General features: G+C 36.5%; 7 protein-coding genes, 2 long non-coding RNA genes and 1 pseudogene across 16 annotated transcripts in view; 6 read left to right on the plus strand and 4 right to left on the minus strand.

Annotated features, from left to right (window-relative positions):
* Window positions 1-39,755, plus strand: part of LOC145689054 (uncharacterized) — a 287,546-nt gene extending 247,791 nt beyond the window's left edge. The window contains exons 6-8 of one of the 2 annotated variants that reach the window (XM_081763183.1): window positions 2,129-2,677; window positions 32,548-32,724; window positions 39,400-39,755. In XM_081763183.1, coding sequence (XP_081619309.1) covers window positions 2,129-2,677; window positions 32,548-32,724; window positions 39,400-39,542 — 869 coding nt within the window. In that variant the 3' untranslated portion in view covers window positions 39,543-39,755. The remainder of the gene's footprint in view (window positions 1-2,128; window positions 2,678-32,547; window positions 32,725-39,399) is intronic. The other variant, XM_081763184.1, reaches the window with a different exon arrangement.
* Window positions 39,756-132,323: 92,568 nt separating this feature from the next.
* On the plus strand, window positions 132,324-244,675 carry LOC145690851 (E3 ubiquitin-protein ligase Siah1-like). Of its 3 annotated transcripts, none has more exons than XM_081766215.1 (2): window positions 132,324-136,455; window positions 242,153-244,675. In XM_081766215.1, exons 1-2 carry the CDS (start codon window positions 136,432-136,434, stop codon window positions 242,660-242,662), a joined length of 534 nt encoding a protein of 177 aa, XP_081622341.1. In that variant the 5' UTR covers window positions 132,324-136,431; the 3' UTR covers window positions 242,663-244,675. The 3 variants fall into 3 exon arrangements, with proteins under 3 accessions (XP_081622341.1, XP_081622339.1, XP_081622340.1); XM_081766213.1 differs by lacking the exon at window positions 242,153-244,675 and adding an exon at window positions 146,992-149,839 and having other exon boundaries at window positions 134,555-136,455; XM_081766214.1 differs by lacking the exon at window positions 132,324-136,455 and adding an exon at window positions 220,380-220,499.
* Window positions 244,676-246,129: 1,454 nt separating this feature from the next.
* Window positions 246,130-365,429, minus strand: LOC145690854 (interleukin-1 receptor-associated kinase 4-like). Of its 2 annotated transcripts, none has more exons than XM_081766221.1 (10): window positions 365,310-365,429; window positions 347,801-347,975; window positions 338,462-338,631; window positions 331,156-331,681; window positions 304,028-304,142; window positions 299,239-299,397; window positions 278,675-278,830; window positions 276,817-276,879; window positions 264,443-264,635; window positions 246,130-256,966 (listed from the first exon to the last, which is right to left on the minus strand). In XM_081766221.1, the coding sequence occupies exons 2-10, from the start codon at window positions 347,953-347,955 to the stop codon at window positions 256,941-256,943; spliced, it is 1,563 nt and encodes a 520-aa protein (XP_081622347.1). In that variant the 5' UTR covers window positions 347,956-347,975; window positions 365,310-365,429; the 3' UTR covers window positions 246,130-256,940. The 2 variants fall into 2 exon arrangements, with proteins under 2 accessions (XP_081622347.1, XP_081622346.1); XM_081766220.1 differs by lacking the exon at window positions 365,310-365,429 and adding an exon at window positions 364,652-365,021.
* A 129-nt stretch (window positions 365,430-365,558) lies between these two features.
* On the plus strand, window positions 365,559-422,062 carry LOC145690856 (uncharacterized). The gene is made up of 3 exons (XR_014132292.1): window positions 365,559-365,927; window positions 403,862-403,950; window positions 419,707-422,062. It is a non-coding gene; the product is annotated as an uncharacterized LOC145690856 (long non-coding RNA).
* On the plus strand, window positions 403,957-422,062 carry LOC145690852 (brahma chromatin-remodeling complex ATPase subunit pseudogene; annotated as a pseudogene).
* Window positions 422,063-428,029: 5,967 nt separating this feature from the next.
* LKRSDH (lysine ketoglutarate reductase/saccharopine dehydrogenase) lies at window positions 428,030-622,704 on the minus strand. 4 transcript variants are annotated; one of them, XM_081766216.1, is made up of 19 exons: window positions 622,506-622,704; window positions 602,593-602,711; window positions 571,900-571,999; window positions 562,995-563,150; window positions 555,165-555,341; window positions 545,036-545,188; window positions 534,565-534,790; window positions 525,493-525,620; window positions 517,306-517,580; window positions 514,323-514,494; window positions 511,955-512,025; window positions 502,260-502,370; window positions 500,995-501,107; window positions 495,928-496,168; window positions 480,656-480,905; window positions 478,046-478,309; window positions 475,927-476,134; window positions 450,005-450,181; window positions 428,030-428,455 (listed from the first exon to the last, which is right to left on the minus strand). In XM_081766216.1, the coding sequence occupies exons 3-19, from the start codon at window positions 571,978-571,980 to the stop codon at window positions 428,337-428,339; spliced, it is 2,922 nt and encodes a 973-aa protein (XP_081622342.1). In that variant the 5' UTR covers window positions 571,981-571,999; window positions 602,593-602,711; window positions 622,506-622,704; the 3' UTR covers window positions 428,030-428,336. The 4 variants fall into 4 exon arrangements, with proteins under 4 accessions (XP_081622342.1, XP_081622343.1, XP_081622344.1 ...); XM_081766217.1 differs by having other exon boundaries at window positions 622,541-622,702; XM_081766218.1 differs by lacking the exon at window positions 622,506-622,704 and adding an exon at window positions 618,041-618,172.
* A 119,291-nt stretch (window positions 622,705-741,995) lies between these two features.
* On the plus strand, window positions 741,996-744,721 carry LOC145689690 (zinc finger MYM-type protein 1-like). The gene is made up of 2 exons (XM_081763887.1): window positions 741,996-742,133; window positions 743,747-744,721. The coding sequence occupies exons 1-2, from the start codon at window positions 741,996-741,998 to the stop codon at window positions 744,719-744,721; spliced, it is 1,113 nt and encodes a 370-aa protein (XP_081620013.1).
* Window positions 744,722-909,848: 165,127 nt separating this feature from the next.
* On the plus strand, window positions 909,849-911,921 carry LOC145689691 (uncharacterized). Its single transcript, XM_081763888.1, has one exon. It carries the CDS (start codon window positions 909,849-909,851, stop codon window positions 911,919-911,921), a length of 2,073 nt encoding a protein of 690 aa, XP_081620014.1.
* Window positions 911,922-1,078,104: 166,183 nt separating this feature from the next.
* Window positions 1,078,105-1,079,781, minus strand: LOC145689692 (uncharacterized). The gene has a single exon (XM_081763889.1). It carries the CDS (start codon window positions 1,079,779-1,079,781, stop codon window positions 1,078,105-1,078,107), a length of 1,677 nt encoding a protein of 558 aa, XP_081620015.1.
* A 29,138-nt stretch (window positions 1,079,782-1,108,919) lies between these two features.
* LOC145689055 (uncharacterized) lies at window positions 1,108,920-1,126,175 on the minus strand. The gene is made up of 3 exons (XR_014132074.1): window positions 1,126,020-1,126,175; window positions 1,124,568-1,124,675; window positions 1,108,920-1,109,048 (listed from the first exon to the last, which is right to left on the minus strand). It is a non-coding gene; the product is annotated as an uncharacterized LOC145689055 (long non-coding RNA).
* Window positions 1,126,176-1,153,433: the final 27,258 nt, after the last annotated feature.

Below are 1,153,433 nucleotides of genomic sequence, written 5' to 3' on the forward strand. Positions count from 1 at the left end.
AAGGATTTTGTGTTCACAATTATAGCTTCTTGAAATTGCAATGATGCGCACTACGTATACGCTCCCGCCGAAAGCTACAAAATATGTGAAACTCGTTCTTCATTTAAATTTCAGTCATTCCATTGGCTTCCTATGTCTATATCTTTCAAACAAAACTAATATCTTGCCACACTTACAATATATTCACTCGCCTCAGGTTACACGCTAAACATCAAAAGATAGAAATATGCTCTCCAGAAATATTTATATGTTATGTTTACCACTCACTAGTTTGATATTTAGTGCAAAACATGTAGAAGGTAAATATTTACCTTTTATAAACTGGATCACATTTAAAATTTTTCGCCTGACATTATGTGTCAAATACCAAAACGTGGAAATAAATCTTTGACGAACAGAATTAGATTTAAAATTCATTTGCGTTATTTTACGTGGTAAGAACATCAAGACATTCAATATACATTTTCCAGCGAATGGACTACATTTAGCGTTTACTTGTCTGAAGTTATTTGCTAAATAATATTTAGAAAAGTGTAAATACATCTTTTAGAAACAAGATTACATTTTGCATTTACTTCCATTGTCAAACAGTATCAAGAAGTTTAACATACATTTTCCAAAGATTGAATTACATTCACTATTTACTCGCCTGGTATCATGTGCCAAACAACATCAAAAGTGAAGGAACAAGATTACATTTGCATTCACTTGCATTGTTAAACAGTATCAAGAAGTTTAATATACATTTTCCAAAAGACAGGATTACATTCACTATTTACTCGCCTGGTATCATGTGCCAAACAACATCAAAAGTGAAGGAACAAGATTATATTTGCATTCATTTACATTGTTAAACAGTATCAAGAAGTTTAATATACATTTTCCAAAAGACTGGATTACATTTACTATTTACTAGCCTGGTATCATTTGCCAAACATCAAAAGTGAAGGAACAAGATTATATTTTGCATTCATTTACATTGTTAAACAGTATCAAGAAGTTTAATATACATTTTCCAAAGACTGGATTACATTTACTATTTACTAGCCTGGTATCATGTGGCAAACAACATCAAAAGTGAAGGAACAAGATTATATTTTGCATTCATTTACATTATTAAACAGTATCAAGAAGTTTAATATACATTTTCCAAAGACTGGATTACATTCACTATTTACCCGCCTGGTATCATGTGCCAAACAACATCAAAAGTGAAGGAACAAGATTATATTTGCATTCACTTACATTGTTAAACAGTATCAAGAAGTTGAATATACATTTTCCAAAAGACTGGATTACATTTACTATTTACTAGCCTAGTATCATGTGCCAAACAACATCAAAAGTGAAGGAACAAGATTATATTTTGCATTCATTTACATTATTAAACAGTATCAAGAAGTTGAATATACATTTTGCAAAGACTGGATCACATTTCATTATTTACTCGCCTGGTATCATGTGCCAAACAACGTCAAAAGTGAAGGAAGAAGATTATATTTTGCATTCACTTACATTGTTAAACAGTGTCAAGAAGTTGAATAATACACATTTTCCAAATGCTGGATTACATTTACTGTTTATTCGCCTGTTATAATGTGCCAAACAACATCAAAAATGAAACGTAACGTCCAGAAACAAGATTACATTTAATCACTCCCACTGTTATTTGCTAAACAGCATCAAGGAGTGGAAATACAACTATTAGAGACATTACGTTTAGCACTCATTTACTTCATGTTATACTTGTTAAGTTTTACAAACTATTGGAAAGACTACATTTGGCATACGCTCGCGTAATAAGTGTTAAATATCAAGCAAAAGCATGACACAGAAGCACGAATACATTTTGGATTAATTTGCCTATGTTAAGAATTATAAACATCAAAGGGTAAAAATGTATACACATTATGGAGATATGTCTACGTTCATCATTCACAACTTAGTGCCAAATATCATAAACATTAATTGGTACATATACATCTTCCAGTGACAGGTTAAATGCGATCTACGATACTATTTTATAAAAGTATAATACGTGGCATCTATGTGTGACACGCTGGCACGCAAGATATGATTACCATATTTCATAAATATGTCGCTTACTCTTTGTCACGTTTATGGGCAGGTGCAAAAGATACCAGCAACAATGCAAGGTGTTTTGGTGTACTGGCCGTTGCAGCAGGTGCTATAGGTGCTACAGGACTTGGCTTTGTCAGGGGATTTATAGATGAAGGTAGAAATAGAAAGCCTCGTTGGCAAACAAATCCGAACCTATATAACAACTTGGGAATAAAAGGAACTGTCGGACTGAATGGAAATGGACAATTTAATGGAAACGGAAATGGCAATCTGAACGGAAATGCGAACGCAGGTATTGGTGCCAATGTTGGTGGAAAACTCCAAATAGGCGGTTGGCCTCCTGTAAAACTTGGAGTGAATCTTGGAGCAAATGGAAATACCAAGGGTAATGTTGGAGGTTACGAAAATGCTAATACGGGAGTTAATGGGAATCCATCAGCTGTACTAATACCGGGCGTCAACGGTGGAGTACAGTGTTGCATTGTTTTTACTCCAGAGAGACTTTGTTGTAGAAACTTGGAAGCACTCGGGGCAAAAATCCAGAATGATGCAGTGGTGATTCCAAATACTGATGATTCTCAAGATGACATAATATGTAAGTAAAAGTGTAATATATTATGAGTTTTCATGCATTCATATTGTATAGCCTAATTTAGAAACAGCAGGCAGTTTTCATTATTCACATCTATTTAAAATGTACTTTTATATTTCTTCTTCCTTAAGTATGAGTAATTGCAGGTTCTACCCACCTACAACTCTCTTCGGATACAACCCTTAAGATCCTGACATACTAAAAAGTAATACAAAATTCACCATTTTTCTTTTGCTTGTTTTTCATAAGTGAAAGGAGATAATGAAATGCAACTTACAATAATCATAGATAATGTTATTGTACAACAACAAAAAAAAATGAAGCTGAAAAATTTTCAGTCTTGCCATTAATAGAAAATATAGTGTTACAAGAATAACATTTTCCCCGAAATGCAAATTAAGACAGCGACTAGAGGAACGAACTTAGGCACCAATACCTGCGACTGCATTTGATTACGCATCATGTCTTCGAATGCTGTAAACTACATTTTAAACAATAGTTGTACTTAGTTTGTAATAAACAAAATAGTTTTAACATACAGTTATTAATATTAAATAATAATCTTATTTAGAAAGTGGTTCATAGGATTTCAAAACAACATGGTATGTAATCAAATACAGTAGAATTCGTTCCTCTAGTGGCTGCCTTAACTTAGATTTTGGTGGAAATCTTGGTCTGACAACACTGTAATTTCTATGCATATCAACAATGAAAATACTTGAGGCTCATATTTTCTGTTGTAGAATAACATTATCTATGATTGTAGTAAGTTACATTTCATTATCTCCTTTCACTTATAAAAAACAAGCAAGAGAAAAATGGTAAATTTTGTATTATTTTTAGTACAGTATGTCAGGATTGATAAAAAGAATATGGAGATTGTTTCCTAATTACATGCCGATTTGTAAAACAATTTGTGTGAAAGTACGGTGCTTTGCAATATTTAATTCACAAAAAACGCGATTGTTCCGTAACTCTAAAAAATAAGTAAAATTCGTAATTGTTAGTAAGATTATTGTGCAATGATTTATTATGTTGATACCATGGAGTAACTTATTTCTGTCAGTGTCATAAAGCTATCTTTTATAAGTGTCTTATTTCTTTTTTTATTATTATTATTCATAGTTGTCCATGTTTTAGCTTCTATTACATTTTATTGAAAATTCCTCAAATCAATTCATATGAGTAAGTGAAACCTTTTAATAACAGACGCTGATAGGACATGAGTTTTGTCCGTAAATGAAAAATGTCCATTATAGGGAGATTCACACAGATTTAGAGTACTCACAGCTCGTGAAGTAATTGTAAGCAGTGTATAGTAATGGCAGAATAATATAGTTATAATGGGATCTGAAGACAGCTATGAGTCCACATACAAAAAAAAAGTGTGTTCTCTCCTGATGAACAATACAAGGTGTATGCATAAAGTAATGAGGCTGGCCGCCGCGGGGCGTTCCAGTCGCCAATAGCACGCTTCCCGGTGGTATTGTGGTGGGGGTCCAAGCTAAGCAACGAACTGAGTGGCAGTCGCATCCGAGCTCTGACGCAGCGAGTATTACGTGGGGCGCAAAACCTGTTTTTGAGTTTTCGTCATGGCAGATAATGTGAGAAGGGAAGCGTTCGCTGGAGCAGCGCTAAGCGATTAAATTTTGCTTTCATCTGGGCAAAACCGCTTCCAAGGCGCTTGCCTTTGTCAATGAGGCTTACGAAGACAATGCTTGTCAAGGGTCCAAGTTTTCCGGTGGTTCAGTGAATTCAAGAACGGACGGAAACCGTTGAAGACATGGAGCGAGTCCAGGAGGTTTGTCACTTTGGCTACGTTCTTGTCCAAACCACTCATTGAAGGGTGTCCAGAGCAAAATTTAATCGTGTAGCCCTGCTCCAACGAATGCGCCCCACGACAATCTGCCGTGATCAAAACTCAAAAACAGCTTTTGCGCCACACGTGATTCTCACTGCGTTAAAGCTCGAATGCGACTGCCACCCAGTGCGTTGTTCGGATCCTCAACCACAATCTCCCCTTCCAGAGAAGCGTGCTATTAGCGATTGAAACCCTGCACGACAGCCATTCTCACTACTTTCTGGATTCACCCTGTAAGGATGAGCTAGATGAAGTTACTGTAAGATTCACCTAAAAGAATTCCCTTTCGTGGTTCCTGGAAGATATTGTAAGTGATCCCAAAGTATGATTTAGAGCGTATACAATGTCTGGTACTTTATTATCTTCAATATACCCACGGAAACCAGAAATTGATTCTGTCCCATTTTAGCAAAATCTGAGTGTTAACTTTCTAATTTCATCTTCCCCAGGATTTTCGATCCTTGTGCCTGAAATCCAAAATATTAGCATTTAGAGACAAATCAGTATTACGTCATTCTCAAGCTTTTCAACAACTTTTTTTTTTCAGATTTCTAGGACAAAAGTGTGTGTTTTTTAATCACATCTTTTTTTTTTTCAAAAATCCAGAACAAATATCCTGGTATTGCCTACTTCTTTGTAAAACCGCAACAAAACACTAATTTTTACTGAGATACGAGAGAAAACTGGATTACGGGGTTATCCAATATATTTTCAAAATAATTATGAAATAAATTTTATCAGAAACGTAAGAGCGTATGTTCTATATTCTTAGATTTTGTTATGATGTTACTCTCTACCTGACAAATCGTGTCACTGCTCTCCTACTCAAATTATTGGCTCTTGAAAAGCAGACTTATTTTTACCCGTAATGTTTGTTATGAATGTAAAGAATAGATTTCACATTCAGTCAACTGAACATCGGAAAACTTATTTCTTTACAATAGATCACACATAGAGAGTGATAAGTTCATCCTGCCAGACTATTAACGTTAACGAAGTAAAAGTTAACTGGACGCATTTCTGGGACATAAAACTAAGTTATGATCGTATCAAGAGCCAAAGCGAGAAATGAAATTCTATTAGGTGATTGGTGCAAATGCAAAGGCCATGCTAGATACGTTGTTTCCAAAAGCAAATAAGTAAATAAAATAGAAACTACAGTTTCTGAATAATCAAAATACTCATCGTTTGCAACCACGCGCTTCTACCATCACTCAGTCAAAGACTGTGGCGGAAGAAGTCTGGGGTCTGCGTAAGCCATATGAAATCCTCAACCTACGTTGACCGGCGAATCGTCAAGAAAGATCCCTCAAGTAGTAATCGAAGGGATACGGTGGCTGATGAAGGGTTTTATGCTGCAATTCGGAGAAAGTCTACAACGTCCTTTACGGACAGCATTGTTGCGCAACATGAGAACACCTTGTGTGTTGACCATTCTTGGATGTTTGCACACACGTTTACGGTACAGTATGGAGTTCAACATTGTAACAATTTGCATTAATAGTTTCACTTCGTCCGAGAAAAACATGAAGGATCACTCCCACCATAGATCACCACACCAGCAACATAATGGGGAAGAGGTGGTTTGGGAAACTGTTCTGAATGTTGATTACGATCCAACCACTCTCCTGGCTATATAGATTACATTGGTCGGCAAAATGAAACTTTTTTTTCGCTCCCACGAACAAAAATAGGTGATTCCTATAGATTTCGAGCTCCTGAGTTCGAATCCGTAACCCGTTTTTCTCCAGGACGTACCAGTTTTCAGGGAGGAGGAGGGTGTTTCAATATCCGCCCAAAGATGCTATTCTCCACTCATAATAATTTGCACGTTATAATTTAAATATCAATATAAATTAAGCAGATAAAATTGCATAAAGAGTTGAAGTTTAACACTTACGTGTCACTTGGTTTTCCTACTCCTCTTGTAATTACTACAGGGTGTCTCGAGTGTCACATTCCAACAGAAGTCTGCCAACATATTCACACTCCATTTACCACTGTAGCGCCTCTCCATGGTAGCTATTTGCTGGTGAAACCTTTCCCCGTGTTCGTCAGAGACCTCCCCCAAGCTGTACATTTCAGGAGGAAGTCCAGGTGGCAATACAGGAAGTGTAACTTTAGGGACATATTACATCCCATGTTACGAAATGAAGTAATTAACCTGCCCACAATGTCTTTGTAATCAGGTAACTTATGATTCCCTAGTAAGTTACTGCACACTTCTCGAAAGACCTCCCAAGCCTCACTTTCCACTTCATTAAGCTTAGAAGAAAATGTAGTATCCTTAAAAACGTCTCTGATTTGAGGTCCCGTAAAAACAACTTCTTTCACCTTGGCCTCGCTGAGTCTTGGGAATAGTTTTCTGAGATGATTAAATGCTTCACCATCCCGATTCAGGACCTTGACGAAGACATTCATGAGCCCTAATTTGATATGTAGGGGTGGTAAGAATATTTTCTCCGGATCCACAAAACGTTCATTAGCCACGTTCATCTCCCCTGCGACCCGTTGCTTCCTTGGCGCCCATTTTGTGATGGTGTACTGATCTTTGGCTCGACTATTCCAATGACACAAAAGCAGCAGTGCTTTGTGTAACCTTCTTGTAAACCGGTGAGGATGGCAATAACCTTAAGGTCAGCGCATACAGACCACTGGAACTGTTCGTACTTTATTTTCTACAATAGGTTTCACATGTTCTCGTATGTTTCTTTCATATGTACAGCATGAGCAATAGGGATGGCTGGCTTTTCATTGCCATTGTGTAGTGACACTGCCTTGAGACTTATCCTCGAGGAATCTACAAGTAGCCTCCAATCTTCAGTGTTGTAGTTCAACTTCAATTGTCCCAAAAGCGATGGAATGTCACTGCAATACACCAAATCACCATCCTTTCTAAAATTATGAACCAGGCTCACCTCTCTTTTCCTATACATCGATATATTCACATCTTGGTTTAGTAGATTCCATTGTTGAAGTCGTGATGCAAGCAACAGGTCCTTAGACTTGGGAAGGTTTAAGTCTCTGATCAGATCATTCAGCTCATCCTTACTTATCACATGTAGTTCATTAGTGTCAGGCACTGGAGCGTAATTGGGATCTGACTATGTACTCGAAGATTGTGCAACTTCCTCACAAGCAGAAGGTTCTTCATAGGAGGAAACACTGCACAGGGTGTATGAGTCTGGTGGTACGGGTACAGGCAGACAAACATCATGTTTCACAGGTCTCCTCGCGGAATCCTAGTTAGGATACTGTATTTTATGCTTCATGTTTTTGAGAAACCTTTTATATTAGTCAGGCAGAAGTAACAGTCTGAAACATGATCACGGGGCTCACGCCAAACTATAGGTACGGCGAACGGCATAGATTTATGTGTACCTTTCAACCATCCTGTGAGAGCACGCCCACACGAGTTACAACTTTGTTTCGAAACCCAAACGCGATCCTGGCCGCCGATTTTACACCCGAAGTACAGATGGTAGGCTGTCTTCAGGAACGGCGACAATGTCCTACTTTGTCCCTTGAAAATCACTTCCCCACATTTGTACCAGAATGAATCTGTCGAATTGTTGCAAGTTCTCGGCATGTTCGTTTAATACAACCGTCAATATTTCACGCAGAAATATTTTTCACCTACGGTATACACAGACACAGCGTAACACCACCTTCTAACACGAAGATCAACTCAAAACTGAAATACTTGTTTCACGCGACAACGTGGTGTATGTCTTGGCGGCTTTTTTCAACAATCTGTCTGTCGTCTAGACAAAAGGGAGCCGACGAATGATCGCAAGTTGATTACGAAACCTTTCTCCGTCAATAACGCCTAGGTTTTAGTGTATGCAGTGTGAAACGGCAATAAATCTTTGCAACCCAAGGGGAGGGAGTACGTTTCCGGGGGATCGTGAGCTAGAGAAAAGAGTGTTCCTGGGATATAGCCTAATAACAGTTCTTGGATTAAGATAAAAATTCAGAATCATGCACTCCAAACATGGAAAACACATATTAAAAATTCGATTTTTCTGTCAATTATGGAAACAGCACCCTGCAAAAAAAAAAAAAAAAAAAAAAACTTACGTGCTGGAACTTTCTCGATGAGATATTCATAATCAGCTTCTCGAAATCTATCCGGTACACTCTTTCACCCTCGTGGGAGGATTTTCATGCCGACCAGTGTTATTATAGGAAATGTAAGGCTGATGAAGAGAACATTCCCGTTTATTTCCTACACTTGGAGAATTGTGCATAAGAAGCGACCCCTGTTGGTCACTGTCACTTTATGTAGAATCCATGAATCCAAGTTTTTCACCCTACTGGTTGCACGTAGCAGCCAAATAACAATAGTATGATGTATACCTATGTCCTTCAGGAGCTCACCCAAACATGATCTATGTCGGTAATCACAGGGTTCATATTGCAATATTGTGTCAGTGGAACGAAATTAGACAAGCGGTCGGCAAATGATTCGTTCATTTCCCATTCTTGGCTCAAATGCATTATTAATGCTTTTGCTGCTTGCTGTACAGAATATCCCAGCTTAGATTCGTAAAGAAAATTTGTATGTTCTTCATGGTTCACATTCATACCACTCTGTTCAACAATGTCCTGACTATCTGGGTAACCCAGCTTGTTTTCTAAACATGTAGTGAGTTTGCCATTTAGACTCATGGCCTAAGTCTATGCCTGTGTTGTGTTACTGAGGTGAGTTTCCCACCAGACGCCAAACTTGACATTTCATTCGTACCAATCTAATATATACTATAGCAGATAATTATTATGTAATAAATAACTTTCTTGTAAATGTTTGCCACATTGTATACTTAAAGAAGAAAGGATTTTCAGAAGAAAACATGTAAAGGCAAAACTATATCACTCTTATGAAGGTAAGTGAGCTTTAAGATGTACTATATTAAGTAATAAAAATATCTGAATACGAAATAAATAAATTATTAAAATTTAATAACTAAACAAAATAGTTTGACTGAATGTTCAACTGATTGCTATTGTGTCTATGTGTGTAAATTGCCAATATTTCTGTTCAAGTTACTATAAAATTAAACTGCTCTCTTACATTCATTTTTTTTCTATGAATTCCTGAGAGATTCGTCAACATTGTCTGTAAACCAAAGTTTTATTTTTGTTTAAATACTACTTAGTACTTCAGAAACATTTTTTTAAAGTTAGAAATAGAAAGTTGCAGAGCCATGTCTGCGAGTATTGCAGCATCAGTGCCTGCTATAATATAGAACTAGGTAGCCACAGGAAGACTGGCAACAAAATAATGAAATTAAGAAAATACTAGGAGGAATCAAAATATTCCCGGAATTCTGTTGTAGTTCTTTATTACTACAATAAAGTACACATTTACTTAATAGCCTTCAAAGCAGAGCCGTGCCATGGGGGGGTGAGCGGGGTGACAGCCCCAGGCGCCGAAGTAAGGGGGCGAAAAATTCGGGAGAAAAAAGGAAAAAATATACGAAAAATTGCTTGGAATATATGAATGGTGGTGCCGTCGCATACTCTTGCCCCGGGCGCTAATTTTCCACGGCACGGCCCTGCTTCAAAGTAAGGACCTTTGTAACACAAACAGTGGCTCCACCGCTCCTGCGACTGCTGGAAACACCGACGAAAGGTCTCTTTTGGTATCTTCCGAAGTTCAGCCTTCGCGTTGGTTTTGATCACTTCTACTTTGGCGGAAACACGAAAGCCCCATTTTTGACTTTAGAATGAGCCAAACTTCCGGTGGTGCTAAACTGTTTTTAAAGGTCCAAAGTCTCTGAAGGAGATTTTCCCCCAAATTTTCACTTGAACTTGACGTTTGTGCGTTGCTCGATCTGTGACATTATGCCAAGTGACCCACCAGACAATTCCTCTTTTCAGCTTCGCTAGTCGTACATTGCCTGTTATGACCTGTTCACACTTTTAATTTCGTAATTAGCCAACCTAAGGAGCGGACTGTACACGATTCATTGAGATTGCGTCACAAATACCAAAACTACAACATTCCTGGAACTTCTTGATTGCCCCTCGTATAACTAGTATAAGGATTACAAAACTGCTTTAATACCCCTACATAAGGCTGGTGTTCTATATAAAAGTGGCTTATTATTAGGATTAGGGATTAGGAGTTAGATTTCTGGGCTTTCGGCATCTAAGGCCATGGAGCCCGTCACGTTTTGAGGGATGACGTCCCTCGGCGAGCACACAATCCGGGGAAAGGGAAGGAAGAAAGGATTGGGAAAGGAAGGAAGCGGCCTGGGATCTATAAGTTAGGTACCACCCAGGCATTTGCCTGGTGTGAATGAGGAAAACCTCATTCAGGGTGGGTGGCCTGAAAAAGCGTTTTACACTTTTTCGACCGAGTGGCCCCACCGGGAATCGAACCAGGGACCGCTGGCACCGGAGGCGAAGGCTTATTATTTTTCGACCTCAGCGTGAGTGCTTCAAAATTTTACTCAAAAATATTTTGCATTATTTTAAATTATTTAATATAAAGATTAGCTCATGAAATAAAAAAGCTGTAAATAAGGTTTATCTGGGTTAATTCAATAAGCTTTCTCTTTCAGGTTTTCTTGCAATTGACTGAAAATAATAAGAAGAAACTTAGTTAGTTGTATCCAGGGGCTCGATTTTTAATCTTCTCAACAATTAACAAGAAACTATCATGCACGCTACAATATTGGTATATTGAAGAAATGCAGTTAACGTTTGGAAAGTGGGATTAAGAAGAATGTTCATTCATCATCAAGGGGAAAAAATGTAAACCTTGCGACAGTGTAACTATTAGGAGATAGTTATTATTTCTAGCATTAACTTATACCAAGTCAAGTTTATTTATTATAATTTTTATACATATTTCTGTTAGCTTCTTTTTCTAATATTCATCTGCTACCACACAAAAAGCTAAATATGTGATGTTCTAAGTAGAGCCAAATTTAGAACAATGAAATTGGTGTCTTGTAACTGAACCCCAAGTTACCTAAAATGTTATATTCATTTCTATTTCCTTTTTCTTTCTTTTCTTTCCTCGAGAATAAAATACTAACAAAATACACAGCAAAAATGAGGTGTTAAAGTAAAGCAAAATGACTTAGCATGTTATTTGTGTGTTAATTTAACAGCAAGGACATAGCCTTATGAGCATATCAGAAATAACTAGTAACTAGCATTCAGAGTTTCCATTGGATTTTATTGCTTCCTATGAGCAAAGCTTTACCCAGTATGTTTGACATTTATGCCAAGTAACGAATAACGTACTGTGCTTTGATAAACTGTCACGAAAATAGTTTTGTAAACCTTTGAATTGTTTGACAAGAGTGACATGAGTAGCAGTGCTGACATCTGCTGTTCCTACCTCATGTGTTGAAACAAGAACAACAGATGGCAGAACTGTCACTCATGTGTTGAAACAAGAACAACAGATGGCAGAACTGTTACTCATGTAACTGTTGTCAAACAATTCAAAGGCTTACAAAAGTATTTTCGTGACCGATTATAGAAAGCATGTTATTTGTTAGTTGGCATAAACGCCAAATATATTGCGTAAAGCTTTTTTCATAGCAAACAATAAGATCCATTGGAAATTCTCAGTGCTAGTTACTAGTTATTTTGACATACTCAGAAGGCGATGTCCTTGGTGCTAAATTAACATAGAAGTAACACGCTAATGTGGTAGTTATTTTGTGTTATTTTAACACCTCATTTTTTACTGGTAGGATATAGACAACAAGTTGATACCTGGTAACTTCCTTTCAGATTAAAAACTTAACTTTTTGAGCTGTTCCAACAAATTTCATTGTACAATTATTTATGTAATTTTTAATATATAGATATATATTACATGCACCTTATAGAAATATTCAATTAAAAAAATAGTTCCTAAATTATATGCACTAAGTACTAATAGTTATAGAACAATGACATATTAACAGAAACGTGTCGTCACGGAACTGTATGTCAGTTTGGAGACTATGTTCGCTGATAAAACCCAACAATACCCTCATCTATTATGTGGTTCTCTAGAAGTAAATTCCGCAAAAGCAAATTTAGGCATTCTCAAGAATGCGATTACTCAAGCCGAATTAATATAGCAACATGTATTAAGTGTTGCTATATTGCCTATATGTTATATTTCTTCTATCCAAAAACTGTAATATAAGTTTAAAAGGCTTATTCACTGCGAAATTAAAATACCGCTAATTTTACAGTAATTTATCATATCTTCAAATAGATAAAAGATGTGGAACAAGAGCGCGCTAGACAATATTATTTTGCTGCATGAGGTACCATTATCACGCGTCACCTAGTCGCTTTCCGTTTACAGCCATTTAAAAAAACTCGAAAATAAATGCCGAATTTCTAAATGGCTGGAAATCGAAAGCAGATAAGTGAGTCGTGATAACGGTATCTCATATAAAATAATATTTTCTAGCGAGCTCATGTTCCATTTTTCGATTATCTTTTATCAATTTAAAGATATCACAATTACTGTAAAATTAGCGGTATTTTAATTTCGCCGTGATGGGGCCTCTTAAGTGATTGGAGAGTAATTTCTTCAGCGACTCACGCTTACTTCTGGGTCAATCCATACGAAGTGGTCCAGAGGAGGTTGCTCGACCATCTCCGAAAATTCTAAAAATTTGAGTGTGATGAACCTCGTGTATGAGAAGGTCAATAACATAATTCACGTTGTCGTATGTACGAATGCTTCTGAATGGCGGCCATCTTTGTTGTCAGTGGAGTGCCAATTTTTGCATTTGCAAGCGTTTACTAAAACTTCAGTTGTTCAGGATGTAAGAATCAGACGAATGCCAAACAAAAACGAATGTTTAGAGGAGACACTGAGGTACACGGAGAATATAAACTTTTGCGTCTAAATAAATATGCAGGGTTGCAAACCAATACATTAAATCGCCTGAAAAACTAGAGAAAATTACACTTTTAAACTTGCTGCATTTTGGAGTGGCATAAAGTTTGGGGTTCATAAGTGTTGTGCTGAATACTATTGCATGTAAAGATTGTGTAGAAATATTCACAGCTATGATATTACTGCCACCGTAGATTTATGGGGGATCCGAAAGTTGAGGTTTGTGATTTTGATGCCATGTTTAAGGCGTAATATCTCAGGAGGGCAAAGTGCTAAAAATTGCTGTTTATCCCACAAAGTAATTCTGTATGTGAATAAACAATAGATATCTTAGAAATTTTTTATGGGTTAGTCCCGAAAGTCCACAATCATGTCAACTTTCATCATCCTAATCCTGCCGGAAGTGCCTAAACATTTTGGGGTGTAGAAGACGTCCCATATAAATAATATTGGAAAGACCTTTCAATTCCTTATAAAACCTCTGTACGGTTGAAAATCTTTATTTTTGGTCATTTACTTAAGTAACGCTAACGGAAACATACAAGCATACTGAATTTAAAGTTTTTATTTCAATTTCAAGTGCCTAAAATATAAGATTATAAGTCCGAAAAAGGGCCCATTTAAATAGCATGGAGAATTTCTTCATCCTTCCTTTAGATCCCCTAAAAATTAAAAATATTAACTTTTAACAATTTTCCTGTGGGTTAGTACTTGAAAGCTACAAACATACTAAATTTCAACTTTCCACGTCAACCGGAAGTGCCCTTTTATTTTATGTCAGTTCATGTAGTTTTATATTTAGTTAGGATAGATGTAACGCAACTTTGTGAACATATTGACTTCCGCAACTTGGATTGGATTTCAATATTACTCTCCTGATATAATAAGTGCCTTAATACCGCGGTCCAGTTCGACGATGGATGTTGTAGGTGCAAGGGGGAGCTAATCTCCTTACCATATAGACGTGGCAATGATCATGGAGCTAGAAAGATGGAACAAACGCCACTCGCAAGCTTTTGCACAACTGAATACAAGCAAAAGCGGGCCTATTTGCTGCGCCATGCGTAGTTTTTGAGATTTAGCATGAAACATATTCAAACATTTAAATTTTTCCGGGCTACGACCATCGTCACGCACGTGCTTTTTTCACGTTTTTACCATTCCTCAATTTTTTCTGCATGTAGTATCAGTCATGATTTTTTGGCAATAGTTTATTCACATACGGAATTACTTTGTGGCATAAGCAGCAATTTTTAGCACTTTGCCCTCTTGAGATATTACGCCTCAAACATGGCATCAAAATCACAAACTTCAACTTTCGGACCCCCATAAATCAACGGTGTCAGTAGTATCATAGCTGTGAATATTTCTACACAATCTTTACATGAAATAGTATTCAGCACAAAACTTATGAACCCCCACTTTATGCCATTCCAAAATACAGTCCGTTTAAAAGTGTAATTTTCTCTAGTTTTTCTGGTGATTTAATGTATTGGTTTGCAACCCTGCATATTTATTTAGACGCAAAAGTTTATATTCTCCGTATACGTCAGTCTTTCCTCTAAACACTGGTTTTTGTTTCGTGTTCGTCTGATACGTACGTCCTGAGCAACTGTAGTTTTCGTAAACGTTTGCAAATGCAAAAATTGGCACTCCACTGACAACAAAGATGGCCGCCATTCAGAAGCACTTGTACTTGTACATACGACAACGTGAATGATGTTATTAACATTCTCGTGCACACGGTTCGTCACACTCAAATTTATAGAATTTTCGGAGATGGTCGAGCAACCATTTTCACAATTTTTGGGCCACTTCAGATGGATTGACCCTTCTTGGATTATTAGGTTAAACTTCTTGTTTTCTTTCTAGTATTGTGTGCTCAAGACTAGAAACTATTGAGCACAATATTAAACATTTCTTTATTATAAAATATTAAAACACTTATCTATGCAACATTTGTTTAATCGTGAGAGCGCCAGTTTTGTCTAAGATTCTCAACCACTCTTTGCTATCTTACGAGACTACTCTATAGTAGGCACCTTCAATATCAGCGATACAGCCCAGAATAAATTTTAACTTTCTCTAGTACTAGCCTTCATTTTGGTCTTACGATCATTATCCTTCTTTTGTTTTTTTTTATTTTCATCTTTTCCGAATGTTCTTTCACAGTTTACAACCACTTCTATCTGGGTCTTCCTTTTTTATAGAATATACCCTTTCTCTTAACATTACTTTCGTTATACCTTCATTTTTCATTCTTTTTCTATGAAAGATGTCCCAAAAATAGGTGCCATTTTGAAATTGAAAATAAAAAATGAATCTTTAAACCAGTATATTCATGGAGATAAAGTATGCAACTAATTGTAAACATGTTAATCACTCAGAAGACGACTTTCCTGTTTCGAAGATCATATCGAAAGAATGAAAAATGCAAACTATATCCCTTTATCACTTTGTAAGGACATTTATCGTAGAAAATGTGGGATTTTTCAAGGGCTTAATATAAGAAATTTTGCTTGTTGCTCACTTACGAAGCAATTGAGATGAAGATGGCTCTTGTCTGACATCCACACATGAGTTATTCTGCACGAACTGCCTTTACAAGGCAATAAAATGACTTGTGGTGTGCAAAATGCTACACATCTTTCGAGGTCATCTTCAAAACAGAAAGGCCATCTTCTGAGTGATTAACAAGTTTACAATTAATTGCATACTCTGTCCGATTTATTTTCATGAATACACTTGTTTCAAGATTCATCTTCTTTTATTTTCAATTTCAATATGACCGACATTTTTTTGAAACATCCTTCATAATCCAGCCACTGTAGTCGTTGTGCTTTTATACAGTGTGTTTGAAAAAGAACTTCCTAGTTTTAATGTGTCCTAGAATCTGTACAAAGTGACATACACTATTCTAGTTTGTGGCGTTTGATTCATCAAACCTCCAAGCTTGGCTCCCTTGCAGTTGGCAGGCCTGCTTGACCTTGAGACAGCAGCAGTGCTGTTTTTTCTCTGTTTCCTCAGTTCAGCCCAGGCAGGCGTGCAGTGCAGAGCAACTCAGCAAGAATGTGTACTCCGCAACAGAAAGAACAGTGTGTTATTTGGCTTGTGAAAACTGAGTCAGTTATAACAGTGCAACGTACGTAATTTTAGACGTCAGTATGGTGGTGAACCACCTACAGCAAAAACTATCCGTCATTGGCTAAAGTCTTTCAAGGAAACCGGTAGTCTATGTCTCGACGTGTGCAGGGCCACAAATGGATCCCACGTTGAAGTCTACCAACATTAAACAAAACTTGAAGGAATTCTCTTTCATGATATGTACTCATTGATGTAAGTTTTCATTCATTTCCCAATTAAACTTATACTTAAAACTAGGGAGTTCTTTTTCAAATATATCATATTATTTCTCCCTCCAATTAATGGTATATCGCTTCTCCATGTTCCATCTTTTACTACTCACTCCTGTATTTTCCTCAAAAACTTTCATTCGAATATCCTACATGTATTTTATTCACAATGTGTTAATGTCTAGATTCCTCCAATATAGATAATAAGTATTTCCTTTTTTTAAAAAAAATCATTAGCAATGTTAGATCCGAGAAATTTGTTAAGTAAATTACACAGATAAGAGAAAGTAATTCCAAATATTAATGCACAGTGTCATTATACAGGGTGGACATAAAGTCTCTCCCTGATAACAAACATTAACAACAATAAAACAAAGAATAATAAAAGCATACTGGCTCAAAACATCGCTTGTATGATACTTCAAGGTTTTGCCGCAGCCTGTGTTGCCATCTATTAAAGCTGACCGTAGCACGACAGTCATTTGTTTAAAACTGGCTTCACCACAGCAGAAAGCGAAGTATGTTTTGTGGTATTATGAAACAAAATCTCCCATCACAGTTCAACGAACATTCAGGAGAAAGTATGGGCTGCAGCCACCAGATGTTAAGAGCATAAAGGAATTGTATATACAGTGAAACCTGTCAACTTGGCCACCTCTCTAAGTTGGCTAGCTGCTTATCTTGGCCTAGTTCGTCTTGAACCTGCATTTTCCTATAAGACATTCGTTACTTACTACTCTATAAGTTGGCCACCTGTCTATCTTGGAATTTGGCCACACTGAAGCAATGTTTACCCTATGATGATAATGATAAATTTACCTGCGTATCTTGGCTTCGCAAAATATAGTTCTGTTATTTTTCTTAACTCTTTCGTATTCCCATATGAGAGGCAGATGTTCTGTATTTGTGACTGGAGAAAACATGCAAGGATTCCTGCAATTTGCTCTTGGAGATCCATGGCCAGAAGACTACCCTGGTAAAAGGGTGGTGAAGGAAGATGTGAATAAGAAAAAGCACGTACAGGAATTCAGGAAATGGTTGTACGTATTTGTTTACCCTGTCTATTTTGGTAAAATCGTTAGCTATATCAGCTCCTCTCATCACTGGGGGAGCTTTAGTAATTCCGGAAAATTCTCAAGGTTAAAACTAACCATCTCAATTGTCAACTATTGGCACCTGTCCGCTTGTCAAAAGATAGGGGAGTTTTTTGAGATATGAATTACCTCAAGCTTTTCTCAAAACATCTTTTGCTCCGAGGGAAACACTTCTAACTCATTAACAAGAGGTAGTTAACCTACAATATTAGAATGAGCATATCTGACAAAAAGAATAAAACAAATACAGAAGGTCGATCCGCGTATATGTGTCCAATTTTACACCCATACCCCTAACCACAGAAGCGACCGAACCAAGTGGTTAAACGCGTGTGCTATACCTGGAGGTCCATTCTATCGTCGCCAAGCGAAACTGTATATCGTGTGCATCATGGCTCCAAAGGTGAACCGTTTTTGGAAGGGCTATGTAATTGGACTTTTCCAGGCCAAATATTCGGTTTCTAAAATTCAAAAGCAGTGCAAAGAAAATGGTTGTGCATTGGGTTCGACGACTATCAAGAACATAATCAAGCAGTATAAAAAAGAAGACATACCAGGTAAGCATTCACCCACTAAGGGGTCGAGGAAGCGAGCGTGTACCACAGTGACTCCACAAGTAGCTCAGAAGTTGCGGCGAATGGCCTTACAAGAAAATATCCCTCCGCAACGTGTGATGGCAGCTCGACTCCACATACCACAGTCAACTGTTAACCGCGCCCTGAGTGGGAAATTAAACCTCCGGAGGGTCTTTAAAAGTCATGGACATTACCTAAGTGCGGCCCATCGCCGTGAGAGAAAGACCAACAGCAGGCGCCTCTATGAACGCCATCTATCTGGGGAAAAGTGGAAGTTTGTGGCCACACTAGATGAAGCATGGGTGTATCTATCAGATTGTGGCAAAATTCGCTCGATAACTTATACTTTGCGAGATGCAAAAAGCCGTCCTGCGTTCATCCGTCATTGCAAAGCAACTTTCTCGAAAGGATTTATGGTTGTCGCCGATTACTCTTATCAGGGCAAGTTAACAATTCGTCAGGTCCCTAAAAACTGTAAAATCAATTCTGCATTCTTTCAGCAACATATACTGACCCCAATTTATACAGAAGATCTGCCTCGTTTGTATGGGCATGCCATAAAGCAAGTGTCTGTGCATATCGATAAGGCTTCCTCATATACATCTCGTTCTTCCCAGAACTTTCTGAAGCAGATGGAGACAGACACCGGTATTCGTGCTATTCCATTTCATGATATACCAGTGAAATCACCAGATGCCAGTCCCATGGATTTTTGCGGGTTTGGTCTACTGAAAAGAGCACTTTCTTCTCGTCGTGTTACTACTCTCGGGGACCTGTGGAAAGCCTTCAAGGAGGAATGGGAGAAGATTCCACTTCCTGTACTTCGTCGTAGTCTTCTACAGTGGAAGTTACGGTGCAGGACTATTGCCAGAACACATGGCCATTACATTGAGGCCAACCGATGGTGGCCCCATGGATTTTCATAAGGTTAGTGCTACTTCAAAATTGGACACATATACGCGGATCGACCTTCTGTACCACCATTCGGTAACAACTGAAAAGAAGTCATATAAATTGCATATGAATTTCTCAATTTATAATTTAGCTTTTCTTGTTTTCAATCTGAATAACTCAGTGTGCTACAATATCAATTTCAATAAACTATGTACATACGCTTCTATTTCATGGTTGTTTGTGTTATTGTATTTTCAATCCGAATAATCCAATGTATCAGGTTAGTTTTCAGGAAGAGAAAGGTATGCAGATATATTAAACATACTATTGTAATATTTTCTAGTACTGTATATTTTTATGATTACTCTATATACATTATTTAAAAGTAGCTGTCGTGCCACTGCTTATTAAAATTTTACAATCAAGTAATACTAGAAATCCTATTCTAAAAATACACAAATCACACTTATTTTCTGTAAGTTGGCCACCTGTCTAAGTTGGCCACTTTTCGATGGAACCGATGGTGGCCAACATAGACAGGCTTCATTGTACAAGTTTTTTTTTTTTTTCAACAGGAAGTGTTGTAGATAAAAGCAGTTGACTGAATATATTAGTGAGGAATGTGTGGAAGCTATTCGTGTTGCTTCAACCCTTGCGTTGCTCACCATGTAAACTGCGCATTCCAAAAGCAACTGTGTTAAAAATTTTACACAAACGCTGGAAGTTATACGCATATAAGATGCAGATTATTTATGCATTAACACAAGAAGACCGAAAACGATGCGCAAGTTTTGCATGTGATATCCCATGATCAACTAATTGAGCACGTATAGAAATTCTCTAAATCAAGTTTTTTTTTTTTTTTAAGTTTTCCTATTATTTGCCAGAAACCGCATGTTCTATCATTCTTAGTTTTCTTGCTATTAATGTTTGTTATCAGGTAGAGACTTTATGTACACCCTGTATATTAGAAATAAAGATGTGTTCACAAATGCACATTTACAATATCAAAACGACATGAAATGTAAGGTTAAACTTACATAGTAACATCTATAAAAAGTTTTTCACAGACTTGAATCTACACTCCCATTATCATATTTACAATCATCTTTGCACAGGCATTGATTTAAAGTTAGCATGTATAACAAGGATATTACACATGTATGTTGCAGAAAGAATTTACACTCATATTACAATATTTACAACCGTCTTTTCACAGGTAATCATATAAAGTTACATCTATAGGGTTTGTCACGAAAGAAGTAGGACTGATTTTTTAAATGTATTCACAATTTTGACAGATTGACTTAATACTTTTCACAATATGCCCCTTCTCCAACACAGCGTTCCCAGAGACTCTGCCAATCACTGAAGACTCCCTAGAACGCAGAAACTGGAATGTTCTTCAGCTCTCTCGTTACAACGTCTTGAATGGCCTGGAACACATCCTGATGTCATCTTTCATGACCCTTTTCAGTCGGGGGAAGAGGAAGAAGCTTGTAGGAGTGACATCTGGGCTGTAGGGTGGCTGGAAAAGCTGTATGATGCCATATTTGGTAAGGAAGTTCATGACCGCAAAGGCGGTGTGGCTCAGTGCATTGTCGTGATGAAACTTCCAAGATCCAGCGATTGCTGAAGGGACGCGGGTGACTCGTTTTCTGAGTCTTTCAAGTACTTCCATGTAAAATGCAGCAGATTTACCGTTGAAAGACGTCCGGGTTGTTGCTCATCTCCAACTTGCCTTCTTCCCTCCCGAAACAATGTGTGCCACTCAAAAACACTTGATCGACCCATAGCACCACTCCCATAAGCCGTCTTGGTCATGTCATGGGTCTCAGTCGCAGTTTTACCCAGTGGCAACAAACGATTCATTTCGGAGATGAGAAGACATCCTGAAAGGGGCACACCACAAACTCCACCTACACTCCGTGAAGGCTTGGAGTCGACTGGCGACTGGTGTGCTGGTAGCTAAGACCCACCATCGCCCAACCAGCGCAGTAACATCCCCCTCCTTTACCGCGTTTTGTGGGGAAAAGATAAGTCCTACTACTTCCTGAACAAACCCTATATATTGGGATCATTTAAGCTAAAGATTTAGAGCTAGACCAAACAGCTAAATCTTCAAAGTAACATTTAAATTTCAGTGATAGTTTCAACCACCTTTCTACAGGTATAAAAGACATACGTAGAAACAAACGCTGCATTTCACAAAGACGTTTTCTTTTCAAATTTAACTTCAAAGGATCTGGCGATATAACTTCCAAGTTCAAGAGCTCTCTCATGGGAAGTGGGGAAACAAAATTACAGGCTCATTTTGGTCTAAACAGAAATAATACGGATAACAGCAGCACTTCTACAACTTCCTCTGGACATTCAAAGAACGGCTCATTACCAAAATGTTGCAAAAAGTCACCAAAATCGTGTTGCTGCAAGAAGTTCAAGAAGTCCGGTGTAGTGTTAAGTGATGTTCTCTCCTCTTCAGCTGGTAATGATACAGTGGATAATATAATCTGTAAGTAACAATATATGCCTTTTCAAAGAAATGGAATCACGTTCTTAGCAGCGGCACTTCTCACTAGTAACTAAAAAGTAAGACGCACAGCTTTATTCACAAAACATTTAGCACAGGAACACTAAAATTCTATAGTGCAAATTGATTATACCATCTATTATAAATCAGGAGAGAACAGAGGATTTTAAATAAGGAGAGAATAAAGGATTATAAATCAGGAGAGAATAGAGATTAGAAATCAGGAGAGAATAGACGATTATAAATCAGGGGAGAATGGAAGGTTATAAATCAGGGGAGAAAGAGGATTACAAATCAGGAGAGAATAGAGGATTACAAATCAGGAGAGAATAGACGATTATAAATCAGGAGAGAATAAAGGATTGTAAATCAGGAGAGAATAGTTGATTATCAATCAGGAGAGAATAAAGGATTATAAATTAGGAGAGAATAGAGGATTATAAATCAAGAGGGAATAGAGTATTACAAACCAGGATAGAATAGACTATTATAAATCGGGGAGAATAGAGGATTGTAAATCAGGAGAGAATAGATTATTATAAATCAGGAGAGAATAGAGGATGGTAAATTAGGAGATAACAGAGGATTGTGAATCAGGAGAGAATAGAGGATTGTAAATCAGGAGAGAATAAGGAATTACAAATCAGGTGAGAATAGAGGATTGTAAATCAGGAAAGAATAGAGGATTATAAATCAAGAAAGAATAGATGATTATAAATTAGGAGAAAATAAAGGATTACGAATCAGGAGAGAATAGAGGATTGTAAATCAGAGGACAATAGAGAATAATAAATCAGGAGAGAATAGATTACTATAAATCAGAAGAGAATAAATGATTTTAAATCAGGGGAGAATAGAAGATTATAAATCAGGGAAGAATAGGCCATTATACATCAAGAGAGAATAAAGGATTATTAATGAGGAGAGAATAGAGGATTATAAATCATGAGAGAATTAACTGTTTCTGCACATCGGTGCTTTTAGTCAGGATCTTAACAATTACATTTTAATTTTTGGTGAATTTGACCTAATTCCGTAAGAACATCGCGGAGATCTTTTCCAGTCTTTTGTTTCCTATCACTTTAGTTCTTTTTCTTCGCTTGGAAATGATCAGACATGTAGAAACTTCTCATACTTTCTTTTTTCATTATATTGTTTTTTACTTAATTATATAAGTGTCAAGGGTACGCATCAGGGGGGGCAAGGTGGCGCGCTCGCCCCCTCCTAGAGGAAATTGTACTTGGGAATATCGAAAACCCAATAGAATTTTTACATTAGGTACAGCAAAATTTGAAACTATATTTAAAACGTCGCTTATAATTGCCCCCCTTGGAAACCAAAACTTGGGCGCCCTTGCTAAGTGTTATCTATTTTTATTTATACATACATTCAAAATTATCAAGAGATGTACGTGGAGTAAACAAGTAACAAATTAACATAGATAGTAATCACTGTGCAAGGTTATTCTTTATATTTCTTTTATTTATAAAGGTTTAGATTACAGCCAATGAGATAGTATGGGGAAAGTGTAAGTACTTTTCTATTATTATCACTATTCCTTGTTAGCAGTGTTTAAACATTTATTCATCGGTAATTGCATTTCGTGTTTCATAATTCTCTGCTGGTGACCAATAAGAAGATAATGTCGCCTATGTTGTCAATATGTCGCTTTCCAATAGCTATCTCAACTTTTGTCAATACAAACCGACGCGATATTTACAAGTATAATTTACTGGACTGGTTTATTCACCATCAGAAGCCATTTTGATTTCCATTTATGTTTGAGATGTTACTAAGAATGGTTAGTTAAAACGAATTTAAAATTTGTCATTGATATTAGTTGTATAAGAATTTGGTTACTGAAACGAAAAGTTGAAAAACTAGGAGGGAAATGTGGTCTAAAAGAAAGTGGGAGGCTTAAAAAAAAAAAAGATTTGAGGCAAACTTAGATTCCTTTTAGCTAATCTAAATTCGACTTTCGATTGACATAGAAAGGAATCCATTGGTGAGCTGTTTCTGAGATATTGAACCTTGCTGGTTCCTTAAGCAATGGAATTGGTGCGTTAATTGGCTAATTTTGAAATGAAGTGACGAAATATGCTACAGAATTTTCCTTATCTGTACGCTTCTATACACAACATGTCATTTTATACTCAATTATGTATCAATAGTATTAAACAATAAACAATATATCATGAACAAAAAAAGGACTGACAAAAAATTTATATATAGCAACAATAAACTTGGTTGTACCACAACGCAGATCGCAAAATTCTATAGGACACAAAAGGCTGTAGAGTTCAGTAGGAACCCTGCACCTTTAGATTAGTGAAATTTAAAGTTTCGATGCATGGAATAATCTTCCTTTACGTGTGGGTATTCAAACATTAAGCATAGGAAGCAAAGAGTGACAATTTAAATTGCCATTTACCATGTTATGAGCAAACCAAATAGCAGCTTTTTGCGATGAATATAGTGTGATGTTCATTCAATGTTTTCCGTGATATTTTCATTACTCGACCTACGTGGCTTAGAAGCTCTGTGATTGTCAGCGGTTAAAAAGAAGCTGGAACTGTATATATGTTCCAAAGATGAGCAGGTCAAGCCATAGATAAAACAGACAAGCAGTGTTCCACTACAAGAGAAATCAAGGACTTAAAAGAAGTACCTACTGTTAATAAATTTTGCATTTCTGTGCTTTTATAAATATATTGACAAGACAGATATCTTTATTTCAATTTTAGCTTCGTAATCTTTACCTAAAACGAAAGACTAAGTTTTTGTACTATAACCTATGTTTAATATATTAATTGCTGATCCACTTATTTATTTAAGCTTTTAGTACAACACACATCATATATCTAAGTATGAGATACATGATACATAAAAAAAAAGACAGCAGTAAACACAGAGAAACATTTATTTAACATTACGTATAGCTGCCTACATGATGATATGTTCTTTTAACCTGGGTTGTTACTCCTTTAAAATTGAATTTGGAATGTAGCATTTTCTATAATGGAGCATTTGGAGTAGACCCAGATTGGTAACATTAGGTCAAGATACATCCTATATTACATATAATGTTGATATTGACTGGAGCTACCTATAATGTGCTATGAGGTACTTGGAATCTCCTATCACTGTTTTGAATCGGCAAAACATAACCGTGTATGTAAGAGAGAAACACAATTTAAAGTAGTATTTAATATGTACACTCATGTCCAAAATTATTGTCGCATGTCTATAAATATGTTGTTGTAGGAATATAATTTGATAACGAATTCGCCCGGTATTTCTTATAATGTTAGCACGTGTATAATCGACAAAGACATGTATGTGGAAAATTTCATGTCAAAAGAGCAGTAAATAAGAACAATAAAGCGAAAATAAAACTTTCTTCTCCATTTAGCAACATTTTGTTTTACTCATTCTAATTTTCGTATTTATAATTCTTTTCCTACAAAATTTACCACAAATGTACATTTCCCGAGTATACACATAGTAGCAGTATTAAAAGTACCCTGCAAAGTTATTATCAAATTATATTCTTATAAGAAGACAGTTATAGATATGCGACAATCATTTTGGACATGAATATACATATTTTGTCTCATTCTTAATATGTTTGAATGAGTTTTCTTGTAACGAATGTCTATTATGTAAGTCACAAGTGTATGACAATTCTTAGGCTACAAGAGGGTTAGTTGATTGGATCATACCTGAGATACTAGATTATATCGATCAAACTCAGAAAGCCCTGCCTTTGTTGTACACAAGGTTGTAAAGGACAGTCAGTCTGTTAGAATAACTTTTGCAAATACTTGATTCTGTACCGTATACCAGCACAATGGCTCCTCACCAAGTATTCCAATGACTCCAATTCTGACTGACTGTGACGAAATAATCTGAAGCATTTACACAACAAAAGGTGCTTATAATGCAGCTCGTGGCTTCCAAAATTTCTGCCGAAATCACTACATGTGCGTATGAGATTTCTCTGAAGAAATCTTAGTTAACGAATACTTCTTAAAGATTGAGCTTCATGTCAACACTCCGAATTTTGCATAACTTACAACACGCTGTCCAATGCGATGTGCTTTTGTTAACAACATAACATTCAATTACAAACTGCTTACATTAACAGAAAACATTTCAGACAACTTACAGTATTAGCAAATTTCACAGACTGCTTTTATGAAACTGAAATGCAAAAACCAACTTTGATAGTCTTCCAAAACTGAGGATTAACACACACAATATTTCCAATAATGAGATTAAATATACTTGACAGTCAACAGAACTATAATACAAGCTAAAATTACTAGAGTAGTTCATATCTTGAAAAGAACAAACGCATTTTGTAAGAAGTCCAATTGTAAATCACGGTAATTCCCATTTTATATTTTATTGTTGTCATAAGTTATGAGAGCAAATAAATAAATAAAAACGCTTTGGATTATTTCCTTCTATTTTATAAAAACGAAATTAAAACTTTAATTTATGTACCGTTATTAAGGCACGTACTATATTCTCCACCAGTTGTTCCAAGACAAGTATCATTGGTAAACTTACAAAGTATTCAAACAAAGAACATAATGAATGACAATATGATCCTATAATATTAAATCACACGATTCTATTTTTAAAAAAATGAAGATAAAACATACAGTTTTAAAAATCTATATGAAACTGCTTTCAGTGTTTATTTTTAAATATGTTGTACTTCATTACATGAGTTATATTCTTACACTGTGTAATTTTAGTGGTTTACATTGTCATTGTAAAGCGTGGATCTCGAAACAAAATAAATTTATTATTATCTCATGGTGATTTCGTTTTATTTATTTTTTTTACAATATTAGCCTAATAATCATTATTTATTAATTCCATTTGAGTCGTAAAGGTAATTATCTGTTACTTGTACTATTACGTAGGAATGGTTATGCTATTATAGTCTATTAGAAAAGGAATTTTATAATCACATGTTACCTTGAAATCAGTAGGTCAGAGCAATCCATGGCTTCTGTGACGTCATGGTCGTACGAGAAAAATCGACCAGCTGTTTGCAAATGAGGAAGAAAGTGAAAACCGGAGAGAGTGAGATCTGGTGAATATGATGGGTGAGAAGCATGTTGAAGCCCGCAATCTTGAATTGTTTTAGCGGCAACCATTCAATTATGAGTGGAAGCGTTGTAGTGGTGAAAAATTACAATTCTGAATTACGCTCCTGGCTGTACTTGTTCTCAGCAATCAGAAGACACGGAAATCAAGGAGCAGATTTTTTTTTCAGAAGCCATCCTTTTTCATAATATAATCTGCTATCTCTTGTGAAATACTTAATCTGTTTATTAATTGACATGCTGACAGTTACGATATTTCATTATCACATGTTGGACGAATTCAAAGTTTTCCTTTGTAGTGGCTTGATTTTGGCTCACTTTTAACATTCCCTATGCTACGCTTGCATTCTCGTATCCAGAATTTGACTGTTGCATGTGAAAAGGCATTGTTATTTAAAATATTGAGCATATATTGAGTTTTATATACTAACATTCCTTTCACAGGTAAAGAGCTTCGATCATAGCTATTTCTCCGTATTCAACGTATCACTTTACTTCAAAAAGGACTACCGAAAATTAAACAAAAAGAACTTAGAAACATGAGCATGATTAATGATAATCAGAAAAGATGGCTCATTATGAGAAACCATAATTTAACTTGCCTATTTTCTGGGTTCGCTTCTTTTATATAAGAAAAGTAAACAACGTCAAAACTGTTTTTTTATGATCTTTTCAAAAAAATTGAATTTAATTTGGCGGCAATGTTATTTCTAAGTATGGCATGTGCAGTGCACCAGGAAATCAAGTCTTTCTACTAAGTATTATTATTATTTTCATTTTACATATATTTCATGTTTTTAAGATTTCTTCCTGAACATCAAAGATTAATGTCCATGTATCTTAAATAAATTCTATAATATAAGAACATAGTTACATTTTTGGTATACTTAAGTGTTCATTTGTAATGTTCTTTTTCCTCAGAACTTTGATAATTGAATTTGATTCTCTTGTACTCTGAACACTTTGTATGTTGGTAGTCGCATGATTCCTAAAGACACCATGTTTTCATCACAGGAGTCAAAGAAAATAGCAGAGATATAACATTGCACAGAGCGAAGGGGTGCTGTTAAATTCCCTCCACATTCCACTAAACTTGCTTCGGCTTTTATCTGTAAGAAACCCTAAATGCCATAGAAAGCCGGTCATACTGCTTGCGCTATGTAAAGAAATTCAATAATATCGGATTAAGGACAATTGTTCATGTAGTACTTTGCTGATGTTAAAAGTGTGTTAATGTGGGTGGTAATGGAAAAGCTTTCAATATTTAACGTAATTGCTGAAGTCAAACATACATTTATCTACCTATCTATCTATATATGTATACACAGGATGATTCAAAGAAATGGGAAATTTTGAAAGTTGTGTTGGCAACAATGGGCGTTTGGTGACACTGAATAACGTACGCCAGCCTGTCAACGACCCCGTGCCATTTAGTTATTATTAATACTCAAAGTGGTGCGCAACGTGCTTCCGCGATCAAAGCGTTTTACAAGAACAGGAACTCCACTGTCATTTTAATTTAGGATGCTGATCGCGTTCCATCAGCACATGCAATTAAACCATGGATACGCAATTTCGAGCAAACTCGTTCGGCAATGTAAAAGAAACTTTCAGGCCGTGTGCGAACCGTTCATATACAAGACAATATCCAAACTGTTCTAGATGTTCTCATAAGAAGATCACATCGGTCAATCCGTCCGTCATTTATCATCTTTACAGCTGCATAGTTCAAGTGTTCGAAGACCAAAATCCGAGAAGCAATTGCCGAAATTTCAGTTGAAATGTTACGTCAAACTATGAACAATGTAACGAAGAGACTGCAGGAATGTTTGCGTAGAGCAATATGTTATCTTTAAAAAGTACATTGTACTGTATGTATTCTAAAATGACATTACTTTTCTATTAAACTAAATAAATATTTTTTTTTAAAATTTGTTATCGTGAAATTATTTCATTTTCAAAATTTCCCGTTTTTTAAATCACCCTGTACATCTACCTACTTGACTATCCACATATCTATATTATGTTTACTCACTTGTTTGATCCTAATCTGATTATCCTTTAATCCAGGCCCATATCTACGGAGAGGGGCACGGGGGCCGCTCCCCCCAAAAAAGTTCTACTGGCCCCCTAACATTCTCACGGTAGGCTTACAAATGAACTATAATATAGTTGGATCGGCCCAACCTAACTTCTACCGGGCCCACCTACATTTTTGGGCTGGCTACGGGCCTGTTTCTTCTTAGTAACGATAGCCGCGTTCATGTAATCGACATAATTGAGAATTTTTGTTGTTGTTGTTGTTTTTATTCAATGAAACTTAAATTTATTGAATATGGCTTTAGTTTTCATCTTCTTTTTGCAGTGATAAAGAAGCACTAAAGCATACTTTGTAAAAAGCCGAAAGCTTCTTACGTATATATATTTTAAAAATGTTAATTATGTTTTCTTAAACTACTGTACAAGATTCATAGAAGAAACTGTTTCATTCGTAATGTTGATGCTACTCATTTCATTACTCAATTCCTTTGACCTACAAAGAAGAAAGTAAATTTTCGAAATGTTTGATAAGTATGGTGTTTAATTGTTAAAAGTACAGCTATGGATTATTACTAAATCTTATAAATTGATTAATAATATTTCTGTTTATATTTGCAGCTATTGTTTCTGCTCTCCGTCTACCAAAATGGACCATTGGCATTTATTACACTTTGATAATTTGAAATATGTTTTAAGGAGTTACATTTTTTTCTAATTACTTATATATTAACGTCAATGTATATTTTTTTCAGGTTGGAATAACAAGTATTTATGTCCTTTCGACACAAAGATGCATCAAGGCAGAAAACTGGGAATTATGTATTTAGTCTGTATTAGCGATAGTAATCTTATGTAATTTGCAACTTGATTAACCAGGAATTTAGTACAAAACTTATCTAAACTTCACAGAATGTACTAGGGAAGAAATTTCTTTGCTGCTAACAACTCGTGTTTCGTCAGTGATACAAAACTCCATTGTGGTCAAGTGAGCATTTTAAACAACTCGCCTTTCATGTCGCAATTGCGCATGTGAAAATTTTAGATACCTAAACTTTCATGTAGTTAAGCAGCGTGGATAATGTAAGATTCCAGCTTCGTCCATGTGAACATTTAAAGCAATTTAGTTTCCAATATGGTAAAGCAGGGTGGTGTGAGTCTTCAGTTTTGTTTATATGAGAATTTTAAACAGCTATGCTTCGTGTCCTTCATGTAGTAAAGTAGAATGGATGACATAAGATACTCTAGCTTTGGACATGTGATCATTTTAACAGCTCACTTTTCGTGTGGCAAAACAGGTGGTGTAAGATTCTAACTTTCCACGCGAGCATTCTTAAGAGTTCGCTTCTTGAGTGATAAAGCAGGCTGATATAAGTCTATCTTCGTCAATGATATACATTTTAAACATTACACTTTCTAAGTGGTAAAACAGAGTGGTACGAGAAATCCAATTTTGTCCATGTGTGTCTTTTTAATAGCTCACTTTTCACGTGGTCAAACAGGGTAAAATAGGACTCCAATTTCATCCAGGTTAGCATATTTAACACTTCGCCTTTCATATAATAAAGTATGCTCATTTAAGACTCCATCTTTGTCCATTTGAGTATTTGTAACAGCTCCCTTTTCATATAGTAAAGTAAAGCTATATGACTCCAATTTTGTCCACGTGTTCATTATTTTATTATTGTAACAACTATGCTCCCATTCCATGACAATATTGGCTTTGTAACCGGCTGTTACCCTTTGTAGCTATGGACATCATGGAATTGCCAATACAAAAGAAATTTTTCCCTTACTAGATCGGTGAAGTTCACGATATAAATAGCAGTGTAATGGAGAGGCTATAAATGAAACCTTAAAATAAATATTTTTTCGAAGAGTTTAGATTGACAGAATTGAACAAATACAAAATAATTTCTTTTGTATGAATTATTTTCTAAAGCATACTTTGTATTTAAAATTTAGAGTAACATTGGGTTTAATGAGAAAGATGTTAACGTAATATTCATTTTACTTGCAAACAAGGAATTTGTGTTTATGGACAATGAGCATTTAGTCGAAGAATAATTCTCAGTGCTCAAGCCAAAGTATTTGGAACACTTGAGTAGAGCCACCAATACAAAATAAAGAGAATTGCAACGGTCTATGTCCAAAGTAGGATTGAGATTTTTGTTCGAAGCAATGGAAGGAAGGGACATTACACAATAGCAGAGCGGTTAGCTCACAGTACGCATGGAGTGTAATTATTTATTTTGATGGTAACAATAAAGCCTACATTATTTTCTTCAAAAGATTTCAAAAAAAAGATTTTTCAGATGGTGATATTAGTGGATAAACTATGTTATCATTTGATATTAGTTGATCACTTATGCTTTTATTGTAACATTTTGTAGGAAATGTTGCTTAATTTCTATGAATAAAACATAGTCGACCCTTTTTGCTGAGTCTTGTTCCCTAGGATAGGCAGCACTTCAGTAAGAAGTTCGGCACAAAATCTACTTAAAGTTAGGTGAGTTTGAGATGAGGAAAACTTAGAGCACCTTCTCTGGGTTGATTCTATGACTACAGTGGTTACCATATACCTTATGACCTCACCGATGCCCATCCAAAGAATGGATGATAAGAATAGAGACTCTGATGGCCGAAGTTAATCACTAGTTGGAAAAATAATGAATTTAGTAGTATACCTTCGTTTCGTGCGGTGCAATGAGTCATCCAAGCATCATTAGGTACCGCATATTAAGATTTGACCACAACAATGCAGAGTCCAATCTAGTCTAGGAACTTCAACGAAACCAGAAAAATGCTAGAATCCCTGCCCTGTTTACTTCATGTTACAACGGAAGTACCACATTCCTTACCGGAACCAAGGTCACAAGCAATTCTCCCATTTTGGAGTGGAATAAACCTCTCCTGCTCGGCAGATACAAAGACAAATAACTCTTGATTTTCATAACTCACGACGTCTGGGAAGATATTCATCTGAATGTCTGACTGAACAAATTCAGACAGAGAAGCAACCAGTCATTACGACTGGACTACCTTAAAGATTTACATAGTTTCTTCTCACGAGTTACTTCCCTAATTCTTGAAAACCACAGGTTTATAAACAAAAGCTTCAGTTTTTCGCTTTATCAATAATCATGTGCGTTTCAAAACACTTTCTTCCGGACTTCGGAAATATAATGAATAAAATACATGTTACTTAATGAATCCTAAGAGTCTAACTTGAAGTTAATACATTAAGTTTTCATATATCTATAATTCATTTTTGAAAGTAGAATTGAATTTAAAATGGAATAGTTAGCTTTCTTTAATATTCAAAAGTGGAAAACACTTGTGTATGTACATGTTTATACTAAAAAAATAGTTTAGTGAAATATCTGTTCTTGAGATACTTTGTTAACGTGTCCAACTAAAGCAGTATTCACTAACTTTCTAAATTCTGAATGAGTAAGTTATAAAGATCTTATTTGATTGATTTTGTTGTTATTTACATCCAATAACGTTATTTCTTCTTCGTAATCTGTACTGTAGGTGGTGAAGATAACCTGCATAGCGTGGGATGTCTACTGTTTAATGTGCTGGAACCTCTCATGACCGGAGACAACTGTTGTCCATTGTTCGACCCAAGAAAACCCTGCTGCTGGAGTAAGACGTTCGGAACAGTCGATCTTCTTCCTCTCGTGACCATTAACCCCACGGAAGTTGTGTGTAAGTAGTATAATACTTATGACACACCAAATACCACTATCACCGCAAGTAGCACAACGAACACTACAAATCGAGGTGCAGTTTAAGAATAATCGGTTAAATTAAAAAATAATATTTCTTGTTCTAAATTATTCTCTAAGGCGCTCTGGACTATTATTACTCTGACGTATGTCCAAATAATTGCTGTTCTAGTTCCTGCTATCCTATTATTTCAATTATTTCATCACAAGACTCGAAAACTTAAATTATTTTAATATGGAATCTGCAACCTGATTGATGTCATTAAAGATTTGTCAATATAGCATAAGTCACAATGGTTGATGTTACCTTCTGGTCACGTGTTCTCGTTTAGCTCTTTCTCGCGTTAGCCTGCCTCAGAGAATACTCCTTTAAACGTCTGCTCTTACGTACAAGGTAATCACACTTTTAACGTGGCTAAGAAAAAACGTGCTTTCTATCTCCTTGCAAATTCCGGGAGAAGAGAGGAGGTGGACGGGATGGTGCAGCCCTTTGGCTTTCTGCTGGTTTTGTATGCTCTAGACGATGAAGATGAGCGTAGGAGGAAAGACGTGCTAGTCACAGGATATAGAATTACTTATATCATATCAAGGGCGACATAGCTTTGCACTATGTTTTGCACGAAAGATTGTTTTCCTTACGATGATCATATATGAATTATTATGAAGAAATATTTAAAATAGTTTCTCAATGTACTCAGGATTTTGGAATTTAATAGCACGTGGTGTATGATAACTTTTTCGTTGTCAGATACCCAAGCAAAAATTAAAAATCCTAGGGGGAGTCAATAAGCGTTGGGAGGAACAAACCTCTCGCCCCCTTCATGATCGTTATCCTTGCTCCTCAGGTATACATGGGTTTAATATCGAAATCTGTCTTTGAATGGAACTGTAATGATGTTGTCAATAATGTTCTACGCGTTGAAGCAATGTATACGATAGGGAGATTTCTTGTGTTTTCAATCATATATTTAACTCTTAATAATACGTTATATTTGCTATTGAATGTACACTCATGTCCAAAATTATTGTCGCATATCTATAAACATGTTGTTGTAGAAATATAATTTGATAACGAATTCGCCCGGTATTTCTTATAATGTTAGTATGTGTATAATCGAAAAGACATGTATGTGGAAAATTTCATGTCAAAAGAGTAGTAAATAAGAACAATAAAACGAAAATAAAACTTTCTTGTCAATTTAGGAGCATTTTCTTTTATTCATTCTAATTTTCGTATTTATAATTCTTTTCCTATGAAATTTACCACAAATATACATTTCCTGATTATACACATAGTAACAGTATTAAAAATACCCTGCACAATCATTATCAAATTATATTCTTATAAGAAGATAGTTATAGATGTGCGACAATCATTTTGGACAGGAGTGTACTTGACAGTATATTACACTCATAATATAATTCGAAATCATCAACGGTAACTTCTCTTCCATGTTTCCTCTAACCCTTTCCGGATTCCGGCTTTTTGGGCTATTTTTTAGACTTTCAGTCAAGCAGCTACTGCATCGTCACTATTTATCCTAGGATCAGAATAGAGCTGGCTTCCAAATGGTACCACTTCCATGCTCATACCATATACCAGGAGTGGGAAAAATGATGTCAAAGGGAAAATTTTGGAGGGAAATTTTTTTCTCGCACTTTGCCCCCCCCCCCTCTGGAGCGGCCCTGTGTGAAGGTAGAGATCTCAAAAACATCTGATAATTAGTACTTGGTATACTGAATGTGTGTGCCAAATTTCAAGTTTCTATCTTGAATAGTAAGGGCGGGAGAAATTTTATCAAGAATTCCCACAATGCCCCAAATTACCACAAAACACTAAGATCTCAGGGCAACATTTCCTGAGACATCCCGAATTACCCTAGGGTCATGTTTCGCCCATCATTCTCTTCAGAATAGAACTGCCTTTCAGGCGGTACCATTCGCATGTCTCCATCATGTATCTAAGGCGGGAAATTCCCAAAAAAGGGATTTTTTGGTTTAAATATCCTTTTTTCAACTTTTAGCCCCACTGGACCCCCTGTTTTAACTCATAAATCTGAAGAAAAATCTGTTAAATACTACTCGGTGGACTGAATGTTTGTGCACAATTTCAGTCTTCTAGGTGCGAAAATAAGCCCGCCATAAAATATATATACCGACATTGCCCCATATTCCTCTATACAGAAGTACATTTTGATAAAAATTCCATGACACATCCCTAATTACCCTAGGGTCATATTTCGCACATCATTCTCTTCAGAATAAAACTGGCTTTCAGACGGTATGACTCACGTGTCTCCATCATGTATATAAGGCGGGAAAATCTCGAAGAAAGGGATTTTGGGGGTAAAAAATCCCTTTTTTCAACCTTTTGACCCTCTGGTTCCCCCTGTTTTAACTCACAAATCTGAAGAAAAAAATCTGGTAAATACTACTTGGTAAACTTAATGTTTGTGCAAAATTTCAATCTTCTACGTGCAAAAATAAGGGCGCCAAAAATATTGAACATAAATGAAAAATATATATTTTCGATTTATGACGTCATCATCTCCTATGTCTGGACACAGGAAGGTGTGAAACCATACGTAATGTTTTCTACAATGTCTTTTGACTTGAAAAAAAACCGGACGAAAGAGCTCAAATAGGAGAGTTATAACGCAATGTACCATGAACCACCCGAACGGTACAAAATTGTACCATAGAATCCCCAAAGGGCTAAGTTTTATTCCTCTGAGTAATAAATGGTTTAATCCTCTACAGAAGACTAAGGGTATCCATATCTTAGGAATAGAGACATCGACGCGAATTTCGATTAAACTTTTAGGACGTACTTGACGTGGTATGTGTGTAAACACCCAAACAAAAGTACGGTACTCAGATCTCAGAAGGCAAGAGAACTTCTGGGTCTCGGGTTCCCTTGGACACCAAGATTGGCGCCCGTAGGGAGGAAAGACGTCAATTGCGCCATAGAAATTTAAGTAGTAGGTCGAGAAACCGTAAAGTCTTACCACTGTGTTTTACAGTATCTACCTCTCATACTATAGATGGCTCTGCTATGCAAATATTGTCTTTGGTGTTGTTTTGAGAAGGGAAAAGAGGGAAAGAATAGTAACTCTACGTTAGATGGCTCTTAACAGTGCTGAGCACGAACACCATCTTTATTTCCAGTTCGTATTGTGTTTATTTTTCGTATAAAATCTATAAGAAAACAAAATATATGCATAAAAAATACAGTATAAAAATTTAAAAACGCGGCATTTTCTTTAATTACCAATCACTAGGATTATGGTATTGACTATTCTGATTTGTTTCTCATTTTTTGTTCCGAAGCTATATGCTTTTGTTGACGGGCCTGGTGGTATAGTACAACTCCCATTCGCCTTGATCAGTCGGATTCTTCAGAAAGAATATACCTATGAGATCGCTAGGGAAATATCTTCACTTCTCCTCATGAACACTCTGGTCTGGTGCTGTGGCGATCTATGTTGTTTTCATTTTTTATTTATATATTTTTGAAAATATAGACACATTTTATGGGTAAAAAATCTTGAGTCTGAATTCACTCTCTTGGAAAAAGCCTAAATCTGACTTAAGTAAGATAGAAACTCAATGTATTGAAGTGAATATAGAAAACGCACATATCGCGACTCCTGTATACAGATAATTTGTAATTAAGGACTATCATCCCTATGCCGTAAACGTAGCCAACAACTATTGGGCCACTTGCCAGTAAATGTTGATCGTCGATATACCGACGCCTCGAAGGATTGCCGCTAGCGTACCACTCGCGGTAGGGTTTCGTCGAGTCGAAACAGATATCTAGAGTCGGGGTGCTGCAGTTACCACCGCGTAGCAGCGAGAATTACATTTTGGTCTACGCTCCTTCGATCGCGGACAATTGCGAAGGGACCAACACGAACTATCGCCAGTCATGTGCATGCGGTTATTATTATATTTTTTTTCTGACGAATTGTTCCTAAAGTGAGCTCCGAGGGTTAAGAGTGACTCCTGTCTCTACATCACGAAGTGAAAAATATTGAGATGAGTCCGTATAATTGTATGAATTTAGATGGCAACTGTTGCCAGTCATTAGAAACTTAATATGGGAGAACTATGAAATAAAGTAAGTAGACAAGCGTCATTTTGTTATAAAATTAAATGGCGATCACATTTTATTTGATTCCAAACGGTTCTCGTCGAATATGCACGGTTAAAGGAGCGCTCTGATTGGCCAAATTAAAAAGACCTAAACGATTTAGCCCTCTACATGCGTGGTTCTCTTCATCGCCTCCTTGGTGAAGGCGGAACAACGCGCATCTAGTAATCATAAGGATGGTTCGCGCCAACACCGGGCTCTTTTTCCAGTGCTTTTTAGACTCGCCTTAATGTAAATAAATCACAACTATAGGCAATTTAACATATTTTGGAGGAGTAATGTTTGGTTCATTGGCGTATCATTGTCTCTTTGACACTGGTGGTATAATTTTCGAAACGGAAGTAAGGCTACCATTGTTCGTTGCTCCGGGGCCGCCAATTTTTGTCGAGATGTCGCTAGTTGTCCATTGGTGATCCACCGACGCTTACGACATTGGGTAATAGTAGTTAGGTTGACTCCAAGTAATCAATTAATGTTTCTTGTTATTTCATTGCAATATATGTGCACAAATGTACTATTGCTTAGATTAACTCTGATTATTAAATATTAAAATTGTATACAATAACATTTAATTTCCACCAGGTAACGGACATTTAAATAAATTTAAAACGAACAAATCAGTAAAAATATAACGAATTAAACTTCTAATTCATTTCGATGAAAACAGAAAATATTTTCTTTATAAATGAATTGGTTGAGGAAAATGACGTAGGTATTTGACACCGTTAAGAAATATTTTGTGAAAAATAAGTTGATACGAGGTGTGATCAAAAAATGCGGTGAATAATTTTAGTAGAATCAAAGTAATAAACTTACATGGAATTTTATTTAATCTCCTTCAAAGTACTGTCTTTGGGTAACAATGCACTTTATCACATCATTGAATCGGTGACTGGAAGCATTTCTGGAATGTTTCTTTTTTGAGTGCGATCAACTGCTCTGTCAAGGTTCTCTCAATGTCAGGTGTCAAAACGTTTCTTTTTTGAGGGCGTTCAACTGCTCTGTCAAGGTTCTCTCAATGTCAGGTGTCAAAACGTTTCTTTTTTGAGGGCGTTCAACTGCTCTGTCAAGGTTCTTTTAATGTCAGGTGTCAAAACGTTTCTTTTCTGAGGGCGTTCAACTGCCCTGTCAAGGTTCTCTCAATGTCAGGTATCAAAACGTTTCTTTTTTGAGGGCGTTCAACTGCTCTGTCAAGGTTCTCTCAATGTCAGGTGTCAAAACGTTTGTTTTTTGAGGGCGTTCAACTGCTCTGTCAAGGATCTCTCAATGTCAGGTGTCAAAACGTTTCTTTTTTGAGGGCGTTCAACTGCTCTGTCAACGTTCTTTCAATGTGAGGTGTCAAAACGTTTCTTTTTTGAGGGCGTTCAACTGCTCTGTCAAGGTTCTTTCAATGTGAGGTGTCAAAACGTTTCTTTTTGAGGGCGTTCAACTGCTCTGTCAAGGTTCTTTCAATGTGAGGTGTCAAAACGTTTCTTTTTTGAGGGCGTTCAACTGCTCTGTCAAGGTTCTCTCAATGTCAAGTGTCAAAACGTTTCTTTTTTGAGGGCGTTCAACTGCTCTGTCAAGGTTCTCTCAATGTCAGGTGTCAAAACGTTTCTTTTTGAGGGCGTTCAACTGCTCTGTCAAGGTTTTCTCAATGTCATGTGTCAAAATGTTTTTCTTTAAGTGCAGTTGTAAGTTTTGGCAAGAACCATAAGTCTCATGATGCTATATCCGGACAGTACGGCGGATCCGAGGAGACAAGAATATTTTCTTCGGCCAAAAACTGCTGTTCTTCATCAAAAGTTGGGGAACGCATTTCGCACTCAGTCTTCCCATTTGCAAATCGGCGGTAAAAGTGCTTTGCACAAATCAGTACGAGATACTAAGTTCTTCGGTAAGCTCTCGAATAGCTATTCGCTTGTTTGAACGAAAATTTTTTGCCACTTTTTTTTAAAAAAATAAGGTTAATGAACGTCCCGAACGTTCCTCGTCTTCTATCGACTCATTTCCGCTTTTAAATCGCTCATAACACTTGTAAACAGTCTTTAGAGTCAAAGCATTATCGCCATACAACAATTTAAGCATTTCATGGCTTTGTTTGGCACTTTTTCGCAACTAGAAACAGAACTTAATGTTCACGCGTTGTTCGAAATCCATGATGCGCGACAGATACGGTAAACACAATCTCATTCTAGCGGCTCTGAATGCTGAGTGATAACTCAGAACATGTTTCAACTTGACGATGCCTGCCTATTTGACAAATTACATCAAATGATTGTAGCTACAGAAGTTGCTGCTAAAGAAAATCATTCACCGTATTTTGTGATCACACCTTGGAATTTTTTTTCGAGAGATTGTCTGAGTAAAGTAATCATTTCTAAATTTTAAACTTTTTTCGTTAACTTATATGCCTTGCGTATGATTTCTTTTTAAATAGAAACTTTAGGAATTTTTATTTATATAAAATAAAATGATCCACATGTTGTAATATTATATTTTTGTTTTGTATCTTCGCAGGTTCTAGGTACGACCAAAGAACACAGTGCCTCTTCCACAAACTAATGAAACCTAGGAGAGGAGGTTCATCGCCATGTTGCGTAGTGTTTGACACCACGAATCCCTGTTGCTGGAGGGGAGTCAATGAACTATATGAACTATAACTATCGTTGTATAAAATTATTATCAAAAAAACATTTTATAATATTTATTAGTTCTTGTTTTCTCAATGTTGTGTTTATTTGTACCTGTTCCCTGTAACGATAAGTGTCTTTTATACTTAAAGTTGCCATACGTTCGGGGAAACTGGACTTATCTCAGATTCACGGAAGAAAAGTAGTTCCGATCGGTGCAGTATAATTACGGGTCACGACAAATTATGAAGGCATTATGGATTACTTAACTGCTGTGGCAAATTTAAGATTTTGTTTCGGGAGGAGGCTATGCAAAACACACGTGGAAGAAAGAAGGCAATCGCCCACCTGAGTCTGAGAATTAAATATATTTTAATTTACGCACAAATTAAACTTTTAATGGCAAGAATTTCAGACTGGTGAACTTTATGTGATATAATGTACATAAAAATTGAGCAATGAATCTAACCTTTTATTCCATTTATAGAAGAAAACGAAAGCATCCGCTTGACCTACCTAATTTCCCGGGCTACTTAATCCACCTCTTCCCTAGTAGCAGACACAACTTGCAAACCGCTTGCTGTAAGCTTGAATTCCAAGTCGGCCAAGCTTGCATCCAGCTTGATTGGAAAACGTGCAGGCATACCGCAAGCTGGACTCCAGTAACGAAGTTACATGGGGCAACCTTGCATTCAGTGTTCTATCCAAACTGACGCAAGCGCTTTACAAGTCAAGTCAATACCCAATGAACAGCAAGTGATGCTATGGCGTTCTGCCAAGGGTCTAAAACATCACTTGCAAGTACAACAAAAGACATTGTATGAAAGTGCGTTTCAAGTGCAAACGTAGAAAGCCAAAAGCCAAGCACGCGCCAATTGGCCGAAAGTTTTTTAGCTACTAAGTTTTTTTTTTAGTTCAAACATTTACTTTCCTTATAACTAAACGATATAAATATTCCTTTATTGGAATAACTAACGTCCCATTAGGCTTACTGCTAACTATCAACATTCTGTCGGGCAACTATCTTGTTGCTCTAGCTAAATGCATTGAGTCTTATGGGAGTCTGCTCACCGAGGCGATGGAGACAGAAAAGTTGCCCAGGTGCCTGGTACGGTGTTTTCGGTAGTTATTTCCAGTCATTTTATATTTTCGTTGTTATTATCTCGTTCGTATTACAGTTATTTACAATAGTGTTATTTTTTTTGTCATTCATTGACGCTACCTTCAAAAGTTTGATAGCATTGGCGTAACTAGGATAATTTGCTGGGGAACCATAATCCCTTAACTGCAAGAATCTTTTAGAAAACCTTCTTATAATAAAGCTATATATGCCGTTTGGGCCCCTTCCCCGTTCTCATTGTTAATCTCTTCAAATTATTTAGTTCCATATTTCAGATGAGTGTCCCGCTGTCGAAGAAATGATTCGCAGGCTACTCATGTCCTGCTATAGACCTTCAAAACATCCGATAATCTTTGCATGGTTATTTCGAGTGTGAATTGGCAAAAAATTCTCTCTCATGACAATGGTAAGGTGCCCACGCTGGGATACATGTCTAACAGACCTTTAGTACTAATTTGACGACGCTCAATTCACCCATTTTGAGATTATTTTTTTCGAGACTCATGGATGGACATGTTAAGATAAAATAGTTCTATTGGATTGAACGTCCTGAAATTAGTACAAAATGCGCACTTAGAAATCTATCCAAGCGAGTCTTACTTTAATTATTTCAATTTATTTATTTAACAATTGGAATGAGCGGAAAGTTTTAAATGTTCTAAACCAGTGATTATGTAAACTGTCCCAGTTCCCCCTCTAAGTTCCCGGTTATGTAAGTTGTGATATCAAAGGCCCGGCAACTTTTCTGTTGCCGTCGACAGTGAGCGAGACTGTGGCAACAAAAACGTTTTGTCTCCGTGAAGTTGCTGACTGTACAAGAGAGTGACGAAATAGTTGCGCAACTGTTTTATCGCCAGTGAGCGGTAGGCCTTATGTTGATATCCGTGCAAGTTGATGTGGATCACCAGTTTCGTTTATCAACTCCTCTTAGTCCTGGTGTTGCTGACGATGGCCGACTTGATTCACAACTAACAACGGTCGAAAATATGATAGGAGAAACGAAAGAAAGTAACAACTAAGAAAAAGAAACAGAAGAGTAGAATGGACGAAAGAAAAAGCAGAACGCAGTTATTTCATGGAATGAAATTTGACAAATACAGTATTATTTCTGAACAAAAAGCATAAGATAATGGAAAGTCAATGGAATTCATAGAAATGGTAAGTTATTGTTGTACGTGGAATGAGAAAAACAAACAAATTAAATTTCATGGGGGAGGGGGGAATTAGCGCGATAACCCCTAAATATGCCACTGTTTAACGGTGTTGAGTCTACCTGCACCACTTTTTTCTTGTTTTTGTTTTTGTTTTCAACTCCATTGTTTTAAACGGAAGACTATATTTCTGTTTGATTTGGAAAAATTGGAATTTCCTTCGTGGAGTCTAAACCGAATTTCATATTCCTCTGCAACCTTCAAAACCAAATGGCTTAACCGCTAACTTACAATGAATGATTTTATATTTTTCCATGAAAAATCGTTGTGAAATAGTTGCGTCAATTCAGAAAAATTGCCTGAAATGTTCCTTATATTATAGAAAGAAGAAAAGAAAAGAAAGAAAATTAAATATCACATGATTATGCCCTTTAGGCTAAGAAATACAATGATTAAGGCAAATGAATGATGATGGAAGAATTGATGGAATGAGAAAATAGGAGCAAACAGAAGTGCCATGAGAAAAAGCACAGACAGGATGTTGTCCACCACAAAGTTACTTCCAGGGATCGAACGGGGACACCACGAATCACTGAGCCACCGTACCCCCGAAAAGAAAAGAAGGAATGAAGAAGAAAGTACTCGCTTTTCTTATTCCTTTACACTTCTGTTATTGCATGGTTCATTTTTCATGCCCATTTGTTGGACCATAAGGTGTAACGATATGACTTCAGACATAAGTCCAAGCAACCTGTATTAAAAGTTTCATATTATCATGAGGCAAAGGTGGAATAAAACGAGAAGTGCGGAGCTTCTAACCCACTTCGTTCGCTGACGCTCCCTCAGCCATGTTTCCTCACGTAAAACGTAACGTAAGTAAATCACACTTTTATGAATAAAGTTGTGTGTGGAAAGTGAACTAACTACCACATGACACTACGTTTCGACCGAATGGTGTAACTTCAATGTAAATTAAAGTATAGCCCAAGGAAAGGCAAGGAAGAGTATGGCTACCTTTTCCCCTCTCGAACTTCCCACTACCTCCTAGAACCCCTTGCTTCACTAGGGCCTCACTTCTTACTCTTTTGTTGGTTTATAACGTCATTGTTTATAAGGGCTATCGGAAATCTCTAGGTAAATATTGAGAAAAGCAGAATTTCTGCATTATGTTACGTACAAGGGCAAATCAGTGTTATTTTAATCTTATTTTAATGATACAAGTGTTATCAAAAATTTTAAAGATATATATATATATATATATATATATATATATATATATATATATATATATATATATATATATATATATATATATATATATATAACTTTCCTTGGGTTGGAATTCAACCCACGCCAAAAGCGATTTTTATTACTGGCCCGTTCAGCTACGAGAACCGAGAGTAGATACGTATGTTACCTGGCGAGAAACGGTCATCGATGTCGTTAGTGTAGGAGAGAGTAAAAAATCAGTCAAAATAGGGTACACTGTGACCATAGGCTAGCAGGCGTTGCAGGAGTTTTCTAGATCTGACTCCTAATGAAATATAATCCTCATTAAGTTCTTATGATACTAGTAGCAGGACAGTGAGATGTATATAGCCTACAATTACCATTAACTCTTAAATTTTACTTTCTGTTACACTAAAATTTTCCAACTATAACATATCAGATAGGTTACATGGAGCTGAAGAAGGTAACATGCTTAAGGACAAATTCTCTTGTGAAGTTTTTGAGAAAATAGTAGGAAACGAATTTTTTTGATGCTAAAATGTATCTTGTTCGTTGCTATTTGGCATTTTTTTTATTTAGCTGAAAAAAAAATGCCATTTATCTATGTGTGTAATTATACGCAGCAAAATGCACTATTAAAAACCTGTTTTTAGAGGAATTAAACGGGTCTCGCAAAAATTTCCGTTAAAGATAGGTTTCCAGTCAGTAAAGGTAGACCTATGCAAAAAAAAAAAAAAAAAAAAAGTGCATGCATTTAATATACATACTGAGACAAAATAACATGTTCTACGTTCCTTAGTCAATTTACAGTATTAATTTCTACTACGCATCAATACAAAACAGAATAAACAGAAAAAAATACTACACACGTTAACTTATTTTTCTAATAGTCAAGGAGAGTGTTACATTGCTGCTCGTCTGCTCAACTTTCCACAGAGACTTTAGCCTGAGAAACCACACAATATATGTTCTATCAGTGTCATTTCGACTTAAGCTAAATATTACAGTTCCTCTAAACTTTTGACAGAATTTTGATACCCCTTTAGTCTACATTCTTCTTCCAACTCAGGCGTGGGAGACCCGGGTTCGATTCCCGGCGGAGCTCATGTGGTTCGGATTCCACTTTAATCAGTAGGTCCACGTCTCATATAGCCTCGTTGCTGAACGGGACGTTAAACTCAAACTCAACTCAACTCACCAATTCTTCCAACTCAATGCCTTATTTCTCTTCTTCCTCCACCTGCTCTTCTCCTTTCAGACTTTCCATATAATTCTCAATTAAATCATGTATATCCGTGGTGTGTGCTTCGGATTGCACATCACTGTCTGTTTTACTAAAAATATACGTAACCACTCATAGGATGTCTAAAAACTTTCTAAACACTGCACTCCGAAACTTGAATTTTTCTGTTAAGAGGTTTATTTTCACCCGTTGTCCGCGTAATACAGTTTCTATTTAATTAAGGGAATTTAACACGATTTTCGCCAGTAAATTCATGGGACTGTGAAATATGTCCGTTTAACACAAGTTTCCATTTAATAAAGGGTCCGTTGAAGACGCGTTTTTACTGTAGATTTGTCTTTTTGCAACGCTGATACATATACACTATTAAAATAAGTATTCATACATTTTCATTTTCGTTAAGTAAGTGGTATTGAAATAGATTTGAAGAAGATATCTCTGAAATTGTATCATTAACATTTCCACTTCATTTCAAAGAAAACAAAAATAATGAAACAATGGGCTAAAAATAAAAGGAAGACCAGGAAGATGAAGCAAGAATTCAACAGCGTTAATGAAACGTAATGAGTTACTATTGAGTCGAAACACTTTGTTTGAGTGAGTATCTCTAAAGTCATCGAAAGTTTAGGATGAGATAGAATGTACGAAGGTATTTCCAAAAGTGTTCAGCCTGACTGAAAATTTTGAAATCTCAGTTTAACGTCCCACGATTATGCCCTTTAAGCTAAAAAAAAGACGATGATTAAAGCAAGTGAATGATGATGGATGAATTGGTGGAATGAGAAAGTGGGAAGAAATGGGGAAAGCCACAGACATGATCGTGTCCAAAATAAACTTACTTAGCCGAAGATCGAACCAGGGACCCGATGCAGCAGAGGTGAGCGCTTTACGATTTTCCCGTAACAGAGGGATTTTCGGGAAAATCCCTCAAAAATTTCCCTTTTCGTTTATTTTACACCCCAAGATCTTGTCCCCTTCCATATACTAACATAGAAATTATACCTAAGTATACTTTGATTCATATTTAACAAACCCTCCAAGTTTCGTAATAATCGCTTTATTCTTTCTAGAGAAATAAATATGTTTGTATGTATACTGTGTGTACTGTTTATTGCACCTTATAGTACTGCTTTCAGATCTCTTAAGTTGAGGTAAAACGTTTTGCTTTATTACCACAAACACATATATAAAATATAATACAATATAATTTACAAGTGTGACAATTTACAATAAACAATAATACAAATGTACCAAAAGGTCATGAAAAAACAATCAAAACTATCACAATATATGAAACTTCCATTGGGTTACAAAAACGTACACTACTTCCTTCTTTTGTAAGAAATGTTGCATTCTCTAACAAGACCCCAACAATAGTCCCCCATCATTGAAGGATTCCATCGTCCCTGGTACCTTTTCTCCATTGCTATTATATCTTGGTGGAATCTTTCCCCCTGTTCGTCGCTAGGAGCACCTAGGTTAGCAGGAAAGAAGCTGAGGTGGGAGTGCAAAAAATGGATTTTTAAAGACATCCTACAACCCAACTCTTTGTATTTCTCTATCATGTCCTGTACGACTTCTGTGTAGCTCTCAGCTTTGTTATTGCCCAGAAAGTTGCGCACAACACACTTAAATGCTGTCCAGGCAGCTAGCTCAGCACTGTTTAACTTGCTGTCAAAGCTATCATCAAGCATTAATTTCCTAATTTGGGGACCAATAAACACTCCCGCTGAAATCTTAGCATCATTCAGGTTAGGGAACTTATCTCGCAAATACTTGAAACCTTCACCAGATGTGTCCATGGCTTTGACAAAGTTTTTCATAAGTCCTAACTTGATATGAAGTGGCGGTAGTAATATCTTATTAGGATCTACCAAAGGAGCGTATTTGACGTTGCATTCTCCAGGTACGTAATTCACTCTAGGTTCCCATTCCTTCACTTCATAATGTTTGTCATCAGCTCGGCTATCCCATAAACATAAAAAACATTGGTACTTCGTGTAACCGCACTGCAGTCCTAATAAAATACCAACTACCTTGAGATCACAACATATTTGCCAACAATGGTCCTTGTAATTTATAAGATTTAGCAAAGTTGACATAGTGTCATAGGATTCCTTAATCTTCACTGAGTGCGCAAGTGGTATAGAAGGTTTTTTATTTCCATTATGTAAAAGGACAGCTTTAAGGCTGACCTTTGACGCGTCGATAAATAACCTCCATTCTTCTGGAACGTAAGGAATTCCTAGCTCCGCGATCAACCCATTTATATCCGTACATACGCACACATTATCTTGCATTGAGAAATAGCTTGAAAATTGAACATGCCTTTTCCTGTACACTATTGTAAATATTCATTTTTATGTCTGTGTTTGTAGTAATAAAGCAAATCGTTTTTACCCCAACTCAGGAGATCTGAAAGCATTACTATCAGGTGCAATAGACAGTGCACACAGTATACATACAAATATATTTATTTCTCTAGAAAGAACAAAGCGATTTTTACGAAACTTTTAGGGTTTATTAAATATAAATCAAGGTATACTTAGGTATAATTTCTATGTTGCTATATGTAAGGGGATAGGAGCTAGGGGAATAAAATATCTGAAAAGGGAAATTTTTGAGGGAATTTCCCGAAAATCCCTCTGTTACGGGAAAACTGTACGTGATGGAGAGAAACTGAGTACATATTCAAATTCAGCGCAAAAAGTTCCTTTAAGATCAGGTGATTTTTCTCATGTAACAAACAAAAAGTTTAAATTTGTTAACTAGTGTAATAAGGCGTCCATGGCATATAGTGCCATCTATGAAACAAATATTGTATCAGTTTAAAATTATCTAGCTCCGTCAATTGGTGTTGCTAGTGTGAGGGAAATTTTCCTAATCTAGGGAAATTTGATAGGTAAATTTAACGAAAAGGGAAAAAAGGAAATTTTGTGGTAAAACATAAAAATCCAGGGAAATTCTCGCACTGACTGATTGACCAATATAAATGCTTAAATTTTAATTCGTTTTTCAGAAATAAACCAAACAATAGCCAAAGATTGTGTGTGTGTGTGTGTCTGTTCAAAGTATCATAATTTGCACACATTGTTCGTTGGGTGTATTTGTATGATTTTTTTTTTTTTTTGTCAAAAAAAGTGAAGTGAAATGTACAAAATAGAAGCAAAAAGCAAATAAATCAAACAAATGTGGTTGTCATTTTCTTTCATATAGCTAAAGCAATCTTATCACATAACTTCCGTCATAGGAAATGGATTCTCAAGAGAAAAAGGAAAAATTGATAAGAAAAGGGAAAAAATTGTGCTAGTGGAGGGAAATTTTCTTAAAACCTACGGACACTACCTGCGAAACCTACGAACACTACCGTCAATTCGTTAGAGGCAGTCAGTCATTTGAATCAGTCGTTATGCGTTGGGTTCGTATACTGCATGACAATGCTCCATCCCACATGGCTGGTGTTGCCGAGACTGCAGCAAGCCACATTTTCACAGAAGTCATGGCAATAACAACTGTGCTAGATGGAGCATTGTCCTGGAATATGCAAGCACAGTACACAGCCACTGATTCAAATGTCTGTCTACAACGAACTGACGGAGCTACATAATTGCGATTGATACATTATTTCTTCCATAGATGGCCCCAGTGGCGGATCTAGATCAGGACCGGGCTGCTTAGCCCCCGTCCAGTTTTTGAGCGACAAAAATAATTTAAGCTATTATATATATATTTTTGAAAGTTTATAGTGAACTTACAATATATTTATCATAGTCTGGATTCTTGCAGCCACCCCTCCAGTCTTTATCTTCTAGATCCGCCGCTAGATGATGCTATGGGTCATTAATGGCTTTATCAATGGCGGATATTTCAGGTCTAGCCGGGAACTGTTTGAAGTACCTTCGTTCTGTTAAGTGACAGCATGAAAATAGTATTTGTGATCTCAGAATTTGGAGCTTTAAAAATAACTCCAAGTAGCAGTATTACAACCCACCGCCCCCTAGAAGAGGACACTTCCTTATTTTATATATAAATAAAACTCATCCCGGAGTTTTGGAGCTCTTAAAAGTAACTGTAAGTAGCAGTATTACAACTCCCCCTCCCGGAAACCCATACCTCCTCCGTCTTATACATTTTTCTCTTGATTATTGATATAAATGCGAGGCAAAAGTCATAGCAACTCTGTGCTTTTACGAAAATGGGAACGGAGCAGGAAATTATGAAATATACTAATGAAAGATTCGTACGTATGTAAATAGGGAGTTGCATGGACATACATATGTATACCATATCCCCAGCCAAGGCGCTGATTTTTCTGTAACTTTGGGGGGGGGGAGTGAATTCAAATTTGTTTGGTTGCAGACAAGGGTTTAAGAGGGCATATATGAGGATTTTAAGACAAATAGAATTCAAATTATGCTAAAATCGTATATTCATTTTAAAAAGTCATATAACAATACATTAAAAATAAAAAATATATATATATGTCTATTCACAAAAATACATGGGGAACCTACATAAGCATTGGGGGCCCACCGTCCATGATCGGCGCCCTTGTCCCCAGCAAGATATACCCAGAAAAAAGTACAAAAATTTGTTCGTTTCATACGTGTTTTACTTCCAATTACATTAAAAAACATAAATGCAATTACAATTATCCGTAAAACTCAGAAGTCATCAAGGGTCCTTCGAAATAGTCTCGTAAAAAATCCACTAGATGGCAGGATAATGACGCCACGGTAACAACTTGTGTGCAAAATCTTCTCGCGCGATAAGGATGGGAAATATCGAGCAGTGTTGAACAAATTTCAATTGAATTAACAATTAATCTGTAAATTTAATTGCAGTTGGCCGTTAATAAAGCAGAATCAATTGCAATTAATCAATCGATTGAAAGTAATTGAAGTGGAAAGTAATTGCAATTGAATTCAGTCATTGAATTGCAATTGAAATTAATTGGCAATTAATTCAATTGCAATTGATTTCCACAGCAAGTACTTTCAATTAATTGATCAATTGCAATTTATTTTCACTGATTAATTTTCAACACTGTAGATGTAATGAAACCTTTAGCCAAGACCAACTGACCCACCATCCATCGTGACCCACGACCCACCGTGACCTACTCTGACCCACCACCCACCATGAACCACTCTCCCAATGTGACCCACAGACCCAACAAAACCAATTGACATAAACTCTGACCCATGATTCACGGCCTCTTCTCTATTGACTAAAGACTTTAAACTTGTAATAAAACAAGCGTATGAAATTATCACTCATCGGAGTTAGAATTTCTACGATCAAACGCTCAAGCACCGCTCTATTACGATAACGGTAGATCTGACCTTTCTAATATAAATAAAATAAAGAGTTTGTATGTCTGTTTGTCTGTATGCGGCCTGTGAATCAGACGAATGGACAGAAAGTTTCCAAAATTTGGTCACGGGTAGCTTGGTCTAGACCCCAGATCAAGTCGATTTTTTTTTTTAAATTTCGAACTAAGGGGTCTCAGGGGGACGTTTACTGGGACCGGCTTGTGGACCAGACAAGTTGACTGAGAGTTATCAAATTTTGGTCACAAATACCTTGGTGTAAGCCAAAGACCAAGACGAAGCGTTTTTGACAAAATTCGAATCAGGGGGGTTACCGGGACATGTAAAAGTAGTAGTAAATGACCGATATTAGTGTCAATTTCATAGTTCTCGCGGTCGCTGAGATCAATGGTGAAACTCCGATCGCATTAACTTTCAAATTCACCCTATTGGGCTGCGAGCCGGGAGTCATCGGGGGGAGGGATACCGAAACATAAAAGTAATCCAAAATAACCGATAGGCCTATTAGTGTCAAATCCATTGTTTTCGCGGTCGTTGAGATAGCTTTCTTCCATTAACGATGACGTTCAAATTCATCCACCATTGTATGCGGGAATTAGGTCACCACCAGAGGGGGGAATACCGAGACATGTAAAAATAATCGAAAATGACCGAATTTATGTCAAATCCATAGTTTTCGGGGGCGCTGAGCTCAATGGTGAAACTCAAGACCGCGTTTACTTTCACATTTAGCCCCATCAACTAAGGAACAGGGGCATTATGAAGGGGATCACGAGACATGTAAAATAATCCACAATGGCCGATATTAGTGTCAAATCCATACTTTTCGCGGTCGCTGATATCAATGGTGATATTTTCATTAGCGATTATTTTCAAATTCAGCCACCATTGTATGCGGGCCGGGAGTCACCGGGGGTGGCGAATTGCGAGTCATGTAAAAATAATAGAAAATGAAAGATATTAATGTCAAATCCATAGTTTTCGCTGTAACTGAAATGTATGGTGATACTCCCACAGGCGTTGACTTCCAAATACAGCCCCCATCGGCTGAGGGCCAGAGACGTTATTTTCTCAAAATTGGGACCAGAGGATCATATTGGCGTTTACCGGGATATGTAAAAGTAGTAGAAAATGACAGATGTTAATGTCACATTCATAGATTTCGCGGTATCGGCTGGGGGCCAGAGGCGATTTTTTCACAATTCGAACCAAAGGGGTCACAGGGAACGTTTACTGGGACATGTAAAAGTAGTAGAAAATGACCAATATTTGTGTTGAATCCATATTTATCGGTATTGCTTAGATGTATAGTGACACTTCCCGATAGTATTTACGTTCAAATTCAGCCCCCATCGGCCTTTCCAATGAAAACACATGTACGTTATTGGATATATATTCACACAAAATATATCCAATTTTAGAAATGTTTCTTAATTGTTCTTCCGTTGTTCAGTTTGTTTACACTGATATTTTATCTGATCTGTGCGAAGAATGAGCATAACAGCTAGTACGAAATGGTAATGTGTTTGTCATGGACCAAATTACAATAAATTCAATTATATAGATAATTATTATAATTATCATTGATATTTCCTTGTTGAACTAGAGATACTTTTCAATGAAAAAAAAGAATAAAATTTGGAATCTCAAATCAAGGTAAAGTAGACCAACGTAAAGGAAAAAAGTATAAAATTTTCCATATAATAAAGCGTACCATACAAATTTAACATTTCCATGTAATTAAGCTTACAGTACAAATTTTATATCTCTTTTTCTTTTTTGTTTCTCACTTTGTTTCTCAACTAATATCGATAGTTTTCGATTACTTTTTTACAAATCAACCCACTAACAATTTGCCATACGTAGAAAGTTCCCCCCCATAAAAGAGATATTTTTAAAAAAATGCTAGGACACTTTCTGTTTATTTTTAGCTCCATAAATTGATATCGAGTTTTGTGTCGAGCCGAGTTTGACAAATATCTCCCACGTTCAGCTCGTTTTAACTCGTTTTAAAATCATGATCTGGTTGTACTGGAAAGCGAAAGCCCTGAGAAATGTAGGCAGTAATGTGGAATACTTTCAGTGGTGCTCACGGCAGGGTTGCATTTTGTCTCGTATTATAGTGCATCTCGAGGGGTACTTTTAGTATATCTTGTCTCGTCTCGATAGCGAAACGATAGTAGATTTTTATAACAAGACAGTATCAAATCCTGTGAGCACCGGCGTCATTAACTTGTTCCGCCGTCAACGAATTTCGAGATCTTTTCTTTTGCATCGTTTTGTGCCATTTTGCACTCCTATTTCCAATCTTTGTGCTTCACCGCAAGTGGGGTCAAAATGGGCCTACAAATATGGAGGAACAAATTAATACTGTTTCGCCACCAACGAATTTCGAGGTCGCTTCTTTCGCATCGTTTAGTGCCAGTTTCTTGCCGTCTTGAACGCGTATTTTCGTGTTTTGTGAGTTGCTGGAAGAGCGTCAAAATGGGCCTCGAAGGTGGGCCGGAAATGACCCACTGCTCCACCACTACCTAATTTCGAAGTCCTTCCTTTCGCATCGACTACTGCCTGTTTTCTGCTGTTTCGTGCCTCTATTTCGACGTTTTTTGCGTTACCGGAAGTGAGTCAAAATAGGCCTCCAAGGTGTGACGAAAATGACCCACTGTTCCGCCACTATCGAATGTCGAGGTCGTTTCTTTCGAATCGTTTAATGCCTAATTTTTAAGTTTTCTGTGCCTATTTCCTCGTCTTGTGCGTCACCGGAAGTGAGTTAACCGGGCCTTTAAAGTGGGAGTTAAATGACTCACTGTTCCGCCACTATCGGATTTCGAGGTCGTTTCTTTCGCATCGTTTAGCTCCTGTTTTGTATTTTTTGTGTGTTACCAGAAGTGGGTAAAAATTGACCTACGAATATAACGAAACAAGTTAATGCTGTTCAGCCACCAACGAATTTCGAGGTTGTTTCCTTCACATCGTTTTGTGCTGTTTTGTGCGCCTATTCCACGTTTTTTGTGTCATCAGAAGTGAATGAAAATGGGCAACCATGGTGGGAAAATAATGATTCACTGTTTCGCCACCAACGAATTTCGAGGTGCATTCTTTCGCAGCGTATTGTGTGTGTTTATGCTGTTTTGTAAGTTTATTTCCATGTTTTGTGAATCAATGGTAGTGGGTCAAAATGGGCATTAAATGTAGGAAGAAAAATTACCCACTGTTCCACCAGTATCGAATTTTGAGGTCGCTTCTTTCGCATTGTTTAGTGCCTGTTTTTTTACCGTTTCTGCGCATATTTCTACATTTAGTGCGCCACCGAAAGTGGGTTAAAGAGGACCTACAGAATATAGTAGAAAATATAGTAGTTGAATATAGTAGAAAAAGACATATTCAACCCACTTTCAAGGCTCATTTTGACCCACTTCCACTGACACACAAAGCGACACAAATCACGCACAAAAAAATGTGAAGGAAATGACCTCGACATTCGATGGTGACGGATATTCCGCTATACTTGTAGGCCATTTTGACCCATTTTCTTTGTCACACTAAAGTGGAAATAGGCGTACAAAACGGTTCGAAACAGACACTGTACGATGCGAAAGAAACGATCTCCAAATTCGATAGTGGCGGAACAGTAGGCCTAAGTCATTTAACTCTTACTTTGAAAACCTGTTTAACTCACTTCCTGTGACGCACAAGACGAGGAAGTAGGTGCAGAAAACTTTTTTAAAAAAATAGGCACTAAAAGATACGAAATAAACGACGTAGAAATTCGATAGTGGCGGAACAGTGGGTCATTTACGTCACACCTTGGAGGCCCATTTTGACACACTTCTGGTGACGCACAAAACATGAAAATACGCGCTCAAAACGGCAAGAAACTGGCACTAAAAGGTGCGAAAGAAGCGACCTCGAAATTCGTCGGTGGCAGAACAGTGATAGCTTGTTCCGCCATATTTGTAGGCCCATTTTGACCCACTTCCGGTGAAGCACAAAAAGTGGGAATAGGCGCACAAAGGGACACAAAACACGCACAAAAGATGTAAAACAAAGCACCTTGAAAATCGTTGGTGGCGGAACAAGTTAATGACGCCATGAGCACCAATACTGTAGTTCTTACCATCAATTCTGAGAACTGTACGATCCAATTTTTTAGCCAAAGCAGAAGCCCAACCGGGATAGTGATGTCAACTGCCTCGGCTCGGTTCAACTGAGTGAACAGCTTGAGCTGGCTTGGATGGAATGACCCATCGACTGGGCTCAATTGAGCTGATAGCTTATGCCAGCTCGGTAGGGTCGAATCATCGACTCGGCTCGATTGGAGCCAATGGTTCGAGCCAGCTCCATTGAAACGAGTCGATAAACTGGATTTGGGTTAGCTCAACTGAACCGATGGCAACTGGCTCGGTTGGGTAAGCTGTTGGCTCGGCTCACTTCTCGGTTAGGCTCGATAGTGAATGAGCTGTGAGCGAGCCGCTTGAGTCGTTGACAGCCCTAAACCAGGGTCGAGCAGTTTTAAACAAGTTTGGCTGGAGTCCTATCACTTTTAACAATTTTTTGGCTCGAGCCCGAATACTTGCTCCTCCTGAACTGAAACCTAAAACCTCGTGACCGATGTAATTGCGTTTTGAAGTTTTCTTGATGACCGAGATGGACAGTCAACTAATTTTTAGTATTCAGATACAAACCGCCTATATTTCATGTTTATACATGGTGTTATATTAATAATTAGTTATAGTAGTAGTAGTAGTATCACTGATAATTATGTTGTCTATATAGGATACTTGAAGAGAGTAGTACTTGGAACTACACAAAGGATTTAGCTCGAATTGGCTCGATTCGACTCGAAACTCGATCCGAATTTGAGTCGAGTTGGAAGAAATTTTTCGAGCCGAGTTCTCGAGTCGAGCTCAAAGATGTCTGCTTCGAGTAGATTCGACTTTTAAAGAAAATTCGCTCAAACTCGCTCGTGCCCATCCCTATATGGGAAGTAGTTGACCGGAATAGACCCTTTCCGATATTGACCGCTTTCGTTCATCAAGACGAGTTGATATATATACATTCTGTATTTGTGCAAACGCTTGAAACACCCCACCCCTGAAACCTGTATTAGGAAGCATGTGCCGGAACTGTCTGACTGGAATTGACCAATTTCAGTACTGACCGTTTTCTTTCGTCAAGGCAAAATGATTGATATATACATGTATTTGCATGTGTGCTATCGTTTGAAATACCTCACCCCCGGAAAATGTATTAGGTACTATGTACCGGAAGTAGTTGGCCGGAAGTGAGTTATGCAAGTACTGATCGTTTGTGTTCGTCAACACGAGTTGATTGATATATAAGTTCCATGTGTGCAAAAGCTAGAAATACCAAAATCCTGGAAACTGCATTAGGTGCCATTTACCGGAAGTGGCCGACCAGAAGTAGACCAATTTCAATACCAATCGCTCTCTTTCGTCAAGGTAAATTGATTAATAATTAAGTTGCACGTGTGCATTCGTTAAAAATACCTCACCTCCAGAAAATGTGTTAGGTAGTGTGTAGCGGAAGTAGTTACCTGGAAGTGAGCAGCTCACGTACCGACCGCTTTTCTTCGTCAGCTCGGGTTAATTGACATAAACATATACGTTGCGCGTGTGCGAAAGCTAGAAACACCCCAACCCCTGCAAACTGCATTAGGTACCGTGTACAGGAAGTGGTTGACCGCAAGTCATCAATTCCGGTGCAGATCGCTTTCTTTCGTCAAGCCAAGTTGATTGATATATATATGTTTCATGTTTGTAATGATTGGAAATACTCCACCCCCGGAAACTCTATTATTCCAATTACCCCCTAATTTTGAGACTTTTCTAATGATAGGATCTGTTTTTCTAAACGCTGATTTTGTCGGCAGTCTCTCTTTCTCTCGGCCGTTGTTTTAGCAGTCAATGTTTCTTCCGTAAATTGTATGCATTACGGGCATATAGAGTTCTTTCGAGGGGGATAGAACCATGAACATAATATATTTAAAAACTAGTGAGTTTCACGGCTTTCTTCCCAGGGGGAGGAGAGAGCGGATGGTAGTTATCCAGCATTTCCTATAAGTACCTTATTTGAAATCTATAAAACAGTAACAAGTGGACAACACAATATACACACATCTTCTTATCTTCAGGTTTAATTGCTGATTTCAATTGAAATTAACAATTACAATTGAACCTCTGATTGGAAAACGGGAATAAGTACAATTGTTTGCGATTTTAACCTGAGATAGCAGATGCGTTCCTTTAAGATAGTTACATCATTGAGTAGAAAATAGGAATGTTTGGGCAACTCTATATAACCAATGTAGAAGACAAAATCTCTCGCTGATTAGAAAAAGGGAATAACTATTCTTATTTCCTTCTTATTTCCTTCTTCCAGTCACTATAGGATACCACCACAACTGTGAGACTGTGTGTAAGTAGGCAACTACTAGAGCCCTCTGCTGACGTTTCGATACTTCGCCTTGTCTTCGCATTGCACAATCTATAGAGAAATTTTTTGCCCCAACCAGTTACAGATTATGTGTTTTCAGTGATATAAGACGTCGTCATAAAATGCCAAACTTGCAATCATACAATGACATGAATGCTTTTCAGCCTGTCCATGTCATAACGGTTCAGCACTAAACAGCAATATTTGCCTGTCAGAGGTCACAGTTTTTACCATGTGACCGAAATATTGCTATAATCAAACGAGAACTCAAACGACACAATCGCATTTATTTACCAGCATAGTATAACCACATGATTGCGAATGCAAGAAATAGTGATACTCCATTTCAGGTTTACGAAGTTATCAATGAAGAAATCTTAGATTTTAAACTTTGGTGATAACCGTTTTACAAGAAATCTTCAGGTAGCATTGTGAACAAAACAGTGAAATTCCAAGTAAGTAAATATAGAAACTGTTTATAAAGCAGAATCTCTAGGTTATGTGCAAGCTCATACGTTTATCAATGGACTAAGAACTGGTATTTTTCGATTACTCAAAAATAATGTCACAAACGTTCCACAGCGAATGTCAAAGGCATACGGTTCGCAAGTCTCGATCAATCGTAAACGATCAACGATTCTTCACAAATCATCAAATGCATCCCTGACCAATACAAACAATTTTATAGGATGATTTGTTCATGGAAAACCTCTGACCAAGAAACTGCAGAAGACGAAGATGCGCACGGATAGGACCCTATGTAAAGACATTCTATTGTGACTACGTATTTTGTTCAGCTGTCTATTGTATTACTTTTCTTGCTGTGCGAATAACATGTGCTGTACAAAAATAATAATAATAATAATAATAATAATAACGAACGGTGACAATAAAAGTGTTAGAAGCCTAACATGCGTGATAGTTCGGATACATATATCCAAGATTAACATACAACATTGTATTTAGCATGTACATTTTCATAGCTTTCTATCATAAACTGCACATTACATACTCTACACACAATTACAATTGCGTCCAATTCTAATTGATTGGAAAAAGGGAATATTTTTTCCGTTTTTAAACTTATCTAACCAGTTGCAGTGCTGCAATACAAGATTCTTCTTCTTGTCTTAGTATTTGTTAGTTCTTTTGCTACAAGTAATCAATTATACACTTTTTGCAACAAATACAAACAACGTTTCGGGAAGGTTTTCTGGCGTTTTTGAAAACTTAGGTCTGATGCACTTATTCCCTTTTTCCAATCAGTGATTCAATTAACAGTTACAAGTTTCAATTGTCATTGCAATTAACAATTAAATATTTCAATTGCACCCTTTGCGATTGACAATTAACAATTAAATGTTTCAATTGCCTGGTGACCAATTAACAATTAACGAAAATGTAATTGCAAATTTTATGATTGAATTCAATTGCAATTGAAATTAATTGTCAATTACAAATTGAAATCAATTGCAATTCAAATCAATTGCAATTAATTTTCAGAACAATTACTTTCAATTGATTGATCAATTGCAATTGATTTCAATTGATTTTGCCCAACACTGGTATCGAGTATCCAATATATTCACCAAATTCATCACGTTGTGATTTCGATCTCATAATAAAACAAAGAACCATTTCGGGGGGAGGGGAAATACTTTTGCAAGAAAAGTCTCCTAGTAACTTATTTGGGGATGAATAAAGTAACACTACTGATAGAAATTTGCAAAATAAACAAAAATTAATATATAGTTTACATGTATTAACATGTATGTATGTATTCATATGTAATTAACATGCAATTAATGGATCAACTAGTACTTAGATGCAGGGTGCAAAATCATAAAAGTCGAAGTGAGGGGGAGACAATGTGAAAAAAATCTTCACACTGGACTGTTTCGACATAGAGATCACATATTTGAACACCCATAAATGATTGAACTATGTAAGATTAGGAATACCGTCAATCATTGGTTCACCCATTAATTACATGTGAAATATGTTTTTGTTTATTTATAAATTACTGTAATTAATTTCAAACTCTTGATAAAAATGTCCCGTTGTTCACCCCACCAGTATCACTTCAGTAAAGGGGATTTTTTTTAAAAAATATTAAATTTGAGAAGTACCCTCCCACCTAGGAGCACACCCACTGGCAATACACCAAGTTTGAACCTCCTTCCCCCCAAGAAAACGTCCCAATTTAACATACATTTGTACACTTTTCTCAATGAAACTATACTTGTTTAACAGGGAAATGATTGATGAAACATGATAATTTGATCTTAAATTTCATGTGACACAAATACGTGATTGTAGATATAAGATTTCTGTGAGGTTATTTCTTGGCAAGATGCGAAATCATAATAGGCGAAGTGTGCATGGTAAAGGGGTAGGGGAAGATAGGAGTACTAAAATATTCACAGTAGCATGGTTAGACATTGCAGCCTTATTCAAAGTGTTTTTACTTGTGATTAGCGTCATACTAAGGGTGTGACTACTGCATGACTCAATCGTTAGTAAAGCCCTTAGTATGACTTTAATCACAAGTAAGAACGATAGTGAATAAGTCCACTAGAGAATTCTAACTAACTACCTCTTTGGCATATGGAACCTCAAGGTTCAATGCCGTGTTCACAAAAGCTCTCCACTGACTTCTATCCTTAACCAACAGGATCCAGTTTCCGCTTTGTATTCCTGTTTCTGCGAGATCCATCTTAATATTATCCTCCTATATGCGACTAGGTCTTCCTAATAGTCTTTTTTCGATTGGTCTTCCAGTCAAGACTTTGAAAGCCTTCCTACTTTCCTCCATCCTAGCTACATGACCTGCCCACCTAAGCCTTCTAGATTTGATGACCTAACAATGTTTGGTAGAGCTTATAAATTGTGTAGTTCCTCGTTATGAAGTTTCCGCAATACCTCATTCACGTTCCTCTTGGGTTCGAATATTCGTCTCAGAATCTTGTTCTCAAATACTTTCAGTCTATGTTCTTCCCTGAGAGTAAGCGACCATGTTTCGCAACCATACAGAACAACAGGCATGATTATTGTTTTGTATATTTTAAGCTTCAAATTCCTCGACAGAATTCGCGACGACAAGAGATTTTGAACCGAATAGTAACACGAATTCCCTGCTTTTAGTCGACATTTAATTTTTTCGTGAATATGTTTTTCGTCTGTTAATATTGATCCTAGATATTTGAAAGTATCCACTTTATCAAAAGTATTATTTAATATTTTAACGCATCCATAATTTGGTGTATTCCGGCCCCGACTCACTTCCATGTATTTATTTTTCTCTGCATTTACGTCTACTCCCATGTCCCTGCAAGCGTTTAATTTTCACATTCACTTAAGACTTCACAGCTTTAAACTATGTGGGGTTTATGCAAAGTCGTTGTGACGCGTGATTAGACCTATACTAAAGACTTCGATTAACATATGTTTCATGCAGTAGTCAGGCCTTTAGTATGACGCTAATCATATGTCAAAACGACTCTGCATAAGGCGATCTGGGTCTTATACGGAGTCATTTTGACGTATGACTAGAGCCATACTAAACACTTGACTACTGCAAGAAACATATGATAGTCAAACTCTTTGGTATGGCACTAAACGCGCGTTAAAATGACTGCATAAGGCCGTATAAAATTAGAGATAACAATAAGCAGGATGAGAAATCCTGAAGGGTGGGAGCAAGCGCACACCCAGAAGTTTTTGTTGGCAGAGGTCTAAGCTTCTCAATATAACTATACTTGTTTAACAGAGAAATGATAAATGAAGTATGAGGACTTGATCTTACACTTCATTTTTAATCTTGCTCTTATACAGAGGATGTAGTTCTTTGTTTTCTTTTCTGAAACTGTACGTGGAAGTATTTTACAATTACTTTTCTTCTTTTCGGAAGCTGAATAATATACATTCAATACATATAGCCGTAGCGGCTTGTAGTATTGGACGTCTCTTCTCCTCTTCCCCCCCCCCAAAGCTAGGAGAATTCGAGAGTTCGACTAACATATGTTTCATGCAGTAATCAGGCCTTTAGTATGGCGCTAATCAGTCTTCAAAACGACTCTGCATAACGCCCACATAGCTTAAAACAGTGTTGGGCAAAATCAATTGAAATCAATTGCAATTGATCAATCAATTGAAAGTAATTGCACTGAAAATTAATTGCAATTGATTTCAATTTGTAATTGACAATTAATTTCAATTGCAATTGAATTCAATCATAAAATTTGCAATTACATTTTCGTCAATTGTTAATTGTTAATTGGTCACCAGGCAATTGAAACTTAATTGTTAATTGTCAATCGCAAAGGGTGCAATTGAAATATTTAATTGTTAATTGCAATTGAAATATTTAATTGTTATTTGCAATTGACAATTGAAACTTGTAATTGTTAATTTTAATTGTTAATTGCAATTAAAATCAGCAATTAAAACTGAAGATAAGAATATGTTCGTATATTGTGTTGTTCACTTGTAACTGTTTTACATATTTCAAATAAGGTACTTATAAGAAATGTTGGATAACTACCATCCTTTCGCCCCCCTAGGAAGAAAGGCGTGGAACTAAGTATTTTTTTAAAATATATTATGTTTATGGTTCTATCCCCCTCGAAAGAACTCTATATGCCCGTTATGCATACAATAGGAATGGGCACAAGGAAGTTCGAACGAGTTTTCTTTAAAACTCGACTCGACTCGAAGCAGACATCTTTGAGCTCGACTCGAGTACTCGGCGCGAAAAATTTCCCTCAACTCGACTCGAATTCGTTTCGAGTTTCGAGTTGAGTCAAGCCTATTCGAGCTAAATAATTTGTGTAGTTCCAAGTACTACTCTCTTCAAGTATCCTACATAGACAATATAATTATCAATAATACTACTACTATTACTATAACTATTATAACACCGTGCATAAACATGGAATATAGACGGTTTGTATCTGAATATTAAAAGTTAGTTAACTGTCGATCCCGGTCGTCAAGAAATCTTCAGGAGGCAGGGACATCGGTCACGAGGATCTAGGTTTGAGTTTGTGAGGAACAAGTATTCGGGCTCGAGCCAAAAATTGTTAAAAGTGATAGGACTCCAGCCAAACATGTTCAAAACTGCTCGACCCTGGTTTAAGGTTGTCAACGACTCAAGCGGCTCGCTCACAACACATTCACTATCGAGCCGAACCGAGAAGTGAGCGGAGCCAACAGCTCACCGAACCACACCAGCTTGAGCCGAACCGAACCGAGCTTATTGCTTACCTCAACCGAGCCATCGGCTCAGTTGAGCTGACTTGAACCCAGGCGATGAACTGGTTTCAACGGAGCTGGTTCGAGCCATTGGCTCCAATCTAGCCGAGTCGATGACTCGTCCCTACCGAGCCGGCTCAAGCCATAGACTCAATTGAGCCCAGTCGATGGGTCATCCCACCCAAACCAGCTCAAGCTGTTCGGTCAGTTGAACCGAGCCGAGCCGGTTGACCACTATTTCGGTTGGGCTTCTGCTTTGTCTAAAAAATTGGACCGTGCAGTTCTCAAGCTTGATGGTAAGAAATACAGTATATGCTTATGTTGGTGCTCACGGCGTCATTAACTTTGTTTTGCATCTTTTGTGCGTGATTTGTGTCGCTTTGTGGGCCTATTTCCACATTTTGTACGTTACCAGAAGAGGGTCAAAATTGGCCCAAAAATATAGCGGAACAAGTTATTGCTGTTCCGCCACCAACAAATTTCGAGGTCGTTTCCTTCAATGGTTTTGTGCCGTTTTGTGCTTCATGGGAAGTGGGTTAAAATTAGTCTCCAAGGTGGACAAAAATGACCCACTGTTCCGCCACCAACGAATTTCGAGGTCGCTTCTTTCGCATCGTTTAGTGCCAGTTTCTTGACGTTTTGAGCGCGTATTTTCACGTTTTGTGTGTCACCGGAACTGGGTCAAAATTGGCTTCCAGGATGGGACGGGGAAATGACGAAGAGTTCGACCACTATCGAATTTCGAGGTCGTTAATTTCACGCCGCGTACCTTTTTATGCGCCTATTTTGACGTTTAGTGCGTCACTGGAAGAGTTTCAAAATGGGCCTCGAAGGTAGAACGAAAATGACTCACTCCTCCGATACTACCGAATTTCGAGGTCCTTCCTTTTGCTTCGACTAGTGAATGTTTCGTGACGTTTCGATCCCCTATTTCCACGTTTCCACGTTTTGTGCGTCACCAGAAGTGTGTCAGAATGGACCTGCAAAGTGTGACGAAAATGATCCTCTGTTCCGCCACTATCGAATTTCTAGTTCGTTGTTTCGCATCGTTTAGTGCCTATCTTTTTAAAAAGTTTTCTGTTCCTCCTTCCTCGTCTTCTGCGTCACAGGAAGTGAGTTAAACGGGCCTTCAAAGTGGGAGTTAAAAGACTCACTGCTCAGCCACTACCGAGTTTCGAGGTCGTTCCTTTCGCATTGACTAGTGCCTGCTTTGTGCCGTTTCGTGCCCCTATTTCCAAGTTTGTGCGGCACCAGATGTGTGTCAAACTGTCCTCCAAGGTGTGAAGAAAATGACCTACTGTTCCGCCACTATCGAATTTCTAGGTCGTTTCTTTCGCATCGTTTATTGCCTATTTTTTAAAAAAGTTTTCTGCACCTACTTTCTCCTCTTGTGCGTCACAGGAAGTTTGTTAAACGGGCCTTTAAAGTGGGAGATAAATGGCTCACTGTTCCGCCACTACCGAATTTCGAGGTCGTTTCTTTCGCATCGTTTAGTGGCTATTTTGTACGTTTTGTGCGTCACTAGAAGTGGATCAAAATTTACCTACGAATATAACGAAACAAGTTAATGTTGTTTTGTTTCGTCACCAACGAATTTAGAGGACGTTTCCTTTGCACCGTGTAGTATGTATTATGTACCGTTCTGTTCGCCTACTTTCACGTTTTGAGCATCACCAGAAATGCGTCAAAATGGTCCATCAAGGTGTGAGGAAAAAGAGCTATTGTTCCGCCACTATCGAATTTGGAGGTCGTTTCTTTCGCATCGTATAGTGTCTGTTTTGTACCGTTTTGTGCGACTATTTCCACTTTAGTGCGACGACGAAGATGGGTCAAAATGGCCTACAAGTATAGCGGAATAAGGTAATGTTCCGTCAACATCGAATGTCGAGGTCGTTTCCTTTACATTTTTTGTGCGTGATTTGTGTGTCAGTGGGTGTGGGTCAAAATGGGCCTTGAAATTGGGATGAATGTATCTTTTTCTGACATATTTGTAGGTCCTCTTTGACCCACTTTCGGTGGTGCACAAAACGTGAAAATAGCGCAGAAACGTTACAAAACATGCACTAAACATTGCGAAAGAAGCGACCTCAAAATTCGATACTGGTAAGACAGTGGGTCACTTTTCTTCCCACATTGAATGCTCATTTCCACCCGTGGAAATAGGCTTACAAAACGGTAGAAAACACACAGAAGACAATGTAAAGGAAATGACCTCGAAATCGTTCTTGACGGAACAGCATTAAATTGTTCCGCTATATTTGTAGGATAACATTGATCCATTTCCGGTAACGCACAAAACGTGCAAAATAGGCGAACAAAACGACACAAAAATGGCTCTAAACGTTGCGAAAGAAGACCTCGAAATTCCATAGTGGCGCAACAGTGCGTCATTTTCGTCCCACCCTCGAGGCCTGTTTTGACCCTCTTCCAGTGACGCACAAACGTGAAAACACGCACTCAAAACAGTAAGAAACTTTCACGAAACGATGCGAAAGAAGCCACCTCGAAATTCGTTGGCGGAACAGTAGGTCATTTTCGTCCCAACTTGGAGACCCATTTTAACCCACTTCCCATGACGCACAAAACGTGGAAGTAGGTGAACAAAACGGCACAAAACGATGTGAAGGAAATGATCTCGAAATTCGTTGGTGGTGGAACAGCATTAACTTGTTTCGTCATATATGTAGGCCCATTTTCACCCACTTGCGGTGACGCACAAAAGGAGGGAATGATCGCACAAAATAGCACAAAACGATGCAAAAAAAAAAAAAAACATCTGGAAATTCGTTGGTGGCGGAACAAGTTAATCACACCGGTGCTCGCGGCATTTGACACTGTCTCGTTATAAAAATCTATAGTCGTTTCGCTATCGAGACGAGACGAGGTGCACTAAAGTACCCCTCGAGATGCGCAAAAGTACGAGACAAAATCCACGCCTGTCGTGAGCACCACTAAAAGTATTCCACATTGCTCCTTACATTTGTCATGGCTTTCGCTTCCCAGTATAATCAGATCATGATTTCAAAACTAATTAAAACGAGCTGAACGAGGGAGATATTTGACAAACTCGGCTCGACACGAAACTCAACATTAATTTATGGAGGTAAAAATAAACAGAACGTGTCCTTGCATTTTCTTAAAATCTCTTTTATAGAAGGGGTAGTTTTTACGTATGAAAACTTTGTAGTGGGTTGATTTGTAAAAAATAATCGAAAACGATCGATATTGGTTAACAAAAAATACAGAGCTTCGCATCATATATCCATTGCTTTCTATTACAATAATAGCTGAGGCTTGTGTTTAGCGTTCAGAGCTCAAAGAAATACCGTTGGGAGAAAAAGAGACATAAAATTTGTGCTGCATGCTTAATTACATGGAAATTTTAAGTTTGTACGGTACGCTTAATTATATGGAAAATTTTATACTTTTTTCTTTTACATTGGTCTACTTTACTTTGATTTGAGACTTTCAAATTTTATTCTTTTTTCCACTGAACAGTATCTGTAGTTCAACAAGGAAATAATTATCAATGATAATTATAATAATTATCTATATAAATTGAATTCATTGTCATTTGGTCCATGACAAACACTTTACCATTTCGTACTAGCTGTTATGCCCGTTCCTCGCACGGATAAGACAAAATATCAATGAAACTGAGCAACGGAAGAACAATTAAGAAACATTTCTAAAATTGGATATATTTTGTGTGAATATATATCCAATAACGTACATGTGTTTTCAATATGAAGGCCGATGGGGGCTGAATTTGAACGTAAAAACTGTCGGCAATGTCACTGTATATCTGAGCAACCCCGATAAATATGGATTCGACACAAATATTGGCCATTTTCTACTACTTTTACATGTCCCGGTAAACGCCCCCTGATACCCCCTTGGTACGAATTGTGAAAATATCGCCTCTGGCCCCCAGCCGATACCGCGAAAACTATGAATGTGACACTAACATTTGTCATTTTCTACTACTTTTACATATGCCGGTAAAACGTCTATGATCCTCTGATTCCAATTTTGATAAAACAACGTCTCTAGCTTGCAGCCGATGGGGGCTGTATTTGGAAGTCAATGCCTGTAGGAGTATCACCATTCATCTCAGTGACAACTAAAACTATGGATTTGACACTAATATCGGTCATTTCCATTATTTTTAGATGTCTCGCAATACTCCAGCCCAGGTGACTCCTGGCCCGCATACAATGGTGGCTGAATTTGAAAATAATAGCTAATGAAAGTATCATCATTGATCTCAGCGACCGCGATAACTATGGATTTGACACTAATATCGGTAATTGTGGATTATTTTTACATGTCTCGTGATCCTCCCCGTTCCTTAGCTGATGGGGTTTAAATGTGAAAGTAAACGTGGTCTTCAGTTTCACCATTGAGCTCAGTGATCCCGAAAACTATGAATTTGACATTAATATCGGTCATTTTCGATTATTTTTACATGTCTCGGAATTCCCCCTCTGGTGACCCAAGGCCTGCACACAATGGTGGATGAAATGAAATGAAATGTTTAAGTTTAACGTCCCACAGTTATGCCGGTTAGGCTAAAGGAGACGGTGATAATGAGAAATGAATGAAATGGTGGAATGAAGAAAGTGGGAGGAAACGGGAGAATCCCGAGAAAACCCACGAGCACGGTGTTTGTCCACCACAAAGTCCACACGGCGCGAGCTGGGATCGAACCAGGAACCCCAAGCACCGGAGGTGAACGCTCTACCACTGAGCCACCGCACCTCACAATGGCGGATGAATTTGAAAGTCATCACTGATAATAGTGTCACCCTTTATCTCAGCGACCGCGTAAACTGTAGATTTGACACTAACATCGGTCATTTTGGATTACTTTTACGTTTCGGTATCGCTCTCACCCCGTTGAGACCCGGCCCGCAGCCCAATAGGGTGAATTTGGAAGTTAATGTGATCGGAGTTTCACCATTGATCTCAACGACCGCGAAAACTATGAAATTGACACTAATATCGGTCATTTTCTACTACTTTTACATGTCCCAGTAAACGCCCCCTGAGACCCCCCTGGTTTGAATTTTGTGAAAAACGTTTCGTCTTGGTCTGGACCTGGACCAAGGTATCCGTTACCAAAATTTTATAACTCTCGGTCAACTTGTCTGGTCCGCAGGCCGGTCCCGGTAAACGTCCCCTTGAGACACCCTAGTTCGAAATTTGAAAAAAAAAAAAACTTCCTGTCTTGATCTGGGGCCTATACCAAGCTACCCGTTACCAAATTTTGAAGACTTTCGGTCCACAGGCCGCACACAGATAGACAGACAGGCACACAAATAAACTCTTTATTTTATTTATATTAGAAAGGTCAGATCCACCGTTATCGTAATAGAGCGGTGCTTGAGCGATTGATCATAGAAATTCAGACACCGATGAGTGATAATTTCATAAGATTGTTTTATTACCAATTTAAACTCTTTAGTCAGTAGATAAGAGGGCGTGAATCATGGAACAGTGTTGATGACAATGGGTTTTGGTGGGTCTGTGGGTAACGGTCGATGAGAGTGGTTCGTGGTGGGTCAGAGTTGGTCACGGTGGGTCGTGGGTCACGATGGGTGGTGGATCAGTCAATTGGTCGTGGCTAAAGCTTTCATTGTCCCACGCCCTCTCTGAACTACAGTGTTGGAAATTAATTCCGTGAAAATCAATTGCAATTGATCAATCAATTGAAAGTAATTGCTGTGGAAATCAATTGCAATTGAATTAATTGCCAACTAATTTCAATTACAATTCAATGACTGAATTCAATTGCAATTACTTTCCACTGCAATTACTTTCAATTGATTGATTAATTGCAATTGATTCTCCATTCTTAATGGCCAACTGCAAGTAACAATGAACTATTACTTACTTCAATTGTTAATTGCAATGAACAATTAAATTTACATATAAATTGTTAATTGTTAATTCAATTGAAATTTGCCCAACACTGGTTTAAAGTTATGAAGTCTCAGAGTGCCTTATTCACTATCGTTCTTACTTGTGATTAAAGTCATACTAAGAGCTTGACTAACGATTCAGTCACGCAGTAGTCACACCCTTAGTATGACTCTAATCACAATTAAGAACGGCTATGAATAAGGCTCTAATGTCTAACCATTCTACTGCGAATATTTTTATATTCTTGTCTTCCCTTTACCATTCATACTTCGGCTATTATGATTTCGAATCCTGCCAAGAAATAACCTCACACCTCACAGAAATCTTAAATCTACAATCACTTATTTGTGTGACACTAGAACACATTTCTCACTCCTCTTTCCATTAAATTCAACCCAGGACGGACTTCTGGGGGAGACGGTGGGTTGTAATACTGCTACTTAGAGCTACTTTTAAGAGCTCCAAACTCTGGGATGGGTTTTAATTATATGAAAAAAATAAGAAAGTTTCCTCTTCGGAGGGGTGATTGCCCCCTCCCGGAATCCGCCCCTTATTCAACCCAATAAACAGTCTTAAAAACAACTACGGTTTTTTTTGTCTTTTGTTTATGGAACTTATTCCGAACCAGCTTTTCCAAAAGTTGCAATGAGTAACACAACGCAAAACATTACCTCAGGCGGGCGCGGTGGCTCAGTGGTAGAGCGTTCACCTCCGGTGCTTGGGGTTTCTGGTTCGATCCCAGCTCGCGCCATGTTGACTTTGTGGTGGACAAACACCGTGTGCGTGGGTTTTCTCGGGGTTCTCCCGATTCCTCCCACTTTCTTCATTCCACCATTTCATTCATATCTCACCATCACCGTCTCCTTTAGTCTAACCGGCATAACCGTGGGACGTAAAACTTAAAGATTTATAACATTACCTCAGTATAATAACTACTACGCATATTACCGCAAATTAAAACGAGGATTTTGCGTAGTATTGATGCATATCGTTACTGAACGTGGCCCTATATAAAATAAGATAGTGATACAACAATTTTTCATAGTGGTATATAACTGGTGTGAAAGCAGGAATTATCATGTTTGATCCTGATAGGACCAACAGTGAACAACGTAATTATTTGTGGCGGACTCGTTTGGGTGGATGACAAATATTAAACAAGTTTTATTGTTGTGGAATTATTAGGAATAAAATGGTAAGTTGGGATAATTCTTCGATATAATGGTAATTATTCCGTTAACTCCCGCCAATTATTCAACGTCAAAATAATGACTTTATAAATACTTTGGAATAATTTAGGTTGACCCTTAACCAGGCGCGCTCTTTTATTCACCGTTAGTATGCGCGTGGGGCTAAATTTTACCCCTAATGTTATTTTACTTTTGGGATTGAAATATTGTTCAGATTTATTGGCAAAAAAAAATATGGTATTACATAGACTGTTACCGGTACAAGCCACTTAAAATAGATTCCGATATAAAATACGAGATAGCAATGGAATAAAAGAAAATAAAAACCAAATTGCTTGGTATTTTTTCTGCTTCTTTGTTCTCACCTGGGGGGAAGGTAAAATTTACCCCCATGCGACCAGTTACGGGTTGAGGTATTGGTTTGGCGTGGCGAGGCTTATCGGAACATAACAGGTATAGTTTACGATGAGCAGAGTTAATGTGCATTCTAAGTGATGTCATGTTAAGGTAAACAAAAGCGTATGTTCAGTTTGGAGATACTAGAATTTGAAAACTTTAATTCAAGGGTGCTACAGTTTAAAAAATTTCATACGATACCGACGTACCGTGCAGAATAACGCATTTATTCCGAAGTTGGTCATCCGCCTGATTTTCGAGAAAAAGCATAATAACAGCTATTGTCCGTTCACTCTAAGATGGAAAATTGTTTACAAACAACAATTGTAGTGCGAGCGTCAAAACCTTGCTTCTCACCCCTGCATGGTTAATTCATGGTTGCCAGGCAAGCCAAACAGAATGTATCTACTCCTGCACAGTCATAGAACAATTATTATTACTACATAAATTGCTGCTTTTCAGATGACTGAGATATTAACGTTAGTTATTGTGCAATACAATCTTACATATAATGCACATTCAATTTTGTACAAGTGTTCTTGTTCGAAAGTGTGCGAAAACCTTGTACGCCTGGCAATATTAAAAGGTTGCAGTTTGTATTGTAGACAATAAACAGAGAGAACAAAGACCGTTAGGTTCGCTGCACAGCGTTGTTTTCATGATAAGGCGACAGAAACATATTGTACTGATTGCAAACAGGGGCTGGGAATTTCGATGCGAGTATAGGTGGAAATATTCTCGTCACATTATTGCCTGTTGGTGAAGGTTTGTAATGTTGCAAACTGCCAAGTTTAGAATTTCATACTAATTGAACGAGCTTTGAGAAGGATTAGTATGATGCAATAATTATAAATACTAACAAAGGAAATAAAGCATGCTGCTCTAAGAAGAATATAATACACATTGAATTACGTGTTCAAAGTACAGTATAAAGCGAATTTTAACGTAAACATTTTAAAACTACGCATTTGCCCTGTTTAGGTGCCCTTACCAGACACTGTCCAACACAATAAAAGCATTAAAATAGGTAGATCGAGCGTGGGCATGAACCCAGCTATGGCTGGTATTCCTTATTAAGGTTTTCCTCAGTCCTACGAGGTGAATGCCTAGACGGTAGCTTCTGTAAGGCAGGGCCGGATCCAGGATGGACTTCTGGGGGGGGGGGGTTCAATACTGCTACTTAGAGCTACTTTTCAGAGAGCCAAACTCTGGGATGGATTTTATTTAAATATATAAAATAAGAAAGTTTCCTCTCCGGGAAAAGGGGGCAATTGCTCCGACCTCCCACTGGATCCGCCACTGCTGTAAGGCCAGAATTGGGCCAAACACTGAGGCCCTAGAATTGGCGCGAAATATATTCCGCCAGAATATTATGTTGCCAACACTTCCGCAAATATTATGGTGGTGGGTTCCGATATCCCTTTTTCGTTTATATGTGCTAAAATTCATTATGAAGTAAATGTAGAAGTGTTTCTTTCATTCTCTTTCTTCCTTCTCATCTTTTTCATCCTCGGTCTCTTTTCCCTACCTTCTTAAAATCTGAATACAATCCTCCTGTAAGATTGTTCCTCTCCACGGCCCAAGGTTTAAAGAGACCAACCTGATATAGTTAACTATTAACAAAACTGTACCAATAAATTCACATTAGAGACAGCGCCGTAACTTAGATTTTTTCTGGGGGGCAAGCATTAATACGTGTATTTGGACCTCCTAGAAAAAGTTACGTGTATTTGGACCTCACGGCAAGGTCTGGAGGGCCGTTACTGACGCCCCTGGGCCCCTTCCATGCATGACAAATTAATTAAGGAGACAATATTGACAAATCTCAAAACCATACGAATAAATGTTATTTCTAGGGCCCCTAATAGTAGACTTTTTTTTTTTACTAAAGTCGGCCCACGACTCACTTTTGTTTTATTTACCTTTTGTGCGCTGCTTTATGTAATGTAGTGAAACCGTTTGATGCTTCATTTATAATTTCATGTTCGTATCGTATATGGATTAAGAAAATTTTCTCAAAATGGACCCTTTCAAACGGCGGGGAACAACCTTGGGGGGCAGTTGCCCCTTCCCCTGCCCCACACAAGTTACGACCCTGATTAGAGAAGAAGTAAACTGTTTCGAAATTTACGCAACTTGCAAATTTTTGATTTTTTTAGTGATATTTTTAGTGATTTTTTTTTTAGTTTGTTGGATTTGATTTCAGTTGATTTTCAGTATAGCGTCCCTTTGAGCAGCAAGGCTATATGAGACTTGGACTTACAGCTTAACGTGGCATCTGAACCGAATGAGTTCCAGCTCGAAATCGAACCTGGATCAACCACACCAAAGGCGCGTACACTAACAACTTAGCCTCGAGGTAGCTCTAAAAATCCCTGGGAAAGTTCATTATTATTATTATTATTAAGTATTCTGCCTTTCGGCAGGTCCTGGGACTAATGAGGAATTTGCTTTCAATTTTAGATTCGGGCCTGGAAATTCAATTCTTCCACTAGTGGAATTCTTCCACTTTTTTCGATCTCCAGATTCTATTAACTCCCAATATTTTCTCCTATCTTTCAAATCATCAATCAGCTGTGTTCTTTTTCTTCCTATTCCTCACTTCCCTTCCATCTTTCCAGTTCTATGATTGTATTCTTCACAAGATATGTCCAATCCAATTGGTCTTTCTACGAAGGATGCTGGCTAGAAGTGTCTTCTTCTCTCCTATCCATTTTAAAACATCTTCGTTTGTTGCTCTCTCTGTCCATTTTATTTTCTCCATCTTCCTCAAACACCACATTTCGAAGCTCTCTAAATGTTTCTTCTCTAACTTTCGTAATGTCAAAGTCTCTGAACCATGCACTCCAATGCTCCATATATAGCACTTGACCAACTTCTTCATAAGTCCAATATTGAGCCTGCTAGTTAAAGAGTGATCTTTTCTTGCTTAATGCTTCTTCAGCTATTTCAATTTTCGACCTGATCTCTGGTGCAGTAAACATCTCTCATCAAAATACTTCTCAGATACTTGAAATTATTGACCTCTTCAGGTTCTCTTTGTTCTATCCTGATCCGCAAGGGTGTGTTTCCACGGGATATTCTCATGAGTTTTGACTTTTCGATGCTAATTTCCATTCCATACAGTTTTCCAGTGTCAACTATTTTGTCTATCATCTCCTGTAGTCCTCCTTCGGTTTTAGCTATTATAACCGTATCATCTGCATACCTGATCTTGTTAATGATCTGCCCTCCAATCTTGAAATCTCCAATTCCCATTAATGCTTCCGTCATTAAACATTCACTGTAAATGTTGAATAATTGGGGCGACAAACTACATCCTTGTCTGACTCCTCTTCCAGTCTCCACAATATTGGTCTCTCTTTCATTCAAGCGCAACTTCACTCGTTGTCCTATGTACAGGTTTTGAATGAGGCGTCTATCTCTCCAGCTGACTCCGATTTCTTTAAGTATTTTCAGAAGTTTTGTCCAATTGACTTGGTCGAAAGCTTTTCGCCAGTCGATGAAGCAAAAACTCAACTCTTTCTTTACATCAAGAATTCTTTCTGATATAATTCTTATGAATCGAATAGCATCTCTGGGGCCTTTTCTTTTCCGGAATCCAAATTGATCTTATTCTAACCTCTCATCTATCTTACTTTCCAGCCGCCTGTTCAGAATGCGTGCAATGATCTTCCCAGTGTGGGAAATCAGGCTAATGGTTCTATGATCGCTGCACTTCTTTGCTTGCTTTTTCCTGGGTAATGCAATCATTGTAACATCTAGGAAATCCTTTGGCCATTCTCCACTCAGGTAGATCTTGTTAATAAGTGAAGTCAATACTTTCATTGCGTTGTCTCCTAATCCCTTGAGCAAATCTACTGGTAAGTCGTCGTCTCCAATGGCATTTCTTCTTTGCATGTCTTTGGTTGCTTGTACTACTTCAATTTTCAATATACTGGGTCCTTTTTCATTATCATCCACCTCTTCCTCTTCTTCGATTGCAATATATTTGGGATGGTTCTGATCATACAGATCTTTTATGTATTCCTCCCAAATTCTAAGGATTGTTTGATGGTCAGTGGTTACATTACCTTGTTGATCTTTGATTTCAAACGTTCGTATATTTTTGTTAGATTTCCCTCCTAATTGTGCTTTCTGGTACATCAGATCATATCTGCCGCGCCGTTCAAGTTCCATTATTTCTTCACATATTTACTCCATGTACTTTTCTTTGGCTTTGTCCGTTTGTCTTCTGAATGCTGTTAATGTAGAATATGTTACATATACATTTATGTGTGTCATATGTGTTTCCTTAAGATCACTGGCGCAAATCACGGGCGTATGACAGTGACATGTCCCTCCAATCTTGGAACTGGGAATTCCCCCAAATAATCCGATTTGAAGTGCGTTTTTTGGGGGTGAAATGTGATGATTTGTTCCCGATTGCCAAAAAGGAAAGTGAGATGAAACTGATGCCCTCCCCCCAGAATAAGCCTTGAATCTATCCGCCTCCCAATGTTGAAGACAACAATGCTCCCTAATCCCCCTTGTTTATCAACTTCATAAATATTTTGAACATAGCTTTAAAAAAAGATATTATGGGAACGGTCTTATCCCCTCCCCCCAATGTTGAACACAGATTTGCGCCGCTGCTTAGTATTATAAGATAATGACCGATTTTATGATTTGACATCTGTGGCCTACACTGACTAGTCTACCGACAGAGCTCCTCGCATATCCGTACCCTTTTCGTACCCATTCCATTCTCAGTTAGAATGTTAAGGGGGAGAGAGATTCGGATTTTACTAAAAGCACTGATCCCGTCGCAGTAAAAAAAAAAAAAAAAAAAAAAAAAAAAAAAAAAAACATTAAACTTGAGTCATTGTTTCTAATTCATCTCCTTGAATACCAGCTTTTGTTTGATTTCAACCAGAAGCGTACCTAGAAAAAAATTAAATGAAATCTTTGAGTTTAACGTCTCACGATTATGCCCTTTAGGTTAAGGGAGACAATGGCTGAAACAAGTGAATGATGATGAAAAATTGATGGAATGAGGAAATTTTAGGAAACAGGAGTACTCCGAGAATACCCACGGACACAATGTTGTTTACCACAAGCTTACCTAGTCTGAGACCGAATCAGGGGCCCCACGCACCAGATGTAAACGCTCTAACACTGAGCCACCGTGTCCTTTAGCTTACCTAGGATTTTTAATGAGAGTAGTACGAAAGGGGAACACTAAAATGTTGAGATCGCCATTCAACCTTAAGTCCATTTGTGATAACATAAAAAAATAATTTGACACTAACCCACTATATAACTGTACATGTCAAACGGCTTCGTTTAGTTGGTACATCATTAATTTAGCGTTGAGGTCTGGAGTTCGAAACCCAGTCGTCATTCTGGACTTTTCTATCATAATCAATGAGATAGTGCATTAACAATTGTAAACAATTGTTGTGCATACCTGGGAGGGTAAGTGAATGAAGTGTGTAAAGTGAGAGTGACAAATTTTAGTTATGTACAGTCAAGTATTATTATGAAATGAAATCACCAATTAGGTTAAAAGAGACGGTGATTATGAGAAATGAATGAAATGGTGGAATGAAGAAAGTGGGAGGAAACGGGAGAATCCCGAGAAAACACACAAGCACGGTGTTTGTCCACCGCAAAGTCCACATGGCGCGAGCTGGGATCGAACCAGGGACCCCAAGCACCGGAGGTGAACGCTGTAGCACTGAGCCGCCGCGCCTCCTCAAATATTATTATTATTATTATTATTATTATTATTATTATTATTATTATTATTATTATTATTATTATTATTATTATTATTATTATTATTATTATTATGTATTCTTCCTTGAAATGTAAAATCTGAAGCAATCGTTAGATAGGTTATATGAAACATACTTGCTGAGATGGCCGTTCTTTGCCCGGAGTGAATCGGTTTATGCAGAGTTTTTCCTTTAGGAAACGCATTTGAATGAAAGTGTAAACCCCTTTTCATTCTTTCTTCCTTTATGGGATTTAAAGCTGATGTTGGTTTTAAGATGCATCAGGAATGACACTATTAATCTCACTGGCCCCTAAAACTATGGATTGTACACTAATATTGGTCGTGGCTTGTACAGTTGCTCACAGGTAGAGCATTTAGTTCTCGTGCGTGAAGTTCCTAGTTCGATCCCCGATCAAGTAAGTTTGTGGGTGGACGACATCGTGTCCGTGTGTTTTGTCGGGGTTTTCCCTTTCCTTCCACATTCTCATTCCCCCGATTCTTCCATAATCATTCACTTGCCTTAATTATCGTCTCCCTTAGTTTAAAGGGCATAAACATGAGACGTTAAACTAAAAGATTCCTTTTTCTCATGAAGAACTATGCAGACAACATTCACTATAGATGACAATAAGAGAATACAAAATACTAACCCATTTTTGTGCTCATCTGCCTTCGCTCATTCACAATCAAACTGTACCGGGGCTGTTACGAAAGCCATTATGTATATTGTGCAAGTTTGTCTTAGTGAAATATAAAGGTAGAGTCTACTAGTTCAATAAAAATTTTTAATACACTAAGAAAGTATTTTATACTTTTCCTCCCCCCCCCAAAAAAAATAATATATACTAGTCATTACATAATAAACCCATGTTGTGAATTTGCAAGGTCGTCGGATGTTACACCAAAATGTGCAAAGCCAAGGAAAGAAATAACGTTAATCAGAAAGAGTAAGTTATCGAAACAAAGTAAAGAAATTACGTTGGTCAGTAACAGTAAGTTATCGAAACAAAGGAAATAACGTTAGTCATAAACAGTAAGTTGTCGAAACAAAGGAAAGAAATAACGTTAGTCAGAAACAGTAAGTTATCGAAACAAAGGAAAGAAATAACGTTAGTCAGAAACAGTAAGTTATCGAAACAAAGGAAAGAAATAACGTTAGTCAGAAACAGTAAGTTATCGAAACAAAGGAAAGAAATTACGTTAGTCAGAAACAGTAAGTTATCGAAACAAAGAAAAGAAATAAAGTCAAAAACAGTAAGTTATCGAAACAAAGGAAAGAAATAACGTTAGTCAGAAACAGTAAGTTATCGAAACAATACGTAATAACTACACCAACCCGCATTATGCTTTATTTTTTGCTTAATTATGCTTTATATTTTTTCCAAATTATGCTTTATTGTTAATTTCAATCATTGTTTAACATAAATAGTGTATAATGTATAATATTTACTATACATTAAATATTTTATATATCTTGGTATATTGAAAAATATTTTATGCAACCAGTTTCTTTCATATTTAATGGACTTTCTACTTAATGCACTTGTAAAGAAATATCCTTTACTCGAGTCAGTTTTTTTTTTTTTTTTTTTTTTTTTTTATCACTTGTGTGCGCCCTAGAGGTGCATATATGCAGAAAGGGAAAGTAAAAGATGGCACCAAAAGTGCTCAAGTTCAAGAGATACACATGCGGAGTTCTTGTGTACTTTTTGTGCATTTCGAATCATCATACATAACTGCGCAGTTACACTTAATACACAACTGCGCAGTTACACTTAGAATAAAAATATTATTTATTCATTGTTGGCGGAAAGTTTTCTTCTTCTTTTCCTTTTGGTCTTTTCTCCACTTCAAAGGATTATACCGAAAAGTTTACATAAATAAAAATAAGCTCTTCGTTGTTGGATTGTTATATTTTCAAAGGTTTTGCACTGTAAATATTGGTTTTAAAAAATATTAATGCGGTATTTTAAACTTGCAGTTAAACAGAATTTTCCAAGAATTGTTCTATATATTTTAAATTATGCTTTATTTTCCAAAATTATGCTTTATTATGCTTTTAAAATTAGTTTCTTCTGGACCGTTAGACAACCACAACCATGTTGAAGGTACGAACCATATGTGTAAATTGCTGTTATGCTTTTAATGCTTTTTATGCTTTTGGGTTGCCCTAGTAATAACAGTTGCATAAAATGTAATGCATTAAAAAAAAGTGATTAGGTTACTGTAAGTTTGCTCGAAATTTACTATTTAAAGAAATGTATTCATGTTGTCCTTTTCAAAAGTAACGAAAGATTTTGCTTAAAATTGAGAAGCAAACGTTATTACGCATTAAGGGTCTTCACTACAGCGAAATTAAACTACCGCTAATTTTAGAGTTTTTCTGTAATATCTTCAAAACAAATAAAAATATTCCTAAAGCAGAAACGTAGTGAATTAGACAACACGATTTTGCATGTGATACCGTTATCACAACTCATCTATCTGCTTTCGATTTGCAACTGTAGATAGATTTAGCATTTTTTGCGGGTTCTGTAAATATCGGCATACCAAAAGCAGATAGGTAAATTGTGGTAAAGGTATCACATGCAAAATCGTATTGTCTAGTTCACTACGTTTCTGTTGTTGGAATATTTTTTTAATTTTTTTTATTTGTTTTGAAGATATTACAGAAAAACTCTAAAATTAGCGGTAGTTTAATTTCGCCGTGATGAAGACTTAACAAGAAGACTTTCTAGAAGTATCAACGGTCTCATACCAGTTTGTTTGAGATGACATTCATTTCCAGAGCTTAGGTTGGAAAATCATGAGTCACGCTCTTTCTACATATTGCAGAGTACAAAACATCCGGTCGACAGTGTTGCCAATTTCGGAGAAAAGTCGCGAAATCTAACGAATCCCACATCCAGGGTAGCGACAAAAAGATCGATTTGATGATTTCTAAATGACGATTTAGCGGCTTAATTACAAATCTAGCGACTTTTTGCTGCAAACAACCTGTCCATCTGTAGTCAAGCATTATTAGTTCAAAGCAGTTTTTGTCTCCTTTTTTCTTTTTCTCTGTTTTATTCAGCACAAGTTCGGGAGTACAGCGTAACCACCCCTTCACAGCGGCGCAAATCTATATTCAACATGGGGCGACAGGACAAGTAAGGCTTTTTTTTTTTTTTTTTTTTTTTTGTGGTTAAGCGAGGCTCAAAATATTTGTGAAGTTGAGAAACAATCCTGTGGAGGATTAGGGAGCAGAGTTGTCGTCAACATTGGGAGGCGGGCAGATTTGAGACTTGTATGGGAGGGGACATCAATTTCATCTCACTTTCCTCTGTGGCAATGGGACACAAATCATCACTTTTTTTCTTCAAAAAACACATTTTAAATCGGATTATTTGGGAGGACAGTTCCAAGATTGGAGGGAACATATCTCCCTCATTCTCCCAGGGGTGCCCTCCAGAATCCTCCTGTATTGTTATCTGTTACCCTTACACTCTAACGGAGAACATTTCCAATCTTCATGTCCTTTAGGCTATGGCTATACGCGGATGTGTTTCCGATACGTTACCCCTTGCAGCGAACGCAATCTGGATGGCTTCTCGGTAATTTTACTTTCGCCAGAGTTATAAATCATACTGTGAGTCTGTCGGCGTTTCCAGGTTTTTTTTTTTTTTTTTTAATTTCCTGCGCCGGAAGGGTAGAATCAGAATGATCTGCTTCAGTAGGTTTCTTGTGAGAAAACATATGAAGGTCTTTCTAAAATCCTCTTTTCTGGCAAGGGGCCGCGGTGGCTCAGTGGTAGAGCGTTCACCTCTGGTGCTTGGGGTCTCGGGTTCGATCCCAGCCCCGGCCAAGTGAACTTTGTGGTGGACAAACACCGTGTGCGTGGGTTTTCTCGGGGTTCTTCCGTTTCCTCCCACTTTCTTCATTCCACCATTTCATTCATTTCTCATAATCACCGTCTCATTTAGCCTAACCGGCATAACCGTGGGACGTAAAACTCAAAGATTTCATTTCATTTTCATTTCTTTTCTGGCAACACGAATTTCCAAACAGCAGGCGGTCTATTGTTGCGAAACGCAAGAAATACGCTCGAGCCGACGTATTCTGCCCGTTTTTATTGCTTTCGCGTTTGTAGCACGTTGTGAATAGCCATCAACATTTAAATATATGTTCAGCGTATACCAGGCGTATGCATGAGCCATAAAAACGCGTTATGAACGCATTCAGAAGCCGTAGCCTTAGTTTGCAGAGCTTCCATTGAGAGACATAAGTAATACAACATCAGCGATAGCAACGAGATTAGCTATACAGGGTGTTTATAAAGTCTGGGCACATGGGAAAAAGCACATTTCAATCAATTTAATGTTAATTAATACAACATGATTTCCGTGCTGTTCACTGCATAATTTGATGTGTTTTTCAAGATTAAGATGAACTCGATGAAATAGCTCTGAATTGCTGTCGATTTCAACACACTGACTGGTAATACGTTCTGTCAGGTGGTTTAAATTCCTAACCTTCTTCGAGTAAACTTTCTCTTTCAGCATGCCCCAGAAAAGAAACCTAGGGGAGAAAGGTCTGGCGAACGAGGGGACCACTCCATATGACCTCTTCTCCCAATCCAGTGAAGAAAATTGTCATTCAACCAATCTCTAACAGCTGCAGCAAAATGGGCAGGGGTCCCATCCTGCTGAAACCAGTCTGGAATTCCCTCACCCAACGCTCGATTTGAGGCATCAATTTGTCTCTCAGCCAGGGGTAAAAGTGGATCTGAAAAGGTAGGGGGACGGTAGGTATTCGCATGACTTCACACCGTCCCCCTGCATATCCTTTGCCCGTTGTAATTTATTAGTAACTAGGGTGACGCCATACGTATTTTTTGGAGGTGGAGGACACGTCCCTCCGCGTTCCCCCGCACTTTTACCCCTGCTCTCAGCATGTTCAGGTAAGTCTCACTCGTTACATGTTCATCAAAGAAGAAAGGTTCTAGCACATGAGCTTTCTACAAACCACACCACACCATCACTTTTTGGCAGACTGCTGTTTGGAGGGATTCATCCAATGTAGATTGTCTTGAGATCAGTATCGAAGATTTTGTCTGTTCACTTCATCATTGACAAACACAGCTTCATCACTGAACAACACACAGTCTTTAGTAAAATTGATATTTTCATCCAATTTATCTCCAAATCATTCATACATCTCCATGCGTTTATCGGGGTCATCTTCATTTAAGTGATACAATATCTGTAACTTGTACGGATGAAACTTCTTTTCTGCCAGGTTTTTGTGGATGGTTGACCTTGGAACACTCAACTCCGTGTATTTCCGACGAAGCAATTTCTTTCAGCTAGTATAAACCTTAGCCAAGACAGCCTTTTTCGTTTCGTCTGAAGTCTTTGGTCGTCCGGAACGGGATTTGTCCAACACACTGTCTGTTTCTATAAACTTGGCGATTAATTTCCCGACAGCAGTAAAACAAATAGGTTGACGATGAGGGTGTCGAAGGTTAAATTCTTCCGTAATTTTGCGATACGACCATCTTTCTCGTCCACTTAAGAATACCAACTCGACTCGTTCTTCTTTAGACAGCCATTATTAAATCTGGAAAAACAAGAACAAATTATTAGAATTCCCTATGTACCAAGACTTTATGGATACACTGTAGATACGTGAATACAAACACAGCGGTTGTTTGGGTAAGGGTTCGGCTCTTGGGTCTAGCCTAGAAGGGGTTGAGTAACTGCAACGAAACTTGCAGGATTGATAGATTTTCACCCAAAGATAAAAATGCGAAAAAAAATATAACATTTCCCATTTGGACGTATAGGAAGGAGACTGGGACATGGCCCCTCAAAACTGTCCAAATGAAATAAAACTTATAATTTTTAATCTCTATATCGTCCTAAGGGAAAAAATCTTTTTTTTTTCTATTCCTATTTGAGTGGGGGAATATATCCTCTGCACCCTGCAAATAGGAACAGAAAAAAATTAAAAAGTTATTTCTGTTCTCAGGACGTTGCACAGGTTAAAATTTGTAAGTTTTATCTCATTTCGACAATTTTGAGGGGTCATGTCGTCTGTCTCCTCTTTGCATTTGCAAATGCAAAATTTTATTTTTGTTACGTTTTTATCGTAGGCTGAAGGGGCTAGGAATCCTCCAAGCTTCGTTCTGATCACTCAGTTCCTTCTATGCTAGGCTAGACACAAGAGTTGAAACCCTACCGGTGTTTGTTATATTTGTCTTTTCAGATTTTTTAAAAAATTATTTTGCACTTTTTCTTTCAAAAAATTAGAACGTAAGTACTGTAGTGTTAATTATTTCGGAATTACAAGTATTATGGCTCCAAAATTTGAACGGAAGTACCGAAAACAATGGGTGATGATCTTTGAATTCAAGGATTTGTTGCATTCTGTTGATAAAGACGTGAGTAGAACATATTGTGCAATTTTAAAACAATGGTTGTAGAGAATGGATTTTATGAATACTTTTTTTAGCGACTTTTCATCCAAAATGGGAGTTATTTCCTCTCTCATTTAGCGACTTTTTTGCGTCAACCTTTGGGCAACACTGCTGGTCGACCTGGCACTGTAAACAACACGTTATTTCCATATTAAACCTACTTATTTAAAGTTCATGTGCATATTAGCATGTTACAACCAGGATCTACCCACGTAGGAGTCCACTAGGTCCGGACCCCCTTTCCCAAAGTTTCGTAGCTCGACAGAGTCCACCAGGTCCGGACCTCCTTTCCCAAAGCTTCGTAACTCGATAGGGGTCCACCAGGTCCGGACCTCCTTTCCCAAAGCTTCGTAACTCGACAGTGGTCCACCAGGTCCGGACCTCCTTTCCCAAAGCTTCGTAGCTTAACAGGGGTCCACCAGGTCCGGACCCCCTTTCCCAAAGCTTCGTAACTCGACAGGGGTCCACCAGGTCCGGACCTCCTTTCCCAAACCTTCGTAACTTGACAGGGGTCCACCAGGTCCGGACTTCCTTTCCCAAAGCTTCGTAACTCAACAGGGGTCCACCAGGTCCGGGCCTCCTTTCCCAAAACTTCGTAACTCAACAAGGGTCCACCAGGTCCAGACCCCCTTTCCCAAAGCTTCGTAACTCGACAGGGGTCCACCAGGTCTGAACCCCCTTCCCAAAGCTTCGTAACTCAACAAGGGTCCACCAGGTCCAGACCCCCTTTCCCAAAGCTTCGTAACTCGACAGGGGTCTACCAGGTCCGGACCCCCTTTCCTAAAGCTTCGTAACTCAACAGGGGTCCACCAGGTCCGGACCTCCTTTCCCAAAGCTTCGTAACTCTACAGGGGTCCACCAGGTCCGGACCTCCTTTCCCAAAGCTTCGTAACTCGACAGGGGTCCTCCAGGTCCGGACCTCCTTTCCCAAAGCTTCGTAACTCAACAGGGGTCCACCAGGTCCGGAACTCCTTTCCCAAAGCTTCGTAACTCAACAGGGGTCCACCAGGCCCGGACCTCCTTTCCCAAAGCTTCGTAACTCGACAAGGGTCCACCAGGCACAGACCCCCTTTCCCAAAGCTTCGTAACTCAACAAGGGTCCACCATGTCCAGACCCCCTTTCCCAAAGCTTCGTAACTCGACAGGGGTCTACCAGGTCCGGACCCCCTTTCCCAAAGCTTCGTAACTCAACAGGGGTCCTCCAGGTCCGGACCTCCTTTCCCAAAGCTTCGTAACTCTACAGAGGTCCACCAGGTCCGGACCTCCTTTCTCAAAGCTTCGTAACTCGACAGGGGTCCACCAGGTCCGGAACTCCTTTCCCAAAGCTTCGTAACTCAACAGGGGTCCACCAGGCCCGGACCTCCTTTCCCAAAGCTTCGTAACTCGACAAGGGTCCACCAGGCACAGACCCCCTTTCCCAAAGCTTCGTAACTCAACAAGGGTCCACCAGGTCCAGACCCCCTTTCCCAAAGCTTCGTAACTCGACAGGGGTCTACCAGGTCCGGACCCCCTTTCCCAAAGCTTCGTAACTCAACAAGGGTCCACCAGGTCCAGACCCCCTTTCCCAAAGCTTCGTAACTCGACAGGGGTCCACCAGGTCCGGACTAGTGATGGGTAAATTCCCGGGAAGATATTTTTCGGGAATATTCCCTGGGAATATTCCCGGGAAGATTCCCAAAATGGGAATTTATGTACAATCAGAAAGAAAATTGCATTTTATTACGATATTATGATTTCAAAGTTGAATTATTTTTATATCACAGCATATTATTACTGTTGTCCACAGAGGATTCTTTAAAATCTACATATTCTGAACGGTACTATGTTACTTTATTAACACTTTATTATATATAGAGAGTACGCATAAATGTATATTTATTTACAATATGTTCTCTCAATTAAATATGTGTGAAAAAATATATAGTAAATTATATAGCTACAGTTTAAATTTATATGTAAGTGGATTTTCTCAACTTGACTCTATTACTGATATTATAAACACATTAAATTTATAAATGTTATAAACCAATTAGATTGGGTAAATGCTAGAAGATACATGTCTCACCAATTTATCAACATTTGCGCATACATATTTATGTTCACAAAATTTGCAAGATACTTACTTACGTATCTTTATATTTTAGCACGTAACATTGCCATACATGACCTTTCATTCTACGTATTTCTCGAAATTCCATACGTTAATTCGCATGTAAAAGAAGTCCGAGTACCTCTTCAGAAATTCGAGTCAGAGAGAGGAGACACACCGACGTCTATTACTAATGATGGTTCAGGGTTTATTAATAGTACTTCATCTCTATTTCTACATAATTCTAAATTACTTTACAAAATGGTTCCTTTTCACTATTTTTAAATTAGTACTTATCTAATTTTGGCTGTTCTTTAGCATTGGGGGCAAGCTTTTGCACCTACTGTTTTTGCGATATTCTATTCCGATGCCGTTCTTTTATGGTTTCATACGTTAAATTACGTTACCAACATTAAATTCAGACAGCATTGCGGAGCGAGCGTTAGCGAATGGAGATGGGTTAGAGCCCCTCATGGTACGTTGTTTTCTATCTTCGTTACCAACAATTTATTTTCTTTTCTCACATAAATCACTTCCACTTACCTTTCCGTTTTGTATAAATCCCCTACCGCCTTAAAAAATATGTTCGATACTTTCTTGACAACTTGAAGATCACTATCAGCTGATTTCTTCCGTAAATCATCCTACTTTTTGCTAGTTTTGGCCTCCAATGCTAAACAATTACCCTACTTTTAAGTGCAAATGGAAATGGAACTTAAAAAATCATATTATTTTTATATAAAGTACCGTCAAATAATTTTAAATTTTTTAAGCTAAAAATTCTTTAAAACCTAGAAGTAAATCATAATATATTAAAATAAAGTAATTAGTCATATGGTACATATAATTTGGAAGATAAAGTAAAGAAATGGAAATAAATTCCTTCCCGGGAATTTATAGGCGAGGGAAAAAACCCGGGAATATTCCCATTTTTAAATTCCTTCCCACCGGGAATATTCCCACTGCCCATCACTAGTCCGGACCCCCTTTCCCAAAGCTTCGTAACTCAACAAGAGTCCACCAGGTCCAGACCCCCTTTCCCAAAGCTTCGTAACTCGACAGGGGTCCACCAGGTCCGGACCCCCTTTCCCAAAGCTTCGTAACTCGACAGGGGTCCACCAGGTCCAGATCCCCTTTCCCAAAGCTTCGTAACTCAACAAGGGTCCACCAGGTCCAGACCCCCTTTCCCAAAGCTTCGTAACTCAACAAGGGTCCACCAGGTCCAGACCACTTTTCCCAAAGCTTCGTAACTCGACAAGGGTTCACCTAGTGATGGGCAGTGGGAATATTCCCGGTGGGAAGAAATTTAAAAAAGGGGAATATTCCCGGTTTTTTTCCCTGGCCTATAAATTCGCGGGAAGGAATTTATTTCCATTTCTTTACTTTATCTTCCAAATTATAAGAACTATATGACTAATTACTTTATTTTAATATATTATGACTTACTTTTAGGTTTTATAGAATTTGGAGATTAAAAAATTTAAGATTCTTTGACAGTACTTTATATAACTAATAATATGATTTTTTAAGTTCCATTTCCATTTGCACTTAAAAGTAAAGTAATTGTTTAGTATTGGGAGGCCAAAACTAGCAAAAAGTAGGATGATTTACGGGACAAATGATTTGATAGTGGTGTTCAAGTAGTCAAGAAAGTATCGAACACATATTTTTAGGGTAGTAGGGGATTTGTACAAACCGTAAAGGTAAGTGGAAGTGATTTATGTAAGAAAAGAAAGTGAATTGTTGATAACGAAGATAAAACAACGTGCCCTGCGGGGCTCTAACCCACCTTCACTAGCTGACGCTCGCTGGGCAATGCTGCCTAAATTTAATGTTGGTAAAGTAATTTCACGTAAAAAGCAATACAATAAGCGCATAGGAATAGAATATCGCAAAAAAAAGGTGCAAAATGTGACCCGCCAAAGATAAACAATTGCCAAAATTAGCCAAGTACTAATTTACAAATGATGGAAAGAAACCATTTTGTAAAGTAATGTAGAATTATGTAGAAATAGAAATGAAATACTATTACGTTAGTAAAAGACGTCAGTCTGTCTCCTCTCTCTGTCTCAAATTTCTGAAGAGGTACCCGAACTTCTTTTACATGTGAATTAACGCATGGAATTTCAAAAAATGGGCAGGAAGATAATCATGTGTGGCAATGTTACATGCAAAATTATAAAGACAGGAAAGTGTATTGCAAATATTGTGAACATACATATTTATGCGCAAATGTTGACAAAATGGTAGGACATTTGTGTTCTGCTAGTTACCCAAACTAATTTGTTTATAACATTTAAAAATTTAATATGTAATAGTAGTAGATGTTTGGAAAATCCACTAGCATGTAAATTTAAACTGTTTAGCGGTTTAAAAGTATGTGGACTTACCATTTTTGAAACATATTTACTTTCATAGAACATATTGTAAATAAATATCAATTTTGCATACTCTCTAAATATAATAAGTTATTAATAAAATAACATAATAACGTTCAGAATATACAATCCAAAGACTCCCCTGGAGACAACAGTAATAATATACTGTGATATAAAAATGAATTTAACTTTGAAAACACAATAATGTATAGTAATATAATGCAATTTTCTTTGTGATTGTACATAAATTCCCGGAAATTCCCATTTTGGGGAATCTTCCCGAAAAATATCTTCCCTGGAAATTACCCATCACTAGTCCACCAGGTCCGGACCTCCTTTCCCAAACTTCGTAACTCAACAGGGGTCCACCAGGTCCGGACCTTCTTTCCCAAAACTTCGTAACTCAACAGGGGTCCTCCAGGTCCGGACCTTCTTTCCCAATGCTTCGTAACTCAACAAAGGTCCACCAGGTCCAGACCCCCTTCCCAAAGCTTCGTAACTCGACAGGGGTCCACCAGGTCCGGATCTTCTTTCCCAAAACTTTGTAACTCAACAGGGGTCCACCAGGTCCGGAACTTCTTTCCCAAAACTTCGTAATTCAACAGGGGTCCACCAGGTCCGGACCTTCTTTCCCAAAACTTCGTAACTCAACAGGGGTCCACCAGGTCCAGATCCCCTTTCCCAAAACTTCGTAACTCTACAGGGGTCCACCAGACCCGGACCTTCTTTCCCAAAACTTCGTAACTCAACAGCGGTCCACCAGGTCCAGACCCCCTTTCCCAATGCTTCGTAACTCAACAAAGGTCCACCAGGTCCAGACCCCCTTTCCCAAAGCTTCGTAACTCGACAGGGGTCCACCAGGTCCGGACCTTCTTTCCCAAAACTTCGTAACTCAACAGGGGTCCACCAGGTCCGGACCTTCTTTCCCAAAACTTCGTAACTCAACAGGGGTCCACCAGGTCCGGATCTTCTTTCCCAAAACTTCGTAACTCAACAGGGGTCCACCAGGTCCAGATCCCCTTTCCCAAAACTTCGTAACTCTACAGGGGTCCACCAGATCCGGACCTTCTTTCCCAAAACTTCGTAACTCAACAGCGGTCCACCAGGTCCAGACCCCCTTTCCCAAAACTTCGTAACTCTATAGGGGTCCACCAGGTCCGGACCTTCTTTCCCAAAACTTCGTAACTCTACAGGGGTCCACCAGGTCCGGACCTTCTTTCCCAAAACTTCGTAACTCAACAGGGGTCCACCAGGTCCGGACCTTCTTTCCCAAAACTTCGTAACTCAACAGGGGTCCTCCAGGTCCGGACAATCTTTCCCAAAACTTCGTAACTCAACAGGGGTCCACCAGGTCCGGACCTTCTTTCTCAAAACTTCGTAACTCAACAGGGGTCCACCAGGTCCAGACACCCTTTCCCAAAACTTCGTAACTCTACAGGGGTCCACCAGGTCCGGACCTTCTTTCCCAAAACTTCGTAGCTCAACAGGGGTCCTCCAGGTCTGGACCATCTTTACCACAACTTCGTAACTCAACAGGGGTCCACCAGGTCAGGACCTTCTTTCCCAAAACTTCGTAACTCTACAGGGGTCCACCAGGTCCGTACCTTCTTTCCCAAAACTTCGTAACTCTACAGGGGTCCACCAGGTCCGGACCTTCTTTCCCAAAACTTCGTAACTCAACAGGGGTCCACCAGGTCCGGACCTCCTTTCCCAAAACTTCGTTACTCGACACGGGTCCACCAGGTCCGGACCTCCTTTCCCAAAGCTTCGTAACTCAACAGGGGTCCACCAGGCCCGGACCTCCTTTCCCAAAGCTTCGTAACTCAACAAGGGTCCACCAGGTCCAGACCCCCTTTCCCAAAACTTCGTAACTCTACAGGGGTCCACAAGGTCCGGACCTTCTTTCCCAAAACTTCGTAACTCTACAGGGGTCCACCAGGTCCGGACACCCTTTCCCAAAACTTCGTAACTCAACAGGGGTCCACCAGGTCCGAACCTTCTTTCCCAAAACTTCGTAACTCAGCAGGGGTCCACCAGGTCCGGACCTTCTTTCCCAAAACTTCGTACCTCTACAGGGGTCCACCAGGTCCGGACCTCCTTTCCCAAAACTTCGTAACTCTACAGGGGTCCACCAGGTCCGGACCTTCTTTCCCAAAACTTCGTAACTGAACAGGGGTCCTCCAGGTCCGGACCTTCTTTCCCAAAACTTCGTAACTCAACAGGGGTCCACCAGGTGCAGACCCCCTTTCCCAAAACTTCGTAACTCAACAGGGGTCCACCAGGTCCAGACCCCCTTTCCCAAAACTTCGTAACTCAACAGGTGTCCACCAGGTATGGACCTTCTTTCCCAAAACTTCGTAACTCAACAGGGGTCCTCCAGGTTCGGACCTTCTTTCCCAAAACTTCGTAACTCAACAGGGGTCCACCAGGTCCGGACCTCCTTTCCCAAAACTTCTTAACTCGACACGGGTCCACCAGGTCCGGACCTCCTTTTCCAAAGCTTCGTAACTCGACAGGGGTCCACCAGGTCCGGACCTCCTTTCCCAAAGCTTCGTAACTCGACGTACCTTTTTAAATAAAACTATACTTGATTAGCAGAGAAATGGGTTGAAGTAAACTGAAAATTTATCCTTATTCATCATCCATACTGTTTCTTTTCTGATAAAAATAATTTAGTTTTATTGTTTTTCGTGAGAAAATAGGTGGCAGTACGTACAAACTACTTATAACTTGTTTCGGCTGTAGCATGCGATCTGCGATCTGCAGTACATAAACGTATTTCTTGCGTTATGGGGCCCTTCCAAATAAAAATTTTTTGGTGCGCGTCTGGTTACGACGAATCTCTTTTATTTGAGTTTTCGAGAGAAACAACTTCCATCACAATTTCTATCATTAAACTTATGTTTTCCCTCTTTTTCAGCTACTAGAACTTTTATATTATTGAAAAATTTTTAATTGGCATATCAGATTGATTACATTGTTTACACAAATCACATAGTTATTCTATCAGGCCTTGTTTCCATTTTGTAATAACACACTGTAACACACTGAGCAAGGCTATGTGATAAAATGTAAAAAAAAAAAAAAAAGTATCACGTAATAGTTTCAACACAATAACTGTGTCTTCATCAGACTTCCACTCCTTCTGGTTGCTTGGGAGTTGGTTATCACTTGTATATACTTTCCAGAGATCAACTTTTAATTAGGCTCCGCCCTTCATTAAAAAGTAACACTTGTGTGGCTTTCACTTTCACTTTTTAGCTGCACACGTGTCCAATTAAAAGTTTACTTTTTTCACTGGATGCATTTTGTCCTCTAATTATCCTTATTTTTCTTGTTATTTTTTCTCTTTCTTTCTTCTTCCCTTTCATTTCTTCCTTTCATATATGGACGACTTTAGGAATATGGAAGGGGACGAAAAGGCAGCTGGAGAAATTCATAAGGGATGTGGAAGATGAAAAGAAAGGGATTAGACTAGAAAATAAAATAGAAGTAGACAAGGAGATAAACTATTTAGATATGAAAATAAAGATGTCGGAAGGAGGAAAGTTTATTACATCCTGGTGCAAAAAAGGGTGTGCAGCGGGAGTGTATTGCCACAAACGAAGTGATGTTGATGAGGGTACAAAGAAGAATTTCATAAAAAGCATGGAAGAAAGAATAGGAGACCTAAACACAAATGAAGAACAGAGGAAAACAGATTTAAAAAAGTTCTGGACACAACTAAGGAGAAATGGATACAACGAAGAGGATAGGGTCACAAGAAACATAGCAAGAGAGAGAAAGAAAGAGGAAGAAAACAAGAACAAAAAATGGTTTGGAATAGAAAGCGTAGGCAAAGAAACAGAGAAGATAAAGAGAATGCTTCTGAAAGCAGGAATTAGGACATACAGGAAAGGAGGAAGCAGAATAATTGAACTAGTCAGAAGAACCAAGAGAAAAGCAATAGCGGACAAAGATCCAAGGGGAGTAAATAGAGTAGGGTGTGCGGAGTGTAACAAAATTTACATAGGAGAAACAAAAAAAGAAAATGCAAGAAAGGATTAAACAGCACCAGGATGATGTAAGATTGAAAAGGGACAACAATGCGATATACAAGCATCAGAAAGAGACAAACCACAGGATAGGGTGGGAAGGAGCAGAGGTCATAGAAGTAGAGAATAAAACTTTGGTGAGAAAATGGAAGGAAGCCAGGGAGATTATGAAGGCAGGAGACAAGGTGATGAATTGGAATGCAGGATTCTCGACAAATAAAGAGTGGGAGAAGATTCTGCTTAAAGAAGAAATGAAAAGGAAGAAGAAAGAAAGAGAAAAAATAACAAGGAAAATAAGGATAATTAGAGGACAAAATGCATCCAGCGAAAAAAGTAAACTTTTAATTGGACACGTGTGCAGCTAAAAAGTGAAAGTGAAAGCCACACAAGTGTTACTTTTTAATGAAGAGGCGGAGCCTAATTAAAAGTTGATCTCCGGAAATTATATACAGTAAAACCTGTCTTCAACGGACCCTTTATTAAACGGAAAACTGTCTTAAACGGAAATATTTCACGGTCCCATGAATTTTGGAGAACAAACCGTGTAAAAGTCCCTTCATTAAGCGGAAACTGTGTTACGCGGACAACGGAAAGAAAAACAAACATTTAACGGCAAATTTTGAGTTCCGGACTACGGCGTTTAGAATATGTTAAGACATTCTGTGAGACATATACATTACACTGTCTGCGATAAAATGCTCGTTCTTTTGTTAAATATTTCTGGGCAGTGTTGACCTTCCCCAACCACTACTCATATTCACCGCCACAAATTGTCCTTAATCCCCGCAACTTAATCAAGAATCATACGGAATGTCGGAAAGAAGAAAACGAGATAGAGGAAGAAGAGGAATACGATACCGAGTTCAAAGAAGAGTGTAGAATAAATACATATCAAGATTTTCTCAGAAGTTTAAAGGAACTGCAAAAATTTGCCTTACGAAAAAATGATTTTGATTCACTTAGTATAATTTCTCAGGCTAAATTGTATGCGGAAAATCAAGCAGCCAAGCAGCAATGTGCACAGAAAACCCTGCTTGGCTATATTAGAACAATAAAGAAAACGTGTGCATAGTATGTTTTGTATTCATTTTAATGTTTTGTGTGTATTTATTCGTACAAGAAAGAAGTACTGTAGTCGAACAATGTACGTACAGCAATATATTTTCTCAGTATGCCCCTTTATAAGCATGTATTAAAAAAAGACAGACAGACAGACAGAAAGAAAGAAAGAAAGAAAGAAAGAAAGAAAGAAAGAAAGAAAGAAAGAAAGAAAGGAAAGGTCTACCTCCACTAAGCGGAAACCTGACTTTAACGGAAATTTTTGCAAGTCCCGCTCGATTCCGCTAAAGACAGGTTTCACTGTATAAGTGATGACCAACTCCCAAGCAGCCAGAAGGAGTGGAAGTCTGATGAAGACACAGTTATTGTGTTGAAACTGTTACGTGATACTGTTTTTTTTTAACATATTATCACATAGCCTTGCTCAGTGTGTTAATGTGTATTAAAATCACATAGCCTATGCGTAAACGTAGACTGTCAAATTTTATGCGTAGATGCACATCTCTAGTCTAGCAGGAATATACATCGTTAGGTTCATTTTCTGCATTAAAAGATCCAATATATATTTCAATCAAAATTTTCTTGTACGCTTTATATCTGGAGAATTACATATAGTGTAGCCAAACCCAAACTATCACTTAACTCAGTATGATGTGTTTATTCCGTAAATAAATAAATAAAAACGATTTAGGGTCCGTTCAAAAATTTTGTGGCCCCTGTAAAAATGAATAAGGTACCTCATTGAAAGGTATCACTTCTATACCACTTCTCTCCATCTCCCTGTAGAATGCGAGGGACGATCGTGAACTATGTGATGAGGCCGTGTTTATGCGAATGTGCGCGTCGTGTCATTTCTGTACTTTGCTAGAATCTCATGCTCGTAGATCGGCCGCATGATCTGTTCCTAATAACACTGCGAATTTATTTTGCAGTTCTTCGCCACCCTACGAATCTTCAGTTCACCTCGTTAGCAGTAGCCAGTAACGATCATGAGCCTTTTTGGGAAGGATTCTTTACAGACGCGGGCCCACATTCTGAAGTTCCTGGCGCCTTTCTCTAGGTACATGATGGCTCTCGGTTTGCTGCAATCGGAAAAGTAAATCCATACTTCATCGAGCGTTACGACGTACATCCACTTTTGTTTCGCCAGATGCCGTTCGTACAGCTTCCGGGCGTTACACTTTCGTTCCTTTTGGTGGGCATCCGTGAGAAGACGGCGGCGAGCTTTCATGATTTTTTTCCTGCTTGAGTTGATGGTGTAACGTCCGGCTCACAGTCCCCAAAGACAGGTCAACAGGATTAGCCATACACCTTTGTGTTTGTGGATTTTCTTGCATTGCCATTTTGCGAAGTTTCCTCTGCATAGTGGAGGTGGCCTTGATGCATTACCGCTTTCTAGGCAACTTCGTTGGTGATCCAAATGGTGGAGCTTCGTTGCCCTCTTATTTTTAATAACATTTTTATTCCACTTAAACTGATGCTGCAACCATTCTTCTTGCACTATTTTCTAATCACAGAAACACTAAAGTGGGCGTCATAAAGAGCCGCAGCATAGCCTTCCCAAAACCGGCTTAGTTTGAACGGCATTTTGGTCACACACTTGGAAACAAATTTAACACAACGCTCACAACAATGGTCCTATTTTGTGCGTTATTGTCGTTTGCGCGGAAAAACAACTCCGTTCCCAGGAAGCCACTGCACAACACTGCAGGACGCCACGAGCCAGGTCGAGTGAGTCCATTCTGCCCAGGAGGGGGAAGGAACGAAATCGGCCAAACGTAGGCTGAACAACCTCTGTATATATATTTTTTTTCGTTTTACAGATTTATTGCATATTTTACACTCAGGGTAAAGACAAAAACTTTTTCCCTTTGTGTTCAGGTTTACCCGGGGTTCAGCATTGTCCCGGTTGACAGTATCTTCTTTTTCCATTTTCTTGTCCGGGCTTTTAATATATCCGGTATATATGTATACAGTGGCTCAAATAAATAATGGTCGGAAAGGAGGTATGAGACAAAAATAGGAATAGAAGAACAACCATGTTATGTGTGATCATAAAACTTACGAAAAATATTCATGTACATGTGTATATGACGTATGCACCCAGAAAGCTGGGGTATGCCCCGTTGTTTTCCAACATAACAGCAATATTGGAGGTAGGTCGGCATTGAACGTCAAATAGGTATTGGCCGAGCAAACAGCTTGGTTATGAACACGCGCCCTCTAAGGTGGTTTCACCCTCGAAGACCCGTGTGTCTTTAAACACAAGATGCTCGAGTTGTAGCAAAGTGGACAACAGTAATGTCGTGCCTTTCGTGAAGCAGCGATGGGAAGAAAAGCAAAAGAAACAATGAATGAAGAAAAGAAGATTGTAGTGGAGCTGTTTCGGAAGGAAAAATCGTTTCCGGAAATCAGGACAACTGTTCGGAGACCAAGAACAGCGGTTCAAAATATTGCTTACCGGTATAAGAAAACAAAAAGAGTAGACAATGCACCGAAAAGCGACTGCCAGTCAAAGCTTTCAGTGACAGCAAAACGAAACATTGTGCCTCAAGTGGCCAAAAACCGAGATTAAGTAAGCCGAAGTGGAACGTCATGTGGGAGTGACTGTGTGTGCTAAAACCATCAGAAATGTGCTTTGTGATAGGGGATACAGCGGGAGAACTGCCCGTCGAAAGCCCTATATAAGTAAGGCAAACAAGAAAAAGAGATTGACGTACGCGAAAGAACACAAAAAAGACAGTTATGAGTTCTGGAAAACAGTCCTTTTTACCGATGAGAGTGAATTTAATATCTTCGAGTCAGACGGACGTGTGATAATGTGGAGGAAGAAGAATGCAGAAATAGATGCGAAAATCTCTCAGCCGCTTTGAAACATGGAGGGGGTTCTGTTGTGGTATAGAGTTGTATGAGCGCAAAAGATATGGGTGATTTAAACTTTATTGAAGAGACAATGGACCACAAGGCTTATATCAACATTCTGAAGACACATCTTCCTCCAAAACAGTGGCGGATCGGGGGGGGGGCGATTGGGGCAATTGCCCCCACCCAGAAGACGAAACTGTCTTATTTTATACATACATACATATATATATATATATATATATATATATATATATATATATATATATATATATATATATATATATATATATATATATGAGAGTTCCCAGAGTTTGGAACTCTTAAAGGTAGCTCTAAGTAGCAGTATTCCAACCCACCGCTCTCCCCCAGAAGTCCGTCCTGGATCCGTCCCTGCCTCTAAGTGTAGTAAACGATGAGACTCCCTAATATGTCTTCAAACAGGATAATGACCCTAAGCATACAGCTCAAAATACTCGGCTCTGGGTGGTATATAACACATCTCGTTGGATGGAAACACCACCATAATCACCCAATATCAACCCAATCGAGGATTTATGGCAATGCTTGGAACAAAACACTCGCGAACATGACATCTCTAATAAACAGCACTGTACAAGGTAATATATTGACTCTCGGGGGAAGAGAAGAAGAAGTAAAACTTCACCAATCCACGTGCACTCCTTCTGCGTTGGGCTACGAATTTTTCAGCAGTTCCTAGTCAATATGGTAGACGTCACGTCAGTACTTTGAAACAAAATAAGTAAAGAAGCACTAGTATAAACCAATTACTAAATAAAGATCAGCACTCTGAAAATACATTTTATTGGGAATCAATTTCATTCCATAATTTTATTATTATCATTTGCAGGAAGGGAAAACACACCTCTTTTTATCTCCTTCAAAAAATTAAGCCCTGGTAGTTGCAAACTAAGCTGTTATAAGCACATCCTCTGAAGATTGGAAGCCGAGAATAATGTTTCAGAAAAAAGAAGTTTTAAATAAAACAAAATATGAAACTGAAAACTTCAAACCTGGACAAATACAAACAAGTTACGTAACTGCTTTTACCTTTCTTTTGTTTCCAATCGAAGTTGATCCAATGAGAAGAAAACAAGTCGACCAAATCTACTATTGTTCGCTAGGCACAATTATTAAAAATCATAAGAAAGAAGTATAACTAAAATTTACCTCAAAAGGGGCTACATTAGAAAACAGAAATATGCGTGCATACCCAGACGCTCAAAGAAGAAAGCTTGAGGATTAATCTGCCACATAGTAAATTCATGGAAAGTAGACTACAATTTGTCAATGAGATTGGTTATGATACTGATATATAATACTACATAAAGAATGTTTAAAGATTGTACGAGTCTGGGGGGCAGTCTAGGTGGCAGTCAGGGGGGCAGAAGTAGCTACTAGGGGGGCGCTCGCCCCCCTTGCCCCCTTCTGGCGTCATCACTGTATTGTTATGTTTACTTTTTGAACTTAAGCACTTTCTGTACTTTTTTGTGGCATCTTTTACTTTCCCTTTCTGTATATATGTACCTGTAAGGCGCACACAAATGATAGAAAAAATTTATTCGAGCAAAGCACATCTCTTTACAATGAATTAAGTAGAAAGTTCATTAAATATGAGAGAAACTAGTTGCAAAAAATATCAATAAATAGATCAAGATATTTAGAATATTTGATGTATAATAAATATACATTATACACGATTAATGTAAAATAATCATTGAAATTAACAATAAAGCATAATTTAAAAAAAAAAAGATAATTAAAGAAGAAATAAAGCATAATGTGGGTTGCTCTAACAATTAAGTTGTATGAAGACGAAAGAAAACGAAAGCTGATTCCTTAACGAATTTCGTTGATCTTCTTTGTGTCTACAAAAACGCATTCCTAGAAACCTACAAGCTAGTGCTACATGTGAAAGGTCATTCTCTTCTTTGAAAAGATTAAAGACTTGTATACGCAAGTCAATGACTCATGATAGGTTGAAAAACTTAGTGTTACTTTATATTGAGAAGAAAATTGCTAAATCGTTAGATCTTTAACAAGTTGTGGATATGTTTGCTGCTGCCCACACGAATAGAAAGATCCTCTTCAAGTAGAGGCATGAACCTATAAGTTATTTTCTTTACCTGTAAAAGTGTATTTGCTTTCACTTAAGTCAACCAGCTACACATATTTTAAACGCCATGATTAAATAACTATTTACTTATATTAGAAATCAATTGCATTAATGAATCCTAGCTGTTTGAGGTACTAAATTCTTATATTTTCACTGTTTTCCAAAAAGTAAAATCATGAACAATAAAGATGGAAACATTCACCTTGAATACACACACACACACACACACATGTATATATATATATATATATTGGAGATGTCCCCCTCAAAATCCTCTTGGGCCCTTCATTGGCCCCCCCTGAAAAAATCTAGCTACGCTAATGGACACCATGCACCAGAGATGAATTCTCTACCACTGAGCCACCGCGGCCCTGCTTGGGTTTGGTCGTCCATATCCAATCTCTCTTTTGGCGTTGCTTAAACAACTTCTAGTTTTGTTCTAAATCCAGACTCCATATTGGCGTAGATATTAATATTACAGTCGATTGGTAAAATCAATCTTCCACATTTAAAAATTAAAGTACACACAAGTAGAAAAATAAGCATTTATCATAAAAGCACTAGCTGCAAGTGTTCAAAATAGATTTATGGCTTCTATAAAATCAATTGAAAATTGCTATTTTTAATTAGGCAGATAGTGAAAAACAGCAGCTTTCGACTCCAGCCGAGTTTAAACTCAACCTAAACTCAGTTGACCAAAGTGAACTGACCCGACCCGACAACCCGACCCGATAACCCGAGTGACCCGACCTGACCCGATTGACCCGACCCGATTAGCCTGACCCGACAACCCGACCCGTTTCAGAGCACTATACCAACATTTTTTGTGCCACTGTATATACAGTGGCTCAAAAAATATTGGTATAGCTCGAAAAATGTCTTCTGATTAGGCGCCTCCTAATACAAATGCAATTCGATACATAACCCTACATGTTGTAGCTTTACATTAGCTAGGCGCCAGACTCATATTTTGAGTTGGCGACTGAGAGTTTTCGAACCTCAAATATGTATATGAATGAAGATCACAATATACCTAATAATTCTATAACGAGCATTACACTTCAAACTCATTATTGTAGTTCAAGATTTTTTTTCTAGTGAACAACACAAAGATCGGTGCTGCAGGAATTATCCATAGTTGCTATTGTATTAAAAAAAAAAAAAGTAGTTTGGGCGAAATGTTTTATCGAGTTCTACTCTGTTTTCTAAATTTTGTTAGTAGCAACACTGCATAATTTGTACCGTTTATCAAAGATTGTCACGGTCTCGATGGTTCAGGTGAGCAGATCATGTAGTGAGAATGGAAGAAAGTGGGGACGCTTTCAAATTTTAACGAAATCCAATCGGAAAACGACCATTAGGAAGACCTAAGAGCTAGAGGCCTGCAGGGGCTCGGGACGGACCCGCGGGCTTAAGCCCAATCCAGTCGCCGGCAGGACTCAGGCCTACAAAGCATATATCACTTCGGGCTCGGGCCGTAAATTTTTATATATACAACCATATTTCTCGGGCCTAACTTTTTAAACATACTGTAAAATGATATTTATTGGACTACAACTATTGGAGAACAACTGGGAAATTAAATTTCTAATTGCTGTAAGTGTCTGTAATTCAGGCTTATTTCGGACTTATTTGATTATCACACGAGCTCGGGTCGGGCCTCAAATTATGAATTCACGGGCCGGGCCAGGCCCGACCTAAAAAATCCGGCCCGTGCAGACCTCTACTAGACGCAGATTTGAGAACGATCTCGCAGAAATAGGAGTACAAAGTAGAAACTGGATCCAATTGGCTAAGGATAGAAGTCGGTGGAGAGCATTGTGAACGCGGCGTTGAACGCGATTTTTCAGATCTCTGCGTTAACAGAGGGGGTCCAGAGGGGCAAAAAGAAAAAAAAATGATATTTTTAAACAAAAGTCCCTTTTTTCGCGATTTTCTCGCCTCAGATACATGATGGAGACATGTGAATGGTACCTTTTCAAAGATTGTTCTGTTCCGAAGAGAACGAGATACGAACCTTGATCCTAGGATAAATAGGGATGTCTCAGGAAATTTCCTGTTTTGTACGGGAATCTAGGGTATGTGGGGATTCTTAGCACATTGGTAAATATTTTTTACTTTACTTTTCAAGATAGAAGCCTGAAATTTTGTACACCCCTTAGTATTTTTCAATATACCCCTTAGTATTTTTCAGTAGAATTTCAGATTTGTGCGTTAACACAGGGAGACCCAGAGGGGCACAATATTACAAAAAAGGGATTTTTTCACCAAAAATCAATATTTTCCTTCAAACTTTCCTACCTCAGGAACATGATAGGGCAAAGTGAAAGGCTGTTGTATTCTGAAGAGAATGAGATACGAACAATGGTCCTAGAATAAATAGACATGATGCTGTAGCTGCTTGACTGAAAGTCTGTAATTTACCTAAAAACGAAAGCCATAATATAAAAGGGCTAAGGAAACCTGCGAACACTGCTGCTTGAGTGCTCAACTCGGATGCAACTTATCCTTGGTTCGTTCTCAGTCCGTGTGAGTTTATGTGTTTTGTCGGGTTCTCCAGTTTCGTTCCACATTTCCATTCTACCTCTCTTGCATAATAATTTCCTTCCCTTAATGACTTGTCTCCTTTTTCCTAAAGGATGCTAACATGAAATGTTAAATTAACGATATTCTACTTGAGCACTTTGTGTAATTCGATGACTAGTTCTACTGCCGTAATTCTGCGAATTAATGTTATAGATATTACTAGGATAATACCCGTTGTTCGCACGGGGAGAATACCTTTTATTTTGGACATAAAGGGCACCAAAACTGTCACCAATCAACTTAGGAATCCCAAAAACTATAAATTCGACACTAATATCGGTCATTTCTAATTATTTTTATATGCCCTCATCTCCCCTTAGGAGTGCTAATGCAGTCTGAATTTTGATTTAAGCGGCATCGGAAGTGTCACTATTTATCTGAACGACTCCGAAAATTATAAGTTCGGCACTAATATCAGTCGTTTTTAATCATTACACACACACACACACATATATATATATATATATATATATATATATACAGTATATATATATATATATATATATATATATATATATATATATATATATATATATATATATATATATATATATATATTCCTACAAGTTGTGGGGCTGAATTTGGGTTCAAACGGCATCAGAAGTGTCACTGTTCGTCTCAGCGATCCCTAAGAATTATGGATTCAACACTAATATCCGTCATTTTCGATCATTTTTGTATATCTCCCCCTTCCTAAAGTAGCAGGGCTCAATTTGGATTTAAACAACATCGGAAGAATCACTGTTCATCTCAGCGACCCCGAGAACTATGGGTGGGACACTAATATAGGTTATTTTCGATCATTGTTAAATATATCCTCCTCCCCTAAGTTGTACAGTCCTGAATCTCATCTATGTTGAAATTTATTCGAGATCGGTCTGGTAGTTGAAGAATTAACACAAATTAATTCTGGTGGTTCACAAACATAGTCACTTTCATTTTTATATACAGGGTGTTTCTAAACAACACCGACAACGTTTCGGAGGTGATTCCTGACACCAAGATAAGACAAAATGTACAGACCAATCTGGCTACACAAGTGCTTGCTTTCGGAGTTACAGGCCGTCGAAAACATGAAAAACTGAATTTTAAAAGTGCATAGCTCCAAAACTATGGGTCCCACCGTAGTCGGGTCAAGACTTCACTTAGGAACTAGTATGTACTCTATTCAAATATACATAGTTCAGAATCCTTCAGTACTTCCGCAACAATTTTTATAGAGGTAATTGGTGAGTACTTCAGATTATATGCCCGTAGCCAATCTCCATCTATAAAAATTGTTGCGTAAGTACCGTAGCATTCTGAAACATGGATTTGTGGATAGGGCACATATTTGTTCCTAAGTGAAGTCTTTAGCCGACTACAGTAGGTCCCATAGTTTTGGAGCTATGGACATTTAAAATGTATTTTTTTTCATGTTTTCGGCAGCCTATAACTCGGAAAAAAAGCATTTATGCACCCAGGTTGGCCTATACTTTTTGTCCGATCTTGGTGTCAAGAATCGCTTCCCAAACATTGTCGATGTTGCAGGGGTGCCCACAAAAGGCAGCTATGACGCAAACTGTATCATTGAAATATTTGGGGAATATGTTTGAGAGGGTGTAAAAATTAATCGATATTTTTTTTTTCATGGAGGAACACCTACGGATAGACAATTGAGGGGGGGCGCGTCATAGACAAGGGGGATGGGCACCACTGGATGTTTTGAAACAACCCCTGTATATATAGAAATTATTTCAGGCCCAGTTTAAATTTATTTGTTTGTAAAATTGTTTGATTTCTTGCTATTGCTTCCAAGGTAATAATTATGTTCATATCTTGTGTTTTAGGAACATAAAATTGAGCCACAACTACTTAATCGTCTGTGGAGCATATTAGAGTGCCCTGTCTGCTACGAGGTGCCATTGCCCCCCATTTTGCAATGCATCAAAGGACATAATGTCTGCAAAAACTGTAAACCCAGGGTTACTTCCTGCCCGTTATGTAAAGCAAGAATTTCAGACACAAGAAACTTTTCTTTGGAAGAGATCGTGGAGTGTATAGAGCTTCCCTGCAAACACAAATCACAAGGCTGTGATTTTGCAGGTTCTTATACTGATAGACCAAACCATGAGAGATTCTGCGTTTATAAGCCTTTCACTTGTCCTGTAAAGAAGTGTACTTCAGTCATATCTTCAAATACAGTGTTCTACCATTTCACTGACAAACATGAGAGCTATATCTATGATGGATCAAACCTAGTAGAAAACAATCTGTTTAGCTTTACTTTTGAATTGAATACTGACGATGGGAATTCTGTAAGGTTACTTAAGATACCTGACTGGGGACCTCTTATATTACAAACAGAGAAACAGAGAAATGGGACCATTATCTCAATGCTCCGTGGAGGAATGCCAATAGAAGAACTTAAACACTTTCACTACACCATAACAGCATATGGTCACGAAGGTAGAAGCAATTGTTATGCAGGACCCGTTCATTCAATTCACACATCACAGGCAGAAATCAGGAATGCTAATGATTGTTTGTCAGTTAGCTACAAGTTTATTAGGAAGTTTAATCGCACGCTGTTTGTTCCTGATGATTATCTGCCATCAATAGACCCACTAAAAATGTATCTGCAAATCAGAAAGATGTAATAATTGGTTAGAAGGCAGTTTGGAAGAATATTTTGTTTCACCTAAGATGATGAATGCTTTACTTCTTTCTAACTCATTGTTCAAAATGTTTTACGTGGTTATTTGCTATTCTTTTCCATGTAACCATAACGGCCTTTGACTGAAGCTCTTTATACTAACTTCATTTTGAGGAGAGAAGTAACTACTTCATACCTATTTTTTTATATATACCTATTGATTTAAGAGGCCTAATCTCTGCGAAGCTAATTTTACAGTAATTATGTGATATCTTCAAATACATAAAAGATAATCGAAATGTAGAACAAGAGCGCCCTAGACAATATTATTTTGTATGAGATACCGTTATCATGAGTCACCTAATAGCTTCCCGTTTGCAGCCATTTAGAAACGCTAAAAATAAATGCCGATTTTCTAAATGACTGGAAATCGCAAGTAGATAGGTGAGTTGTGATAACGGTACCTCATGTAAAATAATATTATCACGCGAGCTCTTGTTCCACTTTTCGATTATCTTTTATCTATTTGAAGATATTACATAATTAGTGTAAAATTAGCGGTATTTTAATTTCGCCGTGATGGGGCCTCTTAAGTGGGGAATTTCCTTTGCTTATTATTAGAAATGAACTGGAATTTAGTGATTTGTTACCCAAATCTAGTTAATCGTTCGTTTCTTTTGCAAAATGAATTTGCATTATACACAGTTATTACAAAATAACTGACCCGATATCGTAAATTCAGCAGGGGTGCCCACAAGGGGGGGCTATGACGCAAACTGCGTCATTGAAATATTGGGGGGGGGTTAAAAATCTATATAAATATGTTTGATGGGGGGTAAAATTAATCGAAAAGAAGATTTTTTCATGGAAGAACACCTACGGATAGACAATTGGGGGGGGGTGCGTCATGGACATAAGGGGGGGTGGGCACCACTGAATTCAGTATTGCTTTACTATTGGAAATCTTGTAACAAAACATTGCAGGAGTACTGAAAAATTCAGATTTTTTTTTTTTAAGTGATATATTACAAGTGCTCTCTGTATGTGCATCCCTAGCAATTCTGCAAATATGAAGTCGATAATCAACTTCTTCCCAACACTCGGTGCAGCATGTCCCTATTGATCCGTTGGAAAGTATTGTTCATGTGAGCTCTCAGTTCTCTTAGGTGTGTTAGTAAAAGAGGTGTAAACACTGTATCTTTCACAGAACCCCACACAAAAAAATAAAATCGCATAGGGTTAAGTCCGGAGAGCGTGGAGGCCTTTACAGGAATCGCTTATCATCATCCCCACTACGACCGATCACTGTAGGTCGACCACTTGAGAGGCACTGTGAAGCTGTAAACTGTGCATACTGCCGCCGAATGGACTTGGCAGTTGGTGGATCTTTGTTGAACTTGGTTCGGAAGTGTCGTTGCACTATTAGGACAGACTGGTGTGAAGGAAAGTCGAGCACAAAATAAGCATTCTCTGCGCCTGTCGCCATCATGAATCAATACTCACTGCTGTGCTCTCGTGGCAACCACTTCAAAACGCGAAAATAAATGCTGATTTTGTAAATGTTTGGAAATCAAAAGCAGATAAGAGAGTCGTAAAATAATGTTGTATAGCAAGCTCTTGTTCCACTTTTCGATTGTGTTGTATCTATTTGAAAATATCATATAATTACTCTAAAATTAGCGATATTTTAATTTCGCCATGATGGGATCTTAAATTGTATTTTTTAATTATTATTATTACTGTGTGTTACATATTTGAAGAGAGTACTAGGTGAAAGTTGGATGATTTGTAAAAGAAAAAAAAATGTTATAATTGTAAGGTTTTTGTCATTTATTTTAAACTTAAAAGAATACAAATTTTGCTGATATGTTCTTTTGGATTTTGTGTACTTTATATTTGTGGAAATGGAGATTTTCTTGATGAGCTACGTTTCTGTAGTTGTAAAGTCGTGCTTCAAGAGTTTAGCGTATTTTTTAAGCGTTTAATTCACAGTTGCATCGCTTTCTATAATATTTAAATCAGTAGATATCTTTTTCTGTATGCACGCAATTTATTCTACAGTCCACACTTACCAGATAGTTCTTAAAGCCTTTTTTTATTTTTCATTATTTTGTACACAAAAATACTTTTAAAAACAAAAATAATAAAATGTTAAAAGCACAATTGCACCAGTTTTTTTATTTCTCATTTGTTTTAGTGTGGTGACTTTTAAAAAAACAAAATTAGGTATAAAAAAAATTCTCGTTTGTCTTTTCATTATAGGGTCCACTTATGTGTGTAGACCCTGTGTTGAATAGTGTTTTTGCATACTTCTATTTCTCCTTGACAACGTCGCTGAACGTCGATTACATGGTGAGTGCGCACGTACGGGTCGCTAAGGGAGTAGGATTAGTTCTCCCTGCGGACGCTCTAGTGTGGTGTTGCGGCAATCAAACACTTTTTTTAAAGGTGCATTGTTTGACCTAAAGATCACTTGTGAGTAAATATTTTTCTAATTCTTCGGGGCGGGCTGGATTTCCCTCGTAAGGAGTAAAAAAAAAAAGCAAAAGTAATAATATGTTTGATCCTAAAGAGATAATGGAAAAGAGAAATAAATATAGTGCATCCAATGGTTCGCTTCGTTGTAATGAAAGATAAAATATCCTTATGCCTCCTGTGAAGCCAAGGCATTCTGAGAAATGCGTATATCTCAGCCAAGTTGCACCAGCCCAAATACCATTTTAGACTTTTAATACTCTTTTGCAAACCTTCGTAGCCAAGTCTGTACTCTTGCACAAGTTTGCATTTACATAACAGTAGACTTAACCAAGGCACTGCAAACTTGCTAGTTCCTCTATTGCAAGCTTGATTCAGACTTGTCGTATAATACATAACACAGGGTGTGTCAAAAATCCTCTGACGTATTGTAACTCCGTTATCAGCAGAGTTATAACAAAATGTAAGAGGGAAACCGCCTCCAAATATGATGTTTTCAATCTAAAGTGATGGATTTTTTTTTAATCGGACGAACCGTTTGGACTGTACAGTGTACACTCTTTATGCGCCCAGTGTTAAATGAAAATACAACGTTGCAATTTACCTGGGCCCACAACATAAAGTGAATGGGACCGGATTTGAAATTAGGATTTGCCATGGACACGTTAGCGTAAAAGTGAGTAACTTCATTCACTTATGTTGTGGGTCAAAGTAAATAGCAACGTTTCTTTTGCACTTAACGTTGGGCGTATAAAGAGTGTACAGCCCAAACGGTTTGTCCGATTTTTTTTTTTTTTTTTAAATACTTCCCTTTAGACTGAAAACATATTTAGAGACAGTTTCCGCTCTTACATGTTGATGTAACTCCGATAACAAGTTACCCTGTCAGGGGACTTTTGAGACATCCTGTATAAGGCTAGCCTTAAAATTCCTTTATATTGATGCACCTGTAAAGTATGAGTTAAAATTTACACGTGCCAAAGCCGTACACAGAGAATTTCTAAGGTTAAGTCTATTAAGGACAATTAACGCAAACTTAGACTTCCTGTAGACGTTCTTGCTTACTGCGAGAGGTTAATAAGAAGATTATCGTAAGAAATAACTGGGATACATTTGAACGTGCAGTACTTCTTTCAGTTTAAGAAATAAAATTTGCCCTGTTCTAAATCAATTGAATGAATATGCTGTTGCAGAAACAAGCACCAATGACGTCACTGTGTACAATAATTAAAGAAGTTTCTTAACCTATATAGTCATCACCTCAACTTCATGTAAATTTTAACCCCTCATTTTCTCCTTCCTCCATTTCTCACTTAGCTATTCTTCAGTTTACTTTACCCCTCACGCAAACCTCAACCTTTCACAGCATTTGTCTTCATTCTTCAGGCAGGATTTCATCATCCCTCTTCCTTATTTTACGTCACTCTTTCCTCATGCGCACTTCGGTCTCTGGTTTCACTTCATCACACAGGAAACTTCCATATTTCTTACTTTATAATCACCCAGATTTCCACCTATAAACTTCTCATTCATTCTCAGTTCACCTCATCTTAATTTCACCCGAAGTCCCGGGCCTTCACTTCATCTCAAACTTGCGTAACGTTTTCTCTCTAACTCTTGCATCTTTTCTTCATATGCTACCTCTGTGCTGTAAGGAACGCAAAACTTCAAAACTCTTACGTTACTTCACCTCATCCCTCAAGTACATTTATATTTTCTTATTCTCACATAGTACAGTCAAATTAGACACAAAAAAAGCTAAACCCGAAAAAAATCATAAGCTGAAACTAAAACTAAACATACTAAAAGTCCTGAAACATCCAGTGACGGGTTTGGCCGCCATATTGGAAAAAGGCCGCCAAAGTGTGGTTTTTCAAGATAACTGGTTCTCACTTCAATAGTGGAATAACCAGTAGTGCTATTCTAATCTTTTAACACCCGGTTCTCTCTCTCCCTCTCTCTCTCTCTCTCTCTCTCTCTCTCTCTCTCTCTCTCTCTCTCTCTCTCTCTATGTGTATATATATATAGGGTGTCCAACCAGGAAAGTGTCATATTTTGAGGAATGATAATATTGGTGATGACAAGCAATCGATCGAGATATCAGTTAAAAGACCGCTTTATTTTCTACATATTCCTTCGAAGCTACGTAGCTTGAAAACTAATGACGACATTGCAGTCATTCAAGAACGTGTTACAGATAGATAGCACTGGTATAATAGTCATTTAGGCATTAGGGGCCGTTCACATATTACGTAACGCTGTTTTTGATCAATTTTCTCCCTCTTCCTTGTCACACTTAATAATGCAAGGCTGAACCCCTCCCCCTTTGTTACGTAACGTTTTTTGTTGCTGTTTTTTCACCAATTTTTATTATTCTCGGGGTTACCACAATAAAAAAATAATTTTAATGCCAAAACTTATCATTACAAAATGCTTGTATTTTGAATATATTTAGAGTGTTCTCTCTTTTTTTTTTTTTTTTTTTTTGCCAACAAATCAAAGTACTAGAGAATGGTAGTACCGTAATAATACTTTAACTCCATAAAGTTGTTTAATTAGCCAGTCTTAATTCTTCGAAATTCCATACTGTCGTTTTCACAAGGAGATCGCACCCAACCTCCTAGGTCACCGATGACTGGAAAGGAGGACATGCTGCAGGAAGACGCAGGTGAAAGAAGATCTAGAGAATTAACACTGAACACTATTTTTTTCTGGAATCCAGGATTCCCTGTATTTCTGGAATCTGTATTTGAAGATTCCCAGTGTCAACGATACAAGAAGTTCTCTTCCCTGTAGATCACACATTCGACATGGCTGCACACGTGAAGGAGCAAAGACATCTCGTTTGTGAACAAGCTTTCGGTCATCTTCTTTGGATTTCAGTTTAACCCTTTTCAAATTCTTCTTGTCCTAAATCAGTGCCAGAATACGAATAAACTCGATTTCTCTTGGACAATTCAAATCAAAAAATTAAAAAAAATCAGTATGAGATGAATATCCGACGAATTCGGTTTCTAATCTCTTATTTTGCTTGGATCGTTCTGTCGCGGAAAAAATATTTCAAGAAACAGAGTTTCTTCTGTTTCACATGCGACATCCCTTAGAAGAATAGGGTGGGTAATGTTTCAAATCAAAAGTTTTAAATCTATTCTTAGCAATAGCGATACGAGTGGGAACGCGAGGCCATTTTCAAGCGGTAGTTACGATCGCTAACAACTAACTCCAGAAAAGCGTGTACCGTAAATGCATTCCGGGTATAGCCACCAAACACAGCTTTAGTGTATTTTAATACACGCAGGGTTCGTCACCAGCCATGCTGGTGTCTAGTAGCATCTTCAAACCCCTTCTGCATGATTCAATTTATTCAGGTTGTATATTCTCAAATATCCAAATGAATATATATAAAAATAAAAAGAACTGAATAAAATTATTTGTTTAAAAGACTGCATATAAACCTGAGAATAAATATAAAAGTTACACAAAAAGAAACACGTAACGTAACAAAGAAATTAACTTCGTCCTCCCTCGTGTCATACTTCGTAACGCAAGGCCGAACTTCTTTGCCGCGTTACGTAATAAGTGGACGACCTCTTAGATGCGTATCACATTCATTACACTCACAAATCCTAGTATCCCGGACATTCATATTCAAATTTCTATCTACCCATTCAAATTTCTGTCTGCCCATTGAATTGAAACAATTGAAAGTTGTTTGTTTTCATAATAATAGAAGCTTCGAAGCTTTACTCACGTGTGGAAAGTAATGGAGGGATTTACTTTTAAAAATCCCAAAAATTTCCGTTCTTCCAATTAGTTTTCTTATACGTGTATATTAGCCCAGAAAAAATTCATAACAAGCTGATATTTTACACATACCTTTGAGGTGTATATAACAACATACTAAAAGTACTGAAATATCCGGTGACGGGTTTGGCCGCCATATTGGAAAATGGTTGCCAAATAGTGGTTTTTAAAGGTAATAATTGGTTCTCACTTTGATAGCTATAACTCACGTTCTATTTGCACAATTGATGTTACTTTTACTTCATTCGAATAACGAAGGACTATCCTTTCAGATCACGTATTACACTTACCAGTTTACACCACATGCGGGAAATAACGGGTTTCTTTTTAAAAAATCACCAAAATTTCCCTTCTTAAAATTAGTTTTCTTATACATTTCCCCAGAAAAAAAAGTAAGCTGAAATTTTGCACATATCTTTGGGAAGGTATATGTAACAACATACTAAAAGTCTTGAAATATCCGGTGACGAGTTTGGCCGCCACATTGGAAAATGGCCGCTAAATAGTGGTTTTTAAAGGTAATAATGGTTCTCACTTTAAAAGCTACAATTCACGTTGTATTTGCACTATTGATGTTACTTTTAGTTCATTCGAATAACAAAGGACTACGCTTACAAACACCATTCTACTACACACATGAAGGCAGTAACGGAGGTATTTTTTAAAAATTCCCAAACTTTCCCTTCTTGAGATTACTTTTTCTTAATTAGTTGACAATCTCGTCCTCTGGGAGTAGCACTTAAACTCACATTAAATACACCATAATACACACAATATAACATCCAAGTTTCATTGGAATCATAGTGATAGAATCGGAATAACAAATAAAGCTACGTTAAGTACTAATCCTTGACTACGCATAGAACGAATAAGACGTTCTATCAAGCTGCATTCCCCAACTGTTACGTTTATTTCTTCAACACTAGTTGTCACATCTCCAGAGAACTTCTTTGGGAATCTCAAGAACAAATCTAGATTTATTGAAACATTTTCTAAGCACCTCATGGCTACTGGCACCAGTATTCTTCAAGCCTCTGGAGATGCAGATACCTAGATTGTGCGTACAGCAATAGAACTCTCTCTCAAACAACCACATTTAGTATCAATTATTAGGGAAGATATTGATTTGATCTGCTTGTATTTTTGGCCTCATTAGCAAGTGAGGAAATATAAAAACAACCAAGAAAATTATATCGCTTTTTGTGTAGGTCTGTGTTGAATTATCCCTCAGACCGTGAGTTGAACGCAAATGATGATAAGGTGAAGGTCAGTTTGTTGGTGTGGGTATATCTAACATACTACCTGGTAGTGGCAGTTCAGTTACACCTGGAATTTGTGTAAAGACAGAGTGAACATCGGACCTCCACAGAGCGTCATAAGAACGTGTATGTTGTACGAGTTTAAACTGAGGTCAAACGCCACTGCATCGGGGCGAAATATATGCCAGGCCGTTGGTAAGGGTGTCGTGACTATGAAGACAGTGCAGTGGTGTTTAACAAGTTTAAGGACGCTGATGGAATGCTCGAAGACGCATCACGTGTCGGAAGACCAACATATGTACAAAATGAAGATCTTGAGGCAACAATTGAGGGGAACAGTGGCCAAACATGTAGGGAACTGGGACTACAATTCAGTATGAGTGGAGAAACTATTCGGCAGCTCCGCCATCAACTTGGGGTGTAGTACAAGTTGAGTCGATGGGTCCCCCATGATCGCCATGATTTGACTCCGGGACAGAATGCAACGCGAGCAGACAGAATGCAACGGTATTTTAATCATTGAAAAACCAGAGACGGTATGCCTTCATCACTGAAAAACCAGAGGTGGTATGGCATACCACCGCATACCGTCTCACTTCGACCACTGTCTGGAACCCCAGTTTTTTAAATGACAAAAATAATTTAAGCTATTATTTTTATATTTTGAAAACTTATAGTAAACTCATGACTATCATAATCTGGTTTCTGGCTGCCTTTCCGGGTTCTTCTAGATCCTCCACTGATCAGTGTTCGTAGCTTGAAGGAAATTTCCCTAATCTAGAGAAATTTCATAGGTAAGTTTAGCGGAAAGGGAAAAAGGGAAATTTTTTCGATAAAACAAAAATCCAGGGAAATTTTCTCGCAGACTGATTGACCAATTTGAATTCTTAATTTTTTCTTTGTTTTACAGAAATAAGCCAACACAATAGCAATAGTAGGCCCTATGTGTGTGAATGCGCATTCAATATACGAAGGTAGTATACAGTAGTTTGCACTCATTGTTGACAGGGTGTATTTGTGTGTATTTTTGTTTTTGTACAAAAAGTTAAATATATTGTGTGTATTTTTGTTTTTGTACAAAAAGTTAAATATAAAGTAAAAAATGGTAAAAGCAAAAAAGGAAATAAAATAAATAATGCTGTTTAAAATGAAACAATCAAAGTTGTCATTGTCGACGCTGGGATACCTCTATTCCTCCCGGCCAAACTTCTCTTTCTCTCTGTAAGTACACAAAAATAATATAACTTTGAATATGAACATTTTTTAGCTTTATTTTTCGTCAGACAACATTTACGAGTTCAGTGTGTGGCAGTGGCGGATCCAGGGGGAAGCGATCGGGGCGATCCCCCCCCAGAACAGGAAACTTTCTTATTTTATATATATAAATAAAACCCATCCCAAAGTTTGGAGCCATTAAAAGTAGAAGTATGACAACCCACCGCTCCCCCAGAAGTCGGTCTTGGATCCGCCCCTGGTATGTGGCAGAAGAGTTCGGTAATGTTAGTGAATGATTAGAGGAAGTTCGGGTATTATGGAATACCATTTTTGTTTCGCTTGTAACTCAGTTAATAACTGCACATTGAAACAAAAAGGAAAACAAGTATACGCCTTACATCAAGGTGACCAGACGTCCCGTTTTAGCCGGGACAGTCCCTTTTTCCCAAACCGTTGTCCTGTTTTTATCTGATTCTCGAACGGGAAGCCTAAATGTCCCGTTTTTAAGTAAAAATGACCTAGGTGTCCCGTAATTATTATTCAAAATATAAATCGTCAATGCAAATTCTACTCTCTTCCGTACCAACACTCGTTGCCAAGGTTCAACCGTGTCTAGAACTTCTGAATTTTCAAATGGGAATTGAGTGTTCGTGGTTCAAGTGGGAATTGAGTGGGAACTCTGAGTGTTCAACTAGTTAAAAGAATTGTTGGGTAGAACTTGCAATCGGGAACCATTATTTGTTGTGTGGTACACGTAAACTTAGAAACGGCGTGTTATCACTCTTACTTGTGTTTTGTAAATTGAGAACACTGCTCAGTCCCAAAATGCAATCTGGAAGTCAGATTCCCCCCCCCCCCCCGTAGCCGATTCGTATGAGTCCCGTTTTCGCAAGTGAAAATTCTGATCACCTTGCCTTACATATTTGGCTTTATTTATTCGTATCTTGATAAAGAAGTTTCGTTACAGAGGTGAGCAAACTTTATGATTTACAAAGAAACCACTTTGGAAGGTAATATGAAATAGTCGGGTAATATGGAATACAAATGCTATATAGAAAAGAAATGAGTTTTCTGTTCCTTCTGTTTCTTGCGGGCATAGGCGCCGACTTTGGGGGGGCAGGGCACTTTTGGCCCCCCCAATATTTAAAGGTGGGGTCCTCGCCCCCCCCCAATATAATCCAGTTGAGGAAGAATTACCAAAGAGGAGCAAGAATTTCTGTCGTATTTTACGTCGTGCCTTTAATTCAATATTAGGAACAGCCTTCTTATTCGATAAAAAGCACCGTTTTCAAATAGGCGTTTAACCTTTTTAGGATTTCCACTTTTTGAAGTAAATTTTAGACTTTCACTCAAACAGCTACTGCTTCCTTACTGTTTATCGTAGGATCGTGGTTCATACCTCGTTTTTCTCAGGATAGATCATACTTTCCAACGGTACCACTCTCTTCTCCGTATTATACACCAGAAATAAGAAAATTGAAAGAAAAACATTATTTTTTCGAAAAAATTCGAAATTTTTGTGCCCCTCTGGCCCGGGCCTGGGTTCACGTAGGGATCTGAATCTTAAAAAAAAAAAACTCTTCTTATATACATAATACGTGCGCAAAATTTCGTTCTTGTATCTTGAAAACTGAGGTCGGGAGAAATTTTTGAAAGTCTGAAGGTGATCCATCTTTTCATATATGTATATAAATAGAGGAAGTTCGGGTATTATGGAATAGTCGGATAATATGGAATACCTCATTAGCTCGCCTGTGATGTATTGCTTCCAAGCGGAGAGGAAAGAAACTACTACCTCACATCCCCATGATGCTCTACAGTCAGTCTCCATGTGATTGTGACAATCGTTGTGTTGGTAGACGTGAAAATCTGATTTCTTATTCGTGAAAACTTTTACAGGTAAGTGTTTTACAACCTGTATTTTCCTATTGAAATGTAATAGAACAACAATTCTTTATTTACTATGACGTTGGATATACAGAGTGCTAGTTTGATAAGCGTCATTATCCTATACGCCTTCGAATGCGTTTAACAGCTCTTTCGTTTCCAAGCTGGCGTGGAGGGCAATATGGAATACCCGCAAGAAAAGCATGGTATTCCGTATTCCGTATGGTATTCCGATTACAAAAATATCTATCGGTATTGGGCAATTAAACATACATTTATGATGACAACATTTTATTTTTTATTACAGCAAATTGTCTGATGATACAAGGGGTGAGCTTGGGTCCAGCGTTCATCATGTTTAATGTGAGCACACAATGACTGTGCCGATCCTGAAGCAGACTATTATATTTGTGACTTTTGCAAGTAATCACATTCAGTTATGGCTTGGCATTCAGAATTTTCATATATTATCACTATATTCATTGTATGTTCAACAGAAAACTTTTTTCTTTTCTATATAGCATTTGTATTCCATATTACCCGACTAATTCATATTATCCTCTAAAGTGGTTTCTTTACAAATTATACATGTTACCTACCTCTATAACGAAACTTCTTTATCAAGATATATATAAATAAAGCCAAATATGTAAGGCGTATACTTGTTTTCCTTTTTGTTTCAATGTGCAATTATTAACTGAGTTACAAGCGAAACAAAAATGGTATTCCGTAATACCCGAACTTCCTCTATATATACCTAGGTATAAAATATTTTAAAAGAATGTACTGCGTCATTCCTCTTTAGCCTAGAGTCATGGTTCAAACGCCATTTTCTTCAGTATAATAAGCCCTTTTCCAACGGTATCATTCACATGTCCGTATCATACACCTAAACCAGATAATTAGGGGAAAACTCGGAAGCATTTTTGCAAATCCAACCAAAACATTTTGCCCCTCTGGCCTAGGCCTGGGTTGACGTAGGGATCTGAATTTTTTCTAATAATACATTTTATGTATATAATACGTGTGCAAAATTCCAAACTTGTATCTTAAATACAAAGGGCAGAAAAATTGTTGAAAGTCTGAATTTAGGCTCTCTCTTTATACACACACATACGTATATATTTATTATAAAAATTTACTGCGTCATTACTATTTAGGCTAGAGTCATGGCTTAAACGTTATTTTCTTTAGTATAACAAACCCTTTCAGACGGTGCCACACACATGTACGTATCGTATTCCTGAATCGGAAAAATCGGGAAAACTAATTTTTTTTTCTGAAAAAATCAGCCCCTCGGAACATTTGCGGCCCTCGTGCCCGGACTCGGCTTCACGTAGAGATCTCAGAAAAATTTGAGAAATATCCAAAGGTACATACAATTCCCATCTGATATCCTGAAAACTACAGGCGTGAAAAAATTTTGAAATTTGCGTTAAGAAAAAGTAAAAAGTCACGCCCTTCCACACGCACTTGGCGCAGCCAAGTTGACCATCTGGTTCCAAAACGCATCTGGGGTGTTCTTTGATCCATCCTTGACTTGACTAATAAAAAACGACTTAAGTACCTGTTATAGAACCTAAATAAGAGGTAAAAGACCATAGTACGCCATGGTAACAAAAGTTACCAAAAATCCTAAAACAGTTAATAGAGCACTGAAGCTTCAACCAACACTATGGTAACACTAATATGAGAAGTGAAGACCAATGTTGTGCAGTGAAGTTCCCAGAGTTTGAACTTGAGTTTCTTTTAATGCCTTTAGACAAATTTGACTTCGGTCATGAATTTAGCAGCGGAGGAGATGCAGCAGACCGAGATCTGGAGGGAAGGGGGCCTTTATCCAGCAGTTGATAGAAAACGGCTGAATATGATTATATATTTATTCATTGTTTTGGCCCCCCCAATATTTTCTTCAAGTCGGCGCCTATGCTTGCGGGTATTCCATATTGCCCTCCACGCCAGCTTGGAAACGAAAGAGCTGTTAAACGCATTCGAAGGCGTATAGGATAATGGCGATTATCAAACTAGCACTCTGTATATTCAACGTCACAGTAAACAAAGAATTGTTGTTCTATTACATTTCAATAGGAAAATACAGGTTGTAAAATACTTACCTGTAAAAGTTTTCACGAATAAGAAATCAGATTTTCACGTCTACCAACACAACGAATGTCGCAATCACAAGGAGACTGACTGTAGAGTATCATGGGAACGTGAGGTAATAGTTTCTTTCCTCTCCGCTTGGAAGCAACACATCACAGGCGAGATAATGAGGTATTCCATATTAGCCGACTATTCCATAATACCCGAACTTCCTCTACGTAGATGATCCACGCCCTAAATGTGAAATGTTGATAAGGTAAGTTAGGTATAAATACATGCCTATATTAGACACACGAGTAGCTTAATTGGAGAAGGGGAAAGCGATATTTGAAGTCAAAAGTTGCGCGCTCCCACTCAGTGGCGTAACTAAAGGCTTAGGGGCCTCCCCGCAAACAGCGTGGAGTGGGGCCCCTTCTCTACATCCCACTTCATGATTTGGGGCCCCTGATGGGTTGAGGCTCCCCGCAATGCGGGGTCTGCGGAGCCCTTATTTACGCCCTTGCGCCCACTTGTATTTAGTGGAACCGGAACTTTGATATCTTTGTGAATTTTATGTTTTGTTATTTGTATTAAGCTTATCTGGCAGTAAACCGATTTTTCTTCAATGAGGCAAGTGCTAGTTCCAGGGCATCTTAGAAGAAGCAGAAGCGAGAAAAAGTCCCGCAAAACCTCAAAAGATAAAAAAAAAGCTTAGAGGAGAACTGTCCAAAGACGAAAAACGATTTTTATAAAGAACGATTCAAAGCAGAGTGGTTGGATAACGAAAGGTTCAATGGCAGCCTAAGCGATTGAAGGAGAATAGTGAAAAGTGTATATGTTCGGCATGTAGCGTGAAATCATGTTGTGGAAAAAGCGAAATAGAAAAACACTCTTAATGCAAGAAGCATCTACAAAATCATAAAGCAGTGAAAAACGTATCCTCTATGAGTTCTTCCTTTGTTGAAAATAGAAAAAAAGTTCATAAAGATAAGGTAAAAGAAGCAGAAATTTTCTTAGCGTCGTTCGGGAGACCATAATAATTCTTGTGCAGAAGACTGGTGTGAATTTCAGTGATTTTTAATACTTTTCGACGTGTAAACTTCGCATCTCAAAAACACAGGAGAAATATAGATGTGTATAGTTAATGTTTCAAATGAGATATAATCAAAATAGGAGACATCGTTATTTGTTTCTTTGCTTACTAAATAACATTTCATTTGAATTTTTGATTAACCTTTCACATATTTACAACGGATATTGGAAGCAAATTATCTAAGTATTTTCGTTTTGTTTTTAAATTTATTACAATTTGTGTGGAAACATTACTATTTTTTATATTTTTTGACTATTGTAGTTGACACTATTTTTAATATAGCCTAGCTAAATTAATTTTATAGCGTAATTTTTGTCATAGAAATTGGACATTCAACAAACTAGGGGAAATTTGGAAAGGGAAAATTTTGTGTCCGTCGAGGGAAATTTTCTTAAGGAAACCTATGAACACTGCCACTGATCTGGAGGAAAAGGAGCAAGATGCATACACAAGCGCGCTAGTGCGTGCACAAACAGAAATCAACTTGTCATAATATTTAATGAGAGTAGGGATAGACCGTATAGACTAAATGTTGAAGTGGAAAATGAAGTAGGCGAGGATGATAAAGGGATTTAGTATTCTTCGGGATGAGTTTAAAAAGGCTATATCCGAGATTAGGAATGGAAAGGCAACAGAAATAGATAACATACCAATCGAATTCATTAAAAATATAGGAGAAAAGGGAAAGAAAGAATTGTGGCGACTATGCAATGAAATATATGAAACAGGAGAATGGCCAAGAGACTTTCTGAAAACAATCATGATACCGATGGCTAAGAAATCGAACCCAAAGAGATGTGAAGATTATAGAACTATTAGTCTCATATCTCATGCAGCTAAAATTCTGCTCCGAATACTGAACAGAAGGTTATATGGAAGAACAAATAAAGATGTTGAGGAAGAGCAGTTCGGGTTCAGAAGAGGCAAGGGCACAAGAGATGCTATTGGATTATTAAGGGTGATCGGTGAAAGATTTATAGAAAAAGGGAAAGAGGTGTATGTTATATTTATTGATCTAGAAAAGGCTTTTGACCGCGTGAATTGGGAATTGTTGTTGGGAGTTCTAACGAAGATAGGGTTGGAATGGAAAGATAGAAGACTCATAAGAAACTTATACATGAACCAACAAGTAAGTGTTAGGATAGGGGAAGAACTGACGGAAGAGAGTGCAATTGGAAGGGGAGTTCGACAAGGATGCTGCCTCTCGCTAACACTATTTAATGTCTATCTAGAAGAGATAGTGAAAAAGAGCCTACATGATGATGGTGGCATTTCGGTAGGAGGTAGAATGATTAGATGCATAAGATTTGCAGACGATATGGCGCTTGTTGCAGAATCTGAAAAGAAAATCAATAAAATGTTAGAAAAAATTAGAAAGGGCTTTAAAGAATATGGGATGAAAATAAATGTTAGAAACACAAAAGCCATGGTGATTGGAACGAAGGGGTCTGTGTCAAATATAAAAGTAGGAGGGGAGAAAATAGAACAAGTGAATAGTTTTTGATACCTGAGTAGTATTTTTAGTAATGACATGAAATGCGAACGTGAAATAAAAGCAAGGATAGGAATGGCGAAAGAAGCCTTTAAAAGAAAGAAAAGTCTGTTTTGTGGGAAGTTGAACAAAGAGTTGAGAAAAAGACTCATAAAATGCTTCGTGTGGAGTGTTGTACTGTATTGAACATGGACATTATGTAAAGGTGATGAAAATCGACTGGAAGCCTTCGAAATGTGGGTGTGGAGAAGAATGGAAAGAATTAGTTGGGTCGAGCGGAAAACGAATGAGAGAGTGTTAGAAATGGTGGGTGAGAAAAGAACACTTTTAGATATTATTAGGAAGAGGAAGAGAAACTGGTTGGGACATTGCCTAATAAGAGATTGTATCATGAGGGACGTCCTAGAGGGTATGGTGGAGGGAAAGAGAGGGAGGGGGCGAAGGAGACTACAATTAATGGATGATATTAAAACAGAAAGATCATACGCGAAGACGAAGAAGTTAGCGGAGGTCCGTGGAGCATGGAAGCTTCTCAGCTGCGGCAAGTGACCTGCCAATAAAGGCAGAATACGTATGATGATGATTCCAAATGTAATTGAAGAAACTCGGCGGTAGGCCAGGACTGCGTGTGTCTGGAAGGAACACGTTTCGTCTATGAACTAAATCTGTAAATTGAAACGATGACGCTTTTACATACATAGCGTACTTTTCTTTTTTCCTCAAATACGGGTATTTCCCGTTTCTCCCAAGGCCATCTGAAGAAAACGACCTGTGTGTAACAGCTGAACACCGACACTGGCAGAAGCGTGGCTGTAGCTAACGAAACGAAGCAAGATATGACGTAAGCACTGCGATTATGAAATAAGTTCTCACGTTGTTCTTTCGTGATTTTGTTCGATTAGTGCAACATATCCAAAGCAAGGACAACTAAAATGGTAAGTTTTAAAGCATATCACACTTATTAGGACGTAGGTCTATATATACATGTATAATGAATTATGTTTCTCTAATCGACTTATTTAGTTACTCTCTGAATAAAAGCTATCTATTATTATTATTATTATTATTATTATTATTATTATTATTATTATTATTATTATTATTATTATTATTATTATTATTATTAGAGATAGGAATTTTAGGTGCTACAGAACCTCTTTCAGAACAACCGTGTCTGTCCGTCCGCCCATCTGCCTGTCAGCAAGTATCAAAGCAAAAACAGGAAGAGACAACAGGAAGCGTTTTTTCTAATCGATTCAGCATCTCAAGAGTATTTTTCATCTCGCTCTGTTGACCCTCCATCCAAATTGGAAATCGGGGCCGCGGTGGCTCAGTGGTAGAGCGTTCACCTCTGGTGCATAGGGTCCCGGGTTCAAACCCTGCTCCCGCCAAGTGAACTTTGTGGTGGATTAAACACCGTGTGCGTGGGTTTCCTCTGAGTTCTCCCGTTTCCTCCCACTTTCCTCATTCCACCATTTCATTCATTTCTCATAATCACCGTCTCCTTTAGCCTAACCGACAGAACCGTGGGACGTAAAACTCAAAGATTTCATTTCATTTTTCAAACTGGAAATCATAGAAATAAACCATTTTTGGTTTTTAACGATTATCGCCTTTGAACAAAAACAGTACCGGTAACAGATTAGCAACATGCTTCTTCTTCTTCTTTGTTTCAATCGGTGCAGTATCTCAAGAGAAATATAATCATCATCCGCAACACTATCGAAACCGGTAGCGTACGCGCCTTTGGCGCGGGAGACCCGGGTTTGATTCCCGGCGGGAGCTCATGTGGTTCGGATTCCACGTTAATAAGTAGGTCCACGTCTCATATAGCCTCGCTGCTGAACGGGACGTTAAACTCAAAATCAAATCAACTATCGAAACCGGAAGTAATTCAAATTTACCAATACTTTTGGTTGCAATATTGATTTTCAAGAACGGCATGTACGAAATGTTTTACGGTTGTGCAATCTTTTTTTTTTTTTTTTTTTTTAGTACGAAAGATTTTTTTAAGTGTTAAAGTAGTTTTTCAGTAAAAATAAACGTGTGCTCTTGACACTATTAATGCATCTCTTAAAAAATCATTTAAAAGAACTGAAAGATAGAGCTTGTTTCCAGTTGCAACCAGCGTTGCCAGTGCCACTGGATTCTGTAACATTGAGCTAATGGTAGGGAGCTTCCATTTCTCAACATTATGCTTCCTTCGCTCGCAGTCACTGAATGACGTCACTGCTTGTGAAAAGACAGGCAATCAAAAGCAGGTACCGAGGCTTCTTGTTCTTTTCTGTCCTTTCCCCCCCTTTTATTGCCCAAGTTATGAATGGTGCTTGCCAGGACATAGAAATACATGGAACACGCAGAAACACACATATAGCCATTCGTGGTTCGAAATTTCAGTGTCCATTCGGCGACTATCCGGTTCATATAGTTCGTAGAAGCATTTCCAACGTCTCAAGTTATTCCACTTTGAGAAATGGTTGTTAATAGTAAGCAAGCACTTCTTATTTTGCTGCTCAAAAAGAAGAAACGTAGAGGGAAGAAAAGAATGTTACTGCATCCTATGCTATCAACGAGATTGCAAACTGGCCTGTATCATATTTTGTATCGTGGTCTCTGTGCAGACAAAATGAAGTTCTTCGGTTCCGAAGATGCTGACATGAAGGGGGATATTTTAGGTTCCCCAGATGACAGTTGGCCTGAATCAACTTGAATGAGGTTCGTGAGAATTCACAGGACGGCTCTCGTTCTGCCAAGAGATTTGCTCTAGAGGAGGATTTGTATGAGAGCAATCCTGTCATTAGAACTATATATACATATGTATATTATTTCCATACATTTTTTTTTTTTGGAGGTATTACAGCTCCAAAGTCTTGCTGGACATAAACTTTGTAATTAATTTCTCAATTTATATTCTTTTGTTAGACGCAGGTAATACTCTTCCACTTACCAATATTTTTGTTTATATATTTTTATTACTTAGAGTTCAACTTCATTTCAACCCTACGCTACTAGGCTACATTTGTCCCAATCCCATCATTTGTCAACAACATATTTCCGTCCTTCACTTCTTTGCTTGAGGATTTAATAATAATAATAATAATAATAATAATAATAATAATAATAATAATACATAATTCTGGTAAAGACAATAAAGAGGAGCGTGCCAATATATATATATATATATATATATATATATATATATATATATATATATATATCAAATTAGTCTGGAAACAAAAATGGTACATGTGTACCAGGTTTGGTTTTAGTACAGAGATTAGAGTAGAGATGGAATATTATTCTTGGGACAGAATTGATTACAGAAAACCGCTTCTCCCTACTTATTACCGTTTTATCTTATAGTAATCAACGTTTAAACCGGAAGTAATTGATTTATGCCATTTCTGGTTTGAATAGAAGGTTAAGAGAGGAGATAGTAAACATTTTTGGAATGCTAAATTGATTACAAAAACACTTTTCGATATCTATTACGGTTTTTATTATATGGCGATCAACACTGAAACCGGAAATGGTTGATTTCTGCCACTACCGATTTGAATAAAGTGTTAAGAGAGAAGATGCGAACTATTCTTAGAAGGGTATCGATACGAAGGAAATCAAACTTGCTCTCTTATCGATTTTTCTCTATATAGATTAATATTAAAACCGGAAGTCATACTGGATTTCTACCACTTCCGGTTTGTAAGCTGCCAGCCCCACCAACTGTTTTGCATATCAAAATGTAAATCTAGTAATCTACATATATAATTTAATTTAATTTGAAAGCCAGATTAAGTAGTAATTTTAATCATATTAGGATTAATTCAGATATAAATAGGTATAAATGGAAGTATTTATATACAAAATGATATTCATATTATAGTTTAAACGTACTACTAAAAAAAAAAGAAATATCTGTCTAAAAAGCACTCAGCTTCACAAAATTTCAACTTTAGCATCACACAACAGGAAAATTCGAGAAGCTAAGAGTTCAATAACCTTTGAGCTAACATAGTTGCTAACCTAAAGTAAGGGGCATGTCCAAAAAGAAGCAGGTTTATAAAGTATATTCTATAAGGAACAGAAATCAGAGAAATAAAATGAAGTTAGAAGCATTGACTAGCAACTATTGTTACTTCCAAACTCAACTCTATTGTTTGCGGGTACACACTTTAATGCTAAATTTTTGTGACAATAAGTGTGAAAAATCCAATTTGACCTGCATTTTCACACCTCTGAGGAAAACCGTTAGGCTGGTAAGCGAGCCTGACCGAAAAAAAAAAGAAAGAAAACATAGTATTTATGTCAGGAGTACCAGATTTAAGGAGTATATTATTAATAAGTAATATTTAATATTAAAATGTTCTTGGAAATTCCGATACCAGTTAAGAAAAATGTTTTACGCGACCCTGTATCGTATTTTGTTTCCCGCATGCTTCCAATTCACTCGCAAAGATTTTTCTCAGCCACTCTTGGAGGGTGTCGAGTGGTATGTCTGGAGGGGGGAGCTAGCAGACAACTCACCACCAAGACGTTTTTTTTCTTTATCTAACCTCGAAAAAGATGACAACTCCAAGGACCTACAAAAATAAGTAAATTACTCATATACTTTATTATATGTTTGATTATTATTTGTTATATGTAAACATTTCATAGTCAATAAAAAAATGTAAAAGGAAAAACAGAAGCAGACGAGTCCACCATTTCCCGCCTGCAAGAAGGTAATTTTAGAACCTGCCGCTAGAGTGCACTAAACACCAGAGAGACACCAAACGTCTGCTGGGAGATTCCTAACGGGTCTCCACGACTAGTAAACAAGACATAAAATTGTGATTTAATAAAATTGTAATAATTGTTTGGTATAAAAGACATACTGGGAGTGTGTGGATAAACTCTAAGTGTACGTATAGATACAGAAAATGAAGTGACAGTATGTAAATTTTAAATTATTTACAAATTTGTCAAAATGTCGTCGGCTCAACGCGGGTGGCACCTCACAAAGGGGAAAAGGTCAACAACCCTAAAAACAATGAAGGTAGAGAGAGTCTCTACGACTCTTGAGAGACAACCAGCGGAAGTAAATACTGAAGCTCAAGGGGTAAACAGTTAGTTCTTAGTTAACACCGGTCCGTTCGCCTCAAGTACATAATGATTCTCGTGGGAAGCTGTGTTTAGTTCTGATTATAAAGTGCGGTCCAGATAGTGTATAGTTAACGCTATGATTGACACGCCGAAAACTCTCAACAAAGTGTTTCACTATTAAAAACAATAATTATATTAATAATAACGATCAGTTACTATTGATTATCGTTACTTTTCAGAAAATTAATTTTGTTTGATAACCGATAGTGAAATTCAGCCAATAAATTAACATGAAACTTGAATCAGGTGAAGTGTAATGAACAGTGTAACTACTAGCCTGTTGTTTCATCTTGTGTTCGTTCGGCGTTATTAATTCTTGATAGACAAGACGACAAAATCTCAGGGCGAGAAGGACTTCGCTAGAAATGCCCTAACAGATAAAAAAAAAAAAAAAAAAAACTACATCATCATGCTAACGTAGTAAATGGAAGGTGGTAACATCAAATATCTTGAGGATAGAAAATCACATCGTCCAGAAGATTAATACAAGAAAAAACATCGAAAGCAGTAGCGTCTAACTGGAGTGACGAAGACTTATTCCAGAAGAGAAGAGGACCACATACAGTGAAAGTGTAGTGACAATGACAGTGAAAATATAAATTCTTTTTTTTTTTAAAAAAAAAAAAAGGCTTAACATAAAGTGCACACATGATCGATCGATCCCCGTTTATTTGCTTCCAAAGATAAGTTTTTGTGTATAAAAGATGTATAGTGTTTGTTCGTGTCCGTGATTTAGTGTTCAAATAAATAGATATTCGTAAATCTATCTTGGAGTGGTGATCTTTTAGATGTCCATGTTCCTGGAGGCAGAGGTGAGTACCATTGTGTATTTGCTTATATCTCTTTCAGATGTGCCGCTTGGCCGGGTTCAGGAGAGGCTGTGAACACTCTTTCCCAGTCTTCATTTAAATTTTTATCTGATGATAGATCCTCTGGTAAGGGGATGGCAGAGAAAATTCAGTTCTAAAGGCCATAACCAGGGGAAGTCGTCAAAGGGGCAAGACGACTATAAAATATGAACTCACGTGGGAGGAGGATATTGATTTCTGTAAAAGAAGATTAAAAATAATTATCTAAATATTTTGTTTTGGTTCAACTGTGTCAAATTTCTTGTGAAATCCAATTCTAGTTTTAATTTCTTTTTGTTTTAGTTTTTTTTTTTTTTTTTTTTTGGTTGAGCAGATTATTTTATATCTGCTAAGGGAATTACATGTGTCAATATTTCCTCCACCCATCTCTCATGTGCTGGAAATTTGAGAATATATTATTTGTGATGACTTCAGGTGACCATGCAAACACATTCATCCAGCTTTGAGCATGAGAGAACCCTTTACATAGGGACTATCCAGAGTGATGCCCTTAACAATTTGACGCCCAGCTAAAGTGCTATTCCCATGCTAGCTTTAGGCTGCTGGGAAATTTATCATCAGATAAAAAGTTATCTTGTAAAATTTCGCGGATATATGAAATATTTTGTGTTCCCCAAAATTTCCAAGAACATTTTAGTATCCTTTTGAAAAGTTCAAAATGGTGTGTGTTAAAACGAAATGTTATGGTTATAGATGTGTCTAATTTGTGTCTTAAATAGAGTTCAAGGGGGGCATTAAATTTAAGAATTTCCAAATTTAGAGAATTTATAATATTTAGAGATAATTTCAATTTTAGAGATATTAGCAAATTTATGGTTATCACACGTAGTCAATTACGGAAAATGGATCAGAATCTGCTACAATTTCAACACGCGCAACCGCGGAGTCCAGAGTTACAAGGAAGTTTAGGAGATAGCGAGGATAACCAAGAAAATAATGTTAGTAAGGGAGGTAATAATCAAGAGATTGAGAGTAACCCGGATAATCCCACTTCAAAAACGGGAGATGAACAAATTGGAGGATATAGTCAGGTGTTAGCATTTTTGAAAGAAATGCAGAACTCTCAAAAGGAATTTGAATCTCGTATGGTAAACGCGCACTTAGAATTACAAAAATCCCAGACAGAAATGCAGAATTTCTTGTGTAAAGAATTTGAGTCGCGGATGCTAAAATCTCAAGAATTATTGTCTAGTAAAATTGATAAAACAAATTTAGAAATTCAAAACACGCGTAAAGATTTAGAGAATGCGCAGAGAGCTCTTGAAAATAGACTAGGTGAGGCATTAGAAAATTCAAAACAAGAATTCCAAGAAAATTTAGAAACCACCGTCAGACAATTGAACCAATCGTTAGGAGATATGAACCGGAAGTTAGAGGCGACCGAAGATTCAATCGAACAGACTAGAACGGATCTTAGTGTCAAATTAGTAAGTTTAGAAGAGAAACAAGAAAATATACAGGGTCAGGTAGACCAAACAAGGGTAGAAGTAGCAGAAAGAATACAGGAAGTAGTTGTAGAACAGGCTGGATTAAGAGAGGAAGTTAGGAGAGAAATTCATGAATTAGATGATTCCATGAAGCGTTTAAAGGAAACATTAAGAAAAGAAACAGAAGAAATGATAAATACAAAAATCGGCGTAGTAAACAATCAAGATAGTAGACAGACCGGAGAATTACAATTACCAGTAATTCAAGAAATTCCTTCGTGTACACCCACTGCTCCTCATGACGCTTTTCCTCCGCCTGTGAGTCCGCCACCCGCTTCACAGATCACACGGACTGATAGCCAAATGGCTCAGTTAACCTCTGCTATGAATTCTTTCATTCACCGTGATCTGAATTTACCAGTTTACAATGGAATGGAAGATGAGACACAAACTTTCAACTTTTTGACTGACCTAGATAATTATTTTGAACTGACAGGTGTAAGTAACGAATCACGCTTATCTTTCATTCCCAGAACATTGAAGGGGTCCGCTAGTCATTGGTATAAGGTAATGAAACCAAAAATTTCTTCCTACTCGGAGTTTGTTGAGGCATTTAGGTCCAATTACTTGAGCCGAGAGCGACTGGCAACCCTGCGTGCTAATATCCTTACCAGTCGGTATGATGTAAAATTACACAAGAGCATGTGTGAATATTTACTAGAAATTTTACACCAAAACTCGATTCTTTCACCCCCATTAGACGAAGAAACTTTGCTTAAAGTGATCCCACGCCAGCTTCCGTTATGGGCCTATCGAATAATTATTGCCTCTAAACCGCAGTCGATAGCTAATCTATTGGAGATTGTAAAAGAAATTCAGGCCACGAACCGAGCACCAGAAAATTTCCCGCAAAGAAGAAGCATCAATGTGATGGAAGTCTCACGTGAGCAAAGACAATCAACTGCAGTGAGACGGGGAGGAAGAACGGGAAATAACACACAAGACTCATATTCTCGGAACAATAGAAGGAATGCGAGACGCAACTCAAATACAAATATGGGAAGTGGCCCTGGGAACCGTTCACGAAACAGGAACGGCGATTCACCCCAAAACAATAATGAAAACAACACCTACAGGCGGCAGGGTACAAGGTCACAGCGAGGTGCTTATATGGGTCAAGGGGGGAATCGTTTTAGAAGTAATAACAACCGCCACGATTACAACGACAGTGAACAGCTTCAAGTTCTAGAGTTGAATGACCCCTCACCCGCGGAGAGAAATAGTCACACTCAGGCAAACAATACAAATGCTAGAGAACGTACCTCACATGTGCCATGAGGATTTGTTGCACACACTGAGGGAAGTTCTGATACAAACATCTTAAGTACCGCATCTTGTATTACACCAACAAATTCTACCCAGTGTGTGCTAATTTGTAATAATAGTAGTAATAGTAATTTTGCAGAAGAAGAAGAGAAAGAAACCCAGGTCAAATTAGTAGAATATCGTGAAAAAGGGGAAATACAAAATTGTAATATTTGTGAAAACATTGTCAAAACAAAACATTTCAACACCCTTCCAGATACAAATACACTCACATTAATGTTAAAGAATGGAAAAAGGGTCCCTCTAGACAAGCTAAAATTTCAACAAGCTAATGCAATTTTTGATCAATTATTAGAAACGAAAGATGATCCTGTAGTGAAAAATAATATTATCACCTTACCAGAAATTCAAGTAAGTATTTTTGCACGTCCTGTAAATGCGTTACTCGATTCTGGCAGTTCCATTTCTGCTTTGAGCTTAGAATTGTGGGAAACGGTGAAATCGTCTCACCCCACACCAGCTTTTTTAAGAGTAAGTAATATGAAGGTTACCTCTGCATTTGGAAAACGGGTTGCAGAAGTCCAGGGGCAGACGATGTTACAAATTGTCATTAGTGGGAAAACCTTTAATACAGTGGGTATTATAGTACGCGGGCTGAATCGTGATTTAATTTTAGGTTCTCAGTTCTTTTCTGAAACTGGCGCAATTTTAGATTATTCAAAGAGCCTGCTAACTCTTCAGAAGCCACACGAAGTACAAATTAATTTCCGAGATATCGAGATTAATGAGACAGACTTAGTGTTGAGAAGCTTAGAAGAAATGCTTCACTGCGGGGATTTAAATGAAAGTTACGGTGAAAGTATGGGTGGACCGGAAGTGCCCATCACTTTTCGTCAGGTAGAATTGTGTGAATTTAGGGAAAAAAGTCCCATGCATAGGGTGGATAAGAGGAAGTACCCCACCCCTACCGAATTAGAGAGTGTAGTTCTATCCCCTGCAGACTGGCTTCAAGTAGAAACTAAAGCCACAGCCAGTGAGATAAAGGAACATGTTAAGCAGTATGAAGAGTTGGACATTAGGCAGAAGAATGAGTTAGTAGACTTATTAATGAAACATCGAGATATGTTTGACGAAAGGCCCGGTACTATTAAGAATTATGAACATACAATAGAAGTCACCGACTCCAGCCCTATTAGATCGAAAACGTATGCTTTTCCCACCAAATATCAAAATCATATTAGGAATGAGCTCAATCGAGGGAACGTGTTTACCGTCAAGACCAAGAAGAGAAGCAAGTATAGTCAACCTTTGTTAAGTGTATCAAAATCTTTCGGCACAAAAACTAGTTTATCGTTTTCTATATGCACACTGGAGAGAATAATGGGCGAAGAAGTAAAATCATGGTAACAAATACTCAGATGTCTTGTATCCTACTTTTCAATTCTGAAGAAATATCATCTTCGAGAATCAGACGAAGGAGAGAAGGGAGTAGAAGAGCAGGAAACTACTCAGGAGAAAGTGTAAATATAGCAAGTTAATTATGCAAAATGTAATATTATCGCATATAGATCCTCACATGTATAAAACTCTTATTTTATTCTTTTTGTAATTTCAACTTGGTAGTATTTCTATTGCATGAGTAAATTTAGAGTAAAGTTTGCAAAGAAGTTATATGAGCATATTAAATTAGGACAAATATATGTATAGTTAAAAAAAAAAAAAGTAAACACTATGTTATTAAGAGTTGTTGAATGTGTCAATACTTGAATAAGTTACAGTGTAACATTTGTGTTCCTAGGATAGAGCAAGTGAGTTTTTGTTAATGAATGACTTAAAAAAAAAAAACTAGCACTTCGCCTTTCTAGTTAAGTGTAGTAATATCTATAGGATGGTAATGAGCTATATAAAGACATTTCCTTGCAATTTTTCTACATTTGCATGTTGTTTTTTTTAGGTGATATTAAAGTGCATGTAAGAGCATTTAAAAAAAAGAAAAAAAAGAAATCGTAGATATAGGTATATACATATATGTATATTATAATATCAAAAGAGAAAATAAATTCACTAGGTACGGAATTATAGAATATTATCTACATAAGATCCTAAAATTCCGTAAAGGGGGGATTGTAAGCTGCCAGCCCCACCAACTGTTTTGCATATCAAAATGTAAATCTAGTAATCTACATATATAATTTAATTTAATTTGAAAGCCAGATTAAGTAGTAATTTTAATCATATTAGGATTAATTCAGATATAAATAGGTATAAATGGAAGTATTTATATACAAAATGATATTCATATTATAGTTTAAACGTACTACTAAAAAAAAAAGAAATATCTGTCTAAAAAGCACTCAGCTTCACAAAATTTCAACTTTAGCATCACACAACAGGAAAATTCGAGAAGCTAAGAGTTCAATAACCTTTGAGCTAACATAGTTGCTAACCTAAAGTAAGGGGCATGTCCAAAAAGAAGCAGGTTTATAAAGTATATTCTATAAGGAACAGAAATCAGAGAAATAAAATGAAGTTAGAAGCATTGACTAGCAACTATTGTTACTTCCAAACTCAACTCTATTGTTTGCGGGTACACACTTTAATGCTAAATTTTTGTGACAATAAGTGTGAAAAATCCAATTTGACCTGCATTTTCACACCTCTGAGGAAAACCGTTAGGCTGGTAAGCGAGCCTGACCGAAAAAAAAAAGAAAGAAAACATAGTATTTATGTCAGGAGTACCAGATTTAAGGAGTATATTATTAATAAGTAATATTTAATATTAAAATGTTCTTGGAAATTCCGATACCAGTTAAGAAAAATGTTTTACGCGACCCTGTATCGTATTTTGTTTCCCGCATGCTTCCAATTCACTCGCAAAGATTTTTCTCAGCCACTCTTGGAGGGTGTCGAGTGGTATGTCTGGAGGGGGGAGCTAGCAGACAACTCACCACCAAGACGTTTTTTTTCTTTATCTAACCTCGAAAAAGATGACAACTCCAAGGACCTACAAAAATAAGTAAATTACTCATATACTTTATTATATGTTTGATTATTATTTGTTATATGTAAACATTTCATAGTCAATAAAAAAATGTAAAAGGAAAAACAGAAGCAGACGAGTCCACCATTTCCCGCCTGCAAGAAGGTAATTTTAGAACCTGCCGCTAGAGTGCACTAAACACCAGAGAGACACCAAACGTCTGCTGGGAGATTCCTAACGGGTCTCCACGACTAGTAAACAAGACATAAAATTGTGATTTAATAAAATTGTAATAATTGTTTGGTATAAAAGACATACTGGGAGTGTGTGGATAAACTCTAAGTGTACGTATAGATACAGAAAATGAAGTGACAGTATGTAAATTTTAAATTATTTACAAATTTGTCAAAATGTCGTCGGCTCAACGCGGGTGGCACCTCACAAAGGGGAAAAGGTCAACAACCCTAAAAACAATGAAGGTAGAGAGAGTCTCTACGACTCTTGAGAGACAACCAGCGGAAGTAAATACTGAAGCTCAAGGGGTAAACAGTTAGTTCTTAGTTAACCACCGGTCCGTTCGCCTCAAGTACATAATGATTCTCGTGGGAAGCTGTGTTTAGTTCTGATTATAAAGTGCGGTCCAGATAGTGTATAGTTAACGCTATGATTGACACGCCGAAAACTCTCAACAAAGTGTTTCACTATTAAAAACAATAATTATATTAATAATAACGATCAGTTACTATTGATTATCGTTACTTTTCAGAAAATTAATTTTGTTTGATAACCGATAGTGAAATTCAGCCAATAAATTAACATGAAACTTGAATCAGGTGAAGTGTAATGAACAGTGTAACTACTAGCCTGTTGTTTCATCTTGTGTTCGTTCGGCGTTATTAATTCTTGATAGACAAGACGACAAAATCTCAGGGCGAGAAGGACTTCGCTAGAAATGCCCTAACAGATAAAAAAAAAAAAAAAAAAACTACATCATCATGCTAACGTAGTAAATGGAAGGTGGTAACATCAAATATCTTGAGGATAGAAAATCACATCGTCCAGAAGATTAATACAAGAAAAAACATCGAAAGCAGTAGCGTCTAACTGGAGTGACGAAGACTTATTCCAGAAGAGAAGAGGACCACATACAGTGAAAGTGTAGTGACAATGACAGTGAAAATATAAATTCTTTTTTTTTTTTTAAAAAAAAAAGGCTTAACATAAAGTGCACACATGATCGATCGATCCCCGTTTATTTGCTTCCAAAGATAAGTTTTTGTGTATAAAAGATGTATAGTGTTTGTTCGTGTCCGTGATTTAGTGTTCAAATAAATAGATATTCGTAAATCTATCTTGGAGTGGTGATCTTTTAGATGTCCATGTTCCTGGAGGCAGAGGTGAGTACCATTGTGTATTTGCTTATATCTCTTTCAGATGTGCCGCTTGGCCGGGTTCAGGAGAGGCTGTGAACACTCTTTCCCAGTCTTCATTTAAATTTTTATCTGATGATAGATCCTCTGGTAAGGGGATGGCAGAGAAAATTCAGTTCTAAAGGCCATAACCAGGGGAAGTCGTCAAAGGGGCAAGACGACTATAAAATATGAACTCACGTGGGAGGAGGATATTGATTTCTGTAAAAGAAGATTAAAAATAATTATCTAAATATTTTGTTTTGGTTCAACTGTGTCAAATTTCTTGTGAAATCCAATTCTAGTTTTAATTTCTTTTTGTTTTAGTTTTTTTTTTTTTTTTTTTTTTTGGTTGAGCAGATTATTTTATATCTGCTAAGGGAATTACATGTGTCAATATTTCCTCCACCCATCTCTCATGTGCTGGAAATTTGAGAATATATTATTTGTGATGACTTCAGGTGACCATGCAAACACATTCATCCAGCTTTGAGCATGAGAGAACCCTTTACATAGGGACTATCCAGAGTGATGCCCTTAACAATTTGACGCCCAGCTAAAGTGCTATTCCCATGCTAGCTTTAGGCTGCTGGGAAATTTATCATCAGATAAAAAGTTATCTTGTAAAATTTCGCGGATATATGAAATATTTTGTGTTCCCCAAAATTTCCAAGAACATTTTAGTATCCTTTTGAAAAGTTCAAAATGGTGTGTGTTAAAACGAAATGTTATGGTTATAGATGTGTCTAATTTGTGTCTTAAATAGAGTTCAAGGGGGGCATTAAATTTAAGAATTTCCAAATTTAGAGAATTTATAATATTTAGAGATAATTTCAATTTTAGAGATATTAGCAAATTTATGGTTATCACACGTAGTCAATTACGGAAAATGGATCAGAATCTGCTACAATTTCAACACGCGCAACCGCGGAGTCCAGAGTTACAAGGAAGTTTAGGAGATAGCGAGGATAACCAAGAAAATAATGTTAGTAAGGGAGGTAATAATCAAGAGATTGAGAGTAACCCGGATAATCCCACTTCAAAAACGGGAGATGAACAAATTGGAGGATATAGTCAGGTGTTAGCATTTTTGAAAGAAATGCAGAACTCTCAAAAGGAATTTGAATCTCGTATGGTAAACGCGCACTTAGAATTACAAAAATCCCAGACAGAAATGCAGAATTTCTTGTGTAAAGAATTTGAGTCGCGGATGCTAAAATCTCAAGAATTATTGTCTAGTAAAATTGATAAAACAAATTTAGAAATTCAAAACACGCGTAAAGATTTAGAGAATGCGCAGAGAGCTCTTGAAAATAGACTAGGTGAGGCATTAGAAAATTCAAAACAAGAATTCCAAGAAAATTTAGAAACCACCGTCAGACAATTGAACCAATCGTTAGGAGATATGAACCGGAAGTTAGAGGCGACCGAAGATTCAATCGAACAGACTAGAACGGATCTTAGTGTCAAATTAGTAAGTTTAGAAGAGAAACAAGAAAATATACAGGGTCAGGTAGACCAAACAAGGGTAGAAGTAGCAGAAAGAATACAGGAAGTAGTTGTAGAACAGGCTGGATTAAGAGAGGAAGTTAGGAGAGAAATTCATGAATTAGATGATTCCATGAAGCGTTTAAAGGAAACATTAAGAAAAGAAACAGAAGAAATGATAAATACAAAAATCGGCGTAGTAAACAATCAAGATAGTAGACAGACCGGAGAATTACAATTACCAGTAATTCAAGAAATTCCTTCGTGTACACCCACTGCTCCTCATGACGCTTTTCCTCCGCCTGTGAGTCCGCCACCCGCTTCACAGATCACACGGACTGATAGCCAAATGGCTCAGTTAACCTCTGCTATGAATTCTTTCATTCACCGTGATCTGAATTTACCAGTTTACAATGGAATGGAAGATGAGACACAAACTTTCAACTTTTTGACTGACCTAGATAATTATTTTGAACTGACAGGTGTAAGTAACGAATCACGCTTATCTTTCATTCCCAGAACATTGAAGGGGTCCGCTAGTCATTGGTATAAGGTAATGAAACCAAAAATTTCTTCCTACTCGGAGTTTGTTGAGGCATTTAGGTCCAATTACTTGAGCCGAGAGCGACTGGCAACCCTGCGTGCTAATATCCTTACCAGTCGGTATGATGTAAAATTACACAAGAGCATGTGTGAATATTTACTAGAAATTTTACACCAAAACTCGATTCTTTCACCCCCATTAGACGAAGAAACTTTGCTTAAAGTGATCCCACGCCAGCTTCCGTTATGGGCCTATCGAATAATTATTGCCTCTAAACCGCAGTCGATAGCTAATCTATTGGAGATTGTAAAAGAAATTCAGGCCACGAACCGAGCACCAGAAAATTTCCCGCAAAGAAGAAGCATCAATGTGATGGAAGTCTCACGTGAGCAAAGACAATCAACTGCAGTGAGACGGGGAGGAAGAACGGGAAATAACACACAAGACTCATATTCTCGGAACAATAGAAGGAATGCGAGACGCAACTCAAATACAAATATGGGAAGTGGCCCTGGGAACCGTTCACGAAACAGGAACGGCGATTCACCCCAAAACAATAATGAAAACAACACCTACAGGCGGCAGGGTACAAGGTCACAGCGAGGTGCTTATATGGGTCAAGGGGGGAATCGTTTTAGAAGTAATAACAACCGCCACGATTACAACGACAGTGAACAGCTTCAAGTTCTAGAGTTGAATGACCCCTCACCCGCGGAGAGAAATAGTCACACTCAGGCAAACAATACAAATGCTAGAGAACGTACCTCACATGTGCCATGAGGATTTGTTGCACACACTGAGGGAAGTTCTGATACAAACATCTTAAGTACCGCATCTTGTATTACACCAACAAATTCTACCCAGTGTGTGCTAATTTGTAATAATAGTAGTAATAGTAATTTTGCAGAAGAAGAAGAGAAAGAAACCCAGGTCAAATTAGTAGAATATCGTGAAAAAGGGGAAATACAAAATTGTAATATTTGTGAAAACATTGTCAAAACAAAACATTTCAACACCCTTCCAGATACAAATACACTCACATTAATGTTAAAGAATGGAAAAAGGGTCCCTCTAGACAAGCTAAAATTTCAACAAGCTAATGCAATTTTTGATCAATTATTAGAAACGAAAGATGATCCTGTAGTGAAAAATAATATTATCACCTTACCAGAAATTCAAGTAAGTATTTTTGCACGTCCTGTAAATGCGTTACTCGATTCTGGCAGTTCCATTTCTGCTTTGAGCTTAGAATTGTGGGAAACGGTGAAATCGTCTCACCCCACACCAGCTTTTTTAAGAGTAAGTAATATGAAGGTTACCTCTGCATTTGGAAAACGGGTTGCAGAAGTCCAGGGGCAGACGATGTTACAAATTGTCATTAGTGGGAAAACCTTTAATACAGTGGGTATTATAGTACGCGGGCTGAATCGTGATTTAATTTTAGGTTCTCAGTTCTTTTCTGAAACTGGCGCAATTTTAGATTATTCAAAGAGCCTGCTAACTCTTCAGAAGCCACACGAAGTACAAATTAATTTCCGAGATATCGAGATTAATGAGACAGACTTAGTGTTGAGAAGCTTAGAAGAAATGCTTCACTGCGGGGATTTAAATGAAAGTTACGGTGAAAGTATGGGTGGACCGGAAGTGCCCATCACTTTTCGTCAGGTAGAATTGTGTGAATTTAGGGAAAAAAGTCCCATGCATAGGGTGGATAAGAGGAAGTACCCCACCCCTACCGAATTAGAGAGTGTAGTTCTATCCCCTGCAGACTGGCTTCAAGTAGAAACTAAAGCCACAGCCAGTGAGATAAAGGAACATGTTAAGCAGTATGAAGAGTTGGACATTAGGCAGAAGAATGAGTTAGTAGACTTATTAATGAAACATCGAGATATGTTTGACGAAAGGCCCGGTACTATTAAGAATTATGAACATACAATAGAAGTCACCGACTCCAGCCCTATTAGATCGAAAACGTATGCTTTTCCCACCAAATATCAAAATCATATTAGGAATGAGCTCAATCGAGGGAACGTGTTTACCGTCAAGACCAAGAAGAGAAGCAAGTATAGTCAACCTTTGTTAAGTGTATCAAAATCTTTCGGCACAAAAACTAGTTTATCGTTTTCTATATGCACACTGGAGAGAATAATGGGCGAAGAAGTAAAATCATGGTAACAAATACTCAGATGTCTTGTATCCTACTTTTCAATTCTGAAGAAATATCATCTTCGAGAATCAGACGAAGGAGAGAAGGGAGTAGAAGAGCAGGAAACTACTCAGGAGAAAGTGTAAATATAGCAAGTTAATTATGCAAAATGTAATATTATCGCATATAGATCCTCACATGTATAAAACTCTTATTTTATTCTTTTTGTAATTTCAACTTGGTAGTATTTCTATTGCATGAGTAAATTTAGAGTAAAGTTTGCAAAGAAGTTATATGAGCATATTAAATTAGGACAAATATATGTATAGTTAAAAAAAAAAAAAAGTAAACACTATGTTATTAAGAGTTGTTGAATGTGTCAATACTTGAATAAGTTACAGTGTAACATTTGTGTTCCTAGGATAGAGCAAGTGAGTTTTTGTTAATGAATGACTTAAAAAAAAAAAACTAGCACTTCGCCTTTCTAGTTAAGTGTAGTAATATCTATAGGATGGTAATGAGCTATATAAAGACATTTCCTTGCAATTTTTCTACATTTGCATGTTGTTTTTTTTAGGTGATATTAAAGTGCATGTAAGAGCATTTAAAAAAAAGAAAAAAAAGAAATCGTAGATATAGGTATATACATATATGTATATTATAATATCAAAAGAGAAAATAAATTCACTAGGTACGGAATTATAGAATATTATCTACATAAGATCCTAAAATTCCGTAAAGGGGGGATTGTAAGCTGCCAGCCCCACCAACTGTTTTGCATATCAAAATGTAAATCTAGTAATCTACATATATAATTTAATTTAATTTGAAAGCCAGATTAAGTAGTAATTTTAATCATATTAGGATTAATTCAGATATAAATAGGTATAAATGGAAGTATTTATATACAAAATGATATTCATATTATAGTTTAAACGTACTACTAAAAAAAAAAGAAATATCTGTCTAAAAAGCACTCAGCTTCACAAAATTTCAACTTTAGCATCACACAACAGGAAAATTCGAGAAGCTAAGAGTTCAATAACCTTTGAGCTAACATAGTTGCTAACCTAAAGTAAGGGGCATGTCCAAAAAGAAGCAGGTTTATAAAGTATATTCTATAAGGAACAGAAATCAGAGAAATAAAATGAAGTTAGAAGCATTGACTAGCAACTATTGTTACTTCCAAACTCAACTCTATTGTTTGCGGGTACACACTTTAATGCTAAATTTTTGTGACAATAAGTGTGAAAAATCCAATTTGACCTGCATTTTCACACCTCTGAGGAAAACCGTTAGGCTGGTAAGCGAGCCTGACCGAAAAAAAAAAGAAAGAAAACATAGTATTTATGTCAGGAGTACCAGATTTAAGGAGTATATTATTAATAAGTAATATTTAATATTAAAATGTTCTTGGAAATTCCGATACCAGTTAAGAAAAATGTTTTACGCGACCCTGTATCGTATTTTGTTTCCCGCATGCTTCCAATTCACTCGCAAAGATTTTTCTCAGCCACTCTTGGAGGGTGTCGAGTGGTATGTCTGGAGGGGGGAGCTAGCAGACAACTCACCACCAAGACGTTTTTTTTCTTTATCTAACCTCGAAAAAGATGACAACTCCAAGGACCTACAAAAATAAGTAAATTACTCATATACTTTATTATATGTTTGATTATTATTTGTTATATGTAAACATTTCATAGTCAATAAAAAAATGTAAAAGGAAAAACAGAAGCAGACGAGTCCACCATTTCCCGCCTGCAAGAAGGTAATTTTAGAACCTGCCGCTAGAGTGCACTAAACACCAGAGAGACACCAAACGTCTGCTGGGAGATTCCTAACGGGTCTCCACGACTAGTAAACAAGACATAAAATTGTGATTTAATAAAATTGTAATAATTGTTTGGTATAAAAGACATACTGGGAGTGTGTGGATAAACTCTAAGTGTACGTATAGATACAGAAAATGAAGTGACAGTATGTAAATTTTAAATTATTTACAAATTTGTCAAAATGTCGTCGGCTCAACGCGGGTGGCACCTCACAAAGGGGAAAAGGTCAACAACCCTAAAAACAATGAAGGTAGAGAGAGTCTCTACGACTCTTGAGAGACAACCAGCGGAAGTAAATACTGAAGCTCAAGGGGTAAACAGTTAGTTCTTAGTTAACCACCGGTCCGTTCGCCTCAAGTACATAATGATTCTCGTGGGAAGCTGTGTTTAGTTCTGATTATAAAGTGCGGTCCAGATAGTGTATAGTTAACGCTATGATTGACACGCCGAAAACTCTCAACAAAGTGTTTCACTATTAAAAACAATAATTATATTAATAATAACGATCAGTTACTATTGATTATCGTTACTTTTCAGAAAATTAATTTTGTTTGATAACCGATAGTGAAATTCAGCCAATAAATTAACATGAAACTTGAATCAGGTGAAGTGTAATGAACAGTGTAACTACTAGCCTGTTGTTTCATCTTGTGTTCGTTCGGCGTTATTAATTCTTGATAGACAAGACGACAAAATCTCAGGGCGAGAAGGACTTCGCTAGAAATGCCCTAACAGATAAAAAAAAAAAAAAAAAAAAAAAAAAAACTACATCATCATGCTAACGTAGTAAATGGAAGGTGGTAACATCAAATATCTTGAGGATAGAAAATCACATCGTCCAGAAGATTAATACAAGAAAAAACATCGAAAGCAGTAGCGTCTAACTGGAGTGACGAAGACTTATTCCAGAAGAGAAGAGGACCACATACAGTGAAAGTGTAGTGACAATGACAGTGAAAATATAAATTCTTTTTTTTTTTTTAAAAAAAAAAAGGCTTAACATAAAGTGCACACATGATCGATCGATCCCCGTTTATTTGCTTCCAAAGATAAGTTTTTGTGTATAAAAGATGTATAGTGTTTGTTCGTGTCCGTGATTTAGTGTTCAAATAAATAGATATTCGTAAATCTATCTTGGAGTGGTGATCTTTTAGATGTCCATGTTCCTGGAGGCAGAGGTGAGTACCATTGTGTATTTGCTTATATCTCTTTCAGATGTGCCGCTTGGCCGGGTTCAGGAGAGGCTGTGAACACTCTTTCCCAGTCTTCATTTAAATTTTTATCTGATGATAGATCCTCTGGTAAGGGGATGGCAGAGAAAATTCAGTTCTAAAGGCCATAACCAGGGGAAGTCGTCAAAGGGGCAAGACGACTATAAAATATGAACTCACGTGGGAGGAGGATATTGATTTCTGTAAAAGAAGATTAAAAATAATTATCTAAATATTTTGTTTTGGTTCAACTGTGTCAAATTTCTTGTGAAATCCAATTCTAGTTTTAATTTCTTTTTGTTTTAGTTTTTTTTTTTTTTTTTTTTTTTTGGTTGAGCAGATTATTTTATATCTGCTAAGGGAATTACATGTGTCAATATTTCCTCCACCCATCTCTCATGTGCTGGAAATTTGAGAATATATTATTTGTGATGACTTCAGGTGACCATGCAAACACATTCATCCAGCTTTGAGCATGAGAGAACCCTTTACATAGGGACTATCCAGAGTGATGCCCTTAACAGGTTTTAATACAGTATTAAGGATAAACATTTCAGTTATTCTTGGAACGCTTAATCGATTTGAGAAAACCCCTTCTCGCTATCTATTACGGCTTTCGCTTTATAATTGCAACGTTAAAACTGGAAATGGTTGATTTTTACTACGTCCGATTGATTAAGCGTCTTCATTAACGAACTCGGACGAAATACCATAATCGCTCCACATATCTATTGCAAAAACAGAATATAATAATTTGGCAGTTGTCCAAGAATTATTGTGGGAGTAACGGACGTACGTACTAAGAATACAATAAGCCCTGTTAAATAATAATAATAATAATAATAATAATAATAATAATAATAATAATAATAATAATAATAATAATAATAATAATAACAGAAGTCAAATTAAACAGTCTCCAAATAATAATTGATTATCAAGTCTATTCGCTTTAATCATTGGTTGTCGAAACTAAATAGAATTTTAACGTTGTATTTGCAGTAGACAGTAGCAAAGAGGCGGATAATTATGGTATACTGCACTTCCCTCGTAACCCTCCTGTGCATGTGCTCCTCAACACCTTGTCACAATATAAATCTAGATAAATTTCAACAATCCGATTATTTTATTCCTTTTAATGAAATTCTTAGTGTTGGAATATTGAAACTACTACGGACGAAAATCAAAACGAATTTCTTTCATTATTGCGCCAACGCATATTGTAGAACTCAAACTCATCATTCTCTGTAGGCCTAGCTATTTGTATTTCAAACAACAAGAAAATATCGTGAATTTGTAGTAATTAGTCTTTCTTCACAGCATTTGTAAAATGAAAATTCATTAAAATTATACTAAAACGAAATAAGGGCAGACCCCTATGCATAAAATAAGTTTTTCATTATTATTTTTATTATTTTCTATTGTGTTTAAAATTTCCCCTATCGGGGAGGGATAGAAAACCCGCGACTAGAGCAGGTAGGGAAAGATCAAGTGTGCATGTTTCGTCTGATCAGCACTTTTTTTAGGCATAGACATACATTGGCATCAAGATATACTGGCAACGTTGTGCGGAGACGGTCACTGCAGTGTCCCCGTACGAAGGCTAAAATTTAAAGCAATGCTTTTCCTCGAGTGACGGACACTGAGACTTGCTGGAGACAGTTGCGCGAGAAGGGTCGGTGACGGCAACTGTTACCTCGTACGAACGCAACAATTTAAAGCAATGCTTCACAAGCAGTTGTGTCACCGAGTTGGTCACTCAATGACTGCATACAAAGGCTCAGTTAGGGTGTAGAGATCAAATTTGTAGCGGCATTACTGTCAACTTTCCGTATTGTCCGCTAGCAGTTGTTCCATACACGTCAGCGCAACCGATAAAAAGTTAGCTTCTGCATTAGTTACGAATTCCTCCACTTGGCAGCGCTTAAATCAACTGGTAGAGTGAATGAGTCATTGAAACAAATAAAGAGCATTCCTCAGATACAATTGAGAAAGGCTCAATTGAAATTCTCGAAACAAATTAAATACTTAGGATTAATATTAGATTCAAAGCTAAAGTGGAGAGCTCATTTATCTTACTTATCCAATGAAGCAGACAAATATAATAACATCTTAAAAGGTGTTAGTGCTAAAAAATGGGGAATTCATCCACATGTCATTAATTTAATAAATCAACAAACACTTATGGCGAAAATCTTATATGGTGCGATGTTCTTTAATACGAATGATACAAATTTTTATAGCAAACTACAATCAATCCAATATAATGCAGCTAAAATCATCCTATCACAACCTGGATTTTGTCCAAAAAATGCAATCTTAGAAGCTACAAAAAATTTCCCATTGAATATAACTATAGCTAAACTAACATCAAATTTTGTATTATCCAGAATAGCAAAAGCATCATCAGACATTATTAATAAATTAATAAATTTGAATTTTATGAATCAAAATAAAAAACTACCATATTATAAATATTTACCTTGGATATATATAATATTCAATGAACTTAAGGAACTACAAACAAGAATTACAAAAGCACCTTCAATACCGGCTTTTATATTTCAATATGAAGTAAATTTAATAAAAATTCCAACAATCATTCCTAATTACATTCAATATCACAAATCAGAAATTATACCAAATTTATATAGAAATATTTGGCAATCACACATTGATATGTTACCTCAAGAATGTCATTTAATATTCACAGATGCCTCAAAACAACAGAACAAAAATGTAGGTGCGGCTATACTAATTCCAAATATGAATGTCATACAAAAATATAAATTACCTACTGCAATGTCTATCTTTGAAGGTGAAGCATTTGCACTATTATACATAATAAGGCAAGCACTATTATACATAAAAAAATTTGACATTAAATGTGCATGTATCTGTTCGGATGCGTTAAGTGTTATAAAAGCAGTGAATAATCCGAAGTGGCACATTCAAACCTCATGGAACATAATGTTGATTAAAAAGCTATATCTCATGCTAAAAAATAATAATGTTAAAATAACATTAATATACACAAAGGCACACGTAAATATAAAATGGAATGAAGAAGTTGATAAACTATCCAAGAATGCAGTTGACACAGGAATGAAAACGAACATTAAAATTCCTCACTACAATTTTAATTATCTGATAAGAAATAAAATGGAAGAAAATATCATTTCATGGAAAAGGAAAATAAGAGAAGGACCTGGCATCCATTATTGGAACCTAACAGATATAACACAGGAGTATTCATGGGATTCTCTCAAAACTTGGTCTAGATCAAAAATAATTATATATTATCGTATAATATTGAATACTGCTTTAACGCCCTATAAGTTGAACATAATTCAAAAAAGAGAAACAAACAAGTGCTGGTGTGGAAAAGAAATAGGAAATATAAATCACCTAATATTCCAATGTGAACTGTTACAAAAAAAAAAAAATATTTTCAATACACATATTCTTAATTACTTCCATACATTTCCAGTATCTACAAACATGATTATATACACAAAAAATTGGGAATTAATTAAAAAATTACTACAATTCATCCAAGACAATAATTTAAATTTATATATATATATAAAAAAGTATATTTTCAAGAACTTTAGATAATAAACCACCTTAAAAATAGAAAAAAAAAGAATAGCTGGGAAATTACTATTTACACTAAAACAAATTTATTGTAACAATTTAATGCTAATAACAACTTTATTTAATACCATTTTTCAAATCTACAGAAATTAACTCATTGAATCCTGGCAATTCTAAAGGACAAAGATTCATGTGAAATACAAATTCGAATGTTATCATTTTACAGTAATATTTATTACATAAACAGGAAGAAGGCAACTGGACCTGAACGGTCGTGCCCATGAAGAAGGTGTCCAATTGGAGGCCGAAATGAAATGAAATGAAATGAAGCTTGCAAGAAAAGACTGATTCACAGAACAAACTCGCAAAGAACAAATACGCTACGCATCTGGTTGTAATAATTAGTAGACCCTAGTGTTTCTTGCAGGCGTTTCTGGTCCTAAATATTCATTATGATTAAAACAGCAATTATCAACATAGAAAATAATTCCGTATTTTAGTTTTATGCTCATGTCAGTGTACTTTTTAAGATTGCTTACTGCTTCAAAACTGTTCAGTATCGGCTCTCTCTCACCCAAGATGTTTTCCTTTCTTTTGGTATTGTCTTGTCATACTACACCAGTGCCGGAAGGGCCCCGCTTTCTTGGGGGTCCCCAAGAAATTAAAGCAAATACTGGCTGTAATGTAATTTCTAAATAATAAGTAAAAGCAAATAAAATACAACAACGGTATTCTGTATTGTCATGTATTAGGCTCTTACGAAGCAAGTAATGGGGCCCTGTTTTTCGACCCGCTTGCAATGGGACTTTTGTTGCCCAGCCCTGCTTATAATGGGGCCTTCGTTTACGAGCCCTGGTTGTAATGGGGTCTCGTGTTTCCTAGCTCCGCTTGTAATAGGCACCATGTTTCAAAGCTCCGCTTGTAACGGGGGACCCCGTTTCTCAGCCATTACACTTAGCTACTTTAATAATACTTCACAGTATAACTGATGCGGTATCTTGTACTTGTATGCGAATAGAACTCTAGTGTTACCCTTTCGCTATTCTTTGGGATTCGACAAGAAATTGAGTCTGGTAACAGTGAATGCATAAGAAGAAAACATGCACGACGAGCTGGCGAAATAATAGTAAAATATAAAGGAATTACAGCCAGTGGTCGGCAGTGGTATGCCATACCGCCTCTGGTTTTTCAGTGATGAAAGTATACCACCTCTGGTTTTTCAGTGATCAAGACATACTGTCACTGGAGAGTAGATGCTAAATACCTTTAACGAATAGCTTTGCACGTAAGATTTTATTTTTTATATAGAAATAATTTCTAAGTTAACAACCCAGATATTTTTGTTCTCATTTTCCTACCTTTGATTTTTAAAATGAGATGTCTTCAAAAAAAATAATCTAGTTTATATATGTGTGTCGTCTTGCCTGCATATAAATGTGTTTTGAACATGGGCAGATCCACAGGTTGTCTGCTGTGGGGGTCGGATTTTCCGGGGTGTGGATTACCCTTCAGTCGAGTGGTGGGTTCGGGAGTTTTCCCTCAGTAAATTGTTAATATAAAACTCGGTTTTTGAGCATTTGCATGTATAATTCTCTATAATACAACTAGGGATGGTATCGAGACGACATGAGACGAGACTTTGTACAGTCTCGGTCTCGTCTCGGTTGATAAAGAGCGGTCTGGGTCTCGTCTCGAGTCAAAAATCACCGTCTCGGTCTCGTCTTGGTTTACAGATGCTTGTCTCAAGCTCGGTCTCGGTCTCGAGAACCAAGTCTCGGTCTCGTCTCGGTTTCGTCTCGAAAGTCTCGAAATAAATTATGTAAAATTAAAATTGTGAAAGTATTACACGTACAGTCTAGGGGCGGATCCAGGACGAACGGACATTCTGTTATTTTAAAAGCAGAATATAACGTTCATTACCTTAACAAATAGGGTAAATTATTACTACAATATATTTTGTTTCAAATTGATTAAGTACTTTATTACTGTTTCACATCTCCGTGTTTAATTGACACTTTATAACACGAATTTCCTGAACCTTGTGGTGGAAGCTACGACACTCATCTTCGTTATGTGTGGTCTTGGGTTGGTCACCAGACAAGTTACATTCAAAGTCCTGTGTTTCGCATAGTTTGCGTCTCATTTTAAGTGCATTCTGTTTCTTATACAAGTTCATAAGGTCGTAATGCATTACATAAGCATATATCCAGTGTAGCAACATACAGTAGATTAAACTTATTTCTGAGCTCTCAACGGTGCATACGATCTTTATTCGAGAAAACTAATCCTGTGTTCATTACGTTGAAATTTTATATTGATTAAAAATTAGTTGCGAAACATGGGCATATATATTATCAGAGGCGGCGATTGGACGTTAAAAGTGGGGGGGGACAAGATATGATCTGAATATGTGTATATCAATGTTAGTGTTCCTGGTTGTTTCTAACACTTTGTTTAACGAAAGGTTGTATAACTAATAGGATACTATTTTTTCAGTTAAAATACCGTATATCGTGTTTCATATTTAATTAAGTAAATTGACGAAAGCAACGCACATAGGTACTAACCCTTGATTCCTTACTCATGAACATTTTAAAATTATGTCTGGAAAATTGTGTGATCAGATTATTTAATAACATATTTGTAAAACAAATAAACAGAAAGGATATTATTAATCATAGTAATGAATAATGAGGATTGTTTTGTAGAAGTTATATTGAAACTGAGGATTAATGAACAACTTACATTTTCAATTCCACACTTGCCATTAAATGTATGTTATTACTCTTAGAAAATGGAAGACAGTAAATACTACAAGCATATGCTACAACACAATTGTAATATTAATTCGTTTGGATTGCAATTAAAACGCAATTACTGTAGTTTCTTAACTCCACGGGAAGACAAATAACCAATACACACTTACGCAACGACAAATATTATATGGTACCATTTTTTCTATGAATCAGTATTACATGCAAAAACTTTACATTTCTAAATGAAACTATTTACATTAATCATTTTAAATTAAGGTAAATTATTGAATTTCAGTCAATCAGCTACAGTATCATCCCTATTTATCCTAGGATATGGTTAGTACCTTATTCTCTTCAGAATAGAACAACCTTTCAAACGGTTCTATTTACGTTTTCCTATCATGCTCCTAAGCCGGGAAATTTTGAGGGAAATCTGGATTTTTTCTTATTTTTTTCAAACTTTGATCCCCTCTGGACCCCCTTTGCTAACGCAGATCTCAAAATCAACTGAAAAATACGAAGAGGTGTACTAAATTTGTATAAAAAATTTCAAGCTTCCATCTTGAAAACTAAGTGCGGAAAAATGTTTACCAATGAACACTGCCACTATGCCCCAGATATACCCGGCTGTCATATAAAATTATCCTGAGACATCCCTATTTATCCTATGATCATTGTTCGTACATCATTCCCTTCAGAGTAGAACATACTTAACGGTACCACTCACATGTCTCCATCATGAACCTGAGGTGGGAAAATAATGAAAAAATGGATTATTTTTGCCCCTCTGGACCCCCCCCCCCTGTTTCACAGAGATCTGAAACAAATCTGAAAAATTCTAAGGGGTGTACTAAATGTGTGTGCAAAATTTCAATCTTCTAGGTGCAAAAGTAAGCCCTGCAAAAAGTAAAAAAGTCATAACAAAATTTTTTTTAGTTATGACGTCATCACACTGTACGTCTCGACGCAGAAAGGCGTGAAAGCATATGTAACGTGTTCTACAATGCCTCCAGGCTTGAGAAAGAAACAGAAGTAAAAAGCTTTTTTGGTACTTTTTTAAATCGAATAATGAAGATTCTAGCCTAACCGAAAAATAGATATAATTTAAAAGAGTTAAGTGGTCACTTCAAAAAAGTGTGGGGAATCACCCCCTCTTGCCCCCCTAATCGCCGCCCATGAATATTATATAAGTATATAGGTAATTCAAGCTATCTGTATCTATTTTCTCTCTCGCCAAAACAAGTGATTCTAAACTTTCTAGTTTTCTATTGTATTAACTTTCTAGTTTTCGTAGTGTTGCTGCAACATGAAGGACTGAACAGTCAAAAAAAAAAAAAAAAAAGCTACGTTATTTACACTATATTTAGAATAATATTTAGTAATTTATTTAAGTTGGCAACACTGCTTAAAATAATATAACTGTGATTTGTGATTTTAAAAAAAACACCAAAAACAATTGTTATAATGTTACAGAATCAAAAGAAAGCAACAATCATTATAAAAATTTAACACAAATACATCATTTTAAGCAGTATAACAATCACTACCCATGTAATTGGTATCTCTGAAACGGTTTGAAATAAGAATCGTTGTAAATGGCATTATGACAATTTAAATCTTATGGTAGCATCTACAAGATAAGACGTGATATGTCAGCACGTTTTCGAAATAAAGTTTTTAGAAAAATTGAGATTTTCCATTTTTTTGTAACTTTGTTCCTTCATTCATTACAAATACATTATACCCATTGGTGCTACTCAGCCGGTTCCCACCGGTTCGCTAGAACCAGTTGTTAAAATATTTCGAGTTCGCAGAACCGTTTGTTATGCCCACAACCAGACATAAACTCACGCACACACACACGCATGCATGACGTAGCCAAGACAGAGAGAGAAGCTAACCAAATTTGTTGAAAACACCTCCGTACTTTTCCAGCTCGCTTGCATTGTTATGGAAACAAGCAACTTTGAATTGTTTCAATTCAATGTGCAGAATGAAATTTGAATATGAATTCCAGAATTATGTCCGGGATACTGGGATCTGTGAGTATAATAAATGTGATACATATCTAATGCCTATTACGTGTGCTGCCTGTTTTTCAATGACTCCGATGTGTATCATTATAGTCCCCTTCACCCGAATTGGCGTGTGACATCATCCAATAAGCTCGCAGTGCTCTGTTACCAAACCTTCAAGAAGGAATCTAATCATTCATAATTGATTTTGTTCGTATTTGTAGACAATTATGAATGATTAGATTCGTCTCTTGAAGGTTTGGTAACAGCGCACTGCGAGCTTATTCGCTGATGCCACACGCCAATTCGGGTGGCGAGGATTATAGTTCTAGAGATATGTGCCTTCGAAGCAATGTGTACGAAATCAAGTGGTCTTTTCATCGATATCTCGATCGTTTCCTGGTCATGACCCATACTATCATTCCTCAAAATAGGGCACTTCCTTTCTGAGACATCCTACACACCCACACATTATATATATTAGGGTGTCCCTTATTTTGGGCAATTTCGTATTGCGAAACGCACCCCCCTCCCCCAAATATATTCTATCTGACCGTAAACACGCATTGGTGAATTATTAGCTCCCTACGAGAACGTTAATCGGTGCCAACTTGACGACAAAGTCATGAAATTTACGTTTCTACATTATAATATAATTTAGAATTTCCAACCGTGATAACGGAGGAGCTAAAAGAAACAGAGAAATGAAACGTTACACGAAGCAACTAGAGAAAGAACAAAATCTGATCGTGTATTGATGAACATCACCGGATGAACAGTGTTGCCAATCCAAGAGAACTTTATGTTTTCGTAAATCGAATGACCTAAATTGGATATCATCATTGGAAGCAACAATAAAAAAAAAAAAAAAAAGAGACGGTAAACGTGGGGACTCCAACCGGAAGTAGGCTCAAATCTTGCAAATGGTGCGAAATATTGAAAAAATAAACGAAAAAATCTCCCCCTTCACGGTATCTTTTGCCGACTTTTATCAATACGTCTTTCGCTTGTGTCTATAAAGGGACATGTACAGATGTGAGGAATAACAAGGAGATTCATCCTCATATGTGAATGATGCGCTGTGTAGAGAGCGTAGGTTCAGCTAGTATAGTGTAAGAGAACTCCAAAGATAGCTGCACAATTCAAATGCATTGATTTTGGAGAAGGCTTATTAAAATACACAGACTTTGAACAATAATTTTAAAAACTGAACTTAATGAAAAAGATCTATTTAAATAATTTATTTAAATTACACACACTTTAAAATATTTGTCTTTGTTAAACTAAAATCACAAATAACCGTAAATCTAAAGTTTGAAATTATAAGTTAGAAGTTGGAGCTAAGGGTTTATATTGGTTTTATAGCATTTTAATAGGTAGATTGTCACAAGTGTCTGGCCTACACATTAGCATCATTTTGTCAGCGTACAGTGACTGCAAGGATTGCCAGGGGCCCGCAAAGTCATTTTTTAAAATATTTTTATGTTTTTTTTTTGTTTCTTCTTCTTTTATGAACATTGGCGGGAATTGCATGAATGTTATCTTGTTGGAATATTTGGTATCTAATCTTCCCAAGGTGTATGAATCATGACTACAGTAGAGCGTCGATTATCCGAACGTCGGTCAACCGAACGACCGCTTAACCGAACTGTGTACTCGCTCGCACCTGTTACTCTCCCACCCTACCGTCCATCATCCCCCTCACTCCCAGACCAAGTTTCCCACAGTAGTCGCCGCACTGAGCCACCGCTGGCGGAACATTGCTTCTAATGGGGCCTTCATAAGGCGCTGCTGACCGGCCAAGCCGCCAGTCGCTGTGTTTCAACAATCAGCACACTTCTTTTTATGAATAAATTTACTGTACAGTACTTCTTTTTGGCAAATAAACATGTACAGTTCGATTATCCGAACAAACCAGTTTACCGAACACCCATGTCCCCCAATTACTTCGGATAATCGACGCTCTACTGTATGTGATAATTATAGGGAGCCCCCAACGTGAGAGGGTATGATTTTGTTAAAATCCCTGGCAGGCGTCTAAACGTTAAATTTATTTATTTATTTATTAATAGAATTGTTTGATCTCTTGCTATTGCGTCCAATTTAATAATAATAATGTGTTTTCTGTATTTTAGGAACATAAAATTGAGCCACAGCTACTGCACCGTTTGTGGACCATATTAGAGTGTCCCGTGTGTTACGAAGTACCATTACCTCCTATTTTCCAGTGCACCAAAGGACATAATATCTGCCAAAACTGTAAGCCTAAGGTTACTTCTTGCCCGTTATGTAAAGCACATTTTTCAGACACAAGAAACTTTTCTTTGGAAGAGATCGTGGAGTGTATAGAACTTCCCTGCAAACACAAATCACAAGGCTGTGATTTTACTGGTTCTCATACTGATAAGATGAACCATGAAAAATTCTGCATTTATAAGCCCTTTACTTGTCCTATAAAAAAGTGTACTTCAGTCGTATCTTCAAATACAGTGTTTCTCCATTTCACTGCCGAACATCAGAGCTGTATCTGTGATGGAGCGAAGCTGGTAGATAATAAACTGTTTCGTCTTCCTTTTAAATTTAATTGTAACGATGAACGTTCCGTGAGGCTAGTTAACGTATCTGACTGGGGACCTCTTATATTAGAAACGGAGATACAGAAAAGTGGACAGTTAATCTCAATGCTCCGAGGAGGAATGCCGATTCAAAAACTTAAGCATTTCCACTATACTCTAACAATGTATGGTTTCGAAGGCAGAAGTATTTGTTACTCAGGACCCGTTCATTCAATCCACACATCACAACAAGAAATCACAGAAGCTAATGATTGTTTGTCAGTTGGTGCTAGTTTTATTAAACATTTTAACCGTAATTTGAATCCAGAGGTTGATGAAAAGTTACAAATATATCCGCTAGATATGTATCTGCAAATTAGAAATATGTAAAATCATCAATTGGCCAGAAAGAAACTGGCGAGTGTTTCTTATTTTCCTAAGATAAAAGTTCAACTTTTGCTAACTTCCCCATGCCGTAAATGTCGGTGGACTACCCATGTGAACTAGCCACCTCTCGCCAAAATTTGGAGGCCCCACAGCGTCATACCGCGGTGGCCCCACTTCCGTTTTCAAAATATACCAGCAGCGACAGAGTCGCGACAAAACGCTAACAAACCACAAAATTACTCCCCCAAAATATTTTAAATCGTCTATATGCGTGATTTGTTTGTCTAAAAAGCACAAGAAGAAAAGTACCACGTGGTGGGCTCGAACCTCAACTTTATGATTACTAGGCGCGTGTTCTTACGATTTCCCCGCGGAGGCGATGAAGAAGACCTCGCTTGTGGAGGGATACATCTTTGAGGTCTTTTTAATTTGGCCAATCAGAGTGCTCCTTTAACCATATATATTCGATAATTACCATTTGGGAGCAGATAAAATGCGTTCGCTATGTAATTTTATAACAAAATCACGCGCGTCTATTTACGTTATTTCATAGTTTTACCATATTCACTTTCTAGTGATCGGTGACAGTTGCCATCTAAACTCATACAATTGTACGCACTCATCTCAAGATTTTTCATTTCGTGATGTAGAGGCAGGGGTTACTCTTGACCCCTGGAGCTCACTTTAGGACCAATTCGTCAGAAAAAATAATATGTATAATAATAACCGCATGCACATGACTGGTGATAGTTCGTGTTGGCGTTCTCCGCGACGAATCGAAGGAGCGCGGACCAAAAGGAGGGCTTCGCTGATACGCGGTGATAACCTCGACACCCCGACTTTAGATATCTGTTTCGACTCGACGAAATCCTGCCGCAAGTGGCCAGCGGCAAGTGGGCCACTAGGTATTGACGACGCTTACTGCATAGGATTGTGACATTCTTTCAAATACTTTAAACAACTATTTGCATGTGCATAACCACCATGAACTCTGACTACAACCCTGTAAAGTAACATTATTTTAAGAATACTGTTTGAACTTGATGACTGGTGATAGTTCGTGTTGGCAACTTCGCGATTCTCCGCGACGAATCGAAGGAGCGCGGACCAAAAGGAGGGCTTCGCTGATGCGCGGTGATAACCTCGACACCCCGACTTTAGATATCTGTTTCGACTCGACGAAATCCTGCCGCAAGTGGCCAGCGGCAAGTGGGCCACTAGGTATTGACGACGCTTACTGCATAGGATTGTGACATTCTTTCAAATACTTTAAACAACTATTTGCATGTGCATAACCATCATGAAGTCTGACTACAACCCCGTAAAGTAACATTATTTTAAGAATCTGTTTGAACTTGATGAAGCAGAATTACATACCATAGCTTTCTAAAGATTGCTCATTGCGGTGCATCGTCTTGGTCTACTTTGCATCACAGATCACTACAAAAGAATCAGAAGAAGAGGTAGATGATAGAAACGGTGGTTGCTGCAGTTCTCCGCCGCCATACATTTTAACAGACGTTCATGCTACCAACTATTCTCTCATAAATTTCGAGTGTGTTTTTTACATTCTGCGGAGCTAGTATATGAGCTTGGGCTTAATAGTATCGTAAACATAATTTAAATTCTTCCAGAGAATTTTAGTTGCATCAATACAAACCTTAACGCTTTATATTATTGCCTATCTGTCTCAGGTTATATGCCACATTCGTACAAATTATGTTTGTTGGAAATCATAACTGAATGTTCTTGTGTGCTGATTTTGCCTCTCTTTCGCTTGAAGATAATTTTTACAGGTCAAAATTTGACACAGTACGGCGTGCAGCCATTTTTGTCGTTTTGTTCCACTCCATCCATGTTGGACCATTCTTCGATTTAAAAGGTTTTCATCCTGTGGGTTCTCGCAGAGATTCAGAACATAAATGCATATTACGTGACTTTTTGTGATTAGCATCCTTGCATCAGACAGAAATCTTTTCGGGCCTCAGTACTGTAAACTTGTTAATATTCAGTGTCCAGATTAAAAAAAAAAAAAAGACAACAATCCTTCCAAATGTGGGTGTGGGGAAGAATATTTCAGTTTAACGTCCCACCATTATACCCTTCAGGCTAAAGGAGACGATGATAAAAGCAAATGAATGATGATGGAAGAATTGGTGGAATGAGAAAGTGGGACGAAACGAGAATACTCCAAGAAAACCCACGGACACTATGTTATCCACTACAGATTTACTTGGCCGGGAATCGAATCAGGGACTTCACAAACCAGAGTAAAGCGCCCTACCACTGAGCTACCATCCCCCTCCCTCTGTGGAGGAGAATAGAGAGAAATGGCCGGCTCGAATAGAAAATGAATAAGAAGCTGTTGAGAGAAGATATAAAGTGATTGGGACACTGGCTGAGAAGGGACTGTATCATGAAAGACGTGTTAAAGGATATTGTGGCAGCAAAAAGAGGGAGGGAGTGAAAAAGGCTACAGTTCGTGAGAGTATAGAAACCTTACACGAAGACGAACATGTTTAGCTGAAATCTATGATGTATGGAAACTTCTCAGTTGTGGCAAATGGCTTCCCAATAATGGCAGAATACATATAATGAGGATGATGACTCATTTCACATTTTACCGATTACAATAAGAACGAAAAATTGTAAACGCATGTTCTTTAACAGATATCAAACTTTGCTGACATGATTGTATACGACACAAACAATTTGCATGTAATGAAGGAAGTGAGTTAACATTCCTGAGACATTTTAATTAATTATTCATGGACATTCAGCCGTAATCGAAGTACAAACTTGAATCACATTGGATGAATAAATCTTTTATATTTTTGAATTATTCTTGAAGATCATCCTGTGTTTATCAATATCTGATTCTCTAACTGAAGTGTTGAAGTACATTATAAGAGGATATAGTATTTTCTGTTAATATTGAGCTATTATGTGGAAGAGAAGATACTGTAATTTTTAAAATATTAATAATGTAGAAGAAGAAAGTAAATATTAATAAGTTCTAATGAATACTTGACTTTATAAGTGAATCAATACTTTTCAAAAGTCATGAGTCAGAAAAGTAAACTTATGAGAACATTAAAAAGTAGTAACTAGAGTTTTCTTGTCATTGTAAGAAATGAACAACTTGTGAGCAATTTGTGTTACAAAGTAAATAAATAAAAAGTTGGACTAAAGCAAAATCGTCATTTTCTCACTCATAACCTTTCCAAAACTACTGGTTCAAATATTAAGAACATTGGTTCGTCTTACCAGAAAAAAACAAGTTAAAAAACGTTTTGTAATCAAGGATGGATATTATATGATAATTGTTTTCTTTACAGTGCGTAGTATATGGTCTCCACCGAAATCGGTATTCACTTGCATAATTTATTGTTTCAAAAACTTCGGAGTATGTTATCCCTTTTAAGAACAGCTTGCAATAAATTGTAGAAATTTATATTCTCATCAAATTACAGAAAGTCTTTGGTGCGAGCGGGTCCCGTGTTCGATTTCCGGTGAAGACACTCGATCGAGAAAGTGTAAAAACTTTTTGAGGCCAGACATCTTGAATGAGGTGTTTCCTCATTCACATCAGGCAAATGCCGGGAGTTAAACGTCCCAGGTCGCTTCCTTCCTTCCCCAATCCTTTCTTCTTTTCCTTTACTCAGATAGTGTAACTGCCAAGGGATGTCATCTCTTAGGCTATAAGAGATGGGCTAAATGGCCATAGAGCCTGGAAGCCCGGAAATCTAATTCCTAATCCTAATCAAATTACAGAAATAGATACTTGTATATACTCATTAAAGTTGTCTTGATCTTCAAGTTTTCGAGATATTATGAAATTATACCCAGTTTTATTGATGACTGTACCCGTGTTTATTTGAACTGAGACCATATTGTACGGTTACAAGTAGAGTAAGTATTGTTTTTCATCAACTATTGTAATTCACACTTCCTTACTAAGAAAAAATAAAACAACTGTTTTTTTTACCAACTTTTATTGATATCAATTGCTTCTTGAAATTGTTAAATTATTTTATTAATTATTGTGTTGTTATAAAAGTATATATGTAATTTTAAAGATTTAGAAAATACGACAGGGAACAATAGCATCATTTGAATTTGCTTCTGCGGGGTGGCGGAAGAGAGGCAGACTTTCCGATGTAAGTAGAAATTTCACCTTTTTCATTAGTATTGTTACGATACTATACGTCGGAGGTCCCTGGTTCGATTCCATCGACGGACTTTTGGATTTACGACATCTACTTCGCTGGATTATTTTTTTTTTTCCTCGAAAAGTTCAATTATGTAGTCTCAAGCTTCTTAGAAGCATTTTTGTATACCTTTGTGTTTTATTAAAGATAAGTGCAATAGCAGATTCCTTTAACCTCATATAAAGTCAATATCCTTGTTTGTTTTCTTATCTTTGTGCAATTTATCTACTTTCTACTTGTGTCTGGCTACGTTTCCATTTCTTAGCAGTGTCACTAGTCTGCGTTTGAGTACATTGCACACATTCTACTTATTTGTAAATATTTCAAGTGCCCAGTTAGCTCTTCTCTAGCTGACTCAATGGATTGCCTCAACTAAAAGTTATTGTCTGGTAACTACGTCGACGATTATTGTTATACCCTGGCCGGTGAACGATGATTTCTGACAGCTTTGCACAAGGCCACGGCGAGCAAGCAGAAGACATCAGGTCAACCAACCTTAGGCTCAGAACCTGTCGCGTCTCCATGGCAACCACCGCACATTGCCAAACTTTCACTCACCCCCTCTCACCCTCAACAAGGAAGCAGACGATTCTCCCCTTGCGTGAAAAGCACACGGCAACACCGCACTCCTCAGTCGTCCTCGTGAACTGAGCTGTCAGAAATCATCGTTCGCCGGCCAGAGTATAAGTGTGTATTTTGTGTTTTCTACTTTTTGCTGAGGCTTAGCTTCGCACTTGGAATACCTCAGAAAGTACAACTCAGGACTTGGAGGTGAATTCCCCAGCGTGTGAGGTCTTCGACTCTCAAACGTTTTGATTTATGTGACGTTATGAACACGGTGTGATGAGGAGGTGAGTTATGGAGTGACCATATTTGGTATTGAGGAAATCAGGAGTTGTGGTTTGAGGCCTCAGTTCAGGAAACAAAACTGGATGGTGAGTGTTTCCCGAGGTGCTTCGTTTGGAGTTGTGAGAAGAGCAACCAACTAGAGAGAGAGGCGAGAATGGAGTATCAACTATTTATGAAAATACGTCGAAACATCAAGTGACTACGCCAGACGTATCGTTAATAATCTAATTTTACCTTTCCTTATCTGCTGCACTTTTAAAAATGCAAATTTGTGTACGAGTTATGATTTCTAAATACCTATGAGCTACATTTCCCACATGCTTTAGTTGTAGAGTTATCTTTCAGATGAAATTTACTTTCATATTCCAGCGTAAGTTGCTGGTGGTGGAGAAGGAACCCCAAAATCTAGTCATCTACCGGTCTCATAATGACCAAAGGGATAGATAAAATTAAGCTAAACATAACTGCTATTTAGGCATGTTTCAGTGTGTTATCGTATTATGAAATCTAATGAATTCTATGGTCAGTGGAAACCGAAGGTTAAATGCTGCGTTCACTAAAGCTCTCCATTAACTTCTGTTCTTAGCCAAATGAATCCAGTTTCTACTTTGTATTCCTATTTCTGCTATATCCATCTTAATATTGTCCTTTCAACTGCTCCTAGGTTTTCCTAATGGTCGTTTTCCGATTGAATTTCCAGTTAAAACTTTGAGAACGTCCCTGCTTTCTTGCATTCTGAATACACGACCTGTTCACCTGAGCCTCCTAGACTTGATGACCCTAATAAAGTTTGGAAAACCGTATAAATTACATAGTTCTTAGTTATGAAGTTTCCGTCATTCAACATTGCTCTTCGGTCCCAATATTAGCCTCAGGATCTTGTTCTCAAATATTTTTAGTCTATATTCTTCCCTCAGAGTAAGCGACCATGTTTCTCAAACATACAGTACAACAGGCATGATTATGGTTTTAAGGTAATTTGGGGCACTCCCGACTAGTGTTGTAAAATTTCCGGAAATTTTGAACCTGCTGGTAAAAAAAACCGTTTTTTCCGGTTTCTTTCCGGAAAAATTGGGAAAATAACAAAAATCTTTGTATTAGGTTAGTTTTGCTAGTAATGGAACCGTTGTTTTCTTTCGAATGCGTGAAAAATGTAAGTTGAAAAATTTCAATATTGTGAATATTTAAAATAGAAGCATTCGAAAATAAAACTGTAGTAATTATTCAGAAAAATTAATAGTCTGCACTCATTTCCTTTATGTGCCTTTTAGTCGTTTACTTCTGGTTGTGCATTAATTACAGAACTTTTACAATTTCATACACATCTACCATCATGAAGCGTTTCTGTTGCAACAAATAGGACTCTTGAATGAAACTGAGTTCTTAATGTGCCCTTTGATCTGGTGAAATTTTGTTAATTTTAACCAAATTACTTCTTAAAAGAGACAGCAGTAGACAAATTTCACTAATACTCATGCACTAAAACATATAATTACTATTATTTAATATTCAAATACAAACTTTAACATAAACTTTATGTACAAAATTTTGTTTGTAAACAAATACCTGTTTTCTAGTGCGACAAATTGTCTATATACTGTGTATAAAAATGAAGGACACTATATTTGTAACTTAAAAAATCTTGAACCACCAGACTGATCTCGAAAAAAATTGTCGACACAGATGAGGTTCGGGCCTGGTATATATTTTACCATTTCACTTTGAAGGTGCAACTTGGAGGAAGGAAGTGTGGAGTAGATCTTTGTGTCCAACTCATAGTTTCCGGCGTTGCTGAGATGAACTGTGATATTTCTGATGAAGCTTAAATTCAAATTCAGCACTGCAAAATGAAGGAAAGGGAGGGGAGATATATATATAAAATGATCGAAAATGACCAATATTAGTGTTAAATCCAAAGTTTTCGGGGTTGCTGAGATGAACAGTAACACTTCCGATGCTGTTTAAATAAAAATTCAGGCCCGCAACTTAGGAGAGGGGGAAGAGGAGATATATAAAAATGATTGAAAGTAGCCGATATCAGTGTCGAATCCATAGTTTTCGGGGTCGCTGAGGTGAACAGTGACACTTTCGATGCCGTTGAGATCCAAATTTATCCCCGCGAATTGGGGGATGGGGAGGTATATAAAATGATGCAAAATGATCGATATTACTGTGAATCCATAGCCTTCAGGGCCGTCGAGATGAACAGTGATATTTCCGATCCAGTTTAAATCCAAATTGAAAGCCGAAACTTTAAGGAGGGGGAAGGGGGTGATATATAAAAAAAATGCTCGAAAATGACTGATATTAGTGTCGAATCCATGGTTTTCGGGGTCGCTGACATAAACAGTTACACTTCTAATGTCACTTAAATCCAAATTTAGGCCCGCAACTTGGGTAGGAAGAGATATATAAAAATGACTGAAAATGGCCGATATTAGTGTCAAATCCATAGCTTCCTGGGTCGCTGAGGTAAGCAGTGACATTTAGGATGCCGTTTAAACCCAAATTCATCCCCGCAATTTGGGGATGGGGAGATATATAAATATGAGCGAAAATGACTGATATTAGTGTCGAATCCATGGTTTTTGGGGTCTTAAGATGAACATTAACAGTTCCGATGCTGTTTAAATCCAAATTCAGCGCCACTACTTGTGGGAGGGAGAAGGGGTGGGTATATAAAAATAATCGAAAATGGCCGATATTAATATCGAATCCATAATTTTCGGAGTGGCTGAGATGAACAGTAACATTTGCGATTAAGTTTAAATCCAAATTCAGTCTTCATTAATACTCGTACCGGGGGAGGGTGACATGGTAGAAGTAATTGAAAATGACCGATTCTAATGTTGACTTGGTAGATTTTGGGGTCCATAAGTTGATTGGTGACAGTTTTGGTGCCCTTTATGTTCAAAATGAAACTTATTCTCCCCGTGCGAAGAACGGGTATTCTGCTAGTCTTTAATAATAACGAACAAAAGTTTCACATGTTAAGTTCTTTAATATATTTGTCGCTGCTCAAATTTACGCACTTGTGCGTTGTATGTGTGTATATGTAAATAAGATAATCTCTCTTTTTGAGTTGTTCGAAAAATATATACAAATAAAGAGGGATTTTTTTAAATCGCAAATCAAAAAACTAAAAAGTAAAATTAAAGGCCATTGATTTAAGTATTTTTCCTGCTAGCGATATATATATATATAGTGCAGACACTTTACAGCAAATAAGATTAGCATCAGGCGAAGAAATAGTTTTTAAATTATATTTTCCGGGTTTTGCCTATATTTCCGAACAAAAGATGTTTTTCTAATGGATTCAAAATTTCCAAAAATTTTACTTAGCACAAGGAAGATACATATCTCCATAAAATATATATTTGATTTTAACATACTGGTATTAACTATAATGATTCTGTCCCTGTTATTGTAACACTTCCCTGCCATAAAACGGTGACTTTATAAGATTACTTAAGATAATTTACATGCGTCTATATTAATTAATCTAACTAGGATTATTTTGGTATATTTTGAGCCATAACTCTATTCTATCACGGTGCTAACTTTAAAGGAGTGGTGCAAATACATTTGTTGCCACAAATTTCTCTATTATAATACAAGAAACATAACTACTCAATGATCTTAACTGTAAACTAGTAAATATAAAATAGTTCTCATTTTAAAAGCATAATGTAGTAAAATATTCGAAAATTTCAATTTTTCCCAAATTTTCAGTTTTTTTCCAAGCTCAGGAAAAAAACAGTAAAAAACTGGTTTTTTACTCAAAATTTCCGGTTTTTCCAGGCCTTTACAACACTACTCCCGACACCCTAAGCATATATATGTTCACAGAGTTCTTCAATTTATACGTACGAAAATGATCTCACGTACAATGGTACTTCAGACAATCGCCTCCATAACTACACCCTTTGCGTGGTTCGGAAGAAATTGTGGTGTCCTTAATTGTCAAAAAAAAAAAAAAAAAAAAAAAAAAACTACTTGTACGTGATATCGGGATCCCCGACTATGTTGGGGAATCCCGACACTTGGTAGGGGCACTTCCGATACTTCTCGTAAATTATATTTAAAATGTATAAAACAAAATAGCACATCTCTATACGTAAGTATCATGTAAGATTTTTAGCAAAAAGATTTTGCCTGTGGTACATGCATACATACTTGAAGTTTTGCGGCTGACAGTTTTTCTTTTGTTTCTGTGACGTAAGCGGCCTTACCCTCGAACTTGATCTCGACGTGGCTTGGATGAATATGGCGAGTCAAGTTGAGAAGGCGTTCTGTGTTCTGGAATATGCCAAGACAAATTCAGTTACTGTAGTGCAGCGTCATTTTAGGACAAAGTATGGGAAACAACCATCCACACGGCAGTCCATTTATGACTGGGTGCATAAATTTGAAGAACCAGATTGTCTGTGTAAGAAGAGATCCACGAAAAGACCTCCAGTGTCAAAGGAAACAGTTGAGCCCGTTCGTGCGAGCTACGCTCGCAGTCCGAGGGAATCAACGACACGTGCAGGAAAGGAACTTGATATCCCTCAAAAGACTGTCTGGAAGATTCTACACAAACGCCTCAAGTTCTATCCATATCGATTGCAATTACTGAAACGCCTCAGTGAAAGTGACAAACAGCAACGTTTAGAGTTTTGTGTGTCCATACAAAATCTTTGTGAAGAAAAAGATGACTTCCTTCAGCTGTTTACATTTGGAGACGAATCAACGTTTCACATTAGTAGTGTCGTAAACAAACATAACGTGCGTATATGGGGAAGTGAAAACCCTCACGAGATTGTGCAGCAGATTAGGGTCTCTCCAAAGGTTAACGTGTTTTGTGCTGTATCGCCCAAAAAGGTGTATGGATCGTTCTTTTTCCAAGAAGAAACCGTAACTGGAAGAACGTATCTGGACATGTTCCAACTTTGGTTGATGCCACAATTTGAAGAAGATAATGACAATTTCATATTTGTGCAGGATGGAACCCCACCACACTGGCATTCCGATGTAAGGAGTTACCTGGGCGAAATTCTTCCTAGGTGGTGGATTGACCGTTCAGCAGATGAGAACATGGCTATGACTCAATGGCCACATCGAAGTCCAGACCTCACACCGTATGATTACTTTCTGTGTGGTTTCACAAAAGATAAGGTGTATGTTCTCCCGCTAGCTCAGAGTCTGACGCAACTGAAAGAACAAATCAGAGATGCTGTTTCATTGGTGGACAGACTTTGATGCGTGTTTGGGAAGAATTGGATTACAGACTATATGTTTCGCGTGTAACCAAAGGATCACACATAGAACATCTGTAGTTGTACCACAGATGTACTTCCAGGTATATATTAAAAATGCTGAAATTTTGTACCAAATTGTGTGAAATATTTAAGGGGAAATTCTTCTAGATACTCTGCAATACCACTAGATAAACAAGCATTGTTGCTAAATGAACATAAAATTGTATTTTATCACATTGCACTATGTAAGATATTACATATTTCTAATTTGGATATTAAATAAAACCACAATACCATATACATTATTCAGTATAACAAAGGACAATACAATATCACTAACATCAACATTTTGGAGATATCTAATAACTCAAATGGCATGGAGTGGCCCCGCGTGGCGTAGTCGCTAACGCTCTCGCCTCCGGTGTGAGCAGTCCGGGGTTCTATTCCCGATGAGGGCACTCGGTCGAAAAAGTGTAAAACGCTTTTTCAGGCCAGCCACCCTGAATGACGGTTTCCTGGGTTTTCCTCATTCACACCAGGCAAATGCCGGGGTGGTACCTAACTTATAGGTCCCAGGCCGCTTCCTTCCTTCCCCAATCCTTTCTTCCTTCCCTTTCCCCGGGTTGTGTGCTCGCGTCAAAAACGTGAAGGGCTAAATGGCCATAGATGCCGAAAGCCCAGAAATCCAAATCCCATCCCATCCCATCAAATGGCATGGACAGTGCAATGCACATTAATTGTATCTTAGCGTCAAATACTATGACTATGGTATAGTGTATTTCCAATGAATTAAGGAACAAAGTTACAAGGAAGTAAAAATTTAACTTTTATAAAAACTATACTTCGAAAACGTGCTGACATATCACGTCTCATCATGTAGATGCTTTGAAAACACTTAAATGATCATAATGCCATTTACAACAATTGTTATTTCAAATCGTTTCACAGATACCAAATACATGGGTAGTAATTGTTATACTGCTTAAAATAACGTATTTGTGTTAAATTCTTATAATGATTGTTGCTTTCCTTTGCTTCTATAACAGTGGTGTCCAATTATAATTAGCCTGCGGGCCATAACTGTCTTTACTAGTAAAGTGGAGGGCCGCAGCTAATAATAATAATAATAATAATAATAATAATAATAATAATAATAATAATAATAATAATAATAATAATAATAATAATAATAATAATAATAATTATTATTATTATTATTATTATTATTATTATTATTATTATTATTATTATTATTATTATTATACTACAAAAGAAAAATATAGAAAATGTATTTGAAATATTACATACGTATTCGATGTGACAAATGAAGGTCACTAGCAGCGTTTACAAGGGCTGGGACGCGCTCCACGGCACCTTGTGAACCGATTCTTCACAGTTTCCTTGGTGAAAAATACACTTTCACACAAATAAGTACTACCAAACTAGGGATGCGCTCGAGTCGAGACATGTCTCGAATCTCGACTCGACTCGACTCGAATTCGAGTCGAGATTCGAGTCGAGACACACTTTGTAAAATTCGAGACGAGTCGAGACAAACGTATTTCTCGACTCGAATTTTCGAGTCGAGACACGAGTCGAGTCGAGACGGCTCTTAAAAATCTCGACTCGACTCGAATGTCTCGAAAATTTTTCTATAATTTTTAATATTATTTTGAAGAAAGTATTCACTCAGAAACAGCCTTGAAACCAATTCCAGCTTGTATTCCTTCAGAAAGGTACAGAACGCATAAAATTAATAATTAATCTTTAAAGATCAAGATTTAATTTTCAGCTCAATTCAGTTAATTAGAACTAATAGTTAATGTTGTTGTATTTGGTTGTACTGCAAATATAATGATAATAATAATAATTGATTATCTAGTTTGTATAAAACTATTATCCGTAGTTTAAATCTAGTTTGAATAAAACTATTGCGATAAAGTGAACTTCATAAATTCTCTGAATGAGCAGTTGATAGTCTATAGTAATTTAGCATAGTTATAATTATTGTTTTTGTTCCCATGAACGCAATAGGGTTACGTAACTTCTGGATTATTCGCTTGCCCAACTATTTTGAGGCTTTAATATGTTGCAGCATATCAAGAGCTACGGATAATATATAATGAAACATTTGTTGTACATCACATATTGTGATACGAGACTATTTTACATAGTATATCTTATCTAATATAAATAAAATAAAGAGTTTGTTTGTGAGTTTGTCTGTCTGTTTGTGTGCGACCTGGGGACCAGACGAGTGGACCGAGAGTTCCCAAAATTTGGTCACGGGTACCTTGGTCCAGGCCCCAGATCAAGACGAAGCGTTTATTTTTAAATTTCGAACCAGGGGGGTCTCGGAGGGGACGTTTACTGGGACCGACCTGAGGACCAGACAAGTTGACCGAGAGTTGCCAAATTTTGGTCACGGATACCTTGGTCCAGGTCCCAGTCTAAGGCAAAGCGTTTTTGTCAAAATTGTAACCAGGGGGGTCTCAGGGGCGCGTTTACCGAGACATGTAGTAAAAGTAATCCAAATTGATCGACATTAGTGTCAAATCCATAGTTTTCACGGTCGCTGAGATCAATGGTGACACTTCCATCAGCGATGACTTGCAAATTCAGCTACCACTGTACGCGGGCCGGGTGTCAGCGGGTGAGGAATACCGAGACATGTATAAATTGCCCATATTGATTGATACTAGTGTCAAATGCATAGTTTTCGCGGTCGCTGAAATGAATGGTGATACTTCCACAGGTGTTGACTTCCAAATACAGCCCCCATGCTAAGAATGGGTATATTAAGCTAGTATTACAGTAAATGGACTGCTTGGATGCCAAGAACTAGTACAGATAAGTACCTTTCACTTCTGTGAATAGGTATTTTTTTAAAGGATTTTTGTAAACACTAAATTATAAAACAATGAACTACATACAGTATTTATGGTTTTGGTTCCCAACATAAAAGAAATATGAATTGTTCATGAGATATTGAACTTTAACTTTCACTCCTGGAAAATTTCAATTTTGGAGTTAGGCCACTTGGCATCGAAGCAGTTCACTGTAAGATAAATACATTCCGCACATTAGTAACATAGGTGTTCAGGAGCCTTCGATTTCCATCCTCTCAAATGAAAGCTGAACGATTGCTTGGTACATGCTGACTATATAGGAGAAATAGTGTATTAAGTTTTCGAGCTTTGGTGCGTATCCGTATTTACACTCTGATATAACTTTAAGTTCACACTCAAATCGAGCTAATTGTTTAATACATTTCGAAAGCTTTTGTTTATATGCAGCTCATTAAGGAAAATCTATTTCATAATCGTAACATTTATGTACTAAGAAACTATGAACGTAAAGTGTACTCGACCTAGCCTCGTGGCTGCTGTGACTCAGTGGCACAGCTTTTACCCTTGGTGTGTGAGGACTCTGATTCTGTGTGTGTGTGTGTGAACTCCGTGGCTAGTGTACGCGTCTTTGTCGTGGAAGACTCGGGTTCAATTCCCGGCGCGAGCTCATGTAGTTCGGATTCCACGTTAATCAGTAGGTCTACACTTCATATATCCTCGCTGCTGAAAGAGACGGTAAAGTCAAAATCAACTCAACAATATATATGTGTGTGTGCTTATGTGAATTTCCTCGTGGCTGTATGGTTAACACATACACCTTGATCGCGGGAGACTCTGGTTCGATTTACGGTGGAAGCTCATGAAGTTGTTACCGGTATTCCACTTTAAACTGTAGATCCATGCCTCATATAACCATACATATAATATATATGCCTTTGATACACTTATTTTCCGACTTGGAAGCCATCGAAAATTTCCGAACACAGAGTCCCGTAGACCGAAAATGAGAAACATGGCTACAGAGTAAAACTGCCATAAAAATTTAAGCTTTTTAGGCTAACTTAATCCTTATATATAATGCAACTAGCTTGGCCAAGCTATAATGAAGGAAATGCTATCATTTGCAACACTCTGAGAATAGAAAATGTTCGCCAGGTATTACTATCCTCCCCTCTCCTGCAGAATGAAAACCCTGACTAAAACTCAATATTATATATATATATATATATATATATATATATATATATATATACAGTGGCGGATCTAAGGGGGCTATAGGGGCTATAGCCCCCCCTTGACGCTCGGGTATACACTGGATAAAATGGACTTCAGTCCTGCTTTACACTGGATAAAACGGAAAAATATGGTTTAGCCCCTCCCTTGATCATATCCTGGATCCGCCCCTGTATATATATAACTATTTTGTGTAATGTAACAAACAGTGGCGGATAGTATTCATGTTTTCTTGCAGAGGTCCTTACGAGGGTTCGCTTCCATCTTCCTCTCCCCAAGAACTAATAAATTAAAATATTGCGATTACTTGTTAATCTTGTAAAATTGCGATTACTTGTCAATCTTGTACAAAGGACGCAATTAAAGTCCCAGTGTAACACCCCTTCACATTTAGATTTTTGCCCTGGAAGAAAACCAGTTATTATTGTTTCTTGATTTCTCAGTCTCACCTACATAAACATACGAATAGAATTAAAGGATAGGACATGTTTAGAGTGCTTGCACGTGACATCTAACTATATTTCTCATCAAATGTGTCACAGATGAAAATGTCCGTCTGTACTGCCTCTATTTTCTGGTACACATGTTTCATTTATGTTATGTTGCTAAAATTCGTTAGGAAACAAGTACAGACTGCGCCTGTGTGCCTGACAAAACGTAAATGTACTGGATAATTATTTCTTCACTTTCTTAGAAAAAAAGTAACACATCTCATGTCGGCTAACAAAAGGAGGTAGCGGACCAAAGATAGCCGTTGTTTACCTAAGGTCGTTACACAGCAGGGGTTTCACTCAGTCAGAGAGAGAAAAAAAATAATTTAAAGTTTCTACATTTGTTTTGAACTGCAATATACTTCTTCCTTTTATTTTAAGAACCATTTCCTTGTCATTTGTCTGCATCAGAAAAAAATGCAAAAAAATCACTAGAATGTGCCTATTTACCCAAAGTACGTACTAGATCACTAGTTCAATAGTAAAATCACTAAATCTAGTATTATACGAAATCATAAATGTGGCATCCCTGGGTTGGAGCGAAAGTAATGGTTGAAGTAAAAACTAGTCCGTATTTCTACTGCGTTCTGTTGTTGAATTCACAGAAATGTTCAAAAATAAATTCAAGAAGTAAAACACGATCCTACAAAAGACTGTTTACTTGCTCACTGGTTTTAGTATTGTGAACTGAAACTCAAGTCGCAGTCATGTTGAATACTTCTGTCCCTTTCTACTAGTTTCTACTTTACAACTTGAGGTAGGATGAGGGTCGAGTCAGAAGCGGTATGTATTGTTTATACTACTTACAATGTTACCCCCCCCCCATAAAATATAAATTCACCCTTTCTCCCTTCCCTTTTTCGAATACAATGAACCGACTCTTTTGCTGAAGAAAGATGCTAAGAGAAAATTGAAACATCTGTGTCTAAACTTTCTTTGAAGCGCATTCTTTTGTATTTGTAGGGTTTTGCGAGTGTTTTCACGTCAATATGAAGAGATAGTTAGCCAAATCTTTTACCATGGACTCCTGCTGCGAACTGACCGTGAGTAAACATAAACACCCGATCTCGCTGTGCTCAATTTCTCTCGCACACGTGAAATGGGTGTTGTTGTTTCCAAAACAAATAGGAAGTTATCTTGTGCTTTTGCATTTCTGCACGCACACAGGTACCATTGCTATATTTTAATGATCAGAAGAAATATCAAAACCATCCAATATATATGATACGAAACAGCTAACAGAGGGAGGCAAAGATTATAGTATACCAAGTTTTCCGCGTGGTACCATTATGGAGAATAAATATTTGATAAAGTCACGTAGATGCGCTTAAACCTATTCCATCTGTCCTTATAATTTTTCTGGTCTCATCAATTTCTCAGGAAAATACGTACAACATATGTCCAAATTCCATATATACTATTTCTAAACTAATGAGTAAACTCATTAAGAACACCAACTGATATCAATAAACAGGAAAGAAAACAATACTTTATACTTCTATCATTTGGTACACATCTCTATGAAGCACAGCTTGTTTCTTTTCGAAATAGCTCCTTCGTGTCACAGCTGTGGTTAGTTTTGTTTTGTGTTAGGATGAAAGAGAGAAATGCAACATTTGCTTCGCGGTGAAGTTATATATATATTAATAAGATGAGCGGTGATAAGCGAGGTTTAACAAAGAGTGCCTTTCGGATGCACAATTTAACGGGTAGTTGCAGTCCGTGTTGAGAATTGAACCAAAGCTATGTAAGACATGTCAATATTGAGCTCTTTTGTGGTAAAAGTGAACTTCAGAAACACACAAAAGACTTGAAACATCAGGATATATCGCATTTCAAGGGTACACATTTTATCATCTCTTTCAATCTTCAATAAGAAAGCAAAAGTCTTCCTTGTGCTCATCCAACCGAGGAATGTCGTTGGAAGCAATCAGATAAGAAATTTTGCAGATGTCCACTCAGCCGTGGACCCAATACTTCTTGTTATCTTTCGATCGGCGTTTTTCTTCTAAGATCACTGTAAACATTCTCCAAGGAAGTGATTCCTTGTCACGCATTAAAAATAACAGGAAATCACTAACTAGTTCATTTTTAAAATACTGATTCTATTTCACAGGTAGTGAGGTACATAAAGACACAATTATATAGGTATATGAATCTCCAAACTTCACTGCTATTCCAGTTAAAGTTGTCTAGTATATGTTTCAAATAAATATTCTTGCTTTGAATTTCTTATTGCTGATCATTGGGAATAGTTTATAAAAGTGTAGACATATATGGACGTTCAAGTTAGGGCTTTACGTTGATTGACATAGAACAAAAAACGATAATGCATAGCTAGAAACTGTATTTTTAGAATTGAATCAAATTCTCAATAAAATATATCATCTCTACTCTTAACATTCTTCTAAAACCGAACATTTTTGAAATTTACTAGTACCTCTGGTTTCATTATTGATTTCCATTAAGCAAAAACGGCGAGAGATACCGAGAAATGTTTTCCTGGAACCGATTAAACGTCCAACAATACATGCTATCTACTCCGTTAACCTTCTATTGAAACCGGGAGTGTTAAAATCAACAATTTCAAATTTTAACGTTGATAGCCGTACCATAAAAACGGTAATATATAGGGACGAACGGTTTTTGGAAATCGGTTCAGCGTTTCAAGGAATCATATCATTTGCGCTCGTAGCACTCTACAAAACCGGAAGAGTTTAATTTTTCTTACTTCTTCCGGTTTAAAATTTGATTACCGTAGATCAGAAACTGTAAAATATAGCGAGTAATGACTCTCTAATACAGGGCCGCCATTTGGGAGGGCAGGGAAGCAATTGTTCCTACTTAAGTTTGAGAAATACATTTTTTAAAATGTAGCCTATACTAATATATAACAAAAAACGCCAAGCTCTTGTCGGAGCATAATCTTGCCTCTCTGACAGAATCTGAAATGCTGCCACTGTTCTCATATGGATTCAATGTCCCAAGAAAGGAAAGTATTTATTTCTCTATCCTCAAAGTTTTACATTAGTTATACTTATCTATATGACAAGCTGTTGTGGGCCCTGTAATAAGACAAAAATATTTACTTTCACAAATTAATGCACGTTAATCACATCTCAGGTGCGTTTTAATCTAAATATATAATATGTATTGCACTTTCTAGAAATCAGTTCTCCTTAGTTTATTGCCAATTAGACTAGTGCATAAATTTTGAGTTCCTTTTTCAAATCGAAGTATTGCTTTTTTTTTCAATGCCAACTTCCGTCTGCTCTTGTATTGTAGTTCCGAAAACTTGGGTCCTCTTTGATACTTCGTATTGCAATTCACATGCTTATGTCCAATCAAGTGCGAAAAGTCTTTGTTTTACGCTTCGCAAAATTTATTCGTACGTGATAGACAACATTCATTCTATGCTGGCAGATATAATGCCATTACCGTTCGGTTCCTCAATTAGTTACTGAGTTCGACAAAAGACCTCCTCACATAAGTCAAAATAATCTATCAACTCTGTCTGCTGTTCCTCATTCTTCAGTATGCTCTGCAATACGTTCTACATTACATATATATCTCAGACCACTTTCAACTTGGTTCACTGCTAGAAATGCTAAGCACAAATCATTCCACTACGTGTACGCACTGATTTATCTTCCTTGTATACAGCTCGTGAATCTAATGCTTGAATCTTCCTCCACACAGACTGCGACAAAAGGTAGAAACAGCCTTTCACATTTACACTCGGTTCGAAACTTTCTTTTAAAGCATTTATTATCGCCATTTCGAAGCCCATCCAATAGTCAAAGAGTCAAGTATTATACTTAGAGAAACATATTTTTGATACTATGTATCTCTTATCTCTCTGAATAGTATAAATTTTAGCAATATTGGGTAGGGATGGCCAAAAATTTTCGGATCCGGATATCCCGGACCCAATGAGATCCGGATCCGAATCTTGTCAGATCCGGACCTAGAACCGGACCTCGGATCCAAATCTCAGACCCGGATCTCGGATCTGGATCCGAATTTCGAATCTCAGATCTTGATTCGTATCCAAACCTACATCTGAAATTGTAATGATAAAATTGAATATCTAAAATTCGTTAAAACTTTTTTTCGGATTCACTAATATAGTAGGTTGCTGTGCTTTTAAATGTTTCCATAACACGTCTGTGCTACCTTTGTTCTTTATTTTATTTTAACCTTCCAATGTTCTTTACATGTTGCACTTTCTGACGAAGTCTAGTAAAATGTTTCCAAGTTTGATTTCTTCCCATTTCAGAGTATAGTGAACTGTCTGAAAACTGATGTAAATGGTAACAAATTCTTCTGTTTAGCTCCTCTTCAAAACTTAATGTTAGCTTCAGATTGAAAATGTTTATTTTATTCTTAGAAAATAAACTTTACTGTTTTCTCATATACGAATGAAATATCTTTTAGATAAGGCCCTTCTAATCGCAGGAATACTAGACAAAACAAACTCTTTATTAATTGTAGTTTCTGACTCACTAGAGTCCAACAAATGTAATAATGAATATCTTTCACTTCGAAGGTACAACAAACAATAAGACTGGTTGGCGTGGAACAACAGTAAATTTTTAAACATACACACGAGAATTTCAGGAAAGCGATATGGTTATGTAGTATTATTAGCATTAAAAAAAGTGTTCGTTGTGTGACTTTATCACGTACTTTATGGCTTGCCCTTCTGAGGTTGGGAGTTTGTTGAAGGAGTAAATATAAAAGAGATTTCTGTTATTTTTCTTCACCCTCAGGTTTCTTTTATCATACATGGCATGACGTAACCAAAACATATTCATGCATCGTATCATTGAAGCGTTTTGTGTTTTGTATATTAAAGTGTTCAAAAATATTTAACATATTTGCATTTGTTCATGTGATCTCAGGTTCAATTCTCGGTGGGAACACACATGAGACAATTGGAAGCTAAAACAATATAAAAATAGTATTTAAAAGTCAGGAAATTGATATTAAAACTTGAGCTATCTGTTGGGACTGTAAGGCCGTAGTTAAATTAACCCACACATTTCGTAAAGATATATTATGTCGTTATTGTTTATTTACTATAAGCTACCAGATACATCCTCAGAGGCCACTTTACACTGTAGTAATCAACAGATGAAAACAACATTGGAAAAGGAATGAAAGGAAGGTTTCCAGAGCCTTAGATCAAGGTACTAACCTAGCATTTGCCCGGTATTTTGAAACGGAAAATTTTCCGATTCATAAAAACATACTCCACTTATTCCTACATCGTTGTTTAGCCGTGATGTGAGGTGGAAAATTTTCTTCTATATTTTTCCGGAAAATTTTCCGTTCTTAACAAATATCAGTGATCAAGTAACAATTCCTCAGTATTCATAAAATTGATTGAATTTATGTATAGAAATGTTAAAAATGGAAAGATCGTTTAAAGAATCTGAAAATTTTCATGGCTCACACACTTTTCAGTACTATGTAGGAACAAGTGAAACAATGTTTTATAAATCGAAATATTTTGTGTCTTGTATGAAAAAATTGAAGAAATTTTTAGTCGGAAAATTTTCATCATTTTGAAGCAAAAAGTAAAACAACTTTTTGTGAATCGGAAAGTTTTATTGCTCTGTAGAAGCAAATTTAAGGAATTTTCATGAATCGGAAAATTTTTATCACGATGTAGAAACAAGTGAAAACACTTTTCATAATCCGAACAGTTTTGGATATTATATATAGTGATGTTAGGTGGAAAATTTTCCACTATATTTAACTACACATTGAGACATACAATTCCTGTAGAGGAAACTTAGACAGCAACAAATTATAATTTTCCAATTAGATTTCGGGAACCAGAAAATTTTCTAATATTTCAAGTTGGGAAGTAAAAATTTACATAGTGTTTCTCTCTCTCTCTCTCTCTCTCTCTCTCTCTCTTATATCTACTTATTTCTAAATGTTGCAGAGTGTAAATCTATAAAAGTAGTAAAGCTATGAGAAAACCGTCTTATGCGTATTAAACTGATGAAATCTAATATTGTAAGATCAAAGGTGGATTCTGAGGGAAGAACGCATTGAAGTTTTTGAAACATTCTTGAAATGAAGAATCGTTAGATTTTCATTTCATGAAACTTTTTAAGACAATATTTATTACCAATAAATTCTACGGCTAAACAACGATGTAGGAATAAGTGGAGGATGTTTTTATGAATCGGAAAATATTCATGACTTTTAATAAATTGAAATTTTAATAGAATGAGATATTTGCACTCTACGAACTCATGTTCTCTGCTCTTTGCATACACACACACACACAGAGAGAGAGAGAGAGAGAGAGAGAGAGAGAGAGAGAGAGAGAGAGAGAGAGAGGAGAGGAGAGGAGAGGAGAGGAGAGGAGGAGTTGAATTGCGTTGGTTTTGAAAAAATGAAATGAAATCTTTAAGTTTTACGTCCCACGTTTATGCTAAAAGAGGGTGATGATGAGAGAGGAGTGAAATGAAGAAAGTGGGAGGAAACGGAAGAACCCCGAGAAAACCCACGAGCACGGAGTTTGTCCACCACAAAGTCCACACGGCGCGAGCTGGGATCGAACCAGGGACCCCAGGCACCGGAGGTGAACGCTCTACCACTGAGCCACCGCGCCCCCAGAATTGGTTTTGAGTTTAACGTCCCTTTCACCAGCGAGACTAGATAAGACGGGACCAAGGGACCAACTGATTAACGTGAAATCCGAACTACATGAGCTCCCGCTGGGAATCGAAGCCAGGTCTCCCATGCCAAAGGCGCGTATGCTAACCGCTTTGCAACGAAGGAGGTCGCAGATGAAGAGAGAGAGATAAAGACTGTGTAAAAGTTTACTTCTCAACTTGAAATATTAGAAAATTTTCCGGTTCGCGAAAGCTAATGGGAAAATTATAATTTGTTGCTGACTAACTTTCCTCTACAGAAATTCAGTTTTGTAACTGAATGTGCAGTTATAGTGGAAAATTTTCCAACTAACATCACTATATATAAAATCCAAAACTCTCTGGCTTATGAAAAGTTTTTTCCACTTGTTTCTACATCGTGATGAAAATTTTCCGATTCATGAAAATTTCTTACATTTGTTTGTACAGAGCAATAAAACTTTCCGATTCACAAAAAGTTGTTTTACTTTTTGCTTCAAAATGATGAAAATTTTCCGACTCATAAAAAGTTCTTCAAGTTTTCCATATAAGACAGAAAATATTTCGATTCATGAAAAATTGTTTAACTTGTTCCTACATACTACTGAAAATTGTGTGAGCCATGCAAATTTTCAGATTCTTTAAACGATCTTTCGCTTTTTTACATTTCTGTACATGAATTCAACCAATTTTATGATTGCTGAGGAATTGTTACTTGATTACTGATATTTTTTTTTAGAACGGAAAATTTTCCGGAAAAATATAGCTGAAAATTTTCCACCCCACATCACTACATATATTGTTACAGATGGCTGTGGGTGCTGTTGTTCACTCTGAGAAATGAATCTTCTTAATAAATCTCTGTTAGAAATTCCATCAGACTAAATATGCTTTGCTGAGTGAGCGTCATTGAAATGGACATACACCATTTCGCCGTCTAAAATGAAATAAAAATCATAGTGTAAACTGGTAGTTAAGTCAGCAGGCGACAAGAAAATTGGTCAAACGAGAAGACACCATTAGAGACACATGATCCTAGGTTTTAACCCCTATGGTCTCACTGGCCTCACTAACTGCCTCCAATAAATAATTAGATATTTTAGTACAACATGTGGCTATCTTTGATCTCTTGCGTACTATTACATCCAAAAGTTTCTTTCCTTTTACTTTTTTAATTCAAAGCTTTAAACATACTAAATTTTAGTGTTTAATTCGTGAGAGGAAGGTTGGGATACATTCGCTTGTTTTATAGCCTACTTCTTGTACTTGAACCACATTCAAATATTGTAATTTTTGTCATCTAGCATCTCCTTTTCTAAATTTCATAAATCGTAAAGTATTCTAGTAATCTGTTCCATTGGCGTCTCTGGCATGTAAAATTTGGGGGGGACATCAAAGGAAATGATCTAACTGCTAGTATCTCAGTGGAATTTTAGATTGTGTCACTTCAAAATATTGGGGGAACGCGTCCCCCCGTCCCCCCGCCAGAGACGCCCATGATCTGTTCTATGTTTCCATTTGAACAATCTATTTATATTCTTATTCTCTAACTCAGTTTTTTTTTAATATAGGTATTGCATTTATTTGAATCTGGTCTCTAAACTTACATTTAGATAATGAAAATTCAAAGTATATACGCATATTCAAACAGATGTAAATGCTCCCCTAAGCCATCTCTTGGGAGCGAGAAACAGTAGTAATAAAAATCTACCATATACTCATATAACATGATTTTTGATTTACTAATTGATTGTAGAGTTAATGGGCACATAATTATTGATGCGTTTGTTCCCCGTTACGAGGAATTTGATTTTGTATGATTATTTATGTTCGCACCAATTCCACCGGATATAATTATAGAACCGTGTTAACCGGGGAAATACAAACTTGAGTAGTGGTTCAGATCCACTTATGTCTCGTCTCGCATATCAAAAAAAGGAATATGTATGTATCATATATATTAGACAATTTGAATCGAAATAGCAACTTGAGCTTTTGTTGCTTACGAGTTTAAAACTCATATAAACGAATTTTATATAAATCTCAATGCACAGATTTTTTTGTTTTAAATATCTAATTTATAATTCAATTTTGGAGATTTATATATAATTGTGTCTTCATATACCTCCCTACCTGTGAAATGAAATCAGTATTTTAAACATGAACTAGTTAGTGATTTCCTGTTATTTTTAATGCGTGACAATGAATCACTTCCTTGAAGAAAAAGCTGATCGAAAGATAACGAGAGGTGTTGAGTCCACGGCTGAGTGCACACCTGCAAAATTTCTTATCTGATTACTTCCAAAGACATTTCTCGGTTGGATGAGCAAGGGAAGACTTTTTGCTCTTTTATTGAAGATTGAAAGAGATGATAAAATGTGTACCCTTGAAATACGTTATATCCGAAACATCAAACTAATGTAAAGCAATTGAAAAATAGCCTACCTATCGCTGCATCTTTTCTGTGGCTAGGAACATGCAGTGTGTAGCAACAAGAATCGTGTTAAGGACTTTTTTTTCGAACGTAACATTCCCTTCCACACCATAAAAGACAATATAATGTTTGTTAAAAGAAAGTGCACATAATATTTTTAAAGTTTGTTTGTGATCCTATCATGCATAATTATAAATAATGCCTTTCATACTACGAGACTGAGTTCAACTATACGTCATGGCCCCTCTAAAGCGGGGCCGCGGTGGCTCAGTGGTAGATCGTTCACCTCTGGTGCTTGGGGACCCTGGTTCGATCCCAGCTCGCACCAAGTGAACTTTGTAGTGGACAAACACCGTGTGCATGGGTTTCCTCGGGGTTCTTCCGTTCCTCCCACTTTCTTCATTCCACGATTTCACTAATTTCTCATCATCACCCCTCTCCTTTAGCCTAACCGGCATAACCGTGGGACGTAAAACTCAAAGATTTCACTTCATTTTTTCCCTCGAAAGCGATATCTTTCAAAATCATTTATTGTTAGATATTGTAAATTTACGGTATCTATTTTAGTGGACGGGAAATTTTGCATCTAATCGGATAATTTCATGGCTTCTAACAGGAATTCGCAGTTACGAAATTTGCATCACTGTCTTTTGAAAGGATGCCTAGAAAAAAATACTACTAGAAAATAACTGAAAACACAAAATGGATTTGATAGCCAAATTCACGTCATCTTGGTTCGTCATCATTTTTCTTTAAATATTTGTATTTAGTATTAGATTAGAGTTTAGTGTCCCTTTCAGCATCAAGGCTATATGAGACGTGAACTTACAAATTAACGTGGGTTCAGAACCATAGGAGTTCCCATCGGAAATCGAACCTAGGTCTCCCGCACCAAAGACGCGTACGCTAATCATATGGACAAGGGTGTTCGATATTTAGTAAAGTGTACATAAAGTTGTGAAATTGCGCTTGTATAATGGAATCCAATTCCTTCTATTGACATAAACCTTCACAATACTTAGCTGGACAAAGTATCTTTAAAAAGAAAATGTCACTCTTTATGTTTCAGTTCCTGGTTCGACTGAAGGATGGAACAAATTGCAATGAGCGTTTTTGGATCCTACGTTGTGTAGTTGATTCATCATAAACTTGGTATTTGATACGGATATGAACTATTACACTTATTTGGTGTTTATTTCTAAATAAGTCCTAATACAATTTCATAAAGTTGTAATTCTTCTTTAGTTTGTATCACTTTACACAATGACAAATCCAAAAGGTGTGTTGTATCGGTGCAGTACCAGTTTTTCACGTTTTTCAAAATGTTCCAAAACCCAAAGAATAATCTTTAATTTCTGATATTTTAGTCGTCACAAATTACAATTTTATAATGTAGTCAATGTAACGTCTCGTTCAGCAGCGAGGCTATGTGAGACGTGGACCTACTGATTAACGTGGAATCCGAACCACATGAACTCCCACCGGGAATCAAGCCCAGGTTTCCCACGCCAAAGGCAAGTATACTAACCGTTAGCCACGAAGGAGCTCCACCATAATTTTAGTGGGCGATAAGAAATATTTCGCCAGTGCTTTTACAATAAATAAAATTTTATAAGTATTAAAGAATAGTGGTAAGAGATTTTATAATAGCTCTTTTATTTATGAGATATGAGTATTAAAAAAAAAACAACTAAAGAATAGGTTGGCGGAACCACAAAAGACTCGTAAAATAAACTTTCTTATAAATACATACGCACCTTACTCACCTTTTATAATTGTTATGCTTACGTTCTCCATAAAAACAGAAATTCTCTTTTAATGATACTTTACACAAGATCATGAAGTGGGTTCAAATTTAATTAAAGGCAAAATACAATACAATAATCCACAAATATTGCCTCAAGTGAGTTTAAAGATTTCTAAACACTAGTGCGAAATCGGGCTCTGCCGTTGCGATCGATTTACAGGTCTTGAGACGAAAGTAAGAAGGGACTTACGCACACAGTAAGTAAAAACAATTAATATGCCTGTAACTTTTCCCCAAATGGGTGTATCTTAAAACTAACCTCACCATTATTTTTCTAATTAAATTCTAGCCCGAAATTATGTATCATATTACCCTATTCCCATTTTGAAAACTTGACCTTAATTCAAAATGGCGGATTTCAAGATGGCTGCCATCAAGGTCATATCTACCATACGACTTCCCCCAGGACTTATATGTATCCACATGGTTTTTCTTCACTTTTCTTCATTAACGCTCCGTTTACAAAGGGTAGTAAGGGACTTCTGTAGTAATCTCTAATAACCACATCACAACTCTTAAAAGTTATTTAAAAAAATAGAAAACATGCACCATGGCAAAAATTTGTCATCACAAGTAATGATGCATACATGCCTTCTATCAGCAAAAAAAGTTTCATTGAAATTGGAGCCGTACATTTGAGTGATGTCCCTTGTGGGATGTGATTGAACGTGACGTCAGAACACATCGCCCCCCTTCCCGGAATTTACGGGAATTAGGTGACCTGAGTGAGCACATGTGGTGCCAGCTCTCTCCAGCGACCTATCAAGGATCATTGCGTGTATGCCAAGACGTGTCGCCGTTTTTATCCATGCCAAAAGTCGACATACTGACAATTAGGTAGGTAGTCATGATGGTCTGGCTGATGTGTGCGTATATTTTAACTCGTACATTTTGTCTCGACTCGAATTTCGAGACGTCTCGACTCGAATTCGAGTCGAGTCGAGACAGAGACTGTCGAGTCGAGACACGAGTCGAGACAGAAACATATTTTCGAGTCGAGACACGAGTCGAGACAACATTTTCTCGAGACGAGTCGAGACAGGCTTAAATCTCGACTCGACTCGACTCGAATGCATCCCTATACCAAACATTAACACTCTTTTTCGACTAAACTCTCAAAGCTTAAGAAAATGTGCTGCCCTGAATGCCCGCGCCTTTTTGTTGTACAAAGCGCTAAATTGATGCTTTATTTCGAAAGAAGAGTGGAAATATTAAAAGAATGAATAAATATAAATGAAAATACGAGTGAAAATACTTAGTATGAGTAATAAAAATCGTAAGTCCTGAAAGCTTTGTGGGCCGCAGAAAATGGTTTGGCGGGCCGTATGCGGCCCGCGGGCCGCCATTTGGACAGCACTGTTCTATAACATTACAACAATAGTTTATGGTTTAGTTACAACAAGTCGCAGTTACATTATTTTAAGCAGTGTTGCTCACTTAAATAAGTTGCTAAATATTATTCTAAATATACTGCAAATAACGTAACTAAACTGCAAAATATTTTAAAATTACTCGTAATTTGTTTTATGGGGCAAGAGTGTTTTTAAAAGATAACGTTTTTCATAATCTTTGGGGTACCTATAATGTTAATGTCGTTCCAGCAATTCATATAAATGCAAATGATGCCTGAAATTAAATGTAACTGATAAGTTTTCAGTTAACACTAGTTGTTCTCCCTAAGCCTTAGGCATTGTGTACACTTTGGATTAAAAGCATGCTTAATTAAAACTTTTAATTACATCCTAATTACATTTCACTTGTTTTAGTTTGACCACCGACCACCTCTAAGTCGATCCATACCATATAGCCATATGCAAGTATTCAAGGATTTACAGTTAATAATACACATTGTATTTATTTTTGGTTTGTTTTGTTTTAGTTTAATGTCCCACGCTTATGCTAGGGCGGCTAAAGGAGGCATGGAGCTAGTGATTACAGTGAAATCCGAACCAATTTGGTCGTTCTACTTTACCCCCACCAGGAATCGCACTCGGGATCACGACAACCGAAGTCAATCGTGCTAGCCGCTAGACCAAATGGGGGTCCTCACATTGTGTTGATTTAAATCATTGAGTGTTGTCAGACCTGATGATCAAAAAGTAGCGTGTCTGTGCTCCAAAAGTAGCGGATTTAAAGTATTTGTAGCCCAAATATATAGAAATGAATTATTTGTCAACTAATGACTGGTACTAATGAAATAATTTTTAACATGGGCTGGAAAATGTGCTGGACACATTACAAGAAAAAATTATGATTGATGGACAAAATGAATTTTAGACTGGATTTCACGAGACAAAAACAGCCTAGGAAACATCCGCATACAAGAAGGTATGACGAAATCAAGAACAACTGGGAAGTAATTGGAAAAGAGTTCCCAAGGTAGATAGTTGCGGAGAAGACTTGGAAAGACCATCCAGCAGTGGATTGATAATGGTTGATTATGATGATGATGATTTTATTATACCTGGATAAATTTTATTTTATTTTTGTGATTATGATTTTATTATACCAAAACTAAACCAAGCCATAGTTTCGTAATTTTACAGAAGTGAAAAAACTATTCCTTAAGTAAGATCTTTAAACTAACTAACTAAACTAACTATGGCCTATGGAACCCGGAGGTTCAATGCCGCGTTCTCAAAAGCTCTCCACTGACTTCTATCCTTAGCTAACTGCATCCAGTTTCTTCTTTGTATTCCAATCTCTGCGAGATCCATCTTAATATTGTCCTCCCATCTGCGCCTAGGTCTTCCTAATGGTCGTTTTCCGATTGGTCTTCCTGTCAAGACTTTGAAAGCGTTTCTACTTTCTTCCATTCTAGCTACATGACCCGCCCACCTAAGCCTCCTAGACTTCACGACCCTAACAATGTTGGGTAAACCATATAAATTATGTAGTTCCTCGTTATGAAGTTTCCGCCATTCCCCATTCCCGTTCCTCTTGGGTCCGAATATTCGTCTCAGGATCTTGTTCTCAAATACTTTCAGTCTATGTTCTTCCCTCAGAGTAAGTGACCATGTTTCGCAGCCATACAGAACAACAGGCATGATTACCGTTTTGTATATTTTAAGCTTCAAATTTCTCGACAGAATTCGCGACGACAAGAGATTTTGAACCGAATAGTAACACGAATTCCCTGCTTTTAATCGACATTTAATTTCTCCGTGAATATGATTTTCCTCTGTTAATATTGATCCTAGGTATTTGAAACTATCCACTTTATCAAAAGTATTATTTAATATTTTAACGCATCCATAGTTTGCTGTATTCCGGTCCCGACGCACTTCCATGTATTTAGTTTTATCTGCATTTACTTCTAAACCCATGTCCCTGCAAGCGTTCAATAAGATCTCTGCATTTCTTTCTATTGTTCTCCTATCATCACCTATTAAATTTACGACATCAGCATATGCCATAACCTGGTGAATACCGTTCAATTCTAGGCCCTGGTTGCTATCTTTGATTTTCCTTATAGCGTATTCCAGAACGAAGTTAAATAATAATGGCGACAACGCATCTCCTTGTTTCAGGCCATTTTCGACGTGAAAGCTCGTGGACAAAAATTTTCCTACCCGGACTTTTCTTTGAGATTCATTTAAACATATCTTAATTAATCTAATTAGCTTTCTCGGTATTCCAAGTTCTGTAAGGACGTTGTATAATGTTTCTCTCCTAACCGAGTCGTACGCCTTTCTAAAATCAATAAATAGTTGATGTACCGGGGTATTGTATTCCCATTTTTTTTCGAGTATTTGGCGAATGGTAAATATTTGGTCGATAGTTGATCGATTCCGTCTAAATCCGCATTGATAATCTCCAATAATTTCATCTGCGTATGGGGTCAGTCTTGCTAATAGAATATTTGAAAGAATTTTATAGGATGTTGACAGAAGAGAGATGCCTCGATAATTATTACAGTCAGTTTTGTCGCCTTTCTTGTGAATTGGGATTCTTTCCACTCTTGTGGCAATTCTTCCTTGTTCCAGATAAGGAGAATGAGTTTGTGTATCTTGTTCCACAATTTTTCGCCTCCAGCTAAAATTAACTCAGCCGAAATTTCATCTACACCTGGAGATTTGTGTTTCTTTAATTTCTTTATAGCAGTTTCTACTTCTATTCGGTTGGGTTCTGGAATATACGGTTCTGCGGTGTGTATCTCCTTTTCTCCACGCACACTAGTTTTCGGTTGCGTGTTAAGCAAATCGTCAAAGAAATCTTTCCATCTATTTAAGATGCTATCCGTGTCAGTGAGAACTGTACCGTCAGATTTCTTTAATATATAAGCACGAGGTTGATAGCCTTTCTTAAATTCGTTGATTCCCTTATACATGTCCCGGATGTTTTTATTTTTACTATTATCTTCAAGTTCCTTAATTTTAGCTTTCAGACAATCGCGTTTCTTTGTTCTAAAAGTTTTGGAAGTTTCCCGCCTGATACCTGCGAAATTTTGTGTAGTTGTTTCATTCGGATTTTGTAGCCAGCGTAATTTTGCCTGTTTTCTCTTCTCTGCTAGTTTTATGCATTCCTGGTCGAACCAGGCCCGCAACTAGGGTTTCTGTCACCCGGGGCAAACACACAATTCGCCCCCCCCCCCCAAGGTTTAGTCAAAAAGTATCACTTATGGATTGCAACTGTAAATAACATTCTTAATGAAACCAGTTACATCGATTTTTAAGTACTTTAACCCTCCAATACGCGCGCGGGCTACCATCGTAGCCCAGCGTTTTTATTTTCCTTGCCGCAAAGTAATTCGAGATGATAACTCAAAGGGTGTCTGTGTACCTTTCTATCAACTATCATTCTGCGTGTTTAGGGTGTGGTCAAACGTAAAATCGAAAGGATCTCATTGTTATTCTGCTTGAAAGTTTCATGGGCTACATCTGTAGCCCGCGCGACTATTGATGTCACGGGTGTTCCAAAGCGTCAAAGTTTTTTATTATAGTTTGAGTGTTGATCAGATGGTCAATGAGTTTGCAAAATGCCAATTCTGATGAGAAATGTTTTTAAAACCAATATTTACGATCCAAAATCATTGAGAACATAACAATGCAACAATGAAAAGCTTATTTTTATTTCTGTAAATTTTTCGGTGTAATCCTTTGATGTGGAGAAAAGAAGAAAACTTTCCATCAACAATGAAGCACACAAGAACTCCACACTATATTGTTATGTGTACCTCTCGAACTTTAGCACTTTCTGTACCTTTTGGGCACCTTTCTGTATACTTTCTCTTTCTGTATATATGCACCTCTAAGGTGCACACAAGTGATAGAAAAAACTGATTCGAGCAAAGCATCTCTCTTTACAGTGCATTAACTAGAAAGTTCATTAAATATGAAAGAAATTGCTTCATAAAATATTAATAAATAGATCAAGATATTTAGATTATTTAATGTATAGTAAATATTATACATTATACACGATTAATGTAAAAAAATGATTGAAAATAACAATAAAGCATAAGTTGGACTGATAGATAACAATTCAAAATGCCTCGAAAAGCTCTCAAGCAAAACTAATAGATAAAGCTTCATACAGCCTTCACTCGCAAAATCTCTTGGTAGGCGTACAAGAAACAATTAAATACACCGAGGCGTGTAAATTATCTTTTCCGCCACAAAACTGCCCTCTAGTTTAAAAACATTACAGCAATTGCGTAACATTACAGGGGGCGCGTCTGAGCTAAACTCTTCAACCACCAGCAAGCAACAAAAATCGGGAACTGTTCGCCCCCGCCCCTATTGATAACAGCGTTTTAAACTTCAGAGCTGTTCTCAATGGAATTATACAAACAAACAGCTCCTTGTGTTAGGAAAAGGAAAGGGGGCGGATTCTCTGTGGTCGCCCAAGGGAACAAATGCATGCAATATTAGGTTTTTAATGTATGACATTACATTTATTTAGATGAGACTCTCTCTCTCTCTCTCTCTCTCTCTCTCTCTCTCTATATATATATATATATATATATATATATATATATATATATATATATATATATATATATATATATATATATATATATATATATATATCAACGAAAAGAGGTCCCATGGAAAAGGCCAAGTAAACTTTTGATTTCTTTTAACCTCTAGAATAAGTTCCTCAAGGGAAAGGGTGCGATTTTTAAAACAATTGATATATCTTCTTTCCGGCGCCCCCTCCAACCACGCGCCCGGGGCACGTGCCCCCTCTGCCCCCCCCAGTTGCGGCCCTGGGTCGAACCATGGTTTGTTCCCACGTATTTCCGCGTGTCCCAATTTTTCTTTTGCAGAAATTTTGATGTTATCTCTAATTTTAATCCAGGTATCCTCAACACTAGTGCACTCCGAATCTTCTAAAGCCGAGAATCTATTCGAAACTTCAATCTGGTATTTCTCTCTTACCTGGCTCTCTTCTAATTTCTTTAAATTGAATCTCTCCGTTTTCGGACAATGAATATTACCTTTATTCAACGATAACCTCTCTCGTATTATCGCTGCTACCAGGTAGTGGTCGGTGTCCCAATCAGCCCCTCTAAACGACCGGACATCAATTATGCTAGATTGCCTTCTTCTATCTACTAAAACGTGATCAATTTGATTATGTGTTTTCCCGTCTGGTGATGTCCAAGTGTATTTATGAATGTCGCGATGTGGGAATTTTGTACTCTTCACGATTAGGTTCTTGGATGTTGCTAAATTTACGAGTCTAACACCATTGTCATTACTTTCCTTATGCAGACTTTCGTTCCCTATAATCGGTTTGAAAATATCCTCTCGTCCTACCTTCGCATTGAAATCCCCTAATAGAATTTTCATATGGTATCGCGGGAGTTGGTCAAATATCCGTTCCACTTCTTCGTAAAATCTGTCTTTTATATCGTCATCCTTATCTTCAGTTGGGGCATGTACATTTAAAACAATATCACACCACCGTCCCTTAAGAGTAATAAAAGAAAGTCTGTCAGTGACAAATTCAACCCGTTTAATTGCTGGTAATATACGTTTATGAACGAAAAACCCTGTTCCTAACTGGTGATTTTTGTTTCCTTCCCAGTAAAAGAACGTAAAATTTCCGGAATTCTCAGATCCATTTCCTTCCCTAACTTCCTGAACTCCTACTACGTCCATCCTGTATTTCTCTAACTCACTCGTTACGGATTTTAACGCGCCTGCCCTATAAAGACTCCTAATATTCCATGTCCCAAATCTCATGTCCATTTTGTTTTGCTGAGGTCGTGCCAAGTTATCAGTCCTTGTCCGAGGCTTTTGTGAATATTTCTGAACAAGTGCTTTTTTTTTTTACAGGATGAGGTTGTTAGCCCTACCCAAACCCCCAAGCTGGAGGACCACTGCTAGTCGGCTGTCCGCGACTGCTTATTCAGTATATTCGCAGCTAACCTCTATATCTAGAGGCCTTCTCCTCGATCCGCAACCTGAGGACGCGCCATGCCGTGGTGACAGGATCTTTAGTAGGATGTTAGGGTGACAGGATGTAGCGAATAAAGATCCTAACAGTACTAAGTAAGATCTTTAGTACTGTTATTCAAACTATACTAGGCTAAGTAGTTACAAAGTAGCAGGATGTTGTTATACTTACATTATTACACTACAAGGAAGAACATAGTCTATTAAAGCATTCTTAACTCAATTTCGACCAAAAAGTGACAGCATAATCTACCTCTAAAGTTTAGATATACGTATAACTTTTACTAGGTAAGGTAGGGTAACATTGGATCCAAAATTTAACGAGTCGTACAGCGATTTTTTTTTTTTTTTTTGACTATTCAGTCCTTCATGTTGCAGCAAAACTACGAAAACTAGAAAGTTAATACAATAGAAACTTAGAAAGTTTAGAATCACTTGTTTTGGGGACAGAGGAAATAGATACAGATAGTTCGAATTATCTATATCCTTACATAATATGTACGCTTATGTTTCGCAAGTAATTTTCAATCAATATAAAATTTCAATGTAATGAACGCACGATTAGTTTTCTCGAATGAAGATCGCATGCACCGGTGAGCAGGCCGGTAGCCAGCCCAAAAATTTAGGGGGGGGGCTGAAGTTAGGGGGGCCGATCCACCCATACTATAGTTTATCATCGTATTATAGTTCATTTGCAAGCCTACTGTGAAAATGTTAGGGGGCCAGCGAAAACTTAGGGGGTCCCGGCCCCCCTAGACCGCCCTGGATACGAGCCTGCCGGTGAGAACACAGGAATAAGCTTAATCTATGTTACGGCACTGGATCTATGCTTATGTAATGCATTACCACTTAATGAACTTGTATAAGATATAGAATGTACTTAAAATGAGACACGAACTATGCGAAACATAGGACTTTGAATTTAATTTGTTTGGTGATCCAACTCCGAGACCACACATAGCAAAGATGAGTGTCGTAGCTCCCACCACAAGGTTCAGAAAGTTGGTATTATAAAGTGTCAATTAAACACGGAGATGTGAAACAGTAATAAAGCAAGTAATCATCATCATCATCATCATAGGTATTCTGCCTTTATTGGCAGGTCACTTGCTGCAGCTGAGAAGCTTCCATGCTCCACGGTCCTCCGCTAACCTTTTCGTCTTCGCGTATGATCTTTCTGTTTTAATATCATCCATTAATTGTAGTCTCTTTCGCCCCCTCCCTCTCTTTCCCGCCACCATACCCATTTAAGATAATGAACGTTATATTATGTTTTTAAAATGAAAATCAAAGGAGAATGAATTGGATAATAAATGAGAAATTGTAAAATTTCAATTTCGGTACGATTAAACACATTCGTGTTGCTGTGTATGTTACGATATCTATTAGGAGGTATTGAACAATTCTGATTCAAAGGAAGCAAATAAACTACTTTACAGTACTGGAGTTAATTTAATAGAGTTTAATTGTAGAGGCAGTTCTGAGGTTATAAGAGACAGTCAATTGCTGAAAGTGAAATATGGGTTACTATTAGGGTTTTATCCCAGGTATGATATACCCACTGATCAGTGGCGTATTTACGATTTTGTTTCGGGGGGGGGGGGGCTTCACTAACTTTCGGGGGGGGCTTTCCCTGAAAATGTGAAAATTCTGCAATATATTTAATATACTTTACTATAGTAAGTAAGATTTCGGGGGGGGCTTAAGCCCGGAAGCCCCCTTCCCCCTAAATACGCCACTGCCACTGATGATTGAACCTGGAACACACGCATGGAAGGCATTAGCAGTAGCAAATTACCTACGAAGAAGTACACCATACCATAATTCTAAATCAAGAATGAAGTCAAAAAATAAGAAGCGGAAACAACAGACTGTACGATAATAATACTTTCACAATTTTAATTTCACACTATTTATTTCGAGACGAAACCGAGACGAGACCGAGATAGAGACAAGCTTTTGTTGACCGAGACGGCGATTTTTGATTCGAGACGAGATCGAAACCACTATTTATCAACCGAGACTGTACAAAGTCTCGTCTCGTCTCGATACCATCCCTATTTGATCGATTTCTTCTGAATCTGCACTGATAATCTTCAATAATTTTATATGCGTATGGAATCAATCTTGCTAATAGAATATTTGAAAGGATTTAATAGGATGTTGACAGAAGAGAAAGGCAATTATTACAATTAGTTTTGTCGCCTCTCTTGTGATTGGAAACAATAACTGATTCTTTCCAGTGTTGTGGCAATTCCTCCTTGTTCGAGATAAAGATACTGGGCCTTATACAGAGTCGTTCTGAGGCGTGACTAGTGCCATACTAAAGAGTCCGACTCCAATATTTTTTCTCCAGTAGTCAGGCCTGTAGTATGACGCTAATCATACGTCAAAACGACTCTGCATAAGGCCTAATAAGTTTTGTGTGTCTCGGTCCACAATTATTCCCCTTCAGATAAAGTTAACTCAGCCGGAATTTCGTCCGAATCCGGAAATTTATGTTTCTTCAACTTTCTTTAGAGCGATTTCTACTTCTGTTCGGCTAGGTTCTGAAATATATTTACGCGAGCTATACAAATTCCAAACTGAAAAACGCTTAGTATCTAGAACAGAGTTGTCCTAATGGCGGCCCGCCAAACCATTTTCTGCAGCCCACAAAGCTCTCACAACATAGATTGTTATTACTGATAATATTTTCATTTATGTTCATTCTTTTAATGTTTCCACTCTTCTTTCGAAATAAGGCATCCATTTAGCGCTTCTGTACAACAAAAAGCCCCGAACATCCAAGGCAACACTGGAGTCGGTAATGTAGCTATAGGCAAGGCATCGTTACTGAAAGAACGATTACTTCAATTAACCAAACCAAACCAACCATACCAATTCACCATGAAAATTGTGAAGAACCGCTTCAGAAGCTGCCTTGGAGATCCTTCTCTTTTACATCTTCTGCGGCTCGCAACAACAGGATTGGATGTAGATATCCCAGCCCTTGTAAACTCTCCTAGTCACCCTCATTTATCACATTGAATGTAATATTTCAAATACATTTTTATATTTTTCTTTTGTAGTATAATAATAATAATAATAATAATAATAATAATAATAATAATAATAATAATAATAATAATAATAATAATAATAATAATAATAATAATAATAATAATAATAATAATAATATTATTATTATTATTATTATTATTATTATTATTATTATTATTATTATTATTATTATTATTATTATTATTATTATTATTATTATTATTATTACCTGCGGCCCTTCACCTTGTTAGCAAAGACGGTTATGGCCCTTAGGCTCATTATAATTAGACACCACTGATCTAGAATCTTTTAAGCTTGGGGGCAGGGCGTAGCTGATCAGAAATTTGTAACTTCGTGGACTGTGACAACTTAAGGATGTATTTAATGATTTTCTTAGGATAAGTAACGAAATAATAGAAATCTACAGGGTGTCCGGAATAAGACTGATGGTTTTTAAAAGTGTATAGTTTTAATATGGTCAGAGATACAGAAGAAAAAAAAACATTAATATTGAAGGAAAACTTAAAAAGTTTTGTTCAGCAAATTTTCATACTTGAACAACTACCGGTGACGGCGCTAGTATCGCCGATAAACAGAAATGGCGTCACCAGTCAAAAAGGCGTAATGCGTGTGATGGTTTGCAGAGACAAAAAGTGTACTCCAGGACTTCTTCCTATGGGGGTATGTAAAAGACCTTAATTATGTATTCTGGTGAAAAGATGCGTAACCTTGATGAACGAAAGAACCGTATTAGGAATGCGATTGCTTGAGTAACACCGCAGATGTTACAGAATACGTGGAGAGAGATTGAGTTCAGGCTAGATATTGTAAGAGTTACAAATGAAGCTCACGTGGAGTTACACTGAGTTAGAATGACTTGTAAGACCAAATAAACTTTTTGAGTTCTCCTTTAAAATACATGTTGTTGTTTTTCTTTGTGTCTCTCTGACTGTATTAAAACTATACACTTTTAAAAACCGTCAGTCCCATTCCAGACACCTTGTTTTTCTTTAAATATATTCGACATCACACCACAAGCTATCAGGACTCGATATGATCTTAATTACAAAGTTCTAAATTGTAATGGCACTGAATCTTAATCATTATATCTATCAAAGATCATTTATAAATGCAATACTCATTGGCATATTAAGCTTAGATGAAACTTCTTACGTTGACTTTCCCTTATCAGATCTCAATCCAAACTCCCAAGCTAACTCCCCGTACCCAACCAGTACGATCCTCTTCCGGTATCCGTATCTTCCATTTCGTGGTTGTAACGTAGAGCTTAGCACAGGCCTTCTTTTAAAAATCTTTAATTTGTTATTTCCTTATAGTAAAACTTATGTTATCCGCCTATGTTATCTGTTTGTATTTCCTTAAACAAATATCTTGATTGCCTCTTATTTTACAATAGCCAAAATAAATTTCCAAAGTATTGAATTTTAAATATTTTACCTTACCCAGGCACGTAGCCAAGGGGTGGGTCCGGACCCCCTTCCCCTTCGGAACCAGAAATGTAAAAAATTAAGGAAGGATGAAACAATAAGAAACGAGAAAAAGAAGAATCAGCGTCAGTTTCCCCGTAGCGATATAAAGCTACAGCAAGCGTATGGTTACTCTTTGTTATGAGGAGCTTTGTGTAGAGGAAACTGTGTGTGTGCGGGGGGGATCAAGTTGGAAATGAATATTATTGTAACGGAGCATTCCAAATTCCATCTAGCTCCATGCTAATCCTATGGACAGATCGAGGAACCGGTTCGATCAGATAGACTCTAAGAACTTAAGAAACTCGGAATATTATATATTTTTCAATACTTTTTTTATATTCTTTTACTCGAGATTCTTTATTCTTTTACTGGAAAGATAGTTCGTTATTGAAATACTTACTAGCAAATCCTGATTTTATTGCCCTAACAAACCAATATACGTGTTGCCACTAAAATAGTTTAGATTGATCAAGCCCCTGGTGTGTAACCAGAGTATTTCATGTTATCCCCCCTCCCCAGCATTACGAAATCCTGGCTAAACGAACCAATATATACCAATTTACAGTAAAATAGTTCAGAATGATCGAGCCCTGGCGTGATAAACGCAATATTTCGTCACGGACCCCCCTATTACGAAATCCTGGCTACGTGCCTGCATTACCCCCGCCTCTAAAGTTTGAGCACGGTACTATGTGCCAAAAAGAAGAAAAGAAAAGTAATTACTGTCCACCTGTATATAAATGAAAAAAGAAATAACTAAATTTGTCCATTAATCATTGGGCACCCTGTATATGTATAGCTTTACATGTAAAAGTTCCACCGTCAGTATTCACCACCACCAATGATATAATGAACAGTGTTTCTTTCAGAAACAATGTTCCGGAGGGGCATACTTAGTGTGCAGTGGGCAGTACCTCCCAAAAAACAGGTCTGAAAGAAACACTGGATATGAATATATGCTGTTTGTATCACATTATGAGAAACGTTTTCTGCTGACAAAGAAGTAATATAATAATGCAGGTTAATGTCACTGCATCCGGTCTGTAAGAAAGAAAAAAAAAAGTCACGAAACACTTCGCATTATGAATGAAGCAAAACACTGCACTTCAGTCTATCTCACTGTCTTTTGTAGTGTGTTCCTTTCTTATTCAATTCCATTAAAACACTTAATACGTGAACTGGGAGGTATGTATTCTGTCTTTTTTATTTAGTGATCATTATCACTGAAGTCCTCACTTGGATAACTGGTGATAGTATTTAATACTCTGCTAATATAGATTCGTCAGGATCCTGTTGTTTGGTTCAGTCCACATAGATCCCTCCATTGTTGATATCTGGCGTTTGGCATAAGGTATCTTAGGAAACTGTTACTGTTGCTGTTGATGTCTTTTGTTGATGTTATTGTGTTGTTGTGTAGGCGTAATCATTTACCGCCGTATGTAGAGTCGATTTGACTAAACGCCTGATTACTGCAGGAAACATATGTTAGTCGAACTCTTTAGTATGGCACTAATCAGAGGTGGTGTTGGGTTTCGCGAGGCCCTAGGCGACGTGGAGTATACTTAGCGCCCGTAGATTTAGCGCCCACATATAATATTGTATACTTAGCGCCCAGAAAATATTTGATGCTTATCAGTGTGCTAGGGTTGACCAAAGAGAGAACTAGTTTATACGTATAAATGTAATTTCGTACTCATATCATCTATCCGCATCCCCTCTCTTTTGACGACTAAAGAGCAAGGATTTTTCGCTTAAAAGATCCTGCTATTCTTGCTGCACAATTGTCATGTCACTTTTAAACCCCTTAGGCAAGTTGAAAGAAATGTGTTCTTTTCTTCCTCTTCTGTTCACCACCGTCAGCTCTAACACACTGACTTTTCATGTACATCTGTAATTACGTACAATTTAATTACGACTTAATAGCATTACCATATCACCTATGAGATTTTCATATATGGATGTGAATTCATGTGCAAGTGTTATTTTAAAATTTATATAGTTTTAAATGATAATAATTACACGCACCTTAATGCAAATACTACTGCATGGAAAACAACAATTATTTATGTACATTGCATAGCTTCATTTCCTATCGTAAATACAGGGTGTCAAAAAATTCAACTGCCAAAATTTCCTGGGTAATTCTTTATATCAAATGAAAATAAAACGTTCTAATAAACATGTGTCATAAAACGACTCCTTTCAGTGTTATAAGCCGCCCTAAACGCAATCAATCACATTTTAAACCCTGGTTTGAAAATAATGGAACATATCGCAAGTAGTTAAAGAAATTCGGCAAGAACTAGTATTTCCTCTATCTAAATATCGATACAAGGATACCCTTTTAATCCTAGGACTACCAGGTGGGTCCATTGCACTCATACGCATACTTTCTTTAATACTTACTAAGGCTTAGTAAGTATTGAGATTCTATGACATTTCCTTGGTTGTGTTCTTGTATTCTGTTATTTAAGTATTTTTTTGATTTCCGTGAGTCAAGTGATAGTTTTTAAAATTTTGCCATTAAACTCGCCGTTTTTTGCCATTAAAATTGGTAAAAAAAAAAAAAAAAATTGCCAATGGATAAAATAAAACCATTGGGTACCGAGTGGGTCCATTAAACTCGAGCCTTAATGAAGAAATATGAGGATAGATTCAGTATAGATTGAGATTGTGGCCCGTGGCGGAGTTAACGTTCTGATAATCTTCTAACTGTCTCAATGAAGTCAGATATAACATATTGCAACTTTATGTATTATTATGTAGTGTGTTAATTGTCTAGTTGATTTAATTATTTGCAATTTTGCTTATTTTAGTAGCAGCTTTTCTTTATTTATTCACTTATATAAGTCCCTTGTCAGAAGCATAATAGTTGCTTTTGTCTATCAAACTGTATTAATTTTTCCATTGTATGCAGTTGCGTATCCAGGGGAAGTTTATGGGGATCTGGACTCCCAAGCCCCAAAATTTTTAAAAGTTGCTAGAAGTCCGCTTCCAGTCTCCACATTGACCAAAAAAAAAAAAAAGTTTTCCGGAGTAGGACACTGACCCCTCGAATAGAAACCCTGGCTTTGCTACTGATTGTGTGAAAATTTTTGCTTATTGTTAGTATGTTTTGGTCATTGAATGTGGTAGACTAAAGCGCGCCACAGACGCACGCACTTGCATTACCAACATTGTAATATGCCATTACAGTCTAATGAGATTATGTTTTTAATAGGAGGGTGCCCGAAATTTTTTGCACCGACTGTACTTGATGTTTAACAAAAAATTTCTGGCTGTTCATATAATTCGTAATTTTATTTGTTATTCTATTTCAAATTAACATGGAAAAACTGTAAAAAATTCATTGGGAATGATAGTTTTGGGAATCAATATCTTTATTTATATTTTAAATTAGTTATAAGTCTTGCATATGTATATGTAAATGGATTATTACAATTCTTACGGTGTCAGTGCTATCCGAAAATATAGATCCACTATTGGACGGAACTTTCCAGATCAAATAACCAATCTAAAATTCGACAGAATTTTCAGGACCACCCTTCACCTCTCTTTTAGATACCTAGGTCCTTCTAAAATCTAGTTTAATCCAGATTTTACCAAATTTTATTCGTTTCAAAGCCCCACCGCCAAAATGCTTAGTTTTGATTGGCTGATAAACCCACGCTATGATATTAGGGCGCAATTATTCCATTCCAAGCCGGAAAATCTTGCTGACAACAGCCAGATTTCGATCGTCGAGCTTAAAAGGTCGCAACGGAGTGAGAAAACTGCAAACAAGGTAATATTTGGGAGTTTTTTAACCTAAAATCGTTGGAAGTCTCTAGGAGCCAAAAAACTATTAAATTTCATAGTCAAAACTGGACTAAAAAAAGCTGAAATAGTAAGTGCAACAGTGACGCCATGTTTTCATCTGCGGATCGCTATGGACAGGATTCAACAGTAGTGTGATTTCCGTCTTTCTTTTCCCAAAACCGGTTCAGAAGATCAGTGTTTCCCATCATATTTCTACCTCCCAATTTTCCTACTAATTGAGGGTTACAAGACCTGTCCATTATAGATTTGTTTATGTAGTTAGTGAGTGATTTTTTTTTTTCATACATGGCGGTATTTAATTTCTTTGTAGTTAAGATAGGTAGAATAATGCACGTGTAAATTTACAGTAGGGGCTCCTATCTGACTCCCAAATTGGGAGTCCGGCTTCCAGCGGGATGAGTTGAACATGTAGTTTGTTCCGGGTTCCTGCCCCTTCAGGGCAGGGGTACTATTGCTAGCTAATACTCCGATATGTCCCCTCAGGGCATCGATTAAATAGGTCGAGTAAAGAATATGATTTGGTAAATATAAGGGCCAGTTGGCCCTGTTCATTTCTTTCCTTTCGTTACCTTTCATAGAGCCGATTTAACATGGTAAAATCTGAATGATTTCTGTGTATATTTATTAGTATAACATGTATTAATGTAGTGTGTAGTATGAATGTGGCATGATGTGTCTTGTAGTTCGAGTAGTATGTGTATATTTGTAATGTAGTATCAGTGATAGTGATAATTAAGTGATGAAAGAGTGTGTTGGACAGTGTAGTATTTACTATGCGATAAATTTTGATTACTCCGTCATTAAGTGAACGTAATATAGTATAATAATTCCGTGTACAAGGTCACATTCAGTTGTTCAAGGGTTCATTATATCGTCGCTAGCCCTAGTGTCAAAAGTCAGTACTAACCGCCATTCTTCTGTCGAGGTGCTTAGTGATTTAGTTTCCGTGAAATTGACCTTTCTTTTCGAAATAAAACCTAGAAGGTATAATTCACAGCCCATATGAATGTACAGTTAGGTCAAGTGACCCAAGATTAATATATTCTGAAAGTTTCAACATTCTGCATAGTCTAGAAATCTAAATATTTAAATAAATAAACAATACGTAAATTTGTAACAGAAGTCGGGCGATATGATGCTAGTTCTTCGCTTTGAAATTATATTAAATGTCCATTTTTCTTCGTGGCTGTAGAATTTCATTGTTGATGCAGAATTTTATAAACATTAGACATTATCGCAGATAATTCTATTTTCAGTGAACATACATAGGATTTTTTTTTCTTTCTTCTTAATAAAGCTACCAGGTATTACATAGTATTGTGTGTGTGTGAAGGAGTCTTGGGTTCGAGTGAGGTTGTCGTGCGGTGATCGGAGCGGGAAATGTTTGTAGTGATTATAGATTTTAAAGTATTATGATGAAATGTGTAAATAGGCTGGGCGTAGATAGAGGAAACAGGGTGTTTGTAGAATATAGCGTCGTGGCAAATGAATATTAATGTGAATATGAATATTAATAAGTATATGAATATTGTAGTAAATGAATATAGAATATAGGACACCCATATAGTTAAATATATAGTAGCCCAGTGAATACTTCGCCGCGTGTTGATATATAGATATTGAATAGATACGTGTAACTACAAACATCTCAGGTTCTGACCCCTGCACCATAATATCACGCGGACCGGAGGGCGATATATAGTCGGACTACGGTAATACTTTGTAGTTTATGTGTCATAATAGTAATCAACCATAGTAATACCATCTGATAGAATGGGTAGCATCATATAATCGCTGACTAGACATATTGAATAATAAATTATGAAAAGACAATAGTAGTTAGACAACAGGGCTGTAGTGAATCATATCTTCTGGTCGGTTTTAAAAATAGAATGTACCACTCCGTGAGATTTTTTTTTCTTCACGTTACCTACTCAGGCTAGCTTACAATGTTCATGGAGGCGACAGCTCTGACTGGGTACAGAATCAAAACAATTAGTTATTGAAATTTATTTTCGCGTACCCGGATGTCGACCCCTAGTCCCTTTAAGTATTTTCATTTCTTTTCTTAGTTTAATTAGACGAGGGAAATTAACGACATCCCAGACTGTGGCGTGTCTGCGCAGGGTAGCTATCGGTGAAGTTTGGCAATAGAAATCACCGATCCAAAATTCAGTTTATTTAATTTTTTTTTATTTCGGCAAATCATTAGTTAGGGATATCTTAGCTAATACTTCTATTCTAGTTTCATTACTGTCCTCGAACCTTCTTAGTTTTCTAAGGGGTCGAATATTTTTTTTTCTTCTTAGAGATTTCAAAATTGGGGACGCAGTTACCTGGTCCCTTTCCCCCCCTCCTTTTTTCCTGCTGGTCTGGGCCGGATACGGGGATCGGATTTCAATCTTACAAGCCAACTCTTGTGGGATTGGGATCTGATGGACACAGAACTTGCATCCTTGGCAGCAGGGCGCCCCTTGAGTCTACGTATTTGAGTAGACCACCCTTTTTGGCATGTTAAGAATATTTTGGCTATGGATTTTGTTGAGAACGAAATTCGACTTCTAACTTTGTAGCGTTCCTTATTTCTCACTTAAGTCTTTGGCGCCCCTATTCTTCGTCTTCCTTCTTCTCTATCTCTCTCTCTCTCTTCATTTCTTCAAGTTTTTTTTAATTTTTTTTTCAACCTTCCCCCCCCCAAGAGTTTGAACTTGTTGCTTACGATTTATTTAACGTACAACTCTGATCTGAAATTACCAGCTGAGACGTTGCAAGACACGATTCATGAATGGAGTAGATAATGATTGGGTCCTCCATCACATTTTGACCTATCGCTGAAATGAACAAAGACTTAGTATTTGACGACACTTCGATTACGTTCTTTCACCGTCGTTCCTCTTAAGTTTTTTTTTTAATCCGTTGGTCACTTTCCTTTCTGTTTTGGTTTTCAATTACTTTGTAGTTAACCTGGGCCCAGAAATTGTATTTTGATTTACCTAGTTATATCTAGAAATGCTCTGTGTTACGTGCCTGCCTCACAAAGTTTTTTTTTTCCTTCATGATTTACACACGAATTGATTATATAAAAGTTAAAAATTTATAGACGCGCGGTATCAGATAAAATTTAATTTGTTTCCAAATGTAATGTTGGAAGTCATTTGTTTTTTCTTGGACAATGTTGCAACCTTTTAAAAAAAATTATTGTTGGGGTGATTAATTTAAATGTGCGCATTTATTATAAATATATATATATAGAGAAATGAATACGTTGAAATGTATATGTAATTAGTATGTGAATATGATTTTAAAGTAAAAGTATGATATTAAATGTATTATGAATATATGTAAGAGCGCTCGTGTCTGTCCCCCTAGACGTGTATTGGTTGCTATAGTTTACCAGAAGTCTTCCGACGAATTTAAGAATGTAGATTTTGTTAAGAATACCGCCGTGCACTTAAGTAATTTTCCTTTTCTTCTGAATCAATGTAAGTGATAACCTCTGTAATTATATAATGGCATGCATTGAAAAAATATCGGCAGGTCTAAACGTAACCCACATCATAACAAATATTATCCCTGAGCAATTAACCTAAAACCATTGTGGAAAGTGCACCTTGAATCCTTCTCACCTACATGTGTATCCTATGACTTGACCAGTTTTTTTTTATCCTCAATTTGAACCATCATACTCCGTACACCTGTGGAAGATCATTTTTTTTAAAATCCGAACCATGTATAAACATATACGAAAGTGATCCTAATGAAAGGTCTCGTGAAGTGTCCCAGTGTTAGATAAATAACTTGAAATTATTCGATTAATAAATTTGGAAATAGACCGTCTAAGAGGAGAAACTTCCTCTAGTGAAAGTTATTTTCTCGAAATCCCTAGATGGGTATAGACGTAGCAGTGTGCGATTGCAGATATAAACTGTTACCAGTTACAAACCAAATATAGACGACGAATGGTTTTGTAAACCAATAGATATATATATATACATATAGAGATATATATAAATGACCACAAACTAAGTTAAATGGAGCGAAACGTTTTGGACACTACGACTAGTGCGTGAGTTGTGATTTGGACGCTCGAAATTATTAATATTTTAATATCTCGACGTGAGGTAGAGACTCATATAAGTTCTAATACACCAAAAAGTTTTTTTTTCTTTCCTCTTTGTCCAATTTTTTTTTAAGTGAAATAAGTTTTTTTTCTTTTGCGTATGTCGCAAATCATAATTTTGCTTTAGCATGTCTAAGATATGATACGTGTAATTATTTTTTTTTCTTTCTTTTTCATTTGTCAATATGATTGAATATATAAAAAATTACTAAAATATAACACTATGTACTCTGTTAATATATAACCAAGAACTTGTGCTTTTAATATTTTCTTCATAATTATTTGTTTTGTCCTTTTTTTTCACTATGAATGTAATAAACTATTTGTACCTTTGTAGTTAGTTGGTTTCCTTTAAACATATATACACTGTCCTGAGTGAGTGAGCGTGTGAATGCATGATAGATTTAATATAAGTAATTTTAGTGATATCATTTGTCATATTAACATCTGTAATATATGTGTCATGTTTTAATATATGTGTTAAGGTAAATAACCTAGGTCATGAAGGACCGTCACTAATGGTTTAAATCGGCTCGAGGAGTGAAGCAAAAATAGCAGGATAAGCCTAAATACGACATCTTTCTTCCAGGAAGTTGAGACTTTTATTGATGCGATACATAAATTTATATTGAGTTGATAAGTGTGATTTTTTTTTCTTTCCTCGGCTAATTCATATGTGTGGTCGATCCTAGAGGACAGAGTTCAGATGCTGGATAGTTATCAATCACCGGTTGGAATAACTTTACAAAGAATTAAATTTCACTTTTCTCATTTCCAGGTCTAGGTCTGGGCAACCCCATGATCGTGGTGCCTGGAGCTAGGTCTGGGTGGTATGAGGGAACATGTGTCTATTCCGAAGCATTCCAAAATTGATTAGTTGTTAATAACATTTAGAATGATTCATCTTTCAACGACTTTCCCGACCTTTTACTATATTTCCGGAATTATCCAGTAATCTGTTTCTCATTAAAATACCCTATTTCTTTTCTTTCTTCTTTACCTACCTCCTTCTTTTACCCTTCTACTTTCTTCTCTTTTTTTTCCCTATTTCTGAATGAAAGAAAACGGAGTCATGATTGAGAGTAGTCGCTATTGGCACGGTCAATAAGTTGTTTCGATAAGTTTTCTTCGGGAGTCCGATATGGAATAATTAACAATAACAAAAGGTTTATTGGAAGTTACTCTATTGGAAAATAATCTGGATTTCAATCAGTAAGTGATCTTTCGTAATCGCCCTCGTTAAAGAAAATTAATTTCAGCGACTCCTCTCCAACTCTACATTAGCTCTTTTATCTTCGTTAAATTTTTACGTCTTCTTTCAATTTTGGCTAACCGTGACAGGATCTGTTGCCCTAGAAACGACAGTAACTATGGCAACGGACTAACGTTTTCTTTCAATATTGGCGACCGTTGACATAGGACAGTTACCATGGAAACAATTGTTTTCCCTGGTAACGGATCTGAAATTATTTATTAAACACTGTTTAGGATCGAGCACATATTGAATTGGCCACAAAAGGTGTATAATTAAAAAGTTACAGTGAGATTAAATAATTATAGTCATTGGCTGTTCTGCTATCTTTGTCTCTCTCTGTAGAAAGGGGGAAATGAAGGAATTTGCTAAAGTGACTTCTAAAATTTGAAAATGCTGGAAGTTGACCCAACTAGGGAATTAGATAGGAGTCCCTTAATTTATGAATAGTACCTGATTAATAAATATTGTTAGTTTATAAGGATATAATTGCATGTGTTTATATTGTGTCTTTTTATATGGAAACTATGGCAACCAATAGGGAAGTAGTATCACACGAGAACGCGGAAGTCTCATGTACACAATGTACTTTAGAAAGTAGTGAGAAAAGAGCTCGCGTCTCTCGTAGGCTAGTGAGGTGTCACGAATGTGGGCTGAAATGGATTCATTTCAGTTGTATTAATTTAGAGGATACTGCTGAAAATGCAGAAAAGGTCCGGGCTGGTGAGATAGTCAAATACTGCAAAGAATGTGAGGGGAAGCTCCACCAGTCGCGTGAACCCATGAGTTTATCCTCTGAAAAAGAAAATGAGCATCCCGATTCGGACGGTGAGCGAGGGTATAGTACCCCGAAGAACCGAGGCCAAATATCTCCAGTGGAGATATCTGACCTCGATGATGATGAAAGAGATGGGGATCCAATTGGTGATAAACCCAAAGAAAAGCAAAGGAAGACTGGGTCATCTAATAATGACGCTCTCCTCCTTTCATTGCAACAAATGCTACAGGAAATGAGACGCGAAATGAATGAGAATAGCCGAGAGATGAGACGTGAAATGAATGAAAATAGCCGGGAGATAAGACGCGAAATAAATGAGAAATTTGACACCTCGGAACGAGAAACCGAATCTCGATTCGAGGTATTAACCCAGAAAATCGACAACATACGCTCGGACTTTGCTTCCTCAATAAACAAATTGAGAGAGCAAACGTCTACTGACATCGATTTGGTCAGATGCGAGGCTCAACAGTCCATAAAGCAACTTCAGCAGGAGACTGAAAGTAAATTAGATCATGTAAATTCTGAAATTGAAGAAATGGATACAAAATTACATAAAATCGACAATAAACTGGAAACACAGCAGGCCGAAATTGATAGTTTAAAGTCAACCTTGTCAGACTTATCATTGAAAACCGAACTGGAAGTAACTGACCAGAAAATTTCGAAAATTCAAAATGAGATAGCAAATATTCAAAAAGAAATGACAAAATCTAGTCGCGAAAAATCAGAGGTAACCTATCCTTTCCCCGGTAGCGATTCCTCAGAAATATTACCTGCTATAACAACTACCTGTAGCGCAGGAAAAGAAAATTTAATGTCGGTTGATGCACGGGATATTGCGACGCACTACCCCATGCATCGGTCAGAACCAAAGTCGTGGTTCAATTCTAATAGTGTGCCGAATCAGTCGAGTGTTGTGACGACTACGGTCACTAGCGTGAGTGCTCCCTCCTTACATGGAGGTATACAATCACATAGCGTGTTGCCGGGAAGAGGAGATGGGTGCCATTCTGAGTCGTTGTTCACGGGTGCGATTGGTCCGGGGATGGAGCCCAACATACTCAATACGACCAACAGAATCCCTTTCACTTACATGGGTAGTTATAACACCGCTACTACGTCGTCGGTGGTAAATCCGGTGACGACTCCGATTGTGCAGGATAATATGTTAATTCCCAGTAACTATTCCCCTGCTTATGTTAGTATGGGTTCCAAGGTTTCGCTGAGGGACATCGAACGTTTTCCCACTTTTGACGGGAATATTACCAATGGACAGCCTCGTGTTTTTCTGCGTAGATTGCAGCAGTGTTTAGAAATGTATCGGCTGACCGATAGAGAACGTTTACAAATAGTCGAAAAACTTTTAATTGCAGCATCAGGCGCGTGGTTTGCTTCTATTAAATATAGAATTCATACGTTTGATGATTTTCTGATCCTTTTTAAGGAAGAATACTGCAACGAACATATAGAGAGGCTTCAGAAACGCAACCTCCAATCTTTAAGATATGATCGAGCCAAGTATGGGTCCCTTTTGGACTATGCTTGGAAGATCATCGAACTGTACTATCAGATTGCAGAAAATCCATCGCAAGCCGAGCTAGTGGACATAATAGTGAACGCTCTTCCACCAGATGAGTCGCGGGCTATTGCTTCCCACTTGTGCCAAACGGTGCGAGAAGTTACGTCACGCCTAGCTGCTCTGTGTGGGAAAGAAGCTGGAGGCCCACCAAAGAGGTATTTCGCCCGACAGGCAAAAGTCGTGAAACCCGTGAAAAGCAAGGCAACGGCAAGTTGCCAAACGGACTTTCTGAGTTACACCCAAGCTGGATCTCGCTATCCGAGTGGGAGTGGCTCAGAAAGCAATCAATATAACGGTCGACGTCTGTTCCGTAACCGACCGATGTTTAACAATCGCCGGGGTTATCGCCCCTATGACCGCACAATGGGGGAATCGAACCCGAATAGGGACGATAATAGGAGGAACTTTAACGGGGCGTACCGGAGAAGAGAAAACGGTAATGGTCAAAACGGCAATGTTAACAATAACTGTGCAAGTAGATCTCAGAATTCTGCCCCTTCGCAAATACAAACTAATGGCGGAAATGGAATTCTAGCCACTCGAGGGATTGATAGTCGCGAGACCGTTGTCAAATCGACAAACTAATTCCGCAACTACCTGGTGAAATGGGGGAGGATAGTTGCGGGAAAATATACCCCATTATTTTGAAAAATCAGACTGACCACGAATGTAAATCTAATTTGTGGACACAAAATTTATCATTTCGGGACTCGTTACAATTTGTTATAAAATTTGTTATAGATGAGGAACCCTTTGCTTCAAATGAAGAACGCTATTTTTCTACCTCTCCCAGCCTACGAGGAAGTATCGGCGGCGTTGAACTTGTCGCTACAATAGATAGTGGCTCGGAGCTCTGCCTAATGGACTGGGAGGTGTGGAAAAAATTAAAGCAACGGTTTCCATCCGCTAAATTGAGACCATACACGGGCCTTACACTTGGCGCTTTCGCTGGAAAAGAAAGTTTTTCGGTTCAGGGCGTTCAAAATTTTAACCTAAACATACAAAATCATATATTCGAAATAGCCATCTTCGTCATAAAATATTTGCGAACGGACCTAATACTGGGATGTCCGTTTCTGGACAAATTCCATTGTATCATTGACCGGGAAAAGAAAGAGATTAGAATGAAAGATAGTTTAGGAAACACTGTTGTTGTTCCTACAGATCGACCTAACATCATGTTAGTGAAATTACCCGTAGAAGAGATTGCAATCGGTGAATCAGGATGGCCGGTGGTGGATCAACCCATGCTTGACCCCAGTTTAAATTGTCAAGCTGCCTGTGCAGTGACACCTCTCCACAAGGGAGGGGTTAACAGGGGAGATCAGCTGGATCCACTCCTGGGCACCGAATGCAATGTCTCGGAACAAGAGATTGATTCATATATTGCCACTCGGGATGACTTACCATCACCGATTAAATCAGGTCTTCGGAAATTATTAATAAAGTACCGTTCTCTTTTCTCTGAGTACCCACGCCGCGTTAACGCGCCTCCCTATAAAATACAGTTGAAGGATGAAGAACCAGTTGTTGGACCATGTTATTCCGTTCCCCAGGCTATACAACCTGAGTTTGAAGCAGAGTTGAATAAATGGTTACGGTTGGGGATAGCAATAGAACAAATGTCTCCATATCGAAATCCTATTCATGTCGTCCGGAAGGCCTCTGGCGGTGTACGTCCAGTTTTAGATCTGAGGGCTACTAACTCAAAAATTATATCTCCACAGGTGCAGGTAGAACCTATCAATGAGTTACTACACCGTGTTTCGCAGGCAATGTGGTTTTCGTCGTTTGACGCGTCAAGTGCATATTATGGGATCAGTTTACACCCAGACTCTTACCAATGCACCAGTTTTGTGTACAAGGGAAGACAATATTGCCTTACTGTTCTGCCACAGGGGCTGAAAAGTAGTCCTGCTGTATTTCAATCGGTAATGACAAAATTTTTTAATGACTCAACCCGTTCTTTTGTTATTTTGTACTTAGACGATGTACTAGTAAAATCAACTACTGAAGAAGAGCATTTGGCTCATTTAGAGAGAACTTTCGAAATCTTTAAACAAGCAAATTTTTCATTAAATTTCAAAAAGTGTAAGTTCTTTGCACGGGAAATCAAATTTTTAGGACATATAATTAGTGGCAGAACAATAAGGGTTGACCCTCGACTCAATGAGCCAATTCGTTGTTTTCCAGTACCGAAATCCAAGAAAGCATTACAGAAGTTTTTAGGGCTTATAGGATGGAGGCGAAAATTCATCCCAAACTTTTCTGGTCTCACTGCTAATCTGTATCAACTCCTGAAAAAGGATCAGAAATTCGTTCTGAATAACGAAGCCTTGGAAACGTTCAATAAACTGAGAACCCTTTTTAGTAATCCACCTGCATTAAGTCAGCCGGATTTCTCCTTGCCTTTTCACATCCATAGTGATGCGTGCATGGAAAATTTGGCTGGCCTACTTGCACAATATCCTTCAGATAAAGATAATCCTAATGTCATTGGATATGCCAGTCGACGGGTGAAACCCTATGAGTTGTCTCTTTCAATCTCTCAGCTGGAACTCCTGTCAGTCCTGTTCCTCTGTGAACATTTTGAGCAGTATATCATGGGTCGTACTACTTATGTCCATACAGATAACGCGGCAGTCACACATGCATTCACCCAGAAGAACCTTGAGCCACGAACCACCCGCATTCTATTGAAACTGCAGAAATTTGATTTAATTTTTCAACACTGTCCAGGCAGAGAAAATTTTGTAGCCGACACAATTAGTAGATACCCACCGGAGGTATTGCTTGAGCCCGAAACACATTATGTTCATTTTTTAACCAAAACGCAGGATGCCGATATTAATCTGGACTTTATTCGAGAAAATCAAATAACAGACGAATTATGTAAGAACCTGTTAAAGCAATATGAAAACAACCGTAATCTGGACAGAGTAACAATGTACTGTGGGTTAATTTATATTAAACCTTTGCGTATTCAAAAATGGCTCCTAGTGATACCGCAGAGTTGTATACCCCAAATTATCAGTGTTGTCCATTCTACCGGTCACTTTGGAGTTCAAAAGTGTTATCGCTTTTGTCGAGCTATATTTTATTGGAAGAATCAAAAAACCACGATTAAAAACTTCATACGAAATTGCATAGAATGTGCCGAAACAAAGTTTACAAACCGTGCTATAGCTAAGCAGGAATATCATATTCAAGCCACCGTACCCCATGAGACTCTGGGGGTGGACCTTATTGGAAAATTGCCACCCAGTCAGGGATATTATTATATTTTATCTCTAACAGATATTTATTCTCGTTTCGTTACTTTCCTTCCACTGAAAAAGGCTCATACTAAGGAAATAATCACAGTATTAGAGAGACGATACTTTCATCTATTGCCTTACCCACAGGAATTCTTATCTGATAAAGGACCACAGTTCCAATCTAAGTTATGGCAGGACTTTTGTAACAAATATAAAATTAAACATAAGAAAACTTCCAGTTATTCCCCGCAGGCTAACGGCGTTACAGAACGTAGCCATAAAGAACTCAATAGATTAGTTAGATTATGGTGTCATGAGGATCAAACCACTTGGCACAAGTACTTAGTTAAAATTCAGGACCTTCTGAACAATTCATATTGTTCCAGTATTGGCTGTACGCCTGCGGAACGCTTTCTTAGTTATTCTGCCGTTGATAGCTATAGGAAAGTGTTCCCATGGCCCAAAGAGTTAGATTCCATAGATAACCGTTTCCGATACGCTGAAGTAGAGGTAAAATTAAAAAGTCATGCTAAACAGTCGTCAAACGCTATAAATCTGCAAGAAGGGCAATTAGTGATGTTGAAACTGCATAACTTATCCTCACTTATAAAGCATGAGTCAGCAAAATGGATGAAAGTCTATACCGGCCCGTTTTTAGCAGTTAAATTATTGAAAAATTGCGCTGTATTACACAATCTAAAAGGTGAAAGTATCGGAACTCACAATTTCCAAAATCTTAAGCTTTTCAACTGTACTGAGGACAAAAAACGGGAACTTCTATCTCAATACCCAAAGTGAATGTTACACTGTCTCATTTGAGTGTATGAGTGTATGAGTGTATGAGTGAGTAGTTAGTTTATTGGTATTAATACATGTTAATTCTATTCAACAAAATTTTGTTATTCAAACAAATTTTTTTTAACGACGCCGGGGAACTGTAATATGCCATTACAGTCTAATGAGATTATGTTTTTAATAGGAGGGTGCCCGAAATTTTTTGCACCGACTGTACTTGATGTTTAACAAAAAATTTCTGGCTGTTCATATAATTCGTAATTTTATTTGTTATTCTATTTCAAATTAACATGGAAAAACTGTAAAAAATTCATTGGGAATGATAGTTTTGGGAATCAATATCTTTATTTATATTTTAAATTAGTTATAAGTCTTGCATATGTATATGTAAATGGATTATTACAATTCTTACGGTGTCAGTGCTATCCGAAAATATAGATCCACTATTGGACGGAACTTTCCAGATCAAATAACCAATCTAAAATTCGACAGAATTTTCAGGACCACCCTTCACCTCTCTTTTAGATACCTAGGTCCTTCTAAAATCTAGTTTAATCCAGATTTTACCAAATTTTATTCGTTTCAAAGCCCCACCGCCAAAATGCTTAGTTTTGATTGGCTGATAAACCCACGCTATGATATTAGGGCGCAATTATTCCATTCCAAGCCGGAAAATCTTGCTGACAACAGCCAGATTTCGATCGTCGAGCTTAAAAGGTCGCAACGGAGTGAGAAAACTGCAAACAAGGTAATATTTGGGAGTTTTTTAACCTAAAATCGTTGGAAGTCTCTAGGAGCCAAAAAACTATTAAATTTCATAGTCAAAACTGGACTAAAAAAAGCTGAAATAGTAAGTGCAACAGTGACGCCATGTTTTCATCTGCGGATCGCTATAGACAGGATTCAACAGTAGTGTGATTTCCGTCTTTCTTTTCCCAAAACCGGTTCAGAAGATCAGTGTTTCCCATCATATTTCTACCTCCCAATTTTCCTACTAATTGAGGGTTACAAGACCTGTCCATTATAGATTTGTTTATGTAGTTAGTGAGTGATTTTTTTTTTCATACATGGCGGTATTTAATTTCTTTGTAGTTAAGATAGGTAGAATAATGCACGTGTAAATTTACAGTAGGGGCTCCTATCTGACTCCCAAATTGGGAGTCCGGCTTCCAGCGGGATGAGTTGAACATGTAGTTTGTTCCGGGTTCCTGCCCCTTCAGGGCAGGGGTACTATTGCTAGCTAATACTCCGATATGTCCCCTCAGGGCATCGATTAAATAGGTCGAGTAAAGAATATGATTTGGTAAATATAAGGGCCAGTTGGCCCTGTTCATTTCTTTCCTTTCGTTACCTTTCATAGAGCCGATTTAACATGGTAAAATCTGAATGATTTCTGTGTATATTTATTAGTATAACATGTATTAATGTAGTGTGTAGTATGAATGTGGCATGATGTGTCTTGTAGTTCGAGTAGTATGTGTATATTTGTAATGTAGTATCAGTGATAGTGATAATTAAGTGATGAAAGAGTGTGTTGGACAGTGTAGTATTTACTATGCGATAAATTTTGATTACTCCGTCATTAAGTGAACGTAATATAGTATAATAATTCCGTGTACAAGGTCACATTCAGTTGTTCAAGGGTTCATTATATCGTCGCTAGCCCTAGTGTCAAAAGTCAGTACTAACCGCCATTCTTCTGTCGAGGTGCTTAGTGATTTAGTTTCCGTGAAATTGACCTTTCTTTTCGAAATAAAACCTAGAAGGTATAATTCACAGCCCATATGAATGTACAGTTAGGTCAAGTGACCCAAGATTAATATATTCTGAAAGTTTCAACATTCTGCATAGTCTAGAAATCTAAATATTTAAATAAATAAACAATACGTAAATTTGTAACAGAAGTCGGGCGATATGATGCTAGTTCTTCGCTTTGAAATTATATTAAATGTCCATTTTTCTTCGTGGCTGTAGAATTTCATTGTTGATGCAGAATTTTATAAACATTAGACATTATCGCAGATAATTCTATTTTCAGTGAACATACATAGGATTTTTTTTTCTTTCTTCTTAATAAAGCTACCAGGTATTACATAGTATTGTGTGTGTGTGAAGGAGTCTTGGGTTCGAGTGAGGTTGTCGTGCGGTGATCGGAGCGGGAAATGTTTGTAGTGATTATAGATTTTAAAGTATTATGATGAAATGTGTAAATAGGCTGGGCGTAGATAGAGGAAACAGGGTGTTTGTAGAATATATCGTCGTGGCAAATGAATATTAATGTGAATATGAATATTAATAAGTATATGAATATTGTAGTAAATGAATATAGAATATAGGACACCCATATAGTTAAATATATAGTAGCCCAGTGAATACTTCGCCGCGTGTTGATATATAGATATTGAATAGATACGTGTAACTACAAACATCTCAGGTTCTGACCCCTGCACCATAATATCACGCGGACCGGAGGGCGATATATAGTCGGACTACGGTAATACTTTGTAGTTTATGTGTCATAATAGTAATCAACCATAGTAATACCATCTGATAGAATGGGTAGCATCATATAATCGCTGACTAGACATATTGAATAATAAATTATGAAAAGACAATAGTAGTTAGACAACAGGGCTGTAGTGAATCATATCTTCTGGTCGGTTTTAAAAATAGAATGTACCACTCCGTGAGATTTTTTTTTCTTCACGTTACCTACTCAGGCTAGCTTACAATGTTCATGGAGGCGACAGCTCTGACTGGGTACAGAATCAAAACAATTAGTTATTGAAATTTATTTTCGCGTACCCGGATGTCGACCCCTAGTCCCTTTAAGTATTTTCATTTCTTTTCTTAGTTTAATTAGACGAGGGAAATTAACGACATCCCAGACTGTGGCGTGTCTGCGCAGGGTAGCTATCGGTGAAGTTTGGCAATAGAAATCACCGATCCAAAATTCAGTTTATTTAATTTTTTTTTATTTCGGCAAATCATTAGTTAGGGATATCTTAGCTAATACTTCTATTCTAGTTTCATTACTGTCCTCGAACCTTCTTAGTTTTCTAAGGGGTCGAATATTTTTTTTTCTTCTTAGAGATTTCAAAATTGGGGACGCAGTTACCTGGTCCCTTTCCCCCCCTCCTTTTTTCCTGCTGGTCTGGGCCGGATACGGGGATCGGATTTCAATCTTACAAGCCAACTCTTGTGGGATTGGGATCTGATGGACACAGAACTTGCATCCTTGGCAGCAGGGCGCCCCTTGAGTCTACGTATTTGAGTAGACCACCCTTTTTGGCATGTTAAGAATATTTTGGCTATGGATTTTGTTGAGAACGAAATTCGACTTCTAACTTTGTAGCGTTCCTTATTTCTCACTTAAGTCTTTGGCGCCCCTATTCTTCGTCTCCCTTCTTCTCTATCTCTCTCTCTCTCTTCATTTCTTCAAGTTTTTTTTAATTTTTTTTTCAACCTTCCCCCCCCCCAAGAGTTTGAACTTGTTGCTTACGATTTATTTAACGTACAACTCTGATCTGAAATTACCAGCTGAGACGTTGCAAGACACGATTCATGAATGGAGTAGATAATGATTGGGTCCTCCATCACATTTTGACCTATCGCTGAAATGAACAAAGACTTAGTATTTGACGACACTTCGATTACGTTCTTTCACCGTCGTTCCTCTTAAGTTTTTTTTTAATCCGTTGGTCACTTTCCTTTCTGTTTTGGTTTTCAATTACTTTGTAGTTAACCTGGGCCCAGAAATTGTATTTTGATTTACCTAGTTATATCTAGAAATGCTCTGTGTTACGTGCCTGCCTCACAAAGTTTTTTTTTTCCTTCATGATTTAAACACGAATTGATTATATAAAAGTTAAAAATTTATAGACGCGCGGTATCAGATAAAATTTAATTTGTTTCCAAATGTAATGTTGGAAGTCATTTGTTTTTTCTTGGACAATGTTGCAACCTTTTAAAAAAAAATTATTGTTGGGGTGATTAATTTAAATGTGTGCATTTATTATAAATATATATATATAGAGAAATGAATACGTTGAAATGTATTCCGACGAATTTAAGAATGTAGATTTTGTTAAGAATACCGCCGTGCACTTAAGTAATTTTCCTTTTCTTCTGAATCAATGTAAGTGATAACCTCTGTAATTATATAATGGCATGCATTGAAAAAATATCGGCAGGTCTAAACGTAACCCACATCATAACAAATATTATCCCTGAGCAATTAACCTAAAACCATTGTGGAAAGTGCACCTTGAATCCTTCTCACCTACATGTGTATCCTATGACTTGACCAGTTTTTTTTTTTATCCTCAATTTGAACCATCATACTCCGTACACCTGTGGAAGATCATTTTTTTTAAAATCCGAACCATGTATAAACATATACGAAAGTGATCCTAATGAAAGGTCTCGTGAAGTGTCCCAGTGTTAGATAAATAACTTGAAATTATTCGATTAATAAATTTGGAAATAGACCGTCTAAGAGGAGAAACTTCCTCTAGTGAAAGTTATTTTCTCGAAATCCCTAGATGGGTATAGACGTAGCAGTGTGCGATTGCAGATATAAACTGTTACCAGTTACAAACCAAATATAGACGACGAATGGTTTTGTAAACCAATAGATATATATATATACATATAGAGATATATATAAATGACCACAAACTAAGTTAAATGGAGCGAAACGTTTTGGACACTACGACTAGTGCGTGAGTTGTGATTTGGACGCTCGAAATTATTAATATTTTAATATCTCGACGTGAGGTAGAGACTCATATAAGTTCTAATACACCAAAAAGTTTTTTTTCTTTCCTCTTTGTCCAATTTTTTTTTTAAGTGAAATAAGTTTTTTTTTCTTTTGCGTATGTCGCAAATCATAATTTTGCTTTAGCATGCCTAAGATATGATACGTGTAATTATTTTTTTTTCTTTCTTTTTCATTTGTCAATATGATTGAATATATAAAAAATTACTAAAATATAACACTATGTACTCTATTAATATATAACCAAGAACTTGTGCTTTTAATATTTTCTTCATAATTATTTGTTTTGTCCTTTTTTTTCACTATGAATGTAATAAACTATTTGTACCTTTGTAGTTAGTTGGTTTCCTTTAAACATATATACACTGTCCTGAGTGAGTGAGCGTGTGAATGCATGATAGATTTAATATAAGTAATTTTAGTGATATCATTTGTCATATTAACATCTGTAATATATGTGTCATGTTTTAATATATGTGTTAAGGTAAATAACCTAGGTCATGAAGGACCGTCACTAATGGTTTAAATCGGCTCGAGGAGTGAAGCAAAAATAGCAGGATAAGCCTAAATACGACATCTTTCTTCCAGGAAGTTGAGACTTTTATTGATGCGATACATAAATTTATATTGAGTTGATAAGTGTGATTTTTTTTTCTTTCCTCGGCTAATTCATATGTGTGGTCGATCCTAGAGGACAGAGTTCAGATGCTGGATAGTTATCAATCACCGGTTGGAATAACTTTACAAAGAATTAAATTTCACTTTTCTCATTTCCAGGTCTAGGTCTGGGCAACCCCATGATCGTGGTGCCTGGAGCTAGGTCTGGGTGGTATGAGGGAACATGTGTCTATTCCGAAGCATTCCAAAATTGATTAGTTGTTAATAACATTTAGAATGATTCATCTTTCAACGACTTTCCCGACCTTTTACTATATTTCCGGAATTATCCAGTAATCTGTTTCTCATTAAAATACCCTATTTCTTTTCTTTCTTCTTTACCTACCTCCTTCTTTTACCCTTCTACTTTCTTCTCTTTTTTTTCCCTATTTCTGAATGAAAGAAAACGGAGTCATGATTGAGAGTAGTCGCTATTGGCACGGTCAATAAGTTGTTTCGATAAGTTTTCTTCGGGAGTCCGATATGGAATAATTAACAATAACAAAAGGTTTATTGGAAGTTACTCTATTGGAAAATAATCTGGATTTCAATCAGTAAGTGATCTTTCGTAATCGTCCTCGTTAAAGAAAATTAATTTCAGCGACTCCTCTCCAACTCTACATTAGCTCTTTTATCTTCGTTAAATTTTTACGTCTTCTTTCAATTTTGGCTAACCGTGACAGGATCTGTTGCCCTAGAAACGACAGTAACTATGGCAACGGACTAACGTTTTCTTTCAACATGTATGAAAGGTTTCTTTCATCAAGCATCTTGAAAGAATTTTTTGCCCACACACGTACCAACGTGCTGTCCAACATACTGAAAGTAGTTGGAGAAATGTGGAGGACGAGGAAACGCGTGCTTTTTCTTTCTGCAACTGCACGACCTTGGCATGCGACGGAGGAGAGACTCACGTGATTTCTTCCGCTGTCGTGATTGGCGGACCTAAATATAAAACAGCCACCTTGCATGAACGAGCCCCATACACGGTAAACATGCACGCAGAACGGCAAAAACATCAAACATGTTTTCAGAAGATTTTGAAAACTTTTAACATGAATGAACGAGGCCATACACGATTAACTTGCCTGTGGTTTTATCATTTTTCATACAAGTCGGGCTGTTTCTTCAGGCATGTGTTTACGTGTATGGGCTGCTTAACAGATCACTAACAATGCACGTCACTATTGATGGTAGAGGAGGAATATTTTTGGTAAATCAATAAACGATGAAGAAATTGATTCCCGACAGACGATAAGATATTAGCAGACTTATATACAAATGCAACTGAAGTTTCTTGTTCAGGTACCGATATTGAAATGAGACGTTGAGTTGTTTTCTTATCCAGAGGATGGGTTAGAAGTTTGAAGTGTAGCACCTATAGCTAATGCAAAAAGCAAAACTCCGGAGAAAAGCGATCCTACAAGGCTGCCTTATGTTTTGATGACAACATCGGCGCTATTATAAAATCTGATGACGAACTGTTCCTAATCCGTGAAGTTGCAGATTCTTCACACACTCGGCAATATAATTTTATTCTTACATATAATATGACTGTAGACGAACAACTTCTCATTTTTTGGGTGCGATGTCTCTTTTGACAATACATACCCAGTAAATTCAGCCATTTTACAATTGCAAAACACAATGCACAACTATCCTGAAGTGGTCACTTCTAGAGCGGAGGAAAAAATTCAAAGTTATCATATTACAACACAACAAAATCATACGTTCACACTAACAAACATATGGCTCGCTGTTACACCACAAAACAATGAACAAAATGGCATATGATAGTACAGGGTGTCCGAGAAGTCCTTCCCTGATTACAGAAATTGATAACTCAGGCTAGAAATAAGATAGAAATATGAAACTGGTGTTGAATTGTTTGCAAACTATAAAAGTTTTGGTCACATCAGTACACTTCCACATGAGCACCCTTGGTAGCACGTATACGATAGGCGATATTCAATTTCCATCCACACATTAGCCAACATCACTGGAGGGATCGATGCAACGACTGTGGTTATTCGTTGTTGCAGGGTTTCAAGATCTGGTACACGTGTTCGGTAGACCTCATCCTTGACAACAAACCTAACACAGACAAAAACTTTTATAGTTTGTAAACAATTCAACACCAGTTTCATATTTCTATCTTATTTCTAGCCTGAGTTATCCATTTCTGTAATCAGGGAAGGACTTCTCGGACATCCTGTATTTTACATAACTGATGTAAGTGGACTCAACACTTATGGTATTGTGTCATCAAAGCGTAATTTCAAACGAGAAACAAACATTAAAAAGTTTGAAATGCCGTAAATTCTTCATTTCGTCTGGTTAGCAGTTCGCCAACGTTGAGAAGAAATCACGGAGAATAGAAGCTTTCCAGCATACTGAAGAGGAACAGCCTAAGAAAGTCTCTCCAGCAAAGAGGGAGCACAAATCAAGAACTTTTTGCCGCAAATGCAAGCTACATGAATGTACTGACATGTAACATTTTCCAAGTGTAACACTCCGATTTTGATAAAATTTGGCAGGTAGATATTACACATGAAATAAACGAATACGTGTTTTTTTCTTTTCTGGGGAAAACTGTTTTAAGGGGTAAAAGCCCCCATCCAAAATTTGGAGAAATTTGAGGCCCGAAAGACAAGAAGAAGTTAGTCGAAGTGAATGAAATTGTTCACAGATATTATAAACGTTAAATGATGTAATATGTGTTTCGTACTTTCCCGGGAAAACTAGTTGGGTGGGGCACAGACCCCTTCAAACCTTTGATCTCGAAATATCAAAAGCGCTAATAACAGTACGTCAAAAATGCCTAGAGGACATGAAGAATTGCAATGAAACTGTGTTTACAAACAATACGCAAAAAATAAACGGATGCGTGCTTTCTGCGGGAAAATGGCTTTAGGGGGCAAAAGCCCCCACCGAACATTTTGAAAGTTGAGGCACGAAAGGCAAGAAGAAAAGGACCGAAGTTAATAAAATTGTCGATAGATATTATAAACATTAACAAGGGAATACGTATTTCGTATTTTCCTGGGAAAATGGTTGAGTGGGGCACAGATCCCTCCAAACCTTTGATCACAAAATATCAAAAGTGCTAATAACAGTACTTCAGAAATGCCTCAACGAGGGAGGTTTGTCACCATTTTGTTTTTCTGCTCAAAATCAAAAACACATATTTATTTATTTATTTATTTTTGCGTACTGTCCCCACACAAACTATCGTTGTAATTACGTCCAACCGTTTTTCTCAGGAAAATACGAAGCATGTATTCCTTCATTTTACGTTTATAGCATCTATGCACAATGTCATTCACTTCAGTTCACTTCTTCTTGCCTTTCGGGACTCAAATTTCAAAATTTTGCCCCCTAAAACTGTTTTTCCGCTGTAAAGAAAAAAACACGTATTCGTTCATTTCATGTGTTGTATCTACCTGCCAAATTTTATCAAAATCGGAGTGTTACACTTGGGAAGTGTTACATGTGAGAACAGCAGAATTGTATGAGAAGAGTCTTTGGGAAATTATACTGTAACTCGTTACAATCCAATAAAACAATTACCTGTGACTAATTAATTTTTAAATTTTGTTGCGCAGAAATAAGTTTCCTTCTTGCAAATTTCAATATTATATTTCTGAATAATGTTTTACTTTATAATAAAACGTTCCTTTTGCGAAAAAAGAAAAGGTTTGTATTTAGTTTTACATCCCATGGTTTTGCCGGGTAGGCTAAGGAAGACTTGAATTTACTGATTATAGTGGAACCCGAACCACTTTGGTCATTCAATGCTCTCTCACCAGGAATCGAACCTTGAACCTCATACGCCAAAGGCTTGCGTGCTTGCCACTAGACCAGCGGGGAGGGATAAAACAAACAAATATTGGAATATGTAAATTAAATTCACAACCAGACGTGGCTAGTGAGGGAAGTCGTAAGCCAAAGTATTCCAGACAAGTCACACGAACACGAAGTACGTACATACTGCAGCAGTTGGGATTGGCGAATTTTCACAGGGAGAATGAGAAAGTCCGATTTCTATGAAATGGTGGACGGATTTGTTTTCCTTCTCTCTGACAAGGGTCAGAAGAGATGGATTACTTACAGCAAATCGTACCAGAAGAAACTGGAGAATTCCTAATTTATTTTGATCAACATTACGTATCAGGTAGTCTCTGGAGTATGCGACTTTCATCTTATGGTGATCTTACGATTCGATCTCCTTGCTAGCCTCTTTTGTTTCCTCGCAACATACCCGTTCAAGCGTTCATATAGCAATATTACAGAAAGAGACAGGAACGAGTAAATTGACAGAAGCTTCGAATTTGAAATTCCAAAAGGTTGAACCTGTCCATCCTTTCTTGTGGGTGGACATTGCAAAAGGATGAGACCATAGCTTCAACTGCATCGAACAAGAGTAGTGAGATGAATTACCGAAGAAGAGGATAAAATGGAAGACGACTAAAAAGGCGCTTTTTTGGGGCGGGGGGGCCTTCAAAGGCGCTCGTTCAACTTAGTGATGGATTATTCTCAAGGAAACACCATACTCGTTCAATATCTGATTGGAATTGATTACTGCATAAGGCTGTAACTTTAGGGTATAATGTGTACAATAAGATTCGTAGAGCGATTAACTTATTGGTTCGTGAATTAACGTTCTTTTTATTATAGAACGTTACGTTGTTTTTCAGAGCTTGTAGTGTATGATATCAATTGCTTAACTATATAGATTTATATTACGCATAAAGTTGTGAAATATGTATCAGACTTAATGCGGCTAGCTTGTTAGATGTTTTTTTTTTCTAAAACTGTGTAATACCATATGATAATTTGACTTTTTTCTTTTTTAGTATCGAACCCGGTGTTGTTATATAGTCAGAGTTACCATATGTCAGGTTTTTACCCGGACAGTCCCGGTTTGGAAGCTCTTGAAATGAAATGAAATCTTTGGATTTTACATCTCACGATTAAGGAGATAGGAGTAGGATAGAGGAGACGGTGATTGTGAGAATGAATGAAATGGTGGAATGAAGAAAGTGAGAGGAAACGGGAGAACCCCGAGTTTATCCATGCACGCAGCGTTTGACTACCACAAAGCCCATTTGACGCAAGATGGGATCAAACCAGGGACCCCATGAACCAGATGTGAGTGTTTTTACCACTGAACCACCGTGGCCTCCATGAAGACTCTTATCCCGGTGTTTCACCAGTTTCCATTTTCTCCCGGTTTTCAGTCGTGAGAATATGTTCGCCTTTTTTGTATGCCTTATCCTCATTGCGGTATTCTAGATTACGTCTGTTTTACATAGTTTTCACATTAAAAGCTACATATGTAATTTTAGTTTATAGTACATTTAAACATTCGTAGAGCATTGCATACCACTGAGTGCAGTTACATATATGTATAACTACGTTTCTGCGTTTCACCCTCTCCCCCGGAGGTTATGATTCATTGAAGCGTCATAATCAGTGCTGTCGGCTGGTCTCTCTGTCTTTCTCTCGCGCTCTCTCTCTCCCCCTCTTCATAACAGTTGTGAATACGCGACAAAACGTACTAACGACAAAACGTACCACCGACAAAACGTACCACTTACCCTGAGGTCTGCTTGTGAAGGGTTTTCTAAAAACACTTTAAATAATGACAAGCGACAAAACGTACCACTTGCCTGGAGGGCTACTTGCGAAGAGTCTTCCAATCAGCCATCAAATAATATCAGGCGACAAAACGTACCACTTGATAGGACGGTATATAAGTATATATATATCGGCCAAAATAAGGTTAAAAGTTGAACAGTTTGGTGCTGAGAAAAGTACCGATGCAAGACTAAGACTAAGACTAAGACCATACCTGCAAGATTCTCGCCAGACCAAGACCAGCAAGAATATTGCATATGCAATATTTGAATATTTGCTGATTTCCATCACGCATTATGCAGGCTTTGGACCAGGAACGGATAGGCATTATTAGAGGAACGCGGGCGCTTTCTCCCACAAGGGCCACCAGAATTTCAATGTCACAAATCAATTGCACAGTTTTCTTTCTATAGTAAGTCAATAGTATTAACAATTGACAATTTAAATCTAATATTCTTTCATCAGTATATTATTCTGAATTGTTCAAAATAATATATGAAGTTCAAGGAGAACGTATACTATATTACAAAATTAGCAGATATTTTAGTGTACTAGTTTTTGATGCTACTGTATCTATCACTTTTGCATTTGAAATATTTTTTAGTAAATCTTTTCCAATAATCAACAAAATGTTTTCAAATGTTCCTGAGACATTGTACTCGTTAGCCTATTTTTAATGTATTTCAGTTTATTTCAATTTTGAAAAATGTCTTTCACATGTTACCTGAGTTACGGGAAAGTCAATAAAAATTTGTATGCTGGAAACCTGGATAACTGTTACTGCACAAATTACAATTCTACAAAATTAAAAAGCAGCACATTGGACAAATTTGAAGACGTTTTGCATTCGCTTTCCTTGTAAACAAATGTATTTTCTCCTAATTCTGAATCACTTGCACCATCAGCACATTTTTCCTCGGTTGTGCTCGTCATCAAGACTGACTTTCAAGGATATCCACATCCTTCAAAAGTCCAAGAGAATACATTTATAGTATAGTTGGAAACAACTTAACTGAAGTTTTTCAGAAAATATGTAAGTTTATCGAAAGGCACGTCTGGAAGTTCTGTTACTTAGTTGAAGTGGCTAGGGTCCAAATAATCCATAAAGTATATTGCTTCTTGAATCTTGAAGAAATACTCAAAACTACCATGTACAATATTGTGTTGAATGCTTCGATGCAGTACTTGGTCATTGGATAGAAGCAGCTTCATCTTCATATTCACTGGAAAAATCTTTGTCCATCTCTGAAGGCGAATTGTCGACAGGTCAATAGAAAAAAAATCACGTTCTAAGTCTTCAAATTTGTTATTGGCCCATTCTGCAAAGATTAATGCTGCATTCTTAACGGATTCAAAATCATATCTCTACTCTTTCAGTTGGAACAGAGTAGTCTGCACCATCCAATAGGACTACACTAGCAGCACCCTCTACTTAGAGATAGTTTGACAGAGAGGTCGTCACTTGAAATAGCTTAAGGAATATTTCTGCTGTCCGAATTGTTTTGAACTTGAGAAGATCTTTTATATATCCTTTCGCTTTACACCTAGCTTTTGGTTTGATATTTTCTGTAGAAGCAATTTTCTTAATTGTTATGGTCAACTCTATATACAAAGCACTTTTTGGGTTCGAAAAATGACCAAACTTTTTCTGAAAAACAGTGTGTTTTCTACCATCTTGTTTCCGCAATAACTGTAAAACGCCTTTGTTAACATTTGATCTTCCAAATGTACATTCGCTGATAAGACTCACGCATAAATATCGCACAGTCATTCAGCAGAACAATGACACAGAATCAATGTAATTTTTTGTCAGATCACATATGACATGATTGAGTATATGAGCGTAACACCACACGTGTAACTGAGTTTCTTAGTAGTTAAGCGGTTACCATATGCGCCTTTGCCGTGGGAAACCTGGGTTTGATTCCCGGCGGGAGCTCATGTGTTTCGGATTTTCCGTAAATCAGTATGTCCCGTCTCATATAGCCTCGCTGCTAGAAGGGCCGTTAAATTCAAAATCAACTGAATCACATCGTGTAACTGATCATAGGTGAATTGAAAAAAATCCGAATATTGTCCTTGCATGTTACTTGAGCCATCGGTTGAATTTCAAATACACTTCTTAATATCAAGTTTCAACTTCTGCAGAATTTCCAGCAGTAAACCGCAAAGACACTGGCCTGTGGTAGATATTCATTTTACAATGACAACATTCGATCCCAGTTCGCGCCGTGTGGACTTTGTGGTGGACAAACACCGTGCTCGTTTGTTTTCTCGGGGTCCTCCCGTTTCCTCCCACTTTCTTCATTCCACCATTTTACTCATCTCTCATCATCACCGTCTCCTTTGGCCTAACCGGCATAAGCGTGGGACGTAAAACTTAAAGATTTCATTTCATTTTTTTTTTTTTTTTTTTTTACAATGACAACAATACTTCGTAAAACAACAGAGCACTGGCCTGAAACTACTATATCTTGAGTAGTGTCTAATAGAACAGAAAATATTGAAGCTTGAGAGACTTCTTTCGAAATATCTTCTCTGATAAGTGTGCTGATAGCATTCAAAACATAATTCACCGTGTTTAGTAAAAGTTATGCGACCACTATCCTGCTTACTTCCTCGTATATGACTCTTCTCGGTGACCTTATCTAGATTACTTCTAAGCGGAAGATCAAATTTGCTTAAGAAAGGAATAATATCCAAAAAGTTTCCATGATCTATAGCTGTGTCTTTCAGTTTATAGGCTGTTGCATTTCCTCTGTAAATGAGCCCTCTTTTACCAATGAGTTTCTGCACTTTGACAACTCGATACATTACCTGTCTGTTCTTCTCAATCTTATACTGCCGTTGTTTTACCTGTTCATGAGGAAGTAGTTTCTTAACATGCAGTAGTACGTTTTGTCGCGGATTAAATATCCGAAATGTTTTAATTAGTCCATGACAGATTGTAATTTATATAAGTGGTACGTTTTGTCGTGGAATAAATATCAGAAATGCTTTAATTAATCCATGATAGGTTGACATTTATGACAGGTCGTCAAAAGTGGTACGTTTTGTCGCGAAAATTCAAGTGGTACGTTTTGTCGCTGGTACGTTTTGTCGGGACACCAACAGTTGTACCTAGTGGACACTAAGTACACGGAACATGGATTTAAGAAAATAACAGGAATTAACGACCTGTGGAAAGAGTGGTAAAATGAACTGGACATCCCTGATTGTGAGATAAAATCAATATAAAATTCCTTCTGAGCCAGAAATACTGGGCGCTAAATCTACGGGCGCTACATATGGAATCGGAACCGGAATCGGAATGAGTTTCCTATTTTTTTTTTTATTTTTTTTACTCTAAAGCAAATGAGTCCACGTGAGTGTTAAGTGAGCGCGGATTCGCACTCAATTTAACTCGCACTCGCTCGGGCTCACGCTCACTTCTATCAACTAAGCTTGCACTCACTCGGGCTCGAGATTACTTCTCTGAACTGGGCTCGCGCTCGTTTCTCTTAATTGGGCTCACGATCACTCGGGCTCGCGATCACTTCCGTCAACTGGGCTCGCGCTCACTTGAGCTCGCGATCACTTCTCCCAACTGGGCTCGCGCTCACTCGGGCTCGCGATCACTTCTCTGGACTGGACTCGCGCTCATTCGCACTTGTGCTCATTTCTCTTAACTGGGCTCACGATCACTTCTGTTAACTGGGCTCGCGCTCACTTCTCTCGATTGGGTTCGCGCTCACTGGGGCTCGCGCTTACTTATTTCATTGGGGCTCGGGCTCACTCGGGCTCGTGTTCAATTATTGCCGGGGCTCGCGAGTTTGGACATCTATGGTTTTGACAGCTCAACAACGATGGAAATATACAAGCCGGCTTCATCCAACAAATATGGATAGAATTTGAGAAAGCGCTTTACACAATCCAACTAATTTATCATCCAACTTTTTTATTCGAGTATCTTTTCTGAATCTGAATTACGGGTACACAATCAATTACGTGTTAAAGACAGGGACGTAGCCAAGGAAGGCCCAGGGGGTCTGTATCCCCCTCCGAAATTTATGGAAGTTGTTAAAGTAAGGCCTAAAGTAGCTTTTTCCTTCCAAATTTTTCCGAGGGAGAACCTCCTCGAAATGAACTCAACAATATGGAAAAATTGGACAAATTGAAGCATTTTTGGACACCACCTTTGAGCTACCAGTTTCCGACTGAAGATTCTAGGGGTTCCAAGCGTCATTTTCAAAGAAAATGGCTGAACGTATAAGTGGTGTAAGTGGCTTGCCTACTCGAAGTTAAAAAGTGGGTTGTATTGTAAAAGTTTCAACTCGCCTCGCTTATCGGCGTGGCCGTATCGCCTTCACTTGTGTGTTGATGTGAGCAATATTCGGCTGTCTAGAATGGAGCTCGAAAGGGAACATTTTCGGGCAATGATCCTTTAAGATTTCAAAAGTGGTTTGAGCAAGACACAAAGCCTTGACCGTTTGCAGGGAACATTTGGAGACCTTGCTCCTTCCCGTGCTACAATTTTTCGGTGGTTTGGTGAATTCAGAAGAGGCCGGACATCGCTTAAAGATGAAGAGAGAGCTGGACGTCCGGCAACAGTTGTGTCAGATGAAAATATTGCCGTTGTGGAACAAATGATTCGAGAAAACCCTCGAACAACTTTCAACGACATTGAATCTACAGTGAACATTGGATCGCCAGCAGTAACAAAAATTCTTCATGATCATCTTCGGCTCAGGAAGGTTTGCCTCACACTTTGACTGAACAGCAGAAGCACATGCGTGTGGAATGGTGTGAGGAAATGCTTGCAAAATTTGATGGAGGCAATTCTCGACGCGTCTCTGACATTGTTACTGGTGATGAGACTTGGATCTATCAATTTGACCCTGAAAATAAACGCCAGTGTACAGTTTGGATCTTTCCAGACGAAAACCCATTCACGAAAGTGAAGTGACCGCGAAGTGTGGGGAAGAAGATGATCGCAACTTTCTTCTCCAAATCTGGCCATGTTACAACTGTTCCACTTGAAGAACAAAGGACTGTTACTGCTCAGTGGTACACCACTAAAAACTCATAGAACACGGACTTGATTTAACCTATATGAGAGGTCAAGGCTATGATGGAGCATCTACCATGAGAGGCAAATTCAGAGGTGTCCAAGCTATTTTAAAGAAATCCTTTCCAAAAGCAATATACACCCATTGTGTGAGTCATTGCTTAAATTTGTGTATATCTGATACGTTTAAAGTTCAGGGTGTTCGAAATGCTATGGGCGTAATATCAGAGACGTGTTCATTTTTTCGAGGCAGTGCAAAGCGTACCTCCATTTTAAAACAAAATATTAAAGAATTGAAACCAGACTGTGATAATACAAGAATGAAAACACTTTCTGAAACGAGATGGTGTGATAGGCATGATGCTATATTACTTTTTAAGGAAATGCTTATACCAGTGGTGCCCACCCCCCCTCATGTCCATGACGCACCCCCCCTCAATTGTCTATCCGTAGGTGTTCTTCCATGAAAAAAAAATCTTTTCGATTAATTTTCACACCCTCTCAAACATATTTATATAGATATTTACCCCCCCCCCCAAATATTTCAATGACGCAGTTTGCGTCATAGCCCCCCCTTGTGGGCACCCCTGCTTATACCAATTGTTTCAGCTCTTGAGTGCGTTAACCAACTACCTGGTGAACATTCGAAGAAAGCATTATTAATTTTAAATAGCATTGGAACACCGTCCTTCATTCCAGCTCTGATTGTCACATCAAAATTGTTGGGACTGACCTACAATCTTTCAAAATACCTTCAAACGAAAGGCATCGATTTATGTAGTGCATTAGAAAAAGTAAAAATGACAAGAGAAGTTACACATGATTTGGCACAAAATGCTGATCCTGAGTTTCACAAACTGTTCAAAGATCCTCTGGAACTTGCAGCTCATATAAATGTTGAAATAACAATTCCAAGAACAGTTGGTCTCCAAAAGAATCGAGCCAATACACCTTTTAAAGACCCGGAAACATACTATAGAGTGACACTTTTTATACCATGCTTAGACGACATGATGAAAGGTTCTTAGCTCACCAGGATTCTGTGTCATCTCTTCTGTACCTCATACCAACTAACTGTGATGTGCCATTTGATAAAGTTCGACAAGCATTTGAATTCTATAGAGACGACTTGACTGACTCTTACGATGAAGTACTTTTGGAAGAGTGGGAGTTATGGAGACAAAAGTGGAAATCAGAAGAAAAACTTGGAAGTGTTCTCGCCGTATTAGATGAATGCGATGAAAATATTTTCCCAAATATAAGCATACTATTAAAAATACTTGCTGTACTTCCTGTTTCTACAGCTTCAGTTGAACGAAGCTTTTCGAAACTAAAATTAATTAAAACGTATTTGAGGAGCACAACAAGTGAAAATAGATTGAATGGAATTGCGTTACCCTCTATTCGTAGAGACTTGGCTTTAGAAATCACAAATGATCATGTCATCGACCATTTTGCTGGATCTGGGAACGCAAGACGTTTGCAACTCGCTTTATAAAACCTTTGTATAAATTACGAGTATTTTATATAAAATGTTATTGTTTTCTACAGTCCTCTTCCTACAAGAGCTTACATTATCTATTACGATACTTTGACCAATTGCCTTCGTTATATACACTACTATAGATATAGAAATAAATTATACTAATGGAAAGAGGATTTTGTTTAAATAATAATAATAAAAAAAAACTTTTGCTTTAGATTAAGCTCGGTATTGTAGTAAAATAATTAAACTTTTAAGTGCACAGTTGTTTTTGGTAGATAAATGTTAAATGGAATTATCACTTTACAAACTTACTTTTTTTGTGAGACATCGATGTTCTCGTTCTGTATGGATGTAGCAAATATGCCGAATATAATAAATATTTTATTGTTAAGGCTACTTGGATTCTTACCTAAAAAATGCACATCAACAGGTAAAAATATTTTCAGGGGGATTCATCCAAGCTGCGACTAAAGTAGGAAATGTAATATTATACTAATTGCTCCTAAAATTATGCTAATTTTGTTTAAAAAAAAAAAAAAAAGCCCGAAAATATTTCTGTGTATATCCCTGCGCACCAGGAATGTGTGTCATCTGTCCAGCGATTTATTCCAACCTACTGTGTCATGTTATTTGACAAAAGTTCATTTAGTTACTGTATGCACTATATTCTTCACACCTGATTTCATCCCCCTTCCTAAAATAAATCCTGCGTACGCTACTGACTTTGGGTATTCCCCGCTTTTCGCAGCTTGATAATCAATAGAGAAGAAAGACAAGGACATTCATCGTTGCCAGGCATGCGGTTTTGACCGTACATGTAAGGTAATTTCTTCTTTTCGTATGGTATGCGGTCTGACCGCTTGTCTGTACGCGTTATGAACGGTCTTACTGAAATTTTGTAGCAATACTTTATTGTTACTCAAGAAAGAAATCTTCTAAAATGACTGTGATTTCACAACTCGCTGCAGTGATGCTTTGGACGCTGTGTTCATCTTTCGTCGTTCAGTAAAATCAATTTAAGAAGAGATATAAACTTACTATCGACAGTAAATGCATGCGCTTTAGTCAGTCAAAGTGAAGTGTAATAATCCTCCTATGTTTCACAAAGTCACAAAGTAACTTGAATTGCATGACAAGTTTTCTTCCCCAATGAAGTTCGTAACTTCAGCTTTGATGTTTAACAAATCGACATTTTTGGGGGTGCGCCGGCTCACTAGTAAAATGCTTAACTCTAGAACATGGTATCCCTGGTTCGACCCCCGGCCAAGTAAGCTTGTGAAGGACAATGTCCTGTCTTTTCCTCCCACATTCTAATCCTACGAATTCTTGCCTAAATCACCGTCTCCCTTAGCCTAAAGGGTGTAAACGTGGGACGTTAAATTAAAAGATTTCATTTTGAAATCGGCGTTTTCTTTTACTGTCATTTTCATGCAGCAAAGTAACGTTATAGGCCTAATTTTTAACATGAATATCATAATGCTCTCTTACTTTTATTTTATCGTGCATCATTTTCAAAACAAAACAATAAATATATCTGAATAGGGGAAAAAATAAAGAAAAATTGTGTGTTTAAACAGAAAAGCGCTTTCATGTTACTGTACTGTCCTTCCCAGGAGGATAAAACGGTCCATTCTTATCTTGCGTATGATTTTCGCGTTAACGCTGGCAACGCTGACGGAGTCTGTGAAGTGTCAAAGGAAAGAGGATGAATGTGCTGTTTTTAGAAGTAGGAGTGAGTGTGAATAACTGTCGTGTTACTGCAATTTCCTTCAGCAAAATGGTAAGTTTTAATTCGTAACAATCATATTATTGTGTGGGTTAAAATGTTTAATGTAGAGTAGACGAAGTTCTTAAATTCTACATAGAATTGATATAGAAATTAGAACTTCAAGCAGAAACATGAAATGGGTAATTAATTGTTCATGGTAAATGTAGTGGTGTTATTTGGAATTTCCAGAATTGACCAGAAATCCTCGGTATCGACCAAAAGATGTACTTTTTTGTGCAGATTCGGAAAATAGCTAAACAAAAAATAAGAAACGTTTGTTTCAGAGTCTTTCTGTTTTTAAAATGCCTCCCGTGCTTTGAAAATGAATTTATAGTAATAGGCTAAAGATAGGCCTACCTACGAAGGACATCAGTCTAGGATAATGATCAATGGTGTACGCAAGGAGGGAATTTCCTGGTTTTAACCTACCCTTTACCTTGAGCAGGCACGTAGCCAGGATTTCGTGAAGGGGGGGGGTGACATGAAATATTGTGATCATCACAGCAGGGACTCGATCATTCTAAAGTATTTTACCGTAACATATATTGGTTCGTTTAGCGAGGATTTCGGGGTAAGGGGGGGGGGTTGCGTGACATGAAATTCTGAAGGCCCAGGAGCTCGATCAATCTAAACTACTTTACCATCAACATATATTGGTTTGTTAGGACAATAAAATGAGGAAATGCTGGTAAGTATATTAATAACAAACTATGAAGAAATCTCGAGTAAAATAATAAAAAGACGTATTGAAAAAGATTTTACAATATTTACGTCCTTCCTCCGTTCATTCAAATATAACTATTTTCTTTTCATTATGACCTCAACTACTATAAAAAGTACATTATGAAACGAACATACTCACTAATGTCTTGTAAAATATTTTACAATATATCCGTTCCTTTCTCTGTTGAATCAAATGTTAACAGAACTTTCTTTCCACATAAATTTTTGTTTTTATTATTCCGTCAACTACTGTCTGTTCCGAATGACAGGTTAAAGGAGCAGCAGAAAATTGTTTTTGAAATAACATGTTTGATACTGCAAGGATGCGATAACGAAAAATTATGATTAAAAATATCCACGCTGTTACACAACGGCACTATGTTTTCGGAAGCTTGAAATCTCCCTGACTAGTAGCAGAAGTTCTGAGGATTCCGTAACTTTTCTAGAAATTTCAAATTCCCTGACTCTTCCAGGATATCTCGCTTACCTCACCACCATGTATTGCAAGTAATACAAATCTCCTCATAAGAAAGAGTAACCAAAAGCTTCCTGTAGATTTTTATTTTTAACGCTGACCCTTCTTTTAATCATTTCATTTCGTTTCATTCTTCCTTAATTATTTTCATTTCTGATCTCGAAGGGTAGCCCGCCCCCCCTTGGCTACGTGCCTGTCTTGAGGAAGATATGTAAAAATAAACATTTACCACATTAATAATTATATGTATACAAACGCATGAAATGATTCGAGCTCCCTTATGCTTATATGGTTAGGATACATGCCTCCAGTGTAGGAGATCTGGATTTGATTCCCGGTCGTAGCTCAATAGTTCGGATTCAGTGACGACTCCAACTTTAATTTCTTACACGGGGTACAAGCGGAGGAACAGAGATACTCTGTAGGGCGAAGCTATTTTTGTATATCGAAAATAATAGTTCAAGTAGGCCTAATACTTCACCTACAAGTAATATATTACCCGTACTTTATATTACATCGAATATAACATGTGTGGCGGAGGATGCATTTTCGGGGGTGGCAGCTCTCCTTCTTCCTTCTACCGTCGTCACTGTTCGGATTCCACGTTAATCTGTAGGTTCACGTCTTATACAGCCTTGTTGTTCAAAGGATGCTTAATTCTAAATCATCCTGAAATGTTTCAAACTTGGTAGCTGGGACCCCTTCATGATGAAATTCTGTGTACGCTACTGATATTTCTTTGGAATGTAAACGGGACAATAGAATGATATAAATGGATCATTTGCAGGCGCACACCCAGAAATTTTTTAAGGACCCACCCACGGGGGTCCAGAAAGTCCGAACCCCTCCCCCCAAAAAAACTTACTATCTCGGCATTGCTTAGCAGAGAAATAATTGATATATATTCGAGATTCGACCTTATCATCTGTACTATTTCTTTTCTGATAAAAACTATGTAATTTTATCATTCATCGTAAGAATATAGGTGTCAATACTTAAAAATTACTTATCGTTTTAAACCTTGGACCCCTCCAAATAAAGATTTCTGGGTGCGCGCCTGGTCCAAAGTTTGAGGGAGGATCCAATATAAAGACATTACGTCTAACAAGGGAAGAGAGGAAGATTATATATCGAAGTGGAAGATGGTTTATACACCAATCGAAAGCACTAATGACACCTATTACGAAACTGTAATAAAAATTTTCCGAATGCATATACTGTGCGAGTTATATTAATATACAGGGTGTCTAGAAAATCCGTTGCCACCCCTAGAAATGACAAACGGTACGTCAGATGCCAAAACAGGGAAACACATGTTTGATCATTTTAAAAGTACAATGTATCAAAGCAAAAATTGTTGTCACAGGGCCACCCGCAGGGTCCCAGGCAGGATCCAACTCAAAATATGCAAATGGTGACGAGATCAAGTAGCAAAATGTCAGCAAAACCGTCATTGTAAAGTCTATGGTAAACCTGAAATGGCGCGACAGATGTCCAAACCGGAAAACACGTGAGTCGTCATTTCGCAAGTAGAATGATTGAAAGTAAAAATATTTGTCCCAGGGTCCTCCACATGGTCCCAGACGGGAACTCCCAACTGAAAACTTTCAAATTTCAAGGGAGGTCAAGGAGCATATTGTTTGAAAACTGTTGTTAAGTAAAAGTAGATGGAAGAAGTCTGGACGTTCTATGATGACTCTGTGCAAACATCTTGCGTTTTAGTTCTTTTTTCTGTAGTTGGGTGTTCGTTTGTTTTCACTTTAATTCGTGTACGCAATGTAAAGAAAGGAAATGCGCCTACTATGAGATTCTGCTCTTCGGGGTCCATTAATGTGTAAAGAAAGAAAGAAAAAGAAAAGAAACGACAAGAACAAAAAACGAAAAGGGACGGAGATTATTATATTGAAGTGGAAGATGGCTTATACACTAATCGAAAGCACAAACTATGCTCATTAAGAAACTGTAATATTATTATTGGCCCGAATGCATGTATGGTGCGAGTCATATACACATGTTTAATGGTAAGTTTTCCCATTTTCACCGAATATTGTATCAGATAGCATCGGAAATGGTTTGACTAAAGTCTGAAACTGATTTTCTAGACATTTGTGTTTGACAAAAGTGCTAAATCGTAGTTCATTTTACATGCACAGTGAATAACTACTTCCATACACATGTAGTTGTTTCATTTAACAACAGCTTTCAAACAGTTCTATTTGACCCCCCCCTTGAAATTTGAAAATTTTGGAGTAGGACCTCGTCTGCGATCCTGTGGAGGACCCTAGAAAAAATATTTTTACTTTCAATCATACTATTTTCGAAATGATGACTCACGTGTTTTCCTGTTTTGACATCTGTCGCACCATTTCAGATTTATGAGGTTGGCCATAGACTTTACAATGGCGGCTTTGCAATGGTAATTTTAGAGAATAGAGACTTGTTTCGTCTTCGTTCATTTCCCAACAGCTTTCCAATGATACGCTACTTGATCTCGTCACCATTTACAAATTTTCAGTTGGACCCTGCCTGGGACCCTGCGGGTGGCCCTGGGACGACAATTTTTGCTTTGATATGTTGTACTTTTAAAATGATCGAACATGTGTTTTCCTGTTTTGGCATCTGTCGTACCGTATGCGATTTCTAGGGGTTTGCAACGGATTTTCTAGACACCCTATATATTAATATAACTCCCACAGTATACGCATTCGGAAAAGTTTCATTACAGTTTCGTAATAGGTGTCATTAATGCTTTTGATTGGTGTATAAATCATCTTCCACTTCGATGTATAATCTCCCTCTCTTCCCTTGTAAGTAGTACTAAAGCATTGTCGTTCACACCCCATAAGTTATTGTCAAGTACAAGAAAAAAATGATAAGACTAGATTATTTTTTTAGAAAAGAAAGAGTAAAGAAGAATTGTAAGATCAATCATTTCCAGTGGCGGCTTTAGTGGGCAGGCCGGGTAGGCACAGGCCTATTAAAAAATTTTGGAAAATATATAAACGCTAAAACATACAATAAAGAGTAAATATATATTTCCCACTATTTATATTAATGTTAGATAATTATTTAACAAATAGCATGAACCACTCCTGTAAAAGTAATTTAACTAACTAACTCTATGGCCTATGGAACCCGGAGTTCAATGCCGCGTTCACAAAAGCTCTCCACTGACTTCTATCCTTAGCCAATTTGATCCAGTTTCTACTTTGTATTCCTATTTCTGCGTGATCCATTTTAATATTGTCCTCCCATCTGCGCCTAGGTCTTCCTAATGATTATTTTCCGATTGGTCTTCCAGTGGAGTTTGAAAGCGTTTCTACTTTCTCTACCCTGACTACATACCTGCCCACCTAAGCCTCCTAGACTTGATGACCCTAACAATGTTTGGTAAACCGTATAAATTATGTAGTTCCTCGTTATGAAGTTTCCGCCATTCCCCATTCCCGTTCCTCTTGGGTCCGAATATTCTTCTCAGGATCTGGTTCTGAAATACAAAAGTAATTTCCTACTGCCATTAATCAATCAGATGTGTATATGTATCCATAAGCGATGGAGCTGGCCTACCCAAAATTAAAATCCTAGAGCCGCCACTGATCATTTGTCTGTTAAACAAGTAATAAAGCATATAATTGTATGTGAAGTTACGAAGGTTTGGGGAGGTCCGGACCCATTGAACCTCCCACGTGTGTGCGCCTCTGGTCTTTGTTACGTGAAACTGACAACAAAATATTTTGTCATCAACATATTGAAATGAAACAAAAAGTATCTTTTTGTTTTACATCCCACTTAGCCTAATACTATTTCCACTGAAACTAAGGTAACCAAATGTATCAGTTGCTCCCAGGACAATTTAGTTGTGTTTGCAGCATTTTAAAGCAAAATCTGTAGGCTCCGTGTCCTGACTAAAGTTGGTAAGTGTCCCCGGTTCTTTTTTTTTTAATTCGGTAACCTTAGTTAAAATTGGCAGATAATTAATGAAAATGAGTCATTATGAACTCATTTGTGGAATTATAATGTGGGAGAAAATGAAACAAAAATACTCACGGACACAAACGCAGATAGTATGAATCGATCCAGGAACCCCTGGCACCAGAAGTGAGAGCTCTACCTTTTTTCTTAAATTTCCTCCAATTGGGATACTTGTCTCCATGGTCCTTTAAAAGTCACAAGGGCGTAGTGGTAGAGTGCTCACTTTTATCGCTAGGGACATCTGGTTAGAAACCCAGCTACACGAGTATGCGTCGACAAAATCGAACCGAGTAGTTTTCTCAAGGGTGTTCCCTTTCCTCCCACATTCGCATGCCAGCAATTCTTTCATAACCGTTCACTTTATCCTTATCATTTTATCGAAAAAGGATAATAGTAGGATGCAGGGGCGGATCCAGAGGGGGGCGATCGGGGCGATCGCCCCCTCCCCCCCAGAAGAGCAAACTTTCTTATTTTATATATATAAATAAAATCCATCCCAGAGTTTGGAACCCTTAAAAGTAGCATTATGACAATCCACCCCCGGCCCAGAAGTCGGTCCTGGATCCGCCCCTGGTAGGATGTAAAATGAGAGATTTCATTTCATAGTTTCCATGATCTTCTAATTAATTGTATTAAATACTCTATTTAATCCACTACAACAGATACTTCGCGGATGCTTGGAAACGACAAGGCTCTTCAGTGCGATTTAAGGATTGCCAGAAATGAAATGAAATCTTTAAGTTTTTGTGTCCCACGGTTATGCCAGTTAGGCTAAAGGAGACGGTGATGATGAGAAATGAATGAAATGGTGGAATGAAGAGAGTGGGAGGAAACGGGAGAACTCCGACAAAACCCACGAGCACGGTGTTTGTCCGCCACAAAGTCCACAAGCTGGGATCGAACTAGGAACCCTAAGCACCAGAGGTGAACGCTCTACCACTGAGCCACCGCGCCCCCCTAAGGATTGACAGAGTTTTAAGAGAAAAACATGAGATCTTAGGAATTTTTTAGTTAAAAAAAAGATATATGATTCAGATTTTACATCTAACAAACACATTATTTTCACACATAGTTACGTAGAATAATGTCAGATAAAAAAAAAAGAGAACAATTTCGTTAAAAGTAATTAAGGTTAGAATCAGGAATTAGATATCTGGTCTTTCATCATCTATGGCCATGTTAGCCCATCAAGTTCCTTATAATTGAAGGTGGAAACAAGTTGTTTTTTTTTTTTTTTTTGTTAATTTTTCAACAGACATAGTGAAGAAAAATCAAGCAATAAAGATAAAAGAGCTAGTTGCACTGGAATTACAAACTGATATATTGAGATTGAAGCTTAATATTGAATTCTATAAAAAGGATTACTATCTAGGATTACTATAAAAAGATTATTATTTAAAATTAAAAATAGACACAACGAGATTGTATCTGTAGTGTTTAGATCTTTCTGAGTGCGAGTACGTTTTCCCTCTCCTTCGTTGTTCATGATGAGGTAACATCAGTTTTTGAAGTGGGGAAAAAAGCAGAGGCGGTATGTTTTAGTATGATTTTGACTCGACATATCGGCTATCTAAATATTGAAATGCAGTGAGGATGTGTTGCCTAAAAGATTGAATTTCTATTTACATAATGACTGAAAGTCATTGGAGCGCTTCTCTGTAGTGACAGGGGCCCCGGAATATGGAGACTTTGATCCCCCTACAACAACTTTATGAAAAAAATATCCCCTTATGTTGTATTATAGAGAATTATACACGAAAATACTCAAAAACCGAATGGGGATATTAATAATTCCCTGCGGGAACACTCCAGTCCACATAATCAACTGTGGAGTATTCCAAACTCCCGGAAGATCCAACCCCCACAGCAGACAACCCCTAAATCCGCCCATGCTCAAAACACGGCATTTATATGCATTAAGGCAAGAAGACATACACTCATACATACTCGTAACAAAGAAACAGTTCAATATGGCACATGAAAATATAAACTAGGTGAACTTCTTTGAAGACGCCTCATTTTAAAAAGAAAAAAGTACGAAAAAGATAACAAAAATGTCGGTTGTTGTCAACTTAGAAATTATTTCTACATAAGAAATAAAATCTTTTTACGTGCTTGGTGGTTGATTTGGAGTTTAACGTCCCGTTCAGCAGCGAGGCTATATGAGACGTGGACCTACTGATTAACGTGGAATCCGAAACACATGAGCTCCCGCCGGGAATCGAACCCGGGTCTCCCACGCCAAAGGCGCGTACGCTAGCCGCTTAGCCACGAATGAGCTCATCTTTTTACGTGTAAAGCTATTCGTCAATTACTGTGTATAAATATTTATTTATTAAAGTTAATTAGCATCTACTTTCCAGTGACAGTATGTTATAACCCTAGGAAGTCCAAGATTTTTTTTGTCTCAAGTAGGTCCAAGGAGGGAAGGGGGCTTCTCGAACCCACAGTATAACATACTATAACTCACATAACGCTATCTAACAAGAAATGAATATAGAATAAGCATTCAGAACTTACTCGTGGCTGGTAAGCTGTTTCCCAACATAAGAACACAATCCTTTCTAAATACAAACGAAAAAATATCTAACTTCAGGAAATATACTTGTAGAAAATATGTCACATGGAAGTCCAAGGAGGGGGTTCGATGAGCCCACTACTTTGAAATAATTTTTAACTTACAAGTTACTAAATAAAAATGCACATTAATGATGTGGATTTATCAAAGAAGTAATTATAGACAATAAATAAAATTTTCAATATTTTAATCAACTTACGACGGTTTTTTTTCAAGAAATATAAACGAGTGGGTTCAAGAAGCCCTTCCCCCCTTGGACTTCCTAGGGTTAATCATGGAAAAACCAGAGACGTTATCCCTTCATCACTAAAAAAAAACAAAAGCAGTATGGCATACCACCGCATACCGTCTCACTTCGACCACTGGCGTAGAATACTTAAAATCATGGCTTTTAAGAGTTGCTCTTGCGGGAGAAAGGAGGCGGCAAATTGCCTAGGGCTGGCCCTCTCATGGATTCAAGAAATGTCTCGTTTCGAAGACGTAACCAGTATTGTCATGTTTCTTGTCTCGTCTTAATTTTAAAAAGATACTTCTCGTCTCGATTTTCGTCTCGTTTACGAGATGAAACCAGAAATTCCTCATGTCGTAAGCAAAACTGCAATGGATCAATATAATTTTACATGTGTCTGTTGACCATGTTGCTGGGATTCAAAACAACAAATTATGTCACTATATCGATCAACACGAAGATAGCTGTCACTAATGTGTTGCTTGCGTGTATTTGCTGCGACTTTGACAATAATACATTATACTTTTTCAATAGTTCACTGCATGTGCACATACAGCACATGGTAACGCGAATAAATACACACAAAATTTTATCCATGGTACTGAATTAATATATTTTGCTGATAGCCTACATCGAAAAAAAATTGTAGTTTAATTGCCAAATGTTAACGTAAAATCATTTATCCTTCATTTTGTAAGTATATATACATTTCCTTAGATTAAATTGCAAAATTTACTTTTTCTTTAACAAATTTACAGTAAATTTATTAAAAAATGATATATTTATTGAAAAAATGTAATTTTATACCATTTTATATTAGTAATTTAACTTTATATGTGTAAATTGATTTACATAGAGACTTGGTAAACAGATTGCCATTTTTTTTTTTTTTTTTTTTTGTAAATTTACCTATTAATTTTTTTACAGTGTAGTTGAGCAATCATCTCATAGAATTTTGTTGAGCCTTGGTGTTGTCTTCGCAGTTTCTTGATGATCAGTGTATAGACCATAATAATTACCTCTTCATTCTCATTCCCGAAGTTATAGTACAGTAAATACAGTTTTTTTCTTCTTTATCGGGACTAATTAGTGAAAAGCTTATTTTCTCTGAAGCATTAGACCAGAGTATAAGGGATATTTTCTGTAAATTCCTCCTCTTCCCCTCTTGCTTTTTCCTCTACCCCTTTTCCCTTTTAGATTCTTGTAGGGGTCGCAGTGGCTCGTGGTAGAGCGTTCACCTCTGGTACATGGGGTCCTTGGTTCGATCGCAGCTCGCACCATGTGAGCTTTGTGGTGGACAAATACCGTGTGCGTGGGTTTTCTCGCGGTTCTCTCGTTTCCTCCCACTTTCTTCATTCCACCATTTCATTCATTTCTAATCATCACCGTCTCCTTTAGCCTACCCGGCATAATCGTGGGACGTAAACCTTAAACATTTCGTTAAAAAAAAAATCTTGCATTTTTGCAGAAAAATGTTGACTTTCAGTTAAGTAGCTTCAGTACAATTCATTCGAGCATCAAGGATTCACTGTGCAACAGTGAACCTTTTACAGAAATGTAAATGGTCATCCTTTATTGATTTTTTGGGCGCTGAACACGAAACTGACAATAAAAATGTGCTCCTGGCTAAGATTTACTTGTAATTACACAGTTTACATGTTACATATAACGCTAATAATGAAATTGTAAAGGAAAAAGTCACAAAACATTGAAATTATTACGGAAGTAAAAATAGCTATTCTTTATAAGTTCTTGGACGCTGAACAATAGAATGACAATGATAATATGCTCCTAGCTCAGATTTAGTGGTAATTGCATAATTTATCTTTTGCATATAACACTATTATAATGAAATTGTAAAGGTAAAAGTCACGAAACTTTGAAATGATTACGTAAATTGAAATATCCGTCCCTTATAATTTTTTGGGCGCTGAACACGAAAAACACAATAAATACGTGTTCCGAATTCACATTTAGTATTAATTACACAATTTACATTTTGCATGTAACGCTATGATAATGAAACTGTAAAGGTAACAGTAACACACATTAACCCTTAGATGCATGGAAAATGATGGTATTTATTAAAATTGACTGTTTTTCAGAAATTTGAGAAATTTGAGAATACGAAACAAGAAAATATTGTAGGAATAAAAGTAATCAAATTTGGATTTCCTATGCCATATGACAAGGGAGATGTGAAGCAAGAAAAAACGGCTTGGGGTCCAAGAGACACCACTTATGCATTCAAGGGTTAACATAATTACGGAAATGAAAATAGCTGTCTCTTATAAATGTTTGGACACTGAATATGAATATAAAAAATATATATATAACGTCCTCCTGGCATACTATCGGTGTAATAGCACTCTTAACATTTTGCATATAGCGCTACAGGACAAAAACTGTATTGGCAAAAGTTACCTAAAGTATCTGTTTTAAACAAGCCGTCTCTTTGCTTGTTTGTTGTGAGAAACATCTGGAGCATCTCTTGAAATCATCCAGCAGAAATCCGCTAACATTGAAACTGACCACTTTCCTTTGTAATGTCCTGGTCTATCGTAGAAATGTCCTGGTGAAATCGCTCTCCTTGCTTGTCACTGAAAGATTCACAATTCACTGGAAAGACATCAAGGTGGGAATGGAGGAATTGCATTTTGAGTGATATAGTGCACCCAAGTTTCTCGTAGGCAAATAGCAATTCTTCTACTAATTCTTTGTAATTTTCGGCACGGTGGTTGCCCAAGAATCTGGTAAAAACATTGCGGAAACAATGCCACGCATGGAGCTCATCAGCATTGAGAATAGATTCAAACACCTCGTCTTGCAATAGCTTGCGTATTTGCGGACCAATAAAGACTCCCTGCTTAATCTTTTCTGTACTTAGACGCTGAAACTTTTGGCACAAGTATGCCAATGCACGTTCATTCCTGTTCATGGCCTTCACAAATGCAGTCCAAGTTTGATGTGCAATGGTGGTAGCACAATGCTTTGTGGGTTCACGAGAGGTACATTTAAAATGTTTTTTTTTTTTTTTTTTTTTTCGCCTGGCAACAAAACTGTTCGTCGCGGCCATTCCTTTTGAGTGTAACGGACATTCTTTGCACGACTATCCCAATCACATATGCAACAACTGTATTTTGTATAGAAACCCTGTAGGCCAAACAAAATTGCGATCACCTTAAAATCACTACAAACTTGGGTTCACGATATTTTATAAGATCCAAAACGCGTTCCAACATGGGATAACTTTCTTTACCTAGGGGTGCATAAGCAACAGGGATTGATGCTGATATCTCCTTACTGTTGTAAAGGAGCACAGCCTTAAGGCTTGTTTTGGAGGCGTCTATAAACAGTCTCCAATCTTTTACTTTGTACGGAATCCTCAGCTTCTGCATCAAACCTGGAACATCATTGCAAAATACTAACTCGTCGGTGCAGTAGAAATATTTTGGAGGATCTTTTTGACGATCGCGTAGAGTTGATACCCTAACTGTATTATCCAGAAGGCTTCACTGACTGCTGTAACCTAGATGCTAAGAACGCAGCTTTTTCTTTGGAAGTTCCAAATCTCTAATCAGGTCATGAAGCTCCGCTTGTGTGAGTCGGTGGCGGTTCAAGATAGTCGGTTTTCGTCTCAAATGAAGGATCAGTGTCACTGGTATGTGGAGCAGGTTCATCTTCAGTTTCATTCTCTGTATCACTTTCGATCAGAATGGTAGCCGGTGATCGGGAACAGGCAATCCTTCTCTATGGGCCACTGAACGAATGACAGATGGTATACTGGGTATTCGATCTTCGTCTTCTTCTTCGTATTTATACCTTTCTTCAAGCAGGGTAGCATGCAAAAGTAGCAGTTTGTACTATGGTTTGTTGGTTCACGCCAAATGGCGGGCACAGCAATGCGCATGGAAACGATCTTCCCATGCATCCACGCATTCAGAGTAGATGAACAACTCGTACAACAAACGTGGGGAGCCCATGATTATCCTGGTCTCCAACACGACACCCGAAGTATAGTAAATATGCTCTTCGCACTGCAGCAGTCAATGGCCGCTTTCTGGAACCACAAATCACGTCCGAACATATGTAGCACATACTGTCCACTGAATTTTTACAAACGCGAGGCATTGCTGCACTTTCCTTGAATCACTGACATTTCGCAATGAAAACAATATGTGAAACAACGATAATATCCTCACTCACAACTTTCAAACTGCTGGTTCACCAGTAACACAAACAGTCTAGCAAATTACTGCTTAAAGCACGCCACGAATACGATCAGAGACGTTAACTGGAGCTAGTTGCAACTTGCATTCATTGCCTCACGTGACTCATGAGACGCTCGCACTAGCTGTTGATAACGTACAACGTTGCCAAGTGGAATATGCAGCAAATACTTGTCAAAAACGACACTTGGACCGTGTAAAACAATAATTTCAAATCATGTCCTTATAATGTCTCATAGTATTATATGCAAAATATAAAAAGGTAAATTACTCAAAAACGAGCCAGGAGCGAATTTTAAGTGCGATTTTCGCGTTCTATAGCCAAAAATCAATAAAGAACGGCTACTTTCGTTTTTGTAAAAAGTAAAAAGTGAAAAAAATGTTGAACAGTGATCATACTATTCAGAATGAAACATGCTTTCAAATGGAAAATATGGGGTAAAATAGAAAACATCCCCTCCTAGAAATCCTTTTTTTTTTTTTTTTAAATTTAGTGCCCTTTGGAATGGTCCCGGCTACAGGTATCTGAATATAATCTATTTTCAAAAAAACTTACGGCTGTATGTAATGCATGTGCCAAGTTTTATTGCAATGTCTAAAATAGTTAAGGCGATAACATATTTCTCAATCTTCTTTGACAATACCAAATTTCATATATAAATAAGGGAAAGTGGTATTTTGGCCGCAATGACGGAAAGAAAAGTATTTGGGGATAAATAGGAAAATTTCCTTCTCAAATCCTTTCACTGTTAAAAGATGGTTTCTTAAATTCGAGAAAAGTTTCCTTGTGCCGATTCTTACATGTGTACATGTGCATTTTTAAAAATGAGATTTCGATTTTCTCAAATCATATTGAGAAATAATTACTCAAATGCGAGGAATTATGTCTAATTTCTGAGGTTGCAATTTCTTTCTCAAATTTGAGAAAAACTGAATTTTTTTCTTAAAATTGAGAAAGTAACATTTGAGGAAATGAGACATATAACCCCAATTTTGAGAGACAAAAAGTTGAGAAATATCTGTCTTAAAAGCGATAAACTGTCCACAGAAATGGGGTTCTCAAATACGAGGAGAAAGGAAAGGGTATAAACAAAATATAAAATTGCAAAAAAATTCAAACTATTACTACATACAGAATTTATATTAAATAAACATGTACAGTTATATTGTTTAAAATATAACACATTTAAGCCTTCATTTCAACGCAAGAAGATTCTGCGAAGGCCACTAAAACTTGTATTTTAAGTGCGTTACATATTCATAGGGCATCAGACAGTTGAACATTTCAATTTTTATCACTGTCCACTTTCTCAAGACTTTCTTTTTTTTTATCGACGTGGGTTAAATCAAGATTCTCCCGTTTCCTCCAACATTGTATCAACTTCTTGATAATTCAGATTTAAGAATTATCCATCTACTTCAGCCTAACGGCTACCATTTCTGTTGGAGTGTAACGTCCCACGATTATGCTACGAAGCTCAGGGAGACATTATGATGATAATGAGCGTAATGAAGAAAGTAAGAAAATCCCGAGAAAACACATACGGTGTAGTGGCGGCTTTAGCAGGTAGGCACGGGCCTACCCCAAAATTCTGAAAAATATATAAACGCTAAAAGATACAATAAAGAGTAAATACATTTTCCACTATTTATATTAATTATTTAACAAATAGCATCGTCATTAATAAATCAAATGTGTATACGTATCCATAAGCGGGGGGAGCGGGCCTACCCAAAATTAAAATCCCACAGCCGCCCCTGATACGGTTTACTCACAGTCCACTTGGCGGAGCTGGAATCAAACCAGGGACCTATGCATCGGAGGCGAGTTCATCACGGTCCAATATGCCTACTTATTTGCCATAAATACGTTGCCCACATGAGAAAACACTCTGTGCGTGGGATTTTCCAGGATTCTCCAGTTTCCGTCCAGAAGGGACGTACGCAGGAATTTATTTCTGAGGGAGTCAAGCTCAATACGAGGACAAATTGTATTAAAATTTGTAAAATTGCCCCTAAAATTAGATAAAATTTGCATAAAAATAGTGATTTCGGGGAGGATCCGGAGACCCAGGACTCACACTCTACCTTCCACCTTCTTCATTACGATAGGGGCATGAGACAGTTTCTGCACCTTATAAATATACTGAAACTCCACTGCTAAGAACACAATTCAGAGAAAACAAGAGCACAAACACGTATTCATGCGAAAACTGCCAAGAAACGTACATCCACATTTGTTTCTTTTACTTTTGTATTTATATATAAATGACGTGTTCACTTCATATGCATTGTAATACAGTGCTAAATGTATGAAGAAAGGACGAAATAAATACAATACAATACATTACACCATTATTATCCATCTCTATCACTGTCTCCCTTAGCTTTGAAGCACAATCTTGGGACGTTAAATTTAAAAAAAAAAAAAAATGAAATTAAATCTGAATTTACGTCCCACAGTTGTGTCTGGTAGGCTAAAGGAGACAATGATGATGAGAATGAATGAGATAGTGGAATGATAAAAGTGAGAAGAAACGAGAGAACCCCGAAAAAACCCACGCACACTGTGTTTACCTACCACAAAGCCTACTTGTCGCGAGTTGGGATCAAACGAAGAGCCTTACGCACCAAAGGTGAACGCTCTACAACTGAGCTACTTGCAACCCCTACGTTAAATTAAGAACAATTGCGTACAGTACTATATGCAGTGTGCGAATTGACGGGGATGCCAGAGATTTCCCCTCTGAGAAAAAGTTATTCCCGAAATTTTTTTTATCCCCAACAGGGATCACGTTTTAAATTCTCTCTTATATAGTATACGTGTGTGAAGACTGGGTGCGTATATGGGTGAAATTCATCCCTTCCCCTGGGAAAAAATATTCAATTCTCACACTGACTATATGCTACAAATAACCTGCAAACGTGAAATGAAATGAAATGAAATCTTTAAGTTTAACGTCCCACGGTTATGCTGGTTAGGCTAAAGGAGACGGTGATAATGAGAGATGAGTGAAATGGTGGAATGAAGAAAGTGGGAGGAAACGGAAGAACCCCGAGAAAACCCACGAGCACGGTGTTTGTCCACCACAAAGTATACACTGCGCGAGCTGGGATCGAACCAGGGACCCCAAGCACCGGAGGTGAACGCTCTACCACTGAGCCACGCCGCCCCCCTACCTGCAAACGTATGTCATAAAAACGATTACTGGTGAGGAAAGAAGGAGACACCAATCTATGCTAGGTGATCAGTACAAAGTACCTCTGCATTACAAATCCAAAATAATAAATCACACTATTCTAACGCTGTTTCTAACTACATAAATGGCTTATGTGTTCTTTCTTTCCGTACATAGGTTATTTTGCACCTTATAACAAATGGCAAAGGGTGTAAAACATTGGCGTGCCTCCCCATTCTATTGTAATATAGTAAACAACATGCCCTACGGGGCTCTAACCCGCCTTCGCTTTATTGCTCCACTCACTATGTGAGTTGAGTATTGAGCTTTGGTACATAAAGGAGCCATTCCAGAACTAGGCAAGTAAACTAACGAGCTGTGCTTTCTGCAGTTTCTAAGCATAATTTATACTTACGTTCGAAAGCTGATATGCTTGTAGCTCCATTCTTCTTACGCCGCTGCCACATAGTGTGTATCCATACGCCACCTCAACCGCATCACTCTAATGCGTACTCACATCCATTCGCACGCTGCTACAACTGAAATCATTTATCTCGTTTCCTGTACAGGGTTTTCATAAAGTATGGACGGATTTAATTCGCTTATAATTTACATAAAAAGGCTCATATTGAAATCAAATAAAGTGCAAACGGTAGCGGAAGGATTAAATTTTTACCTGTAATCTGCACCAGCTCAGTTCATTCACCGCCACATCTGAGGTTGCCTCATCTGAGAACATGATGGCTGAAAGGAGAACGTCGCCATGTTCCAACTGCTTGAGCATGGCGTCACAGAAGTTGAACCGGATGTCCAAATCATGCAGATCCTGGACTATCTTGATTTTGTAACCTTTGGTCTTGATCGTCTTCTTGGCTATCTTAAACACGGTTGTCTGTGGAATTCCGAGTTCCATGGACCGTCTAGGAATCGACTTCTGTGGGCTGTTGACAGCGGCGTGTCGTGACACTTTCACAATTGTTACCGGTTGATATTACAAGTATCTCTAGTTTTTCAATATCAGAGAATCTAGTACTTTTTTTCTTTTAGCGTATCAATCATTTCAGACTATAGGCATTGGCAACGATTTTTTAGTGGGGGGAGTCAAATCCCACTTCATTTACCTTGATCTTTTTGAAAAGTGTGGCTCTTCAGGTTCTTCCATTTTTTACTAAATATAATCGAACCCGTCTCTCAATGATCTTAGATATTCTTCAAAGTCATCTATTTTTTTTCTGCAAAAACTTACATTTTTCTACAAAAACTTACTTTCTGCAAAAACTTGCAAAAACTTAAACTTACTGAATTTCCTTCTGTAAGATATTGAACAAGATTTCTTATCTTGATCCTATAACATAAAATAGTTCAAGTAAAAAATTGAAGTCAAAACTTTAAAGGGTTTGGTAGAATTTTGCTGCATGAACTCTGATTTGAGAATCTCATTCGTCGATGTTTTCGTCATGGATTTAAAGAGTCCTAACAGTTCATCTTTAAAGTTATACAGCACATCATTTATCCTACTTCTATAGTTCCACCTTGTGTTTGAGGCTGTTGGTATATTTTTGTTGACTACACAAGCCGGTAGCCAGCCCAAAAATGTAGGGGGGCCCGATCCAACCTTTTCATAGTTCATCACCATATTATAGTTCATTTGCAAACCTACCGTGAAAATTTTAGGGGGGAGAGCAAAAATTTAGGGGGACCCGTCCCCCTAAACCTCCCTGGATACAGGCCTGTGACATAGTCCAAAGTATTTGTTCTTTTTGAAGACTTCGAGAATAAAGAAGCAAGTCATGACATAGTTTTAGAAGAAACTTACACCCTTTTGCACAGTCAACGGACTTTTCTAACACTAAATTAAGCCTATGGGCATGACAATGAAAAAAAATAGACTTCTGTATATCTTTGTTTAACAAGAGGCTGCTGCTTCCTACCTCACCAACCATAACCGAAGCCCCGTCGTATGTTTGAAAAACAGTATTTCGTATTGAAAACTAGTCAGACTGTCAAACATAATTTGGGACAGTCAACCTACGGTATGATGAAGACGATTGCACAGTTCTTTTTCAACACCTCAAACTGCATCAAAGTGCAAACTCAACCAGTAGGCTAGAGGCTAGAGCTGGAAATTTGCTAAATCGAAAGTATTCTATACTAAATTAAAAACAAAATATTTTCAACTTAATTAGCATAAATCCTAAATAATAATAAATATACGAATTAGAAGGAGGGCCGGGAAACATCTTTACTTTTCTCTAATTATCATTACTATGAAATTGTATACTGTTAAGACAATGAAATAACTTTACGAATACGGAAATTACAGCCAAGTTTCCATACTTGAATTAGGAAGCAAACGAAACAGTATAGTTGAATCACACTGCCAGCTCGATCCTCTAGAGCGAGAGGAGAGCGAGTAGAATAAACATGCTGATATTATTCTAGATTCTCCTTGTTTTGACAGGGAACGTTCCTATTTTTTCCTGTTCCACTCAACCGAACGGTAACATAAGGGCCATTCCGAACGTCCAAATACGAGCGCGCTGGAGGCTTCTGGCTGGCACGCTGGAAGGTGCTTCTGGAGTGAATGACCGCTATCGGGATTCGCGTTACATCTGAAATCTACGGTATCAACAACAGTATGTTCCTATTTGGTGCTGGCAGTGTAAATGCGACATAGGCCGTCCGAACTTTTTTTTAAAGAAAAGAAAGAAAAGGAAAATATCTTCCCATGTTGATGATGAAATTTAGAGACATATGAAAACAACGAAAAACTGTCGGTTATCATCGGTTTACCGTTACCGCCGGTAACAGCGGTAATATGCACTACACGCCCCTGGCTGTTGATGATGCTTTCCCTTACCCTGCTCACTGTTGCAGGCGATGTTGGCGGCCTCCCACTTCGAGGACGGTCCAGGACGCTTCCTGTCTCCAAGAACTTAGCATGCCACTTTCGGATTGCACTCTCAGTCGGTGCCGGCTTTTTGAACTCTTTGGTGAACTTTCGACACACCAGAATTGGTGATTTTAGCTCTGCGTACCACAGAACACATTGCGCTTTCTCTTTCACCGACGCCATCTTTGATACGGTAAAAGAAAATAGTCTTCTCAGAGGAGTTTTTCATTTATTTATTTCTTTAAAAGACACACACACCAATACAGGTTACAACTTACTTTTAACCAGGGTGGAAAAAAATCATGATTTTTTAAATAAAAATCATTTTTGTTGATTTTTTTTATTTAAATCGATTTTTTTGATTTAAATCAAATCTTTCTCCTCGTATAATGCAAGTCGCGAACTGGAGAAAATACATTAGGAATTAATACTAAATGATAATTATACCATTTAAGTGAAAGTGTTTTGGTTTAATTTTGAAATAATTCCCAATCGTTAACCTTTTTCAATCCCAAACAATGTTTCTTAAGCATTAAGGGAAAAACAAACAGCAACGTTTATCAACATGAAACTTTTCTTTTCACGAAAGTTACTGATATTTGGCAGGGGTATATTTTTAAAAAATCGGAAATAGCCAGCGACACGAAATACATGTAAAGTACATAAATTTCGCCTAAAATTAACTAATTAACTCTATGGCCTATGGAACCCGGAGGTTCAATGCCGTTCACGAAAACTCTCCACTGACTTCTATCCTTAGCCAACTGGATCCAGTTTCTACTTTGTATTCCTATTTCTGCGAGATCCATCTTAATATTGTCATCCCATCTGCCCCTAGATCTTCCTAATGGTCGTTTGCCGATTGGTCTTCCAGTTAAGAATTTGAAAATGTTCCTATTTTCTTCCATCCTTGCTACATGAACTGCCCACCTGAGTCTCCTAGACTTGATGACCCTAACAATGTTTGGTAAACCGTATAAATTATGTAGTTCCTCGTTATGAAGTTTCCGACATTCCCGTTCCTCTTGGGTCTTAATATTCGTCTCAGGATCTTGTTCTCAAATACTTTCAGTCTACGTTCTTCCGTCATAGTAAGCGACCATGTTTCGCAACCATACAGAACCAGGGTGTCTACCAGTCAGGGAAAGTCAGGGAATTTCAGTCTTTCAGGGAAAAATCTTTCCCAGGCTGTGAGGGATAAAGGAATGTCACTAAAATAGTCATAAATTACAGGTAAATGAATTGGTTCGTTTGTAGGTTTGTAGAATATTGTATAAGCATATAAACAATGATGAAAACTTACAGTTCACATTAAATATAAGTTGGGGGCGCGCTGGCTCACTGGTAGAGCGTTCTCCTCCGGTGCTTGGGGTCCCTGGTTCGATCCCAGCTCACGTCCTGTGTAGTTTGTGGTGGACAAACACCGTGCTCGTGGATTTTCTCGGGGTTCTCCCGTTTCCTCCCACTTTTTTCATTTCATTTATCTCTCATCATCACCGTCTCCTTTAGCCTAACCGGCATAATCATGGGTTAGATTATGCAATGGAAAGATTTCATTTTCATTATTTAACTATAAGTTACTTTTCGTGAGTTACACTAAGAAAAAAAGAATGACAGAGTCAGGGAAAATTATAATTTTGCCAGGGAAAGTCAGGGAATTTAATTATGCTTGCTTGGTAGACACCCTGAGAACAACAGTCGTATATATTTTAATCTTCAAATTCCTGGAAAGAATTCGTGACAAGAGATTTTGAACTGAATAATAACAAGAATTCCCTGCTTTTAGTCGACATTTTATTTCTTCGTAAATATCGTTTTCGTCTGTTAATGCTGATCCTAGATATTTGAAAGAATCCACTTTATCAAAAGTATTATTCGATATTTTAACGCATCCAAAACTTACCATATTACGATCCCGAGGAACTTCTATGTATTTAGTACATAAATTTCGCCTGAAGTTTTAATTTCTTTTTTTGTTTCGGAAAGGGGATCAGGCCCCTCTAAATACGCCCCTATTATTTAGAAACAAACAAATAGACGTGGACACAAAATAATTTTTGTCTTAAATATCCATGGTGATTTCTCCGTTCGAATAGTTAACGATTATGTTACGAAGAGAAGAAAGCAGGATTCTTCCGTTACCTGTTCAAAGTGGGATTTTCCCTAATCATCCTCTGCATGATACTCGTTTTCATACTGTGCTGTACATACATTTGAGTCTCATTGTACTATGATTATTATCTTCCATAATCGAAATAACAGAACAGAAATGGGATTTTACTTATTTTCACTTTCAATTAATTTATTTCGGAATTTGATTTAAATCAACGATTTTTATTTAAAAAATCAAGTGATTTAAACCTTGATTAAAATCGTGATTTAAATCAGACTGATTTAAATCAATCCACCCTGCTTTTAACAGTCAACATTGAAACAACAATGGATGGAATTTGGTAAGAAACTGACCCTTGCCCTCCCTCTCCCTCTCTCAACGTGTTCAGAGTTGCCGCTTATCTAACAGTGTTGCCAACTAAAAAAAATTAATCCTTCCGCTACCGTTTGCACTTTATTTGATTTCATTATGAGCATTTTTATGAAAATTATAAGCAAATTAAATCCGTCCAGTCTTTATGAAAACCCTGTATATTAATTACGCTCTAGCAATATTACTCCCCAGTAGAACATAGTCATATTATTTCGCCCCGTTACCGTTACTTTTTAGTCGTCTATGATATTGCAAATCACGCACTATTCCATTCTCATTTTAAGAAATGAGAAAATCTCATAAATGGGAACCTGAAAATTTGCTCTGAGCTCACACATGAAAACGCGTTTGAAAATAATGGGACATTTTTCTCAAATGTGAGTAAAGATTGCTTATTTTGTTTTGAACATGCATTTTTCTCATTTTTGAGCAAGGAAATTTTTTAAGAGTGTACTTTCTACGACGATGGGGCTGCGATGGCTCACAACAATTTTTATAGAAGGAGTTTCGCTACGGGCATATAGTTTCAAGTATTCACTAACTACCTCTATAAAAATTGTTGCGAAAGTACCGCAGGATTCTGAAACATGGATACTAGGGTAGCGCACATCTATTGACATTTTGATCCGATTACGGTAGGTGCTATAGTTTTGGAGCTATGGACCTTTAAAGTTCATTTTTCATGTTTTCGGCAGCCTATAACTCCGAAAGAAAGCATTTGTGCACCTGGGTTGGTGTATACTTTTTGTTTTCTCTTGGTGGCAGGAATCACCTCCCAAACGTTGTCGGTATAGTTTTGAAACATTCTGTATATTTTGTGTAAAATGTATTTAAAAATTTATTGTATTTCTTTCTGTAAACTTTGTAAGGAAAGTAATATTTTTCATATGTTTCTTTCCCAGAGCCGACGTTATCATAAGGATGATTATGACGACACTGAATCAGAAACTGAATCCGAATATACTGATTCAGAGGCAGAATCCGAATATGACTCAGAAGATTCGTATGAGGATAATGATGATGAGCCAGAGAAAGTGTATCATTACACCAATGCTAAAGGTAGGAAGGCAATCATGAAATCAGGAAAAATTAAGGCCTCGAATAAGAAACGTGGCGACGCAGCGTTTGGGAAAGGTGTCTACTTCACCCAAATTCCGCCAGATGTCAGCAAGAAGACGATCATCAGAAACAATTGGGATGACTCACGAAGTACAATGGAAAATGCACAGGACAAAGTTAGATACTTCTTTGAATTAAACAAAGATGATTTACCTGACATTGAGAAGTGTAGAACTAAGAGCAAAAGAAGAGATACGTGGGTTGTACCTCATGACGTCTTTCTGGATGAATTGGAGGAATACGCCGTTGGCGAAACAAACACCAATAGAGTTACTGAGTACTACAATGACTAAATTCACTGGTGTTCAATGCACAGTTTTTGTTGCTCTGTTTTGCTTTTTTGTGAAAAAAAAAAAAATTAAGAGTCGCACAATTATTTAGCACTGTAGCATATAACTGTAATACTGTATAAGGGAAGGCGAACATAGGTTGAAACTCGGATAATAATCTCAGATGGTAGACACATTTTCCCCTTTGTCTTTAAGAGTAGAGAAATGTAACTGCATGATAGGTAACAGTTTCTATTGAAGGCAAGTTTGACTATGGCTGCTCGAGTTTTGTTTGCTTATTTCAGTAATTACTTTATTCTTACCAGCAGACAGTATGCGTATAATAGCAAATAGAAACTTTGATTTCTGAATTTTACAACTATTTTTTTTTTTAAAGTGCAGTAGATAGTTCATATGAAACAACTCATATTTTCTTGCTTCACTGGGGTGAGAATCGATTTTGACAATTACAAATTAGATAGATAGTGTGAATACAGAATGCCAGTTCAGTATGAAAAATTGCGACGGGATCTGGGTTTCAACCTATAGTTCAAGATCAATAGGAGCAAGGATTCTATCGTTGCTATCACTTGTTATAGCAGCAATAGGTAAAATAAGATATATGCCCGTTCTTTATATTTTCTTCGTGTGTGTGTTTCTCTTAATCTATTTTTATCCTCCGACAACAAAGCTTTAGGATAGAGCCGAAAACTGCGAAATGCCAAGATTATTCAGCAATCAGAATTGGAAGTAGTATATCGAGGTGATCGTTAAAACTCCTGACCATGTTACCATACTGGCTGCGTTTGAAGTTTACAAAGAGAATGAAGTTCGACTTAATGTCAAAATTGAAGCGCTTGGTGGATAAAGGTGGTATGTAAAATTTACTTTCATAACTTTGTCCCTTAACATACCACCTTCATCGTTTCTAAATATCTGCACTAGGACGAGGACTCACCAAATAGTGTGTTAGGTAGCATGAGTAGCATATAACGCGTGCATGAATAGCCAGAATGCAACATTTCGAAAAAATGTAACATAACACCTTTATCCTCCAAGCGCTTCAATTATATTTTAAAATGCACTAATCTGTGAAACTCGCTCGAACACACTGTGGTATTTAAAAATAAAATACTGTTCAAAATTCATACAAGGTACATTTTTTTTTCTAAATATGTTAAACAGACGAATGTGACCGAGTCATGTTCATATGATTAACGTGATGAACAAAATTCGTAGAAAATAAACAAACAAAACAAGTGCGTATGGGTATTACCTTAAGATACTGTTTTTTTTTTTCCAATACAGTAACTGATACATTTTATCAAGTGCAACAGGCTATATATTAATCTAAATTATAGTCATATATTTTATACAAATAAATTTAGTAAAGTGTCTTTTCGAAAATACATAACTACTAGCCAATGTCTCGCAGATTGCCAATTATTAGAAAGTCAGTGCCTGTCACTGTTTTTATTCAATCGATTTTGTTAGCTTGTAATGAATATTTACACACATTATTAAAGTAAACATTACTAAAAGGTGTAACCTAATGCAACATTTATATTTCATACGTAGTCTGTAATAAAGATGACGAATGAAAATCTCACAAGACTTATGGTTTCCGCAATTTTTATTCAAGGACTTATCACTTGCAGCATAGTAAAATAATTTTTGCTGTTGTGTGTGTGTGTTTTTTTTCGCACAAAAATATTATGTTCACATTAAATATTACTGATTTTTTTCTGTTAAAAAATGTTATGTATTCCTAAAAGAATGTATTAATACGAAATAGAATATACGTTTATTTTATTGGCCCAGCTGGATCTTTTTCCGTTGCCAGTACTTTGTTCTTTGATAGTAAGTTTATATTGGCAAATTTACAGAAGTATTCATTCTGGATCTGGAAGTTGTGTTATGAATTGTTCACCTTACTATGTATTGTAGCAAGTTCAGGTTTTGTTTTTTTGTATGTGTTTTCTTCTGTGCACAAATAAGTCTCGAGAAAAACACAAATAAAATTTCTTGTCAGTCTAAGTGTATAATTATTTTCTCAGCTATATGATATCCATTAAAGTGACGCAAAAATACATATAGCAAAAGCATACTCCATCACTAAGTTGGCCCAATCAGCCTTGAGGAGCGTTTTCATCTGTTCTTTACTTCCGTTAGATGCAAGCGATTTTACTAACAGTAAATAAGCTATGAAACTGCGCATCGTAGGAAATACGCCACACCCGCGTCAGGGTACAAAAATTCTTAATTCAGAAGCATCTAGCGCTTCTCTTTTATTTGCTTTGATGCTCCACGAAGTAATCTGTTTAACAGTACAAGCAGTTAAATATTATTAAAGAGGAAAATATGTAGAAACGGAAAACCAATCAGGCTGTACGAGAAGCTCATTTTTATGTTCTGTGAAGAAAAGTTCACTATTACAAGGCTGAACTGATGGACTGTCTCCAAGAAAAGGAAACTCATCACATGTTCATCTTGACACAATGCAGTATCGTAAGGGGTGGGATGAGCTGTTTTGTTAGCAACTATGAATGTCATTGTTACTGGGATAATGAAATGCACCGAATGATTGAGTGTTCTTGTTATGTAAAGAGAGTTTCCACAGTAATCAACAAAAAGATGGTTGATATCGAAGTAAGGTTCGAAGTATTATTCGTGCAGATGAAAAATATGGAGGACACTGAACAAAATATCTTAATATATATCTTGGTATAAACAATTTTGCATTCTTGTCTCTATTTTCTTGTTGTCTGTCTACCACCAGCGCTCTGAGTTACAATATGGATACAAACTAATATACTACGAAACCGATTACTCAAGTACCTACTATTAGCTTTTACTAATATGACGAATAATTTGTTTCGTGATCCAATGAGAAATGTGGGCGCTGGAGAAGCAATAGCAAGCAATGAGGGTCAGGGTGCATAGACAGATGTTACGGGGGAAAATGTATACACTATAGATACGGATTTATTAGTTCACTGCATGCTTATCTTACCTATAATTGTACTGTAAGCAACAACACTTCTAAATGTTGTTTCTACGTTACTTGTTGACTTACATGTTTGATCTCTACAGAAAGAAGTTCCTTAAATATTAGGCTACTCATTCTTTATACATTAACATATCTCACCTCTAAATTTTCCGAAAAAAAGACATCCGTATTATTAACCTCTTCCACTATGATTTATTTTCTAAATTTCCTGCCTCTATCTACCATTTATTTTTCTTTGTAAATTTTTTCAATCAAATTATTTAACTTTCAAAACATCAACATAGTAACCCTACGTAATGCTGCAATAGTTTAAATTTTATGATGAGTATAGCTCGTCATTCTACGATTCGGCACCGGGAGGCCATCACGAGGTAGACTCATCATTTCAGTGCAAGGGGCTAATTTGCATCAAATAAACAAGCTCACCATCTATGAACGGGGATACTCTTGTATGATATGGAAAATAGACAAAAATACTAGAAACTAATATAAAAATATATTTATTTTTCTATAATAAGATATATAAATAAACATATGAAATACATATCTTGAAATCAATAACTCTTATGTATAATATAATATCTATATTATATATATTTGAATGTCTCAACAATATAGGCACCTTGTGATGAAATTTAATCGCAAATAATAAACTGTGCACATGTAAAATAATACTCAATGAACATTTGTTTCATATTTGATGAACGTTTCTTTACGTTATTAGCGTATCTTTAACTTTACAAAATATGCTATGTCATTCTTAGTTTCATACTTCCAAATGTTCACTGAAAGGAACCTCCAAATATCCCCTGCAGTAATCCTCATATACTTGGAAAAACATTTTCTCTTTAAGAAAGCAGACTCGATTCTGCAGTTTATTTTAACAACAAGCAATCAAGTTCATTCAATTGTATAGTTCATTTCAAAACATGACGTCCTCTGCACTAGGAGAATTCGTACAACTCATTATCTTAACATTGAATAAAGTACGAAAATTGGAAGTACGACCCTTAGTTACAGACCTACTAACATCTTATAGTCATATCCCCAATATGGGAATATAGTTTCCCTCAGAAGAAGGCATATAACGAGGACGGTATGTTTTGAAATAGACTATAAGTGACACCATGAACGTATGCGGTACGTACAATCGTCAAGTAGGTTACATGTGTCTTCACTATATACATAGATATTAAACCAGGGCTAGACAGGGTTAAACGTAAAAGCACAAATGTAGATGTCAGGAAAAATTTCCTGGCTTTTCATTCAACAAATAAATCCAACCCTGTACTATTCCGGAAGTTAAGCCGAATTGACATCTATGTGCAGTTGGTCAGTTTACGCAATCCGAAACGAGAGAGAAACTAATAACATTACCATCCCATTGTAATCCAATGACCACTTAAAATCAGCATGAAGTGTTGATCACCATAAGTTTTTTTTTTCTCTCTCTTTCCTAATTTGAGTGTATCTCAAGTTTTCTTTTGCTTTAGTCCACACGAAGTATGCCATTCAGGAAATGGAATGTTCAATAAATAATTTATTATAGTTGTTCTTAAAGTCATTACCATAGTATATCAGCGGTGTGGCGGTGAGTTATTCTTACACGTTGCTATTGCCTAATTAAACTCAACACGCGTCGAAAATCATCATCAGGTGTAACGATAAGATTAGGAATTTGGCGCACCTGCGTGGACGTATTTCGACACTGGTGTGTACAATTACCCCAGCAATGATGCAGCGTGTGTTTAGGTGCACCGCGGAGAGATGGGAACTCTGCTTCGATATGGAGGGGGTCATGTCGAACTGCTGTGTTTTCGTTCACTTCAGGTGTCTACATTTCATTTGAATTCAAGTCCTCCTTCCCGGAAATGGTTCGGGACTTTTCGGGTACCCTGTATATATGTATTAATACAGAATATATGCAGCCAATAAACATACAGACAATAGATACACAACTAATTTCAGTTCTGTACTACAGGCAAACTTTTATATCGTCAATCTTACATATTCATATAAAAATACCATATTTTACAACACATGTTCAACACATACATATATTGTTAAAGGTCTTTTAATACATAACGTCTACTCAAAATTATAACTACAAACAGACACATACAATCTAACAGCATGCAGAAAACAAATTAATAAACTTCAATACATAAAGCGCTATGTAACAAAATATTAATTCGAATTCCTTTAACATATATTGTATATTTACTCTTCATACACTCTCTTATCAATATACATATATTAAGCTATTTACAAGGAATATATGTTAATTTTCACAGTTATATATTATTTAATACCTATCTCTCGTTATTTAAAAGAATACTTATTGAATTCATATTTGTACAGCAATTTATGGACATAAGGCAGGCTACTGGACATAAGCTGGGTTAAAAAAAAATATTCTTTTCTGATTAGAAGCTAACGTTTCCTACACACTGCAGGAATACGTTGATTTCACCTCTAGCGCATGGACTTTGCCGTGAAGGATATGCGTGCTGTGAAAGTATGGGATCTACATCACTTCCGGTAGAACGAAATTGTAAATGCTACTCTGAGTTCTACACATTAAAGTGAATGAAAAAAAAAAAAAAAAAAAAAAAAAGAATTTGAGAAAATATTCTGACAAATTGGCACGAAACATATCCAGCACGTTTTCCTTGGCCCATTTTCACCAACTTCTCTGTTGTGTTAGTTCATTTCCAGAAAGGAGTGTAGGAGTGTTTCAGCTGTAAAAAAATAAATATGAAACCTTTTCAGTTTGACGTCCCACGGATATGTCGGCTAGGCTAAAGGAGACGGCGATGATAAGTGAATGAAATGGTCAACTGAATAAAGTGGAAGAATCCCGAGAAAATCCACGCACACAGTGTTTGTCTACCACAAAGTTCACTTGGCGCGAGTTGAGATCGAACCAAGGATCCCATGCACCAGAGTTGAACGCTCTACCACTGAGCCACCGCGCAGTTTCAACTGTGTTTTGCTCAGTTTTGAAACACTGCTAGTGTAGCAGCATGAAGTGTACTCCCTCAACATTTACTTTCCCATTCAACGTACAACTATTTGCTTTAAATAAATATACGTGTTAAACAATTCTTAAGGGGGAATGTTATGTTAAAATCAATATATACAAAATTAAAGGAAATCCGTAAGAATTGCAACTAATTCTTAACATTTTATAGTAAGAGATAGTTCGTTCATTTGTTGTACTGGAAGATGCACAAAGCTTATTTAATGGAACTCATTGACTACTTTCAAATCGTTATCCTGCTTAACAAATCACATACATGTATGGAAAATGGCTAAAATATCATCTGAACATATAACATGACGAAAAAAAAAAAAAAAAAAGAAGTTAAATTTAAGCATCAAAGGCGAAATTTTACTTTATTATACTGAAAGTTCAAAATTTTTTAAAATAAAATGTTTTAACAAATTTAAATGGGGAAAAGGGAAGAGACCTAAAAATAATTTCGGAATTTCGAACATTTCGTTATACTGGCGTTGACTAGAGCAACTTTCCTGCAACTATGTTAAAATATTGTTTCGAGAACTTGTACTTAAGCTACAGTACGGAAAGAAACACGTGACTGTACATATATGCAATGTCACAATCGAACTACGCCTAAAACATGGATATTGGTAATGCACGCTATAAGATACATATTAATAATTAAAATAAGCACTAAGTTGTATCCCAAATGAATGTTTTTTTCTTTTATTTATATAATTTCAAGACCCTCTCTGAAATCTTTCTAAATAACTTGTCTTGTTGCTGCTAATCGTTTTCTTGAATGTTCATCCACGACGGGGAGATTTTTGTAATGCCAAAACTACGAATCTGACGTAGTTTTGTAGTTTGTGGAACTTCACACATCTTCACTTTTCGGCTTCTTTCAAACTCTTTCCTTTAAATGTAAAAATTCGTGTGCATATCAGAAAAAATACAAACTGTTTTTTTAACATTTGCTAAATATTAATTATAAGATTAGCATATCGGGAAGAGTTCCTACAAATACAAAAATTGGTGTTTCGTCTGATTTGTAGTTTTGTTGTTAGAAGAATCTTCCCCGTCGTGGATGAACATTCAAGAAAGCGAATAGCATCAAGACAGAAGTTATTTAGGAAGACCCAGGAGAGGGTCGAAATTATATAAATAAGGGAAAAGAAACATTTTCGGGATACAAGGTTAGTGCTTATTTTAATTATGTATATAATATAATGCATAGTTGCTGGCACAAACGCTTGGAGACAGAACTACTTCTCCTAGAAAATGTGTCTGCCACAAGTGAGAGTTGCTCCTAAATTCCGAAGATGCGTTTACACTGAAACGATGCATTTACAGTTTGATAATTCAGACAGTCAGCCCAGTTACCATGCCAAATGTAGTGTCGTCATAACAATAGACCAGGTATGATTTAAATAGTCCATTGTCTATTACAATTTCTTATGCTCCCAATCAATAATTCAATATCTCATAATAATTAAAATAATTTTTAGAATTTCTAATAGTGTACTTCCGTTGTACTAAACTGTTTTAAAAAGGAACTCTAGTTTCCCATACATTGACATAGAGAAAAACTTAACTATTTAAATTATAGGGAAACGCTTATAGTCAATTTGGCACATATACACCTTACTTCTTCATTACAGCAGAAAATCTCTAGTATTAAGCCGTTTCATAAAAAAAAATATACATATATATAAAATAATGAGAGGAATAACCTACTATTAGTCAATTAGCAAAGAAGAAAAAGTACAAGCAAATGTTCAAACTGCGTAAAGATGGCTTGCGAGTGCTAACCTGAAAGCTATGTCATGTAGATCTTCTGTTATTCTGGGTTTAAAAAAAAAAAAGTTTCTGTAACTATCTATTTTTCAAACACGACTTTCCCATATTAACACAAGGAATACAATTAAAAGCTATTTCACTGCTTCACTACTTTATGTGCCGTTTAGGAAATGCAAACTTCGATTCAACGAAGAAGAATGAAATGTTACAGGCCGTCTTACTGGCATTAACTAAACGAAATTGTTTTTTAATACTAATAATGTGCACTGCACATAATACTGTCTTAAAACTAACATTTTATTAGCACCAACGAAGCAAAAGTCATTAAAAAAAAAAAAAAGATTTGTTCCCATATTGATGAATGCGTACGAAACACAGGATTCATTTGATTTTATAAAATATATAAAAATAGTACACAAAGTATTTACTCCTAACCACAAAAGCTCCCTCTTCTCAGTCTCCTCTTCCGTAGAAAGTAGACCAAGTTCAACGAATACTGAAATTACATGAGATCTTAGATCCAGCTACTCTATGATAAAAGGGAGCCTTCGTTCATATTTCTCCAAAACTACTATCACTAAATTTACTCAAATATATAGCCTTCATACAGTCAACAATTTATCATATAACTATCTTAAACCTTGCTTTATGTAAATAATATTGGTTACTAAACTACAGGTACAGTCTTTAAAAATTCCCGGCCATTTTTTGCTATTTAAAGAAAAATATATCTTTTTATGCATATTGGGTACGGAAAATTACTGCTGGCCTTGGACCTGACTTATAGGCAATAAAATTATGTTATTGTTGGCTATTGTCTTCCTATTGTTATTAAACGAATGCAGCATGAAATAGTTATTGCAAAGTCACGATATTTTCACTTCTTCTACAAACTTTGTACGACGGGTGTTCAACAATTATTGTCCCTGATATATGAGGAGGCAAGAAAAATCATTGTGCTTGTAATATGTTGTACTCTAAAATTTTACAAGTCTGTGTGTCAGAGTACAAGCCAATGCCACTGATATTGCTTCCGTTCTCTGTGTTTTGCAGGTAGCAATGCATCCGGAGTATGAAAATGGAGTAAACTCGAGTGCGTGGCATGATCAAATACTTTCCAAATGAAAGGCCTAGCACAACGGATGCACGCTGATATAGTTAGTGTGTTGGGTGACAATGCCCTCTCTTACCAAGTAATAAAAAAAACAGTCTCGTATAGTAGTAGTTTGAAAATGATACAGCTCTTACACATGCTGTGGAACACTGGCTTGCTGACCAACCGCAATTCTTTTTACAAGATGATTATTGGGGAAAACGGCGGTTCTGCGCCACTGCCCGATGGGGATATCCACAAAAAAAAGTACAAGCGACTCGTATATCAAGAACGGTGCCAAATATCGCAAAAAATGACCTCAAAAACGACGCCGAAAGGGCCAAAACTCACCATAAACATACATGAGAGCTGGGCTAAACTGACAGCCAGAAGAAAAAGCGAGTAGGGGCAGCCAAAATGATGGCTGATAGGTCAAATGAGAACTGAAGCATTTCTTATTGGGGACCCTCTGAATGAGGACTGGATTTAAATAAAAATCTAGAATAGGGATCTAACAGTGATAACCAGAATGGTGGTTAGATGGTTTAAATGAAGACAGGAACTAATATAACTGGAGATTGAGCTTTACTATTCTTTTTTATTTATGTTTCAACTGTGCGTTTGTTGATGCCACCTAAAGAAATGGTTTAGAATTTAGGATTTAGATTTCTGGGCTTTTGGCATCTAAGGCCATGTTAGCCCGTCACGTATGAGGGATGACGTCTCTCGGCGATCACACTATCCTAGGAGAGAGAAGGAGAAAAGGATTGGGGAAGGAAGGAGACGGCCTGGGATTTATATGTTAGGTACCACCTCGGCATTTGCCTGGTGAGGATGAGGAAAACCCAGGAAAACGTCATTTAGGATGACTGGCCTGAAAAAGCTTTTTACACTTTTTCGACCGAGTGCCTCTACCGGAAATCGAACCCGGGGCCGCAGGTGTGAGCGTTAGCGTATCAAGAAATGGTCTCTGCACCTATACTATATTAAAGGGTCTCTCTTCAACAATGCTACTTCGTCTCTTCTGAGCAGCCTTCTATTTCTTTCTTTGAACATTAGTTTATTAAATAATTGTTTTTGGAATAAACATATTTTATTTTACCTAACGTTTCGCAGTTTCGATTGCGCAAAAAACGTGAATCCTAATTTTAACCAAATATTGGTAATATTTAAATGAAAACCAAAGTCTATCAACGACAAAACCTTACAGACATATTAATGCAGAGCCAAAAGTAGGCGATACTCGCAATATTTTATTTATATATAATTTTATATGCAAGATCCGAATTTCTCAGCACAGCGGAGAAAAAGCATTGTATTCACTTTGAAACAACTTTCCACTCTACGCGTTGTTGGATGTAAATCCTGTCTCATAGAATGGAGGTAACTCAATCAGGTAATGAACACAATCTAGGAAGTAATGGGATCTGTCAGACCAAGAACGGTGCAGAACTTGCTCTAGATGAAACACAATGTTGAGCAGTATTTCTCTAAATATCTACTCATTGAAAGTTTGAACGTGCACTGTAAGAGATCAATACGTGTAGCAAGAAAACAATACACACATAAATAAATGAACATTATAGCCATGTTTAAACAAAAGAGTTTCTTGAGTCTATTGTTCACGAGCCACATTTCAATTCTTCTTCCCCATTCAAGATACTCGTATATGTGATCTTAATATTACGGTGACGAATTTAAGGTATGAGCCTGTTACATTTGGAGGTGAAATAACAAACGTGATATTGATGATCAAGGGCAATGAAGATGGGATATAAATAGCCGACTATTGGGAGCTATGACCGTGGAAGCTATTGAGAGTTACGAACTAGTATCGTTTTTATCCAAATGACGTACATTCAATAACCTGAAAGGAACTGAAGAAGGACGCTGGAGATGGCTTTATTCATCCGCACCATTCTGATCTCTATATCCAGTATGATTTTAAGACGAGATGTGGGTCTAACGTTCGATGAGAATGCCAACATTAAGCTCGGTGATAACTATCTCGTATGTGTTTTCGCAGGTGGAAATTCGAAAACATGGCACGGTTATTGAAGGTATTGACTACTCGGGAAGTATGCACACAATCGTAGTTACATCAAAGTTCTGCAAACATGAGCCAGAATTTTACAAGGCTGGAAGTCTAATCACTGCATGCAAGCTCCTTACGAAAGATGACACGGTGCTATTTCCATTACGTCTACTGCTTGGCTTCTTCAGTGACTGAGAGAGGGAGATCTGCAAGTGAAATTTAAATGAAGTGCGAACAATAATATGCTGTTCTACCGATGCAAATCCAAAAAGGCTGACGGAACGTTGGACATCACGTTAGCGCATGCAGAGAAACTTAATATTAAGAGCATGAAGTTCAAAATGCTGACTGTGCAGTACGAGGAGTGCCATGCCATAAAAATCAAGATAAATATCCTCAAGAATCCACACTCCTATTGAGTTTCATACGATCAATAGATACTAACGGCATATCACAGGAACCTACTTCGAGTTTGATGTTTCCACGCAGTCCAATAGTTTACAACATGACATGCCTGGCTTCCTTGTTGTTGCCTTCCAGACCGAGTGTGTGCATAGTTATCAGCAGTACGCTTCCAAGTTTGATTATTGTATTGTCAAGAACATTTACTACAACAACAGCCGAAACAAATCTTGTCTACAGAAAACCCTAAGATAGATTTCAGTCAGCATAGCTACCTGAAAGCATATGCGGCATACACTGCATTTAAGCGTGTAATACAAAATATGTTTTATTCAGCAGAAGAATTCTCTGCCAACCGCTCTGTGTATGTCAACACAAGCAAGCAAAAACAAGTGACGATTAATGATCGAATATCTATGTGGATTGTTGTTGTAGACTTCGCTGAAGCAGTTTTCGATGACATCTTATGCAGTGTTGTACTTACTGCTCCTACATTTTATAATAGGACATCACAAATGAACTTATAATACGAACATATATACACACGAACAAAAATGAACTAACAATTTTAACATCCCTTCCTCCAATAGACTAAGAAAAAAGAAAGCTCTGAGGTAGCCAAAAGAGGAGATATAATACGCACGTGGTATACAATTGTTCTCTCCCTGTGTTAATAGCACGGAAGCTCGGAAAGAGGTTGAGACTGAGACGGAGAGGCAGGAGTAACAGACCTTCCGAGAGTCAGATCGATCCTGACGCAATAGTAAACCTTTTTTGTGCGTGGATAGCTGAGAAGTTTAAAGAGTGGGGTAAGGGGAGTCAAAGTTATTGAGAGTAGGGATTGAGACTTGGTGCATGTATATTTATGCTAGGTTTTTACCCTTATTGGGTCGTTTTTATTCTCCCATAAGGTTTTGCGATATCTGGTTCTGGCACAGTTCTTGAGATATGAGGGGATCGGGATCGTACTTTTACAGGTTTGCGCGAGGGAGATCAAAATTGTAGCGAGAAGTTAGACTCTGTACATGTATATTTTATGGTGGGTTTTAACTCATTTGGAATCGCTTTTGAGGTTATTTTTGCGATATCCAGCACCGTTCTTGAGACATGGACGACTCGTATGTCTTGTGGATATTCTCACCGGACAGAGACGCAGCTACTAAGGTGGCCGACGTGCATATCTTTATGGAAAAATAAATTTCCTTTTATATCAGGGACAATAATTGTTTAACACAACCGATACAGCAAAAAAGCTCTACAAAGTATTCTCACGATACCAAGTAGAGGTAAAGAACATAAAATTCCCGAGGTAGAAATAAATTGATATTGATTTATGAAATTCATATACCGTATTTACTCGACTGTAAGCCGATCCTTCTTTATATTTTTTCTTGGTTCAAAAAAGTCTCCTCGGTTTAGAATCTATATCGTTAAAGTGACCAGTAAAGTAGACGACATCCTTTATCGGCGCAATATTATGCAGGATTATTATGAAATTGGAATATTTATGTTGAAATGTTCTTAAATTGGACTTTGAATTCAATCATTTTTATTTACTTCTGAAACACCATATAGCCATGTTATTTTGTAAAGTTATTCTTCCAACTTCGTAATCTTGTGGAATTAATCCACAAGTGTATTTCTTTTCCTCTACAACCGGTTTCTTAACCTTTTAAGTACAGTGACTGGTTCCTTTGACGTCAACTACGGATTTGTCTTTCAAGTGATTGAAAACGATACGTGAAGAGTCATCGTAAGAAGTGACGATGCGAAAGTGAATGAATGAGGTTGTTACATGCAGATGGGAAAGGATCGTTTCTAAAGTCCCCAAAACTGAGCTATAGTGTAAGATGAGAATATAAGTTCATCACCGCTGATTAAGTTACGTAATCTTCTATAGAAAAGATTCGAACAGGATAGCATCGAGGACCAAGCTTTTTGTCGCTCTGGCCAATTATATTGTTGCCATTTTCGTCATTACAATTGGAGAGCCACAGATGTCTGTCTGGCTAGAGACTTCTGCTTCGGTTACCATCTGCTACCAACATACAGAGGGTGATGAGTGGACGTCCGGGGGATCATCGCTTCAAGTCAAGGTGTTTGAATAACCTTTTCTTTAAGTTATATCCTTTTTATTTCTTCCCCTGAATTAACCCCTTGTCCATCACGCCAGTTTGTCTATTTTGTAACTGTTGAATTTCATTTTAATGCAACCTAGGTATTTCGATCCCAATTAACCACCATCCCCGAACTTGCCCTTTCAGAGAAATATGCGTTGAATTAGGTTACGACAACCGTACCTGCACAATATTAAAAAGTAAAAGTAAAAAAAAAAAAAAAAAAAAAAAAAAAATCGCCAGAAGCCACCATAAGCAAGTTTCCGCCATCGTGTAGACTCGGTATTGCTAAGTCAGTAGATTTTCTAATTGTAGAAGATTTGTAAAGATTCAAAAGAAATCGTCGGTCGTAAGTTGAAAAATGTTCGATCTCAAATGTGCTTAACGGCACTTTAAAGTCCTCTGTACGAAGACAGTGATGAAGACATCGGTGACGATGAAACTCAAGCAGAAAATGTATTTTTTACGCTTTGCATGCTTCATTAATACATATACATATATTCTATTTTCGTTTTTGATTTCCGCGGGGTCGGCTTATAGTCGAATAAATACGGTAATACGAAAGATCCTTGACATCTTAACAAGCTAGGAAGCTACTTAATTTAGTTCACACAGTCACTTTCCTTGCATGTAAGGACACAGGTTTCCTTAGCACATGAAGTGAACGTTACAAGCTGAAACTTTCACAGACGATTGATGCTCTTAATAAACCATTGATTATCAATATGAAAGGAGTTTCTTTCTTGCGACACTTTCTTCATTGATTCATCCTTCACTGATTGATTACTTCAAGTGCTACGTTGAGGCCAATACTCTTGCAAATACAGTAAAGAAGAACGGATTATCCATCTTCTGCGCAAACAGTCACTGAAAGAAGACAAAAGCAGTTTTTAAAAACTCATTTAGAACTATATTGGAAATCGTAGAACATGTTATATTATTCTAATGCAAAGTAAATAAATATCGTATTAGACTGCCTACACTTTTTTTTTCTTTGAGAATAAGTCAAAAAATACTCAGATACAGATTTTTTTATTATTTCAATTTTAGTACATTTTCTCAGCTATTTTGTGTTCTGTAGTATCTTGCTTCGTTTTTCGACCTACAAAAGTATTCTATTTACGTACAACTGAGTGACCCAGTTTGAATACAATCGCTTTACATGTCGTTTAAGTTGTATGCTTTTCTCTGGTTGCGCATGTGCTGTAGACATTGCCACATGCACGTGCGATTCTACATTCAGTTCAGCATTCGCGAACTCAACACAATATATTCTTTACTAAAATATCACTTCATATTTTCAAATAATAATATGGAGTGATTATTTTTTCTTCAAATACAGAAAACGGGATGCGTCTTATACGACAAAAATATGGTAAATGTTTTTACAGAATTTAAAGTCAGAATTACAATGCACACGTGTGCAATTAAAAATATACTATTAAAATCGTTATATCATTTTTGTGTACATGCCCTACCTCGCAAGAAAGTCCAATATGTAACGTTCATTTAAGTTAATTTCCATTGTAGACCCATCTTATTTCTTTAATTATGTCTGATTTCGTTTTCTTTCTTTTCTTTTTTTTTTCTTGTTCATTTCGTTATTGTAACCTCCTACCGAAATTCTTCTAGCTACCCGTTCTTTCCTTGGGCCATCTAGTATGTTCAACGATTCTCATAAATGTTCGACCACCTTTGACGTTTCTACATTTTGTATTACTTCAACACAATTTACAACGCAAAAACAATTTACAATGCATCAGAATAGATAACAGCAAAATAAAACACTTCTTTGCAACCATATACCATAAGAACAGATAAAATAAAAATTTGTATTAAATACTAAAAAAGCTTGAAGTATTGACAGTGAAGATTCAACCAAGTTTCAGAGCTTCGGAGCGTCGGACTGCTAAGTTTTTGTTTGCTCAGAGAATCTCCAAAGGGCATTATTCACACTGAGATGTTACAAATATTTAGGGAGCAGTGTCCTTCCTACAGCCCCATCAAAATGTATTAGCCTTAACCTGACCATTTCACTGCTGAAGGTGACCTGCAGTGGGAGCCATCCAACCTAAACCGATCTGGAAAAATATTATGCTATCCATGAACGGATCCTTGAGGACAGGCAAATATCAGAAAAAGAAAAAAAGTTACAGAACATCTCACAAAAGGATGTTGGGTTATTTTTCGCAAGTATATTAGGCATGTGCAAGCTTTTAGCGAAGTGAGTGCCGAAATAACTAAACAGTAGTGAAAACAAGCTTAGACTAAGAATCAGTTAACGGAGTGGCACCACTTCGAGTCTCCACAGCCAAAGAAGTTCTGCAAAAAGAAATCAGCGAAGGTCATTGATTCAATTTTCTGCGAAACTGTTGGTGAATTACTTACATCGGAACTCCCTGCTAGTATTATGCTAATCTATTGGACCAGCTGCACGAGGCAATTAAAATGAAACGACGGGAAAGTTGTTCAAAGAGGTTCTTTTGGTACAACAATTGACCAGCTTACAAGATCCAAGTTGTGGTTGCCAAATTGAACCCCCTGGGATTAGAATGGGTCCGTCAGCCTCCCCCTTCCCCTATTTACCTCACCGGGCTCTCTCTGATTACAATTTCTTCCTCAATTTAATTCTATACATCAAGGGACATCATTCTGAAGACATTTCCAACGTTCAAACCCTGCGGAGACATGGTTTTAGGCCCAATCAACTCTGAATAACTGTGTAATTTCATCCTTCTAGCTCTATTCTTTCTGGGCAAAATCATATTTTGTTCAATAATTATGAATATTCATATACATTAACTCTATATTAAAGCATTCTAGCACAGGGGCCGCGGTGGCTCAGTGGTAGAGCGTTCACCTCTTGTGCATCGGATTCTTGGTTCGACCCCAGCTCGCGCCCAGCTCGCTTTGTAGTGGACAAATACCGTGTGCGTAGGTTTTCTCGGGGTTCTCCTGTTTCCTCCTACTTTCTTCATTCATTTCTCATCATCACCGTCTCCTTTAACCTAGCCAGCATAATCATAGTACGTAAAACTTAAAGATTTCATTTTTTATTCTAGTGTGAAGAATCCCTTTTTAACACTATCTCCTTTCGCCCGCCCTCCCTCCTCAATAAACACACAGTTCGAATGTTATGATTTCGCACTCTGGCAATAAAGCGTAAAGGTAAGTTTATAGCAATTTCAACGCTATGAATGCCAGAAATAATTCTTTTTATATCATCCGGTCTCCTACATTGTATTTTCCTAGTTTACTGTTCCCTTTGTCTTGCTTGGACTTCATCCACCTCAGTTTTTCCTATCGTTTCTTATTCCTTATAAAATTTACTCCACAGAAAATATATGGGGTTAAAGTTAGGTGTGTTTTGTGATGTTCTGCAACTTCTGGACAACTCCCAAACACAGTCCATAATGAATCATGATTTGCGCTCGAACTCACAGTCATGATGGAATTTCATCTTTTCCATTTCAAAGTATTTCACAATGGTCAAAGAATTTGATATCCGCATTATCCTATCAATTTAAGCAAATCGCCATCTTCACATAATATAGCGAATGGAAACACTTCTCTTCTTCACACAGCATTATTTTGTAGGTAAGTAGATTTCTTTTTGTTAATTGGCAAGTGTACGCGTAATAAACCTTCCTATCATCACAAACGTTACAAATGAACTCATCAACAATTTTTTAAAACCATGATTTACCTTTTATCTTTCTTTTGATTGGTCACGTACAGTGTTCATCTATCTCTGCTGTTACAAAACTAGCTAGTTCCTTTCCAGGATTCTTCTTACAGTGTCACCAGACCACCCAAGTACTTTTCACAAGACAGTATAGGGAACACATTATTGGCTTTCCTGTTCCTAACGAAGTAACTCAATATAAGACAGGGTTCCTACTAGTCAGGGAAACTCAGGAAAAAAGACTGGGAATCAGCGAAAGTCAGGGAAATTAAACACACTGCTGGACAAGACTGCACTTATTTAATATAAAAACACATTTACACGTGACGTTTCGATCTTCTAGCCAAGATCCTCATCAGACGTACACTGAGTGATACTGTACGTCATTGCAGGGCTAGAAGAAGATACCGAGATTTTAAAAAAGATGTTAAGAAAGCAACGGGTCAAGGTGTATAGAAAAGGTAGCAAAACGTTGTTGGACATGGTCAAAAGCAAAGGGAGGAAGAAAGAAGAGAGATCAGAAAGGTGTCATTTATTGTATAAATTATAAGGATTGTGATATGAAATATATTGGGGAGACGGCGAAATTATTGAAAGAAAGAATTAAACAACATAAAAGTGATATGAAATATGGCAGAGAAACTAACGCAATCTTTAAACACGTAAAAAGAAAAAGGACATGATGTGAACTGGGAAGAAGTTATTGTGCTGGAATGGGGAAAAAAGGTTGTGGCCGAGAAAGTGGAAAGAGGCTTGGTGGATAGAAAAGGAAGGGGATGTAAACTTAATGAATTGGACCAAAGGTATCAGCATTAATAAAGAATGAGGAAATATTATTGATAAATACAGAAAAATGTATGTGAATTAATGTATTCAATGGTTGCTTGCTCCTTGTTGTTTCTTTCTGGTAAAATGTTATGTTGTCCCATTGGTCAGTTCAGATAGATTTCCACGCTTCTGATTGGCTGTTTGAACGGGCCAATGAGAGAGCAGATAGGGAGATGAATTGTGTATATATACTTGAGTAATTTTTTGTATCACTCAGTGTACGTCTGATGAGGATCTTGGCTAGAAGATCGAAACGTCACGTGTAAATGTGTTTTTATATTATATAAGTGCAGTCTTGTTCAGCAGTGTGTTTATTTTTCTGATTTTATTCGCAAGACGTTGACTATGATTGTGTGTCAGTTTGGAAAGTCAGGGAAATTTAAAAAAAATGTATTTTTTCTAACATTAATTGTACACCAATTTCAGCTTAGCCAACCATTAATGATCACAGTATGGGACGTTGCTCAGATTTTTATGAGTGGTAACTGGAATGTACGTATGAGGAATTGATTACTCTATAGAATAAATGTTCTCATAAATATTCACCGTTATTTATTATGTATTTATATATCAAAGTCATCCAAAACCTGTGTTGAAAGTCAGGGAATTTCCTGCTGAAAGTCAGGGAAATACATTTCTCCAGATCAGTAGGAACCCTGTAAAACTGTAATGGTCATCATAAACTGTATCTTTTCATTTATAACTGAATCCCAAACGGTCTTCCATCTTTGTAGAAAATTATATTCCAAAAATTTACGTCAAACTGTTGCCAACTTCAAGGGGATGAAATCTTTGTTACTTTAATTATGTATGATTCATCTGCATCTGTGAACCAGGAACTCAGTTTGAAATGATATGAAATGAAATCTTTGAGTTTTACGTCCCACAGTTATACCGGCTAGGCTAAAGGAGACGGTGATGACTAGAAATTAGTTCAAGGATGGAATGAAGAAAGTGGGAGGAAACGGAAGAACCCCGAGAAAATCAATGCACACGGTGTTTGTCCACCACAAAATCCACTTAGCACGAGCAGAGATCGAACCAGGGACCCAACACACCAAAAGTGAACGCTCTACCACTGAGTCATCGCGGCCCCAGGAACTCAGTTTGTCCACGTGTTCATACACTATGTACCAAAAATTAACTGGGTATATACCCGAAATAACTGTCTTGAGTTTCTTACGTTGTTAACCTCTGGTGGTGTCACCCCCTGATGCTATAACAGTAGTCACCTTCTAAGGCACTGTCGGTAGCTTGTTAGAGTATATTTCGACATATTTAATGCAATATCTCAGACAGATAAGCAATAGAAATAGTCGCATCTCCCCAATGTATTATCCACCGATCTAACTCGTTTCAAAGGTGCCACAGAGGTGAAGTCAGTGTCCTGTTCACAGTGGTAGCGATTGGACGTTAAAAGTGGAGGGGAGGGTGCAAGGCATGATCTGAATATTTGTATATCAATGTTACTTTTCCTGGTTATTTCTATCACTTTGTTCGACAAAAGGTTGTATAACTAATAGGATACTAATTTTTGAACTTACAATACCATATATCATATTTCATATTTTAGTAAGTAAATTGACAAAAGCAACGCAAGTAAGTGCTAGCCCTTTGTACTCTTAAACAACGAAGGTATAAGAAGACATTTGATTCCTTGCTCATGAACATCTTAAAATTCTGTCTGGAAAATTGTGTAACCAGATTGTTTAATAACATATTTATACAAGCAAATAAACAGAAAGGATAATATTAATCATAGTAATGAATACTGAGGTTTGTTTTGTAAAACTTACATTGAAACTGGAGATTAATGAACAACTTATATTTTTAATTCCACACATGCCATTAAATATATTTTACTCTTAGAAAATGAAAGACACTAAACACTACAAGCATATGCTACGACATTTAAAGAAATATGCAATTGCAATATTAACTGCTTTGAATTCCAATTAAAACGCAATTCCTGTAGGTTTCTTAACTTCATGCGAAGACAAATAACCAATACGTATTCATGCAACGGCAAATATTATATGGCACCATATTTTTTCTATGAACCAGTAAGACATACAAGAACTTTACATTTCCAAATGAAACTATATACATTAAGGGGCCAGTTAAAAAAAAAAGGGACCAACTGCCCCCCCCCCCCTAGTTGCCGCCCCTGACTGTTCATACCAATCCACGCAATTCACGTTGTTTCTATTCATCCCATTGCATACTAGCAACAGCAGCATAATACCTGGCGCTGTCATCCTAGAAGTAACAGAGGTCCTTTCACTAGAAACGCTACAATTGGGAGCATTTCATGTCTAGAATTTTACAGTATGACTTTAAACCCATGCTACCACGAAACACTATCAGTGAACGCATATCGTAATACGTACATGTGACTTTCGACTTGTAACTTCCAGAAGTAATTCCCACTGCTCCAGTGTCAAGATGCGATAGGCCATATACCACTTCACTGATTTGCATGATCTGAGTTATGTGACGCTGCTCTGCCTGGATTATTTTAGCTGCTGGGTTTCCGTTAGCAACGTTTCAATGGAGCTGCAGAAACTGTCTTATGACGGCCATTCGCTATCCTGTTTTTGATCATTTCAAGTTTCAGGGTTCTGCTGGCTTGAATTTTCGTTAGTCCCAATGTTCGGCATTCCAACACTATTCCTCTCCCTATTACAAGCACAAATGATACAGTAGATTTTTTTTTTTTAAAAATGAAATCTTTAAGTTTTACGTCCCAAGGTTATGCCGGCTAGGCTAAAGGAGAGTGTGATGATGAGAAATGAATGAAGTGGTGGAATGAAGAAAGTGAGAGGAAACGGGAGAACCCCGATAAAACCCACACACACTGTGTTTGTCCATTAGAATACAGTAGATTTGAGTCTATACAATTTAGCGCCTGTTGACTATTTGGACAACCCACTGAGATGAAATCCAACGATTACTCTTTATCAAAGGCCAACAACTCTACACCTATTAGCTGTTTTCTTCAAAAACGTATCAGGGATGGTTTCAGGTCATACGACGGCCGCACGAGTCACGAAGTGCCAAGTTAATTATTGCTAGGAATACTTTTGCGTGCACATTAGATCACTTGTGATAATTTTCAGCTCAAAACCATACTTAAGATTCAGTAATTTTAAAAAATGGGTAAATCCATACGAAAGTAACTGCATCACACTCACAGCTTGCTATTTTATTATTTTCACGTTTTCTTCCTTTTAGGCATCTTTTCATGTTCTGCTGATGGTCCATTGACCATGGAATATCTCAATTTAATTTGTCCTTATTTTACATATGTGATACTCAAGGTAGAAATATAAGTACATTTCGTAAACATCTTTAATAATATATACTAAATGCATTAATAAACAAAACTTACCTTTCGAATCACCGTGGTTTCTTTTCGAGAAGAAAGAAATGGTAAATGACGAGAGGATAAACAGTCTTGTCTTATGACAGTAGTATGCATAGTGGATATCCATACAGAAATGAATTTTAAATGCACAGCTGGTTAACTACTGGTAGAAACTAGTGAAGAAAGAGTGTGATTTTTCTATTAAGTTTTGAACGCTCTACCCTACAACTTAATTGTTTCATCATTCGAAAGTTGTTTATTGCGTCACCAAAGCAGTATAAATGATCACCTACAATTTTCCTGTAAGACTTTACTACATCAACACTAACACAGCGTATAATAATATTTCACGCACTCTTTTTCACTTATATCTTATGCACAGGCATATGAGCTTCCAAAAGTATTCTATGATATTCTGACTATAATTCCCTTCGAAAACTCGCATTCTATAATTGTCACTTACCGATCTCATTTTCTATTTTCTCCAACGTCAGAAGGACATCCACCATAGTTGGTCGTTTTCTTTTTTCCTCCAAACACTTCAAAGAAAGCTGGTACAAAAGTTCCGCCACAATGAAATCACCGCCCCAGTTACCAGCCTTCGTGTCCAACAATGGAGATATAGTGTCATCACAGATTTCCTGAATGTGAGTGACCTAAGTGAGAAATATATTATTATTATTATTATTTATTTATTTAATTATTAATCGATAACCAGAAAGCTGATGCGTTTTTTGAAGGTGGAAACGGAACTATTTTCCTGGAGATAGCAGTAGGGCTGTCTTTTGGTAAGCCTAAAGCGGTACACAATTATCCAGCATGTGTATATCCCCCGGTTCCTTATACTAGAGACGATCGCAACAATTTTGATATTTTGTAGCATTAACTATCACAATTTATGCATTTATTCTTTTTAAATATAGCACAAGATTTTTTTTCTTTTAAAGAAATATGGTATTTATAAATAGTATATTTTTGGTAGTAAGGTGTATCTAATACAAAAATGAGGATATACCTTCATTAGGTGCACATTCTAGCTAATATATTCATGGAAATATAGAAATTAATGCAAAAATTTAAACACTTCCTCTAACCTCATCCTTAGTTAAAGGATAACATGCAGCAAGACATGACCGATTCTTCTTTTAAATTTGTTCTCTTGTCAGTAACAATCATATTATACTTAGAAATGAATCTCTCGGCATCGAGATTCGAGACTGGTAACCATATTGAACGTAACGAGCTGTCAGCAAAAGACCTGTGGTTAACTTTTACACTGTTTAACAATTATATAATGTCAACTTCCTTAGCCTGCCTGTTCAAAACTTCGTGCACGTTTTCGGTAAAATGCAACGATTTTTTAAAGTTAAATAATATAGGGAATGCGCTTTTTAGTTATTATTTGTAATAATTAGCAAGAATTCAACTTTCTTCGTTTTCATTCACATTTAACGTCGAATTTCTCAAAACTTCGCGATATATAAACGTGATTTCTGGCTCTGAAACGAAAACTTTGTGGTTTCCTGAAACATAAACGCATTTATTTATTTATTTATTTATTTTTTCTTTTTAACATTTCAACATATCGCATCAGCGAAAAATTTTCGTCTCTACTTATACCCTACTTTACACATGGAACATTTATTAAAAATAACAGAAGGGGCTACGGTGGCTCAGTGATAGAGTACTAACCTCTGGTTCGTGGAGTCCCTGGTTCGATATCCGACCAAGTAAGTTTGTGCTGGGCAACATTGTGTCCATGTGTTTTCTCGGGGTACTCCCGTTTCCTCCAATATTCTCATTCCATTCACTAATCCTTCCATCATCATTCACTTGTCTTAATCATCCGTCTCCCTTAGCCTAATAGGCATAATCATGGGACGTTAAACTAAAATATTGTTTTTTAAAGAATAATAGAAAGAAATACACATATTCATGAATGAAACTTACAATGAAAATTAAAAGCAAAACCACATCAAACAGAAAATTCGTAGGACAAACTTGTTGGCGGTTAGTTGAACAGAAACCGTGGACCACTGAATCGGTCAAAAAATATCATTAGCTTTGATTTTACTGCTGACGAAAAATTTTAACGATAAAACAACACCGATATTTCGATAGTTAAAGGTACACGTCGTGGACTGAAATTTAAAAACCTCACTCTAAATTGCCCTGTAAATGCTAAAGGTAACATTTCCTTTTTCTTAGTTTCGTCCCAACCATTGATCCTACATACGTCATCATATTCTTCCATAAATAAACGTATATCATCACCACTTTTGACATCGAACCTCGGAATAGGCAACAAATCTCGAGCAATTTCAACCTTCACCGAATTGTTTGACGGAGTTTCTGTATTCGTTCCCTGATTCATTTTGCTGTTTAGCCTAGTATTATATTTATGTGGAAATCTTGTTTGCGTTTGCGCTGACTTTTTCTTTAATTTCACTACATGTAAATGTATGTCATCTAACAATTCTGTTAACTCATCAATGGGCATGAGCAAAATAAGGTAAGAAAAAGAACCTTTTAACTTAAATAACTAATATAACATTGTACTCTATGTAATATAACCTTAAATTCCTAAACCACCTTAAATACAACCTTAGCGTTTAAATACACTTTGAAATATGATTGCACACTCCCGCGCTTGGAGAAACATTACAATACCGAAATCAACTTGAACAGTGAATTTCAACATACAAAATAGCTTGTAGCACTATCCAAAAGACCGCGCACTCCACCATGCTAAAACCTTAAAAATAGGTTCGCAATCTACCTTAAACATGACCGGATTTTTGACGTAAAAGGCAGTTAGAAACTTCCGGAGACATGTCGAACGGAGACCTTTAGTTTGGGTTACGAGCCCCGAACAATTCTCATACATGAAAACTACTGAATGGCCTTAACATCCACCCAGTTCCTCCAAGAAGTAATTTAAATTAATGCGTCTTGGGGGCGTAGATACCGTAGCTCAGAATTAGTTAAAAACATGGGAGTAGAAATTCAAAGATAAAATTCGATAACACAGAAATAATTTAGAATAAGAATTTAATGAACTAATCTTGAATAATTGAATAATCACAGAGCATGCTATGGACTGGTATGACTTAAAGACTAGAGAAGACAATGCATAATCACTTACTTTTGGTAACGATGACGAGCAGAACCTCTGATGGACAGAATGACGGAGCAACAAACTAATTATGAATAATCTGACTTGCAGAGTTTCGACGTCAAAATAGAACTTCCTCTACCCGGAAGAGAATCCGGTAGTATTTATATGATTTTTCCGTCATGTCAACATTCTTGCACATTCTTTCTGAGTCTTCCTAGTTCTAGAAGTCATAGCCGGTCATTTGCATTGTAGAAGTCAAGGCACTCTAAATTTTCCATTGGATTATGAATCCTAAAGAATATTCAAACTGCCTCCACTTCATACAGTGCCTGTTTTATACAGATTTTAAAATTCAATTAAATATTTTGTTTCATTACACATTGTGGCACACAATAATTGGTTGAACATCCCCAGCGGTGTATTGATGCGGAAGGGATGTATTTTGAATAAAAAGAGGTACAGTCGGTAAAATACCTAATTCATTTTGTTTAATTTTAAAAGTTTCGTTATTTTTCTGGCATTTTGTGTATACAAGTATAACAAGTCAATTTTATTATTAAGGATTCAGACATACGCACCGAAGACTTTGCATACAACTGAAGAAGTAGAAGAAAATTATGAGAAAACAGAAGAAATTATAGACAAGAAGAAGACGGGTGCATACGTTTTTGTAATGGGAGATTTCAATGCAATTGTGGACGAAAAACAGGAAGGTAGTATTATAGGCAAGTATGGTTTAGGAAAGAAATGAAACGGGAGACGGACTGGTGAATTTCTGTAGACAGTATTCACTAGTAATTAAGAAACACTTGGTTCGATCAGCACAAGAGAAGAAGATATACGTGGAAATCCTCAATAGACGGCAAAAAATATCAGATAGACTATATTATGATTCAGAACAGGTATCGGAATAGCTTGAAGAACGCGAAGACCCTTCCCGGGGCGTGCATTTTCTCTGATCATGATCTTGTGCTGGCCGAAGTAAATATTCAAGTGAAAAATGTAGACAGAAGAAAAACATGCTACAAAGTGTTGAATACTGGAAAGTTGAAAAACAAGGAAGTGAGAAATCTTTTGGTTGAAAAATTTGAAGAAAAATATTCAAATGAGAAAAGGATAGGCGCAGGTAGTAGCGGACGGTGGGAACATATTCAACTTTCCATACAGAAGGCTGCAGAAGAAGCAGTAGGTTACCGCGAACAAAAACGGCCAAGAAACCATGGGTTATAGAACAGATGTCACAGAAAATGACGGAAAGAAAGACGTCGAAACAGGTTGGTACAGAAGAGGGCAGAAAGATGTACTGCAAATTAAACAATGAGTTACGAAGGGAAACTGACAGAGCAAGGATAGAGTTTTGCAAAAGAAAATGTGTGGACATTGAAGAATTAGAAAGAGTTGGAAAATATGAGGAAATGTACAAGGAGGTGAAATGGAACTAGCAAACCCGCACAGGACATTCTGGCAAAGAAGTTTAAATAACACGTTAATAATATCTTTAATTAAGAATTTCTCGATTATTACTCGAATTTAAGACGTCCTCGAATCTAAGACGCACCCCGACTTCACTGGGTTAAATTAACGAAAAATTTACTATTACTAAAGCACTCTTTGATATTGGTCATTTTCGGTGTCTTTTATATATCCCTCTCCCCTCCTTATGTTGCGGGACACGGCATCGGAAGTATCATTGTTCATATCAGCGACCCCAAAAACTATAGACTTGGCATTAATATCGGTCATTTTCGATCATTTTCAAATGTCTCTCCCCCCTCCCGTAAGTTACAAATGAAAGTGATATGACAAAAACCATCTCAGATTCGAACTTAATCAAGGTTGATGAAAATTTGATCGAGATCAGTCAGGTGGTTGAAAATTTTATCATCTCCTCCTCCCCCAACCCTACGCTGCATCGTCCAAGTTAAATGATAAAAATTATCCCACGACCGAATGTCATGTATATTGAACATTTGATTGATTGATTTATTTATTTTTTACATATATGTGTCCCCTTCCCCTCCCCTACATTGTGCCGTCACAGTAAAATAAAGAGAACATCCCAGGTCCGAACCTTATCTATGTTGAAAGTTTGATCGAAATCGGTCGTGTGGTTCAAGAGTTATTAAGTTTTATCCATTTTCATATATTTACCATCTCCCCCCCCCCTACGGTTTACCGTCAAAATGAAACAATAAGAAACTTCCCAGGTTCGAACTTCATCATGTTGAAAATTTCATTGAGATCAATCAGATGGTTTAAGATTTATTAACTCACGAACATGGTCACTTTTATTTTTATATTTATTGATTTTTGTATATCTCCCCCTCCAACCCAAACCCTACGTTGTTCCGTCAAAGTGAAATAGTACAACCCATCCCAGGCACGAACGTCATATATGCTGAAAATTTGATCGAGATTGGTCGTTTGGTTCAAAAGTTATTAACTTTTGTTTTTATGATTCCCATAGTTCTACCGTCAAAGTGAATAGCTAAAAACACTCCCAGGCCAGAACTCCATCTACGTCAAAAATTTGATCGAGATCGGTCGGGTGGTTCAAGAGATTAAGAGTCACAAACACGGTTACTTTCAATTTGGATCTGTAGTTTTTCGTTCAGACACCGCTATTAATATATAGATTCCAGAGGAAACAAGGAGCTATTACGATGACAGTAGAAAATAATAATGAGAAGGTAGTCAGCGAGAGAAGCGAGGTCATAGGAAGGTGGAAAGAGTATGTTGAAGACTTATATGAGAGTAGGGATAGACCGTGTAGCCTAAATGTTGAAGTACAAAATGAAGTAGGTTAGGATGATAAAGGGTTTACGATTCTTCGGGATGAGCTTGAAAAGGCTATATCTGAGGTTACGAATGGAAAGGTAACCGGGATAGATAATATACCAACAATCGAATTCATTAAAAATATGGGAGACAAGTGAAAGAAAGAATTGTTCGAACTCTGTATGAAATATATGAAACAGGAGAGTGGCCGAAAGATTTCCTGAAGACGATCGTGATACCGATGGCTAAGAAATCAAACCCAAAGAGATGTGAAGATTATAGAACTATTAGTGTCACATCTCATTATTATGTAGCTAAAATTCTGCTGCAAATATTGGATTGGAATGGAAAGATAGAAGACTCATAAGAAACTTATACATGAACCAACAAGTAAGTGTTAGGGTTTGGCGAGGAAATTTCAGAGGAAAGTGCAATTGGAAGGGGGTTCGAGAAGGATGCTTCTCTCGCCAACATTATTTAATATTTATTTAGAAGAGATAGTGAAAACAAGCCAACATGATGAAGACGGCATTTCGATAGGAGTAGAATGATTAGATGTATAAGATTTGCAAACGATATGGCGCTTGTTGCAGAATCTGAAAAGAAAATCAATAGCATGTTAGAAAACTTGAAGAAGGGCTTTGAAGAATATGGGATGAAAATAAATGTGAGAAAGACAAAAGCCATGGTGATTGGAACGAAGGGGTCTGTGTCAAATATAAAAGTGGAAGGGGAGAAACTAGAACAAGTGAAGAGTTTTTGATATCTGGGTAGTATTCTTAGTAATGACATGAAGTGTGAACATGAAATAAAAGCAAGAATAGGAATAGTGAAAGAAGCCTTTAAGAGAAAGGAAAATTTGCTTTCTGGGACCTTGAATAAAGAGCTGAGAAAAAGACTTATAAAATGCTTCGTATGGAGTGTTTTACTGTATGAGGCGGAAACATTGACATTACGTAAAAGTGATGAAAAACGACTGGAAGCCTTCGAAATGTGGGTGTGGAGAAGAATAGAAAGAATTAGTTGGGTCAAGCGGAAGACGAATGAGAGGGTGTTAGAAATGGTGAGGAAGAAAAGAACACTTGTAGGTATTATTGAGAAGAGAAAGAGAAACTGGTTGGGACACTGCCTGAGAAGAAACTGTATCATGAGAGATGTGCTAGAGGGTATGGTGGCAGGAAAGAGAGGGAGAGGGCGAAGAAGACTACAACTGATGGACGATATAAAAACAGAAAGATCACACGTGAAGACGAAGAGGTTAGCGGAAGACCGTGGGGCATGGAAGCTTATTAGCTGCGGCAAGTGACCTGCCAATAAGGGCTGAATACCTATGATTATTATTATTAAGTCACTACGTCAAATAGTTATATTGGCAGGGAGAGGGGGATGTACCTGAACCACATCATACATATTCACTACCTCACATTATTATTTTCTTTTCTGAGTGAGAAAGGATATAGAACACTGGAATGGATTGTTCGTACAGTAAAACTATTAACGTCGCTTGATTTCTGTGGAAGACAGATTTTCTTACAAGAGAGAATGCAAAACTTCTGGTCGCTAGGTTACTATTGACAATCAATTTGGCGATAAGTATTTGGGCTTTACTTGGTTCGCTCTCGAAAAAAATGGCTACCGAACTCTCTGATCTGACTATTGGATTCAGATCTGAAATTTCGTTCCCTTCCAATTTTATTACTCTTTCGGCGACCTTTAATCTTAAAACCTGGTTGCATTGAAGTAACATTTTTCTTATGGTGTTAAATGTTAAATTCACCTGTATTCTGTTTGGCATTTACGTGCGCTTCATTTCTTACAAACTTTTTTTTTTTTTTTCAGTTGTATATTTCGGGAGGTTAATAAACCTGTCCATTGAAAGTAACAATCTAAAATTATAGGAGGCTGCGATAATGACTACTGTTCTTAATTTTATCGTCGGAAATTGTCTTCGAACAGATCGGAGTCTAAATAATCTTCCATTCATTCGGTAGTTGAGTCCAGACAGATTGGATGCACTTTTATCTTCATTAAGTGTTCGATTTTTCCCTTCTACGACGTTTGCAGAAAATTTACAACAAATGACAATCGGATTCATGGAACAGTGTATAAAAAAATAGAAACATTACAATAGAAGACTTTCTTTCGTTATGGTGCTTGTTATTCTAATGTATAATGTGTTATTTCTAAATGCTTTCAGAGTTCTGCTACTTAGAAGAGTAGACTATTCTCTTGGATTGACGATGTTAACTGCATCTATCGTCATTAAGTGAAAGAGAGAAAATAATAAAAAATGTGTCACTGCGTTTCACATATAATCAACGTGTTTTAATTACAACATTTAAATCATATTGTGCAAATGCCACACTTACAAAGATATTACATACAGTGTATCTATATTTAATAAATATTCTTTTTATTATATACTAGCTGAATATACCCATTCTTCGCATGGGGGCTGTATTTGGAAGTCAACGCCTGTGGGAGTATCACCATTCATTTTTACGTAAACCATGGATTTGAAACTAATATCGGTCATTTGGGCTATTTTTTTTTACATGTCTTGGTATTCCCCCCTTTCCGCTGACCAACGACTCGCATACAATGGTAACTAACTTTGCAAGTCATCGCTAATGGAATTGTCACCACTGATCTCACAACTAAAGGGTCCAAATAGATGAATCGAGTTGAGGGATGAGACATAGTGCACCTGATAGAGGATGTGAAAATATGTGTATGTGCAAAGTTATAGAGGCTGAGCGCCATAAGAAACGGAGGGGGAGGGAGTCAAAGTTGGTGGGGAAAGGCTATGTTATGTTATTGAAATACATAAAATAAACTTGAATTGTAAAAATAGTGAAAGATAGGCAATGCAAACGGCGGTAGCTTCTTATATTGGCAAAAGAAGAATGGGCAGAGTAGATCACGAACCTCCGCCGCCATCGTGAAATCCGCCATTTTTAAATATGTGATATATTTTGAAATGGAAAGGTAGTCATGTGATATATCAATTAGGGCCAATATGTTCTCAAAATGTCAATTATGAACTTTATTGGTCATTATCTGCACTTATTTTGAAGATTTAAGATCATCTTTATAGTTATTTACGAAAATCTAGGACACTGATACTAGTATGTTGAAAGTCTGGATTTGTACGAAAACACATGTATGTTAAACATATGTACAAGCCAAGAAAATGAACAGTGAAATTTGATATTTAAGTTCTATATTATTACATTATTATTTATGACATTACTTTGAATTTGCTCATATAGTGCCGAAGATAACTGTTTCGGTCTAGAAGAACTGCTTTCGTTTGTTTTTTTGTTGTTTTTTTCTTCTTTCTTTCTTGCGCTTTTGGTCGAAAACAATGTGGAGTTTATATATATATATATATATAGCTACCTTTTGTTAATGACATACTTACTGATATAGACCATAACATAATAATAAAATCTGATAGATTAGAACGCAATTATTACGTACTGTGCGTAAACCAGTATATTTTTCACCACTTTTTATATTTTTCAATCAACTTTCTTTGTCCACCTTCGTAAGCAATAGCAACTTGGGATGAGCGTAGCATGTGGTATCTAATTGAAAAGTGAACTACTACAGTCGAATACAGGAATGAAATTGTAGCGGAAAAAAGATTATCGGCTTAGATGGCTTTCTTGAGTATCTATCGTGGCGCATTATGTTTGATCGGTTTGTATGAAATATGAATCCTTCGATTATTGTGACAATATTGGCACAAGACACAATTATTGTGTGATCCGACGACAGATCATTGCAAGTTCCGAACTCGCGAATCAACATTGTCACAATAATCGAAGGATTCATATTTCATACAAACCGATCAAACATAATGCGCCACGATAGATACTCAAGAAAGCCATCTAAGCCGATAATCTTTTTTCCGCTACAATTTCATTCCTGTATTCGACTGTAGTAGTTCACTTTTCAATTAGATACCACATGCTACGCTCATCCCAAGTTGCTATTGCTTACGAAGGTGGACAAAGAAAGTTGATTGAAAAATATAAAAAGTGGTGAAAAATATACTGGTTTACGCACAGTACGTAATAATTGCGTTCTAATCTATCAGATTTTATTATTATGTTATGGTCTATATCAGTAAGTATGTCATTAACAAAAGGTAGCTATATATATATATATATAAACTCCACATTGTTTTCGACCAAAAGCGCAAGAAAGAAAGAAGAAAAAAACAACAAAAAAACAAACGAAAGCAGTTCTTCTAGACCGAAACAGTTATCTTCGGCACTATATGAGCAAATTCAAAGTAATGTCATAAATAATAATGTAATAATATAGAACTTAAATATCAAATTTCACTGTTCATTTTCTTGGCTTGTACATATGTTTAACATACATGTGTTTTCGTACAAATCCAGACTTTCAACATACTAGTATCAGTGTCCTAGATTTTCGTAAATAACTATAAAGATGATCTTAAATCTTCAAAATAAGTGCAGATAATGACCAATAAAGTTCATAATTGACATTTTGAGAACATATTGGCCCTAATTGATATATCACATGACTACCTTTCCATTTCAAAAAATATCACATATTTAAAAATGGCGGATTTCACGATGGCGGCGGAGGTTCGTGATCTACTCTGCCCATTCTTCTTTTGCCAATATAAGAAGCTACCACCGTTTGCATTGCCTATCTTTCACTATTTTTACAATTCAACAGTTTATTTTATGTATTTCAATAACATAACATAGCCTTCCCCACCAACTTTGACTCCCTCCCCCCTCCGTTTCTTATGGCACTCAGCCTCTATAACTTTGCACATACACATATTTTCACATCCTCTATCAGGCGCACTGTCTCATCCCGCAACTCGATTAATCCATTTGGACCCTTTACTTGTCAGCGACCTGGTAAACTATGAATTCGACACTAATATCGGTCATTTTGTACTATTTTTACATGTCCCGGTAAACGCTCCTTGAGACCCCCTGGTTAGAATTTTGACAAAAACGCTTCGCCTTTCTCTGGGGCCTGAACCAAGGTATCCGGACCAAAATTTGGTAACTCTCAGTCAACTTGTCTGGTCCCAGGCCCGTCCCGGTAAACTCTTCCCCCTGAGACCCCCTGGTTCGAAATTAAAAACGCTTTCGTCTTGATTTGGGGCCTGGGCCAAGGTATCGGTGACCAAATTTTGGTAACTCTCGGTCCACTCGTCTGGTCCCTGGGCCGCACATAGACAGACAAACATACGAACATTCTTTATTTTATTTATTAGAAGATTAAATTACTTATGTAGATAATAATGAGTAACTGCCATACAAGTGGTTGAAGCACGACCTATAACAGTGTTTGTTTTAAAATACTTTTTATTTTTGGTAAATTGGCCACTTTTCAATTAAATCTATGATGACCAAAATAGACATGTTTTATTGTATTACAATGAACAGTTTTCACGCCGCACAGTGCTTCTAATATCCAAAATCTTTCTTTAGAATGTTGATGTCTAATTTCATTTTTCTTTTTGAAAATTACTGAAAACGAAAACAAAATGGCAGACAATGAAAATTAATTTGATTTCAATACAAACTGGTATTGGTGGATTTCCGGGATCGCTGTTTCCGAATTTCATATCATTTTGAAAATAAAATGCCAGATCCAATATGGAGGCCTTAAAATGAAGATAATTCATTTTTTTTTTTTTTTAATCGGTATTCACGGGTTTTCCAGGTCACTAACTTTGAATTTTAGATAAATTAATGGCAAAATAGTTTTTTTTTTTTTACTTCATCTTTGAATATTTTTATTGATTTCACAACAAACGAAAAGAAAGCTTGCAGTGCATGTGCAAAGTTAAATTTACGCACAGTCGTACAAAAACATGGATAAAACATAATGAAGCAAGTGAAATCAGCTACATTTTGTTTATATAAATGAAGAATGAAAGTCGGAAAAAGCTGAGAGTGAGACCTCGTGCGACTTCTCAGTCCTGCGTATTTTACTGTTTGCGATTTCAACTGAGAAGGATGAAAAACAATATTGTCAATGCACCAATAATTTAATAGCAATCAAATTTTGCTGCATTTTATTTAGTCCCCCCCCCCTTTCTTTCAGTTCTTGTCTGCATTAAAAAAAAAAAAATCCTACAAACAGAAGGGAGTGGAGCGAGATTAAAATCTGCTTTTAATTGTACTGTGACTGATATCTGACGTGACTAGTTTGATGCTCGGATTGAAACAGATTTCGATAGCCAGGCATGTGCATTGGGCTCTCAAAAACGGTTGTTTCTGACGATAAAGGTAAGCAACTTGACTGTTTGTCTTAAAATAGGGGGGCGCGGTGGCTCAGTGGTAGAGCGTTCACCTCCGGTGCTTGCGGTCCCTGGTTCGATTCCAGCTCGCGCCGTGTGGACTTTGTGATGGACAAACACCGTGCTCGTGGGTTTTCTCGGGGTTCTCCCGTTTCCTCCCACTTTCTTCATTCCACCATTTCATTCATTTCTCATAATCATCGTCTCCTTTAGCATAACCGGCATAACCGTGGGACGTAAAACTCAAAGATTTCATTTCATTTTTTAAGGTCTTAAAAAAGGTCTCCAAATCCAAACTTTAGTTTATGGGGGGAGGGAGGAGTTTTGGTCACGTTTCAGGATTACTGTGCGCCGACAGGGCACCGTGGTGCGTGGAAGATTTTCAATTTGAGCAGCAGATGATATATGTCAGTAATGATAGAACAATGATGAGTGATAATTACATTTAAATATTGAAGTACCTCACTTCACATGCTGCGGACACTAAAGGGTATATAGCAGAAGAAAAGAATTGTAAATCTGAGGCGGAGAAACACAGAAAAAACCTTTAAAATTCACTGTTTGCACAAAAATAATAATAAAAAAATAATTAAACATACAAATTTATTTTAAAGAGAAAATAAGCTCGTACCAAATCAAGACCCTCTCTGTTGTCGTCATAAGGAGGAAGACCAGTCAGCAATTCCAATAATACCTGAAAAATAAAAGGAAACCACACATAATGAATCTGTTGAAATACTTCAACATTTTGACTTAGTCACCATTTACGTTTCTTTCCTCAAAACAATTTAAAAGTTTAATCTGCAAAAGACGTAGCAGTGACACGTGCATACAGCGTAAAAATAAGTTTCGTTTGTATGACGTGATATTTTTTCAATACAGAAAGCGGAAGTGGTAGTGAATTTTGTTTCATACCTAATATTTAGCAAACTGCAAGGTAGCGAAAGATTTAGGCTTCTCGATCCAATTAGACATGCACTGTTATAATTAAAAATTGGACAATTATAAAAAGAAAATAATTGTATTTTAGGAATGGACAAGAACTAAATAATGAACTGAATACGCCTAAAGGTTTTCTTAAGACAAACAAAAATATATCTCCAAATATATCAGTGTTGTGCAGATAACTTTCACTAATATCAATTGTATATTTTTCTAAAAAATAATCTTCTAGGTTTTTTTTTTTCTTTTCCAGTGTGGGGCGTGTAAGGACCATGACAAAAGCATGTCCATATCATGACAAAAGCACATGTCAACACAACACGTGTTATTGATTGTAAACAGAGTAGCAGACGAGAATCCGACACGGAAGACACCGAGGAATCCCGAAAGAAGACGGACCTCACGAAAGGACCCGAAGAGGGCAGATAAAAGCCCAACCACCGAGGGACCTGGTATTAGTCGACCAACTAATCGCGTAACCATTACCTTCCTATGTCGCTGTGGACTAGGAGCACACCTCTTCCTTTACCCTATGTCGCACTGGACTAGGGATCCCATCTTCAACTGAAACCTTGCGAGGCTGCCTTGAGCTGAGATGGTTATCCTAACCTCACCTACCCAGCAAATCAATATTCCTTCACTTGGTCATTGAGGAGGAGACACTAAATCAGAAACATTTTGTATTTTATTTATTCTATTTTGTAATAATATTTGATAAAGGGAAAAAGTCGCCCGGACCATCATTTTACCTATAAAATCATTGCGATATAAAGAAGGTCTGGTAAACCTCTCAGACGGACACATGAATAGAGTAAACATGTAAAGAAGGTCTGGTAAACCTCTTTCAGACGGACACATGGATAAACATATAAAGGTCTGGTAAACCTCTCTCAGACGGACACATGGATAGATTAAACATATAAAGGTCTGGTAAACCTCTCTCAGACGGAAACATGGATAGAGTAAACATATAAACAAGGTCTGGTAAACCTCTCTCAGACGGACACATGGATAGAGAAACATATAAAGAAGGTCTGGTAAACCTCTCTCAGACGGACACATGGATAGAGTAAACATATAAAGAAGGTCTGGTAAACCTCTCAGACGGACACATGGATAGAGTAAACTTATAAAGGTCTGGTAAAACTTTTTCAGACGGACACATGGATAGAGTAAACATAAAGAAGGTCTGGTGAACTTCTCTTAGACGTACACATGGATAAACTTATAACGGTCTGGTAAACTCTCTCAGACGGACACGTGGATAGAATAAACATATAAAGAAGGTCTGGTAAACCTCTCAGACGAACACATGGATAAACATATAAAGGAAGTTTGGTAAACCAAATTCTTTAGTAACAAGAGGGCTGTTGGAAAAGTTTCTGAAAACTTGGAATAAAGGGATGTTTTTGAAATACAACGTGCGAGAATTCAGCAATTATGACTTCAATCTCATTTGTCAAACTGTTACAAAGTGAAGAAGCTACGGCCTTGACAGATATAACAATATATAAAAGCAATAAATGCAAAGAAAACCAAATACTTACAACACCAAAACTGAAGGTATCCATCTTTGGGGATACATCTCCACGCCAAGCCTCTGGTGGCATGTAGGCAGATGTCCCCACCACAGTAGATGTCAATATGCCACTTTGACTTCGCTGATTGCCTGTGCCCAGTCGCACTAATCCAAAATCTCCGAGCTGAAACAAAGAAAAAGTATATCGATTAAGGTAATTTATTCCTACATAGATCATCGTATTAGAAGTTCTAGCGCAACGATTTCTTCCTCTTAAAATCTGACAGCTTACAACAACAACAACAATAATAATAATAATAATAATAATAATAATAATAATAATAATAATAATAATAATAATAATAATAATAATAATAATAATAATAATTTACGTTATTAGCATATAACATCAGTGCATTAGTGATAAACAGTTCAAAGTATTGGCCAAATAGTGGGCTTGGAGGCATTACTTTCTGAATCACCCACGTACAAGTATACACTCATCAAGCTCTTCATTATCAAAAGAAGAGATATTAAATCTCTTGTAACAATGTACAAAGGCATAACAAACAAAAATCGCTTTTGGTTTGCTAGTAATCAGTTAGTCTTGAACAACACGAAAACACAATATATACTTTTCCACTCATCACATGCTAAAAATACTAAGAAATCCACAATAAATTTAAAGGACCTATCTATACAGCTAGTCAACGACATAAGATTTTAAAGCATTATAATAGATGAGCACTTCAGATGCAATAGCCATATAGAAGCAACTATACATAAACTGAATTTGAGGCTCTATGCTTTAAGAGTGCTAAAAGACACACTAACTTTAACACGTTGACCGCCTTTCTCATCTGTGCGCCACGGGCAACAATCCGCCACTAATACATTGTTTTCGCCTTTGTTTTAACCCCATAAATGTATAATTTTCTTTGTGGATGGTTCTGCATACACGCGGCGTGGATGTTAAATTTTGACTTCTACGCCATATGTATGTAATAGCATACACACCTACAGAGCGAATGTGAAAAAGTGCAATATATATTTCCGTACCTTAGGTCACTAAGGGCGGGTGTCCATTTTTGGCGTTTTTAAGATTTTTACGCATTGTTATTAAGTAAAGAATGACCTATCAGTGTATCTAGCTTTCGCGGCAGTAGTACTACTGGATTCAGAGTTATTGGGGATGTACAAAAGCGGATGTCCACTTGATGTTGGGGTTCTAAAGGCGTAAGTGGACTCTCACCTCGTTATTGAAATGCTATGAAGATTTATATGGACATCCGCCCTTCAAGTTTCAGCAAAATGCAAGTGGCGATCAATGTTTCGATTGTTGTTTCACTTGCCGACAACAAGTGACATGTACAATGTACTGTATGCGGCAACCTTTGTGAGCGTTTTTTTTTTTTTTCATTTTTTAGCCACATAAGAATATAGTTCTGCTGATTTTTTTTTTTTTTTTTTTTTTTTAAAGGAAATGTAACAAGCAAGAAGTGGAATTTTTCCTTGCTCTGCTATAAAGGAAAAGTAATGGATAGGTCTCGTAAAATTTTGGATCTTGTATAAACAAGGCCGAACACCGTGAATCTGACCATGTGCAACAGAAAGCAGAAGCTGAAACTCTCACCACAGATTCAGAATGTGAAACAGAAAAAAATGATTGAAGACTTTTTTAGGAAGTGACTCTTCAAGGGATCCAACTTACATATGTACCAAATACCTGCAGTTCCTCAGATTCAGGTTAGTTGTTACTTTTGCCTTTTTTCTTCATTGTTAATGTAATTTATTTCATTAACTAAACTGATTAACACTGTCCCTCAATGTATTCTTATAATAATTATTCCTTTAAGACTTTCTTTAAAATTTCAAGCATCTCGAATTTGTAATCTGGAAACCATTTTCACTGTTGTTTATACAACCACACGGAGATTATTATGAATACAGCTATTTCAAGTTAATTCCTTAATGGCCGCAAGTACGTAGAACTGTCATGTAAAGGAACTTTGATATACATTGTCTAGTTGACTACATAACTAATAGCCGAAAATAATTAGTTTTACCTTATTGAACATGTATTGAGTGAATTAAAAGTAACGATTAACATTTACAAAATTTAGTAAAACTAATTATGTATCGGACTCAGTACTTTAGTACTGAGTACTTTAGTAAATTTTTGTACCGGATTACTTTCAATTTACTATAACTAATTATGTATCGGATTACTTTACTCAACGTACTTTAATTATTTGCAATAAGATAAATTTTGATTGCAAATTATTAATTATTTATTAATTTAATTGGAACATAATAATGAATGTAAAACCTACCAATTGAAATTATTAAGTGTAAATTAAGAAACAATCAATGCAGTAAAATTTCATTTTTTTTTAAACAATAGATAGTGTCGAAGTATACTATTTTTTTTTTTTTTTTTTTTAAATTTATCTTATAAATTCAGATGACCATGTCCCTAATGTTAACATTCCAACTACTTCTAAGGAAAGTACAACCACGAAGCTGGTGAAGAATACATTGGAAGAGGAGGTAAGATCGAAAAATTTAGGTCCTGCCTGTAACTGCGGGAAGAGATGTAAGGAGGTAATAAACCACGAGTCTCGACTAACTATAGATCAGAAATTTTGGGATAAGACGTTTGATTGGAATCAGAAAGACAGCTTTATAGTGTCAACAGTGAAGGCGAAAAATATTGAACGATATTGACCGAGAAATAATCTGCAAGAAGGAAGAAGAAAACAAAATTACGTGTACACGTTGCCAGTGAGTGTCTGAAACGGTGTCAGTTTGTAAAACGATGTATTTAAACATACTGAGCATTACTGAAAAGAAAGTGAGAGTGATCATGGAAAAGAAAGCATTGTCCAGAAGTCCTATTATTCCAGCTGATAGAAGACAGAACCATTCTCCAACAAACAAGATAGCACCTCATATGAGGGAAAAAGTAATTGACCATATTAATTTATTTCCTTGCTATGAAAGTCATTACTCCCAAGCAAGATCAAATCGAAAATATCTAAGCCCTGATCTTAACGTTAATCACATGTATAGGTTGTTTGTTGATACATGTAAAAGTGAAGGAATTCCAGAGCAAAAAATAGCCAAATTGAGTTACTACCAGCATATATTTAATACAGAATTTAATTTGTTCTCCAAGAAACTGTATAAGGATACTTGTGATGATAGCGACAAATTCAAAAGAGATGTTAGTGATTCAAAAACTGATGATGAAAAGGTATCACTTAAGACTCAATGGGACGAACATTTAACTGAAGCAGAGAACAGGTATATATATATATATATATATATATATATATATATATATATATATATATATATATATATATATATATATATACACACACACACACACACACACACACACACACACACACACACACACACACACACACACACACACACACACACACACCCACCCCTGTTTGTCTACCCTACAAAAGGCGTATGCGAGCTGGGCCATAGGAAAACCGAGTATGCATTCATATCTAATTTAGTATTGATGCTACTTTCCTGATACGTTTCCAAAAGTTGCGTCGAAGACAGAGCTACATTCCCAGAGGCATTAGAATGCAATATCTCGACCTTGACTGGACGCGTAGAAGTGAGTACCCAAACCAACTGGGCATTTGCAAAACGAGTAATTTTAACAAACGAAGACACTAACAAACAAACAAGAATATTGTGTGTAAAATGTGTATAATGCGAGTTTAGTGAGTAAATGTGAGTAGTGCGATTAGAGCAACTGCTTTAAACACTAGTTAACTTTGTAGCAAATGAAACATATGGATTAATGCTGTTGACTTTCTTGGGTCCTCAAATTTCCTTTCCACCAATTATTTCATAATCATTCACTCTCATTAATCACACGTCTATTATAAGCTATAGAGTATAACCATGGGGTGTAAAACTAGAAATTTCATTTGATTTCGAATGGAATAGCGCATTGATTCAATCCCCGGAGAAGCTAGTTTGTGGTGGACAACATCGTTTCCATGGGTTCTCTCGGAGTACTCCCATTTCCTTCCACATTCTCATTCCACTAATTCCTCCATCGTCACTCACTTGCCTTAATCATCGACTCCCTTAACGTAACGACATAATCGTGGGACGTTAACTGTAAGATTTCATTTCATTTTGAAACGGAATGGCGAGACTAAAGTAGGGTTATATCTGTTTGTTTGTTCGATGAAGGTTAGTGTTTCTTTTCAGCACCAAGGCTGTATGAGACAGAGACTTATATGTTAAGGTGGAATCCGAACCACTATAATAGTTTAGATTTTATTAATACTTCCATCAGACCATGTGACCAAAGAGGCACGTGCTCGCTACAAGACCAGCGGGAGAACAATATTATATGACTACAAGAAACACGAAACAAGATACATTATTCATACCAGGTGGGATACCCGCGTTCGATTCCCGGTGGGAGTTCATGCGGTTAGTATCCCATGTTAGTCAGTAGGTCTCGTCTCATATAGCCTCGCTGCTGAAAGGGACGTTAACTCAATTATTCGTACCATCGAATTTAATATTTTTGTTATAACGTCGAAAATGAGGTATTAAATGGCAAGAATATTGGAAAACAAGATAGAAGATAAAACGAAAAAGGCAGTAAGTTTAAAATTGACAAGGAAGGGATTTTAAAAGGTTAAGACGTTATCAAGTTACTTGCATTAACACTTAGCAACAACACACAAATATACTATTAAACTATTGAATTAGTATACTATTAGTTCGTTACTATAACTATTATACTATTGAACGTCGTAATCTTGTATCACTTAAAATTTATGATTCTCTGAAATATTATATTACATTTGTCTAACCGAATCAACAATATCTATTTTATTATTTTAGGCGTAGTAACTATGAAACAAACCATAGCTTATGCTAATATGCAATGTTTTCAATTTTAATGCGAATGGTTAGCAATAACTGTGCCTTCACTTTTTTGATAACTTTTTTTTTATGTTTGTCTTCACATATTTACAATACTTTTACATAATTTTTTACTTCTCCATACAATTGCTCCCAAAGGATTCGACTAAAAATTTAATGAGAGAATAGCGAGACCATTGGAATCCAAAATTAGTCACCAACAAAACTTGATCCGTGGCTTCTGCATGTGCAGCATTGTTTTCTCGATTTTCTGTCTTACCGGCATGCTTCAAAGACTCACTGCCTTTACGAAGTATTGCGAAACTCAAATGCTACACAGTGCTTCATATAGGCATTATATAACTACCCATGAGAATTTGTAGTTGACTTTCTCAACTTCAGGTAACAAAACGTAAATGCAACATTCTATTCAATATTATTATTATTATTATTATTATTATTATTATTATTATTATTAATAATAATAATAATAATAATAATAATAATGTGTAACTCTGTTACTGCTCGACTACTGACATTTGCGCAAGCCACTTGATATGCATACACTTTCAGTTGAGTTGATTTTGAGTTTCACATCCCTTTCAGCAGCGAGGCTATATGAGACGGGACATACTGATTAAGGTGGAATCCAAAAAACGTGAGCTCCCGCCGGGAATCGAACACGGGTGTCCCACTCCAAAGGCGCGCACGATAACCGCTTAGCCACGAAGCTCATAGACATCTGCTTTAGGTGCAGTTTTCATTTCTCTATTGCAGAAAAAAAAAAAAAAAAAACAATTCGGTATATTATTGTCGCACTGTACTTGTATATACATAAATGCACTACCTCAGTCTCTTGAATCATTACAGGATCAAGTTAATGTAAATTTAGCAGACAAAATTATATTTTTCAATATAATCCTCCCGGTCCGACATTACATACTTCAATATCAGCACCACAACTAGAGAAAGAAGATCAGAAGTCTAACTTGAACGTCGTAGAATCTCCACACAAGCTGAAAACTACTGTTTAAAACGATTTTTCTTCCCTGGCTAATTAAACGGCAGAGCCCTATTTAATAGTTGCACAAACCAGTTTGCATAACCAAAATAGAAAGGGGAATTAAGGGAATAAGCGATTAAACAAAAAAACTATTAGAACGGGGTGAAGTATAGAGGAAAACGGGACACCACAAAACCTCCAACAAAATCCACAACAGAAGATTAAATACTGGACTTCGCAAAATGCAGAAAGCGTAGGTATTGTGCTTCTGCCTATTTTAAACGTCCAAAAAGCGAGTCGGGCCGTCCCTTGTTCAGGAGTCAAAGATCAAGCAATTCTAATAACAGAACAAAGCCCATAAATAATCACTAAATTTCACAGACGAACACTGCTAGTGAACACCGGATCTACCATTTCCATCTGGCCTTTCGAATATTTACTTCCTGATGTTCAATTAATACTACATAAAACGGAGGTTAAAGGGATATGAAATAAAATTAACTTGAAATATGTAGCAATGGTATCATTCAGCGTTGGGAAACGACGTTCTCTCATTCCTTTTGTATGAGAAGGAAATCATGTATTCCAATTATTTTTGGTTTAGACTCGCTTAAAAGCTTATATGTTACAATCGATTTAACAAAGAATCTTATCTCTCTATTTAAAAATCATAAGAAGTCAACATTACCAGAAAACAGGAAAACATTTTATCACAACACACGACTCATACTTAGACAAAGACAAAAAGCTTTGTTTTTTATATCGACAAACACATTAAGTTAGTTCCACTTTTTCAAACATTTACTGCGGTAATAGCAAAAGACAGATTGATGATTTTGCATCTTTCTTCGTATCGTTTCTCCATGGCTTACTTGACAAATACAAACTATTGAGCAAAGGTTAGACGTAAACAACTGACTAGTAATTTCAAATCTAAATAGTTATCCTGTAACTTTAAAGAAAAATACACCATTGATGGATCTTGTAGCATGCCAGGATTAATCTTTTGCAACAATGGAAGCGAGCTCTATAGAAGAAAATAAAAATTGTACAGGAAAAGAGGTTCAAAATTCTTTGAAGTATAGATAAAAACTTTTCAAAATTGATGTTTTTGATATTAATCCTAATTTAGACCAGTCGCAGAAACAGGCCATTCACGAGTTATTATAAAAATATAAAATGCTTTTATACACTCCGGACGGCATTGGACATTATAAGGGCTACAATCACAAAACAAGAATCCCTAAGTCGGCAGTGTTCCAGAACAGATCTCCCTGTTTCAATGAATGTTCGAGATCAGGCAGATCAACAAATTCAAGAACTCAATAATGCTAGAATTATACGACACACAGACGATAATAGCTTCGCTTCGCCACAGATTATTGCCAAGAAATCAAATAGGAACGCATTTAGAATTGTTTTGAATTTACAGCAGTGCAAAACATACATTAAGTACCTGTGGGTGCCATTCCAGTCAACTGAGTATGTGTTAAACACTTTGAAAGGCAAAAAATACATAATGACTTTAGATATCTCCTCGAGCTAGCACCAAATCTTGCTCCATCCGAGAAGCCGCTGATACATGACCTTCGAGGTCAATCACACAAGAAAATCTTACAAAATTCTCATATGCGTGATGGATCATAAAACTACCATGCAAGCTCTCTTAATTGGAACTAGGATGATTTTACATTGATAAACGAATAAGATCTTTTGTTGATGATATCTTGCTGGGAGTCATACTTTTCAACAATAGCTATAGAAATTTTATTTTTAAATTTAAGAAATTTTTGTGCTTCACCTAAGACAAATTAATTTAACTCAGAGCTTAATGTTCTCGCATATTTAATATCAGACAATTCTATTAAAATCTCAGCAATAATAGCCAAAAATACAGAATTCAAGATTCCACCAAAAGAAAATTTTGCAAAGTTTTACGGGCTTATGTTCCTTCTTACTGGCACATATCAAGGATTTTGCCATGGAAATAGAACCGTCTTAACAGATGTTTCTAGAGCAATATTTGTATTTTTCAAATAATCTTCTGGATTCTGTTTCTGTTGTGAGGGCTGTAAGGTTCCGTACGTCAGGTGTAAGCAAGTACTAGAAAGCGTGCTTCATTAACGAACACATGTTTTCTGTTCACAACATAATCACCAACAGACGGTGGAAGGAGGATACCAGAAAGACGCGAAGTTGGTTCCGAGGGAAATCGAATGCGGCCAACACTCTCCTCACGAACTTCCCCTTCAGAGGACAGCCATAAAAGAAGACCTCAAGTGGACAGAAGAATAAGTTCCAGTGCTGATCGCTAACCTTCCTAAACTATTTCTGAGATCCTTTTGTGTTACGGAGATTTCTTTAAATCCAACTTCTGTTGCCGTAATAGGCAAAAGAGTATTTCTATAACTACCTACTCCGGAGGCTGCAATAAGCAAAGAGATACAACTATACTATCTCCTGAAACTGCGATGAGTAAGAAAGATATCATTTAAATTACCACCCTAGGCCGCTGTGGGATAGAAGATTTTACCTTTTAATCTTAAGCTACTTATAACCATCGACTTCGGTAGAGGCAAAAGCATTGCAGCTAAGCCGCATAGTGTTGCTACTGTCGTTATCTGAGAATAAGCTAGCAACTATTTATTTCAAACTAATTTACGGCTTTAAACTTTTTTCAGAGGAATATTGAAACATGTGTCGCATGGATGTTGCTCTGAATAGATTCGAGTGCACCGAAATATATTCACTGAACCCTCAGATATTTACAAGCTCGACTATCACTCTGTAAACTTGATTCGTGTTGTAAAATTATACATTAGGACTAATTGTGATGACCCACAATGTTCAACTTCGGTAGGGGTTGAGGAAAAGGATGATATTTCTTGTTTGTCGTCTGCAGCGAATCCGTTCTCCACATATGACCGAGATATCAGAATCTTCTCGTCCATCAACTAGTAAAGAACTCTCCAGTAGTGAACAGTTATCATCATTGCCAGAAAATCGCTAGACGTTTAGCGTCATTCACCAAAAGAACTGTGTAGACTGCGATACCATATAAGAGGTAAATTGAAAGAAAAAGTGACTTCAGCAAACGAAGTAGCAAAGTCCGGACCTGACTCCGCTCGACTTTTTCTTTTTGGGATATGTCAAAGACCTGTTTTACCAAGACTGTCCTACTACATGGGAGGATATAATGGAGAGGATTCGTAAAGGCTGTCACGAACTAAGTGCAAACTAAGTGTTAAAAGAAGTCAACAATGTCCCGGTACACATTCGCATATGCATCGCACGTGCTGGACGATGCTTTGAACCTTTATTGTAAGTAATTTTGGTCCAAGTACGATATATTGGTAAGAATGTTCGGAATTTGCTGTTCACCTTATTTATTTATCCTCAGTTTGTTTATTTGTACTATTCCTGAAAAATGATTCGTGCAGTGAATTCCGAAAAGTGATTTCAATTAAAATGTAGTCTATACAAAAGTTAATGAGAACTTTAAGAAGATCGACAGAGTGGCAGAAGTTTCATAAGTCTGAAACTTTAGATTTCTTTTGATCTTTTATTGCTTTCACTTTACATCCAAATTTCTTTCATAAGTAGTTTTCTTATAATCAAAGAGTGTTTCTCTGTTTTAAATGGTTTCAACCCCGTAATTTAAACTACATACTGTCTTGTAATTTTGTTTTCGTTGATACTTGCACGAAATTTGTCGCAACGTTTGATACTAAATGCTGTAAAGAGTTTCCGCAGCAGAATATTTGACAGAAAATGAGTTATTTGGTGTTGTCTTGGAGTCATTGCCAAGTAAAACTGTTGTTCTGTAATTACAATTCAACAACAAATAATACAGATGCCAACAGAAATAAGACAGATTTCTTTGTCAACTTTACTTCCAAAGAAATCGAAAAAGAAAACTTCACATTTGAAATTTTGGAGATGACGGACCGTATAGGTAATCCGCTACGTCATTGAATATGAAATCACCATTTCATTCTTCCCATACAATTTACTCATTCCATTTTTCGTTTAAAGTGTCTATGTGCATCAAGAGCCGAGGGAAATGCCTCGGACGTATGATCAGATAGTAACAATTCCACAAAAAAGAACAGACAATGCTAAACTGTATAATTTATCGAAAAGCGTTAACTGTAAAAGTTGTTTCTTTTTCAATAGCATTTCCAAAGAAATCGAAATTGATACTTTACATTTGAAACTTTCTAGTTGATCCCCGTAGAGGTATTCCCCCTACGCCACTAGACATAGATGCAACATCATTTGATTCTTCACATACGATTTGGTCATTCAGTTTTTTTGAAGTGTCTACGTTCACTACGAACAGAGAAAAATGCCTTTGCCGGGTGGACTGATAGTAGCAATTCAACTTCAAATAACAGACGTAGATCCCAAACCGCAAAATTTAACGATAAGTGTTTTCCGTTAAAGTTGTTTCTATTTCAATAATACTTCCAAAGAAATCGAAATTGATACCATTTTCCATTTGAAATTTTGGAGTTGACCACTGTGGATGTATCCCCGCTACGCCAATTGATATAGAAGCATCACCATTGATTCTTCACGTACGATTTTGTCATTCGGTTTTTTGTTGTTGTTTGAAGTGTCTGTGTGCACTATGAACAAAGGAAAATGCCTGAGATGGCAATTGGTCTGAAGTGGTAATTCAACAACAAATCACTTAAGTAGATACCAAACCGTGGAATATGACGTAAAGTGTTTCCCGTAAAAGTTGTTTCTTTATCAGTAATACTTCCAAAGAAGTCGAAATTGATACCAGTTTCCATTAAAAATTTTGGAGTTGATCCCTTTGATGCATTCCCGCTACGCCATTGGATATGGGAGTATCACCATTTTATTCTTCAGATACGATTTAGTCATTCATTTTCTGTTTGAAGTCTCTGCGTACACTACGAACAGAAAAATGAGTTTACCGGGTGGTCTGATAGTAGCAATACAACAAATAACAGACGTAAATCCGAAACCGTAGAATTTAACGAAGAGTGTTTCCCGTAAAAGTTAATTCTTTTTCAATATTACTTCTAAAAAATCGAAATTGATACAATTTTCCATTAAAAAATTTTGAGTTGACCCCCGTTGGTGTATTCCCGCTACGCCACTGGATATGGAAGTATCATCATTTGATTCTTCATGTACCATTTGGTCATTCATTTTTTGTTTCCAGCGTCTACGTGCACTAGAAGCTGAGAAAAATGTCTAAGGCTGGTGGTCTGATACACCCTCTCTCCCTCCCTACATTGCACCGTCAAACTAAAATGATAAAAGTCATCCCAGGTCCAAACTTCATCCATGTTGAAAATTTGAATGAGGTCGGTTTGGTGGTTCCAAAGTTATGAAGTTTTACTAGTATATACCCGCTTCGCTGGGTGAAATGAAAATTTAAATGCACAATTCCATATCTCACGTGTTCTGTACCCGTGAAATATGCTGTTTTCGTTTTTAATGGCATCGAATTAAATGGCATCGGAAAGATTATTGATCACCTCGGCGACCCCGAATATCACGTATTCGACGCTAATATTAATCATTTTCGATCATTTTATCTCCCCGTCTCCCAAGCTACGGGGCTGAGTTTGGTTTCATACGGGATCGGAAGCGTCATTCTTCATCTCAGCGACCCTAAAAACTACGGATCAGACACCAGTATCGGATAATTTTGAACATTTTTATATATATATCTCCCCCCCTCTTCTTTCATGTTGTGCGGCACGGCATTGGATGTGTCACCGGTCATCTGAGTGACCCAGGAAACTATAGATTCGACACTATATGGGTTATTTTTTATTTCCCTCTCCCCCTCTCAGAAGACGCGCGGCTGAATTTGGAATTAACACCATAAGAAGTGTCATTGTTCATCTCGGCGATATCAGAAACTATAGATTCAACTCTAATTTCGAATCATTATATCCCCCTCCCCCATGTTGCGGCCCATGTCATCGGAAGTGTCACCGTCCATCTGAGCGACCCCAAAAATGTGGATTCAGCACTAATATCTGTCATTTTCGATCATTTTTAAACCTTTTACTCCCCCTCAACCAAGTTGAAGGTTTGAATCTGAATTTAAACGGGATCGAAAGAATCACTGTTCATCTAAGCCACCCAGAAAACTATAAATTCTACTGATAGTGGACATATTCGACCATTTTTAATATATCTATTTCTCCCTCTCCTTCAACTTGTGGAGCTGATTTTGGATTTAAACCGGATCGGAAATGTCTCTGTTCATCATAATGATCCCGAAAACTATGGATTAGACACTAATATTGGTCATTTTCAATCATTATTATATATAGCTCCTCCTCCCCTTATCCGTGCTGCGGCACACGGCATCAAAATTGTCACGGTTAATCTCAGCAAGTCCTAAAACTATGGATTCGACACTAATATTAGCCATTTCCGATCATTTTTAATGTTTATTCCCCTCCCCTACGTTGCAACTTCCCCCTCTCCAACTATCAGGGCTGAACTTGGATTGTTACAGCATCAGAAGTAACACTGTTTTTCTCATCGATCCCGCAAACTATGGATTCAACACTAATATTGGTCATTTTGATCATTTTTAAATTTCTCCTCCTTCCACTCCCCTACGTTGCATCGTCAAAGTGAGTAGCCTAAAGTAATCCCTGCCCGAAAACTCATGTATGTTGAAAATTTGATTGAGATCGGTCGGATGGTTCAAGAGTGATAAAGTCACAAAGGTAGTCGTTTTTATTTTTTTACATATGTCTCTCCCTCCCTCTCCCCTATGGTGGCTCGTCATAGTGAAACGATAAAAAACACCCAAGGTCCGACCCTCATACCTGTTGAAAATTTGATCGAGATTGGTTGGGTGGTTCAAAAGTTATTAGTTTTTATTCATATGTTCCCCTCTCTTCCCCCTTCCCTAGGATCTACCGTTAAAGTGAAATTACAGAAATGTTTCCAGATCCGAACCTTATGCATGTTGAAAATTTGATTGAGATTGGTCGGGTGGTTCAAGAGTGATGAAGTTACAAAGACAGTCATTTTTATTTTTTTTACATATATCTCCCCTCCCCCTCCCCTATGGTGGCTCGTCATAGTGAAACGATAAAAAACACCCAAGGTCCGACCCTCATACATGTTGAAAATTTGATCGAGATCGGTTGGGTGGTTCAAAAGTTATTAGTTTTATTAGTTTTTATTCATACGTTCCCCTCCCTTCCCCCTTCCCTAGGATCTACCGTTAAAGTGAAATTACAAAAATGTTTCCAGATACGAACCTCATGCATGTTGAAAATTTGATTGAGATCGATCGGGTGGTTCAAGAGTGATGAAGTCACAAAAACAGTCATTTTTATTTTTTTTTACATATATCTCCCCCTCTCCCTCCCCTATGCTGTCTCGTCATAGTGAAACGATAAAAAGCACCCAAGGCCCGACCCTCATACATGTTGAAAATTTGATCGAGATTGGTTGTGTGGTTCAAAAGTTTAGTTTTATTAGTTTTTGATCATGTGCCTCTCCCCACCCCCTTCCTTAGGATCTACCGTTAAAGTGAAATTACAAAAATATTTCCTGATTCGAATTTCATGTATGTTGAAACTTTGAATGAGATCGGTCGCATAGTTCAAGATTTATTAAGTTACAAAAATAGTCACTTTCAGTCTTATATAAATTGATTTTTTTATACCTCCCCTTCCTTCTCTCGCCATACGTTGCTCAGTCAATTTTAAATTATAGAAACAATCCCAGGCCTAACCCTCATCTATGTTGAAAATTTGATGAAGATCGGTTGAGTGGTTCGGGAGTTATTAAGTTTTATTTATTTTTTATAACCACTCCCCCTCACCCCTCACTTTTACCATCCAAGTGAATAGCCTAAAACCAGCCCGGCCTTGAACCTCATCCGTGTTACAAATTTGGTCGAGATCGTTCAGGCGGTTCAGCAGATTTAAAGTCACAAACACAGTGATTTTCAATTTTATATATATAGATATATTTTTATATACACACGTCTCCCTCCCCTCTCCCTCTCCTCAGCTCCAGTAAAAAAAGCATTTTAGGCATAGGGTTATTTTTACGTAATATTCATATCCCAGTCCTTACTCTGAATAATTCCTCTGCTATAGCTGCTATTTTTCTTTAACGTTTCAACAAATACTTGATTGGCAACAATGGTGAACGCAGCCGCTGGGAGTTTGAATTGCTCTAGTTCCTGCTTGGAATACACACGTAGATGGCACTGCGTCGGAATACACACCGATCGAGAAACGAAATTTTTCAGTCTGAACACACACTTTACACACACAAACCGGCTGTATCCGTATAAACGAGCGGAGTCAAAAGAACTCGCGGGGGGACCCCTATAAGGGTCCTGAACGCGCTAAAAGTAAAAAACATTTTGAGCAACCACTAAAAAATGCTCGCTTTGCAAAAGTTGCTCAGAGTGCTGCTCTGTAGACCGATCGACCTACAAAGATTGGCGGGTTCACCAACGCACACACACACACACACACACACACACACACACACACACACACACACACACACACACACACACACACACACACACACACACACACACACACACACACACAAAAAAAAAAAGGCAAAATAAGAAGCAGACTGCCTGAGTCACATGAGATTGTGGTTATGGTTGATCTACAAAAATGTTTAACTACCCCTAACCTGAGTAATGCACAATCATTTTATCTGTGAAAACTTTGGACATTAAATCTTACTATTGTAGATGTAATAACTCAGGAAAACCATTGCATGATTTGGGATGAGTCAACTGCAGGTCGTGGAGGGAACGAGATTGCATCGTGCATTGTAAAATGGGCCCAGTGTTTGCCAAATTGATTGAAATTCATTACTGTCTGGTCTGATAACTGCGCATCACAAAATAGAAACATGATGCTTATTTTATTATACTTTTGGTTGCTACATATTCACCCAACTTTGGAAACAATTAATCACAAATATTTGTTACGTGGGAACACTCACATGAAACCAGACTCTGTACATGCAGTCATTGAAAGAAAGAAGAAAACCTTACCCACTATGTCTGTCATAGTTACACATGACTGGGCCCAACTGATATCATGTGGGAAAAAGAAGCCATACAATGTTACAGAGATGAACCTTCAAGATTTTCAAGACTTTTACATTTTTAGCAAAATCAGGCTCGTCTCCCGTCATTTCTAGAAAGAAGAACAGTAATGGAGAACAAGTTCTGCTGTCAAAAATTGTACATTTACAAGTTTCAAATGACACTTTCGGTATCATGAAATACACAACAAGCTTCCAAAAAGATTCTAAAGAAGTTGACTTCAGAAGATACCCAAGAAGACCTTTGACTTTACCAGAAAATATACCCCCCCCCCATGCAGGGAAACCTTAACACCTATCAGTACCTCCAAACACAATGACCTTATGAAGATGCTCCAGTGGATCCCGCACAGCTTTCACAGTTTCTTCAAACTCCTTCCCCATTCAGGAGAAACTGCGGAATTCCCAGAAAGTGTCAGCGATGAAACAGCTAATGACGTGTCGTAATAGGTAACAATCTTAGATTTAATTCATAATTCATTACTTAACACTAACGTAGCAGTGTTCATGCAGAAACAAACTCTAAGAAAAGAGTAGAATGTTGTAATCCATTTTTGTATTGTTTTTCATGTTGTAATCCATTTTTGCATTGTTTTTCATGTTGTAATCCATTTTTGTATTGTTTTTCATGTTGTAATCCATTTTTGTATTGTTTTTCATGTTGTAATCCATTTTTGTATTGTGTTTCATGCTGTAATCCATTTTTGTATTGTGTTTCATGCTGTAATCCATTTTGTACTGTTTTTCATGTTGTAATCCACTTTTGTATTGTTTTTCATGTTGTAATCCACTTTTGTATTATTTTCAAAGTAGTTACAATGCATGATATTGGACACCCGCCGAATGAAATGAAAGAAAACTAAAGACTGATGTCCATTAATTGTAATAATAATACTAAAACTGGCATTGTTATTAATTCAGACCAACATAAAGGTGCTTTTAATATCACTTCAAATAAATAGGTATTCATAATATAATGCGTAAAACATTGCACCTTCAAGAGAAATGTAAAATTAATAAAAAGTTCACACCTTGATTTCGTTTATTGCTTCTCCTGAAAAACTTGATTTTGTGACAACCGCCCTTAGTGAAATAAGGTACGGATTTGTGTGTATGGAAAACCATACACAAGGCGCTACATGAAGGAGCCGTGTGTATGGAAATCAATACACGTGGCAGCTGACGTGTTAAAATACTTAATACAAATCTACTACGGATATGGCATTTTATTTTGGATTAACACAGCTGAAAGAAATTTTTTATTAACCAGGAAACAGGCTGCCTGCACCATTGCAAGTTTACATTATACAAGTTCCAAATCGTACTTTAAAAAGTTAATAATATTAACAGTTCCATATGTTTACATATAGGAAGCAGCTGTTTTCAGTCTAACGTAAAATGAAGATGAGGTGAAAATCATCATTACAACACTAGAGATCAAAACAAAAAGTCTTACTTTTACTAGATAATCACTGGTACAAAAGGACCCCAGACATATGGCAAATAAAATATTCATTATATAAAAACGGAGAAAATTTGGAATAAATTTAAACAAAGCTTAAAAACGTACATAATAGAGAAAAAACTTAATAGCGTAAAGGAATATTTAGAAATATCTTAGTAACAATGTAAAATATTTTCCCTATATTTTCAATCACTTCTGTAAATCATATAGGGCCTTATGCAGAGTCGTTCTTACGCGTCATTAGTGCCATAGTAAAGAGTTCGACTAACATGTTTCCTGAAGTAGTCAGGCCTTTAGTATGATGCTAATTATACGTCAAAACAACTCTGCATTAGGTATATTGTTTTATATACGAGAAATGTTTTATCGTACATAGAAATGAGAGTGGCTACCTTTGTGACTTAATAACTCTTGAACCACCAGAGGATCTCGATTAAATTTTCAACATAGACGAGGTTCGGGCCTGGGACGTTTTTTATCATTTCACTTTGACGGTGCAACGTAGGGAAGGGCCAGGGGGGAAGATATTTAAAAATGATCGATATTAGTGTCGAATTCATAATTTTGGGGGTCGCTGAGATGAACAGTGACACTTCCCATGCCATGTAAATCCAAATTCAGCTCCGCAACTTGCGGGAGAGGGATATATATACATATATAGAAATGGTCGAAAATGACTGATATTAGTGCAGAATCCATAATTTGGGGTCGCTAAGACGAGCAGTAACACTTTCGATGCCGTTAAATCCAAATTCAAACTTTATGTCCGAAATGAAAGGTATTCTCCTCGTGCGAAGGACGGGTATTCTGCTTATATATATATAAAATCTTACACAAATACTATGTACATGTGAAATGAACCCTCCGAAACATGATGTATTGGTTAGATGGAGTAAAAAAAATGAAATAAAATATGGCATTAGTAAGAGGACAGCACATAGTATGGTTAATAAAGTATAACTCAAAATGATTATTAACCCTTCATCTTTAATTTCTGCCTAACTAAAATAATGTCCGACGTCGATACACCTATCAGTCAATAGAGGAGATCGAAATGAACAAAATGGCATATTTGGGAGTAATTTTTCCATGCGTTGGTTTCCAGAAAACCGAAAAAAAAGGTTTCTTACGGCACTAAAAGGCTTGTTGGCCTTTCGTTGTCAACAATAACTGATGAATTTTATTCTGCTACAACAGACTACTTATTTATGTCTCGTATACGTAAAAACAAACAGTGTTAACTAGTAGATTGCATTTATTGTTTCTTTTTCTAACGGTCACTTAACTAAACCCCTTCTTCTTCCTTTCCTTTCGTCTTTTCTTTCTTTCTTTTCGTAGGTATTCCTTTTCTTTTCTTCTTTCAGGAGAAGGAAAATCTTTTTTAAGTTTTACGTTCCGCGGTTATGCCGCCTAGGCTAATGGAGACGGCGATGATGAGAAATGAATAAAATGGTGAAATGAAGGAAGTGGGAGGAAACGAGAGAACCCCGAGAAAACCCACGCACATGCTGTTTGTCCACCACAAAGCTTATTTGGTGCGAGCTGAGATCGAACCAAGGACCCCATGCACCAAAGGTGAACGCTCTACTAGTGAGCCACCGCGGCCCGTTCTTTCTGGAGAGGGATAAAGAAGAGATCGGTAGGAAGAAAGAAAAAAAAAAAACATGAAAGGAGTGCGGAACAAAGGAAACGGCCTGAGATGCCAGTTCTTCTTCCTCCCCCTTGCATTGTGGGGGAAAGGGGGCTGAAAAAAGAAGAAATGACGGTAGGAAAGAGAGAGAGGACGAAACAGACTTAAGGAGGTAGAAGAATTTTAAAGAGAGAAATAAAAGAGATGAAACGAAAAAAAGGGGTGTTTTCTTCACGGCACGGGTTCGTACTGCTAACCGCCCATTTTCCATTTGTGACTGAAAGATTAGCATAGTAGCAACTGATTTTTCCGTAGCGTTTTTCTATTGTCCACCAAATGTTACCTGCCATTATCAATATACCAATTACTACAGAATTTCTTTCTTGCTACAATATAGCATAATGTTCCTCAAAATTTGTATATTTGCGTCATCTATAAATAAATTTACGAGTTAGTGATATGTCGTGTTTCCACTGAAAAACACTTTTCGTAACGGCTAGAGAAAATAAACTGTCCGAAAATTGATATTTTTATGTAAAAAATACTGATGGTTGTCCTCAACTCAACCTATATCAAACAGTTGAAATACCACATTGTCCACTGAAAAATTCTTTATAATCTCTATAAAGATAAACTATACGAACATTTCAAATCTAAAAAAGTTTTTTTTTTTAAAGTCTGCGGCGTGAGGTCCTTGGTTTGATCCCAGCTCGCACCACGTCGGCTTTGAGGTGGACACACACTATGTACGTGTGTTTTCCCGTTTCCTTCAACTTTCTTCATTCCATCATTTCATTAATTTCTCATTATCTTCGTCTCCTTTATTCCACACGGCATAAAACTCAAAGGTTTCATTATTTTTTTTATTAGGTATTCTTAATTAGCACGCTCTGCTGTACAAAGGAACCATACAGTAGATTTTACGCCCCCCCCCCGTATACCACCATAAATTTAAAAAATTCAGACAGAAATGGAACAAATCAAATCGAGCTCACGCGAACTGAAGATAGCAATCGACCATCTAATGATGCTACAGTCCCCAACAGACACCAACAGTTTCAGATTTCGTCAAATTTCATATTGATATTCCACTGATTTCACTGAGTACTGCTCAATTTCCCCTTGCACGCGCGGCCACTGGACATCATTCGTGAAATGTAGGGTCTGTTGCGAGTAACTCTAGTGCTTCATCAAGCACCTTACAAGCAAGGAAATGAGGTCCGAGTTTACGAAAATTCAGTAGCCACCTTAATTTTTCTTTTAGTTTCTTTAACGTCTCGCAGTTATGCTGCGAAACTAAAGGATACAGCGATAATGATAATGAATGAAATGGTAGAATGGACAAAGTGGGAGGAAACTAAAAAAAAAAAAAAAAAAAAAACAACCGCGCACACGGTACTTATTTACCACAAAACCCACTTGGCGCAAGCTGGAATCGAACCAAAGATCCCACATACCAGAGCACTTGTAGCACTGAGCCAAAGGGCTTTTCTGTTCTATTGTTTTTTAGCTTCAATTTTTTTTAATTCTTAATTTTTAAATGTAAGTATTTTTTAAAACACTTCTTATGTATTATAATGATTTTAATTCTAATCCATTTTTAATTTTAATTCAACAATTTAACGTTAAATAAATATATTTTAACGAGTTCTATATTAATGAAGTAATTTACCATTGTATTCATATAACCTACTTCTACATTTCGTTTCCTTTTTAACTTGCCGGAAACATCGTCAGGTATGTAAAAATCTTTATCTCGAAATCTACGTAATTAGAATTCTTTTCAAATCTAGAAGCACTTTGCAGGACGTAAAATAGAAACAGTCAAAATGTTATTCTGAATATACCTAACTGTCCGATGACGTTTCCAGTACGGTAGAAAGCAAACGGAATATTGAAGTGGATTATAACATCGTTAACTGAAATTAATTTTCAAATTGTATATTACAACTAGTAATTATATCCGTTACTTGTTACTTGGTTATCTCTAGCACCTGTAATGTATATATCTTGTAAATTATGGAAAATAAAAGTGGTCAAATATGCAACATCCTTTTTGCCCTAAGTTCGTTATATCAGAATTTCTGAAACTACTTAAAACGTCGTTTATTCACTAAATGTTTGAATGATATACAAAATAATATATATTTAAACTGATGTATTTCCCGAAGATTTTCTGCGTTTACCTCTCTGTTTTTACAAAATTCCTTCTTTATAACTGAGAATACATACACTATTAATGCCGTCTCTGCGTATTACTTCTGAACTGTATAGAAAAACATATTTATACATGTCTGGCCATAAAACTTAACAAGTTAAATGTTCAAGTCTGGCCATAGAAAAAACTGCTATTACACGTTACAGACTGTCGTCCATATCAACATATACATATTTATAAATGTTATCGTTATAAATTCAGAAGCTTTCTGTATAAAATTATATATATTAAAAAAAAAAAATAGTTACCTTTGGTTGGTATAGCTGATCTAATAAAATATTGGCACTCTTAATGTCTCTATGGATGAGAGGGTTGTTCATATCTGCCGTATGAAGGTATACAACTCCCCGCGCTGTACCTGTCGCTATCCTCAAGCGTAATCCCCAGTTCAAAGGAGACGTTCCATCCTGTAGAAAGAGCACAGATTTTCATTGAAGAATGAACGGACAGAATATCTAATAAAAAGTAAAAATGTATGTAATATCTACAAATCGGTTTCTAATAGTAAATTTGAATTGGGCAGGTCATGTAGCTAGAATGGAAGAAAGTAGAAACGCTTTCAAAGTCTTGACTGGTAGACCCATAGGAAAACAACCATTAGGAAGACCTAGGCGCAGATGGGAGGACAATATTAAGATGGATCTCGCAGAGATAGGAATACAAAGTAGAAACTGGATGAAGTTAGCTAAGGACAGAAGTCAGTGGAGAGCTTTTGTGAACGCGGCGTTGAACCTCCGGGTTCCATAGGCCATAGAGTGAGTGAATAGTAAATTTGACTATATTATGCATGTCTCACTATCGAGAATAAAATGACACGGAAAATAAGTTTAAAAAGACATACTACTAGAATCTCTTGGGTATATATTAAATTTTAAAAAAAGAACCTATCTTGCATCTACATTTGTATTTTGCTTAGGCTATTGCATTTTGTTTAGAAATTTCTATGGTCAACATTTGAGGCCAATCTGGGGCTTTGGTCACGAACAATCACTTCAAAAGCTAGAAAACACTAAATGAACATTATTTTTGTTGTTTTGTTCTGTAGTTAAATAAAACAAAGTATCTGAAAAAAAAAACGCTATATATGTTTAACACTGTAAGATCGAAAGTAAATTCAACTGAGGTAATTAGAATCTGATGGTTTGCTGTAATTACGTAACAAAGCCACTTCAAAATACGACTTCTCACTGAAAAGAACTTCGTGACCTGAGTTCATTCAATTTTGTCTGTTTTTATTATATCACTAAATCTCGTTCTGATAAACTGAAATAATTTTCTTGTGCTTCCGTTAGTCATTGAGCGAACTGCAGACGTTCAATGTATGTGCCAAACACTGTTGACGGAAAGACTTTTTACAATCCCTTGAAGCACCAACTTAAGATATATATATAGAGCCGGCTCTACCATGTGTGCAAGACGTGTATTTGCAAGGAGTGGCAAGCTTTGAGGGGCGATAAAATCTGTCATAACTATATTATTTACAATAAATATTTTTTGTTGGAAACAGACTTGATAATAATTAAATTTACTAAGCTGACCTTCTATCTGAATACTACATTCATAAATCATGTTTAGGTCGCATTAGATTAGTCACATGGACAGTGCTAAAGCAAATGGTCAAATAAATCCCGTCATAATTTGCTTCATTGTTGTCAAATATAAGAACTCAATTTTCGAACACCTGTTCCATTTAGTTAGTTATCACAGTTTTGATATGAAATCTAGTCTTGTCTTTGTCACAAACAAGTTCCTTATCACTGAAGGTGGAAACATTTTTTTAATTTTTTAGCAGCTGTAGAAGGAAAATCAAGAAGAAAGATAAAAGAGCTACTTGCACTGGAATTGCGAACTGATATATCTCGATATTGAATTTTATAAAATGGATTACCATACCTCCTCTGCAGGTGTGTTTGCTTAATCTATCACTAACATAATAGAGTATTATCTAAAGAAAAAACACACACACAACAAGATTGTAGTGTTTTATACCCTTCTGAGTGCAAGTGCTCTCTCCCGCCCCTTCCTTGTTCATTACGGGGCAGCATAATCCTGGCTTTTAAGATTTATTCTTTCTGGAAAAGGGAGGCGGCAAATGATGACATTGCGCGGGGTGGCAAGTTGCATAAAGCCGGCCCTGCATATGTACAAAAAAGAATAATAAACTTATGTTTTCTCTTAAATTAATAATTTATTTAGTCATTGATTATACCGTTCCATCTGTGATCCAGATTCCGTGTATAAATTAAGTTGATAATTTTTGTCCCTAATAAACCGGGACAACCACATTCCTCTCTGTATTATTGAAGCACGGGTGTAGTATGTGTACTCGCTCGATGTTATGTCCGGAAATGACTGTTCGTGACTGAAGTCCCAAAATGGGCTGAAATATTGAAAATATCAATTCCTCAACAAAACACAATAGCTGCAAGTGTAAGGTGAGTGGATTTTTTAAGTTGGGCAAGGTTATGACATTAAAGTTATAATTTCCAGCACTTATTGAATCTATCTTTCCTGTTCCTTTAACCTCGATAAGACTGCTGTATAATTCAGTTGAAATTATTAGCAGTAACGGAATAGCTTTCCACAAAAATATCAATAGACCTTGTATTGTGAATTTTTGTAATTCAATCATATGGTTTCAGCGCACTCAGACGTTCGGTATGCGTAGTCCATGCTTCTAAACGCAGTACTAAAACCATTTTCCTACAGAGGATAGTGAGCCCGAGCTCAGTTGAGGGAAGTGAGCTAAAGCACAAGTCCATTTGAGGTTACAGACTTCAAGCTTGAGTGAACACGGGAACAAATGAAATTAATGAATACCAGAGTAAGCCTCCATTGAAATTAACGATCAGAGGTTCGAACTTAATTGAGCATGAGACCAACTTAGTGCAAGCCCCACGAAGAATTAGTAAACCAGAATTTAAATGAGCATGTACTCGCACAAAATTCTTGAACTACAATAGCATAACGTGTTTTCAGTTAAGTAAATCTTTCTGTTCATTCTTAGATGCATCAGACATATAAAACATATTTCATAAAATTGTATCAATTATAAAAATGAGTTTAATCAAAATGGAAAATGACGTGTGTTCGTGAGGAGGAATAAAAAATAAACCATCTTATTAATGGATTTCTAAAACGCCTTATGAATATTACGAGGAACCACTGGAAAAGCATACTCTTTCAAACAAAAGAAGAATGGTCCAAATTAAAATTTAGATTGAAGTTATGCGTGAATACACAGAAACTAATTACATTATTAAAACCGTCGTTAAAAGAGTAGTTTCATATGCCGGATAGGCGAAAGAAAAGGATGATTATGAAAAATTGCTGGAATACGAAAACAGGCACGGATACGATAGTGTCCACCACACACTCGCGCGGCCGAGAATTGAACCAAGGACCCATCGCATCATAATTCAGAAATTCAGTGCTATACTACTGACCCACCATGGCCCCTAAATACACATCAGAATTAAAGAGCACATGAAGGCGCTAAATAATCTCTAATATAAAAGCTTGTATCTGTATCTTCATGAAAACAGGCATCATGTAAATTCAAAAATAATGAAAAAGTTTGCTTGCCTCACAGAAAGGCAAGTTTTTGATTTTTAAAAAAAACAAAAGCTACACAAATATTGTATAGGGATATTAGGACTTCATGTAAAAAGTAGCAGATTGTCCGTTCTTTGCATGGGGGAGAATATGTTTCATTTTGGACATAAAGGGCACCAAAACTGTCACCAATCAACTTAGCGAGTCCAAAAACTAAGAGGAAAAAACAAACAAGACAAAAGAAAAATACTATATATATTCAATGGGACCTCATGTAGTTTGGATTCCATTTAAACTGTAGGATCATGTCTCATAACTCGCTGCTCAAAGACACCCTGAACTATAATTCAACTAATCGATCAATTTAATCAAAATTAAATAATTTTTACGAAAAACGTTATAACTGAAAATTTCTTTATCATCACATTATATACAGACGCACGCACTTTTACGCTTCTGAGTATCAAGAGGATTGTAATTAGGAAAGTTGTCCGGGTTTAGATTTTTCGATGTCAAATCTGTGACATGAAGCAAAGGGTTGGTTTCTTGAACTAAGACGAAAGCTACACATAACGCGGTGGACGCTGACACATGAGGCTTGTCATTAGGAAAGTAAAGATAGAAACACATTTGCACTTTAGGAGTGAATGTATGCCAAAGGTGGCAAACCTGGCCGTACTCTGATCCATAAAACGAGGATTGGAAGTGATTCGTCAGTGTTCTGTTGAGTCTTGCAATTCGTTGGAAATGGCAATGGCAATACCGAATCCGACCGGCTTCATTCAGTAGAGGACGCATTTGCAATGGTACATCCCTAAACATCCAATATACGGTCTCGACCTCCTACTCAGCGACTACCTGTTCCTGAACCCAAAGAAATATTTTGGTGGCAAGCATTTTGACGATGGTGATAAGGTCAGAGAATAAGTTACAACGTAAGTTGTATATGCAGGCGTCGGAGTTTCATGATTCTGCGATATAAAAACTTCTTCCGCGTTTGGATAAATGTTGGGACAACAATTATATGGAGAAATCTTTTGGTTTTACATCCCACGGTCATGCTGGCTAGGCTAAAGCAGGCTGTGATGATGACAAATGAATTAATGGTGGAATGAATCAAGTGGGAGAAAACGGGAGAACCTCGAGAAAACCCACGAACACTATGTTTGCCCACCACAAAGCTCCCTTGGCGCGAGCTGGGATCAAATCAGGGACCCCATGTATCAGAGGTGAACTCTCTACTACTTAGCCACTGTGCCCCCAAATTATTATATGCAGACACAGCCTCTGTACCAGTATAGCTTTCTTTGCACTCCAATACAATTTTTTGTACATCTTATTTCTTTGTTTGTATCTTTACTTTACTGACAAGCCTTGTATTAACAAAATATCATTCAATTGAAAGAATTCATAACCTTTGTGATCTGTAATAGCTTAGCATAAAAAGAGAGGAAGTAACCTATAAGAACGACCAATACTCACCTGACATCCTAACCGTTCTTGTAAGGAACCATTACTCATAAATTCGTACACTAGGCACTTAAGTGGTCCATCACAGGAATAACCCAAAAGTGGAAGCAAATTTGGGTGATGATACCTGCAAAAAGTAATAAATTATACAACAATTATTTATAACATACTGCTTTTTCTCGAATCTCCTTTAAATTCCATGTATGCTATGACACTAGAATGTAATACCATAATAGAAAAGTTATTCATGATTATAATTTAGAGACCGGATGTTAGGCAAAATGCCTATTCTGTAACGTTAAAGATATGATCAAAAATAACATTTTAAAGTTTATACAGGGGGTTATACCGTCGATTTAAGCCAATTTTATTTTGCCTATTTTGCCTATTTTGACCTTTACTGCCTAAATAATTGCTTTAGTGCCTAATGTTGCCTATTTTATGCATTTTCTTCAAAATAAGCCTTCATTGGGAAAATATATAATTTATATAACATAAATAATACATACATATATACGTATATTAGGTGTTTGTAAACACAAGCACGTGGTAGGTTACAATATATACATAGGGAGAACTTCAAAGATGTGCACATACTTCCGAGGTGATTAATGATATCAAAAGAAGACGAAAGGTTCTCTTGTAGTTTGTCGAATTCCGTGTCGTGTGCGAGTGATAATGATGCCAACTTGGAATGGAAAATCGAATATTGACAATTGGAGCGGAACAGATAGATGTGCACATATGTTGGGAGGTGATTCGTGACAAAGAAGACAAAAGTCCTCTTGAATGTCACGAATCACCTCCTAAAGTACGTGCACACTTTTATGCCTCGCTCCAATTGTCAGGATTCGATTTTCGATTCCAAGTTGGCCCCCCTGTCACTCGTATGGGACGCGAAACTCCGCAACATGCAAGAGGACTTTTTGTATTCTTTTAATGTCACGAATCACCTTCCGAAGTATGTGCACATCTTCCAGGTTCACCCAGTGTATATGGAATCCATAACAAGCTTCGTTTTTATATATACAATAAAAGAAGATATTGACAAAGAAGTATGTTTCTTTATTCTTTGAGCATTATTTATGACTTGAATCTATTTTTTAATGGTATTGAGTATTTATCTTCATTATTTCGAACTACATTTTAGTGCCTATTTTACTGCCTATCTTTTAAATTTTTAGTGCCTTTTTGCCTGCTTATTTTCTAGGTTTTTAGTGCCTAAACATCCGGTCTCTAATTATAATATTTATCCATATAAAATGGAATGCGGAATGAGTTATAAATTTATTACCAATTGTCACTAATTATTAAATATAACTGCAGGAAATCGTGAAGACTAAAAAAGTCAATCCGGGACTGACAGTTACATATATTCAGTTTCAAAGAAAGAACAATACGAAAGCTACACCTCACGATCTATTTCAATATCACGTTACATCACCACAATATTAAGCTAATGATTAATCATAGTGAACCATGCTGCTTACTGAAGTCTTTGTATTTATCTTAGATAATACAAATGGTGACCCTACTTAGATCACAGTTCCAAGGTACTCCAGCCTTATCTTTGACAGCTCTCTCAAGAATAGCTTAATCAGCTCTATCCCGCTTGTAAAGAGTGTTTAAGCAGAGATATCTCCACTATCTAGATTGTATTAATTCTAGTAATGAACTTAATTCAGAATGTCAGACTGTTTTTGTCAGATCACATAAAAATTATATGTAGTTCAGTGGGATAACGATGTCTCATCTAATGAAGAAGAACGAAAGAGTTTTGCGAAAGTACTGTACCGCTTTATGCCACTGCTGAAATTAGCACTAAAATTATAAATGAAGAATTTTTCGATTTATGTGATTCAGGGGCATCTGCTAGCTTGTTAAGTTTTAATATGTGGAAAAAGTTTTCGAGTATTATATCACATGTGCTATTGCAACCTGCACCTCAAATTGTTCTTGTAGGTTATTAGGTAGAAGAAACGAACGAGGTCAAATGCTTATCGATTTCTGTAGGCAACATGATATAGTGGTGTTGAACACCACCATGGTAGGCAATATGATATCTTGGCTTAAGAAAAGAAAAAAACAAGCTGTACACGTGGGAAAGTCCAGGAGATAAGAAATGCTATAGAATAGATTACATTCTTGTGAAGCAACGTTTCAGGAATAGTGTACGAGACATGAAGACATTGCCGGGAGCGGATATTGATTCAGATTACCATCTCCTAATGGCGGAAGTGCAAACCTGGTTAAAGTCGATATATATTTAAAAAAGACAAATCGAAAACGGAACTTAGCGCGATTAAGAAATATCAACAGCAACATGAAAGAGATTGGAGAAAAATTCTGTGCAATGGGCGATATGGTTGACAATATAGAGAATAGTTGGGGAAAAGTTAAACAGATTCTACTAGCCACACTCCACAACAACATTGGCAGGATGGAAAAAACACCGAGAAAACCATGGATAACTGAAACGATGCTTAAAAAGATGGAGGAACGCAGAAGGGCAGAAAACGGACATCAATGAATACAAAAGGCTGAATAATGAATTGAGAAGAGGGACGGACAAAGCCAAATAGAAGTGCATGGAATAGATATGTGAAGAAATAATGAAACTTCAACAGAGCGGCAGATATGATCTGATGTATCAGAAAGCACAACAATTAGGAGGAAAAGCTAACAAAAGTATACGAACGTTTGGAATCGAAGATCAACAAGTCATGTTGTCACTGACAATCAAGGAATCCTAAGAATTTGGGAGAAATACCAAAAGATCCGTATGATCAGAAAAATCGCCCCAAAGATATTGCGATCGAAGCAGAGGAAGAGCTGGATGATGAAGAAAAAGGACCCAGTATATTGAAAAGTAAAGTAGTACAAGTCATCAAAGACATGTTAAGGAGAAAGGCCACTGGAGACGATGACATGCTTGTAGATTTGCTCAAGGGATTAGGAGACAACGCAATGTAAGTACTGACTTCACTTATTAACAAGATCTACCTGAGAGGAGAATGGTCAAAGGATTTTCTTGATGTTACAATGATTGCATTGCCAAGAAAAAGAAAGCACAGAAATGCAGCGAGCACAGAACCACTAACCATTAGCCTTTTCACACTGGAAAAAATATTGCACGCATACTGAACAGGCGGCTGTAAAAGTAAGACAGAAGAGATGTTCGAAGAAGGTCAGTTTGGATTTCGGAAAGGAAAAGGCACCAGAGATGCTACTGGGTTGATGAGAATTATATTAGAACGAGTTCGTGATGTGAAGGAAGAGATGGGTTTGAGCTTCGTCGACTGGCAAAAAGGTTTCGACCGGAGGAAGATGGAGAAGATAAAATGGACAGAGAGCAACAAACGAAGATATTTTAAAACGGATAGGAGAGAACGCTTCTAGCTACCATCCTTCGTAGAAAGACCAACTGGAATGGACACATTTTGCGAGGAAACTGTCTACTGCATACTGCCATAGAAGGAAAGATAGAAGGAATGCGAGGAATAGGAAGAAGAAGAACACAACTGATCGATGATTTAAGAAACAGAAGAAAATATTGGGAGTTAAAAGAGGAAGCTGAAGATAGAAAAACTTGAAAGAAACACTTCCAGGACCTGCCGAAAGGCAGAATACTTAATAGTAAGTTACAGTGGAAGGAGAACAAAATCTGTTACGAATGAGGTTATCCTCTGTGTAGAAACTGGGTCTTTGAAGTATAGGGTTCATAGTTGTCAGTGACCTGAATTGTAACTCTTTGTTAGATAGGGAATTCCTGTCGCTAGCTGATGTAAAATTAGATTTGGGGAGAAATCCGTTACCGTTGGTTAAGGCGTTAATATTCATTAGGTACCCAGGAACGCAGATTTAACTGTGTCCCCTTTCAGAGTAATGGAAATGAAAATAAAGTAAATATATTAAAAAGGGAGTTGATGATATAGTTAGTTTGCATGTGAATAAGGTAATGATTGACAATACTGATTCGTCAAGTAGTAGTGAGCTAGAAGAAAGCGATGTACCTATGCCTGTAAAAAAAAAAAAAAAAAAAAAAAAAAAAAAAAAAAGTCTGAATAAAATTACAGAACAGCTGACACAAGAATGGATGGGTAGCTTAGTTGAAAGTGGTAAAACGTTCGAACATTTCGGAAAGATTATTCAGGATGAGGGAATAAATGTAGAACGAATAAAGTAGACTCGTTTGAACTAAGCTGCAGAAATAAATTTTTTGTATAATTTTTATCATGAAGAAACCCAGCAAATTGACGAGGAAATTTAAAAGTCTCATGGTAAGTTCACAGTTGGTCAAAATGTTTGTAATGTGGAAGAAGTCAATGAAAGTATAAGAAATCACTTTCCATTTGTAGATGAAATTAGAATGAAAGTTTATGAAATTGTTGATTTGGTTGACCTTCAAAAACAACAGTTGTACGATTTGTTATTGAAGCACAGATTACTGTTTAGTGACTTGCCTGGAAAATGTAACAAATTTCAGTACGCCATAGAAATTGACACGGATAAACCAACTATAAAACGCCAGTATTCGTTGCCGTTTAAATATAAAGTGAATTTAAGCTCTCATTTAAGCTTTTGCGATAGGCTACCGCAGCCGGCGTTTAGAGCTTATGTAATGCTCAGTAACAGGTGAGTCGACCACTGATTATGTAATTATATTGTTGTAGTATTATATTGTGTTATATATTTAATATTACATAAGTAAGTTTGTGAGTGTTATTGGTAGCACAATGAAATCAATGTATAAATTAGAGTGGCAATTCCCTCCAACTTTGTTTACAATCTACGAATACATTTCCGCTTATTTTTTACATTCTACCTTACTAACAGGCAGAGTTGGCTGGTTTAAACCAGCTGTGTTTTTTTTCTTTAAAAAAAAGTTTAAACAAAAAAAACAAAAAAAAAAACGAAAATGCTTTAAATCGTGTGAACTTCATGGTGACATTTGCACATATCAAACCATCTGTACTAGTTTTATCTCCTTTTCATCTTTTATCAAGGCGTCCCATGTTCAATTCTCGGTCGAAGCACAACCCTTCTTTCAAGTGTAAACCAAGTAGCGGTTCCGATGTCACTTTAAGCGAGTCGTCCTCTTGATAACCTCGGTATTACATTAAGGATGTTAAGCCTAAACACACGAAATGAAACCAAATTGTATGCCTGAATGAAAGAAGCCAGTATCAGTATCTTAAATATACTGATAGAAATTGGCAAAATTTATCGACTGCCTACGTAGATGCCGACATTAGCTTGTACCGGACTTTGTTTTAATTTTATTGAATGATATCTACATACTAAATTTGCAATTTAACACTTTAGTTTTAGCGTACTGATTATGACACGCTGACCTTAAAATTTTACATGCTAAGCAATAACGGCATTTTCCCGATGGCTAAGGCAGGAGTTTCCCCGATTTACACATAATTTTGTATAATAGTTTCAGTTGTGCAACTGTTTATCTTTTTGTCCTAAAATGACTTGACAATTATAAGAAATGACTCTTGACAATTACATTAACAAGTAAGCAAAAATCAGTAGAACGAATTTTTATCAGGAGTCCTTCGCGAGTGAGTCGGCAGACTCATCGCATTTCTAGCCAATTAGTCCCGGTTTCGAGTCCAAATGGAGGACAATTTCTCTCGGATATAAGCCGAGAAGCGGATTGGATTCCGCTTTAAGCTTATGTGACCCCTTCCAGCATAACTCCGTTGTTGCATAATAACACCAAAGCGAAACAATCTTATTTCTGTCCATATGTAATATAAATACACAAAGAAAATAATTTAAACGAAAAAACCTGGTTTAAATGAAAGAAACCGTTTTTTTTTTTTTTTTTTTTTTTTTTTTTTTTTTTTTTTTTTTTTAATAAACCATGGTTTTTGCCAACTCTGCTAACAGGTTTTATTAGCATTCAATACGGGGTAAGGTGAAATGGTGGTTGACTTCTAAACTTAAGAAGAAAGATAATATAATTAATATTTTATTTTACTAAAATGTTCGTTTAACAAATATGTTTTAGCAATTTTTACATTAAGACGCTTTTACGAAAATATGCTGCGTTTATTATAATCTACTTATACGTTTTGGAAGTATTTAAGATATTTCGGAAGTCGTTACTAAGCGCATTTTAGGGATGTACCGATACATTGGTATCTGTGATATCGGCCACTTTTGAGAGTATCGTTATCAGCAAATGGACATCGATATTTCCGATATATTTTCTAAACTGTTTTCAATTTGTTTAATAGTAACAGTGACAGATATTTCATCGGTTTCTTTTAGACTTAAAGTTCATCTAAATTATTATCAATTGTATAATCGATTTCTTTATGCATGTGTACGCCTTTGATTTGCAGTGCCTTCCATTTTAACTTAGGCAAATAATAATAATAATAATAATAATAATAATAATAATAATAATAATAACAACAACAAAAAAATAAAATAAAATTGTACCATCGCCATCTCAGATATTGTTGAAACTTTTTAAATAGTAACTAGACATGTTTTTAAGAGACCCATATTTTTTTGTTTTGTCGAAAAAAATTTTCCCGCCAAGTAATGGGCCATCAAAGACTGGGAGTACAATTTATGAATTGTAGAAGACATGGAAAATGGCCAACTTCGGAGCCCTACCATTCAGCTATGGAGACAAGTACAGTTATAATTCTTGTTGTGGTATGTACATAGGGATATAAATAAACTATACTTTACTATAGTTTGGTTTACGCATGCGTATCTTTTTGTACATAAATTAACAAATGAACGTCAGTTTATCTGAAAAGTCGAAGTTTACGAATTTTTTTTTAGCACTTCCGTTCCGAATTTTAAAATTCTGTTTTCACGGTTATTAAGACCTAGTTACGAGCTTTCCGAAAAAAAGAAATAAAAAAAATGTATCGCTTCTGTGTGCTACCGTTTCGTCGCAAAACATTTGAGAAATTGTCAAATTTTTAAAAATCGCCATTTTTGGGCGATATTTTCTCGAAAACATTCTGAAATTTTGCCAGATGGTTTAACTTTACATGAATAATAAACACACCAAATACCATTCTCGACCAATGCTTCATGAATTAACTACAGCCTTTTGAAGTTAGCGAAGTTCCGTTAACTTTGATGTCACAGTTAGCAGCACTGGAAACAATAAAAATGCAACAATTTGATGATGTTTATGGTTCACATTCATTAAATAACGAACTCAACTTTTTCCTGACTGTTTTTAATTATTTTGATCAAAAAGTCTCTCTGAAATAGTAAAATGAGCCTCCCCCTACTCCTCCATTTTCTTAAACCTAAGTAATCTGAGATGGAAATTACGATTACGAAACACACAAATTTTAAGTTCACTTTCTTAAATTGGTCTTCGGAAACAGAATTTCACTGATTTTTTTTTTTTCCACCTGAACCAATCATTTGCTTGCTTGGTGTCTTCGGTAATGGCACTTAACCGTCCAGATGCTCCAATAGGTGTTGGTGCACTCGTAGCACATTGTCGATAGTCACAAAACACTTACTTTCACTTCTCTTATGCTCTTCTGGAAACCTGCACCCTGCTGAAGGTCCCTGTGGAAGCATAAACAGCACTTAACTTCACGTAATTCATGATTTATTCATAATATTTCTGCTACTCACCACTGGTTATTATATATGCATGTAACAAAAGTTCCTTTTGGCAGATTTATTAAATCTACACTTTGAATTGCTTCGATTTTGGGGGAAGCATGAAGTTAGTTCCATAAAAACGCGTTACTGCCATAAAAACTTCGTCATTTTTCGAAAGCCAAAGGTGACTTTGTTGAATACCAGTTACCGGTCGAACACTTTCCCATTCTCGCATTTTTTTTTTTTTTTTTTCGGAAATTGTCGAATTCAGTTCCAGGCAATAAAACAAAAGAAATACCTGGAGTTTGTACTTGCACTATATTCACGAATTCTTCTGCAGTTCTAATACTGTGTTTCTGATTTTGCCTGTTATGTCGCGTTGCCACATTCTTTACAACTCTTCTCCCCCCCCCCCCCAAACCGTTGCATGGCTACTTTCTCTGAAAAACCACTGATTTATCGGACCTGTTTGCATCTCAAAGATCTAAAAACGATTTTTAAAGTGGGATGCAACACCATCAGAAATCACTGACACGGTTTGGGAAATCGTAGACACTTCTATTCGAACCTTTTTCTATAGCCTGTATTTTCGCTTTTCTTCGAGTATTTTTAGAATCCTGTCTATGGCTAGGAGTACATGAGCCGAGTCGCTTATTACAACAAAACTCAGTTTTTTCACAATAATATACCTCTGTCGTAAAGATGGAAAATTGCTCGTTTTTCCGGTGATAACTCTGAATTTCACTTTGCAGAATAACAGTCCAGTTTTCAGCGAAGTCCACATGAAGTAAAATGGAATTTTATCTTGAAATTTTATACGATGCTTCTCGGTAGCAATTAATTCTCTTTGGATTTTCTTGATGTAGTCATGAATTACAATTCTTCCATCAACGTACAATACGAAAACAGAAAGTGGCACAGTTTTTTTTTTTTTTTTTTTTTTTTTTTTTTTTTTTTTTTTTTTTTTTTTTAAAACAAGATCATTGTTTTCCCTTGTGGCACACGTAACACTTTCATTTTCATCAGAATCCACACTCATTCCTTCCACTCCGGGACATTCACCACATTCTTGAAGGAGACAGCTGTCATTTTCTACGGACCATACTACTAAATAAAATAGGTCACTCATGACACCTTTGATTTGTTGCAACGCAGTAGCAGCTAACTTAAAAGTTGCACAATACATAAACACACTTCCCTCGCAGGTTACGAACTGAGCCACTTTGGTCGAATACAATAAAATTTCGAGTGACCCATTCTCATGTTGGGATTGTTCTGTTTAAAAACTCCGTAAATTTCGTTGATGGAACGTTTCGATTTTTTAACCTTTTGTCCATTTTCGATCACTGTAATGGCATCGCACTTATTGGGACTTTGGAGCATTCCAAATCATCACTGAGGTAATAGTTCAGACTTTTTATAGATCATCAGAATTTATGGGATGGCTGTTTCAAGCAAACTTAAAACTTGTGTGTTTCGTAATTGTAATTTCCACCTCAGATTACTTCGGTTTAAGAAAACGGGGGAGAAGGGGGAGGTTCATTTTACTATTTCAGAGAGTCTTTTCGATCAAAATAATAAAAAGTAGTCAGGAAAAACTTTTATTCTTCATTTAATGAATGTGAACCACAAACATCATCAAATCGTTGCACTTTTATTGTTTCCAGTGTTCGCTAACTTCAAAAGGCTGTAATTAATTCATGAAGCATTGGTGGAGAATGATATTTGGTGTGTTTATTATTGATGTAAAATTGAACCATCTGACAAAATTTCAGAATTTTAAAATATGGTGTTTTCAAGAAAATGGCGGCTTTTGAAAATTTTTCGAATTTCTTGCGACGAAACGGTTGCACACAGAAGCGATACTTTTTTTTTTAAACCGGGTAACTACCGTGAAAATAGAATTTTAAAATTTAAACCGGAAATGTTCGGAAAAAAAATTCGTAAACTTCTACTTTTCAGATAAACTGACGTTCATTTGTTAATTTTATGTACAAAAAAATACGCATGCGCAAACCAAACTACAATAAAATATAGTTTATTTATATCCCTATGTACACTCATGTCCAAAATGATTGTCGCATATCTATAACTGTATTCTTGTAACAATATAATTTGATAATGATTTTGCAGGATACTTTTAATACTGACACTATGTGTATAATCGGGAAATGTATATGTGGTAAATTTCATAAGAAAATAATTATAAATACGAAAATTAGAATGAGTAAAATAAAGTATTGCTAAATGGACAAGAAAGTTTTATTTTCGTTTTATTGTTCTTATTTACTGCTCTTTTGACATGAAATTTGGCACATACATGTCTTTTCCGATTATACATATATTAACATTATAAGTAATACCGGACGAATTCGTTATCAAATTATATTCCTACAACAACACATTTATAGATATGCGACAATAATTTTGGACATGAGTGTACATACCACAACAAGAATTATAACTGTACCTGTCTCCATAGCTGAATGGTGGGGCTCCGAAGTTGACCATTTGCCATGTTTTCTACAATTTATAAATTGCACTCCCCGTCCTTGATGGTCCATTACTTGGCGGGAAATTAAATTAAAAAAAAAAAAATCTTTAAAAACATGTCTAGTTACTATACAAAAAGTTTCAACAATATCTGAGATGGTGATGGTACAAGCTCTGCCTGAATTGAAATGAAAGACACCTTGCACTACTCGTACTCAACTGATATTTTTAGTCCCTCGATACCAAAATACTGGTGACGCAAAGCTAAAGATCCTCAGTCAGGATCATGGGCGCCCGAAGAAAAATTTTCTGGGGGGGGGGGGGGAATTCCATAGTTGTTGTATTACGTCTGGTTTTTAATATACGTGGTTTGCTATATTACGTATACATTTTCGTGAGGCAAGGGGGTCCCACTCTGCCCTCTCCTTTCGGGCGCCCATGTCAGGAGGATAGCAGACCCGTAATTTGAATCGCAAACGAGACACAGGTTTCGATTCAGAAGAAAATACTATGGAAGAAACCCAGAAGACGCTCACTTTATCATTATTTTCTTCTACTTAGTGGTTAGAAACAATTACTTCTAAAGTTAATACATAGTTTGTTTTTGACTTCGCTTAAATAATACTGTATTTTTTTATGGTATACACAGCAACACCTACAGCATAATTTTATAAAAAATAAAAAGTTGTAAGGGTAGTATCCGTTTGCATTATATGTATGTAATAGAGACTAGTAAATACAATGTAATTATCTAAATACATCATCACTCTAAATATTAATCACTGATTCTTAGAATTAAGTTTACACTATTTAAGTATCTGCTGCTTTTTAGTTCATTATATGTTAGCTGGATTAAATTTAGAGGAAATATATTTTTTGTGTGTTGTCTTTGTATCAAATTTTGGCCTTATATCTAATATACCGTATTACAATGTTGATCATTTCATTATTCTGAAAATTCCTGATAATACATGTGTCCAGAAGTATTGGTATCGGCAGTATCAGCCTCCTCAGTATCGGTATCGGGTATCGGTGAAAAAGTGGTATCAGTACATCCCTAGCGCATTTATAAGTATGATTCGTATTTTACTTGTATTTTATCTTTCTTTATTTGCAACAATTTTCATGTCTGTATGTAGTGATACGTGCACATCATAATTATAATAATAATCGTAAATATTGGTCGTACGGTATATCATGGGAAGAGTGTAACTAAAAATCTATGCATACTTTACTGTTCATTTACTGGAATTTACTTCGTAACTATTGTAAAAAATTCAATAATAATAATAATAATAATAATAATAATAATAATAATAATAATAATAATAATAATAATAATAATAATAATAATAAAGTAAAAACAGTTATTGTATCACTTGAAATAAGTTCAATAACACAGAAAAAGATTGGACTTTATACAAAGTAAGCCCCTCGTTCGTTTCATAATACGCCCCTGTGTTTCCGTTATTTTCGTGTGTAAAAAAAAACCTTCTCCTGATGATGCAGTCACTAGCGAAAGTACTGAATGAACTTGGACTATGGAATTCTTCAATGGTGGTGTGTACCTGTGTGACGCTACGGGTAATGGTGTATAAACTTTTGAAGACAAGATCCCGTTACGTTTGAAATCTTTCATGGGACTAATGCAATAAATGGTAAATTTATTCTGTCACCCGTGCATGGTGATCATCCTTTGAAAACTGCGGTGCAGCGCACTTGAAAAATTATACAGGTTTCTTGAAAGTTTACTCAAAATAATTGGTGCGTCTTCAGTCCGCTGAGCGCCAATGTAAGTGGTCTGTCTTTTACCCAAATTTCCTTGGTTTATAAAAGTGGAAATTTGGTCAAATCAAGTCCATTTTATTTAAGTCTGTGAACAAGTTGCTTTATGACATTGTTCTGCCTTGTCTGTCTGCCATCTGGTGGCACGAAAACTAATCATTAAAAGAGAGGAAGAACTGAGAGAAAAGAGTGGTGCTGCTGAAAATACTCCGTTTGTGTTTGTGAAGCGATGTTAGTTTGAAAAACCACAAAGTCATTAAATCATTCCGCTAAAATGAGTCTCAAACCCAATTTATAAAGAACTTAAATTCGTTTTTTTTTTTTTAAAAAAAAAGTCGAGTGTACCATTCAAAAAATGCTGAAAATAGTCATAATCTAAAAAGTGATAAGTTATTATATTATTTGATGATGCAATTCGCAAAAAAAGGAAGTAGTGTCAAGATTATTACTTGAAGAACAATGAACTTCTTACCCGACAGACTACGTACAAAAGCTATCAGAAGCGTTTCGGAAGAACTAGGAACGTAACAACAGGCTTAAGTATTCGTACAGAAGTTGTTTCGCATCGTTTTATTGTACTCGACGGTTACGAAGTCAGCGGATCTGACAATAAGAGGCCAAATGAAGAACTTCTATAACAAGCGTAAGAAGTAATCTACTTTTGTAACATGTGAAATACTTTCCAGGTACGTTGTATCTTAATCAATTAATTAAAGGTAAAAGGTTAAATTACTTTCCATTTAGTACGATTTCTAGTAACAAATGTTTTTATTAAGATATATGCATGGTAGGTAGTAAGAGTTGTATTTGCAGCGGAAGAGTAGCGTAATATCCATCACCTATTTCTCGCCTAGCAACTATATTATCAACTTGCAATTACTTAGTCCAGTACTCTTGCAAAAACGAAATCTTTAAGTTTAACGTCCCACAGTTATGCCGGTTAGGCTAAAGCAGACGGTGATAATGAGAAATGAGTGAAATGGTGGAATGAAGAAAGTGGGAGGAAACGGGAGAACCTCGAGGAAACCCACGAGCACGGTGTTTGTCCACCACAAAGTCCCCACGGCGCGAGCTGGGATCGAACCAGGGACCCCAAGCACCGGAGGTGAACGCTTTACCACTGAGCCACCGCGCCCTCTCCCGTACTCTTGCGTTACGATTTGGGGTTTATTTCTCTCGTGAGCACCTGCTAGGTATAGACGGCTTTACCACCTCTTCTCGTTAGTTTGGTTCTAGACCAACTATATTAAAGGCGTGGTACGGAGCGGAGCTTGGCGGCTGTTCCTGGAGTCGTGACGATAGCTGGTGTTTTTACGAGGAGTGGATGCAATACCGTAACAGACGATATATTTGAACACAGGGTAAGAATAGGATAGAAAAGGATGTGCTAATCATTACCAGGATGTCTACTAAAATTCCAAAATGAAATTTCGTGACCCTTTCTTTACCAAATCATGAAATTTCCTAACATTTTCAAGAGCGAATTTGGGTGCGAATTAGGCCGAATTTTCATCCATGCGACAGAAACGTACTTTGCTTGCGATTTGGTACCGTCTAAACCCAACCATGTACATTTTTGGTGCTGAATTTTGACGTTTTATAGAACAAAATTTTCCAATCTGTACCTACATTTGTACAGTTAAAAAATATCGTGATCCCAGAGCTAAATTTCGTAACTTTCATGACCGTTTTCTGATTTCGTGACTTTCGTAACCGATAGACACCCTGATTACTTTTCTCATAATGATGGTCTAACCGTGAGCAACACACTATTCCCGATATTGTCCAATATTGTTTTAAATCAGATCTAAACTTCTATTTTTACAGCAGGATGCATTTAAGTACATTAAACATTACCGCTATGCCGATGACATTTTACTACTTGCACGTGACGTAATGAAAATAGGTACAAATGTTTGAACAATTCAACAATCAGCATCCTGGGCTGAAGTTTATCCTCGAACGTGAATCTGATAAGTGTCTTCCATTTTTAGATTTACTGATTACCCGATCACAGAACAAATTTATAACAAAAGCATATCGAAAATCTACTACAGGCACTACTTACATACATCAACAGTCAGCCCATCCACCATTCTACAAGGCCAATATTTGGAAAAATTTCTTTCGGAGGGAATTATTAATTTGTGATCGTCCAAATGATCTTAACGACGAAATACAGTTTTTATATCAAATAGGGCACAAAAAAAAGTAAATAAATAAAATAAAATAAAAATTAAAAGAAAAAAGTTGCGTATCTTACAAAAGTGGTTTAATAAAACACGCAGATCGATGCAAGTCCCTAAAACAGTTACTCCTAAAAAAGCAAAAACCTGGATAAGGATTCCTTACTTTCCACAATTATCAACAAAAATTCAACGTATTTTTGCAAAGCATAACATATCTGCTCAGTGGTGCTCACCCCCCCTCATGTCCATGACGCACCCCCCCTCAATTGTCTATCCGTAGGTGTTCTTCCATGAAAAAAAATCTTTTCGATTAATTTTTACACCCCCTCAAACATATTTATATAGATTTTTAACCCCCCCAAATATTTCAATGACGCAGTTTGCGTCATAGTCCCCCCTTGTGGGCACCCCTGTATCTGCTTGCAGTATTCCCGGAAAGTTTCCAGAAAACATCTTACTGGATTTAAAAGTTACTTTGTTGATTCACTAAAGAAGTTAGGTATTATTCATAAATATAAACTGGCCTTAAATCTGGATTTTGGCAACATTGATACGATCTGGTTATCTACCTTTGATGTATTTTTTGGATCTGGCAATAGTGACATAACATAGACATCGTGCTTCCTTCAACTCAGCTCATTCTTTCGCACTGTGCTCTGCTCGAGGTATTTTGGCATCCATCCTTTATGTTATATTTGTTGACGGTACGTGTTCCTTTTTTCTCTTATCCGTTTTTATCCTTGTTATCCTCCACAGAGGACGGTACCAGCTTGGTCTTCCGAAACGTATGGTGAGTGTTTAATTTTTCCACAACAGGATCTAGTCGTAAGCATTTTTTTTTAAATTTAAAGTAATAATCCCGTTTGTAAATAAATTAACAAATATAATCGAAACCAAAGGAAAGATTAAATAGAGGGTGTACGGCATGCACCGCCGTATACCCTCGACTAAAGTCCTTCAAACAAGACAATTCCACTTTGAAAACCAATATTACACTAGCCTGCCTTCGATCGAAGTTAGTATTCACACAGAAGCGTATTCTGTACACTTGTTGATAACTGCAAAATCCAATGAAACAAACTAAAATTTGTAGTCGATAAAGGAAGCCACAAAATTTTTTCCTTTCTCTTTATAATAATTACGTATTCCCACAAGCCTTTGGTTCGTATGCAAGTTAGCCACATCTTTTGGCGTCAGATAAGATGCAAAAGCAAATACAAAAATGAAATCTCTCAGTTTAACGTCTAACGATTATGCCCTTTAGGCTAAGCGAGACATGTGATTAAGACAAGTAAAAGATTATAAAAGACTCGGAAGGAAACGGGAGTACCACGAGAAAAGCGACAGACCCGATGTTGTCTACCAGAAACTTACTTGGCCGAGGTTCGAACAAGGGACCCCGCGCACCAGAAATAAGCGCCCAGGCAAAGCAGTCAGCCACAATTATCAGAAATTCGCATGACTAACACGCGTTTTGCTTTTGTAAAGCGTTAAGAATATCTAAATATTTGTATAACTCTTAAGTGTTTAAGCAGGGTGGAAAAAAAATGATTTTTTTAAAATCATTTTTGTTGATTTTTTTTTATTTAAATCGATTTTTTTGGATTTAAATCAAATCTTTCTCCTCGTAAATTACAAGTCGCGAACTGAAGAAAAAGCATTAGGACTTAGTATTAAATGCTAATTATGCCATTTAAGTGAAAGTATTAGGGTTAAATTTTGAATTAATCCCCAATTGTTAACCTATATCAATCCCAAAATAATGTTTCTTAATCCTTTTAAATTATGGCTTTTTTAAAGGTAAATTATAGACTTTCAGTCAAGCAGCTATAACATCATCCCTATTTATCCTACGATAATGGCTCATACCTCATTCTCTTCAGAATAGAACAGCCTTTGAAACGGTAACATTCACATTTCCCTATGATGTCCCTGAAGCGGGTAATTTTGAGAGAAAATGGGATTTTTCTTAATTTTTTTTTTTTTTTTCAAATTTTGATTCCCTCTGGACTCCCTTGTGTTAACGCACATCTCAAAATCAACTGGAAAATACTAAGGGATGTACTAAATGTGTGTATAAAATTTCAAGCTGTCTTAAATAGTAAGGGCGGGGAAAATATTGAACAATGAGCTAATAACATCCCCACAATGCTCCAGATAACCCGCATGTAATGTAAACATTTCCTCAGATATCCCTATTTATCTTAGGATCATGCTTCGTACATCATTCTCTTCAGAATAGAACAGCCTTTCAAACGGTACAATTCATATGTCTCCATCTGAATCTCGAAAAAAGCTATTTTGTTAAAAATATCCTTTCTTTTTTACATTTGCCCGTCTGTACCCACAGTTTTCACGCAGAGATCTGAAAACATCTGAAAAATACTAAGGGGTGCACTGAACGAGTGTGCAAAATTTCAGTCTTCTGAATGCAAAATGTAGGCCCGCCAAAAAAATAAGAATCATAGGCATAACAAAAAATATCTTTTTAAATTATTATATCATCACACACTATGTCTCGACGCAGAAAGGCGTGAAAGCATGTAACATGTTCTAGAATGCCTCCAGTCTTGAAAAAAAACGAAATAAAAAGGTTTATTGATACTTTTTTAATCGAATAATGAAGATTCGATTTTTAATAGAATAAAAAAGGTAATATAATTTAAAAGGTTAAGCATTAAGGAAAAAGTATAGCAACGTTTATCAAAATGACACTTTTTTTTCACAGAAGTTACTGATATTTGGTAGGGGCACATTTTTAAAAAAAATTGGAACTAGATTGAGGCACGAAATATATAAATTTCGTATAAAGTTATAAATTAAAAAAAAAAAATAAAATAAAATAAAATCGGAGAGGGGATAGGATCCCTCTAAATACGCCCTATTATATGGAAACAAACAAGCAGACGCGCACACGAAAGAATTTTCGTCTTAAATGTCGATGGTGGAATAGTTAACGATTTAAAGACCCAAACCCATTGTTACGAAGAGAAGAAAGCAGGATTGCTCCGTTACCCGTTCAAAACGAGATTTTTCCTAATCATCCTGTGCATTACACTTGTTTTCATACTATGCTGTACATTTGAGTCTCATTGTATTATGATTATTAACTTCCGTAACCGAAATAACAGAACAGAAATGGGATTTTACTTATTTTCACTTTGAATTATTTTGTTTCGGAATTTGATTTAAATCAACGATTTTTACTTAAAAAAAATCAACTGATTTAAATCTTGATTTAAATTAGACTAATTTAAATCAATCCACCCTGGTTTTAAGGTCTACATATTAGCGTTGTTGACAGATTGATGCATATTGCTTTTAAACTGAGGATGACAAAAAAAAAAAAAAAAAAAAAAAGTTTTTTTTTTTAAAGCAATCTCTAGTGTTAATAATGAATAAAATAAAATTGACCTTTCCAAAAAAGATTTTGGCATTTTGACGGAAGCGTGGTTTTGAAAAAAAAAAAATGTATTTTTACTACAATGCTCCTATACAACAGTATGGCAGCGTGCGTCTTATATGTCCACTGTCCCGAGTTCGAATTCCGATGGGAGTTAAGAATTTTTGGTGTTGATCCAGCATCGCGAGGTGATTGGGGACTTAGCTGTGTTACAGACAGTGAACCACAGTCTAAGAAACCAAAAATATAAGCGCTGAAATCAGATCTTGGCTATGAATAACAATTACGTAAAGTGGCCAGCTATGACTCTTCACAAGTTGCGCAGTTGTGCTGTTTTAACTTTCTCAATGTTATCGCAAGAATTAAAAGGTATTGCATAGTCGTAAACGACAATACGTTCCCATAATTTGATTTTCTATCGAGAATTTGAGTAAGCTTTCCAGTTCTAAATGAAATAAAATGATTTTTTTTTTAGTTTAACGTCTCACGGTTATGCCCTTTGGCTAAAGGAGACTGAGATGACTGAAATTAAGTTTACTTCATGTGCTTCCACCGGAAATTGGAACCCGGAAATCATGCACACCAAAAGCGCACGTGCTAGCCACTACACCAATGGGGAGAGCTGATTTCTGGTTCCGTACATGCTGTTACACTTTTTCAGTATGACAAGGAAACTTCATTGAAATCGGCTCGTTTATTCTAAAATTATTGATAAACTAAAATCTAGTAATGGGAAAGTACTTTTGTTTTTGTCGTTAAAAAAAAAAAAAAAAAAGCGCCATAATTCTAAGAAAAGCAATTGACAAGTTTTTAGCTTTACTACAAAATATTGCTACTACGTTTAAGAGTAATATATGTATTGAAGTGCCATCTTTCGAAAGCTGTGGTACCAAATATTGAGTTTGCTGCATCTGTGGATTTTGTTTCACAGATCCTGAATCACAGGAGGGGACACCGGACAAAAAACCAAGCAGCCATCAAATAAATACCTCGACAAGAAGGAAACTAACTCCCAAAGAAATACAACTTGATATGCAGCAGACGCTGGGGGCGATTGCACCTTCGTACGCCAGTGTAATAAATTGGGTTGCAGATCTAAAAAGACGTCGGACGTACAAAGCGTGCACGTTGTATATTGAACATGAAGTGAATCTCGTATTGGAACTTCAACACGGCTGATCCAAGAAAATACATCCATGTCATGATATTGCTGGGTCGATCTTTCGGTGTAATGCACAGATTATTGGCATTTTGCATGAGACAGTACAATACACTGCGACGGAAGTACTGGTGAGATAGGTTCCTAAATTTCTGAATACGTGTCTCAGAAGACGACTTACGTTCATGACCTTGAGACATAAGACACTTCAAAACAGTGAATATAACCCTCCTACCATCAACTCCAAAAGTTTTACGTGGAAGACTCCAAGGGTAAGGTGATGGCCAGTGTTTTCTGGGACTAACTACCAAAAGGTGGTGTGATGACCGGACATTATTATTCCGAAATATTGACAAGTAGTTCATTCATTTTACGACAAAAAATGTCTTAACCCGGAACAAATTGCAATAGAAATTTTGTTTTCATTTTCTGGAAGAGAATTGTGTCCTAAACAATATATCAAAAGTTTACCAAATCTACCGTGCCGTTTTCCACCATTTTGAGTCGCCATATTGGATTTTTTTTTGTCAGCACTTTCCAGAGAAGTACCGGTAATAACCTCTCAATGAATTTACCTATTGCCTTCGTTCTTGTGCCAAATTGAAGGTAATTAATGTTAAATGTAACAGAGTTCGCTGTGCTTGCTATGTGGTGTCGCCATCTTTAAATATGGCGGCTATTATCCAGAAAAAATATTTTGTTCGTTTTTCTATAATACTTTCATGCCAAATAACTATGAAACCGTAGAAGAAACGGATAAATATGTCGATACAAACGTTATAGAGTGGAATCTGTTCTTTCTAAAGATGCTAATATCATTGATGTATCTTGTAAACTAAGGAAGCTACTTAGTTTTAAGTATCGCAGGGTGTCATGTTTTGGGACATGCAATTCGGAAAACTAAGCGGAATGCCTGTAACTTTCAATAGGAGTAATTACTAATTAAAGTAGGTTAAGTTACATCATTTAGCCGAAAATACTTCAGTGCATCATAGAAACGCTAGTGGTCCGTGTTGCCGCTCGGCCATGAGCTTTGAAGGAGGGCAGGTAAGGGTGGCGCTTAAAGGGTGAAAATAAATACTTAAATAATCCTTTTAAATATCTAGAATATATAGCTTTCCCCTCTAAGAACAGAAAGGCTTCTTATAAGACTGATGATGTTTCACTGCCTTCAACAAAATGTCTAACAATCACTTCCACAGACAATACAAGCATAAACGAATAGGCTACATGTTATGGAGGAGGGGAGACGAAACATGAGTTGGAATGGAGAGTAGTTCTTTGACTGCATTCCTCAAGTATTAATAATAACATATGAATAAAACTGCTACAAATTTTGAAGAGGTGGCTGCCCCCTCCCTCTTCCCTCGTAGTTGCTTCTCAGATTACAAAAATTCTATCAGTTGTTTAGTCATTGTTGCCACGTTATGTCATTAAATACTTACACTAGACTGATAAAATTACTGAACCATGAACAAAATGAAATTAAATTTTATTATTTTTTTTTTCCTTTCTGAGAAATATTGTTTACCATGGTGTTTACAGCCAGTTTGAAGAGTCAATTGGATTTTACTTTTAAAGAAAACAGTAACTTCTCTCGTGTATGACTCTAAAACTATTTAAATTATAACCTGGCAACACTTCTGGCCTGGTAAACAAGGAGTTATACTGTGAACAAGATAAAGGAAACGCTGTTTTGTGTGATTATGTGTTTGTTTACCTTTATACAGTTGTGCTTGAAAAGGAATTTGATGATAATTATTTTATTTGGAAATTAAATTACATTATTTAGTGCATCGAGTGAACATTTATTTCTATATGTATGCCTTGAACAATGTATGACTGGTAAGATTTCGTACATTACTTTCATGGTAGTGGTACCAAATATATATATATTGTTTCTTGCATAGTGCGATGTGGATTGCAATATTGAATTTTGATTAATTTGGGGTATATTATACTTGTGTGCTATTTGTGAGAACAGTCCTATGATAAATACATTATTTGATATGTTATCAGATACTTACAGACATGGACGAGACAGAAACTGACGTGTGTATTCTTTGTAATAAACCATTGACTGTGGAAGCCACTGTAACCCTTCGAAAGAAAGGAAGTGATGGAATAAATAGTGCAAGCGAACAGCGTGGGAGTGCAATACGAGCAATCGAAGATCAAATCGTGCATGTAAAGTGTCGACGGAAATGGTGGAATACCAAGTACATTAAATTAAGAAGTATATCTCCTCAAACAGCATCACCTGTAAAATGTCGCTCTCAATCTGGGGGTTTCGAGTTCAACACACACTGCCTTTTCTGTGGACAAGAAGCCAAACTGAGTAATGGTGGTAAAAGAGGAAGAGATGTCTATCCAGTCCGAAGAGATACTTTTCGAGAAAGATCCTGCAGGTCTGCAACACCAGAAATGATAGATGGAGCCAAGAAGTGAAGTGCAGGTTGGCATGTGCTTCAAATTTACATGCAGCAGACAGTATTTATCATAATCAATGCAGCGTAAATTTCCGAACAGGAAGATGTACCCCTGAACCTTCCATGGATTTTAGTGTCCCATCTATGAAGCGATCAGTTCTTATTGGAAGACCTGAGAATGAAGAAAGGAAACGGAGCTTCTTGAATGTCATGAAGTATTTTGAGGAAAATGATGAGGAACAAATAACTATCAACGATCTAGTGGGGAAAATGAAGGAAGAACTGCTTACATGTGGATCATCTGAAGAACCTTATTCAGTGAAATACATAAAACAAAAGGTGGTGGAATATTATGGCAACCAGATAGTTATAGCAAATTTGGGTGGACGGGAAAATGTAATGCCTCTGTAATTCTTTATGAATATTACAATGCTGAAAAGGGGGCATGCGAAGAAGAAAAGAGAAGAATTATCACAACTGCTGCAAAACTGATTAAAAAAAATGATATAAAGTTAATTAACACATCTGAATTAAAGTACCCATCAATAGAAGACATGGTTTCAGTTGAAAAAGCATCTCAATTTCTTCCTGACAGTCTGAAGATTTTTCTTCAGTCAGTTATTGATACTAAGTATAAGAAGAAAATAGCATCTATAGGGAAAGCCATTATACAGTCAGCTCGTCCCTGAGTAATTATTGCTCCTCTGCAGTTAGGGTTGGCAGTTGAGCTACATCATCATTTCGGATCACGATTTTTAATTGATTCCTTGCACCTGCATGGGTTTTGTTCACCATATAATGAAGTTCTACGTTACGAAAGAATGCTTCAACAACATTTAACGCGACCACAGATATTGTGCATGGCAATTTTGTTAATTATATCGCAGACAATGTGGATCATAATATCAGGACCCTTGATGGTAACAATACATTTCATGGCATGGGAATGATTGGTGTAGTAACACCAGGCCAACAAAACAATCGAATAGTTAAAAAATGTGATGTATCAGCATCCTCAATCGTAAATGCAGGAAAAATCAAGATTATACCACATAGACTACGAAAGTATATGCAGTTACCTATCTTTAACGAATTTCAAACACAGAAGACATCTAATGTAACAGCCCAAATACTGCCTGATTTTCTGTGGAAAATTTCACCATTCTTAGGAACTGTTAGGCCTGGATGGTCAGGTTTCATGCAGATGGTACAAAAGGGCGATCATCCTGGAAAGTCGACGGCCATCTTCCTCCCATTGATAAATATGAATCCTACAGACCTGACATGCATTTATTCTACTTTGACATTCCTGTGTAACCAAGCAACTATAAACAATGTTACTCCTGTTATCACTTTCGATCAACCATTGTGGTGAAAGGAACATCAAATACAGGCGAGTGAACCACCAGACAGTGATTTGAAGAATGTGGTGTTGTTAATCGGTGGTCTATATACCGAAATAAGTTTCTTAGGATGCATTGGTTATCTAATGGATAGTTCTGGGCTTCAGGAAACCTTAGAAGTGATTTTTGCGAAGAACTCAGTTGTACAAATGCTCTGTGGTAAAGCGCTGGCTCGAGCAAGAAGAGGACATATTCTTGTATATGGAGCTTTGAATATTATCTTAATAGCCGAGGCCCTTTACCTGCCTATACCTTACCGAAGAAGTGAAGACAAGGAAATGCCTCTATCAACAAGCGATATTCATCAGCCTACTGGCCACCCTCTTGTTGATCCTTGTAACCTTGATCCATCAAACATTATACTATTGGATAACATGACAAAAGTGTACAGTGATTTACTTGCTGGCTTGAATGCAGAGTGCACTTCAAATTTAGAAGTACTTAATGCGATTAAGCAAGTGGAATGTACAAAAGACAATAAGGCAGAATCGAGCAGAACTTCACGCTTATGGATACAGTATATGAAAATGGTAGATATTCTTAAAATGTTTATCACTGCTGAGAGGACAGGAAACTGGGATCTTTATCTCCAGTCTTTGCGATTGATGTTGCCATATTTTGCAGCAGCAGGTCATAACCTCTATACTAAGACATAACAATCTATGTTCATCTACAAGAAATGGAAATCCTCAAGACTACGCATCCTTATGCTCATAGTAAATTCCAACAGGGATTTCATGTAGTTCGACGAAGTGACAAGTTTTAGGGAGGCTTGCTCACAGATCTCTTCATCGAACAGGTGCTCATGAGAAGCCTTAAAACAACAGGTGGCCTCACAAGAGGGTGAGGAATGACTGAAACTCAGCAACACATTTGGATACAATCTATGATTCCATGCACCGAGGTTCACAACGCTATGCAAGAATTCACTGGAGTGTTCTACCGAACAAGTGAGCAGCATAAGGAAACAACTGATGTCCGGAAAGAGCGAGATAAACAGAACACAGAAAAATTGCTTGCATTTCTTGTCGATAGAAATCCATTTCGATCGGATTCTTCGTTGCACAGTATCACAACAGGTATATGTGCATCGAACGTAGTGAATGTGGACAACGCAGAATTGGTGAATGTATAATTCAGTCCATGAAGGGGAAAACATTACAAGAATACACATTTAAGCGAAGTGCACAGGCCGTGACAATGGGAGTAAAGAAGAAGCTGAAAGGACATGAAGCTTCTCAAATAATTGATTCTGACTTGTTATTTCAAAGACTGACCATTCTGGTAAATTCTCAGAAGCTAGTAATAGATGATCTTTTTAAATATGAGTTGTGCAATTATCCAGCATCGCTAGTTGACTCATCTCTTCTTCCACGACAGGCAAACAAGTCAACCCTTGCTGAGGCCATTCGACATGCCATTAAATCAACATCAGCAGTTGAACCATCAAATCCACTATACATTCTTGACGGTGGTTCATTGTTACATAGACTTCCATGGAATATAGGGGAATCGTTCTCAGGTATTTGTAACAGCTACTCCAAGTATCTGCATGACCATTATGAAAAGTGTGTAATTGTATTTGACGGATATTGTGGAGGACCTTCCATCAAAGATGTAGCTCACAACCGCCGTTATAAATATGCCGGATGTCCTGCATGCTATACTACGTGAAAACACTGCACTTATCGTGAAAAAGAGCGACTTTCTAGCAAACAAAATAAACAAACAACGTTTCATTCGCATGCTAGGTGACCATTTAGAGGTATGTAGAAATCAATGTATATACGCAAAAGACGACGTTGATGTGTTAATTGTTCAGACAGCAGTGAAAGCCGCTCATGAGCAGGATGTAATTTTTGTAGCTGATGACACTGACATCCCTATTCTCCTGTGACATCATGTCACTACAGAATGCAGAAATGTATTTTTATTCTCTCTTTCAAAACGGGGTGCAAAGGAATCTCAGCTGTTACATATTCAGCATCTACAAGCCACCTTAGGTACTACAGTAGTCCAGAACCTCCTGTTTGTACATGCGCTTCTAGGATGTGACTCAACGTCACAGTTGTTTGGTGTGGGGAAAGGTAGAGGATTAAAGATGCTTATGCAAAAGACAGCCCTACCAACGTATGCGAATGTATTTAATAATCATTTATCAAGTCAAGATTATGTCATTACAGCAAGTGAAAAAGCTATTGTTGAAGTTTATGGAAGATCAACAAATGATGGTCTCGATGTACTCCGTGCTAAAAAGTTCAGCCATAAGGTTGCAAGGAACACTTGGTCTATTCAGTCAGAATCCTTACCACCCCCATCAGCGGCGGCAAAATATCACAGTCTTAGAGTGTTTCATCAGGTTCAGCTAAGGAAAGGAAACGAGAGTTTGGATCCAAATCAGTGGGGGTGGCATAGTGGAGAACCAGTTAATGCCCATTCTGACAGATTTGCCACCAGCACCTACAACTGTTCTTGAGATGATATGATGCAACTGCAAAACAGGTACATCAGCCCGTTGTTCTTGCCGGCATCATGGCCTTGATTGTTCAAGAGTTTGTGGACAATGTCGCGGCACAGCCTGTTTAAAATATCAATCATGATGATCAAGGAGCTTAAAGTGATGATGATGATGATTGCTGATAGTCAAAAAAAAAAAAAAAAAAAAAAAAAAAAAAAAAAAAAAAAAAAAAAAACAGACATACCGGTACATCGAATTAAAGAGGAAGACAAAAATCCATGATATTTTCTTTTCATTATGTTGCAGTTAGAGGTTTAATCATTTTCATTAAAGAAATTATAACAAATTATTTTATGAGATGTATATCTGGAAACTGATATTAAATCTAAATGTATAATATTCATATGAAAATGTGGTAATATAAACCAGAGCGCTAAAATATTGAGGCGCTCTGCCTAAACTTTCATTTGTCATAATGTAATGATAAAAATGAGTACACTATGCGGCACTTGAAATTGAACAATTTTATTCATGTTATTATTAATACTTGAAGAATGCAGTCAAAGAACTACTCACCATTCCAACTCCTGTTTCGTCTCCCCTCCTATTCGTTTATGCTTGTATTGTCTGTGGAAGTGGTTGTTAGACATTTTGTTGAAGGCAGTGAAACACCATCAGTCTTATAAGAAGCCTTTCTGTTCTTAGAGGAAAAAGCTATATATTTTAGATATTTAAAAAAGATTATTTAAGTATTTATTTTCACCCTTTAAGCGCCACCCCAAACCCCCTCCTTCAAAGCTCATGGCTGAGCGGCAACACGGACCACTAGCGTTTCTATGATGTACTGAAGTATTTTCGACCAAATGATGTAATTTAACCTACTTTAATTAGTAATTATTCCTATTGAAAGTTACAGGCATTCTGCTTAGTTTTCCGAATTGCATGTCCCAAAACAACACCCTGCAATACTTAAAACTAAGTAGCTTCCTTAGTTTACAAGATATATTAATAATATTAGCATCTTTAGAAAGAACAGATTCCACTCTATTATGTTTGTATCGACATATTTTTCCGTTAATTCTACGGTTTCATAGTTATTTGGCATGAAAGTATTATAGAAAAACGAACAAAATATTTTTTCTGGATAATAGCCGACATATTTAAAGATGGCGACACCACATAGCAAACACACCGAACTCTGTTACATTTAACGTTAATTACCTTCAAATTGGCACAAGAACGAAGGCAATAGGTAAATTCATTGAGAAGTTATTATCGATACTTCTCTGGAAAGTGCTGACAAAAAAATCCAATATGGTGACTCAAAATGGCGGAAAACGGCACGGTAGATTTTGGTAAACTTTTGATATATTGTTTAGGACACAATTCTCTTCCAGAAAATGTAAACAGAAATTCTATTGCAATTTGTTCTAGGTTCAGTTGTAAAATGACTGAACTAAAGTTTGAATGGAAAGAAAAAAGTGTGATCGCTGTGGGAAACTGTCCAAAATAGGCCACCATGTGCGATGGACCAATACAATCAGCTTATAGATCACTGGTGTTACAGCAAGCTGCGAAAAAAGGAAGTAATGAAATTTTGCCTCATTCCTCAAACTCCTCGGATTCTTTATTCCTTTAGTTAAAAAGCATAATAAAAAGTTAAAAGGACTTTTTAGCACTTATGGAGAATCTATTGTCATTTTTAGTGATTTCCTCAACACTACAAGTCCAAAATATTTTTTTCGAAGTTGTACAAAAACATGTGAGAAGCACCTTGAACTCACTTCACTACATCAAACCAAACCATTTGGCGTAACAACCCATTTTCTGAGCCTAAGCCTGCTCCAGCGCCATCTACTAGCAACCTGCTGAACTACGCTTAGTCTAGCGGCGAGCACGAGGTAAGCGCGTTGCGACGCCCTGTCTTAACAGGCGCATTAGGAGCTTTCTAAACCTAATGGCCGTCACGTCTTGTTTACACGTGACTCCCCAGTTTGGCTGACGACGCTGGGTGAACGCCGGAAATTGGGAAGCACCGGCCAGGAACTGAACCCGAGACACACGGAACATGAGTCCAATGCCCTAACCACTAGACTACAGTGTTCCCCTTGAACTCCCTTGGGAAATCTCGTTAGGCTACAAACTTGTCATTGACCCCTCTCACGTTATACTCCTTTTACCTTAATGGCAGATCCATAGAGAATGAGTCTTACCTGGAAAGCACCTCGACTTCATTCTTGAATTGTTTATCAGCATTTACGGCGTCTTTATTAAGTCTTTTAATGGCCATCCTTTGCTGCGAAGGAAACAAGGCGAGATATACTGTCCCAAAAGCCCCAGAGCCTAATTTTCGTCCATTTTCTATAAGAGGGAGATCAGAAAAATTGTCTGTGTACATTTCGAGCTCCATGTAAGAGAAATGAGGTAGTTCAGTGTTTAGCACCAATCCTCTCCTGAGGGAGTCATTTGTTTCGCGAGGCGTCTCTACGATTGGATCCTGTAGTTGAACGTTTTGGTTGACGGCTTCTGCCAGCTCTTCTTCACGCATTCGTCGTTCCAACTCCCTCCGGGCCTCTGCTTGATTATTGGCAGCCTCCTCTCGCATTCTCTGTGGTGCACTCAAATCCCCTTCCGTGGGTGTCTCCACGACGATCTTCGGTAGAACCAGCTTCTTTACCACGTTGGTGGAAACATCCACCGCTGCTGCAGGACCATCCAAGGGTCGCGGCGCAGGTGATCCTAAAACACAAAATTATAAGGAAGTCCAATACACAAAATTCAGTGCAAAATTTATTGGATGGGAGTTTAATGTTCTCTTCAACTCGAAGGCTATATGAAACGTAGACTTTACAGCTTAACATGGGATCCGAACCACATGAGCTTCCACCGGGAATTGAAACTAGGTCTCCCACGTGGAAGGCACATATGCCTGCTATATAGCTACGAGGGACCTATCTAAATGCGGTGTATATAAAAAAAAAGTTATATGAAAAAAAGAAAAATGAAATTTCTCAGTGTAATATCTCACGATTATGTCCTTTAAGCTGAGAGAGACGGGTAATTAAGGCAAGTGAATGATGATTAAAAAAAAAAAATGGTGAAATGAGATGTGGGAGGAAACAGGGAAACAGGTATACCCCCGATGATTGAACATGGGATCTACGCACTAGAAGTAAGCTCTGTATCAATGACCCACCGCACTCTATGAAATGTTGATCTTTGTTTCATTATTAGTGATACGGTACATTGTAGAAACGAGCGATAGTTGTTTTCCTGTTATTATTATTGCAAATTTTTATCGCCTTACCATTCAAAGTGCGTTCATTTAACAGAGTGCAATTCGGCATTTTTTTTTTTCAAGTTCCCATGCTGATTTTTACAACAGCATACCCTCTTCCCTCCATCCCTCTTTTGACCGCATTTCCCGGGTTGCAACGTTTTAACATCCACTTTGACTTTTCTTTCTTCCCAATACTTTGGCTAATATGAAACAGGTCTCAGACAATGTAAGAAAAAGGAATCTGATCTTGGGAACAGGGTGTCGAGTTTAACATATATATTTAAGAAAACTATATATATTAAAAAGCAAACTAGTAACTTACTTAAAGGGGGGCGTTTGGAACTGTGGCAATGAAGACTTCACGTGGAGTTGACAAGCGACTGACAATTATTTGAAATGAGGGTTCTGGTTGGCCATTTGATCATCGGGGGTGTTTGTCACAAGTTCCCTTGCTGTAAGATTCGACGACGACTTACTTATGGCACGGGGGCCGCGGTGGCTCAGTGGTAGAGCGTTCACCTCTGGTGCTTGGGGTCTCGGGATTGATCCCAGCCCCCGCCAAGTTAACTTTGTGGTGGACAAACACCGTGTGCGTGGGTTTTCTCGGGGTTCTCCCGTTTCCTCCCACTTTCTTCATTGCACCATTTCATTCATTACTCATCATCACCGTCTCCTTTAGCCTAACCGGCATAACCGTGGGATGTAAAACTCAAAGATTTCATTTTTTTTTTTAACTTATGGCACGAGCCACCATACGTACAGGGAGATATTTTTTATATATGAACCGCAATTCGGTTGAAGAAACGAACTATGTCAATTTAACTGTTTTATAAAAACGGAGAATTTTCACGAAAATTTCACTCATGTTTTTTAGTATAAAGGGAGGGGGTGAATAAATTCACTCTCTTTTTATTCACTGATTTCAACTCTAAACAGTAAGAATTGTGCAAAAGTCTCATGAAGCATATTCACTATATTCTACCAAAATCCAATATACCTAGTCTTACCATAAATACGGTTCCAAAGTTTTACATTGGTATGTAAAATATCCCTAACCATTGATACAAAATGCTTCGAAATATTTTAATATCCTAACAACATGAGTTACATGGATACACTGTGAACCAAAATCACAAATAATTATTCAAAATGGCCACAATTAGCATGCACACAATCCTTATGTTTTTGTGGTTATTTATCAATTGCATTACGCAACACATCGACTGGAAAATCTGCAGCTGCCTTCCGAAGAGATTGCTTTAAACTTTCAATAATAAGATGTCTCTTCTTTCAAGCCATCTCCTGAAGTTTGAACCTCAATTTGTAGCTCAAACGGTTTAGGTTCAGACTTGCAGAAGGCCAATCTTAAGTGGAAATTAAGTTCGGAATATTTGCTTTCAGCCACTGCTGGGTTGTCAGTGCTTTATATGCTGGAAGCTCCAGTTTTGTCCATGAAAGAGGATATTGAAGAGATTTTTGACTAGTCTCTCAAGCACTGTTTTCTGGTACACTTTGTCTGACATTTTGACCCTCTTTTACAGAAATGGAGCTGCGTTGTGCCCTTCCAAGTCACATCCCACCACACCATGATTGAGGCAGGATGCTAATTCTTCTGGATCCTTTGCATCAGTTTCTCTAAATGAAGTAGAATATATCCTGTTATTCTGGGCACTGAAAGTTTCCTTAACACTAAAAATCTTTCCATCAGTGAAAAGGATTCGATACTGTCCATTTGCTGCGCAACGTTTACGTAAGCCTTTGCTTTTAGGAGCTTCTGGCGCTTCCGTTTACTTGTACGATGTCCTTGTGTTGTTTGTAAGCATGGAGTTCCAAGTCACTGCTTAACGTGTAATTCTACTAGTGCCGCCCCAATAGAGGTATTCCCGAGACGTCAATGTTTACAAACATTGCTTCGTTTGTTTCTACATATATAATTTTGTACTTCATTTTAGTTTCAACAATTTACTATTCCTTTTGATTTGGAGCATGCAGAAACCATCGCAGTGACCTATTAAACCAGTTCGTATAGCTGTCAAACGGTAAGAAATTTGGCAAAATGGTTCCCTTCAAAGTTGTTCAAAATTTAGCGACTGTTCCAATGGAGAAACAAAATCGACCCCTGTTTTCACTTAAAATTTTGACGTTGCTTCCCCCCTTCTCTCCGTAGAGGTATTCCCGAAACGCCCCTGATTTCAGAAGCATCATCAAGTGATTCAGTACATGCACTTTGGTATTAACATTTTTTGTTGCAAAGATTTCTGTGTACTACGAGCCGCGTTAAGGCTCTGTCACGGATTTTGTGAATTCACTCTGTATATAAACAAGTTGAATTGATAATCTCCTTTTGGTCGGTTAAAAAGAAAAAAACCCTAGTCTGCAACTAATTATGAATCTGAAAATAAAAAAATCACTGACCACCAAACACGAAGAACATCACCTTAGTACTTTCCATATTTTTTTTTCAAACCGATAACTTTGTTTTCCAAGTTATTCTATTATACCCGTGCAGATCCATGCTGTTTGCGAAGAGAACAATGCCATCAGCAAGTATTATATAACCACGCTTTTCAAGCCTTCACGAAATAAAGGGGTTGGACCACTGATCTACACTTTCTTGCTCCCATTCTTCCAAATTAATCAGTAAATCATGTCATGTTGATAACCTATGGAGTTATTACAAAAATACTCATAAAATATTAAGAAAATTGTAATAGATATCTGGAGAAATCTTTCAAAAAGTTTTGAAAAACTTCATCTGAAGAAACTTCAATCTACTGCTAAATTGCTCTTTTGGAATTTTCCGAAAGAAATGGATTACTCTGTACTTAAAGAGTTAATAATGAACATACAAGGTAAATAAAACAGTTCTTGCCGTTCGAGAGCAGTGATAAACAAGGAGCAATACAGCTGACGATACATCATACCTTTAACCCTTTTAAATTTTTTGGCCTGTATAGAGGCCATGGCGTCGACCTTCGGAATTTGCTTTATAGATCTCTAGTAAAGCTTTTCACATCGGGTTTTTTGCGTTTATTCAAGTATGGAAGCACACACACACACACACACACAAAAAAAAGTTTTATGGGCATTTTGCAGTCACGTGTACGATGCCTGGGGGCAGTGACGTCACAAACTACGAAGGCGGCTTTTAAAAAAGAGTAAATTTTAGAGCTTTTTTTAAAAAAAAAAAAATTAGTGACGCATCCCTATTAATCTTAGAAACAGTTTGTACCTCGTTGGTTTCGTTATAAAGCAGAGTTACCAAATGTAGCACTCAAATTTCCCTATTATGTACCAGAAGCAGGAAAATCCCGCCCAAATCGAAAAAATGGGATTTTTTCAGGAGAAAATTTTCCTTTTTTCTAAATTTCTCCCCTCAGGGACATATAGACATATTAGAAGTGGTACCGTTGGAAACCTACTCTTATTTGGAACAAAGCGAGATACAAATTATGATACTAGAGTAAATAGAAATGTGCCAGGAAATTTTCCACTGTTTGAATTCTTGCTTTATTTACACATTTTTAGTCAATTAGTTTAGTAAAGTATCTACTGTATTATCACTATTTATCCTAAAATCATGAATCGTACCTCGTTTTCTTCGGCATGAATCGGCCTTTCTAACGGTATAACTTGCATATCCGTATCGTGCACCTGAAGGGAGAACTACCCGGGGCGCACAGATGGTCCCATTTTTTTTTTTTTTTTTTTTTTTTTTACAAAAATTTTCCTTTTGGGGGAATTTTCTCTCCTCAGGTGCATGATACGGATATGGAAGTTATACCGTTCCAAAGGCCAATTCATGCCAAAGAAAACAAGGCACGATTCGTTTTCCTACAACAATTAGGGATGTGTCAGGAAATTTTTATCTAGAATTCGGCGTTTTTTTCATGCTATAGGGGAGCATGCATGGTGTTGAGACATGGGTCAATATTTTTTTCTCGTCCTTAGTATTCAAGATATGAGATTGGTTTTTCGTACAGTTATTACAAACAGTATGTAGTATATTTCGAAATATTTTGGGCGCTGAGCGTTACCACTCGGGGCGCACAGAGGGTCCCAAAATTGAAAAAAAAAGATTTTTTACAAAAAATTCCCTTTTGGAGGAATTTTCTCCCTCAGGTGCACGATAGGGATATTCAAGTTATACCGTTCGAAAGGCCGATTCATGCCGAACAAGAAGAAGTACGATTCATGTTCCTACAATGATTAGTTCTTATGCTGAAGCGAATTGGATAGAAATTGACTGAAAATGTATTATCGAGGGAAAATTGGTAAATCGGCTATAGCGTCAAGACTATTTTTCCCCGTACATTCTTCGTTCCTCATTATTTTCACAATGAAGCAGTGTTTTTTTTTTTTTTTGGGGGGGGGGGGGGGTACCATTCGCATGTGCGTGTCGTATACCTGAGCGGAGAAATTCGCGATAAAAGAGGACTTTTTTTTTTTTTTTCAAAAAATCCTTTTTTCCCAATTTCAGCGGGAATTTCTCGCATTTGGTACGTAATAGGCAAATTTGATTGATGCAGTTGGAAACTGCTTCATTACAACAACAACAACAAAAGATACAAACCATGATCCTAACGTCAATAGTGTTGGTACTGTAGCTGCTTGACTGAAAGCCTAAAAATTACCTAAAAAAAACAACCCAAAATTTAAAAGGGTTACATGTAGAAGTAATTTCTGTCAGCGCCCAACACCTTTTGCCAATGTTCCTGCAGATGCACAATACCTGATGATAAAACTCAGCGGTCGTAGATTTAGAAATATCCGTGAATGCGATCTGCAGGTCTCCCTCATTTGCGAATTATCACTTACGAAAGTGGTTGTCGAGGGAATGAAACACGTGGTAATATGTTGGCGAAAAGCATAATGTTAATACAGTGAAAGGCACAGTGTCTCCCAGACAAATTGCTAAAGGATCTAGGCCTCTTTGGCACATGTGGCTTGGAACTGCCGTGCAGGAACAGTACACCCTTGCGAGTCATCAATGCTGACTCCTCCTGTCGCAATATACAGCACACCCTTTATAACTGCTGAGAGTAGAAGTCACCAGTGATGGTCTGACCAGATGGAAGGAGCTCGTAACGCACCACTTCACGACAATTTCTCTTACACAGATAACGCACCTTTCATGGGTGCAGAGATGGTCATGACGTGTGAGCAACCAATGTCTGATACGCTTGCGAATATCATAGAGGACCCATGAGCAAGCGATAAAATATGGATGTGTTCAGGTGCAGTAAGTAAGGGCAAACAGACTGTCACACGCTGTTTCTTGTTGACTGCAGACAATGAGTGGGGTAATCATTTGCTTAACTTGTACAGGGTGTCTACTAAAATTCCAAAATGAAATTTCGTGACTTTTTCGTGACCCTTTCTTTACCAAATCATAAAATTTCCTAACAGCTTCAAGAGCAAATTTGCGTGCGAATTAGGCCGAAATTTCATCCATGCGATAGAAACGTACTTTGCTTGCGATTTGGTAGCGTCTAAAGCCGGTCATAGACATTTTTGGTGGTGAATTTTGACGTTTCACAGAACGAAATTTTCCAATATGTATTTACATTTGTACAGTTAAAAAAAATCGTGACCCAAAAGCTAAATTTCGTGACTTTCATGACCGTTTTCTAATTTCGTGACTTTTTCGTGACATTCGTGACCGATAGACACCCTGTTGTATGACTTCCCTATCCCATACAGGTGCTATCTATTTCAGCAGAAACATGGAACCTTTCTGCAAGTTTATCACACGTTAGACCACTGTCCTCCTCGAAGGGCCTTGTCATCTACACACGTGGTTCATTTGAAAGGCTCACATCTCCCGAACGGAATTTCTGGTACCAATGCCTGGTGATGCGTTCGTTCACGACATTCTCTCCAAATGCATGGCATACGTTGCAACTTGATGCGGCAGATGAGAGGCCCACTTTAGTCATACAACACACACACGCGAACAAGCTGCTTCGATACCTACGAGCTTTGACTGTTGTGTGTACGCAATGTGCCTATATTACTGAAGGATGATGGGTCATTCTCCTATCGCTTAGCACGCACGTGCGTTATTTCGTTTCCTCTCTATGAGCTCATGATTAATGGGACATCAAAAACGGCAAGAACTTTTTTGGTTACCTTGTATTTTCCATCAGTTCAGTATTTTATAATGTAACTCAAAAAAATGTAACTGTGAATTTTCCCACCATTCTACTTGTTAAAAAGAAATGCAAAATATAATTTACCTCCGAGAATGCTGACAGCCACAAAGTCTGCTGCTCGGAACAGTTCCACCTCCACAAGAAGGTCCAGCAACGTCTTTAAAGTGGGCCGCCTCTTTCCACTTGTTCCCCATTCGTCCAGGAAGATCTGCGCACAAGGCTTGTGATATTGGTCCCGAGCAGATTCTATCAATCTACAACACAAGTAATCTATATGTATAATAAATTTATGGGTACTATGTATATGTATAATAAATTCACTATGGAAACTATACGAAAAACAAACGAAATTAAGTTTCTTTTTCTTTGTTTTTTCAACAAACCTTCTCACACACATATAACATAAACTGCTCGACGAGCAAACTTATCAATAAACTCAAAATGTACTCACTTTGCTCCTCCAAATTATTATTGATATTTCTAATAATTCATTCATTAAATGTCGAATTTTTCTGATATCTGTCAGCACTACCACTAATTACGTAATGAAATATATTAAGATGGAATAGTATGAAGAATTTGATATTTACACTTGCTGCTACACAGAATATATTTTCGTTCTTATTGTTGATGATTGATGACGAATATGAAAGTGTCAATAATTTTATTCCAATTTCTGTCAAAACTACTGCAGCATAATTCATTGAAAGAAAAAAAAAATTGTATTTGAACTTGAGATGGAAACAGTGAACATATCTTTTGATCGTAATAATGCTGCCATCTATGAAATTATGTCGCTTGAGATGACCTAGCATACCTTGCATTCTATTAAGGTAATGGCTGACTTCAACATCTAATTGTGTTTCGTTTAATTGTGTCGCGAAGACGATTCGCTAAATTGTGAAATTGAGTGGTTTGTATTAAAGTCTAGGGATCATATCAGATTGAGTAATTAATATACGCCTATTCTAAATTCTAACCTTTTACTGCTTTTGTCCACTCAACTTAACATTATAACGTGTATTGGGCACAATTGGGATATGAACCAGAACCCTTTTATATTTGATACTGTTAATATTGGTTATAATTAAATAATTAACCTAATTAGTCATAACTATGTACTTTAGAAATTGAACTCTAAATTTATACAAAATTATTTATTAAAAGTTAAATTTTCATATTAATCATTGGTCAGCTTCCGACATTCAAATCGTAATTCAACGGAACATTTTAATAAAGGAATTATTTCCACTTGTTATACATATTATATATATATACTATGTGATCAAAAGTATCCGGACACACCAAAAAACATACATTTTTCATATTAGGTGCATTGTGCTGCCAACTACTGCCACGTACTCATTATCAGCGACCTCAGTAGTCATTAGACATCATGAGAAAGCAGAATGAGGCGCTCCGCGGAACTCACGGACTTCGAACGTAGTCAGGTGATTGGGTGTCACTTATGTCAGAAGTCTGTACGCGAGATTTCCACACTCCTAAACATCCCTAGATCCACTGTGTCTGATTTGATAGTGAAGTGGAAACGTGAATGGACACGTACAGCACAAAAGCGTACAGGCCGACCTCGTCTGTTGACTGACAGAGACCGCCGACAGTTGAAGAGGGTCGTAAAGTGTAACAGACAGACATCTATCCAGACCATCACACAGGAATTCCAAACTGCATCAGAATCCACTCCAAGTACTGTACTATGACAGTTAGGCGTGAGGTGAGAAAACTTGGATTTCATGGTCGAGCGGCTGCTCATAAGCCACACATCACGCAGGTAAATGCCAAACGACGCCTTGCTTGGTGTAAGTAGCGTAAACATTGGACGATTGAACACTGGAAAAACGTTGTGTGGAGTGACGACCATAACATCCCTGTAATGGACTGGCCTGCACCGAGTCCTGACTTGAATCCTATAGAACACCTTTGGGATGTTTTGGAACGCCGACTTCGTGCCAGGCCTCACCGACCTACATCAATACCTCTCCTCAGTTCAGCACTCCGTGAAGAATGGGCTGCCATTCCCCAAGAAACCTTCCAGCACCTGATTGAAAGTAAGCCTGCGAGAGTGGAAGCTGTCATCAAGGCTAAGGGTGGGCCAACACCATATTGAGTTCAGGTAGTACCGATGGAGGGCGCCACGAACTTGCAAGTCATTTTCAGCCAGGTGCCCGGATACTTTTGATCAGTATATATATATATATATATATATATATATATATATATATATAGGGTGGTCCATAAGTCATAGTACAGTAGATTATTTTGGAAACAAACATAATTAAAGCAAATCTTGACTAGCGGAGAGCGGACTTGGGTAAAGGAGCTACCGATTGATGCCTGCGTGGTGAATGGCGGCCATCTTGGATCCAGATTAATTTTATCAAATAGGAAGGTAGGCATGTAAAACATCAATTAACACTGTTTTTGCCGGGAAATGGAGTCCTGCACGCAGAAATGCGTTATCACATCCCGTTCCAAAGTTATGACGCCCCAAAGTTGACGGTTTTCTGTTTCCTTGCAGGGAGAGCGACATGGCACTAACGCTGCAAGAAAGACGTGACGCTCCAAATTTGACAGGTTTTCTTTTCGTTGCAGAGCGGTTCGTTTCTTTCGGTAGAGCGAGATGGCACTGACGAAGCAGGAAAGAACTGAGATCATCCTAACGTCTGAGGAAAGAAGCAATCGTGTGATTGCCCAGGACTTCAACGCGCGCCACACCGAAAGACCTGCAATAAGCCACAACATCGTTAGCTACCTTATTAGGAAATTCAGTGTAACTGGTAATGTTGCCGACAGACCATGGTCAGGTCCCCCACGAACCGCGACGTATGAGGAGACATCCACAATGGTGCTTGCTGCGAGTGTGAAAAGTCCGAAGCGCAGCACAGGACAACTATCAGCGATAACAGGCGTACCACGTGCTTCCGTGATGAGGATTCTCCATACGAACAAGTGGCATCCCTTCAAGCTGCAGTTTGTCCACAATCTTTCAGAGGATGATCCAGACCGGCAAATGGAATTCGCCAACTGGGCTTTGTCACAATATGACCGAGATCCGTATTTCCCAGCCAGCGTTTTCTTCACAGAGGAGGCAAACTTTTATTTGGATAGGGAAGTGAATCGCCAGAACATGCGATATTGGTCGGATGCAAATACACATGCGATCAATTTCTGCAAGAGGGTTACCCTTGCTCAGATCATGATGTGGTGTGGTAGGGTTGGCTGGTTTAAACCAGCTTTTTTATTTTTTTGTTTAAGCAGAAAACGAAAAATGTTCGTAAAAGTTTAAGTGTTGGTAAAATCTTGATGAACACACATTTGTAGGTTATCACGTTTCACTCCCGTATTTTATTCGTATTTTACTATTTATAAAATACATCGAAATGTCGTACTTTTTGGGGGGGGAGGGTAATATAAACCCCACGAGAAGTATTTATTGAAATCAGAAGTATCTTTGGTATATATTTATGTATAAATGGTTCAGAGCCCAAGTGGACTCAAATAATTCGTATCTTTATTTACTTTTCTTAATGATATTCAAATTAAATCGTTGTATTTCTTTTACTTGGGTTAATAAAAGTCGTAGTAAACTAACTTGGACTAAATTAGTTCTTCTGTATTCTGCAGTACTTTGAAATTGTCCATATTTAATTCTGTATAATGGTTTCACTTGTGCAATTGTTTATCTTTTTGTCCTTCTGAAATGACTCTTGGCAATTATATTAATAAGTATGTAAAGATCAGTACAACGTACTTTTATTAGGAGTCCTTCGTGAGTGAGTCGGAGACGATCGCATTTGTGGCCAATCAGTCCCGGTTTCGAGTTTAAATAGAGGAGAATTTCTCTTGGATGTAAGCCGAGAAGCGGTTTGAATTCCTCTTTAAGTTTATGTGACCCCTTCCAGCATAACCCGGTTGTTGCATAATAACACCAAGGTGAAATAAACTTATTTCTATCCGTATGTGATACAAATACATAGAGCAAATTATTTAAACCAAAAAACCTGGTTTAAACAAACAAACAAAAAACGGGTTTAAACCAAAAAACTGGGTTTTTTGGTTTCTTCAATAAAAAACATTGTTTTTGACCACCTTGTGGCGTGGCATATGGAACACGTCGATCATAGGACCCTTATTCATTCCTGGTATCCTAAATGGTGTCGGACATCTGGACGTGTTTCCGTTGTTTCTCCACCCTGATGTCATGTTGCCGCGATATTTTCGGCAAGATGGTGCCCCAATACACTATGCGCTGCATGTGCGGGAATGTTTGAATCTGCATTTTCCTGGACGTTGGATCGGTCACCGAGGCCCTGTGGAGTGGCCAGCGCTGGACCTCACTCCCTTGGATTTTTTTTTATAGGGACACTTAAAACACCTGGTGTATCAGGAGAATATTCGGGATGTTGCACACCTACAGAGACGTATTCAGGACGCCTGTGTAGAATTACACACATCCCCTGTGTTGTTACGGATTCAGGACGACTGGATTAAGAGATTCCGGTTGTGTGTTGCAATGGACGAGCAACATGTGGATCACTTCCTGTAGGTGGGACTTTGAGGCGTCATAACTTTGGAACGGGACACGATGACGCATTTCCGCTTGCGGGACTGCATTCCCCTGAGGAAAAAAAAAGTTAATTGATGTGACACATGCCTACCTTTCCATTTAAAAAATAACTTGGATCCAAGATGGCCACCATTCACCACGCATACATCAATCGGTAGCTCCTTAACCCAAGTCCGTCCTCCGCTAGTCAGATTTGTTGAATCGTGTTTGTTTCCAAAATAATCCACTGTACTAAGACTTATGGACCACCCTGTATATAAATTTACTAATTTTTCCTTTACTTATAATGAATTATGTGTTCCTGATGAAATTGATTCCTTCAATTACAATTAACTACCCTTTCGCCTAAACCTGATTCCCGTAACCACTCAGAAATTCAATGTACTTGTAGTCATTTGCCATGATTGCTGCACTATCTATATTCGAATATAATTTTGAACCCTTGATTCGAATGAATGAAAAAAAAAAAATGGTATCATTACTTCGAATAGTAATTGCAAGAAGAATGCATAATCTACATAGTATCACACATTTTCTTTCCTTTTCCCCCCCTCTGTTCTATGCAATGCATTTTCGGACGGAAGCTGAAAGATAGAATACAGTGATGTGGTGGGATATTAACTTCTAAGTTTCGTACGGAACTCTCAGAAGAAACCTTGGAAGGATTAAGAAATATTACATACAAGACAACAAAATTTACAAGGAAAAACTAGAAGATAACAACAGCAGATACATACTTCTCTCTTAAGATTTCTCCCTCCAATTAGTCTGATCTTTTATCAATAATACCAGCAACGTGACAATAACTTTTGAAAACTAAACATACGTTTTTAGCACAGAGTTCATGCGGTTTTTTTTTTTTTTTTTTTTTTAATTTCAAGAATTCAGCATTTATGGCCTTTTAAGCCTGTCACGTATGAGGGATGACGTTCCTCACGATTACACTACCCGGGAAGAGGAGAAGAAGTGAAGCGGCCTGGGATCTTCGTGTTAGGTAACATCCCAGCATTTGCCTGCTGACATTGAGGAAAATCCATGAAAAACCCCATTTAGGATGCCTAGCCTGAAAAGGATTTTACACATTTCCGACCAAGCGTTTCCTTTCGGAAATCAAACTCGGGGTCCGCTAGCACCAAAGGAAAGATCATTAAAGCCTGACATACTAAAAATAATACAAAATTTACTTTTTTTTTTTTTTTTTTGCTTGTTTTTCGTAAGTGAAAGGAGATAATGAAATGCAACTTACCACAATCATAGATAATGTTATTATACAGCAGAAAATATGAACCTCTGAAGAATTTCCAGAATTTCCAGTGTTGCCAGAATAATATTTCCCCCTAAATCTAAGTTAAGGCAGCAACTAAAGGAACGAACTCAACTGCATTTGATTAAGTACGAGTATTATGTTGTCTTGGAATCCTGTGAACTACTTTTTAAATAACATTATTACTTAATTTTAATAACTGTATGTATGTGAAAAGTATTGTGTTTATTACAAACTAAATATAACTATTATTTAAAAAGTAGTTCAGAGGATACCAAAACATCATACGTAAACAAATACAGTTGAGTTCGTTTCTCTAGTCACTTTCTCTAGTCAACGTAGATTTTGGGGGAAATGTTATTTTGGAAAGCTTGAAAATTCTTGATAGGTTTATATTTTCTGCTGTAGAATAACATTATCTATGATTGTGGTAAGTTGCATTACATTATCTCGTTTTACTTACGAGAAACAAGCAAAAGAAAAATGGTAAATTTTGTATTATTTTTAGTACGTCAGGCTCTTAACGACTACAGTACGTGAGGTCCCTGTTTGTTGTATTATTTCGATCGTTCCGGAAATCTTTCTCACCAACAGTTTTTACTGAGTTGCTGGAAAAGTATTTGCATACAAATTATAATTATACTCCCAGAGTATACTGCAAAACACTTGATTAATTCACTTGTTGCTCCAATTTTGTTACTTTTCATATTAGTCCACCAGCTAGTTTAACAGAAAGTCTTCGTCCTAATTAACGGTTATTATATTGAAGTTCTCAGACGTATCTTTTAAATACTTAATGTTAAGTTTTCACAATAAATTCCTTTTACAACGGATGAAAACATCATGTCTATTAAACAATTTATTGTAAGTTGATTCCTGCTTTGTTGCAGATATTAAATTGCGAGGTTCAACTATGCACCTCCGTGCGAAGACATTGTGAGCAGATCCAAGTGAGCTAATATGAAAAATGTAGTAGCTCTTAAAATAGCGAGAATTATTGAAGTAATGAGGTGTTGCAGAACACTCTGGAGTGTATATTTGTATCTTTTATAGAAGTATACCTAAACGGATATGAAGTAAATACTTTTCCACCTACGCGCTAAAAACTGTAGGCGAATAAGTTCTCCACGAGGATCGAAACAATATAATACGACGGATGAAACCCTATGTTACGAACATAGGTTTACCTTTAGTATAGGTGTAAATATGTACGAGGTATAATTACATGGGCGCATGCGGGGATATTCAAAATTAGCAAAAAAATTGGCTACTTACCAATGAATCCTCCCTTGAAAAATTAAAGGTTTTGACGTTTCGGAACTCTCAGCTGGTTCCTTCCTCAGTGGCAAGGTAAAAAGGAGTAAAACGGAAAGGAGATAAAAGGAGTAAAACCAGGAATATATACCACTATATATAAGTAACGTACAAAAAAAGAGATCATGAGATGAAAAGAGCAGATTCAGTTCATTCTTTTTTCACTCTGCTTGCTCTTTTCATCTCATGATCTCTTCTTTTGTACGTTACTTATATATAGTGGTATATATTCCTGGTTTTACTCCTTTTATCTCCTTTCCGTTTTACTCCTTTTTACCTTGCCACTGAGGAAGGAACCAGCTGAGAGTTCCGAAACGTCAAAATCTTTAATTTTTCAAGGGAGGATTCATTGGTAAGTAGCCAATTTTTTGTTAATGTACGAGGTATGTTCAAAAAGTATCGAACCTTTGGTTGGCAAAAATACATTTATTGATTTGGAAATCCGAAACACTATTCTCCTTAAAAGTAATCTCGTTGCTAATGCACGCACTTCTCCCAGCGTTCCCATCATTGTTGGAAACACTTCTGGAACGCAGTTTTTGGAATAGCGAGCAACCGTCGCATTCCGCATGATTTCTCTTGACTCAAATCGAGCCTCTTTTAGTGGCATTTTCCCACTTGGGAAATAATCAAAAGTGACACGGAATCATATCGGGTGAGTAGGGAGCCTGACGACACACAAGAATATTGTGTTTAGAAATGAAAGCATCCATCAAATTTCACGGACGCTCTCCTCGCGCTCAAATCCTTGTTCAAAACTGAATGGTTTCCGCTTGGGTATCGCAAAGCTTTTGGCAAAACTTGATGCAAAAATGAAATGAAATGAAATTTTTGAGTTTTACGTCCCACGATTATGCCGGTTAGGCTAAAGGAGACGGTGATGATGAGAGATGAACGAAATGGTGGAATGAAGAAAGTGGGAGGAAACGGGAGAACTCCGAGAAAACCCACGCACACGGTGTTTGTCCACCGCAAAGTTCACTTGGCGGGGGCTGGGATCGAACCCGAGACCCCAAACACCAGAGGTGAACGCTCTACCACTGAGCCACCGCGGCCCCAAAACTTGATGCAATATAGTTACTCAAGTCCTTTGTCATTTTACAGAAACCTAAAATCCCAACAACCGCTTACTACACGTCTTCACTCGTTGGCCGACTGCCAGCGTCTGACGATTTCTCCGTGCAGGAAAAAAAAAATATACGATTGCGCATGAGTATCCCCTCTACATCTACACTGAAGAAAATCATTCGTTTACGCGGGAAAAAACAAGGTTCGATATTTTTTGAGCACACCTCGTAGGTTCACTTACTTCTAAATTTTTCCTAATAATAGTACCTCGCACACGTGAGATGACAAAACATTAACTATTCCGAACTTATCTGACATTCGTCATAAAATCAGTGATCTCAAATAATCTGTACAAACTCACACATGGATAACTCAGGTCCGAAACGCTACTCTCAGAATTGTATTTCCGAATTCCATTCAGACAAACATGTAACACACATCTCTTTCATATAGTACGACCTAGACTATCAATAGTTCAATGAAAATGAAAAATGAAATATTTTAGTTTTAGGTCCCACGTTTTTGTCGGTTAGGCTAAAGGAGACGATGATGATCAGAAAAGAATGGAATGAATGAAGTGGTAGGAAACGGGAGAACCCCGAGAAAACCCACGCACACAGTGTTTGTCCACTACAAGGTCCACTTAGCGCAAGCTGGGATCGAGCCACGGATCCCACGCTCTACCATTGAGCTACCGCGACCCTAATAGTTCAACGCTCTCTATTCTACAGGCTTCCTGAGTATACAACAAAATGTCACATATACCCGTAGATTTCATTATGAAGCTGCATATAACTCTACACTACGATGTCATTTTAATGGATAAATTCTACTCAGCTACTGTCAAACTTTCTTGTTATTATATAGATGTTGTTATTACTGCCTTATATTGTTAAATATTCCACTGCAAACTGGCGTTTAGCTGTATCTCGAATTATGTTCGTAAATAAAGTAAATAATACATGTACCCCGTAGCTTGAATCAAAACAGATAATTTCTCCGCCAAGTGAACCTTGTGCTGGATAAACATCATGTGCTGTTTGTGTGTGTGTTTCCTCTGGTTCCTTCCACTTACTTCATTCCACCGTTATCACTCATTTCATTACCGTCTCCCTTAGCCTCCTCTGCTACTGGAAGTGACATTAGCATGTAAGAAAACTACAATCAGTTGGAGAAAGCCGTGTCGTACCTCATATGCTCCACTTTGTACTTAGGCTCCAACGGACGTTCTGGATGAGGAACTCGAGCCATCAGCCGCTTCCATACTTCATCCAGTTCCAGAATTTGAACCAATTCGTACAGATACCTCGCTGGAAGATGCCTTATCTCCAATGACGGCTCCATTGATAACTACCAAATACTACCTAGAAACAACAAGTAAAAATTGATATTAACGTTTCTTATTTAATTGATGTTAGGGAGTCGAGAAAAAGGTAGCATACGAAATTCTGTTTATATTTAACTCTTAAACTGGCTTCCAAATATAACATTTCTCACTCAAGTCTTCATGGGCTACACCTAATGATTTTTAATAAGCCAATACTAATAACGTTAATAATATAGAATGGACCTAGCACTAGCATCGCAAGCTAAATGAAGCTTGTAACTTACAGGTCTCATAATAATTCTTTACAGATTAAAAAGAAAATGTCCACACCTTTTAGATTTCTAAACTATGCTATAGATCACTCTCGGAAGTTTTATAGAACAACTTCGTACATCCGTCCGTCTGTCAACAGGTATCAAAGCAAAACAGTAAGATATATCCAGAAGCAGTTTTCTGCAATAGATTTGGCGTTCCAGGAATAGGGTCCATCTCCTCAGTTAACCCTCTATTCAAACCGGAAGTGGTTCAAATTACCAATTGCCGGTTTCCATGTTTATTGCCGTAGAATCCAAACGGTAATAGATAGCGAGAAACGATTTTCTGCAAACAATTCAGCCTCTCAAGACAACATAACATCACTACCCATAACACTCTACCAAACTAGAAGAGCTTCAATTTCACTAGTACCTCCGGTTTCAATATTGATTTCCATAAAGCGAAATCGGTATGACATATGCCTATCGACATGCGATTCAGCGTCCCAAGAATAGGTTTCCTCCTCTATCTCAACTCTCTATTCAAATTGAAGTGCGTTCACCTCTGGTGCTTGTGGTCCCGGGTTCGATCCCAGCCCTCGCCAAGTGAACTTTGTGGTGGACACACACCGTGTGCGTGGGTTTTCTCGGGGCTCTCCCGTTTCCTCCCACTTTCTTCATTCCACCATTTCATTCATTCCTCATCACCACCGTCTCCCTTAGCCTAACCGGCATAACCGTGGGACGTAAAACTCAAAGGTTTTCAAATTGAAAGTGGCTGAAATAATCAATTTTGGTTTGAATCTTTATTACTATAGAGCAAAAACTGTTAAGGGATAGTGAGTAATAACTTTCTGATTTGGATTCAACGTCTTATTAATCTATTGCAACCAGTACTTATAAATATACTAATTCAAGTTTAAGCATTGAATTCGCATAGTTCGGAAATCTTCCACAGGTTTATACTGTGAAATGAAACCCAATTATTTTGAAATAATGATTTTTCGGTTATATATATATATATATATATATATATATATATATATATATATATATATATATATATATATATATATATATGAAGTATCGTGTCACAACTCAGGTCAAAAATATTGTAAATTTAATTTCCTGGAGTTCAGAGTTTTATTTTCAAAAACTAACCACAAATTTATAAAAGGTTTTCGTACTTGACATACAGTATTCCTCCCTTGGTGTAACTTATTATCATAACATGCATAAAGTTATTTCCATTCTGATTGTGTATAAATGGCCACTAATAAAATATACTAGTTTTAGAGGAACAAGCAAGAATTGTCATTCTTTAGCAAAAGAGTGAGTGAGTTAGAATTTACATAGTTTTGCTCTGTGTTGTAAGCAAATATAGCATATTAGTTATCTGAAAGTGATATTGAACAAGAAGTAGCAAACTATACAACAGAAAATTGTTACATGTACTAAAAACTTGCTCTGTTCTTGCGGTTATATGGGGGGTGAAATACGTTTCTCTGTAAACAAGATAACTTTTTATCTATAACAGCTAGGGGGCTCAAATTTGGTATATAGGTACCTTAGGTCAATACCGAGATCCAATGACCGAACCAGCCATCTAGGGCCACTCTCAAGGTTAAAAAGTCACATTGAAGACTTTAGGGCAAATCCCGTCAAGTTCACACGATAGCTTCACAAAGGTTTCTCGTCATCCGATTTTCTACAAACTTGGCACATATATACTACACCGAAAATAAATCGACACGTATTTTTTTTTTTTTTTTTGTTTCTTTCGGAAAATAGGTAAAGGGGGCAAAGGGCTCCTTTTCAAAAAAAGGTCCTCTTGATTAAAAGGTCCACTTTAAAGAAACGAAATCTGCCGATGCAAAACTGACTTCAAAATAGGAAATACGGGTTTTGTCGCTTTTGCGAGAAAAAGGTTGCTGGGGGGCAATAGTCTCGTTCGAAATGACAGATTACTCCGCACAATCCTTACGGAAATTGGATTTAAATGGAATTGCTTCAAACCGTGATAAGTTGTAGATATGATGTTCCTAATAAAAAGTCTCAACGGGCACAATCACAAATCACTGAGTTTTTTTTGAAGGCAACCGAAGATAGTGATATTCTGTATTTCGGTGAAAATGACTGAAACTGTGATATCTTGTAAAAGTGATCCTGAGAAAAAGTGTTAATGGGCATAACCACCAATCACTGATCGTTTGACCACTACGAGACCACTTTTCTGAAAGCATCCGAAGATAGTGATACTCTGGATGTCGATTAAAATGACTGAAACTGTGATATGTTGTAGATGTTGTGATCCTAAGAAAAAGTCTCAATAGGCATATCCACCAATCACTGTCCGTTTGGCCACTACAGTGTCACTTTTTTGGAAACAATAGCTAACGATATTCTGGATTTCGGTGGAATTGCTTGGAACCGTGATATGTTGTAAATATTGTGACCCTGAGGAAAAGTCTTAATGGGCACAACTACGACTCACTGACCGTTTGGCCACTACGAGGCTATTTTTTGAAATCAACCGAAGATAGTGATGTTTTGTATTTCGGTGAAACTGACTGAAACTGTAATATTTTAGATAATGTTATCCTGAGAAAAAGCCTCCATGGACACAACCACGAATCACTAATCCTTTGGTCACTACAGGACTACTTTCTTGAAAACAGCCGAATATAACAATGTTCTGGATTTCGGTAAGATTGAGTAAAACTGAGATATGTTGAAGCTCTTATCATGAGAAAAAGTCTTAATGGACACAACCATCGTACTATGATCGTTTGGCCATAGGACTGCCAACTCTGGAAAATAATAATAATAATAAAAGCTCCCCCTCAAAATTCCCTATGGTATAGGTCTGCATATCCTTAGTACAATCACTAATAAGGTTAATAGATATATTATGCTATAAATGAGAAACTGAAATCGCATTGATCATTTTATTGTATTTAACAGTAACTATCACTACTTTAAAGTCATTGAAACAAATGAACAAAAGTATGTTAATTTTTACATGACAATTTTGCATTTGGAAAATGAAATTTATTCTTTAAACTTATACTTCAATTACAGGAAATTGCTTTAAGAAATCCTTTTTCACTCTCAATAAATATATAAAATTCAAATTAAACAAATTTCAAAATTTCCCTGAGACAGTCCCTGTCTTCTTTAAAATTATCTAAACACATGAACAAAATACAGTATATTAATCAGGGTGGAAAAAAATCATGATTTTTTAAATAAAAATCATTTTTGTTGATTTTTTTGATTTAAATCGATTTTTTTGATTTAAATCAAATCTTTCTCCTCGTATAATACAAGTCGCGAACTGGAGAAAAACATTAGGAATTAATATTAAATGACAATTATGCCATTTAAGTGAAAGTATTTTGGTTTAATTTCGAATTAATCCTCAATCGTTAACCTATTTCAATCCGAAACAATATTTCTTAAGCATTAAGGAAAAAACGTACAGCAACGTTTATCAACATGACACTTTTCTTTTCACGAAAGTTCCTGATATTTGGCAGGAGTATATTTTTAAAAAATCGAAACTAGCCAGCGGCACGAAATACATGTAAAGTACATAAAATTCGCCCAAAACTAATTAACTATGGCCTATGGAACCCGGAGGTTCAATGCCGCGTCCACGGAAACTCTCCACTGACTTCTATCCTTAGCTAACTGCATCCAGTTTCTATTTTGTATTTCTATTTCTGCGAGATTCATCTTAATATTGTCATCCCATCTGCGCCTAGATCTTCCTAATGGTCGTTTTCCGATTGGTCTTCCAGTTAAGAATTTGAAAGTGTTCCTATTTTCTTCCATCCTGGATACATGACCTGCCCACCTGAGTCTCCTAGACTTGATGACCCTAGCAATGTTTGGTAAACCGTATAAATTATGTAGTTCCTCGTTACGAAGTTTCCCCCATTTCCGCTCCTCTTGGGTCTGAATATTCGTCTCAGGATCTTGTTCTCAAATACTTTCAGTCTACGTTCTTCCCTCATGGTAAGCGACCATGTTTCGCAACCATACAGAAGCAGGGTGTCTACCAGTCAGGGAAAGTCAGGGAATTTGCAGGGTCAGGGAAAATGGCAAGGAATTTCATTGTGTCAGGGAAAGTCAGGGAATTTGCAGGGTCAGGGAAAATGGCAAGGAATTTCATTGTGTCAGGGAAAAATTTTTCCCAGGCTGTGACGGGTGAAGGAATACCACTAAAATAGTCATAAATTACAGGTAAATGAATTGGTTCGTTTGTACGTTTGTAGAATATTGTATAAGCATATAAACAATGGTGAAAACTTACAGTTCACTTTAAATATAAGTTGCGGGCGCGGTGGCTCACTGGTAGAGCGTTCACCTCCGGTGCTTGGGTTCCCTGGTTCGATCCCAGCTCGCGCCGTGTGGACTTTGTGGTGGACAGACACCGTGGTCGTGGGTTTTCTCAGGGTTCTCCCGTTTCCTCCCACTTTCTTCATTTCACTTATCACTCATCATCACTGTCTCCTTTAGGCTAACCGGCATAACCGTGGGACGTAAAACTGAAAGATTTCATTTTCATGTTTAAAATATAAGTTACTTTTTATGAGTTACTAAGAAAAAAAGAATGACAGGGAAACTATAATTTCTTCAAGGAAAGTCAGGGAATTTGATTATGCTTGCTTGCTAGACACCCCGATAACAACAGGCATATATATTTTAATCTTCAAATTCCTGGACAGAATTCGTGACAAGAAATGAAATGAAATCTGTAAGTTTTACGTCCCATGGTTATGCCGGTTAGGCTAAAGGAGACGGTGATGATGAGAGATGAGTGAAATGGTGGAATGAAGAAAGTGGGAGGAAACGGGAGAACCCCGAGAAAACCCACGAGCACGGTGTTTGTCCACCACAAAGTCCACACGGCGCGAGCCGGGATCGAACCCGGGACCCCAAGCACCGGAGGTGAACGCTCTACCACTGAGCCACCGCGCCCCCATTCGTGACAAGAGATTTTGAACTGAATAATAACACGAATTCCCTGCTTTTAGTCGACATTTAACTTCTTCGTAAATATCGTTTTCTTCTGTTAATATTGATCCTAGATATTTGAAAGAATCCACTCTATCAAAAGTATTATTCGATATTTTAACGCATCCAAAATTTGCCCTATTATGATCCCGAGGAACTTCTATGCTATGTATTTAGTACATAAATTTCGCCTAAAGTTTTATTTTATTTTATTTTTTTTTTTTTTTGTTTCGGAAAGAGGATCTAAATACGCCCCTATTATCTGGAAACAAACAAATAGATGTGGACATAAAAGAATTTTTGTTTTAAATGTCGATGGTGATTTCTCCGTTGGAATAGTTAACGATTTAAAAACCCTATGTTACGAAGAGAAGAAAGCAGGATTCTCCCGTTACCCGTTCAAAACGGGATTTTTTCTAATCATTCTCTGCATGATACTCGTTTTCATACTGTGCTGTACATACATTTGAGTATCATTGTATTATGATTATTATCTTCCATAATCGAAATAATAGAACAGAAACGGGATTTTACTTATTTTCACTTTAAAATTAATTTATTTCGGAATTTGATTTAAATGAACGATTTTTATTTAAAAAATCAAGTGATTTAAATCTTGATTAAAATCGTGATATAAATCAGACTGATTTAAATCAATCCACCCTGATATTAATCATTTATAGATGGAGAAAGGTGACAGTTCTGAATTTATAGAATTAAAGTTACTTTTAAAATCTATACTTCGAACTAGATATAAATTTGAGGAAAAAAAAGAAAACAGTCATAAAGGGGTTGGTAAGAAGTTTGTACCAATCACCGACTTAAATCAAAATAAAAGCAGTATTTCCGGACAGGCCGGTCAAAAACCGGCCAGTTGGCAACCCTACAGTATCACAACATCTACAACATATCACAGTTTGTCATTTTAATCGAAATCCAGAATTAAACTATTTTCTGCTGCTTTCAAAAAATTGGTCTTGTAGTGGCCAAACAATCTGTGTTTGTTTGGTGGTTACGCCCATTAAGACTTTTTCTCAGGCCCACAATATCTATAACATATCAACGTTTCACTCATTTTTACCGAAATCTAGAGTGTCGTTATCTTCGGCTGTTTTCAAAAATTGTGCCCCTGTAGTGGCCAAACGGTCAGTGATTTGTGGTTGTGCCCTTTGAGACTTTTTCTTAGGAACATCATATCTACAACATATCACAGTTTGAAGCAATACCATTGAAATCCAATTTCCGTAAGGATTGTGCCGGGCCCTTTTTCATTTCGAATGGGGCATTGCTCCTGCAACCCTTTTCTCGCAAAAGCGAAAAAACCCGTATTTCCTATTTTGAAGTCATCTTTGCATCGGCAGAGTTACGTTTCTTTAAAGTGGCCCTTTTAAACACGAGAATCCTTTTTTGAAAAGGGACCCTTTGCCCCCTTAACCTATTTTCCGAAAGAAACAAAAAAATATGTGTCGATTTATTTTCGGTCTAGTATATACTGTATGTGCCAAGTTTGAAGAAACCATTGTCAAGGATGACAAGAAACCATTGTGAAGCTATCTCATTTACACTTTCACTTTTTGGACTTGACGGGTTTTTGCCCCAAAATCTTCAATTATTGAAAAAAATTCCTGAAATCTATAGAAAGAGACCTATACGTTACAGTGACCTTAAAAACGATGTGTGTAAGCAAATACGGACACTTGCCTGTACAAAATACAAACACTCATCAGTCACATTGAAGAGTAGGAAAATATTTTTTTTCTAAATCACTATTTGTGCTTGTTTAACTTAGTGCCAAATATTAATAATGGTTTACAACAACATAAAGGCAACGGATGATTTTCAAGTTAACAAATATTAATATATACATTCACTAAGGAATTTAAAAGCATCACGCTAACGGCTAACAGTTGTATCGTACTACTACAAATTCGTGTCGTTTGGAAACGATACTGATACATCTGGTTATCATTTAGTGAGAAAGGTATTTCGCGACCAGTAGCTAAAATAGTTGCGAAAAGGATACAACTATATTCCACAATCTATTGCGTTATATTGCCATCTATGTTTGTATAAGAGCTCACTTAGTTGAGGGACAGGTACTCCAGCTCTTGCTCTGTGATACAACTTGTGAATTAGCTGCTAGACTATTTACAATTTTTACGTGTTTCATTTCTAAAAATGCGATTTTTTAAAATTACATTCATACCTGCTGTATGATTTTAATGGGGTTTGAATCTATCGTAGTGACCTCGCCATCTTCGTTCCACGAGCGCCTAGTTTTAGTTTATGTTTAGTACAAAATATAGTTAAATATTACCTTTTCCGAAAAGAAAATTACATTTTGAGTGGTGGGCATTTTTTTAACCCTCCCTTGGTGCACGAAGGGTTAAAATTGATATTAAACTATGGTTATTTAACAATATATTTGATCGTTAAAACAAAAAAATGAAAGCTTTGAGTTTTACGTCCCACGGTTATGCCGGTAAAGGAGACGGTGATGATGAGTAATGAATGAAATGGTGGAATGAAGAAAGTGGGAGGAAACGGGAGAGAACCCCGAGAAAACCCACGCACACGGTGTTTGTCCACCACAAAGTTCACCTGACGGGGGCTGGGATCGAACCCGGGACCCTAAGCACCAGAAGTGAACGGTCTACCACTGAGTCAACGCGGCCCCAATCGTTAAAACAAGTTATAAATAATAACTATAAATAATAGCCTATTAGAATTATTTTCTTGGTCAATACACTGATTCAAAAAAAGCTACGACTTGCTAAAGTAACACTTACAGAATACTTTGATCATCTTTCAAATTTGGAGTTTGTAAAAACTGATATTTGTGTGAACAGTACAATGGAAAAAAGTGGAAAGCATAAGACACTCAATAAAATGAAATCCTAGCTCTCAAATAAAAGCACGTGAAATATTTCAAAATGGATGTGTACATTTGTGCCAGAAATGTTTAAATGAAGTTAAATGAAATCTTTTTAAGTTTTACGTCCCATGATTATGCCGGCTAGGCTAAAGGAGACGGGGATGACGAAATATGAATGAAATGAAGAAAGTGAGAGAACGAAAACCCCCGCACTTGGCGCTTGCCTACTACAAAGCTTACTTGGCGCGAGCTTGGGTAGAACTAAGGACATCATGCACCAGAGGTGAACGCTCTATCACTGAGCCACCACGGCCCTTAGATATGTCCAAGATAGCAAAGAGAGCCAAAATATGTGACAGTTGTAGATGGCGCAGGGTCATATTGATAAGGAAACTCTTTCCACTACAGACTTTGCCAGACCTTAATAATTCTCTTCACGATTCGGAAAAAACTCCTGTGAAAAGGAAAAAGTTACCACATAGGGGATATTCTCCAGAGAAAAGCAAGAGTTTAGTCAGCTTTGGAAAGTAACTTATTTGTCAATGCAGAATCAGGGTGGATTTTGTTGTTGTTGTTGTTGACAAATCTTTCTCTTCGTATAACAGAAGTCGCGAACTGAAGAAAAAGCATTAGGAATTAGTATTAAATGTTAATTATGTCATTTAAGTGAACGTATTGGGGTTCAATTTTGAATTAATCCTCTATCGTTAACCTATTTCAATCCCAAACAATGTTCTTAAGCATTAAGAAAAAAGTACAGCAACGTTTATCAATGTTAAACTTTTTTTTTCACAAAAGTTACTATTTGGCAGAAGTATATCTTTAAAAAAAAAAAAAAAAAAAAAAAAAAAAAAAAAAAAAAGGAACTAGCTTGTGGCACGAAATACGTATAAAATACACAAATTTCACCTGATGTTATAAAATCTAAAAGGTATCGAAGAGGGAATCCTACTCCTCTAAATACACCCCTATCATAAAGGTAACCAAGAAAGTTCTGTCGCTTTTTCACCCCACTTTCGAACATCGATATGTCACCTAAGACGTACCTAGAAGATCAAAAATAGTCCCCATCAGCATCGACGACCTCCTGCAAACGTTCTGGAAGGACATGGATTCCATCGCGGTAAAACTTCGTGGGCTGTGAAGCGAAGAAAGTATAAAGTGCATTTTGCACCTGTATTAAGGATTTGAACCGGCGTCCTCTAAATTGATTGTTCAAGGAAGGAAACAGGTGATATTCGCACGGTGCAATGTCCGGGGAGTACGGCGGATGCAATAGCGTTTTCCATTTAAGGTGCAGAATGGTGTCTCGTATCATCCTAGCCTCGTGGGGCTCAGCATTGTCATCTAACAGGAGGACTCCTTTGCAATTCAGAAGTGCTGGCTCCAGAGCTTTAAGTTTTTCTTGAACACAGTTCAACTGTTGACAGCACACAGTGGAATTGATGTTCTGACCAGCTGGTAGCAATTCCCGATGCCACGAGTAGTCCACCAAATACACAGAAGGTCCTTCTTCTGATGCAATGCTAGTTTCGGCTGTTTTGGGACCCGTTCACGGGATGATTTCTCCACTAACACTTAATTGTAGTCCCAGTTTCTCATATGTTTGGCCATCTCAATTGCTGCATGAAGATCTTCATTTTGTACATGTGTTTGTCTTCCGGCACGTGGTGCGTTTTCGAGTGTTTCGTCATTGTTCTTAAACTTGTTAAACCACCACTGCACTCTCTGCGAAGTCACGACACCCTCACGAAAGGCCTGGCATATCTTCCGCCCGCTACAGCGGCGTTTGACCTAATTTTGTACTTGTAAAGCATACACGCCCTTATGACGCTCTGTGGAGGTCCCATGTTCACTCTGTCCTTATGCACGTTCACGGTGTAAGTGAACTGTCACAATCAGGTAGTATGTTGAATATACCCATACCAACAAAACTGACCTTCGCCTTCTCTCCATTCGCATTCAACTTGCGGTGTGAGGGCCAATGGAACACAAACCTCCACAAAAAGCGACAGAACCTTTTTGTTTACCTTTATACCTGGAAACAAACAAACAGACGCGCATACAAAAGAATTTTCATCTTAAATGTGAAATGGTGATCTCTCCGTTAGAATTATTAACGATTTAAAAACCTGTGTTACGAAGAGAAGAAAGTATGATTTCCCTGTTACTCGTTCAAGACGGGATTTTCCCTAATCATCCTCTACATGACACTCGTTTTTGTACTGTGCTGTACATACAATTGAGTCTCATTGTATTATGATTACTATTATTTTCCATAATCGGCATAGTAGAAGAGAAACGGGATTTTACTTATTTTCACTTACAATGAATTTATTTCGGAATCTGATTTAAATCAATCCACCCTGCATAGAACCCTCTGAAAGTGACAATAAGACAATAGACTCTTGTGTTTTGCATAATCTCAAAGACTTTCTTCACAAATTCAAGTAGCAAGAAGACGACTATCATTATCTTAAAGTGCTTGCTTGAATCATGGTGTGTCAAAGATACTGCGTGAGTGCAATGCTTCACTATATGGTTTGTCAAGCACAAAAGTTACTAGAAACCAAACCAGACTAAAGGTATCTAGGCTAGTCCACAACAGAAACTGGGAAATCATTACTTACCACGAGAGTCATTTTATGCGACTGATGAGGTAGGCAGAGCAATTTCTGGAATCAGGGACCGTGTAGCTATGAAGGGTAGTAATGAACATACAACTGAAGTTTCCACGAGACTTGTTCTGTGCGATTTAATGGAAGCATAAAAACTGGGGTATTATTTAGTTTCTTCCCCAAATTACTTTATAGTGACTGGTTCACTTAGTAGTAACTGTAATATAGTCTTGCGTATAAATACAGTGTGGATGTATGGTATAAAAACTACAGTGTATAAAACACGAATCAAGTGCTACGTGGCGAATAAAAAGCACGAATGTTATCAAGTCAGAGCAGCAGGGGTCCGAGCGATAGCGAGGGGATGCACCCGTAGGCAGCAGACGCGTCAGCGACGATGGATATACAGATAAACGAGGTCGTTTACGATTGTTCACTATAAATCGCAGAACCGGCTCCGGAACCGTCGATGGATTTAGAGGAGATACTAAATGCCATCCAAAAACTATATAAAACAAAAACTATCCAAATAGTTTTACAGTTTTCCAAAATTAGGATTAAAAACTGTATCCTGACAGGTGAGAGTAGTACACACCCTATATGCTATGCCAGCGTTTCCCAACCTTTTTCAACTTGCGGCACACTACAGGTGTAATTTGAATTCTCGCGGCACACTCATATAGATATTATTATTATTATTATTATTATTATTATTATTTGTAAACATAAAACAGCTTGGTAATTCTTTCTGTGATTACTGATATCTTTTTCACAGACAAGAAAGTTCGATCACTGGTTTCAATCCGTGGTAAATCATTATGCTTATTTTTCATTCTAATTTAAAAATAGAAAACAATTACAATGAAACATAGGATTCAGGTTTATAAAAATACACTTTCTCTTTCGAAAATTGTATCCAATCTTTTACTAAGAAGGAAGATCACTAAATAACGAACGAACAAACCAATCTCTTGTACTTTTAAAACACAAATGAGGGTAATTTGTATGCAGGTTTGCTTTCTCGAAATAATATTATAAATAATAATATTAATAATATTTTAAAATTTCAAGTTACGAAATAGTCTGCATCAATAAAGAAGCAATAATGGTGATAACAATTATAACAAATACCTTTTTAACATTAAAAATGTACAGAATAGTAACACAGTGGGGAACTTAAAATTGTAGATTCATAGTAGACGCTCAAAGTAATGTGAAACACAAATATACATTTTTCCTCACAAATATAATGTGAGACACAATGTCTTGCAATTTGATTGCAATAGAATTAATAATTATGTTTCGATTTCCTCGCGCCACACCAGCGGCACACCGGTTGGGAAACGCTGTGCTATGCACTAGTCACCAAAATCGGGAACCTATGATTAAAAATGCAAGATTCGTTTCAATAACAAATTATAAACTAAGGACCAATAAAACACTATTTTGCAAAGGTTTCTTTACAATCCAGCATCGACAGACTGTCACGGGCGAGTAGGATCGACCTTTGTGGATGTATCGCGAATAGGACCACTTATTCTGATTTTGGATTGCTAACAGACAACTTATTTCTCTCTCTCTCTTTGTTTCGCTTGCTCCAAATTGTGGTTTCGTGGCTTCCAGCGCCCACAAAAGGTCATCATAAACCATACAAGCAGTCCTCGTCTCCACCGACCGCTGGAAAGATATCGTGGAAGTGGACTGCTTGCCTTAAAGATTAATGAATAAAACAAATTTAAACAAATAATCTATATACTGTTACAACATCCTGTAAAGCTACGAGCGATTACGGTTAAGAATTAAATGTGAGATTAAAATTGCGAGTACTATGTATTGTGATTAAGCAAACAATATACAATAAACAAACTACAAGCAAATATGTAATAACCTGAGCGCTCAAAAACAATTACTTTACTTTTAATTTTTATTTCCTTACACCCATTTACTTTAACCAGATGGCCTTTTTTATTTATAAGAATTATTCTTTCTCAATTTTACTTACAGTTTGTGCTAGCGGCAAGGAATGAGAGTAAGGGATAATTATATAGCACTCGCATTTCGCCAAACAACACTGCACTGTACAACGAAGGTGGGGATTAAGTTAGTCGCAGTTTCCTCTTCTGGGCTATCCTCTTCTCAGAAATCTGGTTCTCAAATCCAATCCAGTAGTTCATTTGTCATACGAAAGAAACCTTCAACAGCTAAGCTGCTGACAACAGGGCTATCGTTTAGGTTTGCCTTAAGACGTTGCTTATGCTGAAATTCAATAACAACTCAATCGTCTTAAGATTGACTCACTATCGTTTCTTTCTTCGTTCGGCCGTCACAACACGTTCAATCACAAACAAGTAAATTCAGCTGCAAGGCCCATTTCGTAATTGTAAAACCTTTTAGGAACGACACTCCAAAAACTAAACTTGTGTCGACGAGCTGGGTGCGAGCCCGTGTAAAAGCCTACTCTACGTGCAGGACGCACGACAGGTGCGAGGCGCACCCCTGCCTAACCGAGTCTTTTCAATAGACTGACTTGCTTTTTTCGTCAATCTCTTGTGTTGCTTCTCCAAAGGGAAAATCCCGGTTTGACTTGAGACGCAACCAACGGATTCAATGGCTAAAATTAACGATGAGTCTCCCTTGTTGGGATGTTCTGCGAAGCGATTCTCCTTTCTTTTTTACTATAAAAGGATTGCTCGGCAATTTGATCAAAGTCAGTTGCACACACACACATTTAAACATATATCTATATGCTTGCGAAGAAAGAGTTCTTGGAAAATTTATATACGAGGCCTGTTCTTTCATTTGGAAGTTTACACTGCATCGGCTGTCTGTCTTCTTTTAATTAACACAATTAATGAGCCCCAAAAAATCCGTAAGAGGAGAACGTATATTATGCACGAGGAATCAGGGCAATACCTGATAATGCGTTTGACGAAAACTTAACTTTCCGACGGGTGAGTTCTGTGGACAGATGTAACTTAAAAACACTACAGAAATCAGCACTTGAATTCATTGACTTTCTTTGCGATGAGCTGTCTATGTTGGTGTGTCATGACTTCATTCCGAAACTATAAAGTGTACTTATGAAGAGCACAAGAAGGAAGAATTACAGAATGCAATACAGTGTGCGCTTTACGACGTACTACTTCACAAGAAAGACTTGATGAAGCGAAGTCCTATGTGAAGGTAGTGTACAAAATGATCACAGAAGTGTCGCAAAGCAGTGCCACATGCAATACTTATATTTTTATGCCATAAGAGATGTTTTTCTTGCTATTCTATTTTATACAAGCATACTTATATTCATAAAATACGAATTTGTGTTACCAGAAATCGATCTCTTATTGACTCAGAAAATGTTCATTAAGGAAAGAGTTGCAATTACGGGTACAGATAGACTTAGAAGGGCTAAATACAAATACAGCGTACGGACCAACCTAAAAGCACAAAATAACTTGTGGTGCGTGGCCACTAAAAAAGCGAGAATGCTATCTAACCAAGTAGAGGAAAAGTTAACATTTAACTCACATAGTATTGCCGAGCGAACGTTCGGCAGTTTTTATAATGATGATTCATTTAGGCAAAAATCCTAAGAATGGTGGGAGGCCACCTAAGGATAAAAGACTAGTAAAAATAGCTAATTTTGTTGTTACAACGATTTTATTAGGAAAAGTTTGGTTAATATGAAATATTTTGTTTATTGCGAAAAGAGTGACTGCTATTGCTGAGAGTAAGGCATAAAATAGAAAGTAGAGGGATCATGCTATATCACTTAATAGTAGGGCTATAAGTAGTCAGCCAGTGTGATTAATAGATGAGAATGCTATGATCTTACGTAGTGATGTTTAATTTAAACCTCCGATTGAGCCTACTACTAAAGATAAGATTAAGGTTAGGTAAATTAGATTTGTAGGTTTTAAGCTGTAGGAAAGTAAGCCAAGAGGAGCTAGTTTTTGTCATGTTATTAAAATAATGCAGTCTATTCAAAGTATGGCTTCTATTACTTCAGGTATTCAGAAGTGGAGGGGAGCTGCACCTATTTTAAAAAGTAAGGAAATAGTGATTAAATAGTATGTAGTTTGCAGTCCTATGTAGAGTAAAATAATTGCTATTAGAAGTAAGGATCTTGCAATGGCCTGTACTAAAAAGTATTTTAAAGCAGATTCGGTGTGACGTTGATTGTTGGGCTTTGAAATCAGGGGGATGAATGATAGGAGGTTAATTTCAAGACCAATTCAAGTACCAAATCATGATGAGGAGGTTAGGGAAATAAGAGTTCCTAACACAAGCGTTGTAGAGAATAGAAGAGTCTTAGGATTAGTGAGCATTAGAAAAAGAATAATAATCTTCATATGCGGGGTATGAGCCCACTAGCTTATCTTTCTACTCCCAATATATTTTGCTTACTTAAGAACCCTATTGTGAAATCGGGTAACTGCTGTATCGCCGGACCAGTTTTAGGAAATTTACCGGGTCAATTGGAAAACTTATTTAAGTTTGTGAGGAAGAATGAGTGAAAGCTAGACAAGGGGAATAGTAAACGTTAAGAAAATGGTTGTACTTGCTGATTGTTTTTGATGTTCTAAGCGGCACTGTATGTGGAGGTGGATGGACTATTGCGCGGGGAGGTATACTTGTTTTATTATACGGATCCACAGACTGTAAAATGCACAGAAACAATTGGCCAAATGTTTAATTTGCCCATTTCATGTCGAGAACAGAATCCAACGAACCCCTGCGGGGATTCTAACCCGTTCCTACTACTACTACTACTTATACTATGGATCCGTATAGTACAATTACACGGGTTAAGTTTAGAGTTGCCCCTCAGTTTTTTTATAAAAAATAGGAAAATTTACAGAAGAAATGATGATTTGGAATTCTTATGCGATGTTTAAGTGTCAAAGATTGGCAGTAAAGTTAAGTTTAATACGAGAAAAGATATATAGAAGTGGGTACTATTTGTAAGACGCGGAAGGTTTCGATAACTGAACAGCATGGTATTCGTATACGATGGGGAATCGGTGCGTTGAATATATTTCTGCATGGAGTTTTACAGAATTATATAAGAATGAAAAAAATCTATTAAATTTTCATGAGAATCATGGATTACTGAATTTAAGTGATACTTGAAGCTTATATAAGAACCTGTTTCGGTCACTGTTCTAGACTAACTGAAGTCTTACCAGATAATCTAACCGAACCTAACTTAAACTAAAATAACCTAGCCTAACATTTTTTTAGCGATTTAACTGCATTTTTGTAGGTTGGAAACTGGAGGGGCAACTCTAAACTTAAGCCAACTACACGCCTAATACCGTAATCTAACGTAACTTAATGTAGTCCAACTAAATATAACCGAATGCAATACATTTTTATACTTTATTTCGATTTTCAAATTGGTCCGGCGATACAGCTGTAATGCCGTGAAATCAAGCAACATATTTCTTCCCGTAATTTTAGAAATTCACGACGCCAAAAAATGGAACAGCACTATTTCTACTGGCAATAGTTAAGCAGCCCAACTTCTGGTTTAGGGAAGGACGAGAAATGCTATACTTTTAGGAATTCAATCAACAATCCAGTGACGTGACACTTCTATCAGCATATAGATAGATTCCCGTTACCGTGTTGATAAAAATTATGTGCAGTTTTGCTATACGGATCCATAAATCGTAAAATATACAGAAAAAAATTGGGCGAGTCTTTAATTTGTCCATTTTATGTCGAGAACAGAACTCAACGAACCCATATGGGGCTTCTGACGTTCCTACTACTAATACTTACACTATGGATCCGTATAGTAAAGTTGCACGAAAAGTTATTAATATTCAAATGCCAATGAAAACTCCAGTTACAGAAGCTGAATAACACTTTCTCGTAAGTTTCCTAACGTAGGGCTCAACATATTGCCTTTCTTATTTATTGACATTTCAAATAAACTCACCTGTGCTATATATACAAATGACTATTATTTAAAGATCATAGTAACAGGTACACATCTCCAAACGAAACCCTTAAAATTCCAGGATACGATCACACATAATTTCCTTTCCGTCTCACATTTTCTGGTTTCGTAATCAGTGTCAGAATCTAGTGTTGCCAAGTTCCCTCTTCCTCCAAAAAGGATTTTGTAGCATTAATGCCAAGGTACTAAAAAGTTCTGGGCAGTTCAGCAAGTTCACTCGTAAATTTGTTGTAAAATTTTGAAAATATGTAACTCACTTAATATTTTGATCTCAAATAATGTTGTTTTACAAAACAAAACACAATTTAGTGTTATACCGTATCAACCTTCGCAAAATATGCGGAAAAAAGCCTACATTTCAACTTCAAGCAGTCTACAAAAAAAGTCGATTATAAAGCAAATTATAACTCCTATCTCGATTATCGCAAAGTTAAACGCTAATCTTGCGTTGCCTTGATGCAAATCGTTACAGAGTGAGATCTTTGTCAAAATAACTATTATCTACATAACTAAAAATGCAAAATTATTGAAAGATGTTCGAATATTTTTTTGTTTTATTTTTTTATTTCGACGAACATTATTTATTTAAAATTAAACTATAGAAGGAAATTATGTAAGCTTTAGGAACTGAAAATACCCTAAATGTACTTTAAAATTGTTTGTAAATATTATAAGTTATTTTCCTTGCTAATTGAAACATTTTTAGCCAAGTCCGTGGTGGCCGTGTTCGACCTCTTTCGCCGAGCAAATGCAAAATAATTTGATTACTGTAGAGTACTACTTCGATCGACTTAAAACATGAAATTGAAATTTTTTAAAAGACAAAGAAAACATTGTTTTGGATAATTTAGAAAATTTCTACTATAAATCCAGAAAACCACAATGTATTTTGTAATGCATTGATTAAACCTAAATTAGAATATATATTATTCGCTTTCAGACTGTATTTTGTTATCAGGTTTGATTGCTATGTTCGCCATCTATTAGAAGTTGTTAAAAACTGGACAGTGCTAGAAATCTCTTGATTTAGCTAGAATAAAAGCAAACAATCTGTGTAAACGCCCGCATGTGAAAACATTGTTAAATCAAATGTTTTGAAAAGTGCAGGGAGACAATATATCGGTAAATGATCCTAGTGAAGTGAACATTTATGGTTAATTATGTGTTTTGACTGATTTAACCTTGAACTCCAGTTAATGACCAGGATAATCCCCCGGCCATAGAGTAATTTTGACGTTTATTATTGATAAACATGGTAAGAAAACATCCAAAAAGTTATTTGTGTTAAACAAAATATGTTTATGTGTTAATGAATATTGGTTATTATGAAGAAATTTAGAGAAGGTTTTACTTTTGATCAGAAAAAAAGACTTGAAACTAGTGGAGCACATATCAGAGTAATTAATAAGAAGTGCCTGATTTCTGGTGCCCGGACACGAAATTATTTAGTGATCATTAATATAAAAGAAAATTTGTTATTTGGGGTGTGGAGAAGGTATTATTTAATAAGAAGCGAGTTAATATCAAGGTGAACAAGGTGTCGCTTTGTAACTTACGAACAACGCTTCCTAGATTTACACTTCAAAGTCATGTACTGGGTTAGTTGATATTGTATACGAATTATATTCATGTTAAGTGCCACAGAGCGGGCCCAGGAATATGGAACGTACCAAAATTAAATTACTACTATAACCTCACCTAAACTAAACTAGCCATACCTCTATATCAAAAACCTGGATTCAGATTTATTGTACGGATTCATAAATAAATTTATTGCATATATTCTTTCTTATGAGTAACTCGACATTTTGTATCTTAAACACTCATTTCTGGGGTGGTGGTTTTACCTTCCTCTCTACATATTCACTTTAGGGGGAGCTTCAGTGTACGTACACAATAAGAACTATTGTGCAAAAGAGACTAACCAACTTGTACTAAGTGGCCACCAAAAAGCATGCATGGTATCTAACCGTGTCAGGGAGGAGCCCAAGCGATAGCGAGGTTGTGCATCCGTAGAGAGGAGGCGCGTCGGTGAAGGTGGGTATGTCCAAACGAGGATAGCATATGTGGCGTAGAATTACTTATGGTACCTTACGTGTTGAATTGTATTTTACGAAGGGAGTTATAAGTGATATCCCGACAACCAGGGCTTCATGAATCCACTCGCCAGTGGAGAGTACTTTTTTTTTACATTTGGCAAGTGTAAACACTGTGACTGCAAAGCGCTAGTCTGGCTAGTCGATTTTTTGGCTGGCCAGTACTTGCAAGCTAGACTTTTCAAGCCCTGCTGGTAAGTTTTCAGTGCTTGCATATTTATGTTCCAAAGTAACATAATGCATTACTAATGTGAATTTTATAATTTATGTGGGTTGTTTAGTTCTCGGACACTTCCATAGTTCGTCATTAGTTAGCATGTTTCTTCACATATTTCACTTCACCTCACTTTTATACTGTGGTTACTGGCTACTTTATAGGCGAATCTGCGCATAACAGGTTCGAATTTCATTAATGCATTTTTACACATCTCACAGGTAAAAAACCAACATATTTAGATTATTTACATAGTAGTCTATTAAAATATTATTACGAATTTGTTTTGTAATTTTTAGAGATCTTTGGGTCTGTACACAGTAAATCTGCACCCTAATCTGAATAAAGTTCCTTTTTAAATATTTTTTTGCCTCTATTTCCAGTGTGACCCACGGGTACTCTTTTCGGGGCCAAGGCTCAAAATTATCGGCTAATCTTCCGCAGATAGCAGCCCCGGATTAGACCAAATGATCCTTTTTTGAAGTTGTATTGCTGTTTGTTTGTTGTTAATTTAATATACGCTTAGAATTACTCCTCTTTCCTTTTCGTCGTTCATTAAGTCTCAAATTAAGGGGCATTCCATATCAATTCAACACAGTGACTTAACCTCACTATCTCAGATTTTAATGAAATTTGGTACATAGATGCCCTATAGATAGATTAAGTAAAATTCCAAATTTCAACCGGTATTGAAGATAGGGTTATGTAAAGTTTGGAAAAAAATCCCCAAAATAGCACGTTCAATAAATTTTGAAATTCGTATTGCAGCTGTCCCAATTGAGCTAGAGAGGTGTTTGAGGTGTTATTTTACAGCATTTTTCGTGCCCTTCCTTGTGGTATATAACATGATGGTAATACAGAATTAGAAATATGTAATTTTTTCGAAAAATACATATTTTAAACTTTTGAAATTAATTCCGTGAATAACTAGTATTGTTGTAAAGCACCTGGCAAAATATGAATTTGCGATGGTAATGTGTTCATTGTTAAAAAAAATTCAAAACTAACACTTTTCAAGAATACTCTGTACGTGAGCTAATAGCACAAGAATGCTAAGTTTTACACTTCTATGAAAATAAAATAAGCCTGCCATACGTCCTGTAAAGTTAGTCGGGACTGGCAAATGTCCCGTATTTTAATCCCGCCCCATTTCTGCTCTCAATATCAGCTTATCAAAAGGTGATGAAGTGTTCTAATTCTGCATCAACGAGAATGCCTAAACCGAATGCCGGAAATTAACGGATAGAATTGTACTTTGGTTTAGGGCTCAGAAATGTGTAAATCCGACCCTGGCGATCGCACAATGCAAGGAAGAAAAGGTAATTTTGGCAAATACAGCCATGTAAATAAATATTGCTAAACTAGTGAAGAATATTGAAGGTGTATTATACCACTGATTTAAATAAAACGAGATTGTTTGCATGTTGTTTTCCCGTAAAGCATTTTTATAAGATGTCATCTTGAATTTTTAAATCGATTCTTTTCTGGTTACGTTCAGTGGTGCTATTCTAATCTTTTAACAACCAGTTCTCTCACTTTCTCTCTCTCTCTCTCTCTCTCTCTCTCTCTCTCTCTATATATATATATATATATATATATATATATATATATATATATATATATATATATAGGGTGATAGGATGTCCCAACAGGAAAGTGTCATATTTTGAGGAATGATAGTAGATTGGATTCACACGTAATAGGTATTTGGGGCAGTTCACATATTTACGTAACGCGAATTTTGATCAAATTTACCCCCTCCCACTCCCTTGTCACACTTTAGAGGGCGCGGTGGCTCAGTGGTAGAGCGTTCACCTCTGGTGCTTGGGGTCCCGGGTTCGATCCCAGCCCCCGCCAAGTGAACTTTGTGGTGGACAAACACCGTGCTCGTGGGTTTTCTCGGGGTTCTCCCGTTTCCTCCCACTTTATTCATTCCACCATTTCACTCATCTCTCATTATCACCGTCTCCTTTAGCCTAACCGGCATAACCGTGGGACGTAAAACTCAAAGATTTCATTTTCCCTTGTCACACTTCGTAATGCAAGGCTGAACCTCTCCCCCTTTGTTGCGTAACGCTTTTGGATTTTTGTTTTTTCGCCAATTTTACTTATTTTGGAGGTTATGGCAATAAAAAAATTTAATTAACCAACCCCAAAATTTAATTATAACAAAACCAATAATGTGTGATGTAATATAATATTACGTGCATCAGAAATGTGAGTCTGCTAATCAATTGACAAATCAAGCGCATGCATCATTTCAGTTTTGAGTGTTGTGTTTGATACTATTCTGATTTTCCACTGTACATCAAGACTTCACAGGTATGGTTCTTTACTCATAATTAGATTTGCTAGATGTTATAATTTGCGTTCCGTGCCATTTAACAAAACTTCATTTTCTGCCCCGTTGGCAACAATGCATTACATATGATGTTATTGAGCATGTCTGTGGGTACAATGTTTGCTTACTATACTGTTGTGTAGGGGGCGCGGTGGCTCAGTGGTAGAGCGTTCACCTCCGGTGCTTGGGGTCCCTGGTTCGATCCCAGCTCGCGCCGTGTGGACTTTGTGGTGGACAAACACCGTGCTTGTGGGTTTTCTCGGGGTTCTCCCGTTTCCTCCCACTTTCTTCATTCCACCATTTCACTCATCTCTCATAATCACCGTCTCCTTTAGCCTAACTAGCATTACCGTGGGACGTAAAACTCAAAAATTTGAAATTTCGTATACTGTTGTGTAGATGTCATTTTGATTACTTTAATCATTTTAAAGTTGTTTCTATGTCAGTATATCTTTTGCATTGCTATCTTCACTTGATTCTAGATCCTTCTTTCCTCTGTATCTCCTGTGTTTCTGGGTATCGGCCCGTAAAACTTTGGATTTCTCACTTTTCTCCACTCCCCTATCGATTGCGCATTGTTTGATTGGGCAATGCTACTATCAATATAAGATGTTCTTTTGTCAGTACAATTAATTACAAAAATGAAATGAAATAAAATCTTTGAGTTTTACGTACCACGGTTGTGCCGGTTAGACTAAAGGAGACAGTGATGATGAGAGATGAATGAAATGATGGAATGAAGAAAGTGGGAGGAAACGGGAGAACCCCAAGGAAACCCACGCACACGGTGTTTGCCTACCACAAAGTTCACTTGGCTGGAGCAGGGTTTGAACCCGAGACCCCAAGCACCACAATTACTTGCAAGGAACGAAGAGAGAACTATTGCTGAGAGAACTATTGCTTATCATGCTGTTCATAACCAGAGATACAGTTCATTGGATTATGTTGAAAAATTGGGGGGGGGGGGGAGTTCATCGAAAGTGTCCCGTATTCTCATGATAAAAAATGTCAGGGTTAAAATAAAAATGAACACTTAGTTAAAGATAGAATATAGTTGAGTCCATAGTAAAACTTTTCAATGAGTAGTAATATCACATGAAGTTTGAAAAAGCCACATTTGTTCGGCATATATCACTTTCAAGTAGAACATAACTTCTTCTAGTGGGAGTTACATGATTCACTTTTGTCAAAACGTCCAGTACATACATCCACACGATATAAGCATTTCTTGGATATGAGAATGATGGAGATGGCCCAAGTGAATAAAGAAGTTATTTTTACTTCATCAAGTTCATCATTTTTGTGTAAAACATGCCCGAGCCACAAATTTCCTTAGCGAGCGGTGACATAGCCAAATTGAAGTTTATTTGGAGATGTTGACACTTCCTTTTCTGTCTGCTTTACGCACTACTTGCAAAACAACATATCCACAGACTACTTCTAGCGTAAAATTCACCAGAATTGTCACCAGGGGCAATAGCTGCTCTACCATCGCGGAAAGCATGTACACAAATAACCACAACTAACAGTACCTGAAAATAATACTCTTCAAACGCAATAGGCAAGATCAGAAAAATGTGTAACCAAGTTGCCCTGAAAAGCTGAATTTGAACCCTCCTTCCCTGAAAAGCTGTGGATCCCCCGAAATAAATTCCTGCGTAAGTCCCTGATAACCGGTGTGCTTAAATGGCGTTTATACAAAAAATTAATGCTGGAATTTCAAAATTAAAATATTAGTATGAGATATTACTCAAGAAAATTAAAAAGTTCAATTGATAAGGTACAGATGTAGTCGATGAAGTTTGCCTACCTTTTAACAATAAGTTAAAAACATTGATAACTATGAAACAGAAACTCAGGTAAGCAAATATGTAAGATAGAATTTGTTTCCTTAGCAGGGGCGGCTTCGGGATTTTAATTTTGAGTAGGTCAATTTATTTTATTTTGTTTTTTAAAGGATAAAGATGTGTAGGATTCGTTCCTTGGCAGTAAATATATATTTATTGTTTTTTAGACGTTTATATTTTTCAAAATTTAGAGCCTGCCCGCTAAAGCTGTTTCAGTTCGTTTGGTTTGTTTAGGTTTACCGTTCTTACGTAACAGTTATGTTATGAGGGATTGGACATATTACTTTACTTAAAGTGGCATCTGAACCACTACTCGGATTCCAGCTGAGAGAGGTTTTTTTGGCTCATCGGGATCCCTTAATTACAAAGCGAAAATTAGATTCAACTAACACGTATGATTCGAGATATGTGAAAACGTCACTATGAAATTCATACGATTTGTAGCATCTTTTTTGTTTACACCATTTAATATATATATAAATTGGTTTAAGCCAGCCAACCCTGGTGTTGTACCAGTACTAGATGTATACTTTTTACACATCACGTTTATTTACAGCAAGCAATATTTTTGTAAATCTTGTATTAGTATTATTTTATTAACTTCTATAAAACTGATGTTCAAAGTATCAGCACTTTAACTTAGCTTTAAATTTTTAGAGCATAATTGCCAGCAGATTACAAGTCTGTATGACATGTTTTAGACCCATTACTCTAATCTTCACATTTATTCCCACAAGTAAAACAAAAATGTTGCATACTTGTATTTTTCAGCTACGTACAGGGTATTAATGAAAACTCTAATGTTAGTTTTGAATTTTGTAAACAATGGATCCATTATCATCCCGAATTCATATTTTATCAGGTGCTTTACAACAGTACTATCTATTCATGGAATTAATTTCAAAATTTTAAAATATGTACTTTTTGGAAAATTTTGTTTTTGATTTTGAAAAAAATAATTTCATATTTGCATATATGATGTTGTACATCTCAGGAAGGGGCATGAAAAATGCTGTAAAATGACACCTTAACCAGCTCCATTAGTAGAGCCTCAATTCTAAATTCAAAATACATTGAACATACTATTTTGGGCAAACTTTACATAGGCTTTTCTACAATATCGGTTGATATATGAAGATGATATTTGATATTTTTCTTAGTCTATGTGAATGGTACCCTTGTACAAAATTTCATGACAATCTGAGATGGTATGGTAAATTTTCTCTTCAAATTGTGTTGATTTGACCTGGAACAGCTCTTAAGAAGATCTAGCTAGTCTTACTCAGATGCCTTTAAAAACCCTGCTACTCTTTCATGTTCAATCCAAGAATTCGTAACGACTATGTTAATATCATGGAACAATGCCCTCTAAGTTTTTTAACGGACGGTGATTCTATAAAACGAAATGTACCGGTTGAGAAAACGAACTCCACCCACAGCAGAATTGTATTCTCGTGTTACCTGAGGCCTGTTTATTTGAATGCATTTTTTCTCTTTATTGCTCCATCATTTTACTGTCGGGTCTTTTCATCTCAAATCGGCAAAATCACGAAAAAGTTGTCAAGTGACCATTAGCAATATCGTTCAAAAAATATATATGAGAAAGGCCCATGTGTGCAATGAACATTTCCAAGATATTTCAGAAAAATGCCCAATGAGGCCAGTGATATCCACATTCCAAGATGGCGTCGTGCACCGAAAATGATACCAATGAAAATACAAGAAATCAGCCATAACTCAGGAACCGTTACTGATACAGCAATGATTCTTGCACTGTTGCAAAGGTAATTAAATTTACATCTACTTGTGATAATCATGTTGCCCTACAGCGAAAGGCGTTGTGGGAATTAAGAAAATGGCGGGAAAAAATTGCAATTTTCAAAAATCAATAACTCAAAAAACCCACCCTCAATTTTTTTGAAACTTCGCAAAAATATCCAGGAAAGGGTACACTTTGAAATAAACACGTAAAAAATGGTAGTATTTTTACTATAGGGCCATAATGGAATATGATAGCGCACGGTCTGCGGCAAAACGGTACGCATGCAAACTACAACGTAGCGAAGTGTGCACATATTTGGGAACGAAGTACTTGTGTCTAATCATTCTGTTTCCTAGCACTGAATCCAGCAAGGGCGGCAGGAGACACATTTTAAAGCAATAATAAGATTCTAAGAAAATTGAATTAGTGGTAGTTATTTACTTTTTCTTTTTGTTCCAGTGACGGTAACATCAACATCTAAATGCGGAAATACTATTGCCTGTGATTACTGATAGTAAGCTGTGCACTGTGTGTACTGTCCAGCATGTACAAAAGTGCAAGACTTTGCCACAAATCAAAAACATACAAGATGAAAAGATATTCAAGAAAGTAGGTGATATGTCTTCAACCCTGCAGAAAATATTTCCAGCTGTTAGAGTTAGTGTTTCTGATTCTGTATGTCTCAACTACTACAAGAGATGTACATCACTTGTTAATAAATATGATCCATATGATGATAGTGAGTATGAACCAGTGCAAAAAGATGTATCTAATCTGAACAGAAGTGTCAAGCTTAAATATGTCAAATACCGTTTCGCCTCTAAAACATCCATCAGCTATAAGACCAGATCGGCGACATTCATATACCAAGAGGAAAATGCAGCAAATTAATGATGCCACAAACCAGATTATTGAAGCAATTGCAGATGTATACGCTGTTCCGCTAAAGAAGGAAACGAAAGAAAACAAGAAATGTACATCATGTGTATCCTGGGAACAACATATCAGTACTGCATATGCAAAAACAGAACAGCAAAAAACAGGGGTCTTCAGTTGCAATTGCTGCATCGTTAGTCCTATATATATATATACCAAGCAGGAACTTGTCAATAATACCATCTGTCACAAAAAAAAAAAAAAAAAAAAAAAAAAAAAAAAAAAAAAATGGTAGACAAATCACGGATCCTGAAAAAAGGTAGTGGGTTGAACTTGACCCACATTGTGGTCACCCAGTTTCCGAAAGGGACGTCAATACTTGTCTGACATTATTTGGATGATGACAAAGGATGTACCTATCAGAGTCCAAATAAAGGTCATGTATTTGTTACGGAGAATAATGTGCGAATACAAAAAGTGAAGCGGTTCATGACATGTTCTGTGGAGCAAGCATATTCCATGATTGAACAGCATCCAGAGGTGAAAGTAGGTCTCACGAAATTTTATTCTCTTCGACCAAATTGGGTTAAGATTCAACCTAACTGGGAAAGTGTGTGGCTGCGTATACTGTTGTAATGTGGCTCTCCTATGCACCAGCCTGCAAAATTTGTTGAGGCGCCCCGTTCACGTGGATGAGTTGTACAAATTGTGTATATGTCAGGAACCTACACAGACATGTTGCTTTCCAGGTGCTGAGGGACTAACAGTTGAATCATTACACTTGGAAGATTGGAAAGAAGATGAAGTCAGTTTTAGTACTTGGCTCAGTGACAGTGCCCATTGACAATTATATACAGCAAATACAAAAGGTGTTTACCATAAGTATCTGCACAGAATACAGAGAAGCAATTGGAAAGGAGAAACAGATTGCATCAAAGTTACACATTGTTTTCCACTTCGGTTTTGCGGAAAATTGGTCCCATGTCCTTCCTAATGAAATACAATCATTTCATTGGCACAACGTCCAAATTTCAATATTTACCTGCGTTGTTTATACACAGAAAGGAGTCAAAAGTTATGCTGTGATCTCGGAAGATACTTCACATGATAGTGCTCATGCTTTACTTGCAATCCACAAGGTACGGGAGAATCTAAGTCAAGGTTGTATCAAATGGCAGACTGTCACTTATATTTCACATGGAGCGGCATCGCATTTTAAAAACAGGTATTAGCTATTTGATTTTCGAACAAATATGAATGAGGTGCAACGTAAATGGTTATTCAGTACAACAGGACATGAGAAAGGGCCATGTGACGGCATTGGTGGGCTAGCGAAACATTTTGCAACACACAACTTGCGAAGGACAGTTTATTTCACGATTCTACAACATTTATTGATGAAGTCGATAAATATATGCCTAATATTACTTTGCTACATGTGCCACTTGAGGAACTTGGACTCAGAGCTAGAAAACAGAATGAATGGACACATGCACCAGCGGCTAATGGAATTCAATTCCACCACGTTTGGATTACAAGCCCCAGCTGTGTAACTATGGCAAGACACGCGAATCACATAGGTCAAGTTGTTTTCTTCCCAGTGTGTTTCCAAGTAAAGTCTTTCCATGTCGGTGACTTCTTTCAGAATAAATTTAATGCTTGTGTTTACGATAACAATTGATGGATTGGGATGGTGACTGGTGTACATTTTGAGCATGATGATATTACTGTCAATTTCGTGCACCCACATAGTCCAGCAAGTGGATTCTGATGGCTACAACATGATGACAGATGCCGAGTGCCTATGAAGGATGTCCTTTTTAAAATGACTCATCTCCCTGTTCAGGCATCTTATTTAATTATTATTTATAATGATATAGGGATTTTTAACAATAGAGGTTGTGTTAAATTAATTAAATTTAAGAATATCACCTATCACAAACACAGGTCGGTTGCTTACCTTTTAGCCAATAAACTTACAGCAGGTTGAGGCAGCATTCTGCATTTGGAAAGGAGTTTAATTACGTTGGTGAGTACAGTACACACTTTTATCTTCCATTGGAGGTCTTCCCTCGTTCCCAAATATGTGCACACTTCGCTACGTTGTAGTTTGCGTGCGTACCGTTTTGCTGCAGACCGTGCGCTATCATACTCCATTATGGCCCCATAGGAAAAACTACTACCAAAATACTACCATTTTTTACGTTTTTATTTCAAAGTGTACCCTTTCCTGGATATTTTTGCGAAGTTTCAAAAAAATTGAGGGTGGGGTTTTTGAGTTATTGATTTTTGAAAGTTGCAATTTTTTCCCGCCATTTTTCTTAATTCCCACAACGCCTTTCGCTGTAGGGCAACATGATTATCACAAGTAGATGTAGATTTAATTACCTTTGCAACAGTGCAAGAATCATTGCTGTATCAGTAACGGTTCCTGAGTTATGGCTGATTTCTTGTATTTTCATTGGTGTCATTTTCGGTGCACGACGCCATCTTTGAATGTGGATATCACTGGCCCCATTGGGCATTTTTCTGAAATATCTTGGGAATGTTCATTGCACATATGGGGCTTTCACATATATTTTTTTGAACGATATTGCTAATGGTCACCTGACACCCCTTTGCCTGATTTGAGATGAAATGCACCTGTCATTTTCTCCAATCCCTACGTATAGCCAAAAGAGACAGATCTATTTTCAAACCGTTTTGTCTGAACTACATCGCCATCGGCACGGACTAATTCTTCACTGTATCCTCTGCCTTGTTTTTTGATTGTTTTGTCATCTGTGAGTGGTGAATTGTTGAATCTATTTAACGTTGCTGTACAAGCAGCAAACAGCGTCTGATTTTTCAAGATTTGTAGTAGCAGATATGATGTGAAATAATTGTCAAAAAGGAATCTGGATCCGAGTCCTAAACGTTCAGTAAGTTTTAGAACGACCGCAGCTCCAAATCCAAATTCTTCCAGATGAATCGGATTCAGTTTGTTTTCCCCTTGATATAGTATAAAATCATACTAGCCCTATATCAAGTCTACTTTTGCCGCAGAGAACGAAGTTTTTATGCCCTAGGGACATGGCTTTCCTTTTACATATTGCTTCATTGACAAGTTGCCAGGAAAGGATATGTCGTTTATTCATCTATTGAAACATCTTGTTCTAAATCTAATTCTTTACACCTACGAAGAATTGAGTCAAACAGAGGACGAACTTTGAAGAAAACGTCACTTGCACCATATCTCTCCAAAGTATTTGCGAAGTGCGGGTTGTTTCTGATTTGAAAGAAACGTTTCCGACTTATATGTGAATCTGTAAACTAACCCAATATTAACAACAGGATTCCAGTAAAGATAGACTCGAGGTAGTTTCAGGGAACCCATAGCTATCCGCAGTGCAATAACAGCTTCAATTTCTTGTAACGAAAAATTAATTTTATTGTTCTGCATGCCATACATACCTTCTCTAGTAAACTGGTAGGCCTGAAAAAAATTAATTGATGTAGGAAGAGTTGTGTATTCATTTGGTATGGGTTTGTCTCAGTCTGGTGGAAACCTAGTAGTAAACATTTCATTTTTCCACTGAGTGTTTTTCTTATCAGTTAAGAGGTCAAAGTAACTTCCTGCCTCTTCACTATCTGTTACACCATTGCTTGAAACATTTCTTCCGAGAGTAGAATTCAGAACAAGATCGTGTTCCATAACAGTATCTGGTATTACAGTAATGTCCATTGCTTCTACAGCAGGTGTTACAAGATCTTCTACTTCAAAGTCTAATACGGAATCAGGAAATATCTAGTAAAGGTTCTTCCACCACCTCGTCACCAAAACACACAACATTTTCAGCTTTGTTCTCATTTGTGTTTATGTTTGCTATATTATCCTAGTTGTCACTTAGGTTTTCAGTGTCTGATAGGTTTTCCAGTTTCAAGGAAAGAAACAATATCCATTACATGAAGAGTTTCACTATTCATTTTTACCTGCGTTGCAACTAGAGTCCAATAAAAAGTACACTTCACGGAGTACAACTTTTCCACGAGACTAGGGTAAAATGTACATGATTTTCTCAAATACGTTTTAACGCAAATGAAAACAATATGAGTGTTATTAAGCATATAGCATACAAAATTACTCTTCTGCAATACACAAACGAGCAATTGTTCATTTTGATCACCCCTGTTTACTCAATAGAAACACAGTTTTAAAACACACGAGGAAAGCACAATTTTCACCAAACACAGACGAGTCCCACATTAGTAGTTCAGTATTCGACCAACAGGTAGTAGCACTGTCTATGCACAATCTTCAATGAACACCGGACACTGCACTTCACTGAGCACAAATGCGTTTGAGTAACTGTCGGGCGGTTATCGTTGTTAAAACAAAGAATTGAAAAATATGTAGAATATACTGTACATTTTCCTGCAATGAGTGCAAAAGAAAACATAAATTTACCACGGAGGAGTTAAAGAAAGTAATTATAATCGCAGTAAGGTTATTATTTCAATGTAGGTTTTGAAATATATATTTTTGGGAGGTGAGCTTTTCTATGTAGGTTTTACCCCCCCCCCCCAAAAAAAAAAAAAACTGGCGAATTTGACCTGGGATAAAATGGAAAGATTTACCAATACCCTCTGACTCTGTAGTTTTGGAGCCCTTACCCTCAGTTTCGTTCAGCATGGCTTCATTATTTGCCTTAGAACAAAGCATATCTATTTAGGAAGTGACACAGAAAAGTCGCAATTCATTATGTTAGTCTTATAGGACATTGAGCATTTTAGTTTATCTTGCTGATAATAGTGGTTCCCTTTCTTTTCCATGCTTTATGGTTTTCTTCTATGATGGGTGTTATTTTTAGAACTTGTTACGATCTCACTAAACACTTATCGTTATTTTGTGTTACCACTCAGAAGTACAATTTTAGATTAGCTTAGAGTTTCGAAATCCCGGTTGTTTAAGCCTCTTAAAATCGCTGGCCATCACTTAGGAAGCTGTTTCTCATACAGTAATTACCTTGGAAGGAGGCGCGGTAGCTCAGTGGTAGAGCGTTCACCTCTGGTGCGTGGGGTTTCTGGTTCGATCCCAGCTTGCGCCAAGTGGACTTAGTGGGGGACGTACACCATGTGCTTCGGTTTTCTCGGGATTCTTCCGTTTCCACATACTTAATTTATTTCACCATTGCATTCATTTCTCATCATCACCGTCTTCATTAGCCTAGCCGGCATAGGCCTAATCGTGGGGTAAAAGTGAAGGATTTCATTTTACTAATTATCTTGGATTCATGGTTCCTACATCATTGTCTTCAAAATGTATCAGTGTTTCTGTTGATAGCATACACATACTTCCCAATTGCAAAATTCTGGAATTTTTAAGGAAATTCTTTTCCTGCATTCTATCTGGGCGTTGCTGACCGAGTTCAAGGGGACAAGTACGTCCACGAAATATACCTTAAAAAGTAACACCTATCCTTTCTTCGAGACGGTAATACTTACGAAGATTGTCATGTAGAACAATAGATATCTCATATCTCTCGACATATTATAGCCATTTTTCTTCGAGTGCTCCATTCAAATTAAGTAATTGTGTTCGGTAGCGTCCACCATTAACCATGTAATCCTGTTAGAGCAGCTTATCTAAGATTACACCGACATGATCCCATCAGATATTCACTAGGGTGGCAATCAAAATTCAATTTTGCATTTTTAATGGTCTCAGGGTCAAATTTTATTTCTTGTTATCTCAAATGTTTACTACAAAAATTTTGAAACAATTACCCAATATTTAGTGGTCGCTCAACGCATCCATAAATTCACTTAAAACGACTAAAATGTATAAATTCAAAAATATGTTTGGAAACATCCTTTAGTAATACGAGGGCTATCCAGAAAGTAGATTACGTTTTCGTCTGTGTCCGCTAGGGGCGGGGCTAGCGCGGCCATCTTGGGGTCAGAGCGTTGCGCAGCTCAGTCGGCATCTAGCCGTGCTAGTGAGAGGTTCGTGCTGTGCTCCGTTAAGATACTGTGACGGTTTGAAATGTCTGCGTTAATTGAAAATCCCGCGAGCTGCGAGGTGCGTGCAGTAATAAGGTTTCTGACAGCAAAAAACTGTAAACCGATAGAAATCTATCGGCAGCTGTGTGAAGTGTATGGAGACAACATTATCACTGAAGGTGGAGTGCGACAGTGGGTCATAAGATTTAAAAATGGCCGAACCAATGTTCACGACGAAGATCGAAGTGGGAGACCCAGCAAAGTGACTGCCGAACTTGTCGAAAAAGTCGATGTTAAAGTCCGTGAAAATCGAAAGTTCACAATAACGGAACTTTCTTTGAGTTTTCCACAAATTTCGCGAAGTTTGTTGCACGAAATCATCAGCAAAAAGCTTGGTTACCACAAGTTTTGTGCAAGATGGATTCCAAAAATCTTGACAGAGGACCACAAAAATCAGCGAATGGCTGCAGCGTTGCACTTTTTGGACGCCTACAATAAGGATGGTGACTCTTTACTCGATCGCATCGTTACTGGTGACGAAACATGGGTGAAACACGTGAACTGTGAAACGAAATTGCAACCAATGCAGTGGGGGCACACAGGTTCTCCCCAAAAACCCAAGAAATGCATGCAAACAATGTCGGCAAGGAAGATGATGGCGACTGTTTTTTGGGACAGAAAAGGTGTGATTTTGGTGGACTTCCTGGAAAGAGGCACTACAATAAACGCTCAAAGGTATTGCCAAACTCTGCAAAACCTCAGAAGAGCAATTCAAAACAAGCGCAGAGGAATGTTGAGCTCTAAGATCTTGTTGATTCACGACAACGCCCGGCCCCACACGGCAAATGTCACGCGTGAAGTTCTTGAATCTTTTCAGTGGGAGTTGTTTCCTCATCCGCCGTACAGTCCCGACCTGGCACCGAGCGACTTCCACCTATTCCCAGCAATGAAGAAGTGGCTGGCTATGCAGCGTTTTGATGACGACGAACAGCTGCAAGAAGAGGTAACGAAGTGGTTGAAGTCGCAGGCGGCCGAATTTTTCGACGAAGGAATTTCCAAGCTCGTACATCGCTACGATAAATGCCTTAATTTGAATGGTGACTATGTCGAAAAGTAGTATTTGTGTGTGGCTTTCATCTGTATATAATAAAATTTGTTTCCTATACTTTGTTGATTTTTTATTCCAAAACGTAATCTACTTTCTGGATAGCCCTCGTAGTTATGGTTTACGAATGTGTATTTTTTTCAGTATTTAAGTTTACTAAAGTATATTCAACACAATAAATAATAATAATAATAATAATAAAATAAAATAAAGAATTCTTTGACTGAGAATGAATTTACTTGGGATGAGAAGATATCTTTCTATACTGCTCTACAACTTGAAGAAATTGGGCCTGATCTTCCGGATTAGTTTTCCGTTGAAGTTTTGAATCAATGCAATTCTTCGTTCTGCCAGATCATTCACAACGTGCAGAGCTTCCACACGCTCTCGAGCCTGAACTAAAGTATCCTTCATTTCCCATGTTTCAGGATTTTCTAATAAAAAGTCCATGGAGATCTCCAGTGCTTCAAACAGCTTTCTGGTGTTCGTGGAAACGAAGTCACTAAGTGCTTTATCCTTTGTGGTCTCCTCATATCTTAAGTGCACAAGTTGTTCTTCACTTACATCCCTGAATAACACTGCAACCATGTCTTTCTTCACTTCTGTGGGGATTTCAGGATCAAAGAAACTGAGAGCAATAAGCGGTTCGCTCAAATACGACAGATGTGAGAAACTGTACATTGCTGTTTCTGCAATTTTTGCATTAACATTCTTATAGAAATGAATGCGTCATAAAAAATTCAGGTCATTCCTGGGAGCTGAAAGCGCAAGAGGAGAGAAATACCATGCCTTCAAATACACTGCGATGACAAATATGTTGAAGTCGCGAAGCCCGTTCAACTCTCGAGATGTAAGTTGAAACTTGTCACCGGAAAAGATATATCTTCAGGCAATAAATCAATTTCGCCATCCATTATACACAATGGTAGACTCCAGGAACGTAGAAAGTGATACCGCCTGGAAAAACTTCGCCAAAAAATATGAGAGCAAGTTGTAAAAGTTCTTTGTAATCATTCTGGGTTGATAGTGCGTCAGTTGCTGCTTGAAGAAAGATATCAGGTCATACTTTACTGAGGTCAAAATCTCTGCGACAACTTCGTCCTGGATTCCGGTATCGAACTTGAGCTTGTCAATTGAGTTCCATGCCTCAGAGAAACGTTGAAAGAGTTTTATATGTGGACCTATTGAAGCACCTAAAACCCTGTCTAACACTCCAGCCACAATTAGTTCCATTATGTGATGCCTGCAAGGGACTCTGATCAAATCCTTCTGCATTTTCTGTTCCAGCAGAATACAAACTTCATTTTGTGTCCCCGTGTTAATTGCTGTTGTCAAAGCACATGAAATGTACACATGTGAATAAGTTCCCCCTGCTCCGGCAATTTAAAAACATCTTCAGACTGCGATATGACTTCCACTTGGAATAGCAGCACTTCTAATAGTTTGGTGTAACCATTCCCAGAAACGATAACCGATATGCGATTGACTGATTCCTTAGAAGTGAGAGAAGGTAACAACTTTTCATCCCAATGCACTGTAAGTGGACCACCAGATGGAAAAGACGAACAAATTTCACAAGCGATTTCCTTGCGGTTCCTTCTGCGTGCTTTTCTAATAAATTCCTTATTAACAGAGATTTCTCGTGAGCTGTAGCCCAAAGCTACCGCTGCAGCAAATAGAACATGAGTGGCATTTCTGTCGCTGATTTTTGCACGATCCAGTGCTTTAGACAGCTCTGATGTAATGATGGGTGGTCGACACAACGTTGGCTTCTTTGTAACAGACAGCCTTCGCGAAGTACGACCTGTATAATCTGAGTCGTCACTATTTTCGGTAACCTTGTAGAAACTGTCAGTAGCATCGTCATCATTGTTGATTGAGCATTTGCTGAAAGCCTATCCATTTTCTTTCTCTTCTTGGTCTCTCTCTCTCTTGTTTTTTTTTCTCCAGAATGTATTCATGATTCCTAAAGTGTATTTCACATTGTATCGTGTTTTCAAATGTAAAATAATTGTAATAAATGTTAGGCTTGAGATGAAAATCTCAGGTAAAATGAGAAAGTCAAATGACATCACAAGTGACCAATGTAATATACTCGTTACGCACCCTATATATGAGACCTCTAAACCAGGGATGCAAATAACCACTCGCCCGCTCTCCCTGGGCGAGTGGTTCATCGGTGCGGGCGAGTATTTAATATCATTCCGAAGGTAAGTAAATGATTTCTATTGTGGGACGTGGGCTGGTGACATTTTATCTTGGGTTAGTAAATTTTGTTCCTTATTTGCATCCCTGCTCTAAACATATCATCACCAAACTTGACAATACGTCGTGAATACACGCGGAGGTCATATGCTGTAAGTGTGAAAACTGTACCTCAAAGTTGAGCTGATCCAGGTTAAGATGCTCTGAATTTCGCATGTAATGCTTAAATAACGTAAACGTAGCTATAAGTTTGAGCGCGTTGAGCGACCTTTAAATATTAAAATACTTTCATGAAATTTTGCACGGATGCGTAGGTAACCAAAAGGAATAAATTTAGGGGGGGGGGGAGACTCTGTTAAAATAAGTTTCGAAATTTTTCTATATAACTGGCTGCCACCCTAATATTCACCATGACCTTTTTCTTGAATATTCTTGGGTTGAGTTGAGTTTAACGTCCCTACTGATTAACGTGGAATCCGAACCACTTGAGCTTCCGCCGGGAATCGAACCCGGGTCTCCCGCGCTAAATCTTGAATATTCTGTTGTGGCGTTGATGGTGATAGTTCACCGGGAAGCGACAATAATTTCCTGCGCTTAGGATTGTCCTAATGAATCCACTTTTCACCTCCAGTCATAGGTCGATACAAAATGATTTCCGTTTTCGTCTCCGAATCAGCAATTCACAAGTGGTTACACTTTTCGTAACGTCTCTTTCTGTCAGTTTATTTGGTGCGTAGTTTCCCAATTTCTGGTTATGCTTCTAAACGTTTACTAAGAATTGGCATATCGACATTTATATTTCAGACAATCCTTCAAGCATCTAAGGTCAATCTTTTTCCAATAATGTCTCTACTTCCCCATCTTCAAATTTTTTGACGGACCAGGACGCTTTTTATCACTGACATCAAAATCTTTGTCTCGAATTGTCTAAACCAATCTCTGCAGGTTTTCAGGTAGAGGATGCTATCCATACCCTTCCACTAGCAAACGATGATTTCCAGCAATAAATTTGTTGAGATGAAAACAGGGAAGTAATGCTTCCCGCATTTATTTTTCAAAAGATGCCATTTTCAAAACGATAAATAATTATGTTGTTTTTCATTTCAATCTAAAGTTGCACACTGATGTTAAAGACTATCGATAGTTATTTTTTATACGTCTAGTGTCACTTTCTGCCAGGGTTGGCAAAAACCATGGTTTTTATTAAAAAAACCAAAAAACCCGTTTTTTTTGGTTTAAACCAGGTTTTTTTGGTTTAAACCAGGTTTTTATGGTTTAAATGATTTGCTCTATATATTCATATCATATATGGACAGAAATAAGTTTGTTTCGCCTTGATGTTATTATGCAACAACCGGGTTATGCTCGAAGGGGTCACATAAGCTTAAAGCGGAATAAAAACCGCTTCTCGAGTTACATCCGAGAGAAATTGTCCTCCATTTGAACTCAGAACCAGGACTAATTGGCCACAAATGCGATACGTCTGCCAACTCACTCACGAAGGAATCCTGATGATAAAAAAAAAAATAATAAAAAAAACGTTGTACTGATCTTTACATGCTTCTTAATATAACTGTCAAGAGTCATTTCAGAAGGACAAAAAGATAAACAGTTGCACAAGTGAAACCATTACACAGAATTACATATGAACCATTTCAAAGTACTACGGAGTACTGAAGAACTAATTTAGTTCAAGTTAGTTAACAATGACTTTTATTGGTCCAAATTAAAGAAATACACCGACTTAATCTGCATATCAATAAGAAAAGTGAATAAAGATACGAATTATTTGAGTCCACTTTGACTCAAACTCATTTATACATAAATAGTTACCAAAGATACTTATTTCACTAAATGCCTCTCGTGGGGTCTGTATGACCCCCCTCACACACACACACACAAAGTACGGCATTTTCGATGTATTTTATCAATAGTAAACATTGAAACGAAACAATATTTAGAATTTTTCTTCGATTGCAATTACATAACAATAATAACAACTACAAAAAATCACAAAATAAACATTTATAAACATTTATAAAAAAAAGTTGCTTTTGTAGTATAATCTTTTTGAGTAATGAATGGGGAATTTAGGTGTGAATATAATACGAATAATATACGGGAGTGAAACGTGATAACCCTCAAATATATGTTCATCAAGATTTTACAAACACTTACACTTTTACGAACATTTTTTTGTTCTTTGGTTTAAACCAGTTGTTTTTTTTGAAAAAACCAGCTGGTTTAAACCAGCCAACCCTGCTTTCTGCTATATTAAACTTGCACAACTACTGACCTGTATTAGCGACAGTAACGAGTACTAGTTCAAACATCTAATGAATCATGAGTCAGTACTATTTAAGAAGTTTTGAATCTGTTTCAGAAAGAGAAAGACTTATTTCTGTACTTCATGAACCTCCTATCCTTGTCAAGAATTTGTTGAATCACAGTGAGTTTAGTTCAAAGTCTGCTGGGGAAGTTAATTCAGACAAAATTTTCAATTTCATGTAAAGAACAATCATACAAACTGAAATTAGGAAAGATCTGCAAACGGTAAAATCTGAAGCGCAGTCTGCTTTCTTGCACGAAGTAATCATGTTTAAACAGTGAATATTCTTTTCCAACACCGAGTCTGTATAAGACGTGGACCTACAGTTTGAAGTGTAATTGGAACCACCGTAATACGTTCAAATTTCAGGGTTCTCTTACCGGGAATCAAACCCGGAACATAAGACATGCGTGCTAGCCTCGAGACGAGTCAAGAGAGCCAAAAGTACCATTATACCAATGATTAATCCTGTTTCGAAACCTAATTTACGTGATACATTGTTTTGTACAACCATTCCCTCATTGCGATTAATAAGTGATACAACAAAGTGAGCAAATGTTAGATTTTCTTTTAGAAGTGCCAAAGAAATGAAATGAAATGTTTGAGTTTTACGTCCCACGGTTATGCCGGTTAGGCTAAAGGAGACGGTGATGATGAGAGATGAGTGAAATGGTGGAATGAAGAAAGTGGGAGGAAACGGGAGAACCCCGAGAAAACCCACGAGCACGGTGTTTGTCCACCACAAAGTTCACTTGGCGGGGGCAGGGATCGAACCCGGGACCCCAAGCACCAGAGGTGAACGCTCTACCACTGAGCCACCGCGCCCCCCGGAAGTGCCAAAGAATGATAACGAAGCCTGAAATGAAGAGGTAACACATGACGCTTCGTATGTGCCTTTACAATAAAAGTAGCCAAAAGTTGATAATCTCTGAGGAAACATTTTTAATAAATATTATGCAAAGTACGGAACCACCTCACACTTATTTAAAATAAATAAATAAAAAACTATTGAGAGAAAGGAGAGTATGATAGCTCTACTTATAATGTGACTAAGAGCTTTTGAATACCAGTCAAACGAAACAGTTGTACGTAATCTATATGCTGGATCAGTGATTTTAAAGCTGTTAAGAATCACTTATGTTCAGAGAGATACTGTAAAGAGTTACTTCTTTACCTTTATTATGATTTGAATGATGCAAACTGCCTCGAATCTGCTAATCAAGGTTCTTAAACCACAGTAGATTTGTTTCTTCTGCATTTAGAAACTTAGTTCTTATAAAGCGAGGAAGGAAATGGAGGGGAGGCTGAGACTCCAAACAAACATTACTTCTTTCGTGTTTGAAGAAGCACTCGTTGTATATTGACGTTAACGTTCCTCTATAAGTGTTTTAAAGAGATTCTTTGTTGGCTGAGTTTTTGTAAATTATGTACAGATTCACTTTAGGTTTAGCAATCAGTCACTACAGATGTGTGTCTGAGTCGTAGTACTTCATATCGAATTCTAACACTGTTCGAACATGAAACAATTAGTCGTTGAATATTGTTTCATTTCCTCTTACACTTTTGATAAGGTACCCTACGATCTCTAACTTGTTTTGATATTAGCTTTGCTACGCCCCTGTAACGCACCCAGTTGCGGATTGATGGAATTTACGAACATCAATAATAAACATTCTCTTTGATCCGACATTTTGTTGTCAATTGACGGGTGGTTTGGCATGTTTCCAACAAATTTTCAGGTAGTTATAGTACCGAAAGGAAGAATTTCTACACCCGTTGAACTATACTTTTTTTCTTATTGATGTCAGAAATTACCTCTCAAGCATATTGGGTGTATCAAAAGCCGGGAGCCATAGACCAGTTCCGTTATGACTACGTATCAAAATTCCAAGACTATAGACCAATTCCGTTATGAGTATGTACCAGAAGTCGAGAGTCATAGGCCAATTCCGCTATGACTATATATATCAAAAGTCCAGGGACAAAGGCAAAAAACACTTTCAAGCAAGGTATATTAATTTATCATACCGAAACCGTGGTAACGTTCCCCGTACCCAAATAAATCCAAAAGAAATAAACACTACCTTGAAATCCAATCCACAAGAAATAGGCCAACTCCGCTGCTGTATAGTTTGTATGTTGAAGGTTCAAACGTTGCGTTTTCATTTCAAAAAGGACGCCTTACTAGTGAGGATCCCAAACAGTTGATGCGGTTACGGCTTTTGTCTCTTTCCATTTGGTCGTATCTTTACTCATAACAGAGATTGTTTGTAAACCCCTACTTCTGACACACCCTGTATATACAGTTTCTCACTATCTCGTATTTTTGCTCTCCTACCTATTTGGTAGTTGGGAGAAAGGAAATAACTGTTGTGTAAGACTTCCCATAGTTATTTCAGTTTGAAAGTCTAATACAATAACGTTCATAGTAGGTATTCCACTTTCACAAGCATTTTAAACTTTACAGTTGTTCTTATAAATTATAATCAAATGCCTTCACGTGTTTTCTTTTTAGAAAGTTTCATTCTGGAAATTTAAAAGTTAAAATGTATAATTAAATAAGTCACTCAGTTCTGTAATAATAATAATAATAATAATAATAGGTACTAATTTCAGTTGTGCGTCATATCGTTGTAAACATGTAAGCTAAAAAATAGCTGCTATTTTATTTGAATCTGGTGTGTTACCAATAATTTGATATTTGTAGAGGATGGACAAGGAATTGGTCCTTCCCTCCTTTTAGTCATCACTTTCCGTGCGTCTGTGTATTTAATTTTTTCCTACCAGTTTCGAAAATTGTTTCGTCCTCGATCCATTTTTAAGATCTTCTTAAGGTACGAATAAAACGGATATTTCTTTAGTTCTGTTAAGTTTCTCAGCAATATATCTATAACTAGCTGAAATACTCGTCTTTCGCACACGGAGAATAGGTTTGTGGAAAATATGTACATCCTCTTCTTCTATTTGAACGAAAGTGTAATGATAAAAATCCATAGGTGCCTTCCATCTCAATTCAGGCAGAGCATGTGCCACCACCACCATCTCAGATATTGTTCAAACTTTTTTTTTATAGCAACTAGATATGTTTTTAAGATTTTTTTATTTTATTTTATTTATTTATTTTTTTATTTTTATTTTTTTTTTTGGGCGAAAAAAATTTTCCCGCCAAGTAATGGGCCATCAAAGACGGGGAGTACAATTTATAAAGTGTAGAAGACATGGAAAATGGTCAACTTCGGAGCCCCACCATTCAGCTATGAAGATAGGTAGAGTTATAATTGTTGTTGTGGTATGTACATAAGAATATAAATAACCTATATTTTATTATAGTTTGGTTTGCGCATGCGCATCTTTTTGTACATAAATTAACAAATGAAGGTCAGTTTATCTGAAAAGTCGAAGTTTGCGAATTTTTTTCGAGCACTTCCAGTTCGAATTTTAAAATTCTGTTTTCACGGTTGGTAAGACCTAGTTACCCGCTTTCCGAAAAGAAAGAAAAAAATGTATCGCTTCTGTGTGCAACCGTTTTGTCGCAGAAAAATTCGAGAAATTGTAAAATTTTCAAAAATCGACATTTTCTAGAAAACACCATCTTTTAAAATTCTGAAATTTTGTCAGATGATTCAACTTTACATGAATAATAAACATACCAAGTACCATTCTCGACCAATGGCTCATGAATTAACTACAGCCTTTTGAAGTTAGCGAAGTTTCATTAACTTTGATGTCACAGTTAACAACACTGGACAATGATTTGATGATGTTTGCGGTTCACATTCATTAAATGAAGAATACAAGGTTTTCCTGACTGTTTTTTTTTTAAACTATTTTTTCAAAAAAGCTCTCTGGAATAGTAAAATGAGCCTCCCCCCTACTCCTCCTTTTTCTTAAATGGTGCCTTCCTTAAACGGTAATCTGAGATGGAAATTACGATTATGAGACATACGAATTTTAAGTTTACTTAAAATGGTCATCCAATAAATTCTGATGATCTATAAAAAGCCTGAACTATTACCTCAGTGATGATTTGGAATGCTCCAGACAAAGTCTCAATTTAGTGCGCTGTCATTACAGTGATCGAAAAAGGACAAAAACTTAAAAAAAAAAAAAAAAAAAAAAAAAATCGAAACATTTTCTTACGCGTTCCATGAAAGAAATTTACGAACTTTTGGGAAACAACAATCCCAGCATAAGAATGGGACACTCGGAATTTTATAGTAGTCGATTAAAGTGCGTCAGTCCGCAACCTGCGAGGGAAGTGTGCGTGTGCGTATTGTGCAAATTTTAAGTTAGCTGCTACTGCGTTGCAACAAATCAAAGGTGCAGCCTGTATTAAAGCTGTCATGAGTGATCTATTTCCTTCAGTAGTGTGATCCGTAGAAAATGACAGCTGTCTTCTTCAAGAATGTGGTGAATGTTCTGGAATGGAAGGAATAAGTTTGCAGTCTTTTTAATTATTGATCCTGTTGAAAAGTGTTACGTATGCCATATGGAAAAACAATAATTTCGTTAAAAAAAAAAAAAAAAAAAATGCCACTTTCTGTTTTCGTATCGTACATTGCTGGTTTAACTATAAGAAAAAATGAAATTAAATTTTTGAGTTTTACGTACCACGGTTATGCCGGTTAGGTTGAAGACGGTGATGATGAGAGATGAATGAAATGGTGGAATGAAGAAAGTTGGAGGAAATGGGAGAACCCCGAGAAAACTCACGCACACGGTGTTTGTCCAGCAAAAAGGTCACTTGGCGGGAGCAGAGTTTGAACCCGAGACCCCAAGCACCAGAGGTGAACGCTCTACCACTGAGCCACCGCGGCCCCATGTTTAACTGTATGAATTGTAATTCATGACTACATCAAGAAAATCCAAAGAGAATTAATTGCTACCGAAAAGCATCGCATAAAATTTCAAGATACAAATTCTATTTTACATCATGTGGATTTCGTTGAAAACTGGACTGTTATTCTGCAAAGTGAAATTCAGAGTTATCACCGGAATATGAAACAGCTGACAGTTTTGTTGTAATAAACGACGACAAAACACATGATTCGGCTCATGTACTCATAGCCGTAGACAAGATTCTAAAAATACTCGATGAAAAGCGAAAATATAGGTTATAGAAAAAAGGTTCGAATACGTGAAAATAAATGTCTACAATTTCCCAAACCGTGTCAGTGATTTCTGATGGTGCTACATCCCACTTTAAAAATCGCTTTCAGGTATTCGAGATGCAGACAGGTCCCATAAAGCAGTGGTTTTGCAGTGAAACCGGCCATGCTAGGGTCTCTGCAACGGTATGGGGGTGGGGGGTTGTAAAGAATGTGGCAACGCGGCATAACCTTAGGCAAAAACAGATACATAGTATTAAAACCGCAGAAGAATTTGAGAGTATAGTGCAAGTAGAAACTCCGGGTATTATTCTCGTTTTGTTCCCTGGAACTGAATTCGACAACTTCCGGAAGAAAGAAAGAAAGAAAGAAAAAGCAAGAATGGGAACGTATGCGACCGGTAACTGGTATTCAATGAAGTCACCTTTGGCTTTCGAGAAATGGCGAAGTTTTATGGCAGTAACAGGTCACCATAAACTAACTTCATGCCTCCATCAAAATTGAGCTTCTGCAATTCTGCAAAATGGAACTTTTGTTATACACATATGCGCAAGGCGCCGATTTCTCTGTTATTTTTTGGGGAGGGAGGGGGCATTCAGATGCAGAAGGTATATATATATATATATATATATATATATATATATATATGAGAATTTTAAGACAAATTGCATTCAAATTATTGCAAATATTGTATATTCATAAATACAATAGGGGCCCACATCAGCTTTGGGAGGCCCGGTTCCCCACTCCCCAGTATCGGTGCCTTGCATATACGTATGATAACCAGTGGTGCGTAGCAGAATTATGAATAAATCATGAATTACGTAAAGTTGAAGTGCTGTTTATGGTTCCACGTGGTTTTTCAGCAGGGTACAGGTTTCCAGAAAAGCATAAAAGAAGTGAAAATAAGTGCTTTTTGATTATCAACAATGTGCTACGCAGGGGCGGATCCAGGACGGACTTCTGGGAGGGGAAGGTGTAATACTGCTACTTAGATCTACTTTTAAGAGCTTCAAACTCTGGGATGGGTTTTATTTATATATAAAATAAGTTTCTTCGTCTGGGAGGGCAATCGCCTCCCTGGATCCAACTCTGGACGAGTTGTCAGTGTACGATCCGCGGCAAAAAACCTGCAAGATGAGCATATAAGTTTATTGTGAAATGACGAAGTCTTTTGCTCCAAAATAAGTGTGCACGGGAGGAGGCCGAGGTTTATCCTGGCGTGATTCGTTCCACTTAGACGTTATGTTCATTCCCTGTGCTGTTAGGCGTTTCACAATAAACATACATCCTCATGTTGCAGGTTTTTTTGCCGTGGATTGTACCAACACCTATTGGAGCATCTGCACGGTTACATGCTATTAGCGAAAAAGACACCAAGCAAGCAAGTGATTGGTCCATGTGAAAAAAAAAAAAAAATCAGTGAAATTTTGTTTCCGAAGACCATTTTAAGTAAGTGAACATAAAATTTATGTGTTTCGTAATCGTAATTTCCATTTCAGATTACTTCGTTTAAAAAAAAAAAAAAAAAAAAAAAAACGGAGAAGAAAGGGAGAGGCTCATTTTACTATTTCAGAGGGCCTTTTTCATCAAAATAATAAAAAACCAGTTAGGAAAACCTTGTATTCTTCATTTAATGAATGTGAACCACAAACATCATCAAATCATTGCATTTTTATTGTTTCCAGTGTTGCTGTGACATCAAAGTTAATGAAACTTCGCTAACTTCAAAAGGCTGTAGTTAATTCATGAAGCGTTGGTCGAGAATGGTACTTGGTGTGTTTATTATTCATGTAAAGTTGAATCATCTGACAAAATTTCAGAATTTTAAAAGATGGTGTTTTCGAGAAAATGGCGACCAAAAATGGCGATTTTTGAAAATATTACAATTTCTCGAATTTTTTGCGATAAAACGGTTGAACACAGAAGCGATACAATTTTGTTATTCGGAAAGCAAATAACTAGGTTTTACCAACCGTGAAAACAGAATTTTAAAATTCGAACCGGAAGTGCTCGAAAAATATTCGCAAACTTCGACTTTTCAGATAAACTGACCTTCATTTGTTAATTTATGTACAAAAAATGCATGCGCAAACCAAACTATAATAAAATATAGTTTATTTATATCCTTATGTACATACCACAACAAGAAATATAACTCTACCTGTCTCCATAGCTGAATGGTGGGGCTCCGAAGTTGACCATTTTCCATGTCTTCTACACTTTATAAATTGTACTCCCCGTCTTTGATGGCCCATTACTTGGCTGGAAATTATTTATTTATTTATTTATTTATTTTTGACAAAACAAAAAAATATGGGTCTCTTAAAAACATGTCTAGTTGCTATAAAAAAAAAAGTTTCAACAATATCTGAGATGGTGATGGTACAATTTTATTTATTTTTGCCTGAGTTGAAATGGAAGGCATCCATAAGAATCTCTACTTTTAACATAAATTTTGAAACACACAGCCCCGCCTTTAATCAGGATAGATAAAAAGTAGTTTGAAGTGGGTACTATGTTCCAGAAGTCATGTCCGATGGGTCAGCCGATTTCCTGACCACGAAGACTGTGTACTCGACACTAATTTCAATCAGTTTTAACGTTTTGTTTTTTCACGCTCCATGCCAATATTTGGACTTAGACGGCATCGGATTTGTTACTATTCATCATAGTAACCCGAAAAGATTCGACAATCTTGCCGACTATTTTTACATAGCACCCCATCCCAGAGGCGTGCCAACGGTTTTTGGATTGTAAGTCGTGTGTGTACCAAATTTACTTGAAATTGCTCCAGTTCCAGGCGTTCCAGAGTTATATTGGAACATACATATGTACATTTCTTCATATATTTCGCTTTTTCAACGGAAGTGCAGTTTGTATATAAAAAATACCGCCTTCTAGGTATAGTGACTTGTGCCATAAATACATCATCGTCCAAGGAATCTTGCGGAAAACACCCCCGATAACTAAATAGCCAACCAGAACCCTCATTTCAAACAATTAACAGTCGCTTGTCAACTGCACGTGAATTCTTAATTGCCATAGTTCCAAACACTGCTCTTCAGATTGTGCTTTAATCAATATATAGTTTTCTTAACCCTGCAATAGACGTGCGGATTTTTGTGACATGGATAGTCGCGCGGGCTACCACTGTAGCCCATTTGTTTTTATTTTATTATATTGGCAAGTTTGTTAATATTTTTATCTTTCTTGTAGAGAAATGTACTTATAAGTTGTTTTAAGGGTCTTATACCCAATTTGAGAAATATATTTATTTTGAAAGCTATGTATATACAAAGAAGATCGACGCCATTCATTTTTCAAAAGTAATACACGAATAGGACTGTAAAAATTATTTGTATTAAGCAATAAAGGCACCAATCTGGTGCATTTCGAACTTTTCTTCATCGTAAACATATATGTCGGATTTTTTTAAAAAATACGCATTATTTTACGACAAAGTTTACAAATAAACGTATTATCGACAAAACATATACCTTTTCAGCGAAATACTTTTTATGATTTCTTGCTATCAAAAGTTTGATTACGATTTTGCATAATGATACATATGTTATTTACTCTCATATATTTCTCTTTTTCTGTTTTCCTATTCAAGATCCCCGAAGCATGTTCTGCACACAAGTGATTGAATGGTCAATGCACACTTTTCTTTAAGCATTGATCACTCATCAAAAGCATCAAAATGCCAAGAAGGGCACGTATTTCAGTCTCGTCTGTAAGTTTTGCATCACGGTCACGTACAAATCTCTTTCTAACTCTGTCAATGTAAATATTGCTACAATCAACTATAAGTATGAAAACGTTTGCATCTAAAAACACTTCTAGACATTCAAGTTATGACAACGCAGACCTGGCCTCACCTTTAGGTCCAGGAAAACGAAGCAAAATATTATGAGCACAAGTACAAATATTAGGAGTAGGAGTTTTTATTTTTCATCTGAAATTGTCTTTTGCTACATAATAATTTACTTCAGAACTGTATTTATTATCACTATCATCAACAGGTAATAGTGATTCCTGCCACCCGGAATTCTCAGTAACATCTTCTGAATTTTTACTATTTCTGTGTCCGAAAAATGCAGTTCTTCCGTTCCAAAATATTCTTCACCTTCACTATCGCAATCCAGAAAACATTCCTCATCAGAACTGGCATTTTGCAAACTCATTGACCATCTGATCAACACTCAAACTATGATGAAAAAAACTTTCGACGTTTTGGAACACTTATGACAGCAATAGTCGCGCGGGCTACAGATCTAGCCCGCAGGATAACAATGAGCTCGTTTCGATTTTACGTTCGACCACACATTAAACACGCAGAATGATACTTGATAGAAAGGTACACAGACTCCCTTTGTGTTAACATCTCAAATTACCTTGCGGCAAGGAAAACAAAAACGCTGGGCTACAATAGTAGCCCGCGCGCGTATTGCAGGGTTAAATATGTATGTTATACTTAGTCCCTGATTCCAAAACAAGCTTCGTTGTTTTTGCATTGCGTGACATCTGTTTCAATTACCTGTAATATTAGGGAGAAAGAATAAATATAGTGAGTGTTAAGACGTTGCGATCGAAAGAGGTGTGGAGCGAAAAGGGATGCTGTTATAAATATCAGCACATGCGGGAACTTGAAAGACATTTTCCGAACTCCCTATTGAGTGAACGCAGTATATTGGATATCGTTCTGCAACCCACAATAGGTCCTGTGTTAATAATTAAGACTTTATAGGATCATTATGGTGATATATTATTTTTTATATACATATTACATATATGTATGATATTTTGCTTCGTAATGAAACAGATGGAGCAAGATCATATGGTGTTAACTAAAAACACCCCAATTTTTACATGCGACATATTGTGGGATACAGAACGATATATAGATTTCTGTTTTCTGTTGGTAGTTTGCGCGGATAATCATTTTTCGATCGCAACTCTTACGGGCTCAGGCTCACTAATCTCAGTAAGGCTCACACCTATTTACCTAATTGGGCTCGGGCTTTTATCAGGGTTGGTAAGAACTGTTTTCTTCCTTTCTTTTTGTTTAAACCAGGCATTTTGCTTTAAATAGGTTTATTTTATATTCATTTAAATTACATAAGGATTGAAATAAGTTTGTTGATGGTTTGAGGTATATGGAAAGATTACCATGAAATTGATATGAGTTGTGGCACTTTTTTTGCTTAAAAAAATGGTTTAAACCAGCCAACCCAGCTTTTTCTCCTCAATGGGGCTTGGACTCAGATAATCCTTGCTGTCGACTTCTATCGTTTATCTTTGCGCGAAATCGTTGAGCTCAAAGCTGATTGAACTCGAGAATTGGCCTCCGAACTTTGACATCTCTGTAGGGTCCGAACTTCGACATCTCTGTAGGGATAGATCGTTCTTGTGCATTCAAAATCGGAGTAGGGAGCATGGTGGTGGTAAAGTGCTCACCTCTGGTAAAATGGATTTCTGGATTAATCAGTCCAAATGTGTTTATGGTAGACCGTTTCCTTCCACATTCTCATTCTATCAATTATTTCATAACAATTCCTTATTTTACCTTAGCTATGAGACGTATAAATCAGAAATTTTATTTCATGTCATTTTGAGATCGTGGTAGCAGAACGTTAAAAATAAGGAAAAAGCTTATAGTCAGGGCTTGAAAATTCCACTCGTCTGCTCATCAGTGACGAGTACTTTTTTAAAATTTGGCGAGTAAAGTCCGATCAATCAGAAACGTGTTTTATTCCATACAAATAATAATAATAAAAAAATATTGCAATGCACCACCATCGCAAATGATCTTTTTCATTTGACTCTCAGCTTCTGTACACCGCGAATCAGTTTTTGCAATTTTGTTATTGTTTTTCGCAGGGTTGGCTGGTTTAAACCAGCTGTTTTTTTTTAAAAAAAAACAATTGGTTTAAACCAAAAAACGAAAAATGTTCGTAAAAGTATAAGTGTTTGTAAAATCTTGGTGAACACACATTTGTGGGTTATCACGTTTCACTCCCGTATATTATTCGTATTATATTCAGACCTAAATTCCCCATTCATTACTCAAAAAGATATAAGTTTATAAATGTCTGTTTTGTGATTTTTTTTGTAGTTGTTATTATTGTTATGTAATTGCAATCAAAGAAAAATTCTAAATATTGTTTCGTTTCAATGTTTACTCTTGATAAAATACATCGAAATGCCGTACTTTGTGTGTGTGTAGGGGGGAAGGGGTCGCACAGACCCCACGAGAGGCATTTAGTGAAATGAGAAGTATCTTTGGTATCTATTTTATGTATAAATGAGTCTGAGCCAAAGTGGACTCAAATAATTCGTATCTTTATTCACTTTTCTTACTGATATGCAAATTAAGTCGTTGTATTTCTTTAATTTGGACCAATAAAAGTCGTTGTTAACTAACTTGAACTAAATTAGTTCTTCTGTACTCCGTAGTACTTTGAAATTGTTCATATGTAATTCTGTATAATTGTTTCACTTGTGCAACTATTTATCTTTTTGTCCTTCTGAAATGACTCTTGACAGTTATATTAAGAAGCATGTAAAGATCAGTACAATGTATTTTTATCAGGATTCCTTCGTGACTGAGTCGGCAGACGTATCGCATTTGTTGCCAATTAGTCCCGGTTTCGAGTTTAAATGGAGGACAATTTTTCTCGATGTAAGCCGAGAAGCGGTTTGGATTCCTCTTTAAACTTATGTGACCCCTTCCAGCATAACCCGGTTGTTGCATAAGAACATCAAGGCAAAACAAACTTATTTCTGTATATATATATATAATATGAATATATAGAACAAATTATTTAAACCAAATAAACCTGGTTTAACCAAAAAAAAAGTTTTTTTTTTTTTGGTTTTTTCAATAAAAACCATGGTTTTTGCCAACCCTGGTTTTTCGTCAAAGATTGGCATTAGTGCTGCAGGCATATTTGCGGATCCGAAACGTCTCAGGCATCCTCTAATTTTATTGGCCAGAGTCATGACATACATATAACAGAAAACAAACGCCAGATGCTGTCGGCCCTCGTAGCTGATCGGTCTAGTAATGGAAATCACTTTTCTCGTGAGTTCAAATCCGGCCCAAGGAAAGCTTTTTCTTATTTTTTTTTTTTTTTTTAATTTTCATAACTTTTTTTTTTCATTAAACAGGGTGTCTACATTCTGGAAAATCAGGGAAAATTAGGGAAATGGCAGATTGGCCAGGGAGAGTCAGGGAAAAATCGATTTAGGTCCATTGTTTAATTATTGAGTTTATGAAATAGTGTTATTTTCTTTACTGTTACTGGATTACTGGATGCAAAATGTGGTGTTCCCAATGATGATATTGACGGAGACAGTGTTCTCTGAAATAGTTATTGAAACTAATTCCCGTCGAGAATCACATCTTACTGCCTCCTGGCATATTTGCTCAAAAGAGTAGATGCTGTTCTAGAAGAATTGCGTGTGCCAAGAGGATATCTGGACAAGTAACTGAAAACGCGAAGAAACAGTATCCCCAGCTCACAGTGAAATCTTAGACTGAAGAATTTAAGGAACACTTAAATGATTTCGTAGCCGAGGACGGAGATGATATTGGACTTAATGTTTTTACTTACTATTAGGAAATGAGAAGAACTTCGTTAGATTATGGTCTGTTATGAAGCTGTGTTTTATCTTATCTCACGGAAACGCATTTGTTGAAAGTAATTTTTCAATAAACAAAAATCTCATTGTTGAGAACTCACAAGAAGAATCTCTGGTGGCTCAACAAATCATATATATTATTCTGTGATGAGAATACGTGAATCGTCAGGATTAACAATTACAAGAGGTATGATAAATTCAGTGAGACAACATCAGGTTTATTTGGAAAAGAAAAGAGAAATGTATGCTGGACAGGAGAAGAGGAGAGAGAGACGGAATTGCGGAGACAACAAGAAGGATATTCAGATCAGTGAAAAGATGACTATGCTAGAGAGGATGAAAACAAGTTGTTAAATAGGTTTCATTCAACAATTGCACCTGCAAAGGTATATGTTACATAATATTTTACTTTGTGGCCAGTAAAATCACATATGAACTGTTTATTACTACAAGCAATATTGTAATGCTGTGTAATTGGTATTTTTTTTTCATATCTTAAGTACTCTGTATACTGCACACTTTCATTTGTAACTGCACATTTTGTGTAATATGTAATCAATGTCGCCCTAATTCATATATTTGTAAATTTACATTCTTTTGGATTAAAGAAAATTGAAAAAATGAAAGGGACGGAGGTGGAGAGAGAACAAGACCAGCTATGGGGAAAGTGAAGACGGGTTTCTTTCTTTTTTCTTATTTTTAAACTTCACTGGTTAGGGAAATCTGCAACTTCGGTCATGCAGAGTCAGGGATTTTTTTTCGCCAAATTGCGGGGACACCCTGCTAAAATAAGATTGAAAATGATAATCAAAAAAATGATTTACCGAGTGGGCTAGTAATGAAAATCGCTTTTGGCATTAGTTCAAACCCGGTCCAAGGAAAGTTTTTTTTTTTTTTTTTTTTAATTTTCATAACACTTTTTCATTGAAATAAGCGTGCAGTTTTACTAAATACGGATCCATAGCAGTAAAAGTAGTAGTAGGAACGGGTTAGAAGCCCCGCAGGGGTTGGTTGGGTTCTATTCTTGACATCAAATGGGCAAATTAAAGACTTGCCCAAATTTTTCTGTACATTTTATATGACCAACTTAAAACAGCTGGCTAGGATTGCGCGCGAATACTGAAACGTTTGGGATCAACAAAAACGAGTGCTGCAGCAGTTTGATTTGCATTGCAAACATAATTCCGTCTGTGTTTCGTATTTTGAAGAAAATCTTACTGGCAGATGAATACTCGCCTGTGTACGAAATGCCCTTTTAAAACTACGTACGCTGTTCCGTTTGAATGAAACGAAGTAAGTGGACATCGTGAAGCGTAAAAAAATGGACCTCCCCTTGAACTATTTGACCCAAAGTAGTCTATCGATCACTGTTATTTGAAAAGCAGTAGCCACCATATAGCTGGACATATCCACAAGAAATTCAAGAATAAATAGCAGATATATTTTTTTTATTATTTGTAAGAAGTATGCCAATAAACAAAATAAAAAAAATGTATTGATATGTTTACTGTGTCGCAAAGTGATTTTTGTGTATTTGTATAAACACTGTGACTGTAAAATGGTCTGGCTGGCTAAATACTTTGAAGCAAGATTTTTCAATCCCTGCTTATAGTTTACTATACAGAAGACGGCGCAATGTTGTAAATTAACATGAAAGTTCTGTAAGAGAGTTTATTAATGACAAGGATATAAAGCGATATTTAATTAGCGAAAATGCGGTAACATTGCTTTTGTACCATAATGATGGTATTTCAGAATTCCTCCTCTATAGCAGACTCGCGGATAACACTGTAAATAGCCAAGATTACATACCATATTTTAAAAAGGCGTTTACGACGGTCAGTATAGGCCTTCTATTGAATTCTCGCTTCGTGGGAACGTGTATGTAGTGTATGTAGTGCAATTCCAACGAGCATCCAAAACCATCATAAATACTTTTTTTTTCCTTTTTTTACAAGTCACCAACGTATGAAGAACTGCGAAACTTGGAAAACTGCTTCTACTTCCTAACTTTTGTCACTGCATTGATCCCTTCCTCCCCATACAGGGTGTATCAAAAATGACTTTACAATTTTGAAAACTTTTATTGATTTATTTATTTAGCTTACAGACTTGGTTTTAGCATCATTTTGTAGTTTTTTTTTTGTTTGTTTGTTTGTTAAATCTTATACCTAAGGAGGTTCAATGTTGCTTCCATTGATGATGCAGAACACATACCGTCTGAAGTCTCACTTGCTCTACAACGTCTTTAGACGTACGGGAACGACCTGAAGATTTGTTGTGTCGCACCGAACATCCAGTTTTAACACTTATGCCACTGATAAGAGTAGACCTACTGGGAGAATCTTTACCATACTTTGTACGAGAATTACCTTGCGCAGTTATTGCAGATTTGGATTCTTCAAACCAAAACACACAGCTAGCACGCTCGGAACCAGTAAAGGTAGCCATCTTTGCTCCAACTGATGCTAGCGGTTGCGGTAGCTTGTGTCTGAGCTAATACGTGAATCAAAACTTGGCGTATTTTGCTACAAAATGACAACAAAGCCATGTCTGTAAGATAAATAAATCAATCAATATGAATTTTCAAAGTTGTAAAGGTTTTGATACACCCTGTATTTGTCTAATTATATCTTTCAAATAACATTAATATTTTGCCTGACGTACACACTTTTGTTTATACTATTCACTATCTATGTCTTTTTTTTTTTTTTTTTTAAATATATATATATAAATAAATATAATTAGCCATCATCTACAGTACGTCTTGAGATCTCGATTCAGTTTCGTCAAATTTTATGTTTTATCCAGAAGTACCTCTAAAACGGGCGGCAAAGTTCTCGTACCAAAATAATAAGATACCTTCTGTTACCTCCAGCGTTTTAGTAACTCCTTTATAGTGAATCGGAATTATTAACAGCTTCCTACGTATTGACCACAGTAAATATTTTTTGCAGTTTGTAAATAAATCGTCATTTTACTCTTTAAGGTGATCCTGTTATTACAAGCAAATTTCGGTCAGAAACTAATGTCCGCATGATTACACTGCAGACAACTATTGTAAACTTTTCCCCCCAAGAAATTCATGAACCGTCATGATTGGGTATTTCTATCTACCTTTTCGTATTAAATAATAATGTTCTGTGTTACTTTTGCCTTTAATACAGGCAGTAAGTAAATTAAGTGACTTTTATAGAGACATGACTTGTACTTGGGAAGAAAATGATCACACTTAAGTTTTATGTCTCGCAATACACGTCCATGTAAGTACAACCTCCAACAATACCCTTATTTGTTTTCAGAGGAACTTTCGCTCTCGTTGCCCCAGTAATTCGAAGACTGAGTACCGCAGTTCGATATTAGCCTATATTTATATTTACAGTTTATGTACGAGAGGTAAGTCAAAAATTATCCGCAATGTAGCTATAACTTCCCTTACATTGTCCTCATTTGTTTTATTGTTATTCTTTCGTGATCATGCTATAAAAGTTTTATCTTAATGCATCCCTTTGTCTTCGTTTTATTTCAGATAGATCATGGTCGATCCATTAGAAATTTGTACCGAAGAGGAACTACGAGTAGTGATTCGATTTTTGTGGTCGGAAAGTGTATCAGGAACCATGACCAATTTCCAGACGATGTGATGATCAGTAGTCACTCGTTTGTCTAAGAGAACCATGTCACGTGCACGCTCAATGTTACCATGATTTGCGGCCGTAGATGGTCGTTCGGCTCCTTCCTCATGTGTAGCACTTGTCGAGCATTTTTGAATTCTTTAATCCATTCGTAGACACTCCGTTGCGGCAAAACACTGGTCCCGTATTGTGTCGAAAGTCTTGAGCGTTGTGCGGCCCCTGATACACCTTCCGACCACAAGAACCGAATTACTGGTCTCCTGTTTGATGCAAATTTCTAATGGAGCGGCCATGATCTACCTGCAACAAAAGGAAGACAAATAGAGGGATTAGTATCAAACTTTTATAGAATGACCACAACAGCATAACAATAAAATAAATGTGGACAATGTAAGAAAAGTTATAACTACATTGCGGATAATTTTTTATCTACCCTCGTATTTACCGTATACCACATGAATTGTGGGTAATCTAAATTTGGGTGAATTCTCTGTGACGGATAGTTGTCACTTACAGATAAATAATCATGTTCCATCGGTGTCCGTTACTCAGAGGTTTTACTGCACACGTGCGTATATTTGCTGCTGCTGCCTTAACAGTGTCTTTTATCTCGATTGTTTAAGCAGTGGTACTTCTTTTAAAGGTAACAGGTATTGTTAATTACAAATAATTTATTATTATTGTTGTGGGAAAATTTGAAAGATGAAATATCTAAAAATATAAGGTGTTTTTTTTTTTCATTGTACAAGGATAAGTCATAAGTCGTGCAATATTTTTGTACACAGCCTGTTTTTATTACAGTACAGTGAAAGCAGGTTGGCATTTAAAGTGTTGGTCTGTTTACAGCAACCTTTCTGCCAGTTCTCGATACCGCGTCTTGTCCATAGGGGCAAAGAAATCACTCAGTGATGTTTCCACCTCCTACTGGTTGGTGACACATTGTGATTTCAGAAAGTACCGAAACAGGTAGTAATCCAAAGGGACAAGATCAAGACTATGTGGTGGTTGTGGCATCATTCGATACCGTCAAGTTACTGGATTTTATAATGTGTTTTTCGAGGCGAATATGGTTTGTGTGCTCCTGTTGCAGTAGGATGCGCTTTCTGTTCACCAACGCGGGATATTATTGGGTAGGGTGGCATATATCCGATCCAACTGTTCGGAAATAAGGTCGGCATTGATGGTACGACCGTTAGGAAAAGTATCCCCTCGTAATTTCAGCACACACAGAGCATGACTTTATATTTGACACCGGCTTTGAGGTTGGCTCTTACACAACTACGTTTTTTTTTTTTTTTTTTTCCTCGGATTTCAGAAAGATATCATTGTTCGTCGCATGTGACAATCCGTTTTAGGAAATGTACATCACACGGATTTTGTAGCAAGTGTCGGCACACACCCATTCTTGTCTGGGCTTGAGCTGGGGTAACACATATGGCACAATGCGGTAGCCACTGATGATTTTTCCTAAGTTCGTGAAGTACCACAGTACAATAGACTAGGGCATGTCGAGTGTGTTTGACAATGGTCGTGTACTGGTGAATGGATTTTTCTCTATGGCATGTTGTATGACCTGAGAATCTTACCCTGGGGCGGCCAGACCTTGGCTGATCTTCCATATTTCTACAACCTGTACGAAAATTCTGAAACAAACGAGTTCCTGCCACAATGTTATGCCCGAGTTTGAACTTATATAGTAAAAATTCACGTGTCAGACGTTGAGCACTTGTCGTTATTGCTTCTAAATACTGACGGATTGCGATCTCTGTGTTAAATAGTCCACTTGCCACAATACGTCTTGGCTGAATTTGACCTTGCACTTACTGTTGATTACAGCGTATAGACGCACCTGCTATAGAAATATTGCAAGACCCATGACTTACTCTCGTAATATATCACCTCAGAAAATTTTCTGAATCTTTAGTGTACTTTGTAACCATGTTCATTGTTCTCATGTTGTCATGTTCTCGAGGTAATTGTAAATGCAGTTTTCTTATTATCAATTTCCATTCTTTTATCTTTTTCTTTCTTTTTTTCAGATTGAGAACGTTGATTGAAGCAGTCACAGCTTTTAGAAAACCCATAGCAAGTAGACGTCAAGGCTTACTTGCCACATCCTGTAGTCAGGGTAACGCCATAATCTGATATTTGGTTACGAATCTCTCTCACTTCAAATCTGTATCTTTTCTTCCTATAACTAAAGTTCAGTACTCGCAGCAACAGTATTATTATGTTGAAACTAGTCGCTTTTCAATTAACTTGTGATTATTTCAAAGTAATTTAAAGTAACAAGAAAATGGAATCTCGTAGTCCTACACCGGGAACACCACAGCTGCAGGTAGAATCGTCTCCGGTTCGACCCTCGCAGACTCCTTCGCCTATGGGCCCTCCGCAGTCATTTCCTTCCCCGATGTCCCAGTATCCTCCTTCTCCCTCTCGTATGACTCCACCGCGTCAAGCGGTGTCTCCGGTTATGAGTCATACGCATTCGTCGCCATATAGTCCACCAGGGAGCACAAATCCTCCTGGAAATACATCAACTAACACCCAGCCTTCAGGTCAGAGTGGCGGGATGGTACATTCTCAACCTCCAGGACCTCCTAACATGCACTTACAAGCTCCTAATCCTGGCATAGGACGAGGCATGCAGCAAGGGATGGAGCCTGGTACTCGTCCGCACGGAGGTTACCAAGGACAGCAGCATCCTTCTCCCGGAATAAATCCACAGGCAATGCTTCGTCAGAGTCAGCATATGAATGGATCACCAGGCGGGATGCAACCGAATATGAATATACCTATGACTCAACATATGCATATGGGAAGTCAGCAAGGTCCTCAGAGTGCACAACAAACCCTTCATGACAATCTGAATGATTTACAGAGAGTCATTAATAAAATGGAGGAAAGAGGAATGCAAGATGATCCTCGCTATTCACAATTATTAGCACTAAAGGCGCAACGTGGTATGATGGCTCATGCTACTCAGATGGAATCCATTCAATGCTCCCCACATCCTCTGCAAGGCATGCATGGGCAACAAGAACCACCTCAGAAGCATGTTTTTAGTTCCAGTCAGCTGCAGCAGCTCCGAGCGCAGATTATGACATATCGCTTATTGGCACGCAATCAACCAGTTCCAAGGCAGCTTGTCAATACTGTCCAAGGGAAGCAAGTTGATATGGGTCAGGATTTTACATTTCCCAGAATGTCTCCGCAAGAGGACGGAAACCTTCAACATCCAGGAAGACCCGGAGGTCAGCCACCACCACAGATGGGTCCTGGGGGTCCTGGAGGACAACAGCAGCCTCCACCATTAAGGCCTCAAATGGCTCCTCCAACAGCACCATCTCCTGTACAGCAAACACCATCACAGCAACCTGGATCCCAACAAAAGTCTCAGCATCAAACACAGAAGGTTCCAATGATGCAGATGCAGCAACCACCTCAGAGGATGCAGATGTCTCAGGCCCAACAGACAAGTCAACCACCAATTCAACAACAACAATCAAAAATGCCTCCACAGCAACAGCAATTGAATATTCCCAGCCATCAGCAGCATACACAACATTCCCCACTAAATCTTCAGCAGCCACCATCTTCCCAACAGCCGAGCATGATGCAGTCACAACAGTCTCAACAATCACAACAGCAGCAACCTTCGCCTCTGCAAAACCAACAACAGTCTCAAACTTCACCGCAGAACCCACCGTCGTCACCAAGTCAGCCACCACAGCCAGCTGGTCAAAGCTCTCAGCAGCCGCAACCTCCGCATAGTGTGTCACAGTCTCAGCCGACGCAGACACCACCCATGCCTTCGCAAACGTCTGGTCCTCCTCCTACATCACAGAACCAGCAGCAGCAAACTTCTCCTCAAGTCCAGCAGCAGACATCACAAACTTCTCCTCAGCCGCAGCTGCCAAGTATTCCTCCTCCAGTGCATCACCATCAGCAGCCCCCTCCTATGCACGTTCCCCATAGCGCACCACAGTGCATGCCTCAGGCTCAGTCACCAATCCCTCATCCACCATCAGCACCGAATCTCCAACAACCACTTAACCTTCAGCAACAGAGTCCACAGATTCCTCCGTCACCAGCCATACAGCATCCTCCCCCACAACCGGGGCCTCCCCCAATGCCGCAACAACCAGTTCCACCCCCACCACCGCAGAATTTACAACAACCACCCTTACATCATCAAGGTCCACCTCATCCCATGCAGCAGTCGCCACAAATGCACCATCCTCCGATGCAAGGGATGCCCTCTCAGCAGTGGAATGTTCCTGTATCTCAGCAGCAGAAGCATCCAGGACCAATGATGGGTCCTATGCAACCAGGACCCCCTCCACAACAACCACCACCACCTGCAGGACAAATGCCACCCCAAGGGCCAATGCCTGGTCCACCTTTTCCACCACAGACAATGGTACCAACCACATCTACAGGGCCAGCACCGAATGTACCGCCAGGTCCACGTGAAATACCTAAGCCACCAATAGGACCACAAGTTCCACAAGCTTTGCCACCAGCGCCTCAACAAGCACCACAGCAACAGCAATTACCAGCACAACAACAACAGCAGCAGCAGCAACAGACATGGCCAACATGGCAGCCAAAACAGAAGCGAACCACGACTGTTGCCAGACCTCCTGGTATAGACCCTCTTCTTGTCTTGCAAGAGAGAGAAAACATTCTGGCCGCACGAATCGCTTATAGGATCCAAGAACTAAGCAACCTACCAACCACTATGTCTGAAGATCTCCGTATCAAGGCTCAGATGGATCTTCGGGCGTTGCGATTACTCAATTTCCAACGACAACTTAGGTCAGAAGTAGTCGCATGCACTCGACGAGACACAACCTTGGAAACAGCGCGCAACGTGAAAGCATATCGCCGTGCCAAAAGACAGAGCTTGCGAGATGCGCGAGCCATTGAAAAGTTAGAAAAACAGCAGAACCTTGAAGCCGAACGTAAGAGAAAGCAAAAGCATCAAGAATTCTTAGAGAAAGTTCTGCAGCACGGGAAGAACTTGAAAGAGTTCCATCGCAACAACAATGCAAGAATTGCACACTTGAACAAGGCCGTGATGAATCACCACGCGAACGTTGAGAAGGAGCAGAAGAAGAAACAGGAGCAAATTGAACGGGAACGAATGCGACGGTTGATGGCTGAAGATGAGGAAGGGTACAGGAAGTTGATCGACCAGAAGAAAGACAAGAGACTGGCGTTTTTGCTTCAACAAACAGATGAATACATTGCAAGTTTGACAGAAATGGTGAAGCAGCATAAAGTAGAGCAGAAATTATCTGAGAAGAGACGACAGAAAAAGAAACGCAAAGGGGAACAAACAGAGGAAGCGGATCAAAGGGTTTCTGTGATGGAAACGGCAACAGGAAAAGTGTTAAGTGGCGAGGAGGCCCCGCTGCAGTCACAACTGCAAACGTGGCTGGAAGAGAACCCAGGCTGGGAGGTTGTTCCTCCGAAAGAAGAAGGGGAGAACGGTGAAAATTCCGAAGAAGAGGAGGAAGAGAAAGATGGTGACGCAACAATGGAGGAAGAAAAGCAACAAACAGAAGAGGAGTCAAAAGAGGACGTGGGGAAACTTCTTGAAGAAAATCCCAAAGCTATTGTTCAGAAGGCAAAAGTAGATGATGATGAGTATAAGAATCTAACTGGAGAACAAACATATTATAGTATAGCGCACACAATTCGTGAAGAGGTTACCGAACAGGCTTCCATAATGGTCAATGGAAAACTTAAAGAATATCAAATCAAAGGCCTGGAGTGGTTGGTGTCTTTGTATAATAATAATTTGAACGGTATTTTAGCTGATGAAATGGGTCTTGGTAAAACTATACAGACAATAGCGTTGATAACGTACCTTATGGAACATAAGAAGGTGAATGGTCCATATTTGATCATTGTTCCCCTTTCTACGTTGTCTAACTGGGTACTAGAATTTGAGAAGTGGGCTCCGACGGTTGTGGTGGTTGCTTATAAAGGTGCACCAATCAGTAGAAGACAAATACAAAGCCAGATGAAGACAACGAAATTTAACGTGCTTCTTACAACGTACGAGTATATCACAAAGGATAAAGCAGTCCTAGCCAAAATTCACTGGAAATACATGATAATTGATGAAGGCCACCGAATGAAGAATCATCACTGCAAATTGACAAGAGTATTGAATACTTTTTACAGCGCCCCTCACCGCCTTTTGCTAACAGGAACTCCTTTGCAGAATAAGCTGCCAGAGTTGTGGGCACTTCTTAACTTCTTACTTCCGTCTATCTTCCAGTCGTGTAACACTTTCGAGCAGTGGTTCAATGCTCCTTTCGCTACAGCTGGTGAGAAGGTGGAGTTGAACGAGGAGGAAACCATTTTAATCATTCGTCGTTTGCACAAAGTTCTACGACCATTCTTACTGCGACGTCTCAAGAAGGAAGTAGAATCCCAGCTGCCAGAGAAGGTAGAATACATTATTAAGTGTGATATGTCAGGATTACAGCGTGTACTATACAAACACATGCAAAGTAAAGGTGTGCTGTTGACTGACGGCTCTGAGAAGGGCAAGCAAGGAAAAGGTGGAACAAAAGCCCTTGCGAACACAATTATGCAGTTACGAAAACTGTGTAATCATCCTTTTATGTTCCAACACATTGAAGAGGCGTATTGCGAACACGTTGGCATTGAAGACGGCCATGTTGGATCTGATTTATTCAGAGCATCAGGAAAATTTGAGTTTTTGGACCGCATTCTACCGAAATTGAAAGCTACTAGTCACCGAGTTCTGCTCTTCTGTCAGATGACTCAGTTGATGACAATAATGGAAGATTATCTCAATTGGCGTGGCTTCACGTACTTGAGGCTTGATGGTAGCACAAAATCTGAGGAACGAGGCGAATTGTTGCGTAAATTCAACAATCCAGATTCAGAGTACTTCATTTTCTTGCTTAGTACTCGTGCGGGTGGATTAGGTCTTAACTTGCAAGCTGCTGACACAGTTGTGATCTTTGACTCTGACTGGAATCCACACCAGGACTTACAAGCACAGGATCGAGCGCATCGTATTGGCCAACAAAACGAAGTTCGAGTGCTGCGATTGATCACTGTGAATTCAGTGGAGGAGAGAATTCTGGCAGCTGCAAGATACAAGCTCAATATGGATGAGAAAGTGATTCAAGCGGGGATGTTCAACCAAAAGTCAACCGGTTCAGAACGCCGACAATTTCTGCAGAGCATTTTGTACCAGGATGAGAAAGATGAAGAAGAAGAGAATGAGGTTCCTGATGATGAAACTGTCAATCAGATGATTGCACGGAATAAGAATGAGTTCGAGCTCTTCCAGCAGATGGACACCGACCGTGAGACTGACGAGGAGAAACTAGGAGATGCTCGTAAGCCACGTCTCATGGAGGAGCAGGAGCTGCCGGATTGGCTGGTAAAAGATGACGAGGAAGTGGAGCGACTAACGTATGCCGAGGAGGAAGAAGTGTATTACGGGAGAGGATCGAGACAGCGGAAAGAGGTTGGTTACAATGACACTCTTACCGAGAAAGAGTGGCTAAAGCTGTTCGGTGCCATTGATGAAGGCGAAGAAGAATACGTAGTAGAACGAGAAGAGAAGAAGGTGAGGCGACGTCAGCCTCAGAAACGGCGGAAGCACGGTAAAGATGACGATGACGATGATGATGTGCCATTAATAAAGAAACCTCGAGGTCGTCCCCCAGCAGAGAAGCGACCGCCCACCAGTAATAGTTTGAAACAACAGATGAAAAAACTCATGAATATCGTCATTAAGTACACAGATAGCGATGGACGGGTTCTCAGTGAACCATTTATGAAGCTACCTTCTCGACGTATTTTGCCACATTATTACGAAGTAATCAAGAAGCCCCTTGATATTAAGAGAATTTTGGACAAAATAGACGAAAACAAATACAGCGATTTAGATGAGTTAGAGCAAGATTTCTTACAGCTGTGCAAAAATGCACAGATCTACAATAAAGAGGCTTCTTTGATTCACGAAGATTCAATAATCTTAGAATCCGTCTTTACAAACGCTCGAGCAAGGCTTGAGCACGAAGGAGAGTTAGCCAATGAAGATGATGATGATGAAAATAGTAAATCAGATGACATAAAACAGCCCTTCATGTGTACAACTTGTTGTAAAGTATTCCATGATAGCGCTTCATATCTGCGTCATCAGAAGGCTCACGGAGACGACAAAATCTCCCTGAAATGTGATTTGTGTAACAAGAGTTTCAGTTGCGCAATCGAAGCGAAAATTAGTCACAAAATCCGTACAGCGGACGAGTGTTATCGTTGTAATGAATGTATCAAAGTGCATGGCGTGTCGAAACAAGCTCCGGGTGGTGGAGACAAGCCGTACAAATGTTACTCGTGCAACAAAACATTCAGCTACATATCCTCTTACAAAAAGCATCAATCCACGGTTCATGCCTGTGATAAATAAGGAGCTAACACAAGGAACGATAAAAAGATCCTTATCGATCATAAATAACGTATGTAAGACTGTACTAGGAACATTCGTGGATGACTGTGTGCTTTTCCCCTCGCATAGCGGTATTACATTTACAGATTGTAAGCTGTCTGTAGTATTATGGTGTGAGTTTTGTCATCGAGTATACTTTTATTTTTTCATCGTCACAATTTTAAATGATGCTTCTAACCTGGACATCAAATTAATTTGCGAAAACTGCATTTGTAGCACGATAGTGCAATTGCCGAAGACGAGTAGCTTTGTTAATATGTAAGTACTGGTAATTTCATTTCACATGTGTACCGTAATACCGTAATTAAAGTTACTACAGGGAAATCTAGGATTGAGTAAACCTGACTTGGCAGTGGAGTCACGTTCTCCTTTGATATTTTGTAAGTTAAACTTAAATACATTTTTTTTTTTTTTTTTTTTTTTTTTTTAGGCAAATCGCGCAAGTATTAAAACGTCTGTTCAGTCTCGCAGAAGTGACTTGGTCTGACGAGATACGGGCTTTATTGCCAGTTGCTTATACTTCATCCCCCATCCCGTCTTACTTGGTTTTCAGCAGCCTTGTTAACGAATATGCCGTATTCGACCATAACTTAGGAATAAAGTACTTTGTACTTTTTTTTCCCCCAAAACTCTTTTGATAAATCTGTAATACTGTGGTCAAGGATTTTGTAGTAAGCCATTGCTTAATGAAACATATCGTTTCCTGGAACATTATGTATAAAGTTAACAAGAATCAGCAACTAATAAATCTGTTGTAAAATTGAATCCACATTCGCGCAAAAAGAAACAGAACATCGAGAACAAATCATATATTGTTATAGAAAATAGTATTCATTTTACTCTTGTAATTAGATTGTTACTCGTATTATCGTGCTACAAGTATCTGTTTTCTACAGTTTTAATTTATAAATTTTATTTGTTAAAAAAGAGTTTCTGCTAATGTAATGTATATATCGTAATAGATTACTGCTTTTGTTAAACGATTCATGGATATTGCTGATACCTACTTAATAATAACTGCAGGCAAATCCTGGGAATAAGTTTGTATTTTACGAGATCTTAACTGAAGTACCAATGAGAAATGTGTTGTAGAAAATAAGATTCTTTCTGTTACGTTATTTTTTAGGTGTCATGGCAGTTTTTGCCAGTAAATTTCTGTATTAAATTTACATTTACAGATGTCTTTCGTTCATTTTATTTTCATGTATTTTAGAAATATATATTATGTTGTCAAATTTATGTTCTCTTGCCCTGTAATTAAATATTTTTACTAAATTTTAAACATTTAAGAGTATTTGGGAGCAAAATTAGCTTGATTGGCCTTTTATTATTTTTTTTTAAAGCTGTAAAATAAAAGTGAAATTGAAAGTTGATGAACTTAGTGTTCTAAAACCAAATTAGAGTGGCAGAATTTGATTTAGACTTCTTGATTTAAAGAAACTCGTCATGAACATTTTGTTAATTTGTACACAGGATACATTTTAATCATAAATATTCATTACCTTTTACTGAAGAATGCTACAGAATGTATATTCAGTTCAGTAAAGTCTTACAAACTCTACCTAATATAGGAGTCGCGGTGGCTCAGTGGTAGAGCTTTCATCTCTGGTGCATGGGGTTCTTGATTCGATCCCAACTCGCGCCAAGTGAACTTTGTGGTGGACAAACACCGTGTGCGTGGGTTTCCTCGGGGATCTCCCACTTTATTAATTCCACCATTTCATTCATTTCTCGTCTTCTTTAGCCTAGTCGGCACAACCGTGGAACGTAAAACTCAAAGATTTCATTTGCCAACCTAATGCACACTGAGAGGGTGACGAGTTACCGAAAATATGTTTTTATCGAATAAGGGGGTGGATATTCACAACACACAATATTTTACAGCGTATTATTGTAATATGAAAAATTGGCTTACAATTCAGTGCAACCATAAACCTTCAGACAAGCCTGCTAGCAGCAATAAAATGGAATGTGGATTTACAGTAGCAATGTCACTTTCTTCAGCCACTTCGTTACAGAGACGGAGAGTGGAATAGATTTTTTTTTTTTTTTCCCCGGAAAAAAGCAAAACCTGTCAGCAAATTTGTTAGACATCCAAAAATTAGTGTCACAGGAAAAGAGACACAAATTGCAGGAATTGAATATCGTAACAAATCTTCGAGCAAAAGATGCGAGCATTTATACGTATAAATACAGGGTGTCTCAAAGTCCCCGGACGTAGGGTAACTGTTATTATCAAAGGTACAACAAAATGTAAGAGAAAAAAACGTCTCCAAATATGTTTTAAATCAAGTGAAGGATTTTTTTTTTTTTTTTTTTTTTTTAAATAATCGGACGAGCCGTTCGGGCTGTATGCTCTTTATGCGCCCATATTAAATGAAAATGCAACGTTGCTATTTACCGGGTGGATAAATTTTGTAAGAGTATGGCGAATGGGGACTCGGCATCGACATGTTAGTTTAAGACACCAACTTCATTCACTTATATTATATTGTGGGCCCAGGTAAATTGCAACGCTACATTTTCATTTAACATTGGGCGCATAAAGAGTGTACAGCCCAAACAGCTCGTCCGATTTAAGAAATTCCTTCACTTTAGATTGAAATCATCATATTTGGAGAAGGTTTCTCCTCGTACATTTTGTTGTAACTCTGATAATAACAGTTATCGTATGTCAGGGACTTATTGCACAGTTTAACACGGGAATGAAATTGAAAGCATACTCTCACTTTTAACAACAGAACCCGTCTTTTAATATATTTTTTTTTTCAAAGCCATAAACATGAAACAAAGTGTTCGAGTAAACAAGTGATAACATGCAGTCGTCGTAGGCAGGCAAGCGAAAGCTCAAGTAGCGGCATCTAGCGTGATTTTTTTTTATTAGAATAGCAGTGTTGTCATGTAGTACCCCTCTTTGATGGTCTATTACAGTGGTACCCAACCAGTATGTCGCGAAATTTTAGAATTTAAAAATTATGAAGCATTTACTAATTACTTAAAATCAAAGCCTCGAGCGGCAATAGTCATGCTCAATCTACATGAATTCACTGCTTACAGACACTTACCTGCTTACACTACTATAATCTATATTATTATTATTATTAATTAATTAAAAAATAAAAAAGTGTGTAGCAATGTCAATGGCGTTTACTTAAATGTGTTAAAAATCCAAGGAGAAAATAGGAGGCCTGGGAAGGACTCATCTAGGGGCCTTTAGTTTACGAAGTTCCCTGTAGGGAGAGTATCGAACGCGCTATAGTGGTTGCAATGCTACTTTAAACTGTACGTGCCATCTACATCCTCTCAGCTAACAGAAAACTAAATACAAATCAATGATTCAGCAGATAGTTTAAGTTGTGGGCTAGATACAAATTATATATTGCATAAAGAGTTTGCCATGTCAGAATGAAGGTAGCAGAGAACCTTAAAATTATAACCGCATACTTTATAGCAAGGAACACTTAAACGAGGTAAGCCATACTTCAGATATTTTAAATAATTGTCTTTTATTAATCAACATACACAATTAATGTTTTTTTATTCTTTAAATGACTACATACTCAAGCCGTTAAGTATAAAATATTGGTTATTTCACTTTGCTACTCAGTACTAAGCGGAAATCTGTCAACAGTAGAAGTGAAATTTGACGCCGTTAAGCACAGTTTTTACTGTTTAGTTTGCGTTTCTTATATGTGTACAGGGTATTTCAGAACAACAACGTTTGGGAGGTGATTCCTGACACCAAAGTAAAACAAATATATATATATATATATATATATATATATATATATATAGATCAACCTGGGTGCAGAAATTTGTCATTTCAGAATTACAGACTGCCGAAAACATGAAAAAATGAACTTTAAAGGTCCATAGCTCCAATACTATGGGACCTACCGTAGTCGAGTTAAGAACTAATATGTTCGTTATCCAAAAATACATGTTTCAGATTCCTGCGGTACTCACGCAACAATTTTTGATAGAGGGGGTTTGGCAACGGGCATATAATTTATAGTAGTACTCACTAACTTGAAGTACCGCAGGATTCTGAAACATGTATTTTTGGATAGTGCGCATATTAGTTCTTGATCCGACTACGGTAGGTCCCATAGTATTGGAGCTTTGAACCTTTAAAGGTTTTTTTTTTTTTGTGTGTGTGTGTGTGTGTGTGTGTGTGTGTGTGTGTGTGTGTGTGTTTTCGGCAGCCTGTAGCTCTGAAATGACGAATTTCTGCACCCAGGTTGGTCGATACTTTTTGTTTTATCTTGGTGTCAGGAATCACCTCCCGAACGTTGTCGATGTTGTTTTGAAACACTCTGTATATTTGGTTTATGCAACTGAAACTCATAATTGACAGTTCATAATGTCGCATAAGGTATCGGTGTATGATTCGTTACTGATACTATTGACTTGTTTGCATTAAAGTTGATGAGTTTTAGATAGTAAGGAGCTTGTTCATATGATAGTAAGCTTGTCTTCGGTAATTTGAGATCTGTAGTACTACAACACAGCAATCTGTGAGTTGTATAAATTATATGGTCTTGTAAGTAGAATAGTGTTGAAAATATTTTTTTTAATGCACAGTTAAAAAAGGAAAGCATGTCTATTATCTGGCTATTTTCTTTTAATATTTGAAATAAATTCTTTATTCTACATTGTGTTAATAAAATCGTAAGGATATTTAATAAGTGTATGTTTGTATGTATTTATAAAATGCTAAGATCTTCCGCTAACAGTTATTGGATATCGATTTTGTTTCTTATGAGGGACTGAATTGAGTCTCTCATTGTAAGTACCAATGTACCTGAAGAATATTTCGAGGTTAGGTATATTACGAAAAGAATGTTTGATTTTTTTTTCAAAAAAAGTAAGAATATATATATATTATCCTTGAACTAACTAACGTAGTTCCTTTCATTTTATTATTATATTTAAATAAGCTTATTACTACAGTAGTGCTTTGGTCTTAGAAGTTTATTCTTAGTAGTGAGGATGTTGTAATGCAAGTACTTTTGTAAGTGCCAAGAAAATTTTACGGTTTCATTTTATATTTTTGTTTGTCTTTTCGTCATATCTAGTCACTACATCTTTGTAGCTATGTGTGTGGAGATTATTTTGTATCGTTTCGTAACTCTTATTCTGTAATACTCGAAAGAAAAACTTAAGTCTTTGGTGCTTGAAGCAGAGTTTGAATTATTACTATAATCATGGTTATAAGTAAGCTAAGTTCAAATCCGTGTTACTTGTTTCTGGTGAAAAGTGAGCTACGGTAAGTTCAAAGCTGTATTTGTTGACTCTGGTTTTTGGAGGGGAAAGAAGATAGCTGAGCTCAAAGCCATTTTACTTTGCGGTCGTTCAACGTACGAGACCGTTCAACGAGAGAAGCGTCCGTGTCTTTTACATGCAAAATATCTGGATGAAACTCGATGATGAAATGTAGAGATGCAAGTAGAAACGAAACACGAAGTATACTGGAGAATTATACATTATACAACAAAAGTTTTTTTTTTTTTTTTTTTTTTTTAATATTCTGTAGAATAAAAATAATATTCAGCTCCTTAGCTTCTCCTGAGCTGTTAACCCTCTTTCACTTTGCCGGTCATTATAATGTCTTCGTAATGTTCAACACTGTGACTTTGGAACAATACACTCCGTAACTGGAATCCATAGAGACTGGCAATCTTCACTAAAATTCACGTTACTTGGATCTTCCATGAGCCGCCGTCTCCGTTGCTACCTGCCGGACTCGTAACCAAGAAGAAAAAGTCGAGTCGTGCTTGTGCTGCACTTTATACGCGGTGGGCAGCACGTGGGTAGTGGTGTTGCCAGATCTCTATAGATGTACCACATTAACTTGACACCCAGTCTTCCGTTTCGAGCGCTGCTATCGGCTGGAGGAATAACACTCCCTTTCGTCAAATGATCTCTCCATTAATAACAGCTGAATCCTTATTGGCTCAACGCGTGGGCGTGAGCTTTAGTTTGCATTTTTGCCACGGATCAAGACATTCTGGCAGCACTATAGTCGAGAACGTGTGGTACCAGCTCCTACCACAATTTGCTTCTGTTTTCGAACGTTATAACTTTTCTTATAGCAAAGGAACTTTAAAAGTTGATAGCTTCACTATCGGACCTATCGTGGTCGGGTCAAAACATCACTGAGGAACTGGTATGTTAACTATCCAAATATCCATGTTTAAGAATGCTCCTGTACTCTCAAACAGCCTCTCTAAAATGATTGTGCAGGTACCGGAGGTTCTGAAAGATGGATATTTGGATAGTTCACGTACTAGTTCCTCAGTGATGCCTTGACCCGACAACGATCAGTCGTATAATAGTGGAACTATGGACCTTTAAAGTTGATTTTTTTTTCATGTTTTCGGCGTCCTGTAACCACGAAACTATGCACTTTCGATCGCAGGTCAATATAAACTTTTATTTTTCTTATTTTGATTTGAGGAATCTATTCGTAAAATATTTTGACAAATTTTTATAGCACCCTGTATATCTTCACAAGTTTAAAAACTTCTATATTCAGGTAACAAATTATTCAAGCTTTTTCCTTTGTTAACCTAGTAAAGTACCTAAATTCCCAAACGCTCCTAGTAAAAGCTCGGATAAAGGTAGCATCTCCAGCTCCTAAAAATTAAGCAGACCTCCTCTTAAAACATTTGCAGAAATACAGATTTTAGTTTAATTTAAAACAACTTAGGTAATCAAAAGTTTTAGCTGTACATTGTGACGCAAGGAAGCAGAGTATTGTCCAGAAACTGCTAGTAATAAAAGTATGTTAAATCCAGAAAATGCAGAATTGTGGGTTTTGCCGTAATGCCGACGAATCATCTGTCGCGGCACTACGAATTGGAAAAAAATAATCTTAAAATATTCTTCTGTTTCAGATTAATAATCCGTCTCTCTAGGTACTATCGCACGTTAAAATCCTTTTTCTTATTAAGGTTTTATCAAATACTGTTCGAGGAGAGAAATTTTTGAAAAAATATTCATTTCTTAACATGACTCCATATGGTTGTCACAAACACCTACGATACTACATAAATAAAACGAAAGTGATTAATGGAAACGTTTACTCAGCTTCAGCGAATGAAAAATGAAAAAAAAAAAAGTAATTAATATTTTTTATACACATTTGAATTAGGATTTCGCAAGTGTATTCTTACTCTACTTCAAGCCCAGTTTGTGTACTAGTGCTTTCCCAAGCATTAACATTCCTAAGGTGTACAGGATGTCTTACAAATGCCTTGGTGATGAAAGGAAAACTAATTATTCATTTAACAATGTATTTAGTTCTTTGCCATCTAAATTATGAGATTTAGAAGCAAGTTGTGTGTGCTGCGGTCTAAATTTATACATTATCTGGATGTGTTAGAGTTACATAGTATGTTCTACAAGGGAAGATAGAACTACGTCGAGGATCATAATTTAACTAGGAGCAAGAAGAATTTGTGTTAAAAATTAATAATCCATAGAAAAGTTCGCATATTGTAATATACAAGGCAAAAAAAATAAGTTGCTCTGTTCCAAAACGTCTCTTCATATATTTTTTTAAAATATATATATAATATATTGTTAATACTTATTTCAACGAACTTATCTCATTTAAATGTTTTTTTTAATCTATCTATGCTTATTTCCAGGTGTACAAATTAATATGATTTAAAAAAAAATAAAAAAAATGTTCTGCAAAATGGACAGTAGATGTTTTTTCGGAATTGGGCAACTCAAATAACTAAGTACATACACATACCATTATTTGATATGAGTGTCTCATGTAGTTCCGGTATGCATCGATTCTACAGAGAAAGATCGCTTCTATTCTGTAACTTGCGCTTACGAACAATTTTGTACTTTTATATAAGTTTTATATATGACATGTATGGGTTGAAACACACAAAACAAACCGTCTGATTGTTAGAAAGCTATAGATTATTATAGAGATCGAAGAAAGCAATTTTCACTTTGAGACCTATTTAATCTTGGCCTTTCCAGCTGTTATTTAAAAAAAAAAAAACTATTTTTACAAAACTTGTTTCAATTTTCGGATGATAATATTTCATACCTCTTCCGTAGATTGTGATGCACAAACACCGTGCGCGTGGGTTCACCCATTTCTTCCCACGTTATTCATTTTACCGTTTCATTCATTTCGCATCATTACCATTTCCTTTAGCCTACTAGGCATAAACGTGGGATGTAAAACTCAAAGATTTCATTTTCGTCCTTAAGTTTTCCGTATTCAGTAGAAAAATAAATTGAGTGAACATACATGGCCCCTGAGCATAGTTTCTACTTAACGAAGAAGGCAGCAATTTTGCGAAAGGGCAGGTTAATTAAAAAAAAAAAAAAAAAAAAAAAAAAAAAAAAAAAAAAAAACTTCCAAAAGAGAAACTTTCTTGGCACTCATTATGTGATTATGGCCATGCATGAATGATAAAAGTGATAGGATATGATAAGCAAAAATATATCAACTTTTTTTTCGGTACTAATAGCTTTGGAGAATTTCCCTCTACGAGAGTCTCAAGTAAAACGTCTTTGTTCATCAATGACAAAACAAGAAGTGAATACACTTTCAATTTGTGTGTGACAAAGCCTTTAATGTGGCTTTCAGGAGTAATCTTTACTTTTGATTAAACCGTAATATAGTTCAGAATGACCTAAGATATGTGAAACGAGACAGGTATAGTATATTCTATTATTACATTTGTTAATCTGTAAAAGAATGTCATGTTTTAATCATAAAATATTTTAATAAGTCTTCTCGGGCTATCCGACATGCAGACATGGCATTCATCTCCAGGGATTGTAATGAAATAAAAGATTCCTATACAGTATAGACTTCTTCCTAGAAGATCATCTCGGAAATCCGAAAAATCGCAGCGACATCTACAGAGCTTGCTGAATGGTTGGAAGTGGGTAATAACGTTTGAACTAAGTAACACCCTGTATTGTGTATTAAATATATTTGTTTTATAATATTCATCGTTTCAATACGAAATTTTGTTTGAAAGAAACTTACCTGTACTTGTGATTTTTGCACCAATAACTGTTGAACAGAGCATCATAGTTGAGCACCTTAACTTCCACTTGAGCCATTTCGAAGATTATAAGCAATCTGCTATATGCATATATTTCTCCTATAAGGCATCCTGTATATCATAGTATGTAAGGCTAAGGTCTATATTTGTACGGCATTTTTATTTGTGTGTGTAACGTTGATCTGTATAACTTACACTGAAAGAATTTAACTACAAACCAGTGAGTGGCATTAATAATAACAAATAATAATCAACTAGATTGTACAGTTCTTGATAAGTACGAAAGTTAATAGATGTCTGTTCCTCTGTTTGTTAATAGATGGCGTTTACTTCCGCTAGTGAGCTTCATAGGTTTTAAAAGCAGGAAGCTGTCATTGCTGGAAATGTGAAGTGTATATGTGGCTTTTTACTATTATTATTCTTCTTCTTTAGTTCGTATTTTTTGTATTCGGCGGTGTGTTATGATTTTTAAGATGGTTATGACTCAAAATGGCTGTCTTACGATGTACACGTAGAGTATACAATACGCACAGTAGTTCACTTTTCTAGTGCAAACATTATTATTATTATTTTTATTATTATTATTATTATTTTGCTGATATTATTTCTTACTTGGGAGCTGCGATGGCTCAGTGGTAGAGCGTTGACCTCCGGTGCATGAAGTCCTTGGTTCGATTCAAGCTTGCGTCAAGTGAGCTTTGTGGTGGACGAACATCGTGTGCGTGAGTTTTCTCGTGATTCTCCCGTTTCCTCCCACTTTGTTCATTCCACCATTTCATTTTTTCTCATCATCACCGTCTCCTTTAGCCTAGCCAGCATAATCGTGGGACGTAAAACTTAAAAGATTTTCGGATTAAGAAGAGATTGTCCTAGCTTTGAGATGATATTTCTTCCATTTCGACTCTTCTCACAAAAATCTCCAGTTCTTGTCCTGAAGTAGATCCGCCCAAAACTTCAGAAAGCTTTGTCACAGAACTTGCATCCATTAACAGGCATAAAAGACAGGCACGTCTAGGTCATTACATTAGTGTTCACCTACATTCACATACTTCGTATTTAAGAATTAATTAAAATCTATCAGTCAGCGTACAACGAAGATGTCTCTTCCTTAGACAGGGAAGGAATAGTGCTATATAAAATACAACAAAATTACCGAAATTTTTTTGTTTAACAATATTATAATAAAGGTTTAATTAGCCCTCGTGTATTTTGATAGACTGGACCCCTCCGAAATGACATCCTAGGGTCACTGAACATTGTACTTTAGCTCAATTTAATTTCCAGATTACGTTCCACGGTCCAAAGCCATTTTCGTGTCGGGACCCTATTTATGAATAGGGTCTTGGAATATATTGCAAATTTTGAGTTGTTTTAAGTGAAAATCGTATTGTGATAATATGTGAAGCAGCAAACGAGCGACCAGAGATAATTTTTTTTTTTTTCGTGAGAAAACAATTTCATAAGATCATTTGAAAGTTTAAGTACTAATAAGGGGTGGAGGCAGGAAGGCTGTCTGGTGATGGACGAACACTACAAAGTAGTATAAGAACCATATTTCCATTTCTGTATATTTAAATAATTTTAAGCCAACGATTAGCATTATCTTGTACAGTCATGTACAAAATGATTGTCGCATATCTATAACTGTCTTGTTGTGGGAATATAATTTGATAATCGTTTTGCAGGGTACATTTAATACTGTTACTATGTGTATCATCGGGAAATGTATATATGTGGTAAATTTCATAGAAAAAGAATTATAAATACGAAAATTAGAATGACTAAAATAAAATTTGCTAAATGGAAAGGAAGGTTATTTTCGTTATATTGTTATTTACTGCTCTTTTGACATGAAATTTACCACATACATGTCTTTGCCGATTATACATATATTAGCATTATAAGAAATATCGGGCGAAATCGTTATCAAATTATATTCCTACAACAACATTTTTTTTATAGATATGCGACAAGCATTTTGGACATGACTATATTCACATGAGGGTAATCAGAGATGGTTTTATATCAAGGTAAGTACTATCTCATGATGGGGAATAGGGAATATATGTTCGTAAATCTCTGTTGTCGTTGATCAAGAATCACAGCCATATTGGTTTTCGTAGCCATCTTGAAATCCTATCATAACTCGTTTCGTGCGAACGTCAATTGTCAGTTTTAGAAGAAAATTAAATTTAAACCAAAAACTTAAAGATAAGGTCCACAAGTGATGAAATTCTTTTGTGCTAGACTGAAATGCTATGTTTGTATGGATGATGTTATTTGAAATAACTGTTAATGTTAATTTGTTGGAAAGCTTGGACGTATGATTGCTTTATAAATACTATGTATATGTTAATGGAAAAACTGTACAAGTAAAAATTAAAAAAAGTATGATATATAATATGAAAATTAAAATGTAACTTTCAATGTGTATTATTAAAAATAAATTGTTCTATTGTACATGTATGTATGTATGTTTGTGTACGCATGAAATACTCTGCTGTTTTTATCTTGAATTCTCTATATGATTGCAGCATTTGTTATTTATATATGAATATAGAAATGTACTATAAAGGAAAATAATACATTGATTGGCAAAAGGGAAACAAAAAAATGTAATGAGGAAACATGAATTAAAAGTTCTTAAGGAAAATAAATAGTGTGTATTATAATAAGGTTTAACAGTTTTATTTGTAAATTATTCCTGACATACAACAGATGTTGACAAAGAATAAGCATCTCGTCTACTGACTTTATTACGGGGGCCGTCCAGAAAGTAAAGAACGATTGCGCATCGTGAGCGGCGCCTACCCCCCTCCACCACTGCGATCATGACGTGCATGACGAAAATCCTACGGAAAACCTGAAGAAAAAATTCAGGAAAACTGACGTTTCACTTATTCCCGAAACTCAAAACCAAACACATGGTCATACTAATTTTCAACAATCTTTTACCCATGAAAGGGAACAAGGTGGACCATCCAAATTTATCATGATACATATTGAGGTCCTGTACTATAATACCGAATGCTTAAATTGGAGAATTTCCAAATTTTAGGGGGTGGGCCAAGGTACCTCTCCCAAAAATTTAAAGGGATGCATCAATGTACCTATCTTTTATGATAGAGAATGGACACCTATACATGACCATATAAGGTAATAGGACCTCATCAAAGGGGATAAATTGGGCCAAAAAACCAAACACGTGGTTGTACTAAAATTTGGCAATTTTGTATCCCTAAAAGGGAACAAGGTGGACCACCCAAATTTATAGTGATCTATATTAGGGTCCTATACTATAATACCAAATGTTTAGATTGGGCAATTTCCAAAATTTAAGGGGTGGGCCAAAGTACCCCTCCCAAATTTTTAAAAGGCTGCACCAATATACCCATGTCTTATGAAAGGGAATGGACCCCTGGATACGCCCATATAACTATATAAGATAATAACACCTCAACAAAGGGGATAAATTAGGTCAAAAAACCCCGAAATTTAACATTTTGGCAATTTTTTACCCATGAAAGGGAACGAGATAGACCCCCAATACTAATAGAGGTGCATACTATGGTCCTAGGCTACCATGCCCAATTTTTAGATTTGGCAATTTCCAAAATTTAAGGGGAGTGGTCCTAAGTACCCCTAGGTCATTGATCTGGGCGCCAGAATCCGGGGGCGGCAAAACTGTTCTCAAGTCATGCGCTACTAACAGTTTGCAAACGATAAGGCACTCAAGCAAGCAGTGACAGCCTGGCTCAAATCTTTGGCGGCAAATGAGTATAACATCGGCATTGAAAAATTGGTCCCACGTTATCACTAGTGTCTTGACAACTATGCCGATTACATAGAAAAGTAGGGTAAGGTTCTGTGGCTTTGTAAATCAAGTTTTGTGCTGATATCTTTTGTTTTTATTTAGCCATGCCAAAACGTTCTGAACTTATGGACGACTCTCGTATTATTATATCAAACAAACATCTTCCAGAACAAGACATGGGGGAAAAAACGATGAAGCCATCAATGAAATTCATAGAGTGAAAATGTACGACTACACCGTGTATCATCTCGGGTCTCCGGCTTACCTCGTCGTTGCGGTACCTACAATGGTACCCAAACTCTGTCGTAATAAGTAGCCACACATTTCTAGTCTTGAGGTAGATGCTCAGTTATTTAGTTCACATTAACTGTATCGTAGACCCTGTCATGTTTGGAGAAGCCATATAAGGACAAGTTGGAAGTAATAATTTGTTTTCTTCCTCCATTTCTCATATAATGGTTTGGTATTTAGGACTTCTACTCGTAATATGCAACTGCTAATGACAGAAACTTGTTTTATTATGTGCTTCCCATTGCGATGGGTTTTTAGAGCAACTGCCTCCCGGTCATGGAAGATATCTTGGTTCCCATTGTTATGGATTCTTACATGGAACAAAATGGAACTTAGGAAAATGATCAAAATATTTACTCCAAGAATGCCCTATTCCGAGATTGTGTGTTTGAATGGTACGCTTGATTTCGTGATGGACGTATAGACGTTTCTGATGATCCCAGAAGTAGACGTCGGTCAACCAATAGTTCAGAGATTATATGAAGCGTGGTCGCGACCTGCTGCAGTAAGACCGTCCGCATGATTGAGGATGGTGCTGCACATCAACTGCAAAACGATTTAACAGATCCTGAAAGAAGATCTGGGGAAAAGGAAGATTTGTGGTAGGTTTGTGCCGTATTTTTGACTAACAAGTAAAAGCAAAATATTCAGAGATTCGAGTGCTGCACGGAGTTGATTAGGTCCGTGGAGTCGCGCCGTTCATTGCTGGATCACATCTCGTAAGCCTCTGTTGCTGATTTACCTAACGTACAGTAAAACTTAATGGTCGGCCCCCCGTAGTTAGAATCCATAACAATGAGAACCAGGGTGGTGACCCGATAACAGATGCTCTAAAAAATTGACAATGGAAACGAGGGTATATTTAAAGAGGAATGTTCAGAAAGGCAGCAGAAGTCCTACATAAGAAGAATATTGTAGTGTCATGTGATACACTCATTTTCAGCCATCAGTCCTGGAACTTTGTCAAACCCTCTTTGATAATCAGTCTATGAATTTAGGCATCCATTATTTTTGAATGTTAACAAATATTTGTCATTACAAAGATTCTTAATATGAAAACTTCTAGTCGCACCTTTACATTCTACTTAGATGAAGGCACTTCTCTTATTAGGGATAAGCAAACGTGGTCCAAGGTGGTATGAAGAAAGACTGGTCAGGGCCCATACGAGAGATACAGCAGATAGTGAAGTCAACACTACAGTCCGGACGGCTTAAATACTCCAGAATATTACTCGACAGAGTCTAGATGAAATAGCTGAACGCATTTAGACGAGGGTACAAGATAAATCCTAATCTCACCGGAGATAGAAGCCGAACTTTCCGGTAGCAACTAGGTGCCTTATCGACTACGTTACCAATGCTGTACGACGTGCTACCCTATATATCCGAGATTTTTACCGGACAAACCAGTAGCACTACGGCATTCTGCAGCTAGTCTCGAGGTACCTATATTAGCTACTGAACCACAAAGTTGTGTCGTCTTTTTCGCATTCAGTTGAGTTACATTTGTGCGTGTCAGGACGTGTTTCAGTGCTTCTGCTATTTGTTAAATGGCTGACGTTAAGGTGCAATGGATTTGCAATCAAGTTCTGTGTCAAGTTGAAGAAAACTTCACCCGAAACCCACCGCAAGTTGAAAGGGTCATTTTTGGTGAGAGTGTGCTGAGTCAAGCGAAAACATTTGACTGGTTCAAGCATTTCAAAGAAGGCCACGAATCTGCGGAAGATGACAAACATTCTGGTCGACCGTCAACATGCACAAAACTGGAAATTGATCATGGAAGTTCGTGATGTGATTCGCGAAGACAGAAGGCACACAATTCACGATGTTTGTAACAGACTCAGACTGTCGTACGGTTCATATCAACGAATTCTATCCGATGAACTGAACATGAGACGAATTGTAGCGAAGTTTATCCCTCGCCTTCTCAACTTCATCCAAAAACATCTCAGGATTCAGACGTGCACCGGGCTGCAACAAAGAGTTCGAGCGCGTCCAAACTTCTTATCCAGAGTCATTACAGGTGATGAATCTTGGGTCTATGGTTATAACCCGGAAACGAAGCAGCAACTATCACAATGGAAAACGCCATCCTCTCCAAAGCCGAAACAAGCTCGACAAGTTCGGAACAACATCAAGTCGATGATGCTAATTTTTTTCGACATTCGAGGAACTGTGCCATCTGATCAGAATGTCAAACGAGAAGTGTTACTACGAGGCTTTCGAGACTGAAGGAAGATGTTCAGCGCAAACGGCCAGAGCTGTGGCAAAGGAAAAACTAGTTGCTGCACCATGACAACGCGCCTGCGCACACCTCGTTCGTTGTGAGGGAATTTCTGGCTATAATGGCAACCGTCCCACACCCTCCCTAATCCCCTGATCTAGCCCCGTGTGACTTCTACCTGTTTCCCAAGATGGAACTCGCGTTGGAAGGTCGACGTTTTGGCTCCATTGAAGACTTCCAAGTGGAATCGCAACGGGTCCTGAACCCTTCACCCTGCGGACTTCCAGGAGTGCTTTGAAAAATGGGAACAACGCTGGGATCGTTACATGCCGGAGGAGATTACTTTGAAGGTGACGGAGGACATTAGGACGTAAGTATAGTTTTCTGATTTTTACAACGACATTTTCGGATATTTTGGGTAGCATCTCGTATGACAGTGCGTAGTATAAGTAATGACATATAGTCCAACATTTTAATCCACTCTTAAATTTTAACACTCTAACCGAAACATGAGTTTCAGGAACGTTTGAGAAACACAAGACCTCAGATACATGGTATATGAAAGTATAAAATAAAAGAGCCAAATGAACTTAAACCTTCACGAGCAACCAGGGGTGCCCCATTATGTTTTAAAATTTACCATTGGGTCTCAGGGACCCATGTTTCGGTTAAAGTATTCTGTGTTAACTAAAATAAGGTCCAAAGTTAATAGACGTATCAGTCGATAGGTCACATCAAGCTGAATAAAATTACATGATTATTCTGATGCGTAGATTTTGAGAAAAACGAGAAATACGAATTTGTATGGCGCCAAAAAGTACATTGATCGTTATCTTTGGGTGGGAAGTGTTGTTTATTTATTTATGTTATTATCTCAGATCAGCAGTCTCTCGATTAGTTTGAAACAGCCTTCCATCCTTCCCTATATCCCTTCCTTTTCATTTATTTCTAGCTTTTCTTCAAATGTCTTCTTCGCTTGAGCTATTTTGGATCTTACATCTTATCGGCACCTATTATCACTTGTTATTTTACAACGTAACTAACAGAATTGCTCAACTTCATCTATCAGGTGCTCTCTTTTCTTATTTGTTTTCTAGCGCATCTCATAACTTTTGTTAATCTTCCCCTAGTAGCAAGAAAGCTTCCGGCCAGTTGACGCATGCTTAGCTTTTGACTTTCTACGCTTCAACTTGAAACGCGTACTTTCATACAATCAGCCTTTTGTTGTACTTGCAAACGATGCTTTAGACTATTCTCAGAGCGCCATATTACTGGCCGTTCATTAGCTATTGACTTGACTTGTAAAACGCTTGCGTCAAGCTTAAATGGAACATTAAATGCAAGGTTACTCCCATGTAACTTCGTTACTGGAATCCAGCTTGCGGCATGCTTCCACACTTTCCAATCAAGCGGGTTGTAAGCTTGGCGGACTTGAAATTAAAGCTTACATCAAGCGGTTTGCAAGTTGTTTCTGCTACTAGGGTCATGTTGAATTTACTGGTATGTATATATACGTAGGTATATAAAACCAGCTAATTAGCAGAGCTGTATCTCTTACTTATGCTCTTCTAGCGCTTATTCTCTGATATACTTTTGTAAATCCACACACACTTGCAGTTAAATAAAATTTAACAATTTCTATTCATTTTCATGTATATCGTTATGGTCTGGAACTCCCCTATTTCTCAGGAGGTCGCGATGGCTCAGTGGTAGAGCGTTCATCTCTGGTGCATGGGATCCTTGGTTCGATCCCAGCTCGCGCAAAGGGAGCTTTCTGGTGGACAAACTCCGTGTGCGCGGAATTTCTCGAGGTTCTCCCATTTCCTCCAATTTTGTTCATCCATCATTTCATTCATTTCCCATGATCATCTCTTTTTGCCTACCCGGCATAATCGCGGGACGTAAAACGTAAAGATTTCATTTTTTCTCCTATTTCTCAGATATAACAGAGAAACTGGGATACATTGTTAGATTCTGTTCTTACTAAATTTCTTCCCTGTACACTCTCACCCTATCAGCGTGCCATATGAATCTTTATTTAGTAAACTCCCTGAAGTTTCCGCCTAATCACACTTATCATGTGACTGGAAATCAATATATGGCACCGGACCTGTTAAGCGCCCTTGGTTGTAGTAAGTCTTTCCTCGTACTCTTCCCCCTTTTTACCTGATAAAATGTTAGCGAGCGGGTTTACAGTTTACTAGGTTAAATACATAACCTCATTTTACTTTATAAGGTTTAACTACCTAGGTATATCTATGGTTTTTAATGGCAACATTTCGACAAACAATTTGAAAGCAACTGCTTAATATATATATATATATATATATTTATTCATATAATCAAAACATCTTTTCATAAACTTTCTACACAAATAAAACCATCAAAAAATAAAAGTTCATTCAGTATTACTCTGGACAAATTTTCTGTATGTATAAATTATCTCAAAAAGTAATAAACACAGTTTTTTTACACCTAAAACTAAGTCAGGTACACGGAAAAAGTTGATAAAAACAAAGGTTGTCAGATGATAATAATAATAACAACATTAAAAAATTACTAGAAAAATACATCACTTTGCTCCATTAAGTTCCTTTTCCACCATCTCATTCCAACGTTATTAATTGAGAAATATCGATTTCTGAGTGGGCATTATTCCTTCCTGCTTCAAACGGGATAGCATCGGCCTGTAGATGTCTGGGCTAAACGGAAGTACCATACCTTTGTTTTGGATTTCTCCTGAAAGAAAGAACAAAGATATATAGAAACAAGTCTATATAAAAAAAATTAAGCAAAACAGAAAAAGATGGTTTCTGAGGTCCCCCTAGCTAAATCACTACATTAAAGCTTTTGGTATGTGGACCTTGGGTTCCATTCCTGGTGGGAGTACATTTTCGGATCCCTCGAAAATCATAGGTCGGTATTACATATATAAATCTTGTCCCTGTTTTGAATTTAAAACAAAATTCTTAGTGTCTAACGGGAAAATATGGCATATACCTCACTGACCAGAACAAAATAATACGAGGCGCTCACAAAGGTCTTGAACGAAAACAAACGAAAATTAAATGCAAACATTTATTGTACCGGGTACAGGATATGTTGAGCTGTTTTTCAACATATTCACCACCGGAATTCAGACATTTGTCATAACATGGGACCAATTTGTCTATACCTTTGTCATGGAACTCGGCCGCCTGAGATTAAAACCACTGTTTGACAACCTCCTCCGTTTCTCCTTCATTCTGAAAATGTTGACAGGAATCCATTGAGTTTTAAGAACACATTATAATCGCTCGGAGCGAGGTCCGGGCTATACGGTGGATGATCCAAAATGTCCCAGCCTAACTACTGCAGGACATTGTTGTCTGGCGAGCTGTGTGTGTGCGGGCATTATCGTGAAGCAGGACAACACCAGCACTAAGCATCCCACGCCATTTGTTCTGAATGGCCCGTCTTAATTTCCGCAGTGTTTTTAAAACTAGCACTGCTCGCACTTCACACGCGGCGGAAGCTAGAATAGGAACGTCCAGCTTCAACCAGTGCTACGACGCTACTGACAGCACTAGGGAAGTTCCGCTAGCGCATACGCCTTGCTAAGACCTTACTCTCTCACGCGCACGTAGTCACTTCGCGCAACATATGGTACGCGTAGGAAAGTTACTTTCTGGATGCGCTTCGTAAATCCTCATGAATTGTTTTCGAGATTTTTTCTCAACCTAAAAATCAACGCTGCACTATAGCCATGCCACGTATCAAGATAAAATTAATCCTGAAGTATGAACTAATAAAGCTCTTCATATGACACTAAAGAAGATGGCAACCATCAAATTCACAAATAGTTTCTCTTTGCATCTTTTAGTACGCCGATGGGCTACTGGTGAAGATCAAATACTTCCTATTTGTATTACTAAATTCGATAGAAATGCTTTTATTTTAATTTTAACGTGATTTTTGGAGATGAGTAAACTGCTGAGATTGTTAGTAAAGTACAGCTGTTGATACTTGCTAGGTAGGTCTATATTTTAGAAAAATTTGTAGGACGGAATGTTGTATTTATTCTGAGCTGAATTTCGACGTTTTCTTCGACTAGCTCTTTCAAAAATGTCCGTCACTTACTTCAGCAATAATATTTCATATAGTATCCTCCAAAGTTACTCTTAGTTGTTTCGAAGTGATTCATGACAACCTAATTTTTTAAAAAATGAAACCTCTTACAGAACTTTAAATAAAACGGACACTTAGCAATACACACACCAGGAAACCGGGAAGTAAATATATGCCGCGAGAAATTAACTTAATATTTAACAAAAGCACGTCAACATACTACCAAAATATGATACCAACTAGGAATACAAACCAAATGGTGCGATTTCTGTAAGTGAACAAAGGAGAGCATGATGCCTCCGTAGTAGAACGCTTACCTCTGGTGCTTGGGGTCCCTGTTTCGATCCCTGGACAAGTAAATTTCTGGTGGATAACATCGTGTTTGTGGGTTTTCTCAGGGTGATCCCGTTTTCTCTCGCATTATCATTCCACCAATTATTCCATCTTTATTAATTTACTTTAATCGTTCGTCTCTCTTAGCCTAAATCCAAAGATTTCCTTTCATTTTGTAAGTAACTCTCATAGAACCCCTCTGTATATTTCAGCAGTGGTCGAAAAGAGACGGTATGCGATGGTATGTCATACCGCCTCTGGTTTTTTAGTGATGAAGGCATACCGTCTCTTGTTTTTCAATGATTAAAACATACCGTCACTGGAGGGGGGCGCGGTGGCTCAGTGGTGGAGCGTTCACCCCGGGTTCGATCCCAGCCACCGCCAAGTGAACTTTGTGGTGGACAGACACCGTGCTCGTGGGTTTTTCTCGGGGTTCTCCCGTTTCCTCCCACTTTCTTAATTCCACCATTTCACTCATCTCTCATCATCACCGTCTCCTTTAGTCTAGCCGGCATACGCGTGGGACGTAAAACTCCCATTTCATTTCATTTCATACCGTCACTGGAAAGTAGATACTAAATATCTTTAATAAATCCATTTTTATACTCAGTAATTGGCGAACACCTTTGCATGTAGAAAGATTTTAATTTCTTATGTTGAATTTATTTCTAAGTTGACAACACCTACATTTTTGTTATCTTTTTCCTACCTTTTGTTTTTAAAATGTGTCTTCAAAGAAGTTCATCTAGGTTATATTTTGATATTCCATATTGAATTGTTTCTTTGTTATGTATGTATGTGTGTGTGTGTGTGCGTGTGTGTCGTCCTGCCTTAATGCATATAAATGTGTTTTGAGCTTGGACGGATTTAGGGGTTGTCTGCTGTGGGGGACAGACCTTCCAGGGGTTTGGCATACTCCTTAGTCGAATGGACGACCTGGAGGTTTTACGCAGGAAATTACTAATATTTTCATTTAGTTTTTGAGCATTTTCATGTATAATTCTTTATAATACAACATAAGGGGATATTTATATTTTTTCAGGAAGTTAATGGCGGGAAATCAAAATCTCTCCATATTCCCCCTCCCCGTTACTACAGGGAGAGTTATTATGTAAATATAAATGCAATCTCTTAGACAACGCACCCTCAGTGTATTTCAACATTTAGGTAGCCTTTATGTCGAGTCAAAATCGTAATAAAACATACCGCCTCTGCTTTTCTTTTTTCACTTCGAACACTCTATTTCAGGGTTAATGAGGTGTCGCCCAAAATCATGATTCACTCTTAAATTTTTAATATTTGCGTAGCTATAATATTGTGCAATGAGACACGGTGGTTCAATAGTAGAGCGTTCACCGCTTTGTGATGGACAAACACCGTGTGCATGGGTTTCCTCGTGGTTCTCCCGTTGCCTTCCACTTGATTCCACCATCGCATTCATTTGTTGCTCCATTACTCTTTCTCAGCCTAGCCGACATAAGCGTGCAACGTAAAACTGAAAGATTTCATTTTCATTTCATAGTATTGTGTAAAGATGAGACTGTATCAAGCGGATCAAAACGACTGCTTGAGGCAAATTGTCATGCGTAGTTTTCGAGAAAACGAATTTTTATGTTGTTAAAAGGTACGACGTTCGTTGGCAGTTGATAACTTACTCTGATCGATTATACAGTATTATTTATTTATCTATTTATTGATGTACTCCACGTGAAAAATATGCAATGTTAAGTATTAGTTTGTGTATTTTGTTGTTTGATTCCTCCCAACAGTGACGCAATACTATCTGCGAGTCGGTTGAGTCATATAAACGCCTAATACGAGGGTGATTCAGAAAGTAATGCCTCCAAGGTGATACCTTTATTTGTGTATGGCGGATAGCACCGATACAGGTATCAGTGGAAAGCTTGCAATGTCAGCTACAAATGGTGGCATCATTTTTCAACATAGTCCCCTTTACGGGCAACACACTTGCGCCAACGCGAAACAAAGTTTTTCATGCCGCCGGCGAAGAATTGTGGTGACTGCTGGCAAGACCATTGCCGAACTGTTGCTTTCCCCTCCGCGTCATAATTATAGCGTTAGCCCTTAAGGTGATTCTTAAGTTTGGGGAAGAGCCAAAAGTCGCAGGATGCAAGATCCGGACTATAGGTAGGATGATGAGGCAGACTGTCAACAATATTTTGCCAGCAGATAGGATAACTTTGAATTTTTTTTTGGGGGGGGAGGAGAGGACGTGTGGCGGTACTCTATCGACTGACGCCTCGTTTCCAAGTCGTAATGGTGTATCCACAACTTGTCGCCGAAGATTAATGTTCTTGGCGCACAACCTTCCGAAGCTAGAAATTCAATGACAGCCTGGTGTTTCAACTGGATGTCACTACTGGATGCCATACATTGCTCCATTACTCTGGATCGAGAAGAGATAGGAAGGTAAAATAAGGGATATTCTATATCTTAAACATCAGTGCATTAATGATAAAACAGTTCAGAATGTTTGCAGTACTATTGACGAGGTACTGGGCTTGGAGACATTACTTTCTGAATCACCCTTGTACTATTCAGCGAATCCTCCATCAATTGCACCTGTTGCCCCAGACTCCATCACAAATCCCGTTTATCGGTTTTTTACTGTACACTTCAATGTCTTTCAAATTTTCTGATTTGTTGGCTTTAATCTATTGGCGCATACAGAAATATTTGTTAGGAATGGTCCAAGCTTTGGGGTAGGAGGTCCAATACTGTAAGCCAATTCGTCTATGTAGTATTGAATGGGTATTATTCTGCACCCGGAAACACAAGTAATTCTAAAATACTTCCACCCATGGGCGGCGATTAGGGGAGCCAGAGGGGGCAGCTGTCCCCCTACTTTTTGAAGTAACCCATTAATGTATATCGTTTCATTTGGAAATGTGATTTTTGAATAAATTTTTGAACTTTTTGTATGTATTACTGGTTCATAAAAAAAATGATGCCATATAATATTTGCCGTTGCTTGAGTACGTACTGTTTGTCCTCCCGTGGAGTTAAGAAAGCTACAGATATTGCGTTTAATTTCCACGGCTCATGTACTTCGAATTCCACGTTAATCAGTAAGTCCCGTCTCATACAGCCTAGTTGCTGAAAGGGACGTTAAACTCCAAATCAACTCAGTACAACAATTAATTGCCACCGAAAATAACCCAAAAATTAACCTATTGGAGCACAATTCCAGCATACTTCCATTTTTTCTTACAAGAGCTGGATATGGTAATCAGACGCTTTGAAACTAATTCAGAGCACATTTCGAAAAAAAAAAAAAAAATCGTTCACAAATTATTCTTTAATTGCACAAAAACTGAAAGTTCCTAAAATGTGTTTTCTTCTTTCTAATAGTAAGGAAGTAATAAGAAACTTCTACCGTTCCCATCGTTTTGCAGTGTAATATACGAGTGAAGTGGTGTGTTTAGGAGTGTACGAGTGTGTGTACAATTAAATTTAGAGAATTCAACATAATTATAGCTTTTAGGATTATTCTGTATAACTGGAGTATGGAGTGATTCTAAATATTGTGTTCTGATGTGTTCCAAGAAACCGAAAACTACACCTAATGGACATGAACATGTCTCGGAAAGCTGCAAAAGCAAATATTTCTTTAAATGTCGTAGCATATGCTTATAGTATGTACCGTACGTCTTTTATTTTCTAAAAGTAATAACATACGTTGATAGCATGTGTGGAATTAAAAATTAAGTAGTTCATTAATCCCCAGTTGCCGTGGTCGTGTGTTTTCTCGGGGTTCTCCCGTTTCCTCCCACTTTCTTCATTCCACCATTTCATTCATTTCTCATCATCACCGTCTCCTTTAGCCTAACCGGCATAACCGTGGGACGTAAAACTTACAGATTTCATTTCATTTCATTTAATCCCCAGTTGCAATATAACTTTTGCAAAACAATCCTCATAGTTCATTACTATGATTAATATTATAGTGTCTATTTATTTGTTTTGCAATTTTTTTTTTTATTAAATAGTCTGATCACAAAATTTTCCGGACAGAATTTTAAGATGTTCCTGAGCAAGAAATCAAATCTCTTCTTATATCTTTGTTGTTTTAGAGTACAAAGAACTAATATCTACTTCCGTTGCTCTTGTCAATTTACTTAATAAAATATGAATTACTGTATTTTAACTGAAAACGATAGTATCCTATTAGTTATACAACCTTTCGTCAAACAACCCGGGAAACTAACATTGATGTACAAATATTCAGATCATGTCTTGCCCGCCACTGCTTCCATCTATATTTTCAGAGAAAAATTATAGAACTATACATTGTTCGGCGTAAGCTCTAAACTGCGACAAACAAAGCCACGTGAAACTAAATCTCCCTCATTTGCTGTTGGCCTACCGACGCTTGTATTCCTCCGCAAAATAGTCCATATGATTTGATTATTGCTTCTACTATGAAACTCCATATAAAACTGCTATATTATTATAAATGACAAAAATATATTATGGATTTTCTAATAATATTGCAATCGAGTGTGGTTAATGAAACAATAGAAATAAACACTAAGCATGCGCAGTAATTATGGCGCCAATTCAACTGTGGAGACGTGTTCTGCTTTCAAGCCTGTAAGATGCCTGGCATGAATCCCGGTTCCGCGAGTGTTGTGGTGAAACACCAAGGCAAACCTTTACTCACTAAGCAACAATTGTTTACCAGCGAAATTTAAATAATTATTTTTAGTCTTTCGATTTGTTTTCTTTCTTTTTTGCTGTTGCTGTAGGTATCTGGACAACACGAGACAGTATTGTCAAAATGCACGTGTATAATTTACTCCTCCCCGTGGGGAGTGGGAGTGATACATCACTAGCCAATCGTATTTGTGACAAGCGAAAGGATACAAATATTTTGTTTATCGGAGTTTAGAGCTTACGCTGAACAATGTTTAGATTATTTTTATAAGAGAAAGAGAACAGATGAAGTGGAAGATCAAATTTTCATACTACATCAATCATTTCCCTGTTAAACAAATATAGTTTTATTGAGAAAGTGTATACATGTGTGTTGAGTTAGGAAGTTTTGGTGTAGGGTCCGGACCACCCGTGGCAGAGCCCCTAAGCGCATACGTTTTCTGGAAATCTTAATGCGTTTAGCCAGGCCCATTTTTAATGAGTTATCTTACACTGCACAATTATATTTTATAATCATTTAGGACTAATATGGAAGTCCTGCATTGTCATGCCATCTAATGAACAAAATACATAGTGATGAAGTGTACAACATACATATTTACATTTGGTTTAGTGAAACGGAAAATTTCCGTCTGTCTTTTACCTTTTTGCAAACGTACGGAACTTTTCCGCAAGTCTGCACCAATTGGTTAAATGGAGTGTTATCTTTCATATTTTGTGTACGTTGAATAAGTTACTGAGTGTCAGCAGGAGCATACCGTCTGGAGTTTCCGGGGAAAATAGTACAATCCAGACAGATAGAGGAACAGGTGCTCTGTATGTTTTCCCTTAGCTGACACACCAGACGTCAACTATTCTCTCATTTCTTTTGAACACCTTATATGTATGTGACATAAGGGGTTTGTACACCAGGGCCATAAATTAAAGTAACAGGTTTACACAAAATTTGCACTGCGTTAACGCAAACTCATATTTAATGTGATCCGTCAGATCTTCGATGCAGCCCCATGGCACACTTCCCGTCAGTGCACTTGGTTGGCTTTTAAGGTATTTTCTGCTAGCACTCAAGTGAACGTTTTAATCCAAAACACGTCTTATTGTCTTTGTGGTGTAGGTGACGTTAGTTGTCAGCCAGCCTATCAAATGAGGCCATTGCTATTTGGCGGGTATTTGAAGTGCTTAATTGCCACACGCAAACAATAGTCCAGTCAATAAAGGTTATATATCGGGACTAATTAGTAACAAGCTGAATTTTTCAGTAAAGTTATAACAGTATGGATTGGCTTGGATTTTTAAACCAACCCTCGTATTATTCCAACATCAATTCTTGGAAATGAAATGCGACTAATCAACAGTTGGAGGAGAACAACGCTTAGGAATTTCTCACCCAAAGGGTACCTCACTTTTCCAGACAGTCTCGCTTCCTCCCGTCAGCCCATATTAAGAAGAAAAATTTTGCTACCCTCGAGAGAAACGCCCACGCACAAGTCCTCATGACGATGACAGAGTTTTACGTGACAATGTGAAGTCTATCAATAATCGTTGATTGTACAACTTATTCGAACCATCAGTGTTTTAATGTGATTTCTATTAACTTGTGAACCATTTGTTATATATTAGTAATAATATAATAACGCAAAAACTTAATGTTTTCTACGAACTATATTTTAGTTTAGTCAGTGTATTCTTGTGCTGTGAACTGGCAGCAGTGTGGCGCGCGAAGAAGAGATGAGAGCGTCGACTTCTGAAAAACGACATGGACGGATTGAACTAGCTCTCATGCGGAATTAATAAATTGAATTGAATACTTTTCTAATAGTGCTGCACCAAGTTTGTATATTTAATGGTGGTGATAGTGTGATATCAATAATGTCCTTTATCATATTATTGTAATGAACACCATCACAGTTAATATCAATGAAGAAACTCCCCTTTGATTCGTCGTGTATTCCAGAAATGAAACCATCGAGTTATCATCGTCAAGTGGCAATGTAACGAAATCTTCTTCATGAACGTGTATGGATGTTCGTCGTTACGTCTGCCGGAATCGTCGTACGCGGTCCGTGCCGTTCCGAAACCTTTGGGCCAAATTTTTTCTTTTTTTGAGTGAAATGTTATACTAATATAAAAATATTAGTATTGTTCTAAATTATATGTAGTGTAACCCACATAGTGCAAAATAATACAAAGTTATTTACAATTCTTGTTATCATTTCGAAAATGATGATAGTGCTAACCAAATGTGCTTAATAAGTCATATTTTCTTTTAGCGCTTCAATGTGTATGAGTTAAAGTGTATGCGGCATAAAGTGTTTATCAGAAGGTAAGGTACCCATCAACAGAGAAGTTCAAACATTACTTTCGTCTCTCACTATCCATCTGGCGTAGATCATGCATTGCTGTCCCACTTTGTATTCTCTTACAGGCAGCGAGCAGCATATCTTGGAGCTGACGCAACAGCGATGGTGGGTAAACGGCTTATGCCTCTGATGTTTAACGCTCGAATCCTAGGACCGTAGGAGAAAGAATATTTGTTTACTTACCAGTTCCTTATTGGATCTATCAGTCTTTGACAAATGAATGATGTTAAGGAAGACTTCAAGAGAGATCCAAGGTTCGAATCCCAATATTATTATATCTGGCTTTCGTTACGTAAACAAACTCCTTCATAAATGACGCACCGAACAAAGACAGATGTTTTAGTGGGAAGAAAGCAGATTTTTGAACTTCACTGTTTGTATTCAATGCCACTAATTTGCATGTTGTATTTTTAAGTATAATATTTTACAATGTCAACGCTCAATGAAATGGAAACACTGCTTGAAGCGGTGAAACAATTGTCCGCAGATTTGGCTGCAACTAACCAAATACTAAATGCAAATCAAAAAGAGTTGACTGAACTATTTGAAAGTTTAAGAGCAGATGTGGTTGAATTACGCGAAAAGGTTGAAAGTAATTCTCATGAGCTGTTAAATCAGCCAAACACTGCTGTACGAACGCAGGTAGGTCCTGGTTTATGCATACAAGAATGCGAAACAATTACTGAAAATGCAAATTGTGAATCTAGCAATTAATGTTTTGCGAAAGAAATATATCCTTGCATTTTTTCACATGTAGTGTTATTTACATTTTTATATTTTTGTGTTCGTTTTAGAATATATAACTCATAAATCCACGTACAAAATGTTAGCGCTGAATTTAATGAATGTAAGAGCACAGATAGAATTACAGTACAGTAATAAATGAATATAAATATAGTACTGTTCCATTTTGTTTAGAAGAGTTTCAAAATGTTTTAGGCCTCGATGCAGAAACTCATAATCTCAATAGAGTAGCGAAAATCGCTATTTGTGAACATGTATTTAATTTTAATTGTGAATATAGGAAAAACGTAGAAAAGGAGGTTAATCTCCGTGTACGTGGTATACGTAGAAGTAAGCAATACAAGAAATTGAAAGAGAAATGTGCTCGCGGCAAAAATGTATATTTTCAGTATGTAGCAAAAAAGTTGAAACTTCAATGTGATGACGTTAATGTCAAGAATAAAGTCATTGAAATAATAGTTGAACGGCTACAGAAAAAGTATCCTAATGATGTTAGTTCTTGTAGTGATCAGGATAATACGTTCAATGAAAAGGAGAAAGAATTATTTTCAAGCAATGTTGAAAATTCTCCTGAAAGTGTGGTTAGTAGTATCAAACCTATCCTCAAAAAACGTAGTAAGGATGTTAGTTTACATACTGTGTCAGGTAATGTGGGTCAAACCGATAAGGAAAATAGAATTCCGAAAAGGGTTAAATTCGCAGATGAATTTAACGTGTACCCGTTAGCACATGTTCGTCATAGTTGTCCTTCTGAGGTTAGAACTAAAAGTTGTAAGAGGAAATTGGAAAATGTTGCCGATGATATTGATTCATATCCAAACCCTGTCAAAAAAGGTAGGTTATCTAAAGTCCAAGAGTTACATTTTGTTCAAATTGATGAAAGTGAAAATAGGTGGAATGAATTGTTTCAGTTGTTGGATAATAATACTGTACAATTACAAAGCATTACAACCCAGCTGGAAAATGTATCTGTTCTACAGAGTAATAATGTCTTCGTTCAGGGAAATGAAATAAGTAATGAAAATGTCAGTGTAAATGTTGACACCGTGCAGGTTGACTTCATGGAGGCTACCTCCAATAGTAGTACGAGTGTGGTTAACATAACCACCACTAGGGAAATAAAAAGTGATACTGTTGTAGTATTTTCAGACGAGATTAATGTCTGCACTTGTCCCTTATGTGATAGGAAGTGGGTGGATCAGCTGTTTCCCCCCTCCAGCTCAAGGCTACTTGTTCGAAAAAAATGTTTGTCTACAAGTCCTGTAATTTTTGTGGTGTATACACGGCATGTTACGAATTACCCTAAAGTAAGCTGCATTAGGCAACCAATCCAGATTGGTGAGTTGCGTTATTTTTCCAGTGATAATATATCTTTAGTGTTGCTGAAAGGTACAGTATGCATATTCGTAATTGTAGGTTTTAACAGAAATGAAACCATTCCATGTTCGCTTGGCATACATCGTGCAACTTGTAAATCTATGAAATTTCGATTCAGAAAAGGTAAGGAAAAATGTATTGAACTAAATCAAAACGTTCAGATTGGTTATCCACCAACCAATATTTTGTATTCAACTCGAAATGCTACCGAGAAATTTAGAAACAGAAATTTTTGCTTGGAAAGTAAACAAGGTAAGCAACGATTTTTTCACCGTGCCAAAATGAAAAATAACCTGAAAACTTGCAAAGATGTGTGTAAAGTAAGTAAGGTATTACGCCTACGTAGAAAGTGTAAATTCTTTGCTGCCAATATTGGTAATGACACTCAAATAGTAAATGTCCCGAGGGTACAAACCATTCGTAAGGTAACTGCTAGTTCTCATAGTAAGGTAGTACATAAATCCACTGCTCATAGAACATTACATTCTTGTATTAACAAAAATCTGTGGATGCCGAGTATGGAAGTTAAACTTAAAATTTTTGAATGCATGAGAATTTTACTCTACGATGTTGTAATAAATCCAATACGAAAAGGAATTGGGTAAACGACATTAACACATAGCCGGATTGCCCATTTTCCATATTTTGACCTTGCAATGAAAAATAAATTTTGGTCATATCCATTGCAAAAGTTCTTTTATACAAAATTCTTTTGTTGTTTGTAATTATTTTTCATACCATAGATATTTTTCAACACTGTTAGTGCTTTACAAAATTTTGAATGTTTAAATAAAAACAATAATATTTTATTGTATGTATCACGTTAATGGCTATAGCCGACAGATTCAGGAAAAATTTTGAATATTAATTTTTTCACTTCATATATTGTTGCACCTCATTAGATACTAAAAATGTTGAAGGAGAGATACCATTTTTAAAATCTTGATATTTGAAATACATACGTAATACGAAATTACTTGTAATCGCATATTTTTTCGTTAATGCGTTCACGATGAAATTTCATTTTTCGAATCATAGAAAATATAGTGTTTCTTTTCGAAGTGCAAGAGTGAATTTGCGCAGTGAAAATTTTCAAATATAGTGAAAGGAAATAAAATTCAAATTGTGAAGGTGTGGGAAATCTTTACAGAATATTCCATCACAGTGTTGCAATTTTACAAAATTAAAAATTTGTCGAATCACAAATTTAAATATTCTGGTGAGAAACCATTCGGTAATAAACCTGAATAAGCACATTTTAAATTAATGCAGTAAAGATTTCAACTTTTAAACAACATCCATGCGTCAATTAATAGTAATGTATACTTATGATATGTTATCTCAATTTATTTGTTTTAACCAATCAGTATGCCTCTGGGATTACTAATCAGCTGAGGATACTTGAATTTTGGGTGTGGTAAGGTATGGTAGTTATCTGTACCCACCTTCAGGCGCGTTGTTAAGTTGAAAAGAATATACAATGAGACATCTTACTATAAATAAGTATCAAGTAAGTTGTGTACATGCCAATTGTTAGCAACCATTGTTGCATTTACTATGTATTAATCTTTTCGTTGAATACGAAGACATGTCAAGTCTTAACTTGAAGACATTGAAGCAAAGGTTCCTCCAAGATTATGGGTTATTCATATTATGTAATGCCCGGAGTAGGCAATTTTCGTATTAGTCCCCTCTGTATTATTTTTAAATTTTAACCAAACGTTCTATCCTTTCACTTTGCTTCGGGGATGGAAACATATTAATAAACAAATGGGTTAGGGTCTTGTTAATTTAATGCAGGCAGTATATTTTTATATACTTCGAGCGTGACGAGCTCGCATATGCCTAGTTTATTTCATTTCATAGTAAATGAAATATTTTTAGTGTTATATTTACTTATGTCTTTTTAATATGTAATCTTAATAAAGTATGAACCTATCGTGTGTATTATATCGCATGTTTTAGTTGTGTTGAATTATTTCGAATATTCTTGATAAATGCCTTGTGTTAGCATGTCAATGAAAGTACATTTTTGAATTTTATGAATAATGTTGATGTTTCCATTGTAATAAATTTTCTACACATATAGTAGGAAGGAATACCTCATTTTCGTGGAAAATAATATTATGATAAGTTGAATTATTTCGTGATATACGATATTTTTGAATGATACTATGTGTTTATCTGAAAATTAAGAAGTACTATTGCAGTAAATTTACCATTTCAAATTTATTGGTATACATTTAGTTTGTACTTTACTGTGTATTCTTAAATATGGCATTGAATACAATACTTTACCAAATGTAATGTTTTATTAAATATATTGTCGCATTGAGTATATTAATATGTTTGTGTAACTTGGTTTGAATTTTGAAAAACATTGTGAAGAACGATGTTGAATAGTATTTTCAACTACAAATAACTATCGATTTATATTTAAATATTGAAATTACCTTTGTGTTTACATTTCAAAAAAAAAATGATGATATAAACTAATAATGAAAATAAATAGGACTCAAAAGACATTTACGAAATGGCCCTCGCGTTATCGTAAATGGCCCTCGCGTTCGTTATTCTTCGAATTTCGCGATCATGTGCGTTCGAGTGAAGCTACAAACTGTTATTCTTCAGTGAAAACGAACTTTAAATGACATTAACCCTCTAAGGACTAATGGAGTGTTGTGATTGCTGTTGTGTTGCAGTATGGTTATGAAGACTTGGATTCCAGGGTTCTTGCCCACTTCGGCGATACCTTCAGTGGACATTCCGTCCGACGCCATCTATAACAGTATGGATTGGCTTGGATTTTTAAACCAACCCTCGTATTATTCCAACATCAATTCTTGGAAATGAAATGCGACTAATCAACAGTTGGAGGAGAACAACGCTTAGGAATTTCTCACCCAAAGGGTACCTCACTTTTCCAGACAGTCTCGCTTCCTCCCGTCAGCCCATATTAAGAAGAAAAATTTTGCTACCCTCGAGAGAAACGCCCACGCACAAGTCCTCATGACGATGACAGAGTTTTACGTGACAATGTGAAGTCTATCAATAATCGTTGATTGTACAACTTATTCGAACCATCAGTGTTTTAATGTGATTTCTATTAACTTGTGAACCATTTGTTATATATTAGTAATAATATAATAACGCAAAAACTTAATGTTTTCTACGAACTATATTTTAGTTTAGTCAGTGTATTCTTGTGCTGTGAACTGGCAGCAGTGTGGCGCGCGAAGAAGAGATGAGAGCGTCGACTTCTGAAAAACGACATGGACGGATTGAACTAGCTCTCATGCGGAATTAATAAATTGAATTGAATACTTTTCTAATAGTGCTGCACCAAGTTTGTATATTTAATGGTGGTGATAGTGTGATATCAATAATGTCCTTTATCATATTATTGTAATGAACACCATCACAGTTAATATCAATGAAGAAACTCCCCTTTGATTCGTCGTGTATTCCAGAAATGAAACCATCGAGTTATCATCGTCAAGTGGCAATGTAACGAAATCTTCTTCATGAACGTGTATGGATGTTCGTCGTTACGTCTGCCGGAATCGTCGTACGCGGTCCGTGCCGTTCCGAAACCTTTGGGCCAAATTTTTTCTTTTTTTGAGTGAAATGTTATACTAATATAAAAATATTAGTATTGTTCTAAATTATATGTAGTGTAACCCACATAGTGCAAAATAATACAAAGTTATTTACAATTCTTGTTATCATTTCGAAAATGATGATAGTGCTAACCAAATGTGCTTAATAAGTCATATTTTCTTTTAGCGCTTCAATGTGTATGAGTTAAAGTGTATGCGGCATAAAGTGTTTATCAGAAGGTAAGGTACCCATCAACAGAGAAGTTCAAACATTACTTTCGTCTCTCACTATCCATCTGGCGTAGATCATGCATTGCTGTCCCACTTTGTATTCTCTTACAGGCAGCGAGCAGCATATCTTGGAGCTGACGCAACAGCGATGGTGGGTAAACGGCTTATGCCTCTGATGTTTAACGCTCGAATCCTAGGACCGTAGGAGAAAGAATATTTGTTTACTTACCAGTTCCTTATTGGATCTATCAGTCTTTGACAAATGAATGATGTTAAGGAAGACTTCAAGAGAGATCCAAGGTTCGAATCCCAATATTATTATATCTGGCTTTCGTTACGTAAACAAACTCCTTCATAAAGTTAGACCACAATATAGGGGGTATTTTTGAAAAGTCCCCACTCCTCTCCCTCTTGCTTTCCCCTCTAGCCCCCTTAACCCTTTTAGACTTGCATTTTTTGAGGAAAATGTTGACTTTCAGTTAAATAACTACTACTTCAGTACTATTGGTCCGAGTGTCATGGCTTATACGTCATTCTCTTCAAAATAAAACGTGCTTTCAAATGATATCATGCAGATCTTTGCATGATCTACCGGAGAAGGGAAATTCGGGGTAAAATAGAGAACTTTCTCTCCAAAAAATCCCTTTTTTGACATTTGCTGCCCTTTGGAGCAACCGTGACCATGGGTACCTGAATATAATCTACCTTGCAAAATACGATGGTCTATAGGTAATGTATGTTCCAAGTTTTATTGCAATATCAATCCTACTTGATAATATCGAATTTCATATATAAATAAGAACGTATAGAACTAAGTTTCTAAACACAGTACTATACACCCTATTATCATGGTTAATACGTCATTCTTTTCAGAATGAAATAAGATTTTAAATGATATCATGCGCATGTGTTTATAATGTACAAAAGAAGAGGATTTTGGAATATATATGAAAATTTCCCTCCAAAAATCCCTTTTTTGAAATTTGGGCACCCCGTAATCGGTACCGGTTACAGATACCTAAATATAAGCTACCTTGAAAAATACTACTTTCTATATATAATGTATGTGCCAAGATCCGCTGCAATATCTAGAAGAATTACGAGAGGAAAAATATTTCTTAATCCTGTTTGACAAGACAAATGAGATACTTTCGCAATATCGAATAAAATAATAGCACTCTTACCCTTCTAGTATACGGTACAAGGTAAATATGATAAACGGAACGAAATATAACTTTTAGCTTTAAAATATATACATGCATATGCATTATTAATACACACATAAGTTAATATTTTATTTGTAATGCTTATTACAAATTTTGGTTACTATATTTTATTATTTTTCATTACTTGCATTATTGCTAATTAACAAGGCCTATTTTGGACGTCCCGCTCGGGAGAGTAATACTCCCGGAGGTACGTTTTTTCGCGCGCTACTCTAGCCAGCTGTTTTACGCGCTATTCTAGTCAGTTCTTTTAAGTTGGTCACAAAATCTATATCATTTAGTACAAGGGGAACAAAACGAGCCTTATACCATGGAGTACAAGGGCAACAAAACGAGCCCTGCGGGGCTTCTAACCCGTTCCTACTAGCCTACTACTACTTATCTGCACAAAAGTAAGTAAATCACATTTTTGAGTATTATTTTCGTATTATTTTAATTTAAAAAGTGTTATAAAAATGTTTAAAAAAAACTCCTCGGGCCGGGTTTGAACTCACGCCAAAAGAGATTTTCGTCAGTAGCATATAGTGCTAGTCCACATTAAAAAAAAAAAACTTCCTGACTTATTTCCTACTACAACCACTTTTCAGGAATACTAGACACGACAGGGACACGAACACAGAAACATCGAGGACAGTTAAAATTCCACGCTTGCTACTACAGAGGGACTCGAACCCCCAATGGGCTTCACCTAACGATCATCAGCCTAACGCCTCAGACCGCTCGGCTACACCCACCGGCTAACTCGGCCACGAGGACCGACAGCAACACTTGTCTGAATTCTGCTATTTGAATGCAACGTGGCAAGACATAGATAACGCCAACCAATCAGAACTGTGTTTTTCGTTGCTACTTCCGGGAGCATTACACTCCTGAGCTAGTCCTTATTTTGGTTCAGAGAATTATTCCCAACTTAGATAGCGCCATTCTATTATCCACTAGCTATGGACCCGCCATGTCCTGGACTGGCAACAATCGGTAGGTGCTTAACAATGCAAAATAATGTATTTTATATTGTAATAACATCACAGACCACCCATCCAAAACACAATCTATCCCTACATTTCTACATATAGTTGGCGCAAGGTTATTCACAGCTGTGAGAAACGAGACAAAGATCACCAGGTTCATGGGGCTTAGAGCTTGGTACTGACATCAAAGCATTCCTTTAACATGTTCCATCTTCACGATAAACGTCAAAACGACAGTAACATTTCTTCCGTTTGTTCTTACAATGTACACTGAGTGCTCACTGAACTGCGAACACTTCTCCACACAAGAAAATGTGGCCAGCAGCCGAGCAGATTATATGACTACCCTGACTGATAGTACTGCAGAGAAAGAACACACTCGAAGTTACATGTTGGCAGACAGCATACTGTTATAATGGAAGCTGGGAAGGATTTATCTGCATTTTAATAGGGCATGATTGTGGGTACCCGAGCAATAGGTGCCCAGAAGTTCAAAACATGGGGCGAGCGTCGCGTCAAATAGCTCGTGACAGTCAAACGAACCGTCAGTATCTGGGAATAAAGTGACCAATATAATGGTGGATACACAACACCCATATCTCACGCAAATATACGGCGCAGACTGACACTCATGAAGTTCCACAGCAGACTACACACTCGTCACCCACTTCTTACGACTCGTCACCGCAGACTTCGTTGCGCTCGGGCATAGGAGCACGCTAATTGAACCATGGATTATTGAAAAAGAATTGTGTTGGTCCGATAAATCACGGTTTGTGCTACTCCTCTCGGACGGGCGTGTCCATGTGTGGCGTCAACAGCACGAAGCTATGTATCCCTCGTGCATGGTGCGTACTGTACAGTCAGGTTGGGGTGGCTGTATGGTTTGGGGATGCTTCTGTTGCCATTGAAATTACTGAAATTACTACTGCCACTGAAATTACTACACTATTGTCAATGTAATATATTATACTGAGTTAAGTTTCATCAACCAAAATGATATGGAAATTCAAGTTTAAAATTAGGAACATTATTTTCTACTTTCTATTATTAATTACGGTAAGTGATATTGACAAAAAGAAACAGTAATATTGCCAGCTCAAAAATGTACAAAACGTTATAAAGAGTCATGTATTTTAAATTGAAGTTTAGTTTTTTAAATAAAACACATTTGGGTTTTTATCAAGGCATATTACATAACTTATTTTATACATTAAAAAAAAAAAATAACTGAAAAATCATGTAGTGATTAAACCTTCCAACGCTCGCCTTGCACTTGAAAACTGCTATTTTGCAGTTAAACTTAACGTAAATTTGTTTGTAGAACTAAAAATCTAAATTGATTATAAGCAAGTAAATAAAATGTTACTTTCTAGTTAAAGATAACAAATCAGAATACCAAAGACATACTACTATATGCCTACGTTTCAAATTATAAACCAGAAACCTTACAGGAAAAAAAAGAACCTACTGCATACTCATTAAGTACTTCTCACTTCCACTGCACAAAATCACTTATCACATACAAACTTCATAAATCTCCCACTGAAACTGACGCATGAAGGTAGACAGTGTCAAAGCTGGGGTACGGCGTGCACCTAGCCGGCCCGACACAGTGACTTTCCTGCACCTGCAGTTAGTTGGTAAGAATTCTCTGGACATCGTTTCTATTCTTATAAACATATTAATACGTATATCATTTTAAAGGTAATAAAACGAGCTAAAGTTTTATTTGAAACATTTTGTTGCAGTATTATCAGGCTTTTAGTAATAATACAAAAAGCTTGAACATTATATCGAAAAATCTACTTTTTCAGCAATTTATTTCAATAGTTCCATACTTACTTTAGCTAAAAACACATAAGGACATAATTTAAAGAATGTAATGTGAGGAAACTAACTTCAAAAAATCATATTAATACGAGCTGGTGTAATCGAGTTATTGACATTTCAATGTAGGTATGCAAATTTGCGTGTTTAGGACCGGTGGGGAAGCAAGAGGGAGGATTGGGGACTTTGCGGAAATACTCCCCTTATGATGCTGTAATAACTGGCAAAGTTTCAGCTTGTTACTAATTAGCTCCGACAACAAAAGCCTATTTTTTCCCGTTATATCCTATCCTATAATGGGGAAGCGTCCCAAGGAAAAAGAAACGTACTTTAGTAGTTAGGTGAAATGATATGGTCATCAATTTCGTGACCTCTTTATGAAATAAAATTACTTCGCGACTTCATTAGTTCCAGCGGAGAAAAGAAGCAGTTACACCGCGATGTGCGAAAAGTTTGTGGCGTTTTGCATCTTATAATACCCTTTAGCAGGGGCGGATCCAGGGAGGGCGAACGGGGCAATCGCCCCCCCCACACACACACAGAAGAAGAAACTTTCTTATTTATATACATAAATAAAACCCATCCCAAAGTTTGGAGCCCTTAAAAGTAGCAGTATCACAACCCACCGCCCCTCCCCCAGAAGTCGGTCCTGGATCCGCCCCTGCCCTTTAGCCGCATATTTATTATTATTCGAAAACTGAAGACAATTATTATTAATGTTCGAAAACTGAAGACGTAGGATAATTGAATGGTTCACCCCCATAAAGGACTAAGCCGTGAGAGAGTCCCGCTCAACATACTGTAGTGGGGAAAGTCGGATAGTATCGGACAGCGTATAGTATCGGACAGTGTATAGTTCACTATTTTCGGAACAGGATGGCGACACTCTTTAGCCACGTGTTAGTAGTTCTTTATGAGGGAAGCGTGGCGCCAACATTCTGAGATAGTACGTTGAAAGGTGTACATCTGGTGCGACGATTTGTAGTTTTTGTGCGGTTTGTGGTTGCACGTACTTAATTTTGTCGGCTAATTACAGAAACAAAGGTATGTGAAATATGAATTTAAGTAGTTGTACATGTTTGTTGTAGTTTTGTATCCTAATTGGCATTATATCATTGCCTACATTGCAAGACAAATTATTTCAGGACTTTTTATTATCATACATGTTGGTCGGGTGGTATCGGACAGGGTGTTGGCGGGCAATATCGGACAGCAATATTCGAGGTTTCAATGCGAAATCTTATAGTTCTAGCCGGGAAAAAATTTTATTCTTCTTTCATGAAGAGACACCACGATTTAAGTTTGAGGTGCGCGGAACCCACAAGTTTGCAGCGGACTATAGGATTCAACAAGGAGCACGTTGGTATACTTTTTTTTGACAAACTCTCTGAACTTATGAATAAATATTCTTTTAAACCATCGAGAATTTTTAATGCTGATGAAACTGGTGTGTCAGTAGTTCATGAAAATCAATTAAAAGTTGTGTCAATAAATGGGAAAAAGCAGGTACGGAAATAACATCTGGAGAAAGAGGCAAAAACGTAACAATTCTTCTGTGCATAAACGCGTCACGTGATCAATTTATCCCTCTATTATTTGTGTTCCCAAGAGTAAGAATGAACAAAGAACTTACGAAAGATGCTCCCGAAGGAAGCCGTATTTGATGCTCAACCAAGCAGTTGGATCAGCAAGGAAGTCTCTGAAATTCGACGGTGAAACAAAGACTGATTGCATAATTTGTGGGGAAAACTTTGATGAGAACTGGATACAGTGTAATTCGTGCAAAAGTTCGGCACATGAAAACTGTGCAAGTCTTAAGAGAGATGCATTTTATTATAAATATGATATTTGCAATACAACATAACAATCTGTAGATTGTAAGGTATGTAAGAAGACATGTAAGGAATCTAAGAAGGTAATAACAGATCTGTCCGATATAACCCGCCAGTTTTTTTATATCTTGAAAAATTAGACTTTCACATTTTTTTCAGTTTCTCTAAATTTTGTAGTAAAAGTAAAATATGGTTTATATAGTGTTATAAAGATATGTATGAGGATTGCACATATGAGGTTTTTATTTAATTTCTGATTATCATAAAGTTGTTACATCACATGTTCCTTAAGTGTCCGATACTACCCGACCTTCCCCTACTTAGGGAATGGCTGAACGAATACACTGAAGATAGTGAGAGAATGGAGAACGACGCTTGTGAATGCTCAAGAAAGATTACATGTAAAGTAAAATAGCGAACGGTTAAAACTGTGAAAATAACTGCATTAGTGGATTTCTAAGCAACTTTCTCCTGAGTTTAATGTGATACGCCCATATTCCAACCTTACAAATTTGTCTTCTGGATGGCGTAGCCAGATGTGCAATACTCAGACCGTGACGCAGACAAGGTTGGACGACGACAAGCCTGGACACTTAATTTTGGTCGCTTCCGACAAGGTTGGACGACGACAAGCTTGGACAACGACAAGCTTGGACACTTTTCAATTTATCCTCTTGCGCCAGACTCGAACGAATTCCTGAGGTGTCCAAGCTTGTCATGGTCGATCCCGACAAGCCTGGACACATCTCATTTTGGGTCGCTGACGACAAGGTTGGCCAACGACAAGCTTGGACACAAAAAGTGTCCAGACTTGTCGTCGTCCAACCTTGGCGCGGTCCCCTCAGACCCATATGTATTCCATAAGATGACCCCTTCAAATTTGGAATGATTGCACATTTTGAATAGTCTATTATTATTATTATTATTATTATTATTATTATTATTATTATTATTATTATTATTATTATTATGTTCCATTGTAGTACTTGAATGTAATGACTTACCGTCAAGAAGCATTTTCGTTGCAATAGCTACCGGATACCCAACTGTCTTGGCCATTGCTGAATATCCACAAGGCTCTCCATAGGCAACAAGGTTTATACTTCTGAATTCACGCTTATTATCAGGCCACAAGATACCTAACTCATGTCTCATGATCACCAAATCTCTCTCATGTCGCTCTGTAACAGAAAGAAAGAGGTTTTATGAGGAAAAGACATCAACATTTAATGATTAAGCCAAGCGTTTACAGTATTTATAAATAACCAGTCTTACTTTCATACCTATTTGAATCTTCAAACTTTTTTTTTAATCCGACATTAATAAAAAAAAAAAATTACATATCATCATGCTATATTTTGTCATGTGAGTTAGATAAATGCGAAATCTTCTTTAAATAGTGCTAAATTTCGCGTTGAATACGGTTTTATGGTCATGTTCCCATTTGAAACACTTCTATCTTTAACGTGCTTTTTTCACTGTGCATATGTACAGTATCTCTACCTTAGAGGTAAAAGGTCAGTTTAAAAAAAAAGATTTTAATGGTCTACGAATAATTGTATATGCTGTTTATGTGGTATGAAGCAAGGATGTTATAAAATAGAGGATCTGCCCATATGTATCTTCATCCTATTAAATCAATGAAGCCAAAAAAACAATCGAGCATCGGCAAGTCTGATTGGCTACTCTCGCTTTTGCCATCGTCTGATTGGCTACTTTCGTTTCCGCCATGATTGTTGGCTCAAAACATTGCGATCTTATTGGGCGGAGTGGGCAGAGTAGGGGTGGCGAAACTGTGACGTACGGATTCCAGATTTTGTTGTAAGGGCACATCCTCTATTTTATAAGATCCTTGGTGTGAAGCGTCAACAAGACAAAACAAGATATATATAGGCGGCAGACAAAAAATCTAAAAACACTTCATACAGGACACGTAAGTTTAGCCCTCCACTGTACAACACGTGTTGCGGTTGCCGATCGTTTTTTGGTTTCAATCACATGTGGACCTTCCTCTTCCGTGAGCAGTAACCATTTCACCTGTGAGTGTCGTGGTGTGAAAGTGGTGCGGTAAGATGAGCGACCTGACAGACTTCCAAAGAGGCATGATCGTTGGGGCCCGTCTGGTTGGAGCTTCAGTGGCAACAGTGGCGAACATTGTGCTGATATCGAAAGGCAATGTCACAAGGGAATACACAATTCATGGGCAAACGACGTCTGCAAAGCACAACAGTGGTCGAAAGACAATCCTGTCAGATAGGGACCGAAGAGCATTAAAACGGATTTTAGCAGCTAGAAAGAAGAAGACTGCAATGAAAATTACGTCTGAACTCAATTCCGGCCTACAGAACCTGGTTTCATCGAAAACAGTACGACGGGAACTTCATTAAATGAAAATTCATGGTAGGGCCGCTATCGCCAAACCTCTGGTCACAGAAGTAAATGCGAAGAGACGTATCCAGTGGTGCAAGAACCACAAGGCGTGGACTCATGAGCAGTGGAAACACGTAATGTGGTCCGATGAATCGACCTTCACCTTGTTTCTAACAACCGGTCGTGTTTATGTATGGAGAACACCGTCGCAGGCCTATGATACAGACTATCTGCTCCCAACTGTAAAGCATGTGGGTGGTTCTGTTACAGTATGAGGAGTTATATCGATGTTTTCTGCAGGTTCCATCATAGCCCTGAATGGAATGATGAATGCTAAGGCGTATGAAGTCATTTTGGGGGACCAGGTTATACCCACGGCCCAAATATTGTTCCCTGATGGTGATGGCATCTACCAAGATGATTTGGCACCCTGTCACGCAGCAAAAACGGTGAAATCATGGTTTGAGGAGCATGACCTGGAGTTATCATATTTACCCTGGGTCCGACAATCACCAGATCTGAACATCATTGAGCCATTGTGGTCTGAGTTAGAAATACGTGTTCGGTCTCATTACCCTCCACCAGCATGCCTTAATGAACTGGAGCATGTTTTGGAGGAACATTGGTACAAAATTCCACACATCACGATTCAGGAGCTGTATACGTCCATTTCACATCGGATTCAAGCTGTTTTGGACGCAAAAGAAGGCCCCACACCATACTAGGTATGATATTTACACTTTTGCAAACGTTTTAGATTTTTTGCCCAACCCCTGTATATAGATAGATAGATAGATAGATGTTATTTCTGTATCTTCGTAAGTATGTTTGCATTTTTGTCTTTTAGATACGAGGTGTAATCAAAAAATACGATGAATAATTTTATTAGAAACAAAGTATTAAGTTTACATGGAATTCGATTTATTTTCCTTCAAAATACTGTCTTGGACTAGCAATGCACTTATTCCAACGTTGAAAGCATTTCTGGAAGGCTTCTTTTGGAAAGGCGTTCAGCTGCTTGATGCCAGGAATGGTGTCAAAATGATTTCCTTTCAACACAAGTTTAATTTTTGGGAAGACACAGAAGTCACAGAGAGCACAGCGAATGTGGACAAGCAGGAACATTTTTTCGGCCAAAAACTTGCAGATCAAAAGCAAGGTGTCTCACGGCGTATTTTCGTGGTGAAGAAAGAGGCAATTTGACCATTTAGTCGGTGGTTAAAATGCTTTTCACGGACCCATACGAGATGTTTAATTCTTCAGGAAGCTCTCGAATAGTCATTCGCCTGTTTGAACAAATTATTTGTGTCACTTTTTACACGTTTTCGTCTGTTTTTGACGTATCGATCGTTGCTCGTTTTCGACCGACACGTTGGCGCTTTTGAATCGCTCATGCTACTTGTGAACAGTCTTCAATGCAACCACTTTATCGCCATACACTGATTTTGACCTTTCGTTGGCACTTCTTTGCAGCTTAGAACAAAACTTAATGATGACGCGCGACAGACACTCTTAACACGTCCTTACTCTTCTGCATCCGGAAGCCAACTAACATGTCACAACTCGTTCAAACTCAACACTGACTGTACCAAAGGTTTAGGCTACCCGTCTTATTGTCCGTTTACTATAGCTTGATGCTGTGTTTTGACACAAAACCTGGCTAGCGAATCTTAGCAGTCATTCTCCTTCTTTCCCTTTATCGCACTGGTAACAGTGGCACTAACTCATCAATTTTAAGCACTAGTAGGGTTTGGTATTTGCAAGTTGCGTAAATTTCGAAACAGTTTACTTCTTCTCTAATCAGGGCCGTAACTTATGGGAGAAAGGGAGGTGCAACTGCCCCCCAGGGAGGTTCCCCGCCGTTCGAAGGGGGCCCATTTTGAGACAAAATATTCTTAATCCATATACGATACGAACATGAAATTATAAATGAAGCATCAAACAGGTTCACTACATTGCATAAACAAAGCAGCACATAAAAGGTAAATAAAACAAAAATAAGTCGTGGGTCCATTTCAGTAAAAAATGTCTACTATTAGGGGCCCTAGAAATAACGTTTATTCGTATGGCTTTGAGATTTGTCAATATTGTCCCCTTAATTAATGTCATATATGGAACGGGTTCGGGGGCGTAAGTAACGGGCCCGCAAACCTTATTGTGAGGGAGGACCCATAAAGAGTAAGAGAACGATAAAAAAGGGGGCCCAAGAATTAGAAAAACAACTTTTTCTAGGAGGCCCAAATACACGTATTAATGCTTGCCCCCTCCCCCCCAGAAAAAACTCTAAGTTACGGCGCAGTCTCTAATGTGAATTTATTGGTACAGTTCTGCTAATAGTTAACTATATCAGGTTGGTCTCTTTAAACCTTGGGCCGTGGAGAGAAACACAATCTTACACGAGGATAGTATTCAGATTTTAAAAAGGTGGGGAAAAGAGAGCGAGGATGAGAAAGATGAGAAGAAAGAAAGAAACGGAATGAAAGAAGCACTTGTAGATTTACTTCACAACGAATTTAAGGAGCAATAAAACGAAAAAAAAAAAAGGATATCGGAACGCACCACCACAAAATTTGCGAAAGTGTTGGCAACATAATATTCTGGCGGAATATATCTCCCCTCCCGCCAATTCTGGAGCGTCAGCGTTTGGCCCAATTCTGGCCTTACAGAAGCTACCATCTATACTAAACGCAATGTTAACTTGAGAGCCGAATCACAAGCGCATTAGTACATGTTGCCGCGCGAACCTTTTCGCAGGGAAGCTTTTCTATGTGTGTGTGTATGTGAGTTTTGGTTGGGTTCTCATTCGCCAGGGTTTCAGCTGGCGCTGCTCTGGGTCTCAGCTGATATGTGCGGAGCGGTAATTTCTCGTCCTTTTCCTGCCGCTACGAAAAATGTTTCTTGGTCTATTTGTTTTAAGACACGACAATAGTAATAAATGTATTGGAAATTCGCACGTGGTGATGTATTTGCAATCCTCACAATTAAAACTCGACAGAATGAAAACTATTTTGATTATTCATTTCAATTGATTAAGGTAAGAAAGGAAAAGAAATTAAGTTATTCTCATATATCTACATGGAAAAGGTCAATCATAAACAGAAACACACAAGCAGCCACCCTCCCACATAATAAATTAAAAATAAGATTTTTTCCCCTCAAAGCACAGCAACTCTACGTTAGCAATGCGTAAACCAGCTGCGAACCGGCAACAATCGTATCAACAATTTCTTCAACAGTTTTGTCTGCATATTTTTCTCTTAGTCGAGCGTACACATTGATGACAATTTATTTTGCTTGACTTTAAAGAGGTTTCCCTTCCTCGTGTTTGCGATAATACTGAGATGATGATAATTCGGATTCATCCATGATTTCAATTTCGCGCTTAACACTCTCCATGATTTCAGTTTCACTGCACCCACGTACCCACACTAACGCACGCGCGAAGACGATATTTGGCAGAGCAGTGTTACTCTCTGCACAAAAATTGCAGAAGTTACATGTGAATCCCGTTCTTTCTTTTGTTTCATTTATCAGCAGGCATAGAAGTTTCTTACGGGTAGCAACTCTATTTAATATATATATCATATAAAAATATTAAACCATTTCCTATCCATTGTGGACGATTTCTAACATTGATCAATTAACTAATTTTACTGGTCTTCTGTTTTTGATATAAGATTTTTCAAGTTTATAATCTTGCAACACTTGCAAGGGACTCGCATCTTAGCTACCGGCTTTTCACTATTTTCTTTCCTTCTCTCTTTCCGATTCTGAGTCGTGACGTCATTTTCACAACCCGTTACTAATAAATTTAGTACCTTTTATTTTAAATATTGTTTCTGTATTGACATTGTTATATACTTGAACTCAATTAGCTCTTTGAATTGATCTCGTAAGTAATGTTTTACGTGTGTAACGTGAAGAACTATGTATCATGCGCGGAGTCGCCCGAATTGAAGTTGCGTATCTCGGCTATCAGGATAAGGTCGCGGCGAGTATAGGGGTGAGAAGCAAGGTTTTGACGGTCGCAGTATAATTGTTGTTTGTAAACAATCTTCCATCCTAGAGTGAACGGACAATACAGGACTAGCTCGGGAGAGTAATGCTCCCGGAAGTAGAAACGAGAAACACAGTTCTGATTGGTTGGCGTTATCCACTTCTTGCCACGTTGCATTAAAATAGCAGAAATCAAACGCTTGCTGCTGTCGGCCTTCGTGGTCGAGTGGGTTAGCGCTATATGCTAGTAATAAAATTCTCTTTTGGCGTGAGTTCAAACCCGGCCCGAGGAAAGTTTTTTAAAACATTCTTTTACGTTTTTATAACACTTATTAAATTAAAATAATATGAAAATAATACTTAAAAAAGTGATTTATTTACTTTTGTGCAGATAAGTAGTTGTAGTACTTATGCCCTTGTACTCCATGATATAGGGCTCGTTTTGTTCCCCTTGTACTTCATGATATAAATTTTGTGACCAACTTAAAACAACTGGCTAGGATAGCGCGTAAAACAGCTGGCTAGAGTAGCGCGCGGAAAAAACCGAGTGGCTCGTGACAATACTAGCAGAAATGGATAGAACATCGATAGATGGCACTGTGCAACTACGTTCACCGTACTTTTTGATCACACCTTATAATTCAACTTAAACTTATAAATTTAACTTCAAATCAATAGATAAACGATTCAGCTTTATCTCTTGTACAAAATTATAAAGGAAGTACATCTTTATGCTTGCACACATGTTCATTGTCATTCACTAAGCTTCAGTTAGCAGGCACTGCAATCTTAGTACAGAAATTTCGACTGAATTATGTACTGGAACTAGGAAACTTACTCAATGCAACTACTAGCAGAACAAAATCCTGTGCAAAGTATGGAATTGAAAATAAAATGTACTCAATTCAAGACGATAGAGGCTAACTTCAGTCAAGGCCGGCCCTAGGCAATTTCCCGCCCATTCCCTGTCTCCAGAAAGAATAAGTCTTAAAAGCCACGATTTTAAGTATGCTCCCCTATCATGAACAATAAAGTGGAGGGAGAGAGGACACGCACTCAGAAAGGCCGAAACACTACAAATACAACAGGGGCGTCATTTAGGGGGACAGGAGGGTGCAACTGCCCCTCAAAGAGTTTGAGGAATACATATACTTTAATCGATTTATATGCTTTAATCAATTGTCTACTAATATACTAGTACAAAACGTGTAGGTCTTATGTCGGTGGTACTCTTGCCCTCCTCAAGTGAAGTCTGAAATGACGCCTCTGAAATACAATCTCGTTGTCTCTCTTTTTTATTTTATTTTTTTTTTTAAATAATCTATTATGTTAGTGAAAGATTAAGCAAACACGTTTGCAGAGGAAAGACGGTAATCCTTTTTATAGAATTCAATATCGAGCTTCAGTCTCAGTACATTAGCTTGCAATTACAGTGCAACTAGCTCTTTTATCTTTATTTCTTGATTTTCCTTCTATATGTGTTAAAAAATAAAAACATACGGGACATGTATAAGGGAATCAACGAATTTAAGAAAGGCTATCAACCTCGTGCTTATATATTAAAGAAATCTGACGGTACAGTTCTCACTGACACGGATAGCATCTTAAATAGATGGAAAGATTTCTTTGACGATTTGCTTAACACGCAACCAAAAACTAGTGTTCGTGGAGAAAAGGAGATACACACCGCAGAACGCTATATTCCAGAACCCAACCGAATAGAAGTAGAAACCGCTATAAAGAAATTAAAGAAACACAAATCTCCGGGTGTAGATGAAATTCCGGCTGAGTTAATTTTAGCTGGAGGCGAAAAATTGTGGAACAAGATACACAAACTCATTCTCCTTATCTGGAACAAGGAAGAATTGTCACAAGAGTGGAAAGAATCAATCATTGTTCCAATCCACAAGAAAGGCGACAAAACTGACTGTAATAATTATCGAGGCATTTCTCTTCTGTCAACATCCTATAAAATCCTTTCAAATATTCTGTTAGCAAGACTGACCCCATATGCAGATGAAATTATTGGAGATTATCAGTGCGGATTTAGACGAAATCGATCAACTATCGACCAAATATTTACCATTCGCCAAATACTCGAAAAAAAGTGGGAATACAATACCCCGGTACATCAACTATTTATTGATTTTAGAAAGGCGTACGACTCGGTTAGGAGAGAAACATTATACAACGTTCTTGCAGAACTTGGAATACCGAGAAAGCTAATTAGATTAATTAAGATATGTTTAAATGAATCCCAAAGTAAAGTCCGGGTAGGAAATTTTTTGTCCACGAGCTTTCACGTCGAAAATGGCCTGAAACAAGGAGATGCGTTGTCGCCATTATTATTTAACTTCGTTTTGGAATACGCTATAAGGAAAATCAAAGATAGCAACCAGGGCTTACAGTTGAACGGTATTCACCAGGTTATGGCATATGCTGATGATGTAAATTTAATAGGAGATGATAGGAGAACAATAGAAAGAAATGCAGAGATCTTATTAAACGCTTGCAGGGACATGGGTTTAGAAGTAAATGCAGAGAAAACTAAATACATGGAAGTGCGTCGGGACCGGAATACAGCAAATTATGGATGCGTTAAAATACTAAATAATACTTTTGATAAAGTGGATACTTTCAAATATCTAGGATCAATATTAACAGAGGAAAATCATATTCACGGAGAAATTAAATGTCGACTAAAAGCAGGGAATTCGTGTTACTATTCGGTTCAAAATCTCTTGTCGTCGCGAATTCTGTCGAGGAATTTGAAACTTAAAATATACAAAACGATAATCATGCCTGTTGTTCTGTATGGCTGCGAAACATGGTCACTTACTCTGAGGGAAGAACATAGACTGAAAGTATTTGAGAACAAGATCCTGAGACGAATATTCGGGCCCAAGAGGAACGGGAATGGGGAATGGCGGAAACTTCATAACGAGGAACTACATAATTTATATGGTTTACCCAACATTGTTAGGGTCGTCAAGTCTAGGAGGCTTAGATGGGCCGGTCATGTAGCTAGAATGGAAGAAAGTAGAGACGCTTTCAAAGTTTTGATTGGAAGACCAATCGGAAAACGACCATTAGGAAGACCTAGGCGCAGATGGGAGGACAATATTAAGATGGATCTCGCAGAGATTGGAATACAGAGTAGAAACTGGATGCAGTTAGCTAAGGATAGAAGTCAGTGGAGAGCTTTTGTGAACGCGGCATTGAACCTCCGGGTTCCATAGGCCATAGAGTTAGTTAGTTAGTTATGTGTTAAAAAAAAGAAAAAAAAAACTTGTTTCCGCCTTCAACAATAAGGAACTTGTTTGTGACAAAGACAAACCTAGTTTCCGTATCAAAATTGTGATAAATAACTAAATGGAACAGGTGTTCGCTACTTTTCGAGAATTGAGTTCTTGTATTTGACAACAATCAAACAATTCATGCTGGGATTTGTTTATAACCATTTGCTTAAGCACTGTCCATGTGACCCTAAAACTAATGCGACCTAATCATGATTTATGAAAGTAGTATTCAAATAGGTCAGCTTAGTAAATTTAACTACCATCATCATGAAAACCGTTTCTAACAAGAAATATTTATTTTAAATAATATAGTTATGACAAATTTCGCCGTCCCGTGCAAATGCACATGTTGCACATATGGTAGACCCCGGTCCTGACTTCAGTGATTCTCTAGCTACTAGAAGCAGTCACGCTATCAATAATATGATCAAGTAAGATGCCAACTTCTAGCACAGAAAAGAAGAAACAGTTTGACTTGGTATTTTGTGTTCTACAAGAATTAGAGAGGGGTAGATATTGAACCTGCAGACTCCCTAATGCGGGAGGGTACCAAACACGGACAGGATTTGCAAAAAAAAAAAAAAAAAAAAAAAAAAAAAAAAAGTAGCTTACAAAAACGATCCATGAGCTTCCAGTCTCTTCATTATCATATTAATTTGTTTGAAGTCATTTAATGTGAAGTACTTATTTGAGAACTGTCTATTAAGGTCTATTAAGGATAATGTTTTAAGCTGAAGCAGAATTGTTATACGTATAGAAATTTTCTACCTTCTTGCGTACCCAAAGATGTTGTCAACACTGGTCGTCTGCTTGGAAAAACGACTTCTGTGTTAATACTGAATAAATAATACTCTTTACGGGTTGTTTCACAAATTTGTAGTTCCTACTCAGAATGATAATTGACGACCAGCGGATCTAGAAGGTAACAACTGGGGAGGCAGCCAGAACCGAGACTGTGATAAATATATCATGAACTTCCAAAAATATATAAATAATAGCTTCAATTATGTTTGCCTCTCAAAAAACTGGAGGGGTGGCTCTTGGGCTAGATCCGCCACTGTGACGGAAGTTAATGAGCGCTTTCGCTAAAATGCTTCATCGGTTAGGAAGGAAGAGAAGTAGAGAAAAAAAAAAGATAATTAAAAATCAGAGAAAACACTAAGAAGCACACAAATAGGTACCGGTAATATCCGCATTAACGATCACCGATACCCCTGCAACGACTTAAATTCCCCAATCTGTCTGTCGCAGAACACACAACAATGCGACTGTCTTCGATGTATCTTTTATTACTTACCCTTCCGTAAATTCTTCCACGCTTCTCAAAAAGAACTTAAAAGACACATTATTAACCTAGCTGCAAACCGTCCCCTGGTCTTATTAGTTTATAACGCCCTGCCTCATAACATTCACTCCGTTCAGAGTACCTTACTTTTTCTTTCACCTCTCTCATTTATTATTATTTGCTAATTTCTTCATCAATTTACATTTTGAATTCTTATTTCTTCGTACTATGCAAAATGTTTTCCTGTTTATTCATTATTCTTTGCTCTCTTGTATTCCTATTGATCTTTTAATACCAGTTAGTTTCATCTTCCGTCACTAAACTCCATCTGCTTACAGCCCGATAACACTATCATTGGCTATACGCTTCTTTCGCGTGGCTGATCTAGGTTCAAATCCCGTACGATCTCAGGCACTGGCGGATCCACGGAGGGGGCAACCGCTCCCCCGCACAAAGTTACTTTTTTCTCTTACTTCTAGCATTTATCGTTGGAAAATGCAAATATGGTCTTTTCCTGACCGGTCCAATCTGTGTGACAAGCCTAGCAGAGTCTAATCAAAATGTATAGTTCTTAATAGTACCTAATACAGACATATTTGAATTGTGAATACTTCTGTTCCTAGTTCCTTGAGGCGGTCACCACAAGCCTCAAAGGAGCGAGAATATGATTCATTCATTGGACGAACAACTGTAGAAAGGACGGTAAAACGGCTCAGTCTTTGAACTAAAAACGTATATTTTAAAATTGTGTCCTAGAAAAAGGATATGGGAATGGAATTCGGGGCCCGAAACTTCAATTACCTTTACCTTGAATAAAAAGAAATATAGAATCTTCAGCGCTCCTTACCAATAAGCTCTCTGAATCTGAGACTTTCCGGTTGGTTGATTGATTGATATGTATTTACGTCTTTTGTCAAAACAGATGCTTTACAGAACGAGAACTAAAGTTTAAAGTTGGATCTGAACCACTGTAGTACATTCGATGCTCACTCACCGGGAATCAAACCACAGAACCTCATGCATCAAAGATCAAAGGTACGTTCGCTAGCTACTAGATCAACAAAGAGAGCCGTGACTTTTGAGGTTCAACACAGAAACATTAGGGAGGGATTCATTGTAGCTTTTACTGGCGTTTCATCTTTTCTTGGGAAATAACACAAGCTGTTATTGTAATTCATATATAAAGACAAAGTCCTGAATGAATAATTAATCTTCGCACAGGCCAAACCGCTTAAGCTACAAACTTGAAATTCGAGTACTAAATAAGATTTGTGACGTAGGATACCACTAAGGAAGGATTTTTTTAATTCGACAGGAAGGGGGAGTGGGGTGGAAATTATTTTAATAAGATGGCTATCTCTCCGAATCCCTTAAGTTTAGAAACTTGAAATTTGGCATTTGAATCTTTCATTTAAAATAATTTGATACGCGTTTCAATGTTTTTTGATACTTAAGTAAAATGAGGAAAAACGAGGTGGAAAGAAAAAGGGGCGGGGATTGCAATTGTTATAATAAGATATCAATATCTTCAGAATCTTTGAAGGTTAGAAACATGGAATGTGGTATATGCAATTTTCATTTAAATTAATTCAATAAGTATTTCAGCGTTTTTGATATTTTACCGAGGAGGAAAGAAAGGGGTTATTATTATTATTATTATTATTAATAATATTATTATTAGATGCCCATATCTCGGGATCCCTTACGGTTAGAAACGAAGGTTGGTAGTTTGATTTTTCATTTTAAATAATTAAACATGTATTTGAGCGTTTTTTTTTTTTTTTTCATTTAACGTAGAAGGGAAGGACAAGGGGTGAAGGTGGTTCACTAAAATGCCTTCGAGCTGTTTAAATTTCGTGACAGAGTTTTAGTTCAATCCAACTCTACATGAAAGATACAGAAGGAAGAACGCGAAATATTGTGCCGCAGTAGCACATAGGAACATTTGCTATATTGTGCGAAGTCGTATGCCGAGCAAATTGGGGTTTGGAGGCGAAGGCTAGTATAATTTTACTGTTGTTGTAAGCATAACTATAATTATACTGTTTCTAAAAGTTGCATTTAAGAAATTACCTAATAGAGCTAATTTCCAACCTCCTGTTCCTAGTCTGGTTTAATGATTTTTGATTTACATACTCAGAAGGGCGTGTTGGCTCAGTGGTAGAACGTTCACCTCCGGTACTTGGAGTCCCTGGTTCGATCCCTGCTCGCACCGTGTGGACTTTGTGGTGGACAAACACCGTGCTCGTGGGTTTTCTCGGAGCTCTCCCGTTTTCTCCCACTTTCTTCATTCCATCATTTTATTCATTTCTCATCATCACCGTCTCCTTTCGCCTAACCGGCATACATAATCGTGGGACGTAAAACTCGAAGATTTCATTTCATTTTTTTCTTTACACACTCAATTATACCACTGCAAAAGCGGTGTATTCGGACAAAATACCCTATACGGTGCTCATGGTACCGGATTCGATTCCTGGTCGGGGTATATTTGAACAAAAAAAGGTGGTTCGTATTCCACTATAATCAGTAAGTGCACGTCCGCCATGTCATTACCGTGGAACGTTAAGCTCAAGCAACAAACCAAAATACCCTATGCATACACTTTTATAACAGTGTCCTACATGTGTCTTCTCGCACTCTCCTGTTTAAGTGAAAAACAGCAATTAAATTCCTGATACATTCATCTTTTAATGCATCAATTGAGTACATTTGGGAGCTTTTCTTGAGATATAAACAATTCCATGGACACATAACGTCAAGGTTTATCAATGACACCCAACGACTCGTGAGTCCTGGGTTCTATACCAATTATAGAAATGTTTTCTTCACCTTTGATACATCAGACGATTTTGGTATGATTTATGGAGCCGCAATCGTACATTTATGAAAGTGTAACTATGGTGACAAACTGAAGTCATGGTGAGATGTTGAGTTTCGCAAAACGAAACGTAACAAAAATCCAACAACATTTTGTCCTCTGGAAATGTTCTTCGCATAGCACCATAGTTCAAAGATTATATCCCTCTCAGAGAGGACGCTAAAAAAATAGCATGGGTAGGGATCGACGACAGGAACACATCCTCACATTCTATTGGATAGTGAAATCGATAGATTCAGATCAAGCTTCATGTTTTCCTGCGATCACTTTAGTGCAACAAAGAGAAGCTATATTTATCTACACAGAGGAGAAATGGCAGGAGTTTACTGGCAGAACAGATGACAAGATAACTTTTAACCATGTGACCCTACTCAGTTACTCTGTTACGTCAACAGCAATAAAATATTTTTTGCGTGGACTGTAATTTTGACATATTTCAAATTCAACCCGTTATATATTAATTAACGGTGGTTCTGTTAATGTGTGTGTGTGATGAGCAAGAAACTGAAGAACGGGACTATTGTAGTCACTTTTGGTGAAGCGACCGAGACTGGAAGAGGCAATACAAACATGCGAAAATCCAGTGATGAGAAATTCATACAACTCGGGGAATATTGGCACATCAAAACAGGATGTGGGTATGCCTTTCAATTCTTTCTAAATACATGGTTTACTTATCATGCTTTGGCTAAAACAATAGACTCTAATCAAATCGAAAGAAGGGAGCGCTTTACAGACTTGTATCACAGACCCACCATGACACCCCTCCCAAATATCAACAAAATATGAAGAAAGCTTGTCCCTTTTAGCTCCGATGCTATACGAGACGTGCATTTACAGCTTTAGGTGGAATCCGAATCACTGTAATGCTCTCAGGGAACAAACGATAATGCCACTAGTAGAAAGTGCCTAGTCTTGAATAAATTTCTAATTGCTCTTTTTGAGTTGAGTTGATTTTGAGTTTAACGTCCCGTTCAGCAGCGAGGCTATATTAGACGTGGACCTACTGATTAACGTGGAATCCGAACCACATGAGCTCCCGCCGGGAATCGAACCCGGGTCTCCCGCGCCAAATTGCTCTTTTTATATTAATTTGAGGACCCTGAATCCAATTGGATTATTTTGAAGCATATTCGTCCATGGAGTCACGAGAACCACTACCTCACAATTTGAATATAAATACATATAAATATTCCAACTTTGAGGTCATTTTTCTCGCCGCCTCATGCACCGATATGTTTAAACATCCTTCAATTGGCCTCAGCGTCCTCAAATTAGTATATAAAAAAAGAGAAATTACAAACATTCAACCATCAAACTTTTACCATTTGCACAAACGGAAATTAAAAAAACTTCCAGTCATGAGATTATTTGCCTAATGACCCCATGAAAGGATTTGTTTAAAAATAAATACATTGGATTTAGTGAATTAAAAAAAAAAAAATTGTCCAAGCGAAGACACTTTTTACCAGTGCTATTGGCGTTAGTTAGTGTTTTCAAGACTATACCACTAGGAACTGAACTCGGCACCCCGTGAATGAAGAAAGCATAGTAAGTTATCCATGTTACATTTTCCTATACCTCGTGACAGGCACGTACGTAGGACTATTTCGGGAGGGGGTCCAAATTTAAAATGAGAATAAATTATATTAAAATTTGTAAAATCACCACCAAAATTAGACTAAATTTACAGAAAAAACGAGATTTTGGGCAAGGGGTCCGGACCCCATGGATCCATCCCTGCCGTGGGATATGATACTTCAACACCTCACTCTCGGTCATTTGTGTACAAGAATATTTACGATGTGCAAGATGTTTTATAGAGTTTCGGATGGATCTCCAAGGACACTGAGGATAAGAATATAAAGAATGATCATATGAAAGTAAATTATGAAAGGAATTACTTAAACACAAATTCGGGTCCTACAATGGAATCTGGGAATCAGGTTTGCACCCCCCGTCCAGCCCCGATTCATATGCATCCCATTCTTGCAAATTAAAATTCAGGTCACCTTGAAGCTACGCTCATCTTCCAGGAAGCGAACCGCCCCCTCCAAATAATCCGTCTGAATCCGCTAGTAGTCTCAGGGGACTCTGATCCGTGTTAAGATGTATACGTACCTCTCATATGGCCTTTGTGCTGAAAATGACGTTAAAACTCTAAATCAACCAATCATCACGTGACTCTACATTTTAATATGCAGGGGTACCCAGAAAGGGGGCTATGACGCAAACTGCGTCATTGAAATATTTGGGGGGTTATAAATATGCTTGAGGAGATGTAAAAATTAATCGAAAAGATTTTTTTTCATGGAAGAACACCTATGGATAGACAATTGGGGGGGTGCGTCATGGACATAAGGAAGGGTGGGCACCACTGTAATATGCATCCCCTGGACGCTTGTAAGCTTTTCCTTTGTTCTTTGATTCTCCTTTCCTTCTCCCTTTACTCTTTGATTCTTTGATTCATCTTTTCTTCTCTCCGTACTTCTTCCTCTGATGAAGTATTATAGCGAAAGTGTTCATATTGTATTTTTAAGTGTCATGATTATGTTTTCACTATATTTTGGTAAGGAATTCATTGGAGCTGCAGGAAAGGCTATCTCCCAGTAAGTGAAAGCAGCCTGAAAGGGATTCTGTTACAATGTTGATACAAAGCAGGTTTATAATATTTCGTTAGCTATTGTAAAACGTTTCAAAATTATTTCACAAACCCAACCCAACAATCATGTGTATAAGATGAAATCCAATTGTATTACAAATTTGGATACTAGAATCAAGAAACTGAACAACTATTTTTAATCGTATTGCTCTGGGTCTGGTCTGTAGAAACGTTTAAAGAAGGCAAGTCTCAATTCTCAAGATATTGAAACACAACTCGAAGCTACAAAATTGCATAATGAGTTTTAAAATTTATTTTAAACATTTCTTTATTTAAAGCAAAAGTATAAATCAACCAAATGGAACAAGGATTTGTTTCATGAAAAGGAATAATATCCTCATTAATTACAAAAGTAATTGCATAAAAATAAACAATTTTCTTACAAAACCACTGATTTAAAAAAAAAAAAAAAGATTCTGGCAACAGTGTTACCAGTCGTATTATAAATGCCTAAAGGAATCACATGGACAAAACGTTTTGCTATATCTATATCATACAATCATGGTTACATCGTCATAGTTTATTTCTCAGAATTATCGCTTTATCATTCAGAGAGTTGGAAACACTGTACAGCATTATTGAGCTTCTTTAAGGTTCTCATAGATTTTTGTAAACTTTTCCATGACAGAGGTTTACATCCCTGACAGAAGTTTATTTTTCCACTTTTTCGTAAACCCAGTGTGCAGGCGCGGATCCAAGGGGGGCTATAGCCCCTCCCCCACATTGACGCTCAGGTATACACTGGATAAAATGGGCTTCAATCCTGCTTATATATCTGTGGCTTGGGTCCAAAAGGGCCAACGTTACTTTTTGGTAAAAAAAAAAGAGATACTCTTCAATTTTAACGTCTATAGATTTTTTTTTTTTTTTTTTTTTTTTTTTTTTTTTTGCAAGAAGAGCAAATATCGACACGAAATAGTTTGGAATATATACCCTTCATATTAACATTTGCTTTTTTTGTACACAAAAATATCCATTTATAGGCATTAAAATTTGACGAACATCTCGTTTTTGCCAAAAAGTAACATTGGCCCTTTTATTTATTTATTTATTTATTTGCCAAAGTTCCAGATACAGCAAGGCAGCCATTTTACACTGAAACTATATAACATAGAATATAAAGCCCAAGCCACAGATATACAGGGTGGCTCATAAGTATGTATACACTCTGCATCGATCAAGTATAACATTCTAGTTTGTGGGTTTATTTGCTTCGGCTCTTCTGAGCTTAAGACGTAAGTAAAAGGACATTAAGAATAAATAATAAAGAAACTAAGTCTACAATAAGAAATGATATAAAATGCAATGAGCTGATTAGTACGATACTGTATACCTACTTTTGGGCCACCCTGTATAATTGGTCTATGCGATACGGAATTATTCATGGGGCGCGGTGGCTCAGTGGTAGAGCGTTCACCTCCGGTGCTTGGGGTTCCTGGTTCGATCCCAGCTCGCGCCGTATGGACTTTGTGGTGGACAAACACCGTGCTTGTGGGTTTTCTCGGAGTTCTCCCGCTTCCTCTTACTTTCTTCATTCCATCATTTCATTCATTTCTCATCATCACCGTCTCCTTTAGCCTAAACGGCATAAACGTGGGACGTAAAACTTAAAAATTTCATTTTTACGGAATTATTCATGGATATAAAAAGACTATCAGTTGTTGAGAAGGTTCAGAGTGAACTCCAAATACTGTCATTAGATTCTGATAAAATTTATGTGCAAACTTCGAGAAAGTATACTTTTTGAAACATTAAAAAAAAAAAAAAAAAAAAAAATAACAGTCAGTACATCTGTGCTTAAGTCGTGCATGACCATGCACACTAGGGTGGGTCAAAAACAAATTTTTTTTCAAGTCGTAATACCTCGGAAAAGTTGCGAATTCGGGAAACTAGAAAGGAGTAAAAAAAAAAAAAAAATCGTTTTATATCGTCCGGTCTTGCAAATGCTCTACTGCTACCTTTTGCAATCCAATAGTTAAACCCCCTCTCCCTCCAGGTCACATGCCAAGGTTCTTGCTATTCTGTTCACGCGTTTTATGTAAGTAGTTCGTGAAATGGAATTGTCATGTGTCTTTTATGTCAACGAGGCCATAACAATGAGGAATGCTTGATTTTTAACAGAGAGAAAAATGAATGCTAGTGAAATGCATCACCTTTCACAATAATTTCGTCTACTTGTTGTCGATATTTGTCATGTGTCACAGACAATTTCCAACCGCTTCGAAGTTGAGATAGATATAACGGGACACATTGTGATGAATTTATTTTTCCAATAGTTATTTACATTATGTAGATTGGTGGAAGAGATGTCAGGGTTTCCCCACTGGTAAAAATGTATCCCCTCCTGGACAAGAAAATTTTCATCCCTGTCATGGATAACTTTCCCCCACCTCTAGATTGTTTTGAATAGTCATGGAGATAGAAACAGGAAACAACTTTTATTTTAGTCACTTTAATCTTGTGTAGTGAAATTGAAAAAAAAAAAAAAACTTTCTATTTGTGTTAGAACAATTTTATTAGCATCCCACATCTCAACCTTTTGCACTTTTTTGTTACTGAAAATTGGTCTCAGAAAAAATCCTCATAAAAACATTTATACATTTTTGAGATAAAGTTTACAAAGTTTCTCGTACTATATATATATATATATATATATACACTGCTCCACAAAACTTAAGCAACTCGAAGAAAGTGGCAGAAAATAAAACGACACCATCACTGCACCAAGTATAATGAACAAACCGACGTTCTAGATGCACAATGCAACACAACTGAAGACGAACAATACAGTTAGGATGTACAGAGTGACCAAAAAGTTCAGCACAACAATACCTCAACAGGTGAAGCTGGATTGTGCGAGGGCATAGGCAGTCAATATGGCCTCCATGCTCGTATGTGACCACCACGAACAGCTATACAGGCACGACATCTGGCCTCCATGCTGCAAATCAGAATGTTGATCAAGTCTTGTGGCAGATGTTGCCACTCCTCGAGGAGAGCTGCTCCCAGGTCAGGGAGAGTGCGTGGTGGTGGACTGTACTGCGCTATTCGCCGTCCAAGAGCATCCAACACATGCTTGATGGGATTCAAGTCCAGAGAATATGCAGGCTATGCAATACGCGTAATGTCTTCACTCTCCAGATAGTCGGAAACAAGATGTGCACGGTGTGGGCGGGCATTGTCATCCATGAACAGGAAGCCTGGGCCAAATGCTCCGCGGAAATTGCGCACATGTGCATTCAGAATTTCATCCCGGTACCGTTGTGCTGTTAAAGTGCCATATTGCACAATATGGAGGTCCATTTTCCCATTCAGCATAATTCCACCCCACACCATAATGGAACCACCGCCATAGGAAGGCCGTTCAGCAATGAAGTTTGAATGATAGCGTGTTCCTGGCTCTCTCCACACTAAAGTCCGACCAGAATCATACGACAAACTGAATCTCGACTCATCGGAGAACATGACACGCGCCCACTGGAGTTCCCCCATGCAACATGTTCCTGACATCATGTGTAACGCGCACGTTTGTGCTCCACTTTCAATGGCGCACACAGCACAGGCCTTCCTGCATACAGTCCTGCTCTGTTGAGCCGACGACGAACAGTTTCACGACTCACGCGTTGTTCTGTAGCCTGAAGCAACTCATTGGCCAGTTGAGAGCGTGACTCTTGACGGTTACGTTTGGCAGAAATTGTGAGAAATCCGTCATCGACGGCCGACGTCTTCTTCGGACGGCCTCCTCCATGACGTCTACTGACTTCACCTCCATTTTGGAAGCGACTCCACAGCCTTGACACAACGCTTTTGTTCACGTTGAATTCCTGAGCCACTTCCACTTGCGATCGACCCAATTCCAACCGCCCAATTATTCGCCCGCGGTCAAAGTCACTCAAATGTCGTCTATCAGTCATTGCAAGGTGTGTACCCCACACAAGAACCACTAACACAATGCTTGGAGCCTCGGAGACTACTAGGCTGTGGTGTACGCCTCATGGCATAATTTGTTCACCGCGCTTGAAACGGTGCTGCTTATGCAATAGAACGTGTGCTCGCCTTGCCTGTGTGTCTCTGACGCGTCTCTGTGTATGTGCATGCCACTAACCATTGTTGAATGGGCTCCACACGTCGCTTATACCACGTTCTCTCGGGTTGCTTAAGTTTTGTGGAGCAGTGTATATATATATATATATATATATATATATATATATATATATATGTACTTGGAGAGAACGATCCACTGAAGTTCTACTGTATTTTCGATAAGCACATTACCCTGTCCTGATTATTCCATACCACCCTGTCTGGATTCCGCATTCTTTAGTGTACTGCCGGGTTCAATGATAGAAAACTGCTGAATTGAACCTAGGAAGTCACTTCTGAATCAAATCCAGACTACAGTAAGGTTAGTTTTAGACGGAAGCATTTCTCGTAGCAAAAATCGTGTCATCGATATCCTACCATATAAAGTATCAAATGCTATAGCATCTCCCATGCCATGGCATATCCTATGGCATTTCTTGTCAATAGAACTTGCTCTATTTCGCAGCATTTTCCCCAGCATTTCTGCCCCGATTGCAGCGCCGTGGTGTGTTAAGGAAGCGAAAGATTTTGTGCTAAACATCCATGCTCCTTGTTTTGTAGGGGCCGCGGTGGCTCAATGGTAGAGCGTTCACCTCTGGTGTATGGTGTCCCGGGTTCAAACCCTGCTCCCACCAAGTAAACTTTGTGGTGGACAAACACCGTGTGCATGGGTTTCCTCAGGGTTCTCCCGTTTCCTCCCACTTTCTTCATTCCACCATTTCATTCATTTCTCATTATCACTGTCTCCTTTAGCCTAACCGGCATAACCGTGGGACGTAAAACTCAAAAAAAATTATTTTTTCCCCTTGTTTTGTGTGGGAAATTGAATTGTAGTAAACAAAAATGAGTTGGAGTAGGGATGCTCTTTGCCAACATATATACTTCTTTGGGGTTTTCGTTTTTTAATATAAACGTCGAGAACTGTTGTCACAGCTACTAAAATTTAGCTACCTCACGCTTTAGTTTCGGAGCCATAATTGCGCTCTTGTCCAGTGATTTGTTTCCTACGTCACGACAAGATGTTTATCAAAATGCTACCGTATAAAAGAACCATGTACTTTTGATGCCATAGAATATTATACGAGATTTTTGGCAGCACATCTGCTACGATAAATGCTTCCGTCTAAAACTAGCCTAAGACGGAAGATTATTCTTAGCAGACGATCTTGTGATCCTTAATTGAAAGACGTTCTATAACATCTGCAAGAAGGAGAAGCTGTGGGCCCGGTATGGACAGGAGAAGAGGTATGTATGATCACCTTAGGCCATTACGACTTATTTGTCATTAAGAAGCGAATAAATCCATGTGTGAAAAGTATAAATTTGAATTTTTCATTTAATTCAATCAAATGTTAGTTTATTAGTACAGCTCCAATTTCTTGCAGCTCTCAGGTATGTCTTGTAACGATTCCAAATAAGTATACTGGAATGCTGGTCTCCAGCACTTGTTTTTTCTTTCTTCTGTATTTTTCTCATTACTTAGGAGTACTTAGAACATCTCAACTTTGCTAGAATAAAATATGAATTTATTTAAAATCCATTTCATGATTGGCATTGTGAAGGTTGTTGTATAAGTTATTCTTAAATTCTTTTGTTTTTTACGAAGCAGCATCTGCTATTTGAACTGCATATGTCGTGTTGTTTTCGAGTAGCATTCATTGTCTTTTCTTCCTCTCTTTTTTCTTACGTGCGTAGCAATAAATTCTTTTCTTGCTTTGTGTTAAAGACCTCATTTGTCAACGCTCTTATGAATATGCTGAGTTGAAACTTCCTTTTGTGTGTATTAGTGGAAAATTCTTTTTCAATAACCACGAAGGTGTGTAGTAGCGTACGTACGAGGGGGGAACTTCGTTGGCAATTAGAATCGCAACATAGCAAAATGACTAATGAAAATCGGAATAATTTTATGGAGTGTATAGGACAGTTGGTGAAAATTCCGTCTTCTACAAGTTATGAGCCTCATAAAGTAGATTTATTTTTTGAACAGTTAGAAAACGGCAGAAGATATTATAGGTGGAATAATGACAAGCTAAGAGAGGTTTTGCCTACTTGTTTGACGGATTTAGCTTTTGATTGGGTCTTAAATTATAAGAAGGAAATTGCATATGATAAGTCGTCTTATGATGATAAAAAAAAAAAAAAAAAAAAAAGACATGATTTCTACTTTCAGAGGTATATCTTCCCTTTTAACAGTAGAAGACAAGTTACGTAGGGCTAACCAATCTATTAGTGAATCTCCACAAATGTATGCCATTAGAAAAGCCACAATAGTAGCGTCATATTTACCCACTGTTACCGTTCAACAGACAATTATGTATATTATATAGATGATCTTAGGTGCAAGTTTATGAGTGTAGTTGCGGACAAACATTTTGCCTCAGTGGACGAATTGATGAAACAGCTGAATAGTGTAGATCGAAAAGAAACAATGTTAAGTGAACGTATTGGAGAAGAACAGCAGGAAATTAACGTTTATGTACAGAATCCCTATATTTCGCAGGGACTACCCTACAGTTTTCCTAATAGCTCTTGGATGTCTGGTCAGACACCAGTGTACCCTCACATACAGGGGAATTCTCATTCACTACCGCAGACGCATTGTGATTCTTCATTTTTTCTTCGTATCATTTACCACCTACTTATCTGCTACTACTACCGGCTGCAAATTATTTTCGTAATGATGAAATACAGAAACTTTCTAAGGAGTTAGGGGACGTTAAGCAAGATTTAGCTAAAAGCCATAATGAGACGAGTAAGGGTGAAGTTAGCACCTCTAATTCTCATACGAATATTGGCAAAGTGTGTAAAAATATGCAAAATCTTGTGTTAAGCTCTTGAATCATCCATCAAGGATAAGAAAAAATATAACAGTAATTACAAGAAGAAAATAAAAACAGAAACTCTTAATTGTTTTAACCGGAAGAATGAGCCACAGGTAGTTCAGCCAGTAACCAGAACACAGGTCAAAATAATTATAATATGTAGAGCTTGCAAAGGAATAAATCACATTGCTAGATTTTGTCGAGCTCCTAAGCAAAATTTAAACTAGAATCATCTACGGATCGAACGGAAGGGAGCTAGTGAATGTTTAAACGCATCAAATCCCCATAAGGGTAGAATCAAGGTTATGTTTTATTACAGCTAAAGTTAATGGAATTCAACAAGATCTACTAATTGATACTGTAGCCGTGATTTCGGTTTGGCCCGAGCATTTGGTTCCAGAAAACGCGAAACGTGTAAAAATTACTAGTAATGTCATAAGGGTATCTGGTGCTAAAATTATTTCAAAGGAAGTGATATTTTTTATTTTTTTCTTAGGAAATGTCTTATGTTCATTCTTTTAGAATTATGCCTTTGAATTCTAAACCTTTCTTGAGCATTGATTTTCTGAGTAATCAAAATGCCTCTATATCCTTTTCCAATTAGGATTGACATTGTATAGATATGGTAAATCTCCTAAATCAAATTTTACAAATTCTCAGGAAATACAGTTTGTTTCGCCAGAGAATATTTTGTCAAAGGTTAATATACAAGGAGAACCTCAATTAGTATTAAAGGTCAAAACGAATAGCATATATATATATATAAAGGGAGAGAGAGAGAGAGTTTGTTTGTTTTCATGTCTGGCCCCAGCTGGGAAAAATATTCAATACGAATACGGTTATTTATGGGACAAAATATTTAAGTGAGTCACGGTGAGTCTGATTCTTTTTCTAATTCCATCTGATAGACCGGGCGGGCACATCTAGCATGAACAGAAAAAAAAAAAAAAAAATACCAGAAGCAGAATCAGAAAAAAAGCAGCACTTCAACAATTGAAAGACCAGCAGCCGAAGCAGAACTACGGTAGTGATAGGTTAGAAGCAAAGCCTATCATCTCCACCCCCAACCTTCATCTGTTTACATAGAAAACAGAGCGTACTTTTGTCTCTCTAATCACGACAACTAGTGGCAGATTCCTCGTGCTTCTACCCTGTAGCAAGGGCAATAGAAAGAGTAGACATGAGAATTAGCGAGAACGTACAATGCATTTGCTTGCTTGTGTTGCTATGTGAAGGACTAATCTTTCTTAGTTATGTTCAATATTTAAATTGTCTATCACCATCAGAGAATTATGTTTGTTTAAAGTAGGCAGTTGTTCTGTATTCACATAAAATAATTGTACACACTTGTAATACTCCATTTTATCCACTAAAATACCAAAGGATTAGTTGGTTTACTTTCCGCTAATAATTAAACGAGTTGTTCTAGAAGTAGTGTGTTTTCTATTGTGAGATATCGGTTGTTCTCCTTCTTGATGCGTTATTATTAACGTTCAATTAAAATACCGTACAAATGGGTAAGTTGCATACAGAGAATGTTCCACGTTCATTGGCCAAGTTCCACTTGCCAAATCGTTACAAATGTCTATAGCACCAAATGCAGCATTGTCCGATGTTTTTTCTCCTGATTATGACGATAGTCCAGCAACGTAGTTTCCATTCCAGAAGGTTCTGTTGGAGAATACGAGGGGGATATTCACAACTTTCCAGAGCCTACTCACAGTTTCACACGCCTCTTGCCTAAAGCCATTTTAGGTTGTCCAAATACACGTAAGTCCATTAATACTTCGTCTGAAAACTTCACAAGTACCTCGTTAGAAGGTATGGTCTGCATTCCAATAGCCTCCTTCATATCCCGGTAGAATGCGAGGAACATCTTGAGGTGTGTGATGAAGCTTGGTCTCGATTGCTTTGGGCCTGTCAATCCGAACATTTCTGGTAGCTCCTACTCGTATATTGGCCTCAGGATCTCCTCCTGGTACAACTGTGAGGTGATTTTGCAGTTTTTCTTCACCCAGTGAATCTTCATTTCGAATCGGTTACAGTAGTCAGTAACAAGCATTAAAGCCTTTTAGAAAGCTTCTTTGTATGCTCGAATCTACTTTGTGAGTTGCCTCTGTCTTTGTATATGATAATTCTTGGATTGCTGTAGTCGGAAAATTCTGTTCCGCCACTTTTGGTTTGCCAGATGCTCCTCGAACAGCATCTAAACGTTACACTTGGGGATCGATAGGTGATCATCATTAAACTTGAACGCCTATTCAAGATCAGTTGTTGGCACAAGGTACGGCTGAGACTTCCCATAAACGATTCGCCATCTATCTTTGGGTCGGAGGATTCTCTTGCATGGCCATTCTGCAAATTTTCACCACGGCAATGTTCTTATATCCTTTCTTAGAGAATCGAACACTGGTGTCATGATATCCTTACACTTGCCGGTGACATTCTTGATTGAAGTCAAGGTAATGTTATAACTCTTGCTCTTACACTGCTTCCTGAAATTTGAAAAAAAAAATGAAATGAAATCTTTAGTTTTACGTCCCACGGTTATGCCGGTTAAGCTAGAGGAGACGGTGATGATGAGAAATGAATGAAATGGTGGAATGAAGAAAGTGGGAGGAAACGGGAGAACCCCGAGAAAACCCACGAGCACGGTGTTTGTCCACCACAAAGTCCACACGGCGCGAGGTGGGATCGAACCAGGGACCCCAAGCACCGGAGGTGAAAGCTCTACCACTGAGCCACCGCGCCCCCTTCCTGAAATTTGAATTACACTTCGTTTCATAAAGGGCCACAACATAACCCTATCAAAAGCGTCTGTTTTGATGTCGTTTTCAGCCCAGCGTGAAAGCACAGGCACTTTCTCACAGCTAGCACATTACATTGACAGGCGCGCCTGACCGAGGTTGCTCGAGATCATTCTGGGCGCTGTTAAAAAGGAAGCACGTTTGGTGAGGCACACAAAACAGCACAGCCTTTTATATAAGGTAATAAATACCGTGTGTGTGTGTGTGTGTGTGTGTGTGTGTGTGTTTGTGTTTGTGTGTGTGTGTGTGTGTGTGTGTGTGTGTGTGTGTGTGTGTGTGTGTGTGTGTGTGTGTGTGTGTGTGTGTGTGTATAGATTGGAATCGAATCTTTGCTCATACGATTTAACGTAAGTTGGTGTTTTTTTGTCTTTTTTAATCATGTTAACCTTATTCATTTTTGTTTTGATATTCTCTTACTCTCTTTTGTTACTTTCCGTGACTAAAAAATAATTATTACGGTTTATTAGTTGCCCGAGACGACATGCATGTAATTAGAACTTTATTATGTTACATCTTAATTTCTTTCGAACTACCTAAACTGAGTTTTATCATAGAGCAAAGTGTGACAAAAGACAACAGCGCTCAAACATATGACATCGAAGCTGAAATGTTGACATATTATTTCGATAATAACTTCTGTCTTCCTATACTTATAATGTAAAGACAACTTTACTCTAAAATCAGGTAAAATAGGAGTAGAAAAATTAAGAAAGATACTTACGCAATTCAAGCTTCTTTGCTAGATAGTAGCTTAACGTTTCTAAAGGTGATCCTAATTTGTGAATACAATTGTCTTCTAGCAAACCTAGTCCTTCAATCGCTTCTAAACGTTGCATGTGGCAGTCCAACTTCTCTAAGACTTTCGTCTTTAAATTCTCAATAAATATATCACTATCACTGAGACCAATCTGTTGGCAGATTAGTTGTCTCTGGAAAATCGAGAAAAAATAAAGCATTGTAAAGAACACTCAGCACTTGCGCATTTTATTTCGTTCATATTTACTTATTGAAAAATCATTAAATAGGTTACAAACTGCTGTGGAAATAGGAACAAGCATTTTCGAATTTTCTCAACAGATAGCAACAGGGTCAGCAGTGTAAAGATAACTATGCAACTCGACTACAAAAATTTATCAATAAAATAATAATTTGTTTCATTGGTTTTATTCTCAAAATATCTCCATAGACAACGCTAACTTTTGTCACAAAAATCATGTCTCTATCATTCTTATTTCAAAAAATATGCTTGATCAAAGCTCGGGTTGCATTGCTTTTGTGATACTCTGTACATACCCATATACACATATCACCCAGCGATATTCTGCTTCTTTACAGAGGGGGATCTTTCCTTATTTTCCTCAATAAATTGAACAATGAGTACAGTATTTTGATATTAGCCTATATGTTTATTAATTTATGTATTGAACAAATTCTCAGATACAGCATAACTTTGCCATTTTACACCGAGAAAGTTTAACAAACACGAAAAAAAGTCAGCAAATAGTGCAAAAGTAATATTATTTTAACAAAACTCGTCTAATTGCTCTTTCATATACTAGGTAGCTCGAAAAAAAACGTCCACATCAGTTGTTAAATGATTATAACAGTTCAGTATTCTGAAAAAAAAAAAAAACTCTGTATAATTGCCAACCTAAGGTGGGCAAGATGGAATAGGTGGGTGTTCCGGGTTGTGCGGGGAGGGACACGTAAGGATAGTTCCTGAAGTAATGTTCCTGATCTTAAGTTTCCATTAACTATTTTATGAAGAAATTTTAGGTTACAGTTATTTTTTGTGTACTTTCGAAGTCTGGATATTAAGATTTTGCGAGAGTTCCACCTTAGGTAATATTCGAAGTACGGGAACACGAAAATGCACTATAGCAATAAAGAATAGAATCAGGTCTAGAGAGATGTGTAGGTGCTGCCATGGTCCATATGGGAGAGCAGTATTCGATCTTGGGCGTTATTAGTTTTATAAATAGTTGTTAATGATGAAACAGTGCGTAGTTCAGTAAATCGATAAAGAAGTCCCAACATGCGCATTGATTTCTTAAGTATTGAAAAGGTGTGGTCAGAAAATGTGAGTTTCCAATCAAAGATGACACCAAGATCATTATAACTAGCAGAATGTGTAATAAAAGAATCGCTGATATGGTGTGTGGAAGGAACAGGATACTTTTTTTTTTTTTTTTTTTTTTTTAATTTAATAGTAATACTGTCACTTCTCTTACTGTTAAGTTTCAAGTGCCATATTTTACACTAGCCTATAAGGTAATTATATTCTTCCTGTAGTGCAATCGTGTTTTGATGACACGATATTTCCCTGTACAACTTACAAGCATCAGCAAAATGTAGAAGGCCACTAGAATGAGCTGGTAAGTGTGAGCAGAGATCATCCATATACAGGACAAATAGCAGGGGCCCAAGTACACTCCCCTGAGGCACCCCTGAGATCACGGGTTGGGGGTTAGAAGTCGTCCCTGAAAGAACAACTCTCTGTTTACGGTCCTTCAAGTAGCTCGTGATTAAAGTGAGAAATTTGTCATGTATATTACATCTATTGGAAAGTTTGTGGAGAAGAAAGTGACTGACAGAATCAAAGGCCTTGGGAAGATCAAAGTAGATAACATCTAATTAAGTACGTTATATGTATTTTTAACTAATGTATTTGCTATATACTGCATACAATTACCACATGAGCTGTGAGTAATCTAAATATGTGTAACCTTTCTGTAACGGACACCTCTCATTCACGGCCAAATAATCACATTTCATCAGTGTCCGTTATTCATAGGTTTCACTGTATTATTATTAATGAAGATGATGGCATCACTACGTACCCAAGTTATATCTGGTCCCTTCGGATGAAGACAAGGATGAGGATTGATATCAACCAATCCTAAAGCCTGCAATGCTTTCATGGTCTCAGCAAATCCTTGAAATCTCAAGGTTCCTCTAAGCAATGTTTTTGTTTCATTAATCCCATACAATTGGGCATACACAGTGCTATCTCTGTTGGGATAACCCTCCAGAGAGAATCCAGGTAAGAATTCTAACTTCTCGACATTATCCATTAGTTTTCCCCCTTCACAAATTTCGATAATCTGAAATCACAACAAGTATATTGTCAGAGGTAGATTGTAATTTAAACTTAATTTTTGATCACAATATTATACATTTTATAATATTTTAGAAAAAAGCTAACAACACTTACTTAAATTTGATGGCTAATATACTACAGAAATTTGGAAGTTAAAAACAGAAGGATCACTTTTAGTTGTGGTATATCAAATTAAGGAAAAAACATTTCCTAATTGAGATAAAAGAAATATCAGAGCATCACTGAGAATTAAAAAAAAAAAAAAAAAAACTGAAAGTGGTTACTATCTACATACACATGAATTTCTAATAAGAAATCTTCTCGTCACATGGCTTTCCCTCTTCATTCATTTATTCTTATTATTATTGTTAATAATAACAATTTATTTGTACCAATACGCAAGGCCAATAGAGGTTAAATTTGGTGCAATTGGTGGATTACAGACCACTCTTCAAGCTCAACACTTAACAGTATATGCTGTTTCCTACCATACTATTTCTCCTTCAAGATAGGTTTACCATTCACCAGCATTTATGCGGACATTTGCATTTGAGAGTAAAAAATTCTGTCTGCATAGATTTTCCTAAATTCCCTGATTTGCCCGAACTTTTACGTACCGGTATACATATTTATTTATATATACTTCCTTTTTCTTCCACGTGTTTGGGTCTGCCAACAATGCAGTCTACATTAATGTTTATCCATGAAACATATTTTTAAGGGATTTGTTCAGTAGCTGCATGGCAGTGAATTGTCTCAAGGTTATTTTGAACAGGATGGACCAACGTGCAACATATCAGATGAATCTTTTTTCCTAATCAATACTTGTTTTGTCCTAAACAATAGCAACTAAAGAGTCGCTTCGTCAAAATTGTGGACCCGCCGGTCACCTGAGCTCTCATCATCAGATTATTTCTTATCAGAGATGCTTTCAAGATAGTGTGAACCAGAACTGACAATTTAAAGAACCATATTCCGAAACTAGTATCATTACCTAGGGTGTATTGCAGCTGTCTGTCCAGACCATAAAGCGACGGACGTGAATGTGCATACACAAGAAGAGGAAGGTTATTTTTGACATCTGACTTGGTGGTAAGGAAAAATTGCAGATATATTTTACATTTAGAGCGTTGTACTTTCGTAGCTTTTCTCAAACAGAAATAAGAAAATGTAAAAAAAAAAAAAAAGTTTCATGTGAATCACCCTCTATGGCATTGGAATTGTAATGGAATCGAGAGCTAAAAATTAAAACAATGAAATGAAATCGTTAAGTTTTACGTCCCACGCGTATGCCGGCTAGGCTAAAGGAGACGGTGATGATGATCAATGAATGAAATGGTGGAATGAAAAAGTGGGAGGAAACGGGAGAACCCGGAGAAAACCAATGCACACGGTATTTGTCCGTCACTAAGTTCATGTGGCGCGAGCTGGGACCGAACCACGGACTCCATGCACCATAGGTGAACGTTCTACCACTGAGCCACCGCGGCCCCTACCTAACAATTAATTAAATAGCGAAAAACTGAAATAAAATAAAATTTTTAATTTTATGTTCCACAGTTATGCCCTTCACAAAAGGAGACGAATAAATTATTGAAAGTAAGTGTATAAAAGAATTCGATGGAATAAAAATGTAAGAGAGAATGGGAAAACTCCTGGAAAACTCAAGGACACAACTTTGTCAACCACAAACTCATCGCCTGTGATCAAACCAGGGATGAGAGCTCTACCACAGTGTCCAAGAACTTTACTAGGGCTTATATTTGGAACGTAAATGCCAACATTAGTCTGGTAGGACTGAATATATTCTGACGAAACTCCAGCTGCGGGATTGAAATTGGACCTAAACAGTTCTATTACTTTTGGGTCAGCATTGTATTTTCATATTTCCTGCACTGAGAAATTAAATCGTTTGTGGCGTACGTAATAACGTAGGTTACATGCGTAAATCTTGTAATTTTTGGACTTAACGTACAACCGTATATAACATCCTGCAGCAAACGTACGTTTTATGTGTACTTTCTCGAATAAACGTACTTTCGGTATGAAAGAAAGAACTGTATATAGGCGGTTAGGAACTCACATACAGATTGACGTAGGTAACATACGTATACGTATGTAATATACAAAAGATTGTAAGGTGTCAGGCATCCTACAGACGCATGATAAAACATCTAAGCGGGAAAAAACAGTACATATGTAACATTTGGAAACATATGTTCCGTACAGATTCCCTTAGTAAACGTAAGGATTCCGTATATTTGTACAATATACCATGGTCCGGATAACGGATTTTTTTCAGTGTAGTAGCCTTTTAAGTCGTTAATACGTACAACAAGATAGTACTTACCTCACCATCACACAAATATTTTGCTGAACATATCGTATTTAACAGAACGCCTCTCGGATTCCATGAAAACTTATATCGCAATGGGTTGTCTGATACCTCCGGCGACGGAAGTCCTCCGCAATAAGACACGAATGATTCTACCTGACCACCGCATTGGTGGACTTCGTCAATGCTCTCCAGAGCTAATAAGTGATCTATACCGGGATCTAATCCCACTTCATTCAAGATAGTAACACAAGCTTCCACAGCACTGAAAATAAATCAAAACCATATAAGACAACGTGCTTGTAGCACCGACTCATTTGAAGTATTACCCTTATAACTCCAAGAACAGAAATTTATTGAAACAGAATCGATGACACAAATGGGAAAATTTTAGGAAACATTCTTGTACTGCATTCTATAAACCATTACATAGTACTACAAATTTGTACAGATAGCAGAGAACATGTTAAAGCATACATAAATTAAATAATATGCATAATTTTGTTCCAAAAACCTGTCCAGCATACAGTAATAATAAGTGGGGGTATATATTCCTCTTGTATATTATTATTATTATTATTATTATTATTATTATTATTATTATTATTATTATTATTATTATTATTATTATTAGACAACAGAGGTGGCCTTTGTTCTTGCACGGCCCTGGCCGAGTTGGCACCACGGAACCCTAGTATTTGGATTGGAAACACTTGCGCAATCATACTTTATAAATTTTTGTGTAAAACAAACTGTTGTTGTAAGATAAATTGAAGTACATACCGTTCTAAAATAAAATGCACGAAACTAGCATGCTTACTTTAAAAAATAGCTTTGCGACTTCTCAATTGACTGAATTATTCTATCAAAGCACTATAATCTAAAGAAGAAGCCATGAAGTTTGTGATGGAGGGAAGAGTGAGAGCGGTCAGTCTCTGTTGGGAGATGGTGCTCCTGAGGTATGTTTTTTTTTATGAGTTTTAGTCTTGAAAAGCTTCTCTCTGCGGATACAACGGTAACCGATATTGTGCATAATATTCGTAAAGCAATGTCTACATTAGGGTAGATTTCCTCCAACTTGTTTTCGCTTATGTATTTAAGCACTGATATTAGATTATTTTCGCCATCAAAGGCTTGTGAGAACATCTTCAATTCTTCATACAGCTCCAGTCCATCTATATCACTTTTTTCTCCGGCAGATAATGCTTGTTCTCAGTTTCTAGAGCATTTCATAAGCTCTTCGTCGCTCATGTCAATCAAACTTTTGACCTGGTATAGAAAATCAAATGTGTGTTCATGCTTCTTAAGAGCTTCGAATCATATTTCACAGCTTCGTCGGATCGTACAGTGTTGAAAATGGTTTCAATTCCTACTTCTACCGTGACTTCTTTCGCTGTTAGCAGGGTTGTCTGAAGGCCACTTTCCCGGTAATCTTCAAGCCATTTCAGAAACACTTCCAAGTGTTTTTTTTGTCAGATCTAAGTTCATTGTCTTACCTTGCCACAATTTACTGATGGCATTAATCTTTGTAAGGAGGTCGTACCACATTACAAGTGAGACGGCAAATTCGTAAATTGTTATTTCTGTTTCTAGTGACTGATTCTCACTGACAAATACACAGTCTGTACTTCTTTCAGACAAACTTTGCAGTACATCCCACATACTGTTAAGCTGTATCTGACTGCGTTGACGAATTCTACTTTGCATTCCCACCTTGTTTCCGAAAGAGGTTTCAAAGAAATTTGGATATGTTCTTTAGGAACAGCCCATCAAGTGTGTACAGTCTCTGTAGAATTCCAAAGAAGGACTTAGTACGTTCACAGAAACTTGCAGCGCTTACCAACACCAAGGTCCAGTTGCGACTTCCATTGAGTACAAAAAAGTGAAGGGATTTAAACTGAGAATTCTTCTTTGCACGCTGCTTTTCTTCACGTATGTTTGCACCATTATCATAACCACTACAGTTTTGCAATGATGGTCCCATTTGTTCAATTTTGGTGAAAATGTAACATGCTAAGCTTTAAGCTGTAGCTTCCATGACAGCTGTAAAGTTCATCAAATGCTCCTCGATTCTGCCTGTGGTTTTGTTAATAAAACGCAGTATCAGGCAGAGCTGCCAAAAAGAGCGACATTTCGAGTGCAATCAACAATAATCGAAAAGTACTTACCCTTCAGCACGTTCTTCACAAGTCGCAAATAGCTGTAAGTTCATCTTGGATATTTTTTCCAAGGTAATGGTCCTTAACTTCCTTGTTTATCGCTTGTCGGAAATGATCTCACAGGTTGGATCAAATAAAGCTATCAGCTTGATCAAGTCCAAAAAATTACCACTGGAATCTGAATCCAGTTTCTCTTTATGTCCCCTGAATGGTAAATTAGCTCCTTTCTTCTTTAAGATTTTCTTTCTTTTGGTATTTCCTGATTCATATTTTCTACCGACATCCCGATCACGCGAAGTCGTGCTTCTAAACTAGACACACACACAATAAACCAAAATATCTACGAACCTTCAGCCTTCAATCGACAAACTGATTAAAATATTCAAACAGAAATACTTCGGATCTTTTTAAGCAACAATAAAACCAAAAGTTCTTGTTGTAAATCCGACTTCAGATCACTATTGCCTACCTTTAGATCGAAGAAAAGATAATTACACACCACTAAATAACACAATATTTGCTAATTTTCTCCTCACACGTACGTTTCACGTGGTAGACGTTTATTAAAGCTATACAAGTTGACTTGTCTGTTGTTATAAATTAATACAACATTCTACAAATGCATATTATCTAATACACAAAAACAAACTGCTCGCTTAGAATATTGATCAGTAAACTGTAACCTTATCAGATTATATATGTACAGTGTTAGTTGTAGCTGTTCAAAATAACAACTTAAATTTCAGTGCTATCTAGGATTATTAGGATATATTATTTCAAGTACGCTTATCAAGTTTGTGTTATTTTATACTTGTATAAAATACCTATATAAAATACGTAAACATTTTTTGTTTTGTCATTTTCTCTCATTTTTTTAAAATTAAAATATGCAATGTTGCATATACTTTAATCTGCGAGGCCCTTCTCTGCGCGAGGCCCCGGGCAATGGCACGGTTCGCCCGCCCCAAAAGCGTACAATACAGTGATGAAACACGTAACAGAGATGCAGGGGCGGATCCAGGACCGACTTCTGGGGGGGGCGGTGGGTTGTCATACTGATACTTTTAAGGGCTCCAAACTTTGGGATGGGTTTTATTTATATATATAAAATAAGAAAATTTCCTCTTCTGGGGGGGGGGGCGATCGCCCCGATCGCCCCCCCCCTGGATCCGCCCCTGCAGAGATGAAGGTTCTCCATTGGCTATTAAAAGTCATTTTCTTGTACATCGTAGATTTGATCAAGGAAAGAAATAACGAATATGTTTGGATTGAATTAAAGTGCAAATCAACCAATAACTACCTAATATTTTTTTGTTTATTTTCATCCTGGTTTCTCTCCTCAGAATTTAAGAACTATCTCAAGTATATTACTGGAAGAATAAATGTTTTCAATTAGAACGTTTTGATTGTTGGTTCTTTTAACATCTCAAAAATTGTCTGGGTTAATAATGAACCAGGTATATATTACTATTCCAAATCCTGTGAACTTTCTTTGATAATATACGCTTAAATATAGATTGGTTGGTTTCGAACCTAGATCTAGTTATATCTAATGCTAATGTTCATTTTGGATTCCCGGTGGGGACACTCGTTCAAAAAAGTATAAAAAGCTTTTTCAGGCTAGGCATTCTGAATGAGGTTTTGCTGGATTTTTCTCATGCGCACCAGACAAATGCTGGGGTTCCTACCAAACATATAGGTCCCAGGCCGCTTCCTTCCTTCCCTTTCTCCGGATAGTGTGCTCGCCGAGGGACGCCATCCCTCAAACGTGATGGGCTAAATGACCTTAGATGTCGAAAGCCCAGAAATCTAATTCCTCATCCTCATGCTAATGTTATTTCTAATAAGCATGATGAACACATGGATATTCCTGATATACAGGGTGTTTCGAAACAACACTGACAACGTTTGGGAGGTGATTCCTGACACCCAGATAAGACAAAAGGTACAGACCAACCTGACTGCACAAATACTTCCTTTCGGAGTTACAGGTTGCCGAAAATATGAAAAAATTAACTTTAAAGGACCATAGCTCCAAAACTATGGAACGTAAAGTTGTCGGTTCCAAACTTCGCTTAGGAACTAATATGTGCACAATCCATAAATACCTTTTCAGAATCCTACGGTACTTACGAAGCAATTTTTATAGAGGGAGTTTGGCTACGGGCATATAGTCTGAATTATTCATCACCTACCTCTTTAAAATTTGTTACGGAAGTACCGCAGGATTAAAAAACATGTATTTTTGGATGGCGCACATATTAGATCCTAAGTGAAGTCTTGACCCGACTACGGTAGTTCCCACAGTATTGGAACTATGGACCTTTAAAGTTCATTTTTTCATGTTTTCGGCAGCCTATAACTCTGAAAGGAAGCATTTATGCACCCACGTTGGTCTATACTTTTTGTCTTATTTTGGTGTCAGGAATCACTTCCCAAACGTTGTCGGTGTTGTTTTGAAACACCCAGCACTACCATGTTGAAATTATAGTTTTTCTTTATGAAAATCATAAAAATTTGCATGAAGTTTCTGAGCGTTTCCAATTTAAAGGAAATAATATATTCTGTTCCCAGATTGCTGAAACATATTGGTTTAATATTTTGTGAGGTACTGCTAATGTACTTGCTCAGACAAATTACCTTGAAAATGCCATAGTGCCATCCATGAAAAATAATATTCCCACGTCAAATTAAATATACAGGGTGTATCAAAAACTTTACAACTTTGAAAACTCATATTGATTTATTTATTTACCTTACAGACATAGTTTTAGTGTCATTTTGTAGCATAATACATATTTTTTTTTTTTAAATGTATACCTAAAGAGATTCAATACGCCTTCCATCGGTGATGCAGCACATATCCCATTTGAAGTCTCAGGTATAACGTCTTCAGACGAACAGGGATGACCTGAAGATTTGTTGTGTCTTACCGAACATCAGTTTCAATAAAACACTTGAAATAAAAAACCTGATAAATAGTTGGCCTACTGGGAGGATCTTTACCATACTTTGTGCAAAAATTACCTTGCGCAGTTGTTGCAGATTTGGATTCTTCAAACCAAAATCATGCTCGGGACCAGTAAAGGGCAGTCATCTTCGCTGCGACTGCCACTAACGCTTGCGGTGGTTTGTTTCTGAACTAGTGTAACAAGCGAGTCAAAACTTCTATTTTGCTACAAAAAGATACTCAAAGCATGTCTGTAAGATAAATGAATAAATCCATAGCAGTTTTCCAAGTTGTCCTTGATACACTCCATATATATGTTTTATGTTTTTTTAGAACTCACTCTATGCGATCTTGCACTATAGTGCGTCCAGTAAGAGAACGTCTCTGACAGCTCGCAGTGACATTGCCACTATTCGCGTGTCAAGGTTTTTTCGGTGCAACTGTAGTGTCAATTTAATTAATGGTATAAGACAGGGTGATCGTGGTTGGTAACACTGGTATCAAAGTAGGGGCTGCAATGTCCCACCGCATGTGGTAAGAAACGTCAAAGACCATCTCTTGTTGGCCATCTCTTATAGTACTTATTAACTTAAAAAGATATTTAAAAAAAACATGAAAATACTTCCGTTTATTCACGTTTCATGTTTTGGTAAGATACTAAAAAGAAGATCATGATTACCTTATATAAGGGCACATAAAATAGGCTTTATGCAGAGTAGTTCTGACGCGTGATTAGTGCCATACTAAAGAGTTCGACTAACATACGTTTTCTGCAGTAGTCAGGCCTTTAGTATGACGCTAATCATACGACAAAACCACTCTGCATAAGGTCCATTATTTTTACTATGTACACTGTTAGTTGTATCAACTATGTAAAGATCTACGTAGGAGAATGATTGAAGCCCTTTGCTCTGAGAAAGATGACCTATAGCTCAATTGAAATATAGGCTAAAAATTACGTATTGAAGGAAATATTACAGGTGGATTAGTGTTCTTCTATTATCGCAATGTGTACCATATGCTCAATAAGTAATTACGATATCATTCACTGATATCGTTCTGACTTAAAAATAATACGACACATTAGGTGAGAATGCTTTTCCTAAATATTACGCAACAACTTATGATTTACAGAAAGCAAAGATAAGAGAGTTTGTCATTTAGCGGACAGTACTTTCCACCGCATCCTTTTTACCCTCACTCCTAGATGTCGAACAATGTTATACAGGGTGTCCCAAAAGTAATGGCGAAAAATGAAACCACAGATTCCTGGCACCAAAACAAGAAAAAAGTTTATATGACAGATAGTCCGGAAGTGGACAGGGGCGGAGCTAGACAGCTTCGAATGTGGGGGTTGAAAGGAACTTCACACTTACAAGGAAAATAACAATGAGCTTATATCGAAACCTACCGTAAAATGTCACTCAGAGGAAGGAAGTCCCACAGAAAGATTACACACAAAAAGCTGCATTTTTGAAGTGAAATTAACCAAAATGGCAGATTGAAATGTCGCGTATCCATGTCGACAATTGCACAATACGTTCAGTACCACCCCTTGTAAACGGCCTGTTAATACTAAAAGGTCAATAATAACAATGTGGGTACATACTATACCTAAGGGGAAGTCGTACGGTAAGGTGAACTTTGACGGCAGCCATCTTAAATACAGATCAAGTTTTGTAAATAGGAATAGGGTAATATGATACATGATTTTGGGTTAAATTTAAGCAGAAAAACAATGATAGCAATAGTTTTAAGATACATGCATTTGGTAAAAAGTTACATGTATATTTATTGTGTATGTTTCCATGTGCACAACTCTCGAATGAAGCAGCTGTCCAATAATTTGTAAAATACAAAAATATAGGAAACACCCTCTATATTTTCCCAATTTGTCCCAAATGTTGTTCAGCAAAACTACACACTTGTAGGAGATTAGTCGGCAAATTTGGTTCAAATCGGTTGAATAGGAGCGGAGATAGACTAGATAATATGAAAATTTAGCCAAAATCGCTGATAATAAAATCCTTATATTAAATGCTGTATGTGCAATTTTCCTCTGATCTGTCTCAAATTTTAGTAAGCGGAGCTAATACCTCTAGAGGGTTACTCGATGAGTTTGGTCTAAATTGCTCTCGTTAACCAGTCCTTCGTACAACATTAGCTATGAGTACAAGAAGAGGGCTGTAACATTTTGGTTGAATAACGGTGGTAAAAAGAAACGTTCATTACCGGGGGTTCGTCAGAAATTTTGTGCAGTGACGTCAGTGCGGCAACTATATGCGTGGAGAAAACAGCTGGAAACTACGTCTGCAAACCCTATCGAATATTAAAAAAAATGATGTATGAGAAATTATATTCTCATTTTGTAGATGATAGACAAAACAAGCGCAGTGTCAATTATGTGGACGTATGAATGTGGGCTTTGGATATTGCCAACGAACGTGTAATTGGCAGGTGTAAGTTCAGCGCATCCCGAGCGTGACTAAACAGCTTCAAGAAACATTTCCGAATGAAAAGCAGGAAAATCACAAAATTCATATCTCGCGCTTACACACATGATGAAGAAAAAAATAGACAGAGCCACACAACAGTTCGTGGAGGCAGCCAGGGAACAATTTGTGAGCTATACTCCTGCTTCGATTTACAACACGGATCAAAGTGGTTTTGTCTGCGAAATGCGATCGAAACGGTCCTTGTCTTTTATGGGAGAAAAACTCACACAATCGGTTTCTCAATCGACTAATGCATTGACGCATTCATAGGCAATAATGCCGCCCACTATTGCTATGAATGGTTCCCTTGTTCCAAAATTATTTGTTGTGCTTCAAGAGCCAAGTGGAACCTTTGGTCCCAGTTTCCAAACAAATGTTTCAGATTGTCACTGCCACTAAATCTGGGAAAATGGGGAAATCAGAGTTGAAATGTTGGTTTAGAGAATCTTTTTTCCCTTTGTATGCAGAACAGTCTGCTCTGCTTCTAGACTCTTGAACAGCTTACAGTGCTACAGGCCCGTAGCCAGTCCAAAAATGTAGAGGGGGCCCGGTAGAAGTTAGGGGGGGAGGGAGCCAACCATATTATAGTTCATCAAATAGTAACATCAGTAATTCATCATATCTGCTCTTGAATGTTTAAGTATTTAGCTTCTACATAAGTCTATTATACCCCTCTACATACACACATTAAGTTAACATCCTGTAATCTACATGAAAAAAAGTAAATGTTATTAAATGGGTATTACTAACTACACGAATTAGAATTAAAATATATGTTTTAATAGTCCCACACGTAATACTGCTATCTGTAAAAGCCAGATCGCTACAATAATAAAATGTCCTACCAACGAGGGATACTCTGTGTCCACAACATAAAAAGATGTCAATTTACGATAAATCAGAACATTCAAATTGAATATATGATTAGTATATGTTTCAGGAAAGCACAGAGCAATAACTAGCAAGTTCTGAAAATTAATGATATTACTAGTAAATATAATGCAAAAAGTATAACATGTGGGCAAAAAGTAACTCCCGATTGGCAATGGGAGGATTACATATATATATATATATATATATATATATATATATATATATATATATATATATATATATATATATATATATATATATATAGAGAGAGAGAGAGAGAGAGAGAGAGAGAGAGAGAGAGAGAGAGAGATACGTATATATATATATATATCGTGCACTATGAAATACCACTGTATATATTCAAAACTAATTAAACACTACCAACTTATTCGAAAGTTATCAAAAACAAACATTTCGTAAGACAATTAAGGTTCCGTTGCTACATTTAATGTCCGTTAGACATGATGAAACTTTCCATCATAATGAATAATTATTTTGACGACAGTGATAGCAACCATGCACTTGAAGAAAATGTTGACCCTTGTAAAAAAGAAAATGATTCCATTAGTTTCCTTTGTTTCATTTCTTTTTCATAGTGAATAGGGGGTCAGAAATTTGCAATCAATCCCACTAAGAGGAATCGGAATTTATTGTCACTGCGTATGCAAATGAAAATGGATAGAACAGATCTACTTTGTTATTAACTTCGTTTGTAAAACCCCAAGGATAATTAAGGGAAGAGTGCAGGCTGCATTTTCACAACACTAACACTTAAACTCATTGTACTAAATCCAGCACAACACATTCTTAGCAGTTTCTTTGTACAAGTGTCAATATTTTCTTAAAAAAAAATAAATAAAATAAAATAAACTATCAGTAATGAATATTGAATGGGGGTCAGAAATATACAATTATCATCCCTCTAAACGAAGCGGTAAAGTTAATGGGAAATATCTATGAACATTAAAATCAAGAACGAGAGATGATCTACTGTGAAATACGGAAATTAAACTTTACTTAGGCTCTTGTTTTGGGTTAACTTGCGAAGTTGCCCGTCCGGTTTTATCAAAATTTACCTAGAAGAAATGGATAATTTGATTGTTTGTGTCCTTGATAACATGTAAGTAAAGCGTAATTTATGTGTAATATCTTTTGATAAGCGGTTATAAAGACGGGACTAATTCGCAAGTAGAGGGAACTACTTGTCTCTAGGTTCAGAACGGTTGGATTTTGGATAATTTTCGAGTAAACATGGCTGCAAGTGTACAGGGTCTTTGCGCTGGATGTGAATTGACAATACTAACATTTGTAAAACATGATGTTGATAATAAGGTTAATCTTTTGTATATGTGTAAAATTCATGGGTTAATGAATGAAGGAACAAAGACCACCAACAATTGTTCACGATTTTCTGCTTAAGAGAGAAGAGCTCTACAAACCTAAGTACTAAGGTAAGTGGGAAGTAGACATAACCTAATCTAAGTAACCTAGTAGTGCGTTATCCCACTTTACTTCGGCTTCTCGCTTCGCTCATTCTTCTCTCGCACTTCCCATTAACTACCCACAACCGTGTTCCGTGCGGCCCGCCAGTCTCACCTGTAGGTTAATCACTAGCGACTCGTAGTCTGTACAAGCACCGGTTGCAATATCAAAGGTATGTAGGTACGCGCAAGTGTTCCCCTCCCTCAGCATGCTTGAGTCTTATCCAAAAAATATTCAGGAAATATGAAGAGGAAAGTCTTTTAAGCTCTATTTGTATATTATTAATTAAATTATTTCTCTAATATTAATTTAATATATAAGCTGTTTCCTTTTTTTCAAACAACCACTATCAATGTACGTTTATACACTATTTATATATAAAACCTCTATACTCACGTTATTGAACACGAGATAAACCGAATATATAGTAGGCCTATGTGCTGTAAGCCATGAATGATGGCGTTAATCCTTAAAGAATAAAAAAAGCAAGAAAATTGCATGCACGTAGTTAAACAAAATTATTTTATTATATAAACTATGCATTATTTTAGAATGGAAGGTCTTTCTTCGATCTTTTGGGCTTCAAATTTTTCTATGACTTTATTGAAATCTGAAATGCTGCTCGCCAAGTTAATCTGAATAGAAAGCATCGCTACCGCAAATATTTTCCGCTTTATTTTCTTTAGGGTCCAGAAACACCTCTCTTCTCCGAAATATGCATTTTGTTAGCATTTCTTTGTATAAATATACGGTACAAAAAGTCCATTTTCAGAAACCACGTATTTTTGTCTGTAAAGAAGCATGAAATCTAAGATGTTTTCCTTCGAAAATGAAAAAAAAGTTTAACATTCCAGCAAATTAGGCTAAAGAAGACAGATGAGTGTGGGAAGTGAATGATTTGATATTAATTTATGCTCTCCGCCGGAAATCGAACACGGAATCATGTGCAAGAAAGACACAGAGCTAGGAATTAGACCAGAAGTAAGACATTTTCTTCTTCGAGACTCGATCGACCCTTCCCCCAGAATAGGATTTTTTAAAAAAATAAAACGTATCCGAAGAATTTCCACCTTTGTGTTATAAATGTTAAATAAAATCTATTGACTTCGAACAACCGCCCCCCAAACTTTCAGCCTGCATCTGTCCCTGCTACCACCAGACTTATATTTGTTCTTTGCGAGTTTATGTTTTGTGAATAACTTCTTTCTTTCAAGCGTCTGTATCTCCCTCACCCTATCAATTGAGTCAAGCGCTGCTAAGTGGAGGAATTTGTAAGTATTACAGAAGCTGACCAGTTGCGGAAGAAGGTGCAACCGCAAGAGAGCAATACGGGAAGATAGGAGCGATTCAAGAATAAATCCACTTCCCCATGTTAAGAGATAAGAGCTCGCTGCCATATGCTCAATATTACTGCTTCCAGTGGCAACGTTCGCTGCCACTGGAAATGTAAATCTTTCTCTTTTTATTTCCGTTTTTTAATTTACTTTTTTTACAGTAGAAATGCATCAATACTGTTTTGCGCTCAAGAGCAGAGGTTTATTTTTTTACTGATACACTACTTTAATACTTAAAAATATTTTTAGTATTAAAAAAAATATCCGGTTGCACAACCATGCAACATATAGTACCAGCCGCCGCTGAGGTTAATAATGGATTTCCATATGTAATTGTGATTCCTACCCCATACTATCACCCTCGAGGTAACGTAACAGAACATAAAATGAGTAAAGTTTAAGTAGAAATTGATTATTGTAGATTTTATTATGTTTTTTGTTGTAAATTAGGTGGACGGGTTATTTATTACAGTTATTTTTAAAAAAAATATTTATAGTAAGTTCTTGTTTAAAATCTTAAATTAAACTCGTTTTGTATAAATGAACTACCTACACATTACACCAAGAAGACACATACCAAAACAGCTAAAAAAAAAGCACTATAATGTTATTCAAAGCTACACTGAGAAAAAACTGTATGTGGCGTAATATCGTATGTAAAACCTGTAGTTTTTGGACTTAACGTACAGCAAGCGTATAACTGAAAACGCATGTTTTATATACACAAGGGCACCGATCCTGGGGGGCCCGGACCCCCAAAGCTCATGTGGGTCCCATGTATTTTTATGAATATATATTTTATATGTATTTTTATTGTTATATGATTGTTATATGTTTTTTTATGAATGGACCCCACAAAGTTACACAGAAACCGAGGCCCTTGTCTATACAAATTTTTCCTATGAAACAATATAAGCGGTCGGGATCTCATATACGAATGGACGTGTATAACATATAGCTGACGAAGGTAACATACATATATATATATATATATGCAATATAAGGAAGACTGTTAGGCATCAGACATCCTGAAACGCCATGATGTAACACCTAAGGGCAGTGTCTATATAGCATACAATAACGTATGCTCCGTTCTGATTTTTGTAGTAAGCAAGAGAATTCCGTATAGTTGTACAATATACCACCATTGTCTGGAGAACAGATTTTTCTTAGTGTAAGTAAAACGCTACACCCATCTAGTATCGAGTAAAAGCATCACTGCTTCTTTCATGTTAAATTACATTATTACGTGTACGCGACTAAGAAATAGTTCCAATTTACAACGTGTTTATATGAAAACTACTTCCACGGGATCCCCCACCCCAAGTACCATACAAAACATTCTGCTACTTAATTTTTCCTCTAAATCTTGCAAATTTTTACTAGTCCTAGCTCCACAACTCGGAATTTAATCCTTAAACGTTAAATATGTTCACTTGCTCAGTTACTCATCTAATTAAGGTAATTTAGCTTAACTTTATTCTTCTACGAGAACAAACATATGAGAGTCTTTGCACCATTACTTTTTCGGTGAGTGTTTCACCACAGTTCTTGTTTTACATATCACACCACAATAATTTACTAGAATCATTCGCCTTTAACGGAACTCGGTGCTCTTAATTCACTTCACAACTAATTGTTCCACAATTAATATAAGGTTTGCTGTTGACGAGGATTTTGCAATGCATGTATGTACTACAACTACACAATAGAATAACAATAATCTACCGCCGTTACCGCAATCAACAAAAGATAAACGCTTTGTTCCTGCTACTGTTTTTATGATTTGGCTTGCAGCAAGCACTTCACACTTCGTCTCCTACCTCCCAGATCGCTATTACAACTGTGGCGTGAAGTATTATGAACATATTCCTTCTTTTCGCAAAACTTGCTTCAATGTGTATTGTGTCATTTCATATCGTGATTCGAGAATACTGATAAACTTTACTTTAACTCCTTTAAAATATGTTTAGAAGTGTTCGTCAAATAATTAAAATGGAAAAATTGTAGGAATAAACTCTCTTATATTGCATTTTATTCTTAGTGTTTACACAGAATGAATCGAGATTTTTTGCAAGCCTTCCCATGCCACCCGTGGATACCGTTGATATCGCGCCTGTAGTGATACCTTTTGTCTTGAAGACATTCCTCCAAATAGCACTATTGCTCTTCTTTAGATACCTCCCGCTGCCACAGGGAAAATCCAGCCATTGGACAAGTTTCTTTCGACACTGGAAAGCTCTTTACCGTTGATTGACAGAAATTTTGATCTCGAGAGACGATATTCTTTTTGAAGTTTACCACAGAGACAATATACTGAAACTGCAGTCTTGCATTCATTTCCAGTTTACCCCTCCGCGGTTCAGGGACATGATTTTATATTCATGGTATGCAACTGGCTTCACACAAGATTGGCCTCCTGCGTTCATAGTGCCAGTGCAATATTGCCTCCAGACAACTACACGCGAATGTGAAGAGCAGCGTGAGAACAAATTGCTTATGCGTTGTGCCTGGTGTCAATGGAATTTGTGTTTCTTTCATTCCATCGATGACCCTCATGTCTGCTTTTCTTTCGTCCCTTATTGAAATGTATTGTGGAAGTATCAAGTAGGAGTTACATTTCAATAGCTACAACTTATTTTTGGACAACTGCTTCATTCGTGAGTTGTGCACATGGAAAAATACACAATAAATATGCCTGTAACTTTTTACCAAATGCACTATCTTAAAACTATTAGCCCCATTGTTTTTCTGCTTAATTCTAGCCCAAAATCATGTATCATATTGCCCTATTCCTATTTACAAAACTTGACCTGAATCCAAGATGGCTGCCTACAAGGTTCACCTTTATGTACGATTTCCACTTAGGTGTACCCACATTGTTGTTATTGATTTTTTATTATTAACAGGCCGTTTACAAGGGGTGGTATTGAACGTATTGTGCAATTGTCGACCTGGACACGCGACATTTCAATCTGCCATTTTGGTTAATTCCACTTCAAAAACGCAGCTGCTATTTTGTGTGTGTAGTCTTTCTGTGGGACTTCCTTCCTCTGAGTGAAATTTTATGGTAGGTTTCGATATGAGCTCATTGATACTTCCCTTGTTAGGGAAAGGAACTTGCTGACTTAGAAAATCGCATTGAAGATACGTGTGACCAGTTACGCAACACACCGAGAGTGATGAAATGCGTTCAAAACTCACGATTAGCACGTTGTATAGATGTGGGAGGACAGCACTTTGAACATCTTCTGTAGGTACGTTTATTGTTTGTAGTGCTACTCTGTGTAAGATACTATTTTACACAGTACGTCGTTGTGGATTCTGCCTGTTATTTCATTACATGACACGACTAGTTACACTTGTTATTATTTCTACCCTCTCACTGCAAGTTTCTATCTGGTATACCACTTTCCATTGCCCCTAAAATTATGCAACCATGTTAAGTTATCTTTGCTTTGACTCCCATTGTACATGTGTGTACAATCGTGCCATGTATAATAACTTTTTTCTGTACAAATTCCATGTTCACTGCACTGTTTCATTACCGCTGCCGTACAGACATCCGGTGAATCCCTAAATGACGTATGGAGAATCTCTGACGCAGTTATGTAACACGCGTTTAACAAGTGGATATGATTTTCATGTATTTATGAACCCCGTTCCTAGCTTCTATCATTATTCCTCTGGCAGATGTTTAGTTCCTTTCCCCCACGTTCGAATTTGTCTAGTTCCGCCCCTGACCCCTTTCGGACTATATGTCATATAAGCTTTTTTCTTGTTTTGATGCTAGGAATTTGTGGCTTCATTTCGCCATTACTTTTTGGACACCCTGTATATGAAGATCATTAGGATGCTCAGGCATAACATTATTTATGATAAAGTTTGCAAGTGCCATTATAGAAGAACTTTGGAATAATTTTATCTACAAAGAAAATTAGCCTGGATCTAACTTACTGCTAAGAATAGGCCCTATAGTAAAGGAAACACTTACTCCGCATGCATATCCTGCAGCTGAGGGTTACAATAACTTGCAGTTACCATATTACAGCCGCACTTGATGCAGTGTTCGGCTACAATGCTGTGTAGCTGATGAGGCAATAAAGAAACTACTACGTCAGCTGATTTTATAATATCAGCTAAGATATCTTGTCTTTCCAAAATATTTAAAAGTAGAGGTTCTACACCTGGGTACTGAACTGCAATCGCATCTGCCTGCTCCTTAAATTCCGAAGCTGAAACATTAACAAATTATAGAATTTTATTTTTTTTAAAATAGCAAGTAATTACAAAGAATATTAACAAAATTATGCTTATCGATTATCACTGGAAAATTATCTTGTTAGGTGGAAGGTAGAGCAATTACACATTCTGTAATTGATTGGTTTTCTCCTACAACCAGTTTTATTATAAAACTTTGTTATACTACAGATTCACTAAAATGAATACAAAATACTCTATATAATTGGGATAAGTAGGTGTTCCAAGGCCTAGCCAGCCAATGGAAAGAATTCCTATACAGCTCTCCAGGCAAGCGGAGTGAAGGAGGCTAGAATTCTCAATGGTCAACGCAAGGAAAGAGACGTTGAGTCCCGCAAAGCTCCAGAGCAAGCTGAGCGGGAAGGAAAACCACGAAGCTCCACACCAAGCTGGGTTGTTGCTTTTAGGAATCATTCAGAGATCGACAGCACTCTAAGGGTAGTTTTAGACAAAAGTATCTATCGTAACATTTCTCGTAGCAGATGTACTGTCAAAAATCTCGTATAATATTTTATATCATCAAAAGTATATGGTGCTTTACACGGTAGCATTTTGATAAGCATTTTGTCGTGACGTAGCAAACAAATCACTGAATAAGAGCACAATTATGGCTCCGAAACTGAAAACAGAGATATCAGTCGTTTTCCTACTAAAGCCCTTTGTCGCATATGCTTATTATGATAGAAAGGACTTTTAACTTTGTACAAACAAAGATGCTCCTCATATTTTTCAATCAGCATAACAATAGCATCCCTACTCCAACTAATTTTCTTTACAATTCAGTTTCTCACACAAAACAAAGAGCATGGATATTTGGCACAAAATCTTTCGCTTCCTTTTAACACAGTACGGCGCTGCAATCGGACCAGAAGTTCTGGAAAAAATGGTACGAAATAGAGCAGGTTCTATCAATAAGAAATGCCATAGGATATGCCATGGCATGGGAAATGCCATAGCATTTGCTACTTTATACGGTAGGATATCGATGATACGATTTTTGCTACGATAAATGCTTCCGCCTAAATCCAAGAGAGATGGTAAGTTCCCACAATGCTCCAGGGCAAGCACAGTGGGCAGGACGCCTCAGAGTTCCACAGCTAGTTAAGAGCCCCTATCACTGCGAAATTAAAATACCGCTAATTTAACAGTAATTATATGATATCTTCAAATAGATACAATATAATCGAAAAGTGGATCAAGACCTTCCTAGATTATGTTATTTTGCGTGAAGTACCGTTATCATGAGTCACCTAGTAGCTTTCCGTTTGCAATTATTTAGAAACGCGAAAATAAATGCCGATTTTCTAAATGGCTGGAAATCGAAAGCAGATAAATGAGTCATGATAACGGTATCTCACGCAAAATAATATTGTCTAGGGAGGTCTTGATCCACTTTTCGATTATCTTTTATTTATTTGAAGATATTACATAATTACTGTAAAATTAGCGGTATTTTAATTTCGCAGTGATGAGGACTCTTAAGAGAGCAGGAGTTACCAGCTGAAACTGATGTCGAGCGAAGCAATGCATGGAATTGTATACCTCCTCCTGCTTAGCGGTGGCGCTCATGTTCTTTTCATCACATGACGAAGTGTTGATGATGGTTCCTGTCTTCTGCCTCTTGTAGTCATTTGTAGTAATAGAAGAGCACGTGAGTTTGTAAGCATATGTTGATGCTGATATATATATATATATATATATATATATATATATAACCACGTGTGGAATATTACATGACTTTCTCTGATAAAACTTATTTCTAAATTTTCCCTCTTCCAGTTTATTACTCAAATTTATCTTCAAGAAGGCTGTTACAATGAAAGCAAATATAATACACAAAACTAACTAAATTCAAAACTCTGGATGATCAGAAACATTTTGGAAATGGTGTTTCCTTAGTCCTCGAAGTTCTTTGCAAAATACAACTCATTTTGGTGATGCTTTCTCACAGAATATTTGCGTACTTGTCCTTTTCCATTTTACTGCAATTTTAACTTTTATTTATTTCTTGTATAATAATACAATCCAATGTAGGAATAATTCAATGCTAGCCGATGTGATTTAGAGCACATTTCTAAAATTGTGGTTCGCGGACTACATGTAGTCCTCGAGGTCTTGCTGCCAACAGAGAAGCAAGTGCGTATGGCCTAACTTCAACTCAAGATCACCCTACTAGCTCAGTTCACGTATTTATTGAACAGATCACGTACGATATTGGATTTGTCAAACATCAAGAATATATATTGATATAGCTAAAAATCACAAAAGTTATCAATAACAGAACCTATAGAAGCAGTTTTTCAGAAGATAATGTTTTGAACAGCTTGTTAAATTTGACAACATTCTCTTTACTAGACCAGCTCACATATTACACAATACATTATCCATGTATATATGTGATCCGTTTTGATATCTATGCATATATGTTCAGTACATGAAAATAATTTCTTTTATTATAATTGTGTGCATCTTTGTAAACTCGTTTGATTTTTTCAGTTTAATTTTATATATAAAATAACATTATATAAATGTAAACTTGATAATGGTAAAACACTAAGATCTTCAAATAATTGTCGAAAAGAATACTTTTTATTCTTTTAGCATAAAATAATAAAATATTGTTCTTTTTTTAGTTTAAACAAAAGGCTACTCTTCCTACTATTGCACCAAAATATTTTATTTTAATATTGCATGAAATACCTTTAGCTTAATAAGAGTCGTGCCATAACCTCTGTCCCTAAGTTCAGTAGCGCCACACGGCCAATTCGACAGACGTTCACGACCAGCTTTGTTTACACATCATGCCGAAACTGTAGTGCAAACCACTCTCCAGCTTGTATCGTTCACTCGTCCAGTTAACATGGACTTTGACATCAAAGAGAATCGTATTGCTGTCATCGCGTTGCATAAGTGCAGCAAGTCACCGGTTGAGATTTTCAATCTTCTAAAGCCTTTGCAAAATATGCAAAAATTTGTGTATCAGTGCATCAAGCGGTTCAACGACACCTCCTTGATCGAGGACAAAGCAAGAAGTGGCCGCCTGCGTACTTCAAGGATGCCAGCAGCTGTGGAAGCCGTAGCTGAGCGAACTTGTCGAAATCCTTTTTCGAAAACAGAAAATCAGGGCACGGGAGATGGATATACCGAAGAGAGCGATGTCCCGCATCATCGAACAGAACCTTAAACTTGAGGCTTCAGAAGAACCACACGACAACTGTTAACACCAGCTTTAAAGAAGATACGAGCCACAAGTGCCAAGAGGTTACTCCAGCGGTACGCGAACGGGAAATACTGGCGAATCCTGTTCACCGATGAAAAAATATTCACCGCACAAGAAAATTTCAACTGGCAAAATGATACAATTTATACCCACAGTACTCGGGAAGATCCCCATCAAATTTCTAGGGTTCAGAAAGGCCACCACCCAGCTTCCGTGATGATTTGGTGGGGCGTGTCGTACGACGGTGTCACCCAGCTGTACTTTTGCAAACAGGGAGCCAATCCCATTTATGGTAAAAATGAATAAACGCTAGATATTAACAATAGACCTCACGTACTATTTCACACTCATAAACGTGAAAAGCAAGAGATGAGAGAGTGTTCTGAATCCTCTTAGATCATTAATTACATTGTACGGATTCACCTTAACGTAATAAACATGTCCGAATTCACCCTTCCATAAACGTCCGGATTCGCCCATTTTGAGTACTGTAAACTTGTGCACGCGTAGAGCAGGCGCGCGCAAAGTAATACAATTCTTTCAATATGCATCTAGTAAAGTAGGGTCTTCGCTTCGATATATGTCTTATTTAATCATTTGCTGACAACCACTTCTGTGTAAAACCTTAACATATTTCACTAAAAAGTTACATCAGGTCAAAAAACGTGCAGAAACTTTCCTGTTTCTTCTTTCCTCCATCTCGAAACTATGTATAACACTCTTTGCATTTACTACTAAGAACTGAACTGTAGGAAGGTACGGTGCTTCAAATAGGCGTCACAAGTCTCCACATTACACATGCGGAGAACAGTATTATCGTAAGCTTAGGATGTTCGAATTCAGCGACTGTCCAGAATCACCCAAACTTACTATACATCGCTCCTTGCTATCCAACTAATAGGCCTATATGTACTTAAATATATCTAATAGATATACATTAATTGTCAATTTGGAGCGAAGCAATAGGGCTTTATAGATTGTTCAAAGCATTTATTTAGTGTATTAATTGTTTTCTTGAACGAACATGAGATGCAACTAGTTGAATTCGACATATCAGGGAAAAGCATAATGGCTTTGAAGAATTGTGTTTGCAGAACAAAGCGAAAAGGGCTTCGCCCTATTTCTGATGCTGAAAATTCTATTTTCCATTGTTTATAATGAGAATTCGCGCGCCAAATGCTTTTTCATGGTTAAGTCTATGGGCGTCCCGTTTTTCGCAATAGTATGCCCGGCGACTCCTTAGGACACTCAGCGCGCGATCTCGAATCTGTGTGTCAAATTTGGTTAAGAGTGGTTCAGGCATCTCGGATAAATGATTGCCAAGAGTGGAGTAAAGAGGAGCTTTGCCCCAATAACTTTCACAACAAAGTTAAGAATTGTTGTTTCTGTGTTGTTGTTGTTGTTGTTGTTGTTGTTGTGTGTGTGTGTGTTGTTACTTTTAGGAACACATATTTATGCTGCAACAATAGTCATGGCATATTTTCAGAAATAAGTGTCCATCGTTTCTACACATGTCAAAATAAATAAATAAATGCATTCCAAGTATTCTTACACATAAATCTTCAAAGATGGTATACATACCGACAGCTATTAATATATTCTTATCCCTATGAAGGTATTCAACACAAGGACCACTAACGTATCCAGCTCCTAATATAACAACACGTTTCGCTTCTTCGCTGCATTTTCTGCGTCTGCAATACAAAGAAAAATGAAACTATAATTACTTTACTACTAGGTAGATATCCAAAAATATTTACGTGAAATAAACAACTAGTTCTGTCACGTGTACACTACGTAGAGGATTTTATGGCATGATATTTCCGGAATATTGACTTCCTATCACTTCCGTTTCTGGTAGAGAGATTACACTGAATCTTGGAACGTTCAGTTGACTGCATAAAACTACTTTTTGCTATCTATAACAATTTTTGCAGCGATCTAAGTTAAAACCAAAAGGTTCATTTCTGTAGATTGTCTTTTCACAAACATGCGCAATTTTATCTGCTATCCGTACACAGGCCCCTACTGGTCCAGGGGGCTGGGTGGCGATTGCCACCTAGACAGGGGTCAAAGCGGTGCCAAATGAAAACTTTAATAGAAAGAAGATCAAGAAGAAGAGAAAAATGTGGAAAATGTGTGCGACAACTAATATTCTTGTGAACAGTCACTGCAGCAATCTGCAAACATCAAGCTCTTTGAGCGTCTCATTAAAATTTAGTTCGGGGGGGGGGGGGGATTGAGAGTTTGGGGCCAATACAATATGTCAGACGCCGGGGCCAAATAGCAGCCAGTCCGACCTTGTCCGAACATGAACTAAAAATACATCCCTAAAAAGCTACACTGCCGGGCATATCAGCACAGACCTCTGTGTGTATAAAATATACAGTTATTCCCCAATCGAAGGAACTTTGGTCAGTGGCGTACGCAAAATTTCGTCAGGGAAGATAGGGCTTCGAACTCCTAAGTTTATATCATTTCAGGTGTTTGTAAATATGATAAATGTTTATTTTTTCCATATCTTGCTCAAGGCGAAGGTTCAAACCCTGTACTCCCATTGCGTACGCCTTTGCAGTGGCTCATGTTAGTTCATAAAGACGGGGGATAACATTCTCGGAATTTTAGCATGATTGTTTTGTTGGTAAACAATCTATGTATGACTACGAAAGTAAGTAGTTGATTATCTTCAGCTATAATTTACTTATTGCAACAAACTACAAAACGTATCTATATAGCTACAAACAAATAATAAGAGCGCAAATCCTGTAATTTAAAGCAGATAGCATCTACTTATGCAGAATAGTGCTACGGAAGCAAACTACCGAGACATGATTAGTCTTTCTTACGCCAAGCATGATCGAGTTCCAAGCTCAGCCACACATTCGTCTTCCATATCCATACTTTGAGTCGATAAAACTCTATTAGCATTCTCTATTAATTTCTGGATTCTTTTCTGCCTATAATTAGACAAATAATACCACAAACATTCTTAATTTCTTTACACTAATAAAAACACTTTCTAAACTATAACTTTTGTATTATACACTAATAATTACCAGAACTATTCTTAACAAGGTTGTTTCATCGAATATACACAAGGTTGCAAGAATCATGTTACGAAAATACTTATTTATCAAAAAGGGAAATTCAAGTAAAACTTTCTTGCTTTAGTAGAGTATAACACTATTGTATGCACGTAAAAATGAATTTGTCTTAAATTTAACTCCTTGCGTTCCAGGTATTATTCTCCTATGTGTGTACTGTAATACCAGGTTTTCATTTACTGTTAAGGGATTTTCTAGACGGTTATATAGGGCATAGTTACTGTGCACGCGCGAGGAGAACATTCACATTACGTATTAAAAAAATATATTTGCGTTGTGGAACATTTGGACTTAAAAAGGGAAATTCTGATGTTTTGAAGGGATTGTGTGCTACTTCAAATTGGCAACATTGACCGGAGTTCAAAGACAAAGTTTTTTTTTTTTTTTCGATTTCCAAGTTGTCAATTGTTTATCGTCAAAACAAACACATGTGTGTCAAAATTGAATGCTTGCTCCCTGTTATCCACTGAGACAAAACATTTGTTTTCTGTCAGTAAGATGTGGTCACTTGAGGAGAAATAGTAGAACTAACTGATGCCTTGCATCCACTAAAAAAATTCATCATCTCCAGTATCAATAGACCCTTAGTAAAGGATACGTTTCCATGACATCCCCGTGAATGTCACTGGTACTTTGCAACGGAGTATTTTATGACAGTGGAACGCAAAGGGTTAAGGTGTTGTGGATCAGGTGCATCAAACTGAAACATTATAAAATCTCATCCCGAGAGACAGAAATTCCCATTTCCCACGTTATACTATTTACAAAACATATGAAAAATGAAACTATTGCATGTCACATATTTTCTTCAATATATAACTACATTTCGATCTTCTGCGTTTATCAAGTATTTGATTACTAAGAAATTTTCTTAATTGAGACAGTTTTAATGTTGGCGAAAATAAGTACATTTTTTCGTCAGGATTTAGTATTTACATAACTCCTTTGTGTAATCATTTGTAATGAACGTAAAGATACTCATCATCATCATCATCATCATAGGTATTCTCCCATTATTCAAAGATCACTTGCTGCAATTGAAAAGCTTCCATGATTCATGATCTTCCGCTAACTTCTTCGTCTTCACGTACGATTTCTCTGTTTTGATATCGTCGATCAATTGTAGTCTTCTTCGCCCCCTTCCTTTCTTTCCTGCCACCATACTCTCTTCCACGTCTCTCAAGATACTAGACGAATCTTGTTCTCCAGTCGTTTTGTGCAAAACGTTTTCGAAATAGTTGTTTCTCATTTTTCATTTTACTTTTTCCCGTTAATTATATTCTTTGTACCTAAGAAAGTACCAGAGCACAATTAGAATAACTTCTGTGCTAGCATGCATTTTCCGGTGGCTAAACTTGACAATTAACACTGATTCCAAGATTATTAAAGAATCATTGGTTTACTTTCCACCCATAGAGAATTTTGTTGCTATCGATGAGGAATTCCATATTTACTGTCAATTGCGATGACAATTCTCTTCCAGAAATTAATGTAGCTAAAACCACTTGAGCATGCTCGAAGAGCATTGCCACAACGAACTTAAAAAGAATTAATTTTTTCGAAATTTATTTTATGAAATTATTTATTAAATTTATTTTATTGAACTCAATAGATAATATATTTGGAACCTGGGGATCTATTTAATTAGCTATAAATAGCTGTCATAGTTTTTTTTTTTTTAATCACTGTATATATACTGAGAATGCAGATATAACCAGTGGGCAACGGCTACTATTTGATACCAAAATGTTCACCATTTTCTTAGGCATTGATCAACACCAATATAATCTCTCTATGACTTATGGTTCCCGAGGTATGGCTCCTTAAGTCTGCTGAAATCGAAACTTTTTTGTCTAATATCTCGGGAACGGTAATTCTACCTCTTTCAGATAGTTTTCGATGCTCTATCGAATGAAGAGCTCAAAATTAAAAAAAAAAATCGCAAATAACAGAAACACGCACATACACACACACACACACATACAGAAACGAACTTTGTTACGTGTGATGAGATCACATGATAAAAAAAAGTTATATCAATGATATCCTAGAAGGTTATGCTTTCAGTACCTACACTACAGGGTACTAGAGCGCCTCTAGCGGAAATCTCTGAAAACACATACGTTCGAATGAGCTGTAGGTAGCTTGAACAGCCATTCGAAACGATATGTCGAACTGGGCAAGGTTTATCTCTGCTTAATGTGAATCTTTAACGGTTTTCATGGAAGTGGTTTAGTCGAAAAAAATATCGTGATATAAAGTTCAAGAATTATGTGAAATTGTAAATAGTTATCAAAAAATCAACCTATTAATTTGAGAGAGTTCTATATTCTATACCGAAATATCTATAATTGGTGTGATAATATGATAATCGTGTTAACAGAGGTTATACGAAACAGTCCTCCTGAAGGTGTTAGATGGTTGTTCAAAGCATATTTAATTGGGTGAGTGTTAAATCTTGATTATTTAATATTCTCAATATATATTGTTAAATTTTTCCTGCAGATCAAAATATTGAATTCATATTGGAATTATAAGGATTACGAGGTATTATATTTATTATATTTATTGGAATCATTATCGAAAGTTGTATTCTTGTTGTGAAGAAATCATAGTTACCATTCAACTCAGATATATATTTTTGGATTTTCAATTTTGCTTAAAAATTGTTGTTATTTCATTAAAGATTTTTCTGTATTGCATATTTAATTTTTCATGAACTTTTTATAAAATTTATCAAGCTAGAAAATCAGTTACTTTTACTTATCCAAATTACCTTAGTATTTCACTTTTTTAAAAAAATTTAAAAAGATAATAGCAGTTTACTGGTAATATTTAAGCTAGTTCTAGTCTGAAATTCACTCTAAATATAGAATAATTCCCGATAATTCTGCATGGAAATTTTTAAATGCTTACTTGCAAAATATAGCCATTATATATAGAAATTACGAATCCCGCATACTATTAATTGTCCTGGTTATTACAACCAGCGGCCCAGGACGGAGCACATAGTGGCACGTTACAACTTTTTAAGTTCATTTCATAAAATGAGACTTCCCCACGTGTTAGCATCACTGTTGTGGATATGTTCTGTATATGAAGGAACAAAATATAGATTCATATGTAAGATAAAATCAGTTTCTGAAAGGAACGACAAACTTCTTACTGTCATAACACTTAAGATTGGAAAATGCCTGTAGCTAAACGTCTGGCACTTATGACTTAGTGTACAGCGAAGTAATTCGAATAGGCGGGGAATTTGAATAATGTTAAGCATTTTGCTAGCAGGAGTGGAAACGGGGCTCCCCATGTTAGTGAACCTGCGGTGGATTTGTAGGTGGTGGTTTGCAGAAGTCGCTCTCAGAAATACAAACCACTCCTGCGCTTCTGAAGGCTTACACGATTTTTTGCTAACTGGACAAAATGAAACGGCTCTGGATTATAATCGTATCAGTAGCGTGTAGTGCGTTGATATAATGTATGCTTGCGCCAACTAATGAGCAGTTTTCATACCACGTTCTGAATGGAATATTCATCGACTACGGGGCAATTTGGATAATTCAACACGGGGCAATTTGAATAGCAGTGCAATTAGAACTATAGACCTACTATCTATCAGGCCCGGACTGACAGGTGGCTAGGTGGCGATCGACGCCCAAACAGAGGCCAAATGAAAATTTTAATAACGAGAGAGGAGGTCAGGAGAAAGAGAAAAAATGTGGAAAATGTGTGCGACAACTAAGTTCTTGTGAAAGGTGGCAATATGCATACATGAAGCTCTCTGAGCGGTTCATTAAAATTCAGTTGCGACTCACGTCCCCTATAAAGTAAGAATGGGACCATGCCAGCTTCAGAGTCTTGTCGGCGCAAATAAAAACAATAGTCTAATCCAACACGCTTCCTATCGCGGAATGTAAAAGGAAGCCTAAAGTATAGTGACCTAACAACACAATTCTTAAGAGTTTAGTTTCTTGCCCCAGGAAAAATAACGATTTGAAAAGAAACAGAAAAGATCTGAGATCACTTTCAAGATTTATAATATCATGGTGTTGCGTCAAGCCATCGCCTCTGTAACAAGATCCCGTTGCTTTTCCATTGTTGAGTCACTCATGAGTATTTGCTTTCATCAGGGGCGGATCCAGGAGGGGTCAATCGGGGCGAGCACCCCCCAGAAGAGGAAACTTTTTTATTTTATATCATCCCAGAGTTTGGAGCTCTTAAAAGTAGCTCTAAGTAGCAGTATTACAACCCCTCCCCCCCCCCCAGAAGTCTGTTCAGGATCTGCCCCTGGCTTTCATTGCCAATTTTATCAGCCAAGAAGTCGACCCGCGGTCAGTTATTCAGTCTGTTACTATGAGGTAGTGTATGTCTTTATTGTGTCATTTCGAAAATTACCGTGGAAACTGAGGTTATTATTATTCTAATGAGTTTGTTATAAATCCGGACTTTCTGAATTTACAGCACTGGTAAGTGAAAAATTATTAAATTCTTTGTACGTATGTGGGGGCAATCGGTTGAAAAAGTGTAAGAAGCTTTTTCAGGCCATCCATCTTGAATGAGGTTTCCTCATTTGCACCAGGCAAATGCCGGGGCGGTACCTCACTTATATGTCCCAGGCCGTTTCCTTCCTTCCCTATCCCCGGATAGTGTGCTCGCCGAGGGACGTCATCCCTTGTACGTGACGGGCTAAATGGCCTTAGATGTCGAAAGCCCATAAATCTAAATCCTGAATCCTAAATCTTTGTACGTATGTGTTTCTTTTAAATAAAATTGTGGCTGTTGTTGAATCTGGTTTCACGGTTGTCGTTGCGTATTCACATACTACAATTGCTATTACAGTAAGAATTGGATATACAAATACATTTGCAATAAAATTATGTAAATCGAAATGAAAATTCATTACACCAATTTCTGGTATCTATATCAAGATTTTCTATTGATAATTTCTTTTCTGATTTTTTATCACGTCGCAAACATAGTAAGATAATTCCATTATGATCACCCTGTAGGCCTAAATGTGCACACGATTTGCATAAATGCACACAATGTGGGTACTTGACATAGTTTATGGACCACAAGTACTTACTCATATTAATGTCCTTATGTCGTGCTTGCTCCGGAAGGCGTATCCCCCACAGGCCCGTATGCAGGGAGTCTAGGGAGGGCCGGCCCCCCTAAATTTTTGCTGGCCCCCTAAAGTTTTTACAGTAGGGTTGCAAAAGAACTATAATATGGTGATGAACTATCATATGGTTGGATCGGGCCCTCCCTAACTTCAGCGGGGCCCCCTACATTTTTGGGCTGGCTAAGGGCCTGATCCCCCACCGGAAAAAATATTTCGGGCTACGTGCAGTGGCCATTCCTTTGCAGCTTATCGTACCCCTTGTTCACGAATACTGACACCGCCAGTGCTAACTTTACATTAATTTGTCCGTAGTTCTTTATTAACAAATTAAAAAACTCAGCCATTCCAAGGCGAGATTAAAAAAATGCTAATGATTACGGTCTGTGTTTTTCTCATAAATATTGTTACATAACATAGCCTATACCCTGATTTTATATTATGATCTTTATGGCATAATGTATGGTGTATCTACTAAAGAATTGTGTGCTTTTATCGTGGGAAAAACAGTTGGCAGTAGAGGTAATGCTGGTTGGGGGGATTGACAATTCGGGCCAACTCAGTATGTCAGCCGCCGGGACCAACTAGTAGTCAGTCCGGCCCTGCTTACTATTTCATATTTGTTTATGCCTCGGTTCTGATCAAGCATTCGTAATGTTTTCTCGTTTCAGATGGTCAGAAATTATAAGAAAGATAAATTATTAAAATGGAACAAAGAGTGTATGGAACAAGTAGTTAAATCAGTTGTTAATGGTAACCTGTCGACACTGGGAGCATCAGAGTTATTTAATGTTCCTTTCACAATCTTATACAGACGAGTTAAATATCAAGAGAGGTACTATTCATGTTCCTGCAGTAGGCAATACGTCTAAGGTATCGTTCGGTGATATTGCGTGTGTTCCAGTGATTTAGAGAGAAAAAAATAGCGGACAGGGTAAAATATCTATAATTCAGGGAGTTGGAGTTACTCCGAAGGAAGTGCGTGTAGCAGCATACTTATATGCATCTAAATGTAAACTTGACATTCCTCAATCCTGGGCTGAAACTAAAATGGCAGGTAAGTATTGGTGTCAAATGTTTTGTAACCGAAATAACCTTAGTTTGAGAAAACCTGAAGGTTTGTCAAAAGCTAGAGCTTCTGGTGTTAACAAGGAAACTGTGAATTCTTATTTTGAATTATTGGGTGAATTAATGAACGAGTATGATCTCCGTAACCATCCTAGCCGTATTTACAATATGGACGAAAGTGGATTTCCTCTAAATAAGAGGGCTCCTAAAATTCCTACAGAAAAGGGTAAAAAGGAGGAGATCAGTTATGTAACGGTGATAGCATGCTGCAATATAGGGGGATCTTTTATACCTCCTGTAGTAATATTCAAAAGTATACGCCAAAATCTGGACTTTAAAACCCATCTCACGCATGAATCACTTATTTGCATGAGTAATAGTGGATATATTAATGAAGACATTTAAAAAAAAAAAGTTTAAGCAGTTTAACGAACATAGAGTTCCGGTCGGGTTCTTTGATTTTAAACGGGTATAAATCTCACTCACAACTTTCGTCTGCCAAAGTCATGACATCAAAATGCTTTGCCTACCTCTACACACAACACACGTGTTACAACCACTCAATCGCTCTGTTTTTAAAGCCTTTAAAGACAATTAGCACCAAGAGGTAACTACCTGGATTCACCAAAACCGGAGCTCAGTGATTAGTAAATATTAGTTTTGTATTTTGTTCACTGAAGCCTGGAAGCGGACAGCTTGTGTTGGACTGGTAGTTAATGGGTTTCCATGTACCGATATATACCCCTTTGGACTACAAGCTATTGAAGAGTTTCGATTTGCCGCTTTGGAAACGTACGGCCTTGTTACACATTCTGAGGAGCAGTCTTCACAGGAAGAAGATCTTAACAACGCTCCTTCTTCTTCCGGTCATGGCACACAAAACGATGTCCCAACAAAGCCTATAGATAAACCCATACAAGTGCTTCCCAGCCCAGTAAAACTTTGTGTACAGAAGAGACGTCGTGTCATAGGAAAATCCTGCCACTGGACTTCTCCTGAAAATATTCAGGCAATGAGAGCAAAACAACTCCAAAGAAAGACACAAGCATCGGATGCTACAAAATCCAAGAACACTACAAGAAAGAAGAGTGCTAATACAGAACTTGCCAAGAAAAACCAATGAAAGCTCGAAAGAAACTTATATCCTCTACCTTTTCCAGTGACGAAGACGTAGGCATAAGTCTAAAGATGGCTGCACACATGAAGATCAAACATGGAATTATGGTTTTTGCCTTGTTAATTACTATTCACAACATTCTGCTAGAAAGAGTCATCATAAGTCTTCTGCCATTATTGGCAAGTCACTTGCTGCAACTGAGAATCTTGATCCTTTAGCACGTCCCTCATGATATGGTTCCTTCTTAGAAAATGTCCCAACTAGTTTCCCTTCCTCTTCTTATTAATATCTAAAATTGATCTTTTCTCCCCAATTATTTCTAACACCATCTTATTCGTTTTCCGGTTGACCCAGCTAATTCTCTTCATTCTTCTCCACACCCACATTTCGAAAGCTTCCAGTCATTTTTCATCATTTTTTAATAATCTCCGTGTTTCTACTCAATTCTTTATCAGAAGCATTTTGTGAGTCTTCTTTCCAACTCTTTATTCAAAGTCCCACAAAATAGTCGTCTTCTTCCTCCTAAAGGCTTCTTTCGCTATTCCTATCCTTGCTTTTATTTCACGCCCGCACTTTATATCATTACTAATAATACTACCAGCTAATTAACATTAATGTTTGAAGTGTATTGTTAATATTCTGATTTCTGAGACTTTACACTTCCTAATTATTTCATTGCCTTTTGTAAACGTGTGTTTAATAATTCATATACAAGTTTAATATTAGGCACACACTCTAGACATACGTAACTTAAGTATTATATATATATATATATATATATATATATATATATATATATATATATATATATATATATATATATATATATGTGTGTGTGTGTGTGTGTAAAACAATATAAATGACAGAAATAAACAAAGTTAGAACATGGAAATATTACTTCTTTTTAACGAATAAATATCAAAATTAGCGCCACTCCGCAGTGGCGTATTTAGGATTTTGTTTCGGGGAGGCTATGCTCAAAACGGGGAAGCGAAGGGGGCAACTGCCCACCTAAGTTTAAGAATTAAATGTATTTTAATCGATTGCCTACTAATATACTAAGAAAAAAACGTCAAACTCGTATGTCGGTGGAGGATCTTACCCCTTCCCAGGCAAATCTGAAATGACGCTCCCGCAAATACATGTTGAATAGGTAATGTCATTTCAACTTAAATGATTTCATTTTACTAAAAAATGGAAGTATTCAGTTTTATCTGAATACGTTTTTACCTGAAAGAAAATGTTGTCAAGTTGAAGGCTAAAAATTCTATATGGGATAAGAAATGAGTATACCAAGTTTTGTATTGATAGACAGAAGAGGTACGGTATGAGGGGAAAGCATGTATTGATATACAAGTTTTACCCTCATATCTATTTTGTCTATCAATAGAAAACTTGGTACACTCATTTCTTATTCCATACAGTATTTTTCGAGATACATTTGGATTGTGTACTTTTACCCAGAGCCACTCCAGAGGGTAAAAAGTTAATGGGAGGATTTCTGGAGGGAATTTTCTCGACATTCTCCCAATTTTCCATCTGTTCAAGTACGTTATGGGTCCCACCTAATAGCATCTCTGGAAAGCTTGTTTCATGCTGAAAATAATGATCTATAAACCATGACTTTCCAATGAATAGTGTTGATGCAATAGCTATTTCATTGCAAGTCTACGATTTTCTTTATACTAACAGGATTAATGGGCCCCAGGAACTTACTCCGTTGTCCATGGCATCTAATTTTTTGTGCATGAACATATTTTTCTTATGTTTATCCAATGGACTACGTTTAATTCGGATGTTCGGATGACACGTTTATGTCTATTCGTTGTGAGAAGACGCATTGACTGACATCTAACGGAGATTTTCTGAAATTCTAGGTTACACGCATTCAAACAACACTCATTTCCTTGATGGCACGTCCCATGTTCCTTAATTATTACCGACAGAATCAGGTCATTCTTTTTTGAAACACGGTGTATTTTTTGAAGAATTTTGCTTTATGAAAAAAAAAAAAATTAAAAACTTGAGATAGCTTATGAGGTCTTCCTCAACTATGGAAGACAATATGACATTCTTACACAATATTGAATAGAACTGATTTGCGTTCCTAAAACTATCTGAAAAACTTACCTATTTGCACATCTTAATTCTTGTATGTATTGATAGGGTTTGGTCAATCTTCCATTACTGGCAATAATAGCCTGAAAAAAGAAAATGAACACAATTCAGTTTCAAAAGAATGAACAATATTTTCTTTGAATAAACACATGGATAATATCAAGCTTTCAAATGCTAAACGCTACAGCTGTATACCACACAATTGCAAATTTGTTAAATAATACAAATTTTTTGAAATGTGTGAGTTTCCTTGAAATCTTTCTTAGATTTTCATACTAAATAATATGATTTGTGTTTATATATCAAAATATAAATTATAATTTAAGTAAATCTCAAGTATTCTTTTAAAAAATATATTATAATTTCTGCAGATTGCAAATGATGTTTCTTCCATTCAGAACGAAAATGAATGGATTTCAGGTTTTCCTTAGCTACTAAGTGATGCAAACTGACGCATCTACTTACGTGTGAGCTTTATGATTTTTGTTTTCCAGCATATCTTTGCTCAACATGTCACTGAAATTTAAATATTGGCTCAGTTTCTATAAGCTAGCTTCTGTATTACGCACGATTGAAAAGCAAAATTATCACTTAAAATACCTTGTATTCATAAAATAACTGCAACGGAAGAAACTAATCTGAAATTTTATTAAGGTAACTTTTAATTTGCTGACATTGTTTGTATCCAGACGATTATGAGATAGTTTTCTTATATTTCGGAAGCCTGTTTCCGTTCGGTGGGTGGGTTTGGAGCGAGGCACCATTTTGATTACTTAATACTCAGAAGTACAAAGTCTCGTCTTACGAAACAAAATGAAATAAACATTTTAAGAAAATCATGGAATAAATAGGTTTTAGATGCAACCTCATTTCAGAACTGAATCAGTTCAAAACTTTGTTTTGCAAGAAGAAACTTTAGCATATTCAGACTATGAAGTGACCACGGAAATCGTCCGTATCTAGTTTGAATCCGTCCTCCGAAAGGAAAACATACTTCAGAAATATAAGCGAATTGTCTTAAAACCGTCTGGATACGAGCAACTTAAAGGAGTTAATATTTACTACTTCATTTAACCCATGGTGCAGTTTCGTACCATTATGCAGTGTTGTCTTTAACCGCTTATTTAGATCCTATAACAGCCATTTAAGCCGGCATTTTTTATTGGTCAAGTTAGACATGGACCAAGAAACACCTCAGATACGTTCTGGAACCAGGTGGTCAACTTGGCGGCGCTAAATGGGGGCGGCGACCGCGATTGAGGCAATTTTCAAAAAAAATTCCTACCTTTAGCTTTCAAGATATCATATTTAAATTTTGCATACGCATCGTGTACACCTTTAACTATTTGTCGATTTTTTTGAGATCTCTATGTCAACGCGGGCCCAGGCTCAAAGGTTTAAAAAGGGGAATTTTTTTTCGGAAAATTTCCGAATTTTCCCTAATTTCCCAATTCTAGTGTATCATATTGGCATGCAACTAGTATCTTGAGAAAGGTTGATTTATTCTGAAGAGAGTGAAATATGAACCATGATCCAGGGATAAATACTCTTGTTTTAGGAAATTATTACATCACGTCGTATATATATAAGATTGGTCACTTTGAGATTTTAAAAAAATCACGCCCTTAGTTTTCAAGATATCATATGAAGGGTAAGAGGAACAAACAAGGAATGTCCATGTATGTGCTTTTTCAGGTGCTTTGTCCTATCTGTTGGTGACTGTTGGTACTATTTGACTGTATATGCCATAGATGCGTAGATGTAGAAATATTCATGTAAAATGGGCAAAAGATTTAACTAACTCTATTCTTCTTACGCGGTTTTCAATATTAAAATGCGGTTTTCTCGAAAATGCAGTTTTACGACATTCCTTCTTTTTCCCCCTTACCCTTCATATTAAAATTTTGCACACATGTTGTGTACATAACTACGTATTTTTCCAGTGATTTTGAGATACCTAGGTCAACCCAGGCTTGTGCCAGAGGGGTGTAAATTTTTTGAGAAAGTTATTTTCGAAAAAAAAAAAAAACTGGTTTTCGCCGATTTTCCCGTTTCAGGTGTGTGATACGGACAAGCGAGTGGTACCGTTGGAAAGGTTGCTCTATTGTATAAAAAAAAAAAAAGTATGAACCATGAACCTACGATAAAATCTATGAAATAGTACCTGCTTGACTAAAAGTGTAAAATTTACCTTAAAAAGTCAAGATCGTAAAAGAGTTAATAGGATTCTGAAAAAGTCAATTACCTTTTGCCAAAATGTTCACAGGTGGATAATTCTGAATACTTCTGGAGTAAAAAGTTTTTAACTGAAGGTTAGTATTTCTTATAATAATTTATTTTTTAAACCTCTTACCAAATGTTACCTTCTTGTTACACTTACTCGTTGCACACACGGATCAAAGTCGTGCTCATCTAGAGGGATGGTAGCATCTGATTGCAGTATATCGCAAACGTAAGGCAATAAGAGATCCCCAAAGAAATCAGTTGACTCTCGAGGTAGCTGAGTGGGCATATTGTCTATAGAACATACTAAAACGCCTGGTCCTTTGAAACTAATAGCATGCAGAAAAGAAAGGAAAAACTATTACTCCACTTACTTTGTAGATAAGTTTATGTTTATATACTTTCTTAAATTCACAGAAATTGTTAAATCAACTTATATTAATATGATCAGATCACTACCAAATAAGTAAATAAATGAATAATAAAAGTTGTCAAATTCGAAATTCCACGTTTAAACAAAATCTAAATTTGGTCCATCTCGTTAATTTCTATAAGAGGGCAATTCCGAAAAAAATCGCCGTTATGTTATTAATGACTTGCACATACGGAACTTTTATGATACATATTAGAAAAGTACAACATAACATTACTTTCCAACATACTCACCATTCAAATTGAGGCATTTGTCATAACGTGTTTTACTAGGTTTGAAATTCCTTCTGCAAAAAATCTGCGGCCTGGAAATGAAGCAACCCACTAGCAGCATAGTGAAGCGCATTATCACTGTCTGGTCTTGCCGAATTGCGGAGTTAATAAAAACAACATTAAATTTCAATGCACGACTAATGAAGATTACAGGACACTGGAAGAATCCTGTATGAAGCACGAACTATCCTATGCCGAGAAAAAGCCAAACAAGACTGACAATTCAAAGTCGTCACAAGAAGATTGACAATTGATACAAACTTGGATAACATTCGGACTGACCTCCTAAACAGAGGGTATGATGTAATAAACGCCCAACAGATGAAGAGGAGAGGAAATTGGGCCATACCTAATCTCCGCCTGCCGAGCTGATCCAAGATGTCTGAAATGTTCAGAAAATCATCTTACGTACGAATACACAAAAAAGAAAGAAAATCACGCTTACAAGTACGCCAACCGTGAACGGGACCACCAGACAACTACAGGAGAGGCCCGATAGTACAATGTTTTCAAGCAAGATGAACTCTGAAAGAAGTGTCTTTAACGGAACAAGACTTTCCACCATTAACTATGAACCAGCACAACTACCAAAAGGCAACACCGCCAAGGATTCCACTTATGCAACTAAAATCCATTGAAAATGACATATCACTACATCAACACATCTATCATTAGGAAAACAGGCAGAAGATACCAATTCCACCCTCAAAGAGATCCTCCTTGGTGCTGTAAAGAAGAAGCTGACCCAACTTCATGCAGCACACGACATCTTCAGTTAAAGCATGCTATTACTAAAAACTTCTGGCTGACATCATGTAAAATTGTTGAAGAACTCAAACAGTTCTAACGCATTAACGGCGTTCTCAATCACAAACAGGATCAAACCGTTATGAGAGCCACTGCTCTTATAATTTTCATTGGTTACACTTTCTACCAATCAAAGGATATCACTTTTCCATATAACTACTTCATGATCACGAAGACTGCGACTGCTGCGTCGGGAACAACATCCATTTTCTTCACATTTATTAGCGCCACCTACATCACATATGGGAGGCGGGAGTTATCGGTCCGCAGTCGCTGATTGGAGCACCAAAATAACTCGGAACTCAAAACAAGTAAAACTGTCATGAAAACCTTCAATCCTTGCAGTTGACGTTGGAAAATGTCCCCGGCTTCAGTGAGAATAATTTGATATTCCTAATCTAAGATTAAATCATAATTTCTGAGAACGAGCAAGTAAATCTAAGCTTACTTCGCAATTGGAGTATTTACTACTGACTGATAACGTTCAGCTCTATTTTACCACATTTTTAGCCAAATTATTCAGGTTAGTTTTAGGGCTAAAAATTAAGACACCACTTATCCTATTGATGCAAAATTTCCATACTATATTTTACTTTCGGATTTCGGATGCAGATCCAATGCCTAGTATTGAGATGAAATATTCGTATTGAAGATCCGAATTTTGGAATCTCAACCAGGACAAGATCCAGATGCAGAATTCAATCACTCTACTTGGGAGCAGTGATGCCAATCCGAAAAGTTCCATGTCCATAAAATTTCACAAAATTCCATGTCGAGAGTAGAAAGGTCCTATTTGGTGTTGAATTTCCCACATTATACTAATTAGATAATAATAATAATAATAATAATAATAATAATAATAATAATAATAATAATAATAATAATAATAATAATAATAATAATAATAATAATAGAGAAAGATGAAAATGAAATTATTCGGTCTTCTACACATAGGTATTTCCTTAATCGAAAACAAGTATACTCTGTTGTCAGAATTGCAATATTTTCATCACACCTTTGTCCCATCACCTGATACAGAGGCTAATGATGACAGAAAATCTTTGCTCTTTATACATTTTGCGTGGAAAATGTCGGAAAATCATTCTCTCTCATTTGATATTTTACTTCTTTCATTCATTCGTTCATCATTTTCTTTTCTTCTATCTTAAAATACCAGAATACAATTTTCGTTGCTTGGCGGTTGTTTTCAGTAACTTTGATATCACACTATTTTCTCAGTAACAAACTTTTCTTACTTTAAAAGATCTGATTAAAATTTGGCAATTAACACTGGTTTAATGCGTATTGATGACCTTATTATGTCTATTTTTCGCCCCTAGACAAGTTTGTTGGCGTTCATTTTATGTATATGAAAAATGCCATATATGTTGGCAATTTCAATGACAATTGCCTTTCTCTCTTTTCGAAAAATTATTGTCAAAAAATCTCACGTAAGAATCCCAGGAAAATCCCACTTTTCTCACAGATTGACATCACTGTTTGGAAGTGTTGAGGCTGAGTTCTAATGATAGGGAATATCTGGTCATGTGCTTTAATACTAAATGAAAGATTGAAAAAAAAAAAAAAACAGCTGTGATCATAAATAAATGTTAGCAATAGAAACAAACCTTTTCGTATCTTTATTTCTGTCAGCATCGTAAAGACAAAATGGAGTATCTATGGTAGTACACTCATTCATGAACTCAATTGATCCTCCTGGGTCAGCGCTGATATCACAAATGGCTAGCATTCGATGAGGCAAAGGAGGAGATCCTGCAGACGTTGGCAGCCACGGTGTGTTCGCTGGTTGAAGAAGAAGTTTTGCATCTGGTATAGTAACCAACTTCGGAGCATTCGTTGTCCAATAGATACCATTAATAATTACTGACGCAAAGGGAGCAATCTAAAAGAGAAGTTAAAAAGAAAAATATTAAATATTATAACCAGACGCCGGTTGTTAGGAATATTGAACATCCCTGCCACCATTGATTTTTCACACTATTAATTAACCCTTTCCTTTTTATGTTTGAAATGAACAGGAATTTTAACCTCTTGCGTTCCAGTAATATCCATGTTGATGTCATAAAATATTCCGTTGCAAAATACCAATCACATCCATGGGAATGTCACAAAAACGTATCCTTTATTAAGGGTCATAGGTCTTATGCAGAATCGTTCTGACGCGTGATTAATGCTATAGTAAAGAGTTCGACTAACATATTTTTCCTGCAATAGTTAGGTCTTCAGTATCACGCTAATCATACGTAAAAACGACTCTGCAAAACGACATAAAAACGAAGGCCCTATGATTTTTTTTAAGCGGACTCAATGAACAAGTTAATTCTACTGTTTCTCCTTAGATGTCAGCACCTTAATCATCTCCAGTCAGTGTTGCCAACGTGAAGCAGCATAAAATCCCTTCAGAACATCAAGATTTCTCTTTTTACACCCAAATGTCCAACAATGCAATTTTTTTTATCAGCAATATGAATACTTTCCTCGCGAATGCATGTGTGTGTGTAGGTGTGTGCGAGCGCATGCAAATGTACATAAAATGATATTCATTGAACTTTATACAATAACTCTGCCTTATATAACGGTCTAGACAGTTTTTTGACAGTAGATGAAAACCTGGTATTACAGCACGCAAATAGGCAAATGAAACTGGAACGTAAAGGGTTAATAGTCTAATTTTATTAATTTCTTCAAATCTAATTAAATGGTCCTGTAAATTTTATATTAGTTATCCTTCGGCGCTACAGCCCAATGCAGACCCTGGCCTCCTCAACAATCGGCCTCCAATCTTTCCTATTGCTGGTTCTCACTCCATCCTCTAACTTTCATGATCTCAAATTCCTCCATCACATCATCAAACCATCTCAGTGTATGTCTTCCTCTCTTCCTTCTGGTATACAACCTTCTCTTGACATCGACGTGTCTTCATCCTTAGCAGTTGATCTACCAACAGAATTCTCTGTGCCTTGATATGCCTCAGAATATATTGTCCTTTATATTATATCTATCTTCTCATTATACAGTGCTTCCATTTTGGGTAATCGTATTTAAATAAAATTGGTCACATTTGAAAGAAAAACTCAATTTTATTTACTATACCTCATAGACATTGAAAGCAGGGGCGTCATTTAGGGGGGGCAGGAGGGGGCAATTACCCCCCAAGAGTTTGAGGAATACATATACATTAATAGATTGCTTACTAATATACTAGTACAAAACTTGAAACTCTTATGTCAGTGGTGCTCTTGCCCCCCCCCCCCCCAAGCGAAGTCTGAAATGACGCCCCTGATTGAGGTTTGGGTACAAAACCTCGCGGCCAGAACCTCGCGGCGACAACCTCGCGGACCAAAACCTCGCCTGGCCAAAACCTCGCCTCCCAAAACCTCGCGGCCCAAAATCTCGCCAGGCCGAAACCTCGCCTGGCCAAAACCTCGCCGCCCAAAACCTCGCGGGACAAAATCTCGCCGGGCCAAAACCCCGCCTGGCCAAAACCTCGCCGCCCAAAACCTCGCGGGGCCAAAACCTCGCGGGCTAAAATCTCGCCGGGCCAAAACCTCGCGCCCCAAAATATCGCCATACCCAAAATCTCGCCTGACCAAAATGTAAATGTTCCAATAGATGATAAGGATGACGGTATAAAAGACGCTGTTTCAGAAGAAGTATCACGGGTATTTGACTAAGTCCCGTGATACCATATGAAAATTCTATTTCTGTATTAGAGGATTTCAATGTGAAGGTAGGGCGACAGGATGTTTTTAAACTGGTTATAGGGAAAGAAAGTCTGCATAAGGAAAGTAATGACAACTAACGAGGTTAGTTTAGTGAATTTTGGAACATCCAAAAACTTAAAATTTTAACAAAAATCTAATAATATTTATGAAAATATGAAATAATATATGAGTTTTTACGACGTCCCTTGATTATGTCCTATAGGTTAAAGGAGACGTAGATGACCAGGATGAAGGAAATGATCGAATAAAGAAAGTGGGAGGAAACGGGAATAACCCGAGAAAGCCCACGCACACGATGTTTTGTATCTTATTATTATTATTATTATTATTATTATTATTATTATTATTATTATTATTATTATTATTATTATTTGTAATGTGGAATTGCATATTAGGAAACACATTGGGTAAATTTTAAAGAAAAGTTTCATTCGCGGCGAGGTTTTGCCACGGCGAGATTTTGGGCGGCGAGGTTTTGGCCCGGCGAGATTTTGTCCCGCTAGGTTTTGGGCGGCGAGGTTTTGGCCACGCGAGGTTTTGGCCCGGCGAAATTTTGTCCCGCGAGATTTTGGGCGGCGAGGTTTTGGCCACGCAAGGTTTTAGCCCGGCGAGATTTTGTCCCGCGAGGTTTTGGGCGGCGAGGTTTTGGCCACGCGAGGTTTTGGCCCGGCGAGATTTTGTCCCGCGAGGTTTTGGCCGGCGAGATTTTGGGTGGCGATGTTTCGGCCGCGAGATTTTGTCCGTATACCCCTGATTGAAAGTGAGCGACATGAGTGGCGATGCAGGCATCAAAGGCGATATTCCCATTCACGCCACACACGCTGCAACATATCTGATGAAGTGGACTGAATGGTAGCACTGATACGAACTTACAGTTCTTGCAGTTTTTGAGACAATGGGGATACATAGACACAATCCTTTACGTAACCCCATAAAAATAAGTCACAGATTGTTAAATCAGGCGACTTCGGCAGCCACTTGTAGAATACATTATCATCATTTCCAGCATGTCCAATCCATCTTCTTGGAAGCCGCTCATTCAGATGTTCCCGAACATGTAAATGTCAGTGAGGAGGTACTCTACCTTGTTGGAAAGTAAAGTCATTGCCGCCTTCTTCTTCCAGTTGTGGAAATGACCAATTCCTGACCATGTCAAGGTAAATTGGACCTGTGACAGTGGCCTCTGGAAAGAAAAATTGGCCATAGACTTGACGTGTCGATACGGCACAAAAGACATTCACTTTAGGGGAGTCTGTTTCAACTTCCAAAGTAGCATGTGGGTTCTCGCTCCCTAAATCCTAACTTTATGCCTGTTCACTTTTCCACTAACGCGGAACCCGACTTCGTTTCCCGGTGGGAACTCATTCCATGTTAATTAGTAGGTCCACGTCTCATATAGTGTCGCTGTTGAACGGGACGTTAAATTCAAAATCAAGTCAACTCATTCCACTGACGTGGAATGAAGCCTCATCACTGAAATCTGCACGAAACTCTGCGTGCTGTGATATTCCAAAACACGCCAACTTCGTTCTTGTGGGTCGCCGTAACTTCTTAAGACTTATTCTTTAATAACAACTCAACACAACGAAAGGAAATACTGGGTGTCCGAGAAGTCCTTCCCTGATTACAGAAATTGATAACTCAGGCTAGAAATAAGATAGAAATATGAAACTGGTGTTGAATTGTTTACAAACTATAAAAGTTTTTGTCTGTGTTAGGTTTGTTCTGTTTTACCAAGTCTCAATTTTTTTTTTTTTGTTTTAGGTTTGTAGTACGTAAGGACATTTCCTGGGCGATGGATTGGTCGTGATGGACCAACAGCTTGGCCTCCACGCTCTCCTGACATAACCCCATTAGACTTCTTTTTATGAGGTTATGTCAAGGATGAGGTCTACCGAACACGTGTACCAGATCTTGAAACCCTGCAGCAACGAATAACCACAGTCGTTGCATCGATCCCTCCAGTGATGTTGGCTAATGTGTGGATGGAAATTGAATATCGCCTAGATGTGCTACGTGCTACCAAGGGTGCTCATGTGGAAGTGCACTGATGTGACCAAAACTTTTATAGTTTGTAAACAATTCAACACCAGTTTCATATTTCTATCTTATTTCTAGCCTGAGTTATCAATTTCTGTAATCAGGGAAGGACTTCTCGGACACCCTGTACATTTACGTTAGCACAGTACTGCATAACAGTACAGAAACATAAAAGCTTCGCAAGTGACCTCCAGCAGAAACAACAATTGTCTGCTAAATATCCAACAATGAACCCATATCGACTAATCATAAAGTACCCATAAGTGAATTTAACTTTTCTGTGTTTGACCCCGTCCATTGTTCACATGCACAAAAATATTTGAGTTTTTCTTTCAAATGTGACCAATTTTATTTGAATACATTTATCCAAAGCGACGTAATACCACTTTAAAGTATGACTGTAATTTATGGACACGCTGTATTTTATGCGACAGTTTCCATCTTCCCTTGCTGTTCCATACATTTTTTTTAGCGCTTTGCTCAAGCCCATTTCGTTTCTTCTTGTCAAAATCTATGTCTGTGACCCATATCTTAGCACAGGTCTCACCAGTGTCGTAAATTAGTGTCCAGACCGTTTTAAAAATTAATTTACTTCTCAGGAGATTGAGATTCGTCGTTTCCTTCTAACTTACTTATCTTATACTATTATTGAACAAAAACATCGAAAATAAATGTGTAAACCTTCAAACATTTTGAATACATAAAGAAAGCTGAGGCATTTTTTGATAAAACATCATATACAGGACACGTGCCTTTTTTGCTCGTAGTCGTACCGGGTAGGTGAAAAGTAACTAAGCATTTTTTATACTCTATAAGGCTTATAATATTACCGATTTCATGCTGAGGACAGTGCTATCTTATAAAGTATTTATTAAGACTTCACATTGCCCGATTTACTTACTATTAGTTCAATTGTGGACACCTGGAAGCAGTACGTGTAATGTAAAGAAACATGGCAGACCGCTTATTTGTTTATGGGAGAGCTTCCTGGACATTTGCTTAGACGACGTGGATCTCACGAATGACCAGCATGAAGTCCAGAGCAACTTCCATGTGTTTTTTTTTTTTTTCTTTCTTGTGAGACTACATTAAGGAAGAGGTGTACAATTTCAAACTTTACACAGTGGAAGAATTCGAAGCACGGATTTAGAAAGTTATTGCGAACATCCCAATTGACTGGCCGTTTGAGGAAGATGGTTAGCAAGAGAAATGCCTATAGTGAGATTTATGTTCTTTTATTTTCTTCTTAGGATTACGATTAAGGATCTGAACTTTCGACATCTATTGCCATGTTAATCCGTCATGTATAAAGGATGACGGCCCTTGGCGATATCACTGAGAAAAGGGAAGGAAGGAAGTGGACGGGGACTTGTATGATAGATACTATCCCGGCATTTCCTAGTGAGAACGAGGAAGACTCAGGGAAACCTCATTTAGGATGAGGAAGCTTTTACACTTTTGCGAATGAGTATCCCCACTGGGAAAAAATGAAATGAAATCTTTGAGTTTTACGTCCCACGGTTATGCCGGTTAGGCTAAAGGAGACGGTGATGATGAGAGATGAGTGAAAATGGTGGAATGAAGAAAGTGGGAGGAAACGGGAGAACCCCGAGAAAACTCACGAGCACGGTGTTTGTCCACCACAAAGTTCACTTGGCGGGGGCTGGGATCGAACCCGGGACCCCAAGCACCAGAGGTGAACGCTCTACCACTGAGCCACCGCGCTCCCCCACTGGGAATCGAATCCGGGACAGCTTGCACCAAAGACGAGAGCATTAGGGATTGCACTGCGCGGGGCCACTTTTATTTTCTTGTGTAACGAACAATATGTATGTGTTTCTTTAATAAGTAAGAATCACTATTACAGAATTTATAAGTTATTTAATACCCATTGATATGTATAGCGCCCAGAAATAATTTTAGTATGAATTATTCGAAACTAACTCTGCACTTCAACTAAAAGAGCCAAAGAAATTAAATAAATTTTATTATTTTTCACAAAAACAGGAAACTGCAAACGAAATAGCGCGATACATTCCTCCTGTAAAAATAATATAATCGAGATTTCCTTTTCTCAAAAAGTAAAGATAGAAAATAGTCTAATAGAAGACAAAGCCTGGGGATCGAAAATTGAAACAAATATCTTATAATGTGGAATTAATGACTATCTCTTAATTAGGCTGATGCAGTTGTCGTCTTCTCAGAGCTTAATGCAATGGGTCCCATCACAAATTTTTATCTTCAACAAACTTTTGAATTTCAGAACAATGTTATGAATTCCGGTTAATTTATTGTTTGATCCGATTGAAATGTTCGAGCCGTGCGCCGCTTTCAAAGACTCTGATAATTAAAAACTATAATACCCAAGTTACTCCCACCCTCACTTTCAAATTTCGACCCGAAACCAAAATCAAATGTTTGTTTTTCGTTTATTATTGATCGTTTTGAAGAAAAAAATCATTTGTTTCGAAAAACGTGACGAGGCATTTACAAACTAAAGTTGGGATGTAGCTAACTTTACCCTCCTATCTCAAATTTTAATTTCAATTCAAAATTCAAGCAAGTCGTTTGTTTTTCCTTTGTTATTGATTCTTTTGCAAACAGAAAATCGTTCACTTGAAAAAAATATTCTGAGATATTTACAAAATAAAGTTGGAATGTAGCCACCTGGTCTCTCTACTTATAAATTTCGATTGAAAACCAAAATCAATCTTTTGATATACGTTTGTTGTTGATCATTTTGAAGAAAAAATAGTTTGTTTCGAAAAACATAAGAAGTGTTTAGAAAAGAAATAGGTGATACAACTTCACACTAGCCCCATTCTCAAATTTCGATTCAAAACCGAAGCTCATCGTTTGTTTTTTTTCTTGTTGTTGATTGTTTTGAAGAAAAAAATATTTTGTTCCAAAAATCTTAAGGAGATACTTACAAAATAAAGTTGGAGGGGCCAACTTCACACTGCGCCTCCCCACATTCAAATTTTGTTTCGAAACCGAATCCAATAATTTTTTTTCTTTGAAACAATCAACAGCAAACGAAAACAAAACGATTGATTTTAGTTTCTAGTCGAAATTTGAAACTAGGAGGACCAACTTCACGCACGTATAATATGTGGTTAGTGAAAGTAGTCTCTGACTGCAGTCATATAATCTTACCATTGCTCAGTCAACCATTGGATCCCATTACAAATGAAGTTTTGATTCTGCAATGCGAAGAAGTCCTCAACTATACGTTGCACTGTCTGGTCATCAGAGAGTTTCTTCCCTGGCAATAAATGATCGAGATACCACAAGAGGAGAGACGTCCGAAGAATACGCTGGGTGAGGAAATGTTTCATACTGCAACTTATAGACAGTTTGTATCCTCTTTTGAGCTATATGTGGCCGTAGATTGTAGTGTAAAATGAGGACACTATGTCTGTTGACCGTTGTTTGATACTTGGGTGAGCTCTGTCGATCCATTAGTTGCGTTACAGAGAGATTAGTTTACAACCAGACGTAAAATTGAACATTTTAATCACACCAACCCAGGGATGTAATGGGGCGTATATGGGAGTATACGGCGTATACCCACCTAAAATTTTTATAGTCCAGCGTATACTCACCTTAAATTTACGAAAGAATGAGAGTAAATTGGGGTGAGTATACGCCAAGTAGTCTTGCGTATACGCTATACTTTTGAAATCCATCGAGCGTATACACACCAAAAATTCTAGCTTTACACCACTGCACCAACCCAATACTTTATTGAAGTATAGACATTTTTATACCGTAAAATTATTCTATACTTTTCATCTATAAGCTATATGCAACTTCACACCTGAAATAAAACAATTTCAGATTCAGTGTAATCTTAAAAACACAGAACACTATGTTTCCCGTGAGCCCAATTGCCTCGGACAACGAGTAAAGCTCCGTTAACTTGTGCAGTTGTTTCTAAGGTACCTTAATATTCAGTTATTATATTATCTGTACAAAATGAAGATCTATACTACGAAGCAATATCATGCATGCATTTCCCTTACTTACTCTTTTACTAAATGTTGACATGTATTTATGTGGGTGAGCTTCATAATCTTTTGCATCGAATCCACAGCCATCCTTCCTTTCCAAATGATCACGACGAGTAACTTCACAACCATAAACTTTGTTTGTTGCTGAAAATAATATACAATTCGTTAGTAGTACTTACACAAGGTTACATAATAAGAGAGCGTTGATTCCTGCAAATGCACAGAACATCCACATCTTGACAGGAAGCCACACATTTTAAGAAATCAATAGGCAACGCCCGGTTAAAAAGAGGACAAGAAGTTATAGTTCGTTTCTTCAACGGAAGCGCACTTTGTATAAAAAGACTGCTCTCTACGTGTCATTAATAAGTCATCGTTCGAGGGATATTGTGGAAAACATCCATGATAACTAAAGATCCAACCAGAAATCTCATTTCAAACAATTGGCAGTCGTAAGTCAACTCGACGTGGAGCCTTAGTTGCCACAGTTCCAAATGCTGTCCGTTAAATTAGCACTCGATTCGCTATTCCCAAGACCAGCTTCCTTGGTTGACATCTGTTTCATATTAGCCACAGTATTGGGAAGAAAGAAAAGACAGCAATCAAAAGTAGGGTGGAGGGAAGAAGGGATGCTGTTGTAAAAATCAGCATGGGAACTTGAAAAAAATTTGTCGAACTGCACTTCTATTGAGTAAACGTGCTATACCAAACGTCTCCTTTCTCCGGATTTCTTTTATTTAGTTTACCATAAAAAGTAATAATATGTCTTTATTTTTCACTTGCTTTCTTTTTTACTTTCTTGTTTCTTCTTCTACCTAATGACATCGGATATCCAGCAAGATCCACTAACCACTGTCCTAACAAGGATTGCGTTGCTCGTTTGGTAGTAGTGTGAGACAAAGCTCTTGTTTTCAAATGGACAGTACCAGGGGTAAAAGTGGATCTGAAAAGGTAGGGGACAAATAAAGTCACACCGTCCCACTTGCCTATCTTTGCCTTAGGAAGTGGGAGGGCGCCATAGATATTTTATGGAAGTGGGTGAATGACGCCCCCCCCCAAATTTACACCTGGACAGTACACCAGTTTGCATGCTGTTACAGGAATCGTATATATATGAAGGTGATTCAGAAAGTAATTATTCCAAGTAATGTACTTGGCCAATACAGTGCTGGAAATTGATATAAAGGCAGAACGACATTTGGAAATAGAAAGAGGCAAGAACAAGAACACTGGGGATGGATAAAGATAATACATTTACAAAGTAACATTCTATACTGTTCAAATCAAAGGCATATCGTTTGCTAATACATCACTGGCACTCATCGTAGTTTACACAAAAAGAGAAATGAGACCATTTTTGGATGGAAATTAATATAAGGACACCCAGTATCTTTGACAAAAATAAAAGTATAATGCATAGTACAGAATGGAAAATAAATGTTCAGTACTTGATTGGCCCTCCCTTCTTCTGAATAAGTTGGAATATACGTTTCGGCATTGTGTTTATATGATCTGTTAGTTGTTGTCGTGGAATCGCTGACCAGTCTTCTCGTATCGCGTTTTTCAACTTAGCAAATTGCCGTCCATTGCGATAAACATTGCGTGCAAGGATGTCCCATAGGTTTTTTTTATCGGGTTAAGTTTCGGGATTCTCGCTGGCCATTTCCTAACGTTGATTCCTTTATCTTGAAAGTACTGTCCAGTTGCTGCTGCCCTGTGGATAGCAGCGTTGTCGTGCTGGAAAATCAGGTTCTGATCGTCCAACTCCTCATACATACGCAGGAATTCTATTTCTAATATCTCTGTGTACATTGATGAATTCATTTTGGGTTGAGCCAAGCAATGTTGGATTTATCTTTAAGATAAAACGCTACCCAAATCACAACACTTTCTCCACCAACCTTTCTGCTCATTTGCACTTGCTCCTCTTCCCTAAGGTCATGCCAATACTATTTGAAACTATTCGGACCTTCTAAATTGAACTTCTTCTCATCACTAAACACAACGTGATTCCATCGGACGTCCACGACATACGGTTTCCGCAAACTGGTTTACACTTCCGTTTCTTGAATGTAAGATGTGGATTTTGATTCCAAATGTAACGCATTCTTCTGGATGTGATAGGTAACTTGCAAACAGCAACAATTTGGGATTAGGACATATTTCCGGCCTTTGCTTTGCGCACAATTAATCGTTTGGCAGGCTCCGAAAGTTTTCTTGTTCTAAGATACTTTCCGTTCTTTCCGTATTGTGCGCCCAACCGAACGTAATTATCAACTACACAACTTGAAGGATTTAACCGTTTTGAAGTTTACCCATTTGACAGGCTCATGTAGTTGTACGCACAGATACGTCTTTGTTCCTCACTCGACAACAACTTTCCACGAGGCATGACCCACACAACAGCTCACAGACGTTCACATCCCCGCGCTTCTCTTATCGTGCTGTGTCAGCTCATTCTCAGCGGCACATAAAGAGATGTGCTGAACGTGTAGACGACGCCAAAAAAAAAAAAAAAAAAAAAAAAAAAGTAACCGTGCGTGCCTTTATATCAATTTCCACCGGAAAATCGTGTGATTTCTCTTCTTGTGTACACTAGGCGTGCCATTGACGTATTAGTAAAAGATATGCTTTTGAATTGTACAGTATATAATGTTACTTTGTAAATATATCATTTTTATGCATCTTCCGAATTCTTGTCTTCTATTTTCAAGTGTCCGTCTGCCTTTGTACCTGTGCAAACATTTTGAACTGTTTATCATTAATATAATGTTTATCATGTTTATCATTACTGATGTTTAAGCCATAGAATGTCACTTATTTCACCCTGCTTATCTCTTCTCGTTCCAGAGTAATGGAGCAATCCATGGCATTTAGTAGTTACATCCAGTTGAAACACCAGGCTGTCATTGAATTTCTGACTGAGGAAGGTTGTGCGCCCAGGAACATACATCGCCGGCGACGAATCGTGAATACACCATTACGGCCCAGAAATGAAGAATACCGATACACGTCCTCTCCTCCGCCAAAAACATTCAAAGATGTTCCATCTGCTGGTAAAATGTTGACATTTTGCCTCATGCTGCCTTATAGACCGGATCTTGCGCCCTGAGAATTTTAGCTCTTCCTCAAACGTAAGGAACACCTTAAGGCCAACGCTACAATTGTGATGCGGAGGTGCAAGGCGAAGTTCGCCAATGTTGTCGCCAGCAGCCACCACAATTCTTTGCAGACAGCATGAAAAATTTAGTTCCGCTTGGCACAAGTGTGTTACCGTAATGGGGACTATGTTGAGAAAATGATGCCACCATTTGCAGCCGACATTACAAGCTTTCCACTGATACTTGTATCGGTGCTATCCGTCATATACAAATAAAGGTGCCTCAAATAAAAGTATTACTTTCTGAGTCACCCTCGTACATGTTATGGAAATTCCGGAACCATACGACAACTCCGTTATGAGTAAAGGTACAAAGAAATGGAAAAAGAGGAAAGTTGGACATAGATAATTTAAGATTGGTGGATTTTTTTTCCAATCGTAGCAACCGTTTGGACTCCCTACTGGTAAGGCGCCCTATGTTAAAGAACAACGTTACCAGTTCAGCAAGCTATTCAAATTAAACACAAAGCCACGCAAAAATGATACGAGAAACGTTACCAGTTCAGCAGGCTGTTCGAATGAAACACAAGGCCACGCAAAAATGACACGAGAAACGTTACCAGTTCAGCACACTATTCGAATGAAACACAAGGCCACGCAAAAATGACACGGGAAACGTTACCAGTTCAGCAGACTGTTCGAATGAAACACAAGGCCACACAAAAATGACACGGGAAACGTTACCAGTTCAGCAGACTGTTCGAATGAAACACAAGGCCACGCAAAAATGACACAGGAAACGTTACCAGTTCAGCAGGCTGTTCGAATGAAACACAAGGCCACGCAAAAATGACACGGGAAACGTTACCAGTTCAGCAGGCTGCTCGAACGGAACATAAGGCCACATAAAAATGACACGGGGAACATGCACATTGTTGTGTGATGGATTCTAGAACACTTTGAATAAATTTCCAGCAATGCTGTACTGTTAGGACACTGAGGGTCAAAGGTAACAGCATGCTGAACTGATAACGTTATTTTTCTATTTAATATAGGGCGCCTTATCAGTGTGGAGCCCAAGGGCTTGTGAGATTAAAAAAAATAGACCATTTTGGATTAAAACACTCCTATTTCTAACCATTTTTCTTTTTTAAAAAAATAATTTTTAGTATCTTTACTCACAACGAAGCTGACCTATAAACCCGAATTTTTGATACACTTGTTATATAGCCTATATAGAGAAAATAGGCCAAGTCCATTGGCCTACCATCATGAAGTTAAAACATGCTGCTATTATTTAATAAGATGTGTTGCAATGTTGCTTATGTTTTATCCAATATGGCATGTGAAACCACAATGTGCAATCAAAAAATACATTGAATGCATATTTTTAGCAGCAACTGCTGACGCTACAACCATTTGCTTTCAATTTGTCCAATAACTTGATCCGTCGAGACCAGTGTTGCCAACAAGTTGATACAAAAAGTCGCTAAATAGGAGATGAAATGACTCCAATCTTGAGTGAAAAGTCGCTAAAAAAATATTCGTGTAATTTCGTTTCTCTCTCTCTCTCTCTCTCTCTCTCTCACACACACACACACACGCATACATACATACATACATACATATATATATATATATATATATATATATATATATATATATATATATATATATATATATATATATAATGTATATGTATGTGATAAGTTCAAGCCATAGTACCATCTACCCTACAAAAGCGTAAATGAAAGAATCTTATGTAACTAACAATAATTTCACTTTTAATACAATGTATACCTAGGTATTTTTAACTTTATGATCAATGTCACTTCAACGAAATGAAAAATGAGTTTAGAGAAAAGAGCAAAATTAAGAGTCTACAAAGAGAAAATCTTACACACTTCACTTCTACTCACGCTTCTACAGATAATCAGCTTGTTATCGATAATGTATTATTTGTGCCTCTAAACGGAAGCTCTGCAAACTTAAGGACATTGATGGTTGGATTTGCTCCCCGTTAAAGGGCAAGAGATAACAGCAATCAAAGCGGAAATATGGAGATAAATGCTATGCACTTTCGCAGCTCGTCAACACCTGCGCTGATTCAAATAAGCAAAAGGAAAATAAGCATATATCTGAACTGATTCGAGCTAATAGTACATGATTACAGCACAAGTTACTCGCAGCACAAAAGTCGCTAGATTTGTAAGTAAGCCGCCAAATTGTCACTCAAAAATCACCAAAAAAGTCGCTAATCGGAAAAATTATTTTTTGTCGCTACCCTGGTAGTCGAATCCCCTAGATTTAGCGCCTTTCCCCCAAATTGGCAACACTGGTTGAGACACAGCGTGAAGTTGAAACATGTTCTGACTTGTCACTCAGCATCCAGAGCCGCTACCAGTGATGCCAATTTAGTCCTTTTTTTTTGTGGCTAAATCTAGTCTATTTGGAGGGGCATTTAGCCATACAAATCTACAAAATGCTTACAGCCTTAAATATAGCTTATTTTATGAAAATCTTTTGCCATTTTGGGCTTTTTATTGGCCATTAAATTAATTCTAAAAATACTTTTTCTTTGAAAATAAAGTGTAATTTTTAAAACAATGGCGAAAGAAGCCTTTAAAAGAAAGAAAAGTCTGTTCTGTGGGACCTTGAACAAAGAGTTGAGAGAAAGACTCATAAAATGCTTCGTGCGGGGAGTTGTGCTGTATGGAGCGGAAACGTGGACATTGCGTAAGGTTGACGAAAATCGACTGGAAGCCTTCGAAATGTGGGTGTGGAGAAGAATGGAAAGAGTTAGTTGGGTCGAGCGGAAAACGAATGAGAGAGTGTTAGAAATGGTGGGTGAGAAAAGAACACTTTTAGATATTATTAGGAAGAGGAAGAGAAACTGGTTGGGACATTGTCTAAGAAGAGATTGTATCATGAGGGACGTCCTAGAGGGTATGGTGGCGGGAAAGAGAGGGAGGGGGCGAAGGAGACTACAATTAATGGATGATATTAAAACAGAAAGATAATACGCGAAGACAAAAGGTTAGCGGAGGATCGTGGAGCATGGAAGCTTCTCAGCTGCGGCAAGTGACCTGCCAATAAAGGCAGAATACCTATGATGATGAGCCTATTTGTCATTACATATTATCATATTAATTGCTTTCTGTAGACAGAGGGCGTTTCATTACGCAACGAACACTTGTTTTTCATGCTTGTTCTCTCTCCCCACTCACAGATTTATAACTGCTTAACATTACTTATCGAGTCAGAAAGAATTTTAATATCACTCCCGTAAGGGCTCAGTTTGCTACTTTTTAATTATTTTAATTTTTGCATTATATTATAAAAATGAAAGTTTTCTAATACTAGTAAACTGTTTGGTTCTTCAAGTCACAAAGATAGTTTTTGTTTATTAAAAGAAACAAATAGGATATCTAATTAGCTTGAAAACTCTCAATGCAATCATGATCATCCATGTGGGTGTACGGAGAAAAAAGAAGTGTTTGTAAGGGCTATGACCTGCTGGAAGACGTACTACTGAAAATTGGGACAATGGCAGTCTACACAAACACAATCAATCCACAATCAACGATGGTGTATACAGCTCCATCGCCTCAGCTAGCTACGACGTCATCGATGATGATTTATTTCAATTCAACTGATAATATGGCTGTTCACTTTCACAAATCAGATGAGTTGTTGATAGATTTTATTGTAATTTAAAGTTATGTATAGCTTGTCAGTCTTCAGCGAATAAAATTCAACATTTCAAATTTTACTATAACTCACATACAATCCTGCACACAAAAAAAGGGTTTAAAATCTACAAAGTGTGTTATAGGATAGCAGTTGAAATCTAGCCATTTTTTGCTTAAAAAAAGCTTATTTCTGAAGGCCATCTAGCCTATTTTATTCAGAGGTTGTTGGCAACACTGCTCGCTAGAGTGAGGTTGTTTGCCGAGTCTGTCGCACATCATGGATTTCAAACAACGCGTAAACATTAAGTTCTGTTTCAAGTTGCAAAAAAGTGCAAACAAACTCAAGAAATGCTGAAATTGGTGTATGGTGATAATGCTGTAACTAAGACCGTTTACAAGTAATACGGAAACGGATTTGAAAACGGAAATGAGTCGATAAAGGACAAGCAACGTTCGGGACGTCCACTGACCTCAAAAACAGAAGAAACCGTGCTAAAGGTGGCAAAAATTGTTCTTTCAAACAGGTGAATAACTATTCGAGAGCTTACCAAATAACTTAGCATTTCGTACGAATTTGTACAAAGCATTTTAACCCACGATTTGCAAATGAGAAGAAATTCGTTTCCCGACTTTTGATCACGAACAGGAGTTTTTAGACGAAAAAAAAAAATATTCCTGTCAGTTGGTATTCACCATACGTTCCGGATATAGCAGCATGAGACTTCTAGCTCTTCTCAAAAATTAAAACCATGCTTAAAAGAAAACGTTTTGACACCATTACTGACATTGAGAGGACCACGATAGAGCAGCTAAATGCCCTTCCAAAATAAGCTTTCCAGATGTGCTTCCAGTCATGGGTTAAACGTTGGGATAATTGTATTGCTACAACTCATTGAAATAAACGCCGTTGCTAGGGGAAGACAACACAGAAGAAAGAACAACACTGTACAATAAGTTTACTAGTTCGTCCTTAAATTTGTCATATTCTATACAGGAAGATCTACAATACAACTGAAAACTTGCATGCAAATAATGACCGTATATACACAAATAAAGCCCACTGAAGCGCTTTATGTCCAGATACAATAAAATGTCGAAGTGCGCATCATACCTTCTTTGTCAATTCCACGATCTGCCTGTCTCCAGTTGTATTGTGTTTAGTCTGTAATAGATTGGTTTGTGAAATTCGGCAGGAAATTCGAGGGGATATTTACCACCGAACTTAATGAGAGAATTATTCTATCATGAAGGAAAGACCAAGACATACTGTTTTGTATAGGCTAAATTGCTCTTTTCCACAAAAAATTATGATCATGTACACAGTTTGTCCGGATAAGTAATGAGACTGGGTCCAGGAAATAAAATTTATTGATCCGATTGGTACATCTTATTAAAATTTTTCGAAGTACTCTCCTTGTCTATTGACAGCCGCCAACGCTATTTCCAAGTAGCTTATGCTTCTTACAAGTCAGCTTCCAACAACCCCCTCAGAACAACCGTCGTTGCTGCTTGGCTGGCCAAAGCATCGTCAAAATGGTGACCTTTCAAGCTTGTTTAGAGTTTGGGAAACAGAGAAAAGTCCGCTGGGCTCATGTCGGGGCTGTACGGTGGTTGACGCAACGTGGCAACACAGAAATTTTTGTTCACCCGATTCATCGAAGGGCGTCCAGAGTGTTCGTCGTCATCCATGTTTTCCTGTTCGCTCTTGAAATCTCCACGTCAAAGTAAAACCTGGGTTCTTAAGAGATCTTTACCCTAGTAGGCCTTCTTAATCTTGGTGAACGTCTCTGAAGTGTTTTTTCCAAGCTTGAAGCAAAATTTAATTACATATCGTTATTCAAGTGAAAGCTACATTTTTAGCTTTCAAAAGTCTCGACGTCATTTTAAAATACAGTTCTTACGATAAGTGACCCTTCCTCTACCAGAACTCGGAAGCGACTGATCAGGGTATCGTTGGTTAGCTAAGACTCACCACCACCAATCCCGCTCGTGGCGAACGAACTGTTGACAATTGGAGCGCCGTTCGGTGGCTAGTCTCATTACTTTCCGAACAAACCCTGTATGCATCGCATATTGCTATCGATTGTTTCCCTTGTATCGCATTTCTATAATTTTGGACAGTAAACTGTGATACTGCAGTTTAGAAAATGACTAGTACTATATACAATGCTAATAAAGAAGACTTCTTCATGATACCCTTGATGCTTTTACACTAACTTCTGACTATATTTGGGAAGTCAAACAAGGTTTTAAGGAAATGTAAACATCTCGAAAGGTGGTACGTTTCTATGCTTACCTCCATGCTCTGCCACTTTCCTCAACAAATGAGGAGGAACATATTCATGTGGTAACTCTTGGAAAACTTCCTGCGCACCCTGAGATACGTTTCCAGAACCTGTAAACACAAACGTCAGAGGGCCTACGCTCTTCGGTAACATTCCTAAGGCGATCTCATAGCCTGCATCTCGAACGGCTTGTCTGGCCATCGACGAGTTTCGGTAATTATGGGTTGGACCAATATGCTAGCAAGAAAAATAGAACAGTTGAGTTACTAATTGCAAGCTTTCTGAACTTATATACAAAAAAGACAATAGAGCTTAATATAATATATACATAGACGTTTGATATTCTAACAATGACAGTAACATGTTTTCGTAACACATTTTCCTCTATGTACTATCAAGGGCACCGATCCTGGGGGGGGGGGTGCCCGGGCTCCCAAAAGCTCATGTGGGACCCCCTATTGTATTAATGAATATACAATATTTGGCGTAATTTGAATGCAATTTGTCTTAAAATCATTATATATAAAATCTTATAATCATTATATAAAACTAACTAGCACCCATTCAATAAAACACATACAGTCGTGTCTATTCTGTTTTACTCTCAAGAACACACGTTGATAGATTACTGCAGATTTTCCTGAAATTCGTTGAACAACGAAATAATGTTTCTGTTTGCAACTGTTTATGCAACGTTGAAATTCTAAAAGATGACGTGCATTGTATATGCCAGGTTTAGAAGACAATTTCACAACAGGAGATCAATTAGATTGAGCTACGACCAGTGTTCGTAGTTTGAGGGAAATTTCCCTGATTTAGGGAAATTTTGTAGGTAAATTTAGCAAAATAGGAAAAAGGGAATATTTCGATAAAACACAAAAATCCAGGGAAATTCTTGCACTGACTGATTGGGAAATATAAATGCTTAAATTTTCCTTTGTTTTTCAGAAATAAACCAATACAATAGCATACTTTATGTCTCTGTGTTGGAAGTAGCGTAATTTGCAGCCATCGTTAACTAAAGTATATTTGTGTGAATATTTAAAAATGAATGAAGAAGTAAAAAAAAAAAAAAAAAAAAAAAAAAGAAGCATAGAAGAAAATGAATAAAACAAATATGCTTGGCACTTATTTAATATAGCTAAATTAATCTTATATAACTTTTGTCACAGGAATTAGACACTTAAACTAAGGAAAATTTGATAAGAAAAGGGAAAAGACTTATGTCAGTCGAGAGAAATTTTCTTACGGAAACCTACCAACACTGGCTACGACATGAAACGACGACCCGCTCGGGAGAGTAATACTCCCGGAAGTACGTTTTTTCGCGCGCTACTCAAACAAGCTGTTTTACGCGCTATCCTAGTCAGTTGTATTAAGTTGGTTACAAAATCTATATCATTTAGTACAAGGGGAACAAAACGAGCCTTATATCATAGGGTACAACAAAACGAGCCCTGCGGGGCTTCTAACCCGTTACTACTACTACTTATCTGCACAAAAGTAAGTAAATCACATTTTTGAGTATTATTTTCGTATTATTTTAATTTAAAAAGTGTTATAAAAATGTAAAAAAAATGTTAAAAAACTTTCCTCGGGCCGGGTTTGAACTCACGCCAAAAGAGATCTTCGTTACTAGCATACAACGCTAGAACACTCGGCCACGAGGACCGGCAACAATCGTCTGAATTCTGCTATTTGAATGCAATGTGGCAAGACATAGATAACGCCAACCAATCAGAACTGTGTTTTTCGTTTCTACTTCCGGGATCATTACTCTCCTGAGCTAGTCCTATGAAACGGAACAAAGTATACAACTATGGGGACGCGGGATATTTTGTGAATATTGTCTTCAAGACGTAGTGAACGTTGAATACTGTAGACCAGCGTTTCCTAACCGGTGTGCCGCGAGGAAATCAAAACAAAATTATTAATTCTATTACAATCAAATAGCAGACATTGAGTATCACATTATATTTATGAGGAAAAATGTATATCTGTGTTTCACATTACTATGAATCTACAATTTTAAGTTTCATATTCTGTTAATATTCTGTACATTTTTAATGTTAGAAAAGTATTTGCCATCATTCTTATCACCATTATTGCTTCTTTATTGTTGCACATTATTTCGTAAGTTGAAATTTTAAAATATCATTCAATCCTTTCGACAAAGCAAACATGGATACAAATGACCTACATTTGTGTTTTAAAAGTACAAGAGATTTGTTTCTTTGTTCTTTAATGATGTTCCTTCTTAATGAAAGTTTGGATACAGTTTTCGAAAAAGAAAGCGTATTTTTAAAAACCTGAGTGCTACACTTCATTGTAATTGATTTTTTTTTATTTTTAAATTAGAATGAAAAATAAGCTTAATGATTTACCACGGAGGAAAACAAGTGATCGACGTTTCTTCTCTGCGGAAAGGAGATCAGTAATCACAGAAAAAAATACCACGGTATTTTATATTTACAAATAATAATAATAATAATAATAATAATAATAATAATAATAATAATAATAATAATAATAATAATAATAATAATAATAATAATAATAATAATATCTATATGAGTGTGCCGCGAGAATTCAAGTTACACCTGTAGTGTGCCGCAAGTTGAAAAGGATTGGGAAACGCTGCTGTAGATTATATTACATGAAAGCGTGCAGCTTTTCTTGTCTTATTACTGGTTTTCATCCTCCTGTAATTCCTGAAACTGGTGGGTACAATACATATTCGTAACTATTAACGTACCTTCTATGGAGTAGAACCCTAAGATACATGAGGGTAACGCAAAGCAAATAATAACATATTTTAAAACAATTCAGTAAGTGTAAAACTTCGTGGAAGTTTTGTGAACTCTTCACTTTACGTAAAAGAGATATTACAGTAATAATTTTAATCCACAACGGTTGTTTCTCAATGTTCATACAATGCTGAATTACTTAAACTTAAGAAATACATAAGTTTATTGAACATGCGAACCCGACAATTAAAATGTTGACAAAAAAAAAAAAAAAAGGATCGTTTATCTATCAACAAAATAAGTTCCACGTTGTATATTTTTAATGTTATCTGTTTTAAAGGGAACGAATAAGACCTCATATTATAATGATACATGTATAGGCGATGGTCTTCCAATAATAAATCTATCTATTAAAATACTACAATACCAATTAAAACGCCTGAGTTTTTTTTTTTTTTTTTTTTGAGGGAGACAAGATTGGTTGAAATCTTTATTGTCGCATAATATTTGGAAATATGAAAAACTGCCACTAGAGGGTTTCGCCCTCTCTCTTGGCCTGGGATGTGGAAGCATCAATTAACTTTTATTGCGTTTGTTGTTGGGCAATGTGATGTTAAAGAAAATGTTGATAAGTAACAATTACTAAAATGCAAGAAGTTGCAAACACATATATGCATATTAATATTTAAAAAAAAAACTTGAAACAAAACAAAATATAAACATTAACAATAACTAAACTAACACACAATAGGATAATAGAATAATAAGTGCATTTAGATAAACTCATTTTGTGCATTTTGATGCAGTGAAAGCATCACAGTAAATGAATATTCAAAATATGATTATCGAAACGTGCTAGCGAAATATAGGCATATTGTAAAAAAACGCCTGAGCTCCAACCTATAAGTTTGGAGTTTTTCAAATCTTTCACTTACGGTTATGTGTGATTTTACGTTTAACAGAGACAAACATTTTAAGTGTGTGTTCTTTAAATAAACAATAAATACAGATCTTTTTCATAAAGTTTGTTTTAAAATTATTGTTCAAACTCTTTGTATTTTAGTAAATCTTCTCCAAAATCAATGCAAATGAATCGTGCTGCCATCTTTGGAGTTCTTTTAGACTATATGTTTGTGGACGTTTATATGTTTGTGGCCAATCCTTTCGACAATGAGATCTCGGAAACTACAGGCTCTAGAAAGATTACGTTTTCACTGATCGATTGCCAATTTTGCGTAGATTGTCCAGTTCTAATTTTAAAAAAACATGGCCACTATTTCTTTATTACATTTTTACGGGTACACTGGAAGTATTGAAATTAAAAAAAAACTAAAGCATCATATCCTACGCACTATACATTCCAACACCACGTAGTTGTATATTGGGGTTATATATGTCTCAGGCGTCTGTTTCATGGCCAAATAATAATGAAAAAGGAAGGATAACCATTTCTCTAGTCTAAGATAAATCTTTATTTGAGTGTTTTGCCCAATGAACTGTTAAGGCAAAGGACAAAATGTTAATAAGTCCAAAAAGGTTTTGTTAAAAAAAAAAAAAAAAAAAGAATTATGTTAGTGAGTAACCTTGTAGTCTGTGTAGAAATGAGTGTTTTAGTAAAAGTTCGCAATTCGTTATGTTAGGATGCTCAGTTGGGTAACTTACTGTGGTAACCAGGACTCAATATAGATCTCGTCCTGAAAGCATGGTTTAATGAACGCCTTGATGAGCTGAGGTGTTTAGTTTTTTCTTTCTTGTTTAGTTTTGTTTAGATGTCCGCACGAAGTGGAATAATAAATACAACAAGCTGTATGAAGTTTCAGTTCCTTTTCTCAGTAAAGATGCAGCCACATCTTTATGAACACCATATATAACTGACATTATAATTAATTGTATATGTAATGTATTTGCTTATTACTAGAGCAACCCACATTATGCTTTATTTTTTGCTTAATTATGCTTTACTTTTTGCAAATTATGCTTTATTATGAGGGACGTCCTAGAAGGTATGGTGTCGGGAAAGAGAGGGAGGGGGCGAAGCAGATTAAAATTAATGGATGATATAAAAACAGAAAGATCATACGCGAAGACGAAGAGGTTAGCGGAGGACCGTGGAGCATGGAAGCTTCTCAGCTGCGGCAAGTGACCTGCCAATAAAGGCAGAATACCTATGATGATGATGATGATGCTTTATTGTTAATTTTAATCATTATTTTACATTAATCGTGTATAATGTATGATATTTACTATACATTAAATGTTCTAAATATCTTGATCTATTTATTAATATTTTATGCAACCAGTTTCTTTCATATTTAATGAAGTTTCTACTTAATGCAGTGTAAAAAGATATGCTTTACTCGAGTCAATTTTTTCTATCGCTTGTGTGCACTTTAGAACTGCATATATACAGAAAGGGAAAGTAGAAGATGCCACCAAAAAATACAAAAAGTGCTCAAGTTCAAGAGGTACACATAACAATATAGTGTGGAGTTCTTGTGCACTTTTTGTACATTTCGAATCATCATACGTAACTGCGCAGTTACACTGTAAAAAAATCGTTGTTATTTCAACGACATGCCTATGTGTTAAGAAGATTGTGTTAAAATATAACACAAACAAGTGGTTAGAACAACTCATTCTCCATTTGGAGTTGTGTGTCAAATGTCGGTAGTTGAAATGACACACAGCATGTGTGCTAAATTAACACAAGTGTAGAATCTTCGGTGTTGTTTTCTGCGTGATTGCCAAATATGTTGGGCATCTAATTATAAAGGCTTATGAATTGAAGCTACAGACAAACACAGTAGAAAGAAATACTTAAACAAATCCAGGTATACGCAAAATTTCAAAATGCAAACCGCGCGGTGTTTTCAATCGTTTTACATAATGTTTCTGAAGAAACCCTAACAGCACAAGATGTGCTAGGCATGTGCCATTTAGGTGTTCTAAATTCGTCTCTCTCATTTGATGTATTTATTGCTTCTTTTCAGGAGCGTCGTTTCAGATTTTGCTTGGGGGTGTGTGGCAAGACTCTTTGATATAAGTAAAATTTCGCGTATTTCACTGATTTACTACTATTTAATTCATAAAATCTATAGAAATCTCAAACTCAGGGGGACAATTGCCCCTCCCTGCCCCCCTAAATGACGCCCCTGCTTCTTTTTCTAAGCGATTGTGTACTAGAAGCAACAAACGCATCAGCTTTATTAGATGGCAACTGGCGCCGATCATTTGAAAGTGAATATGGAAGAACTATAAAATAAAGTAAATAGACAGTCGTCATTTTGTTTTAAAATTAGGTCTACATGGTGAGCAGATTTTATCTTATCCGAACGGTTATCGTCGAATAGGCCCTATACGCAGCTTAAAGGAGCACTCTGATTAGCCAAATTCAAAAGACCTAAACAATTTATCCCTCTACAAGCGACGTTTTCTTCATCGCCTCCGTGGCCAAGTCGGAAGAGCACGCGGCTAGTAATTGAAAGTTTGGAGGTTCGTGGCCCCCCTCCGCCACTAGAGTACATTTTTTATATTTGTTTAAAGTGTTTTTTTAGACTCAGCATAATGTAAACACATTACGCATATAGGCGATTTAACATATTTTGAGGGAGTAATTTTATGGTTCATTAACGCTTACGGCACGGTTCAATACCGGTTGTGTGTTAAAGACGTAACACACCCCCTGTGTTAAACGCCAACACCACGGGGTCTGTGTTGAACTAACACCGGATAGTGGTAGTCACGCTGGAACCATTGCCCTGTGTTAAAATTGAGCTGAATTAACACAACCATTTTCTACTGTGTACACTTACAAGAAAACCATTGTTCATTCATTGTCTTTGGAAAGTTTTCTTCTTTTGCTTTTTCTTTTCTCCACTTCAAAGTGTTACACCAAAAAGCTTACAGAAATAAAAATAAGCTTTTCATTGTTGCATTTTATGTTCTCAAAGATTTTGCATTGTAAATATTGGTTTTAAAAATATTAATACAACATGATAAACTTGAAGTTAAACAGGATTTTCCAAGAATTGTGCTATATATTTTAAATTATGCTTTATTTTCTAAAATTATGCTTTTAAAATTAATTTCTTCTGGACCCTTAGACAACCACAACCATGTTCAAGGTACCAACCATATGTGTAAATAGCTATTATGTTTTTGGGTTGCCCTACTTATTACGTACTGCATGCAAGAAGAAAGAAAACACCACTGTCATACATGAATTAGAAACCAACTGGAAGTATGCTCAAATCTTACAAACGGTGCGATATATTGAGAAAAAATAATAGAAAAAATCTCCCCTTTATGATACCCCCTTGCCTATTTTTTTAAAATTTATTTATTTATTTATTTATTTTTTATCAAGACGTCTTTCACTTGTGTCCGTAAAGGGACATGTAGGCCTACAGATGTTGCGAGGAATTACAAGGAGATTTATACTCATATGCGAATGATGCGCTGTGTAGAGAGCGCAGGTTCAGCTAGTAAATATATAAAATTCTAGATCAATAATAAGTTCAAGTTTGAATGTGTTTTAAGTCAGAAGACAGAAAAATCATAAATGATAGTTACTGAAGTTTATACTCTAGGTCTCCAAATTTACGAAGCAAAGTAACAATTAAATTCCAATGACATGTAAAATTCAAATTTGTCATTTCAAAGCCATTATTATTAAAACACTTGTTTCATTATTCTAAGGTTTCTGTTAATCTTTGATATTATTTTCATTGAATATAAAGAATACTTATGAAACTTAAAGTCAAAAAGTAACGCGTGATTACAAATATTAATTTAAAGAAAAAAAGTTATATTTTAAATTTTGCACTCATCAAGTATTTAGGAGTCCTAATCAGCAGGGGCGCCCGACGAAAATTTTCTAGGGGGGGCATCTCCATGGTTGCTATATTATGTGTGGTATTTCTGGTATTTAATATAGGAGCCTACGTGGTTTGTTATATTACGTATTTATTTTCGCGAGCCAGGGGGGCGCAGGGCTTCTTGCCCCTACCCCTTCGGGTGCTCATGCTAATCGGGAATGAGGGAAAATAAACGAAGAAATAAACAATAGAATCACAGCAAGAGGAACACCATATCATGCCTTAACAGTAACTCCATCAATAAGAAAGGGGTCGCGGTGGCTCAGTGGTACAGCGTTCACCTCTGGTACTAGGGGTTCCGAGTTCGATCCCAGCTCCTGCCAAGTGAACTTTGTGGTGGTCAAACACCGTGTGCGTTTGTTTCCTCGGGGTTCTCCCGATTCCTCCCGCTTTCTTCATTCCACCATTTCATTCATTTCTGACTATCACCGTCTTCTTTAGCCTAATCGGCATAACCGGGGGACGTAAAACTCAAAATTTCATTTAATTTTTCCATCAGTAAGAAAGAGATATCGAAATGAATACAGTTAACTGTCTACAAAACAACGTTAACATCTGAATGTGAGTTAACGGACACTGACAATCAAATATTACAGTAAGCTACAAGCAAGTGAAATGAAGTATTTTGTAAAAATAAGGGAAAAACAAAAAGTTCACGGCTAGAAATTAATCCATTAGAACATGATTAAAATAGAACCCTTAAAATAATAAATAGAAATGATACAACTACGATTATTCGGACACGTTTACCATATGGAAGATACCGAGAAAATGTGGCAGGCTAGACCAGATGGAAAGAGACGGAAAGGAAAATGCAGGCAAGCATAGGAAGAAATGGTGGGAGAAATTCTGAAGGGAAGAGAATTTGAAATGAATGAAGCAAAAATCCTGGCCAAAGATCGTGCCAAATGGGAAAGTTCTATGTTAAACCACCACATCTAATGGTGGAACAGGTCCGACTAAGTAAGTACTTACATAAGCATGACGGAAAGATTTGAAGAAAAAGTCTCAAATTGCGTTAAGAAGGTCACAATTTAGCTGAAGAGAAGAATATATAGGATTGTAGTCAGTAATGATGTATGGCTTAAAAACAACTTTTTTGAATATCATAAAGCTAATTAGAACAAGGATGATGGAAACAGAAATTCTATGTAAGTCGGAGATGCGAAGCTGTAAAGGGAAAAAGGATCAGAAATAAAGAGGAAAAGTATCAGAATTGAAAGAAAAGATAGATGAAATGAAGATGAAATGTTTCAGATTAACGTCCGACGATTATACCCTTTAAGCTAAGGAAGACGATTATTAAAGCCAGTAAATAATGATGGAACAATTGGTTGGATGAGAATATGAGAGATACCGGTACTTCGAGAAAACCAACAGACACGATTTTGTCTACCACAAACTTACTTGGACGAGATCGAACCAGGTACCCCCTGCACCAGAGGTAAGCGCTTCATCACTTAGCCATCGTGTCCCCCAAGGAAAGATGCAAAAAACATGCTTGTTATGAGAAGAGATTAAATCTGCGTGAGAAGAAAAATAATTATGATGAAAATGGAAGAAAAACTGAGAAAGACAATCTAGAAAGCCTGCTCAGTAGTAGAGCATTCACGTCTTGTGCATGGGATCTTTACAAAAAAAAAAAAAAAAAAAAATAGTTCCATCCCAGTTCACGCCGAGTGTACTTTGTGCTGGACAAACACTGTGGGTGAGGGTTTCTCGAGATTTCCTCTCACTTTCTTTATTCCATCATTTTCTTCATTTCTCATCATCACCGTCTCAGCCGACATAAGCGTGGGACGTAAATCTTAAAAGATTACATTTTTCTAGATAGCCTGGGAAATTGGAACGTACTTTGTATATACTAAGGGATGATGTGACCTTATCGATAAATATTGTTGTAGTATTCATCTTATTGCTGCAATAACTTATAGCTTTTACAATATAAAATTGAAATATGTAGTTACCAAGAATAATATTTTTCGTTTAAATCTTACTTAAATAAACGGACTTCAATAAATAAATACCGTCCCTTGGTTGACCTCCTTTTCCTGTAGAGTAGAAATTTGGAGGGAAGAGTGTAATAGTGCTAGAGTGCAGCATATATCCTAATAACACATATTACTGACTCTACAATTTATGATATTGCGAGTTTGTCAAGTAGATTGTTGATTACAAAACGTAATTTAATTTTAAAAAGTTAAATGTCCCAGTTATGAAGTTAAGAAACAAGAATATCAAAATCCATGTTATGGAGAGATCTCTGTACAAAGAATTATACAAATTCTAATTGCTGGTTAACTTCTGCAGATGGCGGCTCCGAAATACAAAATTTACGGAGAAATGTACAGGAACAGACAAAATGTTAGCATGACAATAACCAAAAAAAACATCTAATAAAGGCCATCAGAATGTGATTAGTTAGAAAGAAAAATAAGTTAAATTCTGGACTAAGTTATATGAGTTTGCGTATAGATTCGACATTAGGTAAACGTAGTTTTTCAAATCCACAAACTTTAATAAGTTTGTGGGGACGTGTATGTTGCAGTAACTGCTAATTTTGCGCAATAACACAATACAGATAAATATGTGTCTAGTGAAGAGCAAAGAAAGCATGAAAAAAGGAATATTTGTGATTAATTGTTAAGAAGGAACGATGAGAATGAAAAGAATAACTCTAGGTAAGGCATATTATAATAACAACAAGTAAATAATAATACAACGTTACAAACAAGCTCATGTGGGTCTAACTGAACCCGCCATCTACGGAACATTAACCTTAATTGCTTGCCATAAACCGTCTTAATATGCTTTTGATACTGGTAATAGTAATCTAGTGGAACTAACGTACAACTTACCATAAATGGCGTATGATGCCCTAAGGCCAAGAGTCGCAGTCCTAACCCGTGCAGAATATTAACAGTCCCTGCTACACCAGCGTATTTACCAAAAGCCACCACTCTGTTGCCGTGTTCATCTACCAACCGTTCATAATCTATTAAGCGGATATTCTGAAAATAAAGCAAAATATTCACATTTAAAAACAACCTACAAAATCATATAAAAACAATTTGAGAAGTATAACTAACGCTTCACAATGTACAGGGCGGTAAGGTAATAACCGACAAACTGAACGAGGCAATAGGAGACATGAAATTAAGAAACAGAGCTTAATGAACGTGGGTCAGAAACGCCACTGTTTTCCGCGAGAGACGCTGAAAAAACAGCGAAGGTGGTAATATAATATCGAATATCTTATGAACGCGGAAAGATATCGCTGTCGGGTCAAAATGCTACACAGAAACTAGTGGTGTCCATCCTCAAAGGGCAGAGTTACCCCAAATTTACCATTTCTTTCAAAACAGTAGTAGAATTTGTTGTGATAAAAGCAAGATAACGAACTCCGTTGTAGCTATGTCGTTATCCAAGTAGAAAGAAACCTTTCGGCCAGTTGGCGCGTGGCTTTCAGCTTTCTACGCTTACTTTCATACAATCTGCCTTTTGTTGTACTTGCAAGCGATATTTTAGATACCTCGCAGAGCGTCATAGCATTACTGGCCGTTGATTGGCTATTGACTTCCGTCAGCGTAAAACGCTGCTTCAAGCTTGAATAGAACACTCAATGCCAGGTTGGCCCCATGTAACTTCGTTACTGTAATCCAGTTTGCGGCATGCTTGTTCGCTTTCCAATCAAGCCGGATACAAGGTTGCCGACTTCCACTGCAAGCTTACAGCAAGCGGTTTGCAAGTTGTCTCTGCTAAGAGGGTGGTGTAGGCACCTTCTACGCGGGAGACTTGGGTCAATTCCCAGTGGGAGTTCATGTGGTTCGGAACCCACATTAAGGTATAGGACTATGTCTTATGTAGTTTCGGTGCTAAGAAGGACGCTAAACTACAAAGCAAGTAAGCAAAACTAAGATAATTTGCTTTGTAGAATAAATTATATTCAATTTTAAAAAGCATTATTATGACACCGCATAATTGAAGTTCGATTAATGAAAATTATGGCTCCACGCCGAAAAAGTAATGGGCGCAACCTGAGCCCAAAAACTCGCCTCTGGAGATCTCTGTAGAAAGTCACACCCGACAAATGCAATGATCTGCATATGTAAGCGGAGCGGTAGGCGCACAGCGGTGATCCCCACAGATGGAATATATGTATGGATTCTCCATCTGTCTATTTGAATCTGTAGAGATGTGGATTCTCCATATATGCTATTTTTAAATTTTTGCCACCAACGCGCTAGTGCATTACCTGTGTCTGAACTTGTACCACCTGTAATCACAAAGTTCAGTGCAGTAAGACAGCTAAGAGAAGAAGACGTACACCCTCCATTCCAAAAGAAACCGGAAGTTTTAAAAAAACAAAAAAGCAATGTACATTTTGGAACAAATCATTTTTATTAATCAATGTATTCCCCTTCTGCATCGATACACATATTTGCACACTCCAACAAGTTGTCAAACGACTTCTCCATGTCCTTTATTGGAATGGTCTTTAGGACGGCGGTCGTCGCCTTCTCAATGGCATCAATCGATGCGTGCCACTTTCCTTTCATCGCCAAATGCAGTTTCGGGAACAGATAGAAATCGCACGGAGCGAGATCTGGTGAATAGGGCGGATGATGCAACCGAATAATGTGATTTTTGACCAAAAATTCAGTTACAAGTCGCGAACGATGTGATGGTGTATTATCGTCCAAAAGAGTCCAACTGCCGATTTCGCGATATTCGGTCCGAATACGACGAATTCTTGCCAGCAAACGCTTCACGACGCCCAAGTAAAACTCTCCAGTGACTGTCTGGCCGGGCTGAACAAATTCTTTGTGGATAGTTCCTTTTGAATCGTAAAAACAAATCAGCATCACCTTAACTTTTGACTTCACCAAGCAACTTTTTTTTTGGGTGTTCCTTCATCCGGCGCTCTCCATTCAGCACTTTGCCGCTTTGTTTCGGGCTCATATTCAAAACACCACGTCTCGTCACCAGTTACAATCGATTTCAAGAAGTTTCGATCCTGCCGAGCACTTTTAACGATGTCTTTGCAATGCGCAATTCGATCAACTTTTTGGTCTTCGGTGAGTTTGTGTGGTACAAACCGCGAATTAACCTTCTTAAGGCCCAAAACTTCGGTCAAAATGCGGTATGCGGTTGTTTGAGGAATGCCTAATTCCATTTCAATAACTTTCACCGACGATTTTTTGTTATGTTTTATGAATTCACGCACTTTTTCGATGTTTTCTTCCGATAATCCGGTTCTGGGACGGCCTGATCTTTCGTCATCATCCAGCGTCTCTCTACCCGATTTGAATCGCCTGAACCACTCGTAAACTTGCGTACGGGATAGACATTCATCACCATATGCATTTTGTAGCATTTGGTGAGTTTCACTAAAAGTTTTACCCAGTTTAACACAAAACTCAATTGCAGCTCGTTGTTTGAAACTCATTTTCCGACCGATGTATACAACACACTGACAGTTGAAACGCAATAACTTTGTTGCCGTGCATCCAAATGTCATTACATTTATACCAGTTGTCAATGAGGGACTACGCCATCTACCGGTAAAATATTACAACAGATGGCACTAGTGGTACTATTTGTTTTCAAAAGTTCGGTTTCTTTTGGAATGGAGGGTGTATGTAGTACGATTGTTTGATGATCCTATCAGATCATTACTGCTCAAACAAACGAACATTCTTACTTCCAGAACCATAGCGCAGATTTGTCTTTATGTTCATACAAAGCAGACTCAAGGAAGACCACAGGGACTTCATATGAAGGTTCGAGCAGATGTGGGCACGGAAGTGTTATTACGAACTGCTCATAACCAGTTTCTCGGAGCAGGACTTCAATCAAGTAAGCACATCTCTAGTTCCACTTCCGCTTACCCCTGGAATCTGGTCTGGGGTGTCGTTCTCCTTTTGTACGTTGGAATGAAATATTCAGCAGTGCCTGGTACGTCCGAAAGGTTGTTCAAACCGCTTTGTTGCCGTCACTGTTCTTTTAGGATACTGCCCAACCACATACAGGGGGTGCATGGTTTACGATAGTCTTAACATACGACGTTTCGAGTTTACGGCGCTCATTTCCATAAAAGCTTAAACAATTGCGACTGGAGTGTTACGATATTCCTCGTTAGCATCGTACTTGCAGACTACGTGGGAAAACTAATTTCGTTGCGAGCGGCGGAAGAATACGTAGTAACACGATGTACGAGAGAGGGAGTTTGTGTTCCCAACTACGGGTTTTTGGACTTAAAGCCTAAATGTTCCGTGTGTGTTATATTGACAACATTTGGCCTTTAACACGCTTCCTAAAAGAAAGGCATGGCCCGATTATGATTTTATATGTGTTAGGATAGGTAAGTGACTTGCCTAGAGCGTGTTTTCTCTTACATTAAAGGTTGGGTTAAGTCATTGTCGCAGGAACGGAACTGTGTTGCAACCCTGGAAACCCTCTGTTTTGGCCTTGTTACTTAATGCACTCTGCAAGGTGTTTGATTTCCTCTTTAGGCGGCAGGATCACCAGAGTTTATCCATCAAACATGTACTGTATGTGACATTCATAGGAGTCAAATGAATTTTTGAAATCGCCTAAAAATATAGAAGGTTGAAATAAACTAGTCGCTATCCCATGCTACGGGTACGAACCCGATTCCTGATGAGTAACACAATGCGCTAACACGGGTACTAGATATATACTACAATTTAGCCATATTGTACTCTATTTATATTATACGCTAGCTATATTGACTGTACACTTCATCTTTACTAAATTGAAATATATCTTAAGAGGTTGCAATTTTTTGGGAGCAGTATATGTAACAACTAAAATGCTCATCACAAGAAAAGAACTGCGTCGAATTGCAGCGTACACTATAATCGAATACAAGTTTGACATTCAGGAATCCGGTAACCTTCGTACCTGAAAAATGCCGAGTTTTGGACGCTGTAGGTCACTTGTTGCAACTGAGAAGCTTCCGTGCTCCATGGTCTTCCGATAACCTCTTCGTCTTCATATACGATTTATTTATTTTAATATTGTCCCTTAATTTCAGTCTACTTCGCTCCCTAACTCTCTTTCCTGCGACCACACCCTCTTAAACGTCTCTCATTATACTAGGAATGCAATGGATGTACCCGATTGCAATGAAATGAGCTGAGCGAGCTTAAACTACGTAATCATTCCTGGCCATTATGCAATAATAAATGCCATTTTTAATTATTGACAAAAAAATCGCGTGAAAACTTTTTCCCCATGTTAAGTCTATGCAAGCGTTTTTCGGTGATTATTCCTCGATGGTACATCGGATTTTTTATTTCGACCTATGTTGTCACTCAGCACGACATACTCTATCAGCGTGCTAAGTTTGGTTGAGATCGGCCAAACGGTCTAGGAGGAAGCGTTTTTCGGTCATTATTCCTCGATGGTACATCGGATTTTTGATTTCGACCTATGTTGTCACTCAGCACGACATACTCTATCAACGTGCTAAGTTTGGTTGAGATCGGCCAAACGGTCTAGGAGGAGTTTGCGGACAACCAAACGGCTAACCCGAGTATAAGAGCTTCGCTTCGCTCAGCTCAACTATTCCTTCTTAGCCAATGTTCCAACCAGTTTCTTTTACTCTTCCTAATACTATCTAAAATTGTTCTTTTCTCCTCCACAATTTCTAACTCCCTCTCATTCGTTTTCAGCTAGACCCAGCGATTTCTCTCCATTCTTCTTTACACCCACACTTCAAAAACTTCCAGTCGTTTCTCATAATTTGTGTCCATGTCCATGTTTCTGACCCGTACAGCACAAAACTCCACACGAAGTACTTTCTGAGTCTTCTTCTCAACTCTGTTCAAGGTCCCACAAAATAGTATTTTCTTCATCCTAAAAGCTTCTTTTGCCATTCCTATCCTTGCTTTTATTTCACGATCACACTTCATATCATTACTAATAATACTACCCCGGTATCGTAAACTTGTCACGTGTTCTAATTTCTCCCCTTCTATATTTGATATCGACCCTTCGTTGCAATCACCATGGCTTTTGTCTTTTCAATATTTATTTTCATCCCATATTCTTTACAGCTCTTTTATTGATTTTCTCTTCAGATTCTGCAACAAGCACTATATCATCTGCAAACCGTATACACCCAACCATTCTACGTTCTACTGAAATGCCGTCTTCATTTTCTAGGCTCTTTTTCACTATTTATTCTAGATTCATATTAAATAATGTAGGCGAGAGACAACATTATACAGGGTGATTTTTTAAAAAACTCATGGATTTCATTTGGGTCTAGAATTTGTAACTGAAGTCCGATTTTCATGCGGTTTGTGACAAATGATCAAAGATGGGAGATGTATGAGATTATGTTTACTCAATGAAATTCACCCGGAGTAATTTCGACAACGCTTCAAGAAAAACAGCAAATATTCACCAGTTTTTCAACAAACCTTGGAATGAGGTTTTGGATTTTTGAATTTAAATTGCAGAATACAAATTAAGTGTTAATGGTAACACTCTTAAATCACATGTTGAAGAGCTATAGCCGGTTTCTTGCGACAAACGACGCAGAGATTTCTTGGGCGACCTAAGGAGTCGATAACTGACATCTTCCACAACATCCGCCTCCGGATCCGATGCTTCCCTATCTCACTCAGAAGCGATCCTATTTATTCCAACTTATTCACTAGCGACCATATTATGTTTCTCCCAGGGGCAGAGCGTCAGACAAATTTGTTTCTGAATGCCCTTTGCGAAGCAACAACAGATACCATCCTTCAAAAATTTTAACGATAAACCCATGTTGCTCGAAAGAGTACACTATTCTCACTGTGTTCTGATCATACTCACACAGTAGCAGAGACTGTACAGCAAAATTCCCAATACAACGGCCCAATTTCTTGTTTCTTATTGTCCTTGCCGAAGTTGTCATCTAACGAAGAAAACTCAAATCTCCGCACAACACTGCACCTCATTCCAATTGTAAAGTGCACTGGCGAATATTTGCTCTTTGTCTTGAGGCGTGGGCGATTTTACCCTGGATGAATTTAAATCAGTAAACATAGTTCCATAAATTTCCCATCCTTCCTCGATCATTTCCCACAAACCACATAAAAATCGGACTTCAGTTAGAAATTCTAAACCCAAATGAAATGCGTGAGTTTAAAAAAAATCACTCTGTATCTCTGCAGATATATAACAGAAAATGAAAACCTTTACTCTCCGTTAAAGAAAGAGAATTAAATAAAAGTTCTACAGACTTTTACTTCAACTGCTTTCGCTATACTGCAACTGGTATATAAAAATATGAGAGCGAATGAGCAGGAATGCCTATTAGCAGGTGGAAGAAAGCAAGTGATTATATATTACAGAGGATTAAAACATAAACGGCGCCCGCAGAAACTGTGCTCCGAAATTCATGCTGAAAATCAGAAGGAACCAGATGACCGACGGCTAAATTTGTGAATGTTAATCTGTATTGAACAGTAATGGTCAGTGGCGCCCCTTGAGGGAAGTCACAGAAGTAAAAACTACAATTTATTGTTAACGCAAGAAAACTTAAGTAATTTCTTAACTCCTTATACAGCAGTTAGGACTCTTATATATAAGTATACACTATGTGATCAAAAGTTTCCGGACACCTGGCTGAAAATGACTTACAAGTAAGTGGCACCCTCCATCGGTACTGCTGGAATTCAATATGGTGTTGGTCCACCCTTAGCCTTGATGACAGCTTCCACTCTCGCAGGCTTACTTTCAATCAGGTGCTGGAAGGTTTCTTGGGGAATGGCAGCCCGTTCTTCACGGAGTTCTGAACTGAGGAGAGGTATCGATGTAGGTCAGGGAGGCCTAGCACGAAGTCGGCGTTCCAAAACATCCCAAAGGTGTTCTGTAGGATTTAAGTCAGGACTCTGTACAGGCCAGTTCATTACAGGGATGTTATGGTTGTGTAACCACTCCGCCACAGGCCGTGCAGTATGAACAGGTGCTCGATCGTGTTGAAAGATGCAATCGTCATCCCCGAATTGCTCTTCAACGGTGGGAAACAAGAAGGTACTTAAACCATCAATGTAGGCCTGCGCTGTGAGGGTGCCACGCAAAAGAACAAGGGGTGCAAGCCCCTTCCAAAAAAAAAAAAAAAACAAGACCATACCATAACACCACCACCTCTGAATTTTACTGTTGGCACTACACACGCTGACAGATGACGTTCACCGGGCATTCGCCATACCCACACCCTGCCATCGGATCGCCACATTGTGTACCGTAATTCGTCACTCCACACAACGTTTTTCCACTGTTCAATTGTCCAATGTTTACGCTCCTTACACCAAATGAGGCGTCGTTTCGCATTTACCTGCGTGATGTGTGGCTTATGAGCAGCCGCTCGACCATGAAATCCAATTTTCTCACCTCACGCCTGTCATAGTACTTGGAGTGGATCCTGATTCAGTTTGGAATTCCTGTGTAATGATCTGGATAGATGTCTGCCTATTACACTTTACGACCCTCTTCAGGTGTCGGCGGTCTCTGTCAGTCAACAGAAGAGGTCGGCCTGTATGCTTTTGTGCTGTACATGTCCCTTCACGTTTCCACTTCACTATCACATCAGACACAGAGGACTTAGGGATATTTAGGAGTGTAGAAATTACGCGTACAGACTTCTGACACAAGTGACACCCAATCACCTGACCACGTTTAAAGTCCGTGAGTTCCGCGGAGCGCCCCATTCTGCTTTCTCACGATGTCTAATGACTGCTGAGGTCGCTGATAATGAGTACCTGACAGTAGGTGGCAGCACAATACTTTTGAACACACAGTATATAGCCATAATGTTTAGCAACAATAATTTAAACTCGCGTAGGAAAAACATTAAATCAACTACTAATAGTGTTGATGCCATCACTTTCTAAATCTTTTCCCATTTCTTCATTTTCTTTTCAAATCTGAAATTTGAACTAAACTTTTCAAATCTATATATGGATGGCAAAACATTGCACGTCACTTTTTTGTATTTTCTGAATTTTGTTCCCGGAGTTGGTTACACTGAGATCTACAGTGGGTGGGAGAAAATTAACTCACTACTGAAAATTGTTTATACCATTTTAATCATTTAACTAGAAAGCATTTTGTTTCTTATAGTGGTAGAATTGTTATGCATTCCTAAAATTCCATAAGCACTGCCATTATCCACCAATCTTCGTAAACGGTTGGGCATGTTTGCAACAGACTTCTGTAGATACTCCAGCGATACGTTTGTATAAACTTGGCGAATTCACTCCTCCAATTCATGAAGACCTTTTGATTTTGTGTGATAAACTTTCTCTTTCATTTCTCTCCAGAAGAAGAAGGCACAGGGATTTAGATAAGGACTCATTATTGGCCATTCAAGGGCGCCACGCTGAACCAATCAGCGCCCTGGAAAATGCATATAAAGTCACTCACGAACAGGACGTATGAAATGAGGAGAGGCCCCACCTTGCATAAAGACTTGGTCGTTGTAATTGTCCTACGTGGATACAATTACCGTGAACATAATTTTCAAGCATAGGAAGGTACCGTTCTGCATTCATTGTGTTCTCAATAACGTATGGACCTACAGGTTTCATGGATGCTGCACTACAATGTAACATTTGGGTGATATTGGCTTTTTTCAACAACCATCCTCGGATTCTCTCCTGCCAAATAATAACAATTGTGCCGATTAACAAACCCCACAACACGAAACATGGCTTCATCTGACTACAGAATATTATTGAAAAAATTGGACCAGTCTTCATATCAAGCAAGCATCATCTGCCCATACTCCAAACGATGATCACAGTCTTTCGGTGATAATTCCTGGTAGTAATGCAATTTCCATGGACAAAAATCCAACTTTTCTCTCGGAACAATTTGGATTATGCTTTAAGTTAGACTACTTTTGGGAGATGCCAGTCTCTGTGATTTCTGAGGACTTCGAGTGAACATTTCCTGAAGCACTTGCACATTTTTCTCTGTCCTAGATGTTGAGAAGCGATCGCGTCTGCTACAGAATCTGTGTCCATTAGCTTCGAATGGCAGTTCCTTATTATTTGCATCTACCGAGGCAGGAGGTCCTTTCATACTTCGCCACCATCTCTGCGCTTGTACCATGGACTGTCATACTTCGTAGCCGGATGATAACTGAGTCCGCTCACGCAAGGTAGCCGTTCCGCCATTGTCCGCCACTAATACCGGGAATGACATAAATCAAATATCATGTAATAAATTCTACCATCATTGTAAGGAACAAAATGCTTGTTGTTTTATGAAAATTGATTAAGTATATAAAAAAGTCATAAATAGTTTTCAATAAGGAATTAATTCCTGCTCTCCCTGTATATCTGACAAACGTTGATTTTAGAGTAAAGAATTACATACATATTAGGTATATATGCTTCGTAGTCAGTTCTTGGTATGTAAAATACGCCGTGAGCATAAAGTCCTGCTCTGATTATAAAAATTTATTACGGAATAACTGTTGGACAGAATAATGTAAATTCTGGTCTGTTACATAGGTAAGTATAACGAGTTTTTTTAAAGACCAATACCCAAGAGTGATGGAGTAAGTTACTTGGCGCGCGCGGTTTAGTTGGCGAAATGGCATTGAAGCAGGAGAAAGCGCAATGCGTGTTGTGGTATCACAGACATTACTCCACTGGACTTTTAAGTGGTCTAACGTAAGTGCTCTTAAAAAATTGTAATACTAACTTATCTAACTGACCAGTATTTACATTATTATGTCAAACGGTTCTTCTGTAATAATTATTTGTAATCAGGGCAAGACTTTATGCTCACTCTGTAGATTTAGTGTGACCAAGTACGGGAGCAAAAATCAGAACTTGGTCTAAAAATGGCATCATCTCTGCATACATCATATGGTTTTATCACTATCGCATACATTAATATTAACGTCCTTTAAATTGAACTCTAAAAATGGATTTACAAAAATTCTGCACTGACCTTTTCTAGGACAGCATCCAAGAGTGGCATATTAGCTTCTTGCGCCTTGATCGTATGCGAGAAGATACAATACGTTTTACCAGGGATCAATGCATCCACTGGAACCTGTTTTACTCCGAAGATCACACTCGCCTCTGAAATGTCTTCCTGGATGATGGCACCAGCATTGGAGAAGGCCTACCAAATAATACAAAGAACATAGTTAACACAAAGGACAGCTAGTTTTAAACTAAAGCTAAATACCTAGAGCTACGATTCGTGAAGGATTATCTATATCTAGCCAGATTTTTTCATTTGGATGATGTGTGGTTATCTGGGTTACTTGATCGAAGTTGATAATGTTTTTAGTTCAATTATCTCTCCAGTCAGAACCCTTAGCCAGAAACTTCATTTCGGAGAGGGCCCGACTGTTATTAAAAGTTAATATAAAAACTGCTATTTAATCTTCTATAGGTAATATTTTTCATTTGCACCTTAATTTCAGGGAGTCTGGAGTAGATTCGCAGCTAGAGTGTAGTCATGGGGCTTGAACCGTCTCTCCAATTGTCTGACGATGGTGGATTAACACTGAAAATACTGTCATTTTACCAGGCAGGGATACGCACGAGACGAGATGTGATATAATTTACCTGACAAAATTCGAGTCGAGACTGTAACGATTGCAAAATCGTTACATTTTGGTTCATAGTTTCATTGTGGAAAATTACTTTTTTTGTTTTCTTTTTTTTTAAAAATAAGAAGTTTATTGTTTTGTTTTTGAAGAATTATTTTGTTATGCGTTGTTGGATTGAAATGAGAGTACTTTCATTGTAAAGAGCATGAAAAAAGCTTTAAAATGATATATATATGTTTATATGTTAGCTTGGTTATTCTTGTAATACGGCAGAGAATCAATTCTTTTTTTTTTTTTTTTTAAATTACACAACCACTTCAGTTAGCGCAGGGGTCAGGAGTGACGTATGTAATGAGTTGGGCGCTGCGCAGTAGCGAGAGTCTTGCTCCTATATATGGCATTCTGATCCGCTGCGCCTCATAACTGTATTGTAGTTTATTGAGCCAACACGGGTTGGACTCAAGAATTAGACATCATTACTTCGCGCCGAAAATTGTTCTTTTTAGAAAACGTGGTCGAGAGTTCGTTATAGCTGTGCCTCGTTTAAACTTGTGAAGTGTGTCTTAATTACAACTGTGATTCTAAAACTCAGTGTTAAATTACTAAGAGTTCAGAAATATAAAATTAAATTGTGTTTAAATAAGTTCTGTAAGCTTAATCAGTTTAAAAGTGAAAAAGTTACTTGTGTTTCTAGTGTGTGAAGTTGTGTTAAAGGAAGACGTATCTTGCAAGTGAATGAAATTAATAAGGTCTAAATTTCCTCTTAATAATACTTCCGTAGTCAAAACCTTTTAAAAGCTAAAAACTACGTTAAATTCCTAACGCTGCTTTGTGAGAGACGGAACACGTGTATTACGTCATCGAGTCTAGTGCGTTTCTTGCTTTCGTTGTGCCACAGAAGGTCGAGTAAGAAATTTAACTGGGTAACTTTAAATGGGGGAAGAAAAATAAAACGTTAAATCAAGTATTAAAATTCCACTTTTTAAATTGCATACTCGCATAGTAACTAATATAAGAAGGATTTCCATAACTTCTTTTCATTCATTACTAAACTTTGTCGGTAATTAATGGTAATTAAAATTACTAATTACTTTTAATTTCGTTCTATTTAATTTTAAAATCTAAAACAGTCTCTAATAACGTGTTTAAAGTTTTGAAGAACTAAAGTAAAATATAAATTGGTATTTCCTGCTTTGGAAATAGGTTAACTAATTTACAGTGCTGTTAATGAAAACGTCACTAGTTACCTAGTTCAGTAATTAATTGCTGTTAAATGCATATACTTCTATTTTAGCTCTCTTGGATATCTCGGCTAGGTTTCAAACGTAAAATTGAAGTAAAACGAATAATTTTGATTAAATCTAGAACATGCTTTCCGACCGAATAAATTTTTTGCTTAATTTTTAAATGCTTGAAATATTCGCGTGCACTGTACTGTATGGAATTGTATTGTAAGGAACAGTCTCTAAACCCAAGAGGATCTGGAGTTGAGAAATGGTAACTACCTCTGCTATACTGTCACTATTATTTCCTGCTGTATTACGGTAAGTGTGAAGTAGTAATGCTAGTTAAAAGTATTGTAGTTAGTTAAATAGTTTTATAGTAGTAAAAGCACTGCGTACATTCCTTAACTAAGAATTACTGAGAGAATTAAAGAGATAAATAGTTCAAAGGTTAATTTTTAATAAATATACGAGGCTACTTCGAAAGTCACGATACCTTTTTGTTAAAGTTAGATTAAATTGATTGACGTGGTTGTTATCTTGCTGTTTATGAATTATAGAATTCAATTTAGCGTTTAACATTTAATGAATTGAGAGTTTTGATTGTGTTATCCTCATTCAAAATCTATTTATTGTAAATGATCTCTGCCTTGCAAAAAGTAACTGTAGTTGTTAGAGTAAAGGTTTTTCCATTAAAATTTTGAACACCTCCTTCGAAATTAAGAACCTAATAAGAATTTGTTTAATTGTTATAACTGCTCTGAAGGAATCTGAATTGCATTAAATATTTTAAATTAACACTTCTGGAATTTCATTAAATAAAATCTGTAATTCTAATCACCCACCTTCACTCAGTTTAGGGATTAAGATTGTGTGCTGGTGTGAATGGTACCTAGTTGTTATTTACTTGCTATAATAATACCTTTTTTACAGGATTTGTCCAATCAGGTGTGGTTAAGTCACTCGGGGTCACATTTAGTTTCCTTTTTAACTATTTCAGCTAATAGATGCAGGAAACATTCTGACCGCGATACCGAGAATTGTGACAAGACACAGCTCTTCCAATAGAGAAATATACATTTTTCGAGTTGAGACATAACTTTTACACAATATTTTCGATACTAGACAATTAGTTTTATTAAGAAAGTGTACAAATGTATGCCGAGCTACGAAGTTTTTTTTAGGGGGAGGTGTACAGACCCGGTGGACCCCGGTGTGGGAGAGCCTTGGCTTCACCACATCCCCAACCCCCCCATATATATATATATATATATATATATATATATATATATATATATATATATATATATATAGAGAGAGAGAGAGAGAGAGAGAGAGAGAGAGAGAGAGGTTGTTTAGCCTACGTTTAGCCGATTTTGTTCCTTCCCCCTTCCGGGCAGAATGGACTCACCCGACCTGGCTCGTGGCGTCCTGCAATGTTATGCAGTGGCTCTTCCTGGGAAAGGAGTTGTTTTACCGCGCGGACGACAATAACGCACAAAACAGGACCATTGTTGTGAGTGTTAAATTTGTTTCCAAATATGTGGGTTTCCGCTCTGTGACCAAAATGCCGCCCAAACTAAGCCGGTTTTGGGAAGGCTTTGTTGCGGCTCTTTATGACGCCCACTTTAGTGTTTCTGTCATTAGAAAACAGTGCAAGAAGAATGCTTGCAACATCAGTTTAAGTGGAATAAAAAAGTTATTAAAAAGTACAAGGGCAACGAAGCTCCACTATTTGGATCACCAACGAAGTTGCCTATTAAGAGGGAATGCACCAAGCCCACTTCCACCATACAGAGGAAACTTCGCAAAATGGCAATGCAATAAATTCCTCCAACACAAAGGTGTATGGCTAATCGTTTTGACGTGTCTTTGGGGGCTGTGAGCTGGACGTTACACCATCAACTCAAGCTGGAAAAAGTCATGAAATCTCGCGGCCATCTTCTCACGGATGCCCACTAAAAGGAACGAAAATGTAACGTCCGGAAGCTGTACGAACGGCATCTGGCAAAATAAATGTGGATGTACGTCGTAACGCTCAATGAAGCATGGATTTACTTTTCCGATTGCGGCAAACCGAGAACCATCATGTACCGAGAGAAAGGCGCCAAGAACTTTAGAAGGTGGGTCCGTGTCTCTAAAGAATCCTTCTCAAAAGGGTTCATGGTCGTTACTGGCTACTGTTACCGAGGTAAACTGAAGATTCGTAGGGTGGCGAAGAACTGCAAAATAAATTCGCAGTATTTTCAGGAGCAGCTGATCTACAAGCATGAGATTCCAACAATGTACGGAAATGACGCCAATCTGGTGCGCATTCACATGGACAATGCCTCATCACATACCTCACGATCGTCCCTAGCATTCTACAGGGAGATGGAGTAGGCAAGTGGTATACAGGTGATACCTTTCAATGAGGTACCTGTTAAATCTCCAGATGCAAGTCCTATGGACTATTGTAGATTTGGATTGCTGAAGCGTGCTTTGGGAAAATGGCGTGTGACAACTGTGGAAGGACTTTGGAAAGCTGTGCAAAGGGAATGGGACAGGATTCCCCTCCCAGTTCTTCAGAGAAGCCTATTACAGTGAAAATTACGCTGTCGAGCTATTGTTAGGAACCAAGGCAATCACATCGAGCACTTACGGATCTGGCGCCATGGATTCTTGTATATTTTTAGGTAAGTCGAAATTGGCCAAATGTAGACTGAACAACCTCTGTGTATATATATATGTTGGTCGTGCATTAATGACAGAAAATTTGGGAGGTGAATCTACAGATAAAAACAAGCAAAAAATGTCATATGAACATTGGGTGAATGCAGCTTCGTTTGGACGCTCGAAGCATCTGAAATGTCACCTTCCGAGGCGGCAATTTGCAATATTGCCAGAACGGAGAGAAATACGAATATCGGGTCAAAAAATATCAAAGGAAACCTCATCCGAAGAATCCAATTATGCATAAGTGATGGCGAAACAGTGGCGGCGCTAGAGGGAGGCACAAGGAAAGTGAATGAAACATGAAGAAAAGTGAACAATTTACACTAAAAATGTAGGAGTGGATGTTACTTGGAACATGCAGCAACAAATGTTAATGAACAAAGGCAACAATGGCTACTCTGTTGAGACATTATGGGACGCGGAATGTAGGAATACAGTATCTTTGTAACGGAAAAAAATAGGAATATCGGGTCAAAAAATATCAATGGAAAATCACTTATGCGTAAGTGATGGCGAAATTGTGGCGGCGCCAGAGGGGTGCACAAAGGAAGTGAATGAAACGGGTAGAAAAGTGAACAATTTATACTGAACAATTGTAGGAGGAGGTATTACTTGGAACATGCAGCAACAAATGTTAATGAACAAAGGCAACAATGTCTACGCTGTAGGGACACTATGGGAGGCGGAATGTAGGAATACAGTATCTGTATAACGGAGAGAAATAGGAATGTTGGGTCAAAATATATCAAAGGAACACCCATCCGAAGAATCCAATTATGCATAAGTGATGGCGAAGCCATGCTGGCCCAAGGGGCATAAAGAAAGTGAATGAAACACGGAGAAAAGTTCTAGCACAGATGTTGTTCTCGGATGAGTCATTCATACGTGATGGCATCACAAATGTCCACAATGACCATCGATGGAACCCAACAACCCGCATGCAATTGTAGAGACGAAGCATCATCAGCGTTTCCAATTCCATGTGTTGGCTGGTATTATTGATGACTACGTTGTGAAACAACACTTCTTACCACAGCGATTGAACGCAAGCAATATTGTATCTAAAGTTTCTAACCTAGGGCCTACCTATTCTACTTAAAGACGTGCCACTGAGGACACGACAGTGTATGTGGTTTATGCATGATGGCGTCCCTTCCCATTCATGTCCCACTATACGTGCATATCTGAACGAAAAATTTCCACGCAGGTAGATAGATCGTGGAAGCAAAGGAGTATGGCCCCCACGTTCACCCGATCTGAATACCCTAGACTTTTTCCTGTGGGGTTACGTGAAGAGTCTCGTGTATACACGGCCCGTGCATGGCATTGAAGATCTTCGCTAGCGTGTATGAGCTGCATTTGCCACACTACTTCAAACTCTAGCGTTATTGCCAAAAGTCAGAGAAACCTTACGCCATCGTGTAACTGTGTGTCTCGAAGAACAAGGACATATTGAATAACTTATTTAAGGCAGCATTATGTTGACCACGATAAGTACAATACCTCTTGTTTTTACAGTACACTGGGCCTCATCTTCCGTACGTGTTTTGTACAATTTGCACGTATCATCACTAAGAGTGTTTAACAGTTTCTTTGTAGCTCCCATGTGCCGCCACTGTTCCGCAGTACGTGCGCATAATTGGATTCATCGGATGGGGTTTCCTTTGATATCTTCTGACCCGAGATTCCTATTTATCTCCGTTACAAAGATACTTTATGCCTACATTCCGCCTCCCATAGTGTCCCTACAGCGTAGACATTGTTGCCTTTGTTCATTCACATATGTTGCTGATGTTCCACGTAATATCCGCTCCTACAGTTTGTCAGCGTAAGTTGTTCACTTTTCTCCGCGTTGTATTCACTTTGTTTGTGCCCTTGGCGCCGCCACTGTTTCGCCATCACTTATGCATAACTGAATTCTTTCGATGGGGTTTCCTTTGACATCTTTTGACCCGACATTCCTATTTCTTTCCGTTACAGAGATACTGTATTCCTACATTCCGCGTCCCATAATCTCAACAGAGTAGCCATTGTTGCCTTTGTTCATTAACATTTGTTGCTGCATGTTCCCCACTCCTACATTTTTTAGTATAAAATGTTCACTTTTCTCCATGTTTCATTCACTTTCCTTGTGCCTCCCTCTAGCGCCGCCACTGTTTCGCCATCACTTATGCATAACTGGATTCTTCGGATGAGATTTCCTTTGATATCTTTTGACCCGACATTCGTATTTCTCTCCGTTCTTGCGATATTGTAAATTGCCGCCTCGGAAGGTGACATTTCAGAAACCTCTAGCGTCCAAACGAAGCCGCATTCACTCAATGTTCATATGACATTTTTACTTGTTTTTACCTGTAGATTCATCTCCCGAATTTTCCGTCATTTATGCACCACCACCCTGTATATATATATATATATATATATATATATATATATATATATATATATATATATATATATATGTGTGTGTGTGTGTGTGTGTGTGTGTGTGTGGTTTTGGGAATGTAGTGAAGCCAATGGCTCACACACACCGGGGTCCACCGGGTCTGTACACCTCCCCCTAAAAAAAAAAAAAAAGAACTTGGTAGCTCGACATAAATTTGTACACTTTCTTAATAAAAGTACGGATGGCCAATTCCTGGATTTTTACTTTCTGGAATCCGGAAAGTAAATCGGAAAAATTCTGGAATTTTCTCCATTCTGGATTTTTTCTCAAATTGGGACTTTTTCGAATTCCGGAATTTTTACGAAATCTGGAAAGATAAATTTTCGATTCCAGAAAATAAATTTTCCGTAATCCGAATTCCAGAAAATTTTGGCCATCCGTAGCATGTAGCGATACCTATTAACGTCATTGTTTGCTGTTAGGGATTAGCCTGATGCATTTACCATTTCTCATTCTGCTCCCTATCTTTCTACAAGCAACATGACATATCTGTTAAGCAGGGTTATATAAAATTCCAGGATATTCGCGTTACTGGCAGACTGATATGTTTTTGTATTATAAATAGGACGGGGTCCATCCCTTATAGCTTCTTTTACTCCCTAGTTTTCCTTCCACCATACCTACCACGTTCCTCGGGTTGCTGTTCCTTTTAAATCTATGTCGCTCTTAGTTTTTCTTCTGCATTCATAAGATCCTGGATTACAATTCCAAGACCTGATGCTAGAATTGAATTATAAATCATACATCAAACGTTGTTAGAAGTATAAATTAAAATAAGTTTAATATAGAATAGGCTACTTATATGAAATGAAATTTTATGTCATCTAACTTACCTGCATTGGGTATGCTCTTCTGTTCGAAGGTTGCACAAGAACCTTGACACCCATTCGCACTAGTTTTCTCACATGCTGTGGTGCTAATGGAGCTCTTCTTTCCCACACAGACTGATCTTCTCGCCGGATCGCTATAACTTTTCCTGGAGGCTCACACTAAAGAAAGACACAAATTTTTAAAATAAGAACTTACAGAGTTACCTCACAAAAATTTATTCCTTCTGTATAAACCAAAGCGTAAAAAACTGCTAATGTAGTCAATAAATGCAATGTTATGTGATCTTCACAATATGAGGCACATCCACAAAATAAGTGTACTAGATTTTTGTAGGTTTCAAAAAATGTATTTAAAACAAAACTTTTACATGCTTACATCAGTTTCCCTGGTGGGCAGTTACTATCGCGAGAAGTTACGGCCCTGGCGCCATGTCAGGATAATGCGCATATCAGTCAAAATCGACGGTCTTCCATCCCTTTGCTCATCGAGTACACCACTATGGCCGTTTTTGAATTCACGACATGACTCAAACACACTCGTACGATTCATAATTCCTTTGCCGTGAATTGATTTGATCTCATTAAAAACTTCAGACGAAGATTTTCCGTTCACAACGAGATAATGGATAAGGCTGCGAATCTCGCACTTGGTGGCAGATTTTATCGACATCTTTCACGGACGTTACTGTGGCCACAGTTTTGCACGTACTGACGCGTGATTGATCTCGCTGGAAAGGGTAGGAACTAAGCTACACGGCAGTGTGACCAACATTAAAAAAAAAATCCTCTGTTCGCGAGGGCTCTAGTACACTTAGTTTGTGGATGTGCCTCGTGTTATAAAGAGTTTAGCTAAATTAATTCATTTTTAAATAAAGTGGAAGATCAGCGGTAATCACTCATAAGGACAAACTGATTACCTATTTTCTTTTCTCGTTTCTTCTTTTCTTAATAGAGGAAAGTGAAAAATCGTAGAATTACATGGCAACGGATATGAAATCATCAAAAATGGGAAATATTGGAAATCGAAGATTAAATACGTACAGAGTGGTCCAGAAGTGGGCGTACCCCCCTTTAGTTTCAACAGTATAGTGTTAGTTATGGTAAAATGTCTGTACGCAGTTACCTTGAAGTCTTAAGAGTTTTAAGAGTAATAAACATCGGTATGATCATCATCCATGTCGTAAAACAGCTGAATTCTGAGCCAAGTTTTCGCAGATGTTTTGCGGAGATACTCCGGAGTCACGAGGTGTAGGTGTGTTCCACAGCTGCTTATAATTCCTGCGTAGTGTGATATCAAGTGTTTTTTACTTGTTGCTTTATGAAACCCCAGAGAGCATTGTTTGGTGTCATCAGATCGGGACTTCTTGGAGGCGAGGCTAAGGGAGCTGGTGAAGATGCACAACCTCTTCCAATCCAGCGGCCAGGAAACGTCTCCGCAGAACATCTGCGAGAACTTGACGCAGAATTCAGCTGTGTTACGACATGGATGGTGATCATACCGATGTTTCTGACTCAAAACTCTTAAGACCAAGGTAACTGTGTACAGACATTCTATCATAACTAACACTATACTGTTGAAACCAAAAGGAGGGTATGCCCACTTCCAGACCACCCTGTATATACGGAGGAGATTCAACATTCATGTAGAGTTGGGTAATCCTCATAATCAGATTATACGAATTTAAAATGCCATGTCCGCTTCCCCTTCATCATGATGCTAATTTTAATGTAGAACGATCATTGAATCGTATAGCTATATCAACAAGAAGTTTACGAATGGTCAAAAAAAAAAAAAAAAATGGATCAAAAGAATGCGATCTTGGCCAATAACTAGCCTTTGGATCAGGGGCCACAAAATTTTTGAACGGCCCCTCAATCGAGTTTTCGTATTTTTCTACGAAATAAGCGCATCATTCTATTGTGATAGTTTGGGTTTGGGCAAGGGCACCCATGTTGTGGTTTCGAAGGAAGGACAAGTATGAGCAATGTTCCAAATATAGTTTCAGATTTTGTTGTAACTAATGTAAAATTCTATTAAGTTTTCGATATTCCCAAGTACAATTTCCTCTTAGGAAGGGGGCGAGCGCCCCACCTTGCCCCCCCCTGATGGGCACCCTTGGGTTTGGGTACACTTTATGTAGTTCTCCAGATATAAGGCCTACAAGAAAATTTTTGATTGATATAGATCTTTTGATTTAAAAAAATATTAAAAAATAAAACTTCTCCTCAGAAAAATGAACTTAACTGAGTTAATAAACCAGTCAAGAATATTGCTTTTTATACAGTTGGAAACCTGTTCGTTGTAAGACTCAACAGAATCGGTTGGAAATTCATTTTTAAATATATTGGGTATGGATGGGCAGGAGGATAGGCCAACAAATAGTTCGGGGGGAGGGGAGTATGTCTTTTCGGACTCAGATTTTTTACATACTAAAAGCAAACTAAAGGTCTTCTATCACAGCATTCATAACTCACGAAATGTAATACATATATATTACTATTAGTATTATTGTATATTCAGTATACTTAAGTTTTTATTGAAGCACAGGCCTTAACAACATGTGAAGTTACTATCACAGGTGGTAGGAAATTTATTCCTAAAATTATTTATCAAAGTTCATTTGTTTAACTTTGCGTTTACATAACTCAGGCACTATTAAGCAACAGTTCTTTCACTTATTTTAATGTTTTGATATGATTTAACATATATACGAGGAAGGATCAGAAACTAAGGTTACAAGACCAATATTTCTGGAGTTTCGTCTGTTATAAAGGAATGAGGAGTGTGTGGTAATTTTAATGCCTGGAGTTGGCAACTATGCAGTTTCAACCACCTGCTACCTACGGCGCTAATTACGACCCGCTCGGGAGAGTAATACTCCAGGAAGTACGTTTTTTCGCGCGCTACTCTAGCCAGCTGTTTTACGCGCTATCCTAGTCAGTTGTTTTAAGTTGGTCACAAAATCTATATCATTTAGTACAAGGGGAACAAAACGAGCCTTATATCATGAAGTACAAGGGCAACAAAACGAGCCCTGCATGGTTTCTAACCCGTTCCTGCTACTATTACTACTACTACTTATCTGCACAAAAGTAAGTAAATCACATTTTTGAGTATTATTTTCGTATTATTTTAATTTAAAAAGTGTTATAAAATTGTAAAAAAAAATGTAAAAAACGTAAAAAAAACTTTCCTCGGGCCGGGTTTGAACTCACGCCAAAAGGGATTTTCGTTATTAGCATATAGCGCTAGCCCACTCGGCCACGAGAACCGACAACAACAATTGTCTGAATTCTGCTATTTGAATGCAACGTGGCAAGACATAGATAACACCAACCAATCAGAACAGTGTTTTCCGTTCCTACTTCCGGGAGCATTACTCTCCTGAGCTAGTCCTCACCTACGGCGGTAATTGTAAGTAATGGCGACTCCTTTGAAAAACTGGCCTCGCGAAGAAGTCCACTCAGTTTCTCGATTTTCGTGGGCGAGACATGTAACCGCGGTTAAAATTCACCACCACCTGATAGAATTTTACGAAGAGACTGTAATGTCTCGTCAGCATGTCGCAGAATTGTGTCGAAAGCTTGCGGCTGGTAGAGAAAACGTTACCGGGAAGGAGCGCAATGGCCAACCCAGCACGGTATTAACAGATTTGAACACAGCTCACATGGAGGAGCTAATTCGGGACAACAGGAACATTACGAGCTTCACGCGTTCCCGCACTTGAAGGAGCACCTAGCAGGCCGTCGCTTCGCTTCAGTCGAAGGGCGAAACACTTCATGGCAACATGAGTGAACATAGAAGGACAGGATTTTTACCAAAAGGGAATCTTCAAATTCATTCCACGATGCAACAAGTGCTTTATTCGATATGGAAACTATGTCGAAAAATGACCTAATGTATGTACTATCTGTTGGCTGTATTGGTTGTATGAAATAATAAATACACGTTTCACTGCAGGCTTTGTAACCTTACTTTCTGATAACTCCTCTGATTCCAAACACAAACACGTATAAAACACACGCATATTGTGCAAAATCATTAAAACATACAGGCATGGCCAGTTTGGGAACTATGCAACATATGTTATTTATTAACTACACAAATATACATAATATTAAATATACACTAAACCATACTTTTTCTCTGAATAACTTTTCAAGAGAAATGAAAAAGAAAGAACAATAGGGTCAGATAGGGCTATTATGAGACAAAAAAAATAATAAAACTTCTATAACTTTTGTATTATTAATGCTAAGAAGTCAAAGAAACACAAACAAGCGAGACCTATACTAGATTGAGACCTATACTAGATTCCAAATTGAGATCTCTAGTAAATCCCATTATCTGAATGTCGTATTTCAAGAGAGATTCTACATTAAAAAATTAAAGTAGTGGATTATAATAGACTCGCTCTTGGTGCTATTACGTGGCGTAATGATCGGTGATATTTGCCATCTAAATTCACACAATTATACGCACTCATATCAAGATTTTTCACTTCATGATTTAGAGGCAGGGGTTACTCTTGAGCCCCGAAGCTCACTTTAGGAACAAATCATCAGGAAAAAATAATATACGGTGTATAATAATAACCGCATGCACATGACTGGTGATAGTTCGTGTTGGTCCCTTCGTGATTCTCCGTGACGAATCGAAGCAGCGCGGACCAAAATGGAGTCCTCGCTGCTACGCGATGGTAATTGCAACACCCCGGCTCTAGATATCTGTTTTGACGCGACAAAATCCTGCCACCAACGGCACACTTGTGGCAATTCTTCGATGCATCGCAATATCGATGATCGACTTTTACCGGCATGGCGACTTTACGGCATGGGGCCCCTCATTTTAAGGGGTTTCACAATAGCCCAACCTGACCTTCTTGCGTATGTCTCTTAACGCATAGAGGTCTAATCCTGTGAAAGTTACTGAACATGTTCCCAATTTAGTCTCTTCATTTCAGATTAATAATAGTAAGAACAGCGGCAAATTTTCAGGGGCAACATATTAAAATAAATCAAGATAAAAGTACGATATGCAGATAAAAAGAGGAAGTTCACAAGTGAGAAATTTAAAGGAGATCCATAGCCTACTTAAAAACAATGTTGGAACCAAAACGCAAGCGAGTTTTGTCGCTGCGACGCTATTGTCGCTAGGAGCTATGGCTCTTCCTTATTGGCTGCCAGCGTAATTCTTGTGTTTCATTCTACACGCTCCCAACCCACTTCTGGATGCTCAAGGTAAGCCAGTGTTGCCACACTTGGTACAATTGTACCAAATTCAGCCCTTTTTGTCATTCATCGGCCCGTTGGTACCACGCAGACATTTTCAGCCCTTTTCGTGAAAAAGTTGGCACAATTCTATCCAATTCAGCACCATTTAACAAATACATGTCACATTTTCAAAAGTGTCAATAAGACTTTCCTACATCTCACGTTACTCATACTGTGTGTTGGACTCTTAAAAAATGCTGTTGAACATTCATTTCTGTGACATTGAACCCCATAAAGCTACGAACTTTGTGTAGAAAATTCGTAATTCGAACTATACGGGAAAACAAATGACGCAAGATGAGCGCATCCGCGCCGCGCATGAAGGAGACGAGAAAGAAACAGTGTGGTAGAAATTTTAGTCGTCCTGTTTGGATGTTTTTAAAAATTATTTTAAAAAAAAACACTTTCTTGATTTAAACTCTTGGAAAAGTGGGGGGAGTGTTATAGATCTTTACCTCTGTTACTTTCATGTTATAAAGCCATGTAGTACACTCAGGGGTAAAAGTAGATCTGAAAAAGTAGGGGGATGCATGACGTCACGCCGTCCCCCGTACCTATCTTTGTCCATTGTAATTTTTAAAAGTGGGGGACGCCACAGATATTTTCTGAAACTGGGGAGACGGCGTCCCCCCGCGTTCCCCGATACTTTTACCTCCGATGGTATAAAATAATGAATCAGCCCTTTTTGTTTCAATTTGGTACTATTTTTCAGCCCACTCCAGAGCTAGGACTGTGGCAACACTGATGTAAGCGGCCGCAGCAGTATTCTTTAGGTGTGTACTCAATGCGGACAAATAAGAGAAAGGGCGCAAAATTTTCTTATGTCTAGGAAAGAGGGGCGAAAAGTACTTAAATACGGACTTAACAATAGCAATACATTATATGCGATCAGTGAGTTGGAATCGGAGGAACACGTAGTTAATCATGTAAAGTTATGTATCGCTACAGCTCATGAATCTCTATATATGTAAATGGAAAGGGCGTTTGTATGTAGCCATTTCACGAGAAAACGACTGATCCGTTCAAAATCACAGTTATGATTGTCTTTGAACCGGATTTTTCATGTCACCGGAATTAAAATGCGTATCTTTGTATATTGCTTTATATAAGACATTAGAATTGCTGATTATTTCAAACATCCTAGTTTGTTGCCTAAAATTATCAATTGCTTCATTATGGTCGTAAAGTTTACCTTCCTATTTTCCTTCTACTGTATGTTATCCTTCCTTTGTTATTTTCTGTAAAGCAAATTCTCAAACTTTGTCGCTTCTTCGAATATTTACCAAGTGGTCGTTTAGTATGATACCAGACATATCAATACGTAACTTACTTCAGCAGGTCCAGACTCAGATAACACTTCCAAAGTAAGAGGTACAGGAAAGATTCCAGAAAGAGGAAAATCACATTACACAAATTCCGATAAAAAGATATCCTTGATTTAAAACAGAAATTAAAAGTCGAAATAGGTCCAATTACAATATTTTTATGAGGAAAGAAGTCTTTCTTCCTTATTCGAGAGAAATCGCAAAGCATGAGGCAAATGAGACATCAATTTAATGCCAGACCTATCCATACGACATTTGGTAACACGTACGACCAAGATCCCGCAGACTATTACAGTGACAAAAAGTTCGGACTGAAACCTTCAGGGAGGAATCTAATCATTCATAATTGATTTTCTTCGTATTTGTGGACAATTATGAATGATTACATTCCTCCCTTAAGGTTTAGTAACAGCACACTGCGAGCTTATTGGCTGATGCCACACGCCAATTCGAGTGACGTGGACTATAGCGGTTTATTCTCTGCCCGGAAAATGTGTAAAGAAGACATGTTTTAAAGTCGTTGAACCCATGGAACACTGATTAAAGTGTGTTAATTACAAGAAGCGGCCTGCACTCTGACATCTAGCATTCTCCTTTTGGATAACAATGCGAGACCACACTCTGCGGTGGCAACGCAAAACTATTTTGCAACCCTCGGTTGTGAGAGTCTTGAACATCCATCGTACAGTTACGACCTCGCGCCAGCAACTTTGATGTCTTTCCGACATTTAAGAAAGCTCTCATCAGAAGACGCTTCGGATTCAACGACGATGTGAAGACACACATCTTCCAAAATGGATTTTTAAACCTTCTAAAGTGGTATGACAAATCCATCAACGTCTTTGGATTTTATGTGGAAAAATAAAGTACGCTTTCTCTTATTTTAGCAATATAATATTTGTTTTGTACAAACACTGGAGTGCATAAAAGCAAGGAAAATTAAGTTTCTGATTTATACTCGTATTTCACCATGATAAAAGCAATGTTTGGCTGTTTATCATCACTTTGTTATGGATAATATAGTGATAGTCTACACGTTTTTCTTCACGACCTACACACTCCTGAAGCCTTTTCCAGAAGTTTGTAGTAGACCTACACACTGCATCTAAAACTGTCGGAACCTCAATACCAAATAGCGTCTTTGAGTTCCTTAATTGCTTGTGGCATATGTTTAAACATCTTTTTTAAGTATTCCCAATTAGAATAACCACAATAATACAGGTCTAGTGAGCAAACTGGCCATGCAATGTCACCACATGAAATAAACCTGCATGGGAGTACGATAGATTCATTTCGCTGCGTTGCGACACTTCCGAACGCTGCTCTGTATATATATCGGATGACTATTATTTACTTTTATGAAGGTTGACCTGCTTCTGTGAAATTTTGTACCCATGAGGAATATTATCAGGATCTATTCCATCTCAACCTGTTCTAAACTGGATACGAAATTGCCGCTGCGTAACAATCATAAAATGACCATTTCACAAGAAGTGCTTCAAAAAATGCAAGACGTTCTACAGTATGCCGTGGTGCAGGGGCGGATCCAGGACGGACTTCTGAGGGGCGGTGGGTTGTAATACTGCTACTTAGAGGTACTTTTAAGAGCTGCAAACTCGGGATTGGTTTTATTTATGTATAAAATAAGAAAGTTTCCTCTTCTGGGGAGAGGGAGCAATCGCCCTGACCGCCCTCCCCCTGAATCCGCCCCTGTCGTGGTGACAGCTGAAATGATATGCCTTGTCCTGCCACTCAAGCTCCACTGCCAAGACAATTCAATAATGGCCTATTAAACCCACGTACAGTCATGTCCAAAATGATTGTCACATATCTATAACTGTCTTGTTGTGGGAATATAATTTGATAATGATTTTGCAAGGTACTTTTAATACTGTTACTATGTGTATAATCGGGAAATGTATAATTATGGTAAATTTCATAGGAAAAGAATTTTAAACAGAATAAGTAAATCAAGATTTTGCTAAATAGACAATAAAATATTTTTCGTTATATTGTTCTTATTTATTGCTCTTTTGACAGGAAATTTACCACATACATGCATTTTCCCATTATAAACATACAAACATTATAAGAAATGCCTGGTAAACTTATTATCAAATTATATTCCTACAACAACATATTTTTTAAGACATGCGACAATCATTTTGGACATGAGTGTACGTCGTTGTATTGAACCATGCATATACGCAAATTCGTTGGCCCTTCTTCACTAAAATACATTTCCCTTCCACAGAATCGAATTAGTATTTATTTTGGCTATTGGCTATTCATATAAATTTCAGACTTACCATCTTCTTCAACGTCCTTTGACTGGAAAAACAAAATGACGGAGAGGTTGACAATTTGAATACTGAACGATACCGGAGCATAATGAAATCTGAAACAAGACTGAGAGAGTTACACAATTAGTAACGATACTTGACATAGAAAGAGATGATGCAAGTAAGTACAGTAGGGCGTCGATAATCCGAACGCGGTCCTGGAAGCTTTTTACATTTTGTCTTAGCACTAGCGATAAACAAACAATAGGGTTGTCCGTCGGCGTTGTGTCAAGTCAGTGTTTTTACAAAAGCTCATTTGTATGTAATTGATTGTCATGAATATTTTTATTTTTATTTTCCCTTAGGCCTATACAAGTAAGTTTTAAGTGAAGAACAGTGTAATTTAGTATACGAGCAGGTTCTACAGAAACATTAAATGTAAGTAGCCTTACGTATGGTATTGTAATTACTGTATGTACTCTATAACTATTGTATCGATAAAAGAGCATACCATACAGTATATTTAAGCCTAAATGACTTTTTCTTGGCCATTTTCGAAAATCCGAACAACTTGAAAATCCGAACTACCTGTGGTCCCAATTAGTTCGGATTTTCGACTTCCTACTATACTTGAAATATCAGTTACTAACTTGTAAGGACGAGTCTTCGCCTTTACTGTATATATTAATACAGGGTGCGGCACGTAAAACCGGCCCGTAAAGTGAACACATAAAATGAAATGTAATGTATTGAATATGATTAACTACAACACATAAATGAAATGTGATGTATTGAATATGACTACTCACCTTCACAGCAGCCTTCACAGCAGGTGCTGAAAGTGTCCTCCGCCCACTTCAACACACATGTGAGCACGATTGAGGAGATTCATATATACCCTTGTCAGTTCTTGTGTTGTAATGCTATTGGTGACATCCTGGATCCTGGTCTTGAGTTCTTCAATTGTGTGTGGATTTGTTTCGTATACTCTTCCCTTTAACAGTCCCCATAAGTAAAAGTCACACATGGACAAGTCTGGTGACCGAGGAGGCCACAAGCCTTTGCTGATTGTCCTCTCTGGTGTAAACATCTCATGCACAAGGGACAATGATGCAGCTGATGTGTGGCATGTTGCACCGTCCTGCAGAAAGTAACATAACTGACGCTCCTCTTCGGTCAAGTGTGTATAAAACTCCTCCAGGATTCCCATATACACGTCACTGTTCACTGTCGTCTCAAAGAATATGGGCCCAATAACGCGTGTGGCATAAATGACACACCAAACACCAATCTTCTCATCATGCAAGGGTACCTGGTGGGTTAAGTGTGGATTTTCTGTCGACCAATACCGGTTGTTTTGGGAATTTACGTACCCAGACAGGTGGAACCACGCCTCGTCACTCATGGTGAGCATTAGTGGATCCAAGAAACCACTGGCAACATTGCTCAACAGCCATGAACAGAAATGCACCCTCTTCTGCAGGTCAGGCTCCTTCAGTTCTTGCACAACACTTATCCGGTACGGTTTTAACTTCAGTCCCCTTAAAACACGTCTGCAACTTCTCTCACTCACATGAACCTGTAGACTCAATCTCCTGGTTGACTTTCGAGGACTTCTTGTCATTATCTCCTCCACCTGCATCTTTAATTCAGGTGTGCAGACAAATGGTCGTCTGTTCCTGGGAGCATTTTGAACCGATCCTGTACGCCGCCATTTTTCAATCAATTCCTGAATGGTGCTTTTTGCTGGCACAGAACGTCCTGGAAATTTCTCCCGAAACAAATTCTTTGTTTTCACAAAAGATCCATTGAGAATGAACCCTTCAACAATGGCAACACGTTCAGGTATCGAATACGGCATTATCACACATTGACACTCACCCGGCTTAACACAACGAGGCCTTTTTCTCAACTGGTTTCGACAAGTTTCACTGGCTCCGGCTGCACGTGACTGCTGCAGGTCACGTAAGTCGACCCGACCTCGACACGCCATCTCTTGGTAGGAAGGTAGATTATTTTAAGTGTTGCCAAAAACACAATATACCAGAATATTACGACGGGCCGGTTTTACGTGCCGCACCCTGTATTAAATTAATAGTGAAATATAATTATGCTGTTCAAATGTTTATAAAGGTAAGTCTGGCCAGACGAATATATTCTATAGTATAATTAATAATTATATTCATATATACATACATGTTGATAGGGTAAAATATTATTTTAATGCTTATTCTTGAAATTGTATATATGCTGCGTTGTGTTTTCTTCTTGTTTTTTCTAGTTGCTTAAAGTTATTCGTTCAAGTTTTTTATATAGTTTTTCTAGCATGCAATGGAAAATTCCAGAGGGTAAAGACAGTTGGACAAGATTTTCAAACGATTTTTTGCGGATTCTTTTTAGCGAAAATAAGAAACAACATTAAAAAAAAGGATATGTTCTTTCGAGGATATATAAGCGAAGGGAGCCATTGCATTGTGCGGGAGTTGGGAATGAGACTTGGCTGTTAGAAGCCTCCCGTCGTTGTCTTGGATATTGCCTCGCCTGTAAATATTTTTTTTAACTTTCCTATCTGTTAGGGATCGGTTTGAGTAATAACCGAATGACGGAGAATTAAGTTCTCTGGGGCCAAAGTGATGGTTGTAGATTTTCTTGATTTTTTAAAATAGGCTTTCTAGAGGGACTAACCTGAATGATGGTTAGAGCAAGGGAGAAATTCCTTGGGTCAGAGTGATGACCATAGCTAGTATGAAAATTTAGTTCAGATAGAAATAAGCTTAAGTGATAGCTTATCGAGATGAATGATTCCCGTAATCTTCTAGGTAGGAGAAAGTAGGATTTTGGGAAATTAAAAAAAAAAAAAAAAACCTCTGAGGCAAACTTCATTAAGGTACTTTTTAGAATTTTTTTTGCTAGGCCAGAGAAACCTAAATGATGGTTTTCTCTTTGAGGTGAATAACCGTCTTTGGACTGAGTGATGTCCTTTGACATTTCTGGTTATTCTTACATTTTTTTGGACGGAAGGTTGGAGTCAGGCCTCCTTGATAGAATTAGATTAGGACTGAGCTCTGAGGACATGACTGATCAGTGAAGTCTGAATAGAGACTGATAGGATTTTGATTTGCTTGAGCTTCAAACTTAAGAGACAGGGCTTCCAAGCTAAAACGCCCTGAAAAGATTTTTTTGCTATTTTGAGAAATTTTTTTTTAATTATTCTGATTTAATTACTGAATAAAGATTGTTCTTTACCCTGAATCTGGTTACAAGTTTTATTGAGAGATATTCACACTGAAACCATACACTGAACCAAGCAAACTAGAGATTTTTTTTTTATATGAGTTCTAAAGAAGTTTGAGATAAAATGAAAAGAACGAAAACTCTGGAACATATATCGTTGCCTTACTACAGAAGTACCACAACTGAAAAAAGGGTGGTTTTGAGTAGTTGGTAACACATTCACTTCAATGTTATTCTAGCACTTTCACGCAGCGAAACTCGCGTTAGTGAAACTCCAATTAATTGAATATCCGGTTTCTCTCATGTGCTTGTAGATTGCATTTCTGTCTGTCTCTAACCTAAGGTCGTCTTTATGTTGTTTTATTTGTTCCTTTAACCGCTTTCCCGTTTCCCCAATATAGCAAATATCACACTTACTGCACTGGATCTTATTATATATTACTCCTTTTTCTCCATCATTCCTTCCTCTTGTTCTTCGCTTCTTCCTTATTACCTGTAGTAATCTCTTGGTTCCTTTTCTGTACGTGGAAATACCTCCAATCTTCTTCAGCATTATTTTGATGACCTTCTGTTTCTTCCCCAATAATCTCTACCCTCATCACATTTTCCTTTCCTCTTTTTCTTCTTCTAGTCTTCCTATTCTATTTTGCTCTTTTCTTTCTCTTTTCCGTCTGTACCTTACTTTCCTTTTGTAGTGTCCATTTCCCTCTAACTGTTCGTGGAAGGCCTCTATCCCCTCCTCTGCTTTTCTTCTCTGACTGTTCACCTGATTATTCTTTTTTCAATGTTACAAAATAAGTTATTTTCATCGAATAGTCCACATCACTTCTAGCATGGCAGTAGTTTCCCGATGCACAACCTTTCTGGTACCATTCCATGTATACTTTTCCTTCCTTCTTCGTTAACTTAATGTCAAAAAACACTAATGTATCATCATTTTCCACTTCCAGCTTTAATTCTATGCATTTTTCTTTATCTTCAATCTCTTTCACAAGTTTCCCCAGTTGTGTTCGTGTCCCCTTTCCACATTCCTATACAGTCATCGACATATCTACTAAAAACACTAATTTGTCATCTCGTTTTGACCTTACTTCCTTTTTTCCCAATCATCTTTGAGCCTATGCTCAGCTCCTCCTTAATTTTAACCAACCTATCACGTAACACGTTATCATTTAGAAGGAGTCTTTTATACCACTGGTAGTTGTCCTCGAATTTACTCCTTGTTATTCTTAACCCGTTTCGTTCCAGGCTCCTGATCCCAAATACCAGTTTTCAACATCATCAGAACAAACATTTTTATACAAAGGACACCGTACAAAAAGCATTGCATTTCCTCGTCTGTTCAATTTGGGTGATTTTTGGATATACTCTAGGTGAGGATCCAATGTTCAATTGTTTATATGGAACCAACTCCCTATGACTAACCTTGTGACCTCCAGAGGTCACCAAAGGTCACACAACGGGTATTGGTAGAGCTGGTTCAAACTTGGCATAAAAAATAATGGGCTACGACACATGAGGATAGTCCACGTTACTGTGTGACTTTTGGTGACCTCTGGAGGTCACAGCGTTGGTCATAGAAAATTGGCCCCCATATAAACAATTTACCAGGGGGTCATCAGCTACAACATATCTAAAAATCACCCAAATCGGACAGACGAGGAAATGCAATCCTTTTTGTACGGTATCCTTTACCCTCCCTTGTTGTTTGAAAAGCGCTATTTTTCCCTTAAAATCCTGGCTAGTGTTGCCAGCTTGAAACGTCATAGTTTTACGTTATTCTAAATTTCTGGCCGGTACCACCAGCTTGAGACGAAACATCCTAGGCTACGGGAAGCCAGCCTAAAAAAAAAAACTATTTATCTTAAGACGTATCCGTAGCCGACGTTAAGGGAAAGGGAAAGGAAAAAAAATTTGGGTCGCCGATATTATTCCTTTCTTACGCTATAATTATAGACCAGTAAACACAACGCTACTTAACTCCAGATTCTTGTACACTAATGGCATCGTCGATGTTAAGGAAGAAGAGATAAAAAAAAATCATTCAGGACAACACCATATATCTTGCAACTCTGTTTATTTAACTTTCCTGTAATAACGTATAATACTAGACTCTCATTAACATTTATGATCATGGATAGCTAGATTCAAATAAAAAAAATATATGTATTCCGTTTAAAATTTTCAAACCTTTAATGCCAACACAACTCAAAGATGAGTAACAGTAGGAGTTAAACAGTACTGTAATAACAGTGAAAGAGTTGTTTACCATTTAACTAAACATTAGCACAAAATCCTCGGTAGGCTACTTCACCAAATAAAAAAAAAGAAAAAGGAAATTTACCAATTACATTACTGCTCGTAAATATCTCATTGCAGAGAGAGAGTAGACCTACGGCTGTGTCGATTGACCTTCCCCCTTTAAGTACATAACATCTCCACTTTGCCCGCATCCAACCGTTAAGAGGGCGTTTCCCTCAACATAATTTACAATTAACAGCGGCGGTAATAACAATACACACTGTAGAACATTACGGGGAATACAAGACCAGCCAGTGAAATTAGACTCAACTCCTGACACTTTCGCATTGAAGTACGAGCGGTATCGTACACCCACCGTCTTAGCGCGCCTCACTGAACTAGTGAGCAACATTATAGCTAAAACATGACATGAAGACAAATCGAGGATTTAACACAAATTTTGTGGTGTGGCGACTTAATACTTGGATTGTAAACTATATATATATATATATGTGGATATTAATAGACAATACGGAATACCCGCTACTGGACAGACATAAACTAGCCATCGCTAATCAATCTTTACTTTATCAAGTGAAGTACTTGAGAAATAGACAATACGGAATGCCCGCTACTGGACGAACATGAGCTAGATGGTAGCGAGTAATACGTTATACATCTAAACAACTCTAGGAAATGATTTTATTCAAAGCAAGAAAGAAACGGTGTTGATATCAGACTACCCCGCCGGCGTATGATTCGACTTACTGGATAGAGACTCACTTTCGTTTACTCGGACATGTTACTGACGAGACTCATTTTAGACAATATTATAGACATTGTAAACTGACGCAGATAATATATAAATACACTGAAAACCAAGAATTATTGAATGTATATTGTTGTTTACTTATAAACGATCTGTATCAGTAGAATGAACACATGAAGATGTTAATTCGACGTTAGATATTGTGATCGAAAACGATTTGGACGGATTATAAACGGTGGACAAATTTCTTTCACAACTTCCTGGACGATATCAGTTTCTTCACGAGACGGAATAAAGAATAGTAGACATAATTACCTGGGTAATAGTGACCAAAGCTCACCAAACCTTACTCTCACTTCACGAGTAGGAACACTGCAGAAACATTGTGAAACAATGTCCCAGGGTGACAACCGGTCCTAACGACTTCTCCAACATCTCACCATACAGCAATCATAACCATAACTTCGGCACAGGTTGACCAGAGGGTGACATCTCCTTAGTTGATGCCAAGTAAGCACATTTCACCAGGTAGACAGAAGTTCGCTGCAAAGCTGCCACAACACTGTGTTCGCAACAGCGACCGCAGTCCAGGAACATTAATCCCAGAGAGCAGGTATGACCAATAACCAGTAACATAGGATGGAGTCCCTTATTAAGAAATCTGATGCCACAGAATCACTACGTCAAGAAGACGAGAAATCACTACTTCAAGAGGACGAAGCCATACGCAATCGAATGCGGTTTGGAGACAATAGAGAAAGGCTATTAAACTTCAGATCTCATCACAGCAGTGATTAACGAGTATTGCGCCAATCCCAATAATACGTCAGACACACACACGCTGAGCAAGTTTTAGATGAATCCCTTATAATTTACTACATATTCATTCCTCCAACATAATGTTCAACCACAGCAATGCTTAAGAGGGCACTGATAATAAAAGCACAATCGTTTACTACATAATTCGCAGGAAATTTTATGTCCAAAGACATGGACAAATTATGCTTCTCACTACGCTTCCGCCATGTTCGCTACAAGAAGCTAAGACAAAAGGGGGGGGGGCTCTCCGCAGCCCGCTCGCTTCCTGATTGGTCATTCCATACTACGCATCAGAGCGTAGAACGGAAACGACAACTTTAATAATAAAACAGATATAACTAAGTGGGAATAAAAATTATATAAATAAACGTTTATATACTCACGTTTATAATTAATCTCTCTGTTTAAACGAAACACAAAATTCAAATTATTTTAAACAGTCAGAGCTATTCTCAAAGGCCGCTCAACGCAAAACAAAGACATATAAAGAAAAGTAGCACACTATAGCTACGCACACTGGCCCAATTATCGACCATCTTGAATCCTTCATGAGAGTCGAGAATTGAGAAATATAAAAGAAATAACATTAACTAAGAGCTGATTAAACATTTCCACAAATAATCTGTTTGAGAAAATGTAACGCTCAAAGAGGAACGTTACATGTTTCTATAATAAATGTAGTTATTTACATGTCCAAGGACAGTTATCCGGCATTTTATCAAACACTGTAATTTCGGTTGGAATGTCCACACCTGCAGAACAAGGCACGGGCGTTCCTTCATCATCTTCTTCTTCAAATGGTTCTAAGCTGTCATCGCTATATAAAGTTCCTCGTCAATATTTCGTGCGTAATCAGTGTACAAATTCGACAGATTTATGCGTAAAATATAAACAAATCACACGTCTACTTTCCGACTCTCTTCTTTGAAGCGTCAGAAACGTGACGCAAAAAAATTTACCGTTGTCTTGAAAAAGACTTGTTTCCCGACTCTCACAGCAGTAAAGCAACATGTAGTGGTATGCTATATATGCATCTAGTCAGGAGTAGCTCGGGAGAGTAATGCTCCCGGAAGTAGGAACGAAATACACGGTTCTAATTGGTTAGCGTTATCCATTTCTTGCCACGTGACCTTCATATAGCAGAAATCAAACTCTTGCATCTGTCGGCCCTCGTGACCGAGCGTGCTAGCGCTACGGGTTACTAACGGAAATTGCTTTTGGCGTGGGTTCAAACCCGGAAATTTTTGTTTTTTCTATATTTCATAACGCTTTTTGATTAAAATAAGACAAAAATAATGCTCAAAAAAGTGATTTACTCACTTTTCTACAGATAAGTAGTAGTACTACTACTACTGCTGCTAGTAGTAGTCGTAATAATAGTAGTAGTACTAGGAGTAGGAGGATGAGTAGTAGTAGTAGGAATAGGAGTAGCTGTAGAAGTAGAAGTAGTAGGAACGTTTTAGAAGCCCCGCAGGGCTCGTTTTGTTCCAACTTTACCCCATGATATAAATTTTGTGACCAACTTAAAACAGCTGGCTACAGTAGCGCGCGAACTTGAGTATTACTCTCCCGAGCCGATCGTAGCTAGTCTCAGTTCAAGTGCTGCCACCTCTTGACAAACTGTCATATCAAGATTTCCAATAACATCAGGTGCTGAGTGAGAGACACATTCGCCTCGCTATTCTAAACAAGAACAAAAGAGGATTCTTGGAGGTACCTTGTGACGTCACTGGTAATCGCTGCCATAAGTAATTATCATGACGCACATACATACAGTACGTCACTGGTATGAAAAGGGCCAGTTTGTAGGTGTTCACTAAGAAAATATTTTTAAAAAATGCAACATCTAAAAGAAGGGGGTATTTCTGGTTAGACACCCGAAATTAACATTTAAATAGCTGGATCTCGGCCGCCATCTTGAAAGCCGCCATATTTTATTTTGGTCAAAATTCTTGAATAAAAATCATAATGTGTGATACAATTTTGAGAAAGCTCTCAGAAAGACATACCGTACACATATAGACATAGGGTCTAATTACTGTATTTTTATATCTCTGTATCTTTATTCCGAACGAAGTCATGATTATTTGAAAGTAATAACCACGATAGTTTTTCATAGTTTAGTTATAATTAAAGATCGAACAAAAGTAATTGCACTTGCGTTTTTTTTTAGAAAAAATATATGAAATTTTTAGTTTTATGTTCCACTTGGCACTAGCTGGAATCGAACCAGATATCGTTCGCACTAGGGGCGAACGCTCTACCGCCACTGGTGTTTTTCTTACATCTGGCTCGAAATTTGTTGTGGGTAATGCGTAAGTTTACTGCAAATCATTTCAACCAACGATAAACTGTTTTTCTGCTCATCAGTTGCATCCTGGTTATCCACCCTACAGACAAGAATACATACAGCCAGTAAACTCTACGAAAAATTTTAAATTTCATGTGACCAGTACAAGTGGCGCCTCTTACTTGCGACAAAAGAACTACTTGCTGAGCGGAAATTATAAATCTATCTTCTGATAAAGGAGTCGTGGACTGAAAAAAAAAATAATGTTCAAACGTAGATACAGTATCCAAGAAATTGAATTGAAATAAATATATCGTTGCTTTTATTTAAGCTCTAATGGTTACAATACCAGAAAAAACAATGAATAGAATAGATATACCCTTCTTCTTTCTCTCCACAACCATAAGTTGGTGAGCAACATGGAACTTTTAAGTTTTTCTCTCTCTCCCTTGGTAGAGCTCTTTTATACTTTGATAAGGTCTCTTCTTCGTAACTGCATCTAGATATTCTACTCTTGGTCTTTCTCTTCGTATTTTCCTTCTGCCTTTCTCTCTATCAACACGGTGATCCAATCAGAGTGCCAAACATGCTGTTTCTTCTGTTTGGTATTACCTAGATATCTTCATGATCTGTATTCCTTCATTAGCCTTCTTGAGTACGTCTTCATTTCTTTTCCTTTCGGTCCATAATAAGCACAGAATTCTGCATCAACACCACATTTCAAATGCCCAGTGGACTTAATTTTCTAGCTAACCTTTCCGTACTACTCACGATACGAATAAGCGAAGCGAAGCCACTGTGAGTGAAGTAGTTAAGAGCATGCTGTTAAGAGTGACAATATATGGCCAACTTCATGCGACGAAATAAAATGTTAATTGCCTCTTTCGTTGTACAGACGACAAAATCAAATTTCAACATTGCATACAGGAAGATGCTCGTTTGTATGCATCTTTACCTGTGATTCCCTACATCTTCAGATGGAGAAGCTAGAGTCATAAGGCGTAAGATACCTACCATACTAAAACTTAGTATCAACGTAGAGGAGATCATTTAAACTTTGGTTTTCATCTTAAATTCACTCCATGTTTTACTAAGAGCACCTACTGCTAGAATTACCTATCATATGCTAGCGTTGTCATTAAAACGTTTTACTCTAATTCAAAATGGTGGCCTTTAAAACGACTGTTAAGGATCTGATATCTTCTGTCATGTTTCTTGCGTCTCATATGCACTCACAGGCTTTGCTTTCATATTTTCTATACTGTATGAATTTTATTTTCCCCCTTGCTGACATTATGAAAGCAACACTGATATTATGAAGGTACAAGAATTAACCATAAAGTCGTTATGAATAGAGATAAAACTAAATAATCTTTCCGAGAGCATGCGCTACAAGAAAATAGCATTTATTTTTTTTTATTGTATTTTATTTATTTATTTATTTATTTTTTGTGATTTAAGAATGTTGATCGACATCGAAAATGGCGACCTTCGAAATGATCGCAGAAGTTCATACGTTTACCTTCTGACCTATAGCCCAGTCATATGCTTTGATTTCAAATTTTCTACACCGTTCCGATTTTATTTGGCGATTCCTCACTTCTCGACCATCCTGTATAAGAACGTTTCCTCCGGAATGCATTTATTTAGTTGTACGTAATACGTATACCTTAAAGTTTTTACATTGTATGTCATTTCGAGACTAGCAAAGGCTTTTAGAAACGTTTTAATATCCAAACAAATTTATTGTAATCAGAGAAAACTACAGTAATTATAATACGTGTAATATCTCAGTGTTATGTAAATGATTGACGTCGTTTGGTGGAGTAAAAGCTGATGCAATTTGTTGAAACATTTCATCAGTTTAAACAGTTTGTGTCTATTTTTAATGCTTTATTTCAGGTTCAAAGATTTAAGAAGAGTTGACATTTTGTGTAACTAAAATAAATTAATATAATTTAATATCATTATACGTTAAGAGTACAATAAAGTATAATATTTGTAAATCGAATACTGTAAATGTACACCCAGTGGCGTATTTAGGGTTTTGTTTCGGCTAGACTATGCACAACATGGGCAAGCACGGGGCAATCGCCTACCTGAGTTTAAGACAAATATATTTTAATCGATTATCTACTAATATACTAGTAAAAAAAACCGTGAAACTCGTATGTCGATGGAGGATCTTAGCCCCCCCTTCCCTAGGCAAATCTGAAATGACGCTCCTACAAACATACGTTGAATATTTGTATTCTCATTTCAACTTAACTGATTTCATTTTAGAAAAAAATTAGAAATATTTAGTTTTATCTGTGTACGTTTTTACCTGAAAGAAAACGTTGAGAGATGTTGAAGCTGAAATATACTGAAATATGCAGTTTTAATGGCAAGAATTGTAGACTGTTAAATCTTATGTGATATGTTACACACAACAATTTAGCAGTCAGTTTAACTTTCTATTGTATTCATAGAGGAAAAAGGAAGCATCCTACTGGCCTACCTAATTTCCTGGGCTACTTATTCCCCCTCTTGATTTTCTTTAACTCAAGCATTTACCTTTCTTTATAACGAAACGATGTAAATATTACTTTGCTATAATATCTAAAGTTCCGTTATGTTGATATCCGTGCAAGTTGGTGTGGAACACCAGTTTCGCTTCGCTTATCAGCTCCTCTTACAAGGAGAAGGCAGACTTTGGTAAGTCAACTTCGGGGCCATATTTTGCGACGTGGTAGTGCACATATAAAGAGTTAATTTTACAAACTGGGAGAGCGCAATGGACAAAAATAACCGAGAAAAACCGTCTTAATGTTTTCTACTCGACGTATATATCGTAAGACGAGCAAACTTATCAAGTGACTGCGTGACAAGGTGAGAAGAACCTGAGACTCAAGTGTAAGGGGTCCCTGCTTCGATTCTCATTCGAGTCAAACTTTTATTTTTGTTTTTTTGCTTCAACCAATAAAGTAGCCATTTGCAACTATAAGTAAAATATTAATTCAGCATAATGTTTATAATGTATTAAAACAATAGAAATTTTCAATCACTTGTAAAATCTTTCAATATTCCATGTTAACTAAGAACAAGATTTAATCTCTTCCGTAAATATTATTGTTACCGCAGTCGTTGTGTAAAAATGTTCAGGAAGCTTCTACATCTGTTGACAGTGTGCGAATTACAAGAGGAATGAGGGAGAAACTTCCTTTGGTTATAGCAATATCCAGTATTAGCAAATGGGATTTTCCCCTCAACTCCTTTGTAATTCGCACACTATCAACAGATGTAGACACGAAACATCAAGAACATTTATTGCACAACGACTGTCGTAACCATAATATAACTCGTGATATCAATATATTTACGGAATAGATTAAATTTTCTTGCTAGTTAATAAGATTTTACAAGTAATTGAAAATTTCTATTGTTTTAATACATTATAAACATATGGTGAATTAATATTTTACTTATAGTTACAAATGACTATTTATTGCTTGAAGCAAAAAACGAAAATTAAAGTTTGATTTCAATGAGAATCGAACCCGGGACCCTTTGCATTTCAGTCTCAAGTTTTTCTCACTCTGCCACGCCGTCACTTGAAAACTTTGCGCGTCTTACGATGTATATGCGGCGAGTAGAAAATTTTAAGACGGTTTTTCTCGGTTATTTTTGGCCTTTGCTCTCTCCCAGTTTGTAATATTAACTCTTTAAATGTGCACTACCACCTCGCAAAAAATGGCCCCGAAGTTCACTTATCAAAGTCTGCCTTGTCCTTGTTAATTTTGGTGTTACTGACGACGGTCGACTTGAATCACAACTACATCACCGTCTCATTTAGCTTAACCGGCATATTCGTGGGACGTAAAACTGAAAGATTCCATTTCTTTCTTTCTTTTTCTTTTCTTTTCTTTTTTTTTGAATCACAACTAACAACGGTGGAAAGTGTGATAGGAGAAACGAAAGAAAGTAAGAAATAAGAAAAAGAAACAGAAGAGTAGAATAGACGAAAGAAAGAAAAAAGGAATGCACTATTTACATGAAATGAAATTTGACAAATACAGTATTATTTCTGAACAAAGGGCCAAAGAAATGGAAAGTCAATGAATTTCTTAGAAATGGTAACAAGGATTTATTGTTGTACGTAGAATGCAAAAAACTATGAAATTTATTTCGCGGAAGCTTGAGCCCGATAGCTCTCCTAAATACGCCACTGTGTACACCTGCAGGCCCGTATCAAAGGCAGTCTAGCCCCCCCCCCTAAAATGTTCACGGTAGGCTTGCAAATGAACTATAATATAGTGATGAACTATCATATGGTTGGATCGGGCCCCCCTAACTTCAGTCGGGCCCCCTTGCAATCTTGGACTGGCTACGGGCCTGTACACCAGTCTGTTGGTCTGGCGTCTGTGCATCTCATCGACTGGTGTGAATATGAGAATTAAATCAGTCAAATCTGTAGTTTGGTAGGGAGAGGAAATGAAACACTGAAGCACACGATAAAGAAGGAGAGAAGTTGTAAATACAAATTACGCATATAAGAACATAAAAGAAATACTAAAATATCTATGAAACAAAGAAAAACGGCACAAAAGATTAGAAGTGGTTGAACTCAATGACAACGTCTGAAGTGAAAGGTGGTCATGGTCTAATGATTAAGGCAACAGACTACCACTCTAAAGACCAGCAATTAGAATCCTTATTCTCTTCAGTGTCATAGTAGAACAAAATAGTTTTGTCTTCTAAATTTTATATTTTCGTAATGCTTTCGTTCCATACATGCAAAGAGTAAGAGACTTTTTTTTTTTTTTTTTTCACAGAATAGTGACAATTATATGTATCATATACGACACATTGGTACTCTACCAACAAAAAGTGAGAAATGATGTTCTGATAGTGTCTGTCCTCCTTGCTGTCCCACTACGTACGTCTATGTGTGTTACACATTTAATACATCTGTGCAATACACCAAAAATATCCAATATTTAAAACATGGTCACATGTTCATAAAACCTAAGTGAAGAGATTGAAAACATGAGATATCTCTAGATTATAAATAATCATATTTTGTAACGGTTGATTTCATAGTGTCGCATACGATACATGATAAAACAAAAGGTCTCCATTTTCCCCTACACAATAGAAGAGAAAAAAAATTAAATGTATTTTTATTCCCAAGGCTTCAACAAAATAAATTCAATAATTACTCAAATAATGAATATGATTAAAATCACGAATATTTGAAGAATCCATTGTTGGAATATTCGAATGATGAATTATTCGAATTTGAACAGCACTAGTAGAAACTCGATAATATTTTACAAAAGTAAGTATAATTATTGCCATCCTAGCCTCTCTCCTGTATCACATATAACCGAGATTGCGCAACGTCTTTTAACAGTGATGTGCAATCTTTAAACATTTTATAGGATTCTCGTTTAGGTAGGCAGCATTAGTGTGAAACTAACTACACTTCTAAAATAGTATTGTTTAATTCAGTTAATTTTTTCTCTATTTGGTTTTGTAAGAAAACAAGTTTAGAAGAAATCGCTGAAAGTAACACGTCGAACACTGGCTTTCTAGGCCGATGTTACATTTCCTACAAAGAATATTGTGGAACTTGAAATTTTAAATATTATTTTTTGGGAAGTGTGTTACTTTGCAGGTTGATTATGTAGGAAACAACAAATAACATGTGCCAATTTCAAAGATCAGGCTTTAGCTTCCCCTCTTTAGGAAATAGATAGCAAACAGATATAAATTTCTCTAAATAATAACAAGAAAAATCTTGTTACTTGAGTTTTCATAAGATAATTGATTGAATAAAATAGGGAGAAACTCTAAAAGAATAATTCATAGCTTATTGAATGTTCTTGTGAAAGGTTAGGCCTAATAAGATTTCTATTTTACCTACATCATCGATGGAATAGATAGATATGGTGATATAAACTGTTAGCAGGATTTGGTTTGTCATACCCAAAGAAGTATTCAACAAGAAAATATCACTCTTAACTAGCAGGCTCAATATTGGATTTACGAACAAGTTGGTCAAGTGCTATATAGAGAGCATTGGACTGTGTGGTTCACAGACTTAGACGGTTTGGTTCAGACAGCTTCGAAATGTAGTGTTGGAGGAAAATGGAGAAGATAAAATGAACAGAGGGAGTAACAAATGAAGATGTTTTAAAACGAATAGTAGAGAAGAGGACACTTCTAACCAGCATTCTTCGTAGGAAGGCTAATTGGATTGAATACATCTTGCGAAGAAATTGTCTTCTTCACATAGCCATAGAAGGGAAAGTAAGAAATAGGAAAAAAGAACACAAGTGATCGATGATTTGAAAAACAGAAGAAAATATTGGGAGTTAAAAGAGGAAGCTGAAAATCGAAAAGCATGGAAGAAACATTTCTAGGCCTAAATCTAAAATTGAAAAAAAAAAAAAAAATACACTACCTCCAGGACCTGCCGAAAGGCAGAATACTTATAACATTAGGACTGGTTTGAGGTTAGATTCCCGTTTTCAGCTTTATAAGACGTGGACTTACAGTTTAAAGTAAAATCCAAACCAACGTAACGCGTTGAAATTTGTAGGTTCTTCCACCGGAAATCGAACCCAGAACACTGTGGACAAAGGGAGTAAGGCTGGTGTTGGTATAAGAAGAATATAACTGAACTGTTACTGGAACATGAACTGTAGTGGCCCAGTGGTAGAGGGACCACCTGCGAAGTGGATTTTGTAGTGAACAAATACCGTGTGAGTGGGTTTTCTTGGTAAATTTTCGTTTTCTCCCAGTTCCTTGATTTTAGAATTTCTTTCATTACCATCCAGTGCTTACATAGATTACCGTCTCGTTTATCATCGGAGCATATGCGTTTTATGTTAAGAGTTACTAAAGGTTTAATATCTTTATTATAAATTGATCATATTTAATTAGTTGTAACTTCAAATATAAAAAGAAAACCTTTTTGATCTGGTATTTTTACAGCTAATTGATAACCATGTAAAGGGAGGATTTGAAATGAATATTTGTCACGGAACGAAATTCCTTCCGTACAGCTATGAAATTCGCAATTTGTATCCACGTTGCCGTTATAAATAATGACAACTTTGAAAACCAGCCAAATTTAAAAAAAAAGAAAAAAAGAAAACTTCAAAGTCCATTTACGAAAACTCAAGAAGATAGCAGAAGGTCATCATATAACAGATAGTAATGCCACACCCCTAAAACATGTGCAACATATTAAGAATGTTGTAATATGCAGTAGGTCACTTACCGCTGTTATCAACTTCTGACGAAGTTTTCTCTACAATATTGAAAATTCCAGCTTCTATTAATTAAGAAACTACTATTATTATTAAGTATCCTGCCTGTTGGGAGGTCCTGGGACTATTTTATTTATTTATTTATTTATTTATTGAGATTGGGTCTGGAAATGTTTCTTTTAAGTTTCTCGATCTTCAGAGTCCTCTTTGAACTCCTAATATTTTCTTCAAATTTTCAAATCATCCATCAATTGCATGGCTGTCCTAAGGGGGCAGGGGGACTCAGCCCCATTGGCTCACCAAAATGTATCTATATATATAAAAGAGAACGCACAAATCCTTTGTTCCCTCATCACGCTAATACGGCTGAACCAATTTCTTTCATTTTTGGGGGGTTATTAGGATTTGGACCCTAGATGGTTTTTATCATATCACTTTAATTTTTAATTACCAGTGTCTTGAGATAATTGACCATTCAAGTGTCCATACGTACAAATCCTTTGTTATTAGTTCATCATAGGTAAAAATAAACGTATTTATATGCAACCCGCATGACCATGTGACTCGGCGGGTTAACATAAATGACAGGCGCTATAATTTTAACATTTACTGCAATTTGAAAGCGAAAAAGTAAAAATTATCTAAGTAACAAAGTTTATTGCGTTCCGGGGTGACCGCAGCGAAGCGGGGTGAACGCTGCTAGTAGGTAATATAGCAAATCACGTATATTATGAAATACCACAAATATCAAACGTAATATAAAAACCATAGAGATTGGCCCCGTCTATAAAATTTTCTTCGGGCGCCCCTGATCAGTTGTGGTGTTCTTTTTCCTACTTCTCGCTTTCCTTCCATCTTTCCTTCTATGGGGGTATGAAAAAGACAATTTCTTCGCAAGATGTGTCCAATCCAATTGGTCTTTCTACGAAGCATGCTGGCTAAAAGCATCCTCTTCTCACCTGCCTGTTTTAAAACATCTTCGTTTGTTACTCTTTCTGTCCATTTTATCCTTTTCATCTTTCTCCAACGCCACATTTCGAAGCTCTACAGTACATATTGCTTCTCTAACGTCTTTAATGTCCAAGATTCTGAAACATAGTCCAATACTCCTTATAGGGCCTATTGCACTTGGCCTGCTTCTTCCTTAGTCCAATAGCATCCTAGTTAACAATGTTCGTTTCTTGTTGAATGGCTTTGCGTACGGCAATTCTTATTCTTATCTCTTTGATGTTGTAACTGTCTCTCGTCAAAATACTTCCCAAATATTTGAAATGATTTACCGCTTGCAGTTCTGTTTTTCTACTCTAACCCGTAAGGACGTATTTCTACGGAATATTTAAATCAGTTTCGACTTTTCGACGTTAATTTCCATTCCATGTTGTTTCCAAGTGTCAACTATTTTGTCCATCATCTCCTGTAGTCCTTCGTCGGTTCTAGCTATAATAACCGTGTCACCTACATACATATCATTGTTAATGATTTGCCCTCCTATATTGAAATCTCTAAATCCCTTTAAGGCTTCATTTATTAAGCTACATACCTTATAGGGGGAGATTTAAATCTATAATTCGGTATAATATACCGGATGATTATAAAATATGGAACTAATTTTGTATCTAAGTATTTTTTGAACTTCACATGATCTATACACCATTTACAACGGCAAGACCTAAATTTTCAAATATCTTTACTAAAGCGCTCGCCTAGCGCACAACGGTGTGCTAATCTGAATTGAGAACAAAATGGCTACTATATGCTATATCGCAAAAGAAATTTTATTGATTGTTCTGTTTTCCTACGAGCATAGTTACTGGATGAACATACCAGAACGAAGTCCACGCTACTGCCATTAGCATTTCGGTATTTTCTGAATGAATAATCTCTACTTTAACGATGGAAAACTTACTGCGAACAAAGATCTGGTGCTTCTTCGGTTAAATTTACCTCTACTGTCATCTGAAAATTCATTCAAGGAAGAAACCAGTTTAGCAGCATCGAAACGTACATTATCTTCGTAATCGTGTTTTTAACAAAACATACAAAAAAAAAGAAAAAGAAAGAAAGAAAGAAAGAAAGAAAGAAAGAAAAAGAAAAGAAAAGAAAAGAAAAAAACGGCTCATGAACATTTTTTTTCGGGGTATAAAGCACAATTTTGATCTCAACTGACGCTGCTGTATCGCTTATACTAAGCGAAAACTCTAGCGGTGATATTTAAACTTTAGGACATCCTCCTCCAAGTGGGGTATTCAGAACGCAAGGGAATCAGGCACATTACCACAGTTGTGACAAAAATAAATTTTGTACGGAATGTTTAAGTACGGGGTTATATAAAAAAAAGTTTCGGAACTAGTTCTGTTTACAAGAAAGTACTTAGTTTATTTATTATCTTCAAAATAGTCACTTCGTACACAGGGGTAAAAAAGGATCTGAAAAGATAGGGAGACGCATAACGACACGCCGTCCCACGTGCTTATCTTTTCCCATTGTATTTTTTTAGGAAGTGGGAGACGCCATAGATATTTACTGAAAGTGGGGAAACGGCGTACCCTCGCGTTCCCTCTCACTTTTGCCCCTTTTTGTACAACAACACAGCGATCCTCGCGTTTCTTCTAACCCTAGAATGTGTCCTGGAAGTCTTCTTTTCGATTCATGTCAAGCACTTTCTGCGACTTGCGCTGGATCTCTCCAATGGTCTCAAACGGTGACCTCTGAGCTGGATCTTCAGCTTCGGGAAGATGGTGAAAGTCTGCAGGAACCAAATCTGGCGACTAGGATGGGAGCGGAATTGCGATCATCTTGCTTCTGGTGAGAAACTCGCGTGTGAGAAGAGCACGGCAGTGCATTGTCCTCGTGAAGTAGCCAGTTTTGACGAGCCGCAAATCCAATCTATTTTGTCAAATGTCCTTCCCCAGATACTTTAAAACCTAGCAGTGGGACTCTCTATTGACGGTCTGTCCCCTGGGGACGAATTCGTCACGCGTAATGCCGCGAATGTCGAATAAGACGATGAGTATCCACTTGGTCGAGCTAAGGACCTGACTCGCCTTTTTCGGTCGCGGAGATGACGGGTTCTTCCACTGAAAAAAGACTGTTGCTTTCTCTCGGGGTTGTACCTATACACCCAAGTTTTCACCGGTAATGATCCTCGACATGGGTCATCCATGGCACACTGAAGGAGTTCTTGGCAGATGGCAACGTGGTGTTCTTTGTACTCGTCGGTTAGAAGCCTGGGGACGAACTTGGCAGCAACACGGCACATGTTTAAATCACACGTGAGAATTGCCTGCACTGTTCCATATAACACACCGACAATGACAGCAATGTCATGGATTGTTCTCCGACGATCCTTGTGCACAAGTTCCTGAATGGTTTCGACATTTTCAGATGTTATGCTTACTGAAGGTCGTATTGATCTCTCGTCGTCTTCCAGTGATATTGTTTTGCTTTTGAAGCGGACGTGCCACTCAAAACACCTCGGATGACTCATTCCAGCATTGCCGTACACTTGCCGAATCATATCAAGCGTCTCTGTGAGAGATGTGCCCAATTCCACACAGAATTTCACGTTCGCTCGTTGATTTAACTTGCTGTCCATGACAAAATTGCAGATGTGGTCACGCACGTGGTCAGAATAGCACCAGCTGCACAGCTACTGATGTGCACAGGACGATCTCTTTTAGCGCACTGACTTCTGAAGGTCAGTGTTCCCTGTGCTTGTACTCGTAGCCCTGTGTCGCTGTCTGTTGGCGTGCTACAGAACTAGTCATGGAACTTTTTGACACCACCTTGTATATGGAAAAGTTAACTTTTTTCTTAACATTATAAGAACTGTTTACAATTTCTGTACATGAATCGTTTATGCTCTGAATGGAGCTTTAGATAGAGATGTCAAAGGTAAAATATGTCGAAAATAACTCCCCCAAAAATGAACTTGATTCACTTGAGGACTAAACATCCCAAATGTTATATAAATCGTTCACACGCAATGTATAATTTTGGAAATATTGACTTCGAAAATTGGGCCTATCATTTTGAATTATGCTGCATATTTATGTTTTGACATCTAAAATACATATATCATCATATGATCATTCTGAGAATAATAAAGTATATTGATTAATAAATAGCATTAATTACGCAGGAGCTACGACATTTACGCTCATGCACTGAAAAAAAGAAATCGTGTAGGATTTAAGGGAAATTCTCGAATAATATGCTCTCACGTTTTTGAGACGGGGAATTTGTCGAGTCTTGTGGACAACATTAGTTCACCCAAATCTTAGTGTTCAAACACTGTTTTAGAGTTGCATGATTCATAGTACACTGTGTCCAAAAAGTTAGCATAATTACGAAAAATGGGAAAACGTGGGAACACACAATGGGAACAGCGGCATACAGCCGTCATAGAACAGTGCGATAGGAACTGATCTTGTCACACAGAAGAAAGCGTGCTGAAGGTCATACAAGGGCTGCTGGAGGGAGGGAAGAGAAATGCCCGAAGAAGAGCTTATAACAACACACAACACCACAGCCGATTGCTGAGTTGTGTGCAAACCAGACGTGTTGGCAATAGAATTAGTGCGTCCTGAAGGCTTCAACATGCCTCGAGGAACCACATTAGACCCTGTCTTGCGGGGCAGGATAATCGGACGGCTGGAAGCTGGGCAAACACAAATGGAGGTGTCCAGAACACTGAATGTACCACAAAGTGTGATCTCACGGCTGTGGCACAGGTTTCAAACCACCAGCAACTTCGCACGTGCACCAATTCCGGGTCACCCAAGAGTCACAACCCCTCGACAGGACCGGTATCTGTTGGTAAGAGCACGTCGGATTCAGTCGATGCCAGCACAGCAAATGACGTCAGCTGCTACAGGAGAACGTGTTTCAAGACAAACGGTGTACCGGCGACTGCATGAGGTTGGTCTTTACGCAAGACGCCCCGTCGTGTGTCTCTCCCTCTCTCGTGGTCAGCGCAGAGCCCACTTGAGGTGGAGAAAAGAACACAGGCACTGGACCATCGAACAGTGGGGTCATGTTCTGTTCTTGCATGAGTCTGATTCAGCTTGCAGTCAGATTCTAGACGAACACTGATATGGAATGAACAGAGGACGCGCTACAACCCGCAGAACATCATTGAAAGGGACCAATTTGGTGGTGGAGGTGTGATGGTTTGGGCAGGCATCATGCCGAATGGCTGCACTGACCTCCACGTCTTTCAGGGCGGGACTTTGACTGGCCAGAGATATCGTGATGAGGTGCTGAAACCGTATGTGAGACTGTTTCGGGGTCCAGTTGGACCATCATTCATATTCATGGATAACAACACACGTTGTCATCGGGCAGGTGTGGTGGATTATTTTTTGGAGGAAGAAGATATTCGACACATGCCGTGGCCTGCACGGTCCCCAGACATGAATCCAATAGAACATGTCTGGGATGCATTGGGAAGGCGGATTGCACGAACGATTTCGGACCTATGTACTGCCCTTCGGGTGGAGTGGCCATGCATACCGATGGACCTCGCCAACGAAGTGATCGGAAGCATGGAACGATGTTATCCAGCCTGGGTAGCCGCACGGGGTGACCACACGCGTTACTGATGCTCTTGATTCACCACAAACTCATTTGTCTTTTCGCCACACACACTAAGTCATTTTCAACTATGGTCAGTTTTGTCAAATAAAGGTGTTGGGACTGTGCGTCGTGTTTTTCTTCTTCCCTTTCACACTTTTTTCACGCAGGTGTCCACGTTTTGGATGTCTAGGATCAGTCAGGTATGTTTGGTCCATGTGGAGTAGGGTTATGCTATATTTTTGGACACCAGTATATAAAACAATACATTGTTAAAGTGATTGTACGAACACAATTACTAGCGTTTATCAACGTTTAAAGATACGAAAGTCATTAGACAATATAATTCAATAACAAACATGGTTTAAATGTTATGTCTTTTTGTCGACCTCTCGTGACGCAGAAGCATTGTGATTACTTGTAGACGAAATTAAGAAAAAAGTCAGCACATACATTTTGGATATCAATTTATAAAATAAGACGAAAAAATGCTATTTGATAATCGAGACGAGATTTGTAGACAGAGGCGGATCTAGAAGTTACAAACTGGGGGCAGGACAGCCAGAACTCAGACTATGATAGGTATATCATTTGTTTACTATAAAGTTGCAAAAAATATATAAATAAGAGTTTAAATTATTTTTGCCACTCAAGAAACTGGCCTCCCGAGTCCCGGGCTACATCCACCACTGCTTCTAGAAAAAGTTGTAAGGTGAGAAGGGAAAGCTTTAATTCTCGTCTCACAGGCATTAAGAATCCTAAAACGTGTTTCATACGTATCTATATTGGACCCTGCAGTCCGAAGACACCAACTTCAGTCTTGGCCTCGTGGTCCTACTAGAAAGCATAGTATCCCAGGATTCCCCCGTAAATCCTAGACCATTTTCCTCAGTGTAAGAGGATTAGTGTACTCTTGAGGTCACAGCTAAACGGAGAAAGCAACAGTGACTCATGGTGCGGAGGCCTCTGTTTCGATACCCGGCCATGTAAGATTGTTATGGACAACATGGGTTTTCTCCGGGTACTTTCGTTTCCTGTGATATTTTCATTCCATCATCATTCACTTGCCTTAATAATCGTCTCCCTTAGCCTAAATGACATAAGCGTAGGACGTTAAACTTAAACATTTCATTTCATTTTGATTTTCAAAAGAATATAATCTACACGAAACATGGAAGATTTTTGGATTGTGTGGCGAAGTTATATATAATACGGACTTTTCCGTGGAAGTAGGAACATTTTGACTTAGTTGTAGGACCTAGCCAAAATATTGCTGATATCACTACACTGTTATACATTTGCTACAATACATTGTAACCGATTTATTTATGTTCGAGGGTAAGTCAAAATTTATCCGCAATGTACCTGTAACTTTTCTGACATTGTTCATACTCAAGGCAGTGGCGTAGGGAAGGGGGAACCCGGAGGGGGCCGGGTCCTCCCAAAGAGGTCCGACAATGTACTTTGGTACTTTGATGTTTGTAATTTTTTATATATTTTTATGTTTGTAATTTTTCTATATGTACCTATAACAGCACTTGGCCCCCAACAAACACACATCCTGGCTACGCTACTGACTCAAGGTGACCAGAACTTTTACTTTCAAAAACGGGACGCATACGAATCGGCGGCCGGTGGGGTGATTACATATATATATATCTGACTTCCACATTGCATTTTGAGACGCAGCAGTGTTTCCAACTTACAAAATATACAAGTAAGAATGATAACACAGCGTTTCTAACTTAAGTATAACCCAACAATACTTTTAACTACTTGAACACTCAGAATTCCAACTCAATTTCCACTTGAAGCACAAAACACTCAATTCCCATTTGAACATTCAGAAGTTCCAGACACAGCTGAACCTTCCCAATGACTGTTGGTACGGAAGAGTGTAGAATTTGCATTGATCATTTACATTTTGAATAATAATTACTTGACACCTGGGTAATTTTTGCTTAGAAACGGGACATTTAGGCGTTCCGTTTGCGAATCGGATAAAAACAGGACAACGGTGGAAAAAGAGGGACTGTCCCGGCTAAAACGGGACGTCTGGTCACCTTGTTCATACTGGTTTATTTTATTGTTATGATGCTGTGGTCATGCTACGAAAGTTTGATCTTAATTCCTCCATATTTGTCTTCCTTTTATTGCAGATAGATATGGCCGCTGCATTATAAGTTTACGCCAAAGAGGAACAACGAGCAGTGGATCCGTTTTTTTATGGTCGGAAGCTATATCAAGGGCCGCAATCCATCAATGACTTTCGGTATAATATGAGAACAGTGTTTACGAATCCATTGAAAAATTCAAAAATGGTCGCACAAGTGTTGCGGAGGAGGAAATAGGCGGACGACCATCTACAGCCACAAATGATGACAATATTGACCGACCACGTGACATGATTCTGTTATACAGACGAGTGACTATTGATGGATTGCGTCTGGAAATTAATCATGGTTCCTAATACACCTTCCGACCACAAAAACCGGATCACTACTTGTTGTTCCTCTTTAGTGCAAACTTCTAATGGAGCGTCCATGATCTATCTACAAGAAAAGCAAGATACATGAAGGAATCAGGACGAAACTTTCATAGCATAATAATAAAATAAAAAAGGACAGACGTCAGTAGCAACAACAATGTAAGAAAAGTTATACCTACATTGCGGACATATTTTGACTGATCCTCGTATTTTATTTACACGGTGTAACTTGCAACATTAGTTTTGTAACGAACTGTTTTTTTTTTCTTTATAATTCTTTTAATAGAGTTAAATGAACCATTTGAAGTAAGAACTAATAGATAACCTAACAGGGTTATCTGCTGAGGCTTTCTTTTCAAATCTGTTTTTCCAAGAATTAATCAACCAACCGCAAGACGCACGTTACTTAAGCATGAAGTTTTCTTTTTATTGTTTTTTTCTTTTCATTCCATTCTCTCTGTTTTTTAATTTATGGAAGAGAGAAAGAATAATGTGCGCAGACATCAGGTGAATGCGTCATTCAGCTAGCGCACGTCTTCGATGCATGGGGTCCCGGATTTGATTTTCAATTTGCTTTAAATTTGAACTCGTTACGGTGCTAGTTCCACTGTAAACTGTACGTTCACGTTTTATGTAGCCTGTACGCTGAAAAGGGACGACAGACTGCAATAAACAACCGAATCTAGAATACATTAACATCTTTATGCACTCTGAGTACAGAGTATTTTTTTCTGTAGTTATACAGAGTGGCCAAGAAGTCCTCGTACTCTTGGGTTCCAGTATCACAGAAAATTATGTTAGCGTAATTTTAGTTGTACTGGTAACATTGCTTTCAAGATCACATACAGCATTTTTTGTCTGGTATATCTGCGTTTAATGTCACGTGCAACATTTCTGTTGAGAACAATTTCCTGCCCACTGAATTGGAAGTGCTTCTCCAACATCTTAATCCCCATGGAAATGACCCCATGAAGCCCGGATCTTACAACAAATAACACGTTCGCACTGGCACAATCTCGAGGGATGAGGGGACATGTCCCCCCAACTTTGGAACTAGAGGGAACTTTTCCCCAATAATCCGATTTGAAATATGCTTTTTCGGGAGAAATGTGATGATTTGTGTCTGACTGCCACTTCATCTACATCGCCTGATATATAATATACAACAGGTTCACCTCAATTAGATTCATCTATCGTAATGAGTCTCTTTTCCCCCTCTCCCGACCCGCCTCCCAATGTTGAAGACAACTTCGCTCCCCTGATCTCCCACATCATTGTTTTTCAACTTCATAAATATTTTGAATGGCTTAAAAAAAAGGTTATGGGAACGGTCTTACCAGTCTCCCCCCCCCCCCATGTTGAAGACAGATTTGCGTCGATCCATCAACGTCGGTAAAGGACACACGAAGAATTGCACGAAAGTGTGGAGGAAACTTTCTGAATAATAAGTCCTCAGATACTTTGCAATATGTTAGAACATTTAGATGCGTCTATAGCAAGATGGAACATATACAAATCTATTGAATACACAGTTTGGACAAGGCAACAGCAGAAACTAAGGTTACAAGACCGATATTTTTGGAGTTTCATATGTTATTAAAGAATGATGAGTGTGCGGTAATTTTAATTACCTGGGGTTGGCAACCATGCATAGTTTCAGTCACCTGCTACCTATGGCGCTAGTTGTATGTAAACACAAAATGGCGACTCGTTTGGAAAACTGGTCTCGCGAAAATGTCCGCTCAGTTAATCGATTTCTGTAGGCGAAACATGTAACCGCGGCTGGAATTCGCCGGCAGCTGGTAGACGTTTACGGAAAGACTAATGTCTCATCAGCATGTCACAGAATGGGATCGAAAGTTTCCTTCAGGACAACGCGCGCCCGCATACCGCTCAGAAGACCACCAACGCTGTTGAAGCAGTTTCGAAGGAACATCATCGACCAACCTCTCTACAGCCCGGATCTCGCTCCAAGCGACTTTAACCTATTCCCGCAGTTGAAGGAGCACTTAGGAGACAGCCGCTTCGTTTCAGACGAGGATGTGAAACACTTCGTGACAACGTGGCTGAACACGCTATGTCATGATTTTGACCAGGAGGGAATCTTCTAACTCATCCGACGATGTGGGGACTACGTCAAAAAATAACCTAATGTATGTACTATCTGTAGGATGTATTGGTTGTATGAAATAATATTTACGCGTTTTGTAACCTTACTTTGTGATCATTCCTCGTATAAATGAGTGTATAACACTATAATTGCAAATCTTTAAAGTCTATGATTTATTGTAGATTTTTAATGCAAAAACATAGTTTTTACTTTTATAAGTAAAATCAAATCTTTAATTTAGTTTTAGGCTAAAGAAGTGAAAGTAAAATTATTAGAAGAAACGGAAGTGCTCGCAGAAAATCTACAAACATAGACTTGTCCAACAAAAACGCGCACGATCTGCAACCGAAACAGGAACTTGCTGGCATTAAACAAGTGCATTGTTTTTATCCATCATGATTTCAGTTTTCAAATTTTAGAACTTTTTAAGTAACTATATTTATGTAGTCTGTATGTAGAGAGTTGAGAAACTGCTCTATAGTAATCATTTTATATTTTCTATTGCCTATAAATCTCTGCAAGAAACAGTTCTATTGTCTATAAATCTCTGCAAGAAACAGTACACATCTATTTTTGAAGTCTGTTTCTTCATAAAATAAAGAAAGAAGTATTGTCAGTTTAACGAAATACTTGATTTGCACGAAGTTAATAAAATTCGCTTAAAATTTTCGTTTAAACAATCCATTAATTACATTTTAATGTTTACAATATCTAGTTTTAGTTATTAAGTTTCATTCTAGAGGAGGTCAAGAAGTAGTTCAATTAGATTACGTTTAGTTGAGGGGTGGATTAATCATTAAGCGAAGTAACCACGTGCTTAGGGCATCAAGGAAAGAAGGTAGAACCACTAAGCTATCTTTCATAGTCGAATGTATCGTGATCCACGGGCCATATGGTGCAATACAAATACTGCAAAAACATGTAGCTGAACCAGAATCCGCAAAAGCGACCACCATATTAAATGGAAAAATTGCATATGGATACCGGTATATAAAATAATAACAATAGGGTCTACCAATAAGAGAGTGTAGACCTCGGTCAAAAATCATGATATCGAAAGGTCATGAATCCCTCCCGCAAAGAAAGAATTGAATCTTTCCGGGCGACGTGCTTTATGACACACTGTACCTACGTGCCTTGTATGTGGCTCTGCTTTACGATATTTCTTAATCACTTTGTACACTATATTCACACAGTACAGGGTGAGCATAAATGATTCATTCCTTTTGAAAGGGCTATATTATCAACATTATTTTAAAAAGAACCACAATCTCACAATGTTTTTGTTGTGTAGAGTTTAACACCCCCGAGTTCATGACTACTTAAACGATTAACTTCCGCATCGCTTGATTGGTTGTATTGGTGACAATGACAGCTTTGTTTCCCTGGCCTCCCAGATCTCCATATTTAACGCCCTCCGACTTCTTCCTGTGGGGCTACATTAAGGACCTTCTTTACGTACCCCCACTCAGGGCCGGATTTCCCAATAGGCCCAGTAGGCCCGGGCCTATGGGCGCAAGCTCCTAGGGGGCGCACGGCCGAGAGAAAAAAATTAAAAAATTATCTAGAAATAAAAATAAATAGCCATAACTTAACATATTTTTTGAATAGATTTTTAAAAAATTAGGCTAATAAAGCATTCTGATTTTGAAGTTCATTGAAACAAATAATTGTTGGTAAAGTTCACCAGTTTTTTGTTAATACATTAACGGTATTTTGTTAAGCCCAGAACCAAGTAAATTCCTAAAAAAAAAAAAAAAAAAAAAAACTTGCAATGATAAAATTGCATCGTGGAGTGGTGTTTAAGCAATTAACATAAAGGCCTGATATAATTTTTTAATAAAGGTTTTTAGGAAAGTAACTTTAACCAGACTAGGGGGCGGAAAAAATTATTGGGCCTAGGGGCGCCAAAATGCTAAATCCGGCCCTGCCCCCACTACTGCAATCCTTAGTCGAGCTAGACAATTGACAGGACTTCGTATGCTACAAAATGTATGGAATGAGCTCAAGTATCGTCTGGACGTGTGTCGTGTCACCAAATGGGCACATATTGAACATTTGTAGAGGGTCTATAAACTTGGTGAGTTTGTGGTACTTTTCATGTGTGTGCGTGTAATACTTCTGAAAATATAGCCTTTCCAAAATAAATGAATAATTTATGCTAGTTCTGTACTTCAGTTCATCTCTTCCTTATGGAGTATTACATGGAAAAAACACACTTTCCATTTCGTATTTCTATCTTAATGTACATGTAAGAGGTAAGATATGTTCATTACTTGTGCAAGTCTAACATCCGTAATTTTACAAATTTATGTCCATAAAATGAGATAGTACCCAAAAATTTGCCCCGTTTCATCCTATTTGGTTCAAATACAGTTTCCTTATAATTAGTTTCCGCTCTACATTTCTGAATTTCCCTCTAATACGTACTGCAGCATACACATCCTAGGTTAGTAAATAAAACAGTGGGTTTGAAACACTGTCTTACTGTACTCTATTGTCTGTTTACCTAATGTCGCATCAATACACGAATCCATAATTTAACTTTTTCACCCTAATTAATCAATATACACTGATGATCTTTATTACAGTTTTTTCTTGCTTTATCCTGACATTTCGTTTGATTCCGTTCATTTCTCCGTAAATTTTGTTAACTCGAGGCCGCCATCTGCAGTAGTTAACCGGATCTCGATAAATACAATTTTATTTTATGATTTATTAGGATAAATTTTAATTACAGGGAGCCAGAATGTTTTCCTAAAAGTTCACACTTTTTTTTTTTTTTTGCTAACTATAGTCAAATTTTGGTTAGGTTAGGTTCCATTCTACTTCCTTCATGGTTTCTATACATCGGCAATGGCTTTCAAAAAGGTGTACACTATATTCTTTTCAAAATTTTGCTAGAAACGGACTACCAACTTTGGAACTTAACCCTTCTCTTGTTTCACTATTGATCTGAAAACGAATTCAGCCAAATACCCTTCCATGTGTTGCATCCTTCTTTCGAATACAGGTACAGAGTACGTTCTGTTTTTACCCACTTTTAATCAACCGCAATTAGAATTAACCCGTTTATTATTTCTTTAAATATATGGAGTATCTTTAGTACAAGGGGTCCAGAAGTACGTAAAAACACAAAATTTACAGGAGAAATGAATGATGCAAGTACTTAGACGTAATATATCGTAACCAAATCTAACCTAAACTAACACAAACTAACATAAACTAACCTAAGGTAACCTGAACTAACCTAATATTAGTAGAAATAAGCGAAATCCTATCATTTCTTGGAAAATTATGCAGGACCCTTACACTAATATAATGCAAACTAAATTAACCTGACCTAACGTAAACTAACCTACACCTAACCTAAACTAACCTAACCTACCCTAAATTAACCGAATGTGAACAGAAATTACCAAAATTGTAACATTTTTTAGAGAAAAGAGCTGGACCCCTTCTGCTAAACATAGGCCAAATATATTTTTGAATTACACAAAATGTTTTAAGTGCTTAGGGCCTCTGAGTTCTTAATCCGGTCCCGATTTAGTTATGTTATTACGATGAAATCCCAATTGATTAAGTTCCTGAAACCTGAACCATCGATTGAATTGTTTAAAGGAAAATTTTGTCCTCTAATTAATTGGCTGTATTTATTATTCCATACACGTATTGTATTCGGAATGTAACTACAAAATATAATATAACTATATAATATAATATAACGATAAAGTGTAAAATATACTGAAATAATGTAACTATTAGAAATGTTACGGAAGTATTCTTATATTCTTCTGTCTACCATTAACACTTGTATGGATATGTGCTTACAATTATTTTGTCAACTGAACACAACTACTATCTAAGTAAATAAACAGAATATTCACAAATAAGGATCCTTAGCATACATTGGATAAATTATGAAATTGTACTTACCAGTTAGCCGAAAGGATGTGAACTTGAAATTTGAAGGAAGTACAGTTTACTTGTGAATTTAGATTTGGCCCGAAGATTGCTTATTTGTTAAATTTTGAAACAAACCGAAAGGAAGGTAACTAAAAAGAGAAAGAACATTATACCCACATTCAGTAAATAATGATACAAAAATATAAATAAAAGAAATTAAATATTTTAAAATAAAGTACTAAGTGATCATTAATTAATTTTAAATATTTTGAGTGAATGTGGAATGTTGATCATGATTATTGAACATCTGACTGTCATTGTTGATCAGTGCATAGATGTTGTTTCCAGAATAGGTCTGGCCGAAAAACGGAATCTCCTAATCAACTAATTGCAATCATTTTATAGTTGAATTGAACGAAAGCAAGCAAGTCTACTTCGAGATAATTTTCGTACTGTAAAAGAAAAATACAATTTTGGACTTCCGTGTTTTCTTTCTTTCCAATAGGGCATTTTACTTACAGTTGACAGAAGTTTCAACTACACACGCTACCTACCACAGTTTATTCTTTTTTTCAAGAACTATAATAACAAATATAATAGGGCCTTATGCAGAGTCGTTTTGACATATAACTAGCGTCATACTAAAGGCCTGACTACTGCAGGAAATATGTTAGTCGAACTCTTTAGTATGACACTAATCATGCGTCAGAACGACTCTACTTAAGGCCCATAATGTTTTGCCATTCATTATATATTTATATATAAATACTGATACTATTAGTTTCCCAAGACTTTTCATACAGAAATGGAGGGTGTCGTATTTACAACGCAAAACGCAGTGGGGGGTTGTATACAGTGTTTCTTCCAGACATATTTTGGCGGGCCACTGCTCCCTGGATTTCTGATAATGCCTCCCCCGGAAGAGACCAAAATAATATGTTTCTAATATAATAATAAGTAGAATATTACCGTGTGAAAATAATATATACTCCTCCGAATCCTCCGAATACTGCGTTCCCCGGAACATTTTTTTCTTGAAAAAAAAAAAAAAAAAGAAAAAGGCTGGTTGTGTAAATTTTGAACAGGAAATGGTACAGTCAGCGACAAGAGTTCTTTCCGTCCGATGAAATTAGTTTCGTAAATAACTTCAGAATGGAAGGACAATTTGAGTACAGTTTTCAGTAAATTAAAAAGAATAGAATTTTCTATACGTTCCAGCTAGACTAGCGCTGTACAGTCAGCGACAAATGTTCTTTCGGCTTGATGAAATTAGTTTCGTAAATAACTTCAGAATGGAAGGACAATTTGAGTACAGTTTTTAGTAAATTAAAAAGAATAGAATTTTCTATACGTTCCAGCTATACTAGCGCTGTACAGTCAGCGACAAAAGTTATTTCCGTTTGATGAAATTAGTTTCGTAAATAACTTCAGAATGGAAGGACAATTTGAGTACAGTTTTCAGTAAATTAAAAAGAATAGAATTTTCTATACGTTCCTGCTATACTAGCGCTGTATAGTCAGCGACAAAAGTTATTTCCGTTTGATGAAATGTTTCGTAAATAACTTCAGAATGGAAGGACAATTTGAGTACAGTTTTCAGTACATTAAAAAGAATAGAATTTTCTATACGTTCCAGCTATACTAGCGCTGTACAGACAGCGACAAAAGTTATTTCCGTTTGATGAAATTAGTTTCGTAAATAACTTCAGAATGGAAGGACAATTTGAGTACAGTTTTCAGTAAATTAAAAAGAATAGAATTTTCTATACGTTCCAGCTATAGTAGCGCTGTAGTCAGCGACAAAAGTTCCAGCATACCACCGTTGTATGTTACAGCTATAACACTGTTTTTCTCAAAATAAATTTAACCAAGTGGAAAGAACTTTTGTCACTGACTGTGCATGTATAATCCTTATACCAAATTTAAACCTTGTTTATGATGATTTTTTTAAATCTATTAGAACGAATGAGTTCATTAGTGTGTGCATGCAGTGTTGCCGGATATAGCTTGAAGTGCCTTTTTCTTTTACAAAGCATGAAAAGTTGTACTTAATCCGGATATATGAACAGTGGCGAAGCGTAATTCCATAAGTACGGTAGGCCCGAGCAACTAATAACACAAATAACATTTAAGGTATCATAAAATGTTTAAAATTACACTCAGAATTCCACCGATAAAATCTATTTATTTTAATGAACTATTATTATTATTATTATTATTATTATTATTATTATTATTATTATTATATTATTATTATTATTATTATTATTATTATTATTATTATTATTCAGATATTTACATGAGGGAAGCAGGGGCGTGATTTCAGACTTCGCTTGGGGGGGGGGCAAGAGCACCACCAACATAAGACTTTCATGTTTTGTACTAGTATATTAGTATACAATTAATTAAAGTACATGTGTTCCTCAAAGTCTTGGGGGGGGGGCAATTGCCCCCTCCTGCCCCCCCTAAATGACGCCCCTGGAGGGAAGCACGCAAAATGTATTAATGGAATATTCCCATTTAGCTCCACTACAATTATTTTGAAGTGCAGTTCATGCTTTGTTCTGTCCGGGATTTGCAGGGGAATTTCCTCCTCAGTTGCTGTTTTCATTTCCTGCGTATTTGAAAATGGAGGGAGAGAAAAAGAAAGCACATTCTTACAGTTAGCTGTCCAATTTCTTGAATAAGCGTTTGTTACTTGCGTCTCTCACTTTAAAATAAGTACAATACTGCATTTAATTAATGCATCACGTGATAATGACTTCACTAGAAATGTTAATGCTCAGAAGGAACTTTATTTGAATCAGCACAAGATATTTAATATTGTATTCTATGGAGTGGCATATATAAGGGGATGGCTTCCCGACTTAAGCACTTACCGAAATTTTAACGCAACTTTACAGAAGTTATCACTAACCGAAATACATAATTCTACACAAAAACTTCTTACTCTATGTTAAGGAAATCGTTTTATAACATATTAGCATTGAAAGATACTTTCAACGTTAAAACTAACCTCCCAAAGGCGAGCCTTCGCACCTTCCCAACAATGCATGGAATCCCCAACGGTAATAGCTTCACTTCCTGAGTAGCAGCGTTGCCAGACTCACAGCTCGGAATTATTCCAAAACCTGATCGAAATTATGCTAGATTCGGTCAAATTATGCCAGATCCTCATAATTACTAATTCAAAAATGTTTAAAGAAAAGAAAACCGAAGTTGAGATACAATAATGTAACTTAAAATACGCAGAGCGCAAGATTGCGAGGGTAGAAGTGTCAATACTTCACGCACCAAATCTTTAACTCAAATAAACTAGTGTAGTCGTTGCCAGGCTCGCAGCTTGGAATTATTCTGAATAACCTTGGGTGGAGCTAGAAAAAAAAAAGTAAAAAACCAAAAATGTATCTCTGGAATGGACTGGGTCAAACACATGGCGAAAGGCCTTTAAGTCACCTGCATTTGTGTGCTATATGTTTCATCTTAACGTCAAGAAGCTACCGTCTCCAATAAAACTAGTTTTCTAACTCATTTTCAGAAATACTAAATTGTTTTTATTCCCAAGCCCCTTCTCTAAAGGCAACGGTAAAGAGATTACCTCCCGCCGTTTCGAACTTGCTTCGAACAATAAGACTGTCTGTAGTCTACCGACTTTATTAATCAATGGGAGAGGATTCATTTCTGTCGTTCCTTTTCTACCCACGACCAACTTCTTTCTCATCTCCAAGTTTTGCGGCTTTTTGATAAACTTGCTGAAATTATGCTAGATTTGGACAGGATGCTAAAAGCAAGATGCTTGATGTTAAAGACATGTAAATTATGCTAGAAACTAGCATCATTATGCTAGATCTGGCAACGCTGCTGAGTAGCAAAGCCCGTAAACCCATATACATTGCGTAAACCTGTCTAGAGAGCTGGTGAGGGATGTAGAGACGGAAGGGACTCCGAGTGTTTCCAATCAACTATTTTGTTACCGAAAAAAACAAAATGTTGAAGTATTGACTTTATTTTATAAGAAACCAAAGATAAAGAAAATATACGGTACAAAACAGGGTAGGCCCAGCCTCAGAGCCCAATAGTTCGCTTCGCCACTGTATATGAAAGATACTTTCCACCTTGAGTAGGTGGAGTAGGTCGGCATTTATAGCATTAGAGAAATAATTGTTCATTTTTACTGATAAAAAAAATAGTAAATGTCCCTTTAACGTTGAACTAATGAAATCGTTGATTTCGTAAATATACGCTACGTATTGGTAACACTGATGCATTTCGTTACTATCACATGGAATTACTGAAAACAGAAAGCAGAAAGTTCGGTGAAGATAATGTTGATTACATACACCTGGCAATCATGCTATGAGATAAAAGGATAAGAAGTTATATTTCTGGGCTTTTGGCATCTATTACCATGTTAGCCCGTCAGAAATGAGGGATGACGTCCGTCGGCGATCACTAACTAACTCTATGGCCTATGGAACCCGGAGGTTCAACCCCGCGTTCACAAAAGCTCTCCACTGACTTCTATCCTTAGCCAACTGGATCCAGTTTCTACTTTGGATTCCTATCTCTTAATATTGTCCTTCCATTTGCGCCTAGGTCTTCCTAATGGTCGTTTTCCGATTGGTCTTCCAGTCAAGACTTTGAAAGCGTTTCTACTTTCTTCCATCCTAGCTACATGACCCGCCCAACCTAAGCCTCCTAGACTTGATGACCCTAACAATGTTTGATAAACCGTATAAATTATGTAGTTCCTCGTTATGAAGTTTCCGCCATTCCCCATTCCCGTTCCTCTTGGGTCCGAATATTCGTCTCAGGATCTTGTTCTCAAATACTATCAGTCTACGTTCTTCCCTCAGAGTAAACGACCATGTTCACAACAATACAGAACAACAGGAATGATTATTTTTTTTATATATTTTAAGCTTCAAATTAATCGACAGAATTCGCGAAGAGAAGAGATTTTGGACTGAATAATAAGACGAATTCCCTGCTTTTAGTTGAGCCCGGCCGAAGCTCGTGTGATAATGAAATGAACCCGAAGTACAGAAACTTAATTAGACCAAAATTGATTTTTTTTTTTAATGTACAGCAACTACAGGTTTAATTTTGCAGTTGTGCTTTAAACGTTCTCCAGAAAGTACGGTCCAATAAACATCGTTGTACAATATATCTACAAAGTTAGGCCTGAAAAGGCCCGAGAAATATGGCTGTATATTTAAACATTTACGGCCCTAGCCCGGCCCGAAGTGATATATGCTTTGTAGACTCGAGTCTGGCCGACCTCTATTCTGTATACAAACACAGAAACGAGAAAATCGTTTGCGATGGACAGTGGGTCATAGTCCGTAATGGTATGCGTCAACACGAAACTAAATTTGTGTTTTAAGTTGTGAATACAGATATAGTACTTATAATTTTGTTTTTGTATGTTTTATACTGCGTTACGCCCCGCAATTATTTCAAAGGCAGATACGGAATGAGACCCAATGAATGTTATTATGCATTGTCGATCTCATTGCAAGGTTAATTTTGTGTTAGTAGCAGGGGTAAAAGTGCGGGGAAAAGCGGGGGACGCCGTACTCCCACCTCGAAAAAATATGAACGGCGTCCCGCCAGTCCCTAAACCAATACAATGGGCAAAGATAGCCAGGGGGACAACGTGACATCATTCCGCTGCCTATCGTCCCCCTACCTTTTCAGATCCACTTTTACTCTTGGTTATTCCTGGTTATGTGTTGTACTGTTTGCTTTTAGTTTGTAAATTCTCTTTGTGTTGGTGCAGGTTTTTCATTATTGAATATTATTTTCATGCAAATTTATTTGCTAGTGAAGTGCTGAATTTCAGAAAACATTTTCGAATGCAAATGTTCCCGATAAGTCAATAATATGCCGACTGGTTTGAAAATTTTGTGAGATGGAATCTTCACATGAAAAATGACATGAGAAATAAATCGCATGTGTCTTACACAACACGTACTGTAGAACGTTAAGCAGCGTACACAGCATTATAACCACGGAAGGGATGAGGGTCCGCCCTCCAAAACAATTTTCTTGACCACTCAATGGAATTTGTCTGTTAAGTGTTTATTTAAACACGTTTACTGAATCGCACATTCTTCACTCAGGAAGAGTTGAGTTGATTTTAAGTTTAAAGTTCCTTTCAGCAGCGAGGTTATGTGAGACGGGACCTCCTGATTAACGTGGAATCCGAACTTCATGAAATCCCGCCGGGAATCGAACCAGGATCTCTCACACCATTCAGGAAGAATAAGGGTTAATGAGTATACCTAAGTAAAATTAAAAAGAATGAGTTGAGTTGATTTTAGTTTAGCGTCCCGTTCAGCAGCGAGGCTATATGAGACGTGGACCTACTGATTAACATGGAATCCGAACCTCATGAGCTCCCGCCGGGAACCGAACCCGAGTCTCCCACGCCAAAGGCACGTATGCTAACCGCTTAGCCACGAAGGAGCTCTTAAAAAGAATGAATATTAAAATAAGCCCCTCTTTTCCCTTGTAGAAGGAAAAGTTTCGAAGGTGCTGGAATACATGTTCACCTATTTTTGATTATGAGTTCCACAATTCACACTTGATTCAAGTGTGATTTCGGGGACAGTGGTGGCTCAGTGTTCACTTTTGCTACATGGGGTCATTGGTTCAATTCCAGCTCGCACCAAGTGAACCTTGTGGTGGACAAGCACCGTGTGTGTGGCTTCTCCCGTTTCCTCCCACTTTCTTCATTCGACCATTTTCCTTCATCTCTCATCATCACCGCCTCAGCATAATCGTAGGACATAAACCTTAAAGATTTCATTTCATTTTTATATGTGACTTCACACTTCCAGCTCAAGTGAATCCCCACATTAGGCATTTACTGAACAAGGAATCGAAATTTCTGATACTAGAAACTGTCCCCTTTTAATACTAGAATTTTTCAAAAGGCTGAAACACGTTTTCGAATTAATTTAATTAGGAGTTTATACACCGGATTTCATACCTCCAACTTAAACAAATACTCACATTGTGTTTTTCTATATAAAGAATCGAAATTTGAATATTATAGAATATCCCTTTCCCGTAATAGAAATGGAGTTGTCGAGAACGTCGAAACATATATTATCTTATCTTCAATTAAGAGTTTAAATACCGAATTCCACACATCTACTTTTTGGCAGTTTGAGAAAAGAGTCGAAATTCGTAATTTAGAACATGAACTCTTTTTTCCATTCAAGAGGGAAATTTCCGAAAAATTTAGAAATATGTGATCAGCTGGTTTTAACGGGAAATTCGGATGTCGAGTTTCACCTTCCTAACTTGGGATCTTTATTATTGAAAAAGAAAAAAATGAATAGATATAATTACTTCAAACTCTTTTGGGACATGTATTTCTGAAAAAACTGTTATTATTCTTTATTTTGATGGCAAACAGAGTTTCCTGTTTAAATATTTTGGTGGCTAAAGTCGCATGCGCACCCGAGGAGAGGCAAGGTGAGCCGGGCCCATCCTGGCTCACGAAAATGTGTACGTCATATAGCAAACCACGTATATTCAATATCAGAAATACCAGACGCAATATAACAATAGAGATGGGCACGAGTCGAGCTGAAACTCGACTCGACTCGAAACTCGACAGATACATGGAGACAAGTCGAGTTTGATACATGGCTCGCTCGTTTAGCTCGTTTTAGCTAGTTTTAGCTCGTTTTGAAATCATGTCTGATTAAACTGAAAAGCGAAAGCCATGAGAAATGTAAGCCGTCATATGGAATACTTTTAGTGTTGCTCACGAGAGGGGACACTGCTTGCATCTCATCTCGTCTCGATAACGAGACCACAATAGATTTTTATAAAGAGAGCCTCAAATGTGGTGAGCACCAATATAAGTATATCATCAAGGCTGAGAACTGTACGGTCGAATTTCTGAACCTAAGCAGAAGCCCAACCCAGGTAGTGATGTGAACCGGTTCAGCTCGGTTCAACTGAGCGAACAGCTAGAGCCGGCTCTGTTGGGATGAGCCATCGGTTCGGTTCAATTGAGCCGATGGCCTGAGCCAGCTCGGTCGGGATGAGCCACCGACTCGTTTCGGTCCGACTCAGGTAAGTCATGGGCTTTATCCCGCTCGGTTGGGGTGTGTTGGCTCGGCTCACTTCTCGGTTTGGCTCGATAGTAGATGAGCTGTGAGCCGAGCCACTCGAGCCGTTGACAACCTTAAACCTTATTTACTGGTTCTTAAGCTGGCCAAGAACACCAATATTTTCATTATTAATAGTGAAAGGATACCAATATTTGCAAAAAGTCTATTCCGGATAACAATGTTGTTATTTGTATAATATGGGCAGCTCGTGAAAACATAATAGTATGCCACATTTTCTAACTTTCGAGTAAGTATGAAAAGAAAGTTCATCATTCCTATGCAATTCGATACAATGACATACCAAACAAGTTTCCCTTGTGGTTTAATACCAATCCAGTCCACCTAATAACTTAATTTTACCAGAAATGACAATTATGATGATGTTCGCTCAATCCTCTCATATCATGGTAAATAAAGTGCTGACTTCGCTTCTTAATATTTTGTATGGCCGGAAATTCTCTTTTATCTTATTCATTGGAGACAAACGTTCTTACAGATTTAGACTGGACTGCAACTGAATACGTGTGGTTTATTGTTCAACAGCCCTGCAACTCTGCAAGTAAACAAGTTACCACCAAACGGAATCTGTAATCAGAAGTCCCTAGAGAGGTTCAGACTTTTCTTTAATGAATAGTTTTAAGCTCTTTCCCTTTTTATAGTAGGCAATAAAAAAAGGAAAAGAACAATATTACTTTTTCTGCGGCAGTTTGTCATTTATTTGAGCAAAGCTATGGTAGTCAAAATTTGCAGACACTCCTCAAATAACAGGAAGAATCCCACAGCTATTTACAAAGGCAATCGGAAAAACAAGTTCATTTCTCTGCTTTACATGTGTGGCACTTTGCGTGCTGAAATTATTATTATTATTATTATTATTATTATTATTATTATTATTATTATTAATAATAATAATAATAATAATAATCTACAATGTATTATATTATTCATACTTTATCTTATTTCTGAAAACAGTGTTACATACATAATTTTGTCTTCCTCAATCACAAGCCATTGTTGTGCTTATTCTATTCAAATCTCTCCTCCATATCGTTCTGCCTATTTAGCCAATAAAGTCTAGTACTATAAATATACCACATTGACTTGATCCCTAGTCTTCCGTTGCAAGCGCTGCTATCGGCTGAAGGAATTCCACTCGCGTTTTCTCGCTTAGCAACAGCTGAACCCTTATTGGCTCAACGCGTGGGTGTGTGAGGGTGTGAGCTTTAGTTCGCATTTTTGCCACGGCTCAAGATATTTTGGCAGCACAATAGACTAATATTCATTCATAACAATCCTTTGTTCCAATTTGTTTTGTATATACTCACATTCATGTCGTTCCATCTAAAGAAACTAGTGTAAAAACAATTTTGTTCCCGAGCGTTATAGTAGTGTATGATTGAATTTCGAATATGTGAAGGCCCATAAATATGCAAATTACATATGGGCCGTTAAAATTAGTACATTATGCATTGGGCCGCGGAGAACTTTGCATTTGAATCAATTTTACACAAATCCCGAGAGAACACTTCGCGAATGTAGCATAGATTGTAAGTCTTAAGTTACTCATATACAGACCACGACAATAGCCTAGGAGACAAAGTTTGTGGCCGTCTCGTATCGAAAAAGTATCGTAAAAGTGGTGGTCTCTTACGAAGTGTATATGTACCTGCAAACGTATGACTTCATGCCCACCATCACCCATGCTTTCCAGAATTAAGTGAATGAGAGATATATTTAGATTTATTACTAAGCTACCAGATACAATCTCAGAGGCCATTTTACACTGGAGCACTAAACAAATCAACAATAATAACAACATTGGGAATGGAAGTAGAAGGATGGCGGCCAGGGTCTGTATTTTAAGGTACCATCCCAACATTGTCCTAGTGTAACTGAGGAAAACCCTGGAAAACCTCAGTTAGAATACTGAACTCTGGATTCGAGCATGGAACCTCCGGATTGCGAAGCAAAAACGCTGTAATAATAATCAATCTTTGAGTTTTACGTCCCACGATTATGCCGGTTAGGCTAAAGGAGATGGGGATGATGAGAAATAAATGAAATGGTGGAATGAAGAAAGTGGGAGGACACGGGAGATCCCCGAGAAAAGCCATGCACACGGTGTTCGTCCACCACAAGGTTCACTTGGCGGGAGCAGAGATTGAACCCGGGACCCCATGCACCAGAGGTGAACGCTCTACCACTGAGCCACGGCGGCTCCTATTATTTGTAGTGATAATAATAATAATAATAATAATAATAATAATAATAATAATAATAATAATAATAATAAGAAGAAGAAGAAGAAGAAGAAGAAGAAGAATAAATCGATCATAGCATCAACCTCGATAATAATTGTATTGTGTATGTAAGATACTTGAAGACAGTACTTGAACTACACACACGATTCGGCTCGATTTGGCACGTTTTGGCTCAACTCGACTCGAAACTCGAACCAAATTTGAGTCGAGTTGGAGGAAATTTTTCGAGACGAGTTCTCGAGTCGAGTTCAAAGATGTCTGTTTCGAGTCGAGTCGAGTTTCAAAGAAAACTCGCTCGAACTCGCTCGTGCCCATCCCTATATAGCAACCATGAAAATGGGCTCCATCCTAGAAAATTTTCTTCAGGCGCCCCTGTTCAGTCGATAATTTTACTCTTATATAATAATATAGATATAAAAGAAATGTAAGGCACGTCAACACTTTATAATAATTAGGAACTTCCCAAATACAATAATTAATGCAATACCCATCAGAGACATAACCAGAAACACGTCATAGAGAGCGTTATAATTATCATGACGAAGAAGCGCGATTGCAAACACATACATGCAAAAACCAAGCATTATGTTGTGTTACCGGTTGAAATGTGGGTTATATGGTCGGCCACAGTAAATGTTACGATCCCAAATTTAATATTTTCTTTCAGTGCACAGAGGTGAGGCAAATTACAGGAAAGAAAGATAACAAAGAAATTATTTTTAGTGACACAGCATCGAAATACTGACGACTTTTGCTAAGTAGTCCTTAATTAAACTTCTTGGCACTACAGTCTATTAAAGGTTATGGCCAATCAAATGGCTCACGTTCAACTGGTGAACATGGCCAGCGCATCAGATCCCAGGCGCCATTACTTCAGCTTTCTGCATGGGAGTTCGCTACTCCTTAATTCAGACAACTCCCTAAGTGTCTCATGATGCTGGTTCAATACCGGAGAATTTTAATGCTCCTACCGAGAAAGAAATCACTGAAATCTTCTGTAGGGAAATTAAATGAAATAAAATCTTTCAGTTTAAGCGTTGATGGACCATCGATGGTCAACTAGCGACATCTCGCCAAAAATTGGCAGCCCCGCAGCGACGATCCGCGGTGGCCCTACTTTCATTTTGAAAATTATACCACCAGTGACAGAGACGCGACGGAACGCCAGTTAACCACAAAATTACTCCATCAAAATATGTTAAATCGCCTATATGCATGATTTGCTTACATCAAGGTGTCTAAAAAACACTAGAATTAAAAAAAATACACCATGTGGGCGCGAACCAGCAACTTTATGATTACTAGGTAGGTGTTCTTCCGACTTCGCCACGGAGGCGATTAAGCAAAAGTCGCTTGTAAAGGAACAAGTAATTGAGGACTTTGTAATTTGGCTAATCAGAGTGCTCCTTTAACCGTGTATATTCGACGATAACCGTTTGGGATCAGATAAAATGTGTTCGCCATGTAATTTTATAACAAAATAATGCGCGTCTATTTAATTTATTTAATAGTTCTCCCATATTCACTTTCTAATGATCGGGGACAGTTGCCATCTAAATTCATGCAATTATACGCACTCAGCTCAAGAATTTTCACTTCATGATGTAGAGGCAGGGGTTACTCTTGATCCCTGGAGCTCACTTTAGGCAAAAATTTATCAGGAAAAATAATATATAATATCAATCGCATTCACATGGCTGGCGATAATTTGTGTCGGTCCCTTCGCGATTTTCCGTGACTAATCAAAGGAGCGCGAACCGAAATGAAGTCCTCGCTGCTACGCGGTGGTAACTTCAACACCCCAACTCTAGATATCTGTTTTGACTTGACGAAACCCTGCCGCCAGTGGCACACTAGCGACAATTCTTCGCCACGTCAATATTTCGACGAGCGACATTTACCGGCAAGTGGGCCATCAGGTGTTGGCGACGTTTACAGCCCCAACACGATTATGCCCACGACTATGGCCTTTAGCATAAGGGAGACGATAATTAAGGCAAGTAAATGATGATGGAAGAATTGGTGGAATGAAAATGAGGTAGAAAACGGGAGTACTCGGAGAACCCATGTTGTCCACCACAAACTTAATTGGCCGGGGATCGAAACAGGGACCTCACGCACCAGAGGTAAGTGTTCTACCGTTGAGCCACCGTGCTCTACTTTTATTTACTTACAGCAGCCGCACGTTTTGGTTTGTGCTTTTCTTGTGTTTCTAGTTGAAATCATAAGCTGCTAGTATGTTGACGTGTTTTTGTTAAATTAACTTGATTTCCCGCGGCATATATTTACTTTCGGGCGGCCCTAGATCTGCTACTATGCACTTTTCCACGTAGGCCCACATCAACTTTTTTTCTTGAAATTTTAATGTGAAGAATCACCTCTTAAAGTTTATTGGTATAGTTCACTTACACCCTGTATATGTTCTAAGATAAGGTAAAGTATCTTTATTTCAGGTTTCGGACTTATTACTGCTTAGGATTGAAACTGGTCAATCATAAGGGTGATTTTTAAAGAAAACTATCGCTCGCTGCCATTCAGCACGAAGGCACAAGCAATACGTTTATCCATAATGCTACGAGGATGATTCAAATGAAAACTTAAAAGTTCTGTAAATATTATATTATAACAATTAAGAAAAAACATATCTTTCGTTTTTCAATGTAGTTTCTCTGATGTTCAATCCAGGTATTCCAACGCTTCACAAATGTATGAATACCACGTTTTTTTTAAATAATAAAATAAATAAATAAATAAAAACCTTTTGGTCGTGACTGTATCAACTCGTGCACCGCGGTTTTCACCTCTTCATCACTTCTGAAATGATTGTCTTCCAACACTTCTTTGAGCAGTCCAAAAACACATGAAAGTCACTAGACCGAAGTCTGGTGAATAAGGTAGGTGTGGGACACATTCAAATTTCAAATCCTGAATAATCTCAACTGTCAAACGGGCAATATGCGGTCGAGCGTTGTTATGCTGTAACAATACACAAGGAGTCAGAAGGCCCGTCCGTCTTTTACTCCAAATTGCCGGGTGAGGTTGGTTTGTGAGCAGATATGAATAAGAAATACTGGCTACTGTTGCCCGCCCTCTCCATGTAATGTCCCTTTGCATCCCAGAAGAGAGTGAGCATTACCTTCCCCGCTGATGGCTGAGTGTGGAATTATTTGGGTTTCGGTGATGATCTACGGATCCATTCCTTACTTGATCTTTTTGTTTCTGGTTGGTGGTAGGGACCTCTAACGATTCTTTCCAGAAATGAATTACTTTTGACGTGGAAACGTCGCACCTATTCTTCACACTTATCGACGCGACGGTCTTTTAATTCTGCTGTCAAGTGACATGGCACTCATCTTACAGACACTTTACTGAACTGGAGTACGTTATGGACAATATTCTGCACTTAATCAACTCTAATGTTCAAAATAGTGGCTATTTCCTTCAGAGTAATACACCTGTTTTGTCCTTTACAAGCTCTTCCACTATTTTCGTCCGTCACTACGCGGTGAGCCTGACCCGGTTGTTGGACATCCTCCACAGACGTTACGCCGTATTTAACATTTCTACATTACTCGTACACTTGCTGCAGGAACAAACATGAATTACCGTACTGTGCTCATCCTGCGATGAATTTAAATAAATTTGAAACTTACTGAAAAACATATCACAGATTGCTGCTCTAACGCGATGCAGCACTGCAAAAATACTGATAATACACATTGAGCAAGATCTAGAATGTTGCATTGGGGCAAGAGGGACTTTCTAAGCTTCCAGAGAGAATTTTCCCCTTGGTCCAACCCATTAAATCATTGTTGTGTGGCTTCCTAAGTAACAGTATTGGCCAACGGTTGGTTTTTGATAGGATCACCAGTTTTCAACGGTTACTAATACGCTGATGATATATTTGCCGCAGTAGTGTGCTTTCACCGGGAAAGCAACCAAATTGCCAACCAGGTATAAACGTTGCTCATATGGTAAGTATTGGTTGGTCGAACTCAACGAAACTACCATACGAATGTTTTGATTATCATAAAATGCTTGTGTCGAACATTTATTTTACGCACGAAAAATCACATCAACTATGATCACGAACGCGGTATAGTGACGATTATTTTGGTTACTTGGGATAGTTAATAAATTGATGGTCCCATCTCAAAATGGATTAAGCACATTTTCGACAAAATGGAGATAGTGACATTTATAATCAAACATCTCGTCCTACTACTTACATTGTGTTTCTGCACGGAGAAATTTAAAAAAAAAATCGATATTTTGAAATACCGAGATGGTTTTTATACTTTTTTTAAAAAAAATAGGTAAATTCCATCAATTAAACAAATATCACTTGAAATAGATGCATCATCAGTCGCCTCGAGCTGTTTCTAGCGCTAATCTCTCTAACTTGCATTATTTGTTTAATAACAAATTAATACTTAAAGTATCTTCTCAGAGATCCGAGAACGTCACATTTGCCTGTACAAATGGACGATTACATTATACTGTGAAGACAGCAAATTCGATGTTGAGCGTGAAATTGAGCGTATTTTACGCCTAAACTCGCCTATATTTAGAGTTAACTCACGCTTTCATGTTTAAAAACGAGTTACCTCATGGTACAACTCACGAGAAAGGAGCGCGCTCTAACATGCTAGCTCTAATGAGCGCGCTCATTTATTATGTGAACTGCGAGTTTTATTATGCCAGAATAAAGAGTCAGTAGCCTCTTTAGTTTGCCGAAAAATTTTGTAAGTTGCTGTGACAAGTGCATTCTGGCATGAGAAAATTTGAAGTTCTCAACACATTCTATCCCAGTTTCATCAAAATGTAATTAGTCCGTTTTGGCATAAATCCCAAATAATATGATGGATTGTGATACGTCATAAATGTTCAAATTTGTTTCAAACTGCATGAAGGAAGAACCTTAGTCCACACTTAATCTAGAATGCAAATAGTTTTGTTTTCCATACATTTTAAACAATAATAACCGCACTCAAGTTGTATTAATTTTGAACGTTGCACTCTATTGTTAGAATTACATTCAAATACAGATGAACAGAAATCTCTCAATAGTTTCAAACTTACGGTCAGATCCTGTTTATTTTAAATGTTTTCCTTTCTTCATTTCGATGGATTTTCAAGTTAGGTAACATCCATAAACGAAAATTTATTACACATGTTCAATCGTTTATATTGCATGTTAACAATATACATTTTCATAGCAACAATTTAATAATAACATTTTTTACAGCTTTACTACAGTATGAACTACATATTCTCAAACTAGAGAAAACACATTTCGTGCATACAAGAAGTAGGCCTAAGTGTATGCAAGAACACACTTTCAATAATTCAAGCACAAACTCAATTCGTAACTTAATAACATGGATTTCGAAATTAAAACAATACTCATATTGACCTATAATGAAAATGAACCTAGCGGTAAGCTTCTATAGATGGAAAGGAAAAACCACGATTCCAAGTATGACATATTTCTGCTATTATTAATATTTATTTGGTGTATATTTGCTCTTTCTACTTTCAGTGCTATAATGCGACGATTTTTAAATAAGAAAATTTTATGGAAACAAAATTAAGGAACCGATTAAAAATGAAAAAAAAAAAAAAAAAAACGTGAATACTTCTGTACACGATAAGATTGCTATTAAAACCCCTGTGTAATTCCTTCAGTGTCACGAATGAGAGAAATTTCTGTCTTGGACACAGTGGCGACTGTGTGCGTACATGTAGGTGAGCAGGAATATTCAGTGTGTGTTTGGAGTCACCATGAAGGACTCAGATCGTGTATTGTAATGCGGATCAATATGCTACACATTCCGTCCCTTTTGGTGTTCATTCGGGAAATTGTGGCTAGTGCGTCGTGGATTCATGACATCACTAATCCTGTTCTCCGAATTTTTCTGGACACTTTTGCTTGACATTATCTTCCAGCATCTCTACAACAAAAGAGAAACTCACGAGGGAAGGGCGTGATGTCACTCAGACATAATTGCACCAAACTTAGTGTAGGAGTAGGTAATAGGAATAGAAAAGAACACGTGGAAGCATCCGTTTCGCAGGCATTCGGAATCAGAAATAATGGGCCCTACAGTTCTGGAGAAGTATGGTTTGTCAATCAGATATTGATGGGACGGAGCCTTTGCTCGCTGTTGTGGGCAATGCAAAAGAAGTTAAATAAAGTAGAATGAAAACAGAAAAGATGAAATGAACAGAAAATGCGCCAATGTCCGCCCTTAGTCCCACCAGGCGAATGCCGGGATAATAAATCTATCAATTACCCTGCCCTTGCCGTTACCAATTGGGTATGCATCCTAGTTAGCTTAATGAAATTATATTTTAAAAAAGTAAAGAAAATATATAGATACAGAAATTAATCAGGGGCATCGTGAGAAGTTTTCCAGGGAAGGAATCGAAATGAAGTTGCTGTATTTCTTCACAGTAAAGATGCTGTCAGTGCGCAAGTATCAGTGGCGTAGCACAGTTTTGCGGGCCCCCCTGCAAAGTATAGAGAAGGGGCCCTAGTTGTAAAGCCGATAGAAGAAGGTTGAAGTTCTACTTCTTTAAATCTTTATTCATCGTAAGACTTCGGGGCCCCGTATACATCGGAGCCCCCCCGCAATGCGGGGGTTGCGGGGGCAGCTGCTACGCCACTGGCAAGTATTAAATGTTTGAACCCACCAATATTACCGTAACTGATTTCATTTGTACGGGTGTTTGATATCTACGACGTGGCGCCCACCAAAATTAAAGTATTATGTGTTTGTGAGGCAAATTTATATATATATTTCGGGATTAGTGATGTTTAAAATGGGATCAACTGTGGACGGCCATAACAAAAACAACCGTTTGAATAGATACAAGACTGTTCATTAACATAATTATAAAATAGCGCAAAGGATAAAGGATATATTTGAATTTTGTCTACTCACCTAGAAAGCAGGAAAATGTATTGGACACAAACAGCCTCGTAACAACGACGTTCAAGACTCCAAATATAACTCACGCATGTTTCATAAACACTGCATTGTAATAGTGTGAACACAAAATGAACATGAGCGTTTCACTTCTGTTGCCTAGCACACATGAGACAGAACGTCTTCACTGTCTACACAGATGCCATGTTCGTAAAGTTAGTTCCAAATTGGTCTCAACAAGATAAGAAAATACCGTAGTTAACCTTAATATACCAGTGAGGAACGATTTTTTTTTACATAATAAAACAGTTGTTAGCAGAAGCATTAAAAAATATAACAGGCACACATAGTACCAGGAACTGTATTCAAAAAATAAATATGCTAAAAAAACACACATGTTCAGACTGAAACAGATGAGACTGCTTTCTGAAAAATTTATTTCAATTCCTCTTTATAGAGATAAGATGGGTAATGGCAAAGACAGTTGACGATTTAGTATCCCGCATTCGCCTGGTGGGACTGAAGGCGGATATTGGCGTATTTTCTGTTTAACTCATCTTCTCTGTTTTCATGCTATTTTATTTAACTTCTTCTACATTGGCCACAACAGCGAGCAAAGGCTCCGTCCCATCAATATCTGACTGACAGGCCATACTTTTTCAGAACTGTAGAGCCCATTATTTCTGATCCCGAACGCCTGCGAAACGAATGCTTCCACACGTTCTTTTCTATTTCCATTATCTACTCCTACACCAAATTTGCCCTCCCTCGTCAGTGTGCTTTATTCGCTATACCACTTCTACTCTGGCCTACTGGGTCTCTAGACCTGAGCCATATCGAACAGCTGTGGGGGATGGTTGGATAGCACTTGACTGCCAACCATGCTCTGGCAGTGTCATCAAATACACCGAAATTTGCGTAGAAAGTGGAATCCTATACCTCATAGAGACACTCGGCACCTATGTTATCGTCTATCAATCTATGCTTCTGTAAAAGCTCGGGACGGTTACATATTTATAATACTGAATACGGCATGATTTTGAACATCCTATTAAATTTGTTCGGGATGATTCATAAGCGTAATCACTACCATCATCTCTTGTACCAATTTGGGCCAGATCCGTGAATTTCTCCTGCATGTTCTTAAATACGTTTCCAATACTACAAGATTCGCCCGTAAAGGAACCATACTTTAAGCCAACTCTCCTAAATATATTACCACAGTATGGCAACGCTGGGAAGATGTATCTCTAAGTTTCCTGTTAGTACCTTTCAAACCGGTTTTATGTAGTTTATACCTGGATGCAGATACAAGTAGTGTTAAGTAGTTCGTACGAAACACGCGCATCGAAAGAGAACAATGTTCTAACATTAAGTTTTGTTACAATTTAGATATGGTGATGCAACAGTTTTCAAGAACTCAGGTGAATCATGGTATTATACAACCATTTTAAATGTGGACGCAAAAATGTTGAGGTTAGTTCAAGGTCAGAACTCCCTTGCACATCAAGAAATTAACAAAATTGGGAGAAACTTTACTCATCGGTGAGAGTTGACATATGTAATCACGCTGCAGTTGTCAGCCATGCTTCAGATAAGCCAAGAAAACTGAATGCTAATCTTAACAAAGATCCTGAAAAAGAGGAAAATGTGTGCTTGTTTTGTTAAATGCCCCACCATTTGACAGAACATCGAAAAACACCGAACTCTCGTCGTTTAAGCTTAAAACAACGAAGAACACCAGAAAGCCAATAGGAAAGAGTGCTGTGAGAATTTAGTGTCTACTGTACAGGACAAAACTTCTTAAAAGTGCATTGCGGTAGAAATCTGATGTACACAGAGCAATCGCTGCAACGGACAGTTAAAAAAAAAAGTCATGCCTTCCTGGGAGTGGAACTCATAAAGGAACATGAGAGCATGGTACAGTGTGATATGGTGTAATCAAACGGTGTGAGTCGCTAGGCTCTTGGTTAGACTGATATTTGTGAAATATATTGATGCTTTATGTCCCCCTGAATGTATTTTTAACTATCCAAGAATCTTCTGCCAAGTATCTATTATATTGGATTAAGTAGAAAAGTCAATAAGATTATTTAAAAGCCCGTACAGGTAAATGTCCCGGTAGGAACGATAAAATAAAAGTTTCAAAGTGGCAGAGCCCTCTAGTGAGAGAAGTACTTGATTTGATCCCACGCCATAGGAGTTTGTGGTGAAGACTATTGAACATGTGGACTTCCTCGATGTTCTCCCTTTTTTCTCCCACATTCTTATCCCATAAATTTCGTTCATAAAAAAAATTACTTTCATTATTCATCCGTCTATTTTAGCCGTTCATGAAACATAAATCAGGAAGATTTAATTCCATTCTCTTCATGACGGAATGACAGAACTGAGAATGCAATACACTAGCGTTGATAGTAAAAGGTCCCCAAACACTATAGCATAGAATAGAATAGAACTTATTATGGAAAACGTGATTTTAATGTCTAACATAGTGTCGATGCTGAACGGGACGTTAAACTCTACAAACCTACAAAACCCAACCAAATATGATTTTAAAGATCTTTTACCAGGTACATATCAATTTTCAAACCAAAAATAATTTGATGTCTTACCTTATTGGTGTTAAATATAATAATTATTCACTTACACGGATTACATGGTCGCACAAATGATTAGAACACAACGTAGGCACTTTAAAAACTTTCCACTAAAATGACCGATCAGAAGAAATTCTTTTATTAACAAAAAAAATATATCTACAAGGGGTGCGTTATCAGCTATTTCCTCCCTCCTTTATTTCTCTCGGCGTGACTAAGCAATCATCCATTTATATTCAAAGAGTTGGGCAACCGGAACGATGGATTAGGAACTCGATTGACGTGGATCTCTTATACATGTCAAGGTCGTGACCTGTTCTCTCCCCCTCTACTACAAAAGTCGCGTGTTTATGAAGAAAAAAAAGCTTTTATGCAAGCGGTTGGTAACAGCTGATAACTCGTTTACTTTCTTCTCCTTTTTCTGGCTCCATACCAGGGGAGATCGGAAAAGAACAGAAAGGAAGAAAAGAGATACTTGCCCTACCTAGTAACTTTTGACTATCAATACGTTTTCAGATCCACAATATTAAAAATAAAGGTAAAATGAAATTAACTGTATAGTTTTAGGCAACAGCGTCATTTCAGATGTTGCTAGAGGAGGCAAAATTGTCCAGACATGGCTGTAAGAATTTCACGTTCTTTTTGGATCAAATTTATTTAATCTATTTAATATGAAATATTTCAGTTTAACATCCCACGATTATGCCCGTTACGCTGGAGCAGACGATGATTAAAGCAAGTAAAGGATGATGGAAGAACTGGTGGAATGAAAAGTGGAAGGAAGTGGAACTACCTCAAGAAAACCTACGAGCACGAAGTTGTCCACCCCAAAATACCTGTCCGGGAATCGAACCAGCGACCCCACGCACCAGAGCTAGGAAAATTGATTAGGCTAAACGGTTTTCAAATGACAAATCACAATGATTGACACTTTTATCCTCTCCAACAATGATTCTTATAAAATGTTAGAAAATGAAATTGATATTACTTACCAATTACTTGCAAATTTGGAGATGAAAGTTTGCCGGTGGAATTTACACTCCCTGCAAGCATCTTTCGCAGGGAGGTGTGACTGCTAAAGTTGAAACAAAAATACAGATATAATGTTAATATTTTTTAATATTTGAAACTACTATTAGTTTTACTTATATTATGAGAAGTAAATACTTTAATAGTTCGTCTAAAAATTATCCAAAAATCTACAACTTAGGTTTCATGAGGTACAGTTCGCGACATTGAAATGTTAGAAAAAGTTTAAGTCCAAATCACTAACAGATTCTTGGGCTGTGTGCATATGAATTCAGAAACACATCTCCATCGACTATATGCTCCTGGTATTCAATCCTACTCTTTCCCCTCCTCCAACTCTTCTTGTCGAATGCAGTGTGTCTGACGTAATATACTCTTTCCTTCAAACGGAAAAAACAGGACTCACGTTTAGAAGCTTTGTAGCTCTAAAACCGTCTCTCTCATTCGTTTATTCCGAACTGTCTTTGTAATAAAGTAACATTTTTAAAAAATCCGTAGGTTTATAAGCGAATTTATTTGCATTATTTCCCTTTTTCTGAAACTACATATCACATCAAGCTAAGATGCTTCTTGTGAAATCTATGAAAATTATCAATCACGGCAGTAGATTTTATGCTTCCCAAAGTCCGTAATGCGGGCGCAGAACTCTAAAAACTACTGACAGAAATGAGTGTTATTCAACGTTTAGTTTCATTTTGTTTCCCAGTAATTGCAAGCAAATGCTCCAGGGGCGTCGTTTGGGCAGGACAGGAGGGTGTAATTCCCTCTTCCTTGAGTGTGATAAACACATATTGTTTGATCAAATACATAGTAAAACACTGATATAAAAAGTGATACTCTTATGTTTGCCTCCCTCCACGTGCCAAACAAAACCTAAAATGGCACACGTTTTACCAACAAACCTATAGACTTACGATAGCACATTACTAGAGGACTTGCATTTGGTTTCAAGAGTCGAAGATTTGATCCCAAGGGATGTACGTTCTAATGTTCATAGTGGACGACATTGAGAGGAAGACAGAGAGGAATTATTTACATATGGAAGTTTAGAATTGGAGCAAAAATGATCGGACAGCACAGCATCCATATTATGGCGAAATTTGTGATTGTGTGAAACAGAAGGAAAGTTTCCAAACTGCGAAGATCACACATTAGGCAGCAAATAAAATATTAAAAAAAAAAATCAAGCCCTTGTAACTTCCTTCATATTCATTCGAAACAATTCATACTATGTCCATGGTATCCAACGCTAAGATACTTTCGATGTGCATTAAGCTGTTCATCTCCGTTACGCTGTATGTGTGATAGAGGCTTCCAAACTTTGGATGATCGCAGATAGCGTCACAAAGTGTCGTACCTTAAAAAAAATCGAAAATTGAGATATTTTACTATGTGGTTACATACACTGACTTCTACAATTTCCCAAAACGACACATCTGTAATGTGCGTTGTTTTGACGGTGGTGATAACGTCATTGTGTCGTATCTTAAGATGAAGCATATAAACCATTTTCACAAACAGTCGTATCTTGACTTACGACAGTTTGTGAGCAACAAATCTTTTGCAACTGGACAGATACGCCTTTATTCAAATCAATTTTTTATATATACAAAGAGGCCGAAAAGTAGGTATACAGTCTCGTACTGATAAACTCATTGTTTTTTATATAATTTCTTATTGTTATCCATCAGGTAGATTTAGTTTCTTTATCATTTGTTCCTAATGTATTTTTACTTATATCTTAAGCTCGGAACAGCCGAAGCAAATAAACTTATAAGCTAGAATGTTATACTTGATCAATGCGGGGCTGTATACATATATATTTACACGGCATGGGGCGTCCTCAGGTTGCGGATCGAGGAGAAGGCCTTAGATATAGAGATTAGTTGCGAATATACTAAATAAGCAGTCGCGGACAGACAAGGAGTGGCCCTCCAGCTTGGAGATTTGGGTGCGGCTAACAACCTCATCCTGTAAAAAAAAAAAAAAAAAAAAAAAAAAAAATCAGAAACATTCAGAGAAGCCTCGGACCAGGACTGATAACTTGGCACGACCTCAGCAAAAGAAAATGGACATGAGATTTGGAACATGGAATATTAGAAGTCTTTATAGGGCAGGTGCGTTAAAATACGTAACGAGTGAGTTAGAGAAATACAGGGTGGATCTAGTAGGAGTTCAGGTTGGTTGCTATGATGGGGTATGCGGTGCAAACACGTAAGAACATCAGAGAAATTTCTCTCCGATTCTTTGAATCTCGGCATGAACATAATGAGGGAGATGCAGTCCACAGTGCCATAAGCACATTTATTAAACACTGTGGTAGTAATTTTGTACCCTCGCAACTTGAACCGATTGTTAAACTGGCAAGGAAAAGAACCCATATACCGTTCATTGTGTTTACAGAAGCGATGTACGAGACTAGATCTCTGTCCCAATGTCTTTGTATTCTGTCAGTTAGACGTGACGAAAATGGAGATCCAATCAATTGGACGGAAATGCGCGAAGTGAAAGTGAACAAAGACTATCCAAACTGCATTCAGTTTAAGACAAGTCATTTTGAGGACACTTACAGAACTATTTCCCTGAAAAGAACGCAGATTGAATCCACCAGATAGAAGCTCCTACTTTGCAGACTTGTCAAAAATTATCTCCAGAGAAGTACGAGGACTCGTTATCATTGTGTCCGGGCCCAACTCCAATTATTCGAAATCCTGAACATGTTCAATTTTACAGAAACTTACCACATTAGCCATCCTTGTCAAGTGCAATATCAAAGCATGCAATTTGCAAACTACTTTGTAACATTTTATATTCTGGCAACGACAACTTGACAGCATTATTTTATGTTATGGTTAGTACGCTCTTAATGTTGTGTTTCTTGTGTGTTCTCAGGAATTTCGTTTTACCCTCAAGAGTCTCAGGAAGCGTTAGTTAAATTATTTTGTGTAATAAACACGAAGTTTTTCAATAAAAGTGCGATATATTCCGATTGTTCATCTATTAATGTAGTTCTCAGTGTAAGAAATATGCGTCGTATCTTTCATACAAGAGAGGATTACCATCGTCACAAACTGTCGTATCTTTTTCCCGCCAAATTTTCCATAAGGTTTTACAGGCAAATTCCATAAAACTTTCTACACTGATTTCTTATGATTTAAGTTATAACTTGGTAAATTTTCACTCCTTTCGGTAAAATAGATTTTGAGTTATGGCTGTTCAAAGTTGTGTGAAAACCTAAAAATCGCTCTCCTGAAAAGTTTAGAAAACTGAGATACGACAGTTTGTGACGCTGTCGACAGTTTGTGATACTATGGCGTCCTTAGTTAGCAACACTGAATAATAATTGTATTTTAAGATTTTCTTTGATATGTTGATTTGAAATCTGTAATAATTTGACATAGAGCTATTTGAAAAACATAACTTTACATTGAGTTGGCAACACTGTTCGTTGGATGTTTCTGTTTAATACGTGCAATATATCCCCCTCCTTATAAAAGGTTATCATAAAATAAATATCGCTGTTCAGACAACTCTGGAGACGTAACCACTTGACAGAATGCAACCAAACTTGATAGGAGTAAATTTGGAAACATGCAGAAGCGATTGGTGTAGAAAAGAAAATCAATTCCAATTTTCGCTACCAGAGGTAATTATGGCGCTGTACAATGCCAAGTAGTGCAACGTAGAAGCAAAATGACACTAGTGAAAGGCAGTGGTTTATTTGTGGATTTTGTAGAAGGGGGGAATGTTTATGGAAGATTGTGTTCCGTATAACAGAACAACTTTAAAGCGGGGTTGGGACAACGTTATTTTTAAACCTACCTACTTTGAAATTGTGGTACTAATTTGATAGTAGACCCCCAAGTTCATAATTTTTTAAACTTTTTTAAAAACAATCTATTATATAAAAGAGAACGCACAAATCCTTTGTTAGCTCATCACGCTAATACGGCTGAACCAATTTCTTTCATTTTTGGGGGGTTATTAGGATTTGGACCCTAGATGGTTTTTATCATATCACTTTAATTTTTAATTACCAGTGTCTTGAGATAATTGACCATTCAAGTGTCCATAACGTACAAATCCTTTGTTAGTTCATCATAGGTATAAAAATAAACGTATTTATATGCAACCCGCATGACCGTGTCACTCGGCGGGTTAACATAAATGACAGGCTGTAACGTAATAGTCCCAATAAATGTATATTTTATATATATTTTGTATAAGAACATTTGTAAGAGCGCAAAGGATAAAAACTACACAGAGGGAGAGATAGTCTATAATTGACAGGCCTATGTCTGAAGTGAGCTACCATCTGGTGGGCAATCTCGGTACTCGGTAGAGAACTAAACCGGGCCGTTACGAATTTGCCTCACTTTGGATTTCGCAGGTAAGGAGTAATGACATATTTAAGTTACTTCTATTGAAAGGATTTAATCTATAAAAATGTAATACTTCAATTTTATTTAGACTATATGTAAATGGAAAAGGAAGTCTTTAGGTATCATCCCGGCATATTTAGGTCTCATGGAAAAATATATTTGGTCTATATTAACCTTCGAAATTTAACCTGCCACGAGGCCTTATGCAAACTAATCATTTGTGCTCACAATTAAAATTATTAAACTTGTTATTCGTCTTGAGACTTTACGAAATTAATGGTTTAGAGTATATAAAAGATACCGTATTTAAATTACGATTTCGATATTGAATATTTATATTACTTGTTGTTCTTCGTTACATTTTCACTACTTGTTTAACGTGTATAAAAAGCATATACTTTCCATGTTAATAAAATTGTTGCTTTAAAATTAGTATTATATTTCCCACGATATCTATTAATAATCCTTGTGCTGGCCTCCGTTGAATTTATAGAATTCACTAGAAGCCAAGCATGTTACATAATTTTTAAGGCTGCGAAATCCAAAGTCCATCAAGTGGGCAAGCATAAAAATTACAGCTGTCTTCTTGATGAGATATCGTGTGGGAAAAAAAAAATATTGAAAGTTGTGAGCACCTTAGAGATTTATCAAGTGTAAAACATGAGTGAACATAATTTAATTTCTTTCTCGGATAATGAAGATTTTACTGAAAGTAATGAAAGTGATAAAGGTGAATTTAATCAAACTGTTGAAACTGAAAATGAAGTTGGTGTGGGTTACCCAAACGCCCAGGTTTTTAGAGAGCCACTTAATGTTGAGTTGAATGCACGAGGTTCACGGGAGCCATTTCGTGCTGAACAAACTGCACACACAGCCAGTGGGTTATATGGTGCAGAATTAAATGCACACTCCTTTAGAGAACAATACTGTTCTGAACAAAATGTACAAGCTCCGTGTGAGCCCTTTAATAGTGAACATTTTTCACAGACAATTAGGTACCCATGTCCACGATGTGGCAATATTAGTGGTGCAGGTAAACCTTATGTAGGCCAATCAAAGGTATCTTGGACTAAGGTTCCGATGCGACGCGGAGTGAATGTACAGTCTGTAGGCCAAAATAATCTTGGACAAGGCACAGATATACATCAGCGTAACATTTATTTTTCAAAACACAATAATAAAGGTACTCCCAATGTACAGGGTAGGCAGGATCAGTTCATGAAAAATGAACGAACTGTGTCCTATAGGAATGAAAATGAAACGCAGTGTAAACAGTATAATGAAAGTAGAATGCCGTCTTCATTGGCACAGATGAATTTAATGCAGCCAAATATGGCACGTCCTGCTATTCAATGTAACTTTGATAAATTACTAGGGCAAAGTGTTTTCCGTTCATTGGAACAGCAAATTAAGTCATTACCTATAGTAGATGGCACAGATAGCCATTCTTGTTTCATCTTTCTGGTTAGGTTAGATGAGCTTATAAGGAGGTATGACTTGGAATTAGAAGCTATTTTGGTAGCAAGTTTAACCCAAACTAGGGGTGAATTTAACAGAACCTTTCATTCTTTCCTTACACGTTGTAATGATTGGGAGGAAATTTGTACTAATTTGCTATGTAAATATATATCCACAGTAGGTCGCACACAATATGTACGAAAATTCTTCTACCGATTAATGAATGATGGGGAAGAACTTGGAACATTTTTCCAAGAGAAAATCAGTGTTGCCAATGTTCTGGGTATGACATACACTGAACAAATATTTTGTAATATTGTAACCAGTCTGGTTTTACCAGAAATATACCAAAATTGTTTTGGGGAAGCCATACCATCTTCAGTTTCTGAATTGTTGACCATAGCGCAAACTTACGATCATTTTGTTAAATATCAAAGAGATTATATGTCACTTAAAACAATGCCACCTGCTATAAATATACCGAACATTTTTGAAGAAACACAAAATCATTCTAAAATTCAAAAACAAGTTTCTGGCTTGCAAAATGAAAAACGTAATCTTATTAGATGCTATAAATGTGCTGGTTATGGACATACTCAGCGGTTCTGTGTTAGTGGAAAAACTATGCGTACATCAGTGCCACCTTCAAAAACACTAATTAATATGCAGCGTGATAAACAAATATTATACATCATAGTACTAATTGCGGGCATCACAAACTCTTGTTTATTGGACACAGCTTCTAGTATCAATTTGATAAGCAGAAAATATTTACATCAAATTATGTGTCGTGTTCCTATAAACCCTACTTCAGCAGAATTAGTGACTACCACTGTTGATGGTCATTTGGTTGAACTTCATGAAAACACAGAAATTAAATTTTCAATTCAAGGTTGTGAATTCAGTGAAACATTTTACATCATAAACTCTCCACATTTTGATTTGCTGTTAGGAAATAACTTTCTTTTAAAATGGAAAGCTGATATCAAATTGAGTGCCAAACAATTTATAATTGAACAGAAGAATCTTACTGTTCCTCTATTTTGGAGGGATTATTTGTCTCCAATGGAAACTACTCGTCCTATATCTCATTCCAGCGTCTCCGATGCGGTCCGGAGTCACTCTAGAGAGAGGCGTAATGGACAAAGGATCGTACGGGAAGGACACTGGAAACCAAAAACAAATAAACAAAGTGCCCGGCAGAAACAGCACTGTACCTTTCTGGCAGCAGATTCCGGTGGACCGGAGGACCAGGCCACAACAAAGAAACCAGGTAGTGAATACCTTGTTTATTATCATAATAAAACGAATAGCATTAATGACATATATGATGAATGTGATTCTGACAATTGTAATTTTGATAATACTTCCTCTCTTTCAGTTAAACTTGTAGAACAATACCCAGATTTACCATGTTATGTTGAAAATCTTTGTGAGAAATATAGTGATGTTATCACTGAACAACTAGGGACAATAAAAGGGTTCACTTATGAAATAGAAATGGAGGATGAAACTCCAGTACGTCTCCCCCCATATCAAATTACAGGCCCTAAACTTAAAGCTCTTGATGATTATATAAATCAGCTTATTGACAAGGGAGTGGTTCGTGAGGTCGATTTCTCTCCTTATTCGTCTCCGTGCTTTTTAGTTCACAATAAGGACGGTACTCCTAGACTTGTTATAGCATACTCTGAAATTAACAAGAAAGTAAGGGTTAATAGTTATCCATCCCCGCATGTAGAAGCTACTATAGCGAATTTAGGAAAGGATACCATCTTCGGAAGATTAGATATAAAGCAAAGTTTCTATCAGTTCTCTATCTCTGAGAGTAGTAGAAAATATACTACATTTTGTACACCTAACCGTTTATTAGAACATTTAGTTCTCCCAATGGGATTTCGTTTGAGCCCATATGTTCTTACTAGTTTCATGTACAAAATCTTTGGGGATTTAGTAGGTAAAAATCTTGAAATTTTTCAAGATGATTTCCTTATTCATGCCTCAGATATTGAAACCTATAAAAAAGTATTAGAGGAAATTCTTGAACGTTTTCGAAAATGGGGAATTACAGTTTCAAAAAGGAAAACACAACTCTTCCAAACTAAAATCAAATTCCTAGGTTATGAATTTGAAGCGGGAGAAACTAGAATTGATCCGGATAGGATTGACACAATTCTTAAATTACCTAAGCCCAAAAATAAGAAAGGTGTAAATCGTATCTGTGGGTTTTTTAATTATTTCCGAAAATACGTGAAAGATTATGCGGAAATCATGGAACCTCTTCACCGCTTAAGATCCAATAAAATTAAATTTCACTGGGGTGAGAGGGAAGATGAAGCCTATAATAATATTAAGCAAGCATTTGTTGAACATGCTGTATTACAATTACCAGACATGAATAAATCTTTTGTCATTCATGTAGATAGTACTTACAAGAAACATTCCGCTATACTTTCTCAATATGATGATGATGGCCTTCTTAGACCCGTATCATTTTTCTCTAAGAATATTTCATCAGTAGATTGGTCTAAAAGCATATATGAACTTGAACTACGTTCTCTTCTCCTAGCTATCGAAAAATTTGAAATGTATCTTATAAAACCATTTACTGTTTTTTGTGATAATTCATCAGTCACGTGGTTGTTACGGAATCATAAGCGTCAACGTAAGTATGGTACATTAATTGAAAAACTATCTAAATATTCCTTCAAGGTTGTTTATCTCCGCAGTAAGCAGAACTTTTTATCTGATTTTATTTCGCGCACGAACAATGGTGTGGAATTCTATACTAATGATCCTTCAGTTAATGAAATTGAAGAATTTGAAGGGAAACCAGTCAACCTTAGTTTCGCCAATTTTTGGAGTTCACCCTTGTTTAACAAACCGTTAAAAGAACATCAAATGGAAGATCCTGAAGTACGGAATATTATCCAAGAAGTGCGGCGAGGTCAAAGGGCGGATGAATACTGTCTTAAGGACGGAATCTTAATGAAGAAGACCCGAGGCAGAAGAAACCATGGTTGGAGGATAGTCATCCCTAAGGAAATGGTGTATCCTATCATGAAATATTTTCACTGTGATGAGATGGGCGGATTTCACGCTGGATATTCCAAGACGATAGCGAAGATAGCCTCTAGATGTACCTGGAAGACCTTATACCGTGACGTCAGAGAATACGTGAAAGGATGTCAGCGATGTCAACTCTGTAAGGACACCAACAGAAAAAAACAAGGAGTTTACTATAGTAGGAAAGTTACTACGCCAAACAACAGCTGGTATTTGGACACTGTTGGCCAGCTTCCAAATTCTGGACCTTATCGTCATATCCTCGTTATTACTGACGCAGCATCACGATTCGTCATGCTTCAACCTTTGCGTTCCTTGAATTCCAAGGTTATATGCAAACATTTAATGAAGTTGTTCATGTTAGTTGGACAACCTCAGAAAATCATTCATGATCGTGCTCAGGTGTTCTGTAGTCATCACATGAAACAATTTCTCTTTAGTTTAGGTATCCAGGATGTGAGTACAGCTCCGTACAATCCTAGCAGTAACCTTTGTGAAAGAGTGAACAGAGTGCTTAAGAACATGCTCCGTGTTTATTGTAATGAACATCAAAATAATTGGGCTGAACTGTTGGACAGAATCCAATTCACCTTAAACATCAGTAAGAGTGAGAGTACGGGATACGAGCCATCTGAATTGTTTCTTGGGAGAAAACTTTATACACCTTTGGACGTGTTGTGGGAAATAGACTTCGACGAGTTAACTAAGGCGCCGGATAAAGAAGAAAGGTTGAGGAGAGTCATCATCAACATTGATAAAGCCTGGCGTAGAAAGGAGAAATGTTATAATAAAAATAGAGAACCTAGTAATTATTCGGAAGGTCAGAAGGTATTGGTTAGGAAGTTTCAAAAGGCTTCATTACTTAAACATTATACTCCTAAATTATCCCCCTTATTTTATGGGCCATTTGAGGTCATTAATAAACCTACGTTAAACACCCTTTGGTTAAGAAAATGTGATCAACCTAATGTTATCATTAAGAGACATATAAATCATGTTAAACCTTATGTTGATAATAATGAATCTTAATATGTATATGTTATCTTGTAATCATTGTTAGATATTTTTGTGGGTTTATTATTTTTTCTTTGCAGAGAGAAGTATTCCATATCCTCCTAATACTTTGTAAAGCAGGCATGGCAATAAGATGTAATATGTAAGAGAGTAGTTTATTGTAAGATTCTGGAAAACTGTAAGTAGGAAATTTTTGGTCAACAATTCATATTCCATTTATTGTGGACTATTCCTTTTGTAGTAAGGTTAGTATCCTATATAGAGAGAGGGGTAGGATATATTATGTAACGTAATAGTCCCAATAAATGTATATTTTATATATATTTTGTATAAGAACATTTGTAAGAGCGCAAAGGATAAAAACTACATAGAGGGAGAGATAGTCTATAATTGACAGGCCTATGTCTGAAGTGAGCTACCATCTGGTGGGCAATCTCGGTACTCGGTAGAGAACTAAACCGGGCCGTTACGAATTTGCCTCACTTTGGATTTCGCAGGTAAGGAGTAATGACATATTTAAGTTACTTCTATTGAAAGGATTTAATCTATAAAAATGTAATACTTCAATTTTATTTAGACTATATGTAAATGGAAAAGGAAGTCTTTAGGTATCATCCCGGCATATTTAGGTCTCATGGAAAAATATATTTGGTCTATATTAACCTTCGAAATTTAACCTGCCACGAGGCCTTATGCAAACTAATCATTTGTGCTCACAATTAAAATTATTAAACTTGTTATTCGTCTTGAGACTTTACGAAATTAATGGTTTAGAGTATATAAAAGATACCGTATTTAAATTACGATTTCGATATTGAATATTTATATTACTTGTTGTTCTTCGTTACATTTTCACTACTTGTTTAACGTGTATAAAAAGCATATACTTTCCATGTTAATAAAATTGTTGCTTTAAAATTAGTATTATATTTCCCACGATATCTATTAATAATCCTTGTGCTGGCCTCCGTTGAATTTATAGAATTCACTAGAAGCCAAGCATGTTACAAGGCGATATAATGTTAACATGGTTTTTATCATATCAATTGAATGCGAAAAAGTAAAAATTATCTAATTAACAAGGTTTATTGCGTTCCGGGGTGACCCCAGCGAAGCGGGGTGAACGCTGCTAGTCTATTATATAAAAGAGAACGCACAAATCCTTTGTTAGCTCATCACGCTAATATGGCTGAACCAATTTCTTTCATTTTTGGGGGGTTATTAGGATTTGGACCCTAGATGGTTTTTATCATATCACTTTAATTTTTAATTACCAGTGTCTTGAGATAATTGACCATTCAAGTGTCCATAACGTACAAATCCTTTGTTAGTTCATCATAGGTATAAAAATAAACGTATTTATATGCAACCCGCATGACCGTGTCACTCGGCGGGTTAACATAAATGACAGGCGATATAATGTTAACATTTACTGCAATCTACTATGGTTTTTATCATATCACTTGAAAGCGAAAAAGTAAAAATTATCTAAGTAACAAAGTTTATTGCGTTCCGGGGTGACCGCAGCGAAGCGGGGCGGGTTAACATAAATGACAGGCGATATAATGTTAACATTTACTGCAATCTTCTATGGTTTTTATCATATCACTTGAAAGCGAAAAAGTAAAAATTATCTAAGTAACAACGTTTATTGCGTTCCGGGGTGACCGCAGCGAAGCGGGGTGAACGCTGCTAGTCTATTATATAAAAGAGAACGCACAAATCCTTTGTTAGCTCATCACGCTAATACGGCTGAACCAATTTCTTTCATTTTTGGGGGGTTATTAGGATTTGGACCCTAGATGGTTTTTATCATATCACTTTAATTTTTAATTACCAGTGTCTTGAGATAATTGACCATTCAAGTGTCCATAACGTACAAATCCTTTGTTAGTTCATCATAGGTATAAAAATAAACGTATTTATATGCAACCCGCATGACCGTGTCACTCGGCGGGTTAACATAAATGACAGGCGATATAATGTTAACATTTACTGCAATCTACTATGGTTTAAGCGAAAAAGTAAAAATTATCTAAGTAACAAAGTTTATTGCGTTCCGGGGTGACCGCAGCGAAGCGGGGCGGGTTAACATAAATGACAGGCGATATAATGTTAACATTTACTGCAATCTTCTATGGTTTTTATCATATCACTTGAAAGCGAAAAAGTAAAAATTATCTAAGTAACAACGTTTATTGCGTTCCGGGGTGACCGCAGCGAAGCGGGGTGAACGCTGCTAGTTTTATGATAAATACGGATAGGTACGTTAGATAAGATTTGGTTAGGTAGATTAGATTGCATGCGTTAATTACCTTACTACTTTTTGTCCTACTGCTGAGGACAAGTGTAGAGCATCCAATAAAAGCCCTACAGTTGCATTGCAATCTGCACACCTTGTCATAACAAGTGTCACACTCCTACGTATGCTATGACAAGTAATTCTTTAGTCTGTTCTAATTTGGTCTTTAAAGACCAAATTCCCAGCCCGAACAATAATACAACAAAAGGTAAGAGTTTACTTTGGGCAGAACAGTGATAGGTGCACATATACTTGAGCCTAATGTTATTAAATAGAAGGGGAAAGACGCTATGTCATTCCTTATTATCATAAGTAAGTTTTAGTACCATTTTGCTCCTTGTAGTTAATAAAATTAGATTCAGGAGTGTGTGCACCTATCAATGTTCTGCTAAAAGTAAACTTTTGGCCAACAAAACATACTGGCATTAAAATGAATCCAGAATTGAACAAAGACAGGGTTAAGCTGAAGCATGATTTATGGCATGTTATCTAACACTGTCTTTAGAAATTAACAATACTTTCACACCGTACCTCACTTTAGCAATACGTTGAATAGTGTACAAATACGAGGTTGTTTTATATCGGATACAGGGGTGGACTGGCCATAATCAAGTACCGGCCCGATGGCCGCTGCGCCCTCCTCACATCAGTGCCTTTGCGCCCTCCTCGGGAGGGACTAAACCTGTAAGACCCGTCTTAGCCTCGGGAAGCTTCCTCTCTGAACACATTTAAAAAACAAAGCTACATAATTATTTTATAAATTCGCTAGCCTTTGGCCAGCTAGGGCCCCACCCCAGACCCTGGTATTTGCTCGGCCTGCGGGCTCGCTCTTTCTGTCTTTGGCTTTGGGAATGTCATTATAATGATCTTAGGGACCCTGAAATGTATAGATTTGACTCTAATATCGGTCATTTTGGATGATTTTTATATATCAACCCTCCCACCCCCACTTCTCCGCCCCCAGATCCCGTCTTTACTCGGCCTACGGCCTTGCCCTTTCTGTTTTAGGCTTTGATGGTACCATTAATGATCTCAGCGACTTCGAAACATATTGATTTGACTCTAATCTCGGTCATTTTGGATCATTTTTACATGTCTCTCCCTCCCACTCCCGCCGTTAGGGGCGCTAGTGGCGTTAGATACCAAGGCTGTTTTATGTCACACTATAAGCTATATGCTTCCAAAATTTCGTTAAAATTATTTTTCTCGTTCTTACGTTATATCATTAAAACCATTCCTACTGTTATAACCCCCATTTAAATAGCATTGGGTTCAAGTCTCCACCCCCTCCCCCTCTGCAAAGGGGAGAGTTGGGGGTTGCTAACCTCGACAGTGTTGATTACATGGTACCAAAGAATATTTATGCCAAGTTTGCTCAAAATCGGTTGAACCGTCTAGGAAGAGATGTGGACATATACAAAATTATATGATGCCCAAATACATATTGTATGTAGAATATACACTTGAAATCAAAACAGCAATTGCCAAAGAAGTTAACCAAGCTGGAGTTTTTTCTGTCATGATGGACACGACCCTAGATGTCTCCTCATATGACCAGTGCTCCATAGTGCTTCGGTATGTGTACAATGGATTTGTTCAGGAAAGAGTTATTGCCCTCAAACATGTGATTTCAACAACAGGAGAACCTCTTTCAAACCCTCGAACAGTCTTTGGCTGAAGTAAAAATACCTATCGAAAAATGTGTGGCAGACGCTTTTGATGGAGCGTCAAATATGAGCGGACTATATAAAGGTGTGACAGCAAAGCTGAAAGAGATCAATCCGAAACACATTCACATATGGTGCTATTCACATGTGTTGGACTTAGTGATAACTGACACCGTCCAGAGTTTGGGTGTTTGTATATCTTTCTTTGGGCTTCTCCAAGAAATTCAGATATTTTTGAAAGAATCCCAGAAACGACTTGAGGTGTACTTGGAACAAAACCCAAGCGTCCGTCTTGAGACTATTGGAATAACTCGACGGAGAAGTAAAAGGAACGCTGCTGTAAAAATATTTGAACACTTTCATTACTGGGCACCCGACTCAAAGGATGCCACATCAAGAAAATCAAAACCAGTAAATGTGGAACTCGTAGCAGCTTTAAGTGTGATTGGCAACTCGCAAGAATTCAATTCCAAAGTCAGACATGATGCAATGTCTCTCATTCAAAAGCTGTGCTCCTTTGAGACTATCATTGTGGTTATGATGTTTTTATTGATTTTTCAGCATACCACACCTTTATCAGACTACTTGCAAACAAAAAACTTAAGACTATGTTCAAGCATGGCGCCTGATATCCTCAACTCAAAATAAGTTGAAAGAAGCTAGGGACCAGTTTGACAAAGTCTACAAAGCAGCAGAACACTGCAACAGAAATGTCAAATAGTATTGAAGGACTCATTACAGATGTTCCTAGTCTAGAACAAGTTATTATAGAAACAGAATTGCCTGAGGTAAGATGTAGAAAAAGAAAGAAAATGGCAGGGGAATCAGCTTCTGATGAAGTAATTTAAGACAGTAAATACAGATTTGAAGTAACCGTTTTCAACTGTGTTCTAGACCAACTTTCTAACAGCATGCAGGAACGATTTGCTGAAAATCAAAGCTTATACTTAGATTTAGAGTGTTTTGACCCTAAGAAGTTCAAGAGTTTAAGTCTGGCTTCGTTGACACTGAAAATCATCACTGAAATTAATTCCTGATTGTGAAGAGGGAAAACTTAAAGAAGAGCTTCTTTCGTTTTCGTCAATGTGGGAAGAGTTTTCAAAATCCCCTTATGAGAACCAAAAAAAGAATCAAGAAGCTGTTGAGGTTCGTACGATTGAAGATTTGATTGAAGAAGACAAGTTTTCTGAAGATTTCATGGAAGATGAGGAGGAATATTTGGGGCCGACTGGGGCCGAAGATCTATAAAATGTGATGGAGTGAAGTGCAATTCTTGCTTTAAGTGCGCCTTCGATGTGATTCTGCAGTACAATATGTACTCAAGACTCTACACAGAATTATTCAAAGTTTATAAGTATCTCCTTACATTACCGGCAACACAAGTGTCCTGTGAGCGAGCATTTTCAAAGCTCAGATACATAAAAACAAGACTCCGTTCAATACTTTACAGATGAACATCTGGAATCATTGTTCTCAGTGTGCGAATTAGATAATCTATATTGGGGGGATAAAATTAGGCCAACAGAACATAAAGTCTGAAGGTGCAAATTTCAAAATGAGACAATAATGCCTTACCCCCCATATATATATGTGTGTGTTGTGTGACATCTGTAATAAAAAAAGAGATTTATTAATTTAATAAATCTACCGACAATAACTATGCAGTATATATTGTCTGACATACACACACACACCATCAAACCTTTCTGAACGTGTTTAAATGTGCTCACTCTTGTCTCCGTAGTCTCTAAGGTTTATTTAGTTAATAATTCGACCCGAGCGATAGCCATGATCACAAGCATATGTTAATTTTTCCACTCATATTGAAATCTTCCACTTTGCGTTATTACATACAGGCAAAAAAAAAAAAAAAACTTCAGTCTGATGAAAACCACTGAAACTATCATTTAAACCGGACATATTTTTTAAAGAAAGAAAATCTAGATATTAGCCTATCAAACAAGAAATGGATTGTTGCTGGTCCCGATTTCTGACATCAAGGTCAAATCGAAGGCCAAATATTTAAAATCTCTCAATTCAAATTTCGAGCTTGTGCTTCTACTCCCCGCTAAAGCTGCGCTCTTCACGACTTCTTTCCCTCCAAATATCGATTCCGTGATGGGACTCAGGAAGTCAACACTTACAATTACTTTACTGTTAGGTTGCAGATGAGTTGATTCACTATGGGCTATGTTATTCAAATAAAGTTTTTCAGACAACATTATTAGTGTGGACAGCAAACTGAATAGCGAAAAGAAAGATGGAAAAATGAAGGGTTAACTTAAAAAAAAAAAAAAAAAAACGCTTCAGTTGAAATGCTTATACAGACACGGAGAACCAGTCGTATTAACAAATGCTGAAACAAATCTTCAATTATGCGCTTATTCACCTAAAAATCACCTTCACTAACATGTCTGCTTACTAGGAACGTATCCCCAGCGTGTACGTTAATATATACTTACGAGAGAATACCTATTTCTCAGATTTTGAGTACAGTTTCAAAAGTTCATTTCGGTAAACTGTAAAAGGCAGTGATTACTATGCTAATTATCACAAATTAAATGCAACTTTTGAGTTGCATACACACAAACTACTAGGGAATGAAGACCATGTGCTAACAAAGAGTACACTGGAAAATGAAATAACATGTTACAACAAAAATTAAAATATGATAATCGATACAAATGTAGAGGATGAATATGACATGTCCGAACTTCGCCAAGTATGGTGGAAGAAGCTATTTGTTTACTTCTTCTTGGCCAACCGCTAAGAACATTTATAAATCCATATGTGGCTTTGTTATACGCAATTAGACATTCAAATTCACGAACGATGACGAACTGAAGGGTACGAAGGTAGAGTTGCAAGTAACAACCGTAGTCATAATAATATAGTTCAACTAAACAACGTTGAAAATAGTGGGTAATTAGGTGGTAAGTAGAATGACCAAAACTGAATAGTTTACATCGATCATTCCGAAGAAATTTGGAGTTATACTGAGCATAGTTTGGGGGAGAAAGTGAGCATCTCTGGTGAGGATATTTCAGCTGACTTCTTTGGGGGGAACAAAATGTGATTGAGGGGGAAAATCCTCCTCATCCCCCCGGTAATTCGCACACTGATTGTTCTTGATGAACTCAGAAAGAGAAATTCTGACCAAAATAGACAACAATCTTATTATTGACAAAATGTGTGAGAAAAGCAAGGAGATGCGAAGGCTCCTTCAAGCATAAAGCAGTGACTTTACTTTCATTTTCCAGTTTTGTTTTTGAATTTCTTTTTTCGCTAGGTAGGTATATAATTCTAAATTTACTTTTGTTAATTTGTAGTAAATGTTTCATGTATACTTTTTATCAACGGTATTAAAAATAGATGAAAAAAATAAGTTAATGTTATGATAAACATAGCTTTAAAAGGACAAAAGTATGAAAAATAGCATAAGCCTCAAACTCAAATCTTCAGTTATAATTAGGCTGTTAACAAATGTAGCCGAAGAATTTAAACAACTGGTGTGATTTTTGTAGTCTCAGAAAGTGTGCAGATTTATATAGGCCTAATATATTTAGTACTCACAGTCTCTTTGTTTATGAAAATATTGAATTTGTATAATTCTATCGTGATTAACTGTAATAGCTACTTAATCTTTTGTTGTTTTTTGTGTACTACCAGGGGAAATCCCCCGGCTCTTCCTTTTATTAGAAGAGGGTATTCCACACAAGCGAAAGCCTCGGATGGACGGCGCCCTTCCAGAGTATGTGACCGCGCCCTTTTTACATAGCCAGTCCACCCCTGATCGGATACCATCTTTTTCCCAGTTGATTTGTTGCTAGTAGCATGATGGCATGATGTCCATTTTTTATCCAGCTGATGGCATACTTTTCTGCATTGAACGAGGTAATATCTGGTCCATTAACGTTTATGAAAAGAATACATTTGGGTGTTTTTACAGATAAATGGTTTCTAGTATCAGTATGTTGGAAGTTTAAGGTGGAAAAGCCTCTCTCACACTCTGCAGAAGAAACTGGAAGAACACTGATTTCCATGTTACGATTTTGTAGATTTGGGCCAATATTAGGTTTCATCTTATGCTCTCCAAATTCCTGCAGAATTTTGGCTGAATCATCAGAGGAAAATTTTAATTCTTTCATTTCGATTTTTTCTTTTCTTTTTTTCTTTTCTTTTCTTTTATTTTTGAAATTTGCAATACTTCTTTGTCGCCGTTTAACTTTCTTGCAGACAATTCTTCTCGCCAATTGGATTGTAGCAAAATCTCGGCCCCACTGAACCTTTCGAGCGTATGTTATCTACTAGACCCTTGCAATCTTATTTTCTGGTACTTCTCAAGAGAATTGTATAAGGGTTTTTCCAGTGAGACTCCACAAAACTGACCAGTTTCTTCAAACTGACGTAATTGTTCCATGGACAAGGACATCCCCCTTTTTCTTTCAACGCTTCCAGAACATTTACAGTTTTTTCAATTTTGCTTATTACCTGTACAAGGGATGCAGATCTTTCTTGTAGAAACAGCATAAGGATATGTAGATGTTCCAGCGCATCTCGGAACATGGACATTTCATAAACAAAATTCCACTTAGTGAGTTTTACGTACAGATCTGAAAATATTGCACGCTGCTGAAAGCTTGTCTGCAAATTTGTAGAAGCTTCTCGAAAGTGTTCCACAGGGTAGGACTTCCGCAATGCTTCTACTGAACGGTATGAAGAGGCTAACCACCGTACAACAAAAACTTTAGTAATATTATAGAAGCGAATACTTAGTTCTCGTGATATTAATTCAATTTCTCTTCTGTTTTCGGGGACATTGAGAAACACCGTGCAATCGCTCTACAAGGCTTTGAAAATGAACCATATCTGAAATCGTAATTACAACGTTGTGAACAGCTAGTTCCAGCTTATGGCTCATGCAGTGAAACACGAATAAATTGATGTCTAATTCTCGCTGGAGTAAAGAAACAGCACCATTTATTTCGCCTTGCATGTTATTTGCGCCATCAACACAAACTGCTATAAGTCTTTCCCGTAATATCATTTTGGAAAGATTCATACTTTCACATATTTTAACTATGGAATCACAAACCTCTCTGCCTATTTTTACCTATAACGCAAATAAACCTAAAAATATATCGCTATACGCCTGATTAACTACAGTACGGAAATACACAATGAGGACAGATATATTAGACACAGTGGAGGATTCATCTATCATTAGCGCGAAGGGTTAATCGGAATTCGCAAGATACTGGGTTATTTTTCGTTCATTTCTGTAGCAACAAAGTCAATAATATTTGAACACGTAACATTAGAGTAGAGAACTTGTTCGAGGTTCATTCCATTTATTTCCTTACTATTTAATAAGATGCACGGTAAACGAGAGATGATTTTGCGCAATAACATAGGCAGTTCTAAATAGCACAGTTGACTTTTTAACACGAATGTCATTCACAATTAACACGAGAGCCTCTTACTTTCTTACTTTGTATACGGGAATTACTTGCCTTTAATCGTCAGGAGCTTTTCTTTTATTAAAATATAGTCTAATATCCATTTCCTTATGCTCTATTTAAGGCGCTAATCAGTGGTATCAGCTGTAAGATTTTTCTTCGGAAAACAATTCTATAAGCAAGACCAGCATAACTCGCGACAATAAACATACTAAAAAAGTAAAGAATTGTTACTAAAATATGGAATTGAATTATTGTACTTTAAAACAGATTGTATAGCTTAAGAAAAGTGGAAAATATCTTCCCAGGCTGGGAAGATAGAATTAAACCTAGAGACAGGGAACCCAAAACTTAGAAGGGGGGAATTCCCAGGCTTCCCTGGCTACAAATAAATCCCTGGTGAAAGGCAATGTTATGAAGGGCTGTAATGACCTCTCCTGTGGGTCTTGCGAGACTGTTGCGCTATCAACACTCCGCAAGCAGTGGCGGACTTACGGGGGGTTTGGGCTAAAGCTCCCCTTAAACTTCCCTGAGTCTTAAAAAACAAAGGAAGTAATTGTTATCTTTCTTACGCTCATAAGCGTCGATCCCCCACCCCAAAGTCGAGGATTTCGAAAAAGAAAGTTCCTTATGGAGAAACTCCTCCAAAAATGTTGTTCTACCATAGTGTGTGGTTCAGTGGCGGGGTAAGAAGGGAAATGGAAGTCAAAAGCCAGAATTAGGAGGGAAGCACTTTACTGAGCAAATAACGGCACAGAACAATGAAAACAGTGTACTTACGACTTTATCTGCATCTGCAGAGTGAGGTATGGAATACTGTTCAATGTGAGCCACCATCCTGATGTTCCATGAAGAGAATTCGATCTACTGCATGGTCAATTGCAGAACGCAATTGATCTGTAGTAATAGCCTGGACATCCTGAATAATGTTCTGACGCAAAACGTTCAAAGTTGGAACGTGTCCCTGATACAGGACCTTTTAGGTATCTCCACAACCAAAAGTTACATGGAGTTAAGTCGGGTGATCGTGCTGGCCATGGAAAATCAAAGCAACAATTATGAATTCGGACTTCTGTGAAGTATTCGTGAAGAATGTGCTGTACGTAACACGCCACATGAGGTGTCGCTCCGTCCTGCATCGAAACAGTTGATACGAGAGACCTGCGTTGCTGCAACTGTGAAATAACAAGTGTGGACAGCATGTTGCCATATCTCTGCGAAGTGATGGACCTTGTTACTGGCACGTTTGAACCATCGTCCTCAAAGAAGTATGGTCCGAAGATAAAGTGGCAGTAAACCCGTACCACGCAATAACTTTAGGGGAATACAAGGTCACTTCATGTATTTCATATGGGTTTTCGTTAGCTCATATGCGGCAGTTGTTGGTGTTCACAGTCTCGTGAAGGTAAAAGTGAGTCTTATCACTCCATAGAATATTCCACGGCCAAGCATTGTTCACTACCATGAGTGCACGAAATGTCAATGCAAATGTCATAAGAGCATCGGCATCTGCCGGACGCAATTGATGTTATATTGTTACCTTATAAGGATACCAATGCAGCACTTTGCGAATAATTTTCCGCACGGTTGAATAGGGCATGACACTGCCTTCGCACTACCACACCACTGTTACTCATTTATTTCTTCACGACGCCAGTAGCAACATTTTGAATTTCTTCTATGTTACACTCTTACGACCTCTTTCTGGTCTCATCCCTATCATGCCGTTATTCTTAAACATTCTGACTAGTTTTTTTTTTTAAATATATATAACACACATGTAATGGAACCACGACATAACTCCTTTCGACGGCGATATTTACGAACGGCACCTGCACTATTGTTCAACAAATAATAAAGTTTCACTAACAAAGCTCTTTCTGGCAACGTCAGCACCATAGTTGTTGCTCTCTTGGTACCCCATTCGTAACATGATTTTGCACCAGTCTTTGGAAGTAACGTAACGCAAGTAAAGCGTTACTTGTAACGCGTTACTTTTTAAGTAACGTTTCCTAGTAACGCGTTACATTTTTTCCAAAGTAACTGGAACGGTAACGCGTTACAAATTTTTAAGTAACGTACCTAGTTTGCTTTACTTTTTTCGCGTTACATTTCGGATGAGTAACTACAATTTATGTATATTTTTTTCGGAAACAAATGTTTCTTTCCTGTAAGTGAATTTTTCAGAATGGAACAATGGAGCATGAATGATATCAGTGACTGACGATTCCTGCACTGTTCGCCTTTTCCCATTTCGCCTTATGACCTCGAGCAATGAAATTTGCATGTATATCTGTTATCACTTTTCATCTTAATGTAAGGCGGAACGGAAAATCTCGATGTGCACTTTCCCGTTTCGCCTTACGAAGTTTATGTTGGTAGGTTTGCAAGTACATTCATAGATACCAGTGGTGCCCACCCCCCCTTATGTCTATGACGCACCCCCCCCAATTGTCTATCCGTAGGTCTTCTTCCATGAACAAAATCTTCTTTTCGATTAATTTTACCCCCCCTCATCAAACATATTTATATAGATTTTAACCCCCCCCCAAATATTTCAATGACGCAGTTTGCGTCATAGCCCCCCCTTGTGGGCACCCCTGTAGATACAATTTGATTTTTTTATTTATATAACAAAATGTAGTGCCACTTGCTGTTTTGGAAGATGAGGACAGCCTCAGGGAAATCACGTGTACTGGTTGCAAGCACCTGGGAGATTTTGTCTTAGATTTTGACAGCTCGAAATCAATACATTCAGTGAGTGAACTACGAGTGCAATGGTACTGGTAATCTATTTTACTTTGATTGGTGTTGTTTTTATAAAGATGGAGAACGAAAATATTTTATCGTTCGAACATTTGAAAGAATACTTTTTCTTAAAAGCTGAAGACGATGGTGAACAGAATTTAAAAGTAAAATGGTGCCCCGGCGGGAAATATTTATCAACAACTAGGGTGCCATAATTAACGATATACAGTAAGGGGTTAATATGAATAAACTATGTTCTGTTGAGCAGGCCTACTTTATTGATGTAATGTTGATGGCATGAAATTTTAGAGTTCTTTTAGATCAGTTTGCATATCCTAAAGTCCCGTTGATTATAGAGTTTGGAACAAATAGCTTTAATAAGTATGTATCGATTTTAGAGTTATTGGCAAGTTTTGATTCACCCCCAGTCCATGTGTTCTCATTTTGTCAGTTGTAGTGTAATGTTTCTCTTTATTCTGTATTTTTAATTTTACATAGCAACATTATTATTATATAATTAGTTTAGCAGAATAATAGTAAGCAACCGTTTTTTCTAACGCATAGGGATGGGCATGAGTCAAGCTAAAACTCGACTCGAATCCAAGTCGAGTTTCGAGTCGAGTCAAAACTAATATTCTCGAGTCGAGTTCCGAGCCGATTCACTGTTTTTGGTGTCGAGTTTCGAGTCGACTCGAGTTTGATAAATGGCTCGCTCGTTTTAACTCGTTTTGAAATCATCGCCTGATTACACTGGAAAGCGAAAGTCATGAGAAATGTAAGCTAAGCAATAATATGAAATACTTTAAGTGTTGCTCACGAGAGGGGACACTGCTTGCATCTCGTCTCGTCTCGATAGCGAGACTACAAGAGATTTTTATAATAAGGTTAGCTCGGCTCGGCTTAATTGAGCCGATGGCTCGAGCCGGCTCGCTTGGGGTGAACCATCGGCTCGAGCTGGCTTGGTTGGGATAAGCCATCTGTGTGGTAGGAGCTGGTACCACACGTTCTCGGCGTGGGATCTGGCAACACTCCTAGCCACGTGCTGTCTACTACCTATAAAGGGCAGTCCAAGCATGACTCGCCCTTCTACTTCTTCTTCGTCTTGGTTCGAGTCCGGCAGGCAGCAGCGGAGGGGGCGGCCCATAGAAGATCCTAGTTTGGAATGTGTTATTGCAAAAGTGACAGTGCTGAACTTGTGTGTGAAAATGTTATAACCAACAAAGTAAAAGTGGACTATTAACCCAGCAGTTTCCGAAAGTTAAGTAGCTGACTATTATTTTTTTTCCTTTTTTCAGAATATCATTCCTTAATATTTAATATGTAAATATTTAATATGTAATTCGCAAATATATTATCGAAAGTCGAACGAAGTGTTTCGTTTCCAATTGCATCCCTAGATTTCATCATCTGCTTTCATCAAAATATTTTGCAGGTAAAAGACGCGGGTGCTCCTCTCGTTACCAGGCAACGTGCTCGTTGAACGGCCTTGTACGTTGAACGACGACATGCTAAGATTATGAGACTTAGTGTTCGTGTTCTTTTCTTGCTTAGTGATGCAAGTGGTTGATGGAATCTCGTGGGGGACGAATGAATTGGGATGCCCGATTTTGTTTGTGTACGCGTGACTCTTTGTTCCAGTATAACGGTGCGTCGCATGGTATAGTTGGCGCCTTGCACTTAAAAGTTTACTGAGAAAAAGATGTGGCTCCTTGCATGGATCGTGAAGCTTGTATCTTCATATCATTTTCTTTGAACGCGGAAATATTAATATGCACGCGGCAATGGAGTTTTCTTTTGGATTCAGTACCGACCACTAGAGGTTTACTATGAGAATTACTCTATTATTCGCGGTAAAATTAAATCAAGTCTCCTGCGCTCGCGATTACCTATTCTGTGGTTTGCAGGCATGTAACTATACAGGTGTTGTAGATATTTTTGCTTCATTTTTTTGTGTGTAGATATTCCATAGTAAAGTATTATCCATAAACTCGTGTAAATATTAAATGGTTTTCTCTGTTCTTTATATGAATCGTAATTCATTTGTTTTTTTCTTTGTACAAAGCAGGATTTGCTACAGTATATACGAGTTTTCGGATAACTACATTACTACTTGTGTATTTTGAATACTCTTTAGTTAACCTGTGCCCACTTATGTTAGATATATTTGATTATGTTTGTTCACATGGTTATTGTAATTTATGTGCCTTTTTGTTAGTTTTTTAATAGTGCCTATATGTCATTTAGAGACTATGCATATTCATTATTTGTTGTTTATAGAAACTAGATTTGCTATCATCTAACCGTGTAGGTTTTTTATGTGAGTCTTGCGCTCCATTGTATATACATCGTCCCCTTTCTATACGTACTAGTTTATGCGTTTACGTAGCGGTAGAGATACAAGCACATGGATTCTGCTGCTCTAACCAGTATCTTAGACGCTTTCAAAGAAGAAATTCTAGCTGCTAAGCGTGCAGAGCAAGAAAAATTGTCACAGAAGTTTGAAACACAATACACGGGTGTTTCCGAGCAAATATCATCACTTCGAGAAACGCTAGATAGTAATGCTCAGGCCTTAAGTAGTGCACAAGAAACAATTAAGAAAGAGATTAGCGTCATTCGTGGAATTGTGCAAGAGCAGGTTGCTGCCCACGATAGTTTAAAGAGTCAAGTGCAGGAATTAAACAGTAGGGTAGAGCGTGAGAGCGAAGCACAAAAAAATGAGGCACAGAAATTCCGAGAATCTTTGTGCGAAATTCGAGATTGTGCGAAGCAATTTTCAATGAAAGCCATGCACTATTCAAGAACAACGGCGAATGAGGCTGGGCAGTACGTAGATGCGGCTTTGTGTGATGTAAGGACCCAGGTTGAGAGTATTCAACTGAGTCACGATGATTTGCACTCTAATCTGGTCGAGACAAACCGTCGTATGCGTGCTTTGCAAGAAATTGTCTCCCAGGTTGTGCCTAACCCCATTAATCCTAATGGAGGGAATCGACCGTCAGAACAGTCGGGACAATTACACTCACACTACCGCTAGCATTTCCGGAAGTACTGCCCTGCAAACGTCTGAACAAGCACTACCCGATTCCCGGCCCAGCCGTTCGTATTCACCTCCGCAGCTGATAAAGGCCCAGCATTCTGTGGAAGACGAGGTACATAATAGCGTGATTTCAGAACATGACAATGAGGAGAGCGTTCGTTCTCAGCGTCCCCCTCGCCTGAGTTTGTCAGATTTAAAATCTCTCTCAAAATTTTCAGGCTACCCCACGGGCGTTTTGCCGTCTATATTTTTGCAGAAATTTGAGCGGGAAATGCAGTTTTTAAGCATCCATTCGTCTCAATACTTAGAAATGGTCGAATTTGTGTTAGAATCGGATGCGCTGGGATGGTTTATGCTAAACAAAGAGAAATTTGTGACATTTGCACAATTTCGTACGGAATTTGTGAGTCATTATCAGAATACATTTGTTGTCGCGAATAAGTTAACCAACCTGCGAACTGAGAAATTTTCTTCTGGAAAACATCAATCCGTCGAATCATTCATTATGAGTAGGTTTCAAGAAATGAAAGCCTTATCCCCATCCATCTCTGAGGTAGAAATCATTTCATCGTTGATTCCACTTTTGCCAGTGAGATTTCAAAATTACTTAGTTGCGTCTCATCACGAAAAATTCTCAGACTTTGCAGCATGCATTCAGCGACTAGAGTCATTGTCTGTGTATTCTACGGATAACCGACAGTCACAGGTCCAGAATCAGCCTTACAGGTCGCGTTGGCAAGGTGAACGTCAGGTGGAACGGCGTATTACCAATATTCGTACTGATAATTCCCAAACAGAATCGCGCAATCGAACTCGTCGGAGGAGCCGGAACCGGAATCGCAACCAGTCACGACGGAGTTCCGATTCTTTGGGGTCTGATCGTTCCAACTCACCTGATCCTGACACGCAACACTTTCGTACGAACGAAACATCTACTAACACAAATCAACGAACTCAAAATTCTTCACGCAATGATAATTTAAACTAGTAAATGGCTCGGGTAAGAGGGTTACCGCGGGTCCAGCATTTTCAAGTCAGAACAATCCCTCATCTTCAGAAATACAAGAAAGTGTGAATTCAGTTACTTATAAGGTAAGGGCTGCACTATTGTGTCAGCTTGCAGATCTCTTACGATGAAGATGACGTGAGTGATAAGCAGCAGAGTAGAAATGGTGAACAGACTTTGGAGTTTTTACGGCGTGACGCTTCAGTTCGTATTAAAATGCGTGTTTTGCAGAAAGAGTATATTGCATTATTAGACACGGGGTCCGATGCGTCACTGATAAAGGAAAGGGTTTGGAAAAGTGTTAGTTCATTTGTTTCCTCGCCACGGCTCACACCAGCACCTAACGTCACTCTTGTCGATTTTTCAGGCCGAAAGAAAAGTATAGTCAAGGGACGAGTTCTTTTACCTATTCATTTGGGTGATTTTGAACTATTCGCACACTTTCTTGTAGTGACGGACTTGTCAGAAGATATTATTCTGGGGTTAGACATAATGTCTCAGTTACGCTCAATACTTAATTTTCGTGATCAGACTGTACAATTTTCCACTGCTGAATTTGAAGCTATTTGTAGGCTTCTACCTGTGGCTGACCCTCAGGAACCAGTGAATAAGATAGGCATACAAAGCGTTGAAACATCCCCTCCTGTGGAAATCGTCAATGACAATATGGATTCTTTAAACAAGGAACCATTAAGCGACGAAAGTGATCCTTCCTACTATGAAGAAGTTTTGAGTGTAGATCGCGAAACTATTTGCAATATTTCTATGTCGCGTTTTGTTAATGAGAATAGTGCGAAAGAAAATCAGAGTGGAAACATTTTCAATGGTAGAGGCGTGGATTTTCATTCGTGCCCTGGATTATTTGCATCTGGTGAGATTTTTGAAACGGTAGCCCGGTCTCAACTGGCTACCGGAAGTGACAAGAAGCGTCTTTTAGATATTTTGATGACGCACAGGGAAGTGTTTGCTAAATTCCCAGGACAGTGTGTTAATTTCGAGTATGATCTTGGTATTCAAGCCACAGGGCCTATCGTTCGACGCCCATACCCCATACCTCATAAATATAGGGATGCTGTAAGAGAAGAAATATCCAGATTAAAATCATTGGGTATTTTGGAACCTAGTAAGTCTTGTCATTTGAATCCTTTACATGTTGTTCCAAAAAAGCCTCCCCCTGGCTCCGATAGTATATCTTGTAGGCTTGTAGTGGATCTAAGGGCACCAAATGAAGTAACACCGTTACAGCATGTTAGGTCAGAGCGTATGGAAGATCTATTAGCTCGTTTCCATGGTAACGTAGTCTTTTCTTCGGTTGATTTTTGTAATTCCTACTTACAACTACGTCTTACTGAAAACTCCCGCCCTTTCACCGCGTTTTTATTTGAGGGAGAATTGCTACAATACACTTCGTTGCCTTTTGGTCAGAAAAATGGTTCTAGCGCCCTAAACATGTGTTTGCAGCAGGTTCTAGGAGAAAGTTTAATGTGTAGTATAATTCGTTATATTGATGATGTCTGTTTGGTGAGTCAGTCGACAGACGATCACTTGAGTGCATTGGACACTCTCCTTGAAAAGATAAAAGTAGCTGGCATGACTCTCAACATTGCAAAATGTTCATTTTTTGTGTCTGAACTTAAATTCCTTAGTTTTATTGTTTCCCCTAGTGGATACAGGAAAGACCCGGATGCAGTGCAATCTATCAACGCTCTTACCAAACCCACTAATCTTAAGGAGCTTAGGCACGTATTAGGCATATTCTCGTGGCATTCTCGCTTTATAGAAGGATTCGCAATCATTGCTTCTCCTTTGTATGATCTTCTCAAAGCAAAGAAGAAATGGCAGTGGACTAGTGCTCACGATGAATCTTTTGCACAGCTTAAAGACGCCGTCATCAAAGATGTAATGTTATCATATCCGGATTTCAAGAAACGCTTCTACTTGCAAAGTGATGCAAATTTACGGGCGATTGCTGCAGTGCTCTATCAGTATGAAGGAGAAGACAAACGAGTGATTGCTTACGTCAGGAGGCTATTAACTGACTGTGAATCCCATTATTCGATCTCTGAACTCGAATGCCTTAGTATCATATACGCAGTAAAAAAGTGGGAATCGTATTTGGACGGACACCCGTTTACAATCCGCTGTGATCACAAAAGCTTACTGTATCTGCAGAAAATAAAAACATGGAATAATCGTTTGTTGCGTTGGTCTCTGCAGTTACAGAAATTCCATTTTGACGTCGAATTCATCCCAAGTAGGCTGAATGATACCCCAGACGCTCTTACGCGCGTGTTGCCAAAACCCGAACAGAAAATAGTTCGCGCACACGCCCTTCAAGTTTTAAGAGAGGACGTCATCAACGTATCTACGCAACAATTAATTGAAATGCAGCGCGAAGACCCAGCGTACGAGGATAAAATTTCTTTCCTTACACCGAGTCAGAAGAGTGAAGAAAGTTGTTCCCCCTGCTGCTAGCAGGCGAAAATGGAAAGACCAATATAAGTTGGAACGTGGTGTATTACTCATAAGAGATTTCCATTTCCTGGAACGCTGGAGAATTTGTCTTCCTCGTGCTCTTGTCAGCAAAGTAATCGAATGTTACCATAACAATGGCCATTTTGGTCGAGATAGATGTTTCAGCCTGATTTCAAAAGCGTTTCACTGGCCCTTCATGAGTCGAGATATTCGTAATTATGTGAGGGACTGTGTGATCTTCATGCGCACCAAATCTTATAAAATTCCAGTTGCTCTGCCTATGCAATCCATTACACCTTCTCGCAAAGGTGAATTGGTCTCGTGTGATTTGTATGGCCCTCTCCCTCGTGGACCCAGAGGCGAAAAATATCTGTTGACTGTTAGATGTTTATACAAGATATTTGCAAGCATACTGTCTCAAGTCTGCCACTAGTGTTTCAATTGCCAATCATTTGGAGTCGTTTTATTTCACTCATCTCGGAACCCCTGAAATTATTTTGACCGATAATGGAGCACAGTTTACGTCGAAACGTTTTCTTGAGGTCATGCAGAAACATGGTGTCAAAATAAAACACTGTTCCCCCTACCATCCTCAAAGTAGTCCGGTAGAGAGGGAACACTCGAACATTTCCCGTTTATTCCGTTTGTTTTGCTCAGACAGACACGAAAAATGGCCAGACTATGTTGCACAAATCGTAATGCTGCTTAACATTCAGTATCAGCATCCTTGGGAATTTCCCCCGCCGAACTGCACCTTAATCAGGATACCGTGCGGGATGTAGAGAAATATTTTAAAGTCCCACTGAATAACCACAGTCCAAAGGATAAAACAGAAACATGGGATCGCAAGCTACTTCTTGCAGACTTTAGAAGAAGAGATCACAAGCGCAGGCGAAATGAACGGATCAATGCCACAGAAGACATTAAACGGAAAGTTGAAACATTCGATCTAGTCTTTCTCCGTCAGCACCCGACGAGTAGTTTTCTTGACCGAAAAATTTCGAAGTTTTTCGATCTGTTTCGGGGACCGTATCTTTGTTTCTGAGAAGTAGGCACCAAAGTATTCGAGCTCTGCGACGCGCTTACAGGGAAATCAATAGGAACTCATAGCGTGCACAATATGAAGTTGTGGCTCCCATCACCTTCAACCAAGTTGGCTTGGTTGAAACTCGGTGCAAAATGCGTGAAAGGGGACACACTTCGACAACTTGAGAAGAAGATTGCGAATATACAAAACATATCTTGAAACTTCCTCTACTTCTCTCTCCGTGCACCATTTCCCGCCGTCTTTCCACTTCCCAAAAGTTATTGTCAGCTACCATAAGGACGTTTGTTAATGCAACATAGAGTATTTGAAAATTGAATGGAATTCCTAACAGCACGAAGTGCCTAGACGTGAATTGGACACCCCCAAAGTTTCAAGTTTTCTGTGAACTTGTTATCGACAAAGAAAAATCTATGGGTTACATACGCTTCCTAACTTTCAGGAGAATTTGTGTCAGTGACAGTAAAAAAAAACAAAAAAAAAAACAGCGTTACGTAGTTTAGTATCGTGAGTTTCAGTATCTCAAAAAAACTGGAGACCTTACCTGTAAATATACATGATACGACGGACAAAATAGTAGGAACTATGGTACCATTACTAGTGTGTGTGTGTTCAATTTTACTATTATAATCCTTTGTTTAAAAAAAATTATTACGGTCAACTGTGAAAATGTATTGACTGTGTATATAAAGTGTGTGTATCAAAATTGCTAAATGTGTTTAAAAAAAATTCACAGAGCTTAACCGTGAGTTCTCGCCATGTCCAGTGGATGGCGTCCTCTGGGAATCATTTGTTTAAAAAAATACGGTCAACTGTGAAAATGTACTGACTGTGTATATAAAGTGTATCAAAATTGCTAAATGTTGTGTTTTTAAAAAAAAATTTCACAGAGCTTAACCGTGAGTTCTCGCCATGTCCAGTGGATGGCGTTCTCTTGGAGCACCATCGTGTGGTAGGAGCTGGTACCACACGTTCTCGGCGTGGGATCTGGCAACACTCCTAGCCACGTGCTGTCTACTACCTATAAAGGGCAGTCCAAGCATGACTCGCCCTTCTACTTCTTCTTCGTCTTGGTTCGAGTCCGGCAGGCAGCAGCGGAGGGGGCGGCCCATAGAAGATCCTAGTTTGGAATGTGTTATTGCAAAAGTGACAGTGCTGAACTTGTGTGTGAAAATGTTATAACCAACAAAGTAAAAGTGGACTATTAACCCAGCAGTTTCCGAAAGTTAAGTAGCTGACTATTATTTTTTTTCCTTTTTTCAGAATATCATTCCTTAACTTTGTAAATATTTAATATGTAATTCGCAAATATATTATCGAAAGTCGAACGAAGTGTTTCGTTTCCCATTGCATCCCTAGATTTCATCATCTGCTTTCATCAAAATATTTTGCAGGTAAAAGACGCGGGTGCTCCTCTCGTTACCAGGCAATGTGCTCGTTGAACGGTCTTGTACGTTGAACGACCACATCTGCTCGGTTCGACTCAACTGAGCGAAGGGCTCTAATCAGCGTGGATATTAAAACAGTAAGATATATAATTGATCGATTCGAAGCAGGAGGGGAACAGGGACTACAAACTAAATCGAAACTGAGTAGACCGCAAGTGACAACGGAAGCACGAAAATGTTTTGATTATTGAGGCTGACGCAGCAAACCCGTTCGCTGATGCAAAAAATCTGAAAACAATTTTGAAATGTAGTGCAGGGACATGTAATTGCACTCATATTATTTGTTCTGCCTTGCAGGTCAAACCAACAGATGCACATACACACGCTCGCTTAGAGTTCGCAAGGACGCACATCAACAAGCCACAAAACTTCTGCAACCGTGTAATGAGGAGTCATGAGAAAGTGTTTGGTTTATACGAAGGAGGAAACGTCTTAAAACGTTCTACGATATGTTGTTTTACGAAGACACATGCTTAAAATGGAAAGCTCAAAATTTAAAAAATTGCAAAATATCTTTTCTCTGTGACCTATTGTTTCCAAGATATGGCTCCTTAAATCTCCCGAACGGTAAGAAAGGGAATTTTTAAAATCGATTCAGTGTCCCAAGAATCAACTCCATCTCCGTTAACTCTCTATACAAACCAGAATGGTTCAAATTAACCGTTTCCGGTTTCAACCTTTGTTGCCATAGAATAAAAATGCTGAATATAGTGACAGGCTTTAAAAGAAAATGTTTCGCAAATCGATTCACAATCTTAAATGAACACATAACTACAGAACACAGCCCAGAACATTTTACGAAACCGGAAATGGAACCTTTTTTGGGGGGTGCAGAGTCGATTGCAAAAATCCCAATATCGATATTTCTTACGGTTTTTGCTCTACGGAAACCAGGAACCATGTTGCTCGTCGTTCCATAGGTTAACTCTCTATTTAAACCGAAAGTCTTTCAAAATAACTATTCCAGTTTTAACCATTGTTTCCAAAGAACAAAAAATGGTATTAGACAGCGACGAGCTTTTCTTTCAATGGATTCAGCGTCTCAAGAGAACATATTATCACAACTCGTAACACTCTCGCAAAATAAGAAGAGATTGAAATTTACTAGAACTTTCGGTTCCGGTTCAGTATTGATTTCGACAGAGAAGAACAAGATATATCGAAACATTTTTTTTTTTTTTTTTTTTTTTGCAGTTGATTGAACGTCATAAGAATAGGTCCTTTCTCTGTTAACCCTCTATTTAAACAGGAAGTGAATAAAATTAGCTATTTCCGGTTTCAAGATATATTGCCATAGAACTAAAGCGTTAATAAATAGCGAGAAGCGATCTTTAACACCTGATTCATCGTCCCACGAAATCATACCATTTCCAAGAACAACACTTGACCAAAACCGATAATGGAATAATTTTACAAGTACTTCTGTTCTCAATATTTGTTTCCATACATCAAAAACGTAACATATGTTGAGATTTTTTTTTTTTTTTTTTTTTTTGCAATCGATTTTGCGTCTTAAGAATGAGTTTTACATTTTCTTATAATACTTTATTTAAAACGAAAGTGGTTAAAATTAACGATTTCCGGTTTCAGCATTTATTGCTATAGAACAAAAGCAGTACTAGACAAAGGTGGCCATTTTCCACTGGGCTCGCTCGGGCTCGCGCTCACCTGTCTCAGCTGGGCTCGCACTCACTCGGGCTCGCGCTTATCTCTCTGGACTGGGCTCGCACTCACTCGCGCTCGCGCTCACCAGTCTCAGCTGGACTCGCGATCACTAGCGCTCGCGATCACTTCTCCCAACTGGGCTCGCGCTCGCACTCACTAATCTTATCTGGGCTCGCGCTCACTAGGGCTCGCGCTCACTAGGGCTCGCGCTCATCTCTCTCGACTGAGCTCGCACTCACTCGGGCTCGCGCTCATATCTCTCGACTGGGCTCGCACTCACTCGCGCTCGCGATCACTTCTCCCAACTGAGCTCGCACTCACTCGCGCTCGCGCTCACTTCTCCCAACTGGGCTCGCGCTCACTCGGGCTCGCGATCACTTCTGTTAACTGAGCTCGCGCTCACTCGGGCTCGCGCTCACTTCTCCCAACTGGGCTCGCGATCACTTCTGTTAACTGAGCTCGCGCTCACTTCTCCCAACTGGGCTCGGGCTCACTCAAACTCGCGCTCACTTGCCTTAATTGGGCTCGCGGGTATATGGTGGGTATAAAGAGGTATTAAAATCTAGACTTTGACTAGCAGTAGGCCTAATTCAGTAGAAAATAGAGCTATTAATGCTATATATCAGTCGTCAGATATAAAAATAAAATAAAAAAGATGTTGCAGGGTTTAATGTATTAAACGTGGGCGGACTTTGAGGAACTTGAAATAAAATGCTCCTGATATTTAAATCTGGGCTTTGACTACTAGTAGGCCTAGTTTCTCAATAGAAAATAGGCTGTATGCCTAACGTCATATAGGAGTTATCAGAGATCAGAATAAAATATTAAGAGTGTTGCAGAGTTCAAGTCTTAAGGCTGTCATCACACTTGCAGACCAATACTAATTAAATGAATATTTTTCTTATTTACTAAGATCAAAACAACTTATGAACAAAAAAAAAAAAAAAAACAAAAACAAAACAAAAAAACTTAGTGTTAGTAAATAAGAAAGAAACTTGTTTGAGTGTTTGTCTGCAAGCACGACGGCAGCACTAAGAAGCAAAGCCTAAATATATCTGAGTATGATGATTTCGTAAAATTAAAAATAAAAAAAAAACACCAGTCCTGTTAGCAAACAAATTCTATTATGTAAGTTCTCATGCTTTATCATGAAATTATTTTAATGCAGTTGATGAATTGTCAGGCTTATAAGAAAAATTTGGTTCGAAAATTTCCAGGGCCAAAATTAGGCTTACTGTCGCCCATGTTTCACACATTAAACTTGCAACATCCCTATTTTATTCTGATATCTGATAACTGCTATACGACATTAGTAGCTCTACTTTCTACCGAGTTATTTGGCCTATTTGTAATTGTAGTCAAAAACTAGATTTTAATATCCAGGGCATTTTATTACAAGTTCCTCAAGGTCTGGCCACGTTTAATACAACGCAACACAGCAACGTCCTTATTTATTTATTTATTTTTCTTTTATACCTGATAAATAAGTCATATAAGATAGTAGCTCCATTTTCTGCTTAGGAAGTAACTAACACCTGAATTTCAATATTCGGTGAATTTTATTACAAGTCCTTCAAGGAAGCTTATGTTTGCTATCGGTGAGCTTTTCTCCATCCCTGTAATATGAGACTGTCGGTGAGCTTATGTCCGGTGAGCTTATGTCCAACACCCACATTACGCATAGATATCTCTTGTTTTTAACTAACACACAGATTCTTAGGTTTTAATTTTTTATTTATTTATATTTTTGTGAGAAGACAGCTTTAGAAGTAAAATTAGAAGTAGAAATTTAGGGAGACATTACAGGTATTCAACATTCGTGAAATTACAGAACTTATAATAACAAGAGCTAAACGTTTCCCGAAAATCTGCTAAACGTTTGGTAAAGGGAGTAACAGGATCTGATATCAGAGACTCTAAGTGTTTGTTAAAACCATTTTATAATAAAACAGCTACAATTATTGAGCCCGAGCCCGGTTGAGCGTGAGTGCCGAGCTCACGAGCGTCGGGCTCGCGAGTTTGGACACCTATGGTACTGGATAGCGAGTAATGGCTTTTTGATATGGATTCAGCGTCCGAGGAATAGGTAGTTTCTTGGGTATTGTTCCTCTATTCAAGTAGTTACAGATGTGCTAGTTCAAGTTTGAATATTAAATTCTCACAGTTTGGAAGTCTACCGTAGTTTCACACGGTGAAACGAAACTGATTTGTTAATTAATTATATCATATAATGGTTTCAATGAACATTTAGAAATGAATTTCAGATGACTCTGAATAATATGATTACATATACGAAATGAAACACTGAGTACAGTCACAATTAAGAATTCTCCAATGTTAATAAAATTTATACACTTCCTTCACAACACCAATGGCGTTTCACGCGTCAGGAACTGATAAAGAATGAGAAAGCACCAAATTCAGTCGGTGAGAAGCACAGTGGACGTAGGTAGCTTTTGGAAACTGCGGTTTTACTCTAGCTTGCACACCACTAATTTTCTCTCCCATGTTGGCTGCTCCATCATATCCCTCTCCAACAAGATTGTCCAGATTTAATCCCAGATATTTGCACTTATTCAAAATTGTCTCACTGACGGCTTCGGCACTCAAATCTTATAGTTCAAAAAGAAAAAAAAACTCAAGAAATCCTATCTCGGTGTGCTTATATAAGTGTAACGAACACACAACGAAAATTGTTCTTTTCCACTCACGTCCAATGTTTTGTCTCCTAAAATGGCGAAATATTTGTTTTGATTTACTCGATTCACTATTTCTTGTTGTATGAGCTTTCCACAAACTTCTATTATCTCATTTTGAATTTCAGAACTTAAGTAAGTTGCGTTCTTGGGACTATTTATTACATGTTTTCGCAAAGTTTCATCATAAGGTGCTCTAAATCGCAACAATGCCCGAAATTTCCCATAATTATGACGTGGTTTTTCTAGAGATAAGGGACCACTGTCTTTGTTACCTCGTAAAGGCAACTCTTGTTCTCTATATAAAATGACAGTTTCCACTAAAGCTCTCAAAGCCACTCTGTTTTGTTCTTTTTCCTTTCTTCTTTGTTCACTCAGTTGCGTAGCAACATCCTCCATTTTTGATGTCATGATCTTTAGAAAATTTTCTGCAGCCAATGTTGAAAACTGATGGAATTTCGACGCAGAATGTTCCTAAATCTTTCAGTTCTGTCATTCCAATTGACACCTAACTTCTAACTTTCTGATGCAGGCCTTTTCCTGCATATTCTAACTAGAATGTAACACAGTATTTACAGTAGGCTCCACATTTCACAGGAGAAAATACTAGCCATTCCCATTTTGTCATCCAGCCTCTCTCAAAACGCAATTTCCTTTCTCCATAACAGTGAGTCGGGAAAATGAAAGATGTTTCAGGTACAAGCACATTAGTCAACATAGTTTTTCTTTGTTGATCTGTCAGTGAGGGATTTGTTGGATTCGAATTAAAGACAGTCCGAAACTTCGCCCATGTCTGGGAAATTAAGACTCATAACAGCTTTTGTACTTTTACTTGTCGTTGCGTATACTTCACACCAGGGCCGCCCACAGGGGGGATGTATGGCGCAAGCTGCGCCATTGAGAAAAATTTTGGGGGGGATTTTACTCTAATTTTGAACTAGCAATTTTACTGTCGGAATAGCATTAAAACACGATTTTGAGAAGCTAATTTTCAAAAATTTTCCGGGGTGAACCCCCGTACCCCCTGCTTCGATACTCGATGAATGAAGTACCGCGCAAGTAGCCGTATGAAAGGAAAGGTTGGTTCGTTTTAAGAGAGAAGGGCCGCTCACAGGAGAGATGAATGGCGCAAGTTGTGCCATCGAGAAAAAAATTGCGGGGAATAAAAAAATTGGCTCTTTTACAGGAATGTTTTTTGTTGGATATAACTTCTTTCTGTAGGCTAATTTCGAGGATAACATTTTCTTTTGGTATTAAACTCAATAACTTGTAACTTGCCTCTTACTTTTCATGTACAAGGGAATTATATCAATATTTTGTAAAGAAAAAAATAATACTACTAATTGTAAAAAAATAATACCTGTGCCATACACAGTGTGTAGAAGTTTTTATACCTTTAAATACCCTTATAGAACATATTTAGTAGTGTACACTACCAAGACTACTAATAAAAGTAATGCCATTTTTATAATTACTACTGCCCCTACTACTACTACAAGCATTCTATAATACTACTACAGGAAATAAAAACAACAACAAAAATAACAATTACTAGTACTAAAAAACTACTGCTACACTGGGCAATTGTTTTTAGAGGACTTGAGTTTTGAGGAGGGAAGAGATTATTAGTTTTGGGGGGAGTGCGCCATCAGCTTTGGGGGAGATGGGCACCCCTGCTTCACACTGTTTCTCAGATATAGTTTTCGGCTTCGGTATATACCACTTCGGCTGCAGTCACAGACACAGATTTTAACGTTGAATCACTAACAACAACTTTATCACTCACCAGCCCCCCCACCTTGGAGTTTCGAAACAAAACCTATGCCAATCGTTTGTGTTACGTTTGTGCCGGAATGTACCGCAACAATTTTCGTTTGTACCACTTCCGGTACGAAGTTATAAGAGTTTTAAAGTGGGGGGCTGGGGAAACGGCAGCCCCCCCACCTTGGAATTTCAAAACGAAACCTATGCCAATCGTTTGTGCTACGTTTGTGCCGGAATGTACGGCAAAAACTTTCGTTTGTACCACTTCCGGTACGAAGTTATAAGGGTTTTAATGTGGGGGGGCTGGAGAAACGGCAGCCTCCAACCTTGGAATTTCGAAACAAAACCTATGCCAATCGTTTGTGCTACGTTTGTGCCGGAATGTACCGCAAAAATTTTCGTTTGTACCACTTCCGGTACGAAGTTATAAGGGTTCAAAAGTGGGAGTCTGGAGAAACGGCAGCCCCAAACCTAGGAATTTCAAAACGAAACCTATGCCAATCGTTTGTGCTACGTTTGTGCCGGAATGTACCGCAAAAATTTTCGTTTGTACCCCTTCCGGTACGAAGTTATAACGGTTTTAAAGCGGGGGGGGGGGGGCTGGAGAAACGGCAGCCTCCAACTTCGGAATTTCGAAACAAAACCTATGCCAATCGTTTGTGCTACGTTTGTGCCGGAATGTACCGCAAAAATTTTCCTTTGTACCACTTCCGGTACGAAGTTATAAGGGTTTTAAAGTGGGGTGCTGGAGAAACGGCAGCCTCCAACTTCGGAATTTCGTAACAAAACCTATGCCAATCGTTTGTGCTACGTTTGTGCCGGAATGTACCGCAAAAATTTTCGTTTGTACCACTTCCGGTACGAAGTTATAAGGGTTTTAATGTGGGGGGCTGGAGAAACGGCAGTCACCAACCATGGAATTTCGAAACAAAACCTATGCCAATCGTTTGTGCTACGTTTGTGCCGGAATGTACCGCAAAAATTTTCGTTTGTACCACTTCCGGTACGAAGTTATAAGGGTTCACATGTGGGGGGCTGGGGAAACGGCAGCCCCCCACCTAGGAATTTCAAAACAAAATCTATGCCAATCGTTTGTGCTACGTTTGTGCCGGAATGTACCGCAAAAATTTTCGTTTGTACCCCTTCCGGTACGAAGTTATAAGGGTTTTAAAGCGGGGGGGGGGGGGGCTGGAGAAACGGCAGCCTCCAACTTCGGAATGTCGAAACAAAACCTATGCCAATCGTTTGTGCTACGTTTGTGCCGGAATGTACCGCAAAAATTTTCCTTTGTACCACTTCCGGTACGAAGTTATAAGGGTTTTAAAGTGGGGGGATGGAGAAACGGCTGCCTCTAACCTTGGAATTTACAAACAAAACCTATGCCAATCGTTTGTGCTAGGTTTGTGCCGGAATGTACCGCAAAAATTTTCGTTTGTACCACTTCCGGTACGAAGTTATAAGGGTTCAAAAGTGGGGGGGCTGGGGAAACGGCAGCCCCCCACCTAAGAATTTCAAAACAAAACCTATGCCAATCGTTTGTGCTACGTTTGTGCCGGAATGTACCGCAAAAATTTTCGTTTGTACCACTTCCGGTACGAAGTTATAAGGGTTTTAAAGTGGGGGGCCAGAAGAACGGCAGCCTCCAACTTCGGAATTTCGAAACAAAACCTATGCCAATCGTTTGTGCTAGGTTTGTGCCGGAATGTACCGCAAAAATTTTCGTTTGTACCACTTCCGGTACGAAGTTATAAGGGTTCACATGTGGGTGGCTGGGGAAACGGCAGCCCCCCACCTAGGAATTTCAAAACAAAATCTATGCCAATCGTTTGTGCTACGTTTGTGCCGGAATGTACCGCAAAAATTTTCCTTTGTACCACTTCCGGTACGAAGTTATAAGGGTTTTAAAGTGGGGGGCTGGAGAAACGGCTGCCTCTAACCTTGGAATTTACAAACAAAACCTATGCCAATCGTTTGTGCTAGGTTTGTGCCGGAATGTACCGCAAAAATTTTCGTTTGTACCACTTCCGGTACGAAGTTATAAGGGTTCAAAAGTGGGGGGGCTGGGGAAACGGCAGCCCCCCACCTAAGAATTTCAAAACAAAACCTATGCCAATCGTTTGTGCTACGTTTGTGCCGGAATGTACCGCAAAAATTTTCGTTTGTACCACTTCCGGTACGAAGTTATAAGGGTTTTAAAGTGGGGGGCCAGAAGAACGGCAGCCTCCAACTTCGGAATTTCGAAACAAAACCTATGCCAATCGTTTGTGCTAGGTTTGTGCCGGAATGTACCGCAAAAATTTTCGTTTGTACCACTTCCGGACCGAAGTTATAAGGGTTCAAATGTGGGAGGCTGGAGAAACGTCAGCCCCCCCACCTAGGAATTTCAAAACAAAACCTATGCCAATCGTTTGTGCTACGTTTGTGCCGGAATGTACCGCAAAAATTTTCGTTTGTACCACTTCCGGTATGAAGTTATAAGGGTTTTAAAGTGGGGGGCTGGAAAAACGACAGCCTTCAACCTTGGAATTTTGAAACAAAACCTATGCCAATCCTTTGTGCTATGTTTGTGCCGGAATGTACCGCAAAAATTTTCCTTTGTACCACTTCCGGTACGAAGTTATAAGGGTTTTAAAGTGGGGGGCTGGAGAAACGGCAGCCTCCAACTTCGGAATTTCGTAACAAAACCTATGCCAATCGTTTGTGTTACGTTTGTGCCGGAATGTACCGCAAAAATTTTCGTTTGTACCACTTCCGGTACGAAGTTATAAGGGTTTTAATGTGGGGGGCTGGAGAAACGGCAGTCACCAACCATGGAATTTACAAACAAAACCTATGCCAATCGTTTGTGCTAGGTTTGTGCCGGAATGTACCGCAAAAATTTTCGTTTGTACCACTTCCGGTACGAAGTTATAAGGGTTCAAAAGTGGGGGGGCTGGGGAAACGGCAGCCCCCCACCTAAGAATTTCAAAACAAAACCTATGCCAATCGTTTGTGCTACGTTTGTGCCGGAATGTACCGCAAAAATTTTCGTTTGTACCACTTCCGGTACGAAGTTATAAGGGTTTTAAAGTGGGGGGCCAGAAGAACGGCAGCCTCCAACTTCGGAATTTCGAAACAAAACCTATGCCAATCGTTTGTGCTAGGTTTGTGCCGGAATGTACCGCAAAAATTTTCGTTTGTACCACTTCCGGACCGAAGTTATAAGGGTTCAAATGTGGGAGGCTGGAGAAACGTCAGCCCCCCCACCTAGGAATTTCAAAACAAAACCTATGCCAATCGTTTGTGCTACGTTTGTGCCGGAATGTACCGCAAAAATTTTCGTTTGTACCACTTCCGGTATGAAGTTATAAGGGTTTTAAAGTGGGGGGCTGGAAAAACGACAGCCTTCAACCTTGGAATTTTGAAACAAAACCTATGCCAATCCTTTGTGCTATGTTTGTGCCGGAATGTACCGCAAAAATTTTCCTTTGTACCACTTCCGGTACGAAGTTATAAGGGTTTTAAAGTGGGGGGCTGGAGAAACGGCAGCCTCCAACTTCGGAATTTCGTAACAAAACCTATGCCAATCGTTTGTGTTACGTTTGTGCCGGAATGTACCGCAAAAATTTTCGTTTGTACCACTTCCGGTACGAAGTTATAAGGGTTTTAATGTGGGGGGCTGGAGAAACGGCAGTCACCAACCATGGAATTTCGAAACAAAACCTATGCCAATCGTTTGTGCTACGTTTGTGCCGGAATGTACCGCAAAAATTTTCGTTTGTACCACTTCCGGTACGAAGTTATAAGGGTTCACATGTGGGGGGCTGGGGAAACGGCAGCCCCCCACCTAGGAATTTCAAAACAAAATCTATGCCAATCGTTTGTGCTACGTTTGTGCCGGAATGTACCGCAAAAATTTTCGTTTGTACCCCTTCCGGTACGAAGTTATAAGGGTTTTAAAGCGGGGGGGGGGGCTGGAGAAACGGCAGCCTCCAACTTCGGAATTTCGAAACAAAACCTATGCCAATCGTTTGTGCTGTTTGTGCCGGAATGTACCGCAAAAATTTTCCTTTGTACCACTTCCGGTACGAAGTTATAAGGGTTTTAAAGTGGGGGGCTGGAGAAACGGCTGCCTCTAACCTTGGAATTTACAAACAAAACCTATGCCAATCGTTTGTGCTAGGTTTGTGCCGGAATGTACCGCAAAAATTTTCGTTTGTACCACTTCCGGTACGAAGTTATAAGGGTTCAAAAGTGGGGGGGCTGGGGAAACGGCAGCCCCCCACCTAAGAATTTCAAAACAAAACCTATGCCAATCGTTTGTGCTACGTTTGTGCCGGAATGTACCGCAAAAATTTTCGTTTGTACCACTTCCGGTACGAAGTTATAAGGGTTTTAAAGTGGGGGGCTGGAAAAACGACAGTCTTCAACCTTGGCATTTTGAAACAAAACCTATGCCAATCCTTTGTGCTATGTTTGTGCCAGAATGTACCGCAAAAATTTTTGTTTGTACCACTTCCGGTACGAAGTTATAAGGGTTTTAAAGTGGGGGGCCAGAAAAACGGCAGCCTCCAACTTCGGAATTTCGAAACAAAACCTATGCCAATCGTTTGTGCTAGGTTTGTGCCGGAATGTACCGCAAAAATTTTCGTTTGTACCACTTCCGGTACGAAGTTATAAAGGTTCAAATGTGGGAGGCTGGAGAAACGGCAGCCCCCCCACCTAGGAATTTCAAAACAAAACCTATGCCAATCGTTTGTGCTACGTTTGTGCCGGAATGTACCGCAAAAATTTTCGTTTGTACCACTTCCGGTATGAAGTTCTAAGGGTTTTAAAGTGGGGGGCTGGAGAAACCTTGGAATTTTGAAACAAAACCTATGTCAATCCTTTGTGCCGGAATGTACCGGAAAAAAATGTCGTTTGTACCACTCCCGGTACGAAGTTATGAGTTTTAAAGTGGGGGCTGGGGAAACGACAGCCTCTAACTTTGGAATTTCGAAACAAAACCTATTGGAATCGTTTGTGCCGGAATGTACAGGAAAAATTTTCGTTTGTACCGCTTCCGTTAAAAAGGTATAGAAGATTTAAAGTATGGAGCTGTGGAGACTGCATCCTTCTAGTTTAAAACTTTTATATCTTTGTACCGGAAGTGGTACAAACGAAAATTTTTGACGTGCATTCCGCTACAAACGTAGAAAAATAATTGGCATATACTTTATTTCAAATCCAATGGTGGGAGCCTGTGAAATCGGCAGCCCCATAGATTAAAACTCCCTTATCTTTGTACCGGAAGGGAAACGAATTTTTTTGCTGTTCGTTCCGGTACTAACATGGTAAAAGGGATTGACAGAAGTTTTGTTTGGAAACACAATGGGGGGGGGGTGGCTGTGGAAACGGCAGCTTCTTAGTTTAAAACTTTTATATCTTTGTACCGGAAGTGGTACAAACGAAAATTTTTGACGTGCATTCCGCTACAAACGTAGAAAAATAATTGGCATATACTATATTTCAAATTCAATGGTGGGAGCCTGTGAAATCGGCAGCCCCATAGATTAAAACTCTTTTATCTTTGTACCGGAAGGGAAACGAATTTTTTTGCTGTTCGTTCCGGTACTAACATGGTAAAAGGGATTGACAGAAGTTTTGTTTGGAAACACAATGGGGGGGGGGTGGCTGTGGAAACGGCAGCTTCTTAGTTTAAAACTTTTATATCTTTGTACCGGAAGTGGTACAAACGAAGATTTTTACGGCACATTCCAGAAATAACGTAGTACAAACGATTGTCATAGGTTTTGTTTCAAAATTAAAAAAATGGTGGGCTGTGGAAACGGCAGCTCCTAGTTAAAACTACTATGTCTTTTTAACATAAGTGGTAAAAGCAAAAGTTTTGCAGTACATTATGTTACACACGTAGTACAAACGATTGGGAAAATCTACAATTTTGGAAATTGAAAGGGGGAGTTTCCTTTTCTACAGCCCAGACTTTTACTCTTATACTTTTGTAACGGAGCTAGTACAAACGAAATTTTTTTACGTGCCTGAAGTTGCCCCCCCCACCTCTCCCAAATTACACCAAACGTTGCACATCGTAAGTGCATCGTTAGTGCACGTTAGTGCATTTAGAACTAACGTTAGTGTTATCAGCGTTTCCGAGATATTGAAGATTTTTGGTGGGGGGCCAACTTCATATGAAGTTAGCCCCCACCCATCTTTTTGCAGACAGATTTTCACAAAACTTAGCGCATCGTTAGTGCACTTAAACACACTAAGCACTACCGTTAGTGCTACCATATTTTGGGATTTATGCAAGATTTTCGGTGGGGGGGCCAACTTCAGAAATATCAAATTCTACACAAATAGAGGTAGAAACATGAGGTTAACGGCAATCGTTAGTGCACTTAAACACACTAAGCACTAACGTTAGTGCTATCATATTTTGGGATTTATTCAAGATTTTTGGTGGGGGGTCCAACTTCAGAAATATAAAATTCTATACAAATTGAGGTAGAAACATAGTGTTAACGGCAATGATTAGTGCATCGTTAGTGCACTTAAATGCACTAAGCACTAACGTTAGTGCTACCATATTTGGGGATTTATTCAAGATTTTTGGTGGGGGGGCAACTTCAGAAATATAAAATTCTATACAAATAGAGGTAGAAACATAGTGTTAACGGCAATCGTTAGTGCAATGTTAGTATACTTAAACGCACTAAGGACTAATGTCAGTTCTACAATATTTTGGTATTTATTCAAGATTTTTGATGGGGCCAACTTCAGAAATATCAAAGTCCATACAAACATGTAGTGCTTTCTAGAAGCACTAACGATACACTAATGAATGGCATTAATTTTTTGTTAGTGCTTGAAGTTGGGTCAAGTTCACCGTGCCCTCCAAAGATATTGTACCTGTAGCACATACACTAATAAAGTACTAACGTTAGGGGTTGGTGCACTAAGAACCACTAACAATTGCACTAGAAGATATCACTAGTGCTTTTGAATATGGCGGAAATTTGATGCAATTAAAAATTCCCAATAAATTTCTTATGGGAGTTTCGTGACATGTAATTGTCCATAACTACACTAATATTGAAGGACAACAGAAACTGTTAGTGTTTTCTAGAATCACTAACGATGCACTAATGATTGCACTAGAAGAGATCATTAGTGCTCTTGAATTTGACGGAAATTTGATGCAATGAAAAATTTTCCATAAATTTATTGTGTGTTTTGTTACATGTAATTGGCCATTAATTAAAATAATATTGAAGTACTAACTAAACTGTTAGTGTTTTCCAGAAGCACTACCAATGCACTAACGAATGGCACTACCTTTTTAGTTAGTGCTTGAAGTGGGGGCGCTAAGTTCACTCTGGCCTCAAAAGGTACTTTAATTGTAGCACATTTACTAATGAAGCACTAACCTTAGGTGTAGATGCACTAAGAAGCACTAACAATGCACTAACGATTGCTCTGGAAGAGATCATTAGTGATTTTGAATTTTTCGGAAATTTGATTCAATGAAAAATTTGCCTAAATTTCTTGTGAGTCTCGTGATATGTAATTGGCCATAACTACACTAATAGTGAAGCACTAACGAAATTGTTAGTGCTTTATAGAAGCACTAACGAATTGCACTATTTTTTTCCGTTAGTGCTTAAAGTGTGGTTGCGAAATTCACGCTGACTTCCCCATAGTTTTTTTTTACTTGTAACACCTACACTAATGAAGCACTAACGTTAGGTGTTTGTGCTCTAAGAAGCAATTACTATGCACTATCAATTGCACTAACAGAGGTAATTAGTGCTTTTGAATGCGATGGGAATTTGATACAATGAATAATTCCCCTTGTGTTTCTTATGGGAGTTTTGAGACTTATAATTGGCCATTTCTACACTAATGGTGAAAAACTAACGAAACTATTTGTATCTTCTAGAAGTACTAACAATGCACTAACGTATAAAACTAATTTTTTCGTTAGTGCTTATAGTGGGGGCTAAGTTCACGATAATTTCGAAAGTTTTCTTTCCTTGTAACATTAGTGCTTCCTAGTGCACCAACACCTAAGTTTAGTGCTTCATTAGTGTAGGTGCTACAAGTAAGAAACCTTTGCGGGCCAGCGTGAACTTGGTTCCCACTTCAAGCAGTAACGAAAAATAAGTCCATTCGTTAATGTATCGTTAGCGCTTCTGCAAAACACTCATAGTTCCGTTAATGCTTAACTATTGATGTAGATATGGCCAATTATATGCCACAAAAATCCCATAAGAGATTCATGTGGATTTTTTCATTGCGTCAAATTTCCGCCAAAATCAAGAGCACTAATGACCTCTTCTACTGAAATCGTTAGTGCTTCTTAGTGCATTAACGCCTAACTTTAGTTCTTCATTAATGTAGGTCCTACAAGTAAAAAAAAACCTTTGGAAGCTTTCATGAACTTGGCGCCCCACTTCAACCAATAACGAAAAAATTAGAGCCGCTTTCGTTAGTGCTTCACTATTAGTGTAGTTATGGCCAGTTACATCTCAGGAAACTCACATAAGAAATTAAAGGAGAGTTTTTCACTGTGTCAAATTTCTGCCAAATTAAAAAGCACTAATGATCATTTCTAGTACAATCCTTAGTGCGCATCGTTAGTGCTTCGTCGTGCACCAGCCCCTAACGTTAGTGCTTAATTAGTGTAGGTGCTACAAGTAAAATATCTTTGGTGGTCAGCGTGAATTTGCGCCCTCTTCAAGTACTAACAAAGTAATTAGTGCATTCGTTACTGCTTCCTGAAAATACTGACACTTTGTATAAAATTTGAAATTTCTGAAGTTGGCCCCCACCAAAAATTTTGAATAAATCTCAAAATGTGGTAACACTAACGTTAGTGCTTAGTGCATTTAAGTGCACTAATCACGCTCTAACGATTGCCGTTAACTCTTATGTTTCTATCTCTATTTGTATAGAATTTGATGTTTCTCAAGTTGGCCTCCCCACCAAAAATCTTGAATAAATCCCAAATTTTGGTAGCACTAACGTTAGTGCTTAGTGCTTTTAAGTGCACTAACGATGCACTAACGATTACCGTTAACCCCATGTTTCTACCTCTATTTGTATAGAATTTGATATTTCTGAAGTTGGCCCCCCCACCGAAAATCTTGAATAAATCCCAAAATATGGTAGCACTTACGGTAGTGCTTAGTGTGTTTAAGTGAAGTAATGATGCACTAACGATGCGCTAAGTTTTGTGAAAATCTGTCTGCATAAAGATGGGTGGGGGGCTAACTTCATATGAAGTTGCCCCCCACCAAAATCTTCAATACCTCGTAAACGCTGATAGCACTAACGTTAGTTCTAAATGCACTGACGTGCACTAACGATGCACTTACGATGTGCAACGTTTAATGTAATTTGGGAGAGGTGGGGGGGCCAACTTCAGGCACGTATTTTTTTGCGGTACATTCTTGTAAAAAAGTACCACAAACGATTGACATAGTCTTATCTCGAAATTCCAAGGTGGGGGGTTCTGGAAACGGAAGCCGTTTCCCCAGCCCCCGCTTTAAAACTCTTATAACTTCGTACCGGAAGTGGTACAAACGAAAATTTTTGCGGTACATTCCGGCACAAACGTAGCACAAACGATTGGCATAGGTTTTGTTTCGAAATTTCAAGGTTGGAGGCTGCTGTTTCTCCAGCCCCCCATTTTAAAACCCTTATAACTTCGTACCGGAAGTGGTACAAACGAAAATTTTTGCGGTACATTCCGGCACAAACGTAGGGCAAACGATTGGCATACGTTTCGTTTCGAAATTCTAAGGCAAGGGTTGCCGTTTCCCCAGCCCCCACTTTAAAACTCTTATAACTTCGTACCGGAAGTGGTACAAACGAAAATTTTTGCGGTACATTCCGGCACAAACGTAGCACAAACGATTGGCATAGGTTTTGTTTCGAAATTTCAAGGTTGGAGGCTGCTGTTTCTCCAGCCCCCCATTTTAAAACCCTTATAACTTTGTACCGGAAGTGGTACAAACGAAAATTTTTGCGGTACATTCCGGCACAAACGTAGCACAAACGATTGGCATAGGTTTTGTTTCGAAATTCGAAGGTTGGAGGCTGGCGTTTCTCCAGCCCCTACTTTAAAACCCTTATAACTTCGTACCGGAAGTGGTACAAACGAAAATTTTTACTGTATATTCCGGCACAAACCTAACACAAACGATTGGCATAGGTTTTGTTTCGAAATTCCAAGATTGAAGGCTGCCGTTTCTCCAGCCCCCCACTTTCAAACCCTTATAACTTCGTACCGGAAGTGGTACAAACGAAAATTTTTGCGGTACATTCCGGCACAAACCTAGCACACACGATTGGCATAGGTTTTGTTTCGAAATTTCGAGGTTGGAGGCTGCCGTTTCTCCAGCCCCCCACTTTAAAACCCTTATAACTTCGTACCGGAAGGGGTACAAACGAAAATTTTTGCGGTACATTCCGGCACAAACGTAGCACAAACGATTGGCATAGGTTTTGTTTCGAAATTCCTAGGTGGGGGGCTGCCGTTTTCCCAGGCCCCCCACTTTAGAACCCTTATATCTTCGTACCGGAAGTGGTACAAACGAAAATTTTTGCGGTACATTCCGGCACAAACGTAGCACAAACGATTGGCATAGGTTTTTTTTCGAAATTCCGAAGTTGGAGGCTGCCGTTTCTCCAGACCCCGCACTTTAAAACCGTTATAACTTCGTACCGGAAGTGGTACAAACGAAAATTTTTGCGGTACATTCTGGCACAAACGTAGCACAAACGATTGGCATAGGTTTTGTTTTGAAATTCCTAGGTGGGGGGGCTGCCGTTTCCCCAGCCCCCCACTTTAGAACCCTTATAACTTCGTACCGGAAGTGGTAGAAACGAAAATTTTTGCGGTACATTCCGGCACAAACGTAGCACAAACGATTGGCATAGGTTTTGTTTCGAAACTCCAAGGTGGGGGGCTGGCGAAATGCACCTAAAATATACACTTTCTATAATGTGCTGTAAAAAAAAATATATTGGATGAGATCGGATGGAATGGAGTAGTGTCAAAACAAAGTAAATTTAATTTGTTTAAATTCTTTTGCTTACCTTTTTTGTAGACAAGGTACGTTTGATAATGATCAGGGGTTATACGGACTGATTTTCTGCAACCATATACTAAGCGAAAGATACCTCTGTTTATTCCAGTGAGTTTCATATTAATGTCAAATTCAAAGTAACACCCATCTTCATCTATTGTTCTATTTATGTTTCTAAAAGGCCCGTAGCAAAAACCAGGTGGGGGTACCCCATTTCTTCTCAGGTATGAAGCAACAGCTACCACCTTAAACTTGGGCGATTTTTCAAGATACTTTTGAAGAAAGTCCTGTTTACTTTTGGGGATACCTGGTAAAGAAAAAAAGAATATACCTTAACAATGTTTTGAGCGAATAAGACTAGAGAGAATTACATTAAATTTTCTATACATAGGCTATCGTTTTAGGACTAAACCACGATAATAAAATTCTTGTAGTTATTATTCCATCAAGAACCATTGTAATGTAGGTACGAATTTACATAGTCTTCATTTGAACAATCTTTTGGCCGATAGGAAGTCAGACTCCACACAACCTCATTCCGCCCATATATATATACCGGGTGCACCATTTACAATGTCCCACCTTTATAACAGAGGAACCCAGAGAGAGAGAAGCGAAACTTTGCACAAATAAGAAAATATTTAACCAAGTCAGGGCAGGGCTAAACTATTGGAAACTCAAGGTATTTATACGCACCTGGCACGTTAGCAAAGGTGGGTTTGCTTGTAAACAAAATAGTGTAAACATACTGTGTAAAGAATATTCCATAGTTCTTCTGCAAATTATATGCGACATCGTATTCCTTAGCGCAGCTTAACTTTCTGTATAACGTTCCAAGTAAATGCCATTTAGTCTAAGGGGGACAATGATTAAGGAAAGTGACTGATGATAGAAGAATTTGATAGAAAGCGAGAGGACCCGACAATCCCATCGACACGATGTTATCCACCACAAACTTACTGGACCGGAAATCATACCAGAGACCCCACGCACCAGAGGTAATCGTTCTACCATTGAGCAACCGTGCCCTCGCAGCTTCTCTTTAAGAAGGCATAACCACACAATTTACTTATCATACTTCAGTCAAAATCTTTTGATTTTTGTGCAATGCTTCACAAATTGAATACAGATTTATGATCTACTGCAAAATGATATGTCTGAAAAGCGATTATTCTCGGAAAAATACGTACAAACCTCTGCATGGTGGTCACTAGAAACTATCATTTCATCTATTTGAACAGAACGAAGTTGGAAACTCACACGGGCTTTTGTCCGTATGGAGGAGGCATGTCAGCGACAGTGTATGCGCCTAAAGAAAGACAAGGGAGAAAAACAAGCACCATCCTGTGCTACGTGATCATTATGATGTAACATATTCTTGGAGTTCAGGATAAGCAAACGTGGGACTGTCCGTAGAAAACAAACACATCACCACGTGAAAGTAAAACCGAAATGCTTATTTTCGCTTTGTGTTGACGCATACCGTTACAAAATGAGAGGGTCCAGGTATAAATAGGAGTGTCATTTCAAAAGTCTTATACACAGCCCATGCACCACGTTTGAGTGATTTGATCCAGTTCACTTTTAGGTTAGTTGTGGGTCAGAGTTTGTGCTTGACGATTGTTTCTGTGTTTTCTGGTTTGCATAGCTGTGTTGTGAGAAATTAAGTGGTGAACCCGACTGAGGTTGGGTTATACATGATTATAAGCGTTCCTATATCGGTCCTATACCAAGAACCCAACTAAAATTTACTGTGCTTTGACGGTTTGTGGAAATAGTGAAGTGGATCATAGCACTGTAATACGGTGCTCGTTTTCGTGAAGGTCGTGTAAGAACCTCGGACACGCCAAGAAGTAAAAGAACATCAACTGCAACAGACTACACCTCTGAGATTATTGTGAATGACATTTTGAAAAAGGATCGACAAAAACATGTAAGAAAATTGCATATGAGGCCAAAATGTCTGTCACTTCAGTTTACAGAAACATTACTGAGAAGCTGAAGATGAAGATGAGATGGCTTCCGCATGATCTGAGTAAAGAGCAGAAAGTATGTCGCAAAAGAATCGCAGAAAAATTGCTTGAACGTTATCAAACAGAAGGAAATCAGTTTTTACGAGGAACTGTTGCAATTCATGAAACCTGGATACGAGAGTTTGGACCAGAACTGAAGTTTCAGTCGTCACAATAAAACAGCTCAGACGCTTCACGCCCGAAGAAATTCCGCCGGCAACAATCAAAGGTTTAACTCACGATGATTTTCGCGTATGATACGAATGGAGAGATGCTACAATAGAGTGCCACATGGGACGTCGGTACCAGGCGTATACTACAAGCTGTTTCTTCAAAAAATTTTGCAGCCGAAAATTCGTGAAAGAAATTCTGACATGCTTGCAGCTGGTTTCCTCATTCTGAACGATAATGCAAGGCCACATACTGCTCTACAAGTAAGGGTGACACTTAACAAGTATGGATGGGAAATACTTTTCTTCCCAATATAATCATGATTTGAACCACCAGACTTTGATTTGTTCCCCAAATTATAAGAACCACTCTGTGGAAAACGTTTTGATTCGATTGACGAAGCTTTCAGTGACGTGGCCCGAGTGATCTAACACCTCAACAATGGAGGTGCCCTATCCAGAATACAGTATTTACAAAATATTGGGAAGCTGTCATAAACAAGTATGGAGATTGTGTCGAAGGCCTGTATTATTTAATTCCATAATATCTTTCAGCGTGCAGAGCCAAAAATATTCCGAACAGTTGCAAGGACATAATACAGGGTATTTGAAAAAGAACTCCCTAGTTTTAAGTATAAATTTAATTGGGAAATGAATGAAAACTTACATCAATGAGTACATATCATGAAAGAGAGTTCCTTCACGTTTTGTTTAATGTTGGTAGACTCCAACATGGCATCAGTTTGTGGCCCTGCACACGTTCACCAACATTTCAGATGTAAATGTCCCAACCGCCGCGACGATTCTTTCCCGTAAATGATTGATGTCTCTGAACTTTTCACTGTACCAACATTTTTTTTATGTGGCTATGGCGTGGGAGACCCGGGTTCGATTCCCGGCGGGAGCTCATGTGGTTCGGATCCACGTTAATCAGTAGGTACACGTCTCACATAGGCCGTGTCCAAAAGCGCATAGTACACACTTCGAGGATGCACACTCGAAGTCTACAAACAGAGTGCACACTAAACAGTGCACACTTCTTCAAATTAGCTTTTGATCCACACTTGTTTACACGCCTCATTGTAGTGTAATGTTGAACATTGATAACAAAAGAAGGGAGATATATATATAGAGGGGATATATATAGATGAATGACTTTCCAGTTATATTAAAGATAAATATATCGTACAGATTGACAATATGGGGTAACCATAAAATGACGCAAGAGTTTCTTTCATGTATGCCAAGAGCTTCGGCTTTGCCGTATCTGCAAATGTTTATCAGCATCAAAACCACTAAACTATTGGCGATGTTCTATTTTATTAGGCATGCTTGCGCGAGGGAATATTTATTAATCCCCCGGAAGAAAAGTAGCACTGGTGGTTAGGGCCACTGGCGCAAATCCAGGGGGATGAGGGGGACATGTCCCCCCAATCTTGGACCTGCGGGGGACTGTTCCTCCAATAATCTGACTTAAAAAGTGCTTTTGGGGATAAGTGTGATGATTTGTGTCCGAGTGCCACAAAGGAATGTAATATGATATTGATTTATCTTGGCTTTATCATTTCTTTTAAAAAGAATCATATTCTGTAATATTTCAAACTGAACTTCGTGCTGTAGTGCATTTAGTAGTCTCATCAATATGTATTAATTCCACTTCCGCTACTTGGGCACAAATTGCAATAAATGCCAGCGGAGGATATGCCCTTCTCCTCATGCTGGAAAATTGTCTCAGCTGTAGGTACGGGCACAAATTCCGGGGAAATGGGAAGACATGCTTCCCCGCCCTCCCAGCATTGGAACTGGAGGCTCTAACAATAATCCGATTTGAAAAGTGCTTTTTGCAGATAAGTGTGATGTTTCGTGTCCGACTGTCACAAAGGAAAGTGAGATGAAATTGGTTTCTCTTGGATTTTCCATTTTTAATGAAAATTAAGGTGTGCGACTGTGTGTGACGTAACCTGATGTGAAATCTTATCTCCTCCTTTCCCCTAGACCCTAGAACACGAAGCGTATATAGACTACCCAATGTCAGTAGAATCCATCTTTTCAGTAAATGCGCATTTCAACTATTTGTAGTATCAGCTTAGGCATCTACTCATGCTTCGTAAGCCAACTCTATGGCCTATGGAACCCGGAGGTTCAATGCCGCGTTCAGAAAAGCTCTCAATTGAGTTCTATCCTTAGCCAACTGGATCCAGTTTCTACTTTGTATTCCTATTTTTGCGAGATCCATCTTAATATTATCTTCCCATCTGCGTCTACATCTTCCTAATGGTCGTTTTCCGATTGGTCTTACCGCTAACACTTTGAAAGCGTTCATACTATCTTCCATCCTGGCTATATGTCCTGCCCATCTAAGCCTCCTAGACTTGATGACCCTAACAATGTTTGGTAAGCCGTATAATTTATGTAGTTCCTCGTTGTGAAGTTTTCGCCATTCCCCATTCCCGTTCCTCTTGGATACGAATATTCGTCTGAGGAATTTGTTCTCAAATACTTTCAGTCTATGTTCTTCCCTCAGAGTAAGCTACCATGTTTCGAAACCATACAGAACAACAGGCATGATTATCGTTTGATATATTTTAAGCTTCAAATTCCTCGACAGAATTCGCGACGACAAGAGATTTTAAACTGAATAATAACACGAATTCCTTGTTTTTAGTCGATATTTAATTTCTTCGTGAATATGATTTTCGTATGTTAATATTGATCCTAGATTTTTGAAAGTATCCACTTTATCAAAAGTATTATTTAATATTTTAATGCATTCATAATTTGCAGTGTGTTACAGTCCCGACGCACTTCCATGTATTTAGTTTTCTCTGTATTTCTTTCTATTGTTCTCATATCATCCCCTATTAAATTTGCATCATCAGCGTACGCATAACCTGGTGAACTCCGTTCAACTCCAGGCCCTGGTTGCTATCTTTGATTTTCCTTATAGCGTCTTCCAGGGCAAAGTTGAATAATAATGGCGACAACGCATCTCCTTGTTTCAGGCCATTCTCGACATGAAAGCTCGTGGTCAAAAAATTTCCTACCTGGACTTTACTTTAGGATTCCTTTAAACATGCCTTAATTAATCTAATTAGCTTTTTCGGTATTTCAAATTCTGTAAGAACGTTGTACAATATTTCCCTCCTAACCGACTCGTAAACCTTTCTAAAATCAATAAATAGTTGATGTACCGGGCTACTGTATTCCCAATTCTTTTCGAGTATTTGGCGAATGGTAAATATTTGGTCAATAGTTGATCGATTTCGTCTCAATCCGCACTGATAATCTCCAATAATTTCATCTGCGTATGGGGTCAATCTTGCAAATAGAATGTTTGAAAGGATTTTATAGGATGTTGACAGAAGAGAGATGCCTCGATAACTATTAAAGTCAGTTTTGCCGCCTTTCTTGTGGATTGGAAATTGTAAATGATTGATTCTTTCCACTCTTGTGGCAATTCTTCCTTGTTGTAGATAAGGAGGATGAGTTTGTATATCTTGTTCCACAATTTTTCGCCTCCAGGTAAAATTAACTCAGCCGGAATTTCGTTTACACCCGGAGATTTGTGTTTCTTTAATTTCTTTATAGGGATTTCTACTTCTGTTCGGTTGGGTTTTGGAATATACGGTTCTGCGGTGTGTATCTCCTTTTCTCCCCGCACATTAGTTTCTGGCTGCGTGTTAAGCAAATCGTCAAAGAAATCTTTCCATCTATTTAAAATGCTATCTGTATCAATGAGAACTGTTAAATCAGCTTTCTTTAATATAAGCACGAGGTTGATAGCCTTTCTTAAATTCGTTGATCCCTTTATACATGTCTCGAATGTTTCTATTTTTACTATTATCTTCAAGTTCTTTAATTTTAGCTTTCAAAAAAATCGCGTTTCTTTGTTCTAAAAGTTTTGGAAGTTTCCCGCCTGTTGTCTATGAAATTTTGTGTAGCTATTTCATTCGGATTTTGTAGCAAACGTAATTTTGCCTGTTTTCTCTTCTCTGCTAGTTCGAACCATGGTTTGTTCCTACGTATTTCCACGTGTCCTTTTTTTTTTTTTTTTTTTTTTTTTGAGAGAGAGAGAGAGGATGCGTCGTAAGCAGAGAAAAGAATTCAATTGCTGGAATATTTTTCTCCATAATCTTAAGGTTACATCTGTTAACTAAAGAGTATATGACATGCGTCAGTTTTCTGTAACGATTCCTGTAATGTTATTGAGATTATCATCATTTTGCTCAAATACGAGTATTGTTGCGTCATACATAATTGATATTCTTTCTTCATAGTTTTGGGGAAATCATTATTTATATTATTATATTATTATAAAAAAAATTAACGTTGATCTTTGTGGATGCCTAATTAGAAACATACCAATTATAAAATATGCATGTATTTAGATTTCGGAATGTGTTCACGGCAGTGATATGTAATACTGATATGTACTACTACTTCATCTACTTCATCTACATCGCCTAATATATAATATACTCTACAACAGGTTCACCTCAGAAATCAGATTCATCTACCGTAATATGAGTTTCATCTCCCTTCTCTAGAATAAGCCTCAAATCTGCCCACCATCCAATGTTGAAGACAACGAATGGCGTATTTAGGATTTTGTTTCGAGGGCCTATGTCCAACACAAGGAAGGAAGTGGGCAATTGCCCACCTGAGTTTGAGAATAGAATATATTTTAATTTATGCATAAATTGAAGTTATAATGGCAAGAATTGCAGACCGATAAATCCTATATGATATGATACAAAACTTTAGGAGTGAATCTAACCCTTTATTCTATTTACACAAGAAAAAGGAATCATCCTCTTGGCCTTCCTAATTTCCCGGGCTAATTATTCCCCCGTTTTGATTTTCTTTAATTCAAACCTTTCTTTTAAAAATAACTAACCGATATAATTTTTCCTTTGTTATAATAACCAAAATCCTGTCACGTTGATATCCGCGCAAGTTGGTGTGGAACACCAGTTTCGCTCATCAATTCCTCTTAGTTTTGGTGTTACTGATGTCGGCCGACTTGAATCACAACTGACAACGGTCGATAAAGTATGATAAGCGAAATGAAAGAAAGTAACATCAAGAAAAAGAAACAGAAAAGTAGAAAGGACGAAAGAAAGAACAAAAGGACGCAGTTCTTACATGGAATGAAATTTGACAAATGACTACAGTATTATGTCTGAACAAAGAGGGTAAGAAAATGGAAAGTCAATGACATTCTTAGAAATGGTAAGAAGGATTATTGTTGTGCGTGGAATGCGAGAAACAAACAAATTTATTTCGGGGGAGCTTGAGCCCAGTCCGATAACCCCCTAAATACGCCACTGAAGACAATTCTGCTCCCCTGATCTTCCACACCATTGTTTTCCAACTTCATAAATATTTTGAACACACACACACACACACACACACACACACACATATATATATATATATATATATATATATATATATATATATATATATATATATATATATATATATATATATATATATATATATAAAATATGGGAACGGTCTAACCCGTCCCACCCAATGTTGAAGACAGATTTGCACCGATGGTTAGGGCGTTGATGACTGTTGCGAAGTAGCTTAGCAATTTTATTGCAGGTGAAAGTACGCAATTTGCAAGAGTGTTAGGACACCGGAGGTACCGAGGGGAGCTCTATTTACAATAATGTGGCTCAAAGCTTCTTTGGGATAGAGTTCATATTGAGTGTATTTCCTTTATGTACGGTAGATACACAACAATGACACTATAATTATCGTCGTTCTACTATATTGCTTCAGTTACAGGCATACTGATTAGACTATTTCTACCATATTGTGCTAATGTTGAAGTTCCTCTTTCTCTTATGTGTTACTCTTATGTGTGAATGTGTTACTCTTTCTTTGTGAATCTATAGATTTTACCCGTAAATCTTCAAAATAGTGCCTCCATATTCTTAATCTACACCAAAAGTTAACACTTACAAGGATGACAAGGAAAGAAGTGGTGGAGTTGAACAACACGAGGACCAAAATTTACAGGAAAAAGCTAATATGTCACTATGAAATACCAATTTATAAGGATCACGTGTACTCTTGGTGGATAACCCTAATTAAAATAATATGTTAAAAAAATATAAGATTACTATCTTATAAGCCCGCTTAAATGAGTTCTGTACATGGTATACACTTCAACATTTACGTGCACTTCACTATGCTTTCGGCGTCCTACATCTTTCTTGAAATATACCCGCTGTCTCTCCTACATGCTTCCCACTACTCAGTAACGAAACAAATCCCCTCGTCCAAATATAATTATAAAAAACTACCATCAATCTAATAAGAATTTTATGAAAATTAAGAGACGGTTTTATGAAAAAATACAGTATGCAATGGCTCTCATCGTTCAACTATACGGAAGGAATTATTTGTATATATATATATATATATATATATATATATATATATATATATATATATATATATATATATATATATATATATATATATATATATATATATATATACCTGCTTATATATAAAGATTCTCCGTGTTTATACTTTTTAAAAAGTCATCACGGAAACTACATGAAACGTGAATGGATTGGAATGGATTGATTGCAGGGGTTAGCGTTTAACTTTCCTTTTCAGCCCCGAGGTCATATGAAATAGAAAGAGTAACCTACTGAGCAAATACCAATCAATTACCAGTAGCGTAGCGTGATATTCCGAAAGGGGGATGCCAAAGTTAATCATTTGTGCGATATAGTACTACTACAAGCAGCAATACATAGCTATTCCGAATGGAAATATAGAGTTATACAAAATTTAGGAGGAAGCCCCCCTAATTGGAGGTCTAGTGGGGCATAGAGAAGTGAATGCGTGGATTACACTAGAATTTAATAACCAACTGTCTCAGCTCCTTCTTGCCACAACCGTTGTGACTAGAAAACTAGGCCCCACTTTTGTATGAACATTGTTTCCAGTATCGTTCCCTTCATTTCTTTCTCGTGGGTGGCTTTTTTCTCCACATACCACACGTCAATCTCGTTCTTTCAAAAAAAATATATATATATCGCCCCTAGAAATTTGTCATCTTGGGTCCGGAACTCAGACGCCCGTTCGTGAATATGGGCCTGAGTGTATATATCATTTGAAGATGTAAATACCAAGCACTTAAACCAACTCTGGGGGCCTGTTTCTGTATCCAGATACTGAACTCAAGGGCGCAAATCTGTCTTCAACGTTCGTGGGATGGGTAAGACTGTTCCCATAATCCTTTTCTTTTTTAACGATGTTCAAAATATTTATGAAGTTGCAAAAATGCTGTGGAGAATTAGGGGAGCAAAGTTGTCTATAACATCGGCAGGAGGGCACATTTTAAAGCTTATTGTGGGGAGAGGGGAGAAGAGACTCATATTACAGTAGATGCATCAGATTTCTGAGGTAAACCTGTTGTACTCGTATATTATATACCAAATGATTTAGATGAAATAGTGGTACATATCATTACAACTCAGTGCGTGAGCACATTCTGAAATTTGAATATATGCATAATAATAATTGACATATTTCTACTTACGCATCCACAATGATCCACATTAAAGTTTTAGGACATTTGTTTTATAACAATACAAATAATGACTTCCCCAAAACTATGAAAGAAAATCAATCAAGTCTATATTTGGCGCAACAATACTCTTATCTGAGCAAAATTATGATAACCACAATAGCATTATAGGAATTGTTACAGGAATTAAACAAATAGTTGAAAATAGACTACTAATAATTAATGGCAATGAAATATTAAAGAATACGATTCTTTTTTAAAAATGGAACAAGTCAAAGGACATCAGTTTCCTTTGTGGCAGTCGGATAGAAATCATCACCACCACAATCTCAAATCGGATTATTGAAGGGGGGTGGACAAGATTGTAGGGAACATGTTCCCCTTATGTCCCCGAGATTTGTGCCAGTGACTGAAGGGCCCTGGCACAATCTTTGCGAGTGACGGGGAGTGGTGGCTCTCTTGTCCTACCAGATCGGTGACCGCAATTCTACAGAATGCTTTGAATTTATGCCTGTGTCTGTGAGCTCCTTTACGATGAAGATTACAATTACGGTGCATTTAGTTACGATTAAGGCATAACTATTTTAATACTATTTACATAACGGTATGCTTCAAAAATGCGTTGAACTAACCATTTCCGTTTTGTTCTATTTCCTTTATATTAGGGCTCGTACGTTCTGTTCAGAAACTATAGCTTAGTTCAAAATATCTACAGTTGGAAATACTTGAATATGCCAGCGTATATCTAAAGCAAATGTAGGGTGCAAGGGATGAGGAGGAGTGAGAAGGAAAGTAGAGCGCATGCGCATTCAACAGAAAGCAGACGAAAACCCCGATGCTTTCAGTAGGCCTGGAAGCCCGAGGAAAATAGCATACGACAGGAGGCATTTTTGCCGATCCCAAACGTTTCAGCATTCTTGCCAATTTGATGTCGAGAACATAATCCAAACAACCCCTGCGGGGCTTCTAACCCGTTCCTGCTACTACTACTACTACTACTACAACTACTACTACATTAGCTGTGGATCTATATAGTACAAGGGCAAACGTACTACTACTACTACTACTACATTTGCTGTGGATCTATATAGTACAAGGGCAAACTTATTTTAATGAAAGAAGTTTAATGAAAATTTTAAAACAATGATCGTTAAATCAGTTTTTGAATATTATTTTTAATCTTATTTTAACGAAAGAAGTGTTATAAACATTTTTAAAAGTAGTAAAAAAAAACTGTCCGTAGGCAGGATTCGAACCCTCGCCAAAAACATTTTCGTTACTAGCATGTTACGCTAGACCACTCGGCTACCAGAGCCGACAACAATTCTCGTTTACTTTGTGCTATATGTATATCATGTCTTGTGATATCGCATCTGTATCGACCAATCAGATCAGAGGATATGCTGAAACGTTTGGGATCCGCAAATATGCCGACAGGAGGAAAGACAGAAAATGTGCAACTGAGCGACGCGCATGCGTAGGTTCCTCTTGTCAAAGTAAGTCGAGAGAGCGCGCCAGAAGATTGCAGTGGAAATAATTGTGATAATTACAAGCAAACAATTTATACGTATATAATGAAATACGTACTTTTTCTTATTAACAGGGGATGCCGGGCATACCGGCGTTCCCTTACGCTACGTCGCTGTCAATTACCTATAATAAATTAGGAAATACAGAGTGTAACCATAAATCCTGGACCTTTATTGCCACGCCTTGTACACACGTTCTACTGTACTTCTCTGCCCTTACTTTGCCGGTTTAGCGAGCACACTTACTCACGTTAGGTAATATTTCTTAAAACTAATAAATTGCATTAGTTACTACTTTACCAGACGCAGGTAGCAGTGGGTCGTTAAGTCCACGGGAGTACCCCGTGTACCTTGAAATTCTCTGTCTTCTTTGGGATAGTGGCTTCTTAAGTTCTCTTCTAAACCATGCCAACGTATGTACAGGCATGATTGATCAATCTGAAATAATAAAGAATTAATGAAAATAGAAGGGGTTAAAACCTCAGTAAACATACAATACCAAACTTTCTTTTCTAAAATGTTCTAAGAATTACAGCATTGTAATAATAATAATAATAATAATAATAATAATAATAATAATAATAATAATAATAATAATAATAATAATAATAATAATAATAATAAACTACCTGAAATACCATAGTTGCACGGGAAGAATAATATTATGCATAATATTTCAAAATAAAGAAGTGACTAGCTCTCAGTGACGCACTTTTTTTTTTTTTTTTTTTTTTACTAAAATTGTGCTTAAATAGCATTCGGACAATCGTCAATCAGTTTAACGACCCCGAAAACTATGAATACTATGAATCAGACCCTAATTTTGTTCATTTTGGACATTTCATTTTACACCGGTTTTCACGAACCATACCATACAACTTTTCACTGAACATTGACTTACATGAATCAAAAATGTGGATTCATCTCATCAACCCCGAAAAATATGAATTTAACACTAATATCGGTCTTTTCGATTAGTTTTACAGGTCACCCCTCTCCACCCATCTAGTGGTGTCTTACCTTCACAGTATTATTTCAAGATTGTAAGTCACATGTGTATGTAAACTTGTTTTTACAGATGCCTCTACGTACTGAGTTTCATCTTCTTAACATGACGAAGTCATGAAAAATATAGAGGATGTTCCAATGACCTTTCCAACTTTGATCGCGTATAAGTCAGAAATGGGGATAGATAGAAACATGTAGTTTCCAGCATAAATTTTACTAGCCGTGGGTACAATGTGTGCACCATCTGCAGCGCGCAGGATATCTAAGCGATATTTCAGTTTCGCCCATGTCCCACCTAGTGTATCCTCCATAACGTATCCAAGTGCTGTGTCGATACGAGCTCAGTTCCTGGAGGTCCTGCACTGGGGTCTTGAAGACCACGTAGTTCACAAAGCTCCCAAAGAAAAAATCTACTGGGGTCATCTCCGGAGATCTTGGAAACAAGGCAACGGATCCTCCTCGACTAATCCAGCGACCTGGAAATGTATCGTCGAAAGTCCTCTTAACGATCGCGGCCCAGTGAAGGGGAGCATCGTCCTGCTGCAGTAAGATGTCAGTTTACAGGTATTCGACCCGTGGAAACGCAAACTGTTTCAACATACCCAGATAAACAGTCGCAATGAACGACGCATCTGCAAAGAAAAATAGCCTCACCAGACAGTCATGACGCAGATCACACCACACGTTTACCTTCGAACTGTAGCATTATTTTCTGGCTTATGTGGAGGTTCTCCGGTCCCTATATCCGTACATTATGTTACCGTCTCGGACACATGGAAGCAGGCTTCATTCGAGAACACCACCTTTGTCAGAAAGTTTGGATCCTCGTAGATGCGATTCAGAATCTGAATTACAAATGCTTTGCGCGCACATGCAACAGCTGCAACTTGTAGGCAGCAACTTGGAACTGTCGAGACGCTTGACGGACTGACTTGGTTGAGGTCCGGAGAATTGCCTGTTGCACCCGTTCTACATATGCTTCACTCTTTTTGGATGCAAACTTTGGGAGCAAACTTTTATTTGGATGCGGAAGTGAATCGCAAGAACATGCGATATTGGACGGATGCAAACCCACATACGATCAATCCCTACAAGAGGGTTACCCCTGCTCATATCATGGTGTGGTGTGGCATATGGAACACGTCGATCATAGGACCCTTATTCATTCCTGGTACCCTAAATGGGGTCCGATATCTGGACATGTTACAGGAGTTGGTGTTTCCGTTGCTTTCCCGCCCTGGTGCCACCTTGCCGCGATATTTTCAGCAAGATGGTGCCCCACCACATTATACACTGACTGTGCGGGAATGCTTGGAACTGCATTTTCCTGGACGTTGGATCGGTCGCCGAGGCTCTGTGAAGTGGCCAGCCCGGTTGCCGGACCTCACTCCCTTGGAATTTTTTATGGGGACACTTAAAACATCTGGTGTATCAGGAGAAGATTCGGGATGTTGCACACCTACAAGGATTTAATCAGGACGCTTGTGATAGCATCACCCCCACTGTGTTGTTTCGGGTTCAGGAGGACTGGATTAAGAGACTCCGGTTGTGTGTTGCAATGGACGGGCAACATGTGAAGCACATCATGTAGAAGGGACTTTGGGGCGTCATAACTTTGGAACGGGACATGATAACGCATTTCTGCTTGCGGGACTGCATTTCCCTGCAAAAAGCAGTGTCAATTGATGTGTCGTATATAGTGTTGTAAAGCCCTGGAAGAAAACCGGAACTTTTGGGTAAAAAAAAAAACAGTTTTTTACCGTTTTTTCCCGAGCTTGGAAAAAACGAAAGAATTGGGAAAAATTGAAATTTCCGAATACTTTACTACATTATGCTTTAAAATGAAAACTATTTTATATTTACTAGTTTACAGTTAAGATCATTAAGTAATTATGTTTCTTGTATTAGTGGGACAAGAGCAGGCGTAGCGTAGAGTAGAACTAGGGATGGCAACAGTTTTTCGAAAACTACCTTTTCGAAAACGAAAAATGAAAAGCGAATTTTTTTTTTTTTTGGAAAAACGAAAAACGATTTTTTTTTCTAAAAACAAAGAATTTTTAGAAGGAACGAAAAACGAAAATTTCTCGAAAAACAGAAAAGGAAAACTGGTGAGAAACGGAAACGGAATGGATAATTTTCGTAAAACAAATTGAATTCATTTCATTTGTTAGGACTTCCAAACTATAGTATACTATAAATACGTATAGGAAGTCTTATAGAACGGCTATGTTCATCTGTCCATCTATTCGTCCAAAGATGGAGTGGGTCAGTGGGTCAAGTTTTCTGAGTGGGTCAGTGGGTCGTGGGTCAACATGTGACCCACTGCGACCCACTACCCACCATGACCCACTGCTACCCACCGACTCAGTATGATCTACCGACCCACTTTGCTCACTGCATTGTACACAGTATCTTCTGAATACTAGTAAATTTGTCTTCGTTTTATTTCAAGACCTTCATTTCCCTTCCTTTTCCATTTGTTTCTGTCTATTTACTTAAGGTGAGTATACCTAACCAAGTGAAAAAGAACTTCAGGCACTTTTGGATATTGATATTTGTAATAATAGAAAATAGGACTTATACTACTACTTGGTTTTCGAGACCTCTGAATTTTTAGAGGAGCTAACTACTGGAAAAAATACATTTTTGAATCACTGTAATATATAAATTATTATATAAAAAATGAATGTAACTATGTGTGCCTGATCATAACGGTCAAATTGCAAAGTCAAATGAAATTCCTTGGGTATATAGTTAGGCCTTAATCCATACTGGGATGTTATATTGCTTTCATTATAATGCATAATATCCTAAGGGGGTAGTGAGAATCCGAATATTTGCGGGGAAAAAAAGGGTATCTCGCAAGCCGTTAAACTTACGGAGCTGAAATTCAGTGTATTAACTCCTTATTGAAAATAAACAGAATGTGTCCTAGCATTTTTTAAAATTCTTCTTTATGGGGGGGGGGGACTTTCTATGTATGGAAAATCGGTAGTGAGTTGGTTTGTAAAAATGATCGAAAACGATCGATGTTATTTAAGAAAAAAACAAGAAACAAAAAATACAGTGCTTGGCTTCATATATCCATTGCTTTCTACTATAATAATTCCTGAAGCTTATGTTTATTATATGGAGCGCTTATAGCACAGGGCAAATCAACCCATAAAGTTGTGAGAAAAATAGGCATAAAATTTGTACTGTAAGCTTAATTGCACGGAAATTTTAAATTTGGATTATACGCATAATTATATGGAAAATTTTACACCACTTTTTTCCCTTTTACGGTGGTCTACTGACTTTGATTTGGAATTTTCAAATTTCATCCTTTTTTCCACTGAAAAGTATCGATAATTCAACAAGAAAATAATTATACTATGATAATTTAATTGAAATTCATGGTAATTTGGCATGGTAATTTGACATGGCTAACAGCAGTGTGGTAATTGAAGAGGAAGAAAGAGGGAAATTCCCATTCACCTCTGAACACTTTCCAGGAACCTCGTCCGCTTTCGCTTTCTGGAGGGGGGAGGGAACTTGGTAATGACATCAAACCTTCATGTGTAATTACAAAAATTAAATTTATAAACAAATAAGAAATCATCAGTTTATCAGGCTTTAATTTATAATTTATTCACAAGATTCCCTATCGAAGGCGTGGTAGATGAAGTTTCAGTTCTCCATGAGTCGACATTATCAACTGACATGGTCGATATGGAAAAGATATTGTATGGTGATAGAGAGAGATGATACTTCTTGCTGAGTATTTCAAAACTGACCAAAAAAAAAAAAAAAATCATTATCAGACTTAAGTCTAACAAGCAGATTGTCGATGAGGAGTTGCAGAATCGGGTAGAAGTAGTCTATTATCAATTTCCAAGACAGAGTGCGAACGGGGATTTCCCCTTATGAATTTACAGTTGACTGATATTAGAAATAGACTAAGTGCTCAAACATTGTCTAACTTGTTGTTCATCAATGTTAATGGCCCACCGCTAGACAAGCTCAAAGTATACGAGCTAATTATTTCTTGGCTGAAGGATGGACATCATTCCCCTGCGGATGATTTACTACGAAAAGTTACCAACAGGAAATAAACCCGATTTCAGATTTGTTTTAAGGTGGAAAATTACGAGTTATTGAAAAGTATACTTGTATTACTAATGCCTTATTTGTGTTATTCAACTTTGTACCTAATTTTTAGCAAGTCTCTTCTTTGCTTTAGGTAAACTACTTTGAGTAAATATTCGTAATTGCAATTATGCATATTTGTAACTTAAATTTAACGTGGTGTTTTAGTGATTACACAGATTACAATTATGAGCATACTTTATGGAGATGCTCTCACATAGGGTACCCGAGCACCTTTATATACTATGAAAAATTGATCTTTCAAGTCTTTTGAGAGAAAAAATACTGTGAACAGGGCCGGATTTCCCAATAGGCCCGGTAGGCCCGGGCCTATGGGCGCAAGCTCCCAGGGGGCGCACGGCCTAGAGAAAAAAAATTTAAAAAATATCTAGAAATAAAAATAAATAGCCATAACTTAACATATTTTTTGAATTGATTAAAAAAATCATGCTAATAAAGCATTCTGATTTTGAAGTTCATTGGAACAAATAATTGTTGGTAAAGTTAAAATATTTTTCAACATTATGCATCAACTTCGTTACAACATTGATCTCAAAAATGTCATTTTTTATACTAGTACAATTATTACTTCTACATACAAAATATCTAGTTTTACTTTAAAACACAGTTTTTGTGTCACGTTATCAGAATACTTCATGTAAGCTGTGTTTCTGAGATTAGTGAAACTATTTTATAATGTATTACAGTTTTTTTAAATATATATTTGCCCAAATGGCTAAATTGAAAAAAACACACAAAACCAAAAACAAAACCAATCTTTTGTTAATATATTAACGGTATTTTGTTAAGCCCAGAACCAAGTAAATTCCTCAAAAAACTTGCATTGATAAAATTGCATCATGGAGTGATGTTTAAGCAATTAACATATAGGCCTCATATATTTTTTTAATAAAGGTTTTTAGGAAAGTAACTTTAACTAGACTAGGGGGCGGAAAAATTATTGGGCGTAGGGGCGCCAAAATGCTAAATCCGGCCCTGACTGTGAACTGAGAAATCATAACCTTTTCCATATTGTACAGGAGTATTTTCCTGCGAATAGAAGTTTCTTTTGGAATGCGTTCAGAAATTAACACTTGCAAGAATACTCTCTTAGTACAAGTATATTTTAGGCACACACTAATTTCCCCCACCTCGAACTGTTTCAATTTCCTCACTGACAAACACTTTACCATTTTATATCGTGAAGATCCACAATTATTGTAATAGAGTGGTGATTGAGCAATTGACTAGAAATTCAAACTCCCATTAGTGACAATTTCAGTCTTGTTTTATTACAAGTGTAAACTCTTTAGTCAGTACAGAAGAGGCCGTAGATCGTGTTCAGAGCTGATGACCATGGATTTTGGTGAGTCAGAGTAGGTTACAGTGGATGAGAGTGGTTCATTGTGGGTGGTGGGTCACGGTGGGTGGTGGGTCATGGTGGGTCACGGTGGATGGTGGGTCAGTGGGTCGTGGGTCACAATGGGTGGTGGGCCAAGTTTTCATTGACTCACGCCAAAATTCGTCCGTTCGTCTGTCGACAGGCGTCAGAGCAAGAGCGGTAACAGATATTGAGAAGCCGTTTCTTGCAGTCGATTCAGAACCCCCAAATTAGATTCCATCTCCTTCATTAATTCTCCATTCAAGCCGGAAGTAGTTCCAGTACCCTTTTGTGGTTTCAACTTTTATCGCTATAGAACGAAAAGGATAATAGATAGCAAGAAGCGATTTATTGCAATCAATTGAGCGCCATAAGACAACATAACTATCCACAACATTCTATCAACCAGAAATTGTTTGTATTTACTATTATTTCCGGTTTCAATACTGAATTACATAAATCAAAAACAGTAAGAGACATCGAGATGTAGATTTTTGGATCGGACATCCCTCCCCCCCCTCTCTCTCTCTCTCTCTCTCTCTCTCTCTCTATATATATATATATATATATATATATATATATATATATATATATATATATATATATATAACAGGTTGTTAAAAAATTAGAATAACACCTCTGCTGATAATGTAATATCTACTTACATACTGCAAGTTGAGTTTGAGTTTGGTATTGCTTAGGAAATTACAAGGATACAACGGCAGACACAGTTTTTTCAACAAGCACCACTGAAATGACCAATGCTATCCGATACTGAAAGTTCCATACTGAAAGAAAATAAAACAATTACTTACAATTTATTAGCCAGTAGAAACTGAAACCACATTCCAGAAAAAAATAATTACCTATATCAAAAAGTGGTTCATATTTTTCACCCTAAATGTTCTTTAAATAGCATACATTAAGATTTACAAGTGAACTGGTTGAAACTAAAAGGTAATTCCTCAGAAATAAAATCTTTCACGTCCCACAGTTATCTCGTGCAGACTAAAGGAGAAGGAGATAATGAGAATAAAGGAAATGGTGAAATGAATAAAGTAAGACAGTTCCGAGCAAACCCATGTTTGTCCACCATATAGCCTACTTGATGCAGTAGGATTCGAACCAGGGATACCATGCATCACAGGAGTGTTGTAAATAGAAAAAAAAAAAACGTTCGTATTTTTTCAGAAATGTACGTTTTTTTAGAAAAAAAAAACATTGCCTCGTTTTTTTTCTAAATTTCGTTTTTTTTTCAAATAGTCATTTGTAATGCATCTTACGTGTAATCAACGTAAAATGAAACATAAATTAAACGCTAGATACTGATACGCTACAAATGTTTTACAATTTACATGAATACCATACCTATTAACAATTCGGGTTTCAACAGTTTTCATCAATATCAACTAAGAAATAAAAGTAGAAATGATTTTTTTTTTTTTTTTTTTTTGTGAAAACAGGCCTTTAATAAGTGTGAAAATAATGTCACGAACAGTATAAAATTCAAATAACCTATCTAAAGGTAAAAACTAATACTAATTTGCCTAATAGTATTTTTCTAAATATCATATATAAATAATTTGTTGACTAGATATATATAATATGCAGAGCCGGCTCTATCATATATGCAACACGTGCATTTGCATGGAGCGGCAAGTTTGGAGGATCCGGCAAAATCTGTCATAAGTATATTATTTAAATAAATATTTCTTCCATAATTGTATATACGATTGTATATACAATTATCCTATATCACATAGTGTTTGATGAAGCCAAAAAGTTAGTTGGCGAAACTGTAACACGTGTTGAATTTTAATGAAAATATATAGTTTTGCTCAGCAAATAATTAGTTTATATTTAAATATTTCTTGTTGGAAACAGACTTCATGATGATGATAATTACACTTACTAAGCTGACCTATTTGAATACTACATTCATAAATTATGTTTAGGTTGCATTAGTTTAAGGTCACATGGACAATGCTAAAGCAAATGGTCGAATAAATCCGAGCACAAATTGCTTGATTGTTGTCAAATGCAAGAATTCAATTCTCGAATAGTACCGAATATTTGTTCCCTTTAGTAAGTTATCACAGTTTTGATATGACAACTAGTCTTGTTTTTGTAACAAACAAGTTCGTTATCATTGAAGATAGAAACAAGTTTTTTTAAAAACAAATTTAACAGATTTAGAAGAAAAATCAAAAATAAAGATAAAAGAGCTAGTTGCACTGGAATTGCAAACTGATACATTGATATTGAAGTTCGATATTGAATTCTATAAAGAGGATTACCATCTTTCCTCTGCAGGTGTGTTTGCTTTATCTTTCACTAACATAACAGATTAATATTTAAAGAAAAAAAACAGATACAACGGGATTGCACTTTTAGTAAGTATTTAAACCTTTCTGAGTGCGACTGCCAGGGCCGGCCTTAGGAGATGCGGGGCCCCCTGGTTTACAACTGCTGGTAACTTGCACCAAGGTCTATAGAGCCAATATATATATCACTCTCCCTGCTGGTTTAGTGATTAGCGCGTGCGCCCGTGGTGTACATAATCTCGAGCCCGATTCCCGGTGAGAGAGCACACAAAATTTAATTTCATAATCATTTCCTTTCATTAATCGTCCATCTCCTAAGAACAAATCCTGGGACGTCAAATAAAAAATAATCATTTCATTTCAAACGTTTAATAGAGATTTTGCAGTCAGAACGACTGCCAATCAAAATGTGCGCTTAAATAGTGCGTGAAAGTTAATAGACTAAACATATATGATACATTTCAATATAAAATTATATATAGACTATGTAAATCTACAACGAACAATATTAGTATATCGTATCTAAAAGGACATAGTCATAATACTACTTGTTTTAGCGACCTCCCCGAAATTTTGAAAAATTGTTAAAATAAAATCTAAAATTACGTTTTCAGTTCCCACATAACCAAACATTACCAAACACTGAGGGCCACCGGACCCTTGAAAGTTTTAAAGCTGTTAAAAGAAACTAAAAATTGCTTTTTAATTTCTCCATTGCCGAAACTCCTGGGAAGGATCCCCGGACCCATCCCGAAATGAAATCCCGGCTACGCCACTGTGTATATAGATATTAAAGGCACGATATAATTTCCTAGTAATCTATTAAATACAACTGTGTATCAGCAAGCCTATCTAATAAGTTTTAACACGTATTTCGAAGATTTGAGCACTTTTCGAAAATATTGGTTTGTAACTGACCCCCTTGCCTCACCCTACGGGCGGCCATGCATACAACAATGATTATACTTTAGGACGTGTTTTAAAAATTCATCAAAAGCCACCAACAATTCTTATATTGTGGAAAACAAGAAAATGACGTCTTGAATGCGTCATAATAGAATATTATAAATACCATAGTTTCTTTGTCAGTTTGGGCTTACACGAATTGACTTTCTAAACTTTTTTTATTATTATTTAAAGTTAAAATAATAGGCCGCACTTGGTCTGTGTGTTAATATGACTGAATAAAACAATACCTGCGTATAATTTCTTATGAAAAGTCGCCCGTTACTAAAGACATACTTGAAAATGAATGAATGAATGATAGGATTAGAAATTAGATTTCTGGGCTGTCATCTGTTAATTTCAATAGACAGTGTGCGTCAAGAGCCATATGTCACATAATCCCTTTCCCGTATATTCTTTTTGTGCTAATTCCAACATGGCGGATTTTCAGATGTTCCCACGATTCACATCAATTCTATTCAGTGAAGTCCTACATGCATTCCTCATATCCAACATTTGATCTCAATCCTTCCACTTGTTTCAAAGTTTACATGGGATTTCTAGACATTTTCTACATTCTATCTTCGCACTTTGCCCTTACTTATCTCCCACCCTGTATACGATCTGTCACTAAACACCCACTTCTTCTATGTTTCTTTTGCTGATGAATCCAGTGCTAGCAATCATTTTCAGCAATTGAATTCACCAAATCGGAATGTTTCCTTGTAAGGCCATTTAGCCGTCACGTATATGAGGGATGGCGTCTCTCAGCGAGCACACACTATCCAATGAAAGAGAAGGAAGGAAGACTTCTGGGACCATTATGTTAGGTACCATTCCGGCATTTGTCTGGTGTGAATGAGGGAAACCCAGGAAAAACCTCATTGAAGATGTTACACTTTTTCGACCCAGTGTTCCCACCGGGAATCGAACCCGGGACCGCTCGCATCGAAGGCGAGGAGTGTGTTAGGGGAGCACTAGGGGTGTTGGGACTGTGCAGAATACTCCTTGGATATAATATTTACTTTTACAACAGAAGTTGTAAATGTTAATAATAATAATAATAATAATAATAATAATAATAATAATAATAATAATAATAATAATAATAAAGAAACTACTGCAGCATTAAATTCAGAAAATACTTGCTTATGCCCTGAAACTCAATACAAATTATTCATTTACTTGTTAGGGAGAGGCCATACCCTCCCTTGTGGAGTCCATGGATATACCTGTATTGCAATATGTTACGTGTACTTGACGACCGAGAGTAGCAGAGTCATCTTAACGACATCATAGCTACCTGGCCGGGGCCCCACAAGCATTGGAGGCCCCGAGAGCAGAATGGCATGTATTGATTACATGTATTAGGAGCAAAATTTAGTCATAGCGACCACAACACATTTGTTTCTTCTGGGCCTAATATGTTCTTAAAACGGCAGTAGAGCGTAGAGTAGACTGGAAAGTAGAGTAGACGGCACTAACGCGGGACCCCTTAGGCACGGGGCCCGATTGGGAGCAATCGATCCTATCGGCTTAAGGCCGGCCCTGGCGATTGCACTTACCCTCCCCTTCGTTGTTCATGCTGGAGTAGCATACTTAAAATCGTGACTTTTAAGATTTGTTCTTTCTGGAGAAAGGAGGAGGCGGCAAATTATGCCATTGCAGGGCGACAAATTGCCTAGGGCCGGCCCTGATGATATGTATATACAAGACATGAATATAGGATTACACAATTTTAAGTAATGCAGGCTGTTTCAAAATTAATATTAGGGTTTTGAAACTTTGTAGTATCTATTACAATTAACTTACAATTATAAATATTATATCAAATGAAAAAGCAATTCAAACAGTTTTGTACGCACGCATGTATATATGCATTGTTTCTTCTATCTGCCGTTAGAAAGAGCAAGTAGCATAGATGGAGACTAGAGAGTAGAAAGCTTTTTGTGTTTTAATAAAGACTGAATCTGAACAGTGCAACCGTCTGTGTGAAGAATATTAAGGAGACGCTTGCAACTACGTCCTTATCGTTTGCAGTTGCTACAGGTCTAAAGCCTACAGACTACGGTTTACGTGCCAATTTCGCAAGTGAAATATTGCTGCATAACAATGAAGATTTTCAGGATCGTGTCGTCTTCAGTGATAAATCGACATTTCACCTAAGAGCTAATGTGACCACTCATAATGTTTGCATCTAGCCGTCTGCAAATCCTCAGGAGATGGTACAGTTGAAACGAGACTCCCCTAAATTGAATGTGTTTTGTGCCATATGGCGGAAAGTTTATGGGCCTTTCTCGCCTATCGACTAGATGTGTGCCGTGTGACAAATGAATCTCACATCGAACACTTGTAGCAAAGACTGTTTGAGGTGCTCTTTTACTTGATGCATTGCTTATAATTGTACGTAAAATGTAATAAGTACTACGAAGACTTAAAACCACGATATTTATTTTGAAACACCCTGCATTTCTCACCAACAGTGTTGGAACTAAGATGTAAAAAGGAGAGAAAATTTTCCTTATAAAGTTATTGTTTGCAACAACGATATTATTATTAGTCGAGACTATAACTACAACAACAACACGGGTTAGTTGTCAAAAAAATGTAATCAAATGTACACTCGGTGGCCCAGGTGGCCAAAGTGGCACGCACGGGTTGTCACTTTTTTTAATCCGCTCCTGTGTGGACACTAATTAAGATATCGGGATATTATTCTTGCCAAATATGGTTGGACCATAGTTTATCATATTAATTTATTTTTCTTTTGGTATCGAATTTCCTTCTCAAATTTCATCCCAGTCAAAAATTCGAGAATTTTCTAATTTCGAATTTCTTTTACTTCTTTTTTCCTTGTAGCTTCCTTCGTTCTAGAAAGACCTCCGTAAGACTTGCCGGGCAGATACCTCGGATGGATACCTAATTGTTGACATCAATTGGACGGGCCTGCGCGCAGTGTTGCCAATTAGGGAAATTAAAATTTCCCTAAATTTCGGCAAAACATTCGAAATTTTTGTTAATAAATCCGTACCTATAAGCCCGAGTGCAAGTCAACTTACGCCAACCGAACATTTGTCCTTACTTAAACGCAAGTACAGATTGTTACAATGGGGTAATTAGGGGGCGCACGAAAAATTCGTATTTAGGTTCTAACCCTTGATTTTTCTAGCTTTTCCCTACTTTTCTGTTTACCATAATATATTTTTGGTAATTAGAAGCTTTGTTCCTTAAATATCGCCATAATACTTGTAGGATATATTAGTGGTTTACCAATGTTTAATTTAAGATAGTTTGCGTCTGTCTGGTAGTAGTGTTGCCAGCTACAGAAAATTTTAATTCCAGATTTTAGGGGGAAATTTAAGGAAAATTATCTGTTTTGTCTCTATTATTTCCCTCTTGTTTGGCTACATTGGAACAAACGTACCAGTATCTGGAAGTCTCGTCTTTGCCCTACACAACGCACTATAGAAAGCTTCATTAGGATAATTAAAAGAAGTGCAGTTGAGGTTTACAGTAGACCTTCTTCTCTAATTGAAAAGATAACTGTGATTTTTTTTAAGGTAGAATATTTTTTATTGACATGCTTACTTTATTAGATGTCGTCACAATACTTGTAGGATATATTAGAGGGATACCAAATCTTATTTTAAGATAGTTTGTGTGTGTGTGTGTGTGTGTCTGATAGCAGTGTTGCCAGCTACCGAAAATTTTAATTCCAGATTTTAGGGGAAATTTGTGAAAAAAAATCCATTTTTGTTTCTATTATTTCCCTCTTGTTGGCTACACTCAAACAAACGTACTAAGGTCTAAAAGCGTCGTCCTTAGTCTACACAGTGCACCATAAAAAGTTTCACTAGAATAATTAGGGGAAGTACAGTTGAGGTTTATAATAAACCATATTCTGGAAATGATAAGGAATATATATTAATTTCATGCTTACTTTGTTAGATATCGCCATGATACTTGTAGAATATACTCTTGGAGTACTAAGGTTTATTTTCAAATAGTTTTTGTCTGTCTGATGGCAGCTTTTCCAGGCTAAACAATTAATTCCTGATTTTAGGTGAAAAATTCGGTAAATTTCCCTTTTCTCCTCTATTATTACCCTCTTACTGGCTACATTGAAACAAACGTACCACTACCTGGAAGCTTCCTCTTTGCACTACAGAACGCACTATAAAAAGTTTCAATACGATAATTAGAGAAGCTGTAGCCCCGGCATATCTGTTGATTTTTGCTTCTGAGGGATAAAAAGTGTCAAAATTTCATGTGTATGACGACAGAGAATTTCTCTCTCCCTCTTTGAATGGAAGCCAGTGACTTCAGGATTTCACTGTACCTTGTCAAGACATCAAAAATATTTTTTGGTGACTTGAACCCATATAGCAGCAGTGGTGCTAGATACAAAAAAAAAAAAAAAAAAAAAAAAAATTGAAATTCGGTTAGGGAACTTTTTGTAAATTTTCACCTTTACATTTCCTTCAATAATCACCCATTGGCAACACTGCAATGCAACTTACACCAAAAAATAGCCACATCCATTTTCTAAAAATCAAGGCCTTAACCATATTAATCGAATGAATGGTTTCTGAGCAATAAGTGCTCATATAGGTACAAAGAAACAAACGATATGTAAGTTACGAGGGCTTCGACTCAAATTCTGTTGATTGTTTCAATAATCTGCAACATAAATCAATAAATAATAGTTGCCAGAAAAAACAACAGATATTTGAAAAAAAAACATGAAAAAGAACGATGTTTTTTATTTAAAAAAACTTCACAGAGAAAGACCTTTTTTTTTACAACACTAACTATGCACATCATTTTTCTACGTTATCTCCCTCCTTATCAAAGCACTTGGCGCAACGGTCAACGAGCTTAAGTATTCCTTTCAAAGAAAAGGTTTTCGGTTGGTCGTGAAACCACTTTTGCACCGCATTTTGCACATCTAAATCTAAGGCAAATCGGCAAAGTATCCCATGTTTCATCGCCGGTGACTATTGTGCTTAAAAATGCATCACCGTTGTTGAAGCGAGTGAGAATGCGTTGACAGCCCCTAACACAAGTGAACTTGTGTTCTGCAGTAAGCTTTCTTGGTACTCACAGTGCACAGACTTTATGAAAACCGAGCTCGTCGTGGATGATTTGATAGGCAGAGCCATGACTGATGCTGCCTCATCGATAGTGATTCACCTATTCACCAGAACCATCTCTCGAGTTTGCCGAATGTTGTCATCTGTAGTGGAGGTTGATGGCCGTCCTGCTCCCTCTTCATGCGTTACACTTGTTCGACCACTTTTAAACTTCTCGAGCCACAAAAACACAATTTTACGTGATAGTGCACTTCTCCCATATTGCGATGATAGTCTGCGATGAATGTCTGACCCTTTGATACCCTCCGACCACAGGAATCGGATCACTGCTCGTTGTTTCTCTTTGGTGCAAACTTCTAATTTGCAGCCATGATATATCTGCAACAGAAGAAAGAAAAATGGAGGAATTAAGATCACACTTTCACAGCATTACCACAACAGTATAACAATAAAATAAGCGAGGACAGAAGACAAAGTGCACAATGTAAGAAAAATTATGACAAAAGTGTAGATACATTTTGACTCGCCCTCGTATATATCATCACAACCCACAATACTATCGAAACCGAAAGTGGCTAAATTTACTAGTATATTCCCTATTCCCTAGTAGCAAGAAAGCTTTCGGCCACTTGGCGCGTGCTTGGCTTTTGGCTTTTTACGCTTGCTTTCATACAATCTGCCGCTGCTTTAGGTCTTTTTGATACTGGTAATAGTAATCTAGTGGAAATAACGTACAACTTTCCATAAATGGCGTATGATGTCCTAAGGCCAAGAGGCGTAGTCCTAATCCATGTAAAATATTGACAGTTCCTGCCACACCAGCGTATTTTCCAAAAGCCACCACTCTCTTGCCGTGTTCACCTACTAACCGTTCATAATCTATTAAGCAGAAATTCTGAAAATAAAGCAAAATATTCACATTTAAAAACAACCTACAAAATCATATAAAAACAATGTGAGAAGTATAACTAACGCTTCACAATGTACAGGGTGGTAAGGTAATAACCGACAAACTGAACGAGGCAATAGGAGACATGAAATTAAGAAACAGAGCTTAATGAACGTGGGTCAGAAACGCCACTGTTTTCCGCGAGAGACGCTGAAAAAAGAGCGAAGGTGGTAATATAATGACGAATATCTTATGAACGCGGAAAGATATCGCTGTTGGGTCAAAATGCTACACAGAAACTAGTGGTGCCCACCCTCAAGTGCTAGGGCAGAGTTACCCCAAATTTACCATTCTTCTTTCAAAACAGTAGTAGAGTTTGTTGGCTACGTCGTTACCCAAAGTGGAAAGAAAGCTTTCGGTCAGTTGCCGCGTGCTTGGCTTTCGTCTTTCTACACTTGCCCTTTCAACGCGTGCTTTCATTCAATCTGAATTTTGTTGTACTTGCAAGCGATACTTTAGATACCTCGCAGAGCGTCATAGCATTACTGGCCGTTGATTGGCCATTGACTTGCGTCAGCGTAAAACGCTTGGTCAAGCTTGGATAGAACACTCAATGCCAGGTTGAACCCATGTAACTTCGTTACTGTAATCCAGCTTGCGGCATGCTTGTTCGTTTTCCAATCAAGCCGGATGCAAGGTTGCCGACTTCCAATGCAAGCTTACAGCAAGCGGTTTGTAAGTTGTCTCTGCTAATAGGGTGATGTAGGCACCTTCGACGCGGGACACTTGGTCGATTCCCAGTGGGAGCTCATATGGTTCGGAATCCACATTAAGTTATAGGTAAGGCCCGGATTTTTATGTAGTCCAAAGTACCGAAATATGTACATAAATATGTAGCAAAAATCAATGAAATATGTAAAAAATATGTTAAAAATATGAAAATATGTAAAAATATTTTTTCGTGTTTATTTTGTGTCTGTGCTATTTTCTTAGCTAATTAATATACTGTAACATATTTATGTAATAAAAGCTTAACAAGTGTAAATAACTTCCTACAGATACGTACAAATTTTCAGAAGAAACAAATGAAAATATGTATAAAGAAATTAAAAATCACATTATTGAACATATAAACACAAAAAAATATTTATTTAAACAAAAGACACTTACTTTTGGGACGAACAATGAACCACTAAATAATTTTACGCAATGGAAAAACTTTGTCACTAACTTGTCACTGATACGTTCAAATTTTCACTAAGAACAAATAAAATTGTCTCGTGGAGAAATGAAAATTACATTATTGAATATCAAAAGAGAAAAAAATATTTAAAATAACGAGCGCTTACTTTCGGAGCGCACAATGAACCACTAAGTATTTTATATGATGGTATTCGAAAAAATCTCTAACTTGCCACAGATACTACTAGTAACTAGTTTTACTAGTAACTAGTAACTAGTAACTAGTAACTAGTACTAATAACTAGTACTAGTAACTAGTAGCTTTTACTAGTAACAAATGAAATTGTCTCTGAAAAAATGAAAACCACATTATTGTATATGATGAAAAAAATCTTAGAAAAAAAAAGCGCTTACTTTGCTGATGCTCAATGAACCACTACATACTTTTCCAATTGTTCAGGAGCTAAAGAGAGTCGTTGGTCAGTCAGGATCCTTTTATAGGCTAAGAAAGGCCTCTCCACGTCGCAGGAATTGACAGGCGCGAACTTCAGCAAATGACATTTTCCAGGACTGATTTCCTCAGGTGCCTCCGTTTCTTCTCCATCCAATATCCTGCATGCAGTCCTCAATGTTAGGTATCCTGGATTCCTCTTCAAAACTGACTGGAACTTTCGGGCAATTTTCGCACCTGTTTCTCCCTGCACAATGTTGAGTTTCTTGTATTTCCGTAGAGGTTGCACACACAAAAAAAGGTGAGAAAGCCAGCCAACTGTATGCGTTTTAGTTTGTTTTGTCGGCACACATCCGAGTGGCGTCTGCTTGCAAAGGCGATAAGCACAAAATTCCTTATATTGTTTTCTTTATTTATATATAAGAAAACAAATTTTTTTGAGGATTGGAAGCGGTAACTGACGACGTTTTTTTTTCATATTGTAGAGTGTACGATTTGGTTTAACCCAGCTTTCCCTCAATGCAAATCGGTTGAACAAAGTGAGAGAAAAAAATACAGATATTTAAATAAAGTACTTTTTGAGTTATTATTACATATATAAGCCTACTTTTATTTGCGTATTATTTAAAGAAAATTAGCAAAAAGGAGCCAGAAAATTGAATTTATTTAAAAATATGTACAGTAGACGGAAAATATGTAACAGACTTCAAAATATGTAAAAATATGTAACGTGATTTTGGTTTATATGGCTCCTTACTTCGTAATTTGCGAACATTTCATATTTTCACCAGCGTACATACAAAGGAAAAAATATGTAAAAACATAAAAATCCGGGCCTTAGTTATAGGACTATGTCTCATGTATCTTCGGTGCTAAAAAGGACGCTAAACTACAAAGCAAGTAAGCCAAACTAAGATAATTTGATTTGTAGACTAAATTATATTCAATTTTGGAACTTTTTAAAAAACACCTTAAAAGCATTATCCCACAGAGCACATCACAGCCAGTGGACGTACATATTAGATCCAGAACGTCCAGTTTTAGTACATTGACTTATGCGTAACATCCATTGGTTGTCCATATTACGTTAAGAAGTGAATATCCATTTTCTGGACTTCAGTGGATGGTCCATTGGATGTCAATATTTAATCCACAAATGAAACGTCCACGGACCTACATTATCTGGATAAAAAAGGGACGAACGGAAAACAACATTCAATTGTTAGTGACGGCGCATGCGCAGATTTTTGCACAGTGCACTCTCAGCCCGTTTGAATTAAATGGTTGATTAAGGTTGTTGAATTTAAGTAATTTATTTACGAAGACCTTTTTGTATTGGAGTGAAACAGAAAGATAGAATAGGAACTGCGAAAAAGGTAAGATATGATGAGTGATTTGTTTATATAGATTTATTCCGGTGCACCATTTATTATACAACTGAAAGTTTTGTGTATGTGTACAAAAGTAAGTCATTATCAATTATAAAGCAATTTTTAATTAAGAAGGAACAATTCAGGACGTGGATATCTTTGCTATTACGTCGACATGCCATTTCAAATCTTATATTCGGGTGTATTATAATAGGCTGGGGTAACGTAGATGGGCACATGGGAATTGGTAATGTATATATATATATATATATATATATATATATATATATATATATATATATATATATATCAGTGAATTCGGATGGTGAAGGGTGTAATAACACCCTCATATAAGATACTAGTGAGGTTCGTTCCTTGTGTACCAAAGCTCAGGACTCAATTCGACATTACTCGAGAAGACGGTTCAACCAAATTTTGACAGATTTCTTACATTCCCAGGTTACATTAGAGTTTTGTATTTCTTTTAGCCCAGCATGCACAAAATGAGGAGCTCCATTACTACTTGCAGATTGACTTCAGGAGAGCTCAGTATGGGTTACTACTGTATCGCGGGACCAATTTTAGAAAATTTACCAGATAAATTGGAGGGTTTCTTTTGGTTCGTGAGTAAAAGTAAGTTGAGGGTGATAGTTACCAAAATACTTGTCGCTAGTTATTTTTGATATTGTAAGCTACACTATATATATGGGGGGCGGAAGGGGAAGGTTCTAGATTACTGGTCCCCCATGCAGATTAGTAGCTGGGTATGTTTCTTTCTGTACTAAAGAGTATACATTTAACTTATACAGTATTGCCGAGCGAGCGTTAGCGAGTGAAGGCGGGTCAGAGCCCCGCAGGGCACGTTGTTTTCTGTCTTTATTACTGCTCAATGGGAAGGGGGGCCAGTAATCTAGAACCTTGCCGGGCGGAAGGGACTATTTGGCGGTATATTTGTTATGAATTTTGGGAAAGGCAGTGCGTAAATGACAAGGTTGTGTCATATCGTGATTGAGTTTTATGAAGTTATACAAAAATGAGTGTCAGTTGTCGAAATTGTGTGAAAGGCATGGTCTACTAAACAGGCAAAAAGTTTATTGTGACTAGTGTAAACAAATTGAAGCTACAGAAAAGAAGAGGAACATTTAACCAAACCTAATCGAGTATAATCTAATTTAGTACATTTTGGTACTTTTTTGGATTGCATGTAGCACCTCCCCCAAAGCTGTGTAACACATAAGGCGTGCATTTTATGAAATGAACTGTTAGATGAAATTGTTTTTCCACCATCCTCGTTTATGCGTATACTCATCGCCGCTGACGCGCCTGCTCCCTACGGACGCTGTTTCTGCTCTCCTGTTTTGACTCGGTTAGATGGCATTCGTGCTTTTTACTGGCCACGTAGCACAAATTAGTCAGTGTCTATGGACTAGCTTTTATGCCATACGTTCACATCGTATTTCGAACATTAATCATTATCAAGTGAGCCAGGGCCAATATCTAGTATTTTGGGTGAGAAACTAAATAATATTCCTTTTCTTATTTTCGTATTCTGGCAATACAGCCAGGGAGCACTTATTAAGTCTGGCAAGTTAAGGGAGGCAATACAGCCAGTAATACCATAAGTATAAATACATTGCGGATGTGAGCTCCTCCGTGGCTAAGCAGTTGGCGTGCGAGACCCGAGTTCGATTACCGGCGAGAGCTCAGGTGGTTCGGATTCCACGTTAATCAGTAAGTTTACGTCTTATATAGCCTTACTGATGAACGGGACGTTAAACTGAACAGCAACGACATTGCGGATACCGGTTCTGAAAGACTGACCTGAGCCTAATAAAAAAAAATTACGTGTGTGTGGCATAAAGCCTACAATGCATGATGATGTACCAACTTGTGCTAGGAGACCAATAAAAAGCACGAATGCTATATTCCCTAGGTTAGGCCTAGTTTGTTTCAGAGTATAATGAGAGTTCTTGGACATTTTACACTTCTAGTTATCGCTTAAAGGCTCTTCTCGCATCATTTCTCGTCTGCTCAGAGGAATGGGGTGAACATGTATTCGCCAAGCGGTGCTTAGTCTCTACCGAAGTTGTATACAGCACAACCCAGTAATGTGTATCGTTAGATTTGAATAGGGAGAAGAAAAGTAAAAAAAAAAAAATAAATAAATAAATAAATAAATAAAATAAAAAAAAATAAAGATGAACCCTCCCTCTGGCCCCAATCGACAATACCACAAGTTCCTTGAGTCCACCTCTTTTCCTTCTTTTACCTTTCTTCTCTTCACCTGCTTCCCCTTCCCCCTTCTAATCACTTATGCTCCGTCGTTTCGTAAATGAATGAAAATTATATTTTTGAGTTTTACGTCCCACGTTTATACCTTTTACGCTAAATGAGACGGTGGTGATGATGAGAAATGAATTAAATGGTGGAATGAAGAAAGTGGGAGGAAATGGGAGAACCCCGAGGAAACCCACGCACATGGTGTTTGACCACCACAAAGTTCACTTGGCGGGAACAGGGTTTGAACCCGGGGCCATATGCACCAGAGGTGAACGCTCTACCACTGAGCCATCGTTTCGTAAAGTGAGAATTCTTCAAGTCAACTGAAGGCATTATTTTATAGTGAAGATACGCTTTCACAATACGATATACTAAAAACTTTTAGATGCAGTGTTTATCTACTTAAACATATCTGCAGATATTGTAATATAAGTACTGAAAATACTGCACAATAAAAACTGAAGATGCTGGATCATAGACACTGAGATGAAAGTAGTCGCCAAATTGTGTATTTCTATGTACTTGTTTTTTTATTTTATTTTAATTTTTTATTTTTATTTATTTATTTTTTCCCCTGAGTTATTTTTTCTCTGTTCTGCCTGAAACGCTCCCGCATTTCAATACTTCAGTGTGTAACTTATCGTTACAATGATTAGAGAGAGAGAGGGAAAAACTCTTTTCGTACCCTCTCCCTTTTCCGTATAGATTTTCTTATCGTGTATTTAAGTATCAGCACTTTGCCAAGAAACAGAAATGTCAGTTAATAAATAAACGTAAAAGGTCTATAGCATCAATTTTTTTTGGATCATAATAGTAAAGTTTATTATTTACAGTATCATTTATATTTATTAAGCTGAAATAATTACTAGCAAATTCTAGCAGTGATATTTTTTTCTTCGTCACATCTGCCACAGGTGGGTAGAAGAAATGTCATTGGTTAAAGATTTTAGCTCTCACAAGCAAGGGGCGCGATATCGAGACTCGAATTGTGCAATAAGAGTTACATATACTGAAAGAGTATCAGGTAGTTAGTAAGTTACCAAATTATTAGCTGCAGTCCGCCAGTAGGGAAAAAGTTATGGGACTGTAAAGTTCAGAGCCTGTCGTACGAAAACCACACAAAACTTAGCATTTGGCTTGTTCCTCTTTGTATTGACAAGAGATAATGAACTGTAACGTATTCCCATCACAAAACATGATGTTTGACATAAGAAAATATTTATGAGAAGAATTGTCAGTGTTGCCATCCATAGAGATTACAGTGTTGCCCGAATAAGAATACCGCGAAAAGCTTGGTTTGCAGCGAATGAAAGAGTGAACACAACGGTGTTTTGTGACATCATGTTCCCAATAAAAGGGAGAACATCTATCCTCTTGCTGGACTCGTGGATTCCGAAAAAAGACGAAGAGCTTTCCGATAAATTTGTTCCTGCAAATGTCACATTCAGGAAGCAATTGATCCCGGCTGGATGTACTACCATGAGCAAAATAAATGACGCGTCTCTTTATTTTGAAGTTTTTTTGAAAATATCTCCGTTTTCTTTATATGTTCGAAATTTCGGAAGGTTTCCCCAGCAGGACAGGTTAATAACAAACCCGTTTTTAATATTTGTGTTAGATATTAGCTTAAAATAAAGAAATTAGAAGCAAAAAACATTAAATCGACAGAAATCTCGAGAATTACCAACTCTGCTAAAGTGGGAAATTTTTAAGAACACGAGGGAATTCTGCAGTTCAACACGAAGAAGCGACATCTATGTCATTGAGAGAAGCGTGGATTAGATCTACAAACGAAAATTTTAACGAAATATTTCTAGTATGTCTTATTATATGCATTATCAGCGAACTCCAAATATATGAATCTATGCTAAGTATTAACGTATAGATAGTGCAAATAGTGGAAATTACCTATGGAAAAAGACGAATTGTTAGCCCAATTGTAATGAAAAATCGTCTTTACTGTAGAACAGGTTCAGCTTACGTAAGAGAGCAAATAGCTCAGTTAGGTAAAGCAACGAGTTTGTATACCGAAGGTAGACGGTTCGAATCCCGTGGAAATACTGTTGTCATTTTTATCACTAAGGTTATTTTATTTATTTTTTATTTGGGAAAGAATCAAATTGTAACATATGTGTAAAACTCATGACGATACCAAAAAAAAAAAAAGAGAGAAAATATCGTCGCATTTGCATTAGTGTGTCTAATTTTTGTTTGCAAACAGATTCGTAATTATTTCCCCTGTGCTCACTGATGCATAACGAATGTTTTCTAGTAAATGTTAATTCTAATTTGGAGAATTTTATAGTTTCACAATGTTTCAACTACATAGTCTTCTATCTACGTGTTTGGATATTTTGATAACAGATTTCCCTATTAAATGTTTAATTTTCTCTATAAATATTTGTCTTAAATTGAAATTGTTTTGAATTTACTACATAAGCAAAGTTGCCCGAAGGAGGGGAGCTCAAGTAATAGATACTCTACGAAAAAGCAACCTATTGTAGAATGATGATGCTTCTTACCTTCAGCACATAATCTTAACGTTAGAGAGTCAGAGAGAGAAAAATCCTGATTTTTCTTCCTCTATGACCACCCATCTTAAACCTCTACATATCATTGTTCGTCTCACATAATTTCGGCTCTCCAAAGACATTCATATTTATTATTATTATTATTATTATTATTATTATTATTATTATTATTATTATTATTATTATTATTATTATTAATGAATATGCCACCCTTACATAATGTTGTAACTTTACACATCTTAGTTTAAAGTGCTTTCTTTAGTAATAATTTGAGCAACCACGTCACAAAATTTAAAATGTATGAGGGGGCACGACGTTTTATTTCCCCTCCTCTCTTTTCAGCACCCTCCAACAGAAGGTATATAATTTCTGAGAAGCAGGGCAGACAAAATGAATAAGAAATATATTTAGAGCATCCTTTCCTCCTTCGTGAATGTAATATCACGTAGCATTTTTTATTCTACTGAAGACGACCCTAGGCCGTTATGGTTAGGCAACAAAAGAAATACCTAATATATTTATAGCGCCCCTTATCTGTAATATTACCTCTTCTTTATTTGTTCGAGGCTTCCTTACACAACCAAGGGTGACAAAAAGAATAGGAAAAGTGTCTAAAGATTACAAAATACTTTATATTTTGTCAGAAACAAGGCAGTATATACACAACATTGCTTTCGTTAACAAGTGTTTCACCCTTGAGTCGCTTATAAAATTATGCAGAATAACTTTTGCCGATCATTGTTCTAGAGGGATTTGTCCAGGATGGTTTGGTGTCGAGCTAAGAACGATAAGTATATTTATTTACATCACTGTTAAAGAAATAGCAAACTTTCTGAAAGGAACTTACTTAGGAAACAGATCTTCCTTCTACTTAGCCAGAGCCCACTCTGAAAAATTGCATCTGGCATTCTGAGTGAAAGTTCTATGGGACTATTAGAAAAATATATTCCCGTTTTCACGCTGATGGTAGAATTTCTTAAACAGTTATTGAATTACGTTAAGGCGTAAATAGCGCCCCCGCAACAATGTGGCGTGGGGACCGCACAAGCTGCAAGGCCAAAAAATATACAGAAAGTACGCAGGGGCGGAGCAGGCCAAATTTTCACACGGGCAAAGTGACTTTTTGGCGCCCTTCCCCTAGTAGTAACCTATATTTTACATTTTATCATAGTGTTTTTAATAGTTTAAACCAGGAGCGTCATTTCAGATTTTGCTTTCGGGGGGGGGCAAGACCTCTTGATACAAGTAAAATTTCGCGTTTTTCACTGATTTACTACTATTCTAATGATAAAATCTATATACATCTCAAACTCACGGGGGGCAAATGCCCCTCCCTGCCCTCCCTAAATCACGCCCCTGTTTTAAACCCATTTTCAAAAAGAAATCCATTACCTAGGAAAAGTTCACAAAGAATATGGCCCGCTATAAACAATACCAACTCCACCCCCCTGGTCTAGTGGCTAGCACGCCTGCCTTCTGTGGTACCGGGTCCAATTCCCGGTGGATTACTGTTGAACGATAAAAGTGGTTCGGATTCCACTATAATTAGTATCCACATCTCCCTTGCCCATTAAGGCATAACTGTGGAACGCCAAACTCAAGCAAACAAACAAACAATACTTAATTCCCGGCACTCTTTATTCTACATGCCATCTCTCAATTTTTCGATACAGCCCCCTTAGTACTATGAAACTCTCTTCTTCCATAGTGAAATGGAAAAAGATCATATAATTGCCACTACTTTACAAGAATATAAACCAAAAACGTCAGTAGAAAGCAAATTATCAAATTTACTTTTTGAGGCTCGTTTTGGTGCCCCTCTTTCTCTGGCGCCCCGGGCAGTCGCCCGGCCCTTAGTCCGCCCTTGAAAGTACGGACGCATAACTAAGGACTGCGGAGGAGAGGTTAACCTTCATGTTATGCCACTGGTTTGACGTGTTTGAAATGTTCAGTAAGTGATCAGTTGGTGAAATAATTTCGACGGTTACTGATGTTTAAAATTTAGCTAAGACAAAGCTACCTAATCAAATACATTTGATATCGCGATGTCACAATTTGATTTTTCCTCACATAAAAAAGATAAAAACAATAGTAATAAAAACCCTTACTCGTACTGGGCTCCTAACTAACTAACAACCTAATTCTTACAGACTAGTTGCTCTGACAAACTGAGTTTCGATTTCTTACGCGAAAGAAGTCTGTTATATTAAGAGGCATGCTTTTCATTATCAAAACTGTTCGAAGTAATACGAACATGGCTTAAGAACAGGGACGGAACTGAATTACCACTCGATTGACCTTGAGGGCAAATCACCAAGCGTAGCTATAAACGTAAATTCAGCATGCATTTCTCTGGAGTTGTGTTCAGTATTCCTATCTGCCAGTCATGCTTGTTCGTAGGAGTAATATGTTACAAACCTAACCTTTCGATAGAGCACAATGACGGAGAATCAAAATTAATGAATTCTTGCCCTTGTGAACTTGGGATACCACCATGTGCAATAAAACTGTCGCGTCTTCTGAAGTGATATTTTATCGAAAAAAACTCGTTTTCCTTTATATATCCGAAGTTTTTGAGGGTTTCAAAATGAGGAAACGTTACTGACAAACAAGGACGCATTTAGGGGTGGGTCCAGGTGGTCCGGACTCCCCTCTGAAATCCCAACTTCTCTGTAAATTTAGCCTAAATTTAAGGATTATCTTTTAAATTTTATTATAATTTATCCTAATATTGAAGTCGGACTTCTCCCGAAATAAATTATTGCATACGTGCCTGCTGACAATTTTCAATACATTCCTTAAATAAGTAAAATAACTAAATTAGGAGCAAAAAGCTTCAACACGGGCTAACTTTTGTCCACTGCCAATATTGTTAGAAGGGATATTAATAGCAAAAACTGCTAGGCAATGCTGAACCTTGGAACTTCACTCCGAACAGCAAGCTTATTATTGAGAACTACATATGAAACATTTTATCAAAACTTATCTAGCTTTTACCTGGCATGAAATTATTATATACACCAAAATTCACTCTCCTAAAATGTGTATCTAAACATTGCTCTACGTATCTACGAAGCAATGAAAATTATTTATCGAAATATGTGAGCAGGGAATTCTAACAGCCAGCCATTTTATTTAAATCGTAGTAAACCCTGTAACCGGGCGTTAACGTGAAGACAAAGCTTGGTCCATTGGTAAAGTGTTGGAAGAATATAAACTCAATGTTCGTAGGTTCGAATCTATCCACTCACCATAACATTTTTTTCTTATGTGTAACGATGAAATAAGAAAGAAAAAAATGTATAACCGTTAAGACAAAACTTCAACCAAGTGTGAAGAGAACAATACTAAAATAGTAATACAATGACGTCAACCAAAAATTATTTCATGTAGCGTTTGGACGAAATTACAGCTGTTAACAATTGCAGAAATAAAAATAGGCTGTAATGCAGTCTAGACTTCTGAATGCATTTACTTCCTGAAAACTTCCGTCTCGTCATTGGTATGCCGTTAATCATTGTAAAACCTTTCAATTGGAAGTGAAATGACACAAACTAAAACAGTTTTAAATCAATAAATGTCTATGTGTAAAAGTAGGTGTCTTTTATCTGTAGTTCTGAGTTCCTTTTACTTTGAAGTGACAAATGAGAGAAGAAAGTATGGTGTTCGAAAAAAAAATCAAATTTGAGATTTCAACGAATTTACACGTATTATAGCCCCTAACACCGAAAAAGTTATTTTTCGATACATGTCCATCAGTTCGTCCGTCCGTTCGCTACACTTTTCTGTGCACTCGCCTAGAAGCCATACCTGAAGCCATACCTCGCCTAGAAGCCATACTTGAACATACCGTAAATTAGTTGAAAAATTTACGGTATGTTCAACTTATCTGCACCAAATTTTAGTTTAAGATTTTCATAGTATTTCCTATAGTTTTTTTTATTTCCCTCCTACTCCCAAAACAAGGGTAGTTTCCTGTACGATGAAAATAAAAAAAAGATATTTTCTTATAACTGGCTCTAACGATCTTGTTTTCTTTCTTTTTTTATAAATCAATATTTAATTAGCAACCCTATTTTGTGGTATAAGGCATTTATCTGAGAAAAATCTACAAGGGGTAGTTTATACTAAGGGGGTGAGTTTTTTGTCAGTGATTTTCTCAAAATGGACTCAAATGTTTTCGTTTATATTTCATAAATAAAGATTTCATTAATAACTTATCAATATGGCATAACTCGTTTGTCCTAAAAAAAATGCGAGGGGTAGTTTATTCTTGGTGGAGTGTTGTCTGGGCGATTTTCTCAAAAACGACTCAAAAGAGTTTATTCATATTTCAAAAATAAATATTTCGTTAATAACCGAACAATATGGCAAAACTCGTTTGTCCTGAAAAAATATGTGAGGGGTAGTTTACTCTTGGGGGTGTTTTTCCTCCACGGTTTTCTCAAAAATGAGTCAATCAATTTTGTTCGTACTCAGAAATAAATATTTCATTAAAAACCTAGTAATATGGAATAACTCGCTTACCCTGAAAGAATCCTCAAGAGATAGTTTAATCGGGGAGTTATTTTTCCCTCACGATTTTCTCAAAAATTACTCGGACAATTTTATTGATAATTCATAAATAAGTATTTCATTAATAACCCTATATTTTAGTATAAGTCATTTCTATGAAAAACAATTACAACGGATAGTTTATTTTTGGGGTCAAGGTTTTTTCCCCGACAATTTTCTCGAACGACAGGCGACTTTGTTCAAATTTCGCAAATAAATATTTCATTAATAACCAAAAGTATATCTTAACTCATTGTTCGAAACAATTCACAAGAGGTAGGTTACTCCTGACGTGTTCTTTTTGAACGACTTTCCCAAAGTGACTCATTTGATTTTTTCATATTTCATAAACAATGATTGCATTAATTGGTCTATTATATGTCTAATGAAAATGTGCTCAAAGTGTGAGTTAGTTTTGTAGTATGGATTTTATTCAATCGAAGTTTTTTATTCGATAATCTGACATTCGATGTATTTGAATAATACGATAATTTTATTCGTATTATCCAAATACACACTTCAGTAACAACTGCGGCCTAACACAGTTAAGAAATTGAATTGAAAAAGTTTAGTGCGGTGGCCCTGTAATTGGATATTTTTTGAGAAACTCCCTAGCTTTTTGTGGTAAACTCAGGCTTTTCTTTTTCGAGCGACAAAAGAGAGAAGAAAATATAGTGATTGTGAAAATAATATCAAATTCAGATTTCAACGGATTTACATGTTTCATGGCGTCTACATACCGAAAATGTGACTTTTCGACACCCGTCCTTCCGGTCCGTCCGTTCGGCACACTTTTATATGCACTCGCCTAGAGGCCATACCGTTCAACTTATCTACACCAAATTTTAAATTTAGGGTTTACTTAGTATTCTTACAGGAGCTTTTCCATTTTTTCCTACCACCTAAAATAAGTGTGGTTTACAAACAGCCGAAAATCGAAAAACGCTATTTTCTCAAAAATGGTTTTAACAATTTTGTTTATTTTTCATTAATCAATATTTAATTAACAACCCTATATTGCAGTATCAGATATTTCTCTTAGAAAAATTTACGAGGGGTAGTTTATTCTTGGAGGTGACTTTTTCTCGACGATTTTCTCAGAAAAGACCCTGGCGAATTTTGTACACACTTCATAAATAAATATTTGACCTTACAACATGGTATAAGTCAATTGACCTGAAAAATATATGAGTAATAGTTTATTCTTGGACTTGAATTTATTCCCAGTGAGTTTCTCAAACACGACCAGTTGGCAACCCTGTATCTCGACAACGAAGCTGAATTCGAAAACTGCAAGAGGATCATTTGTCTCCTTTTCATGTCACGAATCACCTCCCGAAGTTTGTGGACATCTTTCAGGTTCACCCTTAATGAAGCTTCTTTTCGAAAAGTTAACTATTAACTTTAGGCATTGTTTATCTTTTTTTAAATCACAAATGTCGTTATTAATTTTAAGGCAGAGAACTACTTCTGAGAGAATAGATCTTGAAAAATAATTTTAAAACTTAGACTTTTGTTTTCGAGACATTCCAGACAAGACGAGACATTTTACAAGCTATCTCGTGTCAGGCTTTTCTTTTTCGAGCGACAAAAGAGAGAAGAAAATATAGTGATTGTGAAAATAATATCAAATTCAGATTTCAGCGGATTTACATGTTTCATGGCATCTACATACCGAAAATGTGACTTTTCGACACCCGTCCTTCCGGTCCGTCCGTTCGGCACACTTTTATATGCACTTTTATATGCCTCGTATTATCTTGGATGTCACAAAGCGCGTCTTGTCTCTTTCTCGAGACATGTCTTATCTCGTGCGCATTCGTTAACACTTGGGAAGGATTATCTTTCTACTCAAAACATTGTTTTTATAATGGTTGCATATTTATGATAATTGCTGTCCACATATATTACAGTCCTTTCAGTTGAATTAATTTTTATTATTATTATTATTGAAATTGCAATATCTAGTTTAACGTTGGACGATTATGCACCTACGCTAAGGGAGAATGATGATGAATGAAATGGTGAAATGAAGAAAGTGGGAGGAAAATGGAAAATCTCAAGAAAACACATACCCATGCACACGGTATTTGTCCACCTCAAATTTCACTTGGCACGAAGTGGAATCGAGCCACGGACCCCCTGCACCAAAGGTCCCTGCAATGCTTTATAATAATAATAATAATAATAATAATAATAATAATAATAATAATAATAATAATTGAAGCGAGCTTAACGAGTTTCAACCGTACGACTCAACCAACGTTTGGGTGCCTGTTCGTTCGTCTGCTCCTATCATAAAAGACATTTCATTTTAATGAAACTAGTAAGTGCCTTCTTTTAGCTCTGCGAAGTAACTATTGCTTGGAATATGAATCTGCAAAACATAAGAGGTAAAATTAACCAAATGGTGCAAGTTTCCACTTATATATACAAAACAATTTTGCAATATCAACTACGTGAATCTTGTCCCATAAAGAAGCCGAAACCCCTACACCGAAGAGCCCTCCGAGATTTGATCATTGTCCACACGGACTGAAATTGTCATTTGAAGCCAAGACTTTAATATGAAGCCAATAATTTCTTTAAAATAGACGGAAAATTCGGAAGTTATAAGCATTTTCATATTTTTGCCTTTTCCCATAAGGGAGCCGTAGCCCCCTATACTGAAGACCCCCCCGGAGATTTGATCATTGTCCACTCGGACTGAGTTTGTCATTTGGAACCAACACTTTAATACGAAGCAAAATATTTCTTTAAAATAGACGAAAAATTCGAAAGTTATAAACATGTTAATAATTTTGCCTTTTCTCATAAGGGGGCCGTATTAGCCTACACTGAAGAGCCCCACGAGATTTGATCATTGACCACTTGGACTGAAATTCTCATTTGAAACCAAAACTTTAATATGAATCCAAAAATTAAACTTTTACATCAATTTAAACTGACTGGGTTCCAGTTTCCCCCACCATTGTTTAGTTTAGTTAACTGGTAATTTGTGACAGCTTCACATCATCAAAAGAATGTTTCACTTCCCCTCCCCTCCCCCAGGAGTTCGTGCTGGATCCACCACTGGAATCAATAGACACTCTTCCTATTCTTTTTGTCACCCTTGATTGTGTAGGGGCTCCCTCGTACAAATAAAGAAACGGTAATATTACAATCAAGGGGCGCTATATATTAGGTATTTTTTTTAGTTACCTACCCCTAACCGTACAGGGCCATCTTTCGTAGAATAAAAAATATTACGTGATATTCCAATCATGAAAGGGGAGAGGATGCTGTAAATATATTTCTTATTCATTTTGTCTGTCCTGCTTATCAAAAGTTACTTTCTGTTGGAAGGCTACTGAAATGAGAGGGGCAAAATAAAAAGTCGTACCCCCTTCTACATGGTTGCTCAAATAAGTACTAAAGAAAGCATTTTAAACTAAGATATTTAAGATTTAAACTAGGAAACTAAGATATCCTACATTATGTAAGGATGGCATATTCAGGATTATTATTATTATTATTATTATTATTATTATTATTATTATTATTATTATTATTATTATTATTATTATTATTATTATTTGAATGTTTTTGGAGCACCGAAATTTTGTGAGACGAACAATGATATGTAGAGGTTTAAGATGGGTGGTCATAGAGGAGGAAAAACCAGGATTTTTCTCTCTCTGACTCTCTAACGTAAAGATTATGTGCTGAAGGTAAGAAGCATCATCATTCTACAATAGGTTGCTTTTACGTAGAATATCAATTACTTGAGTTCTCCTCCTTCGGTCTACTTACCTTATGTAGTAAATTCAAAACAATTTCAATTCAATACAAATACATTGTAAAACTTTTCCGTAATTAAACATCTAGGGAAAATTAAACATTTAATAGGGAAGTCTGTTATCAAAATATCCAAACACGTAGATAGAAGACTATCTAGTGGGAAATATTGTGAAACTTTATAAAATTCTCCAAATTAGAATTAACATTTACTGGGAAACATTCGTTATGCGCCAGCGAGCATATGGTGAGCAGTGAGCACAGGGGAAATAATTACGAAACTGTTTGCAAACAAAATTAGGGACGCTAATGCAAGTGCGACAACAGTATTTTTTTCTTTTTTTGGTATCGTCATGAGTTTTACACATACGTTACAATTTGATTCTTTCCCAAATAAAAAAATAAAAAAAAATAACCGTAGTGTAGTGATAAAAATGATAACGGCAATTCCACGGGATCGAACCCGCTACCTTCAGCATACAGACTCGTTGCTTTAACTAACTGAGCTATTTGTTTTTTTACGTGAACTGAGCCTGTTCCGGTAAAGACAATATTTCATTACGATCGTCCTACCAATTCGTCCTTTTCCATAGATAATTTCCACTATTTGCTCTATCTTTATGTTAATACTTAGCATATATTCATATATTTGGAGTTTGCAGATAACGCATATAATAAGACATACTAGAAATATTCGTTAAAAGTTTAGTTTGTAGATTTAATCCACATTTCTCTCAATGACATAGATGTCGCTGCTTCGTGTTGAAATGCAGAATTCCCTCGTGTTCTTGAAAATTTCCCACTTTAGCAGAGTTGGTAATTCTCGAGATTTCTGTCGATTTAATGTTTTTTTGCTTCTAATTTCTTTATTTTAAGCTAATATCTAACACAAATATTAAAAACGGGTTTGTTATTAACCTGTCCTGCTGGGGAAACCTTCCGAAATTTCGAACATATAAAGAAAACGGAGATATTTTCAAAAAACTTCAAAATAAAGAGACGCGTCATTTATTTTGCTCATGGTAGTACAGGACTGGTGCAGCCCTTGGACGTGTAATTTTTCCGTTCTTACAAGAACTTTGTCAAGTTCGTCACTGACACAATTGTCTTGTCACAGGAAACGAACATCTGGCACCGTAACAACTTCCTGCGTCTCCAGGCGTTCACGCTGTACCAATTCTGCGCTTCCCTGTTCCGCAACATGATTCGCTTTGCTTTCTATAAAGCGGGATACCTGGACATCGCACCAGAAGCATTCCAGACACCAATTCAGTACTGTTTTGACTCCCTTACCATAGAAATATGTTATCACTGCGCGTCGCTGGCTATCGTCCGATGTGCATATTGTACTAACTGTTTTTGTTTGGATCACTCGATACTTTCTGCTCTTTATGTCAATTGTGTGGCTTAACACTGTCATTTACATAGCTATCTTTCCTTCCCAAACAAATACCATTTGCTATTGCACACACAAACAGGTTATTCCTTCTGTTTGCCATAGTCTCTCATGTTCACTTTGCCCCATAATTTTGTCCTACTGACGGACTGCAGCTAATAACGTGGTCACTTCATGATTGATGCTCTTTCAGAGTATAGTTTGTAACCCGTATTTTGCAACGCAAGTCCCGATCACATACTATTTGCTTGCAAGCTTTTCGAGGTACTCTTATTCTGGCAACACTGTAATTTCTATGGATGGCAACACTGACAATTCTTCTCATACAGATTTTCTTATGTCAAACATCATGTTCTGTGATGGGAATACGTTAGAGTTCATTATCTTTTGTCAATACAAAGAGAAACAAGCCAAATGCTAAGTTTTGTGTGGTTTTCGTACGCTAGGCTCTGAACTTTACACTCCCATAACTTTTTCCCTACTGGTGGACTGCAGCTAATAATTTGGTAACTTACTAACTAACTGATACTCTTTCAGTATATGTAACTCTTATTGCACAATTCGAGTCTCGATATCGCGCCCCTTGCTTGTCAGATTTCTAGAAGCTGGGAGTAGGAGATGTAGAAGCGTCTTTTTTTCGAATATCGGGGTTGGATTAACACGTACAATGTAACTATAGAAATTTTCAGTTTTAAAGATTCGGCGTAAAAAGTATATCAACCAGATGAGGTTGAGTGGAAATTAGTCGCAATTCGGCGTGTAAGTGAAGACGAATAGCGTAATGATATCTATGCGTATTGATATCTTGCGAAACTTCATAAATACGTCCATATATTATTTAGTAACGTTATTATATTATATATTTACAATATTTTCAATAACGAGGAAGATTTAGTAAGGAAAAAGTAATACAGGTTAACACATCCTATGGTTTTTATTCATTATTTCGGTATTTTCCAGTTTTTTTTGTTGTACTTTATTTTCATTTGAATTAAGTACTTTCTTCCTACTTTGTTTTCGTGTGAGAGGAAATTTTTATCTCCTTGTATACTTCATGGCGTTTGTCATGGTTTCTTCGGGGCAGAGCGGTGTGATGTGGAGGGACATGTGTGTGAGCTCACAGTAAGAAAGTTTAATGTTATTTTCCATCACCGATGGACTTGTACTAATAACTATCCGATTTAATTTTAAGCTTTCCTCCGGTCATGTAATTTATTCCTATTTATTTAGTTCACCTTTTGATTAGAGTAATTTCTATTATTTAAATTTTCTTAAACTGGATTTTTTTTTTTAATTTTCCTTTTTATTATCTTTGCTTTTTAACCAACTTTTGGTGGTAACGAAGTTTGTTTGTTATATAGAATTTGTTTGTAAATTCCAATTCTGAAGGTCGTCTAGCGGAGACGAAATAACTAAGACGCAGTTACTAAGGGGGAACTTTCTAACGGTGGTCCTCCTTCGTATCTCTGCTTGGTCACAGACTTATAGCTGGTTTGAGGATAGTATAATCGGTCTGTATTGAGAGGACCATATGTTTTTGGGGTCTATGGCTAATTGTTTCGGTTTAAGTCAACAAATGGTTGTAAGTTTTGTAAGTCCATAGTACATCATCTCCAGAATTAAATGGCATTTGCAGTACTGTCCTAGTAGAAATGCAGTGTTAGGTTCATACGTGTAGCATGTTACCAGAGACACGAGTCTGAAATATAAAAAAATGTCAAAAATATTGCATCATCAATTTGGTTTTAGTCTTAATATTTAAAGGCTAAATTGTAGGCTATAATGGACGTAGATAAAATTGTAATTGATTTCATAATTTCTTCTAAGACAGTTAATGAATTTTTTATCCAGGATAACACGGAAATAAAATTTACTTGAAAGAAAAGGGTCGGGTTGAAAATGGGCTGTAGTGTAATAATTTGACGTGCAATGACTCAAATATGTTTATCTCCTTTTTTTAAAAAAAAAAATGGTACAATTTTTATGTTGCACATTTAATGTGCGATAAATATATTTTTGTAGTAAATGGGCTCAATGTTAGATAGATAACATTTTTGAAGTCGATTACAAATATCTACCTTATAACATTTTTCCTTTCAATTACACATAATATATCATGTCTTGCTCTAAATTAAAGTTAGAGGCAGCGCAGTAACTTAGATTTTTTTTTGGGGGGAAAACATTAATATTTGAGCCCCCTCCAAAAGATTGTTTTGGATTCCCCACAAAATTCGAAAATAGATCTCGTCTTTCCATCTTTCTCTTACTCTTTGTGGGCCCTCCAGCTCTCTGCAGGGCCCATTCCGTACATGACAAATTAACTAAAGGGACAATATTTACAAATGTCAAAGCCATAAGAATAAAGATTTCTGGGGCACTTAATAATATAGACATTTTTTACTGAAGTGGGTCCATGACACATTTTTGTTTTATCTACCTGTTGTGTGCTGTTTTGTGTTTGTAATGTAGTGAACCTGTTTGATGCTTTATTTATAATTACATGTATTACAGTATATGGAATAAAAAATTGTCTTAAAGTAGGCCCCCTCGAACGGCGGGAAGCTTCCCTGGAGGGGCAGTTGCCCTCCCTGCCCCCACAAGTTACCTCCCTGGTTAGAGGCAAACAGGCATGATTACGTTAATTGCTGCAAAATTCTTTAGTTGCTGTTTTTACATTTTCTGGTTATAACTAGTTAGATCTCATAGATTAGCAGATGTTAGAATGTCAAAATAATACACACAGACTCAAGTATAACACATTCTTCTTTCCACACAATCCGTAGAAAAAGCTTGCGGGACAGTTACAGAGAAAAAGTGGACAGTTACAGAGAAATCATTCGCTTGTCCATATTATACACTAGAAACGAAAAAAAAAAAAAACAAAAAAAAAAAAAAACGGAGATTTTTTGGAAAAAAGAAATCGAAATTTTTGCGCCCTTCTGGCCCGGGCCTGGGTACAGTCATGGTTCAAACGTCATTTTCTTCAGTATAACGAGCTCTTTCTAACAGTACCACTACATGTCCGTATCGTACACATCAACCGGAACAATCGAGACAATCGGAAATTTTTCAGAAAAACTCACCGCTTCAGACCCCTCCGAAAAACACTTGAGCCCCTCGTACCCAACCCTGGTTTCACATAGGGATCTCAAAAAGATTGAGAAATACCGGTACCTAATGGTGCACGCAATCAGTATGCAAAGTTTCAATCTGATATCTTGAAAATTAAAGGCGTGAAAAATTTCTGAAATTTGTTTTATGAAAAATTTCACGCCCCTCCGCCCCCACTTGGCGTTGCCAAGTTCACCATCCGGTTTCAAAACGCATCTGGGGTGTTCTTTGGTCCATCCTAGACTTGACCAATAAAAAAAACCGGCTTAAATATTTGTTATAGAACCTAAATAAGCGATCAAATACGATACTACGCCGTGGTAACATAAGTTACTATAAAGCCTAAAAGGGTTAAGCTTTGGAAACAGAACGCCACTGTTGAGCTTCGCACTGCCGCCACCTGTATATATATTATTTCGGAAAGGTGGGGATATATTCGTACTTACAGTATATATTTTTTTCCGATATTTTAGAAAATCGGAAAACCTTTAACATTCTTCGATCTTACAATGGAATAAGAAAGCCTGTTTCTTAGATGGAACGACTTTTGGGAGTTAAACTTGAAATTTGAGATTCATTGTATTGTGCTTGAACAGAATAAAGTATGAAAAGGAAATACATTTTGTGGCCCAAGGCTGCAAGAAAAAAAGTAGATTTTCAGAAACTTAAAACTGCCGCTAATAATACATTTTGTAATTTGTACTGATTAATTTATTTATTAGTTTAACGTCCGTTTCAGCAGCGAGGCTATATGAGACGTGGACCTAATTAACTTGGAATCCGAACCACGTGGGTTCCCGCCGGTAATCGAACCCGGGTTTCCCACGCCAAAGGCGCGTATGCTAACCGCTTAGCCACGGAGGAGCTCATTTTTGTAATTTGTAGTTCAAAGGTCCCAAGTTGAATCCGTCATGTAATTTTTACTCTTTAAAGTTAAACATAAAGAACCTTACTTAACATCAACCTCATAATCTGATTTTAATTTTGATCGTTGTGATGTTGATTATACCTAGAATTAATTTTCCCATTTTCTTAATTTCAGAAAATAGAAAAATGGAGCGCACGAAGAAAGAATCTCATGATATATCAGTGAGAAGGTTAAAATTCCCTTGCTTAACAATATTATGCGCTTATAATACATTTCATAATCAAGAATAAAACATGTATACGAAACTTTTAATATCATTGAGATGCGAAAGAAGATCGTATTACAATCTTATTCAATATATTAAAAAGACAAATATTGTAGAGCAGTATATGTAATTAGAGGTAATCCAATAAAGTATATTGTTATGTTATTCGTTTCTTTCTATGTTACGCCTTTCTTATTCTTTAATGTATATAAGTTCAATAATTTGTAACGTTCTTGGCCATTAATGGATGGCATGTTTTGATTGAAGTTAATGTTTCTCCTATGAGTATGATAATATGAAAAAAAAGGTGGGGATAGTGTTAAAAAGTTTTGGTCATCATTTGTTTCAATATGAGAAGTGAAGCGTAGCTGTCTTGTCTGTTCTCAATACTAAGGAAAAGGGAGAACTGATATTTCCAAATTAATTTGAAACTTTAGAGTGAATCGAGGGAGGTTTCGGTTTGTGATATCTTTCTATGCATCTACAAAGAGTGGAAGAGGATGCAGGTTTGAAGCTTTTTTAATCAACAAATTGTATTAACTGAAGCGTATGGGCAGAATACTTTACTTTGTTAATTATATTTTGAGTTCTCATTTTCGGGAGATAAGGATGCATTATTGTAAGGAAGGATTAATTCATGTAAAATTGGAACTAGATTTGCTATTGATACCGAATCTTCAAATAGTTTGACCTTTCAGTAGATACAAATCGAAAACAAATTATTTTCGTGGAACACAGAACAAGAATTTTGACTGGAAAGGTAAGAAATATTAAACGTATTAAAAATATTTCTCATTGTTTTTGAGTTTGCTCATAAAACTTTATAGTATAAATGTTGTGTGTATTTGTTGACTGATAGTAAAAATTGATGGAAGATGGCTTATTTAAATGTCACTTTGATATGGTAAAATTTAACCTATGTTAAAAATAGATTGATTCCAGATAGTATGGCTTCTGTATCGGGATTTAAGTGAATAATCCTTCTGTGGCAGTCCTTTAGAACATTCAGTGAAAGGCCACAATTGGTCCGTGTAGGAACCAAAAATAGTCACAATTTGTGCGTTCAGGTTCCCATGATATCCACATATGGACATCCTCTACATCAGTTTGAAGTCCATAATAGGTCCATTTTAGCTCCCAATGGACGTCCAGGAGATGCATGGCAACTGTCCCAAAGTAACATCTTGTGTATATCGAGTGGACGTCGTATGGACCAAAAGAACACGTCCTCTGAACGTCCACTGGGCGTCTATACGTCCATAATTAGTTCGTTTTGGTACCAGAAATGGACATAATATGTACGTTCTGGACGTCCAGTAGAAGCACGGCAACTGTGCCACCTGTACTCTCCCGTGTACATCCACTAGACGTTGTATGGACCAAAACCACACGTCCACTGGACATCCCGTAAATCCATTTTAGCTCCGAATGGACGTCCAGGAGATGCATGGCAACTGTCCCAAAGTAACATCTTGTGTATATCGAGTGGACGTCGTATGGACCAAAAGAACACGTCCTCTAAACGTCCATTGGGCGTCTATACGTCCATAATTAATTCGTTTTGGTACCAGAAATGGACATAATATGTACGTTCTGGACGTCCAGTAGAAGCACGGCAACTGTGCCACCTGTACTCTCCCGTGTACATCCACTAGACGTTGTATGGACCAAGACCACACGTCCACTGGACATCCCGTAAATCCATGCCCGGACGTTAAATGGATGTACATTGGACGTCGGTGTGCTGTGTGGGATTATCACACCGCATAATTGAAGTTCGATTAATGAAAATTATGGCTCCACGCCAAAAAAGTAATGGGCGCAACCTGAGCTCTAAAACTCGCCTGTGGAGATCTCTGTAGAAAGTCATACCCGACAAAAGCAATGATCTGCAGATGTAAGCAGAACGGTAGGCGCACAACGGGGGTCCCCACAGATGGAATACATATATGGATTCTCCATCTGTCTATATGAATCTGTAGGGATGGAGATTCTCCATATATACTATTTTTAAATTTTTGCCACCAACGCGCTAGTGCATCATCTGTATCTGAACTTGTACCACCTGTAATCACGAAGTTCAGTGCAGTAAGACAGCTAAGAGAAGAAGACGTATGTAGTCCGATGGTTTGATGATCCTATCAGATGATTACTGCTCAAACAAACGAACATTCTTACTTCCAGAACCGTAGCGCAGATTTGTCTTTATGTTCATACAAAGCAGACTCAGGCAAGACCACAGGAACTTCATATGAAGATTCGAGCAGATGTGGGCACGGGAGTGTCATTACGAACTGTTGATAACAAGTAACTCGGAGCAGGACCTCAAGTAAGCACATCTCTAGTTCCACTTCTGCTTACTCCTGGAATCTGGTCTGGGGTGTCGTTCTCCTTTTGTACGTTGGAAAGAAATATTCACCAGTGCCTGGTACGTTCGAAAGATTGTTCAAGCCGCTCTGTTGCCGTCACTGTTTTTTTTTTTTTTTTTTTTTTTTTTTTTTTGTACTGCCCAACCACATACCGGTTGCATGGTTTACGATGGTCTCGACATACGACGTTTCGAGTTTACGGCGCTCATTTCCGTAAAAGCTTAAACAATTGAGACAGGAGTGTTACGACATTCCTCGTTAGCGTCGTACTTGCAGACTACGTGGGAAAACTAATTTCGTTGCGAGCGGCGGAAGAATACGTAGTAACACGGTGTACGAGAGAGGAAATTTGTGTTCCCAATACGCTTAACTATGGGTGTTTGGACTTAAAAGCGTAAATGTTCAGTGTGTATTATATTGACAACATTTGGCCTTTATCACGCTTCCTAAAAGAAAGGCATGACCAGATTATGATTTTATATGTGTTAGGATAGGTAAGTGACTTGCCTAGAGGGTGTTTTCACTTACATTAAAGTTCGGGTTACGTCACTGTCGTAGGAACGGAACTGTGCTGCAACCCTGGAAACCCCCTGTTTTGGCCTTGTTACTTAACGCGCTCTGCAAGGTGTTTGATTTCCTCTTTAGGCGGCATGATCACCAGAGTTTACCCATCAAACATGTACAGTATGTGACATTTATAGGAGTCAAATGAATTTTTGAAATCGCCTAAAAAATATAGAAGGTTGAAATAAACTAGTCGCTATCCCATGCTACGGGTACGAACCCGATTCCTGATGAGTAACACATTGCGCTAACACGGATACTAGATATATACTACAATTTAGCCATATTGTACTCTATTTATATTATACGCTAGCTATGTTGACTGTACACTTCATCTTTACTAAATTGAAATATATCCTAAGAGGTTGCAATTTTTTGGAAGCAGTATATGTAACAAGGAAAATGCTCATCACAAGTAAAGAACTGCGTCGAATTGCAGCGTACACTATAATAGAATACAAGTCTGACATTCAGGAATCCGGTAACATTCGTACCTGAAAAATGCCGAGTTTTGGACGCTGTAGGTCATCATTATTATTGGCATGTCACTTGCTGCAACAGAAAAGCTTCCGTGCTCCATGGTCTTCCGCTAACCTCTTCGTCTTCACATACAATTTTTGTTTTGATATCGTCCCTTAATTGCAGTCTCCTTCGCCCCCTAACTCTCTTTCCTGCGACCACACCCTCTAAAACGTCTCTCATGATACTGTTCCTTCTTAGGCAATGTTCCAACCAGTTTCTTTTACTCTTCCTAATACTATCTAAAATTGTTCTTTTCTGCTCCACCATTTTGAACACCCTCTCATTCGTTTTCAGCTAGACTCAGCTAATTCTCTCCATTCTTCTTCACACTCACATTTCAAAAATTTCCACTCGTTTCTCATCATTTTTGTCCATGTCCATGTTTCTGACACGTACAGCACAAAACTCCACACGAAGTACTTTCTGAGTCTTCTTCTCAACTCTGTTCAAGGTCCCACAAAACAGTATTTTCTTCCTCCCAAAAGCTTCTTTTGCCATTCCTATCCTTGCTTTTATTTCACGATCACACTTCATCTCATTACTAATAATACTAACCAGGTATCGTAAACTTGTCACGTGTTCTAATTTCTCCCCTTCTATATTTGATATCGACTCTTCGTTGCAATCACCATGGCTTTTGTCTTTTCAATATTTATTTTCATCCCATATTCTTTACAGCTCTTCCTCAAGTATTCTACCATCTTATTGATTTTATCTTCAGATTCTACAACAAGCACTATATTATCTGCAAACCGTATACACCTAACCATTCTACGTTCTACTGAAATGCCGTCTTCATTTTGCGGGCTCTACTTCACTGTCTATTCTAGATTCATATTAAATAATGTAGGCTAGAGACAATATTATACAGAGCGATTTTTTAAAAAACTCACAGATTTCATTTGGGTCTAGAATTTGTAACTGAAGTCCGATTTTCATGCGGTTTCTAGCAAACGATCAAGGATGGGAGATTTATGAGACTATGTTTACTCAATTAAATTCGCCCGGGGTAATTTCGACAACGCTTCAAGAAAAACAGCAAATATTCACCAGTGTACCTTACAATTGGAATCAGGTTTTGGATTGTTGAATTTAAATTGCAGAATACAAATTAAGTGTTAGTGAGAATACAAATTAAGTGTTAATGGTGACACCCATAAATCACATGTTGAATAGCTATAGCCGGTTTCTTGCGAGAAACGACGTAGAGATTTCTTGGGCGACCTAAGGAGTCGATAACTGACATCTTCCACAACATCTGCCTGCGGGATCCGATGCTTCCCTATCTCACTCAGAAGCGATCCTGTTTATACCAATTTATTCACTAGCGACCATATTATGTTTCTCCCAGGGGCAGAGCGTGAGGCAAATTTGTTTCTGAATGCCCTTTGCGAAGCAACAACAGATACCATTCTCCAAAAATTTTAATGATAAACTCATGTTGCTCGAAAGAGTACACTATTCTCACTGTGTCCTGATCATACTCACACAGTAGCAGAGAACTGTACAGCAAAATTCCCAATACAACGACCCAATTTCTTGTTTCTTATTGTCCTTGGCGAGGTTGTCATCTAACGAAGTAAACTCAAATCTCCGCACCACACTGCACTGCACCTCATTTCAATTGTAAATTACACTGGCGAATATTTGCTGTTTGTCTTGAGGCGTGGGCGATATTACCCTGGATGAATTTAAATCAGTAAACATAGTTCCATAAATCTCCCATCCTTCCTTGATCATTTCCTACAAACCGCATAAAAATCGAACTTCAGTTAGAAATTCTAAACCCAAATGAAATCCGTGAGCTTTAAACACGCACCCTGTATCTTTGCAGATATATAAGAGAAAACGAAAACGTTTACACTCCGTTAAAAAAAGAAAATTAAATAAAACAGTTCTACAGACTTTTACTTCAACTGCTCACGCTATACAGCAACAGGTATATCAAAAAAATGAGAACGAATGAGCAGGAATGCCTGTTGGCAGGTGCAAGGAAGCAAGTTATTATAGATTACAAAGGATTAAAACATAAACGGCGCCCGCAGAAACTGTGCTCCGAAATTCATGCTGAAAATCTGAAGGAATCAGAAGACGACGGCTAAATTTTTGAATGTTAATCTGTATTGAACAGTAATGGTCAGTGGCGTCTCTTGAGGGAAGTCACATAAGTAAACTACAATTTATTGTTAACGCAAGAAAACTTAAGTAATTTCTTAACTCCTCATACAACAGTGAGGACTCTTATATAGAAGTATACACTATGTGATGAAAAGTATCCGGACACCTGGCTGAAAATGGCTTACAAGTTCGTGGCGCCCTCCATCGGTACTGCTGGAATTCAATATGGTCTTGGCCCACCCTTAGCCTTGATGACAGCTTCCACTCTCGCAGGCATGCTTTCAATCAAGTGCTGGAAGGTTTCTTGGGGAATGCCAGCCCATTCTTCACGGAGTGCTGAACTGAGGAGAGGTATCGATGTAGGTCGGTGAGGCCTGGCACGAAGTCGGCGTTCCAAAACATCCCAAAGGTGTTCTATAGGATTCAAGTCAGGACTCGGTGCAGGCCAGTCCATTACAGGGATGTTATGGTCGTGTAACCACTCCGCCACAGGCCGTGCAGTATGAACAGGTGTTCGATCGTGTTGAAAGATGCAATCACCATCCCCGAATTGCTCTTCAATAGTGGGAAGCAAGAAGGTGCTTAAAACATCAATGTAGGCCTGCGCTGTGAGAGTGCCACGCAAAAGAACAAGGGGTGCAAGACCCCTCCAAGAAAAACACGACCACACCATAACACCACCACCTCCGAATTTTACTGTTGGCACTACACACGCTGACAGACGACGTTCAGCGGGCATTCGCCATACCCACACCCTGCCATCGGATCGCCACATTTTGTACCGTGATTCGTCACTCCACACAACGTTTTTCCATTGTTCAATCGTCCAATGTTTACGTTCCTTACACCAAGCAAGGCGTCGTTTAGCATTTACCTGCGTGATGTGTGGCTTATGAGCAGCCGCTCGGTCATGAAATCCAAGTTTTCTCGCCTCACGCCTGTCATAGTACTTGGAGTGGATCCTGATGCAGTTTGGAATTCCTGTGTGATGGTATGGATAGATGTCTGCCTATTATACTTTACAACTCTATTCAACTGTCGGCGGACTCTGTCAGTTAACAGACGAGGTCGGCCTGTACGCTTTTCTGCTGTACGTGTCCCTTCACGTTTCCACTTCACTATCACATCAGACACAGTGGACCTAGGAATGTTTAGGACTGTGGAAATTACGCGTACAGACTTCTGACACAAGTGACTCCCAATCACCTGACCACGTTCGGAGTCCGTGAGTTCCGCGGAGCGCCCCATTCTGCTTTCTCACGATGTCTAATGACTACTGAGGTCGCTGATAATGAGTACCTGGCAGTAGGTGGCAGCACAATGCACCTAATATGAAAAACGTACGTTTTGGGGGGTGTCCGGATACTTTTGAACACACAGTGTATAACCATAATGTTCAGCAACAATAATTTAAACTCGCATAGGAGAAAAGTACAGAGATAAAACCATTAAATCAACTACTATGAGTGTTGATGCCATCTTTTCCCTTTTCTTCATTTTCTTTTCAAATCTGAAATTTGAACTGAACTTATGAATGGAAAAACATTGTATGTCACTTTTTTGCATTTTCTGAATTTTGTTCCCGTAGTTGGTTACACTGAGATCTACAGTGGGCGGGAGAAAATTAACTCACTACTGAAAACTGTTTATACCATTTGAATCATTTAACTAGAAAGCATTTTGTTTCTTATAGTGGTAGAATTGTTATGCATTCCTAAAATTCCATAAGCACTGCCATTATCCACCAATCTTCGTAAACGGTTGGGCATGTTTGCAACAGACTTCTGTAAATACTCCAGCGGTACGTTTGTATAAACTTGGCGAATTCACTCCTCCAATTCATGAAGACCTTTTGATTTTGTGTGATAAACTTTCTCTTTCGTTTATCTCCAGAAGAAGAAGGCACAGGGATTTAGATAAGGACTCATTATTGGTCAGTCAAGGGCGCCACGCTGAACCAACCAGCGTCCTGGAAAATGCATATAAAGTCACGCACGAACAGGACGTATGAAATGAGGAGAGGCCCCATCTTACAGAAAGACTTGGTCGTTGTAATTGTCCTACGTGGATACAATACCGTGAACATAAGTTTCAAGCATAGGAAGGTACCGTTCTGCATTCATTGTGTTCTCAATAACGTATGGACCTACAGGTTTCATGGATGCTGCACTACAATGTAACATTTGGGTGATATTGGCTCTTTTCAACAACCATCCTCGGATTCTCTCCTGCCAAATAATAACAATTGTGCCGATTAACAAACCCCACAACATGAAACATGGCTACATCTGACTACAGGATATTATTGAAAAAATTGGACCAGTCTTCATATCAAGCAAGCATCATCTGCCCATACTCCAAACGATGATCACAGTCTTTCGGCGATAATTCCTGGCAGTAATGTAATTTCCATGGACAAAAATCCAACTTTTCTCTCAGAACAATTTGGATTATGCTTTAAGTTAGACCATTTTTGCGAGATGCCTGTCTCTGTGATTTCTGAGGACTTCGAGTGAACATTTCCTGAAGCACTTGCACATTTTTCTCTGTCCTAGATGTTGAGAAGCGACCGCGTCTGCTACAGAACCTGTGTCCATTAGCTTCGAATGGTAGTTCCTTATGTTATTTGCATCTGCCGAGGCAGGAGGTCCTTTCATAATTCGCCACCATCTCTGCGCTTGTACCATGGACTGTCATACTTCGTAGCCGGATGATAACTGAGTCCACTCACGCAAGGGAGCCGTTCCGCCATTGTCCGCCACTAATACCGGGAGTGACATAGATGAAATATCATGTAATAAATTTTACCATTATTGTAAAGAACAAAATGCTTGTTGTTTCATGAAAATTGATTAAGTATATAAAAAAGTCATAAATAGTTTTCCATAAGGAATTAATTCCTGCTCTCCCTGTATATGCTGACAAACGTTGATTTTAGAGTAAAGAATTACATACATATTAGGTATATATGCTTCGTAGTCAGTTCTTGGTATGTAAAATACAGCGTGAGCATAAAGTCCTGCCCTGATTATAAAAATTTATTACGGAATAACTGTTGGACAGAATAATGTAAACTCTGGTCCGTTACATAGGTAAGTATTACGAGTTTTTTAAAGACCAATAGATGGTACTAGTGCTACCCAAGAGTGATGGAGTAAGTTACTTGGCGCGCGCGGGTTAGTTGGCGAAATGGCATTGAAGCAGGGGAAAACGCAATGCGTGCTCTGGTATCACGCTCTCCCCTCCACAGACATTACTCCACTGGACTTTTACACGTTGAAGTGGTCTAACGTAAGTGCTCTTAAAAAAATGTAATACTAACCTATGTAACTGACCAGTATTTACATTATTGTGTCAAACGGTTCTTCTGTAATAATTTTTTGTAATCAGGGCAAGGCTTTATGCTCACCCTGTAGATCTAGTGTGACCAAGTATGGGAGCAAAAATCAGGACTTGGTCTAAAAATGGCATCATCATTGCATACATCATATGGTTTTATCACTATCGCATACATTAATATTAACGTCGTTCAGATTTAACTCTAAAAATATACATTAATATTAACGTCCTTCAGATTTAACTCTAAAAATGGACTTACAAAAATTCTGCACTGAAATTTTCTAGGACAGCATCCAAGAGTGGCATATTAGCTTCTTGCGCCTTGATCGTATGGGAGAAGATACAATACGTTTTGCTGGGAATCAATGCATCCACTGGAACCTGTTTTACACCGAATATCACACTCGCCTCCGAAATGTCTTCTTGGATGATGGCACCAGCATTTGAGAATGCCTACCAAATAACACAAAGGACTTAGTTAACACAAAGGACAGCTAGTTTTAAACTAAAACTAAATACCTAGAGCTACGAATCGTGGAGGATTATCTATATCTAGCCAGATTTTTTCATTTGGATGATGTGTGGTTATCTGGGTTACTTGATCGAAGTTGATCATGTTTTTAGTTCAATTATCTCTCCAGTCAGAGCCCTTAGCCAGAAACTTCATTTCAGAGAGGGCCCGACTGTTATTAAAAGTTAATATAAAAACTGCTATTTAATCTTCTATAGGTAATATTTTTCATTTGCACCTTAATTTCAGGGGGTCTGGAGTAGATTCGCAGCTAGAGTGTAGTCATGGGGCTTGAACCGTCTCTCCAATTGTCTGACGATGGTGGATTAACACTGAAAATACTGTCATTTTACCAGGCAGGGATACGCACGAGACGAGATGTGATACAATTTTCCTGACAAAATTCGAGTCGAGACACAGCTCTTCCAATAGAGAAATATACATTTTTCGAGTTGAGACATAACTTTTACACAATATTTTCGATACTAGACAATTAGTTTTATTAAGAAAGTGTACAAATGTATGCCGAGCTACGAAGTTTTTTTAGGGGGAGGTGTACAGACTTTGGGAAGGCTTTGTTGCGGCTCTTTATGACGCCCATTTTAGTGTTTCTGTCATTAGAAAACAGTGCAAGAAGAATGCTTGCAACATCAGTTTAAGTGGGATAAAAAAGTTATTAAAAAGTACAAGGGCAACGAAGCTCCACTATTTGGATCACCAACGAAGTTGCCTATTAAGCGGGAATGCACCAAGTCCACCTCCACCATGCAGAGGAAACTTCGCAAAATGGCAATGCAATAAATTCCGCCAACACAAAGGTGTATGGCTAATCGTTTTGACGTGTATTTGGGGACTGTGAGCCGGACGTTACACCATCAACTCAAGCTGGAAAAAGTCATGAAATCTCGCGGCCATCTTCTCACGGACGCCCACTAAAAGGAACGAAAATGTAACGCCCGGAAGCTGTACGAACGGCATCTGGCAAAATAAATGTGGATGAACGTCGTAACGCTCGATGAAGCATGGATTTACTTTTCCGATTGCGGCAAACCGAGAACCATCATGTACCGAGAGAAAGGCGCCAAGAACTTAAGAAGGTGGGTCAGTGTCTCTAAAGAATCCTTCTCAAAAGGGTTCATGGTCGTTACTGGCTACTGTTACCGAGGTAAACTGAAGATTCGTAGGGTGGCGAAGAACTGCAAAATAAATTCGCAGTATTTTCAGGAGCAGCTGATCTACGAGCATGAGATTCCAACAATGTACGGAAATGACGCCAATCTGGTGCGCATTCACATGGACAAGGCCTCATCACATACCTCACGATCGTCCCTAGCATTCTACAGGGAGATGGAGCAGGCAAGTGGTATACAGGTGATACCTTTCAATGAGGTACCTGTTAAATCTCCAGATGCAAGTCCTATGGACTATTGTGGATTTGGATTGCTGAAGCGTGCTTTGGGAAAACGGCATGTGACAACTGTGGAAGGACTTTGGAAAGCTGTGCAAAAGGAATGGGACAAGATTCCCCTCCCAGTTCTTCAGAGAAGCCTATTACAGTGAAAATTACGCTGTCGGGCTATTGTTAGGAACCAAGGGAATCACATCGAGCATACGGACCTGGCGCCATGGTTTCTTGTATATTTTTAGGTAAGTCGAAATTGGCCAAATGTAGACTGAACAACCTCTGTATATATATATATGGTGGTCGTGCATTAATAACAGAAAATTTGGGAGGTGAATCTACAGATAAAAACAAGCAAAAAATGTCATATGAACATTGGGTGAATGCGGCTTCGTTTGGACGCTCGAAGCATCTGAAATGTCACCTTCCGAGGCGTCAATTTGCAATATCGCAAGAACGGAGAGAAATACGAATATCGGGTCAAAAGATATCAAAGGAAACCTCATCCGAAGAATCCAATTATGCATAAGTGATGGCGAAACAGTGGCGGCGCTAGAGGGAGGCACAAGGAAAGTGAATTAAACATGGAGAAAAGTGAACGATTTATACTAAAAAATGTAGGAGTGGGGAACATGCAGCAACAAATGTTAATGAACAAAGGCAACAATGGCTACTCTGTTGAGACATTATGGAACGCGGAATGTAGGAATACAGTATCTTTGTAACGGAAAAAAAAATAGGAATATCGGGTCAAAAAATATCAATGGAAACCCTATCCGAAGAATTCACTTATGCATAAGTGATGGCGAAATATTGGCGGCGCCAGAGGGGTGCACAAAGAAGTGAATGAAACGTGTAGAAAAGTGAACAATTTACACTGAAAAATTGTAGGAGGGGGTGTTACTTGCAACATGCAGCAACAACCTCTGTATATATATATATGGTGGTCGTGCATTAATGACAGAAAATTTGGGAGGTGAATCTACAGATAAAAACAAGCAAAAAATGTCATATGAATGCGGCTTCGTTTGGACGCTCGAAGCATCTGAAATGTCACCTTCCGAGGCGGCAATTTGCAATATTGCCAGAACGGAGGGAAATACGAATATCGGGTCAAAAAATATCAAAGGAAACCTCATCCAAAAAATCCAATTATGCATAAGTGATGGCGAAACAGTGGCGACGCTAGAGAGAGGCACAAGGAAAGTGAATGAAACATGAAGAAAAGTGAACAATTTACACAAAAAATGTAGGAGTGGATGTTACTTGGAACATGCAGCAACAAATGTTAATGAACAAAGGCAACAATGTTTACGCTGTAGGGACACTATGGGAGGCGGAATGTAGGAATACAGTATCTGTATAACGGAGAGAAATAGGAATGTTGGGTCAAAATATATCAAAGGAACACCCATCCGAAGAATCCAATTATGCATAAGTGATGGCGAAGCCATGCCGGCCCAAGGGGCATAAAGAAAGTGAATGAAACACGGAGAAAAGTTCTAGCACTGATGTTGTTCTCGGATGAGTCATTTATATGTGATGGCATCACAAATGTCCGCAATGACCAATGGAACCCAACAACCCGCATGCAATTGTAGAGACGAAGCATCATCAGTGTTTCCAATTCCATGTGTTGGCTGGTATTATTGATGACGACGTTGTGAAACAAAACTTCTTACCACAGCGATTGAACGCAAGCAATATTGTATCTAAAGTTCCTAACCTAGGGCCTACCTATTCTACTTAAAGACGTGCCACTGAGGACACGACAGTGTATGTGGTTTATGCATGATGGCGTCCCTTCCCATTCATGTCCCACTATACGTGCATATCTGAACGAAAAATTTCCACGCAGGTAGATAGATCGTGGAAGCAAAGGAGTATGGCCCCCACGTTCACCCGATCTGAATACCCTAGACTTTTTCCTGTGGGGTTACGTGAAGAGTCTCGTGTATACACGGCCCGTGCATGGCATTGAAGATCTTCGCTAGCGTGTATGAGCTGCATTTGCCACACTACTTCAAACTCTACCGTTATTGCCAAAAGTCAGAGAAACCTTACGCCATCGTGTAACTGTGTGTCTCGAAGAACAAGGACATATTGAATACCTTATTTAAGGCAGCATTATGTTGACCACGGTAAGTACAATTCCTCTTGTTTTTACAGTACACTGGCCTCATCTTCCGTACGTGTTTTGTACAATTTACACGTATCATCACTAAGAGTGTTTAACAGTTTCTTTGTAGCTCCCATGTGCCGCCACTGTTCCGCAGTTCGTGCGCATAATTGGATTCTTCGGATGGGGTTTCCTTTTATATCTTTTGACCCGACATTCCTATTTCTCTCTGTTACAAAGATACTTTATTCCGACATTCCGCCTCCCATAGTGTCCCTACAGCGTAGACATTGTTGCCTTTGTTCATTCACATATGTTGCTGATGTTCCACGTAATATCCCCTCCTACAGTTTGTCAGCGTAAGTTGTTCACTTTTCTCCGCGTTGTATTCACTTCGTTTGTCCCTTGGCGCCGTCACTGTTTCGGCATCACTTATGCATAACTGAATTCTTTGGATGGGGTTTCCTTTGACATCTTTAGACCCGACATTCCTATTTCTTTCCGTTACAGAGATACTGTATTCCTACATTCCGCGTCCCATAATCTCAACAGAAAAGCCATTGTTGCCTTTGTTCATTAACATTTGTTGCTGCATGTTCCAAGTAACATCCACTCCTACATTTTTTAGTGTAAATTGTTCACTTTTCTTCATGTTTCATTCACTTTCCTTGTGCCTCCCTCTAGCGCCGCCACTGTTTTACCATCACTTATGCATAACTGGATTCTTCGAATGAGGTTTCTTTTGATACCTTTTGACCCGACATTCGTATTTCTCTCCGTTCTTGCGATATTGCAAATTGCCGCCTCGGAAGGTGACATTTCAGAAACCACTAGTGTCCAAACAAAGCCGCATTCACTCAATGTTCATATGACATTTTTTGCTTGTTTTTACCTGTAGATTCATCTCCCGAATTTTCCGTCATTGATGCACCACCACCCTGTATTTATATATATATCCACACCGGGGTCCACCGGGTCTGTACACCTCCCCCTAAAAATACTTGGTAGCTCGACATAAATTTGTACACTTTCTTAATAGAAGTAGGGATGGCCCAATTCCTGGATTTTTACTTTCTGGAATCCGGAAAGTAAATCGGAAAAATTCTGGAATTTTCGACATTCTGCATTTTTTCTCAAATTGGGATTTTTTCGAATTCCGGAATTTTTACGAAATCTGGAAAGATAAATTTTCGATTCCAGAAAATAAATTTTCCGTTATCCGAATTCCAGAAAATTTTGGCCATTCGTAGCATGTAGCGATACCTATTAACGTCATTGTTTGCTGTTAGGGATTAGCCTGATGCATTTACCATTTCTCATTCTGCCCCCTATCTTTCTACAAGCAACATGACATATCTGTTAAGCAGGGTTATATAAAATTCCAGGATATTCGCGTTACTTGCAGACTGATATGTTTTTGTATTATAAATAGGACGGGGTCCATCCCTTATAGCTTCTTTTACTCCCTCGTTTTCCTTCCACCATACCTACCACGTCCCTCAGGTTGCTGTTCCTTTTAAATCTATGTCGCTCTTAGTTTTTCTTCTGCATTCATAAGATCCTGGATTACAATTCCAAGACCTGATGTTAGAATTGAGTTACAAATCATACATCAAACGTTGTTAGAAGTATAAATTAAAATAAGTTTGTTGTGACAAAAGCAAGCTAAAGAACTCCGTCGAAACTTGTCGTTACCCAAGTAGCAAGAACGCTTTTGGCTTTCTTCGCGTGCTTTCATACAATCTGCCTTTTATTCGTGGCCAAGTGTTCGTGGCCAAGTAAGTACTATATCAAGTGTTTTAACGAATTTGGTATAGTCAGAGGTGTAGCCAAGGGGGGCCCATCGGGGCCCGGCCCCCCCAAATGAGTTCCTGGCCCCCCAAATGACCAACTCTTAAAACATCATCGTAGGATTACCTCGTTTCAGTCACTTAAAAATAACAAAGTTTACATATAATTAATAATTTACTGTAAAATAGTATGGAAAAATACTATTTTACCATACCAATCGAAAAATACTAAGGTATCTCTTCCTTACACCGATCGGAAAATAGTATGGTATACTTTTTCTTTTCACAGCAGATTACACAATTTACTGCGATTTATATTTGACAGTTTGAAAACAAATGTTTTAACAAGGTACTATAAATACTACCATACAACAATGGTACTAAACTGATTTGTAAGTAGGCCGGCATTACCTTTTTTGTATGCTGTAACTAATGTTTAAAAAAAAAAACATATTTATATCAGATGGAAAATTAGGTGAAAACAACGTTATTCGGTTTTTCAGTTTGGATTCCAATTAATCGGTAACTTTCAATTATTTTTACGTCACCATCCCACTTTGGAGTACTAATGGGGACTAAAATTTGATTTAAATGGCATCGGAAGTGTCATTGTTCATATCAGCCACCCCGAAAACTATGGATTCGACATTAATTCGAGGATTCGATGCCCGAAACTCATCTATGTTGAAAATTTGATCGTGATCGGTCGGGTGGTTCAAGAGTTAACTTACAAATGTAGTCACTTTCATATAGATAGACAGATTTTTGTTTATGCAATATAGATGTGTATGTCGATTTCAACACATATATGTCTTATTTAGCTGTAGATTAAAGTGTTATAGAAAAAAGCATGTATATTTTGAAGATCTACGCAAATTTCCTATTTAAAATCACCTTGAACATTTTATTTATCTGAGTTTTAATAATATGTAACACAAATTTCGTAAATTCCCCGTGTTTGGGCGCTTGTTCTGAAGATACCTGACGTGTTAGCGTAAAACGTTCATGTTCATAAAATTAATCATCATCCTAAAATAATTAAATAAAAAAATCTGTCATCAAGTATTTTATCTCCAAATTTTAACATTGTAATACTAAATGTAAAGAATACTTACTACTTCCAAAGGTAAAATAAGCCGACACAATGTTTGGTGGATTCCTTAACGTTTAATGGAGCGTGATGTATATAAATAAATAAAAATTGAGAACTAATATTTAAACAATTAATAACAAGAAATGGTGATATAAGGAGTTGTAATAAATACTTTGTATAAAGTTACGCTAACACTACTGACTTCAAACTTCACAAAACACAACTACCGTATTAAACAATAAACCTTACATTACTCTAATCTTTAAAAAATGGTGTTATCCTATATACAGGCCCGTATCCAGAGGGGGTCTAGGGGGGCCGAACCCCCTAAAATTTTGCTGGTCCCCCTAAAATTTTCAGGGTACGTTTGCAAATGACTATAATATGGTGATGAACTATTATATGGTTGGATCGGGCCCCCCAACTTCAGCCGGCTCCCCTTCATTTTTGGGCTGGCTACGGGCCTGCCTATATATGATGATGATAATATTCCACTTCATTAGATCAAGTTGAGGGGATCACCAGAAATAGATTTTTCACTACCCCCTTATGTTTCTGTAAAATATTTGCAGCTAGTTCAGTACAGGTCAAGTTTATGCAAACCACTTGAAATAATTGTTAAAAATTATAATTCTTTTACCAATTTCTTTCTTATTATCCTCAAAAAGATCTGCACTGGACAACATGACAATACATACATACAGGCCCGTGCTGGCCCACCGGGACACCGGGACGTGTCCCGGTGCGCCCTCCGAAACATCACAGTATAAATAAAGTTACAAGTTTTTAGTAATAAATTCTTACAGTTTTATTGGTAAAGAACCCGTGAAAGGTGCAGTGCACCCTTTACATTAGGCGCCCTTGCGAGTCCACATCAAAGATGAACGATTTTATTTACTCATCTCTATACCACTTCTGTACAATAAATACACACAGTTACTGTTGGTAAAGAACCCGTGAAAGGTACAGTGCGCCTTTTACATAAGGCGCCCTACGAAACATCACATTATAGATAAGTGGTTTTATTTATCCTGTGTACCAACTTTATACAATAAATTCAAATAATGATTGTTAATAAAGAAGCTGTGAAGAATACAAGGCGCCCCTTACAATTCATACAGTTGCTATTCGCAGAGAACAGGTAAAGAGCATAATCACTTACAAAAATATTATAAAGTTATGTAACTATAAAATGAAACAACGTGATACATCAAGAATAGTTTGGATAGTCAAACGTACGATGCATTCATGAAATACTACACTGACACTAGTCTCTAATTTACTATTTTTATTGCATCGAAGCTTTCACAGTCTTAATATGCATCCATATATCCGAGCATATTGATTGTTTCTGTGTGTTTTAAATCAGTGTTCGGATAATCAGTACCTATTGTAATTCTAAAATATAGCTATATTAATTTCCCTAAAATGTGGTCTTTCTGTCACCACGGCGGGGCGCGTCCTCAGGTTGTGGATCGAGGAGAAGGCCTCTGGGACATAGAGATTAGCTGCGAATATACTGAATAAGCAGTCGCGGACAGACAAGGGGTGATCCTGCAGCTTGGGGATTTGGTGTGGGGCTAACAACTCATCCTGTGAAATAAAAGGCTTGTTCAGATATATTCGCAGAATCCTCGGATCAGAACTGATAACTTCGCACGAACTCAGGAAAGTAAAATCGACATGAGAATTGAAACATGGAAGATAAGAAGTCTCTATAGGGCAGGCGCGTTAAAATGTGTAACGAATGAGTTTAGAAATAGAAGATGAAACTAGTGGAATATTGGGAAGTTAGATGAGAAGGAAATGGAGGATTCAAGTTGGGAAATTTTACGTTCTTTTACGGGGAACGAATTAAAAATTACCAACTAGGATCAGGGCTTTTCGTCCACAAACGAATACGTAATATCAGCAATTACATGGGTTGAATTTGTTAATGTTGGTTTTTGTTTTACTTCTCTTAAGCGTCGGTAGTGTAATATTATTGTTTTAAATGTACATGCCCAAACAGAAAATAAGGATGACAATAAAAAAAAGTTTTTACGAAAGAATAGAACGGGTATCTGATCATCTCCTGCAATACCATATGAAAATTCTGTTAGGTGGTTTCAATGCGAAGGTAGGACGAGAGGGTATTTTGAAACCGATTATAGGGAATAAATGTCTGCATAAGGAAGGTTGTGACAACGGCATTAGACTCGTAAACTTGCGACATCCAGAAACCTTATTGTGATGATTACAAAATTCCCACATCGCCACGTTCATAAATATACTTGGACCTCACCAGACGGAAAAACACATAATCAAATCGATTATGTTTTAGTAGACAGAAGAAAACGGTCTAGCACAACTGATGTTCGGTCGTTCAGAGGAGTTGATTATGATAATAAGAGAGAGGCTATCGCTGAATAAAAGAAATTTCAATATCTGAAAACGGGGCGGTTTAATTTAAAGAAATTATAGGAGAGTCAGGTGAGAGAGGAGCCAGATTGAAGTGTCGAATAGATTCTCGGTTTTAGAAGGTCCGGAGTGCACTAGTGTTCAGGATACTTGGTTGAAATTAGGAAAACATTAAGATTTCAGAGAAATATTGGGACAGGCAAAAATACGTAGGAACAAAGCATGGTTCAACCAGGAATGCACTAAAGTAGCAGAGAAGAGAAAACAGAAGAAACAGCGTTGGCTACAAAATCCGAACGAAATAACTACATAAAATTTCACTGTCATCTGGTGGATAACTTCCAAAACTTTTAGAACAAAGAAACGCGATTTTTGAAAGCTAAAATTAACTTGAAGATAATAGCAAAAAATAAAAACATTCCGGACATGTATAAAGGCATCAACGGACTTTTAAAAGGCTATCAATTTCGTGCATATATATTAAAGAAAGCTAAAGGCACAGTTCTCACTGATCAGGATAGCATCTCAAATAGATGGAAAGATTTCTTTGACGATTTGCTTAACACATAATCGTGGAGAAAGTGAAATGAATGTGCGTGGAGAAAGTGAAATGCATACAGCATAACCGTATACTCCAGAACCTAACCAGACAGAAATAGAAATCACTATTAAAAAATTAAAGAAACATACATTTCCGGGTGTAGACGAAATTCTGGTTGACTTAATTTTAGCTGGAGGGGTGAATTGTAGATCAAGATACACAAACTCATTCTCCTTATCTGGAACAAGGAGGAATTACCACAAGAGTGAAAAGAATTAATTATTGTTCCAGTTCAGAAGAAAAGCAACAACACTGATTTAATAATTATTGAGGCATTTTTCTTCTGTCAACATCTAATAAATTTTCTTAAACATTCTATTAGCAAGATTGACTCCATACGCAGATGAAATTATTGAAGATTATCAGAGCGGATGTAGGTAAAATCGATCAACTACCGACCACATACTTACTATTCAACAAATACTTAAAAAGAAATGGGAATACAATATTCTGGCACATCAATTATTGACTTTAGACTAGGTTAGGAGTGAAACATTGTACAACACGCTTACAGAATTTGCAATACCGAAAACGGTAGATTAATTAAGGCATGTTTAAATGAATCCCAAAGTAAGGTTCGAGTAGAGAAATTCTTGTTCACGAGCTTTCACGCTGAGAATGGCCTGAAAGAAGGAGATGCGTTGTCGCCATTATTATTTAACTTTGTTCTGGGGAACACTATAAGGAAAATCAAAGACATTAATCAGGTCCTAGAGCTGAATTGTATTTACCAGGTTATGGCGTATGCTTATGATGTAAATTTAATAAGGGATGATAGAACAATATAAAGGAATGCAGAAATCTCACTTAACGCTTGCAGAGATATGGACATAAAAGTAAATGCAGAGAAAACTAAATACATGGAAGTTTGTCGGGATCGTAATACTGCATTTTATGGATGCGTTAAAATACCAAATAATATTTTTTTTTTAGACAAAGTGGATACTTTGAAATATCTAGAATTATTATTAGCAGACCAAAACCATAATCACAAAAAAAAAAAAAAAAAAATGATGTCAAGTGAAAGCAGGGATTTCGTGATATTATTCAGTTAAAAATCTTTTGTTGTCGCGAATTCTGTTGAGGAATTTGTAGCTTAGAATATAAAACGATAATCATGCCTGTTGTGCTGTATGGTTGCGAAACATTGTCACTGACTCTGAGGGAAAATCTCAGACTGATAGTATTTGAAAACAAGATTCTTAAACCAATATTCGAACTCCAAGACGAACGGGAATGGGGAATAGCTGAAACTCCATAACGATGAACTGCATAATTTTATACTGTTTTCAAAAACATTGTTAGGGTCATCAAGCCTAAAAGGCTCAAACGGGCAGGTTATGTACCCAGAATGGAAGAAATTAGAAACGCTTTCAAAGTTCGAACTGGAAATCCAAATAGGAAAACGAAAATTAGGAAGACCGAGGCGCAGATGGGAGGACAATATTAAAATGGTTCTCGCAGATATTGAAATATAAAGTAGAAACTGGGTTCAGTAGGCTAAGGACGGAAATCAATGGATAGCTTTTGTAAATGAAGCACTGAACCTCCTGTGTCCATAGGCCATAGAGCTATATTAAGTTGTTGATATATTTAGTTTCTTTTTATTTGACAGAAAGGTTATTACAGGAACTAAAAAAGTTTTCTCTAGTAAAGGGAATTTCGATTTGAGGTTTAAACAAATTAACTATTTACGTTAATACTAAAACAAATTTGGTGGTGATTTTGATATAGAAAGGCATCTATACTTTCTTTCAAATATATATATATATATATATATATATATATATATATATATATATATATATATATATATATATATATATATATATATATATATTCCCGTTTGTATGGGCGCCCTTTTAGTAGATTTGTCCACCGCCCTGATTAGTATCCCAGCACGGCCCTGCATACATAGGTTATGTTCAACGGCGCCACCAGCAGTACTTCTTTTCTAACTGTTGATAAATATAATTCCTTCATGATTTGCATATAAATAAAGCAGTCGGACATATGTCATAAAAACTAGAGTGCGAAAAACAAACCAATCTGTTCTAAGTGACCACTAAAAACTCGAATATTATCTAACCGAGTCGGATCAGAGCGAAGCTGGTGATCCCGCAAGGTAGCGCGGGGTGCATCCGAAGAAAGTAGGCTCCTCAGCGGCAGTAGGAATACATGCAAGCAAAGACACTGAAAAGAAGTTTGTTTTTGTAGTGATATGAGTTCCGATAGCTCCTGTAATGATTTCGCACTAGTAATACAAACAATTAAAGAAATGATAACTCAATAGTGCAGTATACTTACTACTATATCTCGTACAAGTTCTGTACCAATTTCTTTGTGGATCATTTATGGTTTGATTCTCAAACATTCACCATGAAACCAGAAATAATTATAATAGTTTACGATCTGGTGAGTTTCCACGTAACAGTAACTGCTGTTCGAAGCAATTATGTTACCAACGCCTGAACAAAAGGGCAAGGACAGAAGAGTCCGAGAAAGGTCTGGCCAAAATGTCCTTGCGTGAAAAGGATCCGGGTCAAAAACACCTCACGTCCAAAGGTGCCAATCAAAAAGGCTCCGCATCAGACGAGATCTGGCGAAAAGCACCGTCAAACGGACCCACATCAGAAGAGTCTGCAATCGGTAGCGTCAGATTAAACTATCAATAGTGCTTTTAAGTATAATGCATACAATCTACACATATTTAGTTTTATATCACCTAAACAAACGGTGATCGTTCTGTGAACGATAAACTTAGACATCTTGCACCAAATGATAGTTGAAAACATATAATAGATTTGAAACAATTCGTGAAAGTATGTTTTTCCCACAGTTATGTCCCTTAGGCTAAAGAAAACGGATGAACAATGGAATTGAAAAATTATAAAAGCAAATTTTTAGTGATTTTCTATCAGGAATCGACCTAGGGACTATGTGCATCAAATGCGCACGCACTAGTCATAGGCCAGTGGAGAGGGTGAAACAGTTTTAGTTTAGCGCATACCATAAGATGGATAATTGATAACTTGTTATTTGTAATATAAGAGTAAGATATGGGAGAAAACGGAGACCCTGTACATTAACAAATATCAAGACATGGATTTTAAAATACTTTGTAACATTACAGTATTATAAGATACATTTTTGTGAACTTCTCATACATTAGAGAGCAACATTAATACGTGTCAGAGGCGGTCACTCAATGGAATGAAGGGAATGAGTCATTCCCCTGTGATATAGGAATAAAATAATATTATAAAGTACTGAAATAGTTTACTTAAACTTCAAATTATTTATGTTAAAACCTTTTTATTTTACTTATTTCTAAGTTTAAATACGCCAGAAGCTAACGTAGATAGTCATTCCAACGCGCAGCTCTTTTGATGCATTTTGCGGAGCGCGACCGAGTCGGAACGAGCCGGCCCTTGCCGTGCCGTGGTGTTGCGAGTGGGAATGCATTTTTGTAGGCATTCCGTAGAAACAATTGTGTGCGGGTGTAGTGCGATTTTTTTTTTTTTTTTCGTTTCGAACTGCAAATTGAAATAGCCTAAACTGTTTCGCGGAGTAAATATTTATTTTAATGAGTTAAAATTTGGATGTTCAGGATTATACTTGGTTTCTTCAAGAAAAACTTGGATTATTTCGCAGGTTTGTAAAGTGCATCTCTTTCCTAATACCTGTGGCGGCTATGCTAGGAAGGGAATGACTGTCCAGTTTGCATTCCATCAGCTTTAACCTATGGCAGCGTCGACACAAGCCAGTGAGGAGAGTGGGGTGGGGGAAATACAAGATTGTGCATGCGTGTTAGAAACTTTAAAAGGGCGGTCATTTAATTCCTTTAGTTTTCAAGATAACAAGGAAATAATTTCACAAGGACGATATACACCCGATCTGTCACATATACAAACAAAAACAAAACGCTGTATTCGTCATTTTAATAAGCAACAGTATGAAAAGACAGACTGGTTATTTGGTTGTAGGAAAACTTCAAAATTGTACTGCTGGCCTTGCCTGTTATTTTCAAACGAAAAAGATACTTGGAATCAGTCAGGGTTCGATGACATGAACAATTTATTGAAAGCCACGCAACGTCATCAGCAATCACAAAATCATATTCGATCGCAAATCTGTCTCACAACTTTTGGCTCAGTACGAATAGACTTTCAGCTAGACCAGCAACTTAAGCAAGAGACTATTAAGTATAACGAGCAAGTGAAAAATAATAGGAAAGTTGTACGACGAATGATTGATGTAGTTATAGGCCCTATTCTTGGCTTGTCAAGAACTTAATTACAGAGGCCACGTGGAAGATAAAGACTCGATTAACAGGGGAAACTATATTGAATTACTTCAGTTATTAAGAAAATATGATGAAGTTTTAGACAACCATTTTCAAACAGCTACAGTATTTTCGGGACTGTCAAAACATATACAAAATGACCTGATTCAAAGCGTTGCCACTGTCATAATAAATGAAATTAAAAAGGAAATAGCTGATTCATCTTTCATTTCTGTGATACTAGACGAAACGAGTGATATATCATCACATTCTCAACTCTCAACAGTTGTAAGGTACATTCTTCCCGATGGAGAAGTTGTTGAACGATTTCTGGGCTTTACAGATGTCAGCTCAAATCGCACTGCAAGCGCTTTAGCACAACACGTTTTCCAAACCCTCGAGAAGTATGATAGTGGTTCCAAACTAGTCACTCAGTGTTATGACGGTGCTGCAGTCATGTCTGGCGAAATTAATGGCCTTCAGAAGAAAGTTAGGGATAAATATCCTGATGCATTGTTTATTCATTGTTTAGCACACCGGCTTAATTTAGTACTCTCTCAGTCAGTGTCGGCTATCAAAGAATGTAAAATTTTTTTCATGACACTTAGTAGTTTTGCCTCTTTCATTTCAAATTCCACAAAACGGATGGCAGCTTTAGATTCAGAAGTTAAAAAGAGATTTCCTAAAGTATGTCCCACTAGATGGAATTACAATTCAAGGCTTATTGAAACAATAGTAGAGTACAGAAATGAGTTGACGAATCTGTCCTATACTATTTTAGATAATCCACAAGAATGGGATAAAGACACATATCATGAAGCCCGGGGATTTGATTCTGTGCTTTCTGACTTTGAGTTTAACTTCTTGCTACTAACGTTCAGCGAAATATTTTGTTTAACGGGCTCCCTCTACGACGTACTCCAGACCAAGTCACTTGATATAAATTACTATATTTAAAAAAATGAAGGAAACAGAGGAAATTCTGAAAGTCAAAAGAAATAATTTTGATTCAGTATGGAACAATTGTGTCGCAAATGTAGGCCCTCCCAGGAAAAGACGTTGCACAAATGACGGCAGTGATATGAAAACACATTATCGTCGTTTATATTGTGAAATATATGACGACATATGCAGCCAGATTGAGCTTAGATTCAGTAATTTAGGAAAATTGACATTTCTTCAGTTACTTGATGAAAAGAACATACAGAAACCATTCCCAGATGCAGAATTTTCTTCACTGAAAGAAAGTTATGGTCAATACTTCGATTTTGCCCGGCTCAGAAGCGAACTCTGCGTTGCATATTCTACAAATGAATATTTACCAATGGGTGTTCCAAAACTACTTATCTATTTTAAAAGGACTGGATTGTCATCGTCTGCTTTGAAGGAACTCTATAAACTTTGTAGCCTGATTGCCACAATACCAGTTACAAGTTCTACTGCTGAACGCTCTTTTTCTGCACTTAGACGAATTCACACATTCTGCAGAAACACTCAAGATCAAGAGAGACTGTCTGATCTATCCTTGATATCTATTGAAAAAAAGTTGGTGAAATTGCAACAAGCTGAAAGTGATGATGAGTTTTATAATCGAGTGATTGAAGAGTTTGACAAAAAAGGGAGGAGAATAGATTTAAAATTTAAGTAAGGTAGTAGATTTTATAATAGGGTGATTCAAGAGTTTTTCAAGAAAGAAATAATATACCTAAACTTTAAGTTACATGGTGAATTTTATGATCGGGTAATTGAACAATTTGACAAGAGAGGAAGAAAAATAAACTTAACATTTAAGTGAAGTGTTAAACAGTGGTGACTTTTTTTTTTTTTAGCGGATGATTGGAGAATTTGACAGGAAAGGAAGACGAATAGACTTAAAATTTAGGTGACATGGTGAATTTTATAATCGAGTAATTAACGAAGAATTTGTCAGGAAACGATGGAAAAATTTAAGTGACACAAGTGAGTAATATTATAAAATATTTCAGTTGCTTGTAGTATTAGGTACCATAACAATTACTTCCCTCATTCCATAAGTCACCGACCGCCACTGATACGTGTATTAAACTGTAAAAAGTTGCATGCTTCACCGCCATCCATACCTTTACGGATCCACACTTATCATTGAATCATGTTCAAAATGTTAATCTATTGAAGATACTAAAAATGAGGAGCTCCAAAGCAAAAAACGCTGAGTCTATAATATTTTTTTTTTTTTTAGAAGAGCAGAAAAACTAATAGCTCTGAAACTGTCACTTACTTAAGTAAACTGTTTATGTTAAACAGAGTGGGCCAAAGTAGGTATACAGACCTACACTGAGAAAAATCCATTATCCGGACACCGGTATATTGTACAAATACAAGGATTCGTTATGTTTACTAAGGAAATCTGTACGGAGCGTACTTTATCCATATACTACATAGCTACAGCCTTTTACCCGCTTAGATGTTATAGCATGTCGCTGCAGGATGTCTGACATCTAACATTCTTCCGTATTTTACATACGTATACGTATGTTAAATACTTCAGCTATATGTTATATACGTCCATCTCTGTGTGAGATCCTGACCGCCTATAGAGTCTCCAAGGACGGTGATGTAAACATCGATGTTGAAAGATTAAAATTAGAAATGAAAGTATTAGGTAAACAAAAAAGGGATATAGTATACGTAAAGCCGCGTCAGTTCCCGAAGGAGCTGGACGCTCATACTTTTAGGGATTATTCATTGAGTATCTACAAACTTACCAAGGGGGTAACAAAGCGACTTTGATTTACTTATCGACTGATACGAAAATAAAAAAGAACGTACCTGTACTTTATATCTGCATGTGTAGTGCCCTTGTACTTTATCTATGACTATGTGTGTGTGTGTGTGGGGGGGGGTATTTAACGCATATCGCACGTCTTGTGCACATGGATACTTCTTACTATTGCACTACGTAGAAAATTTATGGTATTTCATGTAGAAGTGGTAATAGAACACAGAAGAAACGCAGATCACGGCGTTCTCATGTATACTATTACTCAAAAAAGTATAGAAGCAATCAGGGATGAATTATTTGATAGGATTCAAACACAGTCATGGTGGGGGGAAATTGATACTCAACCTTTGGAGGATATCGATGAGATGGATATGTATTGATAAAAAAGAAGAAAAAAAATATTTTTCAGTGTAGTGATTTTAGTGAAAGTGATATATTTTATGAAGTAAATTGAGTGACAAGAGCATGTAAAGGATGTCTCACTGCCTAAAAATAATATGCATTATCAAGTTTACTATACCAATAGTGAAATGGAACACGCAAAGAAAGAAGACATATGTTTCAGTCTAGTGATTTTATTAAAGTGATATATTTTATACATTTCTGAAAAACGTATCATTCATTAATTCAGTAATATTTTACGTTGTATGAAAAATCGTATTTGAATTCATTATTAGTAGTATCTAATTTAAGTATACGCTTTTCTTGAATTTGAAAACTAAAATATTTAAATTAATTAATTAGTGAAATGCTTATTACGCTTACATCATCATCATACTTTACAACTCATGTTCATCATTGAAAAAATACATCCCATAACTTATGATTCGATTGTGTTGATTTGTGTTTTAACTTCCTATAATACAGCGATGCTATATGAAACGTAGGTCTACTAATGCTAACTAACGTTGAATTCAAATCACAGGAGTTCTCAGATGAAATCGAACCCCGGATCTCCCACGCTAAAGGAACTTGCGCTAACCGCTTATTCACGATGGAGATCTCCTTTAACTTTTATATAAGGAGACTCAGTGGTAAATCACTTTGTACACCTCTATTGGTACGTCATGATATCAAATAAAAATGATGTCACCAATAAAAACCTAATTGAAGAGAGAGAGAGAGAGAGAGCTATTAGGTTTGGATTTAATCTTGTACATTTGTTTGGAAGTTTTACATTTTAATAAAAGAAACGAAAAATCGTCTTAGACGTTCCTTAAGTAGAATCACTTCGAGTAGGAAATCTTAATTTTGTGAAAAGTTAGGTACCACCCCAGGCATTTGCATGGTGTGTATGAGGAAGACCCAGAAAAATCTCAATCAAGGTGACTGACGTAAAAAGAGTGTTATATTTTTCGACCGAGTGCCACCACAGGGAATCGAACCCGGTACTGTTTGCACTGAAGGCACATCGTACTTAAAGTTGTTACAGGAAAATGTTATTTATTATGGATGTTCTCACTGCGATACTCTGCAGTGCCTATTTTCAAATTTATTGCTATACTGTGTTGAAGACAACCAATGAAAGGGGGAGCGAAATGTGTCATTCTCAAGCTCAAAAGAAACACTGACGTTTCCTATGTATATACAAAACAATAATATCCAAGAGTTTTGTTCTCGAAAAGATGTTAAAGTTATCACTATAATTCACAGGAGTCTCTACCCACCGATGTTTTGTTTCCTGTACTGAAAGTTATTTTGTTCAAGTGTCTAGTTATTTACAAATAATATGTATACTAATATTAGCATCGTATAGAATTAAAAGATTCTTATTTGATCACGATGGGATGAAAGCATGGATTTCACAATAAGCTGTAGGTCTTTTCATCACAGCAAACGAACAACAAGAACGAACATGAATTGTATCTCAACTGTTCTGTAAGGACTCGGGGTTCAATCACAGCTCCCGTCAAGTGAACTTTGCGATGTACAAACATCGTGTGTGCATGGGTAACGTTTATGTTTCTATTCCATTGAATTTTTTTCTTCTTATTCAAAGATCAACAAGATAGGTTATTTCTTATTTAAATGCTTCTTTCGGCTTTCATACTCTATCATTGTTTTTTAAATCACGTTCACATTTTATGAGAACTATAAAACCAACAACAAAAGATGGTTATAAAATTAATTAAAAAGTGCGGATTTCCCACACTAATTTCCTCGTTCAACTGTGGTTATTTACTGAACTCTGGAGCAGACATGTCCAATGTTTCTTCCTGACATATTTCCGGAGGTTGCGCCCTCTTTCCGGAGCTGATTAGCAATCTTTTCAGATGCGCACTCAGAAATTTTTGTTTGGAAAGGTTGCGGTTCAGTACTACAAGCCAATACATCTATGTGGCATTGAACGGGCATTATTCTGCACCCGAAAAGACATAAGTATTTGTAAAATACTTCCACCTTTATTTTCAGAAAAAAAGGAAGAAATATATTGTTTTTATAAGAGAAAGAGTACATATGAAGTGGAAGATCAAAATTTCATGTTGCATCAATCAATTCGCTGCTAAACAAGTATAATTTTGTTGATAAAGTGTACAAGTATGTTGAGTTAGGAGGTTCTGGTTGGGCCCGAACCCAGTGAATCGCCGTGGTTGCGCCCCTGGCAACCTCTTCCGCGCTAAGAAACGATTACATGTTACTCTTGTGCAGATCACATCTTTGCAAACAGTATCCAATGTAACCCACTAACATTTTGAATCAGGTCCAGTTGGGGACAAAATTTTCTAGAAGAGAGCCTGGACATGCCAATTTTGGTTGCTAATCATGGGCCCATGCTCGCCAAGTATTAGTAATTTTAAGCATTACCTCGTCAGCCATTGAAATAATGATAATTTTGGGCAATATCTCATTAGCCATACTGTCTACTATCGCCTTGGTATTATCACAATGGAAAGCTTGCTGACAGTATTCGTAACTTTTTGTAAAAGAGTGATGATTAATCACAATTTAATTTTTTAACGGTCATGATGGGTCAATGGTTGAGTCCCAATGGTAGATTGGTAGCAGCCAGCCCCAAAATGTAGGGAGAGGGGCAGTAGAATTTAGGAGAGACCCAATTCAATCATATTACAGTTCACCATATTTTAGTTCATTTGCAAGCCTACCGTGAAAATTTTAGGGGCGCTCGGCATCCCTGTGGATAAGGGCCTGGGTAGAGCGATCACTTCTGGTGCTTAGTGTTCCTGCCTCAATCCGAGTTCATGTTAATAGGGAATGGTGGTAAAAAAAAAAAAAAAAAAAAAAAAAAAAAACAGCATGGGTTCTCCTGTTTACTTCTACTTTGTTCATTTCACCATTTCATTTATTATTATCAGCGATCCCACAAGACGTTAAACTAAAAAACAATCTTTGTTCCAGAGGGGAAAGGGTACTACAGAAAGCAAAGTTCCATTCTGAAAGAAACATTGACTCCATCCTCTTTTCTATTCTCGTTACCTCTCATTAGAGATGCAAAAAAAACCCGGCTTTTTTAGAATCGATGGTTTTTTGCACATAAAAAGCCGGCTTTTTGAAAAAAACGAGAATTTTGGAAATTTTGGCTTTTTTCATTTTCATGATTTTTCTATTTGAATAGCTTTCTTATAGTATACTCTAAAGTTAAGTAAGACTTCATGACCTAAATACCATATTTCGCTCTGGAATTCACCATCATGATGCATGGAGCACATAGTAAACATATAGTACGTAGTATCAGGGCCGTGCTGGGATACTAATGAGAGCGGTGGACAAGTCTACTAAAGAGCGCCCACACAAACAGGAATATATATATATATATATATATATATATATATATATATATATATATATATATATATATATATATATATAGAGAGAGAGAGAGAGAGAGAGAGAGAGAGAGAGAGAGAAAGAGAGACTTTGAAAGGAAGTATGGGTGCCATTTTGTATCAAAATCACCACCAAATTTGTTTTAGTATTAACGTAAATAGCTAACCTCGAATCGAAATCCTCTTTACTACAGGAAAACTTTTTAGTTCCTGTAATAACATTTCTGTCAAACAAAAAGAAGCTAAATGTATCAACAACTTAATATAGCACGCCTATTTAAACAGGAGGCTAATTGCCGCGTTTACAAAAGCTCTCCATTGATTTCTGTCCTTAGAAAACTGAACCCAGTTTCTATTTTATATTTCAATCTCTGCGAGAACCATTTTAATATTGTCCTCCCATCTGCGCCTCGGTCTTCCTAACGGTCATTTTCCTATTTGGATTTCCAGTTACAACTTCGAAAGGCTTTCTAATTTCTTCCATTCTGGCTACATACCCTGACCATTTGAGTCTCCTAGACTTGATGACCCTAACAATGTTTGGTAAACGATATAAAATTATGCAGTTCCTCGTTATGAAGTTTCCGCCATTCCCCATTCCCGTTCCTTTTGGAGTTCGAATATTGTTTTAAGAATCTTGTTTTCAAATACTTTCAGTCTGCGATTTTTCCTCAGAGTCAGTGACCATGTTTCGCAACCATACAGCACAACAGACATGATTATCGTTTTATATTTTGAGCTACAAATTCCTCAACAGAATTCGCGACAGCAAAAGATTTTTAACTGAATAATAGCACGAAATCCCTGCTTTCAGTTGACATCAATTTTTTTAGTGATTATGGTTTTGGTGTGTTAATAATGATCCTAGATATTTGAAAGTATGCACTTTGTCGAAAGAAAATATTATTTGGTATTTTAACGCATCCATAAAATGCAGTGTTACGATCCCGACAAACTTCCATTTTTTTTAGTTTTCTCTGCATTTACTTTTAAGCCTATATCCCTGCAAGCGTTAATTAAGATTTCTGCATTCCTTTCTATTGTTCTATCATTCCCTATTAAATTTACATCATCAGCATACGCCATAACCTGGCAAATACAATTCAGCTCTAGTACCTGATTGTTGGCTTTGATTTTCCTTATAGTGTTCTCCAGAACAACGTTAAATAATTATGACGACAACGCATCTCCTTGTTTCAGGTTACTCTCAACGTGAAAGCTCGTGAACAAGAATTTTTCTACTCGAACCTTACTTCGGGATTCGCTTAAACATATCTTAATTAATCTACCTTTTTCGGTATTGCAAATTCTGTAAGCGTGTTGTACTGTATAATGTTTCCTTCCTACCAGAGTCTAAAGTCAATAATTGATGTGCCAGGATGTTGTATTCTCTCATTTCTTTTCAAGTCGAATGGTAAATATCTGGTCCGATAGTTGATCAATTTTACCTAAATCCGTTCTGATAATCTGCAATAATTTCATCTGCGTATGGAGTCAATCCTGCTAATACAATGTTTTAAGACGATTTATTGGATGTTGACAGAAGAGAAATGCCTCGATAATTATTAAATCTGTTTTGTTGCTTTTCTTCTGAACTGGAACAATGATTGATTCTCTTCACTCTTGTGGTAATTCCTCCTTGTCCCAAATAATGAGAATGAATTTGTGTATCTTGCTCTACAATTTTTCCCCTCCAGCTAAAATTAAATCAACCAGAATTTCGTCTACACCCGGAGATGTGTGTTTATTTATTTTTTTTTTTTTTTAAATAGCGATTTCTATTTCTGTCTGGTTAGGTTCTGGAATATACGATTCTGCTGCATGCATTTCACTTTCTCCACGCGCATTAGTTTCTGGCTATGCGTTAAGCAAATCGTCAAAGAAATCTTTCCATCTATTTAAGATGCTATCTGTATCAGTGAGAACTGTTCGTTTAGGTTTCTTTAATATATAAGCACGAAGTTGATAGCCCTTCTTAAGTTCGTTAATTCATTTATATATGTCCCGAATATTTTTGTTTTCTCTATTATCTTCAAGTTAATTAATTTTAACTTTCAAAAGTCGCGTTTCTTTGTTCTAAAAGTTTTAGAAGTTTTCTGTCAGATGACAATGAAATTTTATGCAGTTATTTCGTTTGGATTTTGTAGCCAACGCAGTTTCTTCTGTTTTCCCTTCTCTGCTACTTTAGTACATTCCTGGTTGAACCATGGTTTGTTCCTACATATTTCTGCGTGCTCCAATATTTCTTTTGCTGAAATTTTAATGTTATCTCTAATTTCAACCAAGTATCTTGAACACTAGTGCACTCCGAACCTACTAAAACTGAGAATCTATTCGACACTTCAATCTGTCTCCCCTCTCACCTGACTCTCGTCTATTTAAAAAAAAATACCGCTCCGTTTTCAGATATTGATTATTTCCTTTATTCAACGATAGTCTCTCTCTTACTATCACAATGAACTCCTCTGAACGACCGAACATCAGTTGTGCTAGACTGTTCTTTCCTGTCTACTAAAACATGATCAGTTTGAATATGTGTTTTTCCATCTTATGAGGTCCAAGTATATTTGTGAATGTCGTGATGTTGGAATTTTGTAATCGTCACGATAAGGTTTCTGGATATTGCACAGTTCACGAGTCTAACGCCGTTGTCACAACCTTCCTTATGCAAACATTTATTCCCTATATACGGTTTGAAAATACCCTCTGGTCCTACCTTCGCATTGAAACAGCCTAACAGAATTTTCATATGGTATTGCAGGAGATGATCAAATACCCGTTCTATTCTTTCTTAACAACTGAATTTTTTAAATCGCCATCCTTATTTTCTGTTGGGGTATGTGCATTTAAAATAATAATATTACACCACCGACCCTTAAGAGCAGTAAAAGAAAATCCATCATTAACAAATTCAACCTATGTAATTGCTGATATTACGTATTCGTTTGTGAACGAAAAGCCCTGTTTCTAGTTGGTAATTTTTAATTTGTTCCCCGTAAAAGAACGTAAAATTTCCCGACTTGACTCCTCCATTTCCTTCTCATCTAACTTCCTGATATCCCACTAGGTACAACCTCTATTTCTAAACTCATTTTTTACAAATTTTAACGCGCCTCTCCTATAGAGACTTCTTATGTTTTATGTTCCAAATCTCATGTTGATTTTACTTTGCGGAGTTCGTGCCAAGTTATCAGTTCTAATCCAAAGATTCTGCGAACTTATCTGAAAATCCTTTTTTTTTTTTTTTTTTTTTTTAATGGATGAGGTTGTTAGCCTCACTCCAAATTCTCAAGCTGGAGTATCACCCCTTGTCTGTCCGCGACTGCTTACTCAGTATATTCACAGCTAACCTCTATATCCCAGAGGCCTTCTCCTCGATCCACAACCTGAGGACGCGCCGTGCCGTGGTGACAGGAAGACCACATTTTACGGAAATTAATACAGCTTTATTTCAGAAATACAACAGGCACTGATTATCCGCACACTACTTTAAAATACACAGGATCAATTAATATGCTCGGATATATCTATGCATATTAAGACTGTGAAAGCTTCGATGCCGTAAAAATCGCAAATTAGAGACTAGTGTCAGTGTAGTATTACATAAATGCATCGTACATTTGACTATCCGAACTATTCTTGATCTATCACATTGTTTCGTTTTATAGGTATATAACTTTCTGAAAGTATTTGAGAACAAGATCCTGAGACGAATATTCGGACCCAAGAGGAACGGGAATGGGGAATGGCGGAAACTTTATAACGAGGAACTACATAATTTATACAGTTTACCCAACATTGTTAGGGACGTCGAGTCTAGGAGGCTTAGATGGGCAGGTCATGTAGCTAGAATGGAAGAAAGTAGAAACGCTTTCAAAGTATTGACTGGAAGACCAATCGGAAAACGACCATTAGGAAGACCTAGGCGCAGATGGGAGGACCATACTAAGATGGATCTCGCAGAGATTGGAATACAAAGTAGAAACTGGATGCAGTTAGCTAAGAATAGAAGTCAGTGGAGAGCTTTTGTCAACGCAGCGTTGAACCTCCGGGTTCCATAGGCCATAGAGTCAGTTAGTTAGATTATACTCTTTACCTGTTCTCTGCCAATAGGAACTGTATGAATTTATAATACAAAACTGAAATACAGAAGAATAAAATAAAAAAATAATGTGATATTTCGCAGGGTATTTTGTGGAAAGAGCGCCTTATATTCTTCACAGGTTCTGTACTACCAGTCAGTATTTGAATTTATTAAACAAAGTTGGTATACAGGATAACTAAAACCACTTATCTATAATGTGATGTTTCGTAGGGCGCACTGTACCTTTCACGGGTTCTTTACCAATAAAACTGTAAGAATTTATTACTAAAAACTTGTACCTTTATTCATACTGTGATATTTCGGAGGGTGCACCGGGACACGTCCCGGTGGGCCAGCACGGGCCTGCGTAGTATTTGAGGGCAATTGCAGAGGATATTTAACTTTATTTTAACTTCTGAGTTATAGACATTTTTTATTTCTCTACGTCGTTTCTTTTTCAGTCATCCTTGTTTCATTTCTTAGAGATTAGTAGGCCTAAATCTTGCTCCTAGCACATAAGTTAAACTTAAGTTTTTCAATATATCCGTCACAACGTACGTTTGTCAGTATATCTGTCAGAGCGTACTTCCACATTTTTGTTATACTGTAGCTGTGCAATGCAGTGTTGCCAATTTGGGGGAAAAGTCGCTAAATCTAGTGGATTCGCATTCCAGGATAGCGCCAAAAAATAATTTTTCCGATTAGCGACTTTTTTGGTGATTTTGGAATGTCGATTTGGCGACATACTTACAAATCTAGCGATTTTTGTGCTGCGAACAACTTATCATAAAATAAGTACTAATAGCTCGAATCAGTTCATATATATTTTTATTTTCCTTTTGCTTATTTGAATAAGTGCAGGTGTTGAGGAGCTGGGAAAGTACATAAACATAACATTTATCTCTATATTCCCGCTTTGATTGCTGTTATCTCTTACCTTCTAATGGGGACCAATTCCAGCTTTTAATGTCCTTTAGTTTACAGAGCTTCCGTTTAGACGCACAAATAATACATTAACGATAGCAATCAGATTATCTGTAGAAGCATAAGTAGGAGTGATGTAAGATTTTTCCAGACTTTCAGATTTCTAGACCTTTCCGAAAGAGGCAAAATTCCACGAAATTTTTTTAGCGACTTTTCACTCAAAATTGGAGTAATTTCATATCCTATTTAGTGATTTTTTGTATCAACTTGGCAACACTTTCAATGGCTTAGCAATAATCTTCCGGACACAACCCTGAATACAGTTTTATAGAAATAATCAGTAGCGGATTCAGAAAAGTATTTTGGGGGGCGTTTCTCTGCTTAATGCTTGGTTTTTCTAAAATTTCCTAATTTTTATTTGGGAGGAGCTTGAAGTTTATGAGCATAGGCATGTTTCGTTTTGTTTGTATTCAGCAATAATCTTCCGGATACAACCTTGAAGACCATTTCAATGGCGGATTCAGAAAATTATTTTGGGAGGGTTTTTTGTTATTTATGTTTATTTTTTCTAAAAATGACTAATTTTTATTTGAGGATAGCTTGAAGTTTATGAGTAAAGACATAACAAATATTTCGATTGTTTTAGAAATTCCGTAATTTCGGGATACAGGTTTCAATCTGTAAGACATCCCCGCCCTAACCTCCGTCACTGCTGGTAATTAGTAATAACAACGATTTAAAAACGATAAAGGAAATCGGCCAGAATTCACAGTACACGCACTAGCTCTACATTCACAGATGGAATTAAGAAAAACTTTTGTCAAAATGCTCGAATTCGGTGTTGAATCCCGGACTTCCTAATAGAAGTACAAAAACTAACCACTTACTCATGGTTGTTTTGCAGTTGTGCTTAACTTAAATATATTCTCTCTACATATGGCTTATGGAATCCGAAGGTTCAATGCCGCGTTCACAAAAGCTCTCCACTGACTTCTATCCTTATCCAACTGGATCCAGTTTTTACTTTCTATTCCTATTTCTGCGATGTCCACCTTACTGCCCTCCCATCTGCGCCAAGGTCTTCCTAATGCACGTTTTCCGATTGGGTTTCCAGTTAAAACTTTCAAAGCGTTCCTACCTTCTTTCATTCTGGCTACATGACCTACCCACCTGAGCCTCCTAGATTTCCCCTAAGTTTCCCCCATTCCGTTCCTCTTGTGTCCGAATATTCGTCTCATGGTTTTATTTTCAAATACTTTCAGTCTGCGTTCTTCCCTCATCGCAAATGACCATGTTTCACAACCATACAGAACAACAGGCATGATTATCGTTTTGTATATTTTAAACTTTAAATTCCTCGACAGAATTCGCGACGATAAAATATTTTGAACTGAATAACAACACGAATTTCCTGATTTCAGTCGACATTTAATTTCTTTATGGATATGATTTTAGTCTGGTAATATTGATCCTAGATATTTGAAAATATCCACTTTATCGAAAGTATTATTTGATATTTTAGCGCATCCACAATTTGCCGTATTACGATCCCGGTGAACTTCCATGTATTTAGTTTTCTCTGCATTTACTTCTAAACCAATGTCGCTGCAAGCGTTTAGTAAGGCCTATGCATTTCTTTCTATTGTTCTCCCATCATCCCCTATTAAATTCACATCATCAGCATACGCCATGGCCTGGTGAATACCATTCAGCTCTAATCCTGGTTGCTATCTTTAATTTTCCTTATAGCGTGCTCCGGAACAATGCTGAATAATAATGGCGATAACGCATCTCCTTGTTTCAAACCGTTCTCGACGTTGAAGCTCATGGACAAGAATTTTTCTACTCGGACTTTACTCTGGGATTCATTTAAACACATTTTAATTAATCTAACTAGCTTTTTCGCTATTGCGAATTCTGTAAAAATTGTACAATACTTCCCTCCTATCCGAGTCGTAAACCTTTTTAAAATTAATAAACAGCTGATGTACTGGGTAATATATTCCCATTTCTTTTCGAGTATTTATCGAATAGTAAATATCTGGTCGATTGTTGTTCGATTTCCCTAAATCCACACTGATAATCTCCAATAATTTCATCTGCATACGGAATCGATCTTGTTAATATAATGTTAAGAGAAATGCCTCGCTAACTATTACAGTCGCCTTTCTTGTGAATTGAAACAGTGATTGATTCTCTCCACTCTTCTTAAATGTGTTCCATAGTTTTTTTTTTTTTTTGTAACAAAAAAAGTTGAATTCCTGTCTTTAAAAATTCAGAAACCTTGAAGACTGGGTAAACTATGATGGTGGTTACAAGCCTAGGAAACCACACGATAAGATGAACAGTCTATTACGCATATGATCCATGAACAGAAAATTCGGTACTTGCCCGATTCTAAACAAGCTTAAGGAACAGTCAGTGCATTATAGAATTCGGAATTTTACCGATTTTGCAGATCCGAAGCACCTAATAGGTGGTAACAGATTATTACGTATGTGATCAATGATAAAAAATTTGTTCGAAATATCCATACAATGTATATGAAAGTTAAAACTTAAAAGTTTCAAGAATGTGCAGAACCATCCGAAACTAAGCTCTTGATGTGCAGCCTGTAAGATTATCATATAAATGTATTTCTCTCATGTTTAATTTTATTTTGTTTCAAAAACAGGGTGTGTGATATTTTGAAGTAAAAATACTACATACAATTTTGCTAGTTATTTGTGTATCATTTTTTTAAAATAAAAGTACTTACTTTTGTGTATAAGAGGTTAAAAATTATTACATGAATTCATAATGTAAATTTGTTAAGAATTTTAAAAAAATCTTTTCGAAATTCATGGTTTATTTTAGGTTTTATATTATTACTAGAGCATAATAGCAATTTAGACATATGATTGGTACATTGAACATGGTTGTGGTTATTTAAGGGTCCATAAGAACTAATTTTAAAAGCATAATAAAGCATAATTTTAGAAAATAAAGCATAAAGCATAATTTAAAATATATAGCACAATTCTTGGAAAATACTGTTTAACTGCAAGTTTATAGGCCTACTATATTATTTTTAAAACCAATATTTACAAAGCAAAATCATTGAGAACGTAACAATGCAAAAATGAAAAGCTAATTTTTATTTCTGTAAACTTTTCGGTGTAATCCTTTGATGTGGAGAAAAAAAAAGGAAATGAATACAACTTTCCGCCAACAACGAACAGTACACAAGAACTCCACTCTATATTGTTATGTACCTCTTGAACTTGAGCACTTTCTGTATTTTTTGGTGATATTTTTTATTTTCCCTTTCTGTATATATGCACCTCTAAGGTACACACAAGTGAAACAAAAACTGACTCGAGTAAAACATGTCTCTTTACAATGCATTAACTAAAAATTTCATTAAATATGAAATAAACTGGTTGCATAAAATATTAATAAATAGATCAAGATATTTAGAATATTTAATGTATAGTAAATATTTTACATTATACACGATTAATATAAAACAATGAATGAAATTAACAATAAAGCATAATTTGGGAAAAAATAGGGCATAATTACACAAAAATTAAAGCATAATGTGGGTTGCTCTAATTATTACCTACATCAACCACTAACTAAATGAGTTTTTTGCTGTAGAGAAGCGAAACAAAGTCTGCTTTATCAATTTAAACCACAATTTTGAAAAAAGCCCAAAATTTCCCAAGCAAAAAAAGCGAAGCAGAAAAAATCGAGTTTTTTTTTTAAAAAAACCGGTTTTTTAGCCCTTGCATCTCTACCTCTCATAATGTTTTGCCTTCTTTATTATTTATGAAAAAAGTATGATAGTTAATATTTGCAAATAAGTCAATATTATTGTCTACCAAAATTCTTTATTTCTTTATTTCTCCGGGGATCTTTATATGATGTACAAACGTATTACATTTTAGGTTTGAGGAGTGTGGTGGCTCAGTGGTAGAGGTTTTACAACCAGTACTTTGGGGTCCCTGATTCGAGCACAGATCGAGTCGTGTGGACTTTCTGATGGACAAACACCGTGCTTGTGGGGTTTTCTCGGAGTTCTTCCGTTCCCCGTTCATTTCAGCATTTCATTCATTTCTCATCATTACCGTCTCCTTTAGCCTAACCGGAATAATCGTGGAACGTAAAACTAAAAAATGTGACATGTATAAACATTTTCGAGAATAAAACTAGCACATAACAAACTTTTACAATCAACAACAGCCAAATATTCTCTCACAAGAGTGCAAATGAAGTCATTCGCCATTCCAAAGTATGTTAGTAATCATCCGTACACAAAGAAAACATCGTTGAATCCTCGTGACGCTTTTTATGGAGGACATGTGAATGCCATACGTTTGTATCATAAAGCACAAGAGTCTGAAGGAGGACATTGTCATTTGGAAGCCGTGTCTCTTTTGGTAGGCTTGCCCATTGTCTAATATAGGTAAATATCGCAGAGGTGATCAAAATTACATTTGTTAGTATAAAATCTTATGCGTAGTTTTCGAGAAAGTTAGGAGATGATAAAGGATGCCCCGTAAAGAATACAACTTTTGAAATGCCAACCATTTTTGTTCTACTAAGTTAGCAGCACGTGCTTCCAAGTCGGGTTGTCATATTACATATCGATACCTTGATTGTGTTTGCACATTGTCAAATAAATCAACCATAACTAAATCTATGAGTTTTTCTTTGCGAAACACGTTCATTTCCAATTTTAATATTTCATCAGCAACGTTCACACAGCCGTTCTTATCAAAAAACCCACTTGGAAAACTGATGTTCATTTCGTTAATAATAATAATAATAATAATAATAATGTTTCATCTTATTTATACATGTCTTATACACTTACGATTAAGATATCAATTTAATAAATTCAAGATCGTACATGTTACGTCCAGATAAATTAATCTAAATTTCTTTATATGTTAAACATACATTTCCACTCTGCAAATACGATACTAATGCACCAATACCAATAAAAACTAGCGGCCAGGAAAAACATGTATTTGACACTAATATCGTCCGTTTTACAGCATAAGGCGCATATTTGTGGGACGTTATACTGAAAGATTTAAACTCTTTCTCTCTCTTTTTTTTACGATGGGATATGATGTCTGAATGATTGTGAAAACTATCACATAACTCAGTATGATGTTCTTATTCCGTGGCAAATACAAAAACTCAAGGGTCCTTGATTCGACTCCCCTTCGAACCGTGTGGACTTTATACTGGACAAACAATGTGTTCGTGGGTTTCCTTGGGGCTCTGCCGTTTTCTCCCAATGTCTTCTTCATTCTACCATGGGACTATTGTTCAATGTTAAAATAATCATGTTTGGTGATCGCATAGCACATACATTAGACAGACATACAAACAGACAGATAAACAGTTTTATTTTATTTATATTAAATAAGTAAAGGGATGACTGTTCGTATGTGAGGACACAAAACAATCACTACATTTGTACTGTGGTTTGAACGTCTGAATGATAAAGTGTACTTATTTCTGGTGCTTAAGGTCCCTGGTTCGACCTCCGAGGAAGTAAATTTATTGTGGACAATATCACACTCTCTTTTTTCGGGGCTCTCTCTTTTCACATTATATTCCAGCACTTTTCTTAAACATGTGTTCCTTTAACGTAAGGAGCATATTTGTGGGACGTTAAACTGAAATATTTCATCTCTCTCTTTCTCTTTCTCTTACGAAGGGTATGATGTCTCAATGATTGCAAAAAAAAACTATCACTTAACACAGTATAATGTTCTTATTCCGTAGCAGATACGAAAACTCAATTTAGAGGTACGTTCAAAAAAGATTGTGATACCTTGATCCAAGATCCAATATATTTTGAATCAAAAATTTTCTTTTACGTCTTATATCTGGACAACTACATAAAGTGTAGCCAGATCCAGATTATCACTTAACTCACTATGACGATCTTATTCCCTTAAAAGATACGAAAAGTCGATTTTGGGGGCCGTTCGAAAAATTTTGTGATCCCTGATTCAAGATTCAATAATTATATTTCATTCAAAAATTATCTTGTACGCCTTATGTCTGGAGAACAACATGTAGTGTATGATGTTGTTCATTATAAGCTTACTTGTTCGGAGATCGAACTAGGGACCGTATGCACTGGGTTGCGGAACGTTGCTCTACTACATTAAGTATCCATCTGAAAGAATAAGTCGCTGCTTTACCATTGACCCCCCCCACACGCCCATATGTTTCTTACGCTCGAAGCGTAAGAAAATATTTCAGTTTAACGTACCACGATTATGCCCATTATGCTAAGGGAGACGGATGATTAAGGCAAATGAATGAATGAATACTTAGTAGAATAAGAAGGTGTGAGTAGACAATGAAAACTCACGGACACGATGTTGTTCATTATAAGTTTTCTTGTCCGGAGGTCGAACTAGGGACTGCATGCACTTTGCCACAGTGCACGACAACTAGTTATAAAAAAAATTCTTTTAGTCTTTCCGGCAGGTCTGCGTAACATCGTCGTCCTCTGTGAACGAATACAGATTATTATAATCACACTTCTCAAAAACGAGATATCGCAGCCACAAATGTTATGACATTGCATTCTTCTTGTTCTTTCACACACATATATATACTTTCTCTCTCTCTCTTTCTTCATGCAATGTGATAAAACAAGGAATTAACATACAAACCTCTTCGTAATCTTCCATTGTGTGCTTGTCTTTTTTTTCACACAACGCAATGTGAAGATTGACTTCCAGACTATGTAATGCAACGGGAAGCCACATGAAAGGGCTATGTCTACCCGTCTAATTGACTGACTGAAATTTTGATGCTTTAGTGATTAGTGCGGGTGTCATGCTAATAAAGCGAAAGGATGCTGATAACTTCCAGATAAAATCAGGGCATACATTTTGTACTTACATTTTCAAAACGAGACAAGACGAAAAAAGATTTTTGAAATTACTTCGAGAATCAACACTCATAATGTTAAGATCGGAAATTGGATTCTTTGAAAACAGTTCACCGTTCCAAAATAAATTTTGTCGTCTCTCTAATTCTTTTCAAATTGAAATGATAGAAATTATTTCTGGTTTTAACACTGATTATCATAAATCCGATCCGATCTTTATTTTTCAGTGGGGTCTTTACATGATGTACAAACCTATTACATTTTAGGTTTGACGAGTATGGTGGCTCACAAGTAAACCTTACGTTTGGGTGAATCGAGTTGCTGACTGAGACACATATGAGAAAGTAGTACTAAATGTGGTCAGTATTTCAGTGAAGTTGTAGGTGCGAAGCTCCAGGGGTTTAGGAGATACAGCTACCAGAACATCACATGGAAGTACAGAATAGTCTTCATACAGTTGGAGGTAAAAGCCCTGTAAGACCTCTTGTAACGACAAAAGGTGAATAACAAATATATGGGTACATATTAGGACTAGGGGAAGTCATATAGTAAGGGTATACCTGACGGCGGCCATCTTGAAATCCGCCATTTTGAATTAAGGTTAAGTTTTTAAAATAGGAATAGGGTAATGTGATACATGATTTAAGGCGCAAATTTAATCAGAAGAACAATGGTAACGTTAATTTTGATTTACGCGCAATTGGAAAAAAGTTACAGGGAAATTAAATATTGTTGCAGCATATGTATTAGTCCTTTACCCCACCTTGTAAATTTTGTGTTAATGATAATAATTAAATAAAAAGCAGGTGGATAAATATTAGGTCTATGGTAAGAGTTGCCTTGATGGCGGCCATGTTCAAATCCGCCATTTTGAATCAGACAAAAGTTTTAAACAAAACGCATAACAGTGACACCTTATTAATAGCAAATTTTACCATAAATCCAACGGTATAACCATTTTTGCTTTACCATTAACCAGCACAAAATTAAATGGGAATAGAGTAATGCAATAGATGACTTCGGGCTAGAAGTTAATCAGAAATACAATGGTGGCGTTACAATGTTAGTTGTTTGATGCTGTATTTGCACGCCATTTCGTTGGGGTAAAGGACTAACACATATGCTGCAACAATATTTAATTTCCCTGTAACTTTTTACCAATTGCGCGAAAATCAAAATTAACGTCACCATTGCTCTTCTGATTAAATTTGCGCCTTAAACCATGTATCACATTACCCTATTCCTATTTTAAAAACTTAATCTTAATTCAAAATGGCGGATTTCAAGATGGCCGCTGTCAGGTATACCCTTACTATATGACTTCCCCTAGTCCTAATATGTACCCATATATTTGTTATTCACCTTTTGTCGTTACAAGAGGTCTTACAGGGCTTTTACCTCCAACTGTATGAAGACTATTCTGTACTTCCATGTGATGTTCTGGTAGCTGTATCTCCTAAACCCCTGGAGCTTCGCACCTACAACTTCACTGAAATACTGACCACATTTAGTACTACTTTCTCATATGTGTCTCAGTCAGCAACTCGATTCACCCAAACGTAAGGTTTACTTGCCAGTGGTAGAGGGTTTACATCCAGTACCTTTGGGTCCCTGATTCGATCACGGCTCACACCATGTGGACTTTGTGATAAATTCGAAAAATCTACAAACACAACGTTGTTCACCGTAAACGTACGTTTGTACTGTGATCGAGCTAAAGACTGTCGCAATAGAGATAAGTGTACAGCGTTTCCTTAGTAAGAAAAAAAAAGTCTTCCGTACGGTTTCTTTTCAGACCAACCATTCTAAATGAAGTTTCTTAATTCCTAAAAGAGAAGTATCGGAATAATATCAGCATTAGTATACTAATTTAAATATCCTACCATATTTAAACGTATTAATCGATCACAAAATAGGAATTTTATGTGAAAATCCGGGTTCGATTCTCGGTGAGAAAGCATTGAATATTTTAAGACATTAAGTTAATTCGTCCCTTTCTGTCGAGAAACGAAGTGCTATATACGTGAAATTCTTTTTTTTTCATGCAAGGACTAGTTCAACTCTAAAATCATGAAGTACCAAATTCGATCCCAGCTCCCTACCAAAGTGGATTTTTGTGTACATAACCTTTATTTCGTAAGTTAGCGAAGCTACAACCAAGGTTAGTTGTCTGCTTCACTTTCACTCCCCCAAAATAATAATAATAATAATAATAATAATAATAATAATAATAATAATGTGATGCTGAATTTTTTAAATTTATTTTTATGTTTGTTATTTACGTTTTAATACCACTTTGGTCCGGATTCGATTCTCGATGAAAGAGAGAGAGAGAAAGAGAGCATTGAATACTTGTAAGCAATATAGTGCTTCGAACTGAAGAGCTTCAAACGATATATATCATATACTACGCTACAGGGGGCCTAACGTCAATCAATATATATATATATAAGTATATTCTTTGCCAAAGGGCTAAGGGGGTCCAAAATAGCTATTCAATACAATACAAGACGAAGACCAATCAATTGGGATGCTTCGATCACTGAATATCAAAGGATTGGGGGTAAGGGTCTAAAATAGCTAACCAATGCTATGCAAAATAGCTATTCAATACAAAACGAAAAGACGAAAACCAATCAATTGGGAAGCTTTGATCGTGATAACTAAAAGGACTCTGATGAAGATACGGTAGCTGTCCAAGAGTATGAGCATAGCAACAACATTCGCTTACGTTCTTCGCAGGAGGGAGTGGGGGTTCAAATACAAAACGAAAAGACGAAAACCAATCAATTGGGAAGCTTCGATCGTGATAACTGAAATGACTCTGATGAAGATCCGGTAGCCGTCCAAGAGTATGAGCATAGCAACAACGTCCGCTTATGTTCTTCGCAGGAGGGAGTGGGGGTTTGGGGGTTCAAATAAGTAGCCAATACACGACACGAACACGAAAAAGGCATGTTTCATCTTGTTTCTACATCTGGTAGGCGTCCAAGACTATGAGCATAGCAACAGCGGGTTCTCAGAACCAAAATTTTCCCACGGGGCTCCTGGTGGTAGCTCTAAAAGGCTATGAGCATAACAACTAAAGACCTGTTGAAACTTACCTTCGAATTCTAGGGAAAAATATCGAATTCTAGGAAAACAAGATAATTTTTTGCTGACTCAGCCGTCTATCCAGCCTATATTCTACTACATCGTGGCCAAAATTGATGGTAATCCATCAGATAGTTCTTGAGACTGTTTGTTTCACTGACGGACAGAATGAATATATGGATATAGAATTTTGATAAACTAAATTCGTTAATGAGTGATGGTGGAACAAATACAAGAAAGGGAACCAAGAGTACCACCGGGATAATTTTCGAGCACAAAATTAGCCATCGAAAACGAACATGTCCTGGGTTAGAATACCATAGATGAAAACTCTACCACTGAGTCATCAATCACCCGCTTATTAGTTTTATTAATTATTATATTAATATAAATTAATGAATGCCTGCTTATGTTAATTATTGAACAATTACAGTGACTCACGTTAATATTCGGGCACTTGCATTTTGTTAAAAGTAGGAAGGATTATGAAATAAATGAGAGCCGTGTGAGTGAAAAAATTAGGTATTTAGATATGCATATACTTACAGAAAGAAAAGAAGTACAAATACGGTGTCTTGCACGAAAGAAGCAGAAAGAACTTGCAGATATTGATGACACTGTGTAATTGCAAAGTCACTTTCATATTCGGACTAGTGCTCTCAAAAGGGTCGGGTCGGGTCGGGTCAACTCGGGTTGGGTTGTCGGGTCGGGTCAGTCGGGTCAGCTCGGGTCGGGTCAATCGGGTCAGCTCGGGTCGGGTTGTCGGGTCGAGTCAATCGGGTCAGCTCGGGTTGGGTTATCGGGTCGGGTCACTCGAGTCGGGTTATCGGGTCGGGTCAGTCGGGTCAGCTCGGGTCGGGTCAGTCGGGTCAGCTCGGGTCGGGTCAGTCGGGTCAGCTCGGGTCGGGTTGTCGGGTCAGGCTACTCGGGTCGGGTTATTCGGGTCGGGTTGTCGGGTCGTGTCAATCGGGTCAGCTCGGGTCGGGTCACTCGAGTCGGGTTATCGGGTCGGGTCAGTCGGTTTGGGTTGTCGGGTCGAGTCAATCGGGTCAGCTCGGGTCGGGTTGGGTCAATCGGGTCAGCTCAATCAGATCGGATCACGGTTCGGGTCAGTCGGGTCGGGTCGGGTCATCGGTTCGGGTTGTCGGGTCAGTTCACTTTGGTCAACTGAGTTAGGTTGAGTTTAAACTCGGCTGGAGTCGAAAGCTGCTGTTTTTCACTAGCTGCCTAATTAAAAATAGCAATTTACAATTGATTTTATACAAACCATAAATCTATTTTGAACACTTGCAGCTAGTGTTTTTATGGTAAATCAGGGGTGCCCACAAGGGGGGGCTATGACGCAAACTGCGTCATTGAAATATTTGGGGGGGGGTAAAAATCTATATAAATATGTTTGGCGGGGGGGGGTAAAATTAATCGAAAAGATTTTTTTTCATGGAAGAATACCTATGGATAGACAATTGCGGGGGGGTGCGTCATGGACATAAGGGGGGTGGGCACCACTGGGTAAATGCTTATTTTTGTACTTGTGTGTACTTTAATTTTTAAATGTGGAAGATTGATTTTACCAATCGACTGTAATATTAATATCTACGCCAATATGGAGTCTGGATTTAGAACAAAACTAGAAGTTGTTTAAGCAACGCCAAAAGAGATATTGGATATTGACGACCAAGCCCAAGCAGGGCCGTGGTGGCTCAGTGGTAGAGAATTCATCTCTGGTGCATGGTGTCCAGTAGCGTAGCTAGTTTTTTTCAGGGGGGCCAATGAAGGGCGCAAGAGGATTTTGAGAGGACCATCTCCAACAAATAAATATATATATATATATATATATATATATATATATATATATATATATATATATATATATATATATATATATATATATATATATATATATATATATATATATATATATATATATATGTGTGTGTGTGTGTGTGTGTGTGTGTGTGTGCATTCAAGGTGAATGTTTCCATCTTTGTCGTTCATGATTTTACTCTTTGGAAAACAGTGAAAATATAAGAATTTAGTACCTCAAACAACTACGATTCATTAATGTAATTGATTTCTAATATAAGTAAATAGTTATTTAATCATGGCATTTAAAATATGTGTAGCTGGCTGACTTAAGTGGAAGCAAACACACTTTTACAGGTAAAGAAAATAACTTATAGGTTCATGCCTCTACTTGAAGAGGATCTTTCTATTCGTGTGGGCGGCAGCAAACATATCCACAACTTGTTAAAGATCTAACGATTTAGCAATTTTCTTCTCAATATAAAGTAACACTAAGTTTTTCAATCTATCTTGAGTCATTGAATTGCGTATACAAGTATTTAATCTTTTCAAAGAAGAGAATGAGCTTTCACATGTAGCACTAGAAACTGATATAATCACAGAGATGATACCTAGCTTGTAGGTTTCTAGGAATGCGTTTTTGTAGACACAAAGAAGATCAACGAAATTCGTTAAGGAATCAGCTTTGGTTTTCTTTTCGTCTTCATACAACTTAATTGTGAGAGCAACCCACATTATGCTTTATTTCTTGTTTAATTATGCTTTTTTAAATTATGCTTTATTGTTAATTTCAATGATTATTTTACATTAATCGTGTATAATGTATAATATTTATTATACATTAAATATTCTAAATATCTTAATCTATTTATTGATATTTTTTGCAACTAGTTTCTCTCATATTTAATGAACTTTCTACTTAATTCATTGTAAAGAGATGTGCTTTGCTCGAATAAATTTTTTATATCATTTGTGTGCGCCTTACAGGTACATATATACAGAAAGGGAAAGTAAAAGATGCCACCAAAAAGTACAGAAAGTTCTTATTTGGTCTAGGAATTAATTCGTGCGGTTGGTACGCACACATTGAAGCTGTAGTACAAACACAAAATACATAAATACTTTAAGAAAAATATTGTCCATCGCTAGCCACCACTTTCGCCCATCTGTCAGGCAATGTACGGATTCCGTGGCGAAAGAAGTCCTCATCCTTGGAAGCGATCCAGTCAGAGACCCATGTTTCGATATCTTCTGAAGAAGTAAACCGCTGTCCAATCAAATCGTTGTTCATGCAATCGAACAAGTAGTAGTCTGAAGGAGCAACGTCTGGTGAATACGGCGGGTGGGGTAAAACTTCCCATCCGACATTTTCTAAATAGGTTTTGACCGGTTTTGCGACATGTGGGCGAGCGTTATCATGTTGAACAATAAGTTTATCATGTCTGTTCTCCCATTCTGGTCGTGTTCTGGCCAGAGCTTGCTTCAAACGCATCAATTGTCGTCGATAACGTTCTCCATTCATAGTTTCACCCGGTTGCAGCAGCTCATAGTACACCACACCTTTCATATCCCACCATATGCACAGTGAATATCTCGTTTTGGTTGTGATGGACCTGGTTCACCTGGTTTCACCCAGGCCTTTTTTCGTTTAGGGTTCTCGTAATGGATCCACTTCTCATCACCCGTAATAATTCGATGCAGAAACCCCTTTCTGCTCTGTCGTTGAAGCAGCAATTCGCAAATGGTTTTTCGTCTTTCAACGTCTCTGTCTTTCAATTCATGTGGAACCCAATGTGACATCTTTTGAATCATTCCCATGGCTTTCAAGCGTTTGGAGACTGTTGTTTGATCAACGCCTAATGCTGCTGCAAGTTGTTCCTGCGTTTGACACGAATCCTGCTCGAGCAATGCTGTCAATTCTTCGTCTTGAAATTTTTTTGGCTGTCCAGCTCGCTCTTGGTCTGCCAAGCCGAAATCACCACTTCTAAACCGTGCAAACCACTTCTGACACGTTCGCTCAGCTAGAGTATGGTCACCATACACTTCCACCAAAATACGATGACTTTCAGTCGCACTTTTCTGCATGTGAAAGTAATGCAGCAGGACACCCCGCAAAAACACTTTATCAGGCACAAATTGCGCCATGTTCACTTAACTACAAACTGGTGTTGTTGACGCTTTAATCCACTGCCCTATACTACGAACGATACGCGATGACAGGGGTTTGCAACACATGTATGGATACACGGAACTGTGGGACGCTCCGTTCGTTGCGCCATCTCTTGTCCACCCGCACGAATTAATTCCTAGACCAAATAAGTTCAAAAAGTAAACATAACAATATAGTATGGAGTTCTTGCATACTATTCATTGTTGGGGGAAAAATTTCTTCTTTTACTTTTTTTCTTTTCTCCACATCAAAGGATTACACCGAAAAGTTTACAGAAATGAAAATAAGCTTTTCATTGTTGCATTGTTATGTTCTCATTGATTTTGCATTGTAAATATTGGTTTTAAAAAATATTAACACAGTATGAAATGAACTGAAAGACTACGAAATGCAGGACCAAGACTTGACTGCAAGACAAAGGATAAGACGCAGTATCAGTGTTGCCAGACACGGCAAGCAAAATTACACACATCTTTCGTCCAAATTGCACAATTTTACACACAAGCTGGAAGACAGTGCACACAACATTACACAATACATAACTACCTATCTATATGTATATTATGTCTGATGACGTACATACCTATACGTACAATCATGTCCAAAATGATTGTCGCATATCTATAACAGGCTTGTTGTGCGAATATATTTGGATAATGATATCGCAGGGTACATTTAACACTCTTACTATGTGTATAATCGGCAGACATGTATGTGGTAAATTTCATGTCAAAAGATCTGTAAATAAGAACAATATAACGAAAAAAACTTTTCTTGTCCATTTAGCAACATTTTGATGTACTCATTCTAATTTTCGTATTTATATTTTTTTCTATGAAATTTAGCACAAATATACATTTCCCGATTATACACATAGTAACAGTACTAGAAGTACCTTGCGAGTTTATTATCCAATTATATTCGCATAACACGACCGTTATAGATATGCGACAATCGTTTTGGACATGAGTGTACATTGACCAGCCATTGTTCAAGGATTCAGCGTTTGATTCATTATTATTATTATTATTATTATTATTATTATTATTGTAAAACTGTCACTTTCCCGCCCATTGTCACTTTCATTTTACTTTCAACCATGCGCGCCGACTACGTGGGTGCTCCAGGGCTTCGGCACCCACATAAATAATCTTGTGGGTGCGGCGTACCCATAAGATTTTTAGCTTGAACCCGGGTTTGAACCAGTTTCTCTTGCGTTTAAATCAGTCGTGTTACCGACTGAGCTACGGCAGCCCCAATTTATCCTTATAGTACCGATATATTTTACTTTCTCACAGCACAGGCCTTTATGACATTGTTCATAAAATATTTTAACTAAATGTAAATCAATCAAACATCGAGGCTTCCCTGAAAACATATAGGCTAAGTCCCGCGATTGATATGCACCCACATAAATCTTGGAAAGTCTGCGCCATTGCTTTCAACGTACTTAATGTTTTTAATTGGACATCGGCCACTCTGTCGTTCATCTGTTTGCAAAATGGCATTTTCTTCAAGTGGTGAGAAGACAAGACTTCTTACCACCTCCGTCTCATGTTTTGGCCAACCTCGAGGGTCAACATTCATTCCCATTGTTTGTTTGAACAAAGCGTCTTTGCTTGGGGATGTCATGACACGCGCCTCTGAAAAACAAGAAGTGAGGTACCAAGGAAGCAAGATAGGTTTTATCATACTGTAGAGAAAATAACAAGAGATTAACAATAATAACAAATAACTTGTTATTTTCTCTGTGCTTTTATTGCGCTGGCCTGAAGTCAGGCGTTGTAGCTCGTAGTTTTTAGAAGGTAATTTTTAGGGGAAAAAATGGTGGAAATAATGAATATTTGAATGAAAGGAACTTCGTAAATACCATCAATGATCAAAATTTTGAATTGTGCCAAATTACACACAAAATGCACACAGATTGGCATTACACACAAAATGCACAAACAGACCAAAATTGCACACATTTTGTGCAATTACACACACATTGGCAACGCTGCGCAGTATTGATGACCAAGACCCAGGGAGCGAATTGTTTGAATTTCATTTGTTGGGCTGAAAGTGATGAAATAAAATTAGTACTTTATAATTAATTATTATACTGTATTTTTAAATTTTAAATTACAAAATTCATATTATGTATCTTCTTACGTGCAACTATATATACTGTAAAATACGTTTTAATTACCGAGAAAGAAAAATCAAAGTGGCACGGGTCCCGGAATCATAGGAACCTATTTTGGAATGAAAGTTGAAGAGTTGGAAAAAATCACAGTTGTTCTCCCGTTTCCTCAAACCTTAAACGATTTCCTTTTGTCTCCGCGAAGATACTCTTGCTACTGCCTTCCAAGAAGACCCCCTGCCGTCCGAGCAGGTGAGAACACTGACCTTGAAGAAAAATTTCGTCACATAGAACTAAAGCAAGAAAAAAAAATTCTCCCACGTCGGACATTGGTATCAGTTATAAAAAGAAATAACTAAAACTCAAAAGTGCCAATTATTCATTAAGATGCATATACAAATTCCCCGCTTGATCTAGCTAGTGGTTAACGTGTAAGACTTCGGTATACGTGGTCCGGTGTTAATTCCCAATGTGAGTGCATTTTGGCGTTCACCCAGTGTCGTGACCATAGTGCTCTCAAACGGATCGGGTTGACCCGACCCGACCCGACCCGATTCGGATCGGGTCAGTTCGGGTCGGGTCAGTCGGGTCAACTCGCGTCGGGTTGTCGGGTCAGGCTACTCGGGTCGGGTTGTCGGTTCGGGTCAGTCGGGTCAGCTCGGGTCGGGTTATTCGGGCCGGGTTGTCGGGTCGGGTCAATCGGGTCAGCTCGGGTCGGGTTATCGGTCAGGTCAATCAGATCGGATCACGGTTCGGGCCAGTCGGGTCGGGTCCGGTCATTCAATTCGGGTCACGGGTCGGGTCGGGTCAGTCTTCAACCCGACCCGACCCGTTGAGAGCACTAACGGACACCTACTACATAGATGTTTTGTGTCTGTTGTTTCTTGCTCACAAACGCTTCACTAGTACTTAGTGGGAAACCCACGACGTTACCTGACTTCCTGTAATCGGTTGGACATGCTTCCAACAAGATTGTTGGTAGAATGGGACGATATGTCATCCCATGCTGCGCGGAGAGCCGTTTTCAAATCGCCTCGTAACGTTATTTGTACCCGTTTGACTTTATGCTGTAGCACATCCTAAATATGCTCTCTAGGGTTAAGGTCGAGACTCTGCGGTGGTGTTTCAAGCACTTTCGGACAATTATACAGCAACCATCCGCGCACTACATGCGCTTTAAGCGTCGAGTCATTATCCTGGTAAAATTTAAACATTCCCATAATTCCTAATTTTTCAGCACTTTGGTGGAGATTTTGCAGGAGAATATTCAAATAAACCTCCTTTGTCATAATCCCTTCAACAAACACCAGTTCTCACACTCCCGATGCAAAAATATACCCCCATACCATCACACTTCCTCCTCCATGCTTTACGGTAGGTTGAAGATTTCCAGGATCTAACTCTGTATTTGGCTTCTGCCGCACAGTTACCTTGGTATCGGACTTATAGAGATTGAATTTTGATTCGTCCGTGAATAACACGCCATTCCATCAAGTTGCGGGCTTCTCAAAATGAACTTTAGCGAACTTAACTCTTTTACCTTTGTTAATTTTACTAATAAAAGGCTTTTTTCTAGCTATTTTCCCATTAAACCCTTCACTTCACAATACTCGCCGCACAGTTTCAGGATGCACCGTCTTCCCTGCATCTTTATACAGCTCTACTGCTCATTTCAGCGCACCTATTCTGGAATTTGTCTTCACTTTCTGAATCAATTTGCTTTTCTCTCTATCATTCAGTTTCACAGGTCGGCCCTTTTGAGGCACTGACTCGATTGAATAATCTCTATTAAATCTTTGTACAATGTCAAAACGGTACTTTTGCAAATATTGAGTAGATCTGCAATTTCCCTGTACGATAGACCTTTCACATAGTGAAAAATTACTAGCTGCCGTTGCTGAAACGTTCTATTTGGTCCCTTCTGCCCCCATTTTCCTTTTTTGCTTTCCTTCTGTCACGCGAATCACTCGTAAACTAAGCAGATACACATATCTTGTCTCGGGACAACTTAAATTGCAACTGGAACTCTTCTGCTGTATTGCTTTCTATCGATAAACAAACGTCAAAACAACTGTCCGAATATTAAAGTGGCGTTAAAATAACGGTATATTGCAATTGCGTGCTCATAAAGTAGACTTAATTTGCATAATTTAATTAACTGATAGCATATTTGCTCGACCAAACCATTGCATTTTTGCTTGTTTTCCGTTGGTTTCCCATTTATTATTTTTTTCATGTACAGCAAGCAAATTATGTGTATAAGTGTCCGAATATTAATGTGAGTCACTGTACATTGTATACTTCGTAAAGTCAAAAATTATAAATTTGTATTTACTGTACATAGGTATGTTGACAATAACCGAATGTTATTAGAATATTTGTTGAGATTTCTTTTCCTTCACTGCCTTTCGCCTGGTTAAAAAGTAGTTTGCAGTGCTTTGGAGCAGCTGCAGGTGGGAACACGATAATGTTTGAGACATGCTGGCGACTTTTTTGTGTGTGAAAATAACACCTTCCTCATAAAGCAGTAAATAACTGCAGTAGGAATTGTCTACGTAAGTGATAAAGACATATCCAACTACAAGAAACTAATATATATATATATATATATATATATATATATATATATATATATATATATATATATATATATATATATATATATATATATATATATATATATATATATATATATTCGTTATTGTGTTTTTCTTTTAACAGCTACTAGCTAGGGATGGCCAATTCCAGAATTTTTACTTTCCGGAATCCGGAAAGTAAAATCGGAAAAATTCCGGATTTTTTCGGAACGTCGGATTTTTTCTGAATTTCGGATTTTTTCTGAAATCCGAAATTTTTCTGAATTCCGGAATTTTTCCAAAATCCGGATTTTCTCGAATTCCGGATTTTTTCTGAATTCCGTTTTTTCTAAATTCCGGCATTTTTCTGAATTCCGGAATTTTCCGAAATCTTGAATTTTTCTGAATTCCGGAATTTTTCCGAATTCCGGAAAGTAAATTTTCCGATTCCGGAAAACAAAATTTCCAGAATCCGGATTCCGGAAAATTTTGACCATACCTAATATATTCCATTAATTATACAGGGTGCGGCACGTAAAACCGGCCCGTAAAGTGAACACATAAAATGAAATGTAATGTATTGAATATGACTACTCACCTTCACAGCAGCCTTCACAGCAGGTGCTGAAAGTGTCCTCCGCCCACTTCAACACACATGTGAGCACGATTGAGGAGATTCATATATACCCTTGTCAGTTCTTGTGTTGTAATGCTATTGGTGACATCCTGAATCCTGGTCTTGAGTTCTTCAATTGTGTGTGGATTTGTTTCGTATACTCTTCCCTTTAACAGTCCCCATAAGTAAAAGTCACACGTGGACAAGTCTGGTGACCGAGGAGGCCACAAGCCTTTGCTGATTGTCCTCTCTGGTGTAAACATCTCATGCACAAGGGACAATGATGCAGCTGATGTGTGGCATGTTGCACCGTCCTGCTGAAAGTAACATAACTGACGCTCCTTTTCGGTCAAGTGTGGATAAAACTCCTCCAGGATTCCCATATACACATCACTGTTCACTGTCGTCTCAAAGAATATGGGCCCAATAACGCGTGTGGCGGAAATGACACACCAAACACCAATCTTCTCATCATGCAAGGGTACCTGGTGGATTGCGTGTGGATTTTCTGTCGACCAATACCGGCTGTTTTGGGAATTTACGTACCCAGACAGGTGGAACCACGCTTCGTCACTCATGATGAGCATTAGTGGATCCAAGAAACTACTGGCAACATTGCTCAACAGCCATGAACAGAAATGCACCCTCTTCTGCAGGTCAGGCTCCTTCAGTTCTTGCACAACACTTATCCGGTACGGTTTTAACTTCAGTCCCCTTAAAACACGTCTGCAACTTCTCTCACTCGCATGAACCTGTTGACTCAATCTCCTGGTTGACTTTCGAGGACTTCTTGTCATTATCTCCTCCACCTGCATCTTTAATTCAGGTGTGCAGACAGATGGTCGTCTATTCCTGGGAACATTTTGAACCGATCCTGTACGCCGCCATTTTTCAATCAATTCCTGAATGGTGCTTTTTGCTGGCACAGAACGTCCTGGAAATTTCTCCCGAAACAAATTCTTTGTTTTCACAAAAGATCCAGTGAGAATGAACCCTTCAACAATGGCAACACGCTCGGGTATCGAATACGGCATTATCACACACTGACACTCACCCGGCTTAACACAACGAGGCCTTTTTCTCAACTGGTTTTGACAAGTTTCACTGGCTGCGACTGCACGTGACTGCTGCAGGTCACGTAAGTCGACCCGACCTCGACACGCCATCTCTTGGTAGGAAGGTAGATTATTTAAGTGTTGCCAAAAACACAATATACCAGAATATTACGACGGGCGGTTTTACGTGCCGCACCCTGTATATTCCTTTAGTATAACTTGCTTTAACATAGTACTAAACAAGTAATGTGGTTTATGACTGCAATTCTTACTATTGTAAGTCGTTAATGGTTGAGAAGAAAGGAATGGATGAATCTGAATTTTGAGAAATCTTTGAATATTAGTGTTCTGTAACTTTTTACATTTCAAGTTACGCAAAATGAATGTTATGTCGCATCTTCTCGAGAAAAGTGACACAAGTCAAAAAAACCTAAATGTCCAAATTCGTATCCCTCGCTAGAAAAATAGCATAACTCGTAACTTGTTTTAAAGTTATTTTATAACCACAATGGTATTTCCTTTTATGTGTAAAAGTGTTGTAAGTATAGCTATAAAATTATCCCAAAAACAGAGTGTATTGGAACAAAATTGACAAATTTCGTGTTATGTCACTTTTCTCGCGAGGGATATGAACTTGGACCTTTAGGATTTTTGACTTATGTCACTTTTCTTGAGAAGGTGCAATTTGTTTATTCCTTTTTATATGTGATGGTTTATTTCTTGGAGATTTACTACAGGACTACTTAATATAATTGTTAAGAAACCGTTTTCAGCGCGAACATTTTCTTGTGTGAAGATTTAGGATTTAGGTTAGTGCTGTCGAAATCCATTTTTGAAAAAAAAAAAAAAAACGAAAACCGGTTTTTGAAAAAAAAAGTGAAATTTCATAAAACCGAAATGCGGCTTTTGCGGTTTCGGTTTTGAAAGCCGGTTTTGCGGTTTCGGTTTTCAAAAAACTGGTTTTCTCAAAAACCGAAAACTGCAAATGTCACAAAAATTCTACAGCACTAATATCAAGTAACGACGAGAAAATAGCAAAGAATCTTTCCCCACTTCGACTCATAGTTGCCGTAATTTCCCTCGGCGTAGGGAAAAATGCTCAAAATTTGCAGAGGAAAGAGATTTTTTTTTCTTAAAATGTCTTAAAGTTTAGGGAAATTCTTGTTGAGTATACTTTTACAATTGGCAGTATAAAAAAAAAAAAATAAGTTGCAATTTCTCACAAAGAGGCACGGCTATCGTTATTGGGAAATAAGATGATACAGAATAAGACATGATCTGCGTTTCCTTTACGTATAAACTATTGCAGGTGTCTGGGGCTTGTGATAAGAAACCAGTCAACACATGCAAAACAACATCCACATTTATAGGAATGGCAACAAATCAACAATACAATTGTGTATTGCGATCTAGATTTTCTTTCTTTCTTTTCTTTTCTTTTCTTTTTTTTTTTAAAAAAAGAAAGGGAGGTGGTGCTTTTTTGTTAACAAAAGGAAGCGTGGCAGTACTATTTTTAAAAACAAGGCGAAAGAGTAATAATAATATAAAAGATCTCAGTCAAAATCCCCGTCTATTTGGTAGCGTTTGCAAAGCGTATTTATTGCTCATGCATACGCTTGGAATACGCTGACCATGTATTTAAATATGGATGGCTAATCACAAACGCGAAAGCAATAAAACGCGGAGAAAACGTCAACTCGAGCGTATTTGGTGCGTTTCGGAACAATAGACCGCCTGCTGTTTAAAAGATGTCTAAAGGAAGAACATAAAGGAAAGACGTGTTGCCAGGCAAGGGGATTTTAGAAAGAAACAGCTGCTTGGAAGATGCTTTGTACAGAGTATTGGAACTCTGCTAATATAGACCTGGACCTCGCAAAAAGACCCGGAAACTCTGACTGGCTCACAGTATGATTTATAACTGGCAAAAGTAAAATTACCGAGTAGCTACTTTGACCGCGTTCCCTGCGGGGGGTAATGCATTCTCAAATAGCCATACGCTAAGTGGATGAGATTTCAAATTGAATTTCATGAGTTGCATGTGTAGTGATCTTAAACAGGTATATAGGGTCTACCTTATTTTCTATTTAGTTTACTGTTGCCATATTACCCGATTTTAGCGGGTACCACCCGATTTTCAGGTTCTATATTCATCCTTCGCTTTAACATATCTTAATTACGAAAAACCGCCCGCTTTTTGGGATTGGAGAAAAATCTAAGACGACTTAGTTGATAAAGTGTTGGTATATTCAACGTAAACCGCTACACCTCTGGCTCTGACAATCTCAATTGCGATTGAGTTAAATTTGGACTCGCGCTCAGGCTCAGGCTATGGGGAATCTGAGCAGTGCGCGTGTGCAGGGCCGTTTGCTAATAAGAAATCTGATCTAATGCACAATGGTTTTCTTTGTGTAGTTCATGTGTTTTTAATTTAATGTATTGGAGGTTCTATAAGAATGAATATTCGTTTGTAGATGTTGTGACAAACATACTTGAATTGTTCATGCCTTCATAAGCTACAAGAATGCCGTACGACAATTTCAAGTCTAACATTAAAGTAGGGATGGCCACATTTTTTCGAAAAATACTTTTTCCAAAAATGACTTTTCGAAAAACGAAATTTTTTTCCGAAAAACGAAAAAAAAATCGAAACAAAAGGAGAAACTTTGGAGATGGAACACGAAGGGACGAAACGAAACTGAAGAGAAATTTGAAGTTGAGAAAGATCAACATTTCCTTCCCTGCATGGTTTGATTGAAGTTATAAACAAAAGAAAAGAAACGTATCATTACATACAGATAAGCTTTACTCCTGGACTGAAATTGAATAGCATCTTATTTCGGTGATGCGGTATGTCTCGTTTTCGCCTTTGCTGATACGGTACGTGGTTTCATATTCGCTGTGACTGCATATTTTGGTAACAATAAAAGATTGTTGTTTAGAGAAAGGACACGTGTCCTACGATATCAACACTGCTGGTATGTTTATTGGCCTAGTGGGAGAAGCAGTAGTTCGTTATGAGGAATACGCAACCGATGTTCATTATATCAGTTACCTCTTGTTTCAAACTATATAAGAGAACTGCAAGAAGAGATATTTTCGGGAAGTATTTACAATGGGAAAGTCGAATATATGGGAACATTTCACTCGTGAAAAGGGTGGTGTTTCTTCAAAATGCAATTACTGTCGAAGTATTATATGAACAAAAACACCAGAGGTGCAAAAAGTGCAGCCAAGTTCATCAGCCTCAAAAAAGTGTTGAGATGAGGATGGATGAGCCAAGTTCCTTGGCCACTGCATCTGAAAGGAACACTGGAACTTGGCGCGAAGTGTCTAACATATTCGAATACATTAAGATGTCTGTTCCTAGTTTCACGGCCGGGACATTTCAGCCCTAAGGCTAGTGGTAACCCCCAAATACACCACGCTTACTAACACCATCCCTAAGGCTCGTTAACATCATTTACTTTGACACTTCGTCGAGGAATATAAGTTTTCCTTGTCTGGGTTTCGAACCACCAATCTTACTGCAGTATACTCTATATGTGCATTAGCGCATTAGCAAAGTTGATATTCCTAAGGTTGATGGTGGTCCCAAACCCACCACGCCCACCACCACTATCCCTGATGTTCCTTAACATCATTTTCCTTGACACCTCGCGCCAAGTCCCAGTGTTCCTTTCAGATGCAGTGGCCAAGGAACTTGGCTCATCCATCCTCATCTCAACACTTTTTTGAGGCTGATGAACTTGGCTGCACTTTTTGCACCTCTGGTGTTTTTGTTCATATTTCACTTCTTTTTGTAGTTCATAATGTCAATATCGTATATTTGAATTCTCAATTGTGGCATATTGCTGCATTTAAATTTAAAATTGTACATTTTTAAAGGAGTCATAGTGTGTCACATACAACATTAGTTCCCAAGCGCTCTCCCACCGGAAATCGAACCCAAGACCTGTATAAGAAAAGCGCACATGCTAGCCACTAGAACAGCGGGGAGGATTTATTCTATTTAATATCTGTTAGAGCGTTATGTCCAAACGAGATTCCAATTCATTTACACGAACTACAAAATCACAATTGCTAACATCTCATTTTTCATTACCTAAATACGAAGAGTATCAACAGGGCCCAAAACCCTTGATGCTGAATCCTCGCTGCTACATCACTAGACATAGCTGGTGTTTCAATAAACGTACCTAGTTGTTCTCTACCTTTTCACATTGCGAAATTACGGAGTTCATTACATGACGCGCATGTTGCGCAGTTTCCTACTGCCTTGGGTTTTCCTTCCAATGATATACACCTTTCAAACAGCTTGTAAAGTTAATAATATTTGCCACCAACTTATCCTAACTGTATATAAAACTACATGAACTGACATAAATTAAAGGGATGCTTCCGGTTGACGTGGAATGTTGAAATGATGAAGGGGGATGAAGAATTTTCCCATGTTATTTAAATGGGTCTTTTTTTTTTTTTTGACATATAATCTCATGTTTTAGGAACTTGTAATTGGAATAAAAAAAATTGAAATTCGGTATGCTTGTACGTTTTCATTAGTATTACCTAAGTAAATCAGTAAAAATAAACAATTCCAACTTTAGAGTGGTTTTATGGGGAACTGAAAAATATTTCCCATGGTACGTATTTATATGGGACACCTTTTACACCCCAAAATTATACGGCACTTCCTGTAGGGCTACAATGATTAAATTTGACGTGATTGTAGTTTTTCGGAACTAACCGACAGAAAAATTGCCAAAAGTGAATATTTTTAATTTTTAGGGAGCCTAAAGGGGAGATGAAGAAATTCCCCATGCTATTTAAATAGGCCTTTTCTTGGACTTAAAATCTCATATTTTAGGTACTTGAAATTGAAATACAAACATGAAATTCGGTATGCTTCAACGATTTCGTTAGTATTACCTAAAATATAAAATATATTATTTCGTTAGTATTACCTATATATTTTCGTTTCAGTAAAAATGAAAATATATAAATTTATAGTGGTTTTATGGGTAACAGAAAAACTTTTCCATGTTATTTATATTGGAAGTCTTCTACACCCCAAAATGTTTAGGCACTTCCGGCAGGGTTAGAATGATGAAATTTGGCACGATTGTAGCCTCCCTGGACTAACCAACAGGAAAAATGCTAAAATTGAATATTTTTAATTTTTAAGGAGTCTAAAGGGAGATGAAGAAATCACCATATTATTTAAATAGGCGTTTTCCTGGAATACAAAATCTTATCTTTTAGATAGTTGAAATAGGAAAAGAAACTTGAAATTCGGGAATTGTAAGCTTAAGAGGTGTGAGGAAGTAGGACGAGCAAAGGCGAGGGTGTGGGGGCGAGCCCCGAAGGGCAAATTCAGGAAATATGAAGAGCAAAGGCACGAAATTCACTGTTGATGAAAAGGCTGATACGTAAGAGATTCTCACACTGTTCACAGATGGAGAAACGAAGTATCAAGAACATTTTTACATAACGACTGTGGTAACTATAATATAACTGTGGTACCAATATATTTACGAAATCGGTTACATTTTGTTGCTAGTCTCACATAAAATCGAACAATTGGATTTCTCATTTCTTCGAAAACTACATTAATTTTAAACATTCTCACCTCAACATTATCTTACTTATCAAATTAATTTCAATATCTATTTAATACCAATGACTGCAATGAAGGAAAAATATTCACCGAAAAAAGACAAAATATTGGCTCTCCTTGTCTGGGTTTCCAACCACGAAATTTACGGCAGTATGTACGTGTCTTATTCCACGGTTTTAAAAGTTAACTGATTCACAGAACGTGCCTCATTAACTTGCTTAACTACTTATTACTAGCTCTCACTTATTTTACTGACACACTCAGAAAAACTGTATGTGGCGTACGTAAAAACGTTTGTTACATGTGTAAATCCTGTAGCTGTTGGACTTAACGTACACTAAACGTATAACTGAAAAAGTATATTTGAACGTACTTTCAGTATAAGTGTTCCGAATAAACGTACTTTCCACACGAACGAAAAGACTGTATGTAGGCGGTCAGGATCTCACATACAGATGGCCGTATGTAACTTATAGCTGACGTACGTAATGTACGGAAGACTGTTAGATGTCAGACATCCTGCAACGACATTGTGTAACATTTAAGCGGGAAAGAGGGCAGTACGTATGTAGCATATGGATAACATATGTGAAGTATTGATTTCTGTAGTAAACATAAGATCCCGTATATTTGTACACTATACCGCTATCCGGATACCGGATTTTTCTCAGTGACCTTAGCTCATTTTTCTATTAACCTAGAATGACAGGGACACGAACACAGAAACATCGAGCAGAGTTAAGATTCCAAAGACTCTTCCAACGGGAATCGAACCCAGAACCCTATACACCAAAGGCGCACGTGATAGCCAATAGACCAGCGAGAAGGGCACCAACTCGACACTCAGACGATTGACAGCATTATCACTACGCACATGATGTGTTCAATAACGGAATCGTTCCCGATTTCTGATTGTAACGACAGTTTTTTTGCTAATGAAAAAATTTCCATAGCAAATCCCTCAAATTTCATTTTCAAGCCGTTATAGTGTACCTTTATGGAGAGTTTCGCATCTTTATCTCATTAAGAAGTAAATAATGGCTATGGACAGTTTTTCGCCCATGAAAAGTCCCCATAGTACATTCCTTAAATTTGGAACCTTTACTTACACAGGTCATTACATAAAGTAGGTACCATTATGCAGAGTTTCAATTCTCTATCTCATTTGGAAGCACCTAATCAATGATGAGTGAGTAAATGAACCGATCTCTGTTTGAGTAAGGACAGTTTTTCGCCCATAGAAAATTTCTTAGCACATTCCTTAAATTTCGGATATTTTTCATATTCAAGCCATTATAAGCTACCTTCGTGTAGACATTCACATCTTCATCTCATTGGGAAGTACCTTATGGCTACGGACAATTTTTCGTCTATAAAAAATTTCCCATAGCACATTCGTCACATTTAGGACTTTTTCCATACTCAGGTCATTATAAGATACCTTTATGCAGTTTCACGTTTCTATCTCATTGGGAAGTACCTAATCAATTTGATGAGTGAGTGAGTGAAACGATTTTTTTCCTGGCTAAGGACAGGTTTTTGCTCATAAGAAATTTCCCATAGCACATTTCTCAGATTTCGGACCTTTTCCATACTCAAGTTGTTATAGGGTACCTTTATGCAAAGTTTCAGGTTTCTATCTCATTGGGAAATACCTAATCAATTTGATGACTGAGTGAGTGAAACGATTTTTTTCCTGGGTAAGGACAGTTTTTTGCATATAAAAGATTTCCCATAGAACATTCGTCAGATTTCGGACTTTTTCTATACTCAGGTCGTTATAGGGTACCTTTATGCCAAGTTTCAAGTTTATATCTCATTGGGAAGTACCTAATCAATTTGATGAGTGAGTGAGTGAAACGATTTTTTTCCTGGCTAAGGACAGTTTTTTGCCCATAAAAGATTTCCCATAGCACATTCCTAAGATTTTGGACTTTTTCCATACTCAAGGTATTGTAGGGTACCTTTATGCAAAGTTTCAAGTTTCTATCTTAGTGGGAAGTACCTAATCAATTTGATGAGTGAGTGAGTGAAACGTTTTTTTTTTCTGGCTAAGGACAGTTTTTTGCCCATATAAAAATGTCCATAGTACATTCCTCAGATTTCGAACTTTTTCCATACTCATATCGTTCTAGGGTACCTTTATGCAAAGTTTCAAGTTTCTATCTCATTGGGAAGTACCTAATCAATTTGTTGAGTGAGTGAGCGAATCGATTTCTTGCTTGGCTAAGGACAGTTTTTTGCCCATAAAAGATTTCCCATAGCACATTCCTCAAATTTCGGACTTTTTCCATACTCATATCGCTATAGAGTATCTTTATGCAAAGTTTCAAGTTTCTATCTTATTGGGAAGTACCTAATCAATTTGATGAGTGAGTGAGTGAAACGATTTTTTTCCTGGCTAAGGACAGTTTTTTGCTCATAAAATATTTCCCATAGCACATTCCTTAGATTTCGGACTTTTTCCATACTCATGTTATTGTAGGGTACCTTTATGCATAGTTTCAAGTTTCTATCTTATTGGGAAGTACCTAATCAATTTGATGAGTGAGTGAGTGAAACGATTTTTTTCCTGGCTAAGAACAGTTTTTTGCCCATAAAAGATTTCCCATAGAACATTCCTTAGATTTCGGACTTTTTCCATACTCATGTTATTGTAGGGTACCTTTATGCAAAGTTTCAAGTTTCTATCTCATTGGGAAGTACCTAATCAATTTGATGAGTGAGTGAGTGAAACGATTTTTTTTCCTGGCTAAGGACAGTTTTTTGCCCATAAAAGATTTCCCATAGCACATTCCTCAAATTTCGGACTTTTTCCATACTCATATCGTTATAGGGTATCTTTATGCAAAGTTTCAAGTTTCTATCTTATTGGGAAGTATTTAATCAATTTGATGAGTGAGTGAGTGAAACGATTTTTTTCCTGGGTAAGGACAGTTTTTTGCCCATAAAAGATTTTTTATAACACATTCCTCAGATTTCGGACTTTTTCTATACTCAGGTCGTTCTAGGGTACCTTTATGCAAAGTTTCAAGTTTATATCTCATTGGGAAGTACCTAATCAATTTGATGAGTGAGTGAGTGAAACGATTTTTTTCCTGGCTAAGGACAGTTTTTTGCCCATAAAAGATTTCCCATAGCACATTTCTTAGATTTCGGACTTTTTCCATACTCATGTTATTGTAGGGTACCTTTATGCAAAGTTTCAAGTTTCTATCTCATTGGGAAGTACCAAATCAATTTGATGACTGAGTGAGTGAAACGATTTTTTTCCTGGCTAAGGACAGTTTTATGCCCATAAAAAATCTCCCATAGCACATTCCTCAGATTTTGGACTTTTTCCATACTCCAATTGTTATAGGGTACCTTTATGCAAAGTTTCACGTTTCTATCTCAGTGGGAAGTACCTAATCAATTTGATGAGTGAGTCAGTGAGTCAGTGAGCCTGAAAACTGCATATTTTGGGGGTTCAGTACTCAAATATGGTTGAAGGTAGGAATGTGAGATTTGGCATATGAGTACATCTGTGGGACATCTCCTTACATTCTAAATTTCATGTTTCTACCCTTAATAGAGTCGTTTTTACAAAGCCTCGAAATCGGCGATTTTACCCAAAACTCTTGTTCGTGTATAATATGCTTACGGCAGTGCAGGCCAGTTTTCATTTTCTTCGCGGAACTTGGCTGCCATGCACTGCCGTGCATGTTGATCCACAACCGAAATTCAACGACTGGCTTGTGGTACCATTTAAGATCACGACACGTCGGTGTTATACAGGAAACATCAAGATAGCAGTCACTGGAAGAGATTATTGAGGCCGAGGGTGATCCAGAGATGGAGCTACAAAAGAAACAGAGGTAAGTGATTGTACACATCTATTGGTGTCATTTGAAGCTTCTACCCCCCTTCCCTAGTAGGGTAGATAATATTTATTTAGGGGACACTCGTGTTTAACACTCTTAGGGTAAAAATGAAAAATAACGTGACACGAACACGCTTAGTGGACTATTTATCTTTACACTCTTGTAACTTTTAGAATAGTATAAAAAAGGCTGAAATTTTGTTACAAACTAAGGATGCTACAGTATCACGAACATCCACAAAGATCCAAATGTTTTAGGCTTCTATAACAGTAATAAATAATAACATGGAAGGGGCATGCACATCCACAGTACATTAGTGTTACATACTATGATCATGATATGATTTATTTCAAATAAATAGGTACAAAGTTGTCACCATAGGTATTCTTCCATTATTGGCAAGTCACTTGCCGCAACTGAGAAGCTTCCATGCTCCTTAGTCTTCACGTAAGGGATAGAAAATTTGACTTTTTTCCCGAAAGATTTTATTTCGATAACTGCTTGGATGAGTATCATATCCAACAACTAGTAGGTTTTCAACGGACGTAAAGATCATAATGCAGTTTATAGCAATTTGATATCTGAAACTAATCTGGAGATATGATACACATTGGAAAAGTTTGCAACACTGGTTAAAATTATGTAATTGCAAGAATTTATTGTAATTACAAGTACCAAAATCTGTTTCTGTAATGTTATAAAAGCAAATAGGATCAAGATACATTACAAACAATCCCCAAATACGTCATTTTTAAGAGTATTACTATCAGTATTCACGTTTATCATATCTCCTGAACGATTTGAGATATCAAATTGCTGTAACGGCTCCGAGAAGTTTACGTCTTTTGAGAATCACCTACGTGATTAGACGTTCTATTTATGTAAGATTTTTTTTCGAAGAAAGTCTAATTTTCAATTTCTTGTATTCATTCGAAATAAGCCATGGTCATAGTATTCGACACTAAGGTATTTCGGGTTTGCATTTCACTGTCCGTCTCACTTCTATTCATAGATCCAAGAGGGGGAAAGGTCATTCACCTCCCTGAGTTTGTAGCGAAATTTATTGATTCCTAAAAAAAAGGAGAGAAAATCTTCTAGCATACTTTATTTTCCGTTTGCTCTGGGCACTAAGGCTATGAGAGTTGTTTGTTCCGAACCACCAGCTGTTACATTGGCAGTTGTATCTGTGTTCGTAGGAAGCCACGCCCCTTAAAGGACTCGTGCGTGCTTCGCGCGATGACGTAAGCTGCCTCCTAGCTGCCCGGCTGCTACGAATGTCTCGTTGCAGTGTAAAACAGGTAATACTAAGGGAAAGTACGGAATCAGGGTTTTGAGTCAAAATGAACGTTCGTAACTTAGAATTCTTGTTGAAACATGTTTTAAAAAACGAGAAGTAATTTAAAGTCTCTAATAGGTGCATTTCGCCAGCCCCCCCACCTTGGAGTTTCGAAAAAAAACCTATGCCAATCGTTTGTGCTACGTTTGTGCCGGAATGTACCGCAAAAATTTTCGTTTGTACCACTTCCGGTACGAAGTTATAACAGTTTTAAAGTGGGGGGGCTGGGGAAACGGCAGCCCCCATACCTTGGAATTTCGAAACGAAACCTATGGCAATCGTTTGTGCTACGTTTGTGCCGGAATGTACCGCAAAAATTTTCGTTTGTACCACTTCCGGTGCGAAGTTATAAGGGTTTTAAAGTGGGGGGGCTGGGGAAACGGCAGCCCCCCCACCTAGGAATTTCAAAACAAAACCTATGCCAATCGTTTGTGCTACGTTTGTGCCGGAATGTACCGCAAAAATTTTCGTTTGTACCACTTCCGGTACGAAGTTATAAGGGTTTTAAAGTGGGGGGGCTGGAGAAACGGCAGCCTCCAAACTTGGAATTTCGAAACAAAAGGTATGCCAATCGTTTGTGCTACGTTTGTGCCGGAATGTACCGCAAAAATTTTCGTTTGTACCACTTCCGGTACGAAGTTATAACAGTTTTAAAGTGGGGGGGCTGGGGAAACGGCAGCCCCCCACCTTAGAATTTCGAAACAAAAGGTATGCCAATCGTTTGTGCTACGTTTGTGCCGGAATGTGCCGCAAAAATTTTCGTTTGTACCACTTCCGGTATGAAGTTATAAGGGTTTTAAAGTGGGGGGGCTGGAGAAGCGGCAGCCTCCAAACTTGGAATTTCGAAACAAAACCTATGGCAATCGTTTGTGCTACATTTGTGCCGGAATGTACCGCAAAAATTTTTGTCTGTACCACTTCCGGTACGAAGTTATAAGGGTTTTGAAGTGGGGGGCTAGGGAATCGGCAGCCTCCAACCTAGGAATTTCAAAACAAAACCTATGCCAATCGTTTGTGCTACGTTTGTGCCGGAATGTACCGCAAAAATTTTCGTTTGTACCACTTCCGGTACGAAGTTATAAGGGTTTTGAAGTGGAGAGGCTGCAGAAACGGAAGCCTGCAACCTTGGAATTTCGAAACAAAAACTATGCTAATCGCTTGTACTACGTTTGTGCCGGAATGTACCGCAAAAATTTTCGGTTGTACCACTTCCGGTACGAAATTGTAAGGGTTTTGAAGTAGCGGGCTGGGGAAACGGCAGTTCCCCCCCACCTAGGAATTTCAAAGCAAAATTTATGTCAATTGTTTGTGCTAGGTTTGTGCCTGAATGTACCGCAAAAACTTTCGTTTGTACCACTTCCGGTATGAAGTTATAAGGTTTTAAAGTGGGGGGCTGGAGAAACGGCAGCCTCCAAACTTGGAATTTCGAAACAAAAACTATGCCAATCGTTTGTGCTAAGTTTGTGCCGGACAAAAATTTTCGTTTGTATACTACCACTTCCGGTACGAAGTTATAAGGGTTTCAAAGTGGGGGGGCTGGAGAAACGGCAGCCTCCAACCTTGGAATTTCGAAACAAAACCTATGCCAATAGTGTGTGCTACGTTTGTGCCGGAATGTACCGCAAAAATTTTCGTTTGTACCACTTCCGGTACGAAGTTATAATAGTTTTAAAGTGGGGGGCTGGGGAAACGGCAGCCCCCTACCTTGGAATTTCAAACGAAAATATGCCAATCGTTTGTGCTACGTTTGTGCCGGAATGTACCGCAAAAATTTTCGTTTGTACCACTTCCGGTACGAAGTTATAAGGGTTTTGAAGTGGAGAGGCTGCAGAAACGGAAGCCTGCAACCTTGGAATTTCGAAACAAAAACTATGCTAATCGCTTGTGCTATGTTTGTGCCGGAATGTACCGCAAAAATTTTCGGTTGTACCACTTCCGGTACGAAATTGTAAGGGTTTTGAAGTAGCGGGCTGGGGAAACGGAAGCCCCCCCCCACCTAGGAATTTCAAAGCAAAATTTATGTCAATCGTTTGTGCTAGGTTTGTGCCTGAATGTACCGCAAAAACTTTCGTTTGTACCACTTCCGGTATGAAGTTATAAGGTTTTAAAGTGGGGGGCTGGAGAAACGGCAGCCTCCAACCTTGGAATTTCGAAACAAAACCTATGCCAATAGTGTGTGCTATGTTTGTGCCGGAATGTACCGCAAAAATTTTCGTTTGTACCACTTCCGGTACGAAGTTATAATAGTTTTAAAGTGGGGGGCTGGGGAAACGGCAGCCCCCCACCTTGGAATTTCAAACGAAAACTATGCCAATCGTTTGTGCTACGTTTGAGCCGGAATGTACCGCTAAAATTTTCGTTTGTACCACTTCCGGTACGAAGTTATAAGGGTTTTAAAGTGGGGGGCTGGGGAAACGGCATTCCCCCACCTAGAAATTTCAAAACAAAACCTATGCCAATCGTTTGTGCCGGAATGTACCGCAAAAATTTTCGTTTGTACCACTTCCGGTACGAAGTTATAAGGGTGTTAAAGTGGGGGGGGGCTGGAGAAAGGGCAGCCTTCAAACTTGGAATTTCGAAACAAAACCTATGACAATCGTTTGTACTACGTTTGTGCCGGAATATACCGCTAAATATTTCGTTTGTACCACTTCCGGTACGAAGTTATAAAGGATTCAAAGTGGGGGGGCTGGAGAAACGGCAGCCTCCAAACTTGGAATTTCGAAACAAAACGTATGCCAATCGTTTGTGCTACGTTTGTGCCGGAATGTACCGCAAAAATTTTCGTTTGTACCACTTCCGGTACGAAGTTATAACAGTTTTAAAGTGGGGGGGCTGGGGAAACGGCAGCCCCCCCACCTTGGAATTTCGAAACGAAACCTATGCCAATCGTTTGTGCTACGTTTGTGCCGGAATGTGCCGCAAAAATTTTCGTTTGTACCACTTCCGGTATGAAGTTATAAAGGTTTTAAAGTGGGGGGGCTGGAGAAGCGGCAGCCTCCAAACTTGGAATTTCGAAACAAAACCTATGGCAATCGTTTGTGCTACGTTTGTGCCGGAATGTACCGCAAAAATTTTTGTCTGTACCACTTCCGGTACGAAGTTATAAGGGTTTTGAAGTGGGGGGCTAGGGAATCGGCAGCCTCCAACCTAGGAATTTCAAAACAAAACCTATGCCAATCGTTTGTGCTACGTTTGTGCCGGAATGTACCGCAAAAATTTTCGTTTGTACCACTTCCGGTACGAAGTTATAAGGGTTTTGAAGTGGAGAGGCTGCAGAAACGGAAGCCTGCAACCTTGGAATTTCGGAACAAAAACTATGCTAATTGCTTGTGCTACTTTTGTGCAGGAATGTACCGCAAAAATTTTCGGTTGTACCACTTCCGGTACGAAATTGTAAGGGTTTTGAAGTAGCGGGCTGGGGAATCGGCAGCCCCCCCCCACCTAGGAATTTCAAAGCAAAATTTATGTCAATCGTTTGTGCTAGGTTTGTGACTGAATGTACCGCAAAAACTTTCGTTTGTACCACTTCCGGTATGAAGTTATAAGGTTTTAAAGTGGGGGGCTGGAGAAACGGCAGCCTCCAACCTTGGAATTTCGAAACAAAACCTATGCCAATAGTGTGTGCTACGTTTGTGTCGGCATGTACCGCAAAAATTTTCGTTTGTACCACTTCCGGTACGAAGTTATAATAGTTTTAAATTGGGGGGCTGGGGAAACGGCAGCCCCCACCTTGGAATTTCAAACGAAAACTATGCCAATCGTTTGTGCTACGTTTGAGCCGGAATGTACCGCTAAAATTTTCGTTTGTACCACTTCCGGTACGAAGTTATAAGGGTTTTAAAGTGGGGGGCTGGGGAAACGGCATTCCCCCACCGAGAAATTTCAAAACAAAACCTATGCCAATCGTTTGTGCTACGTTTGTGCCGGAATGTGCCGCAAAAATTTTCGTTTGTACCACTTCCGGTACGAAGTAATAAGGATTTTAAAGTGGGGGGCTGGGGAAGCGGCAGCATCCAAACTTGGAATTTCGAAACAAAACCTATGGCAATCGTTTGTGCTACGTTTGTGCCGGAATGTACCGCAAAAATTTTCGGTTGTACCACTTCCGGTACGAAGTTATAAGGGTTTTGAAGTGGGGGCTGGGGAAACAGCAGCCTCCAACCTAGGAATTTCGAAACAAAAACTATGCCAATCCTTTGTGCTACGTTTGTGCCGGAATGTACCGCAAAAATTTTCGGTTGTACCAGTTCCGGTACGAAATTGTAAGGGTTTTGAAGTGGCGGGCTGGGGAAACGGCAGCCCGCCCACCTAGGAATTTCAAAGCAAAATTTATGTCAATCGTTTGTGCTAGGTTTGCGGCTGAATGTACTGCAAAAATTTTCGTTTGTACCACTTCCGGTACGAAGTTATAAGGGTTTAAATGTGGGGGCTGGGGAAACGGCAGCCCTCCACCTAAAAATTTTAAAACAAAACCTATGGCAATCGTTTGTGCTACGTTTGTGCCGGAACGTACCGCAAAAATTTTCGTTTGTACCACTTTCGGTACGAAGTTATAAGGGTCTTGAAGTGGGGGGCTGGGGAAACAGCAGCCCCCACCTAGGAATTTCAAAGCAAAATTTATGTCAATCGTTTGTGCTACGTTTGTGCCTGAATGTACCGCAAAAATTTTCGTTTGTACCACTTCCGGTACGAAGTTATAAGGGTTTCAAAGTGCGGGGGGCTGGAGAAACGGCTGCCTCCAAGCTTGGAATTTCGAAACGAAACCTATGGCATTCGTGTGTGCTACGTTTGTGCCGGAATGTGCCGGAAAAATTTTCGTTTGTACCACTTCCGGTACGAAGTTATAATAGTTTTAAAGTGGGGGGCTGGGGAAACGGCAGCCCCAACTTTGAATTTCGAAACGAAACCTATGACAATCGTTTGTGCTACGTTTGTGCCAAAATGTACCGCAAAAATTTTCGTTTGTACCACTTCCGGTACGAAGTTATAAGGGTTTTAAAGTGGGGGACTGGAGAAACGGCAACCCCCTACCTTGGAATTTCGAAACAAAAACTATGCCAATCCTTTGTGCTACGTTTGTGCCGGAATGTACCGCAAAAATTTTCGGTTGTACCAGTTCCGGTACGAAATTGTAAGGGTTTTGAAGTGGCGGGCTGGGGAAACGGCAGCCCGCCCACCTAGGAATTTCAAAGCAAAATTTATGTCAATCGTTTGTGCTAGGTTTGCGGCTGAATGTACTGCAAAAATTTTCGTTTGTACCACTTCCGGTACGAAGTTATAAGGGTTTAAATGTGGGGGCTGGGGAAACGGCAGCCCTCCACCTAAAAATTTTAAAACAAAACCTATGGCAATCGTTTGTGCTACGTTTGTGCCGGAACGTACCGCAAAAATTTTCGTTTGTACCACTTTCGGTACGAAGTTATAAGGGTCTTGAAGTGGGGGGCTGGGGAAACGGCAGCCCCCCACCTAGGAATTTCAAAGCAAAATTTATGTCAATCGTTTGTGCTACGTTTGTGCCTGAATGTACCGCAAAAATTTTCGTTTGTACCACTTCCGGTACGAAGTTATAAGGGTTTCAAAGTGCGGGGGGCTGGAGAAACGGCTGCCTCCAAGCTTGGAATTTCGAAACGAAACCTATGGCATTCGTGTGTGCTACGTTTGTGCCGGAATGTGCCGGAAAAATTTTCGTTTGTACCACTTCCGGTACGAAGTTATAATAGTTTTAAAGTGGGGGGCTGGGGAAACGGCAGCCCCAACTTTGAATTTCGAAACGAAACCTATGACAATCGTTTGTGCTACGTTTGTGCCAAAATGTACCGCAAAAATTTTCGTTTGTACCACTTCCGGTACGAAGTTATAAGGGTTTTAAAGTGGGGGACTGGAGAAACGGCAACCCCCTACCTTTGAATTTCGAAACAAAACCTATGCCAATCGTTTGTGCTACGTTTGTGCCGGAATGTACCGCAAAAATTTTCATTTGTACCACTTCCGGTACGAAGTTATAAGTCATTTAAAGTGAGGGGGGGCTGGAGAGACGGCAGCCTCCAACCTTGGAATTTCGAAACAAAACCTATGCCAATCGTTTGTGCTAAGTTTGTGCCGGAATGTACCGCAAAAATTTTCGTTTGTACCACTTCCGGTACGAAGTTATAATAGTTTTAAAGTGGGGGGCAAACTTCAGAAACATCAAATTCAATACAAATAGAGATAGAAACATTGAGTTAACGGAATCGTTAGTGCACTTATAAGCACTAAGCACTAACGTTAGTGCTATCATATTTTGGGATTTATTCAAGATTTTTGGTGGGGGGCCAACTTCAGTAATATCAAATTGTATACAAATAAAGGTAGAAACATAGTGTTAACAGCAATCATTAGTGCATCATTAGTGCACTTAAACGCACTAAGCACTAACGTTAGTGCTACTATATTTTGAGAATTATTCAAAAAATTTGGTGGGGTGGTCAACTTCAGAAATATCAAAATTCTATACAAATAGGGATAGAAACATGGGGTTAATGGCAAACGTTAGTGCATCGTTAGTGCACTTAAACGTACTAAGCACTATCGTTGGTGCTACCATATTTTGGAATTCATTCAAAATTTTCGGTGGGATGGGCAACTTCAGTAATTTCAAATTATATACAAATAGAGATAGGAACATAGAGTTAACGGCAATCGTTAGTGCATCGTTAGTGCACTTAAAATACTAAACACTGACGTTAGTGCTACAATATTTTGGGATTTATTCAAGATTTTAGATGGGGGCCAACTTCAGAAATATCAAATTCTATACAAATAGAGGCAGAAACATGCAGTTAAAGACAATCGTTATTGCATTGTTAGTGCACTTAAATGCACTAAGCATTAAGGTTAGCATTACCATATTTTGGGATTTATTCAAGATTTCTGGTGGGACCAACTTAAGAAATATCAAATTTCATACAAACATTTAGTGCTTTCTAGAAGCACTAACGATACACTAATGAATGGCATTAATTTTTGTTAGTGCTTGAAGTTGACGCAAGTTCACCGTGCCCTCCAAAGATATTGTACCTGTAGCACCTACACTAATGAAGTACTAACGTTAGGGGTTGGTGCACTAAGAACCACTAACAATTGCACTAGAAGATATCATTAGTGCTTTTGAATATGGCGGAAATTTGATGTAATTAAAAATTCCCAATAAATGTCTTATAGGAGTTTAGTGACATGTAATTGTCCATAACTACACTAATATTGAAGGACAAACGAAACTGTTAGTGTTTTCTAGAAGCACTAACGATGCACTAACGATTGCACTAGAATAGATCATTAGTACTCTTGAATTTGACGGAAATTTGACGCAATGAAAAATTTCCCATAAATTTATTATGTGTTTCGTTACATGTAATTGGCCATAAGTAAACTAATATTGAAGTTCTAACTAAATTGTTAGTGTTTTCCAGAAGCACTACCAATGCACTAACGAATGGCACTAAGTTTTAGTTAGTGCTTGAAGTGGGGGCGCTAAGTTCACTCTGGCCTCAAAAGGTATTTTAATTGTAGCACATTTACTAATGAAGCACTAACCTTAGGTGTAGATGCGCTAAGAAGCACTAACAATGCACTAACGATCGCTCTAGAAGAGATCATTAGTGATTTTGAATTTGGCGGAAATTTGATTCAATGAAAAATTTGCCTAAATTTCTTGTGAGTCAGTGATATGTAATTGGCCATAACTACACTAATAGTGAAGCACTAACGAAATTGTTAGTGCTTTATAGAAGCACTAACGAATTGGACTATTTTTTCCGTTAGTGCTTAAAGTGTCGGTGCGAAATTCATGCTGACTTCTCCATAGGTTTTTTTTTACTTGTAACACCTACACTAATGAAGCACTAACGTTAGGTGTTTGTGCTCTAAGAAGCAATTACGATGCACTAACAATTGCACTAACAGAGGTAATTAGTGCTTTTGAATGAGATGGGAATTTGATACAATGAATAATTCCCCATGTGTTTCTTATGGGAGTTTTGAGACTTATAATTGGCCATTTCTACACTAATGGTGAAACACTAACGAAACCACTTGTATCTTCTAGAAGTACTAACAATGCACTAACGTATAAAACTAATTTTTTCGTTAGTGCTTGTAGTGGGGGCTAAGTTCACGATAAATTCGAAAGTTTTCTTTCCTTGTAATATTAGTGCTTCCTAGTGCACCAACACCTAAGTTTCGTGCTTCATTAGTGTAGGTGCTACAAGTAAGAAACCTTTGAGGGCCAGCGTGAACTTGGTTCCCACTTCAAGCAGTAACGAAAAATAAGTCCATTCGTTAATGTATCGTTAGCGCTTCTGCAAAACACTCATAGTTCCGTTAATGCTTAACTATTGATGTAGATATGGCCAATTATATGCCACAAAAATCCCATAAGAGATTCATGTGGAATTTTTCATTGCGTCAAATTTCCGCCAAAATCAAAAGCACTAATGACCTCTTCTACTGAAATCGTTAGTGTTTCTTAGTGCATTAACACCTAACGTTAGTTCTTCATTAATGTAGGTCCTACAAGTAAAAAAAACCTTTGGAAGCTTTCATGATCTTGGCGCCCCACTTCAACCAATAACGAAAAAATTAGAGCTGTTTTCGTTAGTGCTTCACTATTAGTGTAGTTATGGCCAGTTACATCTCAGGAAACTCACATAAGAAATTTAAGGGGAGTTTTTCACTGTGTCAAATTTCTGCCAAATTAAAAAGCACTAATGATCATTTCCAGTACAATCCTTAGTGCATCGTTAGTGCTTCTTCGTGCACCAACCCCTATCGTTAGTGCTTAATTAGTGTAGGTGCTACAAGTAAAATATCTTTGGTGGTCAGCGTGAATTTGCGCCCTCTTCAAGCACTAACAAAGTAATTAGTGCATTCGTTACTGATTCCTGAAAATACTGACACTTTGTATGGAATTTGATATTTCTGAAGTTGCCCTCCACCAAAAATTTTGAATAAATTTCAAAATGTGGTAACACTAACGTTAGTGCTTAGTGCATTTAAGTGCACTAATCACGCTCTAACGATTGCCGTTAACTCCATGTTTCTACCTCTATTTGTATAAAATTTGATATTTTTGAAGTTGGCCCCCCACCAAAGATCTTGAATAAATCCCAAAATATGGTAGCACTAATGTTAGTGCTTATTGCGTTTAAGTGCACTAACAATGCACTAACGATTACTGTCAACCCCATGTTTCTACCTCTATTTGTATAGAATTAGATATTTCTGAAGTTGGCCCCCCCCGGAAAATCTTGAATAATCCCAAAATATGGTAGTTCTTAAGGTAGTGCTTAGTGTGTTTAAGTGCACTAACGATGCGCTAAGTTTAGTGAAACTCTGTCTGCATAAAGATGGGTGGGGGGCCAACTTCATATGAAGTAGGTCCCAAACCAAAATCTTCAATATCTCGTAAACGCTGATAACACTAACGTTAGTTCTAAATGCACTAGCGTGCACTAACGATGCATTAACGATGTGCAACGTTTGGTGTGATTTGGGAGAGGTGGGGGGCCAACTTCAGGCACGTAATTTTTTTTGCGGTACATTCCGGTAAAAACGTACCACAAACGATTGACATAGTCTTATCTCGAAATTCCAAGATGGGGGGTTCTGGAAACGGCAGCCCCCTAGTTAAAACTGTCATACTTTTGTACTGGAAGTGACACATACAAAAATGTTTGCGATACATTCCGACACAAATGTTGTTAAACGATTTGCATAGGTCTCGTTTCGAAATTCCGAGGGGGCATCACAACGGCAGCCCCGTAGCTTGAAACTCTCGTATCTTTGTACCGGAAGTGGTACAGAAAAGAGTTTAGCGAAACGTTCCTGTTCAAAAGTAGTGCAAAGAGTGGGCATAGGTTTCATTTCGAAATTACTGGGTGCGGAGCTGCCGTTACCACAGCCCCTCTTGAAAACTCATATAACTTCGTACCGGAAGTGGAACAAACGAAAATTTTTGCGGTACATTCCGGCACAAACGTAGCACACACGATTGGCATAGGTTTTGTTTCGAAATTCCAAGGTTGGAGGCTGCCGCTTCTCCAGCCCCCCCACTTTAAAACCCTTATAACTACGTACCGGAAGTGGTACAAACGAAAATATTTGCGGTACATTCCGGCACAAACGTAGCACAAACGATTGGCATAGGTTTCGTTTCGAAATTCCAAGGTGGGGGGGCTGCCGTTTCCCCAGCCCCCCACTTTAAAACTATTATAACTTCGTACCGGAAGTGGTACAAACGAAAATTTTTGCGGCACATTCCGGCACAAACGTAGCACACACTATTGGCATAGGTTTTGTTTCGAAATTCCAAGGTTGGAGGCTGCCGTTTCTCCAGCCCCCCCACTTTGAAACCCTTATAACTTCGTACCGGAAGTGGTACAAACGAAAATTTTTGTCCGGCACAAACGTAGCACAAACGATTGGCATAGTTTTTGTTTCGAAATTCCAAGTTTGGAGGCTGCCGTTTCTCCAGCCCCCCAATTTAAAACTATTATAACTTCGTACCGGAAGTGGTACAAACGAAAATTTTTGCGGCACATTCCGGCACAAACGTAGCACACACTATTGGCATAGGTTTTGTTTCGAAATTCCAAGTTTGGAGGCTGCCGTTTCTCCAGCCCCCCGACTTTAAAACCTTATAACTTCATACCGGAAGTGGTACAAACGAAAATTTTTGCGGTACATTCAGGCACAAACGTAGCACAAACGATTGGCATACCTTTTGTTTCGAAATTCCAAGGTTGGAGGCTTTCTTTTCTCCAGCCCCCCCACTTTGAAACCCTTATAACTTCTTACCGGAAGTGGTACAAACGAAAATTTTTGCGGTACATTCCGGCACAAACGTAGCACAGACGATTAGCATAGTTTTTGTTTCGAAATTCCAAGGTTGCAGGCTTCCGTTTCTGCAGCCCCTCCACTCCAAAACCCTTATAACTTCGTACCGGAAGTGGTACAAACGAAAATTGTTGCGGTACATTCCGGCACAAACGTAGCACAAACGATTGCCATAGGTTTTGTTTTGAAATTCCTAGGTTGGAGGCTGCCGTTTCCCTAGCCCCCCACTTCAAAACTCTTATAACTTCGTACCGGAAGTGGTACAGACAAAAATTTTTGCGGTACATTCCAGCACAAACGTAGCACAAACGATTGCCATAGGTTTTCTTTCGAAATTCCAAGGTTGGAGGCTGCCGTTTCTCCATCCGCCCCACTTTAAAACCCTTATAACTTCGTACCGGAAGTGGTACAAACGAAAATGTTTACGGTACATTCCGGCACAAACGTAGCACAAACGATTGCCATAGGTTTTGTTTCGAAATTCCAAGTTTGGAGGCTGCCGTTTCTCCAGCCCCCCACTTTAAAACCCTTTTAACTTCGTACCGGAAGTGGTACAAACGAAAATTTTTGCGGTACATTCCGGCACAAACGTAGCACAAACGATTGCCATAGGTTTTGTTTCGAAATTCCAAGTTTGGAAGCTGCCGTTTCTCCAGCCCCCCCACTTTAAAACCCTTATAACTTCGTACCGGAAGTGGTACAAACGAAAATTTTTGCGGTACATTCCGGCACAAACGTAGCACAAACGATTGGCATAGGTTTTTTTTCGAAACTCCAAGGTGGGGGGGCTGGCGAAATGCACCTGTCTCTAATACAGTTATCACTATAAATGCTATTTGCGTTTATTCAAGACTCAAAACTACTGGTTTTGTGGCTGTTAAAAAAATATAACACAAAAGTGTAGAAATAAAAAAAAGGTATCTGGGAGTAATCACCAACATTTGTTCGTTAATTTTGCTCTATTTTTAAAGCGATTATTACGGAGTGGGAGAGTTACTTTCTGCTCGTCTTTATTAGTTGTTTAATACACTAAAAGGCTTGTTTAAAAACTAGTACAATTTATAACTGAGTGAATAATTTGATGGTTATACATTGTGGGCGAGAGGTGACTGGTTACGTCTTGCATTTGAATGATAAGAGCCCGAGATACCATTAATTACTATTGAATATAAGTCCCAGAATAAACGATAGCACATAATAGAAAGCGTTTTTTATAATTGGGAAGAATAATTTAGGGCTATTTGTTACTGTGAACGGAGACTGGTAACGTACTTGGTTTGGTGTGTAAGGTACTGGATGCGATTACATATAGTCAGTTCATGGAATCTCATAAATAATATGTATGTGTACTTATATATTTTTTTTTCTAAAAATACTAGGTACTAATAATATATATTGAATTTCATTTTAGTAATTAGCTAATTAGCAGAAAATATATTAAATTTAATGAATTGGTGAGCAGACCACATCACGTACTAATCCTTGGAGGAAATTAAGTAACATATATATATATATATATATATATGTATATATATATATATATATATATATATATATATATATATATATATATATATATATATATATATATATATATATTATCGAGCGTTTTCGGTTGGGCTCGACTGTTCAGATATTGCCTTAGCTGGCCATGTATTTTTCTTTCTCAGTTACTAACAAACAATCAGGCAGCCACAGACGTTAATTATAATAAAATATTGTTTTTTTTAAAAAATTGTTTGATTTATCTGGGATTGCGGCATATATACATATATTTCCCGGTATTACTTTAGTTCTTTTGAACTTGATGTATTTATGATACTACTTAGAGTAATACATATTAAGTTACCCGTTTTACACTGCCTCACAGTGTTGCTTGCTTAGCTTGGGCATAAAAGGGCAGGCTTGCAATACACGCATCCCAGAAAATTTGACTAGTGAAATCAAACGTGGTCAAATGGTTGTTAGTAGAATACTAGATTTGACTCATGCTTTATAAAATTAAAGGTCTAAAATATTGTGTCCCTGTTATATATATATATTTATCAATAATGGAGTGTAATGAAGATCGTAATATGTCCATTAATTCAAGTTTAAATTTTTCGGATGAATTTGATCCTTTTAAACCATTAGTAATGCAAGCATGTGCACCGGGTCATGTGGGGACCTACAGTAGAGTGCATAATACTAGTTCTCGGATAGGAGATTTAATAAATTTAACAGATCGTAATCAAGCTGAATCTTCAATCGTAACTATGGATAGGCCAGCTATACGATTTGAATTTAATACGGATTTATCGAGGGCATTATATAGTACCATTCAATTACAAATAAATCAATTGCCACTCGTCGATGGCATGAATAGTGACATGCTATTTGAATTCCTAGTGGGGATTGATGATATGATAGAAAGACAAGCTATTCCGTCAGAGGCGGTATTAGTGGCTAGTCTAAGCCGAACCAAGGGTGCATTATATCGTGAATTATTATGTCTTTTAGGAACTACCATTGGGTGGAAAGATATTTGTTCCCGATTATTTGTCAAATTTATTTCTACGATTGCACGTTGTACGTTTATACAACAAAAACTATATCGCGTTATGAATTCAATGGAGTCGTTCATGCAATTTGTACATGAAAAACAATCTATTTCGAATGTCTTGGGAATGACTCTTGACGAAGCTTCTCTAGTCAGTCTAATTTGTAATTTAGTTGTCCCCGAAATACATACGTTATACCTAAGTAATGGGATAACTAACACATTGGCAGAGTTACGTCAAATGGTAGATCTTTATGATTCACATAAAAGGTATACTATGGATTTTGTGAAAATAAATCAACAGTTGCGCCCTACTAGTAATTTGCTTTACCCTAGTATTCAAGTTAACAATCCGAAACAATTTTCTTCGGTATTAGGTAAAGAAGTTTTGCCAAAGAATCAAAGTAGAGCTTTCCTAAGTAGTTTTGCAAATAAAGGAAAGAATGCGCGTAGATGTTTGAAATGTAATTCTGAATTTCATGTAGCACGCTACTGCAATCAATCAACAAAAAATAAAACCTTCCATTGTAATGTAAGTAGTGATGAATATTCACATATGGTTTTTGTGTATGTAAAATTATGCGGTTTGATGAAACGTGCAATAATAGACACAGCCTCGTCCGTGAGCTTTATAAGTGAGAGTTGTTTTGATAATCTTATCAAAAAGTGTTCACCAAACGTTTCGGAGGTTTAATTACAATTTAACGTCCTAAGGAAAAATAATATTAACATTACAAAAGCTGCGGAACTATACTTCTTGATCCAAAACAAACGGTTTTCGGAGTGCTTTTATGTTGTTCCAACTGATGATTTTGAATTGTTGCTGGGAAATCAATTTTTCCTGAGACATCCTGTTATCATTGACTATAATGCCAAGAAGCTTACTATACCGAGTGAGAATTTAACTGCAAAATTGTTAGTTACACCATTACCGAATAATCGTTTTCTGCCGAGTAATGTTTCTACTTGTAGGGTCTCCTTATCGGATCCCGGTCCACCACGCCACCTTGGACTTAGGGGAAGACGGGATACAGGCCCTATGCATTGTCAACTTATGGATGGTCACGAGAACGGTCAACTGCGTGCTGGGTCTGATGGTTCGCAGTCATGTATGCAGTCGAAGGGTGCGATTTCAAAGAAGTCAAGGCAATATGCTCGGGGCAGAACTATGGGAGCCGAGCAGAACCAGGACGAGTCCTATGGCAGGTCTTCCAAGGATATTTCGGTGCAGCGGCGTCCAGTGGCGGATTCACCGGAGGGGTCTTCCAGTAACTTCAAGGTGTCTGGTTCAAACATCCCAATTGGCATACAGGATTATACTACAATGCATCGTTCATCGGATCTGTCACAGCATAATTCAACGAGGCGTTCTGAAAATCAGCGTTGGTCTACACGGTGTCAGGAGCAGCGTGGGATTTTTGAAACGGAGTCATCCGTGGTGTTCCCAAATCATCAGCTGGACCAACCTGTGCTACAACCGAAGGGACATGAAGCCAAGGGTCAATCATGCTTTGATGCCAACCAGCATGATTCTGAAAAAGGTAATATAATTACACTAGCCTGCGATGATTTTGCGTAAGTGCAATATATTTCTGTGATTTGGTGACTGCCACCTAAGCCTAAATGTGAGGTTAGTTTTGTCTCATCACATCACATTTTGAGACAAAATAGAGATAATCATTTTACCTATTTATTCATATGCGTCTCAAGCCAGGAGGACTAAACATCCTGATTAGCTGAAATGCTATTACTCTCATGGCGTGCAATGTTGTAGCAGTAGCTAAACAACAGCTTATCGTGTCCGCCTAGCGGTACGGCACGGTAGTAACACCTAGCGGTATTGTTTTGTTTTGTATATTGCTTTTCCTGCGAATGATTCATACAGTTTCGTTGTAAACTACCTAATTGTGCTCAGTGCTTTGAAGTCCCTAATATCGTGGTGTGTGCATAGTGTTTAGTGACGAAAGTGAAGTGCTTGTTCGCAGACTTTTCGGAAGGCAGCGTCGTAATTGTAAGAATAATCCAGATATATTCTGTTATATATGTGGGACATTTGTACCCATGAAACAACGGTGCAATATAACTTCCTTTGTATGAAAGGCTTATCTTGCGTATTTTGGTATAGCATTGGGAGATCAGAACAAGTCTTGGGCACCACATAAGTTTTGTCAAACATGCATCGAACAACTGCAGCAATGGATGAAAGGTGAGAGACGAACATTGCCGTTTGGAATTTCCACTGTGTGACGTGAGCCTACTGACCACAGCACCAATTGCTACTTTTGTTCTGTGAATGTGAAAGGTTTCAACAGTAGGAACAGGGCTAAAATTGCTTACCCAACTACAATTCCATCCGTCAGTCTACCAGTATCCCATGGTCCTGACATACCTGTCCCACAGCCACCAAATCAATTAATCGAAGCCTCTTCCGAATCTCCTAGTGACAACAATGACGATTCGGACTTTGACCCACAAAAATCAACAAAGCCTATACTTTTCGAACAGAGTGGTTTAAATGATTTAGTTCGTGACCTTGGTCTCACAAAGGAATCTGCCGAACTACTAGGATCACGACTAAAGGAGAGAAACCTATTGATGCTTGAGACGACGTACTATTGGTATAGGCATCGTGAACAAGAATTTGCTGCTTTCTTTTCTGCAGAAGATAATATAGTATTTTCCAACAACATTCCGGAGTTAATACTAGAATTAGGATCGCCTGACTATGATCGATCCTAATGGAGACTTTTCATCGATGCTTCCAAGCGGAGTTTGAAGTGTGTACTCCTTCACAACGGAAACAAACTAGCATCCATTCCAGTTGCTTATTCTGTTGTCATGAGGGAAAGCTACGAAAACCTTGATTTGATGTTGAACAAGATAAAGTGCCAAGAACCTCAATGGCAAATATGTGGGGATTTTAAGGTCATCGGCCTTCTGTTGAGACAAAAGTCAGGCTGTATCAAATTCGCATGTTTTCTGTGTGAGTGGGACAGTCGGGCAGGAGCAGTCCACTGGACTCAAAAGGGATGGCCAGATAGGCAGTGCAATGTTGGTTCGAAAAACTTACAACTCGCAAGTCTTGTTAATGTACATGATATACTGTTACCTCCCCTTCACATTAAGCTTGACTTAATGAAGCAATTTGTAAAAGCTCTAGCTACTGAAGATGAGTGCTTCAAATATCTGTGTCAAAAGTTCCCTGGCATCAGTCATGCAAAAATTAAAGAGGGCATCTTCGATGGTCCAAATATTAGGAAACTTTTGGTGACGCAAATTTTGAAAATGTCATGAACCAGAACGAGCGTTCAGCATGGCAAGCTTTTCGAGATGTAGCGAAAAACTTTCTTGGCAACAGAAAGAATCCAAACTATAAAGACATGGTGGAAAGAATGCTACTGTATTTTAAAGAATTGTGTTGTAACATGAGTTTGAAAGTGCATATGCTGTTTTCCCATTTGGACTATTTTCCAGACAATCTTGGAGTCGTGATTGAGGAACAAGGAGAGAAATTTTATCAGGACCTCAAGACACTCGAACGTCGTTATCAAGGAAAGTGAAATTGCAACATACTTGCAGACTACTGCTGGTTGTTGCAGAGAGAAGATTCTGCCACTAGTCAAGCGTGCAGCGACAAGACTCAGTTTCTCAGGGAAGAGGCGTAAAACCCACTAGTGTGGATTTTTGTGCGGCATGTCATGACCTATGGGTGCGTTATTTCCTCCTTTAAAATGGGCAGATAAGAGCACAAATTTAGAAACACTATGGAGTTTACGTCTGCTTGCTTTGAGTCTTACTGTTTTATAGTGAATGCTTATCCATAAACATTGCTTCTTTTTCCGCATTTTATTGCCTTGTTTGTTTCTAATATCGTGATTACGAGTTAACTTACTGTCACATACAGCACTAGAAATTCAAATATAAGATATTAATATTGTTTATATTAGTAAGTGTACCAGTATTTGTAACAGTGTTATGAATAGCAATAAACCATTAGATACATTGATATTGGCAATGTTAATATGCAATTTGCAAGAAAACCTGATGTGCAATGACTAAACCGATTTTTGTTTTAAATTCGGTACACCCGAAATATGAAACGTGGCATACTGTACCTCATGCGATGATCGAAAAGTTAAAATTCGCAGGCTAGTGTTATTTCCCCTGAATTACATAAACAGTTTTCTAGTTTAAATGTATATGTTGTAAATCTTATGAATAATTATGATGATGTAATAACAGATAGATTGGGAGAAGTGAAAAATTTTAGATATCAAATTCAGATAAGGGATAAATCCCCTTGTGTCAAACAGCCGTATCAGTTGCCAAAAGATAAACTTGCCGAACTCGAAAAGTATGTTCATGAATTAATTGAAATGGGTGTGGTTGAAGAGGTTGATACTTCTCCTTTTGTCTCGCCTTGTTTCCTTGTAGTTAACAAGGATAAATCTAAACGGCTTGTTATTAATTACGGCGATATTAATTCTAGGGTTATTATAAATGACTTTCCGAGTCCTCAGGTTGATACTTGTATTGCAAATCTAGGGAAACATAAAATTATATCTAAGCTCGATGTAAAATCAGCATTTAATCAATGTCGACTCACGGATGATAGCAAAGTCTATACCACTTTTGCGACTCCACGCAGATTACTTAGGCACAGATGTTTGCCTATGGGGTTCATAAATAAGTGGATTTATATTAAGCAGTTTGATGCAAAAGGTGTTTAAAGGCATTGTAGGAGAATATTTTGATATATATTATGATGATCTCCTAATACATACAGATGACTTAGCAAAACATAAGCAAATCCTTGAGCAAGTGTTAGATAGGTTAAGATAATGTGGTATCACAGTATCTCCAAAGAAGACGAGCCTTTTTCAAACTAATATCAAGTATTTGGGTTTTGAATTTGGTGGGGGCAATATGTTTATCGATAAGGATCGATTGCAAGCTATTAATGACATCCCACGGCCTAAAAAAAGACGAGCTTTGTCACAAATATTAGGTCTTTGTAATTATTACAAAAGGTTTATACCCAATTATGGAGAGTTAGTGGGTCCTTTAAATAAATTAAGATCTGAAAAAACACCCTTTAGGTGGGGGAACACGAAGACAGAGTTTTGGAGAAAATAAAGGAAGCTTTCGCTAATCATATTTTATTAAAAGTGCCTGATTTTAATAGTAGCTTTGTCCTGCATATCGATTCTTCAATGAAAGCCTATAGTTGTATACTCAGTCAATATACTGAAGATGGGTTATTGCGTCCTGTGTATTTCCATTCAAAAATGATTCCTGAATCTCACTGGAGTAAGAATATATACGAACTTGAAATGAATGCATTGATTATGGCTCTTAATAAATTTGAAATGTTTTTACATTCTCCTTTTACAGTATACTGTGATAATAGGTCCTTGAAGTGGTTATTACATAATCACAAAAGACAAAAAAGTATGGGACGCTAATTGAGACCGTAAGTAAATTTCAGTTTAAGATAATCAATTTGCGCAGTAAGGCCAATCAAGTCGCCGACTTTTTCAGTAGGATGTACAACTATTTAGATTATGAGCCCGTTGATGATTCTATGCTAGAACTTCAATCACATGATGGAAAACAGGTTTTTGTAAATTATGCCAACTTTTGGCAATTACCTTTGTTAAATAAACCATTGGCTCAACAGCAGCGAGATGATCCTAGGTTAAGAGAGATAATAGAGAAGATAGAAAGGAGGGAACATGTTGATGGTTACCTATTAAAGGATAAGGTTTTATTAAAGGAAACAAAAGAAAGGTTATTGGGGGACTTAGAGCTGTTGTTCCTGAAAATTTACGAGGTACTATTATTGAATATTTTCACGATCAAATTGTAGGTGTCTCTCACCAAGGATTTTATAAAACTTAATAAATTAGCTACCAGATTTAACTGGCCGGGTATGATAGAGCAGATTAGGGATTATGTAAAACGGTGTGATGTATGTCAGCGATGCAGAGATAGGAATACAAAATTCTTTTCTCACTCTTCAATAATATTTCTCCAGAGAATCTTCATTAGACGGAAGAAAGCTACATCAAGTGGTTGTGTTAAGTGAGTTGAATTACTAGGTAGAAATATAAAACAGATGTTATGTTCTGAGCATAGCCTGATTGTTTCCACTGACAAATGGGAGTACAGATTGTCACCTATTAAAATCTATTGCAGTTCTTGAAATAAGGGATAGCTATTGTTTTGACCCAGTCTTCAAAACAAATAATATCAAACCATCCTGACTTGGTACGGTTTGTATCTGGCATATTGTATGCCGCCTTCCGTCCATGACTGATACATATGTTGTGCCTTATACACAACATAAGGTGGCAAGATAGTTCCATTTGCAACTGCAGCAAACATCACTGATGTTGAAGATTTGAAGAATTCATTACTCTTTCGGGGTACTTGCATCCTCTTCGTATTATAACCTTACGTTTACCTGGATCATCGCGTAAATTGGTTTCATCATAATTCACAATATTTTGGGCAGGCACATCTTTAATGCTCCCTTCCAGATGACCAAAATACTCATTTATAGTTGGTGTGATAGCTGCACGGCTTCTTTTTATATTCTGACACATCCTCATTGACAGCTGTGCCTTATGTCGCCTAATGAAGGAGTAAACCAAGTCAAGACCTGGCAAGTTGTTCTTAAATTTTGTAACATTCTTTCCTTGACGATCTAAGTAATCTTTCACCAACAGTCTTAGTGTAAATGAGTCAATAGGAAAACCCCATTCTCCACACAACGTCAGCCGATCCACCAGGAGATGTTCCTCTTCTGAAGATAATAAGTCTGTCCACCCTGTTTCTTCATACCACCATCCCTTTTTAGATGTCTGTACATAACAGAGTGGTGAATCTGAAATTTCTTGGCTGCTTTCCTTAAGCTGAGTCCTTGTCGCATCTCTTCCACGGCAGTGTCAATGGTTTCCTGTGCATGTTCTTTATATATTTTTGTTCCTGGCTTCGATTTATAAATACGTGACACCCTAGCGTCAGTCTGGAAAATAAAGGAAAAACTGCTTTCAGAATAGCATGTAATTTCATATGGATATACGTGGAGATATTAAACAATCACAACTCGTTACATTAACAACACTAATGGGCCATTGTTTCCCTTTTGGGTGTCAGATTTTTGGCCTACTTTTATGCAATTTTCTAGTCATATTCGGTGTTTTTGGCTTAAATACGTTACATTGGGTTAGGTTAAGTTAGGTTAGGTTAAGTTAGGTTTAGTTAGGTTGGGTTCCGTTCTCTATTGCCTTCAAAAAATTGTGCACGGTGCTATGAATTGTATCAACAATGATCATAACGGCTTTAACTTTGATCTGTTTACAATTTGGTAATATACCCCTCAAATTTCCATCACACTTTACTCAGAAATCAATTAGCATTCAGCACTATAAACTCATTTCTCTTGTAAATTTACCTATTTTTTGGTAGTTTTGGCACCCAAAAGGAAACAGTAACCCACTAATTTACTGGTACTGGTGCAAACCATGCAATAATTGTAAATGGTTTTGCCGGGGTGAATAGAAACAGCACTTTTGTTGTTTCTATTCACCACGTACTCTAACAACAGTGACACTACAAAAGAATAGCTGAGGTGACATAAAATACATTCGGTTTAGCTCATGATTGTTATACAGTATTTCCAAATGGAACTTTAAACTCCTACTTACCGCTTTCATTCATCAATTATTATTAACCATTTCATACTTACAGCAAAAGTTTATCCAGGCTAATAATACGTACTTCAGCTGCGTCCATTTAAAAACAACTGACAATCGATAATCAGTGTTGCCGACCCATTTTCCCCCCCTTCACTGTGATAGTCATATCGGTACTCTATGTTGTGAGAAATAAAATTGCCATTTTGAATCCCAATTTTTGAGAGTAGTATCGTACACCACTTTATAAGAAGTTTTGTTTCTATTCACCCACATGTTTCTATTCACCCATATGTTTCTATTCATCCCATTTTACGGTACAAAGTTGTGTTCAGTGTTACCCCATCAAATCTGTTCAGAGTTGCCTCACAACGGAGATTGTTGGTTAAGTGTTCGTAATTTTTCACAGATGGTAGCACCAGTCAGCATGTAGCAGTCAGGCATGACTAAATCTCCGCCAAACTTCCATGCATCAACAACGTAGTTCTGTGCTGTCTCTCATAGAAATTACACATTATATACACAAAGTCTTAAACTATAGTATGGCTATTTTATTACTTGATCCTTACATTTGTGTTTGTCTCTTTCGCTTTCCTCTCCAAAACAAACGTGAGTTCCTCACGTCGCACGAATATTCAGCTCACCACACAAACGTCTTCCAAATCCGCCACTTTCTACCAAACTCAAGGTGGCGGTTTTTGGAAACAAATGACAAACGTTAATATGTTCAGAGTCGCCCGCCGTTCAGAGTCCCTCCACCCCGCTCTATATATATATCTATATCTATCTATCTATCTATCTATATACATATATATGTGTGTGTGTGTGCGTGTGTGTGTGTGTGTGTGTATAGGACCGGATTATTTAGGGAGTGTACGTGCACCCTCCCCCTCTTTGTTGTAAACATACACTACCTAAAGTGAAAAGCTAGCAGTGAAAATAGCAATACTTTACGAAAATTTATGCTGTCATGTTTCCGTTTGGGCTTGAAACAAAGGGAAGTTGTTTAAAACTGACAGTTTAAGTTAATTTTCTAAAATTCGAAAGAAAAGGATTCACCGAGAACAGATATTTAGCATTTCCAGGGCATTTTCTCATTCACACCACAGATGCCTAAAGGCATTTGAAAAATTCAAATTCTATTCAAATATACTCGTAGTTATTGGTGCACCCCTCAGAAAATCCTGAATCCGACCATAACCAGAATAGATACGATTTCTTTCGTTAGAGAAATGCCTCTTGTCCCTAGAGAAGGTAGAAATTTCGCTACCATATTCCTTGCCTGTGCATGCAATATTTCTATATTCAATTTCTGGAAATATGAATTTCCATGAATACCTTTTTGACGAAGAAAAGCAATTTCATAATAGGAATCTTTCATGTTCTCAGCCTGAACAACATAATGAATGATGTCGCTTTGGTAACGAACCACTCCGAAACGGACTCATTGATGCCCAATTCATCTAGGAAAAAATCCTTTGTTTTAATAAGTCCAATACATAAGATATCTTTGGAACTATTTATCATCTTTTGCACATTTTGAAACCTAACTTGTTTTAACTATAGAAATCTTTAAAGAAGAATCTACATAGATTCGTCATTTTTCAAAACCTCTTCTTTGCTTTCTCTTCCTTGGACTAGATCTAAGATAAGAGATTATAACTTCAAGGGATATTGGTGGAATGGTGACGTTGACAGGTGCATCCGATGATCCAGGAGATACCAGAAGCTTTTCTGCACTGTGATTGGAAATGAACATGCACACAAATGTGGAGAAAACTTGATCGCTAAAATTGTGTGATAAGTTGTTTGCAAGAATTAAGAGACAGAGAAATCAAATTAAATAAAATTGTGTAAAGATATCGTACATCTAAACAAGACAAGCTTTTTTTCCCTTTATTTATTATCTTAGGCTCGACAGGAAACTTCAGAACTTAGAAGGGTCAAGAGGAGGGATGGCTAAAATTTTCGGTAATCGGAAAGTTTACCTTCCGGATTTCGGAAAAATTCCGGAATTCGGAAAAAATCGAAATTCGGAAAATTCCAGAATTCGGAAAAATCCGGAATTCGAAAAAATCGGTATGCGGAAAATTCCGGAATTCGGAATTTTTCGATTTTACGGTACTTTCCGGATTCCGGAAAGTAAAAATTCTGGAATTGGCCATCCTTAGCTAGTAGCTGTTAAAATAATAATAAAAAATACACCATAAAGAATATATACAGTAACTTGTATTAGTTTCTTGTAGTTGGAGATTACTTCTTATCACTTAGGTAGAGAATTGCTAGTGAAGTTATTTACTGCTTTATGAGGAAGGTGTTATTTTCACACACAAAAAAGTCACCAGTATGTGTGAAACATTATCGTGTTCCCACCTGCAGCTGCTCCAAAGCACTGCAAACTACTTTTTAACCAAACGAAAGGTAGTGCAGGAAAAGAAATCTCAACAACCACTCTGATAACATTCGCTTATTGTCAACATACCTATATACAGTAAATACAAATTTATAATTTTTGACTTTACAAAGTATACAATGTAATTGCTCAATAATTAACATAAGCAGGCACTCATTAATTTATATTAATATAATTAATAAAACTAATAAGCGGGTGATTGATGGCTCAGTGGTAGAGTTTCTATCTGTGGTATTCTAATTCAGGTCATGTGGGTTTTCGATGGCTAATATTGTGTTTGCAAACTTTCCCGTGGTTCTCTTGGTTCAATTTCTTGTATTTCTTCCATCATCACTCATTAACGAATTTAATTTACCAAAACTCTATAGCCCTATATTCATTCTGTCCGTCAGGGAGTCTCAAGAACTATCAGATGGATTACCATCAATTTTGGCCACGATGTACATAGTCAATAGTTAAGAATCGAGTTCCCTTATGAATGTAATATTCAAACCGGAAGCGCTACAAATCAACCATTTCCGGTTTTAACGTTAATCACTATAGAGTAAATATGGTAATAGATAGCGAGAAGCGGTTTCCTGTAATCGACATATATAATATTCAAGTAGATAGAATGGTACCCAATTTGTGCATCTACTGAAAATAGTGAGCTTAGGTATTTAGGGAGCTTTTTCCGTTTTAGAAAATGTGTGCTTGGTAAAGATGTAGAGAATTAGCTGGGTCAAACGGGAAACAAATGAGAAAGTGTTAGAAATAATAAAAAAAAGAACAATTTTAGGTGTAATAGAAACGAGGAAGAGAAACTGGTTGGAACATTACCTTGAAAGGAACTGCGTCATGAAGAATGTGCTAGTACATATGGTGGCAGGAGAAACAGGGAGCGGCGAAAGAGGCTACAGTTGATGGATGGTATTAAAACACTAGCCAAGTAATATAGGTTTAATTATTTGACCTATTATGAGTCAAGCAGTGTAGGTTTGATGCGTATGCATTGTTTGAGCCTAGCTGTGACTTATTATATCTATTGATATATGCTAAATTTTGACAACACTGAGGTGAAGGTTGACTAGTCATATAACTTCAAACATGGATAGGAGATGTCGCTTACCCTACAATATTAAGGTTTCCTTGCCTTTGTGAATATGTTCGAAAATGTATCGCTTTCGTCGCTCATAAGTAGCAGCAATGTAAAGCAGATGTAAATCATCGATTTCTTTGGTTCTTGGTCAATTCATTCATCTTTTCACGTTTTCTAGTTTCTCAAAATGCCATACTACAATCGAATGATCAACGCGTAGTTTCATTGCAACTTCTCGTGTTGTCGTCTTCCGCAGAACTGCTTCGGGGATCAGCCTCAAATTGTATTGTCCAACAACCGAACGACGTTAGTGATCTTTCTTATCCTCCAAGAGTAACTCACCACGACAGAATTTTTAGAACCAACTTTTTATTGTATGTTCACTTACATTACCATAATTTATATCTCACTTTCATTAATATTTCAATTTGTTTTGCATCCTCTGCGACCGAATTTAAAGTTACGTTGAATTAGAGTTTGGAAAATTGTATAATATTTTGGCTTCCTACTATCTTAGGCATGAAAACAGATGAATACACGGATATATTTCCTATGACATATATTTTTACAATCTGCTAAACATAAGCTTTCAGACGATATTAACCAGGGATACAACCAGTATATTTTATTAGGGATTAGATTTCTGAGCTGTCGGCATCTATAGCCATTTAGCCCGTCACATATGAGAGTGACGTCCCTCGGCGAGCACACTATTCGGGGAAAGGGAAGGAAGGAAGCGGCCTGGGACCTGTATGTTAGGTACCATCCCGGCATTTCCCTACTGTGAATGAGCGAAACTCAGGAAAAACCTGACTCAAAATGGCTGGCATGGAAAAGCCGTTACACTTTTTCGACCGAGTGTCCCCACCGGGAATCGAATCCGGAACCGCTCGCACCAAAGACGAGAGTGTTAGCAACTACGCCACGCGGGGCCAAAGCATATTTTATTATCACTGAAATGTGTCAAAATAAAAGTTCACGAATTCCTACATTAATTTTGTGCAAACCACGCGAATACAACGCGGGGATATCCTACAGTTCATCAGAATACTGTATCCAGATAGCTTCAAAGCAAATTGCTACTTCATTTTGCGCATATCATGCTGGGTTCAGAAACGAGCCGCCACTGGTCCTAATAATAAATTATTCCACAAAGACTACTGTTTGCGTTATTTCCAAAAGTCAAGTACAGTAGACTCTGCACTATCCGGCCTAGTTAAGAGAGAAAAAGAAAGAGAGAGAGCAAACTCCGTAATAAAATGAGAAATGTTTTGTAAATGATTTACTAAACTTGTAACGCTTTCGTAAAAACGCGACTGTGCCAAGAACAGTCATCGATCAAGGACATTTTCAAAAACTAGAAACTATATATTTTGACTCTTTTAGGCCTAGTTAATTTTGATTGCGAGGCGCTAAGGGTGATCCATACTACTTACGGCAGTACGTCAGTGCAAAAGTTATGAACTCCTGATTTATTTTTTTTTATTTTTTTTTTTTTTAAGTTTCCTGCAACTAAATTTACTGTTCTTATTTACTGCTCTTTTGACATGAAATTTGGCACACACATATCTTTGCCGATTATACATATACTAACATTATAAGAAATACCGGATGAATTCATTATCAAATTATATTCCTATAACAACATATTTATAGACATGCAACAATAATTTTGGACATGAGTGTACCATCATTCCCTTGTGTCCAACCAATATTTTAAACTCTGAAATTTCAATTTTCTTAATTTAGGCTGATGATGTTGATGCTCTTTTTTTGTTAGAAAATTTCGTATAACCTGCCTACAGTCTGCTGTCATACGAAATACTGCAAGACAAAATTCTGAGAAATGAGATTAATTGCACGTGAGTTGCCCAGGCTGTTGAGGAAGGTGTCAGGGAACACCGAAACAGTACAGTTATAGTAAATTACTTTATTGTGATTTGTATTATTATTATTAACATGATTATTGTTTGGTTGATTGGAGTTGAATAACTTTTCAACATCGAGGCTGCATGAGACATTTTTTGCTGTTTAAAGTAGGGTCGTACCACTGCTCGAGTTTATATCCGAGGCAACTGACCCCAGAAGATATCACACCCACATTATACACGATTATTATTTGAATATATGCTAATCTTTGATCTGATTCTAATTCACTTTTCACCCCCAGAAAATAACTAATAAGGCAAGACATGAAAAACAACTTCTAAAAATTTATCTGGTTTGTTGGTAAAGACTACCCTTTAATACAACTATTCTGAAGATTGTGCATATACCGAAATGAATAGTCGTTTTGCATATGTCCTTTGGAAACAGATCATTTACTTGACAGTACTTAGTTTTACAGGTAAAACATTTTTTGACCTCTAGACGGAAGCCCACATTATTTAATATATAGCTAGAAGAGGTAGTAAAAAAGAGCCCGCAAAATGAAGACGGCATTTCAGTAGAACGTAGAATGGTTAGGTATATACGGTTTTCAGATAATATAGTGCTTGTTGCAGAATCTGAAGAGAAAAGCAATAAGATGGTAGAAAACTTGAGAAAGAGCTGTAAACAATATGGGATGAAAATAAATATTGAAAAGACAAAAGCCATGGTGATTGCAACGAAGGGTCGGTATCAAACATAGGAGAGGAGAAAATAGAACAAGTGAATACCTGAGTATTATTATTAGTAACAGTTTGAAGTGTGAAATTGAAATAAAAGCAAGGACAGGAATGGCAAAAGAAGTCTTTAGGAGGAAGAAAATACTATTTTGTGGGACCTTGAACGGAGTGGAGAAGAAGACTCATAAAGTGTAAGAGAGTTGTATTGTATTGCATTGTATGGGTCAGAAACATGAACATTACGCAAAAATGATGAAAAACGACTGGAAGCTTTCGAAATGCGGGTGTGAAGAAAAATGGAGCGAATTAGTAGGTTGAGCGGGAAACGAATGAGAGGGTGTTAGAATGATAGGGGAGAAAAGAACAATTTTAGATAGTATTAAGAAGAGGAGGAGAAACTGGTTGGGACATTGACTAAGAAGGAATTGTATCATGAGGGACGTGCTAGAGGGTATGGTGACAGGAAAGAGAGGGAGGGATGAAGAAGACGATATCAAAAGAGTAAAAATTGTACGTTAAGAGGACGAGGTTAGCGGAAGACCGTGGAGCATGGAAGCTTCTCAGTTGCAACAAGTGACCTGAAAATGGCAGAATACCCATGATGATGATAATGATGATGATGCGGAGGAGGAAGAAGAAAGTATTCATCTGCACACTTCATTTCTCCTATCAATTCATCTCACTATTTTTTATTAACAATTTAACAGCATCAATGTCCTAGTAGAAGTGTTCATAGCTCTTGAAACATGTGCAGTAGCGGTTTATAGTATAACGCGAAGGAGCAATGAACCCGCGAAATTATTGAAATTGTGCCATCGTTCATTTTAATATTCACTGCATCTTACCAATGCACCTCAGAGATATGCCTTCCAGCTTACCATTCGTCTTGGAAAAACATCATATCAAGCTGAGGAGTCCATTTGATAATGTATCTCTACTCTCATTCTACTACCAGTTCACTCAATGCTCACTTTCTGAAAGAGAAAGAAGACTTAACATGGAGAAATGTCAAGAGATGAAGCTATTTGTCAGCAGTATCAGAATGCTTTATATAGAAACAGCAGCGCAATTTTTTTTTTTTAAATTTTATTTCTGCAAGGTAAGAGAAGTAATTCTTTTACTGAAATGAGCGAACACTGTTTTATCTCTCTAAGCCTTTTCTCTTTTTGTGGTTTCTTCAGCCCATTTTTAATTTTTCTGTTGTATCTGGTGCCTCATTTAATATTAGCTGAAAGCAAATGTTCCAGTATACCAGGTGGAATATAATAACAGTTACAAAAGTACACGTCTACCTTAAAACTCGAAATTCTATATTCACAACTATGTATATAACAGAATAACAGAATTCTTGTTATCTAGAGTTTCAAGTTTAGTCTAGGTTTGACACTTATAAAAGAACCAATATTGTTACCTGTGTGGCGCGTCAAGGAGTATTATTTTTCTACAGTATTTCGTTAATTCACTGTTTGCTTATTCATGTAGTCCTACTCTCCGGTTTACATCTTGAACTGCTTCTTAATTCATGTTTTTCTTATTGTGTTCCGAAAAAACGATACCTTCAGCACTTAAGGTCAAACTGAGTAGATTAGTATGCCTTTTATAGCTTTTCTGAAAGCTGAAAAACTGAACACAGAACAATTTATGATGAGTACATGGTGTCCGTCATTTAAAAAAAAATATACTGTTTCTATATCTATAAACGTCGAATTAAATGGATGTTTTGTCAAGTGTACTGACTCGAATGAAATGTCGCTGCAATAACAGTAGGTATAAGATTTTATTGTTTGCTATAATTCATCAAATTCCATTACTTGAGTGACTTATTTAATGTACACTCCGCAGCAAGAAACCTGCAACATGAGCATTTTTTTTTTTTTAATTTTTTAATAGCCTCCACTTCCCCCTGTCTTGGCCGATTTCTTACGGTCTTATTATAGGGCAGTCGCAACTTGCCTCTGCCTTTTTTTCTCTCTCATATACTCTTTTATTTCATTTTTTCTCTCTCTGCTATTCGGCTTTCGTCCTCGACAGATTTGAGGTGAGGCTCTGTTTTATGGCATGGTACCTAATTATATAAACCATGCCTTATTTTCTTCTTTTTTTAAAATTACTATTTATATTTATTAGAATTATTATTATTATTATTCTTTACAAAAGTACATACACAGACGATCACAGACATAAAACCTGAAAAGAGACAGAGCTGAAAAGAGACTAAAAATAAAAAAAATTATTAATATAATATATAAAAATGATATTAAAAATGATAGTTATGATAGTAAAAACACAAAATTTTCCTTCTCGTTTATTAGGAAATCGGTACTCCAGACTTCCTAAAAGTTTTTCTTCTTGTTTGTTAGGAAATCGGTACTCCAGATTTTCCAAAAAATTTCTCATATTAACTTATTTTTATTGTTTATTTACTTTTTATCTAGACTTGAATTTTGCCTCTTGACAGAACACAAACACTACACATTCTGCACTACAACACTACACTAACACTAAAACACTAAACAGATAAAGTTTTTAGCTCTTGGCTTCCTCAGATCTGATTTTTTTATTTGATATCAAATTTATTTAATTTTATTTTTATTTTTAGTGTATCACACAAAATTTATCTTCTTCTTTCTTCTTGTCGTTCTTTCCAAAGGTTTTCCAAAACATGCCTATTCAGAGTACTAAATTTTTCTAGTTTTTGTTCTTCTTCTATGATCGTTTTTATGCTATCTTGTTTCAGTTCATTCCTTATTTCTTTTATTGTATTGTTTGTTATATATCTGTCGCAAGACCAGAAAATATGCTCCGGAGTGTGAAGATCGCCACAAAAGCATTTATCGTCGTTTCGTAAGTTTAGTCTTTTAAAATGTGTTTTAAATGGATCATGTCCTAATATATATTCTATCACATCTTTATTTATATTTGCCATCCTTTCTCTTGTTTTTAAATCTGGTATGATATTTCTAGTTCTGGCACCTTTCCTGGAATTTTTCCATTCTTCTTCCCATTTTGTTCGGATGATTCTTTCAATATCTTCATCGAAGCTTGGTATTTCTCCTGTGATTTCTAGTATCTTCGTCATTTCTTTATTTTGGATCCAAGTCTTGATACATTTTCTTAATATTTGGAGATGTATCGGTTCTTCATATGTAAGTAATTGCAGTACTTCGGCTGGGATTGTCTTCATTATGTTAGTTATCCTTATTAAAATAAGTCTCTGTACTCTTATCAATGTTTCTTTTAGTTTAATATTCATAAAAATTAGGTGTCCCCATATGCCCACACAGTACTGTAAGATTGCCATTAAAATTGTCTTGTTATATAACTTGAAAATCTTCTTGTCCAATCTAAAGTCCTTTGTTGCAACTGTTAGTAATTTGTTGGCTACCTTTTTTGCTTTTTCTGTTATTTCTGTTATATGTTTATGAAAGTTTAATTTTTTATCGATCCATACTCCAAGATATTTGAATTCATTTACGTGTTCAATTTTTGTATCATTAATTTTTATTATTGGATCCCTCTTTAAAATTTGACCAAAGACCGTGTATTTAGTTTTACTTGCTGATAAATTTAACTTATTTTCTTTGCACCAATAATCTAATTCTGTTAATACTATTTTCCCTTTTGCTTCTATTTCATTTCTTGATGATGCTGAAAATACAACTGCCAGATCATCAGCATAACCCACAACACCGATTGTTTCTTGCATATTATTTAAGTGATTTAAACATGGCTGTAGTGTAACATCCCACATTAAGGGCCCGAGTATCGAGCCTTGTGGGCAGCCTTTTGTGCTTATTGTTTTAATGGTTTCTCCTGGTGTTTGTATTTGTATTTGTCTTCCGCTACAATAATCTAACATTATATTATATAGTGTTTTACTGATTTTCATCTTCTTTAATTCGTTGAAGAAAGCTGGCCACCATAAATTATCAAATGCTCCACTTTTGTCAGCGTAAATCACTACTTGATATTTTTCTACTTTTCCCTCTTCTATCAGGCCTATTATTCTTTTAATAGCTGTTTCTGTGTTTTTTCCTTTCCTAAAACCATATTGTAATAAGTCATTTTCTAAAACTCTTCTCCGATTAATCCTTTCCGTTATTGTTCTTTCAAACAGTTTGCTTATAATATTTAGTAAACATATAGGTCTATAGGATTTCGGATCATCATCTTTTTTATCGTCAGATTTCTTAAAAATTACTAAGTTAGCCTGTTTCCATCTTCTGGGTATTTGTCCTTTTTTAAAACATAGATTAAACAGCTTTGACAAGTATCGTGCCCACTTATCAGCGTTTTTCTTATAAATTTCTGGTTTTATGCAGTCTGGACCTGGTGCATTTTTTTTTTTAATCTTTTAATGTGATTTATTATTTCTTCATTCTTAACTTCTTCACTTTTATCTTTTATTGGAGTCACCGTCATTAAATTTCGTAGTTGTGTCTGTTTCATTGTCTTCCCGCTGATCGTCTTTTGGCAGCAAGATGTCCATCAGGTATTCCACTGTTTCTTTCCAGTTTTTTGTGTACGTCCCGTCTTGTTTTCTGAAGGTTGAAAGAGTGGTAGGTGTTTTTATTTATTTATTTTTTTTAAATTTTTTTTTATTTTATTTTATTTTTTTTATTTATTTATTTTTTTTTTGCTTATTATTTTATAAGGCACGGATCTATATTCAGGTCTTTTCAATATAAGATTGCTAGTTTCTTTTCTTACTTTCTGTTATTTTATTTTGATAGTTTTGTTTTAAATTTCTGTACTTGTTTAACCTTCTTTCTCTTAGATTATTATCTATAGTATTTTGGTATAATTTTCTCGGTTCTTGTCTTCCTCTTTAAATTCTGTAATTCGTTTGTCCAAAATGTATTATTATTTATTTCTAATCTGGTTGTTGTTTTAGTTTTAGTTGATTTTTTTATTGAACTTTTTGTTGCTTCCTCTATCTGTTGGGCTAGTTAATCTAGGTTGCTCCAATCTTCTATGTTTGGTAATTTTATTTCGTTCCAAAATTTTTCCCAATTTATTTTATCTGGGTTATATAGAAATCTTCCCTCTTCCTCGTTTGTGACTATTTCTTGAGTTTTTGTTTTTATTATGTCGAAGATTATTATATTGTGGTCACTTTCAGTGGCCGCATCTAAAACTTTCCAATTTTTTATTAGGCTATACATCTTCGTTGATGCTATTGTTAGATCAATATTTGACTCTCCTTGACTGCTTCTATAAGTGGGAGGATTTCCTTCTTCGTTGATTATTATTAAATTATTGTTCATTATTAGATCCTCCACTCTTTCTCCTCTTTTATCTGTTTTATTACTATGCCATAAATTCGAGTCCATGCATATTAAAATACTGTCTCCCTGGTAAATCTGACAGAAGTCATCAATATTGTTTAAAAAGGGCTCTATATCCATGCTATATTGGCAGTAACAGTTTACTAGTTTGAAATTTCCTAAAATAGACTTTAACTCTAAACACACAGTCCAATTATCTCTGAATTGCGTAATATTTAATATCTTTATATTTTTGTTCCTATTTATAACTGCTGCCTGTGGTTTTTCACCTGTATTGTATAAATTATGGTCTCCTCCTGTGTGACTTTTAGATACAATTGTTTCCCATGTTCCCATGTTTGTTAATTTTTTGTTTCTTGTATATAGTTCTTGAAGGATAATCAAATCTGCTTCCACTTTTTCTGCCAAATCTTTGATTTCATCCATTACTGTTTTGCTTCCCTTTGCATTTAGTTGAATGACTGTTATTTTTTCTTCTTTAGCTTGGTTATTCATTTTGTTAATATGAGTTTGTCATAGTTCAAAGATTTTGTTGTTATTTTACTATTTTCTTCTATTAAAAGTCAATTCTTGCTATTGTTCTCTCATATAACAATTTGTAAGTTGCACAGTCTTAATCGTTTTTTGCACTACATTTTTTTTTTTTTTTTTTTTTGTGTGTGTGTGTGTGTAAGGGATGCATACTTTCTGTTTATCCTTGTTAGGACAATTTGTCCGGTCATGATTTTCCCCACAGTGGTTACAGACTCTCCTCTCCTCTTTAAAGTACTTACTTATGTGTAGGTAGTCACAGCACATCGAACACTTGGGAATTGTTATAAAATCTTTTATTGCATGGGCCTCATACATGAGGTATACCCTGCCATTTTGTAGTAGCCTTCTTCTAATTCTAGAGGTGACTTCTATGATTAAATGACATTTTGTTTGATTTTTGGGTCCAGTTCGAAATCTTGGTTTTATTTCATTTTGTACTTCTCCTGTTTCTTCTTTTTCGAAGTTTTGTTCTATGAGTGTCTCTATTGTTTCTTCATCTTTGAAATCAGATGGGACACTGTATATAATGAGTAATGTTTTTTTTCTTCTTGGGTTGTTCTACCATTACCATTTCCTGGAGTTTCTTCTTCCTTATTATTTTTTTCATGTCTTCTTCGGTAGCAGTCTCTACAATTACTGTGTTCTTCATTTTCCTTAATGATGTAATTTTTATTTTCTCCTTTGCCGGGTTTACACTTGAACAGAATTTTCGGTGTACTTCCGTTACATTTTCGTTGTTTTTTCCTTTCAGAAATATTGTGAGTTTCTGCTTTGTTATTACTTGTTGCACCACCTGTGCTCTTTTGCTAGTCAGTCCTGTATTTTGTGCTCCCGAAAGAACTGAGGAATATGTTGGTTTGTTTTCTACTTGTTTTCCGTTTTCGGCTTTTAATTTTCCAATTTTGGTCTTCAGTCTTTCATTTTCTTGCTTCAATTTTTCGTTTTCCATTTTGAGATGCTCGCTTTTGCCTAGAGTTTTTGATTGTTGATTGAGCCATTTTGTTAGCTCCTTCTTTATGCTTTGTGCAATAGCACCATTAGCCTTGCTCCTTTTTACTGCGTTGTCCACAAATTCTAAAGCAGATTCATACGTCTGTGATATATCTTCCACTGATCCCTTTTCCTGATATTTGTCCTTTTCTCTTGCTAATTCTTGTTCGTCGCCTGATAATATTTCCTCATCTTCCTTTTTGTTTATACTTTTATTTTGGTTTGAATTTACACTTTGATACATTAAATGCCCTTGTTCCTGTTCCAGTTTATCAAGCATATCGTCATACGAGCCACTTGAATATCGCGGTAGTCTATCCATTTTGTTTAATTTTTATTTCTTAGTTCTGGGGGATCCCGCCCCCTGTTTATGTCGAAAAGTTCTTATCTGTTTTGCATATACAAGTCAGTGGAGAAAAAACAAAGAAAGCTATAAAGTCCACTTACCTTGTTATGTTGATGTTTAAGTCAACCAGAAATTTCACTATATGCACACGTGCTCTTTTACTATTGTTTACTACAACACATGATACAGGATGAGTTTCCGCGGGAGAAATTCACGCACACTGTAAGTTTATTGTGAAACTACGCCTAACAGCCCAAGGAATCAACATAACGTCTAAGTGGCACGAATCACGCCAGGAGAAACCTCGGCGTCCTCCCCTGCACACTTATCTTGGAGCAAAAGACTTCGTCGTTTCATAATAAACTTACATGCTCATGTTGCAGCTTTTTTGCTGCGGACTGTACATACTCCCTGACGCTACAGCCCGGTAGCCTGGTGTAGGCACTGGTGTATTCATCGATATGCCTCTATTTTTTTCTATTGCTGATTCTTTCATTACATTCTCTCACTTTCGTGATTTTCAAGTCTATTATATCATCCGGCCAACTCAGTTTAAGTCTTCCTCTTTTCTTTCCATTATACAGAATTCCTTTATATATTCTTTTTGGCATTGACGTCACCCAGTCACCCAATTCTCTGAATCTTTATATGCCTCACAATATCCTCTCTTTTTATTAATATATCAAACTCCTGCGACAAATTTCATCTTGCCTTACAGATCTATATATTTTCCTTAGCACCTTCCTCTAGAATGTTCTCAAGCTCATTTCGTCTTTCCTCGTCAAAACTCATATCTCTGCCCCATAGGTCACAGGAGTCTTTTGTAAATCAGTATTTTGACTGTTTTAGAGACTAATTTTACTTCTCGGGAGACTGAGACTTGCATAATAAGCTTTGCTTCCGACTTGTATTCTATACTGCATATACAAGTACAGTGCGTCCCACTAGCTTTCGAACCCGAAAAAAACGTTATACTTTTCGAACAAATGTACATAAGAAAATGAAATTCACAATGCACGTACCTTGTTTCATGCTAAACACGGGAAAGGGTTGAACAGAAGCGCATACGTCAAAACAAAGACGATAGGTGGTGCCAGGGGAAGTGCTGCTTGGCGTGGTGCGCGTGCGTTTGTGTGACTCGAGTCGCTGCATCGCGAGGATGGTTCTGTACACCGTACAGGAACGCGTGTTCATTGTTAAAAAATATTGGATATCGGGATCGTATCAGACCGTTCAACGTGAATTTTGCCGTGAATTTGGAATGCATAAAGTACCATCGAAATCATCAATGCATCATTTGGTGAACAAGTTCGAAACAACAGGAACATTGCTTACGGGACATGGAGGCGCGCGTCCATGGATATCCGAAGAGACAGTACAGAATGTGCGGCAACGTCTTTTGCAGTCCCCTAAGAAGAGCCTGCGTCGATTATCACAAGATGTCAAAGTCAACTGTGCAAAGAGCCGCCAAAAGAGCCAAGCTGTTTCCATATCGCGTTACAGTCGTCCAGTTGAAGACTACAGATTGGGAAAAGCGCGTGATGTATTGTCGTTGGTTGCAAGCTTTGTTGCATGACAATCCAGGAATCCTAGACTATACTTGGTTCACAGATGAAGCTTGGTTCCATCTCTCCGGTTATGTGTACTCGCAGACTACTCGGGTGTGGGCCGCGGAAAATCCGCATGTGCACCATGAGATTCCACTTCATCCCTTGAAGGTGGGAGTTTGGTGTGCAATTTCCCGACAGCGTATCATTCGACCCATCTTCTTTGAAGATACAGTAAACACACAAGTTTACTTACACATCTTCAGTGAATTTGTGAATCAGATGGACGATCAAGAACTGCGTCGCGGTTATTTCCAACAAGACGGAGCAACATGCCATACTTCCACGTGGCCATGGCAGAAATTGAGTCCTTTTTTGGTGGCAGGATAATCTCCAAAGGATTGTGGCCGCCAAGATCCCCGGATTTGCCACCACCTGGTTTCTTCTTATGGGGCTTTCTTAAATGTTGTGTCTACAGAAACAACCCACGATCACTGCAAGAGTTGCGAAACATTGAGAATGCGATTCATGAGATCACACCGGAGACTCTACATTGGACTTTTCACAATATGGAACGCCGTGTACAAACATGTCTTGACGTCCAGGGAGGACACTTTCAGCACCTGCTCTGACGATCACGTATTCAGCATGAAACAAGGTACGTGTATTGTGAATTTCATTTTCCTATGTATATTTGTTCGGAAATTATAACGTTTTATTCGGGTTCGAAAGCTAGTGGGACGCACTGTATAAATATATCGAACCTATTGCTTTTAATTTATGCCATTGTTTGTCTATACAACCTTTATCTAAATTTAATTAGGATCCTTGGTTCCGATGAATTATTATCTTTTTCTATAAAGGTTTACGTCTTTTTATAAACAAAGAAATTTTGTGCAAAATGTTGGTTTGTTTTATGGAATGCTTAGTTTCACTTAGCCGTTTTGACAGTTCTAAAACCGCCTGAATCTTACTTTAGAGTTTTTAACAGGACGAATGGCTCAGGGGCTGAGCCAATGGCAATACTTTTGGAATTAATTTCTCGTAAAATTTGGTACCACTTTTGAAAGTTTCTCATCAACATACAAAAATCATTTTAAGGATGAATTGGCTTCAGGGATGTACAATATTTTGTGCGGATGTAATGCAGGGTTCCCACAAAAAGTTAAGATCGATTTCCCTGACCTTTCCTGACATTCCCTGACACAAATTCTTGTTTTCCCTGACATAAATTCTTGAATATAAATGGAAAGATATGAGGTAAGTTCTATCATACACTTTTTTAACGGCCTCCTCCATCCCCATACCCGTCCAACACACTCCTTTAAATACCATTTCCATATTTGTTATGTTCAATATGAGTAATTGTTATTTACACAAAATTTACCATGTAAGTATACAGAGCGGCCCAAAAGTAGGTATACAGATCTGCATCGATCAACTATGACGTTTTAATTGATTAAGTTCATGATTTTATTTGCCTCGATTTGCTTAAGCTATAAGTGAAAATAAATTAAGAACAAATAATGAAGAAACTAAGTTAACCTGTATGCATAAAAATAAGTAAATAATATAAAATACCATGATTCAATCACTACAGGACTGTATATCTACTTTTGGGCCACCCTGTGTAATAATATATGTATGTACAGTATCACATACCTTGACATTGTAAATTAAGACTTTTTTGCTTGAAAAAAAACAATAAAAAGCAACATAACATGCAGTCAAGAATATATTGCCAACGCTCCCTAACATCTATTACTATCAGTCCTAAAATGAAATTAAATTAAATCTTTTAGGTTTTACGTTCCATGGTTAAAGGAGACTGTAATGATGAGAAATGAATGACATGATGGAATTGGCAATAAACGGGAGAACCCCCGAAAAAACCTACGCACACGGTTTTTGTCCACCACAAAGTTTACCTGGCGCGTGCTGGGATCGAACCAAGAACCCCATGAACCAGAGATGAACGCTCTACCACTAAGCCACCGTGGCCCACTATCAGTCCTAATATTGCCAACTCTGAGATACGTTAATCCTCACATTTACACTTTTTAAACAGAATTTTATTTTGCTTTCAGTTGTAGAATTTGTTTTACGAGAGCATCTTGTTCTTGTTTATAACATAATTTTATTTATTTCTTCTTTGTTTCCAATTTATTAACTTCGTCACTTAGTTTTTCTTTTTTCACCTTTGACTTTACTTTCCTCTGCACTTTTGATTCGTTTTCTGTTTAAGGTGCTCATTATAGCATCTCCGAGCTGAACGAATTGAGAGAAGTATTCTTCGATTAACACGAACATATTCTACACCTCTATAGTACATAATTGCATCAGTCACCTGCCTCTATCCTGCCACAGAATCTTGGATTTGGTTTTCTACAGTGTCTTATTGACTAAGAACCCGTCCTCCACTGCGACATTGCCGTTGGAAGAAATTAAACATTTTCACAACATTCCACAAATCAGAATATTCTTGTTTCTTGGACATTACCTTTGCAAAGAAGTCATCTAATCTGATGTTGCTCACCTTCTCTTCGTATTCTCTGAAGTCACGACACCCCTGAATTTCAGTACAGAGAGTCATAAATTGACACTTTGAAATAAATTGATATATTTTTGTAAGCATAGAGAATTGACGTAAAATACACAATTATTAAGGGTAATCAAATATCAAAATTAGAGTCATTGAATACTTTGCACTAATTGTTAATTAAAGGAAACAAGATTTTCAATATGAAATGTACGAGGGTGATTCAGCATGACTCATTTCTAGTGACAGTAGAGACTTATATATAATGTTGATCACACTTTAAACTAATATTCACAAAGTTTCAAGAATTTACAGGCTGATGATTAGTAAGAAGTGTAGTCACATTTGAGGAAATGAAAAAATCAGAGGTCCGAGCAATGATAAATCTAACACCGAAGGATATCCATGCAGATATGGTGGGAACTCTTGGAGACTCTACTCCTACACATGACATAGTAAGACATGGTGCCGTGAATTCAAATGTAGTCCGCAGACCTGTAAAGATGAGCATGGTAGTTGTCCGTCTGCAACGGTGACCACACCAGAAATGATTACAATAGTGCATTACGTGATTTTAGCAGACCGGCGAGTGACTGCCCGCCATATAGCTGAGACATGTGGCATCTCAACTGGCAGTGTGCATTTCATTCTTCATAAACATTTGTTAATGAAAAAGATCTCTGCACGTTGTGTCCAGCGAATGCTGACGGTCGACGGAAAGAGGACATATTGTGTGGCAAGTCAGAACCTGTTACGGACAATAAAGGCTGACAAGCCAAAGTTTCTGAAGAGATTTGTTACAATGGATGAAACGTGGGTTCACCACTTCGATCCCGAATGTAAACGCCAAAGTATGCAACGGAAACACCCCAATTCTTCACTACCAAAGAAATTCAAGGTTCAACCATCAAAGGGAAAAGTTATGGCATCTGTTTTCTGGGATGCAGCAGAAGGAATTCTTTCAATAGATTATCTTCAATAGGGAAAGACGATCACAGGTGTTTATTTTACAAATTTAATTGCACAATTACATACTGCCATCAAAGAAAAACGCCGCGGAATGTTGGCTCATGGTGTGTTGTTCCATTGCGACAACGCTCCTGCCCATACCTCTCAAGTTGCTGTGGCTGCAATTCATGCAACAAGGTTCGAAATTGTTCTTCATGACCCTTATTCTCCACATTTGGCCTCCAGTGACTTCCACCTGTTCCCGAACATGAAGAAACATTTTCATAGAAAACATTTTGCGTGATTCATAGATTATGGATATTGTGAATGAATGGTTGCAGGACCAATCAAAAGATTTTTTTTCCCCCGCTGGAACTGAAGCACTGGAAAGCCGGTTGGAAAAGTGTGTTCATATTGCAGGGGACTATGTTGAAAAATAACTGTGGTTTGGTAATCCTACAGGGGTTCCTTCTATGTCAGAGGCGGAGCATGTTGAACCACTCTCGTAAAAGTAAGGATCGGTTATACGATGATAAAAATCGTACTGATAACGTTCCCTGAGAAAAAGAAAATGTTCAATTAAAGTAATAAACACAGAGGCATAAGGTGAGCCACTTTTTTTTATCAAATAGATTACTTTGTTTTCCTTGCCTCAAGAGACAAACAGACGGAATAGTCTAGAACGTAACATCAAAATGACGATATTAATTTTTAACGGCTGAATTAAAATGTAATTTTAGCTTAAGGTGCTAAAATTCAAAACTCTACAAGGTTCCTACTGATCTGGAGAAATCTATTTCCCCGACCTTTGACAGGAAGTTCCCTGACTTTCATGGCAGGTGTTGGATGACACTGACATATAAATAAGGAATAAATAACGGTGAGTATTTATATATGAGAATATTTATTCTATAGAGACAAATAATAGTCAATTGCTCATATGTACATTCCACTTACCTCCCATAAAAATCTGAGCAGTGTCCCATACTGTGATCATTAGTATCTACCCATAAACGTCTGACAATCAAGTACTCTGAAGATACGATACTTCTCATACATTCATAATTTCCCTGACCTTCCCTGATTTCCAATCTTTTTCCCTGACTTCCCTAACCACTAGGAACACTGCTCTAATTCTTTAGTAAGTTTTACATATAAATCTATCTACCTATATATTATAAGTAGAAGTTGATTTCACAGATTACAATGTCCTGGGTTCGAATTTCGACTGAAGGATTCATTAATATAAGTTACAATAGTGGAAAGCCCCGCGAAACATGAGGAAATCTGTAGGTAAAAGCTACTTAAAACGAACATACTTTGAACAATATTAAACAGTAAAATTGGTATCTATCTTGAATGCGTAGTTCTCTTTGTACGCAACTTATTATATGTTATCACACTATTTTGTAGGCATCGTCATGCTAGTATAAGGACGAAACATGGCTGAGTATTTAAAATAACTACGCAGTCAACGTAAATAACAATTTTATTATGCATATTTAAATTTGTTATACCTTCACTGATTTTAGGCTCAACTTACACAATCGTAGTCCTCTTCGTAAAATTTGACTCCAGGTGCCGTTGAATCTTTCTCCAGGTGAAGTTGGCCGTACATTTTCCCTCCTGCTTTTGCAACCGGGCTGGGGACCGGCTTAGGCGAGTTAAAATGTACTGCAGCCACCTGTGCAGTTTTTCTTAAAAATAAAATAAAACTACATTAACGTAACACTAAATGAAATAGAAATCACAAAAGAATATTATATATATTTCATTTATATGTATTTTTCTTTCATAGGTTATGTCTATGAGTTTATTTGTTTGTTTGTGTTTCGCCTAGTTTCCAGTTGTTTCGGTGCATCTTCAATTTCCAGTTGAAATGCATTCTCTATTCTGTAGCACATAACTGTAGACTAAATCTTGCAAAATGAATTAAGATTAAAGGACATTGACTATTCATTTCTGTTATTGAATTGGTTTCATTGATTAATGCCAAAACAAATGAAATATTAATAAGGTACAAGATCGGAAACCTTAATAATAATTCATTAATTCATGCCCTCAATGCTAGTACCATACAATCGATCATATTCTTTTGTAACATCTATTTTCCTTACAGACATAATGTACTACATATTATGTAATAATAATAATAATAATAATAATAATAATAATAATAATAATAATAATAATAATAATAATAATAATAATAATAATAATAATAAATAGCAACAGAACCGAAAACTGTAAGACGACGATTGCGGAGATTTTAGATTTAAAATTATGAAATATAAAAGAGTTTCCAATATATACACAGAGATCACTGTATAATTTTAAGCTCTTTTCCTTACTTGGGAAATTTAACCTCAAATAAAGGTTTAAAAAAATCCTATCCATGTTTATTTTTAAGGTATCTAATTATTTGAAAGGAAGGGGCAAGTGTATGGCTAGAGGGAGAGAAAATCGAAGACGTTAAGACGTTCCCCTATTTAGGAAGTCTAATATCCTCGGACGGAATAAGTGAAAAGGACGTAAGTTCAAGAATAGCGCACGCTAAACAAGCATTCAATAGGAAAAGAGAACTACTAACATCAAGAAATGTGTCGCTGGACGTTCGAAAACGATTTATTAAGACTCTGGTATGGAGCGTGGCGCTTTACGGATCAGAAACGTTGACATTAAGAAAAGTTGAAATATCCAAGCTCGAAGCATTTGAAATTTGGTGTTGGTGCAGAATGCTGCGCATATCATGGATCGAAAGGAAAAGGAATGAAGACGTACTAAACGAAGGTTAGAAAGGACGACAGGTCATGAAGATAATAGGAAAAGAAGAAACAGCATGCTTGGCCATCTTATTCGGCACTCCGATTAGATCACTGTGTTGATAAAAAGAAACTGAGAAGGAAAACCAGGAAGAGGAAGAGCAAGGATAGACTATCTAGATGCCGTTACGAAGAAGGGACCTTATTAAAGTATAAAACGGCTCTCCCAAGGGAGAGAAGAGTTTTAAAATTTTCATGTTGCCCACCAACCTATGACTGAGGATAGAAAGAAAAAGAATTATTTGAAGCACATATTTTAACCAATCACAAATCCTGAATCGTTTATTAGACATCTTCACTTGTTAATGGCTAGTGCGCGTGCCTTTGGTACACGTGATTTCGAGTTCGATTCTTGGTGTGAGAGCTTTGAAATTTGAGCGTTTTACGGAAATTTGTATTGCACCTTTAACTACAGATCTACATCTCATATAGTCCTGGTGCTGAAGCTGGATGCTGAATCAACAAATCAACTGTATATTAACTAGGAAATTACTAGAAAATGTGAGTTATAATTTTATCTCGGATCAACCTAAGTAATCGCTATTTATTACTACAATTATTATTAAATTTAATCTATTACCAGGTTAAACATTTCTATTCTTTCCCCTATACACCAGATAAATGCTATCATAATATCTTTATTCTTTATCATTCCTGGAAAAGCCACAAAACACAATCATGAAACAAGAATAACAGAAAGATTCTAGCAATAAGACGTTTGGTTAGAATTTTTGTTAAACTACTAGTTTTAATTAACACAATATTTTAACTATTGTAGCTTCATAACTATTTACTAAGCAGTGAGTTGTTGTACAAGTAATGCAGGATTTGGGGTACCTTAATTTAATACATGACTGTGGTCATAGAGGTGTTACCTATATATACCGTGTTGTATATCGTTCAACAGCTTGTGTGTTACTTATTTTAGCTATACACTTCGCAGAAAGTACGGATTATGTTTCCGTTTTGATGAAGCAAAACAATTTTTGTCGAATCTACCTCTACGAATTTAAACTTCACTATAGCGTGCATAAATAGCTGAATAGTACGTCGAGCTCTGGCATGGGTATTTTAGCCTGGAAGATAAAGTAAGTCCCGAACATTGGTTTAATGTTGATTACAAATTAAAGGACATCCAGATTCGGGGATAACAACACGACAAGTTGTACCGGATTTACGTCGAACGGCATTGGAGAAATTATCAAAGATGTAAAAGATGGACAAATTGCTAGCACAAGAATGCATGAAAAACCGAACAAATTGGTACTTTTAAATAATAGAATAAGATAGAAAGATTGGAAGCTTTCTAAATACAGCTGTGAAGAAGAGTAGAGAAAATTACCTGGATTGATCGGAAAAAGAATGAAAAAGTGGTAGAAATGGTGAGGGAGAAACGTATAATTTAGAGGAAGAGAAACTGGTTGGGACACTGGCTGAGAAGGCACTGTATCACGAAGGACATGATAGAAGCTGTGGTGGAGTGGAAAAGGGGAAGAACGAAAGAGCTTACAGCTGATGGACGGCATTAAAAAAGGAAATTCCTACGTCAAGACAAAAAGATTAGCTTTAGAATGTGATTCATGGAAGCTTCTCAGTTGCGGCAAACTAACTGCAATAATGGCAGAATACCTACGATTATTAAATGAAATGGATGAAGTAAAATCGTCGTTTTACGTCCCATGATTATGCCGGCAAGACGGTAATGATGAGGCTAAAGGAGACGGTAATGATGAGGCTAAAGGAGACGGTAATGATGAGAAATGAATGGAATGGTGGAATGGTGGAATGAAGAAAGTGGGAGGGAACGGGAGAACCTCTAGAAAACCCACGCATACGGTGTTTGTTCACCACAAAGTTTACTTGGCGCGAGCTGAGATCGAACCACGGACCTCAGGCACTAGAGGTGAACGCTCTACCACTGAATTTATGATTATGGTGGTAAACGCTGCTCCTGCACAACAAAACAGATTCAGTTTTAGAACGCGTTGTAATCTTGTATGACAATTCGCGTAATAGCTAGATTGCGCTTCTGCTCCTAAACACTTTCTAAAACAGCAGTTATACCCGAAGATCATGGCAAATGTGTAGTTATCTTTAGATAGAGTGAAGCCCTCAATCCACACGAATCCATTATGATCTAAAATTATCAGGAAATTACCAAATGCATCAAATCTACAACGTCTTTGGCCACCATTGTTGAATGCTATGCACACGATATTGCTGAACACTCATTAGGATACGAAACTGCCTCGTCCAACATATTCGTCAGACCTCTCGCCCACTATCTATCACCTTTTTTTACATTTGGACTGCTTCTTGCACGAACACGTTTTCAATAACCAAATCAGTGCTTAGAATGTGTTGAGATTTTATTAGATCATAACCGCAGACTTTCAAGGTACTAGGATAAATAACCTTGTTTCTTGTTGGCAGAACTATATTGATGATGTTAGTTTTTATTTCAATTCATTTCGTTCAGTTTCACGCAAGTTGTGGCCATTTGAACCTGTGAACCAAGACCCTGCATTACTTTGCACCAATCTAATAGGAAATTAAAGAAGATTACAATACTTACGATATCAGTCATCAATAAATACATCTTTTAAATAGCTTCTTCCTATGAAGAACTCCAGAACAAACTGAAAAATTAGTCTCAGCGAAAAAAGATTAATTATTTAAATAGCCAAGGAGTAAAACAAGATTATTTAAAGACAGAAACAGAACAAAATGAGACCTATAATACACAATATGTCAATTGAAAGTTTTACTGAACAAATAACAGAATATATAATGACAACAGAATATATAATGACTCTCAACATGCGGCGACAAACACCTTATGCAAACTGGGCAAACCCCAAAAGAATAGACTGAAGATACACAAAACATATTTGAACTTAATAATTATATATGTAGGCAATTGACGATGTTAACTAATACACCACAGATCAAAGACAGAAGCCAGAGAATAGGTTTGCATTTAACAGCTAAAGAGCATTGTATAAAATCAATACAATGGATTAATGTGACAAAATTTACTAAACTAAATTCTTTTAAAAAGAGCATATAGGGACATTACTTTTATATTATTATTTACACAATTTATGCAATATTAACCAGATAAAACCAGATTATTACTTATTATGTTGAAAACTTTAAAATTACTATTAACGTGAAAAATTACTATTATTACAACCTTATAAATATACTAATATCCATAATGACCTCATCAATATTGGAAATCAACAAGATATAAACATAATTGAAAAAGGAAAATTTTTCACTGTAATGGAAAACTTGTACAACTTATCTTTCATCAAAACAACACATGTAACCTTATTTATTGATATTCAATATATATGAAATTTGAATAACAAAATTACCTCTAAATTACCAGTTTGCTGAAACGAAATTAAAATTTAGTTAAACAAGTTTATTATATTATTTTTCAATAGAAAGAGAGAGAGAGAGGGAGAATATAATTTTTCGTAGAAAGCGATGAAGTAATTATTTATTTACCATCTAATCTTATTTAAAACACACATGCACTAACTTGTTAGTATTCTTAAACAAACCACGTCATATACAATTTAACCTACTTAACACTAAAAAAAAAAAAAAAAAAAAAAAAAAAAAAAAAAAAAAAAAAACTCTTTTTACAACACGAAATGAAAAACAGCATATACCTGGAAATAATTGCGATTTGTTCTAATTTTACAACCCTATGAATGCAAAAAGGAAAATCCAGTTCATTCATTCATAAGAATACTAATTTTAAAAGTGTGCCAAACAACATTATACCAAATAACTCAATTTTACATTAACATATTTTTATATCTGCTCCAATGTTACTGGATACTTTTTCATTTATAAGCGTTATGTGCTTCTATAATTTCAACATTATTTCCTATTTTTGTCCAAGTAACCGATTCTTACGATGACCTCTACGTCTATATCTATCTGCCTATCTACCTCTACATTACATCCTGTTTTAACCTGAGTGAACGATTTTTAAGATTTAAGATTTCCTCTATATCTATCTACCCACCAACACACTTACTATATATACGGTATATCTTTTTTTGGCCCTAGTGAACTATTCTTATATCTATAGATGTCTATTTTTTCAACCTCTAGGTTAATAGTTTTGGAGTATCAAACGTAGAAACATCAAGTGTAATCGTAGAGCTCACCAAGTGTGATCTAATGCTGTAAATCGCTTTCTCGATGCTTCAGCCACAATTTGTCATCGATTGAATAATCTCTACAGTGAGAACTTAATGAATAATAGTTGTGTGTACGAGGAAACAGAAAGTTCTAAAAGGGACGTACCAAGGTGAATGGCAATGGTAGTCATCTGTGACGATGTGGTTGATTAAAGACGTAGATTTTTGTCTTCTGAAATGTCTGCTGTCTTCCCTGAAATTTCAAGATCAGTTCTCTATGGCACTTTGACTGTAATGCTTGAGTACAAGAAACTTTGTCCACTGTGAGTTCCAAAAATTGATTACTGATCACAAGTCTCCGCAAATAGACTCGGCCTTGAAATTTTTGGAACGCTACGACGTGAAAGGAGAGGGTTTCCTGGACAAAACTGTTACGAGAGATGAGATATGTGAGCGGTTCAAAATTATAGGGATGAAACTGCATCCCAAAGCTAACAAAGGCTTATGCGTCCATAGCTAAGTGATCAGAAAGAAATCTACTTCAGTATAAAGAAACTCTTACCAAAATATGATAAATACTTTAATCACAACGGCAGCTATGTAGGAATAGCATAGGGTTGCTCCTATGTGATATATCAGAGTGTGGTATCTTGAGTTAGCAGCATTAGGACATTGTTTAGCAAGTGAAAAATAAAGTGCTGTTCGAAGATTTATAATTTTGTTAAGAGGAATGTTTAAATTTGGAGCACAGATATGTATCTTAGACGGCATTGCCACAATTTTTAGTTGAGTATAAGCAAAGTTGAAAACAATACAGACTTTAGAAGTTGCGTCAAAATTATTCAGTGGAATATTCGTACCGGTTCTTCATAGCAAATTAAATGAATTGACGAATGTGCTGAGGATTATTATATAAGTTGCAGGATCCCATTGAACTGAGAATAAATTTTGAATTCAGGTAAGATGGACAAACAAAACAGATTTAAGAAGTAAACGACCCGTGATTCAGTGGGGATCCATACTAGTTTTTATCTTTTATATCAAGTAAAGCGGTATTAACAACGTAGCATTGTATAGATATATAGCTCACAGACATCTTTTACCTGACAAGGAAATTTAAACGCAGTAATTCAAGATTTATTAACACTATTTCTACAACAGATCAGAATATGTAGTTTCACAAGCAGTGGGATGTCCTAAAGAAATGTGTACTGAGGATGACCAAACTTGGTCGTTGAAACGTTTATGTCAAGTTATTAAATGACTACTTTGATGAATGGATTTATTCTTATAAATTTATATATTCATGTTCTTGTTTGTACTTTACTAGAGATTGAAAATATCCCTCGTGTATGCTTATATAGTAATAACACAACATCAACAAGTTACAAAACAAAGTACAATATATTGTTAAGATATTGTTTACAACTTCGTAAATACAATGTTTGTTTTTCTTTCCAACAGAAAGTTTCTCACAGACTATCCTGTTTTGCCAGCTTAATTACTTACTTCACAAAATTCACTGTTAAGGTACATTCAATATTTAAAAGGAGTAAACATTTGAGTTGAGTACAAAACTATATTAGTAATAATTACTAAAGTTAACAAGGAAGTTAGTTAAACAAAAACATTGATATATACAAAATGAAATTGTAAAAAATATGGACGAACAAAACAACACATTTAAATATACAATTACGCAGTAGCGTAATCATATGAACATTTCATAATTATCTATTCATAGAACATAGACAGATAAATGTTTAAAATAAATTCTAACCTGAAAATATGCATATATATATATATATATATATATATATATATATATATAAAGATAATTGAAAACATGACATATAATTATTTTCTCGTTTTTATGGATATTTCAAAAATATTACTCTCTTACGCTTACATTAAAAAATTAAAAAATACACTGTACTAAACTCATACAATGCTTATGAACTAAACTTAGTTAAAAATATACTAATTATAACTATATTAATTACCTCTTACCTCTACTGGGCCCTTCGCCCCAGGGATAGCGTCATCATACGAAGAGGAGCTATTCCTTTCCTGGACACCCCCTTCGCCACGAGACACTGCACAACTATTATTAAGCAACAGCCAACAGATAGTAGTACAATTCCTAATTTCTAATAAGCAACAGCCAAAAGATAGTAGAATTTACTAATTTATCTTTTTTACGAAATAATATCTATCAAATTACTTTTTGATGTTATACTTTGAATATGAAACGTATGAATGCAAACTGGAGAATAAATTCTTTTTTGTTGTCCAAAGGAAACCACTATCTGGTTATTGGTTTTCTTTATTTACTTCTAAATAACTGCACAAACTGCCTCGCTGCAACAAATTTCTACTGAACAGAATTCAGTAGATATCATTTTGCACGTGTAGGCGTCCCACAGGAAGGGGATTTTATTTATTTAAAAAATATATAATAAATATGTACATTTATATGCCACTGCTTGACAAAATTAGTGTGTTAATAAATGGAGTAAAATTATGTTTTTTTCATTCATGCTATTATTTATCTTTGTATTGTTAACTTTCTCATTAACTGTTTCTTTTGGATTTTTGAAAATTAAGATACGTAATGCATCATTGGTGCGATAGTAATTAAGATGCAAATCGAAAAATGAAGAGATTTTCAGGCGTTTGAAGACACTTTATGCATCAATATGAGTTAAGAAGACGTACGAGAACTTATGCAACCACTTGAAGACAAAGAAATAGCTGAAAGAAGACTTGTAAAGAGAACCGAAGCTATTGAAAGAAGGAAGAAGAGGATATGAAGATTATAATATTTTCTAGAGGATTTTTTTAGAAGAAAGAATCATACAAGTACTACCAGAGAATGAGAATGTGTGTATAATTTATCGCTCAGGGTTGTAATGGAAGAGAATTGTAAAACTCAAATTTCACCGAGATTTGATGTATATTTCAGAACATGACTGTAATATACATGTTAGAGGAAGAGCAAACCTAACAGAAGTAATTCTGACACTCATACAGGGTTCCCATTGAAACTAAATAATCGAATTCAGCGTTTTTGCGTGTTTTTATGGTCCAAGATTTGTGGTAGGGAAGTTCATAAAATCAACTTTTACTGACCGCACAACGACTACGAAAATCGTCTGAAGGTTGGCATGTTGCAGTGGAATAACTAAACTTGTCTACGTTAAGCCTTATGATGTCAACTGTACATACAAGAAACAGAAAAATACTAAAAAGAAAATATCATTTCTTTCGACCTTTACTTTCTTCTGATAGCTATTCCTATTCATCTGAAAACTTTCTAGATTTTTGAAGTTTGATAATGAAATTCACGGTTCCACGGTTAAGTGAGCAACCTGGTGAAATGTGTAACATAAGGAGGAGAAGAAATCTCAGCAAATTAAAATTATTAATTACGAATTTTAACATATCTCTGGTCGACGATTGATTGAAAATCAACATCCCTTATCAGCATCTGGACAATACGAGACAGGTATCCAAACAACTACTCAGGGTTGAACCCAATATTAGGCGCAATGGAAGAACGTGCGTTAGCCACTCAGCCATGAAATGGTATTATAGACTATAAGAGTCACATTTGATGTGAATTGCAGTCCTTTCCTCGTGAAAAGTACTCGATCATACTTTAAGATATGTTTCCACGGATTATAAAGAAATAACTGAAACAAATGTAACGCCAGTAGTCAACAAGGATATGTTCGCTTTTATTGAGAAGAACATTGTTAACTAAACCAAGTTCGAGTAATGCGCATAGGAATATGTGTAAGTAAGCTAAGCTCAATGATGCACTACAGATAGTGTGTGATTTTTCTTTTTTTTATTTGGTTCTTTATATAATGTTTAAGTAGAGTCAAAAGATGTATGACGAAAGGGAACTATTTCGTCTATTGTGTATAAATTTTTAATTCGTTATGTTTCAGTAATTAATTTTATGTTTCTTATTTATTTATTTTATTTTGTTTATTTATTATTTATTTATATTATTGTTATTATTTACAAATAAGTATGTTAGTGGAAAAATCCGTGAAGAAACATAGCTATTTCACCTATTGTGCATAAATCTTTTATTGTGATGGTGATTTCGAAACTATTATTGCAAGAAAGCTTGCAATAGTTACTGGCACTCATCAGTTTCTCTGAAAGAATCTAGGAAATTTAACAAGTAATAAAAACACTTTTTAGTGTTATTAGAAACTATTCGTAAATGGCCTTTCTAGAAAATTCTAGCTGTTACATGCTTCTTGTCATTTTAGTAAAACTTGTATGTACATTGTCTTTTTTTAAAAGAAAAAAGAAAAGAGAAAAGTGTGTGCTGTCATGTTAGAGATTATTGAAAAAGCGACTAATTTACAGCTCAGAACTAACAATTCAATTTATCAAATGTAAATCAAATATTAGTTTTTTTTTTCTTACGTATTATCACACAGAACAATAGGTTGCTCTTTATTGGATAAAAAATCATGGATCTTAGGGAATGTTTGTATCGGCAGAGTAATAGAAATTCAAGTTCTCACCAATATTAGGCTTGGGAGACACATTCCTGAATATTTGAAATTAACAGAACTATTCTTTAAGGACATGCTGTTAGTGTGCTATTAAAGAGTACATGATGAAACACTAGAATATTTACGACAAATTGAAAAATCATGGTCTAAAGTTGAAACAAACTCAAATAAACTAAAATGAACATTGGAAATTGGAAAGTAAAGCATAGTGACTTATCTGAAGTATTACCCCATTATAAAAAGTTAGTTCAAAGGGTACATGAGACATTTTATACATAGCTATTATCCCAGACTTTCAAACTTGAAAGACTAAGTAGAAAACACATGCAGAATGAAGATAAATAAGAAGAAAAACAAAGTGTTAAAGTGCACAAGAGCACGAGAGGAAGGGGAAAACCTATGGCTAGATGGAGACAAAATCGAAGGGTTCCCTTATTTAGGAAGTCTAATATATAGTGAAATGCACGTAAGTTTCAGAATATCACAGGCTAAACAAGCATTCATTAGAAAAAGAGAACTGATAACATCAAGAAATGTGTCGTTGGATGTTCGAAAATGATTTATTAAGACTCTGGTATGGAGCGTGGTGCTTTACGGATCAGAAACGTGGACACTGAGAAAATCTGAAATATTCAAGCTCGAAGCATTTGAAATGTGGTGTTGGTGCAGAATGCTGCACATATCATGGACCGAAAGGAAAAGGAATGAAGACGTACTAAAGGAAGCTGATGAAGGATGACAGGTCATAAACATAATAGGAAAAAGAAAAAAACAGCATGCTTGGCCATCTTATTCGGCACTGCAATTGCATCACTGTGCTGATAGAGGGAAAGGCAGAAGGAAAATCAGGAAGAGGAAGAGCAAGGATATACTATCTACATGCCTTTACGAAGAAGAGACCTTATCAAAGTATAAAACAGCTCTCCCAAGTGAGAGAAAAGCTTTAAAATTTGCATGTTGCCCAGAACCCTATGCTTGAGGTGAACAAGATCATCCCAGAAAGAATGGAAGATTGACTGATAAACATCGAGTGATTGAAATATATTTAGCAAAGGAAGCTGCAACGAGAATTCACATTTTGGTATGAAGCAAGATTGTCTGAAATCATTGTGCACCTATTTTGATCGCAAAGCTTTGATTAATTTGAGTATTGAACTTGCACGTAAGTTAGTCTCGAAGAGAGAATTATTTTCAAGTTCAATTTTATTATTGTTTATCCACGAAGTCGTCTTAGAGAAATATATGAAGGTATTGCCGACATGAATGTTCTGTTTATAAAGTTACGTAAGAAAAATTGGATTCCTCGTGGAGTAAAGGCTGAACGTTTCATAACTGTCAAAGAATATTAGATGTAAGTCTTCCCTCTTCTTGTTGATGCTAGATGGGGTAAATTGTGAGAGTGATTTTACACAAACAACAAAGAACTCATGATAAATAAAAGATAGAAGGAACCATGAAAATTGAAACAAAGGAAACTCTCCAAAAATATGCAAATTAATTTTAGTTAACTTTTTTTTTAAAAAAAAGTTTGTCAAACAGTGTACATTATTAAAATTGTTAGATTTACCAAATGTGTCGTCTATTTTTATTTCAAGCGTAAAGACTTCTATTTTTCAACCAATCTAATATTCATTTGACTACAACAAATACTTTAAATTTAATTTTTTCTCTTAATAAACTAATATTGATATGAAATCTACACTATACTTACTATACTTCTACAATCTAATTCTAATGCTTTTTTTGGAAATTAACCCTAGAGTACAATGATCATGACAGCGTCTTTTTCTGCCAAAGACATATCCGTCTAATGCTCTAATCTATCATTCAAAGAGCGCCATGGAACACGTGAACTTCCTCATGGAAGCTCTTGGTCGATCTGGATTTGTTATCAACGCCCAGACGTACCTGGTACAGTGCATTAAAAATAGGCTAACACCGTACATACATGCAAACTATGAACCAGGGACATATGTGTTGTAGCCTGATCTAGCATCCGCGCACTACGCCAAAGTTGTGACTGAACATCTCAAAGCAGTAAAATATTGAATTTGTACCGAAACTAGATAACCAAGCTAATGTTCCAGAAATTCGACCCATCGAAAATTTCTAGGTAATTTTGAAGGCTCATGTCAATGCTAAGGAATGGCATGCTACACGCCCGGATCAGCTCATTCGACGGATCCGTTACTGCCTGAAGAACATCGATCTATCTGTTCCACAAAACCTTGCAAGATCCACTAGACGTCGTATCGACAATGTGCGTCGTGAGGGACGAATTTCAGGAAGACGAAGTACAAATCTGCTTGTCTGTTGAAGTAACTTGAAAAAGAAATTTGTTCTTATTGTAAATGCTTCATAAAATGTAGCTAGCATATTTCCGTGCTTGTTGTGTAATAATATGAAATGTGTTTTCTAACCTTTAAATGACATATTATTTTGATAGTTATTGATCTCTAATAAATGTGATGTTTTAAATGGCTATGTTAACGAATAAAATATAGGCTCCCAGAATTCTTTTGAGTATATGCAAAGGCACACTCTCATAACTTATATATGTGATTTAATTTTCAGTTGTATGTTCAAGAAATCCAGTTGTCGAAAAAGAGCAAAATTGATGTTATGACGCTTAGTAAATGACTTGCACTTAGGGTTAATCTTTTTTTTCTTCTTTTTTTTACTTCGCTTGGAATTTATTTTACTTTTGTTTTCCTTTTGTTTTTCAGATTTCTGCATTACTCAATATATTTTCTATTTCTATATTATATATACTTGTTCTACGGTACTACTACACTACGTTTTACTTCCTACACAACTATTCTACTTTAACACTACTTTCTACCTACTTTATATTTCTATTTTTTATTTTTTTATTTTTTAACTTTTTATATTTTTTATTTATTTTTTTTACTTTTTATATTTTTATTTTTTATATTTTTTATTTTTTTATTATTTTTTAAATATTTTTTTTACTGATTTTTATATTGAGTCTATAACAGTGCATACCATATTCACGAAAAAATTAAATGTCGACTAAAATCAGGGAATTCCTAATTATTCAGTTCAAAATCTATATTTATTTATTATTCAGCTCAAAATCTCTTGTCGTCGCGAATTCTGTCGAGGAATTTGAAGCTTAAAATATATAAAACGATAATCATGCCTGTCATGCTGTATGGTTGCGAAACATGGTCGCTTACTCTGAGGGAAGAACGTAAATTGAAAGTATTTCAGAACAAGATCCTGACACGAATATTCGGACCGAAGAGGAACGGGAAAGGGGAATGGCGGAAACTTCATAACGAGGAACTACATAATTTATGCGGTTTACCAAACATTGTTAGGGTCATGAAATCTAAGAAGGTAATGTGGACAGGTCATGTAGCTGGAAGGAAGTAGAAACGCTTTCAAAGTCTTGACTGGAAGATCAATCGGAAAACGATCATTAGGAAGACCTAGGCGTAGATAGGAGGGCAATATTAAAATGGATCTCGCAGAAATAGGAATACAAAACAGAAACTGGATCTAGTTGGCTAAGGATAGAAGTCAGTGCAAAGTTTTTGTGAACGCGGTATTGAACCTCCGGGTACCATAGGCCATGAAGTTAGTTAGTTAGACGTAAGGTATTGCGCCGTGAAGATAAGTGAACTTCCCGCAAAACTGCGCTACATTTTACAATTTTATTGCAGTAAAGGCGTAAATATTGCACAGACCTGTTAAGAAATTTGTGCTGTTTACGGGCAAGATAAGATATCAGTCGCTCTCGTTCTGGAAATTTTTATATTCAAGATGCTCCTCACAGTAGGCGCCCAATCACACAAAAAATGGGTGATATTCGGGCAAAAGTCGAGCAAGACCGACATATAAGTAGTCATGGCTTCTCTAATGATCTAAACATTTACAATCAAACTACCGTGTTCACTTGCGTAATAGTAGCACTTTTTGGATCATTTTTTTTAATGCGAAAATCCAACTGCGACTATTAAATGAGGAAAAGTGCCATTTATTATCGCTATAATAAATACAATTTCGAATTTTGATACATACAACATTGTGTCAACAAAAAATGTAGAGTGGAAGAAGTAGGTTGCTTGATCTCTGTTGACAAATGGGTCACGATGTTACGTGTCAGTAAATATGAAAAATTTGCAATTTCGAAGGAAGTCTCGTTTACAAAGAGAAAACTTAAATGATTAATATATATATATATATATAATTTGAAATAAATAAATATAGACAACTAGACTTGTTTATCACAAAAAGTTGCAATCTACTGGACTAGGTATTAGTTGCATTTCAGTTCAACGGATAGCATCAGTAATCAGTGCTATAAGATGGTTTCACCGAGTAACCAAGTAAACATTTGTATACTAGTACATAAAAGATTAACTCATAAAGATTAATGATCATAACTCTTATGGAGATAATACTAATTTATACAGGTTAAAATATCAAAATAACTTACACCGATTGAAACATGGGTCTGCGTTGAAGCACAAACAAAATGGGGCGAACACTAAGCTAGCTGCACAACTGGCCACACACAGAAATCTACTACGCCAAGATAAAGGATACGGATACGGCGGCTCCTGTAATAAAAATATGTACTACGAATAAATCTATAAACATTTTAGAATTGTATCAATCTTTCAAATATACAAATAATGTACACACAAATAATGTATATACAAACAATATATATATATATGAGTCACAATTTACCTGCACTGGGTGTTCACTCGAGGTATCATCATCGACTTCCCGCTGCTGTTCTCGCGGTGACTTCTTGCCGCTGTTTTCTCCGTCTTGTTGGTTCCTGTCGTCGTTCGTGCTATAATAAAACAATAGAAACTTAATGACAATAGAGAATCATTTTTTATTATTCTTGAAATTTCATATAGAAAACTATATATAAGGATAATTCTAAGCTACTTACGTTTCGTTAAAAAAAAAAAAAGTATCAGTGATGTCATTCAGTTAGTTCGCACTGATTGGCCCGAACTGGTTGTTAAAATCGCCTCTCCACCTCTAGAGCCAGTAGAGGAGCACTTATGAACAAGAAAGAAAAAATTAGTATTGTTTTTGAGAATCTAATATATTTATTTTCCTTTCTTTTCCAGCTTTAAAAGAGATGATTAACACCACATTAAATAGCCTAACTTTCAAGTGTTTGTAGATAGTCAAGGTTTTCCTAAAGCAGAAATTCATCAAATCATCAAGGAGGCAAGAAAAATAATTAAAGTTATTGCTGAGAGTTCCGCAAAGTCAGAAGGCATTCAGTTTAATAAACAACGTAACTACAGATAAAAGAAACTCCCTCCTTGCTGAAACTCGTATCTCACCTCTGAGAATAACTTCTTGTAGGAAAGCCTTTAGAAGAATGCGATGCAACGCACTGGTGAAATCGCGGTTACACCAAGGATATTATACTGGTACCGATTGTTGGGTTAAAAAGAAAGCAACATCCGAGTATTCTAAACATCGACTTTAATTCTAAGCTTATCTCAACACCGGCGAGTTTTGCAAACTAAATATTAAAATAAGCATTTGCATGACTTCAATCTAATACTGTTATTAGTATCATTGGAATCAATCAATAAATAAATAATAGATCAGCTTACCTCCTTGATCTCCTCCACGAAAACTTCTTTGACCATCGTCTCAGGATCCATCTGCGAGGTCCCAGGAGGAGAGATGGGATGACTTCGTTCATCTGTTGGTGGTGGAGTGGTCCGTCTTCGTGTTGCTTCCTCCTACGAAATATAAATCAAGTTATTTTAGTTCCAGTTCAAATCTGTTTCATCAATGACTCATCTTACTTGTAACAAAACCCCTGTACTTTTATTTTCTACGTAATATCTTTAGTTGCATATAAATAGCATTAACAGCTGGGAATTCAGTAGTGCATGCGTAAACAGTGTTGTGTCAACAATAAGTACAATCTACTTTAAGTGAATTTTGCCACATGTGTAGTACCATTTCTTCCAACATATTAAAAACAGTCATTTATTATTGGTAAAGAACGACACACTTCTTAGCGCCACAAAAGTTAGTATCTTCCTTTTTTTCGATTTTTTCAAAAACTAAGCATAAGAATTTAGCTTAAAGCATATTATTTCGTTCATTTTCAAGGGATCTATCGATTTATGTATGTCTTATCCATCGGCGTAAATGTGTCTTCAACATTGGTGGGCGGGGGGAACGGGTAATACCGTTCCTTTTTTTTAAGCGATGTTCAAAATAGTTATGAAGTTGAAAAATAATGCTGTGGTGGATCAAGGGAGCACAGGTGTCTTCAACATTGGGAGGCGGGCAATTTGAGGCTTATTGTGGAAGGGTGGGGTGGGGGGACATGAGACTCATATTACGGTAGATGAATCTGATTTCCGAGGTAAACCTGTTGTATATTATACAGCAAGGGACATCAATTTAATCTCTCTTTCCTTTGTAGCAGTCGGACACAAATAATATCACATTTCTCCTCCCCCTCCAAAAAAAACCACATTTGAAATCGGATTATTGGGGGGACATTCCCCCCAGCTCCAAGATAGGGACTTTGCGCCAATTGTCTTATTTTTGGACAATATTTTAGTTAAATAAAAATAAAAAAATTAAGACTCATGATAATTTCGGGCTATATCTCATTAACAATCTATGTCTTAATGAAAAGCTTAATGAAGGGTTATTTTAACATGTTCTATCTCAATAAGTTGTCGTACAGGATAAATTATTTAAGTTTATACATTAATTATTTCCCCCCCTCCATTTTCTCAAAAACTACGCATGACCTTTTACAGTCGCACATATCATTTTGTTCTATCGATTGGTGTATTTCTCATCTGTGAATTTTTTTTCATTAAACGCTAAAATATTCTAGAATTGGGTTAAGGTACGATTGATTAGTGGATTATGCTTTATTTCTGTAACAGGAGATTAAAACTATAAGTATGGATGACAATTTCACTTCTTCCTTTTCAGAGAGGTAGCAGCGAAGGAAAAAAAAAACTGAGTTAAACTATATCCTAACGATTATGGTTTCCATCATATAATTTTAAAAAAATATTTCAGATATGGTTAAGCTTACATCTAACATTGGATAGTTTGTAGCAAATATGGTAATTTATAATACATTAATGTTTCTGTTTCAATTAATTATTGGGGTTTCATCTGTGTTGTGAGAATTTTTTTTTTTTACCTGTGGAGTTATGCTTGCTTTTAATATGGTGAAAAATAAAAATAAAATCAATTAGTTCAGTAAATAGTTTGTATTAACTAATAAAGCTCAGCTGATAATATCATTTTCCCTGATCGCTCGAAATAATATATATATTTTGCTTCAAACTTTTCAATCTACAAAGAATATATGGGTCGTGGTTCTCTTGATGCAATGATCCATTATACGCTGAAGAAGATGGTGACTTGCATCGAATTTTTCGGCATTAACGAATAGTTAGACGCATTCCTGAATTTAAATTAAGAATTGTGAGCGCCAGTTTAGTTTCTTCAGAAGTTATATCTTAATATCTTCTCACTCACAATTTATACCTTTTGTCAGAATTTTTACACTTAGCGTTAGTACAAATAGAAAAAAATAAATTTATAAATTTCGTAAATATAAATAGAATAAGAAACTACTGATTAAAAATTAATTTCTATTTTATTGTCTTACCGTTCCGCTTTGTCTCCGCCGGAAGATTAAGCTTCTTATCCTTTTGAACCTAGAAAAACTAAGATAAAAAAGAAATTAGAATTCGTGTGAACATAAATTCAATTTAGTGCACTAACAAATAATAAAATAAATTAATTTATTGTAAATAATTTCAATTAAGTTTTTGAGGCTTATTACATCATTAATATAATTCTCAGGCCTCTAACAAGCTGGGTCTGAGAAATACTACGGTCGCTAAAAGTGCATAACCCACAACCATTTCCAGAATAATATATATGAATAAATAAGACTTTGAAGTATTACCTGGAACGGGGAGGTGGTCGAACAACTGGGCCATACACACACTTAGGCGTCCTCTCTTCATCACTGGCTTCTTCCTCTCTGTGGCTGCCAATCTCTTCGTGATCATTAGAGTGTGATCCTTCCTCTTCTTCCACTTGCACTTCAACCTCAGCTTCACCTGGTTGAACCTCTACTTCTGGAAGTGCAATTGCTGGGGTTCCTCACCTCTGGAAATGAAGGAATCGCCACAAGCAATATAGACTTCTAAAGAAGTTAGTCACAGGAGAGTCTTCTCGAGGAATGCCACTGACATCGTAATCGGGCAAGTCCACGATTTGCCATGGCATTCCAATTCGAAACATCTCACAACTGACGATGTAAGATAAGGACACTCCAGGGACCGAAGTCTCTGGAGTGGTCATTATCAACAAAATCTTGAGACCGCTGACACGCTGGGCCTCAGACATATTGATAATGGCAAAGATGCTGTATGGTGAATAGCCATATAACATTCTCAGCAATGCTACAGACACTGGCTGCGAATGCAATGACATAACTGAGGTCGAAGTGTCAAGTAAAGGACAGAAGCTCTCATCACTACTGTTGTTATACGAGTGCTAAATCAAAGAAAGAAAAACAGAGGTAAGTCACATAAAATGGACAACCATCAACAATACATTACTTTAAAAACATTAGCAATTCTTGAGAAACCTAGTTGGAGCGCAATTATGAGTAATCGCATCAACCCACGAGCTGTTGCCAGCCTGATAGCTTGAGCATGGTTTGTACATCGGCTTCCAATGTGATTTTTTCGGAGGTTGGAACCTCATAATTCAAGTGACTCCCCAAATGTCTCACGATGCTATATCAAAACCGAAAAACATGTACTTCCACCATAGATAGTAAATTTTAATTTTTCCGTAATATCTTGCTCAAGAGGGGGGTTAAACCTCGAACTTTTTCCTTCATATATATATAAATATATAGAGTGTTTCAATAAACAACACTTACAACGTTTGGGAGGTGATTCCCGAGACTAAGACAAAGAAAATTCATATGGGCCTATGGAGAAAAGTCTTAGTTTTACAGCTAAAGCTGCCCAAAAGTATGGAAAAGCTACATTGCAACACTCATTATTTCGAACACGAGAGACCGTGGAGTGGTGGTTCATACCAGTGTAAAGGAAGTCATGCATATGCCATCCAAAAATACATTATTTCAGTAATGTACAATGTGTGCGCACGGCATTCTCTCATGACATAAATCCCAGACATGCTACCACCAGAATTTTTAGATATACTGTGACTTAAAAGGTGAGTCTACGTAGGCAAAAGATAAGCTTTGACAACAGTAAATACGGAATGCGTAAGCGGGACATCTGACGTATTAGGGAACGCCAGCTCCGTGGTTGCTCGTGTTGAGAATAACGTACGCTGGGATGTAATATGCCACAGTATATTTCACGTTTTTTAATACGTAAAAGCCTCAAATGATATACTGTATCACTTTACGAACGTTGATGGTGTTGTTTTGCGCACTCTATATACAGAGTATTTCAAAACAACACCGACAATGTTTGGGAGGTGATTCCTGACACCAAGATAAGACAAAAAGTATATATCAACCTGGGTGCACAAATGCTTTCTTTCGGAGTTATAAGCTGCCGAAAACGTGAAAAAATGAACTTCAAAGGTCCATAGCTCTATCGGGTCAAGACTTTATTTAGAAACTAGTATGTGCTCTACCCAAATATCCAAGTTTCAGAATCGTGCGGTACTTCTGCAACAATTTTTATAGAGGTAGTTGGTGAGTACTTCAAATTATATGCCGGTAGCTAAACTCCCTCTATAAAAATAGTTGCGTGAGTATCTTTGGATTCTGAAACATGTATTTTTGAATAGCGCACATATTAGTTCCTAAGTGAAGTCTTGATCCGACTACGGTAGGTCCAATAGTTTTGGAGCTATGGATCTTTAAAGTTCATTCTTTTCACGCTTTCGGCAGCTTATAACTCCAAAAGGAAGCATTTGTTCATGCAGGTTGGTCTATACTTTTTCTTATTTTGGTGTCAGGAATCATCTCCCAAACGTTGTCGGTGTTGTTTTGAAACATCCTGTGTATAAAAATCAAGCTAGTCCTGAAAGTATATGAAATAAAGTCCTTGAATCCCCCTTCTCCCCGTTGATTTTATTCTGCGTATACCACTGGAAAAATATATTTAACAACTATACAGAATACAATAAATAAAATGTTTGAATAAGAATTAAATATTCATATTAAATACAGTGAACCCTTGAGTCCTGAATTTAATCCGTTTCGTAAGCTGTTTAAGAACTAAAATTATTTTTGCCATTTAAATTAATGTAAATATACACAATTGATCTGTTCAGGCCACAGAAACATGTTTTTGTTTTTATCTTTTTAAGTGTTTTTTGTGATGAAGGATATAAATGAAAATATTATTAATTATCCTAAATTAGATATAATGAAGACTAATATAATACAAACAAGTGCAAAGAAATTTTTGAACACAACACCCTGACAAATAATGTTTATGACAAATGCTTGAAAATACTGATAGCGTGGATACAAGTGTGTGTTTGTGTGTGCGTTCATAGCCCGAAATATCATTCGTGAACCGATATGTGGACGAATAGAAGGAGTCGTGAACTGTGGTCCACTGTATTAAATAAACGAAATATTATTAAACAAACAAGTTTCGTGAGAAACTACGGTAGACTTCCAAATTATACAAATTTAATATTTAAACCTGAAGTAGTACATCTATAACTACTGGTTGCAATAGAGGAATAAGATCAAAGATAGAACCTGTTCCTCGGACGCTGAATCCATATCAAAAAGCCATTATTTGCTATCTCTTACTGTTTTTGTTCTATGGAGAGTCGTACTAAAACCGGAAGTACTTGTAAATTTCAACCACTCTCGGTTTTCGTAGCGTGTTGTTAGTAGTGATGGTATATCCCCTTGAGACAATGAATCGATTACAAAAAAACCGTTCGTCGCTATCTATTACTGTTTTGCTTCTATGGTGATCAGCGTTGAATCCGGAAATAGTTGATTTTTTACCACTTCCGATTTGAATATAGAATTAACAGGGGTGATGGAACCTATTCTTGCACGCTGAAGCGATTGCAAAGAACATCTTTTTTATCTTTTATCGTTTTTGCTCTATTGAAGTCAGTATTAAGACCGAAAGTACTAGTAATTTCAACCACTTGTGGTTTTGGTAGAGTGTTGTAGGTTGTGACGGTATGTTCTCTTAAGACGATGATCGATCACAGAAAACCGCTTGTTGCTGTCTATTACCATTTTTTATCTATAGCAACCAACGTTGAAACAGGAAATGGTTAATTTGAACCTCTTCCGGGTTTAACAAATAGTTAAGGGAGGAGATGGAACCTATTCGTGGGACGCTGAAATGATTGGAAAAAACTTCTTCTTGATATCTCTTACCGTTTTTGTTCTGATATCTTTCGACAGACGGACGGAAAGAACTGTTGTATAAGACTCCGACATTTATGCACAGCATAGTATGGAAGTCTGATATTTCGTTCATATAGAGCTACCTTTATTTTCGTAAATATTAAGATAAAAATTACAAGGTACTAAAGCAGTAGAAACTCATGCAGACATACCTCAGAAACAGTACTCCAGCTACCGGTCTGTCTCCAGTGATACCTTCCTCATGGTCTTCTGTCAAATACGGTTTTTAGTTTTCTATCGTCATATCCAGGTAATCAATTGAGTAGAAACTCTCCGTTGAATCTGAACTATTCTCTAAAATAATAATAATAATGTAGAAAATTAATAATATATATATATATATATATATATATATATATATATATATATATATATATATATATATATATATATATATTAAAATTCTACAGCGTTAACGTCTACTCAAAGTGTATACTCATTTTTTTTAAAAGTTAATCTGTATTCATTTAAGATTTAAGTATGAGGTATCCCTATAAACTTTAACAAATACAGCTGCCTCCCTTTAAAATATCACCATAGTATAACAACACTGGAAACACCTTTGTCTAAGCTTCCTGTTAGTGTCTATTTAAGCTGGTTTGATGCAGTCTGTATCTGGATAAGCCTGCGACAAATGTATGTAGTGTGAAGTCATCGTACGAAACACGTGTAACGAAATAGAGCAATATTCTAACACTACGCTTTGTTACAAATTGGTTAGATCTTTTATCGAAACGTTGCAGATATGAATGCAAAAGTGTTGAGGATGATACAAGGTCAAAACTCCATTGAACGTCAAGGAATGAGGCAAATATAGAAAAATATCGTTGAAATTTGATAAACATATAATTCCATAGCAATTGTCAACCATGTTCGAGATAAACAAAGAAAAGTTTTGGTTAATTTTAAGCAAGGACCTGAAAATGAGGAAGGTGTGAGTTTGTTTTGCAAATGTCTCTCATTTTTTAACAGAGCAGTAAAAAAAAAGTCAATAAGAAAGAATAATATGAGAATTCGGTGGCTACTGCAGTACAGGACAACACCTTTCTAAAGTACATTGTGGTGGGCGATCAAACCTGACGTTCAAGACTTTTGTACAACGACATCACACTATATGCATTTGTCGAACGTTTACTAAAATACAAATGGCATAAAACTGGTTTAAACAGGCACTAATAAAAAATCTTAGACAAAAGTATTTCCAGTGTTATCATTTTACTTTCTTTTTTAGGTTGAATTGAGTTGATTTTGAGTTTAACGATCCTTCCAGCAGCGTGGTTATATGAGGCGGGACCTACTGATTAACGTGGAATCCGAACCACATGAACTCCCGGCGGGAATCGAACTCGGGTCTCCCTTGCTTAAGTTCGAGTACCTTTATAGGCGCATCCCTAATAAAGTACTTGGATAGTTTAAAAATGCGAGTAAGTAACTTAAAATAAATTTTAAAAACCTGTGACAATGAAACTTATCATATAATTACCTCTGTATAAACGTCTATAAATTTTATTGTATTTGTGGGGCCGCGGTGGCTCAGTGGTAGAGCGTTCATTTCTGGTGCTTGGGATCCCGGGTTTGATCCCAACTCCCGTGTGGGTGAGTTTCATCGGGGTTCTCCCATTTCGTCCCACTTTCTTCATTACACCATTTTTATTCATTTCTCATCATCACCTTCTCCTTTAGCCTAGCCGGCATACCGTGAGACGTAAAACTCAAATATTTCATTTCATTTTTTTATTTTATTAATATTTTTACAATTATAAATAAATAAATAAAATATATTAATTAATCTTTAAGGTGACGTAGAAGAAAGAAATACAAGTGGCAACATTGAAGAAATTTAACAATTTTGTTTTAAGAGAAAGTGCCAACGTTCAAATATATCAGAGAAGGAATTCATCTATTTTTCTGCCGATACTCGTACACGAATTTTTAAATATTTGAGTAGTAATTAAATATTCTAGAGCTCAGTGATAGAACGCTCACCTCTGGTGAGACGAGACCCTGATTTGATCACAGATTGTGTGAATTTATGGTGGACAGCATCGTGTTCGTAGAGTTTCATGATGTTCTTCCACATTTTCATTCCACCAGTTTTTTCATATTCATTTAGTTTCACTAATGATCCGTTTCCTTTAGTCTAAAGGGCATAATCATGGGACGTAAATTTAATTTAATTTTCTATAGTAATAATAATAATAATAATAATAATAATAATAATAATAATAATAATAATAATAATAATCTATTCTAAATTGAATAAGCAAAGACATGTATTTTTTAATAATTGGTTCATATGAAAGAAATCATTTATAAATATTAAACAAAATTTCATTTATTTTCCTATCAAAATTTACAAGCTACCAAGGCAATAGAAACGTTGTGATAGGCAACAAAATCTCACAGAAAGAGTATCCAAATTAATGGAGTCATGAATTAAGTTACGGGTATATGTATAATACGGATGTCAACGAAATTTTAGGTCTTCAGATTATACTGTATCGAGTTAAGCAGACAAGTTGAATTGAGTTTATTTTGAGTTTAACGTCTCTTTCAGCAGCGAGGCTATATGAGACGGGACCTACTGATTAACGTGAAATCTGAACCAAATGAGCTCTCGCCGGGAACCGAACAAGGTCTCCCACGCCAAAGGCGCGTACGCTAACCGCTTAGCCACGAAGGAGCTCAAGCAGACAAGTTGAGTAGTATGTATCATTTATTAAAAATAATAAAAATTGTATCATGAAAATCTATTTGACGATTCTAATCGATGTTTTAATTCTTAATATGGTATTAATTTATTTTAAGAATATCACAATAGTTAAGTTTATATATGTTTAACTATTGTAATAATCGCCACACAAACACACACACACACGCACACAAAAATAAATGACCATATAAAGCAATTCTAAAGGAAGTTAAAATATCGCTTTCTACATTTCACCTTATTACTGTCATTAAATCACATACATTTATTTTTTATGATGAGAAACATGAGGTTATTATTCAGACAAGAAGATTAATTTCTAATGCAACAATATCATACAATGTTGAACAATTCAAGTATACTGACCTCGTGTTCGGCCGTTCTGCGAGAACTTACAGTAGCAATCTGCAGATCCAAAACACAGGAACTGATATCAATCCTCGCTCTTCTTATCGTTTCCACGAGACGTTCTTCTTCTGTGGCCAAGCTCTGCTCCAAGTCCATTCCACGGTTGACGAACTCGTCGATCTGAAAAAAGAAATAAATACACAATGTAAAGCTTTTTGTTTATAAAGTATAATATGGGATGTCCACAAAGTCCTGCTACCATTACAATGAAACACAGCTCGTAAACTATACCAGATAGAGACATGCGGTTTTCTGCAACATGTTATGTAAAAGTAACCAGAAAGTTCTGTCGCTTTTCGTGGAGGTCTGTGGTCCACGGAACTCACACCGTGAGTTGAATGTCAATGGAGATAAGGCGAAGGTCAGTTATTGGTGTGGGTATATCCAACATACTATCTGGTTGTGGCAGTTCACTTACACCGTGAACTTGCGTGAGAACAGAGTGAACATGGAACCTCCACAGTGCGTCATAAGGACGTGTATGCTGTACGAGTTCAAATTAGGGTCAAACGCTGCTGCAGCGGGGCGGAAGGTATTTCAGGCCTTTAGTGAGGGTGTCGTGACTACGCGAACAGGGCAGCAGTGGTTTAACAAGTTTAAGGACGGTGGCGAAACACTCGAAGACGCACCACGGGCCGGAAGACCAACACTTGTACAAAATGAAGATCCTTAGGTAGCAGTTGAGGCGAACAGTGGTCAGACATGTGAGGAAGTGGGACTACAAATCAGTGTGAGTGGAGAAACCATTCAGCAGCACCTCCTTCAACTTGGGAGGCACTGTAAGTTGGGTCGATGGGTCCCATATGGTTTGACTCTGGGCCAGAAGGCAGCGTGAGCAGACACCTGTGATTCTTTGCTGTCTCGTCTGAGGAAAGAGCCATTTCTGGACAGGGTGTTGACATGTGATGAAAAGTGGGTCCTGTACAAAGCTCCAAGGCGCCGTCATTATTGGTTAGCATCCCATGAACCGGTTCCAAATCAGCCGAAACCAGCACTGCACCAGAAGAAGGTCTTCCTGTGTGTTTAGTGGACTGCTCGCGGCATCGTGCACCGGTAACTGCTACCAGCTGGTCAGAGATCAATGTAACTGTGTACTGTTAGCACTTCAGCCCCGTTCAAGAAAAACTCAAAACTCTGGAGCCAGCACTTCTGAACCGCAAACGGGTTCTCTTATTACAGGACAACGCTAAGCCTCACGTGGCTAGGATGACCCGGAACACCATTCTATGCCTTGGATGGGAAACACTATTGCATCTGCCATACTCCTCGAACATTTCACCGTCCGATTATCACTTGTTCCATTCCTTGGACAATCACCTTAGAATCACCTTAGAGGACACCAGTTCAAATCCCTAGTAGAGGTGCAAATGCACTTGATACCTTCTTCGCTTCACGGCCTACCAAATTCCATCCCGATGGCATCCATGGCCTTCCACATAGCTAGCAGAAGGTCGTCGATGCTGATGGAGACTATTTTTGATCTTGCAGGTACGTCTTAGGTAACATATCGATGTTCGAAAGTGGTGGGTGAAAAAGCGACAGAACTTCTTTGGTTACCTTTATACATCTCTCAAAGTTTTATTGACAATTACACTACTTCTTCACGTGCCAATCTAGTTTCCCTCAGGATGTCGAGATAATATTCAAGCTCTATCCATATAAGCTACAACATAGCAGCATCAACGTTTTCGAGAACCGCAACAATCTGAGTACGAAGTGCGGCAAGATCTGGAACAGGGGTTTCGTAGGCACTAACCTTGACCACCACAATCCGTCTCTCAGGGAAACGTCATTTCAAAAGGCGACTTGCATCTCGAGACCAATAAGGAGGTACTCCAACGTGTTGGAAGATTATGTGTAGCCTTCAGTTCCATCATCTGAGAGAGTAGGTGCTCATGCAACATGTCGTAGTAAGCCTCCCCTATAACCGTGTTCTCAGCAAAGAAAAAAATGAACCGATTACTCTACCATACATAAGAGCACACCAAACGTTAAATTTTGGGCTAACACGAACATGTTCACGAATGACATACTAATGTTCAGAGTCTCATATCCGAACGACCAGAGCTGACATGTAACTCGAAAATTGAAAACGTGGGCAAACGGTACGTAATATTGGTATACATCTCCTATTGTAAAATTTTTATTATACTGTATGTACTCTTTTAGGACAAGATAGATGTATGGTTTATCCCTATAAATGAATGATTTAATTATTATCAGAGAATATTGAACATGGAACGGGAGAAATGATTGCCCGAGTTTAGAAAGAGGTCACATGAAACCACACTCAGTCAATAGATGACGTGACAAACATGCTTGGACTCTCTCAAGAATTAGTTGACGCTATCTATATATATAATCGGTATACGCGATACGGAATTATACGTGAAAATACACAGGTACTAACACTATCAGCTGTGAACGAGTTGACCAGTCCAACTCCAACTCCATTAGATCATGAAAAGATTTATATAAAGTCTGTGAGAAAGTATATTCTTTAAAACTAAAAAAGAATAATCAAAATCAGTACATCTGTGCTGAAGTTATGCGTGAGCATGCTCACAGTGAAGTCGGTTAATTACGTTATTAACACTATCCGTTGAGGAGTTTCATGGTTTAGCTCCAATGATTATCATCAAATCCTAATAAAAATTTATATAAAATCACCATGAGAACATACTTTTTTAACCAAAAAGTAAATCAATAAAATAGGTGCATCTAAATCGAATTTATGCGTGATCATACACACAATTATTGTACGAAAACTGTCAGCCATTGAAAAGTTTCATGGCCTAGTTCCGAAGAATATGGTTAGATCATCATGAAATTTATGTGAAACACCCGGGAAAGAATACTCTTTCAAACAAACAGACAAAAACATTAAAGTCAGTGCATATGTGTCGAATAATTATGCTTGAATATGCGCACAACATATATATAAATAGATGGAATGAGAACACCACTTTATTTTGAAGTCGGCTATAAGGCAGGGGCGGATCCAGGGGGGGCAATCGCCCTCCCCCAGAAGAGGAAACTTTCTTACTTTATATATATAAATAAAATCTATCCCAGAGTTTGGAGCCCTTAAAAGTTGCATTATGACAACCCACCGCCCCCCCCCCAGAAGTCGGTCCTGGATCCGCCCCTGCTATAAGGACATATGTATCTCAGCTCAGAAGATCAGAGACGCCACACTTGGTCTACATTAAGGCATTCAAGATGCTGTAGTTCAACTGATTTCAAAGTTAAGGACTTAACCACAAATCATGACACAACACCCTGATATAAGTTGATGCATCTGTGACTTATAATTCAATGTTGCATGGTCTCTAAATCCCAAATAATCTTATTACTTCAAAGTTACCTTCATTACTGAGAATGACTACTTGGTTTCCCTGACATTTAAGAACTTTTCAATAATTTGTCTCACATTAAAGAACTTCTCAATAATTTTCCTGATTTTCCCTAACAAAAATCAAATTCTCTGACATTCCCTGATTTTCTGGGTCAGTGGGAATCCTGTTATATACAGAAAGATTACTTACATTACCTTTGTCGTGCGGACATCCAACATCATTTTTTTTAAACTTACGAAGTATTGCTTAATTTGTTAGGCTTTGTTAAATTTATCAAAGACGTAATCCCTTCCTACACCATCCCTAGGAAGTGCTAGTAGTGTATTACTCCCACAGTATTTTTTTCAAGTTGTAAGACATGTGTAGATATATTTGTAGATGACAGTTTTTCATTTTTTTTCTGATACTATTCTGTAAATAAGGTGACGAAAATTAATTATACTGTGAATCAGCTAAGTCATTAAATGGATTCTAACCTGGCCTTTAACATTTCTTCTGCCTTCTTCTGGTCTTTGTCCTGGAGTCTTCTTCCTTCCGCTAGCAATGTGCGGGTAGACTCCTCTATCTGTCTGCGAGTAGACGCAAGAATCCTTATACACTCATACATTGTCCTATCTGTAAAGGAAGGTGATAACACGTTAGGAAAATTTTGTTCATTTTCGAACAACTTAGGAACGCAAATTAGATTTATATCTTGCGCGAGTAAAAGTCATGCAATCCAATGGATCGTGTTTAAAAAAAAAAAAAAATAAATAAATAAATAAAATAAAAAAAAAACCTATCGGAATCTTATTTGCGCTCTTATGCAGTCTTATTTCTAGAGAAGTCTACCAGTATCTAGAACATCCGTTAGTGACCTTTTTGATTTTTCGTTATACCATTTGTTATAACAGTCACTTTTCGTACAATACAACTGCTTGACTGATGACTCAAATGTTAATTTCATGTTGGTTTCATGACTCACCTTAAAGGTACAGCAATATACTTTAGCGTGTCAAAAAATATCTGCTATTTGATTGTCATTTTCGTTTTTATGAATAATTTAGTTTTGTTTTGAGATTATATACATTGTTTATTATTATTATTATTATTATTATCATTATTATTATTATTATTATTTAAATAAAATAGAGGTATACTATTCCAGAAATAAATGTAAATAAATAAATAAAGATAACTTGTCTTTTTACTTCTCTTTTAGAAATAATAAATTAAAATGTTACAGTAAAGTAACTGAAATGACGAGCAATAAACTTACTTCATTTACAATTTAAACTTTAATAGATACTAGCAAATTGAAGGGCATATTAACAATAGCTGAATTGTTAACAGTTTCTGTAGGATAACTTTTTATTTCTTTAGCAGATGTTATTAGTTGATAATCGATAACGTTTTATAAATGTAGCAACTGTTATTATAATCAGATCAATTTGATCAGTAACGGAATGTTTACTACTTCTACTTTCTTCATCATTTTGGTTTATTGGGCTACATCCATAATCAACTATTTACTACTCACAATCTACGTTCGTATCTAATGGATGTATGCCATCTACAACCTGCATTATCTACAGTACCATGAACTACTTTACTTGTCCATTTATTTTAATGCAGGCTTTGCAACGTTATCTACTACACTCACAATGTACAATGAATTCAAGTCAAGAAACAATGTTAGAAAACTGTCTTTATAGGTATTAGTTGATTGTTCCGAAGCTATATGTTCAATTTTAGTTGTAAGGCTATATATAGCTTACGTAGGATCCGAACCACATGCACTAGTACACAGAAAAACGAAGTTGGGTCTTCCAACTAAAAGCGAAAACGCTAATTATTTCGTAAAGAAGCACTTCTAATGGACTGCGGTTGCACAGTGGTAGACTTATTGGTATGGTGGACAAACACCGTGTCATTGACTTTCTAGGAGTTCTCCCGTTTCCTCCTACTTTCTTCATTTTACCATCTCGTCCATTATTATCATAATCGTCTAACTTAGTCTTGGAATATAATCGTGGGACATTAAATTCAAAAAAAAAAAATAAATAAATAAATAAATAAATAAATAAATAAATAAATAAATAAAATAACGAAGTACCTCTAGTATCCTTCCTCAAGAATTACATTAGAATATATTTCCAGTAGAAATTACATAAAATACTATTGTTTTCATATTGAAAACATAATTCTTTGTTTGTAACTTTGTTTCCAAAGGGAGAAAGTGCACCTAAAAAATCAGAGTGAAAACAATTTGCAAGTACATTAAAAAGAAGTTTTGGTAATTTTTAGAGTTGTACATGTAAAATGCATAAATCGGCTTTTGACAAATTTAATGCATTTATTTTATTTATTTAATTATGTATTTTGGAAATTAAGTCTTAAGAGCGAACATTTACCCAAGAAAGAGGGATAAAATATTCTTGGCTAGGTGGTTAACGTAGGCGCTTTTGGCGTGAGACCCGATTTCGATTCCCGGCGGGAGCTCATGTGGTTTGGATTCCACGTTAATCAGTAGGTCCACGTCTCATATAGCCTCGCTGCTGAACGGGACGTTAAACTCAAAATCAACTCAACTCAACCAAAAACTAGATATTTCGACAGTAGTTTTTAAAAATGTTATATTTATTACAATTATATTTATTAATTATTATAATATTAATTCATTTCATATATTTTATTTATTATTTATTATTAAATGTATTATTTTATACTATTTTATAAAAACAAGAAGATTGACTTGAATTAACTGCACATGTAAGTCTACTGAATTCTAACTACGCTACTTGGCCAAAATGAAATATATGGAAAGTCTGGAGTACATACAGCAGATGGCACAGTGCTAAGATGGACCAGCACTTCAGGACTTAAGATTCTGATGGAAATCTGAGAACTGGAACAGCTTATTTCACTGAAAGCATTGATGGTTTGATTTGGAGATATCAGCGTGGACTTGTACAGAGACATTGGCTACCGAAGACAATGAACTGGAACAATCAGAAGCAGTAGTTTTCGATGTTTGTGAGAAATACCCCCTCCCAGCTTTCGACGATCTTAAAATGAAGCACCCTTCCGAACTTTCGACGATCGCGACAATTACCCCCCTCCCATCGTTATATTTCGTTTAGATAATTAATTAGAATTAAACTTAGTAATTAGAATTAAGCATAGTAACTTATCATATTTTAAAAATAGTAAACAACGAAATGCAATATAAAAATCAGATTATAAATAAAAACAGTATACAAAATTTAAAATATCTAAAAATAACATTATGTAATAAACAATATGTAAATTGTAAAATGTGAAAAAGTATTAACAAAATTATTATAAAGAATAAGTAGTCAAAAAATATATAATACAGAAATGATTAAACATCATTCCAAATACAGGTAAATACACACAAAAAGTAATCACAAACATATAAATAAATGAATAAAAATTATGTATAAGATGAAAAAGTAAATATCATAAAGAAATATCAAAATTGAAACATATACAATTATTTTTAAAAGAAGCTGCCAAGAAGCATGGAGATTTCATTATTATACACACAATTATCGACGAAAAATATCATGTTTTATAGGAAAATTGTATATACACATAAAAACACATCCAAATATTTTAAAACACACAAACAGAGTAATACATAGGTATATGAAGTATAAAATTTAAAATGTGAAAGATGTCTGAAAAAAGATTGTAAAAAAAAAGAAATATTGTAAAACAAAACTCAAAAGAATAATAGTTAAGAATATGATATAATTTAAAAAAAAAAACAAACTAAAAATCAAGATTATACAAGTATATAAGAATATTATAATTAAAAATATATAAAAATTAATTATAAAAATGTTATAAAATAGGTAAAAGATATCAAAATAATGGCAATAAACATAAAAAAGATTGAAATGTAAATATACTTAAATGTAAAAGAAATTATAAAAAATAAAACAATAACTGAAAAGAAACAGAGAAAGGCATATATTATACATGAAAATACACAACTTCAGAGAAATAATTTATAATAAAGAGATTCAAGTTTATATTACTACACTTACTTCCATAAAAACTGAAAAAAGTGCTAAAGTTATACATCGGACACAACTCAAGAAAGTATATGACTTCATAGGCACTAGAATTGTTACATTAAGAGACATTAAGAGAAAAGTTCTACGTTATGCACAAAATGAAAAAAAAAAAAAATATTATTGTTTATACATACATACAATGTGGTAATTCATGGGGGGAAATTGCCAGGCACATCTAAACACTTCCCCAGAACCTCGTTCCTTTTGTGTTTTCTACGGGGCGAGAGGGGGGGAGGGGGGAAGAACTTGGTAATGACATCAAACCTTTATGTTTAATTAATATTATTACATGCGTGTGGAGTCTAAAGACAAATTTAAAATGTATAACATGTAATCATTAAAAGTACATTAAAATAGAGAGATATAAAATTAGACGTATAAATCAGATAGAAATATAGTGCAAATACAATAATAAGAAGTGGAAATAAAGAAAAAAAATACTCTAAATGATTTAACTTAGAAAATTGGACAGTACGAAAAATTTTTAAATTTGGATACCAACATATCGAAGCCTAACTAAAATAGTAACAGACAAGAAGTAAGAAGAGTAGTATCACACAACACTAAAATCAATTTGGAATATAAATATATATACATAATCCGTTCATAACAGGCACTAAAGAAATCACACTTCATAAACACTTATTAAAGTAAGTATATACAGAAAATTTAAGCAACAACTGGAAAGAGACAGAAAATAACTCAATTATGTTCATAACAAAAGCAATATAAGCCTAATATACTGTAATTAAAAAGGTGGATATTCATGCCATGTTCTAAGTATTCATAGACATGAAGTGAACGGAGGACATTATTCATATAATGCCCTTCAATGGGGTCAGATGTTGAGAAATTTATTGTTTATACAATGTAAACAGAAATGATGTTTACATTATCATAGTTATCAAAAAAAAAGAAAATAGCATATTTTACATACAGACTGTATGTAAACTATTATATTTTCTTCTGTTTCAGACTAGAAAACACAGGACTCAAATTATAGGCGTGGTCATGGAATCAAGAGGAAGAAAGAGCCAAATTGTATTGTACACACAATAAAATAAGACATAAAAATCATGTAATATATTAAAACAATATAAAAATTATCTATAAGTCACGTTATAATAATACAGAAATTTTAAAATACCTAAAAGCATTTAAAAAATATTTTTCTTTTTAAAGATTTTATTAGTTCTAGATTATTTCATTGCCAACCTATTTTTATTAGACACTACAGCTCGAAGATGAACCCGTATCGTGTCGTATCTAACTTTCCTTCAGCCCTTTTATAATTCTTCCTACTATCATTAGAAGCAGTAGTAGATATAAAAGAAAAGGTCAAATGAAAGAAGAGTTCCTTAAAAACATATCACAGTCAGGATATGGAAAAGCTGAATAAATAAGATATCAACGATAACTTATAGGAAATCACGTGGGCGTGTGTACCTTATGTTACATAACGAGAAAGCCCTAGCAGAGAAAGAGGGAAACGCCAGTTATATCGTTATTCAATAGAGAACTGGCAGCGGTCTTGGAACTCATGAAGGTGCTACGATATTCTACGAGGGGGAAGTGAAAAAGTGAAGGGATACCTGCAATTTCTCGCACTAGGGTTTGGTATCACTGCTAGTATCCAGCACTGAATTAATGTCGTCTGCAGCACTTCTATGCAACATGTCACTTTTATTCCCGCATTAGTCGTTGGAGTGTAGCAGACCATTAAACATGGCAGCTCCATTGGCGATATGCACAAAGGATTTTTTTTTTTTTTTTTTTTTTTTTTTTTTTGTGGAAGGTGTTAAACCTGCGGGATTTATTCGTGGAATGCAAGTGCAGTATGGTGACAGCTGTTTATCGTGTAGCATAAGGCACAAAGATTGGACATCTCTCGTGTAAACATTTGGCCCGTTATCGTCGCGAAGGAGATGGGTTTTTACAGCAAATCGTTACTCTAGATGAAACTTGGGTGCATCATCACGAACCGGAAAGTAATGCTGCGAACATGGTGTGGAAACATCCATCATCACTAGAAGTTAAGGAATTTAAACGTCAACCATCAGCTAGTCATTGATGCGTTGCAAAATTGGTTACAAGTTCAACCTAAAAACTTGTTTCCGAGGGAATCAAAAAACGTGTGAAACGTTGGAAAAAGTGCGTTGAAGTGCAGGGAAATTATGTAGAAAAATAATGTATGTTTCAGTTTTACATCATTAGAATAAATGTACTTTTCTCAAAAGTCCCTTTACTTTCTGTCTTCTCGTATAATAGCAAACAACATGCTGCAATATGACACACAACACTGATGAACTCCCATCTAAGACTGATTATTCTGCATGAAAAGATCGTGTCAAAGAAAACTGTTAGGAGCAGTTTCAGGTAGGTCATGAAAACTCGTCGGATGACACACAACCCGACACTTCATTGGTCTCCCTAACACCTTGCGTGGGCTAAGGAACATGTGCAGAAATATTGATAAGTTTGCTTTAAATTATAGATCTCACCTTATACAGCCTCGCTGCTAATAAAAGACGTAAATCAATGAAATCGTTGTCTGTGTCGAGGGCACCTACGACCCTTCAGATTGACACCTTAGCATAAGAAACAAACCAAAGTTGCTAGCTAGTAAGTTGGAATTCAAAAAAACAGGTTATGACTTGCTTAGACCATTATTATCTTCCGTTCTATTTTCTATAATCTCATTTAAAATCCTACATTATTTAAGTTCACAAGAATAACGGATGAAATGAACAATTATACAATAATGCCAGAAAGTGAAATGTTCACGTTGTGTTTGTTAGAATTAATTCTGAATACATCGTTTGTTAAGTATACCGGAAATTTTAATGTTTACTGTCAAAGAATCCTTGAAAGAAATAAATAGTTCACAACGTGTTGTTATACAATAAACGGGACACTTAACTTCAAACGAACTTGAATGATTTAAATCTAAACTGGATCTAGACCACTGAACAATGGTTAATACGAAAAAAAAAGTTAATCTGGGAAGTCTTATAACTCCATGTTATTTATTTATTTATTTTTTAATTTGGGAAAAAATCGAAAGTTTTCGTATAATGAAGGATCTATTATTCAACACTAATGCTCGAAATAATTTTTCTAAAATTTTAACAAGAGCACCGCTAAAATACGAAAATTTCACATTTTTTAACTTTAAAATTATCTAATTTTATTATTTATGAGTACAAGTGTGATTTTTTTTCTATAGATAAAAGCATGTTATTATTGTTTCTGAAATACTTAAGCTAGTTTTTAACTCTTTTTTCAATTTTCCAACTTCAGAAACGTGCATACGCCTTTTGAATCATATTACATACAGATCGAACACTATTGCCTTGATTTCTGAGATACTAAAATCAAGGAAATTATGTTATGAACTAACGCCGATTGATCAAAAGTAAATAATAATCCTTAGGTACTGTCTTATTAATTTGGTTGAGTAACAGTTTGCTATGATATTTGAGGTATAATTTCTACCTCTTTCAGCGACCAAGATATTATGACTAGGCTGCATAAAAGGAAAATTATAGGACAGTTTCAGACTACATAATATTCGAGAATTAAAATTTATCAAACAATAACAAGTATAAAAATATTTGAAAAGAAACTAGAAATACATTACAAAATTTCAACTTTAAGATATAAAAAAGAAAGAAAAAGAAAAGCGAATGAAATTACATGGTATACTCTAACACTAATTATCAACCTGTGGGTAAACTACTGTAAAATGAAAATAAATAAATAAATAAATAACTTATCAAATAAATAAAATAAATGTAATCTATATAAATTGGAAATCGAAAAACTTTAAGTTACAAATCACATCCAATCTGTTGGTTAGTGTCTGCACCTAAAGGAACAAAGCACGTCGCAAAATTTTAAAGTCAGAAGTACTTGCGAATCTATAAATGATGGTCGTCAGTATCTCTCACGTACAAATTATGAGAGGTCCCCCTCCTCCACGGCCTTTGATTATCCTAAATCTAATTGTCTGGTTTTGAAATTTTATGCCCTGATATAATCCAATTTTGAACTGGGCAATTCACATACATGTTAAAAAAAAATATCTTACCTTAAGACTTTGTGTAACGCTCTCTCTCTGCATTGAAATACCAATTGTATATTGCAGTGATAATGGTATCTCATGCAAATATCAATTTTTAAACAATATTTTATGTATTTATTATCACTGACATCGTCAAATGATTGGTTAATCTATTCTAGGTACTGGGCTGTCCCCCCAGCTATTCTACCTTCAAACAGGCGGGGAAATGATTCCTCGCGTTGGTACGCCGGGAGGCAAATCATTTCGATTGAGGGTGGGAAAGGAGGGGTGAATTACAACGTTGTGAAGACTTCCTCTCCATGTCTGTTGTGAAGCTTCATATTCTCTCGCTCAGTGACAATTATTTTCGTGCGAAACAGAAACTGTGCAGGCCTGCGAGTTTAGGCAGAAACCATTCTTACTGAACACTGGTCGCCAATGACGACCTGGCGACCGGAAATTTTGCGCCCTGAACAAAGTTAGTGCTATCACGGAGAGGAACGTGTGTACGATTTCCTGGATATTTTTTTTATTAAATTGAGGTATTTACCATTATTTTATGTACAGATATTAAAGTAGTAGGGTCCTTGTGGAATCGCAGGGCTGTGGGAAGCATACTTTGAGAATTGACTCCTATGAACAGACTTGAGAAATAGTTGAAAACTTAAAGAACACCTATATACTTGTGCATAAGTTCAGTATGTGCCCAAGCTGTTCGTTATAAAGGGAAAAGTCTATTACATTTTTTTAAATGTAACAGCAGTTAAATGTCAGTCCCGTCGTGAAACGTATTTCAAAGGACAACAGCTTCCAAGTAGTACAACCAAGGACGATCCATGCTACTACCATTGTGGATAATCCTTAATTCGAGCGTTCGCTCGGAAAAGCAAAATGATGTCCGTCCATTATAGAAAGATTTCCAATGCGCACTGCAACTGTTATGAATGGAATACAATATTTTGAATTAACTATCAAGCATAGAATGTCTTAATTCCGAGAATTTAAATGTTACCCAAACGTAAACGAAAGGCCTGTATTCATTAGGAATAAGTCACTTGGGACATACATATATACTAGTATGAGCTGCTAAAGGGGGATTGATTCCATTACTGGTGGTCGAAGGAGAAAGTATGGATAATAGGGAGAAAAAATATTCTGTCAGACACAACAGATGTTTTCTTTCAACAATCGGCACAATTTAGTGGAAGAAGATAAACTCCAAAGAGCTTACAACGGCACAGGTCTGAGAATATAAGATTTAGTTTGTTTGTAATGTTGTTTACTGTACAAATGCAGTTTTATTTTTCGGAAAATAAAATAAAAGTTATTCTGAAAGTAATAACATGCTGGATATATAACCCACACAGCAATGAAATATTTTCAAAACGTTTCTAAAACGTACCATCATTTTCCTTCAGAAAATGTATCCTACTTCCCTTAAGGAAATATATTCCATATGTTGTTGAAAACATTTTCCAAATAATACTGACAATATTTTCGCAATATACTCAAAAACGTTGTAGAAATATTTTATACGTCGTTAGAAAAGTTTTCCAAAAAATGTTTTCTGTACCATTTCCACACACTACTGAAAATGTATTTGAAACGTTTTATACAATGTTAACGGAATGGTTTTTAAAATGGAATATTAATGGAATATTTTAAAATCATTTGCCAATAACACTCAAAATCATTTGTCTAAAATAAAGAAATTTTTTCTAAATATTTTTTACAATGTATTGGGTACTTAGTTGAAATGTTTTCTGAAGATTTCTAATCCATTTTTAACAAAAATTAATGTTCTGTAAAATAATAATTTTAAAATATTTTCCACTCATACCAAAAAATATTTTTTATACATGACAAAAAATATTTAGTGAATGTTTTCCGTACACCACAGAAAATATTTACTGAACATTTTCTGTGCATGACAGAAAATATTTAGAGAATATTTTCTGTACATGACAAAATATTTAGAGAACATTTTCTGTACATGACAAAATATTTAGAGAATATTTTCTGTACAAGACAGAAAATATTCAGAGAATATAAGGTAGACATATCAAAAACATTTTCAATTTATTTTCCTTGGAGTTTTGTAACAGTAGAAAATGTTTAGTAAATATTAAACTAGTTTCAGATATGAATTTGTGCTAAGAAAGAAAATATTTACGATTCATTTTTCAAATAGCAATTGATATGTTTTTGATTTGTTATTGTATGTAGTTTCAGAACGTACTTAAAATACTTTCTAACGAATTCTGGTTTTCACATAGAATATTTTAAATTCTTTCTGAATATTTTTTCATTACCACGATAACACCTACAGTTTGAAATACATTTCTTTCTTCAATACTGAAGGAAATGCATACTGAACAGTTTTCCAACTCTTGTAAGTTAAAATATGTGGATTTTGTTTTTACAAATTGATGGGGTGGTAGAAGTCTGTGTATGTTGGAACCGGTTTAGAACACACGGAAACTTCTATCATCACATAAATTTGTGGAAATAAATTCTAGTATTCTAACTTATAGGTTGAAGAAAGAAATGTATTTCAAACTGTAGGTGTTATGGCGGTAATGACGGAAAAATATTCAGAAAGAATTTAAAATATTTCTCTGCGAAAACCAGAAAATGTTAGAAAATACTTTAAGTACGTTCTGAAACTACATACAATAACAAATCAAAAACATCAATTGCTATTTGAAAAATAAATCGTAAATATTTTCTTTGTTAGCACAAATTCGTCTGAAACTAGTTTAATATTTTCTTAACATTTGCTACTGCTACAAAACACCAAGAAAAGTAATTTGAAAATGTTTTTAATTTGTCTACCTTATATTCTCTGAATATTTTCTATCATGCACAGAAAATATTTTGTCATGCACCCGGGATCCCTTAATATTACAAGGCGACACCACAGGGGGCACTGTGCAGTACAAGTGGAGAAAACTAAATTATCTCGGACACACTACATTCTATATCTATGCCAATATTCATTGAAAAATGATATGGAGGAACAATAACAATCGCAACAAATCACACGCATTTTGTGAAAAGTATTCTTAATGGAACTCCTAAAAAAAAATGCTATAGTACAGTTTCTTACAAAAGTATTAAAAATATATGAAACTTACAAACACGTGTATATAATGAGTTTTTCTTATAAAGAATCACTATAAAACGTGATCATATCACCATGAAACCATTTTATTGCACCATGACTCTTAACACAAGGACGACGTGGACCACTCAGATGTCCACAGTCGAGGTGTCTTAATTGTGCTCTTCGTTGTATGTTTTACACAACACTAAAACAGCTATTGTAGTGCGTAGAATAAATGACAGAGCACAAGAAAGACATCCCAGCTATCAACATGTGAGTGGTTCATGTCGTCCTTGTGTTGAAAGTCATGATGAAATAACTCGAGTATAAAGAAATCAGCTCTACTAAGCTAAAGTACATAATTACAAAAGGGCTACTGGAGCAACTCTGCTCTTGCCGATTGTTGTTGGACGGAAAATTCCCAATTTTACCCTAATTTCCCCTTTTCTCGTACAACACACACATACACATTATCATGATACCATTTGAAAGCCTGTTTTATTCTGAAGAGAGTGACGTATAAGTCATGATACTCAAATAAATAATAGTGGCGCGGTGGCTCAGTGGTAGAGCGTTCACCTCTGGTGCTTGGGGTCCCGGGTTCGATCCCAGTCCCCGCCAAGTGAACTTTGTGGTGGACAAACGCCGTGTGCGTGGGTTTCCTCGGGTTTTTCTCGTTTCCTCCCACTTTCTTCATTCTACCATTTATTCATTACTCATCATCACCGTCTCCTTTAGCCTTATTGGCATAACCGTTGGACGTAAAACTCAGATTTCATTTCATTTCAAATAAATAATACTGTTCAGATTCATTTCATAGTTATCTCACTTTATTCCTATATGAAATTTGGTATTGTCTAGCAGAACTGAGAAATATTTTTTTCCGTCACAACTATTGTAGATATTACAATGAAACTTGGCACATATATTACTTATAAACTACAGTAGTTTTAAAGGTATATTATATTTGGGTGCCTTTAGTGGGGGCCGTACCAGGGGGTGCTACATTTGAACAAAGGGACTTTTGGACGGGAAATTCCCAATTTTACCTTGAATTTCCTTCTTCTTATACATCGTGTACACATGCGCATAGTACCATTTGCAAGCTTAGTTTATTCTGAAGTGAATGACATATGAACCAAGATAATCGGATGAACAGAATTGAAGCAATAGCTACTTAAGTGAAAGACCAAATAGGCTTGTTAGCTATCCAATAATTACAGCAAACATTAGTCTTTTCGGGTTCGATTCCCAGTGAGAGGGCATTAAAATTCTAACGTGTTACGTCATGTCTCATATAATCTAAGTACAGCAATGGGATACTAAACTCCAACAACCAACATCAGTAAACATTCATTTTGAAACATAATTGCGAATTTATAAAAGTAACACACATTAAAATTAAATTACCCTTTTCCGCTCTTTCATAAATTCTCCTTCTTCTTGTTCTTTGTAATACTGTGGGACGATGATTGAAGAATACATCTAAAATAAAATGATAGTTCGGTGACATCCATTTGCAGATTTGTCCATTGGCAGATTTGGTACTGGCGGATTTGTCAATTGGCAGATTTGTCCATTTTTACAATTGGCGCATTTGGTCATTTTCGCGTTTGGCGCATTTGGCAATTGGCAGATTTGGTAATTGGCGGATTTGTCAATTGGCAGATTTGTCCATTCTTACGATTGGCGCATTTGGTAATTGGCAGATTTGGTAATTGGCAGATATGGTAGTTGGTAGATTTGGTAATTGGCAGATTTGTCAATTGGCTGATTTGTCCATTTTCACAATTGGCGCATTTGGTCATTTTCGCGTTTGGCGCATTCGGTAATTGGCAGATTTGTCCATTTTCACAATTGGCGCATTTGGTCATTTTCGCGTTTGGCGCATTTGGTAATTGACAGATTTGTCCTAGACCCGGTTGAAAACCAGTCAAGAATGAAGAAGTGAATTTATTCCTCCAATTTAAAACTAAGTTGTACTATAAGTGTAATAGAAACTATTGGATTTTGATACATAATAGTATATGTTTGTTGAGTATTTTTTCCACAGTCCATACTGCTTGGAATTGCAATGAGTCAGGGGTGAAAAGTGGATTCACTTTCACTTCTCTCCCCATAGACATACGTTTTACGATAACTTTTGAAGAAAGCCTAGCCACATGCACACCTTTGGTGTACAAAATTCTGGATCAGGTTTCCGGTGAGAGAACATTGAAATTTGAACGCGATGAATGGTATAACTTGGTCCATATTGACTCTGCAACTATAACTTAAATAATCAATATTTTTCTGATCAGACTGTTAAAATTTTAAAATGTAATAGTAAATTATAACAAATACCATATTGTTAAATATTAAGGATTTAAAATTATATAACAAGCAACAATTAAATTTGTATATGAATAATAATGTAATATTATGAAGATATACACCAATTAACATCTGATGAAGATAACGTTACGTTATTGAAATTGTTACGACTTGTTTTAATTTTAATAAATAAGTACCTACTCTGATCAAAAAAATATTGATTATTTATGCATTACGGTAGTTCAACTTCCACTCAAAACTAAAAGTCCATATCTCGTATGGCTCTATAATCTTAGTGCTGAAAGAGAAGCTAAACTTGATCAAGAAATCAAGTTTTTCCTAAATAAACAAACACAAGATTTTGGTAGAACATCGCATCTATTTTTCTGAGGCTTCCCAACCATCTCCACTACTTACAGCTGAACTGGATCAATAATGAGGAAGTGAATTTATAATCCCTTGATTTAAAATCTCGGATTGGAAAAAATTTGGTAAAGAAAGAAAAAAAAACAGTTACACGAACAATAGACTGTTTAGTTAGAAATTAGACTTACAGTGCAATTGTTCTGGGACGAAATGATTCGCAGCGAAGGAGGTGAAGCATTTCATGTTATGAAAACCTTCCTTAATAAACTACTTAATTGAAACATTGCGTACACATAATTTCCTCATGGTTAATAATCTAGTACAGAAATTATATCATCTGTACAGAAATTTCCCAGCCAGTCCTCAGCACTTTAGGCAAGATGGAATTACTCCTCTTGCCTAAAATGGAGGAAATTCTTACCTCGGAGAAATCAGTAGCTGATAAGCCATTAGACGAGATGAGACATCCAGTTAAAAGAGACAGCTGATTAATGAAAGTGAGTAAATATGCAATAATTACTGGAACGAGGATGTGGGAGGAAATCGGAGAATCCCACGGACATGATATTTTCCACCACAAATTTGTATCGTCAGAAATCGAACAATCGTGCTCCCATCACGAATTATGTATTTATATAATTGGAATAAATTTTCATGTAATAACATACAACTTTAACGTTGATAAATGGTTTTACATTGTATTTACAATTAGCTTACCAATCTTTAATTTCATGTGGTCCTGGGTTCGATTTCCAGTGGGAGAGTATTGAGTACGACACAGTGGTATGAACTTTACCTTAAAATATAGGCCCACGTTTCATATAGATTCAATGCAAAAAAGACGCTTAACTTAATTCTGTTCATGTAAAATGGTACTTGAAATGTAAGACTGGGTGTAACTTGTCGGCTACAGACTCGTTTCAAGATAAAAATATAGTTCTCGTCCCGTGGGTGACATAAAATCTGTTGCTGAACATTTTTTTTTTTTTAATCTTCATATCCTGCTCACACTTGATCCAGGCTTGGAACTGCAAATGGTGTTAAAGTGTTGTCAAGATTCATAACCTACAAAGGGACATACACAAGCAAAAGCCAGATGTTTTCTTCATGACATAAAAAAAAAATCTTAAAACAGTCTTTTGACAAAATTATTTTACAATCTTAGATCACTGCAGCTTTTGAACCTAATCAAGTGACCACAAATATTTCCTCATATCCAAAGTATGAGCATATTCTTCCAGAATTGAGAAGACTTTTTTATCTAATAACATATATCATACATATATTTTCTTCTTGTTGCCTTCAAATTTAGAACTTATTTATCGCTCGAAATACCGTTTTATTTAGCTTTCTTTTTAAGACAGATTATGAGATGTATGAATTGGGATTTTTTGAAAAGGCAAAGTATTCAATTTGATTTCAGCCTTCTAAGTGTTATTAGTTCTTTGTTTTTTTTTTTCGGTGTGTCTAATATTAGCGTTTAACGATTAGTGTTTTTGAGCGCACATTTTGATTACTTTCCATTTTACCACAGAAATATAGAGTCTATAATAGACTTACACGTGATTCTACAGACCTTGGTGTGAGCTGGGAACCTAGTCCCAACTAAAATTGTTCCAAATTGTCCCAAAACTCCTAAGTCTGACCCTGGATATAAGTAACCTTTCATTCTCCTCTGACTGGGATAAGGGGAAAGTTGTGTCTTCAGACAGGTGTAGAATGGTGAGTCAGATATTTGGTATTTATTGTTCAATACTATATGACTGACGAATCACGCAAGTGTAATAAGACTCCTTTGCAACAGTTTGGTAACACGATTGAGTACCAAAAATTTACGTGACACTAGTTGCACTTTTCTATATAGTCATGGTATCGTCAAATTCATCATAAATATTTATGCTGCTATTCAGGCAGGGCTGCGCAAAAACTTGCCCCGCTAATGGCTAATGTACACACAACTGTGAGCTGAAAGGGTCATCCCATAAACTTGTAAGATGCAAATACGTCCCTGGATTTTCAATGTTTCGTGAATAAAGGACACTTTGATGGTACATAGTTTATAATCTTAAAAAAAGGCACTCCATTTTTCATGTAAATAAATTTATTGCTATTCGTATTTACTTACAAGTTTTCTTTGAAACATGACAAAATGTTTTACTTTTCTGTCTCAGAGTTACGGCCTTTTACTCCCAGAAATTATAAATAAAAGCGAAATGTAATGAAATAAATTAAAGAAATTGAATGAATCCTGAAAATAACCACGCATACTGTAATTGTATGTCACTGCCTAGGATCAAATTCAGACCATTAGCACCAGACTGAGCTCTCTATCATCTTTGTAATTAAATGCAATACTTTGATAGCGTCCCTCTTCATCATCTAACTATATAAGAAGTGCACTATATATTTGAGAGTGGACTATATATACTTTCAGAATAATATGGTGACATTAATGCTGCGAAAAGTAAATATTTTTTTATGGAAACTAGTTACATGTTCTATTCTATACATTCATATTACTATGGCCAATAAGTATCTTTCGATCAGACGATTAAAACTATATATTACATTATAACATTAAATTTAGCATTTTAAATAACTTCTTTGGTATAGGAAGCTATGAAAATGGTTAAAACGTACCCAATTTATTTCATTTAAATGCAGAAGACGGGATGTTAGATTCATTGCTTTCTATTTACATTATATCCCTCGTCATACTCGTTTTCGCTAAAATGTGATTTAAGAAAAAAAAAAAAGGGGAGAGAAAAATTGACAATAATTTAGCTCACTATGTACAGTTCACTTCACGCGTTTGTGTTATATGATGATTTCTGGAGATGAAATAATCACGCAATTCCAAGGGGAGGTCTACCTCGAGGTGTAGACTGTTATAGTTGCTTATTTTCTGTTTAAAATTTCAGTTTTGTACAGGGTGGCCCTAAAGCAGGTATACTCTCCTGTATTGATCAAGTATAATATTCTAGCTTATAGGTTTATTTGCTTCGACTGTTTCAAGCTTAAGATATAATTAAAAAAACATTAAGAACACATAATAAAGAAACTATGAATAACAATAAGAAATTATGTGCAGTGCAGTGAGCTGATCAGTACGGGACTGAATACCTACTTTTGAGCCACCCTGTATATAGCAATATTGCTAAACAACATCTTACCTATGAAGGAGATCAGAAAAAAAGTATAGGTAGAAAAATAGTTTTCCACGTTTAATTCAAATGAGACACAGTCCTCCAAATTAAACTAGTAATTAAACGGACACATTTTTCGCAGATTAAGAATAAAGAATTTCAACTTTGCGTAGATAATGAAATCAGATTAACGTCGAAGAACATGAAAATTAGGTTCCAAATGTTTACTTCCTGGCCCAACACAGTAGTGTGCGTGGTTTGAGATTAAAAATTGCATCTCTTGTTTTAACCCTTTAGGAAATCGAGCTAAATGTTAACTATGTTTTACATAATTGACCTAAAATTAGTACGGCTTCTTTCCGATCTTGTTTCTCCTTAAAAATGAAAAAGAATTTGTTAGTTTATGTATATTTCTGTGACTACTTCTAAATATTGACATAAAGAAGCAACTTATTTAGTGCAGGCTCAATTCTATATAAATTAGTTTTTTTAAAAATAAGTTTATTAAAATTTGCAACAATATTATAAAAGACAACTAAGTGACTTCAGATCTACATACACAGATCCTCCAAACCAGATATATATATCTATAAGAGGGTTATGACGCAGGTGAGTCAGAAATGAAATGAAATCTTTCAGTTTAACGTAACACAATTATGCCCTTTAGGCTAAGGGAGACGACGATTAAGGCAAGTGAATGACGATGGAAAAACTGGTAGAATGAAATTATGGAAGGAAACGGGAGTAGCTACAGAAATACCACGGACATGATATTGTCCACAGAAAACTTTCTTGGCGGAGCTTCTAACAGTGAATCTCGCTCACCAGAGGTAAGTGCTCTACTAGTTAGCCACCGTGACCCCCATGTGGGTCATTGCAATTTTATGCTAGAGAGAAGAGGAGAAAAATCATTGACAAAAACAGAAAAAAAACAATATTAACCAACTTCAACAAAGCGCTAAAAAGAGATAATAATAATAATAATAATAATAATAATAATAATAATAATAATATATAATAATAAACTTTATTTTACGTGCTGAGAACAGCTAAAATACAGCAAAAATACAGCACTTTGTCTTATTCTACATTAATAATAATAATAATAATAATAATAATAATAATAATAATAATAATAATAATAATAATAATAAAGCACTTAACAGCAGAAAACAATTATTTATCTTTATGTATTAAAAAAACTGAAGTCTGTGCTGTCCCAAACAAATTAATACCTAATGTAAAATTTCCTATAATATAAATGCAAATAGATAAAAGAAAAAAGAAGAAGAAGACAAAAAGAAAAGAGAAACTTACGAAAGAAATTTTCAGGGGGGAAAAAATCTCTCACATATATTAATTCATTGCATCAGCTACTTCTGATCTGGTTAGAGCGAAAATACTATATCTAAGGAAAAATGCCCCTGCCACATAAATTATTCACAGTAGCTTGTTTCGGTCGGAAATCGGACTTTGAGCTGACACGTTTGAGAAGAGAGATAGTTATCTTGAAGTGCCATTTGAAGTTCGAAAATTCGGTTGGTATTTACACTAATTTTTCGAAAACATAAGCTCCCACCGGGAGTCGAAACTGGGTCTCCTATGCCAAAATCGCATACTCAACTCTTAGCAGTAACCTATTGTTGTGGTAGGTATACTTTGGATACAGTATAATAAACAATGGCTAGCTTCTAGTTTCCTTTGATTTTCCCTACCAACAGCACAGAGTGAGTAGTCATAGTATTAATGTACAACTGTTGGAAATAATATGCATATACGCATCCCGATTTCAGATTAAAAAGTCAGGACTAGGAGAAGAATAGACTGTCCCGACTAAATCGGGACATTTGGTATCCTTGAGGTTGGACTCTAGTTTAAACTACTTTATGTCAACGTCTTATGTGGCTTCAACAGTGAAAATAGACGTTAGGCATGAATATTGAAAAGGTCGGCAACTATGAGCAATTTCAAACCAAGAGATGTGACCGTATTATCAAACGAACAGTCGGATTAACCAAGGATTACTTCGCATTACAAGTGCAAAACTCTAACGAAGTAAGCGCAAGATTATCTATTATTTATTATCTATTATTATTATTATTATTATTATTATTATTATTATTATTATTATTATTATTATTGATTTTTTCACTTAAAATCAGTTTGTGAACTGACGGAGGGATCTTAGGGATTTCCCCGTTGACAAAAAAATTGGATCCCCCTGGAGAACTAAATTTTAATCCTTGGCGGGAATAACTTCTCCCTTTCTAGATTTTTTTGAATGATCATAAAGATAGAAACAGGGAACAACTTTTATTTTGTCTAGCCAAATTGAAAAAAAAAAAAAACTTTTATTTTAGCTGTTTGTGAAACATCTCACTTCTCAACCTTCTTGTAATAATTAGAATCATACATTTTTGTTTCTTGAAATATTTACCTCTTTATGAAGAAAATACATCATAGAATTCATCCATGTTAAGATCATCAACCTTTAGCTTTCTACAGCAGACAACAAGGAGTAAAATGAAGGAATTTGGTTCGTTAAGGAAAACACTGAAACTTCTTTGAAAATATTTCACTCACTCAAGTCATATTCGTCTGCAAGATACTTTCTAATGTTGCACAAAAACAACATGATGTCTAACAAAATGGAAGGTCTTACGCAATTCTGTAGCCGCAATTTTTTCACTTTCCTGAAAAAACTCTAGGAAAAAAATGTCTCCAAATTCTTCGAAGTTGAAGCACTGTTAACTTTTAATTTATGTTTAGTTGTCTCCGTATGTTTAAAAGGTAACCCTTTCCTTTGTTGGAAAATCTCAATGTCACAAACAAATAGTACAATATGCATAACGATTACTTTTTGCACTTTTTCGTACACATGGGAATTCATTTTCCCACAGTTCAGAATAATTACAAGCTCTTTCCGGTATGTCGTCGAATTCTTTCCGTCTATGTTCGATTTCTTGAGCACTAAAAATATATGTCAAAGTTCATTTAATCTTTTTTTTCTTTCTCGTTATTAAGAAGTAGGGCTAAAATCATATTCTGGATCACAGTTCATAGATGCACTTGAGTGCCAATTACAGGTTTTCAGATCAAAGCCGTCTTTACGTAAATTAATCATCAGTCAATATCTTATACAAACAATTGACAATCGATATTACTTCAATGTTTCCACTATTGTTTTCAAAAATATGCATTGGTTTCACCATATACAGAACTGTAGTGTCCCATGATCAAGTATTAAATAAAGTTATGGTACTAATAACTTATTTATCCTATCTCCATTCTGGCAATATTTAATGTATCTTCAAACTTTGTTGGCCTGTTTTATTAATTAGCTTCCAAACTCGAAAAGGAGGACAAAAGCGCGTCTGGCTTGGGTACAAAACCGGACATCAATTTTTATGGCCAAAAGCCGGACGTCTGGCAACCCTAAATCTAGGGTTAACTTAACTTAACTATATACTATGTGCTTCGATTGAGTATGGAGTAAAGAAGAATCACTATCTTTTTCTTTTTAGTTTAACGCATCATGTTTATGCACCGAGGCTAAGGCAGACCATGATGATAAAATCAATGATAATGATGGAAGTAGGAGAAAACAGGATACCTTGAGAAAGCCCACTCATTACAAGGCCTAGTTGGCTGAGCTCGGATCAAACCAGAGATCGCTTTACCAGTGAACCACCGGGGTACCAAGAACTATTTCTGTTGGGGTTTTTCTTGAATATAAGAAGAACCATAGTTTGATCTCATTCTTATATATGAGCTCCCTCGTGGCTACATGGTTAACGTACGCGTCTTCGGCGCGGGAGACCTGGGTTCGATTCCCAGAGAAAGTTCATGTGGTTCGGATCCCACGTTAAGCTGTAGGATAGGATTGCCATTCGACCCGGAAAATACGGGACCGTCACGAAAGCGAGATCTGCGTCTCGGCGTTCCGAAAATATTTTTCGGGACGCTGAAATGTCCCGGATTTCAGCGCAGAAGAAAGGAAAAGAATATTATAGTTGTTTTTTTCCCCCAGGATTAGGTATAAAATTATTCTCTTCAGCTTCTGAGTATGGCAATTCAAAAGTTGAAAAAAAAAAAATACTTGATATATAAAACATGCATTTACATAATTAAGTTCACGATTTAAGTACTTTGACATTGAACGAAGCATTCGTTTCATTGGGCGAAGAACTAAAGGATTTAATGCTCAATCTTTTTGTTATCTTTACTCGTTACTCTGTTTCAATCTGCATGTTTGTCTTTTACAAACAGTGACACAGACACTCCTTCACGCATATACTACTTGGAACTCAACCTTACAAATCAATTGTGTGGCATGTTGTTATTTTCTGTTAAAATTGTTCATTCTTCAGTCATAATAAAGGTTTTTACAAGAATATTTTCTTTCCATAGTTTCTGATGTTTTTCCGCGTTTGTTGATTTAAGCCAATCTGAGCCAATGACAGCCATTTTTTAAATTTCAGAGAAGGCCAAAAAACTGTCTCCTAATGCCAAGAGATAGCTGAATAACATCCTCAGTCAATAGGCGCTGTTGAAACGAGTTTGATTCCTGATGGTAATTCATGTAGTTCTGATCTCACGTTAAGTGGTAGGTTCACGTCTCATGTAGCCTTGCTGCTGAAAGGGTAGCTTAACTCAAATGAAATCAATAATTTACACGGTTATGTAAATAAGTTTCGAATAATCAATATAGATCTATTGAGATTTACTACTCAAATAGGAGTGTTCACCGAGAGTGGTTCCTGTGGTACTGATTCCCCGAAATGCCCACTTTTCGAAAATTTAATCTAAATTAAGGAGTAACTTGATAAGTTTCAATGTAATTTATAGTCATATTGAATTTGGACCCTTTCTGAAATACGTTTATGCGTACATCCCTGTATTCAATATTCTAAAATAGGTTCCAATTTATTTACTATGTATAAAATTATAATATTCAAATATGCACTGTAAATTTCGTAATCTTGCATGTTATTACAAACTGTCTATACATGACTGTATTATGACTGTGGATTTGGAAACTCTTGGAAACTCTATGTACTGTAAGGATTTAGTAGACCAGTAATTTCTGGATTTAGTAGACCATGACCAAGCGTAACCACTTTACGATTAAACAGTAAATATGTTAAACGTAAGATAGGAGATGCAACGATTAGAAGTCGAAAATTGACGGAAAACGAAATGTGAAGACGACACTGATAAGACATTCGGTTGGAAATCACACAGCTGATACACAATTCGTTCAAAATGGATGATCGTGCTATAAATCAAGGGCTTGGGGCAACAAGTGGACAAGCCACAATATACAAATTTTACAGTACAGTGATTTTTAAGTTTTAAAAAATTCCATAATTCTTGTTATTGATTCTATATGTGCCACTATTTGTTACTTTACGCACCAATATATCATGAATACGTTACTGCAAGTTAAAGTCTGATTTACCAATAAATTTTTGTAAATATCGCTATTTTGGGGCAGAAAATGTTAACATTTGTGGCTTGTCACTTTCTTGCTTAGAGATAACACATGAAATGAAAGTTTTGGGGCAAGACTATGACATGCTTCATGAAATAAATTTTCAAAACCATTTTTTTCTGGACGAAAAATATTTATTTGGGCAGTTTTGTAACACTAAAACCAAACATTGAAGTAACTATATACATTCAAAACAATTACACAATGGTTTTTTCTTTGTTACACTTATAGTTAGATTTACTTTTTTCATGTTTGTATAACATTAGAGACAAACTTAATTTTGCCTGCCCTATAGATACTAAATAAGTTCCACATTGCTCTCATCATCTTCATCATTTGGCATAAGCGTTTGGAAGTAGGTGCTGTAGATGGGAGGAATGAATGGTAAGAGACTTGTTACATCTTCAAGTTTCTTGTTATGTATCGAGGGGGGCGCGGTGGCTCAGTGGTAGAGCGTTCACCTCTGGTGCTTGGGGTCCCGGGTTCAATCCCAGCCTCCGCCAAGTGAACTTTGTGGTGGACAAACACCGTGCTCGTGGGTTTTCTCGGGGTTCTCCCGTTTCCTCCCACTTTCTTCATTCCACCATTTCACTCATCTCTCATCATCACCGTCTCCTTTAGCCTAACCGGCATAACCGTGGGACTTAAAACTTAAAGATTTCATTTTTTGTTATTTATCCGTAGTGGCGCATTGTATGTTGGTTTCAGTTTATCCAATTAATTGAAAGTGGTCGACCAACTCTGAGGAATTTCACCTCTTTGTGCTCTTCGTTAACTGCATGCTTGATGAAAAAGCTGCAAAGATAATCAGCATTAAATTTGAATGCAACTGCTGCTGAGAAATCAACTTGGCGTCCACACTTCGTTTTCTTTGTCTTCATCACATTTTGTAATAATGCTTCAACATTTAAAATGTCCTGTTGAGTCATTCGTGTTACGTGAAAAGGGTTCTTTTTATTAGCTTTGGAAATGATGTCCATCCACATACTAGGATTATAAATTTGCTGGTGTTTCCGCTGAAAGTTCTCAATAACAGCAAAGTCTCTATCAGATGGTAGAATGGTGTGTCCTGATATTAGAAAGTAATGAGTTATTTGCTTGACGTGTCTCTCCCTAATAAAATGGAACCCAAGAGCCATCATAGTCCAGTTCTTATTCTGGCCTGGACAATTATCACTGAAAACAACAAGCTCCTCCACTTCGGGCTTCCTGGCTATAAATTTTATGAGAGCACTGCACATTACATTACAGCCTCTGCGACCAGTTTCTTCGCTCCACACGAAGATGTAACCTTTCCCGTTCGTACAATCATGAATATTGAAATTGAATAGCCAAAGTTTCCGACAGTAAAAGGCACTACTGGTAGTGAGTTTTGGGACTGGTAAGGTCTGTTGAAAGTCCATGCTAATCACGAGTTTCTTACTATCTTTGCTCAGAGTTTCCCTTTCTAGAATGTCCTGCATGGCTTCAGCTCGCCTCTGGTGCATCTTCAGATCATTTTCGATAGTTTTTACTTCATCTTCTTTGCCTTCTGATCTTAAAGCAGTTTTTTTGACCTTCGACATATCACATACTTTGCAAGTATCTGACTTAGGAAATTTAAAACTAATATTATATTCGGTGCAAAAAATTCTACGATATGCATCTTGACTGACTGGATTCTGAATGCCCTTTTCCGTGCACCATGGTAAGTAAAAATCTTCTTAAACCGGGAAATTGATAAATTACAGTCAAAAAATAATTTTTCCTGATTATCCCATCTGCTGTAATGGCTCTGGTACTTTTGTATGCTGTTTACGTGATCCCGAATAGACTGAAGTCGATTTCCGTCTTTTCTGTTAGGCTTGTTCTTATGATTGCCTCTGCTATCCGCTTTGGGTGTTGTAACTCCATTGCAACTTGAGAGACAATAGAATTTATTCTTACTTTTGAATTATGCAATCCATGAACACTCAAAAACTTACTTTTGCAAATTTTGATTTCCACACCACTTACTTTAACTGTGTATTCGGCTGTAAATTTTCGTGAAGAAATATGTTTTTTACTTTTTTTAGGATATGATCTCTTCTTAGGGTTTACTTTAATGCAACCAAATAAGTAAGCATTTTGTATGTCATAGGAACCAAAATCCCAAAATCCATTTAAAATGTCTATCTCTTTACCTAACAGTTTAGATCTGCACAATTTTTTGCAAGAACATGGGGGACCAAGAACTCGGCTAGAGACCAAGAACTCTTATTTTTGGATCAAGGCTGCTAAGTACATACTCCTTATCTTTGTATAATATACTAATTAGGCATATACACATTTTATGTTCTGGCTTCTTTCCCCTACTTCTGATGCGAAAAAATGGAATTTACTCTGTTGCATTTACAAGAATCACTTAACAAGAATCATAGTGATACGATAAACATGTTCCGACCTGTGACAATTCTGGTTCCAAATAAATGGCAAAGTGGGGGCTGTATTGAAGGCTTTAAACAATATTTCATTCATATCATGCAGCAGACGAACGTCATCTTGAGTGATTAGGAATCAGAACACTAGTACCACTTCCTGACTAAAGATGAGTGCCTAGAGTAAAAAAAAACTTTGCCATGTGATTTGCATTTTTTAATTGCTTAATGCGAGTATTTAGAAGTACAAGGAGTGATGAATAGAAGAAATTTTTTTCTTTACTTCAGACATTCCACTTTTCTTAACCAAATGATTCACTAGCCCAGTAAACTGAAAAGAAAATGAACACGTCGTCGATCTCTGTAGCTATCATAGCAACATTATAATATAAGCCACAAGCTACATAAAACTCAAAAAGTTTCGGTATAATACTATGACATGCCACAATTTATAATATGATTTAATTACCTGGCTCGATGTTGATGCATTGTCTGCGGACGGTTCGTAATCTGAGTCTTGATCTGTTAAGTCATCAAACACGCTCAAATCTCCACCATTTTTGTTCTCGAAATCATCATAATTGAACAATTTTCTTCTGCTCGCAGCATTATCCCAGCTGCAGGACGCCATCTTTCTTTGTGGCATGTCATTGTTTTTATCAAAAAAGAAGTAAAAACCTTTTGGGCAACAACGTGACTTTCACGATAGTGCTGCCATCGTGTCGGAATCTGACGAAATATATTTTTAAAAATGTAGATATACTTACAATACACCATTTAAACAAATAAAAGGATTTTCACAAAAGTGTGGCTTGTCCACTTGTTGCCCCGAGCCCTTGAAATCTAGACGTCTAGCAATTCCATAGAGAAGGAGATTTACTTTTGTAACCTAATTTTCAATTTTCTTCGTCGTTAATTCGCTTTTATTATCAACATAAAGTAGAAATTCCTTATACGTAATAAATGAAAAGTGTATGTAAACTTGCGCCAAACTTTTACGCGTTTGTATAATATGTTGGAAAGATACGTAGAACACCTCTCTCTCTTGTATCTCTGAATTGGCTCGTTAGACAGGTAACTAAATAGATATGACGATCATAAGTTTTATTTGGAGGTCTATCTCTCATTTAATTTCTTTAGAAGATTGCTTACTTTGTAACAATACTACATACAAAGAATGAAAATAGACAATCTTGAGTTAAATAAAAAACAATGAATCCAGCGTTCCATACATATGAATTTTGAAACAAACTGGGTAAGTTCTAACTATTTTCACAGCTACCTACACCAAAATATTAAAAAATAGATCTTAATTTAGTTTAACGTAATATATAGTTTTAATTCTCTGATTGAAAAAGATCTAACAGTCACTGAAAAATGAATATGTAGAACTTGCCTATAAGTTCTTCCATAAATAAAGCCACTTACTAATGAAAGCATATTTTGAAGCCACTTTTATATGTATGTAATTCAGAGTGCGAAATCGCGGGGGGACGGGGGGAATTTACCCCCCCACCAACAATTTTATGCTTGCATTTCCCCCCCACCAAAATCTGTAGGTGGGGAAGGACAGATGGAAAACAAATGTCATAAATTAATAAAAATGAAAAAAACTTCATAGTCACACCTAAATAGTGCTACAATAAATCAGTAGCATGTCTATAACTTCCTTATAGGCTATAAGGGGTTTCTATAAGTGAAAAATATTTAGTGCACAGCAGACAAGCGTCTGATACAGGGAGTAATGATAGGGAGTTTGATCAAATAAAGGGGCAGGTAATCCAGGATTTAGTAGACGAAGTGGAAATAAGGTTTCGTTCAAATGATACGCTAAAATGCTTTTCAGTGTTTGAAAATAAAGATCGTAATAGCATGAGTGATTTATACGGTAACATAGACGTAGGGTCTATATAATGCACAGTGGCGTATTTACGATTTTGTTTCGGGAGGGGCTTTGCTAACTTTCGGGGGGGGGGGGCTTTGCCTGGAAATGTGAAAATTCTGCAAGATATTTCATTTACTTTACTATACTAAGTATGATTTCGGGGGGGGCTTAAGCCCGGAAGCCACCCCCTAAATACGCCACTGATAATGCCTATATCGTATTATTAGGAAGAATGTATTATTATAAATAACATGATTTCAACACAAATACTTGAAGGCACAACGAAAAGCCGCGCTATCAGTGGTAGAGCGTTCACCTCAGGTGCATGGGAGCCTAACTCGCAGTAAATTCCGCTTGTGGTATGTAAACACTGTGTATGGGGGTTTTCTCGGATCCTACCGTTTCGTTCCACTTTCTTAATCCACCATTATTATCTATCTCATCATGAGTGTCAGAATGGAGAGAGTACAAGTCAAGTTCTAAGTCGGTAAATGATTTTCCAGTTCTTAAAGCCTTAACGAGGAAAGTTAGCTCTGTGCCATTATCAACTGCTCGTGTGAACGTGGATTCAATGTTGCTCATATTATTAAAAGTTCCGAAAGAAACCTATGTTGATGAGTACCTTGCAATCTTTATTGACAATTCAATTCAATGAACCCAGGGGCGGATCCAGAACGGACTTCTGGGGGGGGTTGTAATACTGCTACTTAGAGCTACTTTTAAGAGCACCGAATTCTGGGATGGGTTTTATTTATATATAAAATAAGAAAATTTTACTTATGGGGGGGAGGTAATTGCCCCCTGGATCCGCCCCTGAATGGGTCTCTCTTAAAATTATGGGATGCTGTTACTGCTGCTGATACGTGGGTTTCCTCTGACCATCAGATGTCCAACTCTCGTTACACACGGAAAGAAAGTGAAAAGAAGAAGTCTAATTTTAAAATTTTTCTCTAACGTAATACGTTATTGGAAACTATATATTAAGTCTATAAATCATTCAATACTCGTATTATTGTGGCTCTCCCCACTGGTCTAGTGGCTAGCACGCGCGTACCATCTTTGGTATATGGGGTCCCGGGTTCGATTCCTAGTGGGAGTGCCTCACAAAAATTTGAACGATTACGGTGGTTCGGATTCTACCTTAAACTGTAAGTCCACATCTCATAGCCTCGCTGCTGAAAAGAAATGCTAAACTTAAATCACCAAATCAATCGTATTATTGTGCTTGTGCTTTCATTTTTTAAAGTTTAGCGTCCTACGAATATCCACCAAGGCTAAGGAAGGCGGTCATGATGAGGTAGATAATAATGATGGATTAAGAAAGTGGAACGAAACGGTAGGATCCGAGAAAACCCCCATACACAGTGTTTACATACCACAAGCAGAATTTGCTGCGAGTTAGGCTCCCATGCACCTGAGGTGAACGCTCTACCACTGATAGCGCGGCTTTTCGTTGTGCCTTCAAGTATTTGTGTTGAAATCATATGTTATTTATAATAATACATTCTTCCTAATAATACGATATAGATACATAGTATTATTAAGACTTACATAGGTGGCCGGATATCTGAGCGACCAAACTGAAACACTAAATACAGTGAAGAAACGTGAATTTCACAAATAATAATAAAAACTATACTCTGACTCTACAGTTCATGGGACTCTATGACTGGTCAGGTGGAGCGTCTAACTTCGTATGTCTAATGCTTGGTTAGCATATCCGTTCTCACGCGCTATTATTTCTGATTTCTAGATCTCACACCATTATTTTCGTGAATGTAGTCCTCCTTATGATGGTAAACACAAGGGGACTGTGCTCCCACGGGAGTGTAACCCTGGACCATACACACCGAATTGTATATTAAATGCAGTAGATAAGTGTACTAATTTAGGTTAAATGAATAAATACCATTATTAAAGTATTTTAAATAACGACGACGACTACTTTGAACATTTGTTATTATTATTATTACTATTAATATAATAATAATAATAATAATAATAATAATAATAATAATAATAATAATAATAATAATAATAATAATAATAATAATAATAATAATAATAATATTTAAAAAAATGAATATTTCAACTTTTTGGAGCCCCCACTTCATGTGTGAAGCACAATGAGGCATTAGTATGGACTGCTGAATTTCTTCCCCCCCCACCACCACTTTCAAATGATTTCGCACCCTAATGTAATTTATATTGAAGTTTACATTATTAAAACACTTACTTACTTGATCCATAGCAAATAAAAAATAATATTTGCTACTAATGATAGAATTGTCTTAATTTTTTTTACAATCCGAATCCATGGAAAACTTTTTTTTATTTAATGTTCAGTGTAAGATATTTTGCAGATTTCATAGGTATTAAAATCAAATTATGTTGTATTTTCAAATACTAAGTAAACAGTATTTCGGAAATCCATAATTCTACGAGGTCACTTCAATTATGACGCTCTTGCCCCTTATTTTATTTATTTATTTATTTATTTTTCGTATGAGGCTCTTGAACCTCTTGACCCATTTTTCTTCGTTTACTCAAAGACAAGTTTTCACCAGATTTAATGAAAATCGATAGGACTATTTTCTAGATCAAATTTAAAAGGTAGCGCCAATCAATAATTGCTTGCATTAGAGTATAGTACTGGGGATCCCAAGCTACGTACATGTCACATCTTTCTCCGAGTAATCGTGTTAAAAAAAAAAAAAGAAAAGAAAAGAACTTCTCATATATGGTAAACCCCATTATGTAAAATTTGAATATTTGTTACATTTTTAGGAATACTTAAAAGGATTCCATGTGAGAATCGAACTACATTTATCACCGATATATCTAATCAACTTTTTTTTAGTTTATCCAGATCTGTGTTATGTATTCCTTTCTTTTAATTTTATATTTATAGAAATCAGAAACCAGTAGTATTTTCTTTTTAAAATGAACCATTAAATCAAATACGTAATTTGTTTTACTTTGCATACGACTGCGTTGCATGGAGAAAGTAAGATGCGAAGGGCGACACTGTATTCCACACATCGGAATTTTCTCACATACAGTTATTAAAAATTGTATGTTCTTTCATATTCAATACCTTACCTTACAGGACTGTGTACAATACATAAAAACAAGTAGCACTGTCATGTGTACACAACGTGAAGGAATTTGGATTTTATAGCGTGATTTTTTCAATTAATATTGAAACCCGAAGTGGTAGTAGATATGTACCACTTTCGGCTGAAACAGAGAAATTAAGAGTGGAAATGAAATATATTATTAGGACGCTTAATTAAGGAAACTACTGGGAACTGCTTCTCGCTCTCTTTTACGTTTTTGCTCCATAGCGATCAACGTTAAAACCGGACGTGGTTGACTTCTGCCACTGCTTGTTAGAAAAGAGGGTTGAGAGAGAAAACAGTACCTATTCTTAGAACACTAAATCTATTTCAGAAACCAATTCTCGCTATATCTTATCCGTTGCTCAATGTTTATCAATATTGAAACGGCCATTGTCATATATGTATTTATATCACTTTTGGTTTTAGTATAGACTTAAGGAGGGAGATAAAATGAATTCTTGAGACGCTTTATCGGTTGCAGGGAACTGTTTCTAGCCATGATTTTTTTCTTTCTAATTTTATAGACTCATTTCATTAGAAAATATTGTGTTCGCCAACTGCTCGGTAGTATGTATTCAACTTTGGATAATTCATTTCTGTTTCTTTCCTTGTTTGGTCTTTATTTGAATCAGAATACAGCCTATTAAAAAATAACATAGACTATCTACGATATTGGAAAGTAAATACTATGAAGAACGTCTTTACTGAAGAGACAGTGTAACCGTCTCCAAAAGTTGAAGGGAAAATAAATGAAGAATTATCCAAAAAGTAGCTTTCATGACGATTCATCAATTGCGCAAAAGCAACAATGAAAAATAATAAATGTATGCGCTTTAAACAACATGGTAACTGGCGAGTAGTGCCAGGTCTATAATACTAATACCTGTATAATTATGATATCTAGCATTCTCAATCTCAATATTGCAAAAGAAAGCCATAATAGCTATGTACTACCAAAATAAGTTTGTGGAATCAAATATATTGCTATTTGAGTTGAGTTGAGTTGACTTTGAGTTAAACGTTCCTTTCAGCAGCGAAGCTATATGACACGGGACCTACTGATTAACGTAGAATCCGTACCGCAGGGAATCAAACCCGGGTCTTCCACGCCAAGGGCGCGTACGCTAACCGCTTAGCCACGAATGAGCTCTACTGCTGTTTGAGTCACTAATGATAATTCATTCTTGTATGTACAGTATGTGCACAATGTACATACACGTAATATACATAGTAATTTACAGCTGATAAATAGTAAAGATCTCCATAATTATAATACGAGAAAAAAGAAATTGAAATAAACAATGTTACTTCAACAACCTATTGTATAAATGGAGTTAAGTATAATATCACTCAAACTTATAATATACTGCCTTCAAAGTTGAAGGTCACAAAGTTGATTTTTAGGATATTTCTTGAAAATTGGGAAAAGTTATTTTTGCCTCCTTAGCACTCAAACATCTATCAAAACTGTTCCGTAATGTTTTTTTTTAAATTTCCTTTTTGAAATGAAACAAATTTTATTTATTTCGTTTCCCAGATGTTCGTAGATTCTGTCAATATCAGGACCTACCCAGAAAGATCCAAAGGTCCCTTCCTCAAAATATTGTATAATTTAAAATTGTTTTATTCAATGTCCAAGAACACTCACTAACATAAACTAAAAACAAGTTTTAATTAACATAAATTAAGAGCAAGAAGTATGCCCTCGGCGTTGATGAGTAAGTGATAATCTTTTCAGAGACAAACTCTCAGATGTAGTGTTGCCACGAGACGAGACATTTCTTGTGTCTCGTCTCGTCTCGTCTCGTAAACGAGACGAGACACGAGACGGGACAGAACCCTCTTAGACGAGACGAAACAGACTACTTGTCCCGTCTCGAAAACGAGACGAGACACGAGACGAGACGTTACGTCTCGTGAAATGTCTCGTCTCGTCTCGTGTCTCGAAAATGAAAACGCTGGCAGGAATGGCCAAGATTGAAATTGCCAGTGGTCATATAGATTGCAAAAGGAAAATCCCCTTTGTGAGAAAACATGTTGAAAAGACTTCATAGAAAAGTGTCCTCTGTCTATTGAATGAAACAATCGTGATACATGAGCTTCCAGGAATATCATCCTTAATGTCTTGTCCCCAATTCCCCTTGCTGTAAACTGAGGAATTCTCATTTTTTTTATTTCTGGCTGGAATGATGACAAACAAAATCAAAGACAGGGAAGATTTTTACAAGGTCAAGAAACCGAACTACCACCACCATCTATTCAATTTGAAAACTGGGTAAGGTCTACACTTGTCTTTATTCTCTGGTGGCGGTATTCTTTTTGCAATATGAACCGAAAACGGCAATTGAAGTATGTCATCTTGCAACTAAAATTTTGTCTTCCTCTCTCTCTCTCTTCCTCTCTCTCTCTCTCTTCCTCTCTCTCTCTCTCTCTCTCTCTCTCTCTCTCACACACACACACACACATACACACACATAAAAACACACTTTTACCATTTTACCAATCGCTCGCTTATTATACAGCAGTCATGTTGTAAAATTCACCTCTTCGTTTGGAAGGCGGGCGGACGACAAAGGAAGCAAAGATATTATCGACGAACCCTTCAAATTGTTGCTTTCAGCAAATTTATGATACTAATAATAACACTTTAGGTAAAGAAGTTTTACAGGGAGACCTTCGTTTTGTTACGCGGAAATGTTTGATCTGACCAGAGTGCGAAATTGCCCTCTGCTTCCATGTTGAGAGGAGAGGAATACTTCCCTTTCCTAGTGAATAATATTCATTAGGTCCTAGAGGCGCATAAAACCTCTCGAACTTGATAAGTGTAAAGATTTGGTATAATATTCATGAAACTCCGTTGAAAGCAGAAAATATCATGAGAATGATCAAAATTCGAACATTGAAGAACATAATTAACAGAAAAGAAATAGGATACCCAAACTATATTTTTAAACCTGCTATAAAATATATATCCTATATTTTTACTAATTCCTTACTCCCATGAAAGTATCCTGGGGAGGATATTCTCTCCATTTTTTTCAGACTGAAATCCTTTTATCCCGTACGATTTCCCCCCCTGACACAGTACGAAAAAACAAATGTTGTTAAAATCCATACACATGACCCTTCCGGGACTCAACCCGGGGCCTTCAAGCCGATGGTCTATCGCCGCAGACCGCTCGGCTTGGTATGAAGATGTACGTTGTATGATTGCGAATAGATCCCGACAATATAAGGAACTTTAATCCAAAATGGCCACCCAAAAATCAACTTTTTTTTTTAGCCATTAGCTAATCTGGGTGTACTGTCATGAGTTTGTTACACAAACGGGGCAAGCACCACATAGTAGCACACACCCCTCGGTTATGGGAACAGATTTGAACCATGGAGGTGAAGACTGGCCCCAAGCATTCTTTCGTCCGATGTGTCGTTCAGTTCCCATTACTATGGCACTTTCAGTAGAGCTTAGTGTGCAGTAACATATAAAATTTCAATCAAATAGTTTCCATTATTCAATAAAATTATTTGGTTCCGAGCTTTTTTTTTTAAAAAAAATAATTGCAACAAATCTAAATATGCTAAAATGGAAAGTAGTTATTGGATTGTTATGGGTTAACACTGTGAAACCTAAAGGCTGGAATATATGAAATCAAAGTGTACACACATATCTATCTCTCTATTTATCTATATATCTTTCCATCTCTCTCTCTCTTTCTCTCTCTCTCTCTCTCTCTCTCTCTCTCTCTATATATATATATATATATATATATATATATATATATATCGGGGATGATGACTCCTTTACATCGAACTTTGCTTGTCGTGTAAACATTATTTAACATTAGTGTCTTCATCTTCGACGTACCTATGAGCAATTTACTGTATATTCGTGTATCGAAACTGGAGAAACAAATTTCAATGTTTTAGAATGTAAAAAAAAAAAAAAAAAAAAAAAAAAAAAAAAAAAAGCCAGGGTCGAGAAGCCTCAGACAACTAACAGCAGAGATATATTATCTTGTAAACTATTTGTCCTTGCCTTGTGAGCTTATTTGAATTTATTTTTAAGACCTTTAGGCAACTTTGGCCGAATGGATGATGATGGGAAAATTAGTGGAATGAAGAAAGTGGTAGGATACTAGACAACTTCGAAAAAACACACACATTCGAAAAATGAAATGAAATGAAATGACATCTTTGAGTTTTACGTCCCACCGTTATGCCGGTTAGGCTAAAGGAGACAGTGACGATGAGTAATGAATGAAATGGTGGAATGAAGAAAGTGGGAGGAAACGGGAGAACCCCGAGAAAACCCACGCACACGGTGTTTGTCCACCACAAAGTTCACTTGGCGGGGCTGGGATCGAACCCGAGACCCCAAGCACCAGAGGTGAACGCTCTATCACTGAGCCACCGCGGTCCCCACACACATTCAATGTTTGTCCACCACAAAGCTCACATGGCACTAACCGAGATCGAACCGACTACCACATACACCAGAGGTGAAGGCTTCACGCTGTAGCTACCGTGGCATTTCTTGTCTTGTGTGTTCTGGGTAATACTTGTAACTTATAAGGGAAGAGAGGGAGATTATATATCGAAGTGGAAGATGGTTTATATACCAATCGAAAGCACTAATGACGCCTATTACAAAACTGTAATAAAAATTTTCCGAATGCATATACTATGCGAGTTATATGGATGTATAGAGTGTCCAGATAATCCGTTACCACCCCTTGAAATCGCAAACGATAAGACAGATGCCAAAACTGGAAAACATGTGATTGATCATTTTAAAAGTCCAACGTATCAAAGCAAAAATTCTTGTCACAAGGCCACCCGCAGTGTACTGGGCGGGGTCCAACTCAAAAATTACAAAAGGTAAGGGGGTCAAGTAGCATATCGTTCGAAACTTCTTGGGAAATGAAAGAAGACGGAACAAGTCTCAATACTCTAAAATTACCTTGTGCAAAATGGCGGCCGGTCAAACTGTCAGCAAAAACGTCATTGTAAAGTGGATGGCCACCCCCAAAAAAATCCTGAAACGGAGAGGCAGATGTCAAAACAGGAAAACATGTGTGTCACCATTTCAAAAGTACAATGATTGAAAGTAAAAATGTTAGTCGCAGGGTCCTCCACAATGTCCCAGGCAGGGTCATGTTCAAATTGTTCAAATGGCAAGGGAGGTCAAGTAGCACATCGTTTAAAGCTGTTATTAAATGAAAGCAAATAGAACAAGTATGGACGCTCTACGATAATACTGTGCAAACATCTTGCATTTTAGTTGTTCTTTTTGTAACCGGGTTTTAGTTTATTTTCACTTTGATTCTTGTACTCAACGGAAAGAAAGGAAATGCCCCTACTGTGAGATTCTGCTCTTTGAGCCAAATAATATCTAAATAAAGAAGAAAAAAATAAAAGCAAATTAAGACATAAATAAAAGAAACGACAACATTTGACATCTTTGAGTATAGAACTGACTAGTTAACATATAATGTACTTCCACGAACATAAATAAGTAGAGGTTGGAGCCATCAGAAGTAAAGACTCTTACCTCTACTTATTTATGTTTATGACTGCACAACAGTGGTACTTATGCTCGTTATCTGGTTTATCAATTATAAAATGATTCAAACGAAAGAATTCCTTGCACCTGGAAGAGTAAATACGTACAAATGTCTCAGAATGAAAACAAGTGCCGATTGCAAAATGGAAAGTGAACGTACTCAGAAAATCGAAATGAAGATGTACATTTTGACCGGCCGCCATTTTACACAGGGTAATTTTAGAGGATCGAGACTTGTTCCGTGTTCTTTTATTTCTCAACAGCTTTATTTGACCATATTTGCCATTTGAAAATTTTCCGTCAATTTGCCGTCTGGAACCTTGTGGAGGACCCTGCGACTAACATTTTTACTTTCAATCATTGTACTTTTGAAAAGATGACACACATCTTTTTTCTTTTTTGACATCTGTCTTACCGTTTCAGTCTTTTTCTTTCTTTGGAGGGTGGCCATAGACTCTACAATGACGTTTTTGCTGACAGTTTGACCGGCCGCCATTTTGCACAGGGTAATTTTAGAGAGTTGGGACTTGTTCGTCTTCTTTCATTTCCCAAGAAGTTTCGAACGATATACTACTTCACCCCCTTACCTTTTGTAATTTTTGAGTTGGATCCCGCCTGGGACTCTGCGGGTGGCCCTGGGACAACAATGTTTGCTTTGATACATTGTACTTTTATAATGATCAAAAACGTGTTTTCCAGTTTTGGCATCTGTCTCATCGTTTGCGATTTCAAAGGGTGGAAATGGATTTTCTGGACACCCTGTATATTCATATAACTGGCACAGTATATGCATTCGGAAAATTTTTATTACAGTTTTGTAATAGGCGTCATTAGTGCTTTCGATTGGTATATAAACCATCTTCCACTTCGATATATAATCTCCCTCTCTTCCCTTGTTAGTTGTATCTTGATTAGCATGGTGCAGCCTGCTACATTTTACTTTCGTTCCCATGGTATGCTGCTATATTTTTACGAGACAAGACGAGACAAAACGAGACGAGACGAGACGAGACGAGACGGGACAGAACATCTCGAGACGAGACGGGACGAGCACATTCTTGCGAGACGAGACGTGCTTTGTATGAGACGAGACGAGACAGCCTGAAGTCTCGTCTCGTCTCGTCTCCTGCCAACACTACTCAGATGCGAGGGCACCATGATCATTTTTGATGTACATGAAGGTTTGCAGATGTTAGATAGGCTTTACATTTGTCGTATTGCGGCCGCAGTGGCTTATTGGTAGAGCGCTCACCTTGGGTGCTTCTAGTCCGTGGTTTGATCCTAGCTCTTTCAAGTGGGCTTTGTGGTATACGTGGTGGCTCGTGCGTGGTTCTTTAGGGTTTTCGTGTTTTTATTCACTTTCGTCATTCTATTATTATTTATTAATTTATACATATTTCCCCACATCACCGGTATGTAAGGTCTTAAACCCATCACATGTAAGGATAACGTCCCTCGGCGTGCAAAGGAAGAAATAAGGAAGGTGGAAAGGAAGCGGCCTGGGACTCGGAAGTTAGGTACTATCCCGGTTTGCTGTGAATGAGGAAACACGAGGAAATACTTCACTCAGGACCAGTAAGTACGCCAGAAATTTTTACTTAGGGGGTGTTCAAAATAAAAGGGGGGTGTGCTCTCAGAATAGTGATATAATTTTTAAACAAACTCAAACAAGAAAACAGTATGTTTTGTTACGCAACTATTGCATTATTATTATTATTATTATTATTATTATTATTATTATTATTATTATTATTATTATTATTATTATTATTATTATTATTACTACTACTACTACTACTACTACTACTACTACTACTACTACTACTACTACTACTACTACTACTACTACTACTACTACTACTACTACTACTACTACTACTACTACTAATAATAATAATAATAATAATATCAACTCTTTGCAGTGGTAGGTTCAATAAAGTAAGTTCACACATTTGAGCATTTATTATTATTATTAAACTAAGTAATACAGTGAAACCTCTCAAAACGGACATCGGTTGAATCGATTATTTGTCCGTAAATCAGAGGTGTCCCTAAAAGGAAGGGTTCTCTCTCATAACACCACATTACACATATTTATGGCATGGAAAAATAAGAAAATTTGTCCTCTTACGAAGATGTCCACTATTGAGAGATGCCTGTTCACTGTATTAGGAATTATCCTCCACTATTTTACCTAGTAATTACATGTGAATTGATTACATACAAATTATTGTAGTCTAATTATTTCGCAAAATTCTGCTATTATTTCAATTTATTCACCCCAGCAAGTTTTAGTGGATTTTTTTTTATTGGGAAAAAATTCCCTCGTCCCACGCTGAAATCACATTCGTTTAATAATTAATACTATACATAGTTCCAATTTCATTTTATTTAATATTCTAACCCTGTTGTTAACGTTAATTGTTTTAATATTATTTGATCTTATAATCTCCGTTCCTGCCCCTTCCTTGCTACGTTCTTCGCTCTGAATATCTTTCGTAAGAAAATTATTAATTAATTTAGTTGTTTTCCAGAAATCCAGTTTTTCAATTTACAAATATGTTGTATCTTTCTGTTTTGTCTTCTTTAATATACCCTAATTTTAATAATCCCAGGGCTCATAGTGGTCTGGTCTCTTGTAAATAGTGGAAAAGTGACCAAAAAATGGCCAAAAGCACACAAAAAAGTGACCAAAATCTCATCATGCCCCTTTTCCCTTTGTCAATTTCTACATCACCTCTCTTTTTGTTTGTTCTTTGTTTCTTCTTTACTTCTTTTCGAGCTTCCTCCTTTCTTAGGTTTTCAAAGTATGCTTTGTAGTTACGGTAAGCAGACTTAGCAGATGTAAACAGCTTCTGAGTAAGTGGAATCAGTTCTGGCCTATTTCCGAATTTCTTCATCCCAGACTTTATATTTAACTTCGCATTAAGAGTACTCAAAAAGTGAAATATTCAAATTCATCATCTACTCTTAAAGAAGAACATACAAGAAGCATAACACAAGACGAACATGATGAACCACACAAACACACTCACAAAACGTTGAACGGAGCGTTAACTATTACGAGAGAAAACTAAAAGATTATTATGATAGAAGAAAGAATAGACACAGAAGGGCTCTCAACCCCACCTTGAGAGCTTAAGCATCCACCAACCGTCCACTGAGCTTTAGAAAGAATAAAAGCTGAAGTGAGAATAAAGCTGACTGTTTCACATGTAGGAGCAAGTTCTGAAGCTTTCAGAAGAGTAATGAGTAACAAATTTCTGCCTTTTTCCATTTGTCTTTATATTTTTCTTAGAAAACTGCCAATGCAAAACACAAATCACACGAAAAAGTCACTTTACCTCTCAAAAAAGTAACGTTTAATGACCAACTTGACAAAAAAAAGAAATCTTAGTTTTAAAAAAGTGACTCGGTATGAGCCCTGTTTCGCTCAATGAATTTACGTGAATAAAAATATACTTTATAAAAATTAAGCTAGCGCCAAACGCGTTCCTGCATAACACTAGACTCAGTCTAAAAAATATATAATTCTTACTTCTATCGATCTCTTCATTTCTAAAAACGTCTTGACTACACCCTTGTAACGTTCGTCCGTTGATACACCACTTGCAGAACAGGCTCGAAACCAGCCACAGAGCTTTGGGGTCCATGAATATGTTAGGAGGGGTCAAGTCATTAAAAATTCTCTTATAAATATCTAAATTGTGCATTTTGTATTGAGCTCTGGACTGGACATGAAAAATTTAGAGGGCCAGGCCCTCCTTAGCCCCCTTCTGGTTGCGAGCCTGTTCCAGAGTAGCACTTACCAACTGAATCTGGTGTAGGCTTATTATACTATATTGTCACATTTTTTCTTATTGAGGAGGAGGTAGGTGAATGATCGCTCAAGACGTTGCCAATTTCAGTAATCGGCATCTGTCCATCAATCTCTTTTCTCGGAAACGACCGCGGTGCTCAGGAGGGTAGGTATCAGCGGTCTGTTTTGTCAATTGTTTCGATCTAAACACCGCCCGAAACAGTGAGGTCATGTGGTTCTCGAAGCCGTACATGAGAACGAGGTCGCTTCGTATTTTGAAGTGAAATAAATAAATAAGAATATTGCCTTCTTTCCTAAACGCTAAACTTTTTTTTAACTTGCTGTAATAAATAACCTATATGATACTGATTGATACAATTGGATTTGGGGGAGTATACCTTTTCCATCCAGGGGTGTGCGTAAAGAAATTTGGAGGGGTGTTAGGGGGGTGTTGGGGGGGTGTAGATTACTCCCTGCTCAGGACTCGATTGAAAAAGTTCTTACACCTTTTCGATCGGGTGCACCCGCAAAACATCGAACTCGAGACCGCTGGCGACAAAGCTGAGAGCATTAGCAACTACGCTACGGGGGACATCTCCACCATTATTATCTATCTCATCATCACCGTCTCCCTTAGATTCAGTGCATAAAATTGTGACATTGAAAAAGAAAAGTTGTATCCACATTTGCTCTAAAAGCTTTATATCTTCTAATGAGGAAAATATATTCTAAAATTTGCTAACAACAGTATATTAATACGCTAGAGTAATTTCTATTTTCCATAAAACATTGAAAAGTCAGGGAAAAAAGTGTCTATCCCGCTTGTGCTATATTCGCTCCTACTTACATTAGGTAAATAGATTGGAGCCTGCGTTTGGGTTTTTAGGTAGAATTTTCACGAAAGGCGATATGTAGAATCTTAATAACTGTTGATAATCAAGCTCACTGTTAACAATTTGTACATTAATAGTAATAATATATGATAGATTCAGAAAAAATCTTATTTATTATTATTTCGCTATATTTATCGGAATAGTTTATTTCACAAAATAACAATAGTAATAAACTTCAGTTTACATTTCTACGATCATCTCTAAAAAAATCGGACGATGATATTAATTATATTGGGATAGATATAAATTGTTTAGGTGAGTTTCGTTTCCCCCTTTCGTGACCTTGTTAGAAAAAATTGTCTACAAAAATAAATAAATAAATAAATAAATTTAATTGCAAGTCGCAGAATATCATTTGACCAATCTTTATCATTTGACAAATTCACAAGTTGAAAAAAAAAGAAAGAAAACAAGAAAAAATCCACGAAATGAAGAAAGAATAGAAGTCTTCCTTCCAGATAAAAAAAGTAGAGGCATAAAAGAGGTACCGCTGATTAGAATTGGATGCGTGTAAGCGGGTACACATATTTCATAAGAAGGAGGAGGAGAGAACGCGGTAGCTCAGTGGTAAAACGCTCACATCTGATCCGAGAGACCCTTCGATTCCAAATCGTATGAATTTCTGGTGGGTAACATCGTTTTCCCATGAGTTTTCTCAGGGCTTCCCCGTTTCCTTCCAGCTTTCATAAAAATTCACTTTCAAATTATCAAATTTTAAACTGGAAATTTAATTTTATTCTATTTTTAAATATCTGTATTGTACCTATCTGTGAGCTCCTCCGTGGCTAAGCGGTTAGCGTACGCGCCTTTGGCGTGAGAGACCCGGGTTCGATTCCTGGCGGAAGCTCATGTGGTTCGGATTCCACGTTAATCAGTAGGTCCACGACTCATATAGCCTCGCTGCTGAAAGGGACGCTAAACTAAAATCAACTGTATCTATCTGTATAAAATTGATTGTTTTTAAAGCATTGATTATTTTTATTACTATTGTGTACATAAAAATCTGAAAACTATGTAAAGCTAAACAAATGGAATTAGTGTAGATACTGTAATTTTTGTAGTTACAGTACACTTATGTAAAATTAAGCCCAACTTACTTATTAGTGAGAAGCTAAAATAGAATAATTATAATTAAGTTGTAATATTTTCTTGCCATGTTGAACCTGTATCCGCAAGATCTAGGATTCAAAACGCTTATAGCAGGGGCACCTGTCTCTCTGTTAGGCCCATCATGCCCCTCTGAATTCTCACGTCATCCTACAAGAAAAAAAAAACTCTAGCAATGACTTTCAATACCAATGAGATAGGAGGGAAACGAAGAGAATTTAGGGCTGTATAAAGAATTTAAATGGGAGGTGAACGTGTCTACTCCAAATTATATTGAATACTGCATTAAGTCTCAAGGCATAGGTTGAAACAATTGACTTTTGTTTAATTTATGCATTTTTTAAATGTAAACTTCATCTATTCGGTGTTTTTTTAATCATCTATGTTTCAGTACTACCTCCTAACCTTTCACTGCGTCTAATCAAATTTCGACTGCTTATCGGCATTCAACCTCCGCGTTCCATACATAGGCTATAGAGTTAGTTAATAGCTTTTTTTTTTTTTTATTGTTGCGTCTCGTACCCTACGCACAATATATAGATGATTCATTTTAAAGTGGTTAAGCTTGTTCATGCTCCAGTAACTACAGAATTTCTCATCATAGTGCCCTTTCTTAGAGTTGCCAATTATTCAAATTAACACAATCATATTTAAAAAAAAAAATACTTCGTAATAACATGTAAGTTTACGAAATGTATAGTGGTGCATATTTGAATATTATAATTTTATACATAGTAAATGAAGGGAAATCTAGGTTATTGAGTAATAAATCTTTAAAGATATGTTGATTATGCGTAACTTATTTGCATAGTCGTATAAACTGTTGACACTAAACTTCCAAAAACAAAGTGCTCCTACATGGTAACGTCTTTTCGGCTTTATTAAGAAAGTCACATAAGGATCCTTTTCTTCCTGTTACTGTGTTTCTATAAAAATAAGAACCAACCAGAAAATAAGCCCTGGCATAACTTGTCAGATTGCTAGTAATATATGCCCTTCTCCAAGAATACTTCACACGGCAACGATAATATCGGTGGAAGCGCCGATAATGTCGGCGGTGAAATCGACTTCAATGTACTCAAATCGTAGCTTGCAGACGCCGCCGACATTATCGGCCGATCCTCCGACACGCAGATGTTGTCGGCCAAGCCCCCGATATTGTCGGCGGTATCGCCGACACCGATTTTGTCGGGGGCAATGTTTTCTTATGATTGGATGCACATGCGGCCGATAATGTCGGCCGGCCAATGGGTTAGATGAAGAGAGCGAGTGACAAGGTGCTGTGTATTCTTGTTTCGTTTCTTATCTTTGGAATTTTGTTGTTTCCATTTTTTTCTATTACAATTGTATAATATTATTATTATCTTGTCCGATAAACAACTTCGGAACAGCTTATTATTTTTTTACAGTCTCTATTTTGGAGTAGCTAATTCCTTTTATTAAATAAGTATAAAATGTGGGAAGTCTGAAGAGTACTGGTTTCCCTCTGAATAGCTTGAATAGCTATTACCAAATAGAATGAAGGAAATTTAAATAACTAATTTCTTGATTATTTTCCACTCTTTTCTCTCTCCCTCTCTCTCTCTCTCTCTCTCTCTCTCTCTCTCTTTCACACACACACTCTTTGATAGTATATTTTTAAATCTATTAATGCATTTAAATTTTAATACATTTTGGAAATTAATTTAAGCATAATTTTCAAAGTTTGATACACTGTGAACCAGGCACGTAGCCAAGGGGGGGCCGAGCGGTCCGGATCCCCCGTTCGAGACCAGAAATGAAAAAAATTAAGGAAGGATGAAAGAAAATGAAATGAGAAAAAGAAGAATCAGCGTTAAAAAAAAACTACAGGAAGCTTTTGGTAACTCTTTCTTATGAGGAGATTTTTATTACTTGCAATATGGTGGCGAGGTAAGCGAGATATCCTGGAAGAGTCAGGGAATTTGAAATTTCAAGAAAAGTTACGGAATTCTCAGATTCTGCTACTAGTCAGGCAGATTTTAAGCTTCCAAAAGCATAGTGCCATTGTGTAACAGTGTGGCCATTTTTTTATCATAATTTTTCGTCATCGTATCCTTGCAGTATCAAACATATTATTTCAAGAACAATTTTCTACTGCTCCTTTAATAACCTGTCATTTGGAACCGGCAGTAGTTGACGGAATAATAAAAACAAAAAAAATATGTGGAAAGAAATTTCTGTTAGAATTTAATTCAAGAAAGAAAGGAATGCAGATATTGTAAAATAGTTTATAAGACATTGTTGAGTATGTACTTTTTATAATAGTTGAGGTCATACGGTCTTTGAGTCCAGCCCGCTGGACCTTTTTTGTTGAGTAGTTGACACTAAACTATTGTTAGAAATACGTTGAATCCACGTGTGCAGCTTACTGGATGTCTGTGCTATCTACGTACGAATTGTTGATTTCATTTTTACTGCTGGAAGAGTGGTCATGGATGACGAAGGTGGTTCTAATCAACAACCTCCGCATGGAAAAAGAGGTAATGTATCACTATTTATTATTTTTTCGGTTGTAAATCTTTGCTTATTCTTTGTTTATAAACCTGAGAATATAATGAAAGTATAAAATATATGAACTAATTCCATTTCAATACTTTTTTGTAAGTTACATTTTCAAGTCCAGCCGACTGCACATCAGGGCTTTATCCTGACCAAACACCATATTTTAGTATTGTTAACGTAAAATTGCCCAAATTTTCTCTAATATTTGTTTTCATTCTTGCAATTGTTCGTTCATTTTTCATTACAAGAAACTTGCAGTTAAATGTAGTTGAGTTAGCTTGTTTCGAAACCAGAAGACTAAAAAATACTTATCACATTAGCCTATTACTAGGTGAAATATGAATTTCATGTATTTACGTGAACCTATGTAACGTGTTATTGATCGACTATTATATTCTTTATTTTAGGGAGGTTACATTTATGGAATTAAGAGATATTACAAGAATGGGATAAAAGTGATGTTGATCCTGGGATTTCCGATTATTCTGACGTAGATCCAGATTCGAAAGATTCTGGACAAGATTTAAATACTTCAATGTGTTATCTTTCTTACCAGGTAACTACAGTAAACCTGATTCTTTTTTTATTGACATAGTACCCTTTAGAGGCTAAAATTGATTTTGCACTATAAATTTACTAATGTAAGTCTAACATTAACAGGGTATTTTCTGTGAATTTTATCGCTAGTTCGATTCCAAGAAGAGTTATTTGCATCGTATTTAAAAACAGGTAGTTGTTCACATTCTATTTTATGCAATAGTTTCTGCTGGGCTTCTTGTCTGTGCAGAGAACGGATTATGTTAAACTACAAGCAATTAATAAATGAACACAATCGAATGTCAAATAATAAATAATTTTGGAACTAAATTTTGTATAATAATTTCCAGGTAACCACACTAGGAAGTTTGTTTTGAATAATTATTTTCACCTTTGTTCTTCATTGTTTCTAGACCTCCATTATTTTATTAAATTATTTCTTAACATTATGTACTATGGGAATATTACACATAATGAAAGTATGTATTAAACTTTATTTAATCACTTGCTGCTACAAAATGTAGGGAACCTTTTTTAAAGTATCGATAAATAGTCTAACATATGAGAAAATAACACTATTGAATTTTGTAGTTCTAAAGATGAGCACAATTACATAATTGGAAATCCAGCTATGCGTTTTAACGTGATTAGTAGTTCTTGATTTAAATTAGCGTTATCGCTCTAATAATTTACTTTATCTTGTTTTAGGAAGACGATTCAGGTTAACATGGAGGAAGAAAATAAGGAAAAACAAAGCACAAAAGAGAAATCAGATGGAAGGTGTCATTTGAAAACTATTTCACTGAAATTGCAGACGCTGAATTAAACTTGGGTACCATAGAACATTGAATTAATTTGAACAATTTTAGATCGTTGCCGACCAAAAAGTAATAGGAGAATATTGCAGGATCCTAAGATGTTGACACCGCTTACTGCAACTTCTGAGAAGTACAGGAAACTAACTCTCGCGCATATAATAACAGAATGCCTAAGATCACCTTGCTTGAAGATGTATTACTGGGAATTCCTGAACGTTCCTACTGTAACACAAATGCCACGCGATAGATTATTCCGAATCCGCAATTATATTCATCTTGTTGATAATTTAACTGTAACACACGAAGAAATTTAAAGAAATAAACTGTGGAAAGTACAACAAATTTACACGCATTTACAAATATGTGTATGCAATTTCCATTTTCAGAAAATTTGTCTATGGTAAACAGGTGATTCCGTTCGAGGGCAAAGCTAATCTGCGCCAAAATATGAAAGGAAAACGCAATCCCTGAATTCTAAAAAGCGCATCCTTATATGGTCACGACAGCGATCACAGCTATCACCAAACTTGGTTGGGAGAACTAGACTATCCTCCGTATAACCCCGATCTGTTATCTTGCGACTTCCATCATTTTGGTCCGTCAAGGAGCTCTTAGGAGTAAAATAATTCATACCAACTATGAAGTTAAAACGTGTTTTGAAACAGTTGAAAGATCGCCCCAAAGAATTATATGACGCAGGGATACGGGTACCGGTACTCCCACAGCAATGGGCCAAGTCTGTGTGTGTGAACATGGGGAGTACTTTGGAAAATAACGGTATTTGATTCGTATGTTGTGCTTTTATGTAACAGAAAAAAGAAATTCCGCTTATAACTTGAAGATCCTTTGTATGATAACATATGTAATAAAAGTAGGATAAAGCCCCGAAGTCCAGCTGGCTGGACATGAAATTTCGAGGGGTTGGGGGGGAGGTAGATATTTTATTTTAAAACAATGTGCTTCCTTACCCTTAAACTACTGATAAATCGAAGAGAACCGAAGACTACCAAGAAAAATTTAATCTTGGGACTGAGGAGGATAATGAAAGGAAAATTGTTATATTTGAATAAACAGAGGAAGGACGTATATATTGTAAAATCTTTTTCAATACGTTTTTTATTATTATTTTACTCGAGATTTCTTCATAGTTTATTAAAATACTTACCAACATATCCTCATTTTATTGTCCTAACAAACCAATACATGTTGATAATAAAGTAGTTTAGATTGATCGATCTCCTGGGCCTTCAGAATTTCATATCCCCCCCTGTTACGAAATCTTGGCTAAAAGAACCAATATATGTTCCAGAAAATAGTTTAGAATGATCAAGCCCCTGGTGTGATGACCACAGTATTTCATGTCGCGGACCCTCCCCCTTCACGAAATCCTGGCTACATGCCTGTGTGAACATAAGTATATGGAAAAAATCCTGATTATTATTACTTCCTTTTATTTTCATCAGAATTGTGTGTAGATCACTTTTCCCGGTCCCACTCAATAAACAATGATTGAATAGAATATTTGTTGAAAGTCAAAGTAGAATTATTATTATTTTGTAACGAAACCAGCACAATCAAACACACTTTGCAAAGCTTCAAGGACAAGTGACTCATTTGGCATTTTCTTGATTGCGATCTCAACAACAGGGATGTGACTTCATGCTTCACTTGTTGCAGATTTTTTCTTTCACTCCCAAAAATATCCCAAATCCCCCATTTTTAAAAAGAATTTGTGGAATGGCAATTGAAAACAAAGAACAAAACTATGTATCCACTCCTCTTTGTAAAGGGATCAACCCCCTCATAGAGTTCTGCAGTTTAGCTACAGTGACTGAATGAATAGGTTGTGTATTATTGCATTCTTACCTTTCTAAATTTGCTTAGATTTTTAGAGATGGCAAGAACTTTTCCATTCCATATTTTAACCCACATTGAACTTGTGTAATGTAGACCTTGAATATGGGATAAGAAAACACACTCTTTCAAGGACAGAATTGAAAAGCAAAAAGCATGGCGAGAAATTTATGCAAGCCTTGCCCAGGATTTTGAGTTCATGGACAAAAAGAAACGAGAAACGACAGGTATGTATGCAACAGCGCAAATCTGTCTTCAACATTGGGGAGGGAAACGGGTAAGATCAGTCGAGAAACAATGCTGTGGAAGATCAGGGGAGCAGAGTTGTCTTCAACATTGGGATGCGTGCACTTTTGAGGCTTATTCTGAGTGGACATTAATTTCATCTCACTTTCCTTTCTGGCGACCGGACACAAATAATCAAATTTCTCCCCCAAAAAACACATTTCAAATTGGATTATTGGGGGGGGGGGACAATCTCCTCAATTTTAAGATTGGAGGGGACACGTTCCCTTCATCCCCCCGGGATTTGCGCCAGTGTAGTATGGAGCAATGTAAAACAAAATCACTAATTCGAATCTTATAATTTAATCTACTTTGACATTAGTGTTAATTGTATGGAAAACAAAATAATATACATACATACAATATGTAACAGTGTTTCAACAAAAATTAAAAACTAATATAGTTTGCAATGTATCGCAGCATCAATTCTCATCGAAACAAAAATAGTATGTTTACGACATATATTTAAAACGGCACTGTTAAATCTAAACATGTTTAGGTATAGGCCTATTTTTTCTAAGTTTTGTACCGTTCTCCACACCTCTTCAGAACAGTTTTTGTAATCCTTGTTTTAAAAAATAATTTTCCCGATTATTATTACTTTTATTTGTTTTCATATATGGAGAAGATTTTTAGAACCAGTGCAGAATATATTGTCGGTATCGTGTGCAAACACGCTAAGTCATACTTTGGCCCAGTAGTTGCAGAACTCAAAATGGTTGATATACTCATAATACATGTAGAAAGATACTATATTTATATTTGTATAAATAGATAAAACCCGAATTTATCATTTGGGTATATAAAAGCCTCGATATTTGCATAAATAGGTAAAAACCGGAATGCGACCTTTGGTTACCTAAAAATAGGTTCGATCTTATTTTAGAGGAAACGCGATACTGCTATTATTGATTTAATTTTATTTGATTTGAATTTAGCGTCTCTTTGACTATCGAGGCTTTATAAAACGTGAACTTATTGTGGGATCCAAACCACATGAACTTCCTCCGGGGATCGAAAAAAATGAAATCTTTGAAAATCTTTAATGAAATCTTTAAGTTTTACGTCCCACGGTTATGCCGGTTAGGCTAAAGGAGACGGTGATGATGAGAGATGAATGAAATGGTGGAATGAAGAAAGTGGGAGGAAACGGGAGAACCCCGAGAAAACCCATGCACACGGTGTTTGTCCAATACAAAGTTCACTTAGCGGCAGCAGAATTTGAACCCGGGACCCCATGCACCAGAGGTGAACGCTCTACCACTGAGTCATCGCAGCCCCCACCGGAGATCGAACTCGAATCTCCCACGCCTATTGATTGATTGGAGATGCCATTAATTTATTTTCTCTGTTTGGGAGACAACTGTTTCGTCTTGTCTGGGATTTAAAAGATGCACCTCCTTGATTCAGATTGGCTAAAATCAACACATCAGAAAGAATATCAGAAACTAGTATCCCAGTATCGTTTTCGGGAACTGGATTATGACCTAAACAATGAGCAAGTATAATAGAAAATACAAGCATATGGCATAGTTGAATTGTAAGGTTAAGTTATAAGTAGTAATCCTATGTGTGTAAAAGAGTGTGTATGTCACTTCGAAAAAGACAAAGAGCTACAATTTGCTAGTTAACAGTGCATTAAACTACTCATACATTACGCAAGCCAATAACTATCTCTTTCAGTAAAATTAAACATTGCCAGTTATTATTAGTTAAAGAACCGCATAGTTTTCATCTCTACAAAAGCATTTTTCTCGATTTTCTCGATACTACGCATAAGAATTTACCTTCAAACATGTGGTTTTGTTTAGCTCAATGCATTATATTGATTCATACATATAACTAGTTAGGTATATCTCATTTTTGTACAATGGTATAGTAAAACATATTTTTAAATATTAATAATCATTTTGGTATATATTTTGGAGAGAAAGAGAGAGAGAGAATAGAAGGGGGTAATTGGGCGGAAAACTTTTTAAAAATTTATATAAATATTTTGCATTTCAGTATATTTCTATGGAATTTAATGACACAAAAATTTTGGGTAGATAGATGTTGATTAGAAAAAAAAAAGTGAATTTTGAGAGGGTGTAATAATGACAAAAAATCAAAAACTGATTTGATTGAGAAATGACATATTTGAAACCGAGTTTCAGGTGTGTATGTGTTTTGGTTTGAGTTACAATAAATCGCTCATCTATTAATGTTTTGAGCCAGAATTTTTCGTGCTGCTTAAAAACATCCTAAGGATGGTGCTGTGAAGAGCAGCAATCTTGAATCCTCACTGTGAGGCAATTAAAATTTTGTTAAAATTTGTTCCTTCCAAATACCTCCACGGGGTGATTGGGCGCATGGTGATGGGGTAAATGGGTGGAATGCCTTATGTGAACATTTTTTTCTTAGAATTCGTTTAAATGCTGTGCTATCTTTGTCTTTTATGGTGTACACTTTTGTTTCATAGTGCATAGTGTTTATTAAGCTATTTTGTTCAACTTAAGTCTCCAGTGGCCGTTGCGTATGCCAATAGTGCTGATGCTGTGAATCCAGAGTTCAATACTTGTTCCATTGCAATAGTTTATAGTTATTTAGTGTTAGTCTTATTACATTCTCCTATGTTTGAATATCAGGGCCTGATCTCTTGGCTTTTTTTTCTTTTTTCTTTTTTACATTTTTGGCTAAAGTTTTGACCGCTTATAGTTTTTTTCGTATGTGGTACATTTTGGATTAAATTCACAGGACAATCTGCTATGCTATAAACAACAACTGTAAGGTTTGAAAAGGCATTCAAATATCATTGAGATTTAGAAATAAGTTACTTCTTATTTTGCGTAAACAAAGGTATATTTTTTTTCTAAGCCACATAAAACTATTAGTTTTTAAGTGGAATACAAGTTATTTACACCAAAGGAAAGCTTTAATTTTCTTTATTTACACCCAATCACCCCCATGGTATATATTTACTGCTTACGGACCACGTACTGAACTATTTCGCTCTGATTTCTTAAACAAAAATATGTTATGCTACAGGTATTATTGAAACATTTGTGAAATATGAACACTTCTTTCTTTCCTTTTCTTTCTTTCTTTTTTTAATCAAAACTTTGTTCGAAGAAAACTGCCTCAAATCAGACTACCGTATGTAGACTTTGTAATTACAAATGATTAGCAAGTAGCAGAGTTATTTATGGAATTTGTTAATGTAATGTCAGTAAAATCGCATGAGTCATATTTGACGATATAGCAAATAATATTAACAATAAATAGGAACCCTTTTAAACATTTTCCTAACGAGTGATTAGTACAATATTATAGAGTTGTAAATGACATATAAACAAAATCTTAGTCGTTTTACGATCACCATACTTTCTTTTCTCCTATCGACACTTGTAAGTAAAAATGGAGAAAAATCGAAGAAAAGGATAAGATCACTCTCATATAGTTATGCGATAGTAAACTGTCTGCATCCAGTTAAGTAAAGGAGGGCAACAACATTGATGAATAATCAGTATCAAAGACGTAGGTAGAGAGTTGATTCGGCCCAAATCCACTCCCATTTAGTACAGTGATACTGAAATAGATTCTGCTTTCATGTAGTGCGTTTCATTTGTGACTTTTATTTAGAATTGTTAAGACTCTTTTATGCAGATAATTTGTCATGAGAAACAAGCTCTACATGAGATGTTTAAAGAAAAACTTACTTCTCATAAGCTATATTTTTAACCCTACATAAGATTTCAGTGTTATATACAACAGTCTTAATTTTTTAAAACAATTTTTCGTTACAATAGCCATCAAAATTTACCATCTGCAGATACGAGTAGATACCACTTAAAAAGAAGGTGGTTGTTTGGGATTATTTGTGTGTTTAACAGTGTGTGTGTGCCTTTAGCTGGCAACAGTGTTAAGGTGGCTTAACGCTTTTCTATTGTTTTGTGAATAGTGTGTGAATGTGGTGGCAGCAAGAACATGCTGACTTGGTGGACCATATATTATGGTCGAAGATCAAACATTTTAGCACAAACAATAAGCCATCGTATCATAAACATTTACAACTAAAGACCTTGTGAACATGTTTATTCTCGTGTATTATTTTTGTGTGCAAACTGAAGGTGTAATCATTAAATACAGTGAAATTATATTTGGTTGCATTCATGTGGTGTACGAATCAAGCCATACATTACAGTCCACTGAACATTGCTTTTGCTTTAGAATTGTCATTGTACTTTAGTGAAGTTACAAATATATACATTCGTATTGTACATTTGGTCCTATCCGGGCCACATGAGTGCAAAGATTTCTGAGAATTGTTGTGTGCTGTTGTGAAGAGAAATGTGTTTGTGTCGACCTATATGTGGTGCTATCACGTACGTTGGACAATAATCACGTTTTGGTTGTAGGCGGACAGCTGTTGTACCAGGACCAGGCTTCTGGAGTATATTTCATAGGTAAAAAAAAGGAAAAAAAACATCATCATCAGGTCAGTAGTTTTTTATTCTTCATATTTCTGCGTAGCATTTAATCATGAGTGAATCACACCAGCGTCTTTTAAGGCAAAGATCTGCATACAGAGGCCAGTTAACCAGAATAAACACCTTTGTTCAGGCCTTTGATCCAAATGAAGGCAATATAGAAGAAATACGTGCACGCTTAAAACATCTAAATTACGTCTGGTCAAAGTTGCAGGAGGTGCAAGATACTATTGAAATTGATCAAATCGAACCCGAAGCGCAAGCATTAAACGTTCGTGCAGAAATTGAAAATGTGTATTTTTCTTTAGAGGCTCAAATGCAAGCACTTGTTTTAAAGCATGGAAATAAAGAATCAGCTGTTAATAATAACATTAGCAGTAGCGCACAAGTTAAATTACCGGTCATACAGTTGCCTGCATTTGACGGGAATTGTAAACATTGGTTATCATATAAGGACACTTTTATATCTCTTATTCACGAAAATAAAGACATTTCCACGTACAGAAGTTTCAGTACATCCGAACTTCTCTCAAGGGCGAAGCGTTAAACCTAATTGAAAATTTACCAATTACCGAAACAAATTATTCAGTAGCATGGCAATTACTCGTTGACAGGTATTCAAATAAAAAGCTAATTGCTTCTTCTTACATTCACGAAATACTACAAATCAAGCCAGTGTATAAAGAAAACGTAAGTGAACTTCGCGCTTTTATAAATACAGCTACTAGCAATATAAATGCGCTACAAGCACTTGAGCCAAATGTAAACCTCACAGACGTAATTTTGACCCAACACTTTGTATCAAAATTAGATGCAACTACTAGAAAGTCATGGGAGCTTCAAAATACGAATTCTAATTTTCCTGCTTTATCAGAATTCTTTTCGTTTCTCGAGAAACGTTGTCAGGTGCTTGAGAATATGAGAGCTAGTATTGATGGTGTGAAGCAGGGTAGTAGCGTACAAAACAAGCAAACAAAAAGTATTCAGTCATCAAAGACTTATTTATCAACATTTTCAAATGCATGTGAATTTTGTAATAGCCAGCATCCCTTATATTCTTGTTCGTCTTTTATGAATGCGGCACACAGCCAAAAATTAGAGTGCATTCGTAAAAATAAATTATGCATGAATTGTTTGAAAAGTAATCATTTTTTGAAGAATTGTAAATCGAGAGGTTGTAAAAAGTGTTCCAAAAAGCACAATACATTATTGCATGTAGACGTAACAAAGGACAAATCAGTGCGGTTCCCAAGTGTAAGCAGTGCTGCGGTGCAAGAGCGTAGTAACAACTCAGATTCCAGTGAAAATTTAGGGCAAGTGTCATATTGTGCATTAAAGGCTAGGCCTAACGCAAGAGTGTTGTTATCTACTGCAATAGTAAAGATAAGGGATAACAAGGGAAATTTGGTTCCTTGTCGCGCGCTTCTAGACAGTGCTAGTCAGACCAATTTCGTAACAGAGAATTTGGTGCAACAATTGAACATCAAACGGTATAGACAGTATACTCCAATCCAAGGTATAAATCAAGCAACATCTAATACAAAGTACTCTGTAGATATTTGTGTTCATTCATGTGCTAACACATTTTCATTGAATATAAGTTGTTCAGTTCTCCCTCACATCACAAGTAAACTACCGGAAGAAAGAATTAATTATGACGATTGGAACATTCCCAAGGACATTGTTTTAGCAGATCCTACTTTTAATACGCCTGGAGACATAGATATTCTTTTAGGTGCGGAAGTATTCTACATAATTATGAAGTCAGAACACAAAACACGGCCAGGTGATTTTCCAGTGCTTCAGGAGACAGAATTGGGATGGATCGTGGCAGGACGCATTCCTCAAGAACGTGACCCCCATATTCCATTAACAACATGTTTTGTAAAGACAAACATAGATCTACAGCAACAACTTCAACAATTCTGGGAAATAGAAGAAATTACTGTTACACCCAGATCAAGCGAAGAGCTTGCATGTGAGCGACATTTCGTTCAGAATACAACAAGAGATCATACAGGGCGTTTCATTGTACGATTGCCTTTGCTTGAAGACCGTACAGTTTTAGGCGATTCTTATCAGCAAGCATTGGTTAGATTAAAGCAATTGGAAAGAAGATTCGATCAACACCCGGACTTTGAAGCTAAATATTCGGAATTCATGCAAGAATATGAAGATCTTGGTCACATGGTAAGGATAGATGAGCGTAGAAAGGAGGACGTCAGCGTTGCATACTATTTGCCACATCATGCAGTTTTTAAGCCCACAAGCTCTACAACGAAGCTCCGTGTGGTGTTTGATGCTTCAGCAAAATCTGACAGCGGAAAAAGCCTCAACGACATTCTCTTAGTTGGTCCTACAATACAGCAAGATTTGTTTTCTATCGTTTTGCGCTTTAGAACTCATTCGATAGTATTTACTCAGATATCGCTAAGATGTATCGCATGGTCAATGTTCATCCAGAAGACACGCCATTACAACGTATATTGTGGAGAAAATCTAGAAATGAACCGATTCAAGTTTTTGAGTTGAAAACACTAACGTATGATACGGTATGTGCTTCATTTGTGGCCACAAGATGCCTACAGGAATTAGCAGACGAAGAAGAGCATAATTACCCTGTAGCAGCAGAAATATTACGTCGAGATTTCTATATTGACGATGTTTGTAGTGGCATGAGTAACATACAGCAAGCTCTAGAGGTCCAGAAGCAATTGTTAGAGTTACTGGGAAAGGGAGGTTTTACACTTAGGAAATGGAGTTCGAATGATCCAAGGTTATTGGAATCCATCTCGCCAGAGCTTCGAGAAGTGCAGCGTCCAATCCAGTTCCACGAAGGCCAAGGCGTCAAGGCATTAGGATTGTCATGGCATCCAGACAAGGATATATTTCTCGTTGAAAGCAAGACGTCAACAATGAAGGTTCAAGAGTGCATTACTAAACGCCAGGTTGCTTCAATCATTGCCTCTATATTCGATCCATTAGGAATAATTTCACCAGTTGTCATTTCATACAAAATATTTTTGCAAGAATTGTGGCGGCAAAAGGTTCAATGGGACGACAGTATACCAATGGAATTAGCAAAGAAATGGACTCAATTGTACAAGCAACTTCCATTAATCAATCAGATTAAATTTGATAGATATGTACTCGTTCAAGGAGACATAGCGGAGATTCAGATCCATGGTTTTTCAGATGCTTCTCAAAGAGCATATGGAGCTTGTATTTATATGCGATCGATCAATCAACAAGGAGAAATATCAGTTAAGTTATTATGTGCTAAATCACGTGTGGCCCCAGTCAAGAAAATCACTCTCCCACGTCTGGAGTTATGCGCAGCAGTTGTTTTGGCAAAATTAGTTCAGAAGATTTTACCAGTTTTAAAATTGAACATTAGTAGCGTCCATTTATGGACCGACTCCCAAATCGTGTTGGCATGGCTAGCTTCTCCGTGCAACAAATGGAAACCTTTCGTGGCCAACAGAGTAGCTCAAATTCAAGACTTAACTGACGTTAGCTGTTGGAAACATGTATCTTCTTCAGACAACCCTGGAGATTTGATTTCAAGAGGAATAGATGCAGTTTCCATAAAGGACAATTCATTATGGTGGCACGGTCCACAATGGCTTTCTAGTTTAGAATCTAATTGGTCAGTGACAAGTAAGGATTCATTGCAACCAGATCAAGTTCCAGAGAGTAAGGGAACCATAACATTGACAGTCACTTTAGACAATTGGTGCAATCAAACCATAACAAGATTCTCAAAATTGTCAAGGTTAGTTAGAACAATAGCATATTGTAGACGTTTTGTTCATAACATCAGACACAAGCAAAACAAACTAACAGAAGGTCTTTCAGTACAAGAACTTCATATAGCGCTCCATGTTTGCATCAAATGGACTCAAGAAATTGGATTTCACATCGAATTACAGCATCTTCGTGATGGAAACATTGTTCCGTCAAGAAGTAAATTGAACAATTTACATCCATTTTTAGATAGTGATGGCATGATCCGAGTTGGAGGAAGATTGGAGAATAGTCAACTTCCGTTTGACGCCAAACATCAAATAGTTCTGCCTTCAAATCAACACTTAACAAAACTTATAGTTGAAGCAGAACACTTGAGATTACTTCATGCTGGATCCCAATTATTAATATCATCACTACGCCAGAAATATTGGATCATCAGGTGCAAACAGGTAGTAAAACAAGTGATCCATCATTGCTTCACGTGTTTCAAGTTAAAAGCCAGTGGTTCAAAACAACTTATGGGACAGTTGCCAGCAGCTCGTGTGCAGCAAGCCAGACCATTCCTAAACGTAGGCGTGGACTACGCTGGAGCGTTTTACATAAAATCAGGAGCAGTTAGAAATAGATCTGTACGTAAGGCATATGTTGCGTTATTTGTTTGTTTATCCACCAAGGCAATACATCTGGAATTGGTAACAGATCTTAGTGCGCAGTCATTCATAGCAGCTTTTCGCAGATTCATAGCCAGACGAGTAAGATGTCCCAACATATACAGCGACAATGGCACAAATTTCGTTGGAGCCAACAACGAATTGAAAGAATTGTATCAGCTGTTTTCATCAGATCCTTTTAATTCTCAAGTTCATGATTTTACATCGACCGAAGGAATTCAGAGGCACTTCATACCACCAAATTCGCCGCATTTTGGAGGACTATGGGAAGCCGGTATAAAATCAATGAAATACCATCTAGTTTGTATTACAAAAGGTGCAGTCTGAACATATGAAGAGTTTGTAACATTACTCACACAGATTGAGGCCTGTCTCAACTCTCGACCACTTGCAGTGCTATCAAGTGAGCCTAACGACATCAGTGTTCTCACCCCTGGACATTTTTTAATTGGAGAAGCACTTGCAGCTTTACCAGAGCCTAACCTCACCGATCTACCATACAACCGCTTATCTCGTTGGCAGAAGATACAACAACTAAAACAACACATTTGGAAGAGATGGTCCCGAGATTATTTACATGGTCTTCAACAACGCTCTAAGACAACTTCACCGCAACACAATCTCAAGGTCGGAGATGTAGTTTTGCTGATTGAAGACAACGTTCCTGCATTGCAGTGGAAATTGGGCATCATTGAAAAAGTGTTCCCAGGAAAGGATTTCTTAGTTCGTGTAGTGACGGTTCGTACTACAACTGGGACATATAAACGTTCCATCAAGAAACTAGTTGCATTACCATATAACAAGGATTAGAATTGAGATTTGAGTACAGTTGTAACATTGCTTCAAGTTTTGTGTTTGTTTCGTTTTTTATATGTATCATTTTGTTTTATTTGGTCAGACCTTAGCTGACCAACACGGGGGAGTATGTTTGGGATTATTTGTGTGTTTAACAGTGTGTGTGCCTTTAGCTGGCAACAGTGTTAAGGTGGCTTAACGCTTTTCTATTGTTTTGTGAATAGTGTGTGAATGTGGTGGCAGCAAGAACTTGCTGACTTGGTGGACCATATATTATGGTCGAAGATCAAACATTTTAGCACAAACAATAAGCCATCGTATCATAAACATTTACAACTAAAGACCTTGTGAACATGTTTATTCTCGTGTATTATTTTTGTGTGCAAACTGAAGGTGTAATCATTAAATACAGTGAAATTATATTTGGTTGCATTCATGTGGTGTACGAATCAAGCCATACATTACAGTCCACTGAACATTGCTTTTGCTTTAGAATTGTCATTGTACTTTAGTGAAAATACAAATACAGACATTCACATTGTACAGTGGGTGTTTATTTTTCTTTAAAAATAATAGTATTATTTAGATCTAGTTTAACCTTATTGTTAGTGAATTAAGAGGTGACGAACTGTGATCTAGAAAGCCACAAGTAATGGCGCCTGGGAACCGATGCACTATCATTCCTCACCCAGTTGAATGTGAGCCATGTGGCTAGTCGTAGTCTTTCATGGCTGTAGCGTCAGGAAGTTTAATTTATTATTTACCAAAGTTCATCAGTATTTCAATACTGTGTAACTACAGAAAACTGGAAACAATTTAACTTCTTTCTTATCTGTCTCATCTGCAATTCGCCTCACCTCTATATGATGAAATACAATACTAAAATTCGTGTCACAAAAGCCCATGAAGCTGACCATATGTCCCACATTTCAACCGATAACGTCACATAATATTTGCTGTATGTGTACATGTACGTGTGTGTGTGTGTGTGTAAGCGTTTTTTTTCGTTACGCAATAATTAGTACTTTCTGTGGTATAGTATATTTATGGCTATGCCATTGATCAGTATTGTACTAATTATTGAATTTGGGAAATTCATAATTTTTATGAGTTGACGTTTAGATTTTTTCCTTCAGATCAATATTATTAAATACGATGGTATAAGTAATTCACTCATAAACATAAAGGAATACTTATAGGTAGAAACAAAATTTGGACAGGTGACTCCTTCACGAAAACAAATCATAAGGCATTTTTAAAAATATGTATATAAGGGGTTTAAATCTCTTTCAAAGAATGAAGTATCTGACATTAGGAAAACAAAACCTGGTATTTGAGCTCTCCATTAAAATTAACTGAAGTTGAATTTCCGTGCTTTCAGAAAATTCCGCTCTGAAATAGCGAAAGTAGGGTAAATTCTATCTTACGAACTTCGACTTTTTATTGTAAAACTGCTAAATGTAGATAGAGGAGAAAGATTCGATATTTAAACTTTTAATCAAAAATAGGAGAATACATGTTTCGAGTGTTCAGGTCATATTGGGAAAAGGGAATAATTTCTATAATATTCAAATTTCCAATTTTTTATTAATAAAACTTTATGTGAGTATTTGTTAAAGTTAGAGGTAAGAAGTCTGGTACATAAACTTTTAATTGAAATTAATCAAAAACGTATTTCAGCCTTTCCAAAACTTCGGCAGTTTCTATAAGTGGGTCAGTGTCTATAACATTCAAATTTCCACTTTTATATTCGTTTAAACCTTATTCTTCCCCTGTGAAGAATGCACACTTCTATTTGTTCTATTATAAGCATTCATTTGCTTTAATAAACATGTTGAAGTAAAGACCTAACAGTCGAACTTCATTTGGGGAACAGGAAGTCGTGTGGGAGGTCGAACCCCAATTTGTCCCTGTGGGTGTATCCCTGCCCTCAACTAAAGGTTTATGGGTAACCGAAAAATGTCAAATTTTAAGTCTCATTCGTAAATAGATGTAGATAAATACCCACATGAGGTCTAGACGGGACGTTATAGGCCCGTTTAGAACTCTTTTCCAAGGCATTCAAATACCATGAGGTCTATAGGGGACTGGAGGTATTTTTTTACATTTATTTTTTTAAAAATAGCATAGTTGGACTCAGCATCATGAAATTAGTTTTAAAAAACATAAATAGAAATTTTTCCAAACGTGGGTATTTTACACTATTGACATGGCCGTTATTTCTTTAATGCCCACTTTCTGGGGTGAACCACATTCGTCAATTTTTAATTGAACGCTTTCGGTCCACGTGATAAATGGATTGTTTTCTTACGTGTTTGAGAATGTACCTGCAGATGTTACATTATCCTATTCGTAATACCAAGAGTTTTTTTGACTTCTTGGGCCTTAGTTTGATACCAGACTGCGGAATTACGTATATGGTTACAGTATATGTGCGTAAACTTCTTTAAAAAGTTAACGTTTATTTACACTTTACAACTCACTTTTCTTTTCACTATCTTGTATAGCTTATAATTACTCGCATAACATCAGGAGGTAAAAGTTTCTCTCTCGCTTCATACACACACACACACACACACACACACACACATATATATATATATATATATATATATATATATATATATATATATATATATATATATATATATATATATATATATATGCGTATATATGGGAGAAAAAGTTCATATGGATCTATTGCGAAAAGTGCATAGTTTTATGTTTAGGGCTGTCCAAAATCGCGTAAAGTTAAATTTCAACAGACCCTATTTCGAATTCCAAAAACTGTGGATGGTGACCCTTAGCGTAAAGGAAGTCACGCACACACAATCCAAAAATACATATTACGTCAATTTTCAATGGGTTTGCAGGGTATTCTGTACAGGTTATAATTCTCAAATATGTTCTCAATAGAGTTTTCAGATATACTCTGATTTCAAGGAGGGTACAAAGTAGGTAGGAGATAAGCCTTGACAAGAATTGACATCCAGTATTTCGGAGGGAAGTCAGATAGTCTTGATACCATAAAAACACTTATACACTTAAAGCACTTATACACTTAAAACATACTAAAAATTACAAGTTCGGATATTGATAATGGAATATTCTGCTATTTTTTGGATTCATTTCTAAAGTGAAACTGATGTATTTTATAACCATTATCTAAATCTTTCAAACCCTCATACTTAACAAACAGCTTATATTTTTTCAAATCTTTCAACTCTTGCTCAGTTTCGTCATTATATCTTTGTGGTAATAACGTTTTATATTTCTCATCTAAATGTACTAAAACTCTTTGACCATAACGTTGTGTTTGAATCAATTTCCATAATGTTATCTCGTACGATTTACCTTTTTCTAACTCATCTATGCGAAGGAATCTCAATGCTTTAACGTCATTTTTTATTCAAATAAGTAGCCATAGCTTATTTGTTATAAGGAAAATGTTCGTTTTATGAGAAATTCATAAAACCACTTCTCATTTGAAATTTACATACAGAACTCAACAGTTGAATAATTATCTTTTAGACCAGTGTATTTGATTTTTATTCCATCTTTAACGATCTCATCAATCATTTTATCTGTTAAGTGTTTTGTAAATCTAGGTGGAAGAAAGACCTTAAACTCCTCACACTCAACTAAAATGCTCTTTCCAAACTTAGTTTTAATCTTGTCCATTTTCACAATCTTATATTCTCTATTTAATTCTAATTCTCTTAATCCAATAACCTGTTTTTGTTCAAGACTTCCAAGCTTGTTTAAAAGATCAACGTTTTTTCCCTCGTATTTATTATATAGAAAATCAACGATCACTCTTCAATTTTTTAGCTTCACCAAAAATATTTTAATCATTTTTGGCAATTTCATTTATGGAAAAACTTCCATAAAACAATACAAACATACATTTAACTATCTAAAACTCTTCTACTACTTTCTCAATTTTAGGATCATATGTAAAGTTCTTTTGTCCAATTAAAATCGCATAACATATAGTATTAGCAGCCACAGCTTCTGCAAAGTCTACTACAATCTTTATATTTGTTCTCTCATTTACCGATACATTCTTCCTCTTACTACAATTTATCACATACATTGGACTGTTATCTATAAACTCTTTAGGATCATAGTACATTTCGGTATGCCACATGTTATTCTCTTAAATGCAGTATAATCTTCGTACATCTTAAAATAATCCCTGTTAGCAATATCTAAGTTTCTTGATTCTTTTGGAAATACCTCATTCCTTCCATTCTTAAGATAGATATTCTTTACCTTACAATGATCAAACTTACTTGCATCTGCTGTTTGTTTGCCACTTCTATCAGTTTGGAACATTACAACTACGAAATCAGGCATATCGAATTGTCTAGAATTAAATTGAGTAGTAACATCGAACTCCAAGAAAGAACCTACAACAGTCTTCTGAACACATTGATAAGTATGGAATGAAAACATGATTTTCGGTTCTTTAAGAATATTCAACTTTAACTGGCTTTCATAATTAGATTCGTATTCAACAATAGGCATTCTTATCTCCATACTTTTTATTGTTATTTTTCCATCATGAGGAACTGTTGCACCTGCTTCTGTCCCAGCCCATTTGTACAAGACATCGTTATTGTTGCTAGCTTTTGTAAATGTTATTCTCAATCCGCCTTTCCACATAACCTCTTTATAATCACTTAAAAGCCTGGAATTAATCTTAATGGGTACAAAACACTAAAGTCCTTTCGTAGACAAAGTTTATCATCTGTTTCAAATCCTGCTTGTTTTAAATATTCAACTTCTGGTTTGGAAATCTTAAATGTTCCAATAGCTGTAGATGTTATTCCAGGTAGTTCAATCTTATCTATAACAACACCATACTTTCTAACCTCAATTTGAGAAAAAAAGAATGGTAAGAAGTTATCTACAAATTTTATATTATCGTTTGCACCAAATGTTCTTCCAACTGATGCACCAACAACTTCAAAAGTCATATGACAATCTGCTTTGTGTGGATGTATGAACCCATCCCCCACATCGAAATCAAACTCAATATCTTTGTTAGCTTCATTCAAATTATTAAATGTTCTTGTGTTAGCTTTAAAACTCTGTAACTCGTAACTCTCAACACTATCCATTTATTATAAAGAAAATCTTGAAACAACGCTTTTATGGGATGTACCCATAAAAGAATCATACATAATAACATTTAAAAACTTATAATCCCCATTCTAACAACCTTAGCATTCATAGCAGTACCAACCCCAAAAGCAGCTAATCGTTCACCAATTGATGCATTACTACTAAATGCTCTTTTCCATGCTTTAGTTTCTAGCTCCTTATCTGCAATATGTCTTGACTCTGTTTTTTTATTGTCTCTGTAGTATATATCGTGTTCTTTACAAGCCTCATCTAATGGGTTAATACCTTCATCACCTCTCTCCAACCTTTCTTGAAGCTTCGTAAAAGGTCCGCAAAATCTGAAGCCTGGTATATGTAACTCTGGTATCCCCTTCATGTTTAAAATCTTATTCATTAGTCCTTTTCCAAGCTTCTCATCATTCCAGAATCGTGGTGGTAATGTATTTAAGATCTTAATCAAATAACCTATACCTTTTGGATCATTAGGAATAAATTGTGAAAGCTTATTATTAATCATACTCACTATACCTACTTTCTCATTATAAAAGTTATTATTACCAGCCTTTTCTTCTCCATCAATAACTATTAACCGATCAATTAACTTTCTCACATCATCCATCCATATATGTTCTTTAGGTATCTCTGTATATTGTTTAATTCCTTCACCAGTCCTTTTAGGAGTTGGAGATAAAGATGGTTTAATATAATTATCCCAAATAGGCTTGATAATATTAATGTACTTAGAACCTCTATTAGATGCTACCATTTTATCCCGATTATATTTTTGGAAGGCAGCATCTGATTCTATTATTATTTCCTTGTACTGTTCAAAAACATCATCATCATAATCTTCGATGGTTTTATTAGTATTCATCGTTAACAATTCCCATAAACCTTCTGTTCCTTTATAAGTTTTACCATTAATTATCAAATCATCACCACTCACTTTAACTTCAGAATTTCCTATCTTATTTATTATTTTTCCATCTTCTATAGTTCTTATTTTAAATACACTATCATTTCTTTTACTATAATATTTCGTTGCAATCTTACCAAATGATTGTGCTGTTGTTAAAGGTTCCACTACTTCCACTTTGTCTTTAATTTGTTTTCTCATTTCTTTTATTTCTCCCGCTATAGGCGTATCACTACTTGGGGAACTATCATAAGTTATCTTTTTAGGTGTTTCTAGTAGACTAGGATCTATTGAAGCCGTCTTATGTACAGCTGGAACAAGTTCAGTTATTAGATTTTTATTTTGTTCTGCTATTTCTTTGATCTCACTTCCCAAGTTTTGAATAGCATCAATTACAGGTTGTTCTTGCGTCTTAAATTTATCGTATATACCTGCTCTTTCTTTCTTCCAAGATTTGAAGCCCTTTATCAAGAACTCCTTTAACTTGATATTCTTATTAATTTCTTTCTCATCCATTTATTATATAGAAAACGAACAAACATGAAAAAACGTCAAACGTTAAAATGTGAAAAAAAACGTGAAAAACGTCAAACGTTAAAACGTAAACAATCAAAAAACGACAAACGTTTATAAAGTGTTTTCTTTTGTTCCTATACCTACCATTGTTTACCTTCCTTGTCATATCAATTACTATAAAACCATAATCTTCTTGCCAACATTTTGACCATATCTCTTTAAATTTATCATAAGACATATCTCCTCCAACAAACTCATTATACACATGTTTAAGGTTAGTATCATCTTGTCTAAATACACATAGGAAGTTAACGTTATCTCTTATAAGCTGTTTAGGTACTTTTGAATATGTTTGTGCAAGATAAAAACAGTCTAAATGTCTATGTCTACCTCTTGTAAAGTAATTTCTAACAGTATCTTGATTCTCTAAAATGTAATCGTCAAACACAACGACAGAGTATTTTTCACATTCATCAATAGGTACAATACAATCATTACTGCTTAAGAACGTTGCTATTTTCTTCTTAAACTTTAGTTCTGCTTTTTCAAATCGATCTTTTAACTGCTCATACTTTGATTGATTCTTGCTTTTAGAATATATGTAAAAGTAATTAGTGTTTAACCAACCTGGCTGTAATAAGAAGTTAAATAACAAAAAAGTTTTACCACACCCAGATGGACCCACAATAAGACATCGAATATAATCAGATATAAGCTCTCCATTTCTTTTCTTAACTGTTGTTTCTTTTATCATCTCTTTTACATCCCAATTAATAGTTTTCCTACTCATTTATTATAGTGAAAATCGTCTCTTTTATGCTGTTATATCTTTAAGTTGTTCTCTGATCTTAAGCAACGTATCTTTTATATATTCGTTATCCATTTCACCATTTAATGTTATTATCATCTCTAACTGTTCTTTAAATGAGTTAATACAAGTGACAAAGGTTTTATATTCGTCTTTTCTTTTGCTTATCTTTAATTTAGAAGACAAACCTGTTATTATAGCACTTCCAGTTGCAAGAGACGTTGTTAATATTGAGTAAATTGTTACAGGTATAAAAATATTAATAAACCCAGTTGTTGCAGAAAGTATAACCGATAACGTAATCAAAGTGTAGTATGCATATGTAACAATTCGTAGTTTTCTCTTTTTCTTCTTTAAACTGTATTCTAACTTTTGAATGATATCTTCTATTAACTTGATTACTTTCTCTCTTGGATTATCTCTAGGTAAATCACTCATTCATTTATTATATAATAAATGGCTAAGGTATTTAAGTTAACGAGTGATACTTCTGTTTTAAAGAAGAAACTCCATTACGAATTAGACAACAGTAGCAACTATTTAAGTATAGGACTAGTTGGGTTTTACACAACATACTTAACTCCAAACATTACAGAAAGAAATAATAAATTAACATTTTGTAGTAACCTTCATCCTAATCTTACAAAACAACTCATAGTTCAACCTGGTCAATATAGTTTAAAAGAATTAGAAGAATATATTAAATCAAATCTTCCATTCTCCGCCGATGCTTTTAAAAATATTAAATTTACTGAGGACAGAGAGAAAAAGAGTTAAAATATTTAGCGGACCGTGTGATATAACCTTAGATACCATTAATACTCTTTTAGGTTTTAGTGATAAAAACTTGGGTAAAAACACAGAACATGTTGGAGATAAGATACCAAAGTTTCACCCATTCGATACAATTAATGTTCACTGTAATATAGCAGATGGTATGTTTGTTAAAGATACAGAATACACACATAGAGAAACAGGAATTATAGGATCATTTAAAACAGATGCCGAGTTTAAACATAGTATTATTTATGAGCCTACTTATCCATTATTTTTCCCTATATCCAAAGACAAGTTTGATAATTTTGAAATAAGGATAACAGATGAGAATGATTCCTTAATTGATTTTGGTGGAGCTACAACAACTGTACTTTTACAAACTAAGATTTTCTCTTAAATAAATAGGAAGATGTGTTCTATTAAAGGTTGAATGTTTAGTGTTCCTTATAACGAACTAAAGGATTTAAATATCGATCATGTATTAACAAAGAAACAACTTAGCGATAAATCTAAGAAAGTTAAAGAAGGTAAAGGAATGGATTTAACTTTAACTACTAAACAAATAACAATATTAAGAAAAAGCATATGGGTGGTTTTATTTTTACAATTCCGGCCATTTTAGCAGCTATAGGAGCAGTTGGCTCATTAGCAGGTGGTGCAGCAGCGATTACTAAAACTGTAATTGATGCTAAGAAGAATAAACAAGAACTTGAAGAACAAAAAAGGCACAATATGGCTATAGAAGAAAAGCAGGGAGCAGGTAAACCAAAGAAGTCAAAAAACTAAAACCATTGACCAACTTCGATATAGAGAGGTTGGTTAAAGAATTAAAAATAAAACGATTTAGAGGTGTATTTATGAGTGACGAACTTCCACAAAAACCCTATTTTAATGAGTGTGGTGTAGTTAACCTCGATAAATCAGAAAACATTGGTACTCATTGGATATGCTATTGGAAAGATAACAACATAAAGTACGTGTTTGATTCTTATGGTGGTGTTCCTCCTAAACAACTGGTACAATATCTTGGTACTGAAAACTTATTTTACAATGACGAACGAATACAAGACTTTAATTCAGTTATATGTGGCCATCTTTGTGTTAAGGTTTTAAATATTCGAAATCGAGGGTATTCTTTTAGTGATGTTATGTATATGATTAAAAATGATTAGGTTTAAGTGCTTTTATGGTATATCCATAAAAGTTTTGTTTTAAGATAAATATGGAGGCTATACACAATAGATTTTCAGATTATTTTGAGAAGCATGAGGATGAACTAGATGCACTAGTTAAATATAATTTTTGTTGGTATTTTCGGGATGTTAATAAGATAGACTTAAAAGATAAAAACAACGTATATACAGTTATTCAGTTATGGAAAATGTTAATATCTAAATTTTTGTACACGGAAGAAGAGTTGGATAAGTTATATCCAATAATTACCTTAAGGGATTTGTTGTTAAATTATAGCTTTAGACCATTAAATGCAGTAATTGTGGTAGTAAATCATTAACAAAAAGTAGGAGCACATACATTTGTGATGATTGTTCTGTAGCGAATGGTTGGGTTTACAGTACTAATGAAGAAATGAAAGCTTGTTGTGTAAGAAAACCATGGTATGATACTACAAAAAGATTTAAGTTACAGTTATCTCGTTTGCAAGCTTTACAGGAAAGAATTATTCCTGAAGATGTGTTCAAGGTGTTAAATTATGAATTTAGAGATATACCAAAACATTTAATATCAACAAAAGATGTTCTAGAAGTACTAAAGAAAAATAAATACACAAAATATTATGATGATGTCTATTTAATACACTACCACGTTACCGATCAAAAACCACTAAACTTACGACATATGGAAGAAACACTTATAAATGAGTTCGAAAACTTACACGAGACCTTTAAAGAACTGTATCCAAAAAGAGTATTGTTTATTAACTTAAAATGTGTATTATACTATCTGTTGAAAAAGCACGATGTTCATGTTGATATTGATTTTAAACATTCGCCTAAACAAATAGAGATGTTAAAGAAATGTTTTGAAAAATTAGGATGTGAAATTTCTGTATAATAAATGAGTATGGATATATTTTGTGATGTTAAAGATAGAAAAGATAATGTTGATATTAGTGAAGAAAAATTAAAATTGTTGGAGAATTTAAATGATGTTGTTAGCGTAAGTCAACTTAGGTCAATAGAAGCCCAATTATAGAACGATAGAAAACGATTTGAAGATGCATTAGAAACGTTACAAGACACATACATAAAGAAAGAAGATGTTCAAAAGATTAGGATGGATACTACTAAATTGATTATGCAAAAAGAAACTATACCCTATTTTTGTCGATTAAGAGCTAAAAACGTTAAGGAGCTAATCTTTAGAATATTTAATCTTTCTAATGGTTACAAATTTCTCTATAATGGGAAAATAATGCACATGGAATTAAGTTTGGATAAATACTTTCTAGAGATATATTTAGGCGATACTTTGAAAATATACCTTTTAGCTTTAACAAGAATGATATAATTACAATTAAACCAACTAAAAATTCAGCTATGGAAGAAGGTCAATTATTGTTTGTTATAATGTACATAGAAAGAGAGCTTTCCTAAAGACGTTTGCTATATAATAAATATGGATATTTTTGGTAATGTTAAAAGTATAATGGAAGAATCTAGAGAAGTTTTTAGATCAAATTACACATCCTGGGTTGATTTTAAGAACAAAAGATTGGTTAATGTATCTAATGCTATCGATAAACAAGATGTTATAACATTAGAACAGTTTGAATCAGTGAAAGAAGAATTTAATTTACTTACGCGAAAAGAAATTTTTGAACTTCCATGTCGATTGGCAGAAGATGATCTTGGGAAACCAGTCTTTTTGTATATAATTTAGCTGCCGCCTACAAATTTCTTTATAGAGGTAGGTTAATGCATATAGAATCGAGTCTTAATAAACATCTTATAGATCTATTTTTAAATGACGCTTTAGTTGAAAGTTTTCCATTACACTTTAATATAAATGATCAGTTAACAATTAGACTCCAAAGATTCTGAATTGAAAGAAGGTAAATTATTATTACTTATTATGTATATAGAAATAGAAGATGAAGGTGAAAACGAATCAAGTGATGATGATGATAATGTTAAAAGTATAGTATTAGATAGTGATAAATTTTAATTTTTTTTTGTTGATTTTCTATACAATAAATAATGATGATGTAAGTGTAAGAAATTGACAGATACGGAGAAAGATACCATTAGAATTGAACAAAGAATGGAAGATATCTAAAGAAAGGTATTTGTTCTGTATGCGGTGTTACTAAAACTCAATTCGTTAAAAAGAATGATTGACTATATGATGGTAAAGGTATTAGAGAAGACATTATAGAAGAAATTCACAAACCATCTAGAAAAAACTTTGACAGATTAAGTGTGGTTATAAAAGGTATCGATGATCTTTGGCAAACTGATCTTGTTGAAATGGATAGTGGAGTATTAAAAGGTGTTTCCAAATTAAATAAAGGTTATAAGTATCTGCTAACGATTATAGACGTGTTCTCGAAATATGCATTTGCTGTTCCTGTTATAGATAAGAGTGGTAAAAATGTTACAGAAGCATTTGAATCCATATTAAGAATGAGAAAACCTAGTAACTTACAAACTGATCAAGGTAAAGAGTTTTACAATAAAGAATTTAAGAACTTAATGGATTAAAATAAGATTAATGATTACTCAACCTATAGTGGTAAGAAAGCTTCTGTTGTTGAGAGATGTAATAGAACACTTAAACAAAACATGTGGAAAAGGTTCACAACACAAGGAAATTATAAATGGATAGAGATATTACAAACATTGGTTAGTGAGTGTAATAATAGAGTACATAGAACAATTGGTTTAAAGCCTATAGAAGTTAATAAGAAGAATGAGCGAACAATATTGGAGAAAGTGTATAAGAAAGAATATAAGCGTGTTAAACTCAAATACAAATTAGGTGATCATGTTCGTATAAGTAAGTCGAAAGGGTTATTTGAGAAAGGATATACACCTAATTGGTCAACAGAAGTATTTGTTATTAGTGAAGTTATTCCATCTAATCCACCTATATATAGAATTAAAGATTTAGAAGAAGAGGATGTACAAGGTAGATTTTACGAACCAGAACTATTAAAGACGAAACATAAAGATGAAAACTTGGTGGAAAAGGTGTTAAGAAAGAAAGGTGATAAAGTATACGTTAAATGGCTAGGATTTGATGATTCACATAATAGTTGGGTAGATAAAAGTAATGTTGTAGTGTAAATATAAATGTTTGTCTTTTATGGAATAATAACCATAAAAGGCTAGTTTGAATGAGATAAAGGTAACGAAACGTTACTCTCATAGCATATATTTCCAAAAAAGGTAATAACGAAATAAAGTTAAAAATTAACATTTTCTATATAATAAATATGAGTACTATGGATAATTCTCTTAGTTTAAATGGTATTTGCTATGAACAGATTAAAGGTAATTATTGGTATGGCATTTTTGGTGATTTTAAATTGATTATAGATAAGAGTACAGGATATTTCAATGCTACTAAGTTGTGTTATGACGGAGGAAAGAAATTTTATAAATGGTTAGAAAATAAACAATCTAAAGAGTTAATTTCTTATATAAATTCATCGCACCGAATTCGTGGGGATGACTTTAAGATTGTTAAAGGTGGACAATTAGATATTCTACGAGGAACATATGTTCCGAAAGAGTTAATACTTGATATAGCAAGATGGGTTTCACCAGATTTTTATATTAAATGTAATGAAATTATTATTAATTACTTCACTCAGGAATTTAGACAGTATCAACAAGACAAAGAAAAGAGTTGCAAAAAAGAGTAGAAGAAATAGATCAAACAATGGAGAGATTGAGAATTCAAAACGAGAGCTTAAAAGAAATTGCAGCACCATATACAGATGATGTTTCAAAAGATAATTGTCTAATCATGTATAAGAAGAACAAACCTAATGATCCTTTCCCTTATTATGCTATCAGATGCCAAAAGAAAAGTCTATATATAATCCTCTTAATGAAGCAGAAGAAAAATATCCGAATCATGTAATAATATATGAAAATTTAGAGATCCTAACAGTATTAAGCTATTCAATCTAATACAACAAGAACTAGATATTCGTAAAGGTAAGGGTAATGAGTTTTGGACATCACTATCAGAAGAAGAATTGATTAAAGAAATTGATTGTTTATATGATCAGTTAATATCTGATAATTAAGGTTAATATCTGATAATTAAGGTTAATATCTGATAATTAAGGTTATTATCTGATAATTAAGGTTAATATCTAATAATTAAGGTTACGACTTTTATGATATAATAGTCATAAAAGGTAATTAGTTAAACGTCAAACAAACCATCTGTTGTAACATCGAATGCTAAATTCAATATACAGGTACTACCTAAATCAGAATTATGATATTTTCTTATTATAACTCTCCAATCCACAAAATGTCTAAATATATATATAAACTCTACAGATTGGTCTTGATAAATTGAAATGTTATCCCAATAAACGCGGTCTTTGAACTCTGCAATAAATTCTTCTGTGAAATTTTGAAATATTGAAATCATTGCCCAATCTACTTTGTCGACGTAATCTCTTATAAGGTTTTCTGATAATTGCTGAGTCCTACATAAGCTCCACCAATCAACTCTATCTGCATGTTTTCGTATAAAGACTTCCGAGAGTTTGCTTCCATAAGATATAGCATCAAAATCAACTTTGTCTATAAACTCATTAATAAATTCTTCACATAGGTTTTGATTTGATACTTCTTTCCAATCAACTCTATCTGCAAATTCTCTTATAAAGTCTTCTGATAAGTCTTGGTTTTCCGAAATATTCTCCCAATCAACTTTATCAGCTAATTCTCTTATAAACTCTTCTGATAACTTTTTCCATGAACATATTTTACTCAAATTAACTTTCTGTAGATATTTACGTATGAAGTCTTCTGTAATGTGATCATAGTTATATTCCTCCTCATAATCATCATAACCTATAGATAACCATTGTTCATCAGTCAGTGAATCTAATATCTCATCAGACAAATTCATAACGTTTGCATAGAGAATGTTTTGTATAAGAAATGAGTTGTTTTCTTTAGCGGCTTTTTTGAACAAATGATCTAACATACCTATGGGCACGCTAAAATTTATTTTGTCTTCATCATTATAACCACCAATATCTAAATGTTTACATACACAATCAAATATAGGTTTGTAAGATAATATTTCCTTAGCACTAGTCATATTCACCTGCTCGTTTTTATTCTTAGATGTTTTAAATTTATCTCATTTTTGTTGGTTTTCTATATAATAAATATGGAGAAAGAATTTGGTTTATTACATGATAGACTTAAACTAATTCATCATGATCTTAAACTCTTTCAGCACTATTAGAGAAGCAAATACTGTTAAAGGAAAAAGAATTATTAATAATGCAACAAAAAACATCTGATTTGAGTAGTGATGATGAATATAAATATGGTAGTGATGATTATGACGATGATGAATATAAATATGGTAGTGATGATTATGACGATGATGAGTAAGTTTGCAAAATGATTTAATTTTAATATGTGTATATATAACTTTGATGGGTTATTCTCATCAAAGTCGTGTTCTAATACAACGCGTAATATGTAGACAATGGCAGGAGTGTACAATGTTAAGTGTTGTATTAGGATAAATGGAAGTAAAAATAGTTCAAAAATGAACATAAATAATCCGGCGAATATAAAAAATTGAGTAGTAGGATTTTATATATATATTAAAAGATGAGTAATTATATTAGATTTACTGCAGTGGAGTTAAGGCGACGATGTAAGGAGAAGGGGATAAAAGGTTATTCCCGATTAAGAAAAACAGAACTTATTGACAAACTTATTGAACATGACAACCTTATACAACTACCATTCTACAATGTGGATAACTATAGTGACTTGAATGTAACACAGCTTAAACAAGAAGCGAGAAAATTAAATATACAAAATTATAGAACGTTAAGAAAAGATCAACTTATAAGAAAACTAAACAAGAAAAATAATAAAGATATTTTTCAAAATACAAAGCCAGAACAACAAGAACCAAAAGTAAAAAGTAAACAATTAAAAAGGATATTTCCATTTGAAGATGCTGTGATTGAAGAATCAAAACCAACACGTATACCTATAAAAGTAGAATTAGAAGAAACAGCATTAAAGAAGCGTTTACAAACTATTAAAGTTGAAAACATAGGAGGATATAAAGACCCAATAAATTTTTAGATACAAGTGAGAGAGTTGCTATTAACAAAATTAAAGAAGAATTAAAATTTCATCCAGTTAAAGTAAACCTTGTTTTCATTTGTGATTATATAAAAGATAAAGAAATACAAGAACGCAATTTCAAAACATCGAACGAGAGAATATTAGAATCAACTGACTTAAATGAATATATACATCATGCAAAACAAAAACTATGTAGAGAAATGGAAGAATTTCAAGGTAGAGGATCAGGATGGACATTGCATCAAATTAAATATTTACAAATCATATTAAACAAGTATGTACCATTAAGAGCTTCTTCCTATATTGAACTTCCTAAACCAATTAAAGATAAGAAAGCAGTGATTAATATTAAAAATAAAGACAATAAATGTTTCTTGTATTCTATTGCAAGCTATTTAAAACCTATAGACAGATGTTCTCAGTATCAAAGACTATCGCATTATAAACAGCTTGTTAATGAGTTGCAAAAGAAGTATTGTGATAACATTGAATTTCCTGTACAATTAAAAGATATTCAAAAATTTGAAACAAGAAGTAATATCTCCATCAGTGTTTACAGCTATGACAAGAACTATAATGTATATCCACTTCAAATCACAAAAAATAAGCCGGAAACTCATATCAATTTATTATATGTAAAAGATGAAAAAAAAACAGTCATTTTTGTTGGATAAAAGACTTATCACGATTAATAAGAAGTCAAGTGACAAAACATACTTGTTAAATAATAAAAATAATAATCTTGTACGGTTATAATCGCTTCTTCTTTATTAACAACATAATAACTTCTAAATTCTCTACGATAAATCAATTCATATTGGTGAGCCCAAAACCAATCCGTGCGTTATGTATAATATCCTACTACAATTAATTACTTCTACACAACTCGATTAACTTCTCAAATCACTGATACAACGATACCTCTGATAAATCCACAAATTATTAACTACAGACTCAACATTCTCTGTACCCAAACACAACATATCATATCTCGTTATAAACAACAGATCTTCAAATGTTTTTTTCTAAACAGTTCAACTAAGTGGCGTTAATCACATAGCCGTGTTTGCCAACTCCACATCTGGCACTAACAACTTGGCCTTTCACGCCAACCCTACAACATTCTCCCTTCCTTTTTTTTTTTTTTTTTTTTTTTTTACTACTTCTCTTCGAGACATCAACACTACTGACTCTCCGGTTTCCACACAATCCTTCTTCACTTCGTCTGCCTTTGCACGGTCTTTTTCTTCTAATTCATCAGTCTCAGCACTTTCTTCTTTTCTACCTGTGATTTCACTACTGAATCTCTGGTTTCCACAATCTTTCTTCATTTCATCTGCCTTTGGACGGTCTTCAGCTTCATTCCGTCCTGTGACCCCTTTTTTGTGCCATCTTCCTGTCATCGATATCAGTTCCTTCCATAGAGTGTAGTCTCTACCAAATTTACCTTCCATTTTCTTCTTTTTAAGATTATAGCTGCTATCTTCTCTTTCACCTGCCAACAACCATATATTCGACTCTTCTATCTTTTCCGATTCCAAAGCTACTTCCTGATTCACAACCCAACCTTTTGCTTTTTCTTCTATTGGCTGCCTGTTCCATATTTGACCTTGCCCCGTCTGATCTACATAATTGAAACCTTTCTTGTCTTGCGAAGAACCTGTATATTCGTATTCAGCTACCCTGAATTCTGTCCTGTCCTGAGAAATACCGTTCATTTGTTCTTGATTACATATTCCTGGTGCCTCTGTAGGAATGTACTGAAGGCATCTGTATTCCGGCTTCATCCGATGTTGATTATAACGAACATTGCTAAACTTCTGTTCATAATCTACTTCAGCAATTCTCGTGACCAACTGACATTGTCTGCTTTCCTTTTCGGGCATCCGTCGTTCTGACTTGCTATTATGTAGAGTGTTTATTATAAAATCGTCCATAATATAGCAATTTTCTTCTTTTATTTCTGCTGGATCCATAGCAAAATTATCCAAAGCTTGTCGAATTTCTTCTTCACTAAACAAATTTCGATCCTCCATGTGTTTGTCTTCCACAATTGGTATCTCATTAACTTCTTTGTTTGAGGAGTACATTTTTCTTTTTGGACAACACTTAGCAAAGTGATGGTATGCATTACAACTTCTACATCGTGCATCTCGCGCTGGACACTGGTGTATGGGATGTTGTCTTCCACATGCCGCACAACCGTATGTCTGCCGTGATGAATTACTGCAAAAATTGTTTTTATTGGAAATGCAACGATTTGCTGGATTTCGTATTTGTCCCAATCGTGTGTCTGTGTTATAAAATATGGTGACTTCTTTTTCAAGCAATTCTACCTGATTTGCTATATCTATAGCAGAATGCATAGTCAAATCAGACACTGAAAGCATCTTCTTTCGTGCAACTTCACTGGCGATACCACATACTATTTGATCCCTCAATGCGTCTTCTCGGAAGGCTCCAAATTTACAACGATTTGCTTGTTTCTTTAGCTGTAGAATATAGTCCTGAAATTGTTGACCATGTTCTTGTTTCATATTATGAAATTTATATCTCTCGACTATGAAGTTCGATGTGTGCTGGAAGTGCTTTATCAAAAGATCCTTAATGGTTTCATAATCCAATTCAGGTGCTTTGCGTGGAGCTGCTAGCTCCTTCAGGATTTTATAAACCGAGCCTCCAATCAAAGATAATAATATACATACTTTTTTGTGCGATGGTACATCATTTGCTAGACAATACTGCTCATACCGTTCAATGTAGGTTTCAACGTCGGGTTCATCAGTATCTAATGGCTCAAAATATGGTACCAATTTGTTTTCTGCCATCGTTTAACTTTGTGGGTTCTGTCACAAATACTCGTCGCCAATTGTTAAATAATAAAAATAATAATCTTGTACGGTTATAATCGCTTCTTCTTTATTAACAACATAATAACTTCTAAATTCTCTACGATAAATCAATTCATATTGGTGAGCCCAAAACCAATCCGTGCGTTATGTATAATATCCTACTACAATTAATTACTTCTACACAACTCGATTAACTTCTCAAATCACTGATACAACGATACCTCTGATAAATCCACAAATTATTAACTACAGACTCAACATTCTCTGTACCCAAACACAACATATCATATCTCGTTATAAACAACAGATCTTCAAATGTTTTTTTCTAAACAGTTCAACTAAGTGGCGTTAATCACATAGCCGTGTTTGCCAACTCCACATCTGGCACTAACAACTTGGCCTTTCACGCCAACCCTACAATACTGAGAAGTTATACTTTTGTGATAGATGTTTAACGAGGCACTTTCGAAATGAGAAGCAGTTGCAAAACCATGAGCTATATTGTAAGGAGCATGAGGCGGTTAGAATAGAACTTCCAAACCCATACGACAATCAAATAGAGTTTCAAAACTATAATCGTTCATTAAGAGTTCCATTTGTGATAATTGCTGACTTTCAATGTATCTTATGTAAGTTAACAATAGAGCATAATTGTAGTGAAACAGTAAAATATCAAAAGCATGAACCAATGAGTTTTTGTTACTATGTCAAATATTCAAATGGGAACTATAAAGCCCCTGTTAGTTATATAGGTCTAGATGCTGCAAAAGTATTTATTGAAACGTTACAAAAACAAGCAATATAATTTATGGAAATATATAACAGGGTAGTTGATATGACCCCGCTTAGTGAGGAGGAAATAGAAGCTTATAACAGTTCCGATACTTGTCATATATGTGGGAAAAACTTGAATGACTTACCACCAGCTGTTGAGAAAAAAAATAAATATATTAAAGGGGAAAATACAGTTTTATAAGGATAGAGATGATATGAGTGAAAAGATAACAGGATTGAAGCATGACCTAAAAAAGTGTTTGTATAAGATAAATAAAAATAAAGCAAAAGTAAGAGATCATGATCATTTAACTGGAAAGTTTAGAGGTGTAGCTCACAGTTATTGTAACTTAAGCTATCGAAATCCTAATTTTATTTTAGTATTTATTCACAACTTAAGTGGTTATGATACTCACCTATTTGTTAAAGAACTTGCTTATGATAAGAATGAAATAAAACTAATTGCAAACAATGAAGAAAAATATATAACATACTCGAAATATGTGAAAGTTGATAAAAAGAATGGGATTAACTTACGATTTCTAGATTCATTTAGGTTTATGTCAAGGAGTTTAGCAGAACTAGCAAAAAACCTTACAAAAGAACAATATAGAGAAACGTCAAAGTATTTCCCTAATGATTTATTAGATTTAGTAATTAAAAAAGGTGTGTACCCATTATTGTGATTATATTGACTCAATTGAAAGATTAGAAGAAACAAAACTACCTTCAAAAGAAATGTTCTTTAATAAACTTACTAAAACCCACATCAGTGATGAAGAATTTGAGCATACGAAAAATGTTTGGAAGTCATTCAATATTAAAAATCTAGGTAAATATACAGAACTTTATAACAAGACAGATGTATTAATATTAGCTGATGTATTTGAAAGTTTTAGAGATGTGTGTTTAAAAGCATATGGTTTAGATCCTGCTTGGTATTTCACTGCTCCTGGTTTATCGTGGGATTCAATGTTAAAGATGACTAAGATCAAACTAGAAATGTTAACTGACTATGACAAAATATTAATGATAGAGAAAGGTATAAGAGGTGGAATTTCACAATGTAGTAAGAGATATGTAAAAGCAAATAATAAGTATATGAAAAGTTATAACAAAGACGAACCTTCAAAGTATTTAGCTTATCTAGATGCAAATAATTTATATGGATGGGCTATGAGTCAATACATGCCTTACAAAGACTTTAAATGGGTTCAACCTTACATAAACATAATGAATATTCCAGATGATTCAGAAACTGGCTACATATTAGAAGTTGATTTAGAATATCCAGAATACTTACATAATAAACACTCAGATCTACCATTATCTCCAGAAAATATGTGTCCACCAGGATCGAAACATTCAAAATTATTAACAACGCTTTACAACAAAGAAAGATATGTTATTCACTACAGAAACTTAAAACTATATATGTCACTTGGGATGATGCTAAAGAAAATTCACAGAGTATTGGAGTTCAAGCAATCAAACTGGTTAAAGGAATATATTGATCTAAATACAAATATGAGAACAAGAGCTAAGAATGATTTCGAGAAAGATTTTTACAAGTTAATGAACAATAGCGTATTTGGTAAAACAATGGAAAACATTAGAAAGAGACCATCTATTACCTTAGAAAGTGATCCAATGAGGGTGGAAAAGTTAATAGCGAAACCGAACTTTGATTACAGAACAATATTTACTGAAGATTTGTGTGCGATACATATGAAAAAGAAAAATTGACCTTCAACAAACCAATATATGTTGGTATGAGTGTGCTAGATTTGTCAAAACTATTAATGTATGACTTCCATTACAACATTATGAAACCTAAATACGATATCGATATAGACTTATGTTACATGGATACTGATAGTTTTATATATGAAATTGATACAGATGACTTCTACAAAGACTTAAATGAAATGGTTGATCTATTTGATACAAGTGAATATAGAAAGGATAATATGGAATACCACTAGTAAACAAAAAAGTATTAGGAAAGATGAAGGATGAAAACAATGGTAAAATAAAGACAGAGTTTATTGGGTTAAGATCAAAGATGTATGCCTTTAAAGTTGAAAATAAAGAGAAGAAAAAAGCAAAAGGAATAACGAAATGTGTAGTAGCAAAAGAGTTACAATTTAATGATTATAAGCGAACCCTATTCAATGATACGAAAACATACAAAAATATAAATCTAATCCCAAGTTGTAAGCATGATGTGTATACCATAGCTGTAAATAAGTTAGCATTAGATCCGAGTGATGACAAAAGATATATACTAAAAGGTAGTGTAAGTACATTAGCTTGGGGGCATTATAAGATATAGTTAAAATGTAATTATGTGTAGTGTAGCTGATAGGTGTTAGTGAGTAATTATGTGTGGTTTAGTTTTAAGTAAAATTTAATTAACTTTTATGTGTAGTGTAGTTGATAGGTGTTAGTGAGTAATTATGTGTGGTTTAGTTTTAAGTAAAATTTAATTAACTTTTATGTGTAGTGTAGTTGATAAGTGTTAGTAATTATGTATAGTTTAGTTTTGAGTAAAATTTAATTAACTTTTATGTGTAGTGTAGTTGATAGGTGTTAGTGAGTAATTATGTATAGTTTAGTTTTAAGTAAAATTTAATTAACTTTTATGTGTAGTGTAGTTGATAGGTGTTAGTGAGTAATTATGTATGGTTTAGTTTTAAGTAAAATTTAATTATCTTTATGATATTTTAAGTCATAAAAGTGTTTTTGTAATTTTATCCTTAGACATATGTAACCAGTAACATGAAAATAATTGTTTTAGAATCAGTATTTATACCCCTTTTACATTTCTTTAATACATTCTTAATAGTGGAGATATTTGATTTTTTGTAACTATATTTAGTGATTTTTTGTAACTAGATTTAGTGATTTTTTAAAATTTGTAAGTAGATTTAGTGATTTCTGTAACCAGATTTAGTGATTTTTGAAGTCAAAACCGGTTATAACCAGATTTAGTGATTTTTTTAACCAGATTTAGTGATTTTTCATTTTTGTAACTAGATTTAGCAAATTTTAATTTGTAACTAGATTTAGTGATTTTTGTAATTTTGTAACTAGATTTAGTGATTTTTTTGTAATTTTGTAACTAGATTTAGTGATTTATTTGTAATTTTGTAACTAGATTTAGTGATTTTTTGTATCCAGGTGTAGATTGTTTATTTCTTTTTCAACATCATGTGTGTTGGCTTAAAGTATTCTATCTTATTCACGATTCTCATCTATATACTTTGCGCTATGTATAGTTAGTTGAACCTTATGTTAAATGTTCTGTGTTTTCTTTTGTGTTGGTCGAAAAATATTGGGAGGGGACGTGTAGGATTCCATTGTAATATTTTAGATGTAAGTTTTTGTGATTTTAAATGTCATAAAAGCCTATTCAATCTCACTTTGGGTTATCCCTCTGTGTTAAAGTACAATAGTCAATGGTGGCTTCATAATTTTTTTGACAGTTAGGGGGATGGAAGGGGAAAAGTGTCTGCAGAACATACATTCATACCCTACTACCGTTCTCTGAGCCCAAACGCTTGGACCTTCTAAATTAACAGAGTCATTTGAAAAGAGTGGCCTTTTTTTTAGGAGCTATTAAAAGAATTATATTATATTTCAACTCTGAGTAAACATTGGCAAATTGTTATTGGATATATGTGAAGAGAACAAATTTCTATAAAGGAAGAAAAACGTATAAATATTTCTGGACGTTTCCTTTAAATATAGCTTTATGAAGTTATTAAAAAGTAAAACATGGATGGTGAACGCCAACTTTTCAATGGCTCCAAAAAAAAGTATGTTATTTGAAGTGAGACTTCCTTTACTAGGTAGGCTTATACGCCCTAATGTACACCAAGGCACAAAATTCATATGAAGAACTGTTTCGTGCGGTGGTGCATCAGTGCAGTGAATTTAGTGAATATCCGGACCTGTAACTATGGTAATGGATTTTGATATAGCGTAAATGCTATGTCAACCCGGACCCCCCCCCCCTTCGAGATCAAAAATGAAAAAAATAAGGAAGGATAAAACAAAATGAAATGAAAAAAAGAAGAATCGGCGTTAAAAATTAAAAAAAACTACAGAAAGCTTTTGGTTACTCTTTTTTATAAGGAGATTTGTATTACTTGCAATACATGGTGGCGAGGTGAGAAGGATATCCTGGAAGAGTCAGGGAATTCAAAATTTTCGGAAGTAACGCAATTCTTAGAGTTTCTGCTACTAGTCAGGGAGATTCCAAGCTTCTGAAAGCATAATGCTGGTTGTGTAACAGCATGAACATTTTTGATCATAATTTTTCGTCATCGCATCCTTGTAGTATCAAACATGTTACTTCAAAAACAATTTTCTACTTCCTGTCATTTGGAACAGACAGTAGTTGAAGGAATAATAAAAACAAAAATTTATGTGAAAAGAAAGTTATGTTAACATTTGATTCAACAGAGAAAGGAACACAGATATTGTAAAATATTTGACAAGACATTATTGAGTTTGTACACTCGAGTCCAAAATTATTGTCGCATGTCTATAAATGTGTTGTTGTACGAGTATAATTTGATAACGAACTCGCCCGGTATTTCTTACAATGTTAGTATGTGTATAATAAGCAAATACATGTAAGTGGCAAATTTTGTCAAAAGAGCAGTAAATAAGAACAATAAAACAAAAGTAAAACTTTCTTGTCCATTTAGCAACATTTCGTTTTACTCACTCTAATTTTCGTATTTATAATTATTTTCCTATGAAATTTACCACAAATAGGGTTTATACATTTCTCGATTATACACATGGTATCAGTATTAAAAGTACCCTGCAAAATCATTATCAAATTATATTTTTCAAGAAGACGGTCATAGATATGCGACAATCATTTTGGACATGAGTGTACTTTTTATAATAGTGAATATGTACTTTTTATAGGACTAGCTCAGGAGAGTAATGCTCCCGGAAGTAGGAACGAAAAACACAGTTCTGATTGGTTGCAGTTTTCCATTTCTTACAACATTGCATTTAAATAGCAGAAATCAAACAGTAGCTATTGTCGGTCTTCGTGGCCGAGTTGGTTAGCACTATATGCTAATAATGAAAATACCTTTTGGCGTGAGTTCAAACCCGGCCCGAGGAATTTTTTAAATTTTTTTCACATTTTTATAACATTTTTTAAATTAAAATAATATGAAAATTATACTTTAAAAAGTGATTTACTTACTTTTGTGCAGACAAGTAGTAAGTAGTAGTAGTAGGAACGGGTTAAAAGTCCCGCAGGGCTCGTTTTGTTCCCCTTGTACTCCATGATAAATTTTGTGACCAACTTAAAACAACTGGCTAGGATAGCGCATAAAACAGCTGGCTAGATTAGCGCACAAAAAACGTACTTCCGGCAGCATTACTCTCCCGAGCGGGTCGTCTTTTTGTAATAGTTGAGGTCGTAATGAAAGGAAAATCGTTATATTTGAATGAACAGAGGAAGAGCGTAAATATTGTAAAATCATTTTCAATACTTTTTATTATTATTATTATTATTAGGCCTATTATTTTACTCGAGATTTCTTCGTAGTTTGTTATTAAAATACTTACCAACATATTCTCATTTTATTGTCCTAACAAACCAATATATGTCGATAGTAAAGTAGTTTAGATTGATTGGGCCTTCAGTGTTTCATGTCACGTCCCCCCCCCCCCGTACGGAATCCTGGCTAAACGAACCAGTATATGTTCCAGTAAAATAGTTTAGAATGATCGAGCCCCTGGTGTGATGACCACAGTATTTCATGTCTCGGACCCCCCCCTTCACGAAATCCTGGCTACGTGACTGCTGGCTGCAAATGCAACTTTTGGAGATTCAACTCGTTTATAGCGTTATTTTTTCACTTGACTCAGTCAACATGGAGGAAGGTCCAAGAGCTTGGACTCTTAGAACGGTACAAGAGCAATGAAAATTTTCGTGTATTTTGCGAGAAAATAAACAGATTTGCATTTCTTCCAATAGCAGATGTGCATCGATTAATACAAGTGACTTCGGAGGAAAAGCTGGAACTTCTGGACTATGTTGTTAGCACTTACGTGTCAAACACGTATCACCGTGTTAAAACTCGGTCTGGGAATATTTGTTTGCGTAATGTGCTCCGTCTATATCCCCCAGAAAATTGGAATGTTCACCAAGCTACCTTTAACAGCAATTCTATGATAAATACTATTTGTGAATTGTGGAACTGGAAGTTTCATCATCTAGTAGGAATGTCCCACGCAACTATTTGGAAGCTTATTCATGAAATTCAACAAGTTGAAACAACGGTTTCAGCTGTGCTTCATCAAGATGCTGTGGGCTACCACCCAAACAGCGAACTAGAAGAGTGTTTCAGATTTTTCAGAAACGGTTCTAGTCTTTGTGCTTAACGTATAACACTGGAACTAAATGTTTGAAAAAAAATTTGCTTGCTGTTTCCTATAATGTTATGAATAGTAGAAAATGAACATGTAAACCATTTATTGCATTAATACAAGTTATATTTTGTTTGCTAATTTTCTGTTCTGAAATTTTAATATTGCCAAAACTTAATTTTTGTAAATAGTGATATATAAATCCATTACTGTCCCATTTTGCCTGTGCTTTTAACATTTGCTGAAGCTGACATTATGTTATTTTACTTATGTTTGTTCTTGCTTCGAGTATCCGAAAATTTGATTTTCCAGAGTCGAACACCAACTGAATTGTTTTTTAACTTTGATTAAGATAAGGTTAGCTGTTTCGGTCGTTTACTTTGTCTCTACTTAGTTTAGCAAAGGTAAAAAATGAGCATGACAAAATTTCCTGCATGCTAATATTTTGGTGACAAAATTACAAGTGACGAAATTACTATGTCGAAATTTCCGGTGACGAAATAACCTACATGCTAATATTTTGGTGACAAAATTACCGATGACGAAAATTCCGGTGATGAAATTATCTAAGTCCGCTAACACCCAACCTTTCAATAAATAAATATTTAAATGATTTTTAACAACCAGATAAAAACTAAATGGCAAGATAAACTTTGAAATAAAAAAGGTAGGTGGAAGCAGCGGGGAGGATCCTTTCAACTTACAAAAGCCGAGGTAACAAGGATCAAACTATTTCTAAACAATGGGGCTAGAAGTAGTTGTGTTGTATAAGTCTTATTTTTTCTTTCTGGGCTATTTTTGAACTGTGGATAAGGTAGTAAAAATTGGTATCCAGTGAGGGGATAATTTATTTTATTTGTTACTACTATATTCTTCGTTAATTTTGTAAGAAAGAAAAAAAACAAAAGCTGCAACCATTAATAAATCATACTTTCTTTAAATTGAATTTATCATTCAGTAGCCCACTTTTTAACGACCAAAGTCAACAGTCTAAAACATTGTATAACAAAAAAAAAAAAAAAATCAATCAATTATTCAACTATCGGAACACTCCTTTACTCCCTTATTCTTTGTAAACTGCAGTTCCAAACAATAGGCTTATTTCGGAAGGGTAAGAGGAAACCACACATCAAGCTCGTTCATATTGTATTAAATCATCATTGTGTCTTTTTAGAAATTTAAATGTTAGCAATCTACATCGTAAAAAATTGAATATAACTTTTTCCCTGTCCTGTGTCCTCCTCCTTCGAAGTACGATTTATATAAATATTTAGTGATCTCAGATCACTAAGTACAATGATCTAAGATTGTACCAAAAATTGGCCAAATGGATTGAGCTGCTTGGACGTAATATAGATAAATGTGAATTTTTAATCCTTTTCGGTGTGGCTCCCAGTCTGTTTCTTCTATGCTTTCTTTTTATTCTTTTACTTAACAACACAATGTTTATAGCACCTGCACTTAAAACCATGGCCTTAGATAGATCCATCTTGTTCAAGCAATTTGAGTAAACTGGAAAACGATCATGTGCTCAAACAACAGGCAAGAGGCAGAGCGAAAAATGACCGCTTCTTTTTCTTCTTCTTTTACGCGCCTATTTTTACGCTAGGTGTATGGGCCAACTTACGGACCGAAATTTACGACATCATTTTACGGACCGAAAATACGCGCTGAAAATACGCTAGTGTATGTTGGCCTTAACAAGACTAGCGCATGAAAGTTTATGGTTACGGCGGAAAAATGCGTCAATGTATGGCCTGTGTCAGATGAAAGAGTTTTCGAGCAGCAGGTGGTATCTTGCCTTTTCCAGGCTTTCTCATCTGTCTGGTTTTATTGTTTTCAGAAGAGGAAACCTGTTCTTGTGTTGTCCTCGCGAATCGTTGCTGAGATTTGCTGGTAGACTCACCAGAAATCATCATTCCAATCTAGTTTCAGTCTTTCTATACAATACATGATTTCGGCTAAATTAATATTTTCTATTGCACAAAACGAGATATTATTTCCTAATTAAAATTCATAATTAATTTTCAGTACATAGAGAAAAAGCTATTTAAATCCAATACTTCCTAATCAGAATTCGCAAATGATGAGAGCTCCTCCTTGGCTATATGGTCAGTGTACGCTTCTCTGGCGCGGGACATCTGTTCGATTCTCGGCAGGAGCTCATGCAGTTTGGATTCCACTTCTCATATAGCCTCGGTGTTTAAGAGGTTGCTAAATTCCAACCCAATCCAATCGAACATGATGTCTTTCGTCTACGAATTTAACATTAAATTTAATATTTGCATATTAGTCTCCCCCAGAGGTCGAGATGGTTATAAACATGAAGTCATGCCTTTAGAATTGTTCATGTTCTGATATTAAAAAGAGAAGTATAACATGACTTTTAATAGGGTGTGACCAATTCTCGCCAAACTAAAAATGTCAGGGTATTTAGAAAAGAGAGAGAAAGCAAGAGAATGGAAAGAAGGAAGGTTAAGGCAATGTTACGTCCAGACATACTTTCGGGCACTTGGTTCTCTCCGGTCGAATATGAATAAACATGTCCTCAATAGCAAAGATAAATTCATTTCACTCTTGTTAAGAACACTCCTTCACCAAATAATGTCCAAGTGCAGCTTTCTGATATTTTGTTTTGTCCCACGCTACCCATACAATATTTTTAGAAGAAATTATCACCAGCATAGAGGCTAGAGGTATCTACTAGGTATATTTAAGATAAAAAGTAATAATCCTGACCTTCAACAAGATACTATCTCGATATCTGGCTGATAAAACTGAGCAAAAATTTGCGTTTGAGTATCGAAATTCGCTGAAAAGTTTTTGCTATTTCGAGCACCTGCTGCTTGTTATTTTAAGTATCTTCTCAATCTTACAAGAACTTGTAGCAAAATGGGTTCAGAAAGTCACTATTTTTCTCACGTGACTTTAACATTACTCGTGAAAAAGAAAATGTGATAAACCACAATACATAGCCTAATGTTTCTGTCTTTGTGTATTATTTCAAACCTCAGATTGTACACATATTTAAATTTAATAGACCTAATAATCCTATTTCCCCATTAATGCTCACATACTAAGTCTAAATAGCACAATCATTGTACTGCTTGTTTTAGTGTGCTTGCTTTCCAGCCATAAAAGTTCTAGTTCAATCCAGGGTACCAGCTATGTTGAATATTTTTCAACATTTTATTATATCTCGTCATGATGGGGACTGTACCAACACTTACTTGAAAACTTATGCAGGTTCAAAACAGAACATACCTAACACCAAAATTGAAATGACACCCATTTGCAGGAAATAGGAATACACTCATAATAGTTCATGTTAATTTGTAGTATTCCATTGAAGCATTTCTCAACCTTTGTGGTGTGGTTACTATCAATCTTTCCGAGGTAAACGTTAACTTAAGGTATATTACCGCAAAATATTAAATAACAATGAATACCTGACATTCAAATAATTTATTTCACGAACGACTCAATCGTTTTACTGAGCTCCTTTGTGGCTAAACGGTTAGTGTACGTGTCTTTGGCGTGGAAGACCCGGGTTCGCTTCCCGGTGGGAGTCATGTGGTTCGGATTCCACGTTAATCAGTAGGTCTAGTCTCATATAGCCTCGCTGTTGAAAGGGACGTTAAACTCAAAATTAACTCAAGTTATATCGTATTACTATGCTAATAAGTAGCATGTCCATCACTGTCAGGAGAATTTATATAGCTAATAATTGACGCAACTTCCTACTTAGTAGTGTGTTACTTTAATGGTATTTTAGCTACTAGAGCTTGGAAATTAATTGATATTTAATTGTTTTCAGTTTCGTATAACATACAATTTTGTTTACATTTTTCTTTTTATTTTCTGCTTAATTCCTTATAATTACGCTTTCTTACAGTGAAATATGAGTATTAAAAACATACACTTCGACGAGATCTTTACACTGAGAGAAATGAAAATTTAAAATAAAACAAACCTGTTTATTTTCTGAATCAGTATGGAAACTCTTCTGACTTAGATTGCTTCAAATCATTGGTTCATAAGTTGTGAAACAAATATAGTAAAAAAAATAAGTTTAAACGAACGAATGGATTTGGTTCAAAGTGTCTTTAATGAGTTAACAGTTTAATCATTTGAAAAAAAATCTGAACAAAGATTGGGTAGTTCTCAATTCATTTTAATAAGCAGTTGGATGTTTGTACCAACATGTAGTAAAATTTAAACAAACTAGTAGTTCAGAATATTTTAACTTTGTTTGAAAATAACCTAATCTGAGTTGAATTGGAGGATAGAGAGTTGTGAATAGCTAATGTTTGGACCGAATTTGACTACTATAAGTTCGAAATTAAATAAATTAAGGTCTATAATATGGTAAAGCTTCGTGATAATATGCCAAATATCGTATCTACGCCAAATTCATGAAACAGCTACAATTAGTTGTAACAACCCTACATTTTATTATATGTTGTTCCCATATAACATACGTGCAAACCTCTCTCTATTTTTTTTTAGACAAATTTAATATTTAGTATACTAAATAACTATAACAACAATTTTAATAAAGCGTTAAATTTATCTTACTTTCCGCGATCAATTGTAGTTGCGCAAGAAGACGGATCCTTTCGCTTGTAATGGAAAGTACCAGTGACGGAAATTGGGTATGATTACTAAAAAGTGGGACAAAACACTATTAATAGAAAGGGGGCATGTAGTTAGGTTATAGTGTAAAGCCAAAAAAGTGGGAGCAGCAATTACCTCCACGCTCCTAATCGCCGATGGACAGCACATTTGTTAATAATATTCCTAATTTAAGTGAATTTTAAGACATTCTTGAGGAAAATTTTAGTAGAATTTAATTATATCTATACGCTTTTATTTGAATCACTTCACTTCAGATCTGCAATTAGTTTCATTATATTTTCATTAACTGTTAGTCATCCAACGATGCGTTTAAACATAGAATATTAACTAACAGTCATTACATTGGCCAACAACTTAAATTAATTTGTTTATAATTAACTAAATTAATTAAAAAAAAAAACATCAAATTTGTTATATTTAATTTGAACATGTGGTTTGGTCCAGTCATTTGAATCAATCAATTTTTAATTTAAAAGTTGGTTTACATCGATCAAAAGTGTCTGCTTACTGTATTAAAAAGTTTTCAGTAGACCTTACATTGAATGCTGTAAATTTCTTATATCTTATACACTAACATGAGAGGCGGACATAGGGCGTATTGTGAAATTGTACAGAGAAAAAATGTATATGGCGTACGTAAAAACGTAGGTTACATGAGTAAATCCTGTAATTTTTGGACTTAAGTTACAACTAAAAAACGTATAACTAAAATATACTTTTCATATAAATGTTTCGAATAAACGTACTTTCTGTACGAACGAAAGAACTGTATATAAGTGGTCAGGATCTCACATACAGATATATGCATCTAACATACAGCTGGCGTATGTAACTTTATATAATTTTAATAATTTCAATATAATTTATTCTCATTGAATTTGTCCCAGGGAAAGGAGTTCCCCTCCCAATATAATTCTTGTATGCGTCATTAACTATAGGGATTTATTTCTGATTACCTTCAAAATGAAATTAGCCATAATTCAGTTTAAAACATTCGAATCTGGTTCGTAGTTTACCCCTATTTTAACAAATATAACCAGCTTTAACCATGATAACGCAACAAATATGTATATTTATAATTCTTAGAGTGTACATTACACCCAGAGCTAGAACTTTGTTGAATTATAAACTACTATAAAAATGACTGACAAGTTTTATAGAAATACCAGAAAATGACATAGTGAAACAGAACTGGCCTGCTTTATAAGGATCGTGTATATATACTCACTGGCAAAAACTTCAACACAAATAATACAGCAGTTTATAAACTAATTATGTAACTAGTTAAACCGTCGCTCTCTACACAGCGCATCATTCACATATAAGTATGAATTTCCATGTCATTTCTCACAACATCTGTTTACAGACACATGTGAAACACGTCTTGATAAAAATCGGCAAGAATAGTTTTTTTAAAATTATTTTTTCAATATCTCTCACCGTTTGCAAGATTTGAACCTAGTTCCGATTGAAATTTCTAATTCATGTATGACCGGTGTCTTCTTTCTTCTTGCATGCAGTATGTAATAAGCAAATACATTACATACACAATTAATTATAATGTCAGTTATATATGGTGTTCATTGGGCAAAACACTCCAAAAATAAAGATTCATCTTACTGGTTAGACTGGAGAAATGGTTATCGTTCCTTTTTCATTATTATTTGGACATGAAATAAACGTATGTACCCCTATATACAACAGAGTGGTGTTGGAATGTATAACGCGTAGGATATGATGCTTTAGTTTTTTTTAAATTTCAATGCTTCCAGTGTACCCTAAAAATGTAATAAGGAGATAACGGTCATACTTTTTAAATATTCAATTAGAACTGGATAATCTACGCAAAATTTGTAATCGATCAGTGAAAACGTCATCTTTTTAGAGCCTGTAGTTTCCGAGATCTCATTCTCGAAAGGATTGACCCCAAACATATAAACTTCTACAACGTATAGTTTAAAAGAACTCGGAAGATGGAAGCACAATTTATGTGCATTGATTTTAGATAAGGCTTATTAAAATACAAAGGCTTTGAACAACAATTTTGTACCATAAACTTTATGAAAAAGATCTAGTTAACTGATTTATTTAAAGTACTCGTACTTAAAATGTTTGTCTCTGTTGAACGTGAAATCACACATAACCGTAAATGAAAGATTTGAAAGCCATAGTTATACGTTGGAGCTCGGGCGCTTTGAATTGCTATTGTACCATTCTATTAGATAGACTAGCTGAGCCTGCGCTGTCTACTCAGCGCATCGTTCTGCTTTGACCATGAATTTCTTTCCCACCGTGCATATCTCCTTACTCACACAAGTAATAGGAGACTCACAAAGGAAGTGAATTTCTATGTATAAATGTTGGAGAGAGTTTGTAGCAAATTTGTAGGAGTTACACGATATTAAGTGGAAATATTTTTTCTAGTAAATCCATATCCGTCGGATACACCTCATTGCTTCTCTTAAAGCCTTTGAAGTTGCCAGCATGCAATAGGTTTTGCCATTCAGATTTAAGCAATGCGTCTGCAATGTCCGTCAACCTGCCATACTTAACTGTTCTACTGGATGCCTACACCGTAGTTTCGGCCTGCAACAATATTAATCTTATTGGCTCAAAACGGTTCCTAAAATGTTGAATAGAACAATAACTGTACGGTTTTTGAAAAATTCGAATGAGAACTGGACAATCTATACAAAATTTGGAATCGACCAGCGAAAACGGCACGTTTCTAGCACGTGTGGTTTTCGAGATCTCATTGTCGAAAGAATTGGAGATAAACACATAAACCTTCCATTTTAATATATAGACTAGCTGAACCTGCGCTCTCTACACAGCGCATCATTCGCATATGAGCATAAATATCCGTCTCATTCCTCACAACATCTGTGCATGTCCCTTTACAGACACAAGTGAAAGAAGTATTAAAAAAATGGCAAGGGGTATCATAAAGGGAAGATTTTATCGATTATTTTTCTTCTCAATATCTGTCACCGTTTGCAAGATTTGAGCCCACTTCCGGTTGGAGTTTCTAATTCATGAATGACCAGTGTTTTCTTTCTTCTTGCACACAGTATGTAATAAGCAAATGCATTACATATACAATTAATTATAATGTCAGTTATATATGGTGTTCATTGGGCAAAACACTCAAAATATAAATATTTATCTTAGACTCGAGAAATGGTTATCCTTCCTTTTTCATTATTATTTGGCCATGAAACAAACGCCTGAGAGATATACAACCCCAATTTACAACAATATGGTGTTGGAATGTATAACGCCTAGGATATGATGCTTTAGGTTTTTTTTTTTTAATTTCAACGCTTCCAGTGTACCCTAAAAATGTAAGAAAGAAATAATGGCCATGCTTTTCAAATATTCAATTAGACTGAACAATCTACGCAAAATTTGCAATCGATCAGTGAAAACGTCATCTTTCTAGAGCCTGTAGTTTCCGAGATCTCATTGTCGAAAGGATTGACCACAAACATATAGTTTAAAAGAACTCGAAAGATGGAAGCACAATTCACATGCATTGATTTTGGAGAAGGCTTATTAAAATACAAAGGCTTTGAACAATAATTTTATATCATAAACTTTATGAAAAAGATATAGTTAAGTAATTTAGACTATTTCAAGTACAAATACTTAAAACGTTTGTCTCTGTTAAACGTGAAATCACCGTAAATGAAAGATTTGAAAGCTAAAATTATAGGTTAGAGCTCAGGCGCTTTTAATTCTCACTTCGAACCTAACTCCTCTTGTAGTTAGCTACTGTACTAAGCCGTGATCAAGTATTGCAGACGTACTTGTGAGAACGGTACAGATACGCTACTTAGGAGTCTGACAGAAGATCCTCATCTTCTGGAGGTCTTTTTCTAAATTTTTTGAAGGTCATAGTTTACAGTCATACTCTGACCAACTCTTCTGACTTTTGTAGCACGTATTAGTACGGGGTGCTCTTCGCCTATATACTACCTACTGCTGAGTATTTCCTGTTTCCATTGCCTTGATCCCTTTGGATCATGCATCGGTTATCAGGGATAGTTGTGCCATCCACCAGTAACCCCTCGAAAGAAACAGGAAGGGATCGTCGCAAGAACCGACGCGGTCGACTATTATCGGAAAGTAGTGCCGAATCTGTAGACAAACGCTCTCGATCCCGTTCGCCTGCTTACATACAGAAACCACGTGTACAAGCAGAACCAATGCAATGCACTACAGATATGTCGCAGCCATCGACATCTACTTCTGGAATGCAACCATACTTTGTTGCATCTCTCACACGACCAAAGATACATTCCTTTTTGCTTACCAATTATGACAGCAAGTACAGCAATAGCCGTCACATATTTAATCAAATAATGAAATACCTTCCTCGCGCTAGTGTCAAAGAGATTGTGTTTACCAGGAATGGTATTATTATTAAGTCTGATGATGAAGGCTTCGGTATCACGCTTCGTAACTAAGCCAGCTACGAAATATTTGAAAAAATGCTAAGCTTACCAACCTGAGTACTAAAATCAAACAAAACCCACCACCCTCTCGTTCACCGATGATGTCTGTTGTCATTCGAGGCGTTCTGCCAGAAATAACTGACGAAGAAGTCTTAGAGAAGCTTAAAGTCGAAGGCATAGAGGTAGCAAAATGTCTTTGAATCAAAAATAACAATGGTCCAACTTATATGGTTCGTGTTTTGACCATGTCTCAAATATCGATCGATACTTTGTTCCAAGATGGTGCTTACATCTTTAAAAAAACGACATCGTGTTGAGCCATCTCGTACCAGTTCACATCTTCCAGTTAGATGTGAGAAATGTCAGATCTACAAAGACCATGTTACTTCCAAGTGTCCAAATGTCCCCAAATGTGGGTACTGTGCAGGACAACATGAAACAAAGGACTGCTCAAATACAGGGAAGTCACCATACTGTTCAACATGTTCAAGTAATGCACATCCTACTTACAGTTATAAATGAAAATCTAAGCCAGCAGCCAAACCGGATCACCCGGAAATGACTGTTTCGCTCCGTACAACAGACGCTTCTGTCTCTTTTTCTCAATCTATTGCTTCTTCTCTCACCGTTGAGAATTCCCTGTGCTATATTACTCTTATCTTGCGAAATATCTTTCCATTTCAACGACAGCTAATTCTTGACCATGTTATTGCGGCGCCCTCAGTTATATTTCAAGTTAATCTCTATGCTACCCATTCTGGTCCGTATGTTCATTTTCATATTGTACCACGTGATACTGCAGTTTAAACCCAAAACTTTGTCTCAGTATGGCTCTTACTATTCTTTTTATGAATATTTGGTCGTTATCTCAACACCGAATACCATTTGAGCAGCTACTCTTAGAACAACATGTTGATATATTCGCTTTGAATGAGACAGCCCTTAAGCCCACAACATCTATACGCCTTCCTAGGTATCAGTTACTAAGACATGATTACACAGATACTAACGCTCGAGCACAAGGCGGCGCTGCTATTGGAATCTACCATAAACTAACTTACAGAGCTCATTCTATTCCATCACTTGTCCCCTTGCCTGAACATTTGGTGACAACCATATATCTACCAAATATGGCTCTAACCGTAGCTACAATCTATGTCCGTCCAGGGCATGGTATTCCGCTCGATTTCTTCCAGTACCTATTCTCGCAGTATCGTCAATTATTAATACTAGAGGATATCAATATTCACAGTCGATCCACCAGGAGAAAACTCAGTTCCCTGATTATATTTCCCTAGGTCCCCAGAATATTTAGCCCAAGCACGTCGATGGCAACGCAGAGTTCACAATTATATAGTTGCCCATAAAAGACTTACATGAACTAAAACGTGCAACAAGTTGAACACCGAAACACACCCCACAAGATACTGGAAACAGTTTCACCTGTTAACTGGGTAGAAAGTCAGTACTTATTACCCTCTTGTCCAGGACGATCAGCCTTTGCACACTGATCAGGCGAAAGCGGACGCTTTCGCATCTCACTTACAAACAATCTTTACGCCGCCTCTATCCACACATCGTTTAAGTCCCCGCATATCTGAACCAGCAATCAACCAACTGCTCCAACCATCAATCACTCGTGAGTTGGATACTTCACATGCTTTAAATCACGAAATTACTTCTGATGAAATACGAGATGCTTTAAAGCGGAAACGTAATACAGCTCCTGGAAACGTAATACAGAAACGTAATACAATAATTTTGATCACATATCTTATCGAATCCTCAAAGAGTGCTCACTACAGTTTTTTCTCTTCCTGGCAACGATATATACATTTATTTTAAGAACTGGATATTATCCATATGACTGGAAGATGTCTAAAATTTGCATGTTCTTAAAACCAAACAAACCACCTCACTCCGTGAAGTCATATCGGCCCATACAACTGACATCTACTTTGGGAAAATTATTTGAGAAAATACTGGTGCATCGTCTCCATCCATATCTCAATTATCATGACCCTTTACCATCTCATCACACAGGATTTCGTCCATATTATAGTCTCAATGATCAATTACTCCGTCTTACCACTATTATCACAAATCATTATAACAAAGCACTACAGTCCTGCCTCATACTCATGGACCTTGAGAAAGCATTTGATCGTACCTGGCATTATGGGTTATTCTATAAATTGCTTAAGCTTGGTGTTCCTCTAAATTATCTTTGAGTTATCTACTCTTTTATATTAAACCGTATTGCCTATGTTAATATCAACGGCTCTCTATCACATCCGATTTTCCCCTATACGGGAGTGCCACAAGGGTCAAGTTTATCACCTCTTCTGTATATCCTATATGCCTCCGATTTACCATCTCCGGCACCTCATACATATCTCTTCCAATATGCGGATGATACTGCTTTTCTTACACTCGGTAAAACAATTCAGCAGATTAACGTGAATTTGCAGACTACAATTACAGATTTTCTTCGCTGGTGCAATAAGTGGAGACTTACTGTTAACCAAGAGAAGACACAAACTGTAGTTATTCCACCGCCCAATTGTGGCAGTAAAGTCCATCGTAATCCGAATTTGCTTGAGATAAGTGTTGGCGATCATCTCCACCGACCAACTAAAACTGCTACTTATTTAGGTGTCATTTTCGATGATAAATTGAGATGGTCAGCACAACTACAGAAACTTGTTACAAAAGGTAAAAATAGACTTCAACTTCTTCGTCGCCTTGTAGGTCAAACCTGGGGTTTAAATTCAACATTACTACTGAACACTTATAAAACATTTATGCGGAGTATTTTCACTTTTGGTCATGTCGCCTGGTGTTCAGCCCTCCAGAAGTTTTATAACAGATGAGAGATACTCGAGTGTCATGCCTTTCGGCTAGCATTTCGCATCAAACTAACTTCAAACCATAATCAAGCTCTCTACGACAAGATAAACTTTGCGCCGCTTGTACAACACATTGCCCACTTACGTAGAAAATATATATAGCTAAATGCCTTCACGACTACAAGGATATTTTTCTAGACACCATATTTATAGATTTGGAGCAAGAATTACAGTTCAGATACTGTTATACGGCACTAAGCATCTTACTTTCCATTTATGCTCGCACTCTACCGGATGATCACCATCAAGTAAGATTTTTCCAACGATAACTCATTCATCATGACATTCCTCATCTTTTTTCATTATAGCACTGTTTATTTATCACACCACTAACAAGGGCTTCCCAGTGATTTCTCATTAGTCTTGAACCACCCAAAGACATAAGACTAACCTGCATTCGTCATACTTACAAATTTAATTGTAATGTGTTGTGATGTCAAGTGCACTACATTTATCATCATCACTCGACTGTCGTTCTTTCAAATTCGACCTTATTTGAATTCCACTATTGCTTTATATATTTGTACATTCATTTCGTCGCATTCTTAGCACCTACACCATTCTTTATCATTTCATTATATTTCATATATATTATTTAGTTATATTTATATTGACTTCATTATATATTTCTTTATATATTAGTTATATTTATCTTTCATATGTTAATTTTTCTTTACATTTATGTTTTCTCTTAACTTATCAATATACTGTATATATGTTGATCTAATATATTAGTTTCTTTGATATTTGTTAATTATTAATCACCAGTATATTTCTCTACAGCTCAATGCCCAACAATAAGTAAAATAAAGGCACAATTGATACAAACACACCCCATGCAAAGAGAGAGGGCGAAACCCTCTAGTGGCAGATTAATATCATCTGCTTTTGAAACAATAAAGAGGTTCCCCAAACCTGCCTTCCTAAAAAAAAAAAAAAAAAACGCTTTTAATTGCTATTGTAGCATTTTAATAGATAGACTAGCTGAACCTGCGCTGTTTATCCAGCGGATCGTTCTGACCACAAATCTTCTTCCCATTGTGCTTGTCTCCTTACTCACACAAGTAAAGGATAGGACACTCTCAAAGGAAGTGAATTTGTTGGAGTGAATTTCTAGCAAATTTGTAGAAGTGACACAATATCAAGTGGAAATATTTTTTCTAATAAATCCATATCCGTCTGAATACGCCTCATTGCGTTTCTTGAGACCTTTGAAGTTGACAGCATGCTATAGGTTTTATCAATTCAGATTTAAGCAAAGCGCCTGCAATGTCTCTCAACTCGCTACACTTAACTTTTCTACTGGTTGCCTAACACCGTAGTTTCGCTCAGCAAGAATGTTAATCTTATGGGCTCAAAACGGCCCCTAAAATGTTGAATAGAACAATAACAACAGCATATTTGAAAATTTGGATGAGAACTGGACAATCTACATAAAATTTGGAATTGACCAGTAAAAACGGTACCTTTCTGGCACTTGTGGCTTTCGGGATCTCATTGTCGAAAGGATTGCGAATAAACATATGAACTTAGCATTTTAATATATAAATTAGCTGAACCTGCGCTCTCTATACAGCAAATCATTTACATATGATCATGAATCTCCTTGTTATTCCTCACATCTGTACATGTCCCTTTACAGACACAAGTGAAGGACGTCTTCATAAAAATTGGCAAGAGATACCATAAAGGGGAGATATTGTCGATTACTATTTCAATATCTTACTCCGTTTGCAAGATTTGAGCCTACTTCCGGTTGGAGTTTTTAACTTATGTATGATCAGTGTTTTCTTTCTTCTTGCATACAGTATGTAATAAGCAAATACATTACACATACAATTAATTATAATGTCAGTGATGTATGGTGTTCATTGGGCAAAACACTCCAAACAATAAAGATTCAACATACTGTTAAAATTGGACAAATGGTTATCCTTCGTTTTTCATCATTTGACCATGAAACAAATTCCTGAGAGGTATGCAACCCCTGTATACAAGTATGTGGTGTTGGAATGTATACGCGTAATGTGTGCGATATGATGCTTTAGTGTTTTTGTTTTTTTAATTTCAACACTTCCAGTGTACCCTTAAAAATGTAATAAAGAAATAATGGCAATGCTTCTCAGATATTCAATTAGAACTGAACAATATTTGCAAAATTTGCAATCGATCAGTGAAAACGTCATCTTTCTAGAGCCTGTAGTTTCCAAGATCTCATTGTCGAAGGATTGGCAACAAACATATAAACGCCCAGAAACGTATACTTTAAAATAACTTCAAAGATGGTAACACAATTCATTCGCATTGATTTTAGAAAAGAGTTATTAAAATACAACGGCTTTGAACAATAATTTTTAAAAAATAAACTTTACATGGAAAAGGTCTACTCAAATAATTTATTTAAATTGCACATAATTCAAAATATTTGTTTCTGTTAAACATAAAGTCACAAATAACCGTAAATCAAATGCTTGAAATCATAGGTTATAGGTTGGAGCTCAGGCGCTTTTGTACATCTTCCGTCCTTGGCTTTCCCAGCAAGGCATCTAGGTGCCAAATCTATATTCTGGTTATTACTGTACTGTGGACGCAGTCCAGGGAGACCTGAAGTTAGGGCGAAGTGCTATGGAGAGAATCCAGAGGGTTTCACCCGATCGAGGACTTTTTTGAACTTCATTTTTTCACCGCAGTCTTTTGCATCCATCTGGATGGCATCAGGTGGCCATCCGGGACTACCACAGCAGCCTCCTCGGCCGTCTCTCAACCCCTCGTCGATGGGCAAGGGACATGACCGACAGCACACATCTGCTTCTCAAAGCAAAAGTACTGGTAGATCCCGAACACGCACACCGGACAAACATAGCACTTCTTCAAGTCCTACGATTCCACATTCTTAACCACTGTACGTAACAAGTGCAGTTTCGAAAATTTTGGCAAACATGCTCAATTGAAGCGAGTTAAATCGAAGGCGTTCAAACAGGCGCCACCTCCACGAAAACCACCGTCTCTCTCAGTTGTTATTAAGGGGATAGATCCTTCCCAGCAGACGATGAGATTCAGGAAGAACTCACTCTCAAGGCTCACTCCATATTTAAATGTATTCGCATTAAAAATGGCCATGGAGCTACATATATGGTGCAAGTTCTAACCAATTCCGAGACTACCATCGATGAACTGCTAACTTATGGCGCTCTCATTTATAAACAGAATCATCGTGTAGAACCATCCAAATCAGTCCCGCCTTTACCATTGAGATGTGAGCACTGTCAAGCATACAACTCTCATCCGACTTCAAAATGTACCCAACCTAGCAAATGTGGTTATTGTAGTGGTGCCCACGATACCAAGGCCTGCACTAATTTAGCAAACCCATCTGTATGTTCCACATGTCCAGAGCAACACCCGACTTATAGTTATAGCTGCAAAGCAAAGCCTACTGCTGAGCCTCTAAGTCCGGAGCTAACTGTTCCGTTGCGACCTGTTTTACCGCCAACTCAACAAGCTCTACCACCATCAACTACCAACGAATCTATTACTATCCAGCAACTACTATCTTTTTTTCACTATCGCAAAACATTCGACCTTTTCTTCGCCAACACATTCTCGAAGTGGTCAACCACTCGGCTCGTCTGGTCTTTAAATGTTCATTCGAAGCCACCTACTCTGGCCCACATGTATATTTTCATGTCACCCCACTTGAGGAACATGCATTCCCCGAAACTTCCAACCCTGCTGCTGCACATTAATCATGGGTATTTCGCTATTATTTGTTAATATCTGATCACTCGCTACTCAGTATACACTTTTTGAACAGCTTCTTTTAGAAGAAACCATCCAAGCCTTCCTCATCAACGAAACTCATCTCACTCCATCTATGTCGTTTAAAATACCTAGATATACATTACTTCGTTGTGATTCTACGGTAGCAGCACGCCGAGCGAATGGGGGAGTGGCCGTTGGCTTTCATCCTTCCATTAGTCATCGCCAGTATCATCCTGCCTTACATACCAAAACACCTCATTATCACCCTCTATTTTCGCTCCCTTTATGTTACTTTTGCGACCATACAATCTTCCCAAAATCTCGTCGAATCCCACGTTTTGACCAAGCAAAATGGGATGATTATCGCTCCACACTCACTGCTGATTTAGCTCATTTTCAGCCGCCTACCACAGAAGATGATCTGTATAATTGCATTTCTCACATCACCTACTCTATCCGTCATGCATCTGAACTTCATATCCCAACCACTGAAATATCGCGATACCAACCACGCCTACCACCAAGTTATTTACCTTTTATACACCGCTCCCGTGAATTTTTCCGAGAGTTTCAGCGCACTGGGAACTTGGAAGCTCTGCAACATCATCGCAAACTAAAGCGCACAGTCCGAAACTATGTTAAGGCATATAAACTCCGGAACTGGGTAAAGACCAAGCAAACAACACCTTAGCAGAAACTTCGCACCCAACCAAGTACTGGAAGCGCTTTAACATACTGACGGCAAGCTTACCCGGACTCCTTATCCATTGCTGATCAATGATTGTCCGCTACATACTATGGATGTGAATCTCATCCCGGATCTAATGGTACGCGTTAGGTAACCATTTGAGTTTGGTGCTGGCCCATACCCCACAGTTTCCTCACTTCTGAGGGATCAGAGCCGTTACCCAGGCACCTGGGATTGGTCCCTCCCCCACTTCCGTTTAGTCCCCCTAGCAGGCAGGAATCCGACACTCTCCTCCCGGTAGGATCGTCCAAGCAATACGGGACTGCCTCTCTTTACGTGTTGAGGTACCACGTACACGTTGAGATACTCGGTATCTCTTTCCAGAACCAACAGCACGAGTAAGTCGCCATTTGGGAGAAGGACCGTGGCCACAGCTCTCCCCCAGTAGGGCCATCCAGAGGAATACTTCAGTTATTACCGTGTTGAGGTACTACGTACGCTACCAGACCCAATGGGACGCGTTTGTTTTCCATTTGGGAGTCAGCGGGAGACCCGCAGGAATCCCTCATTCTCTGGCAGGGTTAAGATATACTATCTACAGTAAACATAATCTGAAATACACTGTTGCAGCATAGCTTTGTCAAAGTGGCAGTTACAATATGTAATAAACAGACTGGGAGCCATGCCGAAGAGGTTTAAAATTTCACATTTATCTATATTACGTCCAAGCAGCTCAATCCATTTGGCCTGTTTTTGGTACAATTTTAGATCATTATACTTAGCGATCTGAGATCACTAAATATTTATATAAATCGTACTTTGAAGGAGGAGGACACAGGACAGGGAAAAAGTTATATTCAATTTTCTACGATGTAGACTGCAAACATTTAAACTTCTAAAAAGACACAATGGTAATTTAATACAATCTGAACAAGCTTGATGTGTGGTTTACTCTTACCTTCCGAAATAAGCCTATTGTTTGGAACTGCAATTTACAAAGAATAAGAAAGTAAAGGAGTGTTTTGATAATTGAATAATTGATTGATTTTTTTTGCTATACAATGTTTTAGACTGTTGACTTTGGTCGTTAAAAAAGTGGGCTACGGAATGATAAATTCAATTTAAAGAAAACATTCAATTTAAAAGTAATTTTACTACCTTATCCATAGCTCAAAAATAGGTCAGAAAGGAAAAACAAAAATTATACAACCACCTCCAGTCCCATTCTTTAGAAATAGTTTGATCCTTGTTAGCTCGGCTGAAGTCTTTAGTAATTTACTGTCTTAAAAAAAAGTTTTAAACACTTAGTGACTTTTTTCTTCATTCTTGCTGTCGGGTATGTGACACGAGGGTAAAATCCACCAGAACTTGAGGGTTTCCACATATACATACAAATCAATTGAGGAGTAGTAAAGGCGAACTCAACATCGGATAATTTTTTTTTTAATTCGAGTGATAAGTTTCTAAACCTAATACTTTTATCAGATTTCCAAGGGAAGGTTTTCAAATTTTCTTCCTACCCCACAAATTAAAGGAAGTTTACTAATAGATGAAAATAAAACAGACAAGCGAAGTTTTATTGAAAATGACTCTAAGGATTCTGCTCGTACATCAATATTTCATTAGCATTTTTAATATCTGGTATAAGTTATTTCTGTGGTAAAATTACAAAAAAAGATAGTTTACTCTTGCCTGTGAATTTTTTCGAGATATTATCTCAAACACGAGTCAGTTAAGGTGGATCACCACCCGGAAGTCTGTATAAGTATTAGTTCACTGCCTTAACCAATTTGAAACGAAATGGCACATATTATAAGTATTGCACTATAAAATAGAGTTATGCGTCAGCTACAACATAAGATATCTTTTCTTGTGCTTATGTATTCTATCTAAAAAAAGTAGCATATAAGAGGAAAACTTGATAAGTTTTAAGATGAGTAGAAATACGCAAGGTGGCGCTTGCTGTTAGATTTTGCTACTCCTGTGCACAGTTTTATGATTTTTTTTTATTTACAAGCATAAATTATTTTACAAGTAGTTATCTCATTACGGAAAACGGATAATATATAGCCGTTTTTGATGTTATGTTTTACATTTTATCCAAATATTATTCTATGTTTACGGAAATAGTTTTAGCGGCTGAATCTCATGTTTGCGCAGGACGCCATAATGCTTCGTTGCCAAACTTGCATGTCTACTGTTGCAGTCACAGTAGTAGGGCAATTCCTTGTTAGCGTTTGAAGTTCAGAGGCGGAACCTGTGAATTGTGACAAAACTATTATAACTAATGGAAGTGAAAATTGGGGAAACGGAAGGTATCATATATGAAGAGTACGGGGGAATAACGATGAAAGTCACATTTTCACACTTCGGAGATATTAGCTTTTTAAACTTTGAAACGCTTTATTTTATGCATTTGACACAATGAGCAAGAATAAATGGAATGAAGCATAAGGTCAACAATCTGACAATGCACCAGAAATGTTCCAAGAGGTTATATTTGGTAACAATGGAGAAAATTCAACAATAGCATTGTAATGCAAAAACCAAAGCGGAAAAAAAGATGAATGTCCAGCAAATTGAGTGAAAAACGATGAAAGTCACATTTCTCTCCTCTAACTTTAAATGAAAATTGTACATCACTGGAACGGATAAACCACAAAAAGATTTAAAATGATAACAAATCAGAAGTATGCTTCACGCACATAACTACTAATTGGGGAATACATCTCTGTATGTTCATTCCTGATGCGGTAAATTTGAATAAAACATCACCGACTGCTTTGTGGTAATAAGTTTAGAGATTTCCTGCAGATCTTTTCACTTCAAAGCAGATATTGGTAAGTCATGGGAATACACTTCGCCTGGTAAGAGGAACTCTTCTCCTGCAACCCAGATGATGTCTGCTTCTTATTAATTGCCTCTGTAAGTACCATTGTTTCCCATGGACTGTTGTAACTTGCGAAGCGCATAGACATAATGCGTGGCTGTTCAATCTCTACTTTGACTTCCTTCAGGGGTCTGGAGGGAACAGGTAACTTCCTTTTGTACAATCCATTAGAGGCAAAGAAATGTGTCCAAGCCTTCAACATCTTCTGTTGGCGCTTCAAATATGAAATGGTGGAGCATTGAGACGACTTCATTTGCCCCTTTCTTAGCCACTGTCTCGTCGTACCGATAAAAGACTGATTCTCCCGATGGCAGCAGATGAATATTGAATAAATGCACTGTTAGTTGTCGTTTATAATACAAAATATTACTAGCTATATTCGGGACTTGCAAATTCGCCTGAAAATCCATAGCAATTGCTTCTTCTTTTCTGGTTTGTGCGCAGCGTTGTCGACACTGACGTTTCCTGGAATAAAATGTTTCTGCTCGCCGCAAATGTAGTTCTTTCTTAATACGCAAATCATGCAGGTCCTTTTCCTTCTTCCTGCCATCGTCATCTGAGTTCGCTTTGCATGCCAATTCTTCTTGCAATAGTTTCTCTTGCGCCTTCATTGCATCACATGCACAACATGTATCTGAACGGGGATATCCAAACGAAATGTTGTACTCAGTATTGAAAACACGCATGTAACTATCGTATGAAACATGGTTGTTAGGGTACATTGCTAAAAATATGTGATGCAGCTTCTTACCATTGAGTTCTGCCGGCAGATAAATCCTGGATGATTTCTTCAATGAGTAATGTGCTTTCCGACCTCGAAGAGATGGAATGTGTTCATGAATTTTTTGTAAGGTTTTCTCGCGTAAAGAATGTGGTCGATTTTTGTGCTTTTCTCGTCTATCGGGGACTACCGTACCACATTCTTTCAACTGCTCTTGAATAGTCTGTAAAGTTCTCGCTGATATGCCATGAAGGGCCAAAAATGCTTTGTAGCAAACCGGTATTTCCTCCATCACATCATTTCTTTTAACCCTCACTTTGTACTTGTACGCATTATCACGAAGGTGAGCCTCATTTTGATTTTTTCGCGGGCGCCTCCTATTCACTAGATTAACCTCAATTAAACCGCTTAAGTGGAGAGGTTGAGCATCTCGATCAGGCAAAGAATTGAAATGACTGATGATATCCCTGTTACTTCCGTGTACACTTTCAAGACACTTGAATCTTCTACACTTACAGTCTGCACCTGTTTCATGCGTTTGTTGGCGTAATTTTTTGGAAGCGTCCGACGCATGTCTATGTCCTCTTCTTTTCTTCCCACGTTCTTTTGCACCTGAGCACGGGTTAATATCCATGTTAACTCCAAAACCGTGTTATTGTTAACGCACTTCAAAGCAACACGACTGCTCTATGTAAAGGCGTGTTTCTACTGGCAGCTAACAGCGTTGCAAAACAATCTTATCATTCGATCGAAAGTGTAACAATACAAACACTTGTTCAGCAGGAAATTGGACTTTCATCGTTTATTCAGCGTATGCTGTGACATTCATCTTTCTTCCCTCTTTCAAGGTTTTTAAAAACTCGTTTTACATGGGACTAAAAGCGTTTCTGTGGAAAATGAATATATGTCCAGAAAGCTCATGCTGACCTCTACCGTTGGCCTCCATAAAATAAAAATCGTTAAAAATGGACTTTCATCGTTATTCCCCCGTACTCTTCATATAGATATATAAAGAAGAAACCAACTCAAAGTAAAAAATCGAAGAGCCAAAGGAAGCGAAGAGAAAGGAAGAATAATTTGAAGAAACAGCTAAGCGCTTTTCAATTTTTAACTGTTTGTTTCCACGTAAATATTATACACACGTGAAATACAAAGATAGTTTATTTTGACGATTATTTTGAACTTTAAATATGTTAATATATGTTCTTTCATTTTATTTCTCTTTTTTTTATTTTTCGCTGAAACTTAATTTGCTTAGGTAAAATATTATATCGTCCTGAAAATAACTTATACATGTTTTCGAGCTTTCATATATACACGAATAATTATCTGAACCCGTTAGTGGAAAATACTACTTAATTTCACTTACTAGGGCAGGTCGTGTGGTGTTACTCTCACTTCATGTTGATATACTCAGTCGACTCTCTTTTACATATGAAACAATTAGGTAACCGCAGAAACCCTCGATCGCAAGCGTGTACGATCGGAACTAATTTGAACGGGATTCTGCAACGCTCCCATCCGCAGGATATTTGAGTAATTAAAAAAAAACTCAACAGAAAACCGCAGAAGGAGCTTACACCGGACACACCAATTATGCGCTGCTGAATTCAGTTTTTTGAAAATCCAGAGAGAAATTTTAATATAAATTCAGTTCAATATTTTTAATTAAATAACACACAACACTTTCAATTCAAAACTTTATTATAATAATTTTACAAAAAAATGAAGTTCTGTGCTTCACAAAAATTTAGGATTAGATCCCATCAGTCGATCTTAACAATTCCCAGAATGAAGCTAGTCAAAGGTTTGGTCAATCATCAGACGAACATCAAGAAAATAGTTCAAAACTTGTTCCTAATAGGCAATTGTAGTTTAAATTTCAATGGCCAATCAAGGACCTTACCACTACACCACTAATATTATATCTATATGAATTTTTTTTAAATATTTTAAATCAAGCATCAAAGTCTAGCATGAATTCTTATAGCAAAATTTGAAAAATTCCTTTGCTTTCCTACACATAAGAGGTCTTACCTCTCAAAAATATTTTCGGATAAATTAGCCAATAAAGAAAGCCAAAATTAAATTTATGACAAATATTTAGATCCGTTAATTAATATTTTATGTAGAGAAATAATCAATAGTTCAAAAACAAAAAAAAATAAAAAATGGTTTTCTTTTTTTTAAAAAAAGTAAACTTATTCAACATAAACAGCTCAAACAAGGCCAAACAGTTCTAACGGTTCAAACAAGCAAACTTATGAAACATAAACAACGTAAACAGGGCCAAACAGTTCAAACGACTCAAACTTTTTTACTTTTTAGAAAAATTAATTCCCTCACACGCCTGAAAATTTTATCTCGGAATTAACCTTATACAGAAATAAGACTAATAATACGGAAAGTTTCAGGAACATTAAACCTGTAAGGAAACAAGTTACCAGTTATATTGTTAAGGCTTTGGGTACAATCCCGCTGCCTTTTTCTCTCCACTGGATTTTCAAATATCAATCGCGTCAATTCTTGCAATTTAATTCTAATCGATTGTGAAAACAAAATCACAACCCACATTAACACTTATGAACGAGGACAATACACGCTACAGTCAAAAAGAAAAATCAACTCACCTTTAGTGATTTTTGTTATGTTTTACCTCGAGTTCCTCAACATTCCTAGCCGTAATTTGATCCAGACTCAATAAGAAAGAAAATGAGAAATAACCAAGGTCTAGTGAGCTTGTTTCTTCCAAATTAACTTAACCCAATTCTCTCACTAACACAAGCAAACAATTTAGGACGTGAATTCACAATTTCCCTCATGCAAAAATTTTAAAGATCTTTTAATTACTGTCGTTTTATTCTTATGAGTTAACCAAAACAAGAGACTTTCTTTTATTCTCTTGAAAAATTTAATAACCAAAGGGAAGGAATGAATCAAAACTCTCCTTCCGTCTTTTAACAACACTTCAGTTAACTCTGAATTCACACAATCTTGAACAATCACGTATACGGAGCAAAGCACTAAACTTGTTTTCAGAAACAACATAATCCTCACTACGGTTGATTATTCTCATTTCACTTTCTTGAGACACTAATTCTGCCACCAAAAGGAAACCAACTCAAAAATGATAGCCATCAAAGACAATTCCAAACGGCCTTCATTCAAGCGCTGCCCATTTAAATCCAGCTACACAATTTCGATGTATCCAGTACCAAGATTCTACCACAAGTCAGCTTGCCGAAGCAAGCTGCTTGCAGTCGTCGAGCACCGAACATGCGCAACGGCCTACCAGCGCGGACGCAAGCGACCTTGAATGAACTTGACAGAAAGCAAAGGAAATCTTCTCACAATCGAAATCACTATTTTAATCTTTCTTTCTCTCGTTCAATTCTCTTTTCTTTCCAGCTTGCCTCTTGCAATACGGAAAAAATGAAATATTTAAGTTTAAGCAGTTTTCTCGAGAATAAAAGCCACCTGGTTCATAACTTTGAGCTCACGTTCCCGCTAACCATTTTCTTTCCCTTTAAATCTTTCGGTCTATATTGTCTTTGAATATTTTAGAATATTCCCTGGAGTTTGACCAATATTTCCAAATAATCGACATTCCTCAATTCACTGAAAACGAAGCACATGGCCAGCGATGTTGTATTAGAACGCCGTATTCTGCGATGCAAAAAGCATAGGCCTACAGGTTTCGGAGTATCGCTCAGGTTAGTTCCGCTGAAGGCCTATCTGGTGCTGCGCGAGCTACGTATTTGGATAGCCACGATTAACTACGAATAAAATACCAGTGGTATAAACTAATATTCTTATACACTATCAATGCCAGCCTGTAGTGGATAATTTATTTGAATTAACTTCATTTTAACAATAATCTGATTTTCGTTTTCCATATATATTATGTTGTAGAGCGGCCCAGTGCAAAAGTTTTGCAGAACAGCTGATCCGGACAATACAACACATTACTGACAGAGTCTTTTGAGAAAACATTGGTCTCACACCTAGCTACAGAAGGGGAAGAACACTACAATATAGATAATCACAAATTTAATTATGAATACCACGACGTTCTTCATTGAATTTTGCACGCCTGGCAAAGCGTTTCCAAGGCAAATGTTATTGTTCAGTTTGAAGGTGGTCACGCAGGAAAGTGATAGTTGAATGACAATACAGTCGAATAGGGGTATCAAATACATTTTATTAGCCTATTGATCTAGTATACCAAATGGGAGGCAATTTAAAGGTATAAGACGCCATTACCCTTCACCCCTTCCAAATAATTGCCCTTATCTTGCAAAATGCGTACGTTTTGATCTTACCACTGTATTGGAAACCCAACAAAAGCCGCTGATACCAAAACTGAAGCGCCTATCTCAAGAAATGGTACTTCAAACTTTTTGCAAAATCAGTTCAATTTTGAACTTTTAACGCTCATAATTCGAACACGCTTGCGATCAAGGATTTTTCCGGTTGCCTAGTTGTTTCGTATGTAAAAAGGCGTCGACTGAGAATAATATCGATACCAAGTCAGAGTAATACCCCGCGACCTTCCCTAGTTAGTATTTAAAAAAATCATGAAACCGTAAAGCTTGATTTTTTCTATAATGGAAAAAAGGTATGTGTAGCTTCTTTTCAGAAACGTAATCACTCCTGTAGAATTCCAAATCTTTTTTCCACTTCGAAGCTGGAATGGCTCCGTAGTAGAACATTGACATCTTGTACGTGGGGTCACTGTTTCGATCCCAGCTTTTCCAGGTGGGCTTTATGATGGACAAACACCATGTGTGTGTGGGTTTTCTCGGGGTTTCCCCGTGTGCTCCTTCTTTTCTCCTTCTACCATTTCATTCATTCTTATCACCGTCTCGTTTAGCCTACATGGCATAACCGAAAAATATGAATGTTTTTTTTTCTATAACGTTCTATAATTGTGCTCCGAAGGAAGAATAGACAGTGATGATGGCAACGATAGAAAAGGTTGAATGAAAGAAAGGGAACCCTACATAGGAACCTTACCCGGAGGAAACCCTACATAGGAAATTCCACCATAAAGCCCACTTGGCGCGAGCTGGGATCCAGCTTAAAACCTCACGCACCAGAAGTGAATGTTCTACTTCTAGTTCTTATTGATCCAATCTTCTGACCGTAAGTGATACGTTTACCACTTGCGGTTTCAACTAAGAATAAGGAGCGGAGATGGAACCCATGCTTGGGACGCTGAATCTATATCAACAAATAATTTCTTGTTACCGCTTACCGTTTTGCTCTATGTAAATTGCAAGTGTGATAAGGGGCAGTGCAGAGTGACTGGATGAAGTAGCTACAATCATTGGCATAAATCACGGCTCAATCAACATTATCCACGCTGTGCTCAGATTTTGGAATGTGTGCGCCAGGATGGTATCACGCTAGCTGATAGACGAACTGAAGCAGCGATGTATTGATGTGTGACAAGATCTTGTCACGCTGCAAACGAGAAGGTAGTATTATATTCCGGAAGTAAAAAAGCGAACATGCAATGGCAGTATCCATTATCGGACACAATCATCTACAGGGAAGTTAGTATTTTCTTCTGAGACCAAAAGTGTTATTTTGGAGCATTAGAGCCTAGGGAACGCGTAGTCAATAATATCTTGTATTCTGATCTCCAAAAAGATCCTAAACCTATATGAAGCATTCGGACTTCTGACAACAAATTTCCTTCTACAACATAACAATACTCGGCCACAAACTACTGCCAGTACAGTGGCTGCGATCATTGAAAATCTTCATTTCGAATGTCTACCCCATCCTCCTTGCATATCCAATCTCGCCTAAGTGGTTTTCATTTGTATCTCTTAAAGGCACTACAGAGAAAGAAGTTAAAATCTGATGAAGAGATGCAAAAATGGTGTATGACTGGTTGCATAGTCAACCGAAAAAAAGTTTTTAGAAGCATTGGGATACTTTGCAAGTAATGGGAAACTTATATTGAACATAGAGTGGTTTGTGTAGAAAAATGAAATTCACGTGTTTCATACTTACTCAATATCTTTTTTTAAAAATATTTTTTGACTGACCTCGGAATTGTTGTTTCCGTAAGTACTGGATATGGAAGTGGAGGTACAATTTTAACAACCGGTTCCAAGAACCTAAGAAATTTCAATAACCGGTTCGGAAGAACCAGATGAATGACACCATTGAACAAAAGAAATACTGTATGCTGTGTCAACGGTAAGGCCATGAGCGCCCGCAGTGGAGGCAAGAGGGAAATCGCCTTACCCTGCATTTTCGAAAGGTGTTTGTTTCAAAAGGCTTTTATCAAGAACCACGCGTCAAGGCCAAGGGCGCCGATTCCGTGGGTGCGAGGAGGCCCTGGCACCCGCAAAGCTCATGTGGGCCCCCTTACTGTATTTGTAAATTTACAATATTTGGCATAATTTGAATGCAATTTGTTTTAAAATCCTCATATATGCTCTCTGCGTCTGAATGCCCCCCCCCCAAATTTACAGAGAAATCGGCACCCTTGGTCAAGGCACATTATAATTGGTTACACCCACTAGAATATTTAATATAGGCCTATTTAATGTAGTCCACAAAGTTACGCAATATGCCTCAATAATAATTATTTTGCATTAAGCTTTATACGCATCAATTTATGTTGGGCTTTGCCCGTTCCCGTCCCTTGGAAAAAATGTTCTTATTCGGAACTGTTATTATCTTCAGATGTGCATAGTATGAAGTATCTATGAACCAGTACTGAAAGATAGCGTGAAACGGTTTTGAATATACCACTATAAACAAGAATAGGAGAATTCATACTTAAATTTGTTATTGTCAAAGATCATGTGATGTATGAAGTACAACAATCAAGGTGCAGAAGCAAGTGCTTGCAAAACACTTGGATAAATGAAGTAGGTTTAATATACTAAGAGACTTCAATAAAATTAGCTGTAAATAGCTCGGTAGTGTACATCACCTTCGGCGCATCGCTGCTTCGATCCCACATCTCGCCAGAAAGACTTTATGTAGGACACATAATGTGCGCAGATTTTCTCGGTGTTTTCCCACTTCCTTCAGTCCACCATTTCGATAATCATCACTGCTCCTTTTAAATTCGGAGTATAATCGTGGAATATTAAACTAGAAAATTTCAAATAGCGCCTTCGGCACCCTAATATCCACGATCGTGTAGCTTTACTCGCTGTGTGCCTTATGCAGAGTCGTTCTGACGCGTGATTAGTACCATACTAAAGAGTTCGACTGACATGTGTTTCCTGCAGTAGTCAGGTCTTTAGTATGACTCTAATGATACGTCAAAATGACTCTGTATAAGGCCCTATACGCCTCAGATTCCTCATTCCACCTGGATTGTAGAACAATTCTGTATGTTCGTAAGTAAGCAACCTAGTACAAGTGGCAATGGTCTTCATTTAACGCAGCCGTGTTTGTTCCAGAAAGCGCTGGAGTTTTAGCCATGATGATTATGCCCTCTAAAGTTGCATTGGGGAACACAACTTACAAAATACCTGCTTGGGAACACAACTTACAAAACACCACGCTTGAAGGAACTAAGGCTGTCTTGTTAAAACGCCGGATTTGTGTAATGGTTTTCTATTTGTATACGTATTCTTAACATGCACCATAGAAATATTTAGTTATAAATAAATGTATAACGTTTCACTGATATTTTCTGAGAAACTATAAACATAAAAATGATGTAATTTTACCGTAAATGCAAATTGAGTTGCACTTTGACCAGAAAATACTGCAACTTTAACCATGATAATTAAGCCTCTAAAGTAAAGCTATACCAAGGATTGCAACTATGGTTATAAAATATCATTTTTGAGCGTACTGAGAGTCTGTTTTGTCCAAAAGGTTAAATTTATGTAATGATTTTGTATTAGTATACGTATTCTTAATCTGCACAGTAAAGACATCTAGTTTGAGAAAAATATACGCATAAGGTTTCGTAAGTTGAAAAAATCACTTTTGATGAAAGAATATAATTAACTCATATTTTAAAGAGGCAGTATTGAGTAAAATGGAAATAAAAGTTCTCATTTCTCTTCGTAGTAAATCATGTATAAAATGTGATCGTGTCTAAACACTTTTCTATCCGTAACTCATGTGGCAGCATCGCATGTGTCGCAATGTGCTCTGCCATCTAGTGAGAAAGTTTTACCCTAAAGGTGACTAGCGATCCAACTTAATAGAACAATAAAGCAAATATTTCCTCCTACATGAAGTCTACCACGAAAATCACGTCAAGATGAATGTCCTTAGAGAAGTCACATTAATGACGTACCATTTACCACAAACGAAGTTTCTTTTATTCCATTTTGACGGCCGCAAAATCAAGTCCTTTATTCCTTGAACTGAAGCATTCAGTACACAAGGCAAACAAGTTCGCTTTAGTGTTTTGAACACAATTCACCTTTAAAATCTCGACTTGAATTTCCTTTCAGAGCTTAAAAGGTTCATATGTCCAATTATTGTAAATAACTCTTATAAGTGAAAAATGTAAACTTTTTCGTGTATCTTATAAACTTTATCTATTTTCTCAAAACTTAGGTAATGTGAATTGATTCTCTCGTGCTCCGAAGGCCCGAATTGTCTTACTTGAGTGGGTTACATGCCCAGGACCGACACTGCGTAGGGCCGACACGGCGTAGGATCGACACGGCATACGACCGAAACGACATAGAACCGAAAAGGCATAGGATCGACACGACACAGAACCGAAACGGCATAGGAACGAAACGGCGTAGGATCGACACGGCATAGGACCGAAACGGCACAGGGCCGACACGGCATAGGACCGAAACGGCGTAGGATCGACACGGCACAGGACCGAAACGGCATAGGATCGACACGGCATAGATAAGATACAGCGTATGACCGACATTCTCTAGGTTGGTCAACACTTTCTGAATATATCAATATCGCATATCCCTCAGCTTGAATTTGGAGATATAAAAATTGTAAGGATAAATTATTCTAAACAAATTGTATATATACAAATTGTATAAAAATACTGTTCGTAATATATCCATGTCCCACACCATTAATTTTGTGATATTAAAAAAAATGACGCTTAATAACTCCAATAGTTGATTCGAGGTTTTCAATACCGAACAAATAATATTATTTGTCTGATATTTTATAATGTTATAATTTTTTATGTATACTAACAAGTAAGGTTTCCCAGGTGCTACACGCCGATTTTAATCAAACTTCACAGGTTTGTAGAACAGCAAAAAAAATAAGCGACACGTATTTTTTTATAGTGGCCCATATTCATATTTAGGCGGTATAACAGGGCTGTCAAATTGGGACAACAAAGCATACTTTAGGTAATAGCGCGAAAACGAGAAGAGATAGCCAAACGTTGTACAGGAGCAAGTTGTCATGACACGATAAGCATTTCAATAACACATAGCGCTTTCACGGGGATAACATACAACATCCGCAAACGGACCAATCAGGGATGAAAAGCAGTCTCAGAGCTTTATCTATTACGCGGAATCCAAATAACGTAGGTAATAATAAAGAACGATAAAGAATAAGTGATACGTGTTTTTTCGTTTTTGCAAGATGATACAAAAAACGTAAATAGATGCATCGTTATTTCAATGTCGAAAGATTGGAGAACTGGGAATATGAAGAGGTGAACGCCTGTATGAGAAGCAACATGTCAATCAGTGTTGTAGAACTGGTTGCAGGTGACAGGTAGAATCCTGCTCGAGAGATAAATAGCAAACCTGGTCTTGTTGTTCAATGGTTTATTTGTTATATCTATTAGTAGTTACTGATTGGGAAAAGTTCAATGTTCATGATCAGTAATTTAAAAGCCACCCAGCAGTAAACGAAATCACGCTCTTCCTGTAAGAATCGGCCGTATAGGATAGTAATACAAACATTGATATTGTTTTGCAACAAGCCCCGTTGTAGGGATAAATAGGCCCTTTGCGGAATACTAAACAACATGTTGAACACAATTGAACAGGTTGACAAAAATAGACAATTCATAGTCACATGCATATGAGCATGCATTTAAACCAAAACACATGGATATGTTACACAAGCACTATTTTCGGTAATATGCTGTATGTTGAACCATAGCCGGCTGCTATTTAACAAAATGTAGCGTGATGTCGAATATTGTATGGAACGAATATAAGCAATTGTAGTAAATATTCGTCATACAAATGATTCTTATTGAAATCGGACATGAGCCTAATAGAACTTCCTTGACATAAGCAGTATAAAAACGATATTAAATGATTCGTGGCAACATGTATTTGTTTCGAAATATACAAATGTAAACAGTATAAAGTATGGCACGTCAAATGAAAATGAAAAGTCCTACAACTAACTAACAAAACAGTTCCATTGAATAAAAATTAAAAGTCCTACAACTAACTAACAAAACAGTTCGATACACATTTGCGAAAACAGTACATAAATACCGTTCTTGGCCATTCAAATGCGTTTGAATTTGCCACATGTCAATATAGGAAACCATTCCTCTGTTGTATTAATAGATAGAACTAAACGTAGCATTCCGAACACAAACTTCTAGAAAACAGTTCTAGTGTCATTGACAAAGAACTGGGCATAACTAAAGCCGAAGAACATAACCAGTGATGCAATTCATAATTCAATAGATGTTTTGGCAATATGTTGCGTGCAACACGTCTGTTACTTAGTATCATTATGTATATCTTGGACAGAAAGATGTTGCATGCCAGTGTGGATATTAAAAAATAAATAGCTATGTTGAAACAATAACAAGGACAATACGAAACAAAATGCTCTCTATATACAAAGGAAACGGAATTCACTTTGCCTGTTATAAATGACATCTTATTTGTTGTCCAACCTATTCATTGTATGTATTGCAGAAGTGGAACTTCACAAAAAAAATCCTCCAAACACAAATATTTTAGACACCAAGAACACCTGACAACGGATGGTTGTCTACAGGTTTCGCACAACAATGAATGCAATTGCTGGAAACCGAAAACTACTGGTTGGTGAAATGTATCGGTCTTTCCGAAACATAGCCGCGGCGGAACCATGCATAGGTGAACAGAGGTGTATATCTTAGAGAAGATAACTGATTATGTACTAATGATTGAAGTTTGATGATATTGTCTCTTGTATGGAGATTGATATTTAGTTGTTGAAGAGTAACTACATCGGATATTTTACGCACATAGCTCTTCCACATTCTAAAACCATAGACATCCAAAGATTGGATTATGCCCGTTGTATGCTTAGGTATGGTCATAATTGTACATTGTTTGGTTGGATCTGTGATAGCTGCCAAATCATCTTGATCATACCCAGTCCAGGAATCTACTAATAGCACGATTCGGTCACCAACTTGTGGAAGGTACGCAGACTGAAACCATAATTTGATTATTTCTTTGGTTACTTTTTCGGATGTCGATGCACAAATCAGCAAGTTTTCTGGTCGAAGCATTGTCTGTTGTACCCGTGACCCGAACTTTCCCTGAGGTTCTTTTAAGACGATGAGCATAGGCGACAGTAGCTTTCCATTGGCAGATACGACTGGCTGTATCGTGTAACTGTGTGTCGTCGCGGACAGAGACTGCACATTTGCGTAGACCTGTTTCTCTCCACGCATTGGCAGACATCTACCCGAGTGAAATTCCAAATTGAATCCATTCTGATCTGTATTATACACATTCTCCGCACCATGAGAATTTATACATGAGCGAACACTTTGCACGAACCTATTAGCATTATAATGTATATCTTTGGATTGTTCTGCGCTATTGTACGTGACATATTTTGTAATTTTCTGTGACACGATGTGATGACGCCTTTTAAACTGCCATAGCCATTTCTTGGACGTTTTAAAAACGTCGAATCCCACAGTTTGACTAGCTTCAATAGCCCGACGTCGTAAGTCTGTGTCATGTATTATAAGATTTTTGCATTTAGCAGTATAAAATTTCTAATATACGATTGCATAAATATGCGTCCCTTTTTCATAATTTGTTCCACGGTCATGCAACTGCCTTTCCCATTTATAGAGGTCATTTCTACTTTTGATGAGCTTGAACCTATGTTTCACAGTTTCAAACGACAGACGCCTCTTCTTTCCACTTTTCCAAAACTGCACTACCTTCACTTTATATTCTGCGTCTACAGCTTCGCTGGTGCTCCCTTTCTCCGCAATACCGACGTTGTATTGTGATAATCCTTCGTCTTCGTTGCTTTCTGTGTCATTTTCACTCGCAACTGAAGAAGCGACGTCGTGTACGTCATTATCAATAAATACCAGATCATCTTTAACGTCCACTTCGGTATTACAACCTTTCCTGAAACTTTCCAGGACATCAACAAGTATATCCTTTATTTCCATTTCATATTCGGTTTTTACAGTGTTCACACGTTTTATTTCTTTGTATGCGTCCATTAACATATCCAGCACATTGTGTGGATTTACATACGTCATTTTCACAACACTGCAAACAATAGCATACCACTTACACACACACCTCATGCTGACTACTTCACAACACACAGGTTCATGTGTTCAGGACTTCTACCGGTATCTTTACATGGCATATACACACAAACACACGTATATCCACGTATAGGATGCACAAACGTTCGCCACCAACCGGTCGTCTATTAGTGTGCCCCAACTTCCACACTGTACGGCTTTCGTGTTTGAGTAGACATACACTCCCAGGTAATACCCAGTTTTCGCCGCATTTCTGGTTCTGCTTCTTTACACTACAATGTCCTTGAGCCAATGTCTCTCTCCTGGCGTGTCTGCAAGCAGTTCTACAACACTGATTGACAGGTTGCATCTCATACAGGCGTTCACCTCTTCATATTCCCAGTTCTCCAATCTTTCGACATTGAGATAACGATGCATCTATTTACGTTTTTTGTCTCATCTTGCAAAAACGAAAAAACACGTATCACTTATTCTTTATCATTCTTTATTCTTACCTACGTTATTTGGATTCTGCGTAATAGATAAAGCTCTGTGACTGCTTTTCATCCCTGATTGGTCCATTTGCGGATGTTGTGTGTTATCCCCGTGAAAGCGCTATGTGTTATTGAAATGCTTATCGTGCCATGACAACTTGCTCCTTTACAACGTTTGGCTATCTCTTCTCGTTTTCGCGCTATTACCTAAAGTATGCTTTGTTGTCCCAATTTGACAGTCCTATTATACCGCCTAAATATGCATATGGGCCGCTATATAAAAAAATACGTGTCGCTTATTTTTTTTGCTGTTCTACAAACCTGTGAAGTTTGATTAAAATCGGCGTGTATCACCTGGGATACCTTACTTGTAAGTTGAACTACATGTGTAATGTACCAAATTTCACAAAATTAAATCCCCACGTTAAGCGGGTTTGCATATCCAGGCTCCTAACTATGAAAACATTTACGCTCAGTCCAACCTCAATCATTTCACGAATTCAACCTGTTTTAAGTATGTTATTAGGACATAATATCGATCGTGATTTATTCTAAAAACACTTTTATACATTGCAAGAGCTGTAACGTCCAAATATTTACTGAGAACTCATAGTCGTATCGGAATAAACAAAAGCGAGTATGGAACAGTAAACTGCTATAACAAAAAGCAAAAGAAGATGTACAAAGGCATACAAAACGGTCGAGTGGTTTAGGTCGATACACTATCAATCACATGTTTGTGTGTTCAAACCCGCTAGCAAGTTGTTTCTTTTTTTTAAGAGTCTTCCTATTTTCATCCGGAGGCTGAAAATATTTCTTTGAGTAACTCATTGAAAACTTCTTTTGTTTCAAATTCGATTAGAACGGAACATTATATGAATTGCGAATCTTAAATCCATAGCTAAAAAAATGAAGTATACTCTCTACTCTATTATCCTCTGATTTGTAACGAAAAACTATTTATAAACAGTGGTGACTTCAGAAAATTATTCTCGGGGGGAATTTCAATATGCGGGTGGAGGGCAAACATTGGTAGTCCACATTGAGCACGATCGAATATATGGTCCTGAAGGCGGAAATTTCTTAGCTCGAGAGGGGTCTCAAATTCTCCCTCAGATCACGTCCTGAAAGCATCATTGCTTAAAAGCTTTTCGTAACAAATATAATATTACACTTGTTTCTCGTTCTACATTTAGAATTGGTAAAATCATAACATATAGAGGATTATAATAAAAGCATAAAAATTACAATACCAATCATGTATAAATTATCTTGTAAGTTACCAACTTTGGGTCAGATTAAAACTCAAATATTTGTTTTCGGATTGCACTTAGAAGTAAGTCCTCTCTATATAATCCTCATTGGAAAGCCATGTTTAACACTAATTAATTAATCAATATTTATACGAATATTTTTTTTATTTTACTATTTTTACTATTCAATATTATATACACTTCATTTCCAAAATCAAAATCTCGAAAATGTATATTGCACGAGTGCAGACTCGCAAATAAATGATTATTTATCATATATATTGGTCTCTATTCGAAATTCTATTTAATCGAATCCGACAAGAACACAGACAGAAACAGGTGAAAAAAAGAGAGAAAAAGGCGTTGTAGCCGGCGGGGACTCGAAGTAAGTTCGAATGGTGCTTTACAAGCCGAACGCCTTAGACCACTCGGCTATGGTAACAACTAGTGACTGTAGCAAAGGCTTCGAGTAGTAGTTCTTATTACAGAATAACATATTCTATTGCCTAAAATTTAAACCTAATTTACTTTGATATATCTATTAATTTGTTACATGAACACGTTTTCGTTACTTTGATGAATGATGTATGTTGTTGATATAGATTCTATTACACGTTCTTTCGTAAATATTATAGAAAGTATAAGGGTTATTTATGATCTTTCATGGAAATTGACTGGCGCATGCGCAGTACACAGACAGTTCAATTGGAAGCTGAAGAAGGAAACGCTAACACACTGTTAGAATGTTTCCCTCGCAAGCAGTAGTTCCCAACCGAAGGACTGCGGGACGCACTTCGTCCTCCTGGGGTGGCGTGAAGGGTTTACGAAGTTCCTTCGTTGTCTTATATTTCTTGAATGATTATACACAATATCCAGTCACATCTTCTACACATTTGGAAGTGATAAATCGTAGTATAAATAAACCGTCCTCCACACACAGTGATTGTTGCTTTTCCAAGATTATAAACTGAAACACTTTTTATTTCAATAGAATATAAAAGTTTCAATGGGAGGGGTTACAACCCCCTCAACCCCCTGGGTCTTCGATATGTCACCGCCTAAACTGTAACTTTCAAGTTAGGACCGAAAAATTGAGACATGTGACCTACTAAATATATTTTATTTCATTATACATTTCCATAAATAAAATATCCACAATTACAATGACAGTAAATGCTAAGTAATTATTGTAAATCTTTGTACTTTGATTTTCCCTCTTTCTTCTCAATTGAACTCGAAAAATGTAAAAATGGAAGGTTAAGAACTTCAAATATTACGTATATTTTAGCGTATTACGGAATTATATTTAATAGAATCCGCCAGGATCACAAACAGAAACGTCAAGAAGAGGTAAAACTAAATTGTACTGGGGTGGGATTCAAACTACTTTTAAATGGTGCCTCAGAATCTCTAGCCGAATGCCTTAGTTCGCTCGGCTAATGTGACAAGTTAAAAATATAGTAAGCATGTTTCATGTTCAATCTTTTGTTACAGTATGAAATTTATTTTGTATTCTCTGAAGTTTAAGCCTATTTTGGCCTGATGTAATAGTCTGTTGAAATTGTTTTATGTTTACGGTATTCTTTACTTTGACGAATGATGTTGTTAATATAGGTTCTATTGCGTATTCGTTCATAAATATTACAGCAATTGTCAGGATTATTTATGATCTTTCATGAAAATTGACTGGTGCCTGCGCAGTAGAAACAAAAAGATGCACTTTACCGACATTTATCATACACGCCACAACGCAAATTTCTAACAGGTTCTCAAAATGCCTCGTTCTAAAGGTTGTGGAGAACTGTCTGTTGCTCTGAGAGGAGAAATCATAGGCCGAGCAAAAATGGAACAAACTGTGCCTCAGATTGCTAGAGATCTGGGATGTGACAAGAAAACGGTTAAGAAATGGGTTCAGCGACATGAAGAAGGTGGTGAATGGTTCAGGTCTCGGTCAAGAAGTGGAAGGTCAAAAGTGACAACTGCATTAGTTACAGAAGTAATCAACAGACCTCTACGCCACACGTCAATCCTCTTGGACAAAGCCAGAGAATATAATTGTTCTCACAAAACAATAAGGAGAAGATTATTGGGGGCTGGTCTACACTGTTCAAGACCCGCTAGGAAGACTCTCCTGACTGAAACTCACAAGGCCAGACGAATGGAATGGGCACAGAATAACATAACCCAACCTCAGTCATATTGGGACTTAGTCATCTGGACCGACGAGAAGGTTTTCAAGTCTAACCAACAAGGCAGAGTTATATTGTATAGACCGCGCGGAACCAGGTATGCTGAACAAAATATTATCAGAACTTCTTGTTCAGGACGAATATCAGCACACTTTTGGGGATACATGACGGCTGCTGGTCCTGGAGATTTGGTTGCGGTGCCTGAGAGAATGAACAGCAGTGTTTACATTAATATCCTCGAAAATACGTTGTTACCGTCCTTAGAAAGAAACTTCCCCGAACAGGAAGAATATATATTTATGCATGACAACAGTACTGTTCACACGTCCCGGCAAACACGAGAGTGGCTAAGTGAACATCCAGAGTTAATTTGTGTTGAGTGGCCCCCTCTATCCCCAGATTTGAACCCAATTGAACGTCTGTGGGCCTACATGGTGCAAGAATGGAAAGAGAGACGTGAAGACAGAGACCAAACGTTTCTTCAAAATCATGTTATGGAACTGTGGCAACATTTTCGTGACACACCGTCGTATTGCTCGAGACTTGTATCTAGTATCCCCTCCAGACTTCAAGAAGTTACTGACTCTGGAGGTGACTACACGAAGAACTAGTGTTTTTTTTGTGTAAACATTTATTTAAGTTTCATTTATTTATTATATTTTTTCAAGAGCAATACTTTCGTTTTTCATTCTTTTCCTTTGCTTGTTTACTTATTAGTTCGTTAAAACGTAAAGGAAGAGTAGTATTTGTGAATTTACTTTGAACGTTTCTAAGAATACATTTACTTTTTTTTCTTACTCTATATCATGCCCAATATTGCTTTCATTTCAGTTAATTAATAACTTTATTTCACATCTCGGATAAAAGTATTATTGTCTTTTTAACGATATTTTTCCTTTTGATTGTGTAATTTCTAGTTTCTTTGAATTATCTCAATTCGAATGAATAAGTCACATTTTGTTTATTGTTCCTTCCTTAGCTAAGTTCGAATTCGAGAACAATGTAGTGTAATATACGTTCTTTATTCTTCATATTGTGCAGTAATGACAATATTAATTATTTTTCATGAGTCCAGTTGATTAGTAAGAACTTGGACAAACATTAACCTGGTGATTCTTTACGCAATGACAAGCGTAAAATACATTTTAGCTGTTCTTTATACTTCACAGCGATGAAACATTCTAACAGTGTATTAGCGTTTCCTTCTTCACCTTCCAATTGAACTGTCTGTGTACTGCGCATGCGCCAGTCAATTTCCATGAAAGATCATAAATAACCCTTATACTTTCTATAATATTTACGAAAGAACGTGTAATAGAATCTATATCAACAACATACATCATTCATCAAAGTAACGAAAACGTGTTTATGTAACAAATTAATAGATATATCAAAGTAAATTAGGTTTAAATTTTAGGCAATAGAATATGTTATTCTGTAATAAGAACTACTACTCGAAGCCTTTGCTGCAATCACTAGTTGTTACCATAGCCGAGTGGTCTAAGGCGTTCGGCTTGTAAAGCACCATTCGAACTTACTTCGAGTCCCCGCCGGCTACAACGCCCTTTTCTCTCTTTTTTTCACCTGTTTCTGTCTGTGTTCTTGTCAGATTCGATTAAATAGAATTTCGAATAGAGACCAATATATATGATAAATAATCATTTATTTGCGAGTCTGCACTCGTGCAATATACATTTTCGAGATTTTGATTTTGGAAATGAAGTGTATATAATATTGAATAGTAAAAATAGTAAAATAAAAAAAATATTCGTATAAATATTGATTAATTAATTAGTGTTAAACATGGCTTTCCAATGAGGATTATATAGAGAGGACTTACTTCTAAGTGCAATCCGAAAATAAATATTTGAGTTTTAATCTGACCCAAAGTTGGTAACTTACAAGATAATTTATACATGATTGGTATTGTAGCTTTTATAGTTTTATTATAATCCTCTATATGTTATGATTTTACCAATTCTAAATGTAGAACGAGAAACAAGTGTAATATTATATTTGTTACGAAAAGCTTTTAAGCAATGATGCTTTCAGAACGTGATCTGAGGAAGAATTTGAGACCCCTCTCGAGCTAAGATATTTCAGCCTTCAGGACCATATATTCGATCGTGCTCAATGTGGACTACCAATGTTTGCCCTCCACCCGCATATTGAAATTCCCCCCGAGGATAATTTTCTGAAGTCACCACTGTTTATAAATAGTTTTTCGTTACAAATCAGAGGATAATAGAGTAGCGAGTATACTTCATTTTTTAGCTATGGATTTAAGATTCGCAATTCATATAATGTTCCGTTCTAATCGAATGTGAAACAAAAGAAGTTTTCATTGAGTTACTCATAGAAATATTTTCAGCCTCCGGATGAAAATAGGAAGACACTTAAAAAAGAAACAACTTGCTAGCGGGTTTGAACACACAAACATGTGATTGATAGTGTATCGACCCAAACCACTCGACCGTTTTGTATGCCTTTGCACATGCTCTTTTGCCTTTTGTTAAAGCAGTTTACTGTTCCATACTCGCTTTTGTTTATTCCGATACGACTATGAGTTCTCAGTAAATACTTGGACGTTACAGCTCTTGCAATGTATAAAAGTGTTTTTAGAATAAATCACAATCGATATTATGTCCTAATAACAGTAGATAGGGAATGGGGATTCTGCAGACAAATTTATTATTAGCTCATTTTAACTATATGTCACCCTATCATCTCTAATAACTTCTAATCTACCCCTAATAATTTCTAGCGCACTCCCTATCCCAAATAACTTCTATCACAACTCAAATAACTTCTATCTTACTCATAACTTCTAAAGGATTCTATCACTAAATCTAGTTAGAAAAATCACTAAATCTGTTACAAACAAAATCATTAAATCTGGTTATAACCGGTTTTAAATTCAAAAATCATAAAATCTGGTTACAAAAAATCACTAAATCTAGTTACAAAAACAAAAAATCACTAAATCTAACAACATTTAACAAGAATGAACAATTGCATTTTAAACTCTGATACATACTCTTTTAAATGCCGTTTGAATTATCAAAATCGGATAAAAAATAACGAATTTAGCATTTTGCCGCCTGTATTTATGCAATCCAACACACGCACACATTCACAATATCAGCATGCAATAATAACAACACCAAAACTGTCCCGTCCTACCTGTCCGTCCTGGCTGTCTGTCCTGGCTGTCACGGCTTGTTGTCTGTCCTGCTTTTTTCGATTCAAGATCATCACTTTGAAGAAAATCCTTGATGCAAAATCTGTCCGCAACTCTAGCTTTTATAACTCTAAAACATACCACATGCAACACCATCTACTGAGTAAGTGAGTAACTTCTTAAAATACCCACCTAACCAGCAAATTTAGTTAAAACATCAATGTTCAAAAAAAAAAAAAGAAAAAAGTGTTGCCAACTCAATATTTTTTCGGAACGTTCCAGGATTTTAATTTTTCAAGATATCGCTTTAAAACATATCGGGATGAATTCACCCCATTACTAATAAATATGATAATTGTTAAAAATGAGTTGGCAACACTGGCAGTCCCACCCCCAAATAACGTTAAAATTCAATAACTCTTTCCCTAATTAACCGATTTCAAAAACTCAAACGGCAAATGAATACTAATAACATATCCAATTTTATAAAATACATAAGTGGTTGCATAACTTACAGGATATATTTCTCTTTTTCAATATCTCTACAAAATTTCATCAAATCAAAAAATAAAAAATACCACCATAATTACAATAAAATTCTGAGACTTTTCTAAAGAATAACATTTTCCCGAAAACTCAAAAATAAACCCGTAAAAATTCCCGAAATTTCGAATTTGCTATAACTTCATCAAATATTAACCGATTTTTAAAATTCAAACGGTAAATGGTTTCTATTTTCTTATATTTTTTCTAACGCGTTACTGGTTGCCTATGTCTAAGGATGAAATTACAAAAACAACTTTTATGACAAAATATAAATTTTACTTAAAACTAAACTATACATAATTACTCACTAACACCTATCAACTACACCACACATAAAAGTTAACTAAATTTTACCTAAAACTAAACTATACATAATTACTCCTAACACCTATCAATTACACCACACATAAAAAGTTAATTAAATTTTACCTAAAACTAAACTATACATAAAAGTTAATTAAATATGACTTAAAACTAAACTATACATAAATACATTTTAACTATATCTTATAATGCCCCCAAGCTAATGTACTTACACAACCCTCTAGTATATATCTTTTATCATCATTTGAATCTAATGCTAACTTATTTACAGCTATGGTATACACATCATGCTTACAACTTCGAATTAGATATATATTTTTATATGTTTTCACATCATTGAATAGGGTTTGCTTATAATCATCAAATTGTAACTCTTTTGCTACTACACGTTTCGTTATCCTTTTGCTCTTTTCTCCTCTTCATTCTCAACTTTAAAAGCATACATCTTTGATCTTAATCCAATAAACTCCGTCATTATTTTACCTTTGTTTTCATCCTTCATCTTTCCTAATACTTTTTTGTTTACTAGTGGTATTCCATATTGATTATCCTTTCCATAATCACTTGTGTCAAATAGATCAACCATTTCCTTTAAGTCTTTGTAGAAGTCATCTGTATTAATTTCATATATAAAACTATCAATATCCGTGTAACATAACTCTATATCGATATCATATTTAGGTTTCATAATGTTGTAATGGAAGTCATACATTAATAGCTTCGATAGTTCTAACACACTCATACCAACATATATTGGTTTGTTGAAGGTCAATTTTTCTTTTTCATATGTATCGCACACAAATCTTCAGTAAATATTGTTCTGTAATCAAAGTTCGGTTTCGCTATTAACTTTTCTACCCTCATTGGATCACATTCTAAGGTAATACATGGCCTCTTTCTAATGTTTTCCATTGTTTTACCAAATACGCTATTGTTCATTAACTTGTAAAAATCTTTCTCGAAATCATTCTTAGCACTTGTTCTCATATTTGTATTTAAATCAATATATTCCTTTAACCAGTTTGATTGCTTGAACTCTAATACTCTATGAATTTTCTTTAATATCAGAGCTCCTTCGTGGCTAAGCGGTTAGCGTACGCGCCTTTGGCGTGGGAGACCCGGATTCGATTCCCGACGGGAGCTCATGTGGTTCGGATTCCACGTTAATCAGTAGGTCCACGTCTCATATAGCCTCGCTGCTGAACGGGACGCTAAACTAAAATCAACTCAACTCAATTCTTTAATATCATCCCAAGTGACATATACAATTTTAAGTTTCTGTAGTGAATAACATATCTTTCTTTATTGTAAAGCGTTGTTAATAATTTTGAATGTTTCGATCCTGGTGGACACATATTTTCTGGAGCTAATGGTAGATCTGAATGTTTATCATGTAAGTGTTCTGGATATTCTAAATCAACTTCTAATATGTAGCCAGTTTCTGAATCATCAGGAATATTCATTATATTTATGTAAGGTTGAACCCACTTAAAGTCTTTGTAAGGCATGTACTGACTCATAGCCCATCCATATAAATTATTTGCATCTAGATAAGCTAAATACTTTGAAGGTTCGTCTTTGTTATAACTTTTCATATACTTATTATTTGCTTTTACATATCTCTTACTACATTGTGAAATTCCACCTCTTATACCTTTTTCTACCATTAATATTTTGTCATAGTCAGTTAACATTTCTAGTTTAATCTTAGTCATCTTTAACATTGAATCCCACGATAAACCAGGAGCAGTGAAATACCAAGCAGGATCTAAACCATATGCTTTTAAACACACATCTCTAAAGTATTCAAATATATCTGTTAATTGAAGGACATCTGTTTTGTTATAGAATTGAGTATATTCTCTTAAGGTTTTTAAATTGAATATCTTACAGATTAATACATGATGGTTATAATCTTCGTCACTTATATCTTCTCCTGTTAATCTATTCTTAAGCTTGTCTCTAGATAGTGGAACAGGTTCATCTAGTTTTTCAGGTGAATCAGCATAATCATATGAATAGATACCTTTTCTTTTTACTAAATCAATTACATTTTTAGGAAAGAATTTTAATGTTTCTCTAAATTGTTCTTTTGTAAGGTTATTTGCTAGTTCTGCTAAACTCCTTGACATAAACCTAAACGAATCTACAAATCGTAAATTAATCCCATTCTTTTTGTTAACTTTCACATATTTCGAGTATGTTATATATTTTTCTTCATTGTTTGCAATTAGTTTTATTTCATTCCTATCATAAGCAAGTTCTTTAACAAGTAGGTGAGTAGCATAACCACTTAAATTGTGAATAAATACTGGAATGAAATTAGGATTTCTATAGCTTAAGTTACAATAACTGTGAGCTACACCTCTAAACTTTCCAGTTAAATGATCATGATCTCTTACTTTTGCTTTATTTACATTTATATTCTTCAAACATTTACCTAATTCATGTTTCCATTCTTCTAACTTTTCAACCATGCTATCATTATCTTTAGCGAATTGTATTTTCTTATTTAACATATTTATTTGTTTTTCAATTGCTGGTGGTAAATCATTCAAGTTTTTCTCACATATATGACAACTATTGGAATTATTATATCTATTTTCCTCATCTTTAGTTAGGTTATTCATTTCAATTTTTTGTTATATATTTTCTTTATTTCTATTGCTTCATGTTTTAACTTCTTCACAAACACCTTTGCAGCATCTAAACCAATATAACTAACAGGACATTTATACATACCATTTGAGTATTTGATGTAATAACAGAAACTTATTGGTAAATGCTTTTGATACTTCACAGTTTTAGAACAATTATGGTTTACTTCCATTTTACATAACAAACATTCAAAATCGGCATATATCGTAAATGGTACTCTTAATGATCTATTATAATTTTGGAATTGTATTTGATTGTCATATGGTTTTGGAAGTTCTATTCTAACAGATTCATGCTCCTTACAATATAGCTCATGTTGTTGTAATTGCTTCTCATTTCTAAAATGTCTTACCAAACATCTATCACAAAAGTACAATTTTTCCTTATGTTTTGTTACTTGACTTCTTATTAATCTCGATAAATCCTTTATCCAACAAAAATGACTATTATTTTCATTTTTACATATAATAAATTAACGTGTTTGTCCTGCTTATTTTTTGTGATTTGAAGTGGGTATATATTATATTCATCATCATAACTATACACGTTAATGGATATGTTACTTCTCTTTTCAAACTTTACTATATCTTTTAATTGTACAGGAAATTCAACACCATTACAATATTTATCTTGTAACTCATTCACAATTTCTGTATAGTGTGAAGGTCGTTGATATTGAGAACATCTATCAATAGGTTTTAAATAACTTGCAATTGAATATATAAAACATTTATTATCTTGATTTTTAATATTGATTACTGCTTACGAAGAAGCTCGTAATGGTACACCTTGTCTCAAAAAGGTTGAGCGCATTCTTTATTGGTGTTTTGAGGCAAAACTTTTCAAAGTCCAACTTCGGGTATCTTCGGGAAATAGTTAACCAGGTTCGAACCTCCAAGCCAGCCTTTGTAATCGGGAAAAAGTTTGCAGATGTGTTTTTCTTCTTTTAAATATAATAAGACTTGTTATCAAGTGTTGAAAAAAAGCAACATTGATTGAAATACTTAATGACACAATATTTCGAAACTTTGTATTAATGTCACCACATGCTTGTTTGTCATTTAGCTCTCCATACGTAATGGAACATTTAGATATGTAAACGAATCTTTCCATATGTAAAAGAATGCTCAAAGTTAAGACATAGAACATAATTATCGCCCAAGTACTAAAATAATAGTCAAAGTAGAACAAAAACAGCGTTTCTAGTGGGTATGAATGTCATAATTTTCTTGAGAACCGTTATACATCGCTAAAAGTACCTTAGCAGAAGTCCTTGTGTTAGCTCACTGGTAAGTTGTCGGACCTTGAATCATAAGGTTATGAGTTCGAATCTTCTCTGGGTCAATGCCTTTTTTAAAAATTATATTTTCCGCAATGCATGAAAAATTATATAAAATAATGACATTAAATACATCAGTTGTATATATATAACATAATCATTGCAGAATGTAGTAATTATTATGTTTAAAATATAACATCTGAAATAGGTAGGTGTCCACAGCAGGTCTGTATTATATATATATGAGAATGTTAAATACAAGTTAAGAAACTCGTTAACTAGCAATAAATAAATCATGTAGTTTATTTATTTGCAACTATTTGTCATATAGAGGGTAATTCTCAACATTCATAATACAGCATGTCATTTATGTTCTTGAAAACTTATTCGATGCATAAACCGAAGGTTTAAACAGAGAATCCAAAGTCGCAACGCTCGCAAGAAATTCATGAACCCCAAAGGTCACGTGAGCAGACTGGAATTGTCCTTATGAAGCACGCCACAGCAGAAAGTCTCTACATAGATTTTCAATTCAATTCCTGATATAGAAAATATGCTTTTGCAATGTGGAAGTGGTGATGCCTTTAGTCGCTCTCTCTCGCTCGCTCGCTCACTCTCTATTTATACAGAATATAAAAGTGGATGGATGTGTGTGTTTCAACATAATTCTGATATATCTAGCGCAATTATAACTATATTTCTTACAGTCTGGAAAAGAGTACTGTCGGGATACATATCAAAAATGCTAGAAACTGGTCGATATTAGTATCGAATCCATAGCTTCGTGGTCGCTTAGGTGAATAATTCTACTTTCAATTCAAGTCCAATTAAGTTCCCATTAGCGCCCAGGGTGGTTACGTAGCGACATAAAAATATCGAAATCAACCGATATTAGAATCGAATCGTAAATTTTCAGCGCCGCTAACTGCCGCATTTCCCATTAGTCCACAGTAGTCCACATTTCACATTAGTCCCATTGCCTAGAGGGCAATATATTTGCAGAGTGCAAAGTTTAAAACTTGAATAATATTTTAATTTTTTCCGTATGAAAAAGTTAAAAATCAAGAGCAAATATACTATTTCATGAACAATCCTCTTTTACTGTTCTAATATGTATAATAATAGCGTAAGAAATCTAAAAATAATTCAGAACACGTTTCACATTTGTTATTTTTTGTTACGTAGTTCTAGCTGTAGCATGTAGTGAGTGGTATTTAAATGTAATAAATTCACTGATTAAGCATATTCGAATTAAGTTTTATTTTTAAGTTAGGGATGAAGGGGCGGAGAAATATGTAGTTATTGGGGCGCCGAGAGCAAAAGTGCGTAGAGGCTCCGAGCTTTTAAATGCAACACTGGTCGCTAAATTAATTGGTAGAAATTTTAATGTCATTTAAGACCAAATTTAGTCCTAACAGTGGCAGTATCCGTTTGCTCTCCTAGGAGAAATGAAAGGGGCTGACATCAAAATTATATATATATATATATATATATATATATATATATATATATATATATATATATATATATATATATATATATATATATAAAAGACCGACATTAGTGTCGAATCCATAATTTTCGAGGTGGATTAGATAAAGAGTGGCACTCCAGGTGCTTAATGATATAGAAAATTAGTTTTTCTTTCTTTTTTTACGTTGGTCTACTTTTCCTTGATTTGAGACTTTCAAATTTCATCCTATTTTCTACTGAAATGTGTCTGTAAGGCAACAAAGAAATAATTATATATGATAAATTTAAATTCATTTTAATTCGGAAGTTGAGAAACACTTTGCCATTATATATCGTAAAGGTCAGATCCACCAGCATAGTAACAGAGAGGTGCTTGAGCCATTGACGGTAGAAATTTAAACTCCGGTAAGTGATAATTTCACAGTCTTGTTTTATTACAAGTGTAGCCTCTTTAGTCAACGGAGAAGAGGACGTGGATCATGGGTCAGAGTTGATGTCGATGGGTCGGAGTTGGTCGCAATGGTTCAGAGTGGTTCATAGTTGGTGGTGGGTCAGAGTGGGCCAATGGGTCATTTGGGTGGTGGGTGATACTGGATCATGGTGGGTCGTGAATCAAATTTTCATTGACCCACACCATCTCTGGTTAAAATTGTACTAAAAATAAGAGGCACCGAAGATGCATGTCGGCTATTATGCTCAAATTTTGCACATAGATAGTACCCCACCAGAAAGCAATAAATCTGAAACGGTTCACGGTATCACCTCCTAGAACTCGAGATGTAGGGGTTTATATGATTGGCTAAATTAAGACGTCAATGATTTATCCATCAACAAGCAAGCTTTTTATGATCGTTTCCGTAGGGAAATCAGAAGAACACGTGCCTAGTAATCGTAATAATGATAGTTCGCGTCCACCCCGGGGTATATGTTTTGTGTTTTTTTTGACTTATCTAAATATAAACAAATCACACATATAGGCATTTTAACATATTTTGGGAGAGTAATTTTGTGGTTCGTTGTCGTTTCATCGCGTCTCTGCCGCTGGTAGTAAAGTTTTCAAAATGGAACTGGGGCCACCGCGGATTGTCGCTGTGGGGCCACCAATTTTTGGCGAGAGGTCAATAGTTGACCATCTGTAGTCCACCGACGCTTACAGCTTAGGGTAATGAACGATGTCTTTGCCTTGTAGACGTCATGACTACCGACGTCGGCAGTCAACTAGCTTTTAGTATTCCTTTACTAACCATCTATCGTTCATGTTTATACACGGTGTTGTACTACTACTTACTACTACTACTACTACTACTACTACTAATAATAATAATAATAATAATAATAATAATTATTATTATTATTATTATTATTATTATTATTATTATTATTTGTAGTAATAGTAGTATAATTGATAATAGAATAATTATATTGTCTATGTATTGTCTAGGTAGGACTACACACAGGATTTGGCTCGTTTTAGTTTGACTCGACTCTAATCCGAGTCGAGTTGGAGGATATTTTTCGCGCCGAGTCCTAGAGTAGGCCTCAAAGATGTCTGTTTCGAGTCGAGTCGAGTTTCAAAGAAAAGTCGCTCGTGCCCATCCCTACTAATGAGAGCTCTTATCGTAGTTAAGCGAAATCGAAAGTCACACTATTTATCTAAGCGACCCCGAAAACTATGAATTCGACACTAATACCGATCATTTTCTAGCAATCTTTTATATGTATCCCCCTCCCATTCACCATAGGTAACCCGACAGCACTCTTTTTCAGACTATAAGAAATTTGGTTAAAATTACTCTAGGCCAGTGGTTCTCAATCTAATTCCTATCACGATCCCCTTTTATCACATCCTCTTGCCAGCGACCCTTTTATAATTTGTGTTTTATAATAAGCTTGTGTGGGATTTTTAACATACCTATTTCTATAATAGTAGAATCCATTTCTTGTTTATAGTGAACAGTGCCGTGGCATGGAAAATCAGCGCTCGGGGCGAGAGTATACGACGATGTCTCCGTACATATGAGTGAGGTCGACAGACTAGCTGCGAAGCGCCACCATGTTTGGCACGAAGCTCAATAAAATTTTCAAAAGTAAACTCTGCCTTTTCTTGATTTTGAGCACATTTTATTACGTTTTTCCTTCTATTTTATACATGTGCACATGCACTTTCCTATAGGGATGCACGCGAGACGCGAGAAGTCTCGTCTCGTCTCGCATTTGCGATACGAGACACGAGACGAGACGAGAGTGAAAATTTTATGCGAGACGCGAGACGAGACTAAACCATGCGAGACGAGACGCTAGACGAGACTCGGTTAAGTCTCGCACGAGAAGTCTCGCGAGGCTTCTCGCAGTCTCGCAACATTTATGAATTACATTTAATTGTATATTTAGTAATTTTACATTTATTGAGTTTTCTAAGTTGAGCGTTAATGCCTCCAGGAACAAAAAAGTGATTGGGGCAATAGACATTTTATGAGATTTATTATTAATCAAGGTTAATTTTCAGAATTAAAGCCTTCTTTAGTTTCTAAAAAAGAAAAGCTTTTCAAATTGGAAATTTATTACAGCATCGGTTTAGGACTTTATTTTGCGACACAAACATATACACGCGGGCGCGCACGAATACATGAACTTCTATTTTTGGTCTGAAAAGCGAATAAGACTCCCTATTGCTGCGAAATATGATATTTCTGTTGTTTCTGTCTTTTTCACATTACTACTAGCGATTAATGTTGGGGAATGGCGGGGAAATCCCCTCTCGTCAAAGTTTATCCCCGGCCAGGCTCGCAGAAATAACATGATATTTTTACATGGAATAAGTATTTTCTTTCTATATATTTATCAAAAACATCCCCCTCTAGTTCGGAAGTTTAATTCAAATACTGGTTTGGCAGAATGTCCCTATAGGTTTCGTGGGAGATGGTAGGAATGGCCCTATATCTGTCAGTAATTTTATTTTCTAGATCTGGCAGTATAAGTTGAAAGCGAAAGTTGATAAAATGCGATAATCCAACATTGCTACAAGCCCGAACGAACCAAAAGAATTGAGTCGTATTGTGTTGTTAGGAGTTCTTCTGTTGTGTACAAGCGCTTTTGGTGGTATAAAAACATATTTATACTGGAAAATCACCCTTCAAGGAAACGACCAAAACGTGTAAATGTTGATAGTGGCGACGATATTTTAGAAGAGGCAAATATTGCTGGAGACCTCTAAGCTGGAAAACAATGTTGGATCCAGCAACAATTTATGCTGGTTTTGCTGTAAATTATGCTATTAATTTGACGAAAATTAATGGTCCAGCGATCAAATTCCAGCACAACTTTTCTTTTAATTTGGAGCGGAGGGGACACAAGTTCGGATACCATATTGAACTCTAGGTTCCGTCTCCTTAGGATGTTATGAACATTCATCCCATGGAAAGCAATGGCAAACCACCATTCACCTTACCAAGGGACTTTTAGGTGAAATACCTGCCTTCGGACAGAATATCACATCATCATTCATCAACAGCCATAGAATAACACATTGCAAAATTTTGACCTAGAATATATGCGAGACCATGCAAGAAAGTCTCGCGCGAGACGCGAGATGAGACTCAAAATTTTATGCGAGACGCGAAACGAGACTTCACATTTGCGAGACGAGACCAACGCTTGAGGTTGCGAGACGAGACGAGACTTTTCCATTTCTCGTCTCGTCTTGTCTCGCGTGCATCCCTACTTTCCTAACATGAGTAACACACTTCCTACGAAATTTGTGCCCCCTTTTTTCGGCGCCCGGCATTGACAGTGGATACAGTAACTGTACTATCTATATTCCCAACGACGAAGGTGCTGGTTCAAGATGGATGTTAAACTCCTTCTTTGAAGAGGCCATTAACGTATCTGATCTAAGCCCACAACTTCTTAACCAAATAATAGAATGATCATGCTACAAGTCTTTGCAACTGGTTTTCTGTAACGAAGACTTGGACAAGTTCTGCCTGATGAGGAGAGAAGAATATCCTGGTCTGGTATCTGCTGCTTTAAAAGTAATAATTCCATTTGCTACATCGTATACTTGTGCGAAAGTTCTTTTTTTTTTCATGGTAAACATTAAAACAAAGACAAGAAATCGCTTATCAGTTGAAAATGGCTTCATAATGTTCGTCACGAAGATTGAACCGGGCATTGCTGCACTAGTGAAATTACACCATGCTTAGGTATCTCATTAGGTTTCAATTTTAATTGTATTTCAATGTGCAGGTTTTGTTCCATGTGTATTTTTCTAGTATTTCTATATACAGTTCTCATTAGTATCATATACGTCTTTCATTTAAATTCATTTTTAAACAACTCTGCATCCTTTGACAATGTTCAGTAGACTTATTTTTTATTGTTCTGTACAGTATGTATAAAAAATAAAAGTATGCCTATCAACAAAATTCAAAATAATTTCCGGTATTAGATTCTAACTATATTTATCTCTTCCGCTTATCTTCGCGACCTCCTAGGGGCCACAACTCCCAGGTTGAGAAACCCTGCTCTAGGCATACATGAGTTATGTTGGAACATACATACATACACTTTTATATGTATAAATGCAGATAAGAGAGAGTTGAGAGAGAGCGATTAAGGTATTACCGCTCTCAATCTCTTCAGTTTCTTACGTGACAGTTTGGGGCTAGCTAGTTTTTTGTCTTGAACCACGATCCGATTTTCGATATGCTCTACCTAAATGCTGTAATGCGAATATTGAGAAGTTACCTGCGTATGAAAATAGCTGTAAATAATTACATTACATAACTTATTTATTGTTATTACACGATTTTCTTAATTTGTATTTAATATTCACATATAACATACCGACGTTCTGTCAATACCTCAAATGTTATATTTTAAAGATAAGAATTGCTTATGTCGTGAAATGATATGAATATATATATTCAACTGATATATACAACTGATGAATTGTAATGTAACTATTTTACATAATTTTCATGCATTGAGGAAAGTAGAATATCATAAAAGAATCTCACCTGAACGGGTATCGAACTCACGATTTAAACGCTCGGGTGTGTATCACTGAGCTAACATGACCGCTTTTCGGAAGCTGCTTCTGAAATATAACTGAGCTCATACGTAAATTATTTTTTTCGTATGGAAATCACAATGACGAAACGAGAGTGTGAATATATAGTTTCGAAATATTGTATCATTAACTATTTTAATCAACTTTACTTTTTTTCTACACTTAATACCATTTCAACATGTCTTATTATATATAACAGAAGGAAAAACATATCTGTACATTTTATCCCGATTGCTAAGGTTGGCTTGGAGGTTCGAACCAGCAGCTTTAGTTTACTGTTTTCAGAAGATACCCGAAGTTGGACTTCGAAAGTGTCGTCTCAATACAGCTATCATCATATCGCTCAATCTGTTTGGTATATGGTATGTGTTTTTATAGTGTAAAGTCAGTATAACAATTCATTCTCTAAGCAGCTTTTCGTATGTATTAATACTCCTTTATAAAAACTGTTTTTAATATTATTATTACGGCGCACCATTTTCAGATTTCTTTCGCGAGTCGTTGACCAAGTCGTTCCCCACAATAGGCGTGTCGTGCAATTAACCAACCACGCGTCAGGTACTAGCTTTTACCTATTGCTTCCTGCTCACAGCTCAGAACATTGGTAACTATGGATAGACGTACAGCAGTAATTACTTTATGGGAGTTGGATGGCTATTCTGCAACTGCAGCTAGCAGGCGAGTAGGTGTCCCGGCCTCTACAGGAAAGCGATGGATTCGGAAATATGGTCCTACACGTCAAACTGGTAATTTACGATCTTCTGGTTGTCCGCATGTGTCAACCGAAGCCGAAGATGCGAGATTAGTAAACGAAGCCCGGCTAGACCCACTAAGGACGTCTAGACAGCTAAGGGAAGCTTCTCTTTTTCCTGGTAGTAAGCATACAGCTCTGCGAAGGATTCGTCATGCCGGGTTACGTGGCTGTGTTGCTGCCGTGAAGGAAAAACTCTCAGACGACCACAAAATTTACCGTCTCGCGTTTGCACAGGCGAATGTGGGTCGCAATTGGGAAAACGTGGTTTTCTCAGATGAATCCAAATTCACAACATTAAATGAGGGACGCCGTTTTGTGTATCGCCCGAGAGGCACCCGATATGACCCTGGATGTGTTGCTGCTTGAAATCGCAGTGGCCATGTATCTATTTCATGTTGGGGTTGGATTTTCAGGCGCGGAGCAGAACAGCTTCACAGAATTGAAGGACACCTGGACAGTGCTCAGTACTTAGATATTATGAGTAATATCATGGTGCCATCTGTACGAGTATTTCAGCCTGATGGTGTAATTCAGTTCCAGCAAGACCAGTCGCCAATACATACTTCCCGTGTGGTTTCGGAATGGTTCGCAGGGCAGCCTGAGATTGATTTAATTAACTGGCCGCCTCGTGGAGCAGACCTCAATCTCATAGAAAATATGTGGGCAGAAGTGAAGAGTACTCTAAGGGATAGTTGGTCTGAGGCAGATCCACCAGAACCCAAGATGACCTGTGGCATCTTGTTTCCGAAGCATAGCTGGAGGTAGGGGAAGGAGATAAATTTGTCACCCATTTAATAGATTCCATGCCCAGAAGAATAGGGCGTGTAATAAATTCAGAAGGGTGAATTTTTTTTATTCTAGTGTTTGTTTTAAATTGATAACATAGATGTAATATTTTATGTAAGACTCCTGTAATTGGGATTCTCTTGTTGGAGTCAGCGGATTTAAATAAATAAAATAAGTATTGGACACAATGTCCCCGCTTTAACTCCCGAAAACAGTCCTTTTCAGGGCTACCTAAACGCTTCTGAAAATATTTTTAGAAGTAAACCACTCCTTGAATCCGATTTCTGTGCAATTCTACTAACAAAAAAAAAGATAACTCTCTGCAGGCTTTGAACTCAAGACGACCTCATTAACAAGCCCGTACTCTACCAGTGAGCTAACATGAACACGCAAATCCTACCTGAAGAAACACGACTTTCAATTTCCGGTATTCCATTACACTGATGGTCATATACTTTGCAAATGTTGTATTCAACTTGGGATATTCCGCAACACATAAACAAAGCGAAAGAGAAAGAGAGAGAGAGAAATGAATATACAAAAGCATATCCAACGTATTCGAATGAGACTCTAAGTAACGATATTCCGTTCTAAAGAGAATTTGTGTTTCTTCCCGTGACGTTAAGGGGAAGTGTCTTGAAGCAGGATCCGACTTTGGATACTCTGTTTACTCACTTTCTATATTCGTAGGAATATACTGTATTTCACGAATGTAAATGACATGCTGTATTGAGAATATTGAGAAGTTACATCTGTATGACAAATAGCTGCAAATAAATACACTACATAATTTATTTATTGCTATTAAACGATTTTCCTAACTTGCATTTAACATTCTCATATATAATACCGACCTGCTGTGAAAATTATCTCAGATTTTATATTTTAAACATAATAATTACTACATTCTGCAATGATTATGTTATATATATACAACTGATATATTTTAATGTAATTATTTTATATAATTTTTCATGCATTGCGGAAAATATAATTTTTAAAAAAGGCATTGACCCAGAGAAGATTCGAACTCATAACCTTATGATTTAAGGTCCGATAACTTACCAGTGAGCTAACACAAGGACTTCTGCTAAGGTGCTTTTAGCGATGTATAAATATTCTCAAGACAATTATGACATTCATATCCACTACAAACGCTGTTTCTGTTCTACTTTGACTTTTATTTTAGTACTCAGGTGATAATTATATTCTATGTATTAACTTTGAGCATTCTTTTACATATGGAAAGATTCGTTTAAGTATCTAAATGTTCCATCACGTATGGAGAGCTAAATGACAAACAAGCATGTGGTGACATTAATACAAAGTTTCGAAATATTGTATCATTAAGTATTTCAATCAATGTTGCTTTTTTTCTACACTTGGTAACAAGTCTTATTATATTTAAAAGAAGAAAAACACATCTGCAAACTTTTTCCCGATTGCAAAGGCTGGCTTGGAGGTTCGAACCTGGTTAACTATTTCCCGAAGATACCCGAAGTTGGACTTTGAAAATTTTTGCCTCAAAACACCAATAAAGAATGCGCTCAACCTTTTTGAGACAAGGTGTACATATTTATTTAGTCTGATTTCTAAATGTTTAATTTGATGTAATGTCCATCCTGATCCTCTACCTTGAAATTCCTCCGTCTCTCTACATAGTTTTTGTTTAGCATGGGTTATATATTCATCTAAGTCAGTTGATTGTAATATTCTTTCATTCATAGTTTTAAAATTGCGTTCTTGTATTTCTTTATCTTTAATATAATCCCAAATGAATACAAGGTTGACTTTTAATGGGTGGTGCTTTAATTCTTCCTTGATTTTGTTAATAACTACTTTCCCACTTATATTTAAAAACTTCACCGGATCTTTATATCCTCCTATGTTTTCAATTGTGATAGTTTGTAATCGTTTCTGTATTGCTGTTTCCTTTGTTTCTACTTTAATTGGTATTCGTTGTGGTTTCGATTCTTCAAAAACATCTTGTTTAAATGGAAATATGTTTCTAATTTGTGATTTGTTTTGTTCATCTTCATATTTTTTAATACGGTCAATAAGTTCAGCCTTTCTTAATTTAGAATAACCTTTTATTCCCTTACCTTTACAATGTTTTTTTAATTCATCAACTTTCATTGTGTATATAACTTTCAATTCATCTGGTTCATTTTGATATTGTTCGATTTTTTTGATTAATTCACTCTTATTTAAAGAACTATAGTTACGGATTTTCTTGACTTTACATATTAGTTTTAGTTTTGTAACCGACATCTCCTTCATCTCCTCACCAGTAAAATTAACATTATATATATCCATCTTATATGAAAAAGTACTGTATCGTTTTTTTATATTTACTAAATTTTTTAGTTCATTTTCATAATATTTTTTTCATGTTATATATACCAACATTTGCAAACTTATTTTTCCTAACACAACTGCTAATACTTGTACACTCCTGTCATTGTCTACATATATTAGCGTGTTGTGTTAGTACAGGGCTTTTATGGAATCACCCCATCAAAGCCATTATTAATATGATAAAAACTGAATCATTTTCATAAACTCACTCATCATCATAATCATCACTCGCCTTCTTACCCTATTTACCTTTAATGAAATAACCATAAAAGATAACATTTATAATATTATATTACTTTTATTTATTTATTTAATTATTATGCAAATTATTAAACCCTAACCATTTAATAAACCCTAATTATTTAACAAACACTTTATTACCTTTTATGAAATAATCATAAAATATAAAATTTATATTATATTACTTTTATTTTTTTAATTTATGCAAATTATTAAACCCTAATTATTTAACGAACACTTTATTACTTTTATTTTTTTTAATTAATGCAAATTATTAAACCCTAATTATTTAACGAACACTTTATTACTTTTATTTATTTAATTATTATGCAAATTATTAAACCCTAATTATTTAACGAACACTTTATTACCTTTTATGAAATAACATTTATAATATTATATTACTTTTATTTATTTATTTAATTATTATGCAAATTATTAAAACCTAACTATTTAATAAACACTTTGTACCTTTTATGAAATAATCATAAAATATAACATTTACAATACTACATTATTTTTACCTATCCAACTATTATGTGAATCAACAAACCCTAACCATTTAACAAACACTTTATTACCTTTCTTTCTCAATATTTTTTCAACCAAATACTCATCCTTATATTTAGTTTTCAATAATTCTGGTTCATAAAATCTTCCTCTAACTTCTTCATTGTTTAAATCTTTAATTTTATATGTTGGTGGATTAGATGGTATAACCTCATTAATAACAAACACTTCTGCTGACCAATTTGGTGTATAACCTTTTTCAAACAACCCTTTAATTTTACTTATACGAACATAATCACCAATCTTATACTTTAACTTAACAGGCTCATATTCTTTTTATACACTTTTTTCAATATCACATGCTCATTATTCTTATTCACTTCTACAGGTTTCACACCAATTGTTCTATGTACTTTGTTATTATATTCATCAACCAAACCTTGCAATATTTTTAACCACTTATAATTACCTTGAACAGTAAATTTCTTCCACATTTTGTTTAAGTGTTCTATTAAATCTTTCAACAACAGAAGCTTTTTTACCACTATATGTCGAGTAATGATTAATCCTATTTTCCTCCATCAACTTCTTAAATTCTTTATTGTAAAACTCTTTACCTTGATCAGTTTGTAAGTTATTAGGTTTTCTTACTTTTAACACTGATTCAAATGCTTCTGTAACATTTTTACCACTCTTATCTTTAACAGGAACAGCAAACGCATATTTTGAGAACACATGTATAATCGTTAGCAAATACTTATAACCTTTATTTAATTTTGAAACACCTTTTAACACACCACTATCCATTTCCACAAGATCAGCTTGCCATAAATCATCTATACCTTTAACAATAACACTTAACCTAGGATATTTTTTTCTAGATGGTTTATGAATTTCTTCTATAATGTCTTCTCTAATACCTTCACCTTCATGTAGTCAATCGGGCTTTTTAATGAATTGGGATTTATTAGTACCACATACAACACATATACCTTTCTTAACATATCTCCCATTCTTTGTTTGTTCTATTCTAATGTTATCTATTTTTGTATCTGTTGATTTCTTACACTTAACACAATATATCATACTATTTATTATATGGAAAATTATTAACCTCAATCTATAATTTAAACACTATATAAACTAACAACATCATTCTAAAGATCGACCTAATTCAAACTATAATTCAACTAACAACATCATTCTAAAGATCAGCCTAATTCAAACTATAATTCAAGCATATGTTTGTTTGATGCTGTTGGCGATATTTGATGATTAATACTATAATTAACGGGTGTCGATATTTGATGATTAATACTATAATTAACGGGTGTCGGTATTTGATGATTAATACTATAATTAATGCTGTTGTTGGTATTTGGTGATTAATACTATAATTGATCATGAACTTCAATCTATAATTCAATATATAATCAATCTATAATCAATCTATATAATAACTTCTACAATTCAAACACTGTTCATCTATATAATTTAATCAATATAACATTCTATAACTTAGTCTATAATTCAAACAATAATTCAATCTATATAACAATTTATAATTCATCTGTATAATTCAATCTAGAATGTTGTTATATAGATTGAATTAAAATGTTGTTATATAGATTGAATTAGAATGTTGTTATATAGATTGAATATAGCAAATGTTTTTAGGAAAGCTCTCTTTCTATATACATTACAACAAACAATAATTGTCCTTCTTCCATAGCTGAATTTTTATTTGGTTTAATTGTAATTATATCGTTCTTGTTAAAGCTAAAAGGTAAATTTTCAATCAAAGTATCACCCAAATATATCTCTAGAAAGTATTTATTTAAACTTAATTCTATGTGCATTATTTTCCCACTATAGAGAAATTTGTAACCATTAGAGAGATTAAATATTCTAAAGATTGGTTCCTTAACATTTTTAGCTCTCAATCGATATAATAGAGGTATAGTTTCTTTCTGCATAATCAATTTAGTAGTATCCATCCTAACCTTTGAAAATCTTCTTTCTTTATGTATGTGTCTTGTAATGTTTCTAATGCATCTTCAAATCGTTTTCTATCGTTCTCTAATTGAGCTTCTATCGATCTAAGTTGACTTACGCTAACAACATCATTTAAATTCTCCAACAATCTTAATTTTTCTTCACTAATATCAACATCACCTTTTCTATCTTTAACATTACCAAATATATCCATATTTATTATATAATAATTTAAATTATTTAACAGCAAGTAGAACAGTTATACGAGCTCCACCAAAATCAATCAAATCACCATTCTCATCTTTAATTGAAACTTTGAAATTATTAAATATATTGTGAAGTATTGGGAAAAATATCTTTTCTTTAGATTCATATATAATTGGTTCTCTAAACTTTGCATTTGTTCTAAATGTTGCAATTAAGTCTGTTTCGTTGTGTGTTGTGTCATCGTGTTTTAAAATCATACCTTCTGCTAAATCACAGTGGATATTTATAGTATCAAACGGATGAAACTTTGGTGGCTTATCTCCAACATGTTCTATCTTTTCAGCCAAGTTCTTTTCACTAAAACCTAATACAGTATTAATGGTATCTAAGGTTATATCACATTGCTGGCTAAATATTTTAACTCTATTTTTCCTTCTATCCTCAGTAAATTGAATATTTTTAAAAGGGTCGTTGGTATATGGAAGGTTTGATTTAATATATTCTTCTAATTCTTGTAAACTATATTGACCAGGCTGAATTATGAGTTGTTTTGTAAATTTTGAGTTACTATTACAAAATGTTAATTTGTTGTTCTTTTCTGTAATGTTTGGAGTTAAGTATGTTGTGTAAAATCCTGCAACAGCTACTTCTAAATCGTTTTCAAATGGGTAGTGCAAATACATGTTTAATACAGATGAATAACCATTTAAATTAAATACTTTCATTTATTATATAATAAATAATTAAAATGGATAATTGGGATATTAAAGTAAGGTTAACAGAAGAAACAGCGAAGAGAAAGAGGAATGGTGAGTTGTTACCTGATGATATAAGATGTTTAACAGTTGGGCCTAGTGGTTGTGGTAAAACGACGTTAATGATTGATAATTTTTTGTTGGCACCTAAATGGTTAAAATATGCAAATGTTTATATCTATTCTAAAAGTTTAAATCAACCTAAATACCAACACTTAATACAACTTTTTCGAGATATAGAACGTAATATTAAAGATACAGTAGCAATAATAAAAGGAATCAATGAAGAGATTATTCCATTAGATGAATGTGAGGACTATTCTGTGGTAGTATTTGATGATTTCATTTTAGAAGAACAAAATCACGTTAAAGAATATTTTACTCGAGGTCGTCATAAGGGTTTGAACTGTTTCTATCTTCGACAAACATATTCTAAAGTACCAAAACAATTAATTAGGGACAACTTAAACTTTCTTTGTATATTTAGACAGGACAATGTAAATTTAAAACATATATATGATGAATTTGTTGCATCTGATATGTCGTTTGAAAAATTACAATTATTATGTAGCAAGTGTTGGAGTGAAGAATATGGTTTCTTAACAATAGATATGACTAGAAAGGTGAATAATGGTAAATATAGAAATAAAATTAAAGAATTTCTAAAAGTGTGAACTAAACGTATATGAATGCAGGTGAACGTATATGTTATGTTATGTTATGTTATGTTATGTTTTTATTTTTTCTTTATATAATAAATGGATGTTAATAAAGCTAAGAAGTATATTAAGTTAAAAGAAGAACTTATTAAAAGATTTAAGGAAATTAAACAAAGTAATCGGAGTAAGTATGAAAAATTTAAAGAACAAGATCAGCCTGTTATTGATGCAATTAAAGATTTAGGGCAAGATATATCAAAAGTAGCAGAAGAAAATGAAAATCTAATTCAAGAGTTAGTTCCAGTTGTGTATAAAAGTGCGAGAGTGGATTCAAGCTTATTAGAAACACCACCTATGTATGATAGTCCTATAAATGAAAGTGATACGCCTATAACAGCAGAAATAAAACACATGAAAAAACAAATTAAATATAAAGTAGAAGGAAAAGAATCTTTAGCAACAACTCATTTTGGTAAGATTGCCTCAAGATATTATGCAACTAGAGATGATAAAAGTTTTGGAATACAACCATATGATGAAGATGGGAAAATTATACATATGATAGGAAATGCAGAAGTTAAAATTCATGGTGATGATTTAGTTATTAATAATCGACATTATACAGGAACAGAAGGTTTATGGGGATTACTGACAAAACATAATCCAACAAATTATAATGATGATGATCTAGAAAAATATAAACAAATAGTAATTGATTCTAGTGTTGCATTTCATAATAATGATCCAAGTACAAGAAAACAAAAATCTAGTAAAGGTAAAAAATATAAAGAGATTATCAAACCTATTTGGGATGAATATATAAAACCAACAACACCTTCAAAAAATACACCAAAATCTGGAGAAGGAATAAAGGTATATAACCAATTATCAAAAGAATACATATGGATGGATGATGTGAGAAAATTGATTGATCGCTTGATTGTTATTGATGGGGTAGAAAAATCTGGAAATGATAACTTTTATAATGAGAAAGTAGGTATTATGGATATGATTAATTCTAAACTCATACAATTTATACCTAATGATCCAAAAGGTATAGGTTATTTGATAAAGATATTGAATACGCTGCCACCAAAATTTTGGAATAGTGAAAAGTATGGAAAAGGATTAGTAAATGATCTGATTAATAAACTTCCATTTGAGTTGCATATTCCAGGATTTCAATATTGTGGTCCGGGTACAAAACTTCAAGAAAGATTAGAAAGAGGTGATAGAGGTATTAATTTATTAGATGAGGCTTGTAAAGAACATGATATCTACTATAGGGATAATAAAGATACAGAATCAAGGCATATTGCAGATAAGGAATTAGAAAATAAAGCTTGGGAAAGAGTTTTTATAAAGATGCTAATTTAATAACTGAAAAACTGTTTGCTCTTGGAACTGCTTTAGTGATGAATACAAAAGTAAGATTTGGTTTAGGTTTATAAGTAACAAAAGTAAGATTTGGTTTAGGTTTATAAGTATTTTTTAGATTTAAGTTTATATGTACTTTTTATGGAAATTTTTCATAAAAAGCTTTTAATTATATAATAAATATGCAGTTAAAAGGTTTTACATTTACGATTCCTAATCAGGAACTTAAACAATTAAATATAGATCACATTTTAACTAACAAACAACTCAAACAAAAGGAAGCAAAACTAAGTAAAGGACAATGTATGTCTCTATCTCTTTCTATACCACAACTTAAGAAAATAAACAAAGAAATGAAGGCAAATGATAATAAAGTTCATTATGGTGGTTTTATATTTACTATTCCAACGATTTTAGCTTTAATAGGTGCTCTAGGTTCTGTTGCTGGAGGTGCGGCTGCTATTGCTAAGACTGTAGATGATGCAATAAATAATAAAATGGAATTAGAGGAACAAAAGCGACATAACTTAACAATGGAAGAAAAACAAGGTGGTAAGCTTTCAAAAAACGTAAACTCCAAAACAGTAAAGAAAAAGAAGAAATTAAACCTTTAAGTAATTTAGACCTAATACAACTTGTTAAAAAACTTAAAATAAGAAACTTTAGAGGTGTATTTATGAGTGATGAATTACCTAAACAACCAAGGAAGAATGAGTGTGGTATTGTTAATTTTGATACGTCTAAAAATATAGGAACGCATTGGATTTGTTATTGGAAAAAAGGAAATAGAAAGTATGTGTTTGATTCATTTGGAGGTAATCCGCCAAAAACACTCGTAAAATATCTTGGTCATAATATAGAGTACAATAGCAGCCGTATACAACATTTTAACGAGGTCATTTGTGGACATTTATGCATTACAGTGTTAAAAATGTTTACAGATGGGTATAGTTTTTCAGAAATTATTAGTCAGGTGAATAGGAATAAGGATATTTGGAGAAGTTATATTTAGGTTTTATGGGTTTATTTTATGGGCTTAATTCATAAAACGATTACAAATATTTTTTTATAATAAATATGGATAAGATAGAATCATATGAATTACAATCCTTTAAACCTAATCAAAAAACAATCGAGAATTTAAATAAGCCAAACAGGTCTATTGAATTTGATATAGATGTTGGTGATGACTTCATTCATCGCTATTATGCTGATATTTATGTAACTTTTGAAATTAGAGGTAGAGATGCTGATGGAGAATATACTGCTGGTCAAAATATTAGACTTATTAATAATTTCTTCCCACATTTGTTTTCTCAAATTCAAGTTAGTAAGCATGGACAGATATTAGATATTATAGATTATCCTGGTTTAACTTCAACAGCTGTAAACACATGTACGATTTCAAAACCAGAGGCAAATCACTATGATGAATGTGGATGGGAAGGAATTACGTGGGCAAGAACAGATGAAGAAATAGTGTTTTTGCTAAGACTTTTGCCAGGATTTTGTTCAGATTTTAAAGATATTATGTGGAAAGGAGGTTTGAAATATACATTTAAAAGAAGTGGTTCTGATGATAATGCATTTGCTATTTGGAAAACAACTTTACCTGGATGCGGTTGATTGTCTTCATATGTTCCATCCTGCTTTTTTAAGATTACAAATATGGAGTTAAGAATGCCTATTGTTAATTATGAACCTAACTATGCCACCTTGTTAAGATCTAATATATTAAAAGAAGGTAAGATTCCTATTTCATTCAACACGTATCAATGTTTGCAGAAGACTGTTAGTGGAAAGTATTTAGAATTCGATTTAACCACACAATTTAACTCAAGTGAATTTGATATGCCTAATTTCGTGATTGCCTTTTTCCAAACTGATAGAAATGATAATCAAGAACAAGATTCAAGCTATTTTGATCATTGTAAAGTTCAGAATATCCATTTTCGTAATTCTAGAAATGAATCTTTCCCATTAGAATCTTTAAACTTAGATTTTGCAAAACATAAGTATTTGAAAGTTTATGAAATGTATACGGTATATAAGCGAGCTACAATTGGAAATACTGAGATGTTTTATTACCCGAAAGAGTTTTTAAAAATAGACCAATGTTCGTAATTAACACAAGCAAGCATAAATCAGTAACTGTAAGTGATAGAACTAATTTGAAACTGACTGTTAATTTTGAAAGCGATGTACCAGATAAAACAATTTGCTATGTTGTTATGATTGGTAAGAAAAATTTAGAGTATGATGTTGAGAAAGAAAAAATAATTGAGAAGATATAAATCAATTATATGTTTATTAGATTTGTTTAGTTTGTAAGTGTTTTTATGACAATATCATAAAAATTTATTTAATAAAATGACTATTCCAGATAATATTCCACGTGAGAATTTAATTGTGTTAATTGAAGATACTATATTAAATCTTGAGAAGTTATTAATGAAAAACAAAAGGAAGTTTAAGAGAATAATGTGTGTTTATACTACTCTTATTACGTTATCAATTCTATTATCAGCTTCTACAGGGTTCATCAATGTATTTATTCCTGTTACAGTATATTCAATTATTACAACTGCATTTGCTTCGGCTTCTGCTGTTATCACTGGTCTATCAACACGGTTTAATATAGCTTCAAAGAAAGAATATTATAAAAATATGGTGAATCGAATTGGGTTGTTTAAAGATGAGCTTAATGTAATTAAGCTCATGAATGGTGAATTAACAGATGAAAATGTAAGAGATATTGTTAACAGAATCAATGACATACTTAATGAAATTCGTGACTATTAGAAAAAATTCTATATAATAAATATGGCAAAACACGTTGATTTTTTAAACAAGCTTGGAAGTCTTGAACAAAAACAAGTTATTGGATTAAGAGAATTAGAATTAGATACAGAATATAAGATTGAGAAAATGGAGAAAATAAAAACTAAGTTTGGTAAGAGTATTTTAGTTGAATGTGATGACTTTAATGTATTTCTTCCACCTAGATTTACAAAACACTTAACAGATAAAATGATTGATGAAATTGTTAAAGATGGATTAAAAATCAAATATACTGGTTTAAAAGATAATTATCCGACTGTTGAGTTCTGTATGTAACAAAAATGATGCAAATAAAAACAATCTTATAAAAAAGTGAGCTGTTAGTATGGAGCCTCAGAAGAAATTTATTCTTACTAATTCATTCAATGTGATTGTGAAAGATGTACAAGATCAAACGCAAGTAGTATTTGAAATCAATGGATGTTTATTCAGTTTGAACTATGATCAATGGACTGAGTTTAAGAAATCATTATTTTCAATAGAGAATGAAGTTACCAGAAGATTTCACTATCAATATACTAATTTGTAACTATCAATATACTAATTTGTAACTATTATGTAATTATGTAGAATTTAGTTAACTTTTATGGTAAAATCATAAAATTGTTTTTGTAATTTAATTTTACTAGATTTAGTGATTTTTTATAACTAGATTTAGTGATTTTTTTATTTTTTAACTAGATTTTAGTTACTTTTTTGTAACCAAATTTAGTGATTTTTTTGTTTTTGTAACTAAATTTAGTGATTTTTTTGTAACCAGATTTAATGATTTTTTGAAGTCAAAACCGGTTATAACCAGATTTTTGTAACCAGATTTAGTGATTTTTTGTTTTTGTAACTAGATTTAGTGATTTTTTTGTTTTTGTAACAAGATTTAGTGATTTTTTGTAACCAGATTTAATGATTTTTGAATTTAAAACCGGTTATAACCAGATTTAATGATTTTGTTTGTAACAGATTTAGTGATTTTTGTAACTAGATTTAGTGATAGAATCCATTAGAAGTTATTATGAGTAAGATAGAAGTTATTTGAGATGTGATAGAAGTTATTTGGGATAGGGAGTGCGCTAGAAATTATTAGGGGTAGATTAGAAGTTATTAGAGATGATAGGGTGACATATAGTTAAAATGAGCTAATAATAAATTTGTCTGCAGAATCCCCATTCCCTATCTACTAATAACATACGTAAAACAGGTTGAATTCGTGAAATGATTGAGGTTGGACTGAGTGTAAATGTTTTCATAGTTAGGAGCCTGGATATGCAAACCCGCTTAACGTGGGGATTTAATTTTGTGAAATTTGGTACATGTAACTGCAATTTTAAAACTGTAGGCTTAGAATTTGCGTTTGGAAATTTGGAACTTTTTAAGCGAAGCAATGCACCTATGTGAAGTTGCCTCCTTTCAAATTTCGACTTGAAATCGGAAGCTAATCGTTTGTTTTTCGTTTGTTATTGACTTTTTTGAAGAAAAAATCGTAAAAATCATATCTTTCTTAAAACATAAAGAGATGTTTACAAAATAAAGTTGGTATAAGGCCAAATTTATCCTTGTTTCTCCACTTAAAAGTTTGATTGAAAACCAAAATCAATCGTTTGATATGCGTATGCTATTAATTATTTTGAGAAAGAATAGTCTGTTTCGAAAATCTTAAAGAGTGTTTTCAAGAGAAATGGGTGATGCAATTTCATATTGACTCCACTTTAAAATATCGAATCAAAACCGAAGCTAAGCGTTTCTTATTGGTTGTTTTTAAGAGCAAATCGCTTGTTTCGAAAAAATAGAGAGATTTACAAAATAAATTTAGAATGTGATAAAATTCAATCTGATTCCTTTACTTACAAATTTCGATTCAAGAGCAAAATCAATCGTTTGATATGGATTTGTTGTTGCTTGTTTGGAAGAAAAGTAATTTGATTCGAAAAACATAAGAATATATTTAAGAAATAATGTTGATGAAGGTGATTTGTTTCGGGGCAGGTTGCTTATTTTGAAGAAAAAATCATTTGTTTCAAAACAACCAGTAAAATATATATATCTATTTGCAGGATACATTTGTTGGTTAACTTCATACTGTTTTTTTCTGCTTTTAAATATCGATTCAATACTCAAGCTAATATCGTGTTTTCCTTTCTTATTGATTGGTTTGAAGAGAAAATAGTTTGTTTTGAAAATTATTAAGAGTCATTTACAAAATAAGGTTGGGTAGGCCAACTTTTCACTGGTATTTCAAATTTCGATTCAAAATCAAACTCAATCATTTATTTTTCGTTCGTTATTGATTGTTTTGAAGAAAAACCGAGAAGCATTAATGAAATTTTGATAGTAAAGGTGGTCACCTTCACAGGGTCCCTGCACTTCAAATTTCGTTCAAAGCATAAAACGGTTAAAATAATAAGATAAACACAGTCAGTACTCTACGCAAATGTTTAGGGGGTTCATGGCCTTTAGGAACATAAGTTTATATAATATCAAGTGTTTATATATATAAACGTGCTAATATGGTAAACGTGCTTACTTTTGCATAATACCTTGCTCAAGGGGGGTTTCAAAGTCCTTAATCCCTTTCCTTCAGTACGCCACGAAACATCAATTATAAATCATTCGTTATCCAAATTGTACTTCTTGTACTGATTCAATTCTTAATTTCAAAGTTTAAAATTATATGAGCACTTATTATGCTATTGGAAAAGAGCACATATTTTATGACAGTGCAAGGAAGTTTATTGTTTTAACAATTGAAAGAAAGGAAACCACCAATAAAAGTAATAATAATACCTGACACGAATTCCGATAGTAAATCATATTTCATTATCTTATTTGAAACTTTGAGAAAATTGAAGCTCTACACTGAATACAAATTGGATAATAAGCAACGCTTTATAATTGCTTTGTTCATTACAAATTGAGAACAAAGAGAGTGATACTGTTTAAAAGAAAGATTGGATAAAAGCAAGAATTTTAGGAATGATCTAAAAATGGATCAAAATATTATGATCTTGGCTAATATTAATTTTTGGATCAGGGGCCACAAAATATTCGAACGGTCTCTAAATCGAGTTTTCTCCAGATATGTAGTTCTCCAGGTATGAGTACAAGAAAAATTTCCATTTAATGAAATATTTTGGATTTTTTTTATAACGGGCCACAAAATTTTTGAACGATCCCTAAATCGAGTTTTCATATTTTTTGCGCAATAAGCATATCACACTGAGTTAAGTGATTTCTTCGATTTGATTACACTATATATAGTTCTCCATATATAAGGCATACAAGAAAATTATTGATTGAATGAAATATATTGGATTTTTTTGGATCAGGGGCTACAAACGTTTGGACGGCCCCTAAATCAAGGTTTCGTATTTCTTTCGGAATAAGCGCATCATGCTGAGTTAAGTGATAGCTTTAGTTTGGCTACACTATATGTAGTTCTTCAGATATAAGACGTACAAGATTTTTTATTATTATTATTGAATGAAATATATTAGATTTTTTGGATCAAGGGCAACAGAATTTTTGAATGGCCCCTAAATCGAAATTTCGTATTTTTCAGGCACTAAGCACATCATACTGAATTAAGTCATAGTTTAGGTTTGGGTACACTATATGTTGTTCTCCAGATATAAATCCTACAAAAAATTCATTACCTGAAATATATTGGATCTTTTGATCCAATAATAGTCCTTTATCCTCCATTTATACATTAAGCAAGTAACAGTATAACATGTACATTACGTGATACAGTTTGGATTTTATGGTGTGATGTTTAATAATAAATTATTAACAGAATACCCGTTCTTCGCACGGAGAGAATACTTTCATTTTGAGCATAAAGGGCAATGGAAGCTGAGTATGGATTTAAACTGCATTGGAAGTGTCACTGTTCGTCTCAGAGACCCGAAAAACTATGTCATCGACACTAATATCGGTATTCTTTTTTATCATTATCTATCTATCTATCTATCTATCTATCTATCTATCTATCTATCTATCTATCTATCTATCTATCTATCTATATATATATATATATATATATATATATATATATATATATATATATATATAGGGTGTAACTTAATTAATGTAGTGAACGTCTGGAGGTGATTCCTGGACTCGGAAGAAGAATTTAAATGAAACGAAGTCTTTAGCGTATCACAATTATAACTTCTAGGCTAATGGTAACGGATGATCAATGAACGGATTCCTGTTCAACTTAAGAGTGTGTAAAAATGGAAAAAATAACTTTGATCCAGAGTAGGTTTATAACGACTGTGCATAAGACAGTCAGGGGCAAAAGATCATATATGATGTACTAGAGTATAAGGGATTCTTCACATAACAACAGTGATTCCCACAAATTATGTGAATGTAATTTGAGCGAAAGTAAGCTGCATTAAAAGATTTCCTCCCCGTAATGCGTAAATCCGTGGAAGATAATAACTCCGAGTACAGAAGGAATGAAATTCGACGATACTCAAACTGTTGCGCGTGTTGCACAAGGAAAGAAATAAATACAATTTCAAACTATCGATTTATTATGTTTCGTACAAGGTAGGATAAGTGTGTAATACTCAGAGGTACCTTGTACAGTATTTGTGCAATGCAGTATGTGTACACGAGACAGCTGTGAAGAATAACAGTTCACAGTCTGATATTGTCGACCGTTGACCGCATTGCAAAGATGACATCGGCGAAGCAAATTTTTCAGCGTGTGGTCAAGCACATCTGAAATTTCGTAGATGATTCCCGCAGCTATATTAAATCGAGCTACAAGTTCTTCGACTGTCGCGGCCGGAGTTACACACAAAAGGCATTTCATACGTGAGAAAAAAAAATCAAGCGGCGTGAGGTAGGATGAGCGAGGTTGTCATAACATAGGTTTTTCTCTCCCAATCAAACGATATGGGAATGTTTCATTAGGTAAGTCTGCATATTCCTGTCAAAATGTGCAGGTGCACTATCATACTGAAATCACATCTGCTGTCTTATGTTCAAGGGCACATGTTCTATCAATTTTGGGAGAAAATTACGTAAAAATAAAAGATACGTACTCCCACACAGGCAGACCGATAATAAATAAGATCCTACCACAAAATTATCCACCATACCACACCACATTTCTGCTGCTGATCGTTTACTAGAGTTGCATGTGGATTTTTACGTTATACACATGATAGTTTCAAGACGGTCTTTGATCATTAGCCGTACGCTGTCTTCAAGTTCAGCTGTCCATATGGTGCGATTTCCTCCGAATTCACGTAAGAGAAATTGAAGAGACCCCTCTCTCGAAGTCGAATATGGAGGCGTGGAAAAATACAAGGAAAGTTACTCTCTTTTGACGGCGACGGTCACGATATAAACTCCTCGTCTGTGGGCTATTGCTTCATAAATGAGGTGCATATCTGGCAGCTCGTGGACAGGGTACTCTGCCATTGCGCAGGCATGTACAGGTTAACACAATCAGTTTTACTTAAACACCAACGTCTACACTTTTACACGACCGTGAATACCTGGACACAACCCTCTACCGTTGAACGCAACACTTCCCATTCTGTTATACAGCAAATCCACGTGTAACAGTAGAGCATCTGACTATGTATATCACTCACAAGTTGCATAGATGCCTATTACAACTCAGCCACGCTAATAGATGCCATTCCACAATAAAACTGCAAGACAGCCTTCTGCGAGCCACTCGCAATTGGCATACAAGGGACGATAGTTCCGTAGGTATTCCTCCGTGTAGGTATTCCATCCAGTTCTAAGGTACATTAGAACGTCGAAAAAAGACTATCCATTTTTAAATGTAATTTCAACGAGTTTTCTTTTAGAAAATTTCTCCAGCAATGTCAAAATCAAAATGTAAGTGGTCTACACTAGGATACTATTTGGTATATTCACAATAGCAATGAAGTTTTTCATAGCTCAGGGAAAAGTTGAGGTTTGCCAACTCGAAGGAAGGGGAAAACGCCATCAAAAGTATTCCTGGGAGAAGATTCACCTAACGGATAAATCAAGTATACTGTTCCAGCGCACTTCTTTGTATCGTTATGCAACGTGTGCAACATCCCTCGTTTCGTCCACTTTTGTTGCTTCTGTGCACACAAGTACCATATTCCACGGAATTACATATTACGAGGAGGAAACCGTTTAATGCAGTTTACTTTTGCCCCATATGTATTCACATAATATTTGGAATCCCTGGGTCATGTGGAGAATTCCTTGTACACTCGTTCATCACATATGATCTTTGCATTTTTCGATGTTATATTTCTTTACATGCCGCCTGACTGTCCTATGCACAGTCGTTTTAAACCTAATCTGGATCAAAGTTATATTTTCCTTTTTCACACATTATTGGACAGGAAGCCGTTTATTTATCATCCGTTACCATTAGCCTAGAAGATATAAGTGTGATACGTTAAAGACTTCGTTTCATTTAAATTCTTCTCCCGAGACTTTGTTCTGTACTGAGACAAAATAGATGAATCACACATGTGTATCTCTCTTTCTTTCGAATTCTGAGTGTTGTTCTAACTTGAACGATGCACTATTATTTTTGAATGTTAAATCTTGTACTTGATTGTTGTTCATTTCCTCATTCAACGTTTGATGAAATACTCAAAGGAATACTCCAGTTTCATTGGGAGTCATCCTTGCATCGGCACTGCACTATATCCGTTTGTACACTAATGGAACCTACGACTAAAAATAATGGACATTCTTTTACCCGACTTCAATCCGACGTTTAGTTCTCGAGTATGGCTGCTGTTGCATTTTCTCAAAAATTTTCGGATGGTTATAGCTCAGAGGCAATTCTACACCCAGGTTGGTCTATACTTTTCGTTTATCTCTAGGTCAGGAATCACCTCCCGACGTTTAGTATATTAATTAAGTTATAACACAGACACACAGACACACACACACACACACACATATATATATATATATATATATATATATATATGGAGTGGAAGTCTGATGAAGACATAGTTACTGTGTTGAAACTGTTACGTGATAGTGTTGATACTGTTTTTTTTTTTTTTTTTTTTTTTTTTTTTTTACATATTATCACATAGCCTTGCTCGGTGTGTTAATATATATATTCACGTTTGTATGGGCGCCCTTTTGGTAGAATTGTGCAGCGCCCTCGTTAGTGACCCAGCACGGGCTTGAAGAGCACTGTGGCAAAACATTGTTCATAGGGTCACCGTTTTCAAAATGACCAAAAAGACATGGTATCTGTATCAGATAAAACGTCCAGTGCCCATAGAATGAAAACGGTTAATGATAAATGAACAGAACAAAAATTCGAATAGGAAATCACAGAGGGTATTTATCATTCCACGGCTTGAGAATGATGTAACAGATGAAAAGATGATTAGAGTAAAAGTGCCATAATGTAAACGAGGAAATCTAATTCTTAGAAAATTATCGCTCCAACCTCCCTCCGTAAGTGGTGAAGCGGGAAGGAACGGTGAAATTTCAAATGAGAACCTTGGGTTTTGCAAATTGAATCTACTCAACAAATGTATCTGAAATGTGTTTCTATAAGAGATAGATGTCTCTGTAATGAGAAAAAGTAGGTAAATTTCGTGTTAAATGGTATCCTCCATTTTTATTGCAGGCAATGATTTGATGCAAAAATGAATCAACTGAAATGCGAAACAAAATTTTGAACAATGCAGTTCTTAGAACAATGTGTACAAACGTTGGTTTTGTTCAACCGTCGTCTGCGTGATATTGGTTCGATTCCTTTCCTTCTGTGTCTTCTTGCATGTCATGTCCAGGTCTTTTTATTTCTGAGCCCCCTCACCTCTTACGTCCGGGATGTCTTTTCTGCGTGTCCTCTCGCCTCTCACGTCCGGCTTTTTTTTCTTCGTGATTCACCTCGCCTACCACATTCGGGGTGCTTTTTCTTCATGTTGTGAGTCTCCTCGCCTCTCACGTACCAACAAAATGGGGACTCTATCTCACAGTTTGTTCAATGAGATCTCCATTTTCCTGTATACATAAATTAATCCTTCGGCGAAAATGCATGACAGTTTGTAATAAAACTTTACTTAGAATTTGAGTAAAGACATTGGAATTCGCTCCGTCATATCTTCCCTAGTTTTTGGTTCGCGTTTATATACAACATTCTTCAAATATCTCCAGAAATAAAGATCTGGTGAGGATAAATCTGGGGATTTTGTGGGCCATAGTATTGGTCCATTTCTTCCATTTCGTTTTTCATTATAACGCATATTCGAATACTCCACCACTCTTTGCGCAGAGTGAGGTACTGCTCCATCTAATTGTACGTCACTCTGCATTATATTACTTTTATTCTAATCATCTTTTTCTCTATTGTATCATTCTCTTGTTCATTTATCCCCAACCATATTAGTGGTACTGCACGTTTTATCTGATACAGGCATTATGTCTTGGTGGCAATTTTGAATACGGTGACCCATAGGACAAATCTTTTGCCACAATACTTTTTTGTTTTTAAAGATCTATCGAACGAGGTGTCACTCACCCATGTTTCTATTTAAAATTTCAAAGTTGGGCCCTGGGCTCCCATAGCGGCCCTGGAGGGAACCGCAACAGCATTCGGTGTGGTCCATGGCATTTCCTATTTGAGGTTTTGTTCGGTTCATTTATATTCAACCGTTTTCGAGATATTTCTGTGGAAATACTAAAACGAGGAATGGAACGAGGAATGGGTAATGATAGATAAATTTCTTACAAAATACAGCAATTAAAACGGTCTAGTCTTAGGTATGTTTGCTGTTACAAGGAGGGAAAAAACGTCATAGACATTGACCAAGTTGCTTATACAGGAGGCGGCAACATGCTCTATAATGATGTATTAAACATATTGTACGTATTTTTCTATATTTTCAGGAAGTGACAACGCAAGTATACCCTTGTAACATCCAGAATTCATAGGGAACATATTCTATCAGTGGTAAACTGTAAATATAATAATAATGCAATTAGTTAATGCCAATCATTATCTCAATAGGGACATTACAGCAACTATGCCTAAAAGTATTGTGACACAACTTGAAGAGATAATCGCAAAACATCTCCTAACAAATCTTAAAAAAAAAAAAAAAAACAGTAATACTAGAGACCTGTCAAATGGTCAGGAAGTTCTTTGGAGAACCCTTTAATCTGCAGTTGTCAGAGACGGCCGTCAGATAATTAAAGTGAAACCGGTTAAAACCGAGATCAGCAATAATAATAATAATAATAATAATAATAATAATAATAATAATAATAATAATAATAATAATAATAATAATAATAATAATAATAATAAATATAAGTACTCCATACATATAGAAATGCTTTTGACCAAGTACACAACATTTACATTTTGTCCATTTAGCACTATCATTATTTTGTCACTCACAATTATTAATATTCATATAGTAAATATCTTATAATTTTTATATTTTAAAATCAATTGACAGGGCTCTGGTTGCTCTCTTGAGAAATAAATCTTTGGTTTTATAGATCCTACGCAGTGGCGATGATCGTGCGTCGTTTCGATCTTATGCCGTTTCGGTCCTGCGCCGTGTCGATCCTGTGCCGTTTCGGTCCTATGCCGTTTCGGTCGTACGCCGTTTCGGTCCTATGCCATGTCGGCTCTATGCCGTTTCGATCGTACGTATTCTATGCATATAACTTGCACAGGCATAGAATTGACAGGAGTTTATAATTTGTAAGAACAAAGATTAAACAGATAATAAAAATATTATTTTTTTTAGGTACATGATTAAAAGTTAAATTATTTCAGAGCAGCGGCGTAAGAGCAAAACGGCACAGGACCGAAACAGCACATGACCGAAACAGATTTTTGAGCTGAATTATCGGTCGTATGTCGTGTCGATCCTGCGAAATGTCGGTCCTGTGCCGCATGCGTATTTTGCCCCTATCGCCTCCCCAGAAGAGGAAACTTTTTTATTTTATATATAAATAAAACCCATCCCAGAGTTTGGAGCTCTTAAAAGTAGCTCTGAGTGGCAGTATTACAACCCATCGCCCCCCCCCCCCCAGAAATCCGTCCTTGATCCGCCCCTACTTACGAGAGGACACCATTTAGTTGCAAGGGAACGCAGTATACTTTACCAAACATTTTGATCTACTTATCCTTGAACCATTTCTCAATTTACTTTGAAGCAATAATGTGGGATTCAATATACATGTATTATTTACGACTGAGAAACTAAATACAACTAAAATGAATATTATAGTATGCATATAAAGAAGCATTTCATTTTTGTTTTTTTTACAACGATAACATCATATATATTTGGGCAGAAAGTGCTTTAATGTATGCACTTTCCCAAGAAAAGAAGAAAAAGAAAACAAATATTTAACAATTATTACTTACTTGTTTATACAGATAATTACAAAGGAAAGCTGAGATAGAGATGGAAAATAAACGTTTCCTGTTTACAAAATGTGGTTTGATTAATTAAATGATACGAACCAGCTAAATAAAACGAATATTACCAATTGTTTTTGTTTTATATTGGTGCCTTATTACGGGGAATTGGGTAATCTGAAGTTTAGTATAGATTACCAATATAACTTTGTGTGATTTCTTTAAATTCCGTCACCACGAATTATATATTATTAAGAAATAAAAAGAAAATATATGTTAAAATGGATGGTAATCGTCAATCTGTGCCAACAGGCGCTGAATGTGTAGGAAATCTAACAACTGCTATTACCGGATCTGAGATTATGAGAATGAAAACTACGATTCAGGAAGTTCCACATAAAAGGTAGCCGTATAACAGTTTCCCTAAGAATATATCAACCTCGTAGTAATTGGATGAGGTTTGAAAAATTCAAATGAAACACATGCACATAAACATGATAAAAAGTGCACAATTTACCTCTGCAATTCCCAGAACATGTAGTTGTAGGACTCGACGTATCGCTCTGACGAGATGAGTTACAACTAACGACAATTGGATCAGCGATATTTATTCCTTGAAGTAAGCTCTCTGAAACACGCTGGGTATTTTCAATCCACACCGATCCAGTTTCGTCAGGGGAATAGCGTTATTCGCATTCAGTCACAGATGAACCATCTGCAAACAAAAGCTTAATCTCATTCAGCCAGCCAACATAAAATACTTTATTTTAAGGTATTATTATTTAAATTATAATTCAATTTAATTTTTCATTATTAAGAAGATTCTGATAAGCACACTTCTAATAGTAAAATAAATGAATAAAAAAAACTCTTAATCGTTACAAAAATCCCAATCTTGCAATTTCCGTCGATTTGTCTACATTCAGCGAATGTGCTGCTCAAATATTGCACTTCCTTGTCATATTTGAGCACCACTTTCAGTTTATGAATGAAATTAGATTCTTTAAATTTACGTTGTCATAGATTTTGCTCTATCCAACACAACTTTTTCAATAGAGTTTTTGAAGAATTTGCTTTAAAACTTGAAAAAATAACATTTATTTCCTTGTTCTTCTATAACGTGGGTCACAGAAACCGAAAAAATGCATTTGGACACTCTTTTGAAGCAATTGCTTCTGAGACAAACATTTAATTCAAGATCTCTGGCCCCATTATCATTTTAGTTCTTGTAAAGTTACATGATCCACGAATACCATTTTTTCCACAATCTATTATCCATGATCCCAACTTACGAAACCTTCTAGACGCCAATGAAAAACAAATTCTTCAGTAGTATCTGAAATCTTCGATTGTATGTTAAATTTAACAAACTGGTTCATTTGTTTCATTTTTATTTACTTACATTCATTCTATTGTTTGTTACTTTTAGAAGGAAAGAAGGAACACAAATCCTCGACATTTAATTCTAAATCAACTTTATCCTGGGAAACTTTTATTTAAATATTCTTGTAGGAAAACATAGTATTAAAGTCATTCTAGCCCTTCATGCTTCCGAGGCAACGAATAATAAAAGAAGGTGCTCTAAAAATAAATATTTACGAATCCAAATTAGACTTTTCTGATTTATTCCAACATCTACTGTTCAAAGAACCTGAATACTAGTAATAAAAATAGAGGTGGATCTCGACTATTGAAAATATTGCAATGAGAGTTCCTTAGGAAATGATAATCATTAAGAATTCCCTGCCATCTCATGAAAACTTAGTCATTTACAGAAACACCGTTTACTTAATAATATTAAGTGTTGCTTAGAAGTTATTCAACAGTACTCACTATCATTATGTGTAGAGACTTTGGTTCCACGTCCGTCTGGGATCGCTGACGCCTGTACATATCCGCTCTCCTCGTTTTTGTCTCGAGGGGGGTTTGGATACTTCGAGATTCCTTTCCTACATAATTTGTCTATAAATTCATCAGCCTCATTGTCTTCATCACTACTCCATTGTATCTTTCGTTTCTTTCGCCTCTGTGGTCGATCTGCTGAAGTACCTGGATCGGTATAGATATCTGACTCTGCTTCTACTTCTCTGAGTTTTTGCCTGGCTATGAGGATGTCATCTGAAAGACAATTAGTACATACGTGTTTGAATTTGAATTTGAAGATGTCGCATTATAGGTGATCGAAGTGCCCCAAATTTTGAAAGGGCCCTCCCTCGTTTATTTTAATGGTACGAAATTTTTTCCTGGGTGGACAAAAATGGACCAAAATTGGACAATATTCTGAGCTAGTTAAAATTCGAAATTGAAGATGTCGCACTACGGGTGATCGAAGTGCCACAAATTTTGAAATGGCCCTCTTTCGTTTATTTTAATGGTACAAAATTTTTTCTTGGGTGGACAAAAATGGGCAAAAATTGGACAAAATTCTGAGCTAGTTAAAATTCGAATTCGAAGATGTCGCACTACAACTAAATTGACTCTAGTCAGCATTGTTTACAAAGGATGCAAAGCTTCGTGAAAATCAGAATATTTACATAAACGTTACTACCTTATCCTTATATCAACATTAATTAGCATATCGTTTTAAAATATATTCATTTACCTAATACAGTTGTCCGTATTTCATTGCGGCATCTTTGATTTGTTATAAACTATAGGACAAAACATTTCTATGATTCCAGATGTGCCCATTGACAATAAACAATGAGATAACAATCGATTGAAATGTATTGTTGAATTGTTGCTGTGCCACTATTATGATAAAATAAGGAATTCGCCAAAGAAATTTACTGAATGTAATAGCTCAGTTCTGTAAACCTCACAAAGTAGCCTACATTCAATTTTCTAACGAAACAGCTAGTATGTCATTACTATCATCGATACCTATTGACATATAGGTTAAAAGACTTCTTTAATTTACATTGACTCATTGACAATAGACAATGGAAACAACAATCGATTAAAACATACTTTGTTGAATCGTTGCTATGCAACAGTATACATCAGTATAAGCTGCTTGATACGATTCTCCTCACTGTATTCCTTTAATTCGACTTGATAGCTACAGTGTTCGCGAGCTCCCTTTATGAAATAAACTAACCTTTCAAGTGTAGCCATAAAGTTACCATCAAGTGTAGTCATAAGCTGCTCGACACGACCTCCTGAAGCACCTCAGTTCTACTTGCTAGGTCGAGTGGTCGCGAGCTTCCGTTTACATAGATTTAATAAAGAAGCTAACTTTTTCAAATGTATCAATAAAGTTACCATGTAAATGATATTGTATATAAATTTTAAAATTATATCTCAACTTAATAGATGATGTTATTTATAGTATACTGAAAACACGTGATGCCCTGGATGAAAGTCTTGTTCTAATGCGTAAAAGTTAAAGACCTTCCGACAAGACCGTGGGCCACATAGGGGCTGTAAAATGGAGTAGCGAAGGGCGCACCAAAAGGCGAAGCATTTACGAGTTTGTGAGTACAGAATACACCAAAGATTTTTTATCTGAATTTAATTTTTTTATCTGAATATTACACCAAAGAGATTTCAGGTAAGTAAATACGTAAAAAAAATATACATTCAGATGTTCCAGTACATATTGTAAAACTTCTCGGGTAGAGCAATAAATCTACTCGGGATTTGGACTTTTCCCTTCACCTTTTTTATTATAAAAAGTTTATGTACACAAATTATAATAAGAAATTCCACTAATATTTAGGTAAGTTTAGATAGGAGCCCGGTGAGCAAGCGTCGTGAGAGGGATGTAGATGAGGTATCTCTCTCTCGGTGACCGTGCGTCGTGAGATAGAGGAAAGGAACCCGGTGACCAAGCGTCGTGGGTATAAGGATGGGTACCTCTCGGTGACCAATCGTCGTGAGAGGGGTTTTAGGTGTTGTGATCAATCCGGGAAGATTGATGTTGGTCGAGGTGTCTCCGAGGAAACTGTGGAGCGCGTAAGACCAGCCTTCGTACACAGTCCACAGAAGTCTACACGTATAGCTAGCAGAGAGTTGCAGATGACACAAACAAGAGTAAGCAAGATCTTACGCAAACGTTTGCGGTGTAACCCTTCGATCACCTGTAGTGCGACATCTTCAAATTCGAATTTTAACCAGCTCAGAATTTTGTCCATTTTTTTCCATTTTTGTCCACCCAAGAAAAGATTTTGTACCATTAAAATAAACGAGGGAGGGCCATTTCAAAATTCGGGGCACTTCGATCACCTGTAGTGCGACATCTTCAAATTCGAATTTTAACCAGCTCAGAATTTTGTCCAATCTTTGTCCATTTTTGTCCACGCAAGAAAAAAAATTTGTACCATTAAAATAAACGAGGGAGGGCCATTTCAAAATCTGGGGCACTTCGATCACCAGTAGTGCGACATCTTCAAATTCGAATTTTAACTAGCTCAGAATTTTGTCCATTTTTGTCCACCCAAGAAAAAATTTTGGTACCATTAAAATAAACGAAGGAGGGCCATTTCAGAATTTGGGTGCTTCGATCACCTGTAGTGCGACATCTTCAAATAAGAATTTTAACTAGCTTAGAATTTGGTCCAATTTTTGTCCATTTTTGTCCACCCAAGAAAAAAAGTTGTACCATTAAAATAAACTAGGGAGGGCCATTTCAAAATTTGAGGCACTTCGATCATCTGTAGTGCGACATTTTCAAATTCGAATTTTAACTAGCTCAGAATTTTGTCCAATTTTGTCCATTTTTGTCCACCCAAGAAAAAATTTTGTACCATTAAAATAAACGAGGGAGGGCCGTTTGAAAATTTGGCCGAACTATTTAGCATTAGTGCATCTTCAATTTCGAATTTTAACTAGCCCAGAATTTTGTGCAATTTTTGTCCATTTTGTGCACCCTAGAAAAAATTTTGTACCATTAAAATAAACGAGCGAGGGGCATTTCAAAACCTGGGGCACTTCGGTCACCTGTAGTGCGACATCTTCGAATTCGAATTTTAACTAACTCAGAATTTAGTCCAATTTTTGTCTCTAGTGCCGTTTCAAAATTTTTCCACTTGCATTAATTGTAGTGATAAAGTTCAAATTCTAATTTTATTCTTCCAAAATTTAGTCTAGCTTTTGTTGATTTTGTAACACTATGAAAAAATTTTGTCCAATTCAATTTAACAATGGAGGGCAATTACAAATAGTGGCCAGTTCGATCACCTGTAGTGCGAAATCTTTTTATTCGAATTTTGATTAACTGAGAATTAAGTATATTTCTTTTACCACGAAGAACTTTGTACCATTCAAGTAAACGACGGAGGGTCATGTCAAGATTTGGGCAATTCGATGTCCTGTAGTGAGACAATATTTAAATTTTAATTTTAATTAACTCATAATTTTGTCCGATGCGTGTACGTTGTACAACCAAAAATAATTTTGTAATATTTAAAAGAACGAACTAGGGACATTTTTAAATTTTAGCCACATGGATCGTTTGTAGTGCAACATCTTTAAATTAAAGCTTTTAACAAGCTTACAATTTTGTCTAAATTTTGTACTTTCTTCTATCACCAATAAAAGATTTTCTGCAATTTAGATAAATATCAAGGGTCATTTCAAAGTTTGGCCTATTCGAACACATGTAGTGTGACATCTTCATAGTGATGTCAACATGTTCGGCTCGGCTGGAGCCATCTCGTTTGCGATAAGCCATCGGCTCAACTCAGGCAACCCATCGGCTCGACTCAGGTTAGCCACGGCTTGGGTCGGTTCGGCTCACGTGAGCCATGGGCTCGGTTTGATTCGGCGGAATTGAGTCATCAGCTCGAACCGGCTCAGTTGCGACGAGCCACCGGCTCAATTCGGCTCGCGTCAGGTGAGCCATCAGCTCTCTTTTTCTCGGCTCGGCTCAACTCATGTGAGACATCGGCTCGGTTACATTAAGAACAACAGCGTCCTCTACGAGTTTTGCACCTTCAGAAAATGTAGATATTTTATTTTGTACCCTCGCCGTTAATGAGAAATTTCTAATTCAAAATGCGGAATTACCATTAACTTGGAACACCACCAGCGTCTTCTACGAGTTTTGCACCCTCCGAAAATGTCGATATTTCATTTTGTACCCTCGCCGTTAATGAGAAATTCCGAATTACCATTAACTTGGAAGCCCACTATTTTGTACTGAAGAATTAAGAATACCAGCGTTTTCTACAAGTTTTGCACGCACAGAAAATGTCGATATTTCATTTTGTAACCTCACAGTTAATGAGAAATTTCAAACTCTAAATGCAGAAATAACAGTAACCTGGAAAGCCAACAACACATTTCGAAGAAAAAACAACATTAGAGTCTTCTACCGTTTTAGCATTTTCAGAAAATGTTGATAATGAGAAATTTAAAGTTCAATATACCGAATAATCATTAATTTGGAATGCCACCAATTCGTATTGCAGAACTAAGAACACTTCTACGTCCTCTACGAGTTTTATATTCTCTGAAACTGTCGATATTTCATTTTGTACCCTTACAGTTAATGAGAAATTTTCAATTTAAAGTGCCTAATTATCATTAACTTGAAACAGCACGAACTCATTTTGAAGAAATAAGATAAGCGGTTCCTATGAGTCCTGCTCCGTCAGAAAATGCCGATAATTCGTTTTGTGTCTTGTCAGTTAACGAGGAATTCAAATTCAACATGTCACAAATCACATTTTGTCTACAGTAAAACAACATATTTTAGCAAAAGGATAGTTTAGTAATGAATAATTAATTAAACTGTACTAATACGTAGATATTATGTTACAAGAAAGTTCAATTAATTACGTTAAAATATGACTAAGTATACTGATAAAGTACATTATTTTATTATTAGCATAGGTAAAAGTGGATCTGAAAAGGAAGAGGACACATGAGGTCTCGCTGTTCCCTGTGCCTATCTTTGCCAATTGTACTTTTTTTTTTTAGGAAGTAGAAAATGCCATATATATTGTCATTAACTTTTAACGCCATACATAGTTTTTGGAAGCGGGGTAACGGCGTCCACTTGCGTTCCCCCTCACTTTTACACTTGATTGTTTGCTGGAAGTTATTTCGATGTGCAAAACTCGTAGAATAAGCTGGTGTTCTTAATTCTTCAAAATGAGTTGATGGCGTTCCAAATTAATGGTAATTCGGCATTTTGAATTTTAAATTTCTTGGTAACTGTGAGCGTACAAAATGAAATATTGGTATTTTCTGAGGGTGCAAAACGTGCTCTACCTTATGGCAGGCTAAAACTCAAATTTCGCTTTTGTGGCAAATTTTGAATTTTGAATTTTGATTTTTCAATTGATATTTTCGCGGTTTGGGTGACGGTACAACATTTTTGAAAGAGGGTGCAAAACGGTGCAAAACTAGATGATGATGTTGGTACTGTTAAATCTTAAAAATGAGTTAGTGGTTGAAATACCATTAACTTGGAACACCATTTTGAATTTCGAATTTCACAGTAATGGTGCGGGTACAAAATGTTTCAATCAAGGTGCAAAACGGTGCAAAATCGGTGCAAAACGATGAGATATAAAAGAATGAATTTTGGGATGGTGTCGTTCCAAGTTAATGCACCTCCTAGTCCTGATGTACACAAAACCATGGTTAATTAAAAGTTCTAATTACACCCTAGTTACATTTCACTTGTTTTAGTTTGACCACCGACCACCGCAAACTCGATCCATACCCCACCTGTATGCAGTTATTCAAGGGCTTACAGTTACTAATACACATTGTGTTGATTTTTGGTTTGGTTCGTTTTAGTTTAATATCCCACGATTATGCTACGGTGTCTAAAGAAGATGTGGAGCTAATGATTATAATGGAATCAGAATCACTTCGGTCGTTCAACTGTACTCCCACCGGAAATCGAATTCGGGACCACGCGAACCGAAGTCAAGCGTGCTAGCCACTAGACTAAATGGAGTCCTCACATTGTGTTGATTTAAATCATTGAGTCAGTGTTGTCAAATTCGAAGATCAAAAACTAGCGTGTCTGTGCTCCAAAAGTAGTGGATTTGAACTATTTGTAGGCCAAATATATACAGTAGAAATGAATTATTTGGCTACTAATGACTGGTACTAATGAAATGATTTTTAACATGGACTAGAAAATGTGCTGGACATATTGCAAGAAATTATGATCGATGAACAAAAACAATTCTAGACAGGATACCACGAGATAAAAACAGCCTAGAAAATGTCCTTGTACAAGAAGGTTTGACGAAATCAAGGACAACTGGGGAGTAACCTGAAAAAGAATTGGTCAAGGTAGATAGTTGTAGTGAAGACTTGGAAGGATCTTCATCCACCAGTGGGTTGATAATGGTTGACTATAATTATGGTCATGATTTTATTATATCTGGACCTCAGTGATAAACTAAACCAAGTCATAATTTCCTAATTTTACAGGAGAAGCGAAAAACCGGTTCCTTAAGTAAGACCTAAAGTACTGTTTCTCAAACTATACTAAGTAGTTACAAAGTAATAGGATGCTTTTAGACTTAACATTATTACACCACTAGAAAGAACATAGTATATTAAAAAAGTATTGTTAACTGAATTTCGACCAAAAAGTGACTTAGCATAGTCTATCTCTAAAGTTCACACACAAACACACACACACACACACATACTTATATATATATATATATATATATATATATATATATATATATATATATATATATATATATATATATATAACATTTACTAGGTAAGGTAGGGTAAAAACGGATCCAAAATTTAATGAAATTCATACAGTGAAAAAAACTATTTTTGATTCTTCATATTGCAGCAAAACTACGAAAACTAATAGAAAAGAAAACTAGAAAGTTAAGAATCACTTGTTTTGCCGGGACAGAGAAAATAGATACACATAGCTCGTATTACCTATATACTTATATAATAGGCATGTCCATGTTTCGCAAGTTATTTTCAATCAATATAAAATTTCAACGTAATGAACGCATCATTAGTTTTCTCGAATAAAGATCACATGCACCGCTGAGAGCTTAAGAATAAGCTTAATCTATGTTAAGGCACTGGACATTTGCTTATGTAATACAGTAAGACCTTATGAGCTTGTATAAGAAACAGAATGTACTTAAAGTAAGACGCGAACTATATGAAACATCGGACTTTGAATCTAACGTCTTTGGTGATCCAACCCGAGACCACAGATAGCAAACATGAGTGCCGTAGCTCCCACCATAAAGTTAAAGAAGTTCCTGTTTTAAAGTGTCAATTAAACACTGATATGTGAAACGGTAATAAAGCATTTGGTCAATTTGAAACAAAATATAATGTAGTAATTATTTACTCTATTTGTTAAGATAATGAACGTTATATTCTGTTTTTAAAATGACAGTCAAAGCAGAATGTAGTGGATAATAAATGAGAAATTGTGAATTTCAATTTCGGCGCGATTAAATACATTCGTACTCCTATGTGTTGCGTTATCCGTTAGGAGGTACTGAACAATTTTGATTCAAAGGAAGGAAATAAACTGCTGTATAGTACTGGAGTTAATTTAATAGTGTTTAATTGTATAGGCAGAACTGACGCTATTTGAGACAAAGTCTATTGCTGAAAATGAAATATGGGTTACTATTATTGCTTTATCCCAAGTATGTTATACTCACTGATGATTGAAGCTGGAACACACACATGGAAATCATTAGCGCTAGCAAATTAGCTACGAAGAGGCACATCACATCATAATTCTAAGTGAAGAATGAAGGCAAAACATAAGAAGCGGAAACGACAGACTGTACGATAATAAAACTTTCACAATTTTAATTTCACACTATTTATTTCGAGACTTTCGAGACGAGACCTAGCCGAGTTCGAGACAAGCATCTGTTGACCGAGACGAGACCGAGACCGAGACGGCGATTTTTGACTTGCGACGAGATCGAGACCGAGACGCTACTTATCAACAGAGACAAGACCGAGACTGCATAAAGTCTCGTCTCGTCTCGTCTCGATACCATCCGTAATTTTAACTGTCCGTGGTTTAATTGAAAGGTACAAAATTTTTACTACGTGATATAAAAAAGTACAAAACCGGAAAAATTTTCAGTTAATTAAGTTCTTCGAACACTTATAGTGCACTACAGGTGTCGCACTATAAGTGTTCGAAGCTGCCAAATTTTGAAATAACTCCACGTTCTTTATTGAATGCTATAAAATGTTTTGCTGGTGATACAAGAATGTACAAAAATTTATAGAATTCTAAGCTTGTTAGAATTCGATTTTGAAGACGTCGCACTACAGATGATCGATGTGGCTAAGAATTAAAATAGCCTACCTTCGCTTATTTAAATGGTACAAAAACGTACAAAATTCGAAAAAAAATAGTTAATGAAATTACGAATTTGAACATTGTTGCACTACAGGTAATCGAATTGGGAAAATTTTCAAGTGACGCTCTCTTGCTTACTTGAATGGTACATTTTTCTTGATGGTAAAATTTTTTACGAAGTTCTGAGTTAGTTCGAATTGGAATATGAAGATGTCACTCAACAGCTGTTGGAAGTGAACAAATTTTAAATACCTTCCTTCTTTATTTCATTGGAATCTTTTTTTTTTTTTTTGTTGTTGTTGTTGCTGGTACAAAAATGTACAAAAGCTAGAAAAATTGTGAATAATTAATATTCGAAATTGACAATTGGCACTACAGGTGACCGAAGTGGCCGAATTTTGAAATGCCCCCTCGCTTATTTGCATGATACAAAACATTTTCTTCAGTGGAAAAAAGGAAAAAATAGGACAATATTCTGAACAAGTTAAAATTCGAATTTGAGGATGTGGCACTAAAATTAAATGGTTTTGCCAAATTTTGAAATAGTCCTGTTTTGTTTACTTGAATGGTACAAAATTTATTCTTGGGTAGAAAAGAATGAAAAAAAAAATTGGAAAAAATTCTTAGGTAGGTTTAATTCTAATTTGAAGATGACGCACCACAGCTAAATGGTTCAGCCAAATTTGGAAATGGCCTTCCCTCGTTTATTTGAACGATAGAAAATTTTTATCCTAAGGTGGACAGAAATTGGACAAAATTCTAAGCTAGTAAAAATTCGAATTTGGAGATGTGTACAATTTTTCCTACGTGGACAAAAATGGGACAAAATTCTGAGAAAAAAAATAGAAATTTGAAGATGTCGCACTGCAAATGACCGAAGTGTCCCAAACTTTAAAATCGCCATCCTCGTTTATGTGAAAGGTACAAAAAATTTTCTTGGAGGCTTAAAAAATTTTTATCCTAAGGTGGACAGAAATTGGACAAAATTCTGAGCTAGTTAAAATTCGATTTTGAAGATGTCACAATACAGGTGATCGAAGTGCCCCAAATTTTGAAATGGCCTTCCCTGGCTTATTTTAATGGTACAATTTTTTTCTTGGATGGACGAAAATTGGACAAGATTCTGAGCTAGTTAAAATTCGAAATTGACGATGTCGCACTACTGCTAAATGGTTCGGCCAAATTTTGAAATGGCCCTCCCTCGTTTATTTTAATGGTACAAAATTTTTTCTTGGGTGGACAAAAATGGACAAAAATTGGACAAAATTCATGCTAGTTAAAATTCGAATTTGAAGAGGTCGCACTACAGGTGATCGAAGTGCCCCAAATTTTGAAATGGCCCTCCCTTGTTTATTTTAATGGTACAAATTTTTTTCTTGGATGAACAAAAATTGACAAAAATTGGACAAAATTCTGAGTCAAATAAATGTGATTACAACAAACTCTCAGATAAAGTACTAATTTTCGATCCCTACCAGTCTAGTGTGTATCACGTGTGCCTATGGTGTATTTGGTTACGAGTTCGATTTCTGGTGGCAGAGCACAATATTTAATTTCTTCACTCACTTTCATTAACTAGTCTTCTTTAGTCTTAAAAGTAAATCCTGGGACAAACTAGAATTATTTCATTCCATTTTTCATTTCAATAATTTCAGTGATTTCATCGTCTTGACCTCTGATTCTGTAATCGTGCTGTACACGAACATGTAATATCATATGTATACACACGGCGTGTCGCAGTTGGCGTGAATTTGAATGTGGTATTTGCCTGGCTTATTCCGAGAGTCTACGGTAATTCTTATGGTATCTATCACTACTAATACGACAAGCCGTCTCTGCTTTAGACCTTTATCTGAACGAAACTATGCAATCACTATAATCAATGCAACGATGCAAATAAATATCTACATAAACTGAACAAGGAAAGAAAAAACGTCGATCAGTTTTACTACCTTTACATATCCCGGCAAACGCTCCCCGAGACCCCCCGCTTCGAATTTTGAAAACAAAACGCCTCTGGCCCCCAGCCGATGGGGATTACATTTTGAACTCAAAGTCTGTGGGAGTATCACAATTCACCTCAACGACGGTGAAAAGAATTTGACACTAATATAGATCATTTTGGATTATTTTACATGCCTCGGTAACCCCCAGCCCTGCAGATGACCCCCGGCCTGCATACAATGGTAACTGAATTTGAAAGTGATCGCTAATGGAATTGACCTCAGCGACCGCGAAAACTATGAATTTTGGAACTATGGTGATTTTGGAACTTAATGCGATCGTAGTTTTACCATTGATCTCAGCGACCGCGAAAAGTATGGATTCGACTGTAATATAGGTCATTTTCTACTAATTTTGCATGTCTACTACTTTACCCCTTGGTTGAAATTTAAAAAAGAAACGCTTCGTCTTGGTCTGGGGTCTGGACCAAGGTACCTTTGACCAAAATTTGGGAACTCTCGGTCCGCTCGTCTGGTTCCCAAGCCGCACACGGACACACAGAGAGACACACAAACTATTTTATTTATATTAGACGCATCCTAGCGGGAGAAAGGAGGCTCAAATAAACCTTCGAAATATTTTTAAAGAAACTACTCTTCCCGTTCGCAAACGGTTATTTCTGATATTATATAAAATAATGTAGAGACTTTCAGCTTTTCCCTCTCTAAAACACAAAATACAAGGTTAAAATTAAAACGAAAACATTTGGTAATATTCGTTTTATTTACCTGGTTCGTATCATTTAATTAATCAAACCACATTTTGTAAACAGGAAACATTTATTTTCCATCTCTATCTCAGCTTTCCTTTGTAATTATCTGTATAAACAAGTAAGTAATAATTGTTAATTATTTCTTTTCTTTTTCTTCATTTCTTTGGAAAGTGCATACATTAAAGCACTTTCTGCCCAAATATAAATGATGTTATCGTTGTATATGGTTCCCGAACAGTGGGAATTACATAAGTTGTATTGCAGGTACAATTTGTGGATCGTTAAGTTGAATCCTGGATCGTTAAGTTGAAACATACTATACAAAATACAGGACTTCGCTTATTGCAACAGAGATTACACCTCGTATAATTAATACATTTCACACTTCATCTTTTAAATGTATTTATACACAATATAATTGCCTTGCTATATATTTTTAGTCTTTTGTAACAAATATTTGACGTTATATAATTCATTTTATATCCATTTACTTTCATTTCACATTAAACATTATTAAGAAGGTCAGACAATCAATTCTTCTTAAAATAATAGTGCAAGGCAATATATATGTAAATTTAAGATTTTGCATATATTATCAGCAAATTAGTTGTTCACTTATATGTTGTAATAGACGTAAGTGCTGTTACTCTCAAAAATAGTAAATAAATAAATAAATAAATAAATAAATAAATAAATAAAATGTAATAAATCTTGGATGAGGAAAACCATTTTTGTATCTACCCAAAAATAAATAAATAAAACAAAATGTAATTATGCATCTGACTTGTGTATTGTATGACGTTCACCTTCCCTTGATTGAAGTGTGCCCAAATGCATTGCAAGTTTTACCAGTCACAGACCTGTTTGGGCCCCCACAAAGTGCGCCTGGCAACCCAAAAACACTCGTGCACTTGACTATCATGTGAAAACGGTGAACTCAAACGGGGTAATGTGTGAAAGATTGCTTTGATTCTGCGCAACGACCGAAAGAAAAAAGTGGATAAATAAATAAATTTTGAAAAGGTTGTTATGTCTGCCTTTGGGTTCCTCTCAAACACTATCCGCACCGTTTCACTTTCAGTTGATCTTTTCTCTGTAATTTTTACAGACCGTTGCTACTGAATCTACCCTGGTACCATTTTTGTTCTAACGTACCTAGATTCCCTAAACTACTGGGTTTTCCCTGTATTTGTTTGAAATAAAAATATTAGGTTTCAAATTTTATCTATTTAATTGGTATCTCAAGAAAAATTTAAATAAAACAAATGTAATGTGTACAGTTATGCTACATTTCTCTGGTAAAGCTGCACAGCGTGTTCACCTTCTCTATCTGCATTACATTTACCATATTAAACATTACTACATATTCTTTTACCGCAAAATAAAAAAAAATCATTTTTACAAAAGTTCGCTTAAAATCTTATAAATCCAAATTGCTATTACATGGTCTCGGTTACTTATTAGAATCATTATGAATCATAGCTTTCAGTTTTATATTTTTATATACTGCAGGGAATTAAACATCCTGCCCCTTCAGGTTTTGTGTGCTATATTACTTATTTTGTCATTAAAAAATATTTATTACAAATTAATCAAGCAGGAATACTCAACTGCTATTGCAATAATCATTAAATTCCCACACATCAACATTACATATCTTACCCTAACTTAACCTACACACAAGTACATACATAAACAAAACACAAAATATCACGCTATATATATCAGCACATATTAAGCATAGGGACGTGCAAGAAAGCGAAACGGATATCTTTACATAGTCTAATTTTCATCATTCTCTGTCTAATTTAGCGAAAGAAAAAAAATCTTTCACGGTTAACAGCAAACTGTTTTTTAAAAAAATAAAAGTGTCGAAGACGGGATACGAACTTCGTACCGTCAGTGACGTGGTGCTGCTGTACACAAATATATATATATATATATATATATATATATATATATATATATATATATATATTCCATTTCTTTCGAGAGTGTATAAAATATTACTAAACTATAGATATTTCAGAACGCGTTATTACCGAAATCTCAAATGTTTTCTTTGTATGTATTATTAAGGTACAACCTAGTTAATTTGGTACATGTTCATATTAAGTAATTTTTGTTATGCAAGCCTAAAGAGATATCGAAATTTCTATGGATTTATTTACATTCTACATTGCATACTGAAATAAGAGACTGTACATGATATGTAAACTTTGATAACCCCCCTTTTCCAAAGAGAAACTGTTTGGTTTACATGTGAATGCTCGAAAAGCAGCAGCTCTATAGGGAACGAGGTTATTACTCACACATTGTACAAATGGTAGCTATCACTAACATAGTCATTTCTTGATCGTCAAACTGTACTATGAAGTAGAATGAATTTGGTTCACTAACCTGGTTTTCTGTTTACACTTTTCAAACAATCATTATATTCACAACTCGAACACAAATTTCAGGACCAATTTCACACTAAAAGGAAGGTCTGGGTTCCACTCTTTCCACCGGACATCGAACCTGGACAATAGGATGACTGGGCTTCCACTGAAAATTATTCACAATAATAAATCCGTACCATCCACTATGGATACTACTCTTCAAGCGTCTATCTCACAAAGAAGATTACGTGGATTGGCTGATAAATCTAGACAACAATAGGATGAACAAATCGTGATTTAAGATGAAAAATACCGACCAATTAACTTTTGACACCTGATAATTCTTCGTTTACGTCAGATAATGCATGTAGAAGAAAGAAATATTCGATTTAAAGGACTTTTTAAGAATTTATGTTAAAAATGGCCGAAAATATAGAAATTAGAAATTACTAAAATTTACGTAGAAAATTATGACTATACACCAAAGATATTTTTTATCTGAATTTATTAATTTTTTTATCTGAATATTACACCAAAGAGATTTCAGGTAAGTAAATACGTAAAAAAAATATACATTCAGATGTTCCAGTACATATTGTAAAACTTCTCGGGTAGAGCAATAAATCTACTCGGGATTTGGACTTTTCCCTTCACCTTTTTTATTATAAAAAGTTTATGTACACAAATTATAATAAGAAATTCCACTAATATTTAGGTAAGTTTAGATAGGAGCCCGGTGAGCAAGCGTCGTGAGAGGGATGTAGATGAGGTATCTCTCTCTCGGTGACCGTGCGTCGTGAGATAGAGGAAAGGAACCCGGTGACCAAGCGTCGTGGGTATAAGGATGGGTACCTCTCGGTGACCAATCGTCGTGAGAGGGGTTTTAGGTGTTGTGATCAATCCGGGAAGATTGATGTTGGTCGAGGTGTCTCCGAGGAAACTGTGGAGCGCGTAAGACCAGCCTTCGTACACAGTCCACAGAAGTCTACACGTATAGCTAGCAGAGAGTTGCAGATGACACAAACAAGGGTAAGCAAGATCTTACGCAAACGTTTGCGGTGTAACCCTTCGATCACCTGTAGTGCGACATCTTCAAATTCGAATTTTAACCAGCTCAGAATTTTGTCCAATCTTTGTCCATTTTTGTCCACGCAAGAAAAAAATTTTGTACCATTAAAATAAACGAGGGAGGGCCATTTCAAAATTCGGGGCACTTCGATAACCAGTAGTGCGACATCTTCAAATTCGAATTTTAACTAGCTCAGAATTTTGTCCATTTTTGTCCACCCAAGAAAAAATTTTGGTACCATTAAAATAAACGAAGGAGGGCCATTTCAGAATTTGGGTGCTTCGATCACCTGTAGTGCGACATCTTCAAATAAGAATTTTAACTAGTTCAGAATCTTGTCCAATTTTCGTCCATCCAAGAAAAAAAATTGTTCTATCGTTCAAATAAACGATTTTCTATCGTTCAAATAAACGAGGGAGGGCCATTTCCAAATTTGGCCGAACCATTTAGCTGTGGTGCGTCATCTTCAAATTAGAATTAAACCTACCTAAGAATTTTTTCCAATTTTTTTTCATTCTTTTCTACCCAAGAATAAATTTTGTACCATTCAAGTAAACAAAAGAGGACTATTTCAAAATTTGGCAAAACCATTTAGTTTTAGTGCCACATCCTCAAATTCGAATTTTAACTTGTTCAGAATATTGTCCTATTTTTTCCTTTTTTCCACCGAAGAAAATGTTTTGTATCATGCAAATAAGCGAGGGGGCATTTCAAAATTTGGCCACTTCGGTCACCTGTAGTGCCAATTGTCAATTTCGAATATTAATTATTCACAATTTTTCTAGCTTTTGTACATTTTTGTACCAGCAACAACAACAACAAAAAAAAAAAAAAAAAAAAGATTCCAATGAAATAAAGAAGGAAGGTATTTAAAATTTGTTCACTTCCAACAGCTGTTGAGTGACATCTTCATATTCCAATTCGAACTAACTCAGAACTTCGTAAAAAATTTTACCATCAAGAAAAATGTACCATTCAAGTAAGCAAGAGAGCGTCACTTGAAAATTTTCCCAATTCGATTACCTGTAGTGCAACAATGTTCAAATTCGTAATTTCATTAACTATTTTTTTTTTTCGAATTTTGTACGTTTTTGTACCATTTAAATAAGCGAAGGTAGGCTATTTTAATTCTTAGCCACATCGATCATCTGTAGTGCGACGTCTTCAAAATCGAATTCTAACAAGCTTAGAATTCTATAAATTTTTGTACATTCTTGTATCACCAGCAAAACATTTTATAGCATTCAATAAAGAACGTGGAGTTATTTCAAAATTTGGCAGCTTCGAACACTTATAGTGCGACACCTGTAGTGCACTATAAGTGTTCGAAGAACTTAATTAACTGAAAATTTTTCCGGTTTTGTACTTTTTTATGTCACGTAGTAAAAATTTTGTACCTTTCAATTAAACCACGGACAGTTAAAATTACGGATGGTATCGAGACGAGACGAGACGAGACTTTATGCAGTCTCGGTCTTGTCTCTGTTGATAAGTAGCGTCTCGGTCTCGATCTCGTCGCAAGTCAAAAATCGCCGTCTCGGTCTCGGTCTCGTCTCGGTCAACAGATGCTTGTCTCGATCTCGGCTAGGTCTCGTCTCGAAAGTCTCGAAATAAATAGTGTGAAATTAAAATTGTGAAAGTTTTATTATCGTACAGTCTGTCGTTTCCGCTTCTTATGTTTTGCCTTCATTCTTCACTTAGAATTATGATGTGATGTGCCTCTTCGTAGCTAATTTGCTAGCGCTAATGATTTCCATGTGTGTGTTCCAGCTTCAATCATCAGTGAGTATAACATACTTGGGATAAAGCAATAATAGTAACCCATATTTCACTTTCAGCAATAGACTTTGTCTCAAATAGCGTCAGTTCTGCCTATACAATTAAACACTATTAAATTAACTCCAGTACTATACAGCAGTTTATTTCCTTCCTTTGAATCAAAATTGTTCAGTACCTCCTAACGGATAACGCAACACATAGGAGTACGAATGTATTTAATCGCGCCGAAATTGAAATTTACAATTTCTCATTTATTATCCAATACATTCTGCTTTGACTGTCATTTTAAAAACAGAATATAACGTTCATTATCTTAACAAATAGAGTAAATAATTACTACATTATATTTTGTTTCAAATTGACCAAATGCTTTATTACCGTTTCACATATCAGTGTTTAATTGACACTTTAAAACAGGAACTTCTTTAACTTTATGGTGGGAGCTACGGCACTCATGTTTGCTATCTGTGGTCTCGGGTTGGATCACCAAAGACGTTAGATTCAAAGTCCGATGTTTCATATAGTTCGCGTCTTACTTTAAGTACATTCTGTTTCTTATACAAGCTCATAAGGTCTTACTGTATTACATAAGCAAATGTCCAGTGCCTTAACATAGATTAAGCTTATTCTTAAGCTCTCAGCGGTGCATGTGATCTTTATTCGAGAAAACTAATGATGCGTTCATTACGTTGAAATTTTATATTGATTGAAAATAACTTGCGAAACATGGACATGCCTATTATATAAGTATATAGGTAATACGAGCTATGTGTATCTATTTTCTCTGTCCCGGCAAAACAAGTGATTCTTAACTTTCTAGTTTTCTTTTCTATTAGTTTTCGTAGTTTTGCTGCAATATGAAGAATCAAAAATAGTTTTTTTCACTGTATGAATTTCATTAAATTTTGGATCCGTTTTTACCCTACCTTACCTAGTAAATGTTATATATATATATATATATATATATATATATATATATATATATATATATATAAGTATGTGTGTGTGTGTGTGTGTTTGTGTGTGAACTTTGGAGATAGACTATGCTAAGTCACTTTTTGGTCGAAATTCAGTTAACAATACTTTTTTAATATACTATGTTCTTTCTAGTGGTGTAATAATGTTAAGTCTAAAAGCATCCTATTACTTTGTAACTACTTAGTATAGTTTGAAAAACAGTACTTTAGGTCTTACTTAAGGAACCGGTTTTTCGCTTCTGTAAAATTAGGAAATTATGACTTGGTTTAGTTTATCACTGAGGTCCAGATATAATAAAATCATGACCATAATTATAGTCAACCATTATCAACCCACTGGTGGATGAAGATCCTTCCAAGTCTTCACTACAACTATCTACCTTGACCAATTCTTTTTCAGGTTACTCCCCAGTTGTCCTTGATTTCGTCAAACCTTCTTGTACAAGGACATTTTCTAGGCTGTTTTTATCTCGTGGTATCCTGTCTAGAATTGTTTTTGTTCATCGATCATAATTTCTTGCAATATGTCCAGCACATTTTCTAGTCCATGTTAAAAATCATTTCATTAGTACCAGTCATTAGTAGCCAAATAATTCATTTCTACTGTATATATTTGGCCTACAAATAGTTCAAATCCACTACTTTTGGAGCACAGACACGCTAGTTTTTGATCTTCGAATTTGACAACACTGACTCAATGATTTAAATCAACACAATGTGAGGACTCCATTTAGTCTAGTGGCTAGCACGCTTGACTTCGGTTCGCGTGGTCCCGAATTCGATTTCCGGTGGGAGTACAGCTGAACGACCGAAGTGATTCTGATTCCATTATAATCATTAGCTCCACATCTTCTTTAGACACCGTAGCATAATCGTGGGACATTAAACTAAAACAAACCAAACCAAAAATCAACACAATGTGTATTAGTAACTGTAAGCCCTTGAATAACTGCATACAGGTGGGGTATGGATCGAGTTTGCGGTGGTCGGTGGTCAAACTAAAACAAGTGAAATGTAACTAGGGTGTAATTAGAACTTTTAATTAACCATTGTTTTGTGTACATCAGGACTAGGAGGTGCATTAACTTGGAACGACACCATCCCAAAATTCATTCTTTTATATCTCATCGTTTTGCACCGATTTTGCACCGTTTTGCACCTTGATTGAAACATTTTGTACCCGCACCATTACTGTGAAATTCGAAATTCAAAATGGTGTTCCAAGTTAATGGTATTTCAACCACTAACTCATTTTTAAGATTTAACAGTACCAACATCATCATCTAGTTTTGCACCGTTTTGCACCCTCTTTCAAAAATGTTGTACCGTCACCCAAACCGCGAAAATATCAATTGAAAAATCAAAATTCAAAATTCAAAATTTGCCACAAAAGCGAAATTTGAGTTTTAGCCTGCCATAAGGTAGAGCACGTTTTGCACCCTCAGAAAATACCAATATTTCATTTTGTACGCTCACAGTTACCAAGAAATTTAAAATTCAAAATGCCGAATTACCATTAATTTGGAACGCCATCAACTCATTTTGAAGAATTAAGAACACCAGCTTATTCTACGAGTTTTGCACATCGAAATAACTTCCAGCAAACAATCAAGTGTAAAAGTGAGGGGGAACGCAAGTGGACGCCGTTACCCCGCTTCCAAAAACTATGTATGGCGTTAAAAGTTAATGACAATATATATGGCATTTTCTACTTCCTAAAAAAAAAAAGTACAATTGGCAAAGATAGGCACAGGGAACAGCGAGACCTCATGTGTCCTCTTCCTTTTCAGATCCACTTTTACCTATGCTAATAATAAAATAATGTACTTTATCAGTATACTTAGTCATATTTTAACGTAATTAATTGAACTTTCTTGTAACATAATATCTACGTATTAGTACAGTTTAATTAATTATTCATTACTAAACTATCCTTTTGCTAAAATATGTTGTTTTACTGTAGACAAAATGTGATTTGTGACATGTTGAATTTGAATTCCTCGTTAACTGACAAGACACAAAACGAATTATCGGCATTTTCTGACGGAGCAGGACTCATAGGAACCGCTTATCTTATTTCTTCAAAATGAGTTCGTGCTGTTTCAAGTTAATGATAATTAGGCACTTTAAATTGAAAATTTCTCATTAACTGTAAGGGTACAAAATGAAATATCGACAGTTTCAGAGAATATAAAACTCGTAGAGGACGTAGAAGTGTTCTTAGTTCTGCAATACGAATTGGTGGCATTCCAAATTAATGATTATTCGGTATATTGAACTTTAAATTTCTCATTATCAACATTTTCTGAAAATGCTAAAACGGTAGAAGACTCTAATGTTGTTTTTTCTTCGAAATGTGTTGTTGGCTTTCCAGGTTACTGTTATTTCTGCATTTAGAGTTTGAAATTTCTCATTAACTGTGAGGTTACAAAATGAAATATCGACATTTTCTGTGCGTGCAAAACTTGTAGAAAACGCTGGTATTCTTAATTCTTCAGTACAAAATAGTGGGCTTCCAAGTTAATGGTAATTCGGAATTTCTCATTAACGGCGAGGGTACAAAATGAAATATCGACATTTTCGGAGGGTGCAAAACTCGTAGAAGACGCTGGTGGTGTTCCAAGTTAATGGTAATTCCGCATTTTGAATTAGAAATTTCTCATTAACGGCGAGGGTACAAAATAAAATATCTACATTTTCTGAAGGTGCAAAACTCGTAGAGGACGCTGTTGTTCTTAATTCTTTAATACGAATTGGTGGCATTCCAAGTTAATGGTAATTCGGCATTTTGAATTCGGAATTTGAAGATAGTCACACTACAGGTGATCTAATTGGCCAAATTTGAAATGACTCTTCCACGTTTATTTGAATTTTACAAAAGTTTTGTTGATAGTAAAAATTCACTAAATTCTGAGCTACATAAAATTCGAATATGATAGTGTTGTCAACGGCTCGACCGGCTCGGCTCACGGCTAAGTCACTACCGAGCCGAACCGAGAATTGAGCCGAGCCAACAGATCTCAAACCGAGCCGATGTCTCACATGAGTTGAGCCGAGCCGAGAAAAAGAGAGCTGATGGCTCACCTGACGCGAGCCGAACTGAGCCGGTGGCTCGTCGCAACTGAGCCGGTTCGAGCTGATGACTCAATTCCGCCGAATCAAACCGAGCCCATGGCTCACGTGAGCCGAACCGACCCAAGCCGTGGCTAACCTGAGTCGAGCCGATGGGTTGCCTGAGTTGAGCCGATGGCTTATCGCAAACGAGATGGCTCCAGCCGAGCCGAACATGTTGACATCACTATGAAGATGTCACACTACATGTGTTCGAATAGGCCAAACTTTGAAATGACCCTTGATATTTATCTAAATTGCAGAAAATCTTTTATTGGTGATAGAAGAAAGTACAAAATTTAGACAAAATTGTAAGCTTGTTAAAAGCTTTAATTTAAAGATGTTGCACTACAAACGATCCATGTGGCTAAAATTTAAAAATGTCCCTAGTTCGTTCTTTTAAATATTACAAAATTATTTTTGGTTGTACAACGTACACGCATCGGACAAAATTATGAGTTAATTAAAATTAAAATTTAAATATTGTCTCACTACAGGACATCGAATTGCCCAAATCTTGACATGACCCTCCGTCGTTTACTTGAATGGTACAAAGTTCTTCGTGGTAAAAGAAATGTACTTAATTCTCAGTTAATCAAAATTCGAATAAAAAGATTTCGCACTACAGGTGATCGAACTGGCCACTATTTGTAATTGCCCTCCATTGTTAAATTGAATTGGACAAAATTTTTTCATAGTGTTACAAAATCAACAAAAGCTAGACTAAATTTTGGAAGAATAAAATTAGAATTTGAACTTTATCACTACAATTAATGCAAGTGGAAAAATTTTGAAACGGCACTAGAGACAAAAATTGGACTAAATTCTGAGTTAGTTAAAATTCGAATTCGAAGATGTCGCACTACAGGTGACCGAAGTGCCCCAGGTTTTGAAATGCCCCTCGCTCGTTTATTTTAATGGTACAAAATTTTTTCTAGGGTGCACAAAATGGACAAAAATTGCACAAAATTCTGGGCTAGTTAAAATTCGAAATTGAAGATGCACTAATGCTAAATAGTTCGGCCAAATTTTCAAACGGCCCTCCCTCGTTTATTTCAATGGTACAAAATTTTTTCTTGGGTGGACAAAAATGGACAAAAATTGGACAAAATTCTGAGCTAGTTAAAATTCGAATTTGAAAATGTCGCACTACAGATGATCGAAGTGCCTCAAATTTTGAAATGGCCCTCCCTAGTTTATTTTAATGGTACAACTTTTTTTCTTGGGTGGACAAAAATGGACAAAAATTGGACCAAATTCTAAGCTAGTTAAAATTCTTATTTGAAGATGTCGCACTACAGGTGATCGAAGCACCCAAATTCTGAAATGGCCCTCCTTCGTTTATTTTAATGGTACCAAAATTTTTTCTTGGGTGGACAAAAATGGACAAAATTCTGAGCTAGTTAAAATTCGAATTTGAAGATGTCGCACTACTGGTTATCGAAGTGCCCCGAATTTTGAAATGGCCCTCCCTAGTTTATTTTAATGGTACAACTTTTTTTCTTGGGTGGACAAAAATGGACAAAAATTGGACCAAATTCTAAGCTAGTTAAAATTCTTATTTGAAGATGTCGCACTACAGGTGATCGAAGCACCCAAATTCTGAAATGGCCCTCCTTCGTTTATTTTAATGGTACCAAAATTTTTTCTTGGGTGGACAAAAATGGACAAAATTCTGAGCTAGTTAAAATTCGAATTTGAAGATGTCGCACTACTGGTGATCGAAGTGCCCCAGATTTTGAAATGGCCCTCCCTTGTTTATTTTAATGGTACAAAATTTTTTTCTTGCGTGGACAAAAATGGACAAAGATTGGACAAAATTCTGAGCTGGTTAAAATTCGAATTTGAAGATGTCGCACTACAGGTGATCGAAGTGCCCCGAATTTTGAAATGGCCCTCCCTCGTTTATTTTAATGGTACAAAATCTTTTCTTGGGTGGACAAAAATGGAAAAAATTGGACAAAATTCTGAGCTGGTTAAAATTCGAATTTGAAGATGTCGCACTACAGGTGATCGAAGGGTTACACCGCAAACGTTTGCGTAAGATCTTGCTTACTCTTGTTTGTGTCATCTGCAACTCTCTGCTAGCTATACGTGTAGACTTCTGTGGACTGTGTACGAAGGCTGGTCTTACGCGCTCCACAGTTTCCTCGGAGACACCTCGACCAACATCAATCTTCCCGGATTGATCACAACACCTAAAACCCCTCTCACGACGATTGGTCACCGAGAGGTACCCATCCTTATACCCACGACGCTTGGTCACCGGGTTCCTTTCCTCTATCTCACGACGCACGGTCACCGAGAGAGAGATACCTCATCTACATCCCTCTCACGACGCTTGCTCACCGGGCTCCTATCTAAACTTACCTAAATATTAGTGGAATTTCTTATTATAATTTGTGTACATAAACTTTTTATAATAAAAAAGGTGAAGGGAAAAGTCCAAATCCCGAGTAGATTTATTGCTCTACCCGAGAAGTTTTACAATATGTACTGGAACATCTGAATGTATATTTTTTTTACGTATTTACTTACCTGAAATCTCTTTGGTGTAATATTCAGATAAAAAAATTAATAAATTCAGATAAAAAATCTTTGGTGTATTCTGTACTCACAAACTCGTAAATGCTTCGCCTTTTGGTGCGCCCTTCGCTACTCCATTTTACAGCCCCTATGTGGCCCACGGTCTTGTCGGAAGGTCTTTAACTTTTACGCATTAGAACAAGACTTTCATCCAGGGCATCACGTGTTTTCAGTATACTATAAATAACATCATCTATTAAGTTGAGATATAATTTTAAAATTTATATACAATATCATTTACATGGTAACTTTATTGATACATTTGAAAAAGTTAGCTTCTTTATTAAATCTATGTAAACGGAAGCTCGCGACCACTCGACCTAGCAAGTAGAACTGAGGTGCTTCAGGAGGTCGTGTCGAGCAGCTTATGACTACACTTGATGGTAACTTTATGGCTACACTTGAAAGGTTAGTTTATTTCATAAAGGGAGCTCGCGAACACTGTAGCTATCAAGTCGAATTAAAGGAATACAGTGAGGAGAATCGTATCAAGCAGCTTATACTGATGTATACTGTTGCATAGCAACGATTCAACAAAGTATGTTTTAATCGATTGTTGTTTCCATTGTCTATTGCCAATGAGTCAATGTAAATTAAAGAAGTCTTTTAACCTATATGTCAATAGGTATCGATGATAGTAATGACATACTAGCTGTTTCGTTAGAAAATTGAATGTAGGCTACTTTGTGAGGTTTACAGAACTGAGCTATTACATTCAGTAAATTTCTTTGGCGAATTCCTTATTTTATCATAATAGTGGCACAGCAACAATTCAACAATACATTTCAATCGATTGTTATCTCATTGTTTATTGTCAATGGGCACATCTGGAATCATAGAAATGTTTTGTCCTATAGTTTATAACAAATCAAAGATGCCGCAATGAAATACGGACAACTGTATTAGGTAAATGAATATATTTTAAAACGATATGCTAATTAATGTTGATATAAGGATAAGGTAGTAACGTTTATGTAAATATTCTGATTTTCACGAAGCTTTGCATCCTTTGTAAACAATGCTGACTAGAGTCAATTTAGTTGTAGTGCGACATCTTCGAATTCGAATTTTAACTAGCTCAGAATTTTGTCCAATTTTTGCCCATTTTTGTCCACCCAAGAAAAAATTTTGTACCATTAAAATAAACGAAAGAGGGCCATTTCAAAATTTGTGGCACTTCGATCACCCGTAGTGCGACATCTTCAATTTCGAATTTTAACTAGCTCAGAATATTGTCCAATTTTGGTCCATTTTTGTCCACCCAGGAAAAAATTTCGTACCATTAAAATAAACGAGGGAGGGCCCTTTCAAAATTTGGGGCACTTCGATCACCTATAATGCGACATCTTCAAATTCAAATTCAAACACGTATGTACTAATTGTCTTTCAGATGACATCCTCATAGCCAGGCAGAAACTCAGAGAAGTAGAAGCAGAGTCAGATATCTATACCGATCCAGGTACTTCAGCAGATCGACCACAGAGGCGAAAGAAACGAAAGATACAATGGAGTAGTGATGAAGACAATGAGGCTGATGAATTTATAGACAAATTATGTAGGAAAGGAATCTCGAAGTATCCAAACCCCCCTCGAGACAAAAACGAGGAGAGCGGATATGTACAGGCGTCAGCGATCCCAGACGGACGTGGAACCAAAGTCTCTGCACATAATGATAGTGAGTACTGTTGAATAACTTCTAAGCAACACTTAATATTATTAAGTAAACGGTGTTTCTGTAAATGACTAAGTTTTCATGAGATGGCAGGGAATTCTTAATGATTATCATTTCCTAAGGAACTCTCATTGCAATATTTTCAATAGTCGAGATCCACCTCTATTTTTATTACTAGTATTCAGGTTCTTTGAACAGTAGATGTTGGAATAAATCAGAAAAGTCTAATTTGGATTCGTAAATATTTATTTTTAGAGCACCTTCTTTTATTATTCGTTGCCTCGGAAGCATGAAGGGCTAGAATGACTTTAATACTATGTTTTCCTACAAGAATATTTAAATAAAAGTTTCCCAGGATAAAGTTGATTTAGAATTAAATGTCGAGGATTTGTGTTCCTTCTTTCCTTCTAAAAGTAACAAACAATAGAATGAATGTAAGTAAATAAAAATGAAACAAATGAACCAGTTTGTTAAATTTAACATACAATCGAAGATTTCAGATACTACTGAAGAATTTGTTTTTCATTGGCGTCTAGAAGGTTTCGTAAGTTGGGATCATGGATAATAGATTGTGGAAAAAATGGTATTCGTGGATCATGTAACTTTACAAGAACTAAAATGATAATGGGGCCAGAGATCTTGAATTAAATGTTTGTCTCAGAAGCAATTGCTTCAAAAGAGTGTCCAAATGCATTTTTTCGGTTTCTGTGACCCACGTTATAGAAGAACAAGGAAATAAATGTTATTTTTTCAAGTTTTAAAGCAAATTCTTCAAAAACTCTATTGAAAAAGTTGTGTTGGATAGAGCAAAATCTATGACAACGTAAATTTAAAGAATCTAATTTCATTCATAAACTGAAAGTGGTGCTCAAATATGACAAGGAAGTGCAATATTTGAGCAGCACATTCGCTGAATGTAGACAAATCGACGGAAATTGCAAGATTGGGATTTTTGTAACGATTAAGAGTTTTTTTATTCATTTATTTTACTATTAGAAGTGTGCTTATCAGAATCTTCTTAATAATGAAAAATTAAATTGAATTATAATTTAAATAATAATACCTTAAGAAATAAAGTATTTTATGTTGGCTGGCTGAATGAGATTAAGCTTTTGTTTGCAGATGATTCATCTGTGACTGAATGCGAACAACGCTATTCCCCTGACGAAACGATCGGTGTGGATTGAAAATACCCAGCGTGTTTCAGAGAGCTTACTTCAAGGAATAAATATCGCTGATCCAATTGTCGTTAGTTGTAACTCATCTCGTCAGAGCGATACGTCGAGTCCAACAACTACATGTTCTGGGAATTGCAGAGGTAAATTGTGCACGTTTATCATGTTTATGTGCATGTGTTTCATTTGAATTTTTCAAACCTCATCCAATTACTACGAGGTTGATATATTCTTAGGGAAACTGTTATACGGCTACCTTTTATGTGGAACTTCCTTAATCGTAGTTTTCATTCTACTTTACAACCTCGCCTAAGGTCTTTATGCAGTGGTCCCCTTTACCGCATGATAGCAGCAGAATCCCCCAATTTATGCCATTGTGTCACCTACGAAAGCATGATCTGTCAAATTTCATTATACGGATTTTTTTATCATATTTTTGGTAGTTGATTACACATTAATTAGCGTGAATTACGGCTTCTACAAGCTTGCATACTGTATGTAATCACAGTTCATTGTCATTGATTATCAGTACGTCAGGGCTAATTGTTGTCCGCCTTAAAGCATATAATCCAGTTACCTATTTGCTTCTGGAGTATAGAAGGGCTTAGTATATTGCAATAGTATATACTTAATGGATGACGATGGATAATTGACCATGGGCCAGCAAAGGTCTCCTACTCGAGTCGTTTGACATTTGTTTCGATTTCGGTAGGTTAGTAATTTAACGTCCCTTTCAGCAGCGAGGCTATGTCAAAGACGGAACCGACAGCTTAAAGTACCCTCCGAAGCACTTCACGAAATTGATCCAAGGCATTAGGTTTGCAGCGGGATTCGAACCTGCGACCACGCGCGCAGAAGGCGAGCGCTCTAGCCTTTAGGCTGCAAAGAAGGGGAGCCCCTTTGTCATTAGTGTGGTGTCTTAATGTGTATCACCGTACGTGAACCGATTTGAATGACATTTTCACAGATCGTTTATTGGTTCAAATGACAGGTCAAGTTCGTTGGAGCGAAAAATCGGCCCAGTGGAAGAAGGTAATGCTTTCGTTAAATGTGGAAAAAGAAAATTATTATTAACAACGTTCGTAACTTATCGTGAGACACCCACCCACACAGACACAAATGCGAAGCGACTCAACTAGAAGTTCTTACTTCGCTCGGTCTTTTCAGTTATCCTTATTGACTGAAGACGCATTTGCAAAGTCTCTGAAAAAACTCTGTCAGTAAGCTGAATTTTAAAACATGGGTTACTTCTTTACGCTTCATAGCCGTCTCTAGACTGATTATTTCCACGTTACTGGCTCAGTTTATAAATATTCTGCCTTATTTGCAGGCTTTGATACACTAGCAAGACATCTTGCCCGTATAGAAACAACACTTTTGGATATACAAGAAACTCAGAAGGCTATCGTTGCCCATTTCCGAAAGGATGCACCACTCCCCACTATACCACCTGAGTTGACACTACCGTGTTCAACTGTAGAGGACGTTGCCAGGCTCGAAGATTGGATTCAAGCAGATAAAGATCATGCAAAGGATTTGGTAAGCTTGTACTTCATTGATTATTCAGCTACAGAACTTCCCATTCCTACATACAAGGGATGCCCTAACATTTTCCTCTCTGGCTGGTAGATAGGCAGAATGTCATTATCGTACCCAATATAGCTTAGAGAAAGTAACTTTGTCAGTGGAACAATTTGGAAACAACGTGACTTTTGGTCAGTGATGATTTCAGAGTATTTTCGCAGGGGTAGAATTTCAATGTAAATTTCAATGTAGAATTTGTTTCATTGTTTTCAATGTAAAAACAATGCTAGTTACAAAAATATCAATAATAAGTTACGCAATCTTTGGTGAACGTCGTCCGACCTCATCAATCCGCGAACCAGTTTTTTTTAATAGAGAATTGCATTTTTCTTCAATTTATAGGAAATTTAATGCTCTACAAAATAATATCCAATAATATTTTTACGTTTCTATCAGTTTTATTTAAAAAAAAAAGCCAGAACACAGCAGAGTCTACCAAGTTTTCCACTGATATATATATATATATATATATATATATATATATATATATATATATATATATATATATATATATATATATCAACTTGTCTTAATTTGTTCTACTGATACCTCTTTATACCTTAATATTTGATAATGAGAATAAAATCATGGCTAGATATTCATTCAAAATGGAAAAGTATTTATCGAGTACCTGTCATATGTCATGCTATTTTATGTACAAGGTGTCGGATTAATGCGTACAAAAAATCCATACATCCAAAGATATAGAGTGCTGAAAGCGTGGGAAAATGTATTTCACAGGCCTATAGCTTCAAAACTATCCAACGTAGAGAGTTCAGTTTAATATCTCACAAAGTAAGTCTTACCTGTTCTGTTTAAAATTGCATGTTTCAAAACTGCAATGCGTGCGAAGGGGATATTTCGCTAATTCCTTTTGCACCCATTGCAGGCTTTTGAAACCTGTATTTGTAAATAGAGCACGTTACTTCCTTTGTAAGATGTTACGCTAAAGTCTCTACGTTTGATAGTTTTGAAGCAATAGGCCTCTGAAATCCATTTTCCCGCACTTTCAGCACTTTATATCTCCGAAACTATGAACTTTTGGCTAAAATTCAAGATGACTTTTTTTTTTCTTAGTTTGACATCAGGTATCTACCCTTAAATTTTTTGTACGCATCGATCTGACACCCTGTATGCTACAAATAGATATATTGCATTAATACAATTATGTTTTAGGTTGAGCTAGTGTCTTTTGCTTTCTCTTACGTTTTAAACATGTTTATATATTAATCTAGCTGCGAAATCGAGTAATGGGGAGCTTAGGGGGTACAACATTTTACCGAGTGTCAATATGATATATTTTGATTTATGGATCCGCAGGGATAATTAAATGGCTTGTTGGCATTCTTGAAGTTCTCGAATTACGTCGGGAGTCGCCATTTTGTGAAGTTACGTCGGTTGTCAGAAGTACACTGCTTTATAATACACGAAAGTCTTCTATATGCAAATTTGGTATATGATTGTATGAATTGAGGTTTTATAATTTCAACAAATGTGATACTAGAATGCATTAAATATATTTTCTATATGGTGGCCAAGTTTTCAAAACGGTAAACCATGTGCCAACAATATGAAACAGCCCCTCCGGGTGGGAATTTATGATGCACACTTTTTTTTCTGTCTAGTTTTAGTTGTTAGCCACTTGTCAGTTACAGCTCAACCCGTAAGATCCGCCTTTTTTCAATATGGTCATCGCTAATCTTAAAATGTCGATATATATATCGTGATCCAAAGAACTGGGGAAAGTGAATTTGGTGTTCTTCAGGCCGGAATAGGAGAGGGGCAAAAATGGAGAAAAGCATCGACCCTGTTCTGCATGGCAGTATCTCGACATTTGCTTAGCAGTACTGAAAAAAGCAGGGAAAACAGTCAGAATGTCTTGCCAAAGGAAATTTCGGCCAGCGATCCTGAATGAAATTTTCCCTGTTTTAAGGTCCGCCATGAGAATGTCACTATGTGTACCTCTGTAATGCCAGGGCCATTAGCTTTAATATCCTTGTCTCTACTTTGTTTTGACCTGAGCCTTAAGTGAAATAATATGAGGACAATTATTACTGTATATGCGTCTTGAGCAGCAATCTGTAGTTTTATTTAGAAATGATACAATGGTCTGTAGTAATGTGTACAATTGAGGAATTTGATGTAAAAATGACCCGACTTCAACAGAGTTATTATGGGACTCTGGTCATTTTTCCACCCAACTCCTAAATTACTTTAGTAACCTCCAATTGTGCTAGTTCATTTTACGCTAGTATGACTAAATATTTCTGTATGACATGTACTTATTTTAGTCACAATATTCAATTATAAATTGATATTTTTTCATTATTTTTAAAAATTATTACCTTTCCTATCACTATGTATTCCGTGTGTAATTTCGATATTTTACCAATTTCAGGAGGTAACGTTGAGTCTTGTAGGAGGGACTAAAGTTCAATATATTACAAGAAGAATTCTTGCCAGAATCTTCACCAATACACTGGCTCTACGATACAACTGGACGGGGAAGAACAATAAACTAGCCCTCAAAGGATTACACGTACTGGATATAGTTCGAGGTTAGTTTCTTGAACACGATTTTGAGCAGCTAATGTTCCCGTTATTTTTAAAGCAGTATTCGTATCATCAGAACCCCCTCCCCCTTTTTGGTTGGGCATTACATAAAATTGAAGTCCCGAGTATGTACCTGTTTGGACGAAGTTTGGACACCCTTGCTACGGCTGAGAATGTGCTTTCTATAATGAATAATTTGTGCACTGTTGAGAAATCTCAATTAAAAACTGAATCTCTTAGACACATCAAATAATAACTTAATGGAATCACTACATGCCATAATTGTACCTTAGTGATTTTCATAAAAGGATTTTGCCAAGCAGCAAGTTACTGAGCACTGTACCCTCAAACGAAAAATACAAGTACTTTATTAAAGTTAGTAAGGAAATGTTACATATTAACGAAAATAATTTGTTAACATTAAAAAAGAAAATACAAAAAATAGCAATGCCTTCTATTTTGCAGATAACTATTTTGCCTTCTATGGGACTAAACTTTTGAGTTCATCTTAAAAGATTATTCTGCTTGAGTCTATTAAGTTAAATTGCATTGATCAATCCTGTTAGTATGGCCTGTAATTTTAAATGTGAACTACGCCAAATAATTTAAAGAACAGTCTGCACAAAGGTCGCAAACTGTCAGTTGTTAATACATATTTGCAAACTTACCCATCTCCATTCACTCTTCTCAACTTAAGTGGCGATAATGAGTATATTTGCTAATATATATTATCGTAATCCTCCACTTATGTTCCCATTTCAATTATATGAATTGGTAGTTCTTATATTTTTTTTTCAAAGTATGATTCAATATATGAACTTATTATACAGTGTATCAATATCCGCGACCCATGAGTGGTTAAGATCGTCACCTTGTAATTCAGGTATCTCAGGTTTGATTCTCGTTGGGAAAAATTACTTAACCACTTCCACTTCCTTAGTTGTCATTATCCACCTATGGAAGGCAATGGCAAACCACCGTGGATCCACCTTGCTTTGGAACCTTCGAAACAAACACTCCTTTGGGTAGAACACCACATCGTCGTTATACGTAAAAATGCTAGACAATTTTTTCTTGTAAAAAAAATGCAACTTGGAACCATCTGGCATGGGAACACATGGAGAAAAATCGTCACTGTCCTAATCAGGATTTAATTCCGGATTCGTAGTCAGATGCTCTACCGCATAGACTACAACAGCTCCATGCAGGACTGATAATGACTTTCTTGCAAGAATATTTACATATAACATCGGTTAAACGTATCTGAATTCATGATTCAAAACCCGAGAAAATTAAAGAAAAATGGACCCAATTTGGTTGGATAATTCAAAGAGTATACGGATTCAATATCAAAGTGAAGATAACTTCCCACTTTTATGTACCGAATCCTTATGAATTCTGATTTCATTAATTTAAAGAGTGCAATTTATGTAACCAAATTGATTCCTGATTTTGTTTTGGTCTTCGCATATTGTTACTCACGGATGTTTCTGTTTTATAATAGTTATTGTTATATTATTATGTACTTGTCTTTTTGGAACAAATAATCGAATTTGAAAAGAACAAGCAAAGGCCGATAGAGCAAATTAAAAAAAACTAAAAAATAAAAACCTGAAAAGGGATCAATCACAGGACCTTTGACTCCGATGTCAAACCTTCCTTTTTAAATGCGCCTAAAACGGGAAGAAGAATCGACCCTGGCCTTCCTTAAGGTACTATCCTTGCATGCCCCTGAAGGGACTGAAGAAAACCAAGGATAGCCTGAGTTAGGATTGCTGGTCATGCCCAGCCTGGACATAACAAAACGCTGCATGGCAAGCAGACGCGCAAAACCCATATCCCACCAGATGGGTTCTAAACAAACCTTTTTACTTGTGACATTGTTCATGCATGTGGCAACTCTGCTACGGTATGCTTTTCTGGAATCCACCATACGTCCATTCTTTGGCACTTACATACTTTGCCGGCGAAAACTCGGTCATTGTCTATTATCATCAGCCATGCTTACCTTCTAAATATTAATTTAATTACATGTGATGATGATGATGCGTTGTTTTGCCCGACGGCAGGTCTTTGACCCGAACGTCCTTGGTCAAGGTGAACCCATGGTGGTTTGCCATTGTCTTCTATGGGATGATGATGATGATAATGTCTTCAGGACGGGTCCTACAGCTTAACGAGGGATCCGAACCACTTGTGTCCCCACAAGGTAGCCCTTGATTAAATGCGATGGGCGTAACCACTCATTCATGGGAAAAGCCCTAATTTCAAATTGTATTGTATAATTTTCCCGATATCTAATGTGACTTCTAATAAGTACAAATGCTTATGTTTCCTCTTGTAGGTGCTGTCCGTCGAAATACGTACACAACGCACGCTACCGATGATGAAATCCAGCAGGTCGTCGCGAACTGGTTCCGTTTCACTAGAGACCGCGAAGGCGGACGAGCCCAGCGAAGGTCAAGTAGTGCAGGACACCAGGAAACGGAAAAGCATTCAACAGTATAGTGGCTCATCGAAGAGGACCAAAGAACGCAAAATTGCTACCACCAAACAACAAATATTAGACGAACTATTAACATGTAAAAAGACAGCAGCTGCAGAAGATTTTATAATCAGTAAGTGTAAAACTCAAGTAGAAGTAGTTACTAAACAAACTGAAACAAATTGTTGTGAAAATGACCAACTTTTTGCAGGAAATAACTCGGAGCAATGTTCTAAATGTTTCACTCTACGATTGTGTTCGTGGGCAAGGACACATAATATTCCACATTCAGCGACAACGGACCTTTTACATATTCTAAAGCCATTTCATCCTGAACTTCCTATTGATTCAAGGACGCTGTTGCACACCCCAACATCGGTACCTATTGACACACAACATTGCTTTATATACTTTGGGCTTGAAGAGAACGTGATTCGTAGAGCATTATCTGGTTTGACCCCTTCGTATTACCCATTAGTTTCTCGTGTAGCAGATAACATTGGGTGTAGTTTAAATGAGTTATTAACAGTCACCATCAACGTAGATGGACTAGCCTTGCATGGAAACACAACAATGTGTTTTTGGCCAATTCTAGGACGTTTAGACCAAGCTCAAGATCGCGAACCATTTGTGGTAGGTCTTTATTACGGATAATCCAAACCAAGTGATGCTAACTTTTTCCTTTGGCTATTCATTAGTGAATGTATTCGTCTTGAGAAGACAGGTATTTTAGTAAATGGAAAGTTATACTTCTTCCGACTCAGCTGTATTGTGGCCGATGCCCCCGCTAGATCGTTTATTAAAGGAGTAGTGTCACACAATTCGTTGTTTGGGTGTGAGAAATGCACGCAGGAAGGCACGTATATAGGTAGAACAACGTGGCAATACAGACGGAATTTTACAGTAAGAACTGACTTATCGTTTAAAGAACAAGAATACGAAGACCATCAAGTTACTAAAACAGTATTAAGTGAATTAAATATCGGTTTGGTGACTCAAGTACCCACTGAATACATGCATCTTATTTTTCTCGGGGTAGTTAAAAGATTAATTCGGCCTTGGATTGTAACGGGACCCAAACAATGTAAACTCAGTGCACGCAGCGTAGATGTAATATCAGAAAGATTGGATGAAATCAAACGTCAACATTATCCAAAAGAGTTCTCCCGACGTCCAAGTTCCTTAAAACTATTTAAGTACTGGAAAGCAACAGAGCTAAGATCCTTTCTGTTTTACTTGGGTCCAGTTGTTCTGTGTAGTGTGTTACCGAACATATTTTTGAACATTTCTTAGTTCTTCATTGTGCTGAAAAATAATGACATTGTAATAGTAAAAAGTATTTCTGATATTTCCAACTCTCCGCTTTTTACTCTTGAATGTGATGCTCTTCTAGAGAAGACAGATTTTTACACATTGCCTTTGAAAACTAGCAAGCTAGGTATCTTTAAAGTAAACTCAACTAAGATAAGACAAATTGTTATTTACTCTTCAGATCTGTATAAAAAATTTGTCAAATTACCTATTCCAGTTTGTAATAAATCTTTTGTTTGTATTCCATATTGTAATATGGAAACCTTTTTTTGATTGCTAAAAATAACAAGAAACAAGCAGTTCAGCTATATCTGTAGTATCACGAAGTATATATATTGATGTGGTGTAAGTTTGTGCATAACCCCAATTTGTTCTACAGTAGTGACGATAGTAACATAAGTACTGCTTTCAAGCGTTCAAATATATCAATGTCTATTTTTAGGAATAAAGAAATAATTCTCACGATGGTAATTTTTAGTAGTAGTAGTAGGACAAGCAGAAATCACTTCACTTCAGCAGTAATTTTAAGATTCTAAACCAAATATTCTGTAATCAGGATGAAGGGCAAAATGCTTTTAAAAAGTTTAAGAAGTACTTACATTTAAAACATGCTGCAGAAAAAGATGAAAAATTTCCGAACTAATCCTTGGGCCCCCTAAGAAAATACCACGATAATAACACTTACAAAGAGAAAACTGATTCTATTTGTGAGTACTATTATTGTCCTATTTCCTAGAGGGTCCAAGGATTAGTTCGGATCTTTTAAAAATCTTTTTCTGCAATATGTAAGTATTAGTTTGAGTGCATTTGTTGTATTCATTTCTTGCTTATTCTTGAACGAGTTTCCACCGATATGGAGAAGTCAATTAATTTTCATCAAAATCATTAAAAAAATCAAATATTCTTAAATATGACTTGACTATCAAGATATTGCACATGCTGCGTGAGTTAACATCCTACTCACCAGTTTACACGATCCACGCCTTAAAAGTGGACTGGACCTTTGGTTCTTTTGTCAGTTTCTCATTAACGAAAACAGAGAATGAAATGTAACTTACCAAGCGCAACTAGTTTAAATCATCTTCAATGTTGCCATCTTTATAAATTTGCAGTGTTTTTAGAATATTTAAATCTGAAAAATTTCTGTTAAGACAGCAGATAGAACAATGAATTCAATGGTATTTAATGGCAAATTATATTGACTTCCAACGCTGAAAACACTTTTTATAGATTTTTATTTCTTTTGTAGTAAGCAAAATAATACAGAATGACACGAAAAAAACACAATTATGTTTATTGCAAATGAAAGAAAAATATTATTTAAAAAGTAATTCACAGCGTTGGAAGTCAATATAATTTGTCATTAAATGCTATTGAGTTCATTGTTCTATCCAAGATTGTCTGTCTTAACCGAGATTTTTGTGATTTTAGCATTCTGGCAACACTGCGAATTTCTAAAGATGGCAACACTGAAATGATTCAAACAAGTTTCGTCTGGTCTATTACTACGATCATGTTAATCTACAGTTCATTATCTGCTTTCGTTTATGAGAAACTGACCAAAAAACAAATTGAAAATTTTTACTGGACTAAGTAAAGGAATATTTGTTTTCGTTAAAATTTTTGCAGGATTTACACACAGTCACCCTTAGGTGACGTTTCTAGGCAAATTTGATTTCAAGTAAGTGTAAAATTAGGAGCATTTTCTAAAACAACAAATCAATATTGAGAAGTTCGTTTGCACTTGACTCAAACGGCACCTGCGGATGGTTGTGAATGCAGTAAAAAAGGTTAGTGAAAATAAATATTCTTTTACTTAAAGCGTTGATCCTGTAAATTAATGAGTACGATATAGATTTATACTTCTCCGAATTCTTGGAAGCAATACTTACTTTGAGATAAATGTTCAGTTCTTTTAATCATAGTTTTATGTTTTGTAATCACAAACGCTATCTTATGAATACACCATATTGAAAGCAATGCAGTTCTATAGAGAAACAAGTTTGTAACGATACTTTTTATGTTAATGTGATCTATCTATTGTGAAACATATTATGTGTTTTTTGGTCTCCTGCATGAGAATGTGATGTAATATGAGTATTTCAGTGTACAGATGGTGCAATAAAAATGTTTCTTTATACTATATAACATTTTATTCTATTATTTCCTAAATATTCTTTTAAATTATCAATCACAGCTGACTACTCGGCATAATCTTTTTTTTTTATAATTAAACGCAGTATTATCCAGGTTTTTTTTTCCTTTTTTAAAATATAGTTTTGGTCCTACTGTGCAGCTATTTAACAATTGTACGGCATGTCAGAATCTTTGCTTTTATTTGTTATTATCGCATAATGATAATTTTTTCCCTTCACTTCTACCCACCCTTATTTTTCCGTTGTTTTGCCAAAAACCTTGCTGTATCGTTCTCTTTACGTTCTAACTCATAGCTTCTAAGCTATTACTGGCCAACAATCATGACACTACAAAGGGCCAACGATCATTAATTGCCCCTCATACTCACCCACCCCCTGTCCTCTCGCTCTTTTGCCATGCATTTCAGGCGCTTCTGTAATGCTGTACAGTACTCTTTTAGTTGTGCCCCATATTTTGAGCGCCTCCGGTAGATATATGAGTGGTTATACGCTCGTCGCCTTTAATCAAGAGGTCCCGGATTCGATTCCCGGTGGGGACACAAGTGGTTCGGATCTCAAATTAAACTACAGTAGATCCCTTCCATTACCCCATGCAAGACAATGACAAACTACCATGGGTTCACCTTGCTCAGAGACCTTCGGACAGAATACCCATCATGTCTGTGATCTGCGGTGTAGCTAATTAATTTCATTTCAGTAACACGGCTATATAATTACATTTACCTCAACAGGAAAAGTGTTTTCTTGAGTATGTGTGTGACTGAAATGAAATTAATTAGCTACACCGCAGATCACAGACATGATGGGTATTCTGCCCGAAGGTCTCTGAGCAAGGTGAACCCATGGTAGTTTGTCATTGTCTTGATGGGGTAATGGAAGGGATCTACTGCAGTTTAATTTGGGATCCGAACCACTTGTGTCCCCACCGGGAATTGAATCCGGGACCTCTTGATTAAAGGCGACGAGCGTATAACCACTCATATATCTACCGGAGACGCTCAAAATATGAGGCACAACTAAAAGAGTACTGTACAGCATTACAGAAGCGCCTGAAATGCATGGCAAAAGAGCGAGAGGAGAGGGGGTGGGTGAGTATGAGGGGCAATTAATGATCGTTGGTCCATTGTTGTGTCATGATTGTTGGCCAACTGTGCCTTGCGCATTGGCATATTATTGGCACTTTGTTTTGCAAGCTGTTGGGCCATCATTGTGCCATTGTAGTATAATAACGGTTGGCCAACCGTGATTTTCACGTTGGCATTTCGTAGGTACTTCGTTGGGCCAACTTATTGTATAGTTGGTAGATTGTAGGATAATAATCATTGGCCAACTGTGATTTTCTCGTTCGCATTTTGTTGGAATTTCGTTGCTCAACTCCTTCATGGTTGGCACACTGTCGTCTATTGGTTGGTTGGCCAACTGTACACAATCTACTGTTGGCCCAACGTTGCAAATAATTGTTGGCATAACGATTTGCGGTACCGCCAAAATCACCGTTGGCCAACCAACTATGGTCGGTTGGCCCAACCATTTGCCAACCCGAAATGCTACTTGGGTACTTGCAACCGTATACTCGTACCCTTCAGTTCTCTGTCGTTCGTGAATTTGAATGTACTAATTGCGCATAACAAAAGTCACATATGGATTTATAAATGTTCTTAGCGGTTGGCCGAGAACAAGTAAACAAATAGCTTCTTCCATTATACTTGACGAAGGTTGGACATGTCATATTCATCCTCTACATTTGTATCGATTTTCATCTTTTAATTTTTGTTATATTTCATTTTCTAATGTATTCTTTGTTAGCACATAGTCCTCATTCGGTAGTGGTTTACGTCAAGTTGCATTTAATTTGTGGTAATTTGCATGGTAATTATAATTGCTATCCGCAATTATTCTGTTGCGATATATAAATTTTACGGACACTGATATGGAATGTGCCTAGGGATGGCCACGAGTCGAGCTAAAACTCGATTCGATTCCAAACTCGAAGTGAATTCGAGTCGGGTCAAAGGTAATATTCTCGACTCGAGTTCCGAGCCGAGTCACTGTTTTCAGGTCGAGTTTCGAGTCGAGTCGAGTTTTGTAAATGGCTCGCTCGTTTAGCTAGTTCTAACTCCTTTTAAAATCATTGCCTGATTAGACTGGAAAGCGAAAGCTATGAGAAATGTAAGAAGTAATGTGGAATATTTTTAGTGTTGCTCACGAGATGGGATACTGCTCGCATCTTGCCTCGTCTCGATAAACAAGATGCCAATGGACTTTTATAATGAGACAGCCTCAAATGTCGTGAGCACCAATATAAGTATATACTGTAGTTACCATCAAGGCTGAGACCTTCAATCTCTAAGTTTTGAGCCCAACCAGAAGCCCGGTTCAACTGAGCGAACAGCTCTAGCCGGTGTAACTGTTAAGTTTTACTCCCTTAAATTTTGACCCCCCGGTAAAATTGTCCTGGGAAATCTTTACCCCCTAACATAATATTCATACTACCGTACATAGGTTAAAGTTTATTACATATATGACACCTACATTCCTCACTAAAACCAACAACAAAATTTCTCCTCCCCAACAATTCCAACAATGAGAAACACAAGGGGGGTAAAACTGTCCCGGGAAATCTTTACCCCCTGCCATAATATTCATACTAGCGTACATAGGTTAAAGTTTATTACATATATAACACCTACATCCCTCACTAAAACCAACAACAAAATTTCACCTCCCCCAACAATTCCAACAGTGAGATACACAAGGGTGTAAACAATGACCAGGCAAATTTTTATCCCCTTCGCATATTATTCATACTAGCGTACATACGTAAAAGTTTACTACATATATGACACCTACGTCCCTCACTAAAACCGACAACAAAATTTCACCTCCCCCAACTTTTCCAACAATGAGATACACAAGGGGGAAAAATGACCAGGCAAATTTTTATCCCCTTGCCATATTATTCATACTAGCATACACAGGTAAAAGTTTACTACATATATGACACTTACATCCCTCACTAAAACCAACAACAAAATGTCACCTCCGCCAATAATTCCAACAATAAGAAACACAAGGGGGTGAAAAAACGACCAAGTAAAATTTTTACCTCTGCCATATTATTCATACTAGCGTACATAGGTAAGTTTACTACATATATGACACCTACATCCCTCACTAAAACCAACAACAAAATTTCATCTCCCCAACAATTCCAACAATGAGAAACACAAGGGGGGTAAAAATGACCAGGCAAATCAGCCGAGCATAGACGGTTATCCGGTTAATATCCAAGTAATATCGGGTTAAGTCAGCCGAGTACAGGGGGTTATTTTTACCAAGTACATTTGCTACATTAACGAATTCTGCTCGGTAATTTTTCCCCTGTATTACTTGGTTGATTACCCCTGGTTGGATTAGCCAACTACTCGGTTAAATGCACGACAGTTAACTAACCGAATAGCAATCGGTTGCAGTAACCGAGCTCTGGGCATGGTCTATATTGACAAAGCAACTTGGTTACTGGCAACCGAATTTCGGCTAATTTAACCCCCAAAATTTTCTCAGTGTACATTTTTAAGAAAGCTATTATTGGTTTTCTAACTTCATTCCAGCATAGCAGGGACGAAATCTACGGCGGACGATAATTTTATTACACCCTTCATTAGTGCTTCGTAACTGCTCGTTAGTGCTGCATATCCCATCCTTAGTGCCCACAATAGATAACCGCCACACTTTAAAATAAATATCCTTCATCCCCTCCTAATTCATGCCAATACACAATACACAACGCACAAAGCATTCAGCAGACCATAACTTTTATTACACCCGACATTAGTGCTACGGTAGTGCTTTTTAGAGCCGCAAATCGCACCGCTAATGCTTCATATATAACAGATACATTTTAAAAGAAAGACATTATTGGCTTTTTAATTCCATGCCAGCAGACCGGGGACGAAATATACGACAGATCACTACTTTTATTACTCTCGTCATTAGTGCTTCGCTATTGCTCGTTAGAGCTGTATTTTCTATTCTTGGTGCTCCACAAATAACGGCTACATTTCTAAAAATGTCCATTTTCACCTCCTAATTTCATGTCAAAAATCCATGCACGAAACTTACAGCAGACCACAGTTTTGATTACATTAGTCATTACTGCTTCCCTAGTGCAAGTTAGTGCCTCATATCCCATCGTTAGTGCTTCACGAATAACAGCTACATTTTTTGAGAAGGAAATATTGGCCTGCTAACTTGATACCGTCAGAACAGGGACGTAATCTACGGCAGCCTACAATTTAGATTACACTTGTCATTAGTTCTCGTTAGTGTCACATATCAACCGTTGGTACCTCACTGATAACGACTACATCTTTCAAAAAAGATACTTTTTGCCTGCTAAATTCATGCCAGCAGACCAGAGACGAAATCTACGGCAGACCACAATTTTGACTACAGCTATCACTAGTGCTTCTTTAGTGCCGCACATCCAATCGTTAGTGTTCGTTAGTGCTGCATATCTTATACATAAGTACTCCACATATATCGGCTACATTTTTAAGAAAGGCATTATTGGCCTGCTAACTTTATGGCAGGAGACCAGAGCCGAAATCCACAGCAGAACACAATTTTGATTATACCAGTCAGAAGTACTTCGTAAGTACTTGTCAGTGCCACATATCCCACCGTTAGTGATCCACCGATAACGGCTACATTTTTTTAAGAATGCCATTAGTGACCTGCTAATATTATGGCAGGAAACCAAGGACGAAATCTACAGCAGACCACAATTTGGATTAGATTTTTAATTAGTACTTAATTGATGTTCGTTAGTATCGCATATTTTACCGTTTGTACTTCAAAGATAACGGATACAGATTTCAAGAAAGCCATTTTTGTCCTGCTAACTTCACGGCAGCAGACCAGGGACGAAGTCTACGGCAGACAACAATTTTTATTACACTCGTCATTAGTGCTAGTTACTGCTGCATACCTCATTGTTAATGCTCCACAGATAACGCCTACATGTCTAAAACATCCAATTTCCCTTTCTAGTTTCATGCCAACACGCAATGCACGAAACCTACAGAAGACTACAATTTTGATTTTATCTATCATTAGTGCTTCGTTAGTACTCGTTAATGTTGTATATCATATCGTTAGTGCTCGACACATTTCTCTGGTAACTTCGTTACAACAGACCAGGGACGAAACCTGCGGCTAATCACAATTTCATTTACAGCCGTCGTTAGTGCTTGTTAATTCATCATATTGCATTGTTACTGCCCCATAGATAACGGCTACAGCTAGGTCGTTACTGCTTTTATGTGCCGCATACACCATCTTTTTTTTGTTTTTACGTCCCACGATTATGCCGGTTAGGCTAAAGGAGACGGTGATGATGAGAGATGAATGAAATGGTGGAATGAAGAAAGTGGGAGGAAACGGGAGAATCCCGAGAAAACCTAGGCACACGGTGTTTGTCCATCACAACGTTCACTTGGCGGGAGCAGAGTTTGAACCCGGGACCCCAAGCACCAGAGGTGAACGCTCTACCACTGGCCATCGCGGCCCCCTACACCATCATTAGTACTCACATGTAATGCCTATTTTTTTAAAACAAATTATTGGCCTTCTAACTTCCTGTCAACAGAACTGGCACGACACCTCCTCCAGATAACATTTTTAATTTCACACATCGTTAGTGGTTTGTTAGTGCTCGTTAGTTCCGCAAATTTAATCGTTAGTGCTCAACAGAAAACACCTATATTTAAAAAAAATCATTATTGTCTACTAATTTCTTGTCAAATGGCAGGCAGGTATAACACCTACAGCAGAGCAGAGCAGATTTCGATTTCACACATCGTTAATGCTTCGTTAGAGCTCGTTGGTGATGCATCTCATCGCAAGTGCCCCGCAGATGACGCCTACATTTAAAAAAATCGTTATAGGCTTTCCAACTTCATTTGTACGGTGCTGGATTACACTTACATCGGATATTTTTGATTTTACATATCATTAGAATTTGGTTACTGCTCCTTACTGTCGCAAATTTCATCGTTATTGCTCCATCAATTGCGTCAACTTATTAAAATAGTATATTGGTCGGCTAACTTAATGGTAATAAAGGTAGCAAGCCACCTGTGGTGGACCACAATTTCGATTGAATGTATTCCTAACATTACGAATATAACGATATATGCAACCGAAATCAAGCTGTGCCGTAGGTGGCTTGCCAGGAATTGCCATGAAAGTAACAGGTAAATACATTCTTTTAATAAGTTGGAGTTATTCGCGGAAATCTAACGATGGAATTTGTGACACAAATGAGGAATAACCAGGCACTAACGGTGTGAGTAGATTATCAATGTAGGTTCTGCAGACAACTTTCCCCTCCCAATATTTTTCGACCAGCACACAAGAAAACACAGAACATTTAACATAAGGTTCAACTAACTATACATAGCGCAAAGTGTATAGATAACAACAACCCTAGAGTGAGATTACATAGGCTTTTATGACATTTAAAAATCAAACAAAAATGAGCTAACTATTTTGAATATTTTATATTTAATAAATCATGAAAAAGTGTGTAATTTGTGGAGAATTAAAACAATATCAAGAATTTGCTCGAAATGGAAATACAAGACGAGATGAGTGTAAATCATGCCGGAATAAAATGAGCAAACAAAATGACGAAACAGAAAAAATGGGTGCGTTTGCTTATCATGTTGTAAATCCTGAACAATTATCTGAAAAAGAATCTAGAGACGAATTGAATGATATCAAACTAATGTTTTTAGAATTTTACATCGACTATAAGAATGGAAAAGCTCAACTTGATGAAAGAGCAAAATATTATCTTAATAAAATACACGAGCTGTGGAATAATGCATTACCCTATAAGAATTTAGACTACTATTTCAGTTTTAAGAACCATCATATCTTTATCAATCATATTAATAATAAGAAGTGGATTGATTATATAAATGCATTTTTGAAATGGAGGGTAAGGATGATGCCTTATTCAAATTGGGAGTAAAGATAAATAAACTACTGTTTTATGAAATTACTCATAAAACGCTTACATCTAAAACTTATAACTTATAGCGCTGTCTTTGATTGAAAAAATAGTTTTTGTTTGATCCAAATCGGTCCATAGATAGCTGAGTAATACGAACTTAAAGTTTAGTATGTTGCATATGGCTGTTACATACATACATATATACACTTTCGCCAGATGCACATACATATATTCAGTTTACAAGCCAGTTTCAGTTGAGAGAAGCATGAGTATACATATATGCATTAGATTTATAGTCTCTCGCTTTTCCTTCTCCTCACGCCAACAGAACTAGGTAGCAGAAGTGAGATGGCGCTGTATATCAATGACATAGTCTCCTCCAGGGAGACAACGCAATACATGACGTCATTGAATCCGTGACGAAATATCTCTCGAGTTTCTTTCTCTCTCCTTCCAGCGATACCAAATACCCAACTCTCAGCGATACCAGAATATCAGAACTAAATCCTAAGTTGCAAGACAAAAAAAGAAAAAATGTCATAGTTGCCAACCCACTTACCAAATATTATAGTGTTTACCCAAAATATTTTTAAGAGGATAGTTTTACCCCTCCATAGTGATAATGTGCTAACTCATTAAATAAAAAAGTTGGCAAATTTCAAAAAAAAAAATGAGTTGGCCAACTGCAAAAAAATAAAAATTCAGATATTTGAAAAATAAAAAATATTATCATAATCTACATAAAATTCTAAGACTTTTTTAAAGAATAACATTTTCCCGAAAACTCAAAAATAAACCCGTAAAAATTCCCAAAATTTTGAATTTGTTATAACTTCGTCAAATATTAACCGATTTTCAAAGTCAAACGGCAATCAATAGAGAAATAAATTTACTATCTATCGAATGTCTTGTAGGTTGTATAACTCTAAGGATATAATTATAAAAAACTTAAATAAATCCCTTATTTATACATGTATCTTTAAAATTCAAGTGACATTATGTTCTCTATATCCAAAGGTCTTAGTTTTTTATAGTCTTGATACTATAAAAATACTTATACACTTAAAACATACTAAAAATTACAAGTTCGGATATTGATAATGGAATCTTCTGCTATTTTTTGGATTCATTTCTAAAGTAAAACTGATGTATTTTATATAAATCTTACAAACCCTCATACTTAACAAATAGCTTATATTTTTTCAAATCTTTCAATACTTGCTCAGTTTCATCATTATATCTTTGTGGTAGTAACGTTTTATATTTCTCATCTAAATGTACTAAATCTCTTTGACCATAACGTTGTGTTTGAATCAATTTCCATAATGTTATCTCGTACGATTTACCTTTTTCTAACTCATCTATGCGAAGGAATCTCAATGCTTTAACGTCATTTTTCTTATTCAAATAATTAGCCATAGCTGCTTATTTGTTATAAGGAAAATGTTCATTTTATGAAAATATTCATAAAACCAGTACTCATTTGAAATTCATAAAACCAATCCTCATTTGAAATTTTACATACAGAACTCAACAGTTGGATAATTATCTTTTAGACCAGTGTATTTGATTTTTATTCCATCTTTAACGATCTCATCAATCATTTTATCTGTTAAGTGTTTTGTAAATCTAGGTGGAAGAAAGATCTTAAACTCCTCACACTCAACTAAAATGCTCTTTCCAAACTTAGTTTTAATCTTTTCCATTTTCACAATCTTATATTCTGTACCTAATTCTAATTCTCTTAATCCAATAACTTGTTTTTGCTCAAGACTTCCAAGTCCATTTAAAACCTCAATATGACTCGACATCGTATTTATTATATAGAAAATCAACGATCACTGTTCAATTTTTATCTTTAACAAGAAACTTTTTAATCATTTTTAGCAATTTCGTTTATGGAAAAACTTCCATAAAACATTACAAAAAATACATTTAACTATCTAAAACTCTTGTACTACTTTCTCATTCTTAGGGTCATATGTGAAGTTCTTTTGTCCAATTAAAATCGCATAGGATATAGTATTAGCAGCTACAGCTTCTGCAAAGTCTACTACAATCTTTGTTTGTTCTCTCATTTACCGATACATTCTTCCTCTTACTACAATTAATCACATATATTGGTCTGTTATCTATAAACTCTTTAGGATCATAGTACATTTCGGTATTGCCACACGTTATTCTCTTAAATGCAGTATAATCTTCGTACATCTTAAAATAATCCCTGTTAGCAATATCTAAGTTTCTTGATTCTTTTGGAAATACCTCATTCCTTCCATTCTTAAGATAGATATTCTTTACCTTACAATGATCAAACTTACTTGCATCTGCTGTTTGTTTGCCACTTCTATCAGTTTGGAACATTACAACTACGAAATCAGGCATATCAAATTGTCTAGAATTAAATTGAGTAGTAACATCGAACTCCAAGAAAGAACCTACAACAACCTTTTGAACACATTGATAAGTATGGAATGAAAACATGATTTAGGTTCTTTAAGAATATTCAACTTTAACTTGTTTTCGTAATTAGATTCGTATTCAATAATCGGCATTCTTATCTCCATATTCTTTATTGTTATTTTTCCATCATGAGGAGCTGCTGCACCTGCTCCTGATCCAGTCCATTTGTACAAGACATCGATATTGTTGTTAGCTTTTGTAAATGTTATTCTCAATCCACCTTTCCACATAACCTTTTTATAATCACTTAAAAAGCCTGGAGTTAATCTTAATGGGTACAAAACACTAAAGTCCTTTCGTAGACCAAGTTTATCATCTGTTTCAAATCCTGCTTGTTTTAAATATTCAACTTCTGGCTTGGAAATCTTTAATGTTCCGATAGCTGTAGATGTTATTCCTGGTAGCTCAATCTTATCTATAACAACGCCATGCTTTCTAATCTCAATTTGAGAAAAGAAGAATGGTAAGAAGTTATCTACAAGTTTTATAGTATCATTTGCACCAAATGTTCCTCCAACTGATGCACCAACAACTTCAAAAGTCATATGACAATCTGCTTTGTGTGGATGTATAAACCCATCCCCCACATCGAAATCAAACTCAATATCTTTGTTAGCTTCATTCAAATTATTAAATGTTCTTGTGTTAGCTTTGAAACTCTGTAACTCGTAACTCTCAACACTATCCATTTATTATAAAGACAATCTTGAAACAACGCTTTTATAGGATATACCCATAAAAGAATCATACATAATAACATTTAAAAACTTATAATCCCCATCCTAACTTAACCTTAGCATTCATAGCAGTACCAACCCCAAAAGCAGCTAATCGTTCACCAATTGATGCGTCACTACTAAATGCTCTATTCCATGCTTTAGTTTCTAGTTCCTTATCTGCAATATGTCTTGACTCTGTATCTTTATTGTCTCTGTAGTATATATCGTGTTCTTTACAGGCCTCATCTAATGGGTTAATACCTTTATCATCTCTTTCTAATCTTTCCTGTAGCTTAGTTCCTGGACCGCAGTACGAAAATCCTGGAATATGTAATTCAAACGGTAATTTATTAATCAAATCATTTACTAATCCTTTTCCAAGCTTCTAATCATTCCAGAATCGTGGTGGTAATGTATTTAAGATCTTAATAAAATAACCTATACCTTTCGGATCATTAGGAATAAATTGTGAAAGCTTATTATTAATCATACTCACTATACCTACTTTCTCATTATAAAAGTTATTATTACCAGCCTTTTCTTCTCCATCTATAACTATTAACCAATCAATTAACTTTCTCATATCATCCATCCATATATATTCTTTAGGTATCTCTGTATATTGTTTAATTCCTTCACCAGTCTTTTTAGGAGTTGGAGGTAAATTTGGCTTAATATAATCATCCCAAATAGGCTTGATAATATTAATGTACTTAGAACCTCTATTTGATGCTACTTTTTTTTATCTCGATTATATTTTTGGAAGGCAGCATCTGATTCTATTATTATTTCCTTGTACTGCTCAAAATCGTCATCATCATAATCTTCAATGGTTTTATTAGTATTCACAGTTAACAATTCCCATAGACCTTCTGTTTCTTTATAAGTTTTACCATTAATTATCAAATCATCACCACTCACTTTAACTTCAGAATTTTCTATCTTATTTATTATTTTTCCATCTTCTTCAACAGCTCGTATTCTAAATACACTATCATTTCTTTTACTATAATATTTAGTTGCAATCTTACCAAATGATTGTGCTGTTGTTAAAGGCTCTACTCCTTCAACTTTGTCTTTAATTTGCTTTCTCATTTGTTTTATTTCTCCTGCTATAGGTGTATCACTACTACTTGGGGAGCTATCATAAGTTATCTTTTTAGGTGTTTCTAGTAGACTAGGATCTATTGAAGCCGTCTTATCTACAGGTGGAACAAGTTCAGTTATTAAATTTTTATTTTGTTCTGCTACTTCTTTGATCTCACTTCCTAAATTTTGAATAGCATCAATTACAGGTTGTTCTTGTGTCTTAAATTTATCGTATATACCTGCTCTTTCTTTCTTCCAAGATTTGAAGCCCTTTATCAAGAACTCCTTTAACTTGATATTCTTATTAATTTCTTTCTCATCCATTTATTATATAGAAAACGAACAAACGTCAATAAACGTCAAAAAACGTGAAAAAACATCAATAAACGTGAAAAACGTCAAACGGTAAAACGTAAAAGTCAAAAAACGTCAAACGTTTATAAAGTGTTTTATCCTGTTTCTATACTTACCATTGTTTACCTTCCTTGTCATATCAATTACTATAAAACCATAATCTTCTTGCCAACATTTTGAACATATCTCTTTAAATTTATCATAAGGCATATCTCCTCCAACAGACTCATTATACACATGTTTAAGATTAGTAACATCTTGTCTGAATATGCATAGGAAGTTAACGTTATCTCTTATAAGCTATTTAGGTACTTTTGAATATGTTTGTGCAAGATAGAACCAGTCTAAATGTCTATGTCTACCTCTTGTAAAGTAATTTCTAACAGTATCTTGATTCTCTAAAATGTTATCGTCAAACACAGCTATAGAGTATTTTTCACATTCATCAATAGGCACAATACGGTCATTACCGCTTAAGAACGTTGCTATTTGCTTATTAAACTTTAGTTCTGCTTTTTCAAATCGATCTTTAATTGCTCATACTTTGGCTGATTCATGCTTTTAGAATATATATAGAAGTAATTATTGTTTAACCAACCTGGTTGTAATAAAAAAGTAAATAACAAAAAAGTTTGACCACACCCAGATGAACCCACAATAAGTCATCGAATATCATCAGGTATTATCTCTCCATTTCTTTTCTTAACTGTTGTTTCTTTTATAATCTCTTTTACATCCCAATTAATAGTTTTCTTACTCATTTATTATAGAGAAAATCGTCTCTTTTATGATCTTATATTTTTAAGTTGTTCTCGGATCTTAAGCAACGTATCTTTTATATATTCGTTATCCATTTCACCATTTAATGTTATTATCATCTCTAACTGTTCTTTAAATGAATTAATACAAGTGACAATTGCTTTCTATTCATCTTTTCTTTTGCTTATGTTTAACTTAGATGATAAACCTGTTATAATAGCACTTCCAGTTGCAAGAGACGTTGTTAATATTGAGTAAATTGTTACAGGTATAAAAATATTAATAAACCCAGTTGTTGCAGAAAGTATAACCGATAACGTAATCAAAGTGTAGTATGCATATTTAACAATTCGTAGTTTTCTCTTTTTCTTCTTTAAGCTGTATTCTAACTTTTGAATGATATCATCTATTAACTTGATTACTTTCTCTCTTGGAATATCTCTAGGTAAATCAAACTCATTCATTTATTATATAATAAATGGCTAAGGTATTTAAGTTAACGAGTGATACTTTTGTTTTAAAGAAGAAACTCCATTACGAATTAGACAACAGTAGCAACTCTTTAAGTATAGGACTAGTTGGGTTTTACACAACATACTTAACTCCAAACATTACAGAAAGAAATAATAAATTAACATTTTGTAGTAACCTTCATCCTAATCTTACAAAACAACTCATAGTTCAACCTGGTCAATATAATTTAAAAGAATTAGAAGAACATATTAAATCAATTCTTCCATACTCTGATGCTTTTAAAAATATTAAATTTACTGAGGACAGAGAGAAAAATAGAGTTAAAATATTTAGCGAGCATTGTGATATAACCTTAGATACCATTAACACTGTATTAGGTTTTAGTGAGAAAAACTTAACCAAAAACATAGAACATGTTGGAGATAAGGCACCAAAGTTTCACCCATTCGATACAATTAATGTTCACTGTAATATAGCAGATGGTATGTTTGTTAAAAATACTGAGTACACACATAGAGAAACAGGAATTATAGCATCATTTAAAACAGACGCTGAGTTTAAACATAGTATTATTTATGAGCCTACTTATCCATTATTTTTCCTATATCTAAAGACAAGGTTGTTAATTTTGAGATAAGAATAACAGATGAGAATGATTCCTTAATTGATTTTGGTGGAGCTACAACAACTGAACTTTTACAAACTAAGATTTTCTCTTAAATAAATAGGAAGATATGTTCTATTAAAGGTTGTATGTTTAGTGTTCCTTATAACGAACTAAAGGATTTAAATATTGATGATGTATTAACAAAGAAACAACTTAGCGATAAATCTAAGAAAATTAAAGAAGGTAAAGGAATGGATTTAACTTTAACTACTGCACAAATGAAAAAGATTAAGAAAGAGCATATGGGTGGTTTTATCTTTACAATTCCAGACATTTTAGCAGCTTTAGGAGCAGTTGGCTCATTACCAGGTGGTGCAGAAGCGATTACTAAAACTGTACTGGATGCTAAGAAGAATAAACAAGAACTTGAAGAACAAAAAAGACACAATATGTCTATAGAAGAAAAACATGGAGCAGGTAAACCAAAGAAGTCAAAAAACTAAAACCATTGACCAATTTCGATATAGAGAGGTTGGTTAAAGAATTAAAGATAAAACGATTTAGAGGTGTATTTATCAGTGATGAACTTCCACAAAAACCCTATGTAAATGAGTGTGGTGTAGTTAACCTCGATAAATCAGAAAACATTGGTACTCATTGGATATGCTATTGGAAAGATAACAACATAAAGTACGTGTTCGATTCTTATGGTGGTGTTCCTCCTAAACAACTAGTACAATATCTTGGTACCAAAAACTTATTTTACAATGACGAACGAATACAAGACTTAAATTCAGATATAAGTGGTCATCTTTGTGTTAAGGCTTTAAATATTCTAAATCAAGGGTATTCTCTTAGTGATGTTATGTATATGATTAAAAATGATTAAGTTTAAGTGCTTTTATGGTTTATATCCATAAAATATTTGTTTTAAGATAAATATGGAAGCTATACACAATAGATTTTTAGATTATTATCAGAAGCATGAAGATGAACTAGATGCACTAGTTAGTTATAATTTTTATCGGTATTTTCAGTATGTTAGTAAGATAGACTTAAAAGATAAAAACAAGGTATATACAGTTATTGATTTATGGAAAATGTTTATACCTAAATTTTTGTACACGGAAGAAGAGTTGGACAAGTTATATCCAATAATTACCTTAAAGGACTTGTTGTCAAATTATAGCTCTAAACCATTAAAATGCAGTAATTGTGGTAGTAAGTCATTAACAAAAGGTATGAATAGTTACATTTGTGATGATTGTTCTGTAGCGAATGGTTGGGTTTACAGTACTAATGAAGGAATGAGAGCTGCTTGTATGAGAAAACCGTGGTATGATACTACAAAAAGATTTAAGTTACAGTTATCTCGTTTGCAAGCTTTACAGGATAGAATTATTCCCGAAGATGTGTTCAAGGTGTTAAATGATAAATTTAGAGATATATCAAAACATTTAATATCAACAAAAGATGTTTTAGAAGTACTAAAGAAAAACAAATACACAAAATATTATGATGATGTTTATTTAATACACTATCACCTTACCGATCAAAAACCATTAAACTTACGACATATGGAAGAAACACTTATAAACGACTTCGAAAACTTACACGAGACCTTTACAGAATTGTATCCGAAAAGAGTATTGTTTATTAACTTAAAATGTGTATTGTACTATCTGTTAAAAAAGCATGATGTTCATGTTGATATTGATTTTGAACATTCACCTAAACAAATAGAGATGTTAAAGAAATGTTTTGAAAAATTAGGATGGACATTTTCTGTATAATAAATGAGTATGGATATATTTGGTAATGTTAAAGATAGAAAAGGTGATGTTGATATTAGTGAAGAAAAATTAAAATTGTTGGAGAATTTAAATGATGTTGTTAGCGTAAGTCAACTTAGATCAATAGAAGCTTAATTAGAGAACGATAGAAAACGATTTGAAGATGCATTAGAAACGTTACAAGACACATACATAAAGAAAGAAGATTTTCAAAAGATTAGAATGGATACTACTAAATTGATTATGCAGAAAGAAACTCCCTTTTTTATGTCGATTAAGAGCTAAAAACGTTAAGGAGCCAATCTTTAGAATATTTAATCTCTCTAATGGTTACAAATTTCTCTATAATGGGAAAATAATGCACATGGAATTAAGTTTGGATAAATACTTTCTAGAGGTATATTTGGGTGATACTTTGATTGAAAATTTACCTTTTAACTTTAACAAGAACGATATAATTACGATTAAACCAAATAAAAATTCAGCTATGGAGGAAGGTCAATTATTGTTTGTTGTAATGTACATAGAAAGAGAGCTTTCCTAAAGACGTTTGCTATATAATAAATATGGATATTTTTGGTAATGTTAAAAGTATAATAGAAGAATCTAGAGAAGTTTTTACATCCTGGGTTGATTTTAAGAATAAAAGATTGGTTAATGTATCTAATGCTATTGATAAGCAAGATGTTGTGACATTAGAACAGCTTGAATCAGTAAAAGAAGAGTTTAATTTACTTACAAGAAAAGAAATTGTTGAATTTCCATGTCGATTGGCAGAAGATGATCTTGGGAAACCAGCCTTTTTTGTATATAATTTAGCTGCTGCCTACAAATTTCTTTATAGAGGTAGGTTAATGCATATAGAATCAAGTCTTAATAAACATCTTATAGACCTATTTTTAAATGATGCTTTAGTTGAAAGTTTTCCATCACACTTTAATATGCATGATCAGTTAACAATTAGACCATCTAAAGATTCTGAATTGAAAGAAGGTAAATTATTATTGCTTATAATGTATATAGAAATAGAAGATGAAGGTGAAAACGAATCAAGTGATGATGATGATAATGTTAAAAGTGTAGTATTAGGTAGTGATAATAGTGATAAATTTTAATTATTTTATTGATTTTCTATACAATAAATAATGATGATGTATTGTGCTAAATGTAAGAAATCAACAGATACAAAGAAAGATACCATTAGAATTGAACAAACAAATAATGGAAGATATCTAAAGAAAGGTATTTGTTCTGTATGCGGTGTTGCTAAAACTCAATTCGTTAAAAAGAAAGATTGACTATATGATGGTAAAGGTATTAGAGAAGACATTATAGAAGAAATTCACAAACCATCTAGAAAAAACTTTGACAGATTAAGTGTAGTTATAAAAGGTATCGATGATCTTTGGCAAGCTGATCTTGTAGAAATGGATAGTGGAGCATTAAAAGGTGTTTCCAAATTAAATAAAGGCTATAAGTATCTGCTAACGATTATAGATGTGTTTTCGAAATATGCGTTTGCTGTTCCTGTTAAAGATAAGAGTGGTAAGAATGTTACAGAAGCATTCGAATCCATATTAAGAACGAGAAAACCTAGTAACTTACAAACTGATCAAGGTAAAGAGTTTTACAATAAAGAGTTTAAGAAGTTAATGGAGGAAAATAAGATTAATCATTACTCAACCTATAGTGGTAAGAAAACTTCTGTTGTTGAGAGATTTAATAGAACACTTAAACAAAACATGTGGAAAAGGTTCACAATACAAGGAAATTACAAATGGATAGAGATATTACCAACATTGGTTAGTGAGTATAATAATAGAGTACATACAACAATTGGTTTAAAGCCTATAGAAGTTAACAAGAAGAATGAGCGAACAATATTGGAGAAAGTGTATAAGAAAGAATATAAGCGTGTTAAACCCAAATACAAATTAGGCGATGTTCGTATAAGTAAATCAAAAGGGTTATTTGAGAAAGGATATACACCTAATTGGTCAACAGAAGTATTTGTTATTAGCGAAGTTATTCCATCTAATCCGCCTACATATAGAATTAAAGATTTAGAAGAAGAGGATGTACAAGGTAGATTTTACTAACCACAACTATTAAAGACGAAACTTAAAGATGAATACTTGGTGGAAAAGGTGTTAAGAAAGAAAGGTGATAAAGTATACGTTAAATGGCTAGGATTTGATGATTCACATAATAGCTGGATAGATAAAAGTAATGTTGTTATGTAAATATTAATGTTGTCTTTTATGGAATAATAACCATAAAAGGCTCGAGCAGATTAAAGGTAATTAATAATTAAGGTTACGATTTTATGATAGAATAGTCATAAAAGGTAATTAGTTAAACATTAAACAAACCATTTGTTGTAACATCGAATGCTAAATTCAATATATTACCTAAATCAGAATTATTATGATATTTTCTTATTATAACTCTCCAATCCACAAAGTGTCTAAATACATATATAAACTCTACAGAAAGGTCTTGATAAATTGAAATGCTATCCCAATAAACGCGGTCTTTGAACTCTGCAATAAATTTTTCTGTTAAATTTTGAAATATTGAAATCATTGCCCAATCTACTTTGTCAGCGTAATCTCTTATAAGGTTTTCTGGTAATTGCTGAGTCCTACATAAGCTCCACCAATCAACTTTATCTGCATGTTTTCGTATAAAGGCTTCAGAGAGTTTGTTTCCATAAGATATAGCATCAAAATCAACTTTGTCTATAAATTTATTAATAAATTCTTCAGATAGGTTTTGATTTAACGATACTTCTTTCCAATCAACTCTATCTGCAAATTCTCTTATAAAGTCTTCTGATAAGTCTTGGCTTTCCGAAATATTCTCCCAATCAGCTTTATAAGCTAATTCTCTTATAAACTCTTCTGATAACTTTTTCCATGAACATATTTTACTCAAATTAACTTTCTGCAGATATTTACGTATGAAGTCTTCTGTAATGTGATCATAGTTATATTCCTCCTCATAATCATCATAACCTATAGATAACCATTGTTCATCAGTCAGTGAATCTAACATCTCATCAGACAAATTCATAACGTTTGCATAGAGAATGTTTTGTATAAGAAATGGGTTCTTTTCTTCAGTGGCTTTCTTGAACAAATGATCTAACATACTTATGGACACGCTAAAATTTATTTTGTCTTCATCATTATAACCACCAATATCTAAATGTTTACATACACAATCAAATATAGGTTTGTAACATAATATTTCCTTAGCACTATTCATATTCACCTGTTCGTTTTTATTCTTAGATTTTTAAAATTTATCTCATTTTTGTTGGTTTTCTATATAATAAATATGGAGAAAGATTTTGATTTATTACATGATAGACTTAAACTAATTAATCATGATCTTAAACTCTTAGCAGCACTACTAGAGAAGCAAATACTGTTAAAGGTAAAAGAATTATTACTAATGCAACAAAAAACATCTGATTTGAGTAGTGATGATGAATATAAATATGGTAGTGATGATTATGACGATGATGAGTAAGTTTACAAAAATGATTTAATTTTAATATGTGTATATGTAACTTTGATGGGTTATTCTAATCAAAGACGTGTTCTAATACAACGCGTAATATATAGACAATGGCAGGAGTGTACAATGTTAAGTGTTGTATTAGGATATATGGAAGTAAAAATAGTACAAAAATGAACAGAAATAATCCGGTGAAGATAAAAAATTAAGTAGTAGGATTTTCTATATATTAAAAGATGAGTAATTATATTAGATTTACTGTACTGGAGTTAAGGCGACGATGTAAAGAGAGGGGAATCAGAAGATATTCCTTATTAAAAAAACATGAACTTATTGACAAACTTATTGAACATGACAACCTTATACAACTACCATTCTACAATGTGGATAACTATAGTGACTTGAATGTAACACAGCTTAAACAAGAAGGGAAGAAATTAAATATACAAAATTATAGAATGTTAAGAAAAGATCAACTTATAAGAAGACTAAACAAGAAAAATAATAAAGACATTTTTCAAAATACAAAGCTAGAACAACAAGAACCAAAAGTAAAAAGTAAACAATTAAAAAGGATATTTCCATTTGAAGATACTGTGATTGAAGAATCAAAACCAACACGTATACCTATAAAAGTAGAATTAGAGGAAACAGCATTAAAGAAGCGTTTACAAACCATTAAAGTTGAAAACACAGGAGGATATAAAGACCCAATAAAATTTTTAGATACAAGTGGAAGAGTTGCTATTAACAAAATCAAAGAGGAATTAAAATTTCACCCTGTTAAAGTTAACCTTGTTTTCATTTGTGATTATATAAAAGATAAAGAAATACAAGAACGCAATTTCAAAACATCAAACGAGAGAATATTAGAATCAACTGACTTAAATGAATATATATCTTATACCAAACAAAAGCTTCGTAGAGAAATGGAAGAATTTGAAGGTAGAGGATCAGGATGGACATTGCATCAAATTAAATATTTACAAATCAGATTAAACAAGTATGTACCATTAAGAGCTTCTTCCTATATTGAACTTCCTAAACCAATTAAAGATAAGAAAGCAGTGATTAATATTAAAAAATAAAGACAATAAATGTTTCTTGTATTCTATTGCAAGCTATTTAAAACCTATAGACAGATGTTCTCAGTATCAAAGACCTTCACATTATAAACAGCTTGTTAATGAGTTGCAAAAGAAGTATTGTGATAACATTGAATTTCCTGTACAATTAAAAGATATTCCAAAATTTGAAAGAAGTAATATTTCCATCAATGTTTACAGCTATGACGAAAACTATAATGTATATCCACTTCAAATCACAAAAAATAAGCAGGAAACTCATATCAATTTATTATATGTAAAAGATGAAAAAAACAGTCATTTTTGTTGGATAAAAAACCTGTCACGATTAATAAGAAGTCAAGTGACAAAACATGAGGAAAAACTATACTTCTGCGACAGATGTTTAACGAGGCACTTTCGAAATGAGAAGCAGTTGCAAAACCATGAGCTATATTGTAAAGAGCATGAGGCTGTTAGAATAGAACTTCCAAAACCATACGATAATCAAATAGAGTTTCAAAACTATAATCGATCATTAAGAGTTCCATTTGCGATAATTGCTGACTTTGAATGTATCTTGTGCAAATTAAAAATAGAACATAATTGTACTAAAACAGTAAAATATCAAAAGCATGAACCAATGAGGTTTTGTTACTATGTCAAATATTCAAATGGGAACTATAAAGCCCCTGTTAGTTATATAGGTCCAGATGCTGCGAAAATATTTATTGAAATGTTACAAAAAGAAGCAATGGAAATTATGGAAATATATAACAGGGTAGTTGATATGACCCCGCTTAGTGAGGAGGAAATAGAAGCTTATAACAGTTCGGATACTTGTCATATATGTGAGAAAAATTTGAATGACTTACCACCAGCTGTTGAGAAAAAAATAAATATATTAAAGGGAAAAATACAGTTCTGTAAGGATAGAGATGATATGAATGAAAATATAAAAGGATGGAAATACGAATTAAGAAAATGTTTGTATAAGATAAATAAAAATAAAGCAAAAGTAAGAGATCATGATCATTTAACTGGAAAGTTTAGAGGTGCAGCTCACAGTTATTGCAATTTAAACTATAAAAATCCCAACTTTGTTCCTGTATTTCTTCACAATTTAACTGGTTATGATACGCATTTGTTTATTAAGGAGTTAGCTTATGATACGCAGAAAATTAAACTGATCGCAAATAATGAAGAAAGGTACATAACATATGAAAAATATGTAAAAGCAGGACCAGAAAAAGATGGAATAAATTTAAGATTTGTTGATTCATTTAGATTTATGTCAAAGAGTTTAGCAGAGTTAACTAGTAGTTTAAAGCCAGAACAATTTCGAGAAACATTAAAGTTTTTCCCGATTGATAAGCTTGATCTAGTTAATACTAAAGTGATTATCCATTTGATTATGTTGATTCCTTTGAAAAATTAGAAGAATCTGTTCCATTATCTATAGACAAATTTACAAACAGATTAACAGGAGAAAAAAAGAGTCCTGAACGACATAAGCTTCATGTACGAGTTTGTAAAGAATTCGATCTGAAGTTAGTGAGGGACTTAACTGAACATTATAACAAAACAGATGTCCTCCAATTAACAGATATATTTGAAAACTTTAGAGATGTATGTTTAAAGGCATATGGATTAGATCCTGCATGGTATTATACAGCACCAGGCTTATCGTGGGATGCAATGTTAAAGATGACTAAAATTAACTTAGAAATGTTAACTGATTATGATAAAATACTAATGCTAGAAAAGGGAATACGAGGAGGAATCTCACAATGTAGTAAACGACATGTAAAAGCAAATAACAAATATATGCAAGATTATAATAAAGATGAGTGTTCAACATACCTAGCATATCTAGACGCAAATAACTTATATGGATGGGCAATGAGTCAATACATGCCTTATAAAGACTTTAAATGGATTAAACCTTGCATAGATATAATGAACATTCCAGATGATTCAGAAACTGGCTACATATTAGAAGTAGATTTAGAATATCCGAAGTATTTACACAACAAACATTTTGATTTACCATTAGCTCCAGAAAATATGTGTCCACCAGAATCTAAACAATCAAAATTATTACCGACACTTTATAATAAGGAAAGATATGTAATTCACTATAGGAACTTAAAACTATATATGTCACTTGGAATGAGATTAAAGAAAGTGCATAGAATATTAGAATTCAAACAATCAGAGTGGTTAAAGAAATACATTGGTTTAAATACAAATATGAGAACGCAAGCTAAAAACAAGTTTGAAGAAGATTTTTATAAGCTCATGAATAACTCGGTATTCGGAAAAACAATGGAAAATATTAGAAAGAGGCAACCCATACAATTAGAATGTGATCCTGAAAGAGTAGAAAAATTAATTGCAAAACCTAATTTTGATTACAGAACAATATTTACAGAGAATTTATGTGCTATACATATGAAAAAAGAGTGATTAACATTTAATAAGCCAATATATGTTGGTATGAGCGTATTAGAACTATCAAAACTGTTAATGTATGATTTTCACTATAATACGATGAAGCCAAAATATGGAAACAATATAGATTTATGTTATATGGATACTGAAGCTTTATATATGAGATTGAAACTGAAGACTTTTACAAAGACATAGGAGAAATAGTTGACCAGTTTGACACGAGTGAATACAAGGAAAATAATATATATGGACTACCACTAATAAACAAAAAAGTAATAGGTAAGATGAAAGATGAGAATAAAGGTAAGATAATGACACATTTTATTGGATTGAGATCAAAGATGTATGCTTATAGAGTAGAAAATAAAGAAGAGAAAAAAGCTAAAGGGGTAACTAAATGTGTGGTTGCCAAGGAGTTGCAGTTTAATGATTATAAAGAAAACTTATTTAAAAATGTAAAAACATATAAAGACATAAACCTCATTAGAAGTTATAAGCATGATATATATAGTATAACCGTTCATAAGCTAGCATTAGATTCTTCGGACGATAAAAGATATATATTAGGAGATGGTGTAAATACATTAGCTTGAGGTCATTATGGGATAGAAAAGGAGTAAAAATGTAAGTTTTAGATGTAATTTTTTATAGTTAAGTGTTATAAAGTTCTAATTAATTTGATTCCTTATGAAAAATCCTTTTGTAACTAGATTTAGTGATTTTTTGTAATTTTGTAACTAGATTTAGTGATTTATTTGTAACAAGATTTAGTGATTTTTTGTAATTTTGTAACTAGATTTAGTGATTTATTTGTAATTTTTGTAACTAGATTTAGTGATTTATTTGTGATTTTGTAACTAGATTTAATGATTTATTTGTGTCTTTGTAACTAGATTTAGTGATTTATTTGTAATTTTGTAACTAGATTTAGTGATTTTTTATAATTTTGTAACTAGATTTAGTGATTTTTTAAATAATTTTTATAACTAGATTTAGTGATTTCTTGTAATTTTGTAACTAGAGTTAGTGATTTTTTGTAATTTTTATAACTAGATTTAGTGATTTTTGTAATTTTGTAGCTAGATTTAGTGATTTTTTGTATCCAGGTGTAGATTGTTTATTTCTTTTCAATGTCATGTGTGTTGGCTTAAAGTGTTCTATCTTATTCGCGCTTCTTATCTATATACTTTGCGCTATGTATAGTTAGTTGAACCTTATGTTAAATGTTCTGTGTTTTCTTGTGTGCTGGTCGAAAAATATTGGGAGGGGAAAGTTGTCTGCAGAACCTACATTGATACTCTACTGTTGTGAAATCAAAATTGCGGTGGTCCTCTGCAGAAGGTGGAATGAAGTTAGCAGGCCAATAGTAATCACTTTCATTTATTTACTTTTTGTTTTTAGAAAAAAATGTGGGTTAATTATAGTGCATTAAAGAATGGATTTACAACACTAGCCAAGCTCTAACGATGTGTGAAATCATAATTGTGGTCTTCTCTGGTATTGCGCCCGGCCTGTGACATGAAGATACCTGGCCACTAATGGACCTTTAAAACATAAGCGCGTTATCTCTAGAGCAGTAACGAGGGGATATGCGGCAATAACGAGAACTAACGATGTGTGAAATCGAAAATGTTGCCTGCCGTAAGCGTAACCCCCCTGTTCTTTCGGCATGAAATTAGTGGGCCATTAATGGCTTTTTTTTTAAAGTAACCGTTATCTGTAGAGCATTAGCGATGGAATATGCATCACTAGCGAGCATTAATGAAGCACTAATCACGGGAGTAATCGAAATTGTGCTTTGGAGTAGGTTTCTTCTCTGGTCTTCTGGCATGAGTTAGCAGTCCAATAAAAGTTTCTTAAAAAATGTAGGCATTATTTGTGGAGCACTAACGATGGGACATGCGCACTAACGACCATTAACTATCGAATAACGATGAGTGAAATAGAGCTTGTGGTCTGCTATAATTTCCGTGCAGCCTGTTGACATAAAGTTAGGTGGGCTAAATGAACATTTAAAAATATATATACATTGTCTTTGTAGCACTAACGATGGAATATGTGGCACTAAAGAGCACTAACTGAGCACTAACGATATATGAAGTCGAAATCGTGGTATGCCATAGGTGGCCTGCCAGCTTCATAAAATCAGCCCATTTTGCTACCCTAAAAACTGCATACATATGTAGAAGCACCAAACTTTAATGTTTATGGCACTAAAGAGCACTAACGCTGCTCGGACCAGTAATTTCATTTATGGGGTGATTTTGATATCTTGGTCTGTTGGGTTGATAGCAGGCCAACGGTAACTCTTAAAAATTGAGACGTTATCTTTGCACCACTAACGAAGTACTAACAGTATGTCAAATCGAAATTGTGGCCTGCCAAGTTCATGGACATCGAATTTGGAGATGCAGCACTACAGGTGACAAAAATGGCCCAAATTTGAAACGGCCCTCCCTCGCTTATTTGAAAGTAGAACTTTTTTCTCGAGTGGACACAAATGTACAAAAATTGGACAAATTGGGAGCTAGTTAGAATTTAAATTTGAAAATGTTGCAATACAGGTGATCGAAGTGGATCAAATTTTGAAATAGAACTCCTTTCTTAATTTCAATGGTACAATATTTTTTCTTGGGTTGACCTAAATGTACAAAAAATGGACATCATTCTGAACTAGTAAAATTTAAATTTGAAGATGTCGCACTAACTAAATGGAACCCGGTAGTATGAAGTACGGAAGTATGAAAAATATTTCAAGGAAGATATAAAATATCCCGTGAAACTTTTACCCCCCTTGCGTTTCTCATTGTTCGAATTATTGGGGGTGCTGAAATTTTGTTGTTTGGTTTTAGTGAGGGATGTAGGTGTCATATATGTAGTAAACTTTTACATATGTAGGTTAGTATGAATAATATTGCAGGGGGGTAAAATTTTGCCTGGTCATATTTACCTCCATGTGTTTCTCATTGTTGGAATTTGGTGGGGGAGGTGAAATTTTGTTGTTGTTCTAGTGAGGGATGTAGGTGTCATATATGTAGTAAACTTTTACGTATGTACGCTAGTGTGAATATGGCAGGGGGGTAAAAATTTCCCGGGACAGTTTTACCCCCCTTGTGTTTCTCATTGTTGGAATTGTTGGGGAGGTGAAATTTTGTTGTTGGTTTAGTGAGGGATGTAGGTGTCATATATGTAGTAAACGTTTACCTATGTAAGCTAGTATGAATAATATGGCTGGGGGCCGCGGTGGCTCAGCGGTAGAGCGTTCACCTCTGGTGCTTGGGGTCCCTGGTTCAATCCCTGCTCCCGCCAAGTGAACTTTGTGGTGGACAAACACCGTGTGCGTGGGTTTTCTCGGGATTCTCCCGTTTCCTCCCACTTTCTTCATTCCATCATTTCATTCATTTCTCATAATCACCGTCTCCTTTAGCTTAACCGGCATAACCGTGGGACGTAAAACTTAAAGATTTCATTTTTTTCAATAATATGGCAGGGGAGTAAAAATAACCGCCTATAGGTTATAAATACTGAGAAAAATAATTGGGTTGAAAATGACAATATTGGTGCGTTTTTTAACCCAACCAGGTGGCTAAAACTGCTCCGACCCAAATAGGGTCAAAGCGTTTAGTTAAATTGGGTTGAAATAATTTCAACTAAACGTGTAGTTAAATGTAGAAATTGAACCCGACGACCCAATTAGTGTGAAATCTCATAACCAATTAACACTTTGAGCCCAAATTGGTGTACAATATGACCCAACAAAGTGTAAATTCCATTAACCCGGTTATGCGTTTGACTAAACGTGTAGTTAAAAGTGAACAAGCGTAGGGTAAGAAACGACCACATTGTGGGGTCGCTTGGAAAAGGGAAGGAGTGCAAATAACCCAACAGTGAGGTAAAATTGACCACAATAGAGTTAAAACATGACGAAATAATGGGTTGAAAAAGTCAAGGTTACATGAACCGTTACGGGATTTAACCCAACATGTCGTTAATGCTAAACCGTTAGTTGGTTACAAAGTTGACCCAACACTAGTCACGTGACCACCAAATGACAACTTGTTGGGTTATGTGTGGCCCAACATGTGTAGTGACTTGTGACCAAAAGGAGTCACTTGCTGACTCAATATTGACGAAATGTAGTCATTGGTGCTGACCCAACACAGGTTCATTGTAAGACCCAACATTGACTCTTTTAGGTACCAAATGACTCAACAAGGGACCATAGTTTGACCCAATAGTGACTCCATTTGGCCCGCCTCTGACCGAACGATGATCCAATAGAGGTTTATTTGTGACCCAATAGGGACATCGTTTGGTCATCTCGTTTCAACGGATATGGCCAGCCATACTCAACGGTAATAAAACATTGACAATACTGTTGGGTGTCGAATTCGATTAAGTAGTCACATAAGCATAGCTCTCTGAATGAACTCCCCTACGTTTTCAAAGTCTCATTTCATACAATATTTCATTGCATCCAAGCATTTTCATTCCAGTGACGGTGGTGTTTAATTTTACGATAAAACATATTATATATACTACAGAACTCGTCTAGGTTGTTGGAAACAATATTTATTTATTCATGCTGAAGAAATTCAAATAAGACAGCAGGACTTCGAGTGACTTCACATCTTTAGTTGGAAAAACAAAGTAAAACAAGTGTTCTTCCACAGAAAAAAGGCAAATATAACACTTTATTGAGTATTACATGATTTTCAATAAATAAATAAATAAATGAATAATAAAAACTTGCCAATCTATGTCTGTGCAAATTGTCTTTAATACAAGGTTAATATTTTCATTTCTATAAAGAAACGTGTGCTGTCACTATTGTATGTCAACAATTACTTCCTTTATTTGGAATTGCACAGGCAGTAAATGCAACTGATATTCCTTCTCACTTTTCCAAATTTAAGACACTTTTACTGCTGTGGAGGTCTGAAGTCGCTTGGAGCCATAAGATTCTAAATTCTCCGAGATAAAGAAAGGGAGCTCGTTTCACGGAACAATGTAAGGACCCAGGTATTTGAGATATACGCTTCTTTCTATCGGAAAATTTGATACTACCGTCACTGTGATGAAACTGTCTCGGGTACAATGAAATATGACACGAAATAAAACTGCGAAAAGCTTTAGCATGCAGGGCACTCAATCAATCGTCATTTGACACCCTACAATCCCAACCATATTTCATTAGTGAATGGATCATAATCCGTATACTTTTTAACACAATACAGATAACAGAGACGATTTGAACACTTCAAGTAGTCAATTGAAACACCTGCTTCGTATTTCTTATACTCTCTATTGAATAATATGCAGAGATCTTATTAAATGCTTGCAGGGACATGGGTTTAGAAGTAAATGCAGAGAAAACTAAATACATGGAAGTGCGTCGGGACCGTAATACGGCAAATTGTGGAGGCGTTAAAATATTAAATAATACTTTTGATAAAGTGGATACTTTCAAATATTTAGGATCAATATTTGCGTTCAATGGGAAAGTGGCGCATAGACATACAATTTTACATTATCTATGCGCCCTTTTTCCATAGACAGCCTCAATTATGCAGTACTTAGCATCATAGAAGTACATTACCCAACAATATGAATAACTTTAGTGTTTTCTTCTCTGGTAGCACTGGTATTTTAGAAATAAAAAGCAATTGACTTGATCAATAGACAATGCTACGAAGCAGGCCCGCAGCCAGAGGAGGACTGGCCCCCTAAACTTTTCGTGGCGCCTCTAGACTTTAACACAAAATGCTATTATTAATACAAAAAACATAATTTAGATATTTGTAAGAGAATTTTTAATGACTTGCCTCCTAATATTCATGGCTCCCCTCCCCAAACCCCTGTAGCTGGTTGCGGGCCTGCTGCGAAGCAACATGCAACATAACACTTTTGTTTATAATGCAACATATAAAGGCAAAAAAAAGGAGTTCTTTAAATATTTGTTTATAGTAAACCTATTAAATTTTATTTACAAGAGTAAACTCATTTTTATCAATAAACAACAATACAATAAATGATGAGCGTATAAAGAAAATTACGGCACACAATGGAAAAATGGTACACTGGCAAACATTTTTAAATATACGACGAAGTGGTCGGGAAGTTAAAAAAACATAACCTTTTGATATTCACACAATTGAAAACCATGTTCAACAGTTTTGTGTGCTACAAAGTTTTGACCATAAGGACACATATAAGGATGTGTTGCTCACATCATAACATTTACGTGCTTGCAACGGATAATAACTGTATAGTTCTTCTAAAGGTACGACAATCATTCTTTCTGTTTGTTTTAACACATATGCGTGATAATGTGCATCGAAACCCATTGTATCATACACCTTACACACCAGGAAAAACTTCTCAGATGCATGAAGAACCTCCACAACTTGTCCAAACAATGGCGCATCATTGTTACAATCAATCCGTACAGTACAACCTTGGCAATATATTTTACCATTACATGAAACAGATTTTGATACGCCCACAACATCATTCATGCTATTTCCTACCCTAAATGTGTAAGGTAATGATTTTATTTCCTTATATTCCGCTGAGAAGAGAATAGGGCTTTTTGGAAGAAGGATACTCATCTGATCCAATTGTATTGAGAACTGTATCTGATGTTTCTGACATAAAGTTTTGCACAAATTAACGAAGTTTGTTGAGTGTGATGCCATGTGTTTCAGATTTGAATGTTTGCTTTCATACCGCATGGTCCAATATCTCACAGGAGGTCCCACATTGCGAATAATACGAGGATAATGAATAAGGAAATGTTGCTTTGGACTTAATTGTTCTTCTAGAAAAAGATATTTAAATAATTGATGATGATCTGCTATTTTACTTGCGAGCATGAACGTTTCAGTAATCGAAATGCGTGGCGCGAACAAGATATCAATTATTTCAAGGTTTAACAAATGTAACTTCCAAAAGTCATTGCCATTATCTATTTTGTCGCCTACTAATATACAAAAACTTCGTACAAGACAAAACATTTGAGCAGCAGTTTGACCGGTAGGTCCATGTGGATGAGTCAGCTGCTCATACGTCAAACATGAAGGTTTATCTGTTATATCACATCGCCCGTAATTAAAACTTTGTATTCTTGAGTTTAAAAAGCTTAACGTGAATAATTTCTCAGCAAGAATAAAGTGACGTAAGATGAAGCGTAATTCCACAGAAATCCATCCTTCTAATACATCATGTAGGATATCTACTACGTAATTTGCCGTTACATGCCAATATTGAAGACGGTTTAACGAACACTCTTTCTTTATTCCACAATCTGAGTGGGTTATTATGTTCTTCCTCAAGAGATGAACATGTCTATCACACATTTCCCGCGTTCGCAACTTATCTTCCACTTCCACAAAAGCAGTTTGAAATTCATTACGATGTAACATGCAAAATCTACAACAATAATTGGCAGAAAAACTACCAACCAAAGAAAACAGTCGATGTAAAGCAAGATTGTCACCTATTATTTGCCATAAAACAAACTTGAAGTTGCAAGCCTCATTGTTGACAATCACATTGATCCCTTCAGTTCTCAGATGTTCCAAGTCCCGTACCAGCGGAGCTAAAATAGCATCGTACCCATACTTATCAACATCTACTACACTGTGAATGTTGCATACAAAAATATTGTGAAGGGAGGAATTTAGCGACGTTGGTACATCCTTGATTGTAAAGTACATTACTCCTATTTTATGAATTCCACTCCTCGATCCTAGTGGATTCACTACTTCCAAATCATCAATATATATCTCAAGGGCAAGATAAGTATCTTGAGAGTAGTTCGTGTATTTTATAATACTGGCCATCATGTATATTTGTCATTTCACACGCATCATATAACTGGCGCTTATTCTTATAATCTAAAATTAAGGGTAGTACATGAGGTTGAGAAATTACTCTCTCTAAGAGCTTGGGTAGCGGAACATACTGGAAGGTATCATGTACAGAAATGTGATAAACAGCTCCATTTCGAAACCTCTGTTCATATCTTGTCCCTAGTTCAATTTCAACAGGTGGAATGTAATTCGGACTGGAGACACTTGCTTGTTTGAGCCTGTACAATGTGGAACTATTAACAGAATAGTTGACAACCTATCACATTCTCTGATGTACTTATCCATACATTCTGAAGACAGAAGTTCAGAGTAATTACGTATGAAGTAAGACTTCATGTAACTCATTACATCTTGTGTGAAAGTCGACGTTGCCTGTATGTGCGAAAGTGCAAGCTTGTAGCTCTTCCCGTTAATCACATTCCGTTTGAAGTCTGTTACAGCCTTGTTTAACATTGGAATTATAGGTGTATTTTCACTATTGTTTAACGCATCTGTAATTTCAGTACGATCACAATTGTCAACGTTGCGTATCGGCGTATTAAATACAGTAGTATTTACATTTTGATTACCACTGGAATGGTGTCCTAATACTGTCCGGGACTGACCGAGAGATACATTTGAAGCAGCACTTTCATTTGGGTGATACCGACGTGTATCGAATGAAGTTATACATTCTGTAAAATATCATATCACAGTTTTTTTTGTATACATTCTATTTTATCACCACTTCGTAAATGATGATATGACCTAAAATGTCGTGTAAGTTCGTCATCATTTGGAAATATTTTTGAGCATAAAAAAAACACAATTGAAAATGTTACAAGATAAATACAACGAAAACACCTAAACTAACGACAAATAAAAAGGATTGTAGTTATTTACAGTTATCTGTACATGCGTACTAAATTTCCAATCTTGCCTTGAAATCCTGAACTACAGCTGGAAGGCTTTTTTCATTAGGAATGTTGTAGAACATATTCTGGATAAAAAGCCAAACGTTGGCAGCATATGCCGAAAACTGTAAGTTACAGATGTAATGCAGCTTGAAACACAGATCTACTGCCTTTAATAGGGTATGTGATTCCACCGCAAATTCATAAATTATAACAAAAACTTGTCTTGGTTCCAAGCTGTTACTCACTGTAAGAATGTACGGTTTCTTGCAACTACCATCTAGGAGAAGGCGATAGGTAATGATCTATATTTTCACCCTCCTGGAACATAAATAAGGAACATAATTATAACATAAATGATAGTAACAATATTTTTTGTTTATTTATTAGTAACTTTACGTAAATCACGTTTTAAAAGTTAATTATGTTTAGAAAAATCACACCAGCAGTATTGACGCCAAGTCTAACGTGCCATATGTTTCTCGAACCCGAGATCATTACGTATGGTTTAGAAGGCCGCAGTTTCTTGTAGTTTCCTACTTCTACCTCTCAGTTGTAGAGTGCATTTCGTCTTTCACTGACTGTAGCTGGAGAAAAAGGGAATGAAACGTCTTATTCAAATGAAACGTAACTAAATTTTAATAAAACTAGGGAAGAGAAATAATAGTGAAATTTATTGTTTTATTGCTATACGTTCTACCTGATTATATAATTGCTTAAAGTTACCAGTCGCAATGGCTAAAGAACGAGAGTGTGAACTAATTAGACTGCTGTCAGAAGAAAGTTTAGATGGTGATTGACTTTTTGGATCCCGATCACTTTAACTCTGAAGAGGCTGTGTGCGATTTTGTGAAAACGTAGGCACTGAGCAAGATAAATGTTACTGCAAGACTTATAAAAAGCTAATTTGTCTCAGTCATAGTAAATTTTCATGCAAACCTGCCCAACTAATGTAACTTCTACATGACAAACCAAGCGGCCCTAGCTCAGTTGGTAGAGAGATATCTTCGCATTAGGCAGGTTCGCGTCCAGCGGCCGGCAATTCTGGCTGAGGTTTTTCCAGAGTTTTCCCTCAGTTACACCAGTCAAATGGCGAGCTGGTAACTAGACCCTGGCCAACTACTTTCTCATATCCTTTCCCCTACCCCGTCCCGGTCTGTGACAAAGATGCTTAAAACCCATTAATAAAAGTTCCAACATTCCAATTCTATATGAGAAATTTATAGTAGTTTCGTGTTCGGAAGTAATTAGGGTTCAAAGTATATTTTTTTCATGGGCCATTTGCGAACTTATTATCCTGTGATAACATACTGAAGCATTTCAAGTTTTGATAATATCGTCGTACGACAACCAGAGAAACGTAACTCCAAAAATGCAATTTTCAATTTTCGTTTTTTCGGATATTTGGCACATAATTTTGAAAGTTCCATATGATGTCAAATCGACGTGACTCCATCTGTTCTCCTTGGAGTTAAGAGGTACTAAAGTATCTACAATGTATGATCTCTCCCATTAAAAAAAAAAATCTTACTTTCCTCTCTCATGTAGACCAGCGAAAATAGAGTTACGTTCCTCTGATTCTCATACGACATAATAACCGAAATTCTATCCTATTTTGCACTGAGAGAAATGCATACTCCAGTCGGCATGTAAATGCTGTTTTTACCAGGTTACGCGCGTCACCTCATTAAGTAATGTTGTTTCATCCGTAGTACTGTCTACACCACCGTCCAGCGAAAATTTTGTATTGTAGGACCACCCTTTCAAATCTAGAATTAACGCCATACCCGTTCCGACGGTGGTAACTTACGTATATAATGTTGTTACCACCTTCCTACGATTGTTCCCTCCTGCTTCTTTCTAAATCTGTGACTCCCTACCTTACGAGAGTAATAGTTTTTAACACGAAACATATCATGTGAATAAAATTATCCAATCACAGCGAGTCTAGTTCGACGCCGAACTCCAGACTTGGCATGGTGTTCCCACTTGCTGTACTTTTATACATGAAATTACATTACTTAAGGAGCGCACCCGCGTAAATACGATGTATCCACACGGAAATCCTAGTCCTTTTTTTCTCAGTGTGGGAATTTCTGCATTTATTATTTTTAAAAAGTCAGCTATACTACAATGTAACATTTTTCGTTCATTTCAAATTATATCGGTTTAATAGACATAACAAAATAATTTTAAAAAATAAGCAAGAAATGTTAGGTAAACACCTAAAATTCAAAAAATGGGTCTGAGAGTCTAGGCGCTACTGCTTACACTACACAATCAGGTGCTAGTGCTAAAGGGTTAATGGCAGCAGAACTGTTAACGGTAAGATATAAATATTTAGGTGAAATTTTGACGCACAAACGTAATTGAATCCATCATGTCAGAAACCCGCCACGAGCTCTTTTTTTTTAACGTTTAAAGGAAACAAAGAAAAACAGCCTATCTCATATATTAAGTATTAGTTTCGGTTTGAAAAGTAAACGTTAACTGTATTCTGGTGAAACCAGGAGTAAAAGTGAGGGGAACGCGGGAGAATGCCGTTATCCCACTTCCAAAAAATATATATATTGCGTCCCTCTACTTTCTAAAAAAATTACAATGACAAAGATAGGCACGGGGAGGCGCGATGTCATCCCTCCCTCTACCTTTTCAGATTCACTTTTACTTAGGGGTGAAACGATGCATTAGCGAAGGAAATGGGGGTTTCTTTCTTGCCCTCCTCAATCTGTGCCCTCCTCAAAATATCACACCTTTTCATAACCTTTACTTAAAGTATGCAAATAAATAAATAAATAAATAAATAAATGTTGTTCTATACAAAGGTCTAGTGACAATCTTTCATGGCATTGCCTTATATAATATTTATGTTTGCAACTTGTGACATGAATTAATGGTCACCTTTCACCACATTTTTAGAGGTACGAGAATTAATACCGTAGATACCAGTTGATATACATACAATTCACACTTATCTGTAGGTTTTACTTAATATTTGGAGCTGTATCTTTTAGGAATTACCGTTTTTACGTGCATAATGTGCAATTTAAAAACTAGGTGAAAAAAAGTAGGGGTACTTTACACGGAATGTATCTAATAGCTACATGAATCCACGCATAAATAAACCACATAATTTCCTGATAAAATCTTACAACTGTCAACACATTCTGCAATTTATCACTTACGGTATACATCTTTCTCGAATTGTCTGGGGAATGGCCCGTTATCTATGACCTTTGCACCTGGTGCCTGCTAGACAATGATTTATCATGGAAACTATATCGAACAAGCAAATCCAATGTAAAATGGCCTCTGAGCTGTATCTGTTGATTATTAAATAAATAAATGCTTCAGGGGAAGGAACTACGAGTTTTCTATATGAAACTGAGATCGAAGCAATTAGCATTTTAGTTTGCAGTCTTATTTCCTGGTAAAACATAGATGAAGGAGGCGTTTGGACTTATACCCTACTTTACTTTTCCGTCACCTCTAGTGCATATTCGAAGCGTCTGTTGTGAGAAAAACACAATTCACCTGCATTGAGTCGCCGTTTCCCGATGCGGATAACGCCAATGTTTGTAGCTAGTGAAGCAAGCACTGGTAGATACGAGGAGGCGACGCGACGTGTTTGTAACTTTATTTTCAAGGCTCGGTTCAAGTGAAAGCACTGGTACGGAGACATACTTGACCAGTTTGTTTCGAAATGAACAAAATCGAATCAGTCGAACCTGAATGACAGAAACGGAAGATATGAAAGCGAAAGATATATAGTGAACTATGGCAAAGAAATATAGCAAAATCAGGGCGAAATGCAGTGTTTTGTTTCTTCCCTCGATGTTAATATGGAAATTGAAACAGTGCTGTCAACAGCCTCGATATTGGAATCAGTGGCGTACTCAAGAGGGCGGATATCGGGCTCAAGCCCCCCCGAAATAGTTTCATTGTTATATTTTGGCATTATATGTACAACCAAAATGCTTCTTACTGATTCTCAAGACCCCTCCGAAACAAGATCCTAAAAACACAATTGATTGCAATATTCGGATTTTGAAAAAATCGAATTCCGGATATCCGGATTCACATTTACATCCGGATTACAGATGTCGGATTTGAAAATCGAAAGTCATAATTTGTAATTCGGATATCTATTCCGAATCCGGTTTTCGGATTTACTAGTAAATTGAACAAGGAGGAGGGGATGAAAACCCCTCATGTGGATATGCGTCTGTTTCGGAAACGTATAATGGTGTAGGAAAAAAGCTTATTCCTTGCAGACAACACCACTGGACACTATTCTGTTCTTCCTGAAGAAACCAGCAAAACCGGGAATCAAAAATTCAAAGAAGAAGGATGTAAAAGCTCTGCTACGATTTGTTACTCTTGCCAAGCAGCAGTTTTACAACAATGTGCTGAACATTGCTTTTTTTTATGTGCTCCTGGATTCTGAATCTGAAATGGACGTATCGGATTTAGAGTTTTACACAGGACTCATGAGTGTGCAGTTTCCGGATTTTGTTGCCTACAACGCTCAGATTGTTGATATGTTGTATCTTCGTGTGTTGCAATGCATAACCGTTGTCACACACGTCGTTATGTGTTCCTACTGTCCTTTTTCTTTTCACCACTAGTTTAGGTTATGCAATAACAGGGTAAATGCTCACCTTTCCACCTTCGTTTTTTTATTATTCCGCATTTTCGGCAAGCACTATTCGCCATTTTATGCTCCAAAGCACAGACCAGGTGCTACACCACTTTTCTTCATAGACAAATATACACAAATTTAGTCCTGTTAATTAGCACATTGCACTTTGAGTTTATAAGCTTTGTAACTCAAAACCTCCATTTTTTGACTTACCTTGTTATTGCAGAGGGCCCTTCAATTTTCCTCTGCTAAATTAGTATATTTCCTCTTATCTTCTAGGCATTCTTTCTTGTTCTTCTCTGATGTAACTAGTGTGCGTGTTACACGTGCGTAAATACGGGATACGGAAACGTTCTAAAATGTATAATTTGGAACTATGAACACCTTGAACTGATTATTGACAAAACCTGAAATGTACTTACAACGATGCAATCAATGAAGTGATTCTTTACGTCGTGTCTCGTAGGTTTCACTTTCTTCCTCTTTTGATTTGTGATGATCCCAAAAGGTAGCACATACGGAAGGATATTTAGGGCTGCATTTACTTCTGCATTATCTGAGAACAACAAGGAATCGCATATTGAAATGAAAGAACACTCAGAACAAAAAGGAAAGAATTTTCAATTTTACTTAACAATTCATGTAAATATAGCTTAACAATACAATGAACGATAGGAGTATAATGAAACCAGCCAACGATTGGTTTGCGTTACAAACAAATTGGGTTTGCGCTAGTGCTCAAAGTAAATAGAATGTAGTAAGAGTGTTAAAACTCAGAAGCTATATCAGTGGAAATTATACAACACGGAGTGTTACGTTCATCATATTCTGTGTAATAAACAAACGTTACAGAATAGAAAATTTCTCCATATAAACAGAGCAAAGGAAAACTAATAAAAATGTTACACTCAAAAAATAATTGAGATTTCGTACCGCTCAACTTCACCTCCCACAGCCGTTCTCTTAGCCCACACATGTAATATAAAGAATTCATAAAAACAGAGACCTTACCTTGCTCTAAGGCATTTCGTAGAGCTTCTTCTATTTCTTTGGACACTTGGACAGCGCGTCTGCGACCAGCCTTAATTCCTGCCTGTATGATTCGTGATGAGTAATTGCTGAATGTTTTGCACATAGCTTCCCCAGCCTCTCGCCCATAGAGTGAAGAAAACTCTGCATCTATCTGCAAAATAAATAAATGTTATTGATAATAGCCACCCAAAACATATTATGCAACTGATATTTTCTTATTGAAACAAAGTGAATAATTTGCTATTTTAGATACAGAACATACAGGTGGAACAGAGGGAACCATGTCAGGATGACCAAGTCCGGGCTTCGACATCGAGCCTTCCAAATGTGAATGCAACGTTCTAGCAACTGAACTACGGCCGCTACGAGTAAAACATTATTCGAAATGAAATCTTTTGAGTTTTACGTCTCACGCTTATGCCGGTTAGGCTAAAGGAGACGGTGATAAAGAGAAATGAATTAAATGGTGAAATGAAGAATGGGAGGAAACGGGAGAACCCCGAGAAAACGCAAGTGCACGGCGTTTGTCCACCGCAAAGTCCACACGGCGCAAGCTGGGATTGAACTAGGGGCCCCAAGCACCGGAGATGAACGCTCTAGCACTGAGTCACCACGCACCGCTAAAACATTATTCGAAAACGATATTTGAATATCAAGAGTACTTACTGCTATCATCAGTTATATTTTGCTATTCTAATTTCTATTTCTTTTCACATACCTAACATTTCAGTACCGCTAAACTGCATGCGTAAAAACGACATTACTAACCTACTTGTAGTCGCAAAGATACAAGAGCTACGCCGGTAGCCAGCCCAAAAATGTAGGGGGCCCGATCCAATCATATTATAGTTCATTTGCAAGCCTACCGTGAACATTTTAGTGGGGCCAGCAAAAATTTAGGGGGGCCGGCCTCCCTAGACTCCCTTGGATACGGGCCTGCAAGAGCTTGCAAATTTAAATTATGTAGAATGTAAGTTGACACTGACATGCAAATTGTTAAAATGCATCTAAAATTCCTTCCATTTTTCTGTACTTATTAGTTGTACGATTTTTAAAGGCCTTTAATACCGATAGACGTGTTGTATTATCTGTCAGAAAGGTAAATGTACACCTATTTTTCGAGTCTGGCATTCCTGCGCTCCATCCGTGGAGAGTACGAGAATTAAATCAATCAAATGTTTACTGAGGGACAAGAAGAAAAGCCTAATCTGAATAAGATATTGCAGAGGGGCACAAGCTATGAATATGAATAGTGCATAGTGTAAATAAAGGACGACACCCAAACAGAAAGCCAGAAACAGCTGCTAAACGAAAAAAAGAGAGTAAAAATTGTCGAAGTGAGAACATAAAACACAAATACAACAAATACGCCGACAATTAAACGTTTACCACGCCATGTTCTCGGTGTGGTGGTTAGTGTGCTGGCTTACAAATGCAAAGGTCGCCAGTTCGAATCTCCTGCGAGGACATTTTAAAAAAATTAATAATACATACTGCTCATGAGAGATGGTAAAAGAGGTCGTATTTAGTCTTTCGTAGCAATTATTATTAGTAATGTGCAGTACTGATAATACTTTTTGTCTTTGCGTATTGCTTTTATTCTTGTCTTCGTTTCGAAAGAGAAGAATATCCGAACAAATGGCACCAAAATTCCTCTTATTTTGAATGTAAACGCCATTTGCAATTAGTAAAGAATAAAAATTGAACTTTCCGACGTAGCTGCAAAAAGTAAAAAGAAAAACATGGAAGTGGAGGGGTTCGAATCTATACTCATGGTTATTAAGAATACAATTTCTACATGCCTTACACCTCTCGACCACGTTTCTACGTTAGCATGTAAGAGGCTTGTGTTTACGTTAGGCTGGTCAATACGTTTCGCAAAGAGGCCCGGTTTACCTCTGACGCAGCACAGGTGGGAGAAGGGAGAAAAACACTTTTTCTCTCTCCCTCTGTGTGTCTATTTATCTATCTATATATAACGCTATTTGAGAATGCCATAATCACCCTAATTTGCAGCGGATTGAGACGAAACTTGACACAAACATTAATTGTTGAAATATCTTCATGAGTTCGTTAACCAGAATAATCAGATGAAAATGTTCAAAATGAGGGCCCTTAAAACTCTTAAAAAGTTCCAAGGGAACCAAATTTCACCCATAAATAGGTATTCAGAAAGTTTGAATAACTTTTACTCTTTTATTGAAATATTGGACGCGATTAATCGCCTAAAGAAGGTTCACGCCCTTTCGCTACGGTCAGGCTTTTTTCTTTCTTTTTTTGCAGGAGAGGGGTTACTTTCCTATCGGAACAAGATGATTATTAGTGATGATATGAAATCACACATTGTAAGTGAAATAACTTGTGAAACGTGTTATTTGAAAGAATAATATAATAAATGTGGTTTCCCCTAAACAGAGAACTGTAAATCATGTATTTCGAGTTCGGGAGCGTGAATGACGAGGAGTGTTATTTCATTTGCTTTTTAGTAACACATTGCATTGCAAATAAAGGTAGGCAACAATAGTGGTAAGTAAAACAACAACAACAACAATAACAACAACAACAACAACAACAACAATAATAATAATAATAATAATAATAATAATAGGTGTTGTTTGTGGCAAGGCAATATCTTCCTCAATTCTTCTTCAAACGTAATGATTATAACGCCATGTCTCCCTTACAAAGAAAATATTAGCAATTTATATCGAGAGAACGGGAAATTGTAGAGTGATTGGAGCAACGTTGGGCAGTATGCACTCATAGTACTCAGAAAAATAAGCGATTTCAGTGCAAAATGAACGAAAAGTCATTGTCATAGGGAGTCGTGGTGCCACGGCAGAGCCCTCTTTAGGGCAAAATGTCGATAACTTATATCGAGAGAACAGGAGGTGATAGTGGGATGGGACCAACGTTGAACATCGTGGACGCATAAGGCGCATCGAAAAGATTAGTTGGGGGGCGCCAGCCAGCCTTACTTATTTCCACATAATAATATAAAATTATATTGTCGAAATACACACACGAGTTAGCTAGTATTATTTCATATTATTATTATTATTATTATTATTATTATTATTATTATCAACAGCGTCTTTTCATTATGTGTGCATGTTTGACATGAAACCAAAGAGAAGATTCGTCATTCGTAGAAAGAATAAGAATAGCCAGTTACTTGAACTGTGAAGGACGGCGAAAAAAAAGAAAAGAGTGACTACCTGTAGGGAAAAGAAATAATACTTTCTCTCAAATGGATAAAAAATCAAGCCAAGATTGTTTCGAACTCACATGGACGGCGCAAAAAGCCAGTGCTTTATCCACTTTTTTAAAACTGACTCACCGAACGTGTTTCAGTAACTTACTTATTGCTAATATTCCTTGCTACACTCGTTTAACTTGCTTTTTCTAGTAACTTATAACGACAGGGACACGAACACAGAAACATCGAGGACAGTTGAAAATCATAAATGCTCTCCCGCCGGGAATCGAACCCGGGACACCATACACCAAAGGCGCACGTTCTAGCAACTAGACCAGCGGGGAGGGCATCGCTCACTCTCTGTGTCGTTAGAGATTACGACCACTGTATTGCCAGCTATCACTTCTGTGGGTTGTATACTATGATCACATGTTCCTTCTTTGCTGGAAGAGTTAAACCTACATTCTATGTAATACATGAGGTATTTAGACCTACATGCTCTTCATATAATGCGATAAAAGGGTCATTCTGGGAATAAGAAAAATAACATTCCTTGGACAAAACGGAAATTATTGGCATCAGAAATATTTATCTACGAGGCATGTGCAGTAGTATATTTCAGAATACTTACCGGTTAGTTCAGTAAACGAAGAAAGGGGTATAAAAAAGCAAATATGTCGTATCAACGAGATCGACCAGAGTAGACAGAGGCGGAAGCAGTTGTGTAGTAATACAACAACTTGGTTAAATTGATAATTGATTGTGTATCCTGTAGTAGATCGTATCACAACTTTACGGGAGAGCAGAGAAAGACTTACTAACGCTATTATATAGTAAGCTTTAGTAACACGATCATATAGACACAAATGGATGTAACTGTGAGTAATACAACTTGGATTTAACGAAAGCCGTTTAGATATTCAGTAGTTTGCAGGGTTGTATAAGACACAATACAATTCTTCATACCTCAGCTTCCAGTAGCTAGATGCATGCAATTTCTGGTTAGATACTGAAACTCCTGTAGGGTTTTAATACATGACGTATTGAAGATACAAAATGCTTTGCATTACTTGTTTGTTTGTAGACAGCTACTAGCTTAGTGTTTTGAAAGGTTGTGTATAAACTAGGGATACCGAATTTCGGAATTATTACTTTCCGGACTCCCGAAAGTAAAACCGGACAAATTCCGGAATTCGGAAAATTCCGATTTTGGAATAATTCCGGAATTCGGAAAAATCCGGAATTTAAAAATTTCTGATTTCGTTAACATTCCGGAATTAGGAAAAGTCCGGATTTTTCCGAAATCCGAGTTTTTCTCTATTCCGGAATGTTCTAAATTCCGGATTCTTTCCGACTTCCGGAATTCTTCTGAATTCCGGAGTTTAACTGAATGCCATAATTTTCCGAAATCCGGAAAGTGAAAGTTCCGCTTCCGAAAAATGAATTTATTTTGGTTAATATGAATCGTGGCGGAAATAAGTCTTTGACCAGGTAATGGCGACTGCTTTGAAAGAAATGGAGAGTATGAGAATTCAATCTGTCATATTTGTAGTTTCGTGTGGAGAAAAAACAAACTTGTGAACCAACGGTTTAAGAACAACTCAAGTTATTAATGTAAACTTTGCCGACATCATAAAAGAAATACGAAAGACATTTTAAGTCGAAGAGATATAACATACAAGTTTGCAAGCGGAGACAAAGAAACCTAACGTAACCAGACTAAAGACGAATAATAATACTACTATTATTCGTTTACTAAAGACGAATAATAATAATAATAATAATAATAATAATAATAATAATAATAATAATAATAATAATAATAATAATATGAAATAATACTAGCTAACTCGTGTGTGTATTTCGACAATATAATTTTATATTATATGTGGAAATAAGTAAGCTGGCTGGCGCCCCCCCAACTAATTTTTTCCATGCGCCTTATGGGTCCACGATGTTCAACGTTGGTCCCATCCCACTATTATCTCCTGTTCTCTCGATATGAGTTATCGACATTTTGCCTAAAGAGGGCTCTGCCGTGGCCCCATGACTCCCTATGACATGACTCTTCGTTCATTTTGCATTGAAATCGCTTATTTTTCTGAGTACTATGAGTGCATACTGTCCAAAGTTGCTCCAATCACTCTAAAATTTCCCGTTCTCTCGATATAAATTGCTAATATTTTCTTTGTAAGGGAGACATGGCGTTACAATCGTTACGTTTGAAGAATTGAGGAAGACATTGCCTTGCCACAAACAACACCTATTTTATTATTATTATTATTATTATTATTATTGTTATTGTTGTTGTTGTAGTTTTACTTACCACTAATGTTGCCTACCTTTATTTGCAATGCAATGTGTTACTAAAAAGCAAATGAAATAACACTCCTCGCCATTCACGCTCCCGAACTCGAAATACATGATTTACAGTTCTCTGTTTAGGGGAAACCACATTTATTATATTATTCTTTCAAATAACACGTTTCACAAGTTACTTCACTTACAATGTGTGATTTCATATCATCACTAATAATCATCTTGTTCCGATAGGAAAATAACCCCCCTCCTGCAAAAAAAGAAAGAAAAAAGCCTGACCGTAGCGAAAGGGCGTGAACCTTCTTTAGGCGATTAATCGGGTCCAATATTTCAATAAAAGAGGATAAGTCCCTGCACACAAATATTTCAGTAAAAGAGAAAAAGTTATTCAAACTTTTATGGGCGAAATTTGGTTCTCTTGGAACTTTTTAAGAGTTTGAAGATTTTCATCTGATTATTCTGGTTAACGAACTCATGAAGATATTTCAACAATTAATGTTTGTGCCAAGTTTCGTCTGAATCCGCTGAAAATTAGGGTGGTTATGGCCTTCTCAAATAGCGTTATATATATATATATATATATATATATATATATATATATATATATAGATAGATAGATAGATAGATAGATAGATAGATAGATAGATAGATAAATAGACACATAGAGGGAGAGAGAAAAAGTGTTTTGCTCCCTTCTCCCTTCTCGCACCTATGCTGCGTCAGAGGTAAACCGGGCCTCTTTGCGAAACGTATTGACCAGCCTAACCTAAACACAAGCCTCTTACTTGCTAACGTAGAAACGTGGTCGAGAGGTGTAAGGCATATAGAGATTGTATTTTTAATAACCATGAGAATGGGTTCGAACCCCTCCACTTCCATATATTTTTTTTACTTTTTGCAGCTACGACGGAACGTTCAATTTTTATTCTTTACTAATTGCAAATGGCGTTTACATTCAAAATAAGAGGAATTTTGGTGGCATTTGTTCGGATATTTTTCTCTTTCGAAATGTAGACAAGAATAAAAGCAATACGCAAAGGCAAAAAGTATTATCAGTACTGCACATTACTAATAATAATTGCTACGAAAGACTAAATACGACCTCTTTTACCATCTCTCATGAGCAGTATGTATTATTAAATTTTTTTTAAAAATGTCCTCGCAGGAGATTCGAACTGGCGACCTTTGCATTTGTAAGCCAGCACCTTAACCACTACATCAAGAACATGGCGTGGTAAACGTTTAATTGTCGGCGTATTTGTTGTATTTGTGTTTTATGTTCCCACTTCGACAATTTTTACTCTCTTTTTTTCGTTTAGCAGCTGTTTCTGGTTTTCTTTTTGGGTGTCGTCCTTTATTTACACTATGCACTATTCATATTCACAGCCTGTGCCCCTCTGCAATATCTTATTCAGGTTAGACTTTTCTTCTTGTCCCTCAGTAAACATTTGATTGATTTAATTCTCGTACTCTCCACGGATGGAGCGCAGGAATGCCAGACTCGAAAAATAGGTTTACATTTACTTTTCTGACAGATAATACATACGTTTAGTAAATAACATGATTAGTGTACAAGCACAACTTATACGTTGGTTTCCATAATCCTCCCTTCTCTACTGTCTACAAACGTGGCTTGAAAATGGCAGACAGAATCTGCATATCGTTCCCCGTGTATATCTTGCTATCCGCATAAACTGCTCGTATACATCGTAAGCTATGGAAGTCGTACTTCCAGCGAATGAACTTCCTTTGCAGAGCATGTCGATCTTTCTTTCTTTCATTCTTTATTTTATTTTATTTTATTTTATTTTTTCCACCGTCATTGCTGAAGTAGCTTGTTTGGTTCACTTAACACAGAAACCATCACCAACAAAGAAAATACAAAATCAACAAAGCGGTACGTTTAAGCGCTGGAAATGACTTTGAAGTTCATTGTCTGGACATGGGCGTCGTTAGCGGGTGGGGGGTCGGGATTACGCGTCTTCCCCCCAAGATTTCAGTCAAATATATTTAAAGAAACTATAGTACTTGTATATATAACTTTTGTCGGAAAGAGGAATTTGATTTTGATTCATCCGATCCCCCAGATTTGAAAAGCTAAAGACGCCATTGATCTGGAGGTATGAATGCTATAGGTTAGAATTTCTGGGATTATTTTCTTTGAGAAAAAAAGGTACGCCGAAGATTCTGTTCTTATATTAGTAATGGCAACTGAAACATAAAAATGAATGTTCTTCCAGCATTACACTAAATCACCTGGATCAGTAGTAACCAAATTCGGTACACATTTACTTGCAACCAAGAAATAAACATAGAGTAACGAGAAACCCCTCCCACCCATACGGGAGCACTGGGAGGGGCTAATTTAAAAAATAGTCGAAAATTAACTATATTAGTGTCAAATTTATAGTTTTCGGGGTCTCTGAGATGAATAATGATACAACCGAAAGATTCAAGTCAAGTCCCCTCCTTGGGGTGAGGAGAGGTGCTATTTTAAAATATAGTCAAGAAACGACCGGAGTTAGTGTCGAATCCTCAGTTTTCGGGGTTGCCTAGATTAATAGTGACAAGTTGGATGCCGTCCAAGTTAAGACCCGCCCAAGGACGGGGTTAAAAAAGTTTAAAATGTCGAATCCTAGTTTACGGGGTGGCTGAGATAAATAGTGCTATTTTCGATACTGTATAATAGGATATAACGAATGGACGGGAATTCAACTAATACATAATAACACTAAAAGGTATTATTAAAAAATTAGGAACCGTAAATGCATAGATACACAATTATCACGCAGGAATTTTATTTTTCACATTTTCGCTGTTAGAGCGTCGTCTGGACATTCAAGGAAGTTAAAATCTGTAGAAAAGGTGACACTTAGCACAAGGCAGACAAAGTCGTGTTAACAGTCAATGATTTCTAAGTTTGTAATTTGCTTCTAATGTCAAGATGATGCCTTACCAGAGAAAATTTGAAAGGTAACACTGTTCAACAAATTTTGATCGAAAGTATTAAATTCTTTGAAATTGCGATTTTTACATTCATTTAAGCATAATATGAAAGGAAATGATAATAGAAGAATTTTCTTAGCTCAGGTTGTGAAAAAAACGCCCTTGTACAACAGTAGCTGTATATATACAAATGTATTAATATTTATAGAACATTTAAGCAAAATCCTTGTGAAAATCTACATTTCACTTTTTTTTTATCTATTTCACTGTGATGTGATAAGCTGGGGAGTTAAGAAGTACCCTAACCTATAGCTTTCTATACCCTTGTACTTCCGTTTTCAAAATTGCGCAAATACCAGTTTCACAGCGATACAGAAAATAAAGTAACCGTGGTCAAGTTAAACATTAACAATTCCATAATAAAAATCAGTATTAACATCAAAACATGAAAAATATGTGCAAATACCTTTTTGTGCAAGAACTACACTGCAATGTAGACAAAAGTTTCAAGTGATCCCTTGTACAGGATTATGTTTATTTTATTTTGAGCGTCTTCGCTTGGCTTGCCTTTTGTAGGTTACATCTGGAGCATCCCTTGCAATAGTCCAACAGTAGTCGGCCAATATGTTAGAACTCTACTTTCCCTCATATCTCTTCTCCGTGGCTGCAATATCTTGATGGAAACGCTTACCACGTTCGCCACTTACTGCTCCACAATCTTCGGGAAAGAAGTCTAGATGTGAATGAAGAAAGTGGAGTTTCAGAGACATATTGCAACCAAGATTTTCGTAGCAAAATAACAACTTTGCAACCAGTTGTTTGTAATTTGTTGCTCGGTGTCTACCCAAGAACTGCGAACAAACACTCTTCAAGCTTTCCCACGCAGCTTTCTCCTCACCTTGGAGAATTTCGTCGAACTTGTGATCTTTGAATAGTTGCCTAATCTGTGGCCATATGAAAACACCCTCTTTAACTTTGGCATCACTTAATCGAGGGAATTGTCCTCTTAGGTACTTATAGGCCTCATCCTCTTGGTTCATGCTCTTAACAAAACTTTTCATAAGACCTAATTTAATATGTAGAGAGGGAAGCAAAATTCGGTTACGATCTACCAGTGGTTCATGCTGCACATTTTTCACTCCGGGCTGAAGAGTTTCTCTGGTACTCTAATCACTTTTGCGGTAATGAGATCCACGATCTCTACTGTTCCATTCACATAGAAAGCAACAATATTTTGTATACCCTAACTGCATACCTAACAACAGTGCTATTACTTTAAGGTCACCACAAATGAGCCACTGAAAATCGTAATATTTAATGGCTTGAAGTAAACGTTTCAAGTTTTCATAAGATTCCTTCATATGAATTGCGTAACCTACAGGAATTGAAGGAAGTTCGTTTCCAATGTGTAAAAGCACTGCCTTTAAACTCACCTTGGACGAATCTATAAAGAGCCTCCACTCCGTAGGTTCGTAATGAATTTTAAGTGCCCTCATGAGACCATTTACATCTGTACATGCCACAAGTGTGTCTTCCATAGTAAAAAATGAAGTGAACATCTCCCTATTACGATACACTGAAATATTTACTTTTTCCTACAATAAATTCCATTGTTTTAAGCGTAACGCTAAAATTTCGGCTTTGCTTTTCGAGAGGTCCAAGTCTCTGATTAGATCACTTAGTTCCTCTTGAGTAAGTCCATGTGGTTCACATGGAGGTTCTTCTACAACAAACGTAGGATCCTTCGAAGTACTTGATTCAGGAGCTTCAACTTCTTGATCATCATCAGAAAAAAGATCGTATTCTTTACGTGGGTCAGGAACAGGTAGTCCTTCTCCATGTGGAACAGGACGCATTGCAGAAGGAATGTTAGGATAGATCAAAGCCCGCTTCTTCGTGGAAATTCCCTTCTTGACGGAAGGAACCATACAAAAATAACAGTCTCTGATGTGGTCGCTTGGCTCCCTCGAAATCATGGGCACTGCAAAAGGCATTGAGCGCCCCTTCCCATTAATCCAGTTTCTTAGATTGCTGGCACAAGTGTTACACACAATGTGGGGTGCCCAAGATTTATCTTGGTCTCCAATTTTACAACCAAAGTAATATTGATAGGCTTTTCTTATTAGTGGTGTTATAGTCTGCTTTTGTGAGGAAAATGTCACTTCCCCACACACGTAGCAGAAGCTATCCGCACTGTTTACACAATTTCGCGGCATTTTTGTTTATTGAAATCCTCAAAATGTCACTTGAAATAGTTTCGACAACTATTTAAAAATATACATTCGAAATACCAGTATTTTTGCGTACTTGTAGTTGTATTTTTATGTCCTGCACTACACAAACTTCACACCGAAAACGCTGATAACTGCACTAAACCTGTCTTTTCTAACAATAGCAGAACACTACTGAGATAAGAAACACAATGAAACCAAGCGTTCATATAGTTTCTCCAGTGTTGCCGGATCAGTGTAACATTTTACCCCAAACGAAGCGAATATATTTATTTTTAAAGCGTTATTATTAGACATGCCTGTAAAACGAAAAGTAGAGCTAATATTCGAAAATAACTTTCAAATTCGTGATCAGCACCACAAAACCAATAAGAATTAGCTGATTTTGTTCAATTTACATTTTCGTTGTTGAACAGTGAATCGTCGTCCTTTATATTTGTATAAGAGTATACACATTTTGCACTTCCCAATCCTTGTTAATAGGGAAGGGAATGGCTATCAGCCCACTTTGCCTTCTTGCGTGACCATAGAATCAGTCAAACTAGTGCTGCCATCTGCCTCTCGTAGCAAGGTTTCTTGTGTGTTGTCAAGGAAGTTGTCAGAGTAGATTGGTCTACAGCGTGCTGAAACTTGTTTTTGTTGATTTTCTTATAAGAATCTGCACATTTCAACTCATAATAGGTACAATTTTAAGTTGTAAGATCTTGAAGTTACTAAAATTCGTAAAAAGTTTTATTTACGTCTAATGCACGACACATTGTTATACTGTATTTCAAAACTACGTTTACAGTATAACCAGCTCAATTTTCAAAATGGCGCAATGTTGGGAATACCGATCAACGTGATCGGTTTACTGTCATGGTGATCACCATTCCCAACAAAATTTTGGAATACTTCTCCAGCCAAAGATTATAAAAGAGGCTAGTCCTAAAGGTAGGTAATACGCCTACTTGACTCAAACACTGAAATTTTGGTATCGGTGTAACCTTTGTGGATCGTGGGTACATGCTGACTGTACTGCTGTGGACTCATCACGTAGATATATCTGTGACGTGTCTTTGAAAAAACACCAATAAAACATTCAGTTGATATTTCTCAGTCTTTCGAAGGCGCAGTTTAGAAAAAAAACTGAAATGCCTATGGAACTATGTGTAATTATTAAGCTTGTAGTGTGATCGCATTACTAACATGTATGGGAATGGCGACCAAAGTAGCAATTTGAGTTTTTTTCCATTGTGTTCCCGAACTGAAAGAATGATCCTCTTTATATTTTACACACTTACTGCAGAAGGATTGGAGTATGTATTTAAAAATTTGATTCAATATATTTTGCAAATTAAACTGCGTAATAACCCATTTTTCTTAGGTGATCGCTATTGCCCACCTCTCCCCAAGTTATGTATGTCAGCCCATTCTGGTTTTTCGCTTGTTTGCAAGACGAAAGAAGTCTCAATTAAAAAAAACTAATAGAATTATATCGCTCTTATTATTATTATATATTTTTCTATATTTTATTATCTGTCCCCAGTTTTAAATATTATGGTCATTTAAATATGTTACAAGTATAATTGAAGAAAAATTAAATGAAATCTTTGAGTTTTAGGTCCCACGGTTATGCCGGTTAGGCTAAAGGAGACGGTGATGATAAGAGATGAGTGAAATGGTGGAATGAAGAAAGTGGGAGGAAACGGGAGAACCCCGAGAAAACCCACGCACACGGTGTTTGTCCACCACAAAGTTCACTTAGCGGGGTCTGGGATCGAACCCGGGACCCCAAGCACCAGAGGTGAACGCTCTGCCACTGTGCCACCACGGCCCCCGAGTATAATTGAAGAGTTCAGGGCGAAAATGATAAGGGTTTCATGACCTGTAGTTTTGCAGGAAATGAAAAAGAAAGTTTCATGTCCTATAAGATTACCATTGTGACCTGCGTATTTCCCCGTGTTTATTGAACTGTCATCGCTTTACCTTCTTAACACATGGCATAGCAAAAGTACATGACTGAGCTAACAGTTGACATTAATATCTTTTAAGAAACAAAAAAATTGACCATCGTTTTTCCCCTGGACCTTTCATTTGTGTTGAACTACATTATGACTGTAGATGTGACTGTGGTCAAATACTGTCAAAACATAGAATACATAGGTACTGATTTGGCTTGCCACATTCAGCATATTTGGCATGCTGCACTGCATTATATCTAAAACGTCCCAGTCTATAGGAGTATTTTACAATCTGCAATATTCCGTCCCAGTCTAAATAGTGAGTCAATATATTACAGATTGTATATAGAAACTGGTAGGTACTGAGAACAGATGCTAAACAACGAAAACAAAACATAATTAAAAACCAGAGACAAAAATAATGTAAATATACATTAAATAATAAGTAAAACGAATATAAAGAGTTCTCTACTAACACACTCCAGTAACACGAAGCTTATATATATGAAATTGTTGTTTCTGTTGATGATTCTTCTCCATGTTATCAAGAACAAGGAACCGCTGAAGATTCAAGACAGCATGATGAAAGGTAAGATTTTATATATATATATATATATATATATATATATATATATATATATATATATATATATATATATATATAATCTTATCTTTCATCATGCTGTCTTGAATCTTCAGCGGTTCCTTGTTCTTGATAACATGGAGAAGAATCATCAACAGAAACAATTTCAGTTTTGCGACGTTTAGCGGCGGCTCGAGCAGATTTTGAGCGCTTATTTCGTTTTCTGGTTTTTGATAAAGGTTGTTTACGAGCCATTATGTAGTTGCAGTATATCAGCTCACGCCTGATTGGTAACACCTTCAACTCGCTAGCTACACTGCGAAATAGGTGATAGTAGGCCTTGTAGTTGTAGAACATCCCGTCGAAAATGCGAGTGGCGCTAGCGTACAGATGTTCCTTTTAAAATGTTAACACTTTGCGCATTTATTCTCGAAATACATAAAGTACGTTGGTAATACATGATGAAGTATAATATCAAGAGGAAGAAGACATTTCAGTGTTTAGAACGATATATAAATGTTGAAGATCGCTGGCCTCTTTCGACAAATATAAGTAATCAAAAAACGGATTTGCGCTGTGGTGTGCAGTTTAGTTGCATTTTTTCATTCCAATATCTAGTTCTTAAGGTAATTAAAAACAAATCAAGCTTCAAGAGAAATTTAATACCATTTCATTCTAATCAATAATAATCAGAGAATAACATATTCAAGTTTCGGAACGAAATTTTTATTAATTATTGCACTAAATTGGAACAAATTTTAATTAATTATTTATTAATTATATAAGCGCATATTGATTATATCAACATAAAATTAATCATTACTACTATTAAATATATTGTTATAATGTTATATACTCAGATCATTTCGATAAATTGCGTTCTTTAGTAATTCTGAGTAGAGTGCCAACGCCCTCGGAAGTGCCGCAGGATTCTGAAACATGGATATTTGGATAGGGCACATACTAGTTCCTAAGTAAAGTCTTGACCCGACTACGGTAAATCCCGTAGTTGTGGAGTTATGGGCATTTAAAGTTCATTTTTTCATGTTTTCGGCAGCCTGTAACTCCTAAAGGAAACATTGGTGCACCTATACTTTTTGTCTTATCTTGGTGTCAGGAATCACCTCCCAAACGTTGTCGGCGTTGTTTTGAAACACCATATAAATGGAACTCCGTCGTGATCGTAGTACGGCAACTTATGGATGGTTAAAATATCAAATAATACTTTTGATAAAGTGGGTACTTTCTAATATCTAGGATCAATATTAATAGACGAAAACCATATTTACTAAGAAATTAAATGTCAAATAAAGGCACGGAATTCGTGTTATTATTCAGTTCAAAATTTGTAGCCTCGCGTAGCGTAGTCGCTGGGTTCGATTCCCGGTGGGGGCACTCGGTCGAAAAAGTGTAAAACGCTTTTTCCGGCCAGCCACCCTAAATGAGGTTTTCCTGAGTTTTCCTGATTCGCACCAAGCAAATGCCGAGGTGGTAACTAACTCATAGGTCCCAGGCTGCTTCCTTCCTTCCCCAATCCTTTCTTCCTTCCTTTTTCCCGGATAGTGTGCTCGCCTAGGGACGTCATTCCTCAAACCCAGACATCTAAATCCTAAGTCAGTTCAAAATCTCCTATCGTCGCGAATTCTGTCGAGGAATTTGAGCATAAAATATATAAAACGATAATCATACCTATTGTTCTGTATGGTTGCGAAACATGGCCGCTTACTCTGAGGGAAGAACATAGACTGAAAGTATTTGAGAACAAGATCCTGAGACGAACATTAGGATCTAAGAGGAACGGGAATGTGGAATAGCGGAAACTTCGTAACGAGGAACTACATAATTTATCATCAAGTCTAACGAGGGAACCTATCAAAGTGCAACTCTGACTTCGAGTCGAGACTATGGTCGTTGGATACCTTGTCCCAAAAGAACATAACACGAAAAGTGATACTTCCTCGATCGCAACCGTTGCAGAGATATAAGCGTGAAAAGTTAGAAATTGAGCTCCATACTATACATTACAAAGTCAGCTTCCGGGTCAGATTTTTCGGAAACGGTCAGGTAAGGAAACTCAGCGAATACATATCAAATTAGTGTTGGGAGCCCACCACCTTTTGAATGAAAAAAATGTTGCCCCCGGGGCACTCGCAGGGTCCCAGGCGGGATCCAACTCAAAATTGGCAAATTGAACCGGGGGTCAAGTAGCATATTGTATGAAAGCTATTGTTAAATGAAAGAAGATAGAACAAATCTCAACTCTCTATGATGACCCTGTGCAAACGGGCAACTGGTCAAAATGTCAATAAAACCTAGGTCCGTTGTGTAACTCTGTGAGAGACTCTGCAACAATTTGTTTAACTTCAATACCTTGCACTTTTAAACGTGTTTTTCTGTTTTGTTATTGTCACAACTTAACGGATTTAGAAGAGTGGCCATATATTTTCTGATGTAGGTTGTATTGACATTTTGACCAGTTGCCGAGGATATCTGCAAATTATTTTAATACATTATAACATAAATATAAAGAAAATGTTTTTGATTGGCTAAAACAATAATCAAAATAGCATGGCAAGATTCACTTAAAAAAAAAACTAAGCAAGCCTATATTCCTGTAAGGAATGTAACCAGTCCTAAGCCTGAAGAAAGTGTGAAGGGAGGTTTATGGAGTGAAATCATTGAGTTTTGCGTCCCACGGTTATGCCAGGCATGGTAAGATGAGAATGAATGAAATAGTGGAATACAGAATGTGAGAGGAAACGGAAGAACCCCTAGAAAATCAAGCACGTGGTGTTTGTCCACCACAAAGGCCAATTTAGAGCGAGCTGGGATCTATTAGGGACCCCAGGCACCAGATGTAAACGCTCTACCACTGAGCCAGCGGGACCTCAAAGGAAGTTTATGGGCATAATTATCAATAACTAGTAACCAAACTATAATTTCCTGGCGCTATGACCGACCAATAACGACGCCAGCTTTAACGTCTTGGGGGGAGGCGGAAAAATTTTTAGGAGGGCAGTAGTTTTTTTTAATATACCCAAAACTATAAGTTATTATAACTTTAAATAAATTATGAGACAAGATGTCTGGAAGAACGGAGGCTGAGGGACAATTTGCCACTAAAATTCGACAAAGCGCACTATTTGCCACCACTTTCCATCGACAGAAGCAGTTTAGGAGACATTTTATTTAATTTCTATTGGATGTATCAATGATGATGATTAGGAAAGTAACAAGCATATTAGATCCAAAGATTGTATAACTGGACTCCGTGGTATGCAATGCTCTACCAATATTTAAATGTACTATAAACCAAGATTACATATGTAGCTTTTAATGTAAAAAATATGTAAAACAGACGTAATCTAGAATACCGCAATGAGAATAAGTCATACAAAAAACGGTGAACATATTCTCCTGACTGAAAACCGGGACAAAATGTAAACTGGCGAAACTGCGGCATAAGAGTCTTCATGGAGGCCACGGTGGTTCAGTGGTAGAAACACTCACATCTGGTTATCTGGTTCATGGGGTCCCTGGTTTGATCCCATCTTGCGTCAAATGGGCTTTGTGGTAGTCAGACGCTGCGTGCATGGATAAACTCGGGGTTCTCTCGTTTCCTCTCACTTTCTTCATTCATTCTCTCAATCACCGTCTCCTCTATCCTACTCCTATCTCCTTAATCGTGGGATGTAAAATCCAAAGAGCTTCCATTTCATTTCAAGAGCTTCCAAACCGGGACTGTCCCGGTAAAAACCTGACATATGGTAACTTTGACTATATAACAACATCGGGTTCGATACTCACAGTAAAAAAGAAAAAAGTCAAATTATCATATGGTATTACGAGTACACAGTTTCAGAAAAAAACATTTAACAAGCTAACCGCATTAAGTCTCATACATATTTCACAACTTTATGCGTAATATAAATCTATATAGTTAAACAGTTGATATCAAACACTACAAGCACTGGAAAACAACGTAACGTTCTATAATAAAAAGAACGTTAATTTACGAACCAATAAGTTAATTGCTCTACGAACCTTATTGTACACATTATACCCTAAAGTTACAGTCTTATGCAGTAATCAATTCCAATCAGATATTGAACGAGTATGGTGTTTCCTTGAGAATAATCTATCACTAAGTTGAACAAGCGCCTTTGAAGGCTAGTCGTCTTCCATTTTACCCTCTTCTTCGGTAATTCATCTCGCTACACTTGTTCGATGCAGTTGAAACCATAGCCTCATCATTTTGCAATGTCCATCCACAAGGAAGGATGGACAGGTTCAACCTTTTGGAATTTCAAATTCGAAGCTTCTGTCAATTTACTCGTTCGTGTCTCTTTCTGTAATGTTGCTATATGAACGGGTATGTTGCGAGGAAACAAAAGAGGCTAGCAAAGAAATCGAATCGTAAGATCACCATAAGATGAAAGTTGCATACTCCAGAGACTATCTGATACATAATGTTGACCAAAATAAATTAGGAATTCTTCAGTTTCTTCTGGTACGATTTGCTGTAAGTAATCCATCCATTCTGACCCTTGTCAGAGAGAAGGAAAACAAATCCGTCCACCATTCCATAGAAATCGGACTTTCTCATTCTCCCTGTAAAAATTCGCCAATCCCAACTGCTGCAGTATGTACTTCGTGTTCGTGTGACTTATTTCTTATTTCTGCGTAACAAAATTTAAAATTAATTAGTCACAGGTAATTGTTTTATTGCATTTGCGACAGAAAGTTCTTGTTTTGTGGAGAGACTTTCTTAGGCTGTTCCTGTTCAGTATGCTGGAAAGCTTCTATTCTCCGTGATTTCTTCTCAACGTTGGCGAACTGCTAACCAGACGAAATGAAGAATTTACAGCATTTCAAACTTTTTAATGTTTGTTTCTCGTTTGAAATTACGCTTTGATGAGAAAATACCATAAGTGTTGAGTCCACCTACATCAGTTATGTAAAATACTGTTATAGGCCATTTTGTTCATTGTTTTATAGTGTAACAGCGAGCCATATGATTGTTATTGTGAACGTCTGATTTTATTATGTTGTAATATATGATAACTTTGAGATTTTACCTCCGCTCTAGAAGTAACCACTTCAGGATAGTTGTACATTGTGTTTTGCAATTGTAAAATGGCTGATCTTACTGGGTATATATTGTCAAAAGAGACAGCGCACCCAAAAAATGAGAAGTTGTTTGTCTACAGTCATATTATATGTAAGAATAAAATTATATTGCAGAGTGTGTGAAGAATCTGCAACTTCACGAATTAGGAACAGTTCGTCATCAGGTATTCTAATAGCGCCGATGTTGTAGAGTAGGGCCCCCGTGGCCCTAAAGTTCCTAATTTTTTGTTCAAATGAAATGGTTTTAGGTAATAATAACATTTTACCAGACACTACTATTAATACATAAAACATAAGGCAGCCCTTGTAGGATCGCTTTTCTCCGGAGTTTTGCTTTTTGCATTAGCACATGCTTTTTGCATTAGCTATAGGTGCTACGCTTGAAACTTCTAACCCATTCTCTGAATAAGAAAATTACTCAATGTCTCATTTCAATATCGGTACCTGAACAAGAAAGCCAGAGCCTAAAAATAGCCAATAGCTTCAGTCTGTAATTACCGATAGAGCTATCGTGCAATACCACAGGGTGGCCTGTACATTAGGGTGGGCCGAAAAAAATTTTTTCAGATATTCAGGATTGAGTAGTTATCAAAAGTTGTGCAATGGTACGAAATGAAGCCATGTCAAATATGTTGATTTTAAAACAATATTTAACCGGGCCCCCGTGGCCCTAAAGTTCCTAATTTTTTGTTCAAATGAAATGGTTTTAGGTAATAATAACATTTTACCAGACACTACTATTAATACATAAAACATGAAATACATGGTTTTAATATACGAAAATAACTATTAAGAGCTTAACTAACTTTCATAACTACCATATTAACACACGAAAAACCTTTGTGTTGAGCCCACCTCAGAACTCTCAAACTTTAAGAGAATATCACTTTTTCGCATCTGGATGCAAAATACATAACACTGGCTTTCCGAAGGCGGCGCTTACATTGCTGAATTCAAATAAAGTAGAAACAATATGGCTGCGAGCCTCTCTTCCTGTATTGTCTTGACTTCGAATTAAGCATATGATTTTGAATTACAACTTAAAATGCGAAACGATCATTAACCCCATTAAGAAAAGAGATATACCCCATTAAGAGCCAAATTAAAGAAATTTAAGAACGGTGCTCAGAAGTTATGTGATATTTTCTCTTGCAAATGCTGCGATAGATTAACCTGTAAGTGTGGTAAATCAAATTATATACCGCTTTTGGAGTGGGAGCTCATATTAGATCAGAGAAATCAGAGACAAATGACGAGTTGCGATGTAGTTTGAAGCAGAAACCCATAGGCTCAAAAGAAAGCATGACACACAGATCGATTATGATGCTGCGGTACCAATTACAAGAGGGTTACAATCGTTAACCTCAATCCCGTAAGCGCTTCCACCCCGAATTCAGACGATGAAGAGTTCGCATGGAGCTATCGTTTAGAGAATAAAATCTAAAGTAAACCTAAATAAACAATAGTGAGCCCTAAGCAAATGAGTACCGCAAAAGATTTAACAGGTATATGGAATAGATCGGCTGCTAAAATTGTATCCGCTGTTTTAGAAGATATGAATTTACTGAACAAAACTAACTAAGACAAGGTAGTAGATAACAACAAAATCCGTACGAAACTAGCAAAAAAGAAAAAAGAAACCGTCTACAGTGTAAAGCTACTAATTTTAAGGATCTCTATTTTGATGGCCAAAAATACCAAACTATAGTTCTAATTGACAATTGCAATAGGCAAAGCACTGAAGAATATGCGGATTATATCGATTTGACCGATTGGTCAGAAGTATTAGTAACGAAACCTCCAATTTCGGCTAACGTATCAATAGGACTAACCGAAATGATTGTGGAAAAGAGGAGGTTTCAGTTTGTCACGTTCCCCTTCCACACGCAGGCTTTGGAGAAGTGTCTAAAGGTAGTAACAGAATATTCTTCAGAAGTATGCGGTAGTGTTGCACGAGACGATTATATTCGCGCAAAACTGGAAGCACGTAAGTATCTACCAAGCTTCGGACATAAATCTCAATATTTTGTTCCAAGATTCCGCTAAGGAGCTTTAAGTAAGAGGAGGGCGGGTGGGAGGAACTCGCTGTAGCCATCTCCACGTGGTGAGTTCTGCGCTGGTTTGGTGTTTGTTGGTCAATTTTTTAACCTTACCTTATGTATTTGTGTTCGTACTATTATATCTACTAAACACCAATCAGGCGAAGAGCTGCACATCAGATCAGAACATTTAAAATCCTGGGGTCAAGTTAAAGTATTAGGAATCTTAACCAATTTTCTATAAATACTTAAAATAAAATATATATATTTAAAAAGAACAACAAAATAACACTTTTCGGACCCGCAGGGCCTAGTGAAATATTTTTATCTGCCTCTGTTTTGGGAAAGAAACATAGCATTATACAACTTTTGCACGGTACTCAAACTTAATTTTCTGAAAACAAATATTTCAATAATATTTTCACTACTCACAATCATATTTTTTCAGCATTAACGTTCTTTTGGGCTACCGGGGCGCGGTTAAATATCTTTTTATCTGGCTCTGTTTTGGTGAGGAAACATGACATTATAAATTTTGCACGGTACTCAAACTTAACTTTCTAAAAAAATATATTTCAAAAATATTTTCACTATTCGCAACTATTTTTTTTTCAAAATTAACGTTCTTTGGGGCCCCCGGGGCCCGGTTAAATATCTTTTAATCCGGCTCTGTTTTAGTGAGGAAACATAATATAACATTATACAACTTTTGCACGGTACTGAAACTTAACTTTCTAAAAATATATTTTAATAATATTTTCATTTTTGGCTACTTTTTTTTTTCAAAATTACCGTTCTTTCGGGCCCCCGGGGCCCCGTTAAATGTTTTTTATTAGGCTTTATTTTAGTGAAGAAACATAATATTATACAACTTTTGCATGGTACTCAAACTTACTTTCTAAAAAAAATATTTCAATATTTTCACTACTCGCAACTATTTTTTTTCAAAATTAACGTTCTTTGGGGCCCCCGGGGCCCGGTTAAATATCTTTTAATCCGGCTCTGTTTTGGTGAGGAAACATAATATAACATTATACAACTTTTGCACGGTACTGAAACTTAACTTTTTAAAAATATATTTTAATAATATTTTCATTGCTGGCTACATTTTTTTTAAATTAGCGTTCTTTCGGGCCCCTAGCACCCGGTTACATATTATTTTATCCGGCCCTATTTTGGTGAAGAAACATAACGTAATATTATACAACTTTTGCATGGTACTCAAACTTAACTTTCTAAAAAAATATATTTTAGTAATGTTTTCATTGCTGGGTACTTTTTTTCAAAATTAACGTTCTTTGGGGCCCCCGGGGCCCGGTTAAATATCTTTTAATCCGGCTCTGTTTTCGTGAGGAAACATAATATAACATTATACAACTTTTGCACGGTACTCAATCTTAATTTTCTAAAAAAAAAAAAAAAAATTCGGCCTTTTTCGGCCCACCCTACTGTACATGGACCTCCGCTTCAAAGTCCAAGTGTGAGTCCCGCCAGGTACATATTTACAGGCTATAGGTAAACATTTCAAACGCAAATGGTTTGACTCGTTGACTTGCACTCTCAATTACCGCAGTAACGTTTCCAATGATATTAGCTATGGTTAGGTAAATTTAAATTTCTTGAGAAAATATATCGATTGGTGCCTTTGGACAATCTCCTTGTTGGCGAGATAAACTGCAAAATGTAGCCAGTGGATGCTACAAGATTGAAACTTGACGCCACATTGTAGCATCATCAAATCCTTCAGACGTTTTCCTTGTGATAACGTGATCTGTACGATTCAACATAGTCATATATGGGGACTATGCGAAATGATAAGAGCGAAGATTTGGCTATTTACAATATATAAGTTATCTGCATATAGTATTTTCCCACATTACTTGTAATAACTAACTTAGTGTTGTTCAGCTGTAAATTTCTCCTCAAGGGATAGAAACAAAATAAAAATGGAACATGATTCAACTAGAAAAAAAGAACTGCTTTTTCTGAAACATGAACCTAATTAATCATTAATAACCGAAGGTCACGTTTAGATCGTAGTTATCTAGCATGTGTGTAGCAAAGAAAGATATGTTTAATAAAACAAATGGGTTACACACGTACAATCTTTTATTCAAAAGCTATCATACATGTAGGGATTTTTTTCAAAATACCCCTTTCAAAATATACATCTAGGGTTTAAGAATGTGAGCATTTGCATGTTCATCCCGGCTTCAGTCACATCGCACTTTATGTGTGTTCATTTGCCTGTCAACATCGCGCTTTGTTCATCCCCTTTCCCTACAAAAAAGAAAAGAAAGAAAATTTCTGTAAAAAGACGAAGTGAGTGCAAATATACATAAAAAATTAGCTACAGAAAAATCTAATAATTACGTTAAATACGTATGGATGTATGGAAAGTAGTAGGGAGATGACATTTGTTGGAATTACTCGCTTTATTATTATGATCCAGTCATAAGACAATAAGACCTGTTTTGCTTGAATTGAAAAACCATTTCGCTAGAAATGTGTAAGTACATGTGATGCTGCGAATTGTGACCAATGTGTACGTTGTGGTTTGGATTAATTTTTTAGTTTTATACTTTGTTTTTTTTTATTTTTTAGCTATTTCACGATGACTATGATTGATGCCCATGTCTACAATTTTGACATGCGGTTGCTGGAAAGAACAACAGACGAAAATGTAGACAACGTAAAGATATTTGTTAAGCTACAAGTATAATAGAATTAAATATTAATTATGCAACAAATGATAAAATCACTTTTGAATAGTAAGAATATAATTTTACTTAATGAACGTAAACATTACATACAACATTTAAGCTCAAAATATAACTAGATTTGACTTTTCACTGAGTATTATTATTATTATGGTGGCGTGGCTTGGATAAAAGACAACTCACGTATTTTTTTGGCTAGCCTGCGAATTACTCCATTGGTGTCCTGGGTTCAATTGCCGATACTGCTTTTGTAATTAGTGTTTTAGGTTTGAGTTTTGACTGCTGCTTTCCTGACGAATATTTCAAACTGGTGTTACAATCATAATTTTTTGTTCATGAGATTGTTAACGGCACTTTATTGTACGAGTTTACTTACGTAAGGATTACTCCGAAAGTACGAATTATTTCTTTTTACATATACGTAAATTCACCAATTCTGACTTGACACTTGAGGTATTAAAAGAGAATGCTTATATGCGTGTAATCACATAGCAGTGCTATAATTGTAGGCAGCATGAGCGCTGCTTTAGTGAAAAGCGCGCAATACGCGAACGAACGACGACACGAGGACTATCGTCGTGTAGATACAGAAAGACTGCCCCTTTTGTTCAGTTCGCTATTGTGTATATGCCCTCGAGGCTGGAGCTCTAGGCTGATGACGTATAGCGTTAAGTTTACACTCTTTGGTTGAGGAAGTGCGGACATTTTGAATTATTTAACCAGAAGTAGTTAATGACAAGACAGAGGTGTTATTGCAACTTTTCCGTTTTTTCGGACTCAAGGAAGTGTTTACAAAGGAAGTCATTGTTTCTGCATCGTATGTTCATATTTGGTCACAAAATCTAACTGAGGCTTACCAACACAAACGAAGATGCATGCCAAAGCGATGAGAGAAGAGTTTCTAGAGTGTTTGGAATATGCGAGAGTTGGTTAATAAAGTTTAGAATAAGTTTATTTTACCTATATTTCTTTTAGATTAAAAAAAAATTGAGCTTTAGGCTGGTGACATCCTATGGGGCCTGAACGGTGACCAAACAAATTGATGCAATTTGTGAAGAGAACCCTGGCCGTTGAAGGGTTAATAGTTCATGTTGAAATGTTACTAAAAGGTCGCTGTCTATAAAGGAAATATTACTGGAAATTCACCATAAAGATTAGATATATTGAGACTGCACTGTATATAACATATTTGACTTGTTCACTGAAGTATTACTAGATGGTAGATGAATCCACTATAACACCCGGTAGATGAATCGAAGATCGTTGGGGACTCACTATAGAAATTCGGTGTATCGGGACTACACTGTATATGTTACACTTTACTTTGTAATTTATGGTAGTTCACCCTGTATGACGATAAGCCACCTTTGTTAAAGCCACCTATTATGTTTATAAAGCCACTTTAAGTCCTGATTAAGCCACTTTTATGCCACCATTAACAAAATGTTTATCATTATTTCATTTATTTGTATTTTTAGTTTATAGTGTTTTTATTTATTTATTTTTTAAATATCGGTTTCTCACCGTAATTAAATGTACTTTAGTTTAATTTTCAATCATCTTTTACTAAATACATGATATATTCAAACATATTAAACGAAATAAATGTACGAATGAATATTAACACAGAAAATAATTAACTACTAGACAATAGCAACAATATGTATACCGATTTCGGAAGTGTAGTCTAACAATGTAATAAACGATAATATCGAAATTTCTAATACATGTATCGTTTGGTGTAATGTAATGTGTATATATGCACCTTTTTACAACAAACTTAATCAACACTTAAACCTTTTTATCCAAGATATTTTTTAATATTCATTTCTTAAATGTAAACATACGATATAATATGGTATTAAAGAACACAATTATATTAATAATATTCAGATTTATTCACGTAAAACACTAATGAAACACAATAATATTCAAAACAAGCATTTCGTAAGACAATTATAACATTCATTTCATACTAATTATCCAAAATACTGAATATCAAAATATTAAAATAATTCAAAATCAAATATACTATCAAGTTTCAATAATCATATTGCTCAAACAACAAACAAAAGCTATATTAGATTGCTTTAAATGAATTTAGAATCAAATGTCAACTCACAGTTTTTTTTAAAATTATCAACATTACTCGCAACAAACGTAAACTTTTATTTTATTTATTTTTCAATTGCAACAGGTATGTAGGCATTATCCTTAATGCACGGATTTTAGTAATATTAGCGAACTCACGACTTTTGGCTGACACAGTTATTACTTACTTTTATTTTTTAACAAACATTTTATTGCCAATGGCATTTTATTTACAACTCCATTTTACGGCCATTAAACGCAAACACATTTCGCATAATAAGAGGGATATACAATACAATTCACCTTTAAACGCATTAAACACTTAGAATAAACTCTTTTTACTCTTTTAGCATTTCCAAGCTAGATATTCAAGGAGTGACAAGGAGCATCTGTTTCCGAACGTGAACCGCTCCTTAATGGCATTTGGTTTCACGTTAAAATACGCATACATTATAACAACAAATTTACATAAGTATGTCGCCTTATTTGGCATCTTGAAAATAGCCCTAACTTATTCGTAATGTTCAATTGCCATTAGGTTGAACTAAAACGTATACAGCCCAATAATATTTTATACGCACTTATTTTGTTCGCTTGATTACTCCCATTAATATTAACGTGCCAAATAGATTTAAGCCTGATTTTCTTAACATACCATAAGCAATGGGATCTATGAGTTATTAAATCGTATAACGAATTAACTTTTCCATTTCTTTTAAGATTTTTAAATTCAATCTAAATTTCGTTACAATTGTGTGAGTTTATTGACAAATACCAATTTAAAACAATATTTTCTCTTTTTTAAATTTTTGAACATGAAAACAATCAGTTAAACATTAAAGTAATTCGTTAATTATGATTATTCTATTCAAATGAATTGTATAGCGAAAGCTTCAACTAATATTTTTTTATATCGAAATGAATAAAAGCTTTAACAAAGTGAATGAAACAAAAAATTTTCACCTGTACGAATTATTTGACACAAAACGAAACAAAATTAGGTATTCTTTCCTTTACGTGAGTCGTTGGGCAATAGATAGACTTGCGAAAAATTATAAAAACAACTTTTTTTAAAAAAAAATATTTTCCACGCTAAAGCTACTTCTTTATTTTAAGTATACATTTCTTTTAAAAAGATAATTAAGATATACGAACATAATATGTAAACGTAATACGGTATGTGAACAAAATTCAAATTTTAATTACATTATCTCACTAAATATGCAAAATCTATTCATAAAACTGATAAAGTTTAAAAGTAAGCAAAAATCTGAAAACATAGTATTCTAGCATTCCTACATATTATATCATTATATGCAAAATAGTTAAACGGTTTATCTATACACTTACGTTACATAACCTAACTAATAAACTTTTGAACATTTTAATATACATGAATGAGTTAAACGGCGATTAAGCCTTACGTGGCGCCATACTGCATGCCACTGATTGACAAAGCAGGTCGTAAGTTATAAATTAAACAAAAATATAGGTTAATGAATTGATTCCGAAGATCAATGAGCGCCGACTTACGATTTTTTACAGCTTGAAGTGTGCGGGGTCGCTAACCTTTCCGACGATTTGAAGAAATCGCTTTTGCACTAAATTCTTGTTCTATCCAGCTGAATGCTTCACGCATTACAGCTATGACACAATCGGGTAAATTTTTCCAACCCCAATTGGACTGTTAGTATCTAGACCTAAAGGAGGTGTTTAGAAAAAATAAATATATGAAGAGGACAATAAGAATACCCTGGGGGGATTTGATACTACAGCCCTGCCTTTTAATCTCATCTCATAAATTATTGAAATTATTTCAGGCCTGCTCATACCTACAAAATTAGTAGGCTTACAAACACACAATTTTCTTAAGAGCACTGGCCAATACAAAAAATGTGCGGCCTTCTGGCAAAAATGCACTTGTCACTATCGGGAGTATCGTCACATCCGGGATTAAGTCACAATCGGGAATAGAAACTAACAATGATATTGACTTATTTATTAAACATTAATAAAGTTTAACACCTGCTGTTACATAGTGGAATTAATGTATTCTAATAACATAACTTTAATTTTGAAAAACATTACTTGAAATCCCAACTTTAAGTTTATTTATTTATTTACTTTAACCTACCTATAACAATTTATTAACAATTTTGTGATGGACGTTTAATGGCAACTAACTGGGTTACGGGCACTTGTAAAACTGAGCTAAAATAATTTATATTTCGGTTGTTTTTAAAAAGACAATTTACACAACATAAGAGGGATAAATTTACCTCAAAGCATGGGCGGTTTTTTAGAAATATTTTTTAAGCATTCATAGCATCAAACATAAAAAGCATATACATGTCAACCTTATGGACCATTGTCATTTAATAGCACAAGTACACAAAAATATAGGCTTCTTGCCTCCTCCAGCACCCTTGGCTGGGAACTTAACAACAACAACGAGGGAAAAATCAACCTTGAATAACACAGATGCGGCCTTTTCATTGCCCTTTGCATCGTGTACACTTCGCAATATATATAATTCATGGTCCTCAATACAAGCGTCTGCGTTTCTATAGGCCTTATACGCCATTATCGCCCTCTATGCGAATATTATCGCTAAAATCCCGAAACTCAACATCGGTGCCGCTTTTCAATTAGCCTTTGACACCGGCATTAACCCGCAACATGGAAACTACTTATTAGCCCTTTTTAATCTATTCTTGCCCAATTATAGTTTTTAAATTACAACTGGCCTGTTGCCTTGCATGTCCCAGTTACTCACTGTCACTATACGTAATTTTTTTCATTTCATTTTAAAGCATTTCATTTCAAAGCATTTCAAATTGAACAAAACTGATTGCCAAATCGTTTAACTAACATGCTTTCACACTATTTACACTTAATGAAATATTTCACTTTAAATGTACCAAATATATTATAGGTAATGCTACCTAATTGAAGTAGACACTTTATACGTCGATACCGAATTGTATCTGTTTTGTTTGGATGTACCGTGTTAACATGATACTATAACAAATCTTACAAATTTAAACAACATTTCATGCATCTTTTACTATCTTATCTTGTTAACACAGTACAGCCAAAAGAAAAGAAGAGAAAAGTATTATGTGCTGAAGTTCCAAAACAAACGTAATTTCGTTTTTTCTCTATAAGTCAATTAAGAATGAATGCGTGATAAAAATATAAAATTTTAAGCGTCAATTAAATATCTTATTTTTAAAGAAATATGTCAAACGTCAAAAGCCAAAATAAAATTTTGAAGTGTGTGTGCATAATTGCCAAATCACACACTAGCTGAGGCCCAATCGGACGCTACCCCGATTTTGTCACTTTAATTTAGAATGAAAATAGTGACGCCCCTAAGGGTTGAATCATAATTTTCAGCCTTTTACCTCTTCTTAACTTGTAGAACGGTTATCTCTAAGCTCAATTAAATTTCAAACTTTATTAACATCATGGCAGATACCCATTAACTTTACATAACAAATGCCATATGTGAATAAACTCGTAAACAAATTTATTAAATTCAACATTATTTTCAATTACTTTCAAAATCATACTAAATAATATTTAATTTTCAATATTCCGACACCTAACTAATTTGATATTATGAATTCAATATACTTTTACATATGCTTAATAACAAAGTTAGATGAAAAATTGATTAACTGAGAAACACATTTTTTTTCAAAAATTCAAATTTCATAATTATTGTGATATTCATAAGTATTTCTCTAATTGAATTTTCAAATATCTCTAATTGCCTAGCATTTCTCTAAATGCATGATATTATGGGGGCAACTAAATGTTCATATAATCATACAAGGTAAATGAATAAAAACTCGAAGAAAATGGAATAGTAAAATTTTATTAATGACGTTTCGTTCCCAAGACTGGAAGTACCTGAAAAGAAATAAAACATGCAAAACATATACATCCTAACAAAGATTCGATACAGAAGTTCTGTATCCAGAACGGGATAACTATAGTTTTCAAAAGTGGAGGGGTATTATTAAAATTTTCAAAGTCCGAATTCGCGATCTAAATTGATTACCTATTTAAAATGTCCAATACGGTCCTTCCTCTGCTTTCCGCATTCTTCTTTCATCTCCAAAAGCTGTAAAGAAATCATAAAACATGACATTTAAATGAACGTACCTGATTATAAATGGATACTGGTGGTTCCTCTGGATCGGCGCGTCGGTGGCGGTATGCACACACTTGAAGCTGAAAAACAAATTCCTAACTTTCGAGATTCGGTGGGGAATAATCTTTAACAATCTTTAACAAATGGATAACAATCTTTATTTTTATTCTCTATAAAAGCTTAAAAGTTTTATTCGGTGTTTAATTTCTCGTCTCTTTCGGGAGTTAGTCCAAGTTCGGGCAGAGTTTACGCTTTGGTTGCGATAAGATTTTAATTTTCCATCGATGTTGATTACACTTGTACGCCTGCAATTTTATACGCTTACGAGTACTTTTCCAATTACTTTTTGTGATTCGCGGGGCTCTTTTTCTTTTTGCAACGCATTTATTAAATCTCCACGCGATAATACGTTTTCTTTTACGGCGCTTAAATTTACGATGCATTATGGATTCATGCGCAGATTTCCTTTCATGCGGATATTTATTGTTGCTGTATTTTCCATGTAATTTACTGCACAGTACTCGTACGTATTTACGCTTACGCCTTTTAGCATTCTTCGAAGTCGACATACACTTTTTTCGCGTCTTGATTTTCTCACAAGTTTGCTCATACATCAGCTTCGATTCACGCTTAAGTCTCTTTCTCTCACGATCGCTTGGTGCTAACTTTCGTTTTTGAAAACGTTTTTCCTTTATTCTTACTCCACCTTTTGCCGTGCACCTGATGCATGGTTGTACGCGCTGTGAATACACTTTGCATTGAAATCGACGGACATTGACATGATCACGGACTATCAGCTGTTTTCGAGTAGATCTGCGTTTGAACCTTCGTTTTCTACAATTTCGCAATGATAACACATTAGTTTGATAAAAGGTGACAATACTGTGCTCAAGTTTACTCCCTTTAAGTTTACTGTTGGTACGCCTTGAGACCGAATGCCTATAAACCACAGTGTTAGCAAAACCCGATTGGTTATCATGGACTATTTCATTTTCCTTCTTGACCTCGGTACTACATTTTAGCTTTTTCACTGGTGGCAATTTCCTTTTGTTTGCATGCACTTGAGTAAGAATGTTACTTTTAGGCTCGATTACCGTGAATGTTTCTGACAAATTACTTACAAATAAAGCGCTTACCACGTAAAACAAAATTCACTGGATAGGCCTACACTTTAAACTATTAATCTGGAGTTGTTTCTCACTATCGTGCTCGAAGTTAGTAAAGTCGGAATGGATTTGCAGCACAAAAATGCAATTCACGTTGGCCGTGTATGGTACCAAAGACAAATTCGAATCTATTAGGTCGCGCAAGACCACTTGCCCGCGACGTAAAAGCGACAACACTGTAACTAAATCATCACACAAAAACAATAATTCAACTCTCAAGCCTTCCCTGGCTTCTGGTTGGGTACGCGCATTCCCAACGCTACCATTCATTGTGTGTGAACCATCAGCATTTTTAGCCGGTAAATCAATGACACTAAATATACTAGAAACGTAATTGTCTGTACGTACACATAACGATCCATTGCTTACTGTTACTTCCACACTACATATTTCCTTTTCTTGACTGTAGCTAATTCTCTGACTTATTATGCATCTATTTTCCGCGATGTGAGCCTGCGCGAATTCGAGAGTATTTACGGTTTTACTTTCGCCTTGCACTTCCTCGCGCTTAAGCCGTGCCGTCTGCATGTTATAACGAAATACTTTGGATAGTTTAATAATTACCTGTACCTTGGGCAGAAAGTGCTCATACATGTGCACTATACTTAATAGAATGTTAATTTAATATTAACAAAAGAAGAATGTTTTTAATATCTGTAGGAGATATAGATAGTGTTATGTAGTTAGTTGCTATGTAATTGTTTATGGATACCTAATCATCATGTCTGTGTGCATGACAGTTTGAATGAAAATATATTATAAAGTGTATCAACTAATAAACCATTTTAGTACCGTTCATCGACTTTATAATTCTTATATAAAAGGTGAGAATAATAGTATATATAATTATTAAAGATAATTTTACATGCAAATGATTACTACCACTCAAGATTTATATATCATTGATCGAACCAGGTTGACGACTACCCTTGGTGAGTCGTTATAAAAATTTTGGTTTACCTCACCCGGGAGTTTGCTGTAAATTCATATCCCGAAGCAAAGTAAGAGTGAATTTACTTCTGTAATAAAGTTGATGAATACAAATTTCACAAGACTGAGAAGTGGTAGAATAATTATAAGAACAATGAACGGTGAAGCAATGGAGAATGAATCCAATAATAGTGATAACGGTGAACATAGTGTAGCACCAGGAATGACATTCGAAGAACGAATCTTGCTAACCTTACAGCGGCAAGAACAATGTCGTAAGGACGATTTTGAAGCCATGAAACAAAATTTGGTCGAATTGAAGCAGACGATAGAACAGAAGATAGAACAGAAGTCTGAAGAATCCAATAAGCAATACGAAGAATTGAAGCAGACGATAGAACAGAAGATAGAACAGAAGTCTGAAGAATCCAATAAGCAATACGAAGAACTGAAGCAGACTATAGAACAGAAGATAGAACAGAAGTCTGAAGAATCTAACAAGCAATACGAGGAATTAAGTAGACGAATGGAACAGAAGTCAGATGAAACGAAACAGTCAATTGTCCAGGCGATGAATCACATCTCCTCGCAGTTCGAGGAAAAGTTAAAAAGAATATCTGAGGATTGTCAGGAAAAGCACAACCACCAAATCCAAGAAATCAGTGATGTAAAAAAGGATTTAGAAGTAATAGAATCTTCTGTTCAACAGCAAAAGATTCAGGTTATCAATAATTCTAACAACATACGTGCAAATACGCAATTGATAGCTACTCTACAGAAGGAAATTAGGACGCTACAGGTTAAGGACAACACATACCACAATAATATGGGTAGTGAGCGCTTGGAGTTTCCCCACTCACCAGAGATGACTTCGCCTTCACCTGTGTCTGATGAGGATATTATCTTGGAAGAAATTCATCCGAAGAGTACAGATGGGCGAAAAATGGATGGTGCAACGACACATCACGTCATGGATAGGAATTGTCACCCAATAAGTACACGGAATGATAAAGGAAAGGTAAAGTTAAGTGTTAAGATGAGTGAAATACGGGCTATGAGTAAATTCAGTGGTAAATGTAATGAAAACGCTACTTCTTTCCTGGAAAAATTTCAGGACGAATGCAATATAATGTGTATAGATAGATCACAATATATGAAATTAATCTCTCATGTATTACTCCCACCATGTTCTTTATGGTTTAAAGCAGTACGTGATCACATCAATACATACGAGGAATTCAAAGCGGCATTGATCGCGAATTATGAAAATGACTTTATGCTTGCAAATCGAGATGCCACCATTAGAAATCAACATTTCAATCCTCGTTTGCACAAATCTGTTGTAGAGTTTGTTGTAAATACATACAACGAATTAAAAGTCGTTAATCCCTTGCAATCGGAATCTAGAATAATAGCATCGATTCGAAATTTGCTCCCATTTAAGTTACAACAGATCTTGTTCTCCACACAGTGTATGAGTTTCAACCATTTATTAATGCTTGTCCAATGCTATGAAACCCAATACCATGCTATGAATCAACAAGCAGGAGTGGGTAAAAATAAGAATAATTCAGATCATTTTGTACCTGTTCGGAATCTAAATATCAGAAGTGTGAACGATACGGAACACAACCTAAGCCGAGTAAATTCTAACAATCAAAACGAGCAAAATAGGCAAAGTTATGTAGGGAATCCGCCTAACCTAATTAATCGTAGCAATCCTTATGTTGGACCATATAATCAAAATAGGTTTAAAAATAGACAGAATGTATGGCGAAATTCCAGGAATACAGCAAACTACGTGGATAGACGTAATTGGAGGTCAAGAGATGGCACTTCGTATCAAAATCAGAATCACGATAAAATACATGTACAACATGTTGTGAAACCTAATCATGATTGTGCAGTACAATGTACTTTATTAGAATCGTATGCAAGTATGAATGTAAGCTGATTACCGTTAATGAAATTAGGTTAAACCCATATCAGTTATAGATTCTTGTGAACTTTTATTTTTAAGTTTATGTGTTAATATCAATAATGAAAACAATTCTTATAACTTCGCTATACAGACAATATGAGGAATTATAATTCGATTCATAATTGATTAAAAGCAAAGATTATTTATATTAGATTGACTTGTGTTGAAGCTTTGTTATCAAAGATTATGTTAAGAATAAGGTCCATTTTTATTTAGCTCATTATTCGACGACTGTTTTTATGAGCTATCCTATATGTTATTTGAACAAGATTCTTCTTTATTATGACATCTTAGTGCTACGATGTATACATTAAAATACACCATCTAACTTATTTGTTATTCAATGCGCCCTGAAAGATCAAACATTATTTGTAACATCACCGTTTCAATAATGATTGAAACTATTAATCATGGTAATTTGTGTTTCACCCTCGTTAATTATATTAATAAGCGTCAACGTTTTTAATAATAAAGGATAAATATTAATGTAATAAAAGATAAGTATTAATGAAGTAAAAGATTTGTTATAAATGTATCTATATCTATGATATGTAATGAAGATACATACGAGAGGCGATCAAAATGTGATGGACATATGTAATGTAAGACCATTATTGTAAACGGACCAGTGGTTCTTGAAGATAAAAGCCAAGCTCGCTTATGACTTTTATATTCAGTCCAATTGTCGGGCGACATTTTATATAACGAAATACTTTGGATAGTTTAATAATTACCTGTACCTTGGGCAGAAAGTGCTCATACATGTGCACTATACTTAATAGAATGTTAATTTAATATTAACAAAAGAAGAATGTTTTTAATATCTGTAGGAGATATAGATAGTGTTATGTAGTTAGTTGCTATGTAATTGTTTATGGATACCTAATCATCATGTCTGTGTGCATGACAGTTTGAATGAAAATATATCATAAAGTGTATCAACTAATAAACCATTTTAGTACCGTTCATCGACTTTATAATTCTTATATAAAAGGTGAGAATAATAGTATATATAATTATTAAAGATAATTTTACATGCAAATGATTACTACCACTCAAGATTTATATATCATTGATCGAACCAGGTTGACGACTACCCTTGGTGAGTCGTTATAATGTATTCACAAAACTCAACGAGGCTTTTGTTACATTCCACTACACTGTTTTTAAACTCGGCAGTTCCTGAATCAACACAGTTGGCTACGTAAACTAACTCAGAGCGTACTTGAATTAAGGAGTCATTGATTGCTGCAATATTGTTACTCAACTCATCAAATTTACTATCAATTCTACTATCAAATATCATTATATCATTTGCTGATCCTGTTATAGCCTGCTGGAATTCACCTATTAATTTATCTACTCGTTCGTTATTACTCTCAATTTTATGTTCTAAACGTGCACTATTATTTTCTAATTTTTGCTCTAATTTCTCAGACTGTTTCTCCAATAATGCTTGAATTTGTTCTAATGTAATACTACTCTCCATGTTTACTTAACTTACAAGCAACTAAATCACAATATAAAACATGCAAAAATAAACACTTGATTTCAATACCACCTTTCTAAAACTATTTCATCATTTCAATTACACAAAGTTTTAGAACAAAATTTCGTTTTGCACAGTATTTCGATAGAAAGTTAACATAAACATGAACGAATTATTATCATTATATAAAGGTGCATGTATATGAATACAAATATATGTGTTTGTGTGTTCGGCTAGGATCACCTGTTCAGTATTTTCGTTTGCACGTACTCTAAAAGTTGACGGAAGACAAGTTCGCGAAGAAACAAAATGTTTTAATTTCTTACGAAACAAATTATACTAATGATATATCTATGATAACTAGCTTTACTTTTTGTTTTTTTCAAATCCAGCTCATTATTTTCTTTTTCTTTTCTTTCTTTTCACAAGTTGAAACAATCTTCGCATGATTTTGCACCAAATCTGCTGCTTGTGACTACGTGATTTAAATTCTTACTGTTGTTGAGTTTTAATAAATGAACACTAATATATTTAAATACAATTCTATACGAAGATTAAACTAGGTCCTGTCACGGTCGCCATTTCGGGTTGTGACCAATGTGTACGTCGTGGTTCGGATTAATTTTTTAGTTTCATACCTTGCTCCTTTTTTCTTTTTATTTTTCAGCTATCTCACGACGACCATGATCGACGCTCATGCCTACAATTTCGACATGCGGTTGCTGGAAACACAACAGACGAAAATGTAGACAACGTAAAGATATTTGTTAAGCTACAAGTATAATAGAATTAAATATTAATTATGCAACAAATGATAAAATCACTTTTGAATAGTAAGAATATAATATTACTTAATGAACGTAAACATTACATACAACATTTAAGCTCAAAATATAACTAGATTTGACTTTTCACTGAGTATTATTATTATTATGGTGGCGTGGTTTGGATAAAAGACAACTCACGTATTTTTCGGCTAGCCTGCGAATTACTCCATTGGTGTCCTGGGTTCAATCACCGATACTGCTTTTGTAATTAGTGTTTTAGGTTTGAGTTTCGACTGCTGCTTTCCTGACGAATATTCCAAACTGGTGCCACAGTCATAATTCCTTGTTCATGAGATTGTTAATGGCACTTTATTGTACGAGTTTACTTATGTAAGGATTACTGCGAAAGTACGAATTATTTCTTTTTACATATACGTAACTTCAACAATTCTGACTTGACACTTGAGGTATTAAAAGAGAATGCTTATATGCGTGTAATCACATAGCAGTGCTATAATTGTAGGCAGCATGAGCGCTGCTTTAGTGAAAAGCGCGCAATACGCGAACGAACGACGACACGAGGACTATCGCCGTGTAGATACAGAAAGACTGCCCCTTTTGTTCAGTTCGCTATTGTGTATATGCCCTCGAGGCTGGAGCTCTCCGCTGATGACGTATAGCGTTAAGTTTACACTCTTTGGTTGAGGAAGCGCGGACATTTTGAATTATTTAACCAGAAGTAGTTAATGACAAGACAGAGGTGTTATTGCAACTTTTCCGTTTTTTCGGACTCAAGGAAGTGTTTACAAAGGAAGTCATTGTTTCTGCATCGTATGTTCATATTTGGTCACAAAATCTAACTGAGGCTTACCAACACAAACGAAGATGCATGCCAAAGCGATGAGAGAAGAGTTTCTAGAGTGTTTGGAATATGCGAGGGTTGGTTAATAAAGTTTAGAAAAAGTTTATTTTTCCTATATTTCTTTTAGATTAAAAAAATGAGCTTTAGGCTGGTGACAGAATCAGTCGCGCTTCTGACAAGAAGTGAATACAATACTAAGTAGTAATTATAAATCAACAACGAACTTTAAAAAGCTAAGAGAAAGCACACCAAGTTTGGATTTAGTTCGCATAGCGATGAATATATAAAGTTAGTCTTTAAATCAGTAATCAAGCCAAAAGGCAAAGACAAACAACATAGCTGACTGTCCAGGGCAATCGAGGCAGACACACATTCCAGTTCGAGCTTTGGATAATGACGTTTGTCTCTTTTATTCATTGTTGAACATTACTATCCCTTGACGTAAGTAAAAAATTGTTTCAATGAAAGAAAAAAACCCTATCCATTGAATTCATTTACTTTCTTCTGTATCAGATGTCATGTAAAAAGTGAAAAATGAAACATACGAAGCCAAATTACTAACATTACTTTGTTATAAACCTTGAGATAGAAGTTAGAAAGGAGCAACAAAGTAATAAACAAAATACAATATTGATACAAGTATTTCCAATGGGATGACCAAAAATTACCCCAACCGTACAAAAAAGATCTAGAATTCCGCTGGACGCACACACACACACACAAAATGAAGATAATGTGAATCAACTGTGGTGTAGAACAGGGTGTCTACTGGTACTTGAAATACTGGTATTTGCTTTCCTTACTAGAAATATTGAAATGTACTGGAAATTATTGTGTAATACTGGAGAAATGTTAAGATTTCCTTTGAGACCCTTCAAGATGGCAGTCCCATTATCTGGGTGTAGGTGATGATAAGATTAATTGGTCAAACATTGAAAAACTTGGTAATTCGAGAAAGAAAATGAATAGTGTTTCCTTTTTTTGTTTTAACCCACTAGTTTCTATGCATTCTTTCCATCAGAATATTGAAGAACTAGCTTTATCAACACATTTTACAGCTTCTTGAATATCATAGTTTGAACTTTTTTTTTTTAATCCATGGTGGTGTTTTGAAAATTTGTAAGTCAAGAAGTCAACTCCAGTAAACACCCTGTAGAATCCCGAAGGACGATTGCCACCGAAGCAGTCTTTTGACATGTTTATAAAGTTTATGTGAAAGTATATCGTGTAAGATTTCTTGGGGCATGGCAAAACAACATTAAAAACGAAGACTGCCGGACCTGTATGAAGAGAAAAATACAGAACTATAACAATTACAATAGCCATCTACACTGGCGCGCGTTAAAAGTCATAAAATGTATTTAGTAGACACATCCCACTTCGTAAATGGGTTTCCATTCCTATCGCGGGTGCGTTACACATGCACAGAGAGTGTATTATTAATTTTACAAGGACTTTTCTGAACTATTAAGTAGGGTCGCACAATGGTGTCTTTGGTGCGACATCAACAATACATTATAATACAGAATAATTTTCTGAATTATAATTGATTGCTTTAAGCTTCCGTTCACCACGTCGACTAAGCAAGATCAAGCAATTTACAAACCTAAAAGTGTCAATATGTTACTTACGTTTCTCTCTTTTCATTCTTTCCGTTGCGTGACGAAGCCAGCTTTGAACTGGTCTTTTGATCTCAGCATCTGTAGCAAATTTGCTGGACGCGTGTTGCCTCACTGTCTCTGGAAATATCATATTTCTGAATGAGAAAAACTGCCAAATTTCTGCAATAGATATGTGTTATAACATGAAGGAATGTGAAATATTCGACATGCGTTTCAATAGGTGGAATGAGGTGCCAAAACTTGTGGGATACAAAGATAATAGGTCTATCGTGTTATGCCTTTTCGAGCATGGCGAGTGCAGCAACTTGGAATGGCATGGACTCGACAAGTCGGTGGAAATCCTTCATAAAGTCTTGGTTGTTGGTTATTATGACGTGATTGTTGCAAGTAAAACGTGTGAACAAATGGTTCGTACGATATCGTACATGTTTCTATTAAATTTATGTCTAGCAGTATAGTTGGCCGATTCATTGTTTAGAATGCTCTGCAAACCAATCGCGAATAATTTTGGCTTGCTGCTATTGTCTAGGTCAATCGGACTCGAGGATCCAAGAATGCCATATAAACACGCACCACACAATTACAGGCCACCAGCTTGTAACAGCCTTGTTGATAACTTGAGTCTACGGCGTCTAGAGTCTCCGCCACATACGCACTCTACCATCAGTTCATATCAACTGGGACCATGATAAGTATGACTATCCGGCATATTGGCAGTTATCAAGAGCAACACACACATTGATAGTTTCCGTCGTAGAGGCAACATCACGGTCAATGACCTTTTACAGAAGTTCAAGTAACAGCAGTGCGAGTGCTATGTGCATTTATATTTGTTTTCCGCATCACATGAAGTGGTTCTATATCGCTATCCCCTAACTTGTAGGACTTTAGTGTATTTCAAAAACAACATCCTAATTTTATTTAAAATCACGAAGCATTTCAGTGGTAGCTTGTAATTCTACCTTATAATTAAGTTTAGAGGTTTTTCAGAACGTGAGAAATATTTGTGTACTATACCATGGTTTAAAAATATCTCCTGGATAACGCACTCCTCAACATTATAAAAAAAAAATCTACCATCCATTCTTCTTTCTCAAAAATAAATTTTAAAATAGAATGAAACAACAGTTCACGATCATTAAATTTTAAGAAAAGTCAATTATATTAAACAAGTAGTGAGCATCAAGAAACTAAGAGAATAAGTTTATGTAAGATGGTATAAGATACTAAATTCACAATCCTCAATTTAATTTCTGGAAACATCAACATTTATTTTCTCATACAAATTCTTTGGAAAAACTGAGCTCTGTGAACAAATTACTTCAGACAATTGTCTTACAATACTAACCTCTGGATAATTTTTGTGGTGGATGGTCGAATCGAGTGGAAACACATACACATTCTAGTTAATCGTCTTAAATAATAATATAAGAAAATATATAATAAATCATAATATATTACCTGTAAGAACATCACAAAGTGCAAGGGCTGAGAATGATGTCTTCGTCTTTCCGCTTGTCCAACTTATTTCCGCTGCTAACATGTTGGTTAGAATTCGCTTCATTATATTCGTAACAATACTGTCAATATTAGTACCCCCTATCTTACGGAGCTCTGCAATCTGAAATATAAAATTTAACGTTAAATTACGCACCAAATTTATCAGAGTACAAATATAAAATTCTATTGATTGCAAACTTCGTAATTTCAGGAATTATCAGGTCTTAGCACTTTAAACGTTATGAACTTCATAATTTTTTTAAGAGGTATTGTTTGTAATTATTTTTGAAAAAAGTATTTAAATTACAATAGCGATAATAACACATTAAAGTATACTTCATTCTTATCGAAGTTGGTTGTTTTCAATGTTTCAGTTAAAAATATTTCTCGGACATTAAGAAACACCAAAAAATACTCAATATATTGTACACATAGCGAGAACATATACCATTATATTCACGATACATACTAAGCTTTCTCGCACAACAAAAGATTTTCGAAGACTGAGCATCGGCTAAATGTTTGTCTCCGACGGTCTGGACAAGAAAGAAAGAAAGAAAAAAAGGAATTAAATCAAGATAAAAAAGAAAGAAATAAAGCAAATTTTTTAGGCACTCAAGGTGTATCTGATACATTCAAGCCGGTTGTCTGGTTCTGTAGATTTATTAGTTTCATTTGGTGTCTCTTGTAGTTTTTTTTTTAATGTTGATTGATTTGTCTGTTGTACGTATGGTAAATGCCTCTGTTATTGATGATTTTTTTTCCGTATGTAGGTGTTTTTTTTAAGAACATATTGGCTGAGAACATATGTAACCATGATAAACGTTTTTAAAAAATGTTCTAGAAGGGTCTTAGCTCTTCGTAGTCTCCTGTGGCAACGGGCCTGCTACAGCTTAAACATACACATATCGTTAATAAAACTGAATTAGAAACATATTTGAGGCTGGCTACTCTTTTGGGATTTCAAAACTCCTTTACTCTTCAAGGTTTCTCACAAAACTTTACACTAAGTAACTCAAATGGGTACTTTCGAAGTTTGAAAATAAATAACACACTTCAGCTATACTATAGTGGATAAGAAGAGCTAAGTAAGGAATTGTAGAAGCATAAGAATATTTTAAATATTACAGAAGATATAAATATGTATCTCTATTTGGCAACTTTCAGTCTGAAGCTTAGAACAATTTACATTACCATTAGTACACCACAAAAATACTACTTTGTATGCACGTTTACATTACAAGAAACCTAAACAAAAAGGAAAACGTAAATTTCAAGATGATGATCAACAACAAGAAGTGAAAAACTGATTGTTACTACTCTAATTTAAATTTAAAATTTCACAGCATGGGACCTAAAACTGCAAGCAAGTTACGCCACAAAAGTTCCTTATACATTTAAAAGTGATCACCAGCATAACAAAAAATGAGTAGTAAAAAACTGCACAATTGTAAGTTAAAATACTTCGATTTGACAAATGTACATGACTCGCACATGTTCTGTTACCTATAATTTATATGTATAACATGGGAGAACCGAACTATCGCTCTTCTTTTAATCACGTAATAGTTTACTTCTTTTAGTGGTCAGCCAACAGAAATGGGGATACTATCTGTCTCACCCATAAGAACAGTATGGGTTCCTTTACAATAAGACATACAAAAACATTACCTTACTTACATCACTGGAAACTGTACAATATATATATATATATATATATATATATATATATATATATATATATAATTTATTTTGTCAGCTATAGATTAAAACTTTTCAGGCCGCAGATAAAAGTCCATCGAGGAAGACACCACAATCTTGTGCATTAAACGTCATAACGTGTACAAATGTAAGCGTTCAGTGAAACCTATTTTCTTAATTTGAACAATGGACTTCTGATAATTAATACGAATGCATATCAATTTTCACTACATTGACGATGAGCTGTAATTAAAAAACAAAATTTAATGATTCACCATCTTGCCGAGAAATCTTCGCCCGAAAATACAAATGTATCTTCCCCAATTGAATTGAAATGAAATGAAATCTGTAGTTTAACGTCCCATGATTACGCAAGCGAAGGCCAAAGGAGACGGATGAAATAGCAAGTGAATGATGAAAGAAATGATGGAATGAGAAAGTAGGAGGAAAGGGAAAACCCACAGACACGATGTGGTCCAGCACGTACTCACAGCCTGGGATCGAACCAGGGACTCCTAGAACCAGAGGTGAGCTCATCTTTCGCAATTATCGTGAGAGGTTGCAAGCACGGGCAACGACAAACGTACGCGGAAATAACAAACAATACCGCCTCTCGCACAACATGGGAACTTCAACCATTACCCTAGTTCCATCATGCGATGACAAGGAATTGCGTTTAGGTTTGCATCACCTACTTTATGTTTACTCATTCTCCAAGATAGGAAATGATACGTTTCATGTCAGAAAATTCATCCTCTTAGCGAAGGTAGCATCGGTGTACTCTGCCGATCGTATCTTTACACACAAATAGTGACATGTGCTTTTATCTAGAGGAACTGTCATGAGACTAGAGAACTTGGTATGTTTTCCCTATGCATTCATAATCAAATTCATGATTTTTAATCTGGAAGGTATTTAGTTTAACAGTTGTCTGAATCTTTTGCTGTATGTAGTTTCATGGAAATAACTTCAAGAAATAGAACAACAGTTAATGTTCGAATTCAAAATTGTGAAATATACAAAAAAGGACTAAACGGGAAGTAAAACCAACTCGCTACCAACAGCGATGTAATGTCGTAGGACTGAACATTTTGTGGGAACATAAATATTTTTGTGGTTTCGGGAGAGGGCTATAATAAGTTTTACTCATTATGTGATGATACTCATGGATGGGCAACAGGTCTGAAGCGGTATTATCTCGACCCAAGGGTTCCCGGTTCGAATTCTGACTTGGCCCTGGTGTGATTTCAAACATGTCCAGTGTCTCGTGATGTGTTTTGTCTTTACAAAAGAAAGTATATTCTGTAACAAGTTGTAGACATCTGAAATAATTTTATTTTAAAAGTTGGTAACACATTGGAATGGCAACCCAAATGGCCTTGGTTTGATTCCCAATCCAAGTCACAAACTTTTACTCTGTAAAATTACCGTAATGAACCCTCACATACAGAGGCTTTGGAGCAAAAAAAAGTCAGAAGTTGACTTCATTTCAGCATTGTATTGATTAGCGAAACTTTTTAAAATTTCCCCAGAAGGCTGTTCGTCTTTTATTATATAAACAAACTTGTAAAATAAAAGTTTGTAGGAAGTATAACGGCACTATTATCATTTATCCGACAGTCAACATTTTATTGTTTGTATAAAAAACTATAAAAATCCAAAGTTCTTACTTTAATTTTTTCTAACCTTTACACTGCAAATATAACATTTGGCTACATTACTCCCCATACATTTTTACGTTTTATACCGCAAAATTGCTAAGTAAGAGTGGTGGGAATGTTGGACGTAAAATAAAGTGAAAACACAAAGAAGAGTTAGCAAGTTCTGGTTGACAACCTTTATAATTAAATTTGAAATTTGGTTGTTGTACGTTGAACATGATAAAGTAGACATAATCGCAACCTGATAATAATTACACAACAGTCAGATTTCAAATTTAAAATTTGAAAGTGAGGAAGTAAGTATTTTAACTATTATCCATCAGAACTTGGCGACGATTTCACTTCTTTTTATATGCTTTTTGTCTGTTCGACGGGATAAATGTTGAAATTATTTAAGTTTGTAGTTTTCCTTTCATTGTCTCAACAACTCTACAATTTGGCCAAATTTCAGTTTTCTAGTACAATCAGAAGATCTTAAAAACTTTGATGATTTCTGAGTCAATCAGAGAGGACTTTTCACGTTTTGAGGTACAGTCAGCGATAGTAATAACTGGAGGTTGGATACATAAGAAATGATAGCTTTCTCCAGTAGCAGAATAGTTTCACTGTATGTCTGATAGTTGGACAACCAACATGACAGCAAATACATGCCCGAAAACATAACATGCCAGGATATTCCTCCATTTGGAGGAAAAGTTTACTATCTCAGAGCATTACTTAGAGAAACAACCACGAGATAAATCTGCAGAAATTCCATTCATTTTAAGATCAAAGAGATAGGAATTAATGCAAAGGAAACGAAAAGAATAATACGCATCATGCAGAGACCGAAAAAGTATGGAAAGCTAAACAAAATGAGAAAAGAAGGAAAGAGGGAAAGGAAAGAGCAAAAGACAAGGGAATAAATTAAATTTTAACACTTAAGGATAAACAATCTCCGTCTTTCTCCCATATCCCCTGTATTGTCTTGTTTTTTCTCCCTTCATAGGATAAATCTCTTTCAGTATCAAGCGCGAATATCATTCATAGTGTTTAATTCCTTGAAAAAAATGTAACTCAGTCCAGGCTGAGACTCGAACACTGAATTCTTAGAACGACAGTCACACACGGTACCCATTTATCTACATAGGCTCTGTTAAGGGTGTTTATAAATCAACCATTACACGCGCTGTTATCAAACGTGTTAAATCAGCCATTGACGGTGAGTTACCCCAGGTACACTTGAAGTTTGAATTTTATTTACGGCCTTTAGCCATCTACTGCAACAGGCCCCATGTTTTCATTAAAAGCATTTGTTCTGTCGATTAAAATCAAGAATAAATTAATCTATTATGAATTAATAATCTCTTGGGTGCACCAACACACACACAAACAACACACAGACACACATACATCGTATATATATATATATATATATATATATATATATATATATATATATATATATATATCATATAATCGGATTGATTAAGGATTAAATGAGTTATCTCGTAAATTTACGAAACGAGTCTTGAAGGAAGTCGTCGCAAATAATGACATCTCGTACGGTTGTTACGTAACACACGCACTATGAATAAAGCTTCAAAACCGTACGTTACAAGTTGTGGTGTGGGCAAGTCCGTAAGGTGTTTGCCCTTTGAGTGGGTAGTGCGGGTTCGAGTTTCGAGTACACCGATTACTTTTTCTCTCAAAATACATTTCTATATTTTTATATGTTATTAATAATTGTTTTTTTTTGCATTTTTTTGTAAATTAAATTAGTTGAGGTTAAGTAAAGTCAGGAAGGTTAAAACACATATATATGATTGCTTTCTCGTATGTGCAGTCCAGAGATGGAGGGGGTCGCTGGGACTCACCACCCACCGGGACCCACTGTGACCCACCGATCCACTGTGACCCACCGATTGAAACGACCCTTTCCCCCTAGTCACGCCACACGAATCCAAATCGAGAGTCTCTACCAAAAAAAAAAATTCAACAATCGATTTAAACTCGAGTAGCAAACCTGAAAGAAGAGTCTTGGCCGAACAGACACATAAACCCAAAGCAGCTTTATCAGACTAGACGGATTGAAGTTCCTTGTGAATATGTTAATGACAAATACCAATAAATAGGATATGCAAATAATCATAAATAATTGAACAACCAGAATTCAAATTTTCAATAACAATATTTATTTCAAAGCGTTGGTTGTGCATATATACTAATACGTTAGAATAATATAAATGCACAAAGCAGCAATGACAACAATAATAATAATAAAAAAATGTAAATAAATATTAATATTTCGCGTAGTAATACGTAAGAAATCCAATTCAAAATTTATAATAATTTAATTCAAATATAGTAACTGTTAATGTAATCGTAATAACCAACAACAATCTCAATATTTTAATTCAAATCCAAATTCGCTTGAATATAAAATAAAGTCTGAAGGTAAGTTCTCAAATATTAACAAAGTATTTAATAATAATAAATCTGAAGTTAATCAGTCTCGATAATCAATTTTCAATTCGAGAATACTATTCAAGAAATATTTTATCGTCATCAGTAAACAAAAGTTTACTAGTGAATATTCGTTTCATCAACTTTTGTCACCGACTGTACAAAACTGAGAATACAATTCAATAATTCAATGATTCTTCAATCAATTCGGTTGAGAAAGTAATATCACAATTATTCTTTCAAATTCTTTAGAAAAAACTACCTATTCGAATTATAATACTCTTTACTAAATTTGTACCTAGTCCTATTTTATTGACTGTGACTGTACCGACACAAAAATTAATTTATAATAATAACGTAATATATGTTAATTTCACAATTTCTAATCTTAAATATACACAAAATATCGCACAATGTACCTTCAGTATTCAATTCTTATCAAAAACTCAATTATTTACTCTTAATGGCTCGATATAGAATCTTAATGGAAATCATTCATCAAGAATGAATGCAACATGAACGTATTAACGATTCAAAATTACGCTGTAAGGTTATAAACATATCCACAAGGAAATAATCTCGGTTCTCTTAATATTCTTCGTAATTATTCGGATCTATACTCCCGGATTATCATTCCACTAATTTCTAAATTACAATCTGGGGAGGATTTAACTAGATTAAGAAACAGATCCCTATAGTGGCAATTCAATACAAATGATAATAGCGTCCTAACCAAAGCGGAAACGACCTTAACCACAACCAATCTGCAATTGTACACAAAGTGACCCATATACTACTTAAATCAAAAATTCACTCACCCAAATTTTCTTTCTTCTTATTACCTTGTCTTGTGGTGTCACGGTAACGGGATTGGCTTCGTTGTCTGACTGAGATGTATTTTGAAGCGAATAAATATATTGGTCAAACGGCACTATGACTAAAACCCCTTTTCAAACTCTCTCGCCAAATTCAAACTAAACTTAGTTTCAGCGTGCAAACAGTCACTTGCATAAACAGTTGAGCTTAATAAGAGTAAAGCTTCCTGCATTAAAATATCAGAGCAAGTAACTATAGTTTGTCAGTTCTTTTCCTTTCTTTTCAAAGATTAACGTCCCACAAAAATGTGTAGAGTTCGTCCTTTGGGCAAAAATGCTCCACAAATAACCAGACAACTAATGTTATAGTAATCAAAAGATTACCCTGGCTATTTGAACAAACTCGTAACATATAGGCCTAAACGGGCACAAGTTGACCTCCTTTTGGTCCCCCGTTCAATTCCTGCCTCGGCTCCAATACTTCTATTATCTTTCGGCTTAAAACAAGAAAGAAAAATAACAGAAATACTAGCTTCTGAGAAACTGTGATTATACTCATATCACTAAGCACTTTTTTCCACACTTTTCACTCTTTTTGCCGTAATGCCCAATACATTCATTGGCCCAGTCTAACTTCACAGCTAAACTCTGACACAAACAACGACACCATACAAAGACTTGTACACGTTTCGTTCCACAACCGTCACCACTCATGCAATCGTGAATTAACAATCCATGCTGGCTGACAAACTACAGCTACGAAACCACGTTCCATCCTGTCCGAAGAAACTACGAATTTACGATCCGTCTCGGTTGGTGAATCACGAAAGAGTATGCGGGCTGAAGGCAACCACATACCACGTAGCTACGAACCCTCACGTGACGCGCTAGCAAATTTGAATGATTTCCATATTGACTCTAGTTTTCGCGCACTCCTACACTTTCTTTCTTTCTTTTTTCTTTTTTTTAAAAAAAACTAACAGACAAAGATACAAGGAAATATATATATATATAACAGTTAAATTTAGCTTGAATTAACAACACTATAACATATTGTAATTATATTTCTTTCTTTTTTTTCTTTTCTTTTACTCTCCCTTGCTTCTCGTTAGTCATCATCATCTTGGGACGAGTCCATTGAGTCACGAGCCGGGGGGTGTCCTCAAGGCGACTCGTTACACGATCCACTGTGACTTAACAACGCATTACGACCCACCGACCCATTCTGCTCAGTGGATTATAGACAGCTTCCAAACACTAGTGAATTTGTCTACGTTTTACTTTCAAGCCATGCTTTTTGTTCTTTTTTTCATTTGTTTCTATTGAAAAAATTTACTTCAGGCAATTTTAGATATTGATATTTGCAATTGTAATAATAGCAATAGGACTTATTAGTTAGCTTTGAGACGCAGCCTGTGACTTTTTAGAGGAGCTAACTACTGGGAAAAAATGTTTGAATCATGTATAAGATATGAATTATTATATAAAAAATTGAATGTAACTATGTGTGCGTGGTCATCACAACCAAATTGCAAAGTCAAATGATATGATTTGTGTATATAGTTAGGCTCCAATCCCAACTGGGAAGTTATCATACACGTATCGGTTTCATTATATTACATATTCTAAGGGGGTCCGAATTTTTGCGAAAAATTTGCTATCTCACAAGCCGTTCAACTTGGAGAGCTGAAATTCAGTATATTAATTCTTTATTATAAATAAACAGAACATGTCCTAGCATTTTTTTTAAAATTATCTTTTATTGAGGGGGGCATTTTCTGTATAGTGCCGTACAGAAGTTTTGATCAGGTAATACGACTGCTCTGAAACAAACGCAGAGTATGATAATTTAGTCTGTAGTTTGATGTGGAGAAGAAACAAACTTGTGAATCAAAGGTTTAAGAACAACTCATGTTATTATATCAGACAGACAATCGCGATATTATTTTGACATATTCACCACGTATTTGGAACTTGCCTCCTCTCCTCTTCAAAGCTGATATTTGAAGACGATGGAAGATGAGCTCACATTTTAAACCAATATATTTATATACCCTACCTAGTTTCACCTTCCTCTTACAGCACACATGTTAATGAATGTAACATTATAAAAATCCGACTGGAGCCAAATGCTAAATACAATATAGTAAAAAACAAATCATTTCAATCAGATCATCCGTTTTAATGTGAACATAAGACATACAAGCTCGATGTCATCATTCGTAAATGAACAAAAGTTATAGAAATTGACCCTCTTCCTCACTTCAGACCGAAATTTATCAAAATGCTTGGATACGTACTTACTCGTTTTTAATAAGGATTTTATATATCGTACTTTGCACATCAGGGGTTACTTTGCACAAAATATGAAAAGAGTTTCACAGTCCTCTGTCGGCAAAACCATGAACAGAAAAGAGGAAGTTTCAACTGACACCGTAAGATAGAACATCTAACTGTATTTTGGATATAATGTTGGCGGTTAACATCAGTTCTAATTACCAAGAGGGTTCATTATTGTAGAGGTATGGAATGCAGTCACTGTAAAGGCCGCCAAAATTTGAAAGATATCACGTACGAGATTTTCCGTCAAAATTAAGTCAGTTTCGTAGAATACTGCTGTGTATAATGGAACTTCTATGCAATAGTTGAAATTGAAATGTGAAACGTTTTAAAGTCATAAAAAAGTAAACCTGGAAGAAGACAGTTTCAGTCTCTACTCGGGGATACTTTGACCGGTCCAAAATATCGCTTAGATAGGAAATTATTACTACTAGAAGCTTCTATATTCTAAAGTTAGGTAAATTTCCTATTTAGGAAGACGAATTTCTTGTTGGAAAATAAATTATGAACAGTGGCGGATCCAGAAAAGTATTTTGAGAGTGTCTTCACTCACAAAGACTTCGCTTTTCTTTTTAGAAATGACTAGACTTCATTTTTTTGGGGGGGGGGGCTTCAGCTTATACGCATAGGAATGACTAACATTAATTAAAAAAAAAAAGAATTCATGCAATTTGGGTGGGCTTCAGCCTGAAAGTACTAAAACCCGTAAATCTTCCACTCATTACGTTTGGGATGATATTCTTGGACATAAGGAACAACCAAGGAAAATTAGTTCAGGAGATTTTATTCTGTTCCTGAGTTGACATTTTTCTGGGACATATGCTAAACTATTAGAATGCGGTTCCTCTGCCGGTAGCAGAAAATACATAATTTTCTTTACAAATATCGATAATTCAAACTAAGTACTAATACTAATAGCATCATTCTAATATCAATATTTGTAGACTGCATGCGGTATTGTGTAGAAAGTAAAATGTATAAACACTGAAGGGAAAACATTGCACAGAAACGTTATGTTCGTATGTGGAACATACTTTTTTGTATGTTGTGCAAAGTAACCCCAGCTATGGGGTTACTTTGCACCAAAGTTTATATTTCAATAACTATGGTTATACTGAATGTTTACTAATGAACTTGCACTAATGTTTTCCTTATATATCTAGCTATTACATGTTTAAAATACAGTGTTCTAAATCATTACGTTTGTAAGTTAAGCGATTTTCTTTAAAATGGCTTAAATCTTGTGCAAAGTACTAAGTTTCATCTCACTAACGCGAAGTACTCTATTTGTTATGTATTTTTAACTCCCTCTCCTCTATTAGAATACGCACTTTAATAAATATGACGTGACAACAACACAGTTTGAGGTAGGTGTTAACTATGTTAAAAACTTCACACCGAACGGTTCAACCATTTCCTTTACATTAAACAATGTCTTTTTCATTTGTATAATACAGACGTACCCTCATGAAAAAAAAGGTGCGTATACTGTAACTCACGATTTTTCGCAATTATTTCATTTTCCTTACGTTTATAGGTAAAATTCAGTTATTAGAAATTGGAGATAATAGAAAGCAATCCATCCAAGAAGATATTTCCAAAAAATAAAATAAAATAAAATAAAATAATAAAAATAGAAGCAAAAAACAAAATTATGCTAGGTTTTGTGTATACTGGCAATAATACTTTCGACAGAATTTTGCAGTAGCAGAGCACGACTGCAGAGGGAATTTCACGAGTGGTAGTATCGTAGTATCCAGAAGTTGAATCAAGGAACTAGAAAGTGGAGTAAAATATTGCATTTATTGGTTTAAACCTAGGTTGTAAATTGTCTGCCAAATATGAATTGGCTCCTGTAACCAAGATGTTGTACGGAAAAATAGAAACAAAGAGGAAAACTGTTGTCTTAAGTTTGGAAGCGACATGCTCTATAGCCATGAGCATTTATTTGTTAATAAAAAGACAAGCAATGAAACGTAGTCTCTGTGGTCAGGTGGATAGAGTTGCGGACTGGTAGTTCTTATACTGTTTAGATACCAGGTCGAATCCCATCCCATACCATCCATTTTACTTTTTTTTACAAAACATTACATAAAGTGTATATTTTTTATGTTAATAGGAACCGAAACAATATAATAAGGAAATACCTTTTTGTTTCCTCTAATGACGTATTTATTCAGAATTAGTGTACTATTAGTAACAGTGATTTTTTCAGTTCATGGTATGGTATGACTATTCCTTCCTTCTCCGTTTTTGCACAGCAGAAGAAACTTCAACCCACTTCGAGTGTGTCTGCGAGTCAGGAACAGGAAAAAACATGTGCGACCTGCAGCCTTACAGTCACAGCGAATGAAGGCCTTAGTTTGTTGTGATAAAAAAAAGCTGATGTTAAATTATTGTTGTAGTGTTTGTGCGTGTGTGTGTTTCTTTTTAGAGTATTGACTCTCTCTGTCTCTTCTTTTTTTTTCATATCCACAAGTGCAAGAAATGCAATCATAAGTCTGTGTAAGGAATAAAAAAATGCTTTCTTTAAACAAAACTAAATTATATAGGTCTATTTGTGAGGAATACGAATGCTTCCAAAATATGCCATAGATATTAACTATAATCATATCATTCTTCCGAATTATACAGTAGCGTAAAAAACTGATAATAAAATGATGTAACAGGCATAAGTTTTTTTCTAGCGTGACAACACATTAAACATAACAAATTAAATTTTTGGGATTACAAATTATCACTTTACGTAACAGTGTAGGCCTATTCGAGAGACGAAAGAAGAAAGTGTGGTGATAGTTGTAAAAATCGAATACGAGATTTCAATGGATTCAAGTTACATGGCCCCTACATATCGAAAAAATGATTTATCGATGTTTGGCCATCTATTCGTCTGTCGGTAAGTCACGTTTTTACATGCTCTCAATTAGAGGCTATACTGTTCAATGTATCTGGACCGAATTCTATTCGTAACGTTTTAATAACATACTATCATTTCGAATTTTATATCATTTGACACCTAAAAGTAAGAGTAGTTTACTGAAGGATTAAAATTTAAAATAATTCAATTTTCTCAAAAAAAAAAACAGCTGTAACGATTGTTTATTTTTTATAAATATATATTTTACTAATAACTCTCCACCGTAGTATCAATCATTTTTTTCTGAAAAAGTACATATGGTGTAATTTACTGTATGGTATGCGTTCTTTTTGCACAATTTTCTCAAACACACTTTATAAATAAACGTATCATTAATAACCTAACAATATGACAACTCGTTCGTCATGTAAACATTCAGAATGAGTAGCTCTCCCCCGATGATTTTACCATCAACGCCTCAGACACTTTTGTTCATATTTCGTAAAGAAATGTTTTATTAATAAACTAACACAGCATAAATTGCTTATCCCGATAACATACAGAAGAAGACTCAAGGGTTGATTTTTTTTTTACAATTTTCTTAGTAATAACTGAGACAAATTTGTTGTAATTTCAGTAAAAATATTTTCTGTAGTAATCTTACAATATGGTATAACTCGCTTGTTCAGAAAAGAAAAATCGAAAAGAGATAGTTTACTTTGACAGTGAAATTTTTCCTAACAATTGGCTTAAAAATTATTCGATATACTTGGTCCAGATTATAAATAATTTACAATATGGCATAAATTGTAATCTGTAATTTATCCTCTGTAATCTATCTGTAATTTATTTTCAAAATTACAGATAGAATAGTTTACCTTTGGGGGTAAGGTTTTTCCTATGACCTTCCCAAAAACAACTCAGATGTTTGTTGTTCATATTTCATAAATAAATGTTACATAAATAGCCTAGCTATATGGTATAATTCCTCATCCTGAAAATCTAGAAGTGGTATATTACTTTTGACAAGATTATAGCTAATATCTTTTCTGTGATTTTTCTCAAGAATGATTCAGGCGATTGTGTTCGTATTTCATAAATAAATGTTTTATGAAAACACTAACAATACAGCATAGCTCGTTTGTCCTGAAAAGATCCACAAGGGTTAATTTATTTTTGGGGTGACGTTTTTCATGATTTTCTCAGAAATTACTCAGACGCTTTTGCTTATAGTTCACATACAATTATATCCTTAATAATTCTAAAATATGGCTTAAGTTATTTCTAACGGAAATATGACCAATGAGTACTTTACTTTTGGGCCTAAAGTTTTCTCTAACAAAGTTTTCCAAAACACATTATTTTAATAGCAATTTCCCAAATAAATGTTTCATTAATAGCTGTAGCCTAACATGAGTCAGTTTAAGAAATTCGAGCGAGAAGGTACAGCGCGTTTGCTCCGTATCCTTTCATAAATATATTTTTAAATGTTTCCTAATCACAATTTTCCGAACAAAATCGAAACTTCTTTTTAAATGTGCCTTGTTGTGGTCAAATGGTTCAAGTACATTGCTTCTGGATTTGATTTCCAGTGAGAGCTAGTGTATTTTTGTTCCAGAGACGTGACACGTCGGTGCAAAGGAAAAAGTGTTTAAATAAGCCTGACAAAGCTAATCAATATTACAAAAAATAATACAATGTTGCGAAATTATCGAAGAAACTTTGTTAATATTAAATAGGTGTCAGTGGCCTCTAAATAAAGCTATCCTACGAAGAAGTGATTGAGATACCAAAAAATGTTGTAATCGCTGGGAGACATGTTAGAAGAATACAGAGAGAGTTTAATATTGCAAATCATGAATAATCTGCACCTTCGTTTGAGAGCGAGTATTGAATTCCGTAAGCCTACATAGGTTAACATTGAAATGAACATTACAACACAATACCTGTTTCATATTGATAGGGGCTTGCTGATAGGTTTGCAGGGTGTTTCACAGGGTTTCATATTGTAAAGAAAACGATCCTTGCGAACTACTGAGCCTTCCCCACTGTACACTGTAGTTAAATTCGTGCTTAATTAAAACTATATTTGTTTAAATTTAAAACTTTTGACCGTTATCACCTGTGTACCACGGACAGCAATCCGCCAGTAATTTTTTGTTTCCGCCCGGCGGGAGCTCATGTGGTTCGGATTCCACGTTAATCAGTAGGTCCACGTCTCATATAGCCTCACTGCTGAGAGGGACGATAAACTCAAAATCACATCACACATCCTTGTTTCCGCCTTTGTTTTAGCTCATGAGTGTCTTTGTTCATGAGCTCCTTCGTGGCTAAGCGGTTAGCGTACGCACCTTTGTTGTGGGAGACTCGGCGAGATCTCACGTGGTTCGGAGGGGTCTAGGTCAAAACCCCCACACTCAAGAAATGTCAAAACGCCCACACGATCGGTCATAACTCCCACACAAATGGACAAATCCCCCAAACGCACGAACGGTCAAAACCCCCACACTCAAGAAATGTCAAAACGCCCACAAAATCGGTCAAAACTCCCACACAAATGGACAAAACTCCCACACATAGCAACGGTCACAATCCCCACATAAATGGACAAAACCCCCACACAAATGGACAAAATTCCCACATGCAGAAATTGTCACAACTACCACACAAATTGACAAAACCCCCACACAATCGGACAAATCACCCACACTCTGAAATGATCGTGATTGCAAGTCTGTTGCGGCTCTTTACGACGCCCACTTTAGTGTTTCTGTCATTACAAAAAGTGCAAGAAGAATAGTTGCAACATCAGTTTAAGTGGAATAAAAAATGTTATTAAAAAGTACAAGGGCAACATACAACCGGGATCATTTCAGAGTGTGGGAGATTTATCCGATTGTGTGGGGGTTTTGTCCATTTGTGTGGCAGTTATGACAATTTCTGCATGTGGGAGTTTTGTCCATTTGTGTGGGGTTTTGTCCATTTATGTGGGGATTGTGACCGTTGCTATGTGTGGCTGTTTTGTCCATTTGTGTGGGTGTTATGACCGTTGGAGGTTATGACCGATTACCAATGTGGGGGTTATGACTGTTCGTGTATTTGGGAGATTTGTCCATTTGTGTGGGGGTTATGACCGATCGTGTGGGCGTTTTGACATTTCTTGAGTGTGGGGGTTTTGGCTGTGGGGGTTATGACCGTTCGTGTGTTTGGGAGATTTGTCCATTTGTGCGGGGGTTATGACCGTTTGTGTGGGCGTTTTGACATTTCTTGAGTGTGGGTGTTTTGGCTGTGGGGGTTTTGACCGGTTCCCAAAGTAAGCAAACTAGACAGAAAAGAATGTACGATTGTTAATACCAGAAGTTAAATTGATTTTGAAAGTGGTTATGAGAAGCCAATTATAGGCTTACCTACAGTATCTAGTAAGCATTACTTATCAGTCCGATATATGCCAAGGTTAATAAGCATACTAAAAACTTAACACAGAACTTAATCACACATGGAAATACACAATCACACACTAGTTTCACAGATATTTGTATGAATCACAATAGCACAGATCACAAATCAATAAAGGCGATTATTTCACATATAATAACGAATTTTCAGATAGTAAGTCACAAAACACATAGAAGGAAGACACCACTGAAATTTTAGGAAATGCACATCCAACAGATTCTACGACAACGTCGGAACACGCCGATTTAGACCATTCACGAACTGAATACACGGTCAAAACACGGATAACCGAAAAAGAGATAACAAGGAATAAATATTATTTTATTCCGTGTCAAATTATAGTATTATAGCTATAAAATTATCGAAATTTGGTGGACACTCGAACTATAGGACTGTTTCACAACTGCAAAGTGACGCGTTCTAAGAGCGGAAATCTGGACTTGAATTCGTTCAAGGGCAAGCTTGGAATTTTGAACTGTCAGCAAGTTTGCGGAAATAGCAGCGTTGCCAGGTGCATGAAAATGGATTATCATAGTTTTAATGATAATTGTGGTTTTACGAAATTGTGTGATAATTAAGGGTCTTCACTACAGCGAAATTAAACTACCGCTAATTTTAGAGTTTTTCTGTAATATCTTCAAAACAAGTAAAAATATTCGAAAAGCAGAAACGTAGTGAACTAGACAATACGATTTTACATGTGATACCGTTATCACCACTCATCTATCTTCTTACGATTTGTAACTGTAGATAGTTTTAGTATTTTTTGCGGGTTCTTTAAATAGCGGCATACCAAAAGCAGATAGGTGAATTGTGTTGAAGGTATCACATGCAAAATCGTATTGTCTAGTTCACTACGTTTCTGCTTTTCGAATATTTGTATTTGTTTTGAAGATATTACAGAAAAACTCTAAAATTAGCGGTAGTTTAATTTCGCTGTAGTGAGGACCCTTAAAACGATATAATTACCAGTGTTTTTGTGAACGACTGTGAAGTGTAAAGAGTTGAGTGATAGTACAAGTGTGGGAAGCTAATTAGCATTGATTTATTTAGTATATTTTTACAGTGATGTGATGTGAAAGGAAAACTGATACTGTTTAGTAAAAATATATAAGATGGAGACCCTGGACACAGACGAGTGAGAGGAATTTTCCATGAAGGACTTTGCAAATTAAAGTATATGTATATATAAATGAAGAGCATGATTTATTCAATTACTCTGAAAGTATCTGAGTGGTTGTAGATCATGAATAAAGACAGTAGATGGCAGGAAAATGATCCTGTGGACATTTTGACAGCAATATTTATATAGATAGATTAACGCACGAAAATGTAAATACGGAAATTTTATTTAATTTTCTGATGTAAATATATATTTTGATTATTTTTCTTTTTCAACATTATTATGATATTTATGTTAAATTTGAAGTGTTGGTAATGAAAAAAAGAAAAGGGAACAAGGTTAATATATTAATTGTTGTTTATATTTTAAAAGATATTGTCTTTCCAATCTCATACTTTGACTGGATCAGCTGCGAGGCACCTTTGAGTTTCAAAAGGGGCTGTGATGAGGAGTTAGGTTTAAATAAAATTATAATTCAAAAATTTATTAAAATTGATTAAAATAAAGACAAGAAGATATGACAGAAGTAAAAGACAAGAAATTTCAAAATTAAAATTAGGCATAGAAAGACATTAATAAGATATTTCAAAATTATGATGAGACTGTAATGTTGTACAAGTTATTGTTTTTGTTTTGTAAGTTTGTAAACACAGACATGTGGATTTGTAATGTTATGATGACGAAGGACAACAAATAAGCAAATTGCAGTGTAACAGTTATTGTAAGAGATATTATAAGATTTGTTTGTTAACATCAACACAATTTTTGGAATATGACAAAACTGTCAGATTACGGAGATTTTGTCTATTTGATGATCATTGCAGAAATGTGAATTTCGACAATGAGATAAGCAAACACGTGAAGTGATGTGAGTCGAGGTAGCAGTTTCGAAATCAACGTTTTCCAAATAAATACTCTACCGAGGCTGGAACTGGGATCAGTCCCGGAGATCAGTCAATTGGATCAGTCACTAAGATCAGTCAGACCGAGATTAGACCACATCAGATCAGCGAAGCAGACAGGAGTAGTTCACGACAGCGAATAGTCATGGAGGACTGTTATCAGTTATCAAGTTTATAATCGTCTAAGTTCTAACTTCAAGTAGTCGCATTGATCCTAGTCTTCAGGAGTTTCACTAAGCTGCACCTTGTTTCAAGACGACAACCAACATCTACAATTTAAGAGGTATGTGTTTGCTATCTGATCATCGTTATCAAATAGAGAAAATAATCAGGCTTTGTGAGTTGTGATCTGATAATGTTTTGCCTATCCCATACACACCATACACTTACACGTCCATGACAATCACTGTAATGAAAATACAGATTTTTAAAGATGAAACTTGGCATTATATTTGTTTCCCTTGAGACAAGTTTACTAAATGTTTCGTGGACATTTTAGAGAATGTTCAGAGGACAATCTCCCTCATATTAGAGCTACGCTATTGCTATTAAGGCACAAGAGAGGGGGTTTTGACAATATTGTGTACATAAAAATCCATTTTGGTTGGAGAGGGGATCGAATTTAGTACTTCACGATTTAGAGTTTAATTAATCCTTGCATGAAAAATAAAGAATTTCACGTATATCGCACTACGCATTGATTTTGGTGTTCACGACATAAAGGATCGGATTAACTTAATGACTTAAAATATTTAATGCTTTCTCACCGAGAATCGAATCCGGACCCGAAGGATCGTGGTCCTTCGGAAGCGTATGGTACATGTATAAACAAGATGAAACATGATTTTCCTCTGACTCTTCCCGTGCATGCGTGCACAGGTATCTGTATGCATAATGGCATTAGTCTCGGTTGATCAGCTACTGAGGTGACATGACTATCATGTGCGTTGCAGTATAGTATTGACAAACTCCTATTAACTGGAAGTATTTGTTTTCATAGATTTCGGACATAATTGAACATAGAAACCTAAGCAAGATTTCATTTAAGCAGACGATTAGAAAAATACGAATTGTGGGAAATTAAGAATGGAACTGCGACCGAATTCCGTATCTGAAAGAATATCATTCCAACAAGTACCAGAATTACCATATATTAGTGCATATAAATGTTTTGCTCCTCAATATAATCAGTATTGTACAAAGGAATTACGTTTAAGAACATTCGAACATCGGCCTGTTTCAATAAAACAACGTCCGGAACAATTGAGTGATGCTGGATTTTTTTACACGAAGAAAAGAGATCAAACTATATAGTTCTATTGTGCTGGTGAATTAAAAAGATTGGACTGATAACGATGTTCCGTGGATAGAACTTGCGAAATGGTTTCCTAATTGTCCATTTCTTCACCTTAAGAAGGGATATGCGTTTATTAAACGAATACAGGAAAAGTACTCTGATATGCAAGTATTTTGTAGTGCTTCGAATGATGGTATACATAAAAATGTTAGTAAGAGTTGTAATAAGGAACTTACCTTTCAATAAAATACAATTTGAAGTGAAATTTGAATAAAGTTTCATTACATACTTTTTCTTTGTATATAACTTAAAAAGTACATGTACATATTCTAAAGTTACCAAAACAATATGTATTTATACAAATAATTTACGTATGTGCTATTATGTATATCCTCCAGGGTCTTTATTGATAATGATGCATTAGCATCTTATTTGAAAAATAGAAATATATGTTTAACATCTAAAGGAATGAAGATTAATTTATCTGGACGTAACATGCACAATCTTGAATTTACTGAATTGATATCATAATCGTAAATGTATAGGGCATGTATAAACAAGATGAAACATGATTGTTCGTCCTCCTTGTCATATTAAATGTTGAATATGGTCTTAGTTCAATGAAAACCAAATTAATTTGTATTGGACTGAATAGTGACACATTTGAACAAGTGATTTGTGTTGGTAAAGGCCCTGTGTTTGGAGTGAAGTGAAATTTAACAGAATGGGAAAAACTTGTACATTTTATTCCACTTGTTTTGGACTAAAAACAAAAACACTCATAGATTCAATTATGGCTGAATTATTTGTTTGTGTAAAAACACAGTCAAGTTTGACGGAAAGGGATACTCTTCCGTTGAAGGGTATCAATGAAGCGGACGTCTGTTCATAAAGAAGAAGAAAATATTTTTTATTTATACTGAGCAGTGTAGTACTAAATCTAGTGCATTTAATAATAATAATAATAATAATAATAATAATAATAATAATAATAATAATAATAATAATAATAATATTGAGATTAAAATCTTTTATTATTTTCACATAAAAATTGTATTTTGTGATCATTTAATACGTTTAAATATGATAGGATTTTTAAATTAGTATACTAATGTTGATTTATTCCGATGCTTGTGTTTAGGAATTAAGAAACTTCATTTAGAATGATTGTTCTGAAAAGAAACCGTACGGACGTCTTTTTTTTTACTAAGGAAACGCTGTACACTTATCTATATTGCGGCTGTTTTTAGTTCGATCACAGTACAACGTACGTTTACGGTGAACAACATTGTGTTTGTAGATTTTTTGAATTCATCAGAAAGTACACACAACGCGAACTGCGATCGAATCAGGGACGCAAAGTACTGAATGAAAACACTCTACCACTGAGTCATCACACTCCTCAAACCTAAGATGTAATAGGTTTGTACATCATGTAAAGACCCCCAGGAAAATAAAGATCAGATCGGATTAAATATATTCATGCAGAATTGAATTCTTGTTATCTATTAGCGATTTTACTTTATGGCGATTAACGTTAAAACCAAAAATGATTTCTATCATTAGCAATTTGAAAAGAGGTTTAAGAGAGGTGATACGACATAGGCTATTCTCGGAACGATGAATTGTTTTCAAAGAAACCAGTTCTCCATCTTACCGTTTTGGGTGTTGATTCTCGAAGTATTCTCAAAAATCTTTTGTTGTTTTGTCTCGTTTTGAAAATGTAAGTGCAAAATGTATGCCTGATGTTATCTAGAAGTTATCAGCATCCTTTCGCTTTATTAGTATGACACCCGCTCTAATCACTAAAGGATCAAAATTCTTGTCAGTCAATTAGACGGATAGACATAGCCCTTTCAATCTTCACATTGCATTGTAGTGTAAAAAAGAGACAAGCATACAATGCAAGATTACGAAGAGGATTGTATGTTAATTCCTTGTTTTATTACATTGCATGAAGAAAGAGAAACTGTGTGTATGTGTGAAAGAAGAAGAAGGATGCAATGTCATAACATTTGCGGCTGGGAACAACTAATAATGATATCTCGTTTCTGAGAAGTTTGATTATAATAATCTGTATTCGTTCACAGAGGACGGCGATGTTAGGCAGACCGGCGGGAAAGGCTAAAAGAAGTCTTTTATTACTAGTTGTCGTGCACTGTGGCATAGTGCTTACATCTAGTGCATACAGTCTCTAGTTCGACCTCCGAACAAGTAAGCTTATAATGAACAACATCGTGTCCGTCAGTTTTCATGGGCTACTCACACATTCTCATTCTACTAATTATTCAATCATTCATTTGCCTTAATCATCTGTCTCCCTTAGCATAATGTGCATATTCGTGGTGTTAGACTGAAATATTTTCTTACGCTTCGAGCGTAAAAAGCATGTGAACTGTGGATCAGTAGTAAAGCGTTCAATTTTCGTGCATGGAGTCCCTGGTTTAATCTCAGCTCACGATAAGTGAATTTTGTGGATGTTTCAGTCGTTCCAGTATTAAAACGACACTGTTATTTTAAATACATACTAGAATAAAAAAAAATACCAAAATTATCACAAACCTAACGTTGTCTTGTGAAAACCCTTGTATTTCTAACCGCATAGCTTCCTATTTTGGAAATCTGACGATGATCTAAAGCATCACCAGTAGCATCATCCTCAAGGGAAAAAATACCTCTGAAATTGATTGCAGAAGACGACGAAGAAGAAGAAGAGGAAAAAGCAGTATTTCCTATAAGGAAAAGGAAATGTGCGTGTAAATGTGCAGTATGGTCCGATACATGTAAAAGCTTGTCGTGAATCCTAAATCTTTAAATATTTCATTTATTTTATTATATAAACAGTCATAATACCCATTGATGGAGAAAGATGAAAATTTTCAGTTTAACGTCCCACAAATATGCCCTTTCTCGGTAAGAGGACACATGATTAAGACAAGTGAATGACGAAGGAATAATAGATGATAGAATGACAATGTGGATGGGTGTTCTATCAGTAAGTCATCATGCACCCTGAAATCCATTGAATTTGTAAATGGAAGAACAATACAAGTGATAAAAAAGATACATGTTTTCTAACCTGACATAATTGCTTTACAAAAATAACAAACACAAAAATAAAAAATACACCATCACATTATTATTATTTTGTGTGTAGGTATGTGTGGATTTTTCCCATTTATCTTAAAAGTGGTTTCATATAAGTTATGCTATATCAAAGAACTGTAGGACGATAAACAGTCTCTGTTCTCGAGTTTGAAAATGTAGTTGGCGATTTGAGACTTATCTCTTTTCGTGCCAAGAAGTTTCTCGTTTCGTTGGCAATACTAGTTCACCCAAGTAATACTATTTTGAGGTTTCAACTTGAGTGAACTAGTGTTGTCTACGAATCTCGGATGTTTCTGTATCATCTCGAATTTGAAAATGTACTTATCGATTTGAGACCTGTCTCTTTTCGTACCAAGAAGTTTCTCGGTTCATTACCAATACTAGTTCACCCTAGTAATAGTATTTTGAGGTTTCACCTATGTATCTTCCTAGGAAGTCTTTCAATCTCCTGCATTTGTACATTTTGTTTCTACTTTTTTATCTCGTTAGTTATTAGATAAAAACAAAATGTGAACGTGATTTAAAAACAAAGATAGAGTACGAATGTTGAAAGAAGCATTTAAATAAGATATAACCAATCTTGTGGATCATTGAATAAGAAGTTAAGAAAAAAACTCTATGGAATAGAAACATAAACGTTACCCACGCATATAGGATGTTTGTACGCCAGAAAGTTCACTTCACGGGAACTGGGATTGAACCCGAACCCGTACACAACATTTGAGGTACAATTCATGTTCATTCCTGTTCTTTGTTTACTGTGATAGGTCGGACCATCACCTTCCTTAACATTCCGACTTTTCTGTAAATTTTGTCTAATTTGGACATCTCCCTCATCGAAGGCTTGGGTGAACTAGTATTGCTCATAAGTCTCGGATGTGTGAATTAGTATTGGTAATAAATCTCTGATGTTTCTGTATTGGCTTGAATTTGAAAATACATCGTGCTCGTGCAATTACTATATCAATTTAGAGTTTTTATATATGCCTAATGTAACATTAAAACAGTGTTTGAGGTCTAAAACTTGAGTGAAATAGTGTTGCCTTTGAGTCTCAGATGTTTCTGTATTATCTCGAATTTGAAAATGTAATTGTTGATTCGACACTTGTCTCTTTTCCTTGACAATACTACGAGTCTCGGATGTTTCTGTTTCATTTCGAATTTGAAAAATGTACTTGTCGATTTGAGACTTATCTCTTCTCGTGCCGAGAAGTTTCTCGATTCATTGGCAATACTAGTTTACCGAGTAATAGTATTTTGAGGTTTCAGCTTTAGATCTTCCTAGCAAGTTTTTCAATCCCTGCATTTGTGCATTTTATTGGTACTTTTATATCTCGGGAGTTATTAGATAAGAAATAAAATGTGAACATGATTTAACAAATAACGAAAGAGTAGGAATGCCGAAAGAAATATTGAAATAAGAAATAACTTATTTCGTTGATCTTTGAATAAGAAGAAGTTAAGAGAAAACTCTATGGAATATAAACATAAAGATTACCCACGCACACACGATGTTTGTACATCACAAAGTTCACTTGACGGGAGCTGGGATCGATCCCGAGTCCGTACAGAAAAGTTGAGGTACAATTCATGTTCATTCTAGCTCTTCGTTTGCTGTGATGAAAAACATACAGCTTATTCTGAAATTCATGGTTTCATACCATCGTGATCAAATAAGAATCTTTTAATTCTATACCTGCTAATATTAGTATACATATTATTTGTAAATAACCAGACACTTGAACAAAATAACTTTCAGTACAGGAAACAAAACATCGCTGGGTGCAGACTCCTGTGATTTATAGTGATAACTTTAACATCTTTTCGAGAACAAAACTCTTGGATATTATTGTTTTGTACATAGGAAAGGTCAGTGTTGCATTTTGCTTATCGTTACATGAGCTTCAGAATGACACGTATCCCTTCCCTTTCATTGTTTGTTTTCAACACAGTATAGCAATAAATTCGAAACTAGGCACTGCAGAGTGTCGCAGTGAATAATTAATTTCATTTTAAATTATTGTTTTAACGTATTTGCATTGTTTATTTAAAAAAATACTTTATTTTTGTACTAAAACATTCTTCATTTACTGTGGGCCTGGGCAATATTGAAGAACATCCATAATAAATAACAATTTCCTGTAACAATTTTAAGCAAGATATGCCATCAGTGCGAACGGTCCCGGGTTCGATTCTCGGTGGTGGCACTCGGTCGAAAAATGTAACACTTTTTTAGGCCAGTCACCTTGAATGAGGTTTTTCTGGGTCTTCCTAATACACACCATGCAAATTCCGGAGTGGTACATAACTTACAGGTCCCAGGTCGCTTTCTTCCTTTAATTTCTTCCTTCCATTTCCCCGGATAATGTGTTCAACAAGAAACGTCATCCATCAAAACGTGACGGAGTAAATGGTCTGGGATCGAGATTACTTTTATTTATTTATTTTGCAAAGGCTATAGGAGATATAGATTTGAAGAGTTAATATCTGAAACAATTTCTGAGAAGATCATAGGGGAAAGAAAAATCAATACTTTGAACTAAACCAGTTAGATACAAGGAACGTAACGTACCCCCCACCGAAGTATAAATGTTCTATACCTAATAGACCTAAAAAGCTTTTCACAATTCAAATGAAACAAGAATTTTTTTTTGATTTCGAATCCTCAAATTAAACAAGAAGAAAATACATTCACAGATCTCTAATAGTATAGGCCAGCACTCTAGCACTGAGGTCTCATGTCCCTGACATCTTCAAATTCATTTTCATATATTGTGAAATCAAACCAAGGAAGACAGTTTGTTTTTTATTCACTTAAACAGAGACGGAACATCTCTAATATCAAAGGCAGACGCTCTACCAATGAAGTAACGTACCTTATATATACACATTACTAACTGAAAGTTGATTTATCTTTCATTTTATAATATTTCGTTTCCTTTATCATCCTCCATTCGTTCATTCTATTTATTCAAAAGTTTGGTCCTGAGATCGATTTCCGATGTGGGCATTCTATCGAACAATTATGCATAATAGGTTGATCCTGGGATCGATTTCCGAGGTGGAATGATAAGTAATTATTAAGGAAAACAAGATAAATGTTGAACTATATGAAGGCTCGTAATAAGATCGTAGTTAGTGAAGTAGAGATTCACCGAGGTTACGAACTTCATATTTTATTATCTAGAAAGTATATGCAGCCATACGGAAAGAACTATAGAAGTGTACAATGGAAGGCAAAATTGCATGTGATGTCTTGTGCTTCCAAGTCGGGTTGCCATATTACATGATTTAGCGGATACCTTCCGATTTTTAATGAACATTATAGCCTTAATTTACAGCAGTGCAAACAGAATGCAGCCCTTTTTTCTACGACTTTTATAAAGGGTTCTGTCTGACATTGGACCTTATAAATTTTTGTAAAAGTGTCGTCTGGTCTTGCTTCTCGAAGTATTCTGTCTCGTCTCGAGAAGGAACTGTATCATTAGGGACGTGACCTCGCCACAAAATTAAGAATTCCTGTTCGAACTAATTCTACTTAAGGAACGTCTAAGACGATTTTTCGTTTCTTTTACTTTTGTTAAAATGTAAAAATTGCAAACAAATATACAAAATTAAATCTAAACCTAATAGTTCTCTCTCTTTTTTAATTAGATTTTTATTGGTGACATCATTTTTTATTTGATATCATGACGTACCAATAGAAGTGTACAAAGTGATTTACTACTGAGTCTCCTTATGTAAAAGTTGAAGGGGTTCGATTTCATCTGAGAACTCCTGTGATTTGAATTCAACGTTAATTAGCAATAGTAGACCTGCGTCTCATATAGCATCGCTGTTTTATAGGACGTTAAAACAGAAAAGAACACAATCGAATCATAAGTTATGGGGTTGTATTTTCTCAATGATAAACATGAATAGTAAAGTATGATGATGTTGTAAACGTAATTAGCATTTCATTAATTAATTTAAATCTTTTAATTTTCAAACTGAAGAAAAGCGTATACTTAAATTAGAGAATACTAGTAATGAATTCAAATACGATTTTTCATACAACGTAAGATATTACTGAACTAACGAATGATACATTTTCAGAAATATATATAATATATACTTTCACTAAAATCTCTACACTGAAAAATATTTTTTCTTTTCATAATAATAAATTCAAAAACAATTTTTTCATACAAATTAAAATATTGCTGAACTAATGAATAATACATTTTCAGAAATGTATAAAATATATCACTTTTAATAAAATCACTAAAGTGAAAAATATGTTTTCTTTCTTTGTGTGTTCCATATCACTAATGGAATAGTAAACTTGATAATGCATATTATTTTCAGACAGTGAGACATCCTTTACATGCTCTTGTCACTCAATTTACATCATAAAATATATCACTTTCACTAAAATCACTACACTGAAAAATATTTTTCTTCTTTTTTATCAATACATATCCATCTCATCGATATCCTCCAAAGGTTGAGTATCAGTTTTCCCCCACCATGGCTGTGTTTGAATCCTGTCAAATAATTCATCCCTGATTGCTTCTATAATTTTTGTTTACATAATACTTTTATTTCCAATTTTAATCTTTCAACATCGATGTTTAAATCACAGTTCTTCTTCAAAGGAAGAGATACATTCGGAAAACTAATGGTCATTTCACTAATAATATTTTTTTCATCCACACATGTATGAATTCCCTCAAGTCCAGTACATGCAAGACATTGCGATTGTACATAATTGCGAATGGTCTCTGTACACAAATGAAAATATTCACGTACCGCATCAATGCAAAGTTTACTCTTTTTACAGCATGCTCAATACACGGTAATATTTCCAAGAAATGAAATCATTCGCTTGAATTTTAGTACGCACTGTTTCAAGGAGCATTAAGTGTTCCTTTTTTCTATACCACTACTATTTTTTCACCTACTAAATTTTGCATTAGCAGTTCATTATTTCATCCAAGAGAATTTATAGATGTAACTTTCACTTGCGAATTTAAATAGTCCGAAACAAATGGGATCAAATGTACAAGTTTTTCCCACTCCAACAAATTTAACTTCACTCCAAACCTAAGTCCTTTACCAATACGAATCACTGGCTCAAATGTATCACTATCCAGACCAATACAAATTAATTTTGTTTTCATTGAACTAAGTCCATATTGAACATTTAACAACATTCTTTCTTAGTTACCATAGTCGATGTACAAATACTCATGGACATGTTACTCCCATAGCTGAACAGTACAGAATAATGTCAATATACACACATGTTTGTCTGAGCACACGTGAAAGGGGGAAGAAGTCGATAATCATGTACATGTCCATATACTTACGATGTGGCCAACTCAGTGAATTCAATATCGTGCATGCTATGGCCCGTTAAATTCTTTTTTACCTTTGTATATTAAACATACGTTTCCACTTTGCAAATATGTTAATAATGCACCATGATCTATTTCTACTTTTTCAGTAAATCGTCCTAGTAGAATCACTTTTTGTTCTGCTTCAAATACCACACAAACATTCTTTCCATATACGGTTGTAATTAATTTGCAATCTACAACACGATAGGTTTTATTAATTTCTATGTCTTGTATTTTTGTAAAAGATACTAACGAAGGTGCATTAAGTTTGGTTAATAAATTCATTGAC

The sequence above is a fragment of the Thermobia domestica genome, chromosome 7 (genome assembly GCF_964235325.1).
Source record: "Thermobia domestica chromosome 7, izTheDome1.hap1.1, whole genome shotgun sequence".
Lineage (NCBI taxonomy): Eukaryota > Metazoa > Arthropoda > Insecta > Zygentoma > Lepismatidae > Thermobia > Thermobia domestica.

What these genes read in the sequence shown, in the direction of transcription:
- LOC145690851 (XM_081766213.1), top strand. Translation starts at nt 136,432, where the DNA reads ATGTCCATGTTCCTGGAGGCAGAG. An exon ending in CCATGTTCCTGGAGGCAGAG is followed by an intron (nt 136,456 to 146,991) that starts GTGAGTACCATT and finishes TCTGTATTTTAG; the next exon opens with GAACATAAAATTGAGCCACA.
- LOC145690854 (XM_081766221.1), bottom strand. Translation starts at nt 347,955, where the DNA reads ATGGAGCCGTCATTGGAGATAAGGCATCTTCCAGCGAGGTATCTGTAC. An exon ending in TACAAAGTGGAGCATATGAG is followed by an intron (nt 338,632 to 347,800) that starts GTACGACACGGC and finishes CTTGTGTTGTAG; the next exon opens with ATTGATAGAATCTGCTCGGG. An exon ending in GAAGTCGAGGTGCTTTCCAG is followed by an intron (nt 304,143 to 331,155) that starts GTAAGACTCATT and finishes TACTTTTTGCAG; the next exon opens with GTATCATCACCCAAATTTGC.
- LKRSDH (XM_081766216.1), bottom strand. Translation starts at nt 571,980, where the DNA reads ATGCTCCGGTATCGTTCAGTATTCAAATTGTCAACCTCTCCGTCATTT. An exon ending in AAAGGACGTTGAAGAAGATG is followed by an intron (nt 563,151 to 571,899) that starts GTAAGTCTGAAA and finishes GTCTTTCTTTAG; the next exon opens with TGTGAGCCTCCAGGAAAAGT. An exon ending in TTGATCCGTGTGTGCAACGA is followed by an intron (nt 512,026 to 514,322) that starts GTAAGTGTAACA and finishes TTCTTTTTTCAG; the next exon opens with GCTATTATTGCCAGTAATGG.
- LOC145689690 (XM_081763887.1), top strand. Translation starts at nt 741,996, where the DNA reads ATGTCCTTGCGTGAAAAGGATCCGGGTCAAAAACACCTCACGTCCAAA. An exon ending in AAGAGTCTGCAATCGGTAGC is followed by an intron (nt 742,134 to 743,746) that starts GTCAGATTAAAC and finishes ATGTAGTTATAG; the next exon opens with GCCCTATTCTTGGCTTGTCA.
- LOC145689691 (XM_081763888.1), top strand. Translation starts at nt 909,849, where the DNA reads ATGAGTAACATACAGCAAGCTCTAGAGGTCCAGAAGCAATTGTTAGAG.
- LOC145689692 (XM_081763889.1), bottom strand. Translation starts at nt 1,079,781, where the DNA reads ATGGCCAGTATTATAAAATACACGAACTACTCTCAAGATACTTATCTT.